Source organism: Gopherus flavomarginatus, chromosome 10, assembly GCF_025201925.1.
Source record: "Gopherus flavomarginatus isolate rGopFla2 chromosome 10, rGopFla2.mat.asm, whole genome shotgun sequence".
Lineage (NCBI taxonomy): Eukaryota > Metazoa > Chordata > Testudines > Testudinidae > Gopherus > Gopherus flavomarginatus.
This window is the reverse complement of record NC_066626.1, coordinates 42,935,754-44,089,186: the sequence shown is the minus strand read 5'-3', so window position 1 is coordinate 44,089,186 and position 1,153,433 is coordinate 42,935,754. Positions and strand designations below refer to the sequence as shown.

Sequence of the window (1,153,433 nt, the reverse complement as noted above, 5' to 3'; positions counted from 1 at the left end):
TTGTCCCTTTTTGCCACTGCACCTTGCTGGCCAAGCAAAGGGAGGTCTTACTCAACTTTATAGCATCTGTCTGTCATGTGATAACTTTAGAACACCACATCCAATCAATTCCAAAATTTCAGGGAACGTCCTATGCATAAATGGGCAAAATCCTATTTATTTTGGTGAAAAAAATCAGAAAACCTGAAGGCCCCAGGGAGCCCCTTGAATCTAGTTTGAAACTCCTGGGTCTGCTACCACTGCTGCAGCTGCTTATAGATCAAAGAACTGGTTGATGGCAGCCATTAACACCTCCTCACACAACAGTGTCCTCTCTGGAATATCCATGGTTCCAAAACAGAGTTCCTGGCATAGAGGACAAACTGCATGAAAAGAACAGTGCCCCTGACACGGAGAAAGAGAATGGGGCACTGTAGTTCTGGGAAAGGGGAATGAGAGAGCGCACACAGAGCCACTGACACAGTGGGGAAGGGACAGTTGCAACGCATCCCGGAAATACCGGAAGATGGGAGGGTGGCAAACAGGAAGCTTTTTAGGGAGAATAAAGAGATGCAAGGAGCTTAGCTTACAGAAGCAACCAAGCATGTAACCCTCTAGTACAGGGGTATGCAAACTTTTTGGCCTGAGGGGCACATCTGGGTGGGGAAACTGTATGCAGGGCCATGAACGTAAGACTGGGGCAGGGAGTGCGGGAGAAGGTCAAGGCAAGAAGTTAGGATGCAGGAGGGATGCAGGGTGCAGCAGGGGCCTCATGACATGGAGTGCAGGGGGCTGTGGTGCAGCAGGAGGTTAGAGGACTCAGGGCAAGGGTTAGGGCGTAGGCTCCAGCCCAGCACCGCTTACCTCAAGCAGCTCCAGGGTGGCAGCAGCGTGCAAGTGACCAGCATATCCGGCAGTGATTCTTGGAGGTGGGGTCTGGTGGGGCAGGCGGCTCTGCCACGTGTTGCCCTCGCCTGCAGGTTCCACCCCCAAAGCTCCCATTGGCCGTGGTCCCTGGTTGCCAGCCAATGGGAGCTGTGGGTGGCAGTGTCTGCAGGTGAGGGAAATGCAGAGCCCTCTGCCAGCCGCAGGGACATGGTGCCAACTGCTTTGGGAGCGGCATGGGACCAGGGCAGACAGGGAGCCTGCCTTAACCCCGCTGCACCACCAGGCTGGCAATCTGACGGGCCGTAGTTTGTCCTCGCCCATGCTAGTATATAACCAAGCCAATATACATCTTCAATCGTCTACGTTGAACAGAAAACTTCAGAAATATTTTGAAGTCTTACACAATTTTTTTCCACAGTTACATCACCATACTAATATGGTTTCACAAGCCCTGAGCAAAGCCAAATCTACCTCTAGCTATGAGGTGAGAAAGGAAGAAACTATCAAGTCATAGCAATGTAGATTCCGAGTTGAGAGAACACTGTTATCCGCCTAGAACAGGAAATGCCCTATCTGTATCCTCAGGAGTGTTTGAATACTGCTTCGCCATGGGACCAAAGTCATCGGGTCTTTATTTTACCTGTTCCTATTCTTTTAATGTTACTGAGGATACCAGTATAAACAAAAAAGCCAATTGGGTTTTAGCCAAAGGAAGGGTTCTCTTGAAAGGAGAATCCTTGATCTGAGCCTTTGGAACCTATACCAGAATGGCAAGGAAATTAAGAAAACTTGGTCCATGTTAGAAGGTGGCTCTAAAAAGGTTAGTCTAGATCTAGAGCTTGCCTTGAGGGTAATGAGTGCCAGATCCTGATCATCCACATCTGGACTCCTAGAAGAGAATACTAATTTACATGGCATACATGGGGACCAGAGAGGTTTTTGTGGGACATAGGCCTGGACAGAAGCAAAGTTCAAAACATTCCTAAGGGCCTTTTCTAGGTTGGTCTGAGGGAAGCCAAAGTGGCTTTGTACTGTCGTGTCTGGGAAGCTTAGGCCCTAAGGAAAGGAAGAGGTAACCTACTTGAAGAACCAAGATGGTGCAGATGAAAAAGAGCAGAACCAACATTGACAGAAAATGTGTCTCTGCTGCAGCAGGATTTGGGGGAAATGATGGGAGCACGCTACATTCAAATTACATGGAGAATGCTTAAAAGAAGTACAACAATGCATAGTAGAAGGGACCTCAATAGTACTATGTGCAGTAGAACAAGGGTCTTGGGTAGTAAGGAAATCTCTTCATGACAGCTTTCAAACTACCCTGGAGTCAACAGTGGTAAAATGGTGATAGAGAAAGCGAGAAAATAGCAGGACAAATTGACAATTAAAAAGACAGACTTACCAAGGTGCTGCGCAACTTCCAGCACCAATCTAGTTTCACGGTCTGACACTTCCAGGGCATTGAGAATTGGAGGAAGGCCTTCATCAAACTGGACATCAACAACTGCACCAATAATTGCAACAATACCCCCTGTTGCAGTACCAGATTTGGCAGACTCTGAAGTCTCAGCCACATAGTTTCGCCCTAACAAAAAATAAATTACCAGAATCAAAATTAGAGCAATTAGCCTATTAGTTGGAAACATGACCCTGGTCTTCATTTTCTGTATTTTACTGAAGTAAACCAGATTTAAATTAAAGCGACCAGACAGCAAGTGTGAAAAATGAGGACAGGCGGCGGGGAAAAAGAAAAAGACTCAAAAATCAGGACTGTCCCTATAAAATCAGAACATCTGGTCACCCTAAGTACAAATGTTACACTTGTTAAAGACTCTAGGAACACAACATAAAATGTAGCATTCTTCATAATAGAAACCTTTTAGAAGTGGGACAAAAGTTGATGTTTTACTATTGGAACTCAGGATTAAATAAATAAAGTATGCTATTTTACCAGTAGATTACATTATAGGCAGGAAAACCACAAGTACACCTGATTCCTAATTACACATACAAATCAACAGAAGCAAAAATTTTAAAATGGGTGCAACATTCACCATCTTGGAGTGTGCAAGGGCCTCTGCATCAGTGATCAGAAGGCGCATCAAGTTCTAAAATGGCCCTGATAATAAGCATATGGTTTCTTGCTCTAGATCACACCAGTGACCTATCAGGTTCAGTATCCAGCCTCTGATAGTGATCTTCTAATTAATACTTCAGAAGAAAACCCTTTTGAGCACATCGCACCTAGCTAATTATATAGTGCTTATTGGAAAGGTATTTACTTTTTGTTTGTTTTTTAGAACAGTCATGTTGGACATCTTACAACCAGAAACATGAAAGCAAGCACTGATCTGATAGACACAACAAGTTGGTTCTGATCATTTTAAGCCCAGAAATGGAGACTCAGAACAAGAGAGTGCGGGGGCAGAGGGGGAGAAGAGGAGGATGTAACGGTTAAAAGACAATAGAAAGATGAAAGTGGGGAGAAAAAAGTTCTATATTGCTTCCAACTGAGCTGCTCTCAGCACGTTTTGCACCGAACGCCACCCTCACGCTGCCTAAGGCAGGGAAACAACCAGGTGCCCATTGCAGCTCACAGGCAGGGACTGGGGGAGTCATGGGTGCAGCAGAGAACCCAGGTCTCCTGCCTCCTACCCTCCCTGCCCAGCACCCCAGCCCTTCCCGCCCAGAGCAGCTTCAAATGGGGCAGGCGCCAAAAAGCCAGCAGGGCTGCAGGCGCCCGCCCGGTGCACGGGGTGCAGTAGGGGAAGGAGCAGCAGGCTCAGAGCCAGGGGCAAAGCACAACGAAGCAGGGGACTCGGGGACCAGCGAGGTCAGGAGGCGGTGGGCGCTCGGGACGGGCGCGACCTCCTGGGGCTGATACCTCCCCCCAGCCCCTCCCGGGCGCAGGACCCCCAGACTCACTGTGCGGAAGCACGGCGGAGGCGGCCGCTCCTGCTGCTAGGCAGCCACGATCCGCAGCAAGGGGCTCCAGAGCCCGCAGGACCGCCACGCCGCCTAGCCTCGCCCGTCCCAACATGGCTACTCCAACACCCCCACCGCCACCCGCCTCGCGCCTTTCTACTGGCTACGACCGCGCACGTGCGCGCCCCCTGGCGCTAACGGAGAGACGGCGCATGCGTAGTAGGAAAGTGTCCCATCGTATCCCATGCGGCCGTCCCCCACTCGTGTAAGCGTACGACGCCGGTAGAAACTACATTTCCCAGAATGCAATGCTCCCTCTGTGGCGTGTCCGTGGACTACAGGCTCCAGCATGCAACACTCCATCTTGACAGGGGCTTCTCCTGGAGCAACCTTACTCCATTAGAAGAAGTTTCCAGCGCACTATAGCTCCCTCCCTTCCCGCTGGTCTGTGTGTCCTACTGCTACGCTGTTAAACAGGACCCAGACTCGCTTTCAGGGATAAGGCAATTGCAAAACATCGCGACATAAGGATGATGTGGGGTTGCCCTGTCACTGAACCAGGAGGTGCTGCCCCTGTGCCAGGTTGTTACCAGCAATTAAATGAGGGGGGTGGAGAGTAACGGCAGTCCTCCTCCTGCACTGTTAAAAGCCAGTGGAGAGCTCCCTTTACTCTTTCTGGCTTAGGTAGGCAGTGCAGCGCGCCCCTACGACTCCCTGTCCTCTCCCTGGATGGGGCATAGGGTTGCCAATTTTCTAATCCCACAAAACAGAACACCCTTTCCCTGTCCCCTGCCCCCCCTCTGAGGCCCCGCCTCCTGTTCACTCCATTCCTCCCTCCCTACCTCACTTGGTCTCCTCCACCCACACTTTCACCGGGCTGGGAGTTACGGTGCAGGAGGGCAGAATGGGGCCAGAAATGAAGGGTTCAGGATGTGGGAGGGGACTTCAGGCTGAGGCAGGGGGTGCAGGAGGGAGTGAGGGCTCTGGCTGAGGGTGCAGGGTCTGGGGTGGGATCAGGGATGAGGGGTTTGGGTTGCAGGAATGGGCTCAGGGCTAGGGCAGGGGGTTGGGGTGCAGGAGGGGATGTGGAGGGTGGGCTCCAGAAGGAAGTTTGGGTGAGGAAGGAGGCTCAGATCTAGGACAGGGGTGTGGGGTGTGGGCTCCAGGAGGAAGTTTGGGTGCAGGAGGGGGCTCAGGGCTGGGGCAGGGAGTTGGGGTGCAGGAGGGGGTGTGGGGTGCAGAAAGGGGTTCCAACCTGGGGCAGGGGATGGAGTTTCAGGGTGTGGGCTCCAGCTGGGCAGCACTTACCTCAGGCAGCTCCTGGAAGCTACCGGCATGTCCGGCTCCTAGGTGGAGGAGCCAGGAGGCTTTCTGCGCACTGCCCATGCCCACAGGTGTCATCTCGAAGCTCCCATTGGCTGAGGTACCCAGCCAATGGGAGCTGCAGAGCCAGCACTAGAGTAGCTCACAGAGCCCCCGTGGCTGCTCCTGGGGGCTCTGGACCTGCCGGCCACTTCTGGGAGCCACTCAGAGCCAGGGCAGACAGGGAGCCTGCCTTAGTCCCACTGCACCACCGACCACACTGTTAGTGTCCCAGTCAGCAGTGCTGGTCAGAGCCGCCAGGTTTCCTTTTTGACTGGGCATTCCAGTTGAAAACCGGATGCCCAGCAACTCTAATGGTGCAGTGAGTGCTCACCCTTCTTCTTTCAATCCATAGAAAGTCAGGATTCCTGGACTTGATAAGTCAGATTCAGGAGCGACTCTTGTATCATTTTCAGGGCTCCCATCCCAACCAGCTGAGCCAAAAAAAAAAAGGTTGTCCCATAAGCAGCACTAAAAGCTCAGCACTGTGGTGCATCTTGAAAGTTGGCACCCATACAGCAATCCTGCTTGCCTGTCCCTAGAACCAACTCTGGTCAGATAAACCCACTTTAGTGACAACTCTGGCACTGATTTCTAATCTCATCAATAAAAGATATCAAGTTAGTTTGACAAGACCTATTTTCCATACACCCAAGTTAATTGGCATTAATTATATTACCCTCTTTTAATTCTGTATTAATCAAGTCCCATATCAGCTGCTCCATTATCTTGGATGGGTAGTGCCAATGGTTTTAAACGTAAGTTGTCATGTATACACAGCCATCCTCACCAGAAGATGAAAAAGCTTCATTTGGAATCCCAACTGATCCAATAAAACCAGCAGAAACTTCTGTCTCCCACCATCGCAACCACTGCTACCAGTTAACAGAGTTGCTTCTAGATAAATTATGTACTGAACTTCTCAACCTCTTCAGACTGATAAAAATATTACATTCTAGAAAACTAGATCATAACTAAACAGTAAGCATTTAACTTCATAAGGACTCTGTTACATAAGCTGGTTTCAAAATTTGACCAATTTTATTATTTATTTCTATGTCACCTGAAAGCTAAACACTTCACAGAATATACAGAAAGACATAGTCCCTGAACTGAAGAACTTCTTGAAATCATCAATATTTATTATTCTTTGAGTGCACATAATATGGGGAAGGTGTCTCACAAAAACAAGTGAAAGACCTTGCCCTTTCTCTGAAGAGCTTGTGTCTAAAGAGCCCCTTAGATGTTACAGTCTATATAAGGTCCTCTGATTCCAGGTAGATATATCAGTAAATACCACATCTCTTTTCCGAAGAGATTTCAACTGAGGAATATATGGCTCTGAGAGACAGATGTAATATAATATTTGGGCAGAGTCAATATTTATCTAAAATACAGGAGAGATTTTTGACCATTGAATCACACAATCCTGAATGTCATTAATTAATATTAAGCTTGCTAAAAGCAACTCTTCTTAATTTAGAATAAACAAATTAAAGTTATTTAAGGTTGGACTAGGGCTCTTCCAGGCAATGCAGCATGCTGCTACACATGCATTTAATCTCAATCCTGAGCAGGCCTACCAACAGAAATTTCGGGCCCCAGGGCCAAGGCCAAGGCTGACCCTGTGGGGGGCAGGCATAGGGTGGAATTGATGAATTCATGCTGGCCAATCCTGCCAGCCCATGGGGACCCCAAAGCGCAGGGCCCAGAGCAATTGCACACACTCTGAGGCCACCCCAGCAATTTAAAAGGGCCCAGGCTCAAAAAGTAATAGCAAAACATTTTTTAATACATCAGAAGCAGGAAGCCTGCTAAACAGCCAGTGGGGCCAGTTGATGATCGAGATGCTAAAAGAGCACTCAAGGACAATAAGGCCATTGTGGAAAAACTAAATGAATTTTTTGCATCAGTCTTCATGGCTGAGGATGTAAGGAAGATTCCCAAACCTGAGCCATTCTTTATAGGTGACTAATCTGAGGAACTGTCCCAGACTGAGGTGTCATTAGAGGAAGTTTTGGAACAAATCAATAAATTAAACAGTAATAAGTCACCAAGACCAGATGGTATGCACCCAAGAGTTCTGAAGAAACTCAAATGTGAAACTGCAGAACTACTAGCTGTAGTTTGTAAACTATCATTTAAATCAAATGACTGGAGGATAGCTAATGTGATGCCAATTTTTTAAAAGGGCTCCAGAGGTAATCCCAGCAATTACAGGCCTGACTTCAGTACCGGGCAGACTGGTTGAAACTATAGTAAAGAACAAAATTGTCAGACACATAGATGAATATAATTTGTTGGGGAAGAGTCAACATGGTTTTTGTAAAGGGAAATCATGCCTCACTAATCTACTAGAATTCTTTGAGGGGGTCAACAAGCATGTGGACAAGGGGAATCCAGTGGATATAGTGTACTTACATTTTCAGGGAGCTTTTAACAAGGACCCTCACCAAAGGCTCTTAAGCAAATAAAGCAGTCATGGGATAAGAGGGAAGGTTCTCTTATGGATTAGTAACTGGTTAAAAGATAGGAAACAAGGGTTAGGAATAAATGGTCAGTTTTCAGAATGGAGAGAGGTAAATAGTGGTGTCCCCCAGGGATCTGTACTGGGCCCAGTCCTATTTAGCATATTCATAAACGATCTGGAAAAAGGGGTAAACAGTGAGGTGGCAAAATTTTCAGATGATAGAAAACTACTCAAGATAGTTAAGTCCCGGGCAGACTGCGAAGAGCTACAAAAGGATCTCACAAACCCGGGTGACTGGGCAACAAAATGGCAGATGAAATTTAATGTTGATAAATGCAAAGTAATGCACACTGGAAAACATAATCCTAACTATACATATACAATGATGGGGTCTAAATTAGCTGTTAACACTCAAGAAAGAGATCTTGGAGTCATTGTGGATAGTTCTCTGAAATTATCCCCTCAATGTTCAGCGGCAGTCAAAAAAGTGAACAGAATGTTGGGAATCATCAAGAAAGGGATAGATAATAAGACAGAAAATATCATATTGCTTTTATATAAATCCATGGTATGCCCACACCTTGAATACTGCGTGCAGATGTGGTCACTCCATCTCAAAAAAGATATATTGGAGTTGGAAAAGGTTCAGAAAGGGGTAACAAAAATTATTAGAGGTATAGAATGGCTGCCATATGAGGAGAGATTAATAAGACTGGAACTTTTCAGCTTGGAAAAGAGACAACTAAGGTGGGGATATGATAGAGGTCTATACAATCATTACTTTTGTGGAGAAAGTAGATAAGAAAGTGTTATTTACTCCTTCTCATAACACAAGAACTAGAGTCACCAAATGAAATTAATAGGCAGCAGGTTTAAAACAAACAAAAGGAAGTATTTTTCACGTAACGCACAGTCAACCTGTGGAACTCCTTGCCAGAATATGTTGTGAAGGCCAAGACTATAACAGGGTTCAAAAAAGAACTAGATAAGTTCATGGTCGACAGGTCCATCAATGGCTATTAGCCAGGATGAGCAGGGATGGCATCCCTAGCCTTTGTTTGCCAGAAGATGGGACTGGGCGACAAGGGATGAATCACTTGATGATTACCTGTTCTGTTCATTTCCTCTGGGGCACCTGGCAGTGGCCACTGTCAGAAGACAGGATCCTGGGCTAGATGGACCTTTGGTCTGACCCAGTATGGCTGTTCTTACCTTCTTATGAAACCTTAGAATTGTAAACGTGAAGCATGCTAACATCAAAGCATGGGTTGTTGCATCCAACCATGGAAAATCTACAGACCCAGACTGTGATGGGAATACGTGCCAGACTGCTTTCTGTGGAAGACAGCTCATAGAGTCAAAGACTTTAAGGTCAGAAGTGACCGTTATGATCATCTAGTCTGACCTCCTGCACAAGGCAGGCCACAGAATCTCACCCACGCATTCCTGTAATAAACCCCTAACCTACGTCTGAGCTGTTGAAGTCCTCAAATCGTGGTTTAAAGACTTCAAAGTGCAGAGAATACTGCAGCAAGTGATCTGTGCCCCACGCTGCAGAGAAAGGCAAACCCCCCCAGGGCCTCTGCCAATCTGACCTGGAGGAAAATTTCTTCCCAACCCCAAATATGGTGATCAGCTAAATCCTGAGCACATGGGCAAGACTCACCAGCCAGACACCCAGGAAAGAATTCTCTGCAGTAACTCAGATCTCACCCCATCTAACATCCCATCACAGGCCATTGGGCATATTTACCACTAATAGTCAAAGATCAATTAATTGCCAAAATTAGGCTATCTCATTCCCTCCATAAACTTATCAAGCTTAGTCCTGAAGCCAGATATGTCTTTTTTCCTCACTGCTCCCCTTGGAAGGCTGTTCCAGAACTTCACTCCTCTGATAGTTAGAAACATTTGTCTAATTTCAAGTCTAAACTTCCTGATGGCCAGTTTATATCCATTTGTTCTTGTGTCCACATTGGTACTAAACTTAAATAATTCCTCTCCCTCCCTGGTATTTATCCTTCTGATATATTTATAGAGAGCAATCATATCTCCCCTCAGCCTTCTTTTGGTTAGGCTAAACAAGCCAAGCTCTGTGAGTCTTCTTTCATAAGACAGGTTTTCCATTCCTCGGATCATCCTAGTAGCCCATCTCTGAACCTGGTCCAGTTTGAATTCATCCTTCTTAAACATGGGAGACGAGAACTGCACACAGTATTCCAGATGAGGTCTCACCAGTGCCTTGTATAATGGTACTATCATCTCCTTATCTTTACTGGAAATACCTCGCCTGATGCTTCCCAAGACCACATTAGCTTTTTTCATGGCCATATCACATTGGCGGCTCATAGTCATCTTGTGATCAACCAATACTCCGAGGTCCTTCTCCTCCTCTGTTACTTCCAACTGATGAGTCCCCAGCTTATAACAAAAATTCTTGTTATTAATCCCTAAATGCATGACCTTGCACTTTTCACTATTAAATTTCATCCTATTACTATTACTCCCATTTACAAGGTCATCCAGAATTTCTTGTATGATATCTCAGTCCTTCCTTGTATTGGCAATACCTCCCAGCTTTGTATCATCCACAAACTTTATTAGCACACTCCCACTTTTTGTGCCAAGGTCAGTAATAAAAAGATTAAATAAGATTGGTCTCAAAACCAATCCCTGAGGAACTCCACTAGTAACCTCCCTCCAACCTGACAGTTCACCTTTCAGTATGACCCATTGTAGTCTCCCTTTTAACCAGTTCCTTGTTCAACTTTCAATTTTCATATTGATCCCCATCTTTTCCAATTTAACTTATATTTCCCCATGTAGAACTGTATCAAATGCTTTACTGAAATCGAGGTAAATTAGATCCATTTCATTTCCTTTGTCTAAAAATTCTGTTACCTTCTCAAAGAAGGAGATCAGGTTGGTTTGGCATGATCTACCTTGTGTAAAACCACATTGTATTTAGTCCCAATTACCACTGACCTCAATGTTCTTAACTACTTTCTCCTTCAAAATTTTTTCCAAGACCTTGCATATAACAGATGTCAAACTTACAGGCCTGTAGTTACCCGGATCACTTCTTTTTCCTTTCCGAAAAATGGGAACTATGTTAGCAATTCTTCAGTCATATGGTACCACCCCTGAGTATAGAGATTCATTAAAAATTCTTGCTGATGGGCTTACAATTTCATGTGCCAATTCCTTTAATATTCCTGGATGAAGATTGTCTGGGCCCCCCGATTTAGTCCCATTAAGCTATTCAAGTTTGGCTTTTACCTCGGATGTGGTAATATCTACCTCGATATCCTCATTCCCATTTGTCATCCTGCCATTATCCCTAAACTCCTCATTAGCCTTATTAAACACTGAGGCAAAGTATTTGTTCAGATTTTGGGCCATGCCTAGATTATCCTTAACCTCCAGTCCATCCTCAGTATTTAGCAGTCCCACTTCTTTCTTTGTTTTCTTCTTATTTATACGGCTATAGAACCTTTTACTATTGGTTTTTATTCCCTTTGCAAGGTCCAACTCTACATGGCTTTTGACCTTTCTCACTTTATCCCTACATGTTCTGACCTCAATAAGGTAGCTTTTCTTGCTGATCCCTCCCAAATTCCACTCCTTGTAGGCTTTCTGTTTTTTCTTAATCACCTCTCTGAGATGCTTGCTCATCCAGCTTGGTCTACAATTCCTGCCTCTGAATTTTTTCCCCTTTCTTGGAATGCAGGCTTCTGACAGTTTCTACAACTTTAACTTGAAGTAATTCCAGGCTATAAGAATGAACCCTGGGAGCAATCCTGTATCTCTGATTGATGGATTCTGACAGGGGAACTCTGAACAATTAGAGAGAGATCGTCAAAGCCATTTTGGGTAACCCTGAGAGATTTATGGAAAACCAGCAGATTACTATGCCTCTGCTACCATTTGCACTTACAAACTCTGATTGACCTGTAATGTATTTCACCTGCTTTAACCTCTCAACAACTCTCATTTATTTTTCTTAGCTAATAAATCTTTAGTTAATTTTCTAGAGAAATTGGCTACAGCATTGTCTTTTGGTGTGAGATCAAGAGTATTCAAGGACCTGGTGGTAAGTGACTGGCCCATTGGAATCAGGAGTGACCTAATCTGTGGTGATTTTTAATAACCTTTCATCACTTAGTCCAGTTTGTCTGGGTGGAAAGATGCGCTGGAGAGCCTAAGGGGGATTGTTTGTGACTCCATGTTAAGACTAAAATAGTAATCCAGGAATGCACAGTTGTTGCTGACTTGGTGAAATCTAATTATGGAATATACAACCAGTTTGGGTTGTCTGCCTTGTTTTTGACAGTCTGACCTGAGATTGGCACTCTCAGTTGTGAGCTATTCTAGACAGAGTGACACTGATAACACCACCTAGCTTGCAAAATCTACTGTTGTGATTAGATACATGTTTAGAGTAGGGCCGGCACTTGCATTTAGGTGGCCTAGGCAATCGCCTAGGGCGCCAGGATTATTGGTGGGTGGCATTTTGCCGGAGGGGGCAGCAGGCGGCTCCAGTGGAGCTGCCGCAGTGGTGCCTGCAGACGGTCGGCTGCTTCCGCAGCTCCGTTGGACCCCCCGCAGGCACCACTGCGGCAGCTCCACCGGAGCCACGGGACAAAGGCTCGGAGCAGCGAAATTGCCGTGCGCCTAGGGCGCTAAAAACCCTAGCGCTGGTCCTGGTGTAGAGGCTGACTAGTAAGATGTAGGTGGTTTGATTTACCACATAGCTAAAAACAAGCAGGATTAAGCACCAAAGACCTTATTCTGTTGTTGATTACACCTGTGTAATTCCACTCATTTCAGTAATAATTGTATTTAATTAAGCACCTATCTATCAGGTTGTTCCCTAAGCTTCTTACTCCATTAAAACATAAATTACAGGCAAAAACATATCAGTGTGCCATGCTGCAGTCGTTCTCAAATAAAAAGATTTTTAAACATTATTTAGAATGGATGAGCAGCTTTGATGTCTTTTTGAGGTCATTCCACAGAGCCTGGGTCACATTCCTTGCAAATTTTTTAGTTTTAATTAACAAACAAATGTTTAAATGCTTTTTTATTTTTAAAAACCTCAGGGCTTTGTTAATTTACATCAACTGAAGATCTGTTGTCACTGTCAGCAGCCCAAAGTTCAGTCATGAGCAACCATACAAACATTTATGTAGCAAACAGTGAGCCTGATTCTCCTCTCATGTTTACAGCAGTATAAATCCAGAATAACTCCAGACCATGCAACATTATTTTTCTCTCCTATGTAAGCAAGTCATGTACTTGTATGTATGGTATAAAAAAAGCATATAAAGTTATCTTCATTAAACTGAAAATCCTGATAAAGCCTGTAGGTATTAATAGCCTCTGAATGTCATGACTGCATGATACAAACAGCCCTGTCCTGATGCCATGGAACTTAGAAGAAGATTTTTGTGAAATTTACATATCTTTAATAGTTCACAGCAGAGGAGTTATGTGCATTCTTCAAACTGAGTTGTCGAAAATGGGAAACACACACTTTAAAGGGATAATGTCAAGTTCTTTAAGCTGACATATTACCAATAATGGGCCAGAACCTGGATCTCATTCTGCTTTGTGCTGCTCCGGAAAACTGGTTTAACTGGTTATTAAGGGAGTCTCCCAGTATAGGGGAATCCCCAGATGGCATAGAGCAGGGGTAGGCAACCTATGGCACATGTGCCGAAGGCGGCACACAACCTGATTTTCAGCGGCACTCACACTGCCCAGGTCCTGGCCACCGGTCCGGGGGGCTCTGCATTTTAATATAATTTTAAATGAAATTTCTTAAACATTTTAAAAACCTTATTTACTTTACACGCAACAATAGTTTTGTTATATATTATAGACTTATAGAAAGAGACCTTCTAAAACTTTAAAATGTATCATTGGCACGCGAAACCTTAAATTAGAGTGAATAACTGAAGACTTGGCACACTACTTCTGAAAGGTTGCTGACCTCTGGCATAGACTCAGCATTGCTGGCTTTTCACTACCCCTCTCCCCAGTTTTGATACAGTTTTCATATGAAAGGAGTGGCTGAAGAAAGGCATATACTCACAGCACTGCTGCGGTCCAGTAATCCCTAGCTGGTGAATCACACCTTAGGGGCCCTTAGCAGTCAACACAGCTTAACGTAGTCCTCAGCCAGCACCATGGTAATGGAGGCATAAAGATGGCATAATATCACCTTTACCCCCCTTCGTAGCTGGGCTTACTGGAGTTCAAACACAGCTGAGGACTGAGCCTAGTATCTTTCAACTGTTATAAACTGATGGGGAATTTCTGTTGATTGACTTTAATCTATCTTTCTACATTTTTTAAAAGCCAGTCATCGCTTCAAGGATCTATTAAGTTCTTCCAAAACTTGCTGAGCATCGTTCATCCAGATTGACGGCCTGCATAGGTGTGTGCATAATGCAGCCTCTGTACCCATTCAGTCTTTGGCCTCTGCAGCAATTGCCATTCAGGATATTTTTACAGGCTGTTGTGATGGTGGTCTGGTGATGTGAATACCTGGACCTCAATTTAGCAAAACATTTAGGCCCCAATTCAGCAATTTTCACATGGAAGCCAATGGGATAAGCATGTGTTTAAATATTATGCTGAATCGGGATGGGATTATATTCATGCTTAAGTGCTTTGCTTAATCAAGGCCAAGGTTCATTAAAATCAAATGACAATATTTATATATAAATAGATACTTCATTTTTTGGAATAAATTAATTGTGTTGGACGGGCAGCTAAGAAGAAATTCTAGCAGTAATTTTTATACCATTTTAAAAGTAGGAAAACAAAACTGACTTTATCCTCTAGAGCACATTCTTCTTTTTGCAAAACACGTTTGCTAAAAAAAAATCTTTTAAATACATACAAAGTCTTGCTAGTCTTAACTGATGTTTGTGAATCATTACATAAATGGAAATAATGCAGCAAACAAAAATATGCTGAAAAAAGCATTTTCGTGCTAACTTACATTATCATTTGTACTAAATGATGAAAGCCTTATTAACTTTCTTTTTAGAATAGCTTCAGAAAAATCAAAGTTATATATTCTGTACATCTGCATCATTCAGTTATCTGATGAAATGTCCCCTTAAGCATAGGGTGGATATTGAAAACATTACAATTTCAGAAGACTACAAGTCTAGAAATGCATAGAATGGTATAAGACATGTCACATACTTGGAATTCTGGTCAGAATATTGCCATGCATCACATGCATTCAGCTATAAAATTGCTTTCAAGGCAAAAGTACACCTGGGTGAAAAAAGAAATCTGTCCTGAGGGTAACCGTCACTCATTACTAAAAGAAAAAAGCCAAGAATTTGCTAAGAAATAAAACAATCAGTTAAGAAATTATTTACCACCAATGTTTGAAGATATGAATTAACACTATTAATGGAAGAATGACAAGGTTTTGCTTATAGGATGCACACAATCCCAACCAATTACAAGTGTTTGTCTGCCCATGTTAGATCTTTGGTTGATAAGATTTATAGATTATATGAGATTTACTATACCTCTATATATGCTAGAGGCACAACTCAAAAATATATATTATTTTTATTCCCTAAGTGCTCCCCTATTTTTATTCCCTAAATACTCCCCTATTCCCTCACCTTTCCTCCTCACCAAACACAAAACCTAAGTATATAGGTTTGTACAGAGTATATAAGGGTACGTCTACATTACGGGATTATTCCGATTTTACATAAACCGGTTTTGTAAAACAGATTGTATAAAGTCGAGTGCACGCGGCCACACTAAACACATTAATTCGGCGGTGTGTGTCCATGGTCCGAGGCTAGCGTCGATTTCCGGAGCGTTGCACTGTGGGTAGCTATTCTGTAGCTATCCCATAATTCCCACAGTCTCCTCCACCCCTTGGAATTCTGGGTTGAGAGCCCAGTGGCTGATGGGGCAAAAATCATTGTCGCGGGTGGTTCTGGGTAAATGTCGTCACTTATTCCTTCCTCCTGGAAAACAACGGCAGACAATCATTTCGTGGCCTTTTTCCCTGGATTGCCCTGGCAGATGCCATAGCACAGCAACCATGGAGCCCATTCAGCTTTTTTTTACTGTCACCGTATGTGTACTGGATGCCGCTAACAGAGGCGTTACTGCAGCGCTACACAGCAGCATTCGTTTGCTTTTGCATGATAGCAGAGACGGTTATCAGTCATTCTGTACCATCTGCTGCCATTGTAAATTGGCAGTAAGATGACGGTTATCTGTCGCTCTGTACTGTCTGCTACTATCATGGGTGCCCCTGGCTGAGGTTGGCCGGGGTCGCAAAGGCAAAACTGGGAATGACTCCCCAAGTCAATCCCTCCTTTATGGTTTCTAAAAATAGAGTAAGTCCTGCCTAGAATATGGGGCAAGTCTACTAGAGAACCAGTGTACCAGAGAGCACAGCTGCTCCATTTCAGATCCCGCAGAAATGATGAGCTACATGCCATTCATGGGGAGTGCCCCTGCAACAACCCCACCCGTTGCTTCCCTCCTCCCCCAACCCTCCTGGGCTACCATGGCAGTGTCCACCCCATTTGTGTCATGAAGTTATAAATAATGCAGGAATAAGAAACAGTGACTTGTTAGTGAGATAAAATGAGGGGGAGGCAGCCTCCCGGTGCTATGACAGTCAAAGCAGAACATTAAACGGTGCGGGGGAGAGGAGCCCAGCATCCCGCTGCTATGATAGTTCAGGCAGTGCAGAATCTTTTCTTTACACATGAAAGGGAGGGGACTGATGGAGCTCAGCCCCCAGTTGCTATGATGAGGACGGTTACCAGCCATTCTGTACCATCTACTGGGAATGACTAGGAATCATTCCTATTTTTACCCAGGCGCCCCCGGCCAGCCTCACCTGAGGCCAGCCAGGAGCACTCACGGGCTCATGACAAGGACGACTAGCATTCCTACTGCACCATCTGCCACCAGGGAGGGGAGAGGAGCGGATACTGCTCTTCACTGCCGCAGCATCGAGTCTACCAGCAGCATTCAGTAGACATAGGGTGACATTCAAAGAAGTCAAGAAACGATTTCTTTCCGTTTTCTTTCATGTGGGGGGCGGAGGCAGTAAATTGTCAAGCTATACCCTGAACCACGCCGGACAATGTGTTTGAACCTACAGGCATTGGGAGCTCAGCCAAGAATGTAAATATTTTTCAGAGACTGCTGTGGACTGTGGGATAGCTGGAGTCCTCAGTACCCCCTCCCTCCCTCCATGAGCGTCCATTTGATTCTTTGGCTTTCCGTTACGCTTGTCACGCAGCACTGTGTAGCCTGGAGATTTTTTTCAAATGTTTTGGCATTTCGTCTTCTGTAATGGAGCTCTGATAGAACAGATTTGTCTCCCCATACAGCGATCAGATCCAGTATCTCCCGTACGGTCCATGCTGGAGCTCTTTGTGGATTTGGGACTGCATCGCCACCCGTGCTGATCAGAGCTCCACGCTGGGCAAACAGAAATGAAATTCAAAAGTTCATGGGGCTTTTCCTGTTTACCTGGCCACTGCATCCGATTCAGATCGCTGTCCAGAGCGGTCACAGTGGTGCTCTGTGGGATACCGCCCGGAGGCCAATACCATTGATTTGCGGCCACACGAACCCTAATCCGATATGATAATACCGATTTTAGTGCTACTCCTCTCGTCGGGGAGGAGTACAGAAACCGATTTAAAGAGCCCTTTATATCAATATAAAGGGCCTTGTAGTGTGGATGGGTACAGCGTTAAATCGGTTTAACGCTGCTAAAATCGGTTTAAACGTGTAGTGTAGACCAGGCCTAAGAGTGACCGAAGAGAAGTAGTCATCACCCCTGCACAACCTGGAAGACTGACATGAAGGGCTAGCCTACACTACACAGGCTCTGCTGATATAACATACCAGTTACAACTATGCCTGCAGAACCCTTGAGTGTAGATGCAGTATATACCTAAAGAAGGAATTTTTCTGCTTGCATAGTAATACCACCACACCAAACAACATTAGCTCTGCCGACAGAAGCATTTTTCTGTCAAAATAGCTGTGTCTAAACTGGGGTTTTGCTGGCTAAGCTATGACTGCTGGCGAGGTCTCTCAGGATCACAATGGGCATTTTGACTTCCCCTACAGTGATCTTCTGGTCTGGGAAGAAAGTCCCTGCTTGCAGCTTCTTGAACAGGCCAGTGTTCTGAAAGATGAGTGCATCATGCACCTTTCCAGACCAGCCTGTGTTAATGTCTGTGAAATACCCATGGTGATCCATAAGTTCCATGGAGAACAATTGAGAAATACCCCTTGCAATTAGTGTACTCTGTGGCTAGGTGGTCTGGTGCCAGATTTGGAATGTGCGTGCCATCTATTGCCCCTCCACAGTTAGGAAAGTCCATTTGTGCAAAGCCATCCACAATGTCACGCATCTTGCCCAGAGTCACGGTCTTTTGGAGCAGGATGCAATTAATGGCCTTGCACGCTTCCATCAAGATGACTCCAACAGTCAACTTTCCCACTCCAAACTGGTTACTGACCAATCAGTAGCAGTTTGGAGTAACCAGCTTCCACAGTGCAATCGCCACGTACTTCTCCAGTGACAGGGCAGCCACTGCTCATTATCCCAGACATGCATCATGATGTGATCCCACCACTCAGTGCTTCTTTCCCGAGCCCAAAAGCAGCATTCCACTGTGGTCAGCACCTCCGTGAATGCCACAAGCAATCTCATGTTGTAGCTACTGCGCGTGGCAAAATCAATGTCGCACTCGTCTTGCCTTTGTAGTTTAAGGAATAACTCCACTGCCACTCATGATGTGTTGGTCAGAGTGAGCAGCATACTGGTCAGCAGTTCAGGATCCATTCCTGCAGCCCGAAAGAGGCAGGGTGCGCAGTACACAAACCATTGAAAGATGGTGCCAAATGTGGACGGAAACATAGGGATTGCTGGGATGTGAAGCAATGCATCATGAGGCATTGGGACTGGACCCAGGATGTCACGTGACCCCTTCTGCTTTCCCACAAGCCTTAGCAGCAAAAGAGAAAGAGGTGCTCTGTGGGATAGCTGCCCAGAGTGCCCCACTCTGAATAACGCTGCAAGTGCCGCAAGTGTGAACACACTATTGTGCAGGCAGCTGTCAGTGTGAACACACAATAACAGTTTTCCTTCTATGCTCTCCAACCGACGCTGTAACTGCCGGCGCTGTAAATTTGCCAGTGTAGACGTGCCCTAAGAAATCTAACTACACAGGTTTTTGTGGTTGTGCTTTTCAGTGTTGCATCCCACTGTGACAAGTCCACACAAATTGCTTGCTGCCTCCAGGTTTCAAATAGGAAAAGAAAAGAGCTATAATTCAGAAATAGATATAAGCAGAAGGCTCTTTCAAAGCATATAGTCAAGACTGAACAGCTACAACAATAAGACTGCCTAACTTTTTATAGATCTATGATTTATAGCATGGTTTATATAATTCCTCATTTTATGAAGATTTATGTAACTCTCCACAACCTATGTCTGAAATAGTTAATTTATACCTAGAACACTTTGTCAAGACTTACGTTGTGTTAAAAGTAAGATTTACAGTACTGGAACAGTATCGCTAAAATCATTTATCGTTGCATATTTTATATAGTCATCATTTGTTCATTTTTATCCATATGGAAGCCAGTCCAGAACAATTTATATATGTACACACACTGGTGAGTGTGAATGGGGACATGAGTGGGTGTGGATGGGCAGGTGAGTAGGTGTGGATGAAAAAGTGAGTGAGTGTGGAGGTGGAGGTGAGGGTTTGGATGGGGAGGTGAATGCTCCGTTTTCTTGTTGCTTTTCTTTCTGTGTTGGCGCCCCCCTGTTACAGACATTAATTCCCACAAGACGCTGCTGTTTCCTCTGCCCGTCCGTGGACCCTCCCCACTTAATTGAGTTGGCTAGAGCAGGGAGGAGGTCTCTGCCGCTAATAGCCAAGGCAGAGGCAGCATAGCGCTCCCAACTCCTAGACGAGTCACTCAATCGCCTCACCTGAAGCACCGAGGTAAGAATCCTGGTTGTTACTGTTGTGCAAGTGTCTGGATGCCTGGTGCTAGGAAACCTGCCGGGAATAAAGCGCGTTTAAAAGCAAGAGTCCATGCTTCTCACACGGGAGCTGCAGCGGAAATTGTACAGCTCTAATATGGGAGAGTGTTGCTGAAATAATATACAACAAGGTTGTGCTCATCCCAGTACAACCCCCCCACACCGCTTTGTGGGGGGTCAGAACAGTGACCCCAGTGCTGCTGGGGCTGGCTAACGAGCAGCCCGGAGCAATGACAATGGAGCGGGTCAGAGCGGGGTGAAACAGGCTGAGCGGTGTGTCCGGGCGCGGGCAGAGAGCTTCCTTTGCGGCCCCGCGGCTATGGCTGGGCTCCGCGCTTTGCCTAGGGCGCTGCGCAGACAGTGCAGAAGGGAAGCGCGAACTCGCGGTGCGGGTCTCTGCCCCGCGGCCGGGAGGCTGCGTTCGCTGCAGGAGCAAAACTTCCAGGCATGTCGTACTCGGACAACATTCGAGTCTGGGCTTGGCACGTCCCACACCTGCGGGGGGGTGGGGGGAGCAGCAAGGGAGCGCTCCGACACAAGCAGAGAGAGACGGTGAGCGAAGGTCCCTGCTGGGGCTGAAGCGCCTCCGCCCGCAGGACCTTTCAGCCGCTTCCTCTTTGGAACCAGCCAGGCGCCAGGTGACTTTGCACCCAGAGCAGGACCAGGGGCGGCTCCAGGCACCAGCACAGCAAGTGGGGACCTGGGGCGGCAATCGGGGGGGGGGGGGCGCCCTGCTGGTGGTCCTGAGGGCGGCAGTCAGTGGGCCTTCGGTGGCGTTTCTGCGGGAGATCCGCCAGTCCCGCGGCTTTGGTGGTAATTCGGAACCGTGAAGTCGCCTGCAGAAACACCGCCAAAGGCTCCCTGCCTGCCTTGCTTGGGGCCGCAAAAAACAGAGAGCCGCCCCTGAGCAGGACCAAAGCAGCTGGGCTAAATAGGGGGCGGCTGAATTGGGGTTTTTCATGTATGGTTCATTCCTCCGCAGCAGCTGTTCTGAGAGGGACATTAACAGGGGATTAAAAACTGAATGAGTCCCACTCAGTCGTCTCCCCGCTTCCCTGGAGGCTCTGCGTAGGGTATGTGAATAACCATTCATGAGTGACTCTCCGTACGTTTAATCATCATTCACCTCAATTTCAGCTACAGTTAAAAACTTGAGCGTACGCGTATTTTAAGCTCCGTCCGAGAAATGCCAATTTGAAAAGCATTGCCATGTAGCCAGGGCTGGCGGGACGGGAGCGTGTGCGCGCGCCCACGCGCTGGTTTGCTTTTTCTAAAACTACTGTGAAAGTGACTATAACATCAGTTTGTGTCAAGTACTGAAGCTGTTTACATTGTGTTTGAAAACGGCTCTAATAGGTTTTATTATCAAATACGATAGCATTCCTGTTCCTAGAGATAAAAACGGCTCGTTCTTACAAGAACCGGATTTTAAAATATGAAGCTTGTACTGTAATCTGAGCCATTATATCTGTTAGAAATGCTCAGAGGTTAAGTGACTAGAAGCTGCCATAGGCTGGAGAAAGTTACAACTAGTTTCAAGTATCCTGTTCAGGATAAGAAGAGATGGTGGTCAAGTTGCTGGTGGTGGCTGGACTACACTACAGCTCGCACTGTGGCTACCAGCGGTGGAGCAGTACTAGTGATATTTCAAGATTAGGAAATCTGACCGAAAATGTTACAGTAAACACAGGCTAAGTGACTGAATAGGGAATTCCTACAGAGTTCCAGAAAAACTGGTTTCATAGCCAGTCAATTTACTTCCATCTAAAAGAATGGTAGATGGAAGTAGCAAGAGGCAACACAGTCTAGTAGATTGTGTGCATCGTTGGCAGCCAGCAACTCTGAAAATCTACTCCCTCTCCAAGACTGTCTTGCTGTGTGTTCTTTCACAAATCATCAAAAGCACCCAGTGCTCAAAGGTGTCTGAAGTTGGGCATCCACAAGTACCAACAGTTTTGACAATTGAGCTTTATGCTCTATTTCAGTTTCTCCATCTGTAAATTGGCATAATACTTGAGTCCTAGGGGTGAGTTTTTTTCTATTTTTTAACTATTTCACTGGGTATATGTAAAGGATTTCTTATGTAATCTTTGTTGGAAGATAGTCCTTGTGAAACCCTTAGGTTATCTGTTTGCTTCATACATGAATCACTTTATCTTTAACGTAAAGGTAGGCATAAAACTTAATCTAGGTTCTAATACATTGAAGTAAAATACTTAACTTTTCATTTGACTTTTTTTAAGTTACTGGTTTAAAGATTTATTCTCCCATCCTTTTTATTAGACTTTAGGTGAATAATTCCCATTAATACTAACAATAGCTGTTAAATGAAATTTCCTGAGTATTAATGTACAAATGGACTCTTTGAATGTTCTGCTTGGAGCATGTACGGCTGTTAAAGAATGAACTGCTGTTTATATACTATTGGAGCAAAGCATACCCATCTCTAATTGTTCTTGTGCAGCATAAATAATAATGTGCATCATCACTGTATTTTGTATTGTTTAGGAAAAAACCAAACATGTTCTACAGATTCTGGTGGCTTTTGTGGATACTAGGAAAGCATGTGTTTTTGGCACAAAATCTCAATGAAGACAAAAGAAATGGAGTAAGACAACAAAAATCTAAGCACTTTCTGTCAAATGCCGTAGAAAAATATCCCAGTCCAAGTGATCAAGGTGAATTTTATCACATTTTTTCTTCACATTTATGCAGATTCTAGACTGTATATTTACAACCTGCAGAGCCACTCCCACTTACAATTTCATCTGCCATATTTTTACGCTTAGATGTATAGTTCACTTGGGGTGGGAGAAGAGCTTAAAAGAGCAAGGTTGGAGGATTCTTCCGTTACATTCTCAATGTGTTTGGCTGTCAGCCATGGTATTACCAGTAAAAGAAAAGTGGCAGATATACATTTATTCAGAAGCAATTTTCCTAGGTTTTCAGAAAACTAATATTGCCTAATTTGCACTATGTTAGGCCCTGAGCTTGCAAACTTTTATGTACGCACTTAGGTTTACACACCTGTGTACTCCCATTGAACTCAATGGGAGCAGGATAGGGCACTAAATGAAGTGCTCTAAAAAGTTCAGTGCTCTACCTAGTCAGAGATGCAAGTCTATGAGTATATTTATTAATTATTTGTATTATAATTAATACAGAGGTTCGGGACCAATTATGCTAGGTGCAGTATGCACACATTATAGTGAAAGACAATATAGCTACCTTTGTGAGCTCACAATTGAAATACACAGGCTAAAGATCAGGAAGAAAAACAAAGGCACAGAAAGATAAAGTGACTTGCCTAAGATCATATTGCAGGTCAGTGGCAAGGCCAAGAATATGACCCAGATCTCCCAACTTGCCATCCAGAAGTTAATCTTCTGGGTCCACTTCCTGGTAAGATACCAGGTAGAAGTTCTGAATGAAGGTCTAAATAGCTTCGGAACATTCCTCATGCCAGAGGATCACACCACTTTCAGAAGGCTTCGTTTCCCCCAAGAAGGTCTTTCCCAACTTCAGAAGGTTCCTCATCCCATGGACTCTAAACCTCTCCCAAATTTCAGAAGGTTCCTTATCCTTATGTTTATTATGCAAGTATTCTAAAACTTCCAGAAAATTGAATTTCCACTTTCAAAGCCTACTATTTACATACAAATATATCATTTTATGAGTAACTTAGTTTCCTAATGTAATTAAACTCACTTATCTACCAAATTTATTCCAGATGAAGATTGCGTTCTTGAAATAGCTTTTCTACTGGACAGTTCAGAAAGTGCTAAGAACTATAATCACGAACAACAGAAAAAATTTGTATTAGAAACAGTGAACAGTATGAAAGAAGTGCAAGTCAATTCTGGACGTACTCTCAGCTGGAGGATGGCCTTACTTCAGTACAGTAGCACTGTTATCATGGAGCAAACTTTCCGAGACTGGAAAGGTCCTGAAGCTTTCAAATCTCGCATTGCTCCCATAACCTATATAGGCCATGGTACCTACACAACATATGCCATAACCAATCTCACACAACTGTACATGACTGAAGGGACCTATGGCAGTGTGAAAGCAGCTGTGCTCTTGACAAATGGAGTGGATCATCCAAGAAATCCAGATATTTTTGCAGCTACTGCTGATGCTAAACATCAAGGCATTGTGTTCTTCACAGTGGGAATGACCAGAGTGGCTGAGGAGGTGGCCAATGCTGCCAAGCTTCGACTTCTGGCCAGTGTTCCAGCATCAAGGTTTGTTTTCAACCTCCAGGAGAAAGGAGTTGTGGAGAAAATTGTGAAAGAAATGGTATGTATGGACAAAGGTTTGAAACTGTTTTAACCAAATATTTAAAAATATTTTACTGCTCCCTTCCCAGTGTTTTTAATTTTTGGTGTTCTTTAAAAAAAAACCCGGTATTTTATGGGTAGAATCAACACTCTTAAGTTCAATTTGATACAGTTCATTTGCCATTTGTGATCATTCCAAAGCACAAGCTTCTCCCTCACTCTCCTTCATGGATCTCCCCAGCGGAAATATTCAGGCTGGAAGTTGAATTTTCCCCTAAAAGATCTGGGATATTTTTATTATTTTTTCTCTCAGGAAAGGTATTTTAAAACTAGTTTTCTTTGTTTAAAAAGATAATTAACATTTGAATTCTTTTTTCTGCAGCAAGTCAGAGATATTATATTGCTTTAGTCACAGAGGCCAAATTCACCTCTGGCATAAACACTCGTCCATAGACTTTAACGGAGGTATGTCCACTTAGCCCATAGCTGAATTTGACCCTAAATCTCTATAAGTGTCCACTGGAAAACCTACCAGGGAGTCTAGAAGCACATATGATTCCAGTTGAAAGTTTCCTGCACTTCTTCACTGTGTTGTGAACTCTTGCCGTAGATAGCATTCCCTTACAAGAGTGGAGTACAAAGCCATCTTTCCATGCCAGTATAAACATGATAGCACAAACATTTGACTGCATCCTAGAGAGAACACTAATAAAAGGGAAAGACTGTCATAGTCAAACTGACAGACGAGTGACCTTAATGGGTCTACAGAATTGTAGGTTATGTCTGACTGCACTCTAACAAGCAACTACTCAACCTAGCCACACTGACTGCCACTCAATTTGACAATCTGCCTCTCTATCTGTCTGCTACCTCTTAGTCACCAATATCCTGTGGTGTTATTACTTTAGCACATGCTCCATTCAATCTGGACTGTTTCTCAGATTAAACTATTTGGATCAAAGCACTCCCTGGTCCTAAACCATTTTGAGTTATGCCACTTTTGGCTGGTTGTTCACATCTTAGGATAAACATGTTGCTTTAAGTCAGGTCTCCCCAGTTGGTTGTTTTGATTTATAGTGTGGTTGCTTTATCTTGGCTCCCCTGCAGAGAATGAAATAACCACCTACAATACTGTGCAACTGAAAGTTACACATTGAACAGTGACAGTCAGCAACATCTGCAAGCTGCATATTAGTCTTGGCAGAAAGCAGCTGTACAATTAACACCAACTTATCATGAAACTCATAATTCTTAATAAATGAATGAGAAATGTTTCAGTAGGTCATCAAATAGATAAGGTTAGACTCTGCCATATTGAAACATAAAAATAAGCATGACTGATAGCATGCCATATCATAATTGCCTTGTCCCCAAGGTCCATGATATCATTGGGAGTTAGGCACCTAAATAACTTTGAGGAGCTGGACCTAGATCTCAATGATTCACTATAGATATTTCCCTCAAACTGCTAAGTGGAAATCTTAATCTTCTCTTGGCACTTAATCAAAAGCTCATCTAAATCAATGGGAGTCTTTCCACTGATTTCAGCAAACTTTGAAACAAGTTGTATGTATCTAAATCTCTTCCACTGTGTTGCAAGATGTAAAATAAGTGTACTTGGGAGTGTTGCTGACTAGTTATTCTTATCTGTTGCTATTACTTACTATATCATCGGAGTCATAGTAGACTTTCTGACAGCATTGGTTTGACTAAAAGGGTTAGTGTGTGTATGCTTATGTATGGGCAGGGCCGGCTAACCCATTAGGCGACCTAGGCGGTCGCCTAGGGCACTAACATTTGGGGGGCGGTGACTGCGGCGGCTGGACCTTCCACCACCTCTGTCGGGGGCGGCATTTCAGGGGCGGGACCTTCCGCCGCCTAGGGCAGCAAAAAAGCTGGCGGCGCTCCTGGGTATGGGTTACAATTACAAAATATGAACTGAAATATAAAATAAACTAGAGAATTTGATGGAAGTCTTTTAATAACTTGAAATTGTGTTAATTAGTTGCTGAACAAGGAATAGATTTAATTCACTGTAATCAAAGATAGAGAAATTCTTAGCTTTCTGGATAGCAACATGCATTTTTTCCTCTATAGGTGGATTATGACCTGTAATTTCTAATGTTGTTTTCAATGTCTATCTTCACAGAAAGATCTGGCTGAAGAAGGGGTAAGTAATTAACTGGTAAACAAAATATGAGAATTACTATTTAATCATGCTGTCCTGTAAATAGTATATGTAATGTAATAAATATTCATATAATTGGAAAATAACATATGAGGAACTAGATAACTCAGGGAGTTGTTAACGGGATACAATTCAGTGGGGCTACTCGTGTGAGTAAAGTTTCATGTGTTAGTGTTTGCAGGATTGGAGCTTTTATTTCTTTCTAAATTTCAATAGTTTACAAGAATTAGAGAAACTACAGATTTCTGGGGCCTGACATACTTTACATTTTCCAAGGGGAATAATATTTCAAATATATAGTGATATCAGATAAAGCCAAAGTAATAAGAGAATATATAAACTTAGCTATTAGATATTTAATTAAATTATTTCTGTTGTATATGTAACAGCAATATATTTATATACTTGAATAACACATATATATATCATTGGGAGTTAGGCACCTAAATAACTTTGAGGAGCTGGACCTAGATCTCAATGATTCACTATAGATATTTCCCTCAAACCGCTAAGTGGAAATCTTAATCTTCTCTTGGCACTTAATCAAAAGCTCATCTAAATCAATGGGAGTCTTTCCATTGATTTCAGCAAACTTTGAAACAAGTTGTATGTATCTAAATCTCTTCCACTGTGTTGCAAGATGTAAAATAAGTGTACTTGGGAGTGTTGCTGACTAGTTATTGTTATATATTGTTATATATATTAGTTATGCCTCTCTATTCCATGCAGAACATAGGACCTTCACCACAGCCTTCCATCTTTACTGATCTCCTGCTGCTGTCTAAGCTTCTTCCCATGTCATTTTGATAGCTTTAATTCTGCCTCTATTGTCCATTTCCATGTTATCCTTGAAGTGTCTTGTCATCTTTTCCCCTGGGTGTTCCAGTCCAATGCCTGTCTCATTACATTTTCTGTATCTTTCTTCCATGTATTTAATTGCCATCTCAATCCTCATTCTGTAATCTCCTGTCCTGTTGGCTTCTGTTTTGTCGTCCTCCTCCAGCGTTCTTCATTTGTGATTTTTTTTTTCTGGATATCCAATAGAGGTTTTGTCTAAGGCAGCTGTTTATGAAAAATTGGAGTTTAGATAGTGACATCTTAAGTCTTCAAGTTTCAGAACCATATACTAAGACCAACTTTAAATGGTGTTAAATATTCTAAGTTTAGTTTGGAGGACAAGATTTCTATTTCTCCAGATCAGCCTTGAAGTTACAAAGGCATGTCTGGCTTTTGCTTTTCAGGCTGTAATGTCTTCATCTGTTCCACCTGGTGTACTTACAATTCTGCCAATATATGTGAAACACTGGAACTGTTCTATGTCCATCCTGGAAAGTATAATTGGTGTTTCTTGTTCCACGTTACTACTGGTATCATACAAGGATGTCTTATGTCACCCACAATCTTTTTAAGGCTGTAGATTGGGTAATAAGAAAGACCATAGAAGAGCCAAGAGACTTAAAATGGATTTTCAAACAGAAGTTAGAGGACATTGGATTTGCAGATGACATTAACATGCTATTCCATATCTATAGAGATATGCAAGGCAAAACAAATTATCCCCAGGACTGTGCACAATTAGTAGGGTTGAAAATGAACACAGAACACAAAAGCCATGAGAACCAACATACAACAAGAAATACCATAAAAAGAATGACATTGACAGTAACTTTTCCTCTCCTGCTCTCTCCAAAAAAATCCTGCTCTAAGCAAAGCTTCCTATAACCTGAGAGGGAAGACAAGCCAAATGATTCCATGAAGTCCTCTAGGGATCTTGCTATGCTAATCAAATTTCCCTCTAGGCCAGGGTCGGCAACCTCTCAGAAATGGTGTGCCAAGTCTTCATTTATTCACTCTAATTTCAGATTTTGCGTGCCAGTAATGCATTTTAACATTTTTAGAAGCTCTCTTTTTCTAAGTCTATAATATATAACTAAACTGTTGTTGTATGTAAAGTAAATAAGGTTTTTAAAATGTTTAAGATGCTTCATTTAAAATTAAATTAAAATGCAGAGTCCCCTGGACCGATGACCAGGACCCGGGCAGTGTGAGTGTGTCATAACTTGCCTAGTCAGATCTGAACCTTAGAGCTCAGAACATGAGAAGCTAGCATGAAACCTCCAAACTTAATTACCAGCTTGGATCTGATATCGCTGCCATCAGCCAGAAAATTCCAGTGTCTGGCTCACTCTGGTCTCCTCAAAACCTTCCCTGGGGGACCCCAAGACTCAGATGCCCTGAGTCTCACCACAAAGGGAAATAACCCACTTCCCTTCCCTCTCTTTACCTCCTCCCAGATTTCCCTGCCCTGGGTACTCTAGGATATTCCCTGCTTCAAGACCTTGAAACACAAGTACCGAGAGATCAAATCTCTCTCTCCTCTCACCCAGAGGGTATGCAAAGTCAGGCTTAGTAAATCTAACACAAAGATTTTCCCCTTCCCTTCATTCCTTAGCCTTAACCAGTGAAAAAACTCAAACAAGTCTTAAAAAGAAAGCTTTATATAAAAAGAAAGAAAAAGACATAAAAATGGTCTCTGTATCAAGGTGACAATATACAGGGTCAATTGCTTAAAAGAAAAAAATGAATAAACAGCCTTATCCAAAAAGAATACAATTTAACACATTCCAGCAACTACACACATGTAAATACAACAAAACAATATAAACCTATTGTCTTACTATCCTTGTACTTACAACTTGGAAACAGAAGATTAGAAAGCCTAGAGATAGAGAGATCACTCTCAGAGCCGAGAGGGTCACCGACCCAAGACAAAGAACACCTACCCAAAAAACTTCCCTCCCTTGACATTTGAAAAATCCTGTTTTCTGATTGGTCCTCTGGTCAGGTGTTTGGTTCCCCTTGTTAACCCTTTACAGGTAAAAGAACATTAATCCTTAGCTATCTGTTTATGACAGAGTGCCACTGAAAATCAGCTCACGTGCCGCCTTCAGCACACATGCCATACCCCTGCTCTAGGCATTCAAAAAGGATGGTGATGTGTGACAGTACAAAACCCTAAAATGGATTACATGCTCTTGTGCTTGGAGGCACATTATCTGGGATATTCAGATAACAATGATGCTTGGGTGCCCACTTGTCTAAGTCTTAACGTTTGACAAATAAATAATTTTTAAAAAACCTTAACACTTTTTCTGTATGTATTGAGTCTTCATATTTTATGGTTTGAAAGCATAAAAAAAGTAACTACATATAATCACCGTGGATCCGTGATCCACTGGAACAGTATAAATGCAAAGTAAAGAGAAAAAATGCAGAACATTAAAATTCATTTTATTAATTAGATTATATTAATTTGCATATAAGCATTTTGTTTATGCATTTATATAAGGCCAGGTTATGACCCATCCTGCATGACTGTTCAATGGAATAAGGGGGTGTAAGGAAGTATGGTGCCTCTTTACTCCCCTGTATCAGCTACTCATACAACAGGTAGCTGTGTAAGGGGGATTGATCAGCCCAGAGCTATTACATCCCCCCCCCCCCTCCACCACCACCATCCTGCACGACAACAACATGCTACCCCTTACAAGGGGGTTGTGGCAAATTCATGAGTATGTGATGTGATATAAAGGATTTCTTGGCTTGGGTGCAGGATGACCACATTACTCATGAGTGGTAAAGTAACTGAATGCAATTAAAAGATAGAAAGTTGTTTATTCTACAGAAGTAATTCATTGGTGGTTGTAGATTAACTATATGGGAACTGAAATGTTGCAATGTTTTCTGGCTTACCCATGAAAGTGCACTGATTTGCTGTGAACATTTTCATTCAAAGTGTCCCCAAGCTCCTATATGTAACTGTGAGAAAGGGGAAAGAGGCCTTCCTGGCCCTGCCGTAAGTAGCTGTCATTTCTCATTTTCCTTCTGTTTTACTGAATAATGCATAATGTAATTTGCGATTAGATTTGTTCTAGGCATTTTGATTAATCCTCTGAATCTGATACATGAGACAAAGTTAGAGCTATAATAAGTATTTCTTTGTACTTACACTGTGTGGAAGTGTCAGATCAAAGAGAAATGTGTGGAGAGCTTGCCTGCTATTCATGAGCTCCTGCTGTGACATTCTCTCTAAAACGGAACAGCTGTGTGATTTATGATCTGCCAGAGATCTGCTTTGGTCATAGCAGATACCAACCTCCCCCTCCCCCCACCCGTACCCCCCCCAAAAAAACCATACATGGTTAAAGGGCAAAAAGGAGGCTCCATCTCTATGGAAGTGCAGAGCTATTCTACTGATTCAATCTGACAGCCAGACCAGATGACTCTCATTAGCTCCAAATCAGGAGTATAAAAAACTGAGCTGCTTTGAGGCAAGAGCTAAAGAGAGAAAAGGAAAGAAAGGAAATCTTGCAGGGTGAAACATTAGGAATTTCCAACTCAAGAGGGAACTGGCTTGAGGTAAGTGTAGAGAAGAGTGGGCTTTCTTGGGAGAGTACATAGAACTAGACCCTCCAAGCAAAGATGCAGGATTGTTTCATTACCAGTTCTGATCAACTAAACAGGGTTTAGCTGTCAAACTGAATCCTGAAGCCTTTGAACAGCCCAATATTATACTCAATAAAATCAAACTGAAGTATAAAGGGATTCTGTATTACTTACCCAAGGTCTCAGAGTCTGAGGCAGAGTTAGGAATAGAACCCAGCAGTCTTGACTTTTTTCATTGGACCTGTTACGAACACTAAATTTTACTGCCTCTGCCTTCTATAGAATAGCACTCTTAGTTTAAAGTAATATATATTTGACAGTTTTAGTTTAAGTTACAATAAGATATCACTACTTGAAGAAACAGGTATCTTTTACATGAAACCATACATTTCAAAAGTTCAGTACAAACATGCATCATTTAACAGTGCTAAAATGAACAACTGTGATCTCTACAAAAACGTCTTCATTTGTTTTTCAGATAAAATCAGTCCTAGATGCTTTACAGAAATGTTAAGAAGAAAACAGGTTTTCTGTGGCAGTGGGCATGTCACTCCCAGACATGCTGTTTGACATCTGTGATAATTACACTGATTTGTTTAATGTACAGGAAACAATGACCAAAATATAATTCCTAAAGTACTGCATATGCTGCCAAATAAAATAATTTTATTTAATAATTTTTTTTGCGGTGAAGTTACTTGAGCCTGTCTAAAAGTATTGAATGATTTCTACAGAATTTGGGATATGGGGAATATGTTATGTGATGTTTTATTACATAACTTCTTTTTTTTTTGCTGTTTTTAGGGAAAAAAGGGTCGTCCAGGTGATGATGGGGTTCCTGGCCCGAAAGGAGTAAAGGTGGCATGAATTTTTAAAGATTTAGTAAAAGCATCAATTTTCATTTGAACTGAAAGAATAGTAATGTATGTACTTAGCATTTATGAACTGGGATAGTTCATCTAAGTTATTTAGTCTTCCCTTTCTCTTGAAGTAAAATACATTAATGTAATTTGCAAACAACTTCTATATTAGTATCTTACGTATCAGATAATTAAAACTTTGGAAGAGGGAGCTGGTATGCTTCCTTTACTATGTACTAAATTATACAAAAGAGAACAATGAAAGTACAGGTAAAAGCATTACATTTTCCTTGTTTGACTGATCTTGATGTTGGATTCTTCATAGGGGGAGGCGGGTCTCAATGGAATTCCAGGAAAAGATGGAACAGAGGTAAAAGGGAAATCAATATTCTCTATTACATTATTCATTTACTTCAAGGAAGTTATCCCATGTTTGCAATAAACATTACAATAGCCAAGCAGAGTTTTCAGTTCCAGTTCATCATCCAGTGATTCATTAGCACAAGAAATAAAAGAGTTAGAAAAACTCAAAAGGAGTATTGTTGTGTAAATAACGTGTTTAACTCTTACTTAATAGTAATGGGAGTCCACAACTACACACTTCCATTGGGGTTATATACCCCCTCAACTGGTTTAGTCTTCTATATTTGATATATTCAGTTTACAATGTAATGCAGATAGCACTGGCTATGTTCCTTGTCAGGAACTGAGGAAAATTGATTAGGGAAGCAAAGGGACAGAACGAGAAAAGTATGGCCTACAGAGTTAAGAAAAATGAGGATTTTTAAAGTATATTAGGAACAAAAATAATCCTAACTATGGCATTGGTCCATTACTAAATGGAAATGGTAGGATTATCAATAATAATCCAGAAAAGACAGAAATATGCAATACCTATTTCAGTTCTGTTTTTTGGGAAAAAACAGAAGATATCATCATCATAGGATATGACTAACACTCTTTCCATTCTTCTAGTATCTCAGGGGGATGTTAAACAGGAGCTATTAAGTTAGACATTTTTAAATCACTAAGTCCAGATAACTTGCATCCAAGAATTTGTAAAGGGCTGACTGAGGAGCTTGCTGGACCATTAATGGTGATTTTCAATAAGTCTTAGAACCCTAGGAAAATTCCAGAGAGCTGGAAGAAAGCTAATATTGTGCAATATTTTAAAAGGATAACCAAGATGACCCAGAATTTATAGGCCTGTCAGTCTGACATCGATCATAGGCAAGATAATGGAACAGCTAATTCGGGACTCACGTATTAAAGGAAAGTAATATAATTAATACAAATCAACATGAGTTTATGGAAAATAGATCCTGTCAAACTAACTTGATATCTTTTTGATGAGATTACATGTTTGGTAGATAAAAGGTAATAGTTGACGTAATATACTTAGATTTCTCTAAGGTGCTTGACTTGGTTCTGCATGACATTTTGATTACAAAACTAGAATAATATAAAATTAATAGGGCACATATTAAGTGGATTAGTTGCCTGCTAACTAACAGAGGCTCTGAAGCACAATGGATAGTGCACTGGCTTTCTAGAGCTGAGAGGGTATTTAAAGGATGTGGATTTGAATCCAACCAGAGTTAGGCTTCTTTTTGGACAGGGTCACCAGCCTGGCCTGGATGGGGAGCAGCTCTAGACATGAAATATATTGATTTTGGTAAGACTTTTGACATAGTCCCACATGTCATTTTATAAGCAAACCAAATAAATGTAGTCAAGAATAAATTAATATAAAGTGGGCGGGAAAAAAAGTAGCAATCAATGGTTCACTGACAAACTGGGGAATGGTATTTAGTAGGGTCACGCAGGGGTCAGTCCTGGGTCCAGTACTATTCAATGTTTCCATTATGACTTGAATAATGGAGTGGAGAGTATGCTTATAAAATTTGTAGATGACACCAAACTGGGAGGGTTTGCAAACACTTTGGAGGACAGCATAAGAATTCAAAATGACCTTGATAAATTGCAGAATTGGTCTAAAATCAACAAGATAAAATTCAATAAAGATAAGTTCACAGTTCTTAGGAAGGAAAAAAAATCCAATGCACAACTATAAAATAAGGAATTACTGGCTAGGTGGTAGTACTGATAAAGATCTAAGGCTTATAGTGGATCACAAATTGAATGAGAGAGTCAACAGTAGCTATTATTCTGGGATGTATTAACAGGAGTGTTGTATGTAAGACATGAGCGGTAACTATCCCATTCTACTCAGTTTTGGTGAGGCCTCAGCTGGAATATTGTGTCCAGTTCTGGGCAACAGACTTTAGGAAAGATGGGGACAAATTGGAGAGAGATCAGAAGAGAGCACCAAAAATGATAAAAGGTTTAGAAAACCTGATCTATGAAGAAAGGTTAAAGAAAATGGACGTTTAGATTTGAGAAGAGAATACTGAGGAAGGACCTGACTGTCTTCAGATATTTTAAGGGCTGTTATAAAGAGGATAATGATCAATTGTTCTGCATGTCCATGAAGGTAGGAGAAGTAGTAATAGGCTTAATCTGCAGCAAGGAAGATTTAGGTTGGATATTAGGAAAAACTTCATAACAATAAGGATAGTTAAGCTCTGGAATAGACTTCCAAGAGAGGTTGTGGAATCCCCATTACTGGAAGTTTTTAAGAACTTTTTCAACAAATAGCTGTCAGGGATGGTCTAGTATATTTCATCCTGCCTCAGCCCAGGGAGCTGGATTAGATGACCTCTTGAGGTCTCTTTCTGCCCTACATTTCTATGATTGATCTCAAAATGTAATTGTACATAGGGAATCAACAATGAGCAGGATCATTTCTAGTGGGATCCTGCAGGGATCAGTCCTTGGCCCTATGCTAGTTAACATTTTTATCAATAACCTTGAAGAAAACAAAATCATCATTGATAAAGTTTGCAGACAACATAAAAATCAGGGGAGTGATGTTTTCTGCTGTTAGATTCAGAGATTTTTGAGGCCACATGGAACTATTCTGACCATCTACTCTGACTTCCAGTGAAACACAGGCCCAGTTGCTTTAAAAGACAACCTAATATATTAAATAGGAGGAAAATATTACTTTTCCATTTAAATATGCTATAGTTGGCATAGGGGAAGTATGTGATCATAAATGGCAGTGGTGGTAGTGCTTGTGACTGTGAATGTGATCTGCAAAACATTCTGGTACATATGAAAATGTTTGAGAATTCCTGTTATAATGAGTTATCAACATTTACCAGTAATGTAGTTGATGTAGTTACAGTAATGTACCAGTACCCTGATCCAGCCACATGACCGACATGCTTTCATTGAATCAGTGAGATTCCACGCAGCCGTTGGGGTCTGCACAGACAGATATCCTTGCAGGACTGGAAACCTGATTTACAGAGGAAAGAATAATATCTTCATTGTTTCATTTTGCCACCTGTAGTTATTAACGCTGGGTTCAGCTTTGCAGCCTTTCCCCTCATACAACTGTCATACAAGGATTGGAAAAAACACAAATACAGCAGTTCTTTCAGAGCTGCACTGTTGTGTGCAGGGCACTGCACATTTTCCCCCATGCTGAGTTTCCTTCAGTTTTTTTAAAAGTTTTGCAACAAGTCTCAAACTTTGATGTCCTCACTATGCCCACACCACCTCTACCTTTCCAGAAATATGCTTACATTTACAGGAGTGTCAACCTTCACTCTAGAGCTCAAGCCTTTGTATAATTAAAATCTCAGCTTAAAATTGCATTGACATAGGGCATTTTGTACATATAATATATATTATTGTAGATAGCGGTCATATACACAGCCACATTGCCACCTCAGAGATCCAGTGTTGTAGCTGAATGTTTATTAGAGCCTGAAACTTTATGTTTTTTCTATAAAGACTATGGAGTTGCAGCTTGTGTAACAGTGTCACAATTAATTTACTTAAATCATGTTGAAATGTTTTCCAATTTTCTTTGTTTCTTTTCCCAGGGAAAATCTGGCTACAAAGGAGAAAAGGTATGATTTTCAGTAGGAACATTTGATATGTTGGTATTGTCTTGTAGATATACACATCAACGTATTTGGTTGGCTGTTCATGAAAAATTGTAGCCTTTGGGACGTGTGTTCTTGCAGGAAGATGTAATGAATAAAAATATCCTTGTAATGCTAAGTAAACTTTTTGAATATTTATGGTTTACTTCCTAAGGGGGAAAGAGGTGACTGTGGCACTCCAGGGATAAAAGGTGACAGAGTAAGTATCTGCTTATTAAACTTAAGGGAAAACCTTGTTACAGAATACTATTTCTCCTAATGTACAGTGAAATGGAGTATGGAGAAGTTATAAGACAATTGCCTGAGATTTAAAATTTGGTATCCCTGAATAATGCACATTGTGGTAGATTTAGTTTAAGTGTTATTTATAAAGCTGAGGGAGAATACAGCTGACAAATTTTAAGGTCAATCAAATAAAGATAAACTGAACAAAGATCATTTTTCAATAATTATTCCAGCTGCTCTTATATTTTAGTTGCATTTAGGGCACAAGCCTACTTCCACTTCAGACACTGGCAAGACTCTTTGACTTTGGCAGGAGCAGAATCAGGCCCACTTTTAAAGGGGGAAGATGGACTGAGGGGTGTATGACTATGAAAATGAAAACCAAGATTTTAACTCTAGCAGTGGGCTTGAAGGTTCAGTGTGGTAGTTGTAAACATGTTTAATGAAATAGATGTAAAACTTGACTATGCAGGATCTTGATATCTGACTTCAAATTCATTCTCATACTATAATTTAACTACTGTATCCCAGTTTTCATATTTATGCAGTACTTTCTTGCAAGTTGTTGACTTCTTGATTTCTTTTCTTGATGTTCTTTATATTATATTTTAATGTATCCAAATATATTTTAGAAGTGTTAGCTTTTTCTAGGCACTTTTTTCTTCTTGCTTTTCAGGGTCCAGAAGGTCCAATTGGTCACACAGGACTAAGAGGTCTACAGGTAACAAACAGCACAAACATACTTTACTTCCTTGGTGCTTTGCAAAGCTTTGAAATCACTTTAGTTCAGAATATGGCCCAGCTGAGGTGCTTCAGCTGCCTAGACTTCTAGAGCCAGTCTCATTCAAAATATTCTGTGTCTAACACACGTATTCTCTTTCATTGCAACATTGACAGGGATGTTTGGAGTTCAATGTAGACAATGGAATCTTTTTGTTCTCTGATTACCATTTCTGCCAGTCAGAGTGTGCAGAAGAGACCCCACAGCAATGGAAAGACTGTGATGTTGTCATGTCTGATGCTGTGGGCAATACTTAGCATATATTTATTCCTGAATTGGGACCTTTCATCCTCATTGTCTTCATTGATCCGAATAAGGATCAGGTGACTAAACCCTTGATTAGGCAGAAGATGAAAATATGCAACAAGTTTTAGTAAACAGAAAGCATATAAAATGTCAGGCCTACCAACCACTGTCCCTTCATAACTGAGTAGTTGATTTAAGAAGTAATGTAGGAAAAGAAATAACACTGATAACTTAACAACATAGAGCCTTATCCTTTAGGGGCACTGGGCCACGGACTATTGAAATAAATGAGCACACTAGTGAGATGTGACCCTGTAAGCATGCGGGACTCACCCCTGTGGTGCCTCCTGCTGGTCATCTCAGGGAATTAGCTCTTCCAGCATCCTGGAGTGCCCCCTGCAAGCTGGTGATCCACCTTACCGCTGGCCCCTGTGTCCCTCCCGGACCCAGTGCCTTGTTATCAGGGTCTCCCCTCCCCAGGGAACCCCCACCCACTATCCCCACCTTGCTTCAGTATATGGCTACTGCCAGTCATTTTCTAGCCCCCACGCCCTGGGGCATACTGCAGTATCAGCCTACTCATTACTGGCAAGGTTGGGTTTGGACCTGCTGCCTTTGCCTACCCCTGGGCTGCCCTCTGCAACCCCCAGTACCTGTTGTCCTTGTGCTAGGTCACAGCCTGGGGCTTTCCAGGCTGGAGCTCCCCAGCTCCTCTGCCTTTCTCCAGCCCTGCTCCACTCAGGTACCCTGTCTCTAGCTCCCTGCAGCCAGGCCCATCTCCCTCTACAGCCAGAGAGAGGCTGTTTGATTGCCTGGCTCAAGCCTTTATAGGGCCAGCTGGGCCCTAATTGGGGCATGGCCCCAGCTGAGCCTGCTTCCCACTCAGCCTGGGCTGTTCTCCCAGCCCTCCAGCCCTCTCCCAGTGCTGGTTTTAACCCTGTCAGGGCTGGAGCGGGTAACCACCTCACTACAGACCCATATAAATCAAAGTAATTGGCTCAGCCATCCTCAGCTGATGGAAACTGGCATAGGTCCACTGAAGTCAAGCTATGCCAATTTATACCTGCTGAAGATCTAGCCCATCTTTTCTAACAGGGGTTGAAAGTTGTGTACATTGATAAATCATAGTCCCATATTATGAAGGAATTAGAACAGTCCAGAATATTGCCTGTTTGCACGTTTTGGATCAGTTCTGTTCCCACTCGATGCAATAAGGTTTTGTGACTTAAAATGGCCTGTTCTTGTACCTATTGTTTTAGATGAATCTGTCATACAAGCAAACTTGTTATAGTGCATCATAAAAATCAATAACAAAAATCTGAATATCCTTATGAAAAATATGCACCCCAAGAAAATCAAGTTACACATTTTAAATAGATCAGATTTTACTTTTACCTTTTAAAATTTTACCTTTTACTGGGAGCAGTGTTTTGTATAAGAACCCGCAAACCATAGGTGCTGAAACTAGGGATGCGGGGGATGCTGCCACATTCCCTGTCTTGAAGTAGTTTCCATTATACACAGGGTTTACAATTTGTTTCAATGGCTCTCAGCATCCCCACTATAAAAACTGTTCCATCACCGCTACCCCAAACTCTACATTATTAATACCTAGAGGAGCTTGCAGTGTTGCCATTGTTGATGTAGGTAAATTCTGATGACTGTTTACTTTTATTCTACTTAAGAAAGAGCCAAATGCTGTCCTCAGCTGCATTCTTGCATACAAGGGCAGAATTTAAATTGTGTTTGTTTGTGACAAAGATTTTCATGTGGATTGCAGGAAATTATTACTTGTTTCTCAAAAACCCCTTGCTCTGAAAGCCTGGAAAATTCTGATAAAAACATTTGTGTTTAACAGGGTTCCCAAGGGCTACCTGGAGACCAAGGGCCTGAAGGTGTGCAAGGATCAAAGGCAAGAATTAAAATATCTCCTCTTTTTTTAAGGTTAAAAGACACATGCAGTTATCCATACCACAATAATGCTCTTCCCCATTTTCACTTTTCACTTCTGTTCAAGGGATTTGGCTAAATGGGGACTGCAAGTAATTCATCTATTCAATATCCCTGCAAGTTACCTAGCAAAAACTATTACTCTACTCCTGGTGTTTACTACACTAGATTCAGCTGGACATTGTCTCTTCAGCATAGTGATTTATATCCCATTCTTCTAGTACTTGAACGCTTAAAGTGCAGTATTACTCCAAAAATTATTTGTTGTCTCTTAGCACTTGATGTATCAGATGTGTTCAATTTAGAAAACAACATGTTTTACTTGTAAGTGCCAACCATGGAAATTCAGCCTGGGATCTGAAAGCCAAACTGTGTTCCTTTTGGATTGTACATTCTTATTAGTAATACTAAGTCTGACACTGGATCTCACTGAATAATCTTGTTAATTATGCATGAAAAGGGATCAAATCCATTTTGTTCTCCCATAGCTGAATTGGCTCCGCAGTGCTAACAAGAAGTAAAAATTAAATCAGAACTTACATGTGTCAGTAAGGTAAACAAATCAGACTTGGAATCTGCACCGTGAACAGATACGTTGAATAAGGGTATGTTTACGCTTTGACATTAGGTTGAATTTATAGAAGTCGGTTTTTTAGAAATCATTTTTATATAGTTGCTTGTGTGTGTCCCCACATAAAATGCGCTAAGTGCATTAAGTCAGCGGACTGCATCCACAGTACCAAGGCTAGCACCGACTTCGGAGTGTTGCACTGTGGGTACCTGTGGGTAGCTATCCCACAGGTCCCGCAGTCTCCGCCGCCCATTGGAATTCTGGGTTGAGATCCCAATGCCTGATGGGGCAAAAACAGTGTCGCGGGTGGTTCTGGGTACATGTTGTCAGGCCCCTACTCCATGAAAGCAATGGCAGACAGTCATTCCGTGCCTTTTTTCCTGGGTTACCTGTGCAGACGCCATACTACGGCAAGCATGGAGCCCGCTTAGCTCACTGTCACCATATGTCTCCTGGGTGCTGGCAGACGTAAAACTGCATTGTTACACAGCAGCAGCTCTTTGCCTTTTGGCAGCAGATGTTGCATTATGATTGGTAGCTGTCGTCATTGTACTCCTGCGTGCACTATTAGCCGACCTCGGTGAGGTCGGTCAGGGGCGCCTGGGCAGACATGGGAGTGACTCAGCCAGGTCATTCCCTTTTCAAGTTTTGTCTCATGGAGACTCAGTCCTGCTGGCAGTCATACAGCACTGTCTTCTGGTGAGCAGCCAGGAGATGACAATGGCTAGCAGTTGTACTGCACCCAGGACTGGCGCTTCCACTAGGTGACACACGGCGGTTGCCTAGGGCGACAGGATTTGGGGGGTGACATTTTGCCACTCGGCGGAAATTCGGCGGCAGGGGGTCCTTCCGCTCCAGGTCTTCTGCGGAAATTCGGTAGCGGGTCCTTCACTCACTCCGGGACCCACTGCCGAAGTGCCCCGAAAACACGGAGCAGAAGGACTCCTGCTGAAGAATGCTCAGAGGAGGAGTGCTGCCGCCTAGGGAGGCAAAAACTGTGGCACTGCTCCTGACTGCACTGTCTGCTGCCAGCCTAAGATGTATAAGATAGATGGAGTGGATCAAAGCAAGAAATAGACCTGATTTGTTTTGTATTTATTTGCTCCCCCCTTCCTCCCTCCCTCTGTGAAATCAATGGCCTGCTAAACCCAGGGTTTTGAGTTCAGTCCTTGAGGGGGCCATTCTTTGTGACAGTTGTTTGTGTTTCTCCTTGATGCAAAGCCACCCCCTTTGTTGATCTTAATTCCCTGTAAGCCAACCTTGTAAGCCATGTTGTCAGTCGCTCCTCCCTCCGTCAGAGCAACAGCAGACAATCGTTTCGCGCCTTTTTTCAGTGCAGATGCCATAGCACTGGGAACATGGAGCCCGCTCAGATCACCACAGCAATTATGAGCACTGTAAACACCACGCGCATTATCCAGGAGGATATGCAGAACCAGAACCTGCAAAAGCGAAACCAGGTGAGGAGACAACGGCAGCACAGTGACGAGAGTGATGAGGACATGGACATAGACTTCTCACAAAGTACGAGCCCCGGCAACATGCACATCATGGTGTTAATCAGGCAGGTTCATGGCAGTGAATGCCGATTCTGGGCTCGGTAAACAAGCACAGACTGTGGGAACGCATAGTGTTGCAGGTCTGGGACGATTCCCAGTGGCTGTGAAACCTTCGCATGCGTAAGGGCACTTTCATGGAACTTTGTGACTTGCTTTCTCCTGCCTTAAAGCTCCAGGACACCAAAATGAGAGCAGCCCTCACAGTTGAGAAGCGAGTGGTGATATCCCTGTGGAAGCTTGCAACACTAGACAGCTACCGGTCAGTCGGGCTTCAATTTGGAGTGGGCAAATCTACCGTGGGGGCTGCTGTGATCCAAACAGCCAATGCAATCAAAGAGCTGCTGATACCAAGGGTAGTGACTCTGGGAAATGTGCAGGCCATAGTGGATGGCTTTGCTGCAAAGGGATTCCCTAACTGTGGTGGGGCAATAGATGGAACCCATATCCCTATCTTTGCACCAGACCACCAAGCCAGCGAGTACATAAACCAAAAGGGGTACTTTTCAACAGTGCTGCAAGCACTGGTGGATCACAAGGAACATTTCACCAACATCAGTGTGGGATGGCTGGGAAAGGTACATGATGCTCACACCTTCAAGAACTCTAGTCTGTTTCAAAAGCTGCAGGAAGGAACTTTCTTCCCAGGTTGAAATGCCTATAGTTATCCTCGGGGACCCAGCCTATCCCTTCATGCCATGGCTCATGAAGCCTACATACACAGCCTGGACAGTAGTCAGGAGCTGTTCAACTATAGGCTGAGCAAGTGCAGAATGGTGGTAGAATGTGCATTTGGACATTAAAAAGCGTGCTGGAGCAGTTTACTGACTCAGATAGACCTCAGCGAAGCCAATATTCCCATTGTTATTACTGCTTGTGTGCACGCCACAATATCTGTGAGAGTAAGGGGAAGACGTTTAAGGCGGGGTGGGAGGTAGAGGTAAATTGCCTGGCCACTTATTACATGCAGCCAGACACCAGGGCGGTTAGAAGAGTACAAGAGGGCACGCTGCGCATCAGAGAAGCTTTGAAAACCAGTTTCATGACTGGCTAGGCTACGATGTGAAAGTTCTGTTTGTTTCTCCTTAATGAACACCCCCCCAGCTTGGTTCACTGTACTTCCCTGTAAGCTAACCACCCTCCCCTCCCCCTTCAGTCACCGCTTGCAGAGGCAATAAAGTCATTGTTCCTTCACATGCATGCATTCTTTATTAATTCATCACACAAATAGGGGATAACTGTCAAGGTAGCCCAGAAGGGGAAGGCGAGGAGGGAAGGACAAGGCCACACTGCACTTTAAAACTTCAAAACTTATTGAATGCCAGCCTTATGTTGCTTGGGCAATCCTCTGGGGTGGAGTGGCTTGATGACTGGAGGCCTCCCCACCATGTTCTTGGGTTTCTGGTGAGGAGGCTATGGAACTTGGTGACGAGGGTGGTTGGTTACACAGGGGCTGTAGCGGCAGTCTGTACTACTGCTGACTTTCCTGCAGCTCAACCATACGCTGGAGCATATGAGTTTGATCCTCCAGCAGCCTGCGCATTGACTCCTGTCTTCTGACAGCAAGATGACACCACCGATCATCTTTAGCCCACCACATCTCCTTGCGTTCATATTGTGCTTTCCTGCACGCTGACATTGTCTGCCGCCACGCATTCTGCTGTGCTCCATCAGTGTGGGAGGACAGCATGAGCTCAGAGAACATTTCATCCCAAGTGCGTTTTTTTCACCTTCTAATCTTCGCTAGCCTCTGCGAAGGAGAAACATATGCAGCTGGTGGAGGAAAAAAAAAGGGACAGTGGTAGTTAAATGACACATTTTATAGAACAATGGGTACACTCTTTCACAGTAAACCTTGCTGTTAACATTACATAGCACATGTGCTTTCGTTACAAGGTCGCATTTTGCCTCTTATTGAGGGTATGCCGGTTTGGTGTGAGAGATCACTCACGCAGGGCCAGGCAACAGAATTCGGCTTGCATGCAGCCATGGTAAGCCACCGTCTTTTGGCTTCTTTAACCTTCATAACATGTGGGAATGGTTTCAAACAGCAGCTCCCTCATTTCCCATACCAAGCGGCCATTGGGTTGGCCATTTAAAATGGGTTGGCAATTTAAAAAGAGGGGCTGCAGTTTCTGGGTTAATGTGCAGCACAAACCCAACTAACCCCCTCACACACACCCAATTCTCTGGGATGATGGCTTCACCCCTCCCCCCACCGTGTGGCTAACAGCAGGGAACATTTCTGTTCAGCCACAGGCAAACAGCCTAGCAGGAATGGGCACCTCTGAATGTCCGCTTAACAAAACCACCCTATTTCAACCAGGTGACCATGAATGATATCACTCTCCTGAGGATAACACATAAAGAACAGATGTTGTTTGAATGCCAGCAAACACCAGGACCATACACTGCAATGCTTTGTTCTGCAGTGATTCCTGACTACGTGCTACTGGCCTGGTGTGGTAAAGTGTCCTACCATGGAGGACAGAATAAGTCTGCCCTCTCCAGAAACCTTTTGCAAAGGCTTTGGGAGTACATCCAGGACAGCTTTATGGAGATGTCGCTGGAGGATTTCCGCTCCATCCCCAGACACATTAAACTTCTCCAGTAGCTGTACTGGCCGCGAATGCCAGGGCAAATTAATAATTAAACACACTTGCTTTTAAACCATGTATAATATTTACAAATGTACACTCACCAGAGGTCCCTTCTCCACCTTCAGGGTCCAGGAGCCGCCTTGGGTGGGTTCGGGGGGGTACTGGCTCCAGGTCCACGGTGAGAAACAGATCCTGGCTGTTGGGGAGACTGGTTTCTCCGCTTCCTTGCTATGAGCTATCTTCAATCTCCTCATTATCATCTTTCTCATCCCAAAAACCCGCTTCCGTGTTATGTTCTACTCCATTGACGGAGTCAAAGCACAGGGTTGGGGTAGTGGCAGCTGCACCCCCTAGAATGGCATGCAGCTCATCATAGAAGCGGCATGTTTGGGGCTGTGACCCAGAGCAGCCGTTTGCCTCTCTGGTGTTTTGGTAGGCTTGCCTGAGCTCCTTAATTTTCACACAGCACTGCTGTGAGTCCCTGTTACAGCCTCTGTCCTTCATGCCCTTGGAGATTTTTTCAAATGTTTTGGCATTTCGTTTACTGGAATGGAGTTCAGCTAGCACAGATTCGTCTCCCCATACAGTGATCAGATCGTGTGCCTCCCATTCAGTCCATGCTGGAGCTCTTTTGCGATTCTGGGACTCCACAGTCACCTCTGCTGATGAGCTCTGCATGGTCACCTGTGCTGATCAGCGCGCCACGCTGGCCAAACAAGAAATGAAATTCAAAAGTTTGTGGGATTTTTCCTGTCTACTGGGCTAGTGCATCTGAGCTAAGAGCGCTGTCCAGAGCAGTCACAATGGAGCACTCTGGGATAGCTCCCAGAGGCCAAAACCGTTGAATTGCATCCACACTACCCCAAATTCAATCCGGCAAGGCCGATTTCAGCACTAATCCACTTGTCGGGGGTGGAGTAAAGAAACAGATTTTAAGAGCCTGTCACAGGGTCCGCACAGGTTTCTGCCTTCTCGCCCTGTGCTGAGGCTGGTAAAATAAAAGAGTCCTCACGCCTTCTTCTGGTGTTTCACCCTTGTGCTTTCTTTATTTTACAGTGCCACTGTGCAGTCCTCTTTATCCCCCAACAGTTTTTCCCCTTTCCAACCCGTTCCAGGGTCTCTTGGCCCTTGAGGCTCCCTTCCTGTGGTGAGGAGACAGAGCTGTACCCTCCTGTCCCCACCCAGGCTAGCCTCCTGATTGAGCTTGGTTCAGGGCTTTTATAGCCCTCCCAGCCTTCAGCCCAGCTGTCACTGCTTAGCTCAGTCTATTGCAGTGAGCCTGCCCTCGTTGGGGCCCGCAGCTGGGCTCCCTGCTGGCTGCTTTGCACCTCTGCCCCAGCCCCTCTGCCCTAAAGCAAGGCTTAGCCAGCATTTTAGCAGGGTTTCAAGGGGTTTCACCCCTTCCCTGCCACAGAGCCCTTTAAGTTGGAAAAAAGGGCTTTGTCATGTGGACGGGTACAGGGTTAAATCGAGGTAACGCTGCTAAATTCAACCTAAAATCGTCGACCAGGCATAAGAAGGTGCTATTTTTACATCATCAGTCTTTTGACCTTTCAAGGAACTCTTTTAGGGTCATATCACAAATTCCCTGCTCTTCCCTTTGGACCACCACGATCAGGAGGGATGCTTTCAAGTTTCTGACACTAATGTGTTATTTATTGGGTCCTCTCCACCAGTACGACTCTGTGCTACAACATACAACTGGAAGTAAACTTTCTAGTCTACTCTCCAGGGACATAAAAGGCAAGATCTCACCATCCTGAGGTCCTGTGTCCCCTGCCCCTCCTCCCTTGCACTTCCTTCTGTCCTTTATCTGTTGATGAGTTGATTGTTCTCATTAGCTCATCAGCCTCCTGACTAAGTAAGCCATTGAACATCCCATTCCCCCCAGTTAAATCCACTCCAAGGGGGAATAGCTAGTACCTTAATACTAAGAGCCCTGGGTCAGCTTTAGACTCCCAGTACTGTGTCACAGGCAGAGACTGAGCCCGATTCAAAAAGATTTCTGACATTTATATGGCTAAGAATATCCAGAGCTGTTTATAATTAATTATGACAACAACATTGGAGGGAATATTAAACTTCATGCTTCAGTATGTAAACCTATCCCTATCAATTACAGATCAGAGGAGAACTAATGACGGGCAAATTATCCCACATCTATCTCCTGTGGGATTCTCACAGCTTCCTCTGAAGTATCCAGTACTGGCCATTCTCAGAGAAAATATACTGGACTAGATGGACCACAGGTCTGATCCAGTATGGCAGTTCCTGTGTGTCTAGGACTCCAGTCTTCTGCAGAGCTACCAATCCTGCAGTTAGGGGTTACATTGTCACCATTTAAGTCAATGGGAATTTTTGCCATTGAGAGCAATGGGAGCAAGATAAAGTCCTTAAACGTAGGCTTGAAGACAAGTATAAAAATAAGCAGTTATCAGTGGGAGTTAAGCACCTAAATATTTTTTAAAATCTGGTCCTTGAGTGTTAAGTACTATGGACCTGATCCAAAGCCGACTGAAGCCAGTAAATGCCTTTCCATATAGCTCAGTGGGCTTTGGATCAGACTTCTGAGTTCCAAGGTTCAGTTATTTAATTAACTAACTTTTATGTTAGAGACTTGTGGGTATACAGGGTTTCTGAGTATAATCCATAAACAATACTGGGAAAGTGCCCTCTTCCTCCTAGTGCGTCATCCCTTTCCTAATGCTAACATTTTGTGGACCAAGTTTTCCTGTTCACTATATAAATCCAAAATGCTAAATTCTGGCTTTTATTACCCGAAGCACTCAGCACTCTTTAAAATAACAGACTGAGGCACAGAGGTAATAAAAACAAGATTCAGAATTAAAGCCACCACAGTGTCACTGAATCATAAATGTTAGAAATAAGGAAGAGCTCTTAGGGCTAAGCCTGCATACCCTTACCTACATGAATAAGCCTGAATCATGTAAAATCCCATTGAAATCAGTGGCTCAGCTCCTGTGAGAAAGAATGACCAGCTCAAGACCCAGGTAATCTAATCTATTTCACTACCATTCTCTTTTTTTCTAATACCTTTTGCAATCTCATTTTGACCCATGTGCCTGAATCTAGCTGCCAGGGCTTGCACCACCAGGGCAGGAAATAGCTAGCTTTTTACACAGAATGACTTAAAAGGGCCCGGGGAGAAGGCAATAGATTGGGTCACCAACAATGTAATATAATACCGTGGGTTTGAAAAATGCAATTCCTAACAGGAGAAACAAAAAAATCATTGTGATTAATATTCAAAATTTGTCCTTTTTAGAAAAATTGCATGAGTCTGGTTCTTCTAGAAACCTACAAAGCTTTAAAATGCTTTAAAAGCAAAATTATTTCCTTTTTATTTTTTAAAAAGGGTGAAAGAGGCCTCCCTGGGCCACCTGGATTGACTGGAGAAACTGGAATAGGATTGCCTGGCCCAAAGGTAAAAATGCTAGTCATACAGTATACTGTGCATACCTTTGTAAAAGAACAGAAGCAACAGCTGAATATATACATCTTTCATATATCATTGGATTAAATACAATAAACATTAAGATTGTGATACCTGCAAAGTTATTCAAAGTGTTCATAAATTCAAACAGGGGTCAGCAACCTTTCAGAAGCGGTGTGCTGAGTCTTCATTTATTCACTCTAAAGTTTTGCCTGCCAGTAATACATTTTAATGTTTTTAGAAGGTCTCTTTCTGTAAGTCTATAATATACAACTAAACTATTGTTATATGTAAAGTAAATAAGGTTTTTAAAATGTTTAAGAAGCTTCACTTAAAATTAAATTAAAATGCAGAGCCCCCTGGACTGGTGGCCAGGACCCGGGCAGCGTGAGTGCCATTGAAAATCAGCTAGTGTGCCACCTTCTGCATGAGTGCCATAGGTTGCCTACCCCTTGATTAAAACAACCACAAAAACCAACCATCACTTTATAGTATTGGTAGAAATAAAACCAGGGAGTACATGACTAATTGAATATAGACACACACATATTGTCACAAACAAAATAATATTCTGTTCTGAACATACTTGGTGGTCCAGATAGTTGGCACAAAGAATACGAGCTTACTGTAAACAAAATGTTAGCCTTCTGAATAAGGGCAATGTCTGGTTTATACTGTACTGGGATTACTATCACCATCTCTTTCTAGAGCAAACATTGTAGTCTCTCAGCTGCTGAAACTCTGCTGAGTTAAGGTTCACAAGGACCCCTCATTCAGTTATTTTATCAATTATGTGTCATCAAAAATCATAATTTAAAAATGTTAGTATCAAACACAGACTTACCAAAAAACTCATAGTGCATGCTGTGTCTTATGCATACCTGGAGGTCTGAATCATGGTCCAAATTTAATTTCAAGCTTCAGTTTCAAAAACATGTTTAAAAATGGAGTTTATATGAGGAAAAACATTTTTTCTAAAATAAAAGCAAAGCAATATTGTGGCAGATATTGCAATCACATGCAATATCTTTGGGGACCATATTGTACTAAGTCTATGAATGGTTTATGTAGGATTGTGTTCTGCTCCATGAGGGAGAGTTACCATAGCTCCTCCAGGTACTAAAAATCAGTGAAAGATTTAGTTTGTGTTTCACCTTAATCACAACTCTAAAGAGGTATCAGCTTCCGGAGTGGTTTGCATATACTGATTCAGACTGGGTTTTCCAGAGACTAGAGGACAAAGGAAGGATGTTTGATAAGGATGAGCTTGAACTGACCCGGGCCTTCGTTCTGATACAGAAAACAGACAGGGCCTTCTGTCCAAGAGCCCCAGCCTTTGCAAAAGGGTTGGAAAGAGTTTGACCAACCAGGGCCCCATAAGGTTGATAGGTGACCTCTGGTAAGCTTTTAGAATGTGCGTACGAACTTTTATTGGTTTTTTTTATTATATTCTCTCTGTAATGTTTTACCTTAAGAATAAAGGTGCTTGCTTAGAAAGCAATGGGTGGTAACTTGTAACTGCTGGTAATACAATGGTCTTAGCCCGCAGAGAGTAAGCAAAGCACAGGCACCGGCCCTAGGCAAATGGGGATATTGCAGTGTAAGGCAGGGAGCTGTTCAGCCTTAAATGCCAGTCAGGAGGGAGAGAGACACAGGTCTCTGCCCAAGAGCAATGACCGCTGGGATCCAGAAACCTTAAGCGGGTGTCTGGCTGTCAGCTACATATGTTAGAGGCGGTTATAAGCACGTCAGAATAAGATCTGGTAGATGGTTATAAGAAAGGGTATGCTTTGATCACGGAGGTCACAGATTCCATGACTTTAACATGTCCACAAATTCTTCAGCTTCAATCTCCTGCAGCAGTGCTCGGGCTTCAGCTTCAGCCCCACTGTGATCATACTCCGATTTTGTACATTTTTACCATGACTGTTCCATGAATTTTGCCCAATTTTACCATAACAAAATCATATCCATAGTTATAAGCAAGCTATTGATGTATCTACTGGGTCTTATGTGTTGCCAGGGAGGTGAGAAAATTAGGATTTGCCTCACTTATGTTCAGGTAGATTAAACACCCAAACAAAGGATACCTGATTGAAAAGTGTTTATATATTGTGCAAATGCAAATACCGATACATAAAAAACAAGCTTTTTATAATATGTCTTTGTTGGAAGGGTGACATTGGCTTGACAGGAAGACCAGGCCCTGTTGGCCCACCTGGAGCTGGTGAGCCAGGACTACCGGTATGTTCTGTATTTGAGAGAGGGAAGCCCTCCGAAGGCCCACATGTTAACAAGTACTTGCATGCTAAATTATGCCCGCTCTTTTCATCTTTAGACTAGTTCTCTCTTATACACATGAAATTGTCTATGACTTTCATCACCTTTGGTTGTTTGAAGAACATATCTTGAATTCCTTATCTTAAACTGTGCTTCTACTCCATGAAGTAACTATGAAAAATGGCATCTTCTTCCTTGAAAAAGAATCTGCTCCTGCATGTATTAAAGCCATATCTGCTGACTTAAGGTTTTACTGCTTTTCACACCTCTTAACATTGCTGAGCCTGCACAGCTAAGAGAGAGGTATCTGGGTTCTGTTCCTTTTTGTGGATCATCAATCCAGTTCTTTTGTTACGTTCCAAACAAGTGCATCTGTGCAATTCCCATAAAGGCATTCAGGTTGCATACATTTCCCTAAAAATCATAATTTGGTCAGCAAAATCAATGACTGATGAAGAAAAAAACCACGCATGAATGGGTTTGTAGGGTTGTCAATGAGGAATCCTGCCCTTCTCTGTACATGTCTTTTTACTTGTAAATTGAGTACACTTTAGGCAAACCTGGGGCCCACTTTACCATTTTTAACAGAGTCACTTTTCAGAGTCAAGTATAATCCCTTTTCAAAATCAGTATGGTTTAGTAAGCTGTTCAATGTATTCTGGGCTAAATTCTCTTCAGTTCAATGAGGTTGTACCACTGTAACCGTGAGAATATAGTCTAGGATTATTCAGAAGTAGCTTTTCCCCCCATGAACAGGAAGAAATTTGTAAGAATTATTTCATACAAAATTTTCTCTTTAAAATGAGAAAGCTGTATTTCATGAGAAATAAACTGACCTCAGCCCAGCTTGAAAAGAAATTCATGTGGAAGAATGAGTGTTTCTTGCTGAAGAGTTCTGAATCCACAAGGTAAGCAGCTTTACTAAATTATACACTAGTGACAGTCAGTCAATCAGTAAAAATACAAAGATGCTCCCTTCATCAGCTGTGCTAGTTACCTATACTGCAGGTAGCTACATGGGAAAGAGCAGTCTCTGTGGAGGTCATACATCCCCAATTCTGATCATATGGATGAGAAGAGGTGGTGAATGGACAGAGACTTGGCTGTACCCCTATATGCCAGCCACCATAGCTGCACCAGTGCACCAGGAGACAATGTACTAGGTCTAGGACAGACATCACTCATGGTATCCTAGTACATAGAAGAAGACTTGGAAGCAAATTATGGCTACAATGCATTGACCTATACATGTGACTCCTGGCAAAGCAATAATAGAACTCTCTGCTCAATATTTGTCTCAAGGCCAGATTCATGCTCCATGCTCAAAGTTCTCACTGGGAATGCCACACTGGAGGCACAGCAGGGTCAATGCCCTCAATCTTTTGAGGGTTCCTCCTTTCTTTTGCAGGCCTTCTTGCTTTACTATCATTACTTAACAGTAAATTGTCTCCAGCCCTCTATAAACTGTAAACTCTTCTGGCAAATCATAATTCTGGTCAATTTTTTTGGAAACCTGAAAAAAATAACAAAATTGAAACACAACTGTTTGAAGGGGAGTTTCCTTTTGATTATTGAAGGCAGTAGGATTTTCTGCACCTAAAAATTAAGTATAGTTCTGAAGCTGTAACACAGGACCCTCTCCAACCACAGTTAGCTTCTATAAATTCTACTTTACTGACGTTCTGAAATCTGTCATTCTGTGCCTGCCACTTTCCCAGAATAAAGTTGAGAGGCAGACAGACACAGGGAGCCACTGTATAACAGGCCTAATATATGAAGATTCTGGACCTGTCTTTAGCACAAATCTTTGCTCACTCATATTTGCTAGACTATGCTCCCACCAGCAAGTATGCTGTTGTTTTGTTCATACCACAGAGTCGTAGCTCTCTTCACGTAAGCCTTCTTTCACAGTATTTTGTGTGGCCTTTAATCTGATTCTCTCTGCATAGTATATTATGCTCAAATGTTAATAAGCATTAATAATAATTTCCAAAATGAACTAAAGGGTAGGGAGAGAAGAATTAAGAAGTTGAGTAAAGAGAAGGAATTTTCAATGATTCATAAGTGAGCCACTAAGACAATTCTATGTAACATGTCATAGCTGCAGGCCAGAATGCTTTCTTTTTTGATTTATTGTGACTATCACGTTACCGTATTTTGAACAGGTTATAACTATGTACCAATTCAAAGAGATGTTTAAAGACCAACAGCAAGACTTATTGCTCTGTTATCAGTTTGAATATTTGATATATTTTCTAGGCTGTTTTAAATTTATTTTAACAGGGGTCTCAAGGACCTCAAGGGATTCAAGGAGAAAGAGGTTCACCAGGTGAAGGGCTTCCAGGACCAAAGGTACCGTAACAGATAGTATATAAGGCCCGATCCTGATCCCATTTAAACCAGTGACCCACTTTCCATTTACTTCAATGCATACAGGATCAGACCTATGGCAAAAAAATTAGCTAGTCAGATTAGCCTGCAAACTAACCCTCTGGGGCAAATAGGCCGCTCAGTTAAACTAGTACAAATTCACTGAAGCCAGTGGCTCAGAATGTTACCTCTAATCAGAGCTGCCCTTAGTGGCCTCCACAGCCTGTGGCCTCTCCCTCCTGCTTTGAGGGACCTTAAAAGGGGAAAGAATTGGAGCTTTAATTTTAAAATAGCCTCTTGCACCTTATCTTGGAATATAGTCTTGAAAACAAACTAATCTAAAGTGATCCCTAGAGTGAAAACTTGTCATTGATTTTTCCTAAATCTTTATACTTTAAACCTTTACCTTCATCCAGTGCTGGCATTTAGGGTTAATTAAAAGGTTGGCCACAGGTCCCTGAGTTTGTGAAGAACCCCAAATCAGCTGAGGGCAATACCTCCCAGGCTACTGTTGTTGGCATTCAGATATGGTAGCTCATTGATGAGGGGACAGCACTAGAAACATTGCTAGCTCTCTTCCAGATGTTGGCCTGAAGCTGAGCCAGCTCCTAGGCTGACGAGCCAGTGTGATCTTTGGCTACAAACAGACAACTAAATAGCATGAAAGATTCAGCAGTCTAGGCATGGGACTCACAAGGGACTCCCACATTCTAGCCCGGTCCTGAAACTGACTCCCTCTGTGGCCTTCTGTGTAACTTTCTGCTTTATTATCCCCATTTTATAAGTGGAGACTGAATCTTAAATACCTCCCAGGTAAACTGTAATGATTATGTAGTTATTATGTATAAATTCTCTACAAATGCTAAAAGTCACCAGAATTCACTTAAAACCTCCAGTGGTTGGGGACTTCATGACTCCCAATGTGCTTGAACAATTGTCCCTTGCAGAACTTTTAAAAAAAATGTTGACAGCCATGCATAGCCCCGAGCATGAGCAGCTGGTTTCCTCTGGAGTGCAGGCAGAGGGCCTAAAGAGTTCCCCTGTCCCACACTTTAAGACGTGAAATGAGTCAGGTAAGGTTGAGGTATATCCCAAAGAACTAACTCCCCTCAAAATCTCCAAGGTGATCCCGAGCATAGTTAGTGGTGATCATGGTAGTTAGATGTCAGTTATGTTTGGAGGAGTGGTGAAAAATCATTTTGCAGGTATGTCCACAAATGCTGAAACACTCTTGCATTTTGTTTAGCCCAATACTGCAATAACTGGGTTTGATTTTGGCTGTTGCTATCAGAATAATCATTTATTTAAATTCATCGCAATTTCCAATATATATTTCAGGAAGAATTGTAGAAGTTCTCTGATGTTGCTAATGTTGATCACTTACATAGCAAAGACTAAAATGTTTTTAAGAAAACAGACAGAAATAACTTCACCACTACTGAAATACAGCCACTATTTAACAATGCCAAGCAACACTGCGCAAAATGTTAAGAAAGTGAAGAATGCATCTAACTGAAGCTACAGAGATAATTTAGATAAGCAGAATGGATGTATTTTAACCAAACTGGAATTTGGCCAGGAAAGCAGAGTTATTAGCACTCCTCTGCCTACAAAAATGCACTATATTTTACAGCCAATTTGAAATAAAGCCAAACATGTAACAACAGATTCTATATTATTGTATAATCTCCAGTCCTGTTGCCAAGTATGTCTGGCCTCTGACATTAAATCATGTATTTTAGAAGCTGATTTGTAAATCTAAAATAAACTATACAATTTCTTCTAGGAAAGCTTGTTTGTTAAAAGATTAGACTTTGGTCAGAGGAAAACATATGCAGATGTCCTATAGTAGTAGGGGAAAGGAATGCTATTTTAAGTAAGAAATTTCAAAAAAGAAAGAAAAACTAAAATGTGAAATTTGATTAGTGGGGGAAGGTCTTTAATTCTGTTGACTGCACTATGTAGAACTATGATAATTTGCAACAGCTGAGTGCTTCCCCTATATGCTTTAGTAATAAAAATAGAAGGAAATTCAATCTTTTTCTCCTTATTAAGTTGCATTTTCCTTAAGACCGCCTTTTGTAGTTCTTTAAAAAATTCCTTGTGTGTATGACAAAGCCTTTTTCACTAATACCCCTTGTCTATTTCTTATCACCTCCCATTTCCATCACTAATGCTTGGCTGCCATACTGAGAAAGCCATTTGCTACTCTCAAATTATTATATTGAAACAATGACGCAATGTGGACTCATTGCTGAAATCCTTATTCAGGCAAAACGATGAGGGTCAAATCCTGCTTACCTTATTTCACCAAGACTATTCACATGAGTAAATGAGCAGAATCCATCCCTGAGCAGGTCATGAGGCTTAGCCCTGCTTACATTTAAACGATTGATTTGAATGGAAGCAGGATTAAGCCTAATGTGCTTGAAATGGAAAGAAGGGTAAAGAGAAGCTTGTTCGTTTCTCTTTTGTGATCAGTCTCAAACTGACAAGTGTTCTCGTCTGAAAAGAAGACCTCTTTGGTACATTAAGAAACAAAAAAATTCAGGCACTGCCTTCTTGTTCTTGTTTTGATTTCCATCATTATGCTACCACTAGTCTCTCTGATTTGTACGGAAGAGAGTAAATAACCATGGATTGCTGAAATTAACATCATGTAATTTTTTTCATATAGGGAGAGCGTGGTTTTGATGGCCCAAAAGGACCTCGTGGCCAGCCAGGGCCTGGCATAAAAGGTGAAAAGGTGAGCAGTAAATGTGTCAGGCAGTTAACAAATCACAAAGGAATCTGAATGCAGTGGGTATTGATATTAGCTACAAAAGATGTAATGAAGCAAAATAAAGAATTTGACATCTACAATAGGAGTCACACAATACTTATTTTGTGGTGAGATTTATAGCCAATAAACTGCCCCAACCAATTCTAAGATCTCTTCTTAGTAAAAAGTGAGACGGAACAAAAAGTGATTGATTCTGTGGGAAAGTTAAGATCTGGAATAGAGGGTGGGGGGAAAGACTGTAACAGTCATTTACAGCAGCTGACCAGCATGTGCAAAGATGTATAAATGGATTCTTTAGAATCCTAGAATAATAGGAGTGGAAGGGACCTCAAGAGGTCATCAAGTCCAGTCCCCTGCACTCACGGCAGGACCAAGCACCATCTAGACCATCCCTTAACAATCTCCAGTGGTGGAGATTCCAGAGCTTGGTGGTCATAGACGCAGCAAGTGAGTCTGCCGCACTATAAAACACAAGTGGAAGAAAAATAAATGTGGAAGGTGTAGGATCAGAGCCTCAGCTGGTGTATATTGAAGTAACTCCATTGACTTCAGAGGAGCTATGCCAGTGTACACCAGCTGAGGATCTGACCCAAATTGTTTCCATATCTTTATGAAGTTAATTGTACTTTGTTCAACAGGGTGAAATTGGCCCACCTGGTTTACCTGGGCCTGTTGGGTTATCTGGCGTTGGGATTCAAGGAGAAAAGGTGAGATTTACATTTTTAAAGCATTTCTGTAATATTGGGAGAATATTTTAATTTTAAAGATTAATTTTAAAATCTTTTCAGGGGGTAGAAGGCCCAAAAGGACCTCCTGGTCCAAGAGGGCCACCTGGACAAGGGCTACCTGGATCAAAGGTAAGGAAATTCACTGATGTAAGAGGTACAGTGGAGATTTCTGGTTTTAGCATTAAATGTCACATATAAGAAATGGCTTAATTTTATGATGATTCTTAATAAAGTATTGAAAGTAAATAGGTACACTGATTCCAGCTACAATAAGTTATTACTTTTCTGTATTAATATTATTGTAGGAAATTTGGACCCCTAACCCATTACAAGGCCTTGCTAAACCCACACAAATGCCATGTGCCTAGTTTCTTTCTATGGCCTGCTGTTATCAAGGAACCTTTTGGAACTCTATATGCCAGAGACTGGGGTTCTCTGCTTCATACTTGCACTTCCTTACATAGGCTGCAGGCGCTTTTGATCTCTTCCAATCTCTCCAGAAGAATATTTTGTGCTTGACTGAACATCGCACCAGGCCTCATGCAGCAATATCCCTCTTCCTGACTGCATTGCACCCCTTCCAGAGCAGCATGTCATTGTCTTACAGACTGCCTTCTGTTCTTGTTGCTTGTGCTGGTTGCTTCTCCCTATATTTCATCTAATGTTGTGCATTTAGAAATGTTAGAAAGCAGCACAAGGTTTAATTAAGATCACATTCTTAGGTGTCAAAATTGAAGTCCAGAAGAGTTCATCCAAGAGATGGAATTGCTGGTGAAAGAGATCACCATGAAAGCTTTTGGGACAGGAGATTTAAAGGGGCTTTCTGAAAAGAAATATCAATATGAGCAAGAAATATGAGCCTGTAAAGGGGTTCACTCACCACAGAATCACCTCCTCATGGCCAGGTGTGGCATAGTGGCAGCAAACCTATATGGTACCTCCTATCACTGGTCACTCCATCTCTGCAGTGGTCTCTCTTCCCACAGCTCGACCCTCAGGTCATGTTTTAGTCCACTCCTTCCAGGGTAACAGAGTCCAACCTAGCTATAGTCCAGTGCCTTCACAACAGGTATTCTGTCTATCTCTGGGCTCTGAGGTCCTTATACATCTTACCTTAGGGAGTTTCAACCAACCTTCCTTGGTAGCTGGTAGAGGAAAATAGAACTCTCGGTTCTAGCCCAGGAACCCTGTGGTGGACAGCCAAGATCTACTCCCTCAGACTGCTTGCTGTTTCTATGGATTGCTTCCTACCTTTTCTTTCCATTAGAGTGACCACAGACTTTCTGCTTGTGTTTTATAGTGCAGCAGACTCACTTGCTGAGTCTATGACCACCAAGCTCAGGACACTATAGTTTAATTCTTGAATTAAGTCTTTCACCTTTCCCAGTATTCTAAAATAAATGCAATTTTTTTTATGGAGACCCATTTTTCTGATGCTTTTACTAGATGTTGCAGTATAAATGTTAATACTTTAAGGCCTCTGTGTTTTTCATATAATACCTCCTTTCAATGGTATGCTCTATACTCCTAAAGAAGATGATCAACTGTTTACTAGACCTTGCATGGCCAACATAATCCAGCTTTATGTTTGCATCTAATAAACAAATTACTATTTAAGCCACAATGGCCAGTTTAAATTCTAAATAGACCCATTTCACATTCTCTCTCAAGGCCTTGGAGTATATCAGCATTTTCAAATCTTGGGCACATTTCACAGAATCTTTTTCCCTTCGTTTCTTTTGCCTATATTTCTTGCCATTCCTTTGAGTCACTTTTAATTAGCTTTCTAAACTCCAGTTTACTTAAAAGGATCTCTAAATCAGATTGCTCATGTTTGACAGCATTTTTTGCCACTTGGTCTGCCAACTCATTGCCCACTGCCCTACATGCCCTGGAATCCATGCTATTATTATGATTACACCCAACTACATCAATTCTGTTAACAGTAATGTTTCATTAAATATATCATTTCTGAAATCTGATGGGCTGTTTCTGATCACCAGTAGTCTTGATAATGGATCAGACAGGATAACTATGGCAGCTGGCACACCTCTGTACCCAATTTAATGCCAGCATTATCCATGCCTGTTCAGCTGTCAAAACATATACAAAATTTGATAGTCTCACAGCTTTCTTAAACGACGGAATGAAGAATGTTGTTCCTACTCTTCCTGTTTTTTGGCATCATGAGTATACATACGGCGGTAGCATCCCACTTGTCAGAAACCATATTGATATGCCATATCTTACACATTTAACACTCCTTTTCCCTTAATTTTATTATACAATTCCATATCTATCTTAAGAGGTATAATTTTCCCATTATTATGCATTTTCCCAAAGCAATAGATTAACCTCTTTTTATAGTCTCTCTTTTCACTAAGATCATTTGTCCATGCTTTATCCCTACTTACATGAGGCATTTTTGCCCTACACATTGACCACTTAATTCCCAACATTCATCATATATTAGCTGGGTGTTTCCATCTTCTACATGTCCAGTGACTTTAACCAAAAAGGTTAAATCCAAAAGCTTCATTTTTAAAGTAATAGGCATTTCACTAACAGCTATCTGCAGTACATACAGCAGCATTGTGATGAAGGCACCACAAGCAACACCTGTGCTTGGACTGAAGTCAAGCTTTCTGAAATTTGTTTTTGAAGCCAAACTGAAAACCTGGCACCCATACTCAATTTGTCTTATTAGCATTCTGATTAGCATTACCACTGCTTTATCATCTGCACCACAGGGGGTTCCAGAAATACTACTTAGTCATTTGAATCTGCCTTTACATTTATCTTTAATGTCAATATGATCCTTCCAAGTGAGCTTGCTATCAAATACTACACCTAAAAATTTGAAAGCTTTTTAACTATACTTATTTGCTGTTCGTTATAGATACAATTTATAATCTTTTTAAACTTTCCTTTTTTGTGAATATTATTCCCTTAGTTTTATCAATTGAGAATTTAAAATCCCATGTTTCCCCATTTTACACACTTCATTAGTGCTTCATTTACACTTAAGCAGCTATTTCACAGTTTCTGGTTTTAGCCATATGGCACAGTAGTCAGCAAATAAAGTGATGCCTATTCCTACACTCATCTCTTTTGGAAGATCATTTACCAAGATGTTGAATAAAGTAGGACTGATGACACTCATCTGTGAAGTGCCATTTGTAAGTGTTCTCCCTACTCTAACCTACGTAGTTTTTTTACTTAAGAAATCCCTTCTACACGTATACATTTTTCCTTTTTATACCCATGGTAGCCACTTTATGAAATTAACCCTCCCTCTATATCATAAGTTTTTTCAATATCCAGAAAAGTGATTATAAATTCTTTAGTTTTTACTTTTTTATTCTTCTGTTTCTATCCTTACAATATAGTCAGTTGTGCACCTTCCCCTCCTAAACCCACTCTGCTTGCTACCTAGGAGTCTGTTTCTCTCAAAGAATGAAACCATTCTCTCAGTTATTTTTACCTTTTCAAAACATGCTGTAAGGGCGGTTAGACTGCATGCATCAGGTCTGGATCACAGCTTTCCTGGTTTCCTTACTGGAACAATAACCACATGCTTCCAGTCTATTGGCTCCTCAGCTTTTCCTCATATACTACTGTACAGTTTTAGTATGACTCTCAGTCTTCTTTCAGGTTGTTGTTTACAGCTGCTTTCTACTACAAATTTCCTGGCTCCATAATTGCCACCAGCCAGACTTCATTATCAGTTAAGCCTGGCCTTCTCTCTCTTACAGGTACTGCCAGGTATGTTAACTGGCTCTCAGACCCACATTAACCCCTTCAGGGTTCCAATTCTGAATCCTTTCACATCATTTGGAGTTTGATATGATTATAACAGGTTTAGCAATCTCTATCAGGTAAAGAAAAGTAACTAGGGAACAGCAGAGAGCTCCTCACACATTTGGAATGATTAAAAGCAGGGATATGCTCTACTCATGATATAAAGAGACAAGAGTAAAGTGTATTTGAAAGTCAGATGTGCTCTCAAAATGTCTGCTACATTATTCATACATTTACAGCATTCATCAAGTCCAGTGACAAGTCCCTTTAGGTCAAAATTTTAAACATTTAGGACCTCAAATAATGCATTTTTATTAAGCTGAATGCTCTCTCTGTAAATGTAAGCTGCTAAGAAAATGTAGTTTTATTTTTCTGGTGCTAAAAGCTCTTCAAAAACATTTTCTGTTTAAGGGAGAACAAGGCTTGCCAGGAGAAACTGGAGCTCCAGGAGAAAGAGGTCCTGGGGAACCTGGTTCAAAGGTATGCTGTTAATAAAGAGCTCTTTCCTTCTCCTAAATTACTTAGGCACTTTTGAAAATCCCACCTGTAGGCACTAAAACATGGACTTAAAAGCTAAACTTTAAGCTCCTATTTTTGAAAACTTTGGCCACTAACTTTTAACGGCATCCAAAAATGTATGTTTTAAAATGTTATTAGCACTATATGCTTGCAGACAAATTCCAGAGGGTTGAAACAATCTAGATGCCTAGCCAATACTTAGGCTTGAGTGGCTCATTCAGCCAGGCTCATTCAGCCTGGCTGCACAACCACTGTGCACAAGAGTAAGGGGGCATAGGAGCTACCTTAGTGCCCAGCACAGGCTAGCCACATCAGCCGACCCTGAGCAGCACAGGGAGTGCAGCAGCCATAGGCTGTTACTCTCCCTCTAAGAAAAGTGGATGGGGAGTGATTGGGCAGAACCTTGGCTCTGCCCGCAGCTCACCAGCCTATAAATCAAAACTGGCACAGACGGGGAAGTAAGTTATGTCAGCAAAAAGAGTTGGCACAACTTATATCCTCCATGGGAGGCATGGATCAGTGTTCATGTCACACTCCCCATCAGTACCCAGCCCAAGCTGGGGAAGCTAATGATCCATCCAGCAGACCAAATTCGGTGATGAATCCTGATCATGTGCCACCTGAGGCACTTGCGCATACACTAAAGACTTTGCTGCTTCTTCTGTATGTCACAGGGAATCAGATTGTGACTGTCAGTCTAAAACTATGTGAGATCAAAATCAGTCATTGATGGACAGATGAATACAAAATATATAGCTAGGGTTTTTATTTATGTACAAAGGTTTATCTGAATCCAAAATTACCACATTTAATCTGAATCCTAATATGTCAGCTCAGATTCTTAGGTGATGTAAATTGGCCTCGCTCAGTTGACTCAGTGGAACGATGCTGATTTATATTAGCTGAAGACTGGGCTCATCATATCATATTAAACTCAGTGCTAATATTTACTTAAAATACTGTCACTTATTAGTTAAAATAATAGGATAGTGACTTTTTAAATAAAAGTAAATTGAATATAATTATGAAAAGTTAATAACTAATATTCATTACATAATTTATCCTTAATATACAATGTATGCTCTTAATAATCAGCTAGTACAGTATTTCCTGATTCTTCCTTCCTTACGTGTCTGGAATGCAGAGAAGTTCTCTGTACAGAAGGACTGCAAGGTTAGATCTCATATACCGAAAGGTTTTTCTTGCAAAAAAATTAGGAACCTTTTTTAAAAAAAGGTTTCCCTGATTATAAGAGATAATGGTACTATAGTTACATTTAAGATATAGACATGTTTTTATTTATCTCCGTTATTTATTTCAGGGTGAGCCAGGCTCTTCAGGATTGGCAGGTCTGCCTGGTCTTCCAGGAGAAGATGGAGCCCCAGGACAAAAGGTTTGTGTGTTTCCTTTGTCCTCAGCTCTCCTCTTCCTCTCTCAGCTCACATATTGCCTGCCCTCATACTGATACCCTGGTCCAGCAGAGAGCCCTCCATGGAGTCTGGGACAAAGGGATTGACATTGCTGAGGAAGGGATGAGTACTTTCCACATGTACGCTGAAAAGTCTCAGTGAGGTTCTGTAACGGGGTACACTCACCACTGAATAAGGAGATTAGCTCTCACCCAGTCTGGTGTCATGTTTGATTGCTCACACCATGGAGTATGGTTTCTCTCTGTGGACTCAGGGTGCTCCTTCTTTGTGACTCAGCCCTCTGTCCAGTCCTCCCCTTCCGATGTACCAAAGTCCCTCTGAACCAACAATCTGTACACTGTCCCAAGCAGTCCTCTGTGCCAATTTTAAGCTTTCCCAGTGGCTGGTACACAAACATGGGCCCACCCGCTATGCCAGGTTTCAGCCCAGTGACCCAATGCCTAGCAACCAGTCTGCTCAGTCCCAGACACTGTTGCTATTTCTCTGGACCGCCTTCAACCTAGCCTTGCTCAAGCCTCTCTTACCCAAAACCCTCTGGGTTGACCATCATTTCAGGGTCCAGACCCCAGGGCTTATGGTCCCTGCTGGGTTTCATCCTTTCCAAAGGATGACTGCAGACCATCTCCCTGCAGCCCCCTTCTTTTTTCCTCTTTTGTATGGCAAAGCAGACTTTATTGAATAGTTTATACTTGCTACTAACTACAGTTCCTCATTACTTAGCCGTTTATAGTCTCTCTCTCTCTGTCCTGTGTCTTTCAGGTAATGTAACAGTGCCTTTTAATAATGCCCCATTTCCCCAATGTTTTTACTAAATAACAATGTAATTTTTGTTACCTTAAAATGTTCAAAATCCTCAAAGTTTCTCCCTTTCTTTATCAAAGACCTTACATACCTATAAAAGGTCATCAATTGTTTCATTCGCCCTACAGAACCCATATAGTCCTTCATTGGGTCTATTTATTCAAAAAAAATTTCCATTTAAACCACAATGGCCAGATAGTGCTCTAAACTAAAACACTTCATTAGGCCTATCCCTGCCCTGATGTATATTATTAGCCTCAACTGTAGTAGCACCCTTCTGCTCCAAACTTCCTGGCTTTATACAAGCTCAGCTTCCCCTGCCCAGCTGGGCTTCATCATCAGTTAGCCTTTATCAGGCTCTGTCTCTTCCTCAGGTGCAGTCTATATGGTTAATTGGCCCCTTCTGAGCCATCTTAACCCCATCAGGGCTGATGCGAAGTGAAGACCCCATCACAGGTCCACAATTATTAACAGGGCTTCCCATGTTGCCAATGATATCAGAATTTGATATAAGAATACATGAGGGTGAGCTAGAAACTTTTGACAGTGCCTGTCAGCATTCCTTCCCCACTCTGAACTTTAGAATACAGATGTGGGAACCTGCATGAAGATGCCCTAAGCTTATTTCTACCATCTTAGGTTAAAAACTCCCCAAGGCACAATTTCTCTCATATACCTTGGATTAAGTAACGCTGCCACCACCAAGTGATTTAAACAAACATTTAGGGAGGGCCACTTGGAGCCCTACCTTCCCCAAATGTCCCCCCAAGCTCCTACACCCCTTTTCCTGGGCAGTCTTGAGAATAATCCCTCAAACCTCTATACCCCCTTTCTTGGAGAGGCTTTAGAATAATATCCTCACAGATTGGTACAGGTGAACACAGACCCAAACCCTGGGATCCTAAAATGATGAAAAATTAATCAGGTTCTTAAAAGAAGAATTTTAATTAAAGAAAAGGTAAAAGAATTACCTCTGTAAAATCGGGATGGTAAGTACTTTACAGAATAACAAAAGACTCAAGAACATGGAGACTCTCCCCTCTAGGCAAAACCTTAAAGTTACAAATCCAGGGATAAACCTCCCTCTAGACATGGAAAATCACAAGCCAAAGTAAAAATAATCTAACACATTCCCTTATTATTACTTACTAATTCTAACTGAGTTGGATTGCTTGCCTTCTTGATCTGTCTCTGGCAAGCACACAGAACAGACAGACAAAACAAAGTCTTTTCCCCCTCCCCAGATTTGAAAGTATCTTGTCCCCTTATTGGTCCTTTTGGTCAGGTGCCAGCTAGGTTACCTGAGCTTCTTAATCCTTTACAGGTAAAAGGATTTTGTGCCTCTGGCCAGGAGGGATTTTATAGTACTGTATACAGAAAGGTGGTTACCCTTCCCTTTATATTTATGACAGTGCCTTTTTTCTTTCTCAAAAATAAATTAATTAATGAATTAATTAATTTTTGGGGAGAAGGAAGGGGTTCAAAATTCTCAGCCCAAAAGTATATTTTGAGGGAAATCTTTCACAGAAATATGTTCAGCCATTTTTTGAGTTACCTGTTGTCAGGGGACCAGGTCGTAGGCAGTAATACCTAGTGATCAGAGCAGGAGTCAGGTCTAGTTGTCAGAGCCGACATGCCAGAGCCAAGGGTCCAGAGAGTCAGAGCCAAGAAGCAGAGCTAAGGGTCAGAACTGTGTTATCTGGTGTCATGGAAGATCAGGAGCAAGGTTAGGACAGGACTGGAACAAGGCCAGGTGCAGAGCAGGGTCTAGGCTGGAGGAAGGCAGGAGCAGGGCTAGGAATGAGGCAAGCAGAGGAAGGCAGAAAATCTGTGGGCATTTGTGCTGAGCAGCCAGTGCATTGCCATTTCTGTTGGGCATATAAATCAGGCTGCTGATCCTGCAACCAACAGGCACTGCGATTAATCAGGCAGTTCTAGGGCAGTGCAGCTGAACCTATTAGTTTCCTAGTAGTGAAGTTAGCAAGGGAGCCGGCCAGTATTCTTCTTGGCCTCGAATGGTTATTGGCCAAAGGCTGTGGTGCAGAGAGGAGTGGGATTAAGCAGGAAGTTTGCCCCAGATTTGGGTTTGCTGATGCACTAATTTAAGAATTTGGGCAGACAACCAGACTTTATCACCTATAGTGAAGGCCTTGTTCTCAGAAAAAAATGTAAGAATGTCATCCAGGCAAATAATAATGAATCAGTCCGGCATGTCCACGAAGATGCTGGAGGTTCGCTGAGGTATAGACTGAACAGCATGACCAAATACTCAAAGCGACCATAGTTTGCATGGAAAGTCGTCTTCCACTTGTCTCCCTCTCACACACACACTAGGTTATAGGCCCTGCTCAGGTCTAATTTTGTGAAAATTCAAGTGTAGTGCAGTTAATCTAAGAGTTTGTGTATAACAGGGAGCAGGGATATCAGTTCTGAATAGTCACCTTGTTGAGTGCCCAGTAATCAATGCAGGGCCTCAAGGGGCCATCCTTCTTCTTAACAAAGAAGATCGGGGCCCTCACCAGACATGTGGATGGATGGATAAGCCTCTTCTGTAGGTTTTCGTGCGGATAGGTGCGAAGAGCCTGAAGTTCTGGTTCAGAGAGGCACATATATAACTGAAGGGAACCTTGGCTCCAGGCTGAAGGTCCATCAGGCAGTCATAAGTTCATTGTGTTTCCTTTGTCAGCGTTTCCTTTGACAAATAAGTCCATGCCTCTGAGGAACACAGCTGTGCCAACCTAACCTCCAGTGTAGATAATGCTACTGCCTCTTGGGAAGGTGGATTACCTACACCAATGGGAAAACCTCTCTGGTCGCCATAGGTATTGTCTACACTGAAGTGCAACAGCAGTGCCGCTGAAGCATTTTCATGTGTTGACATACTCTAAGGCACTTTAATGCACTAGTTCAGAGGCGGGCAAGCTTTTTAGCCTGAGGGCCACATGGGGTTTCCAATATTGTATGGAGGGCCAGTTAGGGGAGGTTGTGCTGCCCCAAACAATCAGACATGGCCCGGCCCTCACCCCTTATCCGACCCCTCCCCCGCTTCTTGCCCCATGATGGCCCCCCGGGACTCCTGCCCCATCCAACCCCACCCCCATTCCCTGTCCCCTGACAGCCTCCCTGGGACCCCTGCCCCATCCATCCCTCTCTGTTCCCTGACTGCCCCCGGAACCCCTACCCCTGACTGTCCCATACAACCCCCCTCTCCTTCCTGACTGCCCCCCAGGACACCTGCCCACATTCAACCCCCCTGTTCCCTGCCCTCTGACCACCCCAACCCCTATCCACACCCTCACCCCCTGACCACCACCCCAAACTCCCCTGCCCTCTATCCAACCCCCTCTGCTCCTTGCCCCCTTACCACGCTGCCTGGAGCACCAGTGGCTGGTGGCGCTACAGCCACGCTGCCTAGAGCACCAGGACAGGCAGCCATGCCACTGCGCAGCACAGAGCACTGGGTCAGGCCGCGGCTCTGCAAGAGCCCCACCGCCCAGAGCATTGCACCAGCAGTGCAGCGAGCTGAGGCTGTGGGGGAGGGGGAACAGCAGGGGAGGGGCCGGGGGCTAGCCTCCCAGGCAAGTAGCTCAGGGCCGGGCAGGAGGGTCCCACAGGTTGGATGTGGCCCGCGGGCTGAAGTTTGCCCACCTCTGCACTTGTTGCTCTAGCTATTAACAGCTCAGGTAAAGTATGTTATGCAAGGGGCCACCTAGTGGCTAAACATTATAATAAAGTTTGCATTACCTGTTTAAAAATAATGTACTGAGCATGACATCATTTATCACCAGAAACATGTCATCTTGTACATCCCTGCAAGAGTTTATAAATGAGGCTGGCTGAAAACCCAAGGCCCTATTGAAGTCAATGGGAGTTTTGTCATTGACTTTAAAGGGGCCAGGATTCCACTCCTGCTCCTTCTGAGCTGCAGTTTATTCAAACTAATTCAGAATTTATCTTATAACAAATGTATATACAAACTCTTCTGAGGTATCTCTTACACTGAGTAAGCAATGCAGGACCTGCTACCTGGGTATATAGTTTCTATGACTAAACAGAGGACTTCTGTCTCCAGCCTTACAACTTAATAATAAAACTAATTAAAAATACAACTAAATTTAAGTGCTGATTTGTTTTTTTCATTACAGGGGGAGCCAGGAGTACCTGGCCTTCGAGGTCCCGAGGGTGCCCCAGGGACTGGAATACAGGGTGAGAAGGTAAGAATTCCTTGTGAAAACTGAAGTTAGCAAAAGCAATGCTCAGGGAATAGATTTGTCATGGTTTTCCCCATTTGGTGGAGTATAAATAAATCCACTGAAGAAAAAGTGCACTGTGTGATTTTAGGAATGATATTGTGAAACAGGCTGACTGCAGAGTTGGTTTCAGTCTTATCTCAATAAAAAAAATGTAATGAAACTGATAAAATACAATTAAAAGCAAGTTTTCATTGTGGAGCTGGGCAGCCTAACAATCCAGTAGCAATACAACACACTGCTACAGGCTCCAATCCTGCAGATCCTCAGATATGTGAACCCTTACTCAGATTGAGTAATTCTTACTGAGATGAGGAGCAAATAGATGTTTGTATGAAACACCTCTGATCATTCTCTAGCAATCCCTCTAGACACCTGAAAAAATGGTGTTGACAGAATCTGGATGAAGCCACATCCAGTCCTCTTTACATAGATTGAGGGTCACCATAACAATAAAATTTATGGGCTAAGGGAAAGTGAAGTGTGGTGATTACAGTATCTAAGATGAGTTCAAAAGTTTTCCTCTCTAGGAAATATATTTAGGTGAGATCCTACATGGTAAAGAGACAGTTATAGCTGGGGCTGGAACCCTAACTGAGTGTTTCCAGAATTTCAAATGTTTAGGTTTTCTGAACCATTATCTCATGTGTATTTTTGTTATAACTGTGTTCTAATAATGTGTTAATAGTTATCCCTTTACAACCTACACTTGATCTTAGCATTTTTCTGTCTAGAAGTATACAAATAGATTAATCAGGGTGAGTGTTTTGGCTTGTTGATTTTCCTTGACAGACAAAAAGATGTATAGTGTATTTACCTTTAAAAAATGGGTCTCCAGTTATTTATTAGGTTTTTTATTAAAATTATTTCATGTAAATGATTTCTCTATTATTTGATTCCACTCACTAGACTTGACTTTGCTGATGCAAGTAAACAACTCCTTTTGGGTCAGATTCTCTTCACAATGGTTTTATACCAGTGTAGAACCATTGATATACAAGAAGCTATGCCTGATTTACACAGATGTAATTAGAGGAGAATTCGGCCCATTGACTTCAATTGAAGTTGAATTAATTGACTTCCCATTGAAGTTAATGGAAATTTCTCATGTGCAGTAGCTATAGAATAAGGCCCCTATTGAGTTCATGGCCCTCTAGGGCAGCAGGAGCAAAACAGGCAGTTTGCCCTGGGCCCCACTTTTGAGAGGGGCTTCAAACCAAGTGGTGTTGTGACCCAGCATATGAGGTAATAGCACCACTCAGGTTTGGCCCAGCAACTCATCCATCATGACAGAGGGACAGCCAGGCAAATCTGAGTGAGTGGCATTGCAACCTGTTGTGTGAGGTCGCAATGACTAACTGAAATTTAGCCCAGCAACCCCTCTGTCATGATGGAGGGGTCGCTGGGCCAAATTGAGTGGTGCTGCAACCCTGCATTTCTGGCCATAGCACCTCGAGCAGGGAGGCTGCCCCAGCCCTGTGGGACAGGACCCACACCTGTGAGGTGAGTGCAGGGCAGGCTTGCTCTCCAACTCTTCCCTCCACCTCCCCTCAATGGTAGTTATTTTTGGAAGCTAGCGGGGAGCTCAGTTTCAGATTTTGCCCTGGGGCCCAAAAAGACCTGTGTGGCCCTGGTCTGACTGAGTTTTACAAGAGATTTCAAATGACTTTTTGCTAACTATATTGATAAAATGTAGAATAATGTTTCTTCATTTGTGTAGGGTGATCAAGGTCAGAGAGGTGTACGTGGATTATCGGGACCAACAGGAGTAGCTGGACCTGCCGGTGCTAAAGTACTCATAGTTTTGTACTGTACCTTTATAACTGAGATTTCAAGTCAAAGATATAGCTCATCAGTGGTGGAGATGGTGGGGTGAAAAGGCCATTAAAAAGTGGGGGGAAAACAGAATCCATTGCCCCCCCCACAATTTTGAGATCCTGAATTCAGTCAGGCTCAACTGGAGGGGGGAGGAGCAGACAGCCCAAGCCCTTTCCTTGGCCCTGACAGAAATAGGGTGGTGTAATGACAGATCCTCTTCCCTGCTAGCATGACAGAAAAGCAGTCAGGACAAATCTGAGACCTCATGCATCAGGCTGCAATGTCATACACTCTCTCAATGTTGACCCAAATCATGACTAAGGCTGCAATTAGGTCACGGGTATTTTTTAGTAAAAGTCATGAACAGGTTATGGGCAATAAACAAAAAGTCACTAAAAATACCCCTAACTAAATCTTAGGTTCTGGTGGAGGACACCGCTGCTCTGGGGGATTGGGGGGAGGGTGCTCTGGTGGTCACTGCTGCTCCTGTGTGTGGAGGGGGGGTGGCCTGGGGTCCCGCCACTGCTCCTGGGTGGGGAGATGGCCAATGACCCTGCCACTGCTGTTTCGGGCGGGGGGTGGCCCGTGGGCCCCACCGCCGCTACTGCTCCCAGACCACTGCTCTGGGGCAGCACCCAGAACCAGCTGCATAGGGCTGCCCAAGCAGTGGATGGTGCAGCTGGCCCCAGGGCCACCCCAGCTGCTTGGGCTACCCTGGGGTCAGTCGCATCAGCTACTGCAGCGGCGGAAGTCATGGAGGACCTGGGAAGTCACAGAATCCGTGACTTCCGTGAAAGACTCACAGCCTTAATCAGGATGGAATGGTGGCCAGGCCAAATTTGAGTGAGTGGCATAGCAACTGGCACATGGGGTTTCAATGCCACCCAAATTTTGACCATTTTGATTGCTTCTCCCCCTCCACACACTTCTGCAGTCCTTCTGGTACCCCTGATCTGTCTTGTCCTATGCACCAAAAATAACTGCAGTGTTATGAGCTCTCTCCTGCAAGAGATATGAATGACCACAAAAGGAAATACTCTCAGTACTTAATACAAAACTAATTTCTTCCACTAAGGATTCGCTCAGTAAGTTCTTTACATATGGGAACATAACATACCCACTCACATATACACAAACGAACTTTAAAAAAACCCTTTAAACTAATCCCACTATTTTTTCTACAGTCTGGGAAAGAAGAGAAATACTATTGTTATTTCTGTGTTTAAATGTTTGGGAAGTGCTTGGATAATACAGTCATGGAGATGTCTTAGTCTCAATAGATACATATGGAACTGACAGGGCTTGATTTTCCTCTTATTTACACTGGTTTCACATTAATGTAACTTCACTGACTTTAAGTTACTTCTGATTTACCTCAGTGAGAATGAAAGGAGAATCAAGCCTATCATCTCTAACAATTTCATGTCGTTCTTCCAGCTTTGTGTGACCTCTTCTGATGTTCACAAACACACAAGAGGAGGAAAAATTGAAAAGGGGTAAAATATAGAGAAAAGAACATTTAAGAAATATAAGCCACGTGTATTTTGAGATGGAAATCTTGTATTTTAAGACAAGAAAAGTGGCTGAATTTCTTAGTGTTCAGTTTAGTCTCCTATTGACTCCAATGTACTTTGGACTGAGCCTGTAGTGCATTAGTATAAGGATCTTCTAACCTTAAATATTGTACAATGAACTAGAAAAAAGAAGAATCCTATTTTCCGTTGAGGAATCAGTATTATTCTGGTAACCAGTATAATTGCACTAGTTAGAACTTGTCCAGGATCTCTTGCAATTGTTTAATAGAACATGAAAACTTCCTTCAAGAAATGTTGCTACCCAGAAACTGTTTGGGCCCACCACTCGTAAAAATCCATTCTACTTTTTTCATTTGCTGCAGGGTGAACCTGGTGGGCCAGGACGTCTTGGAATGCCAGGTCTTCCTGGTCGAGCTATTCCAGGGCCAAAGGTAACATCTGCACGCCAGGCTGCCTAATGTTTATGATCATCAACTTATGAAATATATTAAGCATGCATTGAAGAGTATGGTGAGCTAATTAAACCAGGATATATATTTTCTTAATTATAGGGTGACATGGGGTTACCTGGTCCTGCTGGTCCAGTTGGAGAACCAGGAGTAGGGATTCCTGGCCCAAAGGTAACCGCCAAACTGGTAGACTAAAGTAAAAATATAAGATAACCCAAGACTGGCCTTACCGTGTAAGTAGAAGAGCCAGTAACATAGGACAACAAATGCCCTATAACTGTCAGTATGGATGACTGCAGTAGATTTGCAGAATCCCTCAAGAAAGGCCAGAAAAAGATATTTAAAACCATCTTTACTCATCATTTTGTAAATAACCATTTGAAAACTTGAAACCAAAATCTCAATTATTGAATGTTTATATTCCTCCAAGCCACAGCGGAACTTATTCAAGATATTTGGGTTAGGCTGCCTGAATATATTTAATTAAATGTTAGTTAAAAAAAGAGAAAGTAAAACAAAATAAGTTTAACTCTTATATTCATTTGTTTCTATCTCTCTTTATGGTCCCCATTACTGTACTTTGAGAAACTACCAAGTATTTTAAAATAGTTTAAAATAAGACAGTCTGCCATTTTTTTCCTTACAGCCAGTATGAGAAATAGCTTAAGTAGTTTCAAGGATATTTTGTGTGTGTGGGTGTGTAAGTGTGTTTGTTTTTCTGCATGTATGCATGGGTGGCTGTGTTGTGTTAATGAATGTGAGTAACTAATCAAGGAGAGCTAAGTTTAAAAACCAGTTTTGTTATGAGTTCTGAAAATGATTAAGTCTGTCCCCGTTCTTCTCAAGAGAGAGTGTAAATTCCATAATCTAGGACCTGCCGTGAAAGTTTTGTCTTTGGCACTTACAACCCTCTGCATGTTTATGGACAATTTAATTGTTCCATAGCCGTTGTGAGAGGCCATGACCACAGAGGGAGAGCCAACCTCTCAGCTAGCTAGAGTCAATTGCATGGAGAGCTTGAGCTTTCTGTGTTCATTGGGAAACAAGTGCAGACAGCATAGCACCTGGGTGACGACAAAAACTTACGTGCTATGCACATAGGCTGATGCATTTTCTCCCTGTTGCAGTTTTTTCAGGAGGTGACTTCATTCCTAAGTATGAGTTGCAATAGGCTCACCGGCATGGCTAGGTCAGAGTCCAATAGTTACCAAAAGGACCACAGAGCAGATGCCCTTGAAAGTGTGAGATGATATAGGAGAGGCAAATTATTACACACATTCCCTCTTCGCACATCCCCTCAGTCTTGCGTAGCTTCATCTTTAGTCAGCTGCTCTTCATTCAGGTGCTATTTTGGCTAGCTATCCAGAAACCTGAGCAGTGGTACTGTTTACATTTGATGTCAAGGACCCATGAAGTTGGGTGTTATTCTTATTCCTCTTTTTTCAGTTTTTGTTTACTTTGTGCCTGTGACAGTCACTTGAGTACAGTCAGTCAGAGACATCTATTGTCTGTGTTAGTCTTTCACACAGTAACAGGAGAGTGAAAACCATTTTAAAATATAAGAAAATGAGATTTTGAAACCACACTAACAGGGAACTCAGGGGCAGAAGTAATGCCTGAAAATACTTTTAAAACATTTTTCTAAACTCACTGGATTTCAAGTTGATGGTTTCCCTTTAAATCCTCCATTTTATCCACAGAACAGGTACAACATATGCAGTGGCAGTGCTAACTTCCTCCCACTGCTCTGCTGCAGTTTGGCAGCCTCAGCTGCAGGTACTATCCCATGCTGTTAGAGGGTAATTCAGTCTCTGTGCCTCTCTGCTGACACGGTCAACAAGGTGCCAATTCTGAGCCCAATCATGGAAGTTGCTGAATGCCCTCAACTCCTACAGGGTTGGAGTGGTGGTATTTGAGATGTGAGCATTGGGAATTGGACTGAGGCCATCAACTCATTATACATAGGCCACCAAATTGTAACAATATATGGTAATTACAGAATCTTTGGACAAGATTTGAACTGGCATCTTAGAAATGAAAGGCCCGGTAAATCCTCAGAGCCTTTCAGTCTCCTTTAGCCCACTATTAAATCATTAGCCATTGATAAACTGAAATATACAAACAAAATAAAGCCATTTACAGTATTTCTGCCAAATCCTGCAGAGGAGTTTTATTTTTATGTAAACCTACTTGACAGCTACTGTATGGGCATGCACTTGAATTATTTTTCTGCTATTATCAGGGTGACCGTGGTCAACCAGGACCACCTGGACCATTGGGACCAAAGGGAGATGGTTATCCAGGACCACCTGTAAGTAGACAATTTTTGACAAGTAGACAAACATGCCAGTTATGAATAGATAAACATGACCAGAGAAAATTAGCCTCCATGGATGTTGGGCTGCAGGAAGTGTATGGGTCTCCTATGCTCATCTGCCATAGAGGCTCATCATAGTGTTGGGGAAGCATGAGATTCTAACTCTTCCAAGGAGCAAAGCTTCTCATTCATTTTGATTACAATCTTCAAGAGATTACAAGTGGGAAATTTCTAATGCCATCACTGATGTTTCAGGCAGTATCCTTAATATCCTCATGCAGGGCTGGTTCTTCCCTTTGATGTAGCTGATAGAACATTTAGTCAGTCAGTCAGGGAAACTTTTTAGAGCTAACTGTGGCATTAGGGCACAGTTCTGAAAATTAGTGCTTGCACTGCTGCAGTACACCACTGGGAGCTCTGGGAGGCATCATGCCTCAGGGAACTTCTAGAAGAAATAGGCACCACACCACCCTCAAGGAGCAAGCAGTGTGCACGTTTGTCTGCTGTTGGCCATTTTTGCTGACCTGTGTGGTGGAAAGGAGACAACGAAATGGCCTGTCCTCCTTCTCACCCCTCTTAGTCCCCTTTCTCCAGCTAGGGCTGACAGATCCTCCCCAGCTCCTGTGAAGAGGATTCAAAGAGAAGAGGCTCCTTGTATCCACACCCTCCTTTGCTTATTCATGAGCCAGGCACAGTCTGACCCTTAACTGCTTGCATACCTGTAATGTGCAGCAACACACACTGCAGGAACTGTCAGTTACATGACTGTTGTGCCAATATTCCAGAGCGTAGTGAACATTTATTGTGAATAGAGCCCAAAGTGTCTAATGATGATGAATCAGCACTGATCTACATTACATTCTCTAATATTTCTAATATTTCAGAATTGAAGAAGTTGATAAGTGTCAAAATGTTATCAAGTGAAGTTAGTAAATGTCAAAATACAAATTGTTATGTTTTATGATGCATGTGTGAAATCTGATGCTGGGATTCCTTTCATCTGGCTCATGGTATCAGAGAATCCTGTATCTCCAAGCATGCATACAGTTCCCATGGACTTCAGTGCATGCTTTCCTGAAGGTAGAATTGAACGTGTTATTTACAAAGAAAGAGCATCCCATGAAAACACAACCCATCATTTCTAGTTATGAGACATATTAGGTTGCCAGTATTTTGTATATCCAGTTGATGTAGCCTCAGATTAGATTAATAGTCTGTCTGTGTGTGCCTTCCATTTTAGGGACTTCCAGGTCTTCCAGGAGCTCCTGGTGAACAAGGCCCCGAAGGATTTGGATTACCAGGACCTAAGGTACAGGCTATTAAACTCAAGTATACAGCAAATTCTCATTTACATAGATATTATTTCCTTCAGATGGGTTGTATTCAAAGTACAGTCAGGTCTGTTTAATCCAGATTTTGTTTATTCATTAGTATCTAAAATATTATCCCTTACAGAGACTTCTAGCGCATGGAGAGAAGATGTGCTTTTTTCATATATTATTGCATATATATTTTTTCAAAAATATATTGGTTATCACACACTCAATATTCAACGCAGTCATGATCTAATGACTTTTTGTTTTCTCTTAAGAGGACACTTACAACCTGTTTAGAATAGAAATAATAATTTGCCTAATAAAAATGTCATGCGATTTCCCTGAGAGATACTAGTAACTACTAATGAATATTCCATGGTCACACTATCGAAGGGTAATGAACGGCTATGGACTATGTACAAAAATGGAAGTAGCTCAAAGGAATCTACAAAATTTAGGAGAGCCCAGATTCTGTTCCAGTTGAAATCAATGGCAAAACTCCCATTGATTCCAATAGGAGCCTGATCAGATCTATAATTAACAAATATGTGTAGCACTTATATATGCTTTAGATACGGTGCAATATCACCATAAATGTAATTGCCCTTTAATGGTGCACCCGGTATAGTTTATTATGTGCTGTGTTTCATTCTCTCAGACAAACTTTGCTTCAGAACTCAGTTATCCCTGTCAGAATTAATTGAAGCCAATTAGGTGATTAAAAATCAACTTTTTGCCTGTATAGGTCTTTCCAATGACTAGTGAGTATAATGGGATATCACTTCCCTTTCCTATGATGGTCACCTAGATATACTGACAGTTGTTAATATAAATAAAAAGAAGTGGGCAAGCTAATTTGAATTATACAAGTACTTTGATGGGATTTCTACAATTTTATCACATTTTATGTATCTTGACATAAAACTCCCTCCTAACGTGACCAGAATCCTGGCTGTCCTAAGCACCCGAGGGGTAAAGAGTAACACCAGACAGTAACTAAATAACATGCAGTCCAATTCAATTCCCTTAAGAGTCAAAGGAGTGACTCCCCATTGACTCAGTGGCAGCTGGCTCAAACCCCTGGTCACTATATAATAAGAGTACTGAAATTATAGTAATGTTATGGCAAATGCCATCTGCACCAGCTAAGAGGAGCTAGTTTCTTGTTCTTCAATCAAAATAGACAACATGCCAGTGCTCATTGCTAGTTTAATACATTTTCTTTGACCCACCCTGCCCTGCTCTTCAATTAGACTTGTTCAGACATGTGCTTTGGTGTTTAACTAATTCACCTATTTCCTTTTGTCTCCCGTTGAGCACTGCAGACAATAAAAATAATAAAAACAAGTGAAACTCTGGTAGTCACTCAGGAACAGATGTAGCTTCCCAATTCAATGGGTGCACTATACTAAACTATACTATACATTTGGTGCAGAGCCCAAAAGCATAGGCTAGTGTCTTCTGCCCCTCAGGATGGGCCCAACTCCCCACTCTGGGCATTGTGATCTGGCACAAAGGGTCGCTCGGGCAACTACCAAACCTGAGTGGCACCAGATCGCAATGATGACAGTGGGCAGCCAGGCCCAATCCTGCAGGACAGAAAACATCGCTGTGAGATGAGTGCAGGGTGGGTTCACTCTCCAAACCCCCTAGGCTCCCCACCACCACGTCTCCCCCGGCACTGGCGGAAAAAGTATATGTTTGCCTAGGGTCCAGTCAAAATGATACTCTTTCATGATCTTTCTATATAAATACCTATTAATGGTGTATATAAAACAGTCAGTGTTTTTGCACCCTTGGTTTCATGACTTCTGTGCGTGCAATTGAACCCGTAAACCCATGAAGCCATGCCTGAATTCAGTAGGTGATTTTTACAAGTATCAATTTTCAGGGTGACCCAGGTGTTAGAGGACCAGTTGGTCTCCCAGGTGTACCAGGAGAAGGCCTTCCAGGACCAAAAGTAAGTCAATTAAACAGTTTTGTCTCACTTCATCAACAATTTTCTTTAAAAAAATGTTTAATATACAAATATGATATATATTTGTACATACACACACACTGCAGTATTTTCTGTCTTCTTGCTACTCTAGAAACAACTGGTCCAATGAATAAGATAGAAGGGGAAGTCAGTGTCCCCATTTTGCAGATGGGAAAACAGAGATAAAGTAGTTAATTGACTCACCCAAGCCAAGTGCTATTTTGTCTCTTACTATGCACAGAAAAAAAGAAATTTGTTAATTTAGTGATTGAGATCTGTCCAAGAAGTGTCACTTTTTCCAAACTTACTATGGGGAGGATCCTGCCTCCCTACAATCCCCAACCACTAAACCCTTGAATGTAACAGAATTGCTTACAACAGTGTAGAATGCAACGACCCTGCAAACTGGTTTTGTATTGCCTGCACGTTACAGAGTAATGCTCCCAGAGATTCAGTCCACATTAGCATGGCAGACAGGGTCTTGACCAATGGATCTGTGACAACACTGATCAAATGGTACACAGTTATAGGGATGAGTATGTCTGTCGCAGAAGACAATGCAGCCCAGAAGCTGCAGTAGTAACCACAGAACAGTCACAGCCTATAGACTGGGTACAGGATTGGGCCTGTAAGTGGGATCCACTGTATGGTTAGACCTTTACAAATGATTAAAACAAACATTATGCACATAGAGATCAATTCATCACAGGAGTAACAAGCACATTTTGTGTTTCAAAATCTATTGAATAACATTTATTTTCAAATTTTGACCAGCAGATCTAGCGAGAATTATTAGAGCTATATTTATATAAAATTCATGAATGTTAAAATGCATTGGTTGCAGTTATCTTCATGTGAATAACACAGAAAATCCATAATTTTCTTTAGAATTCCATTAAAAATGAAACATTTATAAATAGGCAACAAAGTACCATTTATTTGTTTTGCCATATAATTAGTGCATGTGTCTTGAGGTGTTTTAAAATGAATTTAGTGCTGGTGAAAGGTGCTATATTGGAAATTCTAGTTCTTTATCCACAGGGGAGTCTTCTCCCCACTGCTCCACCAACGTGCTGTATCCTTTCACTGGAGGGTTCACCTCTAAAGGTGGGAGTGATTCACTATCAGTGCCTAGTCAGTCCTTAGTGACTTCTCTAAAAGCTGAACCATATTACAACCATTAGTTATCTGATAAAATGTGAAAAACAAATATCTCCTTATTGTCTCTCTGATGAATCATGGCCATGGTACTTCTAGGACAGGGGTGCGCAAATTTTTGGCCCGATGGCCACATCTGAGTATGGAAATTGTGTGATGGGCCATGAATGCTCACAAAATTGGAGGTTGGGATGTGGGAGGGGATGGGGGCACTGGCTGGGGGTGCAGGCTCTGGAATGGGATCAGAAATTAGGAGTTCAGGGTGCAGGAGGAGGCTCTGGACTGGGGCAGGGGGTTAAGGGGGTGTAGGCTCTGGCTGGGAGTCAGGGCTCTGAGATGGGGCTGGGGATGAGGGGTTGGGGTGCAAGAGGGTGCTCCGGGCTGGGATTGAGGGGTTCAGAGGGCATGAGGGGGATCAGGGCTAGGGCAGGGGGTTGGGGCACAGGAGGGGTCAGGGGTGCAGGCTCCAGATGGCGCTTACCTCAAGCAGCTCCCAGAAGCAGTGGTATGTCCCCACTCTGAATCCTACGCAGAGGCATGGCCAGGTGGCTCTGCACGCTGCCCCATCCACAAGCACCACCCCTGTAGCTCCCATTGGTAGTGGTTCCCTGCCAATGGGAGCTGTGGAGGAAGCACTTGAAGCAGGGGCAGCATGTGAAGCCCCCTGGCTGCCCTGAGCTGGAGTGGGGACATGCCGCTGCTTCCAGGAGCTGCATGGAGTCACAGCATGTGCAGAGTAGGGCAAGCCCCTGACCCCGCTTCCCGGCTGGTGCTCGAGGGCCAGATTAAAATGACTGAAAGGCCGGATGTGGCCTCCAAGCTGTAGTTTGCCCACCCGTCCTAGGAGGGCATCACACATTATTGAGGAGTAACATGAAATTGTGTGATGGGTATAAGAATTTGTCATGTGTGTTTTATTACTGTATTTAACATGTGTGGGTTTTTCTCCATTTAGGGAAATGTAGGACGGCAAGGGTACCCAGGCCCCCTGGGACCTCCAGGTGAAGGTATTCAGGGATCTAAGGTATAAAGACTCATTGACTTCAGTACTCATACATAGCTCAGGGGAGAACCTGACCATCACAATATAAAGGAATTGAGAAACAGATTGCCTGTTTTTTGTTTCCTGTTGGGTTTTTTGTTTGTTTGTTTGTTTTAAAATACTCTGATTGGCTAAGGGGCTGAAGGTGGAGACTGAAAAGAGTAACATGAGCATCAGCAGTGACTATCCTTTTCCTCACTGCTAGATTAACAGCAAGGCCAAGGACAGGTAGCCCAGGAGCCTCCAGGACAGAGTCTCAAATATAGTTAGCTTTGCAAGTGGGCACCAAAAAACAAGGCCACCTTTCCCTGTTCCTTTTCCGTCAATCTGTGTGTTGCACACTTGTGTTAAGCTTGGAATAGTTCTATTAACTGTCAGTTGGGAAGGCGAAGGCGCAACACTGAGTCTAGATGTCATGATCCTCTTCTCCTATAATTGGTACTTTTACACTATGGAAGGATGCGTAAGTGGAGAGTGATGATTCAGACCAAAGGGATGAAAGAGAGGAATGAGGGGGAGAAACCAAGAGAAGATGAGAAGAGAAACAGAAAAAAACAATTTTTTTTTTAAATATTAAGGAGTCATTTGTAAGAAGGGCTGTGCAGCCCTTATTCACGCTGGTGAAAACTTGTTCCTGTGAGAAGTCCCATTCACTTTGTCTATTTACACAAATAGGTGTTCAGCAGGGTGAATAAGGGATTCACAAGCTGGCCCTTCCCTTTTGAGGAAGCTCAAAAATATTCTTGATGGGAAGCAAGGAAAGCATATGCCAAAATATATCTGCATTAAGGAATCTACATGATCTGTGATATCGTTCAGTATATTCATTAAAATATATCTTGAAACAATTTTGCTGTTAATATTTAACATTAATATATAATGAATGGTCATCAAGTGTTAACATTTCTAACTGAAACATCATTAGGGTGAGCAAGGAATTCAAGGAATGCCAGGACCTCGGGGGTCTCCTGGGGAAGGACTACTTGGCCCAAAGGTACAGTATATAAATGAAAGATAATGTCTGGTGCACAGTTCTCCCCTTGAAGTCAACATACTGGAATCAGTTCCAAGTGGAGTTACTTATATTCTGTGGAGAGAGACTAAGGGATGAGAATTTGTAGGGCAATTATGTAATAGAGACTATAGTTAGAGATGAGGAAATCAGTAAACAGATGTCATATTTTATCTTGCCATACTATAGTCTGATTAGGTGCAGTGGTATGCAGAACTTTTTAAATTAAGTTTTTACTAATGTGGCAGCAGATTGTTCCATTTGCCATCTAGCTCAGTGGAGCCTGCTCCTTAGAGCTTCTACTCTGTCTGATATAGTATGTCTTCTTTTCATCATCGTGCACACTTCTTAAAAAATGAGCCAATGAGAAAGTCACTGTAGAAAGCCAGCATTTCAACTCCAGTATTTTCTTCCCCCACAGATATTAATTTGATTACATCTTACACAAGTCAGAGTGCAAGAAAGCAATGAAAAGCTTTATCTGAGTTTAGTACAGTTTAAAGGTACTGTTGTAACTAACTCTAGGCTTGATCCTGCAAGGTGTTGAACACCTCATTGTAAAGTGCTCAGTGACTCCTTTTAAGGTCAGTGGTATTTGGGAACATCCAGCCCTTCAAAGGATCAGGACTTCACTTTAATAGTTTATAAAGTACTTTTCACAATATTACAATTTAAATATATTTTGAAATATATTTGACACATAAAACTTTTTACAATAAAAAGGAACAGAACTTTGGTAGAATAGTTTTTAGTCCTTTCCACCAGCTGCACAAGGTTTCGACAATGACAGCTAGATATAAAATGAAAAGTTTAATTGAAAGATGTGACTTACAGCTATTGTCTAACTAATGCATCATTCCAAGGGTGATCGCGGTGCTGCAGGTGAAAGGGGAAGAAAAGGTGAAAAAGGCGACATGGGTGATCCTGGTTTGTCCGGAGAACCTGTGAGTTCCTACAATTTATCAATGTTCGTTGTAAACAAATTTTAAACACCCTAAGTATATGGCTGCGTAAAGTTTTTTCATCACTATTTAATTGCAAATAATCTGAAATACTTATGAAAAAAAAGTCAAACTATGCAAGGATTTTAAAGACAGAATTCCTTATAAAATACACATTCCCTTACTCAGTGAGAGTCCAGAGGTCAAAACAATAGGTGCAGCTTCTGCCTTAGAGAAGTGAAAGTCAATCAACTTAAAGGTACACAACCATATAGTTCTGTTCTAAAGTCAAATTTAACTGTCCATCAACCCTCTCCATAAAAGAGAAATGATTAAGTGGGGGCAATCCTAGAGTTCAGGAACATGGATGATGGGAGAGACACAAATAATCATCACAGCAAGGAGCTTCGTTTTGTGTTTTGTTTCATTTTTTAAAATAAAACCGCCTCAGCCCTTAGCCCTGGTATTGAGCCTATCATTGTCTACTTGTGCACACAAACGGGAATTATGGCAATCCTAGAGTTCTTGCAGCTACTCCTATAGCAGCAGGTTGGGAAGCAGAATGTTCTGGGAACTGGCACTTGCAGAGCATGGCAGGCAGGAAGTAATTTGCATGAGTTCTCTCTTCTCTGGATAGATGGCAACTCACAGCCCTGCAGCTGGAGGTTTGGGGTCTTCTGGTCTCCACAGCATTTTGATCATTCTTCTGACTAGACTCCAATTACAGCTGCAGTCTCATAGGACTTGTGCTGCCCAGAAGACGGCAGATATTGTGTGTTGGACTGAGCCCTAATATTTTAACTGTACATTTTTATAGAAAAGAGAGAGTTATTATCTAAATATTATGTAAATTACAAGGCTGACAAAATAATAGTTCAAATTACATTAGTTGTTACTAATTAATTGCTAATAGCTAAATTATGGTCTTTATTTGCAGGGCAGTACTGGACCCAAGGGAGAGCAAGGCCTAACAGTAAGCAAATCTTGTTGTAAAGACACAAATTAAATGCAAGATGTTAAGAGTTAATGAATCACATGGGGATTATTATTTGGAATGTTTCCTGACTGAGTTTTACATTGAGAAAAAAATGTTAGTAGTCTCGCAACCAGCTACATTATCCACATTTAAGAAACAATACAAAAGGTGCCTGAGTTGACTTTAATGGGACTTAAACACTTCTGCAAGAGTTTTATTGAATTGGGGCCCTGATGCAGTTCAGACTCAGCAGAGGCATAATTAAGCTCACAGCATGACAAACTATGGCATTTTTGATCAGAACAAATATCTGAAATTAAATGATTGGCAAAGACAATATTATAGATCATCTGAGAGTGTACAATTGTCAAATAATGTGCTATTTGTTATTATTTTCTATTTTTTCTTACTTAGAGAGAAGATATAATAAAATTAGTTAAGGAGATATGTGGTAAGTGTTCAATCAACCTTACATTTCAGATCCTGTTTATGAATTTACTTTTACCTTCTCCTCTTCCACCATGAGTACAGAATAACTTTATCATTGCATAGCTAGTATATAGTAATATATTAAGCTCTACTCAAGCTATAACGGAAGTAATATCTATTATATATACACACACGAGTAAGTATAATAATAAATTCAGAACTAATCATGATCTGATTTTTATTCTTCCTCTACAGGCTGTGGTATTAAATGTAAGGAAATCCCTATGGAGCTTGTGTTTGTGATTGACAGTTCTGAAAGTGTGGGACCAGAAAATTTTGAGATAATTAAAGACTTTGTCACTGCTTTAGTAGATAGAGTAACTGTAGGCAGAAATGCTACCAGAATTGGTCTTGTACTCTACAGTTTAGAGGTTCGGCTAGAATTTGGACTTAACAGGTACACAACCCAACAGGATGTGAAACAAGCAATTAGAAAAATGCTGTATATGGGGGAAGGTACATATACAGCAACTGCTATCCGCAAAGTAACACAGGAAGGATTTTTTGGTGCTCGAACTGGTGTGCGAAAAGTAGCTATAGTATTAACAGATGGACAGGCAGATAAGAGAGAGGCTATTAAACTGGATATCGCTGTCCGAGAGGCCCACGCAACCAACATTGAAATGTATGCAATAGGAATTGTAAATACTTCAGATCCAACACAAGTTGAATTCTTGCGTGAACTAAATCTGATTGCATCAGATCCTGACAGAGAACATATGTATCTCATTGATGATTTTAATACTCTCCCAGGTGAGTGCATTTTGTTTTCATTGTGTTAAATATTTGTAAATTAATCCAGAGCATGCTAAACTTGTCCAATGGAAAGAAGGCTTGTTTTTCTTTCTGTGTAAACTTCCAGAGATCTTGGCCTAGATTTTGAGCTATACTGGGTGCATCTTGAGGGATGGGGTGCAGCAGTTTCTGAGGCTGGTAAAGAAATGGTCCAACCCATAGCATAAGTTAGAGCATCCCAAAGACTGCTCTAATTTACACTAGGCTGCACATGCCCAAATGGAGTCATTCTGGCAGCTGGGAATTACAAGAGTCCTGAGATGGTCTAGAGACACCAGCTATGCCAAAGGACTGGGCAGAGGTAAGGTACTGAGCTTCTACATTGGTTCAATGCCAGCCACAGGTTCCACTTACAAAATGGAAATTCCCAAATAGACAATTAAGCCAGGTGTCCCGCTGATTCGCACCACTGGCATAATGCAAAGCATCCAGAGCTGGGAGCCAGAGTCTGGCCCACTGAGCCAAATCCTGATTTCTTACTCTCTTTCATGGGATGAAGGCAAGCGAGATTGGCCTATTATGAGGTAATGACTAAGAGATATTTTAAGAGATTCAGAGGCTTTTGAATAAGCACAGTTGGCTGAGTTTAGAGACACAGATCTTGTTTTATGCCACAATGTGCCATGTACATTGGAGAACAAGTTACGGAGGTCTAGGGAAGACTTATGGTGAATGCTCCAGACGGGCTGTCTGTATTATTAATTAATAATAAATAATGAAAATTAATAATTATTATTAGGGCATATAAATAACCTTATTTCCTGATTGAGTCTCTATTTCCATAAATAATGCTGTTCTCTTTTCTTTAAGCTTTGGAGTCCAAATTAGTAAACCAGTTTTGTGAAGACGAGCATGGTGCCTTAATATATAATCGTATAGGAAATGGTGCAAGCATAAGCGGACCATCTATCCATTCACTGTCTTCCGGTTCTTCACATTACTTACTTCACAGCATCAACAATGTTAATGGACAATCAGTTTCATCAGACAGCCATGGAACATCTGTGAGAGAAAGCAAGCTTTCTCAACCATTAGTTCCGGTATAAAAATGAATCATTTATTTTAATAACCAACTGGCTTGTATGTACATCCTCGTCTGCTAATGGATGCAGTATATCAGATTCCACCACCCCCCTAACCCCCGCACAGTTCCCTCTACTGGTTGAACTAGTGGAGTTTCTCCTTTACCTCACTGGGAATTCTGAGAGCTATGTGTTGTGAATGAGAGTTCTGATGCAGCATGTATGCAGTTAACTAACAATAGTAACAATATCCATGAGGAGACAAAGATTATTACAATCATGTTTAACATAATACATTTGTACTGATATTGAAAGGGCTGTTATACTCTGAAAAATAACTAAGTGGCATTTCTTCTCTATGATTCTATATTATATTTTTTCTGATTACAGAATTTTGAACAGCCAAAACCACAAACCTGTCTTGGGATGAGAGTCAAACTGTATTCTTCTGGCTCACCACCAGAAACCAGTATTCACCACCAAAATTTAGATAACAATTATCTGGCTTATGCATGATCCAGAATAGAATACAGTTCATCCTCACATAATACTACAAACTTAGCTAATCAGAGTAAAAAATAACTTATTTTTGTCAGAAAAATAAACAGATTTAACTTTGAATTTGCATAGGGAGCTAATCAGGATACTAAAATGGTGCCATTTTTCATCACTTAACAACCTTAACAACACTTTAAGAAACAGCACTGATGGTTTCCAAAAAGAATCCAATCTAGTCCTAGGTTCAAAAATCATAGTGACTTGTGGATTCGTTAGGAGCCCACCTCACTTTTAGGGACATGATTAACCTAAAAGCATTTTAAATTAAATAAAATTAAACATTTGTTTCAGACCAAAGAATCATCTGTGGCAGTTGATGAAGACGGGCAGCCATCCTTGCCCTCGGTGAACACCAGAGGTACTTTCACTATCATCCTGCTCCTTACTATTTCACATCCTAATTCTTCTAGGCCAGACAAAAATCAATTCTTTTTCTTCACTTGCAGTAGTGGTATCATCACTGCCATCATCATCGCCAGACAAAATGCTGTCACCATCTCTTTCATCAGCTTCCTCTGTGTTGCTTACACCCAGACCAGGTTATACATTATACCCAACTTTTAATTGTGATTACTTGAATATTAAGCTTTATTAAAGATCCTAAATCAGAGTTACATCTTCAGGACTAATTCACTTCCTAGGTCTGGTAAAGCTATGATGGGGCGGAGGGACCATTTTAGGATTTAGAGTGGACTCAGTCCCATTGGTTCTCCAGCATCTTCATCCAACATGCCCTGCCTTCCCCAACAGCCAGGTCTTGCTGCTTCCCTCATGTTGAGAACAGGAACAGAGGCCGGGGTCCAATACATACCCATCAGAGATGCTAGGCACATACTCAGGGCACCTAACCCATCCCACAGCTCACACTGATGCAGCTACATTCTTTTATCATTGATTTATTTTGCTTATCAGTTCTTCTGTTATGTGCAGTACTTCATTACCACCTTTGCCATCAGAAGTGAAGTGTGCACATCTTAGAAAAAACACTGAATACAATTTCTGATTCTTATAACTATTCTAATGCTAGGGCTCCAGTACCACAGTGATGGGTGCTGTACCAGAACTTAGATGGACTATGTATTGTAGATAGTTAACATAAGGGGTTTAGAACCAGAAGCACTCACACACAATACCAATGCATGAATACTGTATATACTTCCTAGTTCTCTAGCCTACCAATCTTTCCTCCCTCTTAGTTTCTGGTAAGACTGACTGCTGACAGTTAGCTTCCAAAATTATCAGAATGTTTCCAAACATTTTTTTATAAATAGTCTGTATGGATAATAATTTTATAATACAATATTTCTAATTATAATTTTTATGATTTGTGAAGGTGCTTGTACCTTCACTCATAAAAACATGAGAGCTAATCTAATAAAGGCCCACATTTAATGAGGCTTCCAAATTTCAACTAAAATCTTTAAAAATTTCAACTGAAACTTTAAATTGCTCTATCACATTCGCAGCAATAAAAGAGTTTAAAAGGCACAAACATTGAGATGCAAGTTATTTTCACATGCTGAGAGCTCTTTTTATCTTTTGTTTTTTAAGAAAATATCCTGGATCCACGATGTAAATTGAGATTAGATCAAGGGTCATGTCGTGTGTATATAATAAAATGGTACTATGATAAACAAGCTAATGCCTGTGCTCAGTTTTGGTATGGCGGTTGTGACGGAAATGCAAATCGCTTTGATACTGAAGATGAATGTAAAAAGGCCTGTGTATTTCATTCTGGAGGTAAGACTGTATAATTTTTTCGACATTAAGAACTGGTACTTTATGTGATTCCCTAATATGGTTAATTATCTGGTATCTTATATTACATAAAAAAAAAGTTTAAGAATGTTATTAACAAAGTCAAACATTCAAAAGGTAGCAAATGCCTAAATTAAGCCTGCCTGTGCAACCTTAATGTTGCCCACTTGTGGCTTTAATTTAATACAAGCTTTAATTACATGACAACATACTATTTTTTCTATAGGATCATATTCAGTAGTACATAGAATGTAAGCTTTCTGGGCAAGGATTACCTTTTCACTACAAATCTGTACAGCACGTAGCACAATGAGAGGCAGATCCTTGATTGGGGTCCCTAAATGCTACTGTTAAACAAATAATAACATTATAAGAGTAGGCAAATTTAAATTGTACATATGGTTTGGTTTAAGTAACATTTTATTTTTTGTATACAAGTCTCTAAACAGTATAATTATGTACTTTCTTCCCTTCTGTTACAGAAGACTAAAGTTTGATATGAATTCTGCAACAAAGACAACTTCTTTTTTTAAGTAAAAACTGAAAGTTTTACACAAATGCTGTTTTTACACGTCAAGTATTTTGATATCATACTTAAATAGATCACTGTACATCAGCTTACAATCTGAAAGCAAATACTACTCAAGGGTTATCACTATGTCTGTCAACTTGCTATCTACCAATATTAGAGCTTCAAGGAGAAGGACCAATATATTAAGAGGAAGTGGCATAGAGGATTCTTGGGTTATTTTCCTAGCTCTACCAATTAACAGTTTCATGATCTTGGGAATGTCACATATATCCTCTGTTTCAATCCACCCATTTGTAAAATGAAAGACTGTAGTGTTGCTCCCTTATGGCAAGGGTCTGAGGCATAAGTAATTTATGTTTACAAAGTACTTTAAGATCACTATGAAAGTCACTGTATACATGCAAAATATTATACTTGTAACTATTCAAAAACATAGTACTTCTGATGTAAAAACTTTCTTTAGTTTCCATTGGCTAGTAAGATACAAGATGAATCTGTTTAATAATGCCTACAAACATATGTGACAGATTATAACTGGCATTGCTAAAATAGATCAATTCAGTCCTAAAGTAGTTTTTATTTTTAAAGTATTGTTTTTTCTGAAAGCAGTGTTTGATTTTTAAATGCATTTTAATATTCTAACGTAAACTTTTTTAAAACTCATTTAACTTACGTTCAGAACAACTGCAGCATAGGCCTGACAATAACAAGGCATTCTGCAGTCCTGTTTTAAGTCACTGTCCATGTGCATTGTCACGTTTATGTGCAAGCATAATAGTATATGATGTATTTTTTATGAATCACATTCTATACTACAAAGTTTGTTTGTAATAAAATTATTTTGTTTTTACTGCCAGTAGAGAGAATTGACAATAGCAACTTTGCAAAACTAAAGAGCTGTCTTGATATGATATTTAATAATCACACAGGTTCAAGTTAACACTTACAGTTGTACATGTTCCTGCTGTAGTCACTGGAAGCACTGCCACTGATTTTAACAGGATTGAACCTTCTAGGTTATGCTCTCCACTCATATACACGCTGCCAATCACTGCATATCTGGGGTTTGATATAAATATCTGCAACAGTAAGTCCAGAATATCAACAAAATTTACAGCATATATGAAGTAACAATTCACCCTTATGGAATATATTGCATTTCCTACATGTAATCAGCGAGGACTTTCATTAAACACTTACTCCTAAATATTCTAACAGAACTAGAGAGCTCATTAGTAAGATTAAGATTCTGTCATGAGTATTTTTAGTAAAAGTCGGAGACAGGTCACGGGCAATAAACAAAAATTCACAGAAGCCCACAACATGTCTGTGATTTTTACTAAAAATACATTGGGGAAGGAGGGGGGAACAGTCAGAGCGCTTCATCCCTGCTACTGCACCAGGGGCTGACTGCTGATGCTCCAGCCCCAGGGGGAATGACCCAACCCTGGTCACTGCTTCAGCCCTGGAGCCGGTGCTCTAGTGGCAGCTGCTCCAGCAGCCTGGGGGCCACTGCTCCAGCAGCTTCGGGGTGGGCCACTGCCTGCTGCTCTGTTGGTCCCAGGGCTGACAGCTGCTACAGCCCTGTCACTGTGGAAGTTGTCACAGAGGCAGGGCCGGTGCAAGGAAGTTTTGCGCCCTAGGCGAAACTTCCACCTTGCACTCCCCACTCTCCCACCCAGCTAACCCCACCCTCCCACAGCAGCTAACTCAGCCCCCCACCCAGGGAGCCCCTCCCTCCCCGCAGCAGCTACCCCCACCCCCACGACAGCTAATCCCTCTCCACCCCGTCCTCCCACGCAACTAACCCCACCCAGGAAGACTCCCCCGTCCTCCCACGGCAGCTAACCCCACTAGGGGAGAGTCTCCCCCATCCCCCCGTGGCAGCTAACCCTGCCTGGGGAGACCTCCCCTGCCCCCGCCACGGCAGCTAACCCTGCCTGGGCAGACTACCCCCATGGAAGCTAACCCTGCCAGGGTTTTCCTCCATCCAGCTCACCTCGGCTCTGCCTCCTACACTGAGCACGCTGGCGCCGCTCTAATTCTCCTCCCTGCCCAGGCATGCGGCGCCAATTGGAGGAGACTTGGAGCTGGGCTGTGTGCTCAGCAGAGGAGGCAGAGTGGAGGTGAGCTGGGGCGGGGAGCTGTTCCCCTGTGCGCCTCCCCCCATTACTGCGGGCAGCCCTCCCCGCATGCCCCCCCCACTCAGCTCACCTCTACTCCACCTCCTCGCCTGAGGGGACTTTTAGGCGCCTCCGAACACTAGGCGCCCTAGGCAGCCACCTAGTTTGCCTAAATGGTTCCACCAGCCCTGCAGAGAGGTCTCAGAAAGTAATGGAATCTGACCTCTGTGACAGAATCGTAGCTTTACTCTTTACTAACCCTGCAAGCCAATGTGCGTTATATCTTTAGAGCACAGCTCTGATTCCAGACCAGCCAGTATATCAATACTATCTGACAATTCTTCAATGCCTACATGACATGAGTTGCTGGTTTTAGTCCAGTTCCAAATACATAGCTGACCATATTACAAAACCTAACACCATTATTTGTACCTTTATTGGCAGTCTTAACAGAGAAACCAAGAAATGATCTATTGTCTTACTATAGAGGTGATCCCTGCAGAATACAGATGAAGAAACTAGAAGTGTTGCTATCCGTGTTATAAATGATCTATAAAGAGACTACTTCAGGCTGCAGTGCTTGGAATTTTTCAGAATCACTGCATTCACTGGAATAGAGGAGACATGTACTGTAAAATTAAATATTACATTTACTATCCCAGTTTATATTTATGCTTACTTCCTCCTACTTGCAGTAACTGATGTGATTGTCAGTCTTGCTTTATTTAATATATTATACACATACACACGCAAAATGTTTAAAAAGCCAAACTTATTAAGTTTGCAAAAACCCACCACTCAAAGTTAGGAAATGCCAGAGTTATGGCTGCATCTGCAACCTTAATTCAGCCCCCTTATGCATATGCATTATGATAGAATCTTGAATTACATGATCACAGGTTATTTTTCCATACTTTAGTGCACAGAAAGAATAATGCTCAGTTTGTGGTGAGCTATTTTTGTTTTTTTTCTCATTGTTCAATGTGTGGCCCCAGGCTTTATTTACTGCACGCTATTCAAATCCTGCTCAAAAGACAAAATTATTAATTTCCTCATTGGCTTTCCTAGGGCGCTTATCACTATAGTATCTTAGTCCAATTTGTGACATCCAAGACAAAAAATTTTAGAGTATTTAGCATTGTATGACACTTCATATGTTCACAGGACAGCTCACATTGACTTCAGTTGCAAGCCCTCAGCACTTCTACAACTTCAGCTCCCAATACCAGTCTCTTTGTCCAGCCAGTCCCATTTCAACTCCCAGTTTCCCTCTCCTGCTGCCAGCCTCCAGTTCCATTCCCCCCAGACGCCTTGTCCCAATCTACTAAAGTTCCGCTCTTTTCCCCTCTGCATTCAAGTCTGGCAGCTTCCTCCTACTCACTGCCTAGGCCCAGCAGAGGGGTCACTAGAAGCACAGAAGAGAAAGGCATGCAGCAGTTCTCCAAAAAGGGCCATATTTTTGGCATTTAATATACCCACCTTGTCCCTCACTTAAAGGGTTAATGTAGGCTAAGGAGGCAGCCAATTAACCAGACAGGTCACAGCTGAGGGGGATTAGGTGGTTTAAGTAATCCTCTTACTTAATAATAAGGGAGCCCAGCTGAAGAAGGAAGGGAACTGGACTGGACTAATAGACAGGATGTTAGCAGCAAGGAGTCTGCAGTCACTACCTGCGAGACGTATCTGGAGGCTACAGAGCAAAAGTAGCCTACAGTTATTCCCTGGGAGGAGGAAGTTTTGGGGCAAAACCAAGGGGGGAGCTAGGTTAGAAAATGCTCCAGGGAAAAAGGAGAAAGGGCCAGAATGGAACACGCTTGCCTGCTGAGTAGAGGATCCCTAAACTGGAACCCAGAGTAGAGGGCTGGCCCTGGTTCCCCCTACCATCCACTGGGGAAGTGGCACCGGTTAGGCAGTGAATGGGAAAACTGCCCGAGCCTGTTAGTACAAAGGGATTTTGATACTCCAGGAAAGGAGAGGATACATGTGACTTGGCTGGAGGGCTAAGCCACAAACACAGAGCTTCTTGCCTTGCAAAATATTACTGCTTCTTTTTTTGTAAAAAAATTATATTTGAGCTAGAGAACTGTTTTTGGTTATGACATGTATACGTTTTCTTTTATAACACAAAGAACAATTTTATAAAGGAAGGAATGTGGGAAATTTCAGTTCACTACATTTCTTTGATGGCTTCCACACCCTTCATGGGACTAAATTAATCCACGGTGTAACTGGAGTGAAGTTAACAGAGTTACACCAAGGATGAAATTATCTAAAGATTTGTAATATTATTTACAGTGCAGTAGCACCACAGCTCCCAGTCAGGGAGCAGGACTCCATTGTCCCTACCTCAAACAGCATACGATCTTGACACAGGTGCTCATCATGCCATCCTTCACTAAAATAGCTTAATGTAAGTAGTGGTATGTAATCAAATTATTTTAAGTAAACCATTAAAATGTATTTAACAGGTACATTTTTTTCTACAAGAAATGTACCATGTGTTGATACGTTTTACAGTAGAAATGTCACCTGTGTTCAAAATGTAAGTAATATCATGGTATCAAGTATGACTGAAGATTCACTATTCAATTTACATGCACAATGCAAAAGTAATCAGTAACAGACAACCTGATTATTTATCTGATCCATAATTGATTATCATTTATTTTTTAAATGATCTGGAGAAAGGGGTAAACAGTGAGGTGGCAAAGTTTGCAGATGATACTAAACTACTCAAGATAGTTAAGACCAAAGCAGATTGTGAAGAACTTCAAAAAGATCTCATGAAGCTAAGTGATTGGACAACGAAATGGCAAATGAAATTTAATGCGGATAAATGTAAAGTAATGCACATTGGAAAAAACAACCCCAACTATACATACAATATGATGGGGGCTAATTTAGCTACAACGAGTCAGGAAAAAGATCTTGGAGTCATCGTGGATAGTTCTCTGAAGATGTCTACGCAGTGCGCAGAGGCAGTCAAAAAAGCAAACAGGATGTTAGGAATCATTAAAAAGGGGACAGAGAATAAGACTGAGAATATATTATTGCCCTTATATAAATCCATGGTATGCCCACATCTCGAATACTGTGTACAGATGTGGTCTCCTCACCTCAAAAAAGATATTCTAGCACTAGAAAAGGTTCAGAAAAGGGCAACTAAAATGATTAGGGGTTTGGAGAGGGTACCATATGAGGGAAGATTAAAGAGGCTAGGCCTCTTCAGCTTGGCAAAGAGGAGACTAAGGGGGGATATGATAGAGATATATAAAATCATGAGTGATGTTGAGAAAGTGGATAAGGAAAAGTTATTTATTTATTCCCATAATACAAGAACTAGGAGTCACCAAATGAAATTAATAGGTAGCAGGTTTAAAACAAATAAAAGGAAGTTCTTCTTCACACAGCGCACAGTCAACTTGTGGAACTCCTTACCTGAGGAGGTTGTGAAGGCTGGGACTATAACAATGTTTAAAAGGGAATTGGATAAATTCATGGTAGCTAAGTCCATAAATGGCTATTAGCCAGGAAGGGTAAAGAATGGTGTCCCGAGCCTCTGTTCATCAGAGGATGGAGATGGATGGCAGGACAGAAATCACTTGATCATTGCCTGTTAGCTTCACTCCCTCTGCAGCACCTGGCATTGGCCACTGTCGGTAGGCAGATACTGGGCTAGATGGACCTTTGGTCTGACCCGGTATGGCCATTCTTATGTTCAAAGTAACCTGATTGCAGTATGACATATTATATAAATGTTTGTTTATCATTGAATGCTATTTATTCTTTTGGAACTTTTACTGTTGCTGGTGGAAATTAAGCAAAAGAAGGGGGACCAGTACAACTGAGCTTTTCTGTATTTCCAAATAACATTTTTAAATGTATTCAGATGTGTAGAACCAGATAAACTAGATGTCTCAAAATGTTCTTACTGAATTTCAGACTCCAGATATTTATGAATCCTGAAAAAGCTTTTAAAATTCAGTATCACTAAACATATTTTTATGAAGATCTCTTGGCATCTTCAAAACCTGATTTTACAAAAAAGAAACGGGAAGAAGTTAAGACTCTTTCTAAATCAGATTGAAAATATAGTCTGGTTTAAGAGGACCTACCCCCGAAGAAAGCGTGTAGAGCAGGAGCCGAGATGAAGGAAGAGAGAAGAATACAGGGCAACAGCCGAAGGCGCTGAAACCCACCCCAGCCCCGTACCCAAAGCTGATTACAGCAGCAGGAGCCCTAGAGCCGCCAGTTACAGAAGAAAACCTCTGCAGCGGCTACATTTAAAGGCGTTAAGCTGTTTCCATTGGCACAGCCGCCAGCAAACCGCACAGCAGCGTCCAGTACTTGGTGGTGGCCGTTGTCCCAGCGGCTGCCCTGTCAGCACAGGTTACAGACCCGGTTTACAGTCAATTCCTGGCAAGCTGGCGCCAGGCTTAGGCGGTTTGGAGGGGGGAGGAGGAGGAGGAGGAGGAGGAGAGGGTCAGCCCCCTGCCGGTGAGCCCAGGAGAACAGCGCCTCGCAGGGAGTCATGAGCCCCGCGGCAGGCAGGCCCTGCGCGCCCCGGCCGCGGACAGAGAAGGTGGTGACTAGCACTGCACTGAGCCAGCGGACACAACTCCGCCACGGGCCCCAGAGCCCATGAGGCAGTAGTACCCGCGCCCTCGGGTAGCGATCTGGAGACCGGGCCACGTGATGGGCGTGGAGGGAGCAACTCCACCCCACGCTCTGCGGGCGGAGCCGGCGGCAGCACCTCCCAATGGCTGTCGCGCCTGGGAAGTTTGGTCCTCGCTGCGCTACGTCGGGCGGTTGCCAAGACCGGTGCCGGACGCGGGAGAGAACTCCGCGGAGCCTTTGGCGGGCCCTGGCGAGGGCCGCGGGGAGTGATGACGTCTGTGCTGGACGCGCTGTGGGAGGACAGGGATGTTCGCTTCGACATCTCCCCGCAGTGAGTGGCGCCGTCGGGCCTCTCCTCTGCGAAGCCTCCCTCAGCCCCGTTGCGGGGCCTGGTTCTCAGGGTGGCGGGGCCGTTGTGGGGAGCCTGGGCCGGCCCTGCCAGCCCGCTAGGGCCCGAGGCAACTCCCGGCACAGCCTGGAGCAGGGGGAGAGAGACCCAGGGAGGGGCCGCGCTGGTGACTGGTCACGTCACGACGGAGTAGTGCCTGCGGGGAGCAGCCGGGCCCCCGCGGCTCGGATGTGCGTCTGGCATCCGATTTTACAAGGGAGTAGTGCGGGGGGACGCAGGGTCACCCTGTGAAAGCCTGAAGCTCGCGGGAGTTCTAGCACAGATCCCAATCCTGCTATTTACGTTTAGGGACTGGAGTGTAGTCAGGGCTCAGAAACAAGCAGTAGGTTGCTCATTCCGTGTACCAAATCCTCTGGGAAACTACTGATCTATTTTATTTTAAATGAAAGTGGAGATTCTGGAAAAAGTAAACAAAGACTCTCAAAAACGTGAACTAAGTGTAACCAATGCAAAGATGTCCGCATACAAAGATGTGTGCCACGTCCACTTAATCAAGGTGTTTACTTAGATGCCTACTGACAATGATTGTAAGTGTCAGCATTGCTATCTGTTTAATGCCTTATGCAGGAAAGCAGTATCTTCACAGATCTGTACTATTTAAAGAGTGAATCTCAGTTTGGTGCTACACATAACTGGCATTTTGGAAGATACTGCTTGCCCCGCCCTGCACATACACACTCATGATCCCAAGAAATCTAGGAGAGCCCACAGGCATACTGAAGCCACACCAAAGCTCACAGAGCACACTTTTGTGTTTTGAACTTCTGGACACTCTAGAATGATTAACTTCTCATTTTGATAACTCTGATGGGTGAAGCTTGAAAGAGTACTTCTCCTCTCCCACAAATCTGACCCCTGTTTATAGAACTCTTTGGCCTTCATTGTGTCTAAGGGTTACCATATTTCTGGCTCACCAAAAGAGGATGCTGCCAAAGAGGGAGAGCTTGGGGAAGGGGGTTTACTCACTGGAGGTGGGAGTCAGTGTTGCCCCCCATCACAGTGGGAGAGTGGCTGGCACAAGCCCAGGATGCAGCAACAGCCATCGCAGATGTGGGGGAGGGACTAATCGGGAAGGGGGCCAGTCAGGACCCTTTTTGAGCTGCAGCTTCTCTGCTCTGAAAAACCCCTGGACATTTCATGTTATTTTAAAAATCCCTCTGCACAGAGAAAGAAGGCTCAAAAAAAGAGGCTATGTCTGGGAAAACCTGGACTTATGGTAACCCTAGTGTGCAAGGTCAGATGTCTGAAGCAATTTCAGAAACATACAGTTTTCTCCTGAATAGTTAGTTAGTGTGCCTCTTGTTCTTTTTTATAGGAAAGTTGGCTTCTATTTAGTTTTTAAAAAAATCCTTAAGTTTATACTGTGTGTCTGGACATCATAGGAGCCAAAGCCTGGGGAATGGAGCAGGTCCTTGAAAGAGCATAATGAAACACACATCCTCTAAAATAATCATGGTAGAGAAAGAAAATCAAAGTTCACATCAATAAGTATTTTCTACTAAGAGCCGTAGCTTGCTGGATAAGATTGAAGGATGCTTCATGGTGAGAGAACAAAATTAAAATTGCTCTGGAATTTGAACTTTACCACTGAAGCAGAATTTGGTCCCACAGGGCATGTGTTTTCCTGAGTGTAGACTCAAAAGAAATGTACATATTAAGCTAATACACTAAAGCAGTGGTTCTCAAACAGGGGCACGTATACCCCTGGAAGTACTTGGAGTTCTTCCATGGGGTGCACCAACTCATCTAGATATTTGCCTGGTTTTAGAACAGGCTACATAAAAAGCACTAGTGAATTCAGTACAAACTAAAATGTCATAGACAATGGTTCATTTATACTATTCTATACATTGAAATGCAAGTACAATATATATCAATTGATTTTATAATTATATGGTAAAAATGAGAAAGTAAGCATTTTTTTCAACAGTAGTGTGCTGTGACACTATTTTTATGTCTGATTTTATAAGTTTAGGTTGAGGTGAAAGTTGGGGGTACACAGGACAAATCAAACTCTTGAAAAGGGTACAATATTCTGGAAAGGTTGGTAGGGGTTGGCAGCCTTTCAGAAGTGGTGTGCCGAGTCTTCATTTATTCACTCTAATTTAAGGTTTTGTGTGCCAGTAATACATTTTAATGTTTTTAGAAGGTCTCTTTCTATTAAGTCTATAATATATAACTAAACTATTGTTGTATGTAAAGTAAATAAGGTTTTTAAAATGTTTAAGAAGCTTCATTTAAAATTAAATTAAAATGCAGAGCCCCCTGGACCGGTGGCCAGAACCCGGGCAATGTGAGTGCCACCGAAAATCAGCTCGCATGCCACCATTGGCACGTGTGCCATAGGTTGGCTACCCCTGATTAAGAGCTACTGCACTAAAACAACAAGTAGGAAAAAACCCTTCAGTTCAGCCTGAATAACAATAAAGTCACTGTAATAGCTCCAGCTTATGGCAACAGACTTACCATTTAGACAATCCTATGTAGAGTGTATTGCAGTAATTTTGTCTGGACTTAGAACTGCATGCATTGTGGTTTTTAGATTAGAGTAAAAATCTAAAATCTGTGGTCTAGAAACATTTATAAAAAACAGTAAAACTCTTTCTTGATCAAGATTGACCCATTTGGACAGTGAGTTTGTAGAACTGTTTACTTACTCATCTATTCATTTGCCATTTGCCACTATGTTCAATGCCAGACGCAATTGTATAATACTAGACAGACAAGGACCGACACAGCTACTACGCTGCATAATGTTAGACATATTTTTAAAAACACGATAGTCCTAGAATTCATTACTCTTATTGCAAACATATATACAAACTGTGATATTTCTACCATATTAGCAAATCCTTGGTTCACATTCTTTTGTTCCAAATATTGGTGGCTTGTGCCCCATGCCCTCCCAATCAGTTATAAAATTAGCTGTACAACATGAAAATGAATGTGAAAGTAACATTTGTACAGCACTTTGAAAATATAAATATGTGTTAAGTATTATTAAAATATTTTCTCTTGATTCACAAGTGACTAAAAATAACACATGGTAAATTGCAAAGAAAAAAGAAAAGAAAACCTGGCAAAATTTTCGTTGCTTGCTCTTCTCAGTGGTCTGCAGTTGAATTAAAACACATTAGCACTATATATTTGACTCAGTAGTGCTGGTTTATTGTTTCCATATGTTGAGTTTCTATGCAGTTATGTTCATTTGGTGTCCCCCTTCTTGTTTGGCCTTCTACCACCCCGATGGTGTATCATCGTGAATTTCAACACCCAACCAAATATCTAGGTGACATAATACTTAAAGTAGTAATGCCAAAAGAAAACCCATAAGTGATAGTAGACAGCAAATAAGGCAGGGAATTGAAATTTAATTTGGTAACTAAAAAGCAACATGAGCTTTGAACTGTATACTAACAGGCATCACTGTCATGGATTAATGAGATTGTATTGCCTCTCCATTGAAATTATACCTAGTAGGACCTGACTTTCAGATATGACAAACATGTATAGCTCTTACAGCATTAGCTCTTATTGCATTTGTTGGGGGAGAAGGTGTTAAGAAAGAGAATATGTGGAAGTAGAAATGATCACCACTTTGCAGGGCCCAAGAGAGTAAACCCAATAATATCTTAATTATACCTTATTTTGTTGTGTCTATACCATAGTATTTTGTGATCTGTTTAAATGGAAATGAATAAATGAAATGATAATATCCAAAACAAATAAAATTACTTTGTTTTAGACAAATGAAAATGAGACCAGGAGAGATTCTTATAGACTGTTTAGATTCTATTGAAGATACCAAAGGAAACAATGGAGACAGAGGTAAGTATGTACCTAATGAAATTCTCATTTTCTTAACTTCTAATTTGTTTAATCATTGAGGGTTTAAAGCAGCTGCCATTGAAGTTAATGGAAACACTCTTAAGCTAGTTCTATACTGGAAGGGGGAGGGAAGGGAGGTGTCGACCTAAGATACGCAACTTCAGTTACGCGTATCTTAGGTAGATTTACCTGGCTGTGAGGATGGCCGCAAGTCGACAGCTGCCACTCCCCTGTTGATTCCGCTTCCCTGTCTTGCTGCGGTGGAGTTCCGGAGTTGACGGCAGAGTAATCAGGGATCCATTTTATCGCGTCTACACTAGACACAATAAATTGATCCTTGATAGATCGATCACTGCCCGCCAATCTGGCGGTAGTATAGACTTACCCCTGCTCACTTAAGTGGGAACAGGAGTAGATTCTGAATGTATAATTGTCAGAAAGATGGAAACAATTACACCATTAGAAAATGATTATACCTGAAGTTATGTTATTTCTGAAAGGAAAATGCAGAACTATCAAGTAATGTTCTACAGTTGACTGTGAATCTTGTAAGAGAGAGCTACTGTATGTATATCTGATATTGGTCATTAGTCTTCTCTCTGAAGAAGATCTTAGGAAAACAAACATCTAGACTATAATGCAGATTATACTAGCATACTTATATTACCAGACAGAGAACGTATATCTAGCCTCTCTGGGATATCCACCAGGTAGTGCAATAGGTGCCAATGGCATGGATTTGATGGAAAGCAAAATAGGTGATGGAAAGTCTGTTCCTGTGAGTTTGTTTGGAATTGAAAGCCTAGTTAGGAGGCAATTCTTTTGCGTTGTTTCCTCCCTAAAAACAACTTGGTGATCTTAAGATATAATCCTGCAGAAGGTTGTATAGGCCTATATTACAGCTGTATAATTTCTAGTTCTAGTGGGAACTTGTTTAAATTTTATAACACAAGAAGGGTTCTTTTTTCAAGATTTATAGTACTCTCTAATTATCTCAGTGGTTTCTCCCATCATAGGTTAAGGTGCTTCTGTGGACAGAAAAAGTGGTAAATTCATCATAGAGTGTCATTGGACTAGGTTTTAAAATTGTGCTATTATCAGGCAACTACATTTTAAAATGATATAGCCTATTTCTCAGAGGACTGTTAGAAATTCTTACAAAACCTTCATTTATCAAGTTGTTGCAGGAACTGGAACTCTTTAATTTGGTTAAATTAATTCATTAGCCATCCTGATGAAGGAGCTTAAATACAATGCGAGATCTTTTCATTATTGAAAATCCCTTTAAGAGAAGAACCCACGGATTCTTTTGTTTTTTTGTCTCTACTTAGAACAAAATGTTGGGCCTTTCTTATACAGTAGTAAGGGATATGCACAACTGTGAAATGGTCTTCAGTGGCCAGGCAGCCTAGCGGTTAGATCATTGGTTAGGGGCTGGAGTGGGGGACCTGCCCTCCTTTCCCTCAGGTCTTGGCTCAGAGTCCTGGGCCAGTCACACCCCTAGATGGGGGAGATGGATCTTGCTCCGAGCCACGAGGAGGGTGCTTGGGACCTGTTATCTGAGTTGCTCCATATGTAAGTCCTTTAGTTTGGGGCATGGTCCTGCTAGCCCAGTTTCCCAAGTTGGGGCTTGGTGTTAGATTCCTCTTGGCAGGGGAAGAGTTATTTGCTTCCAGTGGCCGCATTGCCAGGCAAGCTGCATCAGTGCCTTCAGGCAGACACACAGAGAGTTCTTGCCTCTTCACCAGTCAGTACCTGACTGAGCCAGGCACCCTTTTTTTCTTCCCCTTCGAGGCCTGGCATTGGCTGCAGGTATAATGGGATGGGGTATAATGGGATGGGGCTAGCTGAAACCCTGCTGAGCCTGGCAGCAATCTCTCTGCTCCTTCACAGCCACATAAGCTGCCTTCATGCTCAGCCAACCACTCCTGAAGACAGTTGGCCTGATGTGCAAGTAGAAGGAATAGAGGGGATTTGCATAAGGTCCATGGGTATAGGGCTACTTGGTAAAGTAGCTCATGTAAAGGAACTCATCCTCCCACCCACCACCACAATGAGAGTGAAATCCGTAACTGTTTTTTGTTTGTTTTTAGGGCTTACCTCTTGTGGGTATCGCTGGTGTATGGGAGTAGAACTGGGCAAATAACTGACTTCTTGATTCTCTGGCATTTCTGGGGGGAGGTTTTGATTTTTCTCTAAAACTGTAGATTACAAAAAAAAATTCAAGAAATCAAAGACCGCACAAAAACTTTGATTTGGAGCAAACACTTTTTAAAATCTGAAATGTTCGGTTTCATTTCTGGGCATTTTAAACTTTTTTAAAATAAAAGCAAAGGAAATTGAAGGGCTAGATTCACAAATTGTCTGGAGAAGAAGGTGGCGGTGGTATCCCCCTTATAACCTTTAGGGAACTCTCTTTGGATATAGAAGACCTATATTCAATTCTTCCATCTGCCTGATGTGGAGAAGGAATTTCAACGTAGGTCTTCTAGATTTCAAGGGAATCCCCTGTCCACTGGGCTGTGGGATATTGTGAAGCAGGTCTCTCAGTCATTCCTGTTGAAGCTATTTTGCTTTGTATAAAATACTTGAATAGTCACTGGGCTAGAGAGAGAATGAGAATAAGTGTGGCTTAGTGGTTAGGGCTTACGTGAGGTGGGAAAGACCCAAGTTCAAGTCCCTGTTCTAAAGAGAGATTGAGAGAGACCTGCTCCAGAATACCCTGAACAGATTGGTTGTGGAAGTCATGTGCAATATGGGAGATCCAAGTTCAGATCTTTTCTCCATATCATAGGCAGGGGGGAACTATATTTGGGTTTCTTTTGCATCCCGGTGAGGGGCCTAATGCCTGGAGTAAAGGTTATAAGGAAGGCAGCTGCGCCACTGTCACCACCATCGCCCCTGGCATCCTGTAAATCTAGCCCAAAAAATCAAACACATTGTCTCAGATATGTCAAAATCATTTGTTTTAACATTACCAAAGTTATTTTGCTTTTTGGTTTGACTGAAACTATTTGAAATAAGTGCACATTTGCAAATAATTTTGACTAACCTGAAACTGCATTTTTTTCAGTAAATGAACTATTCAGTCAAAAAAAGTCACTCAGCTCTATATGGGAAACTGTTTCCCTCCTTCCTGATTGCCACCATGAGAGATCTTTCTTAGAACAGGCCTTTAGTCCTTTCTCTAGCTGACAACTCTATCTAAGAGTTGTTAGCCTGAAGCTCCCTTTTCGTGTGTGAGACCCATCTAAGGTTCACGACCACTATTGCACTAGTAGCTGCACAGTCACCTGGGCGAAATCTATTCCTCTAATAGGATCTTGACGTAGGTGCTGAACATGACTCAGTGTCATTCTATGGTGGTAATGAACTGTATCTAAAATAAAGGTTTTTACAAAAAAAGAAAGATCAGTATTGGCATTTGGTTTGTAGGGGTTTTCAGAAAGAGGAAAGGAGGCAGTTGTTATTTAAATTTAAAGTTTTATGGAGCAACTTTGAAATCTCATGGTTAACCTGGACACAAATTTAATGAAAAATGTTGCACTCTTTGTTTCCAGGTAGACTTCTAGTGACAAATTTACGGATTATTTGGCACTCATTGGCATTACCTAGAGTCAATCTCTGTAAGTATCCCCTTTAGTTAAGATGAATAAAGTTTTGTGTTTTCTTATGTGGTAGTATGCTAAATTATCACAGCAGTAGTGAGTATAGCAATAAAGTTACAGTCTAATATTGTGTGCTACTGCAAAATCTTCAGTCTCCCATTGCTACCTAACTGGGTATAGTCCAGCAGTATTCATTATTCCTTTCAGTAATATAGGAACTGATATAATAATTCCTAGATAAACTGTCAATGATTAATAACAATTTCTCAAACTAGAATTCTGAAGATCACAACAGAGTGTGTTATAGTTTTCCTAAAGTCTGTGGAGGTTTGCCTAGGAAGAATTGTTTCATTTTACTGTATTTTGAATTGCCCACTTGTCATATGAGTATATGCTGTTGCCACTTCTTTATTTTGATTTAGCCTTGATCTTCATTTTTTCTCTCTTCAGAAACATATTATTTACTTTTATGGACCCTGATTCAGCAGGCTACTTAAACACTTGTCAAACTTCAATTACACGAGAAACTGCCCAGGTGCTTAAAGTTAAGCATGTTCTTAAGTAGCTTGCAGAACGGTAGTGTGTGTCATGGTACATTTGTTCAGCAGGCATTTTGCTCCAGATACTCAATTTCCAGTAGCCAAGAAAGTAGAAGTCCCGATGCTCACAAACACAATCCCTTCTACATTGTATTACATATTCGTGGTGATTTTTTTTGCCAAGTTATATAAAGTTTGCTTATGGTCTCAAGAACAGATTCACCTCTGCTATAGGCAGAGGCAATTCTATCTTTCAACTTTTTAGATATTTTAAAAATTGATTATCTGTCAAAGTAACGCATTTTCTATTACATGTAAGGGAATTTATTGACAAATAATAGGAAATTTTAATGAATGAGTTTACTAATTCTAGATTTCACACTGGACATCAGTGTAGGTGCTGAGTGATGACCGTGAGAGTAGTATAAATATGTGCAAAAATACCAGGAAAGACTACCTTGTGCATTGTGTAAAGATATAAGCATCCTCATCCTTTTGCCTGCCACCATACCCTAGTTTTCAAGACTGGAAAATCTCCTCACAAATAGCTCCCTAATTGTCCTTTACTGATTTCATTGTTGCAGCCTTATTCTATATACATTATATTTATATAAATGTCTATAAATATTTTCTAGTGGAAAGATTAAAAACTGGGAAGGCTGTGAATGCCTTGACCCTACTCTTTTGACTATGCTTACTTTTAATAATGTTAAGATTTCTTGGACTATTTGGACCCTTAACCTTGATCATATTTCCTAGAAGTCCCCATGTTCATTCAGCAGCTACTTTCAACTCATTTTCTATTAAGGTCCCAATCCTGCATAGGGATCCTTGCAAGGAAGAAAATCCTATTCAGATTTATTTGCAGAACTGGAGCCTAAATTGTGAATAATATTGCGCATGTCCCAATTTAGGTTCCAGTTCTGCTGCCCTTACACAGATGGATAGACCAGTGTGCTCTAGGTAGGGCTTGGGCCTGCTCCTATTGCAATCAATGACAAAACACGGATTGGCTTCAGATTGGGCCCCTAACTATGTCAGTAGGTCTGCTCAGATGAAGAACTGAAGGACTAGGGTCTTAGTTTTTAATAACACAAACTATTGTGGTCAGGGCAATAAAGCATTTTTAAAATTTTACCTTTTTTTTTCCCTCTGTCCCCTCATTCTCTTCCCGTTCTCCTCTTTTCAGACACACTATCCCTTCCCTCACCCAGACTGCTTTTATTATTTTTGCACTCTTAGCTCCTGGAATCCTCACAACAATATTAATATAATGGTGGTAGGGATTTTTGTTTTTAAGGGTGAGATTCTAGCTGTGAACAGGTATGACATAATGTAAAAGGCCCAGCCAGCCTATCATAGTGTGGGCTTTTCACAATCAGTGTCCCAAGCAATGCTCTAACAGTATTGTTCTATATAACAGAATTTTCTGATCAAAACTGTGCTTTTTTCCCCCCACAATTTTTAGCTGTTGGTTACAACTGCATTATAAATATAACTACGAGAACAGCTAACTCAGTAAGTTTCAAAATACTTCTTAAATTAAAAAGGTGTAAAAGTACCATAAACACTGATTGCACTATATAAATAATCTGAAAGTTCATAGTTAATCATAGAAATAAAATAGTGGTGAAATGTTTATTTTAAATATTTAGAAATACTTTTAATTTTATAAGGAGAGGGTTTATTATTGCAAGAATCTTGGGGGGAAATAGTGACTTTCGTGGGGCCAGGATTTCAATAACCAGGGGGCCAGGAAGTCAATGTAAAACTTCCATAGACTGCTCTGGGGCCCAAATTTCACCTTAAGTGATTATAATTAGAATATGGCCACAAAAAAAAAAAAAAGTTTGGATTGTTGATTTTCTTTATTGTTTACAATCAAGATGCTGTAATGTCAAAATGTTAAATATTAACAATTTTTCTTATAGAAACTACGAGGCCAGACAGAAGCTCTTTATATATTAACTAAATGTAACAATACACGGTTTGAGTTCATATTTACTAATGTGGTTCCTGGGAGTCCCAGACTTTTCACTTCAGTTATTGCTGTACACAGGTACCATACTTAAAATAATGTTAAAATTATAGTAAGTCAAGTTTAGATACAGAATTGGGGATTGCTGTCACTGATGGACTGGTCACATACTCTCACATACATAAAGTCCACAGAAGTATTTGAAATACGAGCAAGGAATCTTAAAATGTGAAGTAGAGGATTAGGAGGGGCAGAAAGTCTGTGAGTCCAATTAAATTAATAAATACCGTAAAACACATTTAATTCATATATGTTATTGACCAGGGACGATATCCCACACTCTGGCTCAACCAAAACTTTCACTCAAATTGGAATGTGGCTTGAATGAAGACTGCAGGCTCTGGCCCTAGCACAGAACAAGTTACAATAACTGCAGTGCAAACCTGAGAAAAAAATTCATTGGAACAGTTATCAGTTATTAGATGAAACTAAAATTCTTGGATTCTTCTACTGGGTCATCCTTGCATTCTGTTAAAGATTCACTGAGTGGTTTTGTCTTAACTATATTTTGATTTAAATAAAATTTGTCAATTGATTTGCATCAAAAAATATTCATCTTTCCTTCATAAATGACCTGGAATTTGTTTGAATTAGGGCTGTCAATTAATCGCAGTTATCTCATGCGATTGGCTCAAAAAAATTAATCACAATCGCAGTTTTAATTGCACTGTTAAACAATAGAATACCAGTTGAAATTTATTAAATTTTTTGGACTTTTTCTACATTTTCAAATATATTGATTTGAATTAAAACACAGAATACAAAGTGTACAGTGCTCACTTTATATTATTTTTGCACTGTAAAAGTGATAAATAGTACTTTTCAATTCACCTTGTGCAAGTATTGTAGTGCAATCTCTTTATTGTGAAAGTGCAACTTACTAATGTAGATTTTGTTATATAACTGCACTCCAAAACAAAACAGTGTAAAAATTTAGAGCCTACAAGTCCACACAGTCCTACTACTTACAATGTAACCTGAAAGTGAGAACAGGCGTTCGCATGGCACTGTTGTAGCTGGAGTCGCAAGATAATTATGTGCCAGATGTGCTAAAGATTCATATGTCCCTTCATCTTCAGCCACCATTCCAGAGGACATGCTTCCATGCTGATGATGCTTGTTAAAAAAAAGTGTCAATTAAATTTTGACTGAACTCCTTGGGAGAGAATAGTATGTTTCCTGCTCTGTTTTATCCGCATTCTGCCATGTATTTCATATTATAGGAATCTCGGATGATGACCCAGTACATGTTTTTTGTTTTAAGAATACTCACTGAGATTTGACAAAACACAACGTGAGATTTCTAAAGATAGCTACAGCACTCGACCCAAGGCTTGAGAATCTGAAGTGCCTTTCAAAATCTGAGAGGGACGAGGTGTGGAGTATGCTTTCAGATGACTTAAAAGAGCAACACTCTGATACAGAAACTATGGAACCCAAACCACCAAAAAAGAAAATCAACTTTCTGCTGGTGGCATCTGACTCAGATGATGAAAATGAACATGTGTCAGTCCACACTGCTTTGGATCGTTATCGAGTAGAACCCATCATCAGCATGGACGCATGTGCGCTGGAATGGTGGCTGAAGATGAAGGGACATATGAATCTTTAGCACATCTGGCACATAATTATCTTGCGACTCCAGCTACAACAGTGCCATGCGAATGGCTGTTCTCACTTTCAGGTGACATTATAAACAAGAAGTGGACGGCATTATCTCCTGCAAATGTAAACAAACTTGTTTGTCTGAGGCTTTGTCTACACTGGGGGGAGATTGATGTAAGTTACGCAACTTCAGCTACGTGTGGCATCCACACTATGCTGTGTCGACAGGAGACGCTCTCCCGTCGACTTCCCTTACGCTTCTCGTTCAGAGGGAGTAAATGAGTTGATGGGAGAGCAATCTGCGGTTGATTTAGCAGATCTTCACTAGACACCCTAAATTGACTGCCGATGCATTGATTGCCACACGTGGATCCCCTGGTAAGTGTAGACAGTGATTGGTTGAACAAGAAGTAGGACTGAGTGGACTTGTAGGCTCTAAAGTTTTACATTGTTTTATTTTTTAATGCAATTTTTTTTGTTCGTAATTCTACATTTGTAAGTTCAACTTTCATGATGAAGGGATTGACTTGTATGAGGTAAATTGAAAAATACTATTTATTTTGTTTTTTACAACATAAATATTTGTAATGAAAAATAAATATGAAGTGAGCACTTTGTATTCTGTTGTAACTGTAATATATTTGAAAATGTAGAAAACATCCAAAAATATTTAAATAAATGGTATCCTATTATTGTTTGTGTGATTAAATCGCACAATTAATAGTGATTAATTTTTTTAATTGCACGATTAATTTTTAATCACTTGACAGCCCTAGTTTGAATACAAAAGCTTAAGTTCTACAGATAATGATTTTTAGCAATTCCTGTGGTTTAAAGTAGCATGTATGATATCAGTGAGAAAAAAACTTTTATTTCTAAATAACACTAGAGCTAATTTCAATATTCAGCTTCTTTGAAGGTAAAAACTAATATTAATAAGTAAAGTACGCTTTTAATTGAAATATTTGCATAGTAGTAGTGAATCATTTAGTGTAAATCGAGGAATCATGACCTGATTGAAAAGCCCTTTGGGGCCAGGATTTCACCCCTAAAGAATACATTATATAGATTTGAACATGTACATAGTCTATTGGCATGAACACTGACCTACACTATATACATAATTAAAATGTGGAATAACAATTTGTGTATATCTTATACATACAGCATATTTATGCCTGATCGGAGTTGAAAATTAAATGTTTCCCAGTGTCCGTACTGTATCTAATGTGTGAACAGCAAGGCTTTGGTTGCATTTTAACAGCTGAAAGAGCAGAACTGTGCAGAAAAGTGACAGCATGTATCAGAACACTGCAAAAGACCAAAATTGATTTCAAGCTAAAAGTAGTTTTTTTTAATGTTTTGTTTAGTTTTTTTTTTAAATTAACATAGCTATTCTGCTTAGTGAAGGCTTATTAAAATTGCTGAACTTATTTGTAGAATGTAGATAATTGAAATGGGAAGTTTGAAATATTTTATAAACCTGTGTTAACATGAGCTATGAAAGTCATTGAAATCTTCAGCTTTGGCATGTATTTTTATTTGTAGAGCTTATGAAACGTCTAAAATGTACCGTGATCTTAAGCTGAGAAGTGCTTTGATTCAAAACAAGCAACTGAGATTATTACCACAAGAACAAGTATATGACAAAATAAATGGAGTCTGGAATTTATCTAGTGACCAGGTATAGTTAAAATAAGAGTATATGCAATTTTACTAAAACTGTGCTTTGTTTTTCATCTTCCTAGCAACTGTACTATTATAGTTTTATAACCTCACAGGAATTCTCTTTTGGTTCAGTTCATGAGTGAGTTACATGAGAAGCCGTCTATCCTGTGTGTATGCTATTCAGTATAACAGAGTACTCCTCCTAGCAACCTGTCATGACATTTGTGAGAGATTTTCAACTCTGTATACAAGGAATTAGATATACAGCTCCTATTAACAAGAAGTATTTGAGAGCCTAATTCTCTGTGGATCATCCTGAAAGTATACCCTGCTATTTCTAAAACATTTTGCTGCATATTTTTATAATCCACTTGCAGTTTTTGACTGCATGTTTTCCTTTGTTTTTTAGTTGCTAACAACTAAAAACATTGGAATAGACTATTATTTATTGAGGATGGGGAGAGACTAGGAGTTGCAAGTGATGTACAATATGTCGGTGTTATTATGTAGGGCACTACTTGTACTTGTTTAGGGCATGGAAAAATGGAAGCTGTTATTTGTCTGTGTAATTTTAGTCCAAAATGGGCATTACATCAGTCTTGATGAATAAGAGTTCTTTCCTCTATGCTCCAGTTTTGATTGTGGCACACATGTCCACAGTCACCTAAATTTAACACACATGCCATTGTACTTGTACAGTATGCCAGTTCTGGAACTCTACAGTGAGCAACACTTGAAAGTTTCACATTCTCCTCTAAGGTTCACTGTTCTGTAGTGTGATACTGGTTTGCTACAGTAATAGCAATCCCCCAGAGGTTTTCACCACTTCAGTAGTGGTAGTCTTTTCTAAGATCTTCTCCTGCTCCCATTAAAATCAGTGGTAACACTCCCATTGACTTCAGTTAGGCAGTGTCAAATCCGAATTTAACTGAATGCAGAGTTCCATTATATTAGCATTTCAGTGGAGGATATGAGTAGGGTCTGCAAATGAGAACAGGCTCTACATTTCAAAAGAATTCTGACACATCTATTTTTTAACAGGGAAATCTGGGGACCTTTTTCATTACTAATGTGAGAATAGTTTGGCATGCAAATATGAATGACAGCTTTAATGTCAGCATACCATATCTGCAAATTGTAAGTATCTTAACCTCAACAATCCTTTTAAAACCTAAATATTGTATGATATAGGTCAAATTCCAACCTTCCATTCACACACCTAACTCACATAGAACTTAATGGGAATTGTCCTTACCTGAGGGAAGATTTGGCCCTATTGCTATCTGTTATAGAGCAGATTTTTCTGTCCAAATTCCTTGGAAAAAAATCAAGCCTTTCAGGCTCAGGAGCCAGATCCTTGGATCTGATATGCATTTCTGATTTCCATGGTGCTTACCATGCTGTTGTTCCAATGCCAGTAGTGTACACCAATGTATGTGACCTCTGGAATTCATCTTTTGATCAAAGGTTTCAGAAAGGAACACTGCCAAGACCTTGCCATCATTTCTGATGGAATACTCCTCCACCGGGTGTCAGTGGTTCAGATTTGGAATTCCAAATGGCTGAAGATGCCACGCATTCAGAACTGATAATTGCAGTTAATAGTATTAACAAATTGTTTGTATCAAGGAATTAAAGAACACCATTTTTTTTACCTCTTTACAACCAGCGTTCAATAAAGATTAGAGACTCAAAATTTGGCTTGGCACTTGTCATAGAAAGTTCTCAGCAGGTAAGATGATTTAATAACATTCTTGAGTTATTTTCATTTTTACCTATATAGCTATGCCATTCTGATATTGTGTGCTATTTTTACACAATGAATAGACTGAACTCCTATATGCTTTTTAGTGTTCAAACTCAAAACTTGGCTATATAAGAGGCCAGAATTGTGGTGAAAAATATGGTTGTTGAGTTATGAATTTATTGAACAAAGATTTTGATGAATGAACCACCAGCTGATTAATGACGTCCCTGACTGGAACACGAACTGGCCAGCATGACTAGTTAATTTGTTGTTTATTTAGGTAATGCCTTGTTACACAGGAACTCTCGTTTAGGGAGAGTAATAATGGATTACTTTTAGCACTGTGCAGCTAAAAATAATACTATTAAAAAAACATTGTCGTCTTTGATACTCTGTGTAAAAGATTAGTAACTTCTTCTACTGGTGACAATTATCAAAAATGTTTCTACACTTGAAAAAACTATTTTTGCCTATATCAAATGCATTCATTATAAATGAAAAGGTACCTTCATAATACCACTTATGATTGAATGGATTAAGCATTTATTGAGCAGCTCGAAACTCCTGAATACAGATCCTTGCCTTGCCACTGATTTTCAGTCTTCTCTTGACGTCTCCATGTCTCTGTTTCCCATCTGTAAAACAGAATAGTAGTGCATACCTTTTATACTACTCAGGGTGTGAAATTCTAGCCCACTGGAAGTCTATGGGCCAGGATTTCACCCGGGCTTTGTACAGCAGTTTGAAATTTATAAAATGCTTATGTAAAGTCCTCATTGTTAGTATTAAGAAATGCCTGTCAAGAGAAAGTACTTTTTCTATAAGTATATATCTTTTATATAGTAAAAAAAAAAAAAAAAATCACTTGAGTACATATTTTTCTTTTCTTGTAGAGTGGAGGATATGTACTTGGTTTTAAAATAGACCCTGTGGAGAAACTACAGGAGGCAGTGAAAGAAATAAATTCACTGCATAGAGTTTACTCAGCTAGTCCTATATTTGGAGTGGATTATGAAATGGAAGAAAAGGTATTCTGCTCCTTTTATTACAGAAGCTACATGTAGCATTGCACTAACAGAAGAAATAAAATTATATTAAAAACATTATATATAAATGTATTTGTTTACTTTGTTGTCTCAATTTACAGCCTCAACCTCTGGAAGATCTGACAGTGGAACAGGTTCAGGATGATGTGGAAATAGAATCTGATGAACAGACAGATGCTTTTGTAGTAAGCTTCTCCAGAAAAACAATTGTTTGATTATTTGAACATAAATCATTTATAGACTTGAGTTCCTACTAAAAGCAATGTTGAGTCTTTTGATGTTAAATTAAATTTAGATGTCTTTTGGGCATAAAGTCCAAAACTATGTAGTCTGAAACTGTAAACTCTAACTTTTTCAACATTCTCTTTAGAAAGAGCAATATTTCAAATGGTTATTGACAGTCAAGGTAGTTGGTATTTAAAGTAGCGGTCACAAACAACTAGCAGCATGCTTTAAGGTCCAGCAGGATCTAAAAGCTTGTAGTTTAATCAGGTCATACAGATTAAAATTGTCTTCTTTCTTTCTGGGCAGATTGATATGATAGTGTTGTGTCTAGAAGGTTGCCTCAGTATTTGCCCCCACAAGATTTTAGGAAAAGGTGATATTAAATGTTGTCCCTAAACCTAATATGAAGTGATGAGTACCCACAACTTCCATTGATACAAACACAAGAGGATATATTGATGAGGTGGAGTCTTTTCTGAAATTGTTTTAAATGTACTCCTTTCCCTACATCTAGAAACTATTTTTTAGTATAAACAGAAGAGTGCACAAGTATTTTTATATGGTAGCCTAACCCAAAATACACATTGTCATAGTTCACCTTTTGAAATCTGATAGACTCAACAATCCTAAAACCAACCCTACTAGTCTGCCCTTACTTTTCTTCTTTCCTATTCTTTATCGGTCCTGCTAACCTTCCTCTTTTTTATCTCTATCTTTCCTTTTTCTCTTCTTTCAATCTGTAATTTCCTTTCCTTCTCTTTCCTTCTGTGGTTTTTTGGCTTCAGAGTCCAGAGTACTTTTATTTCTGTGAGCTTGTCATCACAGTTACAATCCTTTTCTTTTATATTTGGATTTTGTCTGGGTTATCCATGCCTTTCTCACTTCTACTTTAGATTAATCTAATGTGCTCTGTATGTAACTATCCTAGGATAATATTTGGAAGCTAAAGCTGGTACAGAATGCAGTGATCTACTTGCTTAGCAGTAGTTGCCACAGAGAACATATTTCATCTGAATTCCACAGGCTGGCTCTTTAACAGTCTTCTATTGTAATTGAAGGTGTTAGTATTCTGTACAGTCCCAGGTGATTTCAGGCCTATTTGGGAAAATGCTTTGTCCCACCAAGACAGCTGAGCAAAAAGTGTCTCAGCTGACCTAAGTCCCTAGATTTAAAGGTCTAGTTGCTGCTGGCATGGACCTCTCAGAGAAGAGCCCTTGATGCTGGAATTTGCTTTCCTCGCTTGTCCAAGACTCAGTCTGATTTTCAGAGGATGGTATAAAGCCCACCTCTTTATACAGGTCTTTGCCTGAGACAGGAATGACTTTGATTAAGTGTTATATTAGCCCATTAGTGTTGTTGACTAATCGTTTTGATAATATTTTTAATTTTTGTGAACGTGCCCCAAGATATTATGAAGGGCCCATTTTTAGAAATTGCATAGTAAATGTTGCTGTGTGTGCAGAAGGAACTATGAGCATGCCATCAGTTCTGCTTCCATTTTACTACGAAAAACAGACATTTGTTAAAACAGACATTTTAGCAGTTATTTAGATTGATTATTTCATATTAAGTCATTGCTTTCTGGTTGAAGTTTTGCATAGTAAATTTCAACCCAGAGTGAATTTTTAGTCTTCTTTATAAAATGAAAGTAAAAGATTCTACCAAGCACACATGTACATCTCAGAAAACATGCCAAATGCAGTTTTAAATAAGAGATTTTGTTTAACACTGAAATTCATTTTAAAATGGAAAGTTAATAGAACTGTATCAGAGGGGTAGCCGTGTTAGTCTGGATCTGTAAAAGCAGAAAAGAGTCCTGTGGCTTCTTATAGACTAACAGACGTTTTGGAGCATGAGCTTTCGTGGATGAATACCCACTTCATCAGGCATGCATCTGACGAAGTGGGTATTCACCCACGAAAGCTCATGCTCCAAAACGTCTGTTAGTCTATAAGGCGCCACAGGACTCTTTGCTGCTTTAATAGAACTGATAAGCCTAAAGTATCTCTCTGTAGGTATAAAAAAATATTAATGGGAAAGTATTTTTTAAAATTGCATATAGGAAAACAATTTTAAATCATTTAGGTGGGTTTATGATATTTTTTCTTTTTGTAGGCTTACTTTGCTGATGGTAATAAGGTAAGAACACTTTAACATTGTAAAATGCATATTATTTAATAATTCACTATTCACAGATTCTGATGAAACTTGTCTATTATTTGTTCTTCCTCCCTATGCCCTTCACCTCCAAAAAAGCAACAAGATCGGGAACCTGTATTTTCAGAAGAACTGGGACTGGCAATAGAGAAACTGAAGGATGGATTCACGCTTCAGGGACTCTGGGAAATAATGGGTTGATTTAGATTTAACATTATTTTCCCAATCCATGCAAGACATGTAGTTATTATGTTACCACCAGATTTTTAGGAACACTGAAAATATTTGAGTAAGACAGAACTACTATACCAAAGAGAAGGAACATATAAATATCATACAATGCATAGTTAACTTATTTTGTGAAAAAACTTGTTAAACAAATTGTACAAATTGTATTTTGTGTATTTTTATATATATTTCTTGTGCTAACGTTTTAAATTATTTATTTGCTTATATAAAAAATGTACTGATCTATAGTTATATCTAAATAACATTTCCATAGCATCTTTTGTGACACAGTCTTGAAATGTTACTTAGGGGAATAAACAAAAATATATTCATGTGGGAAACTTTTTTTTTAAAGAAAGAATAGTTATGTTAGTGGTATTGATATCGTTTTGACAAAGTACTATACTATTACAAGTGTAACTGCTAGTTTTCATATTACATATAGAACTTCATGTACTGTATATTAATCATCATTCCAGGTACTAATTTTCATCCAAAGACTCCAGTACAATTTTTTTTTTTTTCAGAAAGCACTGACTTGTTTGTTTTTTAAAGGAGATAATCAGGAAAGAATTACACACTACATATCTTTTGCTTCTGACCCATCAGACCTTTAAAATGTTGTGTTACATGCAGAGAGAATTGAGTCATTTATTGTTTAAAGGGGAGAGGCAGCTGTTATGTTTTTAGTGAGATGAGATCTTACACACTATTTCCTATAAATGGAAAAAGTGAAATGAGCTCTCCTTTCAGCTGTTGTTTTAGCAGCTGACTGCACCAGTGACTTCACTGTGGTATGGAAAGGAAGAAAAGCCTGTTAAATATTTATATAAAACTTATATATATAAAAAACTATAATTAAATGAAATCCTGTTTATATCAAATATATTTATAAAAGTTGGTGCCCAATCCTGCTCCCATTTAAGTCCCATTAATGGTTTTTTTGCCATTGACTTCTGTGAGAGCAAGATCAAGCCCTTCGTCACTAAAGCATGTTAAGGAAATTCTGGGTTGTTAAACTTCTACATTTCCAAATGTAATAGAAATCTAAGCCTTCCCTGCCTAAATTCTGAAACTTTTAACAAAAATAATTTGTGAGTACCTAATTCACATATATTTTGCAAATCTGCTCTTCTTACTTTGTTAAACTGTTAACAGTTTGTACTGTTAATACAAAGCCTCTTTTTCTCAATTTTTAGTGTTGTGAGAATTCTCATTGGTTAAAGAATTTTCATTTGTGGCATTCTTTTTTTTTTTAATTTTCTATTCTGTCTCTAATGTACCTACTACCTTTATTTTAAAAGGAGAGAGGATACCTTTTACTAATACCACTTTTAATGTTTCCCTAAAATGAAAACTTAAAAACAAATACTTGGAGAGAGGAGGAAGGGAGGTGGTATGTCTAGGAATGATCTGGAGTGAGAATTACATTTTAAGAATAAAAAAATTGGAGCTTCATTTGTAAATGATAATTTAAAATAATTAAGTGGAATTTTGCTTGGAGATTTTTTCATTTTTTAGCTTGCAAACAAATTACCATGTATTGTTTTAAGTAGAAATGCAAAATAAAGTACAGATTTTTCATTGCATTATTTCTCCAGAACTGAATTATTTTTTCAGATATGATATATGTGGATATGAAAAAACACCCTAGCACAAAATATCTATCTCTAATGAATCACAATGAATTTTACTCAGAATGAAGTACCAGCCATTCATACTGGGCAACTTTTGTGAAGCAATCTCTTTAAAAAGCATTTTCTGTGAATCCACTGTGAATAGACATAACATCATAGCTGCTAACTTTACCCTTTACAGATAATACTTTTATTTCAGAGTATTCTGTAATGTGTTTATATTTGAGACCTGATTCATAGCTATTTCCTTAAAGACCAGATTCTGCCATCCTTACTCACATTGAGTAATATCTTACTCTGCAAGTTTCAGTGATTAAATATGCATAATGATTTCCTTTAGTGAGTAAAAGCAACAGTTGCTTCTTTCAATCTATGACAGCTGCAAGAGCAACTCTTCTTTCCACACTACCATCCACCCTAAATTCCAACTTGTAAGAGGCTGTACCTATATTTAGTTGGAAAGATTAAATTACAGAGACTTCAGGCTGGGCAAAGCACATTGATCTGCCTTTTTACAGGCAGACCTTAGTACCGACAACAGCTAAAGCTTTCAGTTTCCCCCCCCCACACCCATATTATTCACAAAATGGATTCCCAAAGGGAACTCACTGAAGAGCTTCGACTTTACCAATCCACACTTCTTCAGGATGGCCTCAAGGAACTACTGGATGAGAAAAAGTTCATTGATTGCTATCTAAAAGCTGGTGATAAAAGCTTACCTTGCCACAGATTGATTCTATCAGCTTGTAGTCCTTATTTCCGTGAGTATTTCCTATCTGAGCAAAGTGAAGAGAAAAAAAAGGAGGTAGTTCTAGACAATGTGGACCCTAGCATCCTAGATATGATTGTCAGGTACCTTTACTCTGCAAGTATTGATCTCAATGATTCTAATGTGCAAGATATTTTTGCTTTGGCCAGCCGCTTTCAGATCCCTTCTGTATTCACTGTGTGTGTCTCCTATCTTCAGAAAAGACTTGCTGTTGGTAATTGTCTAGCCATCCTTAGATTAGGTCTCCTCCTTGACTGCCCAAGACTTGCATTGTCTGCCCGTGACTTTGTGTCAGACCACTTTGTGCAGATTTGCAAAGAAGAGGACTTCATGCAGCTTGCTCCCCATGAGCTCATCTCAGTTATTTCACCTGACAGCTTAAACGTAGAAAAGGAAGAAGTGGTATTTGAAGCAGTAATGACATGGGTCCGAACAGACAAAGAGAACAGAATAAAGAGCCTGGGAGAAGTTTTTGACTGCATTCGTTTTCGTCTTATGGCAGAAAAATATTTCAAGGAGCATGTTGAGAAGGATGATATAATCAAAAGCAACTCAGATCTTCAGAAAAAAATCAAGGTTATTAAGAATGCCTTTGCTGGAAAATTGCCTGAACCTACTGTAAGCAAGGGAAAGTCAGGTGAAGGGGAAGTAAATGGTGATGTAGGGGATGAAGATTTACTCCCTGGATACCTCAATGACATTCCGAGACATGGTATGTTTGTCAAAGACCTTATTCTTCTGGTCAATGACACAGCTGCAGTGGCTTATGACCCTGTAGAGAATGAATGTTTCCTGGCAGCCCTGGCAGAACAGATTCCCAGAAATCATTCCAGCATAGTCACCAAACAAAATCAGGTCTATGTCGTTGGAGGACTGTATGTGGATGAGGAGAACAAGGATCAGCCTTTACAGTCATACTTCTTCCAGGTATAAGCCTCATACTCATTGGCATATCAGTATGGTGTTAGCATAACATGAAAAACAGACTTTCTGCAAGTTACTGAAGAGTATTTAGGTTTAACTCTAAATGTAGAATAGGGTAATGTTTGATTTAATTAATTTCAGTCACATGATTTTTTCCTGTAAAAGTTTTGCTTGTTGCTGTAGTCTTTGAAATTCCTCCCCAGAACAGCATAGTCCATTAGGGACAACTGTCATCTTTCACTTGACTTGCTTGGCTTTTAACAGATGCCTTAATGGCAGGTTTCTATATTAAATTGATTCCTATTAAAACAAAAGCTTTTATGAAAATATGCATTTTGGGCACATTCTTAAAAGGTGCCGAGCATCCAGTGCTCCTAGTGAAGTCCATGGGAATTGCATGTTCTCTGTGTTCAGGATTAAGGCCTAGGTGACTTCTTAAAGTTTAGTTAACATGTTTTAATCACTTTAGGCCAATTTTTCAAAAGGTATTTAGGCACCTAAAGATGCACCTACTGGGATTTTCAAAAGTGCCTGGATTCCTTACTCCTATTGATTTCAATCAGAGGTGCCTAGGCACTTTTGAAAATCCTGCTAGGCGCCTATCTGCATCTTTTGATTCCTAAATGCCTTTAAAAATCTGGCCCTTAGTGTCCTAACCAATTTAATTCTCCTCCCGCCCCCAAAACATCAGTAAGTGTCCTAGCATGTTGTTGGCTGGCAGATTGCCAAAATTATAAAGCTTGAAGTAATTTGAGATATGTCAGTTTAAATACAACCTTTTTAAATTGGCAAACAGCCTGTAATAATGCTCCAAATACTGTATTTCAGCCTAGAGTGTATGTGAACATTTAAATCCATGTAAATGTAAGATTTATTAATACAAACTATGGCTGAACCTTAACTATAGTGACACAGATATCATAAAATTAGCACACACAAAAAAAAGCTCAAGGAGTATGCTTATGTAAAATTTATCCTGAGGTTTTTAGATACATAGTTACATTCTGTACCCTTGGGTATCTCAACTATCTCTTGATTTATTATATGGTATGCTCTGTTTCCAAATCCTTGACTTCAGTGGGAGATTAGCCTAAGGAATACAAGATCAGATCCTTTGTTAGCATATAATACAGCAAGGCAATACTAAATTATATAATTTAAAAGTCATTGGCAGACATTGAAAATAGCAATTATTGCAACTGTTTCATGAGCTATGGATTAATATATTGCGTTCAGATACTAAGGTAATGAGATAGGTACAAATTTTGAGAAAGAACTGTTTGTTTTCTAGAGAGAAAGTACATTAATACTGTTTTATTTCCTTACATAGACAAAGCACTAATCAATGAAGTACAAGAGTTGCTACAAAAATTTGCTTGCAGTGCAAGTGTTACATTAGATTATTTCCTGAAACGAATCTAGAATTAGAACTAAATTATCAAGCTATAATTCCATCATGGGGTTTTTAGTGACACATATACAATAGGAGTGAGGCTAGTCATTGATGTAATTTCCAGAATCCTCTTGTACATCTTTCCCTGATCAATGCCCTTAATTTCTGCTGCCCTCCTGTCCCCATCCCACTTATCCACTCCATTGCTGTTCCTAAGTGCTGGTGCTGTAGCACACTGCTAAAATATCTCTACTCTTCTGCACTACCAGCTTGGTGATTGTTTCCTTCAAAGTTTTAACATGGTAGTCCTACAACATTTCCACTCATAAGTCCCCGCTTTTCCACCACTTCTGCCTCACTGGCCTTACTTCATTAAGTGCCTGGCAAGGTGGGAGAAAACTAAGCTACTGCCCATCAAGAAATTTGTCCCTAATTGTACATTACTCCATCAGAACTTATATGCAAAAGGAAGTTCCCCATACCAGTTACACTACTGATTCACTGATTATCTTTAAAAAGCAACAAAGAGTCCTGTGGCACCTTATAGACTAACAGACATATTGGAGCATAAGCTTTCGTGGCTATAATGAATAGGATGCAAGAGTTTCTCCATCCTGATACGCAAAGCTCTGCCTGAACTGGCCTTAACTGAGGAATCTGTGTCCATTAATTCCCAAGTTCCACTGCAACATATAATCTGTTGACCAACAGGAGGAAACTAGTGAGTTTTGGAGCCAGAAGTTTCACCAGAGCTGGACATACACTATGGACCTCATTTCCACAAGGGACAAGAATAACTCTGCACCTCACCTTTCAGAGCTAAATATAAACCTCACTACTTTGAGCGCACACACACAAGTTTGTAGGCTGGAAAACAAGGAAGAAAAAGATTTCTATTCTTAACTGCTGGGGAGGAACTAAGATACTACAGGGAGCCGGGTTATGCAAGGACATAGGTAGAAATAAGCAATTTCATGTAGTGTAGGTCTCTGAAAATATCCCACGGTCTTTCCTCTGTCTGCCCATTGTTCCTCTTCTGTAACTGCTTACAGCAAAGCGAAAGTGAATGGAAACTAAAGTTTTTGACAGGTTCAGAGTACCAGACGTGTTAGTCTGTATCTACAAAAAGAACAGGAGTACTTGTGGCACCTTAAGAGACTAACAAATTTATTTGAGCATAAGCTTTCATGGGCTACAGCCCACTTCATCGGATGCATGCAGTGGAAAATACAATAGGAAGATATATACACACAGAGAACATGAAACAATGGGTGTTACCATACACACTCTTAACGAGAGTGATCAGTTAAGGTGAGCTATTACCAACGAGAGAGAAAAAACTTTTGTAGTGGTAATCAGAATGGTCCATTTGCAGCGGTTGACAAGAATGTGTGAGGAACGGGAGTGAGAGGGCAAATAAACATGGGGAAATAGTTTTACTTTGTGTAAGTGACCCATCCACTCCCAGTCTTTATTCAAGCCTAAGTTAATGGTGTCCATTTTGCAAATTAATTCTAATTCAGCAGTCTCTCATTGGAGTCTGTTTTGAAGTTTTTTTGTTGTCATATTGCGACTTTTAGGTCTGTACTCGAGTGACCAGGGAGATTGAAGTGTTCTCCGACTGGTTTTTGAATGTTATAAGTCTTGACATCTGATTTGTGTCCATTTATTTTTATGTAGAGACTGTCCGCTTTGGCCAATGTACATGGCAGAGGGACGTCAAGAATTATAACATTCAAACATCTGGGCAGATGCACTTGCCTCACCCTTAATACGGTATAGGAAGCAATCCTCTGCTGATCCCTCTGTACAGGATGATGAGCCAAGGCCATACTTCAGTAATAATTAATGACTAGAAACAAAATGACCAGGAGTATTGGAGAGAGAATAGAGAGGGAAAAGTTGGCATTAACTATCCTGAGGTGGGGTTGGGGGGCAAAAGTTGGCACATGTCAGCTTATCCAATGAATGGGCAGTTAGAATAAATGTAATGTAGAGCCCTACTGATCCACTTACTGCATCTAAATCTATTTCACACAGTTTTCATGGTGTGGGCTTTTACTATGCATCTTTCCTGACATTTCTTATTTTGATGTTCTTTCAGTTGGATAGCATTGCTGGTGAATGGATAGGCCTTCCTCCACTGCCTTCAGCCAGATGCCTTTTTGGTCTGGGAGAGTCAGACAACAAACTGTATGTAATTGCAGGAAAGGACCTTCAGACAGAGGAATCTCTGGATTCAGTATTGTGCTATGATCCTGTGTAAGTTGACAGTTTATGTTTACCGAGCATGTTTAAAATAACCCTTTTTTCATTTAAATTGCCCTAATAGTATGATCTTCCAATTCCAGGGCAGTAAAATGGAATGAGGCCAAAAAGCTTCCACTCAAAGTATATGGCCATGCAACAATTTCACACAATGGGATGATATACTGTCTTGGAGGAAAGACTGATGACAAGTGAGTACCAAATAATTTCATGGTAATTGGTAGCATTGATTAGCTGGGTGTCCTCACACAGCAATCAAAGCTCACTTTATTTGCAACTGGTTGTGGGTTTGATACATGGAATCACATGATGATATCTACAAAATATCCATTATAATGTAAAGTACTACATACCTATTATTATTATGGCCAATTGACTTGATTAGCCGACTTTTTTGTTTCTATGTCATACTATGTTCTGTTGTGCATACATGATTCAATGTTTCTCATTGGGTTCTTATTCCTAGCTTCTTGGTCAAATTATACACCAAAAAACATTCGCAGCACATTGAGGACTGTATCCAGCTACTGAAACTCCTGTTGTTAATCATTCCAAATTGCAAAGCCTTGTTAGCACTGTAGTTGAAGCCATACTATGATCATTTCATTAAAGTAAGAAAGACTAGGAGCCTGAGTGGAAATAGGATGCATCTCAATGGGAAATAACATGGGGACACCATGAAAGGGTTGACTGACGAGTGCAAGAGATGTCTGCTACAATCAGAAATTAGCTAATTTCTACAAGCAGGTTGTCTACTATACAACTTGGTCATCACTCTACTTGGTGCTGCTGTCTTACTCTGTCCTGGAGTGAAATGCTTGCTCTTCATGTACAGGATATAAAATGAGGATCTCAAGAACTCAATGAGCAAATCGTCTTACTTTTCCTATAAACCAGAATAAAGATGCAAATGTGTGTGGAGGAGTTAGAATTTTCCAACATTGAACACTAATGCAACCAAACCACTACATTAGAAGATAGGGTTTCCTCAAGCTGACTCTTGTAATCAAGAAATTATATATGTTACATTTTAAAAGTGTCCCGTTCACAGATAGTAGACTTGTCCCTGCAGCTTTTTATTTGGGTATGTCAACACTCCATATTTTGTGGATACATCTCTCCAAAACAGAATATTCTGCAAAAGGATAAAAGTCCACAGTGTTAGTTATTTGGTTATCTTAAACTACACTGTAGCCCCTAAGAAAATAACCTCTTATCCTGACCTGATCTGCCATATCTACACCTCAAATCTCTCCTTAAATACACATTTCTTCCTATCAACTCTAGTCTTCCATGCTTAGGGATAGTATGATAAGTGTTAATACACACATTGTAAGGGTTATATATAATCAGCTAAAGCAACTGTGCAATCTTATTGTAGTAATCCTTGTGCTCAGTCCCCTCTCTTTGTTACCATCCCTCAACACATACCATCTTAACCAAGCTGTGTGGAACAGGGACATTTTTTCTTGTGTGTAAAGCACCATACACATTATGGCACTATGTAAATAGCATAACATTTATATCCAGTGCTACGGCTGTGAATGGGGATTTACAGAAACTCACAAGGCCTTATCCCTGCCTTACAGAGCATACAGTCTAAGGGCTGGTCCACACTAGGGGGGGGAAAATCGATCTTAGATACGCAACTTCAGCTACGTGAATAACGTAGCTGAAGTCGAATATCTAAGATCGGATTACTCACCCGTCCACACCGCGCGGGATCGATGTTCGCGGCTCTCCGTGTCGATTCCGGAACTCCGTTGGGGTTGATGGAGTTCTGGAATCAATATAAGCGCGCTCGGGGATCGATATATCGTGTCTAGATTAAACGCGATATATCGATCCCCGAGCAATCGATTTTAACCCGCCGATACGGCGGGTAGTCTGGACGTGGCCTAAGTTAGAAATGAGAGAACCTCAAGTCAGGAGAAGGAGGAAGATCGTGATTAACGTGGCTCAGACACAGACAGAGGTTTGCCAAACCATGTAGTTAGTTTAATAAATAGTACTTGTATGTATTGACTTCTGCAAGAATTAAAAGTCCTCATACAGCACTAAATGCACTTGGGAGAGCAAATTCAATTAGGATGATCTAGTTAACATGTTAGCATTAAAAAAACCTTAAGTGCCCAGCTCTTCTTTCTTTCTCTCTTCCCCCTGCCCCCCACTGCACCCACCCACCTTTGTTTAGCCGTTTACCTGGATCTGAAATAAGTGTGATGAGCAGGAACACTGCAGATCTAGGTATGTGCCACTCTTTCACTGAGAATAAGTTACACAGAAAATCCATTTAAGTTAGGTCTCTCTTTAAACTTATCTGTTCAAAGGATTTACCAGAGATGCTTAGAGTTTTTCTTTTTACCCCCCACAGGAAATGTACTAACAGGGTATTTATATACAATCCCAAGAAGGGAGACTGGAGAGATCTGGCTCCCATGAAAGTGGCTCGCTCAATGTTTGGAGTGGCTGTCCATAAAGGCAAAATTGTGATTGCAGGAGGTGTCACTGAAGAAGGGCTTTCAGCCTCTGTCGAAGCCTTTGACCTCACCACTAATAAGTGAGTGCATATCCAGACCATTTTAAAATAATTTTTTAATTTGAATTTTAGTGACTAAGTTGCCTTATTTTTAATTAATTTTATTGTGGGGGAAATGATAAAGATGTTAGTTAAAGTCAGGGGAAACATTTCAGGATAAACTATTTGCTTCACAAATAATTACTATTTAATATAAAAGCTCCAAACAGATTTTCAGTTTTAAATCCATGCACTTAATTACAGAGTATACTGACTATTTATGGAGGTCATAATTGTAATGAGATTACTGTAAAATCTATAAAGATATGTTGATCTTTTACGTAGCAGATACACTTGAAGTTAAATATATTCTATCCCAGGGCAAGTCATATCTAGAATTAAACTAATAATATAAAAAGTGGAAGTTTTACCAAAAAATTATTCATGTAGGGAAGAATATATTTGACTTTAGCTTCTACTCTATGACCTTTTCCTGTAGAAACGTTTCGTTTTGCCCAATGCTTGACAAAAGCAAGTCAGAATATAGATAATTATCTATCATCCTACTTTAATACTTTTTATGGCTTTCTTATGCTTTCATTCTGCATTTAAACCTATCTTATCAGGAAAGTCTAACATTCTTTTTGCATTTACACTGCTGAAAATCAGTAATAACTCCACTGGAGTGAATGGGTTACATCAGCGTGAGAGGAAAATTGAGCTCGTTGGGTTTACCTGTGCAAGTGTTTTAGGTTTTTATGCTATGATTCTGCATAGGGGAGAGTAATATTGCAGTGGAAGACTCCTGACAATGCTAATGAGCTTGACTCTTCTTGCTCCATTATGTTAATGCTGGTTCAACAGAATGAACAGAAAGCATACATACACCTTTGGAGGCTGCAGCAGAAAGAAATGAGGACCTTCCCTGCATAAAGGATCTTGAGAATGCACACTTTGGCCTTAATGCTAGTGAATGGAGAAGCAGAATGTCAATGTTGGTATGCTGTGGGCTTTCTCACATGCTAAGGCTCCTCAGACTAATCCTTAACCCTTTTGTTTCTGCCAACCATAGCGGTCAGCATGGGATATCTCAGATACTTCTTTCATTCTGAACAGAATGTTTAGAAAGTATTGTCTGACTGATTTGGTTTTGTTTGTAAATAACTTATAGGTGGGAGGTTATGCCTGAATTCCCCCAGGAGAGAAGCTCTATCAGTTTAGTCAACTTGAATGGATCCCTGTACGCTATTGGCGGTTTTGCTATGGTTCAGCTTGAGTCCAAGGAATTTGCACCAAATGAAGTTAATGACATATGGAAGTAAGTTCTATTGTAATCACATTTCCTAAATGGAAAATTCACCTTGAGTTTTATAGAAGCTAGGGAGTAAGTCAAATCAGTATTACCCTTTCATTTCATAAATGAACTATTTATATACATGCCATAGTGTCCGGTGAGCACAATCTTTGTGTGCAATGAAGTATTACAGATGTGAGACTTAGATCTGGAGAATACTTCCACCTTCTGGTGAAATAATGTAAACAATACATTCTAAATCACATCCCGCCAGTTGCAGGCTATAGTATAGAAAAAGGAGAGTGGGGTGCAGTATTTCTAGGTCGGTTCAGCTCCATAAAGTGAAATACATGTTGCACTCTGACTTTTTGGCTAAAGTACCCTAATGTCACCTTGTACACAATGCTGCAAGCCTCTTTCTTAGGTTGCCTAAACAATTTTAAGCTCAACTTTTCTTATGCAGGATGATCTGAAAGAGACAGCAAAATGGAGAGTATTATCCCTATTATTGCATTCACATACACAAATAGATAGATGAGTTGCAATCCACATATACACTTCTAGACCAAACTCCCTTATTGAGAGTCACAAACACACATTCTAGAGTTTGAATCTGAATTAGCCAATATATGTGAAAAATCTCATATAGTCTGCAACTCCGGAATTGTTCAGGTGACTTAAGGTGTGCGGAGCAATTGGTGGGATGGTAGAAAGGATTCTGGGAAGAAATGAGTTTGAGGAATGATTTGAAGAGGGAGAGAGGAAATACTTGGGGAAGAGGCACCAGGAGACTTCCAGGGATGAGGGAAACGTGTTGCAAGGTGCCTAGCCAATAGTAAGATAAAGGGACAAAGGGAGCAGGAAGGAATCAGAGCATCCTAACATTCTATTTGGGAGGCTAGAAGAAGGGCTCTTATATAGTAACACTTTAACACAAAGGCTGCTGGGAGCTCTTGACATGTGGATTATTCTCCTTGTTATACATGTGTCTGAGGGAAAAGGTCAAGCTCAAAGAGCTAAGAAATTGAAGTGGATCTGAATTCACAGTATTTTGTTAATTGCAGGTATGACGACGAGACGAAGGAATGGTGTGGCATGTTGAAGGAGATTCGCTATGCCTCTGGAGCCTCCTGCCTTTCAACACGTTTAAATCTATTCAAGCTATCAAAGCTGTAAACAAAAAGGCTAGGAAACTAAATATGATGAGGGAGTTCTGATTATGGCCATTTTATTTTTGTTGCATAAAAACAAACTGTACAGAGATTTATAGTAAGTATCCCTTAAACTGTGACTGCAGCTGTGTTTTAAATGGTACTCATTTTTTTTAGATAATTAAACCAAAACTAACTTTTCGCTCAAGGTTAGAATCAGAAAGAATTCTGATTGACAGTGACTGGAACTGGTTTTGAATAAATGAAGAAGATATCATGTGAAGCTCACTCCTTCCACATCTGAAATTCTCATTGAATTAACCAGAGTTCTGCTTACAGGATTGGGCACTTATCTTGAAACAATTTTAAGAAGTCCCACCACAGATGTAAGAGACATCACTAAAGCCAATTAATTTCTAGGTAGCTGCTAGTTCTATTTAATTTGTCTTATTAGCTATAGGCTGTTTATACAGCTTTATTTTCCACTCCAACCACATACACAAAAGTTGCATGGTCTTGCCAGATCTACAAACATTTTATATGTAACATTCAGAAGAGAGTAATTGGAATCTGACATATGCATAAGCCTACGGAAGGCAAAGGTACATCATGTGGCCTAGGAAACATGCTTTAAGCTAATGCAGTACTAGTTGTTCTGTGAGCCATGAAAACAGAAGTTTACAAGGTTATTAGGTTACAAGTATTCGGCCTACAATTTGACATTCTTTGATTTTTCTTCTGGTTGCAAAATCCTTGTAAATTTTTTTTCTTTGCATGTGATTTTTGGCTTGTTTATAAAGCAGATTCTTCTGTGATGTTTTTGTAAGAAATTTTCAAGGCCAGTAACTTAGCACTCATGAACAACCCTCCAATGATAAACCCTCAGCGTGCACCTGTAACGAAGGGAAATGTTTTCAGCTAGGGCTTCTAAATTGTAGCAAGGAAAAAATATTTTAAAAGTGATGAAAAATATCTTGGCCGTCTCTGTCTTAGTGGTGCTTGTTTAGTTATGTCTGCTGCTCAGTAAGTCATAGTTGTCATCATATAAAAGGTCTACATTCTTTAATAACTTACATATGTTAGAGGAGGCGGGAGTAGAAAACAACAAAGAGCATTTTCTGTAAACAATGCTATGAGACTTGGCACCATAAACTCAGATTTTCTGTTGAGAGTGCAGGTGTGCAAATAGAGGAAACTGGCAAAGAGGGGCTGGGACTAAAGTCCTAGAGAGCCTGTTCATCACATCCACACCCAAATAATCTGAAGGGAGTTTATGAAGCATCATAAAATGTGGAAGGGAAGAGGCATGAGTTTTCTTGCTGCACTACAGGGATCAAAGGAAATTCATTCTGTGCTGGATACCTCTTTTCCTTTCTCCCACCTCACTGAAGCTCCTTCAGGCAGCAGGGACTTAGTTGTGCTATTTACATCAGGGGGAGTGGCAGCAGGTTGAAGCAGCATATTCAGACAGCCCTTTTCGGCCATCAATAACTACGTACATGCTTCACATCACCACCACTCTCCTTCCAGTGAAGAGAAACGTGTTGATCTTTACAGCATGTGTTCTAATATCACATCTCCACAGGTAAGTGTCAAAATATTTTCCTGTGCACCACCCTTCTGGGAAGAAGGCCATGCTAAATGCACATGACTAAGTCAGCAAGCCCATGGGATTTTTTTTTTTTTTAAAACCTCACTCCAGAGACCTGTGAAAAGCATCAAGCCTTGTGAGCACCAACAATTGCGTGCTATGCAACACTTCCCACAATTTGAAAGGGGAAGGCAAGGCCTGGATAGAACTAATTTGGGACACATTTACTAAAATGCAGTTAAGAATAGCAAAGAAAATGTACTAGTGGCTTTGATTGTTGTATATTAAATTACCAAATTTAAATTATATTTCATGCAGCTTTGGCCAAAATAATAACTTAGTATTATATAGTATTTAAAATGTATTACAGATGGTATTTCTATGGTACATGAATGAGGAAACACCTCTAATCTAATCTAATATGATCGTAGCAAACATGTCAGGACTGTACAAAAATTATAAAGAAACCCAATATGAATGTAGATTCTTCCAGCACTGCCTTCCTAGGGAAGATAAGTTAGTGTGTCCCAAAGGCACAGGCACAAAAAGGCATTCCGGGATGACATTGCACAAGTATACTCCCAGGTCTCATCTTTTTGGTTTTCCCCATAGCACACAGTACCAGCCAGCTCCTCAGCTGAAGTAACTTGACAGCCTTGTTTAAGTCAATGGAATGACCCACATTTACACCATCTGAGGAACTGGCCCTATAATTTTAGGCATATCTGTTTACATTGATCTTTGCTGCCAGCCATATGCTGGATTGCCTTGATAATTCAGCCTACACAGGGAAGTAAGTCTAAAATAGGTAGGGTGTGAATTTAAAGGGCACTAACTATTCCACTCTAAATCCCATGTGGACATTTACTGCACATTAAAAGTGCCTTTGTGCAGTTTAGCACAATACACTTTAAAGTTATCTCAAATGGTAATTAACATATGGATTATGTCTTTAGGCTCCACCTCCTTTTTGTCTCTGTATATAGAGGAGGAGTATTGGGTTTGAATAAGAGGGTTTTCTATTTTTCAGCACCCAAAAAGCCTTTTGGCTTATGGTCTACAGGTCGACCTTACCCCTGTTCTGTTACCCCTTGTATGTGAGTCAGCAGCAAAACCTGAACTGTACATGTTTCTACAGCAACTAGCATAATTGGGCCCCAATAGCAATTGAGGCCTATGGCTGGTGCCATATGATAAAAGATTTTTTTACTACTTGAAATCAAGGTAAAGTACATACATGGCATTAGCTCTAGTCACTATATCCAAGACTGAAATGAGAGAGACTAATTGGTAGTTTGTTGGGTCTTCTCTTTGTAAGCACAGAGGCTCTCTAACTTCTCACTTGTTTTTCAACACTTAACCCAAAATGCTAGCTAGTGGTTCTGCAGTTTATTTTGCAGGCTTTTTTAGAGTTCTTGGTGACTCTGCTATGGGCTGTTGTCATGAGTATAAGAAAAAAAACAAAACACCCAGACTCCCTCCACAAAGGCCCAATTCTGACTTCAGACATAAAATTAAGACACCTGTTGCTGATCAATACAACCCTGATAGACAACTGTCAGCACTTGCTGCCAGTTAGTACTCTGAACAAATGAATTGTAATTCCTTTTAGATTGTAAAATCCCCTGGCAAGATACCACCAGAGGGTCACACACCATGTTGACTAAATAAATAACATTTAAACATTTACTCTAGAGGAACAATATAGCAAAATTGTTGGTGTTTTATTCAAATTATTTATTGTAATATCAGGGTTTCCCCCCCCAAGTAAAATTAATTTCCATGACTTTTTAAGCTAACTCATTTTGTTTCAGAATTCCTTAAAATATTAACTAGCTGGTACCAGTGGAAAAGTCACATGCTTAGGAGACTTTGAAGCTCTTTTTCTCAGGACTTCTCAGGTTTTTTGTTTGTTTGTTTTTTACAAGTACTACAAGATAACAGCCCTTCTTCAGGGAGTGTGACTAACACTGATGGCATTAACAGACAGCAGTGGTTAGGAGGAAGGACAAACAAACTTACCACTATTTTTACGCTTGGCTTCAGGTTTTTTCACTTTTCAAGGACAAATGTACTTTCTTAATCCACTTCAGCACCAGTTTTGAGCTAGGTCTTACTTTGCCTTACAAATATTCAGCACAGAACCCAGCCTTGGGTAACTTAGGAACATTTATCAGCATGGACACAAGATCTGTACTATGGTAATTAAAAACCTAATTGCTGCAGAGCAGTTGTGTTCAGCTTCTCTCACATGCAAGCCAGGTGAGAGGCTATCAGGTGTGCTGAGGAACACCTTACCCACTTTCTGCCACAACTCAACCTCCTTTCTTTCTTACACACACCCCTAATAGCCTGTAATCTGCCTGTAGGAAAGCAAGAGTCCATGCAAGTTCACAGCTTTTTGCTCCATTTTACTGCAGCCTAACCTAGGTTTCCTCACATGCAGTTCTTCTACCTTTAATAGCTTTGATAGTTTTTTGGATGTTTTGTTTTGCAAGAGGAACAAAATGAAGTGCACACTTTGTGGAGTTTCCTGGACCCTGTCTGCAAGGGGTAGCCCTCCAGTACAGTGCTGCTTTCAGACTCTGCAGTAGAAGAGCAATCCACAGCCCTTGCAATGCCTGTCAGCTTGATCAGGAGTCCCTTGGTCATAGGAGAAACAGCAGCCGCCTCCATCTTCCACAGCCCCACAGAGCCAGGTATTTTCACAGGGGAGAGGAACACCTTACCCTTGCAGATAGAAGTTTTTTCCCTTAGTCCTGAGGAGGTAGCATCAAGTATAAAAGAAGTTAATACTTACTGGCTAGTAAAGGGAGTAGTAGTAGCCAATTGCAAGGTGGCTAATTTAGAGTTGCAGCAGCTTGCCCCTACCAGCTTTAAAGGGAAAGCACCAGAAAGGCATCCTGGGAAAAAGTTTCTGTTAAAAGGGCAGCCTACCTCTCAGAGGAGCCCTAATGACCAGTCATAAAGAAAATTACTCCTCAGAAAGAAGTTGCTTTTGCATAGCATTGCTTCACCACACCACCCATATTTGCCTCCAACAAACACTGTCTTGTCTGTTCTTTTCCCTTCTCCTGCATCTCATTGTCTTAAGTGCTCAGGATTGTTGAGAAAATCTGTCTGACTACTGGAAGTCTTGTTACTCTGGAGATAGTTTGGGGAAGTCTCTAAAAAGTCTGACATCAGGTAGCCATTGTGCTACCTCTTCCCCCACCAGTACCAAGAGAGATTTCACTATCAGGAAGGCCTTCCTGATCCTCTGCCTAAGTTTTCAGCACATATTCATAGTTTTGCCCTACCCCTCACTTACAGAAATGTCATTCTCTATTTTGAAAAATGGAGTAAGAAAAGTAACCCCAAAATTCCCCATTAACCATTGAAGTAAGGCAGTGCTCTTTAGGATACTGAGGTCTCAATCTCCATCTCAAACGTAACAATATTGAATAATGTGTACTCCCCTTCTAAGCAGAGAAGTTACCGTACTCATATTTGAAGTTAAGTTTGGCTGCAAGTTGTACTATGTAATACCAGATACTCACTTATTTTGGAAGGTTTTTGCTGTCTTCCACCAGTCTCCCAAATATAATTCACCTTTAACTTCTGCAGTGTTCTCGTTAATTTGTATGTAATTTTATTACCAACGGGCTGGTCCAATGAGAGCTTCTGTGCAAATGAGCCATGTGCAATCCCAACCTCTAGCAAAATCCTTCAGGTAGACCTACAGTGCTCTCAGAGTAAATTCCTTTATCTTTCCCAGCCCCCCATTTTGGAAATCCTTTAATTTTATTTGCTCTATTGCTAGTTTTACAGCCTCATCATGAATTGCATGTAAACAGGGTACAGTGCAGGCAGATTGGGGGTCTGATTGGCTGCCACACCTTTGGACTAGTTTACTTTTTGGCGCCCAAGAAATATTCAGGGAGGCCCCAGCCACACTCCCTACACCAAAGGCCCAGGATTCCCCACCCCAGAGGAAAATCCTCATTAGCTTCTAAGTTTACTGCCACTTTGATGGACAGGTACCAAATAGCTGCAGTATGGCCAAGAAAGCCTGCTTTAATACGTTTGGTTAGGATTCTTGTATCCCAATGTTTCTGTGCTGCTAGTGAGATTCTGCATTCACTTCTCGTTATCCATTTTGTCACACACCAAAGAGCATCCCTCATTTCTAAAGGATTTACAGCTATTTCTGCAATAACACTTCCAAATTTTTGTTTGATAAATTTTGTGTGTCCTCCCCAGTCCCTTGTGAGGAGGTGGTACTGTTATTTTATGGTCAAGCTGCTATAGTCCCAGTTGGCTGCAAGCCTTAACTAGCTATAACTTGGTGATAATGTAAAATTCAAGTTTCTTTATCCCCTTTTTAGACCTTTGCAACCAGCCAAGTCATTGATAAACTCAGGATTACGTCTCCAAACTCCTGATTCCCAGTGCCTAGGCTTATTCAGCCTAGCCTATAAAGAGATTTCAATGGAGAATAAATGTCTTAAGGTTACAAAATATTTAATGTTACATGATCAAGTTAAATGTTTATATGAAAATATATATTCATGATTGCCTCTTCTATATTACTTTGTTTCAAATATATTCTTTTTCAGATACTCCATCCATGCATCTTTTGATGACAGCTCCATGGAATTCCATTCAAAGTGAGGAATCTGTAAGACAGAGTTTGCATGGTAACTTACTGTTAACATTTCTTCTTCGACACAGTATCACAGTAGATACACATATGCAATACGTGGCACCTTTTATTTAAGCCCTGTGCTCTCCATTTTAAGATATGTAAGGTTGAAGATTGTTATAGGAGATGTGGCCTTTTAATGGGCTATGCTTCATTTTTAATATTAGGAATTTCTTAACACTAAATGTATTTGCCTGGTAACAGTCACCTTGCTTTCATAGAATAATAATAGTGGAGATGAAGGACCAGATGCTCAGGTGGAGTAAGATGGCATAGCTCCATCATCATGTCATTTCCTGTCAGAATTTCAAAACACCTCTAATTAAGGACTAAATCCTCCACTGGTATAAACTGGCAATTTACACCAGCTGAGGATCTGACCCTAAAATTTTAAAAACTGCCTCAGCCAGGAAATGACATGATAAAAATTGTGTAACATATAGTGTCAGAAGAATACCACAGGGAGAAAATTAAGGGTATTCAAGCTGTCTGAAGAACAAAACTGTAAGTCACATGGAAGGGATTCTGTTTCAAATTACAGTAGATGAAGCAAGAGTTACAGTGGAACCTGCTTATAGTGAAGCTCTGCTTCTAGGGTATGTCTACACTGGTTTGGAGGAATAATAAAACTAAATCTCTAATCCTCCATTGGAGAAGCTCCACCACTTGCAGCAACAGTGGAAGCAGTAGCTTAGGCAGGGCATGTGTTTTTACCACTATGTCTGGGCTAGACACCACAGTGGTAACTGGTAGACACCACAGTGTTCTATCCCACAGCTTCCACTGCTGGAGCTGCACTAGTGGAGAATTAGGAGGTCCTAGTGTAGAAAGCCCCCACTTGAACTGAAGTGGAACAAAATTCCCAAATTGATTCAGTGCATTTCAATGGACTTTCACTCCTTTTAAATGGAGCTTCTCTCCACTTAGGAGGTGGTTCCAGTCTGGCATTCCTTTTAGCATGTGGCAATCTACCAAGGAGTGCTGTATTCCAAAGAGAGCAATATGTCCCTCACTTCCTTTGTTTGAGCAGCAGAGGCAAAGCAGCCACTATGCTATAGTGGAGGAAAGGTATACCAGATCATTTGACTTGTTTTGCTGCAGCCGTTCCTAGTGAACAGGATCTAGACAACATACTTTCCATCGCTATTTCCTCCTGGTAGGGAAAAATACTGTCTTTCTCCAACAACATTACAGAGCCTGGAGAATGCCCTGCAAATACAAGAGAGCATCCTTCCACATATGCCCTCTCCTGTTAAAGAGAAACTGTATAAAGTTTTTGAAGGGGAGAGCTTAGAGGATTCCATTGTACACACCAGTCCAAATATAAGGTATTGATATAACAGATTGTGTGCACCATACCTGAACCACTTGGTACCCCAAAATTTCCAGGTGTCTTTTTTTAATTGCAATTTCTCCTTTGAGATGACATGAATTTTTGCAAAAAGCTTTAGAATCCAGAAACTCCACAGCAATTCTGCTAACAAACAAAATGGTTACTTTCAAATATTAGTAGGATGTCTATTAATGAGCCCCCTGTTCAATTATAATAGTTGTAGTCAGATTACCATTAGATTTAACCTGAAAACTAAGGTTTAAAAATTTAAAGAAAATTAAACTCATTCTTTAAGTCAAGACTCAATTTTCTTCATATTTATCTAGGCAAATATGAACTCTAGATGGTTCCCAAAAGCTTTTCCCTTTTACACCTCTGGTAGCTGCAAAACAGGAAAACAGTCAAACTAATGTTTTCAAGGTAGACACTTTTGTTGCATCTCCCTACATAATTTTTGTGCATCTAACTACTGATTTGTATAAGCAAATACCTGATTTACACACACAGAATAGTAAAAATATCCCTGAAAGGCACTTGTCAGCACAAAACACTGCTAAAGACAAAGTTCAAAGATGAAACCTTAAATATAGGCATGAAGGACTTAAAGAGGCAGCCAACTTGAAACCAGTCTGCCTTTAGAAAGGCAGCCAATGCAGCATAGGTGTAATATCAACTGCTCAAACTCAGAAGCAAATGTGTTGCTGCATTTAGAATAAAATACTACTGATGGAAAAGCCCTTCTAGCTTATCAGCTTTACCATTATCAAACCACGCAGATGTACAACATGCCAGGTGTGTTCACCCAATGGGAGCACATGCACATTTTTTGGAAGCAACTTCTAATTAGAGTGTGTTGTTGCCATTGAAAAGTCAGTGTTTATTAACAGGTATCACGTGCGTGTATCTGAACAAGACCAGCAGAAGGCAAAGGTTTAGCATCTCAGATACTGCAGTGGTAACTGTTGGTAAAGGCTGACTTTTTAGAGCCAACCACTGTACGCTTTAAAACTTTATACCCTTTTTGTCCTTTACATCTGAGAATCCTAAAGCTTATCTACAATCCTTAATCCTCCACAGCCTGGCGCTGTCCTCTGGGTGAGTTGTATCTGCATTTTACAGGGGGGATGCTAAGGCACAGAGAATAAGGCCCTCATCTTTTTAGGTTCTCTACACCTGCAACTTCACTAGGTTTAACAGCAGTTGCAGGAGGTCTGCAAAGCAACAGGCTTTGAGAAGTCAGGACTGTTGCTAAAATTCTGCATCACAGCCATTCAGTGCATCTATAAATGGCCAAAGAGGCTTTGAATTCTTATTTTCCAAATAAGAGGGGTTTAAAAAAAAAAAAAAAAAGTTGAGGCCGCACTGATATTAGGCATTCACAAGAAACAGCTGTCTCTCCTGCCTCACACTCAATACTACTACTACTCACAGGAGCTGTGATGTGTATATTAAAAAGAGAAGCCACAGCCACCATGAAGGGTAAGAAAAAGCCTGAATATACAAACTTGGTTCCTCTACTTAGCAAAATCTAACATATAGAAAACCATGTACTAACCTCTGTGCTCCCGGTGGAAGCCCCTTCCTCCCCAGGAGCTGGATGTCTGGTCCCCACTGCACTAAGTCAGCCAAAACTATACTCTGATCCATATAAGGAAGAGGCTTTTTGTTTTTATCCAGAATGCATTCAAAATCTAAGAAAATGCAATAACCCAGTACACTAATCAATATAGGAGGAAAATGGATCTGATTTAATATCTAGAACATTTATTTTAAGAAAAACTAAGTTACCATTATCACTGAAGTTATCAAATATTATTTGTATTACACAGGGCAAAGTGAGTTGTGGGGCTTTCTTTTCAGAACCACTTTGCATCCAGTTTCCAAAATAGCAACATTCTGTTTGATGGCTTATTATACTTACACATTTGGGGCACAATTCTCAGATGCTCCAAAGATATATAGCAATGGAGTTAGGGAGGAGACTCAGATCTATAATAACCCCTACAGGAATTAACTGTGGACTTGTGGATCCAAAGCTATTTCCACCAACCTGGTTAACCACCCACCTATTCCATAGTAGTAAGGCGTGAGAACAGATACTTTTGCATACTGGCTTCCTCCCAAGATCTCCCCCAGCATTCTATGAATCTGCTGTTGCGCTGTATTTGTGCTGCCATTGCCTACAAAAATAAAACGGACAAATTAGTGCACCAACATGGAGGCCTGCAGTCTTGAAATAAAAATAGTGTCACAAACAGAAAACTGCAATAGTTACACTAGATATCTGAAAACAGACAAAACTGGGATTAAAGCATTTCTGTAGAACACTAATGTTGTTTTACTCTTGTAAGCTAACCTTTCACAACTTACATATAGCTCCACCACCTTTGAGAAGAAGAGTGGCAGCCAGGTGCATAAATAGCACATACCACAACAAGGTAAGGGGGAGGACCTCCGTTTTTAAAGTTTCATCTGACTTATTTTTGTGCTAAGTATTACATTCAGTTATCAGCTTTTATAGACTGCTAATAAATAACCCCATTAAAATGCTAGAAGAAATGCAGCACCTATCAAACTGCTAGTTCTCCATAACTAAGAACAATAATGGCATTGCCTCTCCTAAAATACTGACCTTTACGCTGCATCTGCTGACAATAGCGCTCATGAAACCAAGGGATCTGAAACTCAGGGCATTCCAGACACACAGCTCTGTTCAATTCCATCAGGCGTAACCGGACCCTCCAATTCAAGGTATCTGGTAGGACTGAATTTAAAAAGTCAGCTAGAACACAGGAAGTCTTGAGGGGCACTCAAAATGGCTACTTAATTAATGGAGAAATAGCCTTTTAGCTAGCAGTGCACATTAATGCACTTAAGTTCAGAATCTTACAAAGAATATGGAAATCTCTCAATTGGAATTTTTTCCTTCTCTTTTTATTCAACAATAAGGAATTAGAAAAATGCAGCTATTCAAAACATCTCTTCTAAAGTTCCTACCCATCAGCTCTTAACTAAATGGCAGGGGGCCAGGCCAGCAGCCTAGTTTCAGCAAAATGTGTCTAGGGGAACAGAATCAAAAAGTTTGGAACTAGTGCTCACCCATTTGGTTACACAGGGAGGAAGTCTAGGGGGAGTCTTCTGTTGTGGACAAAACCGCCACACTACTTCCTGAGCTATGCATGTGACCGTATTCCTGTAAGATTCCTGCAGTAATATAATTTATTTCAAAACAGATACTGGGTATGGGAAACGAATAACCACTCTGAAAATGTTATTTGAGCTCTAATATGAGGACAAGCTAACTGCAAACAAATCCTAAACAAAATCCTTCATGATGCCGGGGCGGCTCTATGTTTTTTGCCACCCCAAGCATGGCAGTCAGGGAGCCTTTGGCAGCGTTTCTGCGGGAGGCCCACCGGTCATGTGGATTCGGCGGCGTTTCTGTGGGTGACTTACCGGGCCCGCGCCTTCGGCGTCCCCACCACCAAATTGCCACCTAAGCTGCGGGACCAGCGGACCTCCAGCAGAAACGCCGTCGAAGGCTCCCTGACTGCCGCTGTCACGGCGACTGGCACGCTGCCCTCCTCCCCCGGCTTGTCGCCCCAGGCACTTGCTTGCTGCGCTGGTGCCTGGAGCCGCCTTGGATGATGCTCAGATTCCAACTATGTCTTTTAAAACCAATACACTGATTTCACTATTTCTTTCCACCAAGCATAGACTCATAGACTCTAGGACTGGAAGGGACCTCGAGAGGTCATCGAGTCCAGTCCCCTGCCCTCATGGCAGGACCAAATACTGTCTAGACCATCCCTAATAGACATTTATCTAACCTACTCTTAAATATCTCCAGAGATGGAGATTCCACAACCTCCCTAGGCAACTTATTCCAGTGTTTAACTACCCTGACAGTTAGGAACTTTTTCCTAATGTCCAACCTAAATCTCCCTTGCTGCAGTTTAAACCCATTGCTTCTTCTATCATTGGAGACTAAGGTGGACAAGTTTTCTCCCTCCTCCTGATGACACCCTTTTAGATACCTGAAAACTGCTATCAGGTCCCCTCTCAGTCTTCTCTTTTCCAAACTAAACAAACCCAATTCCTTCAGCCTTCCTTCATAGGTCATGTTCTCAAGACCTTTAATCATTCTTGTTGCTCTTCTCTGGACCCTCTCCAATTTCTCCACATCTTTCTTGAAATGCGGTGCCCAGAACTGGACACAGTACTCCAGTTGAGGCCTAACCAGTGCAGAGTAAAGCGGAAGAATGACTTCTCGTGTCTTGTTTACAACACACCTGTTAATGCATCCCAGAATCACGTTTGCTTTTTTTGCAACAGTATCACACTGTTGACTCATATTAAGCTTGTGGTCTACTATGACCCCTAGATCTCTTTCTGCCATACTCCTTCCTAGACAGTCTCTTCCCATTCTGTATGTGTGAAACTGATTGTTCCTTCCTAGGTGGAGCACTTTGCATTTATCTTTATTGAACTTCATCCTGTTTACCTCAGACCATTTCTACAATTTGTCCAGATCATTTTGAATTTTGACCCTGTCCTCCAAAGCAGTTGCAATCCCTCCCAGTTTGGTATCGTCCGCGAACTTAATAAGCGTACTTTCTATGCCAACATCTAAATCGTTGATGAAGATATTGAACAGAACCGGTCCCAAAACAGACCCCTGCGGAATCCCACTTGTTATAACTTTCCAGCAGGATTGGGAGCCATTAACAACTACTCTCTGAGTACGGTTATCCAGCCAGTTATGCACCCACCTTATAGTAGCCCCATCTAAATTGTACTTTCCTAGTTTATCTATAAGAATATCATGCGAGACTGTATCAAATGCCTTACTAAAGTCTAGGTATATCACATCCACCGCTTCTCCCTTATCCACAAGGCTCGTTATCCTATCAAAGAACGCTATCAGATTACTTTGACATGATTTGTTCTTTACAAATCCATGCTGGCTATTCCCTATCACCTTACCACCTTCCAAGTGTTTGCAGATGATTTCTTTGATTACCTGCTCCATTATCTTCCCTGGCACAGAAGTTAAACTAACTGGTCTGTAGTTTCCTGGGTTGTTTTTATTTCCCTTTTTATAGATGGGCACTATATTTGCCCCCTTCCAGTCTTCTGGAATCTCCCCCATCTCCCATGATTTCCCAAAGATAATAGCTAGAGGCTCAGATACCTCTTCTATTAACTCCTTGAGTATTCTAGGATGCATTTCATCAGGCCCTGGTGACTTGCAGGCATCTAACTTTTCTAAGTGATTTTTTTACTTGCTCTTTTCTTATTTTCTCTTCTAAACCTACCCTCTTCCCGTAAGCATTCACTATACTAGACATTCCTTCAGACTTCTCAGTGAAGACTGAAACAAAGAAGTCATTAAGCATCTCTGCCATTTCCAAGTCTCCCATTACCGTTTCCCCCTCCTCATTGAGCAGTGGGCCTACCCTGTCCTTAGTCTTCCTCTTGCTTCTAATGTATTGATAAAAAGTCTTCTTGTTTCCCTTTATTCCCATAGCTAGTTTGAGTTCGTTTTGTGCCTTTGCTTTTCTAATCTTGCCTCTGCATTCCTGTGTTATTTGCCTATATTCATCCTTCGTGATCTGACCTAGTTTCCATTTTTTATATGACGCCTTTTTATTTTGTAGGTCACGCAAGATCTCAAGGGTAAGCCAAGGTGGTCTTTTGCCACATTTTCTATCTTTCATAGCCATCGGAATAACTTGCTTTTGGGCCCTTAATAGCGTCCCTTTGAAAAACTGCCAACTTTCCTCAGTTGTTTTTCCCCTCAGTCTTGATTCCCATGGGACCTTACCTATCAGCTCTCTGAGCTTACCAAAATCCGCCTTCCTGAAATCCATTGTCTCTATTCTGCTGTACTCCCTTCTACCCTTCCTTAGAATTGCAAATTCTATGATTTCATGATCGCTTTCACCCAACCTTCCTTCTACTTTCAAATTCTCAACAAGTTCCTCCCTATTTGTTAAAATCAGGTCTAGAACAGCTTCCCCCCTAGTAGCTTTTTCAACTTTCTGAAATAAAAAGTTGTCTGCAATGCAGTCCAGGAACTTATTGGATAGTCTGTGCCCCGCGGTGTTATTTTCCCAACATATATCTGGATAGTTGAAGTCCCCCATCACCACCAAATCTTGGGCTTTGGATGATTTTGTTAGTTGTTTGAAAAAAGCCTCATCCACCTCTTCCACCTGAATTCCACCATTCCAACATCACCTGAATCCAGTTGTATTTGTGAAGGTGTCTTCCAGGAAGACTCAATTATTTACAAGTAATTCTATATGTACATTTGTATACTTATCTACCACACCATTTTGTGCCACATCCCACATAATTAAATTTGTTAAATCAGACAAAAGTAAGCAAAATAATTTAATTTCCGAAGTAACTGGTTACAGATAGATGTTAGTCTAAAAGGCAAAGAACTTTTTGAAGAACAAACTTCATAAAATTCAGTGTTTCCTTACATAAAACAGACACTTTAACTAGGTGTTGTGAAACAACAATCATTCTTTGCAAGATCAGAGCCTAACTTTAAACAAGACACAACAAGTGTGTGTAGCAAACCAACAGAGAGGGTAGGGGAAGGAGCACAAGGATAAAAATAGAAATTTATAACTACATATACTAACTATGGTACAATTTAGCAGGTTCCTTAAAATATAAAACATCTCCCCAAACCACTGCATTCTTAGTATCAAACTCACTTTGATACACGGCAGAGCCTGTTTGCTGGTTGGCAGATTTGTTAGCTGGTTGAGCAGATGGGATGAAGACTTAAATTTCAAGTATATTTTCATTTTAAGAGAAAATATTTGAAAAGACACTCCTCCTTTACTGACTTGCCAGTACAGGAGTTCATGTTTTCCCTACCTCAACCAACATCGTGACATAAAAGAGCAGAAAACAGCACTTCCTGTCCTGCTCAAGTGCCTATGTAATAAGATTTTGCAGAGGAAATAGAAACTTAGGATTTAGTATCTAAAAAGCTCGATCTGAGAGGTGCTAAACACCCTTGCGCAGGCCGAGCTCAGCATGTCTCGAAGCGGGCCTTAAGTAAAAGGAGGAAGAGACTGTGGTTACTGGAGTTTCAATGTAACAGTATTTGTCATTTTTAAATCTACATATGTACTTGGTTACTGATTTGGGATCATTTACAATGTAAAAGATACTTCATAAAGCTTTACAGTCTTTATAAAAAGCATAATAAAAAATGGAAGGATAAATACCTACTTTCAAGCTGGGCATCCAGTTTGGTTAGGAAATCAACATTAAATATTGCGTTTATCAGGGCTGGAGGAAAATACTCAGCAATAGCCAAGGAATAACCAAGCAGCACCAGGAGGTGAGGCTCAAAACAACCTTTAAAAACCAAACATATATTTATATGGATGTATTACATACATTTGTTAAAAAAATCTAATGAAAATTGTCTAATGAGCTCTATTCTTCCTTCCATTAACATGCCTGACTCCCATTACTATCAACTGGAGTTAAATACACACACATGGACTTGCACACGCCCACTGCTTTGCCAATTTTCCCAATGAGGGCTGTAAAACTCTTACTACAGTAAATTTCAGTTTATGTTGTAAAATATATTGTTTCTAGTAGCGAAGCTTGTCACACCAGCCAAGTGGAACTGTGCCTCTCCTACTCCACAAAAGCTTGGCCTAATTATGGCATATTCTCTGCAGGAAGAAACTGACTAGTCTTAGAAGAGATAATAGCAGGTTAATAGATTACATGGCAATCTTTCATACAACTCTCAAACTATAATATCAGCCAAGAAATCTGTCTTTGTTCATATTTTCCTGCCTCACCATCTTCTGGAAATCAACCACAAGATCTTTCCTCTCCCCCAAATAATGAAGGGCCTGATTCCAATCCCTCTAGGAGAGGCCACAGTAATTATTTTTAAAGGATTTTCCATTTATCCACATGACAATCAGCTAGTTTAAATTCTCAATTTCTTTCTACAACAATTCAAGATATATTCTTAGTTCCATAGCAACAGCGATTTCTGAAGGGTGAAGTAAGGCTGTGAACTCCCATGGAAACACACAGTGAATTCTGCAGAACATTACTTAGAAAAAGAAAAGAAAATTAATCCGTATGTTTCAATAGCCACCCAATTCCCATTTTTCTCAAGTGTACCTAAATTTGTGCCCTGGAAGAACCGTAACTGACACAATTCCGAGTCTACATTACCTAGCATCACTCACCTAAGTGAGAGCTAAAATGTTGGATGCAAGTCTCAAAGAACTCTTCACTTTGAGGAGGATCATAATTCATAACAGTGAAGGGGAGGAGAAGATTATATGTTCCAGAAGGATGGATCTGGATAAGAAATTTTAAAATAACCATTTCAAGAGCGAAAAAGAATCAATTTCATGTTGCATTGTAAGAGAGAGGTTTGTAACTAATTCAAAAGCAGAAGACCTAGAGTACATGCACTACCTTTCAAATTCCAATGATTTCCTTTGCTCCTCAGATTTTACAGCATATAAATATTTTAAAATATACAAAAATGGATGAATAATATTTTGAAGTATTAAAATTAAAGTCTCTGCATCAGGGCAAAAGTAGGAGCAGATGGTTATAGCAATATAAACATTATTCTGTTCTTTCCAAAATCAGAGACATGCCCAACTTCATTGTATAAAATCTTATGTACCACAAAACTAGTAAATACAATAGGTTTTAAACTGTCAGTCTCTCCTCAGGAGATACTGTATTGACAACTCAGTTGAAAAGAAGACCAACTCATCTGTTCTCTTAGAAAGGATGATACCTGTTTCAGGAAAATTTTCACTAGGAGCAAACCTCCTCTATTTCACCCTTGAAGTGTAGAGTAAAACCTCTAGAACTGCCAATTAACAGGTTTGAAATCAGTGGTCCCCTATATCTTTAATCCCATTCCCACCATTATGTTAATCTGATGCTTTCCACACATTACTTACAATGTCTTACAATAATTTACAAGGCAGTTGGAAGAGGAGAAAGAACACTCACTGCACTGTAATAAAAATATTATTGGAAAAAGGCAACACGTGATCATACCATGAGAAGCCAAACTTCTAAAAGTGAACATATATCATCTGACATACTTCAGGTGTTACTATAATTTTAGTATCATCAATACCTTGCTCATATGTTGAACTGCCACAGAAGCTATTCTATCAAGTAATGGAGTACAGCGGTAGTTTGTTTTGATGAGAAAAGATGAAAATTCTAGTACATTCATCCATGTAATTTGGTCCATCAAGCGCTGACAAGTATTGATTGTTTCTTCAACAAGTATTTCTTCAAACCATTCTCCAGATATATATCTAAGTTCTTCCAGCAACTGATCCAAGTCACTGGCTTTTTGAAGCCTCTGATATCCGCAGTTACTTAATTTTTGCAGAAGCTTCGCACTTGGTCCAGAAGTGCTTTGCTGATGTGACTGATCATGACGAACCCATCTGACAAGAGCTGTAGCAAAGCTACTCAAATCACTTAAGTTGCACTGAGGCCAAACTGCATCAACTCTGTTAATCACTACTTCATCCACTTGAGAAGAAGGAAGCATGGACAGAACACGAGTTAGCATAGAAATGTCACTGGGCACAACATTAACTTGTAAGTAGCTGGAAGAAAGGGGAAAGAAACAAAACCATCAGTACTGACAAATATTTATGGATAAAAATAGCAAATAAATTACGTAAATATAAATTCTATTTGAAAAACAAAGTATTAATCACATTAGCCATCTACATTTCATAAGTTTGCAATAATGACAATAACAATGTGGTAGAAGTTCAAAGCATTGGCTACTACTGTCTTATTCATTGTGAGACCAACATTTACTCACTAATAATATCTGTCACCAACCTACCATTATAGAATCACCTGAACCAGAGCAGGTGAAAACAGAAGCATGAAAGCCTAAGGAGCAGAGAACAGGAAGCACTATTTAAATGCAAGCAGATTACAAAACGTGAACAGAAAAGAAGCTCTCAAACTGATCAATGGGAGCTCATTAGAGCCATCTCCCTAGTGTGGAAATGGTGGAAGCGATATTGCAGAGGATCTAAGAGGAAGCTGAGGCAATGGGACTAAGCTACATGCTGAAGGAAGGAGAGAGGTAGAGTGTTAATTGGAGAAAATGAAGTCATCAGATAAATTTTATTTTCTTGGAATGTGAAATTGAAGCCATCCTATAAGAAATTCAGATGAGCTGGGATGCCTCAGTTTTTAGGGTTGCTCTTTCTGTCCTGATACTAGTAGAAGTTTAACAGTTTAACTTCTGTGCTAGGGAAGATAATGGAGCAAGTAATTAAAGAAATCATCTGCAAACACTTGGAAGGTGGTAAGGTGATAGGGAATAGCCAGCATGGATTTGTAAAGAACAAATCGTGTCAAACTAATCTGATAGCGTTCTTTGATAGGATAACGAGTCTTGTGGATAAGGGAGAAGCGATGGATGTGGTATACCTAGACTTTAGTAAGGCATTTGATACGGTCTCGTATGATATCCTTATCGATAAACTAGGCAAATACAATTTAGATGGGCTACTATAAGGTGGGTGCATAACTGGCTGGATAACCATACTCAGAGAGTAGTTGTTAATGGCTCCCAATCCTGCTGGAAAGGTATAACAAGTGGGGTTCCGCAGGGGTCTGTTTTGGGACCGGTTCTGTTCAATATCTTCATCAACAACTTAGATGTTGGCATAGAAAGTACGCTTATTAAGTTTACAGATGATACCAAACTGGGAGGGATTACAACTGCTTTGGAGGACAGGGTCAAAATTCAAAATGATCTGGACAAGTTGGAAAAATGGTCTGAGGTAAACCGGATGAAGTTCAATAAAGACAAATGCAAAGTGCTCCACTTAAGAAGGAACAATCAGTTTCACACATACAGAACGGGAAGAGACTGTCTAGGAAGGAGTATGGCAGAAAGGGATCTAGGGGTCATAGTGGACCACAAGCTAAATATGAGTCAACAGTGTGATACTGTTGCAAAAAAAGCAAACGTGATTCTGGGATGCATTAACAGGTGTGTTGTAAACAAGACACAAGAAGTCATTCTTCCACTTTACTCTGTGCTGGTTAGGCCTCAACTGGAGTATTGTGTCCAGTTCTGGGCACCGCATTTCAAGAAAGATGTGGAGAAATTGGAGAGCGTCCAGAGAAGAGCAACAAGAATGATTAAAGGTCTTGAGAACATGACTTATGAAGGAAGGCTGAAAGAATTGGGTTTGTTTAGTTTGGATAAGAGAAGACTGAGAGGGGACATGATAGCAGTTTTCAGGTATCTAAAAGGGTGTCATCAGGAGGAGGGAGAAAACTTTTTCATCTTAGCCTCTAATGATAGAACAAGAAGCAATGGGCTTAAACTGCAGCAAGGGAGATTTAGGTTGGACATTAGGAAAAAGTTCCTAACTGTCAGGGTGGTTGAACACTGGAATAAACTGCCTAGGGAGGTTGTGGAATATCCATCTCTGGAGATATTTAAGAGCAGGTTAGATAAATGTCTATCAGGGATGGTCTAGACGGTATTTGGTCCTCCATGAGGGCAGGGGACTGGACTCCATGACCTCTCGAGGTCCCTTCCAGTCCTAGAGTCTATGAATAAGAATTCTGTCCAAACAGCTGCATAGACCAAGAGGGCAGTAGGCTTCATAGAGAAGCTCCTAGACATATTACGTAAGAGAAATGTCTCAGACTTGCCACTTAGATATAAAACTGTTAGGCTCAAATAGTCTTGCCTGAGATGCAAGAGCAGCCCCTTAGAGAGGAGATCCTGCCTACTTGAAGAAACAGAGAAGACACCTTTGCAACGGCTATACTATGTCTGAGTACCACAGCCTTCTTTATCCGTCTGGGATGATGATGACGAGGATAGTCCCTTCTCCTCTATCTTCTGAATCACTCTTCCTAGTAGTGGAAGAGGGAGGAAGGCACAGAGAAGCTAATTTAGTCAGTCAATGAGGCTCTAAGGGGTGCTGATAAAACAGACATCCCTTCTAAGGGCAGATTTTATCTTTCTGCCTGCTGGGTCCTCTGGGGGAAAAAAGCCCCCTTGTCAGGAATTAACACATCCTTTGCCAGGGATACCCCATCTGTATCAACATTGCAGGAGAAGAAAGAGAAAGCTTTTGGACTGTGAGATTCTGCAGGCATTCAGGGTTTGCCAAATGAACCTTTTCCCAGCCTTCCCAAAAGGCACCTTGGGCAGTGTGTTAGGGGTGCAGAGACACCCTCATCCCCACAAGCCATTCAGACTGAGCTCCTTCCCCCACAGGAGGGTCAATGGGGTGGAAGCCATTGTGGTAGAGCTCCTCTTCTGTGGATCCTAAAAGGATCTCCTCGTCAATGGAGCAATAATCCCCCAACATGAACTATTAAGAGTCACTAAACCCCCTTAGCTTTGTTTGGGTTAACGATGGCACAGCAACTTGGCCAAGCGCATGAGGTTCCCCAGTTAAAGAAGAATACACTCATTTGTGTTCCTTTCTTTTTCATTTGGGCTGACATCTGAGTCCCTACTTCTCACAAATGGATTATTTTTAAGCATTTCTCCAGGCAGAAATGCCCTTCTCATTATCTCTTCCTACAAACACTAATAAAATCAAAGTAGCAGCTGTCAATGATCTTGCTGAAATGCCCTCTATTCTAGAGTTCCAGTGTGAGAAAACTCCTTGCCCATTCTTATATTTTATGGACAGCATATTTATTACATAGATCACTACTATGTCTAGAGTCTAGACCACATTCACTTCCCGTCCTAAAGTTTATGTGCTTTTTTAGACTTGAATTGTTACAACAGTTTATTTTTTAGTAAAACATTAAGATCTAACAAATTGTACACAACTGTGAAGTAACAAGTGTTTAGTGTAATAATCAACAGTTACATTTACAAAAAGAATACGCACCCAACTAGCAATCTTCTTAATTTGGTGTAAAGCTCTGCATTATGGCAATGCAGCAGCACCAAGGCTTGCGTTATTTTTGCTAACTCTGTTGGCTTGTACTTATCCAAGTACTTATGTAGAAGAGAAGCAATTCTGAAACCAATGTGAAAAATAAGAATAAATTCCTTCATTATAATTTTGTGGAAAAACATCACAGAGGAACTTCTTACATCATGAACAAGACATCACTTAGACAACACCTAAGATCCTACAATTTGTTGCGCATGGGTGGACTGCAGCATCCACATGAAGCCCAATGGAGCTCTGTACAGATGCAGCAGAGCATCTGCGCATAATGAATTGTAGGATCGGAGTCTTAGGGAGTGGCAACTGATCGGTGTTAGGCCTGGTCCACACTACGTAGTTAAACCGATTTTAGCAGCGTTAAATTGATTTAACGCTGTACCTGTCCACACTACAATGCACTTTATATCGATTTAAAGGGCTCTTTAAATCGATTTCTGTACTCCTCCCCAACGAGGAGTAACGCTAAAATCGATATTAACATATTGATTTAGGGTTAGTGTGGCCGCAAATCGAAGTTATTGGCCTCCGGGCGGTATCCCACAGTGCACCAGTGGCCGCTCTGGACAGGAATCTGAACTCTAATGCACTGGCCAGGTATACAGGAAAAGCCCCGTGAACTTTTGAATTGCATTTCCTGTTTGGCCAGTGTGGAACTCTCATCAGCACAGGTGACCACGCGGAGCTCATCAGCACAGGTAACAATGCAGTCTCCTGAGAATAGAAAAAAAAGCACCAGCATGGACCGCACGAGAGGTACTGGATCTTATCACTATATGGGGAGAAGATTCAGTGCTAACAGAACTGTGTTCCAAAAGACGAAATGAAAAAACTTTTGAAAAAATTTCCAGGACCATGATAGAGAGAGGCCACAGCAGGGACTCAGTGCAGTGCAGAGTGAAAGTGAAGGAGCTCAGACAAGCCTACCAGAAAACCAAAGCAGCAAAGGGAAGATCAGGGTCAGGGCCAAAAACATGCCGCTTCTACGCTGAGCTGCATGCAATTTTAGGGGGTTGCGCCACCACTACCCTGCCCTTGTCCGTGGATTCCGAGGTGGGGGTTATAATCTCAACCATGGATGAGGATTCAGCAGAGGGGGAAGATGAGGAGGAGGATGAGCTTGCAGAGACCACACAGCACTCCATTCTCCCCAGCAGCCAGGAGCTTTTTGTGACCCAGACCGAATTACCCTCCCAGCCCTCCCAAGCCACTAGCCCAGACAGTGAAGCCATGGAAGCGACCTCTGGTGAGTGTACCTTTGTAAATATAAAACATGGTTTAAAAGCAAGCATTTTTTAATGATTGATTTGCCATGAGGGCTTGGGATGCATTCGCTGCCAGTAAAGTTACTGGAAAAGTTTGTTAACGTGTCTGGGGATGGAGCGGAAATCCTCCAGGGACATCTCCATGAAGCGCTCCTGGAGATACTCCAAAAGCCTTTGCAGAAGGTTTCTGGGTAAGGCAGCCTTGTTCCATCCACCATGGTAGGACACTTTACCACACCATGCATGTAGCAAGTAATCGGGTATCATTGCATGACAAAGCATAGCTGCATATGGTCCCGGTGATTGCTGGCTTTCAAGAAACATCCGTTCTTTATCTCGCTCTGTTATCCTCAGCAGAGTGATATCGTTCATGGTAACCTGGTTGAAATTAAGGAATTTAAGTAAGGGGACAGAGAGATGGGGGAGGGGAGGAAGGATAGCGCTGAGCTTTTTAGTGTTTGGCCAGCAAGAATCTTCCCAGCTACCAGCCACATGGTTGGGGGGGCGGGGGGGAGAAAGGTAGGTGATTAGCAGTGATCTTCCATGATACCAGCCATGCGGTGGGGGGAGGGGTAAAGCAATTCTAGAGAATTGGATTGGGGAGGGGAGGGGTTGGCGTCTGCTGCTCCTTGTTAACAGGAAAGAAGCAGCACAGGGAGAAGCTGTGCGTTACCATGACCGCATGCAAGCTGAATTGTGATGCCCGGACCTGCGTCTGTGTTGATCTGTAACACCAGAGCCGCAGGCACTCAATATTAAAGGTTTCCAAATGCGACCTTGTAGTGAAATCACATGTGCTATGTAAGATGAATAGTGTTGTTCACTGTGAGAGTATAACCATTGTTCTGTAAAATGTATCTTTTAAAATCCTTCTCTCCCTATTTTCCCCCACTCATGCAGCTGCACATTTTTCAAGCCTCTCTACTCCATCCCGAAGGCTAGCTCAGATAAGGCGGAGGAAGAAGAGGACGCGAGATGAAATGTTCTCAGAAATCATGGAAGTAACCCGCAATGAAAGAGCTCATCTGAGGGCGTGGAAGGACGTGGTAGCAAAGTACAGGAAAGATGCCAGTGAACGTGAGGACAGGAGGGACCAACGTGAGGATAGGAGAGATGCTTGAGATGAGAGGTGTAGGCAGGAAGATCAGTGGTGGCGGGATGCAACGCTGGAGCTGCTGCGTGATCAAATTGACATCCTCCGACGTCTGGTGGATCTTCAGGAGGAGCAGCGGGGTCACAGAGTGCCGCTGCAGCCCATGTTTAACCACCCTCAGTACTCACCATGTTCCATGTCTTCCTCACCCAGACGTGTAAGAACGCATGAGGGAAGGCTTTGTGCACCAGCCCACTCCACCCCCATGGACAGTCCAACCAAAAGGCTGTCATTACATTGAAATGTGCTTAATGGCCTTTTCCTTCCCTCCTATCCTCCTCCCAAACCACTCCCGGGATACCTTGTTAATTAACTTCCTCTTTTTATAATTACATGCTTTTTAAATGAAGAGGGAGGGTGGATTGCTTACAGGGAATGACTTTTAATAAAGAATACATGCTTTTTAAACGATAGTAACTTTATTTCCTTAAGCAAGCTGTAATCGAAGGGGGAGGGTGGGTTGCTTACAGGCAAGGAGTCAATAAATGGGGAGAGGTTCATGAAGGGGAAACAAACACAGCAGTCACACCGTACCCTGGCCCGTGATGAAACTCATTTTCAAGGCTTCTCTGATGCGCACCGCTTCCTGGTGAGCTCTTCTAATCGCCCTGGTGTCTGGCTGCGCGTAATCAGCGGCCAGGTGATTTGCCTCAGCCTCCCACCCTGCCATAAAGGTCTCCCCCTTACTTTCACAGAGATTGTGGAGCACACGGCAAGCAGCAATAACAAAGGGGACATTGGTTTGGCTGAGGTCTGAGCGAGTGAGTAATGTGCACCAGCGGGCTTTTAAACAGCCAAATGCACATTCTACCACCATCCTGCACTTGCTCAGCCTGTAGTTGAACAGCTCCTGACCACCATCCAGGCTGCCTGTGTATGGCTTCATGACCCATGGCATCAAGGGGTAGGCTGGGTCCCCCAGGATAACGACAGGCATTTCAACATCCCCAACTGTTATTTTCTGGTCCGGGAAGTAAGTCCCTTGCTGCAGCCGTTTAAACAGAATAGTGCTTCTGAAGATGCGAGTGTCATGAACCCTTCCTGGCCATCCCACGTGGATGTTGGTGAAACGTCCCTTGTGATCCACCAGTGCTTGCAGCACCATTGAAAAGCACCCCTTGCGGTTTATGTACTGGGTGCCCTGGTGCTCCAGTGCCAAGATAGGGATATGGGTTCCATCTATCGCCCCCTCGCCCCCCCCCAGTTAGGGAATCCCATTGCAGCAAAGCCATCCACTATGACCTGCATGTTTCCCAGAGTCACAACCTTTCGTAGCAGCAGCTTAATGATTGCTTTGGCTACTTGCAACACAGCAGCCCCCATAGTAGATTTTCCCACTCCAAATTGATTCCCGACTGACCGGTAGCTGTCTGGCGTTGCAAGCTTCCAGAGGGCTATTGCCACTCGCTTCTCCACTGTGAGGGCTGCTCTCATCTTGGTATTATGGCGTTTCAGGGCAGGGGAAAGCAAGTCACAAAGTTCAAAGAAAGTGCCCTTACGCATGCAAAAGTTTTGCAGCCACTGCGAATCGTCCCACACCTGGAAAACTATGCAGTCCCACCAGTCTGTGCTTGTTTCCCGGGCCCAAAATCGGCGTTCAATGGGTAGAACCTCCCCCATTACCAGCAGGAGCTCCAAATCGCAGGGGCCCACGGTTAGGGAGAAATCAGTGTCCATGTCCTCATCACCGCGCTGCCATAGCTGCCTCCTCGCCTGCCTTTGCAGTTCATGGTTCACCATAGACTGCACGAGAATGCGCGAGGTGTTTACAACGTCCACGATTGCGCTATTGATCCGAGCAGGGTCCATGCTTGCTGTGCTATGGCGTTTGCTTTCAGTTCACCCAGGAAAAAAGGCGCAAAATGGTTGTCTGCTGCTTTCAGGAAGGGAGGGATGAGACTGTACCCAGAACCACCCGCGACAATGTTTTTTGCCCCATCAGCCACTGGAATCTCAACCCAGAATTCCAAGAGGCAGGGGAGACTGCGGGAACTATGGGATAGCTACGGAATAGCTACCCACAGTGCAACGCTCCGGAAATCGATGCTAGCCTTGGACCATGGACGCACACCGCCGAATTAATGTACCTAGTGTGGCCACGCGCAGTCGACTTTATAATATCTGTTTTATAAAACCGGTTTATGTTAATTCGAAATTATCCTGTAGTGTAGACATAGCCTCAGTCCTGTATTATCTCTATAATGTAAGGACTGAGGTGGTCAGACCTCTGGCTTTGCCCTGAGGCTCCTCTCCATTGCTTAATCTTATGAAGATTTGTTTAGGCTAATGGGTTTCAACAATCACTGTGAAGTAATAAGAAAGCCTCCTACTGCTCTAACAAGGAAAATACGTGCTAACCTTTTACTTGGTTTGCACTCAGTTAAAATTTAGAGAATAAGAATCAGTGGACCAGATACTTGAATGGCGTAAACTGGAATAGCTCCATCAACTTCAGTGAAACTATACAAGTTTACACTAAGAGAGGATGTGGCTTGGTTGGATACCTGAACTAATAATTCAAAATAGAGTCTGATAAACTGGAGAAAAAAATTCAGCAGAATACCAGATCAGCTAGTCAAATGTGCAGGATCGGCGTGTTTGTTACAGAACATTTAACAAAACATCAGAGTATGCCAAAATATTCCTCTTCTTCTGGGTTTCTTAACCCAGATAGACAAGGCTGGGTTCAGACACAGCCTTTTCTCAGGCACTCTCCTCTTCACTATTCCTAGAACAGCTGCTGTTACAGATCCTCCCTGCAGCACCTATGAGTCTGAATTCCTATCAGCTTCTTTTTTGCACCAGACAGGGAAGGGCCTCTGCAGCTTGTCATATATATATATGTATTCTGAATTGTGTGTCTGTATTGTACAACAGATCAGAGAGCCTGTGAGTTCACTCATATTCATAAACTAGCTAAGCATGTTAAAGTCAATTTGGTGAGACCACATGTATTTCTAAGAAAAATCCTGAACCAACTGAATCACTTTGGATCCAGCTGTGACAACATAATTAAGAAACACAGGCATAGCATATATACACTGCACATATATCCTGGCTTGATCAGCTCCCAATTCCAACCCTCCTCAAATTTGAGCACAATTCTGCCTCATACGTGAGGATGCCTGAGTATTTTTCTGTAGGAAGTGGAAATTGCTTACAAAGAGAATTCAATATAATGTATTATTAGAAAAATTTACTTTTGAATCAGATGTGAATTTCTACATTCCATTTCCTCCATTGTTTCCACTACTACCAATGCTTGGTGACAGTTAAATTCTTCTGCCATTAGTAGTGCAGTTGCTATTAACCTAAAAAGGAAGAGAAAAGATGCATTTTGCAAGTTTCCAACAATTCTCCTGTGTAATAGAGGAGAACACAGTAATCACATTTGTCTGAAGGAGGGAAAAGAGATTTGTACTGTGGGAACTATAGTAGAAAATAATGGAAACAAAAACTCCTCCAAAATAAAGACTATCACTTTTTTATTTCCTCCCTCAGCACAGTTGGGTAGAAAAAGCATAAACAACTGGGTAAAAGATGAAAGAGTATATGGTAGGCACGATTTGGAATGATGCTAAAAGCTAGCAAATGGTCTACTTCTGCAAGAAGAATAAATTTAAAACGAGGCTAAGAGTGAGTCACTGTTAACCGCTATACTCTTTATAAGGGGATCTAGCACTGACAAACTGGTGTTAGAGGACACAAGAATGTTAAATTATTCAAAATCAGTCTGCCAATGAATTTCCAAACTTTTTTCTTTTTTTTTGCACAATCAGGTCAAATAGAGAACTCTGGATTTTTAATCCAGTGGTGTTGCACCAGTTTATGTTGGTATCAGTTTGGCCTAGAAACTCTCTACTGTGAACCAACAAGTTTGCATGAGCACAACTAACCACTGTCACTTGGGGGGCAGGTGCTGTGAGGGGGCACAACCCCCATCTCAACTTTCATTTGAAGTCTAGCTTATGATAGCAAAGAAAAGTTTGAAAATGTGACCAAATGTAACCAACGTTTGCCTGAGTTTGCAGACCGCTTGAAACGATGGCCTCCCACTACCACCACCCTGGCACAGGACTGCGTGTAGCATGACAAGAGCAGACAGAGCCAGTCCCTGTGCCCAATTACAAACAGCAGCTTGGATAAGTACTGGAAGATCTCCTGCTGCAACCCCTAATTCTCTGGGGGAGAAGGGACTCCAGGCTGCTGCTATTCTTGTGTAAAGACAAGAGACACATTTTGCTGTCCCGATTTCTTAGGGGCTTGCCACTTCCACTCCAAGTGGAGGGCAGCACCACAGCCTCAGTAATGAAGCTATGGGGATGGGGCAATGTAGCAGTGTTGCCCTTCCACCTTCCAGACAAAAGCTTTTGGGATAAATTGTTACAATACTGTATCACAATGTAACAACAAATTTGCAGCCTAAATGATGCCAATTAGAAAAAAATTGCCTCTCTGCTCATGCATGCATAGATAAACACAGAGTAGCAGGCCAGACAATGATCCATTTTTTAATAACATACCAAGTGTGGGGAAAACTCAAGATTTGCATGACTTTAAACACTTGAAGTCTTAGGTACTAGTTTGTGTGAGGGAGCACCTGTGTACGCACACTAGGCATAAATAAGATGTAAATAGGGCTAAACTTACCGTTCTCTTACCTCTTGTCCTGCCATAGGCCCCAAAGCAGCAAATAATCTTGTGAAACTCACAGGATTGTTACAATCATCAATAGTTTCCATCAGCTTCTGTTTAATGACTAATCGGAATTCAGTGTTGTTAAACTGTAGAGACTGGTATAGTCCAAGGATAAGACTGATGTTCTCTAGATCAAGCTGACTGGGATTCTCAAGGAAAACCTTATTGCATTTTTCTAGCAATGGACGGTAAGTTAGTCTGACATTTCGAAGAAACTGCACCATCCTTCTGGCATGGTTGACACTGATAAAATTCACTGTTTCCAACAGAAGTTCAGCCTTTTGTATTAATCGTTCTCGAAAATTCCGTGAGATAACACTAGATATACTGATCATCAAAACCGACAGGACCCTAAAAACATTCAAGAGATTTTACACTTACACACTGAGCTTTAAAAAACCTAACAACATTTTTAGAAATAACTAGCAAAATTGGAAAAGGCTTTACAGAAGATGTTGCAGAAGTTCTCTCTTTCAAGAGCTATTTAAAATCCAACCTGAAAAGTAGGGCTAGGTGAAAAAACATTTTCTCCATTAAAGCAAAAGGATGAAAAATTGTTTCTGCAGGGATTCATTAAAAAGTTGGGATTTTTCCGCTATAAAGAAACAGAGCATGTGCAGACGTAAACTGCTTGCAATGAATCTGTGTCATGTCCGATTAAAAAAAAAACAAAACTGTGCAAAAGCTTGGGCTCAAAGAAATTAAAAAAAAAAAAAAGTCAATTCTCAAGAGGGAGTTGAAAAGTAAGAAAGAGAGGTGGCCTTCCTCCTCTTCTCCGTATCCTAGGTGGACCTTTGGTGAACCCGACCACCCTCAAAGTCATAAGTCTAGAAGACAAAAGCTGTCCAACATAAGGAATGTTTTCAAGATTAGTTACTTAAATTTTGGAAAGTACTCTGAAGAAGAAAAATGCAAAACAAACAGAGATCATCATTATTACTGTTCTCAGAAGCCATTAGTATTTGATTTAGCTTCAACTCCATAATAGATAGACTACCAGTCTCATGGTGGTGGGCAATAATTTTTGCAGAGGAGCAACTCCCAATAATTTTCCTAAGTCATCAAGGGCCACACATTTCTACTATATTAATGGCGGGGATGCGGGGTCTGAGAGGGAGTTTGGATGCAGGAGGGAGCTCCGGGCTGGTGCAGAGTGTTGGGGTGCAGGAGGGTGAGCGGTGTGGGTCTTGGGAAGGGAGTTTGGTGCAGGAGGGGACTCTGGCAGGGTATTGGGGTGCAGAAGGGGGTTCTGACCTGGGGCAGGAGGTTGGAGTGTGGGCGGGGGTGCGAGGTGCAGGCTCTGGTTGGGAGGTGCTTACCACAGGTGGCTCTCAGCCGGACGACACAGCAGAGCTCAGGGAGGCTGCCTGCATGCCATGGCCCACACCACTCCCGAAAGTGGCTGCGGCTGGCTGGTGCTGGCACCTCTCTGCGCACCACTGGGAGAAGAGGGACAACAGGTCTCTGTACATTGCCCGCACCCACAAGCACCACCCCTGCAGCTCCCATTGCCAGTTTCCAGCCAATGGGAGCTGTGAGGATGGTGCTGGGGGCGAGGGCAGTACATGGAGCCGCCTCCTCCCTGCCATTCCCCCTCACCTGAAGCAGGCAGAGATGTGCCAGCAGCAGCTGGTTCTGGGAGTGGCATGGGGCTAAGGCTGGCAGGCAGCCTGCCTGAGCACCCTGCTGCACCGTGCGACTTTTAGCGGCCCAGGCTCGGAGATCATGAGAAGGCCGGACAGAAATGTTAGGCGGGCCAGATTCGGCCCCCAAGCCGGATTTTGCCCACCCCAGTCTAAAACCTCAGAAAAGACAAGTTAAGACTCAGAGTTAGGGTACAGTAATATCTCCTTTTTCATTGGCACAGGCGAAAACTACTCTTTTAAGAAGCTGTGGACAGTAAAAGGATCAAGTAAATTCTTGAACAAGTTTTGCACACGTTCTCCCCAAACAGACTCCAGAAGATGACTTATCTAAATTTTCCCAGAATGGATTCATCCATGAAGACTGACCCTATACCATTGTACAATTATTTGCCTCCTCCAAAATTTGAAGAGTTGATAAAAAGTCAACATCTTGAATAAGCAAGGCATAATAATTCTATACATATTGCATCTAATATTATTCAGCTTCACTGGACCAGAATTACCTTGTGTCCTGTATAGAATCCAAATTCACATTCACAATATCAGCTATTTTACCAATTAGAGGGCTAGAGTACATCTGTTGTTCATTTAGACACAGTGCAAACTTAGACAGAGTTGGCAGACTAAACCTGTTGATACATCAAACAGAAGAAAACTGAACAGTAAACATTTATTTTTCTTTCCATAAAAGCATGGAGGTAAAACATCTAATACAATAATTAAATAAGCAAGTAGATAGAAGTTTGTTTCTTCATTTTAACCGCCCTGCTCCTCCCTCCCCTCAAAAATCAGACCCATATAAAATGCTTTCTTGACAGGTCATCCCCTAGTAACATTCATGCCTCAACCAAAATAAAACAGAAGTCCATAAAGAGAAAGTTCTGAACAGCTTAAAAACCTATGAATTTTCATATCAAAATATGACAATAAGAAGCATGTGTACACAGTCAAGTACAGAAGGAGTTCCTAGGTTTAGTAAGGCCACCGTAATGGAGTGGTTAAGATTATTCTATTGTGCAGTAAAAGTGCTGCCGTGTTGGATAAATGTTGCTGAAGTGAATCTGAAAGTCAACTGGTGTGAGTATTAGTATGCAATACAGGCTTTTCACTAGCCTGTCTGTGTGTCTTAGCTAGTAGGCTAGGACAGGCTATTCTGTCCTGTTGGTGACAACAGAAGAGAGTGATGCCAGCACCAGCATTCAGTCAGGGACTAAAAGGAACAAAAAATACAATTTCAAAATAAACACAAATGCCAAGAAGGAAAAATAATAGGGTTCTATACTAAAAGTCTTTTCTGAAATTAAGATGGGGAAGAGGAGAGGGGTATATCTGCCATTAAAGAGCAGGACAACAAGCAGAACCCTGCTTCATCTATCAATATAAAACCGTATGTATGCCAACTTTGAAGTTCCTTTGTCAGTGGTGTATGTGTTCACACATCTAAATATAATCTTAAATCTGCACTCATTTTTCTAGATACAACAGCCTCTATTGTTTAGTATCTGAGCACCTCCATTGGCCACCTGCAATTCAAAAACACCATCAATATTCAAAGCTTGATTATTTAAAAAAAACAAAACCAGTTCTAAAGAGGAGACATTCCAAAAAGATAGTTGTGGTTTAAAATAATTATATAAAAATACTTAGATAATGTCTAAAACTCTATAAAAGTTCTTTCACAGGGTGCTTACTAGATATTAACTCAAGCTGAATATGCTTGTAATTTACATCTCTCTGGAGGTAGAATAGTATAATACTTGCCTTTCTAATCTTCTCCATGCTTCCATGACCAGCTCTTCTACCAGAGAATCATGGGCCTCAACAGTGAACCTTCATAATGATTAAAGACAAGACAAACCAGGCAAAGCTGCATAACTCTTTTAACATTTGCTTTAAAAGAGCTACACAGACTCTAGTAAGAGAGTTATATCCAGTAATAATTTGCATGTCTATGGCACCTTCCATCCAAAAGGTCTAACAGCACATTACAAATGTTAATTGATTAAGCATCATATCACATCACAGGGGTGTTAAGTATTCCCATTTTACACATGGAAAAACTGAGACACAGAAATATTAAGTGACTTGTCCAAAGTCTCACAGTCAGTGTGGCAAAGCTAGGACAGGATAAAACCCAAATCTCTTTACTTCCAGCCTTGTGCTTTAATCACAAGGCTGGAAGGATATGTTTATATAAAAGAAATTAAATAAAAGAAGCTTAGCTTAATACATTTCAAAATAATACAAAAATATTCAGGTTTGTTCATTTTAAAACATACATATGTTGCTCACTGGAAAAATCAAATTTGCAGTTATCTCCATTAAGGTTATCAAATGTAAAAGTATAGTTCAAGGGACACCACCAACTTGAAAAAAAACCAAACCAAAACATAACACATTTGTGACTGAGAATTTTGTACCTAGTAGTGTTACATCTGTGATTACTAAAATATGAGAAGATGGCAAAAATGTGGTTTTCCCTAACTGAAGACAAATTGAGGGAGGCTAGGCTACATTGTCCAGTTGAGATCCAAGAGTTATATTGGCAGGATGTCCCTTGCAATGATTGTGGATGGAAGACAATCAAAGGGGATGCCAAAGACTTGTTACATGGACTGAATATTAAAGGACCTTAAAGAGATCAATTTGCATGACAGCCAGGAGAACAGTCATGAGTTTTGGAAGAAGGCTATAAAAGTCACTGACTCTGAATAGAAAAGAAGAAGAAAAGTTGACAAAAAAGTTAACTTCTAAGCCAATATTATTTAATTGAACAATAAAATGTTTAAGATTATGTTTACAAGCAATTTACAGGGCTCATTTAAAATTGGTTATATGGAATTTAAGATTATATTGCTTACCTCAATACATTGTACAGCGTATCCACCAAGAGATCATTATCCATAAATTCTATCTTGTTTTCAGCTAAAATGCGAAGAGTAAGAAACTGGGAATGGTTTTTTACATAGTCGATATTCCTCAACAGATGGGACTTCTCCTTTTGAAATTTCCACAGTAGACTAATTGCACTTCCAACGTGTTTTTCAGATAGTTTGGCTTTGTTCTTTCCAACAAGATCAAAGACCTGATCTTCAGTTGTGCAGCTATTTAACTGGCTCAGCAACGTGTCACTACTCAGAGTTCGAAACTGGCAGCGTCTCAGTGCAAATGCGTAAATATGCCTCACACAAAGCATTTTTGTCACCTCCACAAGCTACTTTTAAGATGTCCAGAAAAATGTTTTCCTCTTTCACTTTTCATAATAAACAAAGCCACTATTAGCAAGAAGATGAGGCATTTTGAGACACACAAACTTGTTTTTCTTGCATCTTTTATAGACTTTCTCGGAAGAGGTATAGATGAATTCTAATGTATCTGTAATAGTATTGATTTAAGACAGTTAGGTAAGTTAATAATTAGGAGCTAAAAATTAAAACTACTTCCATTTAAACTTTTGAGTTAATTTCTCTTCAGAATACACCAGACTTACACTAAGGCCCAAATTCTTCCTGTGAATGCCCCCACTCTCCCCCATACAGGACATTAAAATATTCAGTTAAATTTAAAACAATAAAATACACTTGATATATTTTCAGATTTAGAGATACAAGAACAATTCAAACTTACATTTTTTGAAATGTTAAAAGCAAAAACTATAGAAAGCACAAAACAAATACAATAGCTCAGAGCATTGTGACCAAACCAATCAGTTGTTTAAGAGTTATAGCCAGACCAGAATAGCTTCAGAATAGCCAGCTCTTGAAAGCTCTAATAATTCTACAGGCTACATATCTGTGGGGATGCACACCATCTAGCAGTCATGGAATGCCAATTAGTCAGAGCACTTCTTAGGGCTTCTTTCTCACTGAAAAACTCCAACATCTACACTGCTGAAGTGCTGGAAACCAAGAACAGGATTTACCTTGTTCTTATCAACAGACTTCAGTGCTCTTCAGGTGCAGGTGTGACTTCACCAGCATAGCACATACTGGGCATCACACCAAACCCAAGCCAGCAATAAACAGCAGCCCTACAAAAGGAAGAAAACTCATACATTATTTTGAACAGTTCATACATGGTACTGAACTTACTCCAGGGGCGAGTGGAAGTAGTTGCAATTTTCATTTTTGTAGTTCACCTTTAACTAATAAAATAAAATAAAAAAATAAAGCCCAAATAACCCTCCAAAAGCCATTACATGCTCTTCTCAGTGTTGCACACATTCATGCTGACATCACTGATGCTGGTGCACACACAAGGAAACAAAGAAAATTAAGCTGTCATGATTTATGTTCCATTTAAACACAAGGTAAAGTATTCTGTACAAAATGAACGTGAACAAAAACAAACAAAAAAACCCAGAAGGCACAGGAATTTCCCTGCTAATTAGACTATTTTTTATAACCCTAATTTCCTTTCTACTCCAGTTTTATAAAATACTTTTCTCTCTTCTATCCATTCTGCCCTGTACTGATCTCTATAAAGCATTCATTCTGATCTACGTCTGTATTATAAAGAGTTCTGTGATTGTTTTTACATAACCTTGTCCATAAAAAGTAACTCCAGTGTAGTTGAATTTTTCCTTCTAGAAGCAAGGCAACACGCTTGCTCATTTCCTTGAGATGCAAGCCTTTTTACACCAGTTATGACCTCTTAACATAGGACTTTTATTACTGGTACTGAAATAAGTAAAATGCAGACCAATACTTGATAAAGAGACATTGTAAATTGGAAATCCAGTAATTTTCAACAAATAAGTCAAAAACATTCTAAGTACTACACTGGTCCCCGCGTCCCTTGCCAATTTTTGTGATTTTACAATCACATTTTCCCAATTTTTAAAAAAATGATTTTCTCGTGTGTGTGTGTGTGTGTGTGTGTGTGTGTGTGTGTGTGTGTAGGGAGGGAAATACAAAATCAGGCAATCAAAAGGGAAACTGATTCACTCTTCAGGAGAGACATGTTTTCAGAAAAGATGAGACTGAGTTTACACAGAGCTGTTAAACTACATGAAGTAAACTAACTAAAGAAACAGAAAGTTATTATTTTTTCTTTATTCTGAGTGAATGAGAGCACAGATCAAAATTAGGACAACCCCATTATCTTGTTGGCCAACTAACACTGGAGCAGATATTTTCCTAGCCCAATTTTACAACACAATTAAGAAAGCATCACACACACACTTTTAAAAGGGACATTGTCAGGTTAAAAATAATTTTTAAAATATTTTATCTGTGTTACCAGTAATATGTAACTGTAAACTAGTATTTCCCTCAGTTCAGATGATAAGAAAATTACTTAGTTTCAGTAATAACTCCCACACTTCCTGACCCTCATAGGATCAGGGTAGAGGTGAGCACAGGCTCTGCCACATGTGCTAACAAGCTATGCTGCAAGACAGTGAGAAGGAAAGTAGGTCACTAGCCCCATGGAAGAGAGTTAAAGGAGATGATGACCTTCTGCGGAGTTGTTTTGTGTACCACTGGATTACCCCCTGGCGCTCGGAACATCCATGCCCTCAGGTCCTCTGCAGGCCCACAAATTCCTCCATCCCAAGGACTAGGGCTTGGGACCTCTGCCTGGTGGAGCTGCACAGTTTCCAATAAACTTTTCCCCTCCTGTAGGCTTTTAACTAAAGCAGATGATTTATCCCAAAGCTCTTAAAAATCCGATAAGACAACATTAATTCCAATTGTGACTCTTTACAAAGAGAAGTGAAAGAAAATGAGTACAGAGTAAAATTTATTTTGCCATAAGCTTTAAAAATATACTGGTCAAAGCAAACGCACAAAAATCTATTCAAAGAACCAGTTTATTTCATATTTTTCTATGTATCGTACAAAAGATTTACTGAAAGGACAAGAAACTCCTTTAAATTACCCCCAAACAGATTAAACTAACATATTAAGCATTTCAAGTTGGCTCATAAACCAATGAGAACCACAAAGTTCTCAGTTAAGGATGAACTTTATATGTCCTTCAATAACTACATACTAATAAGGCACAGTCAGAAAACCATTCTTAGCAGCACATTATTGTTTTGAAATCAGAGACATACAATAGGGTGGATTTCACTCACTGCCTAATTGTTTTACTTTTATTGAGTTGTAAAAGCAGCAAAGAATCCTGTGGCACCTTATAGACTATAAGGTGCCACACAGGGCCGGCTTTAGGCCTATTCCACCAATTCCCCTGAATTGGGCCCCGCGCCTAAAAGGTCCCCGCGCCCAGTGAGAATCCCTTCCCTAGTTAGAGGCACCTTTATAATTTTTACTCACCTGGCGGCGCTTTGGGTCTTCGGCGGCACTTCAGCGGCGGGTCCTTTGCTTACTCTGGTTCTTCGGCGACACTTCGGCAGCGGGTCCTTCAGTGCCGCTGAAGACCTGGAGCGAGTGAAGGACCCACCGCCGAAGTGCCGCCAAAGACTCAGAGCACCGCCCAGTGAATACAAGCCCCATGTGTTCTTTTTACATGTGTTTTTGTTTTTTTTTAAGTCATCCCTGCCAGGGCCCCGTCGAAACTGTTTGAATTGGGCCCCGCACTTCCTAAAGCCGGCCCTGGTGCCACAGGATTCTTTGCTGCTTTTACAGATCCAGACTAACACAGCTATCCCTTTGATACTTTTATTGAGTTGCATCACAGCCCAGGCAGCATCAAGGTTGGTAAAATATGACCTAACTTTTTTTCCTTCTGTTTGCTAACTTCATAAAGTTCGTTGCCATGTGCAATTCAATACGCTGGTTAGTATTCATACAGCAATTCTAAGATATAAAGGTCCCACCTGGTCTTAAGAGCTATGAATCTATGTAAAGGACTATATGCCAAGTACTATAGAGAGAACAGTAATTAGCCCTATATTTGGATGGCCTAATATTTCCCATTTTATACATTCTGTATATAATTTTATACAATTTTAAAGCACTTCAACCTCTGCATGGTTTGCAACAGGATTTTAAAATCTGAAAGGGGGATACTCCGAAGGTCAGGGAGAGGTCCCTTTTGTCCCCATGAAAACACATCCAGATTTAGCTGTTAAACATCTTCGAAAACTGGCATGAGAGTATGATGGCCCTCTCCCTGCCCCCTGCCATGCTGATGCTCGTGGGGGCAGGCGGGTGCCCATGTGGGTGCAATCACCGCCCTCCTGCCAAGGGAGGGGAGTTTACTCTGGTGCCCTCCTGATATGTCTGCCGGCGCTTCAGTGCCCCCAGTTACCAGCTTCCACCCGGGGCTGGAGGGACCCAGCCCCCTGGCCAGCGCACAGCTGAAGGGAGGCGCAAAACCACGCGGCTGCTACCGGCCACTCACCGCGGCGCTCCCGGGCTCTTCGGATCCGCATGGCACAAGATCATCGCCTCAGCCCCCAGACTTCCGCTTGCGGGGGGCCTCCAGCACTGCAACCCGTCTGGCAACCGCACCCCGCTCTGCAGTCCTAGTGCCCCGCCGCCCAGGGAACCGCGAGGCCCGCCTCGAAAAGCGCAGACTACACTTCCCAGTATGCATTGCTCCAGAGGGGCCGCACAGACCAATTGGGAGCATTGCATGCTGGGATCAGTAGTCTCTCCTCCTGGAAATAGGCCGGTTATTAACTCAGATAGACGCTGTGTCTACTAGGTGCATTGCATGCTGGGAGAGTTGTAGTTCCCATGGTCAACTCCTCTTCACTGGGGAAGAAAGTGGCTGCAATCCATTCAGTTTTATGCAAATTACGTGCTGTCCTTGTTAGGCTCCTGACAAACTACCAGCACTTTGGCTTCTTCAGCTGGTCAAACCCTGAACTCTCCACTGCTGTGTGATATATTGCCAATCCTGTAGTACTCCTTCTACTGGGCAAACTTTGGGCATGTTGTGTCTTCAGCTGAGCAGAGTTTGTTATGCCCTATGACCCACCTCAGTGAAAGTCAGTGAACACAGAAGAAATAGACTTTCCAATAAAAATGATCATGCCTTTTTGTTTTTCTTTCCCCAAAATACTTTTCTATTCAGCATTTATCTTTGGACTTTGCATTTATCCTTATAGAGCAAAATGTGGCTGCAGTATGTTTAACTTGTACATATATTGCAATCATGATGTACTAAGTCATTACATCTGTTGTTTTACACACACACAAGGGCATGTGCATGAATTTAAATTTCACTGCTTTTAGAGGAGTACATTCTGTGCCCCCGCCACAGCCCTGGGGCCAGGGGAACTGTTAGCTCCTGCTATGGCTCCAGGATGGGAGGAGCTCGTTCTTCCTGCCACAGCCCTGGGGCCAGAGGAGTTCTGTACCCCTGCTGATTATTGGGGGAGCTTGTGGCCCCCCTTGTGCATGCCTCCGCAGATACATTAAAATTACATTATTTAGGTTGCAAAGACAAACACTAAAAAGTTAGGAAATAATTAAGGTTGCCAGAGCAACTTGAATTCAGGACCCTTACAAATATGCATTATAATACAGTCTTTATTATCATATCATTTTTTCTACCTCTTTCCCTCATTCAGTGCACAGGAAGGATGGTGCTCACTTCATCAGGAGTGAGCTATTCAATATTTTGTTCTATCCTCATTGCTCAGTGTGTGGTCCAGGCCTAATTTACTACATACTATTTAAACCCTGCTTGGAAGTCAGAATTATTAGTTTCCATGTGAGCTTTTTGATTATGCTTATCATGCTAGTATCTGAGTGCTTCACAAATCTAATTTGAGACACTCAGCTGATTTTTCAGAATACTTATTATTATTATAGGTTGGCATGTATTGTAGGTCTGGCCACACTGCCTTCTATTAAATACAAAGATGCCATTTTAATCAGTGCCTGAAGCAATAGCAGTAGCACCCAATTTTTCCTCCTAACTGGGATAGCCCACAGGGCCTTGAACTTTGACTAGACACTCTGCTTAAAAGGGTAAAAATGTTATATAAAGTACTTTATAAGTTCAAAGGCCAGCTCCCATTGACTCCAGTTGCAGCTGTGAGTGCTCTGCTCTTCTACAAATCAGATCTGAGGGTGTCAGATTGGAAACCCAGAAAAGGAGGAACACGAGTGACTTCCTATGGAAAGTTTGGTTTAAGTGACTTGTCCAGCATCACCTATGGCTCCGTGGCACAGGCAGGGATAGAATCCAGTTCAACTGCCTTAATCATGAGACAGTCCTTTCTTCTCCTGCAATCTTCTGCCTTAGGCCTAGCCTATCAGAGATGTCTGCACATCCAGCTGGTCTACCTCCAAACCATGCCCAGAGACATAGGTGCCAACTCTATGGGTGCTCCGGGGCTGGAGGACCCACAGGGAAAAATTGGTGGGTGCAGAACACCCACTGGCAGCTCCCCAATCTGCCCCCCGCCACCCTAGCTCACCTCTGCCTCCACTCCACCTCCTCCTGAGTGGGCCACCTCATTCTGCTTTTCCTCCCAGCTGTTTCACACGGCAAGCCTGGGAGGGAGGGGGAGGAGGAGGAGGAACGCAGCACGCTTGCAGAAGAGGCGGGGCCAGGGCAGGGATTTGGGGAGGGATCCAATAGGGGCAGTGAGGGGGCGGAGTTGGGGCAGGGTCGTGGAGGGCACGAGCATGCACCGGCGCCAACAAAAGTTGGCACCTGTGCCCAGAGAACATCTATTCTGCTTGTACTTCATACCATCCACTTCCTCACCCTTGTGTCCTGCCCTAACAGCAAGTGGACCTGCTGCCACCTGAGGTGGGCGAGGACCTCCTTGTGCTAGCCTGTATTCCAATCTGGTTTCAAAGCCTGCTGGGGATATTAGTTGACAGCTCCTCCGGGTGCGTACCTTGTGCAGTTCACAAACTCCCGCAACACTTGTCCGTTTTGTGGAGAGGGAGACCCTGTGTAGAGTGCATCAGGTTGCAACCTCTCTTCTGGCTCCCCCAGAATGTCTTACTGAGGTTCTGGCTGCACTTTTCTCTGCACCTCCTGATCTACACACATCCCATCTGCAGTTGCACTAAGTTGCAAAACCTCCTTGGCAACCACCTCCTGGTGCTGGCCAAGATGGCCATCCACCACTCCAGGAGGAGGAAGCTGGACTTGGTGGTACACTGCAACTGTGAGGCTTATTTCCAGTCCCTTGCCTGCTTACATCTCTGACTAGAGTTCCTCTGAATGGCATCCACTGACTCCTTGGAGCAGTGGGTGCTGCTGTCTGGCATTCTCTGCTTGGTTTTCCCCTCTAGATCCCTCATTCTTAACCTCTGACCTCACACCCACTACTGTTTTTTTCATTTGTTGTCCCAAGAACTCAATTGTAGCCTAGGCTTTGTGGTGCTTTCCACTTAGCTGAGGGGACAGGCCTAGGCCCACCTGCCCCAGGGTATGTCTACATCTACAATTTTGCAGCGCTGGTTGTTACAGCTGTATTAGTACAGCTGTATAGGGCCAGCGCTGCAGAGTGGCCACACTTACAGCAACCAGCGCTGCAAGTGGTGTTAGATGTGGCCACACTGCAGCGCTGTTGGGCGACTTGCAGGGGGGTTCGGGGAACGCGAGAGCAAACCGCGGGGAAGGAGACCTGCTTGCGGGGGGGGTTCGGGGAACGCGAGAGCAAACCGCGGGGAAGCAGGTCTCCTTCCCCGCGGTGTGCTCTCGCGTTCCCCGAACCCCCCCGCAAGCAGGTCTCCTTCCCCGCGGTTTGCTCTCGTGTTCCCCGAACCCCCCTGCAAGCAGGTCTCCTTCCCCGTGGTTTGTTCCGGTGTTCCCCGAACCCCCCTGCAAACCGCGGGGAAGGAGACCTGCTTGCGGGGGAGTTCGGGGAACGCGAGAGCAAACCGCGGAGAAGGATACCTGCTTGATTACCAGAGAGGCTTCCTCAGGTATGCTGGGATACCTGCTTATTCCACGGAGGTCAAGAAAAACGCTGGTGAGTGTCTACACCTGATGACCAGCGCTGGATCACCAGCGCTGGATCCTCTACACCCGAGGTTCGACCGGGTGTACGGCCAGCGCTGCAAACAGGGAGTTGCAGCGCCGGTAATGCCCTGCAGATGTGTACACCTCCTAAGTTGCAGCGCTGTAACCCCCTCACCAGCGCTGCAACTTTGTGGTGTAGACAAGGCCCCAGACTGGTATAAATAGTACACAATCCTGCTCCAGATCCAGAGTAGGTCAATCCTGTGCATTGAATGAGGCAGAAGTCCAGTAGAAAAAATAGTATGTGTGTACGTAATTATTCTTTATTTTGTGCCTATCACGTAGTATCTGAGTATCATCAGCCCTTTCTCTAGTTTAGATACTGGAGGCCCAAGGTTCCTGCTGGAGGCTACTCATATGTTCTTGTGAACAATATTCAGATATTGTACAGACATGCTAATTTTTTAACTGACAGAAGGCCCTGATACAATATATCCATACAGACTGACATGAGGCCTGATACTGAAGCGTGTGCATGTGCCCCTCTCCTTGCTTAGGGCATAGGTGCTCTGGCATGGGCCAGGGCCCCTCTCTTTGCTTGGGGTATAGGGCAGAGGCTTGCCCCCTCCTTGCTCTGAGGCTCTGGTAAGTGGGGAGCACTGCCCATTTGGGACATAGGGGCTCTAGCAGAGTTTGGGGGGGCTGAAGCACTCTCCTAGCTGAAGAAACTGGGGTTCTGGCAGCAGGGAGTCTGTGTCCTCTGGGGGCAGAGAGGCATTAGTGTAGGGGGGGGGTCTGAGGCCTCTCCCCACCCAGGGCACAGGGAGCTACGTCCTAGCTCAGGGCACAGAGACTGCGGGGGAGGAGGGGTTAGGCCCTCTCCATGTTCTGGCCACAGGGCGCTGGCAGAGGGGAATGTGCATGCACAGGGCAGTACGGTTGCCAATCCTCCAGGACTGTCCTGGAGTCTCCAGGAATTAAAAATGAATCTTTAATTAAAGATGCTGTCAAGTGATGAAACCTCCAGGATTCCTCCAACCAAGCCTGGCAACCCCAGGCACTGGCAGGGAACGGCGCCGGTCCGGCACGTACGGCCCTCTCCTCGCTCGAGGCACACGAGCTCTGGCGCAGGGGGGAGGTCTGAGGCCCTTGGGTCGCTCGGGGCCCGGGGCTCAGGTCCGCGCTCACGCCCAGCAGGCTGCCCAGCCAAGCGGAGTGGATGAGGGGGCGGAGCCGCTCTGACGGCGGAACGAGGCGGACAGCGGCCCCCCTAAGCACTGTGGGCTTCGAGCGGCCGATTTGGCCGCCTCAACGCAGCCGGGTTGGGGTTTACCGCGACCGTTGCACCCACCCCGCCGGTCCCCCGTCCGGGCCCCGTCCACTCAACGCCGCCGCTGGGGTTCCTGCTCCCGCCCTCTACTGACGCAGTCTGTGCCGCACCAGCTCCTAACATGGCGGCGGCGAGGCAGTGAGGAGCGCAGGCTGCGAGCCGGGCCGGAGCGGGTGAGTGCTGGGGCGTTGCGGGGAGTCTGCCCGCCGAGCCCCATGCGGGCGAGAGCCTCAGCGCCATAGTGGGGGCCGGGGCCTGCACCCCTCACCCCGGGGCGGGAGTTACCGCTCCGTCCCGGGAAGGGGCCCACCCCTCCTTGGGCCGAAGGGGTTTTAGCCCGCCGGGGGGCTTAGCCTGCCTGTGACGGGCTTGGGGAAAGGGTGGGGGGTGACCCGGTCCTAGGGGAGACGAGGAGGGCCTTGTGGCCTGGTCTGGCCTGAGAAGAAAGGGGGCATCGAGTGGCAGGGAATAAGCTGCAAATTGGAGGGAAGTTAGAGGAGGAAGGTGTGGAGGGTCATGGGCGAGATCCAAGTGGGGTGGGATTAGTTACAAATGGGGGATCGTGGTGAATGGCGTTTTTTAAAATTAGCTCCTTGGAGCAGGACAGGAGCCTTTTCTCCACGCAGGCTGGTGATGTGCTGCTGGCCACACTTTCAGTCCTCCAGACATAAATCATTAGTGATAATTCCAGCCGCTGGTACACAGGGGGCCGTGTTCCGTGCCTGCTCCAGAGTTTGAATGAATCTGCTCTAGCAGGCAAAATCACCAGACTCTCTGCTTGCCACATGGCCTCCTCCCTTCTGCACCCCTCTGGAACAGGAGATGTTGCTTTGAAAGGTGCCCCATGGCTGGCTGGAGGGTCCCCTCTATGTCTTTTAGTTTGAAGGGCTGTCCCAACACTGTGCATAGATTTTTTTGTAATAGTGACGACATCAGTTATAGACTCATTTTGCGTGCAGGCAGTAATGAACTGAAAGTAGAAAATATTAGATATGTATGACAATATGTTTAGCAGAGCCATTAGGATAGTAAGAATGAAGGACATTTCAAAAAGTAAGATGATACATGGCTTGTTGAAAGACACACAGCTGCATCTTCCATTCCAAGGCTAAATATTGCCTTAAAACTCCTTCCCAGTGAAGGAATTGCCTCCCATAAATATATGGGACTTGGGTAAGTATCTCTGGTAACTAACTGAGCCCCCTGAGTTTAAGTTCTGGTTATCACCTGTATTTGTGCATAGGGAAATATGAGCCAGACTCTTTTTAGACTCATAGATTTTTAACACTGGAAGAGACCATCAAGATCAGTTAATCTGCCCTGCACATTGCATACCACAGAACCTCGCCCACCCACTTCTTTTCATTTTAAATCCGTTTTGTAAAATGCTTGTATGCTCTTTTAAGAGAAAATTATTTATTTTCTCCTTATTATCTACAGAGGCTACACACTTGAGCTCTGTGGGGCAGGGACAGTTTGGTTGTTTTTTAATTGTTTTTATGGTGCCTGGCACTATGGAGTCTTGGGGCTTGTCTACACTTGAAGCACTGTAGGGGCACAGCTAGAGCACTTAGTGCCAATGGGAGAGCTTCTACTTTGAGAGGCGGTAGCTATGTAGATGGGAGAAGCCATCCTATCGACATAGTGGTATCTACACAGGGAGTTCAGGCCGTATAACTGCATTGCTTAGGGTAGTGGATTTTATACCGACATGATTTCATAGGTAGATCAGGGCTTGGTCTGTGACTGGTATTACCGCAATCAGAATAACAACAACTGAGCTTGAATCTCAAGCACTCTCCATGAAGCATTACCCTATTTTTAACTTTTGCTCAGTTTACATTGTATTGAATTAGTCAGTTTTATTTACTAATTATTTGTTCAGTAAGAACAAATGTATACTGCCAGTCCAGTATGAAGGAGGTGTATGAGGAGCAGCAACAATGATAATGCCTTGATGAGTGAGCCTGCTGTCCAAGTATCTGTTGGGGAAAGGTGCTAGGTTTCCTACCATTGTGCTGACTGTCTGCTAATCTTTAGTATCTAACGATTTCTCTTCTCCTCTGTAGTCCCTGAACCTGCTGTCTTGAGATTGCTCTGGCTGCTCTATTTCTAGAAGCTTTTGCTGCCAGATTCCTTTTTTTTTTTTTCTAAATCCTTCTTCCCCAAAGCTTGATTTTGTGTAGTTTTCACAAACAGAATCTGCATAGTAAAATGACATGGTTCTTGTCCTGTCCTTGCTGGTCCCAAAGTTATGAATAGCAGAAATGAAACTGATTAGAGTGATTGATTTCACTCTGCTGTTTTTTGGAAAGTCAGGGGCAGCAACAAATGCACTGAAGTGATCTGAAGACAGAAGAACCATAGGGGCTAGAAACCTTATTGTTAATGCACATCTAAATTCTGCACCTTCCCAACCGCTCCTGAGAGACTTAGCTATACTGACCTAGCCCCTGGTGTAGGTCAGTGGCAGAATTCTTCCACTGGGCCTAGCTACTGCCTCTTGGGGAGGTGGATTACCTATGCCAAAGGGAGAATCCTTGCCATTGGAGTAGGTAGTGAGTATAACAGGGTTTGGCAACCGATGGCACGCAAGCCAGTTTTTAATGGCATACTGCTGCCTGCCGGAATCCCGAGGACGCACAGCCAGTGAGGGGCAGAGCCCGTGCTCCCCGAGAGAGGAGCCTCCTCAGTGGTCTGCTGTGGGTTTCCGAGGCCCCTCACCCAGCGAGAAACCCTGCCCGGGGGCACAGAGGGGCCCGCTCACCTGGGCCGCCTTGGTATAGCTGACCATGGTGGATTGGCAGTGTCCCGGGAGAGCGGGAGAGCGGGTTCGCTGCGGGACCCGGTCCTTACTCCCAGTGGCAGGAAGTGGAGGCAGGATAGGCTGGTGGCGGCAACAGCGCAGGCAGCTGAGCATCGCCGGGAGGAGACTCCCAGCCAAGGCCATGGATGACCTGCTGTTCGTGAGCTGGGAGGAGTGGAGAGCCCCATGGCCTGGCGGTGCTGAGCACATAGCAGGTGCGGGCAAGCAGGAATTGGTGGTGACCAGAGAGCCCTGGGATGAGGAGCTCGCATACTGTGGGGTCATGCGCTGCCCGGAGCGGCTCCTCCAGACACAGCCGGAGGGAACTCTCTTGCCGCGGGGTGCTAGTTGTGCTTGTGCGATGCGCCGCGGGGCCCTGAGTGGGTGAGCTGGTTGGGGGCCTCAGGAGTGGGTGGGAGCTCTGCCCTGACCCCCACCCACACACACACACCCCCAGCCCTCTGCCCTGAGCCCATTATCCCACTCATACACACCCAGCCCTCTGCTTGACTCCTTCCCCCCCCCCCGCCCCAGCCCTGACTCTGGCACCCCCACACATACCCAGCCCCCCCGCCTGACACCTGCACCCCCCTCACATGCCCCCAGCCCTCTGCTCTGACTCTTGCACCCCCCACATCCCCACCCTGAGCACCAAATGGGAGCTCCTGCACCCCCCCCACACACATTTCCACCTGCACCCTTCACACCAAATGAGAGCTGCAGTGCCCCACACCCAAATCTCCTGCCTCAACACTGAGCCCTATCCCTCATTCTAGTTCCTGGCCAGACCCTTCAACCCCCAGCCCTGTGCTCAGTCCACTCCCACCCTCAGCTCAGTGCAGAGAGAGGAAGAGAATGGGCCAGAACCAGGGAGAAGGTAGGTACCCACTGTATGTGCGCAGGGCTGGGACCCCAGATCGGCAATGGGCTGAGAGGTTCCAGCAGCCAGGATCCCAGCTGGCAGGAGTCAGCGGATGGAACCCCTCAGTGGCAGTGGGCTGAGCGGCTCAGCCCACTGCTGGTCTGGGGTCCCGGCCACCGGCCCCGCACTGCCCACTGCCGGTCTGGGGTTCTGACTGCCAGAGCTTTGCCAGCCGGGCCCCACTCAGCCCACTGCTGACCTATGTGAACAGACCCCCAGGCCGGCAGTGGGCCGAGTGGGCTGGCGGCATAAGATAAACATTTTAATTTAATTTTAAATGAAGCTTCTTAAACATTTTGAAAACCTTGTTTATTTTACAATACAACACTAGTTTAGTTATATAATATATAGACTCATAGAGAGAGACCTTCTAAAAAACCATTAAAATGTATTACAGGCGCGTGAAACCTTAAATTAAAGTGAATAAATGAAGACTCGGCACACCGCTTCTGAAAGGTTGCCGACCCCTGTGACCATAGACATACCCAATATAAAGGTCATTTTCTACTATTGATCTTTCTGCAAATATCTCTTTGACACACACCCGCTGCCATGGGCCTATACCCTGGGTGGATCCTGAGGCAAGTATTTGGTCCTAAATTTATACACTGGTTCACAGATCATAATTACAAATGTAATTTATCTCTTCTATTACAAATGGAATTTTCCCTTCTGTACTAGAGGAAGGCTGTGAAGGATGGAGCCCCTGAACAGTTCAGCGACAGCACTTAGGTTGGAATCCCAGCATTCCTTTAGGGAAGGTGTGAGGGGTGAGGGAGAGATAGGTTGGCCTCTCAAATGTTTTCCTGGACATGCTGTTTATGTGGTGGGAAATCTTTTGTGTTGGTCTTTGGTTAGTAAATTAATCCTTTGACAGTTTGGTGTCTGGTAAATGTTTCAAAACCTGTGAGTGAGATAATGGTAGTGTAGGTATGTGCAAGTGGGGGAGAAAGAAAGTAGTGGAATACATTGAAATAAGAGATGTAGGGTTTATTGAAAGAGATTATTGGGAGAGAAATGGGATAAAGATAGAGAACACAGGACGAAAGGGATATAACAGTTGAAGGAAGAAAGAAAAAAGAGGAGATAACATTGAAAACAATGTAGAAAAAGATACAGCATGGTCTGTTTTAGGAAGGGAGAATGGAGTGAAGGGAAAATAAGGTATAGGAAAAATAAGGCAACTTGTATTATAAAAAAATTTATAGAAAATTGACTATGTTATCAGTGACAAAGTGTGGAACTGTTTTATTCATTTAAACTGTAGTGGGCATAGCTTTGTTAGAAGGGTGACGTAGATATTTTTAACCCTAATTAGTTAAATTATTCCTTGGGTGAACTGTGTTTAGACTATTAGGCTTCTGATTTTTCGTTTAAGCAATACACACAGATAAAACGAAATGAAAAAAGAAATATTGGTGTTTATCCAATAAACACTGGACATAGTTACTTGTGTCTAAGGGCTTGTATACATGGAGCAGTAATACAGACCATGGGGGTATAGCAGGGCAGTTTACCCCTTTAAAGCCTGCAGAGCCAGAGAGCAGTAAGCCCTGACCGATGGGGAAGCCCACCAGGTAGGTGTTGGGTACCAGCTGATCCAGCTAAGAAGTAGCTAACAGCTGGCTCTGATTTGCAACTGGAAGACATAAGGGAGGGTGAGAAGAAACCCTAATGTTTTTGCTGGACAGCAACAGAAGGCTGCAACAGGGCAGGTAGGGCCTTGCAGTTCCCCAGAGGCTAAGGAACAGCTGTGACCCTTGAGCAGCTGGGGCCAGAGCAGTATCAGTCCAGTTAAGGACTGTCACTTTTGTTACTTCTCTGTGTTCCTTGCATTTGTGTGACAGAAGAGTAAAAGAGCCTGCGCAGAAAGCTGAAACAGGGTTTCCACATAGCTGACTGTTTTGTCCCTTGAGCTGGTGAACAGATGCAAACTCACCAGCCTACAGGGAGTGTGATTTCTAAAGTGCACTAATGTGTTGCACATTAATTGGTCTGTGTAGACCCTCCTAGTGTTCATTAAATGTTCAAAACAGTACTACATTAAAGCATAATATTGAACACTACAAATAGATTACTCATCACAGTATATGCTACTGTATAATATGTTACTCATTACAATATATAGAGAGAGCCCGAAAACCTGCAATTTTTAGACATCCTCATAAAACTAAAAAATTGCTGAAAAGAAACCCTGAAAAATGTAATGAATAAACCTCAAAAAACAGAAGCCCTAATTATGATCTTTTACATGCTCACAAACTTTGAAAAAATCTTTGGGGCTAAAAATTTCTCTGTGCCCCACCCACCCACTCTTCTGTTCCTGTGTGTCCCTGGATCTCCTCCCTCTGTCCCCAAGTGTGTCTGTGTCCCCACCCAACCACCCCCTGTCCCTATGTAGCTCTGTACCCGCCTCATCACCATGTGGCCTTGCACCTCCCTCCCCTCTGTGGACCTGTGCCTCCACTCCCATTCAGCCCCTGCACCAGTCTGTCCTCTCCCACTTGCCCTTATGAGTTCCAGTCTGACCCCCTCCCCTGCAGCACCCCACCCTGTATGTCTCCCCATACCCCCTGTCTCCTGACCTGGCCCGCTGCAAAGAAGGCAACTCTTTCACTTCCCTCACTGGCAGGGAGCTGCTGCTTTGTTCTGTCGCCACCGAGCCCTCTGGAGGGCAAAAGGCAGAACTGCAGCAATGTTTCAGCAGAAACTTTTTTCTGTGCAAAAATTTTAAAATGTGCAGGGCTCATTAATTATGCGTAGTAGCGCAGAATTCCCCCAGGAGTATCTTCTGTATTGCTACATATGCATTGTCCTAAGGATTCTATTTTGTTTGCTTTAAGAAGTTAGTGAGCCAGTGCAAACTATTACAAGGCAAGCATTTTTTTCTAAAGATAATTATTTTTCTTAAATCATCTTCAGGATAAAAGGATTTACAATACCTTATATTTTATTTCTTCAATCGATTCTAGTAGCTTGTAAGTAAACTTTTGTTTCGTTTTAAAAAGCAAATGGGTTTGATGCGTTCTTATTTGTGGCATTCACAATCCAGAGGTTATTCATGATTTAGACATATTCATTCCTCCGCAATGTAGGCAGAAGGCAGCTTGGGCTTCCTTATTAGTCTTTTCTGTTCAGACTCTCTGCTAGACTGCTGCAGGACCACGCTGACTCCGGTTTACTCTGTCTTCACCTGAGAAAGCAGCTGCATGGTCACTGTCCTCCACAACATGCAAAAAATACAAGAATTTCTCCTCACAAACTGCTGGGAAAATCAGATTAATCACATTTCAGTAATTGGAACCTGTTGATTTCCTTTGTAGGGCAACCTGAGGATGCTGTGTACTGAATCTGCAAGTGTATATGTTAGTGTGGCCTAGTCCATCCTACCATTTTACTACACTTTCAGTGGGTGCGTTTGGGGAATTACTGCCAGGTTAATAATTTATATTATGAGAAAGAACTTAACTTTACTTGTAGATAACATATTTTGAGGAATTTTCTTGGTCTGAATCGTTGTAAAAACTTAAGCTAGGATGTCAGGGATGGTGTGCTAGGCTAGAGTAGGATACATGGAATCATTAAATGCAGAAACAGATATAGATTAATATTAATAGCCTAATAAGTATACAAAATTTGTGAATATATTTCAACATCGAAAATTTAAAGTTGGAAATACACTTCTAACATTCTGATACGTTTTTGTTTGTTTGCTTACAATATTGAAAATGTTTCGTGACTTTTTTTTTAATGTCAAGGAATTGAGAGTTAAGGTTCCATAAAACTAACTTTTAACCTGAACTCCAACTTACTATCCATCAGTTAGAGTAAGGGTACATACTGCTCAATATGACAATAACTTTAGACATTTTTCAGTAACTGACAGTAAATAATAATGTAATACTTAATACACATATGCTGGCTGCAGTCTCTCCTTCATAGAAAAGAGTTTGTCTTAGTTTCAATGAATGTGTTATAGAGGGGAGCCAAGGAGAGTGGGCGATAAGGTCCAAGAGAGAAGATGATAGTAGAAGGAAAGTATTGGCAAAGGCCACAGTGCAGTAAGAGTGACACTGTGAAATGAAGTGAGAGAACAATTATTGTTTGTTATTGTACTAATAAAGAAGGAATATATACTAAAATATAGACAGGAAAAGACACACCAAGATAGTCAACATGAAGAAAGAAACAGTGCCATGAAAGGGAAAGAACAAGCACGAGATAAAAAACTGAAAATGTGTTTATGAATTGCTATAAAGCTTAATGCAAAACTGTTACAATTACCTAGTCAAGATGTGTTCTGTTTTTAAAAGAAACCAATAGAATGGGTTGGGTGGGCTATAATTAGGGCAGCTCCTGGGGTTATAATTAGGGCAGCTCCAGGATACTAGAATGATCGGCATCTTAAAAATATTTGCAACATTAAATGTCAATATTGTCAGTGATTTGGTGAATCATGATAAACTGTTTTTACATTTTGACCCTTAGTTTTTTGTTGTTTATAGCACAAGTCCCAGTCAGACATTTCTGCAGTGGCCTTTGCCCATCTTATGCAATTGCAAGGAATTTAACAATACAAAGTAGTAAAGTACAAAGTGTTGCTTATTTTTTTAATAAAATTTCTAAAATATAACTAATGCAGCTTACAATAGTCATAGGAATAGCCTATCACTTAAAAGATTACTAAGTCCCTCCACTGGACTCAATTAGCGCTGACTCAAATTCACTGAATAGTGTTGGCCAAATATTTGTGTGTGTGTGTGTGGGGCGGGGGAGATAGGAGGTGGGAAGTGCTTGGGGATATTCACAAAACGGCTGGAGGCGACAGAAGAGGTGTTGGTGCATTATAACCTTTGTCTCAGTGATTATTTTGCATTAATAGCAATTCATAGTCTTTCATAATGACAATGACTATTCACTGGGCTAGGAGAAGAGAATGAGAACCACTCTACAGGCTGGCGGTTAGGGCAGTCACAGGATGTGGGAGATCCACATTCAAGTCCTTGTTCCAATAATGCTAATTATTTAGATGCAATGGAACAGCTTCAACAGGAGCAACTGAGATAAACCTATATCAGAATATCCCAAGGCCCAGTGGTTAGGGCACTCTCCTGCAGTGTGGGAGACCTGAGTGCAAATCACTTCTCCATATCAGGCAGAGGGAAAATGGAACTTTGGTCTCTCACATCCCAGGTGAGTTTTCTAACTATTAGGCCTAATGGTTATAAGGGAGACACCACTGCCTCTACTTGTTTTCTGTTTTTTTTTACACTTTTTGGATTCAGTTCAACCCAAACCCAACTTTTCTTCAAAAAAAAATTTTTTTTTAACTGCCAACAAACTGAAAAATCAGTTATGCCCAGCTCTACTGCTTAGGAATTACAAAGTCCATAGGCTGAAAGATGTATTTCAGTAACTGTGCACAACTATTACAAGGCAGGGACCATATACCTTGTAAACTCTGTAAGCAGTTGTTGCAAAATGTGTAAACAAATAGCTATGATGCTTCCCTTTTCAGTATAAATAGTGAAGGGTAACACAGGATCCAAGTATTTGTCATACGCAAAAAAATTTTTTAGGCTAGTCAATTTCTTTTATTTGGTATAAGGTTCACTGAGGTTTTAAACTTGCATCTCTTCCAATTTAATCTCAGGAATGTCTTATTTCCCATTCTCCATATAGTACTTTAATATGAATTTAATATTGTCCATCTTATGTAAATCTGTGCCATTTGACTTCTGTTTACTGAATAGTCCTTCAAAAATATTCTGATTTCTTATTATGGCCAGTAAGAATTTGTCTCTCATACTAGGGAATTGTTTGCTTTTCTTGGCAAATAGATCAGAGGTAGTCTTAATACGTTGCCTGAGTGCACAGACCTTCTTCCTCAAAGTTAACTCCTTCTCTCCACCTCATGCCCCCCCTTGTCACTTGATTCAGCCTTGGGCAGGGCCGGCTCCAGGCACCAGCCCAGCAAGCAGCTGCTTGGGACGGCCAAAGGAGAGGGGCAGCAGGTCTGGGTCTTTGGCAGCAATTCAGCAGCTGGTCCCTCGCTCCTAGAGGGTGTGAGGGACCCGCCGCTGAATTGCCACCAAAGACTGAAGCGACGGTAGTAGGGCTGCAGATCACGATCACGGCTTTTTTTTTTTTTCCTTTTTGCTGCTTGGGGCAGCAAAAACGCTGGAGCCGGCCCTGGCCTTGGGTCTGAAGATCCAAGGCCTCTGGGAGCAAATTATCAAAGTACTCTACTGCGTCTTAACCTTTTACCCAGCTGGGAGACCGGAAGATCCTGCGTTGTCTGTCTTGTTCCCAGTTTTTTCCAAATCCTCTCATTTTTCAAGTATGTTCTTATAAAGCCAGTTAGGAGGTTGGATGACATTCTCATCAGTTGATGCCTTATTCTCCCTTGCAGTTTTCTTGTATGTTTTCCTCTAATAATAATTAAAAAAAAAATGTGAGACAGTTTTCACTTCAGGATTCAGTCTAAGTAAACGTGAATGAAATCAGTATTGCCAAACCCAGGCATTCAAAATCATGAGTCTGGCCGCCCAAAATCCAAGATTGGCTTAAATCACAAGATTTAAAAAATAATGCATTATTGAGCCTTTAGAGTACATTCCTTCATGTTTACAAGCTTTACTCTGCAACCTTGAGAACTGAAATTTTTTAAAAGAAAAAGTGACATCTTTTGATCGGTTTGATTCACCAAAATTGGTGATTGTAAACTTTTAGCCTTTGAAACAGGGACAGTCTTTTTGTTTTGTGTTTGTACAGCATCTAACGCAATGGCACCCTGGTCCATGACTGGGACTCAAATGTGTAATACAAACAATAATAATCCCTTGACTGGTGTTGCAGGAAAAATGCAATATTTTGTGTTTTTCTTAAAGCTCCAGAAAGTTTTGCAAGAGTTGGTAACAATGTGAAGTTAAACTTAATGTGCACAGAAAACCGTTTTTAAGTTATTTTTCCTTTTTGTCCTAAAGAACAAAGATTAACAGCTCCTAGACTTTCATCATAGAATATCAAGGTTGGAAGGGACCTGAGGAGGTCATCTAGTCCAACCCACTGCTCAAAGCAGGACCAATCCCCAGACAGATTTTTACCCCACTTCCCTAAATGCCCCCCTCAAGGATTGAACTCACAACCCTGGGTTTAGCAGGCCAATGCTCAAACCACTGAGCTATCCCTCACCCCATATTTAAAACAAGTTGAGAGCAAAAATGCCACCTATCTCTGCACTCAGTTTTGCTCATTTATATTTCAAGATGACCACACTTTTTGTCATTCATAAAAAGCTTTTAGGTTGAGATCAAGTGAATATATAGTTTCACTACACAGAGGAGAAAAACTCAAAGGTTTTTATATTTTTGTTATTTACAGTCTTAAAGCTTTTGAAGCCATGGGAATCAAGGTCCAGCGGCCACGTTGCTTTTTTGACATAGCCATCAACAATGTACCTGGTGAGAAAAATAATTTCTAGCCTATATTATTTTAAATTAATATAAATATTTAATGGTCAAATGAAGAGAAATATAATTTAACTTTATAAATGTATGGGATTTTTTTCAGCTGGAAGAGTGGTCTTTGAATTGTTTTCTGATGTGTGCCCAAAGACATGTGAGAATTTTCGCTGCCTTTGCACAGGTTCGTAGATATTTATGATTTTTAACTTAATTCAGTATCAGTTTCATATTGTGAATTATTATAGTCAACAGAATCCCCTGTGGATATCCAATGATTATCACTTTTTGCGTACCAGAAAATGAAAGTAGATGTTAAAATAATGGGTCTTGGTCTCTGTAGAGATTTAACATCGATGTCTTGTGTGCATTTAATGCAGCACTTGCAGTTTTGGCATCAGTTAGTACATGGAGCATATGCTTATCAAACTTTTTTTAATAAAAAATTAGAGTTTTGTATTTAAATTTGATTCTTTTAATTTAAATACATTTTTAAATAAACCTATTTAAAATTAAATATGAAATTTACAACCCGTGTTAAGATTTAAATTTACTGTAATCTATTACAATCGTTAATTTAAAATACAAAAAATAATATTAAGCAGTATTGCTGGTAAATTTTAAAGAAAGTAAAATCACTGACTTTTTGTGTAAGTCACTGCCTAAGCACCTGGACAGAGCTTGTTGAAGTGCTAAACAAGCTTTTGACAGCTGTAGCCTCTACTGCAGGTGTGGAGAGAATGTTTTCATTTCAGTTAATTCAAAGTAAATAGCTATAGGAGATGGAAAAAAGTAGGACCAGTTTACCGGTTTGAATCTATGTATAAAAATGTGTATGATAGGATGAGATTTACTAGTTCTGAAATCTCAAAGGACTTGGTGAACAGAAACAATCAGTTCAATTCACAGATAATACTTCCTTTGTTTCATAAATCAGTTTTAAATGCAAAACATGTTTTATGAACTTTGTCTTGTATCTACTTTTAAAGTAGTTTTTATTTAATAATAAAATAATTAAAATGCTGTTTTTATGCATTTTAATTGAATTTGAATTTCCATCCAAATAGTTTGACACAAATCACAATAAAAAAGAATAATCTAAAATAGGAAAGTCATTCACTGTTTTTCTAATATAATAAAAATGTAAAATTTAAGGCTTTAATAATTGCAAGTTAAGTTATATAATTGATGAAATTAGTGTGTGTGTGTGTATATAGTGTATCCTGCTGGTTAGCAAAAAGAAGCACCAGTGTTGGTGTAAAAGATTATATTTAATTGCAAATCAACATGTTTTAATGGTTACCACCTAATGAGAATCAACTTTTCTTGAGAAAAGTTATTTGAAAGTACAAATGCAAAACAACTTGATTAAAATCATTAATTTTAATCCTGTTTTCCTAGTTGTTTGATTTAAATCATGATTAAAGTCAGTGATTTAAATCAGTTTGTGCTGGCTGAAACTGTATAATATTAACTAATCCTGAAACTGATATGCATACAATAAAGGTAGCCAATGAAAGGTCAGGAAGTTGGGTATTAATGGACTTTCTTCTGACTCCTGTGGTATACTGAACTACCACTAATATTCATGGTCTTTGCTCTCTAAGATTGGCCATCCACTTCTTAACTATTCCTTTTGGTTTTTCCTTTGTAGCAGATGTGTGGAGATCTCTAATCCCAAATTAAATTTAAATTCCCTGTTTCTTAGTCAAATTACCAGTCCTTTCAAAGCCTTATCATGGAAATATTTTTGAAATGGTATTTTTATCCTGCTGAATTGCTACTTTAATTGAAGAATACTGATATTGGTCCAGGCCTAGTAATTAAAGTAAAACATTGTTTTAAATGGTGGTTGTGAATCTGACCCAGATTTCTCCAACTTCCGTCAACTTGTTTCCAAGATAACTTTTTAACAAATTTATTTTCTCCTAAAAACTTAGTTCATCACAGTAATGGATTTATAGAAATTCACTTGTTTTTTCTCCAACTCCAACATTTCCCACCGCCTGCCCCCTCAATATTTTTTTTACATTTCAATCTCTCAGGACTTTTTGCTTATCACTTCCATGTCAGAACCAAGTAATATACGTGCACATAAAGTAGTTCAAGCTCAGAATTTGAATTTGATCTTATTATTGAAACATTGGGAATGCATATGGTCAAAAGTGTTTAGAGCAGGGGACTAGGAATCCATTTCTTGGGTTTTCTTCTGGCGATCAGTCCAGAGAAAGATATACTCAACTTTCTGAAAGTGGTGGAACCTTGGCAGGGTTTTCTCAAATGTCTAAAAACTTGTCTTTAGATTATAGGAGACTCTAAGTCAATGTAGTACTTTTTTAATTTTGGTGTTCATTCAGTTACCTGCCTTTCAGACTTTATACCTGTTGCCACCAGCAGTGTGTTAGCCTTTTAGGAGTAGTCTTTTAGGTTTTGTCTTGACAGGAAAATTTATACAAGTATAATTTTACCGCCATAGTTATTCTGGTATAATTCCCCATCTGGACAGTCTTACTCTGGAATGATAATACATTTAAGGTTCTGAGTGATGCTGGTAAATTTCCCTTGGAGACTTGTATCCTATCTACAGCTTCACCACAGACTTCCTTTGTGACCTTGGCCAGATTTTTTCAAAAATGGGTATTGAAATGTCGTAACCCAAGTTTTGAGTGTCCAACCTGAGAGACCTGGGATCTGACTTTCAGACGTGTTGGGCACCCACAGCTCCTAAGACCTTCATTTGGAGCTGTGAACACTCAGCACTTCTGAAAGATGGGTATCGAGAAAATGAGAACCAAAATCAATGGCCAGCTTTGGACTTAATCTACTTATCTGTGTTCCCATCTACAAAACAGATGTTTGCCTACTTCACAAACTGCTTTGCAAGACTTAATAGTTAATATTAGTCAGACTGTTGGAGCTCCTCCCATGAAAGGTGTTGCACAGGTGCAAAGTATCTTTTTTTTTTTTTTTTTTTTTTTTTTATTCCCCTGCTTCCTTCCCCGCCTCTTCCCTCTCTCCCTTTTAGGTGAAAAAGGTACTGGAAAATCAACCCAGAAGCCATTGCATTACAAAAGTTGTCTGTTTCACCGAGTTGTGAAAGATTTTATGGTCCAAGGAGGTGACTTCAGTGAAGGTAGGACACAACCTTAAAAGAAAACTCCAGTTTTTAAATAGTAAGATATTTTTAAGGGTCCTGTTCAGCACTCTGTATTCAGATGAAATGTCTGTGGACTTTAAGGTGCGTGTTCTTTGAGTAAGATGTGCTAAATAGGGCCTTCAAATAAGAACATTTTTATAAATAGCTTTCTGTTCCATTATCTTTATAGCTTGGAGTGGCTCCCAGTGGAAATTTTTAGTGTAATGCAGTGTAAAGCATTGTATTTCCCAGCAGTAGTCTGGTCTGCCCAGGGGGTGGGGGGGGGTTGTGTCGATGTAAGATACACAACTTCAGCTACGGGAATAGCATAGCTGAAGTTGACGTATCTTATTTCAACTTACCTCCTGTACTCATGGCATGGGATTGACGGCCGCAGCTCCCCCGTCGACTCCACTTCCACCTCTCGCCCTGGTGGAGTTCCGGAGTCGATGGGAGCACTTTTGGGGATTGATTTATCGTGTTCAGACGAGAGACAATAAATCGATCCCTGATAGATGGATCACTACTCACCGATCTGGCAAGTAGTGTGGACGTTCCCTTAGCTTGATCTAGAGATACGTGAGACAGTGCAGAATAAATGGAAAAGCAACAATCTGCATTTTCTCAGTCCCATTCTACTTAAGCATAGATATAGCTTCCTATTTGACTGTTCTTGAAAATATTTTGAGTTGGATGCAATAATTGTAATATCTTTTATATTATGTTACTTTCTTTAGGCGTCATTAGGCACATCTTGAACTTTAAATAATTTGTATGTTGACTACATTTATTTGTAATATAATGTATTTTTTTTTCCTTCAAGGAAATGGGAGAGGAGGAGAATCCATTTATGGTGGTTTTTTTGAAGGTAAAGTTTTCTTTATCAAGCCAATCTATATATCTTTTCAAATGTTCTGTCTTATAAATATTAAACTTGTAATCCATGGTCCTGCTCCTACAGTCATCTGGGGTCTGTGCATACCAAATCTGAGTCCCATTGGGTTTGTTTAGGTTCTGCCTGGCCGTGATGGTCTTTGCTAGCTGATCTGATATGAAGGCTGTAAAGGTGTATTTTGTTTACTTCACAATTTTGTTCGGAAAATGTTCTTGTCTAAATGAGGCTCAAGCTATTCTGATTCAAATTTGTCAACTTTATCAGACTTACATTTGTGCATATCTGATTCTAAACCTGCTATCATGATTAATTTTGTGACTTCCGTATCCAACTTGATCATCTTAAGTAAGTTTATTTTTCTAATAGTAAGCTCTGTGTAAACTCATCCTGGTATCTGAAAGTAAAGCTGCTTATTTGGTTTGACACCAAATTGGATCACCACCATTAATAAAAATTCTTCAATCAAAACATAGTTAAAAATTACATTGATGATGCATGAGCTAGAAACCCCCCCAACATTTTGGTCTTCCAAAGATGTATGCATCTGCATGTGCCAACAAGAATGAAAAATAGCAAAGGCCTGCTCTTATTATATTCAGATGTTGCATAAGTATATGGAGGAAGTACATCTGTTGAGTAAGAGTTTCATTTTTACAGTCACTCTTCATACCATAACTACAATTTAATAAGCAAGTGAAAATAAGAAAGTACATTTATTTTTCTCCTCTTTAAGTTCTAGGCATTAGAATGTGAAGCATAATGTATTCCAAGGACATGACATAATATACTTTATTTTGAAGCTAATTTTTTTTTAATGCTGTTTACTGCAGTGATAAATTTATCTGGGTTGGCTGAGGGGAAAAATAGATAAATGCTATTTAACTAATAGAACAAAGTAAATATTTGGTATTTTAAAGCAATCAAAAACACTTTTTCTCTAGATGAAAGCTTTGCTGTAAAGCACAACAAAGAATTTCTTCTGTCAATGGCCAACAGAGGGAAAGATACAAACGGTTCACAGTTCTTTATGTAAGTATCGTATTATTCTGATATGCATGTTACTTACAACATTAAAGTTGTAGTAATCATTTAATTATTAAATGGAAAAAGGTTTATTTTTTTTTAATCAAATGTGAACTGGTTTTCCAGATATGAAGCTCCATGCAAAACAGCTGCTTCCTAAAAATGCTTATTTTGGAGATTAAACTGATCATTTTTACCACTCCTTATTGTTTTAGATGAGTGCTTCTCTTATACATAGAAAAAAATTCATTACTTGCTTCTAACTGGCAAGTAGTGCAAAGCTAATAGTCTCAGCAGATTTTTCTTAATTTTGTGTAAAATGTCTTGTCTGCTTAGTCTTGGATGGGAAAAGCTCTGGGGATTATGGTAGCACTGTGTGTGTGTAGTTGTGGTTTTCGGAAATCATTCTAAGAGCAATCTAATTTTCAAGGAAAAAATAACCACATAGCTAAATTTATCACCACATATAATAAATCTAAGACTGAATTTATCACAAAATATCTACAACAGAGAGGTTCCTTTGAATCAGACTTATCTATAGAAAACATTCTCTCTTGAAATTGATCCTGTTACCTATAATTGAAAAAGATCTTTCCTTTAATTAATGTGATGAGTTACATGCATCATCTATAAGTAGATAGTTAGTTATTTTTGGGTTGCTGACAGACCTTTAGCTTCTTTCAGGTCAGATTCTGATTTCTCTCATGACTGATACTTGCATGCCATGGGATATCTAGCCCTGGCCTGCGTGGGCTGTAGAAGCTTGTGTGAATCACATGCATTCTCTGTAGGTATAAAGCTGCTCTTGAAGACTCTGTAAGTCAGTTCTAGAGCTACATCAAATGTTATGAAGCAGGTGCCCAGCTGTTTTTCTTTTCTGACTTATCACTGCTTTCTGTTCTAATGACTATAAAACTATTTGCCGTCTCTTCTGAGGTACAGCTTCATTTTCTTTTTAAATCTCCCCTCAAATGTTCATTGATTGAATCAATAATAGCATTTTGTGATGCTACATATACAAGATACTATCTAAAAATTAGATTAATGCTAGAATATCTTTTTACTTTCTTAAAATTTTTTGTCAAACAAAGTAAGGATTTTAGTAGGAACCTTATAATGTTTCATTCAGTGATACTTAAACTATAACTACATGGCTGTTATAAATTGAACAAAACAGAATTTTTAATTTATTCATTCAAGATAATTTTTAACTTAATACATGCACTTAATTTTGTTTCAAATGCAGTTTTGTTTCCTTTGTAAAGGGTGCTAACTTTGTTTTTCTCTTTGTTTTAATTATTCCTTTTGATGGTATCAAAAGAACAACCAAGCCTACACCTCACTTAGATGGGTAAATATCTTATCTCCTTTATTTGTGTTTGTGAAGTGGACACTGCTTTGAAAATTTTAGATGCTAAATATTTTTAATCTTTTATTGTGGTAGAAAACTTGCATTTTATCTTTTTTTATATTTATTTATTTATTTATTTATTTATTTTAAACTTCAGACTTCATGTTGTTTTTGGACAAGTCATCTCAGGACAGGAAGTTGTGAGAGAAATAGAAAACCAGAAAACAGATGCATCTAGTAAACCATATGCTGAAGTACGAATACTGAGTTGTGGAGAGTTGATTCCAAAATCCAAAGGTAAGGTTGAACTACCTATTTCTAACACATGTAAGTGTAGCTTTTTTCCTTGGTTCTTATAATAGTGAAACATGTTTGTAATGGATAGAGATTCATAAAGACATTAGTAATTGCCCGTAGTAAACTATGTACCTTCTGGTAACTGAAAAGCTAGTGACAGAGACATTATTAAAGAAATGTCATTTTGTTATATATTTTATCCCAATGCTAAAAAACGAATCTCCCACATAGTCATATGATCAAGCAACCTATAGACAAAAGAAATATCAATCTCTAACAGCCTATACGAGTTGGCCCCAGCTGTTCCTCTTCAGTCTTTCTTCCTTTGTCCTGGCAGCTGGAGTGCACATTTTGGCACTCCAGCCTCTTATCTTTTGTTTCTTCTTCTAGGAGCGAGGAAGAACTGCAGCTCCCCTGCCCCTGGCCATTGGGGAATGAATTAATGCTTTTCTCAGTAGTTCTCAAGGTTTGGCCTTTCTATGCTAGCCCAATCTGCTTCTGGTACTTTTCTGATAGGTACTGCTCCCGTAAAGAGTCATCTGGCATTTAAATATACTGATGTCAGTCTGACTTTTCTTAACACCTGCTGCTTCTATTGAGCTTGTGGTTCTGGGTATGGTCTTCATCTACAGTGCTTCAGGTGAGTAGCTAGGTTAGGAAGACCTGCAATTTGCCCTGCTGTAAGTATGCTTTGTAAGGTACTTTGAATTATAAACAGGGATATAACAGAATCTGCCTCTTTCTCTGGAAAGAATGCTCTGCTCTGCTGTGCTCTTCCAGAGCTGAACATGGGGTTGGAAGTTAGCCCCTGCTCCTCTGACAAAATAATTCAGTACAAAGATTGCTCTCATTGTGATGGAGAACCCCAGTAGAGGAGCCTCAGGATGCCTGTTTGATAGGAATTTTAACAGGGACCTTCTTGCTTTCTCATTCTTAGCACCTTCCAGATGATGCCTACTCGGAAGGGTTGCAACAAGGATGTTGAAGCACAAGACAAGGATTACCCTGTTTCTTTGGCCTAAGGGAAGCAGACAAACATTCATACTTGAACTTCTTGATTTATTTCCCTCCTCTTTCATGCTATTCTTCCATCTTCTGATATGATTGGCAGAAGAATGGCTTTGGGTTATGAAGTGATCTCCTTCATTCCCAAAAGTCAGTGATAGACTGCATTATGGCTAGGGATGTCTACAAGTTGACAACTTTTTCTGCTGGTTCATAAGATGTCCTGGATATTAGGATGTCAAATTTTATTTTCTAGCAGTTTCCTTGGATAGCACTTGTCTTGTGACAGACATAATATTCTAACAGTGAATGGGAAGGGCTAGTAGATATAGATGAATATATATAATGGATAGAGCTTGTGGGCAAGACAGTCCCTTGCCTGATACATGTATCCTAGTCCACCCTGTTCCCTTCATAGGGCTATTCTAAAAGGTTGGAAACTGAATGACTAACAGAGGTTTTAGTTGGAGCTGAACTGTCTGGTGTCTTAAGACCCTGCTTGAGGGCTTTAAAGTAGCACCGAGCAAAAAAATAAAAGAAATAAATATAAAATCTTTTTCCTTTAACTTTTCCTGAAAGAAAACAGACTTCTGGAGAGATCTGACTGTCTGATCCAACCTGTATGTCTGAGTCCTGGGCCCTCTTCTTGTGCCTCTTCGCCTGGGTACTGCTAGGAGTCTGGAGATCCTGCTTCCTGTAGCTGCTCTGATATGCCGCAGAGGGAGATTGCTGCCAGGGCCGTGGGTTGAGCCATTCAACAGACCATGAGGCACAGTACTAGATACTGGTGGGCAGCAGGAGAACATGGAGAACAAGAGGTCTTAGAGGCGCCAGGAGCGGGCAGGTGGAGGGCAGAGCTGAGTACGGGGAGGAGTGTGGGCCCCTAGGAAGGGGCACTAATGCTGAACCAGCTTGATGAAGGTGCTACCTGCAGACTGACGGAGTTCGTGGTGAGTGGAGGACTCTGCTGTTAGCAGAGAGAGGCCTGTGCAGGCTACTGCAAGATGAAATCTATCCCTGTTGTGGGAGATGACTGTATGGCTAAATTGGTTCGCTGAGGGCATGACCAGGACCCCGCTGGTGAGCTGTGATGACCTGAGTACCTGGAGATGGGAGGAACAGTCTGTCGTCACATCAGCAAAAGGATATTGGTTCAGCTGCAGTCCAAGGCTGAGTGATGGGGCAGGAGAGACCCTTGGAGTCATGGTCAGGAAGAGGCCAGGGAATCCAGATGTGAGGACCAATACCTGGGAGGTGAGCGGAACAGAGTACTACTGGTGGTCGTGGAAGACCAGCAGCAGAGAGGCATCAAACAGTGGAGCTATGCAGTATTTTACTGCAGGAGGCAAGAGGGAGCATGTGCTATGAAGTGTGGCAGTTACTGGAGAAGACTGCTTCAGGGGAACTGGCATAAAGACAAAAGAAGGGTGGGTGGGTTCCTGGAGAGAGTGACCAAAAATATCTTTTTGCAGTTTGATCATCATCTCATAGGAAGGGAGGCTGAACTAAAACACTTTTAGCTTAGGTCTTGGTGAGGTGGCAATATGCAGGGAAGGAAGAGGGTGAATGGATTACAAGGCTGTATCTGTGAGGACTAGAAATAAAGCTGACAAATCTTGGGTTTTGTGGGGAGCTTCAGTGAGGTCAGAGGGAATGGCTTGAGTTGCAGTAGGAGTATGGTTTTGGGTTGGAAGGTGTAAAGTTGGTTTAAAAATAATTTGGGTAGAGATTGGGTTCTCAGATACTATTAATTGGGTAAAAATAAGGGGATTGTATTCTAGGGTACTGTCATGGATGATAGAAATACAATGTGGAGGAGAGGAATTGTGCTTCTGCAGAAAAGTGATAAATGTGGGATATGGGTGAAGGGAATTAAGGATTGCTTGGTTACTTGATTGTTGGGCTAATTTACTTGGTCTTTGGGCATAGTTGGAAGGCTGTCTCTGAGGAGTGCAGAGAGCAAAGAGCATGACAAGTGACAGAAGTCTAAAACAGAAGCTACGACTTGGAGTTAGATAGGTTTCTTGCCAAGGTGAGGGGAATGTATTACCAATCTTTTCTCCCCTTTGACACCTCAGAGAAATTGATAATAAAGAAATCTATAACATGGGGGGAAAAGGGAAATAAATAGTAATCGATATAAATTAGATGTTATTAAGTATACAAAATTGATAAAGGAAACTAAAGACAAAGGGGCAAAAATCATGGCTGGTAGGGTGAAGAAGTTTTTAAAATATATTCGGAACAAAAGAAATCCTAGTAATGGGTATTGGCCCATTACTACATGGAGATAGTAACGTTGTTAATGGTGCAAAAGAGGCAGAAGTGTTCAATAAATATTCCTTTTCTGTATTTGGAAAGACTTGTACTTGTATCACATGAGGACGATGAAGTACTTTCTAGTTCATTAGTAACTAAGGAGGATGTCATCATCAGCTAAGGATGTGTTTTAAAATCAGCAGGACTGGATAACTTTCAGCCAATTGCAAGTGTTGGCTGAGGAGATCTTTGGCCCACTGATATTAATTGTTGTTAAATCTTGGAATACCAGGGAAATTCCAAAAGTCTGGAAGAGTGCTAATATTGTGTCACTATTCAAAAAGAGCAAGTGGCATGATCTGGGTAACCATAGGTCAGTTAGTCTAACATCAGTCTCAGCAAAACAACAGAAAAGCTGGTATAAGATTCAACTGTTAATGAATAGGAATATTAATGCAAGTGAGCATGGTTTTGTGGAAACTAGGTCTTACCAAACAAATAAAATTTAATTCTTTTACATTACAGGTTTGGTTGATAAAGGTAACTTTAGATGTAATATATGTAAACTTTTGTATGGTATTTAATTTAGTACCGCATGATATTCTGTTTAAAAAAATATTATAATATGATGAATAACTGGCTAACTGACATCTCAAAGTAGTTGTCAGTAGGAAATAATAATTAAAGTGTTTCTAGTGGAGTTTTGCAGGGATCAGTACTAGGCTTGATGTCTCGTATTTTCATCAATGATCTGAAAATAAATATAAAAAAATAAATTTTGCAGATGACACAAAGATTGGTTAAGTGGTTAACAGTCATACAGAGTGATTTGGAACATGTGGTGAACTGAGCCCATTCAAACAAAATGCAATTTAATATAGCCAAATGAAAAGTTACATAGTAAGGAATAAGGAACCTACAGAATGGGGGACTGTATCTTGGAAAGCAGATTTAGGGATCATAATGTACAAGTGACTGAACTTGAGTTTCCCGTGTGATTCTATGGCAAAAAGGACTGTTGTGATTCTTAAGATATATGAACAGGGGAGCAGTAAGTAGGGTGATGATTTTACCTCTGTATACAGCATTGGTGAAAGAGACTAGAATGCTATGTCCTGTTCTGGTATCCTTTTAAAAATGTGAACGGTGGAAAAATTGGAGAAGGTGCAATACAAAAATGATTCGGGGGCGAGAGAAAATGCCTTGCAGTCAGAGACTGAGAGCACAATCTGTGATTTGGCGGTTACTTGATTAGTGTATAAGTATCGTAATGGAAAGAAAATACTGGTACTAGTGTGCTATTTAATCTAGTGGAGAAAGGCATAACAAGAACCAGTGACTGAAAGTTGAAGCCAGACAAATTAAAATTGGAAGTTGGACATGAATCACTGTGAAGGTGATTAACCATTTGAACAAACTACAAAGGGAAGTGGTGAATTCTTCACCTCTTGATGTCTTGAACTCAAGACTTGGAAGCTTTTCTGGAAAACATGCTTTAGCCAAACACAAGTCACTGTGCTCAATACAGGAAATGTAATGGCCTGTGGTATACCAGAGGTCGGATTATATGATCTAATGGTCTTCTCTGGCCTGAGCTTTATGAATCTGAGTTAAGTCTGCCTGTTGGGCCAGATGCTATCTCCCATTCAAGCCCAATAGTCTGTGGTGTCATAATAGCGGCTACATTTCATAAGAGGTTTGAAGTGTGGAGAGTGGACAGCTATGCCATTTGGCTATGATTTATGAAGTCTGATATATTCTGGACAATATGGTGGATGGGTTGGGGAGGAAGGGGCCTGTTTTAAACATATTTATAGGCTGAAATTTTATAAGAAAAAGAATGGAGAGAAATAACATCTGGCTGTCAGCCTAAGTCCTCTTTCTTTTATAAACCCTGACAGTGAGTTCTCTGCTTTGGCCTGTAATTGACGGGGGGGCAAGCTTGTCCTGGTATTCAAGAAGGAATATTTGCCTTTGTACATAAACGATCATGTGTTTGCAGAAAATCCTTATAATTCTTTATGTTCACTTTGCACAGCATTTTCACAACATTCCATGTTCATCCTCTTCCACAAATAAGTCAGCCATTGAAGTAAGCTTGCAACGGTTGCTTGCATTTTACATTCTGCTCTGTTCAGGTAGGCAGTCTACCCTGGAGAGTTCCTTACCTTCAGTTCCCACTTACTTAGTAGTCAGTTTGAGGTAGCAACTTTATTACAGATCTAAACTTGCCACAGAGTTGGAAATAAAATTGCTTCCCAAATTGGTTTTGACAAGGTCTAGACAATATTATCACAGGAAAGGTGAACTGCAGAACTTGACTTCACCCGTTCTTTCATTCTTTACGCAGACATTTCTTAATTGGGGCTTGGAGGCATCTTGTTTCACTTAAGTTTAGATAGGAAGAAATGCAGTGATGTTTTCCAGGAGGATGCTGTCCTGAGTGGAGAGACAGTCAAGTTCTTCTATGTTTGGGAAGAATATGAAAGTAGAGTACCATAGGCCTTTTTCAAGAGTTAGTTCAGAGCTAACTGATTGAACTGTTATCTATTGGCTGTTCAGCAGAGTATGTGGTGATGCCTCTGTTTGTGTACAGCAATGGAAGAGTGGACATTTCATCCGAGACTCCTTTTCACGAAATGCATTTGTAAACTCTTAATTTTTCAATTTTAAAAATGCACCCATCATGTTCACTGGACAGATGTACAAATACAAAATTTATGTAACAAATAATTTACTAAGTTGACATTCTATACAAACCGTATAAATAAGCCTCTTAGGCAAAAGCTTTGAGAAAATAGACTTTATGCCTTATTCTTCTGTGTTGGACCAACAATGAAAGCAGATGATGGAGTAGAGGCCTCTCCCTTGAAAACATTCTGCCAGCAGCTTTAAGGATGCTTAACAAGCTTGTCAGATGACTTCAGTTACCGTGGTAGTGCATAACTAAAGAAATGGTCTCAAGTGGTTAAGAGCCAAACCATATATGCCTTCTAAAAGAGAACTTTTCACTTTGAATTGGGCCCAGAAGTGAACAGGAAGCTAACAGTCTATGTAGCACTGATATAGTGTCTGTGGCCAACTGCAGTAGGCAGTCAGGCCTTTGCAATCTGTACCAGCTGAAACTTCCAAGTGAGAATATTGAGAACGTTATGCTAATCCATTCTGTAGGTCACAAAGGTATGAATAATTGTGAAGTTGTGTAAAACTGAAAAGTGATTACAGTTGTTTTAGGTGCGGTTGGGGAAAGACACTTTTGGCCAGCGTATCATCTCGGGCTCAAAAAAGTACCCATAAATTGCAAATCCCCTTGTTTAGGATGAGCAAATTCAGGGGCAAAATACCATGCCCATCAGCTCATCTAGAAGCTTCTCTGCAGTGAATAGCCATCTCATTGCTGGCTGGATTCAGCTTCACCAGCTTGCTGTCATCCAAGTCACTGTCTCAGCCAGGCACTGGAAAAGCAAAGAGAGCACCCAGTCTGCATGCAATGAAAAAAATAGTTGCATTTCACCAGTGTACATGTAGCACCTCAATATAAATTCCTCTGGAAAGCCATTGGACCAGCAAGCCAACACCACCATCTGATATTTCTCTGAAAGAGCAGAACCACTTCAGTGATCTTACCCGCCCATCCAGACAGCTTTTGAAATTGTTGCTTCCATCACTAGAGGGCAATCGAAGAGTCAGCCAAATATAACCAATCAGAAACTGGATTGACTGTCTCATTACTGCATGCCTCGTTGACTTTATCCAGAAAAGACATATTTGAGACAAGGTGGTAGTAAGAGTGTTTAGATGAAGGGATGGTTATCAGTAGCCTAATTACTGCTCGTATGAGAAACAGTGGCATCTTGCCCTTCCTTAGAAAGAATTAACACGCACTGCCAATAGCAAACACAGTGTCTATCTACTTGATCTTGCTAGCCATGAGGGACGTGTCCAGCTTGCAGACAATAACCTGAAGTTCCCCCAGCAGATCAAGAGTATATGATGGAAGTTGGCTGAAACTCAGCCAGAGATGATGTGAATGCTTTGCCTTCCAGATGTGGATCTGTCCCCACTGATTTGGTTATTCCAGTCCACATCAGAGCAGACTTTTCTGTGATAACATTAAAAAGCTTAATGTAGTGAGAAATACTAACCTCTGATTACAGGTGATGCATCGATACTGGAGAAATAAGTTGCTGTTGCTTCCATGATGTCCATCATACTGGATTCTATATACACTTTTTGCAGTTGATGATAATTGTTGGGATACAGCTACCTCCAACCCTTATGATCTGTCAGGATGGTGTAATAATAACTGGAAAACAAATGGCAATGCTGTCTTAGCTACTGGTTGAATAATGCACTGACTGTACAACCTTTAGGTCTAAGACATGTGAAACAGAATTGGGTCAGAGAGATTTGTTCCCTCTGTGTGTTGCTATCTTGCAGGTCCCCAAAATTACATCTTTTCAAAAACGAGTGTGCTGTTGACTTGGCTTGCCCTTCTATTTAATGGATGGGGAAAGGAGGAGTAACTGTTGTCTTTATATCCCCTCCTTTGGGTAGAAGAGGTAGTTAGCATAGATAAATGACTGGGCAAGAGATTATAGATGTGAATATCTGAATGATATTTATTATTTTTTCTGTTTTTTTTAGGGTTATCACCTCTTTTATAAAAAACAAACAAAACCGAACTAGCCCAGCTTGAGGGCTGAACATGACAATCCCTGCTCTGACCACTTATATCTGTGACTATGATTATGGAACTCAGTCAAAAGTCAGACCTTTTATTAATGACAGCTGAGTCGTTTGAAGGACCTAAAGTTGTTGTTTTCCAGAATGAATACACTGCTCCTGAATTAGCAGTTTATACCCCTCTAAGGGGGATTTCCAGGTATACACTAGTTCAAGAGAAGTTCTTCACTTCCTCTAGCTCTGTACATAGAGGTAGTCCTCTCCTTCTGACGACTGCCTAGGGGTTCTACTTGAAATATGGAATTAACTGAGTTCCCATTTCATTTTCAAAATAACTAGTATATAACTTTCAGTACATGGTTTGAGTTAAAAGGTTGAACCCAGTAAAACCAACTCATTGTTCTTAAGTTCTCTGGATACATGAAAGCTTCATGTTGTCTGGGGCTGCCAACGGAGGTCTCTGCTGGAGTGGAGTTTCTCTGCAACTTCATTTTTGCAGAATTAAGGATCTTCACAGGAAAGAAGCTGGTTGTCAGCCTTCAGTTATTTAGAGGTGTTGAGGGGCTCGCTTCTGTTGAACTGTGGAGCTCCAGTCATTTCAACCTCCATGGGTTTGTAAACCTGCAGTGAAGAAAATTGAGGCTATATTTTGTGGAATTGAGGCCATTTTCCTGAAGAACAGCTACTCCAGCGTATTAGCTCAATATTCATTTTATAATCAAATTTTATTCCATCACAGCTAGGTACGGATGACACCTCTCTGCACTATCAAAGCCCCTGTGTTCGGCTCACCTCGGTGGCTTCTTTTGGTGCTCTTTCTCATGGCTCCTTCCAGAGGAGACAATGTTTTAGTTTGCAGCTTCAGAGGGGGATTCACTGAGTTGGTGCACATCTTCTGAGGTAGCAGCATCCACTTTCCAGCTGTACTGACTTCCTGTGCCCACATTTTTGTGCTCCTGCCTCCCCCTTTGCAAACAACCCTGCCTTAGAAGGAAGTTTGAGGCTCTAAAACTTGTACCAAGCAGACATTCCATTTTCTGTACATTGGGGTATGCCAGCTGAAATCAGCATAAACCAGTAGTGAAACTGATTAATTAACTTCTAAGATAGCTCTCGTTAACTGTTTAAGTAGACGAACATGATCCCAGCTGGGAGTCATATTCAAATTTAAAATCCTTCTTTGACTCTGAAGTCTGTTTTTAAGATCATAACAAACTTTCTGCTTAAATGCAGTTTTCTACAGACACAATGGGGATTCATTTTTTAAAAAAAATTCTTTTGGCATTTCTTGTCTTCTCTGGTGCCTGAGATTGAGCCTTTTACCGTACAAAACTGTCCTATAGCCAGTGATGTTTTTCTTTGGGTGTGCGGGGGATAAAACTTAAAATTAATTGTATTAGTCAATTATAATGATGTTCCAGAGTCTGAAAATATCCTACAACTCCCCTATTTTGACAGTCTTTTGGAGAGGTGGGGACAAGTCGGGCTGGAGAATAGCTTGGATTGAATTGATTAATATATCTAGTTGAGACATTCTTTTTATTTTTTATTTTACTTGATTGATGAAAGGATGAAATACATTATATTGTTTAAAATTGTGTCTTTTACACTACTACTTTTGCCATCCTCTCCTTTTTAATGATACCTTCTTCACATACTGTCAAAGTTAAGAAATTAGGTTCTCAATCCAGGCCCTAATGGACTTGATATCTGCCTCCAAAAGTGACACTGAACTCCTTTTCATTTAGAGGCCAAGGATATGATAAGACATAGAAACTGGCATACAGTATCAGATTAATGGTCCATCGAGCCCAGTATCCTTTCATGGACTGTTGAAGAAGGTGCAAGGAACTTTATAGTGGATAATTGTGGAAAAACCTACCCATAGTGGAGGTTTCTTTCTAACCTGAGGCAATTAGTAGTTGGCTTGCACCATCATACTTCTTGGCATATTTTTGTGGAAAAATGATGAGCTCTGAGGGTCACTTCTATTTTCTGAGCTCAGTTTCACTTAAGAAGAATTATCTTGTTCTTGGGTCTTCCCAAATCTATGGTATTTCATGCTGAACTAGCTGCTAGGTGGATCAGCCTAGGTCATCTGCTGCTGCTATCAAACTGGTTTAATTGGGTTTCAATAGAATAGATTGTCTGTCTGAGATTGAGAGTACGTCTACACTACAAGATTATTCTGATTTTATATAAACTGGTTTTATAAAACAGATAGTATAAAGTCAAGTGCACGCAGCCACACTAAGCACATTAATTCGGCGGTGTGTGTCCATGGTCCGAGGCTAGTGTCAATTTCCGGAGCATTGCACTGTGAGTAGCTATTCCGTAGCTATCCCATATTTCCCGCAGTCTCCCCTGCCCCTTAGAATTCTGGGTTGAGATCCCAGTGGCTGATGGGGCAAAAATCATTGTCGCAGGTGGTTCTGGGTAAATGTCGTCAGTCATTCCTTCCTCTGGGAAAGCAACGGCAGACAATCATTTCGCGCCCTTTTTCCCTGGATTGCCCTGGCAGACGCCATAGCACGGCAACCATGGAGCCCGTTCAGCCTTTTTTTTTTTTTTTTTTTACAGTCACCGTATGTGTACTGGATGCCGCGGACACAGGCGATACTCCAGCGCTACACAGCAGCCTTCATTTGCTTTTGCATGATAACAGAGATAGTTACCAGTTGTTCTGTACCGTCTGCTGCCGGTGTAAATTGGCAATGAGATGACTGTTATCTGTCATTCTGTACTGTCTGCTGCTATCATGGGTGCCCTTGGCTGAGATCGGCCCGGGGCGCAAAGGCAAAACTGAGAATGACTCCCCGAGTCAATCCCTCCTTTATGGTTTCTAAAAATAGAGTCAGTCCTGCCTAGAATATGGGGCAAGTGTACTAAAGAACCAGTGTATCAGAGAGCACAGCTGCTCCATGTCAGATCCTGCAGAAATGATGAGCTACATGCCATTCACAGGGGGGTGCCCCTGCAACAACCCCACCTGTTGCTTCCCTCTTCCCCCAACCTTCCTGGGCTACCATGGCAGGGTCCACCCCATTTGTGTCATGAAGTTATAAAGAATGCAGGAATAAGAAACAGTGACTTGTTAGTGAGATAAAATGAGGGGGAGGCAGCCTCCCGGTGCTATGACAGTCCAGGCAGGACATTAAGCGGTGTGGGGGAGAGGAGCCCAGCATCCCGGTACTATGACAGTCCAGGCAGAACATTAAGCGGTGCGGGGGAGAGGAGCCCAGCATGCCGCTGCTATGATAGTCCAAGCAGGACAGAATCTTTTCTTTACACAGGAAAGGGAGGGGGCTGATGGAGCTCAGCCCCCAGTTGCTATGATGAGGACAGTTACCAGCTGTTCTGTACCATCTACTGGGAATAACCTAGAATCATTCCTATTTTCACCCAGGTGCCCCCGGCCAGCCTCACCTGAAGCCAGCCAGGAGCACTCACGGGTTGATAACAAGGACGGTTACCAGTCCTACTGCACCGTCTGCCACCGGGCAGGGGAGAGGAGTGGATACTGCTCTTCACTGCTGCAGCATCGCGTCTACCAGCAGCATTCAGTAGACATAGAGTGACATTGAAAAAAGTCAAGAAACGATTTCTTTCCCTTTTCTTTCATGAGGGGGCGATGGGGAGTAAATTGATGAGCTATTCCCTGAACCACGCCGGACAATGTGTTTGAACCTACAGGCACTGGGAGCTCAGCCAAGAATGCAAATACTTTTCGGAGACTACTGGGGACTGTGGGATAGCTGGAGTCCTCAGTACCCCCTCCCTCCCTCCATGAGCGTCCATTTGAGTCTCTGGCTTCCCTTTACGCTTGTCACGCAGCACTGTGTAGCCTGGAGATATTTTTTTCAAACGCTTTGGCATTTCGTCTTCTGTAACAGAGCTTTGATAGAACAGATTTGTTTCCCTATACAGCGATCAGATCCAGTATCTCCAGTACAGTCCATGCTAGAGCTTTTTTTGGATTTGGGACTGCATGGCCACCCATGCTTATCAGAGCTCCACGCTGGGCAAACAGGAAATGAAAATCAAAATTTCACGGGGCTTTTCCTGTTTACCTGGCCACTGCATCAGAGTTCAGATTGCTGTCCAGAGCGGTCACAGTGGTGCACTGTGGGATACCGCCCGGAGGCCAATACGTTGATTTGCGGCCATACTAACCCTAATCTGATATGGTAATACCGATTTTAGCGCTACTCCTCTTGCCGGGAAGGAGTACAGAAACCGATTTAAAGAGCCCTTTATAGCGATATAAAGGGCCTCGTAGTGTGGACGGGTACAGCGTTAAATCGATTTAACGCTGCTAAAATAGGTTTAAACGCGTACTGTAGACCAAGCCTGAGATCATGTTAATACTGGAAACTAGAGAACAAATTCCTTATAAGACTTTTCATTCTGTGTTATACTTTAACGTAAGATTGCTGCTAAAAAGAAGTAATATTTTAGTACAATTAAAGTGCTAAGCGTTACTGAGTGTTCACAGTTGGTAATAAAATTTTTTCTTTGTAATTATAAATAAATTAAAATGGGCTATTATGTATTGTTTTAAAAATTTCTCCATTATTTGTTTGACAGAATTATTTTCCACCAAATCTTCATTATGTATTTACCATAATGACTTTAGTTACAAGATAAAGTATTGAGTCAGAATTATTTAGGAAGTTTGGGAGATATTAGATAGAATTGTCTATTCTGAGCTTTCAGTGGAACTGTTTGACATCTAAGGCCACGTCCAGACTAGGGTATTAAAATCGATTTTAGATACGCAACTTCAGCTACGTGAATAACGTAGCTGAAGTCGAATTTCTAAAATCGAGGTACTCATCCGTCCAGACGGCACGGCATCGATGTCCGCGGCTCTCCGTGTCGATTCCGGAACTCCGGGTTGATGGAGTTCCGGAATCGATGTAAGCGCGCTCGGGGATTGATACATCGCGTCCAGACTAGACGCGATATATTGATCCCCGAGCAATCGATTTTAACCCGCCGATGCCGCGGGTTAGTCTGGACGTGGGCTTAATGTATGTCTTTGTAACTTTGATTTATAGCCAAGAAAGAAGAGAGGAAAAGACACAAGTCATCCTCCTCATCCAGTGATTCAGAAAGTTCAAGTGATTCAAAATCTTCTTCTGATTCATCATCTGATTCTGAAAGTGCTTCTGAAGAGAAACCTAAAAAGAGAAAAAAGAAACACAAGAAAAATTCTAGAAAACATAAGAAGGAAAAGAAAAAGAGAAAGAAAAGTAAGAAAAGGTAGGATTATTTTGCTATTCTAAAAGACTTTTGGAACCAGTCCATATTGGTTTTTGTTAAAAATGTAAAACTTAATATATGTTAGTACATATGCTGTAGAAAAATAAATGTTTTCAGCTAGCTACTTTCTTGTTTTGGTCTTGATATAGGAAATTTCTGTGAATAAGATCGCTTCGGTTTTTGCACATACATAATATTCTTTGGTACATGCCTGTTTGAACTAGCACCAGTTAGGTGTGTGAGGATTGCAGGCTTCTTGATTATTTTTTTTTGTAAATAACTTCAGTTTTCCTGCTTTAGTACTATACGTTATTGCCAGTGTATGTAACAAGAGCCACTTGTGTAGTTTGGATTGAGATTTTCATGTGTTGATTTGTAAAATTGCACATTGTAAAGTTAATGCCTTGACTCATTTTTATATTCATTAACTTGAATTAATTTATACACAGTGAGACTTTATAATGTATGATGTATACAGGTCTAAAATGAACAAAATTAAAGCTCAAACGTATTAACACCTTAATTTACTGATGTGTAACTTGTAATAACTTCTCAAAAATCAGGTGCCAAAGTTAAACCTGTCAAGTGCTTTTGAAAATTTTACCCAAGCACACCAAAGTCTCCTTAAAAGGCAATGTAACTTTAGGCTCCTAAGTCACTTGGCTGCTTCTGAAAATGTTACCCCCAGGTTACTACAGTATTCCCATGCAAAAATCTGACTTAGAGGTAAAGTTGTACAAGTATGTTTTCTTTCAGTGCAACCACTAAGAATTGAGGAAATCATCTGTTACAGCAGTACTATTCTTCGGACCAGCCTCAGCTTCATGTATCTTACCATCTAAATGCACTCACCTTTCTCATGCTCCCTTTAGATTCCGACAAATAATTATACAATTCCTCGCAGTTTTATATTCAAACACACAATCTGAACGTGACTCTTTTTATATAAATTTTCCAAACTCCGTTTCTTCTAAAGTAGAGTTGGCTGAAACTTTCAATTTGTGAGAAATTTTGGTATTTGGAAATTTGATTTCATTCAAAGTCAGGCAGCCCATGGAGCCAGCTGGCCCAGGAGTCTGGAAGCCCTGGGGTTCCCAGCCCAGGGCAGTCTTCATTGTGTGCCTGCCATAGAGTCACAGACCTTGGAAGCCCATACCAGGATCTCCAGGTTCCCGTCTCAGTGGCAGGTACCTTGGAAGGACTATGAGCCAAGGTTCTCAGGATTTTCAGGCTTGTGGCTGTTGAGCTAGGAGCTGGACTCTTGTGGCTTCCATGCTCTCAGCTCCACAGAAGGCAGCCTGGAAGCCCTGGCATGGCAGGGCTGCGCTGAGAGCTACAGGCCATGGATGCTCAGGCTCCTCAGAAAATTTACAACCAGCTCTAATCTAAAGATACAATATAAGTATATTCAGCAATTCACTGTATGTATTAAAAAATCGTTGGTTAAAAATCTTTTATAATGTCAGTTAGGAATACATACATAATATACATCTCTGAGTGAAGACCTCATGGGAGCAAAATGGCTGCTGTTTTTGAAGCCTTAGCCTTTATTTTATATGTGTAAATAGTTTCAAATATCTGTAAGTGCTTGGGTTGATAACTTTCAGATTTTTGTGCCTTAGCTAGATTTTTTTTATTACTACTACAAAGACCATTAAGTATAACTTGCAGAACTCAGACCTTTTCTAAATTGCTCTGATGACCAAGTAAATAATTCCTCTTTTTTTTTTTTTTTTCCTATGTGTACCTTCAGTTGACAACGCTTCTGAAGTACTTAAGTATAGACAGGTTGAGAGAGAGACCTTTCCTAGAAAGCCCAAATCTAAAGTACACAAATATTTAAAACTGAAGCATTGATAGCTTTTTGTTTGTGTATAAATAAAGCTCATCCAGTGCAAGTGAAGATGAAAACCCTGAAGCACAGCCACTGTCTACTGTCCGTCCTGAGGAGATCCCTCCTGTACCAGAAAACAGGTTCCTCATGAGAAAAAGTCCTCCTAAAATAGATGAAAAAGAAAAAGAAAGGAAGAGCAGGGAGAAGGAAAAAGAGAGGTAAGCTTACATATGTTTGAGTGGGACTGCACACTGACAATGATGTGATCAAGTCAGTACTTTTAGATTCATAGGTGAAGTCCAGGTTTCCCATGTGGTGCTTAACCACTGGCACGTTATGAGCAGTGACACTTCAGATTTCATAAAATGTTCTTGTGTTTAAGGGTGAGTAGTGTGGATATTACAATGATACATTTTAAGGGAATTTTACAAGGAAAATAATGTAAGAAGGAATAGAGGAGAATTTAATCACTGACTTGCAAATACAGTTTCCACTTGAGATGGCTGGCTCTGGGGATTTACAAACAGTATATGGAGCCTTTCACTTCAAGGGTAGATCGCTGCTTTAGTATCAAGAGTTGTATGCAGCACAGTTGTAGCTGTGTTGGTCCCAGGAAATTAGAGAGACGAGGTGGGTGAGGTAATATCTTTTATTGGACCAACTTCTCTTAGTGAGAGAGAGCAGCTTTCATGCCACACAGAGTTCTTGAGACCTTTCCCAGATCTGAAGGAGAGCTCTGTATGGCCCCCATGCTTCTCTCTCCACCAGAAGTTGGTCCAGTAAAAGATATTACCTCACACGCCTTGACTCATTAGTATCGAGTGGAAATTCAGCACCATATTACAGTTTAATGGCTCATATGAAATATTATGTTTCTCAATTCAGTTTCTGATGAACCACCTTAAATTGGACACTGATTCTTTCTGCCATACCTTATCAGACCAATAGTTAATATTTTCTAGTATCTTATTACTGACTATAGCCAGTACAGACATTTCTGAGACAAGTGCAAGAAACATTATAATGGATAGTTATGAAATAAACTGCCCATATAGGAAATGTATTCCTGCCCACATGCAGTTAGTGGTTTACTTTACAGAGATTTGTATTCCCTGTACTAGACAAGAGAAAAAGTATATCTGTTGTTGTTGATATATGTGCATGATTCTCTTACTGTGCTCTTGGCCTCAATATTATCTTGTGGGAGGGAGTTCCATTGGACCAGGCAGATGACTCTCAGCCTTAAGTTCTCTCTCCAGATCAAGGTTGGAGCACACTAGTCAGTTAGTGCAGTCAATTTTGTACAGCACAAGCCATGATGGCACAATACCTATCCTGAGGCTAAACAGAGTTGTTCACTCCTTGGAACATTTCACAAGCTGTAATTCCACTGCAAATTATTATTTATTTTTGCAGCACTCGAAAGAGTGCTTAGATACATTGGAGAAATGTTTAAAGAGACCAGGTTCCTATCCTTAAGAACTTAGAACAAATTTAGGCAGAAGGTTGAACGATAGGAATGAGGAAAGGGCAGCCTTATATTATGATGACACAGTGACTTTGTTTTGGCATGTACGTGTACTGAGATGTTCCTATGCCAGGTCTTTTCCAAAAATGTGTAAGAGAACACTTCTTCTCCTATCTACCCCTAAAGGGATTTTTTAAAACGTTGTATGCCTTTTTTTATACTGTGAATAGGATGATAATATTTATAGTGAAGTGATGACCATTAGTTGTTATCTGAACTAGCTGGAGAGTGAGAATTATTCTTTCTTTTCATTTTGACTGGCTTCTTTTAATTTGCAAAAGACCCAATCCAAAATAGTAGTGGAGTCTGTCTAAATGATCTTTTTCCGGTCTTTCTCCCTCCACAATTTTTAAAACCACTGTAATAGACAGCATCAATTCTCTTCATTTTTTAGTAATCCATCAAATTCCCAGTCGTCATACCAGAGAAGGCTTTTAGTGACCAGATCTGGAAGGAAAATAAAAGGAAGAGGACCAAGGGTAAGTGTAAACAAACAAACAAAAACAAACAAACAAAAAAAACCCAACCTTGGTGACGATTTGCACTTTTATAGCACATATCATCTGAGGATCTCAAAGCAATTTCACATCCCTCTTGGGAGAGAGGAAGGGCGGTATTATGCCCATTTTACAGATTGGCAGAGTAAGGCATTGAGGTTAAGTGATTTAATCATATAATGAGACAGTAGTAGGGTTGGGTATAGAATCCAGTAGTTCTCACTCTACTCCTCCTGGTCTGTGCACTAGCCAGTATTGCTCACTGAATACATTTAAAAGAAAATGTATTTTTATTGTTGAAGTTTGTAAAAGAAAACTACATCTGTTTTGCTCACCCAAATTACTTGAAAGTTCAAAAGCATGAGTTGTTAATCATTTGGAATAAACTGCAAAATCTTAAATACCACTGGCAAAATCTGAGTTGGCCAGTGGTCCCATGAAAAAGTAACATTAATTTGTCATGCTCAGTGTTGGAGTTTGGTGGAAGAGATTGGTAAGCATTTTCCAAATTGCTTTAATATTGGTTTGAGGAATAGTGTTTAGTTGTAATAGGTCCCCTACTCTGAATTTCATACCTAGATGCATGACGAGTAAAATTGCATGTAGCTCAAAGCTCTGAGTTGTTGAGCCACCAACTGTTAGGAACTGCATGCCTTCCTGCCTGATTGTTCCAGTGTTCAGCAACTCCACTGCTCTGCTCATTTGGAAAAAAACTACTTTTGATATATATAAAAGTAGCGAAGCCCAAACAATCCCCAACTCTGAGGGAAAAGTGAGTGATAATCTTCTTATCTGTATATATCTTCAGAAAAACAGCCATTTTCTTCAAAGGATCCAGTATACAACAAAATTCCCCTTTATAGAGAACAGAAAACTCTCTAAGAATGTATCTGGAACGATTTTTAATATTTAAAAAAAAAATTTACTGACAGGCACCAGCAGAAAACGTGGCTCAGAAAAACAACCTAGTTCCATCAAGTGCTGACCTGTCAGGTGCCAGAGGTTTTAGATTCGGAATAGGAATCTGTAATAACAATAATCCTAAATAACAAAATTCTAAGTAAATTATTTTCTCATAATTAAATTTTAATAAAGTCCACTGAAGTTAGATTGTTAAATCAGGTTGGGGGTTTCTGTTGTACTCTATACTGTGATGGTGAGGCAACGTCTATACTAGGGGAAATGCAGAAAAAACATTCCCACTGATACTAATCCTAGATCAGCTGGATTTGTGGGAGCTCAAATATAGATTCAGCATCAATGGCTGAATCCATTTTTATCATCATTTCAGCTGAAAGCAAGCCTAATTGAAATTATGGTAAAAGCAGGCCAGAACCTGAGACCTTATCCACTTAATGGTATGTTGGGGTGGTGTCTGAGACCTTATCCACTCAGTAGCCCCTGAGACCCTATCCACTTGGGTCCCATGAACTCAGCTCAACTCTGAACTCTTCACTGAGTTTTATTTAGTGTCATACAATCAAACTACACTTGAATTGATCAGGCTGAAGTGTAGGGAATGGGTACAGGGCATACCACACATCCAAAGTTTACAGCAAACTTCTTCTTTTATGTACATTTACACATTACATTGTGTTTTCTATACGTTGCCTCCATGCATTTTGGGATTGGTTTAGTCACTTTGTAGGAACCAATCCCTGTACAGCATGCTCTGCCCATGCATGACTTACTCTTAAGCCTGGAACATAAAATGAGGTAATCTTGGCCATTGTAAATGGTTTCCTGAGTGTTACCCTTTGTCTTAGCTAGTACAAACATTCTGTTTCCAGCCTGCTGATCCACTCACCTCCCTAATTCTGCCTTTCAAGAAATGAGGCCTCACCCATGTCCAGTTATTCATGTCAAGCCTGGCCTACAATGATGAATATTTGCAGTAGCCCTTAAATTTTAAAGCTAATGGTAAAAATTTTGTAAACAATTGCTCTGGTGATGCTTTGCAAAATGTTACGGAAAGTTTTCATTGCAGGACAAGGGTGAGCAGTATTCATTCTCATGAAAAAAGTTCTTTAAACTTGATTTAATAGCTAAAAGATTTTCAGGTTCAAGCCCAACAATTCTCTTTCAAAGAATAATAATACCTGGCTCTTACATAAAACTCATTTAAGGTCTTTTGGAATTTCTGAGACTGCAGTGTGGATATTTGATCGAACATTTGAGGTATCCATTTTAACTGAATATAAAATGTAAGTGTATTATTTTTGTAATTCTATAGTGCCTAGGAGCCCTAGTCATTCAGTACGTAATTTTCAAGTGCTTGTATGTTTGTTTGTTTCCAAATATGGTTCAGATTGCATTCCTTCCAGAACTCTCTATATGCTGAGTGTATATTTGAAATAGAGCCACTTTTGAGTTACTTGAATGCAGTAAACCAGATGAAACATTTTTAATTAAAAAATGCCGCCCAGACCGCTCCCTTCCTCTCTCCACGCCCTGCACTCTTAACTCCAAAAAGGCATTTTTCTGAAACTTGCAAAGAAAGCTGCTTCTTGGCTCAGAGAGTAAGCACGAGAAATGTATGGGGGAAAAATATATATTTTTTGAGGATGCTATTAGTGAGTGAAAATGAAGATTTAAAATGAAATGGTTCTTTAACCTTTTACGTTAGTGAGAGGCCTTAATAAAGTGCTGGAAAGCTGAATTGATTTTCAGGAGGGAAATGTTCTGGTTTACAAAGGGTGGTAGATTTGAACCAAGATACTTTGCATATCAGAATTCAATAGCAGGATGCAACAAAAAAATGTGGTTATGAGACTACTTCGCAAGTTTTTATATTTCTTAACTAACTTTTTTTTAGATAATGTTATACAGGTGTTACCTTTAGTTTCAGTACTTTTACTATGAAGTTTGACTGCAGTCCAGAGGTGAGATTCTCCCCTACTTGCTGGTAATGGGACCAGAGCAATGTGAACTGGCTCTAAAAGCCCTGGATCCAGTCAAGGGAGAGTAACTGAGGAAGACAGCTGCAGACTATCTTCTGAGGATTCCCTCCACCCTAAACCCTAGTAGTGGGGATGGGAGGGGCATGTCAGATACAGAAGAGTCCTCGTAGCCTGAGACAGCTATGTGAATTGTCAGTTACTGTAAGTTGTGGAGCAGTCCACTGGCAGACTGTGGGAGGAATGTTGTAAATTATCCCAGCTCTCACAATTTATGCTAGCAACCAGTCTGGCTCCCAGAGCAGCCCAGAATGTAGGTGATGTAAGGATGACATAAATTCACTGTTCTCTCTTTTTCTGGTGGGCTCAGTTCTGTGCTGCATTTCTGGTAGGTGCAACTCAGAATCTCACCCCAAATGTATGACACATCTTGCCTACTGTGGAATATTAAACTCTGTTATATCTAACATTCTTTCTTTTTTGCCTTCTTAAGCGCTATCGGACGCCTTCCAGATCCAGGTCAAGGGATCGCTTCAGACGCAGTGAGACTCCTCCACATTGGAGGCAGGAAATGCAAAGAGCTCAAAGAATGAGAGTTTCCAGTGGAGAAAGATGGATCAAGGGAGACAAGTAAGGCACTGCTTTTTCCTATGTACGTTGGAATTTCTGTCTAGAATACAGTGGTGCCTATTTTCTCATCTGTTGTATCACAATGAATTTTTTTTATTCTCAGAATATGTGATTTTGGTGTAGTTCTCTCGTTGCTATCTTTGCTCTATCCCTTTTAAACCACCTCTCTTTATGATTATGGTAACTGTGTAGCCATTAATGTAGATGTCATAATACAAATTTAACTTCATGCGATGATTAATAGTTTCAGTAGTGAAGTTATTTTCGTTCAAAAGATTTAAAAATAAATATTTTTTTTCCCAAGGGGTGAAGTAAATGAAAATAAGAAAGATGCTCAAAAAAGCCCTGGAAGAGGAAAGGAGAAAAAAGTATCAGACCACAGACAAGTCTCTGAGAGTCCAAACAGAAGAGGGGAAAAGGAGAAGAAGACAAAAGACCACAAATCCAGTAGTAAAGACAGGGAGACAAGGAGGAATTCAGAAAAAGACGATAAGCATAATAAAAGCAAGGCCAAGAAAAGAGCTAAATCTAAAAGCCGGAGCAAAAGCAAAGAGAAATCAAAGAGCAGAGAAAGAGACACTAAGCACAACAGACATGAAGAAAAGAGAGTGAGATCGAGAAGCAAAGAGAGGGATCATGAGAGAGGTAAAGACAAGCACCACGATTCCAGAGGGAGAGAGAAAGAAAGGAGCAGAAGTAAGGAGAGGTGTAAAAGTGCAGGATCAAGAAGTAATGAACAAGATCACAGTAAAAGCAAAGACAGGGAGAAACATGGAAAATCAAGGAGCAAAGAACGTGAGCAGACTAAAGGAAAACACAGTTCCAATAGTAAAGCAAGAGAACGAAGCAGAAGCAGAGACAAAGGGAAGAGAGCCAGATCTAGAAGTAGAGAGAGAGACCGGAGTAGAAGTAGAGAGCATTCAAAAAATGAAGATAAAGAAGCAAAAAGAAAAGGAAGATCAAGAAGTAGAGAGAGAAAAGGCACACCAGAAAAATCTAAAGGAAAAGAGAATAAGAGGAGGAGAGACTCAAGGAGCCGTGAAAGAGAAGAAAGTCAAAGCAGAAACAAAGAGAAGTATCTGAACAGGGAAAGTAGAAGTTCACATAAGAAAAATGACTCTGAAAGCCAAAGGAAGAAGCGTTCAAAAAGCTGTGAAAGTAGTAGCCCTGAGACCAATAAAGATAAAAAGGCTAGTAGAGATCAGGATAAAAGTCCAGACTCAAAGAGAAGACAAAGCAGTAAGGATAGAGAATTAAAAAAATCATCTGCACACAGGAGTAGAGAAAAAGAGAAGACTAGATCTTCACTAGAAAAAGAAATTAACCAAAAATCAAAGAGTCAGGAAAGAGACCATGCCCATCGTAAGGATAAAAAGTCTGATCATGAATCAAGTCCTGGAACAGATGAAGACAGACGTGGGTGAGCTATGGACTTGTTGTTTCCATTCTGTGTCAAAGTTTGAGACATTTTGGGAACACCTTTTTTTTTTAATGTGGACTTCAGTTTGGTCTTTTGATAATCTAAAACCTGGATCATTTGTACTGCTAAAGTTTTAATAAACTTGAAATAAGAAACATTTTGTGTGTAATACAGTGTGCTGTGTTTTAACTATTTCATTACTTGTGTATCCTTTTTGTGTGTTGACAGCCAGGGGAATACCTTCTGTGTTGCATATACATTTTTAATTTATAAACGTGGTTGGCCCATCGCAAACATATGACGGCCTGTGAGGAAGCTTTTTTTAGTTGAGGGCAGGGAGAAGCTTCAAATATATGAAATGTCTTTTGAAGCTAGTAGAACTCTGCAAAGCTGTATCTGTCACTGCAGTGTAATTATATTCCTAATACAGAATTAAAAAGTCTAAGGAAATGGATGGGTGTGGGACAGAGATTTTGTAATCACAAAGTGAAATAGTTTCATTGAGCCTCCACTCTGCCTGAACTGCTGTCATGTACGGTTGATCAGTATAACAGCAGAATTCATTTCTTCTGTGGGGCAGCCATCTGCATTGGGAGCCATCTCTTTGGGAGAAATATTATTTTCATAGAAAGCATTTTTTTAACAAAAATGCTAATAATTCAATGTGAGTTTTTTGTAATCTTCCTTTTTCTGTTTTCTGCTTCCATGTCACAATTTGTCTTTGAGTGCTACCTTATTTTTATCTTGCCTACTGTGGAAAACCCAACTTTGGATGCAGTAGCTAATTTTTGAGGAAAATCCTGTCCTCATCCAGTTTAATTGCTGGCTAATGGATTCACAGAGAGTGAGTGATTCCCCAGAGTTCACATTATGACTGCATTTGCACCTGGGAACGCCTGGTTCCTAATTATGATTAGTAACCACTGCCTCTCATTACAAATTGAATAGAAGAGCAGAGCTGTTTGTTAGGGACTGACAGTAGTTTTAGCATAGTGAGCAGTGATGAATCATCTTGGTTTCTGTAGCCTAAAAGCATAACCCACTCAGCATGAATAGGTGGAGGGTCAGCAAATCACTTTACTCCTAAAGAAGTGCCACCACACTACTGTAATGCTACTATTGTGTCATGAGAACAGTGTAAGTTACTATTTTAGTATTGGATTTGGTCAAATCTCAATATTGAGTTGACTATTACATTGATGCCTGATAGCACTGCCATCTTACAGGTCTGTCAGGCAAACCCCCTCATTCTTAATATGGGCATTGTTGCTAAAACTTGCCTGAATTCTGTTTAATGATATCCAGAAAATTAAGGAAGAAACAAATAGTTACTTGTTTTAAGGGGCGGGGGAAGGAAATCGGGGAGGATGTTAGTAAACAATGTGGACTGGCCTGTGGGTGAATAAAACTAAAACCAAAGTTGTTTGTTTTTTTATTAAAACAGTAACTGGAGCTGCTGTGAACTATTTTTCATAATATTTTTAATACACATTTGCATGTAGTGCTCTTAATGCAGAATGAATAAGAGTGCCACACAAGCCCATTAAAGTGTGTGAAAAAAACAACTTCTTAGGAGGGGTTGTGATAATAATGAAAAATCCATAATAGATTCTTTGTCATTGGATTGGACATGAAGCAACTATGAACCCAGTACCATGTCAATAAAGTTACAGAAGTGCATCTGATCCTGTCTGACACTAAACAAAAGCAAAGAAATTGAAGTTAAGAGCACTATCAGGTTACTTTGGGCCCAGCCTTCCTCGACATATTTATAATTGAGTAGGGATATAATATGGTCCAGAGTCTCTCTAATTTAAAAAAGGCAGTTAATTGGAGCATTTTTCATTATTTTTGTAGGGCCTCTGTGCAAAATAAATATATAAATAAATAAATTGTTCTGCCTTTGCTGGTTGTTCTGCAGCAATTAACCAGCAAGTAATATTTGCATTGCTATGCATATTCCTGCTGACATCACTGAAGCTTGTACAGGTCTGTTGCATCTTACACGCATTTAAAATGCGCAATTTCAGCTTTACGTGGTTAGCAAAAACAAAACAAAAGAGAAAAATAACAATTTTAATACTGTACCTGTAGTGCAGGCGATTCCGCCCACCATTCAACTCAATGTAATTTTGACTACACTTGATTTTCGCTTTACACGCTAACCGTGGAACGGAACCCCCGCGTAAGATGAGACTCGCCTGTATAAAATCAAAGTAGCAAACTAGTAAGTAGCTATGTTAGCTCCTGCTGCATAGGAATTCAAGGGGGAAAATTGCCCAATATATGTAGTGGGGATAAAAGACAATCAGTAGAAAATAATTTTCAAGATTAAGACTACGTTGCAATCAAAGACTAAAGAAAATATTAAAATTGTGAATATTTAAGAAGTATCTCCTTTTAAACCAGAATTTTTTATTGGATAGAGGAGTGAAAAATAAGTCCCCCGATTGCTATTTGATATAGTTTTGGGAAAAATAAGTTTATATGGTTTGTTTATTTTAGAAGTTAAAATATATTTTAGACCCTTTCATATATTGCATCCCTTGTTTTGTTGCAAAAAATTATTATAATAGTTTTTTATGTTCTTGTACTTTCTTTGTAGCTGATTTAAATCCAATTGAGACAGCACCATAAATCAGTCACAGTTTAATGCAATTGAATTTTGTACTAAGAGGAATTAAGTGGTACAGTTTTAACCACACATGATGGGATCTTCAAAAGCACTTGATGTTGGCCTACCTCTGCTCATGCTAAAGTTGATAGTAAATTTGGCAAAGGCTGATCGCTTTTGAAAATCCTACCCACAGTTGCTTAGACAGAGAATTGAAATGTGATAAATATTTTATTTCAGGTAATTAAAACAATGCTCGTGGTCTATCCAGCATGGAAGGTATATTGCATACTGTAATGGAAAAAGCTGTGTTTTCTAACTTATCTCCCAAAATTGGTCCACTCGAGAGTTTTATGGCTACATTGATGCAAGAAAAAACAGTAAGGACAGGGACAGTGTGGTACTGTCCTCATTAAGAATATTCATTTCATTTTTATCAAAGCTATCTTGTGATGTATTAAGTGCATATGCTGATAAAGTGGATTTCCACACTCTGACAAAAGAGTGCACAGCTAATCTAATGACCTGTAATGATTGCTGATTTTATAATCTGGAATTGTATGCTATGTGCAATGTGATTAAAGAATCGCATTATTGTTTCTTTGCAAATTTTATCAGACCAAGCCCAAATTATTTGTTGGGTATTCCTGAAGCCATCATTAACCTAGAAGTTCAGATTCTTCCTTGAAGGTGGATGTACTGTGCAATTTTTCAAAAACCATTTCCTTTTAAAGACATGTTGCCATATTCTAATTTTTTGGTTTTTACATAAGAGTAGCCACAGTGTAAGTGTTTAAAAAGGCCCTGGGTCAAGTTTCCCTCTTCCAGTCCATCTAATTATCAACATTACCTTGTAAAAGGTCGTTTTCTATTAGAATTGTCACACTATGGACTCCTTATGTCAGGGGTCCCCAACGCAGTGCCCACGGGCGCCATGGCGCCTATGGGGTATCCAAATGCACCTGCATCCTGGCTGGTGTTGAAGCATCCGCTGAAATACTGCTGAATTTCTGTGGCATTTCGTCGGCGACGCCTCTCCATGACGCCACTTGCTGCCGACAAGTGACGTCATGGAGAGGCGTTGTCGCTGAAATGCCGTAGAAATTCGGCGGCATTTCAGCTGATGCTCCACCGCCGCCACGAGGAAAAGGTTGGGGACCACTGCCTTATGGTGTTAATTCTCATTGGATGGCTTCAGGTATTTATAGATGACCATCTCAGAGGATGTCTAGTTTATAAATATTACTCAGTCTTGCAAATAGATTTCAACATAATATAAACCTTAATTGAGGTTTGTTTCTGTTCTCTCATCCTTGCACTCCTTTCCTAGAAGAGTTGCTATATTAAGGGGACAAAATATCTCTGCTGGACACACCTACCAGGAATACGTTTGATTCACTGCTTAGGTGACTGGCAGAAGAATATTTATTACTGAATTTTAGTAAGACTCCTGTTATACTATAAACCCTCATAAGAAACATACTGTACGTTATCAAATATATATTTTTCTAAATTGCCTTCCATTCTTGGCTATAGTATTTGGAAGAAGTCTGTATGAGAAAAGGGCTGGATACTTGTTTTTCTGCATGTGTGACGTGAATTAATTTCTGATGTCTGCTTAATTTCCAGGAGGAAATAAGAACACACACAACTTTACACTTTCCTAATCCCTAAAGTCACTGCAGTGTAAATTTTAAGAAATATTAGATATTTTTTTACATGATTCTCTGCAACAATGCTTCATTTAGAATCCTTTATCCAAGAAATTTTAAATCCTACCCAGCGGTCTGCAAACTAATTGCATTTTGCAGAATTTAGATTCCAAACCCTTAAGTCAGCTTGTGTGTGGAAAATCAAACCTTTGATGTGTTCAGTTTTTGGAACTGTCACCTCTTGAATGTAGATTTATATTTGATGTAAATTTTACCCCTTACCATTCAGAACAATTAAAATCCCAAGTAGTTGGGAGTACCATATTAGCAAAAGGACACAGTTTTTCTTTTTCATTAAGGAGCACACTGCTCTGTCCATCTTAAACAAGAAAACAAAAACCTCCAAAATAAATTTCATGTTCACTGTGAAATTTCAGGAAAGAGGCAGCAGTGATAAAACATAATCAAATGGTAAGCTTGGGAATTAAGTCAATTCAAAGGGCAAGTATAAGTAACAGTGTTGTATGTCTTGTTTTGATCAATCAAGCTGAAGTAGTACCACCAAGGTGCTCCTATGAGCAGCCCCAACAGAAACCAGTGAGGCTGTTCAGATGAGCAAGGGCTGCAGGATCAGTCCCTTGAACTGCCAACTCTGCATGTCTGTACTCCATAAAGTATTGAATGTGTGCATTCATCAGTGTTCTAATGGTAATACGTTGAACATAGTCTAGAAATTGCACTAATGTAATGCAATAGTTGACTTTTTTGGTTAAAAATTTCGCAACATGCAGAGCATGTTTGTAGGAAAACTTGCAATGATTTTTCTTCAAGCATTTAACCCTTTTTTACATCTATCCCTGTAAAATAAGTGTATACATTGTGTAAACTTTGTTGTAACTGGTAACTTTTACATGTATTTTTTGTACTGTGAATGACTTATTTGATAGAGGAAAAAAACGTTAGGCCTAGTTAATTTTGTGAGCAATGATAACAGGACCTATCTAGTTATTGGTTTGCTGCACTAGCTAAGAATTGTGCGGATAATAAAGTAGTGCTGTGTGTTGACAGATTAACAGTAAATAATCTGAGGTCTCAGCCTCATGGAAATTTTTAATCTGTAGTTCTCTAATGGGAGGACATTCCAAAATGTGAGTGCTTGATATGGAATGTGCAACTTGTGTATTAAAGTATTTTCAGAAATATTAAATGCTTTTTTCATATTTTGTTAGTGTCAGGCTGTTGATTAAACCACAATCTCCAACCTACATCTACATTTATAGGAAAGTCTTTTTACCATACAGTCTGAAGATGAAGTTGTCCATTCCACTTCTTGTCCAGCTGAGCCTTATTGCTTGTACAACTGGCTGTGGCTTTCTATGCAATGCATAAAAAACTTGTTTTACATATAGGTCAAGAACTTTGCCTGTATTACTGAATGTATAGAAAAAAGGGATGCCACTGTGTAATGAATGAGTTCCTTGATAGCAGACAAAAGATACTCCCATAACTTAAATTCCTTCGACTGCATCAGAAATTCCTGTAACTTCCCAACTTAGTCTTCATTTTTTTTTATTTATTTATTACAGGGTATGTGGGAGGGACTTGTTTGAGGAATGACAATTGCCAAGGAGAGAGATTAGTACCACAAGATATTCTGCTTCAAAGTTCTAGGTAAACTTCTGTACCTAAACACATTTTTTTACTAGTTAATACTATCCATTTTAAAAAGTTTAAAAATTGCTCTAAAATGTCATGCGCCCTCTTTGAAAAGTAATAATCTTCCATGATCAGAGTGTTTTTTGTTTTTATTTTTCTCTAGGGGATGGAGTTGCGTGCCACACATCACAGCATGTTATTGTTTCTGAAACTTCTGACTACAAATGCTTATGTAAAAACAGGCATTTGCTGCCTGTTTCTATGCCCCATAAAGGACCAACGTTTCTTGGAATATAGGCTGTCTTTTAGTTGCATTTTTTAAAAAAAATGCTGTAATTATCCAAGGACATCACTTCTGACATCGCTAACTACTGTTCATCCTTTGTTCTTATCCTGTCTTAGTTTTTGTGCCAGAACAGTACACCTTTCTGTCCTTATTAACTTTTTAAAGAGAAATGGGTGAACACTTGGTTACAACATTGTAGTGCAGAAATTGTCAGGTAGTCGCTGTGACAGTGTTGACCATTGTCGTGCAATAGGTTGGCTACTTAAACTTTTCTTATTTGTAATGTTCACTGTCACATAAATTATGCTCTGCAAAAAGAAGTTCAGGTGGAAAGCTACTTTGTCCAACTCTCAGTCATAAAAGAATAGAAAAATCATTACTGGTAAGCATGATTTCATGTTGGATTCATGTACTGAAAAATTTTTTTTAAATTGTAATTGTTTCACTGATTGTTACAAAGCATGATGAAGAATTATTGTTATATTAATTCAAGAAGGTAGCTGTTAAAGGTCTAGCTAAAACTTCTATGAAACAAAGATGTTGAGTATTAAGTAACTTATGCCACTGGTTACAGACAGTACATACTTTACCCTTCATTTAAGTATCTTTTCATAAAAAAATCTATTAAACTAATCATCAGTAGCAACTGTACAAAGGAATTACAATCAGGCAGCTTTTACAACGTAGACTCTAGCCTTCTCCTTAATCTGCTAGATATTAGTGACACTTATTTCTTGAGCAGTTTTAAACTAAATATTAGGTGAGGTCTAGTGGAATTCTGTACTTGATAACTAATTCTTGTTCTGTGGTTGCCTTGGGCTGTTTGCAGCAGAGAGGTTTTGTAGACAGTGGTTGTCAACCTGTTTTCATTTGTGGACCCCTAAAAATTTTTGAATGGGAAGTGTGAACCACTGAGAAATCTTAGACATAGTCTGCAGATCCCCAGAGGTCTGCGGACCATAGGTTGAAAACCACTGTTGTAAATTGGCTTTGCAAGTCACAGACACTTCTGTCTGTTTCTTTCTCAGTTAATACTTTTGGCGTTTTATCTGCCTGTTTTTTGGTGAAGAAAGAAACATCCAAAAATCTTACTATTCTGGTTCTAACAGAAAAATGTAACATATTCTACAATTAGCTTTTTATCTGATTTTTATTTAAAATGTATCTTCAGAGGTGGAACTAACAATGCCTTTAATTGGTTTGGGGACTCTTGTCTTTTCATGCTTGCTGTAGGCCTGAAGCTGACTTGCACACCCATTTAACATGGCGAGAACTAAAATGGTTAGACAAGACTCAGAGTTGTCATTATTTCAATTTGGAAAAATAGGCAGTCCCATTAGACAGTGATGGTGGGGTGGGATATTGGACAGAAAAATGTTGAAAATATAAAACATACTATGTCCCCTAACCTAAAATACTGTTTGGGTCTGGCCACCCTATCAGTGGCTATAGCAGAAATGGGAATTCAGCATAAGGGAATAAGTCTTCATTGGTAGAGAAAAACTTCCATGTGAAGAGAGCCCCAATCTTTCAGTCTGTTTGAAAGGTTGATGAAAGTCAAAGGATAGAAATACAAAATTGTGCTATAGAAAAAGAGGTAAATCAGGGCTCTTATTTATCCTCCTAGCATAAAAGATCACAGGGATATTGTGAAACTCAATGCCGTATCTTGTGGAGGCTTATGAGTATTCAAGAAAGGATTTGACGTTTGTGGAATAAAAATAATCTACAACTACACTAGGTAGGATACAAAATTGGAAAGAATATAAACTCACTTTTCAGGACACATTAACCACCTTCCTGCTAAGGACTAAAAGGAAACTTCCCCTCTGCGTAGTTATTGTATAATTGTCTGAACCTTTGTCTGAGGCATCAAAATGCTGCCATTGAAAACAGGATAATGAAATAGATGGCGCACTACCCTGATCTAGTATGGCAGCTACTATGTTCTTATGACTGCGAAAAGGCAAAAAATTAAGTTTTAGCAGCCACCAAACAAGTTTCCAGTAGCAGAGCATAAAATGAAAAGCTTGTCCTGTTTATAGAATAGTCAGTAAGTTGTGACTAGCGAAATCTTGATCTTTAGCACAGCATCAATTTAACTCAAAGCAATCGGTTAAAGGTTAATTTATTGCCAAGAGCCCAAAACAGAGCAGGTTTTGAAATATGTTTAGGCCACTTGTAAACTAGCCTTTGCTGTATCTCCAGATGGCTTAAATCTTTAACCAGTTTTTAAGCCAGTTAGAATTTGGGGGAGATTTCACCATTGCCTGACAGTTCCTGAAAAAGATACTATCAGAGACAAGATAGAAAGGAACTAACTCAAATGAATGTTAGAAGATAAACAGAACTCCACCTCACCAGGTCTCAGAAAGGAGTTTGATCTGGGAAATCTTTTATTGGGGATATCTCTGGGCCTGTAAAAGGGAACTGAACTACTGCTAGAACGTCCAAGATGTATGTAAAATCACTGCCTGGCAAGCCCTGGAATTTTATCTAATTTAGGATTTCATCTCATGAATAACTAGATCCAGTCTAGAAACCAACTGCTCACAGGCTTTGAGAGATTCCTATTGGCAGGAAACTTTTCAACTTGCTTCAAAGAATAAGTGAATCTGAAGATTTGTGACTGTTGAAGTCTCAACAGTCTCAAAACACTTACACTACATACTCCTGGCTCCTATGGAAAGGTGAGTAGCTATGCAGAAATACACATTAAAGTCAAATATACCAGAATGCCAGTCACAGGTTAAAATAGTAGTGTAACAGAATTTAGCCTCCATTAATTTTAAATAGTAGTTAATTTCAGTCCAATCACAGCCTGAAATAAATTTATCTTCCCTTTTCTGGATCAGAAAATAATTTTTAAATGTCCTAAAACTCCACAGTGTAACGCTCAAGACTCAGATCCCATAGTGAGAGTTGGTCTGGAAAAAAGCCTTCAAATGGTGATTAGTGAGGCTAGTGATCTAACAACTGTGGCACTAGTACTCCAATCCATTGCAATGTATGGACCTTGAGTTTCTTGAATGTAGTAAGTGCTTATTTTTAAATTTGGCTATGAAATGCTTTGATAAACTCTCATTGACTTCAGCAGGAACAGGACTTCACATCTTATGAATTTAGTTTCCATACAGCATCAGTATAAGCCTCCCCACAGTACCCCAACAATGTGCTGGAATTCTAACCTGAAGGAACCACTTCTTCTATTGACAAAATGTTTGAAGCCAGGCCCATTCAAGCTTTAGTTTCTCAGCTCAGACTATCACTAATGTTGCCAGTTAGCATTAAGAGTGGCACTCAGCCAGCCCAAGATTTTGCTTAACCTCTAAAGCAGGGGTCGGCAACCATTCAGAAGCGGTGTGCCGAGTCTTCATTTATTCACTCTAATTTAAGGTTTCGTGTGCCAGTAATACATTTTAATGTTTTTAGAAGGTCTCTTTCTATAAGTCTATAATATATAACTAAACTATTGTTGTATGTAAAGTAAATAAGGATTTTAAAATGTTTAAGCATCATTTAAAATTAAATTAAAATGCAGAGCCCCCCGGACCGGTGGCCAGGACCCGGGCAGCAAGAGTGCCACTGAAAAACACCTTGTGTGTCGCCTTCGGCACCTGTGCCATAGGTTGCCTACCCCTGCTCTAAAGGGTAAAGCTGGTGGAAATCCAATCAGACTACGGTGCTCATCAAAGCCATCTTCAGATGGTGCCATTTTTCAGTTACCAGTTGCCTGGGCTGAATTTAAATAGGTTTACACCTCCAGGTCACCAATTATCAGACCCAAGACATCCCTTTCCCTCCATGACTGTTTTAAAAAAATAAAATAAAAATGTCTTGGTTTGGTTTAGAACAGTAAGGACTACGATCTGATGCAGCAACCCTCTGCCACTGACAGGCATTGAAATGTCTTTTAGCGCTAAAAGATCTAAGTGGATAATCCCCTTCCCCCCCCACCCCAGTTACCATTTACTGGATTTTAAGCTTCCTGCATTTTTTTGTTCTCTCCTTGCCTGCTTTGATTTCAGCTGCCCAGTAGCTTTTGTCTGCTTCCACTAATCCATGCAGCTGCTCTCTAGCTTCTTCTTTCTCCAGTCTTTTTGTATCGTTTTTCTTTTTCATTTTCATCTACGTTATGGGAGATACCCAGTTAAGTCAATTTACAGAGTCACCTACATTTTTCATCCTACTCTTTCTCAGAAGAGAGAGAAAATAATCAAGGAGCCATATTATCACTTTTATGGAATATTCTAACAATGTATCCACTTGTGCTGTTTGAATTTTTTCTCTCTCCACAGATCGACCTGATCTTGTTTAGCTTTAAAGTAATCTCGAATAGTCTCCTCAGCTCACTTTTGTTCCTCTTCAGCCATAAGAATATCCTGTTCAGCAATATGGTCCTTTAAAAGAAGAAAGTGTCCAGTTGTATTTACTGACAAGCCTCTAAATCTCAGTAAAGAGACGATGGTCATACTGTGTCAACTGAGAGCGGACTCTACGTATTTGAGGGCAGACAGTGTCCCATAGTCGTAACGCACATCCTTGCCAGTACTCAGGATAATTTGGTCTGGCGAGCCATGGGACCAGCATTTGTATAGAACGTCGCACTCTTAAAGCTAGCATAATCAGACATCTGGGACTTCTTCCAGCACTGGAGAACCCCCAAGTACCGTGGGGTGGAATAGCAGCTCCTTTGCCACCTCCTCCCAAGCCTCCAAGACCAGGAGCTGTGAAGAGTGGAAAGGAGATGTATCCTGAGCCTTGGCAATCCCAACAAGCCCCAGGCCATTGGCAGCTACTGTAACGTAGCTCAGCCCTGAGCCTGTTCTTTGGGGAGCAGACCAGCAACTCAAGGATCAGGGGCAAGAAAGTACTGTCCACCTTTGTGCTTCTCTCTCCACCCAAGCTGTGATGGCCACCAGTGATACCAAGGATCTGGCTAATGGTTCTTACTGAACAGCTATATTTAAACTGTTCTCAGTTCCCATGAGTAGTTGTTTTAAACATGAATCGCCCCAGCTGCCTGTGTCAGTAGTGAAGCACCTGCACTGAGAGGCCTCTGGCTTTTCCTAGGATGTCCCTTTGCCGCTTAGAGCACTTGTCCAACAAGTGCTTTGCTCCCCTCTCTGCCTAAGTACAGGGAGAGCTGTCGCTGCCAAGGTGTTCAGCAGTTACCAGCTCTCATGTTTTTTGAAAGTAGAGGGGCATATTTCAGACCTTAGCACTTCTTTTTGTGTTCACACTGCATTTGTGGCCACAACCTGGATACCAATATTTGAATATCTAGCCTACTAACAGAAAAATGTGAAAAAGTAGACTTTTCTTTCCACAGGGCCCAACACAAAGCACCCTCTTTCTGAAAAGAGGCTAGAATGCATACAATGCATTTGGTAAATCGCAAATCAGAACTAAACAGCAGATGCAGTTGACTGTAACAAAGAACAGCTGCTGTGCTGAGTGGGGTTGTCTATTTATAATGGAAGAAACTCATAGACTCATAGGTCAGAAGGGACCAATATGATCATCTAGTCTGACCTCCTGCACAAGGCAGGCCACAGAACCCTACCCATCCACTTTTATAACAACCCCTAATCCAGGACTGAGTTATTGAAATCCTCAAAATTGGTTTGAAGACCTCAAGCTGCAGAGAATCCACCAGCAAGCAACCCATGCCCCACGCTGCAGGGGAAGGCAAAAAACCTCCAGGGCCCCTGCCAATCCGCCCTGGAGGAAAATTCCTTCCTGACCCCAAATATGGCGATCAGCTAAACCCTGAGCATGTGGGCAAGACTCACCAGCCAGCACACAAGAAGGAATTCTCTGCAGTAACTCAGTTCCCATCCCATCCAACATCTCTCCGCAGACCATTGAGCAGACTTATCTGGTGATAATCCAAGATCAATTGCCCAAATTAAACTATCCTATCATAACATCCCCTCCATATACTTATCAAGCTTAGTCTTAAAGCCAGATAAGTCTTTTGCCCCCACTACTTCCCTCGGAAGGCTGTTCCAGAACTTCACTCCCCTAATGGTCAGAAACCTTCGTCTAATTTCAAGTCTAAACTTCCTAATATCCAGTTTGTACCCATTCGTCCTCGTGCCTACATTAGTACTAAACTTAAATAATTCCTCTCCCTCCCTAACGTTAACCCTCCTGATATATTTATATAGAGCAAGCATATCCCCCCGCAGCCTTCTTTTGGCCAGGCTAAACAAGCCAAGCTCTTTGAGTCTGCTTTCATAAGGCAGGTTTTCCATTCCTCGGATCATCCTAGTAGTCCGTCTCTGGACCTGTTCCAGTTTGAATTCATCCTTCTTGAACATGGGACACCAGAACTGCACACAATATTCCAGATGGGGTCTCACTAGCGCCTTATATAACGGTACTAACACCTCCTTATCCTTGCTGGAAATACCTCGCCTGATGCATCCTAAAATCGCATTTGCTTTTTTAACAGCCGTATCACATTGGTGGCTCATAGTCATCCTGCTATCAACCAATACCCCAAGGTCCTTCTCCTCCTCTGTCGCTTCCAACTGATGCGTCCCCAACGTATATCTAAAATTCTTATTATTAATCCCTAAGTGCATGACCTTGCACTTTTCACTATTGTATTTCATCCTATTACTATTACTCCAGTTTACAAGGTGGTCCAGATCTTCCTGAATAGTATCCCTGTCCTTCTCCGTGTTAGCAATACCCCCCAGCTTTGTGTCATCCGCAAACTTTATTAGCACATTCCCGCTCTTTGTGCCAAGGTCATTAATAAAAAGGTTAAATAAGATCGGTCCCAAAACCGATCCTTGAGGGACTCCACTAGTGACCTCCTTCCAGCCTGACAGTTCACCCTTCAATACGACCCGCTGGAGTCTCCCCTTTAACCAGTTCCTTATCCACCTTACAACTTTCATATTCATCCCCATCTTTTCCAATTTAACTAACAGTTCCCCATGTGGAACCGTGTCAAACGCCTTACTAAAATCGAGGTAAATTAGATCTACCGCATTTCCTTTATCTAAGTAATCCGTCACCTTCTCAAAGAAGGAGATCAGATTGGTTTGGCACGATCTGCCTTTAGTAAATCCATGTTGCAATTCGTCCCAATTACCATTGACCTCAATGTCCTTAACTACTTTCTCCCTTAAAATTTTTTCCAAGACCTTACATACTACAGATGTCAAGCTAACAGGCCTATAATTACCCGGATCACTTTTGTTCCCTTTCTTAAAAATAGGAACTACGTTAGCAATTCTCCAGTCGTACGGCACCACCCCCGAGTTTATCGATTGCTTAAAAATTCTCGCTAACGGGCTCGCAATTTCACGCGCCAGTTCCTTTAATATCCTTGGATGGAGATTGTCCGGGCCCTCTGATTTTGTCCCATTAAGCTGTTCAAGTTTGGCCTCTACCTCAGTTGCGGTAATATCCACCTCCATATCCACATTCCCGTTTATCATCCCTCCATCAACGCTAAACTCCTCACTAGTCTTATTAAAAACTGAGGCAAAATACTTATTTAGATATTGGGCCATGCCTAGGTTATCCTTAACCTCCATTCTGTCCTCAGTGTATAGCAGCCCCACTTCTTCTTTCTTTGTTTTCTTCTTATTTATGTGGCTGTAGAACCTTTTACTATTGGTTTTGATTCCCTTTGCAAGGTCCAGTTCAATGCGGCTTTTAGCCTTCCTCACTTTATCCCTACATGTTCTGACCTCACCAAGGTAGCTTCCCTTGCTAATCCCGCCTTTCTTCCACTCCCTGTAAGCTTTCTGCTTTTTCCTAATCCCTGCTCTGAGTTGCTTGCTCATCCAGCTTGGCCTACAACTCCTGCCCATGGTTTTTTTGCCCTTTCTTGGGATGCAGGCTTCCGACAATTTCCGCAGCTGCGACTTAAAGTAATTCCAGGCCTCCTCTGCATTTAAATCCACAAGTTCCTCCATCCAATCCACTTCCGTAACTAATTTCCTTAACTCTTTAAAATTAGCCCTCGAGAAGTCGAAAACCCTAATCCCAGATCTACATTCGTTTATCCTTCCATCTAGTTTGAACTGAATCAGTTCATGATCACTCGAACCAAGGTTGTCCCCAACCACCATTTCTTCTACGAGGTCCTCACTGCTCACCAAAACCAAATCTAAAATGGCATCCCCTCTCGTAGGTACTTCAACTACTTGATGAAGAAATCCATCCGCTATCACATCCAGAAAAATCTGACCCCTATTATTCTTGCAAGCACTCGTCCTCCAGTCTATATCCGGGAAGTTGAAGTCTCCCATAATCACACATTTCCCCTTTGTGTTTACTTCATTAAAGACATTAAAGAGGTCTCTATCCATATCCAAATCAGATCCCGGTGGTCTATAGCACACCCCAAGCACTATCTCAGGGGAAGCTCTAGTTGCTTTTTTACCCAGTGTGATTTTTGCCCAGACAGACTCTGTCTTATCCATTCCATCGCTTCTTATTTCCTTACAGTTAATCTCATCATTGATGTACAAGGCTACTCCACCACCTTTGCCTTTCTTCCTGTCTTTTCTAAACAGCACATAGCCTTCAATACCTGTACTCCAGTCATGAGTACTATTCCACCAGGTTTCTGTTATCCCTATAATATCCGGTTTCACTTCCTGCACCAGTAGCTCCAGTTCCTCCATCTTGTTACCTAGGCTCCTCGCATTAGTGTACAGACATTTTAATTTTTGGCGTTTGGCGTCAGTGACATTCTTTCCCCCGTCGTGCACAGACCTTCTACCACCAGCATCACCCGTTAATCTGGTTTCTACTCCACTATTCCTCCTTGGATCAATTCTTTGGTCCGCAAGGGTATCCCCTCTCACTTTGTTTACTTCCCTCTCTAGGTTATATTCCGGCGTGGAGATCTCCTGAACATCTCCCAACCATCTCCCCCAACTTCCTAGTTTAAAGCTCTCTTGATGAGGTCGGCGAGCCTCCATCCTAGAATTCTATTTCCCTCCTTGCTTAGATGAAGTCCATCCTGAGCGAACAGTTGTCTATCCGTAAACGCTTCCCAATGACCGTACATCCCAAAGCCCTCCTTATAACACCAATGCCTGAGCCATCTGTTGATCGCCATAATCTTGTCACTCCTTCATTGCCCTGCTCTAGGAACCGGCAGAATCCCACTGAAGATCACCTGAGCCTCGATTTCTTTGAGTGTCTTCCCCAATCTGGCATAGTCCTCCTTGATACAGTCCAGCGAGTAACTAGCCGTATCATTCGTTCCCACATGAAGGACAATCAACGGATTCTTTCCCACTCCTGCTAGGATCCTATTCAGCCTCAGGTCCACATCCTGTATCTTAGCCCCTGGCAGACAGCACACCCTTCTGTTCTCCTGATCAGGTCTAGTTACAGGCTTGTCTATTCTTCTCAGTAAAGAGTCTCCAATCACGTAGACTTGCCTTTTCCTGGCGACAGTGTGATTCTCCGGTCTATCCCCCACACCAGCTGGCCGCAAGTCCTCTCGATTTGTATTCGCCCTTACAATCCTCCTAGGGCTCATACGTGGTGTCGCCTCCATTGACTCCTCCCCTCCTTCTGCAGCACTAGCTGCTCCTCTCCTTTTCCTTGCCCTCTCTCCTTCAGCAGCCTGCTGTGCTCCATCTTCATTTTCCAACTCAGCAAACCTGTTCCTGAGTTCTATTTCTCCATCGCTGGCCCGTCTCTTCCTCTGCCTAGTTCTCCTAGTCACATGCTTCCACCGTCCACTTTCCTCACCCAGCAGCCTCTCCTCAGAGTTCTTTGGTCCTGCTTCTATCCGCTCGTCTGAGCTTATCCCCTGTGCCTCATCATGTCTGTGTTCCATCATCTGCTCAAACCCCCTTCTAAACTCAGCCAGAGTTTCCACCTGCATCTCCAGTCCTCTTATCTTTTCTTCCAGCAGCTCTATCATGTATAATGGATGAAGCAGTAAAGGAGTATTTCGTACACTTATATCCTAAAATTACAACACTAGGTACACCTTTTCCTAGGGGGAGTTAAGCTGCCACGCTCATCAAGGTGAGAACATACATTTGACACCCCCCCCCCCAACATTATTAGAAAGGGTGATGATCCACAACGTTATTGCATGGCCTACCACTGTGCATGTTACCACCTTACTGAAAATACTGGACTGACTTTAAAAATAAAAGTGAAATACATGACAGAATGGTATAGAAGAAATTACCTTAAACAGCAAACTCAGAGCCTGATTTAAAATAGCAGTTGTAAGAGCATGGCTTCTCTCATGTTTAAGTCTAGAATTGTGATTCAGCAATATCTATCGAGTTAGGCTTTTGTGTCAACCCAGTGAGTGATTTGGGGAAAGGGGGAGTTTGAACTAATAATAATAATAGTAATAACCTATAAGATAAATAGCCTGTGCATACAGATTTTTTTTATTTAGAGGGTCATATTTAGAAGTATGCTTATTAGTTATAGTGTATGTATTCAAATCATTTTTATTATATATTCATATTTAATGTTGTAGGTAGGTGGAATGTATTTGTTCTGATTTAAATAAAATCCCAATATTTTTGAACAGCCAGTTGTATTATCTTGTCTACCATTAAATAACCTTTTATCACTGTGTAACACACCCCCTCTCCCTCCCTGCTCTCACCTGCTGAGTAAATTATACCACCACTAAATCTTGGTCAGTGGTTTGGGGATGGAGTGACCCTCGGATGTATTTCAGATTATAACACACTAACCGTACTCTAAGAGGTCAGTTATCTACACATGTACATGGGAGAGTGTGTGAAAGTATCCCTGTGTATGCATCACACATCTCCTATCACTCTCCTAGTTAACCCCTCTCTAGTTCCCACCATCATTCACACTTACCCTAGGCTCCATTTTGAAGTCCTTATCTTGTCCCCCTCCATCCTTCCTCTGGCTTCTCTCTCCAGTTTCTTCTCTTCCCCCTGACTAATCTCTCCAGTCCCTACCTTTGTTCTCTCTCTCATATTCTGGTCTTGGAGGACTGCTATAGTCCTAGAGAGTAAACAGGCAGTTCACTTAACTGGATTGTCTAACCTGAGTCCTTCCTGCTCTGGCTCTAACCCATTATGGTAAGAATTGCTAAATAACTGTGCCTTTGCTAATACTCTGAGTAAGAAAAATGCCCCATTCTTTGTGTTTGAAGAACCATCTTTGTGCCTAAGGTTGGGAACGCTGAAATTTTTCTGAGAATGTGAGGGTAAAAATTATAATTAAAAAATGAGCCATGGGGACAGGGAGATAATAAGCCCCAAGTAATGATTTAATTAAGTGGTAAAAGAAATTTTGAATCACACATTCCAGTTTTTCAGAAAAATTCTCTATCCCTATTTTAAGCATCACAATTTGCAAACAAATCAGTTGTTCCAAGCAAAAATTAGCAGGATGGAGAAGAAATAGATTTGGAATGGAAGATCAGATATAACCAGTGCCTACATTATAAAAGTTAAAGAACCAACTCAACAAAAGCAAAGAAATTTTACAAGTTAGAAAGTTCTACTTTCAAGTTGTTTAGATCTTGCTTCTGTGTTACAGTTACAATAGGGATATAATGTGATTCAGAATGTGTGTGTCTACATGTAAATGTATATTTTAAATAATATTCTTTTTTAAATGGCAGGATTTTTGTTAGGTAGCTCCAAACAACATTCTCTGCTATCTTTTGCATCTGTGCTGTCTCTGCAGCAACAGTTGATCAAAGGGTGGGATTTACACAGCTGCACATATTCTCCTGCTGCTAACACTTAAGCTTGTGCAAAAACAAATATGGCTCCTGCTGCACTAGAAATACAGTACAGGAACATTATTATTTTCCCCAGTCTATCAAAGCACTTAAGCATATGCTGAACTTTAAACAGCGAATAGTTCCATTTAAGTAGTCAGAACTGTGTTCATGTTCTGAGTTACTAAGCATGTATTGAAGTGTTTTGCTGGATCAGGGCCTCCTATTGCAACCTGTGTATATCTGTAGTCATCTACACTAAGCATTACATGTTTCCAATCAAATTTCTAATGTTGACACATTAAACATAGTAGAACAGAATTTATATAAATGTATGATATTTCAGAATTTTTTAAATAAAATTTTGTACTAGACAGAGCATGCTCTGCCAACTGCGTAAAAGCATACAGACCATTTAGTGTCAGCAATAATTCCTGTAGCAAGCCTCTAACTGCTGCTTGATTTATGGCATATAAAAAGGTATCTATTCTTAAGTTAAAGATTTCAAGGGATGGAGAATCCACTATATACCTTGATAAGTTGTTCCACTGTTAAAGATTTACACCTTATTTCCAGTTTGAATTTATTTCAGTTGCCAATTACTGGACCTTGTTTGTCTTTTGTTGTGTGCTAGATCAAAGAGCCCTCTTCTGCATATGTAGGTGTACTTAGACATACCATGATCAAGTCATCTCTTAATTTTCTATATAATAAGCGGATAAATATTTTTACACAGAACATTGTAAAAGGGCATATAAACTGAGTATGTACAACATAGTAGCTTTGCTGTAACTTTTAATTTTTGCATGTATTTTTTGTACTGAGAATAACATAGTAAAAATATGTTAATGAAAGCTGGGCCTACTGTAGTTAAAGTGTAACAGCAGTAAGGTAAAAGCAGCAAAGAATCCTGTGGCACCTTATAGACTAACAGACGTTTTGGAGCATGAGCTTTCGTGGATGAATACCCACTTCGTCAGATGCATCTGACGAAGTGGGTATTCACCCGCGAAAGCTCATGCTCCAAAACGTCTGTTAGTCTATAAGGTGCCACAAGATTCTTTGCTGCTTTACAGATCCAGACTAACACGGCTACCCCTATGATACTGAGCAGTAGGGTAGTTATTAGTTTGTTGAAAGAATTGATTCAGATTTTACGAGAACAGAAAAGAAATTATATACTGATAATGAACTAGCGTTCTGGATGCTGACTGAGTAAATTCAGTAAGGAGTGGAATCTGAAGAAATATTTTATGTGATACAAATTTCACATTCCAAAGTAGTTTTAGCAATACTAAATGCTTTTTTCATATCTTTGTTCTGTTATTTAGTATTTGTTTCTCATGTATTTCCTACACTCTTGAAAAGTAATTGGTATCTTTTGAGGATAATTTGTTATAATCAGTGAGTGCTAAGGAAAACAATGCAAGAAGCCAAATGCAACACTTTACAGTGGGTATTCAAGAGTAGCTTTAAAAGACTGAACTTGAAACTTACAAAAATGAAACAAAAATATTATTTTTTAATATGACCTTATATATAAAAGGTTCTACACTGGTTATAAACAGTACATCATTCAGTTCTGCCTGTATATTTGCTTTAACATAGTGACTTTAGTAAAATACAACTTTAATGTTTAGGAAAATACATTTGGATCCCTATCAACTTTCCATGGAGTACTTATGGCTTTTATAGTTCCTTTCATGGGTTTCATACAACATGGATCATTTACAGATTTATTGGACTTGTTTTTGTAAAGACTCCAAAGAGTTATTTTTACCATGTAAAACCTAGTCTTCCTTTAGCTTGCTGGATGTTACCACTGATATTTAGCTCTTTTATTTCTTCAGTAGTGTTACAATTATAAGAAGGTAGCTGAGTGCCATTGATATCTCGTGCTTGGTAACTAGGCCTTATTCCTCCTCTTTCTCTGTAAACTGGTCCACGGCCGCCACCTGTCCCTTCCTTTGCTGCTTTGAGAAGAGGATAAATATTTCGAGTTGTCTTGGATTCTGAATCAATTACTTGATTTGCATATTCTTGAAATTCCTGCTCCTTGCAAATTGCAATAACTTCTTTCTGGGCCTCATAGTCCAGTTCTGCTTGTTTCTCATGCTGTTCTTTTGCCCGTTTTTCAGCCTGTTTGGGGGAAGGGAATAACAAAGCTTAAATATTTCCACATGGTTAACTTGTGGTAGAATAGCTTAATAGAGCATAAAGTCAAGGAAGTCCTTATGTGACATTTGTTTAATAATTGGCTGCAACTACCTTTCTGATAAAAACAATTATTTGTTAATCACAGTCTAATTCTCATTAGAAATGCATAACTGACATTCTCCGTTTGTCCAGAGAATAGGTACAAAGTGAGCAGCAGCCACGTGCTAGCAATGCACCTGAATACTGATTCAGAGAGACCATTATCTGCAGCTGACAGGGTACCTCAATCGACGTCATTCATTCAAGTCTTGACTTCTCAGTTAATTCTTACCCATATGGTTGCCAATTAGCACACACAATAGTAAACTATCCTAGATTTTGCAGATCCATGTACAAAGTCTGATTTTTGGGAACCTAGGCAGACTATAGTACTCCCATAACGTACTTATATGGTTAGACTTGGCATCTGAGCAAGAGATGGGGTGCTTGTCACTGGCAGATGGTTTCAGCAGCTGAGAGGGGACTGGACAAGGGTAGTAGTCGTTGTGGGCCTATGAAGGGTTGAGCCTCAATGTTAAGGCTATTAAGGTGATAGGGCAGCACAGCAGGCGGGGGAAGTCTCCCAAAAGCATGGGGCTTTGTGATGGCACATATTTGGCATACAGCTAATATTGGTAGGGGATTTTGTGATACATGTCCACTGACAACTGGACTGAGACACCAAATGCTATTTTATATACGCCAACGTAGCAGCCATCATCAGAAGGGGACATCTTTCAGTCCACACTGAGCTTAAGTCAGACAAAGTGTCTGGAAATGAAAGGATCTATATCCTACTGCCAATCCTGTAAACTAATGATTCTCCCACTCACACATATAAGCTCTGCTTCACATTCCCACCCTTGTGCTGTGAAGAGGCTGGTCCCTGAGGAACAACTGAAGCATTATGTTTAAAGGGATAAAAATAATTCACGTTTCTCTTGTTTTGAACAGTACTATGATAATATAAAGACGTAGGTCTCATGCAAGACTCCTATAGCACAGATGTACGCTGAAATAGCTTTGTAAAATGTCTGAATCTGATCATCCCCCTAGTTACCATTTGCTGGATTTGAGTCTTTTGCACTTTTATGTTTTCATTGCGGTTTCTTCGTTTCTTGTCTTTCTCCATTTCCAGATAGATGCGGTCTGCTTCCATTAGTTCACGAAGCTTTTCTTTACCCTCTAATCTCGCCTCTCTCTCTCTCTCCTCTTTCATTTTTATCTATGTTTTATAAAAAAAAATTATAAATTAACTCAATTTGCTAACCAACACATTTGAAAACCATATTTTCAGGCATATTTTATCATTCTACAGCCAAGAGAAACTAAAAAACCAAAGGCCCATAATATTAAGAAGCAGTGAAACACCAATAGAACATTTCCAAGATCTAGTAATTGGACACACCTATGAGAGATTCCCCTCAACTCCAAAGCTTTACATAATTTTTCTCAGTATTTCCTAATTTTATTGGTGATTGATTAACCATGTAATGTCAGTCACCTGTCAATAGCCAACTAGGGTTGCTTGGAAAATCCCCAAGTGTTTCCTGAAAATGTTCATTTCACTATAACAGCAATTTTCAAACAGGTCTGTACAGCATTTACTGGTGGTCCCAGAGAGCTATCTTGTTACATGGTTCTGGCTACCCTACTGTTTTCAGATACTAATTCCCATTGAAAGTTGTTTTAAAAAAACATTACTTTTCTAATGTTACTTTTCCACATTGGCAATTGTTGTAGAGGTTATGAAGTTCAAAGCAGGAGGTACTTTGGCTGCACAGTTACGAACAGGAGAGGATATTCACCTGTTTAGAAATGTAGTTAACAACATGAAAAATGTTGCAAACCCTGCACTATGTATTTAGCTGTGATACACTTACACATTAATGCTCAGTTGAGAGGTCTTTACAATGCACTTAAAGGAGCATGGACCAAGGATTTTTAATACTTTACTTGCTCACTAAACCTGGTGATTAACATGTCACCCAGTAAGAGGCCATAGCTTTGTCAAGCCATGAGTTTTAGTGGGTTGTACTCAAATTGCCTGGAATAAGCAGTGCTTCAGGTCCTCACCCTTGAGGGTTGAGAGGCTAGTCCCCTAAGAACAGCTCTTGAATCCTCACACTGCTTGAGTGGTGTACTAGTGATGGTTTTCAGGGGAATGATCAGAAGAAGAGCACGTGGATGATTCTAGGAGGAGTGTGCATGAAGGAGACTGCAAATGGAAGAAACAGGAACAATGCGAGGGGCCAGATGATTCTGACTCATTAAGTAGGATGGAAGCCAGCAGTCTGAAGGCCATCTCTTTCACCAGGCAGACCAAGGCCTCTCTAACTCCTGAGAGAGAGAAGCCCTCATTCCCTACTGACTCTCTGAGCTTTCAGGAGAGCAGGAGCATCAGCTAAGCAGTTAGGTTACAGCTATTAGCCAGTATGCCCTTCTCGCTAAAAGTGCCAAGTGATTATATCCATTGTACTACCTCAAAAAACTCTGCTTGAAATAATGAATATTAAAACTAAGAGATTTGCATCAATTCTCAATGATATACTTTCACTTTTAGTTGTGTGACACACAATCAGCCTGTTCTTAAACATTTTGTCTGAAGACTTGCTATTTACTTTAATTGTGAGATGTAAACATTGAACAGTAAAAGCGGCAAAGAGTTCTGTGAATACCCACTAAGCTCATGCTCCAATACATTTGTTAGTCTATAAGGTGCTACAGAACTCTTTGCCGCTTTTACAGATCCAGACTAACACGGGTACCCCTCTGATAACTGAACAGTAAGTTCATAGGAATCTCCCACAATGAACTGCAAAAACTATTGCTTGTCCCAAAAATATTTATAAGAATGACTGTACACAACCACATTAATGTAGCTTTTTCTTTAAGTATCTTACCACAGTGGCTCTGTGTTCTGCAATTGATTTCAATTCAGCTCTGGTTTTTTCTTCTCTCTCTTTGAGCTCTTTTTCCCACTCAGCTTCTCTCTCTGCAACATCTCTAGCAACACGTTCATCTATCCTCTCAAATGTCTGTTTCATCTGTGCAACTAGACGGTTAGTAATAATATCCCTACGCTCCTGCATTAACCTATAGCAGAACAGCAATTAATGCAACATGTCAATGTTAAATAGATAAACCTGGTTTCCTTACAACTATCTCACTAGAATCTAATTATATCTAAATATCTGATTAAGAAATCAGTTTTCCCCCTTTCTCTTTTCGCCTTTGCTTCACTGAAAGGAAATCACAGCCACATCATCATGCTATTTTTCCATCAGGACGGAGATAGTTTGGAACTGGTAAGAGTAAAAGCCTTGCAGATCAGGTGAAAAGCCCACAGCTCCAGCACATGGATGTGGGGCCCAATGTCCTGCAATTGTGGCTCTCAACCTTTCCAGATTACTGTACCCCTTTCAAGAGTCTGATTTGTCTTCCCTACCCCCCAAGTTTCACCTCACTTAAAAACTACTTGCTTAAAAAAAGACACAAAAATACGAAGTGTCACAGCACACTATTACAGAAAAATTGCTTACTGCTGTATTTTACCATATAATTATAAAATTAATCAATTGGAATATAAATATTGTACTTTTATTTCAGTGTATTGTATATACAGCAGTATAAACAAGTCATTCCCTGTATGAAATTTTAGTTTGCACTGACTTTACTAGTGCTTTTTATGTAGCCTGTTGTAAAACTAGGCAAATATCTAGATGAGCTGATGAACTCCCTGGAAGACCTCTGAGTATCCCAGGTTAAGAACCACTTTCCTGCTAAGTCCACAAGCCTTGAAGACTAGTAAGATCAAGGTGAGCACCCAGCTCACTGCACATCATCTGTGACTACGAAGGGCCAATGAAAGGGGAACTCCTTTCAGACATTTTCCTCTTTCATACCCTCCAAATACCCTGAAGCACTTTGGTCCAGGGATCCATGCTGTAATACTGTACAATCTTTTTTTGCGGACTTAAGAGCTTAGAATGTTATCATAATCATGTGACAAAGACATAATTCTGAATCTATACTTTATTTAATTCTCTAACATTTGACCCACCTGTTCATTTCAGCTTCTTTTTCTCTTCTCAGTTTGGCCATACTTTGTTTTGCTTTAAAATGAGCTCGAATTTTATCACTCTCTTCTTCTTGTTTTTGTTCCTGTACAGCTTTAAGAATATCCTGGTCAGCAACATGCTCCTTTAAAAAAAAAAAAAAAAGTGTCAAATTATATTTACCAAGACAAGTAGCTAAATCTTTTTAAAGGAAGAAAAAAAATCTGATACAGACTTATACTATACTATGTAAAAATATGGAGGTGCCCCTAAACCTGCACCAGGGGAGAACAAGGTTCTGGAGGAGAGAAGCTTCTAGAAAAGGATTGTTGTTCTTGCCCAGCCCTGAACTGACTTACATTCTGAGAGGCAAATTACCACAAGTTGCTGCAAAAGTAACATTCATATGCACCAATATTCAAATGCACACACTATTAGTGCCAGCAACAAGAGTTATCAATGCCATGCAACTACATGATGCTCACTGACCCAGCAACGGGGCCTGAACCACTGGATTCATGTCCCTTGACTTCAAGGTGCTACACTGGAAAGGCCCTCCATGCTCCTTGTCAATGAGCACCCATGGAAAGGCTTTTTCACAGGTGTGAAGGGGAGATGGACTCAGGGTGCACTACCCCTTGGGCTCTGACATTTCTGGCCTCTGCCAGCTATAGACCACAAATCAGTATCTGAGTCTAAACTTTACAGGGGAAAGTCAGTTCTATTTCCTGTCCCATCTTACTGCCCAGGTTCACAGTTTCCTTCTGAAGTTTGCATGATGCTGAGGATGATGAAACTGGACCTACAGTGTATCATCATACGTTGGGTCAGCCTCCCTACAGTTTCAGCAGGACAATATTATATTTTTCATTTTGTCTTAAACTGATGTGAGACATTGGGCTTAAACAGCTGCCAATGTTTCGTCCCAAAGTGGGTGTATTTCAGTGGTGATGCAATTCCTGTACTGTGTACATTCAAATTCTGCCCTTTAATGTCTGTGACCTTTTGAAGTCAATGAGTTGTGTGTGTGTGTGAATTTAAGGGCAGAACTTGGCCTGTAACTTGTGAAATGCATCCTTGACAATACTTACAGTTCAGTCAGGAGTCGCATGAGTCTCCTGCATAGTTAGGTGTGCCATTACAACATTGATTCTTCCCCCTCTGCTTTTGCAGCTAGGAAGTAGCACCAGACCTGCTAGTCAAGGGAACAATCTAGGCTCTGCTCACCTGGGGGGAAAATCCCAAATCACTCTGCCTTTTAGGCATGGCAGATTTCTGGTCTTCAGAACAGATGGAGGGGAAGCCTCTAAGCAGGAGCTCCTCTCTCTCTCTCAGGGCATCCTGGCATAATCCCAGAGGTACTCCACAGAGCTTCAGCTAATTGTGGAAGGAAACCTCTATTTCTTTTGTCAGCAAGACACAGCACAGCAACCCTTTCAGCCAGGACTATAATTGCAGGAGCTCTGGCCCCAGCAGCAGTCATCGAGCTCTGGCAGTTCCTCCTTAAACAACAGAGGCTATGGCTACACTAAAGAGCTTATAGCGGCACAGCTGTAAGCTCTCTAATGTAGCCACTCTAAGCCGATGGGAGAGAGCTCTCCTCCCAGCTTCATTACTCAAGCACCAGCGAGCAGTGGGGCTAGATCGGCACTTACATCGGCATAAATTATGTTGCTTGTGGGGCATGGCTAATTCACGTTCCTGGGCGACATAATTAATGTTGAATTAAGATGCAGTGTGCCCTTAGCCAGAGACAGGACTATCATGCCTTCAACAGCTTTTTAAAAGGCAACTGCCAGAAGTGACATCAGAGGCTCCACCAGCAGGTATTACAAAGGCGACTCCACATACTGAGTCAACACTGAGGGCTCCTTCAGAGCATCTTCACAGGCAAACGTTGGAATGACAAGCTCAGCTATCTGCAAGGAGATATTTATACTTGCTGTGACAGATATGGCAATTTCCTGCAATATCCTGGACAAACCTTACTGAATTAAGTTTAAATATTTTAGGAGTTCATTTCATTAAAAATGCAACTGTATTATTGGGGGATTGTATGTAAGGGGGGGTGGGAGAGGGAATGATTAAACATAAATCCTGGGAAGTGTCATGAGCTTCCAAGGTCTCATTTAACAATGGGCCAAACACGAAGGAATGTTTGGGATAAATAGTTAATTGGGTTTCATGGGAAATATATGAAAGAAGGGAATGAAAATTCCCACCTCCAGACTCAACCTTTTGAAGCTATGACCTGAAGAAAAACCCATGCTCTATGAATTACCTATTCTCAGATCAAAGGCCTGGGCAGTATAAAGGAATGACTCACAGATTCATTACAGTGTTGTGAATTTGTAACCACTGAAAATCCCATGTGGGCTTGAAGGACTGACCCAATAAAAGAGCCCTTGTTGCACTTGGGGTGATCTCTGATAAGCTTATTAATGTGTGTAGGTTCTTTTGTTTTAATGTTTTCTCTGTAATGCTTTCACTTTAAGAAAGAAATGTAGTACTCAGGAAAAGGTGGGTGGTACCTTATCAGGGTGGACAATTATGCTATATATAGCCTCTGAGAGAAAAGCAAAGCAGACCTGCTTAGGCAGTCTGATTTCTTGGAAAGTACACAGTGTAGGCAGTGAACTGTGCAGCCTGGAAATATCCCAGTCACGAGGGAGTGAGATGTGTGTCTCTTGCCCAAGAGACATGACAACTGGGGAGCCAGAAACCTGACAGTGGGTGCCTTGCTGGACCACAAAGTGGAAATATAGGTGCTGTTGTCCTGAACTGTGACATTTGCCTGATGATTTTCTTCTCCTAGTAGTCAGTTTCACTATTCCAACTAACCATGTGGGGAACTTTCTCTGCACTGGCTTATCTGGACTTTTCTTATGCAGTAGATGCACATAATTTAGAAGGGGAATGTTTTCCCTATATCATCAATAATCTACATCAGGGCCAGATTAAGGCATAGGCACCTATGTTTAGGGCCCCAAGTCCTGGATTCATGTGATAAGGTGAGAATCTCTGTTTACTCTGGTTGCAAAGAAAAGCTCGAAAACATGACTCTAGAATAACTGATGCAGGGATATCTGCCTGAGTCTGCAGACAGCCTGGAACAACAGTTCTAAGAGGTGTGAACGTCCCCATGCACCTCAATGGGGTGTTAACTCCAAGATCCACTGCTCTGGAGGACCTGACAGGTGCAATCAACAAAGAACTCTGAGTAACAAAATGAGAAGAGTGCTGTAGACCAGGCCAACCCCAAGCCTGTACGCACTGGTTGCCAAGCCAAGTATTGACTGCTGCCACTTCCACTTTTCTAGACAGAAAGGGGACCCTTCTTCTCCCAAGGGCAGGGAGGTCTCTGCTGCTCCTGACTGGGGAAAATAAATGGATCTCCATGCTCCTCTCTCTCTGGGAGCAGAGGGGAGCCATCCTGCATTGCCACTCCAGGTGGGGAATGGAGTCACAACACAGGTCTGACCCCAGAGGACACTCTTGCATTGTGTTTCAGCTGTGGAAGAGATCTCACTTGCAAATGTTTTACAAGTGAGTGGAGCCAAGCAAGCCCAGCCCGCTATCACTTTCTACACTGCAGAAGCAGGGAAAACCCCAATGCTGGAATTGCAACCTGACTACGAGGAGAGAGAAAAACTGCTGGTGAGTGCAGCTTTTCAATAATTACATTTATTGCCTGCAGTCCCCAGGAGTAGTTTTATAAACATGAATCTCCTAGACAGCCTGCTGCCAGTAATGAAGATCATGCACTAGAGACCTCCAGCTTTTCCTGAGTCATTCCTTTGCCTCTCCTAACGCACTTGTCACTACTTTCCTCCCGACTCTGCCTACAGCATATGCAAATGATTCCATCAGAGCTATTACTATGAAGCTGTTCCGTTGGTGCTATTTCTCAATATGGTTTTAGTAATTTTGCACATTGATGATTCAATACCTCACTCTGCTACTGATCCTGCTCAGAAAGGCCAAGTGGGCCCTTCTGAGACAAGTGGCTCTTTACCCTACACAGATACAAAGGTGATGGGAGAGGCTCTTTGGAGAGATGATTTACAATGATTCAGAATACAGACTGACTGAGTAGTCCTAAGGCAGCTTCCCAGGAGGAGCCAGGTCTGGGGATAAGGCAACAGCTGACATTTATTTTATGAATGTATTTATTATGAACGCCAGGCCAACTCTGTGCAGTGTGTGACTTTGTTTTAGAGCAGGCTAGGAAAGACACCTGCTCACAGTGCATTTGGCAAACTGCAAATCAGCACTAAGAGCCAGGTTTTCAAAAGAGCACAGCACCTAGCAGCTTCCACGGTTGTCAGGAGAGCTGTTAGGTGTGAGCTTAGAACTCTGAAAATCTGGCCACTTATTTAAGTATGTAAATAAGAATGTAAGTCCCTAACTTTAAGCATCCCAGTTGAAAAATGTTGGGCTTTCTGCTTTTCTGTTACTTACACAATGCATCCTCCTATGTTCACGTTTTTCCTCCAGCTTCTTTTCATTTTCTCTCTGCACTTCCAATTCATATAACTTGGTCAGTCTTTGAATCTCTTCGCCTTCTTTTTTTGCCTCTATTTTGTCTAATTCTGCCTGGTGCTTATGTTCTTTTATTCTAAAGCATAAAATAAAATAATCATACTAAAGAGGTAAGAAAATGTACACAGTACATAATGGACAGAGGTTACACATTTCTACGAGTTAATCATCATTAGATTTGATACTCTGAACTGAAGACAGGTAAAGTGTCAGAATTCAAAATCAAAGAGACGCATTTTAAAGTTATTGGCCCAAATACAGAATGAGAATTTAGTAACTCTGGGAATTGTGAAAGGAACCTTTTCCCCCAACTCACATGGCAGCAGCAGAATTTCAAAAAGGCAGCTTCTGCAGTAACCATCACAGCCCTAATGTGCTCCCTCCTCTGTGGGAAGGAAAGGAAGATATACAACAACGGTATTCTGGGAGTTGATGCAGAGCCAAGCTCTGTATTAAGCAGCAGATGCACACCCCTTTCATGTCCCACAAATCCTCTTCAACTTCTCTGCAGCAGAATTACATTAGTGCCATTGCCAGAAACCCTTTATATTCAAAGAATGGAGCAGGATTTCCTCATAATGTATCCGTACACTGCAACATTTAAACTTAGTAGCATCTCTTTAGAGTAGGATTTCAGGTGATATCAAGAAAGAGACAGAACCACTGATAATTCCTTTCCAGGATTATTTGCAGCAATGTTCCCACTAGATACTGATATCCATACCTAGTGCAGCACATTCCTTGCTAATCCTCATGAATGACTGAGAGATCTGGTACACATTACTGAAAGTGGTTAACTACCAATTAAACAAAAACCACAATTAATACATCTAGATATTTCATCACAAAATGTATGTCTTTTGACAATTACATTTAGTTTTAATTATTATATTCCCTTACTTCCTTGAGTTCCTCCATTCACAATGGATCACTAAGGCTGTAAGAAAATTATGGGCTGTGATTTTGTTGCAGAAACTGAAACTTTTAACACATACACCACAAATTTTTGTAGTTGCCACAAATTTGAGTGCCATTGCAACCCTGTGTGCCAGGTCAAAATGCCACTCACTCAGATTTGGCCCAGTTGCTCCTCTGTCATGATGGCAGAGCCAAATCTGAGTGAGTGGCATTTTGACCTGGCACACAGGGTTGCAATGCCACTCAAATAAGGCTTTTTATTATTTTGGATTTTTGTTTTGTTAATATTTTTAAGATAGTTGAACCGACCACAACAACACTGCAACTTTAACAAACTGTAGCCAGAATTTTTGAATTAAAAAAAAAAAAACAAAAAAAAAAAAACTTTTTTACAGCCCTAATACATCACCAAAAAAGGTCACATGCAATTTATCCACTCTATCCTCAGGAGGATTAACAGACCTAATTTTAGAAAATATATGTAAAAAGACTGAGATGATCAAATAACACAATAAATTATCTAACCCCGGTAGTGAAAATTATTGATCTGCCCAGTAACTCCCATTATCATAATTTTAGAAACTTTTCAAAAGGAACCTGAATATAGATACTAAAAAGGAAGAGAGTGAGCTTTTGTCTTTTGAAACTTAAAGTAAGTACATTTACTCAATATGAAATCCTTTACTTTATATTTATTGAATGAAAGCTAAATAATTATGATGACAGACTGGAGGTCTGTGAACTTCACCTTGCTTTGTAAATGCCATTTATTTTCAGGGGCTCTAATTTGTATTATAAGCTTCATTTTGGACTGTGACCTTCATGCTGTTTTACAATCTCCATTATAGATTAAAACATCCATTTTGTAGGAGGGACATGATCCCTAGTTAGTCTGAGAAGCTGGCACATAGCAATACAGGGCCATTAACTCTGATTGTCTTACAGGGATCTCAGCCAACCTGGGCTAAGGAGAGAGAAAGCAGGAAAGACTGCGCAACCTGTGGAGGCTGACCAAACCCAGGATTCAGAGGAAGGGTAAAAATCCAACTTGAAGGGAGTGCATTCAAGATCGTTTGTTGTTTCCCAAAGACCTGTAACTCTCTAGTGCTGTTTGAGAGTAAAATACTGTTGGTTAAGAAATTCCTTTTCTAAGCCTGTATTCCTTGTTTGCCAGTCATGTTGTCCCTGAAAGGGTTAGCTGAGAAAAAAGATGGAACTCTGAAGAAGTATCTATAAGCAAGTGGGAGCTTGGAAGGGTGGAGGCACTGCCGAATAAAGTTGTTAGACATTGGGTCTGCACCTTGAGACCCAGAGCCAGAAATAATGTCTAGTCACTACCAAAATCCAGGGTCTTAGAGCACATGAGATCCAGTGATTGGTTCCATAAAAGACTGGTATCCTTCCAAAGAGTGAGGCTGGGCCAGATTACATTATACTTGTAGCAACGTTTACTAAAGTACGCAGGATGGAAGATGTGCTCAGTGAATTAGCACGGAATCCCCAGTTTTGTTGCAATTTTTATGCTATTTGGGGAGAGATAGATCAGTGGTTTGAGCATTGGCCTGCTAAACCCAGGGTTGTGAATTCAGTCCTTGAGGGGGCCATTTAGGGATCTGGGGCAAAATCAATACTTGGTCCTGCTAGTGAAGGCAGGGGGCTGGACTCGATGACCTTTCAAGGTCTCTCCCAGCTCTATGAGAGGTATATCTCCATATATTATATAAATTTCCTGAGAATGAGATCTGTTGATTGTAGAATAGCCTCCCAAGGAATGTAGTATAAGTGCCTTCCCAAAGGAAGCAGTGGGGCTTTTAAAACTGGACTGGACAAAATATTAGAAACTGTAATGTCAGTAGAATTCTGCAAGGCCACGAAGATGAAATGGATGATCTAACAGGTCTTTCTCTCTCTACTGAAAAAACAACAGCTCATTTTGTTTCTGTTAAAAATTCCTGGTAACTCATTTGTTTAGCAGATGAACACTAGGTTTCTTTTAACAACTTGATTAAAATATATTTGTTGAAAAAGAAATAGTTTAACTCAATAATCTTTATTAGTCAGAAACAGCCCCATTTTACTTACTGTTCCAGGTGGTCTCTGCAAAGTGCCTGTCGATTCATATAGCGTTCATATGCCTTTTCCTGCTCTTTCAGAATAGCTTTTTCACGTTCACGTTCCATTTCTTCTTCCTTTTTTTTGTAAATATCTGGCTTTGTCTTTTTAAATTCAATCTGAGCATCTCTTTCCTTCAGGACCTCAGTAAGTAAAAGTGCTTTCTACAAAACAGAATTGGAACATTTCATGTTTATTTTATTACGCATTCAATTATGCACAAAGAAACAATACAATTTGAATTAAAGACAATAAACCATCTACAAACATGTAACCCTTTCACTCTCTCATTCTGATAATATTGATAAGTTTTGGCCTCTTCTATGGCCTCCTTCCGCTTTGCTGCTTGAAACTGTGCTTCCTCCAGATCAAGTAGTTTTCTTTCTTCTTCCTCCTTTTCTTCTCGCAATTTCCTGGCTTTAAGTTTCCTCTGTGCCTGGCCCTAAATGCAGATAAAACTCATTTCCATTACAGATCACACTGAAAAGAACTGGCTCAAAAATCTACAACTTCTTCAAAAGACCAAATCAGCAAGAAGTTGATTATACCTACTTGTATCTGAAGTGAACTATCAAACACTTGTGCTGCTGTCCTGTGTTTTAAATATCTATTAGAAATTTTAAAGGTATGATAAAAATGCTTTGCTGTTAGAAAGCATATTTCATATGCGGATCCCAAAGTGTTTTGAGTAGTTATAATAAGCTTCACACCACTGGATTAAGGATCACTTCAATCATCACTGATGTGCAGCCATCTCTGAGACAATAGGCAGCAGCTGTTTAACAGCACTGCACTAGATGGTAGTTTAGGACAGGAAGTAAAGAACAGAATGAGCAAGGATTTCTGCTCCATTAATTATGACAGCCTTGATAAAACATTTGTCTGCTTCTCCCACAACAGGTTTTGTGCTTTTTTCCATGCCACCTCTTGCACTTGGAACACACTTTCTAAACTGAACTGCCTTCAAATCCCTCACCACGATGCACTTCTACCACAATGCCTACAGGACTGCCAACTAGTTAGGGGTAGGCAGCACAATAGTTGAGACAGGGGGCCAGTACAACAAAATTTTGTTATATGTCTTCTCCCTCTCCCCCAGCCTTTTCTGTTGTGTGTTTTATTAGACTGTATGCTATGGGGGCAGACATGGTTGTTTCTCAGATCCACATTTGGATACTTCTGCAATACAGACAACAGTATATAATAATACAGTCAATTGAAATTATAGGGTAAATTTAGGTAAGCAGAATGTAATTACCTGAGCTGCAATAACTAAAATGTGTAATTTGGAAGCTCTAGATTTGCTACTGAAATATTTTGAACAATAATCCTGTAGGGAGAAGGGAAAGACTGGAGGCCTGGTGGGCAAGTGGCTCTATTGGCAGTCAGCAGGGAAGATGGAGACCTTCCCTTCACACCTCTTACTCGCTCCTTCTCTCCATGATCCTGTTTTAAACTTATCCATGATATGATATGGGCAGGTCTAATGTGCTGCTGCTGCTTCTGCATGCAACGCTGCTGCCCTCTCTCTTTAGCTGCTGGAATTTCCTGATACTTCTCTGGAGTGAAGAAGCTATGGTGTTCTTAAGCAGGAGACAGAATTAGTAAGCAGTGCCACCAAAAAGTAGACTCTGGTTATAGTGAAAATCTTGTTAAGAAGTGTGTATGTGTCTGTACATGGAGAAGGGAGGGGAATAGTTCACTCTAAGGCCTGGTCTACACTGTTGGAGGGAGAGGTGATCAATCTAATCTAATGTATATGAAAAGTAAGCCTCCAATTTCTAAATGTGCATTTCACTTACTGCAATGGTGTTGGGCCAGTTTTTCACAACTGCTTTGGAACGTAAGTGCATATCTTTCCATTCTTTCCTCTCTGCATGAATCCGTGCTGCTTCTCTAGCTGCACTGTCAACACTGTCTCGAATCCTCACCCATTCTGCCTTTGGCAGAACAGTAACCTGGCGAAGATCAACTCCATTTGGAAGAAAAATACTCTCTGGAACATTATATTCTTCCAAACTATTTGCTGCTATGTGAAAGAAAGAACAAAAGAATGAGTTCACTCAGTTTGTCGCACTTCTGGCCAGAAAATCCTGGGTTCAAACCCACACCAAGATTTGGACTCCTAACCAGCACTGACAATAAAGCATCATATTAGTTTGATTCTACTATGTAATGTAATTCTGGTATCCAGGAGCAGGAGCACAGTCAGAACTAACCCTCAGATCCAGAGCCTCATGTTACTTGACAGACCAATGCGTCTTGCTTTCCTGTACTTTTCAGGCCCTCAACTCCTCCTGCCAGTCATTAATTTTCAGGAAATGTCCTTCATGTTGGTCATTACTGCTTTAAAAAAAATAGATATTTGAGTAAAGTTAAATTCTCTTAGAAAACTTTGCCCATCTGGTTTATAAGAGTACTGAATGACAAATCTAAGAAAGGGGACAACTTTTTCCTGTTCTGACAATGTTTAAAATTAAAACCTACTTTTAGATAAAATTGCTTCTCTGCTAATTGCCCTTTGTCTGGTGTATTGGCTCTGGTCTTCCACCTCTAAACAAGGGGATTTGCACAAACCAAGTGTCAATAGTAGAATACTGTATGTAGCCATGATTGTCTATCACAGGCTGCATCTTTATATAACCGGCCTGATTCTACTCCTACAATAGTTTCATGTACCTGTAACTCCATTAATTTCAGTTGAGTTACTCCTATGTATACCCTTGAGAGGAGAAACAGGCTCTAGAAATCTACTTGCATGTCTGCAAGGAACCAGAGCTATGAGGGGATTTAAGATGGAAGGTTTTTACTATGTGAGATATTGCTTTCTCTGACAGTGATATTTTATGTCTGTTTGTTCTTTGTTTACAGTCTCTGTTGCCAGTTTTCTTAAAGGGTAACCCAGCAAGGGAATGGATAAAGGGAGTCGTACTGTATTTTTCCTGCACTCTTCTGTGATGCCAGACCATGAGCCCAGGGGCTCATCTGGCGTGAGAATGGAGAAAGAGGATTATATTCTCTCTTTCACTGCAGTGCACTGCACATCCTACACCTCTTTAGGCCCAACATCTAACCCGTTGGTTCCAGGAACAGGTAGTGCAGCCCTTGTGTCTTGGCACCACCTGCTCTGCAGGTAAGCGTGCTGTCTTCCTTGGGCCGGGCATGTCAGCTCCACCTTTGGGCACCACATCCCCCATCTGTCTGGGCACCACCACGTCACACATGTAGGCACCATTCACCTCAACTGTCCTTCATTTCCATGGCCACCCCAGTTCTTCACCCCCACGTAACTGCTTTACTCCCCTGGCTGCCCAGGAAACCTCAGCGTGCCGCCGCGGTTACAGGCCAGGAACCCCCGGGCCGGGGGTGTGTGGTGCATTAGCCAGGGGCTGTCTGCGTCCCTCCGGTGGGGTCTTTGCCGCATACCGGCCCCCTGGGCCGTGGCACAGGTTCGCAGGCGGGGGGCGGGCACGACACCCCACGGCCTCGCCCCCATCCCGCTCTTAGCACCACGGCCCGGCACCGCCCCCGTGGCTCCGGCAGCCTCGTGTCACTCACGCGTGGGATCCAGTCTCTGGCCTTTGCGCCGCCCATTGAGCGCCGCGGGCCTGGCGGCCGCCTCCATAACCCTCTACACCCGGGGCAGCCCCAGCGGCGCCAGGCTCGCGCGGGGCCCGTGTACGGCGGTTACTAGGCAACCGAGAGGGGGAGGGAGACAGACGGCGCGACTGGCAGGGAGGGGTGTCACGTGAGTTGGCGGGGCGGAGCCGGAAGCGGCCCGGCTCCGTGTCAGAGCTGGAGGACCGGAGATGCCGCAGGACCTGGCCCAGTCGGGCGTTTCCCCTCGAGGCCGGTGTAGCGGCCGCACGGCCCAGCCCTGCCCGTGACCGTCGGGCCCGGATCGTCCCCTTCGTGCTTCCTGTCCCGGATCTGCCGCGCCCAGAGGCTGAGGGTGAGCGCTCCGCGCGGCCCGGCTGCTGCCGCGAGCTTCGCCCGGGCTCCGGTCGGAACGCGCCTCTCTAAGGCCTTGCCGGGCCGGGACGCCGCGTCCGGAGCTAGCACAGCAGCGCTGCCGCGGCCCCCACCCCCGCCGGGCTCCCCCGGTCACCGGGCTGCCATGCAAACGGCCTGCTGGCTTCTGAGAGTGTCCCGGCCTGGCCTGGCTCCCCGCCGCCTCGCGGCGTGCTGCCTGCTGCCCCAGCCCGTCGGTGTGGCTGCTCCGCCGCTCCCCAGAGCGCAGCCGAAAACCCTGATCTCCTTTGCCTGTACTTTGTGCGCCCTCTGCTGCCCTGTTATGCTGTGCTTTGTTTGGGGGGCGGGGGGTGCAGTTTTCAAAAGAGAGAGCTTGTCTAATGCTGGACGGTCCTCTCTCCATCTGTATTAAGTGTCCTTTATAGACTTAATGGGGCTGAAACTAGAGAGAGTTCGAGCTGTAGCTTAAATATTGTTAACAACCGCTGTCGACTTGCCTGGCTTCTTTCTGAATGAAGAAAAGATGATGAATAAAGTTATTACTAAGATAAACAAAATGTGTGCCTAGAACTGCACTAAAGAAAGGATGAGGTGTTTCCTCCTCCAGAGTATTCGGGGCTGGTCCATAAACTCTAATGCTGCAGGACCACAGTCACCTACAAACCTCCCCATAACAAGCCAACACTAACAGTCAATGCCAGTATTATTTGCGTTTTTGATTTTTGAGTCAAGGTGGCTGCTTGAATATTGTTACTAGTTGTTGAGTTTTTTTAAGTGTGTGTGGGGGGGGGTGAGAAAACGGGTTAAACTCCTAGCAACAACAGCATCTCCAAATGTCTCTCTCAAGGTTTTCATAAAAAGCTTCCATCTGCTGTCTGCAAGCTGAAGAATTTAAGCTGTGAGGGTTGCTTTGGCTGGTGATGTGGATAAAAAAATTTAGAACTGAAGTGCCACCTGGCTGTTTAAATGATGCTGTCCAAGGAATGCAAGATTGAGCTCGTGTCAGCGAAGACTAGTGAGTAACAATACAATTGTGTTTCAGGTACTTTTTATACTATCTAATTAAAAATGTAGTTGGATAGTGAATTAGAACTTTGACCTTTACAGATCATCTGCTTGCTTGAGCACCTTTCTGACAGATGTAGCACTCATAAACAGCTCACTACCTTTATACATTTGTCTTGCTGACTTTTTTCTCACAGAATTGCACTTTCCCAAGCAGGAGGTCATGATAGGAATTCAGTACTTAGTAGAAGCATCCGTTTATATAAACAAATTATTTCTCTTTTTCAGAATATATTCTTATCTAACAACTATGAAGTTTCTGCTGGTTTTTGACTTTGACTATACAGTCATAGATGAAAACAGTGACACCTGGATTGTGAAATGTGCTCCTGAGGAAAAACTGCCTAACAAATTAAGAAACTCCTATCAAAAAGGACATTGGACAGAATACATGAGCAGGGTTTTTAGATATTTGGGAGACAGTGGAGTAAGAGAAGATGAGATGAAAAGAACTATGACAACAATTCCTTTCACTACAGGAATGAGAGATCTTTTAGATTTTGTTGGCAAGAACAAAGATTTCTTTGATTGCATAATAATTTCAGATTCTAATACAGTATTTATTGACTGGATTTTAAAAGCTGCTAACTTTCATGAAGTGCTTGATGAAGTGTTTACAAATCCTGCAACTTTCAGTGGCGCTGGCTATCTTACTGTGCAGAATTTTCACTCTCATCATTGTGCAAAGTGCCCTAAAAACCTCTGCAAAAGAAAAGTGTTAGAAGAATTTGTAGATAAAAAGTTACGGCAAGGGGTAAAATATACAAAAATTATATATGTAGGTGATGGTGGGAATGATCTCTGTCCAGTAACTTCTTTAAAGAAGAATGATATTGCTATGCCCAGACAAGGGTACACATTACAGAAAATGATTTCTCAGATGTCTGAGGATCTTGATCCTGTGCAGTCTTCTGTTCTAGTTTGGTCATCAGGTATTGAAATTTTATCTCATTTGAAATTACTTATAAAGGAGTAACTCAAACTATAGAGATGGGTAAAGGTGTTTTATCTTGTGTGGAGTGAATAATGGTAACCATATCTGTCTCAAAGCACACAGTTACAATGCTGCGATGCTGTTACCTGAAACTAAGGCATTGAAATACAGGCTATAAAGTATTGTGTTTACTCTTTACTGTAGTGGGAAAGTGAGCATGTTGAAACAGATTATTTATTATATGGAAAAACACTTAGTATGAGCTTTTTCCATTCATGTAAAAGGGGGTGGAGTGTGGCACAGGGAGCAGGGAGAAAGGCAGAAAGAGGCTAATTTATTAAACTTTTTTTTTTTTTTTTTTTCAAATCTTGACTTTACCAGTTTGTGCAAATTACTTCCGGCCAAATATTTAGGGGGAGAGGCAGGGTAAGTGCACAGAATAATGGCTTTTAATGGAGGGTTCATCTATATGTGTAAGATTTATCCTAGGCACTAAAAGCAAGCTACTGCCACTGTTGGTTTTGTTTATTTGTTAAAGCCGCAAAAATATTTTAAGATGTAAATGTTTGTCTTTGTATATGTGGTTCAAAGAGACACATTAAAATAACTACTAAATATTTTACTATCAAAGCAAGTTTTCTAATAGTTTTTATTGGCTTTAAGAATTTAAGAATGGCCATACTAGATCAAACCAAAGGACCGTCTAGCCCTTCTGTCAGTGGCCAATGCCAGGTGCCCCAGAAGGAATGAACAGAAGAGGTAATCATCAAATGATCCATCCTCTGTCACTCATTCCTAGCTTCTGGCAAACAGAGGCTAGGGACACCATCCTTGAATCTAAACATTAATGTCTATCCGTCTAACGAGTGATGTGTGTGTTTGTGCAATATGTTTAATTGCCTTTCGAGGCACGCTTACTGAGCTCAAATGCCAAAAGCCTGTGGGTGGGAGTGCCTTTTGAAACAAAGGAGATTCCATCAAGTGACCTTAAGGAGTAATGTGCATGGGAACAAGAGTCCTCTTCAGTTGTTATTCAGAAACATGATGCAACGCGTGAATAGGGAGCCACTCCACAAGAAATTATTTTTAGTCATGAATTCTATTTGTTTTTCACTATCCATGATTGCTGTCACTTCTTCAGAAATATAAAAGTAACTGAATCACAACTGTTGCTGTAGAGGGTTTGCCACCTTCTATCTTGCACACTGTAATTCTCTTCTCACTCTCCACCTATCTCATCCACATACTTAAGTTCAATCAATGCTGAGTATGGAAAAAGGTGTACAAGAGAATACCTTTCCAAAGATCCCTGAGGCCCCAGTCTGTGAAGTTGTATTGGCTGCCTTGTGGGAGGGACTGGGGCTATTGCCCACAGATCCAGAGGCAGTTCAAGAATCTGTTATATCTGCTTCTAAAGATGCAGATCTCTGACCCTTATCTGCTAGTGCAGGAGCAGAAACCCTGCTCCACAGAACCCAGGGCCTCCTCTTGACAATACAAAGTATTTCCTAAGCCATTGACTATCACCACTTTACTCCCACTATAGGAAGTAAATGCTGGACCAGACCTCCAGTTTTGACATGTGACTCTTTGCCATGTACTTTTGCTCTTGATGGCATGAGAGCCTGCTGACTCCGGTGGCTTCTCTATCTTCACCATGAGGCCTCCAAACAGTGGAGTTTCTGTTCGGTTTCACATGAGCTCTTGGCCCACTTTCTGCCTCAGTTTGTTCCCTATTGCCAGTGTAAGTGGAGGGAAGAATCCTGCCCCTTTACAGTCTGACAGCAGTCTGTAATTTCCATCTTCACTATTTATCAAAATCTTTTGTAGAGTCTAGAAGTTGGGTAATAACTGGTTAGTTAACTTGTGCTCCCTCTGCTGACTGCTTGCAGCTCTGCAACAGTAGGATGAACCTATGTCAGGAGTATATGTATAATGGAAGACTAAAAAAATCAGATTGTTTTTAAATCTCACTGAAGACAAATTATGGGCCTAAACTACAGTCCTTTAATGTCCCATAAAAAGTACAAAATAAGTAGTCTTTAAAAAATAGTTTTGTGTAAGTAGACTGAACTCCCAGTTGAAGGAGTCAAAGTTGGAGCCTAGATACATATCCATTTTTATTTAGATTGTAGATATTTATGTTTAGAGTGCCAAGTCACTATGGATGAAAAGTGCATCTCCACTACAAAAGGGGAGATTTTTTATTTTGCATTCTGAACTTAATGTACCCAAGCAGAAGCAGGAAGTCAGTGCAGACCAAGCAGGGAAAAACATTTGGTAATCTAGTGAGTGAGTTCCATGATATTCACAAATACTTTAAGCAGAGAGATGGCATGGTCTGGGTTATAGGGTAGGGGGCTAGGAGGCAGATCTGCATTCTGGTAGAGTAGCTATGCCACTTACTGTCTGTGTCATCTCTGTTAAAGAGGAGAATACTACTTGCCTTCCTTTGTAAAAGTCTCTGGGATCTCTGTATGAAAAATGTTAGAATACAGCAAATTGTAAGTGTGGTGGTAGGAGGGAGGGGCAGCAACAGGTCACATATACCAAACTGTTCATAGTAGCTCCTAAGTGAAAGAAGTGAAAAAATAACCGATTGGAGACAAGCGGAGTGGGAGGGAAGCAGAGAAAGAAGATAGAAGGACAAGTCTGTGAAGGGTTGAACACCTAAACATTTACTGTCTTGACCCCGTTTTTCAGTTACTGGCAGTGTTTTTTGTTTAAACAAAAATGTGTATATGTATATTATACATATCAGAATTTCACAGTAGATTGGAATATGGTATAACTATTAGTGCAGGATAATACATGCTCTTATTTGTGGACTAGATCTGCCTTCTTCAGAATAGGGTATTACCGGGTTTTTCTCCAACAACAAAAGTGATATAGTGACAAAAACACCACAAACATTTTATGTGATTTACTTCATAGGCATATTTATTCCTCAGACAAACAAAATGCACATTATCCACACTTAAAAGCAAGCAATTCTGTATGTAAAATGCAAGAATACACTTGAATCTCCAGACTAGTCAATTGAGCCTACCACTCTTTTTAGGTGTGCCCCAAGGTACTGATACAGTTACCTGCTTATTTGCCCTTACAGCACCTTGCCTCTTCTGAAGTTTCAACAAAACTAACCTAAATGTGTTAAATACACACTTGCTCCATACCTAGCTGGTGGACACACATGCAAATAATTTGTTACTACAAATAACTGAATAGATTAAGCCCCCAGTACAATGAAAAAGAAAAGTCTTGCTGTAAATTACTGAAAGACCGTACGCTGGTAGGAAAACTGAGAATAATTACTAAATATTAATGAAGGGTGTTTATTGTAGCAACTGAAAGCTGGTTTATAATCCCTTCTATCCTGCTATCATGTCATTTTTTTTAGAAAGATGGTCAGTTCTAACAGTAGACTTAAAAATGTAAGTAATGATTCACTTTACTTTCAGTTCATGGTGAATGCTTCATATGTGAATTTTCTGGATGCTGGGTTGAGTAAAATGTGAGAATGACTGAACTGTGAACACAAAGTTTAAAGCAGGGGTGGCCAACCTGAGTTGGATCCAGAATTTACCAATGTGCATTGCCAAAGAGCCAGAGAAATATGTCAGCAGCCCCCATCAGCTCACCCCCCTGCTCCCAGCGCCTCCTGCCCACCGGCGGCCATGCCGATCAGTGCCTCCACCTCCCTCCCCACACCTCCTGATCAGCTGTTTTGTGGGATGCAGGAGGCTCTGGGGAGGAGGAGTGAGGGCACGGCAGGCTCGGGAAGGGGTGGCGTGGGGACAGGGCAGTGGCAGAGCAAGGGGTTGAGCAGTGAGCACTGCCCAGCACACTAGAAAGTTGGCGCCTGTTGCTCCAGCCCCAGAGTCGGTGCTATACAAGGAGCCACATATTAACTTCTGAAGAGCTGCATGTGGCTCCGGAGCCACAGCTTGGCCACCCCTGATTTAAAATATAAAACTGACAGACCCTCTATCATAGCAGTGATGCCGAGGGTTTCTCTGTCAAGCCAGTTAATTTCCACAGGTTGATGTAAACTGCTGCTTAACTTTCTGCAAAACATAGCTCATAATTAACAAATAATCTAAAAGGACTGGAGAATTGATGATGTGAAAGTGTTTCCCCTGGGATTTTCATTGTTATAGAAAAGTGGCTTCTGGTTAGAATAAATTATGATTTGTATTGTAGCGCATGAGAGCCTCAGTCATGGACCAGGACCTCATTATACTATGCGCTGTATAAAACACAATACAATCTAATATAAGACAGATGGAGGAGTACATACAAGAAAACATTGAGACAGCATTGGTCAGCATGATCAGCTGATCTGAGCACATCAGCAGCCTATCTGTTGTCAAGTTTTTTGTAGTAATCGTGGCTGAAGAGAGTTAGTTAGTTTTGCGGGTGTTTATAAGGTGCTCCTTCCAAGGGCAAGGGGTAACATGGGAGAAAGCTTGCAGATGCTTGTTTGAATATTTAATAAGTGGGTGATGGAGGCTGGGATCATGGATAAAAACATAATATGCAACCAGAGAAACTGCTGTAGCATGGTGAGAAAGTATGGGTATTTATGGAATACAGTAAACACAGTGCTAGATTTTTCAATTCTTACAGTGGTGGGCGTTTACTCCCACAAATAGTCTCATTGAATAGTCTGTGGGTGAAACTCCATTGATTTCACAGGGGACAGGATTTCATGTGGTGGGGATATTTGTGTGAATAAATGCTTACAAATGTGAGTAATCGTTGCACAATCTGTCCCTTAATGCATTCAATAATGCAAAAATATTTATGAAATTGTTTACATTAAATATATTTAGACTTAACAGTTAATAGTTTAGTCAAATATTTCAAATAATTTAACTTCTACATGACTATTTTTGACCATTGGTGCATCACCAAACTCATTGTTCCCATTATGCCCAGCTCCCATAAAGGAGCAAATAGACCCTAGTATACTTAGGCCTGGTCTACACTGTGTGTGGGGGGGATTGATCTAATCTAAGATACGCAACTTCAGCTATGAGAATAGCATAGCTGAAGTCGATGTATCTTAGATCGACTTAGATTGACTTACTTCACGTCCTTGCAGCGCGGGATTGATGGCCGTGTCATAAACAGATAGCTAAGGGTTAATCTCTTTCACCTATAAAAGGGTTAACAAACAGTGACCTGAAACCCCTGACCAGAGGACCAATCAGGAGACAAAATACTTTCAAAACTGGGTGGAGGGAAGTTTGGGTGTGAGTTCTTTGTCTTGGTTCGGTGACCCTCTCGGCTCTGAGAGTGATCTTTCTATCTCCAGGTTTTCTAATCTTCTGTTTCCAAGTTGTAAGTACAAGGATAGTAAGACAATAGGTTTATATTGTTTTTTTGTATTTACATGTGTGTAGTTGCTGGAATGTGTTAAATTGTATTCTTTTTGGATAAGGCTGTTTATTCATTTTTTCTTTTAAGCAATTGACCCTGTATATTGTCACCTTGATACAGAGACCATTTTATGTCTTTTTCTTTCTTTTTATATAAAGCTTTCTTTTTAAGACCTGTTGGATTATTTTTTCTTCCTCTAGCTAATCTTTTAAATGTAAAGTAAACCAGAAAACCCACTTTATTTGCATGTGTGTTGTGCTGGGTACTTGACTCGCAATCGGAGTGCTATAGTTTAACAAAAGACCCCTTGTCAACCTTAATAGTTCCTTGCTTAATATGCAAGCCAAACTGCAACTAGAGAACAGAAAAAATAAATCTCTCTGGCTCTTTTTAAAACCAAAGCCTTTCTGTCTACTTAAAAGCCCTAGCAGAGGAAAAGAAAATAATATTCCTACTGGCTTCTGGATTCTTATCTTATCCCACACCACTGCCACTCATGTCATAACTGTCCTACTCAGATCTGAACCTTAGAGCTCAGAACATGAGAAGCTAGCATGAAACCTCCAAACTTAATTACCAGCTTGGATCTGATATCGCTGCCACCAGCCAGAATTCCAGTGTCTGGCTCACTCTGGTCTCCCCAAAACCTTCCCTGGGGAACCCCCAAGACTCAGATGCCCAAGTCTCACCACAAAGGGAAATAAACCATTTCCCTTCCCCCTCCTCCCCTCCAGGTGTTCCCTCCCTGGGTTCCTGGAGAGATATACAGATTCAAGCTCTGTGAATCTAAACAAAGGGATTCCACTCTCTTTACCTCCTCCCAGATTTCCCCGCCCTGGGTACTCTAGGAGATTCCCTGCTTCAAGTCCTTGAAACACAAGTACCGAGAGATCAATCTCTCTCTCCCCTCACCCAGCGGGTATGCAAAGTCAGGCTTAGTAAATCTAACACAAAGAGATTCTCTCTTCCTGCCTGTCTTCTTCCTCCCACCAATTCCCTGGTGAGCTGCAGACTCAATCCCCTTGAGCCCCCACTAAAAAAAAAAATCCAACAGGTCTTAAAAAGAAAGCTTTATATAAAAAGAAAGAAAAAGACATAAAATGGTCTCTGTATCAAGGTGACAATATACAGGGTCAATTGCTTAAAAGAAAAAATGAATAAACAGCCTTATCCAAAAAGAATACAATTTAAGACATTCCAGCAACTACACACATGTAAATACAAAAAAAACAATATAAACCTATTGTCTTACTATCCTTGTACTTACAACTTGGAAACAGAAGATTAGAAAGCCTGGAGATAGAAAGATCACTCTCAGAGCCGAGAGGGTCACCGAACCAAGACAAAGAACAAAGAACTCACACCTAAACTTCCCTCCACCCAGTTTTGAAAGTATTTTGTCTCCTGATTGGTCCTCTGGTCAGGGGTTTCAGGTCACTGTTTGTTAACCCTTTTATAGGTGAAAGAGACATTAATCCTTAGCTATCTGTTTATGACAGGCCGCCACTCCCCTGTTGACTCCGCTTCCTCCTCTTGCCCTGGTGGAGTTCCAGAGTCAATGGGGAGCGCATTCGGGGATCAATGTGTAACCCTTCTGCCCCTCTGAGTTGGCAGCAACAAAGGGCCGGGTTCAGTATCCAGGGGTTCCGTTTCAATAATGCAAATGCAAAACTGGCTCGAGCCCCCACTCAGTGACCTGGGACAATTACATACCACCCTCCGGGAGCCTCTAGGAAGCAATATTTCCCCTCTCGCAAGCACAGAGTCTGAGTGTAGCAAAATCCTTTTAATAAAGGAGGGAAACAATGTGGCATCATACTGGGGAGACACCACAAACAGGATTCATAATGTAAACCATGAGCAAAAGACCCACCAAGTAAGTTTTGGCAATGTCCTTTTCCTCTTGGGGTCTTAAGTCCAATCACCCCAAAGTCCAACAACCCAAAAGTCTCTGTCTCTGGTCAGTGCCACCCCAAAGTTCAAAAGTTTATCTGCAGAGTTTTACCCCCTCAGCCTGAGTGGAAATGGTGGGGGAGAGCACACACAGGGTGTTAAGGGGCACCTTACGTGGGCCGGGGCTGACTGCTCCGCCTCTCCGTGGAGTTCTGCTGCAACCATCACCACGACCAGCTTCACTCCACCAGCTTTGCCGCTCCTCCAGCCAACCTGTGAGCCACTCCGGCCGTCCCCACAAACCGCTCCACTCACTGTTCCGTGGGCTGCTCCAGCGTGCTGCAAACTGCTCCACTCTGCCAGCCACTTAGCGATAGATCTTCAGGCTCCCCCACTAGTTAACACAGCACTCAGTGATCTCAGCTCAGTAAGCTTAGCTCTTTTAGTGATTTCAGCTTGTAGTAGGGGAGCACCGGTGCTGGTGTACCATCGGCCCAAATTGAATTCAGCTCAGCAGCCTCTAGGTGGACTCCTAATGGAATCAAAATTAGTTCTGCTCTTTAACAATGGAGAATGTGCAATTGGTGTTCCGGGCCTTCAAAAGGAGCCCATACCATCAGGTACACACACCAGTCCCCAACCTCTCTCAATTCACTGGGTTTTGGCACCCATGTCCCTTGTCTAGAGAGTGCTACTTAATTGATGGTGCGACTCTGTCATAAATCAGTCTCATAGTTCCTCCTTCACATAATCAGGGTGACAACACTTTATTCTTCCTGCCCCAATAACACAGAAATTGGGGATCCCAGAGCTGTCAAAATAATCATCCCAGGCTGCCGTGGGCTATGCTAGGGGGGTGGGTGTGCCAATGCAAATACCTGAAATTCCTTTCCACACTCCCCATAATTCATCACCAGATGTCAGGGTAGAGCTCATCCTGACTCTGCTTAGAGATGTATCTCGTCTAGCCGAGACACGATACATTGATCCCCGATAGATCGATCACTACTCGCCAGATTGGCGGGCAGTGTAGACATACCCTTAGTGACTGTAGTTTTAAAGTTCTAAGAACCTGAATTTCTGTCACCCTGCATCCAAATGAGGGCTTAAACATCCACACATCAGTTTTTAAAACATTTACCTGCATGGTTATTAAGCACTTTCTCCAGTCTGTTTGCTGATAATGTTGTGTCACGGGTCAATGGGAAGGCCGGTGGTGCCAAGTTTTAATGTTTGCTGGCTGTTAGTCATCTTGTAAATAAAACTCTTGTAGCTGGCAACTGAGAACCTGATGCTGCTACAACAAACAAGATGTTTGCATTTGTGCCACCAGAGTCTTCCACTCCCTGTCTCTGTGTAAAAATAGTTGTTTGAAAATTAATGTAGGTCTAGTAGCTGTCTGTAGTGTGTGTTTGTGTTTGGGGGTTACTTGCTGTGTGCTGAGTTTGTGTGTGTCTGTTTGTTTGAAGAACCGTGTGTTGTGGCTGGCAGTTGGAAGCTGTGAGCTTCTAAACAAGGTTTGAAATCTAGAAGCCTCTGTTCATTGGCTGAGCCTTAGTCAGGGAGCGGGGCTATCAGGAAGGCCAGGGCTTTATAAAACAGTAAGCAAGCGACCAGGGAGCTCTGCGAACAGGGACCGCTAACAGGGAGTTTCAAGAGGGAATTGGGAAGAGGGCAAGGTACACTTGCCACTCTTTAAAATGTTTAAACTAAACTTCTTGATTTAAACAAAACCCTATCATTAACCTAGGTAGCTGTAGGAGAGAATGTGGGGAGAAGCCCAGAAGCAGAGTGGGGGCTATTCTGTTTATTGCACTCAGTGTAGCATGTATGATTACCTGCCCTGTGGGCGAATGGTGTATGTGTGCATTTGGTGCAAGGAGCTCCTGGCCTTCAGAGACCGCGTACGGGCTTTGGATGATGGGGTAGCAGAACTGGCGAAGCTAAGGGAGGCAGAGAGGTATGTTGATGAGACTTTCTGGGACACTGTAGATTTGTCCCACCTCCAGTCAGACAGCCCCTGCACTGTTAAGGAGGATGAAAGGCTCAGGGAAGGGAAGCAGAGCCTTTGTGACCCTCCTTCCAGATGATGTTGGGGTATCCTCTCACACTGAGGTTACCTCTCCTGGGGAGGGAACTCTAGTCATTAGGAAAAGGCAGGTGTTAGTAATGGGAGATTCAATCATTAGAAACATAGATAGCTGGGTTTGTGATGATGGGGAGAACTGTATGGTGACTTGCCTGCCTGGTGCGAAGGTTGCGGATCTCTTGAGGCATCTAGATAGACTTGTGTAGTGCTGGGGAGGAGCTGGTGGTCGTGGTACATGTAGGTACCAATGACATAGGGAAGGGTAGGAGAGACATCCTGGAGGCCAAATTTAGGCTGCTAGGAAAGAGGCTGAAATCCACGACCTCTATGGTAGCATTGTCAGAAATGCTTCCAGTTCCACGCACAGGGCCAGGTAGGCAGGCAGAGCTTCAGAGTCTCAATGCGTGGATGAGACGATGGTGTAGAGAAGAGAGGTTTAGATTTATTAGGACCTGGGGAAACTTTTGGGATAGGGGGAGCCTATACAGGAAGGATGGGCTCCACTTAAACCAAAGTGGATCCAGACTGCTGGCGCTTGACATTAAAAAGGTTGCAGAGCAGTTTTTAAACTAAGAGATGGGGGAAAAGCTGATTGCTGCAGAGGGGCACGTGGATCGGACAGAGACTTCTCTTAGAGGAGAGTCTATTGATAGCAATTGTCTAGGTTTTAGTCAGGAGAAGAGGCTGGAAAAGGATAAAGTATGGGCCAGATTAGACAAGAAACATTCACATAAAAAAGAATCTGATGCATCAGAAAAAGGCAAATTAACAGTGACAAGTTTTTAAAGTGCTTGTACACAAATGCTAGAAGTCTAAATAAGATGGGTGAACTAGAGTGCATTGTGTTAAAGGATCAGAGGGGTAGCCATGTCAGTCTGGATCTGTAGAAGCAGCAAAGAATCCTGTGGCACCTTATAGACTAACAGACGTTTTGGAGCATGAGCTTTCGTGGGTGAATACCCACTTCCTCAGATGCATGTAATGGAAATATCCAGGGGCAGGTATATATATGCTAGCAAGCAAGCTAGAGATAACGAGGTCAGTTCAATCAGGGAGGATGAGGCCCTGTTCTAGCAGCTGAGGTGTGAAAACCAAGAGAGGAGAAACTGGTTCTGTAATTGGCAAGCCATTCACAGTTTTTGTTCAATCCTGAGCTGATGGTGTCAAATTTGCAGATGAACTGAAGCTCAGCAGTTTCTCTTTGAAGTCTGGTCCTGAAGTTTTTTTGCTGCAGGATGGCCACCTTAAGGTCTGCTATAGTGTGGCCAGGGAGGTTGAAGTGTTCTCCTACAGGTTTTTGTATATTGCCATTCCTAATGTCTGATTTGTGTCCATTTATCCTTTTCCGTAGAGACTGTCCAGTTTGGCCGATGTACATAGCAGAGGGGCATTGCTGGCATATGATGGCGTATATTACATTGGTGGATGTGCAGGTGAATGAACCAGTGATGGTGTGGCTGATCTGGTTGTGTCCTGTGATGGTGTCGCTGGTGTAGATATGTGGGCAGAGTTGGCATCGAGGTTTGTTGCATGGATTGGTTCCTGAGCTAGAGTTATTATGGTGCGGTGTGCAGTTACTGGTGAGAATATGTTTCAGGTTGGCAGGTTGTCTGTGGGCAAGGACTGGCCTGCCACCCAAGGCCTGTGAAAGTGTGGGATCATTGTCCAGGACCGCTTGGAAATAGTGACGATAATATAACATTTAACATTCCTGTGGCGGGAAGAACTCCTCAACAGGCAAACTGTGGTATTTAATTTCAGAAAGGGGAACTATGCAAAAATGAAGAGGTTAGTTAAGCAGAAATTAAAAGGTACAGTGACTAGAGTAAAATTCCTGCAAGCTGCATGGACACTTTTCAAAGATACCATAATAGAGGCCCAACTTAAATGTATACCCCAAATTAAAAAACACAGTAAAATAACTAAAAAAGAGCCAGTGTGGCTTACAAACCATGTAAAAGAAGCAGCGAGAGAAAAAAGGCATCTTTTAAAAAGTGAAAGTCAAATCTTAGTGATGTAAATAGAAAGGAGCATAAACACTGCCAAATTAAGTGCAAAAAATTAATAAGAAAAGCCAAAAAGAAGTCTGAAGAACAGCTAGCCAAAAACTCAAAAGGTAATAACAAAATGTTTTTTAAGTACATCAGAAGCAGGAAGCCTGCTAAATGACCAGTGAGGCCCCTGGACGACTGAGATACAAAAGGAGCACTTAAAGACGATAAAGTCATTGCGGAGAAACTAAATGAATTCTTTGCTTCAGTCTTCATGGTTGAGGATATTAGGGAGATTCCCAAACCTGAGCCGTCCTTTGTTGGTGACAAATCTGAGGAATTGTCACAGATTGAAGTGTCACGAGAGGAATTAATTGATAAATTTAACATTAACAAGTCACCAAGACCAGATGGCATTCACCCAAGAGTTCTGAAAGAACTCAGATGTGAAGTTGCGGAACTATTAACTATGGTTTGTAACCTGTCCTTTAAATCAGCTTCGGTACCCAATGACTGGAAGATAGCTAATGTAACGCCAATATTTAAAAAGGGCTCTAGAGGTGATCCCAGCAATTACAGACCGGTAAGCCTAACGTCACTACTGGGCAAATTAGTTGAAACAATAGTAAAGAATGAAATTGTCAGACACATAGAAGAACATAAATTGTTGGGCAAAAGTCAACATGGTTTCTGTAAAGGGAAAGCATGTCTTACTAATCTATCAGAGTTCTTAGAAGGGGTCAACAAATGTAGACAAGGGGGATCCAGTGGACATAATGTACTTAGATTTCCAGAAAGCCTTTGACAAGGTCCTCACCAGAGGCTCTTATGTAAATTAAGTTGTCATGGGATAAGAGGGAAGATCCTTTCATGGATTGAGAACTGGTTAAAAGACAGGGAACAAAGGGTAGGAATAAATGGTAAATTTTCAGAATGGAGAGGGGTAGACTAGACCCAAGGGTCGGTCCTAGGACAAATCCTGTTCAACTTATTCATAAACGATCTGGAGAAAGGGGTAAACGGTGAAGTGGCAAAGTTCGCAGGTGATACTAAACTGCTCAAGATAGTTAAGACCAAAGCAGACTGTGAAGAACTTGAAAAAGATCTCACAAAACTAAGTGATTGGGCAACAAAATGGCAAATGAAATTTCATGCGGATAAATGTAAAGTCATGTACACTGGAAAAAATAACCCCAACTATACATACAATATGATGGGGGCTAATTTAGCTACAACTAATCAGGAAAGAGATCTTGGAGTCATCGTGGATAGTTCTCTGAAGACATCCACACAGTGTGCAGCGGCAGTCAAAAAAGCAAACAGGATGTTAGGAATCATTAAAAAAGGATTAGAGAATAAGGCGGAGAATATCTTATGGTAGCCCACATCTTGAATACTGCATATAGATGTGGTCTCCTCATCTCAAAAAAGATATACTGGCATTAGAAAAGGTTCAGAGAAGGGCAACTAAAATGATTAGGGGTTTGGAACAGGACCCATATGAGGAGAGATTAAAGGGGCTAGGACTTTTCAGCTTGGAAAAGAGAAGACTAAGGGAGGATATGATAGAGGTACATAAAATCATTAGTGGTGTGGAGAAAGTGAATAAGGAAAAGTTATTTAATTGTTCCCATAATATAAGAACTAGGGGCCACCAAATGAAATTAATGGGCAGCAGGTTTAAAACAAAAGGAAGTTGTTCTTCACAAAGCGCAAAGTTAACCTGTGGAACTCCTTGCCTGAGGAGGTTGTGAAGGCTAGAACTATAACGGGGTTTAAAAGAGAACTAGATAAATTCATGGAGGTTAAGTCCATTAATGGCTGTTAGTCAGGATAGGTAAGGAATGGTGTCCCTAGCCTCTGTTTGTCAGAGGGTGGTGATGGACAGCAGGAGAGAGATCACTTGATCATTGCCTGTTAGGTTCACTCCCTGTGGGGCACCTTGCATTGGCCACTGTCGGTAGATAGGATACTGGGCTGGATGGACCTTTGGTCTGACCCAGTATGGCCATTCTTATGTTCTTAAGCCTTAAATAAAGTAACATGATTGAATAGTCATTTCCAGTGTGACTACTTGTATATGTAAACTCATAAAAATATAAACATAAGCCCTGGAAACCTTCATTCTAAAAATAAGATTTAAACTGGGAGCTAAACAAAATACAATTGCATTATTTAACTTGCATTATTTAACTGGATTTATTAACTTTAATTCCCCAAGCAATACAACCTGAAAGTCCCTGCTCATACATTTTCACTTCCATGGTTCACATTTCACCTTCATTTTGTTAACATTTCTGCATGACTATTTTACAGTTGAAACTCAGTGTTAAAATGGAGGTGAATCTTTTACATAGTTTAGTTTGCAAGCAATGAACAATATTTTTGCATGCATTCCTTTTGTCTACTTTGGCTTTTGTAATCTAGTGTAATATGGAGAAGCTCTTTATTCTTTTTGGAAAGGTCAGTGCTGGCTACTCTTAGAGTAGTTGCAGACCACTAGATTTAGTAAAAGAAATTAAATTAAAATTTCAAGTTGTTCTGTTCAAATTCCCATACTGTAGTGTCTGAGTGCCTTCTAGTAATGCATTAAGGGATGCGACTAGCTGTCATGTGTTTCTTTCTTTCCCCTTTTTTTCCTAAGCAGGAAATATAATTTTTAGTTTGTCTACTATTGTCAAGGCTGAATCCCCACTCTGTCACTCTGAGTGCAGAAGGTAAGGGCCGTCAAGGATTTTAAAGGAGCAGTTCCAAAAATTAAGCTCCCAAAATAGCTTTCTTGGGGGTTAGTTTAAAGATTACACGCAAACAAAAGCATCTGAGGTTAGCACACAGGAGAGGCACAAGCCAAAACAAAGAAATAAACCTATTTGCATCTAATTAAACATGCCCTGTCCAATGATTTTTTTCTAGGTAAGGACTATAAATTTGTATACCTGGTTCAAGCCTTACACAGCATTCCTGCTCCATGTTTCCTTCTTGGGAGAATAACAGACAAAGGGAACATTTTTCCCAATTTTAAAAGTTCTAGCCTTCCCATTGGTTCTTTTGGTCAGGTGCCTACTCCTTTTCTTTTACCTGTGGGCTTGTTAATCCTTTACAGGTAAAGCAAGCAGAGAACAGACACCAAGAGGGATTGTACAACTAACTGGCTGGCTGGGTGTCCATCAAAGGGAGCTACACACTTCATTTATCACATTAGGCAGGGCCAGTGCAGCCACTAGGGGAAATAGGCAGTCGCCTAGGGCACCAAGTGGTTGGGGACACAAAAAAGCGGCGCTGTGGCTCTGCAGGGAGGAGCCGCCTTATGGAGGACCCGAGAGCCAGAGTATCGGCTTGCAGGGGCATGAGCCTCAGCCATGGAGGAGCCAGCACAGTGCAGGGGGGGCAGCAGCCCTGCAAAGACCGCGGCACCACTAGCGGGGAGCAGCTATGCCCCCCACCCCTCCTTCCCAGCGCCCCACCCCCGGGGGGCTCCTGCAGGCTGCTCCAGGAGGGGCAGTGCCCGAACGTGGCAACGGGGGAGCCGGGGGCCCACTGGGGCCACCGCCCACATGCATCAGCTGCAGGAGCCTCCGGAGGCGGGGTGCCGGTCCACAGCCCAGGCAGGCGCGCCCTCCGCCCTCCCCACCCCCGTGTATCCCACAGGGGCAGTGGGAGGTTGAGAGCCATGACGTGGGGAGCTCTCCGCATGCCCAGGCCAAGCCCTCAGAGCGCCTCTACCCGCGAGGAGAGGCTCCCACCGCAGCAGGTTACAAGCCACCTGGGGCAATTAACCTTGCTGCGTCTGCAGCCTTCGCTGTTTGCGGCGTTCGGCTGAGCAGCGCCCGGGCGCGTTGCAGGAGAGGCTGACTCGGGCCCGGGGGGGGCTGCGGGGATGCTCGCTGCGTGAGCCTCTGTGCGGGATGGTGAAAGCCACGTCCTAGCGTAGCTGCCCTGTGCCTGGCTGCGTGTCACTGAGCTGCTCGCCTGGGAAAGCTGCAGCGGCCCCAGGCCCTGCCCCGGCAGGAGCCCTACCCCCCAGTCCGGCCGGCTACTGCCTCCCTGCGCCCGGCGGAGCGGGGCGCTGGTGTCTCGCGGGGGCGCGGTGACCTTGAGGAGGGGCCCTGCCGGGCCGGGAGGGGTGGCGGGAGAGGAGACAGTTGAGACACCGGCTGCGTGTCTGCATAGGGTCGGGAGCTGCCCCTGTCAGTCGCCTGCCGTGGGCAGGCCGCGGCGGCAGCCTCTCTGCCGAATATGGTCAAGGGGCCGCTGCCGCCGCCTGAGTCCGGCCCCCGCCCAGCCTCGGTCGCCGCTTCAGACAGAGCAGTAAGTAGCGCGCGGCAGCGCGGCGGTCTCGGCCCGCGAGCTGGGCGGGCAGCGCTGCTGGGGCGCGACGCGTTACCCCGCCCGCGCTGCGAGCCGACAGCGCCACCCTCCGCGGGCAGGTTCCCGTCCAGCCGCCGCCCGGCCCCCCGTGTGGTGTGAGGGCGGCACGTGGCTGCTGGGGCGCTTTGCTGGCAGCCTCCCCGCTGCTGATGGCCGAGGGTCCTCGCGGCCTTCCCCTGCGGTCTCCAGGCTCTGTGGCCGAGGGGCTCCGGGGGGATGGACGGGCGCTCCTGATCCAGGGTGCGCAGCAGCAGCGCAGGCCTCCCCGCCGTGCTCCTCTAACCCGGAGCAGGAGAAGCCCAGCCCAGCTGTCGTGTCGGGGCTTCAGGCTGAGCCCGCGGTGACTGAGGCTGCTGCACCGGGACCCCTTTGTGCTAGTGGGCTGAGCCATAAGGAGCTGGCACCCAGTGCTGCAAGGCTCCACTGCCCCTTCGAGTTCCCCGCGCGCCCAGTTTCCACTCCACTGCACCCGGGGGCTGCGCGATACTCTCCATTGGCGCTTCCCCCCTTGTTTTAGTACTGAAACAGGCAGCAGCTCTCCTACAATGCGCTGGAGCTGGACATTTGGTCTCTATGCAGCGTGGACTCCACAGGGAGATAGATTTAAAATGTTAAGATATATGGGTTCCAGGTATCTCTTCACGTGCCAGGTTTGCGCTGTGAGAGGTCTGGTTTTCTGTGCGCATTCTGGCAGTATGAAGTCAAATATTTTCAATAGTACAATACAGCAAAGTCTGTCACAGACCCGTTATTAGGAGGAGGAAAGGAGACTCATCCTTATGCATCGGGTTTACTATCCCCCTGGATGTGGTTGAATATGTGTATAAAGCCATGAATAAAACCTTATTTGAAAATGCGTGTGATTTTGCTTAGTGAGTGGGAAATATTTTGTCTTTGGGACTGCGGCATTGATACAATGTGCACGGACAATTAACACATTCAGCACTGACTTCCCAAGGCAATTTGCATAACTGAAAACTGCCCCCTTTTGTTTGACTTTATTCCAGCGATGGCTCTGATCGGAGAAGAGGACTACACCTATATTTACAACGATCTTTCTCACCCTGTGGATTTCCTGCAGGCTTTCAGAACATTTTACCAGGATGGCTTATTTACTGACATTACTCTTCAGTGTGCTTCTGGTGTGATCTTCCTTTGCCACAAAGCTGTTTTAGCTGCTTGTAGCAATTATTTTAAGGCAATGTTCACAGCTGACATGAAAGAAAAATCGAAAAATCAGATCAAACTTCCTGAGGTCAGCCACACTATATTGGAGTCTCTTGTGAATTATTCATACACATCACAAATCCAAATAACAGAGAAAAATGTTCAAAGTCTCCTCCAAGCTGCGGATCTGCTCCAGTTTGTGTCAGTAAAGAAAGCCTGTGAGCAGTTTCTGGTAAGGCATGTAGATACTGTCAACTGCATAGGGATGCACTCCTTTGCAGAGTATCACCTTTGTTCAGAACTAGAGAAAGAATCTAGGAGGATATTGTTATCAAGATTTGAAGAAGTGTGGAGGCAGGAAGAATTTCTGGATATCAGCTATGAGAAACTCCTGTTTATTCTCTCCAGAGAGAATCTCAATGTTTGGAAAGAAGAGGCAGCCATAGAACCTGTAGTTAAATGGATAGCATATGATGTGGAGAAAAGAATTGAATGCATTTTTGATCTACTGAACGGCCTCAAAATAGATTTAAATGAAATATATTTAAGATCAGCCTTAAGCTTACGAAAGAAACACCAGCTTAATGAAAACAAGATAAGGTCTCTGATATACAGTGCATTAAACACCAACCCAAAATACATTTCCAAAAGGCCCACAGCAGCTATGTATGTGATTGGAGGATATTACTGGCATCCTTTACCAGAAGTCCATGTGTGGGATCCGTTAACTAATGCTTGGATACAGGGAACAGACATGCCTGATTACACAAGGGAGAGCTATGGGGTCACTAGTTTGGGACCCAACATTTATGTTACTGGGGGCTATAGAACTGATAACATAGAAGCCCTTGATATTGTCTGGATATATAACAGTGAAACTGACCAATGGACAGAAGGCTGTCCCATGCTTAATGCAAGGTACTATCACTGTGCAGTTACCTTGGGCGGCTGTGTCTATGCTTTGGGGGGCTACAGAAAAGGGGCTCCAGCACAAGAAGCAGAATTCTATGATCCTTTAATAAAGAAATGGATTCCCATTGCAAACATGATCAAAGGTATGTAACCTTTCCTATGGTTGCCTCAGTGTCTGTCCTTTCTCACTTGCCCCTTGTAAACTCTACAGCCACATTTAGGGCAAAAAAGCTCCATAGAAGTATCAAGCCCATTGAAGTAAATGGGAGTTTTTCCATTAACTTTAATGGGTTTTGGTTCAGGTCTTTATTAGCCAAACCACCTGAAACATCCAAATATCTAAAGTCTGTACAGTACTGTATCCAACAACACTAATGTAAATTTACAGATAGTATGTTCAGCTTAATGTTAACTTCTCTTGAGCAAAATTTCTGTATAAGGTATAGAAAAGTCACTATACAATTTCAGCCCTTCTGGTGCTGAATGGACCTTCAGAAAGTGACTTGTGGAACCAGAAGCTGAGTTCCAATAAAATTATCATAATATTTTTATTCAGATTGTACTCTAATGAAAATATTTAACTTTAGCGCCAATGGATGGTAATTACTTTGTATCCAAACAGCCGTTAAGTTCTATCTGATAAAAACTTCTGATCAGAATAACAAATTCCAAGTATCACAATGTTTACAATTGTGATCCATTTCTTTATAGCCATATTTCCATCATTTATAACTTCTGTTTAATGTAATTTTATCACATCTCTGTGCATTATCAGTCCAGGGCTTTTAATTAGATCCTTGGTGGGAAGATGAAAAGTGCCAGCAATTTATTCTACACATTGAAAAACATTTGATTTGCTTAGTTATTTTTAAATTTTGAATTTGAACTACTGCAAATAGTAAAGTGTATTAACTTGTTATCAAAGATAATGCAAGTAAAAAAAATCTGAATTAAATCACTGCATAATTTTTTTTTAAAATTACATATTCTCTCTTTTATAAGCAGTCTGTAAAATACAAAACACCTAGAAAATGGATAATGACAATGTTAAAAATCAGTAAAATTCATACTGCTCATGCAACCATTACTCAGATGTCCCTACCTTTTACTCTAAACCATTATTCTTCTTGATCTACTTTATTGCTAATTTATAAAGGAGTAGAATATTTGAATTATACTATAAACTATTTTTTCTGTTTTGTATAGATGTTTTCTCTTGTGTTTTAGAAGCTTAAAATCATATAATTTCCTTTCTGATTTTTGTCCATATTAATTTGGCAAGCATTCATTTTTGTTACTATTTTTTTAATGGAGATAAAGTTGACATGGCTCCAACTTCCTTGTTTGTACAACAGCATCATTAATGATGTCACTCAGAGGATTAAAACAGTAGAAATGATTCTGTGAGTTGTTGAGTAACCTCAATTCCCATTGAAGATTTTCTTGGTAAAGAAATTATTATTTTTAAATGGTATTTAAAATTCTCTGTGAAATTAAAATAATTTTAAAATAAGTTAAATTTCCATCCTAATCTTGACAGTGCTTCTTTAATGTACGCAGTGTTTTTGTAGCCATGTGGGTCCCAAGATATTAGAGAGAAGGTGGGTGAGGTAATATCTTTTACTGGACCAACTTCTGTTGGTGAGAGAGACAAGCTGTGATACTCTTAAGGAGAGCTCTGTATAGCTTGAAAGCTTGTCTCTCACCAAAAGAAGTTGATCCAATAAAAGATATTACCTCACCCACCTTGTCAGTGTTACTTTAAGTACTGCAAAAGAGCTACCTAAAATCTAAAGATTACACATAGCTTTTGTGTGATCTGAAAAGATGGATTGATATTGATTAATATGCAATATAATTTGTAAGAAGCTTTACTGTTTTAGTTTACTTTGCTTATATTGACAAGATAAGGTGTCATAAGAGTTCTGTCTGGTGCTTTTATTACACATTCATTTAAATACCTGGAAGAATAATTTTATACTAAAATATTAATTAACAAGTAACTTCAACTTTGTGTTATTGATGGAAGTGGCAGTGAGTATTCCGCAGAATCTGAAGGTGTGCTGTGAATTTTATACTATAAATAGGTGTTGGAAATGCCACAGCCTGTGTCCTGTGTGATGTCATCTATGTAATTGGAGGCCACTATGGTTACAGGGGAAGCTGCACCTATGACAAAATTCAGAGCTACCATTCAGGTAGCAATGAATGGAGAATAGTCACTACAAGTCCACATCCAGGTAAACAGAAACACTTCCCTACGGAATATAGAATTTGACTTTGGTTACTTCTAGTTGGAAGCTTTAATGATCTTTGTCATTGCTTTAGATAATGTTCTTTTTTAAAGAGAATAAGCTTCAAGTGGTGCAATGCATTCTAAATTGCTGTAAGGTTAATAGCTAGCAAAATATTTGATCAGTAAGCCAGCAAATAAATGTTTTATGTTAATATAGTATGAAAAGTTATTATAAAGTTGTTTGCTATGTTGTTGTAGCTGTGCTGGTCTCAGGAAATGAGTGAGACAAGGTAGGTAAAGTAGTATCTTTGCTTCCTTCCCCAAACCTGAAAAAGAGCTCTGTGTAGCTCCAAAGCTTGTATCTTCCATGAACAGAAGCCAGTCCAATAAAAAAGTATTACCTCATCTATCTTGTCTCTCTCAAAGTATTATAGAAAGGGAAAATAAGAGTTACATTCAGAGAAAACATTCTAAATGTATGACCAAAATCACCTTTTAATCCACATTTTGAATTGTTTTCTATGTACAGTTTGGGATGGGAACATATGAGTTTTATGTTTTAAAGATTTGCTTTACAGAACTTTTAACAATATTTTAAAATGTGTCCTGAGTGTACTGAAATGTAGGTGAAGTGTTATTTCATTGTTCTTATTTTTATTTTTGTTTTTCTTATTTGTGTGCATCTGCATTTTTATGACTGTGAAGTTTAATAGGGCGTTAGCATTAAAGACAATATAGAAGATAAATGATTGTTTTAGCAATCCCTCATGCATACATTCAGTAGCAGCATAACTTGGTTATTAATTACTATACAAATGCTTTCTTGGAGAAGGTGCTCCTGGTCATGTTTTCATTTTCAGCCTTTCCAGCATGTACTTCATGATGACAGCTGTGTACTCACGTTATACACATCTTTGCTGGAGTGGAGTGGAGTTTTATTGTCTCCTGCCAACAAAAAACTTCCACCCCCAAGGAGTTGTGGTAGCTTTGCAGGCAGGAGAGCTCTCCTGCCAACAAAGCTCTGTTCTCACTGGCGCTTTCTGTTGGCAAAACTTTTGTCATTTGGGGTATGTGTTTTTTTCACATGACTGAATGACAAAAGTTTTGTTGTTCAGGTTCTAGTGTAGACAAAGTCTTAGGCTTTGTCAATACTTAAAACGCTACAACTGCGCAGCTGCATCGCTGTCTCACGTCAGTGTAGACACTATCTATACCGACAGGAGGGGCTCTCTCATCAGCGTAGGTAATCCCCCTCCCTAAGAGGTAGTAGCAAGGTTGATGGAAGAATTCATCCATTGACCTAGCACTGTCTACACAGGGACTTACGTCGACTTTACTATGCTCCTTAGGGGTGTGGATTTTTCACATCTCTGAGCTAGGTAGTTATGTTGACTTAATTTTCTAGTGTAGACCAGGCCTTAGTTCATTTCAGAAATTTATTAAGCATATAATTAATGTATTGCTATTTTATATATTACTAAGGAAGGACTATATTATCAATACAGTACACTATTTTCCTAGAAACTCCATCCTCTTTTGGGCATTTGACAAAGGTGGTTTACATGGATTGCTGGCTGGCAGAATAGAAACTCTCAAGCAGATTTTGCTCTAGAATCTACATATTAATTTTAAAAAGTAAACTTTAATTCTAGCTCTATTGGTTGCAGAGATCATGCACAATGCAACCAACCATTGCCTTGAGTCTGCATAAAGAAAGACTGCAACACTAGGGAAATTGAGATTGACAAAAAAGGTAAGAAGATTTTGACTCAGGAACATGTTACAATATATGGAAGGTGTAAACCCTAATAGGGAAGAGGATGATGCATTTAAATGGAATGAGAAGTAATAACACGTAGCTCTTACATAGCACCTTTCATTAGTAGATCTCAAAGCATTTCACAAAGGTCAGTATGATTATCCCCATTTTACAGAGGGGTGGACTGAAACACAGAGAGGTGAAGTGCATTGTCCAAGATCACCCAGTAGGTCAGTAGCTGAGCTTGGAATAGAGTCTAGGTCTCCTGAGTCCTTGTAATGTAATGGAATGAAATTAATAGCAAGAAATTCTTGACAGTTACATTGATTTTTTGACTGTGGAATAGTCTGCTACAGAAGTGGTGGAAGCCTCAACATATAGGGCAATCTAATCTAGATTGGATAAAGGACAAGAAAATTAACTGAAGGGAACAATCCTTCCTGGAAAGAGAGAGAGTAGATTTCCCTCTCTACTTCCTATGTTCAGCTATGTAATTTTTTTAAAAGACCCTCTTTAACCACTGGTTATAATGTATGTCACTTATATGATGCCCTTAGTCTTCCTAAGACCAGACACAGCAGAAGTTGTTGAGGTTTTTCAGAACCTGATCTGATCCAAAACCAATTTAAGTCAATGGAGAATTTCCCATTGACTTGAATAGACTTTTGAAAAAAGACCCCAGTGTGACTGATATTGTAACCAAATGCAGTATTTTTTGAGGGGGATATAGTGTATGACTTTTATGAATGTTTTATATATCATTGTGGGCCAGAGACTGTTTGCAGCTTCTTTGAAGGAGGGTTTGTACAGCTGCTGCAGGAATTGAAAAGAGTGGGGGATAATTGCTAACAGTTCCTGTTTGCAAACAGCTCCATAGAAGTACCAGTCCCTATGCATATACTGCTTCTGGCTGGGATTTCCAGAGACTGCAAAATAAAGAAAGGGCTTTTGGTAGAGCTTGAACTGAACTGGGGGGCTTCCTTTTGATTCAGCAAATGGACAGGACCTTCTGTCCAAAGAAAGACCCAACCCTTGCTGAAGTGTTGAAAGGGATGTTGGCCTACCAGGCTTCCAATTTGGAGGATGGGTGATTTCTGAAGTGTGCAGGAGCTTTTATTATTTTTATGCTTTCTCTGTAATGCTTTTTTATCTTAAGAATAAATGTACTTTGCTGAGAAAGTTATGTGGTAACTTGTAACAGCTGACAATGCACTGTTCACAGCCTTTGGAGAAGAGGCAATATACAGGGGCTGGCCCGTAGGCAGACAGGCTTGTAGGGCAGATGAGGGCAAACTACGGCCCACAGGCCACATCCGGCCCATGGGACCATCCTGCCTGGCCCCTGAGCTCCCGGCCAGGGAGCCTAGTCCCTGGCCCCTTCCCCGCTGTCCCCCGCAGCCACAATGCTGCATCGGTCACACTCTGGCCCACTGCTCCCGCTGGGCAGCGTGGGGAGCACAGCTGGCTCTGGCCGGGTGTCGTGGCTGCGAGCTCCTGCTGCTGGTAAGGGGGCAGGGAGCACTGGGGCTGGGTAAGGGAGTGGGGAGTCCTGGGGGGCAGTCAGGGAGGATGGGGTGGTTAGATGGGGTGGAGGTTCGGGGGGGGGCAGTCAGGAGATGGGGAACAGGGAGGGAGTGGGAGTCCCAGGGGGCCTGTGAGGGGGCAGGGATGTGGATAGGGGTCAGGAGGACAGTCAGGGAATAGGGAGCAGGGGGGGTTGGATAAGAGGGTGGGATCCTGGGGTCAATTGGGGCCAGAGGGTCCCGGGAGGGGGTGGTCGGGGATGAGGAGCAGAGGGCGGTTGGATAAGGGATGGGAGTCCTGGGGGGTGGGGTTGTGGACCACAGAGGGGGAATACAGATGCAATTACTCTGAAATTGTGACACAGAGTCTATCATATGGAGCTTCAGTTTCACCAGCTAGGTAGTACTGCTTGTTTGTTTTATTATTCTAAATTAAACTATTTTCTTTTTCTTTCTGAAGAATATGGATTGTGTTCCCTTGCCTTACAAAACAAGCTCTATCTTGTGGGTGGACAAACCGCAGTCGCTGACTGCTATGACCCAGAACAAAATGAATGGAGGCAGATGGCACATACGATGGAAAGAAGGATGGAATGTGGTGCAGTTGTCATGAATGGATGCATCTATGTAACAGGAGGATATTCTTATTCAAAAGGAACATATCTGCAGAGTATTGAGAAATATGATCCTGAGCTTAATAAATGGGAAGTAGTCGGCAGTCTTCCCAGTGCTATGCGTTCACATGGTTGTGTCTGTGTGTACAATGTCTAACACAATCTGAATATCATATGTCTGTTGCAAGAGATAAGCAAGTACAGTATCTGTACCAGTTCAGATTACCTCTTCAGCAATGTATTTAATACAACCCATTACTCACATTTAATATAAATCTGTATACAAACCAGTATTTATTAAAATTAACTTCATATAATATAAATGCTGTGACAATACTTTTGTATAATTTCATTTTCAAAATAAATTCACCAGTTATTGTTTGTCATAAAGGTTTACAAATCATCTTTACAAAATATACTTCCTGTGGACATATAAGGAGTAATGTAAAAAGACTAATTTGTATTAATTAACCACTGGAGGGAACCATGCTCAAGGTTTTTGTCACATTGCTAAGAGGACTGAAAAACAAAAGATTTTGCACTTCTCTTTACTACTTGGTTTTCAAGTGAAATGTTTAATAATTTTAATGTGGCTATTAACACTTATTGTTTAGTGACTGTCAGAAGGTGATTGGCTTGTTAGGATATTTTGCTAGTCCGCTTTCAAATCCCCACACAAAACACAGATAGAAGGCATTTGCCCTAGTGCTCTAGAAGTAAAATAATGCTCTATGATACAAAAGATTCAAGCCTGAGACATGTGGTCATACCTTTATTCCTGTATTTAAAAGGCACTTAGGGAGCAATGGGAGAGGGCCTCACATTGCTCAACAATGACCTCTCAAGCTGATTCAGGAATATTGTTGATTGACCCCAGATAATACTATATCCTTGATTGCAGGATTGGTTAAGATACATGTCTTTTAGAGTGGAAAAGACCCTCAGGGAAGCTAATGGACCCTTTGAGGTACAAACACCTCTGGTACAGACTTGAAAAACAGAATTATATTTTATATAATTGTTTTCACACCAGGATCTCCAAAAGCACTAAACATGATTTAGTGAGTGAGGCAAACACAGCAGCCACAGGAGCTCAGCAAAAAGTTTAGGGATAGAATACTGACCAGGACACTGGATTTATCCATTATTCCTTTCAGAAGTGTGATCTGGGATCTTTACTTCTGCCTGGAGAGCTGTCTGAGATGAGCAGAAAAAAGATCATTTTAACTATCCAATATTGCATTGTGATCTCTACAATGCAGCAAGGTAGTTTCAACACAGCATAAGGTACAGGTACAATCCAGATGAAAGATTTGAACCCATGACCTTCTGACTGAGACATCATCAGTCTTACAAATGTTTTGAGGTATAAAATGTGCCCTGTCACATCTCAGGGAGCATATACAAGATACACCTTTTGTTAAATTGCATTTGGTTGACTGTTGATCATTTCTTCAGAGGTTTTTATGGTTGCTGTTACTTTTAACATGGGGAGTTTAATTTTGCTTCTTTTCCCCTGTCATGCACCCAGATGTCATGATAATAAGGTATACAATAATTTAAATAATATACACAATAATTTAAATAAATACACACCTACATCATAGGGTAATTATTATACCCTCTTTTGTTTTCTTTTTAAGTATCACCACTGTAGTATCTGGACACCTTACAAAGAAGATACTATATCCTTTAGAAAAAATAAATCTCCCGTCCACTGCTTTAAAGCCACTGTCTTATAGTGAGAGCTGTCAGGGATCTACCACTGGTTGTTGGAGGAAACACCTGCCTAAACAGGCTTTGATGATATGAGATGGAGGGTAAAAGGTAGAAAAATATTCTCCTTATTTACAAAAAATTGTAAGTATATTCTAGGAGATTTCAGAGCACATATGCCTCAAATTTGTAATTTCCTTCTAATCTAAAAATTTTGAATTCTTTTTTTTTTTGCTACTCTTTTATATCATCCTACTCTGTTTATTGCATTAAGCACTAGTAAGCATGTTGCACTAAACTCCAAGGTTCAATTTAAAACAGTAGATTTATTGACTTTTGTCTTGGTGTTTGCAAACTTCCCATTCTGAGGCTCATGTGCATGTAGGTAATTGTGAGCTGTGATTATTTAAAGCCTGGTGGAAAGTTTTTGAATGATTTTAATATCGTTTGCTTAAAGAAAATAAAATATAATGAACCCTTGACAACTGAACTGTCTAGTGCTTTTGGAAAGGGTTGCTAAACAGGTTAGTACAAAGTAGAGTGAAAGGCAAAGACATTAGAAAAAAGCTTATGGATGAGGAGACATAAATCTGCTATGAGTTAATTTCTGCCCCCTAATTTCTTCTCTCCTATTTGAAATTATTCTCCAAGAGTATTTTTTTAAAAAGTTAAATGGAAGATTAAAGAGCAATATTACTACAGCATAAAGTAGCATCACAGGATGGTTGGCTCCAGTAAATGAAGCAGGACAGCCCACTGTGCCAGATAAAGTGCTCCCAATTTGGACAATTAAGAGGGTGGACTGGAGTAGCACCTGAGGGTTATAAAAGATCAGGGCAGTTCAGCAGCAGAATGAGACCCAATGAGGGAAATGGAGCTTAGGGAGTCAGAATGGAGTGGCTTACTTAAAGGCAGGTGAGAGGAGTGGAGCTATAAGTCATCAGTGTCTTTGCATAAGGTGTTTCTTGGGGGAAAGTAGGAAAGCAGTAAGAGGGTTTTGCTGGCTGTTATCCCCAAGTCAGAGGATTAGATGAGAGGGTTGAATACTAGAAAGCAGCAGGAGGCAGTTGCCTGCTGGCTCTATGCTGGAGACTGAAGGCAGTGAAGGAGTTCTTCAGCTCACCTCTCCAGAGCTGGACCCAGAAGAACTGTGAAAAGGCCAGGGGGAGTGAGAGATGCTCCCAGCAAAGAGGATGTGGGGGTTTCTGCTAAGATAAATGGGCTGGGATGACTGTCCTAGTACAAGGATAGGAGAGGATTGTGCTAGTGTGTGGTATGAGTTGCCAGGGCTGTATGTTTCACGTGCTGTTTGGACTATGGTGGGGGAATTCTAGACTATCAAAAGGTTGATTATAGCAGTTTTTTCAGTCACCCAATGCAACTGACTTTAATATTAAATCTATTAATATTAATCTGAGAGCCATTACACCACTAGAACAGAAACAAGACTTCATACATATCAAAAGAATAGTCTGTACAATCAGAACAAGTTTCTGTGGTAAAAAATACCTGTTATGTACAAGATTAGTTTAGAAGGTTGTCTGCACCATTTTTTGTTTGTTTAATGGAAACAAAAATTCAAACATATGAAAGCCTTTGATATGGTGTAAACCATTAATGAAGAAGGTAGGTGGTAAAACTTCTAACAGATCCTGCTAATGTTACTGGTAAACACCCTGTTACAGAGCTTGGAGAATAGGCAGATAAGCTTCTCTAAGAGACAAGCTGTGCATGATCGTGATATAGGGCCATCAACAATACAGTGATGTTAATTATAGACAAAGTGTGGGATACACAAGTGCACTTTAGTGCCATGACTTTCAATGTTGCACTGCCTAGAAAATCGCAGGAACAACACTGCCCTCCACAAAGCTTGAGTTAGGTGCTTAAACTCCTTCTACAATAAATGGGGAGAGGTGCCTTTTAGACTGTAAGGTGCACAGCATAGACATAGCCCTAATGTGAGGCAGTAGTGCATAAAATCAGGTAGGCAATAGGTGCCTAAAGTGAGGAGGCAGTGTGCATGCCCTGAAGAAAAACTTACTTAATAAATGGGTTTAGACAGTAGCTGAACAGTTGTGTGAACTGCAGTGGTACCTAAAAGCAGAACTTCACTGTTGTGGATGGTACCCAAAGTGCATAAGTAACAATTTATATATAGATTTCCTTTCCTTACCCTTTGAATTATAGGTAGCCCCTAAAATAGCTAACACTAGCAGGTACACTTTCAGCTAGAGATATAATTTTTTTTAACTTGACAGTATCTATTAAAACTCACTAGATCATGTCTGTGCAAGCAAAGTGGGACCAGAGATCAACCATTTATCTTTATTCTATTAGAATAGTCAACTGTGCTTTGCTATAGAATCCTAGAAATGTAAGACTTGAAGGGACATTGAGAAGACATCTAGTCCATCCCCCTGTGCTGCAACAGGACCAAATTAAACTAGACCATCCCTGACAGGCATTTGTTTAACTTGTTCTTAAAAACTGTGTATGATAGGGATTCCTTTGGAAGCCTGTTCCAGAGTTAAACTATCCTTATAGTTAGAAAGTTTTTCCTAAATTCTAACCTAAATCTCCCTTGCTGCAGATTAAGCCTATAGCTATTTATCATACATGCAGCTGAGGTGCAGAACAATTGATTGCTGTCCTCTCTATAACAGCCCTTAACATACTTGAAGACTGAAGTAGGACTTGATTATAGTCATTTCTCAAGACTAAACATGCTAGGTTTTTTGGCTGGTTGGTTTTTTTTTAATTCCCGGCTCCCCCTCCCCCCCCATTCCTCAGCTTTTCTAAAACCTTTTATCAAGTTTATTGCTCTCATCAGGAAAAATGAGGACAAAATGGAGAGCTCAAATGAGTGGCCCCTAGTACTGGACACAGTATTCCACCTGAGGCCTCACCACAGCCAAGACTGGGCCAATTATCTCCCATGTTTTACATATTGGGCTTTTAACTGTGACCTCCATGAGACCTCATTAAGTGGTAGGGTGTGGCTGGGAGAGCTGTTCAACACCTTTTGTCATACGCAGATCAGTTTGCTACTACACTGAAATAAAAGACCCAGGCTTGCTCTATGCTAGCTACGTATGTCAATATATTTATGTTGCTCAGGGGTGTGAAAAATCCACACCTGAGTGAGTTATACTGACCTAACCCCCAGTGTAGACCATGCTATGTTGATGGGAGAACTTCTGCTGTTAACATAGCTACCACCTCTCAGGGAGGTGAAGTACCCATGTCAGTGGGGGAAGCTTTCCTGTCAGTGTAGGTCAGAGGTGGGCAAAATATGGCCCACGGGCCACATCCGGCCCACGGGAACATCCTGCCCGGCCCTTGAGCTCCTGACTGGCCCTGGCCCCTCCCCTGCTGTCCCCCCTCAGCTCACCAGGCCGGCAATGCATCAGTGTGGCTGGCTCAGACTGGGTGGTGCAGTTCAGGGGCAGATTTACAAGTGAACACAGGGGGCCCCCACAACAGGGTGGCCCAGGGATGGGCACTCGAGCAGCTCAGCACCAGTGCACCCCCCATAAGGGGAAGGGGCTGCACTGCGGGGGCCGGAGAGCAGGTGGGTGGTGCAGATGGTGGGACCGCGGGGAACACGGCCGGAGGACTCAGGAGAACCGCCATGCAGCCAGCCGGAGAGAAGTAGCACTTTGAAGGGGAAATCGCCACTTCTTTCCAACTGCGCAGCTGCCCCTGCTCCTCTTGAGTCCTCTGACCATGTTCATAGGGCCACATTCTGAAAGGGGCTTGGGGGGAGATGGATGGGAGGGTCCTGGGAGGGAGCGGTTAGGGGCAAGGGGTCCCAGGAGGGGATGGTCAGGGGACAAGGAGGAGGAGTTGGATAGGGGGTCGGGTCCCAGGGGACAGTTGGGGCAGGGATCTCAGGAGGGGGCGGTCAGAGGACAAGGAGCAGGGGGGGTTGGATGGATTGGAGGTCCTGAGGGGGGCAGTCAGGGGGCAGGAAGGGGTGAGGGGCAAGCTTTTTGGAGAGGCACAGATTTCCCTACCCAGTCCTCCATACCATTTTGCAACCCTGCTGTGGGCTTCAGGCCAAAAAATTTGCACACCCCTGGTGTAGGTGGTGTCTTCAGCTACAGTTGTGCCACTGCACTCAGGGCCAGCTCCAGGCACCAGCTCAGCAAGCAGGTGCTTGGGATGGCCAAGGGAAAGGGGCAGCAGGTTGGGTTCTTCGACGGCAATGCAGCAGCGGGTCCCTCTCGGAGGGAAGGACCTGCCGTCGAAATGCCACCGAAGAAGAAAGCGGCGAATTGCCGCCGATCGTGGCTTTATTTTATTTTTTTTCCCCTGCCGCTTGGGGCGGCAAAAACCCTGGAGCAGGCCCTGACTGCACTGCTCTGAGAGCAGACAAGCCTCTGGGCTGACAGCTGCCTCAGTCTCTCAGAACTTGGGCTGTGGAGGTATAAAATTACAATGTAGATGTTCAAGCTTAGCTCTGAGAGTGCATGATGGATGAGGGTATCAGAACCTGGCTCCAGCTTAAACCCAAATGTACAGCAGTGGTTCTCAAGTGGGGTCTGCCAAAATAAATGAGAGCAGGGCTACTGTTAGACCAGGGTTCTCAAACTGGGGGTCGGGACCCCTCAAGGCGTCACAAGGTTATTACATGGGGGGTTGCTAGCTGTCAGCCTCCACCCCAAGCCCCGCTTTGCCTCCAGCATTTATAATGGTGTTAAATATATAAAATAGTGTTTTTAATGTATAAGGGGGGGTTGCACTCAGAGGCTTGCTGTGTGAATGGGGTCACCACTACAGAAGTCTGAGAACCCCTGTGTTAGACTCACCGAGCCCCAGAGCAGAATACCAAAGCCTGAGCCTTGCTGTGTGGGTCTGAAGCTGAGCAACTTAGCTTCAGGGGGTCCCCTGTGGCATGAGGCCCCAGGCAATTGCCTTCCGAGGTTTTGAGAACCCCTGGTTTACACCACAGTTTTTAGACCCCAAGCCCCATGAGCCTTAGTCAGCTGACCTGGCCTCTGAAACTGGTGCTATAGGGTGGTGTGTAGGTTTCTTTTTTTTTTTTTTTTGGTTTTGTTTTGTTTTTTAATTTGACTAGCACTAGTACCTGCTTGCTGAGCTGGTGCCTGGAGCTGGCCCTGGCCTTAGTGATCCATTGTGAATGGAGGAACGCAAGGAAGTGAGGGAATATGATAATTAAAACTAAATGTAATTATCAAAAGAAATACATTTTGTGATGAAACATCTAGAGGTATTAATTGTGGTTTTTGTTTAATTGGTAGTTAACCACTTTCAGTAATGTGTACCAGATCTCTCAGTCATTCATGAGAATACTAACAAGGAATGTGCTGTGCTAGGCATGGATATCAGTATCTAGTGGGAACATTGCTGCAAATAATCCTGGAAAGGAATTATCAGTGATTCTGTCTCTTTCTTGATATCACCTGAAATCCTACTCTAAAGAGATGCTACTAAGTTTAAATGTTGCAGTGTACGGATACATTATGAGGAAATCCTGCTCCATTCCTTGAATATAAAGGGTTTCTGGCAATGGCACTAATGTAATTCTGCTGCAGAGGAGATGGAGAGGATTTGTGGGGCATGAAAGGGGTGTGCATCTGCTGCTTAATACAGAGCTTGGCTCTGCATCAACTCCCAGAATACCATTGTGGTATATTTTCCTTTCCTTCCTACAGTGGAAGAAGCACATTAGGGCTGTGATGGTTACTGCAGAAGCTGCCTTTGTGAAATTCTGCTGCTGCCATGTGAGTTGGGGGGGAAAAGGTTCCTTTCACAATTCCCAGAGTTACTAAATTCTCATTCTGTATTTGGGCCAATAACTTTAAAATGCATCTCTTTGATTTTGAATTCTGACACTTTACCTGTCTTCAGTTCAGAGTATCAAATCTAATGATGTTTAACTCGTAGAAATGTGTAATCTCTGTCCATTATGTACTGTGTACATTTTCTTACCTCTTTAGTATGATTATTTTATTTTATGCTTTAGAATAAAAGAACATAAGCACCAGGCAGAATTAAACAAAATAGAGGCAAAAAAAGAAGGCGAAGAGATTCAAAGGCTGACCAAGTTATATGAATTGGAAGTGCAGAGAGAAAATGAAAAGAAACTGGAGGAAAAACGTGAACATAGGAGGATGCATTGTGTAAGTAACAGAAAAGCAGAAAGCCCAACATTTTTCAACTGGGATGCTTAAAGTTAGGGACTTACATTCTTATTTACATACTTAAATAAGTGGCCAGATTTTCAGAGTTCTAAGCTCACACCTAACAGCTCTCCTGACAACCGTGGAAGCTGCTAGGTGCTGTGCTCTTTTGAAAACCTGGCTCTTAGTGCTAATTTGCAGTTTGCCAAATGCATTGTGAGCAGGTGTCTTTCCTAGCCTGCTCTAAAACAAAGTCACACACTGCACAGAATTGGCCGGGCGTTCATAATAAATACATTCATAAAATAAATGTCAGCTGTTGCCTTATCCCCAGACCTGGCTCCTCCTGGGAAGCTGCCTTAGGACTACTCAGTCAGTCTGTATTCTGAATCATTGTAAATCATCTCTCCACAGAGCCTCTCCCATCACCTTTGTATCTGTGTAGGGTAAGAAGCCACTTGTCTCAGAGGAGCCCACTTAGCCTTTCTGAGCAGGATCAGTAGCAGAGTGAGGTATTGAATCATCTATGTGCAAAATTACTAAAACCATATTGAGAATTAGCACCAACGGAACAGCTTCATAGTAATAGCTCTGATGGAATCATCTGCACATACTGTAGGCAGAGTCGGGAGGAAAGTAGTGACAAGTGCATTAGGAGAGGCAAAGGAATGACTCAGGAAAAGCTGGAGGTCTCTAGTGCATGATCTTCATTACTGGCAGCAGGCTGTCTAGGAGATTCATGTTTATAAAACTACTCCAGTGGACTGCAGGCAATAAATTTAATTATTGAAAAGCTGCACTGACCAGCATTTTTTCTCTCTCCTAGTAGTCAGGTTTGCTATTCCAACATTGAGGTTTTCCTTGCTTCTGCAGTGTAGAAAGTGATAGTGGGCCGGGCTTGCTTGGCTCCACTCACTTGTAAAACATTTCCAAGTGAGATCTCTTCCACAGCTGAGACACAATGCAGGAGTGTCATCTGGGGTCAGATCTGTGTTGTGACTCTATTCCCCACCTGGAGTCAGGGGTGTCTCTATGTTTTTTGCCACCCCAAGCATGGCAGTCAGGGAGCCTTCAGTGGTGTTCTGCAGGTGGTCTACTGGTCCCGTGCCTTTGGCATCCCCACCTCCAAATTACTGCCAAAGCCGTGCGACCGGCAGACCTCCCACAGGAACACCGCTGAAGGCTCCCTGACTGCTGCCCTCATGACGACTAACAGGCCAGCCCTCTCTCCTTGCCACCTCAAGCATGCGCTTGCTGTGCTGGTGTCTGGAGCCGCCCCTGATCATACATATAAATTAATACAGAAATAAGACTCTAATGGTCAGGAACTATACAAGACCTGAAGTAATTTATTTAATGCATATATACACTGAAGGAGGTTCCCTTCCCCTCTCCCCCTTTTCAATGTGTTTAAAAAATAAAAAGAAACCCAGCAGAGCTGCTTTAAACTCTTTATTTAGGAAGTTTTAACAAGTTTACTTAGCTGGCAAGGATTAGTATCAGAAACAAAATAATCATTACAACAACTTGCTTTTGTTTAGAGAAATTACACAGGAATAAAATAATCAGATCTTTTTAACAGGCTGGTACCATATTACAGAGTGATCATCATTACAACATCTATATGGCATTTCTAGAGACTTGAGTGAAATCTGAATATACACATTTGACAGAGCAGGTATGTCTATCAACTGTTATCTTTTTAAATACTTGGAGGACAGGTACTTTTTTTGTAATGTAAATGAACATGAGTATTGAATAAAAGGAACCAAATAGCTAACTGTCCTCTTTTGTTGGGTATGTAATTGGTGTTAATTTTTCCATAGCCATACACAAAAGGAAGTCCATTTGTAATAAGTATTTTCTTTTAACTTTTTGCTGTTAATTGAAATTAAGATTTTTAGACTCATTAAAAGAAACCATTATCATAAGGTTGGTTAGAGCTGGCAATGCAGTTCCCAGCAGAAAAGTGTATTAAAATCTTTCTTACTGCAAAAATGTAAGTGCAGTTGACTAAAGCTATATGCATCTAAGAATTCTAGGAAAACAAATAAAATTTCTGAATGTAAGGTGTGGAGTTGCTCTTATTGAACTGTAGAGTCTTGTTCACCAGGCACTGTTTATTGTAAAAATCACACACACCATTCAGTGTGCCAGGCAGGAGCAGTACAGTCTGGCCACTTGCAGCTTTTTATGTTGCTCACATGAATCAACAATATGGCGCTTTGTGGCACTTACAAATGAGGCATGAGCCTTACTGCAGGAAACTACTGTAAATAGAATATTGCAGGCAACTCCTGAGTCATAAGCCTAAATGAAAGATCAAAGAGCCCACCAAAAAAAAAAAAGTTTTTTTTTTTTCTGAAAATGGCAGAAGGGGTTACTACATGGCCTGAGATTTGTATCCCCCCACTTGTTGAGTTTCTCAAACCCAACCCTTGTTCCCCAAACACCTCTCACAGGCCTTGCAATCACAGAAGGGATTCGGGTGGGATGCCTCACCTGCATCATCCTCACACAACATATTTTGGCCTTGGCTACAAGAGGGAAGCTCTGCTAAGATTTCCCATGATTGCTAACACCAATTCATCTCAACCCTCGTGTAAACCAACTGCTGGCGTTTTCACAGCGAATAGGCCAACTCTCCCCTGTCAGGGCAGCCCAAGCAGTCCCATTGTTGGTAGTAGCTCAAAGCACGTCTACACCAGGGACCTCAGCCCTGCCAGGCACACTGAGACTGAGGCAGGGTTCACCGCTCCCTGAGGCTTGGTCAGGAAGAGCTGTGCAGTCTGTACTGAGGTAGGGCACCCCTGACAAGGCAGGGGTCCTGTTCTGCTCCCCCACGGGACTGTGTGGAGCAGTATTTTCCCCAGGAATTGAAATTAGGGGGTGGGTTTGAATTTACAGTGCAGGGGGTCAAGGCCAATGAGGGGTGAGACTGTGAGGGTGAAGGTGGGTTGTATAGCACTATAATAAAAACTGAAAAAATGTTTCATGACCATTTTATTAGATTTAACTCATGTTTTAAAATCATCACACTAATTAAAGTTGGCTACTCAAGCCTTCTATGAAGCACTACATCTAAATCCTTCTTGGGTTCTTGTTATAATTTTGAACAATTCTGTTAATGAACTTCTTGAATGCAGTGCATTCATCTTTGGTGGCTTCTCATGTGTCTGGTACTTCCATTCCTTCAATCGATATGCTCATTAGTTCATTCACATGATCAGGCAGAAGGTAACTTCTGTCACAACACAAAATTCTATTCATGAGGCAAAAGAACACTCAACTGTAGCTGTTGTGACTGGGAATAGCAAGAGATGAATTCCTACTTCTTTCATCCCAGGAAACATAACGCAAAGATTGGGTTGAGCCACTAGTGATGATAAAAAAGAAGTTGAAGTCAAATCTTCAGTCATTTGTCATATGATATTCTACTCTGTGTTCAAATTCTCTATTCTGTCCTGAGCACATGGCAGCCCTACTGCTGGTAGTGCCTCACTCCACTCAACTGTCGGTGTTTTATAGGACAGAGGTCTGTAAAAGCTACATAGAGGTTGAGTAGAATCTAGAAGTCACTGTTGTAGATTTTTAAGAATCGAGTCTATTAAGACAACTGAAAAAGTACACAAACACTTCTTGTCCTCTTCACTTAAAGGATTCAATATAAATGCCTTCTTTAGTCAACTTCTGGACTGAAGTATTTGCTGCTTCTAGTACTTTTTTAATGGATAGCTCTCTGATAGAAGCTACATTTGGATCAATTGTGGGACAAAGATCTGCTACTGTTTAAATTATGCCATCCAGGCATCTGCTACATGACCCAAGTGGTTTCAACAGTAGACTTACAAGAGAGAGAATGGCAATAGTCTTCTCTGAATGTAGTAGCAAAAGTAATCCACCAGCCTCACTACTTAGATCCATCCCATTTTGGTAGATACTTTCCAAAGCCAGTAGTAACGGCTGGAGTAATTTTAAGACAACAGCCAAGGATTGCTTATGAGAAAGTGAGAGGGTTTTCCCAGACTGGACTAATTTGAACTTCAGTCCCAGTGTATCTTCTATATTTTCCAAGATATTAAGTCTTTTTGGACTCTTGCTGAAAAAATAATATGACATTACACTTATAGCTTTTTTAATGTCTTTTGAAGAGTCTGCAGCTCGTACTAGTGCTAGTTGGAGTAGATGGCCTCTGCAGTGTGTATAGGAGAGATTAGGGTTACACGTTACTCTGAGCAAAGCTTGTACTCCACCATGTCTTCCAGAGAAGCTTGCGGCTCCATCAAATGCACAAGCAGCCATCTGTTTGGGGGTCCAACTGACAAGCATTAACTCTTCTAAGATGTGGGTTGTCACAGATGCAGCCGGTGTGTCTGCTATAACTTAAACATCTAGAAATGCATCTACTGGCCCACCACTGACAAGATAATGTACACAGTCAATTAATACTTGATGCCCATTTGCATCTGTGCATTCATCAGCCATGTGTGCAAATTTGAATATGGTGGGAAACTTCTTTACTTTTTCAACTGTTGAGTCTTTCATTGTTGCACCACATGCACCTAGCCAGTCAGCTGAGTTTCCTGCAGAAAGAAAGTGAGCATTTGCTGCTCTTGTTTGGAACCAGTGTTCAACTTCAGGATGAACAAGTGACAATGCACTTAACATTGGCCTTCAGTGGTATCTCTTGCTTAAATAGAAAGTATGATACCACATCCGTGTTTGTTCCCATGAACTATGTTGTGTCTCCAGAATTCTTAACAGCCTCATTAACACTCACTGGTGTTGTCCTTGGTCAGCGGAGACTCAGAGTTCAGAAGTGCTTTCACATGAGTTCACTTCCCAACTGGGGGAAAAGAAGGCACCTTGCTCGTTCCTCCAGCTGCTCACTGTTCACTCTGGCCACTGTTGTTCATTGTGTCATTGTTTACTCCATTGTTCTGTTGCTAATGGCCCTGTGCCATCACCTTCTGCTGTTACCTGCCACTCTGACCTCTGCTAGTTGGTCTCTTGAGGTTCCATCTAGCTCTCAGTGATTTCAGCTGAGCTCTCAGTGAGGGGGGAACCTCACTGCTAGAGCAGACTGGGCCATCTCTTCCACAGCAACACTGTCCCACAGCAGGTCTAAGCACTTAGACCTGATTATCAGTGATTTCAGCTGTAGTGGTCACTTAAAACAAAAGACTATCTATGAAGCCTAATCAGCTCTGTCTTTAAACAATGGAGAGGAGCAGGTCAAATACCACTTGTGAGTCAGGTATACCATCAAGCAAAACACCTGTCCCCACCCTCTCTCTTGATACCCTCAATCAGCACAGGATAAGTACAGTTCTCCTGCCCTTTACTCATACAATGACATTTAGTCCCCTGCCCCCCTTCAAGTGATTTGTAACCCAACCCCAACCAAAAATCGATCACTTGGGCAACACAGCTCTGTTTGCTGGATACCTAGGTAGGTTGGGTGTGAATGTAAATACAATCTGGTCCTGAAGCCTTTCCCCCCAGCCCATCACTACATTAGCTGTCAGGGAGAGCTCATTTAGACTTTGCTTACAAATCATAATTTAAAATTATTGGACTCGCCAACATCACCAAAAAGAATGCCCATTGTCATTAAAAACAATAGCTGTATAAGGAAGCTAGGCTACGGTCATACTATTCAAGTCTATTATACTTTGTCACATACATGTATTTTATCATAAACTGTATCTGCTTTTAAAGTCTGTATTAATGTTTCAATTTCAATTCAAATTTCCAAACAATCACTAATTTGGCAACACTGCACGCAACTAGTTCACAAAACTGGCGTGTGTGGGGAGGTGTTGGGGAAATTCAGAGAAGGTGGGAAATCCCTGGTGTGGCGGATGGAGCGTCCCTAGCAGGGGTCACAGCCGGTTCAGGCACCGGCTAGCAGTCACTGTATCGGAGCCCGGCATTGCACAACCTCCCCCACCCCCCAGCGCCTACAATCAGCCTCGCTGACTCTACCGCAGCAGCTCGGCGGCGGCCCGCCAAGAAGAGGCGACTCCTCCCCTTCCAGCCCCGCCCCGCGCCGCGCCCCCGGACCGCACGTGACGCGGGCGGGGCCTGGGAGCCGCACACTCGCGGGGGATGCTGGGATTGCCCAGACTAGCGTCAAGCTCTCAGCGCAGCTTTTAAAGGCGGAGGGCGGGGCCTGCGGAGCGGCGGCAGTAGCGGGTCAAGCGCGTGCGGTGCTGCCGTCGCCCGGATCCACGGCAGGTTTGTGTCCGAGTCGCGCGCTGGGGCCCCGGAGCTACCCCGTGCCGGCTCGGGCTCGCCACACCCGGTGCTGTGCGTAGTCCAGAGACTGCCTGGGCCCTGGCCGCTACCAGCCCCACGTGCGGAGACCCCGGACCCGGGGGAGGTGGCTGGGGCTGCTCCTCTGCCGCTGCCGGCTGCGCGCGGTCTGGCGGGTCCCCGGGGCTCTGAGCTTTCGATCCCCGCCCCGTGCGGCTCTCTGCGCCGGCGTCTGCCCCGAGCCCGGGCTAGTGGGGCCTGGGCCGCTGGTGGCTGTTCGCACCGCGGGCGGCGGCTGCGGCGGGCCTGGGCTGCGCTAGAGACGTAACCGTGTCTAAACCGGCGTGTGGCCAAACGGCACTGCCGGGGCTGAGAGTCCGGGCTGTGCAAATACCGCGCGGAAGGGGAGCGTCAGCTCCGCGCAGCGCTGGACTGGTGCGGGGGTCGTGACGGCCTGTCCCCAGGGGCTGTCCGGGCGCTGTTGGGTTCCGGGGAGACGCATCTTCGAGACCCATGTGTTAGCCTAGCGCCTAGAGCTGTGTTGGGGAAGCAGCAGAAAACTTTAACTATGTTGTTTAACGTTGGTCAGGACGGGTTTAGGTCTAAACCGCCTAGTGGCTGACATCCCAATGACTACTGCTAACTTCTGCAGTGCTCCTGCCATATTACCTCTAGTGGAGCTGTACTGATCATAGCAAGCCTCGGAAGCTGTAAGGAGCACTGGGTCAGGTACTTGAACATGATTGCCCTTGTAGTGTAGATAATTTAAACTAAATACTAAGGTTAATATGCCTCTGTCAGTGCATATCATGCAAACAAGTGTCACAGGTGTTGCTCACTTTGATTCTTCATTTATTACCCCCATGTTAGCATTTCATATGGCACCCTGGCTGTTATCTTTCTGTGAGTAATAATGCTACTGGATCTCAATCTCTTGTCCTGTATGCTCTGGGAGTAAATGTATTAGCCTGAGCCATTTTAGAAAGCTGTTAATGCTAACACTGTGGTATATGCTGACTCAGGCCTGGTCTACACTGGTGGGGTGGGAATCAATCTAAATTAAGCAACTTCAGCTATGTGAATAACATAACTGAAGTTGATGTACTTAGACCTACTCACTGTGGTGAGTTGACTGTTGTTCCACCGTCGACTCTTCCTGCACCTCTCTCAGCGGCGGAGTACAGGAATTGATGGGAGAGCGCTCGGGGGTCAATCGCTGCCTGCAATCTGGCTGGTAGAGTAGATGTACCCTCAATTTTACAGAGTAAAATTAGGCCTCTGTCTAGCTACTGGCTGGTTAGTAATAGTGTTTCAATATGGGTGGGCTAGTCTACTCTGGGGAGGGAAACTATTAATTGAATCTCTTTCATGCCAACAGCTTCATTAGTAGTGTGGATGGGACCTAAGTGCATTGGCTGTAACCAGTCACATTAGCTATCATATACACTATAGCCTGTGAGAGGTGAGCTTGCTAGGCAGGGATGAGTGGACAACAAACAGTCTCTAACATCTTGGATAATGTAAATCAGGATTTGTCTAAACCAGGAAGCTTTACTACTTGAACTATATCAGTATATCTTAAAGCAGCAGCCTCTGGCCACTTTTAGTGTGGACACAGGTATTCTGGTATAAAAGTAATTATACTGGTTTGGGAACTGAAATAAACTGCATGGTACAAGGCACTCTTATCCTGGTAAAATGTAAGTATAGACCATCTCTTACTAACTCTAATCAGCTGTCATGTAGCTTTATGCTGTCATGGCTGACCATAGGATTTTCTCCTCTGATCTGCCTGAATCCTTTATTGACATAGCAAACTCAATCTTGTCATCAGAATGGTTTTAGTACAAAACCATTGGCAGCTTGCCCAGATAAAAGGCCCCATTCTGGTTTCTAATCAGAATGTGTCCAAAAGTGCATATCAGGTCTTCACATTAAGGCGTCATACAGAATTTAATATGAACTTGTTGCTCATGCACCATTTTCAAGTGTAAACTGAAAAGGTAATCAAGGAACATCAATTAATTTTTGATAGTGGTAAAAGCAGCATCTTAATACAACGAGGTGGTCTACAGACTCAAGATTTTAAAAAGTGCAACTGAATGAAAGAATATGGAGGAAACTAAACAGAAGGATTAATAGCATAGCTGTATTGGTCATGGCATAGTTATGCCAACCTAACCCCCAGTGTAGACACTGCTAAATCAATGGAAGATTGCTTCAGTTGATGCATCAACCATCATTCAGGAGGTAATGTTTCCTTTTCTTTGGTATATAGATGCATCTGTGCTAAAGGTATATGCTGGCATGGTTATGCCTGTTTAGTCTCCAGCGATCCCTAATGGAATTGCAAATTTTGAGATCAGCATGTTTTAACTAACATAGTGGAGTATCGTATTAGTTACTCCTGTGAAAGAAGTAGCATGCAGCCAGTGCATTCTGTGGCCAGAGAAATCATAGCCGAGGAGCTAGAGACAGCAGAGGGGCAGAATTGAGCTGTAGTAGGCAGAGGATTTATTTTTTTTTTAAAAACCATGGAAATTAAATAACTATGTTAAGGAGTAACATAACTGGGGTAAGATTGCCCAGTGCTACCTCAGCCATTCTTCACATTCTGAAAAGGCATAATGTAACTCTTTCTTCTTCTTGTGTCATATCCACAACATAATCTTAACTCTGTCCTCTTTGCGTGATGTCTTCCCACCAATAACACACCCATTAGTATGCTACCCTTACACGTTCTCAGAGACTTAAGGTCAGAAAGGACCATCATGCTCATCTAGGCCCCCTGTGTGTTGCAGGCCACAGAACCTCACCTGCCCGCTCCTAAGTAAGGCCATAACTTCTGAGTTACTGACGTCCTTAAATCTTGGTTTAGAGACTTCAGGCTAAAGAGAAACCATCATTTACTCTAGTTTAAATCAGCAAGTGGCCTGTTGCCCAAATTGCAGAGGAAGGCACGCGCCCCCTCCCCCCTGGCAAACTGACCTAGGGGGAAAATTCCTTCTGGATGCCAAATATAGTGATTAGTTTGACCCTAAGCATGTGGGTGGGACCAACCAGTCAGACACCTGGGAAAGAATTCTTTGTAGTAACTCAGAGCCCTCCCTATCTAGTATCCCATCCAGCTGGTGGGGATATTTGCTAATAACAGTTACAGAGAGGTCATATGCTGTTGTAGGTAATCTCATCATTTTCCCCTCCATACATTTATCAAGCTCAGTCTTAAAATGAGTTAGGTTTTTTGCCCCTGCTTACTCCCCTTTAAAGGTTGTTTCTGAATTTCACTCCTCTGATGGTTAGAAACCATCTAATGTCAAGCCTAAACTTGTTGATTGGACAGTTGCTATCCATTTGTTCTTGTGCCAATGCTGGCCCTTAACTTAAATAACTCCTCTCCCTCCCTGGTATTTATTTCTGATTTATTTATAGAGAGTAATCATATCTTCCCTCATCCTTCGTTTTGTTAAGATAAACAAGCTGAGATCCTTAAGACTCCTCTCATAAGGTAGGTTCTCCATTCATCTGATCAGCCTAGTAGCCCTTCTCTGCACCTGTTCAACTGTTCCAGTTTGAATTCACATTTTTTAAACATGGGAGACCAGAATTGCACACACTATTCTAGATAGTCTCACCAGTGCTTTGTATAATGCTAATAACACTTCCTATCTCTATTGCATATATCTTGCCTGAGGCATCCTAGGATTACATTAGCCTTTTTCACAGTTTGGTGACTCATAGTACTGTAATGACCAATATACCAAGATTTTCTTCTCTTCTGTTGCTTTCAACCATTACATTCCCAGCTTACTTTAAAAATGTTTTAGTCGCAAAGTGCATGACTTTGCACTATTAAATTTCATCCCATTTCTATAACTCCAGTTTCAGGGTCATCCAAATCTAGGCTATTTTAGTTCTCTCCATATTGGCAACAAATCTCAACTTTCTATCATCTGTAAATTTTATTAGCACACTCCCACTTTTTGTGCCAAGGTTATTAATGAAAATGTTCAATAAGTTTGGTCCCAAGACCGATCCTTGAGGAACTCCACTAGTAATCCCCCTCCAGTCTGACAGTTCACCTATCAGCATGACCCATTGTAGTTTCCCCTTTAATCAGTTCTTTATCCACCTTTCAATTCTCAAATTGAAGATGTAGATTAATATAAGTAATTTTCCATGTGGAACTGTATCAAATGCTTTACTGGTGTCCAGGAAGACACACTCTACTGCATTTTCTTCGTATAGAAAATCTGTTATCTTCTCAAGAAAAGAGATCAGGTTGGTCTGGCATATCTACCTTCTGTAAAACTGTACTGTATTTTATCCCAATTACTGTTTACTTGAGTCCTTAACTTCTGTCTCTCTCTCTCAAAAATTGTTCCAAGACCTCGCATCCAATTGAGGTGAAACTAATGGGCCTGTAGTTTCCCTGATCACTTGCCCCCCTCTCTCCTTAAATATAGGTACTGTATTTTGCAAGTCTTCAGTCATAAAGCTTGATCTCCAAATTTATGGATTCATTAAAAATCATTGCTATTGGGCTTACAATTTCATGTGCCAATTCATTTGATATTCTTGGATGGGAGATTATATGGGCCCCTTGACTTGGTCCCATTAAACTGTTTGAGTTTGGCTTCCACCTTGGATGTGGTAATTTTCATGTCCATATCCTTGTTCCCATTCAGCATCCTGCCACTGCCCCAGATCTCATTACCATTATTAAAAACTGAGGCAAAGTATTTGTTTAGGTGTAGTGTTTAGTTGCATTCTCACTGCCTTACTAGCTCCAGTGCCAGCAGCTTGAGCTTTCAACCCATAACCCTGATCAGCCAGCCAGCCGGAGTTTAAAGCACCACTTAACTTGAGCTAGAAGTTTGTGTGGATGCAAGTTGGGTTAGGGGCAACACTTGTTATTGCATTGTTTGCTCAAAGTATAAAGACAAGCCCTCATAGGGGAGAACAGACCTCTTTCTATAGGGAGCACCAGAAGAGGCTGGGTTTCTACTCTTGGTGCTCTGATACTTCTGTTTCCCTTTTCAGTGTAGTAAATGACCAGCTTCTTTCAAACTGGAAGATGAAGATGGGTTAGGAATTGTAAATAACTTCATCATACTCCTTAAGAGGTAGTCTAACCCACCGTTTCTCAAATGCAGCCACATGTGACCACCAACAGTTTTTCTTGAGGCCACAAGCTCCTGGGCGAGACTGGATTTTATTAAAATTTGTGTAAACATGGTGGCATCAGATTTCCCAAGATGAAGTTTGCTAAGTACTAGATGGCTAAATGCCTAAATCACTGTTGTATGGAGTATAGTTGTAGCTCTGTCGGTCCCAGGATATTAGAGAGACAAGATGGGTGAGGTATTATATTTTATTGGACTAACTTCTTTTGGTGAGAGACACAAGCTTTTGAGCGACACATAGCTCTTCTTCAAACCTGAAGGTATTACCTCACCCACCTTGTTTCTCTAAATCACAGTTGGAAAGAAGTGAAATTGCTTTGCTTTTTTTTACAGTGGATAATGCTGCATGTTGATTTGATACTTTCTTATATACATTTTATTTATCTTGCATTCTGAGTAACTCCTAACTAAGGTTCTGAGTTCCAGTTCTAAGTTGACTGGATGTCTTAAATGTATAAAGAATTTGTCAATTTTATTGTATATGATCTGGCTGTTGCCCAAAATTAGGGATTTCATGTAACGAATTTCTAGACTTACAAAGTTTATGGTAATGCAACAATACTAAGTAATAACCAAATTCTGGTTTGTGAATACAGGTAGCCAAAATGGCTGAAAATGGAGAGGGTGAAAATATGTCTAACCTGGAAAACAAAATCTGTCAGCAAATTGAGGTATGTTTATTTTAACACTGGATGCTAAATCACTTTCTCTTATTAGATAAATTGTTAACCTGGCTAGGTATTCTAAACAAAAATGCTTAACCTAGTATTTAAACTTCAGTCTTCTAAACCAGTTTTAGAAATGCTTGTCCATGGTTCTGTGACAGTGTTCATTCTGTGCATTTACTAACAACCTAAATACTAGTCACCTTACAAACTGGCAAGTTTATGGACTGTTAAACAAACCAAAATAATAACTTCTCTAATTGCAACTTTGGGAGTCATTCCCTATGCATGCAAATAGAGAGAGGTATTTAATGTGTTACAATTTGAGCAAGGTTGTGAAGATGGCAGCTTCCTACTTTCTGCATTTAAGTTCTTCAATGTCTTGATTTTTAGCTGCTGTGATGATATCCTATACCAGTGGCTCTCAACCTTTCCAGATTACTGGTACCCCTTCCAGGAGTATGATTTGTCTTGTGTACCCCCAACTTTTACCTCACTTGAAAACTACTTGCTTACAAAACCAGATGTAAAAATACAAAAGTGTCACAGCAAACTACTATTGAAAAATTGCTTACTTTATTTTACCATATAAGTATAAAATAAATCAATTGGAATATAAATATTGGACTTGCATTTCAGTGTATAATATATAGAGCAGTATAAACAAGTCATTGTATGAAATTTTAGTTTGTACCGATTTTAGTGCTTTTTCTGTAGCCTGATGTAAAACTAGGCAAATATCTAGATGAGCTGATGTACCTCTTGGAAGACCTCTGCGTACCCCAGGGATACATGTACCCTTGGTTGAGAACGACTGTCCTATATTATCCTGTAATCCTCTATTATTGGAAAAAATACATTTGAATTACTGACTGAAGAAGACTTGGACATAAGGCATCAACTATATATTTTTTCATCACAAGATGTAAAGGTCTAAAAACTAAGTTTGAAAGTAGTAGACATAATAGATTAGTAGAAGTGTCCTTGTAGTGCCGCCTTAATCCACCTGTGTATTAGTAATACTGGAAGCGCTGTGAAATTCTGAGTAAATGCTGGGGTGGAGGGAGAACTGTCATAATTAAAATGAAACAACCATGTTAATGTAACAATAGTAGGTTAAATTCACATAGAAGTATAACTCGATTGATTTGATTTAATATATGCACAAGGTAACTGATGCTGGTATAGAGTGATGAATGAAATATTTTCATGTTGACTCTTGGAGCATAAAATGTTTGTTTGACATTTGGATTATGACTCGTAGCAAGAGACTGTCCTTACAAACAGCTCTGCTGGCTAATTCAAAGTAGTGAAGGAGCAGAACATTCTGTGCATTGTTGAACTGGGTCCAATGGGAATGGTAGTAAAACTGGCAAAATAGAACCTCCAAAATAAAAGCTAGTTAGAAGCTTCCTGAATGAGATACAAGTGTAGTATAGATGGTATCGTACTAGGACAAATGCTACTTCTCATTTTTTTTTTAAACTAAAATGTAAAGCCATTAGGATACCAATTTTGACTAGTAATCAAGCTAATTTGATCAGGTTGATGCCTAAATGATATAGGAACAAAAGTCTCCATGTATTTGCTCAGCCAAGGCCATACGCTTTGTGTCTGCAACTCTTTACTACTGTTCCACTAGACAAGATCACTCTTTAGATGGTGAGCTACCTGTAGTTAGATTTGGAGTAATTCCAGTTAAATGGAGAATGTAGAAATTCTGAAGTTAAAGATACCTTTAACTCAGTTATGCAGATAACTCCTATGGTATTGGTGTAAAGGGGCATGCCAAACTTCCATTGGCTAGTTCATTACTGCATCAAATCTCCATCAAATTCTCTTATGTTTCAACAGTCTAGGACAAATCTCTCTCTTTATTTTTGCAGTACTATTTTGGTGATCACAATCTACCAAGAGACAAGTTCCTAAAGGAGCAGGTCAAACTGGATGATGGATGGGTGCCTTTAGAAATAATGATCAAATTCAACAGGTAAAACAAAGTGCAAGTAACCTTTTATGGCTGGGTGCCTTCCAGATAACCATATTGTCTGAATTAGAGGCCACATGTCCTCAGTCTGTATGTACAACTCAAATCATAACTGAGTAATGCTGGGGAATGGAGTATGTGGCTCTGTTTGATATACTGTGTTCTTTCTTCATAGGTTAAGCAGTCTCTCAAAAGACTTCAATGTTATAGTAGAAGCACTGAGAAAATCTAAAGCTGGACTTATGGAAATAAGTGAAGACAAAACTAAAATCAGAAGATCTCCAAACAAACCCCTCCCTGAAGTGAATGATCAGTATAAAAACGCAATTAAAAACAGATCTGTATATATTGTAAGCTTTCATACTCTACTGCATTACTTTCAGTTTATTACTTAAACAGCTTTAACCCAAATGAAATTCTGATTCTCTTGCTTAGTTTTATTTTAATATAAAACAAGATGTGACATAAGTTCTAAGTAACTGATTTGTACTTTTTATTCACTATGCCAGTTTGTAATGGTAATGTCATAGGTTCTGTTTAATGTAATTACTGGAAGTTCAATATTACTTTGCAGAAAGGCTTTCCAACAGATGCAACGCTTGATGATATCAAAGAATGGCTAGAAGGTAAAGGCTCAGTAGAAAACATTCAAATGAGGAGAACATTGAGTAAAACATTCAAGGTAATTGTATATCACAATAACTGATGCTTTGCTAGCTATGAAACAGGCTACTAGAGAACATTCCATTAATCTATTTAATTCTTAATATTCCCCAATTATTCAATAGGGATCAATTTTTGCAGTATTTGATAGTGTTGAATCTGCTAAGAAGTTCACAGAGATACCAAACCAAAAGTACAGAGACACAGAGCTGATTGTGCTTTTCAAGTAAGTCAACTTCACTTATGTTTGAACAGATGCCTGCATTGTCATACAGGTCTCCAATATTGCTTGATTTGTGCAGGCTTTGCTGTTCCTTTGAAACAATCTCTAATTATAAAGATGTTCTAGGGCTAGAAGTTTATTTGGCTACTACCATCTTCTCTTTTAATAAAATAAAGGCTTTTCTTATAGGCTGCATTAACTTAATTTATACCTCTTTTGAAGGGAGGAGTACTTTGCAAAGAAGAATGAAGAGAGGAAACAAAACAAAGTAGAGGCTAAAGCAAAGGCAAAACAGTAAGCTAGGCTCTTTAATAAACAAAGCACCTTGCCCTATTTAGTTAGTTATATTCTTACCAACTGTGATCTGAACTCTTACAGGGAGAAAGAAGAAAAACAGAAGCAAGCAGAAGATGCTGAAATGGTATGTACCTCTTGAATGGTCTGGAAAGGTAGAATAAATGAGGTTACAATTACTCTGCTTTGGTAATTGTCAAGTCTGTTTTGATACTGTATGTTTCCATATACCTGATAAGTACTAACTCTATTTCTGTGTTTTTATATTAACCCTGTGTTCTAACAGGTATAGGAGGGTGCCAAATATTACCCAAAATGTGAACACTCAGCTTGGAGTACCACTTTGCCTCCATAATCAAATCTGACCTCCCACCCAGAAGCACATAATATTTTTTTCTGAAGGCCTAATTTTGTCAATTTATTACAAGATGTTAATTTGCTTTCTACTGTGTAGAACAAATGTCACTGTACATGATTCCACAATTAGCTCTGAATAGCTGGGAAATATGCCTGGGTAATGTCCCATATATGAAGAAAGAAGATTGGGGGTGGGGAGGAGAATGGCAGGGATGAGCACTCCTAGTGGTACTGACCATCTAAGTGCATAGGTTTACAAGCTGGGGTTGCAGCCCAGAGGGCTAGTGGCACGTGGGTGTCAAGGGTTGTGAATATCTTAGGGAGAGTCAGGAAAAGGGGGTTACAAAACTTTGACATTGCTTTTTTCAGCCTTTTCCAGACTGACAATGCCATGCAAGCCTTCTAGAAACCATTTTTGTGCTCGGAGGTACTTCGGTGTATAAGTAATGATATCTGGCCTACTGGCAATACAACTTGATCTCTTACCAGTTGCTGCAATCTCTTTAATACTATCTCCTTAATACAGCTCCCTGAAACTCTGCACTTCAGTGCAAATCTCAAATTCTAGCTGCCTTATTTTTTTTATTTTTTTTATTCTCTTGTATTTAGAAATCACTGGATGAAAAGACCGGATGCTTGCTGAAATTCTCTGGTGACCTAGAAGATCAGACTTGCAGAGAAGATCTTCATGCAGTTTTCTCTGACCATGGAGAAATTAAATGGATAGACTTTGTCAGAGGGGCAAAGGAGGTCAGAAGGCTCTCAGATGAGATGTTTCTTTTCTCTTAAGCAGCATTCAGACAAAATTTCACATAAGTGCCCGATGGTTAACTTAGCAATGGTATACTACACCTTCTGGGTATACTACACCTTCCATTGGGGACTTACGGAATGTAGAATATGATAGTGCTGAAGAGATCAATTAGTTTTTCTTCAGCTTTCCAGAGTAACTGCTATTAGAAAGTGGTCTGAGTAAAAGGTAGAAGCATTAATGTGACACTCCGCAGGAGGAGATAACTTAGACTTTGGCTGAAATGAGGGCATGCTAACCTAGAGCCACAGAGGAGTGCATATGGATAGCTATGGGAGTTTGCATAAAACATCAAGGCTAGACTAAAGTTCTCAATTAAACAAACCAGTTGTTAAATGCAACATCACTGATTGCTAGGAGAGTAGAGAATTATGCAGAGCAAACCGTGGCCTGCCTTATTCAACTGTCTGTGTGCATAGCTATGCATGTCACTGTCCATATGATGTGCATGTGCAGTTATCTGAGGGCTTTTAAAATCTGGGGCCTGGTATTTTTAGGCTCAAATGTTAAATTGACATGAATTGTGGGTCTGTTAATACAAGTCTGAAAATGATGCGCACTAAACCCATTAATATGTAGGTTATCTTCAAAACCATCTGGGCTAGAAATTTATTCTAAATGAGTTTTTGCAAACTGCAGCATCTGAGTCTGTCAGGAGACCTGGGGGTTCCTGACACTCCAGCTGCAGTCATATATTAATGCTTTTGCACTGGCAAGACTCTATAATGCAAAGGGTGCTTGTTTCTGTCTTTAGGGGATTATCCTATTTAAGGATAATGCAAAAGAAGCACTGGATAAAGCCAAAGAAGCAAATAATGGGAACTTACAGTTGCGCAACAAAGATGTGATATGGGAGGTGCTGGAAGGAGATGCAGAGAAAGAAGCATTGAAAAAAATCATGGAGGGTCAGCAAGAATCATTAAACAAATGGAAAGCAAAAGGTGAATTTTTCCCTGACTAATCTGAATACTACTTGGATAACTTTCATGGAAGTTCTATTATATTAAAGTGAACTTGTCGGATAGTTAAGATCTTAAGAACCATGCATTAGTCATTTACTAATCTAAAATCATACAATGCATTATCTTGTACATCTTGACAGGTCGCAAATTTAAAGGTAAAGGAAGAGGTGGCAAACTACCCCAGGGCGTGCAGAACAAAGGGAAAGTACAGTTCCAGGGCAAGAAAACAAAATTTGAGAGTGAGGATGAAGAAGGTGAAGAGAACCTTAAAACAGGTAAGCTATTTTGTGCCTGAGATGGAGTAGTACATGTGCTGCTTGGAAGCAACCCTTTGAAGCACTGTCTGTGTGCATATAGAGATAAGACTGAACAAATACACCTCTACTCTGATATAACGCTGTCCTCAGGAGCCAAAAAGTCTTACTGTTATAGGTGAAACTGTGTTATATCGAACTTGCTTTGATCCGCCGGAGTGTGCAGCCCCTCCAGCCCACCCCCGGAGCACTGCTTTACTGCATTATATTAGAATTTGTGTTATATCGGGTCATGTTATATTGGGGTAGAGGTGTAGTTGCTTCTTGTATTTTCTAGAAACTGGTCAAGTTGGTTTATCATATGCTATTAAAGTTTTTGTTCCCTCCTAGACCAGTTTCCCTGATCATTCAAATTTAGTCACGTTCGCAGGGGTTAACTGATGCCTTTGTGGAGGTCTGTCAAAGGAAGGACTGAACTGGTACAGAAACTGACCTATTCCTCTGCAGAGTTGAGCATTTATAGGGAAATACAAAGTAGTTTTCACTGAAGAAATACTGTCATTAGTCCTACGTTTCCTTAGCTCTACGCAGCTGTTAAAGTAAATTAATCATTCATATTTCTCCAAGTAAATGAATGCCCTTACCTCAGTATGGTAGAAGAAAACCTTCGTCTGTTAGCTATAGCCTAGAGCAGTGGTTCTTAACTCTCCCATACTGTGGGCTGTCTTCCCTTCCTGTTGAGATTTGGTGCTTGACTAAAGGAAAAATATGGTACCTTCCATTGTTTGAAGTGTTGTGGTAGCTGTGCTGGTCCCAAGATACTAGAGAGATGAGGTGGATGCGGTAATATCCAACGTCTGTCGATCCAGTAAAAGATATTACCTCATCTACCTTGTCTGTCTCAATGACCAATACTATTACTGTTTTTCAGTCTGGAAAAATTCTGGTGCTCCTGTTTAGTTAATTTCCTCCTGCTGTGTGGCCCAAAGCCTTGGGAAAAAAGTCATGAATAGGTGATTCATCATTGTTACATAGTAGCTGTGGATCACTTGGAATTGTTCCATAGGCAGTATGTGAAGTACTAATTTCAAGGCAACCTGTTCATATGTAGCAGCCTGAAAGATTGTATGTCTTGAACTGGATTGTCATAAACAGATAGCTAAGGGTTAATGTTCTTTTACCTGTAAAGGGGTAACACCAGTAACCTGAAACACCTGACCAGAGAACCAATCAGGAAACAAGACTTTTTCAAATCTGGGTGGAGGGAAGTTTTGGGTGTGAGTTCTGAGTTCTTTATCTTGGTTCGGTGACCCTCTCGGCTCTGAGAGCGATTTTTCTATCTCCAGGCTTTCTAATCTTCTGTTTCCAAGTTATAAGTACAAGGATAGTAAGACAATAGGTTTATATTGTTTTTTGTATTTACATGTGTGTAGTTGCTGGAATGTGTTAAATTGTATTCTTTTTTGATAAGGCTGTTTGTTCATTTTTTTTCCTTTAAGCAATTGACCCTGTATATTGTCACCTTAATTCAGAGACTATATTTTATGTCCTTTTTCATTCTTTTTATATAAAGCTTTCTTTAAGACCTGTTGGAGTTTTTCTTTAGTGGGGACTCCAGGGAATTGAGTCTGCAGCTCACCAGGGAATTGGTGGGAGGAAGAAGACAGGGGGAAAATCTCTGTGTTAGATTTACTAAGCCTGACTTTGCATACCCTCTGGGTAAGGGGGAAGAGAGATTAGCTCTCTCGGTACTTGTGTTTCCAGGACTGGAAACAGGGAGGGCAGAATCCCTTTGTTTAGATTCATGGAGCTTGCTTCTGTATATCTCTCCAGGAACCCAGGGAGGGAACATCTGGAGGAGAGGAGGGGGAAGGGAAATGGTTTATTCCCCTTTTGTTGTGAGACTCAAGGAATCTTAATCTTGGGGTTCCCCAGGGAAGGTTTTGGGGAGACCACAATGAGCTAGGCACTGTATAATTCCTGGCTGGTGGCAGCAATTACCAGGTCCAAGCTGGTAACTAAACTTGGAGGTTTTCATGCTAACACCCATATTTTGGATGCTAAGGTCCAGATCTGGGAAGAAATGTTATGACATGGATACGAATAGCCTTGAAAGTAATATCAAACTTCCACTAGTCCCATAAGTGTCTGCTTATATTAACTCTTACAGGGCCAGCAAGTCCCAAGAAAAGACCACTAGAAGAGACTGAAAGAGAAGAACCTGCATCAAAACAGCTGAAAACAGAAAACGGAGCTGGAGATCAGTAATAGTGTTTAAAAAAGCACTGAGTTTTTATTAATCCATTTTAAATAGATTTTAAGCCAATCCTCAGTTTAGAAGTTTTTCAGAGGAAAACCTTATTAAATCCACTTCAATATCCACCTGTAATGAGAAGAAAGCTTTTTTTATTTTGTGAAGGTTTTTTTTCCCCAGACGCATGCTTACCTTAACATGCCAACTTGGATTTTTTTTTTATATTTATAGTTTTGCTTATTCTGTCAGATCCTCTCACTATTTCTGGCAAATGTATAAAGGGAGGGTCAATCCCTGAATCTGACTGTAATTTTGAAGTTGTATGAAAAACACCAATAAAATTTCATATTTAAAAATCATGGACCGTTGAATGCTAGCATCAAACTTATTAATGTTAGTGGACAGAACCTTCTCAAAGATCAGATATGCACACTACTTGGTCTATAAATATGCTAATCAGGAAATAGTTTGACTAAGGATAGCTTCAGTGGGATAAAACTCTTATAGTCCTTCACTGTGGAGAAGATATCTAGCCAAATGCAACTCCGAGTGGTACATACAGATGTCAAAAGTGCCATTGATGCTACAATTTTTGGTCTCTGACTCTGTGATCATGTTACACTTACTCTCTCATCTAAGCCTTGTGGCTTATTTCCAGGTAACTGCTGGTCTTTCTGATCAGACTCTTACCCAGGTCCTCCTCTCTGTGTGACTACTGACACTTCCCCTTTAACCTTCTTGGCATCCCCCTTGCTCCCCTGGATCTGCTCTAAATGCAGCTTGTTCTAACCAGGTGGTCATCTCCTCTCCTTGAAAAAAAAAAACACCCAACAAACCCAAAACACATACTGCTTCCATTATGTGAAATACAAAGTTTTGGTCCTTAATCATAACTCACCCACTTCCTCATATATCTTACATCACCTGTTGCTGCTTCTGTTGTCTCCTACTCTGCCATCACTTAACTGCCTGCTTCCACCAGCTCTTGATTGCTTCTGTCCATGCCGCCCTTATGCATGGTACACCCTCACACTAGTCCAAAGCCATGACCCTTCCTTTAAGAGTAAAATCTTGGTCCCATCTGAAGTCAAATGGAATTCTGCTGTTGCATTCAATGGGGGCAAGAGTTCACCCCAATCAACTGTAGCTGGGAGCAAGTAGAGTTTAGATACTAAATTTATTTGATACATGGAAACAAGATCTCATAGCCTCTTGTACCCACTTGCTAAGTCTTAATTAGATTAATTCAGGGTCTTAGTGTGGTAAGATATAGGCAAGAGCTGAGCCTAAATGCTATGCAATACAAACATAATCCTACAATAGAATTCTTTATGCTAGACGTACTAACTACAGTGCCCTCACCCCATCTAGAAGAGGGTTAGAGACCAACTTCACTTTTCTGGAATGTTTCTACTCCACCAACTTCAAAGCACATGACACCAATCCTGAAACCAAATGTGCAAATCAGTTTGGTAAAAATACTAAATCGAGTCACAAGTGCAGCTCTAACCCCTTTGTAGAGTGTCCAGCACACGATTAGGCACCACTGCAATGCAAGTTAAACTGAATTCAGACTTGAGTTTTAAACTATTAGCCAATTACCTCTAAATTTCAGATACAATTTCATAATTTAATATGGGATAAGGAAAATACTTACAGATGACTTCTTATGAAACTTGTATGATGCTGGTAAGTCATATCTAAGTTCTGTGAAGAGAGAACACCAGTCATGTTAAAATCTTAGTTGCTTAGTGGTGTTAGACAAACTGTATTATATTCCTTGATCACTTTTTTGTTGCCAGCAACTTGACAAACTATTTGGCTTTACATTTATTCAGTCTCCATGTGCCTGTTCTTGAGCTCTGGCTAAATTAGTGAATGCACATTAATACCAAAACAGGCATGATTCTATGATTTTCATATTAGCAAGTTTGTTTCTAAAAGGAAATTGATACTAGATAACTATCACAAAACAAGTGTGACAATGAAGGAACTCTGCCTTCTACTGCTGTATAAATATTGCATTGTCTTTTTTTCCCCCCTATATTCTTCACTCCTATGCCATTAAAGTAGCACACGAGTCTTGAAATAGCCACCAAAATTTGGAGATCAGAAAAACTGACAGCTCAAATTGAGGACTAAGGGAATGCAGGAGCACGTAAAGGTAAAACTTGTTGACAATGCTTTGAGATGAGTTTTTCCTGACTATATCCAGAATATTTGCTTTACTTTCTGATCAACTGGGACATCTGTCATTGTTAGAGGTGTTTGTCCTGGGGGCAGAAGAACCTACAAAACTTCCTATTTCATTAGTTTAGACCTCTTTATCACTTGCTCCTTGTAGTTTAGGGGGAGGTAAAACAATCTACCAGTTTTTCATTCCAATGGATCACATTTTTAAACTAGATCCTCATGCTAATCTGAGTAGTAGCTGGTCCTACAGGCTATTACCCACTAACAGTGCATTTTTAAAAAAAACATGTATGTACAAGGTAGTACCTGCTATAACTTCCATCTTCACTTTCCATTCATCTGCTTTCTTTTGAATATGCTGAACACAAGAAAATAGTCCATGAACTTAGTTCCAATTAGTTTATGGCATTTTGAGGAAACCCCATTAAGTGTGTGTGAGTTTTGAGTTGAAATATTAATCTGACATCTGCAGTCTCCTGCATCAAGACTAGTGTTCTACCTTGTCATTCTCATACTCATTAAGGCTCCAAAGACAGAACTCCAACTGGAGTCTTTTTTCTTTTTTTTTTTTTTTTTTTAAGGTGTGTGCATATATACTGTGATAGACCCAGGCCAGTTGGGAACAGCAGGGTAGTAGAAGGAAGATATACTAGCCACTGGATAAGCAGTTTTCTGTTCCCTGAGTGACCGGAGCAGGGGTTGCTCCAGGCTCACTCCAGTCGGGCCAAAGGGAGCCAGAGGAGAGGAAAAGCAGCAAAGAATCCTGTGGCACCTTATAGACTAACAGATGTTTTGTGTGCACAGAACTGGGAGCAAGAGGTGTGCAAGAAGCTGAGAGTGAGTAGGGATACTGCTGGAGGACTGAGAAGTACAAGCGTTATCAGACATCAGGAGGAAGGTCGGGTGGTGGAGACAAAGGTGTTGGGAGGAGGCCATGGGGAAATAGCTCAGGGAGTTGTAGCTGTTGCGCAGCTGTACCAGGAGGCACGCTAGACAGCTGCAGTCCACAGGGCCCTGGGCTGGAACCCAGAGTACAGGGTGGGCCCAGGTTCCCCCCAAACCTCCCAACTCCTGATCAAACATAGGAAGAACTGAGCTGGACTGTGGCTTCTACCAGAGGGGAAGGTCTCTGGGCTGTTTCCTGACTCACAAGGTGAATCTGTGAGGCAACCAAATTTGCCAATAAGTGCAGGACCCACCAAGGTAGAGGAGGAACTTTGTCACAATACCCACTCAAGTGTTAAGCATTATAAATTAAGTATCTTAGTTTTCAAACACCCAAGACACAGGTATTCATCTTGGCTACTGAATCCATATTTGATCTTACAAAAGTAATGGAAGATTAGAGTGCCACTTCCACCTTCTTAATGCATAACCTGCTGAAGTCAAGGACTTACTTTTCGTGTTGAAGTTTTGTGTAGGGAATATACAGCTGTTTGTGCCATTTGCAAAGCTACCTTCAGAAAAGTCATATCCATTCCTGTAAGAGGAGGACCCAAGCTGCTATTAAAGTCTTATTTGTCTGCATTTAAAGTCTTAACTTCTTTAATTTCATGCTGAGGTGTCCTTATTTTTTTTAACCCTAATAATTGCAGTTATGCTTGCTAGCCTGTACATTCTGAAAAGCAGTGTTGAGTACACTATGGCACTGAAAGGAAAAATATGGAAATATACACCTTGTCAATTGTGGTGTCTAGCATAGGTGTAGATAAGTTTAATTGTAATAGCAATATACAAAAGAACTATTCAACTAATTAAATGCCAAATTATTAACACCATTTGCTGAAAAGTAAGAATATTTTAACTGCTTTTTAGAATTACCAACCTTTATTATGCTTGGTCCCAAAAGGAGGATTCATAATTACTGTGTCAAACGTTTTTGATGTTCTGGCAGGTAAAGAACATACATCACACTGAATCATGTCAATATTTGTAAGGTCAAACTCTTCTGCATTTCTACTAAATATTTCCAGGGCATCTGCATCTACGTCAAACCCCACACACAACCTGAAAAATAGAAGACAATCATTGACAAACTGCAGTATTTTTCCTTTTAAAAGATGTGGTACATTTTCTTTTCAGAATGCACATTTCTAAACACAGTCAAGTTTGTTTCTGCTATAAAGTTCTGAGAGGTGTGCCTAAAGCACAACAGTGATATATTAGGAGTAAATTATTAATAAAAGAGTATAAGTAGTGAAGCTTTTTATTTTTTCAAGAATTTTTGAACAGGATATGAACAGTTTGGAGAATTTTTTTTCTAAATTATGAAGATGTTTCTAATAAATAATTTTAAATATAGAGCAAGTGCTCCATTGTCATTATTTGCATGCTCATACAGAGGCTAGATCTACTAAAATGTGTTGTCATGCATTCATTTTTAGTTACCTAAAGTGGTCTTGTTCTTAATCTTCTCATTTAGTTCTATATTAGGAAAGAAACAAAGAGAACTTGAGTGTTAAACACTTACCCTGCTCCTAACATTACACTTCCAATGCTGAGTACACCACAACCACATCCTAGATCTGCAACCACCTTGTTTTCAATATCATCAAAAGTGTTGTGAATTGTATAAAGCATACATGCTGAAAAATAAGAGATTATAGGATAAGAACAAATAGGCAGTTGACAAGTCAGTGTATTTTCTTTTGTCCTTCAGAAAGCTTTGAGGCAGATTTCAAAATTAAGCAAGGACACACAGGCTTTGGTAGATTATACAGGAACCACGCTATACACAAACCTAATGATCTCAGTAAAATGCACATCCTAGTTTACATATGGAAACAAAAATTGAACAGTAAGAGAATCCAACTCATTGGTCTTGCATGTTGGTCTCATACGTACAGTGGTGTATTCATTGTAATTATGAAAGGTGCACAAGGAAATTTTGTTTGTGATGGTCCTACAGGGGAAATGGTATTTTATAATTACTCAGATTGAAACATCAATATTAAAACTAAGCCGTGTTTCTGTGTTCTTAATACCAGATGCAAACAAACAGTTCTTATCAGTACAAATTAAAGTTTTCTGCAAACTACATCCTTAACTTTAAAATCCATTCATTAGATTTCATTGTTAGAGATATTAGAGAGATTTACTAAAACACATGCATTAGTTTCTCTTTAAGCCATCTCTGGCAATAATGCAAAAGCCTCTAATGAACTTATTACTCTCTCAGAACACACACAACAAACATCTAGAAACAAAAAAACATTAAGCAGATTTTTTTGTTTTGTTTTTTACAGTTTCAGTATTGATACAGTGTTGGCAGCAGAAAAGTGAGACTCTACAACAATTTTATGTTTAATCTCTACCTGCAATGTGTGGTCTTGTTGGATACTGTTCAAGAAGTAATTTTGGATTCTCAAAATCATCAACTTGCTGAAGATGGCTTTCTAGTTCCTTAAGTTTCATGTTTGTTTTCTCAACTAAAAAAAAAATTAATTTATAACCAGGCATAGGTTTGCACTATTAAAATTGTTCTTAGTTATACATAATACAAAAACTTTTAAAAACTAATTAAAAATAAACATACATTAAAAAAAACACATCCTGTTTCTCAGACTTGCTTTTATGTATATAGCATACCAAGTGTAATTTAGATAATATAGTTGGCAAAAACCAAAAACAACCCCCCTACATTCCTGTTTGGCCAATGAACACACTCAAGTATTAACTTCAATAGCAGCTGCTGATGTTCAGTGCCTTACTGTATAGGTCCCATAGCTTATGCTATGTCTGCAAATCTAGCTGGAAGTCATGTAAATATTATGTATCTGCAAGTTGACTCCCTTTTCTATCACTTAGCAATTTATCCTAGAACCAAAATTGAGTGCTGTGAGGATTAATTAGTTAATGCTAGTAAGTGACTTGGATTAAATAAAGTTATATATAAATATTAACTAACTATAATAATATTGAGGTTAATTTTTTTTTAAAATTGGTCTTGATCTGAAGCAGGTTTTTGCTTCCTCACCTGTCTGAGGAGCCAGAAAAATGAATCCTCCCCCTCCCCTTCTGGGGCCCTAGTGGGTCACCTACCTTCTAGGGCTACCATTAGAACTCTCTATCCACACACACACACATATCAGGAGGTTCCCTAGCCACTGAAGTGGATTACCATCGCCTGCCCACTGGGATCACTGCCACAAAACCATCACCACGCACAAACAAAGGCCCCTCCCCTTCCTGTAGCAAGCGGAGACTCACAGTGAGGCAGAGGGCTGCTGTGAGCTGGGCTGCTGATTTCCTTCACTGCAAAGCATGCAGGCAGGGCAGGGCGCTCCTGTCATGGGGCTGCCTCCTGCATCTTTGCACAATGCCCATTCCCAGCCGCTCCACATGGAACCCAGGCTCAGAGACCGCCAAGCAACTGCCACAGACCCCACCACCCCAAGCATCTCGTTCATGCATCTCCACCTCTCTCCACACAGCAGCAGCAGTTTAACCCATGCACATAAGAAACAGATGAACACTGTCAGTTCCCGTTCAGTCCACTCAGGTACTGGCAGCACTGTACCCTGTCCAGGGCACCTTTCCTTTCCTGCTTTCAGTGTTGTCGTCATCGCCTTGTTTTTGTCCCAGGTAGGGTGACCAGACAGCAAGTGTGAAAAATCGGGACTGGGGTGAGGGGTAATAGACAGGCCTGGCTTTAGGCTGATTCCCCTGATTCCTGTGCATCGGGCCCTGCACCTAAGAGGGCCCCACAAGGTAAGGCCCCAGAAGACAACTGCTGCCAAGGAAGGACCCTCCGACGGAGTGCCACCGGAAACAGTGGCAACCGATTGAGCTGCTGCCAAATTGCTGCCACTATCTCAATCGCTGCCGCTGTCTTCGGCGGCATTTCGGCGGCAGCTCTTTCGAATCAGGCCCCGCAAGTCCTAAAGCCGGCCCTGGTAATAGACATCTACATAAGAAAAAGCCCCAAATATCAAGACTGTCCCTATAAAATCAGGACATCTGGTCACCCTAGTCCCAGGATATTTGAGAGACAAGATGAGTGAGATGATATCTTTTATTGGACCAACTTCTGTTGGCTCCAGAGACAAACTTTGGAGCCTTTGAATGGTTCCTTGAAATATGCATTAAGTACTTACTCAAACCCAGCAGTTCTCAAGAAATCCTGAGTACAACACTAAATATATGCTGGAGGCAAAGTTTGGAGTGGAGGCTGACAAGCCCCACATAATAACTTCCTGATGTCTGAGGGATCAACCCCTAGTTTGAGAATCCCTGTGCTAACTGCTCTGTTCCACCTGTATTTAGCTGACACTCTGAGTACATTTCCCAGACCTGAAGAGGAGCACTCTCTGTAAGCACCATAGCTTGTCTCTATCACCAACACAAATATTACCTCACCCACCTTATTCTCCCTGCTTTGCTCCTTCAAGACACAGCAGAAAGAAATGGAAGAGATCACCCTGTGTTGGCAGATCCTCCTTTGCTGGTTTGTCCTCTCTTAGCTGAATGGAAATTGGGCTTTGTGAAGGATACATGATAACCACTCTTTAAGGATATACACACAAAAAGGAAGAGAATGTACCTGTAATTGAGTACATATTCTTGCAAATGCTTATTTGTAGGAGTTAAATACATGAAGATACTACTTTTTTCATTATTCTTCCAGTAAAGTGCAAATGGTCAATGTTTTGCAAAGCACTTGCAGGTACAGCTTTCTCTTTGTCCAACAGTTTAGTGACCAATAAATGTCTGCAACAACATTCTAGTTCCAGTATTTCAAAGCAGTGACTCAAGAGCTATTAGGTAGATTTGAATTCCTCTCAGGTCACCCTTTCCCTAGCAACCATCTCTTTATTTCATATCATAGCCGTTGCTTAGCACCAGATTTTAGTGACCAAAACATTGGCAGCTCCTTTGTCTATTAGAACGACTGTCATCTTTTAATAGATTTGCTTTACATGTTTTTACCCTTATTTGCAGTTCCTTCCTAAAATTCTGGGAAAAAAAATCATGCTGATTACACATTATTCCTTGGGTTTTATGTTCCTAATACATCAAAATATAAGATCCCGTAGTTTACTTTATTGATGAAGTATGCCAGCAGGAAAGTTAGAGAAACAAGTAATATCTTCTAGTATCTTTTTCAGCTCTGTGACACTCTCAGTTCCTTACCCAGACCTGAAGAAGTGCCATGTGTAGCTTGAAAGCTTGTCTCTTTCACTGACAGAAGATGGTCCAATAAAAGATATTACCTCACCCACCACCTCTAATATCCTGGGACCAACACAGCTACAACACTGCAAGCAGAGAAGTGGACAGCCCTAGGAATGATGGTGCAAAACCAGCAGAGGGAGTATCCACCTTGCTAGGTTTTGTTTATTTGTTTTGTTTATTTGGCAGGGCAAATAAAATGTAGGTCTTTTTTTGTTAAGGCAACTTTTTTTTTAAATTTGTCATCGCTCAATGATAAACTTAATTAGAGCTAATATTACTTCAAAAGTATTATAGCCAATAGTTGTAAATTTAAAAATATTATAATTCTGAGGATTTCCCCCTTTAATTTGTAAAAATGTACAATCTTGTTCCTGCAGTTTACAGTCCAGAGCCCCACGTGGATACAGCAGTACTCTGCTCTGTATTGTAAATTGCAGGATTGGCACCTATGGCTCCTTAAATATGATTTGTGGTTTCATTGACTTAATAGTAACAGTGTTTCTTTATTATTTATTTATTTTATTTTTAAGAGCCTAAAAATGCTAGCAATCTCACATAAACAAGTAGAGGCATAAATCCAGCCTTTATCATTTTAATGGGATTACTCATGTGAGTAAACCCATGCACAAGTGTTTGCAGGTTTGTGACGTTATTGTTCACTTTTTGTTCACTATTAACATTTCATTCAATGTGGACAATGAAAATAGGTTAGCCAGTTTACTTTTGTTTCTAGTCATTTTCTTCTTTCTGCTTCACAGGCAGGGCCCAGATCCCACCAGTTTATTGTATACAGATTCATCCCTAGGGATGAACTTGCATATTAAAGGCCCCATTCAGCAATCACACCAGTGCAATGTTTAAATCCAAACAAAATGTTTTTTTACTTGAAAATTAAAAATAATCAAAACATTTCTATTAGTATAGGTTTGTATAACCTTTCTAGAAATACTGTGTTTCTCCATAAATACAATGGCACAATGCAATTGATCCAACGATCGCAAGCGAGCAGTATATATTGAAGTTTGGATGGGCTAGGATCACAAAGAGGAGGTAATATTACGATCATTTTGGTCAAAACTTGTATCCATTATTTTTTCTTAAACAAACGATTACAGTGAAACCTGCAGAAGGCACCTCCCTAAACAACCTTCTGACTTGGGCGCCTCTCTCACACTATCACTGAAAGCAGGGTTCACCTTACTTTGCGCTGAGAATCTCAGATGAGAGGCGCTGCAAATACCAGGCCAAACACGAGGACGGGGCTACAGGACACGACAAGGTCCCTCTTTAAAAGTTTCTGGGAAGTTACCTCCGTGGGTAGCATCTGCCTAGGACGTGCTCATCAGGGCGGGGTGTGCGTGAGAGGCGCCCGAGGAAGGCGGCGGCTGCCCCAGACAGGGCCCGGGAGGAAGAGGAGGGACAATGTCAGGAGGAGGGAGACGCGGGGCGGGGGCAGCGGGCGTCTTGCGGCGGGCACGGTGCCGGCTCCCAGGCTATCGCGAGAGAGGCGCAGCTAGGAGGGGAGCGAGGGCGGGGGTTGGAAGCCCCAGAGCCGGGAGCCCGGCGCAGCCGTAGCGGCTCCAGCGTCCCGGGTTCCCAGTGCTCACCATGGCGGGGGCCGCTGCGAGCGGCCGGGAGAAGCGGGCCACGGCGGCGCGGCTGAAGGCGGCCCTGAGCGGCGGCGGCGGGGAGAGCGGGGCGGCGGCGGAGCTGCAGGCGTTGCTGGAGCGGGCGCTGGCCCCGGCCCCGGGCGGCGGGGAGGCGGTGGCCGAGGCGCTGGAGTGGTGCCGCTGCCTGCTGTCCGGCGGGGAGCCCTGGGAGGGCTTCGTGCAGGCGGTGCGGGCCTACGACCCGGCCACGCTCTGCGGCCTGGTGTGGACGGCCAACTTCGTGGCCTATCGCTGCCGGACGTGCGGCATCTCGCCCTGCATGAGCCTGTGCGCCGAGTGCTTCCACCAGGGCGAGCACGCCGGGCACGACTACAACATGTTCCGGAGCCAGGCAGGGGGCGCCTGCGACTGCGGCGACGGCAACGTCATGCGGGAGGCCGGGTGAGCGCTGGGGGGCGATGGGGCCTGGGGCTGCGGGCTGGCACCTGCAATTGCCGCCCTAGCGGGTGGGCCTAGGCCTGCAGGTGAGTCGGTAGCCGGCTCCCAAGGGAAGAGGTGGCACAGCTGGAGGGAGTCGCTTTTGGGGGGAGGGTCGGGCTGGTGCAGTGACAGCTGTTAGCTTGTGAGGGGCTCTGTAACAAGAGTTTAGCCTGCAAAACCTATATTGCTGATGATGGGATGGGGCATGAGAAGAAAAGAACCCAGCTTGACTCTCCCATCAATTTTGCAGGCTGATGATGTTATTAAAAATGCACCTTTTTACTTGTACACAGAGAACATGTGACACAGAATCATAGATACACAATAAGCATGGGACCCACAAAGCCATTTTTGTGGTTACTTTTCTGGCACTCCCTACCTCCCTGGGCATGAGAGAGGATTTTGGTTTAAAAGGGAAAACAGATTAATACTTTCTCCCAGTTCTCTGGCCTCCCCTTTGCGACACAGTTGTACAGACCCACTGCTTTCTGGTCTTGCTCCGGTGTAACTGGCACTGTACATGGAAATTAGTAATGAATCTGATAATACTCAAAAAATAAATAAATTCAGCTCCATGTTAGCTGTGTTTGTTGAACAGACTGAAACGACAAGAAAATGTCAACATATTTTGTCAGTAGGTATGATGAGATATACAGAGATCAGCTAAGAGTGCCATTTTGACATACTTTATTTTGAGATTCTTATCCTTCAGTCTGAATGCTGTTCATAACTTTTAACTCTCAGAGTCACTACCCTTATGTGAGCGGTCCATGGTTCACAGAACCAGGCCGGGCTCCAAGAAAAGTGAGCAGACCATCAAGGGTCCTTCTTACTTTAACTAATGTGATTCCAGTTATAGTGTTGACCAGGCCTAGGTATACAATTATAAAAAGGGGAACGAGAAGGTATGCCTTGTCAGAAAAGAGAGCAGTCAGCCAAGTAGTAGTCAAACAATGGCTAATCTGTAGGTATGTCTTGATTATTGAGGAGATGAAAAAGATGGTAGTGGGGAAAGCATAATTACAAGAAAAAAGTAAACAGCAGTAATGCTGCTTTGATTACTTAAATACAGAATGTTTACTGGCTGACTTCCAAAAGAACACCAGTTGTTTAACCACATTACTCAGAGTAAATACTAGGTAGATAGTATTAGATAATGTTATCAAAAGAGTCATCCAATCCCTTTCAACAAAATTTTCAGACGTGGCATCTGACAGTAATTTATAGGAATGCAGGAATGTTGTAGCCACTCTCGAATGAACTCAGTGTTTTTGTCTTCTATCATTTTTCTGTGCATCACCCTAGGGTGAACATGTTGCACAAACTGATCACTCCCTCGTCCTCACATGAAACCTGCACAACGCCTTTAAAAGGAAAGCGTGGGAACTTAAATTCCTAACTCTGCTAGACACCAAAAATCATGGACTTGATAAAGAGAATAGATTTATGGTTCATTACAACAATCTGTAACTCACTAATCCTTCTTTTTCCTATGACTGTAGAGGTGTTAACTGCCTACTTCACCTTGAATGGTCTCTTGCAAGGTATGTTAACGCCTTACAGTTCCATCTTGAATTTTAGCTGGGACACTCTGAGGGTATGGCTACATTTGAAATTTCAAAGCGCTGCCCTGGCAGTGCTGCGGGAGCGCTGCTGCGGCAGCGCTTTGAAGTGTGAGTGTAGTCGAAGCGGCAGCGCTGGGAGAGAGCTCTCCCAGCACTGCATGTAAACCACATCCCTTATGGGTGTAGTGTGCAGCGCTGGGAGCTGTGCTCCGAGCGCTGCCGCCCTGATTACACTGACGCTTTACAGTGCTGTATCTTGCAGCGCTCAGGGGAGTGTTTTTTTCACACCCCTGAGCGCGAAAGTTGCAGTGCTGTAAAGTGCGAGTATAGCCATTTCCCAGACATGAAGATGAGCTCTGTGTAAGCTTGAAACAGCGTGTCTCATTCACCAACAGAAGTTGATCCAATAAAAGATATTACCTCACCCGCACTGTCTCAGGAATGTAAGGAAACATTAAAACTTTCCCTTTCTCTGTTTTACATCTTTATTCCTTTTTATGTAAATAAATCCATCTAACTCGGTGGATAGCCTGTGGGCCACATGTTGCCCATTAGAGTAATCTACTGGCAGGCTGAGAAACAGTTTGTTTACAGTGACTGTATACAGATGCGGCCCCCCCGCAGCTCCTAGTGTCCATGATTTGTCACTTCCGGCCAACGGGAGCAGCGAGAAGCGGCACAGGCCTCAGAGATGTGCTGGCCACCACTTCCCACAGCTCCCATTGGCCAGGAATGATGAACTGCAGCCACTGGGAGCCGCGGGGGACTGTGCCTCAGCATCAGCAAAATGTCTTGCCGCCCGCAATCAGATTACCCTGATGGACTGCAGGTTGCCCACCAATGATCTAACTCATTCTGTTCCTCTATTTCCTTCCTTTTTCCATTCCTCTTTAGGGTATTCTCTTATCATTGCCTTTTTCTGTTTTTTTTTTTTTTTTTTAAAGTTGTCTCCTTGTCTCATTCTTTTCCTATAATAATCTCCATTCACCAGCTCTATCTACAACTTCTACTCAAATATTCTCTGGCTCTCTTATTTCTCTTTTGCTGCTCTGCTAGCCTGTCTCTTTCACTCCCACTTTTTTCACTTCTCCTGAGTTCTGTGAACCCCTCCCCCTCTTCAATTCTCCTTAGTTGGATGGAAAATCTCTCTCTCTCTCTCTCTCTCTCTTCTTTGTCTTGCCTTGCTCTTAATTGGAGTATTAAAACCATGAGGTCAGTGGTCCAGCTATTTTTTTGAGGCAGTCAGCTATCTCTACTGTTGGTATCTCCAGTCTTCCTCTTCTGAGACACTAAGGGCTTGTCTACATCAGAAAGTTGCAGCGCTGGTGAGGGAGTTACAGCGCTGCAACTTAGGAGGTGTACACATCTGCAGGGCACCACCAGCGCTGCAACTCCCTGTTTGCAGCGCTGGCCGTACTCCCGTTTTGTCTCGGGTGTAGAGGATCCAGCGCTGGTGATCCAGCGCTGGTAATCAAGTATAGACACTTACCAGCGCTTTTCTTGACCTCCGTGGAATAAGCAGGTATCCCAGCATACCTGAGGAAGCCTCTGGTAATCAAGCTGGTCTCCTTCCCCGGCTTGCTCTCGCGTTCCCCGAACCCCGAGCAAGCAAGTCTCCTTCCCTGCGGTTTGCAGGGTGGTTCGGGGAATGCGAGAGCAAACCGCGGCGAAGCTGGTCTCCTTTTCCGGTTTGCTCTCTCGTTCCCCGAACAAGCAGGTCTTCCCTGCGGTTTGCAGGGTGGTTCGGGGAACGCGAGAGCAAACCGCGGCGAAGCTGGTCTCCTTCCCCGGTTTGCTCTCTCGTTCCCCGAACCCCCGAGCAAGCAGGTCTTCCCTGCGGTTTGCAGGGTGGTTCGGGGAACGCGAGAGCAAACCGTGGCGAAGCTGGTCTCCTTTCCCGGTTTGCTCTCTCGTTCCCCGAACCCCCAAACAAGCAGGTCTCCTTCCCTGCGGTTTGCAGGGTGGTTCGGGGAACGCGAGAGCAAACCGCGGCGAAGCTGGTCTCCTTTCCCGGTTTGCTCTCGCGTTCCCCGAACCCCCCTTGAAGCCGCCCAACAGCGCTGCAGTGTGGCCACATCTAACACCACTTGCAGCGCTGGTTGCTGTAAGTGTGGCCATTCTGCAGCGCTGGCCCTATACAGCTGTACTAATACAGCTGTAACAACCAGCGCTGCAAAATTTTAGATGTAGACATGGCCTAAGGTGAGAGCACAATAGCTCCTTTTGATAATGGGAAGCCAGAGAAAGAGGATTGTTGATTGGTGTGCCATTCGAGTAATTTGTGACAGACACAGGGCAGGAATTTAGTGGGACATGGCCAAATTGAAAAACACATTTTGAAAATAGTTTAAAATCAGTTTTTGGGTCAGTAACTTATCCCAAATTTCAGTTTTCATAATCAGTTTCCTATTTTAAAACTACTTCTCAGCTGTGGGGAAATTGTTTTTACAAAGAAGAAACAAAATTGTTGTTAAATCCACAAGTTAAACACATTAAAAAATAACATTTCTCACCTGAAGCAAATACTCACCAACAACCACACAACAAAAACACTAGCCCAGGAACCTATCCCTGCAACAAAGCCTGTTGCCAACTCTGTCCACATATCTATTCAGGGGATACCGTCATAGGACCTAATCACATCAGCCACGCCATCAGGGGCTTGTTCACCTGCACATCTATCAATGTGATCTATGCTATCATGTACCAGCAATGCCCTTCTGCCATGTACATTGGCCAGACTGGACAATCTCTACGTAAAAGAATAAATGGACACAAATCAGATGTCAAGAATTATAACATTCAAAAACCAGTTGAAGAACACTTTAATCTCCCTGGCCACTCGATTGCAGACCTAAAAGTCGCAATATTACAACAAAAAACTTTAGAAACAGACTCCAACGAGAGACTGCTGAATTGGAATTAATTTGCAAATTGGACACCATCAAAGTAGGCTTGAATAAAGGCTGAGAGTGGATGGGCCATTACAGAAAGTAAAACTGTTTTCCCCATGCTTATTTCTCCTCCCCCTCCCCCAGTTCCTTACATCTCCTTGTCAGTTGCTGAAAATAGGCCGTTTTCATTACCACTGCATAGTTCTTTTTCTCTCCTGCTGCTAATAGCTCACCTTAACTGATCACTCTCCTTATAGTTTGTATGGTCACACCCAATTGTTTCATGTTCTCTGTGTGTGTGTGTGTATGTATGTATATATTTATCGTCCTACTGTATTTTCCACTCTATGCATCCAATGAAGTGGGCTGTAGCCCATGAAAGTTTATGCTCAAATAAATGTGTTAGTCTCTCAGGTACCACAAGTACTCCATTTCTCACCTAGTTTTTAAGTTATAGTGATCTAAGGTGTTACCTATAATATTAGTTGTTAGAAATAATAAAATTTAAACAAATGGGAGGGGGAAAGATGGACTGAACTATCACTGGTGGAGTAGGAATAGGAACTATAGAAAGTTGTTGAATGGGATCTGCCCCACACAATGGGTTTGGTCATTCCAGGTAAAGCAATATAGGAGAACCTCAAAGTTACGAACACCAGAGTTATGATCCGACCAGTCAACCACACACCTCATTTGGAACTGGAAGTACACAATCAGACAACAGCAGAGATACACTCACACAAAAGCAAATATAGTACAGAACTGTGTTAAAGGTAAACTGCTAAAAAAAAAAAAAAGGCAAAGCAGCATTTTTCTTCTCCATTGTTAAGTTTCAAAGCTGTATTAAGTCAATATTCAGTCATAAACTTTTGAAAGAACAACCATAACATCTTGTTCAGAGTTACGAACACTTTGTTCAGAGTTATAAAAAACCTCCATTCCTGAGGTGTTCGTAACTCTGAGATTCTACTTTATTTGTTTTGATGTTTTTTCTTAAAAAGTACAAGAACAATACTATGAAGGTGAGCTTCACTTCACTAATAAATGTGTTACAAAGTGCATTTGGTACTTAGAGGTCACCTGGTCTTAATATAAAATTTAATATCATAAATATAACATTTCCTGTTTAACTAAAGATACAATGTTAAGCTGGTGCAATTTGGTGTACAGGGAAAAGCTAAACCTAAGTAAGACAGGTTTAAACTAATATCACAGTGTCTATTTACTAAGTTCCCCCAGCTGAGCTGAATTGGTTTAACATAGCACTTTTAGTAAATCTGGCGCAATTTTGCGTGTAGATTAGGTCATCGATATGTAAGAAGTGCTGACATGCAAAGCTAAGATAGCAGCTTTTAACACTCGGATTCATGCAATAGAAGTGTGGTTTCTAGCCTGACATAAGGTCACTGCAGCCTAGGTATCTATTAATAGCTGAGAGATTCAAATGTGGAACCTGCTTACAAACTTTGTCTGCCATCTGCTTAGCGCAGATAAAATTTTGTAGTTACTATCCATGAAAGACACAAGTATTGGTATTATGTTCCTCAGTGTTTGTGATTTGATCGCCTGTGTTCTGAACTTTTACTCAAGACATATTGACTTAGAAGAAGGCTTTCTAATGTAGTCTTAGCTAAGTACACTATGATTTGTTTATTGTAGTAGAAATCTGTCTAGTTCACCATGTAGTGCACTGTCTCTTTAAAAGGGTTAATGAAAACCCAAAGATAAGAGACTGTGATGTGGTAAGGGTGTATAAGTGCTTCAGTAAAGCTAGTATTTAAGATTGTAATCTATTTCTTGCAGCTACTACAATATACAATTTTATATTAGATGTCTGTAAATGAGGAAGTTTGCATCTAGCATGACATTTAGATGCTGGTGTGTGTGTCAAGTAGCTTGCTGAGTTTTGAGATGTTACAGAAAATGTTAGGTTAAACTTTATAAATTGCTGTACAAACCTTTTCATATCCATGCTGCTTTCAGCATTTCTGATCTCCTTTATTACATAATGTTGTCATAGCCACTGCATTTGTAGTTCTGATAATACATCTTGGATATTAGAAGTGATTTATACCAGGGTTTGAAAATTTACTTGGACACCTACTTGTGAGAGGTTTAATCCTGCTATCTAGAGCAAGATTTCCCAAAATTTAAGAGCCAGTGACCTGGTTTCAGACTAAAACGTTTTTTGACCCTCTCTTCTAAGATGTTTAACCATGAGTAAGTGAAATTTCATAGCTGTATCAGAAATAACTAATAATGAAGTTTTGAAAAGAAAATGTAATTGGAATGGTGTCCCTAGCCTCTGTTTGTCAGAGGATGGAGATGGCTGGCAGGAGAGTGATCACTTGATCATTGCCTGTTAGGTTCACTCCCTCTGGGGCACCTGGCATTGGCCACTGTCAGTAGACAGATACTGGGCTAGATGGACCTTTGGTCTGACCCGGTACGGCCGTTCTTATGTTCTTAATTATAAAAGATTTACAAGAATTTAAATGCACTCCCAACTAAGTGTTATGGATGAGCCTGTCTTTTTGATGAAATCTGTCCCATCCAAAGTTGAAGGTGTGTGTGTGGAACACTTAGGTCCCTTTCAGTTGACAGGCGACTGAGGGGACTTCGTTTTTATTACTACCACTCAAGAGAATCCTGACTGTTGGATACAAAGATGAAAAATGGAATGAGAGCTTTCAAGACATTTGTTACTAAAACTGAGTCCCCCTTCTTCACAGAGCACTACTAAGAACTTATGAGATATGAGCTATAGAAAGTCAGTTGTGTTTGTTGTTTTGTTTTGCAGTTGCCCAGTCACTTTTGCCAAATGAACAGCCTCTGACTTACGTGAAGGAAAGCAGCCTCTTTCTGCTTCTCTGGGTTATCAGAAAAATAGTTCTTCAAGTGCTGACTTATGAGTTCCTGATAGTTCTTATCTAGTTCTTTTTAAGGCTTGGTCTACACAGAGTTATGTCAACATGAGCTGCCTTACATCGACCCTAACTCTGTCAGCATCTACACTAATATGTAGCTTCCACTCATGTAACTTGTCCACTACCACGATTTAATAATTCCACCTTCACGAGAAGCGTAGCGCTTAGGTAGATGAAGTTAGGCTGACGCAGTGTCAGTGTAGACACTGCCTTGCTTACATCAGCTGTTGTTGTCTTTCAATTTGAAGCTATTCTACATTTCCCCATTACTTTTGAGAAGAAGAACTTCTAAATTTTTTTTAATGTCTGTTTCTACTCTGACATGTATGGATAGAAAACTATCATTGTGCTCCTGAAGAGAAGAATTCAACTCATTTTCATCCCAAAGATGAGCAAGGTGAATTATTGAGCGTGTAAGTGCAATCATTCAGGAAAGCTTGCTTTTCTGCCCTTAATTCTAAGAATTGCTACTACTTTACGTTATGAAAGCCACCTCACTTTGGCATGAAAGAGGAGTTGCTGGTGAATAGCAAACAAAGAAAATGTTCCTGTGTGCATTCTGATCACTTTTCTCATTTGATTATCTGACAAGAAAATATGTCTGAGACCACCACCTAAGAGTGTGGGCATTTTCTCAAGTTAATTGAAATATTATTGCTGCTGTGATTGTCTACAGGCAATTTTCATATTTTGCTTTTTTTTTTGGACTTGTGCCAGGATTTCTCACTTCTGTTATCTTGTTTTGTTGTGTTTGACCATACTTGGTCAGACATTTCATTTTGCTCTTGTTTAATTATAGGGAGGGACTGGTAGCACTGCGTATCATTGACATTGCCTGACACTTTCCATGATAAGACCCTGTTTTCAGTTCCTTATAACATTGGCAAATTTTAACGGTTAAGGCTGAAATTTTCCATACCGGGTGTCTGTCCCAGGCTGAATATTTTTGGAAAATTTCAGCCAAAGTGGTTGAACTATTTCTGAGAAAGAAGCTGGAGAAAACAAAGTTGTTCATAGATTACAGAAGATTATGGTCGGAGGATACCTCAGAAAGTCATCTAGTTCAAACCCCTGCTCAAAGCAGGACCAGCTCCAACTGAATCATCCCAGCCTGGGCTTTGTCAAGCTGGGCCTTAAAAACCTCTAAGGATGGTGATTCCACCACCTCCCTAGGTATCCGGCCAATGGGAGTGGCAGAGGTGATGCTTGCAGGCGCGGGCAGTGCATGGAGACATGCTGTCCTCTTCCCCCCAGGGCACAAAAAGATGTGCCAGCAGCCAGCTGCTTCTGGGAGTGGTGTGGGGCTGTGGCAGCCAGCGCACCTGAGCCCTGCTGCGCTGCTGGCTAGGAGCCACCTGTGGTAAGCGCCTCCCGACCAGAGCCTGCACCCCCCCCCGAACCCCTCAACCCAGGTCAGAGTCCTCTCCTGCATCCAAACTCCCTCCCAGACCCCGCAACCTCTCCTGCGCTGGGCCCCAGGTCTGAATCCCCTCTTGCACCAAACTCCCTTCCAGAGCCCGCACCCTCTCGTGCATCCGAACACTCTGCCCCAGCCTGAAGCCCCCTCCTGCACCCAAACTCCCTCACAGAAAGAAACTAATATAACAGCTGTTCTGAGATAAGAAGTAGGCTATTTTGAATTAACTTAATGATATACTACATGATTTAACACTGAAATGTAACCACAGAAAGGCTTTATGTTAATTAAAAGTCAAGTTTAGTATAGCGTTAATAGCCGCAATGCCATAATTATGATCATTTTGTTTTAAATTAGGAAAAAGACTTGTATACAGGGGCCCAACATAATCTAATAGCCCCGGGCTCACAGGAGAGAGATCCGGCCCTGGACAGAACTAAGTATTATCTAGACCATCCCTGACAGGTGTTTGTCTAACCTGCTCTTAAAAAAATCCCCAATGACATAGATTCCACAACCTCCCTGGACACTTTATTCCAGTGCTTAACTGCCCTGACAGGAAATTTTTCCTGATGTCCAAGCTAACCCCACTTGCTGCAATTTAAGCACATTTATTCTTGTTCTATCCTCACAGGTTGAGAAGTGTTTTTCCCCTTCTTCCTTGTAACAACCTTTTATGTACTTGAAACTGTTATTGAGTCCCCTTTCAGTCTACTCTAGACTAAACAAACCCAGTTTTTTCAGTCTTCCCTCATAGGTCATGTCTTCTAGACCTTTAGTCATTTTTGTTGTTCTTCTCTGGACTTTTCCAATTTGTCCACATCTTTCCTGAAATATGGTGCCCAGAATTGGACACGATATTCCGGTTGAGACCTAATCAGCCTGGAGTAGAGTAGAAGAATTACTTCTTGTGTCTTGCTGACAATGCTCCTGCTAATACAGTGATTCTCAAACTTTTGTACTGGTGACCCCTTTCACATAGCAAGCCTCTGAGTGTGACATCCCCCAATAAATTAAAAATATCTTTTTATATATTTAACACCATTATAAATGCTGGAGGCAAAATGGGATTTAGGGTGGAGGCTGACAGCTCACGACCCCCCGCATAATAATGTCATGACCCCCTGAGGGGTCCCGACCCCCAGTTTGAGAACCCCTGGGCTAATACATCCCAGAATGGTGAATGCCTTTTTTTGCAATAGTTTTACACCGTTGACTCATATTAAGCTTGTGATACACTATGACCCTCAGATCCCTTTCCGCAGTACTTCTTCCTAGGCAATCATTTCCCATTTTATATGTGAGCAACTGATTGTTCCTCCCTAAATGGAATACTTGTATTTATCTTTATTGAATTTCATGCTGTTTATTTCAGATCATTTCTCCAGTTTGTCCAGATCATTCTGAATTTTAATACTATTCTCCAAACACTTGCAACTCCTCCCAGCTTGGTGTAGTCTGCAAACATTATGAGTGTACTCTCTATGCCATTATCTAAATAATTGATGAAGATATTGAACAGAGCAGCCCCAGAACTGATTCCTGTGGGACCCCACTAGTATGCGCTTCTAGCTTGATTGTGAACCATGGATAACTACTCTCTGGGGATGGTTTTCCAACCAATTACGCACCCACCTTATAGTAGCTCCATCTAAGTTGTATTTTCCCCGTTTGTTTATGAGGTCATTCAAGATAGTATCAAAAGGCTTACTCAAGTCAAGATAATACCACATATACTGCTCCCGCCCCATCCACAAGGCTTGTTACTCTGTCAAAGAAAGCTATTAGGCTGGTTTGACATGGTTTGATCTTGACAAATCCATGCTGTTACTAATCACCTTATTATCTTTTAGGTGTCTGCAAATTGATTGCTTAATTATTTAGTCCATTATCTTTCTGGGTACTGAAGTTAAGCTGACTGGCTTGTAATTTTACTGGTTGTCCTCATTCCCCTTATTATAATTGGCACTATATTTGCCCTTTTCCAGTCCTCTGGAATCTCTCTTGTCTTCCATGACTTTTTGAATAATTGCAAATGGTGCAGATATCTCCTCAGTCAGCTCCTTGAGTATTTTAGGATGTATTTCATCAGGCCCTGGTGACTTGAAGACATCTAACTTGTCTAAGGCTATTTTCTGCACTAGAGTCCTTACAGTGGCACCGTTGTAAGGTTTCCTGTGTAGCTGCTCTTTGCTGATGGGAGAGAGCTCTCCTGTCAGCATAATTAAACCACCCTCAACGAGTGTTGAATTCTTCTCGAGCACAATATGAATTATCCATGCGTGACAGGGTAGAAACAGTCATAGGGGAAAAACCCTCTATTTTAGTCTTCTCAAAAGTAATGGGGAAAATTTAGAATAGGTTCAAATTGTTTCAGACTTTGAGGCAAATGAAGAATATAAAAATGGCCACACCGAGTCAGACCATTGGTCCATCTAGCCCAGTATCTTACCTTCCATCGCTGGCCAATGCCAGATGCTTCAGAGGGAATGAACAGAAAAGGCCAATTATGAAGTGATTCATCCCCTGTCATCCACTCCCAGCTTCTGGCAGTTAGATGCTTAGGACATCCAGAGCATGGGGTTGCATCCTTGATCATCTTGGCTAATAATCAGTGATGGACCTTGTGGCACAATGACTCCATATTCTTCATAGAGATATTGCTATGATATGATTATGGCATAACTATGATTTATTTTATACAAGCTAGGTCATGTGACAAATAATTGGAAAGGTTAGGATTTACTGAATATGATTATCCTATATGTATGCATGTATCATTTTTGTATCTGAAGTTAGGAATATTGCCTGTGCATCAATTACAAATGTGTTTACAGTTGGGGAATGCCCACTAGACAGAATGCAATCAGTGTAGATGGCTGCTTGGGAAGGGTCATTAGGTCTTTGAAGATGCTAATCTCCCACCAGGGAGCCTTCTTGAGAAGCCTTCCTGGGAATGCTGCAAACAGCCTTTGAGGGCACGTCTTCACTGGCAGTGTTAAAGCGCTGTCGTGGCAATGCTTTAATGTGGTTTATGTAATCACGGCATAGCGATTAAAAAAAAAACCACTTCCATGAGGGGAATAGCTACCAGTGATGGTGCACTGTCAATTCTGGCACTTTACAATGCTGAAACTTGCAGTGCTCAGGGTGGTGTTTTTTCACCCCTGAGCGAGAAAGTTGAAGCGCTGTAAAGTGCCAGTGTAGACGAGCCCTGAGATATGGCTGCAGGGACATGTGACCAAGTCACCTGGTACTGGACTCCATGATAATACTAGTGTTTTTCCACTGACTGGGGGTGGGAATCAAACTGGGAGACAAAGGATTCCCACCATATGAAAAAGCTAAGGCAGGGGAGTGACATCATCATGGTTCGTTCTTCACTGACTCCCCGCCCAAGAAAGAAGACTGCTGGAAATACCTGAAAAACAAAAAGACTGAATTTGGGGGAAGGGATGAAACCAGGCTAGAGGGTTGTCTAGCCTGTGAATGGAATATTTGGAGTTTTAAGCCGCAAGCAAGTGCGGCTTGCCTTCAAGACTCTCTGCAAACTGGCTGAAACAACATTTAGGGTGAGAATTTGCAGCTCATGTCCAATTTTGTTAGTATATTAAGCTTGGATTGTGTTTTTATTTTATTGGATCGATAATCTGCTTTGATCTGTTTGCTATCCCTTATAATCACTTAGATTTTATCTTTTGTAGTTAATAATGTGTAAGAGTGTAATGTGTGTAGAAATCATAATGTGGGACAGAAAGCTGTGTATATCCCTCTCCACATTGAGGGAGAGGGTGAATTTCATGAGCTTACACTGTACAGTTCTCTGTGCCACACAAGACAGTACATTTTTGGGTTTATGCTCTAGAGGGGTGTGTGCCCTTGAGTACTGGGCAATTCCCATGCAGAGCTGGTTTCAGTGTCTGTGTTCCTGCAGCTGGGTGTGTCCCTACATGTGTGGTGGTGAAAGTGTGAGACTGGGAATATGTCTGCAGCTTGTCACAGCATTACAGGGTGAAAGGGAGCCCAGGTTGGTGGGTCGGGCTTAGGTGGGTTCAGTGGTACCCCAGTTCCAAGTGGCAGCCTGAAGGGAGGGGGGAACCCATCACAGACTTATCCTCCATGAACTTATCTAATTCTTTTTATGAAACCAAGTATACTTTTGGCCTTCAGAACATCCCCTGGCAATGAGTTCCACAGATTGATTGTGTGTTATGTGAAGTAATACTCGCTTTTGTTTTAAACCTGCTTCTTATTAAGTTCATTGGGTGACTCCTAGTTCTTGTGTTATGCAAAGGAGTAAATAACAAATCCTTATTCACTTTCTCCACACCATTCATAATTTTGTAGATCTGTGTCAGATCCCTTCGTTGTCATCCCTTTTCCAAGCTGAACAATCCCAGTTTTTTTAATCTTTCCTCATAATTTTTGTTGCCTTCTCGGTACCTTTTCCAAATCTAATATATTTTTTTGAAATGGGGTGACCAGAACTGGATGCACTATTTAAGGTGTGGGTGTATCATGGAGTTACATATGGCCATTATGATATCTACTGTCTTATTATCTATCCATTTCCTAATGGTTCCTACATTGTTCGCTTTTTTTAACTGCTGCTGCACATTGAGTAGATGTTTTCAGAGAGCTATCCACGAGATAATACTAGTCCTGCCATGAGTCCTGGGAACTGGACTAGGTAATTTCCCTTGGTCTCTTCCAGTCCTATGATTCTGTGGGACTCCCAAGATCTTTTTCTTAAGTTGTGACAGCAAATTTGGACCTCATCATTTTGTATATATACTTCGGATTATGTTTTCCTGTGTGCATTACTTTGCATTTGTCAACACTGAATTTCATCTGCCATTTTGTTGCCCATTTGCTCAGTTTTGAGAGATCTCTTTTAACTCTTTGCAGTCTGCTGTGGACTTAACTATCTTGAGTAATTTTATATCATCTGCAACCTTTTCCACCTGACTTTTTGTGCCCCTTTTCCCAGATAATTTCTGAATATTTTGAGCAGCACTTTTCCCAGTACAGATCTCTATGGGACACTACTATTCACCTCTCTCCATTGTGAAAACTGTCCATTTATTTTTACTGTTTGTTTCCTGTCTTTTAAGGTGTTACTGATCCATGAGGTGACCGTCCCTCTTATCCCATGACTGCTTACTTTGCTTAAGAACCTTTGGGGAGAGACCTTCTCAAAGGCTTTCTGAAAGTCCAAGTACACTGTATCTATTGGCTCACCTTTGTCTATATGCTTGTTGACACACTCAAAGAATTCTGATTGATTGGTGAGGCATAACTTCTCTTTACAAAAGTTGTATTGACTCTTCCCCCAACAAATCATGTTAATCTGTGTCTGATAATTCTGTACTTTAATATAGTTTCAAACAATTTGCCAGGTACTGAATTTAGGCATACCTGCCTGTAATTGCCAAGATCACTTCTAAAGCCTTTTTTTAAAAATTGGCATCATAATAGCTCTCCTCCAGTCATCTGGTACAGAGGCAATTTAAGTGATAGGTTACTTATCACAGTTAGTAGTTCTGCAATTTCATAAATAAGTTTCTTCAGAACTCTTGACTGACAGCTGAGTGTTGCTCTGCTTGATCTCACTCACTCTGGCCCCGGCTTCTCTTGTTGTTGTTGTTGTTGTTGTTGTTGTTGTTGTTTGTTGTTGTCCAATAGACAGGGACCTGACACTTTTATTTGCTCAGATAGCTCTTTTATTTGTCTCAAGCTTTTGAGCAGTTGAATTTTCCAAATCTGAACCAAATGTCATAGATAAATGCAAAAATTTGAGAATTCACTGGATGTCCTTTAATGAATTGTCATTACTTTAACATCTCATAAAATACTTGGCTGAGAATTGTTGGCATTTTTTTAGCAAGAATTTTGCTGTGTATGAAACAATGGAGACTAGGACCAGTGTTCTTATCTGTCATTGCCTTGGCAATATAAGGGCTTGGCTACACTGGAGAGTTGCAGCGCTGGTAGTGGGTTTACAGCGCTGCAACTTACTCACAGTCCACACTTGCAAGGTACTTACAGCACTGCATCTCCCTGGCTGCAGCGCTGGCTGTACTCCTGCTCTGCCTGGTGTATAACGATTGCAGCGCTGGTGATGCAGCGCTGCTTCACCAGTGTGGCCACCAAAAGCGCTGTAATTGGTCTCCAGAGGTATTCGGAGGTATCCCAGAATGCCTGTTCAGCCACTCCCAACAGCACTGCAAATGCTGCAAATGTGGCCACACTGCAGCGCTTTCCCTACACAGCTATACGAAGACAGCTGTAACTCCCAGCGCTGTACAGCTACAAGTGTAGCCATACCGTGAGCAGATTGCATTACACCACTCCCATTGAAAATGAAAACTTTGATCCTCTTGAAATATAAGAATTCTCTTTCTATGATTCATGGCATAGCTTTATCAAAGAACAAGCCTTCTTCAATAGAACCGTCATAAACATGCTTCACAGATTATAGAAGCTGTGCTTGACGATGCATCAATCTGAATTGCTAAATGTTCACTTTTCCTGCATTTTGAAAGTAGCCATTCTGACTTCCTCAGTCATGTCACTGATATGTTGCAAAAAGATGTTATTTGTCAAAATAACTGTTTTCAATTTGCTAGCTGATTTAGGCTTTGTAATCCTTGAAACCATGTAATGAACTGGGAAGGACAAGATTTTCTGTAGTGGTGTGCATTTTTCATGACTGTGCTATTTGTAGAAATACCGTATACCTTATAACATCTTTGAAGGCTGTTTATATGTATGTTGTCAGTTTGAATAATCCAAATCATGTTAATTTCATTTTTTTAAGGTTTTGAATCCCGCCTCTCAATCTCCCCTTCCCCCAAACAAAACAAAACAAAAACCCCTCAGATTTCATCTTTTGGTGACATGTTTAAATTTCTAAATGTTGCAATGACTTCTAAGGCTTCATTCTTATGGCAGCCAGCGCTTTTGAAAATACTTCTATTGTGGTTTTGAATCAGCATAAATCTAAGTCATATATTTGTTGTCCTATTTTTGAGTTTTCTTTGATGGAATAACTTGCCGCTGCCTTTTTGCACAATGATCTGTCTTTCTGAATTGCTCCTTGGCCAGAACTGAGCTCCAAGAAAGATTGAAGGACTCATGCTGTCTGGTTGTGTGATGCTCAGCAGTGCCATCACAGCTGCTATGTCCAGTGTTCTAAAACGGTGACATTTTGGTCATCATCTGTGTGCTTGGATACTTGCAGCTGTACATGTCAAACGCTTTGGCTACACTCACGCTTTACAGCGCTGTAACTGGGGTGTGAAGCGTCAGTGTAAAGCGTCAGTGTAATCAGGGCAGCAGCGCTGGGAGCGCGGCTCCCAGCGCTGCACGCTACACCTGTAAGGGATGTGGTTTACGTGCAGCGCTGGGAGAGCTCTCTCCCAGCGCTGCCGCTCTGACTACACTCACACTTCAAAGCGCTGCCGTGGCAGCGCTCCCGCAGCACTGCCGGGGCAGCGCTTTGAAATTCCAAATGTAGCCATACCCAGAGTTATGGGCTAACTATAGCTTGACTCGTCAGGGTCTTATCACGTTCTCCCACCCTCAGACCTCTAGCCATCACTAGGCTCAGGGCGGAATTATCCAGTTCTCCGACTCTCAGAGCAGGCTCTGGGTTGCAGTCTCCTGGGACTAGCCATGATAATCTTAGAGATCTGCAGCGCTGGGATTTACAGCTGCCTTCGTACAGCTGTGTAGGGAAAGCGCTGGAGTGTGGCCACATTTGCAGCGCTGTTGGGAGTGGTGCATTATGGGCTCTGTGGGTTGTGGGAAGGGGACGGAAGGGTGCGGGTCATTCTGCTTCCTGTCCCAACGCCCCGTGATGCATCGCTTTGCATCCCAGCAGTCCCTGTTTTTCCGTCCACGTTTGGCGCCATTGTGACTCTCCCAACGGTTTCTGTGCAGCGCAATTTCTGTGGGAAATGGAGCCCGAACTGCTGAGGAGTATGCTGACGAGTGTCGCCAGCACATCATGTTTGGCAGTTGAGCTATTCCTTAAGCTCCAAAGTGATGAGGAGTCCGATGATGATTGCGATTCGCCTGACGCATAAGACATGACATTGCTTGTGGCTTTCACGGAAATGCTCAGCACCATGGAACGCCGCTTTTGGGCTCGGGAAACAAGCAATGAGTGGTGGGATCACATCGTCATAGAAGTCTGGGATGACGAGCAGTGGCTGCAGAACTTTCAGATGAGAAAAGCCACTTTCATGGGACTGTGTGCTGAGCTTGACCCCACCCTGCGGCGCAAGGACATGAGATTGAGAGCTGCCCTGCCGGTGGAGAAGCGGGTGGCTATTGCAGTCTGGAAGCTGGCAACTCCAGACAGCTACTGATCAGTCAGGAACCAGTTTGGAGTGGGAAAGTCGACCGTTGGAGTGGTTTTGATGCAAGTTTGCAGGGCCATTAATCGCATCTTGCTAAGAAGAATCCTGACTCTGGGGAACGTGCAGGACATTGTGGATGACTTTGCACAAATGGGTTTCCCTAACTGTGGAGGGGCGATAGATGGGACTCATATTCCTATTCTAGCACCACCCCACCTAGCATCTGAGTACATTAATCGGAAGTGGTTTTTCTCTATGGTTCTCCAGGCGCTTGTGGATCACCGTGGTCGTTTCATTGACATGAATACAGGCTGGCCTGGAACAGTGCATGATGCACGCATCTTTCGGAACACTGGCCTGTTCAGGAAGCTCCAGGCAGGGACTTTTTTCCCAGACCGGAAGATCACAGTAGGGGACTTTGAAATGCCCATTGTGATCCTTGGAGACGCCGCTTACCTGTTAATGCCTTGGCGCATGTAACCGTATACAGGGAAACTTGACAGGAACAAGGAACGGTTCAACTACAGGCTGAGCCGGTGCCGAATGACCGTGGAGTGTGCTTTTGGCCGTTTAAAAGGTCGCTGGCGATCTCTGTATTGAAGCTAGACTTGGGGCAAAGCAGCATCCCTGCGGTTATATCCGCGTACTGTACCCTCCATAATATTTGTGAAGGGAAGGATGAAACATTCAGTCAGGCATGGACCTCTGAGGTTCAACGCCTGGAGGCTGAATTTGCACAGCCAGAGAGCAGGGCTACTAGAGAGGCCCAGAACAGGGCTTCAAGGATCAGAGATGCCTTGAGGGAGGAATTTGAGGCTGAAAACCAACAGTAATGTTTGATGCCTTGCACGGGAGTGAAGTGCAGTGGTTACAATGTTAGCAGGAATCTGTTTATCCTAAGCTGATTTGCAGTGCCTGTTTCTTTCCTGGGCTACGGTATCTTTGACTTTCTGCAATAATAAAGACTGTTTTCAAAGCCAAGAATTCATTTATTGAAAAGAAAATAACTTTATTGACAGACACACAACATTTTGGGAACCTAAAAGGGCAGGGGGGTGCGGTGGGGAACTGTACAGTCACAGGTTTGAATATGTCTTGTCTGGAGTGCTGTGCAATGACTACTCCACTTCAGGATGCCTATACTGCATGGTGATGGGGGTTGAGTGCAGAGGGTAAGGGTCGTAGTTCTCAGGGCTGGTTGGTGAACGTACAGGTGTTGGAGGCAGCTGGTGGAGATAAGAATCTGGATGCTAGGGAAGGGGATTTGGAGCTGACATTGGGGCACAAGGGAAAGAGCTTTGGGACGGGTTGTGGGGGGGCGTGGTGCGGTAGTGCTCTGCCTGCATGGCTATGAGCCCCTGGATAGAGTCCGCTTGGCGCAACAGGATGCTTATAAGCTGCTTTGTGCTTTTCTTCCTGGCCACTGTGTTTCCCTGCTTTCCCTTTCCCTCCAGTCCTGCAGTTTATTATTCTCTGGCAGAGTGATCCATAACTGTTTGCAGCAGGTCATCTTTGCTTTTTCGCGGCTTCTTCCGGCTTCACCCGTCGCGGCACAGTGGCGCGGACGCGTTAGCCTGACTGGGGCAAGGACCACAGTGGCTCTCCCTATAAACTTGCACCAGCGCATTGCCCACGCTCTGGCAGAAACTTTTGAAGAGATTACCGAGGCCGATTACCGCGACGTGATAGACCACATCAATGGGCTATTCCATATCTAGGCATGCATGCATGCAGCCCTAGCCCTCCCTCCTCTCCCGAAACATTTCCATCCTGAAAATAAAAGCCGCTTACCGGGAACCCGCCCCTCTGCTTGTCATTCACCAAGTACCGGCTGCTGCGACTGGCTACCTTCCTCTTGGTTTGAGAAGAGCTCCTGGCTGCATGCCTACTGGGACTCCGGGGTGTCTCCCCCCCCCACCCCAGTACCCTCACTCTCGGTTTCCTCCTCCCCCCCGCTCTGAAGTGTCCATCGTGGTCCTCGAATTGGCGATGGGGTCACCCCCAAGTATCGCATCCAGCTCTTTGTAAAAATGGCAGGTCATGGGGGCAGCACCAGAGCGGCGGTTTCACTCACAGGCTTTGCAATAGGCACTCCGCAGCTCCTTCACTTTAACCCTGCACTGCATCGCGTCCCGGTCATGGCACCTTTCCAGCATAGCCCTTGATATCTGCCCATAGGTATCGTAATTCCTACGGCTGGAGTGCAGCTGTGACTGCACAGCTTCCTCCCCCCAAACACTGATAAGGTCCAGCAACTTGCCATTGCTCCATGCTGGGGCTTGCTTGGCGCGTGGAGGCATGGTCACCTGGAAAGATTCACTGATTGCACTCCACACCTGGCTGAGCAAACAGGAAGGGGATTTTTAAAATTCCCGGGGCATTTAAAGGATGGGTCACCTGAGGCCAAGGCAGTAGAGTTCGAACTGATGAGCAGAGTGGCTGAACAGGCATTCTGGGATACCTCCGAATACCTCTGGAGGCCAATAACAGCGCTTTTGGTAGTCACACTGGCAGAGCAGCGCTGCATCACCAGTGCTGCAATTGTTATACCACAGGCAGAGGTGGAGTACAAGCAGCGCTGTAGCCAGGGAGATACAGCGCTGTATGTGCCTTGCAAGTGTGGACGGTGAGTAAGTTGCAGCGCTGTAAAGCCGCCACCAGCGCTGCAACTCTCCAGTGTAACCAAGGCCTTAGCAGGTCTGACTTAGGCTCAGACCCTGCAATTTTGTTCCCCCGGGGGAAATGACAGTTGTAAGCAGTGACCAATAATACTTTGCTTGAAGAAAGCTATTTGATTAGAACAAAAGCATTTTAGAGAAAACATCTTAAAACAATAAAATGTGCTACGTGCAAGTATCTTACCAGGTGCTTAACCATCTTTCATTTGGGGATCCTAGTAGGACTAGCTCTAGATTCTTACTCAGAGCTTCTGTGTCCACTTGTCACCTTGTCAGAGCTCACTGATGGTCCTTGGTGACTCTCCCCCTCCCTCCCATATTTTGTAGACCTCAAGAGACTTTTTAATTCTTTATAGCCCTCTAGCTTCCCACTCTGTCAAAACAGCGGTGTCACTTCAGCCTAGGGCCTGGAAGGATGCTGCCATTTTTCAAGTATGTGCTTATCTGGGAAACCATTGTGTTGCCTTCCTGTAAAGATCCTACTGAATTTGTGCATTATAGGTGTTATAATAAACATTGTTACCTCCAGTATATAGTAACTTCCTGTTGGAATTAATAATATTTGAAATTACTAATATGGGAAACCACCAAACATAAGTTTAATAGTGTATTCCTTTATTAAATCCAAGGGCCAAATTGTATTTATACAATTGCTTTAAACATGTCTAGCATCCTAAAAATAAGCACTCACTACATCCAATACAGTAACAAAACATTTATTAGCATTTGATCAAGATACAAGCTAAACCCAGGATACTTAGACCTATATTGATCAGCTCCAACATGGTCAGGAAGGTAATAGCAATGAACCCTTTAAGAGTTTACTTTTTATACCTTTTAACAAACAAATGATAACATTGCCAATTACTTGAGTTATAAACCAGTTGAGACAGTATGCTCTTATTTCAGGTCTTAATCCAGATAAGATTTACAACCTCTTTTTTTCCCAGTCTTTCCTCTCCTACTTCTTGCTGACCAAGAGTTTTTTCCATTGCACCTGGATTCAAATAAGCTTTAGTGCTAGCGTGTAGGTTGAGAAAGGCCATGTTGGCTCATTTTAAGACAGATTCTCTTTGCTTTTTTTAAAACCATCTGCAGTCACTACTATCAGTCAGAGGCCTTCTTTTTGTAAACTTCCCCTTTATTTCATTAGTTATTCTTTGAACCAGACATCCTCCCTACTTCATTTCATCTGGCCTTATAACTCATAATTTTCAAGGCCATTCCTTGCAACACATATAGATAGTAAAAGCTTTTTTATCAGGCATCTTGGGGGGAATAGAGGGGTACCGGTAAGTGACAAATTCCAGTTAACTAAGACGGAGGGAGTGTGGGTGCGGGAGGGGGTGCAGAGCTGGGGACTGGGGCATGGGAGGGGGTGCCAGATCCGGCTGGCGCTCAGCTTGGGTGGCTCCCTGCAAGTGGCAACATGTCCCTGCTGCTCCTAGGTGGAGGTGTGGCAGACAGCTCTGCGTGCTGTTCCCATCTGCCCCAAGCACTGGCTCCGCATTCCTGAATAGCAGAAATGAAACTTATCATATATGTCAGTTTCATCCTCCTGCTTTTTGAGAGAGCCATGAACAACAGCACAGGTACAGGAGTAGGCATTCTCCAGTCTCAGCCCACGTCCAGACTAACCCGCTGTATCGGCGGGTTAAAATCGATTGCTCGGGGATCGATATATCGCGTCTAGTCTGGACGCGATGTATCGATTCCCAAGCGCGCCTACATCGATTCCGGAACTCCATCAACCCGAACGGAGTTCCGGAATCGACACGGAGAGCCGCGGATATCGATCCCGCGCCGTCTGGACGGGTGAGTAACTCGATCTTAGAAATTCGACTTCAGCTACGTTATTCACGTAGCTGAAGTTGCGTATCTAAGATCGATTTCCCTCCCCTAGTCTGGACGTGGCCTCAGAAGTCAACATTGCATTGGTTCACAGCTGAGGACTAGAAACTTAACTGTTTTAAAAATGACAGCTTAAATTCTGCAGAAATTGATGGATTATTCTACTCCCTTCTCTAGGGAGGACTTGCTATTTGCTACCAGTGATTGGTCAAAGGGCACTATTCAGGCCCATACAAAGCACAGTTAGTATACTATCCTAATTTGCCAATATAACATCTTCCACTTCTGATGTAAAAAGATGTATCTAGTGCTGAAGAAATGAGTAGTTGTCATAATGTTAAACAGTGAAACATACAAAGACATTTTGAATACCTATACAGAGAATGCTTTAGACTAAAGAAAATGGGAAATTCAGTTTACAAGAACTCTCAGGAAGTATTGCAGCAGTTAAGAAATGAAGAAAACTTATGAATTTATTACTTATGTAGGGAAGACGTTCATGAAAAACCAAATTATGTTGTATAGAAGCTTTTTGAAATTAAATGCTTAAGAGAATTTCACAGTTGGTGCAATATACAAACTCCCTTTTTAAGCTAGTACTTAGTTCTTATTTGCAACTTATCATGCTATTCAATACAGAAAGTTCTTTGATTAGTTTCCGGTGTAGCATCTTGCTAACAGTGCAATAAACAGGATGGAATTTTGTTATTTACATGGCTTATTTTTTTCATTAAAAGGAAGTCAGTTTAAAACATCACACTATTTTACTTTGTTATATGCAACACCTAACATTACTAAAACTAAGATAAAATAAATGTTTACTCTGTTTTTCTGTTTCATTTACTCTGTGCTCTTGGATAGTGCAAATTCAGTTTAAGTAGTTGGTTTCCCCCACTTGTTTATATGGGTCTTTTACTCAGAACATATGAATAATCATTATTTGTTTAGATTCTGGTAGTGCTCAAAGGCTGTAAACAGGAACAGGGCCCATTGTACAACACACTGGAAAACATGGTGCTTTCCTGGCAGGTTTATGATATAATTTGAAACAAGTGTGTGTGACAAACTGTAGGAGAGGAGGGGAAGATGAAGGTAAAATAATAACTAGCCTACTTAACTGCATGATCATATGTCTGGTTTTGTGGAATGAAGTTGAAACTGGAGACAGTGCAGGCTCTGGTGTTAGGAGGGCTGCAGTGATAAGAATGTCCAGGACTTGTGAAGGTGTGCCCTGGCTAGAATGACCAGATGTCCTGATATTATAGGGACAGTCCCGATTTTTGGGTCTTTTTCTTATATAGGCTCCTATTACTCCCACCCCCTGTCCCGGTTTTTCACATTTGCTGTCTGGTCACCCTAGCCCTGGCTGTGGCTGCAGCTCCTGCTGTGTGTACTGGGGAGTTTTAAGACTTGTCCCTAGCAGACTAACAGACAAGTTGGCTTACAAGGCTTCATGATGGACCTGTGCTCCCATGGTCCACCTGTGGTGGGGAGAGGCTGGACAGGCCCTGCACTTGCCCTAGCTCCTTGCTCTATATGTTTTTGTTGCTCTGGCAGTTAGGGGAGCTGGAGTCTTTGAAGCTCCTCCACCAATTGTCCAGAAGAGAATGCAGAGGGAACTGCCTGATTGCAGTGGGGGTAGAGAGGGGATTTGTTGGAACTTTAATGTGATTTGTAAAACTACAGCGGTTGTGGAGACTCCGGCAGGTGTCCTGCCTGAAATTGCTTTAGACACTTTATTTATTTATTTAGAAGTTGACAAGGGAATTTCAAAGACAGAAAAAGCAGGGTAATGTGAAAGGTTGTGAAATCAAATGATCAAGTCAAGAAATCCTACAGTTAAGGTTTCTGATGAAATGTTGACGTTATCATGTTGATGCTACATAGTATCTCTTATTCCTATTTTATTTTTTATAGATGAACTTTCTTATACCATTTGTTATTGCATACCATAAACTATATGTGCAACATGGCAGAGGGAATTGTAGGGAAAAATCTTGATATATTGTGATTATAAATCTGAGAAAACGTAACTAAGGTTGTAGTGACATTTCCATGGTAAACCTCTGTTTTCATTAATTATAACTTTCTCAAAAATTCTTTCAGCAGAAGCATTACATGCTTGGTCTTAGCTCAAGGATGTTTCTGAAAAAGGTATTCTTTTTCAAGTGTTTGCTCATGTGCATTGCAATAGGTGTGCTCTCGCACCGCATGCACAATTGCTAGAAAGCTTTTTCCCAGCGGTACCCATCAGGTCGGCGGTGGAGACCCCCTGGAGGGGTGCCTTTTTGTCAGTGTATATATGTCCCTGCTGACCCACCGCCTGCTCAGTTCCTTCTTACTGGAATACTCCGACAGAGGGGAGGCAGGTGGGATTTGGAATGGACATGAGCAACACATCTCGAAGAACAACAGTTATGAGAGGTAAGTAACCGTTTTTTCTTCGAGTGATTGCTCATGTGTATTCCAGTAGGTGACTTCCAAGCAATCAGGGGTTCACCTGATTGCTGAGTGCAGGACTGCCCCACCAAAAACAGCATCATCCCTCGCCTGCTGGGTGATGGCGTAGTGTGAAGTGAAGTTGTGGACTGAAGATTGTGTTGCCACCTTGTAGATATCCTGGTAGGGACCTGCACCAGGAATGCCGCCTGCGCTCTGGTGGAGGGGCTGGAACTTTAGCCAGGTCATAGCAAGTCCTGATATAGGACGTGATCCATGACGAGATGTGATGTGATTGGGAGCCCCCTCTTTCTTTCTGCGATAGCAATAAAGATCTGTGTTGATTTACAAAATGGCTTCGTGCATTCAATGTAAAAAGCCAAGACACGTCTAATGTCCAAGGAATGGCTTTCTCTGAGGCGCCGGGGTGTGTAGCCCCAGGGACTTCAGAGTCGCCCATGAGTCCTTCAGGCTGTGCAGGTGCGTGTCCGTATTTTGAGCAAACAGGTCCTTGCAGTCAAAGGGGAGGTCCTGTGTGGTGTTCCGGACCCCCGGTGAAATACCCGAAACCTGGAGCCACGCACTACGCCTCATTGCAATGGTGGTGGCCTTGATTCAAGGCGCAGAGTTCGCCACGTCCAGTCTGAAGGGTGTGTGCAAAGAATACAAAAATGAACCTCAACAAGTTACTGGTGAAGGGAATAGGTTCAGGGAAGGACAACAGTATTTCCCTTTGTCTTTGGGTTTGTAACTCAAAAAAACAAACCACTCCCCATCCTCAATTAAATATCTTCAGTTAAATGGGATTTGCACAGCTCTGACTAATGAAATGGCTCTTTCTAACATACTCACATTCACAAATATGATTATCAGAGAATTTATAGTAGTAAAACATTCACAAAGGAAAAATCATGCAGCATAAGACATATAAAAAGTAATACATTTTCCTATCTAAAAAGACATTATTTGTGGTACTAGAGTGTTTGTAGTAATAGAAACTAGACCTGGATATGACCTATTAGTTATCTAGTCTCTCAGTCTTCTAGTACAGAATTTTACTTTTCAGTGTGTTTTCTGTTGCCTCACTGTGGTGGAAGATGCCTACAAGTAAAGGTAAACTATATATTTCGATATATCGTTTACCTTAGAGGCTGCTACTTCTCTAGTGCCTTGTTACAGCCTTGAGATGACTAGCTGTAGTATTCTTGTCAGTTCCAAACATTGGAACTCTTGGACTAGTGGCAGTGTTCTCAGTGGAAGGTCCAGTATCTGGAATATGCTCCCGTTCCTAGTGTGTCAGGTACAGTTTTGATCGTCTTCAGGGTGTTTTGAAATGTGTGACTATTTAGTCAGGCATTTGCTTAACTGATGCTCCAGCCATGGGGCTCTTACAGTAATATGGCAGAATTGATTATGAAATAGCCTGTTCTTCTGTATTCCCAGTGAATCTGTTGTACATATAACCCATTGATGAGTATTATAGGTCCACCTCTGTGTTAAGTAAAAGAAGATATGAATAGTTACAGAGCCATGGGTCTAGCTGTAGCAGCTCGTGCTTTTAGTCTTTAGGTTTCTGGTTCAATTTACATGGTGTTGGCCAAGATACACATTTAAAAAAAAAAGAAAAGAATAATCCCATGACTGGTTAGGAGAGCTGTAAATAGAAAATAGGACCGATATTTCAGGATTTGAAGTACCAGATCGTGGTAGAACAAGCTTTCTGGAACATGGGTAAAAGAAATGTCTGGCAGTCAGCACTATAAACCCAAAGGCTTCTTTACCTTGTTTTATTTTGAAACCAGGCTCATTTGTTTAATTTACTTTCTAGATTATCTTGGTTTAGATTCAGTCTTGGTCCTGATTTTTAATAATGACAATGGACTGGACTAGATGTAACTAAGGACTACTCCTCTCTGGAGCAAGGACCTATTGTGATCTTCATTGTCTGAGGATTTCCTGCTGTTATTTAAGATGTTGATATATAAAGCAGAGTATCAAACACCTGGACTGGGGCTGGGTCCACCCTGCTTTTTATGTTTATATGCCTATCTGGCATATTTAGACTGCAGAATCTAAGCTTTCTTTTGATAAAAGGGCAAGTCAGTGGCCCTCAGGAGTGCAAAGATAACCTTAAAAAAAAGAATTCAGTGTAAACTGGTGTGGTGTGGTCTTAGGGCTTGTATACACTTAAAAGGCTGCATTAGTGCAGTTGCCCTGATGCAGCTGCACCACCATAATGCTTCAGTGAAGACCCTGGGTTCTCAAACTGGGGGTCATGATCCCTCAGGGGATCATTGAGGTTATTATGAGGGGATTGCAAGCTGTCAGCCTCCACCCCAAACCTCGCTTCACCTCCAGCATTTATAATAGTGTTACATATAAAAAAATATGTTTTTAATTTATAAGGGGATCACACTCAGAGACTCGCTGTGTGGAAGGCATCACCAATACAAAATTTTCAGAACCCCTGGTGAAGACGCTTCCTATGCTGACAGGAGGGCAAAGGTAATCCACCTTCCCGAGAGGCGGTAGCTATGTCGATGGGGGGAGTCCTCCTGTTGACATAGTGCTGTCTATACCGGGAGATAGATTAATACAACTGCGTCGCTCAGGGGTGTGGATTTCTGAGCAATGTAGTTATACTGACGTAAGTTGCTCGTGTAGACCAAGCCTCACTGAATCTACAGACAGCTTGAAACAATGGCTCTGAGAAGTGTGATCTCCCCCACCCCCATTATTCTCTTTGGAGTGGCAACTCTAAAGACTAATGGTTACACTCTAAATGTCAGCATTAGCTGTTTAATTGCTCATCACTTCAGCAGATGGGATGAAGGAAGGGGTAGGAGTAAAACTCAGGAGGTGGAAATTGAGAAAGGAAGGAAGTGTGGAGGGGGAAAGGGATAGATACAAAGACAGAGAAGTGGGAGAGAAACTGAAGAAAGGAAGAGAGACAAAGGGCAGCATATTTCCCGTTAATGCTGAGTGTGACAATAACATAGTTTAGTTACTACTTAATGGCTATATTTTACTCCTGATCATTATTCAAAGCTCTCATTGACATTGTGGATTAATGCTGTAGTTATGTTTCTGAAAATGCGACTTTAAGCGAAATGATGTTAAGTGAATCCAATTCCCCATAAGAATTAATGTGTAAATGGGGGGGTTAGGTTCCAGGGAAATTTTTTTTCACCAGACAAAAAACTATGTATTATATAGATATACACACAGCATACATTTTAAACAAACAGTTTAATACTATTCACAGCTATGATGATTGTGAAGCTTGGTTGAGGTGGTGAAGTTAGAGGGTGGAAGAGGGATGAATGTCTCGCTGCTAAATGATGAACTAGCACTCGGCTGAGCCCTCAAGGGTTAACACATTGTTAATGTAGCCTCTCACACAAGGCAGCACGAACGCGAGGGAGGGGAGACAGCATAGCAGACAGAGACAGACGCACTCCTTGTGTGTATGGGAGAGAGAGAGAGCTGCACACTGCCTCTTTAAGTAACCTAACTCACTCTGTCTTTTTAAGAGGATCAGAAAGTTGAGACAGCAGCTGCTGCCCCAAGTGCTCTCTGTCTCTCTCCGTCAGTGTGCCCTTCCTGCTCTGTATGGAGAAGGAGTAAGTGGGGTGCAGGAGCAGGGGGAGAGGGGGACACCCTGACATTAGCGCCCCGCACCCCTGTCTGCACAGCAAGAAGTCATCTCTGGAGCAGCACGTGGCAGTGGGGGGAGGGACAGCTGAACTGCCAATTGATAGCCTGCTGAGCGGCTGCAGCACAGGGAATTTAGGGGAGCAGGGAGCTGATGGGGGGCGGCTGGTCCAACCTGGTTCCAAGCCTCCACCAGCTAGCTGCAACAGGCTACTCTTCTTACAAGCAGTGGAGAAAGCAGGCAGCTACCAAAGACGTTAAAAGGGAGCATTGCACAACTTTAAACAAGCATGTTCCCTAATTGATCAGAAACGTAACAATGATAACTGGGACGACTTTAAGTGAGGAGTTACTGCATGTTTATATTCCCAGTCCATGATCCACAGATACGGAATGTGTCTCTTTTTCTACAGAATGATTTTGGCACACATGCTGCAAGTCTTGTGACCTGGTTATCTGGGAAATAATCCATGTCTGGATCTCCCTCTGTTTAAGTAGGAGGGAACTGCTGAGATGTTCTTTTTAAAATTTTTTAAAGAAGGGTCCTTCAGTGTGTATGGAATTTGCTTTCTTTCTTGATCTTGCAGAGCCTATATTTTAAAAAAAGAAAAAACCCTTTCAAATTTGCTACAAATCGCATTATTTTGGGGGCATTTAGGGAGGAGGCATGCCTCATATCCTTTAGCTCCAGGTAGAACAGTTGTGGGGTAATTTCGATAGGCCTGATTAATGAGTGAATCTCGCATTTGGAAAGGCTTCCTAGGAGCAGAGCTATTTCTGGAGAAGGGAAGGAAGTAGCAGCAGCATAGGGTGGGTTGAAGGTTGTGCTCTACATGCATATTTGCAGGCTTTTAGTTACAAGGATCTTCAGAACACCAGCGTGAGAGGCTTACCTATAAAAATACATTTGAGGAACATAAAAATTAAAAATGTACAACAGACTGATTAAAGTGATAAGGATACAAAATATACATTATTCTAAAATAATAAACTTATGATTGCAGGTGTGCCTTTAAAACTTACATGTTTTTTCATTGCCGTTGGAAAAACCTCATATAAAAAGATTGTGTAGTTGAGATAAAAGAGAAACTGAATATCTTGACATTGTAAGTAAGGTATTGATCCTCTAACCTAAAGGTTACTAGGAGTTCATTTTCTGCCAGTGTGGCTCTCCATCTGTAGGCAGCAATACACATGACTACAGAGTGCACCTGTTCCTAAATTCCTTTTCACTGGCTTTGTATTTAACTAACCCACAGACACGAGAGGAGAGACACATCACCTGGTTTGTCTTCCTCCTCTGAGGGCACTTTTGTTCCCAGGGATGAACAAGCAATAGTTGTAGCCCTCTAAATCAACAGATTAACCTCAACTATAGTTGCACTTAAGCAACTCATTATTTGTTCAATAAAAGAGAAAATAAATGAGTAATAGTATAATGAGAGAAAACTTACTCTTGTGAAGATGAAGCTATTGGAAGCTGGGCTGCTGTGAGCTGGGAAATATTTGAATATTGTCTTAATGCACAGTTAATTCTTGGACTTGACAGCCTCTCTTTTTTGGCCTAAAAGTCTGATATCCGCTTCCTTAGAACTGATTTTTCTTTTTGTAAGCCCCTTCCTGTATTACTTTGTTGCACTATAAGACACTAATTGGTTCTTCTGAGCCTCTCCTTCTTGAAGAATCTTCTTATAGAAAACATAGAGTTTCTTCCTAAAGTGGAGGTATAGCCAATTTAATGAGAGTGTGACTATAGAATATAATTTGCATATTCAGACACCACCATTTGTCAGTGATACATCAATACATGATGATGATAAACATGAGTAGCTGTTTATTGCTAAGTGACATTGTCAAATCACATTTACTATTTTTAAACTACGTACGTTTAGACTCCTCCTTCCAGGGTTTTGGCCTTTTCTTTTCTTTTTTTTCTGCTCTGGATAAACATCCCAGATGTGTGATTTGAAGACCCTTGGTAACAGTAACCTGGCAGAATGCGAGTGGGCCTGATTCAGTGCCCATTGAGATCAGTGGGAGTTTTTCCATTGACTTCAGTGGACATTGGATTATATCTATGGTCTAAGGAGTCCTCCAGGTCTGCGGTGCTGTCATCTGTAGGGCTTCCCAACAAGGACCAGAGGAATGGCTTTTATTAAGCAATATGCATAGTTAAGTTGATGCAGGATCAGCCTATTATTCTTTTGTAGATACCTCTGAATTGCTACACAGTCAAAGATAGAGCATGGTGTGAATCCTTACACTCATACAAGTTGTTCTGCTGATATCAGCAAGCCTGCTTCTGTGATTAAGGGCATGGTTACGCTTGCAGATATAGAGCGCTGTGAGTTAAACCCTCCTTCAGAGAGCACAGTACGGAAAGCGCTGCAGTCTGTCCACACTGACAGCTGCAAACGCACTGGCGTGGCCACATTTGCGGCACTGGCAGCGGCATTGGGAGCAGGGCATTATGGGCAGCTATCCCAGAGAGCACCTCTTCCGATTCTGGCGCTGTGGCTTGTGGGAAGGGGGCGTTGAGTGCGGGGCATTCTGGGTCTTGTCCCAATGCCCCGTGATTAATCGTTTCACATCTCAGCATTCTCTTAGTTTCCGTCCACATTTGGTGCCATCTTTCAAAGTTTTTTGTACTGTGCTCTCTGGTTTCCTTTTTGGTCTGTGGGAATGCAGCCCGAACTGCTGAGGAGTATGCTGATGAGTCTCGCCAGCATGTCATATTTGGCAGTCGAGTTATTCCTTATGATCCAAAGTGACAGTGAGAGCTCCGACAATGATATCAACTCGAGTAATGCATACGACACAAGATTGCTTGTGGCATTCACAAACATGCTCACCACCGTGGAACGCTGCTTTTGGGCTCGGGAAACAAGCACTGAGGGTGCGATCACATTGTCATGCAAGTCTGGGATGACGAGCTGTGGCTGCAAAACTTTCGGATGAGAAAAGCCACTTTCACTCTGTGGCGCAAGGACCCAAGATTGAGAGCTGCTGTGACGGTGGAGAAGCGGGTAGCTATGACAATCTGGAAGCTGGCAACTCCAAACAGCTACTGATCGGTTGCTAACCAGTTTGGAGTGGGAAAGTCGGCCGTTGGAATCGTGTTGATGCAAGTTTGCAGGGCCATTAATCGCATCCTGCTCAGAAGAACCGCGACTCTGGGTAACATGCATGACATTGTGGATGGCTTTCCACAAATGGGTTTCCCTAACTGTGGAGGTGTGATAGATTGAACGCATATTCCAATTCTGTCACCAGCCCACCTAGCCTCCAAATACCTTAATTGGAAGGGGTATTTCTTGATGGTTTTCCAGGCGTTTGTGGATCACCATGGGCGCTTCATTGACATTAATGCAGGCTGGCCCGGAAAGGTGCATGATGCATGCGTCTTTTGGAACACTGACCTATTCAGGAAGCTGCAAGCCAGGACTTTTTTCACAGACCAGAAGATCCTGTAGGGGAAGACGAAATGCCTGTTATGATCCTTGGAGACTCCGCTTTTCCTTTAATGCTGTGGCTTGTGAAACCCTACACAGGGACCCTTGACAGCAAGGAGCCATTCAACAACAGGCTGAGCCGGTGCAGAATGCCTGTGGAGTGTGCTTTTGACCATTTAAAGGGCCGTTGGCACTCTCTGTATAGGAAGCTGGATTTGGCCGATGACAGCATCCCGCGGTTATATCTGTGCGTGCTGTACCCTCCATAACCTTTGTGAAGGGAAGGGTGAAAGATTCACTCAGGCATGGAACTTGGAGGTTCAATACCTGGAGGCTGAATTTGAACAGCCAGAGAGCAGGGCTGTTAGAGGGGCCAGCCCGGGGCTGCAAGGATTAGGGATGCCTTGAGGGAGCAATTTGAGGCTGAAAGCCACCAGTAATGTCTGGTACCCTGCACGGGAGTGAAGTGCGGTGGTTCCAATGTTAGTGCATCCCAGTCATGACCCCTTTCTATAGTGTCCCTTGATATCTGCCCGAAGGTATAGTAATTCCTTTGGCTGGAGCGCAGCTGGAACTGGATAGCTTCCTCCTCCAAACACTGATGAGGTCCGGCACCTCACTGTTGCTCCTTACTGGGGCTCACCTTGTACGTGGAGGCATGGTCACCTGGAAAGATTCGCTGAGAGCACTTTATGCCTGGCTGAGCAAACAGGAAGGGATTTTTCAAAATTCTCAGAGAATTTAAAGGGCAAGTCTGATGGTTGGTCACCTGAGGGCAGGACAGTAGAGTTCAAAGTGATGACCGGAGTGGCTAGCACAGACATTGTGGGACACTTCTGGAGACTGATCAGAACGCACTATAGGACCTGGGTGTCCACACTGGCACTGCGGTGCTCCAGCGGGGGCTCAGCAAACGTTATTCCATTCGCTGAGGAGGTTTACCTCAGAATCAGAGCACTCTACGTGCCTTGCCATTGTGGATGGGGAGTGAGCTAATGCACCCCGGGGCTCCTTTATTGCTCTGTAACTCACAAGTGTAGCCAAGGCCTACGGGTCTGAAGGATTAGTCCCTCTCTTTGACTGTGTAATGATTCAGATATTTCACAGAAGAATTTAAGCGGAGATTTGTAGTCCCCCACCCCAAGTTAAATTAAAAATTGATAGGAGGTGGGGGAGAGAGATATTTTAGGATTATTCCCCCCCCAAACTAAGCCTGCAAATTCATGAACTAAAATAACATCAAGACTCAGAGTGTGATCCTGTGCTGTGCCCCTCAGACAGCAAGAGGCCAGGTGGAAAGGTGGGATATGGTGGCTTTTGGCCACTTTTGTGTCTCCTTAATTATGGGGTGCTCTGGGACTCCTGGTGCAACTTAAACAGCCCTGGCTGCCTAAGTTTTGTGTGAGTCCCATAAGCCTCATGGCTGCCTCTATAGTTCCTATGCCAGGGGAATCCTCCCATGGCTGGACCCAGTGTTTGTGCGGTTCCAGTACATCAGTCCTGTGCATGTTGGAGTGGGGTGACAATCTCCCCCTCGTATTTTACACACACTGAACAAAACATACAAACTTGTAATATCCAGATTTAGCAAAGAGAATAAAATATCGAATTGTTCTCAGTTGAAAAGACTCCGAAAGTTGGTAGGTCCCACATCTGATTTTAAGATTTTTCTTAACTATCCATGATCATAACTATTTTCCCCTTTCAAAACAAATGTTTTAATGCTTTTGAAGAGGTGCTTGCTTCAGCTCAGTGCTTATCAATAGCCATACAGCAAATCAGTACAGATTCACTGGAGGAAAACATTTTAACTTCTATTTTGGATGGCTGGCATAAACACATTTTAATTATGAGACATACCATGACGATATTCTCTTCCCAGTTCTTTGGAAGAGGCTCATAATGTGGAAAATCATCCTATGTTCTGATTAACGTCTGAAAAAATATCTCAACTTTATTTTATGATTTTACTGGGGATATGGCAGGGAGAATGTGAACTCAATTATATCTTCATTGTAACTAACTAACTTTTTTACTGAATACCTATTCCATGATACCATCTTTTATGCACATAAGTGTGCAACTCAATAAGGGGAATTGGTTCAGGGTTTGTTTATTTTTGTTGTTTTTGTTTTTCAGATACCTGTATCTGAACTGTATTGGTACTTGGCTAACTATTTTTTTTTTCCTGTTTGTCTTATAGGTTTTGTAAGCGCCACCAGATGAAATCAAGTTCAAATGTTCCCTGTGTCCCAAAAGACTTGTTGATGATGTCAGAACTAGTTCTGCCACAATTCATCTTTAGTCTTATCCAGTACTTAAGAGAAGGATATAATGAACCTGGTATGTTTGAATTTGCATGTGGATAGCCTGGTTTATGTTGCTGTCTCTTGATTATGATTCTTTGTGAAGCTACTAACTTTAGTCTGTGCTGAACCTAGGGAATCCTTTCCTAACCACATGTTGAAAGGATCAGAGCCCTGGTTGTTTGGTTTTTTTTTGCAATGGGCCAGTACTTGCTGACTTCAATTTAATTTTAGTCACTGCCAAAAAACTTTATAAGTGTGGAGTTGCGTTTGCCTTTCATTGGCTTGTGCCCTTCCTGTAAACAGAGGATATTGTGTATTTCAGAGCACTTTGAAAGTTGAAAGCAGCTCACTTTGGGTTAGGCTGTATCTCCTTAATCTGACAGAATTATGCTAAACTTACACTATAAAGTCTATTCTAATCCTTGTTGTGGCATATCAGATTTCATAACAGGCTCCCTGTGTGCACGGGTGAGAGAGAGATGGCAATTTCCTGCAATATCCTTGAAGAATCTTATTGAATTAAGTTGAAGTATGTTTGGAGTCCATTGTATTCAATGCAGAGTTTATGTATTATTGTGGGCAGAATTGTATGTAACCTCTTTGCGGGGCTGGGGGAGTATTATGAACTTCAAAGGACTGTAATTGAACAATGTAATTGAAGGACTAGACAAGAATGGACTTTTGGGACAGTGTCATGTAGTTTTTCTGAGGAATCTCTAGGGGAAAGTGAATGCAAATATCCCACTCTGTGCAAAAAATCAAACCTTTTGAAGCTACACCCCAAAGAGAAGACCACTGTCTGCAGATTATTGTTGGGGTTTCCCCAAGACCTCTTCTACTCCAAATTCATCACTGGAGTTTCTTTGTTGGCATACAATCAAACTACACTTGAGTTGATCAGTTTCAAGCATAATGGTGAGTGCAGGGCATACCCCATACACATAGTTGCACAGCAGACCTCTTCCTTTATATACATTTACACGTTGCACTGCATTTACTATACACTGCATTACATGTTTTGCTATTGGCTTGGTTACTTTGTAGCAGCATGCTCTGTCTGCGCTTTCCATGTATTACTTACTCTTGACCTCATCTTTATGTTCCCAACTTCTCTTGTCCATTGTAAATGTCTTCCTGGGTATCTCCCTTGTCTTAACTAGTACAGACATTCTGTTTCTAACCTGCTGATTCATTTACCTTCCTAATCTTCTCTCTCAAGACATGAGGCCTCACCCATGTCCAATTACTCATGTCAAGCCAGGCCTACAATTACCTGTTCCTGGAATTTGAAGATCAAAGGCCCAAGCTGTATAAAGGAAAGACAACTATTTATCGTGTTTCTTGTTCTGAGTTAAGGCAGTTATGAACTTGTAACCACATAAAAACCCCTTTTTAGGCTTTGAAGGACTAACTCCTACCAAAACTCTTGTTAAAATGTGAGGGACAGGGTAATTTCCAGTAAGCTTACTGGCATACAAATTATTTTATTATTTTTTTAAAAAAATTCTGTAATGCTTTCATTTTAAATTGGCTTGCTTATAAAGATCTATGTGTTTTTTGAGTGCTGGGAATTAGTTATTCATAGTCTTCAGAGAGAAAGCAAAGTGTAGCCTGGAAAACTCCCAGTCAGGAGAGAGAGAAAGATGCGGGCCACTTCCCACGAGAGGTGACTCCTGATTAACTGGGAACCTAAAGTTGGTGCCCTTGGTGGACCATGGAGGTGCAATACAGGTGCAGTTGCCCTGAACTATGGTGTGGATTTTAGAGCATTTTGAAAAATTCTCTTTTTAACAGAAAGCTCTGAATCAGTCTTAACCATCCTCCATAACACTAATTTTTTAAAACTGTAATTAAGGTCTCTAGTAATGCTTATGCACAAGGGGACAAAATTAAGGTTTCACAAGGAATTGTAATATTCTTTTAACATAGCTTTTTGTATGTAATTTACTATTTTCTTAAAACAAATTGGAAAATAGAAATTTCATCTTGTGGAGTGATATTGACATACACATGATTCATGCGGTTATATTTCAGTCAAACATGATTTTCTGTTGTATAGAGATCTTATTTCTTTGAAAGTAATACACTGACAACACTGGCTATGACCATTCATTTTGCTCTGTAAGTTCACTATGTATTTGTATTATTGCCTTTGCATCATAGTACTAACATATAGTGTCCCTGTTGTTTCAGTCCTGGATCTCTCTTGATCATAAATCCAGTTGTCTAATTTGTATGTTTCTCAAATGGGGATAATTCTTGAGAGACTAGACTGTCTATATAAATACATTTTATTGGTGGTCTAACTAGTATTTTAATCTATTGAAATGTTCAGTATAATCCTTTGTTGAAGCAATACAAATAAAATGAAACAATTTTCTTTCTCCGCCTTAAACTTCTTTTACTGGGTTTCCAGCTCTTGATCTGCCATCAGAAAAAGACCTTCACAGAATCCTTCAGATGTTGGAGCCTCATGTTTCCTTTCTAGAAGACTTGACCAAAATGGGAGGAGCAATGCGATCAGTCCTTACCCGGGTTTTGACAAACCAACAGTTTTACAAAGATCTGAGCTCTGGTGAGTTCATGCGTATTCCTGTTAATAAATGTTTAAATTATTAGGAATTTAAGTTGAAGCCATTTTTGTTCATTATCAGCCCAGTATACTGTATTCTTTTGTTCTGATGTCACCAAAAAGATCAGAAAAATAATTATAAGAATAATTATAAACTAACATCTGAGTTGATTGCTATTTTTAGGGCTTGAGAAGCCAATGGGAATTTTGCTGATGTAAGAACCGTGGAGTAGAGTCTTTTGTGGCACAAATATTTTTATAAGGACATATAATTTCAGTAAACATTTTTATAATTGGTCTAAGATCAAGAACAGAGCTGACTTAAAACTAACATTTAATTACCATAAAAACATATGATCATAAATGCCTCATATTTTATTTTAGGACCTGCTCTCAGAAAGAATACCTGTTGCTGCCTGAGGCTGTGGGTATTCTGTTCAGAGTAAAAATAGCCTGATACATAAGCCACCTATTTTCTTTCTCTGATGCTCCCCCCTCCCATCCAGCCCAAAATGTTACGCAGTCACTGGTTAGGGGTACCTGATGAAAATGAACCTCCTGCTTTCTGTAGCTTGCTGTGTTCATTTCTGAGTCTTTCCAACCTACTTCTACATGACTATAAAGCAGATAGGAGTTACTCTGGTGTTGTTAGTGTAATTATCTTGAGGAGTTGTGGGTTAAAGGAGGGCGGAACTTTTGAACAGCAGTCTTCTGTCTGAAAGAGAAATACTTATGAATACTGCTGAAAAGTACTTTGCCCTGCTCTCCTCTCTCCCATATTCACTTTTTCATGCTTTGAAGGAAAAGTCTTTTGGGAGCCAAGCATGATCTCTTTTGAATGAAAGAAGTTTTATAATTTTTACTCTGCAGGGGAAAAGCTCACCCTGCATCACAGAGTAGCAGACTTTTGTATGCATGTTGTGCTTAGGTGGAAGAGCCTGGTTTTTTTTGTTTTTTTTTTCCCCCCTTGCGGGGAGGGAGAAAGATTGTGTGGAATAAGGAAGTATGCCTGCAGGAATAGGGAACATACCTCTATGAGTGGAGACCTAGCCTCCATGGAGGCAGAACATAGCAAGGCCTGAGGCGTTTTTGTGGTCCACTTGCTGCATAGGATAATTCTGGCTGCAGGGAGCAGGTGGACAGCTAAAAAGGATGTTGTCATCTCTGTGGCATTTGCCTTTTCATTGTTTAATAGCTTGCTTAAAAACCTGAACACACAATTATTTCCTCATAAATTTTTTTTTGGTAGAGAAGTACTGATTTTTTTTAGCTGTTTGTCTTTGAAGATTTTAATCCAATGTGTGCAATTTATTTACTTCTTTGTGAACCAGCAACTTGGATGTGAGTGGAAGTGTCTAGCTCTGGGAATAATCTTGGTTTACTGCTGCTGCAGTGGTCTCAACTCAACTTTTTTTAATTTTGAGATCCAAAAATAAAGTGGCTATGTTTTTTCCTGTTTGCTCCTAGAACATTATCTGCCAAAATTTAGACAATTTAAAATGAGTTTTAGATATTAGGCCTAATTCACTTCAGAATCCTTTTATTTCCACCAACTTTCTGTCTCCCCCTACCCGAGCTGAAGATGGCTGAAGTATTATGGTAGGTAGCAATCTTGCTTCAATGGAAAGGATGGGTGCCTTGATTAGAAGAAAAATACTTCGTGATTTGGAAAAAATAAAGAATCAGAAAAATCTACTGTATTTTGGATTTAAATTCATCCGCTGGCAAACTGACTTTGTATTTGTTTAGGGTTAAGTTTGTAGACTTGCATCTCTAACTCTTTTGTTCATATATTTTTTAAATATTGTAGACCGCTTTTTAAATTTTTTAGTCTTGTAAAATAAATGCTTTTGGAACGAATCTCATTAAGTGAGGCCTCTTGTGTTAGCACATTAGCTGAATACTTGTTTGTCTTTGCTTTAATGTTGTTTTAAATATATATTCAAGGTGTTGGAGAAAATGCATGTGCAAAGAAAAGTCATGAAAAGTACCTCATAGCTTTGAAGGGCTCTGGACTGGCATTTCCTGAGGATAAACTTGCATGTGGTATGCAGGAGCAAGCATCTGGGACTAGCACGTTAGCAATTCAAGGTTTGTGTAGAAAAACATCTTGGGGGGGAGAAATCTTTCTTTTTAAAAAAAACTACTCTTGTGTCCTAAACAGTATTTGAAGTGCTTCATGGAATTAAACTATTTGTAGGGATCACTTCACATACTGCCAAAATGCAGGACATATTGTAACTGCACCAACAAAACTAAACGTAGTATTTCAGGGATGTGAATAATAATCCTTATCCAATCAGAGAATTAGTGGAATTCGAGTAGGCAAGATGTAATTACTCATATTGGAATTTAGGGGTTGTAACTGGGTTAAATCCTTATTATTGCAATAGTGCCCTGGATTTTTGATGGCCAGAAGTGATCAGGAGCTCAGTTTGTCTCTTATGAAAGAATGTTTTCCACCAGCACGGTGCACTGAAGCACTATGGTGGGACCTAATTCTGAATCACAAGTATCACTTCTTCAAGTACCCTGAATATCCCTTGAAGATCTCCCCTCCAAGTACTGCCAAGCCCAATACTGCTTATCTTGTGAGAGCTAACGAGATCAGTATGAGGCAATGTGGCTATAGCTGAGATTATGTTTTGTGTTTCTTTATGGGTCATTGAATCTCATAAAATGTGTCAATACAAGAATTGTGAAGGAAATCTTTATTTTATTTTATGTTTATTTCAAAAGGTTTAGCAGGTGCTACAACATCAGGACAAGGAGAGTCTTCAGATGAGGTGAGATTTTTTTTTTCAAGGAAATCAAATAGAAATGTAACAATGTATAAACAGAGAGAATACTTTAGTCCAAATCCTGCAAATCTTTAATACTTGGTCTATGTCTATCTAGTTCAGTGGAGAGAACATCTGTTAGTAGGGATCTACAGGACCAGATCCTTATGCCCTTGCTCCACTAAAGAACTTTAAAAAAAAAAAAAAAAATCGTTGCTAATACTGCTTCAGCTGAACTGGTGTAAGCAACATAGATATGTGGGTCACAGTTCAGGGCAACTGTGACCCGTATTCTTCCCTCTTGGTCCAACAAGGGCATCCATTCTAGGCTCCTAGGTCCTCAGCCATCATGGTTAGTGACTAAGGCAACTTTTTAGTCAGATGCGTTTTTAGTAAAAGTCATGGACAGGTCACAGTCAGTAAACAAAAATTCACAGCCTGTGATCTGTCCATGACTTTTACTATATACCCCTTGGGGGGGAGGTGGGAGCTGGGGGGGGAGGGGGCTGGGGAAGGGCAGCCCGGGTACTGGTGGTGTGGGTGGGTGGGCAGCAGAGCGCAGCCCAGGAACCCCGCTGCTGGTGGGGGCTGGGGATTGGTGGGGCCAGCAGGCTCCCTACCTGGCCCTGTGCCTCCCCCCCCCGGAACAGCAGCAGAGTTTGGATGTGGTAGGGGCAAGGGGTTGGGAGGGAGCACGGGATGGAGTGAGGTGGGCTGTGGGCAGCGCTTATCTGGGGGGCTCCCTGGAAACGGCGACATCCCCCTCACTCAGCTACTAGGCGGAGGCGTGACCAGGCAGCTCTGCCAGGTGCATGCACGCTGCCTCTGCTTGCAGGCACTGCCTCCACAGCTCCCATTGACCACAGTTCCCGGCCAATGGGAGATGCAAAGCCAGCACTCTGGATGGAGGCGGCACGCAGAGCTGCCTGGCCACGCCTCTGCCTAGGAATTGAGCGAGAGGGAGGATGTCGCTGCTTCCAGGGAGCCCCTCAGGTAACCGCCTCCTGGAGCCCACCTCACCCTGTCCCGTGCCCCTGACCCTTCCCACATCCAAACTCTGCTGCTGCTGAGGGGAGGGGATGAGACATGGGGACCCAAGACTGCTCCAGCAGTGGCCAGTGTGACTGGCTCAGGGGTTACCGCTGCAGAAGTCAGAGAAAGTCACGGAATCCGTGACCTCCATGACAAACTTGCAGCCTTATTAGTGACCCATGTCTCTCTCCCTCTTGGCTTGGCTTTTTCTAGGCTGTGCACTTCCCTGCCTATTCTGTGATGTCCCAGCAAGCCAGCCTGCCTAAACAGGCCAGCATCTGTGCTTTGCTTTCTCGCTGATGGCTATAACAGTCTAATTGCCCACAGTTACAAGTTACCACACAACTCTTCATAAGCAAGCAAATTTATTTTTAAAGTGAAAGCATTACAGAAAAAACATTAAAAAGAGTAAAAGAACCTACATTTGCTAAAAAACGTAACTAGAGGTCACCCAACTCCAGTCTTGAGCTCTGGTAGCTTCAAGTCCATAAGTGGGTTTTCCCCCAGGTTATAAATTCATAACCTTTTCATATTCAGAACCAGAACCACCATGAACAATTGAGTTTTTCCTTTATGCAGCTTGGGCTTTGATCTTGGCCTCATGTAACAGGTGATCAACGGACAATGGCCTACTCAGAGCATAGCTTCAAAAGGCTTGATTTTTGCATAATTGGAGGTGAGGTATTTATATTTACCTCCCCCTAGATATTCCCCAGGAAGTTCACTTAACACTTTTTCTTGCAAAAGTCTATTCTTGTCTGGCACTCTGTTCAGTATAGTCCTTTGAACGCCCAGGTCTGTCATCTATTACGTCTGTCTTCCACCCCACCCTCAGGAAGTTACATACAATTCTAGCCCACAGTAATACATAAACCATTAATTTAATATCATGGCCCCAAAGATACTTAAACTTAATTCAGTAGATCACCCAAGGATATGGCAGGAAATTGCTGTATCTAGCACAGGTGGCTCTCTCTTTCCAGCAGTCATTTTCAGCATCATGTCCATTAGACTTGTTCTAAGTAGGTTTAATACAGATGATACTAAAAGAATTGTGAGCAGTCTTAGGCACTAGATATCCCAGTGATGCTAACACTGGTGCAGCTGAGCTTGTGATAGCAACAGTAGGAATGTTTTCTTATGTAAATTCCCTGGTGTAGATCTGGCCTTATTTATTAATCATGTTTGGTAGAGGAGAAGGAGAAAAACCTATGCAGAGTTGCTTTATTAATGTATTCTTAACTTACTTGAAATGTTGTTTTTATGGACCTTTTTTTTTTTTTTACTAAACCTTTAACAGTCTTCCAGATGATAGCTTAGTCCCAGCTGACAGGAGCAGACAACAGTCATTTTTAACTTGTTCAGACATCTGAATAGGGAGACATAACAAACTTTTAAAATGCTTTAAAACAGAATCTTTGGCAAGGACTTTTAGTTTATCCTGAACAGGTGTAGCAGTGAAAAATCTATTGTTTGTTTATACCTACAATAAGTTACATCAGATGTTTGCCTCTATTGTCACCAGCTCACAGCATGTTATGCTCTCAGCAGTGCTATTTATAAGTTGACATTTTTCAAAGCACTGCTTGATATTCTTTAAGCATATCTTTATACAAACCAAACTCCACAATATGAAATAACAACTAGAAATACTACTGATGAAACATTAAGTGAAACAAAATCATCTTAATATTCTGAATTTTATTCAAAATGATGCTCACTCCTTGTTTGTGATTGCTCTGTTGTGAGGGAAGGAAATGGACGCTATTGTGGTAGTTTGGGGAGGGATCAGATATGGCATTCCTTTTGGAAAGGATGGTGGGGTATGAATGGGGACTAGGGAGGTATACTGGTACTGTAGAAAGGGAATAGGATTTATTTCAGTGGGTAAAGTATAGCAGTTTAAAAGGAAGGTTGGGGAATAGAATGGAAGGCCCAGGGGAAACGTATAGCCTGGGTTAGTGGGGATAGAATAACAGCAACTGAAATATGCCTGTCAGTTAGTGTTTTACACTTTGTGGACACTTAATTCATTCTTTCTTTCCAATCTCCAGTATAAATCTGCAAATCACCATATGTTAGATAAAACTAGCAAGTATGTTAAGCATGCAGTTGTTGTTTTTATTATTTATTATTATTAAAACTGAGAAATGTGGTCCTATCTGGGATCTGAGTCAAGTTCTCAGTTACCCTGTTGAAATGTAATCTCAGAGAGCATGAGTGGGCATTTTCACACTTGATCTCAACCAAGACTTTTATTTAGAAACAGCTATAGCAAGAAGGATTAACAGTAAACAAACGCAACCAATTTTAATTTATGAGTACACTTTTTTCTTAATGTGCCTGACATATTTTCAGACAAATGGGAGATTACAAGTAAATATGATATGGGATGAGGGTAAAAATAAATTCCATATCCCCTGAGTTTTTTTAGTAACTCAGAAAGAGACTGAAGGGCCTTTTATAAATGTGGGACCTGAAATGCACATTTGTAAATATAAATCCAGTTGACTTACTGTAAGCTACTTTAATAAACAAGTTTTTAACCTTGTTCAGTTTCTCCAGTGCAAATTACTGCACGAAAAATATTACTTACTGTTCAGTAACTCTGCATCAAGAGCACTAAAGCAAGACTGCCTTAAAGCAAAATTGAAAATAAGTTTGTTAGAAAAGATCATGCTTTCTCCTCATGTAAGACTTTTTTTTTCCTGAATAAGTAGAAGTCGTGAATTATTCTGTCCTTTTATAATTCTGAATGTATTTTAGTTCATGGGAGATTAATTGGAGAGAGATGGCATTCAGCAAGGTACTTTCCCTTTTGTATTTAGGATGAATCTAAAAAGCTTAGTGTTCAATATACATTGCTGTTTAACTTCAACTCTTTCCATTAAGATTTAATCCTCACCTACTATGACATGGGAGACAAATAATCAGCACACATTTCAGTTGAGGAAAATATTTTTCCAGAAAACAATACTTTATTCCCCAAATTTGATCACAGCTTTCATCCTCTTAAACTGATAAAATCGCACATTTCAGACACTCTAATGAAGACAAATATATTTAACTTGTTTTGCTAGTATTATAGTGGGTGCAGTGTCATCTGCTTGTTAGAGCAGTAGACTTGGAGGCCAGGATCCAGCATCCTAACCCCAACTCATATATCTGTCTGCGTTTCACTTTCTCTTTTTATGCCCTGTCTTTCCCATTTAAGTGGCAGTCATCATGTTTTTAATCTAAATTCGTTTATGTAAGGCTGGCTTGCTTGTTTATAAAGTGCTCTGTGTACTTCAAATGACAAGTACCTTTTATATATCTGAAATATTACTTTATTTGCTAGGGCTCTTCTAATTGTAACTGGCTGCCAACAAATTAAATTATTTCAATGTTGGATAGAAGCATTTAAATTGATTAGAAAATGTCTACTCAGTTGTTTGTATTGCCAGCTCAGATTCATAGTCATCATTTGGCTGGAAAAACCAGAAGAGGCCATGCATGCAAAAAACAAACGAACCCAAAACAAAAAAAATAAACCTACAAAGGGATAAAAATTAAACTTCATAGTTACATGTACCGTATCTAGATATTTTACCTATGTAAATATTTTTTAGCGATTAGTTTCAGAAAGAAAGTAAAGTAGCCAGCAAAATTTAATAAAATAAGCAGTCTTGGAATAAGAGGGAAGGTTCTCTCATGGACTGGTAACTGGTTAAAAGACAGGAAACAAAGGATAGGAATAAATGGTCACTTTTCAGAATGGAGAGAGGTAAATAGTGGTGTCCCCCAGGGATCTGTACTGAGCCCGGTCCTATTTAACATATTCATAAATGATCTGGAAAAAGGGGCAAACAGTGAGGTGGCAAAATTTGCAGGTGATAGAAAACTACTCAAGATAGTTAAGTCCCAGGCAGACTGCGAAGAGCTTCAAAAGGATCTCACAAAACTGGGTGACTGGGTAACAAAATGGCAGATGAAATTTAATGTTGATAAATGCAAAGTAATGCACATTGGAAAACATAATCCTAACTATATATATACACAATGATGGGGTCTAAATTAGCTGTTACTACTCAAGAAAGAGATCTTGGAGTCACGGTGGATAGTTCTCTGAAATCATCCACTGAATGTGCAGCGGCAGTCAAAAAAGTGAACAGCATGTTGGGATTCATCAAGAAAGGGATAGATAATGAGACAGAAAATATCATATTACCACTATATAAATCCATGGTACACCCACACCTTGAATAGTGCATGCAGATGTATTGGAGTTGGGAAAAGGTTCAGAAAAAGGCAACGAAAATGATTAGGGGTATAGAATGGCTTATATATGAGGAGAGATTAATAAGACTGGGACTTTTCAGCTTGGAAAAGAGACGACCAAGGGAGGGGATATGATAGAGGTCTATAAAATCAAGAGTGGTATAGAGAAAGTAAATAAGGAAGTGTTATTTACACCTCATAATACAAGAACAGGGGCCACCAAATGAAATTAATAGGTAGCAGGTTAAAAATAAACACAAAAAAGTATTTTTTCATGCAACACACTGTCAACCTCTGAAACTCCTTGCAGAGGGTGTTGTGAAGGCCAATACTGTAACGAGGTTAGATTAATGGAAGATAGGTCCATCAATGGCTATTAGCCAGGATGGGCAGGAATGGTGTCCCTAGCCTCTGTTTGCCAGAAGCTGGGATTGGGTGTCAGGGCATGGATCACTTGATGATAACCTGTCTGTTCATTTCCTTTGGGGCACCTGCCATTTGCTACTGTCAAAGGATAAGATACTAGGCTTGATGGACCTTTGGTCAGATAAAACATTGTCCTATTACCAAGTATGTACAGAGTCTCCTGTTGTTTTTTAGGTATGTATTTAATCCAGAAGTGAATTACAGAGTGTTTACTCTCTGCAGTAAAATCTGTACAGCTATTGATTTTTGTAATCTCTTCCTCTGCTCCAGGAGGACCAGGATGGAAGCCAAGGTGTGGGCAAGCGCAAGAGGGTGAAACTAAGCAGCAGTACCAAAGGTATTTATGAAGTAATGATCTCCATTTATCATGCTTGCTTTGTGTCTATCTTATTTTATCTAAGAATACTCAGTCTGTTTTCAAGCACTGGGAAGCTGCATGTGACACAGGCATTTAATTTGTCAGTGAGTATTTTTAATCTGCAGCTCTCATCTCGTGAGGGAGCAAGTACTGCCATTCAGTATTTGGTGTCAACTGATCATTTGTCACCTTTTGTTTGGCAAGGGAACTTCTAAAAACTCATTGTGCTGTCAGTATTTAGGTGGAAGGTTTTTCAAATGCTAATAAATTTAAAAATCTAGTGGAAGGCTTAATTTGTTCCTGACAATGTCTTTCATTATGTTGATGCGCAATATAATTGCAGTTTGGGCCAGATAAGAGCACTTCCCCTCTGATCCTTTTTGGTCTTAAAGTAAACCAATCCTGTAATGACACTTTAATATGAAAAGAGATGTCATTAGAAATAGATATTCAAATGGAGACTCCTTTGAAACTACTCACATTTATATCTTGCCTTTAAATCAATCCTCTCTGTAGGCCACATCCTGCAATGTTTAGTCCAATTTAAGCAAAATTCCCACTGAGGTCAATGAGAGTTTTATCTGAAGAATGACTGACAGAGTACATCAGGATTTAGCCCTTTGGGGTATGGAGGTGGGAGAATATCCATGTCTTATGCTTTTTGTTGTTAGGTTTGTTGTTCTGAAAAGGTGCTAATGGCAATTGTTAATGCCTTCCATATTGATATTTTCAAAAGACAAATGCCTCACTTTCTTTAAAATTACATTATACCATTAAAATTACATTATACCATTACTTGTAGGTGTGACAAGACATTAACAGGTGTGTTGTAAACAAGACACGAGAAGTCATTCTTCCGCTCTACTCTGCGCTGGTTAAGCCTCAACTGGAGTATTGTGTCCAGTTCTGGGCACCGCATTTTGAGAAAGATGTGGAGAAATTGGAGAGGGTCCAGAGAAGAGCAACAAGAATGATAAAAGGTCTTGAGAACATGACCTATGAAGGAAGGCTGAAAGAATTGGGTTTATTTAGTTTGGAAAAGAGAAGACTGAGAGGGGACATGATAGCAGTTTACAGGTATCTAAAAGGGTGTCATCAGTTGGAGGGAGAAAACTTGTTCACCTTAGCCTCTAATGATAGAACAAGAAGCAATGGGCTTAAACTGCAGCAAGGGAGATTTAGGTTGGACATTAGGAAAAAGTTCCTAACTGCCAGGGTAGTTAAACACTGGAATAAACTGCCTAGGGAGGTTGTGGAATCTCCATCTCTGGAGATATTTAAGAGTAGGTTAGATAAATGTCTATCAGGGATGGTCTAGACAGTATTTGGTCCTGCCATGAGGGCAGGGGACTGGACTCGATGGCCTCTCGAGGTCCCTTCCAGTCCTAGAGTCTATGAATCTATGGATCTGTAAGACAGGAAGATAGCACTGGGTAGCCACAAGGCATGAGAAGGGAATGTCTGCAGGGAAAACAGTAATGAAGGCATGAACAAAGCTTTGGAAAGACTTGAAAGTGAGGATGTGGAGTTTGAATTTGAAATGAAAAGATACAGGAAGTGAACACAGATTTGAAGGAGTTGTGATGGTGGGAGATGAAAATTATAATTTACAGTGTTTCACATATACTGGGCAGAATAGAGAGAGGCTGGAAAAGAGGACATAACTATTGTTTTAACAATGGCAGTTGTTGTAATTGTCAATTAAAATTTATGGAAATATATTGAAATGTTAGAAGAAAACCATAGTTTGCTCTTCAAGATCTTACAATTCAGAGACAAGATGGAAAAGCAGAGAAGGGAGCTCGCTAGTTAAGACACTTCTATGAGTCTTTACAGTTTAACCGAAGTTCCTAAAAGTTAAAGTAAAATCCTCACGACTCCAGAAATAATGCAGTTTCCTTAACAAAAGTGAACTTCTATTGTGGGGCAGGAAATTCAGTCCTGGAAGCTGTCAAATGCCCAAATGGACATAATTTAAGGCATTTCAGCAAAATGATTCTTTTAATTAAACCTTTCGTTTCCCCCAGGCTTTTAGTCTTCCCTCCCTCTGAGGCATCTCAACATGGATTGTGCTGATGATGTTGATAGCTCCTAATGTCAGCCCCAGAGGAGGGAGTCTGACAGTGGGGGGAAAGGTAAGTTTCTGTTTTTATTAAATATTACATAGTTTTCTGAAGTTTTCAGTATTCGTATTTTATGTCCTATAGGGTATAAAATAAGAGTGTTGAAAGAAAATTTTAGAAAACTGAGTATTGAATAAAAACAGATTTTACCTCTTCATAAAAGCAGATTTCTGCCCCAGCATAGATCTTCACAGCAGGCTATGCATTTGTGATACTTTGACATACTAACACTGATGTCCCAGGAGAAAAGTTTTCAACAGCTACACTTTTTTTTTGCGGTCATAGGGAAAAATAAAAGGAAGATTTAAAAGACTTAGGTGACACTTCAGTACAAAATGTGGGTTTGGGTATTCAGCAGTGTATTATAAAATTGTTCTTTTCTCTGTTATGTTTTGCTGTTTCTAAAACACTCGTCCATCTAAAGGATCTAGTTTATAAGACATTTTCAACCCCATAAACAGTATTTTTTTTTTTAATTTATAAAAAAATTGCATAATACTTTTCACAAGCATAGGAGTGATAGCTTTGGTGTCCTAGACAAACTTGGATAAGAACTCTTTTACTAAATTCTTCAGCAGGTATAATTTGATTTGCTGGTGGTCTCTCCCTGTCCTGAGGGACTGCCATGTTTCTGTTCTGAGGAAGCTGCACTTCAGTAGTGGGTAATGAGTGTGTGTGAACAGCCTACATTATTGGAGTCCACACATTGGAATATATGAAGTGTACCTAGAATCATAGGACTGGAAGGGACTTCAAGAGGTCATCTAGTTCAGTCCCCTGCACTCATGGCAGGACTCAGTATTATCTAGACCATCCCTGACAGGTGTTTGTCTAACCTGCTCTTAAAAATCTCCAATGATGGAGATTCCACAACCTCCCTAGGAAATTTATTCCAGTGCTTAACCACTCTGACAGGAAGTTTTTCCTGATGTCCAACCTAAACCTCCCTTGCTGCAGTTTGAGCCCATTGCGTCTTGTCCTATCCACAGCAGTTAAGAACAACAATTTTTCTCCCACTTTCTTGTAACAACCTTTCATGCACTTGAAAATTGTTATCATGTCCCCTCTCTGTCTTCTCTTTTCCAGACTAAACACACCCACTTTTTTCAATCTTCTTTCTTAGGTCATGTTTTCTAAAGCTTTAATCATTTTAGTTGCTCTTCTCTGGACTTTCCCGCTTTTATTCACATCTTTCCTTAAATGTGGTGCCCAGAACTGGACACACCACTCCATTTGGGGCCTGATCAGCCTGGAGTAGAGCGGAATCATTACTTCTCGTAATCATTCTGTCTGTTGTGCAGATGGAGGAGTTCAATCTGCATGGCTGTCAAGCTTGCATCTTTAATCAGTAGTAAATTCATACACACACCTTTTTAAACGGGAGGAGGATGAGATCCTAAATTATTGTTGCATGCTTGCTGTAGTAAGTGACTGGTGATTTTTGATGGAATATTCAGGATTAAGAGAGGTAAAAATGAGTTCTCTGATATCACGCTTCCAGAACATAGATTTTTTTTCTTTGTTTGGATTAGAAAAAGAGACTCCTCATGAAAATGCCTCTCAAGTTTAAATTGTTCATATTTCTTATGATATTTTAACAATTTCTGAAAATTCTAACGTAGTGATCAGAGTCCACCACTGACATGTGTCTGTGGAATGTTGGCTCTGCTGGTGGTAAGCTCACCTGGAGCGGGCAAAGTGGCACAAAACGCTAGCAAATCCCCCTTCACCGTTGGGCCCAAAGCCATCCAATACACTCCACAAAATGATTGAGTCTGGCTTGGAGGGGTGGGGAACAGTGCCAGGCCAGGAGATGCACCGATTCAGCATTTCTTGCACTGCCTGCCCTGATTTGGGTGAGTCTTTATGAAATCCCAGTTGGAATTTATCTCTGCCTTGTCTGGGGGAAGAGGTAGCATTACTGCTGCTTGCCCTCCTGGTTGACTCCAATACATTCAGGAGGGTCATATTTGCATAAATCTCTCCATGCTGTAGGAGTGGACAGGTTATGTTATCTGTGAATAGTAAGTATTACAGCTTTGAAGGACAGTGAAAACACTGTGTGATCTAATAGACTCCTAATGAGTCTGGGAGTTGAGATAAACTGGGTTTTGATCTCTGTTCTTCTACTAACTTGGTTTAAAATTTTTGGAAAAGCTGCTTTATTTATCATTTTTTTCATTTTATAGAGTTGCGATACTTGCCTACTTCACAAGATTGTTTTGAGAATGTATTATTTGTATGTAAATGATTTGAAGAATTAAAATATTATGTAAGTGTTAAATTTTATTTAAAGGTTTTAAAAGTTTACAAACAGATCATACATATTTTTAGGAATTACACCTAATTTATGTCACAGTTTTAACATTCGATTAGTGTGGGTCAGATTCTGCCACACTTGCTCCTCTTGAATAGTACTGTACTCCATCAGTAATCCCACTGAAGTCATTGACTAAATCTTCAATTTGTATAAATTGTTGTAGCTCAGTTGAAGTCGCTGGAACTGTGACATTTTCCATCAGCTGAAGGTCTGGCCCAATGTAACTATTTGCAGAGTAAGTCAATACCCAGTGTAAGGCTGATAGATTGAGTTCTGTATAAGGGCCTGATTCTGCAGCTGATTTGTACTGAGGACTTCCATTGATGACTGCAGGAGTTCTATACATGAAACCATTACAAGCATATACAGCAGGGGCAGGCAACCTATGGCAAGCGTACCGACGGCGGCACGCGAGCTGATTTTCAGTGGCACTCACACTGCCTGGGTCCCGGCCACCAGTCCAGGAGCCCCTGCATTTTAATTTAATTTTAAATGAAGCTTCTTAAACATTTTAAAAACCTTATTTACTTTACATACAACAATAGTTTAGTTATATATTACAGACTTATAGAAAGAGAGACCTTCTAAAAACATTAAAATGTATTACTGGCACGCAAAACCTTAAATCAGAGTGAATAAATGAAGACTCAGCACACCACTTCTGAAAGGTTGCCGACCTCTGATATACAGTATTGCTGATAGCTAACTTTTTTCCTCAAGTGTTAAAAAACCCTTTTATCAACATTAGCAGGATAGTAGCATCAAGATGTTCTTGATTCTTAGATATTTGCATCTAGTTAGTTAAGTAGATTATTAATAAACTAAGGTTGGAATGTCCTTTGCAAAACCTAAAGTCTTTCTGAAGTTTCCCCCCACTTTCTGTTCTCCTACTTTTTATGCAGATCAGTCCATCATGGATGTTTTAAAGCATAAATGTTTTCTTGAAGAATTATTATTTTGGACAATAAAATATGAATTTCCACAAAAGATGGTAACTTTCTTACTCAACATGCTACCAGATCAAGATTATAAGGTATTTGCATGCCCGCCTTCCCCCCCAAAAACAATTTCGTTTACTCACTTTCAACTTGTATTGCATCGTGCCTGAGTACACGTATGGTTGATATAAATCATTAATATAACAAACCCTGTGTTCTTTTATTATTTGAGGGTTTGTTGGTATGCCCAGAGCTGCACAATACATGGAAGGAGATGTGGACAAAACAGGTTGGCTGAATAATTCCATTCTCAAAATTCCTTCAGGAGCCAGAGTATTATGTTTGTTTTGTTGTTTTGGCTATTTCCTTTATAGCCCATAAGCTTTGTTAGACTTTATAAGATCTAGCTCTCTGAAGGGAAGATGCCTACAAGCCTTTACAGTTTTAGTTTCCAGTCTTGGAGCAAGTGCAATATCAACAAGCTGTTTCTCTCCACCACCCCTCAAGTTTCCTGAGACATTTAGGATGAGAAAGAGACATCTGCTCCTGAGATATATTTGTTACTGTTAATATACTCTTTACACTAGTTCAGTTAAAGGTCCAGTGCATGTAATTCTTGTGGTAGGAGGATGTGTTAATACAATATTATTTTTTCTATGATAAAAGTTAGCTTGACTGTTTTAAATAGTTTTTAATTAGGTTTCCTCAATCTTCTGTTGCTAATTTAAAATCTTTTGAAAAGTGTCAGGCTTAACTATAGACATTTTTACTTATGCCACCTATAATAAACTAAGGAATAAATAATAACTCATATCTCATCTGGTTATAAGAAATGACTTGGTTCAGCATCTTTATTGTGAAAGAATATCTGCTGTTGTTGAGACCTGCTAATTTTAATGTGTGTTAACTGATAACTTTTGGAAGCAAGACATTATGCCTTATTATCTCTACAGCACCTGAAGTGTGTCACATAGGGCTAGTCACTTTTTTTTTTTTTAAATCAAACTTATTTTTGGCAGAAAATTGGGTTTTTGACCTAATTATATTTTTGCAGAAAGTATCTGCTTTCCTCAAATTTTAGGAAATCAGAAAAACAAGTTTGTTCAGATTGTGTTTTTGGGACAAAAAGGGGAAATCTTCGGCAGGGAGGAAACCACCGTTTTAAAACCAGTTCTAGTGCTTTACAAAACAAGTAACATACAGATCCTGTCCCAAGAAGCTTAGGAGTCCTAACAGAGCTGATGTAACAAGTGAAGGGAAAGGAATGGTGAAGATTGCAAAGTTATTCTGTGAAGTTGTATTCTACATATTAGCTCAGTTCAATCATTGAATTGGACCAGTTTTTCCTTTTTTAAAATGTTAAATGAATGTAGTAAGAGACAGTCCTCCCTAAAGAACTTACAAGCTATTGGAGAAAGGAAGGATTACCTACCTTTTGCAGACAGGGAACTGAGGCACAGAGAGAAGTGTCTGATACAACTGGTAATTTAAACCAGATCTCCTGCATCTAGTCTAATATCTTAACCACAAGATCACCAGTTAGTTCAGTTTCTTATTGCTGTACAGTACCACAAGAAGTAAAATTCTTAAATGGAAATAAACTCTGTAGAGCATAGATAGTTCAAGGGTAATCCTCTCTATATAAATCCAGCCTAAGTTTGGATAGGAATGTCAGGAGTCAATTATTTGGCTGTCGGCAGATTACCTATGCTTACTCTCTTCTGACTTAATTTTATATGGTCCTCTGCTGGTACTCTTTGGCCCGTTGAGTGCTGTAGGGATAGATTTTATACAGTGTTGTTATAGCCGTGTTGGTCCCAGGATATTCGAGAGACAAGGTGAGTGAGATAATGTCTTTTATTGGACCAACTTCTGTTGTCTCTAAAAGTTATTACCTCCCCTACCATGTCTCTCTAACAAGGCTAGATCAGTGGTCCCCAACCTTTTCGTCTGGCAGGTGCTAGACGAAGGACCATGGCAGCAGTAGAGCATCCGCCGAAATGCCGCCAAATTTCTGCAGCATTTCGGTGGCGACGCCTCTCGATGACGTTGCTTGTCAAGAGGCGTCGCTGCTGAAATGCCGCAGAAATTCATCGGCATTTTGGCGGATGCTCCACCGCCGGCTAGGACGCGGGTGCATTTAGATGCCCCCACGGGCTCCATGTTGGGGATCCCTGGGCTAGATTCTCTTTTTTTCATTCTTGCAGAAATATAGTCTCATCCAGTGTAATTTATGTTCTGGCTTGAATGGTATCTGTTGGCCATCCTCCAGCCAATAATAATCACAGTGTACTCCAGACATATTCGCTACTCCGGGCTTATTTTATTCTGGGGTGTGTGGGGGGGTTCCTTGAGAGCCGTTTGTGGTCCCTTTATGCTTCACAGTATTGTGGAGAATCAGTTTGGCTAAAAGTAGCAAACTGCAGTGCTCTTAATAAAAATGGACCATGTATTTCAGAGTGTGGACAGACATGGGTAAAGTGAAGTAGTGATTTTGTAGTCTCAGACCATGGAAGCCACAGTTGGCTTAAAGGTAGCCTTAAAATGCCTACTTTATATTCCAGAAAGACTTAACACATTCAAAGGACAAGTTTTAGACTAGACATGGGATTTTAGTTCTTGAGCTAAAAATTTTCTTTCATCACCAAGACAGCTTGCATTATCTGATCTCTTCAGACTAAGCAAGACCATATGGTGGTAGTTCAGAATAGCGGTAGCACTTAGGTTGGAATTTGAAATGAATTAAAAATTGGCTAAAAGACAAAAGTATAAATAAAAGGTCAGTTTATAACATGATGAAACATTAATAGTGAGGTGCCCCAAGGAGCTGTACTATGACTGATATTATTTCAATATATTAATTACTGATCTGGAAAAAAACAGTTTAACAATGACGAGGTAAACCTTTGTAGATGATAGAATTATTTAGGACAATCAAACCTAGAACATAAGAACCACCATACTGGGTCAGACCAAAGGTCCATCTAGCCCAGTATCCTGTCTTCTGGCAGTGGCCAAAGCCAGGTTATTCAGAGGGGATGAACAGAACAGGTAATCAAGCGATCCATCTCGTCGCCCATTCTCAGCTTCTGGCAAACAGAGGCTAGGAATACCATCCCTGCCCATCTTGGCTAATAGTCATTGATGGATCTATCATCCATGAATTTATCTAGTTCTTTTTTGAACCTTGTTATAGTTTTGGCCTTTACAGCATCCTCTGGTACTAGAGAAGGCAATAAAGGAACCCAGAGGGACCTAGCAAAGATAAATATATGGGAAGCCATGATGGCAGATGAAATTCAGTGTTGGTAAATAATATGAACTGCAGCTCCATCTTAACTGAAACCATCTATGAGAAAGACCTGGATGACATTGTGGACATCTCAATGAGAACAGTTGCTGTATATACAGCAGCAGTTAAAAAAATCAAACATGATGTTAGAATATCATGATAATAGAATATTATAATAATAGTAATACTGAATAATAGTCTTGAAATTTTAATATTGCCATTAATTAAATCAGTGGTACACTTTCAGCTTGAATACTTTGCTCATTTCTGGTCATCCTATCTGGAAAAGGTTCTAGAAGAAAAAATTGGGATCTAGTGACAGAGAAAAGAAATTAAAGTCACAGAAAGACTTCCTGATGAGGAAATATTGAAAACAGTAGTCCTGTTTTTTTTTTAGTTTAGAGAGATTACCAATGGAAGACATTATAGAAATCTATAAAAGAATGAATGTTAGAGAAGCTAAGTTGGAAGCTCCTGTTTATCCTTTTCAGAATACAAGAGCAAGGGGCTATCTAATGAAAAAGATGGCAAATTTAAAACTGGTAGGAATGTGTTTTTATACAATGTTTAATTGGCTTGTGGAACCCATTGTCAGAAGATATTGATAGCAAGGGTTTAGTAGGATTAGATTAGTTCCTTCTGTAAGTGAACAGTTATGCTACGATTAAGGGTTCAGTCATAAGAACAGAGATATTAAAAAAGATGAGTTATTTACATGGGTAATGAGAACACATACAATTATATAAGGTGGAGGTTGGGAAGGACAGGATATTCCATTGTGAGATTTCTTGCACCTTCTTCTGAAACAGGATATTGGATAAGATGGACCACTGATTTTTGATCTGTTGTGATAAATCTGATGTTTCTCTGCAATACTGATTGTATGTTTGAGAATACATTTTTTGAAATGAGGAAATATAACTATTGTAATATTAAAATTCTTTTTATTTTTAAATTTGCAGATTGCCTTTACTAAAACTTTTGTTCAGCATTATGCTTTTATTATGAAAACACTGAAGAAAAGCCATGAATCAGACACTATGTCTAATAGAATTGTGCACATCAGTGTTCAGTTATTCAGCAATGAAGAGCTAGCACGTCAAGTGACAGAAGAATGTCAACTGTTGGATATTATGGTCACTGTCCTATTATATATGATGGAAAGTTGTCTTATTAAAAGTGAGCTGCAAGGTAAGTTGAATTCTTGTTTTAATTAATAATATCAAACAAGAGACTTGTACTGAATGTTTAATCTTCTGTTTTTGAGTTTAGCCCCTAATTTTTCAGAACTAGGTTCAGGCAGAGCCAGTTGAGTTTATATCCTGCTCTTTCTTGTGCAGTCACAACCTGTCAGGGATGTAGGCAGTGGAGTGACCAGAACTACTCTTTCTCCCCCTGTAAAGCAGCAAGTAGACAGTGGGAAAGCTGCTGATACGAGTGCTTTCTGATCTATGCTGCTTCTGGTACAGCAGAGAAAAGGGACAGGAGGACAGGGAAGTGGTGTCCCCTACTAGCTCCCTGTGGCAAAAGGGCTGATTCACATACTACCATTTAAAATTGCCAGGCAGGGCTCAAGGAACACTTTCAATTTATAATGCAATACACATTTTCTTAACAAAGTTGCTCTTGAGGGCTACAGATTGGACACCCTTATCTAATATAAAATTTTAATTTAAAGATTACATGCGTTTCAAGCTAGGAGTAACTGCTTTTGAAATAGTTGGGCAAGATTATACATAGCTTTTTCTTTATTTTTGCAGCCTTTTTTTATTTTTTAATGTAATGGGTACTGTTATGAAAGACTGCGAGAAACATTGATGGTTCTTTGAGTGTGTGTCAGCATGGAGCTCATTCTAAGTGTGCATGTGCCTCATGCATATGAGACTGGAATCTTTGAATACCTGTGACCCTTGGGCTGATCATGTGCCCTGCGAGTCCTCATGAATGCCCCAACGCAAAGGCCAGATCGGCTGGTAGTAATCGATCTATCGGGGATCGATTTATCGCATCTCATCTAGACACAATAAATCGATCCCTGAATTGATGCCTGTACTCCACCTTGGCAGAAGGAGTAAGCAGAGTCGATGGGGGAGCCACGGCGGTCGCCTTGTCACAATGATACTTCAACTTTAGCTACACGAATAGCAGTGCATGCAGCTGTTCCACAGTTCCCTCTTACCGCCTATGGCAGTGAGACAGAACAAGGTATCTGTTCACTACCCCTTAGTGAAGTATTCTTCTCTATTTTTTTGCTAATTAGCTGGGCATAATTCTCAGCAAACTCCCCCTTTTTAATTTTATTTCCTCCTCCCTCCAAAAAAAAAAAGATTTTTAAAAATCTGTTTTTTTTAAAATGGAAACTTAAAATTTCTGCTTGGTGTTTTATGCCACTATCTTTGCTTACAATAAGAGTCAAAGCCCTCAGGTTTTGAACAATGCCAGTCCTGTGACAACTCATTCTGCTTACAGACTGTCATAGCAGCAGGCATTTTTTTGTCTTGATGAGAGCCATGTACCAGATTTCTGCCCTATGTGCTGTTTTCTACTGGCACAAGAAAATCCAGAGATGCTCTGCTGAAGTTGAATCATCTTGGACAATTAATGAAAGGGACTTCAGACCCTGAAGAACAGGCCTTGACCTTTAAGATGGGACTGGTCAGGTCCAAGTCCCAGTTAGCCAGTGCCCTTGTTAGCCAGCACACAACACTTAATGCTGGTACTGGCAAAAAAAATCAATAGCACTGTCTGTCAAGGATCTGGGACCATCTGAACATATTGATCCCAGCTACTACTTCAGCACCAAACACCACTACCGCCTCCTTACTAAAGCAAGGGCGATATGAAAACTCCCTCTTCCAATGAGGAGATGCTTAAGCCCTTATTCTCCTCCGAGGAACTGAGCACTTGGTCTGCTCGTGTGACAGGAGCAAGTGATGCTGGTTCAACTTCCAGCTTATACTGAAGATATATAAGGCATCCTCAGTGCCTACATCTGACAGTGCTGGCAACCACAAACTGCTGGCCCCAGTACCAGCATCGACACATTAATGGTACTGTCCAATCTAATGTTAGAGGAGGTACCTGTATTTCTGGCACCAATGGCACTGCACTCAGCATTGATATGAGTCTCTGACGTCATGGTACTGAGGTCACCTCAAAAATCAGTCTTATCTTTGGAGGCAGTCTACTCTTCTTCATCCCTGGGACACACCTCTCCACCTTACAGCAGAGAATCTTCTCGCCATTCACACAGATCAGGAGAAAGTCTCTACAATCAGGGCACTCCAGATCTCTGACTTATCCATCTCAGGAATGACAGTGGCCTAACTAGCCTGACCAAAACCAGACTTTTCCTGTTCTCCCTTGGCCCTGTTGGGCATAGTGGGGACTTCTGTCTAGAGCGTCTTGGAACTTAATTCCCTCCTGTCACTCAAGAAAATGCAGAAGGTCGTGCTCCCATTCTGCAGCAATTGCCAGAATCCTATCTGAAGACAGGGAGGAACAAGTATAGCTGACGGAAGAACTGTCATGTCTTGAGCTTCGGGAGCATCTTTCATAGTCCCGATGAGGCGTTTTCCTTGGCTCCCGTACCTGCTTTGGAGCCTTTCAGGAGATGTTCTCTCGTTTAGCTGAAACCTTTGAAATAGAAACCTCAACAATTTAAGAAAAAGCTTACAAGCTGTTTGACATATTGCATTTCTCCTCTTCTGCCAGACCAGCTAAAATTCTATGGCAGATGCCAGCCACATTGCCTCTAAATGCTAAAAGAGTGGAAAGGAAGACCAATCCCCCAAAAGAGGTTTGAGTAATTTTATACCTATCCAACATTGGGTTAATTAGTGGTCTCTGCACCCCATGAGACTGATAGCCAAACTGTCCATGAACATTCCTAAGGACCCAAATAAATTAACTCTCTTTAGAAAGATGGCTTATTTGTCAGCATCACTGCAGCTACAAGTAGGTAACTGTCAAACTTTGTGAAATACAACTATCTGCCCTAGGGCAGAGTTATCTCCCTTTCTGGCCAAACTTCCTCAGTACTCTACATTAAAGCCATTATTACTGAAGGATGACCAATGGCAAAGGCCTCTTTTACAGACAGCCATGGATGCATTGGATGTGGAAGCTAAATCCCTGGCTGTTATGGTGATTGTGCGCAGAGCATCATGGTTACAGGTTTATTCCCTCCCTAGGGAGGTGGAGAATACAGCTGAGGACTTGCTCTTCGACTGTACACACTTTCTCACCATATGTACCAATGATGCACTATGCACCCAAAAAGACACCAGATACTAGATACTTGGCTCACTAGGCATTTACACCTCTGCTCCATTCACAGGCCCTTTAAATATCAGGGGCAAGGGAGACTAGACAGAAGACACCCAGCTACCCACAATAATCCTCTGAGTAACCATCCAGGAAGAAGCCGAGGTAATCTTGTATGAGACTGTCATGTTCCTTAGTCGTTAACCAGACTACACTTGCTTCCAGACAGCAGGTTTGTCATGAGATTTGAGAGCCACGCTCAGATCAGACAAGGGCTATGCCCAGACCTTCTTTTTGAGATGCTGGTTGGCTTTCTTCTATCGGGCTTGGACTGGAATAACAGGTGTGTGTGCTGGAAGTTGTCTCACATGGATATTCCATCCAGTTCCAGTCCATGGCCCCTTACCCATTCCCCTTCACTATCCATCTTCAGAGACCCTTCTCATCAATTAAAAGAAGTGGGTACCCTTCTTTGCCTAGGAGCCACAGAGGAATTACCTCTAAAGTTCAGGAAAAGAGGCCCCTGCTCCTGATACTTTGTTATTCTAGACCTGAGAAGACTAAACAAATTTATACACAGTCTTAAATTCAGCCTTCGTCATCCCTTCTTTTCAGGCACAAGACTGGTTTGTGGCTCTTGACCTTTGTCACCCAGGGACTTCTTGGTGCCAACTGGCAGTGGGCACAGCAATCCGTTGGGTCTTCTCCCTATATAATAATTTGTTAAAGAGGGTTATATAAGGTCTCTATCAAAAGTTTGTGTCACACTGATTATCATAATCCTTATGAAATGTATGTACAGATAATATGTAAATAATACTCCATCCTTCTTTCCTGAAAATTATGCTGTTAAGGTCTGTGAGTTGGGACTGGTCACCAAAAGGGGATAATAAGCATCTCCCGCTTGAAAGAAACTTGACGTGGCTATATGTAAACTAAATATTGTATACTTCACAATGAATGCCTATTTACAGACTGAACAAAATGCTAATCAAGAGATTGTGAAGTCTCCAGGGGAGATTCACTACAGGAAAGACAAGCAGCAGAAGGTACCCTGTTTCCAAGTGAAGACAACAGATTGTTGGAATTATGTCTGGGCTACAGAGGTACAACCAGGTATACTTCACCTAAGGGCAAGCTATCAGCAAACTTGTTATATAAATAGAGGCTCAGAGCTGGTCTGGCTGTTTATTGCTGGAGGAAAGACTGGGGTGAGCTAAGGACAGGTGGTGACGAGGTGCTGCACAACCCTGACCATAATCCTGAGAAGTGTCACAACCACCAAAATGTATACTTCCATATTGTGATCCACTTGGCCCATAGGGAAAACATGCAATTCCTCGTAGGGCCCAATCACTATCAATACAAAGTGCTACAACTTGTTCTCTCCACAGTACCAATAGTCTTCATTAAATACCTAGTTGTGGTGGCAGTGCACTGGAGGAGACTTGGCATTCACATTGAGCCATATTTCAAGAGTTGCTAATCAAAGGCATGTCTCATACACCTCTTCTTCCAAACATCAAAGCTCTGTTTCCCTAGAGTGCAAACTGCCTCCTCTGCTTGCTTTAGAAACTGGAGCTGGTTGGAACATTTTTGACAAAATGAAATTTCACTGAAATATTCTGTTTTGTTTAAACATACTGCTTTTGACAAAATTTTCATTGGACAGGAAGCGTTTGTGTGTGTGTGTGTGAATGGGGAGAGTCTCAGTCTCTCTCTTTCTCACTCGCCTAGTGGCTATGGTACTTGTCCTGAATGTGGGGTTCAAGGTGGGATTCAGAGTGATCAGGGATGGAAAAACTCTCCTCTGAATCAGGCACATATGGAACTTGTACCTGGATCTCGCAGGTCTGAGGCAGTATGCATGTGTTCTCTTTGTCTTTTTTTTTCTGGTTTCAGTCCGAAAAAGGACATTTTGTAACAACTTTCTTTTCATGAAAATGTTCCACTGCAGAATGAAAACAAACTTTAAAAGTTGCTGTAAAATGGGCTTATCCTCCAGTCAGGTCTGTTAGAAACATCCCTGCGTCTGAAATCTGCAAGGCAGCTACTTAGAATAATGCCTGACTTTTGTTAAACGTTATGCTCTGGTCCTGGCCATGAGGTCAGATGCCAGTTTTGGTAGGGTAGTATTACAGTAATCAGTTAGTTAGTGAAAGTTGGGACTCCTCAGTCACATGTCCAGATGGAGCACTGCTCATTAGTCACCTTCAGTGAGAGCCATATTTGAAGAATGAACAGTTACTTACCTTCTAGTAACTTTGGTTCTTGGAGAGAGAGGGGGGTGTGTGTGTGTGTGTCTGTCTGTCTGTCCCCATTTCTGCTTTTTTGGAGTCCTCTTAACCTGAGATTTTAAATTAGCAAGGTGACTGAGCAATAGTTGCTACTGCTATGCCGTTTATGCTCTAGAAAGGCAGGGCACAAGGACATGTGCAGTGCAGGCATGGTCCAACAGCCACTACTATTCAGATTCCAATCTCTCGCAATTGGGAGACATGTATACCTAGAATGGGATCCACACAGTTGACAAGATCTTGAAGAACAATCATTGCTATAAGCCATATACTGTGCATGCTATAATTGTTTTTAAACCCTGATTCTTTTAATTATTCACGTTACTTACTATATTTTTTCTTTAAAAAACATCATGATGGGTTTTTTTTTCATCACTTTTTTCCTAGATGAAGAAAACAGTTTACATGTCGTAGTGAACTGTGGGGAAGCACTATTAAAGAATAATACTTACTGGCCACTTGTTAGTGATTTTATTAATATCCTTTCGCACCAAAGTGTGGCTAAGAAATTCCTGGAGGATCATAGTCTGTTAGTAACTTGGATGAATTTTGTATCATTCTTTCAAGGTAAGTGGCTGTTAGCTTTCTTATTCAGTGATTATAAATACCTTTTTTGGAATATACCTAATTTAAAATCTTTTCTCTCCTGTACTTAAGCAAGAATTTTTAAAGGTGGCACAATGTTTACAATAACATACACATTACACACCCTTATTTATAAATATTTAATCCATTAGCGTGTTCATTTTTAATCTGATGCAAATCTCTGGAAGTGGATAGTATATTCTAAATTACTCAAGCCAAAAGAATTCTGTTTCTGAAATGCCAACTGATGAAAAGCAAAGGCTGAATATGTAAAGGCATTAAGCACTTCTGAGGTACAGTTATAACAACTGACATCTTGACCAACACCAGACGTTGAACCAGGGACGTCCAAGATCTAGAAGTATTAGTTTCTACAGACTGAACTAAAGAGAGCAGGGTCTCAAGATGAGAACTGTAATAGATTTGCATCCCTTGTGGATTGGGGCACACCAGGGAATGTGTGATACGTGTTGATTGGTGAGTTACATACTACTTCTGTCAGGGAAACTTGTCTCAAGTGTTTGAGACCCACCATGATTAGAATTCTGGACAAGCCCCAACTTTTATCATGGCCGCTGAGGCTCTCCAGAGCTCAAGGCATGAGTCTCTCTACTGCTTGAGTTAAAACGTTAGGCTTTGTAGATAAAGCTCGAACAGACCCATGTAGCCCATGTTGATCAGGCACAGAGGGGTTGAGTAAAATGCACTGGGTTACACACTGCCAGAGTTCTCAAGAAGTTGTACTAATAGTGTAAGTTATTACTTTGATAGAAGTATGTTTCAGTGTCAAAGTTCTAAACTCAATACTAGAGAAAATGAACTTGACGTATTTAGGTATTCTTTGTATTAACGTGGGGGATTTTTTAATGAATTGTTTTTCCCTGAATATTTGCATAGTGGAAAGCATGCTTCCTGTATGGAAAGATTCAAAATTTTGTAGTCAATTTAAAGATTCTCATTGATTGATTTGGAATTCTAAAAGGAGTCAAATTCAGATCATATGTCTGCTCAGCATGGGTGCTTGAGTTGCTAGCCTAACATGGCCAGACTTTCTCTACTCAAATGACCTCTTTCTAGTCAACTTTCAAGGTTTCTGCTCAGTTCAAATCCTTAATCTTGTGGATACTTAGGTACAATTGATCATACCCTCTGAAACTCATTGCATGGATATCATCTCCCTGTATAGGTATGCATATGTGTAAGTGTGTATAATTTAAAAAAATACTAAGTTCCACTTAATGGTAGACAAAGATGCTATTGTATAACACTGCTTACATCTTTTAAGGTATGAATTTAAATAAGCGAGAATTAAATGAGCATGTGGAGTTTGAATCACAGACCTACTATGCTGCATTTGCTGCTGAACTGGAAGCCTGTGCCCAGCCAATGTGGGGACTGCTATCACATTGCAAAGTTAGGGTAAGACAAACATTTTTTTCATTTTTACTTTGTCCTTTTAACAATAAATAACTAATTTTAACTTCCTTTTTGGAGTCGTAGCAAATTTTACAAATAGTTGGATTTTAGGGTTATATATCAGTTCTCCATCCAGTGTTACTTTCTGGATGGTGTATGAAATTGAAGTTGAGTAAAAATGCATCAGGTAGTATTTTGTAGTCAAGCTTTCTTTGAACAGAACTCACAAATCCTTTAAAAGACATTTATACTAATGTTCTCTGCGTTAGATTTGGCAAGTCATTTGACTGGAGAAAAAAGTGATGACTTCAGATCTTCACTTGGAAGATCTTTGAAACTAACCAGAGGGGAATTTTGAATAAAAATATTCTTGGCTGAAGTGTTTTCTTTCTCCAAATTGCTCAGCTGGAGCTCCAAAGATTTTTCCATAGACTAAATCATGACTTTCATCAATACCTGCAGGCTGAAATGTTCCCATGGGTTTGTCTTGATGATTCAGGACAAGCTTTTCCGGAATCTTCCTTGTGTGAAGCCTCAGTGTGTGTTGAGATTTATTTTTCTATTTAGATGAATTAAGGCATTTCATTTGTACTTCAAATAAAGGGGCTTAGAAAAAGCAAACCAATCCCATTTGTTGGCTTATCAAGACATTAGATGAGGGCGGTAATTGTTGGAGTTCTGTAATATGTGTACCAATTGCTGCTATCTTCTAGTAGGTGATACAACTACCATCAAGTAGGCCACACTAACATATGTCCTTATAGTGTTGGTGTCCATGTTACATGTAGGGTTTTACCCAAGCCTGGACAACAGTCTTTGCCAGCCAACTGAATGATACTGTAAATAGCTTCTGACCTGCATAGTACAATGTATAGGAGTCCTGCTTATGAGTTTGAGAGAGTAATCTCTTTAAATCAAGGCAATGTATATGAGAATATCAAACCCCCAGTTTGATTTTAGTGTCTTCACAGGAGCTTTGAAAAGGATGATGATATTGGAGACTTTTTTCTGTGGAAGAGTAGAAAAGCCACCGTTTGCTTCTCTGAAAGAAGCATTGTTTTAGTGAAAACAAAGATAGCATGGGCAAGCAACAGACATCTCTGGCTATAGCTATTACAGCTGAGGATATAACTCTGTAACAGCATTCTCATAAATCCTTTGAAGTGCCTATTTAAATATGATTGATGTTACTTAGCCGTAGTCTACACTACGAGTTTAGGTCGAATTTAACAGCATTAGATCAATTTAACCCTGCACCCCTCCATGTGATGAAGCCATTTTTGTCGACTTAAAGGGCTCTTAAAATCGATTTCTGTACTCCTCCCTGACGAGGGGATTAGTGCTGAAATTGACCCTGCTGAGTCGAATTTGGGGTAGTGTGGACACAATTCGACAGTATTGGCCTTCGGGAGCTATCCCAGAATGCTTCATTGTGACTGCTCTGGACAGCACTCTCAACTCAGATGCACTGGCCAGGTAGACAGGAAAAGCCCTGCAAGCTTTTGAATTTCATTTCCTGTTTGGCCAGCATGGCGAGCTGATCAGCACAGGTGACCATGCAGAGCTCATCAGCAGAGGTGATTGTGGAGTCTCAGAATCGCAAAAGAGCTCCAGCATGGATTGAACAGGAGGTACAGGATCTGATCATTGTTTGGGAAGATGAATCCGTGCTATCTGAACTCTGTTCCAAAAGAGAAAATGCTAGAATATTTGAAAAAATCTCCAATGGCATGAAGGACAGAAGTTATAACAAGGACCTGCAGCAGTGCCACGTGAAACTTAAGGAGCTCAGGCAAGCCTACCAAAGAACCAGAGGGGCAAACGGCCACTCCGGGTCAGAGTCCCAGTTGTGCCGCTTCTATGATGAGCTGCATGCCATTCTAGGGGGTGCCCCTACAACTACCCCATCTCTGTGCTTCCCTCCTCCTCCACCCCTCCCGGGCATGAATTTGAAACAACAATGACTTTATTGCCTGTGCAAGTGGAGATCAAAGGGGGAGGGGAGGGCGGTTGGCTTAGAGGGAAGTAGAGTGAACCAAGGGGGCAGGTTTTCATCAAGCAGAAACAAACAGAACTTTCACACCGTAGCCTGGCCAGTCATGAAACTGGTTTTCAAAGCTTCTCTGATGCACAGCATGCCTTGCTGTGCTCTTCTAACCGCCCTGGTGTCTGGCTGTGTGTAATCAGCGGCCAGGCGATTTGCCTCAGCCTCCCACCCCGTCATAAACATCTCCCCCTTACTCTCACAGATATTGTGGAGCACCCAGCAAGCAGTAATAATGATCGGAATATTGGTTTCGCTGAGATCTAACCGAGTCAGTAAACTGTGCCAGCGAGCTTTTAAACGTCCAAAGGCACATTGTACCACCATTATACACTTGCTCAGCCTATAATTGAACTGCTCCTTACTACTGTTCAGGCTTCATGAGCCATGGGAGCAAGGGGTAGGCTGGGGTAGGTACGACCGCGCAGTGCTGCCGACTGGCATGGTATTCCAGGCCTCCAGCTGGCATGATATTCCAAGCAGGACTGAATCTCCATTAGACGAAACTTAAAGAAGAGAATGACCTGCAGTCATTCACATTTTTGTCCAGGCACCCCCGACTGACCTCACCGAGGCTGGCCAAGAACACCCATGTCTGCCCAGGTGCCTCCGACCAACCTAACCGAGGTTGGCCAGGAGCACCCACGGGATGATGACTACGGTTAGCAGTCGTATTGCACTGTCTGCCGTCCGCAAGGGAAGGGGATGCTGCTGTGTAGCACTGCAGTACCGCGTCTGCTAGCAGCACCCAGGAGACATATGGTGACAGTGAGCTGAGCAGGCTCCATGCTTGCCGTGGTATGTCATCTGCATGGGTAACCCAGGAAAAAAGGCAAGAAACCATTTTTTGCCATTGCTTTCATGGAGGGAGGAGGGCCTGACGTCGTGTACCCAGAACAACCTGCGACAATGTTTTTGCCCCATCAGGCATTGGGAGCTCACCCCAGAATTCCAATTGGCGGCGGAGACTGTGGGACAGCTACCACAGTGCAATGCTCCGAAAGTCGACACTAGCCTTGGTACTGTGGACGCGTGCCGCCGACTTAATGCGCTTAGTGGGGACACACACAATTGACTGTATCAAATCAATTTCTAAAAAAATCAACATCTATTAAATTGACCTAATTTCGTTGTGTAGACATACCCTTAGTTACAGTCTCCAGAACTGAGGCTAGACTGTAACTACACTGACTGTAATAGGAATGAGGTTAAAATGTAATGGGGTATAGATTGATACATGTGTCTGAACAACTCTGGTGATTATACTGTAATGATGGGAAACGAGAAAATTAAGTCTGCTGTGATGTGATTGTGATATTGGTTGTTTCTTGTTTGTGCCTGAAAATAGACATTTTGGGATAGTAATAAAACTACATATTTGTGCATAATTATCAAATCCGAGATCTGGATTATTAACTATATGCGATTAAATCTCTTGCATGAGGATGAGAAAAATTGTTAATTTGTGTGTCAAACAACGGTAGACTAGCAGAAAATGGAATTCTTCAATTGAGAGGAATACCTGAGACATGAAAAACTTTACATTTCTACCTCATCATCATTTATTATGAATAATAAATATCAATCTTCTAATTTAAACTATTTTCCAATATAAGTAGGAGGAGTTATGTTGGTAAAGACAGTAAGACAGTAAAGTCTGGATTGAAATGTGCACTGAAAAGACTTCTTTGAGTAAACTAAATATTCCCAAAGTTTAAATTAGCAATTGCAAAGGCATTTTCATATTGTAAATCATATTAAGATATTTTTATTAAATCTTTCTTTTGAGGCTAAATTGCCCTTAGAATACTGTGCTACTGTTAACTAGTTGGCACTTCAAAAACTAGTAGTCTTTTTCCCTCCCTACATGCTTCTGACCCCACTGCTTGAGGTATATAGCCTATCTTGCCTTAATTTAGAGAGATGCAACTGAATTTAAATTGTTTTTCAATGTGAGAACATTATGTATATTGATATTAGTTTATAGTTAATCTGAAACAAAATTACTTTAATTGTCATTACACTCATGTTTGTTAATCTAGTGGTGAGCACTGGATTTTACTGCATTGAGTTTACTAAACTCTAAAGACATTGCAGTAGAAGTGTTTGAATAGGATATTGGATGCCTAATTTTTTAGAATCTGTGCATGAAAGGTTCCTTTGTATGCACAGATTCCTCTTTCTGTGCTAAAACAAACAAATTAAATTAAACAACATTAAGTCACCAAGACCAAATAGTCTTATTTGTAAGAATGTCAAAGGAACTCAGTCAAACATTTATATCAGCTATTATTATACCCAAGGACTGGAGAGTAGCAGATGTTTACCTGTCTCTTAAAAAATGGTGTTGGGGATGGTCCTAGGAATTATAGACCTGGAAAACTTAATTCAGGACTAGGTAAATTGTTTGAAACAATAAAAAGAAAGTTTTTTTAATAAAACTTGGTTGAATGTGATAGAGGGCACCACCAGCATGGCAGCTCAGAACAGATCTGGACAACAGAATAGCAAAAACATTCTAGATTCTTGTATACTAGCACTCCTACCATTGATGAATTTGGGAAAAGCCTCAGTGTAGAGCAGGACAGTGTCAACCACCAGTAAATTGTTAAAACTTTAATTTTCAGTATTGGAAAAGAGAACTTTTTTTAAATAAAAAGAGAAACACTGTGAAAATTCCATATTTGTGCACTGTTTTAAAACTGTGAACGCAAAAGAACAGAAAAAAATCCTTAAACTATCATACTAGTTAACAAACTATTTTCCCCATTGTTTTAATGAAACTGTTACTCAAAACTATTTTTGAATAGTGTGGTACAATGTACAGTGGTGCAACATCAAATAATTTTTCTTATTGCAGGAGACACAAGAGTACACAAGAAATGTTGTTAGATACTGCCTTGAAGCACTTCAGGACTGGTTTGATGCTATCAACTTTGTAGATGAGGTTTGCATCCTTTATATGATTAAACAAAATGTTGTTGGAAATGTCTTGTTAAACTTAAATACTTTAAAAGTTAATTTTTTTCTCCTTTACATAATAAAAATATTATCCTTTTAAGTACTGTAACAGATGGATTACCACGTTAAAAACAATGCAACTCTTGTTAAAACCTTTGTAATTCATGGGTATAATGTGATATATCGGTGAATTATGAATGCTGGAGTCCCCAATTTAATTAATGTGAACTTGTATTCAGATAATGAGGTCAGACTAATATTCTAGGGGCTAGGCAGGAGAGATCAACTGGAACGGTTTGAGAAAAGGGAGATGAAGCATTGGCAGGGGGAGAGAGATAGTAACGTTAGCAATATCTAGTGGAAAGAGCCATCACCAGTGGATGTGCCAGGTGAAATGATAGTCTGTGTGATTCTTATACTTTTTTGTATTTTGATGGTAAAATGCATTGTGTTTTCATTGCAGCCAGCTCCTAACCAGGTTACTTTCCATTTGCCGCTACATCGTTACTATGCTATGTTTTTGAGTAAGGTAAGCGTGCATTTGGTACCATATTCTATAAGAAAATAAGGTGTTGTATGTTTCTAGCAGTGGGCCCCAACCTTTTAGCTAGATGACTAGCTGCCGAGAACGCCGGACAAGCAGCCTCCTAAATGCTGCCATGAAGTGGCAACGTCAAGAGACGTCGCCGCCAAAATGCCGCCATGAAGAAGCATCATCAAAAGGCGTTGCCACTGAAAATTCAGCGGGATTTCGGTGGTAGCACTTCTTGACGTTGCCACTTCTCAGCGGCATTTCGGCAGCTGCTTGTCTGGCAGCCAGTAGGCAGGCGTACATTGATGCCCCGGCGGGCGCCATGGCAGGGACCCCTGGTTTATAGTATGAAAAAATCATTTCCTTACTTTCCCATTAAAATTTTTAATCCATTTTGTTTGTAGGCTGTCAAATGCCAAGAGCTAGATCTGGATTCTATTTTACCAGATCAGGAGATGTTGATGAAACTAATGATTCACCCACTTCAGATTCAGGTATGGTGCCAGGCTGCTTTTTTGGTTTGAATGTACAGAATATGAAAGAGGATGGCTATCTTTTTCCATCTTCCAGTCCAAATAGTTTAGACATTTTTTAAAATACTTAAACAGCAGGGGAAAAAATGTTAATTGTGGAATACAAAAATTAACGTAGGTGACAACTTCTTGAAATATATGAAATGTTTATCACTGGTAAGCACAGTTTTACAGTGATTTTGTCAGAATAAACTTAGAAAAGTATTTCTTAGAATCACAGAGAACAACTTTTTCAAATAGTGTTAACATAGTACAATGACCCTAGGCAGGGGTGGCTCTAGCTTTTTTGCCACTCCAAGCACGGCAAGCAGGCTGCCTTTGGCAGCTTGCCAGCAGGAGGTCCCCAGTCCTGCGGATTCAGGGGGATCACAGCTGATGGTGTGGCTACAGACAACTGAATAGCTGATTTTTCCTTAACTGTTTGCAAAATATTTATTTCAGCTAATTTTTTTTCTTTTAAAAATAGGCAAGCCTTTCTGAAATCCATAGTAACATGTGGGTAAGGAATGGTCTACAAATTAAAGGACAAGCAATGACTTATGTGCAGTCTCATTTTTGTAACTCCATGATTGATCCTGACATTTACCTATTACAGGTAAGGTATAGTTTCTGTGAACCCAAGTACTGTGTTTATAAGAACGCTAATGACTGATGAGTAAGGAGATGTACCATGTACATGTTTGTTTTTACAGGTCTGTGCTTCTAGACTTGATCCAGATTATTTTATTTCATCAGTTTTTGAAAGGTAAGGTCAAAGCATAAGGATAAAATGAATATCACTATATAGCATTCTGCCACTTACTATTTAAAATATACTGTGGGGGAAAAGGCGTTTGACCTGCTGAATCCCTCTTGCACCACAGCACTTCCTTTTTTTTCCTTCCCAGATGGAAGAATACACTTCCATTAATACAATTTCTCTGATAGGTTCCACTGTGGCAGTTTCATTCATCCTCCCTTTCACTTAGGGCTGGTTTTGGATTTACACTCCAATGTATGCAATATGTTTATGAAACCCCAGAGTTGAATCTCCTGAGCTTTCCAATTTTAGAAGTGTTGCACACTCTGGTGTGTAAGTATTTGGAACTTCCACACTGAAGGCGAGAATGAATAGCAGTGAGGATCACAAGACGTCTGCTTGCTTCTATGGGAGAAGGCCTGGTCTACACCTAAAACTTAGATCAACTTAGCTTTGTCACTCAGGGCTGTGAAAGATGTCACACCCTGTACAAAATAGTTAAGTCAACCTAACCCCTCTCTAGACGCAGCTAGGTTGATGGAAGAATTATTTTGTCAACCTAGCTACTGTCTCTCAGAGAAGTGGATTTCCTGCATTGACAGAAAAACTCGTTCCGCCAACATAGGCAATGTTTACACTACAGGATCACAGCTGCCACATGATAGCTATGCTGCTGTAGCATAGACATGTCTGAAGAAAAGCAGGACATAAATCTCTATACCAATTAACCAACTTTCAAGTATTCAGTTGATATAAATGTCACGTATTTGAATATGAAGTACGAATAGGATCAGTACAGTACAATGAAGATAAGGATATACTTTCTGAAAATAAAAAGCCTTTCACTTCAAGGTTTGCTTCTAATTAGATTATATACAACTTATTTTGTACTCCTTTTGGGCCTGGGCCTGAGTGGTGCTTCAGTAGGAATCCCGGGTACTTCATACCTCTCAGCATCAGGCTCTTGATATGAAAGAACGAGGTCTCTAACCTTACTCTGTGTCCTGTAGATTCAAGGTGGTAGATCTGTTAACAATGGCATCACAGCATCAGAATACAGTTCTTGATTCAGAACATGAGAGATCTATGTTGGAAGGAGCCTTAACATTTCTTGTCATTCTGTTAAGTCTTCGCTTACATTTAGGTAAGAATCACAACTGTCTAGTCACAAATATTACTGTAACATGGAATTTTTTGTGTATTTGGTTTTAAAATTTTTGGCATTTAATAGCTGTCCTGTAGCAGAATAAGTAAAATTATTAAATAAAATCAAATGGTCATTCTTTGTTTATAATTTGGTTTCAGTTTCATCAGTTGCTTCATTTTAACCATCCTAAAAACTAGAAACAGCCAAAATACAGGGTCAGGGTGTCTTTTCCTTTATTGCAATCAAGTCCATTCCTGTCCTTGAGGGAAATAAATGGCTGAATTTTTTTTATACATATGATCATGAGATGTATATTGAAGCGTAAATGTCAATACTAGTGTTTGAATCAGCAAATCCTAAAGCTCCTACTTGTAATAATCTCTTATGATTGAGCTTCTTATTTCCCTGTCTGAACTTTTGACATTCCTTATTAACTGAAATTTTATTGTATTTTATTATTTTTATATACATGACTTGGTTTCTGCTGTTTGTATCAAGTAAATTGAATAGGACATTATCCAGTCAGTGCTTGAATTAAAGGACTCATTTCCCACTTGGGCACCTCAAAAATTATGTGCGAAGAAGCAAATGTGCAATATTTTCAGCTTTGTGAACATTCTACATTATTTCTATTACAAATTAACGGAAAAGGAAAGTATCTTACCAGTAACCTGGGTTAAAATCCTGGTCTTGTACCAAGCCTTCTCCCCTGGCCATGTAAAACTTGGCAGCTGGTAAAACTTTAGATCAGAGATCGGCAACCTCTCTGAAGTGGTGTGCCGAGTCTTCATTTATTCACTCTGATTTAAGGTTTTGCGTGCCAGTAATACATTTTAATGTTTTTAGAAGGTGTCTTTCTATAAGTCTATAATATATAACTAAACTATGGTTGTATGTAAATTAAATAAGATTTTTAAAATGTTTAAGAAGCTTCATTTAAAATTAAATTAAAATGCAGAGCCCCCTGGACTGGTGGCCGGGACCCAGGCAGCGTGAGTGCCGCTGAAAATCAGCTCGTGTGCCTCCTTTGACACGCCTGCCATAGGTTGCCTACCACTGTTGCCGCAGTGGTGCTGCTGTTCTTGCTTTGGATCCACTAGTCTTACCCCATTCCGTAAATTGCTTCTGCAGCTTTGCACAAATTGCCCTTTCAGAGCACATGCTCTGGCATGCAGTCTATCTGCATGCGCTTCCTACATCTTGGCCCAAACATGAGCCGTGCAACTACTGCAGTTATCCTGTCCGTTGGGCCTTCCATACCTGCAGAGTGAGTGAGGCGGATTTACCCCTGGTAAAGTCCTGTAGATATATCTTAGTGTTATTGACACTGATCTTCATTCAGAATTATGCTGAACTGAGAGCTAGCTGAACTGAGCTTTCTAATCACCCTTTCCAGCATTTCTAATGTTACTGATGTAGGAACATGTGCTAGTTGGTAGAATAAGTCTGCAGTATGCTAATTTGATATTGCTTCAGTGTCATAAGTTCCAAACATTCAGCTAAGGACATAGAATCTGTGAAACCTTCCAGGTGATTTTGTTTTGGTATATTCCCCTCACCCCCCAAAAAAAATACATCGTATTTAACACAGAATAAAATTACTTTGATGTTGCCATAGAAAAATGAGTTAAATTCCAGTACTGCAAATACTTATGCATATGATTATTACTCATGTGCCTGAAGTTAAGAGTGTGCATAAATGTTTGCAGTATTGGGCCTAAGAAACTACTTAAAATTCTAGCTAAAACTTGCATTCTATTGTATTTTATTAAGCTTCACAACACAGTCTTTGGAAAACATGCTTTAGTGTTGTCTCCTGTGCAATAGTTTGTTTTCAAAACAGCATATATATTGAGAAATATCAGTGAGCTGTTACTTTACACAACTTCCAAATGCACAGAGCACCTTTATAAGAAAATAGGAATAGTTTAGTAAATTCTTGTGGACATCTTCGGAAATCAACCAGAAATCTGAATTGTAATTGCAACAATGTAACTGTGTTAACTTGGATATCAAACCGTTGAGTCTCACATTTGTAATTAGTGTTTAACTTACTGAGATCTGAATACATGTGTGTGCCTCTGTATCCTCTTTTTCTTTACTCTTACAACTTGTACAGGGTATTTAATTTTATTTTTATTGTCCTAGGAATGACAGATGACGAGATCCTCAGAGCAGAGATGGTAGCCCAGCTCTGTATGAACGACAGGACTCATAGTTCACTACTGGATCTCATATCCTTGGAATCTTGTTAACTTATTTATTTTGATTTCTCTGTGTAACTAGTACTGTAAAAGAAAATTGTGTTATACAGAATTATCAAGCTTGTGCACGATGCCATCAATATTGCTCACTTGTAACAACCTCAAACTTTAGGAGTTGTGGGCAGATGTCGTTAGATTATGATGTACTGTTGATCACAATGAAATTTTCTTCAGTACTTTAGTCTTCCTTAATTGTTCATATGAAAATTATACACGTGAGGCTTTGCAATACATTTTAGAAGTTTTTACAGTGTACTAGGTGTTTTGCAGCCAAGTAAAATGTGATCCTTTCCTTAAAGAACTTGCAGTTCAGTTGTAAACGTAGTGCAGTAAGTGACAGCAATAATTTAAGGGCAGAAATGGTGAAAAGTAGGTTGAGGTTTACAATAGTAAGGTAATAATATGAGTGCTTAGGTATGATATGTGCACATCATGCTAGTTTCACAATCTGTTTTTTCCATTTTATTTTATTTTTTCTTTCCCTAGTTTGTTTCCACCTATATCTTCCCATCCATCCCCCATTGCTGTACACACAATATTGTTTTTAATATTTTTAGGTAAACCCACTAGTTTTCCCCCTTCCTGAATTTTCCCTCTATCATCAAGCACTCCGCCTCCCCATCTTTCCCTGCACATAAATCATAAAACATAAATCAGCAATTTTTATGTCCCTCCTCAGCATGAAGGGGTATTTCTATTAATACTTAAAACCAGACTAATTCATGAATATCCTCGTTTTTGTATTTGCACTTCACCAACCTTTCTTTGAGAGTCAATGCCAAGTTTCTCTTACCCACCCCCCTTTTTCCTCCATTCCTCAAGAGCTTCTTGGTTTGTGGGTCATCCGAGCTGCCTGTTTACTCAACACTAATGGCTTATTTAAATTTTTATAAATCCTATTGCTTGCCAAAAGTTAAAATAGCTAAAGCAGGGCTGACTTTCTGATTTTTGGGACTGCCAGAAGGGGAGATCAGGAAATGAGTGGTTCCCTTGCAGGTTACAACTTCCAGAAAATCAGATATAGCCAGCCCATTCAGGGTCTGTAGATCCCAGTCATCTGCTTACTTTGTTTGTGCTTAACCCTAACTCAAAATAATGTATGTTACTAGTAGTACTAGAAATCAAGTGATCATTATTTATCACATGGATACAAGCATGTATGTTTTTTTAATAACAAAAAGTGCACGTGAGTGCATATGTATGTATAATCGCCAGTCAGTGAGCTTGCTTGACATTTTCACTCTCAAGACTTACTTTCTGAGGATGAGAGTGTTTGTATACAGAAAGATTGCTAATTGAGAGAAGAGATTTTTGGAAAGTTTAAACAATCCTACGCACCACACCTTATTGGTATCTGCACAAGTTTAACAGCATGTTCAAGAATATTTGTAGTGATGTGCATTAGTATATAATCCCTGAATAAGCCCATCGCAGCTTGAGCAGTAATTCAAGTAGTAGGATGACCAGACAGCAGGTGTGAAAAATCAAGACAGAGGGTGAGGGGTAATAGTCTATGTAAGAAAAAGACCCAAAAATCGGGACTTTCCTTATAAAATCGGGACATCTGGTCACCCTAGCAAGTAGTGTACAGAATTAAAGTTATACCCAAAAAGTGTTGATATGGTACAATATAAATTTGATTACAATGGAACTGCTGTAGTACACAGACCTCTTGTGGTGAAATTAAAGCATTGCAAAAGTTTCGCATCTTAAATGAAGCTCTTAAAACATTAGGCAAAAGTAAATAGTGATATGCTACGTTTCTGCTGTTAAATAGTCCTTGATAACAATAGTTTTTCTTAACATGAAGATCACATTCCAGAAAACCCCAATCCCAAAAGTGGCATTGTTCCAGGAAGTTTAAGCTTTGAATCAATGTTGTCAGCAGTTGCTGATTTTAAAGCTCCCGTTTTTGAACCTGGAGGTTCTATGCAACAAGGAATGTATACACCCAAAGGTATAATAATTAACATTTTTTAATAATCAAGTTACATACTGGGAAGATGCTTTACATGATAAAAATAAGTTATTTATCCCTTCTGTTTGTTTTGACTTTTTCATCATTTTCTTGCATAGTAAGCATTAATGGACATAAAATGAGTTTGGATGTAAAATGAATTGTTGCTTGTTGTCCAAACATAAGACCTAATGAGTCAAGCATTAGCCATGTGTAAGGCTATGATTTTGTCATGGGTATTTTTATCAAAAGTCATGCACAGGATGTTGGCAATAAACAATAAAGCATGGATTTATTGAGGAGCCCGCACCCCGCTGGCTGGGGTGAAGCCGGAACCTGAACCTCGCTGGCCAGGGCTGAATTACTGGAATTTTCAAGAAGTCAAAGAGGGCCTGTAAAATCACAGAATCCGTGACAGATTCATGGTCTTAGCCATGTGTCATCACAAGCCAATGCTAAAATCAAAAACAGAAGAATCTTGCTCACTTGCAGTTAGTGATCAGAATACTTTGATTCATACACCAAAAGATGTTGGTGTCTCGTCGGTGAAGATTTCATAGCCATGTACTCTAGGTGAGTTTTGGTACTTTGACAAGCTATTATATAATATATTGTCTGGAGTACTGTAAAATATGTTAAAAGATTGTTCATTTATTTTGACAACTGTAATACACATGATATATTATCCTTCCATGTTTGGTTATTGAAATTTCTGAATGTGCAAGTAAACAATCTGCAGTGACTGCAATAGTTACTAGAATAACTTACAGAGGTTCTACTGTAATTCTAACTGAAAATGACTAACAGATGCAAGTGAGACCTGCAACACTGGACTCAGATTTAGGAAGCTGGGGTTCTAGTCCCAGTTCTGCCACAGGCCTGCTGGCTGACCTTCGGTAAATCTAGTTTTTGTGCCTCAGTTTCCCCATCTGTAAAATGGAGAAATGACACCTTAGATACCAAGAGCATTTATTTTTCATCTACCAGATGTTGAATAGGAAATCCATAATTTTTCGTAGGAAAACGCTGGAGAATTAATACCTGGAGGTATCCTTTTTAAAAATATTTTTCATAATAAAGGAGACTTTTCTGAATCAGCCTTTTTGTTCTGGTCTTCTGAGAGTTTGGGCTTATTGGAATCTGTGGGTTAATTATGGTGACCGTTTCTACACCGTGCCATCACAAAAGAGGTCATATTAAGAACATAAACCGATGCCCCCAGATCCCTCCAGACAGGACACCAGTGGAAGAGGAAGAAACACCACCTTCCCACAAAGCCTCATCTAGTGATGAGGAGGATATCATGTCTCCCCCACCATCTTACCCCAATGACTTTAGAGCCTTTCAAGAACTCATAGAAAAGATGGCACACAACTTACAAGTCTCAGATGAGATTCAGGAATCCCAACATTCCATGTTGGATATCCTTCCTTCATCTCCTCAGGGCAAGTTTGCCTTGCCCATCAGTGAAGCTTTGCTTACTGCACACGCACAGTGTGGCCAACTCCAACCGCTTCTCACCCACGTGTAAATAAGCCAACAAAAAGTAGTATATCCCTCCCAGAGGGTTAGGGTACCTCCTGTCTGATTCCCAACTCGCAGGTGGTGCCAGTGAACAGAATTGGCAACACTGGTTCTGTTCAACACCCTCTGAAAAGGACCTAAAACAATTGGACTTTCTGAGTTGTATGAGCTAGTTCTTGGCTTTCTTACAGCTCAGAGTAGCCAGTTACACTGCTTTACAGCCAAAATGCTTCTGAAATAAATGTAGTCCAACTTTACTAATTCTGGGTCACTGAGAACGAAAATGATGCTTAAAATTGTTGCTTGGCTCTAGTTTTCAAGATATGCTATTGGGTCAGTATATACGACCCTTGACTTGGGAAAGGCGGAGGATAAGTGAGATATAAAGGGAAGGGATCTCAATTTAAACCAGAAATGATTGAAATACATCTTTGACTGGATCTATGAATAAATCTATGACTGGGTTTGGACAGTACTTGCTTTTGAGGCAAAACAATGAATGATGCAATCTGAAGCTGGTATTGCATCATACATGATATGAATTGCATCATGTTCTTCCTAGAAGTCATGGATGATGCAATCATAACGAAGCTTACATCACTCTGCTGAACAAATTGCCCTATATCAGCTCTAGAAATCATACAGTGTCGTGCTCTCTTATTTGTCAGTGTTTGATTTTGCAAAGGGACACATTTCTGTTTAGCCAAAGTGAGCAGAGATGCCTCGTACTTGTGTGAACAGTGCAGATAACTTCTGCTATGTTTGTGGTGAAGTGACTTTTGCATCACAAAAGCGCAGTATAAGCACTATGGTTAAGAAAGCCTATCACCTTTATTTTGGCTGCAAAATTGGAGATCAGGACAAGAGGTGGCCCCACACATATGCTGCAAGACTTGTGCAACAAATCTTGTTGAACAGGAAAAGGAAATCTATGCCTTTTGCAGTACCAATGATTTGGAGAGAGCCAACAGATCATACCAGCAATTGTTACTTCTGCATGGTGCCTCCAGTTGGGAAAGGTGTCTCAAAGAAGAAAAAGTGGACTGTGCATTATCCAAACATTCCATCAGCTATACGCCCAGTACCCCATGGAGAAGGACTGCCGGTTCCTGATGCACCAGAATCATTCTCACTTGAGTCAGACGAGGAAGAGGAAGAGGATGAAACTTCTGGTCCTGAACCATCAATGTCACAGGACCCACATTTTCTCCCATCCTCCTCCTCTGAACCACATCACATAACACAAGGTGAACTGAATGACCTTGTCAGGGATTTGGAACTACCCAAGAGTAAGGCAAAGCTGTTGGGCTCCAGACTACAGCAGTGGAATCTCCTGGCAGGCTATCAGGGCAAATGGAGCCCATCAATGCTTGCAGACTATTGCTGGACAGTGACAAGAGATGCTCCATTTAATGAATACAAGAGACAAGCCAAGAAGCGTCGAGTAGACACTGAATAGGACTAAACTATGTACATAATAGTTTTTTGCCTTTTGTTTCATAATAAATTTTATTTATATAACCCTTTTGCTGATTTTTAAAGTGTTACATAAACAGGACAGGTGAAATATTATCATGTAAAGCAACCATAAACACATGAAAAGACCTAGGTTTACAATTGATGATTAAAACTCTATCTACACAATATACATAGACATAAAATGTAAAAACCTAAATATCTTAGAAACAGTAGTCAATCAGTTGTTTTAATTGTCATATTTGAATTCAGCACATAGTATATCAGGGTTGTAAGGGACCTCTGGAGATCATCTAGTCCAACCCCCTGCTCAAAGCAGGACCAATCGCCAGACAAATTTTTGTACCAAATGGCCCCCTCAAGGATTGAACTCACAACCCTGGGTTTAGCAGGCCAATAAAATACATAATAAATATTACATTTTATCTCTGAAGCAGACGACTTCTCAAAAATTGTAGACCAGTGTTATCAAGCCCTGATGTCAAAGTATGACTTCACAGTCTATTCAAAATTTTCTTCTCTATTGAACACCTTTCTCAGGAGCAGAGACAGCAATTTCAGGCCCTCATGATAGAGGGTCAGACAGTTTCCAAGGCATCTCTCCACTCCTCACTTGATACCATTGACACAGCTGCATGTTGCATGGCTACGCTAGTAGTCATGCTCTGAGCTTCCTGGCTGCAGTCTTTTGGCCTCCCACAGGAGGTACAAGATCTGGTTGAAGAACTTTCTTTTGAAGGCCCAAAGTTGTTTAGTGATGATGTTGAGAGGTCTCTGCATTCTCTCAAAGACTGTCAGGTGACAGTCTGGTTTGGTCATTACACTAATTGAATCTATTTCCCTATGTTAAGTTCTCCTCACACCTTCTATGGGTCATCTCGATTATCACTTCAAAGGTTTTTTTTCTCCTGCTGATGATAGCTCATCTCAATTGATTGGACTCTTACAGTTGGTATGTGTACTTCCACCTTTTCATGTTCTCTGTATGTATAAGTATCTCCTGTCTGTGTGTTCCATTCTATGCATCCGAAGAAGTGAGCTATATCCCACGAAAACTTATGCTGAAATAAATTTGTTAGTCTCTAAGGTGCCACAAGTACTCCTGTTCTTTTTGCGGATACAAACTAACACGGCTGCTACTCTGAAACCTGTCATGAAGCTTTGCTTCCTCTCAAATCCTCTTTGGCTCACATCCTTGATTACCTGCTGAATTTAAAGACCCCATGCTTATCCCTGAACTCCCTGAACCTCGCTGCCATCACAGCTTTTCACCTTCCCATAGAAGGATTCTCAGTCTTTGCTCATCCCACCACTGCAAGATTTATTAAAGGCCTTATTCAATCTCTTTCCCCCTACCCAAGAAACCAACTCCACCATGGAACCTCATGTTAGTGCCCGGAGGGATACCCCCATTTGAACCTATGGAGAGTTGTACCCTCCTTCATTTGTTCCTTTACTGCCTTGTTCCTTCATCCAGGATGATAGGGGAGCTTGGACTGTTGATGGTGGACCCACTATATACAGTGGTCTACCATGATAAGGTGTCTCTGCATCCACACCCTTGCTTCCTTCTTAAAGTCTCTTCTGAATTCACTGTTAAGAGATTCATCTCCTGGTATTTTACTCCAAGCCTTACTTTTCAGGGGAAGAAGTGAGCCTCCATACACTGAACATTAAAAAAGCTCTTGCCTTTTAACTTGACAGGACTATGCTCTTCTGGGCTTCCCTTCACTTTCATCTCAGATATTTGCAGGGTGGCCACCTGGTCTTCACCATGTGCGTTTTACTGGAATTACTCTCTTGTGGCTGACATGGCTTTTGGTGACATTGTCCTATGAGCCGTACTAAATCCACTTCTTTGGCACCCTCCTCCATGCTGAAGGGAGTCTCCTGACATGTAGCACCCATGAAGGAGGAGAGGTTACTCATCTTGTACAGTGACTTGAGTTTTTTTAGATGTGTGTTCCTCTGGGTGCTCTGCGGCCTGCCCCCCTTCCTCTGGGCCTGGGAGCCTCTCTTGGGACTTCTGTGGTTGAGAAGAAACTGGAGTGGTGGTCAGTCCTCCCTATATATCCTCATTTGGGGCATGAGTTTGTCTAGGGCGCAGATGGAGATCTGTGGACACCGCTGACAAAAATATCCAATCAAGGGCATGCGTATTCTGACTTGGAGTGCTCATAGGTTCACACATCTCAAAGAACTCAAGTTAGTGTACAAAGTAACCTCTCCTTTCCTGTCCTGAGGAGCTTGCAGACTAAATTGGACTTAGTGCAGCAGAAGTTGATGATATCAAAGGAGAAGAGGAATTGAGGGATGTTGGTGAATGAGCATGTTCTATCAACTTCATCGTGCCCCACAGCAGACAAGCAGCAAAGGAATCTGAAAAGCCACAAGCATTTTGGCATTATATTGAATGATTAACTGAAATGCCTGGGAGTTGTGGGGTGAGGGTGGAATAAAACTCCTTCTAGTGGAATCACTTGAGAACTAGCGGAACATCTTGTCAGCAGGAATTTGTGGAGAATACAGGGCAGGTTACCAGTTTCTGTTAAAATGCAACTAGAGAGAGCATAGAGGTTCTCTGTAACTGTCACTATGATGTTCTGAGAGCAGATACAAAGAGACTTTTTAGCACCTGTGCTCCAAGTTGGAATTATTTAGCATAGGCGTGACTGAAATTAGATTCTTCTGGTCCTCATGAAATCTTTGCTCATTTGGGGCATGAGTTTGTCTAGGGCGCAGATGCAGATCCGTGAATTTGCTGGTGTCTGGTTATGATAAAACAACTTCGAAAGCTCTCATGTAAAGATATTCAGATTGCTGTAAATAAGAAAACTCCTCCAAGCTATACTGAAGATTACACAAAAGATAGCATCCACCACTATGAAGGCACATCTGTATAGGTTTATAGGCTCTTGATTTTGAAAGGTGTGCAGCTAGACCACGTTTGCTGTTTTTTGAGCTGGAGAGACAGGCCCTTACAATTCAACACTTTCCAGAATAAAGGTTTCCAGTCTTGCATGGGTTTTGTTTTTGGCCTGGAAACTAATATAGCTTTATTTGCAGTTGCCAAGCATTGGGAGTATAGCTCAGTGGGGAAACAGTTCTCACGTCCTGCAAACATTTTTGAGATTTTGAACATTTTTCCCATTCTGCAACAGGGTGAACCAGAGATGTTTCAGAATTTTTCACAAAAATCCAGAGCGGGATATCCCAGAATAGCTAATAACCCAGTGCTTGGGTATTCAGAGCAGGGATTGGAACATATATCTCCCACATCCCATGTCAATGCCCTAACCACTTGGTTTTTTGGGGATGGGTCTTTCTCAATCTCTCCTGTTGGCAATCTTCAACTTCGTTTAAATAATAAAATATTATTTGGGCCAGAATGAGACAAACTCTATAGCCCACTGGTTAGGGCACTCACCTGGGATGGGGGAAATACAGATTCAGTTCATTGTTTTGAATCAGTCAGAAAACACAACATTTCATTGAAAAATTCTCGACCAGCTCTGAGAGTGAGGGCAAAGTGATGAGTCTTTCACTTTGGTACATATTAGCGGTACCAGACCTATATATCACCTTTGAACAAGTCCTGTTTCATATGTACAATTGAGACAGTTGACAGAGCACTAACCTGATATTTAATACTCTGTCTCTTTTGGGTGGCAGTATATACCAAAGATGGAAAAAAGTCAATCTATCGGAACTAGTTAGATTGTTGGTTGGTGTGTTCCCTTTCTAGCTCTGTTGGACCATTCGGAGTGTGTTCTTGATGGAAGATTAAAGGATTATGTGCAAGTCTGGTTTCTGGAACACCCACATTGATAGCCTTCTATAAAACAGTGTGTCAAGGATTGATAATCAACATATAAAGCTGACTGGTGTATTTGTTAGTCATACAGGATTAGTCTAATTTCAGGATTCTGAAGCTGAATGAGAGCATTTTTGTTTTTTTTAAAGTTAAATCTGTTCAGATTACACTAGCTCTGGAACAGATCATCCACCCTAAGTTAAGATTTTTAAAATATCCTTTCATATAGCAGTGGGAGTTGAGGTTACTTATGAAACTGTGCAGAGTCCCTTTTTTAAGTAGCAACAAATTACAGGGCTCTTGCAAGAATGAGAGCTTGTATGGTTTTGTGGGTGTCTACTAAGTCATCTGTAAAAATGAAAGCATAGGATCCCAGAAGGAATGATGAAAATGCACAGTCAATACTACAGTTCTATGTTATGGCCTGCTGCAGTTTAAAAATATTCATGTACTTTGCTACTTTGAGACTTCTTTCTGCAAAATCCCCAAACTCTGTTTTCTGTATGTACATTTAAAAAAAAATTAAAACTCAAACAATGACCTGTTCCCTAATATCAGCCCCTTAACCTGACAGCCATACATCCATTGCTGTACAACTGTGCTTAAAGGGTATCATCTGCAGAACTTCAGGGGACCCAAAGCAGAGAGCACATTTGCTTCAAGGAACATTCAGGTTAAAAATATTGCTTGATCTTGTCCATCACACTGATTGTTGTTTGTCATTGTATTGTATGCATTGTCATTTGTTACAAGGTTGAATTTTGCTATAGGCATTTAGTGTTCTATTTTCCTCTGGGATGCATGTAGTTAACTTCCTTTAACAGCAATGATAGTTAAGGTCTAAATAGAGTGAAATTCATCCAAGTATAGTGGACCTGCAGAAATTACCTACTAATATTTAAATCCCAGTTAAGCTATTAACAAGGGTAAATTTTGACTGAATACCCGTTGGCCAAAATCATTCCTAGCATAATCAGACATCTTTGACATCCATTGGTGTCAGTAGTGAGTTGTACCCATGTAGCTAGGGCTGAATTTAGCCCCTCATATTTCTATAGTTACCAAAATAAAACAGTTTAAAATAAACAGTATTGCAAATGGTAAAGATGTCCACATCTTGTGTAGAATAAACTATATCATGTATTCTCCCAATAATATGTGAAGATTAATAGACAAACTCTGCATATGTGTGTGCGTGGGGCACTAGTCTTCTCGTATTATGCCAGAACATCAAAAATAATTTTTGCCAGTCATAGTTTTGAGGAATGCTACCATGTGTTAAACTCTCTTGTGTTGGACCTGGTGGAGCTAAACTTCTATGCATTTGATTTCTGCATGTTTTTACTGTGGTAGTAATTTAATAATTGAATACTGCTTTCATGTAGCTATGTTAAAGTGGTAGTTGCTTAAAATCTTATATGAAATGAATAAACTAAATCTGGGTTTAGGTTAGAAATTATTTAAAAAAGATTTATGGTGATATTTTAAAAAATCTAACTTGTTTAAAAGGACATGCTTTGTTGATTTACACTGCTGTTTAGACTTAAACCTCTACTAGCAGCTGCTCTTTAAATTAATGCCTACCCTGGCTTTTGAGATACCAAGTTGAAAAGAGAAAAGTAATGTTTAAGAATGTGCTGGGTTTGGTACCACATAAGGCTAATCTGAGATGACCTGAGATGACCAGCAGTGGTGAGAGAATTTCAGAATGGGGAAGACAGCCTTTCTGGATGTGTGTAGTGAGCTAAATACAGCAGCAGCCTAGCAGCGTGCTGTGCCCATACGCATGAGTAAGTGGGACACAGTTGCCATCTGTAAGGTGACCACCACTGAATGCTTCCAGGCTGTAGCAAACCAATTCGGCATGGAAAGATCTACCACAGTCATGCCGGTGTGTGATGCCAGAGAAAAAATGCTGTTGCAATGGTTATTGTTGGCTTTTCACACATGGAATTCCCAAGCTGATTGGGATAGTTGATGGGAGTCACATGCTTATTATTTGTCCCCTCCCTCCCAACCAGGCATCAAAATTCATAAACAGAAAAGAGTATTTCTCCGTGGTGCTCCAAGGGCTTGTCACCACCATGGCAAACTTATGGACAGAAATGCTGGGTGGTCTGGAAGGGTCCATGAAGCCAGGATCTTTTGGAACTCAGCTCTGTTTACTTCAATGGACTTGTCCCTGGGCATGCTATGGACATTAATGGGGTGGACATTGCTCTGGTTATCTTGAGAGACCTAGCTCCTCTGCTTCCCTGGTTAATGAAGCCATTCACAAGCTACACCTCTACCCTGATATAACGCGACCCGATATAACACGATTTCGGATATAATGCGGTAAAGCAGTGCTCCAGGGGGCAGGGCTGCGCACTCTTGACAGATCAAAGCAAGTTTGATATAACGTGGTTTCACCTATAAAGCGGTAAGATTTTTTGGCTCCCGAGGACAGTGTTATATCGAGGTAGAGGTGTAATTGGATAGAAAGAAGGAACTGTTTAACTGCTGCCTCAGTAGTTGCAGAATGGTAGTGGAGTGTGCATTTGGTTGTTTGTAGGGGAGTAGGCGCTTTTTGTGGAATAGATTGGAAGCAGCAGAAAAAAGTCCCAAAGATTATAGCAGCGTGTTGTATTTGGCACAATATTTGTGAGAGTAAAGGAGAAAGCCTTAGTGAGGGGTGGGAAGCTGAGGTGCAGACACTTGCTCAGTAGTTGAGCAGCCAGCAAGGTGTCCAGTACAAAATGTGAACAGCGGAGGCAATATCATCTGGATGTGCACTGCACTTAATTTGAGTCTTTAGGCCTGAAATTGTGCAGCTGTACATCCAGCTGTTAACCAGCGGAGGGGGAAAGGGCTGGAAGTGTTTTGTGCAGTTCAGTGCTTTTTTTATGGTAGTGGCAATTCAATGCTGTGGCAGTCTGTCTTGTACCTTGTATCTTTGCCTCCATGTCATTGTAAAGCCTTATGAATTAGTACAAACTTAATTATTTTCTGTGAAAAATGAACTGTCGACTCCTTAGAAACTAAATTTTAAAGGTTTGAATTGTTAAACAATCTGTTAGTGACAAACAAGTGAATCTTCAACTGAAACGAAAATGAAACAGTTTTTTTAATTATGAAACACTATATTAATAACAAAAAGCCCGTTCATTAAAAGAGCAATGAAACAAAACGGGGAAGTGCAACACTCAGGAGTCAACTCAACGATTAAGAAGCTTGAAGTCACAGGCAAGTATATGGCTTGGCTCTGCCTCTTCTTGTTTGTTGCGCCTCTGGTGTTGAGCGCTGAAGCTCAAAATTACTAGGGGTCGTAGAAGGCTCAAAGGAACTGTCTTCCAAGTGCCACTGTTCTCCGTGCCCTGAGCTGGGGAATGGCTTCTGGGAGCAGTGCTTAAGTGTACAACGGGGAGGAGTTGTTGTTCCCAGAGGCCTTTGTTGTAGGGCAGTGGTTCTCAGCAGGTTTTAGGGAATCCACCAAGCATGGCCGGCGTTAGACTCGCTAGGACCCAGGGCAGAAGGCCAAATGCCCGCCACACAAGACTGTAGCCCATAGCCCCAAACCCCGCCAGGTGGGACTAAAGCCAAAGTCTGAGCAGCTTAGGTTCACGATGCCCCCTGTGGCATGAGGCCCTGTGCAATTGCCCTGCTTGCTACCCCTAATGGTGGCCTGGCTTTTATATGCAGAAAATAGTAATTGTGGCATAGCTGGGCTGTGGAGTTTTTATAACACATTGGGGAGGGCCTTCAGAAAGAAAAAGGTTGAGAACTCCTGTTGTAGGGGCTGTATAACATGGCTGGGTGTTGGTTTGCAGTACTGCATTGCCTACTGCCGTAGTAGTAGCGTGCATTGCAACAGGACATCTTGGCTTTGAATTGCCTCCAGGTGTTGCCTCTGCATCTCACTATCTTTTTTCCATACTGTCTTTGGGCACGACAGTGCTTTCCCTGGTAACTGCCATGCGGTCCTTTGCCACTGCAGCAATCTTCCTGGAAATCTTCTTGTTGGATTCCCTTCCCCGTCGTCAGACACAGCTCTCTGCCTCCACCTCCCTGGATCTCTCATGATGTGGTGTGGTGATGTGGGGTGGGATTTTTTTGGTGAAGGGTGGGGGGCATGGATTCTGAAATTATGTCCATCAACATTTTATCACAAGTTTTCCATTTTCTCTCACTCAGGTTTGCCAGCCCTTCGCCATTGATAAAATCCCTGTACTTAATGGTCTGGCCAATGCAGGGTGCCATAGCTGTGCAGGTATTTGTTCATAACAAGCGGTTATGGTTCCGGTTCTAGGGAGAATGTGATAGCAATTTTTTCACACGAATTTCTGGCTTTACCATCCCTGAGATTCTTTCCAGGTGGGAGGAAATCTTGGAGATGGTAAGTGATGCATGCATTGGGATTTTTGTCTGTGCAGTATTGCCATAAATATAGAGGGAAGGGTAACAACCTTTATGCATGCAGTAACATAAAATCCCTCCTGGCTAGAGGTACAGAATCACTTTACCTGTAAGGGGTTAAGAAGCTCAAATAACCTGGTTGGCACCTGACCAAAAGGACCAATAGGGAAAGAAGATACTTTCAAATCTGGGAGAGGGTTGGTGGAGGGGGTGAGGTTTTGTTTGTGCTCTCTTTGTTTGTTCCCTCTCTGGACGGAGAGAGACACCAAGCAGGTAAATATCTCCTGAAAACATACCAGAAATGATGCATCTAAAATTACAGAAATTGTAAGTAAAGGCAAGGAAATGCGTTAGATTATCTTTTGTTTTAGCATGTGAATTTTCCCTATGCTAAGAGGGAGTTTTATTCCTGTTTTTTGTAACTTTGAAGCTGAGCCTAGAGATTAATTCTCTGTGTTTAAATCTTTTTATCACCTTGTAAAGTTACCTTCCATCCTGATTTTGCAGGTGTGATTCTTTTTCTTTAAATAAAGTTCTTCCTTAAAGAACCTGATTGATATTCAGTGTCCTAGAGACAAAGGGTCTGGTCGGTATTCCCATTATTCTCAAGCCTCCCCAGGAAAGGGAGTGAAGGGGCTTGGGGGAATATTTTGGGGAAATAGGGACTCCAAGTGGCCCTTTTCCTAAATTTTGGTCTAAATCACTCGGTGGTGGCAGCAATACCATCCAAGGACAAGGAAAGGAAACTTCTTCCTTGGAGAAGTTTTAACCTAAGCTGGTAGAAATAAGTTTAGGGGGTCTTTCATGAGGGTCCCCACATCTGTAACCCAGAGTTCAGAGTGGGGAGGGAACCTTGACATGATGGCAGTGGTGGGATGATAAGGTGTCTGGGGTTTTCCTTTGAATGTAGGTGGGGCCTTGGGCTGCCCCTGGTGGTAGAGTGTTGTCTCGGATTGCCTCTTCTGATATCCGCTCCAACTGCTACTAGCTTTTTTCTTTTTCACCGCCTCCACCCATTTGGTTCCAATCTCCAATTACAGTTTTGGGCTTCCCATCAGGATGTACCTTTCTATTTCCTCAGGAACACCCTCAACGAACTGCTCCATTTGCATTAGGAAAGACAGATTTTCCAGAGAGTTAATGCTTACTCCTGATATCCAGGCATCCCAATGTTTTACAATGTGGTATGTGTGTCAGGAAAATGCCACGTCTGGTTTTCACCTTAGGTCTCTGAAACGCCGACCCTCCCAGATTTGAAAGTATCTTCTTCCCTATTGGTCCTTTTGGTCAGATACCAACCAGGTTATTTGAGCTTCTTAACCCCTTACAGGTAAAGTGATTCTGTACCTCTGGCCAGGAGGGATTTTATGTTACTGCATACATAAAGGTTGTTACCCTTCCCTTTATATTTATGACAAGTATATACTGTTTGAATTTGCAGTTGTGCCTTGGAGGCTGAGGGAGAGTGTGTGTGTTCGGGAATATATTCCTGATATGGAGATGCTGTTGGGAATTATGTTTCTGATCTGCCTTTGCAGTGTTGGTGTGTCTTGGAGGTGCTTACATGGTGTTGGAGGAGTTAACGGGGGAGCTGTATAGTAATCCCCTCTACATCCCCGTTTGGCTGTCCTGACTTTGGATGACATTTCACTGAGATGGGTGATTAGTAGGCAGAGAATGGCCTTACAGAAAAAGGCAAAGGGCAGACCAGCAAGATACACTGTGAAGTTGTTCGCCCAGATGATTCTTCTCCAGAAGTGCTATAAGTGTGGAAGGGAGTTTCGAACTACCCTGGGGAGAAGGCCGTGCAACTATTCTTCATAATTGCTGAACAACAATCTCTCAGCCTTAGATTTTGCTTTATGTGCCCTGCAGACATCTTGAAAGTGCAGTGAAAAATAGCTAGCTTTCTGCACTGATTACGTGAAGATGCACTGTTATCACTGAGAATGGTGTTAAAGGAGATTTGTATGTCAGCAGGGAGCTGTACCGTTTGTGGCCTTATAGGCATGCAGTGTCGATGTCTATCTTGTGTAAAGTCAGAACACTAACCAAACTTCTTTTCCTGTAATCACTATCTCAATAAACGTTTGTATTTCACAGAAAAGAATGTTTTCCTTATTCGAATCTACTGCAGGATGGAGGGTAGAGTAGAGTTTGTGGCTGCACCATGCTGCCAGCTGCTGTTTTGTGGTGGCAGACTGGATTTGAGGTGTGTGGATTGGGCGTTCTCGAGGCAGGACAGCTGAGGGAAGGGGAAAGGAAAATAGATACATGGATGCGTCCCTTCCATAGTGTGGGCCTGAAAACTTTCAGTAGTTGGGGCTTTAGTATGAGAAGGAGGCGAGTTGCCTAGCCAGAGTAGCTGCTGTCTTGGAAGGATATGTGGGGCACCAAACAGACAGCATGGACTAATAGAGGGAGGTGGAGACCTCAAACTCAGAAAGGCTTCTAGCTCACATCTGCCTACACTGGCTGTGGCCATGATGCACCGGAACACAGGCTAGCAAGGCTGTATAACAACAACAACAATAATAATGAATTAAAACTTTAATATTAAATTATCTAAAAAATTATTAAAAGACTTACAGTCCAATAGGATCAGCCTCCTTGGTCCTGGTCTGCACTGCTGCCTGGGAATTGAGGTTGATTACTGCATGTCGGGAATCTGGCTCTCCTGTCTTCTATATCAGGATCCTGAGTCTTGAACAGATCCTGGCTTTCTGGGGTGATCTCTTCACGGGTCTCCTTGTGCTCATCATCCAATGAATTTTGCTGGTTTTGCTGGGCATCCTTGAGGGAGTGAAGGGGTGAGTGGGCAGTGGGCATCACAAGTTTCTAGGTTGTATAGTTATATAAAATCCTATCCAATATCTCAAGAAGTTGACAAGTTACATGTCCCTGGCCAAATTTTTTCCTGTCATCCCTTATTTTAATGTAGGTCCTCCTGAGCTGCTTGCTCTTTATCTAGTACGGTTTGGCATCTGGTCTTGGCTCCTCGCAGACATCTGTCTAGCAGTGTCTGCAAAAAAAGGTCTTTATTCTGGTGGCTGTTACAGAACTTCCTGCCCCAGCACTTCTCCCAAGATGGTGAGAAGATCCAGGGTTTTGATGCAGCTCCAAGCAGCTCTTTGAGGCATGTCGTGGGGCTTCTGGAGTATTATTGTAGCTATGGTGAGAAATGGGAATCCATGAGCAAAAGGACAAATTCTGGCTGTGTGCCAGTTGATAAATGGGGGAACATCTTTTTAACTTGACTTCAGAGCAGGAGAGGACACACAGGTAAACAGGTCAGTAATGGTCATCTGCAAAGCAGTGTGGGGCAGCTGTTGGAAGAGTGCCAAAGTAGTTTGCAACAGCATTGCATGCACATGAACAATGGACCGTACTAACTTGATTTTCAGCAAAGTTAGTTCACTTTGAAAGAGGACTCCTGAGTTTGCCATAAATGCAGAGTGAATGCACTACAATAAATTGTGTTGTGCATACACGAGTATTTTCAAACTGGATTCTTTTGACTTAATCCAGTGTAACACCCCTCCATTTGCCCCTCTCCCTGGTGTAGACAACCCCTAAATGTTTCCATGGCTGGCTGTATTTACCAAATTCTGTCTTTTCCTAAAAGGGTTAAAAATAAAGCAAAATATCATGAATATGAAAAAGTGGGGATGTGAACTGCAACTAAGGAAACACTGCTGTTGTTCAGAGCTTTAAAATAATTTTTGAATGATGGTTTATAAATCCAATTTTTCTTTTATTGTCAGTTGTCATTTTAGAGGCATCATACAAGTTTTTTTGGTAAGGTATTATACAACAATAAATGAAATTCTATAATGTATTGAAGTCAAGCTGCTTAGTGAAAGATATCTATTGCCTGAAAAGCTCTTACTTTTTAATTTTTATTGTGTAACTGAGAGAAAATATCTTTAATAGTGAAGATATGCACTGATATATGAAAAAGTAAGAAACTAAGCTACATTGTCTGCTGCTGAAGACAATTTAGAAAATTAACTAATTATATAAAATACATGTGCCTCCTGTAAGATGATTAACAAAACAATCTAGAATAATTTATAGTGTTTAGAAGTTAATGTTAACTTTATGCTTGCTTTTTTTTGTTTTGTTTAAACAACAGCTGATATCTGGGATAAAGAATTTGACCCAGTCATGGTAATTCTTCGTACAGTTTACCGTAGAGATGTGCAATCTGCAATGGACAGATATACAGCATTGTAAGTTGATCATACTCAGTAGTATAAGAACAGAATACTGCATATTGTACAGGATCTTAATTTTATGGGTATTCATTGGCATGCTATGTCATTATGTAGTTCAAAGGACATTATCAATATTTTTAGGCCCCAAATTTGACTTTCAACAAAAAATTATAAATTGACAGACAGTGTCTGGATTCTTATGATTTTAATCTACCATCCTCCCTCAAATCAACTTAACCCCAGGTTCCATGCCTGATTGAGGCCTGTGGTTTGAGGGGCAATACCTCCTCCGGTCCCCACAAACTATGCCCATGAAGAAGACTGAGGTATTCCAAACTGACTACAGCCAGTGGTTGCAACTAGTGGACAGCCAGATGACCAAGTTGTTGTGAGTTTATGGCATGTAATTAGAAAACCAGTATGATTCAGAGACACTTAACAGACTGATACGTACTGAACTTCAAAGACAAGGTGATAATGTCAGTATTGTAAATGGTAGACAAAATGTGTAAAGTATCTTATTTAATCGAACCCCAGCCATACCTGGCAGAGCATTAAAGAATCTTATGATGAACACATCTGGTGTGTATAAGCAAGCTGTGTAGCCAGTCCATATCTGGTACAGAGGAACAAACAAATGGGACAAATGGGATGGTTTGGTGTGTGTGGAGGGAGTACAAAGCAAACTAAAAGGGACCTTCTGATCTTTTTCTTACATGTTGTCTTTATCACTGTTTGTTTCTTCTCTGCTTAAATATATAAGATCTTCAGGGTAAAGACTGCATCTTCATATGTGTCCAGTGCTTAGCACAAAGGGGTGCTTATCCTAACTGGGATCGATGGGCTCAATCACAATAAAAATATTAATAATTATAAATGGACATAACAAAAGGGATTGCCAGGTGTAATCTATTGTTAATAAAGTGTTTTGAGGCCTTCGGATAGAAGATCTTACATCAGTGCAAATTACTTTTAGACACAAGAGGAAGCAGAATAGAGAACTCAGCTACAACGTAATGCTGAATAAGGGGTAATAGTAATCAAGAGACTGAAGCATTGGAACCCTGAGTGTGTGCGTGTTGCCTTATTTAAGGTTCTGACACATAGCCCTCTGGCCACATCATAGATGTGAAAATGTGACTTTTTTCTTTTTGTTGACTGGTGGTGGGAGTGTATCAGACCTTTGGAATAAACTGCAGAAGACTTTTTGAGACCAACAGATTAGAAGTCCTGGCCTTCATTTTGGATTTGCTCTACGCATGCATCCTTGTACCACCAGGCATACGTATGCCTGTGTACGCACTGGATGTAGGTGAAAGAGCATCTGATGAATTCCTGCCTGTGGCTATATTTAAAACTCTGAAGTGTGTTTTTTCCTCATACAAATAATCTCTTGAAATCGAATCTAGGAAGGAGTGGAGCTTTTCATGTTTCTCTATTTAGCCATCATATGTTTTTAAATGCTGAATTTGTGTCATAATTTCATTGACAACACCCTGAGTTGTTATGAAGGCAGGATTATGATTTTACTGCAAGGTTACTCATGTGAGGATAGAAAAAGAGAGGATGATCTTAAATGACTTCAATAATGATTTGGGACCTCACAAAGATACAGGCAAAGTAATTTTGCTGCTTTTATTAATTTTGTATTATAAAGAAACAGACACGTAACAACACCTGCATCCTAATTTAAAACCTATAATTTTTGCTATTTTGATTGCATCATATGTAAATGTGTGTAATATAAACATCTTTTCTGGCTTGAAGAATAATAATTTTTGGAAAATATTGCTTTTCATAAGCCATGCATTGCATTAGATTTTATATAGCTAAAATATCCCAGATTGTTTTTATCCGTTTATACTGATTGAAAGTCTTCTTCTAGTTAACTAGTTACTTCCTTTTGCCGACATATTCTGTACTGGAACACCATATATTTTATGTGTCATAAGTATACCATATTGCATGACTGAAGACTATTTTGTTGGCGAGAGGAGGGGAAATTCTCAGATCAGTAAACTAAATTTGAAGACTTCAGGTTTTTACAGGGTTGCTTTGGTCAACAATCATGTGGGACTTATTTTTCAATTTTTGCATTACATTTCTTGAATTTCTTTGTAATTTTCATGTAAAAGTGACAGGGTAAATTAAACTTCAGTTCAATAACACTAAGAGCATTTTGTCAGGATGAAAGCATCTTTCCTTGTTTCTTAATCTAGAGTAGAAGTTTGAGAAATCTCAGATTTTGTTAGTCAGAGAATGAGCGTTAGTAAGAGGTGCTGAGCTTGATTTTTTTTCAAACAAGTTATATAATATCATGCATTTAACATGACTACACATACATGGTCAGTTTTGCATCCATGTTCATAGAATATCAGGGTTGGAAGGGACCTCAGGAGGTCTTCTAGTCCAACCCCTGCTCAAAGCAGGACCAATCCCCAGACAGATTTTTGCCCGAGATTCCTAAATGGCCCCCTCAAGGATAGAACTCACCACCCTGGATTTAGCAGGCCAATGTTCAAACCACTGAGTTATCCCTCCCCCTGGCCACTGAAACGTACCAGCATCTGGTTTGCATGCATAGTTAGGGTATGTACATGAAAATTAGGCAAGTGGTTGTATACGTAATTGTGTGCTTTCAGTAATACATATAACTCTTTAAAAATCAAGCCCTGATTTTCATGAAGTAATGCTGACATTATTCTTTGAGTTTAGATTGTTCTGTTAATGTTTTTGAAATGACAAGTCACAATGATCAGCTTGAACAAGTACGTAACCTTTTATTCTTGAACTAATTGAGTAATGTGTTTTTAGAGGCCAGTTTAGAAACTGATTGGAAAAATAAACTTGTCTTCGCTTTACTTCTCCTACATTTGCATAATAAAATATTACAGTATTGAAATTTTCCGAGATCATGATTTTGCCTTTTATTTATGCACAGTAGTAGATAGATGCTGAATTAAACAGAGACAAAATAATACCTTCAAATAAAATAAAAGTTCTGAGAAGCAAGTAAATTCAGTCTTAGGTTACCACTCTGTCCTTCACTCCTAGATGTTTGGGTATTACACCAGCCTGAGAGAAGGGGACAGGATCATAGAGGTGACTTGCCGTTTTTTGTTTTTTTTTTAAATCCACGCTCCTGAGCAACGTATGTATACCAACTGAACTCCTGGTGTAGACAGCACTGTGTCAATGGGAGGGCTTCTCCCATCAACATAGCTACCGCCTCTCAGGAAAGTGAAGTACGTGCACTAACAGGGAAGAGATCTCCTGTTGGCGTAGATGGTGTCTTAACTAAGTGCTACAGCTGAATGGGTACAGCTTCACTTCTGCAGCGCTGTGTGTGTAGACAGGCCCTTAGTATTTAGACTTCTAGCATTTGTACACATGCACTTTATTAAATTTGCCAATATTTAGTTGTCTGTCTTCATGAGATGTAATTGAATGGGACTCAGTCATTTGACTGTTTCCTTTTTATTCCTGCCTGTATCTATCAACTTCTGTCCTCTCCTCTTTACTAGGATTTAGCATACCCCTTTTAATAAATCCTCCCATAAGAGATGTCTCTGTTCAAACTATGTGCTCTTTAACACTTGTTGGCCTTTCTCCAGCCCTTAATTTAAAAACTCCTCTATTTCCCTTTTAATTATATATGCCAGCAATCTTGTTCTGTTTTGGTGTAGGTGGAGCCCATCTTTAAACACTTTAAAAAAATGTAATTTGATGTATAAAATGTTGGCTGGATAACTTTTGCATTCAACATGTAATTTTAGAATTACTGCATTTAAAAAGAAAAAATGCAGGTCACTTTCATTTGCACAGTGGTTGCTTGGTATATGAGTTTTGATGGAGGTGAGTTTCAGAAATATAGAATATGAGCCTTTGTTACTTTTAGTGGTTTAATTCAGCATCTGGGCTTGTCTATTCCTTTCAGACCAGGTGCGAGAAATCTACTAGTTCATTTGCTCATTTTGTTCCATTCTCCCTCCTTTTGCTCTCTACATTACTGCTTTAATTCAGCCTTTCTTTCCCTCTTCCTCAGCTCTTTCTAACACCACTTTCTTCCTCTTTTATTAGAATCTCTACTTCCCTGTAACTCCCACTTTCTTAGTGGACTTTGTGTCTAGACTGTTCCATTTTAAAAACCTTATTTACTTTACATACATCAATAGTTTAGTTTTATATATATATAATATATATAAAAAATATCTAAAAACATTAACAGGGAGAGAAATTAAAGGTGTGAGCAAAGGAGAAATTGTATGTTTTCAGGAGAGATTTGGGAAAAAATTAAAAGATATAGGAAGAATGTTCCATACCTCCATGAATAATTTAATTAAAGGTGTTAAATATACCGTGTGTATTAAAAATACTTTTTCTAGTTTTTTTAAACACACAAAAACATTGTCCTGTTGTATCATCTTGTCTATAGATAAGTATATGTTTGACTCAAGCAACAAGAATAATCATTTTCTGAGGAATAAGTGTGTGAGAGGAACTGGGCCATACACTAGCATATTCTGAAAAAATTATGCTTATACAGTATATAAAAATATAATTTGTGCAGTATTGAAACATTGTGTATCTTGGTTTCATGATGATATTGGTTTTTATCGGGTTCTGAGGGAAGAGACCAAGGCCAAAATTTGCAAATATAGATACCTAAAGTCAAATCTGATTTTTTCAGAAGTGCTAAGGGAACACAGCTCCCATTGAAGATCATTCAGATTTAAATAATGGGTATTACAGATGCTCAGTTCCTCTAAATAAAGTAGTCTAACTTTCAGAAGTCAAAGGCAGGTGCCTTAGTTTTGACACACAAGTTAGAAAACTTTGGTCCATGCTAATATATATTATAATAATAGCCACATGGAAAAACAGCTTTTGCTGAGGTGAAGACATTTCTGCAAATTGTTGTTGTTTTACGATCCTTGGAAGACTGAAACAAGCATTCTTGAATCCATTGCAATTGATTTGTACAGGTCCATTCTCATCATGATTCAAGAGGAGATTTACACCGGCACTGACTCCCAGTGATAATAATGAGTGACCTTTGTCAATCCATTGCTCATAAAAGATATGGACACCCAAGTTTGAAAAATGTTGTGTAACATAAATAATACTGCTTTGAAACTGTCAGTACCCTAAGACATAAGTAACCTGTATATTTTGATTTTGTGCTTTCTATAGGAGAGCTATTATTTTAGTTCTGGTTAGTGAAGCATTTAATTTTAGTTCTGTTTATTTTAACAGTTTAAAGCAGAGTGGAAAATTCCCTGGAAACCCCTGGCCTCCCTACAAGAAACGAACACCACTGCATCCAAGCTATAAAGGTCTCATGAAGCTTTTGCACTGTAAAACCTTGCACATTGTACTATTCACACTTCTTTACAAGGTACAGTTGTAGTTCTGAATAATGAGAAAAAACTATTTTTTGTTTTCTCATCTTAAAGTAAGAGTGCTTAAAATTAAATAGATTTCTTACACTTGATTTACAGTGTTCAGGTTCATGTGTGTAAATATTGACACTTTAGAGAAAAAATCATTTGTTTTTGATAAATGAATGATTGTTTATTAATTAAACTAAGGTTGAGTTGTAACAGAATACAGCATTTTCTACTTTTTAAATTTTTCGTTTTCCTCTGTTTTTTTAGTAGCTCGTATTTTTAAATGAAGTGGAATATAAATGCATAAATTCAAAGATGTACATTATTTAAATTTGTTCAGTAATTTATTTTATGATCATGTTCAAGTTCTATGATTTTTCTGTGTTTGTCACTGTCTGTTATATATTATGTATGTTTCTTAACAGTCAGGTATCCTAGTAGCACCACCTGTTGTTAAGGTAGCCTGACACTTTAGTGCTCCATTAGTGTTTTAATTTGCTTATGGCTTTGCCTAACTTTTATCATTTAGGCTGAAATTTTACATGTCGTGTGTGCCTCATGCTGAATTTATGTGGAAAATTTTCAGCTAAAACAGTTCAGACATTTCTAAGAATGAGGCTAGGAAAAATACATTGTCATGCCCATGATTTAAAAAAATAAATAAATCTGGCAACCTTTTCTTTTAGCCCGCCCCATGCTTTTGAGCAGGGACTTGAAATTTAACAAGGAGGTACCCTGTATGTCAGGGCTGTGCATTTTGCCATACCCATGAAAATATGTCCACATTTGGCCAAGTTATACGCCTTTGAAAAATCACAGTTCACATCTGCTCAGTAGATACTTGATAAATGTTGGCAGCTAAAGCCTCTAAAGATTTCATTCACATTGAGCATGATCCCTATGGGTGATCAGGACTTTCCCTGCAACTGCAGGTGCAGGTCCAGGCACTGGAACTGAGAACTTATATCTCCTGTATCCTGATTGCCTTTCTTTGCTGATATCCAGGCAGTGTAGAAGCTGACTTATAGGAATGCAGAAGAGACAAGAACAGACCATGGTGGTGGAGAGTAGATTGGGACGTAGAGCCTGTTGGGGTGGAAACTGGGACAGGAAACTGATAGGAACAGGAGAGGAGAACCGGGACTGAAAGCTGGGATGGGGGGGCTGGAATGACCGGTGTGAGGGGACAGAAGAGACAAAGATTGGTCAGGAGCCAGAGGAGGCTAGGACTGGAAAAAAGTGGGGTGGGTGTCGGAGGTTAGGATTGGGGAACCAGAACTGAGGGGAAGCCAGAGAGCAGGGGGAGAGCTGGGTAAAGAAACTGGGGCAAGGAGCCAAGGAGTGCGTGGGTGGGGAAAACAGAGATTGGATGAGGAGTCTTGGGAGGGAGACTGGGACTAATGCCCAGTGCAGATGTGTGGAGGGGAAGTAGTGAAGAAACAGATCAGATGAGGACCTGGGCAGAAGTCTAAAGATTGGGGACGAGGAGGAATGGCTGAGCAGGGAAAATGGTACTGAGGGCAGAAGTGAAGCAGAATGATCGGGATGGGGAGAGAAGGGGGGGACTTGAACTGGCTGAGCCAGGAGACTGGGATAATAAGCTTGAAAAGCGGAGACTGGGAATGGGTAGGCAAGAATAGGACTGGGACAAAGATCAGGGGCTGGGGAAGATGGGTGGACAGGGGCAACTTGAAGGAGGGGATGAGACAGAAGGGACATGTTTGGGGAGGATGGGTAGAAGACGACACTCCTTTTCAGATCCTGGAGTGGAACGCAAAATTTTTGAGTCTCGCACTCTTCTCTTGCCAGCAAATATCTATGAAACTTATAGTCAAGGCGTGTGTTTCATCCTCCTCTGGTGCCGGTCTATATGGAGGATGACAACTTACTACTGTTGTCAGTTACTCCACTAGTTCAAGTAATAGAGGTTTATGTGGTGGATTTAAAAGTTCCAACCCATCTCTTGTCTATGGCCTAATGCTTCAGATTGGAAACTTTTGGACAACACAACTATCAACACCTGTTTTTCCTTTGTGATCTTCTTAAATAATGTTGAGGCTAGTTTCATAGTCCTGTATTTCACTAGATTTGAACACTTTGAATGCTTGTGCTGTTCAGAGGCTCTGCACTGTCTTTAAGGAATGCATCACCCCAAACTGATTTGTTCACATCTGTTGCCATTGGTGGGCTCCCTGTCTTGTCCCACTGGGAAGCTCTCAAGAATCTAAAAGGAAATACTTCATTATGAGAAATTTAAACTCTCAGTGAACTTTCCTAATCAGAATATACAAATTTGCTTCTGGTAGGAATATAGGAACTAAGCAACAATTGTTTCCAGGGATTGACGTAAGGGGTCTCTACATGAGTCTTTTTGGACATTTGTGAGTTCTTGTGATTTAAGACAGCATTTATGTTGTTTGACCTTTTTGAGGTCACAAAAAATCAAGTATACACATGACTGCTTTAGGAAATACTGTATAATCTACCTTTTGTTTCTGAATGGCATAATAGCTCATGATTATGTTTCAGTTTTCATGCTAATGTTGTCTTGAATGCAGTTCTCTCTAGACCCATTCACAGTGAGGTTAAACTGTGTTTGCTGAATACATTTAAAACTGTTCAAACATCATTTAGCTAGACCAGACTAGGTGCAAAAGAGTTCTTGTTATAAAAAATTTTAAAATGGCATTCTGGCGGAGCTCAGAGCTATAAATGTTAATAAAATAATCTGGCCCATTCACAACTAAACTGTATTTAAAACTTGTTTTAAACTTTATTGCAACAAAATCCGTTTGAGGTCAGTCTAGACAGGCTTCCAGTTTACTTTCTCCTCCACCTTTTCTTGTAAATTGGGGGTTCTTACAACTGTCCTTCCCTTTGAATTAAAAGACTTGCCAGAGGGGAGGACTTTCTGAATTTCCTTGTCCGAACTCTATTGGCTGTGACTCTAATAATTCTCCCTCTTCAGAGGATGACAAATGGTGGGATTTTTTAAGAACTCTTTTCCCCCAAAATTTATAAGGGCGAAAGCTTAAGCTATCTCTTTAATTAATTAATTAATTAATTAATTAACTATATTTATTTTGAGAAGCTTTGTTTGGCTGCTTTTTTATGCATCTCTGAAGTCTTTTGAATATGCTCCTCATCAGGGAAAAGTGAAGTTGGCTGGTACTCTCCTTGGACCCTCTGGAAATTGCATTAGTCTGTATGCTCTTAAAAAGAGTGTCAGCTGGATTTACTAATCCTGCTTATTCTCTTACGGTCATAAATAACTACTTAAAAACTGATCACAGTGAGGAAGAAGTATATAAATTGGAGCTCTCGTTTACAGTCCTGGTAGATAAAGAGAATATTCCTGATGATCTGGACTCCTCTGATGAGGTTATGAAACATGGACAAGGACCTTAGCAAGGAATGTGATGACTAAGGCTTACCTGACATTTTGATTTGGTCATAATCCTAATGTACCCGTAATGTTTGCCTGGAAAGAAAGAGTGAGGATTAGAGAACTATGTTTGTCTTTTCCATTTAAACAATATATTCACCTGAATATAATTAAGAAAAACGTCATCACCTCTTCCTGAACAAATGTACATAAAGTGCACTTGCTGAAGTTCTTCAAATGTCTCTGATAATGAAATTGGTGCATTCCAGAGACAAACTTGCTCTTCAGTAGTCTCATTCTCTCACCACTCTTCGCCATCAACTCAGTTTGAATGTTTGTGTACTTTAGCAGAGGTTTTTGAGTAAGAGACCGAAGTCAGCACAAATGTGGGAGCTGATCTGGAAAACAAGTCTGTGCTTCAAAAAATGAGCTCAGATCCTCAGGTTGGTCTGGACTCTTATCTGGCTTCTTATAATGGTGTCCATCACTGAAACATCTGAATACCTCTCTGAGATAACCAAGATCATAATAGGCAAGTGGCCTAATTTTCCTCCATATTTCATCCAAGGCAATTGGGCTTTTTTTGTTTGTTTGCATTTATTTATTTTTTCCCCTGGTTCTATTTCCTACTTCCTCTTCCCTTCTTTTTTTCTTTGCTCTGTTTAGCTGGAACTATGGGAAAACTAAGTCAAATACATGAGCTTTTCACTTCAATTTGAAGACAGTGAAATTTGTGGCCATTCATATCTCCTTAGGTAATGAGTTCTGAGGAATTGGTCCTGTAGTCATGAAAGCCCTGCCTTCTGCTCTCATGAGCTTCACCTTTGAGTTTCACATCTTTGTTGTTCCTGGTTAATATAACTGTTAAGGGAGGCCTCTTCAAAAGGGAAGCACTTTCTGAGGTATCTTGTGTTAATTCCATGGGGAGTCTGGAAAGTTAACCCAGAGATCTTGCTCTTCAGCCCAGTTTTTGTGAGGAGCCAGTATAATGAGTGGAGCAGCAGAATAATATGTTTTTGGTGGATGGTGTGACTGAGGATGTGAGCTATTGAATTGTGAGCTAGTGGAAGTTTTATTGTAATACTGGACTGCTTATGCCTCGGCAGAGTGAATTTTAATAGTCTCAGTCTGGAGCTTATAAAGCTTTGGATCACTTTGATAACATGGGGCTCAGTCTTCTGGCTAGTGGAAGATGGAAGAAAAGTAAATTTTGGTGCTGTTACTCTGTGTGTTCAGCAACAATGAGAAATCCAGAACGATCCTTCTGCTGCAGACTGCTCATAGAGGTAGTGATGTGTAGGCAAAGGAGCCAGTCTGTTGTGTGACCAGTTGTCTTGTGTGGAAATAACTTGTACAAGACCCATCGTTAACAGTGGGTTGGAGATTTTGTGCAATAGTATCCAGGTGTTATCTGTACAGATGTTGAAGCATTCAAGAAAAATGAAGTACAGTAGCAGACTCCTCTAGTGTGTCATTTCAGCATTTCCAGCAGTGCTTCTGAGAAGCCTTTGCTGTCTGTAGTTGAATAGAGTTTCTAGGATTGTCTGTTGATTTGCAGATGAGGTGAATAGTCTTGTTTTTCTAGTGGAGCCTTTCCTGCACGTGAAGACTGGCTAGGAGTGGAATCTCTGCTCTACTCTCATTTAATGCATTTGAAGGGTATGGCGAATGAGAATTAGGGAGGGACAGTGTGAGCCAGTATTGGGTTTGTAGTGTCATGCTAACCATGTCTTAATAAAAAGAAACCTAGAAGGGGTTCTCATCCTCTAAGGTTCTGATAGATCAAGGGTCAACAAGTCAATACTCAAACTCTCAGCACTGTGAGTGCGTGATCTCAACAACTGCATGAGTTGTTCTCATCTCATTGCTATAAGCTGAGCATGCGTGAGTGACAAAGGCATCTGGTGGGTTGGTTTTTTCATTTTCTGTGTAACCTTACATTTCTGATGTTTTGTTTTTTCTTGCTAGAACTGGGAGTTTGGATGGGTGCATGGTGGTAGGCAGAAAATGCATTTTAATGGGAGCAGAATAACTGCCTGTCTATGGTACTTTATTTGTACTAAGCTGTGGGAAAGGCTCCTGCTGATAAAGTTCTGTCTCTGAGTACTGAACAGTAGGGTAGGAGCCAGGTACTATGCCTTTCTTAGTTTTTCATTTTCACTTTTTTTCCATCTTCGCCTCCTTTTCTTTGTAAACTTGAGGAGTTTTAGTCTTCATAGGCTTCTACTAGAAGGAGTTTCTGGACTGTAGGGGGGGGAAAGGAAAACAATAATTCTTTGTTACATTTAAATGTCCTTCCAGCAGACTCATTCAGGAAAGTTAGGAGGACTTGAGATAGCTACTTGGAGATCCCAAATCTTTTGTTTTTATAGGCTTTCAGGAGTCAGGCAAACTGGGAGATGGATACTGGGTTGGAGTCTAGAAACCATGTAGAGTTTTCTCTTGAGGAAAAGAATGGCGTTTAAGTTGTTGGAGTACTTCAGAGTAAACATCCCAGTAAGACGATTAGGGCAGTTGACCTATCTGAGAGCTATTGTTTCAGACTGTCATTCCTTGTAGCTGCAGTAGGATAGCACTAAATCAGTTCACATTGGCAGCCTTCCTTCACAATTCTAAGAGCAAGAAACTTGTATTTAAAATAAGAGCTTAAATTTTGAATGAAAGAATTGGGCAACAGAAGTATTGATGTGGCATACTGTCTGTCTAGCTGCTCTTTTTAAGACATTCCCACTCAGGGTTCCACTCTCAATAGGTATGGCTCCTGAGAGTATGAAAAGAAAAAGGTTTGGTATTTTCAAGCAGGTGTTTCAAATCCATCTACCTTCTCTGAAGGAGCTTACTTGGAAGGGCATTCAGTTGTAAGTGGAAAAAGGCTCATGTTCTGTGGCAGTAAATCTTATGCGAACCCCTTATCTGCCCCCATCAAGAGGAAATCTTGGTTACCTTCTTTATCTTTCAGTTTAGGTTACAGACCTCTTCCATCAGTTTCTTTGGCAGCTGTCTTTGCACTTTTCATATGAGGGTCTCAAAATGTTCATCTTCTGAGTTACAGGTATAATTTTTTTTCTAGATATTGATGGATCATCAAAATTTGTCCGAACATGTCCTTTGCATGGTTTTGTATTTAATTGAATTGGGACTGGAAGATTCACAAGAGCAGGAGTCTGATGAAGAAGTAAGTATTAAATGTCATTATTTTTTTCCTTTTTAATAAGGAAAGTATTATTTATATATTATCTTTAAACAATAAAATTAAGAAGCTGTAGGCATGATTTAAAACCAAATTTAATAATGAGAAATTTAAAATTTGATTAGAGATACTGGATTAAGTCATTTTATCATATAACCAGGGATCAGTTTGAGGCTACTTAATATTTCTGTCTCAGGTTACAGCAAAGTAGGCAGTTTAAATGGCTTTATTATTTGTTGATATGACTGTGATTGAACATTGCCAAATTGCTGAAATTAGCTGCTGTTGGAATTTGTTCTCTCTTATTTCCTCCTATTTTAAATAAGTCTTCATGAAACAGTATCATTTTAGTAGTGTAACCTGAAGACTTGGCACCTAATCATGCAGTCCATACTTATATGCAATTTCAATGGGATTTACGTTTGTAAGCTAGGTTTACAAGATGGGGCTCTTGATCCAATATTTTTTTGGATTTCAGGACACTCCCTTAAGATTTGGGATATTACCTGGGAAAATTTTCTTGAGAAAATAAATAATATCTAGTTAATAAAGTTTCTTCAGGAGTGTTTTGCTTAACTTTTGTTTTAAATTAATATGTGTTTTTGAATATCATAAGGTAGCATACAGTTGTGAAAATTAAATTAAAATCTTGTAGTGCATGTGCTGGAATGGTCTGTGTAATGCTAATGGACTTCTGTGTCCATAACATGGGCAGTGCAGTGGCTTTGGCTGATATTTAGTAAATGATTGCTTGAAGATGGTTATAGAAAATGAACTGACTATAAAGCTCACTTAAAGAACAGCTTTCAAGTATCTCTTAACTAATATATCAAGTTGAGAACAGGCAAGCATATTGGTCTTCTTGCTTTCAGTATTCTTACTCATTACAAAAAATCATAGAAAACATAAAAATTGCAAAAATTATCAAATGAATTCACAGCAGCAGGTCTGCAAAGGTTTGTCACAATGACCAGGTCAAATTCTTATTAAGGTTTGGCTTTTTCATGATGAAAAGAGGTTTTCAAAGCCTATCTGTACTCACCAAAAAACCCCTTAAACAATGAGATGTTCAGAGAATTCATGGCGATCAATAATATTCTAATAGCTAAAAACAAAAACTCCTACATGTTCTATGAAGCTAGAGTAGGTCTGTCTAATTGCACAATATTAATCTTCACACCAGTGCTTAGTCACCAACTGAAGGCTACACAAACAAAACGTAGTAAAGATACCTTTTTTTTTCTTTTTTTTTTTTTTAGTAGCTTTAAAATTGAGTATCCCACATCTGGGGGGATTCTTTACAGGGAGGATATTGTAACAGTAAGCTGAGAGCCATTCGGGTTGTTCCACATGGGTCAGGTTCCTGTACCTGCACAGAGTCCATTGACGTCAGTGAGATTCCATGTGGATGGAAAAAGTAATATGCAGGATCAGGGGCCAAGGTAAAATTTCCATTTTCCATGGACTTTTGAAAAAGTTAGAATCAAAGTGTTCCCTTTAAATTGCTTCTATAACTCCCAATGGCTGGAAACTGAAGCTTGACAAGTTCAGACTGGAAGTGCAGTGCTTTTTTTTAGCATTAGGGGTCATTCATCGTTGAAACTACTTAAAAAGGGATATGGTGGATTCTCCATCACCTGAAATCTTTAAATCAAGATTGGGTGTCTGTCTTAAGTACAGACTGTAGTTCAAACACAAGTTATTGGGTTTGATACAGCAGTTTCCTAGGTGTAATTCTATGGCTTATCTTATGCAGGTAGTCAGACTAGATAACCACAATGATCTCTCTGCCTTTAAAATCTGTAAATTTGCAGAATTTGGTCCCAGACATTACATAAAGAAAGCAAAATCTAAAGTGTTTTTGTTAATGAATTTAACAAACAAATTTTATTCCCAGAACCCTACTGTTCCATTATTTAATGTAATGTGCAAACTAGGAAATAAATGAAGTGAAGCCATATTTTGGATAGCTTAATAAGAAACATCATGTGAAAAAGGAGAAAGCACTTAGGACAGAAACTCTACTTTTAAAAACTGTTTTTAAAATGGAGATAAAGTGGTGGTGGATGAGAGGAAGTTATCATTCCTTAAATTTACTTGATAGCATTACAGTTCCAGAACAACAGTTCTCAAACCATCTCACAGTTTTTGTATAGCTGAACAACCCATTTAGAACAGTACTGAAAACAGCATCCAGTTTAGTGTGTTTAAGTGAGAAATTTTCATGGAGGAATCCCAGTAACCATTGGAGAAATCATTGTCTCTTACCCATGTAACTTTCAGCGCTGAAAATACTGAGGTCATTAAATATTAGTACTGTAAATGACGATATCTAGAATACCAGTGAAAGAGATAATATTTGATAAAAACAGTCTTATTATGCTGCCATTATATATTTGACCTGTGCAGGGGTTCTCAAACTTCATTGCACCATGACCCACTTCAGACAATAAAATTACTACATGATCCCAGGAGGGGATATCAAAGCCTGAGCCAGCCCGAGCCCCGGGTGTGGGGACCAAAGCTGTAGTCCAAGGACTTCAGCTCCAGGCACGGGGCCTGTAACCTGAGTCATGATGCCCAGGGCTGAAGCCCTCAGGCTTTGGTCCCAGACACCAGAAAGTCTAAGACAGCCCTAGTGACCCCATTAAAATGGAGTCGGGACCACTTTGGGGTCCCAACCCACGGTTTGAGAACTGCTGACCTAGAATATTACTTTTTTTTGGCAAAATGAAAAGCACTAGAAGGCAGTGATGTACCAATAGCTTTCTTCAAAATAATGAATTTCACATTACCTTTTCCAACCAGTGTAAGAACCTAGATAGATAGGTCTTGAATATATGTGGTTCTGTGTAGGTCAGCTAGTCCGTGCCCCTAACTAGTGCAGGATTTTTCCTTACAATATATTTTTTTTCATTGCTTTATCCAGTTCTGTATTATATGACTCAGGCAACTAGACTTCTGCTATTCTCCTTAGAGCAGGGGGTTCTCAAACTGGGGATCAGGACCTCTCAGGGGGTTGTGAGGTTATTGCATGGGGGGTCGCGAGCTGTCAGCCTCCACCCCAAACCCTGCTTTGCTTCCAGCATTTATATATTAAAAAGTGTTTTTAATTTGTAAGGGGGGTTGCACTCAGAGGCTTGCTATGTGAAAGGGGTCACCACTAAAATTTTTGAGAGCCACTGACTTAGAAGATTAGTTTACCCTATACTAGAGTTTACTGTTAGAAATGTTGTCACATTACTCTCAGTTCATACCAATTTTTACTACCCTGAAGAATTCCTTTCCTCCTCATGCATGCTCTCTTTATATACTTATAGATGCTTATATTTGAACAAAATATAATCTGTACATTTTTTGAGGTTCTCAGTCCAACAGTCTATCACTAGCATTTTTGAAGATCTGTATCATTTTTACCAAGGTACATATTCCAGTGTATGGTTCCCTTTTACTGCAGAGATAATAATCAGCTTTGGTACAGTTCTAAAAGCAACATTATTTATCACAGTGTGTGTGTGTGTATGTATATGTGTGTGTGTTATATATATACACATATATACGCACACACATTTTTTCCATTGATTTGTTTTTCATGGCTATTACTCTAGGATTCTGTTGGTGAACATGAACGTTGCCATGACAGTTGGTTTCCAAGTAGTAACTTGGTGTCTAACATGCGTCACTTTATTAACTATGTCCGAGTGAGAGTACCAGAGACTGCTCCAGAAGTAAAGAGAGAACCACCTGCAAGTACCAGCTCTGATGGTTTAGCTTCTTCCCAAGTAAGTGTAAAGAAATCCCAGGGTTTTTTTGCCTTCTGTTATAAGAGTGCCAGAAAGATGTAACTAATATATTAATTTTTTTGAAGACCATTTAATTTACCTTAATATTGATTAGTTTTATAAGTTTCTCAGGAGTGTTTTTCCTCACCAATATTCCTACATTATTTCTGTGACAGGATTATTCCTAAAGTGTGGAAGTTATTTCAAAACATACTTTTTTCCAAATGACCATTTTTAATTCCACCCTCTTTTCCCACACTGCCCAACCTACCAGCGTCCAACGCGGTCTAAGAGCCTTCAAAGAGAGGTAGATTTGTGTGCAGTTTGTATTCTAATGCCTTTAACTGGCAACATGGCTTTACCTGTGCTCACCGTAACTTCCAGTGCAATCCATTTATTTCTGAGACTTTTTTTTATTTTGCAAGTATTTATGCATTTTGTCAGCCTCTCATTCTTAAATAATAGACTAATAGACTTGAATGACTTAGAATTTGACATAATTTGGTTTTTAAAATAATTTCCATCAATCAAAGGTATTAAATGTTGGGTTTTTTGCTGGCCTACTGCTGGAGCAAATACGGGCTCACCATAATATGTGCCTTTGTTTGTTTGTGTTTTGGCACTGCAGATGGCACACTAATGTTATTAACATTTAATAATGTTATGTTGTCTAGCTTCTCATATCTGAATACTCTTAACCTATTAATGTGATGTAGAAAGTGTATTTGAAATGATTAATGGCAAATTGGTTTGTTTTTGTGGAAGCAAAATTAATTTTTACAAACTGGAATCATAAAAGATTTATAACCAGTAGATAATCCAGTCTCTATTGTCATTGTTTTTACGTAAGAAAACCAGATTTAAAGAAAGCTACAGCATTGAAATGTAGTTTATATAGCTGGTATTTTTGTGTGTTAGCACAACATTTTTTTTGCAATAAAAACTGGCCATGATTAAAAATAAATAAATAAATGGGAGTGCCTAAATAGACTCCCCACTCCATATTTAGTCACCTAAATAATTGGCTGCTGTTGAGTGCTCAGCTTTTCTGGAAAAAGAGGACACCGTTTAAAAAAAAAAAAGGATCCAAAAGTTAAGCTCCTAATGCCACATTTAGGCACTTAAAAAGTAACTTGATTCTCTATAGTTTTGATCACTCAACAGCTCCCACTGAGTTCAGTATCTTAATGTTAAATATGAAATTGATTATTTGCTGTTCAGCTAAAATATATATATATACTTTAAATTTTCATACCTGGCTTTTTATATTTATGAGTATAATCAATATGTATAAAAGCATGTTGGACATGCAAGAATATTTTGAATATAGAAATATTTTTAAATTATGGCAAAATAACTAATAATTGCTTGGGAAGAGGAAATTAAAGGCATAGGAATGGCTTCATTGTTTTTTCATTAGCTAGCTGTTGGAAGCTGAAAAGATGTTGCCTGTAGTTTTGCAAAACGATTATTGTTGATTCTTGTACTCCCTTTTATTAATCCACTACATAGAGCTCTTTCTTTTCTTAAGAACTCAGGGACAGCTCAAGTGTTCAGCTTGGTTGCAGAACGTAGAAAGAAATTTCAGGAAATTATCAATCGCAATAGTAGTGAAGCAAGTCAGGTAGTTCGTCCCAAGACATCAATGAAATGGTCAGCACCTGGTGCAACACCACAGCTAACCACAGCCATTCTGGAAATCAAAGAAAGCATATTGTCCCTGCTAATCAAACTTCATCATAAACTCTCAGGAAAACAAAATTCTTACTATCCTCCATGGTTTGATGATATGGAGGTTTTAATCCAACCAGAAATTCCTAAATATTCTCATGGTGATGGGATGACAGCAGTAGAAAGAATTTTATTGAAAGCTGCAGTACAAAGCAGATTGAATAAACGGATCATTGAAGAGATATGCAGAAAAGTGACTCCTCCTGTACCACCGAAAAAGATTAGTCCTGCAGAGAAGAAAACCTTGGACAAAGAGGAAAGGTAATATATTAAAAATAATATGGGGCACGATGGAGGGGGGATGGTATGTACCCCTGTCCGTCTGATAAATTGATCCATCTCTTCGGCAGTAATTGCTGAACCAACAAATAATTTACCAGCAAATTAAAAATCTTAACTTATAGCTCTAGTCTTCAACAGCGAGTCCTGCAAGCTGCCTGATTTGTGTGTGTGTTATGTCATCAGCACTTTGCAGGATTGGGCCTTTACATGAAGAAATTCTTGGGGAAAATTTCCTGCTGTGTGTATAACTAATGATAGCATATGTTCTTGTTTTTGTAACACTTGTCTTCCCTTTCCTTAACCCTTCCCATTGTTCCTGATCATTTCTTGTCATGTTATATGTGAGGTCTTTGGATTGGGGATCATGACTTTTGTCTGCATCAGTGGTTCTCAACCATTTTTGGTCCATGATCAAAAACGTAGATTCTGGACATTCAGGGCTACAAAATAAAGAACTTTAAAGCACACACATTTTAATGTCTAGAACAGCTGTTACTGTCTGAAGACTTTCTCTCCTTTCCTAGTCTTTGAGCCAGCTGTACTTTTGGGAGGATGGAAAGGGAGATAAATTCTCTACATTAGTAAAAACAAGGAAGAAACTGTTTCCATGGCAGATAGATTTTTTTTTTTTAAATAAGGCAGTTTGAAGCTGACCATGGGCTTGAAAGGTTGGAATAAGATTAGGAGAGATGGATTAGTGGGCACATAATGACATTGTATGTCTGATAAAGTGCACAGTCACGTTTGTTGTCTCTGTGTATACCTGTGTGTATATTGTAGTAGGAGAGATGTAAGTTCTGTATAAAGATTGTCTAATGCATTTTTCCTACTTTTTTTGTGTTTTTTTGTGGAGCACTAGTGCCTCTATTGTTTTCGGTATGATTTTGAAAGTTGGCAGGAGGATAATCCTGGGGTCAGGGAAGTGCCTGTTGATGTTCCCATCAAAATCTGTTCAGATTTGGCAGAGAGAAGTTTTCAAAAATTGCTGTGTGCAGTTTGTGTTATTCCCAGAAGAGTATGCTAGCAGCTTGCTACTAAAATTGCTCAACATTCAGTGCTTTCCAGCATGTCACTCGTGCCACACAGAATTGTGCTTCTGGATGGGGCACAGTCACACACAGCGTGTTTTTCCCTCTCTCTCTCTCTCTGTTTTTAAAGTACTTGGATAGAACATGCAAAAAGTTATGTTAGAAGAATATTAATTTGCAAAAAATAGTGTGTGATCATGTAATTGAAAAGTATCTTAATGCATATGCAGATAGGACACAATTAAGGTTGTATGAGGAACTTTTGATGATCTACTGTGCAACCTTAATAACATTAAGTAAATAGGGGATATTTTTGTGTGTGATTGGGTACACACCTACATACAGAATGTCACATCTGAATTTATTTTTGGTTTATTTTATTTGAAGAAAAATGCATTTCCAGTAACTTTCATACAGTTACATTTCTAGTAACTTTTGGAGAACCAGAGAGACTTCAGTGAAAGATTGGATCATCTAGCAGGTCAGTTTGCCCTTTGTTGCTCAAGGAAACACTTTTCTTTCTTGAAAAGATCAGCTTTCTTCTGAGCTGTTCCATCTTCAAGTGGTTTACTTGTCACGATAATATTGGTATGAACAGCTGAAAGAAATCCAGGAATAGAATAGATCAGCCTGATCCATTTTTTCAGTCTTTTATAAAAACTATAAATTTCTAAGAACATAAATTGTGTGTGTATATATAGTGTACTTGTAATTTCAATTTGTTTTAAAATGGTTTGGGAAAGTTTTTTTTTTTAAATAACAAAATTAATTCTATTCTAGTTGAATAGAAATATAATATAGACTTTAAGAACAGTAGGATTCTAAGACATCCAGCTTTTAGGCACTTCAAGAAAAGCTATACCGGCTGGAGTGGCAAAGGAGAAAGCTGGCCTTTTCAGAAAAGACCGGTGCAACCTTGAGTAATTAAGGGTAAATGATGTGCTGTATGATCAGTTCTCTCACTGAAGTCTTTGTGGGTGCTTAAAATTACTGCAGGCTTTAGACTCATACAAAACCTTAATACTGGAAGTGTATTTTTCTTTAAATAGAATAAACGCAAAATAAATTCATATTATAAACCATATTCTCTAAATACCTCGACTAAATATAAAATCAAAACTAAATATAAACTAAACACTACAAAATAAAAATTAAAACTTTTTTCAATCATTCAGTGAACTGAAGAAGAAACTTTTGAATGTGAAACTTGCTTTTTTTAAAATGTACTGATCATCTCTTTAAAAACACAGTGTTGCATTTTGAAATACTTATGCCTCAGTTGTGTAACTGGGGATTCTTCAGTTTATACAGAGGGGAAGAGAGAATAAGTGAAACAGGACTGTATTTTTCATATAATAAAGGGTAATTCATGCTTTTTTTCTGTAAAGGATGTGACATTTGAGCAGACATGTTCTGAATACTTTTATGTTGAATAAAGCTCAGAGGATCATGTGATAATAAAAAATGATAATTTCCAGTTCTTTTACATTCAAGTGACTATTTTTCCACCTTCTTGAATCAGCAATGATGTTGTAAAGACTTGAAACAAATATTCTAACAGGCAGTACCTTGTGACCGTTTAGAATTAAAATGGATCTAATCTGGTGACTGTGTGAGCAGCATGAATCTAAGCTTCAATTTACATTTGTATTTCAGGCCTAGTTTTTTAATAATGAAGGTTGAGCAGGCAGTGTTTAAGCACTCAGTGATGACCCATTTCTAGTTACCTTAATCTACAAAGGCAAACTTGGCATCTCCCACATGATCGATTGTCACCATAGAAACCAAGACATAGAGTTAGAGAGACTGAACTGCTCAATATTTTTCAGCCTCAGTGTCTTAGGCCCTTGGGCCATCACGGAAAATTACTGAGCTGTACTGAATCTGTCAGAGTTTGTTTATGTCTCCTTATTAAGGTTCTCTATTTACAGTCAGACTGTTTTAGTAAAAGCAAAGCATAAGTTGAGGAAAAAATTCCAGGGAAAAATTACTACAATAATTCTAATAGGAGGTTGTCTCACATTACTGATGCATCCTCTAAAATAATCAATCTTAAAATTGTTGTAAGAGAATTTTTTTTTAAAAAGTGGTAACTTCTCAATGTGACAAATAATCACGTGCACATGCAAGGATACTTGAATTCTAAAAATGCCTAAGAAAATTTACGAAGTTAAATAATACTTGCCCAAGAAAAACAATTACTAATTACTCTTGCCCTTTTTTAAAACTATATTTTACTTAATCAGTGTAAATAATTTCATTACCAGGGTCCTATTGATACACCATACAATTCATTGTGATTTAATTTTAAGGGTTTTATTTCCTTTAAAATATAAAATTTTATATTTCCATATAATGCGTGTGTGCGTCATTTTTCTTAGTAAATGGGAAGGGAGAGGAGGATGGGGCAGCCTATAGAGAGCCTAGTGACTGACTCCTCCAAATACTCAAACAATTAATAGATACCATTATACTTATTGTAATATTTTAAAATGCATCTTAAAATAAATTAGTGAGTTTTCTTTGTTAATATGACCATAACTGTGCAAAGCCCTTTTCCAAAACATCTCCAAAGCAAACTTAATTTTAAAAAATAAACTGGAATGACAAAACAGTGAATATCCCAGCTATAGAAGTTCATTTCAGAGTTATTTGTTTATTGGTTCTAATTAATTTGTGGTTTTGGGTGGGAAGAGTGTGATGAGGAGAAACCAGGCCCGTGAAAGATAATGAGCAGGCAGCACTGGAATATAAAGGCCACTTTTTTTCCCATCAGTGTAAGCAACTGCTGTATGAGGTTTTTCAATACCTTACCAATGATTTTAATCCTTGCTATCCTCTTTGGTTGAAAAAAGTAATTCAGACTTGATTCTAGTGTTGTGTTGGGGCTCTTTATGAGCAGAGTTTGGATATTTTCCCAGGCTGTTTTATGCTGAATAGTTTATACATCTCCACCTTGATATAACGCAACCCGATATAACATGAATTCAATATAATATGAATTCGGTGGGAGAAGGCTGCGCACTCTGGTGGATCAAAGAAAGTTTAATATAACACAGTTTCACCTATAAGATAAGATAAGGTAAGATTTTTTGGCTCCTGAGACAGAGTTATATCAAGGTAGAAGTGTACTAATTTTGTGATGATGATATAGTCACATGAAACTGAATGTATGGAGTTACCATATTTCTTTCATTTCATTTGAACTTGGAACCAGTTAGTAGGTAGCAACCCAGGAAGAGCATTAATGATCTTATGGTTAAAGCAGTTGAATAATACTCAGAACAATTTAGTTCTTCCTCTGGCTCTTCTATGAACTTCCTTTGTGATCCTGGGCAAGACACTGAAATCAAAATTCCCTAGGTGACCAGTAATTGTGTGGTACACCTTTTATGAAGGCCCAATTTGAGATACCATGAGCATGATTTTCAAAAGAGCTGAGCACTCAGAACTGCAACTGGAGTCAGTTGGAGCTGTGGATGTTCAGCATCTTTGGAAAAATCGTCTCTAGGTTGCTTGAGCCGGATTAATGTTAGTGTTTCTTAACTTTTGAATGCTTGATGTTGCAACCTTAGCATCCTTTTATATATCTTATAATACATTTTGTACATATTTATAAATGGATAGCTAAAACAAGAATTTGGTGTTTGTGCCCTCCTCCTACTCCAGGTCCTTTATCCTCTTTATCCCTGACCACAGGCAATGGCATACAAATCAGGCAGTTTTGTTGCTGGTTTTTGGCCTGGACTAATAAATTTTAATCACTATTTGCAAGGGTAGCAGAAAAGTATGGACACTAGAAGATATTGGGGTGTGTTTATACTGATGCTGCCATTTTCCTCCGGCTTGCTTCCATTTTCTGGGAGTTGCTTTTCCCTGATGTGGTACAAAAATAACATTCAAGAGTAGTGTCCTTATTTCTTCTACACTGGTAAGTCCTGATTAGATCATCATCCTTTGGTTTTGTTGGCTAGCTTTCATCCCTTCCAGTGCAACCAACAAAAACTACTCCTTATTTATCATCAGGGATCACTTCCAGGGTATGATTCCTCATTTGTCTGTCTAACAAATTAATGCAAAGAGGGGACTATAGTAAGTCTTGTGTCTCAGATAAAATTGTGTAGAGTGCTAACTGCTATGCTATCAACCCAAGACAATAAATGTTTAACTCTTCTCTCACTGTTTATACCAGTTTCTCCCGTTAATTTCTAATATCTCTTTCATGTAGACGACAAAAGGCCAGAGAGAGGCAACAAAAGTTGCTAGCTGAATTTGCTTCAAGACAGAAAAGCTTCATGGAAACTGCCATGGATGTTGGTAAGTTGTATTACTTATTTTATTGTATGTAGTTAAATTATTTTTTAAAAGTCTCTTGTAGCAATTTCTGTGCATTTGATGCTCCCACAGATGCTTACGAATGCAGTTTCTATTTAAAAAAAAAAACCTGCTGCTTAATAAGACACCCTTTACAAATAGGCGACATTTTCTGGACTTCAAATAATTCTTCAGACTGTGCACTTGCGTTGTATAGCTACTTACATCCTAGGACCTCCAGAGCACTTCACAAACACTGAACATCACAAAATTCATGTGACACACAGACACATTCTGTACTTTTTACAGATAAACTGAGACAAAGTAATGGTAAGTGGCTTGACTCAGGAATTGAATCTGACTCCTAGTTGTGCTCTCTCACCGCCTGACCATGCTCTCTACCAAACAAAGCATAGCAATCATGAAAACTTCAGGAGTTAGTTTGTAGAACTGAGCCCAACCATCAATAAAGGGCAAACAGTTTTAACACAGGGAGGATAAAAGTTGATGGTTTTAAAAAAAAATATTAAATATAATACATTTTTCTTTTTAAAAATAAACCTGTTTAAAATTGAAATTATGACAGCCTATGTTAGGCCTAAATTTACTCTAAACTATTAAAGTAATTTAAATAAAAAAAACTGCAACGAGCCCCCTCACATGTTAATAGTTAAAGGATGCTGCTTTTTTAATTATATAGAGAATCAAAAGAAAAACATCTTAACTTTTGAGGTCAGCTCAAGCTTGATAAATCTATCACAATGTCATGTACTGTATTACTATATATATTATTTTCAGACCATGAAGCGAATACTGGTATTTACTTTTTTCCAAATGTAAGTACTTTCAGTTTCTGTTGTGCAGAAAAGCCTTTGCATTAATTACTTTTGTTTTCAATTTAGCTAGCAGATATAGAGAGAGAATATTTTCTTCATTTGGACTAGTTCGCTCAAAGTTAAGATGACATTTTGGGGAGTTAAAAAGGCAGGAAAACTTGTTTTCCTTTTCAAACATATAAATCAAAATCGAGTGGGAAGGGATGAGCTGTGCTAATTTAAAAAACTTGAAGGATGTGGGACCAGCTTTAAAAAAATATTTAGGCACCTAAGGATTCAGATAGGTGCCTAATGGGATTTTCAAAAGTGTCTGAGTATGTTAGATGCCTAACTCTTGTTGATTTTAATGGGAGTTAGCCACCTAACCTGTTAAAGTTTGAAAATCCCACTAGGCAGCTATTTTGCATCTTTAAGCACCTAAATACCTTTGAAAAAATCTGGTTTATGATAACTGGAAACAATCTGTCAATTCACTAACTAAAGTTTAATACTTCATTTGTTTTAATACATCAGTTTTAAGTGCAAAAAATGTTTTGATGATAGTTTTCTTAGATATCAAGCACATTTAAGGTAGTTTTATTTAACTAATGAAAACAATTTCAAAACAACTGCTGTTGTAAATTTTTAATTGATTTCCAGTTTCTATCCAAATACAGCGTGACACAAAACCCTACCAAATCTCCCCCCCCCATCATTTATTCAATAAGAAGTGGGTCAGTTATCATTTTTTAATATCACATAAAATTTGACTTTGAATAAATGTATAGTAAGCTATGTAATTGTTTAAATAAATTAGTGTAGATATAGTGTATCCTCCAGGCTATCAAAAAGTAGATCAAATTTAGTGGAAAGGCAAATATGGTTGCAAATTCACATTTTAGTGGTTATACCAATCGATGAGAGCTAACCTTTTTTTAGGAAAATAACTAAAAATGCAAGCCAGGATAAAACCAATGATTTAAACCAAGGTTTCTTGCTCACTGATTTAGGTCATGATTAAAATTAGTGACTTAAAACTATTATAATTTAAATCAATCCACCCTGTTTAAGCAGAACTTTTATCTTATACAGTGATGTTCATACAAACTATAACCCAAACAAATTTTAGAATTAAATATTGTGGTTACAAGATTTAAAAAAATAGTAGAGGGTATGGGACATAGTAGAGGAAATAGTTTCATATATTTGAAAGTGCTTTTAGATGGTTTATTAATGGAGTAGAGATACAGGAAGGCTGTTCCAGATGGAAAGAGTCACCAAAAAGAGTCTTTTACTGACTAGGTTGAGATTCTGTGAAGGGACAGCGCACGTAATGGAAATAGGGCAAAACAAAACCTGTAGAATGTTCTGAAATATGTTTATGGATGGCTTTAAAACCACGATTAACTTTGAATTGCAACTTGAAATGAAAGGTTAATGGAATTCTTCAGAGATATAATAAAAGAGATGTTTCGCTTCTTTGTACATGTGAGCATGCATTCTGCATAGGATAGATTCTGGAATCATAGAAGATTAGGTTGGCAGAGACCTCAGGAGGTCATCTAGTCCAACTCCCTGCTCAAAGCAGGACCAACCCCAACTAAATCATCCCAGCCAGGGCTTTGTCAAGTCGAGCCTTAAAAACCTCTAAGAGATTCCACCACCTCCCTAGGTAACCCATTCCAGTGCTTCAGCACTGTCCTAGTGAAATAGTGTTTCCTAATATCTAACCTAGACCTCTCCCACTGCAACTTGCTTATTCTGTCATCTGCCACCACCAAGAACAGCCTAGCTCCATCCTCTTTGGAACCTCGCTTCAGGTTGTTGAAGGCTGCTATTAAATCCCCCCCTCACTCTTCTCTTCTACAGATTAAATAGGCTCAGTTCCCTCAGCCTCTCCTCGTAAGTCATGTGCCCCAGCCCTCTAATCATTTTCGTTTCCCTCTGCTGGACTCTCCAGTTTGTCCATGTCCTTTCTGTAGCGGGAGGCCCAAAACTGAACTCAGTACTCCAGATGTGGCCTCACCAGTGCCGAATAGAGGGGAATAATCACTTCCCTCGATCTTCTGGCAGTGCTCCTACTAATGCAGCCCAATATGCCGTTAGCCTTCTTGGCAACAAGGGCACACTGTTGACTCATATCCAGCTTCTCATCCACTGTAATCCCCAGGTCTTTTTCTGCAGAACTGCTGCTTAACAAGTCGGTCCCCAGATGATAGCAGTGCATGGGATTCTTCTGTTCTAAGTGCAGGACTCTGCACTTGTCTTTGTTGAACTTCATCAGATTTGTTTTGGCCCAATCCTCCAATTTGCCTAGGTCACTCTGGACCCTATCCCTACCCTCCAGCTTATCTACCTCTTCCCCCAGTTTAGTGTAATCCACAAACTTGTTGAGAGTGCAATCCATCCCATCATCCAGATCATTAATGTAGATGTTGAACAAAACCAGCTCCAAGACTGACCCCTGGGGCACTCCGCTTGATACTGGCTGCCAACTAGATATCGAGCCGTTGATCACTACCCGTTGAGCCCGATGACCTAGCCAGCTTTCTATGCATGTTATAGTCCATTCATCCAATCCATACTTTTTTAACCTGCTGGCAAGAATACTGTGGGAGACAGTATCAAAAGCTTTGCTAAAGTCAAGGTATATCATGTCCACCACTTTCCCTATATCTACAGAGCCAGTTATCTCCTCATAGAAGACAATCAGGTTGGTCAGGCATGACTTGCCCTTGGTGAATCCATGTTGACTGTTCCTAATCACCTTCCTCTTCTCCAAGTGCTTCAAAATGGTTTCCTTGAGGACCTGCTCTATGATTTTTCCAGGGACCGAGATGAGGCTGACCAGTCTGTAGTTCCCTGGATTCACCTTCTTTCCTTTTTTTAAAGTTGGGCACTGTGCTTGCCTTTTTCCAATCATCCGGGACCTCCTCCGATCGCCAGGAGTTTTAAAAGATAATGGCCAATGGCTCTGCAATCACTTCAGCTAACTCCCTCAGCACCCTGGGATGCATTAGATCTGGGCCCAGGGACTTGTGCATGTCCAGCTTTTCTAAATAGTTCTTAACCTGTTCTTTCACCACTGAGGGCTGCTCACCTCCTCCCCATACTGTGCTGCCCGGTGCAGTGGTGTGGGAGCTGACCTTGTCTGTGAAGACCGAGGCAAAAAAAGCATGGAGTACTTCAGCTTTTTCCATATCATCTGTCACTAGGCTGCCTCCTTCATTCAGTAAGGGTCCCACACTTTCCCTGATATTCTTCTTTTTGCTAACATACTTGTAGAAACCCTTCTTGTTACCTTTCACATCCCTTGCTAGCTGCATCTCCAATTGTGCTTTGTCCTTCTTGATTACACCCTGCATGGAAAACTGAGACTTGTTGAAGCTATGTACAAGGGAATTTCAGTTGTCAAGCTGGAGGCAGTATCAAATATGGTTCAAGAAACTGACATGGATGAAAACTTCAGCAGGAGTGGTTTTGAGCTAATAAAACATATAGGAGAAGTAGTTACACACACTTGCATACATGGGCGATGTCAGAGGATGATTGTTTCGTGTTAAGAATTACACAAATGTTACAGATCAGAGGAGAAGAATTTAGAAGACGGGAATGTTTGAAGATGTACCTCTTGTCCAGGAGAACCACTAATATCTGAGAGAGTAAACTGAAGAAAACTGGATAAGTCACAAGTTTAAGATGGACAAATAGGATAGACTTAGAAGAAAGGGTAATGAGGATCTGTTCTCCCTCACCTCGTTGAAAGGAGTATTGCCCTCAGCTGCCACACCAGCATTGACAAAGTGCACCATCACCACAGACAGAGTTCCACCTTCTTCGATGTTAGCCCTGCACTATTCCATGTTGACTTTTCAGCATATTTGATGAGATGGTGAAGAGTTGTACCAGAACCAATCCGTGAAGCACAAGAGTAGGAAGCCTCCACTAGGCATGGTCTGTTTTGACATCAGACATGATGAGTGCTTGAGACATAACCTATGACTGCCCTTTCATACTTTACCTCCTAGCTATCTCCCTTCCCTGCCCTTCTTACAAAGAGAAGGAACCTCATTATTTTGTCTGGGAGCCATAGAGGAATTTCTTCAGAAATACAGGGGAAAGAGATTTCTACTCTTGATATTTCTTATTCCAAAGGGAAAAGGGGGTCTTCATCCTATCCCAGACTTGAGGAGATCAACACATTCATATATCAGAGGGGTAACCGTGTTAGTCTATATCCACAAAAACAACAAGGAGTCTGGTGGCACTTTAAAGACTAACAGATTTATTTAAGAATAAGCTTTCATGGGTAAAAAAACCCCAAATAAATGTGGAAGTCTTTAAGGTGCCACTGAAGAACAAATTCATATGCTGTCATAAGTTCAGCTGTCATCTAGCCCACAGAAAGTATCTGAGGTTCACAGTAGGGGCCAAATGCCATCACTACAGGGTTCTACCTTTTGGACTCTCCATGGCACTCAGAGTTTTCTCCAAGTGCCTATCACAGGGAAAAGCACATGGTGCTGATGGCACAGGGAATAGCAACCAGGGAATCTGTCTACTTGTATTTAGATGTCTGCCTGATCAGAGGCAGGTCTCATGAACAGACTGAAATGGCCCTGGATCATGTTCTTTCCCTGTTCTCCTACTTAAGTCTCCTGATGAACTATGAGATGTTGTCTCATGCACCCACAGACAATGGAGTTCATAGGAGCTCAACTTGACTCCAGTTTGGTAAATATTTTCCTGCCAGAGGACAGGTTACGGTTGCCTCAGTCAGTAGAGAATAGCCAATGCACGAGACTGGTGATGACTGTGCTTATGTGTCTGGGGCTCCTTGGCCATATGACTGCGTGCACGTATGTGACATCACTTGCCCGACTTTGCTTCCAGCCTCTGTAGTATTGGTTGAGTGCAGTCTACTCCCCATCCAGGAGAACAAATAGTCATGGTTCTGCCCAGAATGCAGGAATGGTGGCTAGACCCACTGTACATGAGAGGGGATGTGTGTTGGTAAGAATGTAGCTAAGGGTATGTCTACACTACTGGATTATTCCGATTTTACATAAACCGGTTTTGTAAAACAGATTGTATAAAGTTGAGTGAACGCAGCCACACTAAGCACATTAATTTGGTGGTGTGCATCCATGTACCAAGGCTAGCATCGATTTCTGGAGCGTTGCACTGTGGGTAGCTATCCCCTAGCTATCCCATAGTTCCTGCAGTCTCCCCCGCCCATTGGAATTCTGGGTTGAGATCCCAATGCACGATGGTGCAAAAATAGTGTCGCGGGTGATTCTGGGTAAATGTCATCACTCATTCCTTCCTCCGTGAAAGCAACGGCAGACAATCATTTCGCGCTCTTTTTCCCTGGATTGCCCTGGCAGATGCCATAGCATGGCAACCATGGAGCCTGTTTTGCCTTTTGTCACTGTCACCATATGTGTACTGGATGCCGCTGACAGAGGTGGTACTGCAGTGCTACACAGCAGCATTCATTTGCCTTTGCAAGATAGCAGAGACGGTTATCAGTTGTTCTGTACCGTCTGCCATGCCATTGTAAATTGGCCATGAGATGAGTCGTTCTGTACCGTCTGCTGCTGTCATGGGTGCTCTTGGCTGAGGTCGGCCGGGAGAGCAAAGACAAAAATGGGAATGACCCCCTGGGTCATTTCCTCCTTTATGTTGTATCTAAAAATAGAGTCAGTCCTGCTTAGAATATGGGGCAAGTGTGCTAGAGAACCAGTGTACCAGAGAGTACAGCCGCTCCATGTCAGATCCCGCAGAAATGATGAGCTGCATGCCATTCTAGGGGGTGCCCCTGCAACAACCCCACTTGTTGCTTCCCTGCTCCCCCAACCCTCCTGGGCTACCATTGCAGTGTCCCCCCCATTTGTGTGATGAAGTAATAAAGAATGCAGGAATAAGAAACACTGACTTGTTAGTGAGATAAAATGAGGGGGAGGCAGCCTCCAGCTGCTATGATAGTCCAGGCAGGACATTAAACGGTGTGGGGGAGAGGAGCCCAGGATCCCGCTGCTATGATAGTCCAGGCAGTACAGAATCTTTTCTTTAGACATGAAAGGAGGGGGCTGATGGAGCTCAGCCCCCAGTTGCTATGATGAAGACGGTTACCAGCCATTCTGTACCATCTACTGGGAATGACCGGGAGTCATTCCTATTTTTACCCAGGTGCCCCCGGCCAACCTCACCTGAGGCCAGCCAGGAGCACTCACGGGCTGATGATGACGATGGATAGCAGTCATATTGTACTGTCTGCCACCGAGGAGGGGAGGGGAGAGGGTGCTGCTGTTCCGTGCCGCAGCATCACGTCTACCAGCAGCATGCAGTAGACATAGGGTGACATATAAAAAAGTCAAGAAATGATTTTTTTTCCCTTTTCTTTCACCGGGGGGAAAGGGGTGTAAATTGACGAGCTATACCCTGCACCACCCCGGACAATGTGTTTGACCTGACAGGCATTTGGAACTCAGCCAATAATGCAAATGCTTTTTGGAGACTGCGGGGACTGTGAGATAGCTGGAGTCCTCAGTACCCCCTCCCTCCCTCCCTCCATAAGCGTCCATTTGATTCTTTGGCTTTCCCTTACGCTTGTCACGCAGCACTATGATGAGTCCCTGCTGTGGCCTCTGTCTGGAGATTTTTTCAAATGCTTTGGCATATCGTCTTGTGGAACGGAGCTCTGATAGAACAGATTTGCCTCCCCAAAAAGCTGTCCGATCCAGTATCTCCTGTACGGTCCATGCTGGAGCTCTTTTTGGATTTGGGACTGCATCGCCACCCGTGCTGATCAGAGCTCCACGCTGGGCAAACAGGAAATGAAATTCAAAAGTTTGTGGGGCTTTTCCTGTCTACCTGGCCAGTGCATCCGAGTTCAGATTGCTGTCCAGAGCGGTCACAATGGTGCACTGTGGGATACCACCCGGAGGCCAATATTGTCGATTTGCGGCCACTCTAACCCTAATCCGATATGGTAATACCAATTTCAGAGCTACTCCTCTTGTCGGGGAGGAGTACAGAAACCGGTTTAAAGAGCCCTTTATATAGATATAAAAGGCCTCATTGTGTGGATGGGTGCAGCGTTAAATCGGTTTAACACTGCTAAAATCGGTATAAACGCATAGTGTAGACCAGGCCTAAGACTATGGAGGGGAATCTAACTCTTTGGAAAAATTCCATCCAAACAGACAAACCTAGGTGGTTGTGCTTAGGTCTATGCATAAAAGGCTTATGGGCATGCAAATTAGAACAGTTCAGTAACTTTTTAAAATAAATATGTATTTGCTTCCTAATTTTAAGTACCCTTCTTAGCATGAAAATGTGTTTTTGTTATTAATGATCTTAGTATGCCGCAATAGTACATAGCATCAACTTAATGGACTCCATTTTCATATGATTGTTTTGACTGCAGACATTTCTTGGTGACATCTTAATACAGTTCCAACCTCCAAGCATTTAATAGATAAAAACAGAAAAATTATGCAGCTTACTTTTTTTTCCTGTGCGCCTTCCAGGCTACTATGCTATTTCCCCAAGCTTGGTTATTAACTGAGAATATGGTATACATAATTTGCGGTTTAGTCCAACATATAAACTAGCTTTTATATTCTGATTTAAATTAAAATATCCACACAGAAGAGATTTGCATTCCATCATCTTGTAGAAGTTATATTAAAACTCCTTGATTATTAGAAATTGAATATTCCTAATTAAAGTAGAGCATGTTGAACAATCTGAACACATTTCTTTAACAGCAAATCACTGTAAACTTTGCAGAAAGAGCTGTTAGAAATATGTAACAAAAAAGATATGATATTTAAGTACTAGTCAGGTTTCTGTCTAAAGTGGACTGCAAGACTACATTCTGCGTGTGTTTACCCAATACAGTAACTCCTCACTTAACGTTGTAGTTATGTTCCTGAAAAATGCAACTTTAAGTGAAACGATGTTAAACTAATCCAATTTTTCCATAAGATTTAATGTAAATGTAGAGTGTTAGGTTCCAAGGAATTTTTTTGAGGGCAGACAAAAGGTATTATATGCTGTACAGTATAGTTTGGAAGTGCCCCAGCTTGTCCCACACAAGCACAGCCCGCTGCAGGCAGGGACGCTAGGAAGCACCTTCGCAGCAGCAGCGGCAGCTTCTCCGGAGAAGAACAGGCTCTGACTTTGCCGGGGGATGCTCCAGGCCCGCGTCTTCCTGTACCCTTCCTGTCCCCGCTCCACTCCAGGTCCACCTCTTTGGAGCAGCTGCATCCCTGCTCCTTCCCCCAGGAGACGGAGCAGAGGAACTTGTGCAATGATCCCTTGTAAAGTCGCTGCTCTTCCACAGAATCTTAGAAGCAGTGGACAGAACAGGCAGCCAAACGACGTTATAAGGGAGCATTGCACAACTTTAAACAAGCATGTTCCCTAATTGAGCAGCGATGTAACTTTGAAACAATGTTAAGTGGGAGGATGTTAAGTGAAGAATTACTGTATAGGGTATGTCCATGCAGCAAAAGCTGTGCATAGGCTATTTTACCTAATCTAGCTTGAGTCCAGCTACTGTGGCTAACAATAGCAGTAAAGACAGCACAGTACAGGCTTCAGAGTGGGTTAGTGAGCAGAGGACATACCCAGGATATGTGCTAGGTTTCTATTACCCGCGCTAAAATCTGTGCTGTGCTGTATTCATTGCTGCTGTTACGTGTGCTAGCTGAATTCAAGTTAGCCTTGGTTGGCTAGTCTGTGCATGGTTTTTGCTGTGTAGACATACCCACAGAAGCAATGCTATTAAATAGCAACACCCTGCTATTATGGAATGTGTTATTCTATTTGAAAAAAACATCTTAATGGTAAAACCAAATTAATCAAAATACTTTCTGTTCTCAAATATCCGCACTGTGGTGTTGTTATCAGGAGTATCACTGTTGGAGTATTTGGCAACAGCCTGTATTTAATTTTATGAATATGTTTTTGTAGTGTTAGTGTCATGGTCAGAGTCTGTTACTGGGAGCTAAGACATCCCCAGCTGTCACTGACTTCCTTTGTGTGCTTTGGGAAGTAGTTAACGTTTAATCTTCAGTTTCCCCACCTGTAAAATGAGGACACTTACTCCATTGGGGAGATGTGAGAATTAGTTAATTTGATTTTGTGTACAGTTATTTGAAAATGGAAATTGCTACAGTGAGTATGTGTTGTATTGTTTGTGTTACAGTATAATTATTCTCTTTTAGAGTAAATGTGAGTAGACAGTGACAATCATGACAGAGAATAGGGAATGGTATCTCTTTAAACAGAAGTCTTTTACCATTTCCACAGTGCTTGAAAGCTTGTCCCTCTCAAGAGAAGTTGGTCCAATAAAAGATAAAACCTCACCTGCCTCGTCTCTCTAATATCCTGGGACCAACATGGCTACAACTACACTGCGTACTGAAACACAGACACAGCCTGATCCTCAGAGGCCTTTCTTTGTTAATAAAAATGGCATGACTTTCCATGCTTTTGTTTTAATATTAAGTGTGCTCATTTTACAATTCAAAAGAATCTCTTAACTGCAACCTTGCTGTCATAAACAGATAGCTAAGGGTTAATGTCTCTTTCACCTATAAAAGGGTTAACAAACAGTGACCTGAAACACCTGACCACAGAGGACCAATCAGGAGACAAAATACTTTCAAAACTGGGTGGAGGGAAGTTTGGGTGTGAGTTCTTTGGTCTTTGTCTTGGTTCGGTGACCCTCTCGGCTATGAGAGTGCTCTCTCTATCTCCAGGCTTTCTAATCTTCTGTTTCCAAGTTGTAAGTACAAGGATAGTAAGACAATAGGTTTTTATTTTTATTTTTTTTGTATTTACATGTGTGTAGTTGCTGGAATGTTTTAAATTATATTCTTTTTAGATAAGTCTGTTTATTCATTTTTTCTTTTAAGCAATTAACCCTGTATATTGTCACCTTGATACAGAGACCATTTTTATGTCTTTTTCTTTCTTTTTATATAAAGCTTTCTTTTTAAGACCTGTTGGATTTTTTTTTTAGTGGAGGCTCGAGGGGATTGAGTCTGCAGCTCACTAGGGAATTGGTGGGAGGAAGAAGACAGGAGGGAAGAGAAGATCTCTTTGTGTTAGATTTACTAAGCCTGAATTTGCATAACCTCTGGGTGAGGGGAGAGAAATATTTGATTTCTCAGTATGGTGTTTCAAGGACTTGAAGCAGGGAATCTCCTGCAGTACCCAGGGCGGGGAAATCTGGGAGGAGGTAAAGAGGGGGAAGGGAAGTGGGTTATTTCCCTTTGTGGTGAGACTCAGGGCATCTGAGTCTTGGGGTCCCCGCAGGGAAGGTTTTTGGGAGACCAGAGTGAGCCAGACACTGGAATCTTCTGGCTGGTGGCAGTGATATCAGATCCAAGCTGGTAATTAAGTTTAGAGATTTCATGCTAGCTTCTCATGTTCTGAACTCTAAGGTTTAGATCTGAGTAGGAAAGTTATGACATGGTTGGCAGCGGTGTGGAAAGATAAGATCCAGTAGCCAGTAGGAATATTATTTTCTTTTTCTCTGTTGGGCTTTTATGCAGAGAGAAAGGGTGGTCTTAAAAAGAGCCAGAGAGAATTTTTTTTTCTGTTCTCTGGTTGCAGTTTGGCTTGCATATTAAACAAGGAACTATTAAGGGTCTTTTGTTAAACTATAGCACTCCGATTGCGAGTCAAGTACCCAGCACAACACACATGCAAATAAAGTGGTTTTTCTGGTTTACTTTACATTTAAAAGATTAGCTAGAGAAAAAAAAAGGCACTGTTGCTAGGCAGACCCCAGGAGACAGAGAGCCAGCAGTTCCAACAATAAACACCAGAGGGCACCCCAACACAAGAAAACAGGAACCATGACTTCCAAGGCAAAAATGGAGGCAGGGGGACTAATCAAAGAAGCAGACCACGGGCGACAAATGGGAAAAAGAGGTGGAGCTGAAAGAAAGGGAAGAAAACATCAAACTGGCAGCCCATAAAAGAGAACAAGAAGCCAAAGATGCAGCCCACCAACGAGAACTGGAAAAACAACAAAAACAGAGTGAAGAGAGGGAAAAAGAGAGAGAGCATGAAATGGACTTGGCACGGGCCAGGCAGGATGCTCCAGCCAATCCTAACAACCCTACTCCAATGATTGTTCCACATCACAAGAAATTTCCCACCTACAATGCAGGTGATGACACTGAGGCCTTCTTAGAAAATTTTGAAAGGGCCTGTCTTGGGTACAGCATCCCTGAAGACCAGTACATGGTAGAGCTGAGGTCACAGCTCAGTAGACCCTTAGCAGAGGTGGCGGCTGAAGTGCCAAAGGACAGTATGAACGATTATAAACTGTTTCAAACCAAGGCCAGATTCAGAATGGGGATAACCCCAGATCATGCCCGTCGGCGTTTCAGAACCCAAAAGTGGAAACCAGATGTGTCATTTCCCAGACATGCCTACTACGCTGGGAAAAATTATGAGGCCTGGATATCAGGAAACATTGTTAAATCCTTGGACGAACTGCACCTCCTCATACAGATGGAGCAGTTCTTGGTTGGTGTTCCTGAGGACATAACACGGTACATACAAGATGGAAAACCCAAAAATCTCACCGAGGCAGGGGAGATTGGAGCCAGATGGATGGAAGTGGCAGAAAGCAAAAAAGCTACTGTCAAGGGGAGCGAATACCCCAGGGGGCACACTGACAATAAACCCTACAACCGAGGGCAGCCAAAGACCCCACCTACAACCCAAGTAAAGCCACAGATGCCCTATTCTTCCACCTCACCAGTCTCCAGTAACCCACCTCGACCCAGTGACCAGTCAGCTGGAAGATGCTTCAAGTGTAATGAACTGGGACATATGAAGGCCAACTGCCCAAAGAACCCCAACCGAGTGCATTTCATTACCCCACCATCACACCAAAGATCCCCAGGCCCAGATGCCTCTCAAATACCCTTGGAGCGAAGGGAAACTTTGAGAGTGGGCAGAAAGAAGGTTACTGCGTGGAGAGACACGGGGGCACAAGTGTCAGCTATCCACCAATCCTTCGTCGACCCCAAATTCATCAACCCAAAGGCCCAAGTGACAATTTACCCCTTCATGTCACAAGCTTTAGACTTGCCTACAGCTGAACTGCCTGTCCAGTACAAAGGCTGGTCAGGAAGGTGGACTTTTGCAGTCTATGACAATTTTTCCATCCCCATGCTACTGGGGGAAAGACTTGGCCAACCAGGTGAAGCGGGCCAAGAGAGTGGGAATGGTTACACGCAGCCAAACCAGGCAAGCTTCCCGACCCATTCCTGTTCCTGAGCCGTCCACAGAGGCCCCGTCTGTGTTAGCAGAGACCCAGACAGAGGTAGTGGACCTGGATCCCATGCCAACAACGGAAACAGCCACAGTGCTTCCAGTCCCAGACCAGGAACTGGAAAAGCAGCCAGCACCAGAACCGGTGCCAGCACTGACGACAGTGCTTGCAAATCCATCTTCAACCCCAATGCCAGAGGGCGCCAGTGAGCCTGAACTGGCAGAAGCAGCAGACAGCCATACCCAAGAGGCTCACCAGAGCCTGAAATAACCCCTGGTGCACCAGCGGAGAGCAGTTCACCAGCAACGGAAACAACCCCATTACCTACGTCGCTTCCGGAGGGACCAAGCCCTAGTCCACAGTCTAAGGGAGAACTGGTGTCTCCAGCTTCAAGGGACCAGTTCCAGATGGAGCAGGAAGCAGATGACAGCCTTCAGAAAGCTTGGGTGGCGGCACGGAGCACCCCACTGCCTCTCAGCTCTGCTCACCGATCCCGGTTTGTGATAGACCAAGGACTTTTATACAAGGAAATTCTTTCTGGTGGACACCGGGAAGAATGGCAGCCGCAAAAACAGTTGGTGGTTCCAACAAAGTACCGGGGAAAGCTCTTAAGCTTAGCCCATGATCATCCCAGTAGCCATGCTGAGGTGAACAGAACCAAAGACAGACTGGAGAAGTCCTTCCACTGGGCAAAGACGTTGCCAAGTATGTCCGGTCTTGTGAGGTATGCCAAAGGGTGGGAAAGCCCCAAGACCAGGTCAAGGCCCCTCTCCAGCCACACCCGATAATTGAGGTCCCATTTCAGTGAGTAGCTGTGGATATTCTGGGTCCTTTCCCAAAAAAGACGCCCAGAGGAAAGCAGTACGTACTGACTTTCGTGGACTTTGCTACCCGATGGCCGGAAGCAGTAGCTGTAGGCAACACCAGGGCTAAAGCTGTGTGCCAGGCCCTAACTGACATTTTTGCCATGATAGGTTGGCCCTCCGACATCCTTACAGATTCAGGATCTAATTTCCTGGCAGAGACCATGAAAGAACTGTGGGAAACTCATGGGGTGAATCACTTGGTTGCCACCCCGTACCACCATCAAACCAATGGCCTGGTGGAAAGGTTTAATGGGACTTTGGGGGCCATGATACGTAAATTCGTCAACGAACACTCCAATAATTGGGACCTAGTGTTGCAGCAGTTGCTTTTTGCCTACAGGGCTGTACCACATCCCAGTTTAGGGTTTTCACCATTTGAACTTGTGTATGGCCATGAGGTTAAGGGGCCATTACAGTTGGTGAAGCAGCAATGGGAGGGGTTTACGCCTTCTCCAGGAACTAACATTCTGGACTTTGTAAGCAACCTACAGAGCACCCTCCGACACTCTTTAGCGCTTGCTAAAGAAAACCTAAAAAATGCTCAGGAAGAGCAAAAGGCCTGGTATGACAAACATACCAGAGAACGTTCCTTCAAGGTAGGAGACCAGGTTATGGTCTTGAAGGCGCAACAGGCCCATAAGATGGAAGCATCATGGGAAGGGCCATTCACGGTCCAAGAGTGCCTGGGAGCTGTTAACTACCTCATAGCCTTTCCCAATTCCTCTCTAAAACCCAGAGTGTACCATGTTAATTCTCTCAAGCCTATCTATTCCAGAGACTTACAGGTTTGTCAGTTTACAGTCCAGGAAGATGATGCTGAGTGGCCTGAAGGTGTCTACTACGAAGGGAAAAAAGACGGTGGCGTGGAAGAGGTGAACCTCTCCACAACCCTGGAACGTCTGCAGTGGCAACAAATCAAGGAGCTGTGCACTAGCTTCACCCCATTGTTCTCAGCCACCCCAGGATGGACTGAACGGGCATACCACTCCATTGACACAGGTAATGCTCACCCAATTAGAACCCCACCCTACTGGGTGTCTCCTCACGCCCAAGCTGCTATAGAACGGGAGATCCAGAACATGCTACAGATGGGTATAATACGCTCATCTACCAGTGCATGGGCATCTCCAGTGGTTCTGGTACCCAAACCAGATGGGGAAATACGCTTTTGTGTGGACTACCGTAAGCTAAATGCGGTAACTCATCCGGACAACTATCCAGTGCCACGCACCAATGAGTTATTGGAGAATTTGAGACGTGCCCAGTTCATCTCTACAATAGACTTAACCAAGGGGTACTGGCAAGTACCGCTAGATGAACCTGCCAAGGAAAGGTCAGCATTCGTCACCCATGCGGGAGTGTATGAATTTAATGTCGTTCCTTTCGGGCTGTGAAATGCACCCGCCACCTTCCAGAGGCTGGTAGATGGTCTACTAGCAGGAATGGGAGAATATGCAGTTGCCTACCTCGATGATGTGGCCATTTTTTCTGACTCCTGTCCCGAACACATAGAACACCTGGAAAAGGTCTTTGAGCGCATCAGGCAGGCCGGACTAACTGTTAAGGCCAAAAAGTGTCAAATAGGCCAAAACAGAGTGACTTACTTGGGACACCAGGTGGGTCGAGGAACCATAAACCCCCTACAGGCCAAGGTGGATGCTATCCAAAAGTGGCATGTCCCAAAGTCAAAGAAACAGGTCCAATCCTTCCTAGGCTTGTCCGGGTACTACAAGCGATTTGTACCACACTACAGCCAAATCGCTGCCCCACTGACTGACCTGATCAAAAAGACCCAGCCAAATGCAGTTAAGTGGACTGATGAGTGTCAAAAGGTCTTTACCCAACTTAAGGCGACGCTCATGTCTGACCCTGTGCTCAGGGCCCCGGACTGAGAGAGCTCAGAGCTCTTTCTTTCTTGTGTGTAATCACCAGTAAAAGAAGTTCTGCATATTATTTAGGCCATCAGTTGCGTGTATATATCTCATTGTGTTCTAGTTATACTGTCATTGAGACCTGTGCAACCATATTCCCATTTGGATTGCCTAGACGTAATTGAATGAAACTTAATAAACATTTGTAGTTATGCACAAGAAAGAATAGAGTCCAGCTTACTCTGTTTTAACAATAGTATGGATTCTGCAGGACTTACAGCAATATATATAATATATATGTCACTAAAGTGAGCACATACGATTCTGAATATTCTCACGGAGAAGATCTATTAATTAAGAAAGTCATTTTTATATGAGAGAGACAAGGTGGATGGGGGGTAATATCTTTTATTGGACCAACATCTGTTGGTCAAAGAGACAAGCTTTTGAGCTCCACAGAACTCTTCTTCAGGTCTGTGGAGCTCAAAAGCTTGGTGCAATAAAAGATTACCTCGCACATCTTGTCTTTTCATATCCCGGGACCGACATTGCTACAACAACGCTGCAAACAACTATCCTTATATAGTTACCTTTCAGAGTAAAACTGGCAATATGATATCTGTTGTAATTTCCAGAGCCTTGTAACCCCCCAAAATGGCTACTTTTAACACTTCCCCTTAAAACAAAGTTGTTATGTGATGACATTAGGCTTGGTCATTGCCACTCCATAGCAGTGCAGTGTCGCAAAGTTACACTGTTGCATCCACATCACAAAAAAATTTGGGATATTTGATGTCCTACAAACTGTAATTAGCAAAGCTCAAGTCCTCTTCTTCAAATTAATAACGTCTTCTAATAAATTGTATAGATACTTGTAAATAATTCAGTGATCTCTTAAGTGAATTGGTAAAAACTGTTCCAGGCAAACTTCTAAACTTTTGTCTCAAATATACCTTTGTCTTGAAGTTGACATATTACATAATTTTATCATGTATTTTATTATGAATTTTAAGTATCTTGTGTTCCTGTAATAGTTTTATCAATTTGGAGTACTCAATTAAATGTATATGGCAATGCCTCTCGACAAGTGGGAATTATCGGTGCTTACTCAGTTCTTTCCTAATATGCTGTGATTCTCAGCAGGACATCTTTCAGTCCTTGAAGCAGTGCTCCTTAGCGAAGGGTAGAAAGTGCACATTTTTAAGGCAAGGTGACACACATTTCCTAACACTCAATCTTCTGAAGCCAGTTAGAAAAATAAATTAGTTTTTACTGGTCTCCTGAGAGCACACATGCTGGGTCAGGGCAAAAGATATTAGTGTGCTAACAGTTGCTTTGATGCTGGGGGACCACCTTGACACATAATGTTCAGCAGGAGGAATGCTGCCTACAGTTAGAATTGTAAACTGTATTTAGCATGTGTAGACACCTTTAACTAGCTCTTTGATTTTTGAATCTCATGCAGCTAAACGCAGGAGAATACAGAATGAAATACAATGTCAGAAAGGTCACTGTTAAATTCTATAATAAAACAAAGCACCAGATGTTTATCAGATTGGTTTTCCAGAGCTAGAAATACAGAGAAATTTGCATCAAAAAGTAATGCACTGAAATTTCACTTTGATATTTCACTCCCAAACCATGGCATGAAGGAAACCTGACACAGTTTCCAGCAATTCCAAACAAATTATGTGGTATGAAAATGCTTACGAAGATAGACATTTTCAGCTCATCTTGAGGATGTCCTGCAAAGGAAGAGCAAAATGTGCTCTTTAGGTGTTATGCCCTTTAAGGGAGGCCTAATACTTATTTTTAAAGAATTTTTTCTTTTATCTGAGAAATTTTATATCTTGTCTACTCATTCTTTCCTGGAACACCCAATGATTGACTAGAGAACTACTAGGTTTATGACCTCAGAGAAATCATGCAAGAAAAACATGATTGACTGAGATGGGGCATTGTTATCATGCTGATCATTATCATCTCATTGTTACTTTGTTCTTCCTGTTTTTTTGTATTCACCTGCTGTTTTGTGCCTTCTACTTAGGCCTCGTCTACAGTGCTACTTTACACTGATGAAACTTTCTCTCTCGGGAGTGTGAAAAAACACCGCCCTGAGTGCTGCAAAGTGGCAGTGTAGACAGTGCAGCAGCCACTCCCCTCGTGGGGATGGGTTTTTTTTTTGTTTGTTTGTTTGTTTTTACAGTGCTGGGAGAGCTCTCTCACAGCCATGTTGCTAGTGAAGACATACCCTTAGGAACCATTCCTACAAAGATTTAAGCAGGTGCCTAACTTTCTTTGTGAGTAATACCCTTGCTTTCAGTGGGACCCCATCAAAGTTAAGCATGCAAGTAAGTCCTTGGAGGATTGGTGCCTTAACATTGAGTATAATATAGACAGTTTCCAAGTTTGTGTGTGTTAGTCTTGACCGGAAATACATACACAGTACTAGTATTTTTCAAGTGTGTGGAGATGTACAATATTCAGAAAAGGGATGTGATAATTCCAGGCTTTCTGAATTTCTTGAATATAGAATGTGGTTATCAGTATCTGCTGGATACTGAATCTGTCAGTATTGAAAATCTCATAAGGAGCAAGCACTGAGATGTTTTTCTAGGGCTAGGAAAGATATGGCCCTGGGATATCTCTTGAGCCAAATTGGATGTCGGCTGAGTGTGAAAGAACTCTGGAGAACGAGTAGCATGAGCCAGGAAGTGTGGGTAGGGGTGTTTGTCTGTCTCTCTCTCAAACGGGGGATCAATAGCAAGAGTGAGCCACACAACAGAAAGGTGTGAGTGAGGTCTTTGGGGCAAGGGAAAGTACAGAACAAACCACATACTTTTTATGCCAAGAGAAATATTCCAGATTCAAAATTAAGGTAGTTAAAAAAGTAGAAAATACCTTTTTCCTAACTGTCAATAGCTGATAATTTTTTTTGTTTTCTCTGCTAGAATAACTTAACCTCTTCTTTTTCCCTTGTCTCCCTTTCTTGTTTTATTCACTTCCTCCCCAGCTTGGCTTCCTAACATTCCCATCTTTGTAGTGCCACTGTGCAGTGGTGCTTAAAAAATTCCAACAAACCAACCCCAAGTACCGCTGGTCTTAAGCATCAGCAGCTTTCTTTTTGAAGTGACACCTGTCACCCAGGAGTGGCTCTTGCCTAACGGCACTGGAGAAGCTGAGAAATCTGTTGGATGTAGGTTGCAAAAATGTCAGAGGAAGAAGGTTTAAATAACTGGAAAGGAAGGACCAGCAAGCAAGGGCAGTGAGAAGGAAGGTTTTAGGTGAGCAGAGTGAATGAGATTGAAAGGAGTAGGGAGAACAATAAAACATCTACTAGAGAACTGTGGACAGAGGGGAGGAGAGAAGAAGAGATGTACCTGCCTTTTGACTGAACAGTACGTTACATGTTTTGGTGTCAGTGATAGCGTGCTTCAGTAAACAAAAGGATTCCCAACTAGTAGTGTGCAAGGATAGAATCATGACTGTATTAGATCAGTCAAAACACAGAAGTTCCTGATGCCGTTTATTTATGAGATTTTAAAAACATTGATTTTTTTTCCATTCTGAATTACTTTCTGACAAGAGAGCAGTTTTCATCCTTTCCAAAAATTGAAAAACTTTACCATGACAACAGAAAACGTGGCTAAGGCTATATTAAATTAATATGGTTAAAGGCTAACCTTTTTAATTACCAGGACTGGATTTTAGTATTCTATGAGATTGATCTGTACACAGGTCCATGATACTGCAGTCCTGGAATTTGTCTCAGAATCTATAACCTAAACTTCCTCTAAATTAATTTTTTGCCCTTAATTACATTTCTAGCTATTTACATTTCTAAATGTGAACCAAATGTAAACTGCTGCTGTGTTGTCTGCCTGAGGCTGAAGACAGCCTGAATCCAAAAGCTCTGAGATGTTTGCACTGTTTAGTTTAATCAGCCATTTTTAGCTACTTCACTGATGCTCATTTTTGCAAAAACATCTAGCTAATATGCTTATTGATGACTGTTGATTGCAGCGGAGGCAGTAAGTTCCTGTCAAAGGTTGCTGGCCTAGGGAGCTGCGTGATCAAGTACGAACACAAATATAATCTCTGACCTTGCACTAGAAGGAGAGTAGGAGTGAGATGCATTTCTTGTCAATTGCCAAAAGCACAATCACCTCTAGGTTGGTTCCTGCTTCAGACAGTTTCCCTCCTGGGTGTTAAAATCCTTAAATGTCACCTTCACAGCTGCCAAGACCTCCAGCATTTCATCAGCAACTACTACAGTGCGTATATGTTTTGAAAAAAGCTGATGCAAACTGAAAACATGGAGGTTTACATAGCACTTTAATTTAAAAACAAAACAAGGAATATGTAACTTAATTTTATAAGTTATAAAGTATTAGGGTGTGCTAGGAGCTTCATGTCACAGATGCCTTCTCTAAAGAATTTATGACCTAGTTATGATCAGAGGTGAAATTTGGTGAGCACCTAAGGTTTTATTTCTTTTCTCCTTGCTCTGCTTATTTGTTCTTCTTTATCCTATTCTATAGTTTGTATTTATTTGTTGTATTGAATATAAAGTATTTGGTTTTTTTTAAATTTACTTGACGCTACTGCAAAATGTCCAGTTTGCCATAGAATTCAGCACTGGAGTGCTACAGAGAACAATGCTGTCTTGCCTATACATGCAGAATTCAAGACAAGATTCCTTTCTGTCCTGTGGGAGAAATATTTTTATTTTTGTCTGGTTAGGACATAAATATATTTTTTCATATTCAGGATAGGATGCAGAAGCCCCTTTAAACAGCTTGGAGGTGAGAAGCAATTTATTTATAATCCAATTTTTTCCCCTTAAATCATTGTTTTTCCTTGCTGGCAGTTGTTAAAAAATGCTTTTCAAAAGGAGGAAGAGTAAACTGTCTTAGGACTTGACACCAGTATCTCATTGCAAATGGCTTGCAAAAATTTCCTTTGCTCAGAAAGAGAAAATTGCCCCTAAACAAACTAACCGTATTTTCTTCTTGATATGTGCAGCCAGTGCCATTCTAGTTGGTGAATGATTCAAACCCTGGAGCAGATGTTTTCACTAGTGGGTTAAAAATGCAATTTGCTATATGAGAAAGAAACAATGGCTTACAAAGTTAAATTACTTTATGTCCTTGACTGTGTATTTCAGTTAATTTGGTACAGCTTACCTTGTTTCAATGAAGTCTTGTTGATTGTAATAGGAGATATGTTATGTTTAATATATTAAGACATCCAAAGAAAATGATGATGAACATTAAGAATAATTTGCAGATCTGCAAATTATTCTTTGACTACTTGCTTTTTATAAAACCATCATTGTTTTAATACCATCCTAGAAGCTAGAAAATGTCATTTCACATATTTTTAAATTTATTAATTGCTAAGATTCTGAATATATTTCTTCTTTACAGCACTTTACAATCATTGACTAATATAAAAGATTTGGGTAAGGAGGCATAGTGCTTCAACAAAAACTCCAAACAAATAACTACTTAAAACTTTAACAAAATATTGTCAGTGAATATACAGTTCATCAATTCACTTCAACAGGAGTAGCTACTACTACAAGGAAATAACCAAACCATTATTCAATGTACAGTATAAGCCTTGTGAAGTTATATAACTGTGGTTTCATGGAAGGAGGAACGAATTACCTGGATCCCATCTGACTCACTAATGATCTTCAACTCCTCAAGTACAGCTAAAAAATGATAGGAAGGAAAAGAGAACATAACTGGTAGAATTAAAATAAAATTACCTACATACTGAAGAGAGAAACCAGTCAAGTCAATTGAATATTCTATTAAAAAAATATTATCAATGTCTAACAAGGCATGAATAACTCGTGACAGACTACACAAGACATTTCTGCATTATTATTTTCACTATTTATACATTAAAACAAATAAGTATGGTGTCAAAAAGTATACTGAATATTAAACTTGCATATAAATTCCATCTGTAGTAAAACCCTGAGTTTTATTGTATTTAAGTGAACAACCTCCAAGTGAAACCCAAAATGGATAACTGAAATCCAAGTATTTCTGAACCATTTGATTGCCACAGTCCTTACTGCACATTCATAAGACGTACTAGTAACGTGTTTTGAGGAGGAATCTCTATCCATCTCCAGTGTCTTGAATGAGAAACGTGGTTGTCTGGACTCCGCACAAGTTCAGCTGGGAGCATGTGATTAGAGTTAAGGTAGTGAGAGGGTGGGTTGCTCAATAGAGAGGAGGGGGGAAACTGGAAGGCTGGGGCAAGACGGAACATAGGAATAGGCACCTCACTTATTGCCAGGCATCCTACACCTCCCTCACTGTTAGTGATGTGGCTTCTTTCAGTTCACCTTCAGCATTCTGATCTGTCATGCACCCTGTGCCCATCCTCTTTCCTGTTGCAAAACTCTACTCTGTGATATAAACCACAGCCTGAATCTACTCTTCCAAACTGCCAAAATCCTTTCAGTTCTCCTAATCCCCCTCAGAATATTCTTCTAACCCTTCTTTCTACCAAACAAGGTACACTTTCCTCTTCCCTATTGTATTTTATTTTAAGATTGTTATCCCAGGTTTGTTACCATACTGTCATCTTGTAACAGTATTGTAAAGCCAGAAGTTGATGGTATACTTTAAAAAATGTCCTTCTGGCATAGACCCAAAACTACTTTATCTCGTTAGTTAACTGGAAAAGACATGCTTAATTACCTGCAACTACTGTGTCACCAATAAATACACCTGTCTTTTCTTCAAATGTAAATATGTGTAACTTGGGTTAATTCTGACTTTGGAGTTTTAAGCTAATGGAACAGTATTTGTGAATTTTGTTCTTCGACAGTACAGTCTCAGAAACCATAAGTACAACGTGTGGAGCTTATATAGATGATGCTTTCTTAGCAGAAAACTTGGCTTCAGCTCAGAGGCTAAGTGGGACCATTTAATTTAGCCTGAACCAGCAATCTTAAGTATGGTCTTGTCTGTTTAAACAAAAATCTTGTCTTGATTTAATGATTACTATTGAGGTTTTGTATCCTCACTCGTTTTTCCTTCACTGACAGTCAGGAAATTGCCTTCTTATTTGAATAGTAAGTAGTCTTTTGGATTCAAAGATCTAGCCCCATTTAATATATATTTTTTTTTAAATAGTGGCTGAAAGAGCCCTGTATCACATCTAAAAGTTTATGGAGTAAGTTTTACTTTTGATCATTTGCATTGTTAAATCCAGGCCAATGTGTTTTTGATCCTATTCCCCATATGCAACAAGGAAGTAAGAAGCAATGTTGGCACACATCACTGTGTCTTGAAACTGTGGCTCTGAAATGTTTTTCAAGTAGTATCTATATTTTACTTTTAAAATTTATGCTAGTTTTATTTTCATTTTTTAAAGACAATTTTTATTGAGAAATAGAGTATCATAGTGTGGATACAAGTACCAGATATTGACACTTATCCCTGCAAGCAACTGTAAAACAAGTGAACCCTGGAGTAAAATATTTTTATGTTTATGCAATGTGCAAATATATGCATTTTTCAACAATCTTCCTAAACCCTGACATCCAAATGGTGCACTAATAGATCTGGCTGATTTTTGTGCTAATTGGAGGGAAGCAGAGTCTGAATAAATCAAATGCGTAACTTTTTTTTTGAGTTACAGTTGTCATAAACTGTCATAAACATACAGCTAAGAGGCTAATTCCTCTGGAATTAACTTGTTACAGGGTAAAGAGAGATTTTATGCTACCCTTAGCTGTATGTTTATGACAACAGTATATTGCTGTAAATTGTTGAACAAATACTGCTAAATTTAAGCTATTTTAATTTCCTATTTATATTAAAAATTGCTTGTTAGGTAAATGAGAACTTTGAAGGAAGTAAAAGGCAAAAATGCTCTCATGTTAGATAGCCTTATGTGGTTTTAAATCACTGGAATATTTAAAAATTAAGAGACAAGGCTGACCATTTCTCAGAAACTAGGGCAATAGAAATTGCATCTGTCATCACGACTGACAAGCAGAATGCAATAAGTATCTTGAAAAGTATTAGCTGAAAAGGCAAAAAACCTCCTTATACCAAACTAACACAAAGATTGGTAGCACACAATATACAAGAGCTGTGAAAAATATAGGTTACATCTGGGATGTGCCAATTAATAGTTGATATATGTAAGCGATATGAGGTTTGTTTTTTTTGCAGTGTTAGTGTTCCACCTCCTTGTGAAAGGATATTGAATTGATGTGCACACCATGCTGTATTGAAAGCAATATTTTATTTAAAGCTGGCAGTATTGAAAGAACAGAAACACTTCCTTTATTTCCCTTCCACACAGCTCTGGCTTTTGGAGATAGAGGATGTTGTAAAAAACAACAAAAAGAGTCTAAAACAACCCGAAAGCCCTGGCCAGTCAGCCATTGTTTAGAATGGCACAAAAATATTGAAAATTAAAAGTAACTTTAGTGTTGCTGTTTCCCCCCATGATAACAGATGTCACACACTTTCTCTGATAGCTAATGTATAATGGAGTACTTTGAATTTCAGAGTGGGGAAAAAATATTTGCAATTTATATGTTTGCTTTTCATTTACTGTTCATCAGGCTGCCACTAGATGGTGATAAATGTTTGTACAATTTTAATAGCTATAGGCTAATAAAGATTGCAAGGAAACTATTTTTCATAAACTGATTTAGCTCTTTGCTAATATATGGAAAAATCATATTGCAACGGTATTCATTAAGTGCACATACAAATTAATAATCAGCATATTATAGCCTCCTTTCCCGTTGTAAGTTTAGCTCCCAACAACTTAAAATATCTTCCTTTTGTGATAGCTAATGATTTGTTTTTATACGCTAGGCGTTTTAAACTGCATTTAGACTTGGAAATGTTCATACCATTTTTTGTATAAATTAGAGATAAATGTATAAAGTGAGCTACCTTTCACACCACACTCTTTATGGGCATTTGATAAATATCTGACTTATGAATTGGTATATTGGGTATTATGACAATAAACACCAGTTCTGAATGTGCTAGTCTGTTTCCTAGGGTGGTGTGTAGCTGACTGACAGTGTTGTGATTTCACTTATGGGTGTACTATTTTCACTACTTCCTTTAGCAAAGTTCTAAAATAAAACTGCTGTTTGCAGGATTATCATATCCTCAGATTTCGTGGAGGAAAGCGGTTACCTCCATGTTTGTTGATAATTTTATATGATATCCCAAATCATATCAAGAAGGTCCATCTGTTGTATGAAGTAAATATTATTGCATACTGCAAAAAGTCTTCACTCTAACAGTCCCTTTTAAAGAAACAAATAACCAGATATTGAATATTATTATATCTATTTGTGATCTAAACAAATATATAATCTTCTCAATAACTTCCAAGTCTGTCGTCTATGGAAATTTATATTTTTCCAGCAAGGACATCCAGATATTTAAGTTTAAAAAAAAGTAGTACAAAAATCGTTTCAGCACTGAAGGAATACAGGAGGGAATCCTGAGCCTTCCTTTTGTACTTCAGAAACTTTCATGTTACATCCATCAAAAAGATGAAGGGAAAAAAACCATCTTGGAAATCAATAAAACTGGGGGCATAATTTACAAATGAACAGAGAGGTTATTTGATAATTTTAACAGTGATTTCAATTATTGCATTATGTGACTAGACTAAATATAATTTTTATCATTATTTTCGCTGCTGGAGAAATGGTTCAGCCAAATGAATATAAACACCTCAGGTGGAACTGCTGTGTTCAAGAATATAAATATTGAAGGTTATCATTTTCATTTGACATTAAAATGAATTATTGTGGAATGAGTACCTATTAAAATAATATCATTTTGGAAATGATATTTTTCATCCTGCAACTTGTACTGATTTTAGTGCTATTAGAAAGCCTTTGTAATGAAAATGCTTTTATTGCTGTTTACACTTATAAGCAATCCTATTCTGAATACTGGTATTTTGAAATGTATGTGCCTAAAGCAAGATATGTAAACTTCACTGTCATTCTGTATTTACAAGTTGTGAATTTTCTCACTTGAGAGAGGAGACTGGTCCTGGGCAAAAATAGTTTGAGTGCATCTTGGAGGGATGCACCCAATGAGCAGTGATGGGAAATTACACCTTCACAGCTGGGCCCCTAATTTACGGAGTCCCACAGGTATTAATTCTCTCTCCAGTCCTGTTCAACATCTGCATGCATCCATTAAGTGAACTGACACGGACTAACTGACATACTGCCAGCAATATGCAGATGACACACAACTCTACCTATTCTTTACCCGTATGACCATATCATTAACATCAGTTTGACCACAGGAACTTATGACCATCACAAACCTCACTACCTTCTACTCTATGTTCAAGGCACTCTTCTATGACCTTAATTTCGCTAACAAACATAGAAATCTGTAAATGTTTGTGTTGTGAGTGTGTGTGTACGTTATAATATATTCTAAAAAAGAAAAAGCACTGCACTGCTCGTGATTCCTTCTACTGGCAAGAAAATGAGAGAACAAGCATGTTGCAGATGTTAGTTGCACTGCTGGAAGGCTCAGATACTATAGCATTGAGCATGATATAGGAACCCCAGAACCTTTATAGAATAGAATTCTATATGAAAGCATGATCAATATGCTATTTTTAAATTTTTATAAATACTTACGTTTAAAAACATGTTTTTAAACCTTACTCAAAGCACAAGCCAACTATCAACTTCATATTCAGCTGTTTTTGCTGAATGGTTAACTTTTCTTTTACAATGAAAAAGTGTGTTGTATTTTGGTTTGGTTTTAGTTAACCATAACTCAAAAATGACTTCAAACATCCACCATTATCTGTGGGAAGAGACTAAGCATGGAAAATGCAGTCCAAATCTGAGCAAATGAAAACAGTTATGGTCAAAAATGTCTTGCAACCTTTACTATAATAGACACTATTTGTGACCACTGTCATACTTCAGACATTTCAGTTGAGTGGCCTGCGCTAATACTTAGAATACAAAAGGGCAGTTTTGTTTTTGTTTATTGCTTGATGATGGATGGATCACTGTCTTTGGAGCACATTTAAATAATAAACATTTGTTTTTAAGCAATATCTCTTGAAAAATGTGGCTTATAATTTTTGCAGATATGCCTGTTTCACTTTCTGTTACACGGATCCACCATACTCTGTAGGCCACTGAGGATATTGTTAAACTCTGAAAATAGTTCTGTTCAGTCTGCGATCAGCGAAAGGACTTGATGTTACTGAGGGTGAGGGAAGGCAGGTTAGAATAATCATCAGGCCTCCATTTGAGTTCCAGAGATATACAAGGAAAACCAAGGCAGCAGCCAGGTTTTTACTTACTGAAAATCTCATCAACACTCAGTAAAAATGCTTTTTTCTTCATGATGTAAATAATTTTGTTGTATAATGACTAGATCAGCAATTCCATATTTCAATTAAGAAGATTAAAGTCCATGTTAGTTTTAGCTTTAAGATTTTTTGAAACAATTCATAACCGTGTTTTTGCAAATTTGATCAGTTTAAGGAAGACCTTCATGCTGTCCTTCAAATAGTGTCAATACAAGTTTGCTCTTTTGGGTGTATGTGAGCCCTTTACAATGAAGTTTGAGCCCTCTAGAAGATTAATAACTATTGGAGCCACATTCATGCTTTTGTGCAGTGGTAAACGCTCAGAGCAAGATGTTAAGATGCTGTTTCCTCAAGACTTTTCTTTTTTTTTTTTTCTTTCCAGTCTATGGAGAAATGAGTTCAGAATTCTCTCTGCTTCTCCTGCTGTTACGTTTGGCTATTTTTATTTTCCAATCTCAAAACTCCAGCTCTTGTTTGTGTAGAGTTAGTTGTTAATTTACTAAAATGTTGGAGTTGGAGGTGCACTGTTGTCACAGTCCTGTTGATGTCATTGGGTCCAGCTGTTCTTTGCTTTCATTTAGAGTCCCTGGGTGAGATTCAGTACTGCCAGGGCCGGCTCTAGGTCTTTTGCCGCCCCAAGCAAAAAAATTTTTGGCTGCCCCCAACCCCAGCCCTGGGCTCTCATGCCACTCACCAGTGCCCCCTGCCGCCCCAGGCCTGGTCTCTTTCTCTTCCCCCGCCAGTCGCTCCCCCTGCCGCCCCAGCCCTGGGCTCCCCCCCCCACCAGTGCTGACTCCGCCCACTGCCCCCTCGCCTCCAGCTAGTCCAGCGCTGGCGTAAGCAGTGAGGCTCCCAGGTCGTGGCTCAGCCTAGGGCCCCTCCAGCCGGCGCTCCCACCTCCAGGACCGGCCGGGACCCGGGAGGGCAGAGCCTGGGGGACTGCCCCAGCAGGGGGCTGAGGAGCCGGGGCAGGGCAGCCTCAGAGGGAGCGGAGCCCCAGAGAGTGGGATGCGGGCCCTGCATGGAAGCTCCCCGCCCTTTATGGCCCCGCTGCTGCTGCTGCTTCTGGCCACCCTGCCGCAGTCCCTGGGCAGTTCAGGCCGCTTCACCCAGCCCTGACTGCGGTGCTGGGGGGCGGCCGCCCTGCGTCACCTGCAGGTGGCTCCGTGCGCCCCGTGGGGTGCCCCCCAGCCAGAGTGTCCCCCACTCGGAGCCCGCCCGGCTCAGCCACAAGGTGTGGGTGCTGCTCCCCCGTGGCAAAAAAAAAAAAAGATGGCCAGAATGCTGCCCCTGAAAATGTGCCACCCCAAGCACGTGTTTGGTTTGCTGGTGCCTAGAGCTGGCCCTGGGTGCTACATATCTAAGAGGCTCAGTACAAAACTAGCTGCCCAGGGGCTGACTGAAGTGGCTTTAAGTCACCTTTGTGCCCTCCCAATATGGGCTGCTTTGGGGCCTTGAGAAGCTTTCACGTGACCTTGGATACCCTGGGAGCTGCTTGATGGGCAGCAGCGCTGCATGGAATCTTCACTGCTCTGCATGATCCTGCCCTTCCCTGAACATGGGCCTCTTGCTCCCAGCTTGAAATGGTATCCATATAAGGCAGCCTTACAGCTGTCATAAACAGTGCCTCTGCCATGGAAATCCTCCCCCACAGTTGCAGCCAGGGCTTTTTGGCCCCTTTATGCTGCTTTGACCCTTGTAGCTTGCATACAGGGGCTGGAGCAGGTGTGAAGATCTCTCCCCCTCTGTAAATCCATCTCCCTAGCCATGAAAAACTCTGTGTTTCAACTGTGCCCATCTTGTAAGGGCAAGATGTGGATCACAAACACCCTGAAGCAACTGGTATAGGGTTGCCTGCCTGGGAGATACTCAGTCTTCACTTTTAAGCCAGCAAGGATTATCAGTTCTATTTTTAGTCCTCCTATTTAGAGGAGACATTTGAGCCTCTGACAGATTTTGGCTCTGTGGTTTTGGCCTTAAGCACAGTCAGATTTAAACTAATGGACATATCAATGTATCATATTCCTGTTCAAGGATTTTTTTTTTCCTGGGCTTCTGACAGTCAAAAGGTTCCTTTAAAAAAAAAATTGCCATACTTTTCTACGTGTGTGTGAAATTCCACCTGTATTTAGTTTAATAAATTGGCAACAAACCACTAGAAGAGATTTCACTGTCTATATCAATAAAAACTCCAGGCAAGATTTTCAAACCTAGGAGCTTGGAGGTATAGTAGACTCCTAATTTTATATTTAGGCATCTAAATAAGTGGCCTGACTTTCAGAAGTGCTGAGCACCTGCAACTCCGACTGAAGTTAGTGGGAGTTGCATGCCCTGAACATCTTTGAATATCAGTCTTTTATTTAGGTGCTTAAAATTAGGCTTTGATCTACATCCCTAAAAGCAATAATATCCACTAAGAGAGTCTGTGAAATCCAGATCCTGATGGCTGTCACTCTTTACATAGTGTTGCATAGCAGAAAGTGATTTTATGACTGCACCCCCACATTTTTATGTTAGGTCTTCCCTAAGCTCCATCTGAACATATATTTACATATATTTCCCCTTAAATTACATTTGTTACTGGAGGAAGCCACACTGAATAGTTTAGATGTTAAAAGGCCCCAAATTATCTTGAAAAAAACTTAAATATTTTCTAAACTACTTATTTGTTTGTGGTGTGTGAAGACAGTCTGGGGGAATGTCAAACTTTTATGCAAGTCAGTTATGCCCTTGCAGGTTTATCAGTGCCCACTGACTTTAAAGCAACTTCTTCAGCACTTCTTGGATATGTCTGCGTCCCTGAGATATGCAAGGCTGCTACCTGGAGGTGCATTCATGCGTGTACACGCACTTCACAGAGCAGTCCTGTTACCTTTATTTAACCAGTTCTCCTCAGCTCCACCCCTTAAAGTGTTTTTATTGCTGATTTCCCAAGATCTTCAGAATTTATTCTGACACTAATTAGAGAAAGAAAAGGTTACTTACCATTAACTGGTTTCAGTAGATATGGATTCACACTCATCACCCTTCATCCCTACTCTTCAGAGTTTTTAATGTAGGATCTAAGTAGGTGGAAGAACCCAGCATCTCAGAGCTAAGGCTCTTCATAATTTTGAAGTGAACATTCAGTTCTGTGAGGGAGTAGTCTTTGCTTTTCAGCAGTGTTTTGGCTCTAGTTTACAGTCTGCATGTGCACCCATTCTGCTTGAAGTATCAGGGTTAGGTGTAAGTAGTCTTCTGTGTTTTTCAATGATATTCTGTCTGGGAACAGGATTAATGACATTTTATCCAGATCTATATGCAAGGTGTTTATTGCATCTTAATTATTCCATAACTTATCTGTTTTTCCTAGAATCGCCAGATGCTGATATTGCTATGGAGATAGCCACATCAGAACAGCATGTTTCTGAGGCTGTGTATGATTGTGTTATTTGTGGACAGAGTGGCCCTTCCACTGAAGATCGACCTACAGGACTAGTTGTGCTTTTACAAGCCTCTTCAGGTATGAAAAGGGGATTATTGAAAGAGCCACTGTTCCAGGAGTCCTTGACAGCATAAACCATACTGTTAAGGTGCCTCATGGAGCCTGGGCAAGGGGATGAGGGAGACATGCTTCCATATGGATGGTCCTTGCATCATGCAGATCTGTAGGTTTAAAGAGCTAAACTCTTGGCCTCTTCTGTGGGGCTGGAGATGAGGAAGAGGATTGTCCTGTTTTACCCTCCAAATCCTCTTGAATAATCCGAAAGGAAAACCTCCTGATGGGAGCATAGGATCGTGGTATTAAAGGAAAAATGTAAAAACTAGCAGTGGATACTAAGTATGTACTTACTCCGTCAGAGACAGTGGATACAATGTATGTACTTACTCCATCAGAGACCGAAACAAAACCTTTTATCTGACAAATATGGTTATACCTACAATTTCCTGGGGTAAATTTTCATTTGTCTTTTTTCATTGGGCATATATCAATGTCCATTTTACCCCTGCTCATCTTTTTTCTATGTATAGTTTTGGGGCAATGTCGCAATAGCACTGAGCCAAAGAAACTACCTACCAGTGAAGAGGAGCAGATATACCCTTCGGATACATGTGCAGCAGTACATGATGTTAGGCTTACAACATTACAGCGGTACTTTAAAGATGTAAGTATTGATACAGGGTAGTACCGTCATCTCTAAAAGTGCTGTGTAAAAACATGAATTGAATTACCAGTTGTATAATAACTGTGCTCAGTGTATTTAGAATTGGACTTCCTGATTTTATTTCTGCATTTTGTTTTTTTACAAATTAATTGAAATAAGAATGGTGTAAAGTATTTATATTTGATAAGCTCCTTGGTTTTTAAATTTAGGGCCTAGTTCTCCTTGTGCAGGTTATTCTGCATAGGTCAGTGGAAACTCTGCAAGCTAAAATTTTCATACAATATCCTTGCAATATTGGAATAGTGGATGTCATTTCAAAAGATAGAGTGGCTAAGGGAATGAGACTTGGTTTGCCATAGTAGAGACCTCAATTCTATTTCCAGTTCTGGTAGAAGTGACCTTTTTCATCCTCCGTTATTTTTTTCTGTAGAATGAAGGAGTGGTAGTTGTCTACCTAGGATAAAGATATAATGCCTGATTTAATAAGAGTACACTGAAATATTAACAGGGATCAAAACAAGAAGAGACTTGAACTCATGGTTCTCTGATGGTCAGCCCACTGCGCTTTCCCCTATGTGACTGAGTATACTTTCTCTATGTCACAGCTCCAGTCTGGGTTCTGCACACAGTTGCTGTGACATTCTGTGCATTGCTCCCAGCAGCCCAGTTCACCTCCTCATAAAACCAAAACCAGTGTCTAATAACTTATTAATTGTTAGGCTTTGGATCTGGTTCTTCGTACTGAACACTAGATCTCAGCAGGGCTAGCCCAGTGATAACTATTGTAGAGGCAGCCTATAGTTTTATCCTTGTCTCTGTACAAAAAGTGTTGTAAAAGGGTGAACATTTAAAAAAACAGGTCATTTGCTGGGGAGGGGTCGTATCTCTGAATCCTGGGATCAAATGACCCCAGATTTGCAGCACAAACACTGGGTCCTCTGCTGGCATACCAGTTTTCAAACTGATCTAACTAGACACGTGGAGCTTAGAACACTGAAATTCTGGTTTTAAACAGAAAAGCCACTGCCATCTTAACTCTAATGTGACTTGTCAGCCCCATCATGTGCTCATAACACAATCAGTTTCTAAACAGAAAACTGAAATCAGCCAACTTCTGGCATTTTGTCTGATTTGTATGCAGTAGAACAGTGGTCCCCAACCTTTTTTGTCTGGTAGGCGCCAGACGACAAGCCACGGAGGACCATAGCGGCGGATGAGCATCTGCTGAAATGCCACTGACAAGCAGCAGCGTCAATAGGCGTCGCCGCCAAAATACCGCCAACAAGCAATGTCATCCAGAAGCGTCACCGCCAAAATACCGCCAAAAATTGATGGCGTTTCGGCGGCAACACTTCTGGATGACGCTGCTTGTCAGCGACATTTCAGCAGATGCTCGTCCTCCGGCCATTACGCGGGCACACTTAGACGCCCCAGTGGGTGCCATGGTGCCCGCAGGCACCGCAGTGGGGACCCCTGCAGTAGAAGGTTAGTAGTCTGCTGTGAATTTTTGATTTTTTTTTTTTTTTTATTTATATAAGTGTTTAAATCCATCAGGAAAACTGTCCTGAACAAACAGATCTTCTACTAAAAGTATCCATAGATTGATTTTAATTTTTTGGCATTGAGTTGGCATTATATCATTTAGATGTTACCCTTCATTTCATGATGCTATTTTGTCAACCCTAGGGTGACCAGGCAGCAAGTGTGAAAAATTGGGACAAGGAGTAGGGGATAATAGCCCATATAAGAAAAAGACCCAAAAATTGGGACTGTCCCTATAAAATCTGGACATCTGGTCACTCTAGTCAACTCTAGCATAATATACTTGTGCTATAAATACTCACCAAAGAGTGACAGTAATGCACTTACTTTGACCTTGTGATTAATAATACACCTCTACCCCAATAGAACGCGACCCTATATAACATTAATTCGGCTATAACGCGGTAAAGCAGCAGGGAACCCTGGGCCCTTTAAAGCGCCACCTGAGCCCTGCTGCTTTACCGCATTATATCTGAATTTGTGTGGAGCCCCAGGCCCTTTAGATCACCACCTGAGCCCGGCAGCCGGGCTTGGGCAGTGATTTAAAGGGCCTGGTGCTCCAGCAGCTGCAGGAAGCCCTGGCCCTTTAGATCCCCACCCAAGCCCCGCTGCTAGAGCTCCGGCAGTGATTTAAAGGGACCAGGGATCCCCACAGCAGCTGGAGCACAAGGAGTAGGGGGTAATAGCCCATATAAGAAAAAGACCCAAAAATGGGGAAGCCGGTCCAGCTGTACAGGACCAGCTCGATCTAACGCGGTCTCACCTATAAGGCGGTGAGATTTTTTGGCTCCCGAGGACTGCGTTATATCAGGGTAGAGGTGTATATTACTTTTGTCAAAAGGAAACCTGTTAACAAAGTGCAAAACTTGGTATATGTTTACTTGGTTAATATAACTGGGGGTCTTTGGCAGTGTTTCAAACTGCTAGTGGTCAGTTATTCCCCAGTGAAGTGTTTTAAAAAAATGTATGTAATCTATATCTGTATGCTTTTCTCATGATACAATAATCAGGGGATTTGATGAAAAGTGTATTTTATTTAAGTCGACCTTATGGAAGTGTGACTTCATGATCAATCTGATTCCTCCCTTCCTGTGAGGCTACATTGAGTGTTTGTAAAATAATCTAAAAGATACTTTAATGACTCAGTGCCTTAATACTTTCTGCTCTAAAAAACTCTGGTTCCAGTTCAGAGATTAGTTGGATTAGTTATTTCTGCTTTCAAGTTTCTAGATCACTACTGTGCTAAAAATGTCTCTGCATGAAAGAGCAAATCCTTAAATTTCTTATTGGCATAAAAACAGAAACATCTGTTAGTGTCTTGAGTGGCTTGTTTTGCTGAGCTAAGCAATAAGAAATCCTTTTGTTGATCAGCTGTGCCCTCAGCGGTAGGTGTCCTTCCGTAATGACACGTATTGCAGAAGGTTTCAGGAGACGAAAGGCTGATTTTACTTAGTTGTGAAAATTGTAAGATACAAAATAGGATCCATACTCTTTCACTTGAAGAAAAATGTAAACATTGTTTAAAAAACCGTATACTATACAGTGCAAAAGAAGGTCATTTAAAGTTTTTTCTTGAAGTTTTACCTTTTTTGGCTGAACTTTGGTGTATTTGCTCAGTCAGGGAAAAATGTCCGAGCTATTTTTAAGAATGGAAAGTGTGTCGGGCGGGGGGGGGGGGGGGGGGGAGTGAGATAGTTTTTTTTTTTTCAACTGTGGGAAAACTTAAAAGAAATTACCAACCCACAATTCTAGACCCTTAGAAGCTGTTAGAATCTTGAAATTTGGCAGATAGGTAATCCCTAGTTCATTTATTGGTTCTTTGTTGTTTATACATGTTGTGGTTAATATTCTGTTTTGATTTATTGAAGTTAAAAATGTTTAAAAATCTTACTTTGTGTTCTCACACCGATTATTGTCATATGACAAAACTAACAATCTGCCAACTTTCCAGTGGCATTTCACGTGCATTATGTATCAATTGTGTGCAGACTTCCAATGACTAGGCACTCTCTCACTGTTCTAAGGGATTTGCACATGCACACATAAGAAAGTGTATTGGAATTTCAGTTTTAACAGGTAGAGAGATTGTGGAACATGATCTAGTAAGGTGCATGTGGGAGGAAGCAGGACTTTAAAGAAGCTTTTTGTTTGTGTGAGGCCCTGTACCTTATTCACTGCATAAAATCCACATCTGGCTCAGAAGCAGGAATTTTTCTTGATAGATGTTTCAGTGGTGGTCATCATTTTTTGATTGCCTCACAAATATTAATGAGATTGTCCTAATGTAACTCCTATTCAGTACCGGTGAAAATGTGGTATCACCATTTCATTTGGGAGAACTGATGCACAGAGAGTGTGTTATTTGATGAAGGTCTGTGGTTGAACTGGCAGTAAAATCTACATCTCTTGATTATCCTTCCCCTTCCTGTGGTCTCCTGCCTTATTCACTATATGTACCATCCCATTTATGTAAGAAATGCTGCAGACACCAATCTCTCTGGCTGCAGACAATGAGTTTTCTCAGTGAATGAGGCCACTGTATTCTGGGATTCATCCTAGTTGACTACATAATCTCACTTGATTCACCACCCAACCTTTCCCTCAATCAGGTGGGAGCCAACAGGAAGAAGAAAGACTGTATTATGGTTAAGGTGGTAGATTCAGGCCTTGGAGAGCTATAAAATGTTAGAGATCAAATTGGAGCAGGTAAAATAGAAGAATGTCCTATATGCTAAATTTCAGGAAAAAAGAGGTGTTATAGCACCAAAAGAAGCAAACCACCACTATGTTGTTTCTACATTATCCATTATAAATCATTGCAGGGCAAGTCTGTCTTAGGGCTAAAACCGGTATTTTTGCTGATCATTTTTACTGTTCTCTCTTCACTATTAGGACAAGTTTTTTGTGTAAATGCAATATATGCATTTTAATTTTGTGATTTGAAATTGTTGCTCATGAAATGAGAAGTAATAAAACTGATTATAACTAGATATGCATGTATTATAAAAGTTTCTCATCATAACTCTCTGTTTTTCCAGCTGATCATTTCTTGAGTTAGAGTACCATTCACTAAATGGTGTAGTTTTTTGATGTGGCCAAATATTTGTTGGCGTCATCCTAGCACCCTATGCTAGGCTTTAGAGCTGGGCTGAGGTTTGACTTCAGATCTCCACAGCCCAAAAATTGATACACTGAATTATTGTGCCACTTAATGCCTTTTTTAATCTTATACTGTATTCCTGACTGTATTGTTAAGCAGTTAACAAGAGAATAGAAATTTTTGAATTGAGTTAAAGTGGGATAGATATTTAATTATGCAACTGTGGACATTTTATTAATTTACGTGATATATGTTATGTTCAAAGACTTATGGCATCATTGTATTGCTCATGCTGAATGAAATATATTGGAGTCAGCTTTTATGAAGCAGGAAAAAGTTTGTAGTTTTAAAGCAGAGTGGACTTTAAAAGCTCTCTGAATACAGTGAGTGCCAGAGATTCTTTAAAAAAGATTGCTTTGGTGCTGAAATAATGTGTAACTTAGGGGAGTGGAGTGTATTAGAAGTTCAGAAATAAAATTGCAAGAACTATATTGTGACACTTACCTTCAGTATATCTATGAATGCTCTAACACCGTAAAATCTATGTGAACTCTATATGCATTTTATTCCTCCCTAATTCTATCACCATCCTGGAAGGCAAACGTTTGCAGTATTATAGCTTTAATAAGAGCTTAAATTCGGTTTTCAATGCAAAGCACAGCAATAGGTATATAGTGGAAGGATTATTATAACTAAGCCCTATAAAAGTGAAAGAAATATTTATTGAACAGCACATGTATACATTTTAGCTGGAAATGTCCGTTGAATAACATCATGTACGTTTATTTTTATTTTTTAAGAGTTCCTGTCTGCAAGCAGTGTCAATAGGCTGGGAAGGAGGTGTTTATGTACAAACTTGTGGTCATACGTTACACATAGATTGTCATAAATCTTACATGGAGTCATTAAGAGTAAGTTGATCTGCAATTCCAAAAACTGTCTTGTATTGTTTGCACCTGATCTTTGTCCCATTGAAGTCAATAGGAGCTTACCACTAATTTAAATGGAAGCAAGACTTAGTCCTTTTTATTTTCTACATTGATGTGCAAGACTTTGTTGATCACCTTCCAGACAGTGTACTTTTAACATTTTTATTTCTTTTTTATATTTTTATGAAAAATTGACTTTGTATCTAATTATGCTGACCTACCAAAGCAAATATAAAGAAGAAAAGTTGAACAAATTAATCTCATTGTTTAAAAATATTGTAATTATGCTGTGTGTATACTGTATGTCTAGAATTTGGTAGAAAACTGTATTCCCATTTCATGGATAAAACTTTTTATTCAAACTTGATCTAACTAGTCAGGGACTAGTTACAAAGGTAATTCTGCCAGTTTGCTGGAGACTGTCTCATTACCAGGACTACCTATTTGAAGCTCAAATTACACTTAGTCAGCACTATTCCTGCAGTGCTCTCAGGAGTGAGGATCTGATGAGGCACTTTGTGAAGGTGAAAATGGGAAGTTCCGTACAGTAACTTAAGCTCTCTGAGGCTTCCCCCTCCTACCCCCTATAGCTCCACACTCTTCTTCCATATTGCTTTAGGGTCCCTTGAGATTTATTGTAGTGGAGAGGAACTGAGCCATTCCATCTGTCATGGTGCCCTCCAAGGGCTAGGTTCTTGGTCTCTGGACTATAGTGTGAACTAAGTTCAAGAATGTATTTCTCCTGAGAGTAACTTCAGGTATTTCCCATTACTGATAAGTAAATTTTCCTTTTGCCAGATGAAGATAATAAAGTTAATAAGGAAAACTTTCAAACTCTAAGGCAGTTGCTAACAATCAGCCATAAAAAACAAACATTAAAAGTCATTTTAACCCCTTCGCCCCACCCTAGCCCCACTATTTCCCAGTGATGAAAGGCTTTCTGCAATGCCACAGGGTTCTCTGTTGCTGGTCATACCACTCCTTGTTCTGCCTGAAATAACGTGAATCAAGCAGAGTAGGAGAAGTCCTCTGGTGAGTGCTCCATGTCCCACCTAGAATTTGTTCATGCAAATTGGCGTGTCAGTTAGAGATGATGCAGTCACTGTTTTTGTGATATGGGAACAGCAGAAATATCTCTCCTTTAACTGTGGGATATCTTAACTATGGGATTGTCTTGGACATTCTGGAATACTTGTAAATTATGGGGATATCATGAGACAGTCTTAGTAATTAGAGTGCTCTTACAAAATTAAGCACATGTTCTTATCATTCTTGGTTTTCAGTTTAATTTTAATAATTGGAGATATACCTATCTCCTAGAACTGGAAGTGACCTTGAAAGGTCATCGAGTGCAGCCCACTGTCTTCACTAGCAGGACCAAGTACTGATTTTTGCCCCAGATCCCTAAGTGGCCCCCTCAAGGATTGAACTTGAAACCCTGGGTTTAGAAGGCCAATGCTCAAACCACTGAGCTATCCCTCCCCCCCCTTATTTGTAAATGGTCTATATTTTTATCTGTGAGACATTGTCTATAAAATGTAAAGAACACAATTGTCATCTTCACTGAGTTCATATGTATCTACTTTTTTATTATTTTTATTTTTTCAGAATGACCAGGTCCTCCAGGGTTTTTCTGTGGACAAAGGAGAATTTACCTGTCCCCTCTGTAGGCAATTTGCAAACAGTGTTCTTCCTTGTTATCCTGGAAACAATGTGGAAAGAAGCCTTTTGCAATGTCATAGTAACAAGAGTATGCAAGATCTTATAAAAGAGGTGGAAGAGCTTCAAGAACAGCTGGGAACTTTCCCAGTAAGCATCAGTGTAAGGCAGAAAGATCCTTGTTAATTTGCCTCTATCTTTCAACTTTCTTTGTTTCATATTTCTTTCTGTGACTTATTTAAATTATGAAGCCACATTTTTCCTCCTCTTTCTGTATGGGAAAATTGTACTATTTTTAATGGATTAAATGTAATCAAAACATTTTGAAGGTTTAGAACTTTTATGACATTACCTATTAAAAATAAAAACAGAGTTATGACCAAAACATTATTAATCTAAAAGTTTATTTTTGAATGGATTTTTCTTGTTATTTAATTCAGTTCATTCTGGTAATTTACATAGAACTGAATCATATTTCATGAAGCTCACTATTTTTTTTTTTCAATGTAAAACATGAATCCCTTGTAAGTGGAAGCTATTTAAAGTATGTCTATTCAGAACACGTAAGCGTATGGATTCTTTGTTTTGCAAAGATAACAATTTACATCTACTCGTACATAATGTAGCTGCTTTATAATGTCATTCAGTGTAATTAAATCTGTAAAATCATGTTAGTCTTCCAATCTCTTAAGAAATATCTCTATTTAAAAGGTATTTCAGAGTAACAATACTTCAATTTGCTAAGGATTGCAATTTAAAACGTGTTATTTTCATGTACTTGTTGCACAATCCATATGCCCCATTGACTGTACTTTAGGATAGCACAGACTAAAAATTCGGCACTTTATGTAGACAAAACAGTTAAATTGCTTTGTCCATCTCCCTGCCTATTCAGAATATACTGTTCTACTAGACAAAAAAGTATGATAGCAGCTGTTAATACATATTTTTCATATAACACATAAATGTTATTGTGTATAGCTATAATGACAATGTTAAGCTTTGCAATTGTATATTGCTTTTCTCCAGATAAGTAAATTAACCTATTAATGCCTTTTCTTTTTTTGTAGTCTGAAACCAATCTTAGTAAGGAAATGGAATCTGTAATGAAAGATATAAAAAGTACTACCCAGAAGAAATATACAGACTACAGCAAGACTCCTGGATCACCAGACAATGATTTTCTCTTCATGTATTCTGTAGCTAGGTAGGTCCATTAAACTATTTTGACTGTTCCTTTTGCATTTGTTACTAGTAATAGTGGCCAAAAAAATAATTGGTAAAACCCACCAAAATCACAAGATTAGTTTAACAATCATGAGATTTAAAAAATAATAATAAAGGTTGGGTTCTTTTTATTTTCTGTTTTTTTCAACATGTGGGGTGCTCTCAGGTCACATTTTTCACTCTAGGACAATCAGAGCTAGAATTTTAGGAAGGGGGGTTATTTTGTTTTTGTTTTGTTTCTTAATGAATTCTGAATTCCTGTATTCACATAACTCCAACAACTGGAGCTTTAAGAAAAACACACATTATTGTGAAACTTGTCATAACATCACTAGTTGTGTGAAGTGAACTATCTGTGTCAGAATGGACCTTATTTAACCCGTGTCTCCTAAGAATAGCTAGTCTAATGAGGTGGAGAGATAGGACCTGTGTTCTGCATATCCTCTGAAGGACCACATCTCCATTATCAAGGGACACAACCACAATGTTGGGGCATAAGCTTAGCACTGACTCAAAGGAACGAGGTGTCGCTTACTGAATAGTCAACATATCTTCCCATAGGTCACCCATTATGTATTGATTGGGCCTGACTCTACTTAATATAGAAGCGCTGACTGGCTCTCAACACAAGTTGTTATGGCTGCAGAGTGCTGTTCTTACAGACTTACTTGTGTGGGAAAAGATACAATTAAAGCAAAATAGAATTTGCTATTCAAAGAGCCCGTTTAAGTTCTAGCTTATTCAACATAATATCTTCTTTCCTTCCATATTACAGAGTTTTCTTTTATGGTACTGCAGCTAGTTATTTTTTGCTTGAGAAATAGGAAAATGTTAAATAGCAATGATGTGAATACTATTATGAGGACTAGCAACCTTTTCTTGGACAGGCAGGAAGCTACTCTAGTGTGGCTGAGCCGGTGAAGTTTGACAGAAGAGTAATGGTTTCCACACAGTGACGAATAGCTGTACCCTTAGAGCAGTGGTCTATTTACGTGCAAGATTACTTTTTGAATTTAAGTGCAATCCAGGATCTACCCTGCCCCTTCCCTGAGACCCAACCCTTCCTCAAAGCCCTGCCCTGCTCACTCCATCCTCGCTGTCCCCCATCCTCACTCACTTTCACCGGGCTGGGGCAGTGGGTTGCAGGCTCTGGGCTGGGGCCAAGGGGTTCAGAGTGTGGTAGGGGATGAAGAGTACAAGCTCTGGGAGGGAGTTTGGGTGCAGGAGGAGGCTCCGGGCTGAGGCAGAGTGTTGGGGTATAGGAGGAGGTATGAGGTGCTGGCTCCAGGAGGGGGGTCAGGGATGGGGCCGGGGGTTCAGGGTGCAGGAAGGAGTATGTGGTGCTGTCTCTGAGAAGGGGCTCAGGGATGGGGGTTGGAGCATTTACCTCAGTGGGCTCCCGGTCGGTGGCTAAAGCAGGCTCCCTGCGTGCCCCAGCCCCATGCTGCTCCCGGAAGCGGCCAGCATGCCCCTGTGGCCCATAGGGGGACGGGTGCACATGGTGCTGCATGCTGCTCCTGCCTGCAAGCACTGCCCCCACAGCTCCCATTGACCACAGTTCTCTGTTCCCAGCCAATGGTAGCTGCTGAGGTGGTGCTTGTAGACAGGAGCAGCACATGGAGACCCCTACTTCCACCTTCCCCTGCCCCCAGGGAGGATGCAGGGATGTGTTGGCCACTTCTGGGAGCAGCGTTGGCCCGAGGCAGGCAGGGAGCCTGCCTTAGCCCCGCTGTGCTGCCAGACTTTTAGCGGCCAGGGATTGCAATCAACTGGCAGAGGCTCCAGGATCGGCCAGTCGATTGCGATCTACGAGTGGTGACCTCTCCCTTGGAGTGTTATAAAAACAAAAGGAAAATTTAAGCAGTTTAGCTATGAACTCCTATATTGTTACAAAAGGATTTTGTTAAAATGCGAATGCTAATATTTAATATTTGATCAGCATCAGTTTCTTTCAAAACCCAGTTATGGTTGCTTAGTGGCAACAGTTTACTGAGTTATCATGTGCAAAACTGAAATACTGGAAAGCAAGGAAATGACCAGTTTAAGGCACAGTATCATAAATCTTATACTGCCTGCCTAAGAGCCTAACCATTTACTCTTTATCACGTGTTTAAAAAAAATAAAAATTGCATCATAATGCACATTAATTCCTGAAATTAATACTGTTCTTTCATCAGTAAGCTCAAAAGAGAACTGCAGCATACAGTTCTTAAAACACATTGATTCAGTCTTAAATGCAAATCCACACACAACAGTTTTTTGTAAATAAGTAAAGTTATACACTTTTCTTTTTCAATGAAAGGCCTCATCCTGCAGTTGGATTCCTACACCTGGAACCCATACGTGCACCACTGACTTCAGTGGGGGCACAAATGTCTGCTTCCAAGGGTATGACTGCAAGATCTGTCTGTATATGTATAAGAAAGACAATGATTTATAGTTTTAAAAACAATACTGATAATGTTTCCCGTTTAATACTGTCCCTTAAAAATGTTTGGAAATTGAAATCAAGATGATTAAAAATCATGGGTCAGAGTCAGGGCTGTGCTGTGGTGAAATATGCATTGATAAGAATAAAGTGGACAGTATAAGACTTATAGACCAGGTTCTGTCCCATGCCAGTTGTCCTTTGTGCCTCTTTTTGGCCTTGGCTACACTCACACTTTACAGCGCTGCAACTGGGGTGTGAAAAAACACTCCCCTGAGCGCTGAAAGATACAGCGCTGTAAAGCGTCAGTGTAATCAGGGCAGCAGCGCTGGGAGCGCGGCTCCCAGCGCTGCACACTACACCCGTAAGGGATGTGGTTTACATGCAGCGCTGGGAGAGCTCTCTCCCAGCGCTGCCGCTCTGACTACACTCACACTTCAAAGCGCTGCCGTGGCAGCTCTTTGAAATTCCAAATGTAGCCATACCCTTAGGCAACTTAAAGGGAACTTAAAGTTACCGTAAAAAAGTGCAGCTGGAGATTTTGCTTGAATGAGGATTCACTTGATTGTGTAAACCCAGCTCTATCAGCTTTGTACCGCCCTCTTCCAGCCACTCCTCTTCCCTCTGTCTTCCCCTCCTCTTTGCATGGATTGCAGCTGATTATCGCTACCGGCATAATGGCCCTTAGGCAGTGCCCAGGATCAGGGATAAGTGAATGAGAAGAAAAGTGGCCTAATGCCACCCACTTTTCTCCTCTCTTCCCCAGCTGTGCACCAAACAGAGCCCTGGTGCATCTATAGATTGATGAGCCCCATCATATCCTTAATCACTTCCTGATTTTGTAAGTGATGCAAAGGGTAAATATATTGTTATAATTTAACATAGAAACTTTAACTGGTAAAAGAAAGTTTTGGGTTTTGATATAGTTTCTAATGATGATTTTTTTGTTAATACTGTAATATTTTTATCCTATTCTGAACAATTTCATTTATTGATTCCAAATATTTAAAGCTTTCATACAAATATTTTGCTGATTCAAATACAGTCATATCACAGTAAAGATTCACAGCCCTGTTGTGTCTATTATATATCCATAAAAACCACTGTTGCCTTTATTTATAAAACAAACGAGGCAATTAAATGGAAAATTATTTGAATTTCTTTAAGAATACTTCAGTTGCATTTTGTTTTATAATAATTATTTAATTATTTTCTTGGGTCTTGTTGACGTTGTAAGTAGTATATTTAGCTAATGTGAAAGAGTAACGTCATTTTTATGTTTGATAAAGATAATTTCAAAATAGAAAACAGTTACATTTATATGGAGTGTACTATAATCTATACACTATATTGTATACAAGGGTACACAGTTGAGGTTTTCTTGTCGCTCGGTTTAGCTCATCAAATGAATATGTTCCTTGTGTGAGAAATGATTTGCTTAAATGCCTTTTTAAAATGCAAAAACCTGTGTATTATAATGTGAAAGGTATGCAACAGAAAATGTTAGCTGAACCAATTTAAAAAGTAAATTGGACATTCCATGTTTGTGCTAAAATCTAAATTCAGAATTCAGTGTTTCTCCTGTGAGAGTAAAAAATATCCCAGACCAGAACAGTGTTACATTGTTCCTTACACTGGTTTTGAAGTAAATGACATGAACATCCTTTAGGATGGAGGAGATAAAATTCACTCCCCATCTATGGCTGTTCTTTCATCCTTTGGACTGGATAAGTGGTCACTGCTTTCTGTTTCCCCTACATGGAGGTTTTCAGACACTGGATCCACTCACGCCATATTGTTCCCATACATGTGAGGTAACATGGAGGGCCTTTGCCAGATCTTCTGCAGCAGTGTTAATTTCACTCTTAATGATTTAGGACTTGATTCAGCAATCCAAATGTGCACAGAACTCCTATTGAATTTTATCTGTATAAGGACTATAGGGTTTGAATATCTAATGATCATAAACCTTTATTTTAAAAGCTTTTAATTTAACCTTAATATACATAACATTAATAGAAATAAGAATATGTCCTGTGCAGGTCAGCAGTTCACCTCCTTATCTGAAGCAGGATTGTTCTTTGTTGTAGGTTTTCTAGTGTCTTGTTTTTGTGTAATTTCAGATGTCCATGCAAGAGAGTATCCTCCACTTCACTGCTAAATGACAGAATAATACTCCTCACTATCAGGAAGTTTATCCTGGTATTCAGCCTAAATTTTCCCTTCTTAATCCTATCTCATTGTTTCTGTGGCTGTCATTTCTCCTTTTAGCACACTAAATAACTATTCTGGATGTTTCAGCTATTTTTAGGTTCTTACCTTCTTGCCCACTTTTCTCCTTTTGTAGTCTGGCTTAGTCAAACTATAGATAGTTGGTTCACTATTATTATTACTTTGTTTCTGCCTGTGCCAAATACACTAGACACTGTACAAACACAGAAGAGCTTACAATCAAAAACATGGACAAATAGAGAGTTGGGCTAAAGGCACAATGTAAAGTGATCAAGATGACAATTGGCCACTTCCTAATAAAGCACTTTTCAAAAATATTTTTTGATTATATCCACTGGACCTTCAGCCTTGCCATTTTATTAGCCAGTGAATTAATCTTTAAATCTCTGAATCTTCTTGCTTTAATCAGCCCCTTTGTTCCACTTTCTGTCAGACGATAGGCTGAGGTATCTGTATTAAGAGAAATGTCCTTCCCTGCCATCTCTAGGGAGCCATCTTGCAGGTAAGAAGAAATTTTGAAGCAGAGCTGAGGAGAAGATACCATAGGCAATAGATTAAAGGGGCATTTGGGCAGCCATTTGTAAACTCCACATACTGAAAGTAGGGCATTATTGATTGAGTTGTGGTGCTCTGAGGTAGCCAATGGTAGTAGTTCATTCCTTTCTGTAACAGTGTGAATGCAATGTGCTTTCCTCACCCATTACTCTCTTGCTGCCTGGACACATGAAAGTAGAGGTAAAGGAATGGAAGTAGAGGGGGGTATTCTGCAGCTGTTAAGGGGGAGAGAGCTGGTTCTTGTCAGCTTTCCCAGTACCAGAGACATTCCGTGGCCATTGCCTCCTGGTCTGTGTGCGCAGCTGGAGAAGCAGCAGCTTAGCTATCTATAGAGATCCCATCTTTCTTTCACCCAGTCTCTTATCTTGCTACCTAAGTCTGTTCCTCCATTTGCTCCATTTCTCTCTCTTCACAGGTGTTTATAGGCCTGGTACAGTGGTGTATGTATGTTACTTTTAATTGTAATAGCTCCACGTTGTACTGATGGTTGTCATTTGTTGCAGCATTTTGTAAACTGCTTCCGCTCCATTGCATATGATAGATCTCTGCTTTGTTGGATGTTTAGACAAAGCCATTGTTTATGCTGTCAGCTATGTATACATTGACACACAGTTCTCCCTTGCCACTCCTTTCCCTTTTCACTGTCTTGTACATACTAATTCTTTAAAGAGATGAGAGAGAGGCAATGGTAGTGGTAGTGGACTTTCCCATTCTAATACTTGTTCCTGTGAAAAGGTAGGAGAGGGGTTGGTTCCTCCAGACATGCTTTCCACCCCATTATCTGCCCCCCAGAGGGTTAATTTATCTATACCCCTGTATTATTTTGTGTTCTGATGGCTAGTAAAAAATAAAGCATCACATATATTTTCAGGTTAATTGGCGTTCACAAACACGAGTTAAAAATGGTCCCTTCCTTGCAGCAGAAGGAAGCAAGACCTTAGCCAAAGCAGCCCTCCCTTCTCAGTTTTTTCAGTGGGGGAGGAAGAGCAATCCAAAGGAGGCTGTGCTTCCTATGTCCCTGTGCCAGTGAAAGACGGAGAGGATACACTTCCTTTTGCTTCTCCTCTTCTGAGAGAGATGGAGTATCAAGCTGAAAGTGGCTTATCTCTCTTACTTTTCACTGAGGGAGGTGGGATAGTGGAGGATAAGAACAGCCTTACTGGGTCAGACCAAAAGTCCATCTGCCAGGTGCCCCAAAGGGAATGAACAGAACAGGTAATCATCAAGTGATCCATTCTGTCACTCATTCCCAGCTTCTGGCAAAAGGATTCAATCAAGAGACAAGTTTACTTTCCACTTGTCTTCTTTAGAGTATGTTAGATGCCCCTACTTTTCCATCAGTGATAGGAGATTAGATGGTGAGAATTCAGCTTTCCTTTTCTCCATCAGTGGGTGATTGACTATAGGGGCTAACCAATACCTCAGTATGGATGGGAATGTGAATGGGGATGAAGAGAACAAGAAGTGTAGTGCAGGTCTCCCCAAGAACTGAGCTTTGAGCAGGGGGTTGGACTAGATGACCTACTGAGGTCTCTTTGAACCCTAATCTTCTATGTTTTCGGGTAATATGGGAAAAAAGCCATGCAGAAAGTGCCTATTTGTGGGAGAAGTGCTCTAGTCTCTCAGAAGATTGAGCATAATAGGGGAAAGTATCTCCCATAAATATGAGCTTGTTTGGAGGGGATGCCTCACCAGAAGAGGGCTGGTGTTTGTGCTGTGGAGATACGATACAGTATAAGGAGGTGCCTTACTCTCTTGGGAGGGAAACAGAGTGAGTGTGCCAGGGGGAGGAGGGCTGGGGAGAGATTGTCACCAGGACTCTCCTCCTACTGAGCACAGTACTGCATGCATATCTTGTTCTGTCAGATTTGTCCTTGACTTTTGCTTTTGTAAAATTATATATAGGTCTTAGTGAAAGGAAAATTGAAAATTCTAGATATGACAAATTTGTTCTTAAGAGTTTGAGATAGTGTTTCTGATTATCTGATTAAATCATTTAAATAACATCTAGCAAATGTCTTGGTTTTAGTAGTAGAAGACTGCCATTAATTTACAAATTAGTCATCAAAAGATTTGTAGAAATAAAACATTTGTCTCATTTATATTCCAAAGATGAACTAACACGTGCTGATCAACACTTGCTATTCTGCCCACTAATATGAAATCCCTGTCCCTGCTTCCTTGCTGGTAGGTTTTTAGAAGTTCAGCGAGCACTGCAAATCGCCTGAAGAGTGGAAAATTCCCCTGTCACACAGATGCCCTTATCAGCAGCTACCAGATGGAGCTCTGAGCAGGAACATTATCAGTGTTAAATTGCTTTTTTTTTTTTTTTTTTTTCCGAGTAGAGAGGATTAAAGCATTCCTTCAGAAATGGGTGGCATGAGGTGCAAATTTAAGGATATTAATATTTTGAAATGCTACTATTTTAGAAACATATGGAAGTATCTTTACAAACACTGTATATCAAGAACCCAGTAGTCTCTTAAACTGATAGAGCTGAAATTTTTCCAAAATATTTTATTTTGAATGAAGTATTTTTCCGTTCTCTTCATCCTGTAGTTTAGATTAAATATGCATATGCCTAAAATTCTAAAATAGGTTTTCTTGCAATTAGTGATATTCAGTCAAATTACACTGAGTCTAGGAATGGTTTATTTAATTTCAGTTAAAGAAACACATATAAGGAAAAAGATTGTCGTTTGAATTAATTTAGCATAATATCACTTCAGCATAGTAATTTTGTCTTCCTACACCAGAAATGTGGGAACGCATGTTTATTTGTTAAAACAAACTTTCAGAAGACAAAATGTAAATTGCTTGATCAGTGTCTTGAGGGTAGACGGTAATACAGTACATAAACATCCAATTCCAAAGTCAAACGTTAATGAATTTGGCCAAAAAATAGTGTCTAATCATCAGAGTATTATAGTATACTAAGAAGTACAGTGTTAATGTGACATGCAGGGATTTTGTTGCACAACTCCCATCTCATAATAATGAGTTACACAGCTAAATTACAGTGCCTTTCACTAAAAATTTACGTCCACGGCTTCCAATAACATTGCTACCAAACAAAGGACAGGGCTTCCATTGTAATGGAATTAAAATATTCTGAAGATGAAGCATCTGATTTATGTTGTTTGTTTGTAAATTACTTTAAAAAATTCTGTGCCTCACAAAGGATGTCACATGTTCATAATATACCTAACTTCTTACAATTTTGTTGTCTTTCCAGGTTTGCACAAAAATTCCACTAGCAGCAATGAGTTGTGAAACTGTCTGAAATTGATACGTGCCGCAAAATAAATATATTTAGTTATCTGTAATGCAGTCACCGCTGTAGTTTGAGTGCCTCATATAATACTTGCCAACCAACCTGTTTAAATCACAAAAGTATTCTATTTTGCTATTTTTAATTGTCAGATCTTGCCTTTATGTAACCAACAAGCGACTAATGCGCCCTGTTCTTCCCTATGGTATACAATGTGAGCTTATGGAAGTTCCTTTTTGTCTATAGATGCTTGAATACTGAAGTTCCATCCTAATATCTTCATATATTTCATGCAGAACAAACTTGGAACTTGAACTGGTTCATCGAGGAGGCAATTTATGCTTAGGCGGGGCAAGCACAGCTGGAAAAAGATCTTGTTTAAGTAAGTTTAATTTATTGTGTGATTTAAATTATTTTAAAATTAAACGAGAACTGTGAAATTTAGCTTAAAATAAAGATGCTGTCTGTTTTGACATTTTAGCATATTTTCCAGGTCTGCTGTTGTCAACTTTTTATTATTTCTGTGCTAGAGTTTTTTTCAGATTGCTAATATTTTGTTTTTGTTCACTGTAATTTTCATTAAGAGAAAACAGAAGTGTAACTTACAAAGATTATCCACAAAGAATATTCCTGTATTGTAAAGATAATCCATTTAGAAAGCAAATATCAAAACTATGTAATACCATTTGAATGACTTAAAATTATAAAAACAAAGTAGCTATAAGCATTTTAAAAGCAAAAGATAGTGCTTATACAAAAGCAGTTTACTTTGCCAGAGAATTTTTGTACAACCCTGGCTGCTATAGCTAGTAAGTAAAAATATGCACACCTTTGTGTTTGTGTAACACGCTAGATGAACACACTGACTCTTTAATGGGGGAGCTGGTGGTGACACCTATGATTAGTTTGCCTAACATTTGTCATGATAAAAATTCTTGTGATCTTTACTGAGAAGCTTTTACACTTCCATTGTTTTCAGAAAGACCTTGCTGTTTGGCAAGGAGAGCTAAGAAGTACCTTTTCTTTCTCCCATGATTTCGCTGAGATATAAAGTGTTAAAAATGATCATTTCCCTTCTGTGGTTTACCTTTTTCAGGAAAATTTTGGGCAGCCTGCCAAAACAATAATAGCACATTTTGAGGCTGGGCTCATGCTGCAGCAGATGCTATACTGGGAAGGCTAGGGAGCTATCAGAGCAGCTATAATTGAGGGAGCTGGACTGGGCTAGGCTCTCCACCCAGACCGGCACATGGTCCCAGTGGCCCATGCCCACCTCTTGGGCGTCACATGGACCGGGAACTTACCCCAGTCCCTGGAGTGGGTGTATGTGTGTGGCGGGGGCTGGGCTGGGCTCTGTCACCCTCAATCACTGCCAAGACCCAGCATCAGGACCCTGTGATTCATTCCCTTTCTTGGAGGAGTAGGGGTGATGGAGCCTTCTGCTTTTACCAGCCAATGTAGTTAGTTCTGTAGCTTAAGTGGTTTGAAATCTGTGTTGCATTGCTGAAGTCCTAGCTTCAGATTCTACTGATAAATGATGGGAGGGTACAGTTGCACATAATAGGATTTGTTATCAACTTTCCCCTTTAAAAAAAAAAATCCTAGCATTTTAAAGTTGAGAAGCACCAGATTTACGATTATCCATGCAACCTTAATTCTGCTCACTTGTGCATTTGCATTATGTTTTCTTTAATAACATAATCACATACTATTTTCTACATAAAACCACTGCCTCATTCAGTGCACAGGGTGGGTGCACAAAGAGGCAGAATTAAGATTGTATGGACATCTTCTGACTTTCAAGTGCTTCGCTTTGCAATCTAAATAATGTTATTTTAACATCATTTTTTGAATGTAATGTACAATAAGCATCATATTATCCAGAGTGTATTAGCAAAACATTTCCCACACAGCTGCAGAACAACTGTTTCTTCTGTGTAAGGCTTATTTCCACAGGAATTCTTGTAATGGAGGTATTGTCTAATGGCTGGTGATGATGGCTACAGTTCTATTCCCAGTTTTGTTTCTGTCTGTGTTTGGGTACCTTGAGCGAGTCATTGTGCCTTAGTTTATCCAAATGTAAAATTGGTATAATGGAGATTTTCTTACTGCCTTTTACCCACCTGTGAAATGGATACATTACCTCTCTCACAGGTTTGTTGTGACGCGTAATCTTTGTAAAGTGCTATGAAAACCTTGAATGAAAGTCTCCATATAAGTGAAAAGTATGTGTGTGCTCGCTGGGAACAGGATTGCGTCTTGCTATGAATAGAAAGTACTGGATGTGTTTTGAGTGCAATCCATTAATGAATGACAGGTCTTTGATAGTAGCAGTCTGGCCTTTTGGCCCATATGACTATCAGTGTCTGTTCATGCTCTGCCATTTTAATATTTCTGAGTTAGGGTAATTTTTTATATTTGGAGAAAGTGGCCTGTAGTGAGTAAAGGAATGTTTTTATCTTGAGCCATGCGTCTTGAGGAATTTGAGACTTATCAGTCCCATAATAGTACCACTTACGATTTTTTGATGTATGATAAAAGTGGAATGAACTAAACTCACCAGACCTTAAAGCACTGTAAAAATATTTGACTTTTATATTAATATCAAAAGAGCACTCAAACTGTAGCTTTTATTTAAAACAAAGCACAATTTTAAAAAAAAAAGAAAAATGTATATGAAATACCTCCTCCAAGGGTCCAGTATGTAATTTAATGCAAGTTCTCTCTCTCTTTCTCTCATACCCCAGGTTAGATACAGATGATATGCATAAACTAGTACACAACACACATTTCATTAAACATGGTTAAGTTACAGAACTTTAAAAGGTTTTTCTGATAAACTCTTGATTAACCACTCTGCCTGTCAGAAGCTGACTTGAGAAGTTTGCATTGGATGTTGTGATAGAGTACTTTTGCCTTTTGATGCACAGAATTCCTGGTATACTAATCGGAATTAATTGCATGTGTTGAAAGGTAAATAGTCTCAGAAACAAAGCATTAAGATTTCAATCCTGATTCATTTTCATACATAGCAGAAATTTTTAGTATAGGATTTTTGGACAAAAACAATTAATATTTTCATTTTATATTATGAGAGTTTGGGCCATGTCTCACACAAGAGGGGAAAGAAAGGACTTTGAAATTAAGATATGTTAACCTTTTCACATACTCTAAAATGTTGTTGTTTTTCTACTTTTTTTAATACATATATTTGGAATTTCCTAAGCCTGCATTGCTATTTTTATCAATATTATATACTGAAATTTCAGTGGAACATGGTGGTCTTCAATTGCTGTCCTAAACTGTTGTGTAGTTCCACTACAATATGTTAGCCATGGCTGGGGTTGCAGCAGTGGCTGCACTTGAAAGCTGGGTCGCATAATTCCTGTATACTCCAGTGATTTATATATTAGAAATACCTGAAATAATATTTGGGACAAGTGTTCACACACCCTACAGTGTAAATCTCGAAGTCGTATCTAAGCATGTCTTTTACATGGTCTGGGAGTAGTTTTGAATGTCTGCCCATAGTTCAGAAAATTTGAAAGGGCTTTAGATGCTTCAGTTGAAATGCACTATTTAAACTAAGATCATGTTGTTTAACAAACAACCAGGAATGTCATCTAATTATTAACTCATTCACATGCTATTTATATTGCATTCATTAAATTGGTAAAAAAGCTTGGATAGTCAGCTGACTGGAATACTATTCACTCACATTAAATCTTGCAATAAAATAGACTCCTGTTTAACTGTAGGTCCTGCTAGAACAGAATCACACTGGGCTTGAGTTTAGTATTAATACGTTTAGCTTTGAACAGTAAGATTTTGACTAAAGATAAGAGAATTGTTTTTCCCTAGACAACAGGTTTTATGAAATGGTATGTAACTTAATGAGACTGTTCTGTCCTCAGCCTCCCATACAGAGAGAGTCCGTTCATGTCATTGGGATGTCTGTGGACTGAGTAAAAATATGTCCCCCCAAGTGTATTACTTAGCTGTACTTATAAAACAGATGCTGGACTTTTTTAAAAGGGGAATTCTTGTTTTTCTCTCTTTATAGTCATTTTACAAAATATTATTTAGAAAAATAAGTCTGACAAAATTCTTTTTTGCCATGTATAATTATCCTTCCACAGTCCTGTATTTTGTTCCATGTTAAAAAAAAAAAAAAAAAAAAAAAGTACTTACAAAATACCTGCAGTTTCTTCATTATCTTTATGTAGATAGAACGGAATCACTTTTTTTTCTTATTTAAAGATGAAATGATTGCTGGCAAGCAATTTGTTTCCCTATGTAGTAATTTAATACTATTTTGATTTGAATCTTATTCTTAGGAAATGTAGGCTTGATTTGTACAGTACTATACTAACTTTGTGGTCTTTCTAAACCTGCTTCTGTTCAGTGTAGAACTATTAAAATCCATGAAAACGTAAGCTCCCATAGATTGTGCATTGATTCTCTCATAGCTGTGGTGCTCAGGTATCTCTCTTGTGATTAAGCACATTACTCTATATTAGGCTTGTAACAACTGTAAAGTTTGTTGATAAGATATTGCAGAAAATGGAATATGGTGTCCCAGGTGAGCTATTACAGCAGCAAGTGTCAGTGAAGATGGTGGGAACAAATAGGTCAAGTGCTGTTTTAGTAGATTGCACCATGAGGGCAGCTGCACTTGGGAAGTGAAATTAAGAATGATTAATGTAGCTGGTAGAGTCAGTGACTGAGCCAGTGTGACAAGAATGATAAAGGAAATCTGGCCATGTAATTGTCATTTTAAGGTTTAAAAATTTTGTGAATTTATGAAAATGTGTTTGTATACAGTGTACAACACAAACATGCAGGTCAAGTCCTCTTTATCTCACATGTAGGTTCTTTAGAAGTGGTGTGACATTAGGCATTGATAGCAACATGAGGTCAGAGTTCTTGAAATGTTGTTGTTAAGGAGAAATAATTATATCCTCTAATATTTCTACAAATTTTATTTTTTACTTTGGAATATTGTAAATGTTTATAGAAAGCTCAGATATTCCAATGGCTTTTTTTTCTAGGATTTGGTCAGAAGAATGCAGAACGGAATTCTCCTGTCCTACCATAGCATGTTTTGTAATGTGATATGAAATACCTTCTTTCTTCTTATGTAAATAACATATGCTAAGGAAAAAAGGTATATGAAAACAGAGATGTTGTCGTCTTGAGTTTTTTATAAATACTATTGATTCCTTCAATGTCTAAGTAGCAGTGTTCATCTTTTAATGTAATACAGACATTTTTGATCCAGATTCTCTCTTCCACCTGTCTTCTCTACTACATTCTGATGTTCCTTTGATGTGTGTTTCATTATGTTATTTAATTCTCTGATGTCCCACAAATATCACAAAATCCTATTTTTCCGTATTTCTCACTTTCCTTAAGTAGTTGTACTTGCTTATCTTTTCCGAGTAACTGTTAATTCAGAGTGCTCTGATAGCAGCAGATGGAGATAGAAAAATTCAACAACATTTCTGATCTCAACCTGGGAGGAAAGGTCATTTCTGGTGTAGGCTTCCTGTCAGAGCTGACTGTGAGAAAGCCAAAGGAAACAGTGATCTCCATATGAGCTTGCAGCACCAGTTTTTTAAATTGGAATGAAATTTACATGTATATGAATATTGGAAGAGTATTTGGGACTCTTGTAAGCTGTCCTTAAAATGAAGTGCTCAACGCCTTCTTATCCTTGTATAGTGGTCCTAAGCAATGAAAAACTGTCTCATTAGGTTGTTTCTACCTCCTTTCTAATGGCTCTTGTTCAGTTTAAAGCTCAGCATTCTGTATTATCAGATGACTTGATAATGTCAGTTGTCATGGATGTAATGCCAGTGTCTGTTTTAATCAGTTACTTCAGTGTTTTCCATCAGCCTAGCTAGTTTTCTTGATACATGAAATTTCTTAAGCTCTTGAAACAAATGGTATTGCACAGATAATAAGTATGATCTTTATTGAACTCTATACCAAGTTCCTTAGTCAAGTCAAATGATAGCTCTTGGCACCATCCTTTGAATCGGACCAGACTTTCCACACTGAAATTTGTGGATGGTATATGTTGTTTCTTCCAGGAAAGTCATTTGGTTCTTATATTGTTTCCCCAGTATAGACTGTATCATTTCCATCTTGCAGAGTTCAGTAGTGTGAGCGCAATTGAGTAGACTCCCACCTAACTGCTTACAGGAGTCATAGAAGAAGGTAAAACTCTCTTTCAGCCACTTCCTGATCCTTTGCTATTATGAGCATCTTCCAGGCATATGCAAACATTCCTATTGCAGCTGCTGGCTCCTCAGCCACCTGGGTGTGCCCATCTCCCCTTTTGTCTTCTTCAGTCACACCCGATAGTCTGTCTTGACACTGATTTCAAGAAAGCCAAAACCTCTGCCGAACCTAGGTAGCTCCCACTCAGCTTAAGTACAGAGGTTAACTCTAAAAATATAGCAGCAAAAAGCATCCTTTATCACATAGCAGAGCCCCACTTGCTGGTTGTTAAGAAGTCTGACATATCTTCTGTCCCCGAGGAAGGGATCTAAAAAGAAAGCCAATGATATTCTTCAAAGAAAAAGAGCAAATATCTCCCTCATCCTCTCTAAAATAGATCTTACTGTAAGGACACCACTCTGAAGAGTTTTGATCCAGAGGATATTAGCTACTTAATAAGTGTAGTGCTCAAGGCCTTAGATTTGTCTGACGAGACTGCATCACCTATTGCCTAAAAGAAAAAGGATTTTCCTGACCTTCACAGAAAGGAAAATTTTTCTCACTATTTCCAGTCTAGAGGATCAGTGATGAATGGGAAGACAGACAGCAGATCTTTCCTACTGAAGATATTAAATAGGCTAACTAAGCTCTGTAAAGAGAAAAAAGGAAATCTGGGATTCCTTGTTAAAAATCAATACTGCAGCCATTGTCTCCAGTAATGCTCTACATAGAGTCCTGACCAGGAGTTTAGGGAGAGAAGTGCAATTGGGCTCCTGGTTTCATACTGTACCTGAAACAAGAAGCACCTACCATGCTACACTTGCAGAGAACTGCTTGCTGCCTCCTGCAAGCTGTCCCTGTTAACACTGGAAATATGAATAATAGTCTCTGGAATGGGGAGAAGAAAAGGACAGATCAAGAAAAGTAAAGTCAAAACAGAGACTTATGAGCATTACAGCAAAACAGGTAATATATATCTGTATTTAAAAATACAAATGGGAGAAGAATTGAGGATAAAAATGTGCTCCTGACTTTTGAAGGATAAAATAAATGTGAGCCAAATGTGCAGTTTTTCATCACTCCTACAGCACTTCCTCCATTGCGTATATAGAATGTGATACCTCATGTGAATGAAGTTACTGAACTGTCTCTTTGACAAAAGATAGTGCAGTAGGTTAAATAGATATGCAAAGTTTCCTTGTAGGGCAGAAGAAGAGTTCCAAACTAAACAAGAAGAAAATATGTAGCTTCAGTAAATTTAATATAGATATTGTAAATTTAGCAGACATTTGGATACATCTTGCCATTCACCTATCAAAATATATAATCATCTCTCCAAATTAGTTTAGTTTGTCCTGTACATAGATAGAAATGAAAGATAAAAAGATCTGTGGGGGACCATCTTTTTCTGTCCTCCTGTAGAATCAAAAATGCATACCAGTATTCCTTAATATTGAAAATAATAAAGGATGTGATTACAGCAGCAAGTGCTGGTGATCTAGCTATATATAGAATGCCTGTTATCCTTGATGTTTGAGAGGGAGAATGTTAGAAGACTCTTCTCTAGCAGTTTCAGTCTCAAAGCAGTGCTAGTGTCTTTTCTCTTCAGCTGTTCTTTTGAAAGTGCTGACTCTGATTAATTCATCTCTGCTGTTTCACAATAAGATAACACTAAAAGCAGAGCTGGCATGGGGCAGCTGAAAAGAACAGACCCCCGGTAGCCGGTTATGTATTTTTTTTTAGCAAGGTAATTTTTTAGGGGAGTGTTCGGTAATAAATTACCATGAATCAAAGTGAAAACTAACTTCTAGACTGTAAGTGTAGATGATGTTTTGTTAAGTATGTTACATAGTTTGTGCTCATAAATAGGTACTCTCTGAAAACAAAAACAATCTCACTCGTCTTTCTAAATAGTACTAAGGCCCTGATCCTGCAAACCTGTGGGCAGGTGCTTAACTTCACTCATGTGAGTAAGCTCACTGAAGTCACATGTCTATGTACCTGTGGGTGTTCTCATTATCCATATAAATGTCTAATCCTTTGTGTCCTGGTAGGCTCTTGGACTCAATGCTAACTTCTGGCAGTGAGAATCACAAGTTAATTGTATTGTGTGGTGGTTTTCTTTTTAAATTAAATTTATTTACATTTGGTCAACTTAATTGGCTGTCACCTCACTCATGTATTATATGAGGGAAAATAGGAGAGTCCAACTTACATTGTCGTATCCCATTCATTACATTGTAAACCTGTAATTTTTGGTACTTCTATGCTTTAAAAAAAATTAACAGACTTTTTCAAATAGCTTGAAGAATATTAGTTTGGAGGTTCCAGGCCAGACCCCTCACTTGCCTCTGCACAACATCATCACTGCTTGATGACATTGTATTATCCCTGGGAGAGGGACCCATAAGAAGCACTGTTGTCTGTGGAGGTGTCTGAGATGCCTGTAGAGCTACGGCTGTCATCCTCTTGCTGCTGGAGAGCAGTTAGGGTGGTTCTTTAGTGATTCATTGTCATTTAATATATTGCTTTTGCTTGTTAACAGAAGAGGCTGTACTTTAGATCTTTAAAACAAAGTCTATGGAAAATGAAGTAACTGTTTTTTATAGGCCTCTATCCCTACTTTAGTGAGGTGTAATCATGGCAGAACATAGTATATAAAGGCAGATAAATTTTTCCTTTGTGTAGCCCCACATGGACTTCCACCACATCACATAAACGCATAAGCAGGGAAACCTTTGGAGTAAAATAGCAGGAATATTGTGGTTCGAATGTTGAGGTATACAAGATAAGCCAATTTTTGTGAAGAAACCACATATCATGCCTTTCTCTATTCTCTCTGAGGCCTGGTCTACACTTTGGGGTGGGGGGAGGGGAGGATCGATCTAAGTTACGCAACTTCAGCTATGTGAATAATGTAGCTGAAGTCAGTGTACTTAGATCTACCTACTGCAGTGTCTTCACTGTGGTAAGTTGACAGCTGATGCTCCCCCGTCGACTGTGCCTGTGCCTCTCGCTCCAGTGGAGTACCAGAGTCGACAGGAGAGTGCTCGGTGGTTGATTTATCGCGTCTAGACTAGACACGATAAATCAACCCCCACTGGATCGATTGCTGCCGGTAGATCCAGCCAGTAATGTAGATAAGCCCTTAGTCCTTATTCTCTTGCTTTTCATAATCACATAGCCACCTCAAAAGGAGTAGTAAAAAAAGAACAAAGGGCCACTTCAGGATTTCATTTTACTAAACAGTGAAGACGAGAACTCAAAAAACATGTCATTTTGCTTCTGTGTTACCATTGGGGGCAAGGTATTCTTTTGTTACTCTAAATCTAGAAAAAAACACATTATGCTTGTGCTCCATTGACGTGGTAGAGTTGTTTTTATATTTTAAAATAGCATCATAGAAAATTTTTCATTTTAAAAAAAAAATCCAGCATAAGCACTGGTCATTTTTGCCTATCTTAGCCCTCGTCCAGACTAACCCGCGGCATCGGCGGGTTAAAATCGATTGCTCGGGGATCGATATATCGCGTCTAGTCTGGACGCGGTGTATCGATCCCCGAGCGCGCTTACATCGATTCCGGAACTCCATCAATCCGAACGGAGTTCCGGAATCGACGCGGAGAGCCGCGGACATCGATGGCGCCCCGTCCAGACTGGTGAGTATCTCGATTTTAGAAATTCGACTTCAGCTACGTTATTCCCGTAGCTGAAGTTGCGTATCTAAAATCGATTTTAATTCCTAGTCTGGACGTGGCCTTAGACTGAATATCCTGCATCGTATTTATATAGAACAGAAGTAGGTAGTAGGATTAATGTCTCCTAGATCCATCACAAACAAACTAAAATTTTGTGTTTCATAAAGCTTTTGGTAGCAAATTTTTTTCTGTTCAGATTAATGCTACAATACAACACATCCTAATTTCACAAACATATAGACAGAACATACAAATAATAAACTGTCTGGTACTAGATTTTGATGCTTGACCAATTCATTTTATGTTAAATATAAGCTTGGAAAATAGTCAATATAGGAACAAAGAGTTAATTATTCTGAGCACATTTCTGCCTCGTTGCTCCTTTCTGTTTGAAGCAAGGAGCAGTTTCGTGTAAATTATCATGATTTCTATTTTTTTTCCTTGGAGAAGGGAGGAAACCAATAGTTCTTTCTCTTGCTTCATGTTTAATGTCTCTCCTTTCCTTCTCTTTCTGCAGCCCCCATCACGTACTCATTCCACCTGCACACACATCTACAGGTCTCCATATTTAAATAAAAATAGTAGCTATTAATTTATTTTCCACAAATAGACAATTACTCAGAGGTATTTGGTGGCCAAAAAAGTCTTATGCTAAAGTCAGCTGACTGTGCCAGAGCCTGAGGGCTGTAATTAGTTCCCGGGGTTCGTAAAATAATTGAAGATGTAGATGACACTGGAACTGATTGCTGTCATCTGCTTTCTGAATAAAATCAGTCAATGAGGACAAAATAAATCCTCATTTCTCCTAGTACGAAATTATAACAAAAATGTTGTTTTGCTGACAGATTTCTCAACATCCTGAGAATATACTGATCTTTCAGAAAATTATACTAATTTCTTTTTATTTAAATGAACACCACAAAAATAAAAGATTCGAAGAGAAAATGGGAGAAAGGATTGAGCAAAAAGGAAAAATTGAAGGGAAGCAGAGGAAGAGAGAGTGAAAATAAGAAGGAACCATTATTTAATTTTACAGAAAAATTGGAGAGGGGCAGACACTGAAAGAGACACAGCAGAAGACGCCAATATAGTGTAACATGAAAGAAAATAGTGAAGGAAGGGAAGAGGAGAAACTGAGCCACATTATGGGAAACCTAGAAAGTTCATTTTTTTAAAATAGGACTTTCATATCAAAACATTACAGTAGAATAGCATGTACATTTTCACTAGGGATATAACTGTACAATAAACATACAAGGAGTAATTGAAAGCACTTCCCGGGGCCTCAGAACCTGCAAAATGTAAAAATTAGGGACTACTCTGAATATGGTGCCTGCACTGATTGTGACTGCCAGCCTAAAGTTACATAACAAAGAGGAAATCCTGGAAAAAAAAGCAGATGTATGTAGTCCAAATTAATAGTTATCCGTAATTCATGAATATATTAGTTTGTTTCTATGGACCAATTGTATAATTCACATCCGTGTGGCAAGAATCACATTTAATATATGATTCTGTAATAACTTACATTAATAGTATAATAGCACCTTTTGTTCAAAAGGATTAAAAAAGTATTTTGAAAATAATCATATATATGGGGCCCTTGAAATACAGCCATATCTGGGTTGGAGGGTGATGGCAAACTGCGCAACGCATTGCAGAAAGGATATGTGGGCAAAATAGTGTTCTTAAGAAAAATACCATGCTATCTGTAATGTCATGCAAAGTAGGCAGAAACCCTGTTTTTAAAGTCTTATCCAAAAGATGACTGCATAATAAACTTGTGGCACTAAAAGTTTTTACCCCCAAAAGATGAAGGGCTAGGATCTGAACCTTTGATTCCAGCAGCTTTAGGCATTTTAAACCTTAGACATATGGAACACAAGAAGAGTACTTCAGATACGAGACAAACAAGTGAGAGCACGGTGTCACTGTTTTGAATTAGGGCTGTATCTATGCAACTCATAAATTCTGATTGATATTGTGAAGTTGTATTATGAAAATCTTGTGTGTCAGGAGTAACCGCCAGCAACAGCTCACAATAAGAGTGACATTACTGCAATGCCGCCTACAATATCCTTGAGACCCCCCACCCCATGACACCCTTTAGAGTTGGGATCCCCGCAGTTACAACACTGTGAACCCCTCTGTGAAATTTATGATTTTTAAAATCCTATGACCATGAAATTGACCAAAATGAACCGCGAATTTGGTAGGGCCCTAATTATACCCCATAAATCATTAGTTCTATTGATAAATATAAGGGCAGAGCAGGGAGCGCTCTGGCTGTGGGCTCCTACTGTATGCCAGGCTCCAGTTGCTGGTCCTGGCTAGGCTGGTGAGGGATGGGACTTCCTCTTCCTCTGCAGAAGCCGCTCCTGGGGCCGGGTCAGACCCACCTCCAGTAACCTCCCCTGGCAGCAGGAAGCTTTGCGGCCGCTAGCTGGGAGCCCAGCTCTGAAGGCAGCATCACTGCCAGCAGCAGTGCAGAAATATGGGTGTTGTGGTATTGCCACCTTTACTTCTGTGCTGCTGCTGGCTGCGGCACTGCCCTCAGAGTTGGCAGCCAGCCAACATATGCCACTCTCCAGCCAGCCCGCTCTGAAGGCAGCACAGAAGTAAAGGTGGCAATACCATGACTCCCTACAACAGCCTTGCGACCCCCGCCCCACAACCTTGTTTTGGATTGGGACCCCCAGTTTGAGAAATGCTGGTCTCCCCTATTAAATCTGTATAATATAGGGTAAAAGTACACAAAAGACCAGATTTCACAGGGGAGACTAGATTTCATAGTCCATGACGTGTTTTTCAGTCATGAATTTGGTAGGGCCCTAGGTATAATCCCTGGGTTTCTAAGCATAGGGGAAGTTATGAGAGAGAGGATCTTGTAGACCTGTCATTAGAGCATCATTTATAACATTCTAAAAGACATCAGGTTTTGTAGAAGGCTTAGGAAATAAATGGTGGTAAATGGATATAAAATATTTCAGATATATTTAACAAAATTATCTTTTTTCCCCCCCACAAATTCAGATCAGCTGTTTCATGTTTTGGCCATGCACATGCGGCTTTACAGCATTGACTCTGCATACAACCCATGGAGAAAACTAACACAGCTAATGCAGGATAGGAATTCACAGTAAGTATTTTAAAATACCCAACATCAGTATAGTTCTGTGGACAAAATGGTCCCTTATCACAGAATGAGTTTCAACTTTCTGAAGCTAAAAATCTTTACTGTCAACAATCTGAATTGCCAAGCATGTAAGATACAAAACTTAATGTCTAGCACACAGTGTATTTCTTTGCAGAGAAGAATTTTCAAATCTGTTTTATACAAGATATTAGAGATTCATATTTGTGATTTTAAAGTAATATTGTTAAGCCAAGTAGGCCCAAAATTAAGGATGATAAGAAATTGGGCTTGTAATTTTCTGTACATTTTGATCTTCTAACTTATATAGCCAGGGACAATGGAAGCAACTTTTTGTCACTTTATGTTAAGATTCCATTTATAAATGGTTTATAAAGAGATAGATGTTATAAGAATGTTACTGACATAAACAGTATATGTCAAAATGGTTACAGGCTAGAACGTGTCATAGTTTATTATAAGCAGTTTATTGACCTTGGACTTTATAACAATTGATTAACCATATATTAAAACATCTATAAATCATTAATTAACCCTTTTGAAACTATTTTGATATAAAATGTGACCCCTTTTTCTTTGAGGTACTTTATCCTAATTTCTCTTTTATACTTCCTTCCTTCACATTGGTCTTGTGGTTATCCTCATGAGACTGCCTGAATCCAATAGTAAAAGTTGTCTGAATATTTATTTAAAAGAAAAACATAACATTAAATTAATGGAAAATTCCCAGATACCTAGCAGTAAACACCATGTATTGTGGAACAGTGTGGAGGAAAGCATGGAGGCAGTGTGCATGCAAAGATGAAAATAACCAAATGGTGGAGGAGGTGGACAGGAAATCACTCAGTTAGAGACAAGCAGGAAGGGGAAAGAGTCGTGAATGATCCTGGTCTGAATTAAAGAGAGTTTGTTGTTCTTTTGGGCATGCTGCAAGGCCTACTTTTTTCCCTGGCTTTTGTGCATAATTTCATAATATTAAAGTTTAACAATGGGAATTACAAACAAAGGATTACCTATGTCTGTGGAGGGGTATTAGAGGAGAAGAGAGAGATTTGGTTATGAGTGGCTACTGAGGGTTTTTTTTTCCCCCCTATTTGAGCTTTTGAATCAATTGAAAGATTTCATATCTGTGTGATGTAGCAAACAAGCCCAATGGAACCTGCACAGGTTTACACAGAGCCTGTTTATGGAACTTAGAGCCCTTAGTGATTATGGAGTTATGGGCCACACTAGATACTGTGCTCAAAAACCTCTGAGATAAGTAGTTACAGATGCAGCTGGTGGTTTCTTACTTCTGAAACTGATGTTTCCTGGTTTTCTAAATATGTACTGTAATTAGTGCTGAAAGGTTCAGGTTTTCCAAGTGTTCTTGTACCCGTTCTTTATCTGTTTTGCAAAGTGAACAGCCATACAAAAGGAACTGTGCCTTGATTACTCCATTACACTACATGTGTAGAATTCCAGGTGTTGGTTTTAACCTATAAAGCCCTAAGTGGTTCAGGACCTGTTTACCCAAGGAAAAGCATTTCTCATCATGCCATGTTACCACAGTTCAGATCAGCAGAGGATCTCAAGCTGGAGCTCCCTCAGTAGAAATGAGAGGGAGCTGTTGGCTGAGCATTTTGTGAAGGTTCCTCAGTTTTGCGCTGTTACCTGCTGTCAGGGTTCCTTTCCCATTCTGAACTCTGGGGTACAGATATGGGGACCCGCATGAAAGACCTCCTACGCTTATTTTTACCAGGTTAGGTTAAAAACTTTCCCAGTGTACAAATTTCACCAAGGACAGTATGCTGCCACCACCAAGTGATTTAAACAAACATTTAGGGAGGGCCACTTGGAGCCCTTCCTTCCCCAGATATCCCCCCAAGCTCCTACACCTCCTTTCCTGGGGCGGCTTGAGAATAATATCCTCACCAATTAATACAGGTATATACAGACCCAAACCCTTGGATCTTGAGAACAATGAAACATCAATCAGATTCTTAAAAGAAGAATTGTAATTAAAGAAAAAGTAAAAGAATCACCCCTGTAAAATCGGGGTGGTAAAGTCTCAAGAACATAGAGGATCTCCCCTCTAGGCAAAACCTTAAAGTTACAAAACCAAGGATAAACCTCCCTCTTCCTGCAAAGGAAATCACAAGCCAAAATAAAAGTAAGCTAACGCATTCCATCGCTAATACTTACTAATAATGATGGAGTTGGATTGCTTGCTTTCTTGATTTGTCTACGGAACAGACAAAGCCTCCCCCCACAAGATTTGAAAGTATCTTGTCGTCTTATTGGTTCTTTTGGTCAGGTGTCAGCTACGTTACCTGACCTTCTTAACCCTTTACAGGGTAAAGAGGGATTTTACGCTACCTTTAGCTGTATGTTTATGACACCTGCCTTGGTCCTCCGGAGCTCAGATTGGTAACCTATTGAGCACACTGCAAAGCCATCGTTCTTCTAGTTGCAGCCAGTTTTTTTGCATTATTTTGTGATTTTAATTTGTAGGGTAAGCACCTGGAATACAGTTTGAGCTCCTGTAATTACACTTTTGGAATTTGAAGAAATAAATAAAATCTTCAAGTGAACTATGATGTATTGAGCATGTGTGATTTGAAGCTGCTTCAAAATTCACAGGATCTTTTGGAAGTGTATCTTTTTCAGATACAGTTGTAAGAACTTAGCATAATGTACAGCTCTTGCCAATAACCTGCAGAAGGTTAGAAGGTTGATGGAGAAATATCAGTGCAGGCTTAGGAAATGGATTATACTCTGTCATTTTGAGTGTAACTTAGTATTTTAGTAATTTAAATAGTCATCTTTCCCAGGTCAGTACTCTCCCAGGAGGAGAATATCTGTCAATAAAAGAAAAAGATCCAAATAGCCTCACTTGCTTATTCTGACTGCAAACAGCATAATGACAAAGTCCCAACAGCTAAACAACTTTTGACTGAACATCACTAATGTGTTCACTTGTGCTACTTCTAATCTTGAGACAAAAACCAAGACTAGCAAAACCTGTTCTGTGTCAGAAGAGAACTGTTCATCCAGGTTCTTTGTTTTGTAAAAAACCAAAACTTCCTAGTAACATTCTGGATTTGTTCTATCTCATTTTTAGTTTAAATTAGCATTTTAATTGAAAACAGTTTTCATAAGGAGATTAGTTGCATTTACTTAATAAAAGTTTTTTTCATTTTCAGCTTTGTAAATAATCTATAAAACACAAGCAACATTGCATTGTATTTTTGCAGCTCTTATATAATGTTAATAACTTTCTCTATATAAATACAAATTTAGACTTAAAATCTCCTGACTCTAGATCTCGCACTTTTAGCTTGGTTTTGCTCTACACAACTGACACTAATTTGTATATCAGGCTGGAGATTTTATGCCAAATGTATAGGAAAATTAAATCACAATAATGCTTCTACTGAAAAAAAATGTCAGTGTTGCGAGCAGCCCCAATCTATGCCAAGATCTGCGTCCATAATTGGTGAGTGATCTGGGTACCTGAGAGAGTGCCTCCATTCTTGGGAGATGCCTCATTGAGTGCTTGAATGAACAGTCGTCTTGTTTAATCAGAAGTAGGATAGCATCAGGGAATGTGTGGTCAGGAATTCATGACTCTGGAACTTTCTTCCACCAGCTACTTGGTCTGCCAGAGCTCAGACTTGCTGAACTTCAGGATACACACAGCAGTACTCAGCTGCTTTTACTGGCTTCTCCTGTAGAAAGGAAGCATCTAACTGGGGTGTAAGATTGGATGGAGGGGTAATTTATTGTGCAAGAAGGAATAAGGAGAAATGTATAGTCTGTTTTTTTCACACCTGCAGTTGCCTTGTTTGTAACTCTCTTGTACAGCACACAGATCATTAGATGCAACTTTATCCATGTAAATAAATAACCGTAGGCAATTTAGGAAGGGGTTAATACAATGTCACATTAGCCACGCACAGCTGAAGTGCTATGTGTGTGAGAAATATTATGCAAGATGATTCAGTGTCCAAAAGAACTTAAAATATATGAATTATTCTATAAAGTGAAAAAGATGTGTCTAATAAATTAGGAGATTTTTGTGGTAAACTAAGTTGTTCTTGGTGATATACCAGGTTCTTTACAGTCTCTGCAGAACCAGTGACATAGTGGCCTGTTGTTGGTCATTGCTTGACCACCTGGTGACCTAACCATCCCAAATCTGGGATAAAAGTGAATGTTGTTTTAAACTGAATTCTCCAGATTGGCTTAGTCTTCTGTGGTTGGTATGTTGACAGATAAAATGTTTTGGCAAAAGTTGCTAATGTCAAGGATGATATGAGTCTTTGATATATAGTGGGGGTGTTGTGGCTTTTTCACAGTCAAAGTATGGCTCGTGGAACCCCTCCCCTTTCTCCACCTACTGGATGTGGGGGTGGAGCTTGAGGTAGGGGCTTCTGCCCAGCAGGGAGTAGGGGATCGGGGCTTCAGTCCCACCTGCCAGGGGCACACCTGCCAGGGCTTGGGGCTTCAGCAGAAGCAGGGCTGAAGTCTCTGAGCCCCAGCAGGTGCACCCTCATTCTCGAACTTCTGAAGATAGTCGTATGCGGCTCAGAGGGTCAGTAAGTTTGGCCACCTCGATATATAGGGACTCAGGATGGAACTGTCCATAGAAAGCTGTGAAGTTCCGCTGCACGGTAGGTGCACGCAGGCAGGGTTCTCTTAACAACTGCAAGTTAAAGTACTCTTTGCCTGGATGGGCAGTCAAACCTTTTCTGCCCATTTCCTGTGTGTTGCAGAGAAGCTGCACAAAAGGAAGACTAATAGTCAAGCCACCTTTTGGCACCATATGCTGCTAAATGAGCAGCTTTGCATTTACCAGGAGTAAAACTCAGGGACTGAGGGAGGAAGAGGGAACGTTTTAAGCAGACAGTCCATGAGAGACAGAGACCAAAAGACAGTGACAGTGGTGCATTAGTTGAGGTTTCTGCAAGCAATAGTTGCCTATGTACAGTCTGTGACGCCACCGCTGTTCAGGGAAGCAAGAGTTATGAGCATTTTTTAAATAAAACATATTAGAAAATACATTGACACTGCATCACCGATTTCTCATCAAATGAAAAACTGACCTGCTGCCAGAACTCACAAACATTAGCAAAAGGGCAACAACGTAAGCTGTGTTATGTCCTATGTGGTGCCCAATACAAAGATTAGAATTTAGAAGCGTTGTAGGCTTGTCCTTGTTGATGAAGCTTATGTACTTGGCCACTCTTCTTCCCTTCCATCAGATTGCCCCTGACAATGCCAACAGAGCCTTAGTTCAGCCTTCACACCTTATTTATTGCAAATCCTAATGTTTAAAGCTTATGTGTCATTCTCTTCTCTCCCTTGGGGACCAGTATTTCTAGGGCTTTGTTCCCTGATGAGATCATCCATAGAGTGGCTTTGTTTCCCCTTCCCTTCATCATCACAGAACTGGCCAAATGGAGAAAACCAGAGATTAACAGGTTTTTTGCACTTGAGGAGACTCTCTCAGGGGCCACAGAAGGGTAAAGTGGAGCATTTCCACAATTGCTCCCAGTCCCAGAGCATGGATTTATGTTCTGCCAGAGAAATGCAGCCCAGTTGTCTTGGACTAGAGGGACAGGTCAGTCCCAGAAAGGAAAGCAAGTAATAAATTTTCCATTTATGGATATATCAGAAGGTTCCTCTTTGTACTGTACCGTACAGATTCTTTTCAAAATGGATGCATGGATTCATTTTATAGTACCTTTCTTAAACACTATGAGAAGTTATATTAACTAGTTTTTCATTAGCTGCAACTGTGGTACAATCTGTTGGAAAGTCAGACTTATCAGGCTTTCTCATATGCATAGAGGATTAACAGGATGGATAAGTTCCATACTCTAAACAGAGTTTATAAATGCAGTTTCAATGTCATAATGAAGAAGTTGCTTAGGCTGTTAACGAATGACAGAGCGCTTTTTAAATGCTTAATGTGCTGCAGTGCTTGATGTAGACTGAAGCAGCTTATCGAAAACCTTGACGTTTCATATAGCTTTACTTCTCCAGTTCATATGGAATGAATAAATTAGCCAAGCATTTCACTTGTTCTCACATTTAAAAAGTGAGTCTTCCATATTTTTTTGTGATGTTGCCAGTCATCACTGCATAATATATAAATTGGAATCTTATCTAATTTATCATGTCAGAATTGGCATTTGACCTAATCGTCTGTTGCTGTGAAATGGCTTTAACTGATACTTTCTGAAGGAAAGAACTTTTCAGATATGAACATAACCAACTAGAGTTAAGAGTTCTTTTTCTTTCTTTCTTTCTTTCTCAAATGAATTTAAAATCCATAAAAAAAAATTAAGGTGAGAAATGTATTAAAATGACTTGTTTGTAATTTAGGGCACCAGCCTAATGAAACTTTTATCAATCTATCTCACAAAAGGCAAAATAAAACTAACCATGGGTAAAATTTTCAACTGTGCCTAAGTGATTTAGGAGCCTGCATCCCTACGTTCCAGTGAAACTTAAGCTCCTAATTGCCTATATCATTTTTGAAAATGGTACTAGGTGCTTTTGAAAATTTGACTCCCTCATTGTCTTTTCTAGAATTTTAACTGTTGACAAATACCGTTTTTTAGAGCAGTGGTTTTCAACCTTTTTTTATTTGCAGACCCCTAAGAAATTACAGATGGAGGTGCAGACCCCTTTGAAAATCTTAAACATAGTCTGCAGACGGCCAGGGGTCTGTGGACCACAGGTTGAAAATCACTGTTTTAGAGTGACTTTTTATTTATGCTTGGTGACTTGTTCTCACTGTATACATTGTTAGTTTTCAAGAAGAAAAGGGGATAATATAGATATGAAATAAAACTTTTACTGAATTCTCCCTTAAGACTATGGTGACAGGAGCCCTCAGAGACAGTTAATCAGTGTGATTGTGCTAACCATGTATGCCAGCTCAGTGATATATTCACTCCAAACCCCTTTCTCAAGAATTTCTAACTCTCCAGGGGGGCAGTCTTATTACAAACACAGAAATAATGATAGACAAACACCATAGCCTTAAGTTAAGTGCAGAGGATTCAGCTTGGTTAAAATTATTAACCAATGGGGAACCATTCCTCAAAATACCTTACAAGGCTGTTCCAGTGCTTGTTTCAGCTGGGCACCAGAGGTCCCGGGTTCTAAAAAGCTGAGGGTGGATATGAGGTCAATACACCCTCAGGTTTGACCGGGGACTGGGGCTGGAAGCTAGTGTCCCAACCCATTCACCACCTCCACAGAGGAGGTAGGTGAGATGAGATGAGATGAGAACAACACACTGCATGAGACGTGCAATGCCATGCTCAGGGTCAATGCCCAAGTACCCCATTGAATTGTGGTACACCGCATCAAGCCACTTTTAACCCATCAACCACACTGGAACCCACCAAATTCCGGGATGCCAGATGGAAGAACTCACATAGCAGTTTGCCAGTTTTGCCATATGGGGAAAATCCCTTCCAGGCCCCAAACAAAATGTGATGATCAGACTGGTTCCCAGTCCCAGAAGAGAACTAGCTCATTACATAAGGATGAAGAAGGGTGGGGCTGGACAGAGCCCAGAATGGCTACTCATCTTCAGCAAGCACAAGCAGCTCTCCACTCCTGCCTCGGCAGATGAGAGGCTATCAGCTGGTCCACCATGCCTCCACTGTTCACTGGCAGGAATAGACAAGACAGGTTCCAGTACCTGGATACTATGTGAGGTGCTGTGCCCCCACTCCCAGGTCCTGCAGCATGGGGTAGGAGAATGAGAAAGAAGCAGTACTTTCCCCCTCTTCTATACATATATGCTGCAGGCCGTCAGGAGCAGGAGGGGAACTAGGGGGATTGTGTGTGGCACTGCCCCCAGCTGCTGCTCCTTGAGATCTCCTTCTACCCCCACTCCCACCCAGGGTGGTGGAGGTGGGGTGTTCCCAGGGAACTGGCTATCCCTGTTGCTCCTGGACCGATCAAAAATGCACCCCAGCTTTCAAGGTGCATTTTCCTTGCTACTTAGATTGCAATATCTGACCCAGTTGGTCGTACTGTATGCGCTACATCAGAAGTTCTCAAACTGGGGGGCGAGCCTCTGGGAGGGGGCATGAGAAGTTTTAGAGGAAAAAAGCATACTGCGCACATTTTACCCACAGCAATGAATAATTAGCAAAGCTGATTCCTCCAGACATATTGGTTCTTCAGATGGCATTGTGCATTTGGCTCTAGATGGCGCTATACATTTTAACAGATTTCTGTTAAACTTGTATAGCATTATACGCTGTCATTGCCATCTATATGTTAATCCGTTTTCTTCGACGCAGTGTGCACATTTAATTGTAAGCATCGAGCGCAATCACAGTTTTGCTTTTGCATTTATTACAAACAATAGATTGATTGGTGGCTCAGTTTGAACCAATGACTTACTGTTTTTAGCATGAAGTGAGAGTTGCATGTTGATCTTTTATTTTTTTGTTTAATCGATATGTATATTTGTGTGGCAGGGGGTGGTGGGAAAACGTAAAATACTACAGACGCAAAGAAGGGGAGCTCAATCTAATAAGTTTGGGAAACACTGCACATACTTAAAGCCATTTACTAAGCTAGAAAAATGCCACTAGTACTTGTTAGCACACTCTACTTATAAATGAGGCTGCGAGTTTGTCACAGAAGTCACGATTTCTGTGACTTCCCGTGACTTCTGCAGCAGCCAGTATGCCTGGCTCAGGTGCAGCTCAGGCAGCCCCTGCACCAGTCATACCAGCTACCGCTGGGGCAGTCTTGGGCCACCAGACACCCTGCCCCCCAGCAGAGTTTGGGTGTGGCAGAGGACAGGGGGTTGGCACACTGGACGGGGTGAGGCAGGCTCTGGGCAGCGCTTACTTGGGGTCTCCTCGGAAACCGCAACATCCTCTTTGCTCAGCTGCTAGGCCGAGACGTGGCCAGTGCTCTGGGCAGAGGCAGCACGCAGAGCTGCCTGGCCACGCCTCCGCCTCGCAGCTGAGCTGCTTCCAGGGAGCCCCCCAGATAAGTGCAGCCCAGAGCCCAGTTCACCCTGTCCTGTGCCCCAACCCCTGGCAAAGAGGTGCTGAGCCAGATAGGAAGTCTGCTGGCTCCAAAAAACCCCCACCCACCCTAACCAGTGGGGTCCCGGGCTGCTGCCAGTCCACCCCCCAGCACCCGGGCTGCCTTCCCCCAGCACCCGCTGCCCCCCCAGGCAGCAGCCCCCCACCACCACCAAGTTTTAGTCACGGGTATTTTTAGTTTACTGCCCGTGACCTGTCCATGACTTTTTTACTAAAAATACTTGTGACTAAAATGTAGCCTTACTTATAAGTAGATAACTGATAAAATTGTATTGTTGAATGAAACTGATTAATCTAAAAGGAAATCTATAGTATCTTTTTCTGTGGTTGCTCTCTCTATCTAGCCATATGAATTTTTTCATAAAACTTATGGTTCTTAATAAAATGTTGCAGGATTGAGACTCTAAAAATTGGGCAGAAATCTAGCTGACTTTTTTCCTTTTCCCTAACATTTGTAGGCTTGGCAGAATTCAATTTTTATTTTTATTATAATTCTGATGGATATGTGTATTTGTTAAACATTTAAGTTTATTTCTTAATGTTTCTTAATGTTTATTTTAAGTATGTTTTATTTTTATCAATTGAAATATTTATAGCTGTGCAAAATTTTGGATTTAAGCATTTCTTTTTTAATCAATTTAAATTTTCACAGTTGCAGGAAATTATGGCAGGAGTCAGGCAATATGGGAATCAGACAATAGTTGTTCATTGACAGTAGACATTGAGATCCAAAATGTTAAAGCTGTATAACCATTGCAACACAAATTGTCAATATCACATGTCAAAGTATATAAAGTAAATATCCTTAAATCAAACTCTGAGTTCTCAAGCAGCATTTTTCTTTCTTTGCCTATCTGTAAATTTTGATTATTGTTGATGTAAATATTTTTGATGGTTTTTGTGTGGATAGTGAAATCAACATTTACCGATAAAATCTAAGTCTTCCAAGCCTGTACATGTGGCAGTACAGTTCTTATTCCATCTCATGAAGTAAGGGAAAGTCTTATATAGGATCTCAGTGTTTTTCAGTGGAATTCATCCTGTGGGACAGAATGTTAATCTTGAATACTGTAGTGATGTGTGTTTGTGAATCTACATGTATATGTGCTAAACCTTTTTGAGGAGGAACACGCTAAATTGCCTCCCAGAATCTTAAGGTTTTTTATAAATTATTTTTGTGCATGACTGGGAGTTTGTGGCTCATGAGCATTTAGGGAGACACATTGAATGTCACAGGTGAGTTGTATCTTTAGGTCTTTAGAAATGTTAACTACTAGTAACAATAGTCAAATGCTCAAATTGTGATTTTTCATAAGTACCGTAGACTAAAATGTGATCTTAAAACTATAGTTTCATTAGTATTATCAGATATTAGAATTCCAAAAGCTTGCGATCATGTAATATTGCAATGACAAACATTTAAAATTAAAATGCAAAGTAAAATGTAAAAGTGAAAGATGGATTATAGTGTCAAAAGTGATGATTTTAATAATTTTTCAGGATGAGCAGTGAAGAATTGCCAGAGGTTCCAGTACTTTACAGAGATGTCTCATCCCTTTTGCTCGTCCAGATTTTAACCATGCCACAGCCATTGTGCAAAGGTATGCTCTAAAAATGCATATATTTAAATGATTGTAAACGTAACTGTGTGCATTCATGGTAGTTCTAAAAACACAGCAAGTCAGAGCTTGTCTGCTGTGTTTTCTGAAATAGTGACTCTGCCTTATCTACAGAAGGTGGCATTGAACAGAAATTTTTGTTGTGGTTTGACAGGCTTATCTGTGTCCCCTGTCTTCTCTCACCTTATCAGTCAACCAATACAACAAAGAACCAAAGCCTGAGAAAAACTATTAAGTTATTTTACTGGGGAAAAATACGTGTCCTTTGTATGACCTTCATCTCTTTTCTCTAGAGGGGCAGCTCAATATTTCAAGTTGAACTGAGTGCCTAAGGGTGAAAGATAGTAATATATTTTGAGTTTGAGTTCAAATTGCAGCAATCATGTTTAATAGGAGGTCGCATACAAAGATGTTAATTGCAGTAACGCAGCAACTATAATGGAATCAGCACATAGTATAAATTCTAAATAGACGCTCATGAACTGCAGTCTTAGTTACCAAAATTCAAGATATTTGAAATATATCTATACTTGTAAAAAGGGTAGTTGACCGTGGAGTATTTTGTGACTAGTCAATGTACAGTCCTAAACAAGGTGACTTAGCTTTTGATTTCACAATTCTTTATGTTTACTTAGGATGAAATCCGCGTAGGTACTTAGGTGCCTAACTCCCACTTCTAGGCACTGCTGCTATCCACAGTACTTCCACTTAGCTGGTGCCTATCCCTGTAGGCATCTCAGCTTACTTGTGCAGTAAAAGCTCCCTACGCACTTGTGACTTGGCCCCTAGGAATGTGCACTGCGGTCTCACTCTAGGCACCTGGGTGCTTATCTCCTCCCTGAGGCCCACAGTGATTTACACAGCAGGGGAAGGTAGCATTTGGGTGCTGAAGGATATGTGTACTCTGCTGTGTAAGCTTAGGGTTAGTAGATGTCAAGTTAAAAGACTTTGGGTTTGTTAACATAGGACTACAGCAGCTACACTCATTTGTAGCCCTTGGTTAGGAATTATTGAACCCTAGGTCCCAGCCTGGGGCTCCAGCATCTACACTGCATATGACAGCCTGAGTCCCACCATCCATTCTCAAATTTCCTAGTATCCTCCCCAAATGTGGCTGCTGTAGCCCTCTCTTTGTGAGCAGTGTGGGAAAACTTGACTGTCCAGAGGAAAAAGAAGGTCAGAAGGATTGTGAGATACTTTTGGCAGATTCCCATAGCATGAGTCCACTGAGTCTCTGTCTATATTGCAAAGCAGTAGGTCTTGAACCTGGGTCCCAGCGTGACTCAAGCTTTGCCCCTCCATTTCTCACTCTCCAAATACAGAGATGGGAGCTTGGTGAAATGTTTTATTATTTGTACATACAATAATAGTGATATTTAGCTCTTATGTAATGTGTTTGTAATTCACAAAGTAAAGTAGCATGATCACCCTTTTACGTACGGTGAAATTGAGACTGGGAGAGGTAAAGTGACTTGCCAAAGGTCACACAGCAGGTCAGTGGTAGAGCTGAGAATAGAACCCACATTTCACCATGCTGCTTCCCAAGCTTTCTCCAACTTTTCAGTTTGATTCCAGAGCACAGCAATTGTGGCAGGACGGGAAATGAGGATTCTGAGGCAAAGAGGATGCATGGGATGTGGTCTTATACTACCTGTTCCTAGAATGCTCTTCCAACTTTACCAACTTTATACTAAAGTATTTTATAGAAGAAATGGTATTGCAATATGATGCAAAACCTAGTGCCAGGGGGCTCTGAGTCATAAGAACACAGAAAACACAAAATCTGTGTTTAGAATATATGGAGGTTTTTTTTCTCTTCATTTTTTGAGAGACACAATTTTATACTGATATTGGATTCTGCATCATATTACAATACCCTTTCTTTGGAGTGCAGACAATTTTTAAGTATTTGTGCATTTGATTATAGTCCTTATGGTAAACTACAGTTACCTTATTCTTCAAGTATTTAATGTGTCAGTTCATCTTTTTTGCTTCAAATCCATTTTTGGGATCTAATCATATCTATGTAGTATTCTTTGAGAACATTAGCACTTAAGAAGCAGGACCGAAACTTCATATATTGCCCTTCAAGTATAGTTCTGGGAATTGCATTAGCTACCTTATTAACTGTTGTACCATCTTGGTATCTTTTTCATTCCTATATTGATTAAGGCAAAATAATACCATTATAACTGTTCAGTCTCTTCATTCAGAGGGTGAAAATTGATCTGAACCCGTTGTAAAGAAATAACACAAATTAAGTCTTATTACAGAGAAGCTTAATGTTAGAGGTCAGAACATTTACAGGCTCTAGTCACATCAATTTATTGAGAGAGGACTAAGAGAGTACACATTGTACATGTAGAGTGCACCTGCTGTGTAGTGTGACCTGCAAAATAGTCACTGTGTTCAGTTGCTGAAACAATCTGTGAATTTTAAAAACCTAAAAACTCTAAGATGGGCAGAGCTGATGTGTATTTGACATGCTTGGCATTGTGATTAAGTAAAATTCTCTTCATAGGTGTAGGGTACCTGTGAAAGATGTGAATTCATCCTTACAGCCTTTGCACAGTGCACAGAGTAGACAGTTCTCAGGGAGTGAATCAGGGTTGTGTAGCAAGTGCGGCTGTTGTCTACAGAAGCCCTGACACATATGTTGCAGAAGTAGGTAGTTATGTAATGTATGTGGCAGGAGACTGCAGAAACAGAAAGGGTGGTCTTGTGGTTAAGGCAGTTGAATGCCATCCTTGTGAATTGAATTCTGCCCCTTCCTCTGCCACAGTATTCTTAATGCTGGGCAAATCACGTAAGCCAAACTTTTCACAGGTAACCACTCATCATAAGTTCCTCTTTCCTGGGTGCCTGACTTGAGACTGTGGGGTCAAAGCTGTAATGAAGTCAAGGAGAGCTGTGCTTTGAACACATAAAGTATCATATACATGCTAAGTACTCTGTAAAATCAGAACCTGGGTGTGTTAAGTTGGGCAACCACAATCGGTAGACACTTTTGACAATTTTGAACTTGCTTTCTCTGTGATTTAATGCCCCATCTGTGAAATGGAGATGATGAAAATACATTCTGACAGGGGCGTTGTGAGGATAAATGGATTTTTTGTGATGAGTACTGTAGAAAAGCCCCAGAGGAAATTAATAATTTTGTATTCAGAACAGGATTTAGATGGTGTGCAGTAAATAAGACCAAGGGCCACACACTGAACGATGAGGTAAAAAGATATATTAACTAGTTACCCCTTTAGTTACCCCATTTTCCCAGAACACAGAAAAAGGCAGGCATCTTTTGAAAAAATAGTATGAGATTGTGTAGTTATGTCTCATAATTCATGAACATCAGGGGCCCAAATGAAGGTTGTACAGGCAAACTAGCAAATAATTCGGGGTGGGTGGGAAGGGAGGAGAAGGTTTAATGACCAAGCCAGGGCAATCCTTTTTAAAATCTTATCTGAAAGATGATACCTTTGAAAGCACAGTGCCCCCTAATAACATGCAAGGACATTGGTCAAGTACTGACTGAAAGAAGAGCACAACTTATTGAATAACCAAAATGTGGAGCTCAATTCTTCCTCTGTTCAGCTCGGCACTCAGCTTGCCATGGGAATGAGGTGGGCATGAAACTGCTTTTAGCTTCCTGCTTCTTCACTAGCTCAGCATGAGCATCTGTGAAAGCAGACTGGGAGCTGCTCTAGCTTATGCCACTCTAAGGTTAAGTGACTTGTAGCCCATCATAAGGGAAGTAATGTTTGCCTTCGTTGCCCATTTATAGCCTGAATCCCCCTCTGGCACCAGAAAGGGGCCAGCAGCACCTCGGGTGAACATTAAAATTGTTCTTCCATCACTGGATATGTATCTTGACTAAATAGAGAAAAAGTCTTAGCTTGAATAGTAAATATTTCAGTTTCTACACTGAAAGTAAATTATGTATACACAGGGGCTTTAGTTAGCCTTTCATGGATTATCTTAAATTTTAATGCTGACTTCCTTTTTAAAAAATGTTTTTCTCAAATATCTGTTTAAGTTTCAGTAAAAGAAAAAAGTATACATAGGAAAGGTGACTATTTCCAGTTTATGCAAAATTGCTAACCTTTTCCTTTGAATTTGTTTACTCAGCAAGCTCTCTTATTGCAGTTGTTGCCTTCCAGCATAAGACATTTAATTTGATATAAATGACAGAATAAAAAGGCATATGCCAAGTTATCAATAAATGACTTATCACAGTACTGCTAGGATTAGGGGGTCTACCAACCTTTCCTTTATAAACTCTATAATGGACTTCAATGTAGGTTGTATAAAGATATATTAGAGATAAATGGGATGATTTTTGCACACGCTTGTGTTTCACCCTAATCTGCTATACAGTTAAGAAATAATAAAAGACACACTGCCTGGCTATTTTGGTCACGTAAATGCAAAATTAGACTAGTACACCAATATATTCATTAATATGATTTTGTTTTATCCCTAACATGCAACAAACAATAATAGGTAATTAATATGTTATTTATAGTAGATGCCCCACTGCAAACACATTCTGCCTTTTGAGTGAGTGTGAGAATGGGTGTGTGTTGGACTCCCAAAGAACCTAAAGTTCATATTGTGAAAAAACTAACCTGCAAATTTTATTTTTATTTTTTTCTATTAAAGTACAAAAAGCATAACCACATTTTAAAAAACCCTGCATTTTGACCTACCTAAATACAATGGCTGAATTTAGCTTTGTTAGGATGAAAATGTACATACCCTAAATTTCTATTCACTAGGACTTGCTAGGTCTATACTGGAGATGGGAAGTGTGCCTCCCAGCTCTGGTAGACAGGCATGCGTTAGCTCTGCTTAAGCTTGAGCACCAAAAATAGCAGTGTGGGCTTTACAACATAGGCTAGCCATTGGAATACGGAACCAGGGGATTAGTGTAGACCAGGCCTTAGAGTATGTCCGTCTACTGGGGCTGGGAAGCACACACCCAGCTGCAGTGTAGACATACCCTGATGCCCATGAAAGCTATGCAGTGGTGCAGGACTTGAGGGGAAGGAGCCACCGAAAAGTAATTCAAATGTAGCATTTGAACTCTTCTGACTGCCTCAGGACAGTTTTAAGTTTTGCTGGTTGCAAGAACCCACTAGGGTCAGTTATGCTTGCCTTGGATTAGTGGAATGCAAGATGCTCCAGCCATGCCCTCTTCTGTCATTTTTTGAGGGGTATAGAAAAGACTTCTCACCCTGTTGTACAAGAAAGCAAAGCAAAGGGGTCTCAAAAGAAATCAAGGAAATGGCCTTTAAAGAGACGCTTTCAAGGTAAAAAGTAAAGAACCTCTTTGTAACAATAGCTTTATTAGAATTAAAATATGTTTTAAAAACTTATTTTATTTTTACCATTCATGATGTTTGTTGACCTTGTGTACTCCACTCAGGTTGGAGAGAAACTAGACTGGTTTATTTAAGTCATTCTTCATTCCATTAAAATCAGTTTAATCTTCCAGTTCTGATTCTCTTCTACTTAGGTTATTTCACAGCACCCAACACTGTGTCTTAGTTCCTTCTAGAATTATGAAATGAAACAAGGAGACAAATATCTATCAAATGCAGTTCCTCTTCATTGCTGTACTGTTTCTTACGCCCAGGTGAAAGCGTATTGTTAGTGTGCATGTGTGGTTTTTAAACGTAAGCTAATGTGGTAATATTGTTCTTAGCAAATGCAAGATTGAAAAAATAAGTATTTCATTTGTACCGCATGATGGTGCGGTTTGTGGTACTCCTTAGCTCCTGCAGGAGAGAGTTCTACAATATGAGCTAGCCCCTAGGAAAGCCCTGTTTTCTGTACAGATGGGCTTCACCCTGGAGGCAGATACCAGAGGAATGGAGTCTCATCGAGGGCAGTTCTGGTCCCTGAGGGTGAGATGCTATTTAGGTATCCTGTGCCCAGCTGTTTAGTGCTCTGATAATCAGGATGCAGATCTTAAACTTAACATCATTCTCTACAGGGAGCCAGTGGCAGGAGAAGAACATTGGACTGATGTGCTCTCAGTAACTTTTGTGCTGATGAGACCTCCTGCTGCATTCTGCCCCAGGTGCAGTCCTTTCAGGGTTGATGTTTCCATAACAAAATAGATTGCATTGCTATTATCCAGATAGTAGGTGGAGTTATGCATTATTGTGACTAGGTTACCATTAGCGAGGGTGAGACTATTGCCATGCTCTTGGTATTTGGATTTTCAACATCACTAAGTAATGCTTTTAACAGTTATTTCTACTGGATTTTTAAAACAGATTTTTAAACAAAAACAACATTTTGGGCTCCAAATACTTGACAGCGTCCCTGTACACAGCCTACGTTAAAGCCCGCTCAAAAACAGAGTTTATAAAGGAAAGGCTGGTAGACACCCTAATCCTAGCAGTACTTGCAAAATGTATTTGTATGGTGTATGTATTGAGGTATTTTATGTGAAATATTTCTTTATTTTACTGCTGTATATTGTACAAATCACATTTTCTGCAAATGGTAAATTCTTAACCTAATTCTTTTGACATTACCAAGTAATTTAAATTGGTTCTGAAAGCAGTTCTGGCTTCTGCTAAAATTTCTGCACATTCATCTTTTGCTATTAATGCAAACAATGCAAGTATTTTTTAAGTAGAACAACAAAAGCATGATAGATCTTTAATTTTAGCAATAATAATGTGTAAAATGGACATGCAAAAAGCTTATAGTTAATCTATGTGGTAGTTATCCCATAATGTCATTATAAGTAGGGCCCTACCAAATTCACGGTCTATTATGGTCAATTTCCCAGCCATAGGATTTGGAAATGGGTAAATTTTATGTTCTCAGATGCTAAATCTGAAATTTCACGGTGTTGTAACGGTGGGAGTCCTGATCCAAAAGGGTGTGTGGGAGGGGGTCGCAAACCTGTTGTAGAGGAGTCTTGAGATTGTCACCCTAACTTCAGTGCTGCCTTCAGGGCTGGACAGAGTGGGGAAGATGGTGCGGAGCTATCTGAAGCTGGGAGAGATACCCAAGAGCAGGCCTACAGGGAAAAAACAAGTCCTGTCCTGCCCCGCCCCAGCCCTGCCCGAACTAGCAGCTAGGAGCCCCCTTTGCTGGGGCACTCCTAACAGCACAGGGAAGATTGGATCCAACGCTACAAGCCTCCTCCATTTGTAGGAACCTCCGGGGCTGCTGCCCAGTCCCAGAGCATCCTGCACAGGGGAAGGCACCTGAAGGTGGGTCTGGTCTCTCTCACTCCCCCTCCTCCACTCAAGCAGCTGTGCAGGGGATGGAAAAGTCCTGTCCCTCCCCAGCCCAGCTGGAACTAGGATCCCCCTTTGCTGGGGTGCTCCTAGGAACAAGGGGATATCAGATTTCACAGGGAAGGGCTTATTTCATGGATCTGTGTTGCATTTTTCACAGCTGTGAAATTGGTAGGGCCTAATTATATCATTGTTACTTTTTTGTACTGCAGTAGAGTCCGGAGCTCCAAACTCCAAACCAATCCTATTCAATTTATTCATAAATGATCTGGAGAAAGGGGTGAACAGTGAGGTGGCAAAGTTTGCAGATGATACTAAACTACTCAAGATAGTTAAGACCAAAGCAGATTGTGAAGAACTTTAAAAAGATCTCACAAAACTAAGTGATTGGGCAACAAAATGGCAAATGAAATTTAATGTGGATAAATGTAAAGTGATACACATTGGAAAAAATAACCCCAACTATACATACAATATGATGGGGGCTAATTTAGCTACAACGAGTCAGGAAAAAGATCTTGGCGTCATCGTGGATAGTTCTTTGAAGATGTCCACACAGTGTGCAGAGGCGGTCAAAAAAGCAAACAAGATGTTAGGAATTATTAAAAAGGGGATAGAGAATAAGACTGAGAATATATTATTGCCCTTATATAAATCCATGGTACGCCCACATCTCGAATACTGTGTACAGTTGTGATCTCCTCACCTCAAAAAAGATATTCTAGCACTAGAAAAGGTTCAGAAAAGGGCAACTAAAATGATTAGGGGTTTGGAGAGGGTCCCATATGAGGAAAGATTAAAGACGGTAGGCCTCTTCAGCTTGGAAAAGAGGAGACTAAGGGGGGATATGATAGAGGTATATAAAATCATGAGTGATGTGGAGAAAGTGGATAAGGAAAAGATATTTATTTATTCCCATAATAGAAGAGCTAGGGGTCACCAAATGAAATTAATAGGTAGCAGGTTTAAAACAAATAAAAGGAAGTTCTTCTTCACACAATGCACAGTCAACTTGTGGAACTCCTTACCTGAGGAGGTTGTGAAGGCTGGGACTATAACAATGTTTAAAAGGGAACTGGATAAATTCATAGTGGCTAAGTCCATAAATGGCTATTAGCCAGGGTGGGTAAAGAATGGTGTCCCTAGCCTCTGTTCATCAGAGGATGGAGATGGATGGCAGGAGAGAGATCACTTGATCATTGCCTGTTAGCTTCACTCCCTCTCCAGCACCTGGCATTGGCCACTGTTGGTAAACAGATACTGGGCTAGATGGACCTTTGGTCTGACCTGGTACGGCCGTTCTTATGACCCAGTGTGCTGTACACACTTATAGCATAGCCCCTGCCCCACAGACCTTCTAATCTAGCAAGGTTAAGACTTGACAGTTGGGTGTATAATACAAGTGAATGACAAGGAGGCGGAAGACAAGTGTAATGTTTGTTGCTTACATATGCAATCTTATCCTAGGTGTACTGTTTTGAGTTTGTTAAACAAAATAATTAAAACAGGTGCATGAGAGACTCTAAGGAAGGCCACCTCCCTAGCTATTATCACTAGGCATCATAACAGAGTCCTGCTATCAGAGGTAACATGACAGAGGTGAGTCTTCCTAAGAGATTTGAAGGGGAGACAAAGGTAGTGGCTGTGCAGACTGGGTTAGGAGGGTGTCCCAGTTTTACAATAAGAATTATGAAGTTGTATTTTTTTTCATTTACCCTTTCATGATGTAAAATATATGTACTGTCTCTTGCTGACTCAAATCTCTGTGCTGCCATGAAGGGGATCAGAATTGAGAACCTGAGCTCAGTCCTAAACTAGAATGGAATTAAGTGTCTGTAGATGCAGCCATGTAAAACTGCACATGTACATGTGGGTACATGCATGGCCTTTAACTGTGGATCTCCCTCCCTGCGTTAATCTTTGGAGGTGGAAATGCCATGACAATGGAGCCTCTGGAAGAGGGAAGAAAGAAGGGATCAGGTTGTAGGGGGCTGTGATAGAGGCTCAGGAGAGTGCCCTCTCTGGGGAGGATGTGGGAGTAGAAGATGACATATACTATGAAATCCATTATAAGAAAACTGGTGTATTTAAGTTGAGATAAGAAGTAAAGCCTGTGCATTGGTTTGTTTAACATGGGATGCATATGATGATACAAAAACTAGAACCTTTTCAATTACATAAACCATTTAGATGTAAATTGTGCTTAGTAAATATATGCTGTTCAGATAGTGTTTAAAAGAATGTGAAAATCCATAGGTTTCTGTGTGTGTATGGATTTCTTGTGAACATTTATTAAACAAAAAGACGAAAATGGACACTAATTCACAAATTAATCCTGCAGTCTGATGTTGGGTCTGAGGACCAAGAACCCCAGCTGCAACCCCTCAGTCTTGCTCATATGCTGGATAAGCACTTAATTCGGTCCAATTCAACTCCAGTTTGTTTTCATGTACAAAGCTCACTCAGCCCTTGGTTAAGGAGGAATGAATTTAAGTCAGTTTTGGTTTGTTGTTGCATCATATTATTTAATTAAAAGTGAACCACGTTGCTACCAAAATCTGGGGAGAACTCCAGATTTTAAGTGCCTAACTCCCATTATTTTTAATATGAATCAGAGTTACATTGATGCTAGTATGGAAGACTGTCCACTTAGTATGGGACTGATTTGACTTGAAGTAGGAAAGGAGTAGGTGGTGGAAACTTAAGTTTTAAAGTCAATTTGCAAAATTGAACATAAATGAAATTGTTTGGAGCAGGGAGTGCTGTAAGCCTCTAATCAGGTGAGAAAAAGGGACATTTAGCACATCTGCACCTTAACCCTAACTTTCACCTTTCTTCTCTTTCAAATGTTGTGAAGTCTGGTTCTGCCTCTGATTGCCTGCTGCTCATACCTGATTTCAGAGCAGTTCCCTGCACTGGAGCCTTCTTACAGGGGAGAGATGTCCTATCTGTCTATGTAATCTATATATCTATATAGTATGTGTTTACAGCCACACACATGCATACATATATAAATACAATTATGAGGGCTTCTGAAAGAAAAGAGAAAGCTCTTTCTAAAAAAGTTGAAACATAATGAATGCATATACAAGAATACAACAGGATTTATCTTAGCTCCACATCTCAGCTCTTTTTTAATACAGTACCATAGGTGTTGTACTGTATTAAACAGGAACTAGTGACTTGTGGCAGGGCTGGAATTTCAGTATCTGAAAAATGAAAGTGGAGGGTCAGGAATTAAGCTAAACAAATGTGCTGAGTGCCCCTGTTGTGATTATTTGGGTCATTCAGCACCTATTTCAGTATTTGTTACAACTGTGATTAACCCAAGATATTTGAATCAGGTTTGCTGACATGATAGGATACACAATTTGCTCTAGTCTACAACTCACAGTCGATTGTGGTAAACATCTTATCAGTACCTCTTTACTGTAACGTGAGCATGACAAATGTTGTGAAGTCCCCTAGAAGGAAGTCACTGCTGATCAAAACTGAGGTGAATTTTCAGGGCAGTGAAAGGATTCTTGCACTGTACCTCTTTTGTACATTGAAGACTTCACAGGCTCCAGGGCTGTCTGCTATAACTTTCTAAAGCACCGAGGATATGTCTACACAACAAAGAAAACCTCACGGCTGCCCCATGCCAGCCAGCTTGGGCTGATAGAGCGTGGGCTGCAGGGCTGTTTCACTGCTGTGTAGACTTCCGGGCTTGGGCTGGAGCATGGCCTCTAGGACCCTGTGGGGTGGGAGAGTCCCAAAGCTTGTACTTTAAAAACGATTTTGTGCGTTTTGAATTTTTTCATAGTGAATTCATTCTTCATTTGAGAAGCATTATGTTTGCAAATTGAAAGAGACTGTGTAATTGGTTTATAATAAATTGAAGTCATGGTTTAAAAAATGTGAAACACAATGTCTCTTTGTTTACTTTATAGAACACTTTACCTGCATTGTAAAGGTGCTGTTTACATTATTGTATACCCAAGCCCTGGCAGCATTTTCTGTAAAATGCAGTGCTGAAGACAGGGTGGCATGGAAGAACTCAGGAGCTCTGAAAAAGGTTGGTCAGTTTACTAAAAACTATATATTGATAACATTGTTTATTAAATTTATGAAGCATTTATTAGTATATTATATCAATTCAATGGTAAGCTTAATGTAGAATCAGTGTGGCTTAGCATCATTAGAATTTCATCTCTTATTCAACTACTGTGCAAGTAACAAGTGAATCAGATTTGTTTCATTTTAGCTTAGTCTCAGTGGACTCTACTACACATTTTGGCATAAGTAATTTTCTTTGTAATATATCAGTTCTAATATTGTTATACTATAGATTTGCAGAGTTGTGCTTAAAAGCTTACATACTGCCTCTGTATCTAGTGACCAAATTTTTAAGGTGACCTGTCCAAAGTCAACTTAGATCTCAAAATTGGTTATTGGAAATTGTTAATTAACTGTAGAAACAGAAAGAAAATTTTTCATTAGGTCCAACCATGCTACGATTGGTCATTCCCCCACTGCAGAAGATTATTCTTCTGCTTCTCACAAACAGAAAGTCCTGCCTATTCTTTTCTGTGTGTGTAATTTTATGTGTTTGAATGACAGTGGAAATCAGATAAGACACTTACATGAAGAGGTTTTGGAAGTTTCACAATGTGCCATTGATAAAGAACTGATTGATAGACTGAGAATAAGACTTTTTTAAAAAATTGATTCTTTAGCTAGTTATAATGGGAAAGAATAGAATAGAATATTCCTCTCACTGTAAAATTGAAGTCCTGTTAGATGTGCCTGATATCAGTCTAATATACTCATTTCAGTAAATAAAAAAGCAAGTTGTCTGCAAAGAAAATATAGAATTTTCTAGTTTTGTTCATAGTTATTAATCACTAGCCATGTGCAATCCTCTCAAAATGCAATATGTGATGCACAGCTGGCTAAGGAACCAGAGGAGGAATTTAGCCATATTGTGGGCCAGGCAGGTAATCCTCCTTCCTGCCATTGATAGTATTTAAGAGGAAACTGAGACACCTGGTCTACTTTTCCCATGTAATCACAAATTAGCCATGCTTGTCAGCACATACACCTACAGTTTTTAAATGCAAGTCAGTAGTTTGTCCAGAGGGGGCTAAGTAACGAAATTTAGTTTTGTCTGTATGAGCTCTTTGGTGTCTGAGGCTACTGTGCAATGGGATGGATGCTGCATTATTGTTAAATAAATGTTTTTCCATAGGATACTGTCATAAGAAGAGTTCAATTTCAAACCCACAATTTTAGCATGAAGTCTGTGCACTTTTTTGTTTATCTAAATGAGACCTAAGTGACAGACAGTTTTACGGGTGTAAATCTGTGATAGAGAGTGCTTGAAAGCGCTGCCAGTTTATATTCTTTCACAATCAATTTGATAAATGTAGGCAGCTTTTATTTATCGTTCATAAAATGCTAGTAGAGTGGGTCAAATTGTATCTGAACATATATTTTAAATGTTTCAACAGCTAGCTACAATGAAATATTTTGTTGTATAAAAATAGAGAATGATGGCATACTGTAGTCAGGTTTGCTACATGCTAAGACTTTTTCTCTCTAGCAGAGTAATAGCTTTTTTAGCACATAAGGCAGTTTGTGCCTTAGGGTTGCAAATTATGTTCATGGATCAGTAAATGGATTTATGAAGTAACAGAGTTTTTTTTTCAACTTAAAGGCACCTAGAGTCACAAGTGGTGAAACCTCTTGACATATAGCTAAATATACATTGGTAGCATATTTTTGTATTCTAGAAAGAAAAACTGGCATTTTCATTGGCATGGCTGTCGCTGACAGTTGTTAACATTGTTATGTGGGTAGTAGTTTTTACATTCTATGACACACTGCTGCTGAAGGCTGTTCGTGGGTTGTGTAGGTAAATCAAAGTGAATGGTAACTGAAAGTCTGTCAATTCAAGAAGATTGACATATCCTTTCCCCTCTTCTAACTCTCCCACGCCACCTTCCCCTCCCATCTCCCCCAGTACAGAGAGCCCACTGACGACTTCATACGCCAATTTAGGTAAAGCGTGAGAGAGGCAGAGAACTACCCACTGGACACAGAATCCAACCTGCACCCTTCAGCAGACATAGTCCAATAGTGGCAATCTCTGGTAGCTCCTGATAGCAGCCTGCCTTTCCTGCCTGTTTCTGGCGGATGCCTTAGTATAGCTGGCATGTGTACAGGGATACAGGTTCATGTAGTAGCTCAATGTCAAGTTTATTTTCTTTACTCCTTTTCATACTCAGTTCAGCCATGAGATTACCTGAAACCCAGCCCAGTGAAGCCCTAATCACTCTGCAAGCTGTATGTAGCCTTTTGGTGACTGGGGGATAAGGAAGGAGAAGCAGTAGTGAGGAGGGAGCAAAAGAAGAAAAACGATTGAGAGAGAAAGGGGAGGGTTAAGAATAGATGGAAATAATAGATGAAAGTGTAAATGGGCAGAAGAAAGGACATATAGTGGTACTGAGAGTTGTGGAGAGATGGAACACGGGGTGAAAAGAGGAACATCTCTTTGCTAAATCATCACAAGAGGAGCCTCCAACAAAAAAGATTGGAGACCATTGGCTTAGAGCTAAGGCCTAAATGAGGGAAAGGGATTTGGCCTGTCCCCTGCGGTGAATTTCATCCTCAGTGAGGAGTTTAAACTCTTAGAAAGAGACGATTAACCTTGTTGTATATTGGGGAAATGAATGTCAGTTTTTATACAGCATTGTATGGTAGAGCTTTTTATATATTACGGCCCACTTCATTTGTTTTGGTATTTTTTTTAAAATAATCATCCTGGTAACATTTTGTCTTTTTCTGTTGCTCATGTTTATACTTTTCTCACATGAACTAAAGTTTGTATCTAATATTGTTTCTTCTTGTGGGTATTTTTGTGTAATTTCTAGGAAGACATTTATGGAAATATGCCACTTATTTCTCATGGTTTTCTGTAATTATTAGCTTTCTTGACACATAATTATTATGACACAAAGCTAAGTGGCTGATTAAAAAAATAAATTCCACTGAACAATTTTTCCCTGTCTGTATAAATGTTACCCATTCTCTACATAGCATTACATTTTTTGACAGCTTCTTTCTCATTCAGTATATTTAAATTGCAAGCTTTTCTTGGTTCAGTTTAATTAATGCATTATAGCAAATTACAGTTTCAAAACTGTCACTTAACCTCAGTGCATATGCTAAATATATTCCATCTGAATTGTATTTGATTTTAGTAGCTTTTCACTACGCAAATATTGTTTCAATTTCTACATCCTATGTATTGTTATGAAGTATTTATTTGTGCTTAAAACATCACCCTTCCGATATAATATGTACCTCTTCTCTTTGAGTCCGAATGTGCGTGTTGCTTTAAAGGAAATATATTTCACCTTTGCTGCTTCTATAGAAACAATTTTCTCCTTATTTTGTATGACTGGTGCAATTTGAGTCTGCCTTTTTCTTTATTCACAGAATACATCCAATGGAGAAAAGTCTTGGGAAGTATTACTGAGTCATGTGATTTCTGAGCTCTCTAAAGGGAAGATGTTTGAGGAAGGAGAAACTGAAGAATTAGCAATGGTATTTTTTTTTACAGTTTTTTGTTTAGGAAGTTTTAACAGGTTTACAAATCATTACCATGTAAATAGAAACAAAACGAGCTTTTGTTTGTTTTGGAAATATTATGCAGTAATGTCGTCATTAAATCTTTGTTTAGCAGGGTGCTAACAAATTACACTGAGCCTCTTTACACCACTCATGATGTGTTATTTCTGGTGATTTTATTAAACTGAATGAAACTACTGACTCTACTTGATCAAACCAGGCATGTCTGTAAATGTTAATAATCAAATACTGGACCTGTGTGCGTTTTTGTTTTTGTTTTTCCTTCTTCAGAGAATGTATTTTGTCTGAGTAGTGAATTGAATGGTAAAAAAAATCTAAGCATCTATTGTCGTATGTCTATTTTGCTGGGTGCATAGTTGATGTGTTAATTTTTCCATAACATCCACCACCCATATTTTTTTTTTAAATCATTCCTCTAGTGTTGAACTATTTTTCTTTTTCCAATGGGAGGCTATTAGTAGTCTAGTGGCTCGTAGCAGATGAGATATTAATTCTTAATATCTTTGGGTGTGACCACTTCTGCTAGGAAGCCCCAGGAGGATTAGCAAAGGATCATTTGGTAATAAATATTCAGCAATTTGTAATATTTGATTACAAATCATGTCTCCATATTCTCTAATGATTGGACATGTCCACCATATGCATAAAATCTCTCACTGTAGTTTTTCCAACATTTATCTCCATTCAATCTATATACATATTTTAATCTGACTGACGTAAGAACCATTGAAATGGTATCTTGAAGATATTTACTTTTTTTGTGCTACAAACTGTTAAAGGTCCTCTTTTTCAGATCAAAGCCCATTCCTCTGGGGTAGTTTGTCTAGCCAAATCCTTTTCCCACTATGTCCGATATGGACATTTTTTGTTAGGAAAGTTGTCTGAAAAGATTGAAATTAAATGAGTTTTTTTTTTTGTTTGTTTCTTAACTGACCAGAAGCCTTTGCTTCTGTTAAAGTTGGCTTTCTGTATAAAACAGCTTTTTTGAGAGAGAAAATGCCTAACTGGAAGATGCTACATCCCAGATTTGTTTGTAACAAAATCATTTGAGATTATTAGTGAACTATTAGCGTTTGGAAAGCAGAATTTCATAACCTCTCTTTCCACTCTAGGTTAGCTCTAGTGTTTGGTCTACTGACTCAATAGAGGGTTATCTGCAGCAGTTCTGCCTGCCTTTCCTCAGGATCACCTGCCTTCTTCAACATCATCTTTTTGGAGGGGAATTACCCAGTTGTCAGGTACAATGGGGGGAGGCAAGAAATGACACTGTTTGTTTGTTTTTTTCTGTTGAAAGTTTTATATGGTATAATTGAAACATGTATTACTCCACCCCAAAAGAGAAAAGGTCCAACATTTTTGTATTATTTAGAGCAGATATTTGTTTAGCTGTAACATTGCTTCATGTCTGACACCTGTGAAAGACTTCAAATACACTGTAAGAATCTAGATAATGTTTTACTATATTTCAAATATTTTTGTAGAAAGTGTCATGGCAAGAAAAACTGCTAACTTTACAATATAATATGTGCCAGATACTTCCTCCTTTTCATTTTCATAACTCCCAGAGAAGCCCAGAGGAGGTTTGTGACGGAAGTGTTTCAGAATTGGCTCTTTTGCGTGCAAAAGACAAAATATAGAGTGAAATCACTGGCCATAGTGTAACTTTATTTTGTGTACATTTATGCTAAAAAAACAAACAAAAAAAAACAAAAACCAACCCCCTCCCCAAAATGTTTAACCTCAGCCTCCACAGAATTTTCTTCTTTGTGCAAGTAACCTGTTAAAATAAGCAAAGAATCCTGTGGCACCTTATAGACTAACAGACGTTTTGGAGCATGAGTTTTCGTGGGTGAATACCCACTTCGTCAGATGCATGTAGTCTGACGAAGTGGGTATTCACCCACGAAAGCTCATGCTCCAAAACGTCTGTTAGTCTATAAGGTGCCACAGGATTCTTTGCTGCTTTTACAGATCTAGACTAACACGGCTACCCCTCTGATATCTGTTAAAATAATTCCATCAAGAATTAAGAGATACTATATTTTAATACTGATAGTCCCAGGCCACTTTAATTCTGGCATTTCCTAACTTTTGAGTGTTTAACTTTTCAACCTTAATAAAGTTATTTTATTTTGTGTGAATAGGTGGATGGGTGTGTGAGTGTGTAATAAAATATAAATTTCCAAAAGTTATTTTTAAGATCAGATAAAATGTTTAATAGAGATTTGAGTGGTGAGACAGTATGGCTTAGTAAACGGGGACAGGGAGTTCATTTTGTGCATAGGGGAATTGAGATAGGGAAAATGTATTTTTCATTTATAATAATATTCCATCTTAAAGGTATGTCTGACAATCCTGTGTGTGTGGGAGGGTCTTCTTCCCTCAGAAGTTTATCTGCTTCCAGCAGGTGGCACTGTGACCTGCCAACCACCTGTTCCTCAAATTCTGGCTTCTAGTCAAGGGAAATCAGCAGTAATTAGTGATCCTGCCTTTGTTTGTGTCCTCTTCCTATTGTGAATTCTTCTCACAGAACTGGGTGTTTTATCAAATGTATCTATCTTCTTGCTGACAGGATAACTTCATGGCTCTTTTATGGGCTTGGTTTATTTGGCTTTACTTCCACAGCGCAAGGATCTCCTCTTCACCATGTAGCTTATTAACATGAACTCAGCAGATGGAGAGACCTGCTGTATGACAAAAGGAGTGCCTCTGCTTTTCCTGCACTACTTGTCCTTGCCATATGTATGGATAAAGGGAAAGGTTCAGGGCCCCATAAAAGGAGGCTTAGGGAGTAGCCACATCCCTCCAAGCTCTTCCAGAGGAATAAATACTGTCGGAGGGGAGTAGTCCCGTGCATAGTCATAGCAACCATTCCATGTGAACTTGAAGGCCAGTGGGAGAAAATATCTATCAAGAATTCCCTGCTTTAAATAAGTTTCTCCAAAATGAATTTATTTGTTTCACAGTCTGGCTTCCTAAGTCTGTCTAAATTAATAGCACTAGTCTGCCTCTAAAATAATCAGAATGACTTCTGAGGCCCATCTATAAAAGGGCCAGGTAAATTTGAAACTGTGTTAAAGAAGGTAATCAAGACACTTGGCTTTCAAATTGAGCAAGATGAGGCTAAGTTACCTGCAAGTAATATTTACCCCAGAGCTTAGAAAAGGAAACAAAGAAATCTGCTGAAAGTCATTATAGACAAGTAGAGAAGGAGAATGAACCAGCAAAAGGTAAAAAACTAAAGCCAACAGCCAAAACCATTTGCATCATATCATTTAAAGTGGATGCAGCAATGGCAACACCTGCAAAGGATGCCATTATTGTGCAGGCAGGAGACTTCTTCTCCAGAAGTGGAACACACAGAGAATTGTTATTGGCGTTAATATGAAACTATATATCCTTCCTCTGCATCCTCATTATGATTCCCTTGGGTTATCGTAGTTCCAAGATGCTTCCCACAATATTCTCTTGGGTGAAGATATTATTAGCCAAATAAGTCAGGGTGGTTGTGCCCACGGACTCACTGAGACACTCCATTAGTTCAATTGCAGTCAAGACATGAAATATCTCATGTTCCAGATGTAGAGACTCTTATCAAGCCTTATGTCTCTCTTTGGGGACTTCATGGCCAGTCAACTTGAAAAAGGTACATAGTCACACCCAGATTAAAGTGGGATACAAAAATATCTGATACCCATTACCAGCACCTTTTTCACTTACTGTTTCAGTTTTTACTTACCGTATATACTCGTTCATTAGCCCGCTCGTTTATAAGCCAACCCCCCAAGATGGATAGATAAAAATAGCAAAAAACTGTATGACCCTTTCATAAGCCAACCCTATATTTCAGGGGTTGGCAAACTTTGGCTCCTGGCCTGTTAGGGTAAGCCGCTAGCAGGCCTGGACGTTTTGTTTACCACAGCATTCACATGCTTGCAGACACTCCAGGTAAACAAAACAACAATGTATTAGAAATTCAATTAAATGATTCTATAGAGTTTAAAATCATCACATTTTGGTGTAGACCCATTGTTATGACCCCCCGCTGTTTGATGCATCACTTTTTTACCAAAAATATTCAGCTTATGAATGAGTATATACGGTACTTTTTCACTTACTGTATGAGTGTTTACCCAGATGCTCATTACACTGACAACCCACCGTTGAGCACAAAGGTACAGATTTTTACAGAGGTGCATTTTTGGATGATGATCATCTGAGGGTGCACTCACCAGTGACTGAGGCTGCAGCCTGTCTGCAGCACCAAACAATTTTGTGGTTAGCCTTCAGGAAGAGCGCCTGTCTTCCTATCCCATCTAAGAGTGTTGATTGTGTCCATTGTTTTGAAAAGTTTTTCTGTCACAGAAGAAATTTCGTCAGAGACTCCAGTCCCCAAATATAGAACAGGATCCATTCCATCCAATCCCTGCTAAAACTGCCAGGGGTGAAGCCCTGATTCCTTTCCTCCCGATTCTTAAACTTGCTGCTAACTATTAGCCAGTTCTGGTAGTGTTTCTACAGTTAGATGAGTGAGCTGTTCTGAGGTGGGTGTGTCCTAATGCTCTACTAGTATATCCCCTAAGGAAATAATAATATATGGAGATATACCTATCTCATAGAACTGGAAGGGATCTTGAAAGTTCATCAAGTCCAGCCCCCTGCCTTCACTAGCAGGACCAAGTACTGATTTTGTCCCAGCCCCCTGGGTGGCCACCTCAAGGATTGAACTCACAACCCTGGGTTTAGCAAGCCAATGCACAAATCACTGAGCTATCCCTCCCCCTGAAGGAAGATTTCCCGTTAACACTTACAGAATTTCAGATGTACAGTTGGCAGAAAAATGGGTAAGGAAAAAATTTGTCATCTTTTCATCATAAAAAAATTGACAGAATCCCAGTAATGACCAGAGAGATTTTAGGATTTTTCCCTTTTCATTTATTTCATTTGAAATGAACGTGAAAATCCTGTAGGATTTAGGACTCTGCAGGAGTTTACAGCTTAAATGGTAATTGCTTTTAGGAAAGTGGTTATTCCAAGCTAAACTGTAATGAGTGAGTCACAAGCAGTTACATGCCTAGAGTCAAGAATTGCTGGATATTCACCAGCACATTATCTATAGCAGAATAGGATTGGACTGATTATCACAATTGCAATAAAACTTAATTCATCTGTACTTCAGTAAACTAGAAAACTGCATTAACACAGGATTCTCTGTCTTGTAGTTTACTGAAATACAGATCCATCCATGAGGTGCTTCTGTGCAGGTGCTCGAGGCCACTTCAGATGATGCTACATTTCCTTTGCTCTAGCTCTTGGCAAATCCTCAGACAAGGTTCTTACAATGCCTAATGCTGCTGATGATTTTCTCCACGCTTCTTTCATGCTTCCTGATGGAATTTAGATACCCAAATTGGTGGGAGGGGTGAGATCTGGACCAGGCGTTTTCCCTGCTTAAGGTGGCGCTCCTTATCTCTGGCCACCTTGGGAGTTGCAGGAAACCTGAGTAGCCATTTCAGTGGTCATTGATTCTACTGGAGGAGCAGGAGGAGGTCTTTAAATAGCCAGGTACTGCCTTTTTTCTTTTCAGTGATGGTATTTAAAACAATTGCCACATATTTCCTGGAAGAGAATAAACCCAGATACTGGCTGGCTCCCTGTACTAAAAGGGAGATAGAAAAAGAGCAGTTTTGCTCCTCCCCTATCCTTTCCAGTGAGGAGTAGGAAGGATAGAGTTGTGGGTCAGCCTTGACTGCAACTCATCTCGCCCTTTCTCCTATTCATTTTCTAGTCTACCATAGTCATTCTATATTCTATTGCCTTTCAGTTTTTATTGACTCAGTCGATCTTGACCTTATCCCACCACTCTCTTCTGGCAGCAGTCTCCTAAATCAGACCTTCTGCACAGTATTACCACTATAGCTGAGAGATCCTTTCCTTCTGCAGTTCTCGATAATGGCAACCATCTTTCTATATTTCTCTTCTTGATGAGTCTCCCTATTTCTCAAAACTCATTTTTTAAAATATATTCATTGCCTTTTCCCTTTTGTTTTCTGCAAGTGGGCAAACTCAGTCTCTAGCTGGATGGTTTTTTGCTTAATATGTACTTGAACTGACGCAAGTGGCCAATTAAATTAGAAAAGTGATAGGAACAGGGATGTCTTTCTCTTCAGACCAGCTATTCTCATGGTCCTACTAGGTTTATGTTATAATCAAAAGATGGTCTTTCCACTTCACATACATACTCCCATGTTCAAGATGGAGTCATTCTGGACAGTCTTACTAGCCACCACCCCAAAAAACTACTAGCATCCATCAGACTACAGTATGCACATTTGAATGTAGGTATTTAATGCTCCTCAGCACCAGCAATAACTCCTGTTCTGCCATAGCAACCTGCACCTGCTTAAACAGATTAATGGGGGGCATAAGTTTACAGTTATTTAAAAGACATAGGCACTAAGGAGGAAAAGGGAGAAATAACAGCATAGTAAAAGGGGAATAATTAGGAGTGATGGTAAGAAATTAAATGAAAAATGTAGTATGACTAGACTATATCAGGGAGATGTATTAGATAGTAAAATGATGTCCATAGAAAAAGTATTAGAACCCTTCTTCTTGTTGTATTTTAAAACTAGACTGGACAAAACATTATCTGCTTTGCATTGACTAATCTTTCATTGGCAAGGGATCCTAGTAAATAGGTCTTTTCTATCCTATTTTGCCAGTTGATCAAGTATGTTTGCCCTGTATCTCTTGCAGCTTTCACCCCATAATTCTGCAGTGAATACTTGTCTTGCTTTAGAACTTGATGGCTCTCAGGCATTTCATTCATACCCTTTTGGAAACAATCCTAATGTCATTCAATGTATATTTTCCTGATCTTGTTTCTGTCATCCATCTACTGTCCTATTTTACAAATTAATATGTGTATTTGTAGTATCTTTTCTGTCAATCAGCTATATTCTATATTTGTTAAAAGCCGTATGTCTCCTTTGCTGATTTCTGTTGTTCCAATGAAAAATGTGATAATCTTTGGCTTAATCTTTTGTGCAAGCTCCTTTACTTTCTCCTATTTAAATTTTCTTTCCATTATTACACTCCCTAATCCTCATTCTATAATTTGTCCTCTCATCATATGTCATTTAATACTTTGCAGCCACTTCTCTCTCATCCTTGATTACTCTGCATATCTTTATCCAGATTGGTCTTTTATTATTATTATTATTATTCCTAATCATATACTTATTGCTGGCTGGCATGCATCTTGGGCATATTGTAATTCATTTATGAATACTTCACATTTTTTTCTCTTTCTGCCCTTTCCCTGTATTGTTTTATCCCATTCATTTCATCCCTGGGTTTCCAATGTGCTCTGCATAAATGTATGGCCTTATTTTTATGTTTTCTTCCTTTTCTCTAATTATCAATTTAGGCTTCAGTTCTAAACATGTATGTATGTGCTTAACTTTAAGCATGTAAGTAGTTCCATTGAAATCAGTAGGACTACTCATGTTTAAAATTAAGCCCATGTGTGTTTGTAACATGGAGGCCTTACACCGATTTCTCTGCCTCTCAAATATATCACCAAAATAATCTTAAAACTTGTTCTGGATTTGTAGAGAATACAGTACTTCCATTCAAACTGGACTTCAGTCTTAGGTCTGTGAAATGTAAGCTAACATTTTGTGGGCTTCATTCTCCACTTCACCCAAGTTCAGGGGCAGTTTTAACTTGCACCTCTGATGTAAGGTCCCTCAGGAATTTTACATCACCAGAGAAGAAGGTGTAGCAGAGCCTCGTTCTGCCATGCTCCCTCCTAGTCACTTACATATTAATTGATACAGTGCTGTGCTTTGAGCTTATAACACAAAATGATCAAGTCTTTCTTGTTTCATATCTAAAAGGAAGATGAAGAATTTACAGTTCTTGCAAACTGCCTGGGTCTGTTATCATCATCTTTTCAGTCACCACATCAATTCACCAGTGCCTCTTGCCTTGATTGGCCAGTGCCAGCATTTAATATGATATCACAGTGGTGCTTAGAATTGGCTTCATTTGCAGACAGACATGCAGAACAAGTGAAGGTACGTAAAAAAATTTGCACCCCCATACAGTGCTGATGTGTAAGAATGGAATTCCTTGATTCTAATTATGCTGTGTGTGTATGTATAATGCTGTGTTTTAAATTTATCATGACAAAATAAGCAGGCAAAGTGCACAGTAGAACCCACAATATCTGTGTTTTGTGCTTGCATCTGTTTCACTTGCATATTTTGCAGGTACAACATTGTTTTGAAAACTTGAACCCTAATGGTAATCACAAAATGTTCTTGCCATCAGTAGATCTGATTCATTCGATAGACCATTGAGCCGTGGTCATAAAACTATTGATTTCGTTTTTATGTTTGAAAAAGAACACTGCTGTTTTACTGTGTTTTGCAAATGAGACCTCTTTCAGTTTTTATAACAAACTCTTGTGAACAGAACAGTAATTTGTAAGAAAGATCCTCAAACATATGTGCCCTTAAGTGGGTAACCCGCAAAAACTGGATTAGATTCAACTGTAATGTATTATTGGCTCTTTAAAAATTTTATGCAAAGATTTTCAAAAATAAGAGGGTAAAGTTAAACTCTGAAACTAATATTTAGGCACCTAAATGTACTGAGTGTCCAGCAGTTCCCTTTGACCTCAGAGGGAATAACAGTTCCCATCAGCACTGGAATGGGTTACCTAGGGAGGTGGTTGAATCTCCTTCCTTGTTGGTTTTTAAGGTCAGGCTTGATAAAGCCCTAGCTGGGATGATTTAGTTGGGGTTGGTCCTGCTTTGAGCAGGGGGTTGGACTAGATGACCTCCTGAGGTCCCTTCCAACCCTGATATTCTCTGATTCTATGAAACTTAACTGAGAATCGTTGAGCACTCAATATGTTTGAAAATCAAGCAAGTTCCTACACATCAGTTTCAGAGCCTAACTTTACCCTACTGTGTTTGGTCCCAAATTTCAGTACAAGTAGCAGCTTTGCCTGTCCATGCTAGGTGCAGCTATGTCACTAGCTGTCCACTAATGGCTATAATCAGGGCAAATCCCCAATGTAAAGAAGACTTAAGGGCCATGTTTTACCTGTGAAGTTTGTTGCCTTTAGAAGGTGTAAAGCATTGTGCCCTGAGGAAAGGCAGTCAGTAGTCAATTTGTAACCTTACTAAAGCAATTTATGAGTATGCTGAGCTGCTTGGGGCAAGAAGCACGTTGCTCTTGTGTGATGCTCTCTGGCTGAAGTCTTAATGCAGCATTAGTAGGCTCCATAGGAAGCCACGTCTAGTCTTCTTCAGTCAGAAGGCATTTAAAGGACACTTTGGAGCTTGTGTGGAATGCAGTAGAAGAATGGGCCATCTCAAAGAGCACATTTCCCTCCTTTAAAAAAAATTCTGATGTTTACATTGTGTAGTTCTAAAGTTCTCACAGCACAGATAAATATACATACACACTGATAAATGTTTCTATCATTTTCTTTTTAGGTTTTGCTTGTACAAGAGCCCAAGTGGGACTTACCATGTCTCCTTCAGTTGCCTGAAAATTATAATACCATCTTCCAGTATTATCACAGAAAGACTTGTACTGTCTGTACCAAGGTTCCTAAAGATCCTGCTGTTTGTCTAGTTTGTGGTACTTTTGTATGCTTGAAAGGACTTTGCTGCAAACAACAGAGTTACTGTGAATGTGTACTGGTAAGAGAGAATTATACAATAAGAGAATTTCAAACAACTGTAGCTTTATTTCCATTTTTTAATTTTTTAAAAAAAATCATGCTAAGAAGTTCTGCATTCCTTTCTCAGCTCTGATAGTTTTCATTTCCAAACATGTTTTAATTAAATTTGTAGTCAGCCACCTCACAGGAGACTTCTGGAGGAGGAGGCCCTTAAGGTATTTGGTCTTATCTCTAAGGCAACTTTAGTGAGAGAATATGTAGGTACTTCTTCCTCTAAGGGCCAGTCCTTACTTTCCTTGGTTGGACAGCAACTAGCCTTATTCTCCCTCCATGATGAAGGAGAGTAAATGGTCTGCTCTGAGGCCAGTGCTGGTGTTACAAAATGAGTGGAACAGTTCTGTAAGTCAGTGGCTGTCACCCACTCTTGCTCTGAAGTTCACATTTGCCATCTCTGCAAAGCTGGCTTGAGAAAAGAATTTTGTGGTTGTTCCTAAATTAGTATATCCACGGTACTGACACACGACTAGCCATTATAAAATTAGTATTAATATATTTAAAGAGAAACTATCACATGGTTTCTAAGGCCTTGGCTACACTTGAGAGTTACAGTGCTGGTGGTGGCTTTACAGCGCTGTAACTCACTCCCCGTCCACACTGGCAAGGCACATAGAGCACTGCATCTCCCTGGCTACAGCGCTGCTTGTACTCCACCACCACGAGAGGAATAAAGAGAATAGCGCTGCTCCTGCAGCGCTGGGGTGCCAGTGTAAACAGGGAATAATCTTACTATGCTGTAACTGACCTCCGGAACCTTCCCATAATCCTAAATAAAGAAAGATAACACTCTTTGTTTTGTTGTGATGCCTCTGTTTGTTTTGTTGTGAACTGGGGCTCCCCGAGCTGCTTAGCAAAAAAACAAACACAGCTACTGTTTGCTGTGAATGAGCTCCCTTTGGAACGCCCACAGCTAGTGTTTGCTTGAAAAGAGGGGAAGGAAGGGGCTTGAGGAGAGAAGCAGCGCATGGCGTGCGGGAGGGAGGGAGGTGGGGGGTCCATTTCGGGGAGATTGCTTATCTGATCTGTGAGGAAAAAAACAAAGAGGGCTATTTACTTTCAGTGAACCAGTCGGCACTTGCAAGGCAGCTGCTGACAGAGTGTCGGCTCCAAAAATCCACTCTCTCTCTCCCTCATGCTCCCTGTCACACTCCACCCTACCCCCCTCTTTTGAAAAGCACATTGCAGCCACTTGAACGCTGGGATAGCTGCCCATAATGCACCACCCCCAGTGCCGTTGCAGATGCTGCAAATGTGGCCACGACAGTGTGCGGGTAGCTGTCAGTGTGGCCAGATTGCAGCGCTTTCCCTACTCTGCTGTACGAAGACAGCTTTAACTCCCAGCGCTGTACACCTGCAAGTGTAGCCATACCCTAAGTCCAAAAATCAGTTTTGTATATAATTTTTATACAATCTGATATTTATAGATGTTTTATTTAAATGTGAGTGAAAGCAAGTTTATTTTTAATTTCCTGTAGTGTGTTCATCCTAAGCTTTTTAGCATTGTACCGGTGCAGGGAAGCTACAAAGTGAAACTGAACAGAAATAAAAGTAAAACTGAGTGCTCTATTTTCCTTTTCTAAATGAAATGCAAAATGTAAACAACACAGATAATTATCTTTTAATTTTTGTTTGATTCATCTGGTTTGTTGCTAATAACACCATTAAGAGAATGTTCTTGAAAATGGGATTTTTAACACTGTCTTTTAAATTTACTGTGTTCAATCCCATGAAATCTTAACATAAAACTTGAATTATTATAAAGCTCTACTAAGTTTCCCAACAAGGCTACAAATTGTGGTTGTGATTTTTGTGGGCTTGTTGTTTGTTTATTTGTGGCTGCTTGACCACTAGAAAGTTGACTGAGACCACAAACTCATTTCACATAAGCCACAGAAGAGCCATCAGCGTTTACTGTTTTATCAGTACTATCTTTAGATGGATATTCATATCAACAACTGAAAAATTAAAGTCTCCACATTTCATGAGTGTTCCTGTGAACCACATGCTCTTTATTGTAGGAATATGTTTTCAGTATTAGAGAAAAGCAGAGGGGGAAGTCAGCACACCTGGATTCTATTCTGAATCACCACTTTTTTGATGTGTAAACTTGAGCAGGTCACTTTGACTATAACTTTTAAAATGTCCCCTAACTTTGGGTGCTCAGTTTTTTAGTGTTCCATCTATAGATGTCTCAAGATGATTTCCAAAAAAAGTTGTGTTTCAAAAAAAGCTCCTATGGACTTCAAGGGACGTTGTAGGTTTTCATCAGGTAGGTGAAAGCCAGATCCCAACTGCCTTGAACTGAGCACTGCAAGACTGAAACACCCAAAGTAGGCAGGAACTTATGAAAAATTGGCCCTTAACTGCTCGTGTTCTCAGTTTCCACGCTTCTGTGCCTCGTATTCCCTGCCTGTAAAATAAAGATAATTAAGGCTGCATTTTTGTCATGGGAGTTAGATTGTGATTTTAATATTTTAAAAATATATTCTTTACTCTTGAATTCTAGTGACTTTTTTTTATTTATCAGTGAGTGGATGTGGGTGGTTTCACTGAGGACTCTTGAGTGCTGCCATGTTAAATCTTGGGCTGCACATGAGACAGAGAGAGCAGGAAGGGGCAGACCCGGGAACTCTGGGGGGAATTCTTCCCCATCCAGGATAAAATACAAGAAAAAGGCTTAAATTGTAAAGAGTTAATAGTAGAATGGACTTGCAAATTTCAACCCTGAGATGGTAACTGTTGTATTATACTCAAAGTTGGCTGCTGTTTTCACAGCACGAGCAGAGTTCTAATAATTTCCTCTAAAATGTTATTTAAAGGCATTGGGGATTAAATGACACTTGACCTTTTAAATTTTAAAATTATGTTTCCATGCGTTACTCTTTTCAGCATGAGCTCTGCATGTGTTTATTCCTAAAAATTGCCATGATGAAAAAACCCCATAAGGATAATGACCTCTCAAATGTAGTCCTTATGTCCAACTATTTTAAAGTTTGATCATTTTTTCTCATACCATATTATTTTTTTGTGACTGAGTTGGAGATAATACTATTTTCCACTTATAAAGCACCTTTCTGAAGTACTTGAAGTGACAGGTGCTTTATAAGTGGAAAATAGTATTATCTCCAACTCAGTCACAAAAAAATAATATGGTATGAGAAAAAATGATCAAACTTTAAAATAGTTGGACATAAGGACTACATTTGAGAGGTCATTTTTATGAAAATATACTGCAGACAGTAAAGGTATAAAACAAAGAATAGAATACTTTGCAATATTTAGATCATTAATTATATTTTAGTTCTGTGGTCATAAATTTCCTTTGTAGTAAAAATGTGTGGAAAGGGCTAAAATCTGCAAAATACAGTTACAGAAATGAACTGCATAAATTAATATATATATGTCATTCATGAACAATAAAAATAGATTGTTGTAATCAGGAGTGTCACCTTTTAAGAAGACATTTTTTAAAAAAATTGTGACCAGGGTAGATACTGCGAAGGGCAAGATGTGGCGTAATACACAAGTATGGCAACATCTGCAAATAGGAGTCCATCCTGTAGAGCAGTGTGCAGCAAAATACCCTGAGTACTTCATAATCTGAGAGAATCTTACTGTTCACTAAAAAATAACATTTTGCCACAGCAAATTGTGCACTTCTGCAAGTAGCAAGTTAGTAATATTGTTGTGAACACTTTCGCTCAGTTTTCTGTAGTAGCTTAGTTTTTCCCCAGGGTGGCATGTTGTTATACTTCTGCTTTTCGTAGACAACATTCCCTTTTTGAGTTTGGAACCATCTGCATGGAACTTCGTGTATATGCATTATGGCAACATATCATATACAAAGTTTTGGCTTATTCATAAAATGTATGGTAGACTCTACTTTATCATGCAAATCCCTGGAAACATATAACCCTTCGTGTCTAAGTGTATACAGTAGGGGCAAGGATCAAATTGTTCCTTAGTAAGTGATGTGACACAAATTCATATAAGTAATGTCTTTGAAATAAAATGTTCTCTTTATTATAAAACTGTAAGCCATTAATAGGATATTTGTACCCTTCCCTCCCTAACCCCAAAATATAACTTCTAGCATTCTCAGAACTGTGGAGCTGGGACAGGAATATTTCTTCTGATCAATGCATCTGTAATCATCATCATTCGAGGCCATCGTTTCTGCCTTTGGGGTTCTGTTTATCTAGATGCACATGGTGAAGAAGACAGAGATCTTAGGTAACATTTTAATAAAACATGTTTTGATTTTGCTGCTCTATGTTTACAGTGTGTAATAAAACAGATACAGTAATTAACAAGTTCTCACTTCCTGAGTAGCACATATTTAGAAATGTAAATGTTGTCATTGTATTTGTTATATTATGCTCATTAGATTTATATTCTTTATATAAACAAAATGAACTGGAACTTGTTAACTAAGAAATGAATTGTGCTACTTGCAAGGTGTACGTTGCGGTGCAGGAATTTCTGCAGAATGTCAATTTGAGAAGTAGAGGCTTTGCCATCTCTGTGAATCCATATGGTGTTTAGGGTTGGGAGTTTTGTTCATGATGATGTTATTACAGAAATCTTGTTTGTTTCTAGAAGTTTGATTATTAGGAATATTGTTGAAGTTCTAATGATATACGTGCAGAATGTAAGTAATATGAGTTAAGGGGATAAAGTAAGGATTATGGCTATTCATCTTAGGTGGGCAATGGAGGAGAATGCTATGATATTTCATAGTTGGGTTTGGTTTTATCCATTTCATCCACCAATTAAAGGGGATGCCTGTCTTTGTTTTAAAGCACACATGCATTGAAACCCTTGACAAATAAACACCTTAAAATAATGAACTAAACGAAACATTAATGCCCGATAGCCCCTTCATCTGGTGCATGGGGTCGCAGTGCCGCTCTGTCCAGGTTTTCAGGTGCCAGAGTGACATTCCAGACAGCTCGGGCAGCCGCTCCTCTCCTACATGTTCTGATCAACCATATAGAGCCCTTTCTACACAGAGCACCACTTATCTGCAGACCCAGGGAGCGTACTACAGTACTTAGACTGCTGCCCCACTGCCCTCTCCCACAGCTTTCCCTACGATATGGGCTATTGGGCATTAGTGTCTTACCACTTAGTTCATTATTTTAAGGTGTTTATTTGTCAAGAGTTTCAATGCATGTGTGTTTTAAAACAAATGAAGACCTGCATCCTATAATATAAATATATTCATATGTACACGGAAACTGAAAAGAAAAAAACTGGAAAAATCATTTAACTTGGCTGTTAGAACATTGCTATTCACTTAGAGCCACCATATAAACATTTTCTGTTTGTTTTGCACTATTAACTGTTGATTTTTTTTTTCTCCCTGTAGGCGTGGTAAACCTCTCTATATATGTAAGGAAAGATACAAGGTGCTTGAACAGCAGTGGGTATCTCATACCTTTGATCACATCAATAAAAGATGGGGACCACATTACAATGGATTGTAAACTATCACTATTATTGTACTATATCATCGCCTTTACCATGAATGAATGCAACTTGACTAACAATAGCTTTAACTGAATGGGGGTTTAGCTCTTTCATGGGGTGGGGGAGTGAAACTATGTCAATATATGAAGCCTTTCAATAATTAGGTGCTTTTGCTACCAGATTAATGGTACGACAATTTAAAAATCCATTCTGAATGGTGCGAAAAATCTAAATTCATTCAGTAGTCTCCCTTTGTATTTTTAGAATTCCACTAATGATAAGAAACACATGTTGTACTTACACTTGTTTAGGGATGACAGGTCCCAGGAACTCATATTTCTCTGGGTGGAATTGAGTCATTTAGCATCTTCTGCTGAAACGTGATGTGTGTATTACATCTGCTAAACATAATGGATAGATTTTTTCTTTGTCTTTCTTGTATTAATTTGAGATTTTTGCTTGATATCCAATTGTAATTGTATAAAACACATGATTTGTGAGATTGTATAGTAACACTTGGTCTAAAAATAGAACTTTTAAAGAACATTTCACTTGTTGTGAAAGGTCTGTTGAAAGATTTCATGCATTGCTGAAAACCTTATTTATTCTCAGGAATTTCATAGATATTTTCCATGTATAGATGAAATAGCTGCAAATTAAGTAGCTTGCTATGAAAACAGAACACGTATTCTTTCTTATTTTTTCTTTTCCAGAAATGAAATTTGCCATTTCAGTTGAGTAAATTACTGGTGATAACATATATAGATGTTACTGTATGTACAAAATTTGTCAGACTTACAACATGGCAGGTTCTAATTACAACCCTGCCTGCCTGCCTTTTGTTGCCAACCAGGTGCATGTTTCAGAATGATTGGATTGGAAACGTGGGTTATCCTGCAAATAAAACATAATTTTGAATCTTTCATGTCAGCTCAAGAGGTTCATCTGTATTGTATTTGTACAGAGTAATCAGTGCTCTTTCTGCTTGATTTCCTAAAAAGAAAAAAGCGCAATAGAGGTGGCCCTGGTGAATGAGCAATGCATCTGAATCCTCATTGGAAGAATGCCGAATAAACAGTTTATATTCAGAGGTCTTACAAATCCATGAGAATAGGCATGATTGGGCTAAACTCCACACTGTAAGTAGGTAGGGAAGATTACAGATAAATACTGGTATGTAATATATTGCTACTAAGCTTTTCTCTCAAATGAGTCAGACATTTATTGGCTATTTCATACAGTGCTATCAAGCAGTTCCTGGTACTATGGACTTTTCATAGCTTGTTATGTAAAATAAAATTTATATGTGTAAAATAAAAACATCTAATGCTAAGACCATGTGTACAAAATGAAAACAGATCCCTCTTTAAGGGTCTCATTGAAAGTCATTATCTAGTGAAAAGTGTATAGGGGAAATACAATGACCGTACAGCAGTCAAGAGCAGTGGACAGACAAAAAAAAATCCACTTTTTTTTTTTTTTTTTTTTAAAGTGAGGCCCTGAGAATTTTCCCCAAGATCTACAATTCAAATACATTATAATGGTGTGCTTTTTTTATGTATACATATATATATTTCAAAAGTATTAGAATACTTCTTGTAAGATTAGAATTATTCTGTTTCACCAACTGAATAGCTATGTCTTTACCAAAATACTACTTTTTTAATATTGTATCATAAGTTCAGCCTGTAATATTTTTGCATTGCTCATAATGAATATTAGGCCATTTTGTAAACGTGGTTGAAGAGCAAAAAGATTCTTTACATCTCCAGCACAACATTATTACAGGGCTCGTGAACTTAAGTAATCTATAGTTTGAAACTCGGATGCTATATTTACAAGGGATAATGTCTCCAGAAATTGATTACTGTGTATTATTTAAAATGGAATGTTTTATGGTTCTGCATATGGATGTGAAGTAAAATTATTAGCCTTAACTTTAAAATCTGGGTATTTCATAGTGTTTATTTTGGTATTGGTGAATTAGTCACCAGTCAATTAAAAAAAGAAAGAGAAAAAAGCACTTGATTCAAGAATTTTACTTGAATATACATGCATGCTGCTAAACTAGAATTTTGATTTTCCCCATAACTTTTTTAAGCCTGCTATATTAAGCTTACTTTGAAAAAATAACAGCTCCAAACTAGAATGGCGGGTCTGGGTGTGTGCATTCTTCAAATGTTCTGGTGTGGTATCCTGGATGAATGATCATTAAGTACAGTACATTACTGTAGCATTTAAATCAATCTTTATAACACATCAAAAAGTACAAAACTAGGAATACAGTAATCAACATTGTAAGATATGTTAATAAAAGTCTACTATCATTCTGTGTGTCTGTGGCCTTTTTTTTTCTCTCCACCTTTAGGATCCGAGGTATATTTGGTGTTGAAATGTGTTCAGTGTCCAAATATTTATTTAATGCATTAATAATTAATGTGTCCAAAAACATTATGTACATAAAGCAACTCTGGCATGGTTTTTTTTTGGTCACTTAACTGGTATGTGTGTGATATTGCTAACTTTAATTCTTTTAATTTCATTTTGCTCCGAGTTATACCACTTAATGGTCCCTTATCTTAGTCCAAACTTTACTTCAGTCTGCTCTTATTTCACTGTTGCTATTGAAAACTGCTAACAATAAAAAGTCCAAATTAAGAAACCAAGATTTAGGGAAAATCATGTTTATTTGTTTTTGTTTGGTTTTAAGTCAAATTTATCTTCGAGATAATTCTATCAGTGGAATTCAACTAGTAATGAATTTGATTTATTAAGCCTCTTTGAATCTTGAACAGGTGATAGTTAAATGCTCTGGTCAAAAAAACATTGCTTCACCTTACTATTACTAATCTGGTCTTTATCCTTTCTGTGAGTGTGTGATAAGGTTCTGATGAAGCAATTCCACCCACACCTTGGTTCTTAATATTTGGTTGTGTGTCTCTATTCTGTCTTCTGCTCAGTGTCTTACATTAACATTATAAAATGGTTTTAGTGGAACCAGACGTTGGCATTGCTGGCTCTATGGAGGGCCAAGTATGTGTGTCACCATTCTTTAGTGAGGTCTGGTTATAACTTTGGTAGGGATCGTGTGTGTGTGTGTGTGTGTGTGTGTGTGTGTGTGTGTGTGAAGACTGATGTTTTGGTTTTAATAGTTATTTTTAATTGTAGTTTCTTTTGTTAACACATTCACTTTTATTACATTTTAATTTGTGCTTTCTCTTATCACTATCTCACATTCCATAGATTATGTGTAATATGCTTTACATATTAAATATGCCTGTTCCTTTAAATTAATGTTTGAGAAAGCAAAATCAACTGTTCATTCTATTGTTAAATTGGTGACAGTTTCAAAAAATTAATCTAATTATCCTCCAAACATCACTAGTGTGATGTCTACACTAGCATCACACAGGGAAATTTTTTTTTAAAAAAAACCCACCTATTTTGAAAAACATTTTAAAATGAGCCTTCATAGCCCTGCTTAAATTTATTCAAAATGAGTCCCTATAAGAGTATCATTTGGAAAGCTATTTTCTATAATTTTACCTCTTGATGCAGTGAATGGTCATCTTCTAATTTGTGAAAATTGGAACAGACTCCATGGAAACCCTCACATCACTGAATAATTTACTACCCAATAAACAACTTCTTATTCATTTTGTATTTTATCTCTGGTATGTACCAAATGGCTAGTAAACCTTTCTTACTAGTCAAGTGTGAAAACAGATGTTTATGAGCTGGAACCTACGATGTTTTTCTCTGCTCCATCACCCCACCCTCACGAAGCATGAATTTTCTCTTAGAAATGTATTTCTCTGTAAAGCCTAGTCTGAAGCAATGGATATACCATTTCCTGGATTCAGCTTCATACACTGTGTGTGCAGGATGACACGTTTGTGGGTGGGTGTATATATAATATAAATTATAGGAAGAGCTGGTAGTGCTGTTTATAGTTAAAGATGCCTGACGCTTCCCATTATCAGTTGCTTATAACTTTGCCAAATGTTAACCATTCTGACAAAGTTTTCCATGCTGGGTGTCTGACTCAGGCTGAAATTTTTTAGAAAGTTTCAGCAAAAGTAGCAAAGTAGTTTCTAAGAACAAGAATGGGGGGAACTGTTTTTAATGAAGTAAGCAATATGCATAAACTCCATGTATGTAGTGTTGTTGTTGTAGCCATGTCAGTCCAAGGATATAAGTGAAACAGTGAGTGAGGTAATATCTTTATTGGACCAACTTCTGTTGGTGAGAGAGGCAAGCTTTCAAGTGACACAGAGCGCTGACCTCACCCACCTTTTCTCTGTAAACTCATGTTCCACATTCTTTTCTTATTGTAATATATCAGCTAGATCAGTTTGTTTTCATGGTGGTTCAATCCTAAAGAAATACTCATCATAGTGATATTTGCCCCGAATTCTAAAACTTCCTCATTCAGCCCAGGGTTGAAAGCACCAGTATTTTTTATTTTTGATATTCCTGAGATGAGTTCTTTTTGTTTGATCAAGTGCTTCATATATACCCAATTAGAAAGTGCACTTTTTATTAGTCAGTAATACGTCATGGGTGCAAGCACTTTGGGATACATGTCCAGCACAGTTACATAATGAGATTGGGTTTGCCAGTTTCAGTTCCATTTTTATACATGATTTAGCTTCTCTATTGGAGATCTATGCTAGTACCAGTCTAATTTCTGATGCCCTAGAGTACTGTATCTCTTGAAATCTGGTAATCAGGCCTTCCATCTCAACTGGATGTTCCAGTCATTCTGTTTCGATTCTAAATTTTATGTGCTTCATGTACAAGACTGATTTCATTTGAACTATTGAAGAGCGGAAAGCTTTGGTGTTGAACAGATAACGTTTGTTCTTTAAGGTCTGTCAATGACTTTTAGCATGTGATCAGGAGGTTTTGCTGATGCACTTGAAGATTCTGATTATATTCCTCATCCTTAAGCAATTCCATTCTTCCCTCTCACAAGTGGTTCCAGTTGGTTCTGTTCAGCATGTGTGTGGGATTGCTGGGGGACATGAAGCCATGGAGTGTAATAGCTCCTTTTCATTCCTGTGATGCACTCCTCACCACAATTTATCCATGCCTTTGTTACCTCTATGTTGTTTGTTTATATATGTTCACTCCCCACACAATAAAATAGTACCCATCCAAAGCTCTGGGAGCCCATGGCAATCTTATAAAAATATACTAGTAAATAGTTTAGATTACTGAATGTGCTTTTACAGATGACTACCAATGAAGACAACTTAAAATCTATAGCTAGTTCAGAATGTGGCTGGCTGCCTGCTTAATATGCCACAGAGTATGTTACTCCTCTACTTTGAAGACTTACCCAGAAACAAATGGAAAGTCAGTTATTTCTGGGTTTCAAGGTATTGCTATAGGTCTAGAAAACCATGGCCCCTACAATGAACGTATGTGATGCATGGCTTGGAGTGCGTGTGAGGCTTAACTTGAGGATTCTGATCACTTCTCTGGATTGCGCCCATCCCACCCACCTCCAGACCAAAATATGGCCCACATTCTACTTGAGTAGGGCAAGTTCCCTGCAATTTTTGAGGGGAGTTAAGTCAGTACATGAATTTTTCTTTCCTTCGATCAAGGCTACAAGGGGAATTCTGGATCAAGTACTTACCATTACTGAGGCATAACAATGTGTAGAATATAAACAATAGTCAACTTGGTTTTATGAAACTAAAACAAAGAAGTTGCAGGGATTTGCTGCTTAATTTCTTTTTTGTTTGTTTCCTTATCTTTCCCTATCTATCTGTCTCCGTGTTGTCTCTTGTCTTATACACCTCTACCCCAATATAACGCGACCTGATATAACACAAATTCGGATATAATGCAGTAAAGCAGTGCTGGGGGGGTGGAGGGCTGCTGCGCACTCTGGCCGATCAAAGCAAGTTCAATATAACGCAGTTTCACCTATAACGGTAAGATTTTGTGGCTCCCGAGGACAGCATTATATAGGGATAGAAGTGTATTTAGATTGTAAACTCTTTGGAACAGAGAATCTTTTTGTTCTGTCTGTACAGTGTTTAGAACAATGGGGTGCTGGTCCATGATGAAGACTCTTCGCTGTTATGGTCATCCAGATAATAGCTGCTATCATGAAGCAAATATAAAACAGAGCATGTGTAGGACTTTGAGCACAACAAGGTTCTGCAATTCCATCACATTTTAAAACTTCACTCCCTCACCCACAAAGATTTCTCCATGATCTGAGTCATTAGACAGTGAGCATATGCTTGCTTCCAAAACCAACTGTGGCTTCAATATCTGCTGTGACCTTGCGCATCTACACCTTCCAGAGCCATTTCTCCTGCCATATTTAAAAACACTCAGAGTCAAGGGTGTTTAGCACCTTACATGCATCAGATATTGTATTAACACGGTATATATTTTAAAAGATCATTCATATCATTCAAATAACCTTCTGTCCGCCTGTAAAACACAGCCATTCTATAGTAGCTCACATTGCCACTTAACAAATGCCCTCAAATAAATAGAATACGGAAACTAACTGAAAATACAATACACTGATGCCATCAAGACTTCATTCCTAAACATAATAAAGATGATACCTTTAATTTGAACAGGGGAAAGAGCATTAAAAGGGCCAAAAAAATAGATAAGAGAAAAATTAAATTGATATTATTTTAGAAAAAATTTATTGATCAGGACTTCTGGCTAAGCACTATTTAGTGTTTCATGTAAATTGTGGTCAAAAGTGGTACATTTTATACATAAGATGACAGTGAAAATGTCAAATTTTGTAAGTTTTGTTAGTCTATTTAACTAGAAGACCATAAAGAAATTCAAAACAAACAGCCTAAGCCACAATGCTTTTGTGACCTTTTTTCAGTACATAAGGTTGTTTTCAGGTATGCTGCAGCGCATTTTTTCTTTGAATGCTGCACTTCACTGTTGCATCTGGCTCTCAGAAATACAAATCAAACAATGTTACACTGGTGAATACCAAAGAAGTGGTTCCCCTGGCAACAATAAACAGGAGAAAGCTCAAACCATTAAAGTAATTTACCTTTTTAAGCAGCGGGCCTGCACAGATGGATTTGAACACTAAATAACCCATCAGAAGGTATTGTACTGTGAGCAAAAATGAAGCAAATACAGGTTTGTGGATTTTTTAAAAATAATCAACATTCTTCGCTATTTGAATCATGTAGATATAATTCAGCTCACTTTTATGGGGCATTTTCTAACACAAAAAGTGTCAAGAACTGTCTGTGTACGGACTATTTCCTAATTGACATGCTAGATACAGAATTCAGTATCTCAGTTTATTACTGTCTCCAGTTTCCAATTTTCTGTATTCATGGCTAAAAGTGTGTGTCCTGCTTGGGGGGATTAGTGAAGAGTAGAAAGCACTTGTCTAATTAATCTGACAAGAAAAACTGATTTTGAACTGTTTGATAATCCATTTCAAAATTGTATTAACATATTCTGTGCAGAGACTAAGGGCCAGGATTCAAAAAACCTGGGGCAGTTGCTGAGCTTTGGACAATCTAAATCAGGTACTGTATTTAGACATTCCAGCTACATCCATTCTTCCGGCAAATAATTCTGGGAGCAACAATGAGACCAGGCTGAAACCCTGTTCAATCATCCTACCTATGATGAAATCTACGTAAAATATCTGCCCTCAAAGGAGAAGAGGTCTTCAGCCTTACACAGCCAGCATACACCCTAAAGATCTGCAGAAAAAACAGAGCATAAATTTGTGGACTCTGGGTCATTCTAGGTCCTGTCCCTGAGGTGCCATGCTGCCATTGGTTGCCATGTCCATAGCTCAGTTTGCTAAATAGAGCCTGTAATGGGGTTTCACTCACCTCTCACGAGTGCCCGCTGGCCAAGTGCGTGCCTGCACTCTCTCTACCTGTTTGTGGTAGGTCTTTACTGACTCAGCCCTTTGGTCAAGTCATACACAGTCTGTCTGTGAGATGAAAGCAACACAAACCCCTTTCGGCGTACAAGTCCAATAGGGGCCTCTCTTAGTGCCCTCTGTAATGTCTCTCTGTTTGTCCCTGCTCTGGAATAGAGCGGTGCCCCACACCTCCTTCCCTGGAGGCTATGTCTTCGCCCCCTCACAGCCTTTCTGGCTACAGCTCTTCAGCTGGGTCACTCCAGTTCAGTTCCTCTTCTGGGGTTTCTCAAAGTCCAGGCCACCTTCCCTCTGGAGGATGGGCAGGACCTCGGCCCACCCTCTTCTCTGGGTCTCAGCTCACAGACCCTATAGATAGCAGCCATCCACAATGTCCCTTTAAATAAACTGTGTTGCTACTATAATTCCCTGGGCCACTTCCCCATGGCTCCTGCACATTCTTCACCCTTAACTCAGTCCTTGTTCTTGTGGAGACCCAGCAGCCAGCCTGGAGCACCATCCACTCTCCTCCAGCTCTAGCAAGGAACCAAACTCACTCTTGCCCTGCTGCTCTTCTTATGCTGACCTGCTGGGCCCTGATTGGCTGCTACCCACACAGCCACTCTAGGTTGCTTGGAGGACCTCTCTACTACCCTTTTCTGGGGTGGGTTGTGGCAGGGCCAGAAGGCCTCCAGCAGGGCCTAGTGTATGCCATCACAGAGCCATATAGATTCTACCTCACAGTGCTCTCCACCTAGAATTGTTTTATATCATATGGAATCTTTTATTTATAGGGGGTGGTGAAGCAGCACTATGACCTAACTCAGTGGTCCCCAACCTTTTCCGAGTGGCGGGTGCTGGACGACGAGCCACTGAGAACCATGGCCAGGGGACAAGCATGCACCAAAATGCTGCCAAGAAGCGGCAACATCAAGACATGTCACTACTGAAATGCCGCCGAAAATCAGGGGACGACTGGCCTAACTATGTAGTTTATAACCACCAATGAATCTCTTTCATTGGCTTATTCTCAACCCACTGTAAGTTAGCACTGCCACTTTATATCTAGGAATTGTCTTAATATCAGGCATTCCAGCCGTGTTAGTCTGTATCTGCAAAAAAGAACAGGAGTACTTACGGCACTAACTTTGTTAGTCTCTAAGGTGCCGCAAGTACTCCTGTTCTTTTTACTTAATTATGCTATCTGCAGTTATTGTTTGTTACTATTTTGTATATCTTGTTTTGGTCAGAAGTTGGTTGATGAGAAACTTAACTTTAATTAGTTCTCTGGCTGTTTTCCACCACAACTGTAATTACAATCTTACTTCATGCTGCTACACAGTTCCATTTGTACTTCTGTAGCCCTGCAGCTGATGGCTTCTCCCAAGTTCCCAGTTTCAACAATCTTCCAAAACCTATTTAAAGCTCCAACCCTGCTCCTATTGGAATTGATGGCAAAACTTCGATTGATTTCAGTGGGAGTAGGATCAAGTCTTAACTGAATGTTGCTAGCAGTTCATTCCCCTTTTGTTTAAGGCAGAAACTCTCCTTTTTATAAAGGTTCTTCCTTTCTCAAAAGAGTTCCCAGTGCTTAACTGATATCCCTCCACTCTTCCATAATTTTCCCTCCATGCAGTGAAAAACCTTAATTCTCCTGCTGTTGCTGACCTTCTGACTACTAACTGTGTGCATCTCAGACAAAATCCACCCTCAAACTTTCTTAATAATCTGATCTAAATTTAATATCCAAGTCCTCTCTTCTACATTTTCCTGTATTGTTGGTATGTTTCAAAAATAGAGGCTGCTCCCTAGCATCCTTAAAAAAGCTAGCTATAGTGTGTGTGTTACAGAGCCCGCCGTCTTGAACACATAGGTGCATCCCGGGGTGTCTGTTATGGACCCCAGTACTTTAAAGCTGGGAAATGTAGGGCACATAACTAGGTGCAAGCATGTAAACTACAGGAAAACCACATGTAAAGGCCCTTGGGCAAAGAGGAGCTAACAGCAAAGTCCTGGGGTCAGAAGCACCAGGGTGAGATGAGGTATCTCCACATGGGCCAAGTGAGACATGGCCTGAGAGAGAGATCAGGGCTTGAGAAGTCCTAGTGAGGGTATCCCCATAGTAACTAGGCAGAGAGCTGATGAACTACTGATCCCAGAAAGGGGCTTATGAAGAACTACTTGTACCTTGAAAGGCCAAAGGTGGGAGCTATTTCTTTATTTTGTGGTTTAACAAGTCAGATCCCAAGAAGGGGTTGTTCCTGACCTGCGTGTGCACATTCATGGGGAGCTAAGAAGAGGAAACTCAGACAGCAGACATACAACCCAATGAGGTAAGACGACTTTAGCACAATATGCATGATGAGATCAGACGCTTTAATTCCTCATGCCAGTCAGCCAGAAATCCAAACTGCCAATGGTATTTACAGCTGTCATACACCTCCACCAAATATCGCTACTGTCTCTTAGCAACAAATTTTAGTTCAAACAATTTCATTTTCAATTTTTTTTTGATTTTCATTCAACAATGTTGAACGATGACCTGCTCATCAGTCACCCACTTTGGACAAATTAAGACTGAAGGACATGCTTATCTTTATGTGGAGGGAGCAATCCCATTGACTTCAGCGGGACTGCACACAGTTCATAAAGCTCTGCATGTAGGCTTTGTTAATGCAAAGCATTATTTTATCCAAGATAGGGACACACATCTCATGTCTCTTTAATTGCAGAGAGAATGGGTGTTTACTTTCCACACACTTTGTGATTGAAATGTTTCTGAGAAATCTAGTAATAGTAATATAGCAAGAAGAACATAAGAATGGTCATACTGGTTCAGACATAAGGCCAATCTAGCCCAGTAGCCTGTCTTCTGACAGTGGCCAATGTCAGATGCCCCAGAGGGAATGAGCAGAACAGGTAATTATCAAGTGATCTATCCCCTGTTGCCCATTCCCAGTTTCTGGCAAACAGAGGCTAGGGATACCATCTCTGCCCATGTTGGCTAATAGCCATTGATGGATCTATCCTCCATGAATTTATCTAGCTCTTTGTTGAACCCTGGTATAGTCTTGGCCTTCACAATATCCTCTGGCAAAGAGTTCCACAGGTTGACTGTGTGTTGTGTGAAGCAATGCTTTGTTTTAAACCTGCTGCCTATTAATTTCATTTAGTGACCACTAGTTCTTGTGTTATGAGAAGGAGTAAATAACACTTCCTTATTTACTTTTTCCACACCGATTATGATTTTATAGACCTCTATCATATCCCCCCCTTAGTCGTCTCCTTTCCAAGTTGAGAAGACCAATCTTATTAATCTCTCCTCATACAGAAGTCCTTCCATATCCATAATTATTTCTGTTGCCCTTCTGTGAACTTTTTCTATTCCAATAAATCTTATTTGAGATGAGGCAACCACAGGTCTGTGCAGTATTCAAGATGTGGGCGTACCATGGATTTATAGAGAGGCAAAATTATATTTTCTTTCTTATTATATATCCCTTTCTTTATGATTCCCAACATTCCCTTTGCTTTTTTTTGTCTGCTGCTGCACATTGAGTGGATATTTTCAGAGAACTATCTACAATGATTCCAAGATCTCTTTCTTGATTGGTAACAGCTAATTAAGACCCCATCGTTTCATATGTATAATTGGGATTTTGTTTTCCAATGTGCATTACTTTGCATTTACCAACATTGAATTTCGTCTGCAATTCTGTTGCCCAGTCACCCAGTTTTATGAGATCCCTTTGTAGCTCTTCACAGTCTGCTTTGGACTTAACTATCCTGTAGTTTTGTATCATCTGCAAATTTTGCCATCTCGCTGTTTACCCCTTTTTCCAGATCATTTTTTAATAGGAATGTTGAATAGGACTGATCCCAGTACAGACACCTGGGGGACACCACTATTTACCTCTCTCCCTTCTGAAAGCTGACCGTTTATTCCTACCCTTTGTTTCCTATCTTTTAACCAATTATCAATCCATCAGAGGACCTTCCCTCTTATCCCATGACAGCTTACTTTGCTTAAGAGCCTTTGGTGAGGGACCTTGTCAAAGGCTTTCAGAAAATCTAAGCATGCTATGTCCACTGGATCCCTTTGGTCCACATGCTTGTTGACCCCCTCAAAGAATTCTAGTAGATTAGTGAGCTCTTGTAATGTGACCCTGAGAGAAAGAGAGCTTTTTGGGCAGAGTGCTGGCTGGAAAAATAGGCTTGGAACATGGAGCAAGGAAACTCTCTTCTGTTGCTTGATTCCTATTGTGTTAAGGAAACAACACTTTGTATACACTTTTTGTAAACAAACGGAATTGCCATACCTGACTCCATCAGCAATTTGTTCTCCTAACTGCTTGGGTCAACAAGGGTAACTGTATTTAAAAAAACAAAATCCACAAAAGTGTGGAAAAGAGAAGTCTTACAGTATGGTTTCCTTTAAAAGGAAGATTTTCAAAGTCTATATGAGATGAAATCTAAACTGATTACTTTGGATATATGCAAATAAATAAAACATTTCATACCCATCAAGTGAATGCAGTATAACTAATTATGTGTTTGTATTCATTAATTTTATTTCTTGAAGTAGCCGTTTCTTTAAAACTCACTAAATATTACTTAGAGGGTGTGTTTAATGGTCCTTTTTCCAAGAAATGCAAGATATTTACTATAGGACATTGTGCTGTATTTTGCAATGAAAAGCAATTACTTTAAATAAGTTAAAGATTTGCTTAGAAAAATAAAGCCCAAGGCTACATAAGCATTTCAACTAAACTTTAAAAGGGTATTTAAATCAATAGTCTTGAGGGGAATACAGTTAGAAAGCTTTGGATCTGGCTTTCATATGGGTGACAGAGTCTGGCCCCTACTCTTCATATAAGAGGCAAAGCAGAATATATCCTTGCATTGAATGGACTGGGCTTGAGCCCAGGATGGGTTGTGACTCTAGACTGCCTCTCAGCAGAGTCGCTCTGTGCTGTTAATCAAACTGCATTTTGAAACATTTACAAATATTTAAAAAAATTAGAGTACAATTCTTCAAACTCTTCCTCAAGAATCAGTTTCATTGACTTCATTGGCTTGAGATCTAATTACCATGTTTGGTAAATGATAGTGTGAAGTCTTTGTCCCAATGGCACGTTGTGTGTGGGCACCTGTTCTCTTTTCCCCTGCGCACACAGCAAACATCTGCTTCCAGGCAGTGACTTTTACATTAACACAACAAAACAAGAGGGAACGAAAGTAAGGTTTCTGCAAGAGACCACACCATGCAGCTGCATCTTTCCACTGTAGCAGATTACACTAAAGTTCAAAATGACAGTTGTGCTTGCTGTGTGTGTGTGTGTGTGTGTGTGTGTGTGTGTGTGTGTGTGTGTGTGTGTGTGTATGTGTGTGTGCGCGCTATTGAATAATACAGAAATAAATGTGAGCTATGGTGCGTACTGCTCTATCATAACTTGCTTTCTGTAGAAAATAGCAAACCACAATTCAGAGTCTAAATACTGTAATTGTAATAACTGACTTTAAAAACTATGTTGTACTCTGAGTCCTTGTTGTCTTTTGTTGTATATTTAGATTATAACTATTTAGAAAAGAGACTGCCATTTGGTTATGTGTTTGCAGAGTGCTCCGATCTATTGCAATACAAATACTAACAATAATCCTATTGACCTGAATGGAACCTCTCAGATGTAACGTTATGTATAAACACCTATCAGGAAGAACAGTAGTGAAACTGTTGTACCCTAATTTGCAGTGCTTGCAGTATACTGATCTTTCCCCCTGGATTTTAAAAATTTTTGGAGTTTTGCAGAGTGAATTAGTTTACTTTGGAGTCTTAACCCCTCCAGGAGCAACCTCGCGTGTCCAGTGCCAGTCCCTGTACAACCCCAGGGAAAGGTCATCAGTTTTCTGGAATGTCCTTGCCCTTCCTTTCATTACTGTGATCCATTGCCACTGCGGAATTGTAGTGGCAAGGCTAGGGCTTCCCTTACAGCTGAAGGCAAGAAGTTTATTTCTGATGAACTTGAGGAAGCAGAGCCAGTAAAAGGGACTCAGAATGGGGGCTGGAGGATCAAAATGACAAACAAGTGAGGATTCTGGCAGGCGCATTTTGAATGCACCTCAGGGGGGCAAGCCCAGAAAGGAGGAGATTACAATAACGAAGATGCAAGATAAGGACTTGGACAAGAAGCTGGGCACCATGGACCCAGGAAAAGGGCTGGTTCTAGTAGATGTTGGATATAGCCCAGAGGTGAGAATGCATACAGAGATCTGTGGGAATACTCCCATGATGACCATTCACCAAAGTGATCCATGGGAAAGGCAGTGGGTAGTACTGAAGTGGCCTTTTGTGGAGTACAGACACTTGCCTGCAGAGGCAAAGTAGCCTTGAGAGCAAAGAGTCCAGTTAAAAGGAGAAGTAGCTCTAACTTCCATTATTCCTGAGCCTTGTAGAATGCCCTGTGTTGTCTTCCCAGTTGTGTTGTCTCCTCAGCACTGTGGGAATTCAGGGATGCTCCTGAGGAAGAAAGACCACTTTGGAATGACATGGAATCATAGAAGATTAGGGTTGGAAGAGACCTCAGGAAGTTATCTAGTCCAACCCCCTATTCAAAGTAGGAACAACCCCAACTAAATCATCCCAGCTTTGTCAAGCCGGGCCTTAAAAACCTCTAAGGAACGAGATTCCACCACCTCCCTAGGTAACCCATTCCAGTGCTTCACCACCCTGCTAGTGAAATAGTGTTTCCTAATATACAAACTAGACCTCCCCCACTGCAACTTAAGACCATTGTTCCTTGTTCTGTCATCTGCCACCACTGAGAATAGACTCACTCCATCCTCTTTGGAACCCCCCTTCATCTGCCACCACTGAGAATAGACTCACTCCATCCTCTTTGGAATCCCCCTTGAAGGCTGCTATCAAATGTTGCTATCAAATCCCCTTTCACTCTTCTCATCTGCAGACTAAGTAAGCCCAGTTCCTTCAGCCTTTCCTCATAAGTCATGTGCCCCAGCCCACTAATCATTTTCATTGCTCTCCGCTTTCACAGAGCCAGGCCAGTGTCTTCTGTAGCAACAGTACAATAAGAGTGCAAATGGGTCAGTTCAAAAGCAAGGGAATTCACTCCATTGTGCCCGAGATTTGCAGCACAGGTGATGCTACATGGGTGGGTACCCCATAAAAATATCACCCACAACAATACATAGGCCCATTGTGAGGAGTCAAAGACAACTGCACAATCTCCGCCTCAGAATTGCTTTGCTATTTTATTGGTGTACGGCCAGTTTAAGTCATGTATCCTGTGCTGTCCACAATCTCAGCTAGAAATACTGCAGTGTCTGTGACTATAGGAAGAAAGAGGTTTGTGAAGTAACACTGTGGCTCTTTGGGTGCTTGAATATTTGCCAGGAACCAGTTTTGCAGTGTTTTTGCCAAACACAGATTGTATGGCAGAGTTCATTGGACAAGGACAATGATGCAATTCTTGCTATGTTGGTGCCCATAGAGGCTCACTAAAGAGGCGCTCTTGAGATCAGGCAAGTATGGGGGGGAAACTGTAACAGGAAAAAAAGAGAATTTCTAGTCTTAACTAGTCTTCTGTCACTGAGGAAGCATAGGAGAGTGGAATAATCTCCTACAAAGAGTGCAGCAGTGTAAATTAACCTGAAACACATCAGCATTCAGCGAGGAGTTTGAAAACTATGGTAGGTCTTTTTTATTTTCTCTTCATTTTTTAAATAAAGGCCAGCAACTTCCCCCTTATTTTAAATGTTTAAATCACTGCTCATTTCCCTCTGAGAGGAGACCTGCTGACCTCGGAGCCGGGTGTGTAACGACACACTCTGCACTTATATAGTGCCTTCTAGAGACAGCCTGTTTCATTAGTTTGTGCAGATGCTCTAATAGCCTAAAGACAGTCTAGGAAATTAACCCGAGAACATGCCAGGGAAGAGAAGAGGACTGAGGGGAGAGGCTGCAGACTGGCAAAAGAAAGGAGTGAGAAAAAGCTTTCCTTTCTGAACACTTCACAGTAGAAAGTGACTGTGTGGAGGAGACCTGAGCTGCCTCCTGCGGTGATGTCACAGTGTGGGAAAGGGCTGGGGGAGCAGGATCTCCTCACTCTTTGTGCTTTGTATGGAATGATAGATATTAGGCCAGAGGCGCTAAGTGGCTTGTGCAGCTTTTCTGTTAACTAGGATGATTAGTGGGAAATGTATTCTAGATATGAAGGGCACCATAAAATAGCTCCACTATGCAGTGAACTGGGTCACTGACTACGGTTTCCCACAAGGCTGGTGTGAGTTTTAGCTATACAAGAAGGTAATTTTTTTCCACTTGAATTGTCTTTTAGGTTCTTTATTTGCGAGTAGATATGATGGCAGAAGAGGCAAAGATTTAAAATTGTATGCTGGTGTCTGAAGGTCTTTGGAATTGGGGGAGAGGTAAGGGAGGGCAGCTTGGAGTTTAGGAAAGGTGCAGGGGAGCAATACGTTTTGGGATAATGCTGTTTGATTCAGTAGGATTAGTTACTTTCTGTGCTAGTATGACGCACTGGTGATTGTGGGAAGCATAAGCGCTGACTACGTGGGTGCTCCGGGGCTGGAGCATCCACAGGGGAAAAATTAGTGAGTGCTCTGCATCCACCGGCAGCCAAGCTCCCCTCCCTCTTGCCCATCTCCTCCTCCTCCTCCCCCGAGCACTCCACATCCCTGCTCCTCCACCTACCTCTCAGCACTTCCCACCTGGCCGCCACCAAACAGCTGTCTGGCAGCATTAGCATGCTCTGGGAGGAGGGGAGAGAAGCGGGAATGTGGCACGCTCAGGGAAGGAGGCAGGGAAGAGGCGGGGCCGGGTGGGGATTTGGGAAGGAGTTGGAATATTGGCAGGTAGAGATGGAGTTGGGGCAGGGACTTTGGGAAAGGGGTTGGAATGGGGGTGGGGAAGGGATGGGCAGAGACAGGGCAGGGGCGGGGCCTCATGGAAGGTGTGGAGTGGGGGAAAGGACCAGGGGGGTCGAGCACCCAGAGGAAAACGGGGAGGGGGAAGTCAGCGCCTATGGTAGGAAGTGTGTGACATTACAGTGTTAACATGTGGACAGAACATTGAGCTATAAGTATTTCATAGCAGCACCAAGGTTCTCGTTCTGGATCTCCTGTTTCCTTGCAGAGAATTTCATATTTAGAAACGTTTGACACAGTTAACTTAGGATTTCTCTCTCGCAAATCTGATGAAAATTGAAGAAGCAGGGATGCCTCCTGGGCTTAGTGTGCTTAATATTTTCCCTGTATGTTTTATGAAGTACATACAAAAAGAGAGTGGGGAGCATGTGACACAAATTGTCATAAATATGGGAAGTTAAGGCTCACCCTGTGTCCTTTGGTAGCTAGTTATTGCAATATAGCAGTGTCGGTCTGTGTCAGAGTTCCAAGTGAAGGTGTAAGGTGTTCCACAGCTGTACTTGCCAACTTATCCATTGGCAGTATAGGTGCAATTGATTCAAAGACCGATGCATTAGTTCTTTTAATTATTTATATGCTTGCATCTCTAATCAGAGTAATACAGTGACGGCAGCTGAGAGCAGCAATCATCAGACGGTGAGTGCTCGGTCAGCCTGCCTGTGATACAGGCACTACTGCTGCCTGTTGAACGCACCAGGCAGCAAACGCACACAGCTTCCCACATGGCCACTCCTTATGCCGCCCACAACTCTCTGCTTAGCATGCTCCCCCCATACAGCTCCCTCTACTCCTAAGGAAATTTCCCTTCCCAGTTTTCTTCTATCACATGACATAGGGGTATGTCTACACCTTGACTTGGAGGTGTAAATCCAAGCTTGAGGATTGTGCTAGCGTGCTAATAGAGTGCATGAGCAAGTGGGTGGGATCAACCACCCAACAATGTGCCTAGTGTCTTGGTGGGGTACGTATGCAGGGAGTCTAGCCTCTCCTGCTGCTGCAGCTATACTCTATTTTTAACCATACTAGCTCGATCACAGCTAGCCGCTGGAGACAAGATCTGTCTCCTCAAGCTGGAATTTATACCTCTAGTTCAAAGCGTAACCATACCCACATAGGTACTCCCTCCCCAACTCTCGTGAGGAAGTCACCTCTACGACAATTCAATAGCCAAGACTTGCAAACTGACTAATAATTTTGGGGTGCCCACCTTGACACACCTTAAAGATGCCTGGTTTTCAGTGGGTTGGTGCTGAGTGCTTTCTGAAAATCAGGCCTTTTAAAGGTGTGTTGAGTTGGGCACCCAAAAATCAAGACTTCCAAAATCACTAGCTGCTCTTGAAAATCTTGGCCAAGTTTTATCCTGCTCTTTTCCAGTCCAGAATTCAGGTTTTAAATACATCGACTGAGCCCTGTGACAGGCAGTGCAGGAAAACTCTCTTTGATCCCGTTACTAACTAAATTGGATTTCATCCGTTTTGAGTTTCTCCCTTTCGTGCATCACACACGAGTGTCCTCCTCAAGTTCTTGTTAATTATTAAAAGTTTATGTGTTCTAGGCTTATTGCTCGGAAAAGAAAATACCTCTTGCCTAGTGCAGCATATGGCCAACAAGAACCATGGCAGGTAAGAAGCAGAAACTTTACAGTTTTTTTTAACCACATTCTCTTTTGCTGTGAGTCACCTTTGGAATGGTAATGTAATATATACAATAGGTTGCATGTACTTCCAACAGCTGTTGGGCTGGGTGGCCTGTCACTGTAAAATAGCTGGAGAAATGCCAAAGGTCTCAAATGTCTCGAAGGCTGTCAAGTTTTTGCTTTTTCATGTTGTTGCAGCATCTGAGAATGCAGCAAGCCTTGAAGCAACCCGAATTGGGTAAGATAGAATTATTAATATTCATATCATATGGCACCTTTTGAGGTGGCTGGAGGGGAATGAATGTTATGGCCTTTACAAGAGGAGTTTCGTTGCTCTGTCCCCTTTCATTCAAAATAGAACGGGTCCTTGTTTAATTCTGCTAACCCTTCATAATTATCTTCTAGATGAGCAGTTGTTAGCTGGTACATTCTAGCTATGCTTGCAGCTCTATTTCTTAACCTATTTATTACACACGTTGGGAAACTGAATCTATCAAGCTAGGGAAAATAACTGGCACTAAACTTTATCATAACCATGGTACATGGTGAAAGAACTAATAACTTATTAAACTGAGGATATTTATTTAAATAGAACTGTGTGAAATGGTCCCTGCTGTTGTTGCTGAATTGCTTCTCCTCACATTTACACCACCTTGTGATACACGCAAACTTGTTTGATACAGTTTTGACCTAGAATCATTACTAATATCCATTTTGCTAGTATCCCCTGAAGGCAGAACTGCCCTCCAATTAGCTGGCCTGTATTCCTGAGCAGAAACTACATCCTAGAGAGATGTTCTTGGATGGTCAGTATGATGTACACAATTATGAAGTAAGGATCTCCTTGACTGGTTAAATTTCTAGTTACATTTGGCAAGAAAGCTTTTCTCTTCAACTTTGATTCTGGAAACAGAGCACAGAACTTGATTTCCAATAACCACACCTACTAGCTTCCCCCAAAAGGAATAATAATTATAAATGATACTTTATAAACTGGCAATCTTGAATTACAGGTTTGTTGCATTGAAGGTGATTTCTCTGATGGGCAGTATCTATGGTATTGGAACATGAAGATGTATTTACTATCTTGAAACTATAAAGAAGAATGGGTTTCTTAAGTGTGTAGCATTTCCTACTCTCATTATTTGACTCACGGTATATGTTTTCTTGCTCAGGTTCTTTGCCTAGAGAATGAGATGGTGGCTCCTTCTCAAGGCAAAGATGGTGGCTGAATCAACGGCTAACTACAGTTATGCAAGATTCAGAAGCCTGCCTATTCAGGAACTTTTGAAGAAAATTGCTTTATTGAGAATCTTAATGTTTTAAGGAACATAGATCCTACCTATAGACTTGCTTACATGGAGTTACTTATTATGTTTTAAAATCTATCTGCTCTGTGTGCGGTATGTATGTATAAGTGACTAAAAAAACTAGCTTTGTTTTAATGCACCAGACAAACACATCTGAAAACAAGACAGTTGGAGCTGTTGCGCTGAAGTGATCTCCATTCTTGCAAGGCAAAATGTAGTTTAGATTAGCACATTTTTACAGGGCTAGGCAAAGTCATTCATGCGCAAAAGATCTGACTCCTGTTAACCGGCAGATCTTAACAGGATGCCTGTGCTCTTGACAAAGGTGTTTTTTGCAAGATATCTGCAGATATAAAATTGACAATGGTCAGTACTATATGCCAAACTCTCCTTTGTGTGCTAGAGCTATATCAGTGGCTTACAGAGGGCTTTGTGCCTGTGAGGTGCCAGATGTGCTCAACTCCCATTGATCTAATGTGTGGTGAAATGGCTTGTAAAATGGCTGGGGGCCCTTACTGATTTACAGTGGTATCATCTGCTTCTTCTTATGGGTGGTTGAGGAGAAGATACTGGCTTTCATGCTTAATTCTGCTTCTTGCTAGTCAAACCCAGAGTAGTAAATGCTCCAAACTATAAGGGACCTGGAAAGGGGAAAGGGTCCATAGGTTGGGGAGTGCTGATTCTGCTCTTCTATGGTGAACAGAGCGAAGATTGGGACTGCAGTACTGACATCAAGGGGGAATCTTGTCTCATTTCTGAATCCAATTTGAAAAGAACAATCCTCACCCATTTCTTAAACATTCACACAACCAAGCAGAACTCATCTGTAACTACTCTGTGCCATGTAGAGAGGCTTTAGATCCGGTGTGCTCAGGTATTCCCACCCTCAGCTTAAGGACACCGTAAACACCAATGAGGGAGAGAGATGGTTTATCATGGTTCAGCTATAAGAGTAATTATTATTATTTTTGTGAGCAAAACAGCTGTCAGTTCTTGACTCCTCCTTGGTCTTTTGGCTTTTCCTATTGTGTGTTACTCACCACAGCATTACAACTCACTGGGGAGAGGCCTCTGTCCTTGAACTTTGACTCAGACTGGTGGGGGAGGGGGCTAGGTGGGAAATGGAGGTTCCAGAAACAGGGCCGCCCAGAGGATTCAGGGGGTCTAGGCAGGACTGGCACTAGGGGTTTGAGCACCCTAGGAGCATGGCAATTTTTCCGCCCCGCGTGCTGGTCCCGCGGCTCCGGTGGAGGAGCTCCGGTGCTCCACGGCTCCGGTGGAGCTGCCGCAGTCATGCCTGCGGGCGGTTGACCGGAGCTGCGCAAGGAGCCGACCGTCCGCCGGCATGACTGCGGCAGCTCCACCGGAGCCGCCTGCTGCCCCCTCCAGCAAAACGGTGCCCACCAATTATTCTGGCACCCTAGGCGATTGCCTAGGCTGCCTAAATGGTAGCGCCGACCCTGGGTCTAGGGCAAAGCAATTTCGAGGGCCCCTTCCATAAAAAAGTTGCAATACTATAGAATGCTATATTCCCTTGGGGGCCCCTGTGGGGCCTGGGGCAAATTACCCCACTTGCCCCCCTCTCTGGGCGGCCCTGTCCAGAAAGTCTTTATCCTTCAGCCCCTCTCCTAGAAGCTATGGGGTCTCTTAAACCAAGACTGATCAAAAACAGAGAAAGAGAAAATGGAATTAAAAGAAATGAAATACTTTGCTTAACACGCCTCTAGATTTTCATTTCTCATAAACTAAACTAGCTAAGGTATCCTGAGCTGAGTTACAGACAGAAAACAAGAGAAGTGAATAGCTTAGCTAACCATGAGAGCAATCCTCTCTCTGGCCAGGCTGTCAGCATTACTTGCTGTCTGGATAGCAACTCCCTGTTCTGTGTTCAGACACCTCTCTTAACAACGTCTCTTACCCCTACCCCCTTTCCAAACCAGTTTTCTCCAGGTGTCTATATTATACACAATGGAACTTAAGCTTGCTGTTTTCTCTAAGGGCCTGTGTACATATAAAATTGTACCACTTTAACTATACCGATATCGTTAAAGCAATACAACTCTTAGTGTGGATGCAGCTATATACAAAGGTGCTTTATACCAGTATAGCTATTCCCATACAGGAAGGGTAATAAGCTATTCTGGTATAATTATACCAGATAAAGGAGCCTTGAGTCCACTAGAAGTTGTACCAATGTCGCTATTTGGTAAAAACAAAAAAACTCCAACCAAACAACCCCCCCCCAAACAAACAAACAAAAAAAACCAAAACCCAAACAGCTCACATCCCTAAACATAATAGTTACACTGGCTCACAAGCTGTGTGTAGGTCAGGTCTGAGACATGATCCACTGAAGACAGATAAACCCTTAACAGTGAAGAGATGTTCAAATGCTTAAAAACCTACCTCAGAAACTGCATTTTAGAGATTTTTGTGGCTGGTTGGAAGCCAGTCTGTCCTGGCCTCTGATTTAAAACCTTTATTTTTAATTAATTTCCTCTCCAAACAAATTTTCATTGATTTAAAAAAATATGAATGATGAGGAGGTCTCCAGACCCTTCATCACTCTATTTATTGTTTGTAACATGGTAGCTTCCAGGAGTCCCGGTGAGGACTGGAACCCCTTTCTGCCAGGTGCTGTACATGTGTTTGAAAACACTATTCCTGCCAGAAAGAGAGTTGACAACCCAAGAAATAAAATGGAATGAAGCATACAAGCTTTTGGACTGAATATCAGGAAAACTTGTTAGCAGGTGAGGTCTATTAGTTTGTTTTGTGTAATAGTCTCCCAAGAGCAGTGAGGGCAAATACCAGTGTAACCCTTCTGCCCCTCTGAGTTGGCAGCAACAAGGGCCAGGTTCAGTATCCAGGGGTTCCGTTTCAGTAACACAATGCATAACTGGCTCAAGCCCCCACCCAGTGACCTGGGACACTTACATACCACACCCCCCTGGGCGCCTCTAGGAGGCAATGCTTCACCTCTGGCAAGCACAGAGTCTGAGTGTAGCAAAATCTTTTTAATAAAGGAAGGAATCAATGCGGCATCCCATTGGAGAAACACCACAAACAGGGTTATAACACAAACCATAAACAAAAACCCACCTCCAAGTACATTTGGCAATGTCCTTTTTCCCCTTAGGATTTTAAGTCCAATCACCCCAAAGTCCAACAACCCAAAAGTCTCTGGTCAATGCCACCCCAGAGTTCGAGAGTTTATCTGTAGAGGTCCCTCTCCCTAGCCTGGGTAGAAAGGGGCACCTTACGTGGTCCGGGGCCAACTGCCCTGCCTCTCCGTGGGTTCTGCTTCCGCGTTCTCCACGAATTGCTCCGCTTTACCAGCCGCTCCACTCTGCTCCTCCAGCCGTCCTCACAAAATACTCCGCTCCACCAGCTGCTCTGCTCCATGAGCTGCTCCAGTTCTCCCTGCAAACTGCTTGGCTCCGCTCGCTCTGTGGGCCGCTCCACCCGTCCCACAGCTACTCCACTCTGCCAGCCTCTCCGCTCCACCAGCTGTCCCGTGATCCCCTCCAGCCATCCCCACAAACTGCTCCACTCCACAAGCTGCTCTGTTCCACAGTATAGCTTCAGACTCCCCCACTAGTTAACACAGTACTCAGTGCTCTCAGCTCAGTAATTTCAGCTCTTTAGTGATTTCAACTCTTAGTGATCTCAGCTCTTAGTAGGGGAGCCCCAGTGCTAGTGCACCATTAGCCCACAGTGAGTTCAGCTCAGTAACCTGTATCTAGATTCTTGAGGGAATAAAAAAAACAACTCTGACATTCCACAGTGGAGAGAGGAGGGGGTGGAACTGGTGCTTCTGGCTCCACAAGGAGACTGCACCACCAGACACAGATACCTGTCCCCAGCCTCTCTCTATTCACTGGGTTTTGGAACCCATGTCCCTTGTCTAGCAAGTACCAACCAACTGAGGTTGAGTCATTTCTGTCACAAAGCAGTCCCACAGCTCGGCAGCCTGGGATGGGGTAGACGTGCCTATGCAAATACACTCTCTGAAATTCTTTCCACTAGATGTCAGGGTAGAGCTCATCCTGACTCTGCTTATACCAGTATTTGGAATAAATTTACTTTTGTAATGGATGATACTCCAGCATATGACTGGGGTTCAGGAGGTGTGAGTTCTGTTTTTGACTCTGCCAGTACTCACTGTGTGACCTTTTGTCAAGTCACTTCACCACTCTGTGACTCAATTTATACATATGTATAATAGGGATGATACTCACTTTTGTAAATACTTTATGTTTGTAGTATAGAGCTATTGATCTGTCACTCTGAATTATAGGAGCTCTGGTTCCATTTGCTGCTAAAGAATAAATATTTTGTTATCAATCATGTTATATTTAGGGCTCTGAGTTGGTCACGGAAGTTGTGGATTATGTGACTTTCTGTGACCTTTGTCACTTTTTTGGCAGCCACTGCTGCAGGGACCCTGGGATGAAGGGCTCCAGGACCAGCTGTATCGGACCCTGCAGTGGACCCTGGGGCAGCCAGAGCAACCACTGCTTGGTGGCCCCCGACAGTGGTCCCAGGATGGCCGGACCAGCCACTGTTGGTGACCCCTGGCAGAAGTTGCTGTCAGTGGCCTCCGGAGGCGATCCCCAGCAGCGGGCCCCAGAAGCATCTGATACTTGGCTGCCCCTGGCAGCGGTCCCTGGGCGGTCAGAGCAGCCGTTGCAGCAGCCGTGGCAGCTGGTGCCGTGGCCCCGGCCCCCACCTTAGCAGTGGCTCCCTGGGGCATCCCTTCCAAAGAGTGACCCCCCCTACCAGATTTAGTTAGGGGTATTTATAGTATAAGTCATGGACAGGTCACGGACTGTGAATTTTTGTTTGTTTCCCATGACCTTCCATGACTTATACTATAAATAGCCCTGACTAAATCATAGCCTTAGTTATAGTAATTTAAAAACAAAAGTGAAAACAACAAAAATAAAAAGCAACCCAGATTTCCAATACTGAAAGCTGTATGTGACTATCTCTTTCCACGGGACATTTTCTGTGTGTGATTGGTGAGGCGTTTGGCCCGCTGACTCTGAGTATCTCCCTGGGTACAGTCATTTGGAGGCAATAGGATGCAGAACTTTTGCATTACTGATTGTTATGCCCTTAGAAATTTCCAGACTTTGTTTTTCAGACTTCCTGAAGGGCTGAGTGCTAGGCTGGGATTAATGCATTTAATTCTTAAGGAGAGGGCATGCTTAGTGTACAGCTCATTGTCGTTACTTGTTCTCTGGTTATTTCTGTCAATAGTTACATGGATGATCTTTATACCTTATGTGCAGCCTGTGAAATGGATATGAAGACCTGTCAGACACCTCCTCTAATCTATTTTCTTCTGAAGAAACAAACCTCACATAAATGTCACCTACCATATGAGAAGCCATGGCAGACTGAGCATTGTATTAATGGCTCTGTTATGGGCCAAGACAAAGGACAGATCATGAGATAAGATAAACAGATTTTTGGCATCTGATCCAAATAATTTCCTATGATTAAAAAAGAGTTGGAGAATCAACAGTTAATCCATATAAAGTGGCGGTATCTTAACAAAAACATCCACATTAATCAATCAAATGATTGCATTCAGCCAGACTCAAGGAGAATTAACTTGGTCCCTTCCTAAGTGTCATAAACATGGAGATGAGGGAAACAAATTGTCTTGGCCACTAATTAACGTCACCATTTATGGTCTTGATTCAGGAAAGCTCTTAACATATGCTCAGTTTTAGGCACATGCTTAAGTCCACTGATTTCAATGAGACTTAACCTCTTACAGTTACGAGTGTTTTTTTGTTGTGTTGAATCAGGGCCTGAATGTTCAATGCTTTTTTTAATGTGGTTGTCATTGTAAAGATCTCATCTTTAGATTTCCTTATTTTTTTTAAGTTTTTTTCACCTATGAAGTGTTTTGGATCAGATGTTTGTTGTACTATTAGCAAAGCATTATTTATAACAACATTTATAGAAAAAGCTAAATAACATTTTAATTAATTCACAACTTTTGAGCTAAATATCAGCTAGGTTACCAATTATTTTAATAATACTCCTAGGACCTTAGATGTACCTGGATGGCTTCCATTTTTGCAACAAATATATTGAAAGGGATGAAAAACTGATAATTTGCTTATAATATTCACATGATGTGGCTTCCATTGTTCACCCTAAGATCTATATGTCAGTGACAAACTATCACAATTCGGCTGAGAAGTCTATAGAAGGTTTCTTCTTTAACAACAACAAAAGAGTAGATATTTTTGTTAAAGGCAAAGTAAGGGCCAAATGCAAGTCCAGTAAGGAGACATTAGGACAGTTACCAACATAAACTAAAGGTCCAGGGAGGAGATGCTGAGGATCTGCCCCAACTGGTATGAATTGTCATCACTGCACAATGGAGCAATGACAGTTATGCTAACTAAAGGCCTATTCAAGAATATCTTTCTTTTCTTTTTTTAAAGAGGAGACTGTCAACAACTCCCTTCAGAAAGGCAGACTGCAAGCTCCCCTTAAATAAATGATTGTTAGGCCCATACTTAGAAAATAATCTCGTTTCTAATCTTATATTTTGGAAGTTTAAGAAGGTGTGAGGCAGGGGCTCGGGCAATGCCTCCAATTTCCTTAAACTCTGTCACTGGGACTTTAAACCTGCATATGTTACAGAAACTATACTGATTTCCTGAGTAAAGAATCACCGTCCAGCAATGGACTGCTGATTGTTTTAGATGTACAACATCAACTGTCTCTGGCCCAATGACAACCAAGGCCCGTTCCCAGCTCACACCAGCATGCAGGGCTGGTGCAAAGATGTTTCGTGCCCTAGATGAAACTTCCACCTTGTGCCCTCCCCCGTCCCCGAGCCCCCACCCTGAGGCACCCTCCCTTCACAGCAGCTCCCCCCCTCACCCCTGAGGTACCCTCCCTGGGGCAGCTCCCCACCCTCTGCCCTGAGGCCCCCCCCCCAGCTCAGCCCTGCTCCACCTCCACCCTGAGCACGGCGTCGCTGCTTCACTTCTTCTGCTTCCCAGGCTTATGGCGCCTAAGCTGATTGGTGCCACAAGCCTGGGAGGTGGGAAGAGTGAAGCAGCTCACCTCTGCTCCTCCTCCTCCCCGAGCACGCTGTTGCTGCTTCACTTCTCCAGCCTCCCAGGCTTACGGCGCCAATTAGCTTAAGCGCTGCAAACCTGGGAGGTGGGAGAAGTGAATCAGCCATGGCGTGCTCAGGGAGGAGACGGGGAAGGGGTGAGCTGGGGAGGGAGTTCCCCTGCATGCCACCTCCCACTTCCTTGATGCAGGAAGCCCTCCCCATGCTCCCCTGCCCCAGCTCCCTTCACCTAAATGCCGGCGGCGACTGGGGCAGGCAAAGATCCGGCCACCACGGTCGCTGCTGAAGAAAATGCCACCCCCCAAATCCTAGCGCCCTAGGCAACCGCCTAGGTCGCCTAAATGGTTGCACCAGCCCTGACAGCATGTACGTATATGACAAGTTCAATTAAAATCAGACTTCCATTTCAATGAAGAAAGTGAAGTATTTTTCTGCAGTTTGACTATGTGTTTCCATAAGAATGGCACATTTGATTTTTATGTGATGGGGTGTGTAAGCGAGACTCGCCGGGGCTCGACCATCCCCGATGAGGAGGGGAGCCACACCGGCCTTGACTTGTAGTCTGCGGGTCTCGGTTCTCAGGACTGTCGCCCACCGCGCGGGTAGTCGGTCCCTGTGGATAGGGCCGGGCAGTGGCACAGTCAACGGGGCCCCAGCCCTTGGTTTGGGCGGGGCACCAGTTACACAGTTATAACAGCTCTGGCCCTTTGGAGCAGGGCAGAGCAGTGGCAAAGTCTGAGGGGGCCCAGACCTTGGTTCGGGTGGGGCACCAAACACAGTTATAACAGTTCTAGCCTCTTTGGCCGGGAAGAGGGGGAATCTGCCACCCGGTTACAGGTGGCAGGGGGAACGCAGGCCCACCCACTCCACTGCATTCCAGCCCAGGGCCCTAGTAGCGGTGATCACCGCTGCAGGTGGTCAGTGGGGAGCCTGACCGCAACACACCGCCATGGGTATCGGGAGGTCTGCAGCCTGACTTGGGTAGGCTGCCCCCAGCTACTTCCAGTATCCCCCTCCGAGCCTACCTGGTTCGTGGGATCAGCTTCAGGGACGTCCCACCACATTGGCTCCTCATGGCCAGGGCTGAGTGGCAGGTCCGGCAGCTCTTCTGGGAAGTCCGGCCAGGACAGTTCCGGGGGGTCCTCAGGGCCGCAACAGGGGTGGGGCGGCTCCGGCAGCTCCTCGTCGTAGCGGGCGCGGGGCGGCTCCGGCAGCTCCTCGTCGTAGCGGGCGCGGGGCGGCTCCGGCAGCTCCTCGTCGTAGCGGGCGCGGGGCGGCTCCGGCAGCTCCTCGTCGTAGCGGGGAGGTTCTGGCCAGTCCGGACACCAGCCTGCAGCCTCAGCAGCTTCCCAGTCAGGAGCTCCTGCGGACAGGTCTGCTCCTGACGGTGGCTGGGCCCCAACTGAGGGCTGAGGGCCGGCTTTTATCCTTCCAGGTCGCCGCTTGACCCTCTGGGGGGTGGGACTTCTGCTTAGAGGCCCCGCCCCCATGGATGATTGACAGGGCTCGACCCTCCCAGATGAGGAGGGGAGCCACACCGCCTCGTTACAGGTGCCTACCCCACACAAGGCCTGAGGAGAGAGAGAGGGCCAGTTAACCCTGTGACAGGATGCACCTGCAGGAGAATCAAGGCTGAAAAGCCTTTAATCGATGATGAAACCCAGCTGGGCGAGGGGCAGGATAAGCTGCTCTAAAACCTGGAGGTAGCAAGTAAGAAGGGGGCTGCAGTACAGAAGGCCTGCGGTCACTCTCTAGGCTTGCAGAGGGAAAGGAGAAAACAAGAGGGAGAACAGAAGCTTGGAGGGAAGGGCACACCCAGACACAGGTGGAGAAGGAGCCTGATAGAGGTGAAGTAGGAAGTAGCCCAGGGAAACAGCAGCAAGGTTTGGGACAGTGCAGAGCTTGGCTGCTTGTTGTAGGGTCCCTGGGGTGGAACCCAGAGTAGTGGGCAGGACCAGGTTCCCCTACCAGCCACTGGGGAAGTGGCACAGAGTGAGCAGTGGACCAGAAGGCTTCCTGAGACAGTCGTCCAATGGACTTTGATACCCCAGAAGGGGAGGACTATAGCAACCTGGCCAGAGGTCCAAGCCACAAAGAAGGAGCTCCCCGAGTGAGGAAGAGGGAATAATCTGACTCTACTGAGAGAGAGTGACACCACAGGGCAAGAAACTGAAGGAGGGGACATCAAACTGGTCATGAGCCTAATCCCTGGATGAGCCACCAGGAGGCACCCCACTGGTGAGTAGAGAACCCTGTGACATGCTAATACACAGATCTGTACAAATTCCCCAAAAGAATAATTTCCTTGGCTAAGAGTGCAATATCTCAGATTTCTCATCACATTTAGCCTTGTAAGGAAAGTAATGGTAGGGCATCAAAGCACTACCATGACTTGATTGTAATTACTTATGTTTGCCATATTACTATCAGTGAAGCCAGTTGGTCCAGTAACTTGACAGAAGGAGTTTAGGGTGCCTTCAGATATTTCAGATGGTAGGCTTGTCATAACTCTCCTACTCAGATCTGAACCTTAGAGTTCAGAACATGAGAAGCTAGCATGAAACCTGCAAACTTAATTACCAGCTTGGATCTGATATCGCTGCCGCCAGCCAGAATTCCAGTGTCTGGCTCACTCTGGTCTCCCCAAAACCTTCCCTGGGGAACCCCCAAGACTCGGATGCCCTGAGTCTCACCACAAAGGGAAATAACCCACTTCCCTTCTCCCTCTTCCCCTCTAGGTGTTCCCTCCCTGGGTTCCTAGAGAGAGATATAGATTCAAGCTCCGTGAATCCAAACAAAGGGATTCCACCCTCTTTACCTCCTCCCAGATTTCCCCACCCTGGGTACGCTGGGAGATTCCCTGCTTCAAGTCCTTGAAACACAAGTACCGAGAGATCTAATCTCTCTCCCCCCTCACCCAGAGGGTATGCAAAGACAGGCTTAGTAAATCTAACACAAAGAGATTTTCCCCCTCCCTTCGTTTCTTAGCCTTAACCAGTAAAAACACTCAAACAGGTCTTAAAAAGAAAGCTTTATATAAAAAGAAAGAAAAAGGACATAAAATGGTCTCTGTATCAAGGTGACAATATACAGGGTCAATTGCTTAAAGGAAAAATGAATAAACAGCCTTATCCAAAAAGAATACAATTTAAAACATTCCAGCAACTACACACATGTAAATACAAAAAAACAATATAAACCTATTGTCTTACTATCCTTGTACTTACAACTGGGAAACAGAAGATTAGAAAGCCTGGAGATAGAGAGCACTCTCAGAGCCGAGAAAGAGAACAGACCAAGAACAAAGGACTCACACCCAAAACTTCCCTCCACCCAGATTTGAAAAAGCCTTGTTTTCTGATTGGTCCTCTGGTCAGGTGTTTCAGGTCACTGTTTGTTAACCCTTTTATAGGTGAAAGAGACATTAACCCTTAGCTATCTGTTTATGACAAGGCTGGAAAAGCTCAGCTGCACATCAGAGGGGATGTGCTTGGTCTCACTCCCCACACAGAGGTTAACTGCTTGTGGAATGAACACCTCCTGCTGACCAGCCCTAGGAAGAGGGATTAGGCTTAGATTTGAAACAGGCAGCTCATTTTCCCTCCAAGCTGCAGGAGAAGGGAGATAAGTGATCTTTGTGGTTGCCTAGAAGGACAGAGATTTTAGGGTCCATAAGGATATAAATGAAGGTCCTAGAATTAAGAAATGGGAACTTGTTTTAACCTGATTTTGGTTGTAGGTAGGCATGGCAAAACCTCCATGTTCATATGCCGGGATGTGTAGTGCTTATCTCACAGACACATCCCTCGCAGGCTTGCAAAGGAGGTCCACAGGATGGTTGCACCTGCCAAATACGGATTCAGAAACTGATCAGGAAAAAAAGGTGTTAAAGAAAATCTGCAGTCTTTGAAGAACTCCCAAAATGTCATCAGCCAGAGTTTTGTTCTTTGCAAATGAAGGGGGATTCATCAGTTTTGCCATCTCTCTCTTCCTGTCCCATCCCCTGACCTTGCGCTCGCTGCCTCTAGCCTTTCAAAGAAATTTATGTGGTTACTGGCAGTTCATGCTAGTGCTCCCTACTCCCTTTACTTATTGATTTCACTGTTTTTAACTACAGTCCCTGACAGGAGAGAGGAAGACTTGCAGTCCTGCAGTCAGCACTGTAACAAATAAAAGAGAGAAAGTAGGTCTGTGTGGTTTGGAATGGTCCAGAGCAGGATACTGCATCGAAGTTGCTATATAACCCCGTTTGCATTTTACCATGACTTGAGAAGAAGAAAATAAAGGGAATATTAACCACTTCAGGAGGAAGAGCAACAAACAGCACCTCAGGGAGTAGTGATGGTGGCTCTGATAACAGCCATATAGGCAGGAAACTGGTAGTATAATACAAGCCACAGTGAGATTGGGAACCTCCTGGGAAAGACAGACAGTAATCAGCACCATGCAGCAAAGCAGCGGGAGCGCTGCAAATGAGGTTTTTCAAAGTCAGGAAGTTGGTAGTAGAGTCAGAGCTGCAGAAACAGCTGGAAAATGAACCAGCAATCAGCACCATGTAACAAAGCAGCAAGAGCTCAATAAATGATCGTCTTACAATGGGGGGAGGGCTTTGAATGAAATATTGCTTAATTAATTGCTCTATCCTGACAGAGATATTAAGGGAAAGGTTCTCTTGCACACAGACTCATCACCAGTCTCTAAGAGTTCACGTTACATCTCTTCAGCTCTTCCACTAGAACTGGTTTATTTCCCCTGCTGTAAGTGGCAGGCTCTGATGGTAATCCCTTACAATAACATGCTCTGCCTCACACGTCATCCTCCTTCTTCGTGCATGGAATGGTCCCTCCTTCATCCATGCTCTCTCAAGAAGACAGTTATGACATGGTAGTTACTTTGTTTCTAACTCCTTCTCCTCCTCTCTGGAGTATTGAAGGGAGTCAGAGCAAGTGCATGGGTGAAATGGGGCCTGCACCTTTTCATGCATTTCAGGTTGACTTTTTTGACCTGTGGTTTGTAACACACTCGTTGGAGATAATAAAGGGGAATTCAAAAACCAGAAGACAGACCAAAATACCACCCCGTGAAAACCAGCCTCCCTTCTCCCCAGTCTTGGGATTTTTTTTTTTAAAAACAGTCTCATGATTTCTTGTGTTCACACTCACGATTTTTGAACTTGTGGTTGGCTGTATTTGTTTTGCATTTGTTGTCCTGAAATCTGGGACTGAATGTGGTGTAAAATGCTGGGGCTTTAGTTTCTCCTTTGAATGAGCATGTACGGAGTGAGTTGAGGAGATTTCCTGCTACTTCGATACACTATTTAGAACTGATGGGTCGTTGTTTTGCATCATGTGAGTTACAGGCAGTCGCACCAGTCAAATTATTGCAAAAGTTTCTACTCTAAGAACCCATCTTGTTTTGTGTTTTCTCATCTCTTGCTCTGCCTTGTATAGCGCAGTTGCAGAATCACATTTCTGATACTTTCGTGTTTGCATCTGCTTTGCACGAGTGGACTTGTGCAAAGTGGTTGCTGTGCAGCCAAGAATGTAGGACAACATCTTTGCAATTTCCATTTGCAAGTAATTAACACTGCTCTGATATTTCTTATAAGGAATGCCATGAATGCCACAGTAACCCTGATTTACCAAGAGGCACATTTGTAACATTGCAAGGTGAGCCATGGTAGCTTTCTCTTTCTGTTTAATGGAACTTTCCATTTCTGAGTGCTAAGGCTGCATACCTGGAGAAAATGTGAACCACAAGGTGGGACCATGATTGTCAAAATCTTCAGTACAGTTTGGATGCGGCTATTACATAGTCCAGATTTGTGTGCCTGAGATGTGGAATCATCATTTGCAGATGAAAACTGTATCCTAAATACCAAAGTTATTGGTTTTCATGGAAATGGGACATTATCAGGAATGTTTATGGATGCCTCTTACTCCAACACCCAAAGTTCAATGTAACAAAAGTATTTTTGTACATATCATTTCTGTACAGAGGCAGGAGAGCTTCTGTATTCTTATTTACTCATTAAAGTCTTCCAGAAACAATGTTAGTCCTTCATGACAAATAGGCATGAATATTTCATCAGCCAGAGGTATATTTTGTTACACTTGGGCTTCAGCTTTCTCCCCTCTTCCCACCCCCCTCACCCCACCCCAGTCCAGGGAAGCGGGACTCGGATAGGCGCCATCTTCCATCCCCCCACTACTGGAGTCATGTAGAAATGTTTGTTGTGAGAAGGGGGTCACGGTGCAGTGAAGTTTGAGAACCTCTGGGCTACTCTCTATGTGTGCATGTCACAAACACACCCATAAACACAAGTACTTTCATAGTACTTTGTGCTGTGTGTTTACATTTCACATTATGAGTGATCCAGACTAAAGCCTTTACTATGGCAATTATTTATTTGTTTTCTGGTAGCTCCCACAATGTGCTATGCACTGTAAAAACACAAAAGAAAGCACATTCCTTGGTTTGAAGAGCATATACTCCAACAAGCTAGTGGGAATATTTTGTTCAATCCACAGAATGACAGCAGAAATTCCAGCAGTTGAGACTTCTAAAGCTAGATTGGATAAAGCACTTGAAAATGTAATGTGGAGAACAATCCCGTACTGTCATGAGAGATGGATTAGATGACTTCATAGGTCCTTTACCTTTCCATCTCTGGACAATGCTTCACCAGATCCACATATGGGGGCTCTCTCACCTTCATGCACAGAAGGAGAAATCTGTGACCACTGTAGTACTTCCCACCTCCTCATGTCTCTGGGCATGTCTACACTACAAACTTAAGTCGACTTCAGTTAAATTAACATCCAGTCACTGCAATAAGTCAATAATGCATGTCCACACCACACTCCTTGTGTTGGTGGAGTGCATCCGCACTAGCAGCACTTGCATCGATGCTGAGAGCAATGCATTCTGGGCAGCTATCCCACAGTGCAACTTGGTGCAGGAGGTTTTTGGAAGCGCTTGCAATGCCTTATGGGAACAAAACATTCTTGCAAGGGGGACTGGGAACATGGCTTCAACATTCCATGATGCAGTTTTCTCCTCCACACCCCGATTTCAACTGCAACCCATAATGTTTCATGCCATTAAAGGCTGGCATAGCCACATGTATGCCATATTCTGAGAAGCATGGTCCCCGCTCAGCTGTGCGCTCTTGTTTGGAGCATTACAAACACCACCTATCTTATCCTGCAGTATTTCCAGAGCTGAGAGAGGAGCAGCCGTGCAGAACATGGCAATGTCCTCCACAGTGGAGTGCTGTTTCTGGTCCCAAGAAACAAGCACTGACTGGTTGGATTGCATCGTTATGCAGCTATGGGATGATGATCAGTGGTTGTAGAACTTCCATATGCACAAGGCCACTTTCCAGGAACTGTGTGCGGAGCTCTCCCCAGCCTTGCACTGCAGCAACACTAAAATGAGACCTGCTTTGACAGTGGAGAAGTGAGCGGTGATCGCTGTGTGGAAGCTTGCAACGCCAGACTGCTACCAGTCTGTAAGGAATCAATCTGGAGCCGGTGGCTGTGGGGGCTGTTATGATCCATGTATGCAGGGCCATTAATCTCCTTTTGCTTAAGCAGGGTAGTGACTGTGTTTAATTTGTATTGAAAGAGGTGCCAGAGCTGAACTCTAGCACAAATTAAGCACTAGCAGAGTGGCCTGATACTGGACGGTGCCGGCCGGGCACCCAGCTCTGAAAGCAACACCCCACTGCCAACAGCAGTGCAGAAGCAAGGGTGGCATGAGATATAGTGTGTTGCCACCCTTCTGCGCTGCTGTTGTGGGTTGTGAAGACTGTGCTCAGCATACGCCTCCAGGCAGGCTTCGTGTTGTCACATGAGAGCTGCACCTAGCCAGAGTCCACGGCCCTCCCGCGGCTCTCTGGCCACTCCTGGCTCACCGGGGCACCATTTCACGTTTTGGGGGGCGGTAGGAAACTTTAACCGGGATTCCAGGGACTACTTAGGCACCTGAAAACTCTAGAGTTTTTTGCAGATAATAATTTGGGAATTAGCTGACAGGAGCACTGTATCTAATTGTTATATAAAGAGAGAAAAATATATACAAACTCCTATTAAAGCCACGGTTGAAGTTCATATGTAAATTTAGAACAATCAAGAGATAATACAGCAAGATATTCTCAATCCCAAACCCTGAGGTATCAGTTCGGAGCTTTAATGCCAGAAACATGTGTTTGATACTTTGTACGCTATCTTTAGGAGAGATAAATAAAATCTGCTTACCTTCTCTAACAGATACACTGTGTATTATTGCCATTATCTACTCTATTTTAGTCAATTGTTTTTCACTCTACTAAAAACATACTTAATTTTAACATATGTGATTAAGGTTTTTTTTCTCTTTCATTAAGAAAGGGAATTTATTTTTCAAATTATTTTGGCATTTATGTTTACTGATCACAATCATGTACATGACTCACTAACACTTGACTCCATCATTGCTATTGATATCACAGATGGAACTTAATTTATTTCCATTCAAATTTTAACTTATTTTACAGATATAACTAAAAATACAATTTGAAAATAAGTGACGTTCATCTGCGCAGTGTCTAAAGTTATATGTCTAGCTAATGTTTTTTAAACTGGCACTGCTAAGGTGAGTACAAGCTACCTTCTAGAAGGATATTATTATTTGATTGTACCACTTTAAATAATGAATGACAAAGCACAATAGGATAATAAAAGTAATAATGATAATTACTCCAGTCAGGATAGATTAGCCACTTTAGAACTCACTACTTAAAGATTTAAATTTAAGCATAAGAGAGAAATAAAATTATGAAATGTACAGACCAGTCAAAAAACTAAAATAACAGAACTCTAATCCTTAACAATTGAAAGAATAAAATTACAGAGAATATATGTGCATTGCAGGAAGTACCAAAAAGTAATGACAACAATAATGTGTGTGTGTTGGGGAGAGTATGTGAGCGAGAGAGTGTGTGTAGGAGAGAGACTGTGTGTTGGGAGAGTGTGCAAGAGACTGTGTGTGTGTGTGGGGGGGGGGAGTGTGTGAGAGACAGCGCACTATCCCTTTAAGCAGAGCAGCACTCAACAGTCTGAAGGCTTGTTCAGACATCAATCATCCACTCCTGAGCCCTGTCCCAACCCCAGCTCAGCGGAGATGGGGTACATGGGGGGGCAGAGAAAGGGGGGCACCCTGACATCAGCACTCCCCAGAGCAGCGGGCCAGGGAGCAGCTGGCCAGGGGTGGCTCCAAGGCAGGGGGCAGGAGCAGCTGTGGTTGCAGACCGCAGCAGAGCAGCGGGTGAAGAACGGCGCTCCAGGCCTTCGCCTCGTTCACCCGTACCAAAGACCTGCCCTTAAACTCACTGGAGAGCTCACATTTCTCTGGGGTCCTAAATGATGAGGTGACCCTCTAATCCCATCCCCACACTATTCTCACTTCACTTTCCCCCAGTGGTACTATTTATGCTCTCCATGGGGTACTCCAGGAAACTCTCCTGTCAGCAGCCTTGCAGGCCCCTTCTATACCTCTTAGGCATCTACCAGGCCCCTATGAATAAACTTCCTGCTCTATACCAGTCTCCTCCCACCATACAGAGACCCACTCCTATTCTTTCCTAGGCTTTCTTGGCAGCGAGAACTCTCTGTGTTCTGAGGTAAGGCTGCTTCTTACAGCCTTGGAACTCGTTGCCAGCGTTCCTAGCTGTGCCTCTAACTCCTATCAGCCCTACGAACAAGTCCCAGAATACCCATGTTCTGGACTGAACCATGACTCTGAACATGTTGGACTTGTAGCCTATCTTTCAGAGCCAGTTACAGTCCCCATATTTATCTCTTAATAATTAAAATCAACTTTCTAGGCACGTATACCTTCTTCCACCATAGTGGTACTAGAATGTCTTACGATAATACTTAATGTATCCTCATGAGACCTTCGTGAAGTAGAGATTATTATCCTAGTTTTTACAAACTGGAAACAGAAAAAGAAATTCTGATGTGCCCTAGGTCAGACACAATGTTCTTCACAAAGCTGGTAATTCGATATAATTGTAAGTGAGGAATTGTCGTTTAGTGGGTTTGCTTCCAGTGGGGTCTGACAAGGATTGGTTCTTGGCCCTATCCTATTTAACATTTTTATCAATGACCTGGAATAAAACATAAAATCATCACTGATGTAATTTGCAGATGACACAAAAATTGGATAAATAAGGAAGAGGACAGGTCACTGATTTAGAGTAATCCACATTGCTTGGTAAACTGGGTACAGGGAAACAATATGCATTTTAGTAGAGCTAAATGTAAATGTATACATCTAGGAACAAAGATTGTAGGCCATACTTACAGGATGGGGGACTCTATCATAGGAAGCAACGATTCTGAAAAAGATTCGAGGGTCATGGTGAACAATCAGTTGGACATGAGCTCCCAGTATGATGCTGTGGCCAAAAGAGCTAATGTGATCCTGAGATGCATAAACAGGAATCTTGAGTAGGAGTACAGAGTTTATTTTACTTCTATACTTAGCACTGGCGCAACCACTGCTGGGATACTGTGTCCAGTTCTGGTGCCCAAAATTCAAGAAAGATGTTGATAAATTGGAGAGAAGGGGCACGAGAATGATTAAATATTAGAAAACATGCCTTATAGTGATATACTCTAAGAACTCAATCTATTTAGCTTAACAAAGAGAAGATTAAAGGAGTAACTTGATTACAGTCTACAAGCATCTACATGGGGAACAAATATTTAATAATGGGTCTTCAAACTAGCAGAGAAAGCTATAAAATGATGCAATGACTGGAAATTGAAGTTAGACAAATTCAGAGCAGAAATAAAGTGTACATTCTTAACAGAGAGAGTAATTAATCATTGGAACAATTTACCAAGTCGGTGGATTCGCCATTAATGACTATTTTAAAATCAAGATTGGATGTTTTCCTGAAAGATAACATCTGGGAATTATTTTGGGGAAGTTCTATGGCCTGTTCTATATGGGTTGTCAGATTAGATGATCACAATGGTCCCTTCTGACTTTTCAATCCATGAATCTTTGAAAAACTCAGTTCCAGACCTATGCCTTAAGCACAAGACTATCCTCCTCATTACTCTATGTGGTTTCTTTGAACCATATGGTAGATGGCTCCTCTGACATAAAATATTGGCCAGAATGTTAGTTCAACATGTCCCTAAGATAGCTTCTCATTTTGAGAACTAGCTCACTTATCATTAGTGAACTAAGTGGCCATATAAATGTTTTAGACTATCTCAGATGTCTGATTACAACAGAATATAAATAATTCATTATAGAAAATTACCTTGGTGGCGTTGATATGACAGGAACACAAATTGGATACAGCAATTGCAAAAGAGCCGTACAGTACATTAAACAAGGATTTTAGGTATTTTGCTGAAGTACCCTGGACTGAGCTTCTTGGGTAAAAGTTGCTAAGACTTCTTTTTTTGAAAAGATACCTTTCTAGTGAGAATGTTTTTCTTGTAAACTATATAATATAAATTTTCTAGTTTATAGAAATGTAACGATGAGAGAAATTCAAAGTTCTTCTAGTAAATGTGTGTGTGTGTGTATACTGGAAATATATTGGTGGTAGTATAGCACGTTTTATGCTGGAAGTATTATACCTGTGACATGTAAACAGGAGGTACCTTTCAACAGACTTGGGAGGCAAGCAGGTGGTAGTATTTTCATTTTATAGATGAAGAAACTGAAGCACATAGAGGTTTCAGTTTCTGCGATACTGGTGTTAGGGAGTTGGTGATAGTCAGGAACAGAACCCACCAACTCCTGCATCCCACTAACATGCTTTTAAATGCATCCTTTTGGTGTTATCTGTCTAACGAGGCCTTTCCAAAGTTAGGCCAAAAAACCTCTTATGTTATACTGTATTCTTTCTGCCCCCCACCGCCTTTTTTAGCAGAAATCTGGGCTCTAAAATTATATGCAGCCAATACTTTTATTGAGAAAAACGACTCTATTGTTGAACAGTGTGTGCTAGAATATAACACAGTGCAGTGTATTATCTACAGATTGTGTCTTTGAAATATTAAATGACATAACAATATTTTAATCCATTTCTCATTCTGAAAGTCCATTCTTATTGAATATGAAGTTGTATGTGAAAATCAATAAGTAAAGAAAAGTGTAAGGCACTAAGAGAAAATGGAGTGATGGGTGAGTCACTATAAAGATTGAGCTATGCAAAGTCAAAGCTTATCAGAAGAGCTTTAAAAAAGTGAACTGGAAAAATACATCAAAATACACTGGTATGAGAGGGTCTTTCCTTGTCTATAATGTTTTTGAATTGGGTTTTCTTTGTTATGCAGTGTGCTCCATTTCACCATCTTGGTTTGAATGCACCAATTACCTGACCCCTCTTCCACAGCGCCTGCAGTAGCCCAAGGGTTAATCTAGAGTCAGGAGGGTTGGTTTGTTCATTTTCTATTAACTTGTTGTTTGAAGATTCCACTCATGAAGGATTTTCTGTTATTAACCTGTTCTCTCCCCAGGCCTCAATCGCAGAAAATGCTTAACTGCCACAAATCCCCTGAAGTTAATAGGAATTGAAGTTGATTAGTGCCTCTCAGGGGTGAAATACCTGGCACGATCAGCCCCCAAAGTTTTCCTTCTCTGCTTTTATTGTGAGGGCATGTGTGTGTACGAAAGCATATGTTGTTTTTCCATGTCTCTCTCTAGGTTTTTACACAGCATCTGTCACTGGGGTAGGTGAGTACTTTTTGGTAATTTGCTTTTGTAGTAGTGGAGACTGAGTCCATGTCTAAATGTGTAATTACCTTCCTCATACATTGTACAGTGAGCAATGTTATTTCACAATGGCAATATATCAAATACGTAGTAAATTGTACTCACGCCTAAATCCCTCTTTGAAGATGTCCCTTAGCCAGACTTCCTACAGGGTTAATATCCAAGAGAATATACTCTACTACAGTCATGTTGCTTGCTATACGGGTTGGGATATACAAATGTTTAATTCATAAAGATAAGGAATGGGCCCTAACTTATTCCATTATACCATGTAAAGATATTTTCACTTTTCTTTCTGAAGCTAATTGGCCATCAAAATTTTCTAACACATTAATCTTTCTGATGGATATTAACATACAGGAATATCTTGTTTAGGTTCAATGTGCAAAAAAAATCAGTATTCATAGTGTTTTTTCTTGCTGTAGATTAAGGTGTTAATACTGCAACCATAAGAGCTTTGTGTGCATATCCAATACTCATCACTATTTGTCTATCTATATAATCTAGCTGTACAATGAAAGCCTTAACTGATTTTCCAGGTCATTGCTGGTAATTATCAGACAGGCATTCTCCTTGCACCTTATTGCAGCCATTTCCATGGGGAGGACCCAGAGCCTTTTGCTTCTGGACTTGGCTTAGGCTTCATTTCTGAATTCGGTTTAGATGGCTATGGGCCCACATCTGATAGCCAGAATGACACATTTATAATTTATTAATTTTAATTCTTTCAAGGTTCTTTTGATAAGTTACTCCATAAAAATAACAGCTAAAGTTTAAAATTAATAGATTTTATCTAGTATGCCTATTATTATTTTTGAAGCCTGTTAGAGAAGAAAAATTATGCAAATTGTTGTCACACTAGGCTACTGCGCACACGCTGGTAATGCATAACAACTAGCTTACTGATGAAAATACTTCATCTTGAGCAAGACCTTTGTCGGCACTCAGGATTATAGTATGTATCATGATTAACAGTTTATTATTATTTTTCTTGTGGATAAAGGATAATGTTCAATTTTATTAAAAATTCTCATTAATATAAAACTGCCTTAAAAGTAATATTCAAGCACTCCAGTGATGAAATATGATTGATTACATTATAAAATGAAGGCGTATTGCAAAATGATGGGAAAAATCCCTTCAAAAAATTGAACAGTTGCTGTTCACTCCCTGTGAATGGCTAAGTGGCTTTAATTCTACACCTCATACTTGTAAAAGACTCAATAAATAGATCAGGCTCAGGACCAATTAGTGTCACATTAATCTTTAGTAATAATGAAGTGAAGCTGCTAGGGATTGAACCGATTTATCTGTACCCTCCATGACAAGCACCTTAAGTTAATGCATGCTGTATTGTCTAGTACAGGACACTGGAACACAGTTCAGAATGTGCAGCATTGGCAGATGTGAAGAGCTATTTCTTAGTCCTGAAGAAATCTGATATTTCTTAGTGGGAGAAAAATCCAATATAAGATAAGCTGGTTTCAGAAAATAGGTCACTAATGTAAGTTTGCAGTTTTTTCTTTCCAGCTTTCTCCTGCACCTGCCTTAGATTTCTTTTCCTCTTCTGTGCACACAGCATCTCAAGCTTTGTAAGTAGAATGTGGTGAAAGGCTCTTTCTGCTCTAAAGGTCACTGTTCTGTTCATAGACCTTCAGCCCTACATTTACACCACTAGCACATGCGTTTTTGTTTGTGCTGTTAAATTGCTGTCAAAGGATGTGTAGAAAACCTTTTCGGGGATTGATTTTCACACACAGGGAGCATAGTTTGCAGTCTCTTGATTTGCCACCTGCAGTTTATAACTGAATGGGCTCATGGGATTATAAACTTCGTTTTAGCACTGAACTCCCAGCTTGAGGCAAAATTGAAATGTATTAGCTATTAGAGATTTGCAATTGTTTTAATGTATTTCACTTACAGGAATTTTAGTTAGATGGCTAAGACGAATAATAATTTTGCAGTGGTAATGCCATTGATTTGGAATTTTAAAAAAAAATTGTTAATTTTAACTGATTGACAGCTGGAATCGTATCTTGGAAAATCTCATCTGCTTAATATTATTTTGTTATGTTAACTATTTTTAATATTTTTTAATTTAATATTTATCAGTCATTTAAATGTAACGAATCAGATAAATCATTTTATTCCTTTTATCCAATATTGGGTATGTTGAATGATCAAAACTCTAGATGTAGCACTGTTAATTTTACTGTAAAATGAACTGCACTGTTGTCATTCATCAGCTGTTGAGGGCTTTATCCTGAGTGGTATTGAGCACTGAAAATTCCCATATATTTCAGTGGAGGCGCTCATTACCACTGAGGATTGGACCTCTCAAGACAATGCAAGTATACCTGTTTTTACCTCGTTAGTTATTCATTTTTTTTTGCATTTATTCATTAATTTGAGCCATAGCAAAATGTTAATATTTGCACCACTGAACACACATTTCTCTGCTAAACTCTGGGCAAAATTATACATATTCATGAATTTACTCCAAGCAGAAATTTGCAATTTTTGCCCAGAAATTTTGACAATTTAGTTTTTAATTGCAAAATAACAGTTTTCTACCTACAAAATATACCTTCTTTGTGGAAAAAAAATGAAAAATTGAAGATCAGACTGACATGTTTCCCTTTTTTTGCAAATTTGTGCGAAATGCAATTAGGCTTCAATTTTGGCAGTGGTGAAAATTATTTATTTTTGTACAGCTTTGTTTAGTCAAACTGTTTCTAACCTGCCATCATCAATCCAGCACCATTATATTTATGCTAACCCTTCCTGAAAACTCTTTGTTTCATGGGAGAACATGTAAATGTACTCTGAGTTTCTTTTTATCTGTCTGGCTTTCTTAATTAATTGCTTAAGCATCTTCCTGAGTCCAGATATATCACTGTCTTGTACATATTCCATTGAGAAGTGCCATTCTGTGATGGACCAAAATCTATTCTGCTAAACCCATGAAATTTTCACTTCCATGGAAGTTAACGGAACTGAATGGTTATAACTGATGGTTGAATTTGTTCCATAGGATCATATGCTGCCATTGACATCATTGGAAGTTTTTTGCATGGGTCAAGGGTAATATATGGCTCTGAAGGGTATAGTTTTCTCCTAATGTGAATGATCACATTAACATGCACCAAGATGAGATCAGACACTTTGATAGTTGTTTTTTAAAAATTAAAAAACACTGAAAATCTACTTTAGGATTATTTTACCTTTTAACTCAGAATTGTGTAATTTAATGAGCTATATAGTTCAAACAAGTAGTAGGACCATGCAGGAACATATGGCCATTAAAAACTAGGGATGAGCCAGGGCCAGGGTTCATATCTATCTTTAATCCCTTCCTTCTGTATCAAACCCTAATAGTCATTCCCTCTAATCTTAAATATGCAACCATTCTGAGAGGATTAAGCACAAGTTGCGAGGCCTAATTCTGGGAACCCAGAGCAGCCCTCTCGAGGGCTAATATTGCATCTTTTACCAGTCCCACAAGGGCATAAAAATGACTCACCTAAGGAGCAAGTTGGGATGATTCATAGATTTCAAGGCCAGATGGGACCATTGATGATGATTGTAGGCTGCAGAAGGAGGGGTCCCACTGAGGGCTAACATCCAAAAATGACACCAGAGGTGGAAGAAGTCTGGAAGTGAATGCCCAGGAAGCAGCAGAAGGCTGGTTTTCCCGGTACCTGTGGTGCTGAAGGGCCCAGGCTGACAGTCACTCAGCCACGGAGCAGAGCCAATAATAGAGGTGGCCGTAGAGAGCTTGATAGGTGACTGGTGAGCAATGGGGGTGAGCCAAAGGAAAGAGGTAGTCCTGGAGGAGTAGAGAAGTTGAGGGGAGGGGTTCTTGGTGTTCCAGCTCTAGAGTGGATAGTGGGCTTATACAACACCCCTATTAGGCCTGAAGGAGCCTGCATTTGGAGGATACAATTTAGGTAAACACAAATAAATGCTCTTTTCTGTGACCTATTTGTGTGAGTATTAAACAGGCCAGACAATAGTTTTACAATCCAATACCACCAATTATCATACTGTACTTAGCGGGGCTGTTAGTGTTGGAGTACCCCAAACCCAGCAGTGTGCCATTTGTACCATTTGGAGGCGAGCATTGTAGGCTCTTCAGCAGCTATGCCTTGTAGGCACTAGCCCTGGTGGGTCCCAGTAACCACTCAGACACAGGGCTAAGGGACAGGATATTTTACTAGAGCTGGCAGGAAAGGGAAAGGGCCTTAAACAGTTACTGTTCAAAATGAGCGATAACGGTTCTTGTTTGGGCCCCAGGGCAATCCAGTCGAGAGTCAGGGCTCTTCAGACCTAGTACAAGGGGTTGCCCTCCCCAATTCAGTCTGTACTCAAGCAGTTAAGAGCTTGTGGGTTTTCAGGCCAGGCTCAGTTAGTCTCTCTTATTGGGGCCCCTCTGCACTGGCCTCCTGCCCACCCATGGCTGCTCCCTCATAAGACCTTCACACAACATTGTCTGTTTCACACATTGCTCTCCATACGGTTCCTGGAGATTCCTCTCTGTCTCCAGTTTCTCTGCATCTCCTGGCTCACCATGCAGGTGCTGCTTTCCAATAAAGTCTGCCCATTTCCTGGTTCAGGATTCACCTGACCAGGCCAGGAGGAAAGTGATGTGCAGTGGGGAGAAGGCTGATGGGTGCTGTAGTCTCCCGCTTTGCAGATCCATCACACTACACTGTGAGACAATGTGAATGACGCAGCTTCAGGCTTCTCTCATGTATAAAGTGGCACAAAGAGGGATAACTTTCAAAGAAGTGGTAACTAATGCAATAAACAATGGGGTAATAAGTGCAACAAAAAGATTTCATTGGGCTCAGGTCTGGACTGGACACATGCACCGTTTTCCCAGATATTTATGATATGCAAAGGTTTCTGGTTTGTACTCAGGCTTATAGAAGAGTTTTATTCCAACAATATGGAACCTCCTTTTCTGAAGTTACATTCTTACCAATTCAGTTCTTTCAGAACTATTAGGATTTTGTAAGGCTTTTACTGTTGGGTTAAGGTGTTCAAAAAATTTAAGAGCCACCATAATTATGTTGTAAACACCCTCTTTGTTTCTGACAAAGCCAGTAACAATAAAGTGCAAGTAATGGATAAAGTGCATTGGGAAGGCAGTTTCTTGCAGCTCTTACCAACAAGTCAATTAAAGAGCATCCGCCACGGGATCGAAATTGTGTGTGGTCCAAATCCACTTGGCTATATGAATAGAGGCTGTGATGTGGAACCTTATGTGTTAAAGTATGGAGCAAGAGAAATGGGAAAATCCATCATCCTTAGAGCTTTGACAGGAATATACTAGACCCACTGAGAGCAGAAACAATCAGTGCTTGTAAAACTGTATCTTTAGCAGGCAGTTAAAGCAGATTTTCAAATACTTAGGGATAAACCACATGGGACCTACCAAACTTCTGCAAAATGTTGGCTATGGTGCAGCATTTCCAAAGGCTTTTATTTTGAGAGTAACATTTCACCATAGTATTTAGGGGACTTAGCCTATTACTTTGTTGCACTACAGGCATTTTTAACAATTTACCACTAATCTATATATTTTTTATACACCTGAAGAAAATTTTGATGGTGAAAAATATCCATGATGGAAGATTATTTTGTGGGTCTGTTTTAAGTGCAACAGTCAGATTCTGAAGTGGAAACCACTAAAACAGAGCTACAGATTAACCAAATAATTTTCATATTTTGCTTTTTTTGGTCAGTGCCTATGTGGCACATAACTGGAGACAATAAACATGGCTGTTGTGTCACAGAGAAACACAGTTTAAGGCCAGAAGGGACCACAGGATCATCTGTTTGACCACCAACCCCCACCCCCAGCACCCACACACTAAACCCAACAACTGAACTTAGACCAAAATATCACAGCTAACAGGCGACTAGACTATTCTGTGCCACTGGCAGAGATTAGGAGAGACTAAGATGCACCAATGCCTGAGGTCTTGGAATGGCAGGGAAATTAAGTGAGATATACCTGGATAATCAGGGCAAACGACCTGTACGTGCTGCAGAGGAAGGCAAAACTCCCCAAGGTCTCTGCCAGTCTGACCTGAGGGAAAATTTCTTCCCAACCCCACATATGGTGATCAGTTAGACCCTGAACATGTGAACAAGAACCAGAAAGCCAAGCACCTGAGAGAGAGAGAATACTCGGTGCCATCTCTGAGCCCTGGCCCTCCCAGTCCAGAGCTCCATCTCCAGCTGTGGCCATCCCTTGTGCTTCTGAGGAAGGAGTTAAAAAATATAGGTATGTTTCCACTGCAGTTAAGAAATGTTAGTTAGTCAATTGCCAGCTGTATTCTCCTAACTCTTGCAGTTGGCTGCCACAAATCTTCTTTAGATACTCGACAGCACACGCACACACACTTTCTCTTTCTTTTTCCTGCAGTACTCTATCTTTTACCACTGATCTATGTATTTTTCATACACCTGAAGAAAATTTTGATGGTGAAAAATAACCATGAAAGAAGATTATTTTGTGGGTCTGTTTTAAGTGCAACAGTCAGATTCTGAAGTGGAAACCACTAAAACAGAGCTACAGATTAACCAAATAATTTTCTTACCTTATTTCAGTTCTCTGTAGCTGAATGAGTTGGCTGGAATTTGGATTTCATTGACATTATGTCTATTACCATTTGGTGGACAATTACTATTTCATTCAGGAATGACTCGAGGCTCACTTTCACTCTGTCATTGCTACTAGTACCTCTTGGTTTTGGTTTTAAATAGTGTAAATTTTACAATGCATGTCCAAGCTTGTGCGCATGGTTTCTTGGGTAAATCCTTTAAGTCATATGGACTTTCTTTTGCTATTCCTTTAAATAAATGTTTATAACAGTAGGGCTGTCAATTAATTGCAGTTAACTCATGTGATAAACTCAAAAAAATTAATTGCGATTAATCACAGTTTAAATCACACTGTTAAACAATAGTTACCAATTGAAATTTATTAAGTATTTTGAATGTTTTTCTACATTTTCACATATATTATATTCTGTGTTGAAATCAAAGTGTGTATTATTTTTGATTAAAAATATTTGCACTGTAAAAATGATAAACAAAAGAAATGGTATTTTTCAATTCACCTCATACAAGTACTGTAGTACAATCTCTTTATCATGAAAGTGTAACTTACTAATGTAGATTTTTTTGTTACATAAACTGCACTCAAAAACAAAACAATGTACAACTTCAGAGCCTAAAAGTCCACTCAGTCCTACTTCTTGTTCAGCCAATCGCTAAGACAAACAAGTTTGTTTACATTTACAGGCGATAATGCTGCCCTCTTATTTACATCACCAGAAAGTGAGAACAGGCATTTGCATGCTACTTTTGTAGCCAGCATTGCAAGGTATTTACGTGCCAAATACGCTAAACATTCGTATACCCCTTCATACTTCAGCCACCATTCCAGAGGATTCCATGCTGATGATGCTTGTTAAAAAAAAGTGTTAATTAAATTTGTGACTGAACTCCTTAGAGGGACGGAGGAATTTCATGTCCCCTGCTCTGTTTTATCTGCATTCTGCCATATATTTTATGTTAAAGCAGTCTCGGGTGATGACCCAGCACATGTTCATTTTAAGAACACTTTCACTGCAGATTTGACAAAACACAAAGGTACCAATGTGAGATTTCCAGAGATAGCTACAGCACTCAACCCAAGGTTTAAGAATCTGAAGAGCATGCTTTCAGAAGTCTTAAAAGAGCAACACTCTGATGCGGAAACTACAGAACCCAAACCACCAAAAAAGAAAAGTAACCTTCTGCTGAACATGCATTGGTCTGCACTGCTTTGGATTGTTATCAAGTAGAACCCATCATCAGCATGTATGTATGTCCCCTGGAATGGTAGTTGAAACATGAAGAAACATATGTATCTTCAGCGTATCTGGCAGGTAAATATCTTGCAATGCTGGCTAAAACAGTGCCATGAGAACACCTGTTCTCACTTTCAGGTGACAGTGTAAACAAGAAGTGGGCAACATTATCTCCTGCAAATATAAACAAACTTGTTTGTCTGAGGATTGGCTGAACAAGAAGTAGGACTGAGTGGACTCCGTTTTATAAACACATTGTACTACACATATACTTGTAATAAAAATAAATATAAAGTGAGCACTATACAGTTTGTGTTGTAATTGAAATCAATATATTTGAAAATGTAGAAAACATCCAAAAAATTGAAATAAATGGTATTCTATTATTGCTTAAGAGTGCAATTAATTGTGATTAATTTTTTTAATTGCACAATTAATCACGATTAATTTTTTTAATCGCTTGACAGCCCTATCTAATAGTATTGGCTTGAATGAAGCACTGTGAGGGAGAGGAATATGTAATTTTCCACACATTTCTCTGTCAGTGCATCTCAGTCCAGATATTCATCAGTTCTGCTTAGCTGGTCCTGGGGATTTATCTTTACTACAAACCAAAAACGGTGTCAAATGTATGCTTGCTTTGTGATGTGAACTAAATCTACAGTAAATATTAGAAGAAAACCATACAAATTATTCACTTATGACTTAGTTTAGGACTGAAATCTTAGCCCTGCAAGTGAGTGGTAGACATAGGCTCAAGAGATGGAATTCAGAACTGGACTTTCCCCAGAATTCAGTTCTATCCAGAGCTTGGTTTTGATTCAGAGCAATTCAAATATAGGAGTCAGCCATGAAGTTTGGAGCTAGATTCAATTTTCCCAAGGCTGTGCATTGTTCAGGTCCAGTGTTTTGGTCTGGGCTCAGTCACAGCTTTGCTATGTCTCACAATTTTATCATAGGTCTTGCTGCTTTGGTCTGTTTGAGCTGCACATAATGACCTGAGGAACTGCATCTATCATGGGATTTTCTGGCCCTTAACAGAACTGAGCAGGAGGCATAGAGATCAGGTTCAGAAAAGATTAAAAGAAGGAAGCTACTGTTCATGGTCTTTCTCTTGGTACTGTAATCAGCAAAGACCTCATCTTGACCCATCTGCTGACCACCCAAAAGTGCGCCTGTTACTAGGTTACTGTTACACCTCTTGAAGGTGACAATGCCCTCTTCATAAGTAAGAAGGATACAGAGGGAAGAGAGATGGCAAGGGACCCCATGGGCTAATGCAAGGAGGGCTGGGAACTACATGTACCTTGTTCATTTAGTAGTTTCTGTTACTCAGGTGATGTTTGTCCTGTAAACTGCAATTAAGACTAATGATTTTTTATCATCCCTGGTCCCTCTCAGTCTATCTTGCTTGTACCTCACTCTACTGGTTCATAATGTTATTCAGAAGTGGACCTGCTCTATTTATTTCCTTCCCTGCCTAACTATCCTACACCTCGATGTGAGTTTCACAGAGGTCAGGGCCTTTATTCTCCATCTCCCTTTATGACTGATCCTCAGCCTCAGGAGAAATCTCTGCAGAAAACTCTGTGATCTTCTTGTCAGTGACAAAATGAGAATAGTTACAGATTAGTGCTTTGATGAGTTCTTTTGAACATTTAATTTCCAGATATTGACATTCTCTTTGTTTTGACCCATTCAGCAAGAGAGGCCAGAAGGAGTCAGACTAGCAGAAGGAGCTTTTCTGACTATTGATTTTCCTGTGCCTTTCAAGGGTTCATTAGTTCCACTAACAGCAACTGCTTGTTTAGTGGCTGGCTCGGTAAGAACATCAGTAAGAGAGAGAACGCAGGCTGATGTAGCAATAGCAGAGGGTGTTGACTTTTTCTGAATAGGCCTGAGTGGGGCTTTAATACTAGGGCCCACTCAGTTGCAATGAAAACAAACTTGAATTCACTGCAAAGGCTGAATATTTGATTTTGAATGTGATATTTGTTATGGTTCTACTGTTTAAATAGGTGCTAAAAAGTTATGCAGCCAATTACTTCACAAGAGCAGCTTTAACCTACTCTAGTACAAGTAGCGATAGAAGCAGAGCCAGAATGCTATGCAAACACTAAAAACATGCAGAGTTGTGCATATGGAACAATAACAATATTTTCTATTTCATTGTGTAAGTGTACGTACTGGAATTGCTGTTGTGCCCACTACCAGCTACAGTGGAGTCCAAAAATGTTGAATATTGTACATCTTGACTTTCATAAGCACTAGGCTGGAGCTGAACCTTGTACTAATTTCAGGGCTATGGCAAACCTGTCCAGATGGCTCATTTTACATGGGATGAGATAATGACTGTCTATTGGAAAGCAATGGACAAGCCTCTGTTGCTATGTACCATATTTGCAATTTCAGTGAGGCAACAGCAAAAATAACACCATCAAGCAGTTGTTGACTCTGTTATCCTTGTTTGTTGATCTCTGGTATCATGTCCTCTCACCTGCTGTATGAGGCATGGGAATCTATGGTACATTAAACAGGACAAGGAGGGAGCCTTATTCTGCTTTGAAAACAAGAACAGTTTGCAAAATTCAAGTATAATTTCTTTTTTTAATTTTTTACATCTAAATATCAGATTTGTGAATAATGATACAACAATGATGACATACACAACTGATTTTTGAGTCATCATGCTTGATATTTCAGATAGCTACATATTGTGCATTTGGAAGTTAGATGCTATCGAACACTGGATTATTGGATACTCGTTTTGATTCTGATTTATTTTTTGGCTGAATATCATCTGTTACATTAATACATGCAAAGATTTGAATTTTCTGCTTTATTTGGAACATGCTTTTTTATATAATCGTCTATATTTTATAGTGCATTTTTAGAGAATGAAAGATGCTGGTTTTCAAAAAGATCCACTAATTTGGGATCACTGTTCTGGGGGGAAAACAAGTTGCATAGTAAGAGCACCCATTGCCTTTATGTTTTTGGAGATGCATCAGATTTATCCTGTCTATCTTCAAAAGAGGAGATAAAGTAGGTAACAATAAGTGTAATATTTGCTTCCCATATTATGCAACATTAAGAGATAACATGATAGCTTTCCTCAAAATCCTTTCTGAAAACTGTGGTTAACAGTGAGCATTGAGTTACAGATTATCCTGATAGTGCCAATGACATGTCTTCTTTACATCCTCCTTTCTTTTTTGATAATGAGTTCAATTTCTGCTATTTTTATTTCAGAAATACTGTTAAGTGATGAAGCTACACTTGTATTTGAAAGTTTTCTAGCTGATATGCCAGATCTGACTAAATTTGTATTGAGAGAGAGAGAGATGAGGTAGGTGAGGTGAGGTAAATCTCTTTTATTGGACCAACTTCTGTTGGTGGAAGGGACAATCTTTCAAGCTTCACTGAGCTCTTCCTCAGTTCTGGATAAAGTAACCAGAGAGTCTGCGCTAAATACAAAGTGGGACAGATGATTAAACAGAAGGGTTCCACACATGCTGTAGGTGGGTCACTAAAATGAAGTGGGAATTAGCAGTTAGCAGGCAGTAGGGTATGTTGTAAATTGTTGTAATGAGCCATAAACCAATGTCTCTGTTTAAGTCCATGGCTTTTAGTGCCCAGCAGAGTTATGAATTTAAGTCCCCAGGCTCGTCTTTTGAAGGAGTTATGCAGGTTTCCTTTGAGGACTAGGACTGAGAGGTGAGATATTGAGTGATCACTTTGTGAAAAGTGTTTGTCTGTGAGTGATGTGTTTCTGTCTTTTCATTTTTCTGTGTGAATTCATTTGAGAGCCAGAAAGGACCATTATAACCATCTAGTCTGACCTCCTGTATAACACTGGCCATCGAAATTCCCTAAAATAATTCTTAAAACATATTTTTTTAGAAAAACAAGTTTAATTTCTTGCTGGAGAGAGTGTCTATTTTGGAATAAAGGGAAAATTCTCCAGAAATGGCCAAGCAGATGTTGCACTCTGTGGATACTTTCTTTTATCACTCAGGCTATTCACTTTGGCAGATGGACTTTTACTAGGCTTATTTTAATTTTAGGCTATCATTTCCTCTTTTAAAAAAAAATCGCAGGCCTGCAGCCCAATTCTACCTTAGTGTAAGTGGGTGCATGTCCACTAAAATCCATTGAGTTGCACCTGCTTTGTATTTGGTCACTTCTGTGTTTGTGTATAAGGTTAGGTGCAGTACTGTGGGCTCGCTGATGCTATCTGGTCATTTCTGAAATATCCCTACTGCACAGTCACAAATAGCCTCTGTGTAAAGCTGCTCCACTCCCAGTAGTGTTAATTACCAAATTTTTATTTCTCTATATCTGGTATAGCCTGCTTTTTGCTTACCAATTGGGGATTGTACACTAGAACAGACTTAACTACTGAAAAGTGTCCCTCATCTGGTAGATGAACTCACAGAATCCTCATGGTCTGTAGGCAACTGAAACACCCTCTGGTGAGGTCAGTGGAAGTACTACTACTAATCTTACCACAGTTTTAAGCCACTCTTTGTATTCCATATGAGGGAGATTTTGGGAGAACAGAAAAGGGATCATCAAGTTCAGCCTCCTGCACAACTTAGAAACATTGCAACTTAGCATTTGGCTGTTTGGTTTTGTAGGTTTTTCTATTATAAACATTATTATTTAACATTTATTTTCTGCTAGCACTTAAAGGCCTCAACTAGGCTGGGGACTCATTGTGTTTGTCACTGTATAAATATATAGTAAATGACAGTCCCTGCCTGAAAGCATTTGTCTTCATAAAACTTAGTCATACGGAAAAAGACAAAGGTTCACTGTAATAAAAATAAATCAAAAGGTACATGATTTTGTATATTCTTGTTTTTATTTTAAATGCTACAGTAATGAAGAACATTGTCTTTTAAGGATAAAATGTTTACAAATTCATGTTCATCACTGTGCTGTACACAATGGCCGCTGAATATCTGTTGACAGACACACCTTTTCTATCCTGATCAGATAATAAAATCACACAGAATAAAATAAAAAAAAGTACGTTTAAGGGCTCCCACTTCATTTCATGACCCTTTGTCAGCAATAAGTATCTTCAGTCAGCCCCATGGTTCTTTCAAAGTAAAAAATCCTCTTGCTAGCTTGTCGTGACTGAGGGTGAAAATATTATGTAGGTAAATGTAGTTTACAGGGAAGGGCAAATAAGTCAATGAACATTGTATTTCAGGTAGATTGTGCAGTTTTGCAGGTCAGTCATGTTTAGGTTTATTTGGAATTGGGTTCTAGTTTGAGCCTGAGCACTGTCTGTCACGAACATTCCTCTGCACCCCACAGATGGGTGCACCCCATTTTTTTCACAAAACTGGGCATTTGACCCATTTGCTGATGATCAGTTGGCAAGAGCAAATGGGACAAATGCTCAGCAAGTTGGGATGTCGGGGACAGGTCTTAAAAAGGGGACTGTCCCAGCAAAAACGAGACATATGGTCACCCTATGCCTGAACAAATGAGCCAGTAACCAAACTCAAAGCCCCCTTCCTTAAACCTTCAAGCTAATGTAGACTTTCCAACATGACCTGTTTCTCTATTTGTGTCCTTTAGACTTTGGAGAAAGAACTTGTTCCTTGAACAATGTCAAGCACATTGTTGGGGCTTCGGGGGGAAGGATAGCTCAGTGGTTTGAGCATTGGCCTGCTAAACCCAGGGTTGTGAGTTCAGTCCTTGAGGGGGCCACTCAGGGATCTAGGGCAAAATCAGTATTTGGTCCTGCTAGTAAAGGCAGGGGGCTGGACTCAGTGACCTTTCAGGGTCCCTTCCAGTTCTATGAGCTAAGTATATCATCCTATATTATAAATGTTAACATGGACTTTTTGAGTCTGATACAAAGAACCAAAGTATTGTAAATAAGAAGGTTGGGATTAAGGAGTACAATGGCCATATAATTTTAAAAAATGCATAAACTAAACATGAATTTTAACTTTGTGTTTATAAAACTCACCAAACATTTCCAAGTTCACTCTCCTGCTTTACTGAAGACCAGCCAGAATGTCCCTGACTTCCGATGGGAGGCACTATATTACTATGTTTCCAGTTGTAATTTTCTCACATGAATCCTACTGACACAACTAGTGAGAATAAGAACATTAAAGGATGCTATTTACACAATAAAAATATGGACCAAATTCAGCCTGAAGTAAGTGAGCACAATTCTGCTGAAGTCAATGGAGTTGAGCCACCTTCCACCAGAGTTAAACTGACCCAGTACCTATATCATGATGATAACGCAGGCTGCTTGTTCTAATGGCTTGCTTTCCCTGATTACTGGCACTGTTCACTCACTTCTGCAGCCTGCCAGCTTTCTTCCTGCTGGATCTCCCCTTTCCTGGCTTTCCCTTCTGGCTGTATGTTAGTTCCTTTCCAGAATGATCAAATTTCAATCACAGGTTGGCTGGGTATTTGGAGATCTTTAAAATAGTTGTACCCAGAATCTTGCTCAAGTCCTAATAATTAGGGAATGTGTCCTTCCTTATGCATTTTTCTCAGTTTCTCTCCTGTTTTCTGTCCAAGAGCCCCCACTGCTTCCCTTCTCAGGTCCCCAAGGTAGGGCACCTTCCCCTTCCCTGCTCACAAGAATCCATCTCCAGCATAGTCACTTGAGAGCCATTTGGTCCAAATGCTAGAGAATAAGACAGCAGATCTCAACATTGCCTTTCAGGGCAACAGGCAGAGTACTCCAACTCTGTAAAGCTAAAGATTGGGAAAGAGAAATGTTCAGTGGGGCCATATTTATTTATCCACTGGTGAGGTTCTGGGTTCTGATCTGGCTCTTCCTTTGCCTGCCCCATTGGTTCAGTGCTCTATGGTTAGTAGTAGTGCTCAGGGCAGAAGGAAGCCATCAATAGCCGCTTATTGGTTTCATTCTGTTCCATATTCTGTGCTCAATCTCTTTTTCTCAGATAGATGGTTAAATAAATAAACGAATGAATAAGAAACAATTGGTTAAATCCCATAAAATTTAACAAATGTACAAACTTTGTTTTCCAGGACGCCACTATATGGATTATTTCAATATAATCTCAATATGATTGGACTGGCATCATTAGCTGATCCCTCAGATACCTGGGAAATTATAGACACCATTGGAAAAGGCACTTATGGTAAAGTCTATAAGGTTGCCAATAAGAAAGATGGGAGTCTGGCTGCAGTAAAAGTTCTGGATCCTATCAATGTAAGTAAAATATTATAATCCTATTTTAATCACTGTTAAAATTAAAAGGTTTTACTCTCAGACAGGCTTGAAGCTCTGACTCCAAGTTTAGGCAAACTGAAAACATCCTGGAGGGAACTGTTAAATATATTATGAGCAGGGGTGGGCTACTTGGTTTGGAAATTAAAAAAAACCTGCATCCAGCTTCATACTGACCCCTTTGTAAGGCTCTTTTGTATAATTTAGGACATAGTCCCTACAAGGTGCTATGCAGAGCAGATTGAATTATCTGTTTAAAATAATTAATTTTGACTTTTTTCTATTTGTGAACCATTCATGACTTGACAACATTTTATGGTTAGTCATTATTCACTAATATTCATCAGTAGTTTTATGCAAACAAGTTTCAGCCAATGAGATGTTAGAAAACTGTTCAATGAAACTATTCTCACTGAGCGACTGGTCATTTAAGTCACATGGTATTGTTTCTGCTCCCTGATTGGTTGACTGAAACTTTTCAAACAGCAGAATAGCAAATTGCAAATGACACACAGCAGATGGTAAATAAGTAGGGAATATGCTTGTTCACATTCAAATGTGTGTGTTTGTATGATGAACAGCCAACTCCTAAACATCATCACAAGAATAATGAGGGGAATGAATCTGGTTGACCCAAACAGCCACTTGGAAATTGCACTTTGTTTTGTGGTTTTCAGCCAACTCTAGTTCTGAGCACTTTCAACTCACAAAGACCTTTGACGTCAGTGGGAGTGAAAGTTGCTTAGCACCCAAGATCTCCCCCTTTCATAGCCTTATGTGTTATTCAAAATCAGTATTCATGCTGACCTTGATTTCTGGCAGTGCACCTTGGTAGTTCGCTGGTACAGATTTTAGGTATCCAAGGTTGCAGCAGTTGGAGCATGAACATGATCAGATTGCACAGTGGCATTTCCAATACACTAATGGTAATATCTTACATTCATATAATGCTGTTCATCATAAAGGATCCCATATCACTGTAAAATCTATACAAACTCTATAATGGAATTCCTTCACCCACCGCTGAAGTGCTGCCAGCTGTAGAATAGAAAGCAGCAGCTTTTTTACAGTGCACAGCAATAGTACACAATAGTTAAGACAGGAATTGAAGAAGAATATTGTCAGGAACTCAGCTGGCTGCAGTTGCCTAGCAACCCAATGAGCTCAGCTGGGCCCAGTTAAACCCTCATTAAGTGACTGTTCTCCCTGAATGGCTGGAAGAGCCAACTGATCCCTATTTAAACCTGGTTGCATCAGCAGCACCCGAAGCTGTGTCAGACCTGCTTCCTGTCCAGCCCTTGTTCCTCTCCAGCCCTGCCTACCTCTGAACCCCTAACTCCTGGCTTTAACCACCGGCTTGTCTCCTGACCACAACTCCGGCTCTGCCCTTTGCTTCTGTTTTGATCTCTGGCTCCAACCATTGCCTTGCCTTCTGGCCATACTTCCAGTTCTACTCTCTGATTTTGCTCTGACTTCTAGGCCAAACCCCTGCTCTGACCAATAGGTCTCACTGCCTACACCTGAGTTTGTGTTTGAGCAGCCCACTTGCTGGCATAGAGGGGGCCCAGAAGGAAGCCAGCCTACCTTCTCAGAAGTTGTTGAGGTCCTACAGGAACTGCAGGTTCAGATCGCCATGCTGTGTGACCACAGTGCATCCCTCCAGGTCCAGTACATGTCTGGGCAGTGTCTTCTGTACTCCCAACTGGTGCACCCACTATTGTGAGCCTAAGATGCCCCTATCTGGTAAATTTAACAGGGATTGTGCCAAGTTTTGTGGATTCCAGGTCATGTTGGCATGTACAGTCATACCCCATGGGTCAATCCCAAGTGGGATTAATGCTTAGTCTGCCCACTGGAGAGGCCCTTCACCACGCCTGCAGGGGTCCAGTCTTCTCTTTGAATACTTTGAGAACTTCGTTCAGGCAATGGAGATAATCTTAGATTATCCTAATCAAGAATATACTGAAGAAGCAACTCTCCGTGCCCTGTGGCAGGGTCTTGGGTCTATCACCAAATATGCAGAGGAATTTAAATGTCTGGCTGCAGATATCCACTGTGCAGAGACACTACTTCAGGCAGGGACTTGATGACCCAATCAAAGATGAATTAGCATGGTTGGAACTTTCACCTAGCCTGGGAGCCTTAACTGATCTTCATTTTGGGATTGATGGTCAGCTAACAGAGGGAGCCTAAGAAAAATGACAGGTCACCTGATCCCCACTGGTTAGAATTCTTATGTCTCCTGGAGCTCCTATTGCCCTACCAGACTCCAAAATGATGCAAGTTTATTGAGCCCCACCTCTCTGCCAAAGAAAAGAATACTTGTCAGGCATTAGGGTTGTGCCTACATTGTGGGATGCCCAGGCATGTTGCAGCAGGGTGCCCTACCAAAGATTTGTCCACCTCCAGGTTGGGAAGCACCAAAGCCCAGTCTCAGTGTTGGGGGGCTAGGGTTGGGTCAGTCTCCACTCCTCCTCATAGCAAACTGTGAAGCCAGCTATCTGCCAGAATCTTGGCAACCCCTAACCAGCATGCTTCCCTGCTCTGTCTCTCTCTTCAGTTGTGCCATTCTGCCATCCCTCATGTCCACTTAGAACACTGGTTGACTTGGACACCTCTGGCAATTTCATTGACCAGGAGTTCATTAAGAGGCATGGAATCCTTTGCAGGGATTTCCCTGAGCTTGTCAAGGCTATCAATGGGTCACTTCTCTCTTCAGGCCCCATTAAGCATCAGACAGCTCTCCTGGAGGTCAATAACTTTGGTGGTCACCGAGGCATCTTGCAGTTCAGGGTCATCTGTGCTCTGTACTCACTGGATGTCCTTGGTATCCCCTGACTTGTCACTCATGATCCCCATATTAATGGCACCCATGATCTATACGGTTGCATTCCCTGTGGTGTCAACAAACATGCCTGCCCAGCTCAAGCCAATGGCTGGTCGCATTCTGCAGTACAGTGAAGCCCCTGAAGGATCCAGAGTCAGGAACCAAAGATTTATGAGCAGTGCCTGAAATTCCTACCAAATACTTAGAATATGCCAAAGTATTCAACAAACAGAAGGAGTATGCCCTACCTCCTCACCACAGTTGTGATTACCCAGTCAGCCTGCAACCGAGGTTCCTTTTGGACACACATTTCGTTATCTGAACCTAAGCTGCAGGCCCTCCAGGAGTACCATGAAGAAAATCTATGTAATGGGTTCATCCAACCTTTGACTTCCTTCGTGGGAACATCTATATATATTGAGCCTAAGAAGGATGGCTCCCTCTGACCTTACATCTAAAAAAGATCACTATCTATAATCAATGTCCTCTTCCTCTCGTAAACAAACTCCTGGAAAGAATCCATTTGGCTCAGGTCTTCGCAAAGCTAGATCTGCATGGAGCATACAACCTGGTTAGAGTCCAACAGGAGGAAGAATGGAAGAAAACATTTTGAACCAGCTATGGCCATTCTGAATGCTTGGTCAAAGTGTTTGGTCTGTGTAATGCCCCTGCAACTTTCCAGCATTTCATGAACAATGTCTTCTGAGAAATCCTCGATCACTTTGTGATCATCTTAGACGATATTCTCTTATTTTCAGAAAACCAAGAATTCCATGACCACCCATGTGTCACACCGTTCTTGATTGGCTTCACCAAACTCAACTTTATGTGAAACACAAGAAATGTGAATTTGAGAAGGATACTGTGGAGTTTCTGGGCTGTCTCATCTCTCCAGCAGGACCCCCACAAGGTTTCAGCTATCACCAAGTGGAAGGCACCCTTGAATATGTATGGAGTTCAATGGTTTCTTGAATTCATAAATGTGTACCAGCGATTCATCCAAGGATTCTTTGATGTGGTAGCCCCTATAATGTCCCTCCTCAAGAAGGGAGTTAAGTTCACCTGATCCCCTGACATTCAGGTGGCTTTCAACCACTTGAAAAAGTTGTTTATTTCTGTCCCCATTCTGACCCATCCAGACCTGAGACCAGTGCCTTGGACTTTGCAATAGGTATGATCCTCTCACGAGGTGCTTCATCACTGTGCCCTCTTCTCTTGGAAACTGACTCCTGGTGAGAGATGATGTCTGGGACAAGGAGATCCAGGTCATCATTGCTGCCTTTGAGGAGTGGGACCACCTCCTTGAGGAGGCCCTTGCCCCTGTTCAAGTCTGGACAGATCACAAGAATTTGGAGCATCTACAGACAACACAATAACTCAACCAATGTTAGATTTGCTGGGCCCTTTTCCTCTCCCAATTTGACTTTATGGTTACCTACTATCCTGGGTCTAAGAATGAGAAGACAAATGCCTTGTCCTGCAAGGACGAGTACTGTGAAGTGGAGCAGAAAGCCCTCACGCTCTCCTTAAACCCTCCCAATTTGTCTGTTCGGTCCTCACTAGTTACTTGATGACCACTATCCAGCTCCCAACTTCAGGTGCTAAGATTGTGCCATGACTCACCTATAGCAGGACATTTCAGCCAATTTAAAACCTGGAATCTGATTACTAGTTATTTCTGGTGGTTTACCCTATGAACAGATGTTAAAAACTATGTGAAGTCCTGCAACCTCTGTGCCTGTATGAAGCACCTGTGAGCCAACCCTATGGGCCTCCTTCAGCCCCTCCCCAAACCTCCATTTCGTTGGTCCACCTTCTCAATGGACTTTATAGTGGAGTTACTGCGCTTCCAACAGCACTCAGTTATCCTGACTGAAGTGGACTTCCTGACCAAGATGGCCCATTTTATTCCCTGCTGCACTGTGCCATTTGCCCATGAAACAGCACAAGCTTTCCTGGAGCACATCTTTCAGTACCATGGCATACCGACCTGCACCATTTTGGACTGAGTGCCTCAATTTATTTCTCGATTCTAGCAGGGATTTCTTCACTTTCTCAGCACTAAATTCCTCACCTTAACAGCCTCCCATCTGCAGACTGATGATCAAACTGAAAGAGGCAGTCAGACCCTGGAGCAGTATCTCTGCTGTTTTCTGAATTTCTGTCAGGATGATTGGCTCCCAATACTGTTTGACTGAGTTTGTGTACAACAACTCAACCCATACTTCCACCCAACACATCCCATTCTTTGCAAATTTTGTTTTTTACCCCTGATTCCATCCAGACATGCCTGATGGCTCTGCTGTCCTGAGGGACATGGATATGGTCCAGAAAACATGCCAGGAACTCAAGGAACACTTACTTGCCAGTAAAGAAACTTATAAGCATTACACGGTCTGAAAGCATTAGGCTGCCCCTAACCTTGCAGTAGGGGATAAGGTTTGGCTCTTAACTGGGAACCTGAGAACAGACCATCCTTCGGTCAAGCTTGACCATCAATACCTGAGTCCTTTTTGGATCATCAAGCAAATAAACCAGTGGCCTTCAAGCTTCAACTGCCAGAATCCCTCAAGATTCACCTGTCTTTCATGTTTCTCTCCTTAAACCATTTGTTGACAAACTTTTCCCCAACTGGGTAGATCCTCCTCCACCCTCTGTAATTATCCGTCGGCAAGAGGAACATGAAGTCCGTCAGGTCTTTGTCTCCCAATAAGTCAAAGGGAAGCTGCAGTATCTGACAGACTGGAAGGGGTATGGGCCAGAGGAGTGATTCTGGAAACCAGAAGAAAATGTTCACACTCCAGCTCTCCTGACGGAATTTCACCAAAGATACCCTGACAAGCAAGGGCCATGAGCCCCTAGGAAGAGCCCCAAAAGGGGGCATACTGTCAGAAACTCAGTTGGCTCTAAGCATGGTCACCTAGCAACCTAATGAGCTCGAGTGGACCCAGTAAACCCTCACAAAGTGATTGTGCTCCCTGACTGGACAGAAGGGCCAACAGATCCCTATTTAACCCTGGTAGCAACCAGAGCACAGTGGCTGCTCAGTGCGTTCCATGCCCACAGCTGCACCAGCCCTGCTTCTTTTTCAGCCCTTGCTCCACTCCTTGCCTGTTCCATTCCATCCATAATTCCTGCCTACCTCTGACCCCCTGATTCATAGCTGCTGGCTCTGATCACTGGCTTGTCTCCTAACCGTGACATCAGCTCTGTTATGCCTCCTGACCGTGCCTCCAGTTCTGCCGTCTGATTCTGCTCTGACCATGAGGCCAGACTCCTGTTCTGACCATTAGGTCGCACCATCTACAACTTGGTGTGTGGCAAATATTGTGTCCAATAGAGACCACAGGATTTCAGTGTGTAATTATCCACATTGGAATTTGACTGAGACATTCAGACTAAAACCCATACTGAGAAAAGTTGGCCCTTTTTTTATTTATAGAAATACAACTTGTTCATCCCTTGTACAGTATGAGTCAGAAGAATGTAATAAGTAATATGTGATTAACGGAATAAAGCACCAGGGTCTTGATACAGCAAACTATCCTAATTCAGCAAATTATTTAAGCACATGCTTAACTCTGAAGCATGTCCTCAAGTCCCGTTAAAGTCAAAGTCTGTGCTGAATAGTGCTTTACTGAACTGGTGCTCATGTGGGTTATTGTGCAATATAGTTGGTCCTTTGTTATTTCATCTTCACAAAAAATCCCCCTTTAGACAAATAGTCAAATTTTTGCTTATTTTGAGGATTTTGATTTTTGCTCTGTTTAATAGTTCCCGTTGTGTCCATTTTCCACATAGGCTTTAGTTTGTATAAATTTCTCTTGTTTTAAAGATGTATTTATTTTTATTCATGTCCCATTTAATGTCTTTTAAAACTGCTATATAACTAGGTTCCTCAGATTACCTTAAAAAGAAAAAATGAAGCTAAGGTCCATGTGTTTACAGTAGCTCAACCATCAGAAATGCAGAGTTAAGGAACAGATTAGAAAAGATATACACCTCTATCCTGATATAACACTGTCCTCGGGAGCCAAAAAATCTTACCACATTATAGGTAAAACCACGTTATATCGAACTTGCTTTGATCCGCCGGAATGCGCAGCCCCGCCCCCCTAGAGCACTGCTTTACCGTATTCGAATTCATGTTATATCGGGTTGTGTTATATTAGGGTAGAGGTGTATATGCAAATTTTCCATTTAGACAAGTGGCCAGAGCTAAGCACCATTTTTACTTTTGTGGTAGCAGTGTATTATGCATTAAGTGTATCCTTGAGGCATAACTACTGACTGCACATGGAGTTCACACTTTTATTTGCAATAAGACAATTGTGGTGTGATTGGTTTTTGACCAGATTTTATTATTTGATCAGATTGTTTTCAGTGCAGCACAATCAAGACATTTAGAAGCATAAAATAATGTATAGCTACTTCTTTTTATCAATGAAGATTTATTTGTTTGTTGTACTGAATTATTTATTTATTTATGCACCATATTTGATTGTGTTTTCCATTTAGGATGTGGATGAGGAAATTGAAGCAGAATATAATATTTTACAGTTTCTTCCCAATCATTCCAATGTTGTTAAGTTTTATGGAATGTTTTACAAAGCGGATCAATACGTGGGAGGACAGCTCTGGCTAGTTCTTGAGGTAAGATATTTTGATAATGTTAGAACTTAATTAAAATGGATTTTTAGGGCAAGGTGCTCCCTTTTAGAAGTGAACAAATCAGAAACAGCAAATGGTGGGTCTCTGTGCTCTGTACTGAGAGACGAACCTTAGAATTTTGGGGTTCTGTGTTTAGGGATATTGATCAAACAGTCTGGCCATGGGAGGTGTTTGCAGATCCACCCTTCAAAAAAACACACTCAGTGTTTATTCAGTAACAAACCCCAGACATGGGGACTTGGTATCAGCACTTTATTGCCATTCAAGGTACTTCATTCTGTCTTCAAAAACATAGAATGGGCTCTGTCAAGGTTCCTTCCCCACTCTGAACTTTAGGGTACAGATGTAGGGACCTGCATGGACACTTCTAAGCTTAATTACTAGCTTAGATCTGGTATAGCTGCCACCATCCAGAATTTTCAGTGTCTGGATCACTCCCTTTCCCCCCAAAACCTTCCCCTCCCTGGGTAGCCTTGAGAGACTCCTTCACCAATTCTCTGGTGAGTCCAGATCCAATCCCTTGGATCTAAAAACAAATCAAACAAAAACAAAAATAAAATCAATCAAGTATTAAGAAAAAGGCTTTTAATTAAAGAAAAGAAAGGTAAAAGAAAACCTTCTGGGAGAGATTAGCATACCAGCTACTCTCACAGACAACAGATTCAAAACACAGAGGATGTTCCCCTGGGCAGAATTTTAATTACACAGAAAAAAATACCCATATACCCAATTTGATTCTACCTCTAATTGAATAAGACAGGTTACAAAGAAATAAACATAAACCTATTTATTCCTTTCTAAAACTTACTACTCTAAGAGGCTGGTTCCTTGATCTTTTTCACTCCAGCTGAAACTGAAACTCTAAACAAAGGAAAAACTTCCCTCCTTCCTTTTGAAACATCTTGTTCCCCCATTGGTTCCTCTAGTCAGGTGTTAGCTAGGCTAGGTGAACTTTTTAACCCTTTACAGGTAAAAGAGGCATTAACCCTTAACCATCTGTTTATGATAGGCTCCATAATAATTTTCTTTCTTGAAAGTAAATTGACCTTCCATGCTGGAGAAAACATCTGTGTTAGTGTTGAGAAGTCAAGGTCTCATTGGATAATCCAAAAGATGACTTCATGATGAAGTACCACACACAGTGTTTACCAAACCTGGCACCCATTGCAAATGTGGGCTGAGAGAATGTAATGGGAAAACTGTCTTACGGAAGTGTAACATTAAAAGCAGGATGCTGTTGAATATCTAGCACTTTAAATGGCTTATGCAGACTCTGCCCATTTAGCAGGCTTCAGTGTTCTCAAAATGAGGGATGTCATTCTGGCTGCACTGCAGTTACTGTCATTGACTGACTGCACTAGGTCCAGGATCTCACTCAGATGATTAGGATGTTCCTAAAGGATTAATTGTGTATGCAGCCCAGCACAGAGATTAGAGAGTTCTCATAGGGCATGTTGCACCATAGCAGTATTTTTCCATAACATAGTTACATCAATATAAATCTGAGCACTAACTTGTTTGTTACTGATTATTTTAGAAGGACCATCCAGCTGTTCTGGGATTATGGGTGGAATCAGAGTTAAGTACTATCACTTTATGTTCTACTTTAACCCTGTCCCAGTAATACAATAAACCTGACTTCTATGCATTGCAACATTATATGGTACGGAGGACAACATTTGGTACCATATGCCAATTTTCATAATAAGTTTCAATGGTTATCAAAATGATCATCAGGTTTTTTAGCTGTACGGGTTCTTAGTGACTAACAGAGAAACAGCTAACATTCTTATCCTGAAGTATATCAGACATGCTGTTCTGTACAACTCAATCACGAATGTCAGAAGAACATACCATTTCTGCAGGTTAGCTTTTTGCATTAATGATGTATAGTGTGTTGGTTTTGGTGCACCTAATTTAAAATTTTAAAGAAATTGAAGACAAAACTTCTTGTTTTTCTTATATACAGAAGTTTATTGAAACAGTTGACCTTGGAAATATTCCCTGCCTTAGAATTGCATGCAGATTTGTCTGTGCACAGCAATTATGTTTTATAATAGTGTAGTGATTTTTGTTTTTAGTAAAAGGGTATATACAAAGCTCTCAGTTACTGTGATCACTGTAAAAGCAGCAAAGAATCCTGTGGCACCTTATAGACTAACAGATGTTTTGGAGCATGAGCTTTCGTGGGTGAATACCCGCTTCGTCGGATGCATGTCACTGTTTCTTTGATGTCACTGTTTCTTTGAAATCATATAGTCATTGTGATGAGCATCTTTACAATTTTCTAATTAAAAATATTTTCCCTTGCACTATTTTGCAACATTTACTCACTATGAGGAATACCTTAATCAGGTGAGTAGTTGCATTAAAGTTCATGGTAAGGTACTACTCAAAGTGAGTAAGAGAAGCAGAAGTGGGCCCTTAATTTAATTTTATATGATGATGGAAAGTGCTACACTGAGAACTAACATTTTATGTTTATTCATAGAAAAGATATTTCACAGAGCATGTCCCTAAAACATGCATTAGCTCTCTTATGTAAGGACTACCTCTAGTGGCAGGCGGCTAGTTCAGTGTTCATGATCATTTCATTCCAGAGCTCTCTATTGATTACCAACATGGGTGTCTCTGTCAATTTTGGTGGTGGTCTTTGTGTTGTGGGTACTTAGCTATTTGGAGAGAATGTGATTCATTTCACGTGTGTTACTGAACAGCCATAAGACTGTATCACTTTCAATCAACTTGGGTTGGGTTTGAAGTGGTGGCCTTGAGCTGAAAGGCTTCATATCTCATTACCAGTCCCTTGAGATTACTTTTCTGTTTGGCTATAGTTTTTTGTGAAAAAAGAATGCAAATAAAATTAGCACAACACATCTCAATAGTGCACAGTTAGTATAATAAAGATAATAAAGACTATACATGGCATTGATGGCTCCCCAGGCAAATAACTAAACATGAGTAGATAAGCGCATACACTCCCTTCCACCTAAGGGTTTAGTTCATCTACAAATGTATTTGGTGTGTGATAGTGGCTTACGGACTCCCTCCAAACTGGATGAAACAAGCTCCCAAGTAAAAAAGGAAAGGCAAACTCTTGCATCAGCCACCATCAACCACTGATGGAATATTACTTCAGTAGCTTATTTGCGTAAAGGAAGCCAATGTATCATGTGTTCTGGATCCTAAGTAGCTAGCATAATGCACTTTTCATGTGCAGAAAAGTTCAGAATTCTAATAGATTTTTTTAGTCCTATAGTAATGGTGATAATGTATGGTGAAAAATATCCATACCGTCTATAGCACATAGCAAATTAGAATGCAGAGAGACTGATACTAGATTGACAAAATTTAGGGAAGAAAGGAAAAACAAAAAAAAGTAGATCACCATATTTCAGAGGAGGATTTTAGAATTTGATTTCATGCCATTTGTTTGAGTTTATGCATTAGAGTTTTTAGACTGAATACTGGCAATGCAAAGGGAATTTAGATCTGAGTTCAAGTATCTTGTTAATATAGACATATGATTTTTACGTGACAGAAAACTTGGTATGGTGTAGAAGGGACTGCTCGGCAAAAATAAGAGGTGACTCCAGAAGAACAAATATAATGACCTTCCCACTCTGCAAAAAAACCCTGCCAAACAACGCTCCTTTTAATTTTAAGCGTCATACAGTTGTTGTAAATATGAAAGTACGAAAAGGAGAAAGAGAGAGAGAGCAGGAGGATAAGAGGGAAGTGGTTGCTAGAGGGGCATGGATGATGAACTAATGATGTGGGTGAAAACACATTTACAAAGGCTCTAATTTTCCTTTTTCTCCTCCTCCTCCTTTGATGTATGGCAGTCCATTAATGGAAAGTGCTTGCAAGAAGCTGTGCTTTTCTGGATCAGAATGTTTAAGCTCAGCTGTTGGCAGAGCATGCCATCAAGTCCGAGTATAGAGATATGGCTGCTGTCTATTTTATATTGCCTGCCAGCAGGAGCATTGATGAAGTGAAGGTTTGAAATGACTGTAATTTGTTGCCTCCCAGTTATCAAGTGCATCAATCTTGTCTTTTCTGGCCTTTTCTTCACACAAAGGCAGTTCTTCAAAAAGACAATGCACATATTATTGTGAAAATATTCAAATAAATTAAACAGTATCTCTAGATTCTGTTTTTATAATAAAATATAGTTTTTCTATTTTAATATTTCACTTTTAGTTAAATTTTACAACTTCTGACTTGTGCTTTACACCCCTTCCCCAAGTACTGTGATTTATTGTCAACATTGTTAATAAAATATGCTCTATGACAAGGATGACAACTTAAATAATTGCAGGTGGAAATCTACTTGGTCTGGGATTTGTGTTATATTGCAGCCTCCTACTGTAGGAATCCACAACCTGAACAAGTCTGTTGAGTAATAGGGGTCTTGTGTTTTGTTTCTTTTTTTGCTCTCCCATTCTCTTCACAGCTGTGTAATGGAGGTTCTGTCACAGATCTTGTCAAAGGCCTGCTGAAGTGTGGCCAACGGTTGGATGAAGCTATAATCTCATACATCTTATATGGTGCTCTCTTGGTAAGGATGTTCATCAGGCTTGTAATGACAGTAGAGGGTGCAATTTACCCATCTCATACATTTTCCATTTATAAACTATGGTAATGATGACAATATTATGCTGGCTGTTATAGCAGCAGGGGGGCATACCAAGCATGTGATCAAGCAGACAGATGTTTCTATAATGAAGTGCAGATTGTCTTCATTACACTCCCTAATAGTAGAGTAACTGTTTTAAAATAAGGGAGTAAGCTTATTTTTTTTTGTCGTCATGGGTATACAGGGCCTTCAACATTTGCACAATAACCGAATCATCCATCGTGACGTCAAAGGGAACAATATTCTTCTGACAACAGAAGGAGGAGTCAAGCTTGTTGACTTTGGTAATGACTGCTTACCATTTGTTTTCTTGATGTGTGCAGTTTAGCCAAAGGCATCCATTTATTTTCCACTCAGAAGGTGGAAATTACTGAGAACTTTCCAGGAATGTTGAGATATTTAGGGAGTGATGGGGAAAAGTAGCAGATGGAACAACCTAGGAAATACTGTCAGAAAATCAATTTTAGGCTTTTTAAAACAATAGCTTAAAAAGCCATTTTATTTATGAAATACTTTTGCATTCCATTAAGAATATCATATCTCAAGGAAGTTCTCTCTCATTTAAATTTAAATATTCCATCTTTTGCATATGAAAAGGATACATTATTTTCTTTCAAATGGCTTTCACTAGCCTTAAGCACATTTATTCCCTCTGAGCGGAAGGTAAAGTGGTCCTATGGGTTCACAAACTAACAGATCCATTTAATTTGTGATTAGTGCATTAGACATGAGCCTGGCTGGATTGGAAACATCACAAGAGGCATAAAGAGAGAGCTAGAGGAAGGGGAACTTTGCAGTAGAATTTACCCCAGATGAATATTTCTATCTTGAAATACATATACATTTAGTAAAGTAAAAGAATGCTGTGGTTCCTCTCTAGAGTCAGATATGTACATATAAAGAGAAATTTTCTTAACAGTAAAGGGAGCAGGAAATCATAATGAGTCAGTATAAAATGTTATGTAAACAGTTTTGAAAATACAGTATTATACAGCTGTTTGCCTAACTCTGCATATTGCTAAAGTAAAATATTCATATATTGAGAAAGTACCATAAAACTGGCATGCCAGAATTCTGGCAATAAAAGAATGGCCCAGAATTATAATATGATGCATGAAGGGGAAAGCAAACTTAACTCTCCTAAAGTCACAGTATTATAAAACTAAAATTATATTTAAAATTTGTTGGTTTTAAATCTGTGGAATAAATTTAGGAAGCAGATGCCTCTTTACTAGCTGCTAGAGACAGAAATTCATTACTGTTGAGTGTAGAGACACTCAATTTTAAGTAGCGCTAGGAGAAACATATGTGGCCTAAGGCAAAACTAGTGATAGCCTAGTAATCTCTTTGGCATTTAATGGTGGGGCTAAAAATCACTTTTCATTAGAGAGAAAAGATAGGTGATGTAATATATTTTATTGGACCAACTTCTCTCAGCGAGAGAGACAAGCTTCCATGCCACACAGAGCTCTTCTTCAGGTCTGGGAAACTTACTCAGAATGTCACAGCTAAATACAAGATGGAACAGTTTGTTTAGCATAATTGTTCCATCACGTATTTAACTGTAATAATCTGAATAAATTTCCCAGATTGGAAGAAGAGCTATGTGTCAGCTTGCAAGCTTGTCTCTCATACTGACAGAATTGATCCAATAAAATATATTACCTCACTCACCTTGTCTTTCTAATGCCTTGGGACCGACATGGTTACAACATTACTTTTCATTTGAGGCAGTTTTACCTGTATAATCTGGACCAATAACTAGTGTAGACTGGCATAAATCTACCTTTTCCTTTCTAAAACAAGAACACATCACTGGACATATTAATGTGGAAGAGGAAACTACAGCTTGAAGTTGGAGTTTCTAAGAATGAGCTTAGGGAAAAGTGTGTTGTTTTCCCAGTGTTTAACAAATACTGACAATGGTTTCACTGAGAAGCTCTAGCACTCCCATGCTTTGGAGCAGAGACTTTAAATTTGGCAGGGGGTTGCCCTAGTGTCAGGGACATGACTTTCTGTCCTCTGACAATTTGCCCAAATTTGGTAGAGTTGTGACCATCTGAAAAATTGCAGTTCACACATACTCAGTAGAGATTTAATGGAGCTTGCATCTAAGTTCTCTTAAAGTTCTGAGTGAACTGAGCATGCTCCATCCCTTCACAGCTCCTGTATGTGGCAGGACTGTGCATGTACCATCTCCAGGGAGTGACTGAGCATGCCCCATGCCATCCCCTCACAGCCCCTGCATGTGACAGGACTGTGCATGTGCTATCCTCACAAAAGGGCTGAGCATGCGCCATTTTGGGGCTCCAGGGACTGGGCAACATTTTTCCTGCAGTTACTTCTCTTGGTTACCAAGGGATGTTGTGGACCCAGCCCCAGGAACTGGGAGAAGGAAAAGGAAACAATCTCTCCTGTGTTCTGGATCCCCTTGCTGCAGGTAGTGTGAAGGGAAAGGAGGAAACAGTGTGACTCAGATTCAGAAGGTGAGGAAGAGATTCAGGGTGGTGGAACAGGAGTCTGGGGAGCAGCAATGGTGTGAGCCATTTTGCTGGCCAGGATGGAAAACATTTGCAGCCCCTTTTCCCCGAGTGGCTGGCTGTGGCTTGGTTTTGTCCCGTCCCTGCCCCTAGCCAATCAGTAGAGTAAAAACAAAGAAAAAAGCTGAGTGGCAGGGCTATTTGGTGCCCAGGCAACACTCCAAGAACCCTCCCTGCCGTGGGAGTGGCTATGAACAGGAGCCTAGAAGTTTGGAAAAGAGGCAGGAGCAGAGGGAGACAGAAGACCAAAGGGTGGAGGAATAGGAACAAGAGGCGCAAGAGCAGGGGAACAGGAGGACAGAGGCAGGAGCCACAGATGGAGGGGATAGGAGCAGGGAGGAAGAAAACAGGCAAGAACAGAAGGAGGAGAATGGGCAATGGGAGGATGGGGCCGGAACTGGCAGGGGGGACATGGCACAGGAGTTTGTAGGATACTTATATGGAAGAGGATAGGGCAGGAGCCTTGCCTCATTCAGTTCATTGGATGGACCTCCTTGGGGTATGAAACAGGGCTGTGTAGTGAATGATGCTGTTGTCTGTATTATGCCTGTGTCATTTGTTGCAGAAATTGGAAGGTGTGTAATGACTGAGGCAGGAATTTCAGGGCTCTGGGTTCTGCTCTGCAGAGGTGCTGACCTCGCTCAGCTGCAGTTGTGGTATATAGGAGCTCTGCTCTGAACATATAAAGTGCTTTAAAATGCCAAGTACTCTGAAAAAATGGACCTAGACTCCTCAAATTGGGCACAGAAAATTAGTTGACACATTTGAGAATTTTGGCTTTAATCTCTGTGCTCAGTTACCCAGGTGTAAAATAGGTATAATAATACTGTGTCACCTCAAAAGGGCATTGTGAAGATATATTAATTATTTTAAAAAAATACTAAGATACTATGATGAGAACACCATAGAGAATAATTAGAGTTCTGTGTTCAGTGCGGGGTTTGAGTGGTGTGCAGAAATAAGGCATAAGGCCACACGTTGAATGAGGATAAACATAAATACTGAACCCTTTCAGTAAATGCCATCTATTCTGTGCACTGAATGTAGTAGGGTTCCTGTGGGATATGCAAGGGTATGTGATCATGTAATTAAGGACTATCTCATAAAGCATATGCACAAGAGGGCCAAATTAAAGTGGCACAGGCAATCTTAACTGTGGCATTTCTCAACTTTTGATTGCCAGACTTTGCAACTGTATCATTCCTTTAAAGTAGATTTTTTGGATGCAATATATATTTATATTTCTCCTTAAATTGCTTTCAGCATGATACATATTAACACATATTGTTCACTGTATAAATTGTCCTAAAATGTCTGAGAACTACAATTTTTTCTTTATTTCTCTCTTTTTTAAAACATTTTTTTTGGCTCATTGGTATTCAGGACCATTTTAGTGTGTCGTTGTAACTATAATCTCTATGCAAGTCTATCTAGCAGCTACAAACTCTGTTGGTGTGAGCAAGAATCAGAGTTAAATAAAGAAGTTTGCTGTAGGGCTGCAACCAATACATGGTTCAGCGTGGTACTGGGGAAATCATTGAAGGGCTGCAATCATGCTGAGATTAAAAATAAAAGACCATATTGGAATTTAGCCAATAAGGGATGTCTACACTGCAGCATGGGTAGATGGACACTCAGTAGCTCTGCTTGAGCTACTGTGCATAGCTAGGGTAGCCCAGATGGCAGTTTGGATTATCCCCCCTGACGGTATAATCCCTGGGTATGTACTTGGATGGTTAGCCCAAGCTGATGCCCTGGTTACGGTGCTATTTTTGGCAAGCTAGCTTGAGCAAAGCTAGTGCATGTTTGTCAACCTGTGCTGGGAAGCACACTCCATGCTGCAGGATGGATGGATGCTAACAGTGTAAACTGAGAAGCTGATGTTCCAGCTTCCAAATTTCTTATTTATTAGCAGCAAACGTTGCTAAACTATATCTATTCCACATTTTTTTCTATGTCTGTGGATAATACTGTAGGAAGGCAACATTATGTTTTATGAAAAAAACATTCATTTGAAATACTTTGAAGACAATATTGGTTTACTGGTAAATTCTTTTGGAGTCTCAGAAATGCTAAGGTTCAACTGTATTTTGACCAGGGTTGACTGGATAGAGCAGAACATTTTCTGTGTATGTTTATTCAAATTTTTTAATGAATTTGATTTGGCTCTATTTGCTCTCTGTATGTGTTTGCTTTTGTACTTGTCACGATAGTTCATTCCTCTTCAGCAAAGCACTGACGCATGTACTTTATTTCAGTACACACTTAAGGTTAAGATGAGCTTCAGCGCTTTTCTTCACAGGCATGGACTTGAGCATGTACTTAAAAGCTTTCCTGAACTGGGGTGTTCATGAATATTCTGGAAAGCAAGTCTGCTGGAAGAAAGGTTCAGAGTGTGAATTTTAGCTGAAAATTGGGGAATGTTTGTGAAAAATAAGTTTTAAATTCACTTTATGTGAGCACTTGCATTACAGGCTTGATTAACAGTTGTATTCCTCCAGTCAGCAGATGGAAACAGACAATGTGATTTAGGTCACCAGTCAAATAGTTTGAATTTGAATGAATGAGCTTCAAACCAAGAATTATTCAGAGCAATTATTTGAACAATTCTGAATAACAAATATGTTAGAGAAAGTTGTGGTCTGCCCTTGAACAAGTCATGATTAAAGCAAAATGTGAAATTCATCAAATAAATAATTTCATACAAATGGTACACCTTGCTCTGATTTTGACTGCTGTTTTGCAGACGTGCTTTAAGGATCATGTGTTTGTTTTCCTAAGACTTGATATAATCTGAACTGAAAATACATCATAAATTTTAGGCCAAAATCTGAATCCATTTTTTGCAGGTGTTTCAGCCCAGCTCACCAGCACCCGGCTACGCAGAAACACTTCAGTGGGAACACCCTTTTGGATGGCACCCGAGGTGGGCAAAGCATTTTCTTTATTTTGTTTCTGTTGCCTCTGTTCATTGCAGTACACAATTTTGTCCCAGTTCTACATTGGCATAAAAATCTGATACCGATAATAACCAGAAAAAGCATTTGGTGGTTCCCAACTATGGTTCTGTTTCATTTCCTTCCATGTCTGTAGCTCTTATGCAATGGGATGAATAGACAAATTCGATCCCTTTGATAACAGAGGCATTATCCTCTTCTATTAAAGAGGATTATTTGCAGCTTTTCCATAAAACTATAGGCTAATCTACAGGAAACTTATGGTAACGCTTCCTTAAGGCATGAAATAACTCTAGCTTTACACTCTGTGATTCCCCTCTGCAGAGTAAGAGAGCAGGGCCAATGGCTATTGCTCTTGCCATGGTGAGGGGAGGCACTTATGGGAGTGTCCATACAGAATTTAATAGATAGCTTTTCCATGGATTTCTGTGAATCATTCAATGGATTTTTGTACAGAATTATATTCCAACTATAGAACTCTGTATGGTTCAAAAAGCCTATAGAAGGGATCTAATCTCTATGAAATTTTGTGAGTTTTTAGCATAATATATGTAAAGCTAATCCTGTTGTTCTATCCCTATTATATTTTATAGGACTTATCCTTAAGTGGAGTGTTACAGTACAGCACATTAAGTGAGCCCCTTTGCTCAGTTGGTTATCTGCTTAGCTGGGGATCCAGATTCCCAGCCTGCTCTATCTTTTTGGGCTCTTCCCTTGCCAGACCCCATCCCCAGGTGTTCCACCAACCTGGGGAGGGAGTCACATGTGGACTCTGTGCTATAGCAGAAATCCAGAGTTCTGGAAGTAATCTGGTCCTTTCCACATGCTCTTGTGCGGGATGGGTGGCACATTGGTCAGTGTTTGAAGATACCTTTAGCAGTTTATTTGTGATTGTAACAGGGTGGATTAGGCCAGGAAAAGAACAGTGGCAGTAAGTCCTCTCAGCGGCCCAGAGAGATGCTGCAGGAATCAGCCAATCAGGGGGAGGCCTCATAGGGCTAGCCAATCAGAAAGGTTGTAGAGAACAGTCAGTCAGGTCCCAGGAGGATCATATAAAAAGGAGCTGCAGAGCCAGAGACACGCAGTTCCTTCCTGGAGCCAGAAGAATGCAGATGATGCTCCTGGCTAGCCAAGGGAAACTGCAGCACCACAGACAGCTCAGTGCTGGCAGGGATTGGGAAAGCGAGAAAGAGCTCCTGTTTTGGCTGCTGGGCCTGAGCACAGAAAAGCCCTGAGCTAAGAATGAAGCACCGGTGAAGACTGAGGTGGTGAGGAAGTGGCCTACGGAACTGAAAGCAGTTCCATTAAAAGGACACAGCGGTGAGTGGTTGCTGTTCTTAGGGTTCCTGGGCTGGGACGTGGAATGCTGAGTGGACCTGGGTTCCTTCCATAGGCCACTGGGGAAGTGACTTACAATTGAAATCCCCAGAAGAGGATCTGAACTAGTTAGTGACCTAACTAGTGATCTGGAGCCAGAACAGAGCAGAGAAGATGAAACCATTTTGCCTTCAGGGAGGAAGTCCCAGGGATATGGCCTGATACCTGGGCCAGGACTATTTAAAGACTGTAGACACACCCAACCAGAAGAGGCACTTGTGAGAGGGGGAGCCACACCATTACAGAGATAAGATACACTTCTTCCATAACACTTGCTAAGATTCCTGGGCTGAGCAAAATGGATATGAATTTCCTTCAGCTGGACTTGTTTTGTGGGTCTATCTGCTTAGTTCTGAAGGTGGTCAATATTCTCATGCTGCCCTGGAAGAAATGAGCACTGGGAAGGTATTTAAAAGGAATGGGTTGGTAGTTAGTACATTACTCTTGTGTGCTATCAAAGTTATAAGTAGTAATGTTTATCCTGATCTATTACTGTATTGAACGAAACATCCCTATAGTAAACAGGAAGCTTAAATTAATGAGGATGCTAATGCACTTGTACTTACTTTTATATATATATAAACTATGTATCGTGCAGGAATGGATGGAAAATGTTTTTCCCATCCTGGTAATATTTTGAAGATTTCAAAAATTTTTCAATTCTGTATGGGGATGAACCTGAGACCTTTAGACATCTTCCACAAAAAATGAGAGAGCAAGAGAGAGTGTCACCAGCCCACCCCAGAATAGGTGATAATCTTGTGATTAAAGTACTTACCTGGGATATGGGAAAGCCAGATTTGAATCCTGCTCTGCCTGATGTGGAGCTGAGACTTGAACCCAGGTCTCCCACTTACAGACTTGGAAGAAAATAGATGGAGTCCTGCAAAACCTAGACTCAGCCCTGCCTCATTTAGCCCACCATCTGTACATGAAAGTGTCCAACTAAAGAAAAACAGTCTCAAATCAAGGTTCAGATGGCACTCATGACACACAATTTTACAGTAAAAAGCAGTGAAATAAATGTAGATTCCATAATATCAACGATGCATAAAGATAGATAATAGTCACCACATGGAATCATTCTTTATGAAGAACATGTGCACCAGTCTTTTGAAAGAGCACCAGGCTTAGATGTGGCAAGTCCATTACACTGCATGTTGCTGTCTTGTGTTGATCAGAACTCAGGGAGTGACACATTCAACTTTAGACCCCTAGAATTTCACCTGAGCTGCAAAGTGAATTCCATTGAGTTCTTGTTTAAAACAAACACACAAAAACTCTAATTGCCTCCTGCAGATAAGGTGAACTGTTAAGATTCTAAGACTGTAGATGTTTCTTTCATTTTAATCATCAATGTGTGAAACAAAAACCTGAAACCTTTGTATGTTACAGGAAAAAATCTTTATTCCCATTGCAAACCTATAGCACAGTGGTATGTTATAATTCAGTGGTCTGATATCAGATAGTGAGGTGATAATACTAAAGTAGCTATTAAAATTGTTGTGTAATTTATGGGAGATAAACTGGTTGATGTTCTACCAGTACTTCAATGAACTTTTATACCCAACAAAATAAGAGTTAATAAGAACCTGCTCTTGAAAATGAGTTAATGCCTTGTTCTCTCCACCTATTTTTGGATAATAGATTCGTTTACTATTTATTTGCTTTGCAAAGTTGCTTTCACAAATAAAAACTTAAACTACTGGTTTTCATTGTCTTTGCTTTCACTGTGTCCCTTTTGAACATTACCTCCCAGTTTAGAGCAAAGAGATTTGTACATTATGATACATTTAGTGTTTGAGATCAAAATCAGATAAGACCAATCTGGTTTTGTTTTAACATTTCTGACATATTTTAATTAGTTTTATTGCTCCATGAAAAGTAGTTCTTGGTTGCAATGTTATTACCAGTCCAGCCTTAGGTTCTACATAGTCTTTTTCTGTAAAGACTTAGTTTGGCCAGTGATTTTCCCCCACTTGTGACCAGGCACCCAACATCTGCTTAATCATGTAACTCCTTCACCACAAATGCTACCAGCTAGCATGCCAGAAACATAACAAACAGCATGAGGAGGAGTGCCAAGAGAAAAAGAGCTCTGGCACAGCTCCTTGCCAGCCTGCAGCACTGGCATTAAACACTGGATAGATGAGGAAAGACAATGAAAGGCTAAGCATAGAGGAGGGGATCACAAGTCGCTGAGACTGCAGGTAGTCTGGGCAGTCTATTAGCAGAATTGGTTGGCTTTGTCCAGTGTGGAGCAAGGCCTCTGTATGCTCATAAGTAGCAAAGCATGTTTAGATCCATGGACATGACAGAGAATAGAAATGAAGAAAATTAAACGATCCCCATCAAGCTTCTTAGGCAAGAGAACTGACTCAGTGCTCTTTTATAACAGCCTACCCAGAAGCATCCCACTGGGTATGTCTACACTATGAAATGAGGTTGATTTAATAGAAGTTCATTTTTTAGAAATTAATTTGAAACAGTCAATTATGTGTGCCTCCACTGAGTGCATTAAGTCGGCGGTGTGCGTCCACAGTACCGAGGCTAGTGTTGACTTTCGGAGCATTGCACTGTAGTAGCTATCCCAGAGTTCCCGCAGTCTGTGCTGCCCATTGGAATTCTGGGTTGAGCTCCCAATGCTTGATGAGGCAAAAACATTGTCGCAGGTGGTTCTGGGTACATGTCATCAGGCCCTTGTCCCTCTCTCCCTCCCTCCATGAAAGCAACTGCAAAAAATCATTTCTCACCTTTTTTCCTGGGTTACCCGTGCAGACGACATACCACAGCAAGCATGGAGCCCGCTTAGCTCACTGTCACCGTATGTCTCCTGGGTACTGGTGTCAGACGTGGTACTGCAGTGCTACACAGCAATATCCCCTTGCCTTGGCTTGCCTTGCGAACAGCAGACAGTGCAATACGACTGCTAATCATTGTCATCGTCCTGTGGGTGCTCCTGGTCAACCTCGGTTATGTTGGTCAGTGGTGCCCGGGCAGACATATGTGCTTCTGGCTGGCCTCGGTGAGGTCAGTCGGGGGCGCCTAGACAAAAATGGGAATAATTCCAGGTCATTCTCTTCTTTAAGTTTTGTCTAATGGAGATTCAGTCCTGCCTGGAATATCATGTGAGCTGGAGGCCTGGAATATCATGCCAATCGGCAGCACTGCACGGTCGCACCTATCCCAGCCTACCCCTTGCTCCCATGGCTCATGAAGCCTGGACAGTAATAAGGAGCAGTTCAACTATAGGCTGAGCAAGTGCATAACGGTGGTAGTATGTGCCTTTGGATGTTTAAAAGCTCGCTGGCACAGTTTACTGACTCGGTTAGATCTCAGTGAAACCAATATTCCCATCATTATTACTGCTTGCCATGTGCTCCACAATATCTGTCAGAGTAAGGGGGAGATTGAGGCAAATCGCCTGGCTGCTGATTTTGCGCAGCCAGACACCAGGGTGTGCTGTGCATCAGAGAAGCTTTGAAAACCAGTTTCATGACTGACCAGGCTATGGTGTGAAAGTTCTGTTTGTTTCTCCTTGATGAAAACCCGCCCCCTTGGTTCATTCTACTTCCCTGTAAGCCAGCCACCCTCCTCTCCCACCCTTTGATCTCCACTTGCAGAGGCAATAAGGTCATTGTTGTTTCAAATTCATACATTCTTTATTAATTCTTCACACAAATGGGGAGATAACTGCCAAGATAGCCCAGGTGGGTATAGGAGGAGGGAAGCACAGGGGTGGGTTAGTTGTAGGGGCACCCCCTAGAATGGCATGCAGTTCATCATAGAAGCAGCATGTCTGGGACTCTGACCTCGAGCAGCTGTTTGTCTCTCTGGTTCTTTGGTAGTCATGCCTGAGCTCCTTAAGTTTCATGCAGCACTGCTATGGGTCCCTGTTATAACCTCCATCTTTCATGCCCTTGGAGATTTTTTCAAATATTCCGGCATTTTGTCTTTTGGAATGGAGTTTGGATAGCACAGATTCATCTTTCCATACAGCAATCAGATGCAGTACCTCCTGTTTGGTCCATGCCGGAGCTCTTTTGCGATTCTGGGACTCCATGGTCACCTGTGCTGATCAGCTCACCATGCTGGCCAAACAGGAAATGAAATTCAAAAGTTCGCAGGGCTTTTCCTGTCTACCTGGCCAGTGCAATTGAGTTGAGAGTGCTGTCCAGAGCAGTCACAATGGAGCACTCTGGGATAGCTCCCGGATGCTAATACCATTGAATTGCACACTACCCCAAATTCGACCCAGTAGGGTCAATTTCAGTGCTAATCCCCTCGTTGGGGAGTAGCACAGAAATCAATTTTAAGAGCCCTTTAAGTCAACAAAAATGGCTTTGTCGTGTGGACAGGTGCAGGGTTAAATCGATCTAACACTGCTAAATTCGACCTAAACTTGTAGTGTAGACCAGGGCGCTGTATTTTTACTGTTCATCCCATTTCATACAGCTTTAAGAGATTTTTTCTTTCTTGTAGATTAGAAGTGTACTAACCCCTTTGCATTTGCAGTGACTGCATGACAGAGAACGGTACCTTTGACAGTGTCCCTTTAAGTAACTGCAAGTATTGCAGGAGTCTGGGTTTTATAAAATGGTACAAAAACACACAAAAAGAGAGAGAATGTGCAATATTAAATCTAAACAAAAATAGTGGCCTCCAACTGAAATGTTGGGACATATCATCTGTTTGAACCACAGGCTATTTGGGACAGAGCTTACATTCTGCATCTGTTGTAAACAAGCAAAGGTCTGTATCATACAGCATACAGTTTTGAATATAATGCAAATATTTGTTTCTTTTAAAAAATGTTACAATCCCATCTGGTCTTCTTTCTTTTGCCATGGAAAACTGATTACAATTGAGCAGAGAAATGAACCTGCTGTAATGGATCCAAAAATTGATCTCGTACAGACTCACAAAGAGAGGTTGATATTTTACCATCTCCATAACAACCAGCTAACGTCACAGAAGAGACATGAGACACCTTAGTAACCATTGTGCCATCATTATTTATGGCATCACCCTGCTTAAAGACACTCTAAAAACAGTTTAGACCATTCATTCTGACATTGCCAAGGGCGAAGATGACAAAATATTTTTATTAAACCCAGTTAATTCAGGATGCTGTTTACAGTAGTGTTTTGCTTGAGTAATTACTGTCAGGGTTAATGGTTGAAATCTTACTCAAATTTCCTGCTCTCCACTCCCCTTCTAATTGTCTCGCTGGAAAATAATAAAAATAATTTGAATAAGAATCCAAAGAAATAAATGGACGTTTTGGTGTAAGTGATCTGAAAATATGGTTACATGTAATGACTGAAAGGCATTCTGTACATACCACATCAGAACAGAGGCAGCTCTTTTCAAAGTTCCTGTTCTGAAAAGATGTTTCCAAGTAATCCAGCACCCTAGGCATATTCACCCTCAGCAAGTAAGCATGCATCTGTGAGCCACCATGTATGCATTGGTCAGGCATTGTAGAGATACAACTCTGTGAAATAACTGCACAGTGCTCAACTATCCACTACTCTTAGGCTTTGCAGAATTTTATTTAAACACAATAATTTTGAAGGATAATATTGGTTAAGTTTTAAGCATTTTTAAAATTCTTAGCAATTAAATTTTCATAGTTGTACAAAATAATGCATTTTAAACATTTTTTTCTAATTGTATTGATTTAAATGTTCACAGTTGTGGGAAATTATGGAGCGGGTCAGCAACAGAGGAAATCAGAAAATGATTATTTAATGACAGTAGTTGAGATTCAAAATGTTAAAGTTTTGTAACTGTTGAAATACAAATTGTCAACATCACATGTTAAAATATACAAAGTATCCTTTAAGTCAAACTCTGTTAGTCCTCAAGCAGCACTTTTTTTACTTTGCCTATCTGTAAAGTTTGATTATTATTGATGGAAATATTTTTTCATAGGTTTCTGTGTGTCCAGTGAAAATTGATATTTACCGATAAAAATCGAATCCTTCCAAACCTGATTATGCTGCTCCTTGAACTATCTTTTATATTTCAAGTACTGTAAGGCTCATGGGCTTACATCATTATAGTTGGTTGCCTTGTGTTTGTGTGAATGACACTTTTATGTTCCATCAGATACAGAATTTGCATTACTTTTTGTGATGCCTTCTTAGTTTTTTTAATGCACGTGTAAATTGTGCTATGAAAGATGAAAATCTAGAATTATGAGAACTAGAAAAATCCTCCTTGATAACAGCTTTTTAAAAACAATTTTCCATTGAGTCGAAGTTAGGATTAGTGAAAGTTAATGGAGACTTGTACAGTGAAAAGAAAATATAGGGCAGCAGGCAAAGAAAGTTTCCTGGCTCCTTTTTATCTGATATGTGTGTGGGGGGTCCTATGGAGAGACAGCAGAGGACAACCCCAAACAGCTTACAACAAGTAGGTCAATAGGAAATAATCTGAATCGGAGAAATTGAAAGCATATAGTCTAGAAAAAAATGAGGAAATTGGACTAAGCCCCCAATGAGTAATTGGGCCTTCTGGAAATGTTTTTCTGATGTGTGTGTATGTCAAATAAGAGCATCAGGACAGAGAAAAAAGAGCAAGAGATCAGTGCATATCCTGGGTTTAACCAAAATATGGTTGGAAAGTGGAAGTGGGAGATAATTTTATGGGAAGTTAGCTGTATAGAAGCAGCTGAAGAGCTCAGGGGAAAAAAAGATTAAACCTAAGAGGTAACCTTAAGAGTTGGTTATTATGTTAATCAAAATGGCCTCACACATATAGGAATCATTTGCAGAGACTGAAACAGAGAATATAGCCAGGCTAGATTCAGCATCATCATTGCTGATGTTACTTTTATAAATACTTGTTGTTGCCTGTTAAATAAGTTACCTAAAATCTGTGTCTGTCATCCCTGAAGTACTCTGGGGACAAAGGAGGAGAATCAAATTTAATCCTTTGAATTGAACTCACCTATACATCTTGTATTCCAAATCTTAAAAAAAAATAAAAGAAAAAGAAAAAAAGAGTGGGTGGCAGGGGAGCAGTGGCTTATTTCCAGTTCCAGTTCCAGTTCAGAAGTGGTCAAAGGAACAGTGCAAGATTCTTACCCTGAATAGTGAAAATATCACAAAATCAGATGATCTCATTCATCCAAAACTTTGCAAGAGAAGCTCACAAGATGTTAGCAGTATTAAAGCTAAACTCTTGACCTGGTCCAGCCTGAAATCTGAACCTCAGAACTTAAGTGTAAACCTAATGTGAATTAGCATTGTCACCCTGTACCAAATCTAGCTTTAGGAACAAGAATTGCCATACAGGATCTGGAACAGACATTGGGAATGACTTAAAAACAACAGAGATTGAGTTTCCATGGACACCAACTTTTACAGTTTACTTATAACCATCAGAAATTGACAGAGATGAATAGATGCTAGTTACTTATGGGATTGTTGAGCACAACACATTTAATAATGTGTTCATTGAAGAAGTGTATAGATAGTAAAAGATATCTTTTCCAAGGTGGATATGATATCATAGAAGGTCAGTGGAGCCAAGATTTCATTGCTAGCATCTATCCTAGAAATCAATGGGAGTTTTGCTGTTGACTTAAATGGGACTATGACTTCAAACAAGGAGTCTGAACTGTATCAGCTCCCTGTTTGGGGTCCACGTTACCAGCCAAGAGAACATAGCGTTCAGCAAGATTATTCCAGTAAAGCAGAATGCTTTCCTCCTCCTTGGTGAAATAGACATCTCCATGAAATTTACTACTTCAGATCACAAGAGCATGCTTCTGAGAATGTTGAGCACCTGCAGCTCTAACTAGATATACCCACAGCACCTTTTATTTTAAAAAACTCCTGTCTATTTTCTGGCTTCGAATCTGTTGTTTGTTTGTTTGTTTGTTTTTGTTTTGAGAGAGAGAGAATAAACTGAATGTTGGAACAATGAGAAAATACTTGCAGTGTCACACTGTAATATGAGCGACAGTCCTGTGGCACCTTATAGACTAACTGAAGTATTGGAGCATAAGCTTTTGTGAGTGAATACCACATGTGTCTGACGAAATGGATATTCACCCACAAAAGCTCATGCTCCAATACATCTGTTAGTCTATAAGGTGCCAAAGGACTCTTCGCTGCTTTTTACAGATCCAGACTAACACAGCTACCCCTCTGATACTGTAATATGAGGTGCTCTCTCTATATTATGTAAACACAAATATTAAACTAGCACAATATTTTTGTTTACATTCATATATTTGAAAAATATCTAAAACAATGAGTTGATCCTGCAAAATTTTACAAGAGCAGTCCTTCTGATGTCTAATATTCACACGAATAAAGGGCTTTCAGGTTCAGGGCCTGATTTTTGCTCAGTAGCCTTATGCCAGATTTCATCTTGGAGCAGGTTTCTTTTGTTTATACCTAAACTATATAAAAACCTAAAAATCAGATTGATACCTGTAGTTAAAGGCATCTAATACCTGGAATAGAAAATCCAACTCCCAATCCAAATCACAGAACTGCATTCATTTGAAAATTGTACTCTGTTCTGTGTTTCAAAATTAATTCTAAATAGACATGTGCAGTGCTCATGTCCTCTAAAAAGCACTCTAAATCCTCTAAAAAGCACTGAGTATGTTCCCCCATTTCCATCCTTCAATTTATTTGTTCACCGCTCGCTTGCCTACATCATGGGACTCAAGGTCAGCCCTGGGTTAATAGCTTTAGGTCTCTTTGCTTTAACTTCTATTTAGCTAAAATTAGCTCTTCTGATAAGAGCATTTTGACTATGCATTTAGGTGCCATTCAAATATGAAACTATTTTTTGGTTGTAAATTCCGATTACCACAAGAAATTCTAGGAATCCACATGATAAAGGGAGACAACTGAAACAGGTGAGAAATCAGAAAGTATAAAAAAAATTCGTTTTAATTTTTTTGCTGCCTGAAAGTAATTTAAAAGTGATTATGCATGCAAAACTGGTTTGCATTTTGTAATAGAAAATAAATCTAAGAAGAAAATGTGTGGCCTTTTGGCCTTTAGTGAGGAAAATTTTGAAAATATATATTTACAGCATGTTTAATGCATGTGTGGCAAATATCTATTTTCATAGCACTGATTACAAGATATATTACTGAAAGGACTCTTTCTAGAGGTTAGATTTGTTTTCATAGCATGAATTACATCAGATAAAATTAAAAACAAAAGGGATATTAATTTTAAATTATCTTGGGCATAAACCAGACATTAACTATCTGGGGTTAGGAAGAAACTTCTCCCAGGATAGGCTATTTCATAAATGACCATAAAGGAGATTCTTGCATCTTCCTCTGAATTGGTATTATCTGGCATGAAGATGAATGAATATGGAAATTTCTGAAAATTGAACTCATTTGGTGGGAAAACAATAGAATAAATCTACTATGGTAGCAGCAGAGCATAGATTCAATTTTGAATTTTATTGCACACAAGTTTCAAGAAATGTTTGGCACTTACTATTATATTTATGCTTGTATTACTGTAGAGCCTAAGTCCCGCCTGAAGCAGGGCCACATCATGCTCAGCATACATTGTGAGAGACAGTGTACTCTTCTGCTAGGATCCAGGCTTTGGACCTGGGGGACAGTAGCCAAGGTGAAATCCTCCTCAGTCTGTGCTTGGGTCAATGAGGAAGAATACTTCTGGATATGATCCAAGTTGGACTATGTATTTGAGCAAGGGAGGTAGGGTAGGTAACATACTGCCTGGTCTAGGATTTTCTTCTGGTGCCTCTGTCTTTCTAGCCTCCTTGCACAGCAGAGCGAAGAAAAAAGAAAATCTCAAACATCAGTCCCTTAGAACCTGAGGGGCTTAAAGCACTTTTTGACAGAAGGGCATGTCCCCAGGAATATGTGGTTCTGGATCTCTTGCAGAGAAGGCAGGCTGTAAAGTTTTGCCTTTTGTATCAATTTAAAAGATTCTTGCTCTGCAGAGGATTGTCTAGACACCAGCAATAGCTCAGAAGACAGGACAAAACCGGGAGGCTCTTCAGGAAGAGTGGATCTTGAAAATGAACTTGTGATTGCTAGGTCTGGATCTGGTCCCTTAAAGCCACATATGTCCTGAAGCCCCAAGGTAGGGTCTATGGAATTGAATGCACAGGAGAATGAGCATTAACTTTAATACAGTACTCAAAATAGGCAGCAGTATCGTTTTGGGACCAGGAAGTCACAGTTTTAGGCCAGACCTACAATACAAAGATTTGTCTGTATAGCTATGTTGGTCAGGTGTCTGAAGCCCCCTCTCCCCAGCAGACATAGTTATGCCAGCAAATCCCACAGTGTAGGTGCAGCTAATTCTTGTTTGTGGAGGTGGTATTACCATGCTGACAGAAAAACTCCTTCTGTTGGCATACTATGCATCTATGCCAGGGTGCTCTGTTGGAATAGCTATACCAATATTGCTATACCAGCAAAGCATTTGTAGTATAGACAAGGCCTTAAACTCCAAGATAGAAACCAACCAGCTGCACAAACCAACCTCCAAACAACTGTTTTGCTGTCCATGCTCATCTTCCGTGGGTGAAGCAATAAAGCAGAGTCTTACTTTCCCTCCCACCCCACCACAAGCTTCTGTGAAGGGCACACAATGGTAAACTCCTAACAAATCCCAAGGTAAATGGCAAACTGTCTTCAGTTCAGTAATCACTCAGTCTGTGCTAATGCAATCCATATACATTCTACATACTCACTAGCAAGGTGGCAACAAATGCAATGTCTTTTCTGACCAGCTTCTCTTGCTAGAGGTGAGTGATGGAAAACTGCCTGAAATGCACTTGGATGCATGTTTAATTGCAGATTAAATTTAGTTGGAAACAAAGAGAACTCATAATAGATTGACAGAGAATTTGATTATTTTTAAATGCTTCTCACCTGGGATGCCGGGATTTTTGCTGTAATGTAGTTTTACTATCATGTACCGTATTTACTAAAGGCATAAGCTGTCAGCTGTAGAGAGGAGAGTATCTAAAGATGCTCCACATGTTCTCTCCTCTTTGCTGGAATATTGTAGGTCTTTAACTGTTTGTGAAGCCTACAGAAGCTCAATGACATTGTTCTGGAAACAGCACCTATATCCCTTCACTACACCATCCATCATGAATGCAATTCCCTGTGACACTCATTTAATTATTTTGGCATAGCTTGTAAATAAACTTTCTAAGAAAGTTTAGATGAAGAGTGAATTTTGCTGTCAAACTTCAGACAATAGATTTTAGAATTAGAATAAATGGCAACATGCCATGCTTATGGAGGGAAAGGATGGCTTTGTGGTTTAAGTCACTGGACTTGGAATCAGGAGATCTGGATTTACTTCCTGGTTTTGCCATAGATAACCTCTGTGACCTTTAGCTGATCCTGAGAATAAATCTCTCCATACTTCACTTCACTTCCCTGAATGCAAAATGGGGGAACTGCTACATCTGCCTCACAGGATATTGAGCACAAATTTCATAATATTTGTGAAGAACTCTCTCAATGCTGTGATGAGGACCATGCAAGTATCTAGACAAATGTCATCTGGGGCTAGAGTGTAGCAGCTTTGTAGCCAAGCAAATAAATATTTTTGACCTTTCAAGAAAGTGAAAGAGAAAAATGTCTATTTAATGAGCTATGTATGGGCTAACTGCTTGTGACTTCCTCTGAGTCACCATCTTATAGGCGCTGACTCACATGATTTCAGTAAAGTGACGTGTCATTGGGAACACAGATGTTTTTGGGAAGTGGATAAAGAATTTAAACAAACTATAGAAAATTTAGCTTCTTCCTTGATTATTTTTTTTCTTATTTAAGTTTTTTGATGAAGGTCAAACTAAAGCTACAATGAACTGCAATAGGAATGAAAGAGTTACTCTTGAGCTGCTAACAGCATTGACGCAATATAATAGAATCCAGAAAGCTACGTTTTGAAAGCTAAAGATAAGTCCTTGAAGAAGAAATGTCCCACTGCTTTTTTGACCTTCTGATAGATACAACACCAAATCTGCTGTGCAGAGTGGGGGTGTTTGCATCATCTCACCCTTCACCTACAGGATTGCTGACTTCCTAGCTAGGCAGCATGAAGAGGGGCTTTGAGGAAAGCTGAAGGAATACCCTATAGGTCTGTAATTATGTAGATCCAGTTGCCACAATCGCTTTTGTAGGGTTCAGTGGTTCTAGATGCTATTCCAGTCTAGCCGGAACGACAGATATGGAGGGCTTGGTAAGCTGCTCTGCAGTGTGAAGAAATTTCCATTACCTCTGAGCCCCCAAGCCTAATTCCTCTTGAAAATTGTGTGTGATGGGGTGTATGAACCCTGCACGGGTTAAGGGGTTAAGGAGACTGTGTTCTCTAATCAATAATTATGAAGTGAGTATTCACCCACGAAACCTCATGCTCCAAAACGTCTGTTAGTCTATAAGGTGCCACAGGACTCTTCGCTGTTTTTACAGATCCAGACTAACACGGCTACCCCTCTGATACTTAACTACTAATATAAATTGTTCTGAAATTCAATAATTTTTAATTGATTTTTTTAAAGTTAATCTTTCATTGATAAATGTTACCAAAAATTTCATCTTTGAATAAGATCTGGAAGTCATGAATAAAGAAATGGGAATAAAGAACCAATTTAGGCCTCAAGTTTACTTTGGTGCCTGTGTGTGTGAGAGAGAGAGACACTGTGCCTATACCAACTCTTCCAGTGTTGCTAAACACCAGTGGAACTGAACTAGTGAGAGACTTTTGGGAAATGTAGCTAGTGTATACAAGGCCGATGAAAATATTTTTTACCCCTAAGGTGAGATCAGATTAAATTAAATAGGCTGCATAATGTCATATGGAAAGACATTCAGCTGGTTTATTTTATTTGTTGGACATGGTTAGCAGTTTTGCTCTTCTTGGAACAAGGGTAACAATTTTGTACCATGTTCATTTTGTATACACTCTGCTCTGCTTTCAGCATTGTTCTCACACACCTCATAAGCTGCTTAGCTAGCGCTGTCAACTGAGTACAGTAGCACCTTTCCTCAGGAGCTTCAGCCCTTTAAACTCAAGACTCCTTTCAGCTGGTGGGTCAACAGTGCTAATTATACGTGCTTGTCTCCAGCTAGCAGAGCTCCAGTCATAATCGTTCTGCGGTATATTATATGCTTGCAGCTATGCTTTTCTACATGTGCTATATCTACTGAAGCCAAGACAAAAATAACTGCAGTTCTGAATAGTCCTGGGCAAATCTCAAAAGGGTTTGATGTTTCAGTTCCGATAAATGTACATACAAATGCATCTGTCATCCTGTCCCCAAATTAGCAGTACACATGCCAAACTTCTCCACTGCATAATCCTGTGTGTTACGTTCTCTTTCCCCATCTTTTGTGTCCATATGTTGTCTAGTTTAGGGCCTGATTAAGTTAATGGCAAAACTGGCATTGGTTTCAATGGGAGCAGAATTATACCCCTAAATTATGAACTCCTCTTGGCAGGGCAAGTATCATCCTGCATGTGCGAAGACTCATGTGGTACTATAAAAATAAGTTATCCAGACCTCTGGAGCAGGACCTGTCATGAAGCTGCTTTATCACTAGACTTCTACTTTTATTTCCCTGTGGCTAGCATAGCTAACTCCATGAGTTCTGCCATCATAGCAGCCCAGCAAGTGTCTACCTCTTCTGGTACACAGTGACCACACAGACAATTGCTGTATGTCTTGATTCCTGTTCTGCCTGTGGGGTATTTTGGTGCTTCCAGTCCTACAGCACTGCAACATACCTGGGCATGCAGCCATCCAGAAACTCTAACTAGTACAGAACATGATAACATATCTTTTTAGCAACATGGGCTACTGTGAGCACATCAGACTGATCTTTACGCTAGCATCCCATAGAATACCATGCCAAATTTAAGGTCTTGGTCCATATTTTTAAGGCACTCAATTGCTTGGGCCTAGGATGATACCTACATGATCATCTAAAGCTCTGGGATGAGGACAGTGGTTGACAACTCCACTCCTCAGATATAATGGAGCTATCCACTGCCAGGGTAAAGCTTGTCTGTTTAGGAGACGGACCTTTTCTGGGGGTCAGTCCAAGATTGTGGAATGAACTCCCACAGCAATGAAGAACCCCCACAAACTTTTTACTTTAATTTTACCTCTCGAGTGAGCATAAGAGGGAAAAAAAGCAATCTCTCATGACAGATGATGATGATGTTTAATGCACTACTAGAGAACACTCAGAGATCCCGCTGATGAGGGTGATATACGAAACTAAACAGAACAGAATAGAAACAGGAAGTTCTCTGACATACTAAAGTGAAAAAAATTAGGAAGGAATGTTATCTGAATATTTGGTTCTAGCTTTGCGAGAAAGTTCAGGTATGGGATCTGATTTTTCTGAATCAATTTGCTCTAGATAGACCAAGTGGAAGGGCCTGATTAAAAATAAATCATTGCTGTAATAGGAGATGCTTTTATGCTAACCATAACTTATACTGTCTCGGCAAGATTTTCTTATCTTGTATATTCAACACCCTTTACTTATTTTATAGGAAAATAATTTGTGCTGTCAGCAATTCTGTCTATAGTAAACACAAATTTGCAATTTAATTTCACACCATGCAGAAAACTGTGCACATACCTATTAATGACACAGCAGAGTATAAAAATTTTTCAAAGCACTTGGTGGTGGTGAGGTGTTTGAGCTGGAAAATTAGATGCAAGATTCCAAACCACAATAAGTGCAAGGGTTTTTGGATCTAAGGTTTTGTTTCATTTACAGAGACAAGGATCAAATTTTAACCTGGATTTGGTTTCTGACCTCCACAGCAAGGTTTGCGGATGTTCACATTTAGGGGTTTGTTTTGAGCTCAGATCTAGTTGTGAAACTTGTGATCATAAGAAAGTAGACACTGACTTTCACTGGCAGGGTGCATACACGTCCTGGTCCACAGGTCCTGATCCAAAGCCCCTTTGAAGTCTATGGAAAAACTTCCATTAACTTCAGTGGGCTTTTAGATCAGGCCCATGATATATTGATTTAGCTTTTTCTATTTACTCAAATCCAGGAGGGGCAAACTACATATATTTGCAAGAAATTGACTGATGAGAGTGAGTGATGGAATATTTTTATCATGCAAATCACCCTTGCACCTTACAAAATAGAAGTTAATAGGAATGTAATAGAATTGCAATAGGTTTCAGTAGAAATTAAAATATATAGAATTTAATAGAGACTGTTTTGTAGAGTTGTTTGAAGCAGCCTGTACAGTTCTATAGAAGGGGTATAATTCTCTATTAAATTTTGTGGGGATATTTTTTTAAATAAAAACGAACAAACCTAAGGAGAGGTTATAATTCTATAAGACATTTCCATCTGGGAAATGCAGGCAAAGCTGCAGAAATAGAAGTTGGATGTGATTTTGGTAATCAAAAGTGCATTAATGTCATGCTAGGACAGCGCGAATTGACGAGAAGGTTAATACATTGTTTTTCCTGCTTTTATCTGATAGGTCATTGCTTGTGAACAGCAGTATGACTACTCTTATGATGCTCGTTGTGACGTATGGTCCCTTGGGATCACAGCTATTGAATTGGGTGATGGAGACCCACCTTTATTTGACATGCATCCTGTGAAAACGCTTTTTAAGATTCCAAGGTATGGCACTAGATGGCTCTCTTGACTCACTAGTTTGTTGTTCACAGGGAGTCTAGTGAGAAGTAAAATAAATATTTGGTAAACAATTTCTCCTCGAATTGTAAGAAACCATCACTGGAAAACAGATAAAAGAGAGTTATCATCATTATGAGGATTCCTATTCAATCTGACTTTAGAAATAATTAATAGTAAGGGCTAGTTGAAATAATAGACTTCTAAATTTACTTTATTCTTCTCTTGGGTTTTGATTTTATTAACCATCAGCAATAGACTGCAAATGTAATATTCTTATCTGTAATTGATAAAAGCGTTTGTTTCAACAGAGGCAGAAGCGAGTATCTGAAATGTAGCATAATGTTTTTAAATGGCATTCCTCTGGAATCTTAGACTTGTCTGATTGTGGAAGAAATACATGTAATTTTGAGAATGTTATGTAGCAATCTGTCAGTTTCACTAAATTGTGTCCATCATTTCTTTTTTTAATTTGCCCTTGGATGATAAGATGTGCAATATACATATAAAAAGAAGATGGAAGCTCTCTCCATACTTATTAATATCACCTGAATATTTCATTTCACATGATCTGTTTTTGTTTTGCTTTATGATCACCTGATTGGGGTTTCTAACTGGACAAGTCGAGATTTTATTGTCAGTGTGAAATAGGGTTTAACAAGAGGGCTATGGTAATAATAGGAAAAATCTCTCAAGAATTTGTCCAAGGTTGTCTGCAAATTGGCATATGGTTGCCTTTTCCACATTGCGTTTGTAAAGGAAGAATCACCACTGGCTGATAGCAGTTTAAAAGCTTTGACAATAAAAGCGTTTGACCTTTTGTTATCTGCACAATCGCACAATTATCACAGGCTTTTAAAATTTCTTCTGATTGCAATTTGCATTTCTGATTAGGTCTATTTATATGCAGATGAGGCTGTCTGAGGTTCTGCGTCATAACGTTATCTCCTTGTACCCGACCCAGATGTGAATTGACACTACCATTCCACAAATTATTCAGACTGAGGCAGCAGTTCCTCTGGTTGCCGTGGCACAAATATAGAACAGGACATGGCAATTAAAGCAGCAAGGGAGGCTCCAGATTTCAAAACTAATGTCCATAAATTTTATCAGATGAATACTCAAACCAGTTTATAAGGGCTGCAATCATGTCATAGTGTTAAATAACAGCAAGGGATAGGAAGATCTATGGAATGGGACATGTGGATGCTTTGATTTCTGTGTATGATTTATCTCTCTCCCTACTCACTGATATGTCTGCATGACTTCGCAATATCTAAGATGGGGTGTCTACTCTGATAAGATAAATAGTGTGTATTTACTACTTAAACTCCTTAATGGCAGAAATTTTATTATTATTTTTGAGTGAAGTGATTTTCTTCTGCTTTACATTTTACGAGCTAGAATGCCACTACTAGAAACTATCCACTTCCACAAGACATAATAGACTATGGTGGGTGCTGGATGGGAAGAGGGACTGCTAATGGGATATGGTGCTTGTTATCTCCAGGTACTGTTTTAAATCCAGTTCAGGTGATAGTGAGCAGTGACAAAAGTTGCTACCGTCAGGGGGCCTGTTTGACCATCTGGTGGTGTTTGACCATCTCAGTCCAGTTCCTGGTGTCCATACTATATCCGATGCCCTTTTTAGCAGTTTCAGCACTGAGCATGTTGGCACTGTCATGCTCCCCAGGGTTACTCAGAGTTGTGAGGTTCCTTGCTACTATCTACCCTTAGCATGGAGGAGGAATTTAAATTTGATTGCTTTTGGAGGGGCATTGTTCTGTGACCTCTCTGTGCCCCAGAGCCAGAAGAGCTTGCTCTCCCTGTCACGGCCCTAGGGCCAGAGGAGTTCTGTGTCCCCACTGATTATTGGAGGGGGTCCCATGCTGCTGCTTCTCACCTCGGCCCCCATCTTTGTGCATGCCCCTGGTGTGAAGGAGTCTTGTCTATCCATAAAAACCAACAGCCTCTGGCCACCAACACGCACTGACTTCCAGGTCTCTGCAGATCGATCTCTCTCTTGTGAAGGCTACTGACAGAGACATACCAATTCCCGAGTCTCCCTGTTGCCCCTCTGTTGTATCCAACTCCTGTTACTGGACACTTATATGAATAACCAGGTAGGCTATCCCTGAAGGGGAAGAGTACTCACAGCTAGACTAGAATAACTCAGGATCAGATTCTTTATAACAACACAGCACTGTAATCTAGCTATAGTGAAAATAAATACACATTTATTAACAAAGGTTTTAAGAGCTCACGAGTAAGGATAGTAAGAACAATAGGTTACAAATAAAACAAAACCATCAAATTCAATCCTAGGTCTACACTTATCGATGGTTACCTTTTCTGTTTAATAGAGTGGAGTTCCTTCCAAGCATTCAGTCTTTCTCAGACCTGCTGGTTTTCAGTCATAACCAGAATCCAAGTTTTCATGAATATCTCCCCACACCCTACAAGGGTAATAAATGGAATAGAAACATGTAAATGGAATAGAAATATGTCTTTTTTTCCTTCCTCTTATAGTCCAGTAAGCCTTTGAAATTCACCCCCAAATAAGACTCTTCTCCCCAGTGCTTGATGTTCAGTGTGCTCCCTCCTGTTGGTTTTACCTATTGACCTCACATGCGAACAAGGCTTCCCTTGTGTTGGCTTAATTTACATGTGACAGAGAAAGATACATCTTATCTACTGTCTGGGAAAAAAAAAAAAACGTTTGTCAACTGCCTGGTTACACATGTATTTTTGGTAAGTATGCAAAATTTCATCCACCTAGACCATGTATATATCTTGTAATGCTACTGATGACCAGTGTGATATGAGTGTTCATTGATACCTCACAAGGCATTCTTTATAGATAAATACCGTGAAAGCAGTATGTTTGGTGAGCAGTGAGTTTGGCAGGTCAGATAGGAGTTGCTGTTACAGAACAGTCAATCCTTTGCCAATGGGCCTTGAGGAGTTTTTAGGGTCACAGGCATCTCTCATACTCAAAGATTTCGTCTCCAGGACTTGGTTCAAGCACACTGAAGAAGCAGTGTGTGGAAGCATTGCACATGGGGGAAGCTTGCAGCATAGCTGCCTGCATTGTATAGCACACAATCCTCTGAATTTAATTTTCCATGGCCGTCAATTTGGCACCTTTCATGAGCAGGACAGTCACTATAAGGAGGCAGGCCTTTAGAGCAAGGTGTGCAAATGAAGCCGTGACCCTGTGATGTTCTTATACGTGTCAGACCCTTCTGAATTTCTAAGAAATCTGCTGGTGGCAGAGACATCAGCCATTTTTGTTCTTAGAATTGCTGTAGCCTCTTACAGAGGAGACATGAACATGGTGCTCACTCATGGAGACTTTACTTTTGTTCCTTCTTATTGTTTTCCCTTAACTGAAAAGAAGTCATTTGATTGAAAGTCTATGGTTGTTCCTTATGTATGGAGGGAAAACAATGCAATGGGCTCATAATATCTTCTCTTAGTATCTATTGATCCAATCCATCACAATGAAATAAATTAATTAATTAAAAAATTCCACTGCCTTTTGGCTTGTGTAAGTAATAAACCCTGCTCTCATGATTAGCTTATTTATTCATAGGCCCAAACAAACATATTTAGCTCTCTGGAGTGCTGGTGCAAAGCAAATCAAAGGAGATGGAGGAAAGGGAACTCAACATTCAATTGCTTGTGCAGATTCTCAATTATACAGCATTGGATGATCCACCAGTATGCTGAGGTGGAAGTTCCTGGGGAGGCACACTGCTCTCTACATACCCACCCCAACCTGGATAAAAATAGAATTTAAAAGGTATGTATATGGAGGGAGGTAGCCCCCAGTTTTTCACTCTCCCATAGTGTCTCGTGCTAAAATGGAGGCTCTCTGTTTCTTTCAGGCTTTCATTGTTGTATGTTTTAAATGGCATTTACAAGTAAAGTTTCTGCTATCTGTACACATATACACACACAATGATGCAGGGATGACATTACACTGAAGTTTGTTGTAGAATTCTGTGGTGACTATGATAATGTACAGTCAAACAAACATTTCATCTGGAAATATAAAATGCCACCAGGTTATACTGGACAATAAATGTTATGAAGTATTGATTTACTGTACACATCTCATTTCTGCAAACCATCCTCTATTATTCCAAAGTCATTGATTCTCAGTTGGCCATTTTGCTGACTGGACTGATTCGAATCCTTGCAGCGAGTGACTCATGTATTTCTTTTGGATTCTCTGAAAATATCATGTCCTCGTTCCTCTACATACATGGCTACAGCTGGTTCATACCTTTCCATTTCCAACAACATTTTTGTGTGTCAGACTGGCTGTATGCGCTACACCAGGGGTAGGCAACCTATGGCATGCATGCCGATGGCAGCACACAAGCTGATTTTCAGTGGCACTCATGCTGCCCGGGTCCTGGCCACCGGTCCAGGGGGCTCTGCATTTTAATTTAATTTTAAATGAAGTGTCTTAAACATTTTAAAAACCTTATTTACTTTACATACAACAATAGTTTAGTTATATATTATAGACTTATAGAAAGGGACCTTCTAAAAATGTTAAAATATATTACTGGCACGTGAAACCTTAAATTAGACTTAATAAATGAAGAATTGGCACACCACTTCTGAAAGGTTGCCGACCCCTGCGCTATGCATTTCATCACATTAACGTAGAATTTTGAGGTGTTTCATCAAGGAAAGGACAATTAACCCTCATGAATTAATTTAAGAAGTGTTAATGCTAGTGAAAAGTACCAGACTGACAGATTTGGACACAGAAGTCATCTACTTGTTCAAGGGACAGATACAGCATAGCCAGCATCAGTGAAAGCTTCCATACACTAAAACCCCAATATTCCTTAGTCCCTGAATTTGGGTGAAGAATAGTTCAGTTGCCATGCTAATTCAATCCTGGGTCTTTCTGATCAGATTGTCAACAAGCATGCCAGTAAGAGCGGCATTATGATTTAGACACTTGTCAACTAGGAATTGGAGTGAGACCCAGGGCCGGCGCTTCCATTAGGTGACTCTAGGCGGTTGCCTAGGGTGCCAGGATTCGGGGGGCGGCATTTTGTGCGCTCCCTACGGGGCACACGGGAGCTTCCGGTTCTGTTCCCATTGCGCTGCCAAAGAAGGACCTTGTGCTGATGTGCCGCGGAAAACAGCGGCAGGCAATTGAGCAGCTCAATGACTGCCGCTGTCGCCTGTGGCATTTCGGCCGAAAGTCCTTCTTCAGCGGCACGACAGGAGCGGAACCGGAAGCTCCCTCGTGCCCTGTGGGAATGCACAAAATGCCACCCCCCGAATTCTGCCTAGGGCGCCAGAAGGTCTGGTGCTGCTCCTGATGAGACCACAAATTAATTTCCAATAAATGACCAAAGAGCAGGATAGTTCTCTTTTTTTAGTAGAATTATTATTATTTTTTGCTGTGTCCTCTAAAGGACTGATCCAAAGCCCATTGAAGATAATGGATCAGACCCTGAAAGAGCAACAATATTATCCTGGGGCTGGAAGGATTGATTTCTTAGGAAAGTTTATCTATCTGTCTATCATCTTAATTATGCAGTGATTGTGGAGGAAGTAACAGTCTACAAATATTTGAAGGATATCTGCACCAAGAAGGCGAGTAAATGAACATGGCCGGGTTGTATAACTAGGAACAATGGAAGAAAATTTAAGGAAGGAAACAGAGCTGGTAGAAGCCACACTGCTTGGGACTTTTAAAACTAAACTGGACAAAACAATCATAGAAATGTCAGGCCTCTTGGGTCTTTGAGTCATCACATTCCAGTCCCCCACCCAGCAGCTCTCAGATAGCAGCTGGGACCAGGATCCATGATGTCCAACAGGGCACAAGCCTACTTTGTGATTGGGAGAGATCCAAGGCTCCTGAATAGGCTGTAGCTGCTTTTTAAGCCATAGGAGGAAACAGGTACAACTGGGCTTCTCCTTGCCATGGACTGCTGGTCTGGCGTTGATCTGTTCCTGCCTTCTGATCCTGACCTCCAGGTATCCTGGCTCAGCCTGACCCTGAGTAACTGCTTCCTGGTTCCTGCCCTCTGGTTCCGTGTCCTGAACCTGACCTCCTGGTATCCTGACTCTTGGTAATTGCATCCTGGTTCCATGTGCCGAATCTGACCTCCTGGGTTCCTGATTCTGTCTGGCTCTTGGTTACTGACTCTTGATCACTCCCCATCCATTTGTCTCTTGATTTGGATCTCCTGGTATTCTAACCTGGCCTGATTCCTGGAAACTGGCTCCTGGCCCCTCAGCCCATGCCCAGTGCTAACCCCTAAGCCAGGCTGTCCATGTCCTGGCCCTGACAAGACAGCATAGAAATGTGAGGTTGGAAGGGACCTGGAGAAGTCATCTAGTCCATTCATCTGCACTGAAGCAGGACCACATAAACCTAGACCATCTTTGACAGGTATTTGTCCAGCCTGTTCTTAAAACCTTCAATGACGGGGCTTCCATAACCTCCCTTGGAAGCCTATTCCAGATCTTAAATACTCTTTTATATCTAGAACATTTCCCCTAATTTCTAACCTAAAACTCTATTGCTGCAGAGTAAGCCCGTTACATCTTGTCCTGCCTTCAGTGGATATGGAGAACAATTGATAACCATCCTCTTTAAACTGCCCTTAACATGTATGAAAACCATTATCAAGTTCCCCCTCAGTTGTCTTTTCTCAAGACTGCACATGTCTATCTTTTAAACCTTTCCTTATAGGTCAGGTTTTCTAAACCATTGTCATTTTTGTTGCTCTTCTCTGGAGTCTTTCCAGTTTATCCACATCTTTCTAAAGTGTGGTCCCCAGAATTGAACACACTACTCCAGCTGAGGCCTCACTAGTGCTGATTAGAGCAGGACAGTTACCTCCTGTGTCTGATATGTAACACTCTTGTAAATACACCCCAGAATGATACTAACTTTTTTTGAAACTGCAGCACATTGTTGAGTCATATTCGATTTGTGATCCACTATAACTCCCAGATCTTTTTCAACAGTAGTGCCACCTAGCCAGTTATTTTCCATTTTATAGTTGTGCATTTGATTTTCCCTTCCTAAGTGCAATTATTTATAAGGAATTCACCTTGTTGAATTCAGACCAGTTCCCCAATTTGTCAGGATTGTTTTGAATTCTAACCTTATCATTCAAAGTACATGCAACCCTTCCCTGCTGGGTGTCACCTGCAGATTTTATAAGCATAGTCTCCACTCTGTTATCTAAGTTATTAATTAAAATATTAAATAGTATCAGACCCAGGTCTGACCCCTGCAGAACTCCACTAGGTATACCTTCCCAGTTGCACAGTGAACCTTTGATAACTATTCTCTGAGTACAGCATTGCAACTAGTTTTGCACCCACCTTACTGAAATTTCATCTAGATCATATTTCCCTAGTTTGCTGATGAGAATGTCATGGGGGACTGTGTCAAAAGCTGTACTAAAATCAAGAGATATCATGTCTGCTGCTTCCTCCCTATCCATTAGGCCAGTAACTCTGTCAAAGAAGGAAATTAGTTTTTTTGGCATGATTTGTTCTTGATAAATCCATGTGAGTTATTCCTTATAACCCTATTCTCCTCTAGTTGCTTATAAATTGATTAGTTAATAACTTGTTCCATCATCTTTCTGGTTATCAATGGGAAACATATAGGGGACAATCCTGCACTGGCAGGGATATGGCCTGGATGGCTGAGGGGTCTTTTCCCTCTCGGAGTTCTGTGAAAAAATAATTTAATCCAATGCATTCCAGTAAGAGCAAAGGACACGATCCAGAGCTCACTGAAGTGACTTGGAGTTTTTCCGTTGACTTTAATGGGCTTTGGATCAGGCTCTAAATGAGTGTACCTCTTCCCATAGTCATGTCCTTCACACACAAACAAATCCCTGTTAAGGGTCTTACGCTGTAATCGCTGTGGATTTGGAACCCCACTGAAGTTAATAGGCATTGTATGCACTGGACTGCTGCATTTCTAATGCTTTCATGTGTTAATTTCAGTGGAAATGTTAAAAATAGAAAAAACTTAGCAATAGCTAAACATTCTTGTCAGCAAGCAAACAACACACAGGGTCTGATATTAGAATGTAGCTATTACAAGGTATAAATCCAACTCATTCTTCTAGCAGGAAAGAAATGAAAAACCTATGTAGATTATATACAAAAGTGTATCCTTGGAACAGAAGTTCAGTCCAGAAATGCTTCAGAATATGGGATACTCATAACTTATTTATAACACTTCCTCTAACTTGAAAGTGAAATACCGAGGTTATGGGGAAACTCTAGAAAGATCTTTAACTTTTCAGTCAGTGACTGTGATGGAAGAAACTGAATAAGGTTTCTCAGTTTGAACCTTGGACACTGTTTTGTGCATGCTGATTGGCTATTTGTCCCAACTTTTTACAGCCTTCTTCCTCACAGTCCCTCATTGTTAGCCTCTCTTTTTGCCACCCATGCTCCTCTCCATCCTTCCTTCCAGCTGCTCCATATCCCTCTTCCCCCTTGCTTCCTTTCCCCCTCTTTGCTGCTATTTACTCACAGCCTCCTGCCATTCCTGATCCAGATCTGAATTCTGTAACTCCAACCAATGGTTAATTGAAACCCTTCATATTGTTCTCCAGGGCGTTGATCCCTGGCGAATAGCTAGTCACCCCCAAGTAGTTTGTCTTTACACTATGAATACCATAGTGGTACCCTGTGGTGTTGACTCAGACTACAGCAACAGAAGGGGTTTTGGAACTCCAACTGCCCAAGCAACACTAGTTTGGTTGATGGAAGCGTTCTTCTGGTGACCTAACTGTGTCTACATAGATCGGCATAGCTACGGCACTCAGGGTGTGGATTTAACCAGGCCCATATTTCAGAGCAATGATGAATTCATGTAATGGTTTGATCTTGGCAATGTACATGTGAGCATGCATTGAAGCCAATGGGACTTTTCATCTGAATAAGGTTACTCATGTGCATGTGTGCTGGCAGGATCATGCCTTAAGGCATCACACCAGGAATGTTTGAGAACCATTAAAAGGCAGTACTGTTTAAACCAAAATGAAAACCTTTTCATGAGAAACTACACAGAACGTAACAAAATATGTTTTATAGTTGCATAGATTATTTTCCATCTCCTAACATGAAAAATAAATTAATTGAAATGGAATCTTAGGCATTCATTTTCCCTGTCGCTGTAATGGGTCTGTGAAGCATTAGCAGATGGTGGAAAGCTGGCTGGTCACCTGGAGCTGGCTGTCTCCCTTTATTCCAGTCTCTAGATCTTGCTAAAAGAGGCTTAAAATTCATTACTCTCCCAACATTACCCCTCCATGTAAGCAATTGCTGTAGCTGCCATGGTAATGGGAGCATGCCTGAGAGGGGACATGTCCATAAATGGGAGGGCAGATGGCCGGTGTGACCTGTAATGGGAGGTAAGAGTGGGCTATAATATACTCACCATTGAGATGAAATTCATGCCATGGTGACATTTGTGAACCCCAATAACTAAGATGTCTTTTTTCAGCAACCCCTCTCATTGGTCCAAGGTTCCTGCTCTCTCCTTGTTTTCATTACTCTCTTTCTCTGATTGTGGAGGCCCCACACCTTTGCCCTTACAGTTTTGACTTTGCTATTAAAAGTTTCCAATTCCCCATGTTTGCTCAGGGCCCTTGTGAATCTGGTGAGCGTGTTTGGTTTGAATGTAGATCTTTCTTAACGGGACCCTACAGGTACAGCAAACTTCAGTCATTCCCTCACTCTACTTAGCCCCAGCATCAATTGTCTTGTCCAATTTGCTTTTCCTTTATGAATGGGAAGGGGGACGGGTCCCTGCCTTCTTACTTGCACAGGTGCATTTGCATTCTGCCCCCCTTCCCATGTAGGGTGGGACCTTATTAGCAGTATTATAGTGGAAGGCTGATAGATATTGAGGGACAGTGTCACTTGGGGGGAAAAAAAACAAGGGCACTGTTTCCCATCCCCCATTTTTTATGTGTTTAAAAGGGTATAGCCAAACTACTTAGCAGTTGGAATCACGTAAGTGTCACAGTGGGAACGGCTGGATGGTGAGTGCTGTAAAAATTCTGCCCTTTGTTTGGGTGTCTAAATGGAAACTGAGCTCTCTTGATAATCTGATCCCAGTTGTGGATGCTGAGTACTTGAAAAGCTGGCCCCAAACTTGTTTGAAAATCTGTGTTTAAGAAAACTCTAGTGGCCAAACTCTTCCTTTTTCCTGGCCCCATGGAAAATCCAGTGCCTGCAGCAAGAATTAGATAACAGATGTTTTTTTAAAAGTCTCAATTAAGTTTCAGGTCAAAATATTTCATAATACACTAACTTTCTGATCCTAGCTTTGTACGTTTGCATAGCTTTAGAAGAGGAATGGATATATGTTCGTGGGCTAACGCACAAATGTTATAAAGACCACTTTCATACCCTCACAAACATTTAATTATATGCATCCTTAACATCATGGAGGTAGCACTGGGGTTACATGCAAGCATCTTACCCTAAAACTGATCATGAGAAGAAAGCGTAATCTTAAAGCAAATGTTAATCTTTTATTTTGTGATAATGCACACATTTTCCCTCACGAAAATGAATTCTTGGAACTAGCTCATAAATCTCCTGAATAGGGACCTCCGGTGCCAACAGATAGAGATAAATCATACTGAGAAGACACTGAACCATGAAATGATTCTGTTAACATGTCATCTGTCTAGAATATATTTTCAAATCTCCAGCAGAAGGGTCTAAATTATGAAGGGAAGGTGGCCTAGCAAAGTTGGTAATTCTGGATTTGATACTTTTAACCTCTTCCATCTGCTGCCACTACTTAAGTGTCTCTGTTTTAGTACAATATTATAAGGTAAAAGATTGTCTAATGTTGACTGTCATTAGAACTAACCATTTTAAAGTGAAATAGACCCATAAATTCTTCAAGCTATGTTATCTTATGAAAAGTATTACATCATATAGATTAAATCTCTTAAGCTAGTAGCACCCTGAAATTTTGAAAAGAAAACTAATGGCTAGGATAAGAACTGTGGCAAAAAAGAGATAAATATCTTGCATTGTAGTTTGGGAATTATGGGTATAAATATCAGTACAGAATGACGTATGTATTTCTAGGCTGTAGATATATTGTCTTTATGGATCTAACTCTTCATTATGCTGCTGACAGAGGATTGGTAGAGAGAGGACAATTCTCTGCATGACCGCTGGCAGGTAAGTAGCTGTTTCTGATTCTGCCTGTGAGACTTAGAGCCAGATTCTGCTCTCACATCAATGTAAAATCAAGAGTAACTCTTCTGAAGGCAATGAAATACAATTGGTTTAAAACTGGTGTAAGATCGGAATTGGACCCTTAATTTCTCTAGCTTATAGTTTCTCAATCTATTAAAAAGAACATAATGATATTTACTTACCTCACAGAGTTGGTTTAAGTAATTAATATTGACAAAGTATTTTGAAAACCTCCAAAGACAGATGCTAAAGAAGGGCAAAATTTCATCTTTGTCTTCGTCTTCTTTACTATTAGATAAATACAACATAAAGAAAGGACGGAACAAACCTATGCTTTGTTTTTATAAATAGTGTAGCCATGAGATCAAGTGGCTTAGAAGATGCGGAAGTAATTTTGTGTGTCCGTCACTCTGTGTCCTTGTGTGGGGAAGGAAAGGCCCATACACTGGAGTGTGATATCTTTCTTTCCTCGCCTTCTGGCTAAATAAGGACAACTAAAGGGGACACACATCTTTCTTGGATAATATTTCCTACTTGAAAGCTCTAGCTTTTCTTACTTGCAAATGGATCCACCATGTACTCTGTGACATTCCCAGCTGCCACAATGAAGAGACTCAGGTTATTCTGCTCTTTGTAGTGTTTCTGAAATATTGTCCAGCTGGCAGTCTGAGTTCTGCACACATGGAAATGGAGGGAATATTGCAAACACGAACTATAGAAGAAAACTTTGTGGATAAGTTAAGAAGGAATCTCAGTTATTTAAAATGAAATATTTGATAGTTATAATAATAAAAGAGGAATGCTTAATAAAGTCTTATGCTGAACAATTTGGTGGAAGGTTTGAATCTATCAGAGCTTAAGTTGTCTCATACTTACTGGGTATATGGAAAACATAGTCTTTACGTCACATTAAAAGGCCAAATTCTGCCATGAATGCATGTGGCTTTTATTTACTTCAATGTGAGTCTTGTGTGCATATCTGAGGGAATAATTTTACATTTCCAGATCAAAATGTTATCATGTGATATGTTTTTGCTGTGGTTAGGTGCAGGCTTGGAGAGCCTTGTAAATACCCAGATAAATAGAAATCTTTGCTTGGCTTGAATGAAGAGTAAAGGGAGTAAAGATGCTGGTCAGAGGCAGCAAGGAAGTATAGTCTAGGGCTTAGGGCTGTAGCCTGGGACTTGAGAACCTACATTCAATCCCCTGTTCTGCTGCAGACTTCCCCAGGCAAGTGTCTTGGGGCCAGATTTCCAAAGGCATTTAGGTGCCTAAGGATGCAGATAGGCACCTAGTGGGATTCTCAAAAGCACCTAGACACCTAACTTCCATTGATCTCACTAGATAGCTATCTGTATCTTTAGGAGTCTAAATACCTTGTGTGACGAACTGGAAATGTTCCTGCTGTGTTATGTGAATGCTGAGTGGGAAGTATTGACCTGGGAATGTTGCAGGAGAGTTGTGCTGGGACAGCCTGCCTCGGGGAAGGGAGCATACCTGAGCATGTAACCTGAGAACCCAGGAGGGGGGTTGGAGGCCAGGTGACACCTCTGGGGGACACTGGACAAAGGCTGGGGGAGGGGCCGGGGGAGGCTGAGTGGGTGGCTGGAGGGTTTTTCAGTTTTGGAGCTGACTGGGAAGTGGAGAAGGGTGCCCTGATGGGGCTTGGGCTTCCCAACAGGCTGTGGCCTCCCTGGGGCCCCAGATGGACCTAACTAAAGGAGGTCCTGTTGTCTGTACCGGCAAGACCTGCTTTTGACTGTGTTCCTGTCATCTAAATAAACCTCTGTTTTACTGGCTGGCTAAGAGTCAAGTCTGACTGCAAAGTGGGGTGCAGGACCCTCTGGCTTCCCTAGGACCCCGCCTGGGCCGACTTGCTGTGGGAAGCACATGGAGGGGCATATACTGAATGCTCCAAGGACAGATCCAGGAGATGAAGCCATTTGAGCTCCTTGCCCTGAAGACAGTCTGCTCCAAGGGATAAGAGGCTCCCCAAAGTCCTGACTGGCTTTGTGGGGAGCAGTTCCAGAGAATCGCCTGGGGATTCCGTGATGCCTTGAAAATCTGATCCTCACTCTCTCTGTGCCTCAGTTCTTTTTCAGTAATATGGGAATTATAGTTCTTTCCTGCACTGGGCAGGGGCTAGGGGGGAGTTGTGAGGATAAATACATTAAGCTTATGAGACACTCAGTTATTATGGTGATTGGCAGGTCATATAAGTACCTAAGACAGATAGAAGCCATTCTGAGACATTTCTTCTTGTTCTATTGTACATAATGGGGGTGTTTCTAGTCTTAGGTTGTTTGTGGGATTGACTAAGGGGTATTGCTAGCCCCACAGAATTTTCTGGAAGTGCATCAGCACAGTTGCCATTTACAACTAGTGCTATAACTGTACCATGGTATATAAGACGTTCTCAGTACGAGTGCTGCAAACAGCATGGTAGTTCCTAATTTTGTTAACAAACCCTGTATAAGAAACCTTATAATAAACCTAGGAAATTGGTATCGGGAGAAAGGCTAAACTGCTATTTCAGCTGGAGGTCACCCCCATGGTTTTCAACCATAGCTCCTTCTTTTCTGTGTAGCTCGAGGGGTCCTTATCAGAACTTTTCTAAAGCTTAAAAATGCTCCTTTTGGTTCTAGGGTGGACAAAACTTCAGTTCTTCTTGAGCCAAAAGTTTGCTTACCTTTGTGAGAGTTCCATATAATCTTTTGGATACTTCCATCTTCCTCTGAACTGGGGATACAGAATGCTAAAGTCTTCATGGAAAGTGTACTACCAGATAGCCGTATAATAGTTCTGTTTTTTTAAAGCCAATCTATTAAATTATTCACACAACAGTGTGAAAGTTAAGGAGCGATGTGAGTTAATGTGATAGCCTTTTACTTATGAGGGCTGGTGAAATAGGTCTTAGTTCCATGGGAAATGAGTTGTGTTGTCTCAGGCTCTGGGATTTCAATATTTTGTCACCATTAAAAAGCCAACAGTTTGTCACAGTTTACAGCTATTAGGTGTATTGAAGTCAGCTGGGTCAGGAACTTGCACAGCATCCAATCCCCGTGAAAAGTGTTAGTGGCCAAATTTATGACTGATGTAATTCACTGGCTTAAATGCAGTTGTGCCAGGGATGAATTGACTCAATAATGTGTTGCTGATTGTAGGGTTTAGTAGTGGCTAAAAGAGCAGAGAGAGAGAGAGGAGTGTGTGCTTCTAAAGCCATATAAATACATCAATGCCCTTTTAGACCGAAATGGCTACAATCAAAATAGTATTTGTGTGGGCAGATCTTAGCATTCATATGATAGCAAAATGAAAGCCTGATTCTCCGCTGCCTTACACCATGAGTAGTCAATTATACATATCCACAATGGTGGTAAAATGACATAAAGTCAGAATTCTGCGCTCAGACTGGGCGGTAGTGTTTTACATCCACTTGGTACTCACTTTTGTACAGGTATATTATACAAGATGCAAGACCTTAAGTATGTAAGTTCTTCCCTTTATAGCTTACCTAAAACTCTTTCTTTCACCATTAACACTCTGGACTATTCTAGTTGCTATATATAATTTCTTAGGTGAATTATAGTTGCAGATATGTAACAGTGCAGGGTGAATTAAGAATGTATTCAATAGATTTTGCCTTTTTTTTTCTGTTCACCAATTGTCCATAAACTGTGATTTTAGCAGATACGTTTGTTGTGCACATCTATTTACAGAATAATTTCAGCAAGTAGTTCAGGGTCTGTAGCTTGTTCATGAGCAGTTCACTGTCAGTCTTCGATATTCAGAATTTTAGCTATTTGGATAGGACACAGCAGGGCCGGTGCAAGGATGTTTCGTGCCCTAGGTGAAACTTTCACCTTGCGCCCTCCCCCCCTCGCGCTTCCGCCCTGAGGCGCCCCCCGTGGTAGCTCCCCCCCTCCACCCTGAGGCAGCTCCTCCCCGTGGTAGCTCGCCCCTTGCAGCAGCTCCCCACCCTCTGCCCTGAGGCACCCGCCCACCCCAGCTTACCCCTGCTCCACGCACGAGCACGAGAACACTGAGCACACTGTGGCTGCTTCACTGCTCCAGCCTCCCAGGCTTGCGGTGCCTAAGTTGATTGGCTCCGCAAGCCTGGGAGGCGAGAGAAGTGAAGCAGCCACGGTGTGCTCAGGGAGGAGGCGGGGCAGGAGTGAGCTGGGGCATGGAGTTCCCCTGCATGCCGCCCACCCCCTTACTTGCTGCAGGCGGCTCTCCCCGCGCTCCCCTGACCTAGCTCCCTCTGCCTAAATGCCGGCGGCGACTGGGGCAGCCAAAGATCTGGCCGCCGCAGTCGCTGTGGAAGAAAATGGCGCCCCCCGAATGCCAATGCACCGGCCCTGGGACGCAGGCACGTGGTACACTGCTGTTTCTTGATTTGATAAGAGTAATTCTTAGACTACGTTTCTAGTATGAATACCTGCAATTGCAAACATAAAAAATTCCTTTATATAAATATTTTGCAATATTTGTTTAAAATGTGCAGTTTCAGTAAGCATTCCTGCCAGTAAACCCGTTTACTAGAGCATTCATGGAAAGTGAGCACAGATGAGACAGGAGCACAGTCAAAAAGAATTGTACATGAATAATCATGGGAAAATGTTGGTAGTATTTGCTCAGCTCTGATACTAGCCATTCACTTTACAAACAGTGGGAAAAGCCCACTTTTTATATGCTCTGGTGTCCTGTGTTCTGCTCTTTGACTTTCTCACAATTCTAGTACAGAACAGAGTTGCCTGCCAGATTTGTTTAGTAAATCCATATGTAGCCCATTTCATGCATTATATGCACATAAGCTATTTTAGTTAACCAGTTTCTAAAGTAAATTGTTACTGTTCAGAATCCATTCCATAAGTAAGAGCAGACTGCTAAGATACAGTAAATGCCATTTTGTTTTGCTCCAGTGGAAAATTTCATGCTGACAAGGTCAAGCCCTGCACTCTGAGTGCAGTCAAGTGATGAAAGGCACATCCTACACAAGGAGAGGTGGTAGATGGATGCCCACTAACAACTGTCTATTTCAACACAATTGAGCATTGGAAATGCAGCATTCTGGCTAGATTTATAGGGCTGTGCTTAGCTGTATGTATTCTGCTTTGCAAATAATTGCAAATTAAATATATGTGTTTTTTAGTATGTTGTCAGAACTGGTTACCATTTAAGCAAGAATTCCTAAGAAACTACTCAAGATAATGGCATAGACTGTAGTTGTCCTGAGGCAGTTACACTCTAAACAAGAACTTGTCATTAAATACAGTAATTAATAATGTTAAGGAGATTCTCGCTACTAAGCAATGAAACTAGAGGTTATAGTCGAGAAAATGGGGCATGGCTAAGATTGTATTGTGCAGAGAAGTACTTGTGAATTTGAAGGCTGGATGGAAAAATCAGTGAGTTATAAATACTTAGCCAATTTTCTGCCAATTTTCTGCCATTCAGGCAAGAGAACAGCTTCTGCTAGGTTGATAATTTATATGTAATATTGCTTTGCAGCAAGACATTTACTTTTCTGATATTTTATATGATTAATAGACTTTGTTATGGAAATAGAGTCTTAGGATAAAAATAATTGAGATAATCTAAATTACTTGATATAGACCTAGCTAGCAACATTTTCAACATATATATCTACATCATTAACAGAGGTTGCTGAGAGGCTACTGATGCCTTATTAGATAAGATTTAGACAGATTACCTGCAGTACTAAACAATTTATTGAGCAAAGAAAATAGACTTCCAATACTGTATAGAAATGAAACATCACAATTATTTGAGATTCTCTGTAGCCTTGGAAATAATATGGGAGCAGTGATATCAGCAACAATTATGTACAATTTTTATCTTTAGTTTATCACCAAGGTAACCAGAGCAGGTTTTCCTGCTTGAAATTTTAAGAACGCCTTGGTTCTGTATAAAGCAAGCATGCATGAAGCATACATTTAGAAAGTCTGCTCAAATAGCATTCAGTTTCCCTTTTAAAATGGTTAGTGTTTGAGTCAGGATTTAAATTGTGTAAACTCATCTCTTTTTTTCCTCTGTAGCAGCTGCAAACAAATAAAGCCTTAGTGGTTGTTTTGAATGCTCTAAATACTGGAAGGAAGAAGAACATTGCTTTGCTTTTGTGTTAGCTGATCTTAAACAACGAATATCCTGTTGAGATTTTTTTCAATCTTCTGAGAAAAAAAATCCCCAAAAAGCTGTAGGGCAGAGATTGCCAGTTGCAAGCCAGCATTCTGGGAGGATTCACTCCCTGGGGAGAACACGTGTTTTCATTTCTGCCTTCCCTTAGGAATGTCACCAAGGGTTGGCAGCTTTAAACTGAATAATGGCTTCACAGGAGACCCACCAGTCAATGCTGCATGGGGAATACATTGGATTGGTGCATCCCCTAGGTTACCTGGCCAAAGAGTCTTCCTTGATCAACATTACCCACTTTTGAGGCTCAGCTGGCCAACTGTGGGCTCCCATGCATCTTGCCAAGCTTCAGACACACTCCAGGTAAACTTTCCATTGCCATGGGACCTTGGATAGGTGGTGACTGAATCAAACCCATAGTATAGAGTAGAAGATTCTGTATAGAGTAGAAGATTTCTCTTCCAGTTGGTATGCAAACTTCCACCTTTTCATGTTCTCTGTATGTATAAATATCTTCTGTCTGTGTGTTCCATTCTATGCATCCGAAGAAGTGAGCTGTATCCCACGAAAACTTATGCTGAAATAAATTTGTTAGTCTCTAAGGTGCCACAAGTACTCCTGTTCTTTTTGTAGTTTCTCTGCTTGTCTTCATGGAAGAGAGATAGGGTTGGGACAGGAGACACAACACTGAGAGAGAAAATATTCAGACCACATGGTTTCTCATCTACCTTTGACTGGATATGACAGGGAAGCATTTTAACAGCAAGAATGAAATAGTCCTCATCCATCGTGATCAAATGATGGTTGTAAACGCCAAGCAGGAAAATGTGCAAGGGGCTTTAACTAGGTGAAGCTCTGGAATAAAATAAATAAATAAATAAATGGAGGTATACCTATCTCCTAGAACTGGAAGGGACCCCGAAGGGTCATTGGGTCCAGTCGCCTGCCTTCACTAGCAGGACCCAATAAACTCTGAAGGCAAGAGGTTACAGCCATATCACATTGGCCACTTATTGAGGAGTCTTTAAGTGGAATTAGATGCCTAACATCAGGTAAAAAACAAAAATGAAAATTTTGGCTACCATGTAGGGTTGCCAACTTTCTGATTGCAGAAAACCAAACACTCTTGCCCCACTTCCACTCATTCCATCCCCCTCACTCCATCACTCGCTCTCCCCCACCCTCGCTCATTTTCACTGGACTGGGGTAAGGGTTGGAGTGTGAGAGGGGGTGCAGGCTCCAAGATGGGTTTGGGGATGAGGGGCTTGGAGTGTGGAAGGGGGCTTGAAGCTGGGGTAGGGTTTGGTGTGTGGGACAAATAAGACCAGAGAAGATGTAAGTGGGAGAGAAATAGATGGTTTTGTTTTGCCTGACAGCCTGACTCTAGTATCATCATGTCTACACTGAAGGACTCTCTTTTGCAATATACCTGCAGAAAGGGAAAATATTAAAAATGAAAGGCCAGCATGTTTGGCCATATGATTGTGGCTCTACAGCGATAGTCACATGTTGGGGGGGTGTGGGGAAGAGGGTATGAGAACTCTGAGAGCTGGAAACATGGGTCAGAGAAAACTCTGTCATACCCTTTGAAAGGTTGTAGCATATAATCATCATCTGTGCCAGCCTAGCTCTGCTAGCCAGTGGGAAGTGAGATATGGATATGACCCGTTCCTTGCCCTTTTCAGGTGAGGTTAGCACCCAAGTGTGCACTAGTCTCCAGCATCCCTGGTGCCAAGGAAGTTTCAGAATAAAAAAACTGGTACGGTATATTGGCTTCCATCGCTATACAAGGCTAGAAGAAAGGATTTTATATTGTGCAACTTAATTTGGTAAAACTGGCCAGAATGCATCTCCTAGGTTTCTTTCTTTGCAAAAAGTTAATAGTTTGTAGATTATCACAGATTCTCTCTTATCAGACCTCTCGCATATTAGAAACAAGTGTAGAGAAGAGATGTGCTGAATTACAAAAGGATAGCTTTATATGGCTAGTTGATGAACCATGGTGTGTTGCCAGCATGCAAACACATCAGACTTTTACAGACAACATCTGCGTGAACTGTCTGGGGGAGAAAAAGCCAGAAAACATCCTGCAATGGAAACAAAAGCAAAGATCTGACCTGAGGAAAGTGGCTAAACATTAAAGAAAATTTAGTGTCCAATCTGTATATTTAATATTGTCGTGCTTCATGTAATGTGGCCAATCAGAGGTCATGGGAGGGGCTGCCAGTCATTTCTATCATGGGTGGCACTTCCTGCAGTGACTGGTCTCTCAGGAGGTACAGTGCATGGATCATGGCTTTGCTAAGGCTGCTTGGTGGTGGTGTAGAAGCACCACCCAGCTGGAGCCCTACTGACCCAGATTCAAGTCCCCTGAGTTGTCTGGCCGTCCAAGGAGTACTCCAACAAAGAAGGGAAGATAAGATTTTATAGCCTAAGGTGATAAAACAAGTAGAAGTTAACATTTCAGGCCTTATTTATATGTCATAAACACGAAAAAAGGTCACAAACCCATTTCCCCCTAGCTTTGCAGGACATCTTTAAAGGGAATGTAACTCAACTGTGGAGAATAGGCACCTACCTGGTGCATAGAAATCTAATAACATTTTCTGGTGGTTTTAAGGTAAAAATGCTGCAGTAGTTCAGGATCCCGTCTTGTGCGTGGATGTTTGCTATAGTGGAAACCCTTTAAACAGACAGGATTGATGATATAAAACAATTTATTGTAGAATTGTATAGGTGGTCTGCACGGCCGGCTCTAACATTTTTGCCACCCCAAGTAAAAACAAAGAGCATCGCCCTGCCCCCAGAGCGTCGCGTTGCCCCAGACCCCAGCCCCGAGCGTCACGTTGCCCCATTCCCTACCCCCCTGAGTGCTGTGCCTCTGAAGCACGCCCCCGCCGAGCGCTGCACCACCCAAGTCCCTGACCCCCCAGCACGGCGCCTCGCCTCCCAAGCCCCGCCTCCTCCCAGTGCCGCCCTGCCAAACCAAAAAAAACCAAAAACAAACCCCAAGTGCTGCCCTGTCCCAAGGTGCCGCCCCAAGCATGTGCTTGGTAGGCTGGTGTCTGGAGCTGGCCCTGGTGGTCTGTGATATGGACTGATGTCCAATAGTAACTCCTGCCCTCTTGTCAATGAAAGATGAAATTCTGGCCCCAATGAAGCCAATAGCAAAACTCTATTGACTTTATTGGGGCTGGGATTTCATTCAAACTCCTTCTCTTGGCTACCACCTCTGCTGCCATGGGTTGAACTATCCTCTTTATGATTCTCAAATATACTTCTCTACCCCTGCCTCTTGCCCTCTTTCCAGTCTCCCCTGAGCTCCCTCTCAATCATCCACCACCATCACAAACTCATGCTCTCAAAAACTGGGATTCTTATAACGCCCCTTTGCCTTCCTTCTTTATCTCAGTTGAAGACTCTTCCCTCTGTATTTCCCCAGTTCACATCCTTGATTTGTCTCTCCTCATATCAAATCTCTTTGTCTTGTTGCTCCTTCATATGTAGTATGACCTGTGTCCACGCTTTCCACTGCTAAAGCCACACTTTGATCATATCATTCTGTTTTGACTACTGTAATCTTCTCTTTGACCTTCTGTCCTGCTTCTCACCTCTGATAAAATCATCTTACCCACCCATCACCATAGGTGCTGAAACTAGAGCTGCTGGGGGTGCTGCCTCAACCCCTCGCTTCAAGTGGTTTCCATTATATAGACGGTTTACAGTTCGGTTAAATGGCTTGCAGCACCTCACTATACAAATTGTTCCAACACCCTGGATCACCCCCTTCTTGAATCCCTTCATTGGTTTCCTTTCTTGCTATATAAAATGAAAGCACTTTGTCTTTGCCTTCTGCCTCAGAGAGTTTATAATCTAAACTGATAGGGCAGACAAAGGGAGGTAAAATTGAGGCACAGAAAGGTGAAGTGATTTGTTCAAGGTCACACAGGCAGGTTAGTAGCAAAGCTGGGAATAGAGCTCAGGTCTCTGACTCCCAGCGCAGTGCTCTATCTATTTGACAACACTGCCTCCCCATAACAAAAGCTGTGTTTCTCCTTTACATTTCTGGTTCCCTCAAATCAAAGGGTCATGGCCACAGGCTTTGCAGGACCAAAAGGCCAGCTCTGGTTCAGTTGTACAGTATCTCTAATAATTCTTGTTGTCTCTTGCTCTCTGCCCTTGCATTCTACCCTCCACTATAACTCAAATTTCATCCTTCACTTATTTTCAAAATATTTCATTCAGATACCAGAGACTTGTCTGAAATCATCATAGGTCATTTGATCAGATTATGCAAAATAATCCCGTCATATTTTGCTACCTGTGGACACAAACAGATTGGTAGTATCTTACTATTTGCAGATCAGGTGCCTGGAAATAAAGTTATTCTGGTATTTGCAAACTGTTAAATAACATCCAGCAAAGCTCTGATCATAAGATTTCAAAAACTAAACATGAAAGCTGGATGCAGTTTTCCGAATGTCTGAAGCTGCTTCCTTTCTCTTGCCAGTAGTTGTGATGGGTGGATCTTACAGAGCCGCTGCTCTACTGCATAGGGGATATGAAAAAGGCCTGGTGTGTCTGAGGTAGGCTCAATTCCTCCTGAAACTCTAGGGAGCACAGCTACTGCAAAAGCTTTGGTGAGAGTGCAGGGGATGGACAAATACCTTTCCTCCTCCCCTCCATCACCTTTGCAGGAGGTTAGTCCTAAATTAATGTTAACCATGCAGGGTTCTTTCACTCCTTGAGCACAAGATTCACATTTTGCATGGCCCTGTGCTAGGGTCTGTGGGGGGGAGTGGAGAAGGAAGGTTCCTTGTGCCCTCTCCGTCCTTTATACCCCTGTGTTGGGGCCAAACACATTCTCAAAGATGATCATAAGAGACTGTGGATTATAAATGTGAACATGCATTAATCTGCAGCATTGCAACAGTGCTGTGAAATGACTGCCACAGACTCTCTCACCTCTGCAAAACCCTTTCTGTAGAGCTAAAAGCCAAAGCTAAAGAAAGGAAAATGTCTGTTAAAAAAATAAATCAAACAACTTGAGATTCCATTGCTGGGAGATGAAATACACAGGTGGGCCTGATTATAGCTCAAAATATTCCCTGGTTATGATGTATGCAGATCATGATGTGAGCACCAAGAACTTCTGTCAATAGTAGCACAAAAACCATTGGTCCCATAACACTGGTCTGCAATTTTTGAGAAGTCGTCTGCTTCAGAGATAAAATGTGCTATTTATTATGTATTTTGATGTGCTGAATTCAAAAATGACAATTAAAACAACTGATTGGCTTTTTTTTCTAAGATATTTAAGTTTTTACATTTTATGTCTATGTATATTGTGTAGATAGTAGAGTTTTAATAATAAATTGTAAACCTAGGTCTTTTCATGTGTTTATGGTTGCTTTACATGATAACATTTCACCTGTCCTTTTTATGTAACACTTTAAAAATCAGCAAAAGGGTTATATAAATAAAATTGATTATGAAACAAAAGGCAAAAAACTATTATGTACACAGTTTAGTCCTATTCAGTATCTACTCGGCGCTTCTTGTCTTGTCTCTTGAATTTATTAAATGGAGCATCTCTTGTCACTGTCCAGCAATAGTCTGCAAGCATTGATGGGCTCCATTTGCCCTGATAGTGTTTCTCCATTGTTGCAATGTCCTGGTGAAATTGCTCGCCGTGCTCGTCGCTCACTGCTCCGCAGTTTGGTGGAAAAAAATATAGATGAGAGTGCAATAAATATATCTTTAGTGACATGTTGCAACCAAGGCTTTTGTATGCCTTGAGGAGGTTTTCCACCAACAACCTGTAGTTGTCTGCCTTGTTGTTTCCGAGAAAATTTATTGCCACTAACTGGTAGGCTTTCCATGCCGTCTTTTCCTTGCCACGCAGTGCATAGTCAAATGCATCATCTTGAAGAAGTTCACGAATCTGAGGACCAACAAAGACACCTTCCTTTATCTTAGCTTCACTTAACCTTGGAAATTTTCCACGGAGGTACTTGAAAGCTGCTTGTGTTTTGTCAATGGCCTTGACAAAGTTCTTCATCAGACCCAGCTTGATGTGTAAGGGTGGTAACAAAATCTTACTTGATTCAACAAGTGGTGGATGCTGAACACTTTTCCTCCCAGGCTCCAATGACTGTAGGAGTGGCCAATCTTTCTTGATGTAGTGGGAATCTCTTGCACGACTATCCCATTCGCAGATAAAACAGCAATACTTTGTGTATCCAGTCTGCAGACCAAGCAAGAGAGCAACAACCTTCAAATCGCCACAAAGCTGCCACTGATGTTGGTCATAGTTTATGCACCTCAAAAGTTGTTTCATGTTGTCATAGGTTTCCTTCATATGGACTGCATGACCAACTGGAATTGATGGCAAAACATTGCCATTATGCAGCAAAACAGCTTTAAGACTCGTCTTCAATGAATCAATGAACAGTCTCCTCTCATCTGGATCGTGAACAATGTTGAGGGCTGCCATCACACCATCGATGTTGTTGCAGGCTACAAGATCACCTTCCATGAAGAAGAATGGGACAAGATCCTTTTGACGGTCACGGAACATGGAAACCCTAACATCACCTGCCAGGAGATTCCACTGCTGTAGTCTGGAGCCCAACAGCTCTGCCTTACTCTTGGGTAGTTCCAAATCCCTGACAAGGTCATTCAGTTCACCTTGTGTTATGAGGTGTGGTTCAGAGGAGGAGGGGAGAAAATGTGGGTCCTGTGACGTTGATGGTTCAGGACCAGAAGTTTCATCCTCTTCCTCTTCCTCATCTGACCCAAGTGAGAATGATTCTGGTGCATCAGGAACCAGCAGTCCTTCTCCGTGGGGTACTGGGCGTATAGCTGATGGAATGTTTGGATAATGCACAGTCCACTTATTCTTCTTTGACACATCTTTCCCAACTGGAGGCACCATGCAGAAGTAACAATTGCTGGTATGATCTGTTGGCTCTCTCCAAATCATTGGCACTGCAAAAGGCATAGATTTCCTTTTCCTGTTCAACCACTGGCGAAGATTTGTTGCACAAGTGTTACAGCATATGTGTGGGGCCCACCTCTTGTCCTGATCTCCAATTTTGCAGCCAAAATAAAGGTGATAGGCTTTCTTAACCATAGTGCTTATACTGCGCTTTTGTGATGCAAAAGTCACTTCACCACAAACATAGCAGAAGTTATCTGCACTGTTCACACAAGTACAAGGCATCTCTGCTCACTTTGGCTAAACAGAAATGTGTCCCTTTGCAAAATCAAACACTGACAAATAAGAGAGCACGACACTGTATGATTTCTAGAGCTGATATAGGGCAATTTGTTCAGCAGAGTGATGTAAGCTTCGTTATGATTGCATCATCCATGACTTCCAGGAATAACATGATGCAATTCATATCACATATGATGCAATACCAGCTTCAGATTGCATCATTCATTGTTTTGCCTCAAAAGCAAGTACTGTCCAAACCCAGTCATAGATTTATTCATAGATCCAGTCAAAGATGTATTTTAGTCATTTCTGGTTTAAATTGAGATCCTTTCCCTTTATAACTCACTTATCCTCTGCCATTCCCAAGTCAAGGGTCGTATATACTGACCCAATAGCATATCTTGAAAACTAGAGCCAGTCAACAATTTTAAGCATCATTTTCGTTCTCAGTGACCCAGAATTAGTAAAGTTTGACTACATTTATTTCAGAAGCAATTTGGCTGTAGAGCAGTGTAATAAGTTTTCATTGATCAAAGACAATGTTCCTTTTTTCTGGGCCTCAGTACATGCACCTAGTTACAAGTTGAGCTACATTAGGTTTATGCACTTCCATGCCCACAATTAAATTTAAATTGCTGATTTCATCTTTACATTTATCACATTTTATTGATGACTTTTCTTTATAGCCAGTCTCGTCAGTGGAAGTTTTGCCACTGACTTCAGTGGAATAAAGATTGGGCCCCTACATCATTTTCAAAATGCTGCATTGTGGTGTTTGGGATGAAAACCAGCAAGCCACTATTATGCTATTGTCATTCAAGCTGTATGTGACTTCTCTAGGTATTCTTTGTTTTAAAAATTTGAAGTGACTGCACTCTTCCTGAGAGTGAGTGATTGACAACCCTGGTGCAAGCAAGGTTTATCGTGGGCAGGCATTGTAGAAACCTTTTCACATAGTTCAGCTATTGAATTTGTCCTGTAACCCTTCTTATCTCAGTCCCCAACCTCTTGTGAATGGAGACAGCCAAACACAGGGCACTGCACAGTGCTTTTGTGTTGTGTACTGTGAGTTGGCACAGGCCCACCTCCAGATGCTTTGATTAGCTAGAGGTGTGGGGGGGGTCACCGCCCTCCATAGTTTCTGGAGGGATTGCTCCCCATTGTATCCTATCTAATACATTTTTTAAAATGTAACGCTGTTACTATTCCTTCTGGTAGACTTTGCTTCCCTTCCTTCTATTCCATTTTCTTTCTTCTCAGACATCACGGTGTAATTTTGTGTATGTAACCCCTATGCCCTAGCTCTCCTACCCACTCCTGTGCATTTTGCTTTCACTTGTTGTGTCCTGATATGTTTTTTAGGACCCAATACTGTTACCTTTGACCACACTGAATAGTATCTCACTTTGTAACTAGTCCCATGGACCAGTACTCCATCTGAGTAAAGATGGCAGAATCTTCATGGGAAGATTTTGGTTGAGATAAGCTGGGTTTTTTGATGAAAAATGAAAACTGAAGACCTGAAAATCCTGGCTTTGCTGGGGTAGTGTCAGCAGGGCCCCTTCATTGGCTGGGGTGAGAGGGAGGAGATTATTCCCTCTTCTGGGACAGACCTCAGACCTCCTGAGCTTGGGAGAGGTGGTGGTGGAAACTCAGCAGACAGTTCTTGTGTTCATGGTCCCTGCCATCCCAAGGAGGGGCAAATCACAACATGGGAGCGGGGTCACATGGTCTCCACGTGAGGTGTGTTTAGGCTTCTGGATTGCCTTAATCTGGCCCTGCTAATCTGTGCTCCTCCTCCCCAACAGAAAAATGATTTGTGGTTGCCCAATCAGTATTCCTTCCCTTGACCCTGCTCATTTGCAGCTCTTAGTCTGAATGAACAGAGGCAGACCTGCTCTGCATCACCGGAAAGTACTGCTGTCAGCCACATGGTCCCCGTCGGAGCTGGTAAATAGACTGGAAATGAATGGGAGTTTTGTGGTACACAAAGAACTCAGAATGGGTGTCCTTATGAACCCACTTGCCAGATTTTCACCTATGACTTCTACTTAAGGCATTAATTTCAGGTATAAATATACAGTGTAATTGGAATGTTTTAATATTCTAACTGCAGAATTAAAATGTCTAGACAATACTGCATGTATTTCAGTCAGGCACAAATTTCCTTCTTTGGTAATTGGCACTCTCCTCTTTGCAAATTCACGAAGCCATGGTTTTAATAGAAAAGCAAAATAATACATTGTAGTAAAGAAGTGAACTAATTATAAATAAAAAAAATCTTTCATAATACTTTCCCAGTTTCAATTCCAGCTGTTAATTTCAGTTGCCCCTTAATTTTCAAAGATTTTCATGAATAAATGAAATGCTATCCCATAACCATAAAGTTATTAGGTTAAATATACATTATGAAGCTTAATCATTGAAAAGCAAAACTCTATTTATTCATCTGCATCTGAAGGTTTTTGTGAAATATAATACTTGTTTCTGTCTGAATGAAGCTAGAAACTGAAACTGGAAACTGAAAAGTAAATGACAGAAATAAATGATGCCTTGTCAGGTCCTGCAAAAGGCTAATAAAACCTTTGCAGCTGCCAAACCAGTCTGAAACCAGTGGCCTGTGAATTGCAATGTTTAAGCGAAAAAGTCAATGGTAATCCAGATGTTCCCAAGCAGAACACTTTGCCATACTTTAACAGCCATGTTCCTAGTCTGTATGAACTTAAACATTCATATAATTGAGTTTATTTTCTTAAATATTTCTTCTGAAGGTTACAATTTGACCTTCAGAATAATTTAGTATGCTAAGTGCATACAAATTTGCATGCATCATTATTGCTTTATAAGTGACTCATGATTTGTTATACAAATACTGCTTTGAAACACTGGGCTTGATACATGAAAAAGAATCTCTTTTGGCCACCTCCTTATATTCTTCTTGAAATACCTTTCTTCCAATGATTTATATAGTGCTTCTTGAAACTCGAAAGATGTTTTCTGTATAATTTTGAAAATGAATTTATATGTCGACATAGGTTCTTGCTCATTACTATGCCAACTGCCAAAAAATGTTCATGGCTGGAGACTTGCCAACAAATCCTGATTAAAATTTTAGTTTTAAAAATCTGTTTGGTATCTTGTTCACTCGTTTTTCTTTTACAGCTGCAGGAAAAAATTCTCTCCAGCTGTCAGTCAAAACCTCACAAGCCAGCTGGAGTGTCTGTTTTTTTGCCTCTTCAGTGGTGGTGAAAAAATATAGCCTGAAATCACAAAGAGAAGAGGGCCAATGTGGCTTTATGATTCTCAAACAAAGCTCCCAGAGTATTATTTGTTTCTGGGAAGTGAAAAGAAAACAAATGTCCAGTTTATATTTTACTGCATCAGGAGAAAGAATCATGAAAACTCAGGGAAAAAATGCATTGTCTTTCTACAATCTTTTCAGTAATAAATAATCCACAGTCTTGTCCGTATATTTGTCTATTTAACTTTCGTCTCGAAGTGTCAGAGTAAGAGTCCCAGTGGTGGAGGAAATATCTGCTGGCTCTGGAATTGTAATTAAAAGATAGTGAAACATATAGAAGCATTTTACTTCCAGTGCTGATACTTTTAACTGATTCTGGTCTGTCAATATCTTTTGGTCTAACTTGAGGGCAGACATTTCTTGTTTAAATTAAGGGAAATCCCACAAGATTTGAACTGGCATGTCTTTACTGCTCGGAAGTGACGATGATTTGGAATAATTTAAACTGAATGTTTTTGTTTTCTGCACATTTAACCTTCATATTGGACCAAAAATCACCCAACTATTTCCATACTGGGATCTTGGAGACCCCCTAATATGTCAAAATTGGGGAGGGAAGGAAACACATGAGATGCTTTTAAAATGGACTTTACTGTAGCCAGTGAACTAATAAACTATGAGCAAGTTAAAACTTTCCTAGATTCAGAAGCACACTACACAGTGCTTTTGTTGGGGTCTAATTGACCCCATGATCAAACAATTTTTTAAAAAAGCTACACTCTCTGCAGGTGTGAGGGTCTAATTGACCCCACGTTTAGACAATGAAAATAGATAGCAACAGCAACAATATAAAAAGGCCAGACACAGCAAAGTAGCTGTGAATGGCCTAGTACTTCAAACAAACGGAGGAAATAGATGATGTATGTTCTGAACATACCACAGTTTTGACATTTTGCACATTTTTGATGTGTTTTTCTGTCTTGTTCTCTGAGCAGATGTAACATCTTCCCATTTCTTAGGCTGTGGATCAGTATCCAGCATACTAGACATGGCTTCCCTGGCAGCCTGAGGTGAGGCCAGGCTGCAATGTTCTTACCTGCACCAGTGGTTTTACCGTTTCTGTACACAGGTCCCTGAGAAACATCCATCTCTTATTCAGAGATTAATTATGCCGTGTGCAATTCAACAGAATCCAAACAGTATATGCATTCAGACGTGCACAGTGCATGTGCAATGCAACAGCGAGTCTTTGCCCCAGCAACAGCATCTGTCAAATTTAGGCTTGCTAGAAAATGTATTTGACAATTGTGGCTTCCCCAGAAACTCTTCCTATCAAGTGTCGGCTTCCCAGAAACTCAGTTTGACAGTGTTATCTTCAAAGACACTCAATGTTCTGGACTGTTGTGACTATACAAGAGTCAAATATTATCTGGGGTCTTTCAGACCCCCAAGACATTTTTAGTTCATTGTTTGTTTTGAAAAAAACAAACAAATTACTGAAACTCTGATGATAAAAACAATGCTGAAAGAGTCATAGAATAATATTGTAAGTGTTGCCTCAAAACAAAAATAATCTGATCTTGGAATACCTGCAAAATTAATTTGGGGTCTAACTGACCCCAATACCTTTTGAGTGACATTTTTTCACTACACTAAAACCACTAGAGGTAAGCAGACAAAACCAATGCTAACAGGTTATCCTAATAGTAGATTGTGAATACTTCAAGAAAGAATAGGCAGTGGTTTGCCTTTCACACTTCATTTAAATGTGTGTATGTGTTTAGGGTCCGAGAGACTCCCCCACCCCAAGACCTTGGAAGTGTAGTACTTTCATTTTCCCTGTTGACTAACATTGAGGGGTCGAACTGGGTCTATTGCGTTTTTAGTGACTTTTTTTTGATTACACAAAAACCACAGCAGTTAGGATGAAAAAACCAAAGTGGAAAGCTTGACCTCATCTAATTTGAGAATACTTAATGTAAGAAGAGGCACAGGTTTGGCATAACATTTTTTATTTATATTTTTGTGTGTGCTGGAGTCAGATATCCCTCCTCAGTTTTCGGGGTCTAAATTGTGTGTTTACAAGGAAGGAAAGCAACTCTTCAGAGATTGTGGAATGGAAAGCCTATACATAAATACCCTACTGTCAGTCAAAAAAAAAAAAAAGATAGAGGGAGATTGGCACAAAACTCTAGCACTTTCCCCTGCTATTCAAGCACAGGGGAGAAGAATTGTTAAGGGTGTTTTGTGGAGAGGAATTAGGTAGGGGCTGGTATAACTAGGAAACATGGGATGAAATTAAGCAAATTAAAATGTCCTAGCAGTGAGGCAGAGGGAACTTGCCTTTTCTTTCTTTAGCTTCTGTGCCTCAGAATATGACCATTTATATCTAAGGACATGATCGAAAGGCCGCTGAGGTGAATGGAAAACCTCCTATTGACTTCAGTTGGCTTTGGATCAGACTCCACTACTGCAAAGGGCAGGGATAGAGTCCTTGGCCATACCTCCTTTGTAACACCTGCAAAGCTGAGGAAGGGCTAGGATAGCAGAGAACCCCACCCATTGTATTAGTCAGATGACTTTGGTGTGAGAAGGGGGAAACAGAGACAATGCTCCTTCTCCCTGGGGATGGAGGCTTAAAATTTATCAGATACCTACTAGCCAGAGGCTGATAAGAAAGATGGACCTTCCTGAGCATAGGGCCCAGTGACAGCACCCTGGTAGACGTCCCAGCACTCTCCTCTTCCCCTGGAGCTGAGGGAGACTGTGCAGGGTTGCTTTCTCTCTTGGGCATTATCCATTTCTAGTGGGAACTCCATCTTTATCAGTTTGTTGCTAGTAGGTTTAGTCTACTGGCTGTAAGGTGCTTGGTAAATTTTCAGTTCTGGTATGTGGGTGGTTAGGGTACTGATGGGCATAAGAAAGAAGGAGCATGGATGTGGCCTATAGAAAGTATTATTCAGTGAATATATAATTTGAGATATTTCAGTCAAATAATTTCCTCAACAAATACTTTTTTGCAGTCTTCACTTAGCTCGATAGCTGGCCAAGTACTATTTGTTGAATGTATTATTTAATAAATAGATGTAAAAATCATCAGATAATATTTGTAACAAATATATTTTACTGCTACGTGACCAGCTTTTAATAGGTTTCATATTTTAAAAGAATTAAATTCAGAGTGGATTGATAATATTTTAATTAAATACAGTGCACAATTAATAGGACACAATTGTTGTATTCTTTTAAATTTCAGGGCACATGGCTTTAGGGTGATTAGTGGCCCAGGAGATGTTCAGACTGGTTATTAGGCTTACTTTGGTTTAATGGCTGTTGGGGAAATTTTTCAAGCTTTTTGACAAATCACACTAGATTTATTATGAGGACAGCATGTCTTATTCATTTCTTGTCATTATGATCTCCTCTTTGACCTCCCTTTGTGAGACCCAAACCTAAAAGTGCCCTGAGGTCCTTTCAAATGTATTGTGGCTAAGGCAGTGGAGTAAGAGATCTTTTGGGCTTGAAAAGGATGCTCATTAGCTGTGACTGACTCTCTAGCGCCAGTCCTGCTACCTCTGGACCTGAATCTGTAAACATGTCTTCCTTGGCCTAGGGTCTCAGGCAACTCCCATTAAAATCTATGGGAAGTCTGCCATAATGCAGGTATAGATAGGTACTCAGTCCTACTGTGAGCAGTCTGATTAATTTCTGTATGACTATACAGAATAGTAAGTCTTTGCAGGGTCAGACCTTAAGCCTGTGTGAGAACTTGTTAGGTATAAATTTCATTCAGGTATTTACCTATTTCCATACAAGCCATTTGTATTATGTAACCATTTGTGGAAGAATCTCATTATTACACATCATTAACTTTTCACTGTTTTTATAGACAGAAAATTTCACCTTAGGAAATAGGTGTATATGTATCATTTTAAGTGAAATCTGCTTAAGTATAAACCTGGCAAATATCAACATAAATATTGTCTCTGGTTGTCTCATTTCAAACTGTTGTAAGAAATTCACAAGAAGCATGTACCTGGTTGTGTTTGCCAGAGCCTGTTCACAGTGACAGGTGTTGATGTTCAGCTGCTAATTCCCCCATTAGAAACAGTGTGGCAGGGTCTGATGATACAATCTGTTCATTTGAGACAGGTTCTGGTTTTCCTTTTAAAAGATGTTGCTAAATTTATTGATTTATTTTAAGTGCATTTTGCTTTCAAACATTTTTAATTTGTCAAAAAAAAGTATTTAAAATCTGAAGCAGTTATTTTCCTGTTGCATATCATAAATCTATTAACTATGATCAGTAATTAGGCACGCGGCTTGATGTAAAGGACAAATGGTGCTCACTGAACCACGTTGCTGGTCTGATTGTGGTAAAATACCCATTTGGTTTTACCAGCTGTGACTTTGGAGGCAAACTGAATGGAAGAAAACACATCAAACTCAACAGATTAAAAATTTCCAGCACATACTCCCTATTACTGATCATTCAGAATCGATTCTTCTCTGGGGCTGAGCTTGCTAATGTCTTCATGTTCTAAGGAGCACTTTAAAAACATTGTGTGTGCGTATGTAGGTTACCTTCTGTATGGGCTCAATGCAACAGTCCTCACTCATCAAAACTCGCACAAAGTAAGTATAACAATCAGACCATGGAAAGCAGAGAATGCAGTGAAAGAAGGACAATATCCATCAGCAAAACAATGATTCTGCCTAAGGAAATGGTATTGGTCTAATTATAGAATTAAGGACTAGGGAAAAAAAGGCACAAACTTGGGAAATAAATGGTTGGTCTCTCTTCTTGCATCAGAAGAGAACCATTTTCACAGTGCATTCATAAAGGCCTAGCTATGCCAGCTCATGCAATGAACTTCATATCTACTTCTTGCAATTATCCATCACTTATACTAGAAAATAAGCTGCTATTGTCCTTGAGCTCCTTGTATATGACAAGGATGATTGAATTGGTTGCATGTGCTCTTATTGAACAAGAAGAATAGCATAAGATGCATCACCAAGTTACTAAGAGATGGATATTTAGCTTTTTTATGAATATGTGCAAAATGCTGCAGAAGTTGCCAGATACTAATGAAGTCCAATGACATCAGCTGATGCAAAGAGATGCCATCAGTAGAATAACACATGTTGGATATAACACAATTTTGAGACACAAATGACCTTAGATAGATCCCTGTTTGGGCCAAAGTACTAAGACAAGTGCTGAATTTGGGTGTGGTTCAACACATGATAATTCAGTATGTACTATACAAGCTATTTGATGCAGTCATTTTATATTTCATACATGTAATTCCAGTGTTATAAATCAGAGTTTTTAATTGATCATTAGTTTCAGATTTCAGGAAAGTTACAGTATTTTCAAAGGAAAACCAAATTCTTGGACATTTACGTATCCCTGGATATTAACCTGTTTTCATGTGCCTTCATTCAACAGTTGCCTTAGGAGTTTGTCTGGCTGCCTTTTGCAGGAACCTTGGCCTCCTCAGGTGCTCCAAGATCCATGGTAATCCCACCTCCACCATACAATGCAGTGAAACCTTTTGTCCTAACTAAACCCGATTTTGTCCTATCTAACTTTGAGACCTGCAGAGTACCTTTCCATACGATGGCAAGATCTTGTCCTATATATTGAACTGACCATAAAAACTCTGTAGAAATCCATGGTGATTATTGTGTGTACAAGCCCAATCTAATTATAAAAAGAAAAATTAAGCTAACACACTATTTTAAAAGGCTTTGGAAGGCCATTGCTTAGCTTCCTCCAGCAGAGGCTGAGCTGCTACAGCCTCAGGACTGATCAGGAGATATTTGATGACAACGAAGTCACTTGCAGCTACCTGAATCCTCTAGGGGTGGGACAGACAGGACAAGGTACTTCTCAAAAGGAGAAAGAAAGAAAGGCATCTCTCTGGGAGAAGGGAATGCCCGAGTGTTGCTTATGATTTTGAGAGAGGGGTGGCCTTACCAACACTAGAATTTTCTTTAAAATCTCCTATTAGTGAGCTCAGGAGGGGAGCTTCAGCCCAAGGACAGCAGCAAGATATTGACACAGTGAGTTCTTAATGTCATCTGCATTCTTAATGCCATGATATGGTGCAAAGAGTTGGAACAATTAACATTATAGTATGTTTTTACTAGTTTTTAACTGGAGTTCAGTTAAATTGAGATTAGTGTGGCACAAGTGTGGTTTGTAGTGCCGTGAAGCAACTGAACCATCACCAAGAGAAGCTAAGTAAATTGACGCTCCTGTCAACCAAGAGGAACAAGGGAGCTAGATATCCAGGCAGTGAGGGATAGCTGAAAGAGCCAGAGTTCCAGTTTGCAGGGGAGAAAATGCTGGTCTGGGCATAGGAGATATAGCCCTAAAACTAGGATGATGATTACTGGAAAAGAAAACTGCCAAGCACTTGAGAAATCCCATTTGGGAAGGACTTTTAATAGTAAATGTATTGTTATTAGAATTGTTACAATTGTGTTATATCTTATTATAGCATAACATGACTCTCAGTGAATTGTATTACATGTTAATCAGCATGTCCTATACCTTATTTCAGGTGGTATTTTATTTACTTCTGCGTATATGGCCATTTGTAGGGGAACCCACTGAGTGCTAGATGTTCATAAATCTCCAATAATTGGCATGCCTACACTTCTTGGCTTCATGGTTTATTATGAGGTTACCACGGCTTCCATAGGATCAGCCTGTAGAAGGCTGTAGGGGAGTGCATCATGTTATCCTTAAGTAACACAGCAGATCTGAATTAACTTCAGTGGCAAGTGAATTGGCTTTTTTCTGAACACACATGAATACAGAGTGGACAGTCAGACTGAGTTCCAAACTTTATTCAATGTTCTTCAAAATTGTGATTTTAAATCAGGCCTTAATGTTGTTTAAACATTCTTTGGTTATATTCACTAAAGTCACTTGCTAGACTCTGTGCAATGGATCAAGATGCAACATTTCATCTACTGGGTAATTTAAATCATAGAAGCATATAAAGGTATTAATAATACCTTGCACTTAAATAGCACCTTCCATCAAAGGATCTCAATGTGCTTTACAAACATTAATTAAATTTAGCCTCTTAACAAGCTGGGATGGGTAAACAGTATCATCCCCATTTTACAGATAGGGCAACTAAGACCCAGATTAGGAGATTTGCCTAAGAACACAGAAGTCTATGGCAGCACCAGGAATTGAATCCTGGACTTCTGGCATCCAGTTCTGTTATTTAACTATAAACCGACTTTTCCTGCATAGCCTAGATGATTAGAGAGAATTTAGGAATAACACCAAATTCTTCCATGAACAGATACAGAAATATTAGGCTCAAGAAACTGTCCATAAACTCAGGAATTCATGAGTTACTTTATAAGTGTCCATGATTTATGATTTGGTGGATGGAATATTGAGAAGCCAATAAAAGAAAAAGCAGGTGCCTTTGATGCTAGCGTAATCTGATGGCCATTTGTAGGAATCATTCTGTTTTTAAATAATTTTCCTTTAGCCAGAAAATAATCAATTGACTAACTGTAGTCTCACAGGCAAATCAACAATAACATTTGGTTCACTGGCCTGCTCTTCCATTATGAAATCCTAGTTGGGTCCATGATAACATCTGCAACATGGGATGTATTAAAGTGTAAATGGTTTACCCTGTGGTCTCTTTATAAAGCTTCATTTTAGAATATACTTAGTGAATAATGCTATGGAACTGACACTACCTCTGAATTACATTCTTTAAATTAAACCCCATTATTACCTTCATAAATATAATCAGATGCTAGACTTTGAGACTAGTATCTAAAAGAACATGCGAACAATTTATTTATTAGCTACATTACATAGTTTATGAATACTAGCAAAACTTTTGAAAAAACCAGGCTTGACTTTTGAATTTGCAATGAAATTCCAAACTAGGGAGATTTAACTGCAAACATTCTGCAGGCAGTAGGAATATGCTTTAGACTGAGACACTGTAGAGATGGGTGCTATTATCAGAACTTTGATAGTCAGATAAAGCAGTGTTCCTGTAAAGTAAGGTAGGTGGAGTCAAAAGTGAAATGATGGCCATACTTGTTGTAGGCCACTCTGAAAGTACATTAGAGAGAGGCTTGGTTTTATCTAAAGTGCTAGCCGTTGTTCATTAGAAAGAGATTTTGAAACTTGTCTCTCTTTCAGACATAGTCTTGTTTCTTGATGTATCTTCTGAAAGCATCTACTGTGCTTTGTGTTTGAATGTACAGTTACAGATTCTCTGATGTACACAAAGATATAAACTTGGTTAATGGAAGACAGGACTGAAATATTAGTGCCATTGAAAATAACCCATCACACATTTATTCTAATGGTAAATTTGATAAATGATGTGCACTTCAAAACATTCTGAATTTCTTTATTTTGTGAAGAAAATTACACTCGGCATCTTCTGTAACAAAAGAGAAAAATAATAACATATTCAGCTCAGACAATGTGACAACCTGCAATGAAATGAGATGACTGCATTTGTTTTGAATAGATACAGATGAATGAAAATGGTCCATGTATTACAAAGCCATATTGTCTTTTTTTTAAACTGTTTTGATTTTTTTGGACTAGTAGCTGTTAAATGGAGCTACTATTTGAATGTGTGAGAAATTCAAAGATTGCTAAACAGATCAGTACAAATTTACATTGTGTTTAAGTTGCTTATGCTTTTTTTTCCAAAATGTTTCCAAATCATGTCTTGTTGTACAGTGTGGCCCTGAATTAAATGAGTCATATTCATAATGCAATGTAGAGACTATTCATGACAATTTGGTATCAGATTAAGCCAAAGTATATGACTATTTTTGCCAGTTCAGTTACAATAAAACACAAATTCGTAAAGTTTTATAACAGACCTTTCTTATGTTTACTCAAACATATTTGAAAACTTTAATTGCTTGAAGAAAGGTGTGGAAGACAATGACCCAATGTGCTGGGCAGGAAACTTTGTTTTGTTTTTGGGCCTTATTCCATGAAGTTTGGATCTGGAAGTGGAACCAAACTTACCCAAAGTTTGAGGAGTTCAGATCTGGTTTTCTGGTCTAGATCCTTCTGATGGAGATGACTTTAGTCACCAAGATTGCATCCAGGTCTGAATTGCTTCAGTGTTCAAGAGGTTTGGATTTGATGTTCCACTATGGGCCAATATTTACTTATCTATATAACTTACTATAGTATTCAGTGGGGAAAGTAGTTACAGGACAACTAATATATGGCAGCATATTTGTTATTTCTAAGACTCTGGAGAGACAAGATGGGTGAGGTTATATCTTTTATTGGACCAACCTCTGCTGGTGAGAAAAATGCTTTCAAGCCACACAGAACTCTTCTTCAGGTCTGGGAAAGGAACAGAAGTTTGTCCAATAAAAGATAATCCCTCGCCCATCTTTTCTTTCTAATATCCAGGGACTGACATGGCTACAGCTACACTGCATACAACCATGTAAGCATCTGAATGCATTCTTACGGAAGCTTCTGTTAATATGTAATGTAAGAAGTAATGAGCGGAAAATGTTACTACAAAATTCATGCAGTTTTAGTGCTCATTATAAAGAAACATTAATCTCCAGGTTACCAGAATATACAAGGATCAAGTCTTTAATGACTGAAAGTTACCAACATCTGTTGATGACCTCTCCCTTAGTTTTTAATATGCAGGTGTCCATGTTTCTGAACATCACGATCATAATTGGTTAGCTGAGTGGAGAGGCCAAGTACTGAATGGGCATGGAGACTGGATTAACTGCTCAGCCCTCAGATGATCCCTTCAGAGTCAAGCTGCATTAAAGCAAACTTTGGGAAAGCTTGCAAGATGTGCACTATGCATTCTGTACTTGTCACCAGCATCAACAGCAATGAAATAAAAAGGGGAAATTCATTAAGAGGGAGAGGAATTGTCAAAAAAAGAAAAAAAGAAGAAAAAAATCAAACCAAATGAAACAGGCATCCAAAGCATATAGACTATTTGGACATTTCTTTCTGTGTCACCATTTTCTAACAGAACTCATGTTATTTTTGTTGAAGATCCATGAGAAAATTGCAATAACATTATGATTTAACAGATCTGCCCTTAACATTTAAAAATTGAAAACTGTGTATTTTTCAGAAATCCTCCTCCTACTTTGCTACATCCAGAAAAATGGTGCAGAGGATTCAACCACTTCATTTCACAGTGAGTTTTTCCTTCCATTTAAAAACTGCTTACTCTGCAAGGTCTTACAGAGTGACATGAAACCCTGGAAGCAGAATTTACTTGGTACACATAGTTATTTTGCTTGGTAGAAGGCTATAACACACATGATCTCAGAAATTGAAGACTGCATGTCATGTGTTTTGAAACTGACCAGTTCAGTTTGATCTCTTCATGCAATTTGCTTAACAGCAGCTGTGGACTATATTAAGTTGACTAGCTTCTTGATTTGTGATGGACCAAGGATAAATCTATTAACACACTTGGTTTGCTTGATGGCTTAGAGGTAAAGTTTTGTAGTACAGGAGATGTGGTAGCAACATATGGACTCGCCTTGCAGGGAAGGGTTTGCTGAAGTAAATTCTATGCAATTAAAAATCAAAATTAAAAAGGAGAGGAACCAAGCAGTTGTCCTCATCCCCCCTCCATTCAGCCTTGGATACCTCTAACAAACCAAAACCAACAGAACATATTAAGTTAGGGACCGATGTGTTATGTAGGTGCCACCCAGCTTCAGCATGGAATCCTTACTAAACCAAACTCATGTTTTGTTTGTTAGTACAAGTAAACTAAGAAGTGCATAATTTACTTATTATCATCAAATCCAAAACTCTTATAATAACTTCCATTAATAAGCAAATATATGATATAATAGAGGTTTATAAAATCATGACAGGTGTGGAGAAAGTAAATAAGGAAGTGTTATTTACTCCTTTTCATAACACAAGAGCTAGGGGTCACCAAATGAAATTACTAGGCAGTAGATTTAAAATAACCTGTGAAACTCCTTGCCAGAGGATGTTGTGAGGGCCAAGACTATAAGAGGTTCAAAAAAGAGCTAGATAAATTCATGGAGGATAGGTCCATTAATGGCTATTTGCCAGGATGGGCAGGGATGGTGTCTCTATCCCCTGTTTGCCAGAAGCTGGGAATGGGGGACAGGGAATGGATCACTAGATGATTATCTGTTCTGTTCATTCCCTCTGAAGCACCTGCATTGACCACTGATGGAAGATAGGATACTAGGCTAGATGGGCCTTTGGTCTGACCCAGTATGGCCATACTTCTGTTCACCATATCTTAGGATGTCATTCTGTGCTAATATGCCCTAATATTATCAGATCCTTATTGATTCAACACTATTCAAGTTACTTAATGCTTTAAATATCTTATTCCCGGTGCTCCAACTGAAACAACACTCCTCAGTTTTTGTTTTCTCCCCTTGGCTTTGAAAACGTGGCTAGGTCTGTTCTGTACTTATGCCACAAATAATATATCCAGAAATCTCTTGTACTAGCAGTGGTACACGAACTGAGTCTGACACAGACTTTCTGAAGTTGGTCTTTTGGGGCAACTTCCCATTTTAGGAGGTTGAAGATTATGGACTTGCTCCAAAGCTGATTAAAGTCAAAGGAAAGACTCCTATTGACTTCAGTGTTTTTTGGATCAGGCCATAAGGTAGGGCATAATGTGCTGGCTGACCTACAGATGGTATCTACTCCTGCTGAAAACTAAAGGAGATTTTTTATTTGCTGAAGTAGTAGAACTCTGTGCATTTCAAGCAGACAGACCTGACCTATTTTTCTATGCTGCATGTGCCTGGTTTAACTAGTAACTATGTAGTACATTGTGATCACCAATTAATTGGAAAGGATCAAAATCTTCCTAGTCCACAATGGATGATGGTTGACTTTTCTTCCATATTGACAGAGAACCCCTAAAATGCAAAGCTTGAGGTGTTTGTGGCCAATGCTCAGGAGAAAACCATCACTGACTATCTAATATTCTATTTGTATTGTGTAGACAAGGCAGTTGGTAAACATGAGAACAACATTCAACTATTCGATACATTCTGCTTCAGCATTGTTCCTTCTTGGTGCCTTCATTCTTGGAAACCCTTTCAGAGCTTGGGAACAATACAATAAATTAAGCTTAACACTTACTGACATTTATTCAAACTTTTAATTTAATGTGAACACAGAAATCCAATAGGGTATAAATGACTTTTTATAGAAGGAGTCAAGGTTTGGTGGTTCATATATCCAGTGTAATACTTGTCTTTTCAGTTTTTTGATTCCTTGAAATTATACATTTGTAATCTGATCAATTTTAATTATTTGTTTCCCAACAGCTTTTCTCCAAGTTTATTGAACCTGCTTTGTGTTTTTACAGTAACATACACAATGAAGCAGTTAAGTGTACTGATAAGCAGTGTTTTAAACATAAATGATATCTGAAGCAATACAGCAATTTGTAATAAATTTGCCAGTTTTGTAGTTTGATGAAAGAGAACATTGGAATGGAATTTGCTGTGACATTGCCACATTTTGTTTACTAGCAATCTCCCATATGAGGTGAGGTTACGAAACATTTTTACCAAGGTTTCAGTTTACATTAGTACACTTTCATTTTTTTACAACAATAAAAACATCAGACTATACAGCTGTGAACCTTTTAGCCATTAGTGATAATTGGCTCATTTATATGCGTTAGTTATGCATTTGTCAATGCATGACTCATGACGGCTTAGTTATGATAAATTAAAAGTAATGATTATATAAATTCCTTACTGCCTTTTATCCATATGTTAGGACCTTGCCTGATGTTTCTGTCACCCTTGTGATGAGTGGTTGGCTTTGTAGTAATTTCATTATCTACTTCTCTCCTGATGGCCAACATCATTTGCATAACAAGCTTATCTGGTTCAAGTTAAAAGCAGCAAAGAATCCTGTGGCACCTTATAGACTAACAGACGTTTTGGAGCATGAGCTTTCGTGGGTGAATACCCACTTCTTCAGATGCATGCTCCAAAATGTCTGTTAGTCTATAAGGTGCCACAGGATTCTTTGCTGCTTTTACAGATCCAGACTAACACGGCTACCCTTCTGATACTGGTTCAAGTTGTGGTCCAGACCTGTGTATTGACACAAAACGGAGCATGCTGCTCAGCTCAGCATACCTTTAACTTCATTTCTCTTGATACAAGGATTTCATCCTTGCCAACACTGGCAAATTTAGGCAATGTAGTTTCTTTTCCATATTTCTGTGCCTTGTTCAGAGTAATAGCAGTACTCCAGATGAAATGCCAAAATGTTTTTCCTGTCCTGAGAGGCTTTTGTATTCTAAGTACTCACATATCACAGTAATTTTGTAAAACTTCCAAGCTGGAAGATCTAGTGTTATTTTTCATCTAGCTCTTGAGCTGATTGTAGGCAATAAAGGTAAATTACTTTTATTAACATGAAATCCACAGAATGCTAATACAGTTTGAGTTACTGATTTTGCTGTAAAATCCCAGTGGACACAAGGCACAGGTACTTTTTACCTGCATGTAGCTAGGTGAGGTCAAAACTCTCTCCGTTCCCTCACCTAGTGTTGATCTTGACTAGCTACATTGAGGTAAAAACTACAGTATCTTGTCTCCACTAGGATTTTGCAATGATATAGCTAATAAGATAGTTAGCTTGCTGTAGAAACACACCTTGTTAGCGTTGAAGACATCAAGCCTTAGTCAAGCCATCTCCGACAACAGCAAAATAGCATGTCATTTCGTACAAGTAGGCTTGGAAGTATTTAGTTTTTGTTGGTAAATGTTGATTTCACTGTACACTCACAAACAGAAAATATCTTCCCATCGATGATGATAAAAATTTACAGATAGGCAAAGTAAGAAAAATGCAGTGTGAGAACTGTGGTTTGATTTAAGGGTGTTTATTTTGACATGTGATGCGTTTTAATGGTTATAGAGCTTTAGCTTTTTGAATCTCAACATCTACTGTAATTAAATAGTTGCTGTCTGACCCCCTATAATTTCCCGCAACTGTGAAAATTTGATAAAAATTGAAAAAATGCTTAAAACCCATACTTTTGCACAGCTGTGAAAATGTAAATAAAAATCTAAAAAAAAGCTTAGAAATAAATATTGATGTCCATCAAAATAATAAAAATCTATAAAGTTACTTAAACAACTGCATTGATTGCCACCTCAATAGGTTCTAAAAATGATAGACCTTTACCTATGTTCATTCAACTGAAATAAAATCTCAGGTTTGAAAAGTTCACTCCCTCCTATGATACTGAAAATTTGTGAGGCTAAACTTCTTTTTTTTGCAGCTGCAACATTAATGTTGTCTGTCCGTATATGATAACACCATTTACGCATGTGGTGTTTCTGAATTCATGCAGGAATGTTAATATGTTAAATGGTAAAATGAGTTAAGATACAAATTAGTTAAAAGGAGTTCAAGCACCACAAATAAAATTGCAGTGTCTCTGGAGGTGGCAAGAAGAGTTAATATGTTCTTGGAGCAGAAGGCTACAATAACCTTTATTTACATTACATCAGAAAATGGTCATTTAATTAAAATGAGCAACGATATCTCCAGGGACAGACACGTCCTTTTAAATTTATTTAGCCAGTGATTAGCTATTATGGTTCCTGCAATTAATTAGTCTCTCTCAAACTGCAGGGAATTAAAGAATTAAGAAACTCGGGGAGCAGTAAGCTTAAAATGTAAAATTTCAAGATTTAGGGTCTCCAACATTGATCACAATATTAAACACATTTACTATCAATGATTGATTGTAAAAACAATGGAAACCTCATTTCCTAACTTTTTAAATTTAGATTTTTTTATTTAGTTTTCATGTAAAATATGATTATAGCCATGCATCACAAGGTTGAATTTCAGACTGAAGAGTAATTTATATCTCCTAATTGATCATCTAGATACTAAGGGCCCTATTTTGACCTCACTGTTGTCTCATTTATGATCTTAGTTCTCTGACTGTAGATCACAAAAATGTGACACAGTGAGAGACTATATTACTGTATTTTCTCACTTGGGATGCAATGTACATGTAACCCTTCTGCCAGGTGGAGCCAGCAGCAACAAGGGCCGGGTTCAGTATCTAGGGCAGTGGTTCTCATACTTCTGTACTGGTGACCCCTTTCACATAGCAAGCCTCTGAGTGTGACCCCCCCCTTATGAATTAAAAACACTTTTTTATATATTTAACACCACTATAAATGTTTGAGGCAAAGCGGGGTTTGGGGTGGAGTCTGACAGCTCATGACCCCCCCCCACATAATAACCTCATGACCCCCTGAACGGTCTCAACCCCCAGTTTGAGAACCTCTGATCTAGGGCTTCTTTTTCAACAATACAACACAAAATCGACTCGAATCCTTACCCAGTGACCTGCAACAATTACACCTGGGCACCTCTAAGAGCAATACTTCCCCTCTCACAAGCACAGAGTCTGAGTGTAGCAAAACCTTTTAATAAAATGAGGGAAGTAACTAAGCATTAATTTGGGAAAACACTGCAACGAGGGTTCATAAACACAAACCATGAGCAAAAGGCCCACCCCCAAGTAAGCTGGGCAGTGTCTTTTCCCCTCAGGGTCTTAAGTCCAGTAACCCAAAAGTACCTTTAATGTGCTCATCCCTTTTCTGTACCCCAGTCACAGTTGGTGTCCTTGGCCGGTGTAGCCACACAGTTCACCTCCCACCCTGTGTAGAAGGCTTAAGGCGGCACCTTACTTTCTGCACTGCTCGGGCATTCACTCGTCACCCCAACGGCCAATTGCCACGTCTCTGCAGGGCTCTGCTCTGGCCCTCTCCATCAGCTTCTCTGCTGGCCTCTTACCACGCCTCTCTGCCAGCCGCCTGGCTGGCCACTCGCCAGGATGTCTTCAGAGCCCCCCTCCCCTTAACACAGCTCTTAGTGATTACAGCTGTTAGTGGTGGAGCCTCACTGCTGGTGCATGCTGGGCAGTCTCTTGCAGGAGCGGCTCTAGCTTTTTTACTGCCCCAAGCACGGCAGGCAGGCTGTCTTCGGCAGCACACCTGCGGGATGTCCCCGATCCTGTGGATTTGGTGGCTTGCCTGTGTCATAAACAGATAGCTAAGGGTTAATGTCTCTTTCACCTGAAGCACCTGACCAGAGGACCAATCAGGAAACCGGATTTTTTCAACTCTGGGTGGAGGGAATTGTGTGTCTGAGTCTTTTGTCTGCCTGCCTGCTTTCTCTGAGCTTTGGAGAAGTAGTTTCTACTTTCTAGTCTTCTGTTTCTAAGTGTAAGGACAAAAAGATCAGATAGTAAGTTATATGGTTTCTTTTTTTTGGTATTTGCATGAATATAAGTGCTGAAGTGCTTTGATTTGTATTCTTTTTGAATAAGGCTGTTTATTCAATATTCTTTTAAGCAATCGACCCTGTATTATATCATCTTAATACAGAGAAAACATTTGTATGTATTTTTCTTTCTTTTTATATAAAGCTTTCTTTTAAGACCTGTTGAAGTTTTTCTTTACTTCAGGGAAATTGAGTCTGTACTCACCAGGGAATTGGTGGGAGGAAGAAATCAAGGGGAGATCTGTGTGTTGAATTGCTAGCCTGATTTTGCATTCCCTCTGGGGGAATAGGAAAGTACTTTTTGTTTCCAGGATTGGGAACAGAGAGGGGGAGTCTCTCTGTGTAGTTTCACAGAGCTTGTGTCTGTGTATCTCTCCAGGAGCACCTGGAGGGGGGAAGGGAAAAAGGATTATTTCCCTTTGTTGTGAGACTCAAGGGATTTGGGTCTTGGGGTCCCAGGAAAGGTTTTTCAGGGGGACCAGAGTGCCCCAAAACACTCTAATTTTTTGGGTGGTGGCAGCAAGTACCAGGTCCAAGCTGGTAACTAAGCTTGGAGGTTTTCATGCTAACCCCCATATTTTGGACGCTAAGGTCCAAATCTGGGACTAAGGTTATGATATGGTGTGCAGTGGTGGGATATAGACAGAATCCAGAAGCCAGTAGGAATATTATATTTTTCTTTTCTCTGCTAAGGGCTTTTTAGCAGAGAGAAACAGTTTGGTTTTAAAAGGGAACCAAAGAGAATTTTTTTTTTCTGCTCTCTCTGGCAGTTTGTGGCTTGCATGTTAAGTGAGAAGCCATTACCAGACTGTTAAGGGTCTTTTGTCATGCAATAGCCCTCCCATTAGGAGGCAAGTACCAGCACTTATATGCATGCAAATAAAGTGGTTTTTCTGGTTTCCCTTCATTGAACATTAGCTAGAGAGAGAAAGGGAAAAAAGGCACTGTTGCTAGGCAGACTCCAGGAGGCAACAGAGAACCTGCAGTTCAGAAAATAAACACCGGAGGGCACCCCAACCCAAGAAAACAGGAACCATGACTTCTAAGGCAAAAATTGAGGCCGAAGAACAATTCAGAGAAGCTGAACACAGGCGACAACTGGAAATAAAACAAAAAGAGATGGAGATGAAAGAAAGAGAAGAACAGATCAGAGAGGCAGCCTACCAAAGAGAACAGGCAGCCTTCCAAAGAGAACAGGCAGCCCAAGAGGCAGCACACAAAAGAAAACTAGAAGAAGAAGAGGTGGCCTACCGAAGGAAACAAGCAGAAGAAGAGTTGGCCCACCGCCGAGACATGGAAAAGCACCAAAAAGAAATGGAAAAACAACAAAAAGAAATGGAAAAACAACAAAAAGAGAATGAAGAGAAGGAAAAACAGAGAAAACATGAACTGGAGTTGGCCAAAGCTGGGCTGCATGTGCCAGCCAACCCTAACAACCCGGCGCCAATTATTGCTCCACAGCACAGGAAATTTCCCACCTACAAGGCAGGTGATGACACCGAGGCCTTCTTGGAAAATTTTGAAAGAGCCTGTCTTGGGTACAGCATTCCCGAAGACCAGTACATGGTAGAATTGAGGTCACAGCTCAGTGGACCTTTAGCAGAGGTGGCAGCTGAAATGCCTAAGCAGCAAATGAATGACTATAAACTTTTTCAAACCAAGGCCAGATACAGAATGGGGATAACCCCAGATCATGCCCGTCGGCGTTTCAGAACCCAAAAGTGGAAACCAGAGGTGTCATTTCCCAAACACGCCTACTACATTGCAAAAAACTATGAGGCCTGGATAACAGGAAACAACATTCAAACCTTGGAAGAACTGCACCTCCTCATACAAATGGAGCAGTTCTTGGATGGTGTTCCTGAAGACATCACACGGTACATACAAGATGGAAATCCCAAAGATATCGCTGAGGCGGGGGAAATTGGAGCCAAATGGATGGAACTGGCAGAAAGCAAGAAAGCTACTGTCAAGGGGAATGATTACCCCAGGGGGCACACAGACCATAAACCCTACAACCGAGGACAGCCAAAGACCCCACATACCACCCACGTAAAGCCACAGATACCCTACCCTTCAACCTCACCAGTCTCCAGTAACTCACCTCGGCCCAGTGACCCATCAGATGGAAGATGCTTTAAGTGGGCCAACTGTCCCACTTATCAAGGCCAACTGTCCCTAGAACACCATGCGAGTGCAATTCATTACACCACCATCACACCAAAGATCCCCAGGCCCGGATGCCTCTCAGATACCCTTGGAGCGAAGGGAAAATTTGAGAGTGGGCGGAAAGAAGGTTACTGCGTGGAGAGACACGGGGGCACAAGTGTCAGCTATCCACCAATCCTTCGTTGACCCCAAATTCATCAACCCAAAGGCCAAAGTTACAATTTACCCCTTCATGTCACAAGCTGTAGACTTGCCTACAGCTCAACTGCCTGTCCAGTACAAAGGCTGGTCAGGAATGTGGACTTTTGCAGTTTATGACAATTATCCTATCCCCATGCTACTGGGGGAAGACTTGGCCAACCAGGTGAGGCGGGCCAAGAGAGTGGGAATGGTTACACGTAGCCAAACCAGGCAAGCTTCCAGACCCATTCCTGTTCCTGAGCCGTCCACAGATGCCCCGTCTGTGTTACCAGAGACCTAGACAGAGGTAGTGGACCCGGATTCCATGCCAACCACTGAAACAGCCACAGCACCTCCAGTCCCAGGCCCGGAACTGGAACAGCAACCAGCACCAGCCATTGCAACCCCATCTTCAAACTCAACGCCAGAGGGCGCCAGCGAGCCAAAACTGGCAGAAGCAACAGACAGCCATACCCAAAAGGCTCAGCCAGAGCCTGAAATACCCTCAGGTGCACCAGCGGAGAGCGGTTCACCAGCAACGGAAACAACCCCATCACCTACATCGCTTCCAGAGGGACCAAGCCCAAGTCCACAGTCTGAGGAAGAACTGGTGACCCCAGCCTCAAGGGAACAGTTCCAGACTGAGCAGGAAGCGGATGACAGCCTTCAGAAAGCTTGGGCGGCGGCACGGAGCACCCCACCGCCTCTCAGCTCTTCTAATCGATCCCGGTTTGTTATAGACCAAGGACTTTTATACAAGGAAATTCTTTCCGGTGGACACCGGGAAGAATGGCAGCCGCAAAAACAGTTGGTGGTTCCAACTAAGTACCGGGGGAAGCTCTTAAGCTTAGCCCATGATCATCCCAGTGGCCATGCTGGGGTGAACAGAACCAAAGACCGGTTGGGGAAGTCCTTCCACTGGGAGGGGATGGGCAAGGACGTTGCCAAGTATGTCCGGTCTTGTGAGGTATGCCAAAGAGTGGGAAAGCCTCAAGACCAGGTCAAGGCCCCTCTCCAGCCACTCCCCATAATTGAGGTCCCATTTCAGCGAGTAGCTGTGGATATTCTGGGCCCTTTCCCAAAAAAGACGCCCAGAGGAAAGCAGTACGTACTGACTTTAGTGGACTTTGCTACCCGATGGCCAGAAGCAGTAGCTCTAGGCAACACCAGGGCTAACACTGTGTGCCTGGCCTTAACAGACATCTTTGCCAGGGTAGGTTGGCCCTGCGACATCCTTACAGATTCAGGGTCTAATTTCCTGGCAGGGACCATGGAAAAACTGTGGGAAACTCATGGGGTGAATCACTTGGTTGCCACCCCATACCACCATCAAACCAATGGCCTGGTGGAAAGGTTCAATGGAACTTTGGGGGCCATGATACGAAAATTCATCAACGAATTCTCCAATAATTGGGACCTAGTGTTGCAGCAGTTGCTGTTTGCCTACAGGGCTGTACCACATCCCAGTTTAGGGTTTTCACCATTTGAACTGGTGTATGGTCACGAGGTTAAGGGGCCATTACAGTTGGTGAAGCAGCAATGGGAGGGGTTTACGCCTTCTCCAGGAACTAACATTCTGGACTTTGTAAGCAACCTACAAAGCACCCTCCGACACTCTTTAGCCCTTGCTAGAGAGAACCTAAAGGATGCTCAAGAAGAGCAAAAGGCCTCGTATGACAGACATGCCAGAGAACGTTCCTTCAAGGTAGGAGACCAGGTTATGGTCTTGAAGGCGCAACAGGCCCATAAGATGGAAGCATCATGGGAAGGGCCATTCACGGTCCAAGAGCGCCTGGGAGCTGTAAACTACCTCATAGCATTTCCCAATTCCTCACTAAAGCCTAAAGTGTACCATGTTAATTCTCTCAAGCCTTTCTATTCCAGAGATTTACAGGTTTGTCAGTTTACAGTCCAGGGAGATGAAACAGCTTAAGGCGATGCTCATGTCTGACCCTGTGCTCAGGGCCCCGGACTTTGACAAGCCATTCCTAGTAACCACAGATGCATCTGAGCGTGGTATAGGAGCAGTGCTCATGCAGGAAGCAACAGATCACAACTTCCATCCTGTCGTGTTTCTCAGCAAGAAACTGTCTGAGAGGGAAAGTCACTGGTCAGTCAGTGAAAAGGAATGCTATGCCATTGTGTACGCCCTGGAAAAGCTACGCCCATATGTTTGGGGACGGCGGTTCCAACTACAAACTGACCATGCTGCACTAAAGTGGCTTCATACTGCCAAGGGGAACAACAAGAAACTTCTTCGTTGGAGTTTAGCTCTCCAAGATTTTGATTTTAAAATTCAACACATCACAGGAGCTTCTAACAAAGTTGCTGATGCACTCTCCCGTGAGAGTTTCCCAGAATTCAGTAGTTAAAAAGTGTTCTTAAAATGTAGAAGTCTGTTAGTTATATACTTAGGAGTATATGTAAAGGTGTATGTGTTGTATTAATCTGTTTATTTTCAAGTTCTAGAAGGAAATCGCCGCCAGTGAGCTTCCCCACTGTCTGCAATTTGGGGGGCGTGTCATAAACAGATAGCTAAGGGTTAATGTCTCTTTCACCTGAAGCACCTGACCAGAGGACCAATCAGGAAACCGGATTTTTTCAACTCTGGGTGGAGGGAATTGTGTGTCTGAGTCTTTTGTCTGCCTGCCTGCTTTCTCTGAGCTTTGGAGAAGTAGTTTCTACTTTCTAGTCTTCTGTTTCTAAGTGTAAGGACAAAAAGATCAGATAGTAAGTTATATGGTTTCTTTTTTTTGGTATTTGCATGAATATAAGTGCTGAAGTGCTTTGATTTGTATTCTTTTTGAATAAGGCTGTTTATTCAATATTCTTTTAAGCAATCGACCCTGTATTATATCATCTTAATACAGAGAAAACATTTGTATGTATTTTTCTTTCTTTTTATATAAAGCTTTCTTTTAAGACCTGTTGAAGTTTTTCTTTACTTCAGGGAAATTGAGTCTGTACTCACCAGGGAATTGGTGGGAGGAAGAAATCAAGGGGAGATCTGTGTGTTGAATTGCTAGCCTGATTTTGCATTCCCTCTGGGGGAATAGGAAAGTACTTTTTGTTTCCAGGATTGGGAACAGAGAGGGGGAGTCTCTCTGTGTAGTTTCACAGAGCTTGTGTCTGTGTATCTCTCCAGGAGCACCTGGAGGGGGGAAGGGAAAAAGGATTATTTCCCTTTGTTGTGAGACTCAAGGGATTTGGGTCTTGGGGTCCCAGGAAAGGTTTTTCAGGGGGACCAGAGTGCCCCAAAACACTCTAATTTTTTGGGTGGTGGCAGCAAGTACCAGGTCCAAGCTGGTAACTAAGCTTGGAGGTTTTCATGCTAACCCCCATATTTTGGACGCTAAGGTCCAAATCTGGGACTAAGGTTATGATAGCCTGCGGGAGGTCCTTTGGCGTACTCGCCGCCAAATCCGCGGGACCGGCGGACCTCCCACAGGCACGCCGCCGAAGGCTACCTGACTGCCACCCTCGCAGGGACTGGCAGGGCACCCCCCGCGGCTTGCCGCCCCAGGCATGTGCTTGGAGCGCTGGTGCCTGGAGCTGCCGCTAGTCTCTTGCAATACAGACACTGTCCCAAAGTAGGTCTAATACTTAGACCTAGATATCAGTCATTTCAGCTCTGCAGTGTGTAACAAGACTCTCAACTGAGTCTAAATTAGCTCTTTTATTTTACCATGGAAAGAGGAAGGGTCAAATGGTCATTGTTAAGCTCCAGTGATTCTCATCTGGCATAAGGGCCAAACTGGTCCCTTGCCAAGCTCAGTATTGGGTTATAAGGAGATATAAAGCTGGCACAGTTCAGCCAGACCCAGGGATCTGGCCCATTGACCTTGCTAGACCTTTTTCTTACAATACATTTGTTTTGTAGTGTGTAGAGATGATATGTATATTCCTAAGTGCCAAGTGGTTATTCTCTCTCTGGCTACGTCTACAATTGAGCTGGGAGGTGTGATGACCAAATTGCGTAGACATACACATGCTAACTCTCCTTGAGCTAGCGTGCTAAAAATAGCAGTGTAGCAAGGATAGCAGAGGCAGCAACTCAGGCTAGCTGCCTGAGTACATACGAAGGGGGTCTGAGTGGGTACATGTTCACTTGGCTAGCCCAAGCTGATACAGTACACTGCTATTTTTAGTATGCTAGCTTGAGCAGAGCAAGTGCAGATCTGTCTACACAAGCTGGGACTCTCTCCTTCCAGCTCAGATGCAGATATGCCCTATGACTGGTGCTTGTGGGCTCAGGTGGTACCTTTATTGGATTTCTTCCTAGAGGACATAGAATAAAAAGAGGCCTCTTCTGTACTGCATGATGGGAAAAATCTCACTAAGCACATGCTCTTCTGATGGAGAGGAGATATAAACCTCCTTTGTGTTCATTCTAGCTGCATCCAATTTTAGCAATTCCTTGTCACATTTGGAATTTGGTTTCCTCACTGCAATTCTAGCCCCCTATGTGCTTCGTCTGGCAGAAATCTGGGTGCCGCAATGACCTGTGTAGATGGCAAAAAGGGGAGCATATTCAGAACCTACAAAGCTGAGGACAAAATATACTTCTTGTAATATTAGGTCATCAATTGAATGACCTACTGGTTCTAGCGAAGAAAAATCTGAAAGCCAAATATGACCAGGAGTGTCTGAGGGGAGACCAATAAAATAGAATACATCCTGTGACTGAGGAAGGAAAAAGTGAGCCCTGACTTTATCCTGACTTCATCATATATTCAGCAGGATTTTTAAAATCACATCCTGTTAGCCTAACGCTGCTTCCATTGAGGTCAGTACTAAAATTCTCAATGGGAAGAGTTAGGCCAGCAATGAGTGTTCTGGAAAATGCCATCTGTTATTTTTAAATCCCTCACTCTTCAAAGTAATGTCCACCTGTGTGTGGCGAGCCAAAACCACATGAGATGTTCCCGTAGACATTTTTTTTCAAAGCTTGCAGATGTGGTCTCTTATGGTTACACCTTTCTTTATAATTTCACAGTAACTGAGCTTTTCTGAGCTTTCAAACACTTGTTGGTATTTAGATTACATGATGACCAGTGTTAAAATCCAACGGAAAGAGGACTTATTAAGAAAAAAGTTGTTGTTGACATTCCAGCATTAGAATATTTCTCTTGTCATTAGGGAAGATTAATAATTTATGGTACTGTATTTGCTACCAAATGGCAGATTATTGCAGACATAAATGTGTTCTGTGCAATAAAATTAATATTTTGCATGTGACAATTGACCATTGTGTCATAAATTAAGTCCTTCATCTTGGTTTCTGATTGTAGCTGAAGGAAAAGTAAAATATGTTATTTCTCTTGATGTGGTGGTTTGCGATACAAGACCTATTTAACCTATTACATACAGTCACAGAGTGTGCTTTCACTGAAAGGGCATCGGTATGCAGCTCTGTAGACAGTAATGTCTGTATCATGTGCGTCCTTTTGAATTAGGACTGAAACAGAAATGCTGTAGGAAAATCTGCCACCTTTTTCCCTATATTTTTCAAAACGGGAGTAGCAGTGGGGGGATGGGCAGGAATAAGAACAGGAGGCAGGGAGACCTCAGGGAAAGGGACACATCATCATTGGATCATTATTACAAATGTAATTCATGATGTGCCTGTTCCCCTCCACCTGTCTGCTGCGTGTGACTAACCAGCATCTGCCAGAGAGCTTCATAGAAGACAGAGGCAGGGATGAGCAGTCAGAGGCAGGTGGTGTAGAGAGGGAACAAAGAATAGAAAATTAACCACTTAGAAACCTTACAAAAGAGCTTACTTTTCACTTCCAGCTTCCGGGAACCTGATGTTTGGTCTCCTTCAGTGCTGATAACAGGGAAGTATTGACTTAATCAGAATTCTTCTTATGAGTTTGATGGAAATGATAGTGCTGATCATTAAAAATTTCTTTTTCCTGAAAGGATTAAAATGTCTTAGATGAGGCTTTAATATAATGTATCGTGCCTGTATGCTCTGTGCTATCCCTAGGCACTCATTGCCACTCAGTCTCTATTCACTTTAAAAAATGATTTTATATGGATTTAAAGCTGGTGAAAAATGCTGGATTGATGGTACTAGAGAATGAAATTCTTTGTTTCTCCACAGAACAGGTATGTAGAGCAGAACACACTTCCCCACAGCAATCTGCCATTGCACTTCAGCCATTGTTTATTAATTGAATTATTGTACCACCCACAGGCCTGGGTACTCTTGTGCTAGGCACTGTACAAATATATAATGACAAGACAACCCCTGCTCTGAAAGGTTTATACCATCTCAGTATAAGACTATAAACAACAGGTATATAAATCAAGCGGATGGGGAGAGCACAAGGAAACAATGAGATGAAACTGGCCAGCAGGAAAAACATTGGCTAGAGCAAGTCACCTGAGGGTGAAAGAGAAGATTAATTTCAATGCCTTAAACAATCCTAAATCTCACTCTTGAGATGTGCACTAAAGGAGCAAAATAATCTCAGCTGTGTTGGTGGTTTTCATGATGCACTGTATACATCTGTGCACTAGGAATTGGAGCCCACCAACTCACTCCACATAGTCCACTGGAGAGCCCCCACTTTTGGTCACATTCTGTACTGAGTCAAATCCAAATTGGCAATTTGAAAGTGAAAGGATCCACATCTGATTTAGTCATTCCCACTGAGATTATAACTGAGCTGAATAGAAACTTGTAGCCGTAACCACTTCCATGTGCATTTCATTTTCTAAAATTGTTCCTTTGTGATAAAATTCAGTAGAACCTGCTTTACAGTGAAGTAGCTTCACTATAATTAGCATGTGACTCTCAGTGGAAAAGACCTAACTGGTGCAGGGCAATTGCATGAAAGCCCACTCCTGCCCTGATGGGCTTAAACCAGCCCTGGGAGAGGGTGGTGGCAGGGGAAAGGCTGGGCTGATTGGAAAGCAGCCACAGCTGTGGCTGGCTTAATGAGGGCCCAGCTGGCCCTTATAAGAAGGCTGTGAGGCAGAGGCCTAAGAGAAGTCTCTCTCCAGGCTATGAGAGGAGCAGAGCCTGGCTGCCTGCGTGCAGAAAGGGTACTGGGAGTGAAGCAAGGCTGGGGAGAGCCAGGAGAGCTCCGGGCTGGCAACTCCTCAGGGTGCAGGGCCTGGTCCAAGGCCCATAGAGGTACTGGGAGGAAGAGGAAGGCAGCAGGTCAGAACCCGCTTGCCTATGATGAGCGGCTTTTACGCTACAGTCTGTCCCAGGGAGCGGGGGCTTGGTGATGACTGGCAGTAGTCCAGACTGAGGCAAGATGGGGATTAGAGGGTTGGGGGTTTCCTAGAGAGGGGAGACCCATAGAGACGGCGTGGGGTATTGCCAGGGGGCAGTTGCAGGGTAAAGGGGCACCAGGGTGTGGGAGGGACACCGTGCCAGCAACAAGTGGGACAGTGACGTGCAGAGGGCACTCCGGAGGCTGGAACAGAGCTAATTTCCACAGATGACCAGCAGGAGGCGCCACAGGAGTGAGTCCTGCACCTTTACAGCCCCCTTTAATCTTCCATGCAAGAAGGACTTCTGTATTCTGTAAGAACCATACTTGAGTTTTTACAACATGCACATCTAACAAGAGAGCGATTTGCAACCCTTGTAAGATGTGCATGCAGTGAAAGATACAGTAGAGCTTGTACAGGATGCAGAAACTCCGGAAAGGCTGGAAGTGGACATAGATGAAGCTTGCTTTGTCTTGCTATTGTGGGACCCCAGACTCAAGAAACACTAACTGCCATAGTTCCTTATAATCTAATATGGGCATCACTATAAAGGGAGCTTAATTCCTTGGAATGCTTTGACAAAACACAGGACTTCACTTTTTATTCATTGCAGGTGCATTTTCACTAGGAGTGAGTTCCTTACAAGTGGTTTCCACTCTATTTTTTTCTTAAATGGCATCACAAATCCATAAAAACTAAAAGAGAAGAAGATGCCAAGTATCTAACACAGTATCTTTTTGCGTGTGTGTGAGAGAGAGGGAGAACTTCAGATTTATTGTAAACGCACACATGTAACTGATTCAAGTGTTCGGAAATGTTTGAACTGTCATGTAGACCTGGTTTTGCTGATCTTGCCTTTTAGTGTTTTTCCACTCCCCAAACAGCAGGGGGTAACCAAAGGTAGATTAATTGAGGATGGTCGTGCCTTGGATTTTATTAATTTTTCTGTTTTGTTTTGGGGGCTTAACCCTTTGTTTTTAAGACTTTTTTTGACCACGCAGAATTATTGAAACAATAAATATAAATCTTACCCTGAATCATCAAGGTAGTACAGTGAGAGCCAAGCAGTAATGAGGTGTAGCAGCTAACGTATCGGCAATTAATAATGGGCAAACTTATAAAGGTTTGCCACTGTCTTGGACTGGGCATGAGTGGTCATGCCTAACAGTTGGAGCAGTGGTGGTCAGAGTTGGAAACAGGAGTCTGAGCTGAACGGGCTGGAGGAAGGCTAGAAACAAGGCAGGCACAGGAGCAATCACTGCTGCAGGTGTAAGCATTGAGCAATATCTGGCCAAGTGCTACTGCTGGTCTTAAGAGCAGTCCTGACTGTGCTGCTTGGTCAATCAGGTGATTTGGCTATTGAGGAATTTCGGCTATGGTTGGCTAATAGCTGACCCCAGACCCAGATGTAGGTCCTCATTTGTGAGAAGTTTGGATGAAATTTATTCAGACTTGGGTGAAGAACTATCTAAGCCTTATTAGTTTGCAAATTATGCTGGGACAATGGACTTTCTTGCAGCATTATGGCCCTTCTACCTCCAGTTCTGACTGGATCCAGAAAGTGCACTTTTTGAATCCCAGGAAAGTTTCTGTGTGGATTGGGGCATTTCTCATCACAACTGGATCAGGGTTGCCTATCCACAGGCATTTAGATATCACATTTATGGATGCAGTGTAAATGCCTGGATAGACAGACCTATAGCAGTGACTGACACTTTGGTGAGTGTAATGTGTGTCTGTTATGACACTGTGTGTGCACTGCATCTTCTCACAGGAGAAGATATATTCTCTTTTGTTAACTGCTGCACCTCCTACAGACATCTGCGACACAAAGACACTCTGTATTCTCTCATGGAAACTTTACTTTTGTTCTTGTTTTTGTCCACTTAATTTAAATAAAGGTTATTCTGCATTTTGTGTATCTAAAAACATAATACCTTGGATTAAAATATTCTTGGAGGTATATTGTTTTGTCCATGAAATGCTGGAAATAAAATATAGTATGCCTAAAAATATGTCTGGGGCCTGGATCCACTCACTAAATCATTTTTTTTTAAGAACAAATTTGTAGCTATGGAGGTTGTAATCACTCTGGTTTAAAAAAAGAATTTCAAAAAGAAACACTAATGCTAGTCTAATCTGTTTTGGCTGGAATAATGAGGGGCATTAGTAATTGTTTTCTCTTTCCGAGCTTACAAAATATTCAGACCACTGTTGGTGCTCTTATAAAATCTATTTCATTCCATTTATTCATTAGCAAATATTTGTTCATGACTGCTGATAAATAGTTCCCCCTTTCAGTCATCTGATTTGCCAGTTGTGAAATGGCAGTTTACATTGTTGAGACACAGCAATTCCAACAATGTTATCATCCAAGTGCAAGTAGTCAGTGAATTTTTAGAGGTTATCTTAGACAGGCCTATGTGTGGGTGTCTGCTCTTGTTCCCCGCTAATAAATGCTTCATCTTTTCCTGTAATTGTGGCAGAATGGAAATGGTGCTTAGGAGCCTGGCTGTGAGATTGCAGCAAATGGCTGCAACCTATGTTTAATGTAGTGACACTAATGAATTCTGAGAATTAATTTTCAGCAAAGAAAGCATGATGGAAGATACTAGAATTTCAAATTAAGTAGTGGATTGACTTTCATCAAGGCCAACATGTACTATATTTGTTTCCTTTTCAACCCCTGCTTACCCCTCTTTTTTATTTTATAGGCACACATACCAAATCTGAAAATCATTTTAGTGTATCTTATATGACACTCATTTTGTAATGGATTTTCTAGACAATTTGTACAATGAGAAGTAGGAGTCCCACAGCTTTGATTTTCATTTATAAATTCCATGGGCCAAACAAATTTAATTTGCAGGTGCAGTAGGCTTGGTGTTTTTAGTTTTAGTTACAGTACAGTTGATGTTGGACTGATCATGTTACTTAGACTAACTGTCCAAATTGGTCCAAGATGAGAACATATTTTAATTGAAGCCTTTTGTTACTTCAGAGAGCAGTTTCCTCAGTGATATGAACTTTTAAATATATTTTTGATAATGCAACACACATTTTGATTTGTTCTTGACAATAAGACAGATAGCACTGTGGTTGGTCCATAGCTGCCTCTGAACTACTGTCTTTTAAAAACATATAAAAGAAAACACTTCAGGAAGTAACTCATGAGAATGTTAGCAGAACCAAACCATGAGAGCAGTATGAGAGTATACAGGACTTCTGTTGTAGGTTATAAAGCCCAGGATTTTAATCAAGAAAGTGGTGCTAGGCTTTCTCTAGATGTTCATCTTTTAAAAGTAAATGTCTCTGTATTTCAAAGGTATGTGCTCCTGCTTACTTTTTTCCTGACTTTGCCAGATTTCCTCCCCAGATTTTAATCCCTCTTAAATATTCAAATATTGTTTCCCTGCTTCAAAATAAGCTATATGAACATATGGAATTTGTACAGTCCAGTTTCCATTGTGAGTAGGAACATACACACAGCTGAAGGGAAGGAGAGCCTTAATAACACAACAGGGACAGGTAGATCATAGACTTTAAGGTCAGAAGGGACCATTATGATCATCTAGTCTGACCGCCTGCACAACGCAGGCTACAGAATCTCACCCACCCACTGTCATAAACAGATAGTTAAGGGTTAACGTCTCTTTTACCTGTAAAGGGTTAACAAACGGGGAACCAAACACCTGACCAGGGGACCAATCAGGAGACAAAATACTTTCAAATCTCGGTGGAGGGAAGCCTTTGTTTGTGTTTTTTGGGTTTGGTTTTGTTCTCTCTGGGTTCTGAGAGTAACCACACGTACCTACAGGCTCTCTAATCTTCTGTTCAAATTTAGTAAGTACAAAAGGTAGAAAGGCGGTTTAGTCTTTTTGATTGTTTTTCTTTATTTGCAAATGTGTATCTGGCTGGTAGAGTTCTAATGTGTATTTGGCTGAAAGTATTTTAAATTGTATTTCTGCTGGAGGAGGCTTTTTCTCCAGTTTCTATAAGCTGACAGACCCTGTAACTTTTACCATCTAAATTGCAGAGATAACTTTTACCTTTTTTCTTTCTTTTTATTAAAAGTTTTGCTTTTAAGACCTGTCTGGTTTTTTCCCCTTGTTGAGGCTCAAGGGAATTGAGTCTGTACTCACCAGGGAATTGGTGGGGAGAAGGGAAAGGTGAATTTCCTTGTTGTTTTAGATTCACGGAGTTTGAACCTGTATTGCCTCTGGGTGAAGGGAAAAGAGGAGCGGGGAGAAGGTAACATTCCTCTCTGTGTGGTGATTCAAGGAGTTTGAATCACGGTGATCTCCTGGTGTACCCAGGGCAGGAAAGAGCTAGGAGGGAGGAAGGAGGGGGAAGGGAAATGGTTTATTCCCCTTTGTTGTGAGACTCAAGGAATTTGGGTCTTTGGGTCCCCAGGGAAGGTTTTTGGGGGGACTAGAGTGTATCAGTGTGACGAACTGGGAAAGTTCTTAATGTTTTCTCTGAATACTGTGTTGGTGCCTCAGTGTCCCCATGGAAGTTCTTAAGTATCTGGCAGAGCAAAGGGCCAGTGCACCTAAATGCCTGACACTCTGTCTCCTAGCAACTGATGGCCTGGACCCCTCCTCTGCAAAGGTGCCAGCTGAAGGTGTTGGAGACAAAGGGATCAGGTGACCTCCTGGCCCGGGAAAGGGACTGAGGAGAGAGGAGGGGCTGGGAGGGGTTGTTAGTCTGGAGCTGGCTGGGGTCAAGGGTGGAGGGCAGACCTGGGGGTCTGGCTCACTGCCCCCCAGAATGGACCCAGCCGAGGGGTCCGGTTCGCTGTATCTACAAGCTCTGTTTTAGACCCTGTTCCTGTCATCGAATAAACCTCTGTTTTACTGGCTGGCTGAGAGTCACGTCTGACTGCAAAGTGGGGGTGCAGAACCCGGTGGCTTCCCCAGGACCCCGCCTGGGTGGACTCGCTGTGGGAAGCGCACGGAGGGGCAGAGGATGCTGAATGCTCCAAGGAGAGACCCAGGAGGTGAAGCCGTGTGAGCTTCTGGCCCTGAACAAGTCTGCTCCAAGGGAGAGGAGGCTCCCCAAAGTCCTGACTGGCTTGGTGGGGAGCAGTTCCAGAGCATCGCCCGGGGACTCCGTGACAACTGGTGGCAGCGATGGGATGTACTGCACCCCGTGAATGGCGCTGCTTGCAGTAAGTGACTGGGGAGCAGTAAAACAAAGGAGGGATAATGAGGACCAGGCGTGCTGAAGGCTCAGAGATGGACGGTTTCAGGGGGCAGTTAACCTCTGGGAGTGTGTGACCAGCGAGAAGGACTGTTGGAGTAACGGGGTCCCCCTGAGGACTGCAGCAAGCAGTCTCAGGGGCGGAGGAGCTTGCTGCTCGACCCTGAGAGAGAGAAGGATTTTTGCAGTAGCAGGGTTCCCCTAGGGATTGCAGGAGCAGTCCCAGGGGCAGAGGAATCTGCAGCTCGACCCTGGCAAAGAGGTGGTGATCACGAGAAGGGCTGGCACACCAGGGGTTCTTCCTGGAAACCATGGGGGAGCCAAGAGCACACAGGCCTGTGAGTCCAGAGCCACTTCAGAACGGTGAAGTGATGGCCTATCACCATCTCCTTGAGAAGGACATTGTGATCCTGTGCACAAAGAAAGGGTTACGCATGGGGAAATTCACCAAGGCACAGTTAATCGTGCAGTTGGAGGAGAAGCACCGCTCTGAGGAGCAGATTCCTGGCCCAGATGGGGCTACAAGAGGATCTGAGAGCAGCTGGAGCATCAGCCAGGCATCCCCGGGAGTCTGGTCCCCAATCAGACAAGGGTCTTCACGATTGGGTTTCCCATCAGGAGACTGGAGACGGATGGGATGGGAGCAGAGCCCTAGAGAGCGAGAGGACCATGAGAGAAAGCAAGAGCCCGAGGAAAAGCTGCAGGAGAAGCAGCAGCAGCGTGGACTGGTGATGGTGGAGCAGAGAGACAAGGGGGCTGCCCAGGGGTCAGTGGGGAAACACGCCTGCGGGGGCGAGACCCTGGGACAGAGAGAACTGTGGTGGTGCAGCCCCAGATGCTGAGGGACTGTGGGACCTGGGTGAAGTTCCCTGGGGTGAAGCCCCTCGCCCTGCCTATGGCCCAGATCCCTGTGGAGACCCAGGAGGGGTCGGGCTGGCTGGTAGTTGGGGTTCTCCAGGATATCGGCCCGGAGGCCCTGTTGGGGGGTGACTGTCTTCCCATGGGACAGGATCCAGGCCCCGCTCCTGTAACGGCCGAGGGTTTAAATTCAAATCCAGGGAACCAATTGGCTAGGATGGAAATGGTCAGTGAAAATGCAAATGACCTGGCTGGCAGGGGGGAGGGGCTGCTGGGCTCAAGATACCTGCCTACCTATAACCAGCCCCCTGGGGCTGAGTGGGAGGGAGAGATGCTCCCCAGTCCCCTGCACACCGGAGAGGGGGCTCACGCTGGCTCTGATGCTGTGACCAGAGCAGAGAGCTCGCTGCCTGCCCCCACTGGGACTGCAAGGGCAGTGCTGAGCATGGGGGGAGCTGAGACCCCAGCTGAGTGGGGGGACACCCAGGCAGGGCAGGTCAGCTGCCAAACAGGTTTGCCTGGTCCAAACGTGCTGCTGGGAAGTGATTGCACAGCAGGAAGGGAGCTACCAGGGACAGGGCTCAGGGGGGTTGTGACCCCAGGTCCAGCCAGCGAGACGGAGCAGGTCCCACTCCCTGCCCCAGCTGCTGAATCCCAGACTGAGCTGCAGAGGGATCCCTCCTTGGAGAAGCTGAGGGAACTTGCTGCCCACAGCACTGCAAACCCCCTTGGGGAAGGCTGCAGGGACAGAGTCCTGCAGGAGAAGGGATTCCTGTACCGGGAATGGGCTCCCCAAGGGGAAGTAGAACTGGGGGGAATCGGGAGACAGCTGGTGGTGCCCCAGGAATCCACAGGGTTCTTCCCTTTCGAGCTGCTGGATGGGAGGAGAGTGAGGGGACCCCTGGACCCGGAAAGGAAGGATTGGGAGGAGAAGGGGGAAGACCCCCTGGGGGATCTCTTCCCTGAGGTGGGAGCCAATCTCCCCATCAGGTGTTCCCCATTCAGAGTCACTGGGAAAGCAGCCCAGAACTTGGAGAGAGAGGTCAAGGACCTGCTGGCTTTAGATGGGATCCAGCCATTTTACAGCCCATGGGCCTCACCCGTGGGGCTGATCCCCAAGGGAGACAGGATGATCTGGTTTTATGGGGGCTATCAGAAGCTTAAAGCCATCACAGTGTCCGATGCCCACCCTATGCCTAGGCCTGGGGAGATTCTAGACAAGCTGAGAGGGATGGAGAACTTGGCCCTGGCAGACACTGATAACATGTGCATCTTTAGCCAGACCTGGGAGGAACTGGTGTCCCAGGTGAAGAGGGGGCTGGGCTGCCTCAAGGAGGTGGGACTGACGGTAAAAGCTGAAAAGTGCAAGGGGGGATGGCAGAGGTGTTGTGTCTGGGCCACAAAGTGGGAAGCGGCTTCCCAAGCCCAGAGCTGGCCAAGGCCAAGATGGGGGCTCTTAACCAAGAGAGCCTGAATTGCAGCCCAGAGTGCTGGGAGAAGACCCCGTCCCAGTTTGAACCCCAGGGGTATTGGGGTAGCAAAAGGGTTCAAGCCGCATAAACCTTCCCACATGCAGCCGGCCTGCAAGTGCCATCAAGCACACCCGACCTAAGAGAGGGCGTAAGACTGGACTGTCCTGGTGTAACTCACACCAAGGGATGGTAGAGATGCTGGGGCATCCATGGGAACCTTGGTGGGTTCGAACTTCCCCAGGTCACTGGCTGAAGTGACCTCGCTCAGTTCGGTCTCAAAGGGGGGAGAGATGTGACGAACTGGGAAAGTTCTTAATGTTTTCTCTGAATACTGTGTTGGTGCCTCAGTGTCCCCATGGCAGTTCTTAAGTATCTGGCAGAGCAAAGGGCCAGTGCACCTAAATGCCTGACACTCTGTCTCCTAGCAACTGATGGCCTGGGCCCCTCCTCTGCAAAGGTGCCAGCTGAAGGTGTTGGAGACAAAGGGATCAGGTGACCTCCTGGCCTGGGAAAGGGACTGAGGAGAGAGGAGGGGCTGGGAGGGGTTGTTAGTCTGGAGCTGGCTGGGGTCAAGGGTGGAGGGCAGACCTGGGGGTCTGGCTCACTGCCCCCCAGAATGGACCCAGCCAAGGGGTCCGGTTCGCTGTATCTACAAGCTCTGTTTTAGACCCTGTTCCTGTCATCGAATAAACCTCTGTTTTACTGGCTGGCTGAGAGTCACGTCTGACTGCAAAGTGGGGGTGCAGAACCCGGTGGCTTCCCCAGGACCCTGCCTGGGTGGACTCGCTGTGGGAAGCGCACAGAGGGGCAGAGGATGCTGAATGCTCCAAGGAGAGACCCAGGAGGTGAAGCAGTGTGAGCTTCTGGCCCTGAACAAGTCTGCTCCAAGGGAGAGGAGGCTCCCCAAAGTCCTGACTGGCTTGGTGGGGAGCAGTTCCAGAGCATCGCCCGGGGACTCCGTGACAATCAGGCACTGGAATTCCTGATTGGTGGCAGCTTATCAGATCTAAGCAGATAATTAAGCTTAGAGGAATTCATGGTAGTACCCCAACTTTTGGACTCTAAGGTTCAGATTGGGGAAAGATACTATGACACCCACTCCTGTATCAAACCTGTGTCTGAGCCACTGAAGTCCTCAAATCATGGATTCATAGACTCTAGGACTCGAAGGGACCACGAGAGGTCATCGAGTCCAGTCCTCTGCCCTCATAGCAGGACCAAATACTGTCTAGACCATCCCTGATAGACATTTATCTAACCTACTCTTAAATATCTCCAGAGATGGAGATTCCACAACCTCCCTAGGCAATTTATTCCAGTGTTTAACTACCCTGACAGTTAGGAGCTTTTTCCTAATGTCCAACCTAAATCTTCCTTGCTGCAGTTTTTAAGCCCATTGCTTCTTGTTCTATCATTAGAGGCTAAGGTGAACAAGTTTTCTCTCTCCTCCTGATGACACCCTTTTAAATACCTGAAAACTGCTATCATGTCCTCTCTCAGTCTTCTCTTTTCCAAACTAAATAAACCCAATACTTTCAGCCTTCCTTCATAGGTCATGTTCTCAAGACCTTTAATCATTCTTGTTGCTCTTCTCTGGACCCTCTCCAATTTCTCCACATCTTTCTTGAAATGCGGTGCCCAGAACTGGACACAATACTCCAGTTGAGGCCTAATCAGCGCAGAGTAGAGTGGAAGAATGACTTCTCGTGTCTTTCTTACAACACACCTGTTAATGCATCCCAGAATCACGTTTGCTTTTTTTGCAACAGTATCACACTGTTAACTCATATTTAGCTTGTGGTCCACTATGACCCCTAGATCTCTTTCTGCCGTACTCCTTCCTAGACAGTGTCTTCCCATTCTGTATGTGTGAAACTGATTGCTTCTTCCTAAGTGAAGCACTTTGCATTTGTCTTTATTGAACTTCATCTGGTTTACCTCAGACCATTTCTCCAATTTGTCCAGATCATTTTGAATTTTGACCCTATCCTCCAAAGCAGTTGCAATCCCTCCCAATTTGGTATTGTCTGCAGACTTAATAAGCGTACTTTCTATGCCAACATCTAAGTCATTGATGAAGATATTGAACAGAGCTGGTCCCAAAACAGACCCCTGTGGAACCCCACTTGTTATACCTTTCCAGCAGGATTGGGAGCCATTAATAACTACTCTCTGAGTATGGTTATCCAGCCAGTTATGCACCCACCTTATAGTAGAAGATTTCAAGATGCAAAGAGTCTTCCAGCAAGTGACCCATGCCCCATGCTGCAGAAGAAGGCGAACCCCCTCCAGGGCCTCTGCCAATCTGCCCTGGAGGAAAATTCCTTCCCGACCCCAAATATGGCAATCAGTTAAACCCTGAGCATGTGGCCAAGACTCACTAGCCAGAGACCCGGGAAAGAATATCTGTAGTAACTCAGATCCCACCCCATCTAACATCCCATCACAAACCATTAGGTATATTTACCACTAATAGCCTAATTTTGGCAATTAATTGGTCTTTGACTATACCATCCCCTCCAAAAAATTATCAAGTTTAGTCTTGAAGCCAGATGTGTCTTTTTCCCCCACTACTCCCCTTGGAAGGCTGTTTCAGAACTTCACTCCTCTGATGGTTAGAAACCTTCATCTAATTTCAAGTCTAAACTTCCCGATGGCCAGTTTATATCCATTTGTTCTTGTGTCCACATTGGTCCTGAGCTTAAATAATTCATCTACCTCTCTGGTATTTATTCCTCTGATATATTTGTAGAGAGCAATCATATCTCTGCTCAGCCTTCTTTTGGTTAGGCTAAATAAGCCAAGCTCTTTGAGTCTCCTTTCATAAGACAGGCTTTCCATTCCTTGGATCATCCTAGTAGCCCTTCTCTGTACCTATTCCAGTTTGAATTCATCATTCTTAAACATGGGAGACCAGAACTGCACACAATATTCCAGATGAGGTCTCACCAGTGCCTTGAATAATGGTACGAACACCTCCTTATTTCTACTGGAAATACCTCGCCTGATACATCCCAAGACCACATTAGCTTTTTTTCATGGCAATATCACATTGGCAGCTCATAGTCATCCTGTGATCAACCAATATGCCGAGGTCCTTCTCCTCTGTTACTTCCAACTGATGCGTCCCCAGCTTATAACATGACCTTGCACTTTTCACTATTAAATTTCATCCTATTACTATTACTCCAGTTTACAAGGTCATCCAGATCTTCCTGTATGATATTCCGGTCCTTCTCTGTATTGGCAATACCTCCCAGCTTTGTGTCATCTGCAGACTTCATTAGCACATTCCCACTTTTTGTGCCAAGGTCAGTAATAAAAAGATTAAATAAGATTGGTCCCAAAACCGATCCTTGAGGAACTCCATTAACAACTTCCCTCCAGCCTGACAGTTCACCTTTCAGTTCGACCTGTTGATGTCTCCCCTTTAACCAGTTCCTTATCCACCTTTCAGTTTTCATATTGGTCCCCATCTTTTTCAATTTAACTAATTCTTCCCCATGTGAAGCCGTATCAAATGCCTGACTGAAATTGAGGTAAATTAGATCCACTGCATTTCCTTTGTCTAAAAAATCTGTTACCTTCTCAAGGAAGGAGATCGGGTTGGTTTGGCATGATCTACTTTTTGTAAAACCATGTTGTAATTTGTCCCAATTACCATTGACCTCAATGTCCACACAAGCTTAACAGTCTGCTCATAAAGATCCCTTTGCAGGACTGGGGACTAAGGCAGAGAGATGAAGACTAGTGTATCAGTCACAAACACTAGAAGTACCCCTACTAGTATATGTCCACTGGTTAGATAAGGAACTACTGTACTCATGAAATCTTTATGCTTTATTTTTCCGCATACTTTTTTCCTGTATGACCATGCAGTGGAACCTACAGCTTCTCACCTGTAACAGTGCTCAGCTTCATGTAAATTGTATCTCAGTAAGAAAAAGTTACTCCTCTGTGAGGAAATTAATTTCCTTGGCTTCTAGTTGGGCTTCTTCTGTCACGTGTTTTTTTTTCAGGCTTGTGAAGCAGAGGAACATACAGTTACCTCAGCAGCTTCTCCTGCTGCTCTGGCCAGCCCAGGTTCACTTGGGAACTGTATATTAAATAGCCCTCTGCTGAAGAACAGTGCCAGGATAGTAACAGTGCCAGCGTCAGCTTGGGAAGCAACTACATTATTGAACACCAGTAGTGACTCTGACAGCCTGTCCCATCCTCTTCCATTGAACACACAGCTAAAGGCCCAAGAAAAGTTGTTTCCGAGACAAGTTCGGAGGAATATGTAGCACATATTCAGTACAGCATTATAGCAGCAACTGCAATTTGAGTGGCAGTGCACAGAAGCACAGCATATGAATATATCCCAGAATATACAATATTTCTATCTCAAAATAGAGGAGATGCTAGCAATGGGCTAGTTGCTGCTGGATCTGCTATCTTTTTAAAAAAGTGTAAATGAATCATAGTGAATCATAGACTATTAGGGTTGGAAGGGACCTCAGGAGGTCATCTAGTCCAACCCCCTGCTCCAAGCAGGACCAATCCCCAGATTTTTACCCCAGTTCCCTTAATGGCCCCCTCAGGGATTGAACTCACAACCCTGGGTTTAGTAGGCCAATGCTCAAACCCCTGAGCTGTCCCTCCCCCCTATCCCCTAAATATTCCTCTATCGCCCTTGATGGTACAAAAACTCCAATTAAAGTCATGTGGCCATCTGATGTATGGAACTTTCCCCATCTTGTGAGTCAGCTAAGTAACCCATCCTGCGTAATCCAGAGACCACAGCTCTGACTGATGCCAAGAGCTCTCATCCAGCTCTGCAAACAAAGTCAGTTGAATTTGAGCTGAACTTGCTGGGGTAGAAACCAATATATTGAGATCACCCTGTGGCTCCTGGCAGAGTTCGGGCCTATCTGCAAGCTGAAGCTCAATAATCTCCAAGAGTTATATGTAGCACCACCTGTGAAAGATGTCCATCCCTCTCATAGGTGGTGCAAGACAGTGAAGAACAATTCAATGTCGTCTTACTAAGAAACTTCTCCTTTTCCTCCAGGACAAGATTCTGGTGGCTGGCCACAGTGATCCAGGTTTTCATCACCTCCAGACTGACCAGTGTGTGTGTTAACAGTCTGTAGCGTGATGAGTTCACCTCTAACTCAAGTAAAATCCTAGGTGGCAACGGATTTGTTACAATATCCGTGACTTTTGATATTTGGGGATTTTTGCTCATCAGTAGAGAGTGGTAAACAGCTGAACAAACTTCTTTATAAGCTGCAATGAGGAACAGTGGGCTGCACAGAATACAACAGTGAAACACAGGGCCAGAGCAGTGGATAACTTTATTCTCCACAGGTTGCCTGATGTTGTTATATTGATATTATTCATCTCGTGCCCAAAGTATGTTAGGCACTTTCTATTTATTTAGTTATTTAGAGTTGTTAAAATATTAACAAGAAGGACACAATCTTAATCGTCAGGCACTTATGACAGGTTATGGAGACAATAACACTAAATCTAACAACTGACCCCTCTCATAAAAGTCAACCTCTCAATACAGTCCCCAAAAACTTCCAGCTACCATACAAGCTTCAAGCCTCTCTCTCTACAAAACTTTTGAATTAACAATAAAATAGGTCCCAGCCCAACTGCTTGCAGTCCAAATAGACAAAGGAGAGGGGCAGAGCATTTAACATACACTGAAACTCTTGCTAAATACAGCCTCCAATAATGATTGTCTCTAGCCATGTCACATTATTTGATTCTTTCTCCTAGAAGCTTGCCTACAATTTATCCCATCAAGTTGTTCCTTGTTTTCCGCACCAGCCCCCTTTTACATGCAGAAACTGAGTATTCTGGAAGGTAAGTCCTGGTTCATGGGACAATGAAATGTATCTTTGATCATACTGTTGCTGCTTTCACGGCTGTTCTGAGTTGCTTCCTCCAGGGGGGCTTTTATAGGTCAGCCTATGTGACGTGCTGGTTGTGGCTCTGCCCTCCCCTGCCCCTTAGGAGGCAAGAAGAAAGGCAGGCACTGGGGTCCTGTTGTCTCAGAGGGAATCTGGACCAAGGTGGGACCTTCAAACACAAAAGGTGAAATCCCAGCTCCATTAGCAAAACTCCCATTGATTTCAATGGGCCTGGAATTTCACCCACAATGATTATTTTAAAAATATTCTTTAAAGAGTGGAGTTGGTTTACAAAGATGGTGTAGTGTCTCCAAAATGTGTCTTATTTCTGACATTTCTACCATGACTTTCAGGATCCCATCTGGGAGAACTGGCTCCAGAGCTTGATACATTTTTCTGACTATTCTTTCCCATATCGGAGCTTCTAAGTCCATAGAATAAAAAAAATGTAGGGCTATGAGGGGCCTTGAAATCATCTCGTCTATCCCCCTGCACTGAGGCAGGATTAAGTATACCTAAGCCATCCCTGCCAGGTGTTTGTCTAAGCTATTCTTAAAAACCTCTAATGACAGGGATTTCACAACCTCCCTTAGTAACTTATTCCAGTACTTAACTATCCTTATAAAGTTTTTCCTAATATCTAACCCAAATCTCCAATGCTGCAAGTTAAGCTGATTACTTCTTGTCCTTCCTTCAGTGGACATAGAATACAATTGATCATCAGCCTCTTTATCACTGCTCTTAAGATATTTGAAGACTGTTACTCCTGAGTCGTCTTTTCTCAAAACTAAACATGCCCAGTTTTTTAACCTTTTTTCTTAGATCAGGTTGTCTAAACCTCTTTTCATTTTTGATGCTCTCCTCTAGATTCAGCCCAATTTGTCCACATCTTTCTTAAAGTGTGGTGCCCAAAACTGAACACGGTATCTCAGCCAAGGTCTCATCAGTGCTAAGTAGAGTGGGACAATTACCTCCTGTGTCTTACATTCCTGTTAATACATCCCAGAATATTTGACTTTTCTGCAACTTCATCACATTGTTGGCTCATGTTCAATTTCTGATCCACTATAACAGCCAGATTCTTTTCTGCTGTACTATTGTCTAGCCAGTGATACCTAATTTTGTATTTGGAAGAAAAATATCAAATAAACAAAGTATTGGGCTGTGCACTGATCTTTACTGAATTTCATCTTGTTGGTTTCAGACTAATTCTCTAATTTGTCAAGGTCATTTTGAATTCTAATCCTGTCTTCCAAAGTGTTACAACTGCTTCCAGCTTTGTGTTAGCCCCACATTTTATAAGCATACTCTCCATTCCAGTATTCAAGTCAGTAATGAAAATGTTGAATAGTTCTGGACCCAGGACTGACCCCCTGCAGGATTCCACTAAATACGTCCTCCCAGTTTGACTCTGAACCATTGATCATTATACTTTCAGTATGGTCTTTTAACCAGTTGTGCACTTGTGTTATAGTAATTTCATCTAGTGCACATTTCTGTAGTTTGCTTTGAGAATGTGGGACTGAGTAAAAAGCCTTACTTAAATCAAGACATATCACATCTAGTGCTTCTCCTCCATATTCACTAGGCCAGTAGCCCTGCCAGAGAAGAAAATTAGGTTAGTCTAGCATGATTTGTTCTTGACAAATCCATGTAGGCTTTTACTTATCACCCCATTATTCTCTAGGTGCTCACAAATTGATTGTTAAATAATTTGTTACAATATCTTCCCAGGTATCAAATTTAGGTTGACTGGAAATTCCTTGGGTCTCCCTTGCGACCCTTTTAAAGATAGGCACTATATTTTCCCTTCTCCAGTCCTCTGGGATCTCACCTGTTCTCCGTGAGTTATCAGGGATAATCATTAATGGTTCCGAGATTGCTTCAGCTTGTTTCTTAAATACCCTAGGATAAATTTTGTCAGGCCCTACATCTAACTTATCTAAATATTTTTTAACCCGATTGTTCTCTATCCTGCCTTATGTTCTGTCCTCCTCGATGTTAATAATAATTGTGTTAAGCATCTGGTCACAATTAATTAATTAATATTGGCTCGTTGTCTTTGTAATTGCATTAAAACTGGGAGAATAAAACAATACCTCTAACTTCTATTTTTTACTATATTTTTGTGACATTTACCAGAATACCATGACAAAACCACAGTATAGTGTAGGTAATTTTAGAATATACTTGCATGCAGTACCATGGACAGTTGGATGTTTCAGCTCTGGGCCATCCCTATATGTAAGACCATCTATCAGAAGCTCTAGGCCTAGTCAGCAGAGTTTCTCTAGACTTCCACTAGTGTAACTCGGAGCAGAAGTTGTCGTAGTGTCTGCAAGACAGTAAAATAAAGTTTCTATGCCATTAGTGCTTTTAACAGCACTTTAGCTATCCCATTTCTTGTGCAGACTTCACTCTAACCCTTACTGTTTTGTTGTCTTAAAACAATTGGAATGTTGTCTTTGAACTTAGTATGTCAAGGGTGGTAAATGTCAAATGAATTCAATATAAACTTTCAGTACCAATTCCCCATGGTAGACATTTGAAATAAAGTGAATCACTAGTTCTATTTAATAAGGAATCTGACTTTGAACACCTGATAGTTTTGTGTTTCTCTCATTTTCATTATAGTATTAGCTCTCCATTTACAAACTCACACACAAAAGAGAAGGGTATACATTTAAATGGAGATTGACATGCCCAATATTTTATATGTGAGTGCATTCACTTATAAAAATCACAGATAAAAACCCCCCAAACAAAACAAAACAAAAAGGACTCAGAACATGTAAAAGACAAATGACTGATTTTTCTTTCATGCAGGACAGGAGTGGTATTTATAGCTCTGCAGTCAGAGGAATGGAGATAATGTAGGTTCTGTTGGTTTAGTTTTTCTGTCAGGAAGCTCCAGTTCTAACAGATAGCAAAACTCCCCTGACCAATTGTAAAACTGACAGAACATTTTACAGACTGTCCGTTCTGGACTAGATGACGGTCAACAAGAAGGGCTCTAAAAATGGTCCTGATGAACCACAATTATTAAAGTTATTTTGAAAGACTGATGTTGCAGGATTATTCTGGGAACCAGGCTTCAATGTTCTAGAAAATATTCAAGGTGAGGCTGAGCTTTAATAATTTGCTAGTGCATTTTGTAATAAACTAAAATGTGTAATGTTTTAGATATAATTTAAAATCTGCAGATTTCCTATTGGTAGACTATTGAGTGCTATAAAAGGTATGAAAGTTTCATTGCACTTTTTTTGTAAAATGGTATCCTCTGCTTGTCAAATTTCCTCATGTAAAGGAAAGACTTCTTTAATGTATATTTGATTGCTTCATGAAACATCGGTAAATACGAAGTGTAAAAACATTTTAATTTTAAAGCATCTATTCAGACAATCTCATCTTGGACTGGAATCCAGTAGGAGTTCCCTGAAATGCTAGGATTGTCATATATACTGTAATATAGTCTCTTTTGCTGATTCTCAAATGATCTTAATTTTACAATCACAGTATAATTACTGAACTAAATAAAATTGAACAAACTAATACAAAAAGAAATTAAAGGACACTTTTGAAAAAAGTCTGATAGTTTAAAAGCATTTCTCTGTTTGGAGCATATTATTCTAGCTTTACTCTGCTACTGGCACGGAATTATACTTCTTATCATGGCTTCCTAGATTTTAGATCTTTGACAGTACACTATGATATTTATTAGTTAAATTCCATGTTAATTTAATAAGCTCTGTCTGTTTGCTCATTACGAGATCACCTGACCCCACCAGTGATTGAACTTGCCCATCCTGGTTTGTATTTAAGTCTGAGTCATTTGTTTCTTGTCTGATCTATATTAAGTAGGTTTGCTAATTTACCTACCACGGTTCTTATACTAATACCCATCACCATAGTATGTGAGAACCATTGAAAATGTTATTAGTTTATTAAAAACTTGGCATCAAATTGTTCTGAGCAGTGTTCACTCACTCATTTATTTTATTGGGCTAAATCCTGCAGTCGTCACTCAATCAGAATTCCCATTGGATAATATGTAGGAAATTAATGACTAAAGGACTTTACTCTTCTCAGATGAAAACTACTTTGAATGGATACTACAAACAAGACTATAGTAATGCTGCAAACCTGTACTTTATGCTGTTTATTCTTTTTAAAAAGATTTGACATATGTTTACTGGCCCAAATTCTGCTCTGTTACACCAGTGCTATAAGTGTTAAGTAACTCCACTGAGTTAAGTAATGTTGTTCCAGATTTACACCACTGTAAATGAAAAGCGAATATGGTCCCCTCATATAATTAATAACACTGATAAGTAGAAAAAGCAATCTGGTCTCTGTGACAGAACTGCCAGACAATAAGCCAACAGTTTAATGTTTAAGTCAAATTCAATGATTTTGTTATCAAATAGCAAGTGCTGTATGTGTAATGCTATTGCTCTATTTCCGCAGGTGTCTTATTAAGGATTTTGAAAAGCGTCCTTCAGTCACCCACCTTTTAGAGCATCCATTTATTAGACAAGCCCGTGGTAAGGATATGTCTCTGCAAAAACAGTTGGCTGATCTCATCCAAGCACAAGAACAGTTGGGATTTGTAGCCAAAATAAGGTACTGTGCATTGTATTATTCTGCAGCCTTCCCCTGACTAGTGCTGTAAACACAATTTAAAACATTTAATTTTCAGACATTTATTACTTCAGATGATCACCTACATTTGTATTAAGTGCTGCATGCCATATGAATGGAGAAATAAGCTTCCCACTCGTGCCTTTATAACTTATTTTAGTCAACCATAACATGAATACCACACTGTCTTTCTCTTTCCCATTTGACTTTGTTTTTATATATATTCATTTAATGGATTTATCACTAATAACTGCTAATATAAGGATTTTTATTGATCACTTAGAAAAAATGTTTTTGTAGCAGACCTGAAAGTATAAACATGCGCAGTAAAGTGACTATCAGGAAAGATTAAGAATTGAACATTTTAAAGTTGTTTGCAGCTTGGTTAGCTATTACTAGTGAGGGGGGATGCCCTTTAATACTTAATATGATTGTTTTCCTTAGGCTGTATAAAAATAGTTATTAATCCAAACACTTACATTTTTAAAATGTGGTTAAAAAAGCAATAAATTCTCATCATTAGTAGAGGGTACTTTTTTTTCCAGCATCCTTTAAGGCTGACTATAAGAAATGTCTCTTGGTTTGGTAACTGTCCAGAAGGTGGCAGAATTTCACTGTTTTGCAAGTGAATTTAAATGCAAATGAATACACCTTCCTATGCTCAGCAATCATTTTGTAATATAAAATTTGTCTAGTACTAGATAAGCTCTGTCCCATTATTATAAACAAATACCTACTAATGTTGATGAAGAAAATTAAATGTCATGATTCATGACTCATAAAAATGTATATACTTATATACTGTAAGGATCTGCTGATTAAAATGGAAAAGCCTGAATGTACATGTACAAGTTAAAATACTGGAATAGCTAGAGGTTTCAAGGTGAATGTGTCTTCCCCATTTTTCTGCTGGGGGAATATTAATCCCTCATCTAGCCCAGGCTCAGACCAGAACAGTTTCTGTTTTATCTCACCTCTGGACCAAACTGCCTCTGGGTAGAACATGAATATGGAGTGGTGAGGAGAAGGCACGAGGAGCCTTCCCTACCCCAGTTATGCATCATACAGAAGATCTAGACTCACCAGTGTCAGCTGATGCTTGGAGGAGCTCAAAGACTGCTTCCTCCTTGCACCCAAGAGCATCAGTCTCTACAGAGGGGATGAGGAAGAGTCAGGGCCATGGCCCTTTCTCCATGCCACTGCACAGAGCTAGCTGGGAGTGCTGTGGGGTGCAGGCTGAAATCACCCAAAAGTATGATGCAGCATGTGAATTCCCCCTGTATGCCTGGGAGCCGGAGGAGGGATTGTGCCTGTGAGCTCGTGTTTATCCAGTATAATCTAACTCTCTGCCTGTCCTGCTACTGTACTCTGCTCCATGTTAAATCAGTTCTTCTCCATTATGATTAGTCAAGTAACCTAACCAGGAAGAAGAGGTGGATGAGGCTTTTTTAAAACAATTAACAAAATCATCCAAAGCACAGGACTTGGTGGTGATGTGGGACTTCAACTACTTAGATATCTGTTGGGAAAATAACACAGCAGGGCACAGATTATCCAATAAGTTCTTGGAATGTATTGGAGACAATTTTTGATTTCAGAAGGTGGAGAAGCAACTAGGGGACAGGCTGTTCTAGATTTGACTTTGACAAATAGGGAGGAACTGGTTGAGAATTTTAAAGTGGAAGGCAGCTTGAGTGAAAGTGGTCATGAAATGGAAGAGTTCATGATTCTAAGGAATGGTAGGAGTAAGAACAGCAAAATAAAGACAATGAATTTCAAGAAGGCAGACTTTAGCAAGCACAGGGAGTTGGTAGGTAAGATCCCATGGGAAGCAAGTCTAAGGGGAAAAACAATTGAAGACAGTTGACAGTTTTTCAAAGAGATATTGTTGAGGCACAAGAGCAAACTATCGGGCTGTGTAAGAAAGATAAGAAGTATGGCAAGAAACCACCCTGGTTTACGCAATGATCTAAAAATAAAAGAGTCCTAGAAAAAGTGGAAACTAGGTCAAATTACAAAGGATGAATATAAACAAATAACACAAGTATGTAGGGACAGAATTAAAAAGGCCAAGGCACAAAACGAGATCAAACTAGCTAGAGCCATAAAGGGTAACAAGAAAACACTGTACAAATACATTAGAGGCAAGATGAAGACCAAGGACAGGGTAGGCTCATTGCTCAGTGGGGGGTGGGAGGGAACAGTAACAGAAAATGGCAGAGGTGCTTAATTACTACTTTGTTTCAGTTTTCACCAAGAAGGTTGGTAGTGATTGGACGTCTAACATAGTGAATGCCAGTGAAAATGAGGTAGAATCAGAGGCTAAAATAGAGAAAGTACAAGTTAAAAATTACTTAGACAAGTTAGATGTCTTCAGGTCACCAGGACCTGATGAAATGCATCCTAGAATACTCAAGGAGCTGACTGAGGAGATACCTGAGCCATTAGCAATTATCTTTGAAAAGTCATGGAAGATGGGAGAGATTCCAGAAGACTGGAAAGGGGCAAACATTGTACTAATCTATAAGAAGGGAAATAAGGATAACCTGAGGAAGTATAGACCAGTCAGCTTAACTTCTGTACCCAGAAAGATAATGGAGCAAATAAATAAGCAATCAGTTTGCAAACATATAGAAGTTAATAAGGTGATAAGGATTTGTCAAAAAAAAATCTTGTCAAACCAACTGGATAGCTTTCTTTGACAGGAGAACAAGACTTGTGGATAGCAGGGAAGCAGTAGACTTGGTAAATCTTGACTTTATTAAAGCTTTTACTGTCTCTCATACCTTCTCATAAACAAACTAGGGAAATGCAACCTAGATGGAGCTACGAAAAGGTGGGTGCATAATTGGTGGGAAAACCATTTCTGGAGAGTAGTTATCCCTGGTTCACAGTCATGCTGGAAAGGCATAACGAGTGGAGTCCTGTAGGGATCAGTTCTGGGTCCAGTTATGTTCAATATCTTCATCAATGGTTTAGATAATGGCATAGAGAATATGCTTATGGAGTTTGTGGATGATGCCAAGCTGGGACGGGTTGCAAGTGCTTTGGACGATAGCATTATAATTCAAAATGATCTGGACAAACTGGAGAAATGGTCTGAAGTAAATAGGATGAAATTTAGTAATGACAAATGCAAAGTACTCCACCTAGGAAGGAACAATCAATTGCACACATACAAAATGGGAAATGACTGCCTAGGAGGGAGTACTGTGGAAAGGGATCTGTCGTCATAGTGGACCATAAGCTAAATATGAGTCAATAGTGTAATACTGTTGCAAAAAAAGCGAACATCATTCTGGGATGTATTAGCAGGAGTGTTGTAAGCAAGACATGAGAAGTAATTCTTCCGCTCTGTGCTGTGCTGATTAGACCTCAACTGGAATATTGGGTCCAGTTCTGGGTGCCACATTTCAGGAAAGATGTGAACAAATTGGAGAAAGTCCAGAGAAGAGCAACAAAAATGATTAAAGGTCTAGAAAATGTGACCTATGAGGGAAGAGTGAAAAAATTGGGTTTGTTTAGTCTGAAGAAGAGAAGACGGAGGGGGAACATAACAGTTTTCACATGCATAAAAGGTTGTTACAGGGAGGAGGGAGAAAAATTGTTTCTTGTCCTATCTTCAGAGGTTAAAAAGAACAATGCTCTTAAATTGCAGCAAGAGAGGTTTAGGTTGGACACTAGAAAAAACTTCCTATGAGGATGTTTAAGCACTGGAATAAATTGCCTAGGGAGGTTGTGGAATCTCCATCACTGGAGATTTTTCAGACTGTCAGGGATAGTCTAGATACTTAGTTCTGCCATGAGTGCAGGGGACTGGACTAGATGACCTCTTGAGGTTCCTTCCAATCCTATGATTCTATAAGTAGCATCCAGAGTCCAAGGTATGACAGCAGCTCCACTGCAGTGAGTGCTATATAAACCTGTAAGAAGACATGGTTCCTGATTCAAAGAATTTACAATCCAATCCATCCCAAATACATTACATACAGAATTTATTGCCATCTTTAGACTGATCTTTACCAACATCAAAAATAGTTTGGCTTGTCAGCATAAAGCCCTGGCCTTGTCTCCAGACACACAGATGTAAGTGTGCACTGCCCACCTGCTACTTCCTTTGAGTGGATGAATCCTGGACGCTATGCTATGGCCAGTGCAGCTCAACTGCAGGAAGGGTAGCAATCTGTTACTGATCAAGACCAGTAGCAGATTACTAGCCACCTCCCCAAAAAACACAGGAAAGGTGGGAAGAAACCTTAACTGTTTTGGGGCACAATTCCTTCCTTGTGCTATTACTGCAGCAGTGCCACCCTTACACAGGGCAGACTGTAGAAGCACAATTTAGGCCTTAGATACAGGAAATAGCAAGTGGAAATTTTCAGAAACCTGAATCCACAGACTGCTTAGTATGTAGTTGCCAAATCTGCAGCAAGGGAGATTTAGGGTAGATATTGGGGAAATGTTTCCAGCTATAAGGGTAGTTAAGCACTGGAATAGACTTCCATGGGAGATTGTGGAATGCCCATCATTGGAGTTTTTAATAACAAGTTAGACAAACATCTATCAGGGATGGTCTAGCTACATATAGTTGGTCCTGCCTCAGCTGGAGGGCAAGGTGAGGGGATTGACTAGATGACCTCTCGAGGTCTCTTCCAGCCTAATACTACTATGATTCTGTGTTTATCAGTTTCTTATTAAATGAAGTACTACTTCTGTTGAGTATTGTGAAAAAAATACTTTAACACCTTCACCTCCCTTCTCTTCATGTGCCAGTATATTTATGCTTGTATCTGTAATTTTCATTCCATGCATTTGAAGAAGTGTTTTTTTACCCATGGAAGCTTATGCCCAAATAAATGTTAGTCTTTAAGGTGCCACCGGCCTCCTCATTATACTTCAACGCAGTATAAAATCATTTTTATCTCTCCGTAAGTCATATTTCCCCAACACTGCTATTCATATTATATGCACATACTACATTAAAAACATAATTAAAGCTGCAAAGTCAAATTTTAAATGTTAAAATCAAAGAACTCTCCACTGAGCACCTGTGAACTGCACATATTCAAAAGTTTATAACTTGGCAAAATGTGGGTGGATTTTCATGGGGATGGCAAAAGGCATGTCCCAGACACACAGGCCGCTCTTCTGGCAAATTTCAAGTCTCTGCTCCAACGCATATAGGAGCTAGAGCATTTCAAAGAAAAGGTCTCAAGAATTTAACATTGCAAAACAATGTATTCTTCATTAGCCTTGTTCCCAGAAACGGTTGGCTGAAATTTTCCAAAGAAATCCAGGCTGAGGAAGATACCTGGCATGGAAAATTTCAGCCCAAATGGTGAAAATTTCACAAAGATATAAGCAACTGACAATAGGGTCTTATAATGGGAGTTAGTTTGGAATGTGGGTTTTGGTTTGGGCTCCCTCTGTGTGACACAGACTAATAATACATTATGTATTTAAATATGGTCTACTTAGGGATCTCAAAACTCTTTAAAGATGTACAGATACACACATTTATTAGGAAGTGACAGTCATGTGATTAATCATGGAACCTTGTTATAAATAGCACTTATCATGCACCTTTGATTGCCTTACCTGTAGTCCACCCCATAATCCATCAGCCTGGGACTACATTCCAAAGCCTTAAACACTGTCACAAGGCCATCATTTCTATAACACAACTTGATAGATACATGTTTCCTTATACTCCCCACCCCTTAAATGTGCCATTTCCACCCAAAATGACGCTGAGCTGAGATTCAGGATGGGCAATATACAGCCCTAGCGCAGTAACAAAGTTTAATTTTGAATTGTAGTGGCACCTAGAGCTCCTAATCGGGAATTCGGCACAGTCTTGCTAGGTACTGTTTGGACATATAGCAAAAAACAGCCCTTCCCCAAAAGAGCTTCCAGTCTGAGTAAGGTCTAATAGCTTACATCAAGCCATCACTAAAATTTGCCACTGTGTACTTTGGGAATTGGGCGATCCATAGCTTCTCAATGGGCATTTACTTCCAGCTCTGGAAGACATTGAGATATTGGACGTATGCTGATAATCATAAGATTATTATTGATAGAAAAACTAATTAAGTTAATTTTTAAAGGTATCAAATGTATGTTAGTTATAATTTTCTTCTTCCTCAGAGGTCTGTACAGTTGAACTCTTGATACTATGGAACCTGGCTTTGCAACAGAGGGCTATGAAAAAGAGTACTAATGGAAAGTTTTAAAAGTCTCTAAAGCATTTAAAAATAGTTTTCAGTAAAGTATATGATATACACAGAACACATGCTGGTGCAATGTTATGTAAAAGTTTTATTGGCATTCATTTGTGCTGATCTGCAGAAGTCATTTGTACAATAGCTTTACCTTTTGTAAATAAATTGAAATTCCCGAGGGCCTGCTGATAAAAGCTTTTTGCTACACCCCTAGGTATGTGTGCTCTCTCTGACTCTTTAATGTGTACACTTATATGTAATGTATAATAAAATGTTAGTCTTTATATAAAATCATCTACCTAACAACTGCTTGGGTGTGGAAATACAGCAACTTTTTTTTGAGAGTGCATAGCAGCACTACAAAACAGTCTAGAAGAAAGTTGTTATTCCACAATTTACAGTGAAGTAAGAAATTAAGAAGAAGAACAATGCAAACTGAAACCAAGAAAGCCCAAAATTATGCTTTATTGAAAGATGTGAATGCTCTGAGGAGATGGCAAACACCATCACTTCACCTACAGTAAAAGACATATGAGCTCTGTCAGTCAAGATAGTACTTAGTCTTAAGGTCATGGTGGACACATCACTGACCCTGGAAAATCAAATAACATCTGTGTGATAGGGTGTGTACCCCTCATATGTCGTGAAATGGTTAATATGGGCTTGAAAGGCCAATTAGCCAGCCTGGGTTCACCTGGAGGATGGGGCTTCGCCTAATTAGAGATAAAGTCCAGCTGAAGGAGAGCTGGGTTTTGGGTTTTTTCCCCTCCATAATAAGCTGGATGAGTCCACTTAGAGATATGTGTCCCAGAGGAGAGGAGGTGGGAAATGCCCTCCCTCTGGGAAACAACCTGGAAGAAGGCTGAGAAGGGAGAAGCAGAGCAGACAGGCTACTCTAGGGGTGAGCTGGAAGCCTGACTGGAGATAGGGGCCCTGAGGAGCTGTAGTCTACCTGAACGCTGGGGGAGGTGGTGTGTGTCAGCCTCTGGACTGTGTCCCCACGCCTGAGACAAGGCATGGTGACAAACTGTAGTGAGTGAGGTGTGCTTGGGAGGAAGAAGGGGTTAGCTGACCACAGCTGGGCTGAAAGTTTGGTTTCTTTTACCTTTTTGTTGTCCTTTGGTACAGGACTCTGTGGCCCCAGAAGAAGCAGGAATCTGCAATGTGGGCTCTGGAAGGCCAAGGCACTCCTACAATCAGAGAAGGCCCTGGCCAAACGATGTGGGGGGACTGAGTCACATCTGGCCACAACGAGGTGTATTGGGGTGGCAGCTTGCCACAGTCAGTTACTGTTAGCTGCTCCATCCATCTCCAGCTAATAAGACTCTGTATCTTTATCTTGGATAAATTCCTAGCCCTCAGTAGTTCATGTATTTGTCACATCCAGGCTAGACAATTGCAACTCATGCTATCTAGACCTAAGCAAGAAATTAATGAAGATGCTGCAACTGGTAAATAATACTTCTAAGTATAAACCAAAGACCATCTATTAGGCCCATGCTTCCCATCCTGCACTGGAACCTTGTGTGCTGTCAGATTCATTTCAAATGTATAATGAGCTATAAAACCCTTAATGGAACAGATCCATGTTATCTCTAAGACCACCTCTTCTTTATGTGGCATCGAACACTCTGGTTAGTGAGGTTTATCTAGATGCAAGGAAGCAGAAATCAGGATCCTGTGTCCTTTTCTTCCATTATGGTTCCTGCAGCCTTTATCTTCAGTTTCCTGTGAAATTATTTTGCTCACCTCAAAGCTGTTAGTCTCCATGGTGTTTATCACACTGTCAATTTCCTTGTTTAAAAATGGGAAGTAACTCTAGAGTGTTTCTGCACAGAAGAAGCTGAGCATGGGCTAGCCTACCTGAACTAACTTCAACTAGTATGGGTAATAGCATCGAAGACAGCACAGTGTGGGCTTCAGAACAGGCGAGCAAGCCAAGTTCATTCCCAGGATCCATGCTAGGCTTGCATTACCTGGGCTGGAGCCCAGGCTGTGCTGTCTTTCCTGCTATTGTTTCCTGTACTAGCTGGATTCAAGTTAGCTTGCGTGTAGATGAGCTTGTGCACAGCTTTTGCTGTGTAAACATATCTTTAGAACCATGGCTGTCAGGGCTGGCTCCAGGCACCAGCATTTCAAGCAGGTGCTTGGGGCGGCAATCTGCAAGAAGCGGCAGTCCATGTGTTTTTGCCCCCAAGCAGCACACCAAATTGCCACTGCGTATGGCGGGGGCAGTCCATCTGCCCTGAGGGCAGCACGCGCGTTTCCGTGGCAGCGGCAATTTGGCGGCCGCTTCTGTCTTCAGCCAGAAGACAGAAGCTGCGCCACTGCGGACAGCTGAAGACAGAAGCTGCCGTCGAATTGCCGCCACCACGGAAATGAGCCTGCCGCCCTAAAGGCACACAGATGGCTCTGCCTCCGCGGTGGCAATTTGGTGCGCTGCTTGGGGCAGCAAAAACAGTAGAACCAGCCCTGATGGCTGTGACAGGCAGCAAAAGACCTACCTGTTTCCCTTGGATAAAATCCTCCTCCTCTTTTTCATTATTAGTAAATGAGCTGTGAAAGGAATTCACAGTCTCAGATGAACATCCTTATGGCCCCAGTGTGATTTCACTCACCAATTTTACACTGGTCTAGCTCAATTAACTTCAATAGAATTACTCTTGATTTATACTGGTGAAAATGGAATCAGAATCATACTGGCAGAATTCTAACCATTACATAAATTTGTATTTAAAAGAAAAAGTTGTAAAAAGATTATTAGGAAGAAATGCAAAAGCTAAATTCTAGAACTCTGGGCCACGTTCTCAAATGAACTCAGTTTAATTCATTACTTTGAATTTATTTACACAAAGGGCTAAACCAGTAGTTGTGGCCAAGTTAGGGTCAGTGCAGCTAAAGGGAAAGGAAAAGTGGCTCTAAGTCATCTTTTTAACTTCCCTGGTCCTAGGGTGGATGGATGCCATGCAATCCCCAGGCTTAAACAGAGCTGCTTCTGCGCTGACGAAAACTCTTCAGGTGTTCACAGCCCAATGGGCCACCCTGGGAGACAGATCACTGGAGTGCAGTTGCATTTTAGTCACACATGCTGTGATTGTCTCTATGCCAGTGAGAGATTTGCCCAACACTGGGAGAATCACCATTGCTATTGCAGGTTTCTGACTACTTCATGCCACTGTGGGCCAAGGATCTGACCTGGTTTCTCTAGAAGAAATCCTGCAAGTTTTGTCATTGACTTAAATGGAATCAGGATTTCACCCTCTGCCCTTCCTTTAGTACTCTGGTCTTGTGTTTGACCTGTCCCTTCTATTCTCGCTTAGTAAACCCTTAGCCCAAAATCAGGTGTCGCTACTGCATGGAAATGAGTTCTGGTCATTAATTTTATTTCCCCATCTCCTCCAACTCCAGCAAATAAGATCTTGGGGGCAGGCACTGTCATTTACTGTGTGTTTGTACAGCATCCAGCACAATAGGGCTGTTTGTTTCCTAGATGCTACTGCAATATATATGCTAAATAGTAATATCCACATACATTTCATTATCACCAGTATTTTACCATAACAATATTTACAGAATGTTTTCATTTTAAAATATTGTGTATCATGTATATGGAAAAGTCCAGAAAGCAGAATCAACAAGCCAGAATCCTGGGTTTCAGTTACCAGTGTTCCAACAAGGCTACATTTTTCCAGTTCTCTCTCTATCCTGGAGCCAAAATATATTATTACATTTTAGCAAATGGAAATGAATTTGCAGTCCATTTTGGGAGCCAGAATAATCTCGCACCCATTAAGATTTAGATGTCCCTAGGAAGGGAGCATTTTTCAGAAAATGTAGAGGACAGTATCAAACTCTTGTTAATGAACCTGGCCTTACATAATGAATATGAGATGCTGGGGAAGGGACTCAATATATTTCTACAGACAGTAACCTGGTGCTGAATGCGGGACAGGAATAGAGTTTGTTTTGATAGACTCAAGCCCCACATAGTAATGAACTGAGGAAAACTGGAAGGGAGGTGGACTCAAATTCGGTGAAGGGTATCAGTAACAGAATATAGGTGCATGGTTCAGGAGTAAATGAGCAGAGCTCCCGTACACACTTGTACACTTGTATGTAAAGACTTCCTGACATAAATACTCTGTGCCATAAATAAAGGAGGGTGGGTAATAATGTGGTTAGGGCACAGTCTTGCTATATTTGGATTGTAAATTTTTCCAGGCAGGGACCTCATCGATTCGCATGGAACATTTCAGACACTATATACATAATCATTATAATAAAAAAAAATAGGACAGGGAATTAGAATAACCAAGTTTTTTTCCTCATTTTGTCACTAAATCAATATGTCATCTTGGTAAATCGCTTAATTTCACTGTGCCTCAATTCAGTCACCGGTGAAATGGTTATTATGATAATGTCTTCACTTGTTGCATTATGTCTATAAAATTAGATTGTAATCTCTTGGAGGCAGAAGTTTGTATTTTACTTGTTTTATTAGACACCCAGCACACTTTTAGTTGTAAAAATATTAATGAAGAAGAACTTGCATATTGCCTACTTCTGTCTATTCTCTGTCCTTTAGAAGGCTCAGAGAAGGGAGGAGTATTAGTGATTATGGATACTGCAAACTCTCCATTCACAATAAAACACTTGCTCAGTTCCAGCAGGTACATATTTTTGTGAAATTGCATTTGGGTATGTTGGATAATCCATTAGGGGAGATTATAAGGGAGAGCTGTTCCCTTTCAAAACATGGAATAGGGATAGCTCAGTGGTTTGAGCATTGGCTTCCGAAACCTGGAGTTGTGAATTCAACCCTTGATGGGGCTATTTAGGGAACTGGGGTAAAAAGCTGCCTGGGGATTAGTCCCCCTTTGAGCAGGGGGTTGGACTAGATAACTTCCTGAGGTCACTTCCAACCCTAATATTCTATGTCTTGAACTCATTTTTGTGGTCAGTTGTTTTTTGTTTAATTCATGGCACAAGAGATTCCACCATCAAGACTGATTTTCAGCAGGCTGTTTCCTGATACTCCTAAATGTTAAACTGCTCTTTGAGCTGACTTCACTGGCAATATGTACTGCAAAAAGTGGGCATGTATTGTGGAATTCATCTATAAACCCTATCAAATGTTATCCTCATCCTTTTGTACATGTCAGGACCTCATCCAAACTTGGCAGAGCTGGTAGCTGGCTCAAAATTTAAACAATGGAAAAACCTATGTTAGAACTTCATAATATCATTTAAGCTAGACAGCAAATTAAAATCCATGGAAAATCCTTAAAGACTTTGTTGTGCTATATTTAGAAGAGTAACTTCAAAGTGGGAATCTCAAAATTCTATCTTCTTTCCTGTCTCCTTAAGTCTGATTGCCAGTTCTTGATTTCTTCATATGGATTTATCCCTGAACCATATCCTTCCATGGTATTTTTTTCAAAACTAAAAAATGAGTGGAGAAATACTTCCAACAGCCAAGTAATTGTGGGTGGAATTGGTTGGAAAATGCAAAAAAAAAAAGGGCATTAAATATTTTGTTTACATTTTGAAAAATGTCAACCACTGGTTGAAAAACACCAAAAAAAATAATTTCCTCTGAAATTTCAAATACTTAAAAATTCTTAGGCAGCAACTAAAAAGAAATCCTAAAATAAAAAATCATTGTACCCAGTCCAGCAATCAGGAGCAAATCTAAAATAGCAGAGAGTGGTCATATGTGAGCTGGAGGAATACAAATTTGGTAAGAGCAGTTTCCGCTTTTTGGGTTTGGGGGAGTTATTGCAAGCCCTGGTGAGGGAAAACACATTTTGAAAAATACTAGAATTAAGAAACAATTTAAAAAATACTAGAATATGTATTTTAACCTTCACTTGGGAGCATCCTCTTGAATCAGCCCTCAAAATTTTAGGTATTGTGCAACAAAAACACTTCAAATTATACTATTGTGATGAAATAGAAGAGTAACAGAAAAGAACCTTAGAGGGCCCTCTCTAGAATGCTAATGATGTAAGGTGAAAAGGTAGTGGATGTCATCTGTAGCTGAGGTATGCTTCAGTTCTTAAGTCCCTTAATAGCATCTGGCTGATTCTCAGAGGAAGTTAATATGGGGCAACTCTGTTAATCCATTGCTACCTGTCTATTTTGCTAACCCTGTCAATCAACCATCACAGTGGTTAAAGTTGACAAAAGCAGTGGTCTTTTGTAGCAGTCCCAAGGGTTACTAATGGCTGAACTGCAGTCTGGAAGAATCAGGTTGATGGTCACAAATTAGTGTTGGGCAAATCCAAAATGGTCATGGTTCAAAATGGCTGGTTCTCAGATTAACAGAGGCTTTAAGGAGCCTCACTCCAGACCTGGCTCTCTACTCTCTCTGCTGTTTTTCTGCTATCTAGAGAGTCTGTGCTCCCCTCTACCAATAGTTCTTCCCTTCAGGAGGACCAGTCAGGCAATTTGTTCTGCCAGTTTCTGGCCAGCTCACCTTCTCATGAAAGTGAAGATTTAGCGTCTGAGTGGATGGGTTCTTATTTGATCCCTATTGGGCTGCCCTGTCTTAATGCGAAGACAGAGCTTTGCCATGTGCCTGTCTGAGAGAGAGAGAACCATTAGCAGAAAAATTAACCCTTTGTCAGATTTAATTCCCCCCATCTATGCTGACACACAAATTATACCCTCCTGAGATGGGGCCCTGTACCATCAGAGAAAAGATGAAGAAGAGCCAGGGTTGGCGCTTCCATTTAGGTGACCTAGGCGATCGCCTAGGGCACTAGGATTTGGGGGGACAGCATTTTGCCACCCTCGGCGGCAGTTCGGCGGCGGGGAGTCCTTCCGCGCTCCGGGTCTTCGGTGGCAATTCTTCGGCGGGTCCTTCACTCGCTCCAGGACCTGCTGCCAAAGTGCCCCAAAGACCAGGAGCCACGGAAGGACCCCCCCGCCGTAGAATTGCAGCCAACAACTGGGAGCACGGAAGGACCCCCGCCTAGGGCGCCAAAAACCCTGGCGCAGCTCCTGAAAAGAGCCTGTGGGCTCAGCTAGCCCCGCCTGCTATACCTGAAGCCAATTCCAAGCCTGGAGGGCAATAAAAGGAAAGCCTGACTCAGTTCAGGGTTGACTGGTCAGGAAGGAGGGCAGAGCTCTGCCCCTCTGCCCGAAGGGAGCTTCACTTGCAGAGTTGCAGACAGACAGGCATGATTACTGGAGCAGCCACTGGGCAGGAATGTCAGACCCCAAGGAATGAGCAATGCACGAATCAAAGATTATTTGGGAAGAAAGCCTGAAGGAAAGGGCAGGAACGCTGTCCTGGAAGACTGGGGGATGGCCCAGTATGGAGTTAGGTTTGCATTTTGTTGCAGAACATTTTGAGGCTGAAGCTACCCAGAAGGGGATGAGACTGAAGAGGCAACAGTGAGCCAGTGGATCACAATTTGCCTCCATGGACACCAGAAATAAAGACTTCTTCCCCCCTCCCTTTCCCCTGCGAGACACTCAGTGGTGGGGGGCACCGCTCCAGCCACACCACTACACTCCCCAATACTCTTTCCAGAGGGAGGGAAGCTTTAAGCTGCAGTTGGTTACCTGCCATAGGAGACCCACTGAAGAAGATTGCCAAAGAAATATGCTGAATCTGTCCCATGCCACAGCCACCCTGTCTGCATCCTCTCCTTGCCCACTGCAGCCCATTTTGGGGGATGCACTGGTCAGTTGTGAACTCTCCAAAGGAGGGGAAGTTGCAGGTGTTTGGTGATACTGCTGCCTACTCTAGCAGGCTTTCCATTACTGGGAACCCTCCTTTGTGGGCTCTCTCTGTGGTAGAAGCTGGTGGAACCTGGTGATGAATCCTCTTGCCCTTAATGAGAGATTGTAAATTTGTCCCTGGGGAAGGAGGCAAGTCTAAAAGCTTGCTAACTAAAGTTAAAAGAATGCAGACAGACAGCAGGTTCAGAAGTGCTAGCAGGTCAAATATCAGGACCAGGACTGCACTGGCCTGGCAGCCCTGTGCATTGTAGTTAGCCAGTTTCATTAGTGCAGGAGCGTGCCAGAGAAGGGGAAGGTCTTACAAACAGCCAGCTACTTTGGCAGCTTGCATTCAGTTTTGAAATCAATTAACTGTAAAGAATTTGATTGCATCGAGCTTGTAGTTTCCTCTGTGCATGAGGTAGGACACAGATAATTATGGCAAGCAAAACCAAAAGTAGTGCTCAGATTGTAAAATGTGCAGGATTTAATGTGGGTTAAATGCAACTCTTCCACACATCATCTGTATAAATATCAAGGGAAGGAGTTAAAAGACAAGAAACTGAAAACTATTGTGGGTAAGGAAACTACTGATTCCCAGCCTGATTACATACTACATACTTACGCTGGAGCTCACACAGATTTTTATTATAGCCAGGCCAAAATTTGTGACATTACATTTAAGGTTGTGTCAGTGCTTCCATTATGACTGTCATTAAGGTCAGTGAGAGAGTCAGAGTTAATTCTTCCCATTGTGTTCAATATTTTCCTTGCAAAGTCTTAGTCCAGGACCAATCCTGTGTTTGCTTTCAGATGACAATAACGTAAGAAAGGGTGAACTAGGAGTTTAGACTCTTTGTTTTTCCTCCACCTCTTTTGTGCAGAAACTGTTTGTTCCTATGTTGGTCCTAGATAAAATATGAATGAAGTAAAAACTATGATATGTTTTATTGCACCAGGAGTGTTTAGGCCAAGAAAGAGGAACTCTGATGGAATTTGAGAGGGTGGTCGGTGCTTCCAGACACTATATGGATGAAAATCTTCGGTCCACTCTGCCTTTTTCCTGACTTTGGAGATGTCAGTGAGGGTGTCTTCTTCTTTGGGCCATGTGACCCCTTTATATTTTCTTTTCCAAACGATCAAATAATCCTTCCCTATGCTGCTGCCACCAATGCCCTATGTCAGTGTTCTTTTGTTTATTTTCATACATAGGTGCGCGTGCACACACACGTATATATATATCACAAAACCAAGAATAGTTGTCGCTGATTTTTAACTTGTGCATAAAAATATGTTGATGACTGTTCCTAATTAAAGATTGATTTCCTCAGCTTTTTGGTAATATATTTTTAGGTAATATATTAACTGCAGAGGGCTGACATTGGTAAAACCATGAAGTATTACTATTTGCATTCCTTCTACTTCTCACTGTCAACATATCTGCAGGCCATAGGATCAATAGAAAATTGAAGAGGTCAGCAGGAGATCTGAAGCTACTGTGATATTATGCTCCTAATGTCCTCCTCCTAATCATGTACTTAAGAAAATGAATTAAGCACAGGAAAATATATATATTCAAAAAGTCTTTGTTTTCCTTATGTTTGATTAAGAATAGTTTCTTTACTCATTTGTTTATATAGGATAAAAAGAAAGTTTCCAGTAGTAAAACTGACTTGTTTATCGCATAGGGAAAACAAACAGTTGGAATTTAATATATAATCAGATAACAGATTAATTTACAAAGCCACTCTGCAATTGGAGATGCTTAGGTATGAATGTAACCTCCTCCCTGCAACTATGTTATAAACATAGGCACATCCAAAGTACTTGCAAATTTGCTGTGATTTGAAATCGGTCCTGCAATCTTTCACTTCAATAATGTCTGAAAATGGATGTTTCCTTCCATCATCCTTTCTGATAATAATTTTGCCTGGTGCAACTCAAGGGTGATAAAGGAACTGATATTAAAATATTCTTTCTACTTCTAGATTAATGAATATTCCTGTGTTTGGAGGGACCTGATCACTCATGATGACATCCTTCTCTGCAACTTAATTAGAGACCCTGGATTTAAGCTTAAACCAAAAACAATCAAGAAAACAACAATGATGGGCCAAATCAGCTCCTTTGATTTACACCAGCTGAGGATCTGACCCATCATTATGAATGTAAATCTCTAAATATCACCTTTAAAAAAAAATAAACACAGGAAAAAACAGAAAGTAACAAGTTCCCTTTGATGGGAGTTTCAACTAATACATGTCTTATCCAGGCTGTCCACAGGAAATGACACCCATTATGGTAATTATTAATTTATCACTTCCTGTTCATTCTCTCCATGTGTCATTTCTTGGTTATGTATAGCAGCAGCATATTAAGCCACTAGATTGTATGGAAACATAGGATGAAAAATATAAATAAGACTGTCTCAAGAAAATTGTGTGAGTATTTTGGTGGGTTTTTTCCATTGCTGCTGAAGGAGGGCTTTGGGATGTACGGTCATTGGGAAGCGTTTACGGATAGACAACTGTTCGCTCAGGATGGACTTCATCTAAGTAAGGAGGGAAATAGAATTCTAGGATGGAGGCTCGCCAACCTCATCAAGAGAGCTTTAAACTAGGAAGTTGGGGGAGATGGTTGGGAGATGCTCAGGAGATCTCCACGCCAGAATATAACCTGGAGAGGGAAGTAAACAAAGTGAGAGGGGATACCCTTGCGGACCAAAGAATTGATCCAAGGAGGAATAGTGGAGTAGAAACCAGAGTAATGGGTGATGCTGGTGGTAGAAGGTCTGTGCACGACGGGGGAAAGAGTGTCACTGACGCCAAATGCCAAAAATTAAAATGTCTGTACACTAATGCGAGGAGCCTAGGTAACAAGATGGAGGAACTGGAGCTATTGGTGCAGGAAGTGAAACCGGATATTATAGGGATAACAGAAACCTGGTGGAATAGTACTCATGACTGGAGTACAGGTATTGAAGGCTGTGTGCTGTTTAGAAAAGACAGGAAGAAAGGCAAAGGTGGTGGAGTAGCCTTGTACATCAATGATGAGATTAACTGTAAGAAGTCATTCTTCCGCTTTACTCTGCGCTGGTTAGGCCTCAACTGGAGTATTGTGTCCAGTTCTGGGCACCACATTTCAAGAAAGATGTGGAGAAATTGGAGAGGGTCCAGAGAAGAGCAACAAGAATGATTAAAGGTCTTGAGAACATGACCTATGAAGGAAGGCTGAAGGAATTGGGTTTGTTTAGTTTGGAAAAGAGAAGACTGGGAGGGGACATGATAGCAGTTTTCAGGTATCTAAAAGGGTGTCATCAGGAGGAGGGAGAAAACTTGTTCACCTTAGCCTCCAATGATAGAACAAGAAGCAATGGGCTTAAACTGCAGCAAGGGAGATTTAGGTTGGACATTAGGAAAAAGTTCCTAACTGTCAGGGTAGTTAAACACTGGAATAGATTGCCTAGGGAAGTTGTGGAATCTCCATCTCTGGAGATATTTAAGAGTAGGTTAGATAAATGTCTATCAGGGATGGTCTAGACAATATTTGGTCCTGCCATGAGGGCAGGGGACTGGACTCGATGACCTCTCGAGGTCCCTTCCAGTCCTAGAGTCTATGAGTCTATGAGTCTATGAAATAAGAAGCGATGGAATGGATAAGACAGAGTCTGTCTGGGCAAAAATCACACTGGGTAAAAAAGCAACTAGAGCTTCCCCTGAGATAGTGCTCGGGGTGTGCTATAGACCACCGGGATCTGATTTGGATATGGATAGAGACCTCTTTAATGTCTTTAATGAAGTAAACACAAAGGGGAAATGTGTGATTATGGGAGACTTCACCTTCCCGGATATAGACTGGAGGACGAGTGCTTACAAGAATAATAGGGGTCAGATTTTTCTGGATGTGATAGCGGATGGATTTCTTCATCAAGTAGTTGAAGTACCTACGAGAGGGGATGCCATTTTAGATTTGGTTTTGGTGAGCAGTGAGGACCTCGTAGAAGAAATGGTGGTAGGGGACAGCCTTGGTTCGAGTGATCAGGGGCTAAGATACAGGATGTGGACTTGAGGCTGAATACGATCTTAGCGGGAGCGGGAAAGAATCCGTTGATTATCCTTCATGTGGGAACGAATGACACGGCTAGTTACTCGCTGGACTGTATCAAGGAGGACTATGCCAGACTGGGGAAGAGGCTTAAAGACATCGAGGCCCAGGTGATCTTCAGTGGGATTTTGCCGGTTCCTAGAGCGGGGTGACGAAGGACTGACAAGATTATGGCGATCAACAGATGGCTCAGGGAGTGGTATTATAAGGAGGGCTTTGGGATGTACAGTCACTGGGAAGCATTTACGGATAGACAACTGTTCGCTCAGGATGGACTTCATCTCAGCAAGGAGGGAAATAGAATTCTAGGATGGAGGCTCGCCAACCTCATCAAGAGGGCTTTAAACTAGGAAGTTGGGGGAGATGGTTGGGAGATGTTCGGGAGATCTCCACGCCAGAATATAACCTGGAGAGGGAAGTAAACAAAGTGAGCGGGGATACCCTTGCGGCCCCAAGATTTGATCCAAGGAGGAATAGTGGAGTAGAAACCAGAGTAACAGGTGATGCTGGTGGTAGAAAGTTTGTGCACGACGGGGGAAAGAATGTCACTGACACCAAACGCCGAAAATTAAAAGGTCTGTACACTAATGCAAGGAGCCTAGGTAACAAGATGGAGGAACTGGAGTTATTAGTGCAGGAAGTGAAGCCGGATATTATAGGGATTACCGAAACCTGGTGGAATAGTACTCATGACTGGAGCACGGGTATTGAAGGCTATGTGCTGTTTAGAAAAGACAGGAAGAAAGGCAAAGGTGGTGGAGTAGCCTTGTACATCAATGATGAAATTAAATGTAGCAAAATAAGAAGCGATGGAATGGATAAGACAGAGTCTGTCTGGGCAAAAATCACACTGGGTAAAAAAGCAACTAGAGCTTCCCCTGAGATAGTGCTTGGGGTGTGCTACAGACCGCCGGGATCGGATTGGGATATGGATAGAGACCTCTTTAATGTCTTTAATGAAGTAAACACAAAGGGGAAATGTGTGATTATGGGGGACTTCAACTTCCTGGATATAGACTGGAGGACGAGTACTTGCAAGAATAATAAGGGTCAGATTTTTTCTGGATGTGATAGCGGATGGATTTCTTCATCAAATAGTTGAAGCACCTAAAAGAGGGGATGCCATTTTAGATTTGGTGTTGGTGAGCAGTGAGGACCTCATAGAAGAAATGGTGGTAGGGGACAACCTTGGTTCGAGTGATCATGAGCTGATTCAGTTCAAACTAGATGGAAGGATAAACAAATGTAGATCTGGGATTAGGGTTTTTGACTTCTCGAGGGCTAATTTTAAAGAGTTAAGGAAATTAATTAGGGAAGTGGATTGGATGGAGGAACTTGTGGATTTAAATGCGGAGGAGGCCTGGAATTACTTTAAGTCACAGCTGCAGAGACTATCGGAAGCCTGCATCCCAAGAAAGGGGAAAAAAACCATGGGCAGGAGTTGTAGGCCAAACTGGATGAGCAAGCAACTCAGAGAGGGGATTAGAAAAAAGCAGAAAGCTTACAGGGAGTGGAAGAAAGGTGGGATTAGCAAGGAAGCTACCTTGGTGAGGTCAGAACATGTAGGGATAAAGTGAGGAAGGCTAAAAGCCGCATTGAACTGGACCTTGCAAAGGGAATCAAAACCAATAGTAAAAGGTTCTACAGCCACATAAATAAGAAGAAAACAAAGAAAGAAGAAGTGGGGCCGCTATACACTGAGGATGGAATGGAGGTTAAGAATAATCTAGGCATGGCCCAATATCTAAATAAGTACTTTGCCTCAGTTTTTAATAAGACTAGTGAGGAGTTTAGCGATGATGGAGGGATGATAAACGGGAATGTGGATATGGAGGTGGATATTACCGCAACTGAGGTAGAGGCCAAACTTGAACAGCTTAATGGACAAAATCGGAGGGCCCGGACAATCTCCATCTGAGGATATTAAAGGAACTGGCGCATGAAATTGCAAGCCTGTTAGCAAGAATTTTTAAGCAATCGATAAACTCGGGGGTTGTGCCCTACGACTGGAGGATTGCTGACGTAGTTCCTATTTTTAAGAAAGGGAATAAAAGTGATCCGGGTAATTATAGGCCTGTTAGCTTGACGTCTGTAGTATGTAAGGTCTTGGAAAAAATTTTAAGGGAGAAAGTAGTTAAGGACATAGAGGTCAATAGTAATTGGGACGAATTGCAACATGGATTTACTAAAGGTAGATCGTGCCAAACCAATCTGATCTCCTTCTTTGAGAAGGTGACGGATTACTTAGATAAAGGAAATGCGGTAGATATAATTTACCTCGATTTCAGAAAGGCGTTTGACACGGTTCCACATGGGGAACTGTTAGTTAAATTGGAAAAGATGGGGATGAATATGAAAGTTGCAAGGTGGATAAGGAACTGGTTAAAAGCGAGACTCCAGCGGGTCGTATTGAAAGGTGAACTGTCAGGCTGGAAGGAGGTCACTAGTGGCGTCCCTCAAGGATCGGTTTTGGGACCGATCTTATTTAACCTTTTTATTACTGACCTTGGCACAAAGAGCGGGAATGTGCTAATAAAGTTTGCAGATGACACAAAGCTGGGGGGTATTGCTAACACGGAGAAGGACAGGGATACTTAGGAAGATCTGGACCACCTTGTAAACTGGAGTAATAGTAATAGGATGAAATACAACAGTGAAAAGTGCAAGGTCATGCACTTAGGGATTAATAATAAGAATTTTAGATATACGTTGGGGACGCATCAGTTGGAAGCGACAGAGGAGGAGAAGGACCTTGGGGTATTGGTTGATAGCAGGATGACTATGAGCCGCCAATGCGATACGGCTGTTAAAAAAGCAAATGCGATTTTAGGATGCATCAGGCGAGGTATTTCCAGCAAGGATAAGGAGGTGTTAGTACCATTATATAAGGCGCTGGTGAGACCCCATCTGGAATATTGTGTGCAGTTCTGGTGTCCCATGTTCAAGAAGGATCAATTCAAACTGGAACAGGTCCAGAGACGGGCTACTAGGATGATCCGAGGAATGGAAAACCTGCCTTATGAAAGCAGACTCAAAGAGCTTGGCTTGTTTAGCCTGGCCAAAAGAAGGCTGCGGGGGGATATGCTTGCTCTATATAAATATATCAGGGGGGTTAACGTTAGGGAGGGAGAGGAATTATTTAAGTTTAGTACTAATGTAGGCACGAGGACGAATGGGTACAAACTGGATATAAGGAAGTTTAGACTTGAAATTAGACGAAGGCTTCTAACCATTAGGGGAGTGAAGTTCTGGAACAGCCTTCCGAGGGAAGTAGTGGGGGCAAAAGACTTTTCTGGCTTTAAGACTAAGCTTGATAAGTATATGGAGGGGATGTTATGATAAGATAGTTTAATTTGGGCAATTGATCTTGGATTATCACCAGATAAGTCTGCTCAATGGTCTGCGGGGAGATGTTGGATGGGATGGGAACTGAGTTACTGCAGAGAATTCCTTCTTGGGTGCTGGCTGGTGAGTCTTGCCCACATGCTCAGGGTTTAGCTGATCGCCATATTTGGGGTCGGGAAGGAATTTTCCTCCAGGGCGGATTGGCAGGGGCCCTGGAAGTTTTTCGCCTTCCCCTGCAGCGTTGGGCATGGGTCGCTTGCTGGTGGATTCTCTGCAGCTTGAGGTCTTCAAACCAATTTTGAGGATTTCAATAACTCAGTCCTGGGTTAGGGGTTGTTATAAAAGTGGATGGGTAGGGTTCTGTGGCCTGCCTTGTGCAGGAGGTCAGACTAGATGATCATATTGGTCCCTTCTGACCTATGAGTCTATGAAACAACTGTATCCTCACTCTATTTTACATAATCAGAGTTCAAATAAATCTATAGAATTGCAGTGCACTAAGTAGCCAAAACTAAACAATGAAAAGAAGTAAAAAAACAAACAAAAAAAACCCCCAAGAAACAAGATCCTTTAAAGTAATCTGCATTTGTCAGGGTGCCCCTGTAGTTAAATGTCTCTACCTCCTCCCTCTTGGCTAAAAGGCTAATTTTGATCAATAATTCTTCTGCACCTGACCTTATGTTAGCTTGTTGTCTAGGAAAAACTTAAGTTTGGAACTGCATGTGTGTTGGGGGTTTGTGGTGATCAAGGATCCTTATGTTTCTTTTTGAAACATGATTTTCAAAAGTCAGTAGTTGTAGATGCAGGGGAAAAAAGACCTAGTATCTTTTTCTTTGCACATCAACCTTCCATATTATGTATACGCAACATAATCTGCGGTGTCAACAGAAGCATGCTAATATTGTCCTACCTACCTGATGTACCATTATCATTGGTTAGGAATGTGTTATCATGTGATTCCTACTTTGTACATGGCAACCAATGCAGCAGCAATCTGTCAGGAGCTGTCACTGAGGATCAATGCTTAGTGTAACCCAGCAGGATGCTGCTGGATCTCAGTGGGTGTCCTCCTGCTATGCTTTGATTATGTTTGTTGTAAAGAAAAACATGGTCGTGTTTACACTGTGTTCATCTATCACCTCCTCTGTGGAAGACATTTCATACACCCTTAGTTTGTCTCTATTTCTTTATAAAATGTAATGTGTCATTTAAAAAAATACACCAGCTTTTTCAAAGATTCCTTCAGTGTAATCAGATTATAAAGGGGTTATGGGAAGTTTGTCTCCGCTTCTAACTGGGTGGTTTAAAGACTCTGATTAAATCTCTGAGGAGAAGCTGACTGAACATCCATACAATTTAAAGTCTGATGGCAGTTGTGGTTCAAAAATGTTGTTCTGGACCAGGTCCAGGGTCATCTGAGGAGATGCACTGGCAAACGCCAAGGTAATGAGAAGTACATTGTACTCTTTCTTGTTTGTTGTAGCCCCAGTAGTTGGAATAACTAAAGTTCCTAAAAAAAAATACTTAATTAGATGAACTGGTAATTTATTAATGTTTACATGGAACTAACTTCTTGTGACGAGGAGGTGGGAAAGAAAGGGAGGGTATTTTGATAGATTTCTATTATATTCAGAGACAGCCTGCCAACAGATAATCCTTCACCTGAGAGCATTGCTAAAAAAATATGGGTTAAATATTGTGAAGGAAAAAATATGGGAGTTATGCTGAGCTTCTAGCTGATGCATTTATTTAAAAATATTCCCTCAAAATGCTCCAAGGTAAGTAGTTTAGAGAGTGTGCCTGTTTTCTGTTTGAAAAGATCACCCGCTAAGTTAATTATTATTGCCTCTCACTAGATGCATTTTTTAGAATAGTGTTTTAACACTGATACTCTGTTAACACACCTGCAGGTATGAACGAATACACACTAGAAGACCTTATCGTGTGGATGCGGCTGACAAATACTCTCTAGATGATGATCTAGTAAACCTAGAGGTTCTAGATGAGGTACTGTACCATTCAGGCCTCAGTTTCTCAGCCCTGACCATTATATCACATGTATTGCTTGCTTCTGCTTTATAGGTTTTATTCTAACAGTGTCATCATGTCACAAAATTAATTGTTCATTGTCTTGGCATAAAAGAATAACTGTTCCACACGTGATTCTGATCTGCTATCACAAGTTCATTTATATTCTCCGCAGTGATATAAAAGCAGTTTCAGTAAAACCTATAACACAGAAGAACTGAATGATGGATGATGCTAGTTTAAATTATTTTCTATTTGCAAAAAAAATTGAAGCTTAGCCTCAAAAACCAGGATTAGAATAATTTTTCTTCAAAACCAATAATGTATTTAAGGAATGTCCCAGCTACAGATAATAAAGACTCTATTATGAAAACAGTGATAAACCCATACATATAATCTCCAAGTTTTATACACCACATATGTGCAGAGAACCTGTTAATTTTAGCTTGGGGGAACCTTAACTTGTATTCCAACAGGAACAACATATAATATAAAAATGTGCTGGGTTCCCATTTAAAACAAATGTATGGAGTAATACTTGAAAAATTATGTTGTTGTTTTATGTTCCTTTTTGTTCTATAATGGACTCATGAGCATGAAGAGTCAAATTACAAAAATTAAGTGACAGTTTACACACAAGTATGGCAATGAAACCCCCTTCCCCCACCCCTCCCAATCCGATAACCTATGTGGTCATTTACTGCGTTAAGTGTTTGCTTCTCTGGCAGGCATAACAACATAAACTATTAAAAAAAAGGGGGGGGGTTATTGCTTTTAATTTGTTTTTGTTGAAATACTGTAGAGAAATGCATGAGGTTATGAAAATATTGGTTTGGTTTTGTGAGGTCATTGTTTGACATAAATGACAAATAACATTTAAGATAATCAGTTATTACTCAGTGTTCTCAATATATTTACAATGAATCTTGCTATCTGGAAAAATATTTCTTAACTGTCAAACTTCTTATAATCCTAGGATACAATTATCCATCAACTTCAGAAGCGTTATGTTGATCTACAAATTTATACTTATGTTGGAGACATTTTAATAGCCTTAAACCCTTTCCAGAATCTCAGCATATATTCTCCACAGGTAAGAGAAACACCAAGATGAGGACAGTACTTGCTGTAGATTGTAAAACTGAAGAGGTACAAGAAAGAAAAGGCCCATAAATGGTTAGGAGTCTTGGTCACCGAAAACCATAAAAATATATTTTAAATAGGACTTAAAAATATTGTAAATTGCTTTAAAACATTACTCTGTGGGGAACATCTCTATCTAGCTTATGTGCCCCCCCATCACCAAAGTATCTGAGCCCTCACAATCTCTAATATATTTACCCACACAACACCCTCTGGGGGGAAGTGCTATTATCCCCATTTTACAGATGGGGAGCTGAGACACAGACAGACAAAGTGACTTGCTCAAGATCACAGAGAAAGTTGGCAGCACATAAGGGAATTTTCCATCTTTCCAGGCAGCATCCTAATCACCAGACCATCCTTCGCAACATCACTGATTTCACAGGGTGAACAATTTATTTTGACAGATTTCTTTTTCATTTAGTTTTCCAAGCTTTACCATGGTGTGAAGCGGTCATCTAATCCCCCCCACATATTTGCCTCTGCTGATGCTGCTTACCAGGGCATGGTAACTTTCAGCAAGGATCAGGTAAGAACATCTTTATCTCTTTTTTTACTTAATATTAGTCATAGAATGCTGCATTACTTCAGTTAAGTTGAGTATTCTGTGTTGTTAGTCGATGATCTTTATGAAACTTTCTATTCCAGAGCATGTATGTATAGCAGGAAAAATGGAACAGCAGTCCAGTCAGTTTTAGGACTACTGAAAAGGTCATGGTACAGTAGTAGATGCTATAAAGTTGAATTCTCAGTCAGTGTAAATCAGCGTAGCTCCATCGATTCCAGATAACACCAGCTGACAATCTTTACCCTATGGGCCTGATTCTGTACTACCTTGCATTTGGTACACTCATTTACAACTGTGCAAAATGTATGTAAAATGCTGCCATATCAGTAGCTTTTTGCACTTAGCTTGCACAGGTGCAAGACCAATGGAAAATCAGTTCCTGTGCCTACAAGTCACAGAAAAATACAAACCACTAACGATGGAATCACTCATTTTCATGGTAAAATATAATAATGAGAGTTCTAACATAAATGTAATGAGGACACAAATCCAATTATATGGAAATGATTTTAATGAGAATGGAAATATAATGTACAGAAACTGGATTCCTTTTTACAATATTTTTAAGATTATAATTTTGTATTCCTTTTCACATGTTCTACTAAGCATAGATATGGGTATTGGGGAATAATAATGATTTTATTTATAAAATCCTCCTTGACATGCATGCTGCACATTAGTTCATAGTAAATACTTCTAAAGAAGGCTTAAAAACACAATAAAATAATACAATAAAACCACATTCAGAATACACCAGACAAAGACGAATATAGATGGACTCTGCATATGAAAAAGGAGAAAGAGAATTGACAGTTTATTGGATTTTGGCGAGTGTGAGGGCCGAGGGTCCATTAGATACGGCTGTTAGTTATATAACTCTTAAGGGGTTTTGCTAAGAAACTAGTGTGTAGAATAAATGATGGGGGAGTTGTTGAAGTTAAGAAGCAAGTTTATCATTTTGAAATCAGCCCATCAGGTTTATTTTGTAAATCTTAATTTTTTCAAGTGCCTCATATATGATTACAAACTAATTTTGCCTTGTGGATCCATATCCTTGAGCTTAGGTAGCTAATTATTTATAGGCATCTTGGTATACTGTCAGCATAGCTAATTTATTGGTTGCTGTTTCCAAAAGACTACTGTAAAACTAATCTTTGAGCCTAGGACTCCCAGGGTTGGTTGAGCCAATCAGTAAAATCTGTGGCTACAGATCTGTTAGTTCTGACACCAGGTACAGGAGGAATGCAGATCTTCTCATCTGGGTTCCTCTCATAAACAGTTACACATCTGTTTGTCTGACTTCTTTAGAAGCTGAGGATGTTGTGCCAGCTCAGGGATTAGCACTGTGCACTGTTCCCTGTACATGGTAGAAAACACTGAGGATTTTATTTTGTGCAAGATCAGACTTTTAAACTGAACAGTGGGTAGAATTGTACTTTCCCAGTAAAAGACTCCAGGTTTCAAATAGTGTCATAGTACTGGGCTGTATAGATCTTATTCTCTCCACAACATGTATAAGCACCCACAGATTGTGATGATGCACCTTTTATCAATCAAAAGAGTAAAGAAACAAACATACCTATGACTCTTACTGATATACAGTTGACTCTGAAGATGTCTTGGTAATATATCCAAAACAATATAAAAGTAGTAGTTGAACATCTGAGTTGATCAGCTTTATGGTGAGCAATGCATTTACAATTTTGTTTTATGTATCAGTGCATTATCATCAGTGGAGAAAGTGGTGCTGGAAAGACTGAAAGCGCCCATCTGATTGTCCAGCATTTGACCTTCCTGGGAAAGGTATTTATAGCCAGCCAGGTAGCCCAGTGATCAGTGTTTTTTAAACTATCTTTGCTGAAAAAAACCCTGAGGCATTTATTTTTAGCTTGTTGAAAACACTGAAAATTGAGTAGTACGTACTGGGGACTTTGTTATTAATTTGGATCTGATATTTTACACTGAAGAGACCATAAAGAATATGCTAGTTTTAAACTCAGCTCCTGCAAAGGCTTATGCACGTGCTTAACTCTTAACATGAGTTGTGCCATTAAAGTCAGTGAGAATACTCACATGCACCATTGTTTGCAGAATTGGGATCTTAGGGCCTGATCCAGCTTTGCCATTGACTTAAATGCATAAATGATCAAACCCACAATGATTAGTGCCTCTGGTTATCTACAGTGCTTATGACCTAGGTTCATTATTCAAACTATAAGAATCAGTGCCAGAATGAAATTGGGAATGGGCTGCTGCTGCAAACACTTATGCACATATTTAACTTTAAGCATATGAATAAATCCATTGAAGTCACGGCACTTTGAAAACTCAAGTGCTCTAAGTTAAACACATGTGTAAATGCTTGCAGGATCAGAGCCTAAATGATATTTATTGTCTGATATTTTATTTAAATAAAATATATGGAGCCTCCTAAAGCATATATATTGCAAAGAGGGAAAAAATGCAATATCTTCACACCTGCTAGAGACTTTGTTTTCCCCTTCAATATGTGGGTATGTTGTTGTATCAGTAACTGGGTCAAATTCACACGTGCCAGTAGCTGTAGGGCACATGATAATGTACACTATGTTTCAGAGGCTGGGAAGAAGCCTTGAGCAAGCATTCTTTTGGGGCATCCTTTCTGATCTGTGTCTATTCTGTCAAGGCCAATAACCGTGCTTTGCGTGAGAAGATTCTTCAAGTGAACCCTCTGGTTGAAGCGTTTGGGAATGCCTGCACTGCTATCAATGACAACTCAAGTCGTTTTGGAAAATACCTGGAAATGATGTTTACACCAACAGGAGCTGTAATGGGGGCAAAAATTTCTGAATATCTACTTGAAAAATCCAGAGTCATAAAGCAGGCTGTGTAGGTTAATAATACTGTGTCCTTTCAAATCTACCCTACCTTTTTTTTTTTTTTGGTTTGTTTTTACTTTTCAAAACACACTTTTCAATGAAATTTTTATTCTAACCAACTGGCAGCTTGTGCTACAGCACTTGTACTATGTCTGGAAGTACAGTTAGTTTCATTCTTCTGGGCTGGAGACCAATACCACTCTATCATTTGGTAAAGAATGCTTTGTAGAGTATATTGTTTCTCCTATAAACATGTCATTGTACTTTTGTGCTCAACCTCCAAGAACTTATAAAGGGAAGGAGAAGAGCCTGATCTCAGTCTCATTGCCACTGTCTGGTTTGGGTGGGTTTTGTGTGCTTAACAGATTAGATGGAAGAGCTTTTCATTGGGCTTTTGCTGCTTCTGGCCCTGATCCTGCACCATTAAAGTCAATGGGAGCTTTGCCATTGACTTCAATGAGCATAGGATCAATCCCTCTTCCATTAACTTGACAGTGTACACATAGTGAAAACGTAGATGCAGATAGACCTGTAAGCTTTAAAATAATACATTTTTTTTCCAGAGGAGAAAAAAACTTCCATATATTTTACTATATTTATGCTGGTCTTTTTCATCAGAAGAAACTTTCTGAGTACAGACTTCCTGAAAAAAAGCCTCCTAGGTAACTATCACTAATTTGTTTTTAATGCGGTTGTAATTGGCTATTGATCAGGGCTTGCTTTCAGTGTGATGCTTTGAAATCTCTCTTAATCTTTTCCTACACCTTGTGGATCTTTTTTAATCCTCCCAAGTGCAGAAGAGGATGGACAACAAGGAATTACTTTATTATTTTCTTTGAGGACTTGCAGCATTTATAATAAGAAGGGGAAAAGCCATCTCCTCATTATCTAGATTTTCATTCCTTCTTTCAGGTCTTCTCTATCCCCAGAAATGAGTGGCTGTGAATGCAGAGCTTTCTGGTAATGCTGCAGAAGCAACTCAAAATATATTGGTTTAAATTTATGTTACTCTTTGGCTATTAGGGCAAATTCTACTTGAATGCAGTAGTAGTAGTAGAAGGTGCATTTCCATTAAAGTAAATGGAATTGCACTGTCTTACTTCAGGGCTGAATCTTGTTCGTCAAATTTGAGTTACTAATTTCATTTGCTATCCGTCTCTTCATTGGAAAACTATAATGTTGGGATAACATTTTAATTTGTGCTGAAGGAACAAAAACTAATAGAAAGAAAATAATCCCCAAACTTTTTGATTAGCACAATAATATTTATTTGGTTACAAAAACATTGAAATAGGTGGTCTGCTCCGTTACTGATGCAATCCTATTGAAATCAGTGTGGGTTGTAGCAGTACATCTGTTAACACAGCATTTTAATTATGCCATTTTATTTAGGTATATTGATAATGAAACTGGAAGAGTAATGCAAGATATTATTACTAAAGACTCATATGGAAGACAATTTGAAGCAATTAAACATTGCTTTAGGATCATAGGATTCACTGATGAGGTAAAAGATTAATCATGGACTAGCTACCAAAGCACTATTGTCCTTATTTTTAAAAACCACCTCCAATACTTCCTGTGCAAATGCTGGCATTTGTTGTCTAAATATATCATTATGCCACAGAATCTCACCTTTGTAATTGTATGTACAAAACTGCACCCACAGAACTGGAGGACTGACTGAGGCTTCAGTCTTTATTGAGACAAGCTCCATTCTATCCCATTCACATTTCCATTTCTATCTCACTTTTCCATTTTAGAGGGAGTTTACTTGAATAAGGATAGAGTAAAAACTGAACTGGGCAAGTCTGAACTTCAGAATGACCCAATGGGCTTTACACACACTCTTCCTATCTTATTTTTAAACAGACCACATTTGGGGGCTACAACTAACTAATTGTGTCTTGTTAAGGTAGTTCTTATCTCATTTTGCAGGAAGTTCATTCAGTTTACAAAATTCTGGCTGGAATCTTGAATACAGGAAATATTGAGTTTGCTGCCATTTCCTCACAGCACCAAACTGATAAAAGTGAAGTTCCCAATGCAGAGGCCTTAGATAATGGTAAATATGTTTTTAATAATGTCAGTTCTGTAAATGCAGCTTGATTGAATTTGTAAGAATCTCCAACTGATGGGTAGTAGGTAGATAGTGCTGGCAATTTTTGTTCTCCAGTCACAGCCACCTTTCCCATCTGTTATCTTCCAGCTGCTGTACTGCTCAGTATTGGTTCAGAAGAGCTCCAGGAAGCTCTAACCTCTCACTGTGTTGTAACACGAGGAGAGACTATTATCCGAACAAACACTGTGGACAAAGCCGCTGATGTGCGAGATGCCATGTCTAAAGCACTTTATGGTCGACTCTTCAGCTGGATTGTAAATCGTATTAATACACTGCTGCAGCCAGATAAAAATATATGGCAAGTTACATATCACTGATGTGTGTGATGAGATCATCCCTTTTTGTATTTTTGATTTTGCTGGAGGAATACTGTTTATTTGGAAAAGACCTCAAAATGGCCTTCATGCTGTGATCCTGAATTCTGTTTCCAGGACATTAACCCCATGCTTTTCAAAGAGCTGCCTGGGATTTGGCTACTGAAATCAATGAGAATTGTGTGGTTAAAATCCCAGGCAAGTCTTTGAAAAGAGCCTTTGTATCTGGTAATCTGTATCTGAAAATCATCCCAGATTCCCATAGATAACCAATTAGAGTAGGCTGGGTACATTAAACACAAGTATTGTTCTATGTGATCCTTCCAGTTCTCAAGTAATAATAAACTAGTGATAAAATATAGATATAAATTATTACAGAACAGCTACTTAATGAATATATTTTTGACATTCCAATGCAAGCTGTTAAAACCAGCGGTCAAAACATTATTGTGAAAACTTTCATGCCAATTTGCATTATGGAAATGTTTACACTGTGCCATCTTATTTCTTTCCTGGAACAAAGACAGATCCTCAGACCCCATTCTAGCTGCTTTGCACTTCTCAAGGAGCAACTGGGAATTCCCAAGCACAAGTGAATCCCTCAGGTGGTGTAAATCTGCCATAGCTGCTTTGATTTTGTTGGCTCCCCCAACATTCTCCATGGAGAGGATATGTTGGAAGTGAGAGAAGGCACGGAGAGGATATATTGGGGGCAGAGTTGCAGCAACATGTGTCCTCATGGGACAGCTGTTGGTGGTGTAAGTTAGACCAGCCCCTAGGCAGCTATGAGTTATGCTGGGAGCTGTTTCATTCCCTGGTAGGGCTAGAATTGGGAAAGTGGAAAGGTGTCTTATATTTCTCTTTCCTTTGTCTCCTCATTACTGAGCTCAACACAGTAAAGGATGCAGACCACAGTCTGAGACTGCCTGTCTGTCTGTCTTAGGCAGGGTCAAAGTAATGGGAAATGGAGGGAGCACAGCTCCCCTTCTTCTGTCAACAGCAGAGGGAGAGCTCCTCCTCTTCCATGGCCAGTGCATGAGAGCTCTTCTTTCTTTCTCAATCTGCTTCAGCATAGCTATCTAGGTTGCCTACCTAAGAGTCTACACAGCCCTCTTCTACCTGAGGAGACTGTCAAATAGTTTTCTGTTGAGATCTACTTGCTGGAACCATTCCCTGAATACCTCTGAAGAGGTGCTGCCTGGAATCAGCACTTCCCAATGATTTATCTCTTCCTCCTCCCTAACCTTAGCAGAACTTGTGTAATGCAAGAATCTCAGAGTTGAGAAGGGGTAAGGTGACCAGATGACCTGATTTTATAGTGTCTATCCTGATATTCAGGTCTTTGTCTAATATAGTCAGTGGTGAGCTGGAGCCGGTTCTTACCGGTTCGCAGGAACCAGTTGTTAAATTTAGAAGCCCTTTTAGAACAGGTTGTTCCAGGACAAACGGTTCTAAAAGGGCTTTATTTAACAAAAGCTCTGGCAGCTGTCCACCCTGCCCCTGGCCCCAGCTCACTTCCCCCTTTTCCCCTGAACACTCCACCCCCCTTCTCCTCCCACTCCCGTGCTTCCCCTGAATCAGATATTTGTGGGAAGCCTGAAACAAGCAGCAGGCAGGTAAGCTGGGGCAGGGGAGCCCAGAGGAGGAGGGCTCCAGATATGTGTGGCGCGGCCCAGTCTGGTCCTGGCCAAGCAGCTCCCTCTGGCCTGGCCCCGGCTGAGCACCCCCAGCTTCGGCCCAGGCCCGGCTTGGGCCCCGCAGCACCGGTGCTGGCCTCGGCCCCAGCCGAGCAGCTCCGGCCCGGCCTGGGCCCCACGGCACCAGCCCTGGCCCCAGCTGAGCGGCTCCATCTAGGGCCCCATGGCACCGGTGCCGTCCCGGGCCCAGCCAAGCCGCTCCGGCTCGGGCCCCATGGCACCGGCCCCGGCCCCAGCCGAGCAGCCCCAACCCGGCCCCTTCTGGGCGGCTCTGACCCGGCCCCTTCCGCGTGGCTCCAGGCAGCGTGGTAAGGGAGCAGGGAGGGGGTATTGGAAGAGGACAAAGGAGTTTGAGAGATTGTGGGGGGGTGGATAGGGATTGGGACGGTTAGAGGGCAGGGAACAGGGGGATTGAATGGGGGCAAGGGTCCCTGGGGGGCAGTCAGGAAGGAGCAGGGGTTGGATGGGGGCAGTGGGGGGTAGTCAGGGACAGAAAGAAAGGGTAGTTGGATGGGGCAGGTGTCCCAGGGGGCCGTCAGGATTGAGAGGAGGGGTTGGATGGGGGGGCATGGGGAAGTCAGGGGATAGGGAAGAGGGGTGGATGGGCCAGGGGTCCCGGCGTGTGTGTGTCAAGGAACGTGGGGGGTTGGATGGGGCAGGAGTCCCAGAGGGGGGCTATGACCCCCTCGTGGGGTGAGGAGGAGGGAACCTGTTGTTAATATTTTGGCAGCTCATCAGTGAATGTAGTTGCCTATTACCCTCCACGCCCTGTTCTTATTTTTCATACTTGCTATCTGGTCACCCTAAAAAGGAGTGTGGTAATGACTGTAAACAAATGCACAATCTGTGTTTGATTTATACAGGCTGTCTCTCTTCCTTTTGTGGCGGATTGAATTAATGATAGTATCTGATCTTGATTATCCTGTTTCTTTTGATTTTTCCTGGGTTTTGCCCCATGTTGGATTTTGTGTGTGTTTTCTACATAGCAATGCTGAAAGCCGGATGAATGTTGGGATACTGGATATCTTTGGATTTGAGAACTTCACAAGAAATTCCTTTGAACAGCTGTGCATAAACATTGCTAATGAACAAATCCAGTTTTATTTCAATCAGCACATCTTTGCACTTGAACAGGTAAATTTAAGGCTGCTGTGATTGTAAGCTAGATTCAGGAGTACTACATAAATATATATATGTATAATACACTCTCTCTCTCTCTCTCTTTCTCTCTCTCTCTGTAGTACTACTGAATCTCTCTCTTTATATATATAAAATTTATTTCTAATACAAGACTGTGGCTGAACAATATACCATATTGTGAGGGATACAGGTACTAATGTAGAGACAGGGCTACGTAGCTCTTAGAAACTTTACTCAATGACTTTTTGCCATTGGAAAAAGTGTTGTGACCCTTGTTGCATTTTTGAAAGAAGAACTAGCTTTATTTAATTTGTATGGATTGTATTACAAATTAATAAAAAGACAAACCTAAAATTCAAGAAGCTTCTTGCTAAAAATAGCTATTATGATTTTTATTAAACAAAGGATTAAAGAGAACAGTTATCAAATCAAAATTATAATTGAGTTAATAAATCAACATGTTGACAATAATATGGAATGAAATCAGCACTGGGTCAAATCACTGGATGAACACAATCAGGATTTAAATCATGAAGTTAGCATAGTGCACGATCAAGTCTTATACATATTTAAGCCTGGAAAGCAAAGGGGATGTAATTTACTTCTCAGATTCCTGAAGCAGCTAGATTCCTTCAAGGTTTCCATTGACTGAGTGGTTGACTTTTTCCTGATTAATTTAGCTCTACTGTGATACAGAATGATTAAAAACCTATAATTTCCCTTGTTAGTTCAGAACAAAAGGGTAACACAAAATGATTTAAGATATGATTTACTTAGAAATTGGATATACATGTGCTATGTCTTTAACATTCTCTCTCTCTCCCCTCTCCCCCTTTCTCTTTCACATCTAAAAAGTGTTAACAGAAAAAAATAATGAATACAGGAAGTAGGCTCCTCTACCAATCCACAAAATAGGAAAAATAATAAAAGTTTTTTATAAGAAAAATGTTTTAATGGTGCTTCTGCTTGCTGGGTTTCAGATTTTCAAAGTAAAAATTGTAATTCAGGAGACCAGGTGACATCATCTCTAGTTCATATTTTAAACTGGCCAGCAGCCTGCCTCTGGGCACTTGGCTAGTCAGCTGGCATAGCCTGAAGTCAGGGCCGGCTTTAGGCCTATTCCACTAATTCCCCCGAATCGAGCCCCATGCCTAAGAGGGCCCCAGGCCCAGTGAGAATCCCTTCCCTGGCTAGAGGTGCCTTTTTAATTTTTACTCATCTGGCAGTGCTCCGGGTCTCCAATGGCACTTCAGCGGTGGGTTCTTCGCTTGCTCCGGGTCTTCAGAGGGACTTCAGCGGCGGGTCCTTCGCTTGCTCTGGGTCTTTGGCAGCTGGTCCTTCAGTGCCACCGAAGACCTGGAGTGAGTGAAGGACCCACCACCAAAGTGCCACCGAAGACTAGGAGCACCGCCCAGTGAGTACAAACCCCATGTGTTTTTTTACATGTGTGTTTGGTTTTTTTTAGTCATCCCTGCTGGGGCCCTGTCAAAACTGTTCAAATTGGGCCTCGCACTTCATAAAGCCAGCCCTGCCTGAAGTGGTCTTGGTCTGTCTCTTCTTTTTAGGGGAAAGGGTGTTGGGGGATGCTGGCAGCCTTTCTTGGTGTTCTGGTGACCTGGTAGAATCACCTGTGGTCACTTAGATCTTTAAGGTTGTGATTCTAGTTCACTCTACCCCATGCCACGTCCTTGAAATCTTCCAAGCAAATCCGGGGATCATAGACCTCCTACTCTGATGGTGTGGTCCAACCTAGGTTGAGGGTAGGCAAGTTTGACCTTTGATCATTCTGGAAAGTCCCATCTATTACTAACAGTTCTGTAACAACCCAAGTCACCAGACCAAAGAAAGAAATGTGGTCTAGACTGATTGAAGACTTAATTAAGTTATTGTTATTTCTTACTTCACTCCTACTTCTACCCATTCATATTTCCATTCCCTTAGCATATCTTAAAATATTCTGAGCTTTTTACTGGCATAGAATTAGGCCACTAACAATTCTATGACTTGATCATATGGTCATCTCTAAGAAAAAGCGCTGTCATTTTCTGTTAATACGAATCTTATTTAAGCTAAAGAAAAATTAAGAGTTTACAGAACAAGAAAATGGAAGTTTAGAGACTAGACCTCACTCAGATAGACCCATTTCCCACACGATATTGTGACCTTGCTGCCACATAATTGTTGTGAGCTTTGTAGGCAATTAAATGTTACAAGATCCTGTAAACAAGAAAGAAGCTTTGTGCCATAAATGTCCTGATGGTAATATTTTCATGGTCAATTCAGTATTAACTGTATTTCTGACTTTGTAGATGGAATATCAGAATGAGGGCATTGATGCTACTACAGTGGAGTATGAGGACAATCGTCCACTTCTAGATATGTTCCTCCAGAAACCAATGGGAGTACTTTCTCTACTTGACGAAGAAAGTCGATTTCCCCAGGCAACAGACCTGACTTTAGTTGGTATGAATAATAATTTAAAAAACCCTAAAGAATGACTGATACACATTGAGTGAGAGCCATGACATTTTATAGTATTTTTGCTTGTCTAAATAACCCCTGAGTCTGTGGCATTAGCAATGGATTGAGAAGCTTCTGAAAATTCTGCTATGATGTCACCAATATTCAGACATGAACAAATGGACTTTTATTTACTTAAGTATTTATTTTCTCTCTTTTTGCTCAGGTGCTCACTTCAACTATTTTGCTAGTTTCTTGTTATTTTTATATTGTTAATGTTATTTTATTGTTTAAATATTAATACCTATCTAAATAGGGTTTATTATCTATGGGATTTACAAATGTTAAATAATAGTCACAATGCTGCTGTGTGTTAAGTACTTCAAGGATTCTTATCCTCATTTAAGAGATGGGAAACTGAGACAGAGAATGGAAGAGAGATATGCCCGAGACCATACATTGAGTTAGTAGTAGTGACTTTGCTGTGCCATCTGACTAGATAGTTCCTTAACTTGATGATTATTTTATGAACATTTTAATAAATCTTGTTGACAACTTTAAAATGTGTGCAGCCAATAAATATGAGAAGTTTATTCTAGCGTTCGACCTACCAAGCCATTGTCATTTGTTAGTTTCCGATAGGCATCCCATTAGAAGTGAGTTGTGAGGGATTTGAAGGACTAGTTTGGGGAGGCTGTTCATTTATAAGTGGTAACTTGGAAGAAAGAACACAGGTGCTTGTAGGAAAAGCTGACAAAGGCTGAAATCATTAGTGGACAATGTGATAACTTATAAGAGTATTTTGTACTAATTCTGATTTTTTGGGTTGTAAGCTGTCCTTAATTATGGTGGAGAATTGTGCTTTAAATTGCTGTGGTTCACCTTTAACAGTTACCTTTTTTAATGACTAGATAAATTTGAAGATAATTTAAGATGCAAATACTTTTGGAGGCCCAAACGTGTGGAGCTGTGTTTTGGCATTCAGCACTATGCTGGAAAGGTAAAGGCCATATGGTCTGAATGTAATCAGTAGTATAGTCACTATCCATTCCATCCAGAGGCATTTAAATTGCTTGCAGATTTCTCTCTTTTTAATGGATTAATTGTTTTTAAAGAAACCTAGAATTTGTGATAAGATTTACAATTCAAAATGTTATAAATGCTCCTTACCATTCTGGAGGTGGCATCCTGACATGTGAAATGCCACTCCAACTGAGACTAGGGTGACCAGTAGCAACTGTGAAAAATTGGGACAGGGGTAATAGGCTCTTATATAAGACAAAGCCCCAAATATCGGGCCTGTTCCTATAAAATTGGGACATCTGGTCACCCAGCTGAGACATTTCGTAGAATTTGTGCCCACCCCCCTTGAGCCAGAACAACCTGCACAATTATAACATCTCTAGCCATTAGCACATATACTCAGTAGTAATTGTTTGTGTGGAAGAGAGAGAGCAGGAAAGGAAAGGGGGTTCAATGAATAAAACAGAGTTTAAAACTGTCTCTGCAACAGTGTTTTCTTTTTAAACTCCTGTAGAGGGCAGAGGAGTATCTGGAAGAATTCCCCTCCTACATACTGGAGGTATATTCTAGTGTTCTGCAGAACTCAACAGTTTTGGTTTTAGCTGGTTTCATGTCCACTGAATTTTGTTTGGAATTTGAGGTCTAAATTCCCAATTGTAAACAAAACTCAACCAAAGCAGCCTAGGTTTGCATGGTTTCCATGCAGACCTCAGCTCACGCTCAATGCAAGGGTCAAGAACCTCTGCAAATCTTCTGGTAAACCTTGCCCAACTTTTGGGTTTGTTAAGGAAAACTCTAAAGTTCCACAAAGCTCCAGTAAATTATTTGTCACCCAAATGTCAAGTCCTAGAGGAAGTGCTGACTTTCAGTCATTCTCCACGATAGGGCCAAAATTAGCTCTAATGTAACTTCAAGACCATGCTATGTCTACCCCACCGTGGTAAGTCGACCTACGCTAAGCAACTCCAGCTACGTGAATAAGGTAGCTGGAGTCGATGTACCTTAGGTCGAGTTACTGTGGGGTCTACGTGGCGGGGGGTTGATGGGAGAAAATCTCCCGTCGACTTACCTTACTCTTCTCATCAGGGGTAGAGTACAGGGATTGACTGGAGAGCGATCTGTAGTCGATTTGGCGGGTCTTTATTAGACCCGCTAAATTGACTGCCTGTGGCTCGATCTCAGAGCATCAGTCCCTGTGGTAGTGCAGACCTGCCCCATGTGCTGTGCCTGTGTTTTTCTGGCACTGAGGCCATTTATAGTAAAGCTGAATTCTGGAAATTACTGTAGTTTTAAAAAATAAAATCTAAAGCAGAATAACTCTATTCCAGTTTTGAGACAAAGATATGATCATTGATTACTAATAACTATGAGAAAAACAATTCAGAGCAGTTTTGCCTTTCAAAGCCCTCGGAGTTAAAATGTTAAAAATACTGTGCCCTAAGCCAGTGCAAATTAAAGAGAGGATCTAGATGAATAAATACCCATTTGGTAACAGTGATAGTACATTTTGTATCCATTTTGCCAGTGTGCTAGATATGAAATTTACTCTTGTTTCTCCAGAAGATTTAATTACAGATCACACACTGGCTACATGCAGTAAAGGCAAAGTGGCTGCTCCGTCTGAAAACCATTGCATATTTCACGTGCAACCTGTCAAGTTATGCGGCTAGTGTGGTGCTACACTGTGGCTTTGGCTACACTGGCACTTTACAGCGCTGCAACTTTCTCGCTCAGGGGAGTGAAAAAAACACCCCCCTGAGCGCTGCAAGATACAGTGTCGTAAAGCACCAGTGTAAACAGTGCTTCAGCGCTGGGATGTGGAGTACGTGCAGCGCTGGGTGAGCTCTCTCCCAGCGCTGGCGCTGCGACTACACTCACACTTCAAAGCTCTGCCGCGGCAGCGCTCCCACGGCAGCGCTTTGGAGTTTCGAGTGTAGCCATATGTTGCATTGGGCACGTCATAGTTTGATGTGATAGAGCGTAATACAATGTGACTCAGCTTAAGCCATTTAAACCAATTTGATTTACCAATGACATGTCATGAATGCAAATGCTGTCTAAAGCCAGTTCACGCTTCGAGAACACTGCAATAATTCACCAGCTTGCCAGATTTGAACTATCTTACTTGGTCAACTTGCCTGTTTAAAGTAAATGACAAGGTTTTGGTAGTCTGTTTCAGCTCTTTGTTCATTCTGTCTCCAATACCTAGGTATTATATGATGCCTGCGGTTTTCTTGAAAAGAACAGAGACACTCTTCCTGCTGATATAGTGGTGGTGCTGAGAACTTCAGAGAACAAACTTCTTCAGCAGCTGTTTTCTAGTCCATTAACCAAAACAGGTATTTGTCTTCATAGCTTTGTTAATAGTTAGACTTCCTGACTAGATGTCCCTGCAGCCTTCTACTACTACTGTCCAGAACCCTGGCATTGCTTTCCATCAGGGTTACAAAAGTAATCTGGAATTTGTAAAATACTTAACGCTTGCTATTTTCAAGGCAATTTATGGGCATTAATTAATTAATTCTCACAGCATTGCTGTGAGGTATCCACATTTCAGAGATGCAGGGAGATTAAATGATAGCGAAGGTCAGACTTCATTGTCAGAGTAGGGATGAGACGTCAGGAGTTTCCTGGGTATTAGTTTTGTTCTCAGATCACTAGACACCACTTCTCTGTCTCTAGCTTTTTGCATAATTCGCTTTACATTGTGTAAACCATGTGTATCCAATTTAGGCAAAGATAGTTTTTGCAAGTAACATCCTCTCTGTTTAAACACACCTGTGCAATACGTTTAAAAATATCTTACTAGTTATAGAATAAAAAATATACCAAACTGATAGAATTAATTATTTCAGATGATTTGAAACTTGGGGACATTGACTTCCACACATGTGCCTATGTCTATTGCTAATTTATAACAATAAGGTGAAGTTCAATGACTTCGAAGATAGCTGCCATGAATCAATAGAATGTGCCTGACACTTCTGCCACATAAACACCAACAATGCAACACACCCACAGTCAAAAAGAGTCTGCGCACGTTGCAGTAGAGTGTGCATGTGACGTTACATAAACACCTACACTACAACACACATACAAAGCTAAGAGACTGTCAGGAGTTGTTACATAAAAGGAAAAGTCTCTTTCAGAACAGGTTGGAAAAGGGTGTAGACACCTGAAGGCTTTTGCTCTGATATGACATTTCTTTGCAGGAGTAAGGGGACCTTTGGTAATTCACTTGTGATTAGAGAGTTACAGGCTAGAATATGGTGATGTATACCCATGCAGTTTATGCAGTAATCAGTATCTTGCTGACACAAAATGTCAAAACTAATATGTAGAGTACAGCACCAAGTCATTTCAAATTAGTTTAAATGCTTTGGGCTGAACTCCACTCTATAACCCATGAAACGCAATTGGCTTCAGTGGGTTTGCATAGGTATAGTTGATAGCAATTTTTGAGTCTATTTGACTATATTCTGCATAGGATAGATTCCTATTATACTGATGCTATTGTTTTTCTGTAGTTTGAGAACTATTTTTGTTAGTGTGGCTTTGGTTTGGGCCTCTACAAACCGTTCCTAAGAAGGCACCTTCTCTCTCTCCTTTTAGGAGGTGGGAGGCGGAGCTCAGAATCTGAACTTTCCTGTAAGAAAATCGTTCACCTTTTGTATTATGAGACTTTACTGTTTAACTTGATTGATCTTAACAGGCACTTTGCTGTAAGTTCACTAGGTCAAGGATTATTGTGCTCTTTCAAAATGTCAGTTCTGTCCTCCTTTTAGGAGATCCTAGGGGGAATGTTAGCAACAAGTCGATAAGGTCAAAGACTGCCCCTCACAGCACAGCCTAAGCTGAATTTTTAATAAGTAATATGTCATCCTATTTCTTGTGGTTTTGCATTTGGATGTGACTTTGGGATTCTCGTCCCTTGCTGACTAGGGCTGAACAAGATAGAGACAATGATCTTAGCCTTGTTGAAAGGGAGAGAGTAGAAGTACTTTTTACTACTAGTGGCTGCTTGTGAAGGATGATGTAGTTAAGGAGGAGTCTGCTTCTCCTTTTGCTTCTGTGAGCTTAGCAATTGGAGAAATGTGGGAGAGGACTATCTTATGAGACTGAGGTCAGCATGCTGTGTGCCCAGTTGAGGGTGAAAACCTCTTTACCTTTATATGCTTTGATTTTTGGGTCCTGGTTGACTTGATGAGAGAGCCTATTCTATTCATCCTGGTAGGGTGAGGCTAAACAAAAGAAGCTTTGCACCTAGTCAGATATCTGAGACTGTACTGCCTTGTCAATGTTATTGTCATTCGGATTCAATGAGTCTGTGCTTTTCCTGTTATTCCTAAATGACAGATTAAGTTCTTTGTCCCAATTAGGGTGACCAGACGTCCTGATAAAATCAGGACCATCCCAATATTTAGGTGTTTGTCTCATGTCCCGACCGATCTTTGGTCAGGAAGCAATTTGTCCCGATGTTTCGCACTGCCGGCAGCATTTGGCTTTTTTGTTTCCCTCTGCTGGCGGATCCCCCCACCCTCATGTTTCCTGATATTTTCTTCCTCTCATCTGGTCACCCTAGTCCCAATTAGCAGTCCCAGTTGTTATAATAACTGTCAGTTATTAGCAGTGAACTTGATAGTGAGCAAGGCAATTGTACCATACAAGTTTCTCCTGAATTCTGGTCCTTTCACACAAACTTGTCTCTCTGGCTTTTGAAAATATTTTCACCAGCAGCAGCACTGAACTGAGTGCTTTGCCTGAGACACAGTAGGAACTGCACTCTGGCATACTGATTAGGAGTTGCAGACCACTGTTACTTTATATATGCTATGTATACCGAGTTGCTGTCGCTATTTTTTGTATCTTAAATTCTTTACTGTTATCACTCTCTAAATGGATCAGGTGACTTCTGCCTTCTGTTACAAAATTTTTGCCTCTCTCTGAAATAGCAGCAGCAGCAATATTTTCTGCCAGGTCAGTATAGCTTGGATTCCAGCCTTGGAATGGTTAAGCATGTACTTCTGCATATGATGCTACCGGGGCGGCTCTAGGTTTTTTGCTGCCCCAAGCACAGCAGTCAGGCAGCCTTCGGCGGCTTATCTGTGGGAGGTCCGCCAGTCCCGTGGCTTTGGCGTACCTGCTGCCGAATTGCTGCTGAATCTGCGGGACTGGCGGACCTTCCGCAGGCATACCGCCGAAGGCTACCTGGCTGCTGCCCTACCAGGGACCGGCAGGCTGCCCCCCCCCCCCCCGTGGCTTGCCGCCCCAGGCACACACTTGGAGTGCTGGTGCCTGGAGTCACCACTGGATGCTACAAGGTCTTAAAAAAAACTAATACTTTATGCTCTATTTTTTTCAGCCATCTAATATACTTGGCACCACTTCTGGTGTAGGGGCCTATGTTCTGAAATCAGATTGTTGCCAGGTTTGTCTTTGGCAGTCTGCAGGATAAATGAAAGGTTTGGCAGAGAATCGAATGTATAAGTATGGCTATTAATATCTCATCCCTGCTTTGTGAAGGAAGTTAAAGGCAGTCTCCTCCTAACTTTCTACAAAGAAGCTCTTGTACACAAAATAATAGAGATTATGTAAATATCCCATAAGATCCTCTGCTTGTGTTTGAATGCATCCCTACCCTCAGACATATACTTCGTTAGCAAAGCAAGCCAAAATCAAATACCATCTCTCATTCCAAGATTGCATTTAACATTCCAAGACTTAACAACATTTTCTTCAATTTGTGTAGATTATTTATTTACTGGTACAAAAAGTTGTTAATTTAAATGGAAGCTACATTAAAAAAATGTGCCAAGGCAATGTTGGCTTTATATGAGCCTTTCTGCCAGTGTCTTCAATGCTTTGTTTGAAGATGAGCAACAGCGCTGTCTAACATCTGTTCACAACTAGCTTTGGAACATTTAGTGTTCATACCGTTGGCCAAAGAGCCCTCTTCCATCTGTGAAATGGCCACTAGGTGGTGCTATCTCAGAAGTTTGAAAATAACAGGGGCATGATGATTATTACAAAATGCATTTCCTAAATGCCACTAAGAATGAAAATAAGGAAACCGAATGCCTGCTTCCCTCCACTCCCTGACAAACTCTTCTCTGTTTGAAGTAAATTTATCTAAATGCCTTGCATATATTTTTCAAGAGTCAAAAACTGAGCAGCAGCAAGAAAATAAATATTAAAAAGACAAAATTATTTTCCTAATTTAGGATCATGTGAATCACTGTAATTTATCAGCAGCAAAGAATCCTGTGGCACCTTATAGACTAACAGAGGTTTTGGAGCATGAGCTTTTCGTGGGTGAATACCCACTTCCTCAGATGCATGCATCTGAGGAAGTGGGTATTCACCCACGAAAGCTCATGCTCCAAAACCTCTGTTAGTCTATAAGGTGCCACAGGATTCTTTGCTGCTTTTACAGATCCAGACTAACACGGCTACCCTCTGATACTTGTAATTTATCAAATGTTCTGACCCCTTCTCAGTGAATGCTTCTATTTCGTAGGAGCAAACTGTGTAAAGTGCCAGAAATGGACAGCATGATGTAAAGAACATGTATATAGTAGTATAGTTTACCATTAAGAGAGTTCACAGATCCCACTAACTGACATCCATACTCAAAGTGAACATTCTAGGATTGATTATACAGAGTTCATACCTCCTTTTTATTACTTCAATGGGAGGTAAAGTGGATCTTTAACTTCAAAAAGGAATGAATATGTTCTGCATAGTGAACCTAAATATTAACTCACTAATTTTCCAAATTGCTTCCATGTTCTACACTATTTCCATCTGCAGAGTTCCTGCTGATGAGAACTCTGTATTTGAAATGAGTGTTGAATATGCTCCAATTAAAAGAGAGAAGCATAGTATGCTTGAAAGGAACAAGATGCCTCTATTTTGCTGAATTTGCAAGTTCCTTTTTTAGCCAAATGCAGCTATTGGTCTCTTTAGTTTCACAGATTTTGGGGGATTGGTATCACGAGTGACAGTGTCAGAGACAAAACGATTAAATAATCTGGGAAAGATGGTAACCTGAGAACTATACATTGTACTGAGTTTAATTGAAAATGGCCGTATAAAAGGCTCAAGCAGCAGTTCCTTTGTTGAATATGCATTTCAATACAGCCCAGTGAAGTAACCCTAGTAACTTCACTTATAGATGCTGATACTGATGTCACCTGGATGTTTGAACAGATTCTGTCATAATCTCTTGGAGACTGGATTTTGCTATATGGTATCTATGGTAAATATCCTGCAAACCTACCTGGTGGTGTTGCCTTCCCCTCAGAGCACGTTGCCCCTAAGGGCTTGCTTATGCCCTCCTGGCTTGCACTCGTGGTATGTGGGTGTGGATCTGTGGTCCACAAGGAGAGGCAAGTTGGTGAGGATTATACCTGGCATTTCCCTAAAGTAGCTGATGACTCTGATACTCATACCATCAGATTAACTCTCTCTACTCCTGCCTCAAGCCAGGAAGAGGTCAGAGGAAGGATGGTCCAATGGTTAGCCCTGAGGAGACATTGGGTTAAAATCTCTGCTCAGTCACAGACTTCCTGTGTGAACCTGGGCAAATCACTTAGTGTCTCTGTTCCTTGGTTGCCCCCAAAATGGAGATAAGAGAACTTTTCTACCTCACTGGATTGTGTAGCATCCAGAGACTATGGTAATGGGGCCATTTTAGTGCCTTAGATAGATGAAATACATTTAAAAATCCCTCAACTTCTGAGTGAAGATGGATATAACTGCCCTTTAAAGGCTCAGTATTTAGATGAGATCTATAGTTGAACAAAAGAAGGCTGCTTGCATGGTTATGGGATTGTCAACAGCCCAAGAATTTACGCACCAAGCCATTGGTGCCAACTACAATGTGTTACATGTTTTTACTGCTGTGGAAATACAGTAATATTAAATGTAGCCTGAGCTTGCCTCAGAAATCCCAGTAGAATCCCATGATCCCCACTGATCAGGCCAGGTGCTGTAGCCCTACTCATCTCTAGCATATTATATCACTGAATTGCATTAAAAACAATTGAACAAGCTATAGCAAAAGTGGGAAATATATTAAATCAATAACTTTACTGAAACACATATCCAAGGTGCGACTTCCTGCATCAGGAATAAATTTAGGGACCTTAGAAGGAAAATCTGCCTGGGCTGAGCTTACCACCAATGTTTTTAAGGCACTTGAATAAGTAATATGGAAAACGATTGTCATATCGCCTCCCCTATTGTTTAACAAGCAAAAGTTCCTTTCAAATGTAAAAGGCTTGTTTAAACTGGAGAAGCTTAAGTTTTTAAATTAGCTCACCTTTAAAAGCAATTAAACCTATACTGTAGTCTTGGTTATAGGCTGCCTGGGCCATTCTAGTTTAGTAAAAACCAGTCAGGCCACCTTGAACTGCCTAAACTATGTCTACGCTAGAGCTCTAACTGATTGATAAATTGGTTTTGTTGAACTAATTTTAATACTTAGAAAATGTCCCCAGTGTGGACATGCTCTTTGCTAAACCCAGCTACTTACCACCCTCACCACTGCCCACCAGAGTGGCTTAGTAACAAGCTGTAAATGGGTGAAATGACTCTTTGTGGGTGTCATAGATCCTAATGAGTGCCCCTTTCTGGCAATCCACTAGGACTGCTGTGAGCAGTGTGACTCAAGAACCTCTGGATACCAATAGGCAGAGGACACTGCAGTATATAGAGGTATAGGGATCCCCTGTATTCACCAAAAAAAGTCATGTGATGTCATTAGTGAAAGCCTGTCTCATACTGGTCATCATAATCATTGCAAAATATGTGTATTAGCGTCCAAAATATGGGTGTTAGCATGAATTCCCCTAAGCTTAATTACCAGCTTAGATCTGATAGCGCTGCCACCAATCAGGAATTTTTAGGGCCTCATACCCTCTGGTCCCCCTAAAACCTTCCCTGGGGGACCCCCAGACTCAGTTGCCTTGAGTCCTACAACAAAGGGAAATAACCCCCTCCCCTTGTTTCCTGGTTACTTCCTCCCAGGCTCCCCTCCCAGGATGACCCTAGGAGATTCCCTGCTTCCAGTCCTGGAAACACAAGTACCGAGAGAGCTAATCTCTCTTCCCCCTTACCCAGAGGGTATGCAAAGTCAGGCTTAGTAAATCTAACACAAAGAGATTTTCCCCCTGACTTCTTCCTCCCACCAATTCCCTGGTGAGCTGCAGACTCAATTCCCTGGGGTCCCCACTAAAGAAAGACTCCAACAGGTCTTAAAAAGAAAGCTTTATAAAAAGAAAGAAAAATACATTAAAAATAGTCTCTGTTTAAGGTGAAAATATACAGGGTCAATTGCTTAAGAAAAAAAAGTGAATAAACAGCCTTATCCAAAAAGAATACAATTCAAAACACTCCAGCAACTACACACATGTAAATACAAAAAAAAAACAATATAAACCTATTGTCTTACTATCTTTGTACTTACAACTTGGAAACAGAAGATTAGAAAGCCAGGAGATAGAAAAATCACTCTCAGAGCCGAGAGGGCACAGACACAAGACAAAGAACAAAGAACTCACACCCAAAACTTCCCTCCACCCAGATTTGAAAAAGTCCTGTTTTCTGATTGGTCCTCTGGTCAGGTGTTTCAGGTTACTGGTGTTACCCCTTTACAGGTAAAAGAACATTAACCCTTAGCTATCAGTTTATGACAACGGAAAATATATATGAGGAGTTATGTATATATCCTAAAAAAATATGTTCTCTAGGTCTGTAGTTAAAAACAGAGCACTCATAGGTAATGTTTCTTGAAACAAACTTCTCCCAGACAGGAGGTGGGAGACACTTATCCTAAGGGTGGAACAATGCTAATTAACATTCTAAGTCAAATGCTAATGAAGAGCTGGTAGAGACTTGAGAAGCAAATTAAAGGAAGAGGTAAACAGAAGGGTGGACCTGTCTTGAGGTGAAAATTGATGGTCTGTTCTGGTAGATTTGGGGGTGCAAAGAGGCATCCTGGCATGATGACATCCTGTATTTAGGAAATAAATGAACAGCAAGCTTGCTTCATGCCTAGGCTGAAAATGCTGAAGAGAACTTTGGGTGAGATAAGCTTCTTTAGACATAAGGATAACTTGTTATTTAGTTAACTTGAGGCTTTAGAATGTGTGATATCATGTTTCATATGTAACCGTTTGTTCCTGTCTCTCGCACTGTTTTTTATTTATTTTATAATGTAACTCAAATGCTGTGCGTACTACAGGAACATTGATCTAAGCCAGGGGTCTCAAACTCAAATGACCACGAGGGCCACATGAGGACTAGTACATTGGCCCGAAGGCTGCATTACTGACACCTCCCCCACTGCCCTTGGCCCCACCCCCACTCCACCCCTTCCATGAGGTACTGCCCCTGCCCCACCTCTTCCCACTCCTTCCCTGCCCCTATTCCAACTCCTTCCCTGAAATCCCCATCCCAACTTCGCCCCCTCCCTGCCCCCAGCAGGTGCAGGAGGGGTGTGGGGTGTGGTGGGAGCTCAGGGCAGGGAGTTGGGGTGAGGGGTGAGGCAGGGGGTCAAGGTGCAGGGTGTGGCAGGGGGCTCATGACAAGGGGTTGGAGTGCAGGAGAAGTGTGGGGTGTGGCAGGGGGCTTAGGGCAGGGATCGGGCTGTAAGAAAGGTGCAGAGTGCTGAAGGGGGTCAGGGTGCAGGGTGCAACCGGGGACTTGGCAGGGGGTCAAGATGCGGAGTGCAGCAGGGGGTCAGGGTCCAGGAGAGGTGTGGCAGGGGGCTCAGGGCAGTGGGTTGAGGTGCAGGAGGGATGTGAGGTGCAGCAGGGGGTTGGGAGCTGGGGTGCAGGGTGCAGTAGAGGGCTCAGGGCAGGGGGTCGGGGTGCAGGAGGGGTGTGGGGTGTGGCAGGGGGACTCGGGGCAGGCGGATGAGGTGTGGCAGGGGGCTCAGGGCAGTGGGATGGGGTGCAGGAGGAATGTAGGGTGCGGTAGGGGGTTGGGAGTCGAGGTGCAGGGTGCGGCAGGGGGCTTAGGGAAGGGTTTTGGTTGCAGGTGGGGTTCAGAGGGTGGGCTCTGGCCCGGCACGCATCGGGGGCAGGGCAGGCTGTCTGCCTGCCCCGCCCTGACCCCATGCTGCTTCAGGAAGCATCTGGAACCTGGGGGAGGAGAGGCACAGCGGTCTGTGTGTTGCCGTTGCTTCAGGCACCACCCCCAGCAGCTCCCATTGGCTGGGAATGGGGAACCGCAGCCAATGGGAGCTGCTGGGGGAGCTGCCTGAAGCAAGAGCAACACATAGACCCCTGTGCCCCCCGCTTCCCAGAGAGGCACAGGAGCAGGGCAGGCAGGCAGGGAGCCTGCCCTTCCCCCAGTGCACGTCGGGCTGGAGCCGCTCTAGGTAAATGCTGTGGGAGGGCAAGGGGGCTGTGAGGCGCTTGCGGGCCCCAGAAAAAAATTACTCTGTGTGCCACATGTTTGAGACCCCTGATTTAAGCCAAATCTGATAAATTGTAGTACTCGGTTCCATCTGGGATTTCTGTGGGTATCCAGTGATCAAAGCCTGGATACCACAGGGGGGACGTTTTGAAGGGACTCGGGGGTTGGGTCAACCTACAAGGCAAAGGCAGGCCTGGTGTAACCTAGAGGAGTGTGCTTCACCGGCTGGTTGTGTTAGGGAAATGTCATCCAGCTAGCACAGGCAAGACTCCCTTGCATAGTAACAAAGTGACTCACAGCCCTGGGTGCCCTGGGAAGCATCACCAGGGGAATCCAAGCCTTTGTGCTATGGAACCCTTGGGTGCTTCAAGTTTCTAAAGCCTCAGCAGGCTTCAGCACTGGTTTCTCCCTTGGCCTCTCCTGGGCACTGGCTCTCAGTTTGCCATCCCTTCTCCAAAATGGAGTGCCTCAGCCTACCTGCTGTATGCCTCAGGACCAGCTCCGACCCCTGAGATACCCCAGTTACTTAAACACATTCATCTCCCAGAACTCCACGCAACAAGTATGAAGCTTCTGGTTAGTTTAACTTGCAGAGGCACAGAGTAGCTGTGAAGTAGTCAACACACACCCTTTGCGCAATCTAATGCCTTTGTGCTCTTTTTTACTTAACCATGTAAAGCACAGGAGAGTTTACATGATACAAAACAATAAACATCTGAAACAACAATATCCCTCACTTTCTGTCTCACACTTCCTTTGTGGGTCCTTGGGGAACCATCTGGGTGTAGGAAGGCCAGAAAGGTGCCTCTTCCTTATGCAGTTGTTGCATGCTAGGTGGTCTCTCTCCCTTATGGAGTCCCTTCCCAGCTTCTGTGACTCAGTATTGCCAACCCTGAATGTTCAAAAATCACAAGTCAGGCTCACCAAAAATCACGAGATTGGCTTTAAAATATTGAGATTATGTAAAAATAATAGATTTGGTGTTCTTTTTATTTGCCTTCTGCTTTTTCAGCCTTTAGAGTACCCTAGGGTCACATTTTGAAACTTTCTCCACAGCCACAAGAACTAGAAGCTTACTTTTGCTTTAAGAATGAAGGCTGAAACCATCACATATGCACTTGACTCCTGGAGCTGGGGCTTTAAGGAAAACAATAATTATCATGAGACTCATGACAGTATTATGAGGGTTGGCAATACTGAGACTTTGTGTTGTATCAACCGGCAAGGTACTAACAAACTTCAACAGGACTTTATTTTTAAAGTGGAAACCTCTTTACCAAGCTACTGCTGCACCCTCTGTAACTCACTCTGTCTCCACAACTCCTTCCCCCTCCTACCTGTTTCCTGTCCTTTCAGATTCCCAACAGCCAGTGCTCCTAGTTCTAATAATTACAAGCAACATCTAAACACCACATTCCCGCCTCTCTTAAGGAAGTCTCCCAATAAAATTAATGTTGTTGTTCTAACCAAAGGAACAAATAGGAAATAAGACGCTATACTATTGGCAGAAATATTACACTGAAAACACTGTAGATACTACATAACATGGTCTCTAGTCCAGACAGGTGGTCGTCTGGGTCTGACAGGCCATCTCTCAAGCCCTGGTTCCAATGCAATGTCTTGTTGTGTTGATACTACAGTAAAGTCATCCTGTGTAGACTGGGTGTTGGCATAATCTCCTCTTGGTGCATAGGCAGATGCAAGATAAGAAGCATTCCATACCGCCCATCAGAAAGTCGATAGGTGTAAAGTCCCTTCTTCTCTATGATTTTAAGAGGAGCTGTGAACTTATGGTCCCCTTTGTGTAAAATTCCAGATTTTCGTATTCTAACAAAGGAACCACACTCAAACTTTGGTTCCTTAGCACCCTGCTGCTTGTCTGTGAAAGCCTTATACTTTACTTGGTTCTGTTCAACTGTTTTTCTCATATCATTCTTGGTTGGGGCCTCAGGTTGTGCCTTTAACAATCCAGCAATGTTCAGTTTAGTATTCATCCGTTTCCCATGCAGTAACTCTGCAGGTGATCTTCGCATTGTGGCATGTCGTGTAGCCCCGTATGCTTGCAAGAAATCAATAGTGAAGGGTATCCACAATCACCCTTCCAGTGTAGCCATTTGCAAACTCTCTTTCAAACTTCTGTTAAACCATTCGAGTTCCCCATTGGCTTAAGGGTAATCCACATACATATAGGCACTCATGACTGAGCAGATTTTCATAATACAACTTCAATCAGAATTCATAAGATATACAGATATAGCTCCAGTTCATCACAGTGGGATGGCTCAAATAAATGTTCTTGCACAGGGTATATCTACACTGCAGCTGGGACATGTGGTTCCCAGGCGGGTAGACAGACACGTGCTAGCTCTGCTTGAATTTGTGTGCCAAAAATAGCAGTGCAGCCCTCGTGACAAGGGTAGCAGCTTGGGCTAGCCACCTCAGTATGTACTCAGCGGGTCAGGCAGGATTATACTTGGATGACTAGCATGAGCCCCTATCTATGCCTCTGCAGCCACATTGCTATTTTTAGCACAGTAGCTCGAGCAGACCTAGCATGTGTCTGTCTGCACTGGGAAGCGTACTCTCAGCTGCTGTGTACACCCTGTGTTTTGGATGGTGTTAGACTCTCAGGTTCTGCAGAACAGATGGAGTCAGTTTTTGTGTGAGAAACGTCTGGAAATTTGAACTGAGCTGCTTTTTTGGAGTTTTGGAAGTTAATGTCAGATCCCTGCTAGGAAAGCCAGTCATAACAACTAACAAAGCAATATTTTGATTTTCCAGTGTTTCAGGTGTTGACAGGGAAGAAATAATTACTGCGATGAGAAAGTAAAGTGTGCTTTCCACAGCACAGTCTTACCAAGACCATTTTCCAAAACATGAATTGTTAAAGCTTCCTGAGCAATCCTGCTCCCCTAAAGAAAAAGGCATGTGTTAGTCACTTGCTTGCCATTTTGTGCACTGGTCTGGATTACATTACAGCAAGGGAAATCTTATAAATATTTCTTCAAGCTTCTTCATGGAAGGACCATCTCTGAGTGTCTTCCCTGAATCATTTAAAAGAAACAGGGTGGCACACAGATAATGGCATACTGGAGACCGTTCGCATGGTATCCTGTGATAACTGTTTTATGAGCCCAGAAGAAGGGGGAACTCATTTTCTACTTCCCTAATAGTATTTGTTTCTTGGTTCACACTTGCCCCAACTCCTTTGAACTTGAGTTGGATTCACTGTTTATGGTCTAGCATCACAACACCTGATTTAATACATGATTCCAACACCCATGGCATCCAACTTTCTAAAATCATGGAACTGTCTCAGAAGAAACTTCTGTTTCCTGAGGGACACCCATTTGTCTGTTGCCAGTATGCCATCATCCAGGATTCTCCATAGCTCCCGCTGTTGTTTATCTTCAAGGTAATGTATCTCTTTTTACAAGCTCTATACTGTACAATGAGTTGTTAGGGGATGGCGTTATACTATACTAACCAGAAAGTTTCTTTACCTTGCCTTCATATGCTCTGCAATTGTTTTAGAGACACATTTTAACAGTGTGTGTGTGAGAGAATACATGCCTGAAGATGTTGTTATTTTAATTGGTGGATTGGGGACAGTGATTACTACTACAGTTGCCTCTGCTGGATGGCAAAGGTCCAGCTAATAGTCCCCTGGCTGATTCTGAAGAGGCCTCCATCCAGTTCTCTGCAGTTTGGGTCTTGGATTTTTTGCAAAGCAATTGTTTGCTTTCTCAGCCATAATCAACTAGCAGAAATCTGGTCACATTCCCCTAACAAGAAACCATACAAGCTTCTTTAAAAAGCACTAACAACCTTTTTAGCATTAATGGTGACTTGGGTTGTGTTTGAACCTTTTTTTGCTCATGTGTCGTGTAAACATGGAGTAACAGGGTTTTATTTTTTAAACAAATATTTTTTTAAATTAAATATACCAGATGAAATCTTGGATGCATTGATTCAATAGGGAATGTATTTCACCTATCAGAAATATTATGTTTTATTATCTCTGTTTTTGCTGGCACACTCGTTGGTCAAGTTTTTCTGGAGTTTGAGGTGAAGAGTTATTTACAAAAATAAATTATTTATAAACAGTCTGCCTGATCATCTCTTCCCCAGCTCAATATTTACATTTAGTCTGTTGTCTTTTGTGTTATCTGAATCCAATGAGTTCTCCAGTCATCCCTATACTACTCCAAGAAAAACAGAGTAGATGAACCTGGTATGTCTCATCTAAAAAACAAAAAAAGCTGGATTTTTTTTTAAAATAAAAAGTTTAGGCTTTCTTTACATGTTCTAAAGAATCCAAAACAGGAGTACACACACTGTCTCCTCCCCCTTTTTGGAGGTCAGCTTAAAAACTCAAACTAGTATCTGCTCCAAATCACATACTGCAACATCCTCAAACCTACCATTATGTTGCACAATGACTTTTTTTAAATGATTTGCAGTTATCAATTTAATTTGGCAATTTTCCAATTTAAGATACTGTGTCTCAGTATAAATTATCTATATTTCTGACAGCAAATGGTACTTTACTGAACAATCAGAAATAGTGAAAAATAACTAAATTATTTTGTATTCCAGTCCTGCAATCCTTTTACTACTGGACACAGAGTGAAATCCTGGATCCATTGAAGTCAATGAGAGTTTTGCCATTGACATCAGTGGAGTCAGGATTTTACCTGTACTGCTTATTACTGTGTAATCCCATTGAGTACAAGCAGTCTGACCGGTGATAAGCAGTGGTGAGCTGGAGCTAGTTCCCACAGGTTCCCAAGAACTGGTTGCTAAAATTAGATGGACAACCTCCGTGGACAACCGGTTGTTAAAGGGCCAGGGAATGGGCAAAGAACTCCGGTCCACGGGCCGAACCATCATGTTGCTCCCAGGATTCCCAGCTGGGGAGGCTGAGGCTTCCCCAGCCCTTCGCCCGCTTCCCCCCACCTGCAGCGTGGCCAGCCGCCGGCATCAGCTGGGCAGCTTAGCTGAGCTCGGGAGTCGTCCTGCTGCTGCTTTTTGAGAGGCCTGGCAAGGTGTGGGGGGGTCCTGCTGCAAGCTGCAGGGCTGGCTGGAGGGGAAGGGGCAAGTGGGGCAATTGGCCCAGGCCCTGAAGGAGCCCCTGGCCCCACGAGAATGTCTCCCCCGGGCCCTCCCTCGCTTCCCCCATCCTGAAGAGCTGCAGCATGGCCAGCAGTTGGGCAGCTCAGCTGAGCTCTGGGCTGCTGGCAAGGTAAGGGGGCTGCAAGTTCCGGGGCCGTGGTGGGGGGCAAGTGGAGCAATTTTCCCTGGGCCCCTGGCCCCACGAGGTTGTCCCCCCCACCCCCGCCCCACAGAGCACAAGCATGGCCAGCAGCTGGACAGCTCAGCTGAGCTTCTGAGTCGTCCTGCTGCTTTGAGCTGCCAGCAAGGTAAGGGGAGGGAGTTGCAAGTTCCAGGGTTGCTGGGGGTGCAATTGGGGCAATTTGCCCCAGGCTCTGCAGGGGCCCCTGGCCCCATAGGTAAGTCTCCCCCCGACCCCTCCCCCGCTCTCCCCCCTTAAATCAGAACTTTTTGTAGGGAACCGGTTGTTAAGATTTTGGCAGCTCATCACTGGTGATAAGTGTTTGCAGAATTGGGCCCTTGGCTTGATGTACATCATGTTTATTCACTGAAATGAAATGTGTTTCCATTTAGGCTTAAAGGGTTTTTTCCCTTCCTTTTAATTCCACAGATCACGATAGAACAAAAGACTCCAAACATTTTACAATTTATTAATTTATCTCATAATAAGATCTATTTATAATGGGATGTTTGTGTCATATATTTTCCCTATTAAAAGATAACTGCAGGCACCGTAAATCAAATGAATCCGATACAAAGCCATTATAATTATTATCTCTCTACTTAAAGATGAATCGGAACTTACATTTTCTAAGAATTTGGGTCAAGTTAATACAAGCTATATATTTTCTTTTGAACATTATATTTTCTTTAGAACATTTTTAGAACATAAGAGGCTTTAGAACATAACAGGCTGACTGTCTGATCCATATGTTAAAAGCATATAAAATTAATTGTTTTTGCTTTGCTGCCAGTGTATTGTGTGCAAAGATAGGCTTTAAACCACAGCTGTGCATAGTAACAATTGTGAACTTTACTGGGTTGCAGATGTGGGACATCAGTAAACTAAATTAAATGTAGCTTAACTGAGCTTTAGAGTTTGGGTGTTTGATTACATGTTATTTAGGTTCCCAATTGCACAGTATACATACAGTTTTATGCTTCCTCTGTCTGAGGCTTTTCCTCAGCTCCCAGGATTTGTGTCACAGGGCAATGGAAGTATACAGATGCTTATAATGAGATTCAATAAAAGTAGGATCCAGAGCATGCCACCCATATAGGGACCGAACTTTCTATCAAAATCACAGGTAAGGGCCCAATCATGCTAACACACAATACAAGATATAATTTTCACTATTGTCAATAATTCCATTAAAATCAAGAGTAATGTGAATCTCTGGGATTACTCATGGCAGTAAGCATTACAGCTGTTACTTTAGGCCAGGTCCTGCTATCCTTGCTCTCATTAAGTAGTATCTTACTCCACGAGAAGTCAATTTCAGTGTGTGAGTACTTGCAGAATAAATTACTCCTGGATAAAGATGGCAGAATCTAGCTGAAAGTGTCTGAAGACTTGGACCCTAACAGATAGGACTGAGTCATTTTAAGAAATAGATATTGATGGTTTAATTGTGTCAATTTGTAAAAGGCCATTCCAAATAAGCAAAACTTGGGAGGAACTTTGTTTTGTTCTCTGCACTCTTAATAGCTTAGAGAAGATGATACTTTCTCTTTTAATATTTCCAACTACTAGAGCTGGTCAAAACATTTTTGATGAAAATTTTTCTTATGGAAGAATGCTGTTTTGTCTAAACCAATATGTTTCCATGAAACATTTTGATTTCAATAAAGACTTTATTGGGAAAGTTTTTCAGGTCCAGAAGAGAGAGAAAGAGACCTACACTGACGCACCCCAGAATAGCTAGTAGACTGGTCACTAGGGCATTTGCCAGAGATGTGGGAGTGCTACACAGTGAAGTCCCTGCTCCAAATCAGGAAGAACAGGGACTTGAACTTGGGTCTCCCATATCCTGGGTGAGTGCCCTAACCATTGGGCTTTTGGCTGTTCTAGGGTCTCTCTCAATCATGGGTTGTTTGTTTGTTTGTTTTGTTTCTTTGTTTCTTTGTTTTCATACCAAGATTCAAAAGGTCTTAGTTTTCTTTCTATTGTGGAATGAAAATAAATGTGGAAATCTCAAAAATTTTCGCAAAATGGAATGGTGTTGTGTTATCCAGTCAGCCTTACTTCTAACCTAACTTCTTTCTTGTTTAAAAATTTTCATTTAACATAGATACACAATAATTAATCTTAATATTTCATTTCATGCTGATTTAATTAAAATATAAATTAACTTAGAGATAGCAACAGATGTGTTATACAGAAGATATTGGTTTTAATGTTAACTATTAGAAATTGTTTCTCGTGTGTTATATGTCATCATTTTAATAGTAAAATGTTTACAAAACATGTACCCTGATTATTTTAAAAGTGAATTTATTAGACGCTAACCCTGCCAGGCACTGAGTGCTCTGACGTCAAATGGAATTGAGGGTGCTTGTCACCTCACAGGAGGCTCTTAGCAGCTCAAAGGATCACGACCCAAATGAGCAATTAATAATTCTTAAGCTTTCATGAGAATCGGTGCAGCAGATAAAGCATGTGAGATGTTCAAGTAATACATGCAACATACTGACAACTTAAGCATCCATAATATTTTGCGGGTGTACTGTACTTTTACAAAGAATGTGCTAACAAATCCAAAAGTCTCTAAATCATCCAGCTTGTGTTTACTGTAGCTAATAGCCAACGTGTCTTATGGCAAACTATCTCTGAGTCTGCATTAGTTTTTGCTCATATATTCATTTCAGTGTTTTGTATGATGGTGGTGCTGTTGTGCTCTGATTTTTTACTTTGTTTTAACAAGGTCCACCACCTTCACTGCTCTTTCACCGTACAACAAGCTGCAAAGGTCAGTGGTCTTTTGAACCAGCATGTCTGTTTTCCTGTTAGTTAACGCAGTCTTGTTTCTTTTGACTTGACTTGTGAGAACAGCATCAGCAATGGATAGCAATGATTCAGTAAGGTAAAAATAGCAAAAGAGCTGAGTATTTGTCCCATTAATTAAGCATAGATTAAAAATAGAATAATTTCCCTAAATAATATATTCTATCAGAAATGGATCTTTTAATGATATTTTTAGAAACATGACATAAAATATACAGATGTACAGACATACAAAGGAACAAACACTCAGTTGAGTAACCTAGAGACCCAATTCAGTAAGAATTAACAGCCGACTTCTTTAACTCTCAGACTTCCAAAATGGGTCCATCTTGCGCAAGGCTCTATAGCTGTCTTTTGTACTAAAGTAAAACCTGAAGAAGGTGACTGCTGTCTCTGAAGAGCGAATTCCTACATTTGGAAAATCTCTCTTAATTGGCTGATGTTAGTCTTACCTGTAAAGGAAAATTTGGAATTAAGAAAAGAGAAAATGTAATGCAGTACTGCCTTCAGGTGGCAACTACTTGGTAGTTTTTAATATCCCTTATCTCATTATTGTTGTTTCTCCTGATTTGTGCATTATGGGACAGATTTTAAAAAGAGCTATGGGTAGGGACCAAGGCAGTTGTTTTCACTGTGAAAATCAATGAATAGTATTAATAATATTAGACTACCAATCTGGTGCAATTTGATGTTGTTTCCATGAGTCCTGATGCAGGATTACCAACCCCAATTGTTCAAAAATCATGAATCAGGTCCCCCAGTCGTGAATGGCTTAAAAATCATGAGATTTTAAAAAATAATAAATTTTGAGTTTATTTACTTTCTTGTGTAGGAGCCTTTAGGGTACACATTTTATAGCTTTTTTGTTTGTTTAAAAAAAAATGGAGCTCTTCACTTAATCATCTGATGCCAGGAGCTAGGGCTTCAAGACAAACATTGTGAGATTTGTAATAAAATTATGAAAAGTGGCAACATTGCTGTTGACTCTGGAAGGTGATGCTTCAGGAAATATTGTCACAGAAGCAGTATGTCTGTGGTAATTAAAATGATCTATGAAAAGGAACCAATGCTAATATAGTAAAAGGTGCTCACATGCCACACAGTGATAAGTGCTTGCACGAGAGAGAGAGAGGCACTAAAAGTCTGGTCGGCTCCATGCAGCTCTAGGAAATGACTGGCATGTCATTGTGGCTCCTAGGAGCAGGGCCAATCAGAGAAGCTCCGTGCACTGTATCCGCCACCAGTTCTGGCTCCGCATTTCCCATTGGTTGGGAACTGTGGCCAATAGGAGCTGTAGGAGCGGTGCCAATGTGCCTGGACAGCACACACCGCGCAGAGCCCCATGACCCCTCCGCCAAGGGACTGGACATGGCAGCTGCTTCTGGGAGCAGCATGGAGCCAGGGTGCCTGACTTAGCCCGGCTGCACCCCCAACTGAGAGCTGTCTGAGGTAAAGTATCAGAGGGGTAGCCACGTTAGTCTGGATCTGTAAAAGCAGCAAAGAGTCCTGTGGCACCTTATAGACTAACAGAGGTTTTGGAGCATGAGCTTTCGTGGGTGATGTTATAGTTTCTTAGTGTATTCCTCAGTGGGATCTGAGGGAAGTGGCCTGTAGAATTTGGTGTTGGAAAGTTGAACACTTCAACCTCCCTGGCCATACTATAGCAGACCTTAAGGTGGCCATCCTGCAGCAAAAAAACTTCAGGACCAGACTTCAAAGAGAAACTGCTGAGCTTCAGTTCATCTGCAAATTTGACACCATCAGCTCAGGATTAAACAAAGACTGTGAATGGCTTGCCAATTACAGAACCAGTTTCTCCTCCCACCTCAACTGCTAGAACAGGGCCTCATCCTCCCTGATTGAACTACCTCATTATCTCTAGCTTGCCTGCATATATATACCTGCCCCTGGAAATTTCCACTACATGCATCTGACGAAGTGGGTATTCATCCATGAAAGCTCATGCTCCAAAACGTCTGTTAGTCTATAAGGTGCCACAGGACTCTTGTCTGAGGTAAGCGCCACCCAGCCAGAACCCGCACCCCAAACTCCATGTGCCAGGTTGGAACTCCCTTCTGCACCCCAACTCCTTCCCAGACCCTAAACTCCCACCCTCACCCCAGCCCCCTGCCTCAGGTTGGAACTCCCTCCCACACACCACCCACACCCCACTGCCCTAGACCTGAGCCTCTCACACACCCAAACTCCCTCCCAGAGCCCATACCTCAGACCTCCGCCCGCATCCCAAACTCCTGCCTGAGCCCGCTCCCACTCTCCAAACCCCTTGGCCCAAGCCCCTCATCCCCAGCCCCACCCCAGAACCTGCTCCCCCAGCCAGAGCCCTCACCCCCTCCTGCACCCCAACCCTCTGCCCCAGCCCGGAGCCACCTTTCACACGCTGAACCCCTCATTTCTAGCCCCACCCTGGAGCCTAGGGGAAGCCCCAAACCACTTCCCCTCTCCCCCAAGGGGCTGTGTGTGGTCCGTGACTGATTTTTTCTGTTGGTCAGTGGCCCCTGATAGAAAAAAGGTTCCCCACTACTGTCTTAGCCTCTCTATGGCCCTGATTCAGGAAGGAATGTAAAAACAACAAGCCTGGTATTAAGAACATGAAGTCAACTGGACTTCTCCTGTACCTAAAGTTAGATGTCAACCGGAGTACCTAGTTTGTTTCCATAACAAGAAAATGAGAATATTACTACTAATTATGTAAAGGGATACTATAAAGACTAGTTAGAGTATGTCAAGCACTTTGAAGATGAAACTGCTTTTTATAACTACCCTGAGTTAATACGGTCTATTCACAATATTGCTGTACACAACTGACAGTTCTTCATACAGCTGGTTGAAAAAAAATTGACCAAACTGTTTTCTGTCAGAAAATATAGTTACATGAAAATGTTTTGTTGGAACACGTTGATTTCAGTTTAATTTTAACCCTTTTGACTTTTAAATTCTGTTTTGGTAAGGTAAAATGTTTTGACATTTTAATTCCCTTTTATTTCATGTAAACTTTTATATTATAATATTTTAATATTATTTTATATATTGTATTAAATATTATATTTAATATTTTGTATGATCATCTTTCAACACTTATAGAGCCAAACCAAAACAAATCATAGTTTCACATTGAAATTTTTTGGAATTTCCATTCTGCAGGAAATATCTATATTTTGAGGGGTCGTTCGAAATGGCAGAATATGGAAATTACATTTTTCTGACCAGCTCTAGTTGTTAACATTAAGTCTTTATTGCCAACAACAGGCTATTTCATTTACTACTGAATTTACTCTCCCCTTCATGGTACATTCTGTTTATACCAGTTGAAGGTTTAACTTTGGGTTCCTAATTATCTTTTGTTTGAAAAGGAGGCGACACCTTTTTTTCTCTCTCTTTTATATTATTTCATAAATTCGATTGTTTAGTGTATTCCTTAGAGATACAATACAACTGGGCAGCATTCAAGTGGGAAGGTAAAGCTTTAAAAGAGGGATGTCCTGATTAAGAAAACAAACAAGCAACCCACCTCCCCATCCCTGGCACACCACAAAATTACATGCAGGGGGTGGCAGATTGTGTTTGCACCGCAGCTCTTCATCATGAGTTGCAAGAACTCTGAAGTGGCCGGGCTGCTACAGAAGCCCCATTAGCAGATGATGTCCAAGAGAGGAGCTGAAACATTGCATTCCTGAGATGCCCTGCCAACACCCCCTCTCCAGTCATTACTGTCCAGTGTTGGGACCCTACTAGCTGGCTATGAAGTCTCAAAGGGAATAGGAAGTGTGGGTCTCCTGCAGTAACTTCCAAGCAGATTTTTCACTGCTGCTGGCCCAATGCCCCGTAAAATGCCAGGAGAACGTGGCACAACCTACAGCTGAATTCAAACCCCATAATGAACAATCCTACAGTACATCTTATAACAGTGGGAACAGCTAAATACAGAGATGTCCACATCAGAATACATAGTACTAGGATCCTTAAAATTACCTTTGTACTGTACAGAATGAGTAAAGGCTTGGTGCTGCAGTCACCCTGTACAAAGAATTCTTACACTGATTTCAAAGGGGGGTATGGGTATGGAACAGCTGCAGCATGAGGCACTAAATAATGAGATGTTTAAAATAAAACACATGAAGTGTATAGAAAGGGAGTGTGCAAAAACAGAGGGCTGGAAATTACAACTTCTGAATTCTATTCCTACTTCCACCATTTACTCAATGTTACTTTGGCTAAGTTGGTTAACTTTTTCTGTGCCTCAGTTTACACCAGGAGTTTGGTATTCTTGACATAAGTCACAATACACCAGGCAGTGCTGCAGCAGTAAGCCAAGTAGGTTTAAAAGCTCAAGTTTCCCCTCCTCATTCAGCAGTTCACCACTCTTATAATCCCTGCCTTTGTCCCCCACATCTATTTTGAAATGCCTGTGGTAGGGCTGACTTTAGAGTTCAGCCAGTCCCTTAAACTGCAAACCATGACCCTCACGTGGTGCACAACCCCTCTTTTAAAGGGACAGACATTGTTTTTCACCATGTCCTCTGGTTGCTTCCCCCCAAGCAACTATCATCACCTCTGTCTTGTCTGGTTTGAGCATCAGCCAACTAGTTCTTGGTCAGACTCTGCAGGTACTCAACTAATATAACTGGTATAATTAATTCATTTGCTTCAGGATAACCATTGTAATACTGCTATTTGACCAATGAGTTGATCACTGTGTCCTGGTCAATGAAACGATCTGGTCAATGAAACCAGTCCTAGTGGTCAATTTGAAAATAAAAACCTCGTTACTGAGATAAGTTTGTGTAATTTGAAACAATAGGCTGGTTGGCATCCATTCTGTCACCCTCTACTCTTAGATAACTTTATTCTTTTAAATGACAAATTAATTTATTCCAGTAAAATAATGATTTCAAAACAGAAATGATCTATATGCTTACATAACAAAAGCATTCATATTATTTAACATATTTAATGTAAACCTCTTGCTTCCCATAATCTCCTTTGTTTGCCATCCATTGGTGTGTTATATCTAATTTAGGGCCTGGTCATTGACGAATAACAATAATAACTTGCTCTTATATTGTGCTTTTTATCAGTAGATCTCAAAATGCTTCCCAATCTTTAATGTATTTTTCCATGTAACACCTGTGGAAGGCATGGCAGTGCTATTCTTCCCATTTTACAGATGGGGAACTGAAGCAGAGAGAGGCTAAGTGATTTGCCCGAGTTTATGGGAAGTCTGCCCAAGGAAGCCTTTTAGAGCCTAATTCTTATTTAGAATAAGGCCCTTTTACACCACGTTGGCAATGGAAAGGGGTTTTGAAGTGAGTGTGATTTTCATTTATGCCCACTTTCAGACCCCGTTATGCTACCAGAGCAGTGTAAGTGAGAATCAAAGGCTCAAACTGTTAGAGCCTTGTGGCATGGGGCTTGACATGTTTATTTGTCTACAAAGACCATGTACATATTATGTGCTGTGGAGATAGTAACAATTCTGGAGCTATAGACACACACACAGATACATACTACTGTTACTAAAATATCATGGTTCTCATGCTCTTTGTACATTTCTGATTTTGCAAAACTGGTTAGGATCTCTTTTTACTTCTAGGGACTTCAACAGGACTGATAACTCATTTTGGATAGAAAGTACACTGTATTTTCCAGTGTAGTATCTGAGGCTCCAGTATCTGGTGTGTGTATTGACAAACAATTCTATCCCATATCTAGTATTTATATAAATATTATATTCATATGTAAAACGTGTAATAGGCGTGAAAATTGGATTCTTAGCTATTTTACTGCGGACAGATTAACTTAAACGGCTTCAGTGACTCAGTAGAGTTTTGATAGTCAGTGACCAGATTCAAATGAGCACCCAATAAAAAATGACATGTATTCCGTTATAGTCTAGCTCAGAGAAGCTTAGCCTTTTACAGTAGCAGAAGATGAAAATGCATTATGGAGATAAGCAGTTGACTTCCTTAGGCAAGATAAAATGTACTAAAAGGAAAGGCAGAAAAGAATCTCTATGTCAAAGACATAGTCTAACTCTGTACCTCTTCCAGGATGCAAGTGCTTAGCTGTGATTAAAAGTAGTGTCAATGAAATATAAATGCATTTTACTATTCCTGACCGTATAATAGTACTTGATATTTAAAGTGCCCAATCCATATCTAAGGAAGAAGCATGAATGAAATTAATAAAATAGATGAAGATAAGGGGAGAGCTTGTGCTATACCCTCTATATTGTAGCTGCACATTTTAGTAATGTTCCTGATAGTCTGTATAGGTATGATGCCATTGTCATTAACATGTTTTGCTCTGAGTCAATTTCACTTCAAAAAGTAAATATTATACCAAAAGAACAATGTTATCCTGGCCCCCTTTTAAAGGAATAGATTTCAAATCAAATCAGAACTGACCCAAATGATTATTGTAATGCTTACTAATATTTATTTAGATATTGTAGCATTTGCAATCTGAAAATAATAAAGGACTTACAAACCTTAATTAAGCACCATGACCTCATTGAGGCAGGTAGGTATTATGCTACCTATAATACAGTTGGAAAAAAATAATGATCATGCAAAATAAACAACTCATCAGGATCCTGCAGTGAGTCAGTGTCAGTGTTAGGATTGGAACCCAGGAGTCCTGTGAGGCACCCTCTTTTCTAACAGCTAGATAACACTCCAGACACTGAACCTGAAAAAAGAAAACCCTGATCTTTATTGCAGTTTGTAAACATCTAGTGACTTTTTTTATAAGTGTTTTTCAGAACCAGTACTACTTGGCTTTAGGTTGAACGAGGAGGCAGGGTATTTTGACAGTATTGTCTTTCTTACATGGTTGAAATGAGCCAACACTAAAAAGGGTATTTGAAAGAAAACCTGTACTTGTGAAATTTCCAGCCATTTCTGACAAAAGGAGTCTGGATACAGGAAGCAGGTGCCTGGGGTGGCCAATAGAAAGGGGCAGCATTCCATCCATTATTAGGGCGGCACATCCAGGTCTTTAGTGGAAATTCGGCAGCAGGTCCTTCACTCCCTCTCTTCCTCTTCGGCAGCAGCTCAGCTGGGGTTTTTTGGTGGGGGGAGAGAGGGAGGTTCCCCTTCGCCGCTTGGGGCAGCAAAAAAGCTGGAGTTGGCCCTGTCTGCATAAACATCCATACACTGAACTGAAATATAATCCAGTCCTTTGCACGACTCCAGCACCTTCTCTAGAAAGCTCTCAAAGCACTTCGCAGACATTAATGAATGAAGCCTACTGTCATAAACGGATAGTTAAGAGTTAATGGAACAGAAGTACTTTATATCTCTTTTGCCTTTAAAGGTTTAACAAGTTCAGTGAGCCTGGCTGTCACCTGACCAGAGGACCAATCAGGGGACAGGATACTTTCAAATCTTGAGGGAGGGAAGTTTTTGTGTGTGCTGTTAGTTTTTGGTGGTTGTTCACTCTGGGGGCTCAGAGGGATCAGATGTGCAGCCAGGTTTCTCTCCAATCTCTCCGATACAGGCTCTTATAAGTTCAAAATAGTGAGTACTAGGTAGATAAAGCGAGTTAGGCTTATGGTTGTTTTCTTTATTTGCAAATGTGTATTTGGTTGGAAGGAGTTGAAATGTGTATTTGGCTGAAAGGAGTTCAAATTTGTATTTTGCTGAAAAGATTTTAATTTGTACTTGTATACTTACCCTGGGAGGGTATTCCCAGTGTCTATAGCTGAAAGACCCTGTACCTATTCCATTTTTTAAATTTATAAAGATAATTTTTACTGTTTTTTTCTTTCTTTAATTAAAAGTTTCTTGTTTAAGAACCTGATGGTTTTTTTATTCTGGTGTGAGACCCTAGGGGACAAGGTCTGGATCCGCCAGGGAATTGGTGGGGAGAAAGGGGGAAAGGGGGAGAGAAAGGTTAATGTCTCTCTGTGTTAGGATTACTGTCTCTCTCAGGGAGAATCTGGGTGGGGAAGAGAGAAGGAGGGGGGAAGGTGCATTTTCCTCTCTGTTTTAAGATTCAAGGAGTTTGAATCACAGTGATCTTCCAGGGTAACCCAGGGAGGGGAAGCCTGGGAGAGGGAACGGTGAGGGAAAGGGTTTACTTTCCTTTTGTTAAGATCCAGAGGGACTGGGTCTTGGGGGTCCCCGGGCAAGGTTTTGGGGGGACCAGAGTGTACCAGGCACTGGAATTCCTGGTTGGTGGCAGCGCTACAAGTACTAAGCTGGTAACTGAGCATAGTGGAATTCATGCTGGTACCCCATCTTTTGGGCGCTAAGGTTCAGAGTGGGGAATTATACCATGACACCAACTTAAACCCTAGTGGCATTATTAGCTCTTTTGTACAGAAAGGATAACTGAGAATAGAGAGGTTAAGTGACTCCCTCAAGGTCACAGCAAATCAGTCTCAAAGTCTCTGGGCTCTGATTCTGCAAACAGTAAGGCAGGAGGCTCTTATCATGATTCATGTAAGTAGTCCCACTTAAGGTAAGTTAAGTATGTGCATGTTTTCAGGATTGGGGCCATAGTCCTATAGTTTTCCAGAAGCTGGAAGTCGATGACAGGGGATGAACCACTTGATGATTGCCAGTTCTGTTCATTCCCTCTTAAGGACCTGGCATTGACCACTGTCAGAAGACAGAATACTGGGCTAGATGGCCTACTGGTCTGATCCAGCATGGCTGTTCTTATGTGACCACTAGGCAATGCTCCCTCTTTTGCTAATTAAACATCCATGTTGGTAGTTTAGGAAAAAATCTAATTTGTAGTCACTTTAAATTCTCCATTTTATGGACTTTGATTTAATATAAGCAATATTTTATTTAGACACATCTGCACCTGCAGATACTGTGTTTTCTCTGCATTGTCTGTCATGCTTTATGTGGGAAGCTAGACTTCTAAAAGAAACAGTGCTGTCTTTTAATCTTTAATCGGTTTAACCTTTCCAGGAACATGTAGGCTGTTTTAACTGGGTGTGATATTATCTAAAAACTTCTATTCTTCAAATATTGATATTATTCATAAAGTGGAATAACATTTAACTATTTTGATGTGTAAAGTAATAAATGACATTGTAAATGAAAATCAAATGCAGAGAGCACAGCTTCTAATATTTACTGATCAGGGAATAAACAACATATTAATTCTTGTCTAACACTTTTTGTTATATGGAGTGATTTGCAAAGAAGCCTTGTTCTGTTTGTTAGTTTTAATGGTATAGAGGAGTAGGTGAGGGAATTGTTTTCCTGAGCTTGAGTTTCTGAGATTATTGGGTCACAAACCTTTATTTAAAGTATTATTTTGTATTTGATTTGGAATATCCTAACAAAAACTTTCTTTCAGTTTGACTGAAGCTGCTATCCATTATATAGTAATTATACAGGAGCTCATCTGAAATACAAAATGAAGTGCAAAATAAGAATGGATAAGAATTTATAAAGGTAAAAGGGGAGGGGGTCTTATTTTTGGCCTGGAATGGCTATTGCTTTTGCCAGTAAAAATAAATAAAATCAGCTGTTTGGAAGAGGCAGCAAATCACTGTGTATGAATCTTATTTTTTTCCTTGGCAGTCTCTTTCAGCCACACTGTATTTAGACAGAATCACACATTCTGTGCATTCTACATGACAAATGCTTGAATTATTTATTGTAAACAAATGTTTTGTTGATGTTAAACATCATTATCAGCCAGTATAATATCATGGAAAATCATACACATGCACCGATGGTCTAAAGAGGCAGTAACAAAATAGGAGTCCATCAGTCACAGAGCTAATAAAGCAGGAAGTAAACAACACAGGATAATAATTTTAGTGAGGATGACCATCAGCTTCACTACATTCATTATAAAGCAATCATATATCTTCTAGGTATGTAAATACAACTCAAGGAGTATTCAAAGTCTGTTTTAGACAGAACATATAGACCCATGTTTCAGTTCTCCCAAGGTATGTGGAAAGATTTAACTGGAATGAACGCTGCTCATCTCTTAATATTCAATTAAATCAGTTAAATTCAATTCAAGGCAAATGTCTAACTGAAATCAGCAGTAATTATGCTGATGTTAAGACTGCAGCGTCGGTCTTTATAGTAGTGTTAGGAGGATCAGAATCTCTGTTTCTCCTCATAGCAAATAGCAGATAAACCTGTTTCTTAAGTGGTAAGTTCAATAACCTGAAATTCTCTACAAAAACAAATAATTCATTTGACCTAAGGTACAGTCCTTAACATGTTCCTCAAAGTTTTAAAACAAATTTTCATTTATTCATTTGCAGAGATAGATAAAATCACCAATAATAATAGCAAATGACCCAATAATGTTTGTCAGAGTTCTATAAGATGGCCTAATTGATAGAGAGTATTAGAGTGGGACTTGGAAAATCTTGGTTCTGTTCCTGGCTTGGTCACTGGTCTGCTGGGTGGTCTTGGGCAAGTCACTTCACCTCCCTGTACCTCAGTTTCCTCAGCTGTAAAATGGCAATAATGATACTGATCTCCTTTAGAAAGCACTTTGAAATCTACTGATGAAAAGCACTTTGTAAAAGTCAGATGATATTGTTATTTTATGACAAGCTCAAAAAAGATGTCCAGTTATCATAATTGTTCCACAGCCCTGGAAACAGATTATTTTTTAAATCTATTTATAAAGAGAACACTGTTGGAATGGTATAAAGTTGTATTTGATTAATATTTAATGGAATTAGTCTGCACACTGGAAAAAAATATTCTAACTGCACAGCAAATTCATTTTCATACACAAATAGCAACATATCAGATTTAAAAAAAACCACAAGAGATGAGTTGGAACCAAGCTCCCAGAACTTAACACTATAGAACTTTACGATGTTTGAAATCTAGACCTGAATTTGCAGCTCTGATGTATCCCTAAACTGAATATAACCAACAATAAAAAGATTTTTTTAAAAAAAATGGCCTGGTTCCATTATTTTTATTCCTTATGGTGTATAAAGAAGGCCTGAAAGGTTATGTCTGCTTTTATTGAAAGTCTTCCCTACGCCCCCCCTGTTTGTTTATTGCCTTATCAGGAATGTGAGGTTTAGTCTGAATTTTGATGGAGGATGTCTGGAGCTCTACAATCATAACTGAACCTTTAACAAAAACATCATTTATCCAAAATGTTAATTATCCATTGAAATTCGATATGCTTTAATAAAAGCAAACAAAAACCAAAGAGTTTTGAACAATTCCAAGTTACATTTCCTTCCTCTCTCTATTGCTTAACTTTTACCCTTTTGTACTGATACTAGTTCTCCAGTTCATGGTTTTGCAACCTAAACAGGACCTGAATGGCTGTTGTAAAACCCAAGCCAAAAAACCAAACCAAATCAAATCAAACACTTTTCCCACATTTTCAGGCCTTATATAAAAAGGAGCAGAAACCCTTATTTCTTCTTCTAGTGCTTGCTCATATCCTTTCCAGTTAGGTGTGCATGCGCCATGTGCACGTTCGTCGGAAGATTTTTACCCTAGCAACACTCGGTGGGTCGGCTAGGCGCCCCCTGGAGTGGCGCCGCTATGGCGCCGGATATATACCCCTGCCGACCAGCCACCCTTCAGTTCCTTCTTACCGCCCGTGTCGGTCGTTGGAACAGTGGAGCGAGGCTTAGCTGACCTCCACTTCCCTAGCTACTCGTAGTTCTCGTGTATATAGTTATGTAGTTATAATCCTTTTATATATATATTTGTATAGTTATACGTTTTTTTCTTTACTAACATAGTTAGTTTAGTAATAGTTAGCGGGGTTTAGGAAATAGTCCCTTCCCCGCACCCGGTGCTGGAGCCCATGCCCGGCTCACCGGGTTTTAAAACGGGCTCGGCCTGCCAGAAGCCGATGCCAACGGGAGATCCGCACGACTCCTGTTTGAAGTGCCTTGGGGAATCACACTTGACAGCTAAGTGCCCGATTTGCAAGGCTTTTAAGCTGAGAACAAAAAGGAGTGGGACTTCCACTTACCCCTCTGCCTTTGGCACCGAGTGATGATCAAGCGGCGGGCAGAAGCGCCTCCTCGGCACTGGCCCCACCGGTACTGCCAAGACCTTTCGGCACTGGCCATCGCCGGCACTGAAGTCGACTCGGCACCGCTCCCTCTCTCCGAGGTCGAGAAAGCCTATGACTCCTGCTGGTGCCTGACGGCTCCCCGGCACGCGCCGTGGCTGAGCTCCCTGCTCCTGCTGCTTCCATGCCACCTGCACCGCAGCCAGAGAGCTCGTCTAAGTCGGATCACCCGGCACCGATGCCTGCAGAGGCACCAACGACTTCGGCACCGTCGATCCCAGTCCCACGAGGGCCGTCGAATCCAGTGCCTGATGGCTCCCCGGCGCGCGCTGTGGTTGAGCTCCCTGCTCCTGCTGCTTCCGTGCCAACTGCACTGCAGCCAGAGAGCTTGTCTAAGTCAGATCGCCCGGCACCAACACCTGCCGAGGCTCTGACGACGTCGGTACCGTCGATCCTGGTCCCACGAGGGCCGTCGAATCCGGTGCCTGGCAGCTCCCCAGTATGCACTGTGGTTGAGCCTACTGTTCCCTCCACGCCGGAGACATTCCCAGCGGCGAGGGATCTCATTGCCATGACAGAGTCGATGCTGCCTGACCCCAGCACCGCCGATGTGAGTAATACAGTCTCTTGGCAAGCCTCCCTTGATATGACCATCCTCTGTCAGCACAGCAGAGCGGCACCGTTCATGATCACAGTCCCGCAGACGCTCCAGGTCCCGTCGGCACAACCGACACCACTTGCAGTCCCAGTGCTGTTCTCCTCCTCGGTACCGGTCGCACTCGCCGCACCAGTCAGTATCCCGTTCGCTGACCCGCTGTTATCGGCACCGTTCCAACTCCTGGCACCGCTACAGGTACTGTGACTCCCGTAGTCTCTCCCGACCTCAAGCCTTGAGATCTCGGTCGACCTCCCGGCACCACTCTGGTTGCAGGTCTGGATCTCATTCCAGGTACCGGTACACCTCCTGGTACCGGTCCCTGGTGCCGAGTTGGGCAAGGTCTGATAGAGTCAGAGACTCTGCCCATGCTTTTTTAGCACCTCCATGGCCATCCAGACACGCATCCGTGTCATCCCACCCGGGCAGATCTTATGCTCAGGACTGCGATTCTGATGTGCCCACCAACAACCTGAGAGCCCATCAGGACCTCCTAAGGAGGGTACCACGCCATATGGACCTCCAGGTAGAGGAGGTCCCGGAGGCAGAGGACCCGGTATGGTGCCCTCTCAGGGGTACGACTACTTGTCTGTCCGTCTTCCTCTCTGCTCACTAGTCGTTCAGTCCGTTAAGGAGAGAGAATGGCATGGCCAGCAGGCGCCAGCCCCGAAATCGAAGGAGGCTAGGCGAATGTACCTACTCGGCTGCCAGGTGTACTCTGCAGAGGCCTTACAGCTCTGGGTGGCAAAGCAACAAGCCTTGCTTAGCCGCTATAATTATAACACCTGGGTGGCGGTAGTTTAGTTTATGGAGTTTCTCCCTCAAAAATCCTGCCAAGAGTTCACTGCCCTCTTGGAGGAAGGGAAAAAGGTGCCCAGAGCGTCCCTCCAGGCCTCGTTGGACGCAGCAGACTCAGCAGCCAGGACTCTGGCCTCGGGTGTTGCCATGAGGCGCATCTCATGGCTTCAGGTTTCAAACCTCCGGCCAGAGCTGCAGTATGCCATTCAGGACTTGCCATTTGATGGTAAAGGCCTCTTCGCGGCAAGGACAGCGGCTGTGGTAAGCAGGCTCCGGCTAGGTTGGAGACCAGGATAGCCCCTAGGAAGTCCAACCTCTGCGTGGGAACCACAGTGAATTGCTCTATAGTAATCATCAGGCCTAGATGTGTGAATAGGTCCGTGACATGAGGCTGAGTGATTTGTATCTCGGAGTCTCCTCAGATAAGCCAATCTTCCAGATATGGAAAAACGCATATCCTACATTGGCGAAGGTAGACGGCGACTACGGCCATACACTTGGACAATACCCGTGGGGCTGCAGAAAGGCCAAACAGCAGGACCGTAAACCAGAAGTACTGACAGTTGGCTAGAAAGCGGAGGTATCTCCTGTGCGGAGGGAAGATGGCGATGTGAAAGTACGCGTCCTTCATATCGAGGGTGGCATACCAGTCTCCAGGATCCAAGGACGGGATAATGGTTCCCAGGGATACCATGCGGAACTTCAACCTTATCATAAACTGGTTGAGTCCTCGCAGGTCTAGGAAGGTCTGAGACCTCCGTTCGAGTGGGGGACTAGGGCATAACGGGAGTAAAACCCCTTGCCCCTTTCGTCCATCGGCGTCTGCACCTCTTGTAAGAGGAATTGCTCGTGAGAGGGGTCCCTGAAGTGGGACAGGGTTGGAACAAATTGGAGGTCATACCCATGCTCCACCGTGCGCAGGACCCAGCGCTCTGAAGTTAACTGGGGCCACGCCAGGAGAAAGTAGGAGTGGGATCCTGGCCTGTGACTGGTACACCGCCCTCGGGCGCACCTTGGAAGGTTCGTCTTTGGTCCCGGTGGTGATTGTGAGGGACCTTGACCTTGGCCCTCTAGGGGTCCTGACGTTTGTCTGCGACCATCTCAGCCGTGCCGTCTGCCAAAGTCCTGTCTCTGGCTAGGCACAGAGTACGGTGGTGTGGCCAGGGACGGAAAGGCCTGCAGTTTCAGGCGATGGCAACAATCATCCGAGGTCTGCAGACTTTCCCAACGACCTCGGTTCACACTTGTCTCGGTCTCCTGGGTCCATGGCTGCCTGCAAGTTTGTAACCAAACACGCCAAGCTCCGCCTCCGTCCTCTCCAAGTCTGCTCACCTTGGACAGGGACCCAATGGTCATGATAGTCACCGTTCCCTCGAGCACCCTAGGCTCCCTAGAATGGTGGCTAACTCCCTCCCTGGTGTGGGCAGGGATGCCGTTCCATCCGCCCCAACACAACGGCCATGTGCTACATAAACAACCAGAGAGGGACATGGTCCTCCCCCTTTTGTCAGGAGGCCATCCATCTCTGGGACTTTTGCATGGCCCACTCGATGAATCTGGTAGTTTCCTTTCTCCCAGGTGTTCGGAACGCCTTGGTGCTTTGACTCAGCAGGTCTTTCCTGTCTCACGAGTGGTCGCTCTGCCCCGATGTGACGCATTCTGTTTTCCAGAAGTGGAGACTTTTCCCCACATAGACATGTTCACTTACCGCAAGAGCAGGAAATGCCAAATGTTCTGCTCCTTCCAAGGTCTCTCCTCGGGATCGATCTCGGACGCATTCCTGATGCCGTGGAAGGGCCAACTCCTTTATGCCTTCCCACTGTTCACCCTGGTTCATTAGGTCGTGCTCAAACTCCGCAGGGGCAGAGCGCGCATCATCATGATCACTCCAGCGTGGTCCAGGCAGCACTGATACACCACTTTGCTCGACCTGTCAATAACCAACCCAATTACCCTGCCACTCCACCCAGACCTCATAACTCAGGGCCACAGCAGGCTTCGTCACCCGGACCTGCAGTCTCTTCACCTCACGGTGTGGCTGCTGCGTGACTAAACCGGGGTGGCAGGAAGCCTTCCACCTGGTCAACGTACCTGGCCGAGTGGAAGCGTTTCTCCTACAGGTGCGAAACGCTTGATCTTACTCCTACTGAGGTCTCGATCCCCTCTATTTGGCCTACCTCTGGCCTTCAACAGCAGGACTTAGCGGTGTCATCGCTGAGGGTTCACTTGGCAGCCATCTCTACCTTCCACCCAGGCTAAGGTGGTCATTCCGTGTTCTCACACTCTATGGGTTCGAGGTCCCTCAAGGGCTTGGAGCGCTTACACCCTCAAGTACGCCGCCCAGCCCCAACCTGGTACCTCAACCTAGTTTTAACCAGACTTATGTCTCCCCCATTCGAGCTGTTAGCGACCTGCTCGCTGCTATGCTTGTCTTGGAAGACAGCTTTCCTCGTAGCCGTTACATCAGCCAGGAGAGTCTCCGAGCTCAGGGCTCTTACGGTGGTTCCGCCGTACACTATGTTTCACAAAGACAAGGTGCAGTTATGACCACACCTGGCTTTTCTCCCTAAGGTGGTTTCAGCCTTTCATGTTACCCACACTCAACGCAATGGGCGCAACAATTGCACTCCCTGGACGTCTGTAGAGCGCTCGCATTTATATTGCGCAGACAGAACCATTTCGTAAAACACTCCAACTCTCTGTCGCGGGAGCAGACCGAAGGATAGGCCTACCTGTTTCCTCTCAGAGGATCTCATCTTGGGTGATGGCGTGCATCCGCACTTGTTATGATTTGGCTCATATTTCCCCAAGCCACATCACCGTGCATTCTACCAGGGCTCAGGCTTCATTTGCCGCCTTGCTGGCTCGTGTACCTACCCACGAGATCTGTCGCACAGCTCCATGGTCCTTGGTCCATACCTTTGCTTCGCATTATGCTGTGGTTCAACAGTCAAGAGATGCTGTAGCCTCTGGCTCAGCAGTTTTCATTCTGCCACATTTCACTCCAACCCCACCGCCTACGTAAGGCTTGGGAATCAGCTAACTGGAATGGATATGAGCAAGCACTCAAAGAAGAAAAGACGGTTACTCACCTTTGTAACTGTTGTTCTTCAAGATGTGTTGCTCATATCCATTCCAAACCCACCCTCCTTTCTCCACTGTCGGAGTAGCCGGCAAGAAGGAACTGAAGGGTGGCTGGGTCGGCAGGGGTATATATCCGGCGCCATAGTGGCGCCACTCCAGGGGGCGCCTAGCCGACCCACCGAGTGTTGCTAGGGTAAAAATCTTCCGACGAATGTGCACGCGGTGCGCGCACACCTAACTGGAATGGATATGAGCAACACATCTCGAAGAACAACAGTTACAAAGGTGAGTAACCGTCTTTCCCTCTCCGTCCAGCATCCCCAGTCATTTTTAATCAAAAGTGCATTTCAATAAGAGGAAATGTTTTAATGTGAGAATGGCCAGCTATTAGCTCATCTTGAGCTCCTTTGTTACCATTAGGAGAAAAATGTCCACATTTTGTCCTTAGATTTGTAGCAGATTTTCAAAACAGGCTCACATTTGTTAGCATCTAAAAAGTTACATTCCAAAACAAGTTCTGAAAACATTGACACATTTTGTGTCCTGTGATATGATATGGCCTGAGAAATAGCCACACATTCTGTTTGGACTGGAGGACCCTAACACGGTATTGTGTCACAGTCTTCTATGCCAGGACCTTAACACAAAAAGACATTGAGAATGAATAAATGTCCAAAGTGTTTGAATTGCTCCTGAACATGTAATCTCCAAATTTTGAGTGTCAGCCTCCAGATTGTTTTCAGAAGGTTGTCAGTTTCCTTGTTAGAAGGGAAGTGAGACCATAGGCTGTCAAAAGTTATTTTCAGTTTAATGTGGGTAATGTACTCTTGCAATTCCTCTGTGGGATAAGTACTATTAAATAAATATTCTTTTCTTTTTGTATATTTCATGTTACTTCCTTACCAGTTATATAATGTATAATTTAGCAAAACCCTGAAGAATGTTTGAAGTTACAAGTCTTCTGTAAAGCAAATAGCCAAACACTGGAATGATGCAAACAAGGCACTTACCATCTGAGAGAAGTGTTAACACTTTATTTACATTTAAATTAAAATGGAAACTTATTTATGTTCTGTGTTTCTGAGAGGTGTGTGGTACATCTGCAGAGGTCTATTGTTTATTCATGTTGTAAATCCTTTGAAATGTGTTAAAATGCTTCCCACTCATTATAAAAATCCTGCCACCCATGGATTAGGACTTTGATGTCACCAATCCTGCTTCAAAGGGTTCTTTCAATGCTATTAATCACAGTTTAGCCTCTGAAGATATAGCCAGAGAAAACATTTGGACATCTTGTGCTAGACTTGCTAAAACTTTAAAATATATGGTATGTCTTGCATATGTATGCACAGTCCACATCACTTCCTCTCTCTTCTCTGAATCTTTATTTTGAAAAGTTATTTTGTTATTCTGCAAATAAAGCTGAAATGTTTCGAGTGATTCATACTGTACTTTTAAAAAATATAAATGTGTCATTCAATTGACTCTATAGCAAAACAATGTGGTTTTGACCAAGGAGTCCAGTCAATCTCTAAAAATCCCAAAAGACAATAGCATTCAAGATTAAGCAGGCCTGTGTGTCCAAAGCTCAAAAAAAAGGAGATTGTTTTATCATCTCTTTAATTAGTTTGTGATTTTAGATGCCATCTATGCACATCAGGGGTCCATGTGATTTCTTACAAAATAGCTTTATTTCTGCTCTTTTTCTCTCAAAACTTTGAATGATTCACTGATAAATTAATTACTAGCAATTGAGCTGTTATGCCTTTGTGCTGCTGCTTTCATCAACTCAATACGCTGCAGCCAAAGACATGCCTCCTTATCACCGACTTTTTTCCTCTTAAATCAACACTACACCCTGGTACCTCTCTTTTGTTACCCCTACCATTGCTGAATGCTCAGTGATGTGGAGGATCTGTGATTATCTGGGTTCAGCAGAAGAAGTGTGATAACATTCTTAGTGCTGCTGCTTAGACTGCCTTCTCACCTTTCAGATTTTCCCTTCTGTCAGCGAAACAGCAACTGTTCTTTCAATTTGTGTTTCCATCTCTTTTAACAGGTAACTTGGCACAGGCAAGAGCCAGAGTGACAGCAGCATCTAGGTCTTTGCCTCCACAGCTTAGTGCTGGGCGCATCAAGGTTAGTAATATTATATTGCCTGGAGGTATTTGCAAAAAAGGAAGAAATTTAAGTCAGCAAATATTATTGTGGAACTATAGACAAGATATTTAGCTGCTGTAAATCCACAACGGGGCGGATTTATATCAGCTGAGATTCTGGCCCTATTTCAGAAAATATGCACCTTGATCTGGATTACTGTATCCAGTTTTGGTCACCAGCCCATTAAAGAGTTCAGCAAACACTAACAGATATGGTTAGAGAAATGGTGGAATTTATATATGACAACAGATTGAAAAGACTAGGAATGAAATATTGGCTCCATTGAAGCCAATGTCAAAACATCCATGGACTTCGGTGGGGCCAGGATTTCACCCTTGGAGTGTGTAGCCTGAAAAGGAGATTTAATTGGTTGGAATTTGGTTGGAATATTCAACTTTATGAAGGGCAGAATAGAAAACTGACCCATTCCTCTGCTTTATCCTGCCTTTAAGGCAAAAACATTTGAAAGAGATGGACAGTCAATGTGGAACCACTATAGTGACCAGACAGCAAGTGAGAAAAATCAGGACGGGGTGGGGGGTAATACAGTGATGAGCTCCCAAAATCCTAAGAACCAGTGGGTCCATGGTAGCACTTTAGCGGCGGGGGGCAGGTCTTCACTCCCTCTGGGTTTTCGGCGGCAGGTCCTTCACTCAGATTGAGTGAAGACGACCCCCCCCCCCCCGCCCGCCACCGAAGACCCGGTAGGGAACTGCGTGATGAGTACAGTACAAGCCCCACGTGCCTGTCTCACCACCACCACCACCCATCCAACCCCAACCCACATCCTGCCCCCTCAGAACTCGCAAGTTTCTCCTCCCCCCACTCCCCCACTGGGGTAGCAGCAGCAGCCTGGGGCTCCGGGGGCTATTTAAAGGACTGGGGCAGTAGAAGCAGTGGGAGCCCCGGACTTTTTAAATAGCCCCCAGAGCCCCGCAGCCCTAACCCAGGGCTCCAGCAGTGGGGCTCAGGTGGCAATTTAAAGGGCCTGGGGCTCCAGCCCCTGCTGGGAGCCCCAGGCCCTTTAAATTGCCCCCTGGGGAAGCCAGCCCACCCCTTTAGCAACTGGCTTCTAAATTTAACAACCGGTTCTTGCAAACCGGCTCCATCTCACCACTGGGGTAATAGGCACTTATATGAGACAAAACCTCAATATCAGGACAGTCCCTATAAAATCAGAACATCTGGTGACCCTAGGAAGCACTGAAAGGATATGCTTCTTAATGGAACATAGTGGAGCTATGGAATTAGTTGCTGCTAGATTTCATCAAGTAAATACTGTGGCAAGATTGTAAAAGGGTGCGATAATTTTCTGACCATTAATAACATTTGTTGCACCAAGCTCAGGCAATAAGGGAGAGAACCCTTATGCATCAGTTTGATAGTATTAAGAATTCAAGAAGTTACTCTTGGTCCTTCTCTGTATATTCTAGCGCTCTGCTGGCCAAGTATATTATTGGTTAGGTTTTTTTGCTTGTGTTTTATGTCTATGCCTACAGTGCATATTATTAATAAATAGCAGTAAAAATAGCTATATTAAAATAAGCTTCCAGGCTTGTTTTGTTTTGATTTTTTTCCTCTGGGCCTTTTATGGCCATTCATATATCATCCTGGAGCTTGTACACTTCACTATACCTGCAAATACAGACTCAGATTTCAGAGATTTATTCTCTCACTGGTATAAACTCATTTAGTGCTGAAAGGAAGACAATACCCTATCAAATTTCCTTGCAAGATAGCACTTACACCCATATTGTCTTTCTAGTTTCATCTTCAACCACCGTTAGTCATTTCTGCATACATTTTACTGATTCAGCCTGGGTGGATCAGAGCAACTCTGTCTTGGCAGCTTTAGTAAAAGCATTCCATTAAACTAAATAATATTTAAACTATTTATATCCAAATTCTTATCCCCCCCCCCAAAAAAAAAAAACCAAAAAAACCCCAAGAGACGTGCAGAAAGGGATGCTGGCCCATGTGATTGAAATATTTAGAGCCAGGTCTTAGTCCATGCAACTATTAGAGAAATGGATTTACAGTTCCAGCTAATGAGTGCTGGTTTTGTTTTTGTTTTCTTCTGTTTGGGTGAATACTCTGTTTAGTGTACAACATTAGGGCCTTGTCTACATGAGAAAGTTTTACCAGTTATTATGATATTGTTTTACTGCCATCCCCCAACCAGCAGCAGCCTTGTGGACAGTCTTATTTCAGTGTAAGAGGATTTTTTCAGTTTAACTTCCCAAGTGACGTAAGTTAACTGGAAAAAGACCACTCTTAGGCCTGGTCTACACTATGCATTTAAACCAAATTTAGCAGTGTTAAACCGATTTAACCCTGCACCCGTCCACACAACGAAGCCCTTTATATTGATATAAAGGGCTCTTTAAACTGATTTCTGTACTCCTCCCCGACGAGGGGAGTAGCGCTGAAATCAGTATTGCCATGTCGGATTAGGGTTAGTGTGGCCGCAAATTGACGGTATTGGCCTCCAGGCAGTATCCCACAGTGCACCACTGTGACCGCTCTGGAAAGCAATCTGAACTCAGATGCGCTGGCCAGGTAGACAGGAAAAACCCCGCGAACTTTTGAATTTCATTTCCCATTTGCCCAGCGTGGAGCTCTGATCAGCACAGGTGGCCATGCAGTCCCAAATCCAAAAAGAGCTCCAGCATGGACCTTATGGGAGATACTGGATCTGATCGATGTATGGGGAGACAAATCTGTTTTATCAGAGCTCCATTACTGAAGACGAAATGCCAAAGCATTTGAAAAAATCTCCAGGCTATGATACAGAGCCCAGAGCACCCTGCTGTGTGACAAGCATAAGGGAAAGCCAAAGAATCAAATGGACGTTCATGGAGGGATGGAGCGGGTACTGAGGACTCCAGCTATCCCACAGTCCCCGCAGTCTCCGAAAAGCATTTGCATTCTTGGCTGAGTTCCCAATGCCTGAAGGGTCAAAAACATTTTCCCGGGTGTTTCAGGGTATATGTCATCAATTTACACCCCTCCTCCCCCCCGAAAGAAAAGGGAAAAAAAATTTTCTCGCCTTTTTTCAATGTCACCCTATGTCTACTGCATGCTGCTGGTAGACAGAGTGCTGCAGTGGTGAACACCAGCATCCCCTTCCTGGTGGCAGATGGTACATTATGACTGCTATCCATCGTCATCATCAGCCCATGAGTACTCCTGGCTAGCCTCGGTGAGGTCGGCCGGGGGCGCCTGGGTAAAAAAGGGAATGAGTCCCTGTCATTCCCGGCAGATGGTAAAGAACGGCTGGTAACCGTCCTTATCATAGCAACTGGAGGCTGAGCTCTATCAGCCCCCCCCTTTCATGTCTAAAGAAAAGATTCTGTACTGCCTGGACTATCATAGAGGCGGGAGACTGCGCTCCTCTTCCCTCTCACCCTTTAATGTCCTGCCTGGACTATCATAGCAGTTGGAGGCTTCCTTCCCCTCATTTTATCTCACTAAAAAGTCAATGTTTCTTATTCCTGCATTCTTTATTACTTCATCACACAAATGAGGGGACACTGCCATGGTAGCCCAGGAGGGTTGGGGAAGGAATGAAGCAACGGGTGGGGTTGTTGCAGGGGCACCCCCTAGAATGGCATGCAGCTTATCATGGGATAAACTTATCCCTTTTTTCTGTGGGATCTCTGGTTCTCTAGTAGACTTGCCCCATATTCTAGGCAGGACTGACTCTATTTTTAGACAAAACATAAAGCAGGGAATGACCTGGAGAGTCATTCCCATTTTTGTCCATGCGCCCCTGGTCGACCTCATCGAAGCCAGCCAGGAGCACCCATGACAGCAGCAGAGGATACAAAACGGCTGATAACCGTCATCTCATCACCAATTTACAATGGCAGACAGTGCAATAGGGATGGTAACCGTCTCTGCTACCTTGCAAAGGCAAATGAATGCTGCCGTGTAGCACTGCAGAACCGCATCTGTCGGCAGCATCCAGTACACATATGGTGACAGCAACAAGGCAAAACGGGCTCCATGGTTGCCATGCTATGGCGTCTGTCAGGGCAATCCAAGGAAAAAGAGCGCGAAATGATTGTCTACCGTTGCTTTCACGGAAGAAGGATTGAGTGGTAACATTTAATCAGAATCACCAGCGACACTGTTTTAGCATTGGGATCTCAACTCAGAATTCCAGTGGGCGGGAGAGACTGCAGGAACTATGGGATAGCTACGGGATAGCTACCCACAGTGCAGCGCTCCAGAAATCGACGCTAGCCTCAGTACATGGACGCACACCACCGAATTAATGTGCTTAGTGTGGCCACGTGCATTCGACTTTATACAATCTGTTTTACAAAACCGGTTTATGTAAAATCGGAATAATCCCGTAGTGTAGACATACCCTTATACTGTAATAAGGGTGTCTGAACAATGGGATGACTATGCTGGCTTAAATTCACACTTTAGTTTATACTAAAATAATGTTCCCATATAGGCAAGGCTTTAAGTAAACTTCACACCTGCCCTTTCCTCAGGCATTGCAGACCTTGGGCCTGATAATTATTTACAGTCAGAGTGTAAAGTGCCCTTCAGTGGGTGTAAATGTAACTTTAAGGTGCTTTTACATGGCCAGAGCAGTATAAAGAAGGCTTAGTGTAAATGAGAATCTGGCCCAATGTGTCTGTCTACCTGCTTATAGTAGCACCTTTGGACTCAGCACACTCGGTTGGGCATTCAAGATGGATTCTTTAGACATAAAAATGACTAGGAACAAAAGCCTGTTTGTTGTACTGACCTTTATGGTACATCACTATTGAGAGAGACACTGCATCCTTACACCTCTGAGCGGTAACACTAATTATAGTAGCAACTTTTTCCTATCCCCTTTGCCTAAACAGCCAGAGCTCAATACTGTGGTCCTGTCTCCTATGTGACCTAATTCTGTGGTTCAGATAGGAATGCTCACAATAGTTGCCTGGCCAAAATAGTTTTGAAACTCATCCCTGTCCCTCCAATGGACATCCATGCTGCTCTGATCAGAACATTGATATTTACATCATCACTTGACCTCCCGAAACGTTTGATGTTGTCTGTGCTGATGAAGCATTTTTCCTGTGCTGTGTTACAGGGTCTTTCCTTTAGCAACTTAAAAATAAATACCATACTTCACAGAGCTCTTTTTCTCTATTGGTATAAGATGCACACACAACTTTGAGCAAGGGAGAGCATCACAGATTACAAAACCATATTGTCCCCGTTAATGGAATCTAGTTGCCTTTGTGCCATCTGTATCCTAAAGCCAATCTTTTCTTTTGATTTCTTTCCCAATATAAAGTCTGTTGTCTTGCTCTAATACTACTTAGGGCTTCATTTCCTTTATATTTTGCATGCAGTCTCCTAAATATCTCCTCAAGGTAAGACACACAGTTACTTTACTGAGACCAATAATCTTTCTGCAACTATTTTTAGAGTTAAAAAGAGTGGTCTTAAGCTTTGGAAATGATCTGTGAAACAGAGTCCAGTAAGTGTAGCCCCTGTGCTGACATCAGCATTATTTGGTTCAAATATTCATAGTTTATACAAATGCCACCTGTTCAGAGCAGATGGTAAACTGCCACGGAGCAAGTTAGCACTAAAATGTTGTTAATGCTCCATGCAAGCCATGTTGGTTGTTTTGTGTAATTTTGTTGAGCTGTAATAGAGCAACACAATCTGCCTGTGATTGGTAACCCTGGTTATTTTCATTCACAAATTCTGGTTGGATTTTCATAAGAACAGCTGTATCAACAGTATAATTGAGACGTGCGAGGAACAATATACTTACTATCCATATCTACCCTCTAAAATTAACTTTGTGTTCTATGCTGAAATGCCAAGAAGGTGGTATTTTGAGCAATGGCGATTCAGCTGGGTGAGACATAGAATTGCTGGTTTCAGAGTAGCACCCATGTTAGTCTATATCTGCAAAAAGAACAGGAGTACTTAGTCTCTGAGGTGCCACAAGTACTCCTGTTCTTTTTATAGAATTGCTGGGCATCTGAACAGTCACAGAGGGTAATTACAGTAAAAACAGTGTTATCCGGCACTTTACCAACCAGAACGCTCTAGAAACCAGCTTTTCTGATATCTCCCAATACGAATCTTCAGTAGAATTGCAAAGAGTCCAGATCTGGGCAGCACTCACCTTGGGTGGCTCTCAGCAAGGGGCGACATATCCCTGCTGCTTCTAGGCAGTCACTCCTTGCTAGGAGCCATCCGAGGTGAGCATCCCCCAGATCTGGCACCCCCAAACCCCTTCTGCTCCCCAATCTCCTGTCCCAAGCCTACTTGGGCACCCAAACTACTTCCCAGAGCCTGTGCCCTGCACCCACTCCCGTGCCCCAGTCCTGAGCCCCCTCCTGCACCCAAACTCCTTCCCTCCATTGGTCAGTATAACTCTTAGTTAACCAGAATTTTTGACTAACTGGAACCTCCCATTTCCCCAACATGTCAGATAACAAAGCGTTTATTGTAATAGCAATCCCAACACTGGGTAGGCAAATACTTCGGTGATCTGTGCCCTCGTTATCTCCGACATACTATTTAATTAACTGACAGTGGTAATTTTTCTGTGCATTACAAAAACAGGGCAGCTGTTTTACAGTTTACTTCCTGACGTTCATCAACATTTCATTTTATTTACAGGAAGTGTTAAAGACAGGCAGATTTTTTTCCTCCCATTTTTTTTCCCTCCCAATGGTTTGGAGAGGGAACTCTTTTTAAAATCAGTTTTCAAGGCAAATGTATTTTAGTGACTGCTCCATGGACCAAGAGCTATGTTACCATGCAGAGAATCCAAAACTGAGACCCTGACTCTGTAAGACATGTTTAGCAATCTGTAATGATTTAGTAAAAGTCTGGATTAACAGGATTGGAGGGAGTCCTTGTTCTGGCAGGAAGATATAGATATACAGTTTGTTGCTTAGGAAAGGGGGTTGAGACAAAACAAATACAAGGAAGTTCTTCTTCACACAGGGCACAGTCAACTTGTGGAACTCCTTACCTGAGGAGGTTTTGAAGGGGTAGGACTATAACAGCATTTAAAAGAGAACTGGATAAGTTCATGTTGGTTAAGTCCATTAATGGCTGTTAGCCAGGAAGGGTAAGGAATGGTGTCCCTAGCCTCTGTTTGTCAGAGGATGGAGGTGGATGGCAGGAGAGAGATCACTTGATCATTGCCTGTTAAGTCCACTCCCTCTGGGGCACCTGCCATTGACCACTGTCAGTAGACAGGATACTGGGTAGATGGACCTTTGGTCTGACCCGGTACAGCCGTTCTTATGTTCTAATATTCTAATTGCCTGGTCATTGCTATTTATACCCTGTAGTTCTACTTACAGGCATGAGTCCTTGGCTGTAGTTAGGGAAAAACAGGTTGTTAAACTATATTTTGCTGAAATTCTAATCTTGGCATTTTAGTTTATAGAAGAGAAGAGTGATACCTATGTGGATTTTTTATGTAGAACCTTTCAGACATGAGCTGTCTCAAAGCATATTACAAGGTAACAAATTGGATATTGGTAATACAAAGGCAAACATAGCAGCTGTGATGTGGTCTGTTATACCTCATAAACAACTTTGAAAAATAAGAAAAAATTTAGTGAAAGAAGTAATGCTGACTGGTACACTGAGCTTATACCATATGTTTCACTAAGTGCTAGGAGATCTTTAATATCTGTATAGATAGCAGATTTGGGAAGAAAGGACCTTTGTTTTTAAAGGATGACACTTCAGCCCACATTGCACTCTCAGGAGTGAGTATATGAGTGGAAATCTTGGAGGAACTATAACAATAAGGGGTAAAAATAATAAAACAGTAATAAAAAATAATAAAATGCTTCAATACATAGCTTGGAACCAAAGAACCTATTGTACTAATCTTTCTTTCCTTCTTTCAAGATGTTCAACATCATTAGTGTTTGGTTATTTAAAAAAAAAAGTTTTTAAACCAACTTTAAGTAATTCTTGGAGACATAAGAGATCCACAAATTCTTAGTAAATTTGCTGAATGGATTCCCAGTGTTTTCTCTGCTTTCTACTCACTACTTTAGTAATTTGGTACTTTGTTTTTATACTGTAGTGTAATGCTCACTTGAGATGTGCCAATCATACCCTGTGGAGAATAAGTAGCTTGCACATGCTTCAGATGGTCACTGTTTTATATTCTATCAGGACAAAGAAGGGCAGAAGACACCAGGTTTTGTTTCTGCAATGCTGCATGTATCAGATTTTAGTTTTGTACAACCCAAACAAGGAGTTGTGTGGCTCTGGGTTCCATTTTACCTGAATTATTAATATTTGAGTGGTTCAGATCAGAAGATTTGGGTTTGCAAAACCCAAATCCAAACCATGGTGAATCAGATCCAAGTTCCGTTGCATCAAAGCGGACAAGGCTCAAAGAGGGATGGGGATAAAAGATTATTGTCTGGGCTCTTCTCTGTTGTGAAGGACAGTGCTGACAAATTGATTAACAAGACTGAAATTCTGCAGGCCAAGTCCTGAGAGCTGCAGAGCACCCACAATTCCTGCTGAAGTCAGTAAGAATTGAGTGTTCAGCACCTCTTAGGGAACTGGCCCTGTGTAAATATAGGTCTCTAATGAACTATTGATAACGTGTATATATACACTAAAGAATGACCTTGATAAATATTGTACTTTGCTCTCAGATATGGGATCTAAGAAGGTCTGTAGAACAGCACTGATGTCTGAGTTTATATTTCCAGATTGACACAATGGAGATGATGCGACATCCAGAGGAAACAACCAACATGAAGAGGCAAACCGTGGCTTCTTATTTTAGGGTATAAAATGTAAACTTTACAAAATGCATTTTGATTACATGAATGGATGATTAATCTAGCATTTGTGCGGCTAAGTGAGAGTGGTGGATAAGAGAGTATCCTGCGTCCACTATGATGCCTCCCTAGACTTATAGAACTCTGATTCTTTTTCTTGCTCTTTCTTGTCACTTGACCATGGTGCTTCTCAGAACTGGCCAAAAATCTACTGGTACTAGGATCTAGGGCCTAGACAGTGACTTGCAGTCTATGATTTCATAACAAGCTGCAGTTGAATATTCTCTCTCTAAAACACTGTGGCCCAAGAATTAAGGCCCGTTTGAGCACACAAAACTGAGTGTGCAGTTGTATTTGTGCATACAAATATTATAACTGCAAATACCCAATTGTCCTTTCATCTTTGCTTGTGCAAGTGATCTACTTTTTAAAAATACTGGCCATATGTCTGTTAATAAATAAGTAAAGTCAATCCATTTTTGCAAGCACCATTATAGAAGATAGAGGTAGTCAATCTGTCTGTAATAATTCTGTGACTGAGTTAACATAGGCTGTGCAGGTGAATTTATCACAATCAAATTGGTACAGAAATGGTGGGGTGGTTATTAAAAGGGAGTCAGGTCAGAACACTCCTAAGATATGCTGATCCTGGGTTATTTTTCTGGTTTCATGTGGTCATTGTAGGCCAACGTAGCCTAGAGCAGCTCCCAAGCTACTGAAACACAGCATATAGTGGAAGAAGTGTATAGCACAGCACCAGGATCAGGGCAGTTCTAGTGGAAGCTTTATGCTATCTTGGATTCTGGCAGTACCCAAGGATTTTGCTCTTTATAGTGTTCACAAATATTTTGCAAACTGATCCTAATTTCAGTGAAGTCTTTGTTGTTCAAAACTGTTTGCTGGATGATTTGGAAAAACTGTTTCCTATGGGTTGTTTGGAAACTGTTCAATTCAACTATTCACTGTTAGAACGAGTAATTGTTTATCTAAATAATATGTTATTGTTTCTGCTCCCTGAATGGCTGACTACAACTTTAAAGCAGGAACATAATTAACTGTCACCTTGCTCACAGCCAAATGCCAATACTGTTCATTCACAGATACACTTGTTCGCATGTAAATATAGGTATTTGCATACAGGGCAGTTGTTTCTTCAACATTAATTAAGTAACATCGGGGTGAAAGTAACTTAAGGGACTTACTGGTATGCAGGACCAGGGTTCTGAAAAAAGGGGGGTGGGACCCTCAATCAGAAGGGGAGGAGCTTCAGGCAGAAGGAGCGGGGCCTTTAAATCCTTGAGCCCTTTAAATTGCTGCCACTACCCTGGGTCTCCAGCAGTGATTTAAAAAGCCCAGGGCGCCGGCTGCAGTAGCAGTGGCTGGGAGCCCTGGGCCCTTTAAATCACCACTAAAGCCCAATGGTATCGGTATTGGCAGTGGCCAGGAGCTCCAGGGCTCTGGCAATGATTTAAAGGGCCAGGGGGTCTGGCTGCTGCCACTACCCCAGGGTTCCAGCAGAGGGGCTCTGGTGGTGATTTAAAGGGCTGGGAGCCTCATGCCCTTTAAATTGCCACCAGGGCCCTGGGGCTCCTGGCTGCCACCCCTACCCTGGGGCTCTGGCAGTGATTTAAAGGACCAGGGCCTTTTTAAATTGCTGGCCTGGGGAAGCTGCCCCCTTCTGGTACAGTCGGCTAGGTACTATCTCTTACCGGTACACCATACCGGACTGGACCGGTTTACTTTCACCTCTGAATAACATCCATTCACAGGAATTTTTTCATATAATGACTAATGAGGAGGCAGGAATCTTATTAAGTTGCATATGGTATTTTTGAAAACCAAAAATGTTTTCCAGTATTCTGTCAGCTCTTGATTGTATAGTTTGGATTAAGCTTCATAGTAAAGAAATAATTATAATTGATTTACCTCCAGACTATTAGTTACTTTTACTTCAAGCACAATAATAGGTTCAGACCTTGTCTATGTATCCTGAGGTATGTAAGTCTGAGCATGTCAAACTCTCTAAAGATTTTCTTTATTGGGGCCTGATTTGGCAAGGTATTTTATGTGAGTGTAATTTTAAACATGTGAGTAGCTGCTGGGACTATATTTATTGCAGTCCCTGGAACTCTCAGTTAAAATTAGATAGATGATCAAGTGCCTTGTGAATGAGGGCCAAGATGGCGCATCAGTATTGGAATCGGTATGAAATATTGGTATGAAATAGCCCTTTCCAAAAGCACTGCTTCTGTGGTTTGAAACTCCCGAAATTACATGACACTGGGTGGTGAACTCCATTTTGTATTATGTATTGAACTGTGGCTCAACTTGCCTGAGAGCAGCCTAACATAATGCTTTACAGACAGCTGCCCTGCCCAGGAAGGAAGAACTATCACTGAGAATCCATCAAGACTGCAAACTGGGGCCATTCAACTTTGATCATCTCTCAACTGTTGCCCCACACCTTTAACCAATATTTTTTCTATACGGAGACTTGAGGATGTGGGGGCAGTGAAGGCGGGGGCAGGGCAAGCACGGTGGGCAAGGGCTTAAGCTGTCAGCACATGACATAGAAACAGAGGGTATGTCTACATCTACAATTTTGCAGCGCTGGTTGTTACAGCTGTATTAGTACAGCTGTATAGGGCCAGTGCTGCAGAGTGGCCACACTTACAGCAACCAGCGCTGCAAGTGGTGTTAGATGTGGCCACACTGCAGCGCTGTTGGGCGGCTTCAAGGGGGGTTCGGGGAACGCGAGAGCAAACCGCGGGGAAGCAGGTCTCCTTCCCCGGCTTGCTCCAGTGTTCCCCGAACCCCCCTGCAAGCAGATCTCCTTTCCCGCGGTTTGCTCTCGCGTTCCCCGAACCCCCTCCCCGCAAGCAGGTCTCCTTCCCCACGGTTTGCTCTCGCGTTCCCCGAACCCCCGTGCAAGCAGGTCTCCTTCCCCACGGTTTGCTCTCGCGTTCCCCGAACCCCCCTGCAAACCGCGGGGAAGGAGACCCGCTTGGGGGGGGATTCGGAGAACACCGGAGCAAACCGCGGGGAAGGAGACCTGCTTGATTACCAGAGAGGTATCCTCAGGTATGCTGGGATACCTGCTTATTCCACCGAGGTCAAGAAAAGCGCTGGTAAGTGTCTATACTTGATTACCAGCGCTGGATCACCAGCGCTGGATCCTCTACACCCGAGACAAAACGGGAGTACGGCCAGCGCTGCAAACAGGGAGTTGCAGCGCTGGTGATGCCCTGCAGATGTGTACACCTCCTAAGTTGCAGCGCTGTAACCCCCTCACCAGCGCTGCAACTTTGTGATGTAGACAAGCCCTCTATTTAAGAGCAAGATGTTGCTCTGTGTGGGGGAGGGCTGACCCTCATCATATGTAGGAAAGACTTGCAGGATGAGAGCAGGAGTGAATGCCTAACCTGCACCACTGACAGGCCTCATACTCACAGAAGGGGTGGGATCGGGTCAGGGGAGGATGCACCTCAGGACTTCTGTCTTCAAACATCTGTAACTCTCAGATGTTTTAAGGGTAAAGTTTCTGTGGTTAAGAAGTTCCTTTGCTAAGCCTGTGTTCCTTGCTGGCCTGCTATATTGTCCCTGAATTGGTTGAAAAGCCCAGCCTGGCAACAGCCTAGATCAGGAGTGGGCAAACTACAGTCCAGGGGCTGCATCCGGCTCTTCAGACATTTTAATCTGGCCCTCGAGCTCCTGCTGGGGAGCAGGGTCAGGGGCTTTCCCTACTCCGGTGCTCCAGCTGGGGAGCAGTGTCGAGGGCTTGTCTTGCTCTGCGTGGCTCCCACAAGCTGCAGTATGTCCCCTCTCTGGCTCCTACATGGAGGCATGGCCAGGCTGCTCTGCATGCTGCCCCTGACTCAAGCACCACCACCACAGCTCCCATTGGCAAGGAACTGTGGCATGCCGCTGCTGCTGGGAGCTGCTTGAGGTAAGCGCTGCCCAGAATCTGCACCCCTGACCCCCCCCACATACTCCATCCCCTTCCCCAGCCCTGATCCCCCTCCTGCCTTCCAAACTGCTTGGTCCCAGCCCAGAGCACCCTCCTGCATCTCCAACCTCTCATGCCCAGCCCCACCACAGAGCCCACACCCCCAGCCAGAGCCCTCACCCTCACCCCAAGCCTCAATTTCATGAGCATTCATGGCCCGCCATACAATTTCCATACTCAGATGTGGCCCTCGGGCCAAAAGGTTTGCCCACCCCTGGCCTAGATGGAACTCTGGGGAAGCATACTTGGGGGGGTGGGGTTCAGGAGGTCTGAGACACTGATTTTGAGGTCTAGATCAGCTGAGTGCAGGACCGAAATCCTAAAGAAAGTTGTCAAACAAGAGGTTTGATCCTGGGAATGTGCTTTGTAGACCCAGAACTAGAAACGGTGACTAGACTCTGTACAGATCAAGCTGGCTTGGATTAGCATGGGATTCAGTGATTGGATCCACTTGCGACAGATTGGTGACCAAACAATGGGATACTCAGCCAGATTATAACAGTACCCATGTTATAGAAGTACCCATGAGTAGCAGATATTTTAATTACTTAAATATATTTTTCATCCTAATAAAATTTGGTATGTTCTTTGTTATATTGCTTGGCCAACGATGATGGATGTTAGAATTCGTCAGAAGTTTGTAAAAACTGAATTTTTCAACAGAAAATGTCTAAATGGAAATTTGCACCAAAAATCAATTTCATCAACGTTTTTAGTGTGTTCTTCAAACAACTAAAAAATTTCAGTTTCCAATAATTGCTAAAATAATTTAGTTTTTCTTTGTTTGTGGCATCTGAAAACTCTGGGTAGTGTTGGGATTGGTTTTTGGATGTTTGACGCTTAGGTAAAAATGAAAAAAGTCAAAGAAAAACTTGAATGAAAATTGAAAAAAAATTAATCAAAACATTTTCTTAGAAAAACAAATAATTTCCCAGCCTTTCCATGTGATATCTTCAGGCATGTACATATAGTTATGGATATTTATTGCTTCTTTAAAATAATTGTACTGGGGTCTCTTGTCAATTGTATGGTTTTTTTGCTTTCATTGCTAGTATTCTCTGATGGATCTTTTATCCAAAATGGTGGTTGGACAACCTCACTTTGTCCGCTGCATTAAACCAAATGATGATCGAGAGGCATTGAAATTTTCCCAAGAAAGAGTTCTAGTACAGCTGCGGTACACAGGAATTCTAGAAACTGTCAAGATACGTCAACAAGGTTATTCTCACCGCATCCTCTTTGAAGAGTTTGTGAAAAGGTAAAACAAGTCTCTTTTTGTAACATGATTCTCTCTTTAAGACTCCATTCAGTACACTGAGAGTTCTTGGACACACTGTGTGTTTTGTTGCAGAAGATTCAGTAAATGTTGGCTTGTACACCTAGGGCCTGTTTCTGCTCTCAATTGCAACACTGAAAACCGGCATAACCCCACTGAGGTCAATGAAGCTACACTGGTATAAAACCAGTGTAAGTGAGACCAGAATCAAGCTCTTAATGCTCTATATGAAAAAATGTCCCCATCATGTGTCCCTGTGATATGTGTAAATGAACACTTGTATTACAAGTACAGAGAAATTAATCACCTTTGACCATTATAAAAAGACATGCTTAGAAATGAAACTAACACAAACCTTTATACAAAATCTCTCAGAGCAGAGTGTTCAGTCTTGTCTACACGACAAAGTTTTGTTGGCAAAAGCTGCCTTTTGCCGACAAAACGGGAGGTGTACACACTACAGAACTATTTTTGGCAGCAAAAGAAAACCACCTCAATGAGAGGCATAAAGCTTTTTGCAGCAAAGTTAAAGCAATGAAATGTCAGTGTAGACACCACTGTTTGTTTTGTTTTGTCGACAGAACTGGCTTCCACCAGTATCCCACAATGCCGGCCATGACCACTTTGCTCACTGTTTTGATCTCTGCTGGCATGCGCCCCTCCCCTTACAAAGCTCCAAGTATCCGACAGCTGAGCCTGCTGCTCCCTTTGGGGGACAAAGAGCAAATCATTAGCGTGGAATGGTCCTGTTCTGCCCTGCACTAGGAACACAGCGGCAGGCAGACTGCTGCTGCTGCAGGGAGTGTGTGAGGATCTGCTGTGCTGCTTTGACATTCCTCAGCATGGAGAGTTCACAGAACTGCTTAGGATGCTGCTCCAGGCAGCTGAGGAGGCTGTGCAAGAACTCAGAGGGAATCACAGAACCACAGGCGGGCAGAGCGGGCTGCTTTGGGAGAGACTGCTGTGCCGAGCAGAGCTGGTGGTTGATGTGGGAGGTATCCACTCCTCCTGCCTCTGGATAGGTTGGGCAGCCTGCTGCCTCCCCTGCCCCAGACACACCACTCTCCTGTCCCTCCCCCTACACACTTCAGCTGAAAAGGGGGCTGACAATCTACTAGGATGCCCCTGGAAGGATGAGATTGAGAAACCTGCATCATGTGACACTGTACCTGCTCCATGGGGCTTTGCAAACCCTTCCCAAAGCACCCTGCGGCCAGCTGCAGAGTGAGAGAGCTACACAGTGTTCTGCTCTCTGTGGGTATGTCTACACTGCGGGATTATTCCGATTTTACATAAACTGGTTTTGTAAAACAGATCGTATAAAGTCGAGTGCACGCAGCCACACTAAGCACATTAATTCAGCGGTGTGCTTCCATGGTCCAAGGCTAGCGTCGATTTCCGGAGCGTTGCACTGTGGGTAGCTATTCTGTAGCTATCCCATAGTTCCCGCAGTCTCCCCCGCCCCTTGGAATTCTGGGTTGAGATCCCAGTGCCTGATGGGGCAAAAATCATTGTCGCAGGTGGTTCTGGGTAAATGTCGTCACTCATTCCTTCCTCTGGGAAAACAATGGCAGACAATCATTTCGTGCCGTTTTTCCCTGGATTGCCCTGGCAGACACCATAGCACGGCAACCATGGAGTCTGTTCAGCTTTTTTTTTTTACTGTCACCATATGTGTATTGGATGCCGCTAACAGAGGCGTTACTGCAGCGCTACACAACAGCATTCGTTTGCTTTTGCATGATAGCAGAGATAGTTATCAGTTGTTCTGTACCATCTGCTGCTATTGTAAATTGGCAGTAAGATGACGGTTATCTGTCGTTCTGTACTGTCTGCTGCTATCATGGGTGCCCCTGGCTGAGGTCAGCCGGGGGCGCAAAGGCAAAACTGGGAATGACTCTCAGAGTCAATTCCTCCTTTATGGTTTCTAAAAATAGTCATTCCTGCCTAGAATATGGGGCAAGTGTACTAGAGAACCAATGTGTCAGAGAGCACAGCTGCTCCGTGTCAGATCCTGCAGAAATGATGAGCTGCGTACCATTCACGGGAGGTGCCCCCCTGCAACAACCCCACCCGTTGCTTCCCTCCTCCCCCAACCTTCCTGGGCTACCGTGGCAGCTTCCCCCCCATTTGTGTCATGAAGTTATAAAGAATGCAAGAATAAGAAACAGTGAATTGTTAGTGAGATAAAATGAGGGGGAGGCAGCCTCCCAGTGCTATGACAGTCCAGGCAGGACATTAAGCGGTGCAGAGGAGAGGAGCCCAGCATGCCGCTGCTATGATAGTCCAGGCAGTACAGAATCTTTTCTTTACACAGGAAAGGGAGGGGGCTGATAGAGCTCAGCCCCCAGTTGCTATGATGAGGACGGTTACCAGCTGTTCTGTACCATCTACTGGGAATGACCAGGAATCGTTCCTATTTTTACCCAGGCGCCCCCGGCCAGCCTCACCTGAGGCCAGCCAGGAGCACTCACAGGCTGATGGTGACGATGGATAGCAGTCATTTTGTACTGTCTGCCACCAGGGAGGGGAGAGGAGGAGTGGATACTGCTCTTCACTGCTGCAGCATTGCGTCTACCACCAGCATTCAGTAGACACAGGGTGACATTGAAAAAAGACAAGAAACAATTTCTTTAACTTTTCTTTCCCTTTGGTGGAGGGACGGAGTAAATTGACAAGCTATACCCTGAACCACGCTGGACAATGTGTTTGAACCTACAGGCACTGGGAGCTCAGCCAAGAATGCAAATAGTTTTCGGAGACTGCTGTGGACTGTGGGATAGCTGGAGTCCTCAGTACCCCCTCCCTCCCTCCATGAGCATCCATTTGATTCTTTGGCTTTCCGTTACACTTGTCACGCAGCACTGTGTAGCCTGGAGATTTTTTTCAAACGCTTTGTCATTTTGTCTGCTGTAACAGAGCTCTGATAGAACAGATTTGTCTCCCCATACAGAGATCAGATCCAGTATCTCCTGTACGGTCCATGCTGGAGCTCTTTTTGGATTTGGGACTGCATCGCCACCCGTGCTGATCAGAGCTCCACGCTGGGCAAACAGGAAACGTAATTCAAAAGTTCGCGGGGCTTTTCCTGTTTACCTGGCCAGTGCATCCGAGTTCAGATTGCTGTCCAGAGCGGTCACAGTGGTGCACTGTGGGATACCGCCCGGAGGCCAATACCGTCGATTTGCGGCCACACTAACCTAATCCAATATGGTAATACCGATTTTAGCACTACTCCTCTCGTTGGGGAGGAGTACAGAAACCGATTTAAAGAGCCCTTTATATCGATATAAAGGGCCTCGTAGTGTGGACGGGTGCGGCCTTAAATTGGTTTAACGCTGCTAAAATCGGTTTAAACGCGTAGTGTAGACCAGGCCTGAGTCTATGCAAGAGCTCTTAGTCTGGATGCTCTCTGCTGACACAAAGACCTAGTATGGACATGCAACAGCGGTTTTAATTAAAGCGCTTTAACAAAAGCATCATAATTTTTGCCAGCAAAACTTTGTAGTGTAGACAAGGAGTCTGTCTCAGGCTATCTGCACAGCACTAATCAAATAGTGGCAAAAAGTTAACCACACCCCATCAGATGTTTTTCACCATTGGTGATTTCTGCCACATGACAACATTGCAATGGCTTTGTGGATATTGCTCATTCAGCTACATCAGGGGTTATCAAACTGGGGTTTGGGACCTCTCGAGGGTCATGAGGTTATTGCATGGGGGGTCACGAGCTGTCAGCCACCACTCCAAACCCCGCTTTGCCTCCAGCATTTATAATGGTGTTAAATATATTAAAGAGTATTTTTAATTTATTGGGAGGCTCGCACTCAGAGGCTTGCTATGTGAAAGGGCTCACCAGTACAAAAATTTGAGAACCACTGAGCTAGATGAATGTAAAAAATGATTTATAAATGTTTTTGTGACTAAAAACATTGTTTGATTTGCTGTGTGTTTTTCTACATATGAAAGTTATAGCAGTCTGAGTTAAAGTTTGAATTTAAATTGATATAACAATGTAACTCCCCATGTAGACACTCTTAATCCTGTAGAAGAGCACCTTTTTGCAGCGGCGACTCCAGGCACCAGCGCTCCAAGCGCATGCCTGGGGCGGCAAGCCATGGGGGGCGCCCTGCCGGTCCCTCTGATGGCGGCAGTCAGGCAGCCTTCAGCAGCTTGCCTGTGGGAGGTCTGCCGGTCCTGCAGATTTGGTGGCAATTTGGTGGTGGGTACGCTGAATCCGCGGGACTGGTGGACCTCCCGCAGGCAAGCCGCCGAAGGCAGCCTGCCTGCCGTGCTTGGGGCGGCAAAAAAGCTAAAGCCACCCCTGCTTTTTTGGCTTAGTTTATGCCGCTTTGGAAGGGGTTTAAGCTACTTTCAAAAAGCTACTCATTCAGGAATGAGAGCCTGTTCTGGAACAAGACTGTCCATATGGGGCATTATAATTATATCGGTTTAACTATATTGGTGTAGTTATAGTTATAGCTAGGAAAACCCTGCAACTTATGAGCATTCTGACAGCCTCTAGATATTTGTGAAAATGTTTGTGTCTCCTAGAAGCATCATGAATTTTAACACGTGTTTATTGACCTGAACATTTGTACTGGAAGCACCATAATTAATTATCGGAAAATCAAACCTGGATGTCTTTCTAAAAGATCCTCAGACAGAAGTTCTGGGCTTAATGCAGGAATCACTGGCTGAAATTCCATGGTCTGTGTTATGAAGGAGTCAGACTAAATGGTCCTAATGGTCCCTTCTATCTTTAAAAATTTCTGAATCTGTGAATTATTTCCTATTCATTATTCTCCTGTTTAAAATATTTGTCATCTAGTCAGGGATCAGAACCAGTACCAGGTGACAATGTTAGCTGTGAATAGCTAAAGCAAACACTTCACAAATAACTCATAGTCTGAAAATTGCCCATTCAGACAATACAGAGAATATTCATGAATAATGAATCCAATCAAGAAAATCAGGATCCATTCATGAACAATCACTAACTAACAGGAGCTAAATTTTTAATGACTTGTTATGCTAAGAGTATGTCTACACTGGCACTTTTTTGGCTGAAAAGCGCCGATGAGAACAGCCCTTTGTCAGCAGGAGCACTCTCCTATTGCTGCTCTCTGCTGCTGCTTGTGAGGGGTGGAAGCTTTTTGTCGGCAGGAGAGCTCTCTCTGCAGACAAACAGCATCTACTCTGTGCAGCTTTTCATGGCATGGCTGTAGCAGCACCGAGGGGTTGCTAAAAGCTGTGTAGTGTAGCCATACCCTTAATGAATATACAATAGGAAAATAGATTGTGAAGGAAGAGAGCAAGAAAATGAAACAAACATTTTCAGGTAGGAAGAGTTCTCTGTTCACTGAATCACTCTATTTTTCGAGTCTAAGGGTATGGCTACACTTACAGTTTTGCAGCGCTGGTAGTTACAGCTGTGTTCGTACAGCTGTGTTGGGCCAGCGCTGCAGTGTGGCCACACTGACAGCTACCAGCGCTGCAGTGTGGCCACATTTACAGCACTTGCAGCGCTGTTGGGAGTGGTGCATTGTGGGCAGCTATCCCACAGAGCACTTTGTCCCATTTTGGCGCTGTGGCTTGTGGGAAGGGGAAGGAAGTGTGCGGGTCTTTCCGCTTCCTGTTCCAACGCCCCGTGGTGCTTTGCTACACATTCCGAGCAGTTTGGCGGCATTGTGAGTCTGCAGCGCGATTTCTGAGATTTCTGTTACAAATGGAGCCTGAGCTGCTGAGGACCTTGCTGATGAATGTTGCCAGCACATCACGCATGACAGTGGAGCTATTCCTTCAGCTGCAAAGTGACAGTGAGGAGTCAGACGATGATATTGAAACGCCTGACACTCAAGACATTCAATTGCTTGTGGCAGTAACAGATGTGCTCAGCACCGTGGAACGGTGCCTTTGGGCTCGGGAAACCAGCACTGAGTGGTGGGATCACATCATCCTGCAAGCCTGGGATGACGAGCAGTGGCTGCAGAACTTTAGGATGAGAAAAGCCACTTTCATGGCACTGTGTGCTGAGCTCGCCCCTACCCTGCGGCGCAGGGACATGAGATTGAGAGCTGCCCTGCCAGTGGAGAAGCGGGTGGCTATTGCAATCTGGAAGCTGGCAACTCCAGACAGCTACCGATCGGTGGCGAACCAGTTTGGAGTGGGAAAGTCCACCGTTGGAATGGTGGTGATGCAAGTTTGCACAGCCATTAATCGCACCCTGCTAAGAAGAACTGTGACTCTGGGGAACGTGCAGGACATTGTGGATGGCTTTGCAGAAATGGGTTTCCCTAACTGTGGAGGGGCAATAGATGGGACGCATATTCCTATTCTGTCACCACCCCACCTGGCATCAGAGTACGTTAATCGCAAGGGGTATTTCTCCGTGGTTCTGCAAGCGCTTGTGGATCACCGTGGGCGTTTCACTGACATTTACTCAGGATGGCCTGGAAAGGTGCACGATGCACGCATCTTTTGGAACAGTTCCCTGTTCAGGAGGCTGAGAGCTGGGACTTTTTTCCCAGACCGCAAGATCACAGTAGGTGACGTCGAAATGCCTGCTGAGATCCTTGGAGACCCCGCTTACCCCTTAATGCCATGGCTCATGAAACCGTATACAGGGAAGCTTGACAGGAGCAAGGACCGGTTCAACTACAGGCTGAGCCGGTGCAGAATGACTGTGGAGTGTGCTTTTGGCCATTTGAAAGCCCGCTGGAGGTGTCTTTATGGGAAGCTAGATTTGGGGGAAAGCAGCATCTCCGCTGTTATATCCGCGTGCTGTACCCTCCATAATATTTGTGAAGGGAAGGGTGAAAGATTCAGTGAGGAATGGACCTCCGAGGTTCGACGCCTAGAGGATGAATTTGCACAGCCAGAGAGCAGGGCTACTAGGGAGGCCCAGGAAAGGGCTTCAAGGATTAGGGATGCTTTAAGGGAGCAATTTGATGCTGAGAGCCAACAGTAATGTTTGGTGCCTTTGCTGTGCTTTGTTCTACTTTGGGGTACAATGTTTACCACTTCCTGGAATAATAAAACGTATTGTAAAAGCCATAAAATCCTTTATTCAAAGTACAGTACATAAAAGGCCAGGGGGGTTAGGGTGGTGGACTGTACATTCAGAGGTTTGAATATGTCCTGTTTTGATTACTGTTCAATGTCTGCTGCACTTCAGGATTACTATGCTGCAGGGTAATGGGGGTGGAGTGCACAAGGTAAGAATTATAGTTATCAGGGCTGGTAGGTGATCGTACAGGTGTTGGGGGCTGCTGGGCGTAATAAGAAACTGGCTGCTGGAGAAAGGTGTTTTGTGCAAATACTGGGGAACAAGAAAGAGAGCTTTGGGAGGGGTGTGGGTTACCATGGTACAGATCTGCCTGCATGGCTACGAGAGACTCGAAAGACTCAGTTTGGCGAGCCAGGAGGCTTATCATCTGCTTTGAGGTTTTTTTGATAGCCAATTCCTTTCTCCTGCTTTCTGTTTGCCTCCACTCATACATTTTATCTCTCCATTCCTGCGTCTTCCTACTTTCTCTGTTGTAGTGAATCATAACTGCTTTGATCAATTCTTCTTTTGATTTTCGGGGATTTTTTCTCAAGTTCTGCAACTGACGTGAGGCCGGTGATCCGGCTGCATTAGTCAAGGTCACTAAAAAAAACATAGATAGAAACATGTAATACACAGAGGCTACATTGTTTATTATCACACAGTGAAGGAGTTTTTAGACTTTTTGTAGCATCCTTCCCACATACCTAACATAACACAGAGAGGCCAGGGAAGCGAAGGCATGGCGAGCAATGGGGTGAGTGTTTCTGCCCCGAGTGCACCTGAGAGGGGGAATTGACCGATGGGTCATTGGGGTTTATCTGCACTGGGTACAGGAGGTAGCTGGTGTCCTGCACAGGGGACAGTAGTGAACAGGAAGGTGGCGAGCTGCTGGCGGGGGGGGACGGTCCGCGTAACTGCCGGCCTGCTGGTGAGGGGGAGGGGGAAACGCACAGCTGTGCTGGCTGCCTGTTGGGAAGGGTGGGGAAAAACCGGAGGGCACCGTGGGGCTGGCTGCCTGCTGGGAAGGGGGTGGGGAGACCGGAGCGCACCGCGGGGCTGGATGCCTGCTGGGAAGGGTGCGGGGAAGACCGGAGCGCACCACGGGGCTGGCTGCCTGCTGCGAAGAGGGTGTGGAGACCGGAGTGCACCGCAGGGCTGGATGCCTGCTGGGAGGGGGGGGGAAGACCGGAGCGCACCGCGGGGCTGGCTGCCTGCTGGGAAGGGGGTGTGGAGACTGGAACGCACCGCGGGGCTGGGGGGGGGAACGCGAACCTGGCGCCCTGCACTCAAGTATCCCTAAATTCTCAACAGGGTTTCCTACTGCCAGATATATCACTGCTGCGTGTTACCTGGGAAGAGAGGGAGGGTCTTCTACAGCAATGTGGATTCCGCCCTGGCCCCTATGCAGCTTGCCTGTGTGCAGCCATGGTCCCCTCACCCCTCGCTGCACAGTTGATCGGATGAGTTAGCCTGACCGGGACAAGGACCACGGTGGCTCTCCCGATAAACTTGAGAAAGCACATTGCGCACGCTCTGGCTGCAACTTTTCAAGAGGTTACCAAGGCAGATTACAGAGACGTGATAGAGCAAATCAATGGGCTATTCCACGTTTAGGCATGCATGCAGGCAGCCATAACCCAAACCCTCCTCTCCCAAAACATAAAAATCTGCTTACCCCGAGCACGCTCCTCAGTTTCTTCCTCACCAGCAACTTCCAGCTGCTGCGACTGGCTAGCCTCCTCCTGGCTTGAGAAGAGCACCTGGCTGCATGCCTCCTGGGACTCCGGGGTGTCTCCCTCCACGCCAGTAGCCTCACTGTCGGCTTCCTCTACACCCTCCCCCACTTCTCCCTGCTCTGAACTCTCCATCGTGGTCCTCGGATTGGCAGTGGGGTCACACCCAAGTATGGCATCCAGCTCCTTGTAAAAACGGCAAGTTGTGGGGGTAGCTCCTGAGCGGCGATTTCCCTCACGGGCTTTGCAGTAAGCACTCCTCAGCTCTTTATTTTGACCCTGCACTGCAACGCGTCCCATTCATGGCCCCTTCTCAGCAAGGACTGCGATATCTGCCCATAGGTATCATAATTTCTCCTTCTGGAGCGCAGCTGTGCTTGCACAGCTTCCTCAACCCAAACACTGATGAGGTCCTGCAGCTCTGAATTGTTCCATGCTGGGGCTCGTTTGGGGCGTGGAGGCATGGTCGCTGATTGATTGAATGATTGATTGCACTCCACACCTGGCTGAGCAAACAGGAAGGGGATTTTTAAAATTCACCGGGGCATTTAAAGGAAGGGTCAGCTGAGCCCAGGGCAGTGGAGTGTGCATGATTACCAGAGAGGCTTCTAAGGTATGCTGGGATACCTCCTTATACCCCGGAGGTCAATAAAAGCGCTGGTGGGTGTCCACACTTGCTGACCAGCGCTGGATCACCAGCGCTGGAATCCCTACACCCGAGGCTCGACCGGGTGTACAGCCAGCGCTGCAACCAGGGAGTTGCAGCGCTGGCCGTGCTTTGCAAGTGTGGCCACATCCTAAGTTGCAGCGCTGTAACCCCCTCACCAGCGCTGCAACTCTCTAGTGTAGCAAAGCCCTAATACTTCACTCATTATACCAGTTTTACATTCGTGTAATTCCATTGATTTCACTGGGGTTATACCAGGACCTTCATCTTTGTAGTGTTTTATGAATATTAACTAATCCTCAAAGCACTTGTGAAGAAAGATGAGGGAGAATTAGTGGGCTTGATTCTTCTCTCATTTACACCTGAATACATCAGGATTACCTCCCTTGAAATGTAGCTGTAAATTGAATGGAGAACAGGGTCAGTATTATCAGCAGGCTTCTCCTCTATAAATTTACAGAGTTAGAACACAATCTTGAAAAGCCATGGTAAGTCTAACACAATGCCAATTGCAGATTTGCCATCAATGCAGACAGGTGCAAATCATGTTTAACGTCTTGTCAAAGGGTCCTTAGGTTTGTGGTCTAACTTGATGTAATTTTCTAGTGAAGAGAATCTAAGTAGGGAAAATGAGGGTCAAGAGATAAGTTGATTTGCCCAGCACTATAGGGCACTCAGTATTTGAGCTCAGAATATAGGCCAGGAGTTTCTTGCTCCAGCCCTGTCTTCAGTCCACACCTTCCCACTTCTCTTAAAACAATTTCAATTTCCCCTACTTAATTTTTTTAAGCTTTCCTAATTTTTTTTATAGGTAGAAGAGAAAGCAAGCTTCCTTAACTAGCAGCTCTATTAGTCAAGTGTTTTTAGGCACTGAAGTAGTTGAAGACATAAAAATATTTGAGAAAACAGGTCAAATGCTAAAGAGATTGGCACTTCTTTGTTCATAATCAAAAACCTATTAAGAACAAGAGTTTCAAAATGTCAGTAAATCTGAGGATATCAAAGATTTTCTAAGCCAGCAAGTTAATTGGTATTTTGATCCTTTTGAGCAACTTAACAACAAAATGGATGAGCCAGCAGTTTTTTCCCCCTTGATGCTATTAAACAAATAGGTGTGCTTCTTATCTTCCTGCTCAGTAGTAGTGTTTTGTAAACTCTTAGCAGGAAATCTGAGGACAAAACAATCAAAGTCAGGGAGCAGAGCCATTCAGGGTTTATCAGGTGGAGGTAAATAAAAGATAAAGTCTTGTTTAATGTTATTCTTTACTGTCTTGTGTTTTCAAGTAGAACAGATTATTTCATAGTGTTGCAGACCTGGAAGATAGTTTATTGGGTTTAAAAACAGATAGTGAAAAAGAGCTTAATTCTCACCCCTTCACACACTGCTTCCTTAACCAAGGATACAACCCTCTGTTATAAAATATGTATCTATGTATATCCCTTCCCTTGAAGTAGAAAAGAAGTAATCCATTAGCCCTATAAACACAATGGAATAGTATCACTTCCGAGATCCTCACAAGCATGTGAAAATGTGACATGAAGTGTTGTATAAAAAGTTAGGGAGGAAAAAATAAAAGATAGCTGTGATTTTCTTATTCATTACCTTCTTCTCTGGTCTCCTAGCCTTTATCATAGACTGTCTCACTCCAGGATTATGACAGGGCACACTACTGTTATGCTTTTCCTGAGAGCATTGTCTCCTCAATGGCAGGGTGATAATATTATTTATTATATCACTGGGATGGCCCATGAAGGTCCTGATTGTGCTAGACACTGTACAATATGCAAAAAGATATAGTTTGTCTCAAAAAGTTTACAATCCATGGCCTTGATCTTACAATTCCAGCTACCCGAGCTGGCTCATGAACATGTATAGGCACCATTGACCTTAATAGATTTCCTAGGGCACAAGGATCCACCCACACAAATTCTGTGATAGGATTGGGTTTTACGGGGAAGAAGGGAGAAAGAGGAGTGGAAACCACTGCATTTAGTACTGCTCTGCCATTCTAAATCTCTAATATGTTTTCATCAATATAGGCAATCCTCAAGCCTTGTCTCCTCAGTATGTGCTTTTGTCTAATCTCATTCATTAATTCAAGAACAGGTGAATGAAATTAAAAGGCAACAGGTTTGCAACTGAGAAAAGGATATACTTGTCTAAGTAATTTTTGACTTGTTCTTTCCCTATTTTAGACTCTGATCCTACCTCATTTTTACTGGCATTCACTATGTTAGATGTCCAATCACCACCAACCTTCTTGGTGAAAAACGAAACAAATAAGTCATTAAGCACTTCTGCCATTTCCACATTTTCTATTATTGTCTTTCCCCCCTCATTGAGTAACAAGCCTACTCTGTCCTTGGTCTTCCTTTTGCTTCTTATGTACTTGTAGAATGTTTTCTTGTTACTCTTTATGTCCCTAGCTAGTTTGATCTTGTCTTGGGCCTTGGCCTTTCGGAGTTCGTCCCTACATAATTGCTAGAAACCATATAGGCCTAATTCCGACTTCAGTTTTACTTGAGTAAATCCCAAGTGACTCCATCTTGTATGTGATTTCTGTAGAGTTACTGTGGATTTACTCTTGTACATCTGAGGTCAGAATTAGGCCCAATAACTAGAAATTCTCAGAATTTCAGCTGCTCTGGATAGTCTCCAGATGTTCTGGTGTGTATCTCAACTGAGCCACGTTTGCCCTCCCTCTTCCACCATGTACAAGATTGAACAGCTGAACAGTGGCTCAAGCGGGTGTTTCACTTTCCTCTAAAGCATCAGGGACTGGCCATTGCCAGAACCAAGATTTTAGATTAGATGAATCGATTGTATGAGCTCATTTGATAAATCCTGTGTTCCAACAGGGAGTGAGCCTTACTACATGAAGGCAGATTAAATAGGTGCCTACAACAGTGTGAACTTCTCTCTCTCTCCCTCCCTCTCCCCACCATTCCCCACTAGAGGCAGAGATGAAAGTAAGCTGGTCCAGTCCGGTGTACCGGTAAGAGCTGGTACACAGCCGACGGTACTGGCAGCAGCCAGGAGCCCTGGGGCTCCAGTGGCAATTTAAAGGGCCCGGGACTCCAGCCACTACCACACCAGCAGCCAGAGCCCTGGGCCCTTTAAATCATCACTGGAGCCCCGGGGAAGCAGCAGTGGCTGGGAGCCCCAGGGCTCCAATGGCGATTTAAAGGGCCCGGGGCTCCGGCCAGAGCCCCGGGGTAGCGCTAGCGGTGGCCAGGAGCTCTGAGCCCTTTAATCACTGCCAGGCCATGCTGAAGGGCTAGCTGGGGGAGTGTGGCCCCAGACCTGCCCCTTCTGCCTGAGGTCCCGTTCCTTCTGGTTGAGGCCCTGCCCCTACCTTGCTCAGGACCCCAGCTGCCCTGCATACTGGTAAGTCCCTTAAGTTACTTTTACTCCTGACTAGAAGGGAAAGTTATAGTGTGGTGGGCTTTTGAGCTGTATTGGTGAAACCAGTAGGTGCATGGGTTACAATATAACAAAAGAGGCAGGAACCAGATGGAGACTGGACTATCCACTAACAGAAAAAGAGAAAAACTAGAGTTAGTCTCAAACACTGAACTTCAGGGGTGATCCAAAATCTAGACCTCAACCCTGGATTTTAATTTTGGAACCCAAATCTAAGTACCTTTGAACTTTGCGACTATTGAAACTCCAGGACCATTTTTGGAAAAAAGTTCTTACACAAGAGCATTTAGCAATGAGAAAGGACTTGCCAGTCTTGCAGCTCTTTTGTATGCTATGATGGCAACACTTCTGTTTTTACATTTGACACCATAAACAAAAAAGTTTCCCACAGGAAACTTGACACTAAAGGAAACTTATTTAACCAGTTAGTGGAGTCCTCCATCCAGTGGCTGCACTTTGTAAGAACATTTGACAAGTTTAGAGAAGCACAGGTTAAGTTAAACAAAGCTTTTATGAATCATCAGGAGGCTAACTACAGATAGAACACTCTCTTTAGACAAAAATAAATTCCCAGCAGCCCTTAGTTAATAAAGCGCATAGTTGTTTTTTACAAGATTAACATCTTTTATAAATAGCAGGCAGTCAACATAGCGCTCAGGAAAAGCATTTGGTACTGAAAAGTGGCATTGCTTTTACTTACAGTTCAGCTATATACTGTTTCATAAGAATAGCAGCAGAAAGTAAGCCATGAACAGTTTGAAATACAAAGTTGTATAGGAAACTAAATAAAATGGTAATAAGGCTTATAATGTAACTAAATTGTATGGTCAAGTCCATAAGCTAAATACCTTAAAACCCCGTATAACCAAGAATTTTTCACTATGTGACCCTGATGTAGCTTCTAAATTACTAGGATGCCAACTATAATATATTAATGCACAGAAGATTATTAGATGTTGAAAGAATATTTGATATTAATTACAAAAAAGCCAGATGATCTGAAAACTATTCTATACTTTTATATGCCTCAACTCACCCCACACACTAAAAAATACATGGATTATTGGGAAACTGATATAACCTTTCTAAAGAAGTATGCAAACAAATTTAAGTTATCAGTATGCATAAATCACATGAACATCCAGTGTTATTTATGACAGAACTTATTTAACTCTACATAAATTGTATACTATGGGCCAGGCTGTAAATAGATGTTGTGGAGCTGCAAACTAGCACATACTATTTGGGAAATTTGGGGGGTGTTTTGATTGGGTTTCACCAATACAGCTCAAAAGCCCATCACTCTTCTGGGGATTGACAATATTCAGGGCCTGAGACCTGAAGAAGAGCTCTGTAACGCTTGAAAGCATGTCTCTTTTTGCCAACAGAAGTCTCTCCAATATCCTGGGACCAACCAGCCTACAACACTAAAAACAACTTTAATCTTAGTAATAAACTAGATTCACTCCTTTATTTTCTCCTGAATGTCGCACTGTTCTCCATAGCTGCTGAATGATATCACCCTTAAATTTCCTTCATAAGTACTTGCCTCAATAAATTATGAGATATGGCTGGTATGGAGAAATTCACTGCATTAAAAAAAGTACTTTAATAATACATACTCTGCCACCATCCATTACACAGTGTGAACCATGTCTTCAATCGTGATACATCAGCATAGCTCCTCAGTGTGTCTGTTCCTACAATGTTGGCTACAATGCTTTAGCCATTGGTTTGTTACCTTTTGATCTTAATTGACAATTTTAGTGGTTCTTTTTTCTTTCTTATGACAATTGGTGCTGCTCTTTAAAGATTAACTGAAGCTAATATTTGAAAATCATATGATTTCTCCTGTTTTCTCCCTCCATAATAACTATCCATGTTTTCTTTAGTATGACTCTGAGTTAGACTGTGCCCTGTCCTTACATGGGCTGCATGTTTCAGGCTCTCACTGGTCACTTCCCCTTCCTTGGATCTTAAGGGGCACCTGGTTGCTGTTCCTCATTTTATATCTCAGGGGAACAGTTAGCTAGGCCTGTCACCCTTCCATCAATCACAGTCTACAGCAGGGGTGGCCAACCTGTGGCTCTGGAGCCACATGCTACTCTTGAGAAGTTAATATGCAGCTCCTTGCATAGGCACTGACTCCGGGGCTGGAGCTACATGTGCCAACTTTCCAATGTATTAGGGGTGCTCACTGCTCAACCCCTGGCTCTGCTACAGTCTTGCCCCCACTCCACCCCTCCCCGCCCCCTCCCTTGAGCCTGCCATGCCCTCACTCCTCCCCCTCCTCCCCAGAGCCTCCTGCATGCCACAAAACAGCTGATCAGGAGGTGTGGGGAGGGCTGATCGGTGGGGCTGCTGGTGGGCAGGAGGCACTGGGAGTGGGGGGTAAGGAACTGATGGGGGCGCTGCTGATGTATTACTGTGGCTCTTTGGCAATGTACATTGGTACATTCTGGCTCCTTCTCAGGCTCAAGTTGGCCATCCCTGGTCTAAACAATTGAGCTCCTACGCAGATGTAACTTAAGGCCTAACAGCCAAGTAGTTTAAATGTGGTAGAGGTGACAGTTCTGGAGCAGGGTGGGGCAGACTGAGGGCAGGAGTGTATACAGACTTTTACTCCAGAAATTTAAAGGCACAAGAGTGGTCACGGGCTGAAATCCTGGCCCTGTGGAGGTTAAAGGAAAAACTCCCATTGACTTCAGTGGAGCCAGAATGTCATCACTCTTTGTTAGTGTGACACCAGTTCCAGGTTAGCACCTTTCTCTTACGCTGGTTCTTTCCAGAAGCCATAATCACTTCCTGTGGGACCAGAGCTAAGTATGAAGCTGAATATGGTCCCATAATTGGGGGTGATAAAGTCTGAGTTTGAAGTCATACATTGTATGCTGACTTAGGCTTGTTTCCTTCCTATTAAAAAAGGTGTTGGCTCAACTGATAGTTAAGAAGTACTAATATCTAAAACGTTGAAGAGTCAAATTCACCGTCAGTGTAAACAAGCACAGCTCCAATGGGCTCTGGTGGAGGGGCACCAATTTACACCAACAGAGAATGTGGCCCTTAGTTTTTAAAAAAATGACATTGCTTTTAGACATAGTTTTTATATACATACAAAAAACAGAGGTACATGTAGCATAGAAGAATATGATGGAGTGTAACAATAAGACTGATTTTCTAATCCTGTTAAATACCCGTGTATGACGATGTGTGTTTATTTGTATTTATTTTAATGCTTTGTAACAAGTGGCAGACCATTGCCCTTGAAGCTTTCATAATGATTAAAAATGCATAATATCAATAAAAATGAGTGTGTGTGTGTGTGTGTGTGTGTGTGTAGAGAGAGAGAGAGAGACTCCTCACACAATCCTAACTAATAATTACTAGCTAGTTAGCAGCAGTAGTAGAAGCAGCAAAGTATCTCCTTTGAGGTTCGCCTCCCCACACTTTTCCCAGATATCTGAAAAAAGGGCTTTGCAGGGTGGCCAGAAGGCTAGCAAGTGCCAAAGAAAAAGGGTCTCCAAGGAAACTACTGTGCAAGCAGCCCTCTTCCATTTAAACTGTCTTTAGGACTTAGCTTGAGCACTTCTGCTGCCTTGCTGAGTGTAAATGCAATGGTGTCACATAGGGAAAGAGGAGTGCTTTCTTTCTCCCACTTCTCAGGACATTTAGAGCTACATCTAAACTTGAGGGGCACATTTGTAGATTCCCAGGGGAGATAAGTTTTTTTTTAATTTTCTCATTCCTTTTCATTGTTTTGCTTTCTACCACCTCCCCAACCTCTCACTGGTAGAGCTCCATTCCCAACCAAAACTTAGTGCACCACCTAGGCTGTTCTAAATGGCACAGCCTCATAAAATCTCCCTATGGGCCATTACACTGGCAGGGATTGCTAGAGTGCAGCATGCTCCAGCCATAGCCCTTTCCTCATGCACCTAAGGATGGAATAGGTGGTGTCAGTGTTGGGTGTATCCTCAGCTGCCCACTTAGGACTTTAATCCCCTTTGTCCACCTTATTAGTGGAAAAAGGTCTGGGGACTTAGTAGGGCTGAGGATCTGGCCCACAGTACTCAGAGTACTTCTTTAGCAGGAGTATACTAATTCCCTGTTGCAATCAAAGTGTGTTTATGTAGCAATTAACTGGCTCTTTCTTTGTCCTTTGGTGTTTGTAGGTATTATTACCTGGCTTTCAAGGCACATCAGACCCCTCTTGGTAGCAGAGAAAGCTGTATTGCTATTTTGGAGAAATCAAAACTAGACAATTGGGTTCTTGGGAAAACAAAGGTAGGGCATGTTTCTGGTTTTTTCCAGGGGTGTCCTCTCTGCAGTGAGGCATGTCTAATGAATGGTTTAATGAAGCCATGGCTAATTCTGCCCAGCATTGTGTGGATGTGACAGGAATGGGAGAGGGTGCAAGGAATGTCCCCTGCTCCTGCACGCGGACTGCTGCTCCAGGCTAGTCTTGCTGCAGATGCTAGCCTCCCTAGATGGAGGGAATGCCCCTTTCCTCCCTAGTCTGCATAAGGAGAGATGCACATAAAACCTTCTCCCAAAGGTGGCATAGTACCTGCACCACCCTTGGGTGTCCCTGGGGCATGATGCCTCCAGCAGCACCTGCTGGTGTGAGGCTCCTCCACAATCCTCCCTACTGCAGGTTGTGGCTTAATGCCACCATTTAGTCTTTGCTATCTGGGAACCACTTTAGGCCAGTATCGGTTTGCTGTGTTAGAAGTTGTCTTGCCTTTCAGATGAGCTGCTCTGGACTATTTTAGTAGCAGCCTTTGTTCATGGTTTAAAATGATGTGACTGATTTTGCAAAATATGGGGCCAAATCCTGAATTGCTTACTCATTCCTTAGAAGTAAGCCAACGGGAGTTTCCTGAATAAGGACCCTTAGGATATGGCCTGTGAACTAGGATACAATATTGTACTTATAAACTCACCCCTCTCCCCTCTTATCATTATCATGAGGAACGCTTTGTGCTAATGTTTATCCTAAGGACTCCCACCAGATTTCCAGTGTAATGCCACACTAATGAAAGAGATCATTATTAAAAACATTACCACAAATCAGCTATAGCTTGAAAAGCTATATTTAAACATGGCTGATACAGAAAAGCAGCATTCTGACCAAGCTGTCATGGGTGATTTACTTGGGGGTAATGGGATAATTTTGTGACTTACATTGTAATGGGTGATTGTAATTAGTGGAATAAATTAAAAGCATATATTCTACAACATGGTTTCTGAAATTCTAGCTATAAGATTTAGCAGCTTTTTCTAGCAATGATTCTGTAATGTAGATTGAAATAATACTAATGAAGAGGCAGTATAAAAGATTTTATTCTATTGCTTACATGTAATGCTGAACCTGTTGTTCCATTTCAGGTATTTCTAAAGTATTACCATATAGAGCAGTTAAATTTGTTCCTGCGAGAAGTTATAGGCAGGGTGGTGATAATGCAGGCCTATACCAAAGGGTGGCTTGGAGCTAGGAGATATAAGAGAATCAAAGAGAAAAGAGAAAATAGTGCTGTCACCATTCAGTCAGGTAAACATTCATATTCCTTATTTCATGCACAATCTTGGCATTTTAAATTGCCTGCAAATTATCTATTCGGTTTCTCAATAGTTTGCTGTGAAATCAAAATAACATGTGGTACTTTTTCCCTCCAGCTGATACTAACATTACAGATTAATTTCTAAGTTATCAGTTTAGTAATCACTAATGTCTTTGTTTAAATGTTTTACTACTATAGACTATGCCTGTAAACAAAGGAAGAGTGTTATTCAGTGTCTTTCAACTAACGTGCAGCATGCAGAAGAGATGCAATAGTTACTCTCTCCTTTTTGCATGTACCTCTGCGTTCCAAATAACATAAATACTGCCATGGTTCTGGGAAGGTTGATTATTTGTAGTTTATCTTCACTCTACTGATTTATTTTTTGGGAGGTGGGGCGTTAGAGGGATGCAGTTGTTTGCATTGAACTTTGACCTCCAATAATTCTGCACCTCACAGTCTTTGCTTGACTTTGTGACATCAGAGAGCACATGTTGACAATTAAAATTTGGAAGACTGGAGATGTGTTTGAAGTTGTGGAGATGCTTATACTCCAGTCATGAGCCCAGAGTTCAACTGGTGGGTGGGTGAGGAAGAGGTAGTGGGAGGGGGTGGATATGGCAGGGAGTATAAAAGATTAGGCACATCTCTGACTTTATAACACTTCCTTAAATAAATGTAATTCCTAACACATGGGTTTGTATTTTTAGCCTGGAGAGGATATGAAGCTCGCAGGAAGTACAAGGAAATAAGGAACAGAAGAACTGATGCTGCTATACATATTCAAGCAGGTAATTAAAACATTATTTCCACAGGCATAGGCACTGACTCCGGGTAGATAGACTATATCTATTTTGCTATGGATACCTTCATGTCAGTATTTATAGCTGAGAGAAATGTAAACAGCCCAAACAAAAGCAATCGGAAAATACTGCTTCTGATCATGTGTTCTTCAATATCAAATCTCACCAGTGACAGGAATCTAGCACTTTGGACTTTTATGGTGAGTACTTTTTTGAAAGCAAAACATACTGATTAAAAGCCATTGAATGAGTTCTCAGGGATTCATCAGGGCTCAGAGAGTCAATGTGTATTAACCATGTGTAGAGTTGGTGTGAAGCACTAGAATCATTTTGCTTAAAGTGTGAATGATAGGCACTGGACATGCCATCACTCTGGCTTTCTGGTTATCCCTAATATTGGCAGATTGCCAGGTTTTATTCTTAATTGCTGCTGATTTTCCCAGTTTGGGCCAAATCTCTGATTCCCTGCCAGGCCTCAATGCACTCATAACAATATGAATTTGAATAAACTTGAAAGAGATTATTGAAGGAACAGGCCTGCAGGGTGGTGCAGGTCTGTAGTAGAGAGCAAGAGCTCATATGGCACTGAAAATATGAGATCCATCCTACTGAACTCAGTAGCAGGGAGGCTATAGTTTCAAATGCTGCCAACATGAAGCAAACTAGGGTTGATGTACCACACCTGTGCATACCATTGTTCCCTCCAACCAAGGGTGAAGGAGTTCTGAAACAGACCTAAAAAAAGCCATAGCAGATGGACCAACAGAGAAACCTGTGCTCTGCATTTCAGTGCAGTCATTGCCTATACTATAATTATGTGACTTCTGTTACCTCTGAGTTCTGTTTTCCTTAGATGATAGTTAAACTGAAAGAAAAGATTTTCTGCTGAATGTTCTCTCACTTCTGAACATAAAACCAAAATGTTAATGACAAGCCATTTTCATTATAAATCCAACAACTAACTTCCTTTCCCCAATCCTGTTCCCTAAGAGTCAGCATCACTATGATTTTCAAGAGGAAGGCAAAATAATACAATTCTGGCTGTAGAATTAGAAAGGCAATGTACATTTCTCTTAGAGTGAGGTTCTTTATACATATTATTTTGTACGTTCATAAAATAACATGTGACTCGCTCTAGGGTTATATGCTGTATATTCAATGAAATTGGGAGCTGTTGAATGGGAAGGTTTTTCTAAGTTACAGCAAACATCAAGTGACTGGATAATCATATTCTCCACTTGCTCCCCTTCCCTGTGCTGTTATCTTCCATTGTTCTCATTTTAACACAGAGTCCCGTTCTTCAGACAGGGAATCCATCTTTAGATGTAAGCACAACACTGACTCTTGACAGTAATGCTCTTTTTGGAAAGCCTGCACCTCAATTTCCCAGCCAACCCAACAGCCTGTGCAGTACGGGGGAAAGAGAGGCTAGATCAGAGGTGACGCTTCAGTCTGCGCTAGTACCAGTTCTTAAAGTAGTCATTTGGGGCTAGATTGTCCCATGTATGCACAGCACATAGGAAGGCAATGTGATACAGCACCAGCCCCTGGAGAGTGCTAGGAGGCTTTCTGCCTCAGAATTCCATGTAGAGGTCTTGGGCATGCAGAATATGCATGCCCATTGCTAAACCCTTTATGGAGTGCTGTTTATGCACTCCCACTCCTTCCAGGGAACATAAGGATCGGACAGAAGCAGAGCCATGTTCCATTCTGTCACCTTTGTGACACTGTGCATGCAGTGAAGTAGACAGAGATCCCTTGAGTGCAGAGACTGCTATACAGTCCTTGCGTAGCCCAGACAAATGTGGAAGGGTCCTGGCACTCCTCCCACCATAGCACACACCATACGCCCATACCAGGGCCAGACAGAACCATTAAATCATTGTGTTGATCAGATTGGATGGATGTGCATTAGGACTACAGAGTTCAGAGTGACACAGCACACCTTCATGTTAATCATGCTTTACAGCTATTCCCATCTTTGGCACAGCTTTAGAATTTATACTGTATAATCATTTATTTCAGAAAATCAAACTTCAGTTTGTGTGAGACTCTCTGCCTTAGGAAATCTATATCTAGGACTCTCTAATTGAAACTTCTTTCTAAACATTTTTGTTTATCTCTGCACATTAGTCTTTCTGTGTTTCAAGGCTGAGTAAATAATTGCAAAGTGTGACCATTATCTGGATTTTAAAATAGACTTGTTACTTCCATTCCACCATAAAAGTGTGTGGTGCTGAACAGGCAAATAGACATAATCTCCACAATGAAGAGCTTACAATGTAAGTACAGATAAAGAACAGCATTTCAAGAAAAAGAAATGTGGTCATTTTAACATTATGTTAAATAATGAGCAATTTAGATCACAGAGATACAGTACTTGCATTTGCTGGTCAGGCATTTGTAAAACCATATAATTAAAATATATATAGCAAAATAAAGCAGTCCTTGAAATTTTGGAAGCATTTGGCTTACATGTTTCTACAGAGCAGCACATATTGAAATTTGTTTTCCTTTCATCTCCTTCCCAGTAAAAGCAGCAGTGCGGCTTATCCCTTTAGCTTCCTCAGAACTTCCTTTCAGAATTCCCGATCTATTACAGCACATTCACATACCAGAAACAAGAAGCCTTTTCATGCTGTCAACCTTTTTCATCTGAAATGTAAATTAATTCTTGCTGGTACGCTTTGACAGAGATCAAAGTAGGGGTATTAACCTTATTGGGCCTTTTCTTCATCGGAATCAGTTCCAAAGACGGCAAGGGTGGTGTTAGGAGGCCAGTCTTCACTGTTATCTATGGCCCTCCTCCAGGCAGTCCTCTGTCTACAAGTCAACATTTCAAAGGCAGTGATTTCTTTTGTAAATGACCTTATCATTACTTTAAACGGTGTGAAAAATGATTTGGCTGAATAATTCTTGCAGGATTATCCTGCTCATTTTAATTGTGGGGGGACTTCATTCAAATTCCAGGATATTGTTTAAGTGGTTTTGACAGCAAGTGATCACAGCCTGATAGAAAGGAGGAACAAAGCTTCTGATTGGAAACCTCTTGACTTGTTCAGATTGTTCATTTCTTGAAGTCAGTCTTTGAGGTAGGCTACATTTGCAATTTAAAAATAAACAGATGCCTTTCAAATACATGAGCTGGTGGTCTGGAGATCTCAGTGGGCCCAAGCAGTTCACTATCCATTGATGAAATGTTGGAAGAAAAAAAACATTTTTAAAAAACCCAAGTATACATGAAGATACATTTTGTATGCGTATAATATTACACCAAAAATAAGTCATTATTTGGGCTGGGGGAAAAACCCTTGCTAATAGGTAAAATGTTTATGAATTTAAGCAGTTCAGTACATCTACACTAGTGACTCACACAATGTGAGCTACATCAGTGTATTTACACTGGTGGCTAAAATCCCCAGTGTAGGCAAAACCTTACCCACCTCTTTGTGTCTAAGTTTCCCAATTGGTAAAACATGGATAATAACAATTTTCTACCTCACAGAGAAGACAAAGATATTGTGAAAGAACTGAGTTCCTCAGACAAAAATGAAGTAGTGTTGTTTCTTTGTGCTGTGGTTTGTATTGCTTTGTTTAAAGCCTAGGACAAGGAAAAGATCACTTTGTTGAAATAATTTTAACATTACATTGAGCCAGATTCACAGCTGGTGTAAATCAGTATATTGCCAGTGTTTGATTTCAGTGGAGCGGTGCTGATTTACACCAGCTTTGGATCTGTAGCTATATTTGTATCATCACATTTTATTAATTAGAATTAAAACCAAGTAAGTACAATTATAATGGTAATTTTTTTGTTTGTTTTTACTCCATTCCCAGTCACCATAGCATGGATTTCCATGTCAAGTGACAGCTCTCTCCAAAGACTTAAGAGACGATTTTAATCTCTGTTTGTTTCATTTGTGAGCCGACACTGCCAAAATGCCAAATGAATGGGGCATGCGATTCACTTAGATCTGAGGTGACATCACTGAACTCATGTTAATTAAGGCCTCTTTAGCCATCTGGAATATGCTGTGCGACTCTAGTCAGGATTGAGTTTAAACTCTGCTTCCAGAGGTGAAAGGCAAATGACTAATCCATTGAGCCACCATCCCTTCCTCGGACACACACTCATGCACTCACCATATGCCACACTTTACTGTGAAATTCTTTACTGAGAACTCAAGATTCCAGTTCTTTTTTGTGACACAAAATGGTGGATGCTCAGGAGGAAAGAGAAATGAGACAATCCCTTTATCAACTACTTCTGTCTTGTGACTTTTTACCATGTGTGGTGTTGCTCACCAACTATTTGCACAGCCTTAACTAACAACCTTCTAAGAGCAAAATTTTGGGACTGTGGAGAACTACATACCATTTACATTAAGTTAATATGTATGTAAAATGTATATGGTTAGGATTTTCAAAAGTGCTCAGGAATCACACCCTCAGCTCCAAATGTAGACATACCCTCTGAGTGCATCTACATTTCTATTAGATTTGTACTTCCTGGTTTTGACTGTAAACGGAAAAGCACTGAAAGGTCACTGGACAGGCAGGCTATTCCTGCATTATTTTATCACCCAGCTGGAGCCAGAAAAGGACAGAACTCCTTGGCGAACCTGTTCCTACTTGGTCCAGCCTGATTTCTAGGTTTAAGAGGTTCAGATTAGCAGCCACAATTCTGGGTGCTGTCACAGGCTTTTGCGCCTCAGATTTTACCCTAACAGCCCCGTAATCTGCTTTGTGCAAACAGTAATATACAGCAGCAGCATAAACCCTGTTTGCAACCCTGGAAAAAGGGTGCTAATACTTATTAGTACATTTAGAGCTCTGTTCTCCCCTTTATGAGAGAACACATGCTGGGAAAAGAAATTCCACAAGTTGAAACTCAGTTTTCTATTCATTCTTCCACTGAAGGAATGGGGGACGGGGGAGAGAAGTGTTTTACCCCCTGAGGTTTGTACTACATAAACCTGCAAACTTCCTGAGATCCACAGGAGACAATGGGCATCCCTGGATACCTAGAGAGGGGGCATGATTCTCCATATCCTTACACTGTACAACAGTTTTAGGCTGGCATCAAACTTGTGTAAAAGAGTGGAGGATCATGGTGTCCAAACCCTCTCAAATTTTGACATTTAAACACTGGAAGTGCTTATTTGAGAAATGAGAGAGTCAGAGGTCTTACTTGGGAACCCAAGTTTGAACATTGAGCCTGTAAAGTATCATGATATTATGGTATCTTCCCTTCAACAAGTGACTAGTTTGCATTTCCAAGGGCACAGTAATTCTTGTTTGTTACTGTAAATGGGATTAGGATTTGAAAGTGTCTGTCTATGTAAGGAGTAAGTAGCTGTTTTACATGCTCTTTTATGGTTAGGAATGAAGAGAGAGAGAGAGAGAGAGAGAGAGAGAGAGAGAGATCTTTCTTGAGCAGGGTGAATCCTCTCTTGCTGCTTTAAAATGTTTCCGTACCTCCTGCCTATATGTTTTATGCATCGATCTACGATTGTCCTGATTGCTCTCGACATTGTGCTCAACAGCCCATTGTAGCATGGCATTCCCTGTGCGAATCAGCAGGAAAATGCCTGGACTTTCTGCTGACCAAAATTGAACAACTTTGAGTGTAATCTATATGGCTCAGTAAATTCTTTGTGAATCAAGTCTCAGAGTCCTGAAAGTAAAAATAATTGCAACTTGCTACCTGCTGAACCTGAGGGAAAACTCATTTTATATGATCATCAGTATCCAAAGTACATGGCACATATAATATTTAACACTGAATGACTATTAATCTGAGTGATAATGTGCAGTTCACATCCCATTTTGCTTCAAGCTCAAATCCTGTTGTCATTAGCCATGTAAAGGATCAGGACTGAATATATTGTTGCTGTAGTTTGCGGTAGAGAATACATAAGGTGAAAATAAAGTGACAGCTGGTAATCATTCTTCTTCAGTGATGTGATGATTGTTCATGGGGCACTAGCAACATGAATCTACTAATTTCACACTCTTTGAGCCAAGTGCTTAGTGTCAAAACCAGCCAAAGTCAGTAATGCAAATTGCTGTGATGGAGCAGCTTCCCGACCTCTCAGCCTCTCTCAGTAGAATGCCCTGTGTGTATGTTGCTTTGGAAACATTATGGATCCATTTCACAAATGCTGAAGTGAAGCACTCCTCTGAATGTTGAATGAAACCTCTAGGAAGCATGTTGGTCTGCCATGCTACTGAAGTTATCCCGTGAGTCAAAGGAGAATCAGGAATTGCACACCTGTTACCTTGCAGAACCTAAGCATTCTAGGAAACCTGTTTTTGATAGAGTTTAATCAAAGACAAGCTAAGTTCTAAAATATTTATGAAAACAAAGGAATACAGTGGAGCCTGTTACAGTGAAATCAGATATAGTCAAGCTCCATTTATTTAGTGAATGAAGGACAATCCTGAATTGTTTCATTGCATTAAAAAAAAAGTGAAGAGGGGTCCAGTGTATCCACAGGGTAAAAAATGCCATTGTAAGAAATGTGACACTCTGTTTTTAAAAACAGTAAAGAGGAAAAAAAGTCTAAAGATTCAGACTTAAGTGAAAAACAAACCTGCTGCTGCTATCATTATTTTATTATTTTAGTTTATTTTCAGTGCTCCTTTTTATTTAAACTTGTCCATAGACTGACCAGTATTTGGCACATTTCAGCTCTGTAGAGATAGCTGCTGCTGGCCAGTTGTCTTTGCAGCCAACATCAGAGTAGGCTTCTTGTCTGGTCAGTAGGAGATAGTTAAGGATTGGAAGGCTGATCACATGAGGCAACTGAATGTTTGCCTCACTCTGCCAGATAGGCAGACTTTTCCAGTCTTATTATTAAGGAGGGAAAGTGCTTCAGTCTCATGACACCTTAATGCTGTATTTACAGCACCTCAGCAGGCCCAACTTCTATCATTCTTTCTGCAAAAGAATGGTTATTTATTTCAGTGGAAATTAAGTGAAAGATAAAGACATCTTACTAAAAAGCAATTTTTGCTGCTTCTAACACTGGCAATTCTGAAAATTCCAAAAGGCACTGAAATATTTTGGTTGTTATGGTGCACTGCATACCACAGCTCAAGCAGTTCAGGTGGCTTTCATTTTCTTGTATTGCACAGAAAAATGTGACTACATAGATTTTCTCGAGAAACACTGGTTGAAGAGAAGACAGTTAATGCTATCCTGTGATTAAACTAGACAGGAAGGGGATAGGTTACAGCTCTCCCTAAGGAAACACTTTAAAAGAGATTATGGTGACTATTTTTCTATTTTCTTTAACACACACTAATTATTACATAACAGAACATCAGTATGGGCTGCTTTTAAAAGAATAGTTAAATGTTGAAAGATGAGACTCCATGAATAATCCCAAAATGTGAGGATTTTAAGGTGTAAACTGTACAGGGCAGGGACTTTGTCTTCTTTTGTGTGGATAATGCCTAGTGGTCCTGGAATTTAAAACACTGTAGGAAAAATAAAAACAATGAGGAGTCCAGTGGTACCTTAAAGACTAACAGATTTAGTTGGGCATAAGCTTTCGTGGGTGAAAAACACCACTTCTCAGAGTGCCATCAAACTCCTCGTTTTTGTGGATATAGACTAACATGGCTACCCCTCTGATACTGGGAAAAATAGCTGTTATCAACACACATTTCTGATTTCATAGAAATCATAAGCATTAGAGATGGAAATGACCTGTAGGTCTTCTGATCTATCCTCCTATATTTAGGTTATCTGGGCCCTTCTCCATCCTACTACATCCTTTAGCCAGTGCAGGATCAATCCATTCAGTATATTCTCAAATTTCTTGGGCCTGATCCTGCATTGGGATCCACTATGCCCATACAGAGTCTCACTGATGTCATTACAACATCAGGGCTTAGATTTCAACAACTCAGGTGATGGGGCTTTCTCCTATTCCATGTGGGATGATTCTGCAGACTGAACCTGATGCTTTACTGCCTTTCCTAAAGTAGAGAGACTTTCCTAATTGAGGCCACTGCTGGGAGATGTGTCCTCATATTCACTCCAAGTTCTCTTTTGCATGTTATCATCCTATTAGTTCTTACTATACTCGGGGGTGGTCCATGACAGACAATCCTTTCCCTATGTTGTTTCCATGATTCATATATTGTGCAGTAGAAGGTTATCATCATTTTCGAGTGTGTATTGTATTTAAACTACGTTGTATGTATTTTCCTCATGTCAACCCTCTCCTGCCATTTAATCATTTTATTTATGGTTTAAAATAAATCAGTGTTTGATATAGATTCTAGGGGAGAGAAGGAAACCCTTGATTTTAGTTTCCTTTGTGACATTTCCTTAAATTTCTTGCTTCTCAAATGCACCACTGTATTCATAAGGTCTGGTCTTACCTGTGCTGTATACAAGAGTTATTATATCTTTGCTCAGTGCTAGAGAGAATGAAGCCCAAATTTATATTGGATACAATTTTGAAAAGTGCTGAACTGACTCAGGTGCCAAAATCCTATTGACTTTCTGTAGGGCTTAAGCACATTTGAAAATTTTACCCACTGACTTTTTTTGTCATTCCATTGCACTGGAAGCTTCTTATCTAATTTACTGTTTCTTACCTGCTGCTTAACTTGTGTGCTTTTGTGTTGGTGGTATAACTTCAAAACATTTCTTGGCATCTGAAGATATTTGACATGATTGAGCCTAATGTATCTTTAAAATGCTCTGTTATGGTTACAGCTGCTTGAAAAACAAGGGAAGAAAAAATTGTGATGTTTGTTGTTAAAACTTGACAAAAAATTAAGTCAAAATTTCAAATGTTGAAAAATGTTAATAAGTTCTAATCCTGGTAGTTGAGGGTAAAACTGAATAGTTTTTTTTTTATTACTGTTTTAGTTAATATATCATGGGCCTGATTTTCATTTAAACTAATTAATTACATTTATTCTCATTTTAAGTTTCTTTGCACTACCAGAGTGGTGTAAAGTGGCCTTAGTGTAAGTGAAAATCAGGCCCTATATATTTTTCCAGTGTTTTAAAAGTGGACCCAATTCTGCAAGGTGCTGACTGCCTTTCGCCTCCATTTATTCAAATAGGGGCCAAAAGCACTCAGCTCTGAGCAGGACGGTGCCTGTTCTGTATGAGAAAAGCTGTTCGTTCTGTGTAGGACTGATTGTGACGTTTCCTCTTATTCATACTTGTGTCTGTCTAGCTTTCAGGGGATACATTGTTCGAAAAAATTATTCAAGATTGAAAAGTAGCGATGGTTACCCAGCTGATACTGAGTCTGTGAACGACTACTCCGCTCCCAGTCTTGGCTGTGAAGAACACTGGTGCGTTGAATCCTTTGGTGTCCATTATTTTCACAAAAATCATATCCCATACAACACAAGGTGAAAGGAATAGGCGCTGAAAACAAATACCCTGCCTCATCATTCACCCATCTCTTTGGTAGCCTGTTCTTCTGTAAGTAAGAAAACCTGTAACCGGGTCAATCCCTCCACCAGTTTAGTCATCTCGATGTTCTCTCTCTTATCAGAGTTTGATTTCTTTGTTTGTTGTGTTATCTGTCCAGATTGTGGGCCTGTAAATTTATCAGCAGCACCCTCAGTACCCATTGACTTCAGTGAGAGTTAAGTCTGCTCAGCGTTTCACAGGACTGGACTACACACTTGTGACTAAATTTGCTAAAGTGGAAGCTCCTTGAGGTAGGGGCATAGTTTTCTTTTATGTCTGTAATGCTCCATGCACATCTACAGTAGAAACAATAACAGTAAAAGGCAGGTCAGTAAGTCCCCTTCAGAGAGCCTAGGAGTAGAGCAAGTCTGAACCCTGGTTCTACCTCTTTGCTGAGAGAGCAGGTCTTTTGACCTTCTTCACTCCAAGCTCTACCAGCTGATCCACTCCATCCAGTTGCCCTCATGTATCTTACCTTCAGCTGGAGCTGCAGGAGGCAGCTGACTCTTCTATAGCTGTGATCCAGGCCATTGCATTGATTATTCACTGGGGTAGGAACCTCTCTTTGACACGTCTTTGTCTCTCTGGCCCAAGAATGACAGTTCTGGGTTCTCCCTGGAATATATACTTCCCAGTTAGCAGGCTCTTGCTGTGCTGCTACACCTCTTAATAGAGCTCTCTGAAAACTGATGACTTATTTGACTTTAAGTAGACTGCATTATTTCATGGAGTAAGATTTTAAAAAAGGTGACCTTTTAAAATGTCCAAACCCGTACTTCTGATTTCTCTCCTTGTACTCATAACATTCAGTTCAGTTAAATTCAATGATAACTTAGTGATTGGTTTGGATTGAATAATTTGTACAAAATGTTACAGTGTGTGTCATTAAAGGTTTCTAACCAGGTGCAACCACATGCATCTTCCTGGGCCACACAAGCCCAGAAGGCTACAGTGCTCTTTAGTGCAGCAATCTGATTTATGGAAGGGAAAGGTTTGGCCCAATGAACAAGGGCAAAAAGAATAAAAGCTTGTTGCAATGCTGTTTGGGCAAAGGGAGAGTTCATGGAAATGAGCTCTGTAAAACTTACCACCACAACTCTGTCTGCTTGCTGGTCCTCTCTCCCTGAGGAGATCCATAACTCGCCATGTGTGCGGCTGCAGGGTGCAGCTCCCTACCCTTGTGAGGTACTCCAGCGGGACTCTCTTGCGGTCGTCTTAGTCGTGCTGGTAGCGGCATGGTGATCCCTTCAGCTGCCTGCTGATGATGGTAAAAATCAGCTGCCACCATCTCTATCATGCTGAGTATGTTTCCCAGACACGAAGAAGAGCTCGATGTAAGCTTAAAAGCATCTCTCTCTCACCAACAGAAGTTGGTCCAGTAAAAGATATTACCTCACCCACCTTCTCTCTCTGATAGATAGGCCCATTCCAGGCTGACTATTTCCCCACCCTGTATCAGGCTATTTTTGGAATTACTCTCTGTTTTCCAGGTAGATGTGTTTTCTTGGATTAGGTAGTATTTTTCACAGCTATATAGCCCCTCAGGCTCATGAAACTTCAGGGACCAGCAGGCATTGAGACAAATCTGGGCTGGGTAGAACACACATAGAACACAGTTGCTAATGGGAGTGCATTGCCCATCCATCTCTTACGCAGGAATGTACTTGATACACACTCTGAGCTTCACAATAAAATCCACACATTCTCTAATCCAGAGCTGTAGTCTGTTAAAATGTCACCACTTCTGATGATACTTGGTTTTATGCCTGATAAATATTGCAAATTATGAGCCTGATCCTGTAAATTTCTCAGCAGCACCCTCCTCCCCACCACTGACTTCAATGAGACTTGGGAGTACTCAGCATTTCATAAAAGACACTTAGTATCTTGCAAGTCTGGATTCTATCAATTACCTTTCATAAATCAAGCTGCACTTCCATGTGTGGCTGTTACTGGGTACTGGGTTTTTTTAAGCATATGGCTGTTCAGTCATATAGGAAACATATAGGAAACAGGAATGCTGATGAATAATAGTTCAGATGTTTAACACGGTAGCCTGTAATATATCCCTAGAGAAGGCAGCTTCATTGTTGATTCACATACCTTTACATTCAAGTGTAGAATAATAAAATTTTCTTTAGATTTTCTTTTTATTTGGTGGTTGGTTAGGTTTTTTAGGTAGGTAGTTTGTGAGAATAAAAAATGAGCTGAAATGTATTCTGTGGGTCAGAAAGCAGAATTACATCTAGGGTACTCAGTTTCAATTCGTGATATCCACAGGAACACAACTGTATACAATTCAATGTGTCACAATCTGGCTTTCTTCCTGAAGTCAATTCAAAAGTTCAGCATAACTGAATTGAGAGTATATATTCTAATATTTGAGGAAATCATACTGTTTCCAAAATGTACAAAAGAAATGGGCACATGTAGGTAGAGACTTTTAAAAACTTAAATTCCTTCAAATGAATTTAGGCTATCCACTTAGCCTGTAGAGCAGAGTAGAAGTAAATACAGGCTATTAAATGACATTAAATGTTATTAAAAACACCAGCTTCTTATTTCAACTGAGCACTAAATATCTCCTACATTTAGCTGCCTAATTTCGAAATAAGAAGGAACTGTACTCAAATACAAAGGACCTTTTTACATGAACCTCAATAATTGATATATCACAATTGTGACTATGTTGCTAGTTACTTAACAAATAGCTTTTTACTGTACAAAGTAGGAGTATAAATATCTGCATAACATTAATTTATACGTTAGTGGCATAAATACTTCCTATCATTTAAATGGCATGTTCTTACATTTTACTGTATAGAACTGAGCGGCAGCCTGTGGAACTTTCTGATTGTGAAGAATTTTAGGGTTACATTGGCTTCAATGGGAATTGCACTTGATCTGAATTTGGCAACGAAGCATATCTGCATATATCAGTTTTGCCAACCCACTTTCTGATATCCCCAGCCACGAGCAGAAATCCTCAACTGGTCGATTACAGCTAGAAGCTGGCTCCTTTTCATGGCCTGAGCAGCACACAGGGGCCAAATCACAATCAGAATCTTGCCTATAATATCTAAATCAAAACAGAATGGGCAAAATTTACCTTGAGGACCCTGCCTTGGCCAAAACTTAAGCCCATCAAGGAAAGTGAAAAACCTTCTGAGCCCTCCTCAAAACCTTCCATCCCAGAATATATCATTCTATGAAGCCAAAGATGCTACAGCTTGCTAAAACGATATCTGTTATGTCACAGAATGACATATTCTGGGATATCGTCAGCTAACCAGGAAGTGCTGGATTTGATGAGTGGGGAGAGGAATTTCTTTAGGTAGGTAGTTAAAACTTTTTTCGGTGTTGAATGCTTCTCACAAGCTTCTCAGTGGGCACTGGGAAGGTGGTGGGTGGCAGGTAAATAAAGCACTGGAATACAGGATTAACTTTATTATTATCCCTCAATATTAATACATCATGGGGGTTGTTTTTAAACAAATAGCCTTAAAAACATACAAGATATGTAAGCATAAAAAGAGGAAAGCTGCTGTCTAAAATTTGTCCCATGAGTCACCAATAAATCCTGATCACACAGTGACTACTAACTTTAGTAGTCAGGGATTTTGTTAAACCCTCCACAGAATTCCTGCATTTTAGGTGCTCAAATGCTCTCATTCTCCTTTGACTGTCCTTAAAAGTCATGCAAAGCCTAGGAGCATGCTCTTCCGGAGGTCACTGATTGTGATGTCTTGCACTTCTATTTGTTCTTGAGTTGCTCATTCATATCCTTAGGGATGCTCCAAGTACCCCAGTAATCACTGGGATCACCTTTGTTTTAGTTTTCCATAATTATTCCACTTTATGGCAAAGTTCTTCATAGTTCACTATCTTCTCTTCTTGTTTATTTTTTTTATACTTCTGTCTGCTAGTATGAAGGTATCAATTAACATGGTCACAATTGTCTTTTTTTCTACAACAACAACGTCCAACCTATTTGCCTGCACCATTTGTCTGTGGCAATTGCTGAATCCCATAAAAACTTAGCCTGTTCATTATCTAGAGCATTTTCAATTCAGTGGTCCTAATACCACATACTGTGTTTGAGTCCATACTTGCTGTAGAGACTCCAATACATACACTTGGATTATGTCTACACTGCAGTTGAAAACCCACGGCTGGCCAGTGCCAGCTGACTCTAGCTAAGGGCTGTTTAAATGCAGTGTAGACATTCAGGTTCAGGCTGCAGCCTGAGCTCTGGGACCCTCCCACCTCACAGGGTTCTAGAGTTTGGGCTCCCCAAACATTTACACTGCAATTAAACAGCCCCTTAGCCTATGAGCCTGAGTCAGCTGGCATAGGCCAGCTGCAGGATTTTAACTGCAGTGTAGACCTACCATTGGTTACTTCATTGTGTTTGTTCAAATACTCTCTCCCAGACAGGCTCCTGCAAGTGTTCAACACATGCTCCACTAGCTCTTGCTCTTTAGAACACATTCTGCAGTTTGGGGAGCAGTTCTGTTAGTCAATTTTGTTTTCAAATGTAATTAAGTCTTAAGGACTGCTCATGCGCACTCATAATGAGGCACCCTGTCTATTTTTTTTTTTTAGGTGTCCTCCTACAGACCATGAGTTTGTTAATCTTCATTCACTAATGGGTTCAGTCTCTCTCCACCACTGTCTGTGCATTGATTTCTCTGTAAATCTTTCAAGTCCTTCTTTGGCAATTTGGTTTCTTCTTTCTTTTATGCTGTCTTGGGCTGGGATGCATGCTCAGCAGTTGCATGTTATCATAACCAGATGATCTTTTACTCTGGCTAACTCCTCATATATTTTGATGTTATATTCTTCATTGTCAGTTGCTTCCTCCACAGAGAGCAGACCTCTTCTTCCACCACATTGTCAGATGTACATCCTGTCCATGTCTTGATTCATATTCATTACTTTATGCTTTGCCAGGAGCTTTCTTGTTTGCATGACAAATATTTTCTTCTCTTGATTCTCTTGATCACTCCAGCAATGTATTGTCCACGGATCAAATTCTTTGAGTTGAGTTCTGTCCTCAGTGTAGTTTTTATTTGTCTGTCATATTCTTTCCTCACTTCTTCTTTGACTTCCTTATGATGTAATTTTAACAGTTCCCTGATTGCAAGGTGTTTGTAGGGGCCATGCTGAGAGAGAGCTTAGATAGTACCTTTGTTAACTTGTATGCCATTCAGTTGTATCAATTTGCCCCCTGTATGGACACCAACACACATTTATGTAAGCCAACCCATAGCTTTATATCTTCACCAAACTGTTCTACACAGGTCTTCACTCTCTGTCTCCTTTTCTGACCATCCATAGTTTCAGATCATCAACATATAACAAATGGTTAACTGGTTGTTGTTGTTCGCTGTTATGATAACCATAATTTATCTCATGGACCATCCATGTCTGCAGCAGCATTGCTACCACAAATGGCATAAGGAATTCTCTTGAAAAATTCCTCTTTTAATTAGGGCCTCATCAATGAGAGTCCCTTCCAGGTACAGTTGAGTGTTCCAGTTAACCACAGATTGCTACAGACAGGAAATGATCTTTGGATGAACCTTGTGCATTTTCAGTGTGTCGAGGATACATGAATGTGGGATGCGGTCATATGTGGGTTTTTTTTGTGTTTTGTTTTGGCATCTTCTGTGATCCTCCTGTTCAGCCTAAGGCAGTGTTTTGTCCCTTTCATGTTTACTGTACAGCCTTTTTGCTCAGGAGGTGGAATTCCATTGTGAGCTAGCACTGTCCAGATCTTCTTTGCCAGATATGCTGTTAGAAATTTCCACATATTTAGAAAATACTTGATTGGTCTATAATTCATAGAATCACTGCAGCCTTCTGTCTTTTTTTGTATGAGGATGATTCTCCCTGTCACCATCTGTCTTGGACATTCGTTCTTCAAACATTTATTAAGTTGTTCAAGTAAACAACCATAAAGGCATTTTAGTCAGAATCCATGCACCGCATCTGGTGTGGAAGCTTTCCAATTTTTCATTCCTGTTGGTACCTCATCTACTTCTTTCTTTGATATTCCTCTGTATTCTTCTATTGTGTGGTTTTTAAATTTTCTCTCACATTTTTAATCCAGTCCACAGTCTGGTTATGTTGTACATCCTCAGACCAGATTTCCTTCCAGGAGCACTGAAACTCTTCCACATTATTTATTGACTTTCTATTTTTTCCTATTTTGCTTTTAACATTGACCTGATCAAAGAATCTCTTAGAGTCTCTCGTGAAAGGTCTTTTCTCTTGATACTGACAGCATCATACTAAATATCTTTCAAGTCTCTGACTCGGTGTGATCAGCTTGTTTACATTGTTCCTTTACCACTCTCACATCCCTTTCATTCAGCAGATATTTCATCTCCAGGGCCTTTCACTTCTGTTTTCTCTTCAGATGGTTTTTCTCAAATTCAGTGTAAAAGCTTAATCTTCTGGTCTAACCTTCATTTCCATGGATGGTGTGGAATATTTGGAGTTTTCTGGTGGTTCATTCATCAGGCTTGATGTTAAGCCAATGAGCTGCTACTGTTGCTGTAGCATACATTGAACTAGCAAATACTCGTTGGTCTTACAGCTTCCTTGAGTGTTTCATTCGATTCTTGTACTATATCATCTGGTCTTTGCTGGTCTATACATTTCATACATGGTAGAGTTGGTTGGTGATCAGTGTCTCTTAACTCTGTATGATCTCAAGCAACAAATCATTCATATTTCCCAAACTTTCTTCAGGTGAGATTTCACTCATATTTGTCCTCAATATTTCCTCAATCATTTCTGGCTGCTGTTTATCCTGTATCATTGCTTCTATCAATACGTTTGCATGTGGTTCAACACCACTGATCTCTTTTCATGCTTTCAAGCTCCAATTGTGTAAATTCTTTTCTTTGGAATTGTAGAGGTGCTGGCCAGGGCTCGACCCTCTCCGGGGCAGAGGGAAGCCTATCCCAGGGACGACTCCAGGCACCAGCGCACCAAGAGCATGCCTGAGGCGGCAAGCCGTAGGGGGCGGCCTGCTGGTTGCTGTGAGGGCGGCAGTCAGGCTGCCTTCAGCGGCATGCCTGCGGGAGGTCCACTGGTCCCACGGTTTCGGCGGCAATTTGGCAGTGGGTACGTCGAAGGCGTGGGACCGGCGGACCTCCTGCAGGCGTGCCAACAAAAGCCTCCTGACTGCCGTGCCTGGGGTGGCAAAATACATAGAGCCACCCCTGGCCACACTGGCTCACTGCACACTGCTGAGGTTTGAGGAATTAGTCCAGCCATGGGAGTCTTTCCTGGTGGCCCTTGCAGTAACTGCAATAAACACTGCAAGCCCAGGCCCTGGGTCAGGGTGGGGCAACAATGAGTCGAGTGCTCAGGTTCTCAGGCAGGGCTAAGCCACCACAGTACAATAGGAATAAACCCAGCCCCTGGATCAGGGCGGAGCAACAGTGAGTCAGGTACTCAGGCCCTCCGGCAGAGCTGAGCACTGGCAGTATAAACAGTAGCAATAAGCCCAGACCCTGGGTCAGGGCAGGGCAGCAATGAGCTGGGGCTCAGGCCTTCTGGCAGGGCTGAGCATTGACAGTACAAATAGTATCAAGCCCAGGCCCTAGGTCAGGGCGGGGCGATATGGAGTCAGGAGCTCAGACCCCCAGGCAGGGCTGAGCAACAACAGTAGGCCCAAGCCTCCAAGCCCAGGCCCTAGGTGGAGACTGCCACCAGCAAGTTGGGTGGCAGAGGAGACGCAGGCCCTCCCTTTCCACTGCTTCCTAGCCCAGGGCCCTAACAGTGGCAGAAGACTCGCTGCATAGCCAGTGGGGATCCTGGCCACAACACACTGACATGGGCTCTGGCAGTGCTGCAGCCAGACTAGGGTCGGCTGCCCACGGGCTACTTCCAGACTCCCCCTCGGGTAGTACCTGGGTCATGGTATTGTCCTCTGGGGGTCCACTACCATGGGTTCCTTGGGGTAGTGGGCGAGTGGCAGGCCCGGCAGCTCCTCCAGGTAGTGGGCATAGGGCAGGTCCGGCACCTCCTCCGGGTAGTGAGCACCAGCTGGTCAGGTCAGTCCTGGCGTGTACCTTGGGCCGCAGGGGTTTCCCCGTCATGGGCTAGGCAGGAGATGTCTGGCTGCCTGGTGGCTGGCTACCTAGTCAGTTCTGAGGGTGAGCCTTTATACTTCCGGGTCACAGCCTGACCCTCTGAGGGGTGGGCTCCAAGCTCCCTAGCTCTGCCTACTCCGAATGGGCTAGTCCTGCTCCGGGGCAGAGGGGAGCCACACCACCTCACTACAGAAATAAAGCTTCTTCTTCGAGTGCTTGTTCATATCCATTCCAGTAGGTGTGCGTGCGCCGCGTGCACGTTCGTCGGAGACTTTTACCCTAGCAACACTCGGTGGGCCGGCAGGGCGCCCCCTGGAGTGGCGCCGCTATGGCGCCAGTTATATACCCCTGCCGGCCCGCCGCTCCTCAGTTCCTTCTTACCGCCCGTGTCGGTCATTGGAACTGTGGAGCACAGCGTGCTGTTCTCCACCTCCCTAGTGATTCACTCATCTTCTCTTATTGTATATAGTTTGTTTAATTGTAGTTAGTTAGTGTATTTAGTAGTTCAGTTTGTATAGTGTAGATAGTTTGACGGGATTGGGGGGTTAGCCCCTTCCCCGACCCCGGTGCCGGGCCCATGCCCGGCTCACCGGGCTTCAAGCCGTGTGCGGTCTGTCGTCGGCCAATGCCTACTGGTGACCCACACGAAGCCTGCCTTAAGTGCTTGGGCGAGGCCCATCTAACAGACAAGTGCCGGATTTGTAAGGCCTTTAAGCCCCGAACCAAAAAAGAGCGGGATGTTCACCTCAGGCAGCTGCTGATGGAGGCAGCGCTGACTCGCCACTCCTCGACACCGGCACCGAGATCAGCCGCTTCATCAGCACCGGAACATACCTCAGTGAAGACTCCGAGTCACCGGCCTTCTCCGGCACCGACTTCTACCCAGCACCGCTCGAAGTCACCTCCGAGCAAGAAGTGCAAGCCTCCTGCGGCTGCAGTGCCCGCACCGCAGTCAGAGCACTTAGCCAGACCGGACTGCCTTGCACTGCCGTCTGCCGCAGCGTCAACTTCCGCCGCACCGTTGACTCCGGCCCCAGACGAGCCGTTGAGTCCGGTGCATACCAGCTCCCCGGCGCGGGCCGCGGTTGAGCTTGTCGTGCCCTCCACTCTGGAGGCGTTCTCCGTGGCACGGGACCTGATCGTGCTAACGGAGCCTGAGCTGCCTCGAGCCCCGGCACCACCGGTGCGGGTCCCCCAATCCACAGGCAAGCCGGCCCTTGTCAGACCTTCTTCGCCAGGTACCATGGGACTTCGTCACTCTCGGTCCCGATCCAGGTCCCGCAGACACTCACCGTCCCGCCATCATTCTCAATCATGCGGCCCCTCGCAGTCCCGGTACCGCTCCCCGTCACGGTACTGGTCGTACTCGTGGTACTGCTCGAGGTCCCGGTCGCCGTCCGGACACTACCGGCACCGTTCCAGGTCCCGTCATCACTCACGGCACCGGGCTTCTCGCAGCCATTCTCGACACTACGGCTTCCGGCACCGGTCGACCTCCCGGCACCGAGCTGGTCGCAGGTCCCGGTCGCAATCTTGGCACCGTAGAGGGTCGCGGCACTGCTCCCCGGCACCGTGTAGGGACGATTCCAGCGGATGCAGGCACCATCACTTCGCAGTCTCCGCACCGCCATGGCCATCTCGTCCACCATCAGTCTCCTCCCATGCCGGATCGGCGTCGTACGAGGACTCAGACAACCAGCAGGACCCTCAGCAGTGGTCCTTTTGGACTCCTTGGGCTTACCATCAGAGCCAAGGTGCCCCACATCCACCGCCGTGCTCGAGGCCCTCTGAACATAGGGCGCCAGAGGCCACGGTGAGCAGACCCCCTCCAGAGGATGCAGAACATCTCCCAGCGCTGGGCTCCGATGTGCAAGACCCACCCCAGGATGTCCCACAGGACCACGACTCGCTTCAGGACCCAGTGGTCCCTGGGGTCTCCTCCTCTTCGTCACCAGACGAGGCAGTAGCGGGGACATCCACATCTGGAACGCCACCAATTGACCTCCGCTCTCACCAGGACCTCCTTCGCCGGGTCGCTCTTAATATAAGCCTGCCCGTGGAGGAAGTTCCTGAGGTGGAAGACCCAGTGGTCACCATCCTGTCAGCGGAGGCCCCAACAAGGGTTGCCCTCCCCTTTATTCGTACCATACAGGCTCGAGCGGATACAATCTGGCAAACCCCGGCTTCCGTTCTACCTACAGCCAAAGGGGTCGAGCACAAATATATGGTCCCATCCAAGGGGTACGAGTACCTGTACGTACACCCTCCCCCTTGTTCGTTAGTGGTTGAATCAGTTAACGAGCAAGAGCGCCATGGCCAACAAGCCCCTGCGCCTAAATCGAGGGAAGCCAGGCGCATGGACTTGTTGGGAAGGAAGGTCTACTCTGCTGGGGGCCTCCAGCTCAGAGTGGCAAATCAGCAAGCCCTCCTGAGTAGATACAATTATAACACATGGGAGTCGGTTGGGAAGTTTCTCGAACTAGTCCCGCAGGATTCCCGCCAGGAGTTCTCGGCTCTCCTGGAGGAGGGGAAAAAAGTGGCACGAACCTCCCTCCAGGCCTCGCTAGATGCCGCTGATTCGGCAGCTAGAACAGTCGCCTCAGGGATCGCCATGAGGCGCATATCGTGGCTGCAGGCATCCGGTCTACCACCAGAGCTGCAATACACTATACAGGACCTACCATTTGATGGTCAGGGCCTGTTCTCCCAAAAGACAGATCAGCGCCTCCATAGTTTGAAGGATAACCACGTGATCATGCAGTCCCTCGGCATGCATATGCCACAGACCCAGAGGCGACCTTTCCACCCTCAACCTCAGCGTCACTATCCCCCGCCTTGGCCAAGACAGGACTTCTCCAGAAGGAGAGGCCGTAACTCCCGCAGACGCCAATCGGGCCTGCAAGGGGGTAACAACTCCGGACCCGCCAAACCACTGGCGGGACCAAAGCCAAACTTTTGAGGGTGCGCTCTGGAGCACTGTACCAATTACCTCCCAGGATCCTTTTCAGTTCACCAACCACCTTGCCGCATTCTTCCCTGCATGGTCCCAGATAACATTGGACCTATGGGTTCTCAGCACGGTCGAGTGTGGTTACCGCCTTCAGTTTAATTCGTCCCCTCCTTCCCACCCTCCCTCCCCGTCCCTCTTCAGGGACCCCTCTCACAAGCAACTCCTTCTGCAGGAGGTTTCGAAGCTCCTTGCATTGGGAGCTATAGAGGAGGTTCCGGAGCACCTAAGGGGAAGAGGGTTCTATTCCAGGTACTTCCTAATTCCCAAGGCAAAAGGAGGCCTCCGGCCCATCCTGGACCTGCGAGCTCTGAACAAGTTCATCACGAAGTTCAAGTTCCACATGGTATCCCTGGGAAACATTATACCCTCCTCGGATCCCGGAGATTGGTACGCTGCTCTCGACATGAGGGATGCATATTTTCATATTGCGATTTACTCCTCACACAGAAGTTTCCTTCGCTTCGTGATAAACCGCCACCACTACCAATTTGCGGTCCTTCCCTTTGGCCTCTCCTCGGCCCCTCGAGTATTCACAAAGTGTATGGCAGTAGTCGCCGCCTACCTCCGCCGCCATCGAGTTCACGTTTTCCCGTATCTCGACGACTGGCTTATTCGAGGGACCTCCGAGGCTCAGGTTGCCGCACACGTAAGCATCATCAAGGACCTATTTTCCCATCTAGGTCTGATCCTCAACCTAGACAAGTCCATTCTGCTTCCTACGCAGAGGATAGAATTCATCGGGGCCATGCTGGACTCGAATCTTGCAACGGCCAGTCTACCTCCACAGAGGTTCCAGGCTATAGTCTCTCTCATCCAGAGGCTACAAGCCTTCGCAACAACCTCTGTCCGTACCACCTTCATCCTACTCGGCCACATGGCAGTGTGCACTTTCGTGACAAAGCACACGAGACTACGCATGCGCCCTCTCCAGACTTGGCTTGCCTCGGTTTATCGTCCGCGCAGGGATGCCCTGGACATGGTAGTCACAATCCCAACAAAAACCCTGGACTCCCTCAACTGGTGGCTGACACCTTCCCTGGTGTGTGCCGGTCGCCTGTTCCACCTACCACAGCCTTCGGTGTCGTTAACGACGGATGCTTCATCCCTGGGCTGGGGTGCACACTTAGGGCACCTTCACACCCAGGGCCTTTGGTCCTCACGAGAGCTGGCTCTGCATATCAATGTTCGCGAACTGAGAGCAGTCCACTTGGCATGCCAAGCCTTCCAACACCATCTACAGGGCCGTTGTGTTGCGATTTTCACAAACAACACAACGGCCATGTATTACATAAACAAACAGGGGGGCACACGGTCTTCTCCCCTTTGCCAAGAGGCGATGCGACTGTGGGACTTCTGTATAGCCCACTCGATAGACCTCGTAGCCTCCTTCCTTCCGGGAGTCCAGAACTCTCTCGCAGATCGCCTGAGCAGATCCTTCCTGTCCCACGAATGGTCCATTCGTCCGGACATCCTTCTTTCTGTATTCCGGAAGTTGGGCTTTCCCCAGATAGACCTATTTGCCTCCAGGGAAAACAGGAAATGCCAGGTATTCTGCTCCCTTCAAGGCCTTTCCCGGGGCTCTCTCTCGGACGCGTTCCTGATCCCCTGGAAGGGACATCTTCTCTATGCCTTTCCACCCTTTCCCCTAGTGCACAGAGTCGTGCTCAAGCTCCGCAGGGACAGGGCCAGACTGATACTGATAGCCCCCGCATGGCCGAGGCAACACTGGTATCCCATGCTGCTCGACCTATCCCTAACGACCCTGATACCACTGCCACTCTGCCCGGATCTTATAACGCAGGACTTCGGCAGGCTTCACCATTCAGACCTGCAGTCCCTGCACTGACGGCGTGGCTACTGTCTGGCTGAACCAATCTGAGCTCCGCTGCTCTGCCCAGGTCCAACAGGTCCTTTTGGGAAGTAGGAAACCCTCCACGAGGACGACATACCTCACCAAGTGGAAGCGGTTTTCTCTTTGGTGTACACAACGTTCCCTAGTTCCAGAGGCCGTTTCGATCCTTCTTATCCTGGAATACTTGTGGTACCTCAAGGAACAAGGTTTGGCACTCTCGTCAATAAGGGTGCATTTATCCACCATCTCCACCTTCCATCAAAGGGAGGCGAACAGTTCCACCTTCTCTCACCCGATAGTTTCGAGATTCCTTAAGGGCTTGGAGCGCCTATACCCACCAGTTAAGCCTCCTTCCCCTACCTGGGATCTCAACCTTGTTCTGGCTCGGCTCACAGCCCCACCCTCTGAGCCCTTGGCCACTTGCTCGTTGCTGTACCTGTCCTGGAAGACGGCCTTCCTGGTGGCTATCACATCGGCCAGGCGGGTTTCAGAGCTCCGTGCTTTGATGGCGGACCCCCCGTATACGATCTTCCACAAAGACAAGGTGCAGCTACGCCCGCATCCAGCTTTCCTCCCCAAGGTGGTCTCGGCCTTCCACATTAATCAGGATATATTCCTACCGGTCTTCTTCCCGAAGCCGCACGCATCAAGCAGGGACCAACAGCTTCACACCCTGGATGTCCGTTGAGCCCGCGCCTTTTACATCCAGAGGACAAAGCCCTTCAGGCGCTCGCCCCAGTTATTTATAGCGGTGGCGGAGCGTATGAAAGGTATGCCTATATCGGCTCAGAGGCTCTCATCATGGGTAACGTCCTGTATCCGATGTGCTACGACTTGGCCCACGTCCCGATTGGCCGTCTTACCGCCCACTCTACTCGGGCTTAAGCCTCGTCGACCGCCTTCCTGGCACACATCCCCATCCAGGAGATATGCCGCGCAGCTACCTGGTCGTCAGTGCATACGTTCACTTCTCACTATGCGCTCGTGGCCCAATCAAGAGAAGATGCTGCCTTTGGCTCAGTGGTTCTGCACTCCGCAGCGTCTCACTCTGACCCCACCGCCTAGGTAAGGCTTGGGAATCACCTACTGGAATGGATATGAGCAAGCACTCGAAGAAGAAAAGACGGTTACTCACCTTTGTAACTGTTGTTCTTCGAGATGTGTTGCTCATATCCATTCCACATCCGCCCTCCTTCCCCACTGTCGGAGTAGCCGGCAAGAAGGAACTGAGGAGCGGCGGGCCGGCTGGGGTATATAACCGGCGCCATAGCGGCGCCACTCCAGGGGGCACCCTGCTGGCCCACTGAGTGTTGCTAGGGTAAAAGTCTCAGACGAACGTGCATGCGGCGCCCGCACACCTACTGGAATGGATATGAGCAACACATCTCGAAGAACAACAGTTACAAAGGTGAGTAACCGTCTTTTTCAGTTATCTAGCAAAGTCTATGCTTGGTCACTTCTTTCTTCATGTTGATGTTGTTTCTGTCCTTTCAGTGTTGGAGCATTAATTTCCTCCAGCCTCTCTTTTCTGATTTTATCAAAATCCAGCATTGGTTCACTTCTTGATTTGTGCTACTTAGCCATTTCGCTCTTTTGTTGACAATGATCTCTGGTTTTCTCAGGTTGCCTGCACGGTTGCATGACACTGACCTCAGGTTGACACAGCACACCCTGCAGAGCAAGTTGCCTGCAGTATAGCTAAGGTCTTCTTAGACTCCCTTTATGCCACTCAGAATAGTTATCAATTTGCCTATATTCTCCATATTGTGTTGGGTTGGCAGGCTATACACAAGTGTATGCCGAGCCAGTATTTGTAGGTGCCAGAGGTGGATTGTTACTACTATTGGTTTCATTGTTTTCACTTTAACCTTGCAATTCACTTTAAAGATATGGAGATAAAAACTAGACACCCTATTACAAATAAGGGCATACTGTTGTTTGGCATGCTGATAGGATTGCCTGTTGCTGTGCCCACTGTTAGCAGAAAGAGCAAGCCTGGAGGTAGTTCCCATTAGAGTGACACGAAGGAGGCAGCTGAGATCAGTTCCTGGGAAAGGGATAGTGTAGTAAAGTATCAACCAGGAATAAAAGAAAGTAGGTCCCCCTCACTGCCCCCAAATTTGTGTTTACTTTTTGTGTATTCCAGGAGGAGTTTCCTGAAAAGCTCACACATCTACAAAGGGGCAATTCCCACAAAGGGTTCCAAAATGAGAAATCAGACCAAAAAGCTATGCGAGTTTTTAAAATATTTTTTTAGCCAAACTTATGATTTTCAAAAATCTGTTTTATGAATTTGTGAGATTAGCAATACTGTAATTAGCGTATTTTCTATATAATTTCCCCATTCCTTTCTAGGACCTGATCCAATGCCCATTGAACCAGGTCCTTAAACCATCCGTACAATATCCTTGCCCTTTTTCAAAACTGAGTTTCATTAGCTGTCATTCTCCTAAGTCTTTAAATCCACCTGAAATGCCCCCCAGGGTTACTAATCAAAAAAAGTAAGTATCGTCAGCAAACTTCACCAACTTGCTGTCCACTTCTTCTCCAAATGATTAATTAGTAAGTTAAATAACACTGGTCCTATTACTGATCCCTGGGACCTTTCATTATTAACATGCATTCCTAATGCTATTTGCTTAGTGTTGCATAACCTGTACTTATCTAAGTGCTTGACTACTCTTTTTTCAGAGACTCTCAATCAGTCTGCCCTGTACTGAAGTGGGGCTCACCAGTCAGTAAATCCCCAAATCTCCATCCATTCCTTTTGTCAAAAAATAAATAAAATAAAATAAAATAAATAAAAAGGCACCATATTAGGGTTTCCAGTGTTCAGGGACAACTGCTCAGCAGGGTTGATTGTAGCTCCATTATCTTACACTTAATTTATTTCAGAACCTTCAGATGAATACTATCAGAAACCTGATAGTAGGTTTCTCAAATTGCTCAATAAATTCCTCCTTGGATAATTCAGTTTCTGTAAAGGCCATACTCTGATTTCCCATTAAAAGAACCTTTAGAATATGAATTTTCCCTTCTTTTTCTACAGTGATAGCTGGCTGATGCAAAAACCAAAACATTCTTCTTCCTTTTTAATTGCCTCATTTGCCCATTGGTAATCCTGGTGGCTGACAGTCACATTCAGGCCTGGTCTACATTTAAAATTTAGGTTGATTTAGCTACATTGGTCATGAGTATGAAAAATCCACACCCCTGGCAGATCTAGTTATGCTGACCTAATCCCCATTGTAGATGCTGGTAGGTCAATAGAAGAGTGCTTCTGTTTACCTAGCTACCATCGTTCAGAAAGGTGGTGGTACTACAGCAACAGAAAGAATTCCTTCTGTCAGTGTAGATCTACACCACTGAGTTATGACAACATAGTTATGGCAGTATAGCTATGGCAGTGTAGTCCCTATAATGTAGATGTACCCTAAGCCTTTCGCGTTCAACAGAAAATCATGGGATCCATGACTTACATGACCAGTGTGGGAAAACTCAAGTGGTCAGGTTCTGCTCTCACTTGCACAAGTTTTAAACTGGTGTCTGATGACTCCTGATTATACTGGTGTCTGTGGGAGCAGAATTAGGCCCAGAATTTTTCAGATTATTCTGTCTTGTTTTTTCTCTGTGAATTATAATCCTTTCTGCATGGGAGAATAAAGTTTAATGCATCTAGGAATGTATTATTTCTGCAGTGTGATCTAAATTTTTCCTAGTGGAGTACTTCAGAATGTTGATTACCTAGCTGATGTAGGAGCCTAAATTCCATTTGACTTTCAATGAGACCAAGCAGCAGCCTCTGGAGCTGCAAGCAGAATTTAAAGGGCTCCTCCAGGCTACTTGCCATGGTGGGGAGCTCAGAGGAGCCTGGAGCTGTGAGCTGGGATTTAAAGAGCTTGGGTCTCCCCAACCCAAGCCCTTTAAATCCCTGCCACAGAAGCCGATGCGGTCTGGTATGGCGTACTGGCTCTTGCTGATACGCCATACCAGACCGGACTGGCTTACTTTCACTTCTGCTCTCCCCTAAAAAGAGAATCATAATTATAGAATCATAGAAATGAAGGGATGGAAGGGGCCTTGAGTTGAGGGCCCTGCACGGTACCTAGTATTCCAAACCACCCCTAATAGGTGCTTGTTTAACCCATTCTTTGAAACCTCCAGTAATGGAGATTCCATAATCTTGGAAGCCTGTTCCAATGTTTAGCTATCCTTATAGTCAGAAAGCTTTTCCTAATATCTAATCTAAATCTTCCTTGCTGCAGGTTAAGCTAATTACTTCTTGTCCTATCTTCCATGGACCTGGAGAACAGTTGATCCCTGTCCTCTTTGTAACAGCCCTTAATATATTTGAAGATTGTTATCAGGTCCCCCCATAGTCTTCTTTTCTCAAGACTAAACATGCCCAGCGTTTTTAACCTTTCCTCATAGGTCAGGTTTTCTAGACCTTTTATCATTTTTTTGCTGTCTTCTGGACTCTCCAGTTTGTCCACATCTTTCCTAACGTGTGGCACTCAGAACTAAACACAATACTCCAACTGAAGCCTCACCAGTGCCAAGTAGAGCAGGTTCATTATCTCCCATATCTTACTTACAACACTCCTGGTAATACACCCCAGAATGATATTAGCCTTTTCCACAACTGCATCACATTGTTGACTGGAACTCTATTTTTGATCCACTATAACCCTCAGATCCTTTTCAGCAATGCTAATGCCTAGCCAGTTTTCCCCATTTTGTAGCTGTGCATTCGATTTTTTCTTCTTCAGTGTAGTACTATGCATTTTTCTTTATTAAATTTCATCATGTTGCTTTCAGACTAATTCTCCAATTTATTAAGTTTGTTTTGAATCCTTATCCTATCCTCCAAAGTATATGCAATCCCTCCCAGCTTGGTGTCATACACAAATTTTATAAGCATACTTCTCACTCCATTATCCAAGTCATCAATGAAAATATTGATTAGTACCGGACACAGGGCAGACCCCAGCAGGACTCCAGTAGATACATCCTCTTAGTTTGACAGTGAACCATTGAAAGACTGTGCCATTGAAAGAGTAGTTATCAATCAGTTTTGAACCCACCTAATAATAATTTCATCTAGATCACATTTACCTAGTCTGTTTGTGAGAATATCACGTGGGCACTGTGTCAAAAGCCTTACTAAAATTAATGCCTTGTCTATATTATGAGCTAAATCGGCACCACTGCAAGTGATGCAGTGGCATTGATTTAGCAGGTCTAGTGAGGACACGATAAGTCGACAGGAGAGCACTCTTTTGTCAACTTAATTAATCCACCTCAACGAGAGGTGGAAGCTATGTTGATGGGAGAGAGTCTCTCGTTGACACAGAGCTGGGTAGACACCGCTTTAAGTCAATGTAAACTACATTAAGTTATGTTATTACTTTACATCGACTTAGAGTGCTAGTATAGGTAAGGCATAAGATATATCAAGTCTACTACTTTTTCCTTACCCATTAGGTCAAAGTTGTCAAAGTTGGATGCCTCAAGTTAGGCTCGTAAATCCATATTTAGACGTCTAAATATAAAGGTCTGGTTTTAAGAGATATTGAGAACTCTCAACTCTCACTGACTTCAGTGGAATCTGAAAGTCCCCAGCACCTCTCAGGATAAGGCCACTTATATTTAAGTACCCAACTTTGAAAATGTTTGCCAATATTATTAAATGCATCATGAGAATTAATTACTGTTGTGCTGCTTCCTGAGTCCCATTGCAGTCTTTGTCAGAAGAGATAATTAACTGTGTTCCATTTTCTTTCCTTAATCATAAGTAAGGGCCAGATTTTCGAAAGAGCTCCATGCCAGATGTTAAAGTGCTGAGCACCCACAATTGAGGCCAGATTTTCCAAAGGTCACTCCCAGCAAATGCCACTGTGATTCTGATGGCCAAATTTTTAAATGAGCTCTTCACTCATCATGCAAAGCTCTTTTGAAAATCTGACTGCTTATTTAGGAGCCTATGTGGGAGCTGAATTTTTCTGAAAATCTGGCCCTAATTATGGGAGCTAACCCTTTCTGAAAATTCTGAACAAAGGCTGCAACATTTGCATTTCATGCCTGGTATGTTTTGCGAATTCCAGTGGTATGTGGCCCTGTATGTTTGCTTGTAAATCCCACATTCCACCCTTTTCATAGGAGAAGAAAATAAAGCAGTTTTCTATCTAAAAAGGCTATATTTAAATAAAGATAATGTTTTAGCCTTCTCAGTTCCAACGTTATTAATAACCTTTAGGGAAAGGGAGGAATTGTGAACTAGTAGGAACAGGGAACATGGAAAACTGTGAAAAGACTGGAAAATTGTATATCAGTCAATTCCTGTTAAAAAGATTTTAGTGGCTCATGGTCAATTAAGGTCTAGAGGCTGAAAGTGGAAAAAGTCTTCCACAATTCTGGCTTGTAGTATACACAGAAAAGAACTCTATGTATCCACAAGCACACCCAAACTCTTTGGCATGTTCCCAGAGCACATAACAGTACTGTCTGGGTTTTTTTTGTTTTTGTGAGGGGATGGGGGTGTGAAACATTACTTTGCAAAGTTCTTAGTTGCAAATGGTTCAGAACAACCCTAAGGATAATCCTCAGGGTTGTGACTAGATGCTATTTTAAAGCAGCTCAGGTTCATTGTCATTTTGAGATAGTTTATTATGTATAATACTTTTATCAGAGACAGTACTGTCCAGTGATTCTTTGGTTGCAGAATATGGGTAGCATTTTATCTCTGAGTTATATATTGTACATTAAATAAAATATTTATGTTCAAATTTAACGTATGATTTTGGGCAGAATATTTTGTCATGTTTCCAAATAACAATTTCTAAAGAATAAATTATTAAAAAAAACCCAGTAAATAAAACCCAATTTGTGGTATGTGAACTGTACTACTCCAGAGATATTAGACATTTGAACTTGTCAGTAAATTCTTCATGCCACTTCTTGGAAGTTTTATTTAAACTGCTTAAATTGGCATGACTTTTACAACCAGCTTTGTAAAACTTGCAATTTAAATCAGATCTCTGGACCTGGGATAACATTTTCATATGTGCCTAAGTCCCATCTTCAGAAGCCCAAGTCCCTTTGAAAGTCAGAGTCCAAAAATTGTAGACTTCATTTGTGGATGTGGTGGTAAGATATGCATGTTATGTAATGTGTTTCCGTAGTGATGTACATGTGTCAAAGATATGTGTCAAGTTCAGTACTCAAAGTAACAGTTTAAAAGATTCCATATCCTTGTTCAGTTTCAATTATTTTAACTGTAGGTGTTTTTGAAAAGTAAGTCTGTACATGTAGCTGCTATGAACAATTACTGTTCAAACAGTGCATTATATTATTCTGCTGTTACTCAAGATCAGTGGTGCAAGTAGAAATAATTTCTTGTCAGTACGCTGCACTCATGGGAGGGACACAAAGCGGGGGGCACATGACCTCCCCACGTGACTCCTCCCTGCCCCACTCCCAGCCCGGGCCCCAGTGCTCTCCCCGTCCCCTCCCCATGATCCACATCCATCCCATGTTATGTGGAGTGCGGGTGGTGGGGGGGCTCTGTCCTCCCTGATGCACCAGAGACTTCTGCTGTACAGACCCCAGGCAGGAAGACTCAGGAGATGCAGCTGCGTGGAAAGGCAGGGGGCTAGGCTGGGGGCGGTACAGCAGCACCGGAGGAACTGCTGGCGTTCTGCTCCTTTCCCTGCTGCGGTTTCCAGCCCCACCCTGCCCCACCAGCCCTGTCCTCCGGCAGGGCTGCTGTATAGACAGAGGAAACACAGCTCCATGGAAGGGCAGGGGACGGGGCTGGGAGCAGGATCATCCTCTGTCTTTCTGGTATGCCTTACCAGCTATAAATATCTTACTGGTACGGCATATCAGACCGTACCACTGTACTTGCAACACTGCTCTAGAGTCATTTTTGGTTATTAATAGAACTGAGTGAAGCTGGGAAAGAATGACAAACAAATGAAATTCACAGATATGAGTACTGTATTTGTATTATAGTTCCATATGATATTTGTCCCTCCAAAAAAACTGGGTTTTATTTTTTCAAAATATGAGGGATTGAAAATTATTCACAGTGATGCATGTAAAACTCAAAAAGTTACTCAAGCAAATCTCTTACCCATCCTGCTATACATTTCCACTATCTGTAAAATGAAAGAAATGATATTTGCTGAAGATGAAGTCTGAAAATATACAGGATTTAAGATGTTTTCATCCCCAGAAACATAGGTAGGTAATTGATATTAGCCTCATTTCCAAAAAAGGTGCAACTAGATCAGAGGGTCCTGTGGTCTAGTAGATTAGGCCTTAGTGGCAATCAGAAGACCTAGGAATTAATCTACATTAATCCTGACCTGTGACCTTGGGCAAATCAGTTAACCACTGTAAGCCTTAGTTTTTCCATCTGTAAAATGACATTGGTAGCATTTATCTGCTTGATAGTTAGGGATCATGCAGCAGAATCTGTGCGGGTTGACCTTCTTGTCAGTGCAGAGTCCCATTGGCTTCAGGAGTCTGCTCATATGAATTGGGGCCTACATAAGGGGTCTTTTATTGGTCTGATTAAATTCAGTGGGAGCAGGACTGGGCCTTAAATAATATTGGCGAAGTTTATATAAGTGTAAAGTATTAAGACAAGCAGAAGTGGAATAAAAACCTGGGAAATCCTAGTTCCCCACCCTCTGCTTAATCCACTAGACCATGTGGCTTTGAGGAGTGGTGTACAAGCTGGTCCTCCCGTTGGCTTTTACAGAATTCCTGAGTTTGAATTTTCAAGGGAAAGTGGCTTTTCACAGCCTTCTGAAAGTGAAAAACATTTAGTGTTAACTCTTGTCGCATTTTATAAAAGCATTCTAATTTCACAGAAGTTTCACAATCTCAATCTAGTCTCTCTCTCACACACACTCACACACTCACACAAAGCTATAATGACAAATATTTTGCTCCATTCTAGGTCAGTACTAATGTATTTAATATCAAGGAATTTCATCATTACAGGAAATGTGACTGATCTGTTTTTTCAGAATTGATCATGTGCAGATAAGTGGAATAAAACATTAGGACAAAACTTGTGTGTTCCCGTAATTCTCTGGTGGTATAGAGGAAAATAACAATATTTAAACTCTATATTTTACTTTAATTTTTAGGCAGCAAACCAACAACCAGACTTCTCCTGCAGAGCCTGATTTTCTTGACAAACAGATGAAAAAGGTACTATTAACTTCAGATTCAAATTCCTGAGTCCACAGTTCTGCTTGGTATAGTCATCAAAATATGAAACTTAGTGATGTTTTGAAGTCTTTGAGACAAAAGCCTGCTTCCTAAGAACTTTAGTTCTGTAGAAAGACAGGGAGGTATGGTGAATAAGAGAATCAAAAGGCTGGAAATTTGCTGCTGAGAATAAATGCTAGCTACTCCCTGAGGTGATTTGTCTGTGCACTTCACTTTCTACAGATGTTAGTCTCTTTTTTAGTAAGGACCTGAGGTTCTTTGGTAGCACTTTGATATCCTGCTCGAATTCAATATGTGAAATGGAGGAGTCGCTCTGTGATTTGGAGCACAGCATAGTCTTTGAAGTCTGATCCAATTTTTGCTGCTTACCATTTGATGTTGAAAGGATGAAATGAAGAAAATGTACAGTTTTTACCAGTAACTCTGCTGAGCATATGTAAGATTAAAAAACCAAAATCCCTTGGATGATGTACTTAGAAATGTTAAGCAGATTAATACCTTCCTATAGCCTTTTTCTAAAAATACAAATTAACTATGAGAGGAAATCAGCATACAGTGCATGCTGTGATTAACTGCGTGAGTATGGGGTAAATAAGTTAGAGGGGGAAAAATATACAAATGTTTATGACACAGGTGCTTAGTCACCATGGCTAAAAGCCACAAGAATGTTGTGTGACTTCAATCTAGCATTAGACATTTTACAATGAAGCGTACAAAATATACATTTGTTTTCTGTTAGATCGTGGTTAAAAGTTGACTTCACTGAGTGGAATACTTATACCATTTTATGTTTCTGAAACATTGTTCCTTATTCAAAAAGGATTCGGATGAGATTCCCACATCTCAGTTTCTTCTAAAGCATTCACTGCAAATGAATGATTCACAGCCTATAAGCCAATCCCTTGCACTTGCAAATCATCAATTATCAAGTTCCCTGGGATCCCCTAAAAACCAAGGTAAGAAATATATTAAAGTAATGAAGTTTTTTTTAATATTTACAAGATACATGTTGTCTGCATGTAAGTTTATATATTGATGAGTTCTTTTAACAGTCCACTGAAAGACAGGAAACATACCATAGTAACTATTTATTTAATATTTGCTATCTGAAAATGTACAATTTATTTGAACTTACATTGTCAGATGCACTTAAGTACAATATGGAGACAGAAGTATGGTGTGATAACATTCTGTTAAGAACATGAGCCATGATCATCACTCCATGAAAACACCCTTTTAATGTAACAAAATTGGCATCAGAGAACTCTACCTCTCCCTCTGGCTGCAAGCATCACAAACTGGAAGTTATGAAACCCCTTATGTCTGGCAGAATGAAAGACAACTGATTTGTTTGCATTCAGAGAGGTTCAGTGGTTTCCCCAGGAATTGAAATTGGAGGGGGTGTTTGCATTTACATGGGGGGTATCAGGACCAATGAGATAAATAAAAGAGATATGAATAAAGTAAACTTTTTGTTAGGATTATGCAAATTTAACATAAGAATAATGCAAGTTACACCAAACACATAACAGATCTAGATTTCTAAAAATGTATACATTTAAAAAAAGAGTATTTAATTTAAATTGACTTTTGAAAAGTAAGCCATCATGGAGTAAGAGGAAAGTCGTCTCATGGATCAGTAACTGGTTAAAAGATGGGAAACAAAGGGTAGGAATAAATTATCAGTTGTCAGAATGGAGAGAGATAAATAGTGGTATCTCTGAGGGGTCGGTATTGGGACTATTACTGTTCAACATATTCATAAATGATCTGGAAAAATGAGTAAACAATGAGGTGGCAAAATTTGCAGATGATACAAAACTATTCAAGATAGTTAAGTCCCAGGCAGATTGCGAAGAATTACAAAGGAATCTCATAAAACTGGGTGACTGGGCAACAAAAATGGCAGATGAAATTTAATGTTGATAAATGCAAAGTAATGCACATTGGAAAGCAATCTCAACTCTACATACAAAATGATAGCATCTGAATTAGCTGTTAACACTCATGAAAGATCTTGGAGTCATTGTGGATAGTTCTCTGAAAACATCCACTCAATGTGCAGCAGCAGTCACAAAAGCAAACAATGTTGGGAATCATTAAGAAAGGGATGGATAAGACAGAAAATATCATATTGTCTCTATATAAATCCATGGTACGTGCACACCTTGAACAGTGTGTGCAGATCTGGTCACACATCCTAAAAAATATATATTGGAATTGGAAAAGGTACAGAGATGGGCAACTAAAATAATCAGGGGTATGAAATAGGAGGAGAGATTAAAATGACTGGGAATTTTCAGCTTAGAAAAGAGATGACTAATGGGGATATGATAGAGGTCTACAAAATCTTGACTGGTGCAAAGAAATTGAATGAGGAAATTTTATTTAATCCTTCACATAACACAAGAACTAGCAGTCACCCAATGAAATTAATAGGCAGCAGGTTTTAAAAAAACAAAGGGAAGTACTTCTTCACACAATATAAAGTCAACCCAGGGAACTCTTTGCCAGGGGATGCTGTGAAGACCAAAACTATAACAGGATTATAAAAAGAACTAGATAAATTCCTGGAGAACAGGTCCATCTGTGGCTATTAGCCAGGATGGGGAGGGATGCAATACCATGCTCTGAGTGTCCCTAGCCTGTTTGCCAGAAGCTGGGAATGGGCAACAGGGGATGGTCACTTGATGATTCCCTGTTCTGTTCATTCCCTCTGAAGCACCTGGCCTTGACCACTGTTGTAAGACAGGGTACTGGGCTATATGGACCATTGGTCTGACCCAGTATGATCATTCTTATGTAAAAATTAATAATAATAAAAATGTTTAGTACAGAAGCTCCCCAACATAATGACCTCCCAAGATGATAACAATGTGAGATAACAACCTTGGCAAATAATGCATTTAAAAAATCTTGGCCTACTAGGAAACATTTATTTAAGTTTCCATTCCTAGTCACAAATCTAGCATTCTGGAGCAAAGTGACTAAAATATAGTCCAACAAACAAATGTTTATTTAACATGCCCTTCACTTTTCCCTCCACCGCACTCCACTCACTGGTGTTGTCCTTGGTCAGTGGAGACTCAGAGTTCAGAGGTGCTTTCACGTTAGTACACCTGCCAGGTGGGGGACAAGAAGGCACCTTGCTTGTTCCTCCAGCGGCTCACTGTTTGTTCTGGCCACGTCTGTTCGTTGTGCCACCATTCATTCCACCACTCTGTTGCCAATGACCCTGCACAGTCACCTTCAGCTGCCACCTGCCACTGTGACCTCTGCGAGTTGGTCTCTTGAGGTTCCACCAGCTCTCAGTGATTTCAGCTGAGCTCTCAGTGCGGGAGCCTCGCTCGCTGCTAGTGCAGTCTGGGCTGTCTCTTACACAAAAACACTGTACCCACAGGAACAGTGTCCCCACAACAGGACTAAGCACTTAGACCTGATTGTCAGTGATTTCAGCTGCAGTGGTCACTTAACAGAACAAAAGATTCTCTATGGAGCCTAATCAGCTCTGTCTTTAAACAGTGGAGAGGGACAGGTCCCCACCCTCTCTCTTGATGCCTTCAAATCATCACAGGTTAAGTACAGTTCTACTGCCCTTTACTCATACAATAAGAACAACACTTCATCCCCCATTCAAGTGGTTTGTAACCCAACCCCAGCCAAAATCTATCACTTGGACAACACAGATCTGTTTGCTGGATACCTAGGTAGGTTAGGTTTGAATGTAAATATAATCTGGCCCTGAAGCCTTTCCCCACAGCCCCAGCTCATCACTAGCTGTCAGGGAGAGCTCATTTAGACTTTGCTTACAAATCATCATTTGAAATTATTAGGTTGGCCAACATCACAGAAATGAATGCACTGACATCATAAAAAACAACAGCTGTATAAGGAAGCAAGGAAGCTAGTCTGTGTTCATACTTTTAAAATCTATTATACTTTTTCAGATACACATATTTTATCATACACTCTATAAGCTTTTAAAGTGTGTATTAGTGTTTCAGTTTAAATTCGGATTTCCAAACAGTCACTAAATTGGTATGTAATTAGCTCACAAAACTTGGGGGGTGTTGGGGAAATTCAGGGGGAGTGTACACCCCCCCCCGGGAGGAGTGTAGGGAAATCACTGGAGAGGTTCATTCTGCAACACAGTGAAGCCTACAACAATGCTAAAATCTACCCAATGTGGTTCTTACTCTGTTTAATAATCTATACCTTCTTGTCTTGGTTGGTGATTTCTTTTATCAGTTTAAAAATGTAAAATGAAGCACCCCAGGCTGTTTTAACAGGTCCATATTTCCAGTGTTCCAAGAAATCAATATCAGAAATTGTTACTTATCAAAATGCTTGTCTCCATTGTTATCATGGAGCTTGTATTTGCAGATCACTGAAAGCAGGGTTCAGTATGGGGCCATAAATTATTACCCACAGTTCAAGATAGAAAAGGTTGATATTTTGATCTTTTATCAGACCCCAAATTTAAATGCTAATACACAGGCTTTCAGGCCATTCCTGAAAATGAGGTAAGGTTGCCAGGTGTCTGATTTTCAACCAGACCAGTCAAAAAGGGAAGCAGTAACCTGCAGTAACCAGCGTCTGCCATCAGGGGTGGGAAGAGCAGCAGCTGCTGCAGAAGCCTGATGGACAGAACTGGCTGGCTCCCGGAACAAGCTCCAAAGTAGGTACCAGCGCCATCTGGGGTGGTAACCTGTTTCCCACTCTCCCTGCCCTGCTGTGCCCTGATTTCCCTGTCCCCTTGCTCCAGGGGCAGGAAATACCCCACCCCCCATACTGAGCCCCAATTTCCCCACCCCAACCCCTTGCTCCAGGGATGGACCCTCCCACACCACACTGTGTCCTGATTTCCCCTTCCCAGCCCCTCATTCCAGGGAATGACCCCTGCCATGCCCCGCTGTGCACCTGCTGCCTGCAGGTGAGTCCTGGGGATGGAGGAGAGAGTGATGGGAGTGGGGGTGGAGAGCGAGTGATGGGGGAGGACAGATGAGGTAGGAGCGTGGCCTCAGAGGAAGAAGCAGGGCAAGAGTATTCCGTTTTCAGGGATTAGAAAGTTGGCAACCCTAAAATGAGGCCTTTCTGTGCTGAGCTTTTTATATATGCTAATTAACCTGATTGTGCAATTAAATGTACCATAGTATTACTATTGTGCACTTTTCCTACAGAGCCAATAGGACAATAATAATTTTTCTGCACACTTAGGCCCTGATCCTGCCAACCCACATGTGCATAATGTTTACACTGAGGTCAATGAAACTAGTCACATATATAGTTAAGAAGGCGCATAGATGTTGGCAGGATCAGGTCCTTATGTTTTAGGCAATTGCACAAATTTAGCATTTTTCATCTTTTGTAGATACACAGTTGTTTTCAACTGCAAATACAGAGTTCTACATAAACACAATAGGTTGGGAATTCATTATACTCTTGTTATACGTTTCAGTCCCCAGGGGATTTGAATTTGTGGAATGGGATTGCAGAAGGTGTGTGCATTACAGTGGAAAACTTTGAAATGATTTTAACAATAAACGTGCCAAACAAAAATATTTTCATTGCACTATACCATCTTAAGAGAAGCACTAATGGTCAAGTTCTGTCACTCCAAATCTCACTGAGTAGTACCTTTCTCTGTGAGTAGTCCCATTGAAATCAATGGTATTAGGTATGGAGTAAAGTTATTATTTGGAGGGATTAAACATGGCAGAATTAGGCCCTCAGCAAGTGTGTGATTCAGGGTCCATTACCCAAAAATTAAGATTTGACTTTTTAAAATGACAGTGATTGGTATTCCTCTATTTAAAAGCTTGTTTTGAAGAAGAGATAATTGAAACATTGATTTGATCTATTCAAGAAATAAATATGTGAAAAGAACAAGCACACAGCCACAAAGAAATAAAAATCTCAGTGAAGCATTTTAAGTATTTAAGATTGGAAATGATATAAATCACACTTAAATGAATAACTGTTAAAGAAATAAACCTGTTGAAGAATAATAGCCTCTTCCAGTGCTTTATGAAAACATAGTTCTTCAGTCAGACATTCAAATGCTTTCACGCCCCAGTGAATTCTTTATTTACTCCCAGTCCATGATATGTAGTTTTTTAGGCACCCGGTGCTGTAGCAGTTATGAAAACCAAAATGAAAATGGCAAATATAGAGCATTATCTTTGGGGTAAGTATGGTGTAAATATGTTTATGTTATAACTTTTTTAATATAATATATAAATTATTATTCACAAAAAAGCAATATATACTATGTGATCCAAAGAACATGATGATGATGCTTTTTTTTCCTGATGAAACATTACACTGCAAATTTTATAAACTGATTCTAAATCATTTTAGAACTATGTTACAAACAGGACTGTCCCAAGGGGAAAAAATGGAGAAATGGAATGATAAAAGTTTGTCATGCACAGTGGTAGTCATATTATGATACCTGGCTCTGTAGTATGTTAGGATGTTCCCACTTATACTACACTGGCAAGGAAAAGATAGAGCTGGGAGATTCCACACAAACACTGCAAAGTCTGTAGTCAGTGATTTATGCAAAAATGTAAACACTGAAAGACTTCCATTGACTTCAGTGGGCTTTGGTTTAGGCCTATAAGAAACATATTTAAAGCTATGGCCAAACTGCACACAGTTTGTGTGCACATTCAGGCTCAAATGACTTAAAGGGGAGATTTTCAAAGGCCCAGATGGGGAGTTAGAAGCCCAATTCCTATAGACTTTCTGGGATTTGGGCATCTAATTCCTCTTTGTGCCTTTGAAAGTCTCCCCTCAAAGCTATGCTGACTCTGTGTGAGGCAGGGATTCCCCCTACAAGGGCAGGGGAGTGTGGGAGGAGCTTCCACCAGACAGTAAAGCCAGCCTTGTAGTCCATTAGCAACACCAGAGGGGTGCAGAAGGGCTGCAGCAGAGCCAAAGATCCTGTCTAATCTCTTCTATATGAATCATTTCTCCCTGATATTATCCTTTATTGGTAAGGTTGGGAGGAGAGTCCAGTTAATATGATAGTCAGAAGCTGATTATTTCAGTCACAATAAGGTAATGTTAGAGGCAGAGTAGTGACATTTTCCTGAGAGACTGGAGAATAGCATTGTGTCATGGTCCCGTACGTCTCGAACCTGAGTCCATAGGGTTCTCTGTTAACTAGCACCACCATGCTTCTACTCCACAGTTCATTACTAGCCAGCTGAACAGGAGATACCATGATACCTGAAGTTACATCAGGGCCTGATTGTAGGAATACTGTGAACTGTGATTGGTCAGGGCTTCTTATTTAAACCCAAAGAGAGGCACAAGAAGTGGTCCATGCAACTAGGCTCTACCTGGCTGCTACACTGGACCTTGCCTGACTCCTGAACCCTGCTGTAATGACCTGTTCTTGGTTCCTGCCTTGTTCCTGAGCCTTGACTCCCAACACTGACTCCTGCTCTAATCACTAGACTCCAACTCCTGGCCACCTATGTCTCAGCCCCAACACAGTGTTTGAAAGTACTCCCTGGAGAGAGAATTGCCTATGTTTAGCTATGGGTGGACCAAGGATAAATATAAAGAGAGTTTCTAGATGAAAAGTAAATATCTTTGTAAAAGAAAATGCTAATAGTATTTATCTATTGACTAGAAGATAATGTAATTTCAAATGCTAATAGAGATATGGATATCTGTGCTTCAAAAGTCAAACAGAATATAAGAGAAGAGTCTCTAGTCACATACACTGTCTTTTAGGGAAATGGGATACATCTCTTTTATGCCATGTTCCTCACCCTATTGTCTGAGATACTGAAACTTTGTCAGAGATGTCAAAACGTATCTAGGTTCCAAGATGTTCTGAGTTAAACTGCTGGCTGTGTTGTAACTCATCTTCATGCCAATCTAGTCATACTGCCCATGGTGTTGTAGAAGTCAGCATTTTCTAAAGTGTCCTTTGATTTTAGGTTCTTCAATGTTGGGGGGCCTGTTAAATCTAAGGGGCACTAGGGTACTCAGCACTATTGAAAATGAAGCCCAGGAAGTTTCAAGTTGGACACTAAAATCAGTGGCCCCTTTTGAATAGTTTCACCACAGTATTTATTTTTTCTCTCTCTCTTATTTAATCAATTGTCTCTTTCTTTCTATAAAATTGACAGTAAAATATGATTTTACTGGAGCCCAATTGAGTTGGGCTAGGAGAAAAATGTGAGTCTGTGGCTGTCTGCTGCGTGTAGAGGGCAGTTAATCTCTGCATTCTCAAGGGAGGTAATGAAATGCAGTAGGTACTTGCCTATGTACAAGGTCACTGGCAAGGGGACAGCTGCAGTCTGCCTTCTCAATCAGTGCCATAAACAGTCTGGTAAGGGACATTGTGGGTTAAGGAAGAGACAAATGCCGTTACCAAAAGGCTGCTGTTACACAGGTAATAACCCATTCCCCGTTCTAAACAGAAAATAAAGCAAGATTTTAAAATATAGGCTGTATTTTCTAAGCAATTCCTTATTTTCAATGACTTTTATATCACTGGGCCTTACTTCCATTTTCAGACAGAATGGGTCAAACTTGGCTCTATTAAATGGCTGCACCCTTGTTACACTCCTTTGTAACCAAAGGTAGAAACTGGCCCACTTGTTTTAGTCTTTTGACTCTGAATTATGTGATGCTCTAAATAAGATTCTGTTTTCTGTGTACTGCAGCTTTAAATATACAAGGTTTACCTGCTTGTCCACTGAGAGGCAGGGCTATGAGACAATTCAGGATGGGGTCTTGGAGTGAGACTGACACTGTGTGTTCTCTCTCATGTCTGTCATTGCTTTCTTTAATCTCAAATGAGTCAAGTAGACTGAGAGTGCATGTTTTTCTCATCGTGTATGGAAAACATATTGAGTGGGGCTGGGTGTTCATTAGTGTAAGGTCAAGATCCCAGAAGCAAATGGAATTATTATTATTATTATGTTTCCCAATCTTGCAGTCTCTTACTCAGGCAAAACCCTAACTGAAAACATAGAAGCTTTGCTGAGCAGAGTCTAAAGGATGGGGCGATGAAGGATATTGTTCTCCTTGTTTTGTTGTTTGCAGATGATGTGATTTCCGTTGCTGGGAAAAGCAAAAAAGCTAATAAGGATTATATGGTGCTGCTATGCACACGATGTAGCTGAGATGGAAACTGTTGTATGTAAACAAATGCTGCTGTTTTTAATCAACTGTTACTTGGTTTGGTATCCAAGTAACATTTCCGAAAGTTAGAGGAGTAAGCTATCTAAACACATTTTTTTAACAACTTCAGATGTCTATAGTGAAAGCAGTAGGTAGGCTGGAGGGACAATCAATTATGAGAGAAACATAAGCATGTCAGTCTCAGTCAAAATATCCATGTCAAGTCTTCCAAAGTGTTTGTGTTCATCTCTGTGTGTCCAATCCTTGAGGTCTTTGTGTCTCTGAGCTTGTCTGCACTGGGAAAGGACACAGTGTTAACTAACGTGATCTTAAACACAATTTAGCATTCAGTCTAGCCAAAGACTGTCATGTCTTGCATTGTGTCAACCAGTCCTGGTTAACCTCAGGTCCACCATAGGGTTAACCATGTCAGTCTACACCAAGTGCTAACTTGTGTTTTAACATCATATTCATTAACACAATATATATAAACCCTACTATGGACATTTTGGTGCATGAACTTTTGAAGCAGTAACACAATCATTGTAGAGCATCAGCAGGGTATCAGTTAATATTGTCGTAGTGCCTAGGAGCTCCAGTCATGGACCAGGATCCCATTGTGCTAGGTGCTGTACAAACTCAGAACAAAAGAGCTTACAATTTAAGTCTAACACAAAAGACAGCAGATGGGTATAGACCGATGGGGGAGTACAAGGAAACAATAAGAGCATTGGCCAGCATGATAGGCAGTGGTCTCAGCACACCAGCTGCCTAACTATTGTCATGTTTTTTGTAGGCATCATACAGAGGAGAGTTTTAAGAAAGGAGGATAATGAGTTAGTTTTTGCAGGTGATTATGGGGAACTCCTTCCAAGCGTGAGGAGCAGCACGGGAAAAAGCACAAAAGTGGTTGTTTGGAACTATACAGGTTTCATAGTCATAAATCCCATAAGACTTAAGCAATTAATTAAAATTAAGTTAGTACATGCAATGTGCCTCTGCCATGTACACTGGCAAAACCAAGACAGTCTCTGTGCAAAAGAATAAATGGACACAAATCAGACATCTAGAATTGTAACATTCAAAAACCAGTAGGAGAGCACTTCACTTTCCCTGGACACTCAATAACAGACTTAAAAGTGGCCATTCTTCAACAAAAAAAGCTTCAGAAACAGACTTCAACAAGAAACTGCAGAACTGGAATTAATTTGCAAACTTGACACCATCAAATTAGGCCTGAATAAAGACTGGGAGTGGCTGGGTCACTAAAAAAAGTAATTTTCCCTCTGTTGATACTCACACCTTCTTGTCAACTGTTGGGACTGGGCCACATCCACCCTGATTGAATTGGCCTTGTTAGCAGTGACCTCCCCACTTGGTAAGGCAATTCTCATCTTTTCATGTGCTGTATATTTATACCTATCTACTGTATTTTCCACTCCATGCGTCTGATGAAATGGGCTATAGCCCAAGAAAGCTTGTGCCCAAATAAATTTGTTAATCTCTAAGGAGCCACAAGGATTCCTCGTTGTTTTTGCCAATTATAATAGTTTGTATAAAATACTTGAATGAAAGGTGCTATACATTACAAATTCTGTGTTGTTTGTTTATTTATAAATACTGAACCAGGAGTTCACTCTTTGAAATTTACAATATCTACAAACAGGGGTGGCTCCAGGCACCAGCACGCCAAGCACGTGCATGAGGCGGCAAGCCACCAGGGGCGCTCTGCCAGTCACTGCAAGGGTGGCAGGCAGGCTGCCTTTGGCGGCATGCCTGCAGAGGATCCGCTGGTCCCACGGCCTCGGTGGACCTCCCGGAGGCTGCCGCTGAATTCGTGGGACTGAGGACCTCCCTCAGGCAAGCCACCGAAGGCAGCCTGCCTGCCGTGCTTGGAGCGGCATCTGTGTAAATCAGGAATAACTTCACTCAAGTCAATGGACTCAACTGTGTGAGAACAGAATCCCATTGATTCTACTCAAAAATTCCATGTGGCTTTTTTCTTTGCATGTCAGGGCTAGGATTATGATTCTGTCATGAAGAAAATAACAGCAGTCTCATGGGTCACCCTGGATATTATGGACATGGCTGGGAAAGATCCTATTTGGCATGATCCAGCTGGATTTTAGGACCGCACAACTGGGTGTGCTCCACTGTGTCTCCAATGTGTTCTCCTGCTGTATTCCACAATATGGAGAATAAGCTTTTGATGGGGTACTGCTCAAGTATCTGTCTCAGCCTCACTGGAGGAATTCTTGATGTGATACAGTGGTTCTACAGTGGATTTCCATCTGCTGAGAGAAATACATGATGCAGTTAATAGATTCAGAGATTCTGAGGCCAGAAGGGACCATTGTGATCATCTGGTCTGACCTCCTGCATAACAAAGGCCATAGAACTTATCCCAAATATTTCCTGTTTGAACTTGTAGCCAGACTCTTTAGCTTGTTCTTGTGGTTCTTCTTTGAACCCTCTCCAATTTATCAACATCCTTTTTGAACTGTAGGACCCAGAAATAGACACAGTATTTCAGCAGCAGTCACACCAGTGCCGAATACAGAGGTAAAATAGCCTCTCTACTTGTGTTCAAAATTCCCCGTTTATGTATCCAGGGATTGCAATGGCCCTTTTGGCCACAGCATTGCACTGAGAGCTCATGTTCAGCTGATTATTCCACACCACCACCACATTTTTCTGTGTTCTTCTAGTGTTTGGTCCAACATCTGGCTGGGGAGAAGTAAGAGAAGATACAACACCCTTTTCTCTTAAAATGACATGCTATTGGATCACGAGTGTCTTTGACTGCTGTGCCAAATGCACAGTTCTAGACATGACAGACATAAATAGGATTTCCAGTTTTGTTGCTTATAGATTTTGTGTATAAGCTGTAATGATATGTCATCCAGAAGAAAGATACATGCCCAGTTTGTTTCAAGGAGTCTCTCAGGTAAATGAACCAAAAATGGACATACATGTACATCAAAAAGGGGGTCATTATTAATAATGATGAATAACTCAAAAAGTTGTGTTATTTGGATCCAGTTGGATAGATTTGGATGGAAGCTTATCCAAGTTGCTTTTGATTACAGTATTCAGGTCAAAGTGTGAAACGTGTTGTACATAGATGGGCCCCTGCACCTGCATAGAGACTCCAGGATTGGGCCTTTGTCAGCTAATCTTGTGGGAATCCTTAGTTTTATGAGGTTTCTGATTCTTCCTGCTTCTAACTGAGCCAGAAGCACTGTGAGGTGCTCAGACACTAGGGTGTTGGATGGAGTGTAGATACCTAGGTATATATTTCAGCACTTCCATTTCCAGTCTTAATGGGGACCCAGAAGTGCCAACAAACATAATATTCTTCTTCGAGTGATTGCTCATATGCATTCCAGTTAGGTGTGTGCGCGCGTGTGCACGTTCATCGGAGAAACTTTTACCCTAGCAACACTCGGCGGGTCGGCTGGGCGCCCCCTGGAGTGGCGCCGCTATGGTGCCGAATATATACCCCAGCCGACCCGGCCACCCTTCAGTCCCTTCTTACCGCCCGTGTCGGTCGTTGGAACAGTGGAGTGCGGCTTAGCTGACCTCCACCTTCGCTAGCTACTCGTAGTCTCTTCTAGTTATTCGTAGTATAGTTAACTGTTATTGTATATATATAGATATAGTTCATTAGAGTTAGTTATAGTTCATAGTTATAGTTGTTAATTAGTAAGTGTTGCAGGGTTCGGGGGATAGCCCTTTCCCCGCACCCGGTGCCGGAGCTCGTGCCTGGCTCACCGGGTTTCAAGCAGTGCTCGACCTCTCATAGGCTGATGCCAACAGGAGATCCCCACGACTCCAGTTTGAAGTGCCTAGGGGAATCGCACTTATCGGCTAAGTGCCCGATTTGCAAGGCTTTTAAGCCAAGAACAAAAAAGGAGCGGGACATTAGATTGAAGCAGCTCCTGATGGAAGCGGCCCTGACACCCTTGCCCTCGGCACCGAGCACGAGCCAGTCGGTGAGCAGAGGCACCCCTATGGCACCGGGCGTCGCCGGTACGCCTAAGGATTCCCGGCACCGGCCACCACCGGCACCGAAGTCGACTCCGCGCCACTCCCTCTCCCCGAGGTCGAAGACAGTGAAGGGTCAGACGGCAACGCCAGTGTTGCAGACAAAGACTGCACCTAAGACTGACCGCCCGGCACCAATACCTGCCGCGGCGCAGCCAAAGCCAGTGCCATTGATTCCAGCCCCACGAGGGCAGTTGAATCCGGCACCTGACAGCTCCCCGGCACCGGCCATGGTAGAGCTCACTTTACCATCTACCCCGGAGACTTTCTCCACAGCAAGGGACTTGATCGCTATTACCGAAGAGGCACCGCCCCTACCCCCGGCACCGCCGGTGAGGGCATTACAGTCCCTGGGCAAGCCGACCCTGACCAGACCAGACCGCCATCGGTCAATGTAGCGGACTGGCACCGATCAAGATCACGGTCCCGCCGCCACTCTGAGTCGAGACATCGCTCCCAATCTCAACGTCGCTCCCGATCCTGGCACTGGTCCTCGCCACGGCACCAGTCGGACTCCTGGCACCGGTCGGACTCTCGGCACCGGTCAGTCTCTCGCTCACCAACCCGCTACTCGCGGTACCACTCCAGATCCCGGCACCGTACCAGGCACCGTACCTCCCGGAGCAGATCAGGGCATAGAGACTCGAGATCCCGGTCGACCTCCCGGCACCAGGCCGGTCGCAGGTCCCGGTCTCGCTCTCGGTACCGCTATGCGTACCGGCACCGGTCCCCACGATTGAGGGGTGCGAGGTCAGTCGGGACTTCAGCTCCAGGCTTTGCTGCTCCACCTTGGCTGTCCAGACACACATCCGCATCCTCCCAGGCGGACAGCTATTACGACCGGGACCGGGATACAGAGGTACCGGCGGGGGTCTTCCAGGACTCTCGGCCGCAGGACATAGACCTCAGCAGTGGTCCTTCTGGACACCCTGGGCGTACCACCAAGCCCAGGGTGCTCCTCTGGTCCAGACCTGCTCTGCTGCCTCAGAACATTGGGCACCAGAGGTCACCATTTCCCGTCCCCCCTCGGTTGAGTCGGAAGAGCATGTAACACAGCCTCTGGACTCCCTGGGGCAACTGGAGCAGGAACCGTCCCAGGAGCAGGAGGCCAACCAACAGGCTCTACTGAGCCAATACAATTACAACACTTTGGCGGAGGTGGGTAGGTTCTCCAAGCTGCTACCCCCGGACTCACGCCAGGAGTTCAACGTGTTCCTGGAGGAGGGTAAGAAAGTGGCCAGGACCTCTCTCCAGGCCTCCCTAGACGCGGCCGACTCAGCAGCCAGAACCTTGGCCTCGGGGATTACCATGAGGCACATTTCCTGGCTCCAGGTCTCTAACCTACCTCCGGAGCTTCAGTACACCATCCAGGACTTACCCTTCGATGGCAAGGGTTTGTTCTTGGAGAAGACTGATCCCAGGCTGCAGAGCCTGAAGGATAACAGAGTCATCATTTGCTCGCTGGGGATGCATACCCCCATAACCCAGCGTAGACCCTTCAGGCCCCAAACACACCGCCCGTATTTTCCACCTCTCGAGAGGCAGGACCTCAGTAGAAGGCGCGGGCGTGGGGGCCGCAGACGCCAGTCCGGTTCCCAAGGAGGCCAAAACCAGGGGCCCTCTAAGGCACCACCGGGCCCCCAGTCCAACTTTTGAAGGTGTGCCCGGGGACGGCGTACCAGCCTCAGGACAGGATCCTCTCCCTCCCTTCTCCAACCGCCTCTCCCACTTCCTCCTGGCGTGGTCCCAATTGACATCAGACCTTTGGGTTCTGCGCACAGTGAAGCAAGGATACCACCTCCAATTTGCTTCATCACCACCCTCCCGCCTCCCTTCCCGGTCCCTCTTCAGGGACCCTCTCACGAGCAAGCCCTCCTACAGGAGGTCCAATCTCTCCTCGCTGCAGGAGCTATAGAGGAGGTACCTTTAGTCGAGAGAGGAAAGGCGTTCTACTCCCAATATTTTCTGATTCCCAAGTCCAAGGGGGGCCTCAGACCTATCCTAGACCTGCGTGGACTCAACAAATGGATGCTCAAGTTGAAGTTCCGCATGGTCTCCCTGGGAACGATTATCCCATCCCTGGATCCTGGAGACTGGTATGCCACCCTCGACATGAAGGACGCGTACTTCCACATTGCCATCTTTCCACCGCACAGGAAGTACCTTCGCTTTACGCCAACCATCAGCACTTCCAATTTGCAGTCCTCCCCTTGGGCCTCTCCACGACCCCGAGGGTGTTCACGAAGTGCATGGCCGTCGTTGCCGCCCACCTCTGCCGGCAACAGATACATGTGTTCCTGTATCTGGACGACTGGCTCCTCAGGGGGTCCTCTCAGTCTCAGGTATGGCAATATGTCAATATAGTTACAGACCTATTCTCCTGGTTGGGCCTACTCCTCAACACCAAGAAATCCACCCTGGTCCCCATGCAGAGGCTGGACTTCATAGGGGCAACGCTGGACTCCACTCAAGCCAGGGCCTACTTGCCTCAGCCCCGCTTCCAGGTGATCATATCGATCATACGAAGCTTACAGGTCTCCCCAATCACCTCAGCTCACACCTGTCTCAGACTCCTGGGGCATATGACCACATGTACTTATGTGACAAAGTATGCCAGACTCCGCATGAGACCCTTCCAAACGTGGCTCCATTCGGTCTTCCGCACGGGCAGGGACCCTATAGACGTCCTGGTGACAGTTCCCCCCAGCCCCCTCCGCTCCCTCGATTGGTGGCTAACTCCATCCCTGGTATATGCAGGGATGCCGTTCCATCCACAGCCGCCATCGATGACCTTAACGACGGATGCGTCATCCCTCGGTTGGGGGGCCCACCTAGGTCACCTGCGTACCCAGGGCCTTTGGTCGTCCCAGGAGCTGACACTCCATATAAACGTCCGGGAGTTGAGGGCAGTCCGCCCTGCCTGCGAGGCGTTCCAACAACATCTACACGGCCCTTGTGTTTCGGTGTTCACAGACAACACAATGGCCATGTACTACATCAACAAACAAGGAGGGACCTGCTCGTCTCCCCTGTGTCAGGAGGCCATTCGACTTTGGGACTTCTGTATAGCCCAGTCGATAGATCTAGTGCCATCCTTCCTTCCTGGGGTCCGGAACGCACTGGCAGATCGGCTCAGCTGGTCCTTTCTATGTCATGAGTGGTCAATAAGACCGGACGTCATCCATTCACTCTTCCGGAGGTGGGGATTTCCCCGCATAGACCTGTTCGCCTCCCGGTCGAACAGGAAGTGCCAGGAGTTTTGCTTCTTTCAGGGTCTCTCTCCGGGGTCGATCACGGACGCATTCCTCCTGTCGTGGAGGCACCACCTGTTGTATGCCTTCCCTCCGTTTCTCCTAGTGTACAAGGTCCTGTTGAAGCTCCGCAGGGACAAAGCGCATCTGATCCTGATCGCACCCTGCGTGGCCCAGACAGCATTGGTTCACCACACTGCTAGATCTGTCCGTGGACACTCCAGTGCCCCTCTCTCTCCTCCCAGACTTGATCACACAAGACCACAGTAGGCTCCGTCACCCAGACCTGCAAGCCCTCCACCTCACGGCTTGGCTCCTGCATGGCTGATCGCGGCGGAGTTGAGCTGTTCCACTCCGGTTCAGCATGTTCTCCTCAGCAACAGGAAGCCTTCCACCCACTTCATGTACTTGGCAAAGTGGAAACGCTTCTCTTGCTGGTGCGCAACTCAGGGCGTTACTCCTTCGGAGGCCTCGATCCCCACGGTCCTAGACTACCTCTGGTACCTTAAGCAGCAGGGCCTGGCGACATCCTTTCTGAAGGTGCACTTAGCGGTCATATCCACTTTCCGGCCAGGCGAGGGTGGCCACTCCGTGTTCTCCCACCCCTTGGTCTCTCGGTTCATTAAGGGCCTCGAGCGTCTCTATCCCCCTGTACGTCGCCCTGCCCCTACCTGGGATCTTAATTTGGTCCTAACCAGGCTCATGCTCCCACCATTTGAGCCACTAGCGACTTGCTCGCTCCTGTATCTATCATGGAAAACAGTCTTCCTGGTGGCCATTACATCGGCCAGGCTGGTCTCCGAGCTGAGAGCACTCACGGTGGACCCGCCCTACACTGTTTTCCATAAAGACAAGGTACAGCTGCGCCCGCATCCGGCGTTCCTCCCTAAAGTTGTGTCTGCCTTCCATACCAATCAGGACATCTTCCTCCCGGTCTTCTTTCTGAAGCCCCACTCTTCTCTGCGGGAGCAGCAGCTACACTCCTTAGATGTGCGCAGGGCACTCGCCTTCTACATTGAGCGAACAAAGCCGTTCTGAAAATCTCCCCAACTGTTTATGGCGGTCGCGGAATGGATGAAAGGCCTGCCAGTCTCCTCCCAGAGGATCTCCTCCTGGGTGACTGCATGCATCCGCGCATGCTATGACCTAGCTCATGTCCCTTTGGGCCACCTTACAGCGCACTCTACTAGAGCTCAAGCGTCATCAGCCGCCTTCCTGGCGTGCGTGTCTATCCAGGAGATATGCTGTGCAGCGACCTGGTCATCGATCCACACCTTCACCTCGCACTACTCGCTGGTCCAACAATCTAGAGATGATGCAGCCTTTGGCGCAGCGGTTCTGCATACTGCCACATCTCACTCCGACCCCTCCTTCTAGGTAAGGCTTGGGAATCACCTAACTGGAATGCATATGAGCAATCACTCGAAGAAGAAAAGACGGTTACTCACCTTTGTAACTGTTGTTCTTCGAGATGTGTTGCTCATATCCATTCCAAACCCACCCTCCTTCTCCACTGTCGAAGTAGCCGGCAAGAAGGAACTGAATGGTGGCTGGGTCGGCTGGGGTATATATTCGGTGCCATAGCGGTGCCACTCCAGGGGGCGCCCAGCCGACCCGCCGAGTGTTGCTAGGGTAAAAGTTTCTCCAACGAACGTGCACGCGGAGCGCACACACCTAACTGGAATGGATATGAGCAACACATCTCGAATAACAATAGTTACAAAGGTGAGTAACCGTCTTTTAATAAATTAGTTTTTATAAAAGGTTAGCTGATATTTCCCCCCAACTTCATATTAAGGTTTGGTTTGGCACTACATTTTAGGGATTTGTATTTTGAATTGGTTCACACCTTACTAGTTATTATTAAGCCTTTTGTTACTAGTCCTACGTTCAACTGGCGTGATATCCAAATTGCATTTTGCAGATGTTATGTACCAAGCAATTTTGAAAAAAAAAAGTCAGACTGTTCTGGAGTTTCTCTTTCACAATGTGGGTTGTTAATTGTCTCTTGGACAGAGAGAAAAAAACAAAGACACAAACAGTGACAAATGATAAATACAAGCTTCGATTTGTTAAACACATGTTAGCTCTGTGTTTAGCCCTGGGCTGTGAATTTCATTACAGGCTGCTTTACTCATGGATTGGTTATTCTTATTGCTTTGGATACAGGAGGATGTAACCTGTAGTCAATGCTGATTAGGATCAAATGTGAGAGATTAAAATGGGATGCAACTGAATAGCATATATGGGACAGTATGAATTGGATGGGATAGTTTTCTTTAGACAGCTTTCTTATTGCTAGTGGTGTAAACGTATTGGATCTGGATTAGTACAGACTGCATTGTGATAAAGCAGAATAAGTAAATCTCTCATTAAAATACAAAAAAACCCTGATGATATAAGAATGAAATGTAATGAAGTTCAATAACCAACATGTAATAGTACCACACAACAATGTTTTAGTAAAGGTTCAGGTTTTTCCCAATAAAGTATCATGGCTAGCAGTGTGTTTCTCATTCCAGCTTTCAGTATACTTACTTTTTCTGTCTCCTTCATCTTCCCTCCCTGACACACGGCTTTGCCTAAGTACTTCTTTTTGCCATTTCTTTGTTGGTGGTTAAGCTTTTTATCATACTGTACCTCACTGTTCTATTATCATTGCTCAAAGTTTTCTTAAGTATTCTCTGAGAATTTCTGACAGCTTTTCCTACGAAGCTTAGCCACTGTTGCTAGTGCTCCGAAACAGCAGACTATGTAGCACATGACGGTTCCACTCATTCAAATATTGTAGCTTTCAATTAATTTCCCTTCAGTTCTTTTTTATGGTTTTATAAAGCACTGTCTATTGCTGTAGGAATTATAAAAATTGCATTCTGCCTTTCTGTGTGCTTTCTTTGTCTGTTAGTCACCTTAGACCTGAGCTGCTTTTAATCATGTTTCCTTATGATTAATAAGAATGACTTTTTTGTATTAGTTTTTTCCATTCTGCAATTTGTATAATATTTTCTATATATACACTCTATTAAGTCCAATAAATACAACAACCTCATATTTGTGCCTCTATGTAGGCTTAATGTACTTACACGTGCTGTCAAGGTTTTTTCTCCTCTTTGAACTTTTAGAGTACAAAAAGTGGGAACCTGCATGAACACTACTAAGCTTAATTACTAGCTTAGGTCTGGTTCGCTGCCACCAGCCAGAATTTAGTGTCTGACACACTTTCTGTTCCCCCAAAACCTTCCCTGGGGAACCCAGACCCAAACCCTTTTGGTCTTAAAACAAGGAGAAATTAACCATCCCCCTCCTTTTCCCCCCAGACTTCCCCCCCCGGATTGCCTTGAGAGGCTGCACACAGATCCAAACTCCTTGGATTGTAAAACAAAGAGGAATTAACCATCCCCCTCCTTTTCCCCCACCAATCCCTGGTGAGTTCAGACCCAATCCCTTGGATCTTAAAACAAGGAAAAATCAATCAGGTTCTTAAAAAGAAAGCTTTTAATTAAAGAAAGAAAAGGTAAAAATTATCTCTGTAAAATCAGGATGGAAAATGCTTTACAGGGTACTCAGATTCATATAGACTACAGAGACCCTCCCCCCCAGCCTTAGATTCAAAGTTACAGCAAACAGAGGTAAAAAATCCTTCCAGCAAAAGAAACCTTTACAAGTTGAGAAAACAAACATAAGACTAATCCGCTTTGCCTGGCTATTACTTACAATTTTGAAACATGAAAGACTGATTTAGAAAGATTGGGAGAGCCTGGAATGATGTCCCGTCCCTCTCAGTCCCGAGAGCGAACAACGAACAAAAACAAAAAGCACAAACAAAGACTTCCCTCCACCAAGATTTGAAAGTATCTTATCCCCCTATTGGTCCTCTGGTCAGGTGTCAGCCAGGTTTACTGAGCTTCTTAACCTTTTACAGGTAAAAGAGACATTAACCCTTAACCATCTGTTTATGACACGTGCATTTCCTTGTTTTAAAATACACTAGCAGGAAGGGTATATATGGCTTCTTTCTAGTCAGTAAAAATAACAAAATCCCTGCTTTAGTATCTGAGTACATTTTACTTGACCATGTACAATAATTAAGAGTTTTGAGTATATGCACAGAGAGCCCCTTTTAAGAAAAATAATCTTACTAAAGTTTTGCACAATACTGTATTCACATTGCGAAGAGAAAACAATGCAGAGTTCTTCAGTGCTTTTGCTTCAGAAAACTTTCAGAAAGGAAAGCTGTCATTAACTGCCAGAAAATACCAGAGATTGGAATGCCAGTGAGCTATAATGTCAAAGCCCTAAGGAAAAAATTCCTAGAGTCAAAATTCAAAAAGGGTCTAATTCCGTTATTTATTCTTTAATTAATTATTAAAATTTGGTTTTATGCTTATAGTGATACAACAGTAAATTCCAGAGTCTTGTTGTTTGCATATGTCTTACTGCACAGCAAACCAAAACAGTGCTATACCAAAGTCCTTTAGTGCTTGAGTGATATTGCAAAAGACTCTGAGTGTCATCTCAAAATAAAGTGTGTTTAGACACTTTTTGGACAGGCAGCATTCACTGTATCATGCTACAAATTCTTGGATGCATCCAATAAGGGTTTCATTTCTCAATCCCTTCCTAAGAAGTTATTTAAAAAAACACGGAGATCTGATGTGATGACATGGAAAATCATCCTGTGTTCAAGGTCATTATGGAATTTTATTAGATCCCTGGGAAAATCCTCTTCCCAAGTTTTCAGCCTTGGAAAGCCATGAATCTACTTTTAGTTAAATGAAAGTTGTTGAATAGAGCAGCAAGAAAAAACAACCTAAATAAATTGGAGTCTTTCAAATAAGCTATTCGTATCTGTTTATTTCTACAAATGGATCAGCAGTAGCACACTCTATGTACACTTAGGATCTACTAGCTAAATAGGTGTATAGGATGAGCAATCTACAGGTGCATACACTGTCCATCTCCACTGGCACTATTAACACTCCTCTTCCATCCTCTCCACAAGTAGGACTGTTCGGTCACAGCAGGCTAATGGCAACGTTTTAAAAACAATCTTTTGGGAAATGGAAATACTGTATATTCATGAGTGGTTAAAAATATAATTAACAGTGACAAATGAGACAATTATCACCTCATTCTGATCTTCAGAAATCTGCCGGTTTCTCTGCCAGAAAGTCACATGACAAGTGCTATAAATAAAGGTTTCAAAGGTCCACAACTGTCTTCACAGTTCTCTGCCATTCTTCACTGGGGACTCTGGCCGGGTGACTGCTTTGTTGAAGGCAGTCATGGTGCCAGGGGAGTTCTTTAGGGAGCACAGCCTAACGCTTAAAGCAGTTACAGAGTCAGGAGATCTAGGCCCTGATTTTATGGCCTGACCAAGCTCTGTACAGTGCTGTTTTGGAGACTGCCTCTCATCTAGTCTTCTTTGACAGTCGCCAATCTGTCTCCATGTTTGCCTCATGTACATGCAAAAAACATTCACTCCCAGAAGAAGGAAATAGTCAGTGCATTGTTTCAGCATCTCTGTGGATTCCAGGGTTTGCAAATACTAAAAATGCCCTCCAGCTAAGTGGAATGATTGTTTTTTGTACATTTTTAAGACTGTTCTTTACCACATTTTCTTAGTTAAGATAAAGAGCATGACTATCAGAAGAATGGCAATAAGCTTGTGAGCTTTGAAGAGCTTATTTGCCAGGAAAACAAACAGCTTGCTGCAGCTCTACAAAAACACAGTGTGATCTAATTTGAGTTTCAGCATTTACAGATGTCATTTTCAAACTAAATTGAGATAAGCAGCTGTTGCAGTTTAAAACAGGTGGAAGAGGTGTTTGTAGAACAAAAGCATTTGAGTTGTTTGTTTATTTTTAGTGATGGGCCTGAGACATGAAGTTCAGAATCCAAACTTCTCCAAACTTCACTGGGGGCTTATATATAGGATTCCATTTTGGGCTCATCTCTCATTTGTATGTTATCAGACATAAAGACCGTTTGTATTTTGCTTTCCATTAGATGATGTGTTTCTGTAAGTCATTTTTAATTATATTAAACTAATTTTAAAAAACTAGTAGCAATATTACTCTTGAAGAGTTGTGATCATTAAGTTCTACTGCAGTAAAGGGAATCCTTTTAAAGAGAAACCAAAAAGAATCTTGCAAAGGGATGAGAAGTGTTACTAACACTGACATCTATTTCAACTTAGTGCCAGAGCTGGTGATTTGGGCCTTGTGATAGTTGATTTAAGGACCAGCATGGATAAATTCCTCACCCTGGTACCCAACAAGGCTTCACTACATAAAACAAAGGAAACTCTAAATTAGCAGGCAGCTTCTAGTCTGTACAGAGTCACTCACTTGAAAGTGGTCAGCACAGACAGCAACTTGCAGAGAAGTTCCAGGGCATGTAAATCAGGGGGGCAAGATTATGATCACCATAATCGAGTTCCAAATTCAAACTATAAATGTTTGGATCCAGAGTGTGGCTGTAGACTAGCTATACAACTTGACACAGGCAGGCAGTCATAGTGCAAGGTGTAGAAAATCAGTCTCTGATCATAAACTTTCCTTCCCTCTTCTCATTCACAAAAAAAAAGGTGCAGAAGAGCAATAAGTATCAGTTACTTTGCAACAGAGATTCTATAACTAGTTCATGGATCACAAGTAGTCCACAGAAAAAACAATGAGGAGTCCTTGTGGCACCTTAGAGACTAACAAATTTATTTGGTCATAAGCCTTTGTGGGCTAGAACCCACTTCATCAGATGCACAGAGTGGAAAATACAGGAGCAGGTATAACTGGAACATTGCATGGGGCTGGCTCCTCTCTGCCTTGTTTACAGCAGCATGTTTCCAAAGAAGAACTCGGATGCCTGTAAAGAAGCTGGAAACATGGAGGAACCAGTCTAGCTGCCACCACTATAAGGATTCCAGTTACATAAAGAGGAGAAGAGGAAACAAGATTCTCTCAAGGGCTAGAGCCACCAGTAGCATTGATGCTGTCACTAGGAAAGGAGACAGGAAACACCAGAAAGTAATGCCTTGGGAGATGGGAACCAAGCAGAATGTTCAGGAAAGGAGAAAATCAAACAACCACAAGAGAGAAACAAGCCAGCAGGCTGTTGGGGGCAGTGAGGAGGGGGAGAAGAAAAGGCCCACCAAGGAAAGAAACCTATACAGAGAAACAGAAGAACGAGGAAAAGAACAGATGGAGAGGTGAGGAGAGCTGATGAAGAGCTAAAGGAACAGGTGTATGTGATGGGTATACGCCCCATCCTGGCCCTTGAGAGAGCTGAATTAGGTAAGGTGGGCTCAACCAGGCAATTAAGTGGCAAACAGGAGAGATTTGAGCTAGGAGGCAGCCACTAACTGAAAGCATGCTCATGTCTGAGGGAACAGGCAGAGCTTACATAAAGCCAAGAGCCAGGCAACAGAGCGGGTGGCAGATACTCTCCCTGAGGGAAGGAAGGATAGGAATCCCTGACACCTAGTAGACCCTAGGAGAGAGGACTCTGATTAGGAGGAGTGAAAGTAAGGCAGGAAGTAGTTCGGGGCAAGAGCAGGGTGAAGAGTGGCAGTCACATTTACTGAGGTAAGGGAGTGGAAAGGAAGGATAGGAATCCCCCTGGCCCTATCACTCCTGCAGTGATCCAGGCAGTTTTCTAACTTACTGCCCCAACAGTACCTCTTTGCAGTCAGCTCTGCACCACACACACCACCACTGATCTGTGTGAGGACAGAGGTTAAGAATGAAATTTGAAGAGAGCTTGGAGGATTCTCCAAGAGGAGCACACCGAATTTAGCTGTCTTGTATTCTATTGAGTAGCGCATGTTGGTTTTCCCACACACACACCTTCCTTTTACTGAAGATTAAAGATTTGTACATTTTGTTGGGCTGGAAGTATCATCTATTCACAAAGGAATAAATGAGCAATAAGGGCTACCTTTTCAAAAGAGCTTAGGGCCAGATTCTCAAAAGTTCAACACCCACAAGTGAGACCAGATTATCAAGAGAGCTCCGCTCCCATTTATGTGCCTAAATAAAGGCTAGGTAGGCTTTCAAAAGAGTTCAGTGCCTCATGTGCACCCAACATACTGAGTGGCCTTGAAGATCTAGTCATTTATTTTGGTGTCTAAATGGGAGCTGGGCTCTTTTGAAAACTCTGGCTCATAGCTGTGATGTATAGAAGAGCAGCTTCTCTCTGTGATACAAACTTACTGCAGCCTTTTCTGTAGGAGCCACTAGAAAGCTCTTCTTTGGCTCATTTAACAGAGTTGCTGCCTATGGAGGGTTCGAGCTGGGCATCACACGTGCTGGACCAGATCACTGGCTCCAGCCAAGACTACCTAGAGGCATGCAGGGGGTTACTTTTGCAGGCCCTTTGGACTGCTATGTACCACCCTGGTCTCCTAGCATAACCTAGAGCTGCCTCAATGGCAGCTTGCCCACAGAGCACGCAAAGAGCTATTGGAAGTGTCTGTTTCTCCATATGGCTGTAGATAATGTGTTCACCTGGTGTAAAGGCTCATGAGTCTATACTTCCAATGTTTTTGGTTAGCATAGTACTGTTCTGTTGATATCACCCAGCAGGCAATAAAATTAGTAGAGTGTGTGAGCTCTTTATGGCTCAACGTGATTGAGACCAGCTCCATGGAGCACAGCAGTAACAAGGAAGAGACATAGTCAATTTGCTGTTTGTCTAGCTTCTGTGATTCTAGAATATGGATATTTTTCTGTGGCCTAATATTTTAAATGAAGTAATTAGTGGATTGAACAGAATACAGGGGCCTTACTTCATGGGTTGATTCATGGGGCAAAGTTGTGGCTTTAAACCACTGCACTGGAGAGGATCCCAGAGACATTCTAGTTCACATCCTTAGCTACAAATCAGCCAGTCCACAGCCCCAAGCAAATCTGAAGCTGTGTACATGAAAGGCTCATTTGTGATTTGTTCAGCACCCTGGTACTTTTTTAAAATATGCATGATGTGACTTTTCCTGTCTGCGGGGAAGAACTCTGATTGGGCCAGACATCTGAGGGCTCTTAAATTGTATTTACTTTTTGGTCCATTTGTTTCAGGGTTCTGGGGGAGTTATTTTTGTTTGTTCATTAGTAGGGATTTATTGGGCTGAAGAGGAATGTTGATGTTGTCAGTGTCATTCTTGTGTTGGAAAGGCCTGTTCACTGAGGAAGATTCGAGATCCATTCATGACACCTGTAAAAATAGATTACTCTGACCTATTATCTGTTCTGTAGGTGCTTTGTATCACTCTAGCTCTGCAGCCATCACTCTTCTCTTATTCCTGCTTTGTCTCTATTACCTTCTAGCCTAATCAGTGAAGAATTGAAAATGAACTGCCATTGGTTAGAGACACCTGGCTGATGGTCCTAAGAAGAGAAGTATTTGCCCTGAAAGCATAGCTTGTGTTCATTTTTACTTTACTTTCAGATTAACAGCTACATGTTACCTAGGCCTGCACAGAGACGTGGGGGTGGAGGGCAGGATACGAAAAGAACCTTTGTGTCTCTGTACAGGGGATCACAGGAACAATCCCAGTCTGTGTTCCTGATCTGCAAGAACCAGGGGTGTCTAGCACAGGTTGCAGGAGCAGACACTCCTAAGGAAGCAAGAAAGAAGGATGAATGCAGGACTATGGCCTTGCCAATTGAACTGGGCTGGTGCAACACAAATGCCTATGGTACCCTGTAAAAGAGGGTAACAAGCACTGCTCAAGTCTATGCTGTCCCTGCTCTTTGAGACATTGGGCCAAATTCACAAGACAGGGACTGAAGTGTGTGTATGTATATTCATGCACGGAGGAGAGTGTTGTGCTCACTGATTCTGGAGTTGATGGTCAGAACTGTCCTAGCTTGCATCCAGCTACTGAAGACCCTTTGGGGGCCTGGTAGCCGCTGGGAAATATCGAGGAAGTAGGACCAGCTCAAACATGCCACCAGTCTGCCCCAGAATGGCTCCTGCATTAGCAGCTCTTATCATGAGAGCAGTAGGGACAGAGGCACACAGCTGGCTCTACATCTGACAGTGAGGGTCTCCTGCTCTGGGGCTGTTCTCTGGAGATGCCTTAGATCAACCATGAATCAGGCCCATTACACCTAACTTTGCCCTCCACCCTCATTCTGCATCAAACATAACTTAGCTGGCCTGAAAATCTGGCCCTCTGTATCTGGGTTACATTACTTAAACTAATGCTTGGTTTGATTTTACATTAACATCAGAACATAAGGGAAGAACAACAAATGAGAAACAAAAAGCACAAACATTTGAAAATGTTGTTGCCACTGATAGACATCCTGAGTGTGTTTTACATAACCATTGTGAATAACTGTAGCTGGATTTCTATCCAGATTCCTTCTCCTCATGGACCTTTTGAAACAAAACCAAATTGTACAAACCAAGTTTTTGTGGGATGGGCCCGAGCCTCCTTTCATATAAGCTAATGACAAAACTAGGAGCAGGGTTGAGCCTTGTGCACTGGGATTTGGGTGTACATTTTGTTATGCACATGCTATTGCTGACTTGCAAAGTGATCTGTCAGTGAAACAGTTGGCCTGCTTGGAAGGACAGGAAAAAAGCTACCATTCCAATCCCTTGAAAACAGTAGATGTAGTTAATGTATGGGGCCCTGGTTGTGCCTGGTTCTTATGTGAGTGTGCAAAGAAGTGGAGGTTGAGGGGAGAGTGAGCAGATGTTTAGGAAATGGTCCTTGTCTTGCATGGCTTGTAGAAGGGCCAGGCAGCATTTCATCTTCTGGGCTGTGGGGAGTGTAAGCACGGTCCTCTCCCTACTCCACTCGGGATATAGAGAATCCTAAAGGTAAAGGGCAAAGAAGCTGGGCCAAGGCTCTGACGCTTAACTTGCCAGCCGCATGGATTGTGGGATAAGGAGTCCACCAAGAACTCTGCAACTCCAGGAGGTATTCTGCTTCCTAGTCAGAATGCCCGCTGGAATAGCACCACAATGCCTTTTTCTGTTTGGCCTATAAAGCATAACTGAGTCCTAGGAAGCTAAGAGGCTTTCGCAGACACTGGTAATTCCAGATGGAGAAGATCCAATTTTAATCTATTCAAATCCAGATCCTTCAGTTTTTATGAAGGATAAATTCCCATTGAAGGCAGTGACGTTTTGCCTGCATGTGATTGTGTGGTTGGGTTCCAGATGGGTCAATTGTCTAAAATACTGTAAACTAAGATGCAAATTTTGTGTGTGTTTCATGTATGGAAAAAGAGAGTCTTTTATCTGGAGCAAAGGCAACGGTGAACTCTACCACCATTATGGGAACATTGTGTCTAAAAGTAATAATGAAAGGGACAAGATAAAAGTTTTATATAGGTTCTTAAATATTACTGCTTTGGGGCTTTTTATTTAGTCTTCATCTATGTGCAAGCTACTCTTTTGTTTCTAAACCATCACATTTGCGTCCCATTGATATGAAATACTTGTGAACTAACTAGAGAACAGAGCTGTGCATTCAGAAGCAAAGAGATCCTTGGTTTATTAACAAAGATTTTCATGGCCTTCTTTTCAACACTGCCTCCTATTGAATATGACAGGTGCAATATTCAGATGTTGAAATTTGATGCCTAAAGGTCTGATTCTGAAACCCTTAGACTATGTCTACACTACAGCCTATCTTGGCAAAACTTATTTTGCTTAGGGAGGTGAATATTTCACCCTCTGAGCAACATAAGTTGCACTGACATAAGCACTTGTGTGCACAGTGCTATGTCAGCAGGAGAGCTTCTCCTGCTAGCATAGCTTATGCCACTCATGGAGGTGATTTTTTAAGCTGAAGAAGAGCTCTCTCTTGTTGGCATAGAGCAGCAGTTCTCAAACTGTGGGTCAGAACCCCAAAGTGCACCACTGTACGTATGGACATGGCCTTACTGATGCTGAGTAGTACTTCTTCACACGTGTAGTCTCATTGAAGTTCATGGCAGTAATTGCCTGAGTGTGTCTCATCCAGTTTACAGTATTACTGTGGATTCTTATTTAAGGCCTGGAAAATAAATTGACTTGACAATATCAGCAAATGTATAGTAGTGTGGTGATAGTCATAAAAATTGTTTGACATATTTCATGCTTAGTACAAAAATAACCTAATACCTGTAAAACAGAAAAGTAATGAGCAGTTACTGGTGGCGTACATACACAAAACAGTTATAGTGTAAGAACTGTGTGGTTATTTCTGCATTGTTCCCTGCAGCGTCATTATGACACTTAAAAAGGGAAAATTCAAATTACTTGAAATTTTCTGTCACCTAGTAATTCTAAACACAATAATTATACACACTATAGAATGTGCAATTACTATATAGCTGAATAGAATTCTCCTCTAATTATGCCTTGGTAAATGACTATTTTTGCTCTATAAAATCAAATGTTGGATAATTTTAATTTAGTTTCATATTTTTATGCTTTTTCATGCTTATGAGGGTAGTGGGTAGTTCAGGATTAAGGTACCTGTCTATATTCTCTTTGTTGTGCAATTATGAATTCAGTCTATGGATTTCTATGAAATAAATGTTGCGTTGTGAACTGTGACCCTAGACAGTGGGGCATCTAAAAAAAATCTGGCATAATTCAGCAAAATTAGCAATTTTTTAATAGGGTACACTACCATGCATAGAACTGTCTGATTTAAATCTAAACTGCAAAGGTCTGGTCTACACTACAGACCTATATCAGTATAACTGCGTCGCTGAAGGGTGTGAAAAATCCATGCCCCTGAGCAACGTAGTTATACTGACCTAACCTTCCATGTAGAAGCACTATGTCTGTGGGGGAGCTTCCCCCACCACCATAGCTACTGCCTTCTGGGGAGGGGGGTTCATTAAGCCAACAGGAGAGCACCAATACAGAGTTTTAAATGTAGAGTTGCTCAAAGAGTGTGCTGGTAGAACTCTACTGGTGTAGCTTTATCAGCAAACCCTCCTAGTGTAGATGCAACTTATACAAGCAAAAGAACTCTCTTATAGCATAAAATAGTTCCACAAAAATAATAAACTGTACCAGCAAAAGGACTTTTACATCTACACTAGAGATTTTGCTGGTATAGCTATGTCAGTAAAACTCCCTAGTGTAGACCAGGCTTTTAGACTGAATCACCATACAGAATAAGGCTTTTCATTTTGCCTACTGTCAAAACTCTCCTTGGCTTCACTGGAACAGGATCCCCAGATCTTTTCACTGGTATGAATCTGGAGTAATCCCAGTGAAGGTAAAGAAGTGCAACTAATTTAAAACTGATATAAGTGATCTCAGACTCAGGCCCTACATTAGTTTAGACTAGTGCTGAGCAAATAATGGACTTTTTGATTTGGAGACAGATCTGAAAAATCTGAAGAAGGAGGGGAAGGGAGGAATTGGTTCAATTCAAACCAAAACAAATTTTCTTTAAATTTTTCATCAGATTGAAAAACTAAAAATAATAATAACAAATAATAAATACATAAATAATAATAATAATGTTTTGAATCAATCAAAATGTGCCAGGACAGGTCAACTCAAAATGATCTTTTTTTGGGGGGGTGGGGGAGGAGAGGGTCAATTTGTTTTGAATCGACCAGTATGTATTGGTCAACTTGAAACTAATATTTTTCATTTTGCATCAGCCATTTTCAGGGGGGTTTTCAGTGGTCTAATTTGAAAATGAAATGCTGTTTGAAACAAAAGGTCAGATTGAAACATTTTGAAATGGTCTAAATAAAACATTTCAAAATGAAAACATCAAAATGAAACATTTTAAAATGTTGCTACTTTTAAAACAAATTAGTGTTTTTATGGCTGAAACTAGATGTTGAATTTGATTCAAATTTGTGAAAATCTTTAGAGACTTGAAAAAAAGCATTTTCAACCAAAAATCTATTTTAGCAAAAAAAATAAAAAAACACCCATGTCAGACCCCTAGGGAAGCATGTTGAGGTTATCAGCAGGGTAAAGAATAAGAAGTAGCTGCCTGCACTTGCCAATAAGTTTTGGATAAATATCAGTTTTCAGTCCTTCAAGCTTCAGGAGTACAAACACCTACAGTAAACAAGATAAAAGCAAAATATGTGTATTATATATAAGACAGACTGGTTAGTTATGTAATATCAGAATAACGGACCTCAACCAAAACCCATTTACATCAATGGAAAATCTCCTATTGATTTCAGTGCAGATTAGAGCAGGCCCCAAAAAGGGAATGGAAGCAAAAGTTGAGAGAGAGAACAAACTGAGACAATTTGACTCCTGAGTGCCCAACTCCACTGAAGATGTCTTCCCTGGCATTGAGAAGCCATACGCTTTTTACCAGGGTATTTTCCATAACAATATTTTCTTCATTCCTTCAATAAGTTCATAGAACTTGTGCAATAAACAGTAGCAGCATATTGTAGGGAGAGAAGTTAAAAAGTCATAGCGAAAAAGATTTTATTATGTGTTATAGAAATATTATATGCTAAATTGACTAGGATTGGCTTCTGGTTCAGACTCACATGATTATAAACACTACCCAGCTGGCATGTCAATTTAATTCTGAATCTGAGTCCTTCCCACACCATCAGATGTTGAACCAGGCTCTGCCATCCCTGTCTGTTCTGGGCTACTTTTTGCATGTCTTCTGTGTTATTAAGACGTTTTCCCTCTATTTAAATGAATTGTTCAGGTAAACTGAAAAATATGCCCATGAAAATCTGTTCATGAGTAGTGAATTGTAACGTTGGGACAATAAAACATGACATAAGATAATTTTAGCTTCTGTAACTATGAACATAGAATTTTATATTTAAAAAATGTATGAGAATAAATAAACTACAGTATTTTTCTGTTTTAGATGGTGAAAATGTTTCCCAGTGGAATTAGACTAGTCTTTGAAACACTCTTCTCTTCCCAGAAATCAATTACATTTACTTTTTTTGTGTATATGTTTGACCCTAGTATGTGTCCATTTTTAATGTCACATTTTAGGTACATCTGAATCTAAATGAGTGTATTTTACTTGGTCATTATTTAATATGTAGAGATTGATCAGTTTAATGTCTAATTTTTTTAAGTTTTCCACACAATTTTGGAATTCTGGCAATGCAGATATTTTCCTATTGCCCAAGGCAATAATAGATGTAGTGTGCAGACACTGCTTTAAAAAGGGTGTCTGTCTGCTGATTTACATATTCTAAAAATATTAAGATCAAAAGTAATGAGAATTTAATCCATATGGCATGTAGAAGATAAATAGGAATATTAATACTGTATCAAGGACTAATTAAAGGAAACACCAGTTCTATTTTTAAAATCTTGCATGCGAATGAAAAAGAAGTCATTGCCAAGTTAAGATCTGATTTTTAAAAGAACTGAAGAATTAACAATTTTCAGCCACAAATTCTGAATATGAGACTTTGAGTTTATAGGGCAGGCCAAATTCTGCTCTGATATGATCCTTTGCATTCTTGTAGCACTTTCAATCAGAGGATCTCAAAGCACTTTGCAAGTGTTAATTAAATAAATCTTCCAATTCCTATTTTACAGCTGGGGAAACTCGGACACAAAGAGTTTGTGACTTGCCTAAAAATGTGGGTCTGTAGCAATGCTAGGTCCCTGATCACCCCTCTCATTGAAGGCGTCTGCCCTTGTGTGTCAAGATGATTTGGAGCCTTGGAATCCTCAACACTTTCTATTGGCAAGATGGGGTTCATCCTAATCTTTGATGGTAGGAATTCTAGAGTCAAGGGCTTCTCCTGAGAATTCTGAGTCCTCAGATAATGAGAATCCTTCATCAGTTTCAGCATTCCCATTCACTGCAGGCACAGTGGGCTCTGGAATCAGAGAGGCACATTTTAAATACACCTCTACCCCGGTATAACGCGACCCGATATAACATGAATTCGGATATAACGCGGTAAAGCAGCACTCTGGAGGGGGTGGGGCTGCACACTCCACCAGATCAAAGCAAGTTCGATATAACATGGTTTCACCTATAACACAGTAAGATTTTTTGGCTCCTGAGGACAGCGTTATATCGGGGTAGAGGTGTAGCTAGGCCCCTGTTTGTTGATGACTTTACTGATCAGCACTACAACTTTAAATCAGATCAGGAAGAGTCAAGATAGAGTGTGGAGTACCCATCTTAGACAGCCCACCGCATGCAAGAATACCTGGAGTTTCTGTTTCATTATTTGTATAGCACCAACAGGGTGGTTGGTGTTTGCAGACAGGTATGCAGACAAGGTTCCTGCCCCCAAAATGTTTATGGTTCAGATGTTGGGGGATAGGAAGCAATGAGAAAAGTGAGAGCAAGAGGTGAAGTTAAGCATACCATCTTGGCAGGTCCATGGTTTTCTTTGGCTTATTTCTAAAGCAGTCAAGATAATTGGTCATCTACTTAGCACAAGTCTGAAGAGAGGGCAGTTTTCTTTCCAGGTCCTTGAAAGGATTCCCTTACCTGCCAGCATTACTTCTGTTTTTCTGAATTGAATTTAATCCCTCTAGTTTTCATCCAGCTGCTGATGACATTCTTGCTCTGAGGATATGTCTGCACAGCAAACACCTGGGCCTGGCCTGGGTCAGCTGACTCAGGCTTACAGGGCTCACGCTGTGCGGCTGTAAAATTTGCTGTGTAAACATTTGGGTTCAGGCTGGAGCCCAAGTTCTGAAATCCCAGACCCAGTGCTCCAGTTTGACCTTGAATGTCTACACAGCAGTTTTTGGCCCTACAGCCCAAGTCCCATGAGCCCGAGTCAGCTCTCCTGGGCCAGCCAGGTCCATGGTACAAATCTTTTATTCCCGTGTAAACATATGCTGAGTGACAGTACTGACTGTGCATGAGGAGAAAGGAATGTAGAGCTAGATGACTTCAGCATGTTGTTGTCACTAGGGCCAATAGCATCTTACACTCTCTCCTAACAGTTTACTATAAATGTTAAACAATCGGAGGCAGAATTTAACCTACGGAGACCCGCAGGTGGCAGCTCTTGGTAAGGAGGACCTGCCTATTACAATCCTTTGGAAGGTGAGAGGAATAAGCAGAGCCAGCTTAATGCAACTCTCCCCAGTCCTGCCAGATCTTGTAGACAAACCAAAAGTACGTCACAGTTGACTGTAGAAGGCTGATGAAAGTGTGATAGTTATGGTAATTGCCTGCAATATCCTGGACAAACTTGACTGAGTTAAGTTTAAGTAGGTTAGGAGTTCATAGTATTGTGGGATTGAAAGGAACTTCTTGAAGAGGAAAGCAGGATTAATACAATCTCTGGGAAGTACTGTGATCTTCAGGAGACTATGCTGAACAATGTAACAGATGTGAATGATATTTTGAGACAGTACATGTGAAGTGGAATTCCTAGGAAGTTCTTGGGAGGAAGAGATTGCAAACTCCTGCTTAGTGACAGTCTTTGACGCTTCTCAGGAGGGAAGGAGGTGGAATATTTTGTCTGCTGATCATCTGTTACATGAAGACATTTCCAAGGCAAGCTGTATAAATCAGTAACTGATTTACTCATGAGTGTGCTTTGTCTGAGCGGAAGCTGAGATGGACTTGTGACCAGAGGAAAAGCCCTTGTGTTGGGTCTGAAGGACTAATCACCAACCAGAGCCCTTGTTGAAGTGCGGGGGTGATCACTGATAAGTTTATAGCATGCATGTAGGGTCTTTTATTGTTTTTTTTTAATACATTTTCTCCGTAATGCTTTTACCTTAAGACTAAATGTTCTTGTTTAGACAGAGCTGTGTGGTAGCTTAACTTTGGCAATTACATTGTTTATCATCTCTGAGGAGAAAATTAAAGCAGCCTGATGGGGCTGGGGAGGTTACAGCTGTGCAGTCTGGAAATACCCCAGTGAGGAGGGAGGAAGATGTGGGTCTCTGCCCCAGAGAAGTAATGGTCTAGAGGGGGTGCCCTTGCTGAATCATAGAGCAGGAATACAGGTTGCCCTGAACTATGACAAAAAGATCTGACAATGTCACCAAGAATGATTTCCCCTCCTCCATGGCTAAAAGGACACTGTGTACCAGAGCCATCTCAGTGACATTTCCTGGTCAGGAGGCTGTTTGGGAGGTTCTAGATTTTTGATTCTTGGCTCACAGTCCTACGTTCATACCAAATGCCCTCAGAGTGATTGTGGAGTCGTTCTACAGCCATTAGTGAACTTCAAGGGTGAAATAGCCACCACTGCTGCTGCTATGCTCCCCTCACCACTACAAAATGGGCAGAACAGGACAGTTGGTTAGTGTATCTGCAGGCTGTAACCCCACCTCTCAAGCCATCCCTTGCTAAGATACCCTTCCATGCTAAGGGAGATGGTGCTTCAGCAGAGCTCATCTCTGCAGCATACGGGAGGTGTAGACCCCCTGAACAGGTGTTCTGCATTCTTTCTCCCACTGCACTAATTCCAAACTTTCCATGCCCACAGAGGGCAAAATTGTGTTTTAAACACTGGCCCTGGTTGGGGCAATCACAGAGATTCCAGGGAGACTGTCTTTGAGAACCCCAGGGAGCACATAGGGAGTATTTATGCCGCATCCCTTGGAACAGTGCTGACTGCTCCCTGCTGCATGTCTGCCTTCTTAGGAGAGAGATGAGGTAGAGACCTGACCCCACCTTCTCCCTGATTGTTTGGAGTGGCATGTGACCTAGAGGCACTAGGAAACATCAATCTCTGCACTCAGGGAAGCACATTGTGTCTGGCCTTTGCAAATGATGCAAGAATGGAGGATGTTCTTGAAATTTTAAGGAGCCTGGCACAATCCATCAGAGATGTGGTTAAGAATTGCTCAAGTGAACTGTTGCTTTTCCATTTAGCATTTCTTGGCTAAGACATGTAGCACTCTACTTCTGCTGGGAGAGGGGACTTCACTGAGAAGAAGTGACTCAGCTTCTCTGCACCAATGCTGAATCGCTTCAGAATCTTGTATTCTAGGCATGTGCATTTTCTTTCCCTTCCTGGCAATACAGCCCAGGTAGTTTTTAATATTTCTGTGTTCTTTTTTAAAGACCTTTTAAATATTAAAGAGATTTTCATTTTCCAGCTGGAAAATTAAGACGTAGATGCATTTCATCCAATCCCCGCCCCCCTGCCCTCCAGTCCTGAAGCAATTCTGCAATGTTAACTAAGGAAATCTAACCGCCCTGGAGCATTTTCATAACATCAAACATTCCATGAAAATATTTTCCTGAAACCTCTGAGCATTACCAAATATTAAATGTGAAGAGAAACAGCTTTTCCTCAGCTTTGGTGCTGCTCTAAAACAGCCAATGTTAAGTTCAGGTTTTTTTTAAACAAAAATACAATGATAAAAACAATACACTTGTTGGGAGACAGGTAGTAGGTGGCACTTCTATCCTCGGTGCAGGGAGATGACACAGAAGCAAAGGGCTCTTGATACAGTAAGAACAAGTTTTGACATGCATTTAGTTGATGGTTGTAAGATCTGTGTGTGGAGTTTCGAATGGTACAATGTAGTTTATTTGTATTCTGATAGGGCCTTCCAGAATGAGAGCCCCATTGTGATAGGCACTACATGAACATAGATGGCCTCTGTCTCAAAGAGCTTACAAGCTAAAAGAACAAGACAGACAAAGAGATACAGAACAACAAACAAGTTTCACAAATGTACAGAACTTCTAAATTACAGTACGATTCTGCCCCATTTTCTCCTGTATACCTCCTGTTGCTGTGTCCTTGTTCAGATAGTGTAATTCGTCTCCACTGATGGCACTATAACAATTTACACCAGCTGAGGATTTGCTCCCTAGAGTGCTCTCTTACTACCATACTCTGTCCCCATAGGGAAATATTCACTCTCGATCTAGCAGGGGAAAAAATGGAGAGATCGTGTAAAAGTTACAACATGTGAGGGGAATAGTAACTTTAGTGTTTTCACAAGGCTCTAGCAGTCAAACAGTTTTACTGGTGGCAAGTACTGTCAAATGGTGGAGTGTATCTTCTTTGGCGTATCAGCAGGAAATCCCGGTTTGTATGTGGAAGTTATCAGGGAATTATGAGTTCCTAGTTTTGAACAAATAATTTGACAGAAGTATTCATATATTTTTCAGATGTGATTTTGTGGATTTGGTCCATATGTAATATAATATACACACACTCGTGCTCATCTATAAAGAGAGCTAATATGTAAGACTTAGCCCTTATATGGTGTTTTTCATCCTTGTATCTCAAAGATCTTTACAAAGTTGTGGAAGTGTAATTATCTCCATTATACAGATGGTAGAACTGAGTCACTGAGACGTAAAGTGACTTACTCAGGGTCATACTGTTGGTAAGTGGAAGAGTTAGAATAGAACTCAGAAGTCCTTACTTAGCGTGATGCTTTATCCACTGCACTGTACCATGCTCATGATAACATGGAATAAAGGGGTTTTTTGGCACAAGACTGGGGTGTCTGTATTACTCACAAATGGTGATACCACCAGTGGATTAGGCAGTTTATCCCAAAAAAGTGTCAATGAAAACTTTACATCCTTTAAAAAAAAACTGTGGAGCAACTTCTTTTAAAATATTTAGAAATGAGTCACTTAAATTATTTGATGAATATTTGACTAGCTGTGCTCAGCAGATTGAAAGATCTGTACCAGTAGAGCTTTAAAATACTGTCAAATGATACAAGCCGCCACACTTGTTGGGTTGACAAGCTCCACAAGAGCCAGGTTGTATGGGTGGAAATTATACGCCTCACAAAATCAGGTGTCATAAACTGCATCACGTAAATTAGCTGCAGAACCGTCAGCACATAAAGATTTCAGTAGAGAAAGACTTTAGCACCTATATTATTCTATGGGAAAATCTTATTGCATGGAAAATGCATGCCCTGGAGGCCTTGGAATGCGCCTTGTACTCCATAATGAGCTGTTTACAGGCAAAACTCTTGATGTGGCCCTAGCTACTCTGCTGTCTTGGTCCTCAGAGGGTTGTACAGTGCTGATTGTTGGAGAACTCAGACACTGCTGCAGAAAGCCCACATAAGGGTTTGCGTTCTGCATCATTTGAGCTCTGGTGCTTTGCATGGTGGGAATGCAGAGGAAAAAGGCCCTAGTCAGGCTGGTGCAGAGGGATCAGGTGAGCATGGGCCTATGGAGCAACACTCTCAAACATTCAGTGCAGCCACCCTCATACAGGGTGTAAAGAGCTATAGCTGCTGCTCCAATCAAGTGCTAGAATCGCAGCTAAAGAGGAGCTGCCCTATAGCCCTGTGGCCTGGCCAAGTACGGAGGGCAGGTTTCATACCCTCCCCTAGCCCTCCTGGACAAAACCCAGTTACTTAGAATTTGTGTTGGAGGAGGGTAAATTTCACCCTGAAGAAGTTAGGAGGCATAGCAAAGCTGATGTAAATGGCCATATGTCATTGTATTGTTTCCAAATGTTTCTCTTCGGGAACATTTTTTTCCCCATTGTGGACAGCTCCCTTCACCACACATTAGATGTACAAGGAGGGAGTCTCATATTTCCATCTTCTTCATTTAAGTCTTTTTGACACTAATGAAACTGTAACCATTTCATAATATTCTTTGGCAATATTTATACATCCATTATCTTGACTATGCACAGGGTAAGTGGGGGTTGGATATAAGTTTTGAAATCAGAGCTCTTTATGTGCTGTTCCATTAATTGCACACTGTATGGCAGGAGTAGGGATTATGAGCAGAGATGGGCTCGAGCCACAAAATCCCTCAATTACAGGGCTGTTCTTGTTCAAATGTGGAGTTTTTGGTTCAGCCTATAACAGAATTACATTGTTATTTGGATAGGGGGTCCAACTTCCCTGTAGTTGTGGGAGGGGCATCTGGGGGGAGGGCTGCTCTGTGATTCTGTTCTGACCCATCTCTAGATGAGAGATAAATTGACTTGCTCTATTATATATCTCCCGCTTCTACTGTGAGTCTCTGCTCAATCCCTCAGCGAGTGCTCTGATGTCCACTAATGTTGCTTCAGCATCTTTATTTATTTATTTGGATCAGGAGACCTCAAATAAAGAGATCGGACAGTCAGCTCTAGATTAAGTACTAGACACAATAAATTCATCCTTTTCTCACACAGTGCAGCCAAGAAGATATGAGCACCATCATTACAAGGAGGTGCTGGAGATGGATTGGCCATGTGCTTTGGATGGAAACTGATTCCATCACCAGAAGAGCAATAAGATGGACACCTGAAGGCAAGCAAAAACAAGGCCACCTGAAAACAACATAGCGAAGAGCTGTGAAAACTGAGCTGAGAAACCTGGAGCACAGCTGGGAAACCACTGAAAGACTTGCCAGAAACAGATAGGAGTGGAGAAGCTTCATCACTGCCATAAATGCCAGAGGCGTAATGAGAACATGGTGATGATGATAGGGCCCTCATCTCTGTGATCTGTGATGTCAGGAGGGCCTACCACAATCAGAGACCTCTGCTAGGGCATCAGGAAGAGGCCCTTCACACAGGGTTCTCTGTGGGGATGGTGGAGAAAGTGGCAGTAGAACCTTTTGCTGTGGTGGTGATGGGAGACCACACATAGAGTCCTTTGTAAACGGGGTGAGGAAGGAGGAGCTGAGTCCTCTCTTCTCCTGGACAGACCCCAGATTGTCTGAAAACGGAGTGGTAGACTGGGAGCACCGAGACCTCAGAGTGTCCTCCCAAAAAGTAATGAGGTTCCCCACCACCTCTGCTGAAGAGTCTAATGTGGGTGACTCTTGTCATTGGCAGAAAGGCTAATCTTACAATTGTATTCAGTTTTTCAGTTGATATTTCTCCACATTAAATATGCTGCATTTCTGATTGGGCCAGATGACTTGTCTGTCTGTCCTAAGCATAGGGCTGGATGCTTCCTGACCCTTCTCTCCAGCTGCATTTGCCTGCTTTGGCTCATTGAGAGTTCCACTCAGGAATTAAGGCTATTTGAAACCCTAAAATGGGTGTTGCAAAAACAAGCACTTTGTCTTCACAGCTCTGCAGACAGTGATCTCTTTGAGAACATTTTCTTTCCCTAGACGTTATTGGTCTCATAAGACCGACCACCATGAAAATCAACCTCAGTTGGAGAAACAACTGGGAGCCGGGGCAGCTCAAGGAGAAACTACTTTTAAAATGTAGAGTCAGCATGCACATCACATTTTTATGAAGTGCGTATTTACCAATTAGTCAGCAGTATAAGCCAGTTGATTGAATGATCTTCATGTGATTTATGCATAACTTTTATTAATTGTGCCAATGGGGATGAACAGTGGATACAAATAGATATAGATGTCTCATGTCTTACTCCTTTAAAAAAAAAACACTGTTTCTTGTCATTAAACTAATCTGTCTTTAAACACATTAGATTTTAGGAAACATTAACTCTTCACCCTCCATGCTACTGTCCTTCACCAGGTAGGACCTGACCAACATCCCAGAGTGCTTTCCACACAGCTGGCCTTGCACTGGGCAGATATGCAGGCAAACAAAAGGAGGAATATTCCCTGCCCAAACTATGGAGCAGCTCTGTTGCTACTCCAAGGAAGCTGTAGCTCTCTTATCCCCTGGATGAGCCAAATAGTTACGATTCTTCTGTCCACTTCCTAAACCAAGTCATTTGCATCTTTGACTCACCCCCTTGTCCACTGCCGTGAAACCTGGCCAGGATTTAACCCTTTGATCAGTGGTTCTGAACCTTTTCTATACTGGGACATTCCTGGGCCTTCTTTCCATGTAGCTGAGCTCTAGTTAGCACCCTCGCATTTAGGATGATAGAATGACAGAATGGTTGTGACACCTTGACATCTAGTGTCGAGACCCCTGCGTTAAGTATTCCTGCCTGAAAGTAAACCTGAATTATTTCAAATGAAGCATGCTAATAGCCAACTAGTATAAATGCCTTTCAGATATCTTTAATCATTTTCATCCACTTAAACATCACTTAGACTTTGTGCAACTAAGCACTTGACTATTTTTAGAGTTTAAACTCCCTGGGTATGTTGAGAGAATGTTAGTAAGATCATTTTATTGACTTCTAGCTCCACTCCTGACAGCGTCTCACATTGCAAATGTGACTTGTCACACCAACAGAGAGGAAAGCAAGGCACTGCATTGTCATGTCATTGGCTAGCTTTGTAGCACCTGGCCTAAAATATAAAGATTTTTCTGTCTTTTCTTTTCCTTTGGCATTAGCAAAAATTAAAATAATCTTCTAGGCCAGGAGATAGGAGGTCAAATGCTAGGATTTCCAGACTGATTGGTATTATGATCAAAGTTTTGATGCACAATATCGTCAAACATCAGAATGGTCTGAGAAATATTGAGATAGGTGGCAAGTTATTTAGCACTATATAACATTTTTCAGCTTTAGATCTCAAAGTGCTTTTGTCATAACCTTAGTCCCAGATTTGGACCTTAGCGTCCAAAATATGGGGGTTAGCATGAAAACCTCCAAGCTTAGTTACCAGCTTGGACCTGGTACCTGCTGCCACCACCCAAAAAATTAGAGTGTTTTGGGGCACTCTGGTCCCCCTGAAAAACCTTCCCTGGGGACCCCAAGACCCAAATCCCTTGAGTCTCACAACCAAGGGAAATAATCCTTTTTCCCTTCCCCCCTCCAGGTGCTCCTGGAGAGATACACAGACACAAGCTCTGTGAATTCAAACAGAGTGACTCCCCCTCTCCGTTCCCAGTCCTGGAAACCAAAAGCACTTTCCTATTCCCCAGAGGGAATGCAAAATCAGGCTAGCAAATCCAACACACAGATCGCCCCCTGATTTCTTCCTCCCACCAATTCCCTGGTGAGTACAGACTCAATTTCCCTGAAGTAAAGAAAAAACTCCAACAGGTCTTAAAAGAAAGCTTTATATAAAAAGAAAGAAAAATACATACAAATGGTCTCTCTGTATTAAGGTGATAAAATACAGGGTCGATTGCTTAAAAGAATATTGAATAAACAGCCTTATTCAAAAAGAATACAAATCAAAGCACTCCAGCACTTATATTCATGCAAATACCAAAGAAAAGAAACCATAGAACTTACTATCTGATCTCTTTGTCCTTACACTTAGAAACAGAAGACTAGAAAGTAGAAACTACTTCTCCAAAGCTCAGAGAAAGCAGGCAGACAGACAAAAGACTCAGACACAAACTTCCCTCCACCCAGAGTTGAAAAAATCCGGTTTTCTGATTGGTCCTCTGGTCAGGTGCTTCAGGTGAAAGAGTCATTAACCCTTAGCTATCTGTTTATGACAGCTTTACACAGTTGTTATCTGACTGAACATGAGGTTCGTTGTCACTTACTACCTGTTCTGGAAGACCATGACAGCTAAAATGCCATATTCCTCCTGGCTGGTACATTCAGCAGATACAGAAGTTTACAAAGAGATCTCTAGCTACTTTCAGTATATAACAGTGACCGCAAAGAACCAAAAGTTCTCGAAAGGGACTAGTAAAATCCACCTGATTGCACTGCCATGGATTTGCCAGCAGTGACCCTCGATGCATGAGTGCTAGTTCTGACATACTCCTTAGACTCTACCATGAAATAGAAGTTTTTGCCTTTTCCTCAACGGTGTGAAACAAGGCAAAATACTAAAAAGTAACATCAGACAATTTTCTTCATATACACCTCTCCATAGTGTCCAGCCTGAATAGCTGTTGTCTTAAAGGTGGTGGAATAATAGCTCCAAGAGCCTGGTCCCCCACTGGTGCAAACAGACATAGCTTCATTGAGAATATAGGCCTGAGCAGCCAGACAGACTCTCTATTCCTCTGGAATAATAGGACTCAAGTTCTTCTGATTTTCTTGGTATTTCCTAAGCAACATCAGGTCCAAAACTTGGGCCAGGCCTGGATGTACCAGTGTATGTTTTCTTACTTGCATAGCTGTCAATGGTGTTTTCTATTTCTCCAAGAACAAAAAATGTCATCTGGCAAAGCCTTTGGGATTTGAGTGACAATGGTAACTTAGACAAGCCATCAGTGATGCCAAGTAACACAACTTTTCATGATATCAGAAAAGATCCCACCTTTGCATTCTACATAAAATGAGTTGGTTAAACTCTTAAGCATCTACCAGCTGAGTGAAAAAGAAATATGGGGCCTAAATGAAGATGTCATAAGTATGAATCTTTCTCCATATAAATAACAATAAAATAAAATTTAGCATTTATAGAGCACCCGCATGATGTGCCAGTATGAAATATCATTCACAGTAGATCATGCAGATGTTCAAAATATGATCGATCATGCATGCACTCAAGGCTCCTCTGGGCCCTTGGAAATGGCTGTTCCACTATGAGGTTTAAATATGGCCCTGGGCTTTGCTGGGGTCCTTGGGCTTGGCTTCCCCACAGTGGGGTTCAGATGTACAACTGAACTCTGCTAGTGTTCATGGACTTGGCTCCTTCTTGAATGGGAGAGAAAAAGTGGTGGTATCTTTACCAAGCGCAAACCATTTGTGGTGCCAATGTGATCTGTCACTAGAAAGTGTTCAGTTCTTCATAATATGCTCGACCATCCCTTTTTTTATGTGCTCGGATGCACAGTGAAATAGTTAACAACGTTAATATTTAAAGTATCATCATTTGGCATCTGAATTTATACCTTGGTGAGATGAATGGTGCAACTTGCTTCTCTCAGGGCTGTTGTTGGAGGCTCTCTGCAAATTCAGGCAGACATCACTGCATTGGCTGCATTTGGTTCATGCCTTTAAGGTTTTCTTGCAAACATAAAATCTAGAGACTTGCCTGTTTTTTTAAATGAAAGCTGGGACTTTGAGGCACAAGTTGGCAGCTTAGGAGAGCACCAGGATTCTGTCCCTCTACACAGTTCCACAATTCAAGCCCTGCTAATAGATAAATGGCCAGTACACGTGCAATAATTAAAGTGAATACCTAACATATTTGTAAAATAAGCAAAGGGTGCATTTATTATTGATTATACATAGGTTTGTGTGGCTTTTAGAAAATTGTGGATTCTTCAAAACAAAATGATGATGAAATATTGATGACAAAATGGTGATTATTAATTCCAAACTGATATCCATCATTTATTATGAGCACTGAATTGGATGAATTTCTAAAGGTATGTCTACACTGCAGCTGGGAGCGTGCTTCCTAGCATGGGTAGATAGACCTGCTAGCTTTGCTCAAGGCAGCACACTAAAAGTAGCAGTGTAGCTGGGTGTAGCATGAGTAGCAGCTCAGGCCTGCTGCCCAAGAACGTACCCTGAGTGTCTGGATGGATTTGCGCTCAGGCTGCTAGCCTGAGCCACTACTTTCAACAGCATTGCTATTTTGAGTGTGCTAGCTTGAGCAGAGCTAGTGGGTGTCTGTCTACACTTGGAAGCATGCTTCCATCTGCAGAGTAGATGTGCACTGAGTGATAAGTGATATCATGACATGTATTGGCTTCTGCAAGCCCTTGCATGAGGAGGCCTTACTCATGGGCATAGTCCGTTGACTTCACTTGGGTTACTGGCATGATTAAGTGTGTGCAGGTTTGTGCCCTAAATTGCAGCGTGTGGTGTTAAAGACAAATCAGTTTTCTTGTAGAAATTGCATCTTCATAGAAAAAAATTGTCTTTGGTACTTTAGGTCTTTATATTTTTATGGCTGCTTTTTGAAGTTTCAAATAATGCAACATCACCTAATCAAGAATGAAAAGCATGACGAGAGGGAGACAATTTCCTGCAATTCTACCTTGTAAAAGCAAACAATGAACTGTAACTTACAGTTCACATGTCATATTTCTTTGCTTTTTTTTACATAATGATTTAAATATTTGTTTGAAAATGATAATTTGGTGGACCGCTTTGAAGTGATTTATGTGTTTTGTGCCTTATTTGAAAACATAAATTTTGCTGATTATCTTCAGTGAGCCTCTTCATCCACCCGCCAGCCACATGTTCACTTAATTTAGACAATGCTGAGCAATTACATGTGGAATTGATACTTTTCATAAAAGCAAAAATTGTTCTTGTACTTATTTTATTGAAGAACTCAACATATTCATTTTTCTTCAAAGATCAGCCTAAGTAATTCTACATGTTATTCTGTGTTTGTAGAAAGTGGAAAGGTCTTGATTATCTCTAAATTAAAACTGCTCCATGAGTTAATTCAAGTTTTGTGCAGGGGTGAGGGGAGTTGGTTCTTTTTACATTCTATATAACTTCTGCAAATCAAGAAAAATGCTTATTTTTCTCTGCCTCTAGCCTTTTACTTTCTACAGCCATTTTAATAATTAAAATAATTAAAACATTACTCTCCAAAGGGAATAGTTTAAAATTCTATGAAATTTAAAAAGCATTTCCATTTTTAATCATATTTCTTTAAACCATATTAATATAAATATATTTTTTCTTTTCTGTGCCTTCCATTTTTTCCATATCTTCATGATCTGTTATAGATTAAAGGACAGTGATTTGTTTTTATGTTTGGTTGGTTGGTTGATTTTAGATTTGTACAGTACTAGACCAATGCTGTAAGGCCCCGATCCTGCAAACACTTAGGTACTTTACTACTATGACTTCCATGGGACTACACCTGGTAGTGAAATTAAGCATAAGAATAAGTGTTTTCAGGATCAGACCCTAAGTGCTGGGGATAGGGTGCAGCCCCAATTACTAATGTTCTTATGACTACAATCTACTACTTATTAGTATACTTTGATGGGTCTATTCACAGTAGTAAATCCAATAGACAGTGCAATAGGATCATTCCTAAATTAATAATTGCAGTTTGATATTTTAATTAGTTTAATATCACAATCTAATTCAATGGAGCTCTGCTAATTTATACCAGCAGAGACCAGAGTTGTAAGAAACAGACACCAAGTATTATAGAATTTAAGACTTGCTACATTCCCTAAGCAATTACATTAAAATTCTTGTTCTAAATTTTCCAGGGCAACTAGTGATCTTCCTGCTCCCGATTTCTGAAATATTGACCTTTTATATATGCCCAGTTCTCTACCACAAAAATCAATAACTATAAAGTATCAATAAATGACTTTTGATTATATTTGGAATGAGGAGAAAATCTAGGTGTTTTTTTCACAAGTTGCATCCACCTTTGAACTCTGAAGGTTTCACTCCCAACTATTCATTTTTGTGATTAGGTGTCATTGGCTGAAGAGTTCGCTCAGGCTTTTTCAGTTGCTCTTGCAGATTATTTCCTGTGAATTTTCTGGCCTGACTTTGATTTTGTGGTGGAGTTGTGAACCATAGTTACTTATTGGTCTTACGTTACAAGTCTCGGAAGCAATTAACTCACCTTTAAAGGGAATAGATCTTTGTGGCACTTCCATGTATAGGCCTCTGGAGCTCTAGTCTTCTGTATCTAGCCAAGATACCTTCTTCACTTTCAGCATTTACAAATGCAGGGCCAAATCAGCATCTGGCATAAATCACTGTGGCTTCATTGGGGAACATATACCGTATTATCTAGCTAGTAAACTTTTTTTGCCACTTCCAGTCGAAGTTTCTTTAATTCTTCCCTTAAAAGTTACTCCTGACAACTACCTTGAATTTAGAAGAAACTTCTGCCATAACAAACAAAAAAAACTACTCAGAGTTTTATCTTGGGCTTCCATCATCAATTCTTTGAAATATATGCTGAATCTGCTACACTTAGATTTAAGAGCCCGTACATGTATCAATATGAACCCATGCATTTCAAGCCTTTAGAAATGCAAATTGTTTCTTTATAGAACAAAACCTTAGAGACCCTACTCTTGTGGTTCCACAGAGTCTTTATTGAGCCTCATTATTATGCTAAATTAATACAAATTTCCTGTGTGTCCAGAATTCAAAGTCAATCAAGTGTCTTAATCTCCTGGGATATGGGATGAAAATGCTATTATCACAATTTGAAGGAAGGTGAGAGATTACCTATAAAAAATCAAGGCTTTATACTAGGGCAGGGTATCTCACACGTGCATATTGTAAACCAAATCTTAACTGAGAGAGAATTTATGGCGCACCATCCGTCCTATTTATGATTGTCTGAACCAGCTCCCCACAGTCATATGACATCTTTGTGGCAACTGCCGCAGTTGATCGCATGGAGAAATATATTAGGAAAGTATTTGTGATTCTTTAGTTGTATTTAATGCAGTAAATGTTTTGACTGTTTACTAAAATGTTTATTTTTGCTGTTCATTTCATCTCTCCCTCCATCTGCTTAGCTCTTCTTAGCTGGAAACTAGAAGGAAAGCCAGCCTCATGTGACCATTAACATGCAATCTGCAAAACTCCAGTGTTCCACAGACCCCAATTTGAGAACCTCTGTAATAAGAGCTCCAAGTATAGTCTATAAAACAGCTCTAGAGGTTCACAGTACTAGCATGAAGGTGCTTAGGATCAGTATTTTAAAGCTCCCACAGATGTTCAGTCAACCAGTCAGTGTTTGATTGGCTAACTATTGTAATGCTTCTCTAGAAGAATAGTCTCCTTCCCATTGTGCAGGTATAATAATGGATCTTTCCACCCTTGTTAGGTATGTGAAGAAATTTATTTGTTTTGTGTATAATCGCAAATATATTTTGTGGAAATGTGGGAGCCTTCCATCTGTGAGCCAGACACTCTAGTACTGTATAGCTGCTTGTGCCATACTTCTGGTGGAATCTGGCCTTAAAGCCATCTCAATTGACATCTGAAGACCATCCTAGTGTAGGGGTGATTGTTTGGTTGTACAGAGCCAGTGTAGGAGTTCTTATGTGACTCCGCCTCCCTACTATTATTGTATCAGGGAAAGCGGGACATGTCCAGAGGAATGGAGCATGGTTGGCATACCTCTGCACTTTTCTAATCCTCAGCTGGGGTTTTCCACCTACATCCTCTTAGCCATTGCTGTCTGACATAAATTAGAGCAGCTCTTGGATTGCTCCAGTGCAGCCCATGGGAAGTGGCCCGCACAGTAAAGCAGCAGGGTCCATAGCTATAAACCATCTTTGCACACAAGCCCCTGACATGCATTCTGGGCAGTTTTGCATCGCCTTAGGATCTGATGCCCTATTTGATGTAATTTGTATTGTTGTATACTCGTTTCAAGCGAGATGGACTTTTTTACTCTTCATTTTAGTGTTTATAATCTTACCCAGACTGATCATGTCACTCTAAAAGTGAAAGAGATATTGATCTAAAATATATAAAGATCTAAACTAATTACTTTCTTATTGCGTGGTGCTTATGCTTAGGCTGGCCGGCTTGAAAGCAGATGGCCACATATTCTCCAGGTAGGGTGACCAGAGGCCCCAATTTTATAGGGACAGTCCTGACTTTTGTGTAGGATCTTATTACCCTCCACCCCCATCCCGATTTTTCACACTTGCTGTCTGGTCACTCTGTCTCCAGGTGGTTGGCTAACAAACCAGGAAAGCCTAATAGGGCTGCGAAATATAGTTTTATTGGGTGGTGTTTCCAGCTGATCTGTACATGCTAGTAGCCAGCTTTTCACTAGCGCTCAACTTCTCTGAAAATCAGGTCATGAGGTTCCACTCCAGCTGGTTACTAGATTATTGCCCAAAACGCAACTTCCACAATTGCATAAGTCCAGGTTTTTGGCCATAAGAATCAGACAGAATGTTGTTGAAGGGAGAACAGTTTAATCATCAATACTTGTCTAAAATAAGCTTCTACAGACCAGATCAGGTACCATGAAGAGAAATAATTCACAAAGCTAAAGGAGGTACAGCTTTGTAAACCCCTTTGACTTTGATTAGTTAGAAAATATGCTATTACTGCTCTGGAATCCTAGATGCAAACGATTCACTATTAGATGTGGATTTAGTTTCAGTTTTAAAGGAGAATGTCTGATGAGCTTCCTTACAGTTCATTTTGAATAGGAATGCATGGCTTTTAGACAATGCTTCCAGGAGCTTGCTGTTTATTGACAGGTTTGATCTTATCCATTTTGGTCCTCCTGCTTTGCTTTGTTTTAATTTCTGCCTTCTCCCTCTATATTTACATTGTTCACGATAAAAACAGAAAGAAATGATGAATACTGAAAGATCAGAATTCTACTGGTGGGGGGAGAGAGAGGGAGATTCTAACTAATTGTAGAATTTGTTTCCCAACAAAGCATCTTAAGGCCATAATCTCATGGTTCAGAAATAGCTAAATGATTGACATCACGGAAAATATTTGTTGTTTTAATCACAGTATCATCTGGGTCTTTGGCAATGAAAAAACCTTTATGCCCCATCTTGAAAAACTTGTGATTTGCTTAGTGTGCTTTATAATTTAAAGCATATGGCTTCATATAGAGCTGCAGTGGCCAAAATGAAGACCTAAGTAATGAATCACTGTATGGAGGAAAATGCCTTGCTTCTGCTATGAGTTCTTTCAGTGTGTGTATTCAAATGGTTCTGGTTAGGGTTATAAACAAAAGGCAGCTCTTGCAGTTTCAGCAGTGTGGTACAGATTCTGAGATGCACGTGACATCAAAGAGGCTACACTAATGAATTTCCCTAGCAATCTATGGCTCTTGGCACTATGAACACACTCCATCTGAGTAAACAAAAGTGTACTTGGCCACCACTGTGTGGGATCTCAGGTGATACAGAAGGCTGATCTGGCGGTTGTTAGGTTTTTTACGTGTCTCCATTATAGGGCTGTTTGCCTTAAAAATGCTATACACTTCCAAGGAATCAGATAATCACACTTGGTGTTGCAAAGCTTCAGTGCCAAGTACTTAACATTAAAAATGACAGAAGGCTAAATCCTGCTGTCCTATTTGCCTCATCAGCTGAAGCCAATGGGTGTTTTTCCTAAGCAAGAACTGCAGGATTTGGCCAGGATAAGCAAATCATGCTAAGCCCCCATATCCTATTCTAACTTAATTAGAGCCAGGTCACCTTCCTCCTGCATCGGTCCTTGTGGAGTCACTTCTGCAGCTACTCTCAAGGGCAGCACGGAAATATTATCATGGGTGGGAGTGGGGCAAGAGGACAGCAGAGCAGTGCAGGCGGCAGCCATCTGCAGTATTGCCCCTGCCTATCTGTGGGAGAAGGCCAGTGATGACTGAAAGTTCTGCAAAGTGAACCCAGCAGCTCTGAAGACATTTTCCTTGTTGGATAGAGGTTTGGGGAAGGCAAGGGCTTCAGCCTTCTAGACCCATAGATACAGAGGATCTGCATATAGGCCACTCTCAGATATGTGGAGACAGATGCTATCCTGCATAGGTGAATGCCCCTCTGAACTGCTCTGCTGTGTTCCTGTCTCACTCTTACAACAAGAGCCATGCAGCCACTGGTTGCAGCTACAAAGGTAGCTACAAAGAGCTAATGCTCTTTCAGGGACCATTAACCCCCAGATTTTCCTTGCAGAAATTCAAGAGTTCAGCGTGGCACAGTGCTGCAGAGAGCAGCCGATTGACTTCCCCGTCCACACCTGCCCCCAAATTCCTGTAGAGCACTGGCCCTTATAAATACTCATAGATGCTCTCCTGTAGCAAACCAAGGATGAGGGGATGGTGCTGTGGAGCAATACCTAAACCATATGGAAAGAATTACTTCCATTCATGTCAGGTCCCCCTTTTTATGTAAACAAAGGGAACAGCCTTGGTTAACATTTGTAGAGGGCTGAAGTTGTAAAGCACTATGTCAGAGCTAAGTAGTCTGATGATGGAGTTCCTCATAGAAATATAGGCCTGGAAGAGACCTGAAGAAATCACCAAGTCCAGCCCCTGTACTGAGGCAGGACTACAGATACCTAGACCATTCCTGACAGGTGTTGGTCTAACCTATTCTTAAAAACCCCCAGTGATGGGGATTCCACAACTGCCCTTGGGAGCCTAGTCCAGAGCTTAACTACCTTTATAGTCAGAAAGTTTTTCCTAATAGCTAACCTAAAATTTAACCCTTGCTGCAGATTAAGCCCATTACTTCTTGTCCTACCTTCAGTGGGCATGGAGAACAATTGATCCCTGTTCTCTTTGTAACAGCCCTTAATGTATTTGAAGACTGTTATCAGCTCCTCCTCCCACTTCACCCCCCCCACCTCCAGTGTTCTATTTTCAAGACTGAACATGCTTCCTAATGTTACCAGGTTTACTGGACTCTTTGAAACCTGGACTAATTAGGTTTTGTTGCTTAGCCATTGGTGGTGGTTTCTCCCCATAGCCATCCCATTAACTCCTAGGCTACCCAGCCTCTCTCTCCTTGGCAACTAGGTTTCTCCTTTTTCTTCTCTTTCTCCCTTCCCACCATTCTCCTCCTACATTACAACAGAAATTCTCCCATAAAAACCTCAAACACATTAGAGACATGCATAATTACCTAAATAACTATACGATCTGTGTATTCTCGACCCGACCCTGCCCACTTTCTTTTTCCATTCTCTGTGTGTGTCTTTATCTCTATTTAGATGGTAACTTTCTGATGCAGTGGCTGTATCTTCCCATCTCTTTCCACAGCACCAAGCACATACGGAGAAATACCATAATATAATTCATAATCTATAACATAGACCACTTGGAAACCTCAGCTATTGCAGAGCATAGCTTCCAGATTACTGCCTAGTGCCTGTCTCATGGAGCATGCTACAGCTCTGCTCTTAATCCATACTCGCTTCTGATTTGTTTCTAGGTGCAATTCAAGGACCTAGTTTTGACCTACAATATAAAGCACTTCCTGGTTTGAATCATGTATCTCTTAGATGTCCTGATTTTTCCTCATGATGATGTAACATTTTACATCCACTTTGCATAAATCTAAATAACTCCTCAAGGTGGAAGGCACTGAAAAATCAGGCCTGAAGTATGGGAGTGGGGAATGGAGGGGTGTGACTTTGTATGAATATTTGACATATACATAGTAGCACATGTCATTTTTAATGTCTGTCTCTCTTCTTTTATCAGACTGACATAATTCAACTCCTAGGGCCTGATTCTGACTTTACTTACACCAGTTTTACTCCAGTGTAACTCCATGGACTTCAATGGGGTTCTGATTTTACATTGGTATGAATGGGATCAGAATCTCAGGTGCTTGGTGTCAGAATGTATTTATATTTCATGGAAACTAAATATGGAAACTGTTCCTTGGAATCAACTGGCTGCACATAATTATCCACTTAACATCCAGTCAGGAAAGATGTGCTTTCTTATGCTCTGTGAGGTCATCTGTACATTTGTCCAATACTTCAGGATGAAAAATGAAGTTAACCGCTGCCTTGAAAGAAGATGCAAATCTGAGAAAAACTGGAAAAGCTCGAAAGCATCAAAATACCTATGAAGCATCAAAAGAGAACAAAGACAAGTTTTTCCACAAAAATCTTCTCCCCAGGCATGATCAATAATATAACCAAGCTTGAGAACCAAAGTCCTTTGGAATAAATTAGACTGGCAGGAAAAGAAACAAACAAAGAACAAATTAACATGATTTTAAACATTGCTTAAATTTTCATGAATATAGACCTTGAAATGTTATGATGAGATCCCATGAGTCTGTGCTAATATTTGCCTATAATTAAGAGCTGCACTTTCATGTTTCAGCTGATAATATAGGTTGGAAATCAGCCACATGCTTGCTATATTTCTTGGTCATACTGATATATCTGTTTCATTTGTTTACTTCATTAATAATAAATGAACTCCTGTAAATGAAATGGCTCTGTTAACTTTTATTTGTTAGGTTACACTTTCTTCACCTCTCGCTGTTAATCTCCATGAGTCTGAATATTTACAACATGAGTCTCCCTTCATTCAACATTAGGGCTTTCTGTTTACATGTAACAAGAAAAGTGACAAGGGACTGATCCTTGCCACACCCGGCTTTTGGGAACCCTCAAGGAGAGAGGGGAAGTACTCAATACCACCCTCTGAAATATCTCAGAGAGGAAGGAAAAGAACCATCAACTCCTACAAGGGAGTCAACAATTCATCATACTCGATATTAAAAGATGCTGACAGATCTAATAACATAGGCAAGGATATATTCCGGGCATCCCTTGCCAGGAATATATCATCACCCAGAGATATTAGTATCACCTCTTTGCCATACACAGATGTAAAACATAATTGAAAAAGGTCAATGAATTTTATAGCCTCCAGATGCAACTGGAGCTGCCTCTTCATCACTTTCTCTATGAAATTCCCTAAAAATTGTGCAGCATTTAGCAAAATTGTCAATGTCAGGAGATGGTTTTTAAATCAGGGAACCTGTTTAGGGGCACCCTGCCTTCATCTCAAAGGGCAGTATTAACAGTCCCAGTCAGTAATGGGCCTAGTGCTTGTCTGATAAGCAGGACTGTCACTCACAGGTGAGACATCTAACTCTGCTGAATTCCAAAGATGGAATCACTCCTCCACCTCCATTACATGAATTCTTTAGAAAAGAACATTCCTTATGGATGCAACTTTCCTGAATGTACTAGTCGAGATGTGGGCCCCTAGATGCAAGAGTTCTTGCGTCAGAGTTAAAGAGCACTTGACTTTTGTTGTTGAAGCCCTTGTATAGTTCTATGGGAGTACTTTGTAGTTTGTCCAAATGATGGTGTCTTGATCAGTAGGTAATCTATGTAATATATGACATGAAATATACAAATCCCCTCCAGGCCAAGGCTTGTCATCGAAATGATTAGTATCTTGGAGGCTATGTTTAACTCGAAAATGTTCCTGTTCCATAATAAAACAAAGAAGCAGCAATGAAAAGGGAAATTTATGAGTGAAAATGTTTCTTTGAGATCAACAGCACAATACAATCCCCAGCAGATTGGGACCCAGGGTAAGTGACACACTAAAATATTTATAATGGTCCCTATTGGCCTCTTAAAATCAGTGATCAGCTAGTCTGACTTCCTGCAAAACACAGACCAGAGAATTTCACCCAGTGTTTCCTGTATCAAGCCCTTAATTTCTGGTTGAGCTAGAGCATATCATTTAGAACATCTAGTTTAGATTTAAAGACTTTCATTTAAAGGCGATCAGTTACATCCTGAGCATGTGGACAAGATACACCAGCCAGACACCTGGGAAAGAATTCTCAATAGTAACTCGGAGCCCTCCCCATCTAGTGTCACATCATCGGTCACTGGAGATATGTGTTGCTAGCAGTCAAAGATGGGCTACATTGTAGGCAGCCTCATCAGATTATTCCCTCCATAAACTTATCAAGCTCAGTCTTGCAGCCAGTTAAGTTTTTTGCCCCCATTGTTCCCCTTAGAAGGCTGTTCCAGAACTTCACTCCTCTAATGGTTAGACACCTTCATCTAATTTTAAGCCTAAACTTGTTGGTGGCCAGTTTATGTGTATTTGTTCTTGTGTCCACATTGGCCTTTCCCTCCCTGGTATTTTTCCTTCTGGTGTATTTATAGAGAGTAATCAGATCTCTCCACAGTCTTCTTTTGGTTAGACTAAACGAGCCAAGCTCTTTGAGCCTCCTCTTATAAGATAGGTTTTCTATGCATCTGATCATCCTAGTAGACATCCTCTGCACCTGTTCCAGTTTGAATTCATCTTTCTTAAACATGGAAGACCAAAATTTACCACTATGTTCCAGATGAGGTCTCACCAGAGTGTCCTATAATGGCACTAACACTTCCCTGTGTCTACTGGAAATACCTCACCTGATGCATCCTAGGACTATGTTACCCTTTTTCAAAGCCGCATTACATTGACAACTCGTAGTCATGCTGTGATCAAACAATACAGCCTAGGGTCTTTCTCCTCCTCTGTCACTTCCAACTAATATGTCTCCAGCTTATAGCAAAAATGCTTGTTGTTAGCCTCTAAATGCATAATCTTCCACTTTGCACTATTAAATTTCATCCCATTTCTATTACTCCAATTTTCAAGGTCCTCCAGATCTTCTTGTTTGATATTCTGGTCCTCCTCTGTATTTGCAATATGTTCCAACTTTGTGTCATCTGCAGATTTTATTAGCATACTCCCACTTTTTGTGCCAAGGTCATTAATAAAAATGTTAAATAAGATTGATCCCAAGACTGATTCCTGACAGTTCATCTTCCAGTGTGAGCCATTGTACTCTCCCCTTCAACCAGTTCCTTATCCATCTTTCAATTCTCATATTAATCTCCATCTTCTCTAATTAAAGAAATACTTTCCTATGTGGAAATTTATTAAATGTCTCACTAAAATCCAGGTAGCTTAGATCTGCTGCATTTCCTTTGTCTGACAAATCAGTTATCTTCTCAAAGAAGATCAGATTTGTCTGGCATGATCTACCTTTTGTAAAGTTGTTGTATTTCATCCCAATAACCGTTTACCTCTATGTCCTTAACTCCTCTCTCTTTTAAAAATGTGCTCCATTGATAATGGTCTCATTAATGCTGTATGGAATAGCAATACCAACTCCCTACTTTTACTCACTATTCCCTGCTTATACAGCCAAGAATCACATTGGTAGTCTTAGCTGTATGTCGGACTGGGAGCTCATGCTCAGCTGGTATGCACCATGATGCATTAGTACCTTTCAGAATCCCGGCTTTCCAAAATCAGTGCCCATTCTTGAAAATGTGACCTTCAGTCTTTGTTCCAGATGTATGGATCTTGTATTTAGCTCTATTAAAACGCATATGTGAACCCAGCTTACCACGTGATCTAGATTTCTCCGTAAAATTAAGTTGTCCTTATCATTACTTACTATGCCAGTCATTTTTATGTAATTTGCAAACTTTACCAGCAATGCTTTTATGCTTTCTACCAAATCATTAATATTTAATAGCATTGGGCCAAGAAAAGATCCCTTCAGGACCCTATTAGAAACAGCCCTATTGGCTAATGTTTTCCAATGTATAATGACTTTTTTTCAGATCTGTCAGCCAGTTTTAACCCATTTTAAATGAGCAACTTTGATTTTGGTACAAAATCAGGGATATAAGGGGACATAAGTGTCTGTCCACCCACACTGAATCTTCTGCTCAGATTTGTAGCCCACAGACGCTTGCAAGCATACCAGAGGCACGTAACACACTTTGGGTGCTATATAAACAATAAATAGAGAGTTGTTGTTACAATGACAAGTAATTTTTCCTGTCAGTGGCTTTAACTTTGTCATCAAAGCTAAACATTTTAAAACGCTATTTGAAACGCCAATTTAACTGCTGAATGTAGAGCATATGTTAATATACTTTTCTCCACATACAGTAGTGTATGATAAACGTTACCAGATTTTCTTACTATTCCTATTTTATGCTACTAAATGCTAAGATAAATGGGTCCACTGAAAATGTATTTCCTTTGGAGGACGCAATCTGCAGGCCACGCGTGTAATATGCAGAAATCGTTATGTGTAGGGGTAAATAGCAAGAGCCAACTTTATTAAATCAGAATCTAGATGGACAAAATAAACCATAGCAACGTAAAATTTTAATGTAGATGTTGCTGGAAAATAAAAGGAAGGTATTAAAATATATTTTGAAAGAATAATACAATGTATTCCTTTTGTCACGTAATTCAGTAATTCACATCACAGCTGGGCTCTGATAACAAGCTTTGTAATAATTGTATACTTTTGGCAAGCATCTGATAGGTGTGTAAAAGAGTGTCCAATTCTTCACTCACTCACACTAGCTTTACACCAGTGTAACAAGAATTGATTTCAGTGCAATGACTCCTGATTTGTATTTATGAAAGGGAGATCATAATTTGGCCCTAAGACTGAAACATCACCGTGAGGACAATTACAGATGTCATCTGAGTTTTGAATCCTAAGATCCCTTCCAAACCCCAAATTAATAATTTTGGAAATGCTCAGTGATACAGAGTGAAATCCTGGCCTCATTGAAGTCAATGGCAAAATATCCATTGATTTTAATGGGACCAAGACTTAATTGATAATCTCTTTATTATATCTAAATGTCATAGGGGACATTTTCAAAGACATGAATAGGAGTCAGGCATCCAACTCCCATTGACTTTCAAGCAATATACCCTGGAAGAGTTTTGTACCTTGTTTAGTTAGAGACAATACTGGCAAACAGCAAAGGTGTAGGCAGTGCCACAAAATTTCTTGATCCACAAACAACTCTTTGCAAAATGAGTAGAACATTGGAAAGCATCAAAATCTTAAGCTTTTGGGATTATAGTTAGCAAATAATATGAATTTATTACTTGAGAGTATTTTGTTGTTGTAAAGAGTTAATTTCTTCAAACAAATAACTTCAAGATTTTGAGCCTGACTTTCCCCTGAGTCACATAATGGGAATCACACCTGTGCACTGTGTATATACTTGAGAGTAAAACTAGTAAACAAACGTAAAGGGAGGCATCCACAAGCAAATGTGGATAATGGGCTTTTTCTACAATAATTCATGGGCATTGGTAGGTGAGGGATGGATTTGTGTCAAGCTTGAAGTTCCATGAAGAACAAATAAATAATAGGTGAACACTGCATAGTACCAGGCAAGTTATAAAAGCTACTGCAATTGGGTAGAAAAAACAGTTTGTCAAATCTTTGGGTTTGTGAGATTTTGTGTTTTTTTTATGCTAGCAGGATTATTATCTTTAAAAAATATAATTGCATTGAAATGTATCCTTTCTTTAAAGACTAGATAATTGTATTGAAAAGACCTCACATAAAGTCTCCTTGGCATAGAATGCAGTATTGGAGCTTTGCTGACAGAGCCATATTCTGACACTGGTTTTTATGTAAAACTCCCACTGATTTCCATGAGTGCTTCACATCTGGAACAATGGCAGGATGTGTCCCAAAATGGGGATAACACCTGAAAAACTTTAGAGAAACCCAGCAGTCTGTGGACCTGAGAACATCACAAAACTGCTTTACAGAATTATGTTATCAGCAAGGGCCAGATCCTACAAATGAGCCCCACATCTGCCCAGGGCTCCCCATCAACTTCAGTTTTGAAGCTTTCAAAGGGAGTTAAGTGGGATGAGGACCTTGGGCTGGGCCTCTGGAGAGGGGCAAATTACACTCTTAAGGCAGGATCCAACTGTAATGTGACTAATATTTTTCCTTCAACGTTTGTATTGAAAGTTAAATATTCACCTGTTTCTTAGAACTAGAAATATTATTAGGTTATTTATTGTTTTTAAAAAATCATGTTAAAATGAGATACTAGAAAGGTCAAAATAGGCTGTGTGAATTATCTTTTTGGAAAAGAAATTAATTCCCAGATTTTTTTCTATTAGCATATTTATGAATTGTCCTTAAAATAGCGCTTATATCATCAATTAGCTGTGCTGTGTTAGGTTCTTTCCATCAGGTTTTTTTCTCTGAACCACCTCTTATAGATTCCCCAGAACAATATTCTTTTTTTTGAAAAAAGCAAAAATACAAAGGCTGGGAGCTTGCACTAGCTCAAACCATATTTTCTACAAAGTCCACCCTTCTAAAATGTTTTTCTAAGCTTTAAACTGTGTGTGTTCCAGATGACTTTAACCAACTCTTGCTCCATAGTGTATCACAAATTAACTCAAGGAGGCATTATTTCAAATAGCACTGATTTCACTGTTTAAATAGAATGTTATATCAAGAAAGTAGCTTTTTATATAGTAAAACAAAGATAATAATAAACTAATTCTCATCAGTCAAAGGGATTTATTACTGTTGCGTTCATAAAAACAGATGAACGGTTTTGATGATGTTGCTGTTGCTAGTCCCTAGCTAGTCACTATGCTCATCCTGCTTAGATAACAGAATATGTCAATATAGAGGGTCAAAGGAATAAGGAACTATGTTATATATAGGAATAAAATGATGTTATAAGAGAGAGTTTCATCTAAAAACTCTTGTTTAAACCAAGTTCCAAAACAGAAAACGAAGATCCCAAACTTTCTGTATGCCTTCTTAGAATAGGACAGATTTGCTAATAAATCTAGAAGTGAACAGGAAAGAAGAAAGGACTGCTTATAGTCTAAAATATGCTAAGATGTTCGCAGCACCTGGCATGGCTTAAAACTAAATTGCGTTATCTTATTGTAGGTTCAGAAAACTGTCTTGAACAGAAGCTGAGAACACCTCGTCGACGATGTCAGCAGCCCAAAATGCTGAATAGCCCTGAGGACAACATGTACTATAACCAGTTAAATGTGAGTTCAAAGTAGCAATAAAGCTGTTTTACTGGCTTTGTTTCCAGTTAATAATTTGGTTATTAATACCTGTTCCAGCCCCTCCAGTCCCACCCCCACGTTCTTTTGCTCTCGTCTTGAACATGTGCTTATGCTCTTTATCTGTTGCTTTCATGTCAGGATGTCTGCCTTCACGGTGAATAATTGATGTGGTTTATCAAAGACGAGCAAGATGCATGCTTCATCAGGCTCACTTGAGCCCTTTGATCAAAAAAATTATGCTGTGACTTCTGATATTATCAGCATCTGCTTGCATTCAACACAAAATCACTTTGAATTAAAAATTAACGACTTGCTGCTTTGCTTTGACTGTGTGTTCTTGGCCCTCTCCACAGGGAACTCTAGAATATCAAGGGAGCAAGAGAAAGCCAAGAAAACTTGGGTAAATATCTATCTTCTTAGTTCTAAGCAACTGTAAACAGAAGAAGTCCTTTGTGATATTACAGAAAATGGAAAAACTTTCTAGAGAGGTTTCTAAAAATAAACAATTACCATATCTCTGTGCATTGACATTGGACATTTTCTACATAAGCAAATATAAAACATGTATCTATTACTGTCTGCAAACACTAGAACTGGCTCTTACAAAATATTCTCCCCAACTCTCTCATAGTACAAGTCAAACACATTTTAGCTTCCTCTTTTTAAATAAACAAATTTAGTCATAGTAAAAGTTGCTGGACTTAGAGTCTTTGAAGTTGAAACCCATTAGCCTAGAACAAGCATAACATGGACAAAAGCCATGCAGGCTTCCTTTCACCACCTTAGCAATATGCTTCAGCCCTACCTCAGGAGGGACCAGTTCTCAGAGAAGGCAGAAAGGGGAGATTGTTCCTTGCCCACTAGCTCTCGGCTAAGACTGCCACCAATGGTGCTAATTAGTATCATTTGTAATGTGGATACTTTTCACCAGGAGGTGGGCAGAGATCACTAGTGCATTTCACAAAAGCCACCACCCATCAGTAACAAATTTCTTGTATTACTGACGTGTGCAGCAACCAGTGCACAGCAAAGACATATTAATGAACATTCATTCAGTGACACCCGCACCTTTTCTTTGATGCATTTTTACCCTTTTTTACTCATTTTCTGCACATAGTTATATAAGTGACTTTCTTTTGTTTACAACAGTGTTCACGGAAAGCGAAGGTCTTGTGGATACTAATGCAAGTGGGGTTTGTGAGAAGGTTCAAACCAGAATTGTTTGCATGGCTGTCTTGGTATCTCTTTGAGTTACCTCCTCCAGTTTATAAAAATCTGTCCCCCAGTCAGGGAGCAGAAATAATACTGTGTGATTTTAGTGTCCAATCATACATCATGAGAAGCTAAGGACACATTTGGAGCAAATAGGGCCTGATCCAAAACCCACTGAAGATAGTGGGCTTTGGATCAGGCCCATCGTTCACAAACAAATGTTTGCCTATGGAGTTCGAACAATTCTGAATAATGAACATATTTGTAAATATCAAAGTCTGTGTGTGGAAAATTTTCAATCAGACAAAAATGCTACATTTGTGAAATAAAATACTTGCTACAAATAATTGGTCTGACTGTACTTCAGACCTAGAGATGAAAGGCTGTGTGACCTGTTACCAATTCTTAGAGCCATTCAGTTCCCACAGAGAGATTTAAAGCACTGAAAAAGTGGCAGCAAGATTGAGAGAAGTAAAAAGGCTGCATCTTGTTAACAAAATCATCCCATCTTTTCCCCTTCTTGCATTAACACTTTTTCAGTGTCATTTCACCATCCATAGAGAGGTATATTTCTTAAGGTTTTGCAGAACTTCTTTGTACTTTTTATTTTATATACTTAATAAAAATTGTTTGCTTTATGTTTTATTTCAAAGTCAAATCAAAGTGCTTGATGGGGAGGATGAATATTACAAATCATTGTCAGCTGTTGAATCTATCATTGAAGATGACTCACTCAACTCTCCATCTCCTCTTTCCTCAAGAGAAGCGTCTTTTGCTCAGAGCTGAACTTCACTATTTACGCTTTGGTCTAATGCTGGTAAGAGTAATTGCACATGTTTAGCAATGCTGGTCTGCATGTGTGTTTGAGAAACAGACAGACATAGTTGCAGCTAATGAAGCCTCTTCAAAATTAGACCCTGATTCTGTAAACACTACCCACCTGAGTAGTCCCATTTAACTTTACTCATACAAGGAGTCCTGCTGAAGTCAATAAAGTTACTTATAGGTGTAAATGTTTGCAGGTTCAGGCCCTAAATAGGCATCCCTTCTAAAACAGGATATAATTTTAAACCCAGCAGAATGGCACTGCAGAACTGGGACTTTCCATTAACGTTCAGCGTAATTTGGGGTCATAGTAAAAAATATTATATATCATATAGGCCTTTCAGTATTTCATATGGTTTTTTAAAATATAATGAATTAACACAATAAAAAGCATTGTGTAAAACCATTTAAAATACTGAATTTATCTGATAAGATAGTATTTAATGAGAGACCGTTTAACACAAGTTTAGTAATGTTCATACTTTCCATGGAAGAGTTACCAAAAATAGTGGGAGTGCTGAGACCATAGAACCAAACTGTAAACCCTGAATATAATGGAAACCACTTCAAATCAGGGGGTGCGGCAGTACCTAGTTCCAGCACCTATGAGTCAACATAGTTTTTAAAACAAATTGATACAAAATAATTTAGTGTATCATTTTATAGTGTACTTTTGACTAAAACACAAGACTGGGTATCAGGAGAGCTGGGTTCCCTTCTGAGATCTACATAATCTTAGATAAATTATCTAAGATCTCTGTGATGCAGTTTCCTCGTATGCAGAATATGGATAACATTTCCTTTCCTCTCAGGGGTGTTGTGAAACTTAATTCATTTAGGGTGAAATTCATTGTCCATTTAAGTCAAAGAGGTTTAAGCACGTCTAAATTTAGCATATGCTAACATGTATAGGAACATAGGAACTGCCATAATTGCTCAGATCCAAGGTCCATCCTGGCTAGCAGTACCCTGTCTCCAACGGTCAGCATCAGAAGATTCAGAGCAGGATGTATGAACTTTGTAGTAGGTAGCTGGTGTGTGATCCACCCCCCATGTTCCATCTCATCCTAATCTCAGATATTTAGGTATTACCTTAAACCCTGAAGATGAGGTTTAATATCCCTTTTACAGAATTATAATATCATTAATTATGATAACTCTGGATATTCTTGATATCAATACTCAAACCCCTTTTTTAATCTTAAGTTCTTGATCTCAATAATTTCCTGTTGCAGTGAATTCCATAGTATAATTACCCATTATATGAAAAAGTATTTCCTACATCAGTTTTGAATTTCACACCTTTTAGTTTAACTGAATGTCCCCTTGTTCTTGTGTTATGAGATGAAGGAACAGAAGGTCCCAATCTCCCTTCTCTAGACCAGTCATTATTTTGTGTTCTTTTATCATGTATCCTGTTATTCCTCTCTGTTCGAAGGTAAACAATCCCAAACCTTTCAATTTCTCTTTATTGGAGACTTTTCAGTGCCCTTAAGCATTCTTGTTATCCAGATGAGACCACACCACTGATTTACATAAAGGTGTTATAATAGTTTCTGTAGGATTTACCATCTCATTTCTTATCCGTCCTAAAATCTTGTTTGCTTTTTGACCACAGCTGCACATTGATGGGAGGTCTTCATTGAGCTGTCAACACCGAGATCCCTTTCTTCAGCAGATACCTTTAATTTAGAACCCTTTAAGATGTCTGAGTAGTTTAAATTTTCCTCTCCAGTGTGCATTACTTTGCATTTACTGACATTGAATTCCATTTGCCACTGTGTTGCCCAGTTACCTAATTTGTTTAGGTATCTCTGAAGTTTCTCACAATCATCTACGGTCCTAACTAACCTAAATAACTTTGTAAATTAAACAACACATGACCTAGTGGATAACCACAGGACAGCTCACTATTAACCTGATACCAGGATGAAAACTAACCATTTAATTTTACTCTTTGCTTTCTGTCTTCTAGACAGCTTTTGATCCATGACAATATTTTGTCTCTCACCATACTCTTCTATGCAGGACCTTGCTGAGGGCCTTTTGGAAGTCTAAATAAATAATATGAACCAGGTCTCCTTTATCCACTACTACATTGACAGGTTTAGAGAATTCTAAAAATTTGTGAGACATGATTTTCCTTTGTAAAACTGTGCGGACTACTCTTTGTACAAATGCTGTGCTGAATTGGGGCCACAGAGCCATAACTCCTTCAATTAAGGGCTGAGAGAGTCTCAGGCTTTGTCTGCACTGGAAAGAATTTGCCAGCTATAGACAGAGGTGAAAGTAAGCCAGTACGGTACGGGTGCAGCGTACCGGTAGGAGCCGGTACATAGCCGACCATACTGACAGAGCCGCTGATGAGAGGCCCAAAAGGGGCAGCTTCCCCGGTGCCTGGCAATTTACAAGGGCCCAGGGTTTCTGGCAGCAGCCAGAGCCAGTGGCCCTTTAAATCACCACCAGAGTCCTGGGGTTCCCGGCCGCCGCTACAGGGGCAGGGGTAAGAATGGCAGGCATAAGCCTTCCCATTCCCCTGTCTGGACAGAGCCTGACTAAGCCTTCATCGGGCTCAAAACAGACATTTTGAAGGTACGCCCGAGGACAGAGCACTTGTCTCAACGCCAGATCCTTCCCCTTGTTTTTGAACCGTCTATCCCACTTCTACCGTAGGGTTCCTGTGGTGATTTAAAGGGCCTGAGGCTCCCAACCACCACTACTGCTATCGCACCAGCAGCCAGAGCCCAGGCCCTTTAAATCGCTGCCCTGGGATAGCGACGGCAGCTGGGAGCCTCAGGGCTCCAGTGGCAATTTAAAGGGTCCAGGGTTCCAGCCCTTTAAATTGCCGCTGGGAGCCCTGGGCCCTTTAAATCACCTCCAGGTCATGCTGAAAGGCTGGCTGGGAGAGTCTGGCCCCAGTCCCGCCCCTTCTACCCAAGCCTCCCCCCTTCCGGTTGAGCTGCCCCCCCTTTCTCAGGACCCTGGCCGCCCTGCGTACCGTTAAGTCCCTTAAGTTACTTTCACCAATGGCTATAGCTGTACTGGTAACCATCCTAGTGGGGATGCAGTTTATGCCAGTTTCCTGAATAAAAGAAGCTACACCAGCAAAAGGACTTTATAACTGGTATAACTGCATCTTCACAGAGCTTCTGCTGCCATAACAATGTCCTGTCTTCAGTGAACATGGAGAACAATTAATCATCGTCCTTTTTATAATAGCCCTTAACATATTTGAAGACTTTGATTGGGTCCCTCAATCTTCTTTTTTCAAGATAAAACATGTCCAGTTTCTTCAATCTTTCCTAAAGCTTTGGGGTAGGAAAAGGGAGGCAGCCAGGGAGTCTAGCAAAAGCCTCAAGTCTCTCCTAGTGGTCGCAGTACTGCTCCTGCAGTCTGGCGTATGAGGCTGAGTGAAAAGTCAGAAGGTTGAAAAGGAATATTTCCCATTCATGTTCTTGTCTTCATTCTCCATCAAAAACCTGACAGAATGGCTGGCAGGATCAAAGGCCAAAGAGTTGAAAGCAATGGGCCATGACCTTGGATTATGGAGAACACTGAATGTGTGAGGGTGCTTGTTAGAATCTTTAAAGTACAGATAGTTCTGAATGAGAACATGTGGGCAGCTGCAAATGAGTTCGTGACATCCATAAGTGCAGTACAAATATGGCTGGTAATTAATACGATGGATGGATGTTTGTTTCCCTCTCTCCAGGAATCTCTTGGATGCCCATCAGCCTATTTCCATCTCTCTAAAATTTGTCATGAATGAGCATCCTTTGTACTATCTCAAGAGAAAACAATTTCTTGAGATAATTTGCTAAGGCTCAAAGTGCTAGAATTTATGAGAAGTCAGAATGGGAAATAAAACTGTCTTGAAGAAAGTCACGTGAAAGTGTGGGCTCCCCTACTGACTTAGGTCACAGGACCCTCAAAAATATATGGTTTCTTCATAGTGCAATTGTTTGTGTCTCAAAGACATTCATAAAAAAGCAGTTTTAAAAGTAGTTTTATGTATTTTTAAATGCAGAAAGCCAGGACATATGACTGTAATCCACATTATTGTCACAGGCAGTTTAATTATAGGTTGTCAATTGTATATTATTTGGTGGTAGCCAAGCTTTGCACATAAGTAACAGGGAACAAAAATCATAAACTCAATATGTTTATAATTCTATCATTACACCGAATATTGCCCTAGCTCAACTAAGCACATAAACCCATTTTTAATTTTAAGCATGTCTGTAATCCCAGCTCTATTCAACAAAGCTCTTAAACCCATGTTTAGATGCTTTGCTGAACTGGGGCCTTGGTCAGCGAAAGCTGTGTCAAGGCATTAAATTGTAAAACACAAGGAAGACACTTAACAGTTTTTTCTGTTATTAAGCATAAGCATTTACTAATCTTAGATCTTCTGGCATTCTTTTTAAAGGATGGTATGCCATAGTCTTCTTTGAGTGATTGCTCGTATCGATTCCAGTTAGGCATGTGCACGCTGCGTGCAAAGTCGTCGGAAAGTTTTTCCCCTAGCAGCACCCATCGGGTTGGCTGCAGAGCCCCCTGGAGTGGCACCTCCATAGTGCTCTATATATGACCCTGCCGACCCAATGCCTCCTCAGTTCCTTCTTACCACCAGAGATGGTCATTGGAACTGTGGCATCTTGCTTTGCAAGCTCTCCACGTTTCCCTAGCTTCTCTTTTGGACTGTTTGTATTTTGTAGTTGTTTAGTTCTTAGCGCTGCAGACTTGGCAGCGTGCACCTTGTCCTCAGGGATACCTGTGCGGCTTAGTTCATGTCTGCAAGCCTCGGGGCTCTCATCTGAGGTTCAGCAAACTATGCAAGACCTATCCTTTGACGAGGTGGGCCTATCTGCCAAACAGACTGACTCCAGACTACATAGCGTCAAAGACTCCAGAGCGACAATGAAATCTTTGGGTATTCATACCCCTGCAACCCAACAAAAGCCCTTTAAGCCCCAATCGCTGCAACAGCACCTGTATCCTCCTTGGCTGAGGCCGGATATTTACAGGGGCAGGGGTAAGAATGGCAGGCATAAGCCTTCCCATTCCCCTGTCTGGACAGAGCCTGACTAAGCCTTCATCGGGCTCAAAACAGACATTTTGAAGGTACGCCCGAGGACAGAGCACTTGTCTCAACGCCAGATCCTTCCCCTTGTTTTTGAACCGTCTATCCCACTTCTACCGTGCTTGGTCCCAAATAACATCAGACCACTGGGTTCTTTGCACGGTGGAAGTGGGATATTCTCTCCAGTTCTGCTCCTACCCTCCCTCCCACACCCCTTCCCTATCCCTCTTCAGGGACCCTTTAATGAGCAACTCCTTAACCAGGAGGTGCAGGCGCTCCTCCCCATAGGAGCAAGGGAGGAGGTTCCTCGGGATCTCAGGAGCAAGGGATTCTATTCCCTCTACTTCCTAATCCCCAAAGCCAAGGGGGGGTCTAAGACCGATTATAGACCTGGGAGGACTCAACAAGTTCATGGTAAAGTTGAAGATCCGCATGATTTCCCTCAATACAATTATCCCTTCTCTGGATCTGGGAGACTGGTTTGCCGCCCTCTACATGAAAGGTGCATACTTTCACACAGATGCTTTCAAGGTTCACAATCAACCAAAAACATTATCAGTTCATGGTCCTTCCCTTTGGCCTGTCGACGGCCCCACCAGGGTTCACCAAGTGCATGTCGGTGTCAGGGCTGCCCAAATGATTCAGGGGGCCTAGGGCACAGCAATTTTGGGGGCCCCTTCCATAAAAAAAATTGCAATACTATATTCTCGTGGGGGGCCCTGTGGGGCGTGGGGCATATTGCCCCACTTGCTCCCCCACCACGGGTGGCCCTGGGAAAAATAAACCTTCCACATCTCGGCACAAACCCAGTTTTGAGAAAACTTCTTTACAAGGTATCACTGGTTCTCAGCATCAGCTAGTGCTAAAAGGCACTAAAGCTCATTAAAAGAGTTGGACAAATATTTTCCATCAAAACTTTTTTTGGATCGAAAACTAGGGGTTTTTAAAAAGCAGAAAAAAAATCATGGACAATGTCTGCTTTCCTTCAAAGTTTGTTGTGGGTTTTTTTATTGAAAACCTGAAATTAGTCTGCCAAAACCTGAATATGGTTTGGGGTTTCAGAAGTATGTGGCCAAATATTTGCTGCTTGCTGTGTTTGATTGTTTAAAGAAACAATAAAAAAAAATTCTGCTTAAAAAAAATCCAAAACTTTTGAACCACCTCAGCTTGTGACCAAACGCCTGAGCCCATCCAGTCAGATTTTTTTCCAGATTTCTGATACTCTGCCGCCTTCCTTGACTCATATCTGTCTCCATAACTTTAGATTCATTTAGCTTAGAACATAAGAACAGCCATACTGGGTCAAACCAAAGGTCCATCCATCCTAGTATCCTGTCTACCGATAACGGCCAATTCCAAGTGCCCCAGAGGGAACCTAACAGGTAATGATCAAGTGATCTCTCTCTTGCCATCCATCTCCACCCTCTGACAAACAGAGGCAAGGAACACCATTCCATACCCATCCTGGCTAATAGCCATTTATGACTTAACCACCATGCATTTATCTAATAGAAAAGCTAACAGCTTGGCTCAACCTGCTGAATGAGCTTTAGAGTAGGGAAGGCTGTGCCTCCCAAACAGCCTGGCCCTGCCCCCTATCCGACCCCCATCCACTTCCTGCCCCCCGACTGCCCGCCCCCCTCAGAATCCCTGACCCATCCTGCTCCTTGTCCCCTCACCGTCCCCCAGAGACACCCCCCAACCATCACCCTGGGACCTCACCCCTGCTCCCTGTCTCCTATCCACCCCCCCACACTGAGTCCTGACCCCCAGAACGCCCACAATCCACCCCCCCATTTCCTGTCCCCTGACTGCCCCCACAACCTCTTCCCCTTCCTGTCCCCGGGACTCCCTGCCCCTTATCCAACCCCCCCCCGACTCCCCCCTCACCCAGAGCCTCAGCACACCATATCCAGGAGCATCCCATAACAGCTGCACACCATGGCTCCGACGGGGCTCCTGAGCTCCTCCCCGCTCAGAACTGCGTGGTAAGGGGGCGGACCCGAGAGCTCCAATGGGGCCCAAGCTCCCTCCGCTCAGCCTGGAGCTCGCAGCCCCACCCCCTTACCACGCAGCTCTGAGCAGGGAGAAGCTCAGGCCCTGCCAGAGCCATGGTGTGCAGCTGTTCAGGGACGCTCCTGGATGTGCTGAGGCTCGGGAGAGGGGCGGAGGCAGGGTCAGGGCGGGAGCCTTGGCCGTTCTCGTGGGGGCCCCTGTGGAGCCCGGGGCCTGGGACAAATTGCCCCACTTGCCCCCCTCCGCGTATGGCCCTGGTCAGTGATAGCAGCCTTCCGCCAAAGGAGGCAGGTGCAGGTTTACTCTTACCTCAACAATTGGCTGCTCATGGGGCACCCCAGAGAGCAGGTGGAGTCGCAGGTCTGTATGGCCACATCCACAGTCAAGAGACTGTGTCTCCGCAATGTGAACAAGTCAACCTTGTCACCAACCCAGAGAATAGAGTTTATCGGAGCAGTGTTGGACTTGGTCCAGGCAAGAGCACGTCTGCCAGAGTCCCAATTCCAAGCCACGGCGAGCATCATTCAATGCATGAGAGAGTACCCAACCACTATAGCAAGGAATTGCCTCAGTCTCCTCGGTCACATGGAGGCCTGCTCATACGTGCCAGGCTGAGACTCAGGCCTCTGCAGAGGTGGCTCGCTTCAACATACCACCCGTGGCATGACAGCCTGGGACTAGCGGTCATTGTGCTGCAGCAGGTGCTAGAGTCGCTCCAGTGGTGGCTCGATGCTCAAATAGTCTGCGAAGAAATCCCCTTCAGAAGCCCTTATCTGTCCTTATCTCTAGTTACGGATGTGTCAGCTCCAGGTTGGGGCGCACATCTGGGAGATCTCCGAACACAGGGCCTCTGGTCACAGGATGAGCTCTCTCTCCATATCAATATCAAAGAGCTCACAGTGGTGCAACTTGCATGCCAGGCCTTTGAGTCTCGTCTGCAAGGCCAGCATGTGGCAGTCCTGACAGACAACACCACTGCAATGTTTTAAATCAGCAATCAGGGTGGAACCCAGTCCTCACCCCTCTGTCAGGAGGTTCTCAGACTCTGGGAATTTTATATAGCCCATTCCATTCACCTGGAAGCATCATATCTGCCAGGAGTCCAGAACATACTGACGGACCACCTCAGCAGGGCCTTCCACAGCCACGCATGGTCCATCCGGCCAGATGTTATTCACTCCATCTTCCAGAGGTCAAGGTCATACTCAAGGTCCACAGAGACAGGGCAGAGATCATTCTGGTGGCACCAGCATGGCCTTGACAACACTGGAACACCACGCTTCTGGATCTGTCAGTCGACACCCCAGTCACGTTGCCGCTCCTCCCCGACTTGATCACTCAGGACCAGGGTCACCTATATCACCAAGACCTCCGGTCCCTCCGCTTCATGGTTGAACACTATGGAGCTCCTGTGCTTGGAGCAGGTAAGGGAGGTCTTACTCGGCAGCAGAAAGCCCTCCACAAGGACCACATACCTGGTGAAGTGGAAGAGGTTCACTTGCTCGTGTGACCAATGTCATATGCCCCCACTTCAAGTGCTGTTACCTCTTATTCTGGAGTATCTTCTGCACCTGAAACAGCAAGGCCTGACAGTGTCATCTGTAAAGGTACACCTAGCAGCTATCTTGGTTTTCCACCCTGGAGTCTCTGGATGCTCCGTCTTCGCCAACCCCCTGGTTGGACAGTTCCTCAAGGGTCTGGACCATCTACATCCCCAGATTAGACAGCCTGTTCCCTGGTGGGACCTTAATTTGGTCCTCTCCAAATTATTGTGGTCCCATTTGAGCTGCTGGTGACTTGCTTCCTTCTCTACCTATCATGGAAGGTAACCTTCCTAATTGCCATCACATCAGCAAGAAGGGTGTCGGCGTTAAAGGCCCTTACCTCCAACCCACCATATACAGTTTTCCACAAGGACAAGGTGCAGCTCAAACCCCACCTGGACTTTCTTCCAAAGGTTGTGTCACATTTCCATACCAGCCAAAACACATTCCCGCCTGTTTTTTATCCAGAGCCTCATGCCAGTAGCTATGAAAAGAGGCTGCACTCTCTGGATGTTTGGCGGACGCTAGCCTTCCAAATTGAGCTCACTAAGCTGTTCAGGAAGTCGAACCAGTTGTTCATAGTGGTGGCAGACTGGATGAAAGGACTCCTGGTCTCATCTCAAAGAATATCTTCCTGGATCATGTCCTGCATCCGCATGTGCTACAAGCTGGCCAAGACACCAGCGCCTGCACTTAGAGCACACTCCACAAGGGCACAGGCCTCATCAGTGGCGTTCCTGGCCCAGGTTCCAATACAAGAAATCTTCAGGGCAGCAACTTGGTCCTTGGTGCATATGTTCACCTCTCATTACTCCAGCATGCCAGAAATGATGCAGCTTTCTGCAGAGCAATGCTCCAATCAGCGATTCCATAACTCTGACCCCATCGCCTAAATAAGGCTTGGGAGTCACCTAATTGGAATCGATATGAGCAATCACTCAAAGAAGAAAAAAGAGTTACTCACTTTCTTGTAACTGTTGTTCTTCAAGATGTGTTGCTCATGTCCATTCCAAACCCACCTGCCTTCCCCTCTGTCGGAGTAGCCGGCAAGAATGAACTGAGGAGGCACCAGGTCGGCAGGGTCATATATACAGTACTATGGTGGCACCGCTCCGGGTGTTCCACAGCCAATCCGATAGGTGCAGCTAGGGGAAAAACTTTCCGACGACTGTGCATGCAGCGCGCGCACACCTAAATGGAATGGATATGAGCAATCACTCAAACAACAACAGTTAAGAGAAAGTGAGTAACCATTTTTCTCCCAGTGAAATTGCTTGCAGAATAAAGTAGTATTAACTATGGGTGAAGCTAGCAGAAGCTAACCCCAAATGATTGGATTTACAACATTAAGCACTGATTACTGAATACTCTAATAGCGAGCCATTCTGGAAATGTAATTGGATAAGAATTGTGTCCACAGCAAGTCTGTTCTTCCTATTACTTTTGTACCCTGTCCTCCCTTCTCCACCTGCTTCTCTGTCACATCCACCTGTGTATTGTTTTCTAGATTTTAAATCTTTTGGAGTAGGGACTGCCATTTACTTCCTGTTTGTGCACTGACTAGGAGAACAGGGGAATGGGGTCCCAATGACGTGGCTGAGGCATCTAGGCACTACCATAATATTAATGTTTTGTAATAATAATAATAATGCAGTGCCCAATAGACATAAATATAGCTGCCTACATCTCTGCATCCTCCCCCAGATGTATATTGCTCACTACATCTACATGTAGGTTTAGTGCCTAGAGACCTCAGAAGGGTAACTTCCTTCTCATCCTTAATTTAGTGCACTCACACACTTTCGTTTCATGGTTTTGCTGTTAAGGGCCACATCCTCAGCTGCTGTCAATCAGTGTATCTACACTGAAGTCAGCTAAAAACTTGAGATTTTGTTGTCACTGACTGTCCGATTTCATTTGCTCAGGCTTGTTCTGTTCACAGTGAAAGGGGCAGGGTATTGCACTGCTCTGAAGAAACACTGTCTCACATTGCTGCAGTCTTGAACAAAAGCTGCTTTTTCAAAGAACCACCATGCAGGGTCAAATCCTGCAGGCCGGGAGTGGGGAGCCTTGCAGGGAGGAAGTTCTGTGGCATCCTATCCATCACGAGACCAGACCCCATCAGCTGTTTGGGAGTTCTCATCTTGTTTCATTGCTGGGAGAGAAGAGGTTTCTCAGCCCTCCCACTGTTGTCCTAGCTGAACCTGCTCCCCCATAGGGAGCTTGGCAAAGAAACCAACTCCCTGGTGGCCCCACTGCCTTATATGGACATGGGAAGGTAGAGTCTGATTCTGCTTCAAGGTGAAAAGGTGGCCTGTGTATGCAGGACTCAGCTCTATAGTGGCTATGAGGAGGTAATTGAATCTTCCCCCTCAGGATTCAATTACTGTTCCATGAGTGCAGAGCTCTGATGGGGCTTTGGAGCTGCTGAGCAGAAGGGTCAAGAACTGGCCCAGGCTACTCCACCCCAGCTATCAAACAAAATGCATGCAGAATTACGTTCCAGTTCTGATATATGTATTCTTGTATTCTCTTGAGGTATAGAATATTTCATTACATTAACAGATGCACAGCCTTTTCTCCTGGGGTCCTCCCAACAGTTAACCCAGCAATCTCATATCATTAACCAGCAGACCAGATGGATTTCTCAATCCCACATTGATTGATAAATAACTGACCCTCATCCCTGACGTTCCTAACAGTAAATATCCCCCTCAAAAAAATGTCCCCCTCAAATTGTCCTCCCACCAAGTACATGGGAGAAAAAATGGACCATGCAGTGTGACCAAGGGTGTTAATAGATCTGAGCTTAGATGGACCAAGGGGAGAAATGAATGACGCTGAGTTCCAGAGTCAAGTATCTTCCCAGCCACTCTCTACACTTTATACCAGAGAAACTCCAGCTTGAGTGCCATTGCTGATCGCACCTCTGGCTTTTTGGCCATGGTTGGACTTGTGGTTAAGGTACTGGCCTGGGAGGCAGGAGATCTGTGTTCAATACCCAGTTCTGTCACAGATTTTGTCTGGGACTTTGAATGAGTCATTTAGTCTCTCTGTGCCTCAGTTCCCCATCTGTAAAATGAGGATAATTACTTTCTCCCATCTCTTGTCTTGTCTTCTCTATTTTAATTGTAAGCTCTTTGGAGCAGGAGCTGTCTCTTACTGTATCTTTATATAGTGCCTTGCACAATGGGGCAATATTTGTTCATTCTCTGCTCACATTAGGGGCTGGGAGGTCACTTAATAAGATATTTTAGTATTGTAAAATGCTTGGAGAGGATGTACATCAGTCATTTAAGACAGGTGTCCTTTAACACAGGTATCACCATATTTTTAAAATGAAAATATCACAGGGTTCTGAGTTGCCTGGAAGGAAATGAATGGATATCTTTATATAATAACCATTATTTTATTCTATTATACGTATGATAAGTCTGGTTGTTTGTTTTCAGGGCCAGATTAACACAGGGGCTGGCTTTAGGGGCTGGTTTTAGGGGCTGCAGCCCAGGGCCCCGGTGTAAGGGGCGCCCCGGCACAGCAGTGCTCAGGCAGGCTTACCTGCATGCTGTGGCCCCACACCACTCCCAGAAGCAGCCTGATGCTGGCACATCTCTGCAACCCATGGCAGGGGGGAGGCGGCTCCGCACTACCCCTGCCCCCAGGACTGTCCCCACAGCTCCAATTGGAAACTGGACAATGAGATCTGCGAGGACAGCACTTGTGGGTGTGGGCAGCACACTGAGACACGTTGTCCTCCTTCCCCTAGGGGCGCGCAGAGATGTGCCAGCAGCCATCCACTTCCGGGAGTGGCGTGGGGCCACGGCATGCATGCAGGCAACCTGTCTGAGCCCTGCTGCACCACCGGCCGAGAGCTGCTTGTGGTAAGCACTTCCCAGCCAGACCCTACACCTCATACCCCCTCCTGCACCCAAACCCCTTGCCCCAGATCAGAATCCCCTCCTGCACCCTAACTCCCTCCCAGAAAGAAACTAATATAACAGCTGTTCTAAGGTAAGAAGTAGGCTATTTTGAATTAACTTAACTATATTATGTGTGTTTTAAGACTGAAATGTAACCGCAGAATGACTTTATGTTAATTAAAAGTAGGGCTGTCAAGTGATTAAAAAAATTAATTGCACGATTAATCACACTGTTAAACAATAATAGAATACCATTTATTTAAACATTTTTTTATGTTTTCTACATTTTCAAATATATTGATTTAAATTACAACACAGAAAACAAAGTGTACACTACTCACTTTATTTTTATTACAAGTATTTGCACTGTAAAAAAAAATAGTATTTTTCAATTCACCAAATACAAGTACTGTAGTGCAATCTCTTTATCATGAAAGTGAAACTTACAAATGTAGAATTATGTACAAAAAAAACTGCATTCAAAAGTAATACATGGTAAAATTTTAGAGCCTGCAAGTCCACTCAGTCCTACTACTTGTTCAGCCAATCACTCAGACAAACAAGTTTGTTTACATTTACAGGAGATAATGCTGCCTGCTTCTTATTTACAATGTCACCTGAAAGTGAGAACAGGCACTCTCATGGCACTGTTGTAGCTGGCATCACAGGGTGTTTTCATGCCAGATGCACTAAAACAGTGGTTCTTAAGCTTTTGTACTGGTGACCCCTTTCACAAAGCAAGCCTCTAAGTGTGACCCACCCCTTATAAATTAAAAACACTTCTTAATATATTTAACACCATTATAAATGCTGGAGGCAAAGCGGGGCTTGGGGTGGAAGCTGACAGCTCATGACCCCCTATGTAATAACCTTGCGACCCCCTGAGGGGTCTTGACCCCCAGTTTGAGAACCCCTGCACTAAAGATTCATATATCCCTTCATGCTTCAGTTACCATTCCAAGAAACATGCATCCGTGGTGATTATGGGTTCTGCTCGTTAACAATCCAAAGCAGTACAGACTGACGCATGTTCATTTTCATTATCTGAGTCAGATGCCACCAGCAGAAGGTTAATTTTCTTTTTTGGTGGTTCAGGTTCTGTAGTTTCCGCATCAGAGTGTTGCTCTTTTAAGACTTCTGAAAGCATGCTCCACACCTCGTCCCTTTCAGATTTTGGAAGGCACTTCAGATTCTTAAACTTTGGGTAGAGTGCTGTAGCTATCTTTAGAAATCTCACATTGGTACCTTATTTGCATTGTGTCAAATCTGTAGTGAAAGTGTTCTTAAAACGAACAACATGTGCTGGGTCATCATCCGAGGCTGCTATAACATGAAATAGATGGCAGAATGCAGGTAAAACAAAGTAGGAGACGTACAATTCTCCCCCAAGGAGTAAAGTCATAAATGTAATTAACACATTTTTTTTAAGGAGCATCAGCAGCATGGAAGCATGTCCTCTGGAATGGTGGCCAAAGCATGAAGGGGCATACAAATGTTTCGCATATCTGGCACGTAAATACCTTGCAATGCCAGCTACAAAAGTGCAATGCAAATGCCTGTTCTCACTTTCTGGTGACATTGTAAATAAGAAGAGGGCAGCATTGTCTCCTGTAAATGTAAACAAACTTGTTTGTCTTAGTGATTGCCTGAACCAGAAGTAAGACTGAGTGGACTTGTAGGCTCTGAAGTTTTACATTGTTTTGTTTTTGACTGCAGTTATGTAAAAAAACAAATCTAACAAATTTGTAAGTTGCACTTTCACGACAAAGAGAGTGCACTACAGTACTTGTATGAGGTGGACTGAAAAATACTATTTATTTTGTTTATCATTTTTACAGTGCAAATTTTTGTAATAAAAAATAATACACACTTTGATTTCAATTACAACACAGAATACAATATATATGAAAATGCAGATAAACATTCAAAATGTTTAATAAATTTCAATTGGTATTCTATTGTTTAATAGTGCGATTAAAACTGATTAATTGCGATTAATTTTTTTAGTTAATCACGTGAGTTAACTATGATTAATTGACAGCCCTAATTAAAAGGCAAGTTTAGTATAGCGTTAGTAGCCTCAATGCTTTAATTGAAATCATTTTGTTTTAAATTAGGAAAAAGATTTGTATACAGGGGCCCCAAAAAATCTAATATTCCCGGGTCCACAGGAGAGTTAATCGGCCCTGTTTGTTTGTATGAGTTTTTACAGTTACAGGTGAAAATATAAAAATGAGTTTGAAGGAGTTAGCTCTGAGTGTTTATGAAACCCAATCCAAATTCTCCAGTAGCCAAATAGATTACATGCATTTGTCCTCCAGTGTCAGAAGGAAATGGGGAAAAGGATACAGGAAAAAGCTATCAAGAAAGGTGATATATAGAGCTGGTGGAAACATTTTCGACAGAAGTTTTCCACTGGAAAATTCAGTTTTGTCAAAATCAAAACACTTTGCTGGAAATTTCAATTTTGACAACATTTTCAATGGGGAAAAATCAAAATGAATCATTTCAACTTCTTCATTTCAGTAATGTTGAAACACTTTGTTTTCACTATGTCATTTCAATTCATTTAGTTTTGATGTATATTGTTTAAATATTAATTTTAATATTATATGATATATAACATAATCATAATGTATTTGATATTTTATATGATATTTTTGCATTATTGAAACTAAAAAAATTTTCTTTATCTAAATGAAATGTTTCAATGGTTCTGCCTCAAAAAATTTCCAAAATTTTGAAATGTCAGATTTTTGTTCTGATTCAGAATAAAAACAAATTTCAAAATGTTGACATTTCAGTGGAAATTTTCCAAACAGCTCTAGTTATAAAGGGAGGGGGAGAGAGAGAGAGATTATTGGTGAAAGAAAACTAGAGGGAAACCTTGACTTCCGGTGAGCAGCAATGGTGAGCTGATATCTAATACCAGCTGCCTAGAGGGCCTTCAAAGTGCGCAGAATACAGGTCTTGTTGTGAACTAGCTAGTTCAAAGATTGTTAGACAGTATGTGTAATAAAATAAGAAAACCTTATCTTCAGGCAAAGAGTTGAATGAAAGATAAATCCCAGCATGGGGGCCTCAATGACAATATTCCCGGTGACTTCAATGGGAGCAGGAGCAGGCCCATGACGAGGAAAATTTCTGCCTTCCTGTTATATTGGGATGAAAATTTCTCCCAGTGCTGACAAAAAAAAAAGTGCAATATGCATTTGGTGATTAATTTTAAATAATGGTGCCTCTAGTTTGTGCATTTTCAGCCTGCTTCTCATTGACCCATTTACACCACTCTAGCACTATAAAGGAGCCCCAGAGCAGGCATAAATTACATCCACTTTATATTTTCACCCACTTTAAGAAATGTGTTGAATATAGTGTTGAGCCAGGCCCCTCAAAGTATGTCTGCACAGGGATAAAAAACCCGCAGCTGGCCTGGGTCAGCTGACTTGGCCTCATGAGGCTTGTGCTCTGGGGCTGAAAAATTGTTGTGTAGATGCTCGAGCTGGAGCCCACGCTCTGGGAGCCTGTGAGGGAGAAGGTCCCAGAGCTCAGCCCCATACTCACTTGCCAACAGATATTGAGAAGAGGCTACGGATTTCATGCAAGTGAGTATAGTCAGCCAAACATAACTATTGTCAGAAATGAGGTCTGGTGTTGGAAATAGAGAGTCCTCACAACAATTTCTTCTTTGGTCCAAGTCAGGAGACACATAATATGGGGGAAAGGATGGTGCTATCTGGAATAGGGAGAGAAAAGGTAGTCTTGTGGCTAAAGAAGATGGCTGGAAGTTGGAAAATCTGGGTTGTGTCACCAGTTCTTCCACTAACTTCCTCTGCATCTTCCGGATGCTGAGTTTCACCATTTGTAAAATGTGATGATGATGATGATGATGATAGCACTAATAACTTACCTATCTTACAATGGTGTTGTGAGGCTTACTCCATTCATGTTTGCAGGGTGTTTGGAAGCTACTATTTAAGCAAAAGCAAATTCTGTCATCCTAAACATTAAAACGTTTAATGCTTAAACTTAGGGCATGGCTCTGCTGCCCCACAGTTTGGACTACAGGGTTGTGACTAGCAGTATGCACCAAACTACTGTGCTGCAACTCCTCTCTGTGGATGCTGCAGGATTGAACTAAAAGGGTCCTAGTACACATTAATGTAATCCTGTTTGAAGAAACTTACTTTAGTGCAAAGGAGGTATCTTTTAGTTCTTGCCCACAGCATCCACAAGGGGGGAATTGCAGCACTTTGGTGTGCACTGCCATTCACATCCCTGTAGTCGGAACTGCAGGGCTGTATAGACAAGCCCCTACTTAGATTCCATAGGGGAAATTGTTTACTGGAGCTCAGATTCCAACTGCCTAATTCTGATCTCTCCATTTTATAAATCAGCAGTAAGTAGTACAATCAGTGAAGTGACATCAGAGTGGAACTGATGTGAGATCAGATTCAGTCCCAAAGGTGAAAATGAGAGTAATGAGAGTACCGTAATGAGAGTAGATGGTACTACCTGTGGCTCATCAAACCTGCTGCTTTGTGGGTGGCCCGGGAGGGGTAAGGTTAAGGGAGCAGCCCCTGACAGGAAAGCCCCACTGCCTTGTGGGTGAATTTGAGAGAACGTAAGGCTATGAGAGTAAACTCAGACAGAAAATCTGGAGTGGAGCCCTGAAGGCGGTCAGGTACTAATATTTTAGTATCTTTCCGGCAATTCCTTTAGCGAATCAGGTACCAGATATATTAGTTCTTCCTCACTTCTGGATTTTGCCGGTGATGCCAAGAGCAGGGTCCTGATATCTGCCCATATCGTCTGCCCAGGCTTGCACCCTGGAGAGATACTCTAGCTTTGCCTCGAGCGTCAACACAACATGGAAGACAGCAGTCACCGGTTCTAAGCTCTTACTTTATTGGCATAGAGTTGAGCGCCAGGAGCTCTCTCTCAAGTGAGTCTCTTCAGCCACCTTTGTGGCTGCCATAAAACCAACTGAGTTAATTCTTTACCTCTGAGGGGCGCATACCCATGGTCTCTTGACTGAAGAATGCCTACTATTTGCATTATAAAAATATTAGTGGAGACCTAAATAATAAATAGCAAACAAGCCCTTCCCGTTTCCTAAAAGTACTAAAATGGGATAAATCAGAAAGACAATCTGTTTATCAGAGTGACTCAAATACAAATGAATACATGCGGTTAAGAATACATCTTATGGTATAAGAATATCAGTTTGTGAGAACCAGCCCAGTGGCTCTGACACCAAATATTGATCACAAGAGACCTCAGTGTTGTGCAATAATAAATGTACCCGTTACCCACCCCCATCTTTCATCCCTGGCAATAAATAATTGTCAATAATCTCATATTTTCCTGTTAGCATTGAAGACAAATTTTGTTGGTACTCTTTTCCTTTAAGACAGGGCACTCTGTGGAGCTGTTGTAACAAAATGTTCAGCCAGGAGAAAAAGTCACTCCTCAGCAAGCAGAGCAGAATTCCCAGCATGGGATGCCTCTTAGACCCAAAATGCTGGGGAACAATCCTTTGGACCTGATCTAAAGCCCCTGGAAGTCAGTGAGAGTCTTTCCATTCCCTTGGGGTAATGATTCATAAAAGTTAACACCCCTTTACTGGTAAATACAAGTTGAATCTTAGACTCATTCTCTGCAGTTTCTTAAGAATTGTTAGAACTTCATTTTGTCATAGGTGTGCATCCCTCAGGTATCTGAACAACAAACATATGTGTACTCTTGTCATCAGCGGTCTGTTTACTACAGCACTCAGATACCATGGTGTTGGAGGCCCTAAAAGGAAATTAGTGAGAAAACCACCTGTTATGTTTCCAGGAACCAGGTTCTATATGTTAGTTACCCATGCCAATAATAGATTAAATTTCATTTGTTTGTTTAGCAGGCCTCATTGTTATTCAGTTGCAGAGAGAGTGTACAGCTATTACACAATTTAAGCAACAATTCCTATAGCAATTGTAAAGTGCTATTAACTATTCTCCAGACAGGTACTAGGGTGAGCCCACAAACTAATGTATTTGTCTTTTTCTGAAGGAGACCTGGGTCCAAATTCCAATCAAGGCCACTAGTGAAAATAAGTTTGATGGCCTCATTTTAGTCTCTTGATGATACCAGCCAATATCACAAAACCTGATCACAAGCCACATTACATGACACAACTGGAATCTCTGCTCAAGAGAAGCCCAGAATTGGAGTAGCAGGAATGTGGCACGCCTGGATAGTAAATGTATTGGCAGGGCTGTGTGGAATTGGAGTATTGCTAACCTGATTGAGCTGCATTATAAGGGTTTACATGGGAGCCAGGACTGAAATAGGAAGATTGTTGCGGATCAGGAATTAGCTGAAAAAGCAGTGCTATGTCACAGCCCTTGACTGAAACAGAAGGGATGATATAGATTAGGAATGACGGGCTTTGGCACAACTATGTGAGGAAATGTATGCAATATCTGACAGTGTTAGTACTTCTTTTTGGTAAGCACCAAATTTACCCAATTTAAGGTGGGAGATTATGTAGAGACTTAACGTTTCCTACATACATTGTAAAGTGTTTGGAGGAGGGACTGTATTTTTGCTCGGTGTTTGCACTGCACCTACCTAGCACAATGAGGCCCAGATCCATAAATGGCACTCCTAGGCACTACCACAAAACAAAAATAAAAAATAATAACATTTTCATTTTTTGAAATTGCTGATAATGTGATATTTCGAATTGCCATAAATGTTTCTGAGTCTGCCTTATGCTGCAATAAACAGAGATCAGAGCACTCAATCCATCATCACTTTGTTCACCTAAACCCTGGGACAAAATAATACTAGTGCAATGTTAGTATTTTGCCTTCATACATCAAGTAAAATAAGATATAAAGTAGGTAAATAATGAATATGATAGTTCTTTAGCATTGCTTACTACCTGCTTCTTGATATTTAGCACTGATAGCGGCAGAGCCTTGTAAGTATATCCCAGTTCAGAGTTACACATACTATACTATCCAAGCACAGATTACTATTTGACTACATTAATCAATTAGACACTGAGTTCTAAAAGAGCAACAAAAGCAAATTCTCCATAAAGATTTCACAACACCTGCAGTTTTGATAGCTGATAACATAGTTATCAGCATTTGAAAAAGGGGTGTTGATTTTGTTACTTATTTAAGATTACAGCATACTGCAATGTAATGCAACATACAGTGATAAAATGGGACTTGATCTAACAGGATGTGACTGATGAGATGAGAACAAAATGCTGGCACTGTTTGTAGCATGCACAAACCCTCCTGCATTGTACTACAGTACTTGTTTGGAGATACTGCACATTAGTTTAGAACGATGTCTTTTTTGCCTTGATTGTTCATTTCATTTTACTGTCATCGTACCAAGTTGTACGTTTTTAAAAACACAGTGTTTTACCATCTGTAGGTCATGAAAAGACAGATGGACATGGAGAAACTCCACCTACAGCTCTTTGGCTGAATGCCACTGCCTGCTTAGCAATAGAGAAATCCCTCCCTTCTATAAAACTAAATGTCCTTAAGTCGCTCTATTATAAAAGCTTTGTAATACAAGAACTTATTGATCTAATACATTCGAAACATTTGCAATTATTGTTAGTGAGCACAAGTAAAACAAACTATTCTTATCAGAGCTGCTGTATTACAAGCACCACTTGAGTTACACTGAAGTTAATTTCCAGTTCTGTTACAGGAAACTCATCCTTATTAAAGTAACATTAAGTGTTCCTTTTTATTGATCTGCTCCTTCAACTTAATGATAGGAACTTACTGATGTTTTAATAATAACCTTACAAGCTTTATCTCATTCTGCTTCACTGTGTGTTACTGAAAGATGCTATGGAAACTAACTTAGCATAAACATTTTGCAGATGTCTTTAAAGGCTGTGGGGGTGGGGGAAGGTTCAGTTTCACTGCATGTTAACAAAGATAGCTGGAAAACTACAAGATAAAAGAGAACCTCGAGTGTGAACATCAAAGAATTGTTAATGACAAGAAATACCATTAGGGTTAGCATCCCTTTTGTTTCAACCCCCTCACACCTGCAGTGTTGCAGACTATGTCTTTGCTGGCAAATGTGAATTACCTCTATTAGCATTTATAGAGTGGTTCTAAAACAACAGAAACAGAAACATACTCCTGCTCCTCGCTGTTTCTCCAAAAAGTCAGATATTAGTTCTCTGTGGGTTTCCTTCAAGGTGCTGTCTTTTCTGCAAAGGAAATTGTAGAACCAGTATTCCATTGATTGCAAATGAACTTGGTTGAAAGGAGAGGATGGCTTTTGTTACTGAAAAGAGAAGTAATGCAAGCAACTCTGAGAAGCACACATAAGAAGCTCAGACATTAGCAATAGCAAAATCAGAGTGTGAAATTCAGATTAGCCCTCCGCAGGCTGAGAGAGGAAGGGGGTATCGGAAGACTTGGCATGGCTAAAGGTGTAATCTGTTTCATTTGGCCCCTGAAAAATTTTAACAGATGGTGGGACCAGCTGTCTCTTTCAGCCATTTAATAAACTCTTCAGTGGTAACAGTTTGGAACATGGGGGGGGTTGAGGTTTTGGCCAGAGGAAAAAATAAAGAAATCTGTCCCAATTGTCTTCGCCAAGTAGTAAAGTACAGAAACATTAGGAAAAGTTAAAATGAAAATCTAATCGATTACACTGTCCTGATTATCCGTTTCAAAAGGAAGAGGAGGGGTGGAATCTCTTTCAGCTCAAGTGGACCACTGCAAGCAAAATGCCTATTATTACATTGTTATCTTTATCTGTCATTTTAATTTCAGTTCTTCCAAAGGAATCACGTAATTAGAAATCTTAAATGAACGGCAGAATGAGAAATTGACTTGGTTTTTGAGACACAAGTGTCTGTCAAAGGAAAAGTCAAAATGACCTGCTTTATTAAAAAGACATACTTGCACCAGATAAGGTTCAAACAATCTGCCCAGATGAATAGATCAGTCAATGAACTTATCCTAATATACGTAATATAATTATCTAAAATGCCAAGAGAGCTGCCTTTTTAGGTTCATATAAGACTCAGAGATCTAATACAAACCTAAGTGATACACAAGTTTTTGTTTTTTAGCATGAGATCTTATAAAAATATACAATTGCTGCTCTATTTGTTTTCTTGAGCTAATTTTTTTTAAATTAACATTTCCAACACAATAGTTAAATGGCAGCTCTTCAATTATATGAGAGATGTTATATTTAAAAAGCATGTCTAGTGTCTTTGAACAGAACAGTTCTTTTTGCACATTTACATGATACCCAGCTGAGCAGCCACCCCTTCCATTTGACAAGGGCTTTGTTCTGCCTACAGGCCTATTACAAGCCCCAGATTGTTTGCCCTCAATAAATTGCAACAATAAAACAGAAACCTCTTTTCAAGTTAGAAGAAATACAACACATTCTCTAGATAGCTACACATATGAAATTTAATAGTGACAACAGAAACAAATCTTGCAAATTTCATTTGCTCTACTCACAGATCATTTCAGTTAAGGCAGCCCAGAAAGTATGGCTTCTTTCTGTACGGGTAACAAAAGCCTAGAAAAATAATGATGGGGTAAAACATGTTGTCTTTCTAGAACAATTTATTCTAGAGTCACATAGTTTTGCACCATGCTTCACAATGTGAAATTATATTCCATATAATGCTACGCAGAGATTAATTGGGGCTAAAACTGAAAGAAATGTATGCACAGTAGAATTTGTCGCAGAAAAATGCACTGTGGTTTCATATTAATGAGAGAAAATAGTGTAAGATTTACAGTTTAAAGCTTGATCCTCCTCTCCAATACACTGAAATTTATCTGTGTGTGTGTGTGGACCTCCATTTAATTGAAAAGACCTACATTAGTGTCTGGCCTACAAAGAGGATACAAAGAACCAATACTGCTTTTACAAGGCTAATGCAGATTCTCCTTTGGTTCAAGTACAGGGCTTGTGAGGCCACATTTGGAAGCATTAACTGACACTACTTGAGTGCATATGTAGCCATGGATTGTTAAACTAGGTATGTTACAAACTCAGCTTCTGCCTTTATTGAGCTTCAAGTCTCAATATGTTCTGCATATTTTCTCTTCAGGATGGAAATTTCCAACGATTTTCAGAGAGCAATTTCTTTCAGAAAATTATCTTACAACTAAGAGGGTATGGTAGGCATGATTTTCAAAAGTGACAAGTGATTTGGGGCCAACTTACAAAATGCTAAATGTTCCAGATTTTCAGAAGATGAGAGCACCTATCATCAAACCACCAAACGAGAGGAAAATATATAAGGCTTTATATATTAGAAACTGTCTAGTAGCTCGATAATATTACCTCTTTTCAGAGAGAAATTTGAGTAGCTAGTGCATAAATATTTTACATTTCAAAGCTGCCTATTTTTGATTTGCAGGCAGAAATCTAGAGGATACAAATATTAGCACTGCTTTGATAAAGAGAAACGATGCTCTCATTCAATATCTGAAATTTTTGCTGACCAGATGAAAGTATAGTGATGTGAATTTTTCAGCTGAATGTAGTGCTCATGATAGGTGCTGACTCGACAGAGTTAAAGGCTAAACTTCTCTATTTTGGGATGTTCTTGAACTGTAGACTATGGCTCTGGAGGTTCTTTGAGGACTTCCCTGGGAATCTTCAGTGTTACCGCTAACTCTGTGCTTTGCTCCTCTTTTATGCTCAACTCAGTCATGGCATCAGCCTCCTGAACTGAGGAAAGAAAGGCCTCATTTTCCTTCTCACTGAAAAGGGGGAATCTGAGATCAAAATGGCCATGACTTTACCATCTCCTATTTCATTTCAAAAGAGGATGGATTACAAATGTGGGGATGGCTTCCTTCCTCTCAGCACAATGAGATAGTGGCAGCCATATTTTTGCTTCGTTCTGCTGCCCTGAGCTCAACAGAACAGCATACTAAATGTTACCTCTGAGAGAGGAAACTATTTCTATTATATCATAGGGCTTCCTATAATGCCTTTCACTGTAGTATCCAGTTTCTGGGGTTGCAAAGAGGGAGACAGTTCTAGGGGTTGACTCGGTTGAGATGGACAAAGCATTGTTGGTGATCTCTGGTGATTGAATGGAAAATTGAGTAGATTCCAGGATCATGCGGGTACAGAGACAGGTGGGAGTGGATAAAAGGCAGGAAGAAACAATAGAATATGAGAGAGAAAAGATGAGAAGATTGGGGTAAAGGAGGGAGCAAATAGAAGACATTTAGGCTATATTCACACTATGAGATAGAGGGGTGATTCCCAGCTTACATACACATACTCATGCTAGCTCTCCTCTGAGAATAGTGTAACAATGGTAGCATGGGCACAGGCTAGCCACTCTGAGTACAAAGCCACCTGAACCCTATGGGTGTGTACTTGGGGCAGCCAGTCCATGTCACTGATGCTGCTGCCCATACTATTGCAGCTACATTGCTCTTGTTACAGCACTAGCTTGGTGAGAGCTGGGAATCACACCCCTGCCTCATAGTATAGACGTAACCTTTAAGTGAGCTATGAAGGTTATCCTTAACAAGTGCTGTGATAAAGCCCTTTTGCCATATTACAAGTTCCACATGCCACATATGTTAGAGAAACACTCTCTTAGAGATGCTTTGGAGATTTTTTTTTAAATATTGGGACTATTTTTTGTATCACTCTACCTATAAAGTCTAGTAACTTAGCTACCATGAGGCCAAATATACAAGATCAAAGACAATGCAAAATCAGAACAATAAAATGTAAAACACCTCTAAAAAATAACTTAAGTAGCTTTTTTAAACATAAAATTGCCATGGCATTAAAATCTGATATCAGGACTTCCAAGCTAGGTCCTAGGTCCCATTGGAAGGGGTGGAAATCTCCCCTTTCTGGTGGTAAGAAGAAAATGTTCTTTCACCTAGGCTTGCAAGGCCACAAGATATTGGAATTTGAAGTCATGACATTTTAACAACCTGTTACCAGTTTAGGATAGAATCTTGTGTGTCTTAGACCATGAGTGAGTGTGAGTTTGGGGGCAATTCCAGCATTGGATGGAGAAGGAGGAAATATTTCAGAGAGAGTTTAATTTTAAAAATAGTGGTTGTTTGGTACTGCCAAGTGGTGGTAGCTGTTGGTGTTCCAGAGAGATGGAATAGTGGGCAAATGATTTAATCATAGGTATGTGAGAAATTGTACAAGAATGTGATACATAAAGTTATCACATCCTTCTCCAATTTATCACAGAGATATCACTTCCACATATATGTTGTATATTGATTATCATATGGCTCCATGATTTGTCACATAGCTATCACCAACATATTCACAGTGTTTCTATTTGTATGCATTGGGGGTGGGCATGAGGCTTTCTCTGATGGAATTCATTCTCTTCTGTGGCAAACCCATTCCTCCTAGGGATGATTTTGCCCCTGTTGAATGTACCATGTTGCACTGAATGGCAAGCATTTTCAAACAAATTGCCTGGAAGGGAGGGGAGGAGGATACCCCTGGATCCCTCTAACATAAACATCTTTTCCCCTTCAAATTAGGCTGGTCAAAAAAAAATCACACAGATATCACAAGATCAGAAGATATAATTTTGTTTCTGCTAGTCCCTCCCCTAAAAATTCCTTCCAGAGCTGATGTACCTAGATAAAGATATAAACACTATTATTTGTACTGTGCCTAAATTATAGTAGGTGTTTTATAGACCATATGCAGTAAAATACACAGTCCCTGCCTGCAGTCTGACTGAATCACTCAAATAAACGGATGGCAGGGGCTGGTATTTTTATTAAAAATAATAAGTGTTTGGTGAATTTTGAAGAAAATACTTGATAAGTGATTCCTAGACTCTCAAAATTTGTTTGATCACAGATCAAGTGCAGTATGAAAAGTAGCAGTACACATTTGTTCTCAGTATCCTATGAGTTTCCATTCAGTTCTTAGTTCATCTGGAACTGTCTGCAAATTGTGATGTTTAACAGGATTGAAATTCATTGCATGTAGGGAGGCCACTGAATAGCTGTCATGTGGTAATGATTTTCCATCCCTACTGCTCTGACCTGAATTCAGTCCTGTGAAAAGCTCCACAGTGAGTTACCAGTCCTCTGAACCATCCAACCGCACATGATGTGAGATTGTGAATTACAAAATAATTAATAAAAATATATTCAATAAAATATTGTGAATTATAAAATAATTCATATACAATAAATCATAACATAGTGGCTTTAGGAATGTTGAGTAAGCTAGCAAGGAAAAAATTAAATGCCCAAAAACTTGTTTAAGAAGGTTGAGGTTGCCCTGTGATGCCTTGTGCCCTTCTACTATTTCGAGCTCAGCTAAACTCAAACCTCTGAAAACCAGGAAATAAAGAACTAAAGTAATGCGATCTTAAATATCTGAAAACTAGGTAATCCAGAGTTAAGATACATGCCAGTGCAACCATAACTTTTCCCGACCTGGAGCTGGCAGCACCCCCTGAGAATTATCTGCATGCACTCCAGTTGCATTCACTGTGTTTAAGCTGTATGAATGGTGGAGGAATTAGTTAGAGAAGGTTGGCAGAGCTGTGATTATGGTAGAAGAGATCTGGGGGGCTGCTCCTTTGGGGGAGGTGTGAGAGCCCCTCTTTCCACTGCCCCTCACCTTGTGTGTGTGTGATCAAAGAAAAGAGTGTCTGTGCACCTTGAGAAACCCAATATTCCTCATTTCAGCACTGAATTCTGCAGGTTGTCAGTAGCAGTACACTGGTGTCAACTTGCCATAGGGTTTATTAGCAGTGAGGTGGGATATGAGGTCTGTGTATTTAATGATGGGCAAGTATAGTGTTAGATGAAATCTTGTGGATAAGGGGGAAGCAGTTGTAATATGTGGTGGAGGGATTGTAACATTTAGCAAGTGTATTTCTGTAAAGTGGGTTTAGTGTTCGAGTGTAGAGCACATACATGTAGCTTTTCTGTCAGTGCTTATGAACCTGTGCTATGCAGCAAGCATGTCTGTTCTCAGCTCTGCACCCAGAAGGATGACTCACAGGAAGAGTCAGGGAGAAGGACTTAAATACTCCCCCCTGCAGAGGGGCAGGGCCCCCTGGATCATGGTTCACACACAAGGTCCAGAAAGAGGAGCTCAGACACCACCACCCCCAGAAGGGGCCAAGCCCCTAGTTCCTGGTTCATACATGGGGGGCAAGGAGAGGGGCTCAGAGGGAGAAGAGCTCAGATCCCTTCAGAGGAGCAGGGCCCCTAGGACCCATCGCACATGGGGACCCAGAGAGATGTGCCCCCCAGAATAACTTCTTTAATGTAACCCCCTCTCCCCAAAGTAGGAGTGCCAGGCAGTAATGGAGAAAAATCCCAAAGTACTGAGATCAGTTTGGGGAGGATCACAGCCACAGTTTAAGGCCCAGATATGGGCAGAAAAACATGATAAGAAACATGATTTGGTAAAATTCTGGGTTTTTAAGGAGGGCTATATCTCAGGAACTCCATGTTCAAACGACCTCAGACTTGGATTACCCAGCACCCCCATGAGATACATTGCATTTCAAGATAATCCAGTTAAGCAAGCAGATTTTAGATCACTTAGAAGAGCCCATCTTTAAACAGAAAGTGATACACAACCTTAACTACAAGGGAGCTGGGCTTCTGCTATGTATAGCTGATAAGTACTGCCCAGCCAGCCAGCACATCCCATTCCATGCTTCTTGCCGGGGATTCTGGTTTGTCAGCCCCAACCCTAATCCTGGGTCTTCTCCCAGCTTAAGTCCTATCTGTACCCCAGGTTCCCTGCCTGCTCCAGCCCTTCCTGTCTGGTGCTTTGTGCACTGCAAATAGGCTGTAGCATCTCTACTTATACATATGCCGTGCCTTATAAAGGGTACTACTCTCAGTGTGTGAGAGAAAATACTGGTCATCTGAGGATTAGCTGATTGGAATGGCACCAGTGAACAGAGGAAGGGGCTAGTTTTATAGACACTGTGATCAGAATCCCAGCTAGGACTATAAAGTAGGGAGCAGCAGTGGTATCTCAATTAACAGCGAGCATAGGATCGCCCAGTAGGAGGTCACAAGGATATTGGAAAACTGAGGCAGAAATTTTCCTTTGTCTCTCTCTATATTAAAGTCTTCAGATAAGGTAACACTAGCCTAATATGGAAAACTAGATAAAACTGTAAATGTAATGCTTTCTCTTGGGTGTCTGCAGTAGAATGTAATAGCTGGGGCTGTGAACATTGCTGGAACCAATTTCTCTGTTGATGTTAGGAAGAACCATCCCAAAATGCACTATGTGCATTTCTGAACCTCTGGTTTAGGAGGGATTTTGTGTTTACTCTGTTCCCTTATAAACATTGTTTTGCTTCTAGAAGGTAAATTATCTTATTCTTAAATTAGAAACAACTAAATGAAAACTGGCAAGAGAACTTCATAAATCAGCCGATAACTATATCTCATTAAAAAGAATCATTGACACTACAGAAGAGCTTCTTCCTGAATCACTCAATATACCAAATATACTTAGCATGTGTAGCAATGGCTATAAAAGAAAGCAGCAAAGCATGAGGTCCCTGCTCTGCTTTTATTCAGGCAACACTCCCATTGGCTTCAGCGAGAATGTTGATTGTATAAGACTGCTGCGTTTGGCCCTGTATTCTGACATTTTGAATAAGAGAAGAATTTTCATTGTTAAGTTTAGGTGTTAGCATGTAAATGACCACAGAACTCTAATTCTCTACTCCATTGTCTCCTCTCCTACTTCTTCATTTTAAGGTAAATTTTGTGGTGAGTGACTCCTTGTGCTTTAATATTCCCCCTCTCCCCCTTAAGCTGACAATGGTTGTCAACCACCGATTCTTCCTGGCTGCCATCAACTGGTGTTAAAAATTGTTTGAGTGCTACTGTAGACAGAGCTGAGCCATTCTGGTATTAGAGTCACTGCACTGCATCACAAGATATTTGGTAGTTTTCCTAGCCCCTTGCAGACAAAGGCCAGGTCTGCACTACAAAGTTTGGTCAACATAGCTATGTCGGTCAGGGGTGTGAAAAACCACATCCTCTAGCCAACATAGCTATGCCAGGAAAAACCCCAATGTAGATGCAACTGTGCCAACATAAAAGTGCTTCTGTCAACATAGCTAATGTTGTTCAGGGAGGTGGTGTTACTATGCCAGCAGAAGAACTCTTGTTGGCATATACTGAGTCTACAGTATGGGGTTTTGCTGGTATATCTGTACTGGTACAGCTGGTTCCGCAAGGCATATGCAGTGTAGACAAGGCCTAAGGACTAGGAGATTAGGACTGACAATACAATCCAGATATATTGTTTGCATTCAACAACAGCAGACTCAACACCTATTACAATTACAAGGCTGTTGTCAGGTCTCATATTGCTACAGTTTCATTATGTTATTAAATGAACTACAATACGTTTACTGCTACATTGTATAGTATTATAAGCAATTAAAATAATATTTGATAGTTTGTTGATATACACTATCTTTACTAAGGCAGTATCCCTTCCTTTTTTATTATTTGTTTACTTGATCATTTGCAAACAAACATCAGTAATTTGCAATGAGTCGCCTATTCATTGTAAATTAGGGCTGGTCTACACTACGGGGGAAAATCGATCTCAGATACGCAACTTCAGCTATGTGAATAACGTAGCTGAAGTCGAAGTATCTAAGATCGAATTACTCACCGTCCTCACTGCGCGGGATCGATGTCCGCGGCTCCCCATGTCGACTCCGCAACTCCGTTCGGGTTGGTGGAGTTCCGGAATCGATATAAGCACGTTCGGGGATCGATATATCGCGTCTAGATGAGACGTGATGTATCAATCCCCGAGCAATCGATTGCTACCCACCATATGGCAGGTAGTGAAGACGTAGCCTTAGTGAGGTTCGACTGTTGTACATAAAGAATGGGTTAAATTCAGCTTTCAGATACACCCTAGAAATCCCCATGGATAGAAATTTAAATGACCACACTGGGTCATTTTAGGAGGCAGACTAAATGTAGCTGTTGCACTGGGGCACGTTCTCCCAGTGCCCTAAATGCATCTGCCCTCCATAATCAGAATGTCACCAGTCACTGCCACTCTGATGCTGCCCTTCTGCCTTTCCACTTCCCAGTGCACCTGTCTCTCAAAGTCACAGTTTAGCCTTGATTCTCTGTTCTGAGGACTACACAAGTATATCTTGTTAATAAACGTGGTCCTGTAAAAGCAGAGCCTGTCCTCTGCTCTCTGGGTACAGAAGGCACTCTTGCCATAAAACATGTCTGGTTCCTATTGCTAAGGGGGATAGGATTTGGGACTCGATGCATATTGTCATACAGGGGATTTGGGGGTGGTGCAGGACTAGACCAAGGGGTAAAGGCCAGAAGGCCCACCACTCCTTCTGACAGAGAGGGACTATTAGGCAATGGAAACTACCCCAGCCATTAGACTGGAGTAGTTGTCATGTGATGGCTATGCTGGCTGCTCCATGGTCTGTTTCTTCCTATGAAGTTCCCAACATCCAACCCAGTTTGGGACTGAGCAATAGGGACTAGTTTAAGAGCTAAGTGAAATGTAGGATGATCCTGCTTGCTTCAGCCTGTGAATGGCAGGCCAGGTGTAGTAATAGGTAAAATTCTCAATACATACTTCCTTATCATTGTTAATTAATTCTGGAGTTCCATGTTTCAAACAAGAGTGGAAATCTTTTATCAAGAAAAATGGGTTAGAAGAGTTGTACAATCTAGTAACTTGAATACAGACTAGAAGCCAAGGAATTCCTGAGTTCTAGTTCCAACTCTGTAACTGACTCCCTCTGTGTCTTAGGTCAAGTCACTTAAATCCTTTGCCCTGATTGCTCCATCCATTAAATGGGAGATGACGGCTAACCCTGTGTCATGGGGGGTGTGAAACTTAGTTAATGTTTGTAAAGCACTTTGAAGATGAAAGGTGTTATATAAGTCTTCACCATTATATAAAATTTTGTTGTTTTGTTTATAGAAAAACAATTTTAAAAATTATCATTACAGCACATTGAATAATTTAAGTTTTCACATTCCTTATGTATTGAGTTATGTGTTACATCGAATGAATAAGAAGACCTCAGAACATGATGTGATTCAGAAGACCCACCACGTACTTCGTAAGAGATTTTCTAAATGGAGCGGTTTTAAAAATCAAACATTGTAAAAACCTGTCCAGTTGGATAAGAGGAGTTCAGTCCATTTCATAAATCTAACTGATATTTCACAAAAACCTTCTTGGAGGCCCTGAACTGAAATGCTGGCCGGGAGAGGTTTGAAGGGACTAGTACTTTTTACAATCCTCTGTCATTAACCAGACAAATGGTGGTAATCACATATGCCCCAATATTAGTTAGTACCAGTGGCTACACACAGAGATTGCTTGACAGCTGCAGTACCCATATACCGAGCACTAGAATGTGTTCTCTGGTAACATCTGGGTATGTGAATATGCTTTCTAGTTGACTTCTTATGGCCCTGTGGCTGGTTGCACTGCTGGATGTTCCAGCAGTTGTGGGGCTGATTTGGAATCATGGTCGTGATGGGCTCTTTTATTTTCTTAAATTACTCTGACTCCCAGACTCTGGGAATAATTTGTACATTTTTGTAAATTATAAAATTCTTCGTTGGTTGATAAGGAGAGCTTTCCTGTGTCCTGACTGACTGGTGTGGAAAGGAGCATGCCAGTTTTAAAACTACCAACATTCAGGTGCACGATTGCCTTAGCGTTGCACTTTATATATATATAGTGCAACACTATATGGAAAGTACTACTTGGAAAGTAAGTACGTGTGTAGATCGGGGTGAAAGTAACTTAAAAGACTTACTGGTAAGTCAGAGTCCTGAGCAGGGGGCCCTCAACCAGAAGAGGCAAAGCCTTTGGAGCCCCAGGCCCTTTAAATCTCGATTTAAAGGGCCCCGGGCTCCAGCTGCAGTAGTGGCGGCCCTTTAAATCACTGCCGGAGCTACCAGCTGCAGAGGCGGCTAGAAGCCCCAGGGTTTGGGGGCCATTTAAAGGGTCTGGGTATCTAGCCGCTACTACCGTCTCGAGCCCTTTAAATCTCCACAGGCTCCAGCAGTGGAGCTCTGTGGCAATTTAAAGGGTCTGGGGTGGTAGTGATGGCCGGAGCTCCAGGCCCTTTAAATCGCCACCCAAGCCCCGCTGCTGGAGCCCGCAGCGATTTAAGGGGCCCAGGGAGCTGGCCGCTGCTACCGTCCCAGGTCCTTTAAAGTGCCGCCAGAGCCCCACTGCTGCTACCCCGGACCTCTGGCAGTGGGGTTTGGGTGGCGATTTAAAGAGCCACTGCTGGGAGCCCCAGGCCCTTTAAATTGCTGCCTGGGGAAGCCGGTCTGGTACGTCACACTGGCTTAGTTTCACCTCTGGTATGAAAGAGAGAGGTATAAAAGTAGCCCTTCAAATGATTTTGCCTTTGTTCTCAGACAACGGTTCCCTCCCACCACATTTCTGGTCCCCTGACCAGATTCCTATTCATCTTTTCCCCTGATCTGCCCCTCACAGTCCTGCTGGGTTTTTTGGTTTAGTCTGGTTTTTGTTTGGGGGGTGGACAGAGATCAGGGAGAGGAGGGAGATAGTTCTTGTAAATTATAGTTGCTGCAGTTATATCACATCAAAACCATGTTTTATTTCATGCAAGGTACAATAGCTGAAGTTACATAGCTATTGTACCTTGCAAGAAAAAACATGGATTTGATGTGCTCTCTTCTTCAGTAGTCTTTGAAGAACAGGCTATTTGGAAAGTAGCTCTGTTGTCATTAGAACAGATTTGGTACAGCAAGCATTCGGCATTTGTAACATAACTTGGTCATCCATTAACAAATGTATGTTTTATTATTAAGTTTGAATAACTGATTCAGTCAAATAGATACAGTTTGACAACTAGATGATCCACCTGATACTAAAGTTCTGACTGATCATATGTTATTTCCATTTAAACTTTGTTGTTTGAAGTTTTGAGACACAGCATAAACAGCTGTGTAATCTGTTAATAAATGTACTAAGTAACCAAAATGAATGACCATGCAGATCCAGTTTTTAGATCTTACATTTGCTGTCTAGTTAAGACATAACCACATTACACAGTGAATAATGAAATATAAGTAGATGGTTAGTGTTTGTTTATCTGTGCCTGTAAAATGAAATGATCCCTATCAATCTCACCCAAACTAATCATGCAGCTAAAAAAATCATGTTTTTTATCCAGTGTTTCCTCAAATGTGAGGACAAGAAGGACATCAACAGACAAATCTCTTGATTGTTGTCTAGAGTCTCAACATGCTTGCTTGCTTCTTTCTTTCTTTCAATAAATTTCTAGCTGTTATGGTTGTGAAGAAAATCTTTAAAATGTGAAGCAGGTATAACCGATGTAGCAAGGTCGACCTGAGTTTCCAGAGAGCTTGAAACAATAGCTCTGAGAAGAGACTCTCATAAATTTCATTGGGCTCTAACTTGGATGCTAGTGATGATACTTTAAATGTTAACTCTTTCACTGCTCATTAAAGTGTGGAAAAAATGAGAGGAAGTATCATATTATGAAAATCTATATCAATGTTTCCAAAAGGCAAGGAGAGGGAGAGTAAAAGACGAGCCAGGGATAGTGCAGAAGATGTATATATTAAAATGCTTAGGTCATTAACAACATATAGCAAGGTTGTAGCAGGGGTACAAATGGTTTTATTTTCTTGAATGGCAGATTAGCTTTAAAAGGTTTGGGAAACACTACATTAAACTATGTGAAATTCAAACCTTGGTTGGAAAATGATAATGCAAGCCTCAAAATCCTCAGTATATTCTGCTCTGTGTCAGTCTCGATATGTTTTAGCACTTTTCCTTTGTTTGAAGGAAAAATGTGTCATGTTTAAGTGGACTTGAGACTTTATAGAAAACTTTAGTCTTGCTTTTATTTTTGTCCCATCGCAAGATGCAAATTGCACACAGTTAAGGTTCTAGAGGTACAACTGCATCAAACCTGTTTCCCAGATAGCCAGATCTTGTAAACAAACCCTGTAGGCTAATGTACCAAAAACATGTGAACAGAGGACTTCATTTCCTCATTAGACTTGCTCCAATCCATACTGTATCCTAGCGTAACAATTGTGGGGGATGCTTTTCACAATAATTAATAGTTTGTCTGGGTCTGTCATTACTGTGTTGTGCCTGAGTTAGACATGGGGGTGAGTATTTCACCCTAGTGGGCTAACTGAGAAGCAGAGCCTACCCACGTGGGGAGAAAAGGTGGAGGCTCTTTCTAAAAAAGTAATTATCTAGAAAAAAGTGACTTTTGTCCCTGAATAGGATGTGCACACAGGGAGCTATTCTGGAATAGTTTAAGAACATAAGAAAGGCAATACTAGGTCAGACCAATGGTCCATCTAGCCCAGTATCCTGTCTTCCAACAGCAGCTAGTGCCAGATGCTTCAAAGAGAGTGAACAGAACAGGACAGTGATCCATCCCTTGATGCCCATTTCCAGCTCTGGCAGTCAGAGGTTTAGGGGCACCCAGAGCATGGGGTTGCATCCCTGACCATCTTGGTTAATATCCTATCCTCTGTGAATTAGCAAATTCTTTTTTGGACCCAGTCACACTTTTGGCCTTCACTGCATCCCCTGGCAATGAGTTCCACAGGTTGATGGTGTGTTGTGTGAAGAAGTACTTCCTGTTTGTTTGTTTGTTTTTGTTTTGTTTTAAACTTGCTCCCTATTAATTTCATTGTCTGACCCCTGGTTCTTGTGAAGGGATAAATAATACTTCCCTATTCACTTTCTCTGCAGCTCAAGGTTGCAGCTGCCGACTATGCTTTGTTCTGAGGGTTGCAGCCTCCAGTGCTGGCAATATTATGCATGCATAATTTTCTGATTTTTTTTTAAACTATAATTGCCACTTTGTTAGGTTCAGTCCTCCAAGGAGTGGTATTTTGATCATTGTAGATCCAGCACTTTTGAATCCTCCTGCTCCTCTTTCAGTGCATCCTCAGGTCTTCTTGAAGCAGTTTCTGTTAAAGTGACAGGCCTGATTATGAAATGGAGCCTGTGTTGAAAACATAATATTAAAGTATGGGACTGACTCCAGCTACTGTGCCAATCAGAGTACACTGCTCTGAACCTTTCTTCGGGACACTCCTGACTGGCACTAGCCTGAGAGACAGGGCACTAGCAGTAGACAAAGGAAAGTAACTTTTACTAAATGCTTCTTTTATTTAGAAAAGCTTTTTGTTTAGGGCAGAACTCTCTTTCTGGAGCAGTTTCTCCAAACCCTCTGAGCTCTGTCACTGGGCTTGACTTACCATAGGCGGTATGTTCTTGGGTCAGGTGTTCAGGAGTTAAAGAGCAACTGCTTCTTGTACCCTGGACTTTTCCTTAAATCCACAAACCTCCTCAAACCTCAAAGGTAACGCAGAGGATATCGGATTGCAGAGGGAGCGGGGAGTAATAGTTCCAGCTGGAGAGGATAAAGTTTGATCTCTTCCACACTGAAGGTTGGGAACAATGGGAGCTTTCTGCTGGAGCAGGATTTCAAAGGCCCGCTGAAGAATACTTTGTTGTAGATCACTGAGGATATTGGCAGATGCCCTTCACTAGCTTTGTGTGCTGTTCTCTAGCTCCAGTGCCCAGTAGCCTGAAGCACCTTTAACAAAGCAGGAACACGGTGTAAGACAGAGGTGGGAAATGCGAGCATTTCAGACAAGACAGGAGGGGTTTTGTGGAGTGAGGGTGAGGCTGTCTTTGCAAGAGGCTGCTAGAGCCCTGACCAGCCTGCCTGGGCAGGGCAGTACGGGGGCCGCCACTTAGGTTATTTATGAAGTACGTGGGGTGTATTGTTGACACATGGAGTCTCACTCCATGGAAATGCCTGTCCCCAATGCACTGTTTGAAGCTAACTCACTGCTAGTGTGTCTGATCTCTGGGTGTGCTACAGGACATTCCCCCACCTTTCCTCTCTTTCCACAGATCGCCTTGGTTCACGGTTCTCTCTGCTAGCTGGGGAAGACGTGTGAATGCGCACTACTCCCACGGCTCCACTCTTCTGCTGGTCCGGGAGATCGCCTCCTGCAGGGCTCGCTTTGCCGCTTCTCTTTGTGGTCCCTACACCAGGCTGCAGCCATCCACAGGGAGAGAAATACACCCACACTGGGACAAGTTGCAGCTGCCGTCTCCCAGCTGGGTCTGGCCTTAGCCCTTGCTGCTTTAAAACTCCGTTCCGCTATTACAGCCTAGTCCTTATGCGGTGGAATTTGAGTTTATGTAAAGTGTCATGTTTCATCTGCGTATATACTGCAGCATACGTATTAGCTCTGTAACCCAGATAATAACGGGTTGGACTGACCCTCTTCTACCCCTACATTGGGTGGGTTTTGGTTTTTTTGTGGCTGTGGAATCCTAGTCAATTCTGCCTCTTATAAGGGCTGGTTCATATATTGTTCCTGATCTTTGATGTCTCTTTACATTAGGATGTAGCAGCAGCCCATTTCTCGTGAAAACAGTGCTTTGTGTAACTCAATTGACATTTGGCCTTGATACCTGTATCTCCTGATAACTGAAACAAATTTCTAAAATAAATATGTACTTTGATCTTCCAGTCCTGCATTTTTAATGACAGCTCTTAACATCACTTCATTAAGAATACATTTCAGGAGACCGAAATGCTGCGAGTTTGAAAGCTAATTATTTGTACAGAAAATTACTGAGGCACATTTCATTATTCGGCCCATTGTTTGTTCCGAAAACTAGAAATTCCCCCTCGATTTTTAAGTCAATTGCTTCCATCCATGCGGAGTTAATGGCATCCGAGGTATGGATTCCGTATGAGAACTTAATCCAACTTTCTACTAACTTTTTTGCAATGTAACAAATCGTTCTAGATGTTCAAAATACGTGGAGAAATAATTTATGTGAAGGGGAAAGAGAAACACCGGCGCGTTCAATTGCTTTAAACATTGTACCTTTGACTTCCATTTCGTTTCTGAATTTTATTATTCAAATTACCCCTCAATCAAAGATACAATTCACCCGTGAAAAAGATCTCGACAGAAATCAGATCAAACTTGTAGAAGTTTAGGGACGGTGAAAGTGACATAGCCTGGCGTGGGTGGTTCGCTTGTTACATCTCCAGGAAATGTACGTGTTATCAGAATGGGCAGGAATGGGGATCTTTCCATTGTGTGTTGTGTCACGGCGACTCTAATCTCTTGTTCTGGCCTGAGTGTTGCTTCTGGAGTAAAACGGGATGTACGTGCGTTTCTGTCCCTTGCCTAAACAAAAGGGGAAGTAGGTTTCCCCTGGCTGCGTCCAAGGAGCCCCGAGCACTGACATGTAGCATGTGTGCGTGTTCAAGTCACCCGGGAAAAGCCTTCTCTGAAATATCCCGGAGCCCCCAAAGGACCAGCGGGACGGCCCACAGTGAGCGCCTTGCCTCTGATCTCCAGCGATTCGATGCCTCTATTGTTGGATCGCTGGAGCTGCTGCATTCACTCGCATGGTTCCAATCAGATGTAAACATTTCGCAACTCTCTGGGAGGAGAGATCACACGCAAGGCACCGCCAGCATTTGGTTTTAAGTTTGCTTTGGAATTCATGTGTCCCACTACGGCGCTCTTCGATTGTTTGTCATAGCTGTTACCATCCTAACCAGGGGTGCTGGAGACCAGTAATTACCAGCTCCTCCTCGCCCTCTGCTATCAAGTGAGGACAACAAGAAATGACCGCCCTAAAACTATACATTTCAAACAGACTCAGATGTCAGCTTCCCCGAATAATTCACCAAGTTGGACGCGTCTTTATCTCTAGGTTATACACGGCAGAGAAGTCTTGAACATCAGCAAAGGGGCTGAATCGATTTAAAGGCTTGGGACTGTTGTACTCATTTCCATAGTATCGATCTGACGAAGCATTTACAAGTGACAGGGAAGAGCCTCAGGGGGTCAGTGTCACGGAGGGGGGGAGCAGCGGGAGCCCATACTTCTCCCCAGGACTCAATATGGAGCCGTGGGAGAGGACTTGGCACTTTAATCCCTTCAAAGAAACCGATCTAACTCAAGCCCTACCGCTCTTGGAAGTCGTTGAGAGGCCAGTGATTGTTTCTGCAGGAAAGCCAGATAAAGATCTCTGTGTGCTGCCTTTAAAAAGGCTTCCTTGGCAACGTGAATACAATCGAACCCGACAGCTACAGGGAGGCTCGAGTTACCTGGGGAAACAGTGACACAAATGTGAGCGAAGGGAGGGGCAGGGCACTACCTGCTCTAAAGTTTGGCCAAGATAGTCATGAACGTCCTTGTCTGGCATGTGTCCGGAGCGGCCGCTGTGTATCCCGCGGATGAGACCGCATCAGAGGGGCTAGTTCTGCGGACGGCGAAGGGATTGCACCGCCGAGCAGAGCCGGAGGAGAAGGAGCGCGAGCGCGACTCTCGCAAGGCCGGAACAGCGAGCGAGCGGCGCTCGGGTTCACCTCGCGCCCTCCCTGCAGCACGCGCGCGGCTGGGAAAGGCGGTGGGCGCCGCTGAGATCCGAATGCGGGGCCGGGAGGGGCTCGGAAACCACTGGCGTGTTTGCTACGGAAAGTTTTCTCGCCCACGTGGGCCAAAGCCAATTCGATGTTAAAACACAGGCAGCGCCCCAGAGCTGGGAGGAACAGATCCAGTGACGCTGCGGCCAGCTGCGGGAGATCAACAAGCGGCTTAAGCGGAGATCTGAGTAATAGTTTCCAGTTTCCTGATATTGCCACCCGTACTATAGTTCAAACAGTTTAGCGGAGCCAGCCAAACTGGGAGGCGTTTTGCATACACCCGTTCAGTTTAACACACACACAACCAAGAGAGACGCTCACCTTCATTTAAAAAAGTCACGTCTTTTACACACCTTTATATCACCCTCCTCCCCCCCAGGAAAATAACACGTTCTCTGTTATTTTCGCAGGCTTTAAGTTTTAATACCGATTGCACGTGACCAAAGAACCCATTTTAACTCCACTACATCGACCTCTGGCTTGAGCCCAGCGCCACAGTAATTACAGAAAACACAGAGCACAGATTGCTCTTCCTGAAACCAGCACCAGAGCGGGAAAAGTGTGTGTTTGGTAGCTAAGCAATATCAATGGAGTTCGCTTTTCTCAGCTTCAGGAGAGAGAGAGAAAAAACTGTAGCGAAGTTTTCCAGCTGGGATCTACCAACCCGGCTCAGGTGAACTCGCTGTGTTTGTATTGTTACTTTGAGTCATCAAACTCTAACAGCGGAATCCGCAGGCAGATTTCTCTGGGGATAACAGAGACACATTGTCACTTTAGGGCTCTGCTACAAATCCTTAATTGCAAAAAAAAAAAAAAAAAAAAAAAAAAAAAGCAAGGGGTTGGGGGATCCAGTGTCTTGAGCATCCAATGCGTGGGTCTCCCCAGGCGGTAAAGGGGCCCTTTGATCAAGAAAATCCAATTATTTGTGTATATACATTTCCCACATAGTGATTACTTCATTAATTGTCCCGCCTTTATCTCCTCCCTTCCCATCCCCCCTAATAATCAGTTCTTTTATCCAGACCAACAAACACACCATAGGAGCTTTGTGGATTCAAAGGATTTGCTTTCGCTTCTGAAAGAGCCGCTATTCTTTGATGATTGGGTAGCGGCAAACTTCAAAGCCATAAATCTTCCCTCTGACTGGCTGGCGGCCCAGCAAAGTCCTTATCAAATTCTTGGAGGTGATCCTGGTGCAGTCAGACAGTCCGCGCAGAGGCAGCGCGGGGGGGTGGGCCGGACGCAGAGCAAAGAGATCAGAGGGAAGGAGAGAGAAGGAAGCTGGGCAGCTCCTCGTCTTCCCCTTGGCGTCTCCATGCCTCGGCACTGCCCCGGTATCCTCCCCTTGCTCCGGGAGCAGTAACCATGGCCGCAGTGGCCGTCCTCCGGAACGACTCCCTGCAGGCTTTCCTCCAGGTCAGTACCGGCGCCGCCCAAGGAGAGCCCAGCCCTGGGGGGGGGGGAGGTGGGGAATCGCTGTGTGTCTCTCACTCTGACAAAGACGAACCTAAGTTTGAAGTTATGGGGGAAACAGCGCTCCAAGTAACGCTAAAGCAGGGAGCAGCCAGGCTACTTTGATCTGGGGATCTCGAAGGCAGTGTGAGCCCCTATCCGTAAAAGGCTTGCTCTAGCTGAAAGAACAGGTCTCAAGAAAACTAAAGAAATCTCTTTGGATTAATAACTCCCCATTCCGTTTAGAGTCCGGCTGGCCACTAGATGAAGAAGTTCCTTGGGGGCTCAAACCATTCGCTTGCAACGGGTGCTGTAAACAATCACTCCTGGGCTACGGAGCAGCGTCGGGGGGTTGAGTGATGGCCATTGACTTTTGCATGCGGGACCCAGAGTTACTTGAAAGATCACACCGCACAAAGGGGCGTGTGTTTAGAGAGCGGGAGAGGCGCTTGTTGTGGCCTGTCCTGCTGCTGACTCCGGCTTCTCTTTACAGACATCTCAGTACTGTTTGGGGAAAGTTTCTGCCCATGTGATGAGCGATCAGAGCTCTCCGGTTCCCCGGAGAACGCACAGAAACTTTACTGTTCCTTGAGCTGCAGCGTCTGCGGTGGGTGGAAAGGGGAGATGATCGCGGGGTAGGCAGCGGTCAGTGACCTGGTTTTTCTCCTCCCTCCCCCACATGCAGGATCGCACCCCCAGCGCCTCTCCAGACTTGGCGAAGCACTCGCCCCTGGCGCTCTTGGCCGCCACCTGTAGCCGGATCGGACAGCCGGGCGCCGCCCCTTCGGATTTCCTGCAGGTCTCCTACGACCCAGCTCTGGGATCCCCATCCAGGATCTTCCACCCGTGGAGTAGCGAGATGCCAGCCCATTCCCCCGGGGGGCTCCCCCCTCCGCATCCCAGCCTCGGGCTCACCCCCCAGAAGAGCCACCTGCAGCCTTCCTTCGGGGGCACTCACGAGCTGCCCCTCACCCCCCCGGCTGACCCTTCCTACCCCTATGAGTTCTCCCCAGTCAAGATGCTCCCTTCCTCCATGGCCGCCTTACCCTCCAGCTGCCCCCCGGCCTACGTCCCCTACGCCGCCCAGGCCACCCTGCCTCCCGGCTACTCCAACCTGCTGCCCCCGCCGCAGCCCTGCAGGCAGCTCTCCCCCACCCCGGCCCCCGAGGACATCCCCTGGTGGAGCCTCCAGCAGGCGGGGGCGCCGGGCGGCTGCAGCCACCGCTTCCCTGCCGCCGCCCTGCCCAGGAGCCTGGTGCTGGGCCCCTCGGACCTGGCCCAGTACCAGACGCAGATCGCCGCCCTGCTGCAGACCAAGTCACCCCTGGCGGCCACGGCCCGGCGCTGCCGCCGCTGCCGCTGCCCCAACTGCCAGGCGGCAGCAGGCAGCGCCCCGGAGGCGGAGCCGGGCCGGAAGAAGCAGCACATCTGCCACATCCCGGGCTGCGGCAAGGTCTACGGCAAGACCTCGCACCTGAAGGCGCATCTGCGCTGGCACACGGGCGAGCGGCCCTTCGTCTGCAACTGGCTCTTCTGCGGGAAGAGCTTCACGCGCTCGGACGAGCTGCAGCGGCACCTGCGGACTCACACGGGCGAGAAGCGCTTCGCCTGCCCCGTGTGCAACAAGCGCTTCATGCGCAGCGACCACCTGGCCAAGCACGTGAAGACCCACCAGAACAAGAAGCTCAAAGCCGCGGGCGACGGCGTGAAGCAGGAGGACACACGGGGCCTGTGACCCGGGTCCGCCCGGCCCGGCCGGAGAGATTCGGGACCCACCGCCCCGCCTAAGGGGCCCCCGCGCCCGGAGCCCTGGCCCGGGAGACTGGAGGACCTGCGATGCGGGCCCCGCAGCCCTGGGAGGGGCAGGAGCCGAGCCCTAGTCGGGGAGAGCGCTGGGCTTCGCTGCCTTCTCCCAGGGGTGCGGCTCTAGCCCTGGGAGGGCGCCCGAGGACCTGCTCCCGGCCCGGGAGGGCCCAAGCTCTGCGCCCCCATGGGGCTCTAGGAATTGGAGCCCTGTCCTGGAGGCTTACGGGGGCCCCCAGCGGTACTGTCCTGTGTACGTCCTATTGCCCTAAGAAGCCCTTGGACAAGTCTCCTTCTGTGGCCCCAGAGCAAAGATGCGGGAAATACGTGGCTCCTTTCCGCCTTGCTACTGGCATCGGGATCTTTCTGGTTGTTGCTCAGTGGGAGTGAAGTGCCAGCTGTTTCCAGCGCTCTGTCCCGCTCCCTTCCAGGGGGAGCTCTGGACGCAGGCTGGGCCACAGGATCACTCCCCCACTTTGGAAAATGGGTTACCTACAATGGTCTGCTCTAAGCCAGTAAACGGGAGCAGCAGCTTTAGTCTGGGGACCTGGCTCTTGGGTCCTCGTTTCTTTCATGGGAAGAGACTGAACTTTTGTGTACAGGTTATTTAATAGCTTTGTTTGAATAAAAGTGTTTTTCTTGTCCTTGGCTCCACGCGGGGGCTCCAGCATGAGATGTTTCTGTAAAGCGACCTGCAGTTGCAGCGTGAAAATAAATACATTAACACCGAGGTCACATTGGGAAGATCCCACTGAGTCGGTTTCATTTGATCTTTTCTTCCTTCTGAAGGCTTTACAAAACGCCGCGGTTTGAAGAACTATTTTATCGTTTATTTAATCTGAACAAATGCACCGGCCACATTTATTTGGTAAACACCCAACTGTTGCAATAGCTTAAGCCATAATCTGTTCCCCACATTTCATGCTCCCAGATATCTTTGCCAAGACAAGACAAAATTTTCATAGTATTCCATGGTATTCTACAGTAATAGAAGAAAGACTTAACTTCTGCTGAGCGCACGTTACCTGTAATACGGTCCAAATGTTTAACACTAAACTTTAACAACAGAGTACGAATTCACATTAATTTAGGAATACCGATTGAAAACTTTGTAAATGATCTAAAACTGGGGTCCTTTGGGTTGATGCTGCCTTCACTCCTTCTGGTATAGCCAAGCCATAGGCATAAAGGGGAAACAAAAGATGAAAAAATAATTAAATCTTCACAGAGTCCATGGTACAAACTATATTCTGAATCCGAGTACAGGTGGGAATAGTCACAGTTAATATACCCTTCTTATGTGAAATGAAATGATTGACAGCATGATATTGTGGTCAGCTTTAACTAGCCATTTCCTGCCTTTTGTTGGGCTATGTCACAGCACCATTAAAAATACTTTTGATATTTTAATTTTCTTTTTGTTTAACTATTGCACTATTTTGGGGGTAGGGTATTTACAATGCTCCCTCATCCTATCCAAGAGGCCATAATGATTGTCAAGTAACTTGAGTAAGTCAAGATCTAGGGATTTTCTTACACAGTTATACATTTGAAAAATGGTATTTACCAATAAACTAATACAGCTCCCGTTGAGGCATTATCAGTCATGTATGTATTTAACCACTGTATACTGTTACCAAATGTCTTTTAAAAGTACTGTAGTTACTGTATTTTACATTAGGCAGTTTGCTAATAAAATATTAAAGTCATTATAAAAAAAATCAAACCCAGCAGGATCTTTGACTAATCACTTGCTAAATTTCACTTTTAAAACTAGGAACTAATATATTAACAATTATCTACTGGATATAAACATAAACCTCCATTAATTATCAATAAAATAGTCAAAGGTTCTTTTAACAAATTGGTCAAAACTTGTTTTTTGGTTGAATATTACATGTCAAATTTCAGGCTGAAATAGACCTATGAAGTGGGTATTGTAATAGAAGTTCTAGGACAACCTTAATTATAAATACAGATATTGGTTGCCAGACAGCTTTTAATCAAGTGTTGGAGTTAGAAGTTTTAAAAATATTTATAATGTTTAATGATAGTAAATGTAAAATTGGTGGTGTTATATATTTGTTAAGATTTGATCTCTCTATAAAAAGAACCCAATTCAAAAGTACTCCAGTGAACCTTAACATCTGAAACACTTAGGAGTTCCTGTCTAATTTGTAATTCTCCAAAACTGCATATTACATCTATAGGAGAATATATTCATTTGTATGATCCTAAAATAATTTCTGCAGCAATAATTTCAGGGTTAAAGTATTAAATTAACGGGATATAATGAGCTATTGGCTATTAAAGATTCTTGCATATCTACTCTATAATATCTTATATGACATAAATAGTTTAGTTTTAATGAATGAATGAAATTCTGTTGCAAAATATACTATATTATATATTAGATATAACTTTGGGCTGCTGATACTACTTCATGACATTATTTATATTGTAAAGAAGAAAGCAACAATAACAGAGAAAATGATAGGCATAGAGAGGGTCCAGATCCAGAGGACCTCACTCAGGTAACACTTTCACTGAGACAAGATCAGGCCCTGAATATGTTAACTATGCAATGATTTTCAATTTTAAAAGATTTTCTAGTATGAAATGGCTTCTTCTGTCCTTCCTTTCTTTGGGACTGAGTCATATTAAGTGGTTAGTACAATTAACTCAACAAGATATAGAAAGCCTCAAATTAACACTGGTTTAAATAGGAATTTGTTTCACAAAACAGGGAAATTACCAATTTTTAAAAAATTATTCAATTCCATGTACAATTCAATTCTATTTGCAATGGAAATGGACAGTGCTGTTGATAGCAATGGGGAGAAAGGACGTAAAGTTTTACAGTGTGAAAGCTCCACTCAAATATAATATAAATATAAAGGACTTTGATGTTGCCACAGTACAATGGCCTTTTGCTGCTAAAAAAAATGGCAAGACCAATGTGAACCACAAAAATGAGGTGAATCAAGATATTTGTTGTTTTATAGCAGGAGTTTGGTCTGTAACAAATGCAGAGAAGGGCTCCTATCTATGACAGTGTCCCATTCCAATGCCTTTATCCTATTATACTGAACAAGGCTAACATAAATAGCCTGATGATCACTGATGCAGCAGAGTGGCAGTTTCTAAACTAGATCATTATAGATAAAACTGTGTTCTAATTGAATTACAGCATGGATTTGATCTGTATCTAGCTAATCAAAAGCCTTGCTATTTGTAACTGTTCATTTTTATAAGTATACTTTTTTTTATAACTAAATTGGTCTTTAGTTAGCTGCTGCTCTTATATTTGTGGCTACTAATCAGATATATTACTCAGAGTGGGTGGGACACATTATTTCATTTGGTATAATATACTTGGGCCCGATTTTGCTTCCAGTGAAGTCAATGGCAAAACTCCGATTGACTTTGGTGTTGCAGGATCAAGCTCATAGTAAAGTGGCATGTTCTGTTTTGGCTGGTTCCTGAGACAAAACTGTTGAAGTAGATAAAGCTTCTCTATTGACTTAATTGCTAGCAGGATCAGGCCATAGGACTTTCAAGTGGTAGGGTGACCAGATGTCTCGATTTTATAGGGACAGTCCCGATATTTGGGGCTTTGTCTTGTATACATGCCAATTACCCCCACCCCCATCCCAATTTTTCACCCTTGCTATCTGGTCACCCTAGGTAGAACAGGGCCAGATAGTTCTATCACTATGTCATTGGGGATTTCTGCTAAAAAAAAAACCCCCAAAACAAACAAAAACCCTGAAGGCTTGATGTAGTCCATACATTTTACATGGTACCCACATGTAAAACAGAAAAATGCGCAAATTAAAAATATAGAAAGTCAACTTTAACTGAATGTTTGTCAGGACAAAATATTCACCAATTTAAAACTTTATGTCAATGCTACCTAAAATCTTAATCTGTGTGGTAGTCAAAAAAACCAATCCAAAATCTGAAAATCTGGAATCAGTGACAAACGTAAATAATGAAGCCTGAAAAGTTATGTCGAAGTTAACAGTCAAATGAATTTTGTGATATAAGGAACAACACATTGCAGTAACATATTGCATACATTTCTGGAATTTATTTCTACCTCAAATTGTACACTACAATAAAAGTAACTATTAACTTTGCATTCCTAAAATACATTGTGCACCTATAATTGCTTGCAATCAACTAGCAGTTAGTTTTATAAAATTAAATGCTTAATATTCATTAATTATAAATGTTGAGTATGTGTGCTATTTAAGGTCAGTTCAGCTCTGAATTTTAAATCTAGGTTAGTTGCTATAACAGACATCTCATATAGGCTAATTTATCTCACAGTTCATTCAAATTAATTTATAAGAAAAATACATTATATGGTCTCAAAAATTAAATCTTGAAATGTTTTCTGTACAGTGTTGAAAGGTGACTTTCACACCTGGGGAAACTTGAAAAAAGAGACCATTCTATATTACAAGAAAAAGATCTATTCTCCATCACTATTAGCTATAGAGTCAAAACCTGCAATCCTGACTCAGGCCTTGAGCCAGACACGACTCATATGACTTCAGTAGGACTCATGCCTAAGTAAGGATTTCAAAATGAGAATTTTAGTCTTCACATTCCCTCTCTGCTTGATAATCCAACAAAACCATAATCTTGGGTTTACGAGGATCTCAGTCTGTTACTGTAGAAGTAAATATAAATATCACAATTTCAGCTGCATAACTTCACTTCCGAACTGAGTAGAAGGAGTAAGTAAATTGTGAAGGGAAATTTCTTCTTTAAACACACATCTTTGGGTAAAAAAAACAACAGTGACAATGAAAATTTTTTTTAAAATGGAAGGTAAATGATATATTTTTAAAATCTTTCAAGTTAAAGTGATGTTTATAAAGTTGTAAAACCATTGAAGGTGATGTAGCTAATCTAACAGTTTATGATTTATTAATAGCATGACTGACAAATTCAACCCACAATAGGAAGTTCTGCATAAAAATCAGTGTCAGAATAGATCCTGTGTTATAAATTATTCCTGGGCATTTTTTGTTGGTGTTTCAGATGGATTTTATCTTATGAGGGTTAACATTTTATTACCCGGACACCTTTTTTCTAAGCATAATACCAATTTTTTCCTTTGCAAATTTCTCTGATACATTTGCTAGTTATACTGTCTTGCATCTTTTTAAAAGTCTCTTACTTGATTGAGGTATCCAGTAAAATAATGTCCACATGTGTTATTCTTCCCTCTATGACTGAAAACAAATAGATGTAATTTGTTAAAGATTTAATCACATAATTGGGGCATACTGGGATGTTTGCAGATATCTATAGGTTACATTAATTTTAGAGTAACTCTAGCTCACATATTACAAATTTGAACATTGTCATTACTAATATCTCAGCCCATAGACTGTTGAATACGGAAGAAACAGGCAATATTATATACTTGCTGACATCCTGATAGCTTTATTTATTGGACATGATGTACATTCTACCCTTCACTTTCTTTATTATGCGGAAACATTATCCCCAATAGTATTTCAGGCTTTGGTATAATCATTAGACATGTGGCAATCCACTTGCAGCTTAGGCATTATTCATTATATTCACTCCATGCAGAGGACCAGCACAGTACCTATGCACCTTTAAGTGAGTCTTAAGCAGTGCATGGGCATTGTGCTGGTCCTCATCTGGGTGAGTTTCACTCTATATGTAGTGAAGTACACACATAGAGTATCCAGCTTATTGAAAAAAATGTTTATGACTTCAGAATAGATCCTCTATTCTTTTTTTTATTCTTCCAATTATTTTAAAAGACATAGGTTTACTCATTAATTATATACCCATTTTAGTGAACTTCATCTGAATTCTTATTTAAAGATATGTAGATTTCAGTTACCTCAGCAGATGATGAATTTACCTGCTAACCCACAGGTCTTGTAGATTTTCATGCCAAACTTGAGAAAAATATGTCATGCATCTACTGTAAGAGAAATCCACTCTATCTTCCCCTCCTGGCTTCTGGCAGTCAGAGGTTCAGAATTGCCCTTAGCATGGGGTTACATCCCTAACCATCTTGGCTAATGGCTGTCAAGGACCTATCCTCCATAAAATTATCTAGTTCTATTTTAACCCAGTTATACTTCTGGCCATCACAACATCCCATGACAATGAGTTCCACAAGTTAATTATGCATTATGTGAAAAAGTATTTCTTCTTGTTTGTATTAAACCTGATGCCTATTAATTCATTGGGTCTCTCTCTCTCTCTCTCTCTCTCACACACACACACACACACACACACACAGCGAGAGCTGTTGGGAAAGGATGAATAACACTTCTCTATTCACTTTTTCCACATCATTCATGATTTTATAGATTTCTATTATGCCCCCTCAATAGTCTCTTTTTTAAGATGAACAGCCCTAATCTTTTCAGTTTCTCCTTGAATAGAAGCTATTCCTATGCTTGATCCTCCTTGTTGCCTTTTGTGAACCTTTTCCAGTTCCACAATATCCTTTTTGAAATGAGGTGACCAGAACTGGACACAATAGTCAAGGTACAGGTGAACCATGGCTTTATATACTGGAATTATATTATCTGCCTTATTTTCTATCCCTTTCCTAATAGCTCTTAACATACTGTTAGCCTTTTTTACCATAGCTACACATTGAGCTGAAGTTTTCAGAGAACTATCCACAATGACTTCAAGGTCTCTTTCTTGAGAGCTAACAGCTCATTTAAAACCCCTCATATGTGTGTAGTTGTGATTATTTTTTCCAGTATGCTTTTGTGATTGGGTGGACAAACCCCACACTAGAGAACAAGGAGTTAAGGAGCAACTCTAGGCACAGGTGCTCCTAACAAGCCACACCTGCAAAGCCTGCACAAGTTGGAGACGGTGCTTAAAAGGGGAAGCAGAGCTGGTCAGAGGAGAGCAGGCAGTGGAAGGAAGTAGATCTCTGCTCTGAGCTCTGGGGAAGTACTGTCCCAGGAGTTCTCGTAGCCAGAGAGCAGGCAGTGGAAAGAAGTAGATCTCTGCTCTGAGCTCTGGGGAAGTACTGTCCCAGCAGTTCTCGTAGCCTGAGACCTGGATGAATAAACCTTATAGGACCTACAAAGGAGAGATGGTTGACTGATTGGGAAGGTTACAGACTGTGTTTGTTATACTATAATTTACTCCATAGGAAGAAGGGTAGTAAATGGTTCTGGGGGTAGGCAGCTGCATAGCACCCTAAGGTGCAGAACATAGCTGCCCACCAAAAGTCTTAGGGGAAGCCGAAGGACAGAACTATAAGTGAGAAGGAGTAACCACCTGCTGCACCCCTGCTTGAGCCCTAAGCGGCACTGGTGGTGAGCATTCCCATTTTACAGCATTACTTTGCACTTTCCAATGTTGAATTTCATCTACCATTTTGCTGCTCACTACTCAGTTTTGTGAAGTCCCCTGCAATTCTTCTCAGTCAGCTTTGGACTTAACTATTTTAAATAACTCTGTAACACTTGCAAACTTTGACACTTTTCCAGATCATTAATGAATCTGCTGAACAGCATATGTCCCAGTACCGATTCTTGGGTAACTAAGGAAACTAAGTAGTGACTGGATCACCCTTATCCACATGCTTGTTGATACCCTGAAATCATTCTAATAGATTGGTGAGGTATGACTTCCCTTTACAAAAGCATGTTGACTTTTCCCTAACAAATAATGTACCTCTATATATATCTGATAACCCCATTCTTTACTATGTTTTCTACCAGTTTGCCCAGTACTGAAGTTAGGCTCCCCAGTGAGGATTGCCTCTGGACCCCTTTATAAAAATTGATGTAAATATAAGGCAGCCTGAAGCTGTCCAGTGGGCATTCTTTGCCATTTCTCAGGGAAGGGAGGCAATGGTCATCTTCTCCCATCCCCTTCTGGGTGATTTGCTCCCTAGAGGGAGCAAGAACAGAGCAGTCTCTTTTTGCAGTGACTGCGCTTGTACTTTGCCCTTCCAGGGCAATGGTGAAGGGAAGGTCTTTGCAGAGTGCAGCAAGGGTCAGTTAAAATCTTGACGCCTGATTACTTTACACTTCAAAAAAATTGCATGTGGGCTTGATAATTATACATTATTTTACAACAGTGTAACTCCATTGACTTCATTGGAGTTACTCTTCATGTACATGATAACACCCTTGTCCTGATTCTCCTCCCAGTTCTTAACATTTTTCAGTAGTCAAAGGTAACCATCTTTTCAATTTTTCCCAAATATTAATCAAATCTTATGAGCTTTTTAATAAAAAGATTGTCAAGGTCATTATACAGCTTATTAAATCTACAGTATTTGCAAAGTAAAGGTGGTAGAGGGTATGTTCAATGTTTGAATAGTTAAGAGAGGTAACAATCAGACAGAACTGTGAGAAATGTTATCAGAGTAATTTGACTAATCCCATGGGATACTATAAGTAAAACTGACTTTGGAGCAACACTATTAATGTATGCAAACTCTAAAATTGCTATGCTAATATGTGGCTCTACCCCAATCAGTTCCTGGAAATGACAGGGAGGACTGTAATGATCATGCTCAGTGCACCCCCAACATCCCACCAAAGGCAGGTTCTTCCCTCCTCCACCCCTATCAGCTGAAGAAATTTCTTGAAAAGGGTCACATACCTCAAGAAGGGAGATAAGAGAGACAGGGGCCTGAAGATTATCGCCCCTCTAATAATCCAGAGGGTGATGGAAAAGAGAAGGAAATAGTTTTCAGTGGGGAGCACTCACCTTTGGACAAGAATCCCTCTACCTAGCTCCCTGCAGGATCCAGTAGAGATGAATAAAATAATCCCTCAGCCTATATACTCACAAGTATTGTTCTTCATAAACAGTACAGAACGAAGAATCTCATTTCTCTTCTCTCCCATCCCCTTGGATCTCACAAAGGGCAAGAGCCATACATCTGTAATAATTCCCAGTCTTTTGTGCAGCTCTTAGCATGAGAGAGAGAACACAACCAAGAAAATGTAGGAGGTTGGACTGGAGAAAGAAAGCTAATTTGTATGAATTACTTGTTCCCTTTCAGAAACCAGGTGAATTTTAGGTAGGATTCCATTCAATAAAACTCACCAGTGTGCAGCTGGCTTATGTTTTTTTGTAGGGCTTATGTGCTCCAAAAGAATGCAAAACATTATGCATTTATGCTATTGTGAGTTATAGACACATATTGAGAAGACAGATCCCAAAATCTGAAAGGTAATCTTAGTGAAATAAGTGTCCATAGACAGGTTTATACTGGTTTAAACTAAATCTGTTTAAAATCACATCTGTAATTTTCATATGCAGTGTAACTCACTCGTGTAGACAAGGCCCAATTTACACTCATGCTTCTCATGGCTCTGGGCAGTCAAGAATAGCTAGAATACAGCACAACATCTTCTGGCCATGCAGCCTGTTGCTAGAATCTACAATGGGAGGATGCAGCATAGAGCTAGTTATTCTATAGGACCTTGAAGAAGCTCTACCTTGGCAGAGGAAGCAACTTATAGAAAAGACGCATCTCACCTTTCACCCTGGAGATAAGCACATTAAAGTTAAGCACATATGTAAACATTTGCAGGGTCAGAGTCTCATTATTAAGAACAAGTATGTTGCTTTTCTAATTTGCCCATGTGCTCAGAGAATTAATGTTCTATTTCTTCTGTCCTGAGCTTTGAGACTTACAAAGTTTGGCTCTCTTGTAGTTTTCCTGACGGGATACGATAAGGAGTTATCATACAACATATAATTTATTTTGTTTTTGCTTTTGAAAAATGTGTAGTCACTCTATCCTGATGAGAGAGAGCTCTCCCGTCAACATAATAAAACCACCTACACAAGCAGCAGTAACTACGTCAATAGGAGAGCGACTCCCGCCAACATAGCACTATGCACACAAGCGTTTATGCCAGCGAAACGTATGTTGCTCATAGGGTTGCCAAGCCTCCTGGACTGGCCAGGAATCTCCCAGAATCAGCCTCAATCTTCCTGTTGCTATTGAAAGCAATCCGGGAGATTTTAATAGGCCAAAAGTCTGGTCGGCAGGGGTGGTGCAGCAGGACTAAGGCAGGCTCCCTAACTGCTCTGGCTCCATGTGGCTCCCTGAAGTAGTGGCATGTCCCTGTGGCTCCTAGGCACAGGCAGGGGCTGCCAGGGTGTCTCTATGTGCTGCGTGCTGCCTCCGTCCCGAGCACCAACTCCGCAGCTCCCATTGGCCAGGAATGGCAGCCAATGGAAGCTGTGGGGGCAGTGCCTGCAGGCAGTGGCAGCAAGCACAGACCCCCCTGGCCACCCCGGCCTGCACCTAGGAGCTGCAGAGACATGCTGCCAGTTCCGGGAGCTGCCCCAGGTAAGCACTTTCCAGCTAGATCCCGCACCCCACATTCCCTCCTGCATCCAAACTCTCTCAGAGCCCACACCCCATCCCCCTGTCCCAGCCCTGAGCCTCCTCCTGCACCCAAACTCTCTTCCAGAGCTTGCACACCACACCCCAACCCCTGAGCCCTCTCCTGCACCCAAACTCCTACCCCAACCTGGAGAAAGTGAGTGAGGGTGGGGGAGAGCTAGTGATGGAAGGAGGGGGATGGAGTGAGCAGGGGCAGGGCCACAGAGAAGGGGGAGGGCCTTGCGGCAGGGAGTGGGGCAAGGGGGGTTTGGGTCTGGCAATTAAGACAGTTGGCAACCCTCCTTACTCAGGGGTGTGGCTTTTTCATACCCCTGAGCAACGTAAGTGTTGCCGACATAAGTGGTAATCAGGGCCGGTGCAACCATTTAGGCGGACTAGGCGGTTGCCTAGGGTGCCAAAAAGCGGCGCCCCCAAATTTTGTTTTAAATGGTTGAGCAGCCGCTGCTGCTGGGACAGAGAGGGAGTCTGAGCTACCACCGGCAGCCCAGGGTGTCCCCTGGGTCAGGGCCCCGCAGTGGCAGCCTGCAGCCCAGGGTCCCCCCGGCTCAGGGCGCCGTCGTGGCAGCCGGCAGCCCAGGGCCCCCCGGGTCCGTACGCCGCCACGGCAGCCACCAGCCCAGGGTGTCCCCCAGGTCAGCGCGCCGCCGCGGCAGCCAGCAGCCAGGGGGTCCCCTGGGTCAGCACGCCGCCGGGGCAGCTGGCAGCCCAGGGCCCCCCGGCTCAGGGAGCCGCTGTGGCAGCCAGCAGCCCAGGGTGTCCCCCAGATCAGGGCGCTGCCGCGGCAGCCAGCAGCCCAGGGCCCCCCCCAGGTCAGCACGCCACCGCGGCGGCCAGCAGCCCAGGGTGTCCCCCGAGTCAGGGCACTGCCGCGGCAGCCAGCAGCCAGGGGGACCCCGGGTCAGCATGCCGCCGCTGCAGCCCAGAGGTTCTGGCTGCCCGTGGTACGCTGACCCAGGGGAATCCCTGGGCTGCAGGCAGAGGCTCAGAATCCCTCTCCCTCCCAGAGCAGGGGATCCAGCCTATGCCATTTTTCTCGTTGCCGGCGAGGGCGCCGGTGGCTGAGCAGAGCTGCGCAGCTCTGCTTAGGGCACGTGGCAGGAGCCCTGCTAGGGCAGCGTGACACCAGGGCATCTGGAGGAAAGCGGGGGCTGCCCCCTAGCTCAGCCTCCACATCAACCCCAGCGAGGGGCATGGAGAAGAAAAGAGTCTCAGCAGTGGTCTGGTGGAGTGGAGGAAGAAAGAGGACCCCGATGCTCATGCATTGGGCAAGGTAAGCAAGTGCTTCCCCACAGCTTGGCCTCAGGTACCTGTGCTCCTGCCCCCTTGGTCCTTGGCTGGTCACTGCTGCTGCTCCCCTTGTGCCTGGATGGCTGGAGAGAACAGCAGCCTGCAGAGCTGAGCTGCCCCAGTGCCCCCAGGCACCCCCCGTCCCCATCCCCCCCACAGCCCTGACCCCCAGCTCCGAGCCCAGTCCCTCTGAGCTGGAAACCCCCTCACCCCATCCCCCCGACAGCCCTGACCCCCAGCTCCGAGCCCAGTCCCTCTGAGCTGGAAACCCCCTCACCTCATCCCCCCGACAGCCCTGACCCCCAGCTGACAGGTAGTGTCCCTAACACAGTTATTGCTCTTTGCATCCTCTTGACTCTCCCAGTTTCTGTGGCTAGTGGTCAGCGAATCTTCTCGAAGCTCAAGTTGATAAAAACATACATGAGAACATCAATGTTGCAACAAAGGCTTGTTAGGCTATCTACCTTGTCACTAGAACATGACATTGCTCACAGCATTGACTTGGAGGAACTTGTTTCTAAATTTGCTAAACTTAAAGGCCGGAAACATAAATTCTAAATTATAACATGTTACTCTGTGACCATGTATTGTGTATAATATATGTGATTGGGGGGTGTGGGGCACAAGATGGAAGTTTCACCTAGGGCGCAAAATATCCTTGCACCGGCCCTAGTGGTAATGCAGACATGGCCGAAGTCAATACAGAAGCAATTTAAACTAAACTGAAGAAATCTACTCAACCTGAAACTGGTGTTAGCTGCAGTTTAACTAGATTAGTTTACAAACTGATTAAGTTAAAACTGCTCTAACTTCCTTTTGTAGGCAAGGCCTTAGGCCTCGTCTACACTAGAGCATCAGGGCGATGCACGGCACCTTACCTCGCCCTATGTATGTTTCTACATGAAAATTTTGCTCCCGCTGATATAACTGCCATGCTAGGCTGAATGAGCAACTCCATCTTCGGGAGACGCACAAAGTCAATGCTGCCCTAGTTAGATCTAGGCAGCGCCAGTGTAGAAAGCCCATTGCTTACACCGTTACGGGCTTTGACACGTGACATAATCTTTACTTAAAAAGCCATCTTTGCTTCCTGGAGACTCCAGGCCAGTCCTGGAGGGTTGGGAACCGAGCTGCCCCCTGCACCTAGTCACTGCTGGCGGCCCGGCGGCGAGCGCGCTCTCGAGAGAGAGGAACCGCGCGCCTGCCCCGCTCCCGCCTGCCTTCTGCGGGCACCCTCGCTGCTTTGCCCCCTGAGACAATCCGGGCCTGTCTGTCTGGGGGACCGGCTGCGATCGGGCCCCGCCCCCAGGGGGCGCTCGCCGGCCGTTCGGAGGCTGCGGGCGGAGCAACACCGGCCCGGGCCCGTTGGTTCTGCCGGAGCGTTGCAGGCCGGGCCCTGTTCTTGGCCGTTCTTTGCCCTGGCGCCGCCGTTGCCATGGTCACGCTCCGGCAGGCCGGCCTGGCTCCGCGCTCTGGTTCTGGCAGGAGGGAGCCGGTCACCGCGCCAGCGACATGAACAGGTAGCGGGGCCGCTGCTGCTTCCCCGGCGCCTTTCCGTGACGGGGGCGTGCGGCCCCTGCTCCTAAACACCCTGCTTTTGTCTCCAGGTGTGAGGTGGGCTCGGGCCCCGGGACTCCCAGGACCACAACCCCCAAGGTAAGAGATTCCCCCTTCCCCCACCCAAGCTGCCCACCGCAGCCCCCTAGGTAAGAGATTCCCCCTTCCCCCACCCAAGCTGCCCACTGCAGCCCCCTAGGTAAGAGACTCCCCCTTCCCCCACCCAAGCTGCCCACTGCAGCCCCCTAGGTAAGAGACTCCCCCTTCCCCCACCCAAGCTGCCCACTGCAGCCCCCTAGGTAAGAGATTCCCCCTTCCCCCACCCAAGCTGCCCACTGCAGCCCCCTAGGTAAGAGAGTCTTCCTCCCCTCAACCAGGCTGCCCACTGCAGCCTCCTAAGAGACTTCCCCTTCCCCCACCCAAGCTGCCCACTGCAGCCCCCTAAGTAAGAGATTCCCCCTCCCTGCACCCAGGCTGCCCACTAGGTAAGAGATTCCCCCCTCCCTGCACCCAAGCTGCCCACTGCAGCCCCCTAAGTAAGAGATTCCCCCTCCCTGCACCCAGGCTGGCCACTGCAGCCCACTAGGTAAGAAATTCTCCCTCTCCCCACTGCAGCCCCTTAGGTAAGAGATTTCCCCCTCCCCCCAACCAGGCCGCCCACTGCAGCCCTCTAGGTAAGAGATTTCTCCCTCCCCCTGGCCACCCACTGCATCCCCCTAGGTAAGAGATCCCCCCGCCCCCAACCAGGCCGCCCACTGCAGCCCCCTAGGTAAGAAATTTCCCTCTCCCCCGGCAGGGCCAGCTCCAGGCACCAGCATTCCAAGCTGATGTTTGGGGTGGCATTCTGCAAGGGGCGACAGTCCCTGTTGTTTTGCCCCCAAGCAGCGTGCCAAATTGCCAGCGGAGGGGAGGTGGGGCAATTCGTGCGCCGTTAGGGTGGCAGGCGCGTTTCTGCGGTGAGGGCAATTCGGTGGCAGCTTCTATGTTTAGCTGTCCGAGGCAGCTTCAGCTAAACATAGATGCTGCCGCCAAATTGCCACAGCCACGGAAATGTGCCTGCCGCCCTAAGGGCACACCCGGACTGCCCCCGCAGCCTTCAGCAGCAATTCAGTGCTGCTTGGGGCAGCGAAAACTGTAGAGCCGACCCTGTCCCCTGGCCACCCACTGCAGCCCCCTAGGTAAGAGTTTTCCCTTCCACACACATATCTCTCCCACTGCAGACACCAGGGTAAGAGAACTGGGGAGTTTGGTGCCTAACCTACTTAGATGCTTTTGAAAACCCAATAGGCACCTTCATACCTTTAAAAATCTACCTCTAAATCTAGTCTCTATGACTCAATTTATTCATCTGTTAACAGGTCTAATATAATTGCCCAGCCTCATAGGTTGTGAAAAACACGTCATGAACCATGAAATCTGGTCCTCCCTCCCCAGCCTCCCTGTGAAATCTGTTCTTTTGTGTGCTTTTACCCTATACTATACAGATTTCACAGGGGAGACCAACATTTCTCAAATTGGAGGTTCTGACCCAAAAAGGAGTTGCAGGGGGCGTATCACAAGGTTATTTTAAGGGGGTCACGGTATTGCCATGCATATTTCTGTGCTGCTTTCAGAGCTGGGCCGGCAGAAAGTGGCAGCTATTGGCTGGGCATCCAGCTCTGAGGGTAGCACCCCCCCCCCAGTAGCAGCGCAGAAGGAAGGGGTGGCAATACCATGTAATTGCCACCCTTACTTCTGTGCTGCTGCTGGTGGCACCTCTGCCTTCAGAACTGGGCTCCTGACCAGCAGCCGCTGCTCTTCAGTTCAGCCATGAAGGCAGTACCACCACCAGCAGCAGTGCAGGAGTAAGGGTACCAGTACCACAACACCTCCCCACAACCATAACTTTGGGAACCCTTACTTCTTTGGGTCAGGACCACTGCAAATACAGCACTGTGAAATTTCAGATTTAAATAGCTGAAATCATAAAATTTGCAGTTTTTAAATCCTATGACCATGAAATTGACCAAAATGGACCATGAATTTGGTAGGTCCCTACTCATAGGAGTGATTTGTGGCTTAATTAGTGTCAAATTCTGCCTTCTAATGCATGCACATTAAGGGCATTAGTAATTGTTGTTCTAATCGAGAGTAGAATTTGTCTTTTACTTTGATCTTCCTGGTTGTGTAAGGCACTATATACTTTATTATATGAATTATTTATTCTTTTCTGTTCTTTAAAGTCTCCCCCCACACCTTAAATGTAGTCTTGGTAATACTCCAATAATTTATGGTATTTTGAAAATGTAAATGGTCAAATTTCATCTGCTCTTGTGGCATGCATTGAAACTATCTGCCGGCTGTTCTATTTTCAAAAGTTAAGTTCCCATTTTTTTGATAGACAGGATTTTCAAGAATTCAGCACAAGACACTTGATGCAAATATCCTTCATATCTCAGATGTGCGTATAACAATCAGGATCTCAGGAATGCATCCTGCACAGTTGTAAATCCTACACATAGTTACTCAGGATCTCTTTGGTGAAAGCCTCTTGACATCAAGACATTTTTATTTCAGTGTCTTGTTAGGCCTAATTTTGTTGTTAGTATCCGTATTATATCATCACAGTTCATGTTGTTGAAAGTTAAGATTGTGTCAGCACTTCCATTATAAAACCCTATTTTTCAGGACTTCGTAAATTTTCTGTAAAATCTCCTCTACACCTAGGCAGAAATTTGGCATACCATGTCTAAAGAAGCTATTTTTTCCTTTGTTAACAGAAAACTTTTAAAAGCTGAGAATGAAATATATGGGTTTGCTGGTTTCAAAAGCATATAAAAATATGCTTGTATAACTTGAAAGCTAATTTAGTTTAAAATATAATCTGACATGTGAATAGTCTCGATTTCAGTGCGATCCCTCTTTTGTATATTAAAATAAAGGTAAAAGTTGTTAATGTGAGTGGTGACCTTTGTAAAGATGTTTAATTTCTATAAGAAAAAAATTCTTAGCAATTTTTTATGAACCTAAGTACATATTTACACTGTAGACTATAGGATTTGGTAAGTTCCATAGTATGCATATTTAAAACATTTTGGCTGGCACTGGTCACTGATACTGAGGTACAGAAATGTTCATGTCTACCGCGTCAGTCCATTACAGCTCATGTTCTTAGTGGTTGAGAAGTTACCATCTGATGGCTGCATGAGATGAGTTTGATGTTCTCAGTCTGGCTTCTAGTGAAAAAGTGTCATATTCTAAAAATTATCACCATAATTGCTATTAGTTTCAGCTGTAAAGCCAAGGACTAAATGGGCATGAAGACTCATTACCCAACCAGAGAGATGGTTCTTTCAAATCAGATTAGTGACAGATTGGCAGGGCAATATAGGAAAGCTTTTATTGACATTGTCCCAGACAGACAGCCTGGAGACTGAAGTCCTCTTTCACTGGTTTTGATGAGCACTGAATTCATATGATTTTGTTTAGAAAAACATAGATGTACAGTCACGTAATTATCTGATGAATTTAGTGCTAAATTCTCGTCTCAGAAGGGTGTGTATAAAAATGTCAAGAAGTCTACTGTCAGATTTTTTTTCCCTGTGATTTCTTTCACTGTGTATGATTCTCCACTCTGTTACACCAGTGACCAAATGCAATAGAAATACAACTGGCCAAGCAGAACCCTTCTTCAAAATGGGGAGCACAAAAACCCGTACTAGTAAGTAGGGGAGAGAGGCATTGGGCTACCAGGGATCCACAAACACTACCAGTTAAGGAGTTGGAGAACTGATCTTTTTTACTGTCATTATATGGAATTGGGATTTTTGTAGCTGCTTAGCGTACAATTAGGAAATAGCTCTTCTGGTTTTTGTCATTATTCTGTGTTGTATGTCACAGGAGTATATTTTTATATACCTAATGTCAGTCCCTTTCACAAATAGTTATATTTTTGAGTCAGAAGAAAACTTGCAGACATCTATCCATGGTATGCAATCAGACAATTTGTAGCATATAGAAAGTTTATATCATATAACAGACTAACTGATTCCATTTAAAAGAGCATTTTGAAGAATTATCTGTTGGATGACTATAGAGATGCAGCTAACATATTTGTTTACTGTCCCCATAAAAAAAATTCTTAATGATAATTTTAATTATTTTCCTGTCAATTTTTTCAGGTCTCTGGAATGCTGGATGCGGTTGGACCAGATGGTATTTGTTATAGGTTATCAATTAATACAGTTTTTTTTAAACTGAAGAACTATGTTATTATTTCCAACATTCGAATAAAAAAAACTGTAGCTATTATATTTGATTATAAAGTCATAAGTAAGCATATTTTTTCATCCATCCATTTTTAATTTCTCAAATTTAAGCTTTATTTTTCATTTTTTTTAAGAAACGTCCCTCATATTTGCAGCTTGTCTTTCAGAGTGGCCACAGTCACACTTTTTCAAAGCTAATAACAGTGTAGCGATATGGATCTACCTAGTGGTGTTACCCTGTGAATTATGTTGTTCACATCTCTGCTTTCCAGGAAATTACACACATCAAGAAGTAAGAATCTGCTAACAAGCTTAGAGACCTAGTATGGAAATACATATGAGAATTCCCAGTCCTGTTCCCAAGTTCCAAATTAAAAATGAAGGGAAATCTTTTCAACACCTCTCCTCATGGTAAAAACATAAATTCAGATCATGAATTTGGGTGTGATCCATGGTGGTACTTAGGCAGTTAAGTCACATTTTCAGGCACCACTATTATCCATAAAACTCCTGCTCAATTGTCTTCTAACCCCGTAGGTGCCTCAACTCATTCAGCACCTAAGCTTTTATCACTGGGCATGTGTGCTGCAGTCTCACTAGTTAGCTGGGCGCCCATTTCCTCCTTGAGTCAGGCTTCAGTGCGCATGCTTTAGTTACTTGGGTACATATCTCCTGCCAAAGTCCCAGAGCAAGTCACAAACTGGGGAAGATAGTCATTCAGCTGCCTAAGTTGCGTGTGGGGACCTGATCCGGTAGGCATGGTCAGAAGCCGCCTAACAGATCTGGCCTCTCAGGTGAGTTCACACAAAACAGCCAGGAGTTGGGGTTGGAGGAGGAGGACTTCCCTTATAAACTTTAGCCTAGTGGATAGACTATTCACATAGTCCCCTCTCCTGCTGAGGGGGACAGCGGATTTGAACAGGGATTGTCCACCTCTCAGGTGACTGCCCTAACTGAGAGGCATTGTAATTCTTTCACTGGCCCAATTAATATTTAATTATTCAATTATTTAATTGGATTAAATTAATTATTTATGTGGCACAACTTCAACAGGCAAGATTTGAGGGAGATCCACATTGGAATATTTCATAACACACATCTGTTCAAATCACTTCTACTCAGAAGGAGGGTGGACTTGAACTGAGGGCCTCCCACATCCTGAGTGAGTATCCTATCCGCTTGGCAGAAGGGAGTAAGGGAGGTGGTCGTCTTTCTCCTCCTTCTCGCCTGAAGGGTCCAATCCAGCCGGTAGTCTCTAAGTAAGTCTACCAGATTGGGCCCCTCCATGTGATTTAGGCATCCAAATGCCTGTCTTCCCTGGTTTGTGGATTGCAAGCAGAGATAGGCACCTCCCTGCACCCTAGACTTAGGCACCTATCTCCATAATAGGGACAGGTTTTAGCACACATCTGGTTGATGTTGCCTATTGGCTGGCTTCGGTGGTTCCCACCTAGTATGCTGGCTTTGTAGATCGCAGTCTAAGGTTGCTATCTGTCCCCATTCATTGTATAGGAGCTTAGGCGCCTACCTCAGGCTTTGTGGATCGTAGTGCTGTTCTCGTGATGTTTCTAGAAGCCTAGAATTTAGGTGTTGCAATGCTGAACATTGTAGCACCTAAGTCCCTTCCTCCATCTGGGCCTTTGAAACTGTACTGCACAACTGGCTGTGTCATAAAACTGAAACTCTATGTACCATATGCAAACTCTGGAAATTAATTGTCTAACAATCTGTATTTATTGAGTTAATTGCACATACCTTTTACATTTATAAAGTCATCTTGCTTTAGTTTTTTTGGTTCAGTGATCCTAAAAGGTTTTTAATTGTCTGTATTTATTTATATAATGATACACACAATTTTTTATAAAGAAAACTGGCCCTATTTCTGGTTTATAATTATTCAGAAGGAAAAAAGATTGTTTAAAATATCTTTTTTTGGCACTTGCTGAATACAATGTTAGATAGTCTATACCATGCATGCTCTATCCTTTCAGTATAGAGTCAGTGGTTCGGTATAACATATTTGGAATATACAGAAAGCCATTGAGCAAATGCAGTTGATGACCAGGTACTCCATTGAGTATGCTTAGGTAGATGTTACTCTAAAGTACTACAGTATTTTGCATTTCAAATGTATATCTCTCTTCCTGGCTGTTTTCTAAATTTGATCTACATTCATTCACAGGAGAGTGTTAAAGAACGAATAGTTCTAAAATATTTAGAAAGGAAGGAAGACCATACAGAATAACAGGACTTCACAAGATTTTAAAAATCCCCTTTAGTCTACTGAATAAATGTACCTTGTGAAAAATACTTCAGGTCTCCTCTGAGTGATGTCAATGGGAATTTGCCATTGATTATATAGTAGCAGGATTTGGTCTTTAAACTTTCCAGGAAAAACTGAATATAAATTGGCTTTACGCACCCAAATTGTTTTACAATAACATTATGCAGAACAAGAAAAATTAGTGACCATTATGCACTAAACAAAGATTCATATTACCTTATACTGTACACTTAGACTGTTTTATAACTGAGGAAGGGAATGTTGACAAGACCATGGGATTTATCCCTGACTCTAAAAGTTCTATGTGAATGATTAACTTCCACCTGGATAGCCATGTGATACAGACAATATGGACCTCAGTTTTATGTCTCATCAGAGCTACAGTATCCTTAATTGCATTTTCAGCGCTGGTTATAAGCCCTAATTCTAGTATGAAATTTGGGCCCACAGTCTTCTGGTCCAAGGATGAGTGCTACCAACTGAATTATAATGAAACTAAGAAAATTGTAATTTAATTTTTTTAAATTATATTTTACAATAGTTTGATATCAAAAAGGGAATGTACAAAGAGAAGATTCTAGAGCAGGGATTCTCAAACTGGGGGTCGGGACCCCTCAAGGAGCCATGAGGTTATTACATGGGGGGTCGCGAGCTGACAGTCTCCACCCCAAACCTTGCTTTGCCTCCAGCATTTATAATGGTGTTAAATATATGAAAAAGTGTTTTTAATGTATAAGGAGCTTTGCACTCAGAGGCTTGCTGTGTGAAAGGGGTCACCACTACAGAAGTCTGAGAACCCCTGTTCTAGAGTTACTCTCACATCACCAGCACTAAGTCTGTTCTATATAACATTTACAAGTCCTCCATATATAAAGGCAAAGAAGACAAATAATACAGAAACATTTTAAAAATGCCATTGTATCAGAGATTTTTGAACACCCAGGTAATGTCAAGAAGAAAATTAATATCTAAAGTGAAAAGTCCTAATGTAATTTATAAACTGACATCTTAGCCATCCATTAGTAGCTCAGTGTTTTGAAATATTCAGTGCTTCAAAAATTTTCTGTTGTCTGGTTTTATAAGCCATTTTCTCATAAGCTCGCTAATAATTCTCAAGTGCAATCTAATTTGGTAAATATATAGAAACTTTGACAGCCCAACATTAACTGTATACTTTGATAATGAACTAATTGTGAATAAAAAAATATGCAGTTTAAGAAAACATGATCTGTTCTGTGTTATGCTTAATACATCGTGTGCATCTTTCTGTTTAGATGGATTTATTCTAGAAGCCTGCTTGACAATGTCAAGGTAAGAAAATATAGAAAAGAAAGACACAGTCTTGGCCCCAAAAAATTTCCAGAAGTTTTCTGTTGTGTGAGGCAAGCTGTAAAGGAATGTGAGTTGTGTGAATTTGGGGAGACCTGGTGGTGGAGGAACAGTCAAGGCGATCGGCTGATGGCCTCCCACATCCACGATGTATTGATCTATTCTTTCCTTTATATGTATTTAAAAGTAAGTGAAATGAGTTTTCATTGTATCAGTATATAATAATATGCAATCTTTGGGGCCAAAAAGCTTCCTTCTTTAGGTTTTGGAAGTTTATACCAAAACCATAATATATAAAAAATAGATTGCAAATCACAGTAAACAAATAAAACAATGATACAATGCAAAGTGTTACATTCAACTATCACGTCATATATTAAAGGTTCTTCTATTGCATTAAATTGATCATGCACAAGAGGAGTCATGCCTAGTGGTCAAATCAAAATTTTAATACAAAAAGGGCACATTGTGAAAGATAAAAAAAGGTTAAATATAGCATTTATTATAATTGTTGTGATATGACTGTAAAATATATCATATTTTCAAGCACTTCCTTAACAGTTAAATTCACATATTGTACTTTGAATATTATAGATTTGTGCTAGTGAAACATTTTTCTCAACCAGAACTACTAGTAAGCATCTTTTCAGTTAACTCATGCTTGTTGCTGGCCCAAAGGGACATTTTTCTTCTATTTTTTAAAACATTTTGACACTGTCTCATATTGATTAAGTCCTTATCAAGGTGGGTTCTGGCCAGGATGGATAAAAAGCAATGCTTTTTTTTAAAAAAAATATTTAAATCGGATTTTTTTGATAAAATGCTTTTTGAGAAAAAAACCTATCTAAAGATAGTTTTAATTAAGATACATTATAGCACAAAGATATGTCATCATGGAATAGAGATTATAAATTCTAATTCTATAGTACGAGACAATATATTCACATAATGCTTAAGAAAAGTTTTGTAAATGACTTCATGGATTAGGGACCCAATTTTATGGGGTTCCACAGGCTTCTGTATAGATTATTTGAGTTAATCTTTCTATCTACTCAATGGGACTCAGTGCTCAGTCTAGAAATACCATCAGAGATACTTAGTTTTGCAGTTCTCAAACTGTGGATTTGAGACTCCAGAGGTAACATGCTTATTAACAGCAAAAATGTTTTTAAATAAATAAATAATATATAGAGGTGAGAAATAACAGATCTCAACTCTATTGTCCCTCTGCAAATTTGTGTACATAGAGTCAATCCCTTACCTCTCTCTAAAAGTGCAAAGTTTCAAAAAGTTCAATGAATAGAAGATTGTTGGGGGCGGAATAGATCTGGACAAGGAGAAGTCTGGAGATAAATGTGAGAAGTGAGAGACACGCTTGTTTTGTTAAAATATTATATGTTTGCTGTTGAAGGAAAAAAATCCAGAATACTTAACATTGTTGTTTTAGTTAAATAAAATAATTTAAATGTCTGTCTGGTGATATTCTCCTCCTAATACAGCATGGCAAGAAAATCCTCCCAATATTAATGATTAACCTGTTGAACTGGAGATAGTTCACCTCTCAACCTAAATATCTCTTTGGTTACCTTTGGCAAATGAAATAACCAAACAATCATTCATTTTCTGATATAGCTGTAAAACTAATCTGAAAAGTTTTCAAAATAAATCACTGTTTAAAAATGTATAGTGTGTACCTTCTAAAAATGAAACCTACATCACCCTGCTTCTGGCCCTCAATAATTCTCTGACCTTTCTGTGTTGCACGGCTCCAGAGGCTGTTCCTGAATCTGCGAGCTATCTCCTCTATTTGTCAGCAATAGAATGCCATGCAAGCTTTCATAGGAATAGAGTGTTGTATATATTTGTTCTTGATGCCAGACAGAAGGAACATTATTTGACTCCTCTCGCTCCCTCCAGCCCCATCCCCGGTAGTGTAATGAACAGGAGCTGTCTGCCACCTGTTGTCTCTTAGATAAGTTTTAGAAATATAAAGAAGCTTAAAGAAATATTCTTAGCCATTAATAGAGACCAAAGATATGTCTCCCCAGCTAGTTCTGGAGTAATTTTCATGTGTAGGTCCAACCACATGGCTTTAAAAGGAATGGAGAAAAAAGATGACTACATGGACCCAGAATAGGGAGCCGTAGAGCATAGGCGCCGACTCTGGGGCTGCAGCACCCACGGGGAAAAATTGGTGTGTGCTCTGCACCCATTGGCAGCTCCCCGCGCACCCCCCCACCTCTGCCTCCACTCCACCTTCTTCCCTGAGCGTGCCACATGCCCACATTTTCCCCCTAGCTCCCAGCCCTTGCACCGTGAAACAGCTATTTCGCGCAACTGGGAGGGAGAGGGGAGGAGGGGGAATGCGGTGCCCTCGGGGAAGAGGCTGGGCCAGGGCAGGGATTTGGAGAAGGGGTCCAATAGGGGCAAGGAGGGGGTGGAGTTGGGACTTTGGGGAAGGGGTTGGAATGGGAGCGGAGCAGGGGAGGGGAATGGGTGGAGTTGGGGCTGGGGGCAAGGGGACACACGCACTCACTGGTGCTGGGGAAAGTTGGCACCTATGTCGTAGAGTGCAGGGCATGGCAAGTTTATTTTAATGAATCTCTAATGGTGAAAAGACTGGCATAAATTGGACGCTTTAAAAAAAATCACTCTGTGGATTAAAATGCCTGAACCTGGTTACATCATTACTGTGTGGTGGTGTACTGGTGCTACACAGTGTAAAAAGTCCTAGCTTAGATAAGGGCTAACCTATACTGAGGAAAGTTGGCTCACATTGGAGAAACAAAGTTTTCTGAAATCATATTGAAAATGCCTGTTCCCTGTCTACACTAAATAGCTTATTTACAATATTAGTAATACCATTGCAGCTGAAAGTGATTTGTACCTACTAATATTTCAATTCAGCAAAGCTCTTAAATACATATTTAAGTCCTAGTGAGCTCAATAGTAAAAACATAAGGGATTTACAGAATAGGGGATGGACTTCAGCATATGCTTAAGTGCTTTGCTGAATCAGATCGTAAATCTGGTTATAATTCTTTCTAGTGTGGGCCCTAATGCCATAGCCAGTATCCAGGGCTTGTCCAAACCCAGGAAAAGGCCTGAGTATTTTTTTGTTGTGTCAGACCTTAGAGTCCAGATTAAGTAATTGTTTGCAGTAACTGCAGGTGTGTAAGAATTCGTTACCTTCTAGATTTATTTTATTTTGTTTTGCTACCATATGTCCACTTGAACAAACTGAAATTCCAGTGTTCAAGGAGTATGTGTTCATACAAATGTCTGTTTTTCTACTAGGCAGAACTGTTTAGGAAGAACAGATGCCATAAAGGTAAGATTTAGTTTTCCATAGGATCAGCATCTCTTTCATGGGCAATTGATGTGTTTTATTCTTTATTTCGCTATTGTTATTGAAAAAACAATAGCTACTGCTTTTTGAAATTTTCGTATGCGTGGTGAAGAAATTTCAAACCTCCAATTCTGAATCCTGGTGTGGAATTCTGTTGAAGTTACTGGGAATTTGCATCACTGCAAGAAACCTTATTAATGTGGGATGGGTATCTTAAGTAATTACAGTGGTTTTCATTTTTAATGTTACTATTGTTGTTATTTTAGGACCAAAAGAATGGACAAAATGGCAGATTACATGTGTTTGGTCCAAAAAGTAAGTGACCTAATAATGATTTAGTATTTGGAGGGGGATCCACCTTTTTTTTTATTATATGCTAGCTTTCCCTGATTTAAAAAAATCCAGTAAGCAAGTTTTTGAGTTGTTTAGCAGTGCAAATTTTAATTGCAACTTTGAAACAATTTACATCTGTCACAGTCAAAGAAAGTTTAGAATTGAAAATCAGAATTTGTACTAAGTATATCAGAACTTTAAACAGCTGTTGTTCATTTGTTCTTTAGAAGAAGTGGTTATTGAACCAATTCAAACAATGCCACGGTGAGATGATCTCTTTGGTTTTGCAGCTGATCTATTACATGCCTTTTTAAGCAATTAGAGCTAGATAATGAAATCATTTGTTACCCAATTAATTTTGAAAGGCTGGAAATGCATGGATTAACACTTTAACCTTTGGTTCAGTTGGCACCATTGCTATTTAGATGGGGTATTTAAAATAGAATTTAAATCTTAATGATATTGTAGAAGTACATATTTTTAAATTAAGGCCTTTACATTTTGAGTTATTGAATAGTTATTTTTGTCAGTTTGATGTTTTTACTGTTGTAGAATGTACTTACATAAAATTTTCAGAAACTATGAAAACATTTTCTGTTGTGCATAATCTTTTTGTTTGAAAATAATAATAGAATTCATGTATAAACTAAAATTAGAAATATTGATTAAAATTAATGGAAGATTTATCTAAGGGCCAGATCCTGTATCACAGAAGTCAGCAAGAGCTTTGCCATTAGCCTTAATGAGTGCAAGTTCAGGCCCTGAATGATCTGAACTGCGTTGAAAATATCAACCATTATATTTAAGATTCTTATGAGGTTAAGTGAAAAATGTGAAATTTTTTCCAAAATAAGTTACTATGGCTCTTAGACTGCTCCTATAAAAGTCCATAGAAACATCCCATCAACTTCAATGGAACAGGATCATGCATCATGACAAGATCCCTTCATCCATGTAAGCAGTCAAAAGGCAGGTGTCGCAGTACAGTAAAAGATCTAAGGTTACATTTTTTTAGAAGTGGTTTGTAAATTTGGAGTGTAAATTTTGTACACATGAAAGGGTATGCATGAAAAAATGTGAATATTATTGTTAAAGGCTGTCTGAAAATTTGGCCCCTGGTGATTATCCAAGATTGCTCCAAAACATCCTTCCTTGCTTTATCTGTCATGTCAGTAAAACTCAACTTGGGGTGCCAGTTTTTTATCTCTTTTACACAAATGTAAACTTGGAGTAACTCCAAAGACTAAATGGGTCAAATTGTTAAAAGGGAACTCTTGTTCCTGGTTATATGCATTTTCACAAATATTTTTGTGCTTGCAAACTGTATTTGCGTGTGTAACCTGCTAAGTAGTAAGTAGCTGGATTTCTGACCTCTCAGTTTTCACACAAATATAATTTACCTGGAAATTGTAAAATAATAAATAATAGAAATAAACCAGTAAATTTTGCCTGGGTATGGAAAAGCTTGTAGATGCAATTTTTTAAAGCCACTTTTTAATACTTGGTCTTAAAATTCTTGCCAAGTGGACTACTCTTGATGATATGATACTTCTCTTACCATATAACTCCATAAAATTGCTTTTGTTACTAGGTTTTTTATTGCTGGAATTGGAATAAATTCCATTTGTGATTCCCCCCCCCCCCCCCGAACAATCATTATGTAAAATATAACTGCAATTCATTACAATGTGTAAATAAATCACTAAATCAGTATAAAAAAATTGGAATAGTCATCTCTTGTAAAAGAATAATTATGTTATAAGAATGGGTATTGTATCTTTTTCTAGCCCTGAGCTTTATTACAGGCGGTTAATTGAATGAAGGTATTTATTATATGAGTATGTAACCCCTAGTTTGTATAAATATGTTGAGACTGTCTCCATATTTTTACTGAAGTTTGAAAACTCTTATTCAGTTAAGGGTACTCTGTAGCACCCAACACAGGTGGAAGAATTACCTGTACATTTTCAAAAGTCAGTTCACAGCTGCTTGTTTCCTGTGTTGGAAAATGGGTATAAAAGTTATGAGAACATCCAGATGCGATCTATTTATTTCTTTTCATTCAGTTCCATGTAGACTTTATCTGGTGAATCTTCCAAAAAGTTCTTTTTGAGAAGTGATCTTAAATTAATAGAAATACTACATAATAATGGTTTTGAACAATCAGTGTAAACTGGTTAGTACCTGTAGTAGTCATCACAGGCATAGAACTTATTTTAATATTTAGTTAAAAAGAGAAAATAGGAGTTAGCTGCTATATTGCATTTGATTCATTCCCACTCCCTAGAAAGGCCGATTCCTAATCAATTATGTATAGGCCTTCTTACGTTTTGTATGGTATGAATTTGCAGAAGTGATTTTTGGATGCCCACTTTAAGACACTTTAAAGGAGTCTGATTTTTCAGAAAGTATTAAGCACCTGCCCTTTGAATATGAGACACCTTTTAAAGTGGTTCAAGTTAGGCACTCAAAATCACTTTTGGAAATTTGGTCTAGATTCTTAAGCAAAAGCATTAGTTAAAGACAACTTCAGGCTAATGATCCAAGGTATATAAGAGTTATATCATATATAAAATATGCCACTATATAGTTTGTACAGACAACATATGTTGCATTTTCTCCATTTGCATGCATCTACTCTCATTTTCTCAAAACTAAGTAATACTGTATTATTTAAATCCAAGAGCGCCTTATTCAGTTTAATTCTTGTTTTTAGTTGCAAACTGTCTATATCAATATTGTTGAGAAATAGATATTAAACTCCATCTGTCCATGGATTTTTTTGTTGTATTCCATGTCTGAGTAGCTTTATCACCTATGTGAGCTAATGTTGTTGGATTTTAAAAGTGTTTGGGATTTTGAAAGGTAATCGGAGAGATTTTGAAAGGTAATAGGAGGTACTAGACAAACATTCCCTCAGACTTTGTAACTGGAGAAAATACTTTTTTCCAATAATAATGGACAATGAACAATCTGTCATTATTTGTTAAATGGTGTCTACTGGAGTTTCTATTTTCTGAAATAAAAATGAAGATAAATAATGAAGTTGGCACTCAGTCAGCTGGCAGCTTCCTATGTTCACTGACTTAACCATGCTGGTGATGATTTGGTTATTTGTGGAGACTATTGATGTTACTGATTTACTTTCAAGACTTCAAATGACATGTTTGGGGGATTTGAAGATTCAAGATGCGGAAATCAATGTTGAAAATGAAATTCTCTGTGATCCCAACTTTATATTTTTGTGCTTTAATGTAGAAAGCTACATAAACTCTTTTTGGGAAGCATGTTCAGTTGCTTAACTCAGTTGTTGTCATCCTGAGAGAGTTATTAAAAAGGTACAGTAAATGTTTGTGAGCTGTAAACTAGGGATGTCAAAGTTTGAAACAGCTGCACCTTATTCAGCATATCTTATACATAAACAGAAATACAGTTATCTGTGTTGTGTATAATCTATATAAAGACTTGCCTGCAGTGCGGGCTAAATTCAGCACTGGGTTTTTATATCACAATATACATTTAAATGAAAGAGAAAAAATAGAATCATGTATTGAGGCCATTGTACAGATCACAGCCTTTTTGTTTGTTTTGATTTTTAGTGGGGCAAAGGGCAGATGGTACTAATCTTGGATAGCCACAAGTTCACAAGTATCAATGGAATGAACATAATTATATTGCAGTTAATGGCAATATTTGATTTGTGTTTCTTTATGTGAAAAACCATTTTAATTTAAACCAAGGCAGCATGGATGTGGACCAGAATCTACAAAGAAAGTTTATACTCCAACAAAACAAATCTCATTATGTGCAGCTAAATCAACTTTTGAAAAGTAAGTCTTATATCTTCGTAGCTCACTAGGTGCATTTAAGAAAAATGGGCTATTAAAATATTAACTTTGTGCTTTTTAAATAAATAATTTTAACCCTTTCGATTAATGCTTCAGGTACTGGCCAGTCAGGAGCACTCTGACAGAGGAGGATGGATTTATGGTCACTGGGAGGAAATGCTGGGCTGGAAATCTTGCTAAAATGAGTATCAAATGGCCCTGTGTCCCCCATTGCAAGTTAATGACCGCTTCCTTGGGCTCGGAACTAGCAAGATTTGGGGGGATGCACTTCAGAAGGACAAAAATTCTAATATGAAGCCTAGGCTGGTTTTGTGTATAGCCAAGACAAAAGCTTGCTGGTAGTACGGGCATTGGTTAGGCAGCTCAGATGACTGCAGCCAGTGTGGATTGTCAGTGCCTACAGTGAGCTGCGCAAATAGTATCCTGAGATGCAAGAGAATAACCAGAAAACATTAAACAGTGCAGTGTAAACACTAAGCAATGTAAAAACACAGCACTGGACAAGCTACTGACATGGCTACCAAAAAGCCCTACTATAACAAACCTGGATCGATCTTATATATTTTTTTTTTTTTTGGAGAACCAAACTGAGCTCCAGGTTGTCCTTGGATTAATTATCTTAAAACAAAATGGCTGTAGTAAAGTCCCTGGAAATCTAAGGCAGTGGAAAAAGACTTCTTGGGATGACAGCTGAAGCTCCTGCTGCTGTGGGGAAGCCATGGCAGAAGAGAAATAGTAACTAAATTTACTATGCTCCCTTTTGTTAATTTATCGTTTTGATTTGGAGAATTCTTAATCTCACCATCAATTAAGGAATAAATCATGTGTCTAGAAATATCCATATGTCCTTCAGCAAGTACACAGTCATCTTGCAGGCAAATCACTTTTCCATAAGAAGCAGTTAATTTTGACAGGGTTATCATATCTGGCTTATTATTTGGGTGCTGCTGGTGTTACATCTCTGTAAAAATTGGCTTAACCTGGAGATGTATTATTTTTAGTCTTTTTATGATGCTTTTTTCCCCACTGTAAATAATATCTAACATGTAGATGGGATGCTTCTGCAAAAACTATAAAAAAGAAAAATTCATCTAGGATTCAAGAGACTAATTTAAAATCACCCCACTACATACAAGAAACTACAGGTAAGATTTGCACTTTCTTCACTGAGTTACAGATAGGTCTCTTTTTCAACCAGCCACATCCCCCAAAAAATGAATAACAAATGTGTAAGGAGTAGAGATTATAAAGTGATATTAGTTTCTGTGCTGCATGATTGTAGAAAGAATAGGATTTTCTTGTAAGGACTGAATGTGATATCATAGGCCTTATGTGTATCTGGTTTGATGGAGACATTGCTGTTGTTTTGATCAGTGGTTAACTGTCTGAAGTGCTTGCCTATAGCTTATACATCACACTGTGGAAACCATCTTTTTTAGTCTGATCTCTCCTGATTCAGGAGTGGCGGAAGATAATACATTATAAAATAGCAAAAAGCTAAAACTAAAATTTTCTAAGACGACTCTAAAGAATATCTATAGTGTTCATGGAAGACACTGTTCTCAGTTAGATTGAAAAAGAGCTATAGTTTCATGGCTATGACACAACAGAACAGCACATGCCATTATAGAGCATGTACAATATATTATCTGACGTTGGAGGTTCTGAACTTCTAGGACTCTGTTTACTTCAGTAGTAATGTATTGCATACAAGAAGACTTGACCACATGTAAAGTGGTTCTACAAAGGAAACTCCACATTCGGTTGTGTAGATTTTTCTTTTGTTTAATAAATGTCTTCATAGAATACCATATATTATCCTCTCTCTTGGAAATAACATTAATTGCACAATAACAGACTGCATTTTTTAATCCCTTGTTTGTTTTAATTTTATACAGATGAGTAATTAAAAATTGATTTACACAAACTACATCATGAAACAACAATCAGTGAAGCTAGGACAGATAGTATCAAATCAGAAGTCATTGGTTGGCTGGTTCAAGTGAAACTTATCTGAATCCCTGACAATTCTCCATGCAAATATTTTCTATTCAGAGTTGCCTTTTATTATTTCAAAAAATGTTTTGTGCTTAGGAGATTGGTATGGGGAAAGTCTAGTAGTCTAAGGCTTAATTTGTACCTTTTAGACACAGCTTACAATAAGGGGTAGATCTCGGCCACACTACCCCGAAAGGAGCACTGGTGACCTTCTGTCTTTGGGGAATGCAGAAGCTGCACCTCTTGCTATTGCTCTTCTTTGGGTGCATGTGTCTTTTCCTCCTGCAGCCAGCTACTCTGTGTTTTGGGATCAGAGCTGTGAAGAAAGAGACCGATTTCTGCTTTGTCTTTAACGCTGGTCTACACTACAAATTTATGTTGATATAATTATGTCATTCAGGGATGTGGATTTTACCGACCTAATTCTCAGTGTAGATAGTATGTCAACGGGAGGGCTTCTCACATCAACATAGCAGCTGTCTCTTTGGGAGGTGCAGTACCTGTGCCAGTGGAAGAAGGTCTCCTGTTGGCATAGGTAGCGTGTTCACTAAGTGCTACAGCTGCACCTGCTGCTGCAGCACTGTAACTGTAGACAAGTCTTGATTTAGGGTGGGCAGGGGGGTTATGCATATGCTGTACACTCATATCAGGGCCAGGCACAATTTGGCCCAAGGTTTATAAACTGCTTCCAATCCTCTACAGACACTTCAGGCACTAAGAAAACAAAATAAATTAATCAAAATAACATTTAATAAAATACCATATAATATTAAAGTAATGTTAAGGTCGCATAGTTAGGAATACAAGAAGTCAAGATATGCAAAAGTTAAGATTCCAGCAATGTGACTGTATTAATATTGCTGTTGGGACCCATAACTTACACTTTTTTTTTTGTTTTTTTTTTTAAATAAAAGGGAAATAACGTGGGAAATCTTTAAGGTTAGTAGGGAATATAAAATACTGTTTCTCAGCATGGTTACAGATCTACTTTAGCTCCACTCTAGCAGTAAGACAGTGGTATAACACAGACACCACTAACTGTGGCAGAGAATTATGTACCAGCACTATGCTTGTAGGGTATATGGGCCATTAAAAATAGATCCATCGTGCTGTTCGCTAAATGCTAAGCTAGCAATTCAGGTTTTCGGTATAATCCAGAATCAACCAAGAAAATGTATTATAATTGTAAGTCTATTTTTAAAAATATAAAGTAAACCTTACAAAATAGCAAAGTTCTTTTAATGATTCTTTCAGTGGAGTTGATATCCTGTTCATTGTCCTCTGTAAATTACAAGCTGTTTCACTTTCTGCTCAGGTTCTACAAGCCTCATTTCTTGGCTGCAGTGGCAGCACAGTAAGCAGCCTTTTATAGTGTGGTTACACAGAATGGGAACATAGGATTCAAAAAATAGATTTTAAAAAACGTCAGTTCTAATCTCTATTTCTATTGAAATAATGTCTGCTTAGAAGTATGCAGTTAGTTTAAATAGACCTATAAAAGATATTTTTTGTAGAAAGTTACAAGGCACTAAAGTAGCCTGAAATAAACATTGTAAAGGAGTAAAATTAGAAACCAAGAGTAGAAATCCCTAGTTTATAATGGGAACTGTTCTATAATATTAACTATAGCTGTTGCTACCAGTGCAACTACTGTAATATAAAAACTAAAAGTGAAATCAGTTACTAATAAGTGTAACCTATTCCTGCCATTTCTTGTCATCAGCCAACCAGTCATTGGGTGGCACTTTGTCAGAATGTTGCCTTCCTTTCAAAAACATACTGTAAAACATGCCTCAATTGATCTGATCAAAAAATAAAATATATTAAGTAGAGAGAGAGAAAATCCAGTTTAACTCCAAAGAAACAGCCTGCATAAAATACTTATTCTTAACTTCTAAACAACATAGGTAGGTACAATTAAGGACATTACATTTTATGAAGAACACATCCTCCCTGGTGAGCTTCTCTTTCTCCTCTGCTGCTTTTGCTGAGCAGGTCGGCAGTGAAACAGTCTTTCCGCTCCAGATAACTGTCATCTATCCATCCTTCTTCTTCAGGTATCTCCAATCCCCCAAGTTTTAGTCAGTGATCCTTTTGATGTTCCAAGGTGTTAGCCTGTTCATCAATCCCAGGCAAGCAAACGAAGATGTTTACAGACATCCCTTTTGAGAGCATATGACACATTCTTATAGAATGGCTTATATATTTTAAAGACATTCACTATTGTAATAGTTTCCTGTAAAGGTGCCCGGCCGGGGCTTGACCCTCCCTGAGGAGGAGGGGAGCCACACCGGCCTTGCTACGCTGTCCGAGTCTGTCCCTCTCGTCAGGGCTAAGTGACGCCGCACAATCGCCCAGGGACTCCGGCCTTCTGTACAGGGCAGAGTGAACAGAAAGTCAGCTCGGGGTTGAGTAAACAATAGTTCAGGCTGCTCAGGTCCTTTGGGGCAGGACTGAGCAGTGGTACAGTTTACGGGGGCCCAGCCCTTGGGTCAGGCGGGGCACCAAACACAGTTGTAGAGTGGCCTCCTCAGGCCAGGGGGAGGGGGAGTCTGCCACCCTTGAGAGGGTGGCAGGGAGAATACAGGCCCTCCCACTCCACTGCGTTCCAGCCCAGGGCCCTAGTAGCTGCTAACACCACTGACGGTCAGTGGGGATCCTGACCGAAACACACTGACATGGGTTCCAGTACACTTGCAGCCCGACTAAGGTTGGCTGCCCCCAGGCCAGTTCCAGTCTCCCCCTCTGGGCCTACCTGATCGGTGGCGTCAGCCTCTGGGAAGTCCAGTAGCTTGGGCCCCTCCTGGCTGGGGCTGGGTGGTAGATCCGGCAGTACCTCTGGGAAGTCCAGCCAGGCCTGCTCCGGGGATTCCTCGGGGCAACAGCAGGGATGGGGCGGCTCCGGCAGTCCCTCCTCGTAGTGGGCGCAGGGAAGCTCCAGCCAGTCCGGGCAACCACCCGGGGTCTCAGCAGCCTCCCAGTCGCGAACACCCTCTGGCAGGTCTGCTCTCAACGGCAGCTGGGCCTCAACTGAGCACCGCTGGTCGGCTTTTATACTTCCAGGTCACCTCCTGACCCTCTGAGGGGCAGGTCCAGAGCCCTGTGGCCCCGCCCCTTCCGGCATCTTGTGGGGCTCGACCCTCCCTGAGGAGGAGGAGGGGAGCCACACCGCCTCATTACATTTCCCTTGTGTAAACAAGTTTGGGTTTCTGTTTATGCTACTATTACACTTATTTTTCCAAATGTTCCTTTGAAGGTATAGCCACACAACACATGACTCAGCCTACATTTGCATCCTCATCAGCTCTCACATGATTGTTGTTGGAAGAAGCCATTTTGGCATAATAATTTGACTTTTTTCAGAGGTGCCTGACAGAAAGTGTTAACCTTGAAAACTGCTTACTGTTTACTTGTTAGAGTTCTTAGTGTTAAAGTTGCTTTTTACCAGCATTTCAATTCCATATCAAATATTAATAATTGACATAGTATGTAGCACAGTTTTACTTCCCTTTAAGGGAATCTTGTTAATTGCACTTATACTCCCTTTTATGAGCTAACATATGATGTCATAGTTAAGTCAAGGGTAGTTAATAAAGAACTAAGTTGATGCAAACTTGAAACTCTCTAAAACCTGGCGAGAAGACTACTGAAAGATTCTATGGAGCTGCAGTCAGCAATAGAAACTGGGATGGTTGGTGAGCTAACCCCAGGATAAAGTTTGAAATTGTGTTCTGTCTTGGGCCTGAGCCAAAGTCCTCTGAAGTCAACAGATTCCCATTAGCTTCAATAGGCTTTGGATCAGACCCTAACAGCATTCCCAGACAAGCTAGTTCTGCCCTTCAGTGGCTCTGTGCAACAACTATATGCATGCTATTAAGGCATTTTAGTGTCAGTGATCTTAGAATATATTAAACTGACTTTTAAAGACATTTTAGATTTCACACACACACACACACACACCACACACTCTCTCTCTCTCTCTCTCGTGGTGTCACTACAGGGCAGAATTGAGGTGCCCTAACTGCATTTCCATAACTTAACATGTTTGGCTTTCTGTTAAATTTAACTTTTAACTCTGAATTTCCTGGATTTACAACAATTTGGTTGGGAATAATTACAACATCCTTTAATGTATCTTACCCTAAATTACTGATATGTACTCTTAACCTACTTAATATAATTTTTTCTGGAATGTCTGGTTTTGTTTTTTAAATTCAATACATTGACTCCAACCAAGAAACTCAAAGGTAATGCTGTGTGATACTTCATATCTTCAAATCATTAGAATTACCAGCTTTAAATATTTTTTTAAACAATTTTAACTTTTTATAGCCAGATGCACTAGTATATCCTGATTGCTTTACTCTAGTTTGCAGTAGTATGATGTAGCCAGAGCATCCTGGCCAGTTAACTGTGTCTACAGCCACTTTGTTTCACCAGAATAACTAAAAGCAAGTGGGGAATTACATCACAGTTTCCTCCTCCTTCCTATCCTCCAAATTCCCCCTCTTCTACTTCTTTACGTTCCTCTGCACATGTGCATACACCCCATTTCTCCCTCCCTCTGCTTACATGTGTGCCTACTTGCACACAAACATGGTTCCCTTTTCACTCCTGCCCTCTTGCTGAGTAGATCTTGAAAATAAATATTAAGCATTAAAGGTCACTTTTTGCCATTGTATTTCATAACTGAATATTCATTTGTCAGCAGAGGCTTGTGCATAATATCTTGTCCTTCAGAGAAATACCTAAAAAAATTCCTCTCTTTCAAAATGGTCAGTGCATCCTCTTATGCCGAGTGAGAGTAAAGCCAACTTGCCTTCAGCTGGTGGCCCTGAGCTGTTAGAAGGTGGAGAGGAACACTTAGAGCTTGTGTATGCTGGGTCAGAGTTTGGACTTTTCAAAGAGGACTACATTAATACAAATTAGGAATCTTTTAGTTTCCACCCACAGTGTCCACATAGGGGAGTTACATTGCAGCACTTTTGGCTGGTCATACTCCTTTTTGTCCAAACTGCAGGGCAGTGTCGACACAGCCCGAGTCCTGCATAGATAGTCTCAGCCCCATTTGAGAACAATGGGAGATAGATGCCTATGTCAAAATGGCCACCTGAGGGCAGCCTATGGCTTCAATCCCATTGAGAATAGTGCAGCCATTTTGAAAGAGTGCAGTTTATGAAAGTCTCTGTAGAAGAATATTTTTCTTCCACAGCGCTGAAGAAGAAACTTCTTGTTATGAGGAATAATTGGGGTGTGTGATGGGATCCCTGGGGTACAACCTGGAACTGGGGTACTGCTGTGCCCCCTTAACTCTCCAGTCTGGGCTCTTTCTTGCAGTGCTTTGCTAGTGACAAGCTACAAACCCTTCCAGGCGCTGTCATCACTCAGTACAACAGCTTGTGGAGCCTGACACTCTGCTAAATTGCATGATTGCTCCCTAAGCCATTCATGAATCACACAGAGAAAGGCACCAGCAGATCTCCCAAGCCCCCAGCCCTGGTCAGAAGCCTGACTAGTGTAAGTTCACTATCCAGTCTGCCCCTCCCTCTATATGGAGAGGCCACACATTAGCTTTTGTAAACTGAACTGAGATTTCCCAAGCACTTCTACCAAAACACACTGTTTTAGGTAAAATATAAAACAGATTTGTTAACTACAGAAAGATAGATTTTAAGTGATAATAAGTGGTAGACATGAAAGGTCAGAGATAATTACCAAAGACAATAAAAGGTAAGCATGCAGTCTAAATTTTGAATCTTATTAGACTGAGCAGTATTTGGATCAAGCAGTTTTTCTCACCCCACTGGATGTCTCAGATTACAGTACTTAATACACAGACTTTTCACTTAAGCCTGGGACCAGTCTCCTCAGTTCAAGTCTTTTTCTTCTCAGTATTCTTGTTGCTTCCAGCCTAGGTCGGGGACGAGAAAAGGTAAAAAGCAAGATGCCACTGTCCTTTATTTTATACCCTCAGTCCATGTGCCTGGAAAATACTAGCCCAGACATGTCCTGGTGGGCCTTGCTGAGTCACAGTGTTGAGCAATCCCCCATTGCTTGTGGTGCTTGTGCAACTCTCTTACAGCATTGTAAATCCCTTGTTTACATTTCCCTTGCTGATTAATGTCATTTAACAGCCACTGGGCTATGGATCATCTCCTTTGTTGTCACTGGAGAACTAGCAGTGGAGGACTCCCAAACTTACAATATATTTTAATGACAACCATACAGCAAAGTCTCATGATTTCATACACACTAACAATATACATATTTTGACAGAACCACGAGTTTCAGGAGATCATGACCTTTAATATGATATCTTACATGGCATGCTTTGTATGAAATATCACACCCAAATATGAATGATGAACATGGGGATTACAGGGTGCTATTTTGAGGAACAGTGTATCACAGGGGGAAATGACCATTAATATTAAAAAAACATGTAGCCTACACACACTGAAGATTTCAGTAAGTAAACCATAGGGGAAATTTTGAAAAATATGCATTCTGTTCATAAGATCATTTGGGACAAAAAGTCTGGCAGCAGGTGCTGAATTTCTTATCTTTAAATTTAATTTTAATTCCTAAATTAATTATCAAAGGAATGTAAATTAATTCTATAATCAAAGAGTAAGTGCTGGTAAATTTGGTTAGGATACACAATTTTTTATATACATAAGCAGTTGAATCTCTGATTTAAGTGCAAAACAGCTCAGCCTTAATAATGGAGCTGCAACTGCCCCTGCCCCCCATAACAAACTATTGGTATTCATTAACTTTATGAATTCCATGGGTTTTTTTCCTTAATTAGAAGTTGTCTTTTCTTCAACTTTCATTTTTCTTCCTTATTCTTCCTTATTACTTCATTCTGTGACACCTGCTGTTAGCTAGTTTGCTCTTTAGGCGAACCTCTTAAGGATAACATTGGTACAATTGATGTCTCTATAAGACTCTTGTTCTGTAAAACAAAAATATACTGCATTTTTGGCTTCTAGCAGATCAAATGTTGTTATAAGCACCATCAGTACAATGACTCTTCTTTCGGAATATTTAGCTGAAAGAATGGTATTACAGCTGAGGTAAAATTTTCTTACCAGAAAATTTCTTACTGCTTTTATGATCCTAATTCAGAACCCACTGAAGTCAATTAGAGTCTTTGCATTGACTTCAACAGGATGTGTGGTTGTATATGTTTCTGCACTTTGTTAATTTGAAATCTCAGAAAACTTTATCAGACCTGTTACCACAGTTTCATAGTACTTTTCCTCAAACACATTAGCTTGTAGTTTATGTATTTAAGATGAGAGATTTGGCTAAAGAAGGGCATATATTGCAAGCAGACACAATCTAAGCTTTGCCACCTAGTCTGCCAGTAGCTCATGCCTCCTTATTTCAATCTTAGGACTTTGCAGGAAAGGCTGTCAGCTGAACTCCATTAGGTCATGGTTCAGTGATGAGAACAAATACCCATTAGGACTCAGCCAAGAACAGCAACCTTTATTTACCTCTCACTGATTTTAAACTCAAAAGATTAGGCACTAATTTGTGTGTTCGTTTCAACGTATAGAGTCTATATATGAGACCTGAGAACTGAATTCCCTCATTAGTGAATAAGTCCTTATAAAATAATTTCATTCACATTGCACATACATATAGATGTGCTTATTTGAATGTGCATTCAATCACAATTCTTATTTCTTTTCATTCTAAAGCACCTATGTGTTCAGCCAGTAGATCATTTGATTAACTGGACATTCTAATACCTCTTGGGGAAAAGAGATGATATCTCATGCACTTAAGCCTCTGTGGACTGTTCCATTCTATTTGTGCTGGAAGAGAGCTTTTATCTTTAATAATAATAATAATAAAAACACCTTCCACACCATGATGTTTCAGGCCAAGACAGCAGCTTTTTCAAAATTGCCAGGCTGTATACTCCTCTTCCCTAGATGAATGGTGTAACTTACTAATGCTTTATAATACTTAAAAAGTGACAGATGAGGTTGGTTTTGCTTTGTTAGGCAAGTCCAAGAAATGCTAGTCTGCAGTCTGTGGTATTAGGTATTACTCATATATGACGTGGCAGCAATTTAAAATATCCAAAATGTACTCATGGGAAAACCTTTACAAATATAATGAAGAAGAAATTGAATGAAAGAAACAATAAATACTTAATGCACTGCTAGGATTGAGAAGATAAATGCAACAAAAGTTAGGAAGGTGAGAGTTATGGTTCCCAAAGCAACTATTACTTTCTCAAATTTTGCATTCTTTTTCAGGTAGTTATTTTTAGTGCTTTTGAAGACATGTAAGACTCTCTTTCTGTAAAACAAAAATATACTGGCTTTTGGCTCCCAGCAGATCAAACATTGTTATAAGTACCATCAGTACAATTACTCTTCTTTCAGAACATTTAGCAGAAAGAATGGTATTACAGCTGAGTTTCTGTAATATAGAACGTTTTAAAATGAGTTCCAGGCATGACATGTTACATTCAGTGGGCCTAATTCTTCCCTAAGAGGTGCACCATACAATTCTTATTTTCTTCAGTGGTAATTATCCTAGTCTATAAGAGGACACAATTGAGCTCAGTAATGTAAGCATTAAGCTTTTGATGTAAGAAAATAAACAGAAAATATTTTTCAACTGTATGTAAAAGTACCTTGTCAGTGATCCTCATTAACTAGTTAATGCTTATGAATCACTTTGAACACATAAAATGCTCTGTAACTGCTAAGTATTATTTGTTTTTATCACTGATATAATATTAATTTTGAATTTAGATGATGATAAAGAAAAAAATTCCAGAAATGTAGGAAAGCCAGTGAATAATGAACTCAGCACTGAATTTCAGACAAATAGTATTGAGGACCATAATATTGATGAGCAGCTGTCAGAAACTACAGATGACGATGAAAGCAGCAGTGAAAATAGTGAAAATGAAGATAGAAAAAGAAATGCACCAATAGAGTTGCTGGGAGAGGTAAATTTCACCTTCCCCCACCCCCCACCACTGAACAATGTGAACATAGACTGAGAGACCCATGTATTCTGCAGCACAGTGGAACCCAATTCTGTAGCAAACACTCCATAATTCTGCCAAATTCTTCATCAGTGTTGATTTATTGTATCTGTCATGTAAACATGCTTGTGACCATGTTTCAAAATTGAAAATACTCATTGAGGCACAATTCATCAATGATTATTTTCGGCAATGACTATTTTTTATATATTTTTTGTTTTGTCCTCCAGATGACCCAAGTCTGTGGGCTTCAGTGGTTACAGTGTTGTCCAGGCATCTCAGCTCCGAATCTCTTTTCCCTTCATCATGCATGCCATCAAAAATGGGGAGCTTATAGTCCGATTCAGTGGTTCATCTGAGTTCCACAGGCCTCTATTCTTTAGGCAGTCTAGCTGCCCAGCCTGCATTTCTGGTATTCCCCCTATTCCCTGGCTGCAAATTAGGGTGACCAGACAGCAAGTGTGAAAAATTGGGATGGGGGTGAGAGGTAATAGAAGCCTATATAAGAAAAAGACCCAAAAATTGGGACGGTACCTATAAAATCGGGACATCTGGTCACCCTACCGCAAACTGGTCTCTAGCCCTTGCTCCCTGAACCTCTCTTGTCTTTTCTGTAGAGTAGTGATGCACTATAATCAATTAATTCCCCTTTGTGGATAAAGATGCAGAGTAAGAGGCAGCTTCAGACAGGTCCCAGCAGGACAAGATAACAAAAGAACCCAAGATGCTAGGCATCTGGCTACAGCAAAATAGTATTTTTGTTGCAGAGTTTACTGAATTCTTGGTTTCTTGGAAAAATGCCAAAGCCCACAGTTGCACAATCAGAATCCCTGGAGCCCAGAATGAAATGACTGGGGCCATTCACATCTCTCAGAAGTATTGTTTTAGGTTTGTAGACTGAGATGGACACAATTCACACTTGGCGTACATTTTTTAGGTTTGCATACCTGTAAGGGTTAGAAAATTAATTTTTTAATTTTAAACCACAGTTGTGCAGCAAGGGGTGAATTGTGGCAAGTTCTGCAGTTGTGGAATACTTGGGGCTCTGCGACTGGCACTGTAATGGTAAATACTCTGTTGAAAACTATTATGTATTATGCAAACAAAATCCCTGCTGATACTGTCAAAAACAATTTTTCAAAAAATATGCCTGTGTAAAAGATGTGCCTGTATTTAATTGTTTGATGAGGGAAAACAGTTCAGTCAGTTTGTATGACGGCTTCTGTTCTAAGTGCTGCAAGAGATCCTGAGTGCCCACGAGTGTTTAATACTCATTTGGAGTACGCAGTGTATATGGGAAGAATTTTGGTTTTTTCTTTCCTGTTACCTAGACTTGAATATCAAAATGTTTGTGAAGTGGTAGATGGTACAGTATGGTTTTTTTTTCAGCTAATTGGTTGTTTGCTCAACATCCAGTTCCTTTTTTTTTCCTTTTTTTCCTTTTTTTTCCAAACAAAACATGAGATGTGTAGTGTTGCTGTCAAATGGCCCAATGGAGCAAAGTACTTAAGCATATGCTTATGTCCCATTGATTTCATTAAGAGTTAAGTATATGTTTTAAAGTTAAGACCTTGCTGTCATTGTGATACTAATATGCTTACAGGTAAAATGACAGTGCAGTAAGAAACGCTCTGGAATAAGAATTTTGCACGGCAAGCTGAAGAAAAACTTACTCAGCTCCTCTTTTGGGGGGACTGACTATCTTTGCAGTATCTGACAAAGCCTTATTAGTTGCTATTGAGAGTACAAAAGATGGGAAGGGTCAAAGACTTAAATCTAGATCCTATGCTGTATGAGAGGGATCGGCAAAACTCAAAGTAGTGTAGGTGTAGGCTCTGCCAATTATGAACATAGCTCTGAGAATTTAAAGAGAACTGTTGACGTTAACAACTGTCAAACTGTCTACTTGACTTCAAATGAAAGAACAGTAATAATATTCATTATTAAAACAACATCCAGCAGTTACCACACAGTGCTGTCTGAGATACTGTTGTCTAAGAAGAGAAAATGATGATACCTCAGATAATTCTTTGTTGATTTTTTTTTAATTTTTTTTTTATTTTTTAGTGGTGACCGCTGTATATATCATGTTTGCTTATGTGGTAATTAGTTTTTAATATCCTGTCGTTAATTATATAAGTAGATTCTTATACTGCTTTTAACCATTGTCTCGCTATTCTGATAATGCCACCTCAGACATCAGTTAAATGGGTCTGTTGTGGATTTCCATTTGTTAATTTAATATTACTGCTTTTAGATCGTTGAGATCTTGGTGGATTTATGTTTTGGGTTTGGAGTTTTTCCCCCCTTACTTGATAGCAATGAATGATAGCATGTTTGAAATACAAGACTGTTCCATCTGATGCCAAAAATAAACTGTGGGCCCAACAGGTGTTGTCAGGGCTTGATTCAAGTCCCTTGTCCACACTGTGCCATACTGACTGTGAAGCCTTATGTTATTTACTCTTGTCAAATACATCTCTCGGGGCTATTAATTTTTACCTTATTGTGTGAGCGCAGGTATTATTTAGAATACCTGTTGTAAAAAAAAAAATCAGTTCTCACATCAAACTTAGGCTACAATCCTGAAGACACTTAAGAGGGTGCATGACTTTACTCATGTGAGTAGTTCCACTGGAGTCAGTTGGACTACTCATTTATAAAACAACACACGTACCTAGATGTTTCCAGAGTAACTTGGCTGTGTGCTCAGAGTAACACAATTACACAGAAATAAAATCCTCAATTCTAAGATGTAGTAGCTGAGATGGAGTTTGTACAAGTCATGGTGGGACAAGCAGTTGTCCACTGTCCCCTGGTGGATCTACTTAGAAAAATAGAAAAATTCTGCACTTTACAGCTGTTGGGAAAATTGATCAAAGTTCTCACTAAAGTATTTTTATATAAAAACTGACCAAACTTGGAACTAATTCTCGAAGTGTGCACATCAACAATTAACTTTCATACTAAACCATATTGTTCTTTTAGTTCCTGAAAGCAATTATGGATCAAGACTACAATCTCTCAAAAAAACTTTGTCAGATGAGTAAGTACTCTCTCTCTCTCTCTCTCTCTCTCTCTATATATATATATAATATAAAAACTTTTTTACATTTTATCTGTTTCATTTTATTATTTCCCCTCATGTCCATTTTCTTAATTGCTGATAAATACTTGGTGACCTTGATCGATCAGTCCATCAGCCCTAACAGAGAGAGAGCCAATCACAATACATCATTCATGTTGTTCTACCCATTCCTTCAGCCACCCGCTGGCCAGGCTGTCAGTGGCACCAGACACCTGATCAGTGCAGTGCAGTGCAGCCCAGAACCCTTGAGCCCAAGTGATCTGGCAGCATCAGCCTCCCCAGTAGCTGGGATTACAGGCACGCACCATCGTGCCTGGTGCTGATAAATACATTTCTTAATTGCTCAGGTGGCTTTCATTTTGGATTTGGCTTATATAAAGTTGCTCTGTTTTCAGTAACATGTGCCAGCTTCCTCCATGGAAAATAATTCTTCTTCTCCATGCAGGAGAGAATTCTGATGAAACCTCAGAGCATTCCTACCCTGCTGCATCCTCTCCCTACCTATGAAACTGTAACTTTGTGGAATTCCCAGAGAGGGATTTCCACATAGTTGGAGTGAAGGAAGGAACATGCTACAAAGGTAGCACTCTCCCTTCCACCCGGGTCTGTAGCTGCAGGCTTGTGAAAGCTGTCTGAAGCATAGAGACCATAATACCGTATGGAAGCATAGTAGCACTTTTCGCATGGGGATTGCAAAGATTTTTTTTTTCTAAGAATTAATTCTGCCACACAGCATCCCTATGTAGTAGACAGGTAGTGCTGTTCTAGAGATGAGTAAACTGATGCATAGAGAGATTAAGTGACTCACTTGAGGACACAGTGAGTCAGTGCCAGAACCATTTATAGAACCTGGGAATCTTGACTTCCAGTTCCCTATTTTATCTTCTAGCCAGACTATACACTTCTCCAACCAAAATGCGGAAGATAGCATTGCAAGTTACTGCAGACCAAGTGGTGTGAAATTTTAGGAAACTAAGTCTAGTATAGACAAGACCAGTAGTAAATTAACGAATAGTGAAATTATGACACCACAGTTGACAGTTGCTTAATAGTCAAGTAATTGAGAGAGGGGTTGGGTTTTTTGGTTAACACCCATCAAACTTTAATATCTAATGCACATTTTGGAGAAAGGATGTCTTTGTTAAAGATTCAGGCCTTGTCTACACTACATAGTTTTGTAGATGCAAGTTATGCTGACAGAAACTGGTATAATTACATCATTTGTGCATGTTCACACAACGCTCCTTCTACTGGCGGAGCGCATCCACACTTGGTGCTCTAGCATCAACAGTGAGAACAGTGCACTGTAGTTAGCTACCTCACTGAGCTATTCGCCACCTTCTGCAGCTAGGAGTTGTGGGAAGGCAGATTGGATTGCAATGCATCATGGGTGTGGGCTCAACATCCCATGATGCAGTTCTTTCCATCCCAGCATTCCATGGGCCTCCAACTGCATTTCGCAGCATTTGTCAACAGTCCGTTTACTGTGCACCTGCCATTTCTGGTTGAAAGCATGTATCCCACACTGCTCTTTACTGTTGTGGTCACTGCTATGAACACCTCAGGATGGTCATGCACTATATCATGAGCTCCCAATTTGAACAGGAATCGGAGTTGCCTCATCTGTTGTGTGTCCTGGAAAGAAACAACACAGGATTACTTTGGACATTTATGTAGTAGCTGGACATGATGAACTGTCACTTTTGGGCTTGGGAAACAAGCTTTCATTGATGGGATTGCATAATTATGCAGATCTGGGATGACAAGCAGTGGCTGCCAACTTTTGGATACAGAAAGCCGCTTTCCTGGAACTGTGCCGAGCTCGCCTCAGCACACCAAAATGAGAGCCGCCTTCTCAGTAGAGAAACGAGTGGCAATTGCTGTGTGGAAGCTGTTGACTCCGGACTGCTACCGCTTGGTCGTGAATTAGTTTGGAGTGGGGAAGTCCACCGTTGGGGCAGCTTTAATGCAAGTATGCAGGGTCATTAATTGCATCCTATGAAGGACTGTGACTCTTGGAAATGTACATGAAATATTGGATAGCTTTGCGGCAATGAGATTCTCTAACTGTGGAGGGGCAATAGATGGCACGCATATTCCAGTTTTTGCAAGATGGTCCAGGCCAATGGAGTACATCAGTAAAAAGAGGTACTTCTCAGTGGTACTGCAGGTGCTTGTGGATCACCCTGAGCACAATGGGTTTCACTAACGTCAACACGAGGTGGTCCAGGAAGATGTATAATACATGCATCTTCAGGAACACTGGCCTATACAGAAAGCTGCAAGCAAGGACTTTCTTTCCAGACCAGAAGATTCAAGTGGGGGATATTGAGATGCCTATAGTGATCCTGCAAGACTCAGTGTATTCCTTACTCCCATAGCTCATGAAACCTTACACAGGACACCTGGACAGCAACAAGGAGTGCTTCAACAATAGGCTGAACAGGTGCAGAGTCGTAGGCGCTGACTCCATGGGTGCTCCGGGGCTGGAGCACCCATGGGGAAAAATTAGGGGGTGCTGCATTATGGGCAGCTACCCCAGCATGCAAATGACTGCAACGTACTTTTCAAATGGGGGTGGGGGCGCGGTGGAGTGTGACAGGCAGCGTGTTGTGTGTTGTGGGGAGAGAGAGAGTGGGGTTTTGGGGGGCTGAGAGCATGTCAGCATGCTGTCTTGTAAGTTCAGACAGCAGCAGCCCCCCATTCCCCCCCCCACCTCTCTCTCACTCACAGCATTCCACACTAATGGCTTGCATGCCAGCTGTCAGAAACAGAGCTTTGAAAGGTCATTTCCGCATTCCTACAGGAGTTCAAAACAGTGACAAGAGTGGCCACTTGACTTAAGGGGATTATGGGATGTTTCTGGAGGCCAATCAGAGTGCAGTAACTCAACATGTCGTTCACACTTACGCCCAAGCGTTGTAGCCAAAGTGCAGCAAACATTATTCCTCTTGCCGAGGTGGAATACCAGCAGCGCTGTAGCCGCGGAGTCAGAGCGCAATACATGCCTTGCCAATGTGGATGGGAAGTGAGCTAGTGCATGCGGAGCTCCTTTATTGTGCTGTAACTCGCAAGTGTAGCCAAGCCCCTAGAGATCTCGCAGGAGGATTCCCATGAAATCTCAGTGTGCATTAACACACTGTTCCACTGTACAAGGCTATGTGGAGCACACGCAAACACAGCTAGTCTTGTACATTTCTATCCGTTCACCCACTTTTATAATATTCAGAGCAAAGGACAGCTCTACCTCATATAACTGAGCAGCATCAACTCAAAAAGATCACTTACCAAGGCTATCCTCTACTGCATCATGCGCACCAGAGACTGGCCGTTGGGACTGGCTAGACCCAGGACCGGCTCAGGCTTTTTTGCCTCCCCAAGCGGCAAAGCGGGGGAGCGGGGGAAAGCTGTGATCGGCAACACTTCGGTGGCAGCTCTGCTGCACCGCTTCATTCCTTGGCGGCAATTCGGTTGCAGGTCCTTCACTCAAAGAGGGACTGAGGGACCCGCTGCTGAATTGCCACCAAAGACTCGGACGTGCCGCCCCTTCCCATTGGCTGCCGCAAGCACCTGCTTGCGCTGGTGTCTGGAGCCGGCCCTGGTTAGACCCCTCAGGAGTGGAAAAGAGGTTCTGATGTGCCACACCACTGGACGACCCTGGTGTGTGCTCCATGTCGTCCTCCATCTCAACCTCCTCGTCCATAACTTTGTCCACAGGGTCGAATTCCCTGTCCGCTATCTCCAGCCTCACTGAGGTATCCACAGGGCTGTTGGCAGTGGAGGGAGGGTCACCGCCGAGAAGTCCTTATAGAAGCGGCAGGACTGCGGCACAGCACCAGAGCGACAATTTGCCTCTCTTGCCTTTTGGATGCCAGCCTCATCTCCTTTATCTTCGCTCAGCAATGCTGCATGTCCTGTTTGTAGCCCTTCTCCAACAAGCCACAAGAAATCTGGCTCATAGGTATCGAAGGTCCTATGGCTGGAGTGGAGCTTGGACTGCACAGCCTCTTCTCCCCACACTGCCAGCAAATCCAACAACTCAGGTGTGGTCCAAGCAGGAGAGCGTTTGCTGTGTGGCACCACCATGGTCAGCTGTCCACACCGAGGAAACAGGAAGTGGAATTTCAAAAATTCCTAGGTCTATGGGGTGGATGCCTGTGTATCTGTGTGCAAGGCAGCGGAGTTTGAACTGCTGACCAGAGCCATCAGGATGGGCATTGTGGGATACCTCATGAAGGCCAATTATAGTGACATAACCAACCATGGTGTCTACACTGACGAGATAACTTTGCCCCAAAAAGCACTCTCGCATTGAGGTGGTTTTATTTTGTTTGCAAAGCAAGAGAGTTTTGTTGGCAGAAGGAGCATTGCAGTTTGCACACTTCCACTATTTTGTCTACAAAAGGCAACTGAATAATCATTTCCTGTGTTTACCTATTTATTTTTAAATTGTGAATGAATTTAGTGCCCAGAAAAGTAAGGGGCTAATAGTACTGATATGACTGAATGTAGTATAGTTTGGCAAAGTGCTGTTGTAACAGGGATCAGTGAATAAACATTTCCTGTAGGTTTCCATACAGTAACTGTGTATATGTGGTTCCAGATTAGATTTCACTAATTTTTCAATAGATTAGGTTTTATAAATATATTTTTCCTCATGGCACCACTACAGGGCTCAGTAAAAGCATCCAAACATTAACTCAGCATCTTCATGCCTGAACATGTTTGGGTTTATTTTATGTTTAACGTTGTATCTGAATTTCTTGGGTTTGTTATGCCTATGTCTTGTAGCATTAATACATTTTTGTAAGTTACATATTTACTGATATGTACTCTCAATGTTAACTCTAGCTTAATATAAAGTTAACCTTGAGGAAATATAAATACAAATAACTGAGAAATCATTATTTGCATTTTAAGTCTCTGAAATGAAAATTATGCCACTATCTGACAGCATGCACTTTAACAATATGCCTTGAAATTGTTCTGCAGTCTGTGAGTTGCTATTGTCACCATATAGAATTATCAACATATCCTGTTGTCAAATTTCAGTTCTAATCTATGAACCAGAAAATACTGAGGCTAAGCAGTTTCTTACACTTCTTGAAGAAAAGTTGCTGATAGGTAAGTCTGAGAACAGTAACTATTATATGTTGTAGAAGCATTCATGCTTTTAACAAGTGAACAATATTTGGGACTGCTGTAACTACGTGGATCCTATTTTATTTTTAAAAACTATAGGGTGAGAAATAGTTTTATCACTTTTGTGTTTAATGTGTTTTAAGTGTCATACATTAGGCCAGTGGTTCTCAAACAGGGGTCCAGGGCCCTCTGCGGGGGCTGCAAGCAGGCTTCAGGGGGTCTGCCAAGCATGGCTGATGTTAGACTCAGTAGAGGCCAGGGCAGAAAGCTGAAGCCTCACTGCATGAGGCTGAAACCCGGGGCCCCGAGCCCCACCACCCAGGACTGAAGCCAAAGCCTTAACAACTTAGCTTTGTGGGTCTTCCTGTGGCATGGGGCCCTGGGCAATTGCCCTGCTTACTACCCACTAATGTGTGTCCTAGCTTTTATGTGCAGAAAAACAGTTGTTATGGCACAAGTGAGCTGTAGAGCTTTTATAGCATGGGAGGGGGGGTCAGAAATAAAAAGGTTGAGAACCTCTGCATTTAGGCTATAAAATCACATTAAGCAAACATTTCCTAATTGTCAATGTTCAATTTCAAGCACTAATCCCGTCTTTCAGTATATTAAGATATCCTTACTGTAGACATTTGAGTTGACTTAGAGTCATGTCTGGGAATCACATTTGCTCAGAAAATGCATACTAGACTGAAAAATGATAACCCCATTGTACAAAATCCTCTGCCGAGGCATAGGAGAATACAGAAGAACTTGGAGGAAAGGAGTTGCAGAGATGGCTTTAACCTGTCATTGTCCTACCCAAGTGCTAATTCAGCTGTGCCAGCCCCTCAACATTAGTTTGAGTGGCCTGAATAAGCTGTTACTTATCAGCTTATTATCTTTTAGATGTTTGCAAATTGATTGCTTAATTATTTGCTCCATTATCATTCCGGGTACAGAAGTTAAGCTGACTGGTCTGTAACTCCCTGGGTTGTCCTTATTTCCCTTTCTACAGATTGGCACTGTATTTGCCCTTTTCCAGTCTTCTGGAATCTCTCTCGTTTTCCGTATTGAGAGCCAAGTGATCACAGCACAGAGATCTAGGCCAGCTGCACAACGTTAGCCCTGTAGCTTATTATCTCAAAATGGATAATTACCTTAAGTCAGTGTTTAATTTAATTTAATTTAAGTATGTTGTTGTATTATGAGAATATTCCTATTTTAAAAATACTCTTCTGTGGCTAAGAACCTAAAATATTAATAGCATGCATTCATTTTTTTCTTTACTTTTAAATTTGGGTTTGAAATGGGAAATTTCAGTCAAGTTCCATCTTCCCATAGTAGTACAGGTTGGAGACTCTTGTTTTTCTTGCAGACGAGATCAATTTCAGCAGTATCATTTTTATGATTTAACATGCTCTTGCTCTTCCAAACTGGCTATCAATCCTGTAAAAACAAATATGAGTAGTTTTACTCACATGAGAAGTCCCATTCACCTTCATGTTGTTGAAAAACTGCATATTTTATAAAATAAATATTTTGGAAAAGTCTGTAAAATGAGTGTTGACTATATAGACAAAAAATTGGTGTAACTGACAAAAATATTCCTTCTATCACTATAAGACAGTTGCTGAAAGTTTCCAAAAGCTGCACATCTTAAACAAGATACATATTTGGAATATTTGTGAATATATGGATGGTTTACCAAATTCTCAGGAAAAATACACACAACCATTGCATAATTTTCTTCCTGTACTAGAAAGGGGAAAATATTTGTTTAGATGTTTCTTTGAAAATTAGACAGCACTAGTAAGCAAAACAATTTTACAGTATTAATTCCCCTCTGTACAAAGCAAAATGCAATGACAATTTAGAATACAATTATTTTCTTCAGAAAAATACCCCAAAACACCTTGTACAACCTATTTATTTTGAATATGTAATTTGAGTTTATTTGGAATATAATATCAAATATTATGTATTTATCACATGCCTGAAATAGTCAGTTTTTTACTAACCAAAACTTAAGACTTACCTAAAATATATATTTTGTACATGTATGTCTTAGAAAGTACACAGAATTTTGGTAATGAAGAGGATGAAGAAACGGATGAAGGAAGCAGTGAGGACAGTGAAGAGGATACTAGCAGTTCAGATAGCAGTGATGATGAAGGAGAAGAAAGTTCTGATGATTCTGATGAAAATGTATAGCAGTTTGGTAATTCTTCTATACTCCCTATAGCTTGATTATTTTGATTCTTCTGTACAGTCACTTTTTAAACACCATATTAAAATGTACTGTTTAATCATTATAACTTTTCTCCCTCTTAAACTGCTGCATTCTTTTGCATTTAGATTGCCTCTCCACTCACACTTAGGCCAGCATACCAGTGGTTCTCTACCAAGAGTACATGTACCCCTGGGAGTACACAGAGGTCTTCTAGGGGGTACATCAACTCATCTAGACACTTGCCTAGTTTTACAACAGGCTACATAAAAAGCACTAGCGAAGTCAGTGCAAAGTAAAATTTCATAAAGACAAAATGAGAGAGCAAGTAATTTTGCAGTAATAGTGTGCTGTGACACTTTTGTATTTTTATGTGATTATGTAAGCAAATAGTTTTTTAAATGAGGTAAAACAAGTGAGGGTAAGCAAGACAAATCCGACTCCTGAAAGGGGTACAGTAGTCTGGAAAGGTTGAGAACCACTGCATCAGCCTAACCTTGTTCCATAGCACATTTGATGGTATAGACAGAATTGATCTCCTTAGACGTAACTCCTAAAAAATGTTCCTGTTGGAGCAATAAGGTAGATGAAAAGCTAGGGTACCTGTCATCAGTTGAGCAAAGACATGAATTTTTATTGAGGAATTTGGTGCTTTTAAAATTCATTGACACCAGTTCAGCCGGGGAATAAAGTCTTCCTAAATGATTGTGCAGAGCAAATGATTTCACACAATGCTGGTAAGACTCTGAATGGAGTAAAAAGCCTCTTTAAAATTTAAAGATAAATATACAGCTTCTTGGAAGAAATCAAACAAACAGGTTTTCAAACAAATATTTTGTGTTACAAAATGTTGTCATTAAACCATATCTTTGGAAATACCTGCTAAAATTCTGTTCATGCAACCTGTCTCCTCCCACCTCACTCCCCCACAGTTTAACTTAGATAATTACAGAAACCCTGACATAAGGGGGGTGCAACTTCAGTGGAAGTTTCTTGGCCAGATTTGGAGACAAAACTTACATTACTGTTTAAGATTTGTCAGGTATAAAGTTAGCCAGAAAATGTATGTAAGTAATAAAGCAGAATAACTTGTACCAACTTGGCATTCAGCGGGTGTGCAAAGTGAGGATAACAAACACATTCAGGTGGCATGGAATGCAGCAGGAAAAGCAGACAGCATGGTGTGAAAAAATGCATTCAAGACTTGGGACTGAACACTATTATGTTTTCTGTAGTCTAATCATGAAAAACATTAATATTTTAATACAGTATTCTGGTGTGCAGAAGACATGTCACAGTAAACATGTAACCATCTTTTGTTTCATGCATCAGTATACTTAAGTACAGTGTTTCTTTTTCACTCTTAACATTTCAGGACCCCTTGTTAATGTCAATAGCTATATGACACCGTAGTTCTTGTTGTAGTGCCTAATTGTTACTTGCTTTCTCTTCAGTGTAACAAATGTGTTGGTTAATGAAGTCATTAAATATAACAGAATACACATTTTGCTTGTTTATTTTGGTACATGTGTTCAAATCATTATGGGAGCATCACCTCTTAGAAGTAAAGTCTGATAAGTGAGAGAAATCAGTTGGGTAAGACATTTTACCTGTGTATGTAGATAAGTACACATGCATAATATCTGTTACTGTTGGTGTTGTCTTATTTATGAGCTGTTTTATTTCTTTTGTGAGTTCTTTGTCTTAAGCATTTCATTATGAAAATATGTTTTGGCAAATAAGATATAGAAGATACTTGTCAAATATTTGTGATTCTTGTAGATATCTGTAGGCTTCTTTGGATGTTTTGTATTGATTTGAAAGCACAAAGGGGAATCACAAAGGAGCTGTAACCCAAACTTAAATGAACCTGGGAGGATTTTCTCTGCATAGCAAAACCTTTCCATGGCATAGGGATAGCTTGGCAGCTCCTACAGCACTCCCATCGCAGCTTTTGGTGCAGCTAGTACTAAGGGGAGAGGGAGCCTTGCCAGGGTGTCCCTACACCTCCTGGAGTCTGTTTGTAGCTAGCCTAAGATAGCAGCCTTCAGACTCTGGACAGAACTGGTGCCTACTGGTCCCAGGCCTGGGAAGTCACTAGGGATGCATAAAGACATCTTTGTCCTCATACCTGGACTTATGCCAAGCACATATCAGCTGTTCAGCAAAGCATAGGGTGTAGCCTGTAAGTGGGGTTTTACTCTGAAAAATGACTTTAAGAATGGCACTTTCTTACCCAGGAGATCTGCTTGCTATGTGTTGAGAATTAGATCCATTAACTTCAGTGGTTGAATTAACTATGTATTCCTGTTAGCCCTGCAGAACTCATGTAGCAAAGAGAAAGGGAGTGGAATTCTATTCTTTGTATATCAACAGAATAGTTTACTAAGCTCTACTGATTTAGAGTAAAGTTTTGTCCTGCGGAATTTTATTTAATTTCTTTTCATAGGTGCTGATACAGAAGAAGAGAATTCTGCTTGTTTCTCAGAATCCAGGCTGAGTTTGCAGGTCTGACAGAACAGATTTTTCTTTGGAAACTTTTGGCATTTAGACTGTATTGAGCACACTTGTGATAAGGAATTTATTGAGAGACAATAAATGTGGAACCCCATGATGCCATTTTTACAGTCGTGTTTCAGAGAAGAACCAAATTTCAAAGTCGTGAGCAATTAATATTACAAAGATCTCTTGGATTGTCTACCATGACTAGTCATCTTTACCTAAGGCTGTGATAGAACTAGCTACAAAATTTCATGTTATTTTTAGTTATCAAAGCCTTGTAGAAAATGTTGATTGCAAATTATCACATTCTTTCTTGGCCTTTGTAAAATCAAGTAGTGGTGTGAGTTATTCCTTGTGAACAGGATAAGGTTGTCCATATCACAAAAACTTATGTATCCCTACTTCACACCCATTTTGAACCACTCAACAGGAGGTAAAAGACTGAATGGGCATAAAGTCTGAACTACCCTCTCTTCTCTAGAAGTTTTTCCCTAATTTAGGCTTGGAGCATATTGATGAGGTAACGTGAGGAAGTTTGCACTACAACTGCCCAGTTTACCACCTCTCATTATCATTCAGTTGCATATATTATTTAATAACCATAAAAAAGGGGGTAACCTTGGAAGAGAAGGATGCCTCTGTACACACCCCAGCAAGGATGAAATAGGCACTTAAGGTTTTGATCAAATGTTTTTTGATCTGAGTTTTGATATGGTTTCTCCTTAAGAACATGCTTGTATGGCCTGATGGTATAGCAAAGAATATTTCATGAAGAGGGAATTTGCTCATTCCTTAATGCTGAGGTAGGGCAGAAGGGCCAGATACAGCATGAGAAGTCCTAAAATATGGCCTGTAGCTGCTCTATTCTGGAGGGCAAGGGCAAAATTAATTAATTGTACATTTTTATTGAACTCTGAAGCACAGAAGCAGGGGAGGGAAGCCAGGTACACCAACCAATAGGCAATTTGGCCCTCCAAGCTCCTCATGTTACATGGAGATTAAATCTAATTTTGCAGGGGGGGATCTCTAAAATATGAAGACATTCTTTCTTATGGTGTCGATGTGCCAAGTATTGGAGATGACAGGGCTGGATTTAATCTCCTTTACAAGTGTTCAGTGAGAATAACATGATTCCTTCTACCATTTCCACCTTTGTTCTTAAATGTCCCAGTTTCGATCAAGAGATTATTTTCTTTTCTGGGTGTTTCTTATTCTAATGCATCTAACGTGCTTTCATATCTTAGATGTCAGTGTATCATAAAACTTCACATAAACAGAATGCAGTAGTTTTGGGTGAGTGAGGGTTTGTTCAGCTATTTCGAAAGACCAAAGCAGGGACCAAGAGTGAGGGTACATCTACACTACAGGATTATTCCGATTTTACATAAACCGGTTTTGTAAAACAGATTGTATAAAGTCGAGTGCACACGGTTACACAAAGCACAATAGTTCGGTGGTGAGCGTCCATGTACCGAGGCTAGCGTCAATTTCTGGAGCATTGCACTGTGGGTAGCTATCCCGTAGCTATCCCATAGTTCTCGCAGTCACCCCCGCCCATTGGAATTCTGGATTGAGATCCCAATGCACGATGGTGCAAAAACAGTGTCGCAGGTGATTCTGGGTAAATGTCGTCACTCATTCCTTTCTCCGTGAAAGCAACGGCAGACAATCATTTCACGCCCTTTTTCCCTGGATTGCCCTGGCAGACCCCATAGCATGGCAACCATGGAGCCCGTTTTGCCTTTTGTCACTGTCACCGTATGTGTACTAGATGCTGCTGACAGAGGCGGTACTGCAGCGCTACACAGCAGCATTCATTTGCCTTTGCAAGGTAGCAGAGACGGTTACCAGTCTTTCTGTACTGTCTGCTGTGCTATTGTAAATTGGCGATGAGATGATGGTTATCAGTCATTCTGTACCGTCTGCTGCTATCATGGGTGCTCCTGGCTGACCTTCGCTGAGGTCGGCCGGGGGTGCAAAGACAAAAATGGGAATGACCCCCCGGGTCATTCCCTCCTTTATGTTGTATCTAAAAATAGTCAGTCCTGCCTAGAATATGGGGCAAGTGTACTAGAGAACCAGTGTACCAGAGAACCAGAGAGCACAGCCGCTCCGTGTCAGATCCCACAGAAATGATGAGCTGCATGCCATTCTAGGGGGTCTCCCTGCAACAAACCCCACCCATTGCTTCCCTCTTCCTCCAACCCTTCTGGACTACCGTTGCAGGTCCCCCCATTTGTGTCATGAAGTAATAAAGAATGCAGGAATAAGAAATACTGACTTTTTAGTGAGATAAAATGAGAGGGAGGCAGCCTCCAGCTGCTATGATAGTCCAGGCAGGACATTAAAAGGTTGGGGGGAGAGGAGCCCAGCATCCCAGCATTTACTAAAGCAAAACCTGTTTAGTTAGCACATGGCCAAAAACTATAAAGGGGTACTAAGAAAAAAGCATTTAAAATGATTAAAAACTACAAAGGCAGAACCTGTTTGGTAAGCACAGGGTAAAAAAGTGAATAAAAAAGCATTGAAACTATTCAATACCAGTGTAGGTTAAGAAAAAAAGAGAGGTTAAAAGAAAGAACAGGACAAGAAAAAAGAGCAAAGATAGAGAGCACATGGTGGAATCAGAATGAGAGAGAGAGAGAAGCAGGCAGAGTCTGTTTACTAAGTACAGAGTAAAAAAGTGAACAGAAAAGCATTCAGAATCAGGGTAGGTTAAAAGAAAGAACAAGACAAGAAAAGGAAAAAGAGAGCCCCTTTGCAAAGGGCAAAGATAGACAGCACATAGTTGAGTCAGATAGAGAGAAAAAATGAGAGAGAGAGAGAGAGAATTCTCACCTTTTACGTCTTTCTGTAGAATGAGGCAACTTTTCTGGTTCAGATCCTCTCAGACTTGTTATCACCCCCTTTGGATCGGCCCAGTCAGAGGTGGTTTTACAGTAGCATCATAGAATTCATTTTCCTGAACCAATCCTAGAGTCCCAAGATTTTAAACAAGAGCCGACTCCCTCCTTTCCCCCCTCCCCTTCCTTTTAACTGTTTTATTCTTATCTAAAGAAACAGAACCCCCAGCATTTTTCTGCCATGTAGCCCTTTTACAGGGGGCTTTTTATAAAAGTTATGTCCATAAGCTTTTAGTAACACACCATTTTTTAAAGTTTTTTCCCTAGGTTTTAAACTAATGAGTTATTTTTTAGTAAAAACAATGTGAAGCTGCAGCAAAGCTCCTGTTAGCAAAGCAGCCTTTGTGAGTGAGTGGATCAGAGAGAAGGAGTTTGCTTCTTTACCTGCTTTTTAACAAACACAGGCTAAAGTAACATTAAGTTTTGCAAAGGGATAATCACTTAAAAAGACAAACCTAAGACACATCCCTTTTGTATTTGTGTTGTAGTAAAAAAGAGCAGGCAGAAGCACCCCAGGTTTTTAGTAACAGACAGTTTATAGTCCCCTTATTTTGTAAACCACTGAATTAGAGAGAAGAAGAAGTTGGCTTCTTTTCTCACTTTTTAACAAATAGTAGTGAAAGTCTTGTAAAGGTATAAACACTTGAAAAGACATGCCTAAATGAAGACACATTTCTTTATTTACCCCCCTTGGCATAAGTGTTTCAATGAAAAAGAGCAGGCAGAGGGACTTTTATAAAAGTTAAAACCATAAGCTTTTAGTAACAAACAATTTTTAAAAGTTTTCCCCTAGGTTTTAAACTAACGGGTTGTTTTTTAGTAAAAACAATGTGAAGCTGCAGCAAAGCGCCTGTTAGCAAAGTAGCCTCTGTGAGTTAGTGGATCAGAGATAAGAAGGCTGAATCTGACCCAAACTTTTTAACAAACACAAGTTAAAGTAACATTAAGTTTTGCAAAGGGATAATGACTTAAAAAGACAAACCTAAAACACATCCCTTTTGTATGTGTTCTAATAAAAAAAGAGCAGGCAGAAGCACCCCAGATTTAAAACCCCAGGTTTTTAGCAACAGACGGTTTATATACCTCTTATTTTGTTAACCATTGGATCAGAGAGAAGAAGATTGCTTCTTTACCTGCTTTTTAACAATCTTCTTCTCTCTGATCCAATGGTTAACAAAATAAGAGGTATATAAACCGTCTGTTGCTAAAAACCTGGAGTTTTAAATCTGGGGTGCTTCTGCCTGCTCTTTTACATTGTAATGAAACACTTATGCCAAGGGGGCTAAATAAAAAAAAAGTGTCGTCAGGTAGCCTGTTTTTCAAAGAGGTCTTCTTCTTTTCTAATCCACTACCTTTAAAAGGCTGTTTCAAGTGGTTCACACTAAAAACCTTGGGGGGGGGGGGACTTTTTCTTAGTAAGGGTTTTGTGGGTTTAGGTCTGGGGTGCTTCTGCATGCTCTTTTTTTTATTGAAACACCCCTACAAATAAAGGAATGTGTCTTCAGGTAGGTTTGTTATTTCATGTGTTTATTTAATACGTTAAAAAGAGGGGGTTTTAGACATTACTTCAAAAAACACATTTTAAAATGGTTTATAGTATGTGTTGTTCAGCTTTTCTTACAGGGTCCTGGTTGTTTAGATAAGAGCAGAGCAGGGTTTTGCTGCAGCTTCACACTTTTTACTAAAAAATAAGCAGTGCTAGTCTAAAACCTGGGGGGGGGACTTTTTTTTGTCACTATATATTACTTTTATAACCCTAGACTGTTTGTGCATGCTCTTTTTTTATTACAACACCTATACCAAAGGACTGTGTCTTCACTGCTCTTTTTTTATTACAACACATACAAAAGGGATGTGTTTCTGGTTTGGCTTTTCGAGTCATTATCCCTTTGCAAAACTTAATGTAACTTTAACAAGTGTGGTTAAAAAGCAGGTAAAGAAGCAAACTCCTTCTCTGTGATCCACTGACTCACAGACACTGTTTTTGCTGACAGCTGCTTTGCTGCAAAAGCCTGCTGTCCTTACTAAAAAATGACCAGTGCTAGCCTAAAACTGAGAGGAAAACTTTTATAAACAGGCTTTCTGTGTTTTTAAGCCTGGGTTGTTTCTGCGAACTTACATGTTATTGAAACACCTATGCCTAAGGAACTAAATGAAGATATGGGTCTTCAGGTAGGCTTGTCTTTTCAAGTGTTTTATTCCTTCACAAGCTTTTCACCTCTATTTGTTAAAAAGCGGGGAAAGAAACAAACTTCTTCTCTCTGATCCACTGGTTTACAAAATAAGGGGACTATAAATTGTCTGTTACTAAAAACCTGGGGTTTTAAGCCTAGGATGCTTCTGCCTGCTCTTTTTTTATTAGAACACATACAAAAGGGATGTGTTTTAGGTTTGTCTTTTTAAGTCATTATCCCTTTGCAAAACTTAATGTTACTTTAACTTGTGTTTGTTAAAAAGTTTGGGTCAGATTCAGCCTTCTTATCTCTGATCCACTAACTCACAGAGGCTGCTTTGCTAACAGGCGCTTTGCTGCAGCTTCACATTGTTTTTACTAAAAAACAACCCGTTAGTTTAAAACCTAGGGGAAAACTTTTAAAAATTGTTTGTTACTAAAAGCTTATGGTTTTAACTTTTATAAAAGTCCCTCTGCCTGCTCTTTTTCATTGAAACACTTATGCCAAGGGGGGTAAATAAAGAAATGTGTCTTCATTTAGGCATGTCTTTTCAAGTGTTTATACCTTTACAAGACTTTCACTTCTATTTGTTAAAAAGTGAGAAAAGAAGCCAACTTCTTCTTCTCTCTAATTCAGTGGTTTACAAAATAAGGGGACTATAAACTGTCTGTTACTAAAAACCTGGGGTGCTTCTGCCTGCTCTTTTTTACTACAACACAAATACAAAAGGGATGTGTCTTAGGTTTGTCTTTTTAAGTGATTATCCCTTTGCAAAACTTAATGTTACTTTAGCCTGTGTTTGTTAAAAAGCAGGTAAAGAAGCAAACTCCTTCTCTCTGATCCACTCACTCACAAAGGCTGCTTTGCTAACAGGAGCTTTGCTGCAGCTTCACATTGTTTTTACTAAAAAATAACTCATTAGTTTAAAACCTAGGGAAAAAACTTTAAAAAATGGTGTGTTACTAAAAGCTTATGGACTTAACTTTTATAAAAAGCCCCCTGTAAAAGGGCTACATGGCAGAAAAATGCTGGGGGTTCTGTTTCTTTAGATAAGAATAAAACAGTTAAAAGGAAGGGGAGGGGGAAAGGAGGGAGTCGGCTCTTGTTTAAAATCTTGGGACTCTTGGATTGGTTCAGGAAAATGAATTCTATGATGCTACTGTAAAACCACCTCTGACTGGGCCGATCCAAAGGGGGTGATAACAAGTCTGAGAGGATCTGAACCAGAAAAGTTGCCTCATTCTACAGAAAGACGTAAAAGGTGAGAATTCTCTCTCTCTCTCATTTTTTCTCTCTATCTGACTCAACTATGTGCTGTCTATCTTTGCCCTTTGCAAAGGGGCTCTCTTTTTCCTTTTCTTGTCTTGTTCTTTCTTTTAACCTACCCTGATTCTGAATGCTTTTCTGTTCACTTTTTTACTCTGTGCTTACTAAACAGACTCTGCCTGCTTCTCTCTCTCTCTCATTCTGATTCCACCATGTGCTCTCTATCTTTGCTCTTTTTTCTTGTCCTGTTCTTTCTTTTAACCTCTCTTTTTTTCTTAACCTACACTGGTATTGAATAGTTTCAATGCTTTTTTATTCACTTTTTTACCTGTGCTTACCAAACATGTTCTGCCTTTGTAAATTCTCTTTTTAAACCTAGTTTTTAATCATTTTAAATGCTTTTTTCTTAGTACCCCTTTATAGTTTTTGGCCATGTGCTACTAAACACGTTTTGCTTTACTAAATTTCTTTTTTAAACCTTGTTTTTAATGCTTCTTTCTTAACCTATATTGGTATTCAATAGTTTCAGTGCCTTTTTATTCACCTTTTTTTACCCTGGGCCTCCCAAACAGGTTTTGCCTTTCCCTTTTTCAAGCTAGTTTTCAATATTATTTAACTTTTTTCTTAAACTAGCCCTTCAAAAACAAATATTTCCTTTTTTTTTAAGTTCTATCTTTCTATTCTTTCATAACCAGCCTCTTTTCTTCAATAACTTACCTCTCTTATTTCAATTTTCCTTTTTTTCCTCTAAACCTTACTCAAACTTCTTTTTTCCTCTTAACACTCTCTCTCTTTTTTTCAACCTTTTTCTCTCCATGTACCCAAGCACAAACATACACAACACTTCCCCTAGTCAAACACATACACACACATTTTTTCAAAATGGCCGTCGGTGCCACACTTCGGCACCAATGTCATTTTCTCTCTCTCCCTCTTTTTGATTCCACCATGTGTTGTCTATCTTTGCCCTTTGCAAAGGGGGCTTTTTTTTTTTTAATCTACGCTGTTATTGAATAGTTTCAATGCTTTTTTATTCACTTTTTTTACCCTGTGCTTACCAAACAGGCTCTGCCGTAGTAAATTCCCCTTTTTAAACCTAGTTTTTAATGGTTTTTAAATGCTTTTTTCTTAACCTACATTGGTATTGAATAGCTTCAATGCTTTTTTATCCTGTGCTTACCAAACAGGTTTTGCCTTAGTAAATTCCCTTTATAAACCTAGTTTTCAATATTATTTAACTTTTTTCTTAACCCACCCTGGTATTTAATACACTTTTTACATTTATCTCAAAATTTTCTATTCTTTACCATCATCTCTCCTTACTCAAACTCACTAAATATCTCTCTTCTTTCAAACTAACCCTTTAAAAACAAAAATCTTTCTATTCTTTCATAACCTGCCTTTGCCAGCCTCTTTTCTTCAATGACTTACCTCTCTTCTTTCAAATTTCCTTTTTTTCCTCTAAACCTTACTCAGACTCTCTTTTTTCCTCTTTACACTCTCTCATACTCTTCTTTCAACCTTTTTATCTCCATTTACCCAACCACCAACATACACAACACTTCCCCTAGTCAAACACATACACACACACATTTTTTCAAAATGGCCGACAGCGCCACACTTTGGCGCCAACGGAAATGGGGAGTGGGAAGGTGGGACATAAGCCCTAAAAGGGGCGTGGAAACCTGTCAAAATTGCATGGTGATGAATACTATTGAGTTTATTACTACTAACCAATTTTAATTTGTACTGTTGTTAAAAACCTTGCTATAACTTGCATTGTAACCTGAATTGACTTCTCATGTTTTAGATATTTATAATAAATTAGTTAGCTTTATACTAGCTTATGTTTTCTTTTTAAGAGCATAAAACACACCAAATAGGTTTTCTTTGATTAAAGGGACTCTAATTAAACATTGATAAATCATTTGTCTGAGCACCTGAAAACCCTCTTGTTACTACACAGCCGTGTGAAGGAGTACGTAAACTCCTGAAAAGTTGCCATTCACTGAGTGACTTCTACAGTTGATGCTTTTTCTGATTAATCTAGACACTGTGATACAGAGTAGATTAGCAACCTTTAGCTTTCCCTTTCAGGACAGGGTAGTTTCTGCAAACATCATTTCACAACTCAAGGTAACAGAGTAATTTAAGATAGGATTTACTTCAAATTTAGATAAGCATGTGCTATTTCTTTGACATAATCTCTTTCTCTCCCCCCCCCCCCCCCCGGGCCCCTTATTCACACCTTAAAAAGTATTAAATAAAAAATCATTAATAGAGGTGGCAGGCATCCCTGACAGGTAGCTTAAAAAAGAGGAAGAAAATTACTTAGAGGAAAAGGTTATCTCTTTAGTTTACTTGGGCTTCAAAGCACCAGTCTGAACTGCAGTTCAAGGGACTAAGCGATATCTCTAGTTGGTACCTTATGCTGTCTGGCTAGTCAGCCGGCATTGGTTTGGCACCCTCCTTCTTAGGGAAATAGGATGATAGGGGCAGCCCTTTCTAGTGTTGTGGTGACCTAGGAAGATCATCTGAATCTTTACAGTTGCAATTCTAGTTCACTTCATCCCTTGGCACCTTTCCAGAGATCTGAGCAAAATGGGATCACCCTGATAGCATGGTCCAATCTGAGCTGAGGGTGAGTGAGCTTGACTTTCAGTCAGACTGGAAAGCCGCATCTCTTATTGGCAATTCTGTAATTGACATACATCAGTAGACTACAACTGATTAATCCAATAATATTAAAAATCATGGGATTAGCAGGAGTTGACCCACAGATGTGGCCTAGCTTCCCTCTTTTGTGCAAGTACAGATGGACGGTCTTCACATGATCTATGTCCTTCAGTCACCCTTCCACTCATTCATTTAATTCTCACTGGGCTTTTTGCTGGTAAAGTATTGGGAAACTAACAATAATTTTGCTTAATTGGATAAAGGCTCACCTGTTAGCAAAAGAGTTGTCAAATTTTATTCATATAAATCCTAATTAAACTAAGGAAAAAATATTGTTTCCAGAATCTAAAGGCCTCATTCAGATAGGACAATGTGGGGGAAATGGGCCTATTTACAAAATGTATTCCTCCAGTCATTTCTATGTTGTAATGTGCACTCTGATAGTAAAATGTTCAGTTATTTTTGAGTGGATTTATCTCTTCCTATGCCTCTTTCATTTCAGTCAGGGGAATTTCACCTTCCATTTTGGAAGTAAATTTGTTTGGATTGCTACAGTACTGCAAATGGGAAGCTAATAGAAGGCTCAAGACTACCAGACTTGGTGATCTAGAGGCCTACAAATTCACTGATGCCTGTTCAAGCGTAACCTATGTAAAAATTGTCAAGCAGGAGATTGACCTTTTCCATAGGAGAGATACCACTTTTAGGTAGGAGAAAAATATCTAATCAAGGGCACATTTTTTTTGTTATTATAATCTTGAAAAATGGATAAGTTAAGTCTGATTTAAGAAACTCCTGTAGGAAGCCTTCATATGCCCAATGTTACAGTCCTGAAAATAGCTCAGGTCTCCCAGGTCTGGTTATACTCTGAAAAGTGACTCTTTACAATGGCAAGAGGTGCCCTGTTTGCTGTATCTCAATTATTTTTTATAAAATGCTCTTTGGTTACCACCCTCAAAAGAATATATATTCTAATTTCCAGCCCTCCAAATTCTACCTGGGATTTGAGATTCAACCTGGGTTCTTTACCTTTTTGTATATTACCACCATTACCGAAGGTTCTACGGGCTTCATTTATGCCTTTCAACTGGGTTGCACAGGTATAGCTGAGTGGTAAATAAACAATTCTATTGACAACACACAGGAAGGAATGGAATCCAGCTTTTAGCTATATTAACACTGCAGGATTAATTGGCGAGGAGAGAGTAAAAAATTATGAATCACAAAAGTAGGCAGCTGTGACTCTCTAACTACTCCCAAGGAGCAGATCTGCTGAGTAAAGTACCATTTTTACAAAGTTACTTTTCAAAATAGGACCTTTTGGTCCTTTCATTAAACAAAACTACATAAGTTTTTTTTTCTTCTTGAGATTAGAGTTTTTAGAATACACAGCAGCACAAAGAAGTGTGAATAAAAAAGGGAATAGTTTGCATAACAGGGAAACCACAGTGTATGTAAAATAATGTGATTTCTGATTAGACCTTTCTGAATGTCCTTCATCATAAAGGTGCAGAATGTGCTAGCTGGCAGCCTATATTTAGATAAGCCCGATTTTAAGTGTGGAACACTTAGCATAGATCTGAGACGGATCAAGCATAAACATGAAGCAGACAGTCTCTCATGCAAGGAGGAAAAAATACCATTAAGAGTGAAAGCAAACCTTTTATTAAGTACAAGTAGATAACTATACACAACAAAATATTTTGCAATAGAGCTCAGCATAACTAGTTACAGTTGTTACAAGTATGATGTAATGAAGAAGCATGAGTTTTGAGTAGACTATAATTTTTATTGTGACACTATAGGCCCCAGCTGGGATTGGGGTATGTGTGAAGATCGTACCTGCCCCAAAGAGTGTTCAGTCTAAACATATGAGGACCCAGGCAACAAGTGGAGAAAAAACAAATGAAGCTAGAGGATAGGGTATTGGAGAAACTACCATATTTGGTAATGCACTGCCTGAAACTCTTAACAGGCAGACCTAGCTTCCGGTATTTGGTATATTGTATCTTAATGACTCTTTCCGTTTGATTTTATTCAGAGCTATGTTAATTTATATATGCACCTTAATTATTGAATAGCCATATAGAGATATCCATACAGATATTTATTTTTAGTTCCTGTAGCCTCCCAGAATTCTCAAGGTTCATATTAACTGCTTTCTGCTTACTGATAACTTATTCAGATGAGTTTAAATGCAACCAATATAGGTGTTAAACAATATTTGTATAGGAGATTTCTAACCTGCACCATGATAATAAAGGCACCAAGAATGTAGCACTACAGCATACTATATCCTACTATCTTTGACTTTATACAACAAGTCCACAGTTTTCACTAGACATATTTAACTCATTCAGTAAAGGTCTGTACATTTAAAGAATGGAGAGGCTCTGTCAGGATTCTGACTTGCAAAGAACACAACAGAAAACAGTCGTGTGCATGGTCTGGGTAAGGGGCACTCAAAGCAGCAAAAGCACAATTTACACACCTTTTGAAGGTAAAGTAATTGTATAAATAATTCAAGTTTGTATCACAGAGTGAGGGCCTGATCTTGAGAGGTACTGAGTACCTGCAGCTCCCACTGAAACCATTCTCAGATTGGACCCTATCTAACCATAGGAAATAATCTTTACAACTGCTTAGGAACCTTTTGTGTTTTAAAGTCTAAATATTTACCATGTTTCTGAATGTTTAAACCGAATGCAGGGACTTATGTTGGGAAAATGTTAATGGCCTAATACTGTTCCCACTTCCTTCTGTGGGTGTCTTGCCTATACTCTCCGATGAGTGGGTGTAAAATGAGACTCCGGGCCCCTTAATGTAAGGATGGATTCTGCACGGTGTAGATCGCCCTCGCCTGCCCTTGAAGCCACAGGAGTTGATGGCTCGGCCCCCTTGAACCGCACACGAATTCAGATGACACTATAGTGACAGAGTGAAATAAACGCTGGAAGTGTAAGCTATACATTATTGCGTTCACTATAGGCCCGTCTCCATTAAAGTTACTTTTGTTCAAAAGCTGAAATTGAGAAATAGCGCCATCTGCAGGAATTTTTCTTAACACATTTTTTAACCTTGTGACAAAGGCTGTCTTCACTACCATTGTTTGTCCGGGGTCTTTCCCCTCTGCCCTACTGAATCAAAATAAATAGACTGCTGCATCCTTGTGCACCTTTCTTTTTTAAATCACTTTGATTCAACTCGGATTTATTTTACATTTGCTTTAAATTATAAAATAACGTTCCTGACTAATCTACACTGGGGCCCACAAATTTGTGTTTGCCACCTAGATAAACCGCTGTTCCCTAATTTGGTTTTGACAAAGCCTCTGCCCGGTTAAAAAGTTCAGATTCCTTGCTGTAGCACATAAATACTCCTCTTGTTGATGAAGGGGGGGGGGTTGCCTTCGCTCCGTGTAATACCGGCAGCAGGGTGTTACATTTTGCATGAAACTGCAGGATTAAAAGAATCTAAGCAAATGCGGTGTGTTATTGAACCACTCTTTAGGAGAAGGCTGTAAAATGATCTTTAAGGCATAAGAGCACCTAACATTCAGACCGAAGTTCCATATCTATTCGCCTTGATAAAGAACTGATTTCAAACCCCAAACCTTTTATCTGTTTCCACTGGAGCTCTGCCCAGGTAAATGTGCCCAGGTTTTGGGGAGTCCGGTTAGAAAGGGGGCTAAGGGAGAGAAAGAACCATGTTTTTATTGGTTTTGCATTGACTTTAAGGCTCTGTGTGCTTTTCTAAGGCACCTCTGTGAGAGAGAGAGCTCAGCGTGTGCCACTGGTCCCCTTCCCTCTCCCGTCACTCAGCTGTCCCCTTTCCTCCCACTCTTACTCTAGCAGTAGCTTGAAATAATTATGGTCCTGATGGATCCTTGCCTTCCAGCTTCGCTCCCAATAGTTAGTTGAATTGTTTGAGTGGATCTTAACGCTGAAGCAAAAAAACCTTGCCGGCAGTTTGCATGTACGTTCAAAACCCTCTAAGGGAGAGGCGTGAGGTATAATCGTCGCCTGCCCTTCAAAGTGCTAATTCACAGAAAGCACCGGAATCGAACTCCCTTGCCCTTACAGGATTGCTGTCCGAGGTGCTGAAACCAGCGCTGGTGTTTGGACAGCTGAATGAGAGTGAACGCAATGTTCTTACTATAAAAGCCTATGCAGGAATGTTCTGCTGTCTACTAGGTTGCCATTTTTCTCGCTTTACATTTTCGGCTGGAAACATGGTGCCTGCTGAACGTGGACTAAAAATACAAAGTTTGGTCTGTTTGCCTTGCAGTTCTAAACAGCACTTTTCAGAACTCAGCCTGATGGACGTTCGTGCCATTTGATGAATTATTGTTTCAGTCGCTGAAACAACTCTGTCTTCAGCTTGCCACTGAAAGCACTTTGGGTGCTAACAGTTTGACTTCTTCCCACGAGCGAGTTTGGGTTTTTCCTGAGAGTAGGTGTCTAGATATTCTATTTTACTCGAAGACACAGCTTGAAAAGTCTCGCGATGTAGAAGAGCAAATGCACCCATTTCTATATTTTGTATTCATTTCCTATAAGCAAAGATATTTATTTACAATTATATAGACAATTAACTATAATGACATTATTCTGTCTCATCTTCTGTAATGAGCAAACGTTCTGTCTCATTAGTTGAAACATCATTTGAATAGTTTTCCCGAGAATAGCTGGAGCTAGTAGATCCTTTCAAAGTGTATTTAAAAGATGTTTTTTGGTTCCAAATATTTTAGTTGTGTGTTCATTTCCTAGGCAGCGCGTCTTCACGGCGGAGCGATCGTTCTGGGCATTTGGTGCTGTCATTCGGCAGTTTTGCTCTCCAAATCGGAGATTTTAAGGTGTTTTTTTTCCTTCTTTCAACCACCAAGTCCTTCAGAAAGGATTCGTCTGAACCTTTTATGCTGCTAACATTTCTGACTGACGAACACTCATTTGACCTCCATAAGACGTTTCTTTTTCACCTTCCTGCAAATCATGTACCTGTCTTCTTTAGAGACATTCGTATCTAGTCATACGTCTAGTTACTTCAACAATTTGTAACCTACCGCTACAATCCTCACTGGAAATTGCTAGCAAATTGCTAGGAAAATATCTCCTTTAAAATGTAACGCTCTTCTTAGCCTTTTAGAGGCTAAAAACAAAACGCTTTCTGAATTGATCTATTTTTAGGAAAAGGCTGTAGGTGGTAAGTCCTGGATATAATGAAAACATTTAAACTAAGTCATAAAAAAACAGGTGTTCCTTGTAGCCATGGTAAAGACCAAAAGATTCATCCATCTGGATCTTTGACGCCCTCTGGTGGAGACTCACAAAAATAATTACTCCTCGCTCGGGGGTTCGTAAAGAGAAAAAATGAACAGGGTATAAAATTCTGATCATAGTGAAGAGAGGGGGCTATTTTTGCTAAGCACCACGGTTTGAAATTATTGCTGAGAGAGCATGTGTTATATGGTAGCACAGTGTGATATGGGTTAGAACAAAAGAGACTGAAAGGAAGATAAAGTTGAGATCAAATAGCTTTCTTTTAAAGAGATGATTTTTTTTAAATCGGCTGTTTGTTGGCAGTCACGACTGCTTCGTGTTTATATAATGAACGTTTTTGGTGTGTTTGAAATAATCCTCTCCGTCTCGGAAAGAACTCAATCGGTATTTTTAAAAGATGTACATCCCCGAGCGGAAGTGTCTTTCCTACTAGCCCCCCTGCCCCTCTCTGAAAACTGAGCGTGTTGAGTACGTACGGTATTACTCATAGGTTCAGCCTTTCTGGGTGCAGCTTCGTGATCTGGATTCACAAGCGAGCTATAAAGCCCCGAGGCGACCAAAACACCTGCAAATAAGTCACATTAGCCTCGGAAGGCAACACTTGACCGCGTGATTTCCAACCCAGCAAACTGACCTGGTCGATCCCCCCTCACCCCCCGCCTGTCTGCCGTCCATATTGGAGCCGAGGAGGTGGTGGCAGCGGTGTGATTCGTGCCTGCGTCGGAGCAGACCAACCGGCGATTCACGCTTTAAAAAAGCAAATCCAAGTGCTTGTGGCAAAAGGTCATCTCGAATTAAATTCCGAGGCGCATTGGTATTCCGACGTCGTTTCTGGCGGAGTTTATAAGCTGCGTCTCCCACCCAAGGTTAGAATTCCCCCGGCTTTTTTGGACACTTAGTAAGTGTGGGTTCGCTCGCTCTCCTCCGCGGTAAGTCTCCTTTAAACTAGATTATGTTATTCAAGCCTTCAGGAGGCTCTTTCGGAATGGGGCGCTTTTAACAAAACCATTGTTGTGTGGCTGCCCTGCCCAGGGAGAAATAATGGGTATTTTGAGACAGCCGGTGCGGTAGACTGTTGGGCTAACCTGTTACTTCACTTCCAGGCATTGTCCAGTGAGTCCCTCTGCTTTAGGATTTAGGATAGCTTGGTTGATTGTGATTTTTTTTTTAAATAATGTACCATTTACCCGTTTACCATTGAAATCACTGGCCCCTTGTACTTACACGCTGGTTTTAATCCGAGCAGTGAAAATGAATAACAAGTATTATTGGCTGGGGGAGGGGGTAAGAGGGAAGGGGCTTCTTAATTTACTGGACCATGATTATCTTTCTTGAATTTTTCTGGATCAAATAAATCAGACCCAGCCATGGGTGGGGACAATCAGATAAGCGAGCCATTGATTCTGAGGTTCTCGATCAGCGAACCAAAACTGGTTATTGGAATGCAATGTCCGCCTGTAAGGAATTTAACAGCTGGCTGAGAACAAGAGTTGGTCCATAAAAGGTGGCTCTTACTATGATCACCTTATTTAGCTACCTACCCCTATATAGCATATAAAAAATTAAGCCAAAGCTTAAATGTGAATGTCATGGTAAATCGTGCGTATGTTTGAACGTGCATCTACGCACACACATGAAGACATGCATATAACACACATACCCCTACAAAGGCAAAAAATGTGCCTTTGTTACTGGAGGCAGATCTGAAGATGTATATATCAATCCTTCCTGAATATTTTTTTTATTTAGTCTGATGAATATTTCAGGGATTAGATGATAAAACACAGAATCGCAGCAAGAATTCTGTTGAGATTGTAGGTCATTTTGACTGATAATTTAAAAGTCTGTTTTATAAATTGGTTTCAATTTGACATGAGCCATAATTGCCCTCTTCAGTGGCCATTGATATAATTACGATAGACTTCATGGTCTGCTAAATCCATCATTCCGCACAGGATATAGCGCTTCAACATCCAGCAAAGAAACGATTTAGCTCTTCAGCCTATCGAAGCAATTTCTAATTGCCATGTTTCCATGTTAGCTGTTTTAAAACTAAATATGTGTCCGCGGCGCGCCTTCCGTGATCTTTCCTTTTCATCGCTTTGTTTGTGAATATTTTTGCCTGGCTAAGAAACGTCGTGATAAGGACTCTTCTACTCGAGATGCAACCCTTTGTGCAGGCTTTCCCAGACACTGTCACTTCGCGAGGAGTTTAATTGCTTATTATTGGCTGCAGAATCACACCTTGACTAGTTAATCTAAACAGGACTCGCGTTTCATCCTTCCAGGAGACCAGATCTCTAAAGCCGCCTTTTCTTTCCTTCCAGTAAATTCTTTACTGTCCACCCACCAGAGAAATATTGAAGGAAAATACGGAACCAAAGGACTTCGACTTTCTGAAGTGATGGCATCCTCTGCTCCATCCTCCTCCAACGCCAATCAGGACTCCAACCCCACTAATTTACGACCCACAAGTAGGTTTTAGTCTTTCTCCTCGTTTTAAACCTTTTGGATGCTTTATCGTTTTAGCATGGCACTTCCGTGAGACCAAATTTGCCACAAAACGACAAAGCTGAAAATCCTTGTTCCATGCCTTTAAACTAGGTGTGGGAAATGCATTATAGAAATATTCCATCTTTCTGGTGTTTTAAAATCAGAGGCTGGTCCTTAGATTTTTCACTAATTTTCTAAGGATGCCGAAAAGCCTCAGCTTCAGTCACGTTTGGTTTTACAGGCACATTTTGGGAGATTTAGAAAATAAACTAACTACTCAAATGGCTGGAAAATCTAGATTTTTTTTAAGAGGTGGAGATGACTGAATTGGTTAGAGGGTGAAACTAGACCTGGCGTGTGAAGTGTGTTCCAGACTTGCATTTTATATTGCTAATGCTATAGCTTCCTTTTTGCTTACATTGAAGCCTATAATCAACTGAAATTTGGATGCTAATTGTAGCTTTTCAGAGCTCTGTATCCCTAATTGCTCCGAATTTGCCTTGAGTTATTGAGGTGGGAGTGGGAAGCAGATCTGGTGCAGGTGGATGGAGAATCGTTTTATAGATTTGCCTAGACAATTCAGACAATCAACTACCGAAAGAAAGGGGGGGAAAGCTCGATGACATAATCACCGGAGACAAAGAGGGGGGAATAGTAAGAAAAAAAGCTTGGCAGGCACATTAATGCGGGGAATAGCTTTTACCCTGAAAGGGCTGCCTGGGCTATGAGGCATGAACATCAGAGTCATTATTGTGATTATTCTGCAACTGGAAAGAATGGGTGGGGGGCACACAAAATGCAAAAACCCACTGGAAAACAGTTCATTTGTGTGAGGCTTGAGTTGGGGGGCCGGGTAGTCTTTTGCTGAGATGTCAGGACTAAAATCGGATTAATCAGAAATTTAGTTTAATGAAGAAATAACCTATTAATGCCAGCAACACAAAATCCCATTTTCTCTCTGTATCTACATTGGATTAGCAAACAATTATTAGGGGACAACCTGACAGGGTTTAAACTTAAAAAATAATCACGCAGGGGGGCAGTTAACGAAATTCTCCATCTAACCAAAAATCCACGGGCTAGAAATAGCCCAGGAGTGCAGAGCTGCCTCAGCCGCTTGAGCCGGTCCTCCCCACCCTGCTGTTTTCTCAGCCGCCTGGGCACTGATTGGGGAGGGCCGCCATGTCCCCGGAGCCGGTGCTTTTCTGCCCCTGGCTCCCTTTGGCCATGATCTTGCTGTCAGGCTCCATCTTATTCTAGCCCTTAGTTGCCTTCGGCTGCCTGAAGTGTCAGAGGGGTTTTTTCCAGGCTGTCACTCTCTCCTCTCCTGGGTCCGCCTCTGACCCCTCCAGCCCCGCACCTTTTCCCTCCTGGCCAAGCCAGTCTCCTCCCCTTCAGCTGAGGTCACCTCGCCCGCCACCTCCGGCCTTGCGGTCCTGCGCCTCCGCTCTGGTGCTGCCCAGTCTGTTCCCCGCCCCCGCCTCAGCCCAGCCCCTCCTCTCCTGCTCGCGCCTGCAGCCCCGGCTAGTCTCTGCCTCTCCCCCTGGCCCCTCCCCGTATTCCCCAACCCCCTCGCCCGTCAGAGCCCCCCCTGCCGCCCCTTTCCTGGGGTCACCTCCCCTGCCTATTCTGCAGCCAGCCTCAGCCTGTAGCGCCCTGCCGCCCCCTACCGGCAGGAAGCCGCGGGGGCACCGGCGGCGGGAGACCAGAGGCTGCGCAGCCGGTCCCGCCTGTGGCTGGGCGCTGAGAGGCAGCTGGCGGAGGCAGCTGGGGCCGGGCGGGCTCACTCTCTGCACGTCTCTCCGGGGCGCCGGGCTGGGGGAGGGTCAGCTCGCCGGGCAGCGCTGGCGGGTGAGGCGTGGCCCCGCCTGCCCCAGGCCCAGCTCCGCTGCTCCTTCCCCGCTGTGAGCGCTCAGCCCGGGGCCCGCACCCCGCACCCTTCCCGCCCTGAGGGCTTGGCGCGCTCCGCGCCCCCTGACGGCGCCTCGGGGCGGCTCCTGTGGCAAACGCCCGCCTGTGGGGGGCCAGCAGGCGGGACCCGCCCCTCTAGCTGCAGCCCCCGCAGGGTTTCCGTGACGCGGGGGAGACCTCGGTCTTCGTTCGTTAGCGGCCCCGGGCCCTACCTCCGGGGGTGGCCTGGCTCCGTTACCAGAGCCCGGCGGCTTGTGAGTGGCAGACACAGCCGGCCCAGTCCCCCGGGGCTCTCCCGGCTTCGCGGCGAGTAGCGAGGGGGCCCCGGGGACCAGCTCCGAGTCCGGTCCCACGGCCCCAGGGCAGGCGGCGCGGTGGGGTCCGTCACTGCTCAGGACTCGCCCTGACTGTGGGGCACGTGTTACACCTCGACTGCTTATTCCGGTTACTGACAGGCGCCAAGTGCCCCGGAGACCAGCGATCAGAGCCCATCGCTGCCCACGCCCTGCACGGCTGAGCCCCCCAGCCGAAGCTCTGCGAGAGGGGGCTTTGCTAGGGGAAAGGCTGGGCCCGTTCTTTCTCCCCGCCGTTAATCTCTACCTCCCCTCGCACTCACTGCCTGGTTTTGTTTTTTCTCCGTACCCCTCGCGGTGTTGTTTTCTGGGGGCGGGGGGTAGCTTGCCTGATCTCTTCACCCCAAACCGCCTGCGTCACCTTAGCGCCCGTGACCACAGGATCGCGCCCTGCGAGGAAATAGATCAAGGCAACTGGAAAGGAACTGCTTATGGTACCGTGGAAATATACCAGCCACTTATGCGTTGTGGCTGCCTGGCACTGCAGGGGGACAGCAACCTCCTGGTAGCTGAATGTCGGGCATTCAAACCACTCACGCTGACAAACGCTAGGCAAAGAGAAATGGGATTATGCCAATGATTGCTTCTTCTGTCCTCCCTCTCCGCCCACACCCACACGCCCATCCCCAGTGCAGCGGTGAGCCCTGCTGGCAGCGCGCTGTCTGAAAGCACAGCCCGGGGGTGGAGTTGAATGAAGGGGCGGCTGGAAAGTGGGGAGCAGAAGCAGAGAGAAGATGTGAGGCGCACTAATGTGCTTCCCACTGTCAGTCCGGCGGAAGCTTATTCATGCAGGTCCGATCATGTAGCCAAATACTACTTTTCACCCAATTAATTCCTGAACTCTTCCAGGACCCCATTTCATGCCAGTTTATTTTAAGCTGCCATTTTGTTGGAGGCAGACCAATAAATTATTAGATGTTCAGGTGCCAAATGCCTTTTCTTGATGGGCTGGTGTGACGTTTCGATGGTACTGTGGATTTGAAGACAGTCATCTCTGCCCTGGGTGATTCCAGACGCCGGTCCAACACAGACCAGGCGCTTGGAGCCCTTTTAAAATGGAGATATCTGAAATTCTCTGTACACCTCAAAGGGCAGTGGATGAGGGTGCAAAGGGAGGAGATAGGCAAGAGGGGGAGAGGAGGAGTGTATATTGTATTGATGTGGGGGGATTTTATTACAATATAACAGCAGATGCCCCCCAAATTGAAGTGTCTGGATCTCAAACCCTAGTGCCTGGCTTCTGTATTATGTGAATCTGTCTTTTGTTTTAGCTTACGACACCTGGTGTGATGTGGCTCATGGATGTACCAGAAAAATTGGTCTCAAAATATGTGGTAAGTGCAAAGACGCTGTCCATAGTTCTCAATGTGCATTTGTGACCCTTTTTCTGTCTTTGACCCCGTCTACCTGGGAGTTTCTTGTCAAACAGAACGCTCTCTCCTGGTGTGAAGCAGGGCTGAGAGAGGGAAGCTTTAGAAAGCCATCTTCTTTGTATTCAGATAATTCAGCAAAGGGAACAAAATGAGAAGAGATGTGCCTCGTCTCACTGCGAGCCTGAGCGACGCAGCCCCACGCCATCCCCCAAACTCATTTAGCAATCCGATTTGCTTTTAGTAATTCGTGGGAGGCTGCGTGAGCGCCGCTCTTTGCGGACTCTTCCGCCCTCTGCTGTCAGAAGTGAGCAATGGCAGCGCAGGGCATGGAGGCGCAGCACCGTCCTAACTCGGTCTAGACACAATGAAATCCCGGGCTATTTTACACGACCCCCTTGTGCTCGAACCTGCTCCAGTTGAAGTCAATCGGAGCGCTCCCATCGGCGTCCGTCGGAGCAGGTCCGTGGCTCAGAGCGCCGCTTCACGCAGCTTTTCATCCCGGAGATTTTCTGAACCATATTTAAAAGCATTTTTTTCAGCACCGAGGTTGAGAGAAAGTGGCTGAGTCTGTGTGGGACTGTGGCTGGGAAGATGAAAGGGGCGTGGTGGTGGTGGTTACCGGTTCCAGGACTATTTGATCTGCTAAAAGCGAAGCATTGTCTCTATGCTGCTTCTTTATGAGAAGAGCTTTGAGGAGCTTGGTAGCTCAGCGTGGTCTCCTGTCTGATGACACGGTTCCACTGAGCTGGGGAGAGGGCTAGGGGAGGCGAAAGGGGCAGGGGCTGGCACAGAACTTGTGGAAGCTTAATGAGCCTGAGGGAGCGGCCAGAAGGGCGGCTGTGAGAAACGAGCAGAGTTTTTGCCACATCTCACTGTCTGAAAATTTTCAACCTTATCAGGCCAGAAAATACGGATCTCCTGGGGGGAAAAGATTAACGAGAGCCTTATTAAACGCCAATTCGTCACAGCGCTGTGTCTGGGAGATAGTGTTGGCAGCCAGTCAGCGTGCAGGCACATGAAATGAAGGAAAGGAAACAAATATACAATCAGATTGCAACGTTACAGCAAGAGATTCATTTACAGATAACAAGCTGTCTTCGCCTCTCCAGATTTCTTCATAGCGCCTTCCCTTTTGAAGACAAACAGTCTGATCTTTCTTATCTGATGCCAAGCTATCATTCCTTTTACGCAGCATTTCCCCCGTTATGAATAGGAATTATTTTCTCCCCGTTCTCAATTACCTTTTAGTAAGAGGACCATTTTAGTGTGTGTGAAATGGGCGGTGAGAGCGTTTAATCAATGCAAAGAACTATTTAAACTCCTTTTTCCCTAATCAAAGCTCATTCGCTAGATGCTTTGTTACATGGAAGTTTGGATTCAGGAAAATTTAGGTTGCAATTTTTTTAACCCTAGTTCTGTTAAGAAGTTGCATTGGAACCCAATGGTGCTATTAACGCGTAGCCGTTTAGTTCTATAAATAGCCCCTGATCTGGGTTTAATGGACCGTTCCCGTACGGGTCCCTTCAGTGTCTGGAGCTATGGGCTTATTCATCATCGTTTTAATTTAGCACGGCAAGCAGAACTGATAAAGTAACGCAACGCTGGGTTTGTTCCATGTTGCTAGACTACCAGGGTTATGAAGGGATATCGCAGCACCACACAATGTAGGTGTTAAATAAAATAAACTGAAAATGAACAGTCCCACCATGTTGGATCTGAAGAAGGAAAAGGACTGTTGAGGGGAATTCAGACCAATAACCATCTGGTTTTCAAGGAAGCAAACAAACCCGGATTAAAATGACACTGTATTGCATGAGTGCTTACTTTTAATTTTTAGTACTATTTATTTTATTACTCTTTTCTGCTTTATACTAAAATGATACACTAGATACTAATGATGATACAGGGTAATTCATCTAATACAGTGATTTATTGAACTCAGCACACGTATAAGTACACACACACAATTAATCGCACAGCTCTATAGCTCAAACACAGTAATAAAAAGTTACCCTTGGAAACTAAATAGCGTAAAATCTTAATGCTGCCAAGTACCATTTCTTAATTACAGCTATTTAGAAATATGACATTTGAATATTTACAGTTGATTCCTCTTAATTCTACACAATATTGTTTCAGAGCCTAAATATGGAAATACAGTTTTGCAGTAAACCTGACACCAGTCGCTTGTCTGTCAGGCAGAACTGCTTTTTTTTTGAAAACCATTAATTTTGAACGCAAACTTTAAATAAGATTCAAAACAGGGTTCAAAGCAAAAGCAAACACGTGAGCAATGTATCGGTCTTTAACAATATTTTTGTAAATCGTGTATTTTAATTTTTTACCGACTACTTGTCCAAGATTTATGCTATGTATCTTCCCTTAAATATGTCAGCCTGCCCTCTTATCTAATTAAAAGCCACAATCTGAAGGGAAAAATACCTTTTATAAGCAAATGTATTTTAAATGGATTGATTAATTTTCATTGATAGCAAAGTTCTCTGGCAGTGCTCAGATTTTTCACTATGGCTATAGTCCATTTATAATCTTTCAATATGACCCACAAAAATAAGTGTCTTCCCCAGACTGCTGTCATTGCTGAACGGACCCCGTTCTACAAACACATGATTTACTCCCATTGAAATCAGTGGAACTACTCTGCTGAATAAAACTGTTCAGATGCGTCTGTGTAGTGCGATCGGGCGCAGTCTGCTTTCCCTGCTGATGATAATACTCTACAAAATAGCAAGCAATACGGTATGGTGGAAATTTCGAAGGCGCCTAAGTGAGACGCATAAGTTTTACTGAAAGTCAGTGAGACTTTTGCTCATGACTCATCTAGGCGCTTTTGGAATTAACACCCCTGGGAGATATTGGTTTATGATGCATCTAGTACAAATGATTTATGTGTGTATGGAGGTACTATGGTGTTGTGGTTAAAGCACTGGACTGGACATTGGGAAATCTGGATTATAGCCCTCATTCTGAAGTCTATGTGATCTGCAATGTAAATTCTATAAAAGACGGTTTTACGCACACTATCCATTGCCCCTTCAGAGTGCAAATGCTATTGTTTCCTATCCATTTTATTTGTTATTAAGCCTGAGATTCAGGCCTCTAGTTCTGTCCCTTCTGGTACATTCCTGAGAAAAGTAGCTTTTAAAAATTCTGTCCATGCAAAACAATGAAAATAACTCGCAGTTTAATTTCTGAGTGTGTAGCAGTTGCTAATAAGGGCTTTCGTCTTCTCAGCTAGACGACAAATAGCATGGACAGTAATTTATTCTCCGCTGCTTCCACTGTCTCTCTAACATAATTCTTAATTTAAATTCATAAGTGGGATACAGATATTTTAACATTTTGATCTATTCATGTGTTTACCCTCAGGCATAGAAACAGCCTTCAAGTAAAGCCCTAGCATGGCTACTCTTTTCTGCATTCCGATGAACTAGTTAGGCGTCTATAAATCACCAGTTCCTAGAAGATGCCCAGGGAAAAAAAAGTAGACGCGAAGAGAAATTGTTGTGCTGTTCTCGGCCAATCAGAAAGCAGTAGACCATTCTATTATTGGTGCAGCTTTTAACCACTTTGGTTCCCCTTGTGTTATACATTCACAAAGTTCCATTAAAATAACATTGTGGTCGAGGCGAGCTCCACAAAGTAAATAGATATACCTACAGGCAAATAAATTTAAAGCATCAACAGCCCCTATATTCAGTCCTGTGGTATCTATACCCTCAAACCAGCCTTTTCTTTTGTAGGTTCTCAATAAGGCCAGATGGTCATATCCCATGTGAGTCTATAAATAGGTAGCAATGCTCCAACTTGTAGTCCTGAGCCTGAGTCACGCAAAATACCCATTTATTTCTCTGAAAGCTTTGGATGAGCAAAAAAAATACAAGACGAGGCCCCCAAGTTGGCTACAAAGTAATTATGGATACTCACCTCGGAGCATGAGTCTCACATCTGGGAGTACAACCGTATTCTCAGTGACTTGTATCGTTAACCAGCGCTGCGAGATTTTCTGCTAAATGGGAATCAAGACTATAAAAGCCCTAGTACATTATGGTTATGTGCGAAAGTGGAACTGTCACTTACTATTAATAGACATGCATCCGACGAAGTGGGTATTCAACCAGGAAAGCTCGTGCTCCAAAACGTCTGTTAGTCTATAAGGTGCCACAGGACTCTTTGCTGCTTTTCCTACTATTAATAGTTCAATTGCTTTGTTCCGGAATTAATCTCGTTTGCCTTTATTCACTTTAGATTAATTAGATAACAACATAGACCGAGGTGCTGGGGAACTTTCTTAAATATGTCAAAGGAAATATTGTTGTCTTTTAATTTGGACAAGGACTCTGGTTCCATCTTCTTGGTATGGTGATACCACCACCGAGATCAATCTGAGCACTGAAACATTGCGACCACCAAGGAGAGGCAACTAAGTGTTTGCCAGCCATACCAATCCCTTTAGCATCTAGACAACTTCTCCAACCATCTTAAATACAATCTTCTGCCTTCCGGTAGATAGTTGCCATCTTGTCTGTAATTCAAGATCTGCCCCTCAGTTTAGTACCGGAAATATTTTAAATCTATGTTTATTTTCACGCTATAATATTAACGCCATTGAGGGTATGCAACAGTGAGAAATCGCTGCATTTTTTTTCAGAGCCGTTGTTCTTTTTACAGGACTTCTTGCACTGAATATTTCATTTGTTGTTTATATGGAAAATAGTATGCTTCCTGAGACAGAGCGTACACCCGGTATAACACACGCCTACTTTGTTATGCTACAACCTGTTTCTCTTTATTAGAGGATCATTTACTCATAAGGTTGCAGCAGTTAGGTGGGTTGTTTGTTTGTTTTTTGTTTGTTTGTAAGAAATAATTTATTTTTAGTACCTGAACAGCTCCTCTTACTATGCACTAGATCTGAGACACCCTTATTTAATTTTCCTGAAGTTTCCGGATTGGAGGTTCGTGCTCTTAAATGCATGAGGTAGGATGGAAGGATGAGAAATGCCATCTAGAACCGGTGGAGGTGATCATCAAATGGTAGTCAAAAGTACAATGACTATCTGGGGCCAGCCTTGTAAACCATAGGATAGCAACCCTCAATTATGAAAGTAATCCTGTTGATTTCATTTGACTGTTCGGATTACTCGTGCAGTGAGGGTTTACTGTAGTGCATCCACATTTTTGTGTTGGTCTTATGCGACAAATTCCTTCTCTATCTTTGAAACTGAAATTAAGAACTTCCAAGACCATCAATTTTCAGCTAGTGGCTCAGTTTAACTGTTCCACAAGTATTACTCTGTAGCCAATGTGTTCACTGTATCATCCAGTTATTGTGTTATTAGTGTTATGGTAAACTCTGACTCATACGCTATTTCATATGCATAACAAAGCAGCAGAGATTATTTTTCACTCTGTTGACATTGAAACTGTAGCAACAGGAGCTAAATCCATTATGGTTTAATTCAGACTCATTAAATTCAATTTAAATAAACAAGGCTACCACTTCCTCTTCTCCGTATTTTGCGCTCCAAGTATGCTAAACCGATCTGTAAAAGGAACTCCAGAGCCTGCGGATTTACTACGCAGTAAATTATAGCAGAATCCGCTCCCCCCCCACACACACCTGTATTCAAGATGTATCTGCAATTTTCAGTTTGCAAGAGTCTAAATCATGAAGGATATTTCAATTGTCAGCCCCCGTAGCGTTTACCTATGAGAGATTAAACCTCTAGCTAGTAAAGTGGTGGCTGCGAGCTCAGAGGGGCAGAAGGGGAGCCTTTCAGTCTAGAAGGCCAGCCAAGGGAAATGGACAGAACGGAACAAGGAAAACAGTTACAGTGTTGGCTTTTCCTACGCGCTGTCTTTCTCCTGAACTCGGAACACAAAGTGTGGTTGGTTTTGATGGATTCAAATTTGACGGTAAAGGTTTCTTTTCAAGTGTCAAGGCTCGAGAAGCTGGTGAGTCGGTGGGAACCTTTGGATGACAGATGACTGCAGTTCTAGTTGAATGTTTACATTATCAGTACCTGTCATAACGTCGAATTACCACAGAATGTGCCATTCTCAAACTAAACTATGGCACCCTTTGACGTTAAGTGGCTACAGAGGCTGAAGGGTGGCTCATGTCTAAAGACATTTCTATAAGGTCTCTAATAAAAACAACGTTGCCGGAGAGGAAATAAAAATCCGTGTACTTGGTTAACACAAGGAGACAGGTTTAGCTGGTTTACTTTGTTTAGCTAGTGTGGATTGAATGGGAAATATAATTATAGTTTTCATTTCTACTTTATGCACGGAGAATATTGTTGTTTTCTATTAGGCTATTGTATGGAGCCCATCGCCATGTACTCGAGGGCCTGGAAATATTGTCATAATGATTATTTATCATTTTATTTATCCCTAATAGGGAGAGGAAGCTCGCTGAGGTTAGTGCCTCTATAGAACTGGACAATCTCCTAGGTTAGCCAGTTACTAACATAATTTCTTTGCGCGATGGCAACACGAGGAGGAAAACTGAAAGTTGCCCTGATTTTAATCACACATCACTGCCCCTTTCTGTCTGCTGGGCCCATAAACTTCGTCTGCAGGCTGCAATGGCATTGACTCATCCTGAACGCTCTTCCAGTGCCTGATTACTGAAGTGGAATCTGTCTGATCGACTTAATAAGAATTTACCACTGCACTAAATGACGAGAATTTGTTATTTGCATGGCTGGGCTTCTGTAGTTGATGTCATTTGGCGCTCACCCTCCTCGAGGCAAATAATCCCCATAAATACTCTTACTCCTGACCTCATTAGGTAGATACAGAAGAAACCCCACTTTGAACTGTTGTCTAGTGAGCTGCTTTAAGCGTTTATTAACATGCTGGGAAGTGAGAGTACTCTGACCTGTGGATCTTGTAATAATAATGTAGGGTTCTTGCAAAGGAATAACAGCCTGGAAGATAAAAGCCGGATTGTGAGCTCTCTCAAAGAAAGGCAATCTTCCAAGAACCTGCTGGCTTGTGAGAACAGCGAGAGGGAAGCCAGGTTCAGGCGGGCCGAGACAGACTTCTCCAATTTATTTGCTAGAGGTAAGTGCTCTTTACAACTATTGTCTGCTTAATCTCAGCAGTGTTTTTATTGTCTGTCTTTCTGGCATTGCATCTAGCTGCAGATTTTCCTTTTTAATAATGATTTTTTTCTGATAATTTTGCTGCAAATGTTATAGAGATACCTATATGTATTTAAAATACCTTGAGCCAGATCATCAGCTGGTGTAAATCGGATAAGCTCCAGCGACTTCAGTGGAGTTACGCCAATTACACCACCTAAGCAATTTCCCCACAAAAAATGAGTTAGCATTTTTTCATTGTAAATCGGCCACTAAAAAGTTAAATTATTTCCAGTACAACGTATGCTTGACGGGGTGTGTTTGTATCAGTCTGCTGTGATGACGTTTTGATGCATAAACTGGTATCTTCTGGTATCATGCACCTGAGGAAGTGGGTATTCACCCACGAAAGCTCATGCTCCAAAACGTCTGTTAGTCTATAAGGTGCCACAGGATTCTTTGCTGCTTTTGGTATCTTCTGACAATCTGCTAGAGGCGAGAGAGGATAGGCAAAGTGCTGGTCTTATATTTTATTGCTCCATTATCCCATGGATACTTACAGTAAATCTATTTTTAATTTGGGAAGAGCACTCATTACCAATATGTGTTTAAAGGCTAGTTAAAACAGCATAGCCATCCGATTAGGAAGCATCGCAGTTAATATGCTCCTAATGGGGTGAGGTGGGGGAGAACCAGAAGCACTTTCAGCCACAGGTTTCATTTGCCAGGCAGAGCGAGTGAACTGAGACAATGTTGTGCAGGGAGCAGCTTTTTACTCTCGGGCTCATTGCTAAGCGTGTTTTCCCCTCGGAACACGATAGATTAGCTTGTAGAGTGTCACGATTTCAGTGACATGCGCTTTTTAGCACCTAGCAGGAAGCTGCTATTGAGTGCCCTCGCCGCCCGATGATGAATGGGAATGAAGCTGATAGAGCCCTGGCAGGAGATACCAGACACTGTCACACAATTCCTGTGCTGGCGGCGGCGGAGCAGGAGCCGGGGCATTCCGCTGCCTCCGGGCGGTCGTGTTGGCGGACCCTGGGAAATGACGCTCCGCAGGGAGCCCCTGGTCCTTATTCTGCCTCCCGATTGCTAGGCAGGCGCTGAGTTCTTGTGTCCCACCCGCCGCAGATTTGCTGCCTGCCAAGAATGGCGAGGAGCAGACCATGCAGTTCCTGCTGGAGGTGGTTGACATTCTCCTGACCTACGTGAGGAAGACGTTCGACAGGTCCACCAAAGTCCTGGACTTCCATCACCCGCACCAGCTGCTGGAAGGGATGGAGGGCTTCAACCTGGAGCTCTCGGACAACCCCGAATCCCTCGAGCAGATCCTGGTGGACTGCAGGGACACGCTGAAGTACGGAGTCAGGACAGGTACCGTCTCACAGACCCTGCTCTCCATAGTGGGGGGAAGGGAAAAACGCGGTAAGGGGCCGATTTCTGTGGGTTTGACTCAGGCCCGGGGGGCCTGTTGACTTGTATGTTGCTCCTTGTGTGAGTCATCAGAGCAGGATTGAGCCCAACGTATTAATGATACACTCCCCTTGCCTCCACCTCGCCGGAAAGGGCTCAACTTTGTAAAGCTCATTCCAGCCCCTCTCTCTGGCGGAAAGTGACTTTGTCACCAGTGCCAGGCGGGGCTGCTCCATCCGTCACTCAAATGGATATCATTTCCCGGGGTTGTTTGTGGAGCCCAAACTCAAGTTTTTAAGCCGTAATCTCTTTCGCTTGATGAAATGTAAGACGCCTGCATCTCCGGGGAGCGATCTCATTAGGCAAATGAGGGTATAAATGAGACTGAATTCGCAGTTTTTCTTCTTTATGTTCACCAGAAGTTTAATGAAATCCTAGGAATCGTTAATAATCAGATTTAAACTCACCACACAGGGAGTCTCTCACTTCCAGGTCATTTTGAATCCCGTATCAATAAATACTTTTATCACAACTTCCCTTCTTATTCAGTGAGCTGTAGCCACAAACCCAAAATAAAGCCACTGATCGTCCGCTTGTTTCGCCTGAAATGTTTGACTTTTAAGTCTGTATAGTAGAAATCTAAACTGCCAATAACTCCGCATATGGCAGTTACCCGAATAGCAGTTCAGGACCTGGAGCAATAATAGGGCAGATCCCCTCTCCCCATCCCCACTCCAGTATTACAGCTTGCAGCTAATTCTGCTCACTCCGTGAGACCGGATGGAAAAGGCTACAACTTCTGTCATAACGGTTCATGATCGCTCCAGATTGTTCAGGTGGTTTTACAACAGAAGCTCCTGGAGGGTAGAAGGGAAGGGTTTCAAATCTTCCTTCTGAAATTCGCCTGATGAGCTATTAAGAGCAATGCTTTCTAAACTACGAGCATTGCTTGCGGAACAGTTCAGCCACATGGTGCTGAGGGGGGTTGTCCATCATATCTTCCTTCCTAGTACAAACCGATAGAATTAAACTAAGCAACAAAACTATGAAAATAATGTTTTAATCTTGTCTGCCCAATTTGCACTGTTCGAATTCTTCGAGAGTAGCAAGTACTGTGTTTTTGTCTTGTGCCTGTTTTAACAAGTGAGAGCATATTTCAGACCCCCAAGTCTGCCTTTTTAACCTGTGGCCAGCATGTTCTTTCAACAAAAGCAACAGTTACTGCAGTTTAATTTAATTTCCTAATTCCATGCCTGGTTGTCTGTGTTGTCTATTGTCCTGTCAGTGGGGTTATGTTGTTATTCTGTTTAGCTAGCACTTTTATCCTGACTCTTCCTGCTTGTTACCTGGGATTTTATTGGTGCTATATGCTGACAGCTATTTCATATTAATGTTATTAAATGACACCTGAGACGCAGATATGGTTAAACAGACTGTATTCATAGTAGCAGCAGGTTAAGGATTTTAATAACAGAAACTTCAGGCTTGGTGATGGATCCAGCAGCAGCAAAAAGATAATAAGGTAGGTAATAACTGGAGATATACCAATCTCCTACAACTGGAAGGGACCTCGAAAGGGCATCAAGTCCAGCCCCCTGCCTTCACTAGCAGGACCAATTTTTGCCCAACATCTGTAAGTGGCCCCCTCAAGGAGTGAACTCACAACCCTTGGTTTAGCAGATCAATGCTCAAGCCACTGCATTACCCATACCTCCCCATTGCAATTAAAAACTATAATTAACTTCACTGGAGCTTGGATCGGGCACCCGGTTGTAAAGGTTTTCTTCAGGCAAAACTCCAGTTGAAGTCCATGGGATTTAGTCTGTTGTTTAAAAAAGTAATCCAGCATAAGGGGGGAAAGATAGGTGCTGAAAGCATCAGCAGAAGATACCCCGATGATTTATTAAAATAGTTTCTCAAACTGTGTCAAGACAGCAGGAGAAGAAGAATTGTTTTGTAAAATACAAATCGAATCTATTTTAATATAACTGCTATTTAACCTGTACCCAACCACTATTCAGCAGAGCAGTAACTGGAAACAAATATTTACATTCATTTGGCATACGGTTTTCTGGAGAGTGTGAAACTTCTCTGCAGAAACTGTGGGGCTTAATGTTGTTAGAGAAGATGTGGCTTGTTAATATATAACTGTAAAATCCTGGTGGGCATATAATGTGGACATTATATGCAGCGGAGTGAAAGGAGTAGCTAACCCCATGCATGAGGGCTTTGCAGGAAAAGTGTAGAATACTTGAGCAATTGATTTTGTATAACTAAAAATAATTAATTAAGCTATAATAATGGATGTTGAGCAAGTTGCATACTGTTTAGGAATGTTGTTAACTAGTGGACAGTCCTCTCCCTCCATCCCCCACAAATCTTACATTGTATAGGCAATGAATCACAAATATGTGGAATCCTTATGCTCTACAACAGACTATTTACAGCAGAGTTCTGGAGCCTTTTTTAGTTTATTCTATTAATTATTTTACAGCACCTCACAGATCAATTGCTCATAGGTTATCCTATTTGAAAGAAAGGGATGTTAGCAATGTTCTAGAGCCAATTTACATACCTATGTTAAGGATCCCGTAAAAGGAAGGCTAGACTAGCCTAGGATTTGAGGGAGCAGCGTTCAATTCCCTGATCCACCACAAACTTTTTGTGTGATCTTTGGCAAATCATTTTGTCATTCTGTGTCTGTAAAATGGGGATGGTATGCAAATCAGTACATTCAAGATTGTAGAGCCTGATCCTGGGAGTTCTGCCAGTTGATTTCAGTGGTAGAAGGATTTGGCCATTTATTACAACTGCAATGATTCTAAAATTCTTATTTGCCTTTTCTTATTAATAGTGTTTGTTTATGCGTGCATCATTATTAAGGTTGGGCAATGGAAGTCGATAGTCAGTTTATAGTCCGTATCAGCTTCAGGTTTTGCAGAATGTTGGGGATACAAATGCTAAAAACTCAGAGGAATATTTATATGTTTTAAAAATTGTTCCCATCGGACTGTTTAAAAATTGTATGGCAATACTTCTATCGCTCAACTTGTTGTAAAAACTGTTTGTTTTTTTAAGGGGAAAAGAGGTCGTTTAGGTTTTCTTTGTTTGTTTTCAAGCTAAATGTTGAGCCAAATTCGAGGTGCCCATGTCCATTTTTGATGTCCAACACTGAACCTTACCATCGTTCCCCGATGAATTGATAAATATGTGGAAGAGCTTTGCATTATGCATCTGTTCCGGGTACTCCACAGGAGCTCAAGATTTCTGATCAGGAGAGATTACCACCTGTCAGTGTTTGGGGGGTGAACAGACTTGGTCTAATATTTGGACTCACTCTGTCTTTGCAAAGAGAGGCCAGCTAAATACAGCGGTCTGCCTGATTCTGAAGTAATTCACAGTTAGAGCAATATCCTCGTTTTAGTTTAGCTGAATGTTCTCTTTCAAAACTTTTCAGGGGCCCCGCCCCGATCCTGTCCCATTGAAGTCTATGGAAACCAGGTCATCCGTGCAAGCAGGATCAGGCCCAGCGAAACTTTCCTTTATTGCAGAGAGGAGAAGAGCAGAGTTCTTGGCTGTTCAGCTCCGCATGCCTACTGTTCGCGGCCCTAACCATTGCTTATCTAAAGAGACCCAGGAGTACACTCTGCATAGCTTTTCTCTATTGAAATGCAAAAATGACCCAAGTCTCCTGGCCACTGGTGCGGAAATATGTTATCCCCCTGCACTTCACCACCACCTCAATTATAGACGTTCTAGGGGCATCTATCATGCCACACATTTTGTCTTATAAAGCCAGGCTTTGGGTGACTGCTGAACTAAAAATGAACAGCCAAAGATGACAATGAAAGGCATGTGATGTGCTATATTGTTTTCAATGATCTTCCCAGGTCATCCTCGTTTTTTCAACCAGCTCTCCACTGGACTGGATATTATTGGCTTGGCTGGTGAATGGCTGACATCAACTGCAAATACTAACATGTAAGCAGTCTCCTATTTTTCTTTCTTTTTTGTGATTAATGATTATACAGGTTGCCAAGACTGATTTCTGCAACTCCTTTATAATAAAGATGTCCCATGTAATGTATTATGTGTCCTAGGCATTCTCATGTTATATAATGCAGCAATAAACTAGTGGAAACAATTACAGCTTTCAGCAGATTTTAAGAGGAAATCTTGCATTACTATCACACATAAACTCAGATATCCCAAAATAAAGTGTAAGTAAACTATAGTCATTCTGATAATACAACACCAAATGATGGAACACCTTTTGGGAGAAATGTTTGTTTATCTATCCCAGTGTGTTACAACCAGAACTCTTATAATTTAGATGGTCTTTCTTTCTTTCTTTCTGAGCTAATTTGGGTCTATTCTTGTTAAGATTTGACTTTCCAATTAATAATTTTGCAATTATCCTAATGCAAACACTAGAGCATAAAATATTTATGGACCTGATTCTGCTCCTGCTCCCATTGACCTCAGTGAGAGCAGGATTGGGCCCTTAGCTTCCTCTTTTTCAGCTGTCATCACATAAGTGGCTTTTAAGAGGCTTCAAAAAAGCTGTCAAAAGGATTAAAAACCATAACATTTGTAATTAACTTAATATGAAGGAATTATCCTGACTGAGATTAGTCAAAATTCAGAGTGTGGCAGGATCAGACAGATAACCTTTTGGAACTAGATTGTATTTAATAATTTACCCTCCATTATTCATTACATTTCAAGTAATGAGAGTGAAAATTAAGTTCAAGGTGTATTGTTGTATTTCTACAACAAATAGTGTCATTCAGAGAGGGGGAAAAAGCCTTTGGGCCATTTTAAATTATGTATTGATTTGTGTATGCTCCAAAAAGTGGGACATGCTTGGAGTCCAAATACTTATCAGATAACAAATACCACTTTCCATTTCAGGACTTTAATGGATGTGTGTATGTATTGTGTTATGGCTGTGTTCATTTCACCTAAAACTGCCACTAGCATGGAAATGTAGCTTTGTTGTTGCTAATGTGTAGGGCACAATGAAATTTACCTTCAAATTGAAAAATGAAGATTATTTTCATTTCCTTCATCCATTGATAATGGTTCACTGGGTATAGCTGATTACTAGCTGCTGTATGTAGTTTGCCAGATGTGCCCATCCAGTGCTCCAGAAACAAAGAAAACTACATAAGAGACTCAATTAAAAAATACCTAGTTCTTTTTAATAATACTGCTCCCAGTTAATTTCGTGTTTTCAAAAAATTATGTTAGTAATTCAAATGAGAAAAATAATTGAAAAAAAACTTTATACACTCAATTTGTAATGTAACTGTTGAATGATGTATTTAGTATGAAACACACCATTTTAAAATTAAAAATGTGATTAATTTTCTAAAAAATGTTTGCTTAAATTCCACTACTGTGCAGAGAGAAAGCATACTCTATTTTTAAAGTTATCAGGTAAATTAAGCGGATGACACTTATTGTGAGCCAAATTCTTTCTTAACTATCCTCTCATGCAATCCCAGTGAAGTCAGTTAGGTTGCACAAGCTATAAGTCAATGCAGAGTTTTACCTTATGACAGCATACTGTGTGGCTGTATATATTAAAAATAATTATTAAGAACATTTCATTCACTTATCTAATTTCAATAAGGTGATTATTATGAAGGATTTTTTTTCTTGGATTGATTTAGAAAATTGTCCTGTTAAAATAGCTTAACTCAGTAAAGTTCTTAACCCTTTCTGGGCCATTTGCACTTTGAACAGATAAACATATTAAATACATATAGAAAATGATTTTCTGTAAGCATGAAAATTACACAGCTTCCCCTTTTTGTGTTGGATTTACCAAACACAAATCACATAGACTGTTCCCTTACCTCAGCTGTGCAATGGAAAAATGCAATATATTTCAAGAATTTAAGACCAATATGAAATAACTTAATAGAACACAGTAATTACAGAGACTGTTAAAGACGTGTTTATACAATATTATATGATTCAACCAGATCAATAGAAAAGGTTATTTAAAATAGTCATTTGGTTTCTATCCATTCTAGAGAATAGATTCTCTGGTTAGTGCAGCTTTCCAGCACTGAAGAAGAGTTAATGAATGACCTTTATGTAGAAATTGTTCTAACCTAGTTCTGCTAGAGAAGCATGTAATGTGGTACGTAACATTGGATTCTTGTGGCAAAATTATCTTTCTATTGCCATTTTTCTTTTCCACCTCTAAACACCTCTGAATACTTTTGATTGATTGCTCAGAATATTTTTTCCCCATATGGGCTTTGAGTGATCAGAATTTCATCTTACCGTCTTTATATTTTGTTGGTGTTGTTATGAATATGATAAGCCATGGTAATCATAGTAAAGTCTCCATGTAGATATACAAATTGAGTACCAGATTAGTATCAGTAATTGAAATTACGACTCATAAGACATTTAGAGTGAAATTTTCAGAAGTGGTCAGTGTTGATCTAACTCTGTTCCCATGTAGTCAGTGATAAACCTTCCATTGGCTTCAGTGGCAGCAGAATTAAGCTAGTGCTGGGTACTTTTAAAAAACCCACCCTTCCATGTTTTCAATCACTGTCAATGATATCTGTAAAGATTATATTAGTATGGGAGTTCCAAGAGTCATATCCACATGAAGTATCAGTGGGGTAGTCATGTTAGTCTGGATCTGTAAAAAGCGACAAAGAGTCCTGTGGCACCTTATAGAGTAACAGAAGTATTGGAGCATAAGCTTTTGTGAGTGAATACCCACTTCATCAGATGCACCCACAAAAGCTTATTCTCCAATACTGCTGTTAGTCTATAAGGTGCCACAGGACCCTTTGTCGCTATCCACATGAAGGTCATTTCATAACAAGAGTTGTTTTTCCATGGCTACACACATTTTTTACTTTTAGGCTGAGATTGTCAAAGCTACTTAAGGGTAAAAATAAATGGGAATAGACTAGAGCATCCAAATCACAAAAGTGATTTTGAAAATCTTAGCCTTAGTCTTTGGGTATTGGACTTACGATTTTTTATCATCCACAATCTTCCATCATTTCTTTGTGAATCTTTGCAGCCTCATGCAATATGTTCCCTAGCAATTGCATTAATTCATTTTGACTTATTTAACATTTTCTCTGTGAATACTCTTACTATGACACCCACAAAAAAAACCTTGTTAATAGCTATGTACTCTGTGTACAGGCAATTTATTCTTTCAGGAGGTATTTGGAGTTTCAGTTGAAGGTACTCGGGGCCAAATCCAAAGGTATTTAAATCAACGGAAAAAAATCCCTTTGATTTCAGTTGGCTTTATGTTAGGCCCTCAATAACCTATACAGTAGAGGATTCACATGGCCTTTAGTTGGAGTTTTTCCAATTAAGGGCTGGAAGATTGGGCCCTAGATTTGCAATATATAAAAACAATGTTATAACTTTGCTCCTGGATAGACTGCAGGTGGAGCTTAATTTATAAACTCTGTATGTCTGTCATCGCTGGCAATGCCCAACTTCCAGAACACCACTGTAAGTGATTCCCTGTTGCAATTCTGATGATTTAAAGAAAAATAAATGTACTGTTTTGAGTCTTCAAAACTGAAAATAACTAGGAATAGAGAAAAATACAAAACCTATCTCATCTTAAATGGACATCCTAACAATGTCATCTTGGTACTAGGACAGAAGAGGAATATCATTAAGGACCTTGGCTGGGTTTTGAAAAGGCGACTACAGAATTTAGATGCCCAGATCCCATGAAATTCAGGTGTCTAACTCCCTTAGGCCCCTTTGAAAATCCCACCTTTGACATTTAGTTACTTTCTGCCTCATTCTAAATTCATTTTTTTTTCAATGTTCAGAATAAACCTAGTCTCACATAGCTTGTTTACACTGATAGTAATTTGACAATAAGCCTTCCTTGGTCATCTAGCAGAGTAGCATAACCTATCAATCTAGATTCAAATTTTTGTCCACGACACATATGGCATACTAGACTATGCAATGCTTCTGGTCTGTGTTAGGTGAATATAACAGTTGACTGCTCTCTTGTTGTTGGTAATTAGAAAATCATCATTTATAATTACTCTTGACAGATATTGATTGCATGGCATTGTAGAAATAAATTGTCCTTGGGGATTATTAGCAGAATATGTCCACATAAATAATTGTATTTAGATTTTTGAGCCCTAGTTCAATATTTCTAATTATCTTTGTGGTAAGTTGTCTAATGCTTACCATTTTCATAACTCTACGATTCTGACAATATGCTATTCTACAAGTGTGAAACTGGCACTCTGTGAACCAAATATTTTACAGTCTAATTTTGCATAGTACTGACTGTCAGTATTGTTGTAATTACTGTAAATTGTATAAACACAGAATGTTCTCAAACATATTAGCAGAAACAGTAGAAAACATACATGGGGCCTAATACTGCAGTTCTTACTTGCAAATATTCCCACTGGCACTGCAGGAAGTTTTGCTTGAGTAAGAGCTGCAGTATCAGGTCCCAAATTCACAGGCAATTTGGTTGTGAGTCTTAACCATTTTCACAAAGGATCAAAGATTAGGCATTTATGTGCATTTTGGAATGTGAACTATGTATCAGGTTTTTTTTTATCCACTCAGGTTTACATATGAAATTGCACCTGTTTTTGTCCTCATGGAGCAAATAACGCTTCGAAAGATGAGAGAGATTATTGGATGGTCAAATAAAGATGGTGATGGAATATTCTCACCTGGTAGGTTTTAGTCTCACTTTTGACAAGTTGAGATAAATATTGCCTGTAGCTGAAAGCATACATTCATGTAAGTACTGTAATAGAAAACTGTGTCTGAGTTTTAAAACTAATAATGGCCCATCCGCCTAAAGCATTTGTTTCTTTCAGGCTTCCTATAAAGGGTTTAAAACATTCATATGCAGTTTTCATCTTTTAGTATAGTTATTAATATAACTATTCAGAAATTTTGCCAAAATTTTCAAACTTGAGTCCTAAAGTTAGGTACCAAAATCCATATTTAGGTGCCTAATTTCCAGAGGTGCTGAACAACTACATATCCTTGGCTGACAGTTCACAGCTCTAAAAATCCTCACACATATTTAGGTGCAGATTTGAGCTGGAGGTCATAGACAAGGAGTGTGCTATCTTTATCCCTTCCTCATAATTCATAGATGCAGCTTTTTGGGTGATCAATAAGGATTTGGATTCTAGGTGAGGGACTGGAGGATGGCCACTTCCTATGGCATCATCTCCCCAGAAACCTGCAGAGAATCTGAGAGTATGATTACACTGGCCCCGTCCAAAGTACCTCCCTTATCACCCCGCTCCATGCTCTGAACCCACTCCATGAATGGAGCATAGAGACAATGGTCAGTGGCAGAGGGGGCTGGGAAGCAGTGCAAAGGTGCATGGCCTCTTTGCTGATGGCCCTAGTTTCTAGCAGGATTCCTGAGATGTGTAGGTTTCAGGGGGACTAATCCTCTTCTTGTTTCAGGAGGTGGAGGACAAATCCCAAGCACAAAACCCATGAATGCAAACTCACTAAGTTCCTAGTCTTCTATGCAGGAAAAAGAACAAAACAGTCTGGCCTAATGCACTGGTTAATGGTAATCTTTAAGGAAAGCTGGTTTAGTCTATTATAGGTCTTCAGTATCATGGAATTAGGTATGAAGTTGCTATTCTTTTACGTGAGGTTGTGGGCCTCATTCCCAAGTGCAGCATATTGAACACTGACTATCTAATGAATGTGTTACAGAAATATTAACCATCAGAAGGGGAGATAAATAAGAAATTCTGACTTCCAATATGGATTCTTAAAAGGTCTGTCTTTTAGACCTTCCTGACAGATAATCATGCATCTCAGTAATTTGTTCTTTCATACTTCACTGAAGTTTTCACTACATTGCACAGATGCTATTGATATGCCTTTGTTCTATAAAAGGTCAGATTGCTTTTCTCATTTTCAACGTTTTATTATGTGCTTTTTTTATAGGAGGGGCCATATCCAATATGTACAGTATAATGGCTGCTCGCTACAAGTATTTCCCTGAAGTCAAAACTAAAGGCATGGCTGCAGTTCCTAAACTGGTTCTCTTCACTTCAGAACAGGTGAGTTTAACACACTGCTAATTGTTGTTGTTAATATATTGCCAAATGGTTTTAAGACATTCAGATAAGTGACTATTCCACCATTAAGGCTATGTATGTTTTTCCTGCAGAGTCACTACTCAATAAAGAAAGCTGGGGCTGCACTTGGGTTTGGAACAGAAAATGTGATTTTGATAAAATGCAATGAAAGGTAGGATGAATGTTAAGTTCTTGATATATTAAATGTGTTCATCTGTTAAATTTGTTTTATTGTGCTTAAGGACTGGTTCAGTACAGTGTGTCAAGCTGCTAATGATCTGTTGAAAAGATCCCCTTCAATTATTTCTGCTGTAGCTGATACTCTTTTGTGTGCAATCTTTTAATTTTCTTTGTCTTTTTGTTTCTGCAATAATTACAGAGGGAAAATAATACCATCTGATTTGGAAGCCAAAATTCTGGAAGCGAAGCAAAAGGTACGCATTTTAAAGCGTAGTGGTTTAATGTTTAGATTAAGAATTTATTACTTTTTTCCTTTGAGGATAAGGAATAACATTCAATCAGAATATTTATTCTAGACGCTAGCAGAGACCTATTTTATTCTACAATTATAATTTTGGTTGCATAGCTCTATATTTCTACACTGTTCAAGAAATAATCTATAGATCTTGGTTTTCATTTACTATTTAATTCATGTAGTTATTTCAGATTCTTGATATACACATATATCTTTCTGAACGAGGCCTAAATGGGTAGGATTTTTCCTTTTTAGTGTTCTGTTTTAGAAAAATTGAAAAAGATTATTATTAATATGGAAAATTATATCAAAATTATAAGAACCTTTTGGGGGCTAATCCCATGAACTCTTCAGAATTCCTAGTGACTTCAAGGGTGGGTTTGTAGGATTGGTCCCTTTAAACATTAATTTTAATTTTCCATGTGAGGAATCCTATATTTAAAAATAAAAATCAATAAAATAACAAATTAATGTTTTGTAAAGCAGTGAAGAGGAATCTTCAAAAGTTGGTGTTTAAGAGTACCTATTCTAAATAAACTGTAGCTTGCATATTAAATACATATATTTTTGTAGCTATGCTGTCCCAGTAACAAGAAGATAGGTATATTTTAAATTGTATTTAATAAGTTCAAAGTCATCTCTGTTTGATACAACTTGCCATTGCACTTTTAAAATTCTGCATACAAGAAAGATCAAAGGAACAACTATCAACTTAAAATCACACTTCTGTCTGAATTTTTTTATTTTTCATTTATTTATTTTTTGCTTAATATTGTTACAAGAGTCTCCTAACTGTACCATAACTGAAAGAGATCAGAGACCAAAGTTTTCTTTGTTTTTTACTTTGTGCATTTGACAGCACTTTGTATAATCAGTTTCCCCATTTTCCCATGTCACTAATCAGGGAATCCGTTTTCATTGTTGTTTGTGGGGGTCTTTCATGCAGCAACAATGGAGACAAAAACATTTTTTGAAAAACTGAGTAGTAAAACCAGAAATGTTGACATGGGGACGCAGGGGCAGGTGAAGCACCTGAAATCACTTCAAGTCTGATTTTTGAGATGGACCAGATTTCACAATGAATCAGCATTATTTATATTGCAGGGACATGTTCCACTTTATGTAAATGCAACCGCAGGCACAACAGTGTACGGGGCCTTTGATCCAATAGAAGAGATCGCAGACATTTGTGAAAAATATAACCTCTGGCTCCATATAGATGTAAGTAACTGAACAATTTGCTAAAACTAAGCCTAGTGACAGAGGATTCTAGTCTGCAAATGTTTGATGTTGAATTTAAATCTTTACTATTGAGCAGTGCTCATCTTTCCTGTGATTTTGATTTTAAGAGCATTGCAAATAGATATAGAGCCCCATCCTAAGAATCCTCCACATATTTAACTTCCATTAGAAGCTCAGTGGTCACAGGGTTTAAAGGGCTGGGTGAATGGTAAACTAAAATATTACGGACTTTTAAAAAATACTGACTCTACCTTTTCTTCCAACATGTTCAGGCTGCTTGGGGAGGTGGACTTCTAATGTCCAGGAAGCATCGTCATAAGCTGAATGGAATAGAAAGGTACTGCACACGGCTTATTGGTGTTGCTATTTATTTATACAGTTGTACATGGTCTTTCACAAATGTATGAAAGGACAAAGTCCCTGCCTCAAGGCGCTTACACTGTAAATTAAACAGAAACAACACAAACAATAAAAGGTTGAACAGGGGGTTGAAAACTGCACTGGAGAAGAGGTCAGTGATGGAAGGCAAAGTGAAAGGTAAGTTTGAAGGAGGACAGGGAGATTGTTTAGCAAATGGGGAAGGGGAGACAGTTTCAAGAGTAACCTCAAAGGCGGCACAATGGGAAAACTAAAGAGAGAGGACAGGCTGAGCTGTAGGAAATGAGATTTAAGATGGGCTGGGCCTTGAGAATAAGGATTAAAAGGCTAAACTTAGTGTGGGGAAAACAAGAGGAATCCTGGGAAGGGATTTGAGAGAGTGTGTGTGTGTGTTGTGTGGAGGGGGGAAGGTTATGGGACTCCTCACCTGGAAGCTCTTTGCTATCGCTTCCATTCATTATTGAGCCTTTATTCTAGCTACAGATGTATTTTCTATAAATGAGAGCCAATGATCTCAACATCAACTGGAGCAGGGGTGGGCAAACTTTTTGGCCCAAGGGCCACATCTGGGTAAGGAGATTTTATGGGGACCCATGAATGTTCATGACGTTGGTGTTTGGGTGCAGGAGGGGGTGAGGGCTCTGGCTGAGGGTGTGGGCTCTAGGGTGGGGCCAGAAATGAGGAGTTCAGGGTGTGGGAGGGATTCCTGGCTATGGCAGGGAGCTGGAGTTCAAGGGGGGAGGGGTCCTGCTGGAGGTGCAGGCTCTGGAGTGGGGCTGGGGATGAGGGATTTGGGGTGTAGAAGGGTGTCCAGGCTGGGACCAAGGGGTTTGGAGGGCAGAAGGGGGATCAGGGCTGGGTCAGGGGGTTGGGGCATGGGAGGGCGGGTCAGGGGTGCAGGCTGTGGGCGGCACTTACCTCGTGCAGCTCCAGGAAGCGGCAGCATGTCCCCTCTCCAGCTCCTATGTGGAGACACAACCAGGTGACTCTGTGCACTGCCCCGTCCACAGGCGCTGCCCCTGCAGATCCCATTGCCTGCAGTTCCTGGCCAATGGGAGCTGCAGAGGCAGCGCTTAGGGAGGGGGCAGCATGTGGAGCCCCCTGGCTGCCCCTAAACATAGGAGCCAGAGTGGGGACATGCAGAGTGGCCCCTGACCCCACTCCTGGCTGGAGCATGGCAGTGGAACAAACCCCAGACCCTGCTCCCCAGCGGGAGCTCAAGGGCCGGATTGAATTGGTTGAAGGGCCGGATGTGGCCCCTGAGCCGTAGTTTGCCCGCTCCTGAACTAGAGGGACACATGGTGGGGTCACACTGGCAGCAGCTTTTGGGGGCAGATCTTCCCTCTTCATGGCTGAAAAGGACAATGACAGCAGCAGAGCTGGTACCTTTCCATTATGCAGGGGTAGGAGGATTTGTAGAGCTCACATAGTGGTCTTCCTGCAGCACAGCATCACAAAGCCACTGCACCTCAATGTGCAGGGGACTTGGGAGATGTGACTAGTGGTTCTGTAAATATACTGGTCCAAAAGCTATTCCCTCTTTACAGCAGGGACACAGGTGCTGTGAGGGCTACTGAAAGCCTAAGGCTACTGTAGTGTCCAGAGAGTGGTCATGGGAAATATACCTTACCTCCATGGGCCTTTATGACATTCCCTATTATACAGCCCCATTCATCTGGGTGTTCACTGAGGCAAGGATCTTACCTTTATTGAATAACCTTGATTCAAATCAATCAAATTTAAAACTGGCAGGACGTTCTTGTTGAACTTGACCCAGACTCATGTGCCGGTAACCTGCATCATCAGGGCACTGTCTTGGTCCACAGACTGTGTCACAGGACAGACCCCCCTGTATTTCCAAGTTTATCCATCCCTCAACAATGGTCCAGTCTAGTATGATAAGCAGACTTTTCCACAGGTATGGCTCTCATCCAATGACAGCAAGGCCTTAACCTATGTGAGGGTCTGTCTCTTGACTCACCAGGCCCCAGTGGATACGGCTTTGTCAGCAAGGACTGCCCATATGCATGTAAATCAGAAAAGTGCTGCATACCCAGACACCGTACAAGGTGCACCATTAATATGGGCAAGATATTTGAATCCCCAAGGAAAGCAAAAAGGCATTTGAGGTAAAATCTACCCCTGGCCAGCCAAATGGAAAAGCCTAGCACAAAATTCCTTCCATACCCTAGAGGCAGTCATTTCTAATTCCCAGGACACAAAGATAGACTTATTGTAGCACAATAAAAGGAAAAAATGAAACATAAGCACTTGCAAAAGCCAAAATTTCCCACCACTGGGAAATTTAGCATATATAACAAGTAACCAGCAAAAATAGAATAAAGAATGAGGTTGGTGGGTGGGAAAATAATGTGGACCCTCCTGGTGCAGAGATCAAGAAAGCAGTATGAAGCACTTGGCAGGGAAACCACAATGCAACTGAGACACACAAACCCAGGTTTGACCACTGGCCAATCCAGTTGGCCAGCCATTCTTATTACGGCAGTAGGTCCACTGAGGAGCTATAGTGCCAAATTCTACCCTTACACCCTGTTCCACCCATTGGTGAATCAGGACAGAATCTGGCACACTGATGCTGACCTGAGGGCAGCTGGTGCTAATCATTAAATCCCAACTCTAAGCAGTGACTAAAATCAGCAGGTCCCAGTGGGTGTTATGATTTTTCTCACCATAATAAACCACATTGATCTGCAGTCACTGGTAGAGGACACATGCTCCATAACTGATTGCCACAGGCCCCAGCTGGGATCTGTTAGCACTCTAGCCAGACTTGATATACCCAAAAACGCATACAGGCTCTGAATGGCTTTCCGCCATGGAGGCAGGGCCTGAATGAGCTATCCTGGTATGCCCTTTTATTGTACAAGGCAGTGAATGGTGCCCTTATGTTAAAATCCTCCTGATATCCCCCTTTTTTATTTTTTAACTTGTCCAGAGAAAACTACTTAAAATTCTCTCATGCTTTTGAAACATAAAGATAAGATTCTGTAACAGAGATGGTAAGTTGAGACCATATCTCACCAGCAGAAAATACAACAAATAAATTCTACTTCCTAAATGTTTCTTCTAATATGCCATTGATCTATTTTGAAAAAAATCCCCTCCCATACAAAGTCTGGTTTCTATGCAAAGAGGTCAGACTGTGCTGTGTGCATTGCAGGGTCTGTATCGGACTGCATTACACAAAGAGGAGTTCCAGTGGTGGGACTATGAATTCCCAGAGGTGCAGGGTGACCACACATGCTGTGCAGCTATTCCTTTGGTGGATGTGCTCCATTTTCCATCCCTGAGATAGCTCTGGTAGCAGAGGGCACACCCGCTCCATTTGTGGCCATTAGAGTGGACCAGCTACTGTGCTCCCCAGAATGCAGGGACTATGATTATTTCTGGCCCTTGAGAGGCGGATGCAAGGAAAGAGGAGGACACTTTAAATTGTCCTTCCCAACCCTGTGTGCACCCAGGCAAATACCATGAAAAATCTCACCCATACTATATACTTTCCCTCTTTAAAGAATCTAAATACATAGTTACACAAGGGATATTCAGTAGTTAATAAGATGGAATGGAGAGGGCAGTAGCACCAAAATGTTGGGACATTTTTTCTAGCACTACCCTGAAACTATCTAGGATAGTGCGTTTAAAACACAGGAAATCTCACCTGCTTGGCAAGTAAATTAACTGATCTTGCACATTCATTGACTTTTCAGCCTAAAAAGTTTATATATTATTTGTTTGGCATGCACTGTAGAGATTTTTATAGCCTCTTAACAACCTATATATTTGACAAATTAACAAGAAAAAGATCCCTTAGAGCTTTAGCTGGAAAAGTGGGTAAGAATTAGCAGCTTCTTTTCTTTCTTTTTCCTACTGGAGAACTATAACAGCATCAGCCATTTAGCAAAGAACTATAGATACCTGGTGTGTGACAATGTCTCCTTAATTCTCTGCCCACCTGCAGATACTTTGAACTAATCGAAGCTGTCCTGCTGTTTTTGTTATTCCTGTTAGTGCTGTCTCCAGAAGGTGATTCTTCTGGGAATAAAGTTATAATATCAAGTAATCAGCATAGTTTGACACTAATTAGTTGACGTTAATTACAATACCAAGTAATTACTAGTGTCTGACACAGTAATATCAATCCTGGAAGAACTGCTTTCCTAGGCAGCACATCTGGGAAAGGTGACATCAAAGACACTGATATACCCTTCATAGTTAGATCAATTTGGCAAAACACCTAACTTGTTTATGACAATTCTCTTGTCACTTACACTGGCTTTACACTGGTGTAAGTTTATCTTTGTTTTCCATATCTACTCTGAGGGCATAATTCTTTTGCAGAGCCAATTCGGTCACATGGAATCCACACAAGATGATGGGAGTTTTGTTACAATGTTCGGCCATTCTGATTCGGGAAAAGGTCTGTTTTATATTGTTTGATAGTCTTTCAATAGAACAATTAGTGAAATGAGCACTGAGTTTTTTAGGACATGTTGCAAGGCCTTTTTTCTCTGTAGGCTTCTTTCTGAAGGGAAAAGTTGGGTAGATTTATGTTTGGAGGAGGAGGTAAGCACTTTTTCCTTTTTAACCTTTGGTTAACACAGTAAACACTGTGGGTCAAGATCCTCAGATAGCTTCAGTGATGTCAATGGAGTCATGCTGATATATGCCAGCTGAGGATCTGGCCTTGTGTTTTTATAAAACATTGTACATGCACCCTGTGACTTGATAATTGGACAAATGTTAGGCTTTAAAAATAAACAGCAAACATTTTGCAAGTGGCTTAAGAGTTTAAAATCTTGTTGGAAAGCAGCCACATTACTTTTTGTTCTACTCCAGAAGCAATTTTAGGACTTTGTCATCAATGGGAGCAGGATTAGGATCCGAATACTTTTCTTTCAATATGTGAATATTATCATCTATGAGCAGGACATTTTAATTCTTCTAATTTCCATTAACTTGTCTAACTACCAGTCTGGGAAATGGGTACTTAGAGAGGCAGTGTGGTCTAGTCTCTAGCGCAATGTTTCTCAACAACCAGTCCATAGACTGGCGCTGGTACCTGAGAGCTCACTGACACGGTTTAGAAAGGCAGCAAGCTGGTCCCTGGCATCAAAAAGGTTAAGAAACACTGGTCTACTGGATATATCACAAGAGTGGACTTGGCAGGCCTCAGTTCTAGTCATGCCATGACCTGCTGAGTGACCTTGGACAAATCACATCATCTCTCGGTGCCTCAGTTTCCCCAGCATAAAGTGGGGATATGCCTTCCTTTGTAAAGTGCTTTGAGATCTAAAGATGAAGGTATAGTATACATTCTTAATATTATAACTCAGAACATGAGAACTTTGGTTTCTTTTTATATTTCTGTGTAGATCTTATGCAGTCAAGGAAAAATAGTTTTACTAATCGAGCTGGTGAAGACGTGGAATAGTTCTTTTTATTTTTATTGTTAAAGCATACTAGATGTGTCTACTATGGGCCCAGTTATGCTCATACTTATTACTGATGTTTAGTAGTACCAGAGTGGGCCCTAAATGGAGTTGAAGCCTTCATCCACGCTTTAAGTTAATTTATGCACCAGAATGAGCTTACGCAATCTCACAGTTCAATATAAACATATAGCAACAAAAAAAATGACAATGAAAAATTAACTCTCAAAAGTCTTATTTTCTAAGAAAGAGAAGTCTCATATTCTAGAATCCGGGTGGCTCCAGGCATCAGCATGCCAAGCGCCTGCTTGGGGCGGCAAGCCACTGAGGGTGCTCTGCTGGTTGCCAAGAGGGCATCAGGCAGGCTGCCTTCAGCAGCTTGCCTGTGGAGGGTCCGCTGGTCCCGCGGCTTTGGCGGACCTCCCACAGGCATGCCTGTGGGAACTCCGCCGAAGCTGCGGGACCAATGGACCCTCCGCAGGCAAGCCGCCAAAGGCAGCCTGCCTGCCGTGCTTGGGGCGGCAAAATGCCTAGAGCCGCCCCTGTCTAGAATCCAGGAATATAAGGCAGGAAACATTTGTTTGGAATACTAAGAATTTAAATACATTTAGGCTGGCATTTTCAGTAATATTATTTTTAAGTATCGTTAAAACTTATTTTTATCTCAGTGTGATATGCATGTAATGTCTCAGTGTGATATGCATGCAGCTTCACCACTTGAATAATCAGGAACTTAGACATCTAAATGACCAACTTGAGAGCACAAAATTATGTCTACAGCTTGTGCCCTCAAAAGCAGGTCAGTATCTGAAAATGTGGTCCCTAAAAGTACAATTTTTTTACAATGTATATTTGTTTGTATATATTCAATGGACATATTCAATGGATATATTTACATATGCGGTATATATATTTGCTTTTTCATAATAGGGTATACTTCAAGGTTGCAATCAGATGTGTGCAGGATATCTGTTTCAGCAAGATAAACAATACGACATATCCTATGACACTGGAGATAAAGCAATACAATGTGGTCGTCATGTGGACATTTTCAAATTCTGGTTGATGTGGAAAGCTAAGGTAAACAATAAATGTCCAATTAAAATGACTCAGAAATATATTTAATTTGTGTGTATGTAAGAGAGAAAATACCTACATTGTTTCTTTAAAAGAGTTGTTTGGACTTTATGGAAAACTTAGAAAACAAAGTTTGGTTCTATGAAGAGCTTCGCCTGACAAATGACAGCAGGATTGGTTCCCAAGGCCCTGAGACAGTAAACACCCAGGCTCACGCTTAACGTTAATCACATTGAAGTCAATGTGGCTTCTCATGTGACCAATGTTGAGCACGTGCTTATGTATTTATGGGATCGGGGCCCAAATTTGCAGGTAAACACATTGTCTTCCTGTTAATACTTCTTTCTTGCGCTCTACTTGAAATTGTAATACTCTGTGGCCATTCCTGCAGTGCTCAGTCAGGCAAAATTACCTAAATGCTTGATTCAGTTAATAAGCTGGCCACAATCTAATCCTTTATAAAATCATAATTATTGCTGTGGCACACTCTAAATTTATATAAAGAGGATTCTGACTTCAGAGGAGGATTAAGCAGCACATAACATCTGATGAATAAAAGCTCCTGTTTACTACAAATTTCTTTAATATTAAGAGTGAGGGAAGCAAATAACAAGTATGCTTCTCTATTTCTGTTTTTTAAACAAAATATTTTTTCAAAGATTTCTCTGAGTTACCAGAGTGTCTTTAAAAATACTGCAGCAAAGGAAATACAACTGAATAAAATATTAACATTCAGATTTGCAAAAGCATGAAGAATTATTGGAACATCCTAAATTATCTTTACTTGTGTTCATTTTACCAATTACTGTGGTATTCAACACAGATTTGGTACATTGAGTACCAATTCTTTCTCCAAATCAAACCTTTTTGAGGCTGCAGCTCCAGGACATAAATCCACCTATGATTAATTAAAATTGAACTCTGACCCATAACTTGAAAATATTATACGTATAATACTAATCACCATTGACTGACTACAGAACCCTGTCAACCCTGAGGCACCCATAGATCAGTTGGCCTTCTAAAAATCAGTCTAGCATGTGTTTTCAGTGCCTTTGGCTTTCTTCAACAAAATCAGCAGTCATTCTGCCCACACTGTGGCCCTCTCTTGGCAGGCCAACCTCACTACAAACATTCTCTTTTGTGGTTGAGAGCCTGGGCAGCGGGTATCAGAGGCCAGGGGAGACTGTGCATCCCCAAACAGCCTGGCATGGCTTCATCCAGGCTCCACCTCCAGGCTCTCTCCTGCAGTTCCCGGCGCTCTACCGTGGCCCAGGCTGGCTGGGGCTGGGATGGGCTGGCTTGCCACTGGGACTTGGGGCAGCTGGCACTGGGTCCAGGGCTGCGCTGCCCACCTGGCACTTGGACCACACCTCCTAGCTGCCTGGCATTCCGGGGGGGAGGCACTGGCCTGCGCCTCCCAGCCACCTGGAACTCCGGGGCTGGGGGCACTGCTGCCATGGCACTGGGCCGTCCAGGGCTGAGGGCACTTAGGTGGCCCAGGGCTGGGACCGGGGACTGCGATGAGGGTGCTTTGCGCTCATGCGGGGGAGGTGCAGGGCCTAGGGCAGAAGGGGAAGGGCCAGGGGCTAGCCTCAACAATGGCCAGTTCACCGGCCACGCATGGTTGAGAGCCATTTAGCACACCAAAATCAAGCATGAATATAGAACAGATGTGAAGTGCAAAATCCTCCTCTGCCTGTCAGAGAGAGGCTAGAGCACCAATGTGGTGTGTGAAGAACCTGACTGCCAGTCACTGGTACAGAGAGGGAGAATAGGAGGAAGACTGTTGTGTTTAATATTATTACTATTTATTATTTGCATTGTTTTAGTGCCTAGGAGCCCCAGTCATAGAACAGAAACCCAATGTAATAGGTGCTGTACAAGTACATAAAGAGTCTTCAGCCCCAACAAGCAATAACGTGATAAGGCCATATTTAAACTTCAGAAGTGGAGTAGGATGTTTGTGATTCTTTCTTAAAACAAATTGTAGACCCCAGACCACAACACAAAATTCAACTGAAGAAATTCAAATTTCTGAAAAAATTGAGGCACTCAGACTCAGCATTTTGGTCTGGGTCTTTTATAGAGGCTGCCTTTCTCAAAGCTATCAGCTCTGAGATTTTGGGTTGGACCCACTTCTAGTAAATTTGATGTTATATATATTGCAACAACTGCCTTTGGGTCATTTTTTGGAATAATGATACATTGGAAGCTGTGGAGGTTTTTCTTCCAGCATTAACAGCTGCCAAAAATGAGCACAAATTTGCCTTCAAAATAGACAGTGGGCTTAATGCGATATTTATCTAAGCCCTTGAATCATCTTGCAAATATTCTTTCACTGTGAATTTTATCCCAGTATAGAGAACCTGCACCACAGATACATAATGAGGGTGGCATTAAGGGCTTCACCGGTGCTGAAAGATGACCTGCAAGGGGGAAAAAATGTGTACATGCCCTTATTTACCTTTTCAATGAAGGACAAAGGTGGTCTGGATTTTTTTAAAGCTTTATTTTTCCAGGGTTGTTTTTATTTGTTTGTTTGGAGGACTGGAGAATGGGTGGGATTATGACATTACAAAAGACCAGCTAGAAAATTGAGCAACTGAGTGGGGAAATGTATTTTCAGTCAAACTCTTTAAAACTCTTTATTTGCTTCCTACCTTGTTTTTCTTAATGCAAATTCCTGACCAACAACTGGGAGAAAAGATTTAAAATTCTCCCCAATTCTCTAGTCCTCCAGTAAAAACAGAGGAGCCAAGATTTAATATTCCTGATATTCTGTAGGCAAAAAAAACCAACAAGCTGAAATATTTATCTTCTTAAAAATTTTTAAAAGACCTTTATTCATCTATTTATGTATTTATTTTTATGTATTTATCGCTATAAAGTTCTTTTAAAAACAAAATAGTGCACAAACAAAATAGTAATTCTTTTGTAGATCACATGTAACCATGTGAATTTCACTATTTACAAAATAAGTGTCACTAAAAGTATTCTTTATTTCTGTGGTCATCCTTTAACTTTTAACTTGCAAAATGATAGTCCTGTTATATATTTTATTTTCTGTCCAAACCTAATTACTAGAGATGGCTAGATGGTACAAGAAAAGAGGGGGAACTTTTTTAACTAATAAAACATTTTCTTTTTAAAATAGGGTACAGTAGGATTTGAAAATCAGATCAACAAATGTCTGGAATTGTCAGAGTACCTCTATACTAAAATTAAAAACAGGGAAGAATATGAGATGGTTTTTGATGGAGAGGTAAGTCATTACATAGACCAAAAATATTTTTCATGTAACTTGACAGCTGGGAACTGAGTTTGTATACATTTCTTGGAGCAATCTTGAAATTTCTATAGGTTTCTCAAGAGCTCATAGCTATGTATGAAAAAGAACAACATGGCCACTGACATATGGGCAGACTTTTGGCCAGACACATTGAACTTCTATATGGATTTCAATTATGAACACAGGGATTCCTCCCCTCTTTGTCTTTTCTTTTATTTTCTTTTCAACTTAAAGGACTGTATTGGGCCACAAGCTGAACACTTCAGATGGTATTTATCAACAAAGAGCCAGATTCCCATAAGAATGTAGTGCAGAGGAACTGATGTGGCTTCTCAGATTAGGGTATGAAGTTGGCCTTAATAAAGCCTGTTCATGCTGACATTCCAGAGGTTGTCACTCTTGGTTCTCTGAAAGCTGCTACCTCCTCTGCTGATGCCTCTGCATAAAGTCTTGGTTGATACACACTTTGTCTCTTCACTTACTAAGAGGAGGAAAATCAGTTACCAAAAGACAGACCTGTCTGTGTACAATGTCACTGAATACGACCGGGGGCTGTCTGGCACTGGAATCTTGGAAGGGACATCCTCTTAAAATTACATAAGTGTTGAACAATGTTTGTACTTCATCAGCACTCTAGAATATTGTAAAAGGGACAATGCATAGTGAATCCAAGATGGCGGCTGCAAGTAGACTGAAGTAGCAATATTATACAGAATGTATTGTTTCTTAGTATATAGAATTAACAGCCTTAATAAAATGTATGGACTCTACTTCTGTAATAAAATATTCAATAACAATTTATTGTCCTTCAGGAGATTGGTATGGGTGATCCATATATTCCTATTATGTTTATTCACTTATGTGTTTGTTTGTTCTTTTTTCAGCCTGAACACACAAATGTATGTTTCTGGTACATTCCTCAGAGTCTCAGGGGCATACCAGACTCTGAGGAGAGAAGAGAAAAGCTACATAGGGTATGCAGCTCACATTAAATGTATAATATATTGATTCATTTCTAAGCCAAAGGGTTCTATTTATCTAAAATAACATATCTCTGCATGTGCTGATTCTAAGCCAGGTTTCCAAAATAGAGTTGATGGAAATTTGGGATTTCCGTTTAGCAAGGGAATGGGGAATTCTGTAAAATCGCTGTTCTGGAAATGCCAGTACATGGTATTTCCCAAAATAATTATTTCCTGCAGGACTCTGGCAGCTGCTCACTGAGATTGTCATGATTCTTGACAATTATTCTTGTCATTTTCACAGCTGCTTTTCAGTGATGGGTGAAAGTGACAAGAATAATGTCCCTTTCAGTCCACATCTGTCAGATTTTTAAGGGTCTATGTTTTTGGGCAGCCACATCATGCAGACTGTCTAGGACCAGGAACCCCAAGGCTTTGAGACTCCTAGGCCAGCTATCTCCCTGGACTGCCCAATCCCTGCAGCCTGGGGAGTCAACAGCTCAGAGAGCCATCAGGCCCAGGAGCCTGGAATCTGTGGGATCCACGAGCAGTCTCCATGGTAGGACTGCCTCTGAGCCGTGAACCATGGAAGCCTGTGCTCCTCAGCAGCACACCAGCTGAGCTGGCAGGAACCCAGGCAGGTGGTTAATCAGTTTGTTGAACCCCATACATTGCTATGAAACACTTTGGTTACAACAAATCACCATTTTCTAAACCTATTTCACTGGAAAATTGCAGACCAGCTCTACCCCAGAGTTCCATATTATGACTGGCTTCTGGACCTTGATACTTCGTCTCCTGTTCTTATTGGGTCTGAAGTTATATTTCTCCTTTGAAATCAGACATGGAACATATCTAGTTCTTCTAAAGTACATTGTTTTGTGGCAGCATTTTGAATAGTTCAGACTGGGGTGAGGTTAAGAATACAAGAGAGAAAAAGAGATTACAGTTGTCAAGATGAGATAATCAGGCCCTGACCAAGAGTTTTTTGTGGTGGGAATAGAAAGGAGAGGGCAGATTGGTGATATTGTAGAGGAAGAACCAGCAGGATTTTGTGGCAGCATCACTGTGAGGAAAGAAGGACAGAGAGGAATTAATAAAATTACTTGTGTGAATCTATGGGACAAAATGACTAATGGAATTGCCAACAGTGATAGAAAAGAGAGGGAGAGGAAAAAGTCTGTGAAGAAAGATGAAGTGTTTGATTTGACCATGTTAAGAATGAGCTAGTGATGGGACATTGCGAGACATCAAGGAAAAAGTGTCAAATGGCACCCAGAGATAGACACTGAATGGCAGGGACTAGGTCAGGGGTGAAGTAGTCCTGGGAATCATCATTTTAACTTGCCTGTGTACTCTACCGAGTCTTCTCAGATAGACCTCAGATTTCACAAGACTCAATTGTGTCACCCTTATTCACGTGGAGTACTACTCAAGATGAATAAGGGTGGCAGAATCTGGCCCATAATTAGGCAAGAAAGGCAAAGTAGGTGCACTGCTCTTGATTGACGGATACTGTGCAACTGTTAAGACTTTGTTGGATTTTCTTCTTTGAAAGTGAAAATAAAGAAGATAATTGTAATAACTTCATGGTGCTGTAAAACCAATCCAAATGTTTTCATGATTTAAAAAAAAAATACCAGTAGAAAGTTTTCTTTATACAATAAGGCTAGTTGAAAATTTTCCATCAAAATTTTTGACAGAAAGGCTTTCTGAGTAAACAGAAATTTTAATGGAAAGTGTCTCCTTTCCTTGTTTTCTGATACAAATTCTAAAATTTCCACTGAAAATTCCTACAAAGACAAAAGAAGTCACATTTGTTAAAATTTTCCCATGAATTCTTTTCCTGACCTGTTTTCACAGTTAACGATCCACTTTCAGTGTTTGTCATCCAAATACTGAAGCATTAAGAAGTTGAAAATGAGACTATAAACCAGAGTGAAATTGGCTTTGTTACTTTTCATTGTCCAAACTATAAGAATTCCAATAATTAATCAGAAAAATAAATAGTGACACGTAAATTTAGATTTGTAAATTCTTCCAGTACTCTGAGATGTTATTAGTAGCTTAATAAGGAATACTGTTTGCTTAAGCTATGGTTTTTAAGTTGACATCGTTGTTAATCATAACATCTTAGATTATTAAGTATAGAAGAATTTAAACACCTAATTTACATATCACTATTATATATACATAAAATATGTTATCAAGCATTTTCTTTCTACAGTTTTATGTAAACATCTATCTCTGGTGTAATTGCTCTCTTTTCTAAATTAAGAAATATGGTGACTAGTAAGAAAGGAAAAGGGTTCTAAATTGCTTTCCTGTTTTGTTTTAATTATAAAGGTGGCACCAAAAATCAAAGCTCTGATGATGGAGTCAGGTACCACAATGGTTGGATATCAGCCTCTGGGAGATAAAGTCAACTTCTTCCGAATGGTTGTCTCAAACCCGGCGGCAACTAAGTCTGACATTGACTTCCTCATTGAAGAAATAGAAAGATTGGGGCAGGATCTGTAATACTCTTGGCAAACTATTTATTCCTCTAGTCCACTGTTTTCCAGCACTGGCTTTTTTACCCAGTTCTGCAGAACACCCTTTAAGGAAATTCCCTTTCTAAATGTTCCACTCTCCTAAGACACTCTAACACAAAAAAATCTGTAGGTTACTGCAGAGGTGCTGGAACAATTTGTATACTGGGGGGTGCTGAGAGCGATTGAACCAACTGTAAACCCAGTATATAATGGAAACCATTTCAAGCCAGGGGGTGCAGTAGCCCACACACACACCCAGTACCCTTAGTTCCAGCACCTATGGCTTACTGAAATATATATGTATTAGTAGGTCATTTTATTGAAGGAAAATATATTATCTTGAAGTGTACTATGATCCTTATTTTAGTCTGTTTATTATAGTCAGCAGGAAACTACTAAGTATTAAAATAGAGAATTAAGAACTCTACACAATATGTATGTACAGTATATATATATATATATATATATATATATATATATATATATATATATATATATATATATATATATATATATATATAAATGGTAATGAATTTAGAGCTAAGCCAGAGCATGTTTTCCACTTTAAGAGAACTAACTTTTCTTTCAACAGTTAATGATGTGGACAATGTGCGGCACATCTGTCTAACAAATGCAAATAGCTGTAAAGAAACATTTTAAAAAATGTAGCTTCTTAGGAGCTAAGGAAAATGTTTAATAGTATTAAACTTTATTGTTGGTGCTTCTCTCACATACAAAAACAATGGATCCTAAAAGCACCCCCCAGTAAGATAGTTGTATCTCCCCTTCAGTGTCATAGCAGGGGATAATAGTAACAGAGTCATTGTACCAGGTATATTATTGCTGTATTTTTAGAGATTAATTTGTGTAGATTGTGTATATTATAGTTAAATGACTTTGTGAAAAGGAATTAAATGTAATAGTTTTACAGCAAGATAACTGTTCAATTCTAGGTCTATGAAATATTTGCTTATTTATATGCAGAGATTTACCATGCTAAAGAGTTGTCTTGTATTTTCTTCCATTTGTAATGTATCCTATTTATATATTATTGAAGTTCTAAATGATGTTTATGGTATTTTAGTGCATTTGTGAGCCAAAGAGATGATAAAAATATTAGCTGACACTTTTTTATTTATATAATAGTGCCCTTAAAATAACAACTTACAGTTAATTTTACTGATCATTAGGAATTCTAACATTGTATATAGACTCTAGTATAATGAAATCCCTTTACTTTAATAGACTCTTCACTTTTATTAATTGTAATGTCTGCCTGTATGTCCAGTGTTCTGAATGCTTTTCTAGTGAATATTGGATAATAACCAAGGCCCATGTACTTCTGTTGTAGTTCAGGTTCAATCTCTGTGACTAGTTTAGCTAAATTCTGGGGCAAGATTCCTGAAGAAAATCTGTACCAAATCTGTGAGATTGTTAACCAGGTTTATTAATGTTTTGTAGAAGGGGAATTCACTATGTATTTTGGAGTTTACAGAGGAAAAGAAAAACTCACCACAGAATGTTTAAATACAGCTGGCTTGTCACCATAGTTTTAACTGATCAGACATTTCAGAATATAGACACAAGAGTCAGCTGCAGCCCATTCAGTTTTTAATTAACTAGGTAACCAGTTCAACAAAGTACATGATTTTGTACTGGCAGACCAGCTAAGTAGTGGAATCAAATAAAGGCTCAATAGTCCTCTGGCTACAGAATGACTATTATCATGATAACTGAAACCTGCTGATTCAAAATCTTTTCAAAATATGCTGCTATGGCTATTGTACAGGAAAGTCTGTAATAAGCTACTTTTCTTTCTGCTCTGAAATAAAATTTAATCGCATTAGAAATATTCTATTAAAGGATTGTAACGAGACACATTTTGATTTAAAACTACAGCAATACTCTGTCCAAAAAGATCCTAACACTTTGTGTTGCTTTTTCATTTATTTAGAGGGGGTTAGACACTCACTGCCTCGGTGCCTCACATTATGCCATGTGAACAGGCTGCAGTAGCATGAAGGGGCCCTAAAAGCCTTGGCTGTAGCCAGAAGAGAATTCCCTTAGTACAGGCAATGCAGAAGACATATGTAAGGTTGGCTTAGTTGGCATGCTGGAGAAGGGAAGAGTGTTTTGGGGCAGGGCTACATCACATAGCACTAAGGAAATTCCAGACATCCCTGCAGCTCATAGGACAATCCAGGGAGTCAGCTATAACTTACACAGCCCCCTCTAGGTCTTTGCAGCCCCTGGAGCAGCCCAGGATTGGGAAGGTGCAAATGTGACCATGGTCCCCTGGGACTGCAAATTCTGTGCTGTGCCTCACCTGTGGTCTTAAGAGTAAATACCAGTTGGATATTCAAAACACCATGTCTAACCCCTCTCATATAGCCAGGAAAGCCTGGGGCATTTTGACATTCTTTGAATGGAAAAATTGAGAAACCTATTTCAAGAGTCTAACACTGGTGGGCCCAATCTAACTTCCAGGTCCAGGGGGTCTAATTCTGATGTATAAGCACTCTATGCTTATTTTTGTCACCAGGACTCTTCCAAAATTTAAGGAGCTGAGTTTTGGGTGGCTAGTCATTCCCAAGCACTGTTTTCTTTTTCTTTTCCTAGAGACCCGGTATACCTCTCTCCTCTCTTACACTCTGTAGAAGCTTCTTCTTGAACTTCATTATGTTATTACCTTATTGCTCATTGGAGTCAAATTCAGGGCTTGTTTCACTTTTGTGGCTCTCTTTTTGCCTCCTAACTATAACATACAGAAGATGATCCATATAATCCACCTCAAAATCTTACAACTATGAAGCCACCCAGTAATCCCACTAGCACAGTTGTCTTTCTAGTAGGCCCATCTCCTTAGGGCAATGATTTTACTTCACGCAGCTGGTGCAGATAGTTGCAGTGGGCCATGCTTCTACAGTCGTGAATTTTGATCTTCCAGAATAAATATTCCTGACATCTTCCCTTCTTTGATACTAGCACCTTTGGTATAAAAGTCAATGATATAAGGTCTGAATCCTGCTCCCATGGATATTGTCAGCATCAATATTGGTTCTGGCTTCAACTTTTAAAATCAAATGCCATTCTCTCTAGATGCAGGCCATTTCTCATTAAAAGGTTAGAGTTCTCCTACTCACAAGGCTGTTCTCGGGTGTTCAGAAACAAACTCTTCTCTTAGAAATGAAAAGGCTGGATTACTTTTTGAAGCATAAGTTTCTGGATGAAATTTTCCCCCTCTGAATAGTTCACTTTATTCAAAGACCTGCTACAGAAGATTACAGCATCTCTCTAATCTTCACAGTGTATGAAAAACATTATGGCCTATGCTAGTCATTGCCAAGATATCTAACCAGCCTTGAAAGGGGAGTCTACCTCTTCCACACACAGCAGCAGCAGCCGCTTGTCATTTCTTTGACCAATTTTTAGCTTAGAGTTTATGATCCCCTTTATGCCCTCACTCAGGGAGTTTCAGTGACAGTACCACTAGAGAGGTAAGATGCAGGCTTCATACTTTATGCTCTAACCTTAAAATCTTAACTTTCTGGCCCTAGTGTCCAGATTATCGCCACCTTACAACAATAATATTTGAAGAACTCTATAGGCTTTAGAAACATATGTGGAAGCTAAGTAATAGGATCCCCATTTTGCAGACTGGAAAAGGACAGAGATCATGCAGCAAGTCCTGAATGGTACTGGCTGGGAACAGAATCTTGTTCTCCTGAGTATTGTGCAAACTGTAATTTGATTACTACAAATTGCTTCTCTTCCATTTGGCACAGTTTCTTGCTTTTGCCAGATCAGAACTACTAGACTGCTCTAGCTACTGCCAATGATAGTTTGGATCTAGAAGTGACATTTAATAACGTAGATCCTGCTGCCTATCACAGAGTTATGAAGTTTATTTTCGAGGTGGTTCTCGCAGCCATGAGAGTTAAATTTATCTTCATATATGATGTATGGGATTCTTTCTTTCTGGTACCACTGTATCTTAGTTTTGTGGCAAATGATGCTCAAAACCAGTTTCTGGTATCTCCTTGTGATTGATGTTGTCCATTAGGATATTTAGCAGTAATGACTTCCCATCACCACCAGCACAGGGTCCTGGTTTACCCAAACTCAGACAGCTGATTTAACAGAGCCTTATTTAGGGGATGGCCATGATCATCAATGAGACAAAGTCTCTCTATTTCCCTTCCAGTAGTCAATCTTCATCTGAGTAATATTCTGTGGCTTCTCAAACAATGACTTCTCTGCAACTCTCCTGTTCTTAAATCCACACAGCAATATGTGGGGAAGGTCAGAAAGCGTGAAGCCATGAACGAGGTGACTCATTCCAAGAAATACAATTATAGATGAGCAACTCAATTTTCCTGATGTAACGAGTTGGTAATTTACTCTGAGGTTGTGATTTCTTCTTTAAAATCTTACTGACAAGCTCTGTATTGTTAAGGTGGGTGAATTCAAAGTATCTTGACAAATGGCAAATAGAGGGAAGATGCCAAACTAGAAATTGTTGCTTCAGTGTTTACTAGCTGATGTATTAGATTTGGAAAAGGATAACCAAAGCAGCTGTTGATTTTAAGTAGGAAAAGTTCCAGTTTCAGTTGTTAGAACCCCTTTTTGGAGAACACAGTAAGATTCTACCATTTCTGGCGGACAGACAGAACCAGGGTTCTCGAGAGTAGCCCAGAATTTTAAAATCATCATTTATTCAGGGCACAACATGTTTTTTGAATGGTGACAAATAAAAAGAGATTTTTTTAAACAGAATCTCTGTGTTTTGTGGCAAAAAGAATTGTGAAATTATAAAAATGATATGCAATGCAATTTACATTTTTCAATAAAAATTTATCTTAAAATTGTTTCATTTGTCTCATATTATTTGTGAGTTCTCTGCTTTTCCTCAAGAACACGAGACGTACATCTCACAGCAAATCTTAAACACTAAAAACAGTGAGCCAAAGGTTTAGGACACAACACAGTTTTTAATCCTGAATTCAGTGGGAGCTTGCATGCATACATGCTGCATAAGAACTTCAGTATTCAGATATGAACAGAGTAATGAAGTTTTACTACTTTGCAGGGGTTGTGGATCATCTGGTGAAAAGCATAAAGCAGAAACATCTCTTCAGCTGGTACTGCTGAAGACACAGTTCAGCTTGTTCAAGCAAAACTCACATAAAAGTATGTGAGTTTACTGTGACTAAGACAGGGGTTCTCAAACTTCATTGCACTGACAACAAAAATTACTATGTGACCCTGGGTGGGGCAGGGGAGGGGGGCACAAAGCCGAAAGCTGCTGCCCCAGGCTAAAGCACTCAGGCTTTGGCTTCAGCCCTGTGTCCCAGCGAGTCTAATACTGGGCCTGGTGACCCCATTAAAATGGGATCCTGACCCACTTTGGGGTCCCAACTCATAGTTTGAGAACCGCTGGACTGAGAAGAGGTGGATCAAGCTCTTCTGGAAGACAGAGAGCCAAATATTTGCATTTCACTGATATTTAATATGTGGATATATTTCTAAAACTAACGTCCTTGAGGCAGAGATCATCATGAGCCCAATCATAGGCCCCAATCCTGCAAAGACTTGTACACGTGCTTAACTTTTCACACGTAATAGTTCCATTGACTTCAGTGGGACTATTCACCCTGTGTATAGTTAAGCATGTGTGTAAGTCTTTGCAGAATCAGGGATCATATACTGCAAGGGGACTTTTGTATGTAAAAGAAATAGAGAATCAGGTTTTGCAAGTGTGGTCAGAGGTGTTATGTGTATTAACTTGTGACCTGATCTTGCAACTACCTGATCCTGCAAAGCACAGGTGCCAGACTGCACCCACACACAACCAAATGCAAGATCAAGGGCTACCTGCTCATTATGGGTTCAAACCTACAAGGCGCAGAATGCCCTAGACCTGTTGCAGAAAAGCATTTAAGTGCTTGTTTAACTTTAAGCATGCGTTTTCTTTTGGAAGTCAATGCAGCTATGAACGAGTGTAGCTTCAAGTATGTTCTTAAGTATTTTGTTGGGTCAGGGCTAGAATGCTCAACATTTTGAATGACTGAGCATTATACTACACAAGCAGTTATAGTAAAAATGATTCATTTAAAAATACGTAAATTAGGTTTAAATTTTTATGTTGTGAATGACCTGAACAAACTTTAAAAGAAATCGTTTTGTAAAGGTATACATGAAAGATTCAGTCCTGTGGCCACTGAAGTCAATGGCAGTTTTTCTATTAATTTTAACGGAAGCAGAATCCAGTCCCTGATAAGTGAAATACAATGGGAGTTTTGCTAACATAACAACTATAGAATGGGATTCTAAACCAGAGCTGGGTAAAAAATTGTGACGTTTCTATACTATTTGTAAAAATAGGCCCTGGCATGTACCAAGGTCATACACGTTCAGAATATTATAGCCAATATAGTAAAAATTTTAATATCAGCCACAACTTGCATTTAATGAGTATGTAATAATTGAGCAAAATATTAATTATATTTTACTATCATTTATGCATTAAACATGGATGTAAAATACCTGTCATGTAAAAATAAGACACAGGGTTTGCAAGCATGCCATAATTTACTGCAGTAGAAGATAATTTTAAATTGGACTTGAATTATGCATGATAAATACAAAACCCAAGACATTTCCTGTATAAGAAAAATATGAACGTGTGGCAATTTGTCATAAAATGTCTTAAATACTAACTTACATGTATAAGATGGTTCAAAAGGTTAGTGTGCTTTCGGTTAATGTATTGTGTTTTATAGCAAACTACAGTGCCATTATAGGCATCTAATGAGTTTTAGACACTTTCCTCATGTGTGTCACTGAAAAATCAAGGTGCTTGTGAATTAGTACTCAAAATAACAAAAACATTTTCTTCTTGCATGATGACGGAAAATGCTGAAAAAATATTGCCTTATGTATTATCTATAGCATGATATTAAAATTTGTGTCAATTTATTTCAATAGCATGCACACAAATGTGGATTTGTATAAACTTTGAGGTTGTTTGTATTTATATGCTAAGGGATTTTAGGACCTGTTCTAGTTCTGATTTATACGATTACATAAAGCAAACAGACTGAGGCAGTCAATTTATACTACAAATAAGTTTTCTAAAGGTTAATATCTAAGTGTAATATATAAAAGTGTAATATAAAGCATGGACATAAAATAATTATTGTATTATATTGGAGAATATTTTCTTCCCCCAAGAATGTTTAGGAATGATCAGCTAATGCAGAGACCTGGTTGACTGATTGATAAAATGTTAGTATCAAATTCAGACTATTTGGGAGTGGGTGCATCTTCACTGATGTCAAGGGAACTTCACCTCTTTGCACCAGGCCTGAATTTGTCCCTTAGTGTTTTATGATTTTCTATTACAACCTCTACTCTAGGGATGAAGTTATTTGAAACAAGAAGTACTTGCAATGGGAAATAGTAACTTACTGAAGAACAAAGTGAGCAAGTAAAGCTGCTAAAGTTAAAATGAGAAGATGCAGCATCAACAGAAAACGAAGGTTAAAAGGAGAACTGCAAAGGTGAAGTGACTTGGGTTTCATCGGAGCATGATTGGGGATCAGTATTCTGGACAAAGCAAGAATTTCAATTACAGTTAGGAAAAAAGAGGAGGGAGGACTAGGTTTTGCAACAGACTCAGTAAAGAAAGAAAAATCTTCTTGTGCTCTGTTCCTTTAGAAAAGTCTCCTGAAGAAAAGGGTGAAGGTTCTCTGTACAGACAGACATAAAAAGGCACAGAAACATGTTGCACATCAAGATTTAAAATGTTTTAATTTGTCATAGTTAATCTAGTCTCTTGTCCAAGTGGAATTCTTACAGAATGAACATGTGTGTGCATATAATATAACATATAATTGTATGATCAGGCTGGCTATGACTTCCTCAAGGACATGTATGGTAAGAAAATACAATTTTAAAAAATTCTTAAAGCAGGACATGATAAAAAACAAATATTCCATCAAGAACGAAAGCAATAATGTTCTCTTATCTATGAATATATCTGTGATGGAATCTCTAGCACCTGAAATCTTTAAATCAAGATTTAACACCTTTCTAAAAGATGTGTTCTAGTTAATCCAGAAATTGAGAGTCTGATGCAGGAATTCTTAGATTAAATTCTTTAGCCTGCGTTGTGCAGGAAATCGGATCAGATCATCAGAATGGTCCCTCCCTGGTTTTAATATCTGTTAATCTGGGTGTTAAGACATTTTATAAGGCCTATAACTGCCTCTGAGCCAAATTCCCAAAGTGCTTTAGGAGTCAGCTAAGAAGAGGGAAAATGGCTTGCTAAGAATTACCAGAAAAGATCTGACAACTTCTACACAAATTGTTTAGAAAGGAATATTATTTTTAGCAATGTACTAACAAGTAATAGATACTTCAGTTAACAGGACCTAAAATTAAACTATGAATGTGCAGTGAAATTTTAGGAATGTGAGGTACAATCTTCTAGTCCAAGGAATATTAATAAACACCTGAGAACTATTGATATGCCCCACTATTAGCAGTTCTTTTCAGAATGTAGATCTGGTCCATACTGCTTGCACAGTACCATTTTGGGCCCTAAACTGTGGAAAGTGTTTAGAGGAGCGAGAACAGTTAGTTACCTGGCATTTGAACTGTAGAACTTGATACAAGTAAACACCTCAGATGCTAGAGAAGAAGAAGAAGCTGTTGAGAATTTTCTTGAGCTGAAGGTGGTAGCTTATGGCTTTTGAATGTTGTGCCTACTTCAAGTCTCAAAACCTGGGTTTGGAAGTTTCTGGCTTTCTGCAAGTCATAGATTCTTAGTTCTCCTGAGACAGATTAATGGAGAATTGTGGAGTCAGCGTAGCAGCTAGGTGGGCTCAGAGTTTATGGCTCTTTATTGTTGACATGTCAAAAGAACTGGGCCTGGTGAGTGTTACTAGTGAGATTGCACAAGTGTGTGCATGCATGCGCCCCTGAGGAATTAATTTTTTTGGACAAAACTAATTGGCTCTTAGTTATTGCTACATTCTGCTTTGGAAAAAATAACTAATTTTAAATATTCATTACTTTTTCATGGTTATACCTTTTTTGCATGTTCTCTGGATGTTTGTCCTGGTTTCAAGTTTTGTTTGTTTGGTTTTTTGGGGTTTTTTTGGTTGGTTGGTTTTTTGTCTGTATATTGAATGTACTAAAAACAAGTACAGAATACTGCAAATTAACTAACAAAAATTAACATGTTTTGTTAATTTACTGGTGTATAAAGGTCTGCAGTAAATTAGGTCAGTTTATTAATAGCAGTTTCATTTTTCCTATTACATTGTTTGCACTTTATTGAGTTGGGTTAGTTTATAACTTGGAACTATTTTGTATTATTATGAGTCTTCAATTATTTCATATATTTTTCCACATGGAAGAGCACCAATGCTATGAAACACACTCAAGTTGGAAGCTTGACTTCTAGGAGGCCCCATTCTGTTTTATTATTCTAGTGAATTGTAGTATTTCTATGAGTGCATTTGAGCCTCAGTAATCGAGCCACTAGGTTTTGTTATAAGTGTGTTAGACAATGACACTGTGCTTTATATATGCCCGTCTTCCAAAAAAAGCCATGCTTTATGTTTTTGCAAGATGTGATCAGAGATCAAAAGATGCTCTTCAATTTTATATTTGTTAATTTGTGTAACAGGGCCCCACTACAGTGAGAATTTTCATTGGCTTCAGACAGCTCCCTCAGATTTCTCTTGTGAGCACAAGCCATGTTCTGATTGCAGCTCTGGAATAAAAGCTGCTGTAATATCCCACACCCCGATTAAAATCAAAACCTTCCACAAAATTCTCCTCCTTTGAATACATCACCCACACTATAAAAAGAACCAGTAGTCCAGTAACTGAAACAAGTTGCCTTCCCCAAAAGGCTTATCTCATGGAAGGGTGGGGGTGGCAGAAATTCTGTGAGCATAGTGTCAATAATTACGTTGAATGACTCAGGTACTCATGTTTATTGTCTATATGCTGCCATAATTTTAGAATTTTCGAAGCTCTGAAAGTGCTACCGACATGGTATGTACAGCCATTGGGGGCCCTGCAGAATATTCAGTTTACTCTGCACCTCAATTCAGGAGTGGCTTTTGGCTGTCTGGAAGGTTCAGTGAAGGCTGGCAAGAGGACTGGAAAGGGATAGTTGGAATCGTCATGGGCCCCAAAGGAGTATTATTGGATCTCCAAGCAACTAAAGAACACTCTGGTTAATAGAATAACGGTCTTTTGTCCAAAAGATACATTAAATCCAACAAACAAAACCCTGGAAAACATGTCCTCAATTTGGTTTTATGAGATGAGCTTCTAATTTGTCTGTAATCCACCCAATCATGTTGCTCTCTTTACAAACATAGTTAATAAATAAATGAAGGGTACCATTAGTGTGTTACCCTTCATTTACAGTATCTCAAAGCACTGTCAGAATGAAATAATGCTCCGTCTGTCTGTCCCACAGTACGGGTACCTCTGCCCTGTACTGGATGGAAAATCAGACCAATCAAGAGAGAGTGGTGCGTGTGTTTGTGAGGTGGGGGGAGTGTACAAAAAGGGATCACAATAATGTGAAATTGTGAATCAGACCCTCTCATCCCACATACAAGTAGAAGGGAAAGAGATGGTACAATTCCAAGTAACATTCACACAGTGCCCATTCCAGAGACACGTCAAAACTAAATTGCCTAGAGGAGGAAAAAGAAACAAAGAGCACCCCTAAGAATGAATAATTTATAAGATAGCAATCAAGCCCAATTATTTAATCACATAATCTATAATTATTTAATGATTTATCCACTCTCTTAGCTTGCAATGGAATGTCCTCACCATCTCACTTTACCACATGATAATTTATATGTATATATTCAATATGTGAATTAATTTGAATATTTACTTTCCCTTAACTGTTAATTTCCATATTTTTAAATGCTTAGGGTTTTTCTAGCTGTATTTTTAGAATACATGCATCTCTAATAGAAACCTCAGTTTAGTTCATTAATTTTTTGTCTGTTAATGTATTTCATTAAACAATGACTTAGGGAGCTATTATAAGTATTTACAAAACTTTGAAAAGTGACCATACCATGAAGGGAATTTTGTAGGGTGTTCTGGAGAGGAAGAGTTAATTTAAAATAATGAGATAAAATGGGCAAAGGAAAACTTATATCAGGAGCAAGTCATAATGGTACCGCGGGGCCTGTAACAGTTCCCCGAGTTAAATGACGAAAGTCTCATCACTTGAGTCATTTGAAACTGGGAAGGGCAAAGCAGCGGAGAATGCAAGGTAACCATCCTGCAATGACCTCTGTGGGTAACTAATGTGACCTATCAGATAGATATAAAATATATAAGTCCCATCTGACAGTTTAACTAATCATTTGTAGGTATCTCACTTGTATCTACTGGAGATACAGTGCTTAGTGTCTTGGGAGACTGGATTATTGGATGCATGACACATATTGACTGAAGTTGTGTTATTCCTGGTTTTATGATCTATCCTATACAGTTTGTAATATATTTTCTTTAAAGTGGAATTTAAGACCAAATGGCCCTGGTTTGGGTTTTTAAAATGAAATCTGAAAAACAAGGTCTGTCAAAACCAAACAGATCTTGGTTTTACAGTTCTGTTTGAAACAGAACCAAAAACCCACACCCAAACCACATATCTGACTCCCCGCTGGTGGTGTGTGTGTGCGCATTCTGACTCACTGTCTGTATTTACATGCTTTCCCATTTCAGACTGAATTTTTCATGATAAGTTTCTGCCTGAAGGTACTTTTTGAGGAAAATCTGAGCAAATGCAACATAGCCATTTTTGAATAGGAGAGTGAGGAAAAGAATTCCCCATTATTTAAAAAAAATTAATAAACAGCCAAAATGACTTGTTAATAGAAAGTTGAAATTTGGCATGGAAATAGCCTTCATGGCAGAGAAGTGTCTTTGATCTTTTTGATATAGCCAAGTTGTGAACCTTTGAAATTGCATGCAGCACATGATCAGTAGATTTTTTGGGGCTGTTTTCTTGCCACATTTGTAGAGTGCACAGATAGAGATGGCCAATTTTGTGGCAAATGTATGCAAGGCTAATTCAGCTATGTATTGAAAACTGTAGTAAAGGACCACAGGGGTTGAGTCAAGCCCTATAGAACCACTACATACCTTCTAAGGTGTTCAGGGGCTCACAATGAACATATTACTCAACATCTCAGTGTGGTACAAAAGTAAACTCACTGCTCCAGCCCAATGCATCATGGCCTTTAGGCTCAGAGAACCTTTGCAGGTCTTTGCTTGCAATCTCCTACCTTCTGCTTTGGAGCTACCTTCTGGTAATTTGCTGGATCAGGGCCTAACCCTGTAGGGGCCCAACCGGTTCTAAAGAACCCCCTTGTTTCTCTCTTAGAATCTAGCTTACTAAAGCCAAGTATACACTACAGACTTCTGCTGGCATAGCTATGTCAGTCAAGGGCGAGAAGAGGTGTGATCCTTGACTGACATATCTGTGATGACAAAGGCACCTAGTGTAGATGCAGTTATACCACAAAATGGGACTTCCACTGATATAGCTGTGTCTGTGCTAGGAGCGCTTTACCAGTACAGTACACAGGGCTGGCTCCAGGATTTTTGCTGCCCCAAGCAGCAAAAAGGAAAAAAAAAAGCCGCGATCGTGATCTGCGGCACTACCACTGATGGTTCAGTCTTCAGTGGCAATTCGGGGACTGGTGCTTTGCTCCCAGAAGGAGTGAGGGACCCACTGCTGAAGAGTCAGAGGTGCTGCCCCTCTCTGTTGGCCGCCCCAAGAACCTGCTTGCTGGGCTGGTGCCTGGAGCCGGCCCCGACAGTACACCACTATTCCTATACTGCTAAAGTGTTCCTAGTGCACACAGAGCCTAAACAGGTTTGTGGCTACTGCCAGTGCCAATGACTAAACTGCAGATCACCCATTCCATCTTCTGGCCTCAGTAACATTCTCTGCACTTGTGTTTGACCTTTTGTCTGCTGTCTGCGAAAGCTCTTTCTCTTCATGCTGACCACACTGACAAGGATCCCAACTGATTCCCTGCTTGTCTCTGCCATTTCTCAATTGTTATTCCTATAGCAGCTTTGTCACATTTTCCCTAGCAGTTCCAGAGCAGGAATACACTTGTTATATATATGCAAGGTGACCATCCTGCAATGACCTCTGTGGGTAACTAATGTGACCTATCAGATAGATTTAAAATATATAAGTCCCATCTGATAGTTTAACTAATCATTTGTAGGTATCTCACTTGTATCTACTGGAGATACAGTCACCTTGCATATATATAACAAGTGTATTCCTGCTCCGGAGCCCAGTCCCACATCTTGCTTTTTGAGGGGACTCAGCACAAAGAAGGTTATAGGTTTGACTTAAGAAGTGAATGGGTCTGAGGCCATGATAAGCGAAGGACACTCAGAAAAAGAGGTCAGTTTTGTTATATCAATCTCCCAAGACTCCCGACTAAAATATTACAGACATGAGCACCTTAACAACACCTATCAGTAAAACAGACACAATGTTTTGCATATAAATTCTCTGTCTATTGCAGTTAGTCTCTTCTAAAGCAAAAGGAAAGGACTGAGTCCATTTGGTAAAAAGTTTTATCTTTAAGCCAATGGTCTGATGCTTGAGTTAAAAATATTATTATGAGATATTTTTTATACATTTCAAATGTTGTATCAGGGCGTTTTCCACAGCAACTCAAGATACAGCACTGTTGTCCTTCTGAAAGGGAAACCTCATCTCCCTCTGCTAAAGCCACTGACTGCTAGTGATACGATCAAGTGGCTGGTTTCTAGGCCAGCATCAGGACAATGACTGATGACATGAGTAACTGGGAAGTACCAGCGTCAATAAGGTGAGTCTTGCACATTCTTATACCAAAGTTAGGATTTGTTCTGGACAGAATTCCATCAGGGACATTAGAAGTGAACATTTAGTAACCCAGTATCAGCTGCAATGGAAAATGTTTTTGTTCTGTTTCATTTGGTCCTAGTTGCAGTCATTTAAAATGACAGACTAGTCTGGCTCATCCTTTGGCATAACACATGGGAGATAGCGATGTCTCTCTGCTGTTGCTTTAAGTACACTACAGCATTTAAATGAGTAGGAACAAGAAAGGTAGCCCTGTTCACCTGTCAAACTTTGCAGTTGAAATTGGATATAAAATTAAATAAATCCATATATGGACTGGTGTATCTTTTCCTAAGCTATACAACTACTGCAGTTTAACTGCTGCTGATTTTTGGGAGCAGTGGACATAAATGGTGCAATTTTCTAAAGTGCAAGTGGCATTTTTTTAGTTTATACACTGCAACAACTCTTTTAGGGTCCCCACATACACACACACAATGCTGTGCAAGGGTACTCTGTGGGCCCCGTTGAACAAGGGGTAAACCTCAATATAGCTCCCTATAGCTTCTAAACAGGTGTGCATGGGAAGACCACCTTCTTTTAAGACAGAGGTAGAAAAATGTCTTTGAGAAGACAAGGCTTTACATTCAAGCTCCTAGGATTAGTTGATCGCCAAGCACAAGGGAGTTTTCTCTTTCCTTTTCTGTTTATATTAATAGCTTATGTTTTCTTCCTATAAAAATGATCCTTTGAAGAAAGACCTTGGTGACTGCAGCTATTTCTGTGGAGTCATTTCACCAGCTTGCACTCCCATTAGGGTGTTTTGTTTTGTTTTTTGCTGCTGCCCTGCCACTATTCCTAATTAACACATTACGCTTGTGCAGTCATGACCACTTTGCTATTTTTAGCACTCTAGGTTGGGCAGAGCTAGTGTATGGCTGTCTGAGCTCAGAATCACACCTCCCAACTGCTGTTTAGACATAGCCTTGGTTACCACCTTTAAATTTCATTCCTTAGTAAACATATAAGCTCAGAATTAGTAAGGTGTATTTCAGAAGTTCCCAACAGAAGCAGTGCCCTGTTTCAGTGAGGCGACAAATATTAGCAAAGTGCTAAAAAATCCACAGCAAGGAGGTGTAGTAAAATCAGGAAGATAAAAGAGCCCTTCTCCTGTAGATCTGAAGGGAAAGAAGTTATCAGCCACCAGAGCAGAAGCAAATAAATCATTAAAGCCATTTCAGGGCCAAAATAAAAAAAAAAAGAGGAGAGAGAGAGAGAGAGAGAGAGAGAGAGAGAGTGAGTTGAGGAACCCTTTTTTTTTTCCTGAGGAGGGAGAAAAAATAGCTCAAGAAGTATACAATAAAGTAAGCAGAATCTGTATCCTGGATAAAAATAACTATTAAAATATAACAGAGTATAAACAAATCCATTCTTAAGAACATAAGAGCTGCCATACTGGGTCAGACCATGATCCACCTTGCCCAGTATCTTGTCTCCAACAGTGGTCCATTCCAGAGTTTCAGGGGAAGCATACAGAACAGGGCAATTATGGAGAGATCCACCTGTCTTCCATTCCTGGCTTCTGGTATTCAGAGGTTTAGGGTTGCTCCAAGCATGGGGTTACGTCCTTGCCCATCTAGACTAACAGATTAATTTACCCAAGTTTTTTCTGAAACCAGTTATATTTTCGGCCATCACAGCATCTCATGGCAATGAGCTCCACAGGTTAGTTGTGGAGTGTGTGAAAAAGTATTTCTTCTTGTTTGTACTAAACCTGCTGCCTATTAATGTCATTGCATGACCTCACTTTTTTTAATTGTGTGAAAGGGTAAAACATACTTCTCTATTTACTTTTTCCACAACCATTCATGAATTTATAGACCTCTATTATATTCCCCACTTGGAAGTCTCCTTTCCAAGCTAAACAGCCCTAATTGTTTTAGTCTCTCCTTGTATGGAAGCCTTTCCATATCAGGGCCACCCAGAGGATTCGGGGGGGCTGGGGCAAAGCAATTTTGGGAGGCCCCTTCCATTAAAAAAAGTTGCAATACTATAGAATACTATATTCTTGTGGGGGCCCCTGTGGGGGTTGGGGCAAATTGCCCCACTTGCCCCTGGGTGGCCCTGTTCCATACCCAGATCATCTTTGTTGCCCTTCTGTGAACCTTTTCCAGTTCCACTATTCCTTTTTGAAATGTGGTGACCAGAACTGGACACAGTATTCCAGGAGTGGGCAAACCATGGAGTTATATAGTGGCACTATGATAGTTTCTCTTATTTTCTATCTCCTTCATAATTATTCCTAACATACTTTGAGCATTACAGCTCATAAATAATAATGAAATTATTGTGCCTTTTCTTGCACCTGTCTATAGGGAGCATCTATCTATAGGGAGAGGCCTTCTGTCTGTCTCACATTCCCCCTGCCAGGCAAGAGAAGGTTCAGCATGGTCCAGTAACACCATACATAATATACTCTGCATTTGTACAGGGCTCGGTGTGGGCAGTGCCAGTAGGGAGTGACTATTTAAAATTTAGGGGACTGAAGTGAATCGTGAAATTTCTAGAGGAGACAAATCTGCCTTATTTAAGCTTTGTTTCATATGCAGTTCCTTGTTCTGAAGGCCTCTAAGGCTTCTCTTGGGCCTTGGAGAACATTGTGTATTGGGTCAAGTATACACATTTAGGTACAAGTTATGACACCATTACAGAAACATTCTTTCTTATAGATACATTAGGAATGATGGTGCCCTCCCTGCCATCTAGCCAAGTGTAATTTCTTTTGTGAATTTGTAATGCATTTTCTCTAGCTCTGTAACATACATGTGGAGGGTCGGGGGTTGGCAGCCATGAAAAAAGACGGTTACTCACCTTTGTAACTGTTGTTCTTCGAGATGTGTTGCTCATATCCATTCCAGTTAGGTGTACGCACCAGGCGTGCACGCTCGTCGGAAGATTTTTACCCTAGCAACTCCGGTGGGTCGGCATGTCGCCCCTTGGAGTGGCACTGCCATGGCACTGGATATATACCCCTGCCGACCTGACCGTTCCTCAGTTCCTTCTTGCCGGCTACTCCGACAGTGGGGAAGGAGGGCGGGTTTGGAATGGATATGAGCAACACATGTTGAAGAACAACAGTTACAAAGGTGAGTAACCATCTTTTCTTCTTCAAGTGATTGCTCATATCCATTCCAGTTAGGTGATTCCCAAGCCTTACCTAGGCGGTCGGGTTGGAATGAGATGTCGCAGAGTGTAAAACAGCGGAGCCGAAGGCTGCCTCATCCCTAGACTGCTGAACCAGGGCATAATGGGAGGCAAAGGTGTGGATCGCGGACCAGGTCGCTGCGCGACAGATTTCATGAATGGGCACGTGAGCGAGGAAAGCAGCCGATGAGGCTTGAGCCCTGGTGGAGTGTGCAGTCACGTGGCCCGAGGGGATGTGAGCCAAGTCGTAACAGGTGCGGATGCACGACGTTACCCAGGAGGAAATCCGCTGCAATGAGATGGGTAGGCCCTTGATATGCTCAGCCATCTCAACAAAGAGTTGGGGGGTTCTGCGAAATGGCTTAATTCACTCTATATAAAAAGCGAGCGCTCTACGGACATCTAGGGAGTGTAGCTGCTGCTCCTTGCAAGATGAATGTGGCTTTGGGAAGAAGACAGGTGGAAGATTTCATGGTTAACGTGGAAGGCCGATACCACTTTGGAGAGAGAGGCCGGATGTGGTCGCAACTGCACCTTGTCCCTGTGGAACACAATATATGGGGGATCTACCGTGAGGGCCCGAACCTCCGAGACTCGCCTCGCTGATGTGATGGCCACCAGGAAAGTGGTTTTCCAGGAGAGGTAGAGAAGGGAGCAAGTTGCTAACGGCTCGAATGGGGCGGACATGAGTCTGGCAAGAACCAGATTAAGGTCCCATGTAGGGGCAGGGCGGCGTACTTGGGGGTAGAGGCGCTCTAGGCCCTTAAGGAATCTAGACACCATCGGGTGTGAGAATACTGAGCTGCCAGCCTCCCCTGGGTGGAAGGTGGAAATGGCCGCCAAATGGACCCTCAGAGATGATACCGCCAGGCCCTGCTGTTTAAGGGACCAGAGGTAATCCAAGATGTTGGAAATGGAGACCTCAGTGGGAAGGAAGTTCCGCTCCATGCACCAGCATGCAAAACGCTTCCACTTGGCCAAATATGTCGCTCTAGTGGCAGGTTTCCTGCTACCAGGAGCACCTGTTGCACTGGGGTAGAGCAACGCAGCTCAGACTGGGTCAGCCACACAGGAGCCATGCTGTGAGGTGGAGGGACTGAAGGTCCGGGTGCCGCAGCTTGCTGTGGTCCTGGGTGATCAGATCCAGGTGAAGAGGCAGGGGGACAGGGTCGGCTATGGATAGGTCTAGCAACATGGTGAACCAGTGCTGCCGAGGCCACGCTGAAGCTATCATGATCAAGCGGGTTTTGTCCCTGCGTACTTTCAGTAGGACTCTGTGGACGAGCGGAAATGGTGGAAAGGCGTAAAGCAGGTGCGTCGTCCACAGTATAAGGAAGGCATCCACCACTGAACCCGGTGAGAGGCCTTGAAAGGAGCAGAACGTCTGGCATTTCCTGTTCCCTCGGGACGCAAAGAGGTCCATCCGGGGAAACCCCCACTTCCGGAAGAGCGAAAGAGCAACGTCTGGGCGAAGGGACCATTCGTGGGAAAGGAAGGATCTGCTGAAGCGATCCGCCAGCGTGTTCCGAACTCCCGGGAGAAAGGACGCGATGAGGTGTATAGAGTGGGCTATTCAGAAGTCCCAGAGTCGTAAGGTCTCTTGACACAGAGGTGAAAATCTAGTGCCGCCCTGCTTGTTTATATAGTGCATGGCCGTTGTGTTGTCGGTGAATACTGACACACAACGGCCCTGTAAGTGTTGTCGGAACATCTGGCAAGCGAGGTGGACCGCTCTCAGCTCTCGGACATTGATGTGGAGGGTCAGCTCTTGAGATGACCAAAGGCCCTGGGTGCGTAGGTGCTAGAGGTGAGCCCCCCCAACCCAGGGATGATACATCCGTTGTTAGGGACGCCGAGGGCTGGGGCGGATGGAATGGGAGCCCCGCACACACCATGGAGGGATCCAGCCACCACTCAAAGGAGTCTAGGATGGTTGGGGGAATGGTGACGACCATGTCCATAGGATCCCTGGCTGGACGGTATTGTGAGTTGAGCCACAACTGGAGGGGCCGGAGGTGCAGCCTTGCGTAGCCTTGGTACAGGCTGCCATGTGGCCCAGGAGAGCGAGGCAAGCGTGCATCGAATTCAACGGTGCCGCTTGCAGTCTCTGGATGATGGCTGCCATAGTCTGGAACCGTGACAGTGGTAGACAGGCTTTGGCAAGAGTGGAGTCCAGGGTGGTGCCAACAAATTCTATCCTCTGAGTGAGGATCAGAGTCGATTTTTCCACATTGATCATTAGACCTAGATGTAGGAAAAGGTCCTTGACAATGCAGACGTGACTGAGGACTCGCGCCTCGGAGGTCCCGCAGATGAGCCAGTCGTCTAGATACGGAAACACGTGTATCCGACTGCGGCGAAGGTGGGCGGCGACTACAGCCATACATTTGGTGAATACTCTTGGGGCTGTAAAGAGGCCGAACAGGAGGACCGCAAACTGAAAATGCGGGCGGTTGGCCACGAACTGTAGGAACCTCCTGTGAGGTGGGAAGATGGCTATTTGGAAGTAGGCATCTTGCATGTCGAGGGCGGCATACCAGTCTCCAGGATCCAGGGAAGGGATAATGGTCCCCAGGGATACCATACCGAACTTCAACTTTATCATGTATCTGTTGAGTTCCCGCAAATCGAGGATAGGTCTGAGATCTCCCTTTGCCTTGGGGATTAGGAAGTAGCGGGAGTAAAACCCTTTGCCCCGCTCGTGCTCCGGTACCTCCTCTATGGCTACTTTGGCGAGGAGTGTTTGCACCTCCTGTAGGAGGAGTTGCTCGTGAGAGGGGTCCCTGAAGAGGGACGAGGGAGGGGGGTGGAAAGGGAGGTTTGAAATAAATTGGAGGTGGTATCCAAGTTCCAGCGTGCGTAAGACCCAACGATCTGATGTTAGCTGGGACCACGCAGGGAGGAAAAAGGAAAGATGGTTGGACAAAGGAGGGGACGGATCCTTTAAAGAAACTGGTACAACGCCCTTGGGCACACCTTCAAAAGGAAGGTGTTGGCCCTGAGGAAGGCTTGGAGGAGCTTTGGTTCTGGCCCCCTTGGTTGCCCAATTGCCTTCGGTGACTGTTCCTGCCTCGCCGTCTGGTGAAGTCTTGTCTCTGCCGGGGCTGAGGGTAAGGGCGGTGCAGTTGGGGTAGGAAGGGCCTGCGCTGAGTCACCAGCGTGTGCATTCCTAATGAGCGCATAATGGCCCTGTTGTCTTTTAGGCTCTGCAGCCTATTGTCAGTTTTATCCAAAAACAGCCCTTAGCCCTCAAATGGAAGATCTTGGATAGTGTGTTGGAGCTCCAGGGGGAGGCTGGAGACCTGCAGCCACAAGATACGGCGCATAGTCACACCAAAGGCCAGAGTCCTGGAGGCTGAGTCCGCGGCGTCCAGGGAAGCCTGGAGGGAAGTTCTCACCACCTTTTTCCCTTCGTTGAGGATCGCCGAGAACTCCTGTCGTGCGTCCTGCGGAAGCAACTCCTTAAGTTTGTCCGCTGCCGCCCAGGTGTTGTAACTATAGCGGCTAAGGAGGGCTTGCTGATTGGACACGCGGAGTTGGAGAGCTCCCGCGGAATAGACTTTTTGCCATAGCAAATCCATGCTCCTCGCGTCCTTTAATTTAGGGGCTAGAGCCTGCTGGCCATGCCGCTCCCTCTCGTTAACCGACTGGATGATGAGGGAGCAAGGAGGAGGATGGACATAGAGATATTCATAACCCTTGGAGGGCACCATGTATTTACGCTCTACATCTCGCGCAGCAGGCGGAACAGAGGCCGGAGACTGCCAGATTGTAGTGGCATTGGCTTGTATGGTCTTAATGAATGGAAGGGCCACTCTAGTGGGGGCATCCGATGACAAAATGTCCACCACTGGGTCCTGTACCTCGGGGACCTCCTTGGCCTGCAAGTTCATGTTCTGTGCAACACGTCTAGGGAGGTCCTGGTGGGCCCTGAGGTCAATTGGTGGAGAGCTGACAGATGAGGTTCCAGCTACAGCCTCGTCAGGGGAGGATGAAGAGGAAAGACCTGGAGCAAGAGGGTCTGATGAGGGCTCCTCCTGGTGGATTGTGTCTGTCTCCCTGGGGAGCTCAGATTCCTGAGGCTGGGTCAACCCTTCCTCCACAGGAGGAGGAGGAGGAGGAGGACAGGTAATCATGGCCTCCGGCACCCTGTGTTCTGAGGTGGTCGAGCGCGATGGACCTGAGTGAGGGCCTTGGGCCTGATGGTACGCCCAAGGCCTCCAGAACCCCCACTGCTGTGGCCCATGATCTTGAGGCTGGGGCTCATGGAATAACGCAGCAGGTATGTAAGTGTCTGGGACGTATGCACTATCCGCCTGAGAAGACACGGACGGGTGTCAGGACGGCCATGGAGGAGCCGAACGAGGCTGGTATGAGTCCTTCGCTCCCGTCGCTGGAGATCTCCTCGGTGCCGGGGATCAGTACCGGGAATCATACCGGTGCCAAGACCAAGACTGAGACCTGCAACCAGCGCGGTGCCGGGAGATCGACCGGGATCTCGAGCGTCTACGGCGGGACCGGCTGCGAGAGTCTCGGTGCTGGGAGCGGTGCCTAGAGACGGAGCGGTACCGAGAGTACCGGGCGGGACGAGAGGTGGAGCTGTGCCACGAGTATGACCGGTACCGCCTGGGTGAGCGATGCCGGGACTGCGAGCGGTGTTGAGACCGGGACCGTCCATGAGACTGGGAGCGGTGCCGGGACCTGGATTGAGATCGGTGCCGGCTCGTCGATTCCAGTGAAGGAGGTCTCATAGCGGCAGGCTTGTCTCTGGAATGCAGAACCCGCACCGGCGGTGCCAGGGGTTGAGGCAGGGCAGGCTCAGTCATTGCGATAAGGTCCATGGCCGAAGAGAATGTCTCCGGCGTGGAGGGGACCGTAAGCTCAACCACAGGTCTCACCGGGGAGCTCTCAAGGACCGGACTCAACGGCCCTCTCAGGACCGGAGTCGACGGTGCCACAGTCGTCGGTGCCGCAGCAGGAGTAGGTGCCGGGCGATCCGAACGAGTCTGCATCGAAGGTGTGGAAGAAGCTGAGGGTCTCCGATCAGGTCTCTGTTCCGGAGAAGGCCGGTGCCGAGGTGTCTTGGCAGAGCCGGCGCGGTCCGGTGCCAGAGGAGTGCTGTCCGCGTTCGGTGCCGAGGACGGAGGGTTCAGGGCTGCCTCCATAAGAAGAGTCTTTAAGCGAAAGTCCCTCTCCTTTTTAGTCCACGGCTTAAAGGCCTTGCAAATGCGGCCCTTGTCGGAGATGTGCGATTCCCCGAGGCACTTTAGGCAAGAGTCGTGGGGATCGCTCGTGGGCATTGGCTTTTTACAGGCTGAGCACAGTTTAAACCCTGGTGAACCGGGCATGGGCCCCGGCACTGGGCGTGGGGAAGGGCTAATGCCCCAGCCCCGCTAAACTATATACAGTAACTAACTAACAACTATAAGGCTAATTACACTATAGACTAAGTCAACTATATACAACAAGAGATCAAATGAACAAGGAGAAGCTAAGGAAGTGGAGGACAGCTAAGCCACGCTCCACTGTTCCAACGACCGACACGGGTGGTAAGAAGGAACTGAGGAGCGGTCGGGTTGGCAGGGGTATATATCCAGCGCCATGGCGGCGCCACTCCATGGAGCGACCTGCCGACCTACCGGAGTTGCTAGGGTAAAAATCTTCCGATGAGCATGCACGCGCGGCGCGTACACCTAACTGGAATGGATATGAGCAATCACTCGAAGAAGAAGTAAAGTCTTCCACACACAAGTGAGATATAGTAACCCTAGGCACTTGCAAGGTAAGCAGAGGTCAGCTAAGAAAGTCAGGTTTAGATTTTTGCTAAACCTAGGCAGTTCAGATTGCAGAGTGAAGGACTAAAAGATTTCAGTGTTGGCCCATCTCTAAATTCAAGCTTCCTCACCCATGACCTCAAGCCTAGGCAGACTGCCCTTAGGAATGTGATGTAAATCAGTCTCCACACCAGCTTAGTTCTAGACTTTTCTGGACCAGAAACTCCAATTGGGTAGCAACACTGCTTAATTTGTGCCAGCGCTGAGCCCCAGCACCTCTAGGCTCGGCAGGTCATAATCCCGTCACCTCTGGGCTTGTTGCATCAGTTATGAATATAAAAAAATTGCTTGAGCCTAGTTGCTTCAGCCCCAGCACCTCTTTCATTACAAATTAAGCACAGAGTAGCAAATTCCTGAGCCAAGTATCTCTCTATAACAAGCTGAATCCAAACTTTAGTAAAGGTTGGATGTTGATCCAGCTTTCAAACGCCTAGATTGGGAGAGTTCAGCTCCAGGCGTTTGTTTGAGAGCCATCTCCGGATAAAATACTTTGAAATGACATGTAAAGAAGTGGTTCAAACTTATTTCATTCAACAGCCATTATACACCCTCTTTTGTGAACATCTTTATTAGCCTTAACACTCTAAGGGCCAGCTGCCACCTGCAGCAGACTAGCAGTTGGGTCTATTAAACCTATTAAGTGCTTGCTTTCTAATTCCTAAATGGGATGGATAGACCCCTCTAGATTATAAAATTGCTTGTATAATTAAGCTTCTCAGTGTTTCTATTATGAATCCTGTTTTCAGCCTCTAGCTTATTTAAATAAAAGAGCCATTCAACCATTATTTTTCACTCACAAAGAAGCAAATCCATTGTCTATGATTTCTGGTGCAGTATGTAACTGACTAGCTAAAAACAAAGCAAACCTGAGTTAAAATCATTCTGACATTTGTTATTAATTCTCGGGTCTCTATTAACCATTCACCTAGGCATCTTTTATGCCAAGTGCATGAACATAGTGATTATTCTCTTTTATTCTTGCTGCTTTTAGTCATCCAATCAATAACGTGTCTTTCACTGGTATTCTGGCCAGGAATCAGGGCCTGATGACTGGAGAAAATGGGACTAGGCCTGGGTAAGGACCGCAGGATCAGAGCTATAACTTGTAGAGGTAAAAGTCAAGGACAGTCTCACCTGTAAACTGTCTTCTTCTGGCTCATTCAAGTTCACATTCCAAATGTGTCCACTCATTTTGGGGACCTTGGTTTTGGACGTCCAACTGGAGACACCTAGGGCCTGCTTTTCAGAAGTGCTGATTTTGACAGATATTGCAGCCACAGGCAGCATCTTTGAAGACCATATTGTATTTTATGGCTGAAGCATGAAAACCTCAAAAGCCATTATATTGAGCTGGGCCAGATAGTGTGAGCTGTAGAATATTAATGGCCTTTTGTATCAGTACAGGTGATGTGTATGTATGAGTTCTTCATCCACTGGGGGGGGAGGGGAAGGAGGCTGAATGTTTCCTGTGGAATCTGGAAGCACTAGGGGGTGATTAATGCAAAATCCCAAAGCTCGCTCTTTAAATTCCTAGCCTTTGAAGCTTGATCTCCTGGGCAACAGAGAGAGGCACTGGTTTTACCAGTTTTCAAGAGGCTGGGGAACAAAGCAAGATTTTGCTATAAAAGGCTGAATTTAAACAGACTCTGGATCTTCCTTTTGATTCAGCGAACAGGCAGGAGCTTTGGGCCTGGGCAACCCTGGAGGGAAAGGTTGGAAAGGACATTGGTATCAGACTGCCCATGTGGAAGGTAGGTGATTTCTTGTACAGTCAGTAAGCATGTGGGAACTTCTATTGTGTTTATATGTTTTCTCTTTGCTGCTTTTGCCCTAAGAATAAATGTACTTTGCTTTGGAAGTGCTGTGTGGTAACTTGTAACACCTGGCAATGCCCTGTTCAGAGACCTTGGAGAGAAAGCAAAGCCCAAGTGCTGGCCTTTAGGCAGACTGGCTTGCTGGGGATATCAAGGAAGCTGTGCAGCCTTAAAAACCATGATCAGAAGGGAACGGGACCCAGGTCCCTGCCCAGAGGCAGGTGATGGCTGGAGGCCTGAGACCTAACTGGTCGCTCTTGATGTGGCTCATGGATGGGAAATACAGGCACAGTTATGCTGGCACTGTGATACAAAGCATCCATAACTCCAACAGAAGTTAATGGGATCTAGTCAGTGCTCAGCCTGACCCAAACTCAACCACTTGTGCTAGTCTAGACAAGGCCCAAATGTCTATGAAAATTCTACTTAACTTCTAACACATTTTCTAATGGTAACATCACAAGCCAATTGGGGCATAATTTGGCCTGTTTGAGATAATGGCCCTGGTTCTGAGCTGGGCTGTGTATGGCTCAGGGAGGAGGGCTGTGTGCTACCTTTGCAACCTTCTTGACTCCAAAGAGATCGACTAAGTGGTGACTGCTCTAGTTCTCAGTGTAAATTAAAGCAGGCAGAGGACTGCTCTAGCTTACATTTGGCTGCAATGGCCCTCAAGAGGCTGCTTCTGCTTTTGATAATGGCTAGAGTACAACAGCACTCCGACTATTCCTCTGGCATGTTGCCTGTCCCCAGTGTTGGTGTGAGAACTGTTCAGCCAGCTCTAGATGCCTCATATATTCCCCTTATGTAACAGTAGGGGATATGACCCAGGACACAGGTCTGCCAGCTTTGTGGCCACTTCCTGCTAGTGAAGGGATAAGGGGGCTGCAGCAGAGCCCAGAATGAGGGCCAGTGTTACCAAGTTAGAATTTTCTTTTAGTTGTAAAATGATGAATTAATTGGTCCTAATACTTTCCCTGCAAGCTATGAATAACTCCCACTGACGTCCCACTGGACCCGTTTTCCTTTTCATGTCCACTTGTCTAAATCGAGAGTAACTCCATTAGAGTCAGTGGAGTTACTCTGGTGTAAAACTGATGAGAGATCAGAATCAGGCCCTCAGACTTCAGTGGAAGCTACTCATACCCTGTCCCACATCCAGCCATAGTGGGGAATTGGGCCTGTAGAGTTCTGAGTGAGGAGAACATGCTTACAGGCAAAGCTGGTTGGCTAGTTCTAACCTCTCCTTCCCTTTACAGCTGTTCAGCAACTAATAACCATTTAAAGAAATGCTTTATTCCTCAATTTAATTAACTTTTAGAGCATCAGACCATAGTACTTTATCACAGCCTGCCTAATTTCTGGGGATCATTTGGTGTGAGAGTCACTAATGCTCGAGTCTGTTCAGAATGATTCACTGTTACGTCTTACTATATTTCACACGTTAGCTGAGAACCAGAAAAACCAAACCTTTTAACATCCTTTAAAAGCAGTCAAGGTCAGGTTCTGAGGCTACCACTGTTTTGCATCTTGCATCCATGCCAGCAGTCCCTGTTTTATCAGACTATCTATCCTTATGCCACATCCATCTAAAGGTTACCTAGGCTAATATTGCATTGAAATGGCAAGTGTGTGTCTACTACTGTAGATTGCTAAACAGGTTTAGAGCTGTTCCACTGTGTGTCATCAGACCTATACTGGTGACAGCTAATAGCGCTACTCATTTAGCTCCAGTGGTAGTGATATGTGTCCTGGGGCTGCAAGAACTAGGCTCTATCCCCTCCATTGATGTGAAGTTCCAAGTGGCTTAGTGACATCTGGACAGCTGCCCGATAGCCATAATTTGTAACACTGGTGTTGAGTGGAATTTAAACTCCTGAGGACCCCACGAAATTGAAGATCTATTTTTCTAAATGGGGTGTGTGTGTGTGTGTATGTGAATAACATGCAAACAGGCTGCACAGAAGGGAATCTGGCCCTGCATTTTATAGTGAGTAACTAGGACACGGACTGAATACATGAAGTCACACATTGATCAAGTGGAAAAGATCAGATCAGAAGTTAGAACCAAGGAGCTTCTTCCTCCCGGTCTTGCGTTCAATCCACTAGATCAGACTGTCTCGCTGTTGCTGTGCCTTCTATCTGGAACTATCTCCCCTTAGTTCTCTGTCCCCAGGGACATTTTCTCTGAGATTTATCTGTCTGTCTTCCTGAGACACTTGTGCCCTTTAAATTCCTGTTATTTACTTCAGTGCAGTAATTACTTTGTAAAGTATATTTTCTTACTGTCCACTGAAGATGGTACAATGAAAAGTAACTTCACACTCTTCCAAATTCTTCCTTAAAGTCCATCTTTCACCGCTCAGAGAATTCCCATTGGCATTCCCATGATAAAGCTATAAAACAAAACAGAAAATTAATCCAGAAAGTTACCTGCCTGTAGCAGTCCTCAGATGTCAGCACCTATCTGTGCAGAATAAATGAATAGAAATCTGGGTGAAATCCTATGGCTGATGGTCAAACTAATTTCTTGTATAATGGTCTTTTCTATCCCAGGAGCTGTCACCTCCCATGATATAGCACCTACTGTCGCCCTCTCTTCCTAGCCATGCCCATGACTTGACATTTTTACCCACTGAGTTGTCAGCACAAGTGGGATTGTAAATTCCTTGGAGCCTTTTCTTAGTTCTATGGGGCAGATCCTCAGCTACCCCAGAAATGCACCTGCACAGCTGAGGCAAGTGGTGCAAAGATTTACACACCCTTTGCAGCTCCCCAATCCAGAAGCTGATTCCATCCCCAGCTTAACTTCAAGAGGACTCAAGGCTGCTTTAAGTTTCATGTGGCTGCAATTGCCCTCAAGGTGCTGTTCTAGCAGCAGAGGACTACCACAGGGTAATATCCCCATCTCGCTCTATTTATAGATACCTAATGTTCTCCAGAAAAGTTTTGGGTCTGGCATAATTATCTGTGTTTGACTTTAGGTACCTTTCTTTAATAAATCATCATTTTCTGGCTGCCTCAGCTTCTAAATGCTTTAGGTCTGATGGGTCATTTTGTACACTATATTTCAGTAGCTCCTCACTTTCATTTACACATGATTTGTTTTCTGCTTCCATCTTTATTCCTGTTTGCACTGCACTGAGCATTCACAAAGTATTAAGAAGAGATTCAGGTCTGCTTTTCTCCAGCAGCTATATTTATTGCTCCTCTGAGAGGATTATCCCCACAATTAAAATGTTTGCAGCACACTCTTTTCAACAGTCAGACAGGGACATTTCAAAATATTTGTGGATGGCTTTTCGTAAAGATGAACTTTGGCTGTCAGTTTTCAAGAAGGCCACTGTAACATCCATCTTGTTTAGTTGCTCATATATAATAGCCAAAGTAATAATTCATAATTTTCAGATATGTATGGGTTCTATGTCATTATTTTATTAACATATAAGGGCCTCCATTTATTTATGAAATTAATTACTCTTATTAGATGATGACATGGTGTTACTTCAAAAGATGCACTTGCCATTTCCCAGCTAATTACAACAATTAAGTTTCCATGGTTCTACCACAAAGCACAGATCATTAACTTTAATTGCTTTGAAACGTAGTTGCTCAGGTCCATATAGAGATGAACAGATAGGGCCATATTTGTTAGTTAATTTCTGCAAATACAGTCTGTTGTCTTTAGGTATTAACTGATGATTGTCCTCCATATTTCTTACTTTATATTTGTGGATTTTCCATTCAAAAGGGCTATTTTTAATATTTCTCTTTCATTACATACAAAACTGGCTTTTTACCTCTACAGCATTGGATCAAGTTAAAAAATATTCCCAGATAAATGAAGCAGGTGTCTTTGTTCAGTACATACTGGCCAGTAATGGGCATTTTTAAAACCCCTTGGCTAATCATTACTAACTGGAATTAGAAAGATCCCAAATGGACTTAACATGCAGACTGCATTTTCATTAGTAGTAACAATGGTGTGGTAAAGTTAATTTTTTGTAGAGGAAGTGTCTCAGAGATGTAATGCACTTAGAAATATTAACTGTTAATCACTTTGGAGACGTAGACTATTACAGTATTGCCTTATTAGCCCACTGAATGATTCTGAATGATGAAGGAGGACAAACTATGGCTGCCCATTAGAAGGTGGTCTGGATGCGGTGGGGGTTGAGGGTGGGGGTAGTTGTGACTTTGCCAATCAACAGGAATATATTAATTTGGAATTGTCCTGAAAAACAAAGAAGTAGCAGTGGGTAGTTTGCTCATGACCAGCTCAGAATCTGTTTCCACATATGTGTGAAAATCACCAATATGCACCTTGAGAATTTCATGCATGTTTTCATTAAAATTGTAGCAAGGGCAAAAGGTCGTTCTTTTTTGCCAGCCGGGAATGTCCAATTTGGAGTTGTAGGTGATATACAGAGGAAGCCAGGAAGGTTAGCTATGTCTCTGCTAGCCCATCTTTAATTAAACAAAGAGCAGTCTTTTTACAACACTTTTCAGTGTAATGTAGAGCTTATGTTATAGGAAGCTCTGATGAAGGGTAGCTTTGTAAGTGATGAAACATGCAGCAGTCCTAGGTGAGGATTTAATGTATCTTCAATGAAGTACATTAGCAATTATCATGTCTGACTGACCATAAATGGTGGGTGGGAAATACCTACTATTCATGAAGTATTTCTCAGCATCGTAGCCATTTATCTGTTTGTAATCTCTGGGGGGAACAGAATTGTCACTGAAATTTACTGTGTGGTCTATAACCACTCTAGAATTTATGGTACCTTGGCTGGCGAGAGGAGCTTTCTATTGCAATACAGTTTAGGTTTTTATTAGCAGCAGCAACATAATTCCAGGTTCCTTAACTCCAAAGGCAAATCATGAAACTGGATCTCCCCTAGAGATGCCTTCGCCCAAAGAAGGATTTTCTCTCTATGAGCTTTTCTTCATCAAGCTGTTTTTGCTGCCCAGGTAACAACTGCCAACCATACATTTTTAAACGGCCAAAGACCAAATGCAGATGTGTGGCTAAGAAAGATTAAACTGAGTATTAGTAAGTTTAGATGGAATCTAAGACCTGATCCTTCAAACACTTACACACGAGTAACTTTATACATGGGGACAGTCTCATCAAGTTCAAAGAGACTATTCATATATGTAAAGTTTTTTATGCATTTTTGTCGGAACTGTAACTCAGGTGCTGAGAACCAGTGGAAACTAGTGTAGCAAGAAAAGCAATGACCACAAAGGTATAAAAAGGCGTAAGTGTAAGTAGCTCCCATATAACTTTAACATATACCTTCCAACTCTTTATGCCCTCACCTTGCCATTTAAGGTACACCAATATGGATCCATTCACCAATGTGTATGAGAGGCTGGGAGACTGAGTGGAAGGAGTCTGACAAATTAGCATATACATCAACTCTCTTACTATGGCCTCAAGTTTCCAACCCTCTGTCCTACACTGAGTCAGGCTAGAAACCAAACAGTATTTTAAACACTTGGCAAGACATCAACAGCATGTATGGCATTCTTCTAATGGACTTGGATAACTGGAAACTACCTTTTGCTTTTCTTCTGCAAGAGGATACCGTATGGCTTCCAGGCCATCAAGACAGCTTACCTTTGTCTAAGGCTTTGGCTACACTGGGATTTCAGCCAATGGTGTCGCTGCAATGGTGAGGCAGCATGTAAGAAAATGAGTGAGCACAAGTTTTAAACAATTTTAAAAATCAAAAGAAAGATCAAGATCTCTGAGTGAGCTGAGTAAGAGGCAATTAGCTTTGGAATTGGCTGGATCCAGGATTCTGAGGCTAGAGTACTAAATAAAAACCAATTGCATTATTTGGGTGCCTGTGAGATGAATGAGCGTGGATGGGCAAAAATGAGTCATTGACAATTCAGTTTCAGAACATAGCAGCAGTACTAGTCTAGCCAGAGCCAGGGAGCAAGAGGCAGACACAGGTGAAGGGTGGCAGAAAAGTTACAATCAGCTTAGGCTCCGCAAGCCTGGGACGCGGGAGAAGTGAAGCAGCCACGGCATGCTCGGGGAGGAGGCTGTCATAAACAGATAGCTAAGGGTTAATGTCTCTTTCACCTGAAGCACCTGACCAGAGGACCAATCAGGAAACTGGATTTTTTCAACTTTGGGTGGAGGGAATTGAGTGTCTGTGTCTTTGTCTTTTTTCTTTTGGCTGCCTGCCTGCTTTCTCTGAGCTTTGGAGAAGTAGTTCTATTTTCTAGTCTTCTGTTTCCAAGTGTAAGGACAAAGAGATCAGATAGTAAGTTATATGGTTTCTTTTCTTTGGTATTTGCATGAATATAAGTGCTGGAGTGTTTTGATTTGTATTCTTTTGGAATAAGGCTGTTTATTCAATATTCTTTTAAGCAATTGACCCTGTGTTGTATCATCTAATACAGAGAGAACATTTGTACTTATTTTTCTTTCTTTTTATATAAAGCTTTCTTTTAAGACCTGTTGGAGTTTTTCTTTACTTCAGGGAAATTGAGTCTGTACTCACCAGGGAATTGGTGGGAGGAAGGAATCGGGGAGATTTGTGTGTTGGATTGCTAGCCTGACTTTGCATTCCCTCTGGGGGAATAGGAAAGTACTTTTTGTTTCCAGGATTGGGAACAGAGAGGGAGATTCACTCTGTTTGAATTCACAGAGCTTGTGTCTGTGTATCTCTCCAGGAGCACCTGGAGGGGGGAAGGGAAAAAGGATTATTTCCCTTTGTTGTGAGACTCAAGGGATTTGGGTCTTGGGGTCCCCAGGGAAGGTTTTTCAGAGGGACCAGAGTGCCCCAAAACACTCTAATTTTTTGGGTGGTGGCAGCAGGTACCAGGTCCAAGCTGGTAACTAAGCTTGGAGGTTTTCATGCTAACCCCCATATTTTGGACGCTAAGGTCCAAATCTGGGACTAAGGTTATTACATGAGTGGCAGCTGGTGGGAGATAGACAGAACCCAGAAGCCAGTAGAAATATTATATTTTTCTTTTCTCTGCTAAGGGCTTTTTAGCAGAGAGAAACAGTTTGGTTTTAAAAGGGAACCAGAGAGAAATTTTTTTTCTGCTCTCTCTGGCAGTTTGTGGCTTGCATGTTAAGCAGAAGTCGTTAAGGACTATTAACAGTCTTTTGTCACACAATAGCACTCCCATTGAGAGTCGTACCAGCACTTATAGGCATGCAAATAAAGTGGTTTTTCTGGTTTCCCTTCATTGAACATTAGCTAGAGAGAGAAAAGGAAAATTAGCTAAAGGCACTGTTGCTAGGCAGACTTCAGGAGGCAACAGAGAACCTGCAGTTCAGAAGATAAACACCGGAGGGCACCCCAACACCAGAAAACAGGAATCATGACTTCTAAGGCAAAAATTGCGGCCGAAGAACAAATCAAAGAAGCTGAACACAGGCGACAGATGGAGATGAAAGAGAAGAACAAATCAAACAGGCAGCACACAAAAGAAAACTAGAAGAAGAGTTCGCCCACCGAAGGAAACAAGAAGAAGAAGAGTTGGCCCACCGCCGAGAAATGGAAAAGCAACAAAAAGAGAATGAAAAGAAGGAAAAACAGAGAAAACATGAACTGGAGTTGGCAAAAGCTGGGCTGCCTGTGCCAGCCAACCCTAACAACCCAGCGCCAAATATTGCTCCACAGCACAGGAAATTTCCCACCTACAAGGCAGGTGATGACACCGAGGCCTTCTTGGAAAATTTTGAAAGAGCCTGTCTTGGGTACAACATTCCCGAAGACCAGTACATGGTAGAATTGAGGTCACAGCTCAGTGGACCTTTAGCAGAGGTGGCAGCTGAAATGCCTAAGCACCAAATGAATGACTATAAACTTTTTCTAACCAAGGCCAGATACAGGATGGGGATAACCCCAGATCATGCCCGTCGGCGCTTCAGAACCCAAAAGTGGAAACCAGAGGTGTCATTTCCCAAACACGCCTACTACATTGCAAAAAACTATGAGGCCTGGCTAACAGGAAACAACATTCAAACCTTGGAAGAACTGAACCTCCTCATACAAATGGAGCAGTTCTTGGATGGTGTTCCTGAAGACATCACGCGGTACATACAAGATGGAAACCCCAAGAATATCGCTGAGGCGGGGGAGATTGGAGCCAAATGGATGGAACTGGCAGAAAGCAAGAAAGCTACTGTCAAGGGGAACGATTACCCCAGGGGGCACACAGACCATAAACCCTACAACCGAGGACAGCCAAAGACCCCACATACCACCCAAGTAAAGCCACATATACCCTACCCTTCAACCTCACCAGTCTCCAGTAACTCACCTCGGCCCAGTGACCCATCAGATGGAAGATGCTTTAAGTGTAATGAACTGGGACATATCAAGGCCAAGTGTCCCAAGAACACCATGCGAGTGCAATTCATTACACCACCATCACACCAAAGATCCCCAGGCCCGGATGCCTCTCAAATACCCTTGGAGCGAAGGGAAAATTTGAGAGAGGGCGGAAAGAAGGTTACTGCGTGGAGAGACACGGGGGCACAAGTGTCAGCTATCCACCAATCCTTCGTTGACCCCAAATTCATCAACCCAAAGGCCAAAGTTAAAATTTACCCCTTCATGTCACAAGCTGTAGACTTGCCTACAGCTCAACTGCCTGTCCAGTACAAAGGCTGGTCAGGAATGTGGACTTTTGCAGTCTATGACAATTATCCTATCCCCATGCTACTGGGGGAAGACTTGGCCAACCAGGTGAGGAGGGCCAAGAGAGTGGGAATGGTTACACGTAGCCAAACCAGGCAAGCTTCCAGACCCATTCCTGTTCCTGAACCGTCCACAGAGGCCCCGTCTGTGTTACCAGAGACCCAGACAGAGGTAGTGGATCCAGATTCCATGCCAACCACTGAAACAGCCACAGCATCTCCAGTCCCAGGCCCGGAACTGGAACAGCAACCAGCACCAGCAAGTGCAACCCCATCTTCAAACTCAACGCCAAAGGGCGCCAGCGAGCCAAAACTGGCAGAAGCAACAGACAGCCATACCCAAAAGGCTCAGCCAGAGCCTGAAATACCCTCAGGTGCACCAGCGGAGAGCGGTGCACCAGCAACGGAAACAACCCCATCACCTACATCGCTTCCAGAGGGACCAAGCCCAAGTCCACAGTCTGAGGAAGAACTGGTGACCCCAGCCTCAAGGGAACAGTTCCAGGCTGAGCAGGAAGCAGATGACAGCCTTCAGAAAGCGTGGGCGGCGGCACGGAGCACCCCACCGCCTCTCAGCTCTTCTAATCGATCCCGGTTTGTTATAGACCAAGGACTTTTATACAAGGAAATTCTTTCTGGTGGACACCGGGAAGAATGGCAGCCGCAAAAACAGTTGGTGGTTCCAACTAAGTACCGGGAGAAGCTCTTAAGCTTAGCCCATGATCATCCCAGTGGCCATGCTGGGGTAAACAGAACCAAAGACCGGTTGGGGAAGTCCTTCCACTGGGAGGGGATGGGCAAGGATGTTGCCAAGTATGTCCGGTCTTGTGAGGTATGCCAAAGAGTGGGAAAGCCTCAAGACCAGGTCAAGGCCCCTCTCCAGCCACTCCCCATAATTGAGGTCCCATTTCAGCGAGTAGCTGTGGATATTCTGGGCCCTTTCCCAAAAAAGACGACCAGAGGAAAGCAGTACGTACTGACTTTAGTGGACTTTGCTACCCGATGGCCGGAAGCAGTAGCTCTAGGCAACACCAGGGCTAACACTGTGTGCCTGGCCCTAACAGACATCTTTGCCAGGGTAGGTTGGCCCTCCGACATCCTTACAGATTCAGGATCTAATTTCCTGGCAGGGACCATGGAAAAACTGTGGGAAACTCATGGGGTGAATCACTTGGTTGCCACCCCGTACCACCATCAAACCAATGGCCTGGTGGAAAGGTTCAATGGAACTTTGGGGGCCATGATACGAAAATTCATCAACGAATTCTCCAATAATTGGGACCTAGTGTTGCAGCAGTTGCTGTTTGCCTACAGGGCTGTACCACATCCCAGTTTAGGGTTTTCACCATTTGAACTTGTGTATGGTCACGAGGTTAAGGGGCCATTACAGTTGGTGAAGCAGCAATGGGAGGGGTTTACGCCTTCTCCAGGAACTAACATTCTGGACTTTGTAAGCAACCTACAAAGCACCCTCCGACACTCTTTAGCCCTTGCTAAAGAGAACCTAAAGGATGCTCAAGAAGAGCAAAAGGCCTGGTATGACAGACATGCCAGAGATCGGTCCTTCAAGGTAGGAGACCAGGTTATGGTCTTGAAGGCGCAACAGGCCCATAAGATGGAAGCATCATGGGAAGGGCCCTTCACGGTCCAAGAGCGCCTGGGAGCTGTAAACTACCTCATAGCATTTCCCAATTCCTCACTAAAGCCTAAAGTGTACCATGTTAATTCTCTCAAGCCTTTCTATTCCAGAGACTTACAGGTTTGTCAGTTTACAGTCCAGGGAGATGAGGCTGAGTGGCCTGACGGTGTCTACTACGACGGGAAAAAAGACGGTGGCGTGGAAGAGGTCAACCTCTCAACCACCCTGGAACGTCTGCAGCGGCAACAAATCAAGGAGCTGTGCACTAGCTTCGCCCCACTGTTCTCAGCCACCCCAGGACGGACTGAACGGGCATACCACTCCATTGATACAGGTAATGCTCACCCAATCAGAACCCCACCCTACCGAGTGTCTCCTCATGCCCAAGCCGCTATAGAACGGGAGATCCAAAACATGCTACAGATGGGTATAATCCGCTCATCTACCAGTGCATGGGCATCTCCAGTGGTTCTGGTACCCAAACCAGATGGGGAAATACGCTTTTGCGTGGACTACCGTAAGCTAAATGCTGTAACTCGTCCGGACAACTATCCAATGCCACGTACCGATGAGCTATTGGAAAAGTTGGGACGTGCCCATTTCATCTCTACAATAGACTTAACCAAGGGGTACTGGCAAGTACCACTAGATGAACCTGCCAAGGAGAGGTCAGCATTCGTCACCCATGCGGGGGTGTATGAATTCAATGTCCTTCCTTTCGGCCTTCGAAATGCACCCGCCACCTTCCAGAGGCTGGTAGATGGTCTACTAGCTGGACTGGGAGAATTTGCAGTTGCCTACCTCGATGATGTGGCCATTTTTTCAGACTCCTGGCCCGAACACCTACTACACCTGGAAAAGGTCTTTGAGCGCATCAGGCAGGCCGGACTAACTGTTAAGGCCAAAAAGTGTCAAATGGGCCAAAACAGAGTGACTTACCTGGGGCACCAGGTGGGTCGAGGAACCATAAACCCCCTACAGGCCAAGGTGGATGCTATCCAAAAGTGGCCTGTCCCAAAGTCAAAGAAGCAGGTCCAATCCTTCTTAGGCTTGGCCGGATACTACAGGCGATTTGTACCACACTACAGCCAAATCGCTGCCCCACTGACCGACCTGACCAAAAAGACCCAGCCAAATGCAGTTAAGTGGACTGATGAGTGTCAAAAGGCCTTTACCCAACTTAAGGCAACGCTCATGTCTGACCCTGTGCTCAGGGCCCCGGACTTTGACAAGCCATTCCTAGTAACCACAGATGCATCTGAGCGTGGTATAGGAGCAGTGCTCATGCAGGAAGCAACAGATCACAACTTCCATCCTGTCGTGTTTCTCAGCAAGAAACTGTCTGAGAGGGAAAGTCACTGGTCAGTCAGTGAAAAGGAATGCTATGCCATTGTGTACGCCCTGGAAAAGCTACGCCCATATGTTTGGGGACGGCGGTTCCAACTACAAACTGACCATGCTGCACTAAAGTGGCTTCATACTGCCAAGGGGAACAACAAGAAACTTCTTCGTTGGAGTTTAGCTCTCCAAGATTTTGATTTTGAAATTCAACACATCACAGGAGCTTCTAATAAAGTTGCTGATGCACTCTCCCGTGAGAGTTTCCCAGAATTCAGTAGTTAAAAAGTGTTCTTAAAATGTAGAAGTCTGTTAGTTATATACTTAGGAGTATATGTAAAGGTGTATGTGTTGTATTAATCTGTTTATTTTCAAGTTCTAGAAGGAAATCGCCGCCAGTGAGCTTCCCCACTGTCTGCAATTTGGGGGGCGTGTCATAAACAGATAGCTAAGGGTTAATGTCTCTTTCACCTGAAGCACCTGACCAGAGGACCAATCAGGAAACTGGATTTTTTCAACTTTGGGTGGAGGGAATTGAGTGTCTGTGTCTTTGTCTTTTTTCTTTTGGCTGCCTGCCTGCTTTCTCTGAGCTTTGGAGAAGTAGTTCTATTTTCTAGTCTTCTGTTTCCAAGTGTAAGGACAAAGAGATCAGATAGTAAGTTATATGGTTTCTTTTCTTTGGTATTTGCATGAATATAAGTGCTGGAGTGTTTTGATTTGTATTCTTTTGGAATAAGGCTGTTTATTCAATATTCTTTTAAGCAATTGACCCTGTGTTGTATCATCTAATACAGAGAGAACATTTGTACTTATTTTTCTTTCTTTTTATATAAAGCTTTCTTTTAAGACCTGTTGGAGTTTTTCTTTACTTCAGGGAAATTGAGTCTGTACTCACCAGGGAATTGGTGGGAGGAAGGAATCGGGGAGATTTGTGTGTTGGATTGCTAGCCTGACTTTGCATTCCCTCTGGGGGAATAGGAAAGTACTTTTTGTTTCCAGGATTGGGAACAGAGAGGGAGATTCACTCTGTTTGAATTCACAGAGCTTGTGTCTGTGTATCTCTCCAGGAGCACCTGGAGGGGGGAAGGGAAAAAGGATTATTTCCCTTTGTTGTGAGACTCAAGGGATTTGGGTCTTGGGGTCCCCAGGGAAGGTTTTTCAGAGGGACCAGAGTGCCCCAAAACACTCTAATTTTTTGGGTGGTGGCAGCAGGTACCAGGTCCAAGCTGGTAACTAAGCTTGGAGGTTTTCATGCTAACCCCCATATTTTGGACGCTAAGGTCCAAATCTGGGACTAAGGTTATTACAGAGGCGGAGCAGGGGTGAGCTGAGGCAGGGAGTTCCCCTGCGTGACGCCCCCCATCACACTTACTTGCTGCAGGTGGCCCTCCCCGCACCCCCCTACACCAGGTCCCTCCGCCTAAATGCCGGCGGTGACCAGGGCAGCCGAAGATCCAGCCGCCGCGGTCGCTGTCGAAGAAAATGCCACCCCCCCAAATGCCAATGCCCTAGGCAACCGCCTAGGTTCCCTAAATGGTTGCACTGGCCCTGTGGCGGGAGGAAATGGTCAGGGCCTAAACTTTGGTTAAGCAGTCTGTATAGTATGGCCTGAAGGTAGAAGGGGGTGGGGGAAGTAGAAAAAGAAGGGTAAAGAGAAATCATAAAAGCAGAACTAACTGTAGAAACTATAGAAGCAGAACTAACTGTTTGTAACAGCTTATGATTAATGGCTGCCAGATGACAGAGCAAGAAACAGCAAAGGGCAAAAGTAAGGAAAAACAGGAAAGGCTTGCTTGGCTTTATTCCTTCTATGGATGTAAAATTTTAAGGAAGCATATGTAATTTTTGTGGTTTTTATCCTATATAAGCTCTCGCATTTTATCTGTCATTCGGCTGCCTTGGCTGACTCCCCCATGCATGCATGTTTGATTAATCAATAAAGGAGCCTCAAACTGTCTGATTAAAATCAATCGTGTGGTTGATTTTCCACAACAGTATCCACAAGTCCTTATATAAGAACATAAGAATGGCCATACTGGGTCAGACCAAAGGTCCATCCAGCCTAGTATCCTGTCTACCGACAGTGACCAATGCCAGGTGCCCAAGAGGGAGTGAACCAGCAGATGGAGGGACTTGACCATTCCCCTCTGTTCAACATTGATGAGGCCTCATTTGGAGTAATGTGTCCAATTTTGGGCCTCACACTACATGAAGGATGTGGAAAAATTGGAAGGAGTCCAGCGGAGGAGTGTGGAATAGGAAATAATTGTTCTGCTCTACTCAGCACTGGGGAGGCCTCAGCTAGAGTATTCTTTCCAGTTTTGAGTGCCACACTTTAAGAATGATGTGGACAAATTTGAGAGAGACCAGAGAAGAGCAACAGAAATGATACAGGGTTTAGAAAACCTGACCTAAGAGGAAAGTTAAAAAGGGGTTCAGTTTTGAGAAAAGAAGACTGAGGAGGACCTGATAACAGTCTTCAAATACATTTAAGAGATGTTGTAAAGACAATAGTGATCAATTGTTCTGCATGTCCACTGAATACAGGACAAGAAGTAATGGGCTTAATCTCCAGCAAGGTAGGTACACAGTAGATATTAGGAAAAAACTTTCTAATTTATAAGGATAGTTTAAGAACTGAAATAGGTTACCAAGAGAGGTTGAGGCAGCCCCATCACTGGAGCTGTTTAAGAACAGGTTGGACAAACGCCTATCAGGGATGGTTTTAGTATACTTGGTTCAGCCTCAATCCAGGGAGATTGACTGGGTGACCTCTTGAGGTCCCTCCCAGCCCTACATTTCTGATTCTAAAAGTGAACAATTTATCCCTTACCAATTTCATACTCATGTGCATCTATAGGCCTTACCATCTGAATTCTACTGTAACTTAATATGTATTAAGTAAATTGCAGACCATGGAAATTTATGATGATGAGTTGACTACATTTTACTTTTATTTTAAATGTCCAAACTTAATTTGATTTTTCACTGCAGTTTTGCTAATTAGGACCCCACTGAAGTCAATGGTAAAACTCCCATTTGTTTCAATTAGGCTAATATTTTACCAACATTTATTGCAGATGTTACCTGAAAATGCAGATACTACCAAACTGGGGGATTTTCAGATATTTGGGAGCTCAATCCTTTTCCAATCCTGGTTTGCCAACTCACTACTCCCTTTATTTAGATTACTCTTCAAAACTCTTTTTCACAGTACAAGCAAGACATGAGCCAGCATTTTAAAAAACACTTTTAATCTAAACATCAAGATGAGCCCATATACTTTGTCCTTCCCCATCTCCTCCCTATAGGATCTTAGACTAGATTGGTGGTATCATATCTGAAATTAGATTGTAAAATGTTCTGGGCAAGGCCACACCTTCTCTTTTTTCCTGTAATGGCCTTAGCACAATTATGGGTGGTGAAGAAATATTATGTATACAACATAGCTTTTGCTACTAGTGCCACTCCACTTTGCATTACACAAAAGACTCGAAATCCCTGGAACAATTCCATTGTCAAAGCCGAAGAGGATGAGAACTAGCCGGAGCTGCGGCCAGCAGGAGGTGCTTGGAGGCTCTGGCGAGGAATGCCAGCGGTGGAAGCTGGATTGCAGAGTTTAGGACAGCACTGGAGGCACGGAACTGCAGACAGCGCCAGGAGGGCAACATGGCATGAGAGCTGCGACGATAGGGGGAAAGGAGCCGGGCGGTAGCTGGAGAGGCAGGTGCGGCCAAGGACGGTTTGTTTGTAAGCCGGGAAAGCCCAACCGTGTGTGTTGTGCGGACAGAGCCAGAGCGAGGGAGGTCGGGAGAGGGGTTGGGATGGGGTCCCCGGGGCGGGGGGGCCTGCAGGCGAGCAGAAGCGAACCCTATGCGGCTAGGCCAGGAGGCGAGGGGCGGCGAGCGCAGCGGCCGGGAAAGGCCATGCCCTAGCTCGACGTCACTTTTCTCGCTGCAGCGACGGGGCGGCCTGAGGAGGAGCCCGGCAAAGCGGGCAGGGGGGTGCGGGCAGGCGCCCAATTCCGTTCCCGCCTCTGCCCCTTCCCCTCCCGGGGGTGGCCGGTGAGAGAAGCGGGGGCCACCCACCGCCACACCAGGGCTGCTTGGGGGGGTGGGCGGGCGGAGACACTCCACCCCGGGGCGGGGCTAGGGGAGGCCGATGTTCAGTCTGGCAGCCACTTCCTTCCGGCAGCGCTAGCGGGCGCGCTGCTCCGTGACAGGAGTGTCCTGCGACGGCCACCGTAGGATGCCCTGGTGGGAAGAGGGTCGTGACGCTTCGGCTCTCCCGCAAACCACGGCGCAGCCAGGGCCCCCTCCGGGCCCTGGTGCCCGCGAGACCCAGCAGGTGGCGCTGTCCCGGGAGCCGATGGCTGGTGCCTGTGACTCCCAGCATCCCCCGCGCCTCCCCTCCCAGGCAGGGCGGGGCTGAGGGAGAGAGTGCCACGTCTCTCGTGCGGCGCTTTGTGAGGAGCAGCGCCGCCTCCTCCGCCGGCCGGAGCCATGGGCGCCTCGCAGAGCGTGGACATCCCCGGCGGAGGCACCGAGGGCTACCACGTCCTGCGGGTACGCGCCGGGCCCGGGGCAGGGCCGGGCCCGCCTCGCCAAGGGGCCTAACTGCGGCCGCGCCGCTCGGGCCGGCGGGCTCCGGGCAGGGCGTCCGGGCGAGCGTCTCTCACGCGCGGGCCTGGCTTCGCTGGCCCCTTGGGCGGGAGGAGGTGGCCGGAGCGGCAGGGGGCTGGCGGCCCCCCGTGCCCGGTTTTCTCGGGCGGCCCTGGCTCTGTGAATTGTTGCCTCGGGTCTCCTCCGCCAGCCTCCGGGCCCAGGTGTGTGGAGCCGCCGGACTGGCCAGCTTGCCAGGGGCGGGCAGAGAGGAAGTTGCTGCGCGGTCGCTACAGGAGCGATCTGCCTCCCAGACCTTCACGGGGGGTCTCCTGAGGTCCGAGCCGCACGTTGCAGCTTGAGTTTAAAACACTGCCTGTGACTGCGACACGATTTCGCAAAAACTGCGTTGTTTGTTTAAAAGTGGAGATGACTCTGCCCCCAGCTTAGGGTTTGTTGTGGCTTGTCCATGTCCAGCGTCAGCAATACCTTTTCTGATATTACAGAAATTCAAAAAGCCATCTGCGGTGACACGCAGCACCCAGTCTTTCATTCTTTGAGAACTCAGCATCCTTTCTATTACTGCAAAAGAAATGGAAGACTAAAACGGTAGTTATATAAGAAAACGATGTAACTTCATACATTCTGATGTCTTGATACTGTATCTACGTTACATCTGTAGAAGCTATTGTCAGGATAACTAATCACTTGCCCCTCAGTTTGTTCTTCATTGTGTAAGCAATGTATGATGTTATGCTCCCTTTTGGGTTGTGTTCAGAGAGAACAGGAAAAAAATGTTTTTACTGCGTTAAAATCTTAAACTGTTGTTTTAACATGTTATCTGGTTGCACTGAACCCTAGGTTCCCCCAAGCTTTAATTCAGCTAGTTTAGCATGTTCTAAAGTACAGTTTATTTGTCTTGACTAGAGTTTTAGAACATGTTCATTAGGTCAAGATTGCTGTCTAACATCTTGCCTCTAAGACCTATTTGCATTTTTGACTATTGATAATGTTAGAAACCTTACTGTGGATGTGCTGGCATTTTTAATACTGTCACAAAGCCCTATTCAGGCCAGGTCTAATGAACACAATGTTTAAAAACACCAGCAGATTGGTGTCCAAGAGCTCCCAAAGTTGTAAACACCAATGGAGCTGAAGCAGAATTAGCAAAGGCGGAAAACTTTTTTAAAAAGGCCCTGTTTTCATAAGGGAAGAAAACTGCCTATTTTAAACACTCACCCCCAGAACATTGTATCATTTTTCATCAAGTTCCATATTTTAATTATCACATTTTAGTCGGTGGAGACATATTCTGATATTTATACAGCTTGGAATCTTGGTATATTACTAATTGTTGTTCCCTTAATTCTAGCCTTTTTATAATTTTCTTTTCTTCACAATTTAAGGCTATTCCTTTCTTTAGGCGAGAACAACAGTCTTTATTCTCTGTAAAGTAATAAGTAAACTAAACGGAGACAACACGAGAGCATAATATAGTTTGGACAACACATAGTAATTGAGGTGCCAAAGCAAAGAGACACGATTCACTTACGTATATCTTCAAGGTACCATTGTAAATTGGGGATAGGAATTAATCTCAGAAGATGGGAGGACGAGGAGGGAAAATTTATAACATAATGCACAACTGCCTGGCTTTTGTAGGTGACAAATCTGAGTAACTGTCACAGATTGAAGTGTCACTAGAGGAGGTTTTGGAATTAATTGATAAACTCAACATTAACAAGTCACCGGGACCAGATGGCATTCACCCAAGAGTTCTGAAAGAACTCAGATGTGAAGTTGCGGAACTATTAACTAAGATTTGTAACCTGTCCTTTAAATCGTCTTCGGTACCCAGTGACTGGAAGTTAGCTAATGTAACACCAGTATTTAAAAAGGGGCTCTAGAGGTGATCCCGGGAATTACAGACTGGTAAATCTAACATCGGGACCGGGCAAATTAGTCGAAACAATAGTTAAGAATAAAATTGTCAGACACACAGAAAAACATAAACTGTTGAGCAATAGTCAACATGGTTTCTGTAAAGGGAAATCGTGTCTTACTAATCTATTAGAGTTCTCTGAAAGGGTCAACAAACATGTGGACAAGGGGGATCCAGTGGACATAGTGTACTTAGATTTCCAGGAAGCCTTTGACAAGGCTCCTCACCAAAGGCTCTTACATAAATTAAGCTGTCATGGGATAAAAGGGAAGGTCCTTTCATGGATTGAGAACTGGTTAAAAGACAGGGAACAAAGGGTAAGAATTAATGGTAAATTCTCAGAATGGAGAGGGGTAACTAGTGGTGTTCCCCAAGGGTCAGTCCTAGGACCAATCCTATTCAATTTATTCATAAATGATCTGGAGAAAGGGGTAAACAGTGAGGTGGCAAAGTTTGCAGATGATACTAAACTACTCAAGATAGTTAAGACCAAAGCAGATTGTGAAGAACTTCAAAAAGATTTCAAAACTAAGTGATTGGGCAACAAAATGGCAAATGAAATTTAATGTGGATAAATGTAAAGTAATGCACATTGGAAAAAATAACTCCAATTATACATACAATATGATGGGAGCTAATTTAGCTACAATGAGTCAGGAAAAAGATCTTGGCGTCATCGTGGATAGTTCTCTGAAGATGTCCACGCAGTGTGCAGAGGTGGTCAAAAAAGCAAACAAGATGTTAGGAATCATTAAAAAGGGGATAGAGAATAAGACTGAGACTATATTATTGCCCTTATATAAATCCATGGTACGCCTACATCTCAAATACTGTGTACAGATGTGGTCTCCTCACCTCAAAAAAGATATTCTAGCACTAAAAAAGGTTCAGAAAAGGGCAACTAAAATGATTAGGGGTTTGGAGAGGGTCCCATATGAGGAAAGATTAAAGAGGCTAGGCCTCTTCAGCTTGGAAAAGAGGAGACTAAGGGGGGATATGATAGAGGTATATAAAATCATGAGTGATGTGGAGAAAGTGGATAAGGAAAAATTATTTACTTATTCCCATAATACAAGAACTAGGGGTCACCAAATGAAATTAATAGGTAGCAGATTTAAAACAAATAAAAGGAAGTTCTTCTTCACACAACGCACAGTCAGCTTGTGGAACTCCTTAACTGAGGAGGTTGTGAAGGCTGGGACTATAACAGTGTTTAAAAGGGAACTGGATAAATTCATGGTGGCTAAGTCCATAAATGGCTATTAGTCAGGGTGGGTAAAGAATGGTGTCCCTAGCCTCTGTTCATCAGAGGATGGAGATGGATGGCAGGAGAGAGATCACTTGATCATTGCCTGTTAGCTTCACTCCCTCTGGGGCACCTGGTATTGGCCGCTGTCAGCAGACAGATACTGGGCTAGATGGACCTTTGGTCTGACTCAGTATGGCCGTTCTTATGTTCAAAACATGCCAAATATTAAAACAGAATGTTTCCAGTTTCCTGTTCCCTTTTAGGCTAGCTTTTTGCTCCAGTGAGGTTCGTTAGTTGCTGTGACATCAACAACGTATTGCAAGCTGAATTGTCAAGTAGAGAAGTGCAAACTAGTCACCACAAGGCTGGATATGCGATGACCACAGGAGGGTGGGGGGGCTGAATATGCTTATTTCTTCTCATAGCCTGGTTGGCATGGGGACAGATGTTCCGTACTTACCCTTAAAGTTGACATTTTTATTATGTCTGTTTGTAGGTACTTGCAAGGATGGTAGTGTTAAAAAGCTTAAGGATGGGTGGTCTTACTCTGACTTCACTTGTCTTTTGCTTCCATAGTATTGTGCTTGTCTTAATGTTCAAATAATTATGCACAGTTCTAAAGATTAATACACTGAATTTCTGATAAAGGGGCAAATTTGTGACTTTCTTGCATAATTCAGATCACTCTGTTTTGATTAGCTGCTGTTGTTTAGATTATTCTCGTATGGGTTTATCAGATACTTACTTGGAAATTGACTATATGATTTTTAAAACTTAATTGATTTGTTAGTAAAATGATTTATATAGGCAGATTAAGGAAAGTGCAGAGAGGAAAATGGTGAGAAAGCAGTACAGTAATTACTTTTATACAATCTGTATCTTCCAGGCAGGGAAGGAAACTCTGGATAGCTATAGTTGCAGTTTCTTAGTATCCCTTCATATTTCTCTCCTCTTTTTTTCCCAAAATCCTTTGTTTATATTCATCAGTGTGGTCAAATACAGACTTCCACTTGACCATTGACACTGTAGAGGGTATACCAGAAACGTGGGGTAGTTCTGAAGATGGCTTTTGAACCTGGTACGTTGGGCAGCACCTGTATCTGTTTGCTGGAGGACTTGTGCTGTGAACATTGATACAATAAGTAGCTGCTATGCACAGGGTATGAGAAGTTTATCAGGCAAATGCTAGCTAGTGATAGATAAGAAAGCAAACGTGGCCTTTCACTACTAGGATTTTTAGGAGAGCTTACTTTAGAACCCTATCATGGGCGGTAGCAACAGGAGCATCACTTTTGTTCACATGGTATGCTTGCTTTTGGTACCATCTCTTATTAGAATTCCACTCTCCATAGATGGGAGAAATTCAGAGATATTGAAGGTTACTGGTAATTACTGTATGAGAGACTCATAGAATTCCTGACTGATATAAAGGGGACTTCCTTGTATTCATTGTACTTATGGAGTATACACCCTTAAAATAAATCAGAAGGGATTGGAATATCATCCATTGATATCTTTAACTATATATATGGCCTGCAGCCATACCACATTTAGCTATGATCTCATGTAACTTTCCCATATTGCTAACTGACTAGGTCTAAACCTGCTTAGCTCAGAAGCATCCAAGGTAAACTTGAGCTACAGGCTGGTGATTTTGTACTGAGCCAGTGCCCCGGTAAAAAGGAGGTGTTTCTAGAAGTATATGTTGAATACTGTGCTGAGCGAGACTTCACTTGTCTTTTGCTTCCATAGTATTGTGCTTGTGCTTGCAGAAGAATTGTGAATCTTCTTTTCTCATGAAAATCCCCTGGAAAACCCTGGAGCGCTGGCCAAATCTCAATATGAGTAATTGTGTTCTGTGTACCTAATATTTTCCATGCAGGATTCAATTGGGTGTATGCTTCATTTCTCCTACTGAAACAATTTAGTATTTCAGTATAGAAAGGCTGCTGTGTTTCATGCCAGAGGTGGTTGGAATTTGAGAGGAGGAAAACTGGTATGTTCAATATGGAATCATTCTTTAAAAAAAAAGACATGCTTTAGGATCAGCCTAAGTGAAGGGTACAGTATAACTATCAGGCACAATTTACTACTGTACATCTCTAAAACTGCAACATCAGTATTAGTTCATAGTTTAATTTACCCTCTGATTAAAGAACATGAACAAATTTTTGACTGTTTGTCATCCATGTGGTATAATCCACTTTATTGGAGTTGCACTCTTGTTTAAATGTGACAGGTTTTGTTTCTAGTCAGGTTGGCACTTCTTCATTTTAATTCCATTTTGGTATAGTATCTTCAAACAACAAAATTGAAATAAATTTTGTTTAACATTTGTATATAATGTTATCTGTAGAGGCATGTCTGAAATTCAGGATAATGAGGTTTGGCATAAATGTAGATGTCTCATCACTGTGTAAATTCAGTTTATCATGTCTGCCTGAGCCTATTTTTGTATTTCTCACATTTTTATTCTCCTTTGGTGTCTTCTTCTGAAGACACCATAATATACTTTCTTTGCTACTGTGGTCAAACTTGTATTAAAAAAACAAAACAACCTCTTTAAATAGCACATGACCTCAGGATCAAATGAAACCTCTGTCCTTGTTTCTGTGTAGTTGGAAGTTTAGGTTAATGCTGTGTAGGAAAAATCAAATGGAAGCTTTTCACAACAGTAATGGAATGATTTAGTTACAGACATGTAATATACAGTGACAAGAAATATTGAAGAGCTTTTTCTGTTAGAAATATTTTTTCTAAAATGAATGTTTAAAGGCCCATATCCTGCAATGAGCTTTGTGCAGGCATAACCCTATTGACTTCATTGGGTCTGCCTGCATGTGCCAGCTTGCAGAGACCTAAAATGTTAAGTGTTTTTTGTTAACTTATCTTCCCTGAGCTCAATTTTTTTTTTTAAAAAAATAAAAGAGTAGGGCAAAGTATGAAAAGCTGAACTGTAGGTGTCTTCTGTTATGGATTCAGTTCAGATAGGGCCATAGGGAGGGAATACTGCCTTGTGAAACTATATCGGGCTACTGGACTGTAGACGGCTTTGTCTCAATTAGATGTTGACAAATTGGAGCAACTTCAGAAAAGAGAAACAAAAAGTGATTGATAGTGTTGGTGAGAATGATGGAATTAATTTATGAAGGAGGTTCAAAAGAAAGTAAATGTAGTTTGGGTGAATAACTAAAGAGGAAGAAAAGTTAGAAGGATGTTAAAAAAACCAAACAAACCAATGGATTGTTTAGAATGGCCCTAAGGGTTGACTAGAAGTCATGGGAGGAAAGTAATCAAAAATAATATTAAGATTAGTATCCAGGAAAACTGGCTTATGGTGAGACCTTAGACTATGAAATAATCTCCCAAGAAAACTGGTAGAAGCACCATTATTCAGGCCATTTCAAACTAGACTGGCAAAGTGTTGGGAGTATGCATCCTTGGAAGAGGGGTGGCTGGATGATCTAAAATGCCTTTTGTATTTCATTATGGTGGTTCCTGCTGATTCTGCTATATTTAATGTAGTATTTTCATTATAAGCCTTATTATTTCTACACCTGGAAAAAGAAATATAGGCATTTGAATATATTGAATACTCAAGCACAAGAGTGGGGAAATGATCTGTTCATATGCATGTGAAGTGGGAAACATTGCCGGGGATTGTCTTTCTAGGGCTGTCCAGGAATATAAATTTAAAACTAAAAATTATACTGTAACTTTTTTCTTTTTGTGGTGAGGAGGAGAGAATCCTCAAATGTGATAAATTTGTTACATAATTTAAAGTATATCGTATATACTCGTTCATTAGCCCATTCATTTATAAGCTGACCCCCCCCCCCCCAATGGGTAAGTAAAAATAGCAAAAACTATATGACCCTTTCATAAGCCGACCCTATATTTCAGAGATTGGAAAACTTTGGCTCCCGGCTTGTCAGGGTAAGCCACTGGTGGGTTGGGACGTTTGTTTACTTGGAGCATCTGCAGGCATGGAGCCCCTCAGCTTCCTGTGGCCATAGAGATGCTCCAGGTAAACAAAACTACAATGTATTAGATCAGGGATCAGCAACCTTTGGCTTGTGGCCTGCCAGAGTCAGTTTGTTTACCTGTCGCGTTCACAGGTTCAGCTGATCACGGCTCCCACTGGCCGCGGTTTGCTGCTCCAGGCCAATGGGGGCGGCAGGAAGAAGTGCAGGCTGAGGGATGTGCTGGCCGCCATTTCCAGCCACCCCCATTGGCCTGGAGCGACGAACTGCAGCCAGTGGGAGCTGCGATCAGCTGAACCTGTGGATGCGGCAGGTAAACAAACCGACCCCGCCACGTGGCGGGCCATATGCCAAAGGTTGTCGATCCCTGTATTAGATAATCAATTCAATGATTCCATAGAGTTTAAATTCATCACATTTTGGTGTAGACCTGTTTATAAGCTGACCCTCGTTCTTTGATGAGTCATTTTTTTACCAAAAATATTCGGCTTATGAACGAGTATATACTGTAGTTAACTTTAGGTTAAATTTCCTTGTGTTACCATTAAATTAAGTAATCTTTTCCCAAGTATGCTTTATGAACCAACCTTTTGTTGGAAAAATTCTCTTCTCTGGTATGCCCTCTAGGAATGGAAACTTCCTCACATTTGCCGTTAGCTTTGTATTTGCTGATTGTATAACATGCCCTTAGATTTATTAATTTATTAACCCCATTCACATTGACAATATTCAACCTTATTTACCTCTATAACCTCTCCCCAGTAATGTTTGTCTTGTTATTGGAGTGCCTACTGTGTCTTTTCCCTGGAAACAGTGTCAGGCTTCTAATTTCTTTCGTGCACTTAGCTAATTAAGTCAACAATCTTTTCTGTTTTGATTGATTATGCGTTCATTTCTACACTTTCAAGATGAAATGGAGAGTAAATGTCTGAAAATAATGTATTCTTTCCATTTTATTACAGTTGCTCTGTATCCTTGCACGAGTAATCAATTTGGATATGTGGTTGTATTGATTCAACCAGTTTCTTTGTAGCAAATAAAGATATTTAAGTTGGCCTCAAGTGATTTACAGGTTACTATATTAGAGTACTTTTTCCCCTGCCATGGTACAAACAGAATCAGAATAGTCCCATGAGTTAGGAAGAGCTTTCTATTTTTTATTTATTTATTTATTTTTTACTTCAATGCTTCTTTGTTTTCTTATAGCAAAGCAGCAAATAGATGGTTATAGAAAGTCACTTTTTAACAGGCCAGTGTATACGAACTGTACTTTGAATGAAATTCATTGCTGAGTATGGAGATTTATTTTCTTAAAATCTCTAGATCAATTCACTTATGAAGCTTTTTCTCGTGAAAATTAGGTGTTTCATAAAGGAATTCAATAAAAATGTGTACCATCTAAGTAAAAAATGTGTGCTGTGCAGTAAAAAAAGGTGGCAGAGATAAAATTTACTCTATCAGCTCTGACAAATTGCTTTTAATACAAGCAATACATAATAGTTTTATTACAGCCTACATAGCTACAAAATTTTTTGCTTTACTTTCAGTGTCTTGCAGGTGATAAACTGGATACTACTTTAACAAGTTTCCCTGTAAAAGTCAATTCAAACTTTCTGCTACTGAATGTGACTTAAAGTCCATGGATTTGAACTAAAATGTTCAAACTTGGGTACATGAAGTTAGGCTCCCACTCCGAAGTTAGGAACCTATATAAATTGCTTGACTTTCAAGGGTGCTGAGTGCCTACAGTTCCCATTGATGAGAGTGATAGCTGTAAGGACTTTACACCTTTGAAAATCAGACTGGTTTAGGTGTAGCTATATGGATTTAGAAGTCTAACATTAAAAATCCAGAACTGCAAATCTTGACCATTCTGTCATACATACCCTTATAATCAAAAGTTCATCACCATCACAGAGAGGCTTCTGCGTAGTGTGGAGAAATGAGCTCAGCAACTTGAGTAAACTTGTCTAAGGCCTTATCCTGGCTGCTGGAAATAGGTGTGCTTTTTATGTTAGGGTGGCTAACACGTATGAGCTATCTCAATGTAAAAACAAAATGAAAACAAAGCACTTTAGTTTTACTATGAAGTCAGTTTGAATTTAACCCCTGATGTGGGTATAATTCTGACTCCACCTAGTTTAATGTGTGGAAAAACTGAAGTTCCTTGGCTTCACTATGGTTTTTACTTCGGGATAGCTCATGCATCTTGGTTACCCCAAGGTAAAGAACAGGCATTTTCTAGCTAGTGAAGATAAGGCCTAAGCCTGCAATGAAATGAGTAGTGATGATTGTCTGGAGCGGGGGTCTCAAACTCAGTTTACCTTAGAGCCAGTGCCAGTCCTCAAATCCTCCCATTGGGCCAATGTCACTCATGCTATTCAAAACCCAACCCCCCAAAAAACTCCACCCTCCACCTGCCTAAGGTTCTGGGATGGAGTTTGAGTGGTGGAGGAGGTCGGGGTAGTGGATTGGGGTGCAGGCTCTGGGAGGGAGTTTGGATGCAGAAGGGGTGAGAGGTTGGGCTCTGGGAGGGAATTTGGGTGGGGGAGGGGTGTGTGGGAAAGGGAAGGGTGCAGGCTCTGGGACGGAGTATGGGGGTGGGAGGGGGGGTGTGGGGAGGGGGTGAGGGTGCAGTATCTGGGAGAGGGTCAGGGGTTCAGCACTTACCTGGGACTTCAAGGCAGGGCGGGCCGGGGGCCTCCACATGCTTTTGCCTCCAGGCACAGCTCCCAGTGTCCCATTGGCTGCAGGGGCACTCATGGCACGGCACAGAGGCACAGCCCCACCCCATCTCTGGGCTGCAGGGAGGGGCTGGCAGCCACTGGAGCGAGCAGGCAGACATTGCTCAGCTCCGCTGCACTGCCGTGGCCCCTGAGTGGGGTGTGCCCGGGGGGCGGAAGGTGGGGCCAAGGGAGAGACCCAGCCCCAAAACTGCTGAAGCCCCGTGGGCCACATTGGGGAGGTTCGCGGGCAAGGAGTTTGAGACCCCTGGTCTGGAGTGAGGAAGCATATTGGCATTCTGAGGTGGGCCCCGAGTACAATACGTTTAAGTGCAGTTCTGCACAGGAGAGGTGGGGAAAGCAGAGGCAATCTGAGACCAGCGATAGACACACAAATGCTTCCAGTGGTTCCCATGTACATATCTCCCACAGCCAGTTGTTCGGTGCCTCCTGACAGGTTGGCTATGTTTGTTTTTACCAGCCTGTTGGCTTGCTTATTTCACTATTGAATCATGACTTACAGAGCTCCATGCTCAGCACCCTACTGGTTCGTTGAGTGCTTCCATCTCAACAACAAACCACATTTCTGTGGGCCTGAGGCAGCTGTTACTAAAGGAATGGTCTGCCAATTTCCTGTAGTGTGACAGTCTTCTTAATGCACTTTTAAAAAAGAAAAAAGTTTCTGATTCCTTTATTTAATAACCTGTTGGCTATTATAAAGATTTCTATTCATAATCTTTATAATAAACAAAATTCTCTCACTACACACATACTTCAATAGGTCTACATAGTGTACATTATACAGGCATACTGTAAGTTCATAAGTTAAAATGTGTGCTTTAGACAAGCCACTAGCTGCTATATTGTGCAATTCAGATAATGGTGAAACCTGATGATTGCAACTGAAAACAAATTATTAGCTGGTTTTTGATTAAGCTTGTTGAGATGCTGCTTTGATGTTCAGTGATTTTTCTAGTCAAGGTTGTGTGAAGAATAACCACTTTTTGGCAGAGCATTGTGAGGTCTAACACTCTATCCAATGGCATTTTGGTTTGAACTTTTGATGGCCACATCTGATCAATTCAAAAAATTAAGGGAGTGTACTAGGGCTAAGTGGCCAGAACCCTATTGATTTTGGTGGAAATCAGGAAAACTGAAAGGGGATGGTGAGGATACAGTCTCTGGCATCTGGTTAGTAATGGCAGTCGTTTCAAATACCTCTGTAATTGTCTGTAGGTCAAAGAACTGGCTGCTGATAGCCCTTACCACGTTCCTGCATAATTACCCCCACCACAGTCACCCCCAGTATCATCTCTCCTGATCCTCACAATAGCTTTAAAAATGTTGACATCCTGAAAGAGAGGACAAAATATGAGACTGGAGGAAGTGGAGAATGGGAGTGCACCCAAAGCCCCTGGCATGTGGGGAGAATGGGGGGCTTTGGGCCTGGGGGCACACACACAGCCCTTTGCATGGGGGGAAGGAGAACTGGGGGGCACTCAGAATCCCTGGTTGTTGGGAGAATGGGAGACGACCCTGGTGTGGAGGAGGAGGGAATGGTAGCCATGGGGGAATGAGGGACTACACAACTCCTAGCAGGGGGAGATTGGGGTTCCCTGGTATGGAGGGCAGTGAAGGGTATGCAGAGCTATTGGCATGGGGAAAGGAGAAATGGGAGACCCAGAACTACTGGTGGGGGGGAGAATGGGAGGCCCATCACAGGGAGCTTGTGGGTGAGAACAGAGGAATGCAGGGAGCTCCTGGTGTGTGCAATGTGCTTGGCCTGCAAAAGGAACAGTGTGTGTGTGTGTGTGAGACCCTCTAGTACTTTCTGGTTTCTTACAACTTAATATGTCAGTGGAGGGGGCCAGGTCTTGGCATTTCACTGTAGTTTCATCTGTGGTGCTAACTAGGGTGGAATGATTTTTTTTAAATCACTAATTCTGATCATGATTTAAATCAGTGAGAAGGGAACCATGATTTAAATAATTGTTTTAAATCTTGTTTTGCATTTGTACTTTTTAGTTACTTCCCTAAAGTGAGACTCATAGGTTATATTATAAACTGTTAAAACTAGGGCTGTCAAGCAATTAAAAACTTAATTGCAATTAATCGTGCAATTAATAGAATACCATTTACTTAAATATTTTTATATGTTTTCTACATTTTCAAATATTGATTTCAGTTAGAATACAGAATACAAAGTGTACAGTGTGCACTTTAGTTTTATTACAAATACTTGCACTGTAAAAAAGAATAGTATTTTTCTATTCACTTAATACAGGTACTGCGGTGCAATCTCTTTATCACGAACATTGAATTTACAAACGTAGTTATATAGAAAAAATGACTGCACTCAGAAATAAAACAATGTAAAACTTTAGAGCCTACAAGTTCACTCAGTCCTACTTCTTGTTCAGCCAGTTGCTCAGACAAACAAGTTTGTTTACATATGAAGGAGATAATGCTGCCCACTTCTTGTTTACAATGTCACCTGAGAGGGAGAATAGGTATTTGCATGGCACTTTTGTAGCCAGCATTGCAAGATATTTACTTGCCAGATGCGCTAAAGATGTCCCTTCGTGCTTCACCTATCGTTCCAGAGGACATACTTCCATGCTGATGATGGGTTCTGCTCAATAACTATCCAAAGCAGTGCAGACTGACCCACGTTCATTTTCATCATATGAGACAGATGCCACCAAAGTTAATTTACTTTTTGGGTGGTTCGGGTTCTGTAGTTTCCACATCAGACTGTTGCTCTTTTAAGACTTCTGAAAACATGCTCTACACCTCATCCCCCTCAGATTTTGGAAGGCACTTCAGATTCTTAAACCTTGGGTCAGTGCTGTAGCTACTTTTAGAAATCTCACATGGGTACTGTCTTTGTGTTTTGTCAAATCTGCAGTGAAAGTGTTCTTAAAAAGAACATATGCTGGGTCGTCATCCAAGACTGCTGTAACATGAAATATATGGCAGAATGCAGGTAAAACAAAGCAGTAGACATACAGTTCTCCCCCAAGGAATTCAGTCACAAATGTAATTAACACATTTTTTTAAGGAGCATCATCAGCATGGGAAGCATGTCCTCTGGAATGGTGGCCAACTATGAAGGGGCATACGAATGTTTGGCATACCTGGTGCATAAATATCTAGCAATGCCGTGGTGTCATGCGAACACCTGTTCTCATTTTCAGGTGACGTAAATAAGAAGTGGGCAGCATTGTCTCCTGTAAATGTAAACAAGCTTGTTTGTGTTAGTGATTGGCTGAACAAGTAGAAGAACTGAGTGGACTTGTGGGCTCTGAAGTTTTACTTTTTGTTTTTGAGTGCAGTTATGTAACACAAAATCTACATGTGTAAATTGCACTTTTATGATAGAGATGACCCTACAGTATTTGTATGAGGTGAATTGAAAAACAAAGGAAAATATTTATCACCTTTACAATGCAAATATTTGTAATAAAAAATATGAAGTGAGCACTATACACTTTGTATTCTGTGTTGTAAATTGAAATCAAATATTTGAAAATGTAGAAAATCATCCAAAATAGTTAATAAATTTCTATTAGTATTCTATAGTATTTAATAATGCGAATAATCGTGATTAATTTTTTGAGTTAATCGCGTGAGTTAACTGCGATTAATTGACAGCCCTAATTAAAGCATGTTTATTTGCAACCAAATATAGCCTTTACACTAAATTTGATCCTAATTTCTTAGCCGGGGGATACACCTCTATTAAGCAATTATATAGCTTAACATACATTTATTCAGAGTCTTAATTTTAAAATTGTATTGTGTTAGGAAACAGTGAGTGATGCATTTCTTATTTTTTTACTCATTTGTGTCAAGCTGCATTGGAGAGGAAATTGGATTTCAATTAAAAATAAAGAAAAATAGCTTTTAAAAATTTTTATTAGTTAAATAAAACTACCTTAAATGTAATGGATACATGCGAAAAAAGTAAGCTTATCAAAACAGATTTTGCAGTTAAAAGTAAGGGAGTATTAAGTGTAGGTAGCGAATTGACATACTCACTCACCAATTACAAAAAGCTATTTCACGTTCTAGTTTTGTGTCTGCATAATCTGTAAAAATGCATGAATGCATTAGGGTGGAAATGAAGGGGTAAAGTGACGGTGTTAGTGTCACAGATGGGGAAGCCTCAGATTTTTCCATAGTAGAACATTTTACTCTAGGTAGCCCATGTTAGGAAAACCACATTTCTCTAGGCAAAGCAAATTTGCAATTATCAGACTGACATAGGACTAACCACCAGTATGGCACCAATTCTGTTAGGACTGCAGAAAACACACAGTAAGAAACCCTATTCTGAGAAAATGTGAAACTGTTTCAAACCTCTCAAAGATGAATGTAAAGTATAAACAATAAAACCATTGGGTGAAATGAATCATGTTCAAGGGAACAGTTGGAGGATAATTTAGCATCTTCATTAAAGGTATTTGCAGTGGTGTTGTAGCCATGTTGGTCCTGGGATATGAGAGAGACAGGGTAGGTGAGGTAATGTCTTTATTGGACCAGCATCTGTTGGTGGAAGGTACAAGCTTTCAAGTTACACAGAGCTCTTCTTCGGGTCTGAAGTTACGGTAGTCTAGATTGGCACTGCATGATTCAGTGTAAATACAAAGATACTTGTCACAGTTTCTGATTAAAGTTACTCTATTTTGTATTAAGATTAGATTTCAAGCTCCTGGGTGCAGTCAGTAACAGTGGTTCTCAACCAGGGGTTAGGGGGCGCAAGCAGTTTTCAGGGCGGCCTCCAAGCAGGACCAGTGTTAGACTCACTGGAGCCCAGGGTAGAAAGCCAAAGCCCCACTACCTGGGGCTGAAGCTGAAGCCTGAGCAATGTAGCTTTGCAGGGGCCCCAGGCAGTTGCCCTGCTTGCTACCTCCTAACGCCGGCCCTGGCTTTTATATTCAGAAAACCAGTTATTGTGGCACAGATGGGCTGTGGAGTTTTACAGCATGTTGGGGTGGGGGACAGCACTCAGAAAGAAAGAGGTTGAGAACCCCTGATCTATAAGATACACCTCTACCCCGATATAATGTGACCTGATATAACGCAGGTTATCATACAACGCAATAAAGCTCTGACACGCTGCTCTGAGCAGCGTGTTAAGGGTGCCAGGCCAGGGCTGAGGGTTTGGATAAGGGGCACGGGGTCTCGAGGACGGTCAGGGGCTCCCTCCCCCCAGCCGCCCGCCAGGGTCTGGGAGGCAGGAGCTGAGGGGGGGCGGGGGGAAGCAGAGGGCTTCTGCCAGCTCCCATCTTTTTCCATCCAGGTCTCCCAGCCAACCCATTGCTGGGACCTTACCATCTCTCCCCCCCAAACATGGGTTAAGATGGGCTGTAAGAAAGTGGGGGTTGGCTCCCTGCTATACCACTCATAGGGGCCACAAATCTCTCCCTCCCCCTTCCCCGTTCAGCTCCTTTAACCAATGTCCCTTTTTAAGTCCTTTACCAAGCCATTTATCTGGTCGCTATATCCTTTCCCCATGGAGTACCTGCATTGGACATCTGCCCCACACTTACATCATGAGTTGCAACATCCTAACCTAACCTAACTCCCTTCCCTAGTCCCATAACAAAGCCTTCCTTTGCTGGGAGGGCCCCCCACCCCACCCCATTGCCAGTCCCCTAGAAAGCTGTGGCTAGTGCAGTGCCCACAAGCAGTCCTGACCAAACTTGATGTTTTGCTCCTCTGAGGGAGGAAGGATGTGCTGCTCCACCTGGTCTGGAGAAAAGAGGCTTGTCCCACTGGACTTGCCTTTTGTCAACTCCCCAACAGTTCTGGTCCTTGGGGGTGAGTCAGCATCAGCATGCTGACCCCACTCCTGCTTTTGCAGCACGTTCTGAGCCTCTTGCCCCATCCCTGCCCTGCCTATAAAACACTATTCCCTCTCCCTTGGCAAGCTGGATGTCATCCCCTCTCCTCCTGCTTAAAGGTGTACTGCGGTCATTCTAACACGGCAGTTCTCAAACTTCATTGCACCATGACCCCCTTCTGACAACAAAAATTACTACACAACCCCAGGAGGGGGGACTGAAGTCTGAGCTCACTCAAGCCCCACACACCAGCTGGGAGGGTCAAAGCCCAAGCCCCACTGCCCTGGGCAGGGAGGGCCAAAGCTGAAGTCCAAGGGCTTCATCCCCGGGTGTGGGCCCTATCACCTGAGCTACTCCACCCAGGGCTGAAGCCAAAGCCTGAGCTCTGCCACTCAGGGCTGAAGCCCTCACACTTTGGCTTCGGCCCCAGCGCCAGATCCCAGCAAGTCTAAAGCCAGGCCTGGGAATGCTATTAAAACAGGATTGCAACCCACTTTGGAGTCCTGACCGACAGTTCTAACACTTGAGGATGTGGTGCTGACTGTCTCCTAATGGTGCTAAAACAGAACAAGCTAAGAAGGATTTTAAATTTTTTTGTAAAAAGCAGGATTGAATAAAGTTTGGCTTTGAATTATAATTTTACCAGATATCTAGAGCTATTTATATGCAGCAGCAGAAGCATAAAATTCAGTTTTGGTGAGAAATAGTAGCTACTTTGTAGAACTGATTTCCCAACAAATTAATTATGTATTTTGTTAAGACTTGAGAATTTTTCCCAACAAGCATTTTAAGGCAGTTCAAATTTTGAGACTCAACTATTGTACTTGGGTGTTGTGAGAAATATCAGTGACTTCTAAAATTATATGTTTTGCAATAGTAGAAGTTGATAGTTGTAAAATACAAATGTTAATACCCATAGAATTGTAATTTTTCCACTAAATCCCCTTCTGTTATAACTTTTTTGATAGGTACAAGAAAATTCACCAGGACATAGGGCTGGACTGGAGCCATTCTTTGATTTTATTGTTTCTATTAATGGTTCAAGATTGGTAAGTTCATTGCATGTTGTAAGCAATACGTTTTTATTGTGAGAGTCTGTTTTTGCTAAACTTTGAGTTATTTTTCTTGAATTGTTTTATCTAAATATTTTAAAAGTTAGTCTTGAGTCACTTACCCAGTAGCTTGATTTCAGCAAGAAAATTAAGCTGAAGGACAGCATTTGTCTTGATCAAAACCAGTGTGGATTGATTTAAATCACCACGTAGAACGCCTCCATCTAAATCATGCATTTGTACTTTCTTTATTTTCTAAAGAAAGGTGCATTCTTGACTGACATAATCTTTGAAACAGTATTCATTTACAGCTAAATAGAGCCTTTACACTAGATTTGATGTGATACTGGGGAGGGTGCACAATAAAAATATACATTTATTTAAGCAACTATATAGTTTATTATTTTCACATTCCTATTAATTGTACATTTTAGTATGTTAGATTTTTCCACTCACCATTTTATGATTTGTATTTTTTAAAAATTAGTTTTTGGAAAACAACTGATTTTTTTTATCCACTCTGATCGAAGCTGCTGAACTTTGATATCTTGACATGCAAATATTATTGAACAGTGTCAAAGTTAGAATCAAGACTCACAATTTGTCAGACCACTCTGTTTATTAGCGCAGCGCTTCGCCAATAACATTCAGAATATGTGAGTGGCCATGCAAGGCCAAAACAGTCTTATTTATACAGATAAAAGAGCGGGAATTAGACAAAGGAACAAAGAAAGCAAAACTGTAAAATTCACCTGGGGCACAGCATGCATATCCTACTTCCTTACTAACTCTTTATGGATCTGAGGCTAATACTTCACCAATTGCCCTTAAATGGTGCAATTGTTCTATGTGAATGTCTGTATTCCTGACACCTGGATTGCAGCATTCCAACAGTTTTTCTTAAAGGTACAGACAGCATTTTTTTAATCCTTTCTATTTTCACAATATAATTTATTCTACTTTCACAATCTCTCCTTTTGGTCAAGCGCACGCCATGACCAACAATTACTGAGTTCCACAAATTAACTGTTCCTTATCTTTTAGTTCATCAGCGATATTTAAAATCATCATATTAGCACTCTGTTTTGGGGCAGTCATCTGGGTGACACAATTCTGGATACAACAGGAGATTAACTGAAAGCATACAAAAATCATTAAGATTCCAAACAGGATAGTTAGGGCTCCCTGAAACAACCAGTTTCCTATGCCAGAGAAATTGAACAGGTTACTTAGCCATAAAGAACTCAGCTCTTCATGAGGAAGATGTGCGATTTGTTTTAAGTGGCTATAGCGATCTATTATCTCATTGGTATTGTATAAACACACAACATTGTTTTCCAGTGAGAGCACAGGTCCCTTCTTTGGCCGTCAGCACTATGTCCAATGCCTGATGGTTCTGGAGGGCCACCTGTCCGATCGCCCCTGTTTCTTTGCTCAGGGCTTTTAAACTTTCTCTGGTTTTATTTGCCATTATTTAACTACTTAGGAGCCTTTTTTTTGCCTTGTGTATTGCTCCCCCAAGTGGGATAAAGGAACTGCCAATAGCCTCTTCCAGGTGTCATGACTGTTCCATATTGTGTTAAACGGACAAGGTCCTCCAGTGAGGTCTGGGGAATTGAGTGGGATAGCCAGGACAGGAACACCAGTTTGAGAGTGGGCTGGGATGTGGCTGCAGACCCAGCATTTAGAAATAATAAGGGTCTGAGCTATCCACACTTGCTGCTGGATAAAAGAATTGTCATTGTGGACTCCCCAGACCTTAAGATACCAGCAGCCGAAGAACAGGCACCACCAGAGGCACATGTTGGAGGCAGGGCCCTTCTGGTTCTGACAACCTCAACTGAGGGAACTGCAGTCACAGTTTTATGTCCACCAGGCAGCAGGCGCTAAGCTCACTACTGCTTCTTCTTGGGCCTTGCTTTATGTAGTCATCTGCTTTTGGCAACCCTTACGAGAGCGTAGATTGTAAGTTATTGCAGGCTGTTCCTCTACGTCTTCTTCTGGAGTCAAAAAAAATTGACTCTGCGTGGTCCTGAGGTGGTGGTTGGTTCACTGGGGGTGGTGCATTCTTACACTGCGAAGCATGTATCCACTCTGAGATGCCAGACAGTTTAACAGCCGTCCCTTGACTCTGGCTGTAACAATGGCCTTCACACCTTATCTTTTCCTGATGCATACATTCCTCATTCACACAAATAGATTTGAGAATACAAACAGTAGTATTTTATATTGAACAAAAAAAAAAACCATTGCAAATTAAACCTTGCTAAGTTTTACAATTGATAACTAAGACAATTTACATTGAGACCCAGGCCTTCAATGTTTTTCTAATTTACTTAACACAGACACAATAGAGAATCCTGTCTCTTACTACCTAAATCTTAAAACAAAGAGTTAGAGAGGGCCCAATTTGTAATGCATATGGGAAAACAGAATCTTATAGTCCCAGGGGGTCATTTCTTTCTGCTATTTAAAAATAGTGACTAGCAGGATGAAATCAAATTATACTTTAATTCTTATGGGATATTATAAAATCCTGCTCCTACATATCCCCCTTTTGACACTAAGATTATTAATCGCCAGTGTCACTTTTTATTTAGTTCACGTAATAGAAAATACTGGGAGGTGATTTGGGCCTGTGGCTTTAGCTTTACATACATTTGTTTTATTCACCAGCACATTTTAAACATTTCAATTAAACACATACAATGTAAAACCAAAAACAATTAGGGTAGTAATATTAGTATGCCAGTAGTTGTGGGAGACCATTCAGAAAATGTTATACCAATGGTAAGCTGTTATGCTTAATGCTTACAGTAAGCTGAGACTCTTTTGGTGGTGGTGTTGTTGTTGTGGCAAATAGTAAATGTGATTATTGGTAAACACAGTACTTACATTACATTTACATTTGTCTTCTGGTAAGTTGCTAACACTTTTTAAACACTTTTTTTCAAGAATTAACACATACACATAGTTTATTATACAGTACTTTGGATTATCTGAAAGACAAAAAGAACAATTTTCTACCCCTTTTGGGGTGGCATTGATTATTGCTTAAAGATTCCATTCTTTTACAAATACCCTTCCTGACTGCAGGCAAAACAGAGGAATTACCCCCTTATTTTTTTGTGGTTTTTTTGTTCTATAGGCAGGCCAGGTTTTAATGGGTTTTACTTTTTAAGGGTTATGCAAAAATTATTTCACTGTTTAGTTATTAAATTTATGAGGTGGTGTACCTTAAGTTTTGCCTTTTATATAGCAGACCAAGTTTGTAATGTTTTTCCTGCTGTTTTAAGCTTTAAGTTTATTCACAGGTAATAGCTGAGAAGCATCATTACCATATTACTTTAAAGGATTTTTTCAAAAATCATACACACTACAAGTTGTTACAGGGGTACTCACTGACATTAAAGTTATTTTAATGTTTAATATTAACAATAACATTAGCATTAAATCTATTAAAGGTATTTTGTTATACCAGGCCTTTTATGTAGGCAGTTTGTTTGCTGACCAGGTATGTTCTTTATTTGCAGCTTCGTTTGTGCTGGCAGTTCTCACCTTTCTACAATATACGCTGCACATGTCCTACGGAAAATGCACATTTTTTCTATACTATAACTTTTCAAAAACATTAGCCATATTAATTTTTACATAAGGTATAACTGTTTGTTTTGTTTTTACAGAGTTTTCATGTACTTTTATTAAAGTGACAGTCTGATTACACAGAGTCATTTTAAGGCTCAGTGTTTTTAACATTGCTTCTTTTTGTTTTGTGCACCTTACTTCTGCTGTTGCTTCAGAGGGTCACTGTTAATTTTTTATTCTGTCATTACAGCTCTTATCTGCTATTGTTACAAAAAAAAAAAACAAACCAAACAAACAAAAAGACTCCAGAATTTCTACCTATTCTCCTGATTCTGACTGCCCTATTGCAGCCATGACTTGGTCTTTATTTAAAAACATTTTAATTTTTGTAAAGAATCAAGTTACCCCTTGAGGGTTAAATGCTAAATTCCAAAGCCAAACAACACTAATTACCTGTGTCTTGCAAAAAGGTCTGTCAGTTTTGCAACTTTGAATTAAAGAGTTAAATGAATTTTTAGTGGCATTAAAAACAAAAACAAAATCAATTTATCTTACACCTACAAAACAGTAGTTTTACAAACCAGATGTGTTGGTTTAGATTCTTAGAACTTTACATACACAGACAAATAGATACATACACATTTTCTTTTCCTTAACATTTTTTTTTTACACTGCTTTGTTTTTGCATAGCTGTATATATATAAGGATTATTTACAGGCACTCTTCTGGAAAAGGGCCCATTTTCCCTTCAGAATGGCTGCAAAGAAACCAAGAATTTTCTCTCTTTAACATGGTCCTTTTTTAACATTTTCACAAAGTTTAACTGCTTAATTCTTTCCAGCCTCTGTAGAGTTAACTTTTCACTCTCTTTACTTAAATCACTTGTTTATGTTCCAAAATGACACCTTTATCACCTCAGATTTCACCATTTTAGGTATTGTTCCAGGGGTTCATGCCTGCACTTACTACTTTTCTTACTCCTGACACTATTCCCTTAGGGCTTTCAACCTGTTTCTTTATCTGTTGCTTGCCTGCTTGTCTGGGCCCGATCCTGCTTTTTCCAATGAACCGTTTGTGAGTGATATTGTGGTCATTTCACAATTTTGAAAGAAATGTTCAAGGAAAGGGACCAGGAAGGGTGGGGGCTAGTTGAGGAGCTCCCCTCGCCCCCAGCCTTGCTGAATTGATAGTGGGACACTATAAAGAATCAGTTTCTGAGGCCATGTCTACATCTAAAATTTTGCAGCGCTGGTTGTTACAGCTGTATTAGTACAGCTGTATAGGGCCAGCGCTGCAGAGTGGCCACACTTACAGCAACCAGCGCTGCAAGTGGTGTTAGATGTGGCCACACTGCAGCGCTGTTGGGCGGCTTCAAGGGAGGTTCGGGGAACGCGAGAGCAAACCGCGGCGAAGCTGGTCTCCTTTCCCGGTTTGCTCTCGCGTTCCCCGAACCCCGAGCAAGCAGGTCTCCTTCCCTGCGGTTTGCTGGGTGGTTCCGGGAACGCGAGAGCAAACCGGGAAAGGAGACCAGCTTCGCCGCGGTTTGCTCTCTCGTTCCCCGAACAAGCAGGTCTCCTTCCCTGAGGTTTGCTGGGTGGTTCCGGGAACGCGAGAGCAAACCGGGAAAGGAGACCAGCTTCGCCGCGGTTTGCTCTCTCGTTCCCCGAACAAGCAGGTCTCCTTCCCTGAGGTTTGCTGGGTGGTTCCGGGAACGCGAGAGCAAACCGGGAAAGGAGACCAGCTTCGCCGCGGTTTGCTCTCTCGTTCCCCGAACCCCGAGCAAGCAGGTCTCCTTCCCTGAGGTTTGCTGGGTGGTTCCGGGAACGCGAGAGCAAACCGGGAAAGGAGACCAGCTTCGCCGCGGTTTGCTCTCTCGTTCCCCGAACCCCGAGCAAGCAGGTCTCCTTCCCTGAGGTTTGCTGGGTGGTTCCGGGAACGCGAGAGCAAACCGGGAAAGGAGACCAGCTTCGCCGCGGTTTGCTCTCGCGTTCCCCGAACAAGCAGGTCTCCTTCCCTGCGGTTTGCAGGGTGGTTCCGGGAACGCGAGAGCAAACCGCGGCGAAGCTGGTCTCCTTTCCCGGTTTGCTCTCGCGTTCCCGGAACCACCCAGCAAACCTCAGGGAAGGAGACCTGCTTGCTCGGGGTTCGGGGAACGCGAGAGCAAACCGGGGAAGGAGACCAGCTTGATTACCAGAGGCTTCCTCAGGTATGCTGGGATACCTGCTTATTCCACGGAGGTCAAGAAAAGCGCTGGTAAGTGTCTATATTTGATTACCAGCGCTGGATCACCAGCGCTGGATCCTCTACACCCGAGACAAAACGGGAGTATGGCCAGCGCTGCAAACAGGGAGTTGCAGCGCTGGTGGTGCCCTGCAGATGTGTACACCTCCTAAGTTGCAGCGCTGTAACTCCCTCACCAGCGCTGCAACTTTCTGATGTAGACAAGCCCGGAGGCAGACAACAAAGGGGAACAGAACAAGGGACTTTTTGGCCTTTTTACAATGAGATGGGAGTATGAAGGGGTTTGGATCGATCCGGGGTTTGGAGAACGGGGTAAAGGGGAGCACTCGGTCTAGTGCTGGGAGAGGAGGCTTTTAATAAAGCTTTTAACTTATTATTTGAATAATTGAGAGAGGCCAGTTTTGATTTTGTCCACCTATGATTTGCCTCTTGCCACCACTGCATGAAACAATTAACCTCTCCTTTAGCAAATTTAGTTTTAGGTTGGCCGAGTTTGTCTTTTAAGACGTCCACTCAGTCTTTGTTCCAAGATTTTAACAGTGGCCACTGAGTTTTGGGATCCCCCTGAGTTAGCCTAGACCATTTTCCCAGAAATTTACAGGAGTCTGGACCCTTTTTTACAGGAGTCTGGACCCATCCTAAATACATAAAATGAGCCGGCGTTCATTTAGGGAACTGTCCTGACTTAGACGTCTGTTTACCAATACAGGAGGACTTCACACACCAATCACACAAGAAGGAAATTCAGGTTCGTCAGAGCGATGCCTGCTGCAACACACAAAAGGAGCCCACAGGCTACTGCCTCAATTGCCCTTGCTTTCACACTAAGGGTTTTACCCAAGGTGTGGTGCGGCTGCAGTTGTGCAGATTTCACTCACTCAGACCGCGGGGACAGGAACCCCTTGGTCGGCCGATCCCCAGACAGAGACGGCACCCAGACTCAAACACTCCACAAGAGGACAGATAGACACAGAGACAGGACAGTCCTCAGTCCGGACAAAACACAGAAATAATTACCTGACCAGATTCCTGATGTCAGATCCCGGGATTCCTACCAGAACAGAGTGGGAACCAACAGGTTCGATGACGTAGACCTCACTGTGGCTATGCGCCTTTCCGCTTTAGTGGAGGATCGCTTGGGCCAAATGCCCAGGTGCCGGCTGCCACAGTCATCCTACAAAAACAGTCAGGAATCACACAGCCCCAGTGAAGACGGTTGTCATCTCGGTGGAACCTCCAAATTGTCAAAGTTAGAATCAAGACTCACAATTTGTCAGACCACTCTGTTTATTAGCGCAGCGCTTCGCCAATAACATTCAGAATATGTGAGTGGCCATGCAAGGCCAAAACAGTCTTATTTATACAGATAAAAGAGCGGGAATTAGACAAAGGAACAAAGAAAGCAAAACTGTAAAATTCACCTGGGGCACAGCATGCATATCCTACTTCCTTACTAACTCTTTATGGATCTGAGGCTAATACTTCACCAATTGCCCTTAAATGGTGCAATTGTTCTATGTGAATGTCTGTATTCCTGACACCTGGATTGCAGCATTCCAACAGTTTTTCTTAAAGGTACAGACAGCATTTTTTTAATCCTTTCTATTTTCACAATATAATTTATTCTACTTTCACAACAGGAATGAAGGAGAATACAGTGATCCAAGCTCCCTCTCGCGCGCGCGCGCTCTCTCTCTCTCTCTCTCTCTCCCCCCCTCCCCCCCCCTCCTCCTCTGAGGACAGGGTCCCTTACCATTTTAACAGACCCTGAATCTTCTGTGGAGAGGAGAGTAGGTGAAACATACATTAGAGTCCCTCTGGCACTGGATTTTGGCAGGGTGGAAGGGTAAGGCTTGGCTACATCTCACCGAGACTTCTCAAACTCTGCCAGAGCAGAGTTTAACTAGGGGGAAAATAAGAATACTTGGTGTACCTGAACTCTCTTTTTCAGATCTGTAATTTGATCCTGACACCTTCCTTGTGGTACTGGCCACTTGCCAGAGAGGGTAACAGGTCCTGTGGGACACGCAGAGTAAATGGAACTTTCCACAGATAAGATCTCATGCATTCTGCGCTCACTGAAGTGAATCTTGTGCACTGTTTTGATGCTGCTGCCATAACTAAAGAAGAACTGCAAGGTGCTTCTCTCTGACTTTGAGATAGTAAGCAATTGAAGATCAGAACTTCTAAAAGGAGAGAGGGCAGCCTTAGTAGAGCCTCGTCTTCTAGGGTTTGTAATGCAGGATAGCGTAACTGCATCTACACAGGCTTTTCAGCGCAGAAGACTTCTAAGCCTATGGGGGAAATAACAAGGAGCTTCTATGATCAAAGTGCAGTTCTGGTTGCATTCTACGTAAGTCCAAAGCAAGCAAAGAAAATAGGCACTTGAAGTCAAAGTAAACTGGAAATATAATTCAGAAAGTTTTCTGAACCACAAGGCTTGTTTTTGGAAAGGGACATCATATGGTAACATTGTATTGTAAATGTAAACATTTTACAGCCTTGAACTAAATATGTCTGAAATAGTTACTTTGCATATTTGGATTATTGTTTACATCTGGAAGGGCTAGGTTTTGGCTATTGAATTGCTATTCGCAATACCCTGTTAGTTATGGAACAACTCTTTTTTCCCAAAAACTTTAAAAACATTTATGTTTTAAGCCAAATAATTTTGGATTCCAATGCTTTTGAAGCTAGATTTGGGCTCAGTAGTGTGTTCTATATGGTTTTTTGAATAAACAAATTTAATGTAAGATTACTTGGACTGTTTCAGATCCTATAGCAGTGATATTCAGACCTAAGTGGTTTAGGAGCCATATTAGCAATCAGCATTATCCAAGAGTCACAGTAATGTGAATTTGTTTAATTTATTATGCTATATGTATTCATATTTAAACAGTATGATGGGGAAAGTTTTTGTTTATGTATAAATACTTGGTCAGTCATTTTGCTGTGAGAATAATTATATATATATTAATTATAATAATTATTCTCATAGCAAAATGACTGACCAAGTATTTTTATCAACTACAATTGGTTAATAGCAATATAACATCCTGATTGGTTAATAATTAAATCAGTGTTTTAATATCATGTGCCGCAAAAAGCCACAGGAGACACATTAAAAAGCCACTTGTGGCTTGCAAGCATCTCTCTGAATATCACTATCCTATGGGAACATTAGTCTATCTAGAAAATATCTATTGTGAAAGCTTGCTTACTTTCACAAATCCAGAAGAAACTCCCACTCTGCACTTCTGGAGTAAACAAAAAGTAAGTTTATACATCATGTTGAATGCCTCTGTTTTTGCTTGTTTAGCACTTTAACGCTGCAGTTAAAGATTTTTGTATACAAAGTGATTGGAAGCTTAATAATTACTTACCATGTTATGTTTATGTACTGCATAAGACAAACCATTGCTTACTGATACCAGATTCCTACCACATTAAAGCTCAAAGACTTAATTTCCTTAATGTTGAATTGCTTATGTTTGGGTAATTTGTGTGTATAAAAATCAAGACAAAACTTTAGGTATATTTCTTACTGTGAATATAGAAGTTAAGGAAATTACTCGATAGGAAGTTCTGAGGAATTGAACATTTTTAATATGAAAACCACTGTAGAGAAATCCAATAAATACTTCCTAATCTCGATGTTCTCTGTATGACCTTTTGAAATGCAAACTTGGCACTATAAAATTGAACACTTCTTTTGTTAAATGCTATAAACCAAAGTAATTTGTATGTGTATTTTCAGAATAAAGACAATGATACACTCAAAGATCTGTTGAAAGCAAATGTTGAAAAGCCTGTAAAAATGCAAGTGTACAGTAGCAAAACATTGGAACTGAGAGAAACATCAGTAACTCCCAGTAATATGTGGGGTGGACAGGGCCTGCTGGGAGTGAGTATTCGTTTCTGCAGTTTCGATGGAGCCAACGAAAATGTATGGCATGTGTTGGTATGTACAATCTTTTTTAAAGGTTTCTCTACTGTAAAAAGTCATTGCCTAAACTTACCATATTGTATTTATTGTTAATTTTTAGCTGAAAATAAATAACAAACATGCACCTGTGGAGTGGGAAGGCTAGTTATTCAGTGCCAAGTAACTTATCTCCAAAATTACTAAAAAAGGGCTGTCTAGAGAAACAAGAAATGGTAGGCCAACTTAGGGATGTGGCTCCCACTATTTTAGTCACGGAGTTCTTCTACATAGCTTAGTAGTTACCACAGTTACAGAATCAGAAATGTAGGACTGGAAGGGACTTCAAGATGTCATCTCATCAATCACCCTGCACTTAGGCAGGACCAAGTAAACCTAGACTATCCCTGATAGGGGTTTGTCTAACCTGCTCTTAAAAACCTCCAGTGACAGAGATTCCACAACCTCCCGTTGGTGACTTATTCCAGTACTTAACTATCCTTACAATTAGGGTGTGTCTACACTACCCACATTACAGCATGGCTGTGGCAGCGCTGTGATGTGGGCAATGTAGACATGTTTTATCGCTGGGGGAGAGCTCTCCGGGTGATTAAAAAACAAAAACAAAAAAAACCCACCCTGAACGAGCGGTGGTAGCTTTATCACTCCTGGCGATAAAGCGCTGTCTATACTGGTGCTTTTCCACACCCCTGAACAACAAAAGTTTTAGTGCTGAAAGTGGCAGTGTAGATACAGCCTTAGAAAGATTTTTCCTAATATCTTACCTAAATCTCCCTTGCTGTAGGTTGATCCAATTACTACTTTTTTGTCCTTCCTTAAGTGATCCTGGAAAACAGTTGATCAACATCTTCTTCTTTATAATAGCCCTTAATATATTTGAAGACAGTTATCAGGTCCCTCCCCTCAGTCTCCTTTTCTCAAGACTAAGCATACCCAGCATTTTTAACCTTTCTTCATAGCTCAGGTTTCCTAATCTTCCCCCCCCCCCCCCCTTCCCAGGACCTCCCGGCCCAGCCCTGTGGAAACACCCTACCCCAGCACCGCCCAGCCCTGCAGAAACAAACCCTCCTTCCCCAGCACCTCCCCACCAAAACAGCTGTGGGTCAAAAAGGAAGGTTAGGGGTAGGGAGGTGATACTTGATTTTAAATCAACCAGGGGCTCCCAGCTGAAGAGGTGGCTGGGAGCCCTCAGGGGCAAATAAAGGCCCTGGGGCTCCAGTGGCTGGGGAACCCAGAGCTTTGCGGGGCGGGGGCAGGGATTTAAAGGGCCCAGAGCTCCTGCTGCTGAGAAGAGCCTGAGCCCTTTAAATCCCAGCCCCAGCCCATCCACTGGAGCCGCGACTGGGATTCAAAGGGCTCTGGTCTGCCCGCGGCGGCGGGGAGCCCCAAGCCCTTTAAATCTCAGCTGCGGCTGGAAATCTCTGCGGGTAGCCCAGAGCCTTTTGAATCCCAGCCACAGCTGAGATTTAAAGGGCTCTGGGCTGCCTGCAGAGCTCTGTGTGCGCGGGATTTAGAATCCCCCTGCGGGCTGCACAGTGAGCCTCCGTGGGCTGCATGTTGTGCAGACCTGTTTTATCATTTTATAGCTCTCCTCCAGTTTGTTCATATCCTTAGAGTGGTGCCCAAACTGAACACAGTACTCCATCTGAGTCCTCACGAGTGCTTTGTAGATCAGGACAGTTATTTCCTGTATATTATATGTGACATTCCTGTTAATGCATCCTAGAGTATTAGCTTTCTTCACAACTGTATCACGTTGTTGACTGATATTAAATTTGTGATCTACTATACCATTATTTTATTAAAGGAAAAGAAACATGAATGTGAAACAGTTTTTTCTGTTATCTCTTCATGGAAAGCTTTAAACTAAGGCTGTCTATACTGCCACTTTCAGTGCTAAAACTTTTGTCGTTCAGGGGTGTGAAAAAACACACCCCTGTGCAACAAGTTCTCCCCCAGTGATAATGCATGACTATACTGCCTATGTCACAGCACTGCCTTGGCCATGCTGTAACATGGGTAGTGTAGACATACCCAAATATCATACCTGTGAGCTAAAACTATTTCTGGAGTGCTTTTGTTCTTGGAAAGTTAAGACTACCAGAAGTCCCAAAATTATTGAGAGTTCAGTCTTAGTATATTTTCAAATTATTTTTCCCACTTATAAAATGTTTTAGTAATGTTCTTAAGGACAGTTGATTCCAGTCTGGTTATTGATTGCCAATTTATAAATCATTTTAGGTTAAGTAAGCAATTTTAACCAAACTCTAGGAAGTCAGTTTTTAAATCTGTTGCTTCGAAGAAGCCATTTTAAGGAGCTGCCTTAATACAGGACAACTAACGAATATTAATCTTAAATGAAAATTTAAAACTTTCTCTATTTACCAACATTTAGCTCCTATCCTGAAATACATGGCCCTAAACTATGGGGCTTACAGGAGAAATTGTTAATGTCTTAAGTGACAATAGCATTTCAATGTCTCAAATCCTTACATGAGTTCTAAATCTAACTATTTGTGCAGTGTTTTAACTTCCTTGTTGAAGTCTTGGATGTTGTCATTGACTTCTTTTTCTTGAGGCTTCTTTTTTGTTCTTGTTAGGTTTGTGGTAGTTTACTCGTAGAGACAAGGTGTTTGAATGTGTGCATTTTAGATGAGAGCAGAGGGAGTTTTATACCCTTCTCCTGTCACAGCTTTACTGGAGGCGAAGGTGCACCTTTTTAGGACTGGATCGGACTAAAATATATTGACTCAATGGCTTCATGAGTTGGTTTTGTTGACACCTTCAGTTCCTGAACATTCCGTTCCTTTAAGTGCTTGTGTTTTTTTGTGGCAGGAAACTCTTAGATAAGCTTTCATGTTAGAGGTTTTAATTTTTTTTTAAATTCTATTTCTGAGATTTCTTCAGTTTCATTAGGGTTCAACAGGAATTGAAATTCTATTTTTAAGAAGTTCAATGCGCCTGGTCTTAAAAAGCTTTTAAAATGGTCTTAACATTTCGAGATTACATGGAGCTCTTCTTCAGGTCTGGTTCTGTGTAAGCTCAAAAGCTTCTCTCTTCCACCAGCGGCAGTTGGTCTACTAAAATATATCACCTCTTCCACCTTGTCCTCAAACTAGAAGAGTTACTAAGTTGCTGTCCTTTCTCCACAGTCTTTGAAGAGGTGATTCTTGTTTGGTGAGGAGTTGCTAAAATACTGCTTCGATATAAATTCCTATTTTAAAATAGTTTCTTAGGTAATTAAGCATTAATTGACCTTGCTGTGTTGGTATGTAACTATTTCCAATTGAGTGGAAATGTGTTTTATAAGTAACACTTTCTGTAAAATATTTCCTGACCATAAATGTTTTTACATTTGAAAAATGAAGATGTTAGTGTGTTTATGAAAGAAACCCACTTTACTCCTAGTTTATTACTGGGATAACACATCCCTATTCATGACCTTTTTGTTTTTTGCTCTTAATACCATTTTGAAGTCAGGACCAACTATTTGCAAGAAATGTTGTTAGGGATAAAACATTTTTTGCCCACTGATGATTTATACCAAAGAAGTATCCTGCTCTGTGGTAAGGTTTGCCTATTCAAGTAAATGGTGTTTTCCCAGTTGCGACAATTACTACTTGAATTCAAAGATGCCTGTGGAAAATTCCGTACAACACACAACTACCATTTGACACCTGTATACATCCTTCAATTCATAAAACAAAGGCAAATAGACCAGCCTGTCAGGCTGCAGTCCAAGGGTCATAAACAAGTTCTCTCACTTGGCTTGTATCAAGTAACGTTTTCTCAAGTATCATAGTATAACAAAAACAACGAGGAGGGCCAATTCAATCAGGGTGGATGTAGTCCTTTCCCAATAATTGGTGAGGAGGTATCAATGCCAGGAGACAAGTATCAGGGGGTAGCTGAGGGCTGGTCTACACTACGGGGGAAAATCAATCTTAGATACGCAACTTCAGCTACATGAATAACGTAGCTGAAGTCGAAGTATCTAAGATCGAATTACTCACCATCCTCACGGCCCGGGATCGATGTCCGCGGCTCCCCCTGTCGATTCCGCAACTCCGTTTGGGTTGGTGGAGTTACGGAATCGATATAAGCGCGTTCGGGGATCAATATATCTCATCTAGATGAGACGCGATATATCGATCCCCGAGCAATCGATTGCTACCCGCCGATACGGCGGGTAGTGAAGACGTACCCTGAGTTAGTCTGTATCCATAAAAATAACGAGGAGTCCGTTGGCACCTTAAAGACTAACAGGTTTATTTGGGTATAAGCTTTTTGAGTAAAAAAAATACTTCTTCAGATGCATGGAGTGAAAATACCAGGAGAGGGAAAGATGCTTTTGTAGTGTGCCAACCACTCCCAGACCCTATTCAAGCCATATTAATGGTGTTAAATTTGCAAATGAAATTTGCCATTTCTCTTTGACGTTTGTTTTTTACTTCAAATTTAACACCATTAATTTGGGCTTGAACAGGGACTGGGAGTGACTTGCTCACTACAAAAGCAACTTTCCCTCTCCTGGCATTGATACCTCCTCATCTGTTATTGGGAGTGGACTACATCTACTCTGATTGAATTGGCCCTGTCAACATTGGTAAGGTAACTCCCTTCTCCTCATGTGTCAGAATAATAATGCCTGCATCTGTAATTTTAACTCCATGCATCTGAAGAAGTGGGTTTTTTATGCCCAAATAAATCTGTTAGCCTTTAAGGTGCCACCGGACTCCTCGTTATTTTTATGGATACAGACTAACACAGCTACCGCCTGATAGTATAACATAGTTGTAGCTAAATCCTAAAATTCATCGAGTTTGTAATGACCTAACATTGGAAGATTATATTATAATTAATACTCATTTTTGCATAAATACTGAGATCTCTCCACCACATCCTCCAGCTTGAAGACTTCAGACAAAGCATTTTGTGTGGCAGGGGAAAATAGTGACAAAACAGAGATCCATACGTCTGTGGGATATCTTATCAAATCTTATATTTGTATATGTACTGTTGCAGTATCTTTTAAAATGGGACTACGTGTAGAATAAGTATTTGGAACATTTTCCATTTTGTGTGTGTTAATTCCTTTAAACTCAAAGGTTGGGAAGGGGCTCGTTACTGTGTTTTGCTAATACTTCGAGGAGATTTAACTTTTGTAATTTTATATCTTGAAACTAGGAAGTTGAATCAAATTCTCCTGCTGCACTAGCAGGTCTTAGACCACATAGTGACTATGTCATCGGAGCAGATACTGTCATGAATGAGGTAATATAACTTTGAATTTCATTTACAAGAAGCAGAGTACCAGGGCAATATTAATATTAACCCCAACTTTTTCAGTGTCCTGTGCTAATAGAAGTTCTTTGCCACTTAGTGGGAGGAGCGCTGGCACAGCAAGTCTACATTTGAGTACACAAATATAACTTTAGAGTTAAAAAATGCTGTTTGAAATGCCTTCATATAATAAGATGAGATTAGTTTACACTTTTTAAAAATAATTTGAAATATTTATTAGGAATTAAACTAGTAAAATACAATTTAAACTTTCATTTTTTAATTCTGATTTGAAATCTGAGTTATTATCCCATAGGTAGTAGTTCGTCTTCTCAGTTTTTCAGTCTGAAAATATAAACTATTTTATCTGTGGAGTATACTGAAATTTGATTTTTTTTTTATAGAGATATAGACACACACACACGCTAGGTGCCAGGCTCTGCTAGTTCTGCATTGAAGCCTATGAGATACTAATTGCCATGGTTTTTTAGATTCTAAAATTAAAATACTATTTTAAAAAATTAACCAATTCGCAATGTTCCTATTTTTTTTTAGTCTGAAGATCTGTTCTCTCTTATTGAAACACATGAAGGAAAACCATTAAAACTTTATGTGTACAACACAGACACGGATAATTGTCGAGAGGTGATTATTACCCCCAATTCTGCATGGGGTGGAGAAGGCAGGTAAGCTAATTCAACATACCAAATGGTGGTTTTGCAGAGGCACCTAGCCCATTCAAGATTAGAGCCCCACTGTGCTTGATGCTGTAGAAACAGAGGAAAAGGTAATTCCTGCTGCAAAGAGTATTGCCGTTAAGAAGAAACTGTGCGGTGGTGATGTACATACAAATTAGTTTGTAAAAGGGCCCATGTTTTTTGTAGTTACTCAAATTAGCTTGTTTAAAAGTTCATAAAACTTTATGAATGCTTAGTGCATTGGACTTGAAATCTTGATACTGTATAGTATGCTAAAGCATGTTGTGTCTAGAACAGAAGACTGTAGCTGATGTACCTGGGTTATATTTTCAACTGTATCTCTGACTTACTCTGATTTTGGGCAGAACTAAGTTCTGTACTTTATTTCCCCATCTGTAAATCTATTTTACAAGGGTGTGGTTGAGGCTTAGCTATGTTTCTAATAGTTTTTAAATCTTTTGAACACCTGTGATGTTGTGTAGTGATATTAGTGGTTGAAAGGAGCTATAAAGGTTCAAAGTAATATGTATAATCTACTAGTGAGAGTATTTCTCTCCTCAGAAAAATGACAGTGTGTACTCTAGTACTTTTCCATATAACAATGGGCACTTAGTGATTTACAAGGCTTTATTCTAGAGATTTATTATGACATCTTGAGCCATTTGCAGGTAATTGGCTATGTTTTCTAAGAGCTATTTGAGTATGGCATATTGTAAACCAGTCCCCCAAAGGAAGTTATGGAAGCCTCATTAGTTGTCACTTAAAACTGGATTACACAAAGGAAGCCCTTGGGGGGAAAAAATACTGTAGGGGGAAACTGTCCTGTGGTTGCTGAGTGCCTGCAGCTCTGTTGGTTGACACACTTCTGTGTCTCGCTGTAGTTCAAGACACCATTCTTGTGTTTTTGGGGAATCTGAGAACTGAGTCCTTTTCACGTTAGGCAAGGTTGTTCTGTGCTGTTTGTTTAGTGTAGAGTCCATGGTGATAGTGGTTTATGCGTGTACCAAGGTCAGACTGATCTGTGGCTAACCTTCAAATGTTCATATTTTAAAAGCCTAGGATGTGGCATTGGCTATGGGTATTTACATCGGATACCTACACGTCCATTTGAAGAAGGAAAGAAAATTTCTCTCCCTGGACAATTGCATAGTGCACCCATCAGTCCACTCAAAGATGGATTTACAGAGGTAAGTTGTAATCTCTTTTGTGCTGGATAAAATCATAACTGTGAAAGTATAACTAACATTTTTCATTTTTGTAAGGTTCAACTGTCTTCAGTTAATCCCCCATCCACGTTACCGCCTGGAACAACAGGAATTGAACAGAGTCTGTCAGGACTGTCCATTAGTTCAACTCCTACTACAGTCAGTAGTGTTCTCAGTACAGGTATGTATAAAAAAAAAACCTCACCTGTGAAATAGTCATAATTTATTGACTTCTGTAATTCAGAAAAATGGATTTGTCAGTTAACTTCCTAAAGAGAAAACATGTTTGTAGAAATGCATAAGATTTCCAGAGTTCATGTCTTCCCTTTGCATCTCCCAAAACCATTTCCCAAAAACTAGGGCTTGGTATATTTCACATCATAGCCCAATGGTAAAATGTACTTTCACTGTAAGGTGAGTGTCTCTGAACCTACTAACACCAGGGTTCAAAATTACTGATAGCATTTTATGCCATTTTACAAGGTTTTGCTAATACAGAAACATTGAATCCCTATAAGTAGGGCCCTACCAAATTAATGGCTATGAAAAAAATCAGACTATGAAATCTGGTCTTGTGTGCTTTTACCTTATACTATACAGATTTCACTGGGGAGACCGTTTCTCAATTGAGGGTCCTAACTTAAAGTGAATTTCAGGGGGGTCATGGTATTGCCACCCTTACTTCTGTGCTGCCTTCAGAGCTGGACAGCCAGAGTGTGGCGGCTGTTGGCCGGGTGCCCCGCTCTGAAGGCAGCGCCCCACCAGCAGCAGTGCAGAAGTAAGGGTGGCAATACCATGCCTTCAGAGCTGGGTGGGACTGAGGCCATGGCTACACTGGCGCTTTACAGCGCTGCAGCTTTCTCGCTCGGGGGTGTGAAAAAAACACCCCCCCTGAGCGCAGCAAGTTACAGCGCTGTAAAGTGCCAGTGTAAACAGTGCCCCAGCGCTGGGAGCACAGCTCCCAGCACTGCAAGCTAATCCCCACGGGGAGGTGGAGTACCTGCAGCGTTGGGAGAGCTCTCTCCCGGCACTGCAAGCTAATACCCACGGGGAGGTGGAGTACCTGCAGCGCTGGGAGAGCTCTCTCCCAGCTCTGCGCCGCGACCACACTCACACTTTAAAACGCTCCTGCAGCAGCGCTTTGGAGTTTTGAGTGTAGCCAAGCCCTGATGATCCAGCTCTGCAGGGTGTAGTGCAGAAGTAAGGGTGCCAATACTGTACCTTACTTCTGCGCTGCTGCTGGTGGCAGCTTTGCCTTCAGAGCTTGGGTCCCAACCAGCAGCCACTACTCTCCAGCTGCCCAGCTCTGAAGACAGTGCCACTGCCAGCAACAGTGCGTAGTAAGGGTAGCAGTACCACAGCCCTGGCCCCCCCAATAACCTTGTAACTCCCCCTGCATACTGTGAAATTTAAGATTTAAATAGCTGAAATCATGAAATTTATGATTTTTTAAATCCTATGACCATGAATTTGGCAGGGCCCTACCTATAAGCTCTTCTTTGAGATACTGTGTGAGGAAGCGGGTTGGAATGTCGCATACTTGGACATATTTGAAATGATGGTATATACTTTCATGTATCTTTCATTAGGTGTCCCAACAGTACCATTATTGCCACCACAAATGAATCAGTCCCTCAGTTCAGTGCCACCAGTTAACCCAGCAACTACATTACCAGGTGAGTAGTGAAAATTTGAGCAAGTTCAAATGTTTTAGAAACAAAATAACTCAAGATGTATAGAATGATGGGGAGAAAAAGGTGGTTAGTATTTTTTGGCCCCATTCTAAAGAAAATTTTATGTCCGTTTCTGTCATTTTGTTTAACTGGAATATAGGAGTAATTTGTCCCTTTCATTGTCATAATATTCTAACAGCATTAAGGTGTAATGCTGTTCTAAGGATAGTTAAGTACTGGAATAGGGTACCCAGGGAGGTTGTGGAATTTCTGTCATTGGAGGTTTTAAGGACAGGTTAGACAAACACCTGTCAGGGATGATCTAGGTTTACTTGGCCCTGCCTCAGCATGAGTGGATGGATGAAATGATGTCTTGATGTCCCTTCCAGCCCTACCTTTCTATATCTAGATAAACCATACTTGCTGTTCCCTTAGAACAGATTTTTTTCTTCTGGACTTATAATTGTGCTAGATCCATAACCAGTGGGAGAATTGTATGGCCTTTGCCTTGAATACCATATAATCAAATTGTAGACATGATGTGACCAAGGAGGCTGACATCTAGTAGGGAAGAGAGGGCATGAGGAAGGACAAGGTACATGTGTGCAACTTGATGTTTCAATTACGTTTTTTAAATGTTGACTCTCAAGAACTGCGTGTAAAAGGGCTGCCTTAGTCCTGCCTTTGTCTCAGTCCACAAATTATGCAGACACCTTTTTGCTGGTTCAGTACCCTGTGCAGTTTATATACAGTTGCATCCCACCACACACAAACCTTTTCCAAACAGAGAAGCACAATCTCTCTCTCTCTTACTGCCTGCTTCCTTCCTGGGCCTCGTTGTGTGCTTTTCCCTAATAGCTTAATTGGCCTTTCTGCCCTGCCAGCCCACAAATTAAGCTTTGTCTGATTGGGGCTGCTGTGAAGAGTAGTGACTCAGGCCTTTGTGCCTAGCACTCTGTGTCACTGTGGAACAGAGTTTTGAGGCGTAATCTAAATAAAGAGGGAGTAGTGGGTTGGCAAACTGGGACTGGACTCTCAAACATCTGAAAATCCCCCAATTCGGTAATATCTGCATTTTCAGCACAATTGTATCTACAATAAATGTTGGTGAAATCCTAGCCTTGTGGAAACAAATGAGTTTTGCCATTGAGTTCAGTGGGGTTAGGAGTTCATCCTATTCTGATTTTTTTTTTTTTTTAAACCACAGTTTCGCTAATTAAGTTTGACATTTGGAGTAAAAGTAAAATGTAACCAATCCATCACTAAATTTCTGTTGTCTGAAATGTACTTAATGCATATTAAGTTACAGTGGAACTGAGATCTTAAGGCCTTACAGGCAGATGAATATGAAATTGGTTAGGGATGAAACATGCTGAATCACAGAAATGTAGGGCTGGAAGGGACCTCGAGAGGTCACCTAGTCCATCCCTCTACACTGACACAGGACCAAAACCATCCCTGATAGGTATTTTATCTAACCTGTTCTTAAACATCTCCAGTGATGGGGATTCCACAACCTTCCTTACTAACCTGTTCTAGTGCTTAAACCTTAAACTATCCTTATAGTTAGAAAAAACTTTCTAACATCTATTGTAAACCTACCTTGCTGCAGATTAAGCCCTTTCTACTTGCACTGTTTTCAGTGGACATACAGAACAACTGATAGTTATTATCTTTATAGCATCCCTTAAACATATTCAAAGACTTATCAGGCCTCCACTTCTTGTCTCCTCATGTGCCAAAATCATTCTGTTGTAGGTTTGACAGACAATGCAAGTCTTATTTCTCCATATATTCCCTGTTAAATGGTACAGGACACATAGGATTACTTAACGTACTTTGCATGCTAATACAATTGAAATATTGGAAATGTAGTAAAGTTTTTAAAAAATGAACCCAAAACTCTTGGAGTCAGATTTGCCAGTGTGGGAAGAAAATACAGTAGAGCTAAGTATGTGTGTGCAGTAATAATGTCAGGAAATTCTAAATTCCTATACCACAAGGTTAAGACGTCAAACCACTAAGAAGTTTCACTTTTCATTAAGGTGTGAACATTTCCCTGCCAACTCTGGGCAATATAAATGTGGTTTTGAAACCCACAGGAAAAAACTGTTCACTACTTCTATACTTGTAGTCGTAAAACTGTAAATCAAAGATGTTTAAAGCCTTTATAGTAGCTAAAGGTGGGCTTCTGTGTACAGTTAAGAGTTTCCCAGATCAAATATTTACATTAGTCTTAGCTTTCACTCTAAAGACAAGCTTTCCTTGCGAATCAGTCTGTTATTTTACTGCTGACCTACTTATTAATCTTAACTATTTATTGGGCTGGTTCTGTTTTGAATCTGATTTGTTTTTAAATAAGTAATTTTTGTTGGATCCTATCTTACAGTATTCTGTTAATGTTGACACACTAGGTTTATTTCCGGATTAGTCCTCATTAACCTAAACCCTGTGTACACCTTTAAGACAGAGGTGGTCCTTGCTCCATAGAGGATCCATTTAAAAAAACAAAACAAAAAACAGGATATACTTGTTGGCAGGCAGAATGATGGCAAGCACATGCCATCTTAATTCCACACTTGTATTGCATTATATAGCCTTTGCCTAACTTTGAAAATTACTTTAAAACTTGCCCTTATTTCTGTATATTTTTCGTCCTTAACCATAGCCTTTCCTATTTGTGTTTATAACTAACACTTTCGCTTGTTTTTGTCACTTAAAAAACAAACCAAAGTCATTCCCTTCCTTTTCATTATCCTATGGAAGATGCTCTATTACCATGATAGTAAAAATAGAATTAGCTGGGAAGTGGGATTTTTCTAGCCCTAACTCTTGCTGCTACAGCATCTAGGTAAATCCCTTTCATCACAGGATTTTAAGATCAAAAGAGAGGCGTATTCACTTTCCCATTTGTAAAAAGAACCACCAACTTGAAGTATAGTGTGAGCCAGTGATATGCAAGTTCTGTCTGGAACAGTTTTTCTACTGGCTGGGTGCAGCTCTTGAAATTGAGGTTTGTATCTTTCGTATTTGTTTTTTAGGTCTGATGTCATTACCAACTGGACTTCCTACCCTGACCAGTTTATCCAGTCTGAATTTACCTGCCCCACCCATCATTCCTGGTGCTGGATTGTCAGATATACATCCAGGTATGTTTACAAAATGTAAATATTACAGTAACTGGTTTCTGAAGACCTTTGACCACCCTATTTCCTTGATACCACCCATTCATTACTAATTCCAAGTTGTGCTCTATGGGTCAGTCATGCAGAATATGGTTGAGTCTGTTGCCACAGTTGCGATGGAATGGTGCTCTCATTGATGACCTCTTCTGGTCAGTCAGGAATGTGTGTCAAAGTAATCCTATCTAGTCCTCACTGCCTTAGGTTGATGATGTTTCCTCATTACCCCCATCATATTTAGGGCTTCATAAAGATGTTCCTTTGTGCTAAAAATTAGAGGAAGTATATAGCTTTTGGGGGAGGTTTAATGAAATGCACAGTTCATATTTTCTGTGTGCCAGCCAAGAAGACTGAGAAGTTAGAATAAGTATTTGACATACTAAATTTATGGTACTAAATACAACTACTGAAAAATACACATTGAGCAAGCAAAAAGTGGAACAAGGCTTCTGTGGGCATTGGCAGTTTTAAGGATGTGCCAGAGAAATCCAGGCCATAGGACAAATAAGTACATTAAAAGCATTGTCTCAAGGCTGGTAGCTGCCTCTTGTACATGTCAGCAAGCCAACACAAGTTCCATTATTGTTAACCTCTAAGGAATGCTTGATGATCTAGTTGAGGAGGATTGTTTGGCTTTCAAAATATTTAAAGCTTTAAAACTAGCTATTTGAGTTACTGCTGCTCAAAAGTCTTGATCATGTTCCTATTGAACTCAATAGGAGCAGAAGAAATCCCATAGTTACTCGGGGAACAAACAGATACCACGAGGCTTGGCAGACTCATAGTTCTAGTGTAGATCAAACTGATCACATGGCATCCTGGGGAAAAGTTTAAAAAGTAGAAGTAGAGTGGTGTGTGATTTGCTGCCTTTCTTTTTTTAATTTCTAGGTTTGCCACCGCTTCCTTCCTTGCCACCTCTAAATCTGTCTGGAATAACACCTCTCTCAATGCCACCTGAGTTTCTTGCACAATTTCCTTTGGTCACAGAGGTATCTACTCCACCTGCAGATCTGCTTTCCCATAGCACTACTGTAAGTGTAGAACAAACCTCTGCACTCACCTTGGATACTGCTATCCCCACTTCTAAGGCAACTCCTGTTGATGACAGGTCAAATGAATCTACTACAGTAAATGAAAAAACATCCACAGTCTCAGCTGTACATACTTCAGAATCATCATAACTTCAAATCATTCTGTTGGAGTGTCTTGGTAAATTTAGCCATGGGATGCATATTTGAAGATGCAAACTACCATTAATTTCATATTAGTTTGTACTTTATCCGTAGGAGTTCTGTAAATAATACTGAGGATAAATTAAAAAAAAGGAAATGGGATCTATACTGTGTGTTGAATGGGAGGGGAAGAAAAAGGCTTGTATTTAAATAACCAAAAAGAAGCATAATGGTAGTAAAACAGACTTCCACTGCCAAACTTGCAGGTTTAACAGGCTGACAGCCTCCACAACTTTTGCTTCTGTTAGAAATGAAGCAGGTTTGTGAGACAATTACATACCATATTTCTTGTTCTTTACAAGTATAGAAACCTTGTGGCTACAGTGGGGGGAGGGGGAGGAGTGTTTACTTTTGTTTTAGTTGTAAATTTTAGCATTACAAAACTTCCAACTAAAAATGTTTTATTAAAGTTACTGAATGATCTATCAATTGAGCATCTTCTCATTCAGCTTGTATGCAGATCTTTATCTTAAACTTTTAAGAAAAAATAGTCGGGCAACATTTTGTAACTGCTGCTGGATTCACTTTACACCCCCACTGTATAATGGTCTTCGGAAGAAAATGAATGTTAATGTTGCACAGTTTTAAACCAGAAGGTGGCACTTTGACTATTGTAAGATAAGTTACATAGAGGAAAACATACATACAGCAATAAAGTCCTGGAATTTTATTCTGAGACCAAAATAGCACAATATTTTTGTTCGGTGTGTAAGATGTGACAACGCTCTGTTCGCTTTTCAGTGACTTGTTTTTTCTCTACCCTAGAGAAAATAGTCTCTCTTTGTCACAGAAAAGGATGGGAGGCATGACCTAGTACTAGTGATGCATTTAGCACTGGCAAGTCTCATCTCAGAATGATGATTGTGGCACAGACCTGCATTTCAGTTGCTTCTCAGGATGAAGGGGCTTGTTTTGACTCTGTTACATCAATAAAGTGCTTTACAAAATGTAGCAGGATTGCTTCATCTACTGTTGAAGTGCAAATCTCTCCTTGTCATTGTGCAATAGCTGGCATCTTCACATACATGAAGTGCATCAGTTTCCTTTTTCTACAAGTATTATATTCGTATTGCTCAAAGATGCTCCTCAGTCTTAGTTCCTCAAGGTGAGAATATTTTTGCCTGATTTGCACTTGAACAGGATGCATTGAAACTCTGCCTGATCTAATCAGGCAGCCCAGAACTGAAAATCACTTTATTACACCCTTCACAACCACCAGCAAGAGAAGACTTGCTGATGCTTAACTGGGTGCCAGCTTCCTGCCACAACCACCTCAATAATCTTCTCAGACCTATGCCAACTCCCTTAGCAGTGCAGGTTAAAAAACAGATGAACCCTGTTGAAGGATCACTATAACAACCTTTTATTGAGACTTCTGTAGTATTTATCCATAAACAGTATCACGTAAGCAGTGTGCTAAGAGTAGTCAGTTTGTCTGGCCTGTTAAGAGTTGCTGTTACAGCAGAGTAAACCCTTTGCCAGTTGGCATTGAGGGGATTTTAGCAGTCACAAGTCAGGTGGATTTTTATGTTTTCAATAAGAGCTGTGTTAAAGTGCACCCAAACACACTTTTGTAGCAGGAATTGGAATCTCAGCTATTGTGCTGAGAGTTCCCTTTGTGATGAGCTAATCCCTGTATCTGCTTACAAAAGAATTTTTTTTTAAATGTTAAGGAAGAATTCTTTCAAATGGAAGCCACCTTTGTCAAGCTGATGCAAGTAAAGCCTTAAACTGACATACCTTGGCCTGTCTCCTCCACTTTGGTAGTGAAGATTGCTGCACACTTGCAGTACTTCCCATTCCATCTCCTTGCACTGAAGTTGAGGCTCCTCCCACACTGTCTGAAATGATGAGTTAACATTTTTCCTTGCCCCCACCCTCATGTACAAAGGGTGAAACTGTGAGGAGATCAGAAAACTTGTACCTCACTGCAGTTCTTCCCTTCTATGTCTTTGCAGCAGGGCACAGCACCATTCATGACTGTATTTAAAAACAGAAACAAAAAAACTAGTCTATAGGAGCTGGATCTACAAAAGGACTTCAACACCTAAAGTAGCAGTTCAGCACTTAAGACCAACAGTTAGGTACCACAGATCCCCCAAACCCTTGCTAAGCTGCTGCTTAACTTTCTGCCAGTGAGCATTCATACCGCTACCTCCAACCTCAGCAGGATCCTCAATTTAGGTTGCCCTTACCTGGGGGCTTAAGTGTACTCTGAGAACATGGGCCCCAGGCTTAACACTCCTTCCTCCCGAAACAAACAAAAAACATCTGGAGGAACAGGCAGCACCCCCTTAAACTTAACACAGTGATTAGAACACTCCTCTGACATGTGTGAGAATCTTGGTTCAATTCCCTCTTCTGCCTGAGGTGGAGACAGGCGCGCTCATATTCATTTTGATAGAATAAATGGGCCTAAAGACTCGAACATGTTAACATGACCCTGTCACATGTCCACCAGTGTTGAACTAGGTTCAGGGTTTGGTATACAGGGACCTCAACTGCTTTGGACCCTGACAAACATCATGAAAAGCTTTTTATTAAATATATGGAAAAACAGTAACATTTCACCTGCTTTAAGTAAATGTTTCATTTTAACGCTATGCCTGGTTCCCTTGAGCTGGAGAGTGATATCTGAAGAAACTGCCATCCACCCCCAATTAGATAGTCTCCTGGATGGTGGTAACTTACAGGCCTCCCCCTAGGTGGTAGACCAGTGTTCCATAAAACCAAAGCCCTCTCTCTACTCTTTAACACTTATCTAGTCAGTAAGTTGCTTCCAGAACCCTTTGCTTATGGGACAGGAAGTACCGTGGAGAAGATTGCTTGGATGGTCTTCCTCAGCATGCTCCCTGAAGCAAGCTACTGCATAGCAGGGTGTCATCAGTGCAGGCATGAACCATCACCAGTGTCTCCTTGCCTGTAGACTTCAGCTAGCTGAGCCAAGACTGAAACCCACATATCAGCTAATTGTAACTCACCATTCCATGTATACAACTATCTGTATCTGAGTAGTTACTCCATGTCTAATAGAAGCTAATAATACATTTAGTTTGTATAAGTTGTAATGCACATTGAGGTCTACAGCTGAAGGACTAGATAAATGCAATATACTAGTCCCATTTTGCATATGGAAGAAATGGAGACTGGTTGGGTGGTTTGGCTGGGAGGCCCTTTGTAGTAGAAGATTAATTGCATGATCATATGGCTTTTAGCTAAAGTTTATCAGAATTCACATACAAAGATTCTAAGATTAATATTTAATGTGGAACTGGTAGAGGTTTCTCACCACCCCCCTCCCAATGTAGTTTTGAAAAGCTAGTTACTCAACATGCCCAGGGATGTCCAACACACTACATCTGGTCACACTTTTTCTGTAAGCACAGAGCAAGAGCTAGGGTGCTCCGGAGCTGGGAATTGGGGTTATTTTTAATTCCTGGTGAGCTCAAGAAACTTATCTACTAAATGATGGTACTCGTATGTGTATCAAGTCTTCATTGCCACTCCAGCCCCAGCTGCTTACATTGCAAAGGTGCTGTATAAATTTGGATGCTGTGAAGGCTGAAAATATCACTGAGGTATTTCCTGGCCTGATACATGAACATAAGAACATGAGAACAGCCGTACCGGTTCAGACCAAAGGTCCATCTATCCCAGTATCTGTCTACCAACCGTGGCCAATGTCAGGTGCCCCAGAGGGAGTGAACCTAACAGGCAATGATCAAGTGATCAATCTCCTGCCATCCATCTCCATCCTCTGACAAACAGAGGCTAGGGACACCATTCCTTACCCATCCTGGCTAATAGCCATTTCTGGACTTGAATTTATCCAGTTCTCTTTTAAATGCTGTTATAGTCCTAGCCTTCACAACCTCCTCAGGTAAGGAGTTCCACAAGTTGACTGTGCGCTGCGTGAAGAACTTCCTTTTATTTGTTTTAAACCTGCTGCCTATTAATTTCATTTATTATTGTATTATGGGAATAAGTAAATAACTTTGCCTTGTCCACTTTTGCCACATCACTCATGGATTTTATATACCTCTATCATATCCCCCTTACTTTCTTCTTTTCCAAGCTGAAGAGTCCTAGCCTCTTTAATCTTTCCTCAGATGGGACCCTCTCCAAACCCCTAATCATTTTAGTTGCCCTTTTCTGAACCTTTTCTAGCGCTAGAATATGTTTTTTTGAGGTGAGGAGACCACATCTGTATACAATATTCAAGATGTGGGCGTACCATGGATTTATATAAGGGCAATAATATAGTCTCAGTCTTACTCTCTATCCCCTTTTTAATGATTCCTAACATTCTGTTTGATTTTTGACTGCCTCTGCACACTGCATGGACATCTTCAGAGAACTGTCCACGATGACGCCAAGATCTTTTTCCTGACTTAAATTAGCCCCCATCATATTGTATGTATAGTTGGGATTATTTTTTCCAATGTGCATTACTTTACATTTATCCACATTAAACTTCATTTGCCATTTTCTTGCCCAATCACACAATTTTGTGAGATCTTTTTGAAGTTCTTTACAGTCTGCTTTTGTCTTAACTATCTTATCATCTGCAAACTTTGCCACCTCACTGTTTACCCCTTTCTCCAGATCATTTATGAATAGGTTGAATAGGATTGGTCCTAGGACTGACCCTTGGGGAACACCACTAGTTACCCCTCTCCATTCTGAGAATTTACCATTAATTCCTACCCTTTGTGGAAAGCGTAAAGATACTCCCAATCCTATCATATGCAAACTTTTTAATAGATGAAGTAAAATATTCCTGTACGGTGAGTTAAAATAACGCGAGTCCTTTTTAGTCACCGGTAGAATTTGTTGTTGCCTTCCGGGGGGGGGGGGAAGCTATGTTGTTCCACTAGATGGCGCTGTGTAGTTTCTCTTTGCCTTAACTGGCAAGGAAGTGCCCAATCAAGGCACTGGTCTGTGGTCTTTTTCAGAAACTAACCACATTTGAATCTGCCAACTGGCCATTAGCACAACATTTTAAGGAATTATGAATAACCTCTGACAAGCTATTAATTTGGAGGCAGCAAAGACCAGTAAGGAGCCTGGCTCACTGTTGCTAGACTCCAATAACCCGCTGGCAATTATTTTTTAAAGAATTAAAAAGCCAAGCTAATTAAGGCATGTGAGTTTTGAAGCTTGCCTTGAAAACTGCATTACAGGCAGAGGCCTGTTTGGGGCTTATGTCACCAGCCAGGAGAACAGCCCAGCCTAATCTTTCCAGTCCAGGTGTGAGCTGGGTGTGTGGCAGTTTAGTGTGCACAGGCCAGGGGCAGATTGCAGCACAGTAAAGGGCAACATTAGGACCTGAGATTTTTTTTCTTCTTCAGTTAGGAAAGACCCCTCTCCCCCAAGAGTATGTGAAACTGAAAGCCGAACGGGTGCTATTGCTGCATCTGAGTGGGCATGCTGAGCGAAGGTGTTGTTGGTAGGGGGCCAGAGCTGTAGCTGGCTCCAGTCAGAAATGCTTGCTAATGATTATTCCCAGCAAATTTGATAGAGTGGGGTTTTGACTTCTCAGGCACTAACTCAGACTTCAGTTGTAGCTATTTTTTCCCCATTTTTGACGATTTAAGGTAAAATTCTCAACTCAAGCCTTTTGCCTTCTCTATCCACCAACATGCCAAGGAGCCACGGCAGGCCAATTAGTAGTGGTTTATTTTAACCAGCACGGGTCCAACTGTACATAGGAAACACCACACTCCTGTTGCTCAATGAACCCCCCCCCCCACTCCAAAATATTACAATTCCTTATACGCTCTCTTGGGGTAGCCTCTCTTTTTTAAAATAAAAATAGGCAAGGTAAGTTTTTTGGCCTGGGCTTTAAGAAGTGCTGTATTTTAGCAAGGTTCTGTTTTATGCTCTTTGTCCTCCCTTCAGTTTCTTAGCTGGTGAAGGCTTTAATAAGCTGCTTGTTACACTTGAGGGGGAAAAAACTAGGTGCTCTCCCCTATTTTTAAACCATCCCTTGCTTGAACTGACCAACACCTCTTGCACCGCTCTGAACGTGTTGTTTTAAAACCGGCTATACCCAGCATCTATTCCCACTAACACATTCGGAAGCAGTCAAGTTATATAGCGTGACGAACTGGGAATGTTCTTAATGTTTTCTCTGAATACTGTGTTGGTGCCTCAGGTTCCCCCATGCAGTTCTTGAGTGGCTGGGTGGTGTGATAAGGGTGTATGGTTGCTGCAAAGCAAAGGGCCAGTGTACCAAAGTGCCTGACACTCTGTCTCCTAGCAGCTGATGACCTGGGCCCCTTCTCTGCAAAGGTGCCAATTGAAGGTGTTGGAGAGAAAGAGGTCAGGTGACCTCCTGGCCCAGGGAAAGAGAGACAGCCCAGACAGGAGGGGCTGGGGGGGGTTCAGTTTTGAAGTTGGCTGGAAATGGAGAGGGATGTCCCAATGGGGCTGTGGCCTCCCTGGGGGCCCCAGATGGACCTAACTAAAGGGGGTCCTGCTGTCTGTGCCTGAAAGACCTATTTGGATGACAGGACACAGTTCAAGACAAACCTTCTGCTTTACTGGCTGGCTGAGAGTCATGGTGAATCACAGCAAGTGGGGGTGTTGGGTGGACTCGCTGTGGGAAGCGCACATGCTGAATGCTCCTAGGAGAGACCCAGGAGATGAAGCCGTGTGAGCTTCTTGCCCTGAAGAGAGTATGCTCCGAGGGAGAGGAGGCTCCCCAAAGTCCTGACTGGCTTTGTGAGGAGCAGTTCCAGAGCATCCCTCAGAGACTCCATGACATATAGAAATCCCCATTTACATTTGACTAAATTATTCATAGTTCAATCATTTAAATCAGATTATCACTCTGCCTGCAGCAGCCAGCACAACTGAGTGTTTATAGACATTTTAATTGGGTAGGGCCCATTCCCTTTAGAAAAGCTGTACGGCTTCTTGGAGGGAAAAGCATCTGGGGTGGTAGTTACCACCACCTCACCTTCCCTTTGCATAATTTGTTTTTTTTATTAAGGGTTTTACCAGGTGTCACTGCACTAAATTATATTCCATCATTGGGTTTTATTAAACTAAGCACTCTTTAAAAAAAGATATTCTAGCATTCTCTTTAGCACTTACACGTTTTAGTATTTTTACAACCCCCAACTATTTAATTCCCTTCAAACTCTTTGGTGTTTATTTGTACAAAACTCCTTTTAACTTCTCATTCTCTTTCCTTAAATTACTCACTAATTCTCCTCAAGAAGCAGGATGGTTCAGGGACCCTCCGATTGGCTGCCTTCATCTCACTTTCACAAAAGACCAAATTTTGCTCTAGGAGAGCGCCATCTGGTTGAGAATGTTATTCCCTGTGGCATGGGAAGGGGTGGCATTAGAGCACAGCACTGGTACAGTGCAGCATAGCACACACTAAGGGGGTTAAGTTAGCAGCCTGGCCTTTGAACAAGTCTTCCTGGCAAACAAGATTTTTTTCTGCAGTTTGTAATACAATTTTTTTTACTCATTAGCACAGAACAATTATCATTTCTGTCCATTAGTTGTATGGACAGTTTGCCTCAAATGGACCATCTAACATTGCCACAGTTCTCCAGAAGAAAGAGACCAGACCTAGCAGACCCAGAAGAAAGTGGCACGGGGAGTCCCTCTCACCTCAGGAACTTTGGATGCTACTTTTTCCAGCACAGCAACTCATACTAACAACAGTCCCCTACTTTAAGGGGTGTGCCACTAATAGTGAGCAGAATAGTTGAAGATAGACATGCTTTGTTCATTGAGGAAGGAACTCCCAGCTAAGTTTCTTTGTATCATTTAGCTTTTGTTGCAGCAGTAACAAAACCAGAGCAGGCACCAGGTGTATTCAGACTGCAAGGACTCCAGTTTACACAGGATCTCTAGATCTATAGGCAAATCCTATAATGAAACATTTCCTGATCTATGTCATTAAAGGGGCCCCTGCTAGGATGTGTGTATAAACCTTCAAAGTAATCAAAATAGGCATACAAGCTTGGCTCTCCTACCCCCAGCTGTGTACTTTAACTGCCATGCTATAGACATTCCCACTCTCTGGCCCAATGCATATTTATTTACCAGAAGTGGAACAACTTCAACAGGAAAGTTCATAGATTCAAAGGCCAGAGGGGACCACTGTGATCATCTAGTCTGACCTGTATAGCCCAGGCCGCAGAACTTCCCAAAATAAGTCCTAGAGCAGATCTTTTAGAAAAAGATCCAATCTTGATTTTAAAATTGCCAGCGATGGCCAGAATCCACCATGACCCTTGGTAAATTGTTCCAGTGGTTAATTACTCTTGCTGTTAAGAACGTGCACCTTATTTCCAGTCTCAATGTGTCTTGCTTCAACTTCCAGCTATTGGATCGTGTTACACCCTTGGCTGCTAGATTGAAAAAGTCATTACTGAATATTTGTTCCCCAGGTAGGTTGAGAGCACCCCACCCTAGAATATCCCATTGCCTGTGTCTCCTACATCCTGGGTGAGTGCCTACCACTGGGCTAAAAATATAAAGGTGGAGAAGTAACACCACATCCCCAGCTGGCTGTGTTTTGTGCAGTACCTGATCTGTTAGGCAGCATCTGAAATGGATTACCAGATGGTGCCCCACAAGCAGGACAAGCTTGTGGCCTAGATTGAGGATCCCACCAGGGATTAGGCATGAGATAGGCACAGGATTGAGGAAGCTATGCACGTGCTCACTGGCAGATTTTGAAGGGCCATGGGATTTTATGGGTGGCATCTAGGGAATTTAGGCACCTACAGGGTTAAGCAGCACCTGAGCAGGTATTTTGGGGATCTGAAGTGCCTAAAGTGGCACCCTTTGTGGCTCTAGCCCTTAGTTTCCAGCACAGAGCCTATGCTAATAGCAGGTCTCTTCCTTGCCCTTGTTTTAGTGTGTGTTAACTTCTATGAAACAGATCTTCCATGAAACAGATGGTCCATTTCAGATTTCTTACTTTTGTACAAATGAACATTAGCCAGAAATGGCTGATGTGTCTCAGTGTAAATATGTAGCAGTTCAGATTCAGTGCTGAGACAAAGGTGGGTAAGGCAGCATCTTTTATTGGACCAACTTCCGATAAAACAATCTCACTCACCTTGTCTCTCCAATATCCTACAGCTATACCACCACTACATGCATATTTAAACATACAGTCTGAACAAATATCAGAGGGTTAGCTGTTTTAGTCTGGATCTGTAAAAGCAGCAAAGAATCCTGTGGCACCTTATAGACTAACAGACGTTTTGGAGCATGAGCTTTCGTGGGTGAATACCCACTTCTTCAGATGCATGTGGTGGAAATTTCCAGGGGCAGGTATATATATGCTAGCAAGCAAGCTAGAGATAACGAGGTCAGTTCAATCAGGGAGGATGAGGCCCCGTTCTAGCAGTTGAGGTGTGAAAACTAAGAGAGGAGAAACTGGTTCTGTAGTTGGCAAGCCATTCACAGTCTTTGTTCAATCCTGAGCTGATGGTGTCAAATTTGCAGATGAACTGAAGCTCAGCAGTTTCTCTTTGAAGTCTGGTCCTGAAGTTTTTTTGCTGCAGGATGGCCACCTTAAGGTCTGCAACAGTGTGGCCAGGGAGGTTGAAGTGCTCTCCTACAGGTTTTTGTATATTGCCATTCCTAATGTCTGATTTGTGTGCATTTATCCTTTTCCATAGAGACTGTCCAGTTTGGCCGATGTACATAGCAGAGGGGCATTGCTGGGATATGATGGCGTATATTACATTGGTGGATGTGCAGGTGAATGAACCAGTGATGGTGTGGCTGATCTGGTTAGGTCCTGTGATGGTGTCGCTGGTGTAGATATGTGGGCAGAGTTGGCATCGAGGTTTGTTGCATGGATTGATTCCTGAGCTAGAGTTATTATGGTGCGGTGTGCAGTTACTGGTGAGAATATGTTTCAGGTTGGCAGGTTGTCTGTGGGCAAGGACTGGCCTGCCACCCAAGGCCTGTTAAAGTGTGGGATCATTGTCCAGGATGGGTTGTAGATCCTTGATGATGCGTTGGAGGGGTTTTAGCTGGGGGCTGTATGTGATGGCCAATGGAGTCCTGTTGGTTTCTTTCTTGGGTTTGTCTTGCAGTAGGAGGCTTCTGGGTACATGTCTGGCTCTGTTGATCTGTTTCCTTATTTCCTCGTGCGGGTATTGTAGTTTTGAGAATGCTTGGTGGAGATTTTGTAGGTGTTGGTCTCTGTCTGAGGGGTTAGAGCAGATGCGGTTGTACCTCAGTGCTTGGCTGTAGACAATGGATCGTGTGATGTGTCCGCTGAGCTTCAGTTCACCCACGAAAGCTCATGCTCCAAAACGTCTGTTAGTCTATAAGGTGCCACAGGATTCTTTGCTGCTTTTATAGTCTCAACAAAGCGGAGTCAAGCAGATGCAAAGATATTCCACTTCTTCCACACCCTGCAGCATGTGTGGATAGGACAGGTTAGTTGATTCCTTACTAACAGCTTTACCATATTTCTGAGACAGATCCTGTAAGCATCGGCCTAAAACATACAGGAATGAGGAGGTAAATTATTATAAATTTAATTCCCATTTATGTTAATAGGAGCAAAGTTATGCCACTGGTGAGTGCTTCTGAAAATCCCACCCTATGTAGAAAAAATTTCCCAACAGACCAACTCTTAAATCTTGAAAACATTCTTAAGATACCGAGTCTTTAGTTTGATTTTATTAAGTGCAGAACTTTACATCCATACACACCTATACACAAACACACACGCGAATTAATATTTATTATTACGCAAAGTCTAAAGAGCTTGGAGAAGGGATGTAGGAAACCACATGAAGAGTAATGGTTGAGACAAACAATAAGAACATTAAAGTAAATCCACTCAGAAGCTAGGGCGGAAACTTGTACAGCTGCAGATCATTTTTAGTACTTACTGGGCACAAGTCAAACTGAAGAAAGCTTGAATAAATAGAATGTTAAATGCTAGAATTGCAGGGAAGGAAATAGGACTGATTTCACAGCGTTGTTTATGTCCTAACACGAATACATGTTCAGAAGACATTGAAAACAGAATGAAAATGATCCCAGGTAGCGACTGTTCCAGCAAGCCCAGAAATCTAACATTAGGGGATTTGAATGATTTTGTAAATTTGAACAGTGCTCAGATCAAAATGATTTTGGAGAGCAACTGCAATTGCTAAGAAAATAGAAACCAGCTGGAAGCCAAGCATTGCCAAATGGCATGCTGTGTAGTGTGAATAACTGAAATTGGGAAAAAAAAATTACCTTTCGCTTAGAGGTTAAATGTTTATAACACAGATTCTGTTACCAGTCTTATCAGTAACACTTAGAGAAAACTTCCAAAATTATATTTTCCTTCTTTATGTGGATTTCTATTTTTCTTGGCTCAGATGATGAAAAGACTCTAGTCAGTTTAATTATTCTTTTTAATCCATTTTTGGCCCTTTTCCCTTTCATGGTGGCCTGAAACTTGAATAAAGAACACTAAGGTGGTGTTGAGAATAGCTGTATGACAGCTCACAGCAATAGAATCCAATAATCTGGGGAGGATATAAGGGGCAAAAAAAAATACAATAGAAAATTAGATTTAAGAAGGCAGAGTACAATTGCCTGATTTTAATTTTGAAAGATCTCATGGCTCTTCATAGATTTGGTCATCACCATAAGTAGTCAGAGCCTCCATTCAACCTCTGATTCCAAAGTTCGCTCCAGCAGCATAGTACTCGCCCAACACCATGCTGTGGCATTGTTTCAGTACTGAATCGCTAAGGAATTACCAACTTCTGAATCCATAACACCCTTTCCTGCAAGGCCAAGGTGGTGCCAGGATTGATCTGGCCCATCTTTTTGTAGCATGAGAGACTTCAAGGGATCACATCGCAAAACGGTGCATGCAGGGATATTATAAAAAGAAGCACCCAGTGTAATTTAGATTGGAGAAGTAAGAAGAGTCACAAGAATGTTTTCCATTTCTTGGTTGGTCTGCCATGGTGGAGCAGGAGAAATTGGTTTAGGAAGACGGGCTATGTGTCACTATGGAGATGGACCTAATCCACTTCCTATCCTCTCACTCTGGAGAAGGGAGCAGCAACAACCTCTGATTCCAAGCCCCAGGTTCAAGAGACAGCTCAGTTTATAGATCCAGATTTTTAAGGCCAGAAGGGACAATTATGGTTATCTAGTCTGACTTCTTGCTTAACACAGGCTATACAATTCACTCATAATTCCTGTGCCAAACCCATAATTTACGATTGAGCTGGAGAATCTTTTAGAAAGACATCAAATCTTAATAAACTTAAATGAGTGAGTATTGATTATATCCCTAGGTAAATTGTTCCAATTATTAGTTACCATTGCTTAAAAAGTTGCCCCTTAGTTCTAGTCTGAATGTATCTAGCTTGAGTTTCCACCATTGGATTTTGTTTTGTTCTGGAGTCTGCTAGATTAAAGAACCCTGTGTGGTCAGAAATCTTCTCACAGTGTAGGTACTTATAGACCAAGTCACCTCTTCACCCTCTTTTTGTTACCGTAAATAGACTGAGGTGTTTTAATTTCTCACTGAATTGTTCCTGTGGCTCAGCAAAGAGCTCTTTCCAATTTTTCAACACCCTTTTTGAAGTGTGAGCACAAGAACTGGACACAGTATTCCACTAATGGTCTCACTAATACTTTATACAGAGGAATCTTCCCGAGTCTTCACAATGGACAGGGAGAGGTGTCTTGTTGGGCTAACAGGTACTGAGGCCCTGGTGAGATGTACAACACATTTGCTTACATGAGTTTATCAGCAGTTATTGCTGAGAGGAGAGTTACACTCTTAAAAACGTTTCCAACCTACCTATGAATCTCAACTGAGCCAAATATACTTCAGGGAAAATATAACTTTTGCCAATCACCTCACTAGAATGAGTGGGCTTTAAAACCACAAATGAAGAAATCAGTAACATCAATTTTTTTCCAAATGAAAATCAGTACCTCTGTCTCATTAGCACAGGGTAATGGTGCTTATATTTAGCTAACAGAGAGAGTTCATAAGAATTCAACAAGGACAAGTGTTTGCTTCCACAATTTTAATCCTCTCCGTGTCCCATTCCTACCCTTGATACTTCTCGCTTCTAGAAAGTAATCTGTTTCAGGAGCCGTGTCTGCTTACTTGAGGTATGAGCAAACAAGGTGCTGACACTGCCGTCTTTCCTTAGAGCATTGGAAATCCACACATAGGCTTAGTAATGGCTTACTGTTATTTGCATTACAATAGGGTGCCCAGAAGTACCCAAGGATATTGCAGCTTCATTGAGCTAGGCACTGTACAAAAATATAGTAAGAAACAGTGCCTGCCCCAAAGTCTTACAATCTATACCCACAAGACAGGCAAGTGGGGGCATAACATTCCTGCCTCCCACATTTTGCAGGACATGCCGCATCTGGCTCCAGTTTTGAAACCTAGTCCCGCATTGCTCATCAATTGTTGGGCTGATCAGCAGCACAGGGAGGCGGCACCTGCTGTTGCAGTCTCAGGCTGCATTACCACCTGTTTGGCAGGTGGGTTTTCAGGAGGCAGAGTCCTTGCCTGCCCATTCATAGGCTCTGAGGGCAGAGCAGAGGGTGAGCCTGCTTCAGAGGAGAGCACGAGTCCCCAGCTCCAGCTCCTCCATCAAAAAACTGAAGGCTAAAATAGGGAAAGAACGAGTTAAAAATTACTTAGACAAGTTGGATGTCTTCAAGTCATCATAGCCTGATGAAATGCATCTTAGGATACCCAAGGAGCTGACTGAGGTGATATCTGAGCCATTAGCAATTATCTTTGAAAAGTCATGGAAGACGGGAGAGATTCCAGAGGACTAGAAAAGGGTAATGTAGTGCCCATCTATAAAAAGGGAAATAAGGGCAATCCAGGGAATTACAGACCAGCCAGTTTAACTTCAGTACCAAGAAATATAATGAGGTGATAAGTAACAGTCAGCATGGATTTATCAAGAACAAATCATGTCAAACCAACCAGACAGCTCTCTTTGACAGGATAACAAACCTTGTGGTTGGTGGGAAGTGGTAGACATGGTATATCTTGACTTTAGTAAAGCTTTTGATACGGTCTCACATGACCATCTTATAAACAAACTAGGGAAATATAGTAGCTTCATCTAGGTTGTAAGGTGGGTGCATAACTGGTTGGAAAACCATTCCCAGAGAGTAGTTATCAGTGGTTTGCAGTTAAGTTGGAAGGGCACATCGAGTGGGGTTCCGCAGGGATCAGTTCAGGGTCTGGGTCTGGGTCTGGTTCTGTTCAGTGTCATCATCACTGATTTAGATAATGGCATACAGAGTACACTTCCAAAGTTTGCAGACGATACCCAAGCTGGGAGGGGTTGCAAGTGCTTTGGGCAATAGGATTAAAATTCAAAATGGTCTGAAGTAACTAGGAAGAAATTCAATAAGGACAAATGGAAAGTACTCCACTTAGGAAGGAATAATCAGTTGCACACATACAAAATGGGAAATGACTGCCTCAGAAGGAGTACTGCAGAAAGTGATCTGGGGGTCATAGTGGACCACAAGCTCAATATGAATCAACAGTGTAACACTGTTGGGAGTGAAAAAAAACCCCCACAATCATCATTGTAGGATGTATTAGCAGTAGTGTTGTAAAGTAGTAAAGCAAGACCAAAAAATAATTCTTCCACGCTACTCTGATTAGGCCTCAACTGGAACATTTTGTCCAGTTCTGGGCTCCACATTTCAGGAAAGATGTGGACAAATTGGAGAAAGTCTAGAGAAGAGCAACAAAAATGATTAAAGGTCTAGAAAACTTGACCTATGAGGAAAGATTGAAAAAACTGGGTTTGTTTAGCCTGGAGAAGAGAAGACTGATAGGGGACACTGTAGCAGCTTTGAAGGATGGTAGAACCTCAGAGTTATGAACACCTCAGGAATGGAGGTTGTTCGTAACTCAAATGTTTTTAACTTCTGAACAAAACATTATGGTTGTTCTTTCAAAAGTTTACAACTGAACATTGACTTAATACAGCTTTGAAACTTCATTATGTAGAAGAAAAATGCTTTTAACTATCTTAATTACCTGGTCAATTTTTTTAGCACCTCCCCCCTTTTTTTAAAGTAGTTTAGACTTAACATTGTACTGTACTCTATTTGCATTGGGGGGGAGGGGCGTGTCTCTGCTACTGCCTGATTGTGTACTTCTGATTCCAAATGAGGTGTGTGGTTGACCGGTCATTCTGAGGTTTGTAATTCTGAGGTTGTACTATACATAAAAAGGTTATTACAAGGAGAAGGGAGAAAAATTGTTCTCCTTAACCTCTGAGAATAAAGACAAGCAGCAATGGGCTTAAATAGCAGAAAGGGCAGTTAAGGTTGGACTTTAGGAAAAACTTCCTGTCAGGGTGGCTAAGCACTGGAATAAATTGCCTAGGAAGGTTGTAGAATCTCCATCACTGGAGATTTTAAAGAGCAGGTTAGACAAACACCTGTCAAGGATGGTCTAGATAATATTTAGTCCAGCCCCCTGCATTCCTGGCAGGACTAGATGGCCTCTTAAGGTTCCTTCCACTCACGGGTGCTGGAACAGTTTGTATCATGGAGGAGCTGAGACACATTGAACCAAACTGTAAACCATGTATATAATGAAAACCATTTCAAGCACCCCCAGGTTCTCCTACTTCCAGCACCTCTGCTTTCAGTCCTACAATTCTATGATCATCCAAGTGAAGGAGGTTGAGATGTGGGGGAGACATGTTCAGGAGGATCCAGGCATGGAGAGGAGCTGAAGGGTGGGAGGCGGGAGGGAAGACACACTGACTCAGAGCAGTCTTTGTGGGCAGGAGGGAAACAGGTTTGGAGGGAGCCCTGGGAAGGGAAGGAGGCGGTCTGTTATGGGAGACTGGGCTGGTGGTGTTTGGTGGGGGCAAGGGAACTGGCAATTAGGAAGGAGTGTGGGGGGGAATGTTTGGGGTGGGGGCATTTAGAGGCTCAGTGGTAAGGAGCAGGAAGCATATGCCCCTAGGGAAGTGCAGTAACAAATCTGAAGTCTGTCATTTCGAGAGTTACTGTCCCTCCTTTGAGAACCTGGGAGCTGAGAGGTGGAATGGTGGGAGGGAGGGAGCATTGTTTTTATCCTATTTTTAAAAAAACAACGAAGTGACAGAGATGAAGTGAGGCACCCAAGCTTACGCAGGAAGTCTGTGGCAGAACTGGGCACTGAACGCACATCTCCTGTGTTCCCAATCTAGTACTTGATCACAAGCTCATCCTTCCTCAGGCTTCTCTTTAACCTTGATTACTAGTTCAAAGCTGGCAATACAATTATTCCTAACCATTGGCCTTGATTAAATTGACTGCTCGTGACAGTCCAATTTCCAGTGAACATATGCAAAATTTTAAAAAGCCACCATAACAATCAGTACTCCAGCTGACATCCCCAAAAAAGAGGTCCAGGACTGCATGGCGGCTGGTCTACTCTCTTACGCCCTAGAGGAGACCCCCCCCCCCAGGTCAAAGTGACAACATGGTGTGAGGACGCTTGCCTCTGAGGTTGCAAGTGCTGTCTCCAACTAGGGGACCACTGTCTCCAGGATTGTCAAGCTAACATTTTTCATGAGTGTTAAAATTAATTGGCTTTAAGAAGCCCCATCTACAAAGAAAAATGAATGATTTATAAGGTAACTTCAGTGTCTTTGAAAGCATATTGATGGCAGATATGCTGGACTTTGCTTAGCATCAATCTTTGCTAATCTTTTAGCAAATTTAATTTGAGTCAGAAGTGCTATTAATCAGTTTAACAGCATACAAACTATTGACTCAGTCAGAGTGAATCTCTCTGGCCAAAAAAATAGCAAGTTTATTGCATGGATGAAAATACTTTATATTTGTAGCATGGCTTGGTGCACATCTGCCAAGAGCAATTTCAATAACATCCTAAGAGTGGGCACCCAAAGAGGTTCAAAGCCTTGCAGGGGCTCAGCTTCGTGTCCATGAATGAGAATGAGCAACAGATAAAATGCTAGATGCATGCTTAGCACACACAGTTAATGCAAGTATTAAAGGGATAATTGAAGTAAAGTATATTACACAGGGGTTAGTTAGAACACCAGGTTCTTGCTTACATCGTATTGGCTAGAAGAGCCAGGGAATATTTAAAAAACTATATACATTCTTGTAATAATGCTCTCTAAAGACAGAGCTGTGCAGAAATGGCTCTGAGCAGACAAGTGCAGGTAGATTCTGGAAGATGATTGTGACTGTTGTGTCGATCTTCGTTGCCCTTTGGAAAGTTCAGTTCTTTGTGATTCACTAGGTCAGACATACCAGCTTGAGCTGTGCTCTAGTCTTCTCTCATACACTAAGCAGGATCACGCTTGGTCAGCACTTGCATGAAAAACAAAGGAAACACCGAAACAAGCCAGCCAAACCAACCAGCTCAGGGTGCTGCAGGAAATGGTGTTGGCTCAGCAGGAGATACTCTTCCTGCTGAGGTAGCACTTCCCCAGTGGCTCAGTATACTGTTCACTGCTTGGCATCTATCAGGTGAGAGATAAAGTCCCCACACCAATGCACTTCTCACCAGAGTAGGAGTTAATTCTTGTACGGAGGGACTGCAAAGCTGCAGTTGCAGATGTTGCCCTCCATAACGGAATGCAGGGCTCTGTGACTTGTCAACAGAGCAGAGAACTGCAGGCTACCACTAAGCGCCAACTGGGTTTTGTCAAGTAAGATGCATGTAAAGTACAAATGAATATGTTCACCTTCCTTTAGTGAGAAGAACAGCTATATCCTTGGTGCTGGGCAAATAAGATTCCAGATGCATTATTGTAGCATGTATGAAATTTCCTGTCATTTCAGCTGGATAAGGCATATTGTGCTAGACCATAATTGAAGAGGGAAGTTATTTGTGCAGATAGGAGGAGAAGAGAGGTGTCCACAAAAGAAGCTCTCTAGTAAGATGTGGTCCACATTATGGCCTGGTCTACACTACGCATTTAAACCGATTTTAGCAGTGTTAAAACGATTTAACACTGTACCCGTCCACACTATGAGGCCCTTTATATCGATATAACGGGCTCTTTAAATCGGTTTCTGTACTCCTCCCCGACGAGAGGAGTAGCACTAAAATCGGTATTACCATATTGGATTAGGCTTAGTGTGGCTGCAAATCGACAGTATTGGCCTCCGGGCGGTATCCCACAGTGCACCACTGTGACCGCTCTGGACAGCGATCTGAACTCAGATGCAGTGGCCAGGTAAACAGGAAAAGCCCCGCGAAATTTTGATTTTCATTTCCTGTTTGCCCAGCGTAGAGCTCTGATCAGCACGGGTGGCAATGCAGTCCCAAATCCAAAAAGAGCTCCAGCATGGACCGTACGGGAGATACTGGATCTGATCGCTGTATGGGGAAACAAATCTGTTCTATCAGAGCTCCGTTACAGAAGACGAAATGCCAAAGCGTTTGAAAAAAAAATCTACAGGCTACACAGTGCTGTGTGACAAGCGTAACAGGAAGCCAGAGACTCCAATGGACGCTCATGCAGGGAGGGAGGGGGAACTGAGGACTCCAGCTATCCCACAGTCCCCAGCAGTCTCTGAAAAGTATTCGCATTCTTGGCTGAGCTCCCAATGCCTGTAGGTTCAAACACATTGTCCAGCGTGGTTCAGGGAATAGCTCGTTAATGAACCCCCTCCCCCACATCACGTGAAAGAAAAGGGAAAAAAATAGTTTCTTGACTTTTTTTAATGTCACCCTATGTCTACTGAATGCTGCTGGTAGACGCGATGCTGCAGCAGTAAAGAGCAGTATCCGCTCCTCTTCCCTCCCCGGTGGCAGACGGTAGATACTTGATAACTGCTGAATACCCCTGGCTGGCCTCAGGGGCGCCTAGGTAAAAATAGGAATGATTCCTGGTCATTCCCAGTAGATGGTACAGAACAGCTGGTAACCGTCTTCATCATAGCCACTGGGGGCTGAGCTCCATCAGCCCCCTCCCTTTCCTGTGTAAAGAGAAGATTCTGTCCTGCCTGGACTATCATAGCAGCGGCATGCTGGGCTCCTCTCCCCCACACCGCTTAATGTCCTTCCTGGACTGTCATAGCACGGGGAGGCTGACTCCCCCTCATTTTATCTCACTAACAAGTCACTGTTTCTTATTCCTGCATTCTTTATAACTTCATGACACAAATGAGGGGGACGCTGCCATGGTAGCCCAGGAAGGTTGAGGGAGAAGGGAAGCAACGGGTGGGGTTGTTGCAGGGGCACCCCCTGTGAATGGCATGTAGCTCATCATTTCTGCAGGATCTGACACGGAGCAGCTGTGCTCTCTGATACACTGCTTCTCTAGTACATTTGCCCCATATTCTAGGCAGGACTGACTCTATTTTTAGAAATCATAAAGGAGGGATTGACTCGGGGAGTCATTCCCAGTTTTGCTTTTGCGCCCCCGGCCAATCTCAGCCGGGGCACCCATGATAGCAGCAGACAGCACAGAAGGACAGATAACCGTCACCTCATTGCCAAATTACACTGGCAGCAGACGGTACAGAACAACTGGTAACTGTCTCTGCTATCATGCAAAAGCTAATGAATGCTGCTGTGTAGCGCTGGAGTATCGCCTCTGTCCGCGGCATCCAGTACACATACGGTGACTGTAAAAAAAAAAAAAAAAAAGCTGAACGGGCTCCATGGTTGCCGTGCTATGGCGTCTGCTAGGGCAATCCAGGGAAAAACGGCGCGAAATGATTGTCTGCCGTTGCTTTCCCGGAGGAAGGAATGACTGACAACATTTACCCAGAACCACCCGCGACAATGATTTTTGCCCCATCAGCCACTGTGCTCTCAACCCAGAATTCTAAGGGGCGAGGGAGACTGTGGGAACTATGGGATAGCTACGGAATAGCTACCCACAGTGCAATGCTCCAGAAATCGACGCTAGCCTCGGACCATGGATGCACACCGCCGAATTAATGTGCTTAGTATGGCCGCGTGCACGCTACTTCATACAATCTGTTTTATAAAACTGGTTTATGTAAAATCAGAATTATCCCGTAGTGTAGACGTACCCTATGAAAAGTCTGCAAGCCTCTAAACTGTGCAGCTGGCTATGTGTATGCAGGGTTATTTTCACCTTTTTTGAAGCATCAAGTGGCTGGATACCAGCAGTTTCAAGGAGGCCAGTCTGTTGGCAGGGCTGACACCATGCTCTTGCACCAGGCTGGCATCAGGTATAATTCAGGGTAGTCACTATGGATGACCATACAATGTCACCTGGCCACACAGTGCCCTGCCACATCACCAAACTACACACTTAAACTTCTAATTAAAGAGACTAAGCTGATTGCTGAGATCTCATACATAGTACAAGATTTATCCCAGAGCAAATTTTTAACCACAGTTTTAAATTGATGAACAAAGACATGTGAACATCAGGATTGTCACATCCTTAATTATCCCTTGTGGATGGTCATAACACAGCAGCTATTAGACAAGAGCATTTTCTTCTTTGTTATGCCAAAGAATTACAACATAATATTGAATAATAAAAAAAGACAAGATTAAAGCACTATCAGAAACCAATGTAACCAACTGAAGTGAAGCACTCAGTCTTATCACGTGGAAATATTTGCTTGGGACAAAGATCTAACAAAAGCTGTAATGGTAAAATATATTTTAATGTAGTTTTTAATTTCTAAAAAATGCAATTGCTTTGCTATTAAGACTGCAAACTAGTACATTATAATTTTAAAATAGAGTATAAAACTCTCTTGTATAGGCTATATTGTAATCAGATATGCCATTTCTTGCCTGAATGCCACACTACAAATCAAACTGAAAACTATGCCCCATCATTAATTCATCTTTATCACTTCTCATATTCCAGGAATACTAGGTTGGGAATTTTAAGTAGTGACCATCACAAGGAAACGTATGACTTGGAAGTGATAAATGTGATACTTAAAAAGCTTCTGAGTTGCAATTTTGTCATTTCAGCTGTCAAGATGGCACTAAGAAGAATAAAATCCAGAGTTGAATAGAGCTGAATTACACTATTACCAGCCAGTTTCATTCGAAAATCATCTCTGTGAATCTTGCCTCAGACAATTCGGTAAACCTATCTAGGTATTTATAGGGAGCCACCAACGTAATATCAGAGTACCTGGAAGCGCTCTAGCAGGGTAAGAATTATACAACAAGATGGACAGAAACTCAATTATAACAAACAACAATAAGGATAAGCTACTTTAACGATCTATCTAGCATACACTGCAACTCACCCTGTGTTAACCAGAGCCCTGATTCAGCCAGTTACTGGCTAGCAGAGCTGTAATTACTGTTCTAGAACTCCTGCTCTGGATCAAATGCTCTTGCTGACCTAATAAGGCTTTTCCACTGTTAGCCTCCATAGGCTTTTCTCCAAATTTACATCTAAGGAGAAAAATAAAAGAAAAGGGAATATGATCATTAAGAAGTATGTGCTGAATTCCAAGATAGACAAGCAAAGACCAAGTCAATTGCTTTTGTCACACAGACTATCAAGTACCTGACAATCAGTGCCAACTAGTAGAAGAATTAGAGAACTGCTGATCTCTAGATTCTTGTGAACCATGTGAGCAGTGCCAGAAAGTCATGTGCTTAGCCGCATACCAGTATCCCAAGGATGATAAAAGTACAGATTGCTTGAGGCACAAAGACCACTTGTCTTATCACATGCATTAGCCCCATAAATGAAAAGTGTAACTAAGGTAAGTTGAAAGCAGGTTTCTGACAATCAGAATATTGCAACTTGCTGCACCATCTAGTGGACATTGGGAAAATCTGCACTCTCTCCAACTTTGGGATTTAGCAAAATGCAATTAATTTATTGCAGAACTCCACTACAGAGCCAGGGGCAGCTGAGCCGTGATTCAGATCAAACTGTTCTAAGATAACAGGAGTGTGCAGAAATGAAGTTTGGTTTGGGCTGCTCCTTATTTAAAACACTAGTGCCAAGAACAGTTATTCTCTAGGCCAGGGGTAGGCAACCTATGGCACGTGTGCCAACGACAGCATGCGAGCTGATTTTCAGTGGCACTCACACTGTCCAGGTCCTAGCCACCGGTCCAGGGAGCTCTGCATTTTAAATGAAGCTTCTTAAACATTTTAAAAACTTTATTTATTTTACATACAACAATAGTTTAGTTATATATTATAGACTTAGAAAAAGACTTTCTAAAAACATTAAAATGTATTACTGGCACACGAAACCTTAAATTAGAGTGAATAAATGAAGACTTGGCACAGCACTTCTGAAAGGTTGCTGACCCTTGCTCTAGGCTCACCAATGCAGAGGGAGGGCAGTGACCTCTAGTGGTTGGCATGTCATGGCTGCATTTGGATTTCTTTACACTCAAGAACTGGGGTCAGTGTGGGAGCTCCTACATCCAATTATAGTGTCCTCCTTTGGGGAGCTGTGGAATTGTTGCCTCCTAAAGTGAAGGGGGGGCCCTTGGATCCTGGCATCTTACAGCCTCCGTCCCCTCATGCCATGGATATCTGGAATTCTGACTAGTGGGGGTTGGGTCTGCAGAGGAAGGGGAGATCTGAACAAACAACCATTCAACTCAGAGTTCAGCTATAACAAGCTGGGCTCAGACCCAAGTCTTCAAAGGTGACACAAAAAGACCCCCTTTAAAAGTACAAATCCATGAACATTGGAGGTGATGACTCTATCCATGGTTTCCCAGCATCCTCTCCCCCTACAACTCCGCTGAAATGGGCCCATTCCACTGGATTTGGATCCTACAGGTGCTTGTGAACTCAGAACTAAATTGTTCACTGCACTGTTAGCACCTAGACACTGAACTGAGAGGCAGGCCCATTGTTCTGAAGAGATACAGAGAGAAATAGAATAGCTTGACCTAGATCAGCACACCGGGCTGGGCTGGGACTGCCATGGGCCAAATACCTACAAATACCACAGAGGAGAATCACTCCTCACTAATAGCTCCCAATACTCCGAGGATAAATTATTCACATAAGGTTAGTGGCTAACAGGTTCTCTCTCTTCTTCAATTCATCTAATTTTAAAAGTGTAGAAATTGTGAGTCTCAGGAGATGGGCTATTTCCATTCAGTTAACTTCAAAGGGCAAACCAGGAGTTAAGAGACACATCTTTCAGACCCCAGAGAGAGAAGCAGGGGCCAATACAGACAGTGAGAGGTTGCCTGAAAGTGAATTAGATTCAGCTAATCATTTCTTACAAAATATTTATTTTTCCGTAACTTAAGCATACGATTCTTAGGTGGCATATACTGTTCAAATCAGCACGTGCTGCCATTAAATGTTCAGCTTGCCTTTTCTAAATGCATCTCTGCGGCAAAGTTGCCTGGCAGCAAAATATTTTTATAGAACTAATAAGAAACTGTGGGATTTAATTTTAAAAAACCACCTCAGTTAATTTATAACAAGACAGTGTTGCTGCCATGGTGCCCAAGTCTAGCAGTTCTTAATGAAAGAGAGTAATTATAGAGTCAAATATACATAAGCTGAACCACCACCATATTTACAAAAGCAGTATATCAGTAAATCAGTATTTACACCTCTACCCCGATATAACACTGTCCTCAGGAGCCAAAAAAATCTTACTGCGTTATAGGTGAAACCGCACTGTATCGAACTAGCTTTGATCCACCGGAGTGCGCAGCCCTGCCCCCCCAGGGGCACTGCTTTACCGCGTTATATCCAAATTCGTGTTATATCGGGTCATGTTATATCGGGGTAGATGTATGTATGCTGTTCATATGGGGCCATCTCCAAAGCCCACTGTAGTCAAAGGACAGTCTCCCATTGATGGATGTCAATGGGCTGTGGAGTGGGCCCCACTGACACATCTAAAGGTCAGAGGTAGATATCCTAAGTCACGGGATAACCTAACTATTTAGAATGATGGGACAAGTCTGTTTATTCACAGATAGGTTTCAGGAGATGTGGAAACAATAGAGGAATAATTCTGTTGGACTGGAGCCTGGAGTTTGTTGAGTGTCATTGATGTTGCCACATACTTTTGGTTTTCATTCTAGAGCAACCATATCTCACAATGTATTATATCACACACCATCAGGAGAAAACATTCACTAATTTTAAGTAAAAGAGTTAACTTTTGCTTTCTAACCTGGGTTTTACATTTTTATCCATAAAAATTCAACAATATCTTGACAAGAATAAAATGAATACAAATTTAAAAATCAAATCATCATCTTCCCATTTACAAACCTTAACAATGGGATGAATTTAAAATAAAACAAAAAAACCCGCATGCAATTTTGATACAAAATATCTTAATTATCCTTAATAGTTTTTTCATGATTCACAGTGCAAGAGAGTAAAGGGGACTTATCAATGCTTTAATAAAGAAAGATCTACTTTGAAGATACATAAAGAATATTTTCTCCCTCACCTATACATTTTTGCTAAATTTGTGAAAAAAAATAATCTTACAGACAGCCCCCCAACCTGAAGCAAATACTCATTAGCAACTACACACCACACAACAGAAACACTAACCCAGGAACCAATCCCTGCAACAAATCCTGTTGCCAACTCTGTCCGCATATCTAGACAAGGTACACCATTAGGGGCTCGCTCGTTCAACTGCACATCTACGAATGTGATATAAGCCATCATTTGCCAGCAATGCTCCTCTGCCTTTGGCTGGGCAGTCTTTACACAAAAGAATAAATGGACACAAATCAGACATCAAGAATTGTAACATTCAAAAACCAGTAGGAGAACACTTCAATCTCCCTGGCCACTCAATAACAGACTTAAAAGTGGCCATTCTTCAACAAAAAAAACTTCAAAAACAGGCTTCAATGAGAAACTGCAGAACTGGAATTAATTTGCAAACTTGACACCGTCAAATTAGGCCTGAATAAAGACCGGGAGTGGCTGAGTCATTATAAAAAGTAATATTCCCTCTGTTTGTACTCACCCCTTCTTGTCAACTGTTAGAAATGGGTGACATCCACCCTGACTGAATTGACCTCGTTAGCACTGACCCCCCATTTGGTAAGGCAACTCCCATCTTTTCATGTGCTGTAATATATATACCTACCTACTGTATTTTCCACTCCATACATCTGATTAAGTGAGTTTTAGCCCACGAAAGCTTATGCCCTAATACATGTTAGTCTATAAGGTGCCACAAGTATTCCCCATTTGTTTGTTTTTTTTAAATCTAGATACTGATTCAGCAAGGTACTTAAGCAAATGCCTACTTCTAAGTACTGGTATGCTGGAAGATATTAATAGCTTCTATCAAGTGGGTCTTTGATGACAATCACAGACCTCATTAAAGCTGATGGGTGTGCTAAGCACCTTTATTTCAAACTAAATGGAAGGAGAAATTAAAATGTAGCAACAACTGAAAACAATAGGAAGCCACTGCCCAAGGCTATAAGCCGCATAGCAAGGTCCATCAGAATCCAAGCCACATAGGTTAAGGGGTTTTCCCTGGGACTAATTGCAAACACAGTGGCAACCAATCAATCTCCTGTTTTTCCCTGTGCATTATGGAGCCAGAAAGCCAGTAGTCAGGAGAGAGGCCCTGAGAGGGAACAGAAGGCACAGGACTTGCTGGAGAGGCAGGCTTGGAAGTTGTGAACAAAGAAAGTACCTACTGCTTGTTTCTAAAAGCAGCAAAGAATCCTGTGGCACCTTATAGACTAACAGACGTTTTGGAGCATGAGCTTTTGTGGAAGAATACCCACTTCGTCAGATGCATGTAGTGGAAATTTCCAGGGGCAGGTATATATATATGCAGGCAAGCTAGAGATAAAGCTAGAGATAAAGCTTATCTCTAGCTTGCCTGCATATATATACCTGCCCCTGGAAATTTCCATTACATGCATCTGACGAAGTGGGTATTCATCCATGAAAGCTCATGCTCCAAAACGTCTGTTAGTCTATAAGGTGCCACAGGATTCTTTGCTGCTTTTACAGATCCAGACTAACACGGCTACCCCTCTGATGCTTGTTTCTATTGTGTTCAAGGAAACAGGACTTTGGGAACATTCTTTGTACACAGACAGGTTTGCACCAATATATACCTGATCTGTGTCATCATCAATTTCTTCTTCTAATAGAAACAACCCAGCCAGGCCCCAAATACTGCCTAGCCACTTAGGCCGAAAGAGGCAAGACCATATTTTTAGTCCTGTTGAAACAAATCGGGCTGTTCACCTACTTAAAGTGAGGCACATGCTTTTGTACTTTGCTAAATCAGGCCCATGAACTTGTTATCTAAGAAACAAATAGTTTTAATTCCTTTGAGAACCCTTTCCTTAAAGAATTCATTTTCTGTGGTAGGTGAAGCTAGTCCCAGTAGTGGAAACCTAGTTGGCAAAATTCTACCTCCATAACATCCTCATTCTACGCCAGTTTTGCAAAGGGATAGCTAGGACAAGGTTGAGTCTGCCAGTAGCCTGAGCACTAACAAGTAGTTACTATTTAGTACAAGACGCTAGTGTGCTTGATTTAGCAGGGAAGCTCATGTGGTGTTGGATGGTGTGCCACACTGGGCAGGGTAACTGGGAATCAAACTGTTATTATTCTAATGGAAGTTATGCAACATCCATCTGGGAGGAATCAAACCTTCTGTTTCCTTCGATAAGGAACAGCTAAAAATATTACTTCATTTGGTCTTTAAAAGTTATTCTTACAAATCATTTGTTTAATAGCTTTGTCTTAAGAGGCTAAAACTTTAAAAAGGAGCATCTTAGGTGAATATTTGTTTTTAAGACATCTAAGACCTCAGAGAATAATATGGAGATTTTGCCATTTGGCTAAATCCACTTTTTGGGAGTGAGGTGTTAATTAAGAGTGATGCATTTTACTTGCCAAAAAAAGAGCTTTAGTCAAGGATATTTAAACCCCATTTTATAACTGGAAATTCACAGTATGTTTTGTTTTCTTTAATGGATTTAAGGCTGATAGCCACTGTTTTGTGTAAAACTGATTCTGAAGTCTCTACCTCTTGTAATCGCCTTTTAAATTATCTTTAACTCCAGACGTTGATTTACTCAGGCATGACACTGACATTTGCTGGTGACAATATTTTCCTAAGTTTGCCACAGAACTTGAATAGGTTTCAGGAAGCATGGGTTCAGTTGCTAAAAAGATCACAAGATAACCTGGGGCCACCTCACGCAAACAGATCCAAAATCACGGCGTGATGGAGAAATTCATTAATAACTTTCCATAACACTCATTTTCCAAGTCAGAATTGGTGAGATGAATAGCATAAGAAAGAACCCCAGTTTTGTGCAAAATGGAGAACGTAATGCAAAGGACACAAGAAAAAATGGCGTTGAAATAGAAATAAAAATGGGAAGGCTGCATAAGAAAAACCTGACACTTCATACAAATGTAGGGCTCAAAAGAACCTTAATATGTCATCAATCCAGCCCCCCTGCACTCAAGCAGGATCAAGCAAACCTAAACTACTACCAGCTAACCAGTTATTCCCTGTTCTATAGTTGTGCATTTGATTTTTCCTTCCTAAGTAAAGTACTTAGGACTTACCTTTATTGAATCTCACCTTTTGAATACAGACCAATTATCAAAATTTTCAAGGTCATTTTGAATTCTAATCCTGGCCTCCAAAGTGCTTGCAACACCTCCCAGCTTGGTGTCTTTTGCAAATTTTCTAAGCACACTCTCCACTCCATTATACAAGTCATTATGAAGACATTGACTAATATCAGACCCAGAAGGACCCCACTAGATACACCCGCCCAGTTTGACAGCAAACTATTGATAACTACTCTTGTCATAACCTAGTCCCAGATTTGGACCTTAGCGTCCAAAATATGGGGGTTAGCATGAAAACCTCCAAGCTTAGTTACCAGCTTGGACCTGGTAAAGCTGCCACCACCCAAAAAATTAGAGTGTTTTGGGGCACTCTGGTCCCCCCAAACCTTCCCTGGGGACCCCAAGACCCAAATTCCTTGAGTCTCACAACAAAGGGGAATAAACCATTTCCCTTCCCACCCCCTCCAGGTGTTCCCTCCCTATTTCCAGTCCTGGAAACAGAAGTACTTCCCTCTTCACACAGATTTCCCCCTGACTTCTTCCTCCCACCAATTCCCTGGTGAGTACAGACTCAATTCCCTGGAGTTCCCCACTAAAGAAAAACTCCAACAGGTCTTAAAAAGAAAGCTTTATATAAAAAGAAAGAAAAATACATAAAAAATGGTCTCTCTGTATTAAGGTGACAAATACAGGGTCAATTGCTTAAAAGAAATATGAATAAACAGCCTTATTCAAAAGAATACAATTCAACACATTCCAGCAACTACACCATGTAAATATAAAAGAAAAAAACAATAACCCCTATTGTTTTTATGATCTCTGTACTCACAACTTGGAAACAGAAGATTAGAAAGCAGGAAACAGAAATCCTTCCATAGCCGAGAGAGAGACAGGCAGAAGACCAAAAAACAAAGGACTTAGACACAACTTCCCTCCACCCAGATTTGAAAAAGTCTTGTTTCCTGATTGGTCCTCTGGTCAGGTGTTTCAGGTTACTTCTTCCCAGGTGAAAGAGACATTAACCCTTAGCTATCTGTTTATGACACGCCCCCCAAATTGCAGACAGTGGGGAAGCTCACTGGCGGCAATTTCCTCCTAGAACTTTAAAATAAACAGATTAATACAACACATGCACCTTTACGTATACCACTAAGTATATAACTAACAGACTTCTACATTTTAAGAACACTTTTTAACTACTGGATTCTAGGAAACTCTCACGGGAGAGTGCATCAGCTACTTTGTTAGAAGCTTCTGAGATGTGCTGAATTTCAAAATCAAAATCTTGGAGAGCTAAACTCCAACGAAGAAGTTACTTGTTGTTCCCCTTGGCAGTATGAAGCCACTTTAGCGCAGCATGGTCAGTTTGTAGGTGGAACCGCCGTCCCCAAACATATGGGCATAGCTTTTCCAGGGCATACACAATGGCGTAGCATTCCTTTTCACTGACTGACCAGTGACTTTCCCTCTCAGACAGTTTCTTGCTGAGAAACACGACAGGATGGAAGTTGTGATCTGTTGCTTCCTGCATGAGAACTGCTCCTATACCACGCTCAGATGCATCCGTGGTTACTAGGAATGGCTTGTCAAAGTCCGGGGCCCTGAGCACAGGGTCAGACATGAGTGTCGCCTTAAGCTGGGTAAAGGCCTTTTGACACTCATCAGTCCACTTAACTGCATTTGGCTGGGTCTTTTTGGTCAGGTCGGTCAGTGGGGCAGCGATTTGGCTGTAGTGTGGTACAAATCGCCTGTAGTACCCGGCCAAGCCTAAGAAGGATTGGACCTGTTTCTTTGACCTTGGGACAGGCCACTTTTGGATAGCATCCACCTTGGCCTGTAGGGAGTTTATGGTTCCTCGACCCACCTGGTGTCCCAGGTAAGTCACTCTGTTTTGGCCTATTTGACACTTTTTGGCCTTAACAGTTAGTCCAGCCTGCCTGATGCGCTCAAAGACCTTTTCCAAGTGTAGTAGGTATTCGGGCCAGGAGTCTGAAAAAATGGCCACATCATCGAGGTAGGCAACTGCATATTCTCCCAGTCCTGCTAGTAGACCATCTACCAACCTCTGGAAGGTGGCGGGTGCATTTCGAAGGCCGAAAGGAAGGACATTAAATTCATACACCCCCGCATGGGTGATGAATGCTGACCTTTCCTTGGCAGGTTCATCTAGCGGTACTTGCCAGTACCCCTTGGTTAAGTCTATTGTAGAGATGAACTGGGCCCGTCCCAACTTTTCCAATAGCTCATCGGTGCGAGGCATTGGATAGTTGTCCGGACGAGTTACCGCATTTAGCTTACGGTAGTCCACGCAAAAGCGTATTTCCCCATCTGGTTTGGATACCAGAACCACTGGAGATGCCCATGCACTGGTAGATGAGCGGATTATACCCATCTGTAGCATGTTCTGGATCTTCCGTTCTATAGCAGCTTGGGCATGAGGAGACACCCGGTAGGGTGGGGTTCTAATGGGGTGAGCATTACCTGTGTCAATGGAGTGGTATGCCCGTTCAGTCTGTCCTGGGGTGGCTGAGAACAATGGGGCGAAGCTAGTGCACAGCTCCTTGATTTGTCGCCGCTGCAGACGTTCCAGGGTGGTTGAGAGGTTCACCTCTTCCACGCCACCATCTTTTTTCCCTTCATAGTAGACACCGTCAGGCCACTCAGCATCATCTCCCTGGACTGTAAACTGACAAACCTGTAAGTCTCTGGAATAGAAAGGCTTGAGAGAATTAACATGGTACACTTTGGGCTTTAGTGAGGATTTGGGAAATGCTATGAGGTAGTTCACAGTTCCCTGGTGCTCTTGTACCGTGAATGGCCCTTCCCATGATGCTTCCATCTTATGGGCCTGTTGCGCCTTCAAGACCATAACCTGGTCTCCTACCTTGAAGGAACGTTCTCTGATATGTTTGTCATACCAGGCCTTTTGCTCTTCCTGAGCGTCCTTTAGGTTTTCTTTAGCAAGGGCTAAAGAGTGTCGGAGGGTGCTTTGTAGGTTGCTTACAAAGTCCAGAATGTTAGTTCCTGGAGAAGGCGTAAACCCCTCCCACTGCTGCTTCACCAACTGTAATGGCCCCTTAACCTCGTGACCATACACAAGTTCAAACGGTGAAAACCCTAAACTGAGATGTGGTACAGCCCTGTAGGCAAACAGCAACTGCTGCAACACTAGGTCCCAATTATTGGAGTATTCGTTGACGAATTTACGTATCATGGCCCCCAAAGTTCCATTAAACCTTTCCACCAGGCCATTGGTTTGATGGTGGTAGGGGTGGCAACCAAGTAGTTCACCCCATGAGTTTCCCACAGTTTTTGCATGGTCCCTGCCAGGAAATTAGATCCTGAATCTGTAAGGATGTCGGAGGGCCAACCTACCCTGGCAAAAATGTCTGTTAGGGCCAGGCACACAGTATTAGCCCTGGTGTTGCCTAGAGCTACTGCTTCCGGCCATCGGGTAGCAAAGTCCACTAAAGTCAGTACGTACTGCTTTCCTCTGGGTGTCTTTTTTGGGAAAGGACCCAGAATATCCACAGCTACTCGCTGAAATGGGACCTCAATTATGGGGAGTGGCTGGAGAGGGGCCTTGACCTGGTCTTGGGGTTTTCCCACTCTTTGGCATACCTCACAAGACCGGACATATTGGCAACATCCTTGCCCATCCCCTCCCAGTGGAAGGACTTCCCCAACCGGTCCTTGGTTCTGTTCACCCCAGCATGGCCACTGGGATGATCATGGGCTAAGCTTAAGAGCTTCCCCCGGTACTTAGTTGGAACCACCAACTGTTTTTGCGGCTGCCATTCTTCACGGTGTCCACCAGAAAGAATCTCCTTGTATAAAAGTCCTTGGTCTATAACAAACCGGGATCAATTAGAAGAGCTGAGAGGCGGTGGGGTGCTCCGTGCCACCGCCCAAGCTTTCTGAAGACTGTCATCTGCTTCCTGCTCAGTCTGGAACTGTTCCCTTGAGGCTGGGGTGACCAGTTCTTCCTCAGACTGTGGACTTGGGCTTGGTCCCTCTGGAAGCGATGTAGGTGATGGGGTTGTTTCCGTTGCTGGTGAACCGCTCTCCGCTGGTGCACCTGAGGGTATTTCAGGCTCTGGCTGAGCCTTTTGGGTATGGCTGACTGTTGCTTCTGCCAGTTCTGGCTCGCTGGTGCCCTCTGGCATTGAGTTTGAAGATGTGGTTGCAATTGCTGGTGCTGGTTGCTGTTCCAGTTCCGGGACTGGGACTGGAGGCGCTGTGGCTGTTTCAGTGGTTGGCATGGAATCCGGGTCCACTACCTCTGTCTGGGTCTCTGGTAACACAGACGGGGCGTCTGTGGACGGCTTAGGAACAGGAATGGGTCTGGAAGCTTGCCTGGTTTGGCTACGTGTAACCATTCCCACTCGCTTGGCCCGCTTCACCTGGTTGGCCAAGTCTTCCCCCAGTAGCATGGGGATAGGATAATTGTCATAGACTGCAAAAGTCCACATTCCTGACCAGCCTTTGTACTGGACAGGCAGTTCAGCTGTAGGCAAGTCTACAGCTTGTGACATGAAGGGGTAAATTGTCACTTGGGCCTTTGGGTTGATGAATTTGGGGTCTACGAAGGATTGGTGGATAGCTGACACTTGTGCCCCCATGTCTCTCCACGCAGTAACCTTCTTTCCGCCCACTCTCAAATTTTCCCTTCGCTCCAAGGGTATTTGAGAGGCATCTGTGCCTGGGGATCTTTGGTGTGATGGAGGTGTAATGAACTGCACTCGGATGGCATTCTTTGGACAGTTGGCCTTGATATGTCCCAGTTCATTACACTTAAAGCATCTTCCATCTGATGGGTCACTGGGTCGAGGTGAGTTACTGGAGACTGGTGAGGTGGAAGAATAGGGCGTCTGTGGCTTTACTTGGGTTGTATGTGGGGTCTTTGGCTGTCCTCGGTTGTAGGGTTTATGGTCGGTGTGCCCTCTGGGGTATTCGTTCCCCTTGACAGTAGCTTTCTTGCTTTCTGCCACTTCCATCCATCTGGCTCCAATCTCCCCCGCCTCAGCAAGATTTTTGGGTTTTCCATCTTGTATGTACCATGTTATGTCCTCAGGAACACCATCCAAGAACTGCTCCATTTGTATGAGGAGGTGCAGTTCTTCCAAGGATTTAACATTGTGTCCTGATATCCAGGCCTCATAATTTTTCCCAACGTAGTAGGCGTGTTTGGGAAATGACACATCTGGTTTCCACTTTTGGGTTCTGAAACGCCGACGGGCATGATCTGGGGTTATCCCCGTTCTGTATCTGGCCTTGGTTTGAAAAAGTTTATAGTCGTTCATTTGCTGCTTAGGCATTTCAGCTGCCACCTCTGCTAAAGGTCCACTGAGCTGTGGCCTCAATTCTACCATGTACTGGTCTTCAGGGATGTTGTACCCAAGACAGGCTCTTTCAAAATTTTCCAAGGCGGCCTCGGTGTCATCACCTGCCTTGTAGGTGGGAAATTTCCTGTGCTGTGGAACAATCATTGGCGCAGGGTTGTTAGGGTTGGCTGTGTTTTGCTTAGCCTTTTCTAATTCCATGGCCTGTCGGTGGGCTCCCCTCTGGAGTTCCAGCTGTTTTTGATGGTCTGCATCTTTGGCTTCTTGCTCTCTTTTGTAGGCCGCCTCTCTGGCTGCTTGTTCTCTTTTGTAGGCTGCCTCTCTTTCTCTCTCTCTTAGTTCCATCTCTTTTTGTTTTATTTCCAGTTGTCGCCTGTGTTCAGCTTCTTTGAATTGTTCTTCTGCCTCCTTTTTTTCCTTGGAAGTCATGGTTCCTGTTTTCTTGTGTTGGGGTGCCCTCTGGTGTTTGTTGTCTGAACTGCAGGTTCTCTGTTGCCTCCTGGGGTCTGCCTAGCAACAGTGCCTTTTTCCCTTTCTTCCTCTAGCTAATCTTTTAAATGTAAAGTAAACCAGAAAAACCACTTTATTTGCATGTGTATAGTGCTGGTAATTGCCCCCTAATGGGAGTGCAATTGTCTGACAAAAGACCCGTAATAGCTCCTTAATGGTTCCTTGCTTAACATGCAAGCCACAACTGCAAGAGAGAGCAGAGAAAAAAAATTCTCTCTGGTTCCTTTTAAAATCAAACTGTCTCTGCTCAAAAGCCCCTAGCAGAGAAAAGAAAAATATAATATTCCTACTGGCTTCTGGATTCTATCTATCTCACCACTGCCACTCATGTCATAACCTAGTCTCAGATTTGGATCTTAGCATCCAAAATATGGGGGTTAGCATGAAAAGCTCCAAGCTTAGTTACCAGCTTGGACCTGGTAAAGCTGCCACCACCCAAAAAATCAGAGTGTTTTGGGGCACTCTGGTCCCCCCAAACCTTCCCTGGGGACCCCAAGACCCAAATTCCTTGAGTCTCACAACAAAGGGGAATAAACCATTTCCCTTCCCGCCCCCTCCAGGTGTTCCCTCCCTATTTCCAGTCCTGGAAACAGAAGTACTTCCCTCTTCACCCAGAGGGTATGCAAAGTCAGGCTAGTAAATTTAACACACACAGATTTCCCCCTGACTTCTTCCTCCCACCAATTCCCTGGTGAGTACAGACTCAATTCCCTGGAGTTCCCCACTAAAGAAAAACTCCAACAGGTCTTAAAAAGAAAGCTTTATATAAAAAAAGAAAAATACATAAAAAATGGTCTCTCTGTATTAAGGTGACAAATACAGGGTCAATTGCTTAAAAGAAATATGAATAAACAGCCTTATTCAAAAGAATACAATTTAACACATTCCAGCAACCACACCATGTAAATATAAAAGAAAAAAACAATAACCCCTATTGTTTTTATGATCTCTGTACTCACAACTTGGAAACAGAAGATTAGAAAGCAGGAAACAGAAATCCTCCCATAGCCGAGAGAGAGACAGGCAGAAGACCAAAAAACAAAGGACTTAGACACAACTTCCCTCCACCCAGATTTGAAAAAGTCTTGTTTCCTGATTGGTCCTCTGGTCAGGTGTTTCAGGTTACTTCTTTCCAGGTGAAAGAGACATTAACCCTTAACTATCTGTTTATGACAACTCTGAGTATGCCCCTCTGATGGGCTGCAACCTTGTTGTGGCAGAAAGGCTTGCGTGGGCTAAAGACTCTCAGAGCTACATCGTCCGGAGCTTTTATACTCCTGAAAGGGTCACCTTTGGCAACCAGGTCTGAGGCGAGGCTCCTGACTAACCATAGCCCAAACTTCACAAGATCCCAACGGTGGATTGGGCACATAAGCAGATCTTCTAGTACTCTGTGGCTGTAAAGGCAGATGAGGCTGCAGCAGAAGGGAGGCCCCTCGTTGTCTTGGATCCCCTTGCCACTGGGTCAGGGGTTTCCTTCTGTCCGGTCTCCTGTGGTTACTGCCTGCACACCTATTTTCCCATGTTAAAAGATTTCACGCGCAGGCCTCTGCCAAAGGGCTCACACCCGTAAAACCCATCAATGAACCCCTTTGGCAGACATCATCCTCGCATCCAGCGATAGCCAAAGAGAAGACAATGACTCGGAGTATGGTCTTTCAATCAGTTGAGCACCCACCTTACAGTAATTTCCTCTAGACTATATTTCCCTAGTATGCTTATGAGAATGTCATGTGGCACAGTGTCAAAAACCTTACTAAAAATCAAGCTATATGATGTTTAGTGCTTCCCCCATCCACTAGGCCAGTAACTCTGTCAAAATAAAGATATTAGGGTGCGCTGTGTCCTTTGACTCCGTAGAAAAGCAATGTAGGGAAAGCAGAGAGTGACAATTTACTTAAACAAGAAACAGAAAAGTTGTGCCCTAGCTGTGAAAACCAGTCAAGGGAAGCTGCAACAGTTCTATGGACTTTGAATGCAAAGAGAAGCAGAGCCAGGAAGAAGCAGGGCCCAGTCACTAAATGCTTCATTGAGGGAGGAGACTAGGAGAACTCCAAAACCAAAGCCTCAATTAAGTTACCAGTAAGATAGCTAAATACAGTGCAAGAGAAGATGAGTGCCACAGAGCAAGTTATTAAAAAGCCCCTGATTATTAAAAATATGGAAATCACAAGCAGAAACAAATCTGACACCAAAGTTATTATTAAATTCATATCCTTACTGTCACTTAGGATTTCCATTTATTACAATCTTTAAGGATTTTTCCTCACCTCTAGTGCATTCAGTAGGGACCATTTTTCTGTAATTGCACTTAGCAATCTTTAACAGTAACAAATTATTCGTTTCAGAATTCCACCTCTCACACCCCTCAATTATCTCTGATTTAAGAATGCCAGAGTCCTGCTGATTTACATGTAAAACTCTGGAAAAAGCTTGAGCATCAATTCTCTCTACCCAGGTGTGCAAAGTCCTTCTCAGAGCAGTTACAGTTGTCTAACCAACAGCTTGTCTCCAGCACAAGTTTTTCAGCCCATTCTTGCTGCCTGACTCCAGACTCAATAAATTACACTGCTATTTATTTCAGATGACCAATGTTTCAAATGCTTTCTTCCCCTCCACTCCATTTTTGCATCATTTTTCCTTTCTCCCAGTGTGACAATAACTGCACCCAAGTCAGTCTTCTCCTGGTAAAGCATTTGTGGTACTCTTCATATGAAAAGTATCAATTTAGAACTTATTCTACTACTGGAAAGTTCATCCCTCTGGGGCATGAGGCGATCCAATTCGCCTTCCCCTCACGTTACTCTCAAAGGCATTCCCCAACTCATGTCAGACCTGTCAATGCAACAGCAATATCTGTTCCTAACTCATGATGCTGGGAGCTCTCTTAGCCCAGCAGCAGATTTCATTTAGGTCAATAAAAATAGCAAGCCCACCTCATTTACTTTTCATTATATTTCCCGGCTGTAAGTTTGCTGTGCAGTGTATATGGAAAGTAGCAATGATCACTGAAACTGTGGAACAAAGGCATTAAAGTGAAATCCATTATAAGAGAGGTGCCCGCAGCCCCACTGACAAATGGCAGCACCAATTCAACCTTTATATTTATATAGTTTATAATACTCTTCAATTGGCAATAAAAGCTAGAAAAACAACCCAGGGTATGTCGTCCACTTGGCAATCATGTGAAAACTCCACTAGGATGCAAATCAAGTAGTGAATATGCCACTTAGCCTCTCACACTTACATCTAACGTTTCCCAGCCACATATTGGTGGTGTCTATGGACCCCCGAATGGGGATAAGGGTGGGGGGAAGGTGAGAGATAGAAGAGCAGAGCTGAGCCTGGGCTAGAAAAAGGTGTCTGGCCTGTGAAAGAAATGCCTAAAATAACATTTAGGGTGAGAAATTACTATTTGTATCCAATTTCTTTAATATATTGACCTTAGTTTGCATGTTTGTTTTATTTGCTCAGTAATCCACTGAGCCCTTTGCTATCCCTTATAATCACTTAAAATCTGTCCTTTGTAGTTAATAAACCGGTGTTTATATTTTCTATAAACCAGTTTGTGCAATTCATAACGGGGGGGGGGGGGGGGAAGCTGTGCATATCTTCCTCCACATTGAGGGAGGGAGCGAATTTCATGAGCTTACGCTGTACAGTTTTCTGTGCAGTGCAAGTCGGTACAATTTGGGGTTTGCACCCCTCAAGGGGTGTGCACTTGAGTACTGGGCAATCCCCTAGCTGATTCTTCCCATGCAGAGCTGATTTCAGTGTCTGTGTCTTTCAGCAGTGGGTGTCCCCCTACCTCAGTGTGCTCGTGCATGCTAGAGGAGTCTTGAGGGCGTGGCACAGCAGGACAGGGTGAGGAAGCTCAGGCTAATGGAACTGGCAGACTCAGTGGGACTCCAGTACATCAGGTGGCATCCTGGGAGGGGAGTAACCCATCAGTATATGCTGCCTCAAGGTGATGTGGTTTTGCAGACTGATGAGCTACTTTATCCTTTCAAATGGATAAAGCCTGTCACCAGACTAATTTCTTGGCATAGAATTCACACATATCAAATACATATATGATAAATCCAAGAAACAAAACTCAAAGATTCATCAACTTTAAGGTCACAAGGGACTATCATGATAATCTAGATAATCACATTGCAGGGCACAGAACCTCACCCGCTCACTTCTGTAATAGACACCTAATCTCTGGCTGAGTTACTGAAGTCCTCAAATCATGACTGAAAGATTTCAGGTTACAGATAATACACTATTTACAACAGTTTAAATCTGCAGGTCACCCATGTTGCAAAAGGAAGTGACATCTCCCCCCTCCAAGGTCTCTGCCAATATGACCTGAGGGGAAATTCCTTCCTGACCCCAAATATGGCAATCAGTTAGATCCCGAGCATGTGGACAACAAGACCCAGCAGCCAGACACCTAGGAAATAATTCTCTATATTAACTCAGAGTCCTCTCCACTTGGTGCTCCATCAGCAGCTATTGGAGATATTTGCTGCTAGAAGTCAGATTGCCTACAATGGCATGTAGGCAGCCTCATCATACCCTCCCCTGCATAAACTTATCAAGCCAGTTACGTTTTTTGCCCCTACTGCTCCCCTTGGAAGGCTGTTCCAAAACTTCACTCCTCTGATGGTTAGAAACCTTCATCTAATTTCAAGCCTGAACTTGTTGATGATCAGTTTATACTCATTTGTTCTTGTGCCAACATTGATGCTTACCTTAAATAACTCCTCTCCCTCCCTGGTACTTATCCCTCTGATGTATTTATAGGGAGCAATCATATCTCCCCTCAGCCTTCTTTTGGTTAGGCTAACCAAGCTAAGCTCAAGGTAGGTTTTCCATTCCTCAGATAATCCTCATAGCTCTTCTCTGCACCTGTTCCAGTTTGAATTAATCTTTTTTCAACATGGGAGACCAAAACTGCACACGGTATTCCAGATGAGATCTCAGAGTCTTGTATAATGGCACTAACACTTTCCTGTCTGCACTAGAAATACCTTGCCTGATGCATCCTAGAACTGCATCAGCCTTTTTCAAGGCTCCATCACATTGGTGGCTCATAGTCATCCTGTGATCAAACAGTACAACCCAGGGTCTTTCTTTTCCTCCTGTCACTTCCAACTAATATGTCCCCAGTTTATAGCAAAAAAAATGTTGTTAGTTCCTAAGTAAGTGACCTTGAATTTGCACTATTAAATTTCATCCCATTTCTATTACTACAGTTTTCAAGGTTATTCAGATCATCTTGTATGATATTCCAGTCCTCCTCTGTATTGGCAATACCAGCCAATTTTGTGTCATTCACAAATTTTATTAGCACACTCCCGTTTTTTGTGGGAAGGTCATTAATAAAAATATTAATGAAGATTGGTCCCAAAACTGATCTCTGAGGAACTCCTCTAGTAACTGCTCTGCAGCCTGACAGTTCACCTTTCAGTATGACCTGTTTTAGTCTCCTTTTAATCTGTTCCTTATTCACCTTTCAATTCTCATATTATTCCCCATCTTCTCCAATTTAACTAATTTCGCAAGTGGAACTGAAAGAAATACCTCACTGAAATACAGGTAGATTGTTTTGACCGCATTTCCTTTGTCCAAAAAAATAAAATAAAAATAAATCAGTTATTTTCTCAAAGAAGGAGATCAGGTTGGTCTGGCACAATCTACCTTTTGTAAAACTATGTTATATTTTAAACCAATTGCTGTTCACCTCTACGTCCTTATCTATTTTCTCTTTCAAAATTTGTTCCAAGACCTTGCATACAATTGAGGTTATAGTAATGGGCCTATAGTTTCCAAGATCACTTTTTCCCTTTCTTAACAATAGGAACTATATTAGCAGACACAGTTTACAGACTCATTAAAAATCTTTGCTATTGGGCTTGCAATTTCATGTGCCAGTTCCTTTAATATTTTTGGATGGAGATTATTAGTGCCCCCACTCCCCAATTTAGTCCCATTAAGCTGCTTGAGTTTGACTTCCACTTCAGATATGACTTCCACTTCTACCTCCATATCCTCATTAGCCACCCTGCCACTACCCCCAAGATCTTCATTAGTCTTATTAAAAACTGAAGCAAAGTATTTGTTTAGGTGTTGGGCCATGCCTAGATCTTTAATCTCCACCCCATCTTCAGTGTTTAGTAGTCCCACTTTTTTCCTTTTGAATGTATATGGCTACCGAACCTTTTACTATTGTTTTTAATTTCCTTTTCAAGGTCCAGCTCTGCTTGGTTTTTGGCAGTTCTCACTTTATTCCTACACTTTCTAAACCCCAAGAGGTAGCTTTCCTTCCTAATCCATCATATCTTCCATTCCTTTCTGCTTTCTCTTAATCCCCTGCTTGAGATGTTTGCTTATCCAGCTTGGTTTGCAACCTTTCCCTATGATTCTTCCCCCTTGCTTGGGATGCAGGCTTCAGATTGTTTCTGCAACTTTGACTTAAAGTAATTCTTTGGTCCACATCCTAATTCTGTTAATTTTTTAAAGTTTGCCCTTTTGAAATGCAGGATCCTAGCTGCAAATCTATTTTTGTTTATCCTTCCATTTAGTTTAAACTGAATTAACTCATGATCACTCGAACCAAGGTTGCCCCCTACAATCAGTTCTTCTACTAGGTCCTCACTACTCACCAATACCAAACCTAAAATGGCATCACCTCTGGTTGGTTTAGTGACTGTTTGGTGAAGAAATCTATCAGCTATCACATCCAGGAAAATCTGGACCCTACTATTATTAGTAGCACTTGTCCCTACAATCTATAACTGGAAGTTAAGTCTCCCATAATCTCACAGTTCCCAGTAGTAGTAATTTCATTAAAAATATTGAAGAGGTCTCTATCCATATCCAAATTGGATCCTAGAGGTCTGTTGCTCACCCCAGGCACTATTCAGAGGAACCCCGAAATAATTTTGACCCAGACTCTCTCTTATCCATTCCATCACTTCTGATTTCTTTAGTCTACAGTCCCCTTTAACTGGTTACTTCTTTTAATCCACACAAATTACAATAATCAACCTAGAAAAGGGTGAAGAAAGCTCAAATTGCTGTACTGGAACTGATCAATGAGATATCTAGTCTAGATCCCCATGTTGATAGCAACCAAGAGTATTATAGGAAGGTGCTACATACTCATAATTAATCAAACTGAGCACAAACACAGCAGGGGAGATGGAGGAGGATCCTCTAGGGCTAGGTGCAATGAGGTGAGGTGGAGGGATATATGGGGCTTTGGGGAACTTGGTTACAATTCTGCCCCCCAAATGGAAACCTCTGCTGGAGTTCTACCTCTGAGCACTGCTCAGGGATCCATCCACTCTTCTCCAGGGCTCATTATATACTTTGGAAGAGAAAAACTACTGCATTTGAAATGGACCAGGGGTCCCCAATTTTTTTTTTTAAATATCCCAATGCAGGTGAATCTCTGTGCTTCCTAGGTTCATATCTTTCTACCATTCTTTCACACACTCCTCAGCTTTCAGACACAAGCTAGTGTTTTCCTCAGGAACACCACCACACCATTCCCCACAAGTGCAGTGGGTGGGTTTGTTTGTTTTGTTCCCTCCCTGCTTAGTTAGGAGAAACCTTAGTGCTAAAACAAGAAAACACAGCTGCGCAGCCCCGCTCCCTCTCTGCTCTGCTCTGCAGCATGGACACCCTAGGCTGCATGCTTCAGCAATGGTTAAATGAGGGGATTTTGTATTTGTTTCCATGTGAGTAAAACACTGGAAGCCCGCTCATTACACTGTTGATGTTCTGACTGGGTGAGCTGAGTCTTCGCAGGAAGCCTCCCTCACCCACTACCCAAATGCCTTCTGACAAAAGGAAATAAACCCCCCTCTCAAGGAGCAGGTAACACATACACAGCCAGGCTCTGGGTGGCCAGCAAAGGCTTAATCCAAACATGAAAATAAACTCAAATTGAGAGTAATTTGGTATGGGATGAACTGGACACATACCAAGTTCCTTACAGAGTCCTAGAGCAGCCTCTTCCACCCTTTGTAGTCCTGCTGTCTGCCTACCCTAAAACAGGCACCAGCCCTTCTTATAAGCTCCTGATTAGGTGATGAGTCTCACCTGCTGTGCTAATTAAGCCCCCTTCACCAAGGGCCACAGCTGCTCTCTCAGTTTTATAAAGGCCAGGGAGGGAGGGAAACTGCTGCCTGCTTTAGTTTCTTTACTCCAGCTAGGACCTGAGCTTTTGAAACATAACTCTGTTTTTCAGCCCTGCTTCTGCTGGTCTGAATCTGTCCTGCTGCCCCAGCACAGATTTGTAGGGTTTCCCTCTGCTGGTAATGGAGGAGTGGCAAGTGGTCTGGTAGCAGCATGGCAGCTTTGGAATGGCTGCACCTGGGTGGGAGGGTGGCCCAAGAGGCAGCTGCTTTTAAAGATCAGTGGCCCCTCAGGCTGAGCTCTGGGTACATCCTTTCAGGTGTCCTGACTAGAGCTACACACAAGCAGGTGGAACCAGCAACATCACACACCACAGTTTGGGAAACACTTTGTAGACAAAGACGTACAGCAGCAGTTTAAGTTGTTTCATCCGGTTTGTTATTTTGGCAGGTGACGCTTAGTGCAGACAAATACTAAGTGTTTCCTGTATTAGCTAGCTTGGGAGATACATTAGCAGTTCCTGACAAACCCCCCTCTAGTCTTCACCAATCTAGATAAATAGGCTGTCTGGAAACTTTGCCATACAACCTTTCAGATGGTTAAATGATGTGAGTTCAATACATTTATTATGAATACATCCTCTGTTGCTTGACTCTGTATTTTCTGACATCAGAAGAGGATAGCCTGACTAAAGAAGGGCTGGAGTCCTTGAGATCTCTCTCCCAATTCCTGGAGACATGCTTTCCTTCCCAGGAATGTCATACATTTTTAACATTTATTTTTAGAAGATGATGGCCTATTAAAAAGCATACAGATGCACTCTATAGATTCCAGAGCTCACCAC

General features: G+C 41.7%; 20 protein-coding genes and 1 long non-coding RNA gene across 38 annotated transcripts in view; 15 read left to right on the top strand and 6 right to left on the bottom strand.

The window, feature by feature from the left end:
* LOC127030206 (ATP synthase subunit beta, mitochondrial-like) overlaps positions 1-4,044 on the bottom strand; it is a 14,655-nt gene extending 10,611 nt beyond the window's left edge. For all 3 annotated transcript variants that reach the window (XM_050916279.1, XM_050916278.1, XM_050916280.1), the window contains exons 1-2: positions 3,790-4,044; positions 2,267-2,449 (exon numbers count right to left, since the gene is read on the bottom strand). In XM_050916279.1, the coding sequence (XP_050772236.1) occupies positions 2,267-2,449; positions 3,790-3,904 (298 nt within the window). In that variant the 5' untranslated portion in view covers positions 3,905-4,044. The remainder of the gene's footprint in view (positions 1-2,266; positions 2,450-3,789) is intronic.
* An 18,186-nt stretch (positions 4,045-22,230) lies between these two features.
* On the top strand, positions 22,231-82,786 carry LOC127030226 (collagen alpha-1(XXVIII) chain-like). The gene is made up of 32 exons (XM_050916325.1): positions 22,231-22,387; positions 23,440-24,008; positions 26,139-26,159; positions 29,974-30,033; positions 31,428-31,481; positions 31,809-31,853; positions 35,440-35,466; positions 35,657-35,701; positions 36,404-36,448; positions 38,613-38,666; positions 46,808-46,876; positions 49,061-49,129; positions 51,449-51,517; positions 54,213-54,281; positions 54,956-55,024; positions 55,106-55,174; positions 59,258-59,326; positions 60,687-60,758; positions 65,742-65,810; positions 67,567-67,638; positions 69,562-69,630; positions 69,751-69,819; positions 71,891-71,959; positions 73,206-73,274; positions 75,173-75,241; positions 77,373-77,441; positions 78,385-78,453; positions 79,335-79,415; positions 80,350-80,385; positions 80,803-80,839; positions 81,073-81,630; positions 82,483-82,786. The coding sequence occupies exons 1-32, from the start codon at positions 22,231-22,233 to the stop codon at positions 82,716-82,718; spliced, it is 3,204 nt and encodes a 1,067-aa protein (XP_050772282.1). The 3' UTR covers positions 82,719-82,786.
* A 778-nt stretch (positions 82,787-83,564) lies between these two features.
* LOC127030222 (collagen alpha-1(XXVIII) chain-like) lies at positions 83,565-85,651 on the top strand. Its single transcript, XM_050916321.1, has 4 exons — positions 83,565-83,610; positions 83,699-83,791; positions 84,804-84,992; positions 85,493-85,651. Exons 2-4 carry the CDS (start codon positions 83,737-83,739, stop codon positions 85,498-85,500), a joined length of 252 nt encoding a protein of 83 aa, XP_050772278.1. The 5' UTR covers positions 83,565-83,610; positions 83,699-83,736; the 3' UTR covers positions 85,501-85,651.
* A 6,735-nt stretch (positions 85,652-92,386) lies between these two features.
* Positions 92,387-112,969, top strand: BBS5 (Bardet-Biedl syndrome 5). Its single transcript, XM_050916310.1, has 12 exons — positions 92,387-92,613; positions 96,437-96,519; positions 100,080-100,145; positions 102,135-102,184; positions 102,598-102,725; positions 105,858-105,993; positions 107,019-107,114; positions 107,647-107,709; positions 108,618-108,752; positions 108,872-108,955; positions 111,111-111,134; positions 111,252-112,969. Exons 1-12 carry the CDS (start codon positions 92,552-92,554, stop codon positions 111,351-111,353), a joined length of 1,029 nt encoding a protein of 342 aa, XP_050772267.1. The 5' UTR covers positions 92,387-92,551; the 3' UTR covers positions 111,354-112,969.
* A 558-nt stretch (positions 112,970-113,527) lies between these two features.
* KLHL41 (kelch like family member 41) lies at positions 113,528-123,611 on the top strand. Its single transcript, XM_050916269.1, has 6 exons — positions 113,528-114,713; positions 118,208-118,365; positions 118,455-118,562; positions 120,746-120,931; positions 122,061-122,207; positions 123,248-123,611. The coding sequence occupies exons 1-6, from the start codon at positions 113,604-113,606 to the stop codon at positions 123,357-123,359; spliced, it is 1,821 nt and encodes a 606-aa protein (XP_050772226.1). The 5' UTR covers positions 113,528-113,603; the 3' UTR covers positions 123,360-123,611.
* Positions 123,612-129,411: 5,800 nt separating this feature from the next.
* On the bottom strand, positions 129,412-160,185 carry FASTKD1 (FAST kinase domains 1). 2 transcript variants are annotated; one of them, XM_050916264.1, is made up of 16 exons: positions 160,029-160,185; positions 156,643-156,750; positions 155,582-156,095; positions 154,482-154,550; positions 153,224-153,349; positions 151,027-151,425; positions 149,577-149,687; positions 143,896-144,027; positions 140,115-140,601; positions 139,195-139,309; positions 138,203-138,331; positions 133,575-133,706; positions 133,009-133,122; positions 132,498-132,633; positions 130,969-131,086; positions 129,412-129,583 (listed from the first exon to the last, which is right to left on the bottom strand). In XM_050916264.1, the coding sequence occupies exons 3-16, from the start codon at positions 155,914-155,916 to the stop codon at positions 129,494-129,496; spliced, it is 2,493 nt and encodes an 830-aa protein (XP_050772221.1). In that variant the 5' UTR covers positions 155,917-156,095; positions 156,643-156,750; positions 160,029-160,185; the 3' UTR covers positions 129,412-129,493. The 2 variants fall into 2 exon arrangements, with proteins under 2 accessions (XP_050772221.1, XP_050772222.1); XM_050916265.1 differs by having other exon boundaries at positions 130,969-131,083.
* On the top strand, positions 144,752-146,808 carry LOC127030221 (uncharacterized). The gene is made up of 2 exons (XM_050916319.1): positions 144,752-145,204; positions 146,124-146,808. Exons 1-2 carry the CDS (start codon positions 144,814-144,816, stop codon positions 146,342-146,344), a joined length of 612 nt encoding a protein of 203 aa, XP_050772276.1. The 5' UTR covers positions 144,752-144,813; the 3' UTR covers positions 146,345-146,808.
* A 5,525-nt stretch (positions 160,186-165,710) lies between the features above and the next one.
* Positions 165,711-204,966, top strand: PPIG (peptidylprolyl isomerase G). 2 transcript variants are annotated; one of them, XM_050916267.1, is made up of 13 exons: positions 165,711-165,732; positions 176,007-176,086; positions 176,196-176,270; positions 179,112-179,219; positions 180,046-180,090; positions 181,059-181,146; positions 182,462-182,491; positions 182,649-182,788; positions 195,799-196,003; positions 197,888-198,055; positions 199,760-199,844; positions 203,253-203,389; positions 203,694-204,966. In XM_050916267.1, the coding sequence occupies exons 2-13, from the start codon at positions 176,026-176,028 to the stop codon at positions 204,811-204,813; spliced, it is 2,262 nt and encodes a 753-aa protein (XP_050772224.1). In that variant the 5' UTR covers positions 165,711-165,732; positions 176,007-176,025; the 3' UTR covers positions 204,814-204,966. The 2 variants fall into 2 exon arrangements, with proteins under 2 accessions (XP_050772224.1, XP_050772223.1); XM_050916266.1 differs by lacking the exon at positions 165,711-165,732 and adding an exon at positions 167,896-167,916.
* A 19,269-nt stretch (positions 204,967-224,235) lies between these two features.
* Positions 224,236-240,250, bottom strand: CFAP210 (cilia and flagella associated protein 210). Of its 3 annotated transcripts, none has more exons than XM_050916272.1 (9): positions 240,130-240,250; positions 238,374-238,600; positions 236,840-237,013; positions 236,542-236,735; positions 233,461-233,617; positions 229,005-229,144; positions 227,845-228,037; positions 226,002-226,166; positions 224,237-224,884 (listed from the first exon to the last, which is right to left on the bottom strand). In XM_050916272.1, exons 1-9 carry the CDS (start codon positions 240,194-240,196, stop codon positions 224,522-224,524), a joined length of 1,680 nt encoding a protein of 559 aa, XP_050772229.1. In that variant the 5' UTR covers positions 240,197-240,250; the 3' UTR covers positions 224,237-224,521. The 3 variants fall into 3 exon arrangements, with proteins under 3 accessions (XP_050772231.1, XP_050772229.1, XP_050772230.1); XM_050916273.1 differs by having other exon boundaries at positions 238,374-238,597; XM_050916274.1 differs by lacking the exon at positions 236,840-237,013 and having other exon boundaries at positions 224,236-224,884.
* A 243-nt stretch (positions 240,251-240,493) lies between these two features.
* PHOSPHO2 (phosphatase, orphan 2) lies at positions 240,494-243,167 on the top strand. The gene is made up of 3 exons (XM_050916307.1): positions 240,494-240,523; positions 241,391-241,558; positions 241,837-243,167. The coding sequence occupies exon 3, from the start codon at positions 241,859-241,861 to the stop codon at positions 242,582-242,584; it is 726 nt and encodes a 241-aa protein (XP_050772264.1). The 5' UTR covers positions 240,494-240,523; positions 241,391-241,558; positions 241,837-241,858; the 3' UTR covers positions 242,585-243,167.
* Positions 243,168-258,076: 14,909 nt separating this feature from the next.
* On the top strand, positions 258,077-268,213 carry KLHL23 (kelch like family member 23). The gene is made up of 4 exons (XM_050916275.1): positions 258,077-258,208; positions 259,276-260,490; positions 262,435-262,587; positions 266,326-268,213. The coding sequence occupies exons 2-4, from the start codon at positions 259,278-259,280 to the stop codon at positions 266,634-266,636; spliced, it is 1,677 nt and encodes a 558-aa protein (XP_050772232.1). The 5' UTR covers positions 258,077-258,208; positions 259,276-259,277; the 3' UTR covers positions 266,637-268,213.
* Positions 268,214-280,464: 12,251 nt separating this feature from the next.
* On the top strand, positions 280,465-294,617 carry SSB (small RNA binding exonuclease protection factor La). 3 transcript variants are annotated; one of them, XM_050916284.1, is made up of 13 exons: positions 280,465-280,584; positions 281,255-281,331; positions 286,385-286,459; positions 288,340-288,443; positions 288,616-288,790; positions 289,015-289,122; positions 289,229-289,329; positions 289,549-289,620; positions 289,705-289,747; positions 290,587-290,727; positions 291,543-291,729; positions 291,891-292,025; positions 294,175-294,617. In XM_050916284.1, the coding sequence occupies exons 3-13, from the start codon at positions 286,394-286,396 to the stop codon at positions 294,270-294,272; spliced, it is 1,230 nt and encodes a 409-aa protein (XP_050772241.1). In that variant the 5' UTR covers positions 280,465-280,584; positions 281,255-281,331; positions 286,385-286,393; the 3' UTR covers positions 294,273-294,617. The 3 variants fall into 3 exon arrangements, with proteins under 3 accessions (XP_050772241.1, XP_050772240.1, XP_050772239.1); XM_050916283.1 differs by having other exon boundaries at positions 281,192-281,331; XM_050916282.1 differs by lacking the exon at positions 281,255-281,331.
* Positions 294,273-304,326, bottom strand: METTL5 (methyltransferase 5, N6-adenosine). 7 transcript variants are annotated; one of them, XM_050916312.1, is made up of 8 exons: positions 304,233-304,326; positions 299,766-299,879; positions 298,922-299,036; positions 298,277-298,458; positions 297,849-297,931; positions 296,758-296,809; positions 295,916-295,965; positions 294,273-294,387 (listed from the first exon to the last, which is right to left on the bottom strand). In XM_050916312.1, the coding sequence occupies exons 2-8, from the start codon at positions 299,863-299,865 to the stop codon at positions 294,334-294,336; spliced, it is 636 nt and encodes a 211-aa protein (XP_050772269.1). In that variant the 5' UTR covers positions 299,866-299,879; positions 304,233-304,326; the 3' UTR covers positions 294,273-294,333. The 7 variants fall into 7 exon arrangements, with proteins under 7 accessions (XP_050772269.1, XP_050772275.1, XP_050772268.1 ...); XM_050916318.1 differs by lacking the exon at positions 304,233-304,326 and adding an exon at positions 303,935-304,069 and having other exon boundaries at positions 298,277-298,338; XM_050916311.1 differs by lacking the exon at positions 304,233-304,326 and adding an exon at positions 303,935-304,064.
* Positions 304,234-522,198, top strand: UBR3 (ubiquitin protein ligase E3 component n-recognin 3). Its single transcript, XM_050916261.1, has 40 exons — positions 304,234-304,676; positions 338,162-338,301; positions 340,684-340,842; positions 342,787-342,930; positions 343,579-343,625; positions 349,608-349,674; positions 355,041-355,171; positions 359,331-359,559; positions 365,319-365,498; positions 366,802-366,935; positions 371,837-371,923; positions 372,401-372,466; positions 372,874-372,963; positions 373,469-373,597; positions 373,695-373,747; positions 374,752-374,885; positions 377,037-377,124; positions 378,970-379,109; positions 394,454-394,550; positions 399,792-399,933; positions 406,381-406,485; positions 410,109-410,282; positions 410,557-410,589; positions 411,814-412,274; positions 417,552-417,640; positions 448,231-448,380; positions 448,890-449,023; positions 454,466-454,576; positions 456,203-456,415; positions 457,324-457,460; positions 466,263-466,348; positions 478,923-479,028; positions 489,621-489,721; positions 500,934-501,058; positions 504,484-504,591; positions 505,749-505,874; positions 512,541-512,720; positions 514,152-514,361; positions 518,493-518,632; positions 519,771-522,198. Exons 1-40 carry the CDS (start codon positions 304,234-304,236, stop codon positions 519,886-519,888), a joined length of 5,607 nt encoding a protein of 1,868 aa, XP_050772218.1. The 3' UTR covers positions 519,889-522,198.
* A 4,758-nt stretch (positions 522,199-526,956) lies between these two features.
* Positions 526,957-917,867, top strand: MYO3B (myosin IIIB). Its single transcript, XM_050916262.1, has 36 exons — positions 526,957-527,020; positions 538,285-538,351; positions 574,485-574,668; positions 582,032-582,166; positions 586,641-586,745; positions 587,008-587,107; positions 592,213-592,289; positions 609,210-609,355; positions 647,391-647,456; positions 681,102-681,257; positions 704,587-704,683; positions 705,681-705,797; positions 706,272-706,376; positions 708,135-708,218; positions 709,081-709,283; positions 709,837-709,935; positions 710,666-710,780; positions 711,212-711,338; positions 711,483-711,693; positions 714,393-714,540; positions 716,856-717,009; positions 717,918-718,006; positions 720,239-720,368; positions 756,181-756,260; positions 765,017-765,094; positions 770,147-770,352; positions 787,418-787,529; positions 788,634-788,796; positions 789,517-789,597; positions 798,819-798,939; positions 821,198-821,261; positions 822,103-822,238; positions 879,574-879,680; positions 880,055-880,101; positions 881,567-881,730; positions 917,306-917,867. The coding sequence occupies exons 2-35, from the start codon at positions 538,329-538,331 to the stop codon at positions 881,697-881,699; spliced, it is 3,999 nt and encodes a 1,332-aa protein (XP_050772219.1). The 5' UTR covers positions 526,957-527,020; positions 538,285-538,328; the 3' UTR covers positions 881,700-881,730; positions 917,306-917,867.
* Positions 777,432-779,349, bottom strand: LOC127030218 (uncharacterized). Its single transcript, XM_050916309.1, has 2 exons — positions 779,097-779,349; positions 777,432-778,021 (listed from the first exon to the last, which is right to left on the bottom strand). The coding sequence occupies exons 1-2, from the start codon at positions 779,287-779,289 to the stop codon at positions 777,492-777,494; spliced, it is 723 nt and encodes a 240-aa protein (XP_050772266.1). The 5' UTR covers positions 779,290-779,349; the 3' UTR covers positions 777,432-777,491.
* Positions 917,868-920,994: 3,127 nt separating the features above from the next.
* On the top strand, positions 920,995-924,699 carry SP5 (Sp5 transcription factor). Its single transcript, XM_050916287.1, has 2 exons — positions 920,995-921,272; positions 921,994-924,699. Exons 1-2 carry the CDS (start codon positions 921,222-921,224, stop codon positions 923,041-923,043), a joined length of 1,101 nt encoding a protein of 366 aa, XP_050772244.1. The 5' UTR covers positions 920,995-921,221; the 3' UTR covers positions 923,044-924,699.
* Positions 924,700-936,040: 11,341 nt separating this feature from the next.
* ERICH2 (glutamate rich 2) lies at positions 936,041-974,717 on the top strand. 3 transcript variants are annotated; one of them, XM_050916306.1, is made up of 13 exons: positions 936,041-936,332; positions 936,420-936,468; positions 940,530-940,563; positions 944,175-944,211; positions 947,527-947,560; positions 947,845-947,893; positions 948,139-948,175; positions 951,652-951,741; positions 952,810-952,904; positions 962,541-962,740; positions 965,768-965,825; positions 970,920-970,991; positions 973,057-974,717. In XM_050916306.1, exons 1-13 carry the CDS (start codon positions 936,325-936,327, stop codon positions 973,197-973,199), a joined length of 906 nt encoding a protein of 301 aa, XP_050772263.1. In that variant the 5' UTR covers positions 936,041-936,324; the 3' UTR covers positions 973,200-974,717. The 3 variants fall into 3 exon arrangements, with proteins under 3 accessions (XP_050772263.1, XP_050772261.1, XP_050772262.1); XM_050916304.1 differs by lacking the exons at positions 948,139-948,175; positions 952,810-952,904 and having other exon boundaries at positions 936,043-936,332; positions 940,530-940,576; positions 947,531-947,560; XM_050916305.1 differs by lacking the exons at positions 948,139-948,175; positions 952,810-952,904 and having other exon boundaries at positions 936,045-936,332.
* LOC127030225 (uncharacterized) lies at positions 971,075-979,225 on the bottom strand. Its single transcript, XR_007768335.1, has 2 exons — positions 978,556-979,225; positions 971,075-972,434 (listed from the first exon to the last, which is right to left on the bottom strand). It is a non-coding gene; the product is annotated as an uncharacterized LOC127030225 (long non-coding RNA).
* Positions 979,226-981,899: 2,674 nt separating this feature from the next.
* On the top strand, positions 981,900-1,035,062 carry GAD1 (glutamate decarboxylase 1). Of its 2 annotated transcripts, none has more exons than XM_050916271.1 (17): positions 981,900-982,055; positions 992,343-992,489; positions 996,044-996,106; positions 1,003,079-1,003,237; positions 1,004,389-1,004,631; positions 1,008,561-1,008,651; positions 1,013,284-1,013,396; positions 1,014,649-1,014,764; positions 1,014,875-1,014,954; positions 1,015,162-1,015,216; positions 1,016,362-1,016,478; positions 1,016,772-1,016,836; positions 1,021,237-1,021,315; positions 1,023,258-1,023,407; positions 1,026,562-1,026,669; positions 1,027,581-1,027,670; positions 1,030,005-1,035,062. In XM_050916271.1, the coding sequence occupies exons 2-17, from the start codon at positions 992,420-992,422 to the stop codon at positions 1,030,176-1,030,178; spliced, it is 1,773 nt and encodes a 590-aa protein (XP_050772228.1). In that variant the 5' UTR covers positions 981,900-982,055; positions 992,343-992,419; the 3' UTR covers positions 1,030,179-1,035,062. The 2 variants fall into 2 exon arrangements, with proteins under 2 accessions (XP_050772228.1, XP_050772227.1); XM_050916270.1 differs by lacking the exon at positions 981,900-982,055 and adding an exon at positions 990,171-990,944.
* A 35,951-nt stretch (positions 1,035,063-1,071,013) lies between these two features.
* Positions 1,071,014-1,112,005, top strand: GORASP2 (golgi reassembly stacking protein 2). The gene is made up of 10 exons (XM_050916716.1): positions 1,071,014-1,071,178; positions 1,087,929-1,088,009; positions 1,097,596-1,097,799; positions 1,102,969-1,103,055; positions 1,103,620-1,103,750; positions 1,104,817-1,104,949; positions 1,105,025-1,105,148; positions 1,106,557-1,106,643; positions 1,109,682-1,109,789; positions 1,110,711-1,112,005. The coding sequence occupies exons 1-10, from the start codon at positions 1,071,116-1,071,118 to the stop codon at positions 1,111,001-1,111,003; spliced, it is 1,311 nt and encodes a 436-aa protein (XP_050772673.1). The 5' UTR covers positions 1,071,014-1,071,115; the 3' UTR covers positions 1,111,004-1,112,005.
* Positions 1,112,006-1,153,433: the final 41,428 nt, after the last annotated feature.

What these genes read in the sequence shown, in the direction of transcription:
- UBR3 (XM_050916261.1), top strand. Translation starts at nt 304,234, where the DNA reads ATGGCGGGGGCCGCTGCGAGCGGCCGGGAGAAGCGGGCCACGGCGGCG. An exon ending in TAGCACGTTAGCAATTCAAG is followed by an intron (nt 342,931 to 343,578) that starts GTTTGTGTAGAA and finishes TTATTTCAAAAG; the next exon opens with GTTTAGCAGGTGCTACAACA. An exon ending in GGGAATTACCCAGTTGTCAG is followed by an intron (nt 505,875 to 512,540) that starts GTACAATGGGGG and finishes CATATCTAAAAG; the next exon opens with GAAGATGAAGAATTTACAGT.
- SSB (XM_050916282.1), top strand. Translation starts at nt 286,394, where the DNA reads ATGGCTGAAAATGGAGAGGGTGAAAATATGTCTAACCTGGAAAACAAA. An exon ending in AAATCTGTCAGCAAATTGAG is followed by an intron (nt 286,460 to 288,339) that starts GTATGTTTATTT and finishes TTATTTTTGCAG; the next exon opens with TACTATTTTGGTGATCACAA. An exon ending in AAACAAATGGAAAGCAAAAG is followed by an intron (nt 291,730 to 291,890) that starts GTGAATTTTTCC and finishes ACATCTTGACAG; the next exon opens with GTCGCAAATTTAAAGGTAAA.
- LOC127030221 (XM_050916319.1), top strand. Translation starts at nt 144,814, where the DNA reads ATGATAGAGAGAGGCCACAGCAGGGACTCAGTGCAGTGCAGAGTGAAA. An exon ending in AGCCATGGAAGCGACCTCTG is followed by an intron (nt 145,205 to 146,123) that starts GTGAGTGTACCT and finishes CCACTCATGCAG; the next exon opens with CTGCACATTTTTCAAGCCTC.
- KLHL41 (XM_050916269.1), top strand. Translation starts at nt 113,604, where the DNA reads ATGGATTCCCAAAGGGAACTCACTGAAGAGCTTCGACTTTACCAATCC. An exon ending in GGAGGAAAGACTGATGACAA is followed by an intron (nt 118,563 to 120,745) that starts GTGAGTACCAAA and finishes TACCCCCCACAG; the next exon opens with GAAATGTACTAACAGGGTAT. An exon ending in TTTGACCTCACCACTAATAA is followed by an intron (nt 120,932 to 122,060) that starts GTGAGTGCATAT and finishes AATAACTTATAG; the next exon opens with GTGGGAGGTTATGCCTGAAT.
- PHOSPHO2 (XM_050916307.1), top strand. Translation starts at nt 241,859, where the DNA reads ATGAAGTTTCTGCTGGTTTTTGACTTTGACTATACAGTCATAGATGAA.
- GORASP2 (XM_050916716.1), top strand. Translation starts at nt 1,071,116, where the DNA reads ATGGGCGCCTCGCAGAGCGTGGACATCCCCGGCGGAGGCACCGAGGGC. An exon ending in AAAATGTATGGCATGTGTTG is followed by an intron (nt 1,097,800 to 1,102,968) that starts GTATGTACAATC and finishes TCTTGAAACTAG; the next exon opens with GAAGTTGAATCAAATTCTCC. An exon ending in ATTGTCAGATATACATCCAG is followed by an intron (nt 1,109,790 to 1,110,710) that starts GTATGTTTACAA and finishes TTTAATTTCTAG; the next exon opens with GTTTGCCACCGCTTCCTTCC.
- MYO3B (XM_050916262.1), top strand. Translation starts at nt 538,329, where the DNA reads ATGGCCAACAAGAACCATGGCAG. An exon ending in ACGCTTTTTAAGATTCCAAG is followed by an intron (nt 609,356 to 647,390) that starts GTATGGCACTAG and finishes TGTATTTTTCAG; the next exon opens with AAATCCTCCTCCTACTTTGC. An exon ending in TAGTCCATTAACCAAAACAG is followed by an intron (nt 720,369 to 756,180) that starts GTATTTGTCTTC and finishes CTCTTTTAACAG; the next exon opens with GTAACTTGGCACAGGCAAGA.
- LOC127030222 (XM_050916321.1), top strand. Translation starts at nt 83,737, where the DNA reads ATGCTGTCACCATCTCTTTCATCAGCTTCCTCTGTGTTGCTTACACCC. An exon ending in GTTGCTTACACCCAGACCAG is followed by an intron (nt 83,792 to 84,803) that starts GTTATACATTAT and finishes TTGTTTTTTAAG; the next exon opens with AAAATATCCTGGATCCACGA.
- PPIG (XM_050916267.1), top strand. Translation starts at nt 176,026, where the DNA reads ATGGGAATCAAGGTCCAGCGGCCACGTTGCTTTTTTGACATAGCCATC. An exon ending in AACGGTTCACAGTTCTTTAT is followed by an intron (nt 181,147 to 182,461) that starts GTAAGTATCGTA and finishes TGGTATCAAAAG; the next exon opens with AACAACCAAGCCTACACCTC. An exon ending in GTTGATTCCAAAATCCAAAG is followed by an intron (nt 182,789 to 195,798) that starts GTAAGGTTGAAC and finishes TTTGATTTATAG; the next exon opens with CCAAGAAAGAAGAGAGGAAA.
- KLHL23 (XM_050916275.1), top strand. Translation starts at nt 259,278, where the DNA reads ATGGCTCTGATCGGAGAAGAGGACTACACCTATATTTACAACGATCTT. An exon ending in CATTGCAAACATGATCAAAG is followed by an intron (nt 260,491 to 262,434) that starts GTATGTAACCTT and finishes TACTATAAATAG; the next exon opens with GTGTTGGAAATGCCACAGCC. An exon ending in CACTACAAGTCCACATCCAG is followed by an intron (nt 262,588 to 266,325) that starts GTAAACAGAAAC and finishes TTCTTTCTGAAG; the next exon opens with AATATGGATTGTGTTCCCTT.
- LOC127030226 (XM_050916325.1), top strand. Translation starts at nt 22,231, where the DNA reads ATGTTCTACAGATTCTGGTGGCTTTTGTGGATACTAGGAAAGCATGTG. An exon ending in AAGGGCTACCTGGATCAAAG is followed by an intron (nt 55,175 to 59,257) that starts GTAAGGAAATTC and finishes TTTCTGTTTAAG; the next exon opens with GGAGAACAAGGCTTGCCAGG. An exon ending in AGGGAGAGCAAGGCCTAACA is followed by an intron (nt 80,386 to 80,802) that starts GTAAGCAAATCT and finishes TTTCTTACTTAG; the next exon opens with AGAGAAGATATAATAAAATT.
- BBS5 (XM_050916310.1), top strand. Translation starts at nt 92,552, where the DNA reads ATGACGTCTGTGCTGGACGCGCTGTGGGAGGACAGGGATGTTCGCTTC. An exon ending in TCATAGAAAGTTCTCAGCAG is followed by an intron (nt 107,710 to 108,617) that starts GTAAGATGATTT and finishes CTTTTCTTGTAG; the next exon opens with AGTGGAGGATATGTACTTGG. An exon ending in AACAGACAGATGCTTTTGTA is followed by an intron (nt 108,956 to 111,110) that starts GTAAGCTTCTCC and finishes TTCTTTTTGTAG; the next exon opens with GCTTACTTTGCTGATGGTAA.
- FASTKD1 (XM_050916264.1), bottom strand. Translation starts at nt 155,916, where the DNA reads ATGCTTTGTGTGAGGCATATTTACGCATTTGCACTGAGACGCTGCCAG. An exon ending in GATTCTATACAGGACACAAG is followed by an intron (nt 151,426 to 153,223) that starts GTAATTCTGGTC and finishes GAATGTTTTTAG; the next exon opens with GGTCCTGTCGGTTTTGATGA. An exon ending in TCAGCAGATGCAGCGTAAAG is followed by an intron (nt 133,123 to 133,574) that starts GTCAGTATTTTA and finishes TTATTTTTGTAG; the next exon opens with GCAATGGCAGCACAAATACA.
- SP5 (XM_050916287.1), top strand. Translation starts at nt 921,222, where the DNA reads ATGGCCGCAGTGGCCGTCCTCCGGAACGACTCCCTGCAGGCTTTCCTC. An exon ending in CCCTGCAGGCTTTCCTCCAG is followed by an intron (nt 921,273 to 921,993) that starts GTCAGTACCGGC and finishes CCCCACATGCAG; the next exon opens with GATCGCACCCCCAGCGCCTC.
- GAD1 (XM_050916271.1), top strand. Translation starts at nt 992,420, where the DNA reads ATGGCATCCTCTGCTCCATCCTCCTCCAACGCCAATCAGGACTCCAAC. An exon ending in CTCCAATTTATTTGCTAGAG is followed by an intron (nt 1,003,238 to 1,004,388) that starts GTAAGTGCTCTT and finishes CACCCGCCGCAG; the next exon opens with ATTTGCTGCCTGCCAAGAAT. An exon ending in GAAGAGAAAAGCTACATAGG is followed by an intron (nt 1,027,671 to 1,030,004) that starts GTATGCAGCTCA and finishes TTAATTATAAAG; the next exon opens with GTGGCACCAAAAATCAAAGC.
- METTL5 (XM_050916312.1), bottom strand. Translation starts at nt 299,865, where the DNA reads ATGAAACTTAAGGAACTAGAAAGCCATCTTCAGCAAGTTGATGATTTT. An exon ending in TGGGACCAAGCATAATAAAG is followed by an intron (nt 297,932 to 298,276) that starts GTTGGTAATTCT and finishes CTCCTCTTACAG; the next exon opens with GAATGGATATGACTTTTCTG. An exon ending in GAAGATGGAAGTTATAGCAG is followed by an intron (nt 295,966 to 296,757) that starts GTACTACCTTGT and finishes CTCTCTTCACAG; the next exon opens with AACTTAGATATGACTTACCA.
- ERICH2 (XM_050916306.1), top strand. An exon ending in GAAGAACAGATGCCATAAAG is followed by an intron (nt 947,561 to 947,844) that starts GTAAGATTTAGT and finishes TTGTTATTTTAG; the next exon opens with GACCAAAAGAATGGACAAAA. An exon ending in CTACATACAAGAAACTACAG is followed by an intron (nt 952,905 to 962,540) that starts GTAAGATTTGCA and finishes TTTTGAATTTAG; the next exon opens with ATGATGATAAAGAAAAAAAT.
- CFAP210 (XM_050916272.1), bottom strand. Translation starts at nt 240,196, where the DNA reads ATGGAGGCGGCCGCCAGGCCCGCGGCGCTCAATGGGCGGCGCAAAGGC. An exon ending in CCAGAGACTGGATCCCACGC is followed by an intron (nt 238,601 to 240,129) that starts GTGAGTGACACG and finishes TCTTTCACATAG; the next exon opens with CAGCAAATAGTTTGGAAGAA. An exon ending in ACTGGCCCAACACCATTGCA is followed by an intron (nt 237,014 to 238,373) that starts GTAAGTGAAATG and finishes ATCTGCATTTAG; the next exon opens with GGCCAGGCACAGAGGAAACT.
- LOC127030218 (XM_050916309.1), bottom strand. Translation starts at nt 779,289, where the DNA reads ATGGAGAGTTCAGAGCAGGGAGAAGTGGGGGAGGGTGTAGAGGAAGCC. An exon ending in AACTGAGGAGCGTGCTCGGG is followed by an intron (nt 778,022 to 779,096) that starts GTAAGCAGATTT and finishes TGTTTTTTTTAG; the next exon opens with TGACCTTGACTAATGCAGCC.